Source organism: Dermacentor variabilis, chromosome 7 (genome assembly GCF_050947875.1).
Source record: "Dermacentor variabilis isolate Ectoservices chromosome 7, ASM5094787v1, whole genome shotgun sequence".
In the NCBI taxonomy this organism is placed as follows: domain Eukaryota; kingdom Metazoa; phylum Arthropoda; class Arachnida; order Ixodida; family Ixodidae; genus Dermacentor; species Dermacentor variabilis.
The window spans coordinates 160,368,995-161,309,918 of NC_134574.1; the positions used below are offsets into that span (position 1 = coordinate 160,368,995).

A 940,924-nucleotide genomic window follows, 5' to 3' on the forward strand; every position below is an offset into this window, starting at 1 on the left:
TAACGCCGATTTGCGGGATAAATAAACAAATAAGTGCAGATTAATTTGAGTGATTGAGAGTCTGTAGCCCTAGCGTTTGGACACAGTAATTTTACTTACAGAGAAGCAACGATGCAGAGCAGCGGTGATACAGTTTTTGTGATTCATTTGTGTACAGCGAAATGTGACAGTGGATATTTCAAGACTTTTTATGAAGTCCTTTAACTTCATGCTATAACTGATTGACTCTAACGAATCAGTCAAGTGATATTGTTTTGCTTGCCCTATGAGCAAGCAACGTATTCATAAACATTTTCAACTGCTCAACAAACTTTCGCTTCATTACGTGGGTCGTTTCACCATCAGACATCCTTTTTAATGCTGCGAATTCCTGTGTGTGGCAGTGTTTTGATAAAAAAGAAAACATCTGCAGTTTTAGAGATTCAATTGCATTTTTGTTTCAGCTTATTGCATGGTTAAGCAAACAGGGGCGGACTCTCGATGAGATGGTCCGCATACTATACATTCAGCAAATGCAGGTGTCTTTTCTGGCAACTGAACATCAAAATAAAACATGAAGCCTGAACGCACAAGTAAAGCAAGCGAGATCAACTCAATGCGGAGAGCTTCAACTTGTACTGCCTAGCGAATTTTGTCGCTCGCCACGTACCAAGCCGCAGCAAGGTGTGTTCGAAACTCCAGCATTTCGGGCGCACGACCCCCATGACCATTCACCACGCAGCGATAATAGTGGTGATGGTGCTTGGGGACCACTGGCTTGTCGGTGTATAGTCGTTGGGTCCCTCCGCTTTTGGCAAGATTTGTCGGACAAAAAGCAGTCACTTTCCACCAACGTTACTAGATTATAGCTTGCTTTCGTTCCTTTCCATGAACTGTATTATAGGCACTAGCGCAATAACGTTGTACTCACATTTCAAGCACCTTTAAAGTGTGATAACTACACACAGAACTCAACACACAAACCGAGCGACACATGTATTACTATACGGGGTGGCGTTTTTCTCTGTACTACCAGAGAAGTATTAAGTAACTCTGGTACTACCCAGCCAACTTTGTTGTCTGCTATGAGGCTGGCCACAGTGAGTTCAAAGGTCCAGCCTGTAAGCCCCATATATAGGCAGTAACGCCTCTCTTGCTTTCAGATGCTTAATACCGATATTTTGCACTGAGGCTACAAACTGTAATGTTGCCTGCTCAGTGTGTTCTTGGGATAAAAACAAATGAGAGTTTGCGAGTCGGAGCTGCAAGCAAACAAACAAGTTCGTGGGTCGGAGCCGCACCTTTCTCTTTATTGTCAGCTGATGCGCGTGATAAGGTTGTCTGCGTCGGATGACTGGCGCTTGTTCATGCTTACACTGCGCAGCGTTCAAGATGAAGCTCGGGCTTGCAAACACAGCAGACACCCGCCAACCGTAGAAATTTTCGAACCCTAGTGAAACACAAGAAATGAATAACAACCAATCGCACCAAGTTGAGTTTCTACCAACAGGTTTCCAAAATTTTGCAAAGGTTTTCTTTTGGGCAAAGTGACTTGTATTAGTGTAAATGCACGACTTGGAAATGAACTGAACCGGTTGTAATAGAATTTAGACGAGTGCACACTGTCAGAAAGCATACCTAGCGGTGCTGTGTGCAGGTTGACCACTACAAAGCTAGAATGAGCGCTGTTTGCTGTTGCTCCTAAATTTCTTGCTAGCAAATAAACTGGCAATTCAATGCTTCAAATGAGAAAACGCCATCATCTGCTTGCATCGCTAAACTGAGGCATGCTATGAAAACAATATGTCGCCTTGCGGCATAACAGGTGTCATGATCAATTTCAAACCTACCGAGGCAGTTATCATTCCTGCTACCGTGCCTGCAGACAAAAGTACATTAGCGAGAATTTTCCTGCTGCTTAGAGCATTAGTAACACTAACGCTGGCACAGAAAGTTGTGAACAAACAAAACCAAATGAAGCTCAAACGTACATCACTATAATTTATTGAAGTGCCTGCCTAAACAAAGCACACTCCCTGATTTGAAAAGCCAGCACGATATTGAAAGCAATGTTCTGCTCGCTGGGAAGAAAGAAGTCCCAGGTGACGTACTTTGAAGAAACCGGTACAGTTATCAGCCGTCCCTTTTTCCCAATGCGAAGTTTCTTTTAGAATTGAGGTTAAACAGCGCAAATAAAACAAGGACACGAGGAAACAAATACATGTACCACAGACAAGTGCTGACTGCCAAATGGAAGTTTATTTGAAATTCTCCAGCCATTTTATACCTTTTTCAGGATAGGCATGCGTACACCAGTTGCAACAAGGTATAAAATGGCTGGAAAATTTCAAGTAAACTTCCGGTTGGCGCTTGTCTGTGGGATTTGTTTCCTCGTGTCCTTGTTTTATTCGCACTGTTTAACCTCAGTTCTAAATATGAACCAACTAGCCCTCATCAAGATCTTACTAATGCAAAGTTTCTTATTCAAGCCATTCTCCGATGCTCATTGTCTGCTTCTTTTGTGAAAAGAGTAAATCATACATTGCTGTCTTTCCACCGCGTCTACACACTTAATAATACACAGGTCTTTCGACATCCATATTCTTTTCATTTTCGGGCCTGTGTGTAGTGGCGTCACGATTCAATGCATTCTGTGATAGGAGGCCCTCTTTTGCTTCAAGTTTGAACCTGGATGGGCTGGTTCTCGACGTGGCTGCTAGGGCGCGAGCATTTAGTTTAAGTCACCAATCATTGGCAGTCATTGGCATCAGAGAGAGGTCTTAACACTTAGTAAAAAAAAAATATTCATCTGCACAATGACATTTATTGTACACATATAAGCGCAATCTTACATATATATATAATTAACACATACAATATAGAATATAGCAGAATCAACAGCTGCTTGTGTCAATCAGGCAATGTTTCCAAGGTCCTTGTACAATATAAACCTCTGAATGGCTGGTGGAATGTTTGTCTTTGGAATAAGTTCCTCGAAGTAGTGGCCATGATTGCTGTGCAGCCACCTGCGCAGGACCACTCGGCAGAGGCATTTCAACTTCAAAGGAGACTCTGCAAGAAATAGGCATGATGAGAAATTAGGCATACCATACTGAAGTGCATGTGTACTTAAAAAAAAAAAGAGCAGTTTTGCACATAATGTGAAGCAGCGATATTATATGCCGTAGATCTTGCACTGTTCCATCTGGAGTAAAAGTTCCGAGATGCGCAGTAACAGGTAAAAAGCACTTGAAAAAAAGAAAAAGAAAATGAGGACGAAGGAGGGCACAATGCGAGTGCTAATCTTTAGACAAGTTGCTAACTTAAACCCGAGGCACACATATATGCAGTAGACACCCCTTAAACAGAACTCGTAGAGACAGAAAAAAGTGTTCAATTTATCAGGAGTTTTGTTTAGGTTAAGGACACAAAAATGACCAAATATTGTTTGGAAGGCACAGTGTATTAAGTTTAATGCGGTGAAGAAAGAAAGATTATTGTGCTCTACTTTGAATATCGCTTCGCATCTTTTGAGCAAGGTATGTGTTCATACACGAAAAGCTTCCCAATAATTCCACACCAATCTCGCGTTCAAATTAGCACTGCAGACTCTCAATGAAATGTCTTCCGTCAAGTCCGAAACAGCAATACGCACTGAAGCAGTAATATTCATGGCTGTCACTAGAATTTATAGTCTTTATCACAAATATCTGCAATAGTATCTTCCAACGCACTCCTCAGAGCAGGTAACAAGGGCACCAGCTAAAGTCTCATATTCTTGCAGTAGCTACGAAACAGTAATTGCAACTTGACAGTAAAGCTCTTCCACATCAATTTTATTTCCTTGTTCCTCAACAATCGCTTGCCTAGAAAAGCCCTATAGTGATTATTTGGCATCACCGTTTAAGAGGAAGCTTTAGCTCAGGCCCAACTTCGACGTGGCCTATTCAAGTACAGGTAAAACGCAAAAACACATTTATGAGATAACCCATGGACCGATTTTAAATGAAATTTGTTGCATGTGAGAGAGAAAGTTAACTTCTAGTGACTGTTGGAAGCGGAATTTCAATTTAGGGCCTGATTTTGTTAAAGTTTACAAATTAATAAGTCTGCTTCAAGAACAGATATTTGGTTCTGTAAACGGCACCTATTAGATAATTCAAAGTGGACAAGTTTGATATGTCATTTAATCTTATGTGCACTTGTAATGTTGGTTACAAGGGTTCTGCAAAAGCTGTATTTCCATATTACTAAATTTTTTCGAATTTATGTGTAACATCAATTTTGTCCACTTCAGATGTACTATTAGAGGCAATTCACAGAATTGTGATGTCATTTTCCATTGCCGAGTTATAGTTGTAAACTTGATAGTTGCATTTCCTGAAAATTTTCTATTGTTGCCAATTTTTAATAAAAAATTAACGACCTAAATTGGAAATACGAAACCAAGAGTCACTAGATTTTCAGTTTCTCTTTTAAATGCAACAAACCTCGTCAAATCTGGTGCCGTGGTTGCCAAGAAAAACGAATTCTCCTTTTACATATATTTATAGAGGAGCACCCGAGCTAAAGCTTCCGCTTAACATGGTTATCATAGATTTCCTGTTCCATATGTGGTATAACAGTCAATCAAGCAGGTGGTAGTTTCAGTTCCAGTTTCACTGAACCGAAGTTCACGAAAAGAAGCAGTCCGTTAAACCGAAGTTTGTAAACGGTTTCTCTATTAAGGCCAACTAAAGACGATACCCTCATTATGCTTATCCAGCATTTACGTTTAAGTGAGTTTCATTTATCTGGAGTCCACTGTGCCTCCCATGCGTGGAGACGACTTCTTTGTTCTTTTTTCTTTACGTGCACACTTTCCAAAAAGGTAGTCACGCTATCAAAGCACACACCAGGACCCATTAAAAAATTATAATTCTTTGTTCGATGAAGAGAAGGATAAAGTGCTGACACATTCAGTGCTCAAACTTGCAATTTCCACTGCTTCTATAATTAATTTTGTTAGTTCATCTCTGCATGTCAATAAAATCACACAAAACTGTGAACCAACAAGATTTACAAAAGAAAAGTGGGAAAATTATGCAGATCACACGCACTGTGGGAATTGATTCTATGCAAAACATTTTGCAGGTGGCTATCCAGCATCATCTGGGGCTCTTCAAAAATTTACCAGAAATACCAACTTCCTTGTCAAGCAATGGTGTGTGTGACCACAGCTGCAAGATGATGATGACAGCTAAAATAGTATGACAGCTACAGCATGACAATTATTATTTTTTTCACTCCAGCAAAGAAAACGTCACAACTCATTCCATTACGACCTGGATCGTATGATGGCCGCACAATGCTGTGCAACATCCTAGCGTTATCTACTATAAAAGGAAAGCACTGGGGGATGTGGGTCGATCTCGAAGTACTAGCTGCCACAAGGCAACTGGCAGGCGAAACCAGCACGCTCCTGCTTGTGATGCACAGGAAAGACAGTGGTTAGTCTGTGGCCGAATGGAAAGTGGGTACGCCAGACCTCTGGAAGAGCTATTTGGTATTGGCATGAAAGAAGTATGCGAGCAATCGCAGTATAACTGTAAGAGTTCAGGTTGCTATGCTGGGAGATTGAGGTACGATCTCACCACCATGCACATACTTTTTTTTATTGAAGAGGCCTGAAATGAGGTGAGACAAGAACCTATACATTTACCACAGTAGCCTGGAATGAGCCAAAGAAGCTTCACAGTTTAAATAATTTACGCACATCCCAGGTGCTTTGGGGATAGGTTTAAGTAAAGCAACCATTTGCAAACATGAAACCTTTTGACAGAGAAACGCCTCACTCAACGTGAACTTGTAGCGCTTGAAAGCATGAAAAGCTTTACGAGTTGGTATGGTTTAATTTCTCTACTACTAGAGTCATGTCCAACATAAACCAGAGTCTATTGCATGCACTACAAACTGGCTAGAGTGCTTGCCAGCATGCCCCAACTATGAGATCAGCTCAAATCAAACCCAGGCTATGGCCACATTCTGTTTGTGTTGGAGCTCGCATCAGCACTCAGTGTATTATGCCCCTGGAATTCCTGTGCCACGTCAGTTTGCATTATCTCCGAGACTGGCCCATTGTGCAGGAAAGCAGCCAGCCTCCCACAAGGTAAGCATAAATGAAAAGAAAGTTTGGCTTTAAAAATGAACTTGAATAGAAAAATCTACACATACACAACAGCACAAACACAAACAAACCGATTCCTAGCAATACTCACCTAAGGATTCTACCACGGCTGACCACTGTTCCTGGTTTAGCGGACACCATCGAGGGCCAATCCTGATACAAGTCTTCACAAGGTTCTGTAGTAATGACGGACTTGTCACAAAGCACCGAATTGTTTTGAGAACATTCAATGCATGTTGTTCATTCTTCTTATGGTAAAAAATGCAGCTGGAAAGAAAAATCAAAGCCATTTCAAATGGCACCAACAGGGTTGAAGTGTGTAAGCAATCTTACAGATGCGTAAGCATTGAGAACTGTCAGCTAAGGTGCCATAAATGCCATTAGCATTTCTATGCCAGCTGCTTTTGCTTTGTGGCATTCTTGGTATGCTTAGGCAGTGGTTCATCTGCAGTGTGCCTTGCCATCATGGCAACGAGAAGTCTAGGTGCAGACACCGTATATAACCCAACATCGCTACTATGGCAAACACAATGACAATGGCAAAAAAATCAAAGCGAAAGTAGCACTAGCACTAACCGAAACAAATTGGATGTGGTTTTTAACATTGCATATTTTACTTTACCTATACAGGCCTTTTAGAATTGTGCTGCAAAAAAATTACACTTTCTTTCTTTCTTTAATGCATCAGGCTCAAACACTAGAAGAATTTCAACCATAAACCTCACATGATGAGTGCTTCCCAAAGTGTGTTTTGCAGTTTCAAGGCAGGCTGCACCAAAATAAGTTGGGTTTTGAAAGATGGCTTGGAAACATTAGTAATAAAGAGATGGAAAAATGGCTGTGGTTGATGAGATGGTTGATGAGAGCAAGATACAGGCTGTAGCTGAACATCAATAAACAAAACCAGTGCACTTTCACTTTGGGACATTCTGCTTTAATTGCTGCTTGCTTCCTTTCTTGTTGGCCCAATTTATACCCAAGCTGAATCACTCACTATACATGTACATTAAACAAGAAGAAAGGGGGTTAACTAAGGGGCCCGATTTTTATTAGTCGTATCATATGAAGCCAACAAACACTGACACTAAGGGCAACACAGGGGAAATTACTTGTGCTTAATAAATGAAATAAAGAAATGATAAATTAATGGAAATGAAAGTGGATGAAAAAAACTTGCTGCAGGTGGAGAATGATCCCACAACCTTCGCATCATTTAATTTATTAAGCACAAGTAATTTCCCCTATGTTGTCCTTGGTGTCAGTGTTTGTTGGCTTCATATGATATCACTATACATTAACCAACAGCAAAGCAAAATTTTAGCAAGATATTTTGCATTACTACTTATCCAGTGAAATAGAATAGCTTGTGGCATGGAAAAAAGACTAGAATTTTACGGTGCTTTATATTCAAGCCCATCAAGCTATTATAATCATGATGGGTCCTGAGGGTGTTGAAGATCGAGCGCAACAAATTTCAGACTGGGTAAAAAGTCAAGTTTCTGACTGTTTTCTGGGAACTACACCAAGCAGCACTGACGTGGGTGCCCAGGGGGCCAGGCACGAAAGCAAGACAAGCACGCATGCATAGTTCTAGGACCTGTGTTATGTCTGCTTACCACTAGGTGCCTGTGTCATCAGTTGATGGGCTATTCAGAGGCTATTCATTACATAACTAAGTGATCACATATGCCCTATGCCTTTGTCAATGTCACTTAGATTGTGTATACTGCTAGTCCATAACAGCTTTAACCAAAGTACAATTTCATTGCAATTGACTCAATGTATCGCGGACTGCCTTATGCAATATTTTATATGTGGACTTCCCGCACACACTTAGCTTGCAAAGTTGCTTGGCGCGCGGCAACAGCAGCAGTTCGGCACTGTCGGAGAGTGGGCCCGACTTTCTTAGCTGGTGTCACTCAAAGGTAGTAAGATCTCAAGAGGAAACTTTAGCTTAAGGGCTCCCATCTACATAAATGGGAACGAAGAAATAGCTTTTCTTGGCAACCGCTGCACTGAATTCGACGAAGTTTGTTAATATTAAAAGAAAAGGTTTATATCTAGTGACTGTAGGAGGCACAGGTATTAAATATATAGGCTGCCAATTGTTTAATAAAGATTGTTGAAAACTGCAAAATTTCAAAAAGTTATACTATGAAGTTTGCAACTCTAATTCAGCAATGAAAAAACGATATAATAATTCTGCAAACTGCACCTAATTTCCCTTATGTTCTCTCAAATGCAACAAATTTCATTAATATCGGTCCAGGGGTTATCTCAGAAAAAGGTTCTTGCGTTTTACATGTATCTGAAAAGGCCGCATCGGAGTTGGGCCCAAGCTAAAGCTTCCTCTTAAGCACAGGCGGTAAACAGAATTAATTAACAAGTTAAATGAAGCCACTTCTAAGGCAGACAATATTGGTGTATTATACACCACTTTGAAGTATACCACTAATATGCGAGTAAAACTTTTGCGAAACCTTTGTAAACATTGTAACAAATTCACATAAGCTGTAAATCCATACACTAAATTTGTCCATGTTAGATGCTCTAATCGGTGCAGTGTACATAAATGTGATACGTCGTATTGGTGCAAGGTTACAGATTTGTAAATTTTGTTCTTCTATTTACTTTTTCTTCATTTTTTTAATGTACCAATCTTCAGCCACCTTTGTAAAAAAATTCTAGGCTCTCAATCAAAATCCAGCTTCCTACAGTCACCAGGACCTAAGTTTCTCACTGAAGTGCGCCAACTTCCATTCAAATCGGTCCAGGGGTTCGCTCACAAAAGCATTTCTGCTTTTACGAGTGATCTGAATAGGTGGCATTGGAGTTGACCTCAAACTAAAGCTTCCACTTAAGAGGAAGCTTTAGCTCAGGTACTCCTATCTAAATACATCTAAAAGGAGAATTGATTTTCCTCGGTAACCACTGCAGCAAACTTGACGAGGTTTGTTGCATTTAAGAGAAACACTTAACATCTAGTGACTGTTGGTTTCGAATTTTTGAGTTAGCTTGTCAATTCTTTATTAAAAATTGGCAAAAATAAAAAATTATCACAATACGAAACTATTAAGTTTACAGCTCTGTAACTCAGCAACGAAAAATTATACCACAATTCTGTGAATTGCATCTAAGAGTACACCTAAAGCAGACAAAATTGATATGCTACACATGAATTGAAAAAAAATCTAATAATAACGAAATACAGCTTTTGCAGAATCCTTGTACACAACGTAACAAATTCATGTAAGTTATGAAACGACATATCGAATTTGTCCGCTTTCAATGATCTAATAGATGCTGTTTACAGAACCGTGTTATCTGTTCTTGGTGTAGAGCTATTAATTTGTAAACTTCATGCTTCTATTATTTTTCAAACTTGCAAATATTTGAAAACCTTTTTAACAAAATTCAGACCCTAAATCGAAATTCCGCTTCCGACAGTCACTAGAATTTAACTTTCTCTCTCAAATGCAACAAATTTCATTAATATCAGTCCAGGGGTTATCTCAGAAAAACATTTTTGCGTTTTACATGTATTTGAATAGGCCGCATCAGAGTTGGGCCCGAGCTAAAGCTTCCTCTTAAGCACAGGTGGTGAACAGAATTAATTAACAAGTTAACTCAAGCCACTTTTTAAACAAGACCAACAGCACTCATTGCACTAACTTTACGAGTCTCACGTCTCCAAGACTGCTATGAGGCTTCTGCAAGATCATTGCGCGAAAGCTGCAAGAACTTAACAGAGAAAGCATCCATGCTGCACTTATCCAACAAACATCCAACCACGCCTTGCCTCAACACACTTGGAGGTCTTGGTCCGCTTATGCCACCACTCTCTCCTCACAGTATTAATGGGTCTTGGCAAGTGCTCCCTTGCTCCAGAGCAATGTCCCACATCTTTTACAACTTCGAGTGCATGTCGCTTCTACTTTTACCAAGTCAGTTGGCCATAGCAGCTGCATGCAATGCACATTCACACTGTAATTTATTTATTTATTTTTACATACTGCAGTCGTTTTATGCCTATGGCAGGAGTGGGGAATCATACAGCTGTATATCGTAGAAAAATGTGCAAAGTAAGCAGCACGAGAGAGAGAAAACAACAAAAAATAGATCAATAACGTTCAAGTTTAAGCAAGAAATTGTCCAACGGAAGAGAACGAATGGCACCAGGCAACGAGTTCCAGTATTCAATGGTTAAAGGGAAAAAAATATATTTTAACGCATCAGTTCGTGATCGATAGGATACAATATCGATAGTGATACCTTCTAGATGAGGAACGTTCAGCAAATTTTACGTATGTGCCAAGGGGGAAAGTGGATCATAACATGTATTGCCATTTTTATATGAGCCAGCCCTGTACCGCAGCCACGATCACATTACATTCGCGAGGATATGGAAACTGCTTCCTTCCACACTGCATTCCAGACCCCCTATTATATGTTAAGTGCAAGTTTCACTGATATGAAGCCTGGCCCCATATTTAGTTCAACCACTTGGTGCGGCAAGAAATCTCTGCATTAAATGTCACCAAACAAAACTTACCTTGCCAACTTGAGATTGCTGGCTTCATCACAAAAGCCAACAGCTGGATCGAGCCCCATTCGCAAGACTCTAACAAGCGTGTTCTGATCACTGACAGCCACTTGAAGGCATGGGTTCCCACAGCTGACGGTGTGGTTGAGACGGTTCAAGTCGCCTCCAGAAGCGACGAGAAGCCTCAGGAGTTGCTCATTTGGAACTAGCAGTGCTGCGAATAGATCACCATCATCAACCACTTAAAGACTAAGTGCTAGAAAGTTACACATTAGCTAAATTGGCTACAAAGGAGTAGTATATGCTGCTGAAGAAATCTTGGCAAAGCTGCAATGCTGGTAATTGTCTGATTGTCTTATTAGCAGCCGTTAAGTAGTAGCACCTAAACAGATGACATTTGAAACTTGTGGTTAATGGATATGATGAAAATCCCAGACTAAGGCCTCCAAGATTTTCAGCATGCTGAGGGCACCATTTAATCTTGGAGCTAATGTCAAGGATCTGCTCTGGTTCTCAAATTTCTGGATCCTGCATCACTTTCACCATTCCCTCACCACACTTGACAAGGTTTGTCTCCTGTATCAAACACCAAAAGGCCAGCTGTTGGCACTAGTGATGTTTAAGCACTCAGCCTTTGACACTTCACAGATTACAAAACGAGACATTCCATTCTCTCCTAAAGTTAGAGGCAGACTTGCACCAAAACTAGGAGGTTTAGATTGTTCTTGCCTGTAGTGCATGAATATGGCATGCTCATTGTAGCTGAGCAGCTAGAGCTTCTGCCAGTGGCAAATGTGAGGGGTATATTTTTTTGAAGTACAGAGTGACAAATGGCAAGTGCATTACGCTTCTTTGGGAAGAGACATTCCTGTATTCTTCACTTGTAATTTACTCTAAAATTGCTGACTCTTAGGAAAAGTGTTTCAATCCATACTGAGCTGGGCTTATTGCCTCATATTGTGATACACACTCTGTGATACGGGAAAGGTACACTGGCGAATAAATCTGAAAGCAGTTTTGAGTGCCATGTGAGAACAAACATGTGAGAACAAGATTTCACGAATCAGCAAGGCTATGCTTAGGTGCATGAACAAAGAGGTTCTACTGCAAGTGCACATTTGTGTCAACAGGATTTTGCACAACAATGAATAAGAAATTATTAAGCTCCTTGAAGCATTATTTCATGTACATTTTTTAAAAGACGTGAGTCCAAAATGTTTCATGAGATTTCAATATGTTTATCCATCTGGGTGCTGTAGCGTTCCAATTAAAGTAGTACACTTGGCTTCAGTGTTATCATATGAAATCTGTGGGACAAAGTGCCCAACACACAGAAGCAGTATGTGGGCTGCACTTCGAAACAATTTTTCTCATTTTTAATTCCTTTGCTCTTGGCCACTGGCTTGCATAAAGCAGTGGCCCTGACTTTGCTGCGAATGGCTGCTCTGAGCAATGGGTAATAGGAAGTTACAGTAAAACGTTGTTAAACCGTACCCGCTTAAACAGCAGTTTCGTTTCAAAAGTACTAGTAAAGTCAAATTCCCAACTCAGTGGCCACTGAACATAATGCGTTTTGTATCTGCATAAACCGTACCAGCTTATTGTGTACATATCGGTAAACACGTAGTGTTTGCACTTTTCATAGCGCAATCACGGTGGTACGTCTGCCAAGCAGAAGAACGAGTCTCAGAGATCAGAACAGGCTCCAAGCACAAACGCAGAGGGCGCTTGGAAAGGTGAAGCCACATTAACATCAACATCATTTCGATGTTGAGCCGGAGAGCGTTGCAGCTGGCTATTGGTGGCCTGTGTTGTGGCATCGTGCAAGCTAGGGCTCGCGTCATGCCAAGGAAGCGCGGACAAAGACCAGGTGTACAGCATAAAAGAAAAATTGGACTTCATTTGTGCTATCGAACGGGGCACAATGTCAGCACTGGCTTTGCGAGAGGGATCTACCGTTGACTACGGTGTATGGCATTTGGAATGTGAAGGGAAGATGCTCGGCTGCTGGGACTGCAAAAACATGTCAGCTACAAGGTTCAACTTCTTGAAGTTCGGCGACTTTTCGCCACTGTTGCTTCTGTTATTGATTGCAGAAGCATCGCCAAATGAGCACAACACTGAAAGTGACAGCACGGGTGATTCTAGCCCGACAGTGGCAGAAGCTGTGCGTTACGTCAGCTTCATGAGAGTGTTTGCTGAGAAGAGGGGGCTGGTGGAAAAGCTGGCTTGCAAGTTTGAACGACTGTCGTCGCTGCTAGGTCGCTGCAGCATAAAAAAAAATAACAGACTTTTGTCACGGGAAATGAATAAATACTGCATATTTTTTGCCTTTTCGTCGCACTCTCTCTGAATGCATGCTCTTGACAGGTAAGTGGGTGATCTCACGCTATTTCGGTTAAGCAGTACTACCGTTTAGTACGTACTTTTTCCAAGCTATGGCCAACTACGGTTTAACGAGGTTTAACTGTATTACAATATAATTGGACGAAAGAAATCCTAAAGAAATACAGCCCCTGAGCTACTATTTTTCTCCAAAACTTAGTTTTTTGCTGCATCGTATGTAATGTAATCTGATGAAAAGCTTATGCTAGTGTTGCCAACTGAATCGCTTCACAAACATGCTGGTTCATAATGTTTGACTTTTTTTAACAGGCACAAAGTGGTTAACGAGCGCTAATGTTGGAGCACAGTAGTTGCATTTAACTGCTTCTCAGTCAGCGAACGTGGAGGACACCCTTGGCACAAAACACAAGTACATACAGAAACGAAGCTCTGATATTTGTGTGTTTAAATACGAAAAGCATCAGTGAATTCTAAGAATCCCCAAGACTCACTAATGCCCTCCACTCTCAAAACTTTCGCATTCAGGCTTTCGTGAAAGATGACATCGGTCTTCAGCAATAGAAAGCACTCTGCATCAGCTGGCTTCGAAGTACATGTGGTCGCTGTCCTGAACTGCTTTGAATGCAGCAGCGGGAATTACTTTTTCCATTATTTCAAAACCTTCAAGACACCACATTACAATACACCACGTCACACTACTACAACCCACTCACAACATAACTGATTCAACATGAGACATAACCCCACCGTTATCGTACCGCATGCAAGGGGACTGACACACTTGTTGCTGATGTGATTTGGACTAGCCCCTGCTTCGAGGAGGATCTGGACGGAAGGCACATCACTCTTCAGCACCGCAAATGACAGGGCAGAGTGGTACCGCGGGTGTGACTGACGAGGCAGCTGTTCTATCGGCTCCGTCACCCGTAGCAGGTAGGTATTGGGGTCGAAGCCAGCTTTGAGCAACTCCTGCAGGCATTCGTGGCTGCATGAGAATGAACACTAAGTGCCTTTTGTGAAGCTTTTAGCAAACGACTGTTGAATGAATGAAGCTAGCATGCCTGATATTTCAGCTGGGCTCTCTTTAAAAGCAAAAGCTCTGCAGTGAACATGAATGCCATATATTTTTGTGCAACGGTCACACTTTTTCTAATGACTTGGGCCCAGATGTTTTGGGTGCAGCCAATGCATAAATAAAGAGTGAATAAATTTGTATATGCTTTGAAAAACTAACATACTTGCTGCCATATGGGATGACTTTGGGAAGCTGTTATATTAGTTTCGTTTGCTACCCAATTCATACCATGGGCTGGCACGTAGCCATGAAGCTGGAGCAGCTAAAATTTGGTTCACCACAAGCACACTGTTACAAGACGAAGCCATCCTTGAAGGCGGGCCCAAATGCTGCACTGCACATAAGGTTGTACCACATAAGGTTGTACGATAAGGGCACTACTGGAACTTTCACACAAAACAATAGTGCCTGCGCACATTTCAGCTGGCGTGGGAAGGACAAAAGCTCACTACACAAACGTGTATAGTATGTAAAAAGCAGAGAACCTGTGGATGCTGCCCTTAGTGGCCTAAAACATTGTGTGAACCCGTAAGCAGGACACTACAGGACAAGCCACAAGGTACCTGGATACAAATTTCGTTGGTGCTTAGTACAATACTGCGGAAACAACCAAATAGGAAACCTACGTACTGCGCCGGCATCACACTGTTCAAAGGTGAAGACATTCTCGGACAGAGCGCTGTACAAGGTTTCGTGGTGAAAAATACCCGACGTTTTCATGCGAAACGTGAACAGAATATTGCAGTCGAACACACATGCTTTTTCAGGCAGCACGATAGTGACAACATACGCACAAAGCATCGAGAACATTACGGTGCAGTGCTTACGTGCAGCAGCAGCACACAGCTGCCTACGAAAGACAGCACGGACGAAAACTGCGACAACGCAAACTGGGGGAATTGGGAAATTAATTTTGTGATGACATTAATGGTTAAGTTGACAATCTTCCTGGCAAAAGATTTATCAACTTCAATTACAACCGAAAAGGATACCAATATTTGCACCTATGTACAGCACTGGTACTATGTGGAGGTAAAGTTACAGGACCGCGCCTGACAGGTTGCGTGCAGAGAAAATGGAGGTGCAGCCCATACCTAAATAACTTTTTCTGAAATATTTCGGCCCAGATTTAGGGGTGCAGATCTTACATGGCTGCCACCCTTACATGGGAACCTACAATATCTGTCATTGGGATAGCTGGTCTTTCGTGATCACTAACAGCAAATTAGCCAAACTTAATGCGCAGACACAATGTAGAAGACAAACACAAGAAATACATTTTGTTGTTTATGCATGGCTAGAGAACAGCGCAAGTATGCCAGTTTGTACAAATAAGGATTATAGAGGCACTAAAAAATGACGCTAATCTAGTTTTCACTAATGAAATATTCTTTCAGAAGTCAATTCCCATTCATTTGGTGGGAAAATATTAGTTACCAGAGTAGAAAATTAAAAACAAAGTTCCCTTTACTAAATTATATCACCTGACTGCAAGGCCCACATGTTAGTGTAACATCGCAGACATCAAATTATTTTCTCGTATTATTCTGGAGTGGAAAATGCTTTCCCAACTTGCTAGGTTGACTCTTTGGTCTCTTTGCAATAAAATGCAAGCCTTCTATATTGCCCAGCATAGGTTGTCTTACTTCCTGCCAGTTACCATTTTTCACTACATTATTGCTGTTATTTCTCGGCACAGGATGCACCTACTCCATTGAAAATTTCCTGAGTGTTATGACCTATTCCACAGCAAGAGAGACTTGTCTAACCGGACTGTGCATGCGATGCAAACAGTGTTGTACATTTTCGAATGTACACAACCACCAGCTATTACTCCAGAATAAATGGAGATATATGTATAAACCGTGGATGGACTTGACCTCTGAAGTTCCGATTCAATTACAGACAACTATGGTTGCCACTATCATGATTTCAGTGCTGCTTGTTTCTCTGGGCACAAGTTCACCCCATAAATATCTATGCTGTTAACTCACATTTTTGGCAGTGTTTGTTTCTTAACCGTCACTATGTGACAATATCATTAAACAAGTGCCTAGTTTTTAGCAAAGACTGTAAAAACTCATGATATCACAGATCTTGTGCCAGGAGTGCAGAGCAGTGTCGCAACCAATCTTCCATTTTTGCACTTTTTTTTTTACCTTAGCAAGCCTCCACTCACAATACGAGTGACATATTTAGTATTCCAGAAATAGAATTTGCCAATTTAGCTTAACCTTATGCTTCTCCTTAATATCCCTTAAAACAAAACTGTGTGGATGCAAGAGCCATGATATAGACACACCACACATGGGCATTTGACAAGAAAAATTTTGACAAGTGCGCACAGACTGATCAGAGTGCCATGTTTTATCAATACAAATATATCCTATTTTCATGTGTGTAGCCCGTACCAAAAATTACATAAATTAAGAGTACTGTGTGTATTACGCGCAAGTATTGCCTTCACATAAGGTCTCATGGCAATGCACACCAAACTGCTATGAGGCCAGGCCACATTCAACAGAAAGCAGCAGTGAAGCAGTGCTAACTGAATATATAAAATAAGATAATTTCCGGAGCTTTTCTTTATGCCGATAACTGTGCCAAGTTGCATTAAGAAATAGTTTACCACTGTTGTGTGTGGTTATTGTATTTGAGAAATATAAGGCCAGGAAAAACTTTTGACCACTCAGAATATCGTTGAACATACAGAATAAAAGTTTCGGAGCTTTCATTTTTTTTGCTGATAAATGTGCCAGGTTGCATTCAAAAGGAGTTGAACACTGTTGTGTGGTTATGCATGTGCAAAAACATAATGTCAGGAAGAAATTTTGATCAGCCAAAATATTACTGAACATGCAGAACAAAATAGTTTCGAGGGCTTTCCTTTTTACGGATAACTGTGCCAGCTTGCATTCAAAAAGAGTTGACCGCTGTTGTGTGTGGTTATTCCATTTGCAGAAAGAATGCCAGGAAGAATTTCTGAACAGTCAGAATATTACTGAACATACAGGATAAAATAGTTTTGGGAGCTTTCCTTTTTGCTGATAACTGTGCCAGGTTGTATTCAAAAAGAGCTGACCACTGTTGTGTGGTTATTGTATTTGCAGAAACATAATGTCAGGAAGAACATTCGACCACTGAGAATATTACAAACAAGGTAGCATGACAATTATAATGGGAACTAACGATGCAGCCATAGCCACGGGGCTAAACTCGAGCACATTAACATAGCATAGTGCCTGGTAAGAGTACAGTGATGCATGCTGGTGCAACACAACCTGCGCATGTGACAATATTTGCATGGCCGTGCACCACAGCGGCAGAAAAGGGTGATGTGCTGCCCTGAAGAGTTAGTGCCATGCAAATGCCAGCATTGCTGCATTAATGCAAAAGTTTTCTCAAAAGGTGTAAATGTAATCAGCAAGTGAATAACCATGCAACTTCACTGCAAAGGAGGAATAGCACTGTTTACACTACGCAATGAATAAAAAAAATTTGAATAGATTGAAAAAAAAAGAAGGACTTTAGCATCTCAAATTTATGGCACCAGTAAATTGGCACTGCAAACTTGACATTCACAAGTTGTTTGCAAATCCGAGAATCACTTGGGAATCTACTGTGACTAGGCTGATGCGCAAGTACTCCCATTCATTTTCAAGAACACTTCCATGACAGGAAACATAAGTTCCTCACGGAGCACCGTCTATTTCAAAATCAACAGACTGGGTGTACATCAACATACCTGTTCCACTCTATGGCTATGTGGAGAGGTGAAATCATTGGCTCGGATTCGTTTGCTTCATTGGCAGAGGCAGCACTTTCCCTCTGGAAGGGCTGCAGGCAGTTCTCAAGGAGCCGCTTCATGTCCATGGCACCAAGCAGAAGCCTGAGACAGCTGTAAGCAAAATATCAAAGCCTGTGAGAGAACCGTTACAAAAGGAAGCCAGTGCCACAAGCTCGCTATGGACACAAAGCAAGGAAAACATGCCAGGCAAGAGAAGGTGATGTCGTGTTAGCAGAGAATATACCGTGAAAACTGCAGTAGACAATGGCATGGAATGTAAGCTGGTACAATTGCCATGCAACTGTGGTAGTAGAATCACTGCACTTTCTTTTCACGTTACACCAGCACAGTTTGGCTAGTGTCCTGCACTGTTTTAATGTTATGAGGCCACACCAGAAAGCAGAATTTCTGCTCCTGTTCCACTGGAGCACAAATGCTCATTAATGATGGGACAAATAGGGCTGCTAATGTGCACGTCATGTGTTTTGGACAAGCATTTGAGAAAATTATGGGCTTTATTTGTGCAGGCAACGAACAAGGCTTACTTGCAACCTTACATGTATGGCCATTAAAAGTGAAGTGCAGACAGCTACTGCCATAGTGAATTTGTAAACAAAACCACAATTTTTTTACAGTGCTTAACAGCAATATTTTTTCTTTAGTGACTTCAGACAAGAGTAATGAGAATGTTCTTGTGAGCCAGTGACATGACCAAATGGTTGTCACTTAAGTGATTTCAAGTGGTGCAGCATGATGAAGTGGTGGGAACACCTTTGTACATTGAATCTCGCAGATCTGTACTCACTGAAATAAACAAATGAATACCTCTTTCAAGAAATTACAAGAAAAAAAAGCACAATATACTTTAGCAAAAACATGAAACTTCTTTACACCAAATTGTGATACACATGAGGATAAGAGAACACAAACAAGGACTCTACACCGAATGAATTAGCAAGTTACATCCCTATGTCCCACTTTACTTTCACATGTCTGCGTGTGTCATTTTCCTGTGCCCCCATCTGTGGTTGTTGCATGCAGCTCCAGGTGAGAACGTTATCAATGCCAAAAGCAAGCCCTTGCATTTTATTCATGCAAACACGTCTCAGCGTGTTTCTGGTTGTCCACAGATAAAAGAGTGAGCGGGATCCAAGTGTCTCAAAACACGTACAGGAGGCTGTTGGACTGAGCAGCAAGGTGCACTCCTGTGTTGTTGTCATTCGTAGTTCGGTTCGGATCGGCACCATAGCGAAGAAGCAGCTCCACACATTCATGGTGACCCTTCTGAGCAGCGATCATCAAGGGTGTTGCCTTATCCATAGCACCACGATCAATGAGTGAATCCTCCCCTGAAGCAGGGAGAAAGCAAAGCACTCACACATTGGTAAAAGAAAATGAATAAAATTCGATAAAAAGTGCTTTACAGTTAGATTTGGCCAAGCTAGCAAGGAGAATAAAAGAAAGACCAGAAAGTGCAGCTGTGACTAAAGCAGCATTTTGATCTCTGTAGCTGCATTAATTAAATGCAAGTGGAGCTGAAACCAATGCTTAAACTGCCTTGTTCCTTATCTGTGCAGAGGAAACATGTCAGTTATGTACTACCATTACGACGAAACTTTTAAACCCTCATCGTGCACGCATTTGTTATCACATCAGCCAGCGGCAAGAGTGCTGCATAATGTTAAATGCTGAATGGAAAAGCTTGGTGGGTAGATTCTACATAGTGCACAATGAAGCAGACAGACACAAGACCTGCAGTGGCTGCATTTAGTGAAAATGCACCCCCACTTGCAGAGCCCCTAAACAACCTCTGACATTTTGAAGACATTTTAAGTAAGCAAAGGCATCATGCTCAGAATACTGCGACAATCATCACTGGCAAACAGTGCAGCACTATGTGCCATGGGGAAGTCACAAATTAAAAAAAGAAAGTTAAGCTTTCTGGGTTGTTTGCTTTGAGGACAAATAATGGTGAGGGTGACAGTGAATGTTTAATTTCTTAAGCGTTCGGTCTAATACGAAAGTGGCGAGTTGATTTTCAACATTACCTTGTGTGTACAACAGCTGTTTGTCTGCATAGTACACAGAACACACATCGAGACGTGTTTGCTTGAGTCATTGCTGCACGCCATTCTTCACAGCCTCCGAGAAGGTTAGTATTATCATTGCCTCACACAGCACATCGCATTGTGGCAAAAATGTTAAACTGTAGTTGAATTATACGCGCCGTGCACGCCGACGGACAGGCCACTGGTGGCGGCCTTGCGCAGAACACGCGGGAGAGGAGCCTGCCGCGCACCGTAGTTTGTTGTGTCGTTGATCGTGCTTCTCTGTCTTATTCACGTTTTCAGAGCAAGATAGGCAACACCATTCGCACATGTGGGGTGGCCAAAGGTTCAGGGAATGCCGAAGAAGAATTGTTGCAGGGTGGGGGGCTCAAATACCAGTGAAAACGTGCCGAAGATACGGTTCTAATCATTCCCAGCGAAGCCTCATTAGCGGGAGCAACGGTAGCAAAAATGGATCGTCGCTTCGAAAGGAAAATTCTTGTTCTCATCCTTTCCTCTGTCTCGTCGGTGTTTTTTTCCACTCGATCATAGTTAGACGCGTGTGCAACGAAGTTGGTCTGCTGTGCAGCATGAGGTTTAAAGGCATTTCGCTAAAGTTCGGAATGCTGTTTGCCGCTTATATTATTTTCCGCTTCTTTACCGCGTTGCGCTAGCTAGGCAGCACGACTGCACGAGCGCATTGCGTTGTATGTTAAAGCTATTGAAGTTTGCAAGAACTGAAATTGTTGGTTTCATGTGGCGCGGTAAATCCTCGCACCAGCTGTCGTGCACTTCATGTTTTTACATCTATTTTATGCATGGCTTCGCGCACATGTTTAACTGTTGCTAGTTGCTCCATGCATAACTCTTGTCGATTCTTTTGAGCTGAGAAGTTTTCACCCTGCCTTGTTTGTAAAGGGTATAAATCACGCTGTGTCTTATCGGAATGATACCAAGGAAGTGCTTCTTTAACAGCTTTATTCTTTTCGCCCGAGAGCATCTTAGATATTGTTTGCATTTTTGGAAATGTGTTTAGAAAATAGGTAGTTCAGGGCGAGAATTGCTAATAGCTGCTGCATATGGTATTTTTGTTCCATTTCTCGCTGAAAAGTTCGCGTCCCGTTTGGGAAGTCATCACACCTCGATGCTGCCTGAGCAAACTTAACACGCCGAGCGATTTGTTTGTTTCACAGCGTAGTCCCTTCTTGGATGTGAGTTTTATACTCAACTGAATTCTTTCTTATACTTATGCTGCAGACAACTAAACCGGGCCTTGCCGCCAGCGCTCATCTACTTTGACTGGCGCTGCTCTGCCTTTAAATATATCATGTGGCACCTCTCTCCAGTAATATAAAAAAGTACAGAAAAGTTAGTCAGTCTTTAGCTTTGTACGTTTCCAAGCAGCTCCCTTGGGGAATTTAAAATTGCACAAACTGCAGCGGGAACGGTAGTTCATCGGCGTATGCAGCAGAATTGCATCGGCGGTACAGCACTAACACGCGCTTTTATTAACCCGTGTGTTTGGTGACTTCGTTGGCTAGTGTACGCATTTCCATCAATAAATTGGCAATTACTCTTCTTGAGGCGACTTCGACTGCACTTATTCGGCAATGTCACATGTATTCATCGGCAGAAATATAACAACGGCATATGCAGAGATTGCACCGTGCGGATTTGTTTGATATAAGTCTGCACTAACGACGGGTGTTTATCATTCATGTACAGGAGCAGCACTGTGGCAAGGGTAGATTAAAAAAAACCATGAAGAGATCGCATCACTCAACAAAATTTATCGGCTAGTGAACATGAGCTCCACGTCATGTAAATGGGGTTCATGGCGCTTGTCTGCGGGATACACCTTGCACGTATGTGGACCATGTTGTCCCAAACACCGGTAATATCGTGTTCATACCCGCTCGCACAGAGGTCAACATCTTCCCTACAGCTGTCACTGCAGAAGAAGCAGTCTGGCACCCGAACAAACGAGAAATCGCAGCCGCGAACTTCAGCCATCCTTGCTGCAAAGGGTTGTCGTCTGCTACTGCTCCCGCGTGTACTGTTGGAAGTGTCCGCTAGGTGGCTTTCAGTGGCGCCTCTATAGGCGGTGCACGAGGCGTATAGGGCTGTACGTGCCAAAACCACAATCAGACTACGAGGCACGCCGCAGTGGCGGGCTATAGATTAATTTTGACACCGTTATGTTCTTTAACGGATGTGCAACTTAATTTAAGTGCACGAGCGTTTTTGTATTTCACTCCCAACGAAATGCAGCTGCCGCAGTCAGGATCGAACCTGTGACCTCAGGCAATGTCATAGCCGCAAGGCTACCACAGCGGGCACAAAGGAGTTGATTTGACGTGCGATACGTGGGACCTTAAAGATCTTACATTTAAAATATGCAGCACCGCCACATTGTGCAAGAAAGTAACTAACCAAAATAAAGAAAGGACGTCAGGAGTAGATATACATACCTGCAGCTTTGGCAGTGCCAAGAAGAAACTCGAGGCAGGCAAGGTGGCCATGTTGGGCGGCAACAAAGATGGGTGTCATACGGCACTCATCACGCACGCCAAGCTTGGTGTGGCGCCCATGCTCAACGAGACACTTCAGGGTGGCTAGGTTACCGCGCTCAGCTGCTTCGTGCAGCGGGCACCAGAAGCCACAGTCCCCCCTGTTCACGTCAGCCCCACCAATGCACAGAAGCTGCCTTACAACGTCCGCCTCTCCAGCACGGGTTGCTGCGTGGGTCATCAATGGAGAAGGGGGGTTACTGAGCAATCAATGAACGCATATCAATCAGAATTTCTGTTTATCTTGAGGAGTGAAAATAGGCAATGGCAAAAGGCTATATTGCTGCTTTTATAGGTGCCGTTCATAAGGCATGTTGCCGCTCTTTATAAGTGCAAGTACAAAGTAACTTAGTGCAAGCTTACACAACTCCATAGGGGCTATAAAGAGAGATGGGAAAATAATTGCAAAGCAAGTACAGAAGCAAAATGCACAAGCCTCACAAAGGGAAGCAACAAAAAAAAAATACTGCAAGGATCGGCATACAAGAAATACCATGGGCAAAAGATGGAAAAGTGACATGTATAACAAGAGAAATAATAAGCATGCATCAAGAACATTACTTTGTGCTTTATGATGTTATACTGCAAGCGTAAAACGAGCAAGAAAATAAACATCAAAATCACGAACAGCCCAAGTTTATATGAAAAGAAGAAGGAAAACAAGCTACAGTCCACCAGTCCTATACTCGCTAATCGCACCTGCTAGCAGCGGTGAGTCGCCCTCATGGTCAGTAATGTTGACGTCAGCATTGCTCCTGAGCAGTCTGTTGACGATGTCCAGCAGTGTCTTTCCTTTCAGCCTCTTGCATGCAAGAAGCAGTGCTGTCTCACCTTCAAAGGTGCGCCAGTTGACATCCGTGTCAGCTTGAAATAACAAGGGTCATGTATTGAAGTTTAGAAAATGATATGTATACTCGTTGAACACAACTACAAATATTTCGAAAGGCAACGGTGCCTGACTGACAAGCAAGGAAAGAGCAAGGTCACAACACCGACTGCAGAATTTTATTGCCCTTTCTTAACTCTCTCTCTCTCACTCACTCACTCACTCACTCACACACACACACACACACCCCAGCGCGCGCACACACAACCAACCAAAACAAAAAAACACTCTAAATGAGACAATGCAGTCGCATCACTGTCATGTGTACAAATGCCTATACAAAAGGTTATTTCCTTTTTATTAAAGCAACTGCAAGATCAGTCAGAGAAACCTTAACAAGCGCACGCCCCACGCAAGCATTTCGGGTCTCATGCGCGCAAACGTGCACAGTCACCTACGTCGAAGCTGTAAATTCAATTTTCTCGTTCTCTTTGAGCACTGGCGGTTCTTGAACTTCAATAGCTGTTGATGGCAACAGATGATGCGAAAGCGCAGGGAGTCGATTGGCCACGCCCTCGACAGCTTACACATTCGCGTTCTCTTTCCTGTCTTTCCTGGTAATCGAGCACAGTTAATGAAGACAATACGAACGATCTACTTGTGCTCATTTGCTCGTTTTCAACGCGCGAGCTTTGCGCGCCCAGTGTAGCTTTACAATCGACACGCTGCAGTTGCGCTATTTAACGGTGATTGGGCTTGTACACGTGTATACTCACGTTCGTTAGTTGTCATCTATGCTGGCGCTTAGGCGCCCCATCTCCATGCAATGATGCTGATGGTGTCATGAAAGGAAAAAGCTGTATGTGGGACCGGACAAGACGAACACTGCTGCAGTGTCGCCTTACAATCAGCTTTCAGCTTACGCGACAGGGAACACTTGGTGATATGTGAAGCACACCTCACCGTGGTTTAGGAGGAGGTCAAGCACTTCAACGCTACATCCCGCTGCGACAGCCTCGTGAAGCGGCCTCCAACCGCGGTTGTCTTGCACGTCTACGGGCTTGCCGCTGTCAATCATTTCTTTCAACGCCACTACGTCCGAAGACACTACGGCGACGCTCACCGTAGACCGGGTGTTACTCCAAACTTCAGTGAAATCCATCGTTCTCTTTTGCTGAAATAAATGCACAGGCGTGGTCGAAAACGACCGCCGTGTTGTTTAATAATTCGCGAACATCTTGATGTTGAACCGGCTGAACTTTATGTTTATGTAGAGGTAGACGTCTATTTTACTACTTGTGCGTATTTTCACGGCAAGTCAAAGAAATGAACTAGCCAAGTCAAGCAAAAGCTTAAATCGAATAATTTTGTTTGCTTAACCCAAAATTGAAAGACCAACGCGGCTTTTAGGAACAGATCATCATTTAGGATAGTGATTTAAAGAAATAAATGGCGCTTGATTCTGCAAACCCTAAAGGAGCTCGGTCAAGCGTCGCTAGGATAGCTAGCGTCGCACTGTCGTGCTTCCCGTGCTTCGTAGAGTTACTGTATATGCTACCTTTGGTAGCATACATAGAGTTTCCTACAAAAAATTTTGTAGGAAACTCTATGGTAGCATATACAGTAACTCTAGTGCTTCAGTAATCTAAGCACCCCTTTTCATCCCTTTTTGATGGGTCCGTTCGATTCGCCTGCACCACTGTGAACCAGTTCCTGGCGGTTCAGGGCATTTTTGTAGGAAACTCTATGGTTCACGGTGCTGTAGGGGATAGGTTCGATTTTCCTACACCACCTGAACCAGTTCACGAGGTGCTGCACCCTGTCATTCGTTGTCGCGGTGCAGCAATGGCGCCCGCTGAACCACACCGTTCGTTTCAAGAAGTTTAAAAAAATAATAATAATAATAACCTTCTTGGTTTGTTCCAAATGGTACAAAGAGAGTCAAGGGGTCTGTTCGATTCGCCTGCACCACTGTGAACCAGTTCCTGGCGGTTCACGGCATTTTTGTAGGAAACTCTATGGTTCACGGTGCTGTAGGGGATAGGTTCGATTTTCCTACACCACCTGAACCAGTTCACGAGGTGCTGCACCCTGTCATTCGTTGTCGCGGTGCAGCAATGGCGCCCGCTGAACCACGCCGTTCGTTTCAAGAAGGTTTAAAAAAATAATAAAATAACAACGTTCTTGGTTTGTTCCAAATGGTACAAAGAGAGTCAAGGGGTCTGTTCGATTCGCCTGCATCACCGTGAACCAGTTCACGACAAGTTCAGAAATTGCTCAGCTCGATCCCTGTGGTGCAGACACAGTGCACGCGTTATGTTATGTCAGATTAATGTGCACGGAGAGGTCCTGTACTGCAGGTATGATTGGGCGTGAATTCTGGGGCGAAAATGCACACCAGATTTGCGTAGACATCAGACAAGCGTAAGCGGGGTTTTAACTGTGCTCGCGCCCGTGTGCTGCGTCGTCTGCTTCGCACCTGTACGCCTGCACTAAAAGTCGGCACCGACAGTCCAGTGGGTGCAGCAAAATCATGAACCAGCCCTGCACCTTTCCTACACGTACCTTTGGAACGAACGTCGTGGTTCAGCGTGCGCAATTGCTGCATCGCTGAAACGAATGGCAGGGTGCAGCACCTCATGAACTGGCTCAGGTGGTGCAGGCGAATCGAATGTACCCAAGGTGTAGACGCGGTGTAGACATTTTGTTTTTTTCCGACCAATGTACACGGAGTGCGTAAGTTTGAGAAGTCCTGAACTGCAGGTATGATCGGCTTCTGGGGCGTAAATACACGCCACACTTGCGTAGAAACATCAGACGTAGCTAAGCATCAAAACAAAGCACAAGACCAACTAGCCCAGCTTTCCATACTTTCCACACTCCAAAAGCACACATTTGGACGCCCGGCATCCGGCGCGCTGTTGCAACCGTTGCAAATGTGCATGCAGGGTTTCGTCACAATTTTATAAGTTAAACTGTGCTTAATAGAAACAGAATACTTGTGCGTCATTTTTTTTAACCCGTTTTACTAGTGCGAACAGGCCATGGCGCATTCCTATCCTTTCGATGCTACCCTGCCCTCCTATTAATAATAATATTTGGGGTTTTACGTGCCAAAACCACTTTCTGATTATGAGGCACGCCGTAGTGGAGGACTCCGGAAATTTTGACCACCTGGGGTTCTTTAACGTGCACCTAAATCTAAGCACACGGGCGTTTTCGCATTTCGCCCCCATCGAAATGAGGCCGCCGTGGCCGGGATTCGATCCCGCGACCTCGTGCTCAGCAGCCCAACACCATAGCCACTGAGCAACCACGGCGGGTCCTGCCCTCCTATTGGTTTCCGTTTCACTGGGGAGCCATGCACCCATGAGCCGCCACTCCAAGTAACCAAGAGCCCCCTCTCTGAGCTTGCAATATAATTTTAACCGATCTTGTGAACCACATACGCTGGGTGATGGCAAATTTCATGGTACATGTCAGACCGGTAGCACCGTGCCTGAGACCATCGAGACCAAACCCGATGTCTGTGCAGTGGTGTTGCTACTTGACCTCAGAAGCAACACTAATTTGCCCTGATAACAGAATCCGGGTTGTGATAATCCATGGGCATTAGTTACACTAGCTTTGACCAAGTTCTGATCAAGGTTACAGCATCATTGGCTGCGGTACCGATGCAAGGAGAAATTGTTTTTCTCGCCACTGCACTAAATTTGATTAGGTTTGTTGCATTTAAAAGGGAAAGTTAAAACCTATATATAGTGACTGTTGGTAGAGTATTTTGGATTTAGGCAGTCAATGTTTTAATAAAAATTGTTAAGAATCGCACATTTTCAGAAAACGAAACTATACGTTTACAACTCAAACTCGCCAATCAGAAATGATAATAACAATTCTATTTAGTAGTACATCTAAAGTGAACAAAATTGTTGCATTACACATGGCTCTCCAATTTATCACTAATATGCAAGTGAGAGTTTTGCAAAACCCTTGTAGACAGTGTAACAAATTCACATAAGACATAACGTGACATATCAAATTTGTGCACTATGAATGCTCTAATGGATTCAGTTTACAGCAGAACTGCGATATCTGTTCTAGGTGCAGATCTTTGAATTTGTAAACTTCGTGCCTCTATTTTTTTTTCAACCTTACCAGTTTTCGAAAATTCCTTTAGAAGAATTCAGGCCCTAAATCTAAATTCCACTTCCATCAGACACTAGAATGTAACTTTCTCTTGCAAATGCAACAAATTTCATTAAAATCGGCCTAGTGCTTACCTCAGAAAAGCGTTTCTGCGTTTTACATGTATTTGAATAGGCGGCATCGTAATTGGGCCTGAGCTAAAGCTTCCTCTTAAAAGACAAAAGCAAATCGCTTCACAAGAACTAGCTCAGCATTAGGAGTGAGCTTGCCTGCTTCTATTATTAGCCCTTGTCTTATTTTGCACCTAAAATCGTTTCCAGCTATATACAAACTAGCCCAATAACCGTACTATGTGCAACTTGTATGTGTTCACGCACGCATATTGTGTTTCTTGTGGACGATGCATGCGGGCGCCCCGACGAAGAAGCCGTACGCTCTCTGGCTCTTGAGCTATCGGCTGAACTGGCCAGCGCTGAAGTTATCCCTTGTAAACATACCTTGCAAATAGTCTCCAGTTCTTAATCCTTCGTTCGCGTAACAATATTTTTTACATGTATTAAATGCTTTTACTAACTTCTAGCTAGCTGGGGTTTATATCAGTCTCATGACTGCATAAATCGGTATTTCTTGATATTAAGTTTTCACGACCACTATTAAATAAAATACCTTACAGATAACCAAGCTATTTACTCAAATTTAACAAGATAAATAGAAATTCAAAAATTATATTGATGCTGAGTGAGAGTGGACCTTCTATTCTTTTATTCCGAACTATGCATGCAGGCAAGTATGAATGCATAAGTTTTAATAGCAATCACTTACGTTAATAAAGCAGCTTCTCTTGCACAGCTTTAGTGTCGATTAAACGACACTGAACGACACCTCTGCTCCGAGATGCTGCTTTTCCTTCTATAGATAGTTGCCAAATGTTGCATTTTAAATGGCACAAAATCATTCCAGAGTATATGTATCACTAATCTAAACTGGATGCTACTCTGGTATGGTCTGGTATGCTAATCAGAGTACTATCAAATTTAAATGTGCTGAACTTCTTTGAGTTGATAATAAAGTGAATGGCTGCCCTCGCGGAAAGTTGGTGGCAAACATGGCAAGTTAAAGAGAGGTTAAATGTCCAGACCAGGGCTGCTGCTAAAGTCAATGTTGTCAATACAGTCAGCCTAGCTGAATGCATAGAGTTTTCAGTCACTGCTAGTTGCAATTAACCTTGAATAATGTTCCAAAGAGACTTACTGCTTTATTTAGTTGCAATGAAGATCTTTTTAAATGACGAGCATAAGTTGATTAAGGTTGCAAACCGAATCTCCTAATCTCATTGCAATTGCACTGGTAACTGAAATAAATTGCAAGGTGCAATCATTATGCAAGGTTCTCACGTGTATGTATATAGAAGACTTCTTTCTTTCAGACTGACGTGCAAACGTTGTCATGATTAACATATTGTGTGCTGTATTATTAAATTGTGGCTGCACCCACAGGTCTAGGCAGTTTACGGGAAAACCTAGATAAAGCAAGTAGACTATGAGGAGCCATGTAATATAGATGAAGCATGACCAGCAGTCTCTTAGCAACAGTTTGAAGAAAAATATAATCAAGGCAGAAGAGAGACTTAAATTGCCCAGAATTCCATAACTAAAATATTAAACTTGTTGGTGTTTGTAGGTGTGCAGGACAAGTATGATTAGCATTCAAATACTTTTTGTTCCACAGTGAAGTTGATTTGGCTGAAGATTATAAGAAATTGTAGGTAAATATTAACTGCACTTACCCTGATGCAGCTCATGCATGTATTGTTTCTCTAAACCTGAGCTACCTCTAAAAAAAAAAAAAGAAAGAAAAGCTAGCCAGAGTTTCTTTGTATTTACACTATTGCCACCTGATTACCTTTTGAAGTTTCCATAACATGACGATGGTTCAACCTACTGACCTGTATGCATTTGTTTGTTTCCTGGTCCTTGCTCGGCAAGTAATTGAAAACATGTGAAACCGCCTGTGCGATAGACAAAGTATATTGGGTGTTTCAGTATATGTTCGATATCCCTCTATATTGATTTCCTTGGGTTTTTCTTTTTTACCAAAGGCATCCACATTAAGATTGCTTGATGGTAGTAATTAGACAAGTAATCATGAAAATTAGACTAAAATTTTACCCGAAAGAATCAGGAAATTGATCTTAATGTTAGAACTCAAGCCCACGACCTGAAGAGTTCACAACCGTTTCCAGACATAAAAAAGCTGATGCTTCCTGTAGTGCAATGAATTTCAGTCAGTTTCATCCAGAAAACCAATACTGAACTGCCGAACAGTGCAACTGCCATGCGCTTAGCAGATTCTCATGAGTGGCGACTGAATATATTGGACTTCTGTCAAAATTTTTGTGTTTATAAGTTCTATCAGCTCTAAAATTTAATAATTCGTACACCACATTGCAGGTATAAAAATATGAAACATTCTCTTTATTTCGGCTTAAGAAGCGATAAAGCAGGCACGCACACACCATGAATCTCGAGACGTTTAAATGCAACATGAAAGACAAGATGTAACTAAAACAATAAAATGTATGGCAGAACATGATCCTCAAACACTCCATTGCAGTGTGCCATATCGGAACCACAATAAGAAAAAAAAAAAAAGAAAAAAAAGAAACAGAAGCTCAACGAAATAAACAAGGAAGCCAAGAACATCAGTTCCTGGCTAATAAATAACCTATAACAAAAACCAACTAAAAACACAGCACAATGAGTGACTCTGGATTTAACAACTCAAACAAAACAATGAACGCCGGCAAAACAAAAGAAGCAAATGAGAGTTCCGTTCGGCACAAGCAGTCTTTGGTACAATTCGGAGCTGCAAATAAGCAGGTGAAACATACCGTCATTAACATTCTCACAAAAGTGCATAATGAGAGTCATGAGCATTGTGTTCTGCAACGACGGAGAGTTATAACGACACATTCATTGTTGTTGTGCAGATATAAAAGGGCATTATTGCTGTGTCATCTAAAATAGCATTATGCAGTATATATTATCGTAATAATTATAAGTTTTGTATAGAAAATATATACTATCAGACCACGCATATAGCATTCTTGCAGGAAAAAGCATGTGGCACTTTAGAAGAATGTCTGCATTGGCTAAGGAGCATGCAAGCCCAGTATTTGCTGCTATACAGTCTTTTACTGGTGTAACGTACATGCTAGATGCATGCATATGTAATCTTCATTATGCATATAAACTGCGTACAATCTTGCACCTCTCAAAAACACCTCGGCAGACCGTGTCACCAACATGGCAGGATATTCAGCACTGTACGCTTTACGAGATTCACTGGAGTGTTGCGTTGAGATACTACATGTAGCACAGAACCACTTGTAACAGCCATTGCATAAGCAGAAATGCATGTGATCGCATGACACAATGAAACAGCTGTACGAAAGTGAGAGCCAATGATATGACAATGCCAGAATAAAAACACTCTCCCTTCCCTCCCTCTCCAACCTCAGTCATCCCAGATCCCTATGATCACATATGCACGCATGCACGCACAAAAATAAACGCATTTAATGCACAAACACTCACGTGAAATGTTAAGTACAACGAAGCCTGTTTAAAATGGAGATCTGGTTACTGCTGGTCAAATGATTGCAATATCTGGTCTACATTGGCTATACTAGAACTTCACTTGAAAATATATTATCAAATACACAATTTATTTTATATCCCTTGATTTCAATTTCATCCAACTTAAACAGGCTTACGCTCTTATGTCAAGAATTGCATACACCTACAATCAATGATCCCCAATGTTCACAAATGTGATGGGGTCCTCTCTCTCCATATTGCTTAAGGTTGATTATGAAAGCACTCATTCACTTACACAATGAATTGCAATAAAAACAGACTAGGTGCATGGCGCCAACGTTACACTGCACAAATGATCTGAAATGCTCAACCTGTGGCTATGATTATCCGAGGATATTTTGGCATTATGCATTGAATGCAAAACTCGTGCGCACCACGCCAGGACTACAGCTGCTGGCTTAACCCGCAGTTTTATCGGGAAAACCTTCTTCCATTGCTAACAAGCTTTTCCATTGACTCTACACACAAAAGCCTTGTGCAACAATTCATTTCAGGTAGTGGCCACGCTACGCACTTCTGCATGCTCCGACAATCAAAGCTGAAATAGCGAAGAACTAAGGTATGGACATATTTAAGTTACTGCATAGTGCAGGACATATTGTCATGTGTACAGGCACCTAACATCTCAACTACAAGGTTTAAAAAAAGAACTGGACTTGAATGAAAATCCTTGCTGAAAGGTGCTGACATCAATGCCCATAAACTTTTGACATCTGACGTCCTTAGTTTTTATGGCTCGAGGACTGTCTGAAAACTGTGCACATTATATACAACCCTAATTCAGCTGAAATTGTCCAAGCATGCTACAAGTAAATGACAATTGGAGGCAGCCTTGAAAACACACACGCAAAAAAAAAACAGAGATTACTTCCCGATACTTAACAGTGACAAACCACTCTGGCATGGCACATTTGAGGCGACAAGAAGACACTTGTTGAGCAAATTCAAAACTTGCAGCCTAGCATACAGTTCCTAAGCAGCCTCCATCAAAATCATCACACATGAGCTCCAAGGGTGTATGAACCCATTCTTCCCAAGACTTCACAACCAGCCGACTAAGGTGACCTGCATCACGAGGTGTCGCAATCTGCGACACCAGAGGAATGGTGTTTGACTGGAGCAACTGTACTGACTTCCTTCTACAGCAACAGCTTGGTCTAACAACGCACTGCCAACAACCACTTCAAAAATCTTCTGAGAATTATAGCACACCACAGGCTGTCAGCAGGGAACTAACTGCTCTATAAGGAAGCAGTGTTCAAGGGTGTTTGTTACCACCATGGCAAGGCAGCAAAGGACACATATTCATGTAAGGGCATGACGCATGATGCCCTGTCAAGCAGACACAGCTGCAAATTTAACTTGGATTGAGAAAGCTTGGTCATCAAAAATAGCTTGGATAGTGAGCAGTGGAACACATTGAGAACTTAAGAGAACCACACTTCAACTTTTTGCACTCTGATGCCAACAGTTCTTGGTAAAAACTAGGAAAGTGCTGAAGCATGGAAAAACACAGACACAGTCAATTTATACGACATATGAGCCTGTTTATCAAGCTTATTAAAGAAAGGAATAATCCACTTCAGGCTCATGACAGAAATAAAGTAAGAAAAAATTACAGAAATACCTTCCATGTTAAAAGGCACAGGCAGCATACAACGATGCAGCAGCAAGTTATGTTTGAGGAGCTGACATTTATTTCCAGCTTTAGTACAAACAAAGACACTGCCCCCAGCAAGTGTACCTAAGTACCTCCAAGCGAAACAGAACAGAGCAGCCAGTTCCCGGCAGGCACATCACGTTGGACGCGTCCGACTCGTTGCAAATGGACATAGGGCAACAAGTGCCAGCATGAGGGGATGACAATGTTGCACACGGTACGAAGCACCGTCAAAAGTTCCGAGCAATGACACTCGGGGAAAGAACTGGTGGTGCATGCAACCCCATGAGAGGCTCGGTCAGAGGTCGCAGCTCTCGAGATGCACAAACCTCAGTTCTGTGGGGGTCAGAGTGACACCAGCTTAGGGGGGTTCATGCCGTCAGGGCTGGACAGGTCACCGTTGGTGTTGCGCTGCTGCTCGGCACATGATGTCACTGGCGAAAATGTGAGGGGTGTGGTTCCCGTGGGCGTCGCTCCGGTGCCCTCGACGATGGACTCAAAGCTGTACATGCCAGCTGACGGAGTCTGGATGGGCACACCGGCGACTTCTGTCAACAGCGAGGGACAAGACGCAGGAACACTGCAGCTGTTGTTCAGGGCACTGCTGCCATCCGAGTTCGTGAACACCGAGGTAACAGCGAGAGAGTTGGGACGGGAAAACTTGGGGGCTCGGCCAGGGGCATTCGGAAGCTTGTGGTTGTTGCGGACAGGGCCAGAATCTGATGAGGTGACAACAGGGAGATGCTGAGGTCGTTGCTGCGAGAGTGCACTCATCGTAGAAGAGGCAGTAGTTATAGCTTTCATGTGGGGCATCTTGCAGCTTGCCCGGTGAGCCTCAAGGATAAACTCGAGGTTTTCCTTTTCGTTGCGCAGGGCAGCGATCTCCTTTTGCAGTGAGCTTCGGGCTTCTTCAAGGCCTTCTGTTTCCTGCAAGAATGGATGCATCAAGTCACGTCATAAGCAAGGCTTTCCATCCTAAAAGCAGGAACAACAGAGAGTGGTTCAGACTATTTCCTTCTCCTTTCACAATGCTAACAAAGCTTAATATTTTTATGCCGACATTTTTTTCTTGTATGTACAATAGTTAGTTTTACTGACACTGCTTAGGAAGCAGAGAAAAGCAAGTGCCGTTGACACTGCTGGCAGACTTGGTGTATTAGAAAAATAAATTTAAAAAAATTTTTTTGCACTACACAATGATGACATTCTTGCGAGCTTACCGCTAAAATCTGCATTCGAGACGTTATTCTACCCACAGTTAGATAGAAAGGAGACAGATTTCCATATAAGGCTTCTTCCACCTATAATAGCTTAGCTAAGGAACATGTGTGGTACTGTGATGAGTAGCCAAAGAGCACAAGACGAGGTCTAATCTTGCAACCGTGGACATGTGCTGACAGCGCGAGACCACATTAACAATGAGGGAGCCTGCAGCAAAGCTAGGAACTTGATCACATCCATGCTAAAGATGGTGGGCATTTGTGCAAAAAGGCATGGCACGTAAATAAAGGAGAGCATTGTATTCATTTGCTATATTTAAAAGTTTGCAAAACTGAATTGGGTTTAATAAATGCTGGAGAGTGGTCACTTCTTGGTGGGAACCCAAACAATGCTCACCTTAATGAGGCTGTTTGTGTGATCCATCCGCCGTTTCCGACAACGTGCTGCAGCCAGTTTGTTTCGCTCCCTCCTAATTCGCCTTCGCTCTTCCTCTTCGGGACTCAGCTGAAAAGCAAGAAAATAATAACAATAAGCAAATGTCAGGACCTGGTAATCATATTCATAACCATATTGATTATGGTAATCATAATCATATAAGAAGCTTACCTTAAGAAACGATATCAGAGGGCCTCTGGTCCACATGGCATGCACACTGTAGCAATAGAGAATCTTAGCTTGTCCACAAAATTCTTACCATTTGCAGTTTGCCAGAGCTTTAAACGGCAGCAGCAAAGCTGGCAGTGACACCCTGTGGCACTTTGATTAACTACAATGTATTGAAAACATTTTGTGTCGCCCGAATATTCTCGTTGCAGCAAATCATAAAAACATGGCATGCTAACAATTATGTCACTACCGATTCTTTACACGAGCAGGTAAGCAGAATGTGGTAGGTCAATGCATTTTCAGCTTTGTGTGCTCTCTAATTAAACGTTGTGTCACACATTGCAACCAGCATTGTTGTTGCCGTGTGCCTATCCGGTAACCCAGAGAACTGCAAACAGTAATTAGTTTGGGGACAAGCTAAAACTCCCAAATAACAAGCCCGAAAGTCGAGCCCTTTCACAATGGTACCCATGAAGGAATACCGAATGCACGATATGAACAACATTTGCCCTTTTCTCATCGAGATGCAAGATACAGGAACACAGATGTGCAAAATTTTATGCAGTAGATCTGAATTAGCTTGTGCAGCACTGTGGTAATTCAATGGCACAAAGAAGACTCACAACGAAATCTTAAAAGGGGTGCTTTTTTTTTTCCCACCTGCAATTGATTTGGCTATTGCCTCTCATCATCTCAGGCCAGGGATTAATATAGTTTTCACCATTATTTCTTTGCAATTTCTGATGACACTCCCAACTACATTCTGTTTTAGTGCTCTATGCACAACTCTCCATCACTCTCTCTTTTTGAACTTTTCTTAACTAAGTGGTCGTTTACAACCACACTACCATTCTTTGAAATCCTCTCACACAACTCCGAGCAGAGTTCTGGGGTGTTGCCTTTATAAAGCTTGCTTAGAATCAATTGTGAATAAAGGTTTGATTGGTTGATTCATTGACTGATAAAATCTGAGACAAAAACCAAATGAAGTTCATATACTCATTAACTGTGAGATTAGCGTAGCCCCACCCCACTCGCGTTGCAGTGTGCGGAGGCTCACCTTTTCACTCCTGTTGGGCCTCCTGCCACCACCAGTGCGAGCTGGCTTAGGGGGCAGCGGTGGCGATGGTGTAGGTGTGTTGCTGATGTGCCGAGTCACTTGCTGCTGCTGCAGCTGCTGCTGAGTGGTGCACGGGGGAAGCCAGTCATCATCCACCTCTTGCTTGATCGTCACCATTGGAGGCTGCTGCTGCTGCGACCAGAAAGGAGGAGCCTGATCGGCTTGAGCACAACACACATCATGGAGGACAACAACATCAATGTTACATACAATGTCGTAAAGGACTAGGTCAATGAGGCGCCTAGGACGGCAGCTAGTTCAAAAGTGCCACCTGCTTGGGTATTGCAGGGCTTGAATCCAGTGTCACAGAACAGGCTGTTGCTTAATATTCACATTATTGGGGAATCAACTAGGCAACACATGTGGCATACTAAATCCAAACTTCACCACAAAACTGATATTGAAGGGATAATGTGGGGCATAATGTAGAATGAAAAACATTACTTGGTTCTGGTCCACCGAAAACTGTATTTTTCTTAAAGATCCACCCAAAACAGCTGATTACAGATTATCTGCACCTGATCTATATAAGCATATATCGAGCAAGACCAAAAATGTAGCTTTGTCCTTTGCTCAGCTAAAAGCATAATTGTCCTTAAGGTACATTCATGCGAGTTGAATAACAGTAAAACTAAAAGCACTGCAGAGACATAATTTCATAAGAATGTTAAAGAATGTAATATAGAGGTAAAGCTAGGCAACAATGAGTTGAGACTAACCTGTTGCTGCTGCTGATGCTGTTGTTGCTGCTGCTGGTACTGGGTAATGTTGACCACGGGTGGCACGAAGCCAGCTTGGTGTTGATGCTCCATCGGTGCTGGAGGGACCGACTGCAGCTCCAAGAACGACTCCTCTATGTTCTTCAAGGTTGTGGGAGTTAGCGTGGAAGTGGTGCGTGTGGGGATCCCAGTGATTCCCGAAAAATTGGAATACTGCAAAGACAACAAAACAAAGGTCGCAGTTGAGTTGATAGTTGGTAAATTCCACTACAGGGCTGACAGAGAAAGCTCATCTTCATACAGAAATGATGTCTGACTGAGTAACAGTGCAGTGACAATAACTCATGAAACTAAATGAATAAATAAACGAGGATAACTAGCTAGCTGATGTGTAGCGTCATGCAATGAAAATGACACATGGTCAGTGGCTGTGTGCCTGGGCATGATTAATAAGGCTATTTGAAAAGTCACTTCATGTGGAAAAAAAAAAAGAGTACTTTCGTTGCATTTATACACTGCTTTAATGAATGCCTTGCATAAGTTTTTTTTCCGTGTTATGGTAGTTTGCTGTTCAATTGTTTAGAAAATTACGTCTGTACAAAATAATAATAATAAATAAAATATGTGTTTTAAATGTGGCACGAGCATATCTTTTTTCATTCGGACATACTGAGAAGGTATCATCAATTAGCGTCACCACACCCATCCCCGGAAAGCTATCCGAAATACCAGAAGAAAAAAAAAATGTCCAAATCCTCCCTAGGAGATCGAACGAAACCGAAGAGGCCTAACTGCACGAGAGCCTCTGCGGCGGCTGCAGCTTCTTGCAGTCAGTGCCGTGCACGGCTAAGTAAAATGTGGAAGAAGATTACGGTCAAGAGACGAGGCCGCGCGATCGATCAGAGGCACTCCCACGAGAATACGTCCCCGTTTTTCCAAGAAGGCAAGTTTAGCCGGAAAGAACGAGAGGGAGGCCGCCGCTCGCACTCATCAAACGACGTGACAATCAGTCCACCCCCATCCACCCCCCCCCCCCTCGGTGTCGCGCCGCTGGTTAATCGATGGCGCCAAAAGTCGGGTCCACGTAAAGGGTGCAGCACCGGCGATTATTCGCATCTCGAAATGTTTTCAGTTGGCGGTAGGGAATGATGCGCAAAAGCAACAATAACGCGGAGCTGAAAACAAGAGCCCCTTCAGTGGGCTTTCGATCGCGACGAATAATAATTTAAAAAAAAGAGAACTTGTGAACGCGCACGGATTAAGTTGCTAAATGTTGCTAGCCTGGCCTCAAACACGATGTTCGTCACACATTAAATTCACGCCTTCCGACCGAGCAACTGTGTCGGAAAGTCGCACCAAAGTTCGGGGAAGACAACTTCCACGGTCGTCACGCAACGGGCTTCGCAACAGCGGGCGCTTCGGAATATCGAGTGAGCACGGTAGGTGGCGTCCGAGCGGGCCGCGTAGTAACCGCATAGCACGGCGCAGAGGTGGCACATGTCACCGGTCTGTTTTAAAAGGGAAACGGTCACCATCGTCGTCCAATGCCGCCTTCTGTCCCTCGACGCAAGCGCCGGCGTGTGTCCTTTCCCTCGCCGGGCCCCAGACGCAACAGGGGCAGCGGAAAGCGTGCCTTCCCGCAGTAGATTTCCACCCGCAAAAGCCGAGCACGCGGTGCCCGTAAACACTACTGCGAGAGGGCGACCAGCAGGCACCGCCAGCCACGCACACAAAGCGGGTCAAGGGTGCGCCGCAGTCTACGGCGCGGCCGATCGTCCGGCCCTCGGGGGGCCCCCGAAACAGCGCAAAACCCTCGTTTTTCTTTTTTTTTTTTCCTCCGACGACGACGCGGGGCCGCCAACAACGCCACCACCACGGACGCTAGCCACATTAGATGCGGAAACGTACCGCCGCCAGACCTCGTTTTCCGATTCGCTTCCCCCGCAGTTCGCCTTGTAGTGCGGCGCTTTTACCGTCAAGATGGTCCGTCTCGGCAGAGTAAAGGGCGAGGGGCGAAATTCACGAAATTTTCCTGCCCACATTGTGTCCGCAGCCGGTGCAGTAATAAAAGATTGTTATAAGCAAGCAAGCCGCCCACCGGCCTAATGGAAGTGCAGTAGTCATTGAAGTTAGAGGCAGGTGAAAGCTGTGCGGAAGTTAGCATTTTTGGCTACCTGGAAGATGAGACTAGCGTTACGAGCGCGACGATTCACGAGTTGAGAAACGAAAAAAGGCTCTCGATTCGCATCCACAATCTCGACAGTGGACCTTGAGCCGATACGCACTTACGCCCAATGACATATTTTTCTGGAGCACTCGAATGGCGTGCTGCCGCATACATTAACCGCAGCCTGGGCTGAACTCGAATCGACTTCCGGCGAATTGAGAGCCATATAGCGTCCTACTAAAATAAAGCACTACAGTGAACTTCAAGGGTACCAAGGAAATAGTTCACTTAACTAGAACATGGAACAGCACGCGGACATCGAGTCAAAAGTGTGAAATGCAATTTATAGAGTAGGTACATCGATATGTACGAAGTGCGTAACAGTTACGTTGCTGCCTATTTTCAAAAAAAAAAAAAAAAAAAAAGATATTCTCCGGGACGAATACTGGAAACAATTTCCAGGTCTGATAGTTCAGCACAGGCAACCACCTCACTGTCCCACTGCACACAGCCGCCGCTGGAGGGACGAATTGGGGGCGGCGGGCATCGGCTACGCCAGCGCTGCAGTGCGCAAGACTTCGTTGAACTGATTTCAAATCTGAGCCCGGGTCCACAAATCAAGTTCGTTCAACTGAAATATTCGCTATTCAGAAATTCGTTTAACTGAAAGATTTTTTGCATAGAAAACATAGGAAAACCGCCGCGGATTTTCTAAACAAAGTTCGTTATTCTGAAACATTAGTACAACTGAGAGTTTACAGTGTACGCTATAGTAACGATGCAGCAGCCCACGCGGTTTCGAGCCCACAGTCAGTTACGCCGCCACTGTTGAGCAGGAGGGCAGCGTTCAGGCATATGTGCCACGTATCCGCCGTAGTGGCGCAGTGGCTTGGGCGTTGCGCTGCCAAGCTCGAGGGCGCGGGATCGAATCCTGGGCCCCGGCGGCCACATGTGTAGCGAGCATTTCATTTAGATATCACGAGTTCAAAGCGGCGCACCGCCGACCTATAGCGGTCGCCTGAGGCTGAGAACAAGAGGGAAAAAAGTGCCCGCAGTGTCACCGTGGCGGCTAGTGCTCTTCGCAACAAAGACACGCGAAGGACTCTACAAAAGACACACACGTGATTGCCGCTTCGTCCTTGCAAGGAAGCCTACATGAGCGACAGCTGCGGCGGATGCACGAGGAAAAGAAGGCGAGGCATTGTGTGTGCACCTCGAGCCACGTACACCTCGACTGAACACTACACTTCAGTTTAGCGTTCAACGTGCGGAGCCGCGCTGTGCGCGCCAACGTGACTATGTAGTCTCGAGACTGTCTTGCAGCGAACGGCAAGCTGTGGTCGCCAAAGAAGGCTCCTCGGCTGGAGCAGTGTGACTGGGGAAGCAAGAGGGGTTTCGTCAGGAAGGTCAATCGATTTCGCCAAAGCTGATGCCGTTAACAATGGAGCTGTCAAGAAGGGCGATTGGTCGGTGGTACGAAGGGAGGTGGTTGGGGTAATTGGGCGAAGGGTGTGATGGTGGCACATAGCACAGACTAGTATGACCGCGTAGCTCATGATGAGCCAGTGCTTTCGGTGCTCCCTACCGTCCATGCTAAGCCTCCACTCCCTTTGTCCAAGGACCCCAATTCGTACCTCCGACATTCACCCTTTTTGACAGATCTTTTGTAAACGGCATCAGCTTTGGCAAAATAGACTGACCCAAGCGATACCCATTTTGCTTCCCCAGACACATTGTTCCAGCCGAGGAGCCTTCTTTGGCAACCACAGCTTCCTGTTCGCTGCGAGAAAGTCTCGAGACTATACACACATAATCAAGTTGGAGTGCAAAGCGCTACTCCGTACGCAACTCCTTGTCAAGTACAAAGCAGCTGTCAGCCAGACATCACGCCGTGCAATGATCTACCGTAACGACTCCTCCTGGGGCTGTTAGTAGTAATTCATTGTTCATATATATATATATATATATATATATATATATATATATATATATATATATATATATATATATATATATATATATATATGGATAGATAAAGCAAAAGGAAGGCAAGGAAATTACTACTGGTCGCAGTAACTACGTCATCATTTCGATTTTGGTTTCAGTTAGCGCACTTGTAACGACGACGAGCGCTCGTCACGTCTGTTTTTATCGGCGTATGTGTGCCAATTTGTGGGCCTGTTCTTAACACCTCTAAAGCATTTCACCAACTAACCCAACCAAAAATACTCCTAAGCTAATTTCCAAAGTACTTATTGTATCTGTTTTATTGAATACACGCGTTTATTTTCTTCGCTCTGTAACGTTTTATTTTCTCTTTGGTCCTTTCCTTGGCCGCGAGACAGTTCCGAGTGTCACCGACAGGTGAGGCGGCAATTGGGTTGTCGCGGTGAGCTATCATCTCGCGTTATTTTAAGTATTCCGGTCGGTCTAGCTGGTACGAACCCATAGTTTCGGGTTACAAGTGTTCTGTTGCCAGTGTCCTCAACCAGCAAGCACTACACAAAGCTATGGATCCAATGTCATGATTTATATTATGTGAGGGTCAGGCCCTTCGTACGTCGTCCAATTCGTGTAAGAATACAGTCACGAGAACAGATATATATATATATATATATATATATATATATATATATATATATATATATATATATATATGCACGCGGAGACGGGAAAGACAGATACGCTTTCGCCTGTGTACGTATACGCTGTATATGTATACGACGATTTAAGTGAGATACATCGCTGGGCACGACGGTACACGAGTGTGCGCGCACCGGCCAGAATCCAGACAACTGGCCACGGACCGAATGAGTGATGACACCGCGCTTTCCACGCCGAGGGTGGCTATGAAACTGCTAGTGCGGCCAGCGTTGCCGCGGGAGAGGCCTTGGCAAACGCGCCGGGCGCTGACAGCTTCTTCGGCGCGAATCCAGTTTGGAGGCCACTCTTCGCCAGCCGTTGTTTCGACACACTTTCTTCTTCTTTTTTTTCCCCCCCATTTCCTTCCTTACAGCCTCAAAAGCCACGCCGCCCAGTGGAGGAAAAGAAACACATGTAACGGCAGTCAGATGTAGCGGCGACAGGGACTTTTGCTCGCTTTTAACGACGGCGCCAAGCGACGGGCGTGCTTCGCATGCGCACGACGACAGCCAGAGCGAGGCGGCGTACGCATTGCCACGTGTTAAAAAGCACACCTTCACAAGCACCGGCACGGGAGGCCTCTTCAAGCAACGAACCGCGCCCTGCGCGAGCCAACTGCCGCAAGTTTCCTACAAACATTAATGCAGGTGGCGCTAGTGTCTAAGGGAGCTGCAAGCGTGGCGGAACACTGACGAATTCCACCACAGTGTCGAATCTGCCATCTTGCACGCCCCGATTGGCTTGAAACCCCGACATGGCGGAATTTATGTGGGTTTGCCCTAAGTTCGTCATTCTGGCTCTGCACAATTCTCCGGCTCTGCAGAATGATCATCTTCGAGACAAATATCAGTTATTAATGCAACAATTGGCACTGATTATTCGTGTGCACGGGGACCCATTGCCTCCACGCGTTTAGATAATGAGTGCCTGGATAGTTATCAAAAAGATAAAGCGGGATAGACAACGCCCAAACAATGTTTGCAAGCTACAAGCACGAAGACTATAGATAAATCAATGCAATAGCCATTCATTCACATGGTAGCTAGGCGATCGCAGCGTCAGTTTCTTCCTCCATGGCCCTAGTCAGTAAAAAAAGCTGCTCCTGAATGAGTCTCTCGTGCTACAGTCAATATCAGAGCAACGGTTATGCAAAGTGCACTGCGACAAAATGGCTGAATTATCGATAGGTCCAATGGGTCAAATGCGCCTATTACGTTGCTCCGAAGTCGCACATGGACAGTGCTCCCGAATTTCGGGGCGCGGAAGGGCTTCGAAGCTTTTGACAAAAGCTGCATACAGTTTTTTTTGTTTTTTTCCCTGAATGTTCGCTCTGCGACACAAAACCCGTGAAGCATGCACATTAAGTGTATTGTTGGCCAACATCAGAGGGGATGCCCGATTTGCGTCCTTCAAAACGGAAGCTAAGCTCGACATGTCTCGGCAAGTTTGGTCAGAGCTTTTTTTTTGTATTCGCCAGCAATTGTTGCTCAAATTTCTATCTAATTTTCGATCCCGCGAATTCTTGGTCAGCACACGACTACCGACAAATTTTGTTGAGCTTCCACGGGCTGTAGCTTCTACATCGAGGTTCCAGCAAGTTTCTATCGTCCGACGCTACATACGTTCTATGGAGCCCGACTTGTTGGAGTCAAGACTGTCACAAATATACATTTCAGAGTTTCCCAAGGGCGCACTCTTTTCGTTTCGTTACCGTACGACCAAGGGTCCTATCAAATCCGCGCGCACGAAAAGCGAGCAACAAAAACAGAACGAAGCGATGAAAACGAGCTCGAACACCGAGAAGACAAGCAACAAAATGAATGGAAGCGACCGCGCGGCACGTACACCACAGGTGCGCGCGGAGACAAAAGGCAGCCCGATAGCGCCGACGAAGCTGAGAAAAGGATAATACCAGAAAAAAGAAAATGAATATTAAGGGGTGCGGGAAAGGGATGGACAGAGACGTGCGGGCCAAGCACAAGCCACCAACGCAGCCAAGCCATGCTCAAAAAACGCGTGCGGCCTTGAGCGCGACTTCGCAAAAAAAGAAAACTCCGCGACACGAACGCACGCAAAGAGTTGAACAGCGCGAAAAGACCTCGCACCGGTTGCCGCTCGAGAGAGCAGGGCAGTTCCATTGCTTACATTTCAAGGGCGCCGCCGACCAACCAGTCAAGGGCTGTTTAAAACAGAATCCTGCGGGCGGCAGCGTGGGCGTTTGCAAAGGGGCGAGGGACGACAGTGTACAGGCGCGGGGCCATCGAACGGCGAATCCCGCCATCAAATTCGAGCCTCCTCGACGTGCCGAGAACGCCGCGGTCCTCGCGAACCGAAAAGATCGACGACCCGTCTTCGTCCGTCGGAGACGAGAGCTGCCGATCGCGGGAAACGTGCACAGGCATGTTCGGTGCACCCGGCCTCGAAGACCTTGCTTGCTTCTCCGCCAGTGTAGACGTCTCACGTGTGCGCGCCGCGTGACCCGTGCTCAATGAACGATGCACGGATGTACAAATGCACTCGACTGCGTAAAAACACAGGGCGCCCGAGCGGAACGCAGCTCGCGACGTTTATCGTCCCCCTGAACAGACTTGCGAGCGCCATGGAGCGTGGCCGGCGGTGCCGAACTGGTAATTAAGAGGTGGCCGGCCGACCACCCCCAACTCCGGGCAGGACTTGTTTACACTCGAGAGACGCATCGCCACACTTGTAAATCCAAGCCTTCGACAGCTCCAGGCTCTGAGGATGCGGCACTGATGCGTGAGTGACTACACAGCTACTTGGACATGCAATACATCTAGCAGTATCATGGGCGCCGCCGCCAAACAAGGGCGCACACGATTATCGCGATGACGAAATGTGAGCGCGAGAAATCGGTCGCGCTAAAATCCGTGGCACTACCTGTGGACGTTACAGCTGCTAGAAGACACCGGCAACAGACGAAAGTTGACACGAACTTGTCGGGCGAAGGGACAAGCGGCGGCCTCTTGCGAGCAGCAGACGACGGAATGTCGGCGAGCGTTCTCGATGCCGCCGCTGTATCCAGGGGAAGGCCGGGCTCGAAAAAAGAACAATAGGGGGTTGATTCGGGCGCTGCGACTTGGCAGCGGTGCGGTTAGGACCTCCGCGGCGATCCGGCAAGGCAGGCGAACCCCCCTCCCCCCTCACCGACAACCAGCAGGCACACACCGGAAAGGCAAGCCGGTGATGCAATGCGCCGACAAACGTTAAAGAGAACTCCGTTCGCGACGACCAGCAGTGTAGTAACTCGAGAAATAACAAGCAAGCCTTCGCGATAGTTTCAACCCGAAGAGGCAACGTGCGCCGGCGCTTTCCCCCCCCTCACTGTCGTCTGCTCACGGCGCCAGAACCGCTTGTTTACCGCGGTCTCGAAAACACCTACGCCCTCGCTAAGCTGCCGCAGACCTCTTTGCACGGCTGCCCAAGAAAAAAAAAAATGCTGGTGGCACGACTCACATCCAAGTCAATGTCAGTCACTGTGTCCATGATAGTCGGTGTCTGGAGGTCACCATCAGCCTTCAAGAGACTGTCCACGTAGAAGTCCTCATGGATCGGGTACTCCATGGCGCAGCTCGACCACACGTCGGTATCCATGAACCGCCGACTACCGCGCGTGCGCTACGAAACTGAACGAGTGTGCGGAGCGCCGAGCGGCCGCTTTCTTTTCAGGAACGGCAGCGGATCGCCCCTCCTCTATACGCTTCCCTCGCTCTTTCTCCTCCCCCCAACCCCATGACACGTAGGCACGCATCGGTGACGTCGCCGCGACGTCACGCCTACGTCGCGTTCGAGCGCGTCCTCCTTTGGCTGTCTTCTGCCAAATGGCCCGAGCGCCGTCCTATCTCTTCGTGGAAGGAAAAACAGCAGTGCTTTCTCTCCTCGCACTTCCAGCGATGTTGCCCTCTCTCCCTCAGCACAATGTGACGTTTTAGCCGTTCGGCTCGACGTTGGCAGACATGTGGTAGCGTCGCCGGCTTTCCAAACTTTTTCTCTCTACGCCGCCTGCGACGTCGCGATTCAACCACTACGCGGCTCGCTATGAGAGCACACCAAAACGCGCGCGCGGAGCTGACGCCCGAGAAATGTTGTGCGACATACAAATCATAGAAGCTAATAGCGAAGAAAACGCAATTCGACGTCCACTTATTAGGCGAACGTGAACGACCGACGCCATTTATATATCGCCCCTTACATATATAGCCACAAATGCGATGTAAGCAACACTTTCCGCCTCGCGTTTCGGAGCAGCAGTCGAAATATGCACAGAAATATACGTGTACAGGGTGTCCCAGCTATCATCACCGAGTTAAAAAGCGAAGCCTATGCGGATGAGACCAATGGCATGTCGTTGGCAGCAACATAGAAAGAGGGCCAGTATCTTTTTTTATTGCTCCTAATTAATTAACCTGTAATGATCTACGAGCTAACTTTTGTAAACACAATTTTTAAGAACATACTCGAAAACTAATCTAAATTGTTTACAGCGCGCATCGCTTGTGCGTCTTCCTACTGCGCGTTCAATAATAAAAAAAAAAGACCGCAATATGTAAAGAAAGCTCCCAGTGTGGCAGCTAATTTTTTAAAACAATTAATTGGATATATTTAATCGAATTAGGTGTCGCGGATTTACAAAAGCGATCTTAAACATAAACAAACTAGCTATTTATGTGCATATACTTAGCAAAAAAAGCAAAAGAAACCGGGCTATTTGTATCGACTGATTACCTTTAACGGCGACACTTTGCGCGAATCGACGCAACGAGAATATCAAGTTCACACACGCGAAATCGAATAACTACGGAAAAGGATGTCGCCGAAAAGCAATCAAGTGAGGAAAATCAAGACATTCGCGCTGACAAAATAACGGTTTGGATTCCGCCACATTCGCCCCGGCGCAACCAGGCGGCTTCGCGAGAGACGTCCCCGCTGCTGCATCCAGCAAGTGCAGGTTCTGCACGTACCCACTGCACGGTTTATTCAAGACGGCACACGTACCGTTTCTCCGCCGCTAACTTCGTGCAGTGAAACGTGAGACACCGAAAACTATCCGCAGTCGTGCCGATCGAAAGGCACGCTCTTCTTCTTCTTCTTGAGAACATACATTTGTGCGCAGAAGAAAGGCCTACCATGGCGCCTGCCTGCGTCGCCTTGCATCTCTGGACGACCCGTCCGCAAGGAAGACTTGGGCCTTTGTTTCTCACATTTCTAAGAGCCACCGATCTGTTCGACGGGTTTCAATATACACCAGTGACAGCGACGAAAGAGACGCAGGCGGAGCAACTGCCGGCACCGAGCGCCAGGCTAAGCCCGCGTGTTGATACAACACCACCATCAGCTTGATGACGTTGCATATTATGAATGAGGATGATCGAAGAAGCACAACTTCGCGGTAATCTTCGGTTTATTTGCCTAACAGTTCCGGTCGGTGGGCTGACATTCTCCAATTGGAAAATCCCGTCCCTATTGTATATATATACAATTTTTACAATTCATATCATAAGAAGCCAACAAACAAAGACTCCAAGGACAACATAGGGGAATTTACTTTACTAGTTGAGTTAAAGAAATGAGAAATTAATGGAAATGAAAGTGGATGAAAACACAACATGCCGTGGATTTGATACGAACCCGCGTCTTCACATTACGCGGGCGATGCTCTTACCAATTGAGCTGCCGCGGCGCCGTTTTCCCATCCACTTTCTGGGGTATTTATGCTTTACTACTAAAACTAACCCTGTCAGTGTTAGTGTATACATATATATCTCTGTTGATGAACAGGTTAAGTAGTGGAGGAGAGATATCGTAACTTATTGTTCTTCGCACTAACTTCTGTTTTTTTTTTTCAATTTCCACGATCCAAGAAAAGGGTATTCGAATAAACAAATAAATGTGCCACGAGTGCCTAGCGCACGGTATTAATTAGCTTTATACAATTCAGCGTCACCTCCGCATCGAAGCCCAGCCAGCTTCGTCCGTGCTTTCGCAGCCATACTCTGCGGCCGGGAGTATCCGGCGCACCGCCGCTCCAGTAGCGCGCAGACCACCGCACTTGGCAGCGCTTCAAAAGAGACGCCTAAAACATTTGCATGCAATGCCCGACACCGCCGCCGGCGGCAGAACCGGTATACCGTGCGCCGTAGTAGCGCTGGCTCGACGGGACTCCCTCCTGCCGTCCACTACGTCGGGTGCAAGCCAAGTTCGCCACCAGCACTATAACGAAATGTGTTTATTTTCTTTTTTTTTCCTCGTCTCGCAAGCCTCCAGCTACTACGGAAAGAAAGGGGAGAGGGTGAAGTGTTCGGTCGCGTAACCGCATGCCGTAGTAAAACAACGTGCTCTTTCTAGGAACGGCGGAAGTGAGTTTTTCTTCTTTTCTTTTTTTCTTCTTAGCGAGGCATGCTTCGACCGCCCATTCCATTGATTACCGGCCTTCGCTGACGGCTCGGTCGTTTTCGAAGCAAGAAAGACAAGATGACGAGGCGGCGGTGTACCTCCCGAGGCGATTCGAGGCGGTGTCGCTCAAAAGCATACCGCTGCGGGTGCCCGGAAATCGACTCCCAACGAGGCACCGAGGAGGAGGCGAAAAATCTTCGCTTTGTTGACCACCGCCGACCACCACCACCGAAGGCGAGAGCAGTATACATTGTCCACATCGGCAATGCAGAGCAACGTGCGTGCTAAGTGCCTTAAAGTACCGAGCGAGAAGAGAGGGGGTTAACCGAGGGCCCCGAGGGTTCTGTTTGTACACAAAAAACCGCCGCTTGTCGCTGCAGCAGCAGATCACCGGTTGTGAACAAGCTCGCGAAAGAAACAGTAGGAAAAGCAGCCGAAAAAGGGGTGAAAGAAGCCTCGAAAAAGACAAGTCCACTGGTCGAAAACCACTTTGGTCGAAACGTTGGCTCCCGCTTTGGCCTTTTTCTCGCTTTGCTCATCGTCTTGAATTTCCATCTACCGCCTGTCCTCCCCTAACCCCCCCCCCCTTTTTTTTTTTTTTTGCCTGAGCGAAGTGTGTGGCATCTCACAGCTCAGGCCGCACACGTCTCGTTTCCTGTGTGTGTGTGTGTGTGTGTGTGTGTGTGTGTGTGTGTGTGTGTGTGTGTGTGTGTGTGTGTGTGTGTGTGTGTGTGTGTGTGTGTGTGTGTGTGTGTGTGTGTGTGTGTGTGTGTGTGCGTGCGTGCGTGCGTGCGTGCGTGCGTGCGTGCGTGTGTGCGCGTGTGTGTGTGTGTGTGTGTGTGTGTGTGCGTGCGTGCGTGCGTGCGTGCGTGCGCGCGCGCATGATTGATGCACGCCCACATTAGCGCAGGGCAGCGATGCTTTCCGTCGTGCCTCCGCGTACGCCACCGTGTCGTGCAGTACACACGTACACGCGTGAACATAGACCGAACAGGCGAGACCGCCAGAGCCGTTCCCAACCGTCAACAGCGCAATTTTCTTTAACCACGTGGAAACCACGTGTAACTATGTGGGACTAAAGCCCCTCCATCCGCGTTTTCGCTATGCGGCAGCAGGTGGATGGAGGGGCTTTGTGTGGGACAACGTCGCGCTTGTTTAAAGGCGGTTTCAGGTAGATGTGTGGGAAACAATGTTTCGGATAATAGATACACTGCAGGTATGCGGAAAATCGTTCGGGATAACAGGGGGTACATCACTGGAACCCAGTTCTACATATTCACTGTGATTGCATTAAAGAAAGATGGATACCAATCTATGGGAAGCCGTTCCAAATATTTTGCGATTTTATGGGGAGCGCCGTTTAAGTGGAAAATATTCGCGAAAACATACCGATAACTGGCGCCTAGGTGGAACAAGGTTAATGGTGACCGACATAAAGGATAGCTTGCTTATTCATACCTCAAGGGTCCCAGTGAAACATCTTCGACTGGGGCGAAATGCAAAAAAAGAAAAAAAAAAAGAAAAGATGCCTGTGCCTCGTGGGCATTTGGGGCAGGTTAAAGATCGCCTGGTGGACAAAATTAATCCGGTGTCCGCGACTCCTAATCAGACCGTGATTTTGGCACGGAAAACCCAAGAATTCAATTCAATGGGACCCCACATATCGAGCTATGCAAAGCGGGAATTAGCGGGGAATTGGCCTATAGCGCACTTGCAAGTTTAAAGAGCTCGAGATTACAACAGAAGCACTCGGAAGTCGTGCGTGGCACGACAGGTCCTCGTGAGTGCACAAACACATGACGCTCAAGTGCGATATGTGTTTTCGCAGCTGCTGAATTAAGCAGACGCATAAGCTCTGTTTTCGTTCCTACCAAATTGTGAACTCGTGATACCACGTCGCTTTCCTGCTATATACGCATTTGCTAGTTGCTCCCTCCTTTATGGCTGCTTTTGTTTGTCGGCGTGAAGCGATGTTCTTTTCCCGCCACTGACGCAAAATTAACGCTTGTTTCTTTAAAAACAAATGAAAAGAAGGTCGAAAGCCCTCACAAGCCGGTTCCTTAGAGGTGTTTCTGTCTCAAATGAAAACAATGCATGGAAATAAAAAACTAAAATGGAGAGTCTATTGTACGACGCGTAAGCAGCACGGGGGTAAGTCACTTGGAGAAACAATTTGAAATCTTCCGTGTCTGGGGACTTCAACTAACCTTTTCTTTTTTCACGACAAACACTTAACGCCGCGGAAGGCATTCAGCAGCGGACATATTGAAGAAAACCATACACGGTAGAATAGCTCGGCTGCAACGTTTAATACCAATGAAGGCCATTGCCTTTGTTCAGTGAAGGACGTATGGCAAAACTTTATAGAGGTCAGAGCGAAATCTTCGCGGCTTCCTGAGAAGAAAAAATAAAGAAATACTCGCGGCACCGAAGGACGGCCCGAAAACAATGTGCTCATGCACGGCAACCTTTCCTCAGAACGCCCATCTATATCGCAGCGACAGGGGCCACAGGCATATCAGAATCGCCACGCGTGCTGGGCCATCCTGTGATACCATATATATATGCTCTGCGGTATCAGCGGCAGCCACGAATGCCTTTGTCTTCATTTTGCGCACCAGGACGGAGAATCTAGTTGCCGGAGCCGAACAGCTACAGGGCTCGACTTTATCGGTCACGATAGCCCCCAAAATATAGCGCAGATATCGCGCGAGTTGCCAATCGCTCCTCAGTAGAAAACGATTTCTTGGGAAGCGCATTTCGCAGTCTTTCGCTGCCGACTATAAAGGCGCCGGTGATAACGAAACGGCGGGAAGGCTACAAGCAGGTTCATTCACCGGGGTTACGGAGAGTCAGGCAGCTGAGTCATCTACATGACTCAGCTTCCCTGAACCTCCGGAAACTCTTTATCAGGCATTGCGAGTTCCATGCTAAGATTAATCTCGAATTTTCGCCGAGACAAGGGCGTTCGATGAACGAGTGAACGAGGCCTAAATAGTGCGCATACATTCGTTTAAAAAAAATGTAAGTTTAAAAATATAAGTTTTAAACAAAATAATTATACTCTGCGTGTTTTATGTGTCAGAACCCCGACCTGATTACGAGGCACTCTGTATAGTGGGGGACTCAGGATTATTTATGAGCACGTAGGATTTTTTCTTTTCTTTCTTTAGCGTGCACCTAAATCTATAAACATACACGGGCGTTTTCTTTTTACATTTCGCCTGGATCGAAATGCGGCTGACGCGTCCGGGATCGCACCCGCAACCTCTGGTTCAGCAGCGCAACGCCACGTAGCGACCGGGCTACCGCGGCCGCAGTGACACCTAATTAGTATTCTAGAGCTCAGTGCAACTCAAATTGATTACACAACGGTCCGCAAATTATTAAGCGTGCGCCTCATTACAGCACCACAGTTCTTGAAGGCAGCTGCTTGCAGTGGGCCTGCTCGTCATCTCTACAAGTCACCGTTTCCATCCGATAGTGTTCGAACTAAAAGCATAGCTGAAAAGCATGCTGCACGTATAGCTTCAGTGAAGGAAATTCTGTGTGGTATACATGCCGAACTATTCATTTGCCTTCCTTTATTCATAGCCTGTCCCTGCGTGTTGTTGAATTAGCGTACTTTTGGAAAAAAGAATGACTATAAGGTAAAAAACTACGGGTGGGCAACACCACAAAGGCGTTAATTGGACGTTTGCCACGAGTCGAACCACCACCAATCCGTCAGCGCCTACCCAGAGGTCAACGCAGCGTGGACACTGACTCCTGACGGGTCCCACAAAAGGTCAATCACCCCACGATTACCTGGTCGCCTGAGCGAATGATGAAAAGGGGAGGAACGACGACCTAGGAGTCGCAGTTAAGTAGACGTCTAACACAAGTCATATCAGCGCCCATCCATCAGCGCCTATCCAGATGCAACAATACCTTGGTTTGAACGAGTTGGTTCATCTCGACAGTTTTCATAAAAACGTGTTAAAGACGAAAGGAACACATACGACAGGACTGGCGCTACTTCCAACTGGCGTTTATTACAAACGGTCATCTATTTATGCTCTGCGCATAAGTTGCATCATACACTCATCATCATACACACAAAATATTGTCAAAGGACGCTAAATGAATACCACATAATATTGGGGCTATTGACGAACCGTCAATAGCTAGTCAATCGTCAAAAAAGAAGCATCAATCGTCAATAGCACCAATATTATGCGATATTTTTTAGCGTCCTTTGACTATCCTTTTTTAGTGTTTTGACTGTGTTTTTTTAGTGTTTTAGCATCCTTCCGTAACTGGATCCGCGTAACTAAGCCAATAAACCCTCTTCCTTCTTTTTCTAAAACCTGACGTAGCAGTCGATGGGCTTGGTGGATTCCTTGCCCTAGCGCCACCAGTGTGAAGAGAAAGAGGCGTACAACACGGCCGAGTAAATCTAAAGCCACTAAACCTTGTGGGGATCACAGAGAAAGATTTGGGAAGGCGCCTTTGTCGCTTGGAATGTTTTCGAGTTAAGAGCGCATCCGAATCGTCAGACGAGGTTGAAAAGTAAGTGGCGTTCGGCGTGGAGGACAAAAGTCAGGAGGGCAACTATGTTCCCGCTCGTTTAGTTCTTTTCGAGGTGTAGATTGCCTGACACGATAGAACGCGGTGGTCACGGGACGCGACGTGATCATACCGAGCAGTGCATTCCGAGGAAAATGCCAGAAGGGCAGGTGGACAGTACGAAAAGATATCGGGGCTCTGAAGCAAGGGGAATTAACTACGTGCCCTTTGTATTCCTGGGTTGAATAGTTTTACAGAAGCTTTCAGACAGCGACCCCCTCCAGTACGGCTTAAGGAGAAGGTTTTCGCGAGCATCAATTTTGGGAACTGTTTTTTCGATATGTTGTTCTTCTTTAGCAGATATGAGCTTTTCTTTTTCTTTTCTTCTGCTTCCTTTTTTCTTTCTTTTTTGTCTAAGGTATACTTTAGAAATCTGTAGGGCGCGCTTGTGCAGCAGTTCACTTTTCCCAACTGGACGCGCGGCCTTTTCTTCTTTAAGGACTCGTATTCGGAAGAGCTGTTGTTAACCGCACAATTTGGAAAATGTGCCTTTAAAGTGTGTCTCGCTCGGACACATAGAAGCAACGCGTTAGTGCACGTCTCGCACGGGTATTCATAAGACGACAGTGTTTGAGAATCGCTTAGAACGTGCGTGGTAGTATTTGGAAATAAGCTCAAATCTTCGTGTAGCAGCCATTCGTTTTCTTTTTCCAGGACTTCTGATCTTTTTGCGACAACCATTTATTTAACGTTTTTGGAAAGCTAGTTATACAGCATTAACTGATCCTTGGAAGGTTCGTTTTTCAACCACGCTCTAAAGATGTTGAGATACTAGTTCTGCAGCCGTTTTATGACAATTGATGATCTTGTGTTTGCCACTGATCCTCTGTCCCTGATATTTCAATTTGTTTTCTTCATTTATTCTTTTGCACTAGTCAGTACGGACGTGGTAACGAATAATACAGAAATACTTACTATTCGTATCCGACACGTATTCGAAAAAAGTTGATATTCGCCCACCTCTAGTAAAAACTTAGGTATATAACATGTCATTAAGAAGGATTCCCCGCTTTGCATAGCCCCCCACAAATACACACCCATTGTGGAAAAAGCTTTAAAGTCTTTTGGGATGTGCGATTTGGTGCATCCCAAAGATGTTTCAATACGGTTTAGATATCTTTTTCGCATTCCAGGGGCCGGCTCCATGCTGCCACATACTATCACTTGAAGAGCACTGGTGGTGTTGAGCTATTCTTCAACGGCGTTTAACTCGTCTTACGCTTGCCGACCGAAACGATTAAACGTCGCTGCTGTTTCCATGCAAGCTGCAGCTAGTGGTTTGCGCGTACCCTATATTCTTCTCTTTACAACGACACGTGATAAATTTGTGCTATCTTGCACGCCGCATCGCGGGCGATGGTTCAGAGCGCGCGCATACTCGTATACGCGTGACGAACGTGACAGAGAGAACAGGCGACGCCAGAAATTCGTTCCGACTATAGAGTTACTGTGCAGGCTCTCCCTTTCGGGGGCAGCAACTCTAGCTTGAACCTCTCCATCGCGTCCTACGTGCACAATGCCCTCTCGAATTGTCGCTGGAAGTCGCCAGGTTAGCCTCTCGACAGCTGTAATTATCCGTGACCCCCCTCAGAAGCACTGCAGAAACTGCAGGGCATGCCTTTGTGCTAACGTGCAAGTCTAGAAGGAATGTGGACAGAACGGTAGAGAGGTAGGCATAGAACCTGTCTACCAGAATGAAAGAGAGAGTAGAATACGCAGAATCGACGCAGTCCACCTCGTTCGGTATATTTATCCATGCGTGCGAAAATAAAATATACAGCTGAAAGTTTAGCGCTGTCTCTGTCTATCTGCTTCTTCGTATACGTCCTCGTTCAGTCGCGCTTACACATTATACCACGCATTCAAACCAACTAGCCCGCCAAGATGTATGAGCGTGTCCCGCAGCATGGTACGAAAAGGGCTGAGTGCGATATACCGCACACGTGAACAAGTTTAGTAATTGACGTAATAGTTCTGCGAAAACCCGCAAGGTGGAGGAAAGTAATTAGTAAAGGGAAAATGAGACATCCACCTAATCGTAGCAACTGCAACAAAGGAAACCCGTACGGGTTGCTCGTAAGAAAAGCATCGCAGTTGAAGAAAAATTCGTCCAGGTCCGGGACTCGAACCCGGGACCACCGCCTTTCCGGGGCAGCAGCTCTACTAACCAGGCGGCTAGCAGATGGCAGGGCGAAGCATCTGCTAGCCGCCTGAATACTTGCCTTTGCTTCGAGTTGTCGATAAATTCGACTTCACCCTGCCATCTGCTAGCCGCCTGGTTAGTAGAGCGGCTGCCCCGGAAAGGCGGTGGTCCCGGGTTCGAGTCCCGGACCAGGACGAATTTTTCTTCAACTTCGAGGCTTTTCTTACGAGGAACCCGTACGGGTTTCTCTTGTAGCAATTGCTACGATTAGGTGGATGTCTCATTTTCCCTTTATTAAGTTTAGTAATTGTGACACGTGTGTTGCTTATAGTATTCTCATTACCTGCACCAAGGAGTACATCGGGCAGACAGGTAGGTGGGTCAACGATAGGGTGCGTGAGCATGCCCATTTACTTCCCACAGGCACGGGCGGCAATGTACCGCTGCATTGTAAGCTATATGGTTTCGCTTCCCTCTTCAATAACATTTCAGTAATTGGGAAAGCTAAGACGCAAAAGGAAAGAGATTGTAGAAGCTTTCCACACCTATAAACTTGGTCGGGACAAGTGTATGAGCGCGCCATCTGTGTTCCTGACAAGCAGAGAGCTCCGATTTGTCGGTAAAGATTGCCACGCGTATTTAGATAGTTTGCCTTCGAGTGATTTGCAGTGCTGTCACGGATGATCCGCTTGGTCTTTGTGGACCCTGTTGCTCAGAAATGAAGTTCTTAGTCCAGCGCACTTTTATGTTCCTTTCTCTGTGTCCTGCTTCGTGACTTTTTCCAATTATTCATTCCGTTCATGTCCTTACAAAGTGCCATACACGGGAGAAGAGCGGGACAGTGAAAAAGCGACTTGAGAAGGTAAGGAAACGCTACAACAATAAACACAACAACGGTTGCGGGCAAACTAAAAGGCTGTTGTGATGGCGGTCCCTCAGAACGGGGGATGCCCCACCAGCGACGTGCAGTTGTCACGGTTGATTTTCACGCCTCATCATTCGCTTCGCTTCGAGACAGCGACGTCGCCCTCGTGACCGTCACTAAGCAGCCAATTATCGATGAAAGGGTCCTTCCCGGGGGACAGCATCGACGACAGGTGGTGGCCTCCCACTGTGACACGTTGGAGACAGGTGCACCACGAGGCAGCACATATAGAGAGCACGCTGACAACCAGTGAGGGGCGAAGGAGGTGGTCAACGATTCGGCGGTTGTGCTTGGCCAGTGAATTCCCTCAACGAGGGAAAGAGGGAAGAAAAGGGGCATAAAAGCCGATCCAGATGGCTGTGATGGGGAGGGCGGAGGAGAAGCTCGGACATGCGGGGGGGTCTCGGACATGCATAGAGAGACTAGTACGCTTCAATTTAGGTGCACCAAGGTGTCAAAGGAACACCACGGTGTCAAAGTTAATCTGAGTCCGCCACTACGGCGTGCCTTATAATCCCCCATTGTGGTTTTGGCACGTACAGCCCCACAATTCAATTAAAGTTTAACACTTCTGCCACGATGCGATGTGCCATTCGAGGCAATGACGACACTAAACCCTCTCAGGGGTTATAATGTATGGCGCACAACAACGCCTCAAACAAATTCGTCTCTCGGTGTGTTCTGTGCACTACGCAGACGAACAGCAGCTGTGCCCGCAACGTATAACGTTTAGCATCAATTCACCACTCTCGTATCGGACTAAACGCTGTAGAAATTAAGCATTCGCCGTCGACACCAGCGCTAATTGTCGTAAATAAAAGCAAACAGCCCAGATAGTTTTGCTTACATCGATTCCCACAGTGCATGGAATACACACTATTGTTTAATTCTAAGTTTTACGAACAGTAACAAAAATCGTATTATGAGAGACGCCGTATAGAGTGGAAACTCCGGATTATTTTGGTAAGCTGACGCTCCTTAACGTGCATCCTGATCTAGGAACACTCGCGTTTTCGAGTTTCGCACCACGGAAATGCGGCCCCCGCGGCCGGGATCTAGCCCGCGACCTGTAGCTAAGCAGAGCCACGCCATATAGCCAACACACGCTACCGCGGCGGATTGTTGTTACTATTATTTTATTATTATTAACCTTGAAATGACTCGCAATGGTCGCTGCTCGACCAACATAGGTGCAACGGGATTACCCGCACTAACCACCCTCCGAATGGGGCCACATCCCCGATGTGACGTTACCCACGCGGGCGCCAATCCCGCGCAATGCGGGAAAGCGCGCGCAACCGGGGCAAGCTGCGGTGGAAATCGTGAGCGCGTATATAAAGTATTCGGGCTAAAGTATATAAAGTATACGGGCTAAAGTATTCCGCTTTCCAAAAACGGAGGCCAGCCCCCCCTCTTCAGTAAGTGGGCTGCGAGCGACGGCAAGGGAACCGGACTCGCCAAATCGATACATGTATGCCGTGGCGGGGAAATCCCCGGAACGCTTTCCCCCCCACCATCGCCGCCGTCGCACAACAACAACAAATGCCGAGCAGAGAGGGCACTCTCGCAAGAGGAAGAGAGCGTCTCGGGCGTGCGCCAAGAGGCACCGCACGTAACGGCGCTGCCTCGGAGGAAGTGGAGAAGCAAAACTGGGCCACCGGCGGCACCGCGCCGGCCGCCTCGGCGACGGAACGATCGGGGTTTTTACGTGGAACCGACAAGAATCTGGCGGACGCCGCCGCAGGGTCCGGGGGGTGAGGCTGCATGGTGTCGCCGCGTCGCTTTGAGAAACTGCGGCAGCAGCGAGCAGTCGCCTGTTTGGCTTTGCTTGTTGTTCTCGAGGCGGTGAATTCCCACTGCGTCAGCGTCTCGTAAACAAATAACGACAACAGCCAGGGGAGAAGGTGTGAATACCCGCAGAAGTTCCTCGGACCCAGCAGCTCATGCGAATACGCACTTCTGAGAGATTTGTCCGTACGCCTCGATATCGTTGCCGACTGAAGTCTATACACGCGCACGTGTTAAGCGCACGCGATACTACACGTGCATTTATAGATTCGATACAATTGAGGTGCGCTCGTGTGCAAGTCTGCACTGAGCCGTGTCAATGCGTGACGACCTGCGGGTATAGCAATCACGTATGCAGTACAGTCTCCTTGGTCGCAAGTTTTGACGCGGCTCTACACGAGTGGCTAGAACTAACCAAACAGGCGGCTCCCGCAGCAAGCCGGGCGCTCCGATGCCCAGAGCATGAGACAATAAAGGGAGGACATCCTTCACTCTCTGGAGCTTTCGCGCAACGACAGTTGTTCGAGGCACAAGTATACGACGCCCGACGACGCCTCCGTCCACGCGCACAGTGGCCTCAGAACTTTTCTAAGAGACTGCAAATATGCGGTGAAGCACCCCCACGGCGTGGATTCCGAAAGAGCAAACGGGGGGTAGCCAATATTAATCTTGATAAATACACTCGAATTAAATGTCAATAAAACAAAGGTTATTGTATTTAAAGCACGCAACAAACCTTATGATTCTGAACTTCAACTTACATTTGAAACAATGCAACTGAACGTGTTTCATCCTACAACATTTTAGGTGTCCTTTTTGAAGAACACTTGAGCTGGTCCCAGCATATTAATAAAATTCATGCCAAAGTATCAAGGTTGTTTCAAACCTTGTTCCCAAATGGCTGAAATGGTAGTTATATTACACTATAACACATTCACGTCTTCACTATTGTATACTGATATGGGGGTCTACAACCAAAACTAATCTTATGAGGTTGATAATATTACAGAAAAAAGCCATACGATATGTCGAAAACCTCGTATAACAACCATACAGGTTTGCACTTTTTCAAACACTCTGTTCTAAATGTGAATCCATTACATGAATTGGAATTGCTTTCTTACGTCTATAACGAAATCAAGCTCGATCCTTCTAAATATGTTGAATTGTACTCTAGTAGTAATGTGCCTTAGAAATTAGGGCACGACTATTACAGAAGTCCACTTGGGAGGACCAACTACGGAACCCAAATGCTTTCATACTTAATTGCCTGTCTTCTCAACAGACATACACAGGCCATACAAATTATACAGAAATGCGTGTCCCTCAACTCTTTTAAAAAAGAATGTTAAAGCTTACCTCCTTTCGTGTCCTAATAATCAATAGGTTGTGTATACAGAATTTTTTTATGATCCTGGTGTTCCTTATTTAATTAATTTAAGTGCGACATTTCGGCACCCGCAAAGTAGTGCCATTATAAGGTTATCTCTTGTTGTGCGTTCGTAGAACAAATAGCCCGAGAGGAAAAACAACTCCGCACTCGCCCGCCTCCCACGCAAGCACCTGTTTATCACGTCCACGCCACTTTACGTGAAACTGTGAACGCACCTGCAGCGAGCAATTAAGCGTCCACTAAAGCTGTATGTTCGAGCTCGCCAGCCATTGTGTGACGCCGCTCCCAGACGCGGCAATTAGGAAGCGAGTATTTCACAAATCTAATTGAGCTGCCGAAACACTGTAATGTGGTTCGAAAGGAAATAAAGAAAACCACGAACGCTTTATCAAGCGACGCAGCAATTAACTTTCACGTCCGGCAGGCACATGCCGTTGTTATCGTTCAATAAACGCTTTCCGGTTGCGCACTATAGCGAGAACGCACCAAGCGCCAATATGCCCGGTGTGCGCACCGCGAAGGCAAGCATATATATACGCGTTCTATCACGTCACACTTATATGCCAGCTATAACCCGGACATCTGCTTCGTGCGGCACAAAATTGCAGAATTTATGGAAAGGCGTTACAAGTGTCGGATTAAAAGAAAAGAACTTTTAGAATCCGTCACAGCAATAACCGCTGCAGTACAAAACATTTGACTAAAAAAAAAAATTCAAGGAGAGTTTCCGGAGGTCTCGGATCTCACAGGAGTATACCGACCACCGCAGGTTCGGACGAGCGCCACAGCCGCAAACCGGTCCGCGGAAATATATGCGGATCCCACGCACCGTGGGAATCGATGTAAGCGACGCTTTCTGCGCTGTTTGCGTTGATTGACGATAATTCGCGGTGATGTTGACGGCGCATGTTTAATTTCTTCAACTTTTAGTCCAACGGGAGCGTGGTGAGTTGATGTTAAAGGTTACCTTGCGTGCACCACTGCTGCTTGTCTGCAGCGCAGTACACAGAACACAGAGCGAGACGTGTTTGCTTGAGGTGTTGTTGCGCAGCATACTTCGTAACCTGTGTGAGGGTTGAGCACTGTCACTGCCTCACGTGGTACATGGCATCGGGGCAGAAGTATTAAACATTAATTGAATTACAGGGCTGTACGTGCCCAAACCACAATGGGGGATTATGAGGCACGCCGTACAGCGGCGGACTCCGGATTAATTTTGGCACCATTGTGTTCTCTAACGTACGTGTCCCTAAATCTAAGTGCACGAGAGTTATCTATGTCGCCCCCGTCGAAATGCTGCTGCCGCGGCCGGATACCTCGAGCAATGCCGTCGCCGCAAACCTACCGCGGCGGGCACGGAAGCGTTGATTTGACGCGTGACCGCTTCCGTAGTGTCGCCTAGACCCTATACACGGTGCGCTTCAATGTGGCTCTGCTCCTGCACGCCCTACGTTAAGTTCTCCGCTTGACGAATTTGCATGGTGTTTGTTTTTCAGAAATAGCAGAAACGTACCGCACCGTACCCTTGAACTTAAATGTATACCGTTTACCCGCAACCGCAGTCGCGTCTCCATTCGTCGGGTGGATGGATGATTATGAGCGTCCCCTTTGGAACGGGGCGTTGGGTTGCGTCCCCAAGCTCTCGCTATTACACTGCCTAAAGTGCTACCTAGGTTAAACAAGAAAAAAAAGAAGAGAAAAACACGATGAACTCCCACAACCAAATTTTCTTATCCCCTGTTGCGAACTGTGCTTTTGTTCGTCACCGTTTTTTGTCGTTTCCCTACTTTTCTTCCACCTTCGTTTCCTTGCCTCCTCACGCCACACTTTCCCTCCCCCTTGTATGGGAACTACGAGCGAATAGTGGCAAGGCTGTTACTCGCTCGTTTCGCGACTGCGCCGGTTCTACCCATTCTGTGCCTCCTTTCCTCCTCTTTGCCATTATACCTAGCTTCCGTCTGGACTTGCACGTTAGTCGAAAGGTAAGCGTTGCAATTTCTGTGATGCTCTTGGGAGGGTCACGGATAATTACAGCTGCGAAGAGGCTAATGCGGCGACGACCAGAGAGCTCCAGAGGGCATTGTGCACATTCGACGCGGTGCAAAGGTCCAAACGTGTTTCTCGCGTCGCCTTTACTTCTGCCGCCCTCCTGTCATGTATACGCACGCTCTGAACCATCCGCCGACGCGGTGTGCCAGACAGCAGCAGCAACAGCAGTGGGAAAGTCGAAGGAAGAGGCAAAGAAAGCTTCGCTTTAAAAGGCCAACCCCCTTGTCCCCAACAAAGGTCGCACAGGGAAAGGAAGAAGCGTATAGGGACTACAACAGGCGAATGCCCGCACAAAGACGCCGGAGAGCACATCCACACCCACAAGTTCAAGCAATGAAATATGGTGCACTGTCAATAAATGTGTGTCATAGTTGCATACATTTATTCCAAAGTGCTGCGGACACCATCGAAAAAAAAAAATGAAAGAGTCAAGCTAGTATGTTGATAGTTCGTGCATTGTACATATAGCGAGGCATCGTAATTAAAGAGTAATCAAACGTAGATTTAGTGAACAGTCTGCTGTGTTGCATCTTTCTTTAAAATAAGAATATTAGCATCAGCGGATCAAACCACGCATACAATTTAGCTTATTGGCTGCGGGAATTTACAGGTGAGGATGAAAAAAAAACTATTTCAGTATTCAACGCAGCGTGACGAACACACCGCCAAACCCCGCAGTGCACTTATTTAATAGTGGTCGTACGCAGCAATAAGCTGCAGTCTATAACGTGGAGTCATATAGGGCACACTTTAAGAAAAAAAAAAAAAAAAGAAGCCTACTCTTTGACGCCATACTTCCTCCGCAAACTATAAGCGCCACCTCTCTTGCTTGCGTTTCTTGGAAAACTCTGCGCAGGCTGCATATTCCTGTCAAGGAATCTATGTGTGACGCTTGATAATTAACGCGCATGCCTTTTGCAACCTGAAAGTGCCGGGCGCGTAGCGCAAAGGGCGAAAGGCATCTCTAAGATAAATGACGGCTATTGTTGCCGGACAAACATGCGCTATATTTTAGGGTGTATATACGGAAAGCAGAGAGTTCAATGAAACTGCCGCTCAACACCCGTGTTCTTTCTTTTTCTTTCTTTTGCCACTCTGGCAGATCTCGCAAAGGCGAATCGAGTACACAAATGTGTATACGCCGCAAATGCAGGAGATACGCATGTTTGGATGTCAACGACCGCAGGTATACAGAGCCTCCAGGCACCCCACGCCTGTTTTCGACCGCGAACACTGTCAACCTTGGCGCAAAACGGAAACACCTGCCCCGCTCCTACATTCCGCAGAAACGTTTGTTTTCGCACTGCATGCCGGCGAAGGCAGTTTGCTCAGGCGCGCCGCGATTACACCTCCACCTCCCTCCCTCGAATGAGGGAAGGGGTCTTCGAATGAACTAGCGAGCACCTCCCCGATGTAACACATCCACTTCCGCTCCAGCGTACGTACAGTTCGCTGACAGAGAGAGAGAGATTACAACGAGCAGAGAACAAAACAAGAATGGACGCTTATCAGCGCTTTTCGTTGCGCGGATATGTCCCAACTTTGGTCAGACCCGCCTTATCTCGGTGTCATGTGATGGACGCGAGAGCGCCGCGGAAGCTTCGTGCCCATATATGGCGTGAAACGAACGCTCGCATCCGCCGGCTAGGTATATTACGCGGTTGGACGCGTCGACAGGTATAACGGCGCTGGCACAAAAGCGTGCAGAGAGAGAGAGAGAGGCGGAGAAAAAAAGAACACATTACATTATGTACGAGATGAACCTTTGCGAACATAATTCGCGAGACTTGTTCGGAAAGGGCCGCTGTAATAATAATAATAATAATAATAATAATAATAATAATAATAATAATAATAATAATAATAATAATAATAATAGGCCTGGCGGAAAGAGGAGGGGGTGACAGGTACACCCCGGCTCAGATACGGTGTATTTTCGGGTTCCACGTTCGCTTCCCTTCTGACAACGGCATGAGTATGACCCGCGTAAAACCGGCATGGTTTACTATACAGTTGCAAACTCTATATGAACGGATCCTCTAATGATCCTCTCAAGAGGATATGTTATCAGCAGCCAGCAAACAGTTGCGTCACCTGCGAACAAATTGAAGAACTCTCGTCGTGAAGTATAGTGATCGACGTCTTCGCGAAATGCAGCACTCCATGGTTTGTTTACGTAAGAAAGCCACAAGTTCACTAAACGTGCGAGTTGGTTGGCGCGAAGCACGTGTCTCGGTCTTTTTGCTATTGGTGTCAAGCCATTGGTGCATATCGCCAAGATATCATCATCATCACCACGCGACAAAAGCTGGTTCATTAATCGGTCCACAATTGATGCTACAATTTGCCGACCAGCTCACTCCGGACAAGATCCTACAGTGGACTTCCACAATAGGTATATACTGTTTTTAAGAGGGATGAAAAACAAAAGAAGTTAGGCACTTACGACGAACCTCTTGCAGCAGAAACCCCGTGACGTCGTCAAACTGGCACCGCCAACAACGCTACACTCATACACCCATGAAAGGCGATAAAAAACGGACGTCACACGCTGTCCATATATCACTCGTTTACGATACGAACCACCAGATTGCGCGGCTAATCGGGATGAGATAAGAACGCACGCACGTATATAGGTATGTAGCAACAGCAGACGATCGAGCGACGGCAACGCGGACGACACGACCCGAATGCAGACGACACGGAGAGCGAAACAGACGTGAAAAAAAAAAGTATAATAATAAGTAAATGTAATCGTCTGGCACGGCGTAACGCCGCCTGCTACATTACATTACATGCGCGCCCGAGCCAATCGCTTGGCAGGCCCTCTCGCTCGAGTGCACTTTCAGAGAATCGCGAGGGAAAAAAAAGCGAGGCAAGCCCTTCCGGAGCTGGAAATTCCAGCGCCCCGAGCACTCGGTCGCGGCGGCCGCGCCGCGAATCGAGCAACAAACAACTGCGCGGCCTCAATGCGCCAAGACCGCGGGAGGGATGGTCTCTTTTCCATACAGCGGCGTCGCAAGGGGTCTTTGGACGAGCGGAGCAGTCCAAGAACCCCTGCAAGAAATACTGGACGATATTCCAACCGCTATTAACAGAAACTCCACAGAGAGACTATAGTTTCTACGAAGACTTGTTTACGGGAAAGCGCCGACCGCAACCGCATTGAACGCATTTTCAGTGTGCCGTCGCTGAGTGGTAGCGCGTTTGCTTCCTGCCGCACTGCATTCCACGGAGCACATGCGTGGGTTTCCCAACTTACCCAGGTTAAGTAAATCGCATTATTTTGGGACACTAAAGCGAAATGCTGAATCAATTGGGACTGTTCAAGTAACCTTTCAGAAGATTATATCGATTCGTATTACAGAAAAAAAAAAAATGAAGAGAACGCCGCGTAGGCGCAGCGCCCACGGCACTGCGCTGCTAAGCACGAGATCGTGGGATCAAATCCCGGCTGCGGCTGCCGCATTTAATTCGACGGGGGCGAAATTAAAGAAAAAAAAAAAAACACGGGCTTGTGCAGCGCATTGTGCAGCGCACGTTAAAGAACCCCAGGTGGTGAAGATTCATCCCACACTACGGCGTGTCTCATAACCGATCGCGGTTTTGGCACGCAAACCCCCCAAAGTTTAATTTAAATTAAATTACTGGATAAAGTGATTGCAACTTCTCTTTCCTGAATTTCGCGATCGAAACTCCGCGCGGATATAGGTCAGTATATGTGACGCCACGTATTCCAAAGTATACTTTCGTATTCGGGTCGTAGTAAGTGGTTCAGCAAAAGTCCTTGAAACTTGCTAAGTCCAGTTTGTGGCCATTTTAGGATACTCCCTGTTTGCCGATAAAATAAAAACAACGGGGGGACGGGTGCGAACAGGCGTCGTAAAAATCCATGACGTCACGCTACACGAGTGCCAGAACTTCAAGATGGCGGCGCTACCTGTATTTTGCGTCTGTTCTGGTTTACCAGACCGCCTCTGAAAGTAAGAGTGTTCTTTTTTTTTTTTTTTTGGCATTGTAGAAGGGCAATTTACAAATATATCTGAACTTGTTTTCCCTTTAGCGTCGTCCCTTTCAACTTTATGTCACGGTAAAAGTGGCCGTTCCATATGGCCGTAAATATGTGACTTACTAATACACTTTAACATGTTTGATAGTCCTCTTCACTTTCCCTTCAACGAGTACCTGTTCAAAGATTCATATAAGCCATTTTGTTCCCCATGACATCATAGGCCCGAACTGTTGAAGTTACAGTGGTCTGAATACTGACTAGTCTGGTAGTTACGGCCGTGTTAAACAGTGCGTGGTTATCGAACCGTGTGACATCGAGACGCAGATATTCCAAGCAACGCCGCTGCAGAAATACGTCGGCATCGTGCTTTTAGTTGCCGGGCTATATTCCGTCACTATACATAAATCCATCGGGATTGCCTGATCCAGGTGCATAAGTTATAAGTATAGCTTTCCAAACGGTCTAAGTAAGGTCAAATCGCAGCTGCAATACACGGCATAGGAAAACCGAAAACGATCACCAAAACCACAACTGCGACTACGTCAAGGTTTCTAAAACCACGCATTCTGCGTTTCGTCTTCTTTCTTTTTTCTCTCGTATTTAACAACTGAGAAGCGCGGATCAAGATGCATTACGACAAGTGTTCGCCTCGACGACCACGCAAACAGTTTTACATTAAACGCGAAACAAATCATACTTCAAGTGTCACTTCCCTACTATGAAGTCAATACATTAAACAGGTCACATTGTCGCGGATGAAAAATTAAAACAAGATGTGTTGCTTAGCAGAGCCCAATATATGCAGAAAGCAGTCCATATAATACGTCATATATATATATGACGTATACAGCAGGCACACGTCAGCCACATACGAATTTCTGTATCGCACACTCAAAATGTAAACAGCCTGCGCGCCGCTTTTTCCAAGCATTTCACTCATTCCAGTATACTCCTGAACACCACGGAATTTAGCGAGGTATAACCAGACGAACGTGGAAATTTTCTTTTTCGTAAAACAGGAAATTGGCGACAAGAAACAAAAAATAACTTACTTAATACGGTTACGTTCTCATCAAATTTAACAAATTTTAAACCGGTATGCAGCGGCATAGTCTTGCGAAGAATACAAGTTAGGCACTCCAATTAAGTTAGTGCTCCGAGGGCGCATTATAGGGCTACAAGTGTTGAACTTCACGAGAATTGCTCGTTTTTTAACCCGCCAAATTTCGCTCGTGTCCCCATGTGTCCGTTAAAAAGATGTGTCAGTGTGCTTCCAGTGGAGCGACTATTGCATATACGGGACGGACATAATAAACGGAAATGGCCGCTCCTAAACTTCGTTATAACGAAGGAATCATGGCTCCCCCTTCAAGTTCGTTATAACGAGGTTTTACTTTATATAAGCACTGCAGTGAAACATAACGCGCACACAATTAGTCATACCGTCCGCTCCCACTTTCGATCGGCTTCCGGTCACAGTTCTACGAATTGTCCAATTGAATGGATCTAGCAAAGTACACGTAAATTAGAAATTAATCAACAATCAAAATAAATTAACAAGACGAAGCTGTATGCGTGCCTGATCCACGGTGTTGCACGTTACCGTTGCAAAAGCGATCTCCAGCATACGCATGTACACAACCGCGCGAACCGGTCGTTTTACAGAATGTTTGCACAGCCCTTTCGGACTAATATCGCGTCCTCCAGGGACACGCCGTTATACAGTGAGCGCCGAAGTGAACTGATTAGAACCGCGGTGCGAGAATTAACGCGGCACGCAGCCCGCGAGATTGCGAAGATAAGCGCGCAGTCCTTATCAAAGCAACGTGTGGCCAAAATGTGGCAGCCGCCCTTTTGTTCAGCACTTCGTATAGCAATATCAGAACTCGGGACGAGCGCATGGTGGATGGCTTACGTCACGAAGCCTCGATCGCCTCGTTCTGTCACGCGCGCCGTGTGCGGCGGAGGACTATGGAGATTAATTTTAACCGCCCGGGGTTCCTTTGTGTGTACCTATAAAATCCAGTACCTAAATATAAGCGTACGAGAGCTGCTTTGCATTCCGGCTCCGTCGGGAATCGAAGCCGCCACCTTGCGACGTGGCGAGATGCCAGTTTTAGCACGATACCTTTAGCAAGGATTCGACCGTTCGATCGGCACGTTAAAACGTTAGTGGCCAGTGTTTGTGTCACTAGGAGAGCAAAGAATAGTGGTTCAACTAAATTGTGGATTTTACGTTCCTAAGTCCACGATATGATCATGAGACACGTCGTGGTTGGGGGGACTCCAGAATAACTTTGACTGCCCGCGGGCTCTTTAACGTGCACCTAATGCACCGTACACGACCGATTTTTTTTTTTTTTTAATTCCGTCCCTTGAGGAGTGCCGCCGCCGCTGCCGAGATTCGATCCCGCGACCTCGTGCCTATAGCGGCGCAGCGTCATAGCCACCGAGCTGCCGCAGCAGGTATTGAACAGTAGATTCGATGTTCAATGGAATGTACAGACTTTACTGTACACTATGTATTTCGGCTGGGTTCTGAGGTTCCCACGACGTTCCTGACACACTGCAGACCTCTGGGTGGTCAGTGCGAAACTTGTTCTCATTCTCCCAGGGCGTTCGGAATTTCAGCGTACCGCGGGAAATCACTTAAACAGCCTGTACACGGCCTGACGGGTCGCAGGCAAAGTCTACCTTCGTCAAAGAGTGTTATACATGGCAATGCGGGGCAGAGCATCACACGCAAAGAAAAAAAAAGAAAGAAAGAAAGACTGCTGCCGCAATTTCCGGCCGGCAGGCGAGCGAAGTCCAGCCGAGGCGAGGAAGTGGTGTGGCCACGGTTAAGCAGTATTGCACAACGCTTGCACCGCCCACTCTCAAACCTCACTGGTTGATGGCTGTCTCCCGAAAACCATTTAAGCCAGGCCTCCTGCCGCCTGCGACGTGCAACCAAACAGAGAGGGGGGGAACACCCGAAACGCCGCAACGCCATTGGTAGAAAACAATTCTCGCGGGAAGGCCACCGGTTGGTCTACTCGGATTTGGGAAAGAGCGACAAGAAAACGCGGGGCGGAGCAGCCGAGACGAAGGGGACCCCCCACCCGATACCGACAAAACAAAAATAAAACGAAAGCCGAAAAGAGAAACCCAGGACCACCTGCGCCTACACCTTGCTCCTGCGCGAAAACGCAGCGGTCTTCAAAGGGTCCGTTCGTAACGGTGGCAGCGCGCCACGGATAGAGGCATTTCACACACGCCGGTTCTTTCTGCGAAAGCTGTCTGGAGTGCCCTAAAGTAAACAAGGGGGGAGGGGGGGTAACTAAATGTTTTCATTTTTTATGTTTCTTCTGCGCGTGCATTCTTAATGGCTCTCTTTTCCCTCAGGCTTTTCGCAGAACGGAAGGGGAAATCCGTGAACGACAAATGCCACGGTACTAAACGGTTTGAGCCTTTCGTTATGCGACTCGGTACACATCACAGCGGAGACTAGAGAGAGAGAAAAAGAAAAGGAAGATATAGATATACACACACATAAAAAAAAGGAGAGAGAAAGAAAAAGCGAGGCAAAATGGAAGGAGGAGTAACCGACGGCGAAAGAGGCGCGGCCGGCCTTGACATTTTCGCCTTTCTACTAGGAGGGGTGGAAAGTGGGGGGGGGGGGGGTCAGACATCAATAACGAGCGCACGAGACCAGAGGCAGCACTCAAGACGAGCACACGGCAGGGCAACACGAAGATGAGGCAGAGAAAGTAGCGTCGTAAAGGAGTAAAGACGGCGTCGAGCAGAGCCTACATCGAGGCAGAAGCGGCACGGCCTCTTCGCTTTGACAGAGATTGCACGGGAAACGCGCAATACATGCGGCCGCTCCGGTCTCCCCTTTCCGTCTTTCCATCCCGCCCTCTCTCTCTCTCTCTCTCTCTCTCTCAAGGTTTTATATATCGCGCGCTCCAGAGAACTCGCGAGGCCAGTTGCACCGCTGGGAAAAACAAAGTAAAAGCGGATAAAAAGAAAACGAGGCGCTATAAACAGGAATAGCATAACACATAGAGACGCGTGAAACGAGAAAGGAAAATTGGGAAAAAAAGAAAGAAGAGGACCGACGAGGTTGCTGCAACGGCTTCGCAAAACTTCTTTTGCGAAGCGCTGCAACGGTTGCTTCCGCCGTAGTCCACCGCGCAGGCACACACTCCTTCGCGAGTATGCAGCGTACTGTATATACACAGCGACCCACACGGGCATAACCCCCGCCGAGCTTTTAGGAATGCCGCAGGGGGGTGGGGGGGTGCGACTACATCACGTCGCCGCGTTGTGCAACCACGCCCGTCTCGTACGAAAGACACGGCGCTCAGCACGTGAGAATCGTATCAGTCGAACGGTTACCGTCCGCCAACGGTAACGACACGCTGGAAGCCTCGAGTCCAAAATTGGGAGTTTTAGCGCACCGGCAAGCAACACCGTGAAAGCGCCAGCCACGCAAAAAAAAAAAAAAAAAAAAAAAAAAAAAAAAAATGCCCGAAATAGTTACGTGAAACCAACAGGAAGCCTAGAAAGGCACAGGGGAAAGCTAACTGGTTATTTAACCGAATTCATAATGAATAAAATGAACTAAATGATAAGTTCAGTGGAAATGAAAGTAGACGACACGACAACTTGCGACAACCCATTGAGCTATCCGCGGCGGCAGAGTTCTCTAGTCAACTTTCTCGGGTATTTGTGCATGTGCGCTATATATGGCACTGGGGGTGTTAGCCAGCGCCACCCCTCACGATCATGGATACATATAGCCAATAAACCCTCGAATTGCTACGTATAAATCTCACGCCAAGTTGGCAAAGTCGAGACCTTCGCTATATGCAATGGGCGAGCAGGATAAATGGAACGGAGGGGCTCGATTCGTTGCCAATTTTAAACACCTTTAAGCGAACATTTCAACTAAAGTTAATTTCCCTCATGCTTTTCTTTGCCTTCGTGTGGTTGTAATTAAATGATTTTTCTCGCTCACAAGATATATTCACGATTACGAGCGCGCAGAGTACGTCTTCCCAAGAGATAACCGAACGGTCTCAAATCTTAATCGTTAGACACGCGAACTATAGTTGACTTTGTCTTACAGTTCTGAGTTCGGGCCCCGCTCCATCTCCGCTCGTCTCTGACTGAAGTCTCAAGCATCCCTCCTGACTCGGGAACCCACAAGCGGATGTGAACATTGGCTCCGCGCGCGGTTGAAGTACACATTTTGATCTCGATCGATGGCCGATATTATAAACATGCGTAAATGTGAGCTCCCGTTTTCATAGTTTTCCGGTAGAAGGACGTGCTACGAAAACTACAGTCAGAATCCTCTATGTACCACAGGTCGTATATTATACCACGGTATACATTGCTGACTTTTGATTGTGTTATATAATGTATATTCAGCCGCGTCTTGTCTGCGAAACTGTCAACTTCTGTGCGTGTTTTCGGACTGGCTCGTGAATTAACTTTCACTCGTTTCCGAAACTTTTCCTGCCTCTACGAGTGTCATTCGACTATCTTCCGTGCCTTCGTTTACACGTGTGGGGAACTTCGAAAATGTTCGTGATATTCGGCTGTCGTCAGTCTTTTTTTTTTTTTTTGTTTCAATGTTTCTCGTGGTTTCAGTTTCCGTTTCTCCATGTGGAGATGAGCAGCCATCGCCACTAAGGGCGCCAACCCCCACTTTAAATCCATATGAATGAGAAAAAAAAAAAAAAAAGATTGTTCCACTGCAAAAGTACTGCGCCGGCAGCTGGATTTCGGAGCGCAGCTGTCACGCAGCAATTAAGTTTCCTCACGGCTTTTCAGCGAGGAAGCGGGCGTGGTGAATTCCCTCGCTGTAGTATGCACATACAGAAAACTATGAGTGCGCGAATAACGCGTTTCCTGCGAAGAGGAGACGGACTTATTCTCGACTAAACACGCTTCGCAATCTTGCGGTGCGGGCAATATGGCATATGTGCGACGCAAGGCGTAATATTCCAGAGACAACTTTTTTTTTGCAGGCGCAGCTGTAGGCTTCATAATTATTAAAACAAACAAAAAGAACAAACGTTCGCTTACTCGAGAGCGCCGCAAATAAATCATTACATCGACTTTCAGACGATTTCTTCAAAACACGCGCCAAGTTCAGCGCGCGGCATTCGGACGTGAAGCACGGAGGCTGTATTCACGTCGCCGAAACCGGAGGTGGCGGTCACGTGGTAACCACAAACAACCAGAGCTCAAACGCGCGCCGTATAAAACTTAACACATCAAACGATGTTCAAGTCGTAGTATTAATTTCATAACGTAAACAAGCTTATGATCATTAATACATCGCACGTAATGACGGGCTGTTAATCTGAAGAACAAATGGAGCGTTGTGAACAAATAAGCAGCTCGTTTCGTGTGCACAGCTGCGTATAGGATCCTTCAGACAGTGCGAATGATTGCTGCGTTAAGTGAAGTGTGGCTGCGTCAGTGACGCGTATGCAGCCTGCTCGATCCCCTGCGCGAGTTCTCACGTGTTACGCTCACGGGGATGAAATTTATTGCATAATTTTGCCCCGATTCCACGTTTGTATGCGACCAGTTGATGTGTTTCAATATTCGAAAGACTATTCGGAAAGAAACAATTTTTTTTTTTAACGTATGATGACTATTCGATTCAAAGACCGAATCGAACAGCTAGCTACAGGACACTATATTCGGTTCGTTATTCGCGATGTTTCGAATATGCTCATATACAGAGAGTCTCGAATATTTGCAAGGTTTCAAACTTTCACACACGCGCCCACAGAGAGAGAGAGAGAATGCACTTTAATAGAAAGGATGGCTCCGTGTCCTATGTTCGGGAGAGGGTCGCGCCTACAAATGTTTTGCGTTAGTACTCATTTACAAAGGCACCGCGCAGCATGAGGCGCTTTTTTTTTTTTTTTTTTTTTTGTCTTATGAATGGGCGTCCATCTAAGTGAGCGTAGCAGCATCGCACGAAGCATGTATATATCGCGGGACGGCAGCTGTTCCGAAAGAGAAAACACACCCGCATGTCTCGGGGAAACCGAAGCATGCGAGCAAGCCAATGTGCGACACATATCGCGTGAGAAAAAGAAAAAGAAAAAGAAGATAAGCGAGGGCAACAAAGGGAGAAACCGTTGTCAATGGCGGCATTTGCCAAGGCAAAAAGGGAAGAGAGCGCCAACAGCCCCTTGTCAGACGCCGAAGAGCGATCAACTGCCGTCTCATGTGGCGTGGGCGGCCTCGAGGAATTCTCTTCGAGTTATGTGGCTTGTCGTGGAAGCCTCAGCAGACGTGTATAGTCGTTCCCGGCAGCTTCTAAGAAAAAAAAAAGTCCGATCGCAGACTCAACAGAGTGCCCTTAATCCTGTATCACCCAACGTGTCTCCTATGTGACATATACGCTCTGATTGATGCCTCGAGAAAGGCTGGATTTAAACCCCGGCAACTTAACGCAAACGAAAACACGTATAGTTGGGTTTTGGATATAACGAAGTTTCAGACGTGTATGTAGTTCAGCAAATTATTACTATTTATTTAATGTACTAATCAAACTTCAACTCGAATAACTTTTCATTGTTTTGTACGAATGTATTATCCATGGTCAGAAATAAATGTGAAGAATTTGTTATTTTCCTTGATACATGTGGAACTGTGCTTGGGCATTGCAGGGATAAATATACAATAAAAAGCAAAACAAAATAATAATTAATGGTGTGTTAGTTAATTACCTTTCTAGGATACCAAAGACTTCACTCTACGAAGGATGCTGGCGACGACGACTTCCCGCACCGTACACCTCGCCACGGCGTCATAGATTTTGATGGCGTCTGCTCGGGCCTAGATTATCGGCAATGACGGACTACATTGTATTTTAAAATATACAAAGACTGAACTTAGTAAGTTTCGAGAACCTCTGCTGTGCCACAAAACCCACCCAAATAGAACTTGTACACTCCGATATATATCCGCGAAGTCACACAGACGTATATATACCGGCCGGTGCTGGGATTTCGGCACCAAGTTCAATAAATGGCTGCTGGACTAATTTAGGCTTCTAATAATCGACCCCACAAGGCGAAATTTATGAAAACAGAGTTTCTAATGAGTGCTTGTACGAGTTTAGACCGATATATAGTCTAGGCTCAGTCTAGGTCGAATTCGCAGGTCTCCGCGACGGCGGGCGTTGGGCCTTACACATGCAGTCCAATCCTTCCGCCGTTCCCCGCCCAACATAACGCAAACCAAGTACCGTTAATCAAACGTGCCCACGGCATGCAATGTCTGCGGCGGTATGAAACAGATTCGGAAGCCGCGCGCGCGGATACAGAAGGTTGCGCGCAGTCTGCCCACATGACAGCGGGCAAATACGGCCCTCGAGTTCGTATAGAGGCAGGAAATCCGCCGCTGTGAAATATCCTCTTCTCCTCGCTCTTATCATATGGTGCCTCGAAGAGTGTTTAGAAAAATCCGGCTCGTAAAGAGGCAATGTGCCCTGGGCGGAACGCAATCCCTGGGCATATATGGAGGATGTATAACGACCCGGAGAGTTCAACGAAAATTGCCCGAGGCGGATATGTTAGTAGTTCACGCGAGTGGGCCTCGAGCCTTTATCGACACCTATCGTTTTGCAACTGATGCGCACGCATGCTGACACGCGTGTATAAGAGCCCACCGGCTGCTCATGCACATGCTCATGCACATGACCTCCCCCCCCCCCCCCCACACACACACATAGAGGCGCGTTTTTATCGAGCGGCCATGACAGCACACAACCAGCGTGCGGAGTAGAGAGTACGAGGTTATGTACTTTTCTGACGCACATGCACGGCTTATATATTCGCTGCTTCGAAACAGCTTCCAAACGGTGCTGGTTCTGCGCGAGGAACCACATATCCTGCTCAGCAGACCCCAAGGTATACAGCTCAATGGCACAAACGCTTTTCTAGTCGGTTCTCGTTACTGAACGATGTCACGAAAACAAACATTTAAGGTACCGCGCTGTCATCTATGTGCTCATACGTGGAGCAAGTATACAGCGTTTCTTTGTCGTAAGAACATTTCTTCTTGGCCCAAGCGCAGAAATTAAGGTTCGAAAGCAGTGATCGCTCGAATGGCGTCAGTCGGGTTGGGGAACAGCTGAAGTTAGACAAATTAAAGAAGTATACCAACCGAGTAGGTTTGTTGAAATTAACCCAACGTTGCGGAGTCACTCCGCCGTCGCTGAAGACACAACAGTCTACATGAAGTTCAATGTAATTCTTCACACGTATGAACTGACGGCGAGAATATGCTTGCTTGAATCACTTCCGCACAGCCTCGCGTGCGTTTCGTCAGGGCGCGCGCTCCGCGCGTTATCACTGGAATCGGTGGGTTGTGCACGATGGATGATTAAAGAAAAAAAAAACGAAATAAAACCCCCGACTAGAACCAAGTGAAAGGTAACACAATCAAATGATGATGTGGCACTCTTAACCACGTGCACTCCCGAACATTGAGTCATGTGCTGAACGCTATTGAAGAACCTTGTGCTTAGCCCGCATTCCATTGTGAACAAGGGATCCGTACGGATCCCGAAGCGTCATTTTATTTTGACCTAGGTCCGTGGCCTGCATTTTTTCTAACCACGAAAAGAATGGTGTGACAGATATTGAAGGCGATTGAAGCCACGTTCCCATGCTTCAAACTAAACGGATTACACGTCGCATAGACAGCTGATATTCGCCATTATTTAAAAGGGGAAAAAAAAAATAACGAAACGAGAGAACCGGCGCTTCACGCTGAACAGTGGCGGCTGCAGATCCGACGGACCGACGATCTCTCCTCCCGGGTTCGTATCGCGGTCCTTGACTAGGCGCTGTATCAGCAACGAGCACACGTCGCTTCTTTGCTTCCGAAAGTGCTCGGCAGCGGTTGCCGAGCGCGATAGAAGGCATTCCGGAGCGAAGAAGCGGTGCTCGCGAACGCGGAAGCAGATCGCCGAAGTCGCCGTCTCCGTTGTCCGCGGCGCAGAAGCGAACGCTGGGCGCGCTGATTAGCGGCTTCTCCGCGGATGCCGCAGGCAGCCAGGGCACTTGGACGCGAAGAGCCGACAGCGATTAGACTAGGGGGTAGGGGAGGGGCTCTGGCTCGTGGAGCAGTGACCTTGCGGGGGGAAGGGAAAGGCGCCCCTTCTATCGTGGCTCCTCGACAGCTGCTGCTGCACGCTTCGAAAGTTAGCTTGCACACGCGAGCCGAAAGATATGTGCCCATTATTCTCGAAGACTGAAATCTGTCCCGAAGTGTGCCAAACGGCCGAAGGCGGCAATCAAAGAGAGATTACACTTTGTTCTGGAAAAAAAAAAAAGAAAGAAGAAGAAGAAACTCGTGCTTAGACCAGTTAATATCAATACACACCCTCCGATAGCATTCGTTCCGTCTCGTCGAAATCTTCGAAGCCGATGCCGGCCGTCCCTGCGACGCATGGTTATACCCGCAAACCACAGAGATTCAGAGACAGAACGTCTCGCGCTCCTATACTCGGCTTCAAATTCACAGAACGATCGTATATGGCACGATAGACAAACGAGGTCCATTGAGAGATTGCCACTGCTTGCCCACACGCGCCGTATACATACATATACCATTTGATTGTAGTGCTGAGCGATAGAAACGTGATACTCGGAGCTGGATTGCGGCTCTCCTTTTTTTTTTTTCTTCTGTAGCCGCTTCTGAGCACTGGGCACCAAGCTGATTAATTGCGGTATACCACGAAGGCGGCAGTCTCTGCGAAGCATTGTGACTGCATTTACTTCTGCAGCAATGACCCCGCAGCGCCCTCGGGTGCACGGCGCAAAAAAGCGCCGGCCGCCACGAGCTTCGAGTGTGGTGCACTGCACACGAAACGTTACATAGCGGACACGCGAACACGTTCGCGGCACCGCGCCCGCTGACTTACGAACATTCTCGGAACTTCCGATTCCAGAGTGTGTCGCCTGTACCGGAAAACTATTCCTTGCGCGCGTATTTAGGCTAGCCGACCCTCTTGCGAGTGCGAGGACAAGAAGGCGTGCCTCTTTTGTGTTTGCGCTATGCGCCGCGTCCTTTGTTAATATCGAGAGCACTTGAGACCCAACAAATGCTGCCCGCTTTTGCGTATATATCTGCCTATGTATAAGCCCGCTCTTTTTTCCGTGTAGTAAAAAAAAAAAAAGGAAAACAGAAAAAAGATGTCAGTTGAACTTCAGCCATCGTTCTGTTTTTCCTGTATACCCTCGTTCCGCTCTGGGCACATTCCGAGTCCTCGCAACAACCCACACAGCCCGATGTTGAGGTGTGTTAACACTTGTAAACTCATGGCGTTACACACACACACACACACACGCACACGCACACACACACACACGCACGCACGCACGCACGCACGCACGCACGCACGCACGCACGAAATGGTTGAGGTGGCACAGAAGGAAACACTAGAAATGCGAAGCTCCGCCGCAAATCGCTGCACGGGCAGTATATAGACAGGCTTCGTTAAGCAACAGTGCTCGGATCTTTAAAAAACATAAAGAAAGAAAATCCCTCGCAACTCGCCAGCTATACATAGAGGGCAGAATGGCGCTGTTGCTCCGGCGGCAGAGAGGATATCTGTGCGGTTACATTATTTGCTGAAACAAGTGGCGCGCGGAGGTATAAAACTGTAACGGCCGGTGCGAACTGCTGACGTCACGGGAGTGTGCGCACGGAAACGTCCAAGCCGAGAGGATATATAGACACGTACAGAGAGAGAGAGAGAGACGGCATTCCCCGAATTCAAAGCAGGCAACAGCTGCGCGCCTGAACTGTGCGCTATACGTGCATGGAGACAAAGCTACTCGCACCCGATAACGATAAAAAAAAAAAACAATTAATAAGCACAGAAAGACAAGATCGGGCAATGCACGCCGCGGAAAAATGCTTTAAATCCAGTGCAGACACATACTTAGAGCGAAGAGACAATGAAGGAATAGTGCGCGGACGCCACATGCATCGCAAAAATGCGTCGCAAAGTGTGTATATTTCACGTCTCTCAGACACCTATTTGTACTGTACGCCATACGCTCCTCGTGTCCGTTGTAAATTGTGAGTATATGCGTGTCGAGTGGTTTTGCGAGTCAGCAGCATGCCGTGACTACGAGGCACGCCGTATAGTGCGGGGGACTATGGATTAGGTTCATAAGGTGCCCCTAAACCTAAGTATACAATTGCTTGTTTTTTTATTTTTTTCGCATTTCGACAACGGCGAAATGCAGCTGCAGCGGTAGTGATCGAACCCGCAACCTCGAGCATGGAAGATCAACGTCCGGTATCCAGCGCATGGATAGCTACTCAGCTATCGCGGCGGGCAGTGCGCGCTGTTAAGAACGGCCCAGCTGAGGTGCAAGTGTTGCCAGCCAGTTGCGACGACGGCGGCGTCAACTTTCAAGGAACGCCACCGTTACGCTCTATCTAGCCTCATCGCCGTTGTGACTGAATGCGTTCGGCGGGCCAACTATTGTTACCGAACCCACCAACGCGGACCTGATCTGCTATGAGTGGGGGAGTTGCCGCGGGAACGTCGTCGGGGACCCCTTCCCACGCGCCGACCAAGACGCAAGACAATGGCTACCCGGCCGCGCTGCGAGGGTCAGCTCCGAGTTCTACGAAGTCCGTGTGGTGTCGGTTTCGGACCGTGAACCTGTGTGTGTGTGTGTGTGTGTGTGTGTGTGTGTGTGTGTGTGTGTGTAAACCGTCCCGCGGAGAGGCGGCTTGTTTACGACGACTGGACGAACGTTTCCGTCACCTAGAAATCGGGGGGGGGGGCACCGAATGTTTATAAACCGCTGTTGTGCGGATGCTCGACACACTCTCTCAAGCAGTCATGTTAGACTGACGTACTTTCTCTCGCAATCATGCTAGACTGATGAACTGCATGTAAATACTGTAAATAAACCCATATTCCTCGTTCTCGATGAGAAGCAGTCATTCCCTTCTTCAACGTCCTCGGCGTGGATAAGTTGGACGACGGCATGGGCCAGCTACCTTCTAAATCATGCCGGACTCCAATCTTGACAACGGGTTACTAGCGATGGAATTGAGCCCCCAATCCTGACAGCGCGCGCGCGCGCGTGCGTGCGTGTGTGCGTGTGTGTGAGTGTGTGCGTGCATTTGCAGACTGAATGCAAAATAATGAATGAAGGAGGATCCACATGTGCAAGTAACGTTAGCAGTAGGAGCTCGCGCCGGCCCCCATAATTCTGGTTTTGTTACTGGCTGCATCTCTGCTGTTCAGCATCTGCGATGTCGCATGCAGTCGGGCAGATTATGTGCCATGGAACCAAACCACATCACAGTCGTGAGATTATTATAGAATCCCACAAACTTATACCGAAATAAAAGAAGGCTGAAGAGTAGGAGGCACAGATAAGAAAGAAAGAAAGAAACACCCGAAGCGCGCGAATTCCGATGTGCGATGAAAAAACAAAAAAGTCACAGACGGAATCGATCGACGTACGAATATCTAAAGGTGACCCTTTTGAAGTTCTGTGGAATTTTTTTAGAAATCGCCGGTGGCAGATAGCATAATTCTTGTCATTGAGCAGGATTATTCGAAGAGGCGGACATTACTAGCACTAGAAACCAAAACATACGTTCAAATTATTATAAAAAAGAATTCACTACTTAATACCCTTGTCAAGCGGGCTAGTTAAGTGCACTTACAGAGAGTGCACTCGGTTATAAGTGCACTTTCCCAAATCTAAACGTCGCAAGCTGAGTGTATACTCGCAGAACAGTGCACTCCAATGGGACTGCGTTCACGGAACGCACTTTGCTGGTCGAGCAAAGTGCTCGCCGCCAGCAGCTTCAACGGTACAAAATGTAATGCATAGAAAAGGGACACAGAAGTTTAGCTGTTGAACAGCTTTGACAAAATAATCACAGCTCAACTAGCTGATATTCTGTTCTAGCAGGACCAAATGCCGCCTCGTCGAACGCCACCATCGTGCTCTGGATTGGCTAGGCATTCGTCTTGGCCGGCCTCGACTTGCAACACTCTTAGGATAAAAATACTTTCGTTTTTTGTTCAGTAAATGTAGATTACGATTGTTTTTTATTTATAATACAACTGAAGCAATCGCTTTTTAGAAGTTTTTTTTTAAATTTTAATCTACATTTTCAAAAAACATGGTTTTAGTCTGTCGCCATTTTTTTTTTTTTTTAAGTGTGACTGCACTCCGTTTTTCCGTTTAGCACCGCGTCGCCTAAAGTGTCACTCAAGGTCCCGAAGTGCACTCCCCGTAAGTGCACTTACCCGCTTGACATGGGTGGGTGTTGCAAGAGGCATCCGTTTGAAATTAATTTCCAGGACGACACGAGCTTCGAGATATTATTTTCCAAAACTGCGGAACGAAATACGTGGCCGTTGGAGTTATTTTTGCGCTTCAATGCAATGAAAGAGCGTTTTGTTATAAGAGCAAGTGGAACAACAGTGCACTTCAGGGCAACTGAGCTTCATGGCGCATATCTGGACCACCAACCGGCCTCATTCTGGAAGTTCATTCCAAGTGGACACGTCTTGCGTACTCACCGGCCACAATTCGTAAATTGCAATACGTGCCGTAAAGTAATTAATACAAAATATAATTAACGATCATTTGTTAATTAACTGAGCCTGTGTTCACGTTTCTCGTGCAAGGAATGTCTGCCTCGTTCAATAATCCAGATCAATTCTGTTACCTGCAACAGGCAACTAATATATATATATATATATATATATATATATATATATATATATATATATATATATATATATATATTAGTACGCCTGCAGCATGCATAGTCCATACTCCTCCCCACCCCCTCTTGTTTTTTTTTTCTGTTCCCATTTTTTTAAAATCTGCGGCATCCCGGAAACTGTTTTCCAGGATATTGCGCAGGTCCTGGATGCCTCCGCACCAGTTGCTTTCATCCGCGATCCGGATTTGGCATTCGAATGCGATATATAAATATTTTTTCTTTTTATTTCTTCCGAAGAGGAAAATCTGCTGTCCACCTGTTGCTATGAGCCCAAAATGAAAAAAAAAAAAAAAAAAGAAAACGGCGTTGGCGCGCAGCATACATGTGCAGCGCTCCTTCGGGAAGGGCATCCGGCAAAGCGAGCGCCGTAAAACAAGCGTACGGGCGAATAATATTCGAGCGCCGAATTCGAGGGCTCCTAATAAACCAACCAACCAACCAAACAAGCAAAGAAAAAAGAGAGAGAGAGAGAGAGAGCAAAAGGTTATCCCGAACCGAGAGTACACGGGGTGTCGCGGCCTCGGCCGATAACTGCGACCGCGGCGCTTCCCGGAACGCAGTTGCTCATCAGTTGCGTCAGTGCCAGGCAACAACAGTTCTTTGTTTGGAGCGGCACTGTCGCCGCGCAGCTGCACACGCAAGGCGCGACGGCGGCCCCTCGCCGAAAGCGGGCTTGGCCTCCGAGATCCCACGAGCCGTTGCGTTCACTTGCGGCATCCCGGGCCTCCTTTCGTGTGGAAGTGGCGCGATGCACCTAAGTGCAGGCTTCAGATGCTGGGAATGTTGCGAATGCTGGTTTGGGGGTTTCGTGGCGTCACAAAAAAAAAAAAAAAAGAAAAAGAAAAGAAAAACTCGCGGCGCGACGTCAGCGTCCGTCACGGACGGGTCGTTCGGACTCGATTGGCGTGTACGCAAAGTGGCCCGGCATGGAGCGACCCTGCACCTAAGACCGGCGCGATGCGAGCGTTTCCGGTAGAAGTGCGGCGAAGGACAAGGCGAAATACCGTGGCCTCCGAGATTGCGCGTCTCCGAGGCTACGCGAGTACTTTACGGGCAAGCACAAAGCTCAGTAAAGAAGCGGTCGGCCGTCGTATCCAAGCTCCTCCCCCCCCCCCCCCCCCTCCTTTTCTTTCTGTTATGTAAAGGTTGTCGTGGGGAGTTGAGGTAAAGCATTTCCTCGCTATGCAGCAAAAGATAAATGAATAAAGGATAACGATAATATAGAAGACTGAAAGAAAGTCGACAACGAAACCAACAATGATATCGCCACAACGGAGAGTTCACTTGACGTCCGTCCATGCCACTAACAGATAATATATGCGCTTCGTAGTCCTCATCCTTTGATACACGAGAGTCCTGCACGTATACAAGTTGGTTCAAACACGTACACACCTACGCTTTCGAGTTCCGTCCACACTAGACAGATCACAAGCGCCTCACTTCATATATAACTGAACAGCAGAACTTATTACAAATTAACGGTTTTTCTAACTACATGTTCACAAGGCAATTGCGCCGTGGCGATTCTAGCGCGTCAACTTACTTTAGCGGCGCTCAGCAACCGGAACAAAAATAACAAGGAAATACAAAGAAAGAGAGCGAAAGGAAAGAAAGCGTGGTGCGCCGAAGCACGGCTTCAGCGCTAAAGCACTTCTGCGGCGTGTTTTTAAAAGAGTGCGCACCTCAGAGAAGGCGGCGGTACGTCTGCAATACACAGACATGTGAACGGACGAAGCACGCGCGAGGGCAGAGATGCGCATCGACAACTTGTCCGCTGCTCCCATGACCGCGGGCGTGGGTAAAAAGGTCCTCGCCTTCACGTCTTCGATGCATACCCCCTTCCCTTTGCATGCGCTACAACCTACAGCGCCTCTACGCCGCTAACTCCATGCGTGGTGGCCGACCGCGCGCGCGCGCGCCACGGGGCAAAAGAGACACACGTAAACAAGCCGTCTGCTCGAGCGAGTCCCCGACGCACGTGACTGCGGGCGACGCTGCGCTGCGCGGACGATGCACCGCTGGCCAAGCCGCTCCTCGCAGTGTTGCAAAGGGGGAGGACGCTCCTCCACCTACGCGCCGCGAAGCGAGGCCGACAGCCCGAGACTCACGGGTGCGCGCACTAACGAGGACGTCGGCGCGTGTGCAGAGACAAAGACGGGGGGGGGGGAGAAAAATGTGACGTCCCGAGCAAGGCGCTGCCGTCAGTTTGGGTGTTGGCAAACAGAGAGGCGAGCGCATGCGCACCCACCCGGCGCCGCCCAGAGATAAGGGAAGTCACCTCCGCGCTTGGTCTTTTAGGCGACTGTACGCAGTGATGTTCTGTGCAGAAAATTCCCACCCCCCCTTTTTTTTTCGGTTAATTTTCAGCCACAATTTTGGACGAAAGGGAGCAAGGGAATCTGCGATATTGCGGGTAATTTTAATATTGATGAAGTAAATATTAGAACTATACCTTTGAGTTAAGCCATCACTTTGACAAACGACAGCAAAACCGTTTCAGTGCAGCGGGCAAACTTGGAGTCGGTCGGCTTCAAGTTCTAATAGCATTTATTTTTTAAAAGCTGTCGTGATGTTTCGGCATAACACGCGAACTGCAATTTGTTGCATCTATATTGGATAAGGTGACCTCAGAATCGCTAGAAAGCTGCGAGCCACCTGTGTTGATGCTTTAGAGCTGTCTACGCGGCATATGTGTCGAGAACCGACATTAGAAAGTGCCACATCATAAATTGAGTTCTCGTATTGCGTATTGCGAATTGTGTGTGTGTGGGGGGGGGGGGGGGGACTTTCGGCGCTATTTCTTGGAGTAAAGCAGGGTACATTGTCGCAAATGGCGAATTTTCGTGCATAGGAATTCTGCTGCAAGGTACGGAACATCACTGACCGTACGCGCACGCAATGCGCTACTTAGCTCAGGATCTCCAAGACCCTTAATCCTTACACCCGCACCCTTTCGTCCACGTGGCCAATAACAAGGAATGATCGCATCCAAAGTGAGAAAAAATTTGGAGGGCGCTTAAGCGTCGCCTCTAACGCCCTAGATTCCAAAGATCCCTGACTGCTTGTAACGCCTCCCGGCAATCGCAGCTTTCTTGCCGTTACGCGGAGGGCTAGCGCAATGGTGCTGTTGCAAGGAAGCGAGCGGAACGCGCGGCTCGGAAAAGGGGGTTGCGTTTGAGTTTCTGCGTAACAGAATTTTGTTTTCTGGTATATCCAAATTAAACTCCGACGCTATCATGTCTGTGTGTTGTGTTTAGGTCGTACTTTACCATTTTTCTGAAGTATTTCACTTTGAGGAGTTCAATTAGTTCAGTAACGCATCTGCGCCAGGCGGAGGGCCTGCGTGGTTGTGGTTCGGAATTATTCTTCGCCAAGCGACGTCCGACGCCGACGTCGGGTTTTTTTTTGTGACACGGGGGTCCCTCAACGCTATCGCGCTAATGAACATCTGGAATTAAGAACGGCGTAACGGGGCGATCGCCCAAGGCGCTGGGTTCCAACAATTCTTAGGTTTAAATATTAATTTAAATTACGAGGTTTTACGTGCCAAAATCTCGTTTAGATTATGGGGCACGCCGTGGTGAGGGCGACACCGGTTTATTTTTTGACCACTGGGTTCCATAACCACGATCTGACTGCAAGGTACGCCGTAGCGGAGGGACTCCGGATTAATTTTAATCACCCGAAGTTCTTTAACTTGCGCCTAAATCTAAGTAGGACGGCCTTCTTCTTGCATTCCGGCCCCGTCGAAATGCGTCCGGGATCGAATCAGCGACCTCGGCCTCAGATTCGCAACACGCCCACGGCCACTGTAATATATACTACCGCAGTTCCACCAATCTTTCATTCCGAAATAGCAATTATTTAAAACAACCAAAAATAAAACAGCACTATATATATATATATATATATATATATATATATATATAATGCGTAATTAACTGCGCGAGCCCTGTGAATTACAGATTTCCCAATGTAGCGCTGGAAATGCTACGAACTCGTTATGCACGAACCCTGCACTATGTGGGGGAAAAGAAAAAAAAAACCGACGAAGAAAACGAATGGTGACGTGCAGACGACGCCACGCTGCACTGGTGAAACGAATGGCGAGCTGTTCCTGCAGTATAGTTCGCTTAAAGTGCGGGCGAATCGAACGGACCGACACCGAGACGGCACACGGTGTCACGTACAGAGCGCGCGCGCGTGCCTGCACACGTGCCCTGGGATCCGCGGAAAAACTCGACCCCCCTCCCTCGTCCACCTCACTCATACACGCACACACCCGTGGTATGAAAAAGGAGTCGCATATGCTACCGTCGATGTCACGGGACCCACGAAAGAGAGAGAGAGAGAAACCCATCTCGTCGAAGCACGAAAACACTACTCGAAACAATGGTCTCCGTATACGTCGTACACACACACAGACGGCGGCGTCGGCTGTGCACAGCCATAGTACTCGCGGACACGCGATCTCGTCGCACCTATGGCCGCGAAGTAACCCGTGCGCGCGGACACCGGTGTTTATTTCCGGTCTCGGGCTCCCAGAGGAAGCCGCGGGGCTCGCCTTTCGCTGACGCCCCGCCGGAGACGATGACGGCCGCCGCGTTATTTTATGCGCACGTTCCGGCGGCTCCTCCTCTGCGTAGAGCCATCTGTCATCGCCCACGGTCGGATGTCGCAGGACGTCCCGACTTTAAATAGACGCTGCAGGGACAAAATGGGTTGGGGCGGTATGTTCGTGAATCGAACCTCTAAGAGGAAGCTCTAGGTCGGGGCCCAAACTCCGACGCGGCCTATTGAAGTACGTGTAAAAACGCAAAAAAACACTTTTCTGAGGTAACCACCGGAACCGATGTTAATGACATTCGTTGCATTTGAGAGAGAAAGCTAAGTTCTAGCGACTGTTGTGAGCGGGATTTCGATTTAGGGCCTGGGTTTTGTTGAAAGAAATTTCAAAAAATTTGAAACTTGGGAAAGATGGAAGCCGGAAGTTTACAAATGACAGCTCTGCTTCAAGAACAGATATCGCGGTTTTGTAAACGGCATCCATTCGACCATTCAAAGCGGACAAATTTGACATGTCAATTTATATCTTAATTTGTTACGTTGTGTATAAGGGTTCTGCAAAAGCTGTATTTCCATATTACAAATTGTTTTAGGATTTATGTGTAACATATCAATATTGTCCGCCTTAGATGTACTATTAGATGCTTCACTGCTGAGATGGAGCTTAAAATTTGATGGTTTCGTTTTCTGAAAATTTTCGATTTTTGCCAATTTTTAATAAAGAATACACGACCGAAAGCGGAAGTTCGATACCAAGCGTCACAAGATTTTACGATTTTCTTTAATATGCAACAAACCTCGTCGAATTCGATGTGGTTGCCGTGAAAAACGAATTCTCCTTTTACATGCATTTATATAGGAGCACCCGAGCTAAAGCTTCCTCTTAACAGCGAACCAGCGTCAGTCATGTTTCGTCACCGCGTCTGTCTCCACACGGTAAAATAATTTACACCCTTAGATGCGAATAAGGTTGTCAATCAGTCTGTACCTCACACCCTTACACCCAAAAAACAAGGATGTAAGGGTACGAGTTGCAGGTTCACTTACACCGTTATTCGCTTTTTAGCGTTAATTTACAGTGCACTAGTCATCGCCCTGTCTTTGCAGCGATGTCGCTATCAAGTGTAAGAAACAATTGGACGAGAAGAAAAAAAAAATGAAAAGCCGCTTTTACCCAGAGGAGGCTTGATAACGAAACAAAGACGCAAAAAGGAGCAAGGCAGGTGGCGACGCCACCTTGAAGTCCCTGGACCAGCTCAAGGTGACGTCATGGATTTTGCTTGGCGTATATTTAATTTTTCGTTATCGGCAAATGTCGAATACATTGTATTCCAAAAGATACAAAAGACAGAACTTCGCAAGTTTGAGTACTTTAACGGATCCAAGAGCACATAATAATAATAATAATAATAATAATAATAATAATAATAATAATAATAATAATAATAATAATAATAATAATAATTCGAGACCTGTCACGCCGACGTGCCGGCGCTGGGGTATGGGCGCGAAATAAAAATAATAACAAAACGAGACTTCTATTTTCACATTCCCTTCTAGAAGTCAACATATTATCGCAACATAAACTAAAATAGAGTTTTGAAATAATGATCTGTAAGGAAAAACGGATTCAGCCTATCTCGTTGGTGTCTCTTCAAGGGACACTAAATAAATGTACAGTTTATGTTGTCTTTAGCGGCAAAATGTGGTCCAGGCAACGGCTCGAGCGCCCCGCCACATATACTGCCTCCATCGAGCGTGGGTCTGTTGGGCACATTTGAGGAGTCGATCTCCACCATCCGTCAGAAGAGACACAGAGAGAGAGAATCAACGTATCTGCACCAGCGCGGAAGTAATACCAGCAGAGGCAGGCTGGATTAAGAAGCCCGTCTTTCCGCAGCGCGGTGAAAACGTAATTAGAAGGGCGTTGAAATCCCCTCCTTTCGTTTTGTTTGCTTTTCCTGCCCCTGACACGTCCGCTGCGGAACAACAGGCGATCATATTAACGTGACACGTAAACCGGCGCAATCTCGTGCGCGGATTGCGCAACCAACGGGAAACGACGAAACCACGAACAGCGCACTTTCCCGAACCGGGCGAGACATCGACGGGCAGGCGCGTCGACCTTTTAGTTCGCCCCCGCGATTCGACATCGTTAAAAAAAAAAAAAAGAATACAAAGGGAACAGCAGCGTGCTGCCCCCAACCGCACAAAAATACAGACACACCGAGCGCGACAGACGAAACGACGCAGGGAGCTGCGCGATCGTTGCACCGGACACGAATGGTGATGGGGGGGGGGGGGGGTCAACAAAACAACAGGTGTCAGAGCTATAGACGGCTCGCAGAGCGAAAGGAGAGGCACGTGAATCCCGCTCAAAACAAAAGGTTCCCGGCAGGCAGGCGGTCCGAGACACATGACTCCCGAAGAAGAGACAACAGGCTCTATAGCCGCACATTTCCAATGCAATCCCTCCCATACCCTTCCCCCCCCCTCCCAAAGCATCCTCCTTTTCCTCCTTCATGGAAAAACGAGAGAGAGAGAGAGAGAGAGAGAGAGAGAGAGAGAGAGAGAGAGAGAGAGAGCACAGAATACGTCGAATCGGAACCGGCCCTCTGTTGCCGCATGAGTCCTTTCTTCGGGTTACGTACCAGGCAGAGAGGTATTAGACAAAGGAGGGAGGAAAAAGATGACAAAGGACCGAAAAGTATAAGACAAAAAAAAGACGGTGGACGCTGCTGCTGCACCTGTCAGCTGGGCGACAGGCGAGACGGTCGTTTCAGCTCGAAACCACGAGCGCGCGTTCGTCCGATGATCCCTGCTTTGTTTCGATTTCTTGTTTTTTCTTTCTGTTTTCCAGGAAAAAAAGAAAAGCGCCGCGGCGGTCATTGTCTCGGCAACACCAAGGCCCACCGACCGAGCCAGCGACAACAGGAGAAAACGAGCTCTCGTCGCATCGTTTTTCACTTTTCACGTTCTGGAAAAAAAAAAAAAAAGAAAGAACGAGAAATTGCCAACACGGAGGGGGGTTCGCTTTCTGCGCAAGAAATGGCCCACCCGTTTCACAAAGCGTGGGTGAGCGAGCAGAGCACTAAATGGTGCAGACGTTCCCCACGTTCACTGGATTCATTAGAGGCGGCTGCGAGATGCGCGCCTTGGGCGACGGTGGCGGATTGATTACGAAGGCCTGGGGTTCCCTAACGTGTACCTAAGGGTGTCGCGAAAGGACCGGGTGCGGATGCCAAGATGCACGACGCCAGTGCTTATTGTTATTACTATTTGCATAATCTCCTTCTGGTACACCTCCCCCCTTCCCCCTCAATATTCCAGCTCTCAGTAAAAATGTACATCATACATATGAAGAACACTGACAATCAAGCCAGAAAAGTCATATTCGTTATTTATTCGTTATGTTTAATCATTTGCCATGTTACGCAATATAAATTATGCTAGGACTAATAAGGTAAATGAAAACCAAGAACTCTTAAAGAAAAAGTTTGCACCCGTTGAGGCGCGTCCTGACCCCGAACGATAACCGTCGTCTGTCTCGCTTGCGTTTCATTTCTTGAAAACTCGCTGCTTTCCTGTCAAGACTGTACTACGTTGATAACGCGCATGTCATTCGTGACCTGGAAGTACCAGCTGCGCAGCGTTGGCGAAAGGAAACGCACGCGATAGAGATGACGCTTGCTGTTTGGGGACAAGGTAAGCTCCAAAAGGGGCGCAAACCTTTCTTAGTGTAAGCTGCCGCGGCGGTCACCTTGCCGTACACTTTGCAGCATCAGCGCTGGAAGTACTATCCAGCGCCCCTCCCAACAATACAATTCCCCTGTCTAGCCTCACTGTTACCTTCATACCGGGTTTCCAACGAACGCTTTCAACCTTTTTTATTTAATGTCCTGTGGCAAAGGCGGACATGACTTGCACACACGCACACGCACAAAATTGAAATGCACAATCGACTAACCAACAAAAGTTATCTAATTAAGTGTTTAACTAATTACATTGTGGCCCACATTGCAATTTACAAATTATAGCAGGGGAATTCGCAAGGCGGATCCACTTGAAACGAATTCTTATGATGACACCAGTTCAGAGATATAATTCCCGAACTTTGCAGAGAAATGCATTGGCGTTCCAGTTACTTTTGTGCTCCAATGCATAAGACGACGTTGTTAAGAAAGTAAGTGCACGACAGTGCATTTTTTACCGCAAGTCTGAGGGCGTATATCTCGTAAATGGTGTTCAAGTGGATATGCCTTGCTGTCTCATATCCGCTAGAATTCGTGAATTGCAATATGTTCTATAAGGTAATTAGTTAAAACTTACTTAGTGAATGTTTGTTAATTAGTCGATTACGAATTTTAGTTTGTCAAGCAAGTAATGACTAGAATTGTGCCGTCTGCCAGAGGCGATATAAAGGAATTTTTGAAGGGGTTCACTGAAACGCCCGGTTTATATGATCGTGCCGAACAAAAGACCGATACCATCGGGTCTCCTTATCCTCCTTGCCAATCTATAGAGGCGTTCCTTGTCGGAGTTTCAAAATCTAAGAGTTTGAAAAGCTAAGAACTCGAGACGCACGAACGTCGCGCCGCCTTCGGCCCGTCGCGAGAACTAACGGAAACGTGCGAACGAGCGGACGCAAACAAGGCACCGAGGGCGCGCTATCGGGGTCAATGCACTCTTCGAATATCAGCGGCCAAGAAGTCCGATGAAAGAGGAGGCAAATACCGCGGGTCGTGGTATACACGGCGGGTAAACACAACGCGAGAAAACGCACGCGCGCGCCCTGAAGAGCGACGTCCGCGGCCCAAAAGTACACACTGGTCACCCATCAGCTACTAAGAAATAAGGAAGCGGCATTATACCAAAGGAAAGCCCGCAATCACCAGCCGGGAGTTCGGATAAAGCTCGCCTCTATTTCCGCGGGAGTCGCATTCGAATCCGAACGTTATCTCAAAGTTCAATGTACGATTTAGATGGACATCGCGATTTCAAGGAAAATGAAATATGCAGATAACAACACACATTTTGGGATCTACACGGAGCGAAGGTTTCGAGAAACGGTTACACAAGCGCTACAAATGCGTCCGTTTGATTCGTTCGTCTTCGACGCTAGAGAAAGCTGGCGCACGCGCACTCGCGCACCCGTGTGACACAGACGGCGACATAATCTGAAAGCGCTATTTTGCGTTGGCATGATGCAGACTGCAACTATTGCTGTGGGACAAAGATGCATCCCAAAAGGTTTGAACTGTTTCCAGTGTGTAGACGTCGCGCGCGATCGCGGTTTAATAGTTCCAGCACCGTGCTGCAGCTCTCACTATCAAGCACGCGTCTCTCCTTTCTTTTTCTTCTTTTGTGCGCGCTATCCAGCAAGACAGCAACCAGCCTGGGCCAGATGGTGCGCGAGACGTGATCGACGGAAAAGCGTCAGCGCTTGATGAAAGGGTTAGATGGACTGGTTTATAGCTCGACGCTTAACTATACAATACGCGTTCCACAGAGATGCATGGTGTTACACGCACCACGGTGTGCACAACATACGCGCACACATGCTCAGCAGGAAAGCCCACGCGCGTGGGTACTTACAACGCTCACGTGACATAGCAGCGGGAGCCATACCTATGCTCACTGCTCTGGCTCCAGCAGAGCCGACCGAGTGGAACGCGACCGTGGAACGTGACAGGTGGCTTTGTCGTTTTTTGCAGCCAGACGTCTTCGGAGGCCCCCCAAACTCCCACACGCGGGTCGCGCATGCGCCGTCGATACAGCGACAGCACGGCGGCGCGAACGCGCAATTGATATCACCATAAAAAATGGGCAATTACTTCCACGAACGAGCGTGACTCACGCGTACTGTATGCACTGTCTATACATATATCATCATCATCACTCGCAGCCCTCCTTTTTTTGCTCCCCTTAATGAATTAGCTCCTAGCACGAGTATATAGGTTGGTCTTCTGTCAGACCTCTCTGCGTTGCCTCATAATAATTCTTCTCCGCAGGCAATTCCTGCCTTGATCAAACGAGATAAAAGCACTCGAGCGCTGTCTGAATATGTAAGGTGAGTGCATACTGTCGATCCGGTTACGAAGGTCTGTAGGGCAGCGCATTTACGTAGTGACGTCATCGTGCACTGCTGTACAGACCGCGCACACAATTAAGTGCAACGCAACAGCATTTCTCGTGTGATCGCGATAAGCTAAAGCACTAATTGCGGAACGTCAACCTTAAGTGCGTGCATATACGCGACAGTGAGCGACAGCGCAGCGTCCGCGAAACTGAGCCTCATTAACGCACGGCGATATAGTATAGGATGACAGCACATCAAGCTAAAGTTCCTTTATGCATCCTACGTAGCGATAAGGAACGGGACGAAGCCGACGGAATGACGGAAGCCTGTCCGCTCTGCCTCAAACGTGGTGTGTGTAGACGTTACAAAAGAGAGGAGAACAACCAGCACAAACAAAAATTCCTGGCAGAACACATCCCGCGGTGCCTGTCGACGTAGAAGCGATCAGAATCCAAGTAATACAGCGACACTCCGCAATTTTCATGCCCGAAACGTGTCGTGTATGGTGGCATACGAGCGGCGTATTACCGCCACGCGCGCGCTCCTCCCTCGCGCCTCCCTGCAGACAAGCTGCGCCATCTAGCGGCGGGCGCGCAAAGTTTCCATCATTCCATTTTGTTTGCACCGGTGCGTGGTAGCCTCGCTGCCCGCGGGCATTCGTGGAGCAGCGCTAGAGCGACGTAGGGCTGCAATCCGCCCAGCATCGAAGTAGATAGATAGATAGATAGATAGATAGATAGATAGATAGATAGATAGATAGATAGATACGGACAGCATGAACGCGACCACGCGTCACATGGACACATGCGCACATGCGGCGGCACATTGCATACGCTCGCTCCATGCAACGGCGGCGCTATACGCAAGGAGGAGCAACGATCTGTCGATGGCAGCCGACCTGTGTGTCGAGGGGCTCTGAGAAGCCGCAAGCAGCAGCAGCAGCAGCAGCAGCAGTAGCACCTGCTGCTCACATTGTTATTATCACGAGAAAAGGTCGAGCACAGGGGAGGGGACGACACGCCACGCTGCGCAGACAACGTGACACGTTCGGAGTTGCATTCGCGCGCATAAAGCTTGCCTCGGGCGTCTCGGCTGTTTCCAGGCCCCGTGCGCCTCGCGCAACAAAAGGCGGAGACAATACACAATGTAACCACGTACGCCTACGTCGCCACCGGTCACGGGTCGTGTGCCGCCGTCCACTTGCTCTCGTTTTTGCTACGTCAAAGGAAACCGCCTCGTGCACATAAACAACGAGACAGCGTACTATTATTAATGCGAAAGCATTATATGTCCCATCAGGCAGGAAAACCGACTCTGTAGGCAACGAGTGGGGCCAAAGATTATCATCAGCAGTTACATCATCGGCGTCTTGTATGACACGTCAGTAGTAATACAGAATTGAAGTTACAATAAGTGACTTAAGATGGAGCAAAGTGAATTACAGCGAAGTGAACGAAGGTGAATTAAGGTTGGCGCAAATTAGGGCAAAGTGGATTAAGCTAGAGTTGTGAAGGACATGCGACGATGTGTAACGTCACATATCACGGACGTAACCAACTAATTAGCGAAGTCATAATGCTTTCGCACTCAAATCACCTAAGCATACTTAAGTGACTCAATTATTGCACTTCGTTTTCATTTTTTTATAATATCCAGGATACGAAATATTTGAATTGCACAATATATAGCTCCCCTATTCGGTGCTTAATAACCAAGCATACATTGTCCCTCCAGACCACGGCGATCACAACCAACACCGCCTAGGCGTTCAGTCTGTAGGAGTTGTCACAACGCAGCACGGTCATTCCCTTCAGCTTGTATACATCTACGCTTGCAGGCAAATACATTTTCGGCCTCCCTCTCTCTCTCTCTCTCTCTGCCAACAGTGTAACGCGCCCTTCGAGCACCATCAAGACGCTGCCGCACGCCGCGGTAGACCGATGGCTATGGCGTTGCGCTACTGAGTTCGAGGTCACGGGTCCGACCCTGGCCACGGTTGTCGCATTTCGATGGGAGGGAGCATGCAAAAACGCTCGTGTAGTTAGACTTCACGCTAAAGAACCCCGAGTGGTAAAAATTAATCCGGAGTCCCCCATTACAGCGTCGCTTTGACACGTAAAACCCAAGAACTAAATTATTATATTTTAGGAGTCATTGACGTCACCTGCCCATCACATTTTGTTCAAGATGTCAGAGCATTCTTTTTCTCGATTTGAAAGCTGTGGTAACACATTTCCCGTATATGTTAATTGTATGCACACCCACTTATACCCTTATACGGAGTTGATACGAAAAAATATACCTCGGGCAACCCAGCCCCATTTGCAGGCAAGTTGTAGTTCTATTTACGCCCTTACTTTTTTTTTTTTGGAAACTATTATTTTTTTTTCTAAACTGTGTTTCGTGAAGGCGTTGATGCTCTTGGTTAAGCATTGCGCGTGGGGAGCAGAATGCGGACGCATGACGCCTCGATCTCGGTCCCCTACAGAAACTGGCGCGGTGGAAGACTCTTACAACACTCGCTCCTGCGGTATATGCAAGACCAGTTGACGTTTAAGGCTAAACCCCATGAGTGCGATTTGTGCGCGACAGCGACGAGCGACGCATGGGGCCGTCGCGTGAACAGATCGCTCGGTCATGTCGCGCGATCGCTCGGTTCTGCAAATCTAGAATTCGTCGCTTGTCGCCCGGAAGTACTATGAGCGATTAGCCAATAGCGCGAGGCTGGAACTGGATGTACATAACTCAAGTACTTCCGATTGTCGCACGGAACGAGCAATCGATTGAATTTTTATACGCGCAAGGATAAGAACCTACTGGAAAACCTTGAGAAATGTTTTATGCTGCTTTTTACAGTAAAACACATCAACTTAAGTTAACAAAGCACGCGTCACGCTAGTTTCGACGCCTATATTGCTGCCCTCATACCGGCATAGAATCAGGAACACCTTAGACTTCTGTCAACCAAAGGACCAGGCAGGATTCCGTAAAGGCTACTCAACAGTAGACCATATTCACACTATCAATCAGGTGATAGAGAAATGTGCGGAATATAACCGACCTTTTATATATAGCTTTCATTGATTACGACGATTACAACGATTACAAGCGACGCGACAGCCATCTCCGTCGCGTCGCTTGTCGCTGTCGCGCGCAAGATCGCTTGCGTTGGGGTTTATACTATCAATTTCATGTGGCGTGTTCTCGCTTTTCCAGCGCTGTACGAATATGTCAAAAACTCAGGCAGAACGCATCTTTGGGGATGCTTACCGTCGTTAATGCAATTAGGATTCGAGTGGTGGTGCTCATGTCATTTGGTGGAGGGAGATTTATCACTGAGAAGATTGGTAAAGATTCGTTTGTTTATTTATTTAACAATACTGTCAACCCCCTTGCGAAGGTCCTTACAGAGAGGGTTATGAAAAAAATAAAGGAATATAATGTTATATAATTATGAAACTCGAGTATGCAGTAAGAATGGAGAGAGGTTTAAGATTCATATCTGCGTACAAGTGATGAGGACACCGAAAGGGAAGCCACAGCCGAAACGCGTCACGTACGAACAGTACACTGCAGCCGGGCTCCTCTCTCGCGCTTGGATGGATGAATGGATGGATGTTATGAGCGTCCCCTTTGGAACGGGGCGGTGGGTTACGCCACCAGCATGTCCGCTTCCTCTGGACACGCTGCGCCGCCTAGTGACGCGCGCGCGAAGTCCCCCGCCTTCCACGTGGTCCCCGAGATAGCACCGGGGACAATGCCGATGCCTGCTAACGCCTAGGGTTAACCCCTCGCTGCCCAACTCGTGATCGTGGCCGAGCAGACACAGCGTCACGCTGCTGTGCTCGGGAAGCCAGGTTAGTTTTCAAGTCTTTCTTTATCGGAGAGACCGCAAGAGTAAAGATGGTAGAAACACGATACAAACCGCAAAGTGGCGTGAAAGTAGATAGTACAGAATGTTAATCGCGTCAAAATACTCACGACAGCTAGCCCAGCTTTCAGATGCAGCTCACAAGACACTTTCTTTCTTTGGCAGGCGCGCAAAGCTTTTCAACAAACAAACAGTGCTGTGCCAAAGACACGAAATATGGCGAACAATCTGACCTATATAGACACGAACCTTGTGGCATGTGGAATGCAAATAAATATTTTCTCATCACCGCAATGCTTCCTGCTATCTTTCCTCCCTGGTCATCTTATCCCACACCCCTTCCCCCTCTGCTGGTATAATTTCTGCATACATATCACCAGATACTTCTTTACGCGACCACGTGAAAGCCTCTAGCGTTATGCACACGCATAGCGCAGTGTAGCAGGAACGCGATCAAAGAAATGCTCCTCCCAAACGGTGAAACAAACAAACGAACCAACGAACAAACAAACAACAACAACAACAAAACGAGCATAAATATATTTCTCGCGTATACTGTTTTTTCTTTCTTTCTTTTTTCTTCGGCAACGTTGCTTTCTTGAGAATCTACACTTACATATCTAATCGCACTCTACTAACCTCCGCAGCAAACTTCAAAAACAAAAAAGAAAATAAGTATGGGGCTTTACGTGCCAAAACCACGACCTGATTGTGAGGCACGCCGTAGTGGGGGACTCCGGAATAATTTGGATCACCTGGGGTTCTTCAACGTGCACCTAAATCTAAGTACACGGGTGTGTTCGCCTTTCGCCCCCGTCGAAATGCAGCCGCCGTGGCCAAGATTCGGTCCCGAGACCTCGTGCTTAGCAGCCCAACCACAGCGAACTTTGCGAGCGCCGGAATACATTGCCACCAGCCAGCAGCTAACCTAACGGCGCTTTTAAATTGATTACTTTTTATCCAAAGACAATGGCTTCAAGCCTATTATATTTTTGTGCATTACGCCAACTTCTACCGGGAAAAAAAAATCACTCCACCACAGTGAAATGCAAGAAAAGAAATCGCTTGGAAAATAGGAAAGCGGTAACAATAGCCCACTACTGCTGCACGCAAGGACAAATAGGGAAGGTCGGTGACAGTGTACGGGATATGCAAGAATTTCGAGCAGCGGGTATTGTTTTTCAACGGATTTTTCAACTTTCAACAATACAGCATTGCAATGTCCCCGCGTTCGCTGCTACACGCAAGTTTTAGAACGAAAAGCAATGCATCGACCGGGAACGTACTACGGAGTCAGCTATCAACAAACAAGGACAGCGCGATAGGACACGCCAATTATCCGCCGACAAGCTAATAACAATTGGCACACCGACATTGAAAGCAGTAAGCAGGGGGACCCATGCTCAACAACACAACCACACACAAAAAAAAAACGAAAAAATGCGTTCACACAGATATAGGCGCGCGTATTTTTCACACTGATAAGCCCATACCGCTCTGACAGGAACGGGCGACTACGCCTACACGGCTTCTCCAGCAAAAGTCGGCGTCCATATACGTGGCGTTCAACACGTTTTCAGCTCGCTGCGATCTTCAGAAAAGGAACGCAAGGACGGTGCCGATAAGCAAAGGCTGCGACGCAGGTACAGACGTTTATCTTGCGCGGTCTTAAGAGCCTTTCAGAACGCGCAGCCACGGGCGACGCCTACTTCAGGCGGCGCGACATTCGCCCTACAGACAGTGAAGGGAGTTCAAGTGCATACTACGGCGATGCTTTACTCGCAGCGATAACGCTTTCTTCGGAATACCGATTTGTATCGAAAATACCTTGCGGTCTACCCCTTATCTCATCGATGATCCGGCGCTTATACTTCAGGAGCTAGCGCCTTCCGTCCGCCGTCTTCACCGCGCTACGTGCTCTATCGCAGCTTTCAGAATTACGCAAAGCGAACTGGCCCAACATTGACCCCAATCACAATTCACAATGATGCGTTCAAGTTTGAACAACTTCAAGCATTTTCAGTTCCTCAGCGCCATCACCAGTGATAGAATGACGGTGGGACGTGCCGGCATACAAGCTGGATCACGACCTCCGAGATCCGGCTACGCTCTCTCGAGTCGCCCGATCTCGAAGGCCATGTTTGGATAAACGCTGTGCCTGTCGAATCAGCCGGATAGCAACAGAAAGCGGCCGTCGGTAGAGCTATACGGCTGGCGGCGCAACTTACGTATTTCCTATGAGGCGCTTTCTGCACTTTCGGTATAAGGTGCGCAGCGAATAAAAGAGAAACGTAGGGACAGCAATAAAGGAGTGGATTAAGAACGCTTGAAACAGTAATTGTCATGCTTCCTGTTGCTTTTTATAGTGAAATCGTCTGCTGCGCCCCCAACCGCAGCCAGTCGGAATCACCCCTGCTGCATGGCTGCTGCCTTCAGTACAGGCAATTTTTAACGCGATAGCGTTAAGGAGCTCGTGTCGCAGAAAAGCCGGTGTCGTCGGCGTCGGTGTCGGCGTCCGCGGCGTTGGCCGTGAGCGATAAATCACGGCAGCCACTTCATAAATAAAAAGCAACTTCCAAGATGGGCTGGGTGGGAATCGAACCAGGGTCTCCGGAGTGTGAGACGGAGACGTTACCACTGAGCCACGAGTTCGATGCTTCAAAGCGGTACAAAAGCGCCTCTAGTGAACGCGGTGTTACCTCAGAAACGAGCTGTTGCTAAGGCTCAGGCGTGCGTCGCTTGCTGAGGCGCACATTTCGTTGTCGCGCCGAACGCTGCGTTGCTCGACGCTCACCGCGTCCGATGCGGGGCGCGTAGTCGCTGCGCCGTAGCCCAATACCCCTTGGCGGGTCGACGGGAACGCTCTCGCGTTCCACTCTTGAAGGCGAAGCTTAAGCGTCCTCCAATTTTTTTTTGCCATCTGTCGTTGCATGGTAACCTAAAGGCAGCGAGGTTTGTCGTTTTCCTACCCTATTTATAAATACGTGTTGACTGTCATCGTGCGATAGTGGCGCCCTCAGAGATGACTGCAGCTTTCGGGCTTGGGATTGCATTTCCTACAGTCCAGGCCGACATTTGAAGAGGGAAAATCATGCATGGAATACAAGATTATAGGAGCAGCCGAAAAGCCCCGCTCCAGCACGCCGCTCCATCTGGCAGCCAGAAAGTCACTTTCCTTTTTTGTGGTTGTCCGAGATGCAGTACGTCTGCTGCCGTAATGTATCACCATCTCCACGGGAGGCAAACGTATACATACAAGTGACCCCTGAAGGAGAGCGGATAATTATTCTCATTTTGCTGTTACTGATACTTTCTTTCCCCGCGTCTCCTTGCATTCGACTAATCTTTTTCTTTTCTTTTTAATTCGACGTGTTTATTTTTTCGTTGACCAGTGCATGGACCAAAACTTTTCATCGTGACATCCCATTGCGAAAGCCGTTTGTCATCCTCTATACGCTTTCACGCCTTCCGTAAGCTCATCTGAGCGACAAGGCGATTAATGATCACACCACTTTCGAGTGCGCAGCCTTGACACTTAAGCGCACCACTGAACCATCCAACTGGTTAATCGGACCCCGCAGCTGCTGGGACATGAAAGCCAGCACGACAGAGATGACTCACCCGACCACCCCGGCGAACTTCTTCCGAGAGGCGTTGCACGCTAAACTACACTCAGACTACGAATATATATGCACACATTAGTAGCTGTCATGTATTTAACCGGCGAAAACAACTAGAGCGCTCTAGCGAAACAGATAATTGGACGGTATACGATACACTGTTGCGGAGATGACTGAGAAGAGATGATGTGTTCCGCAACGAAGGCGCCGAAGACGAGAAATCGCGAAGCAAAACGAAATGCACGAGTTAGCTGATGTGCTTGCGAATTACGTTGCGCTCAGCCGCACCTGACTCTTACACTGTGCTGCGATTCCTTGTTTAAAATTGTTTACGTAGTCTCTTACCACACACCACGCAATTCCTCACTCACAACTGGGTGGTATGCGTGTAACCACGATGACAAAGGTAAATAAATAAATAAATAAATAAATAAATAAATAAAAAAATTGGAGGACGCTTAAGCTTCGGCTTAAAGAGTGGAACGCGACAGCGTTCCCGTCGACCCGCCAAGGGGTGTAAGACAATGGGCTACGGCGCAGCGACTACGCGCCCCGCATCGGACGCGGTGAGCCTCGAGCTACGCAGCGTTCGGCGCAACAACGAAATGTGCGCCTGAGCAAGCGACGCACGCCTGAGCCTTAGAAACAATCGTTTCTAAGGCAACACCGCGTTCACTAGAGGCGCTTTTGTACCGCTTTGAAGCATCGAACTCGTGGCTCAGCAAATAAAGAAAAAAAAAAAAGAACTCGTGGCTCAGTGGTAACGTCTCCGTCTCACACTCCGGAGACCCTGGTTCGATTCCCACCCAGCCCATCTTGGAAGTTGCTTTTTATTTATGAAGTGCCTGCCGTGATTTATCGCTCACGGCCAACGCCGCGGACGCCGACACCGACGCCGACGGCACCGGCTTTTCTGCGACACGAGCTCCTTAACGCTATCGCGTTAATACCGAATGAAGCGGCATGCGTAAACAGCGGGACGAACCCGCCATGCCATTGTCAGAAAATATCTTTACATAATTTCGGTTTGCGTATCAGATTTACTAGCACGTACACTCGTCGCGTCAGGGACGCACCGAGACGTGTCCGGGGGAGAAGAAAATTGATTTTCGAAGTTGCGAGATTTACAGGGCGATAAGGTGTACACCCCCCCCCCTTTCCCAATTAAATTTTTAAAAAGGTCGCGTAAGCCTCATGAGAACCGCAGATTTTACGGCTGGTGGACCGAGGAAGTGCGAATGTGACTGCAAATTTCAATCCGGAACAAACAATACTACAGTTTACAAAATCATTTTTTTTTTCAGTACGGCCATGCACATAATGTGATAAGCTTGTGCTAACAGTTAAAAAAAAAAGACGAAAAACGAAGAGCACACACAGTAGGATCGAGCGTTGGTTGGCTCGTTAGTTCAAGTGTCAATTAGAAGGAAGTGTCAGTTAAATACAAGAAACGTTGCGTCGCATACTGAAGCAACAATGGCCGACATTCTGCGCCGACAATTAAAAGGTTAACTTCGTAATATTCAGCAGTAAAGGTATACGCTTATAAAGAATTACACATACCGGTCATCCCTGCATTAGCGATTTAACCATGGCGACCCCGAACGTTATACAACAACAACAACAACAATTCATTTAACGTCCTCAGTAAACACACACGGGGTGATATTTTTAAGTTTTGCGAAATTTTTATAAATCGCCTGTTGGAAACAAAATAATTCCAGTCCTTGCGCAGGAGTGTTCATTGCGGCGGACATCACTGGCACGAGAAATGAGACACATTCAGCTTATTTAAATAATCACTAATTAACGTAATTACTTTACGGCATGTATTGCAATTAACGAACTGTAGCAAGGCGTTTACACTTTGGATTAACTTCCAGAATGACACCAGTTTGGAGATATGCGCCTAGAAATTTGCCCTAAGAATGCACTGTTCCACTTTTTTAAAGAACGTTTCTTGATCATTGAAGCACAAAAGTAACTGGAACGCCCATATATTTCGTCACGCACTTTGGGAAATAATACATCGAAGCTAGTGCCGTTCTGGAAATTAATTCCAAGTGGATATCCCTGCAAACTCACCAGCTACAATTCGCAAATTGAATTACGTGCCGTAAATTAATTATATATGAAGTTGATTAGTAAATTTCTGTTAATTAGTTGAAAATGTAGTTAGATTTCTCGTGCTAGTTATGCCCACCTCTTCGAATAATCCAGTTCGGGGACAAATATTACGGTATCTGCCACAGCCTATATTTAAGAATTCCGGAAAAGTGAAAAAATCACCCCGTATAGTATAATTTCTGAAAGTCATGGCGCTATGGGGGCTACTAAATAATAATAGCTAAAAAAAATAGAGGAGTGCGAACAGTGCAGTTCTACCCTTGGGCCCAAGGTCAAATCGCGCACCGCACCCGAAGGGGGCGGGATGACGAGCATCAGTTCGTCGCCGGATGAAAAACAACCAGATTACGGGTTGCACGCCGAGCATAAAAAGAAAGAAAGTGAGCAAGAGCAAGGACCAGGCGGGCCTAGCGCAGTCACGAGACACTGTCTTCGCGGAGGTCGACTCAACCCCGGAAGGCGCCTCAGAGCCGCGGCGACGACACGGGACGCAAACGCCGGGAGGGGGGGGGGGGGCAGACAGGCCGGAAGCCGGTGGCAAGGAGCGCGCGCGCGCAATGCGATTGTGCGGCGCCTCGGAGACTGGAGGCCACCGGCGAGCGAGAGATTTCGGCGTTTCTCGACGATTTCCGAGAAGCCCGCAGGACGCCTCGACAACGACGAGCACATATAAGTGACTCAGGAATGGTGACTATGCCGCGCGCAACACGCGGGAAGCGGCTCAAGAAGGAGGCGTCGAAGACGGAGAGGAGGAGGAGGCTACACGGGCATGTGGTAGCCACTTGAGGGGGGGACACGCCGACTTAGTCACCAGTGAGAATAACAACCGCGTCCGTTGCGCCTTCGTCCATCTGCACGCCGAGCCGGGTGACTTAGTCACACGCACACACACACACACACCTAAGTGTACACGCCTCTCTGCTGCTCCCTCTTCCGCGATACGCGTTCGGACGGCGTACATACACGAGCGTGGGTGTCGAGTATGCGCGACGGTTTGTACAACCCGATACTACGCGGCCCGCGTTACGGTCGTGACAACATCCAATAAGAACGCCACGGCACGAAAAGTGAAACCTACACGGCGACGGCATGGCGGGGCGGGGGGGGGGGGGGGGGGTACGAAACGGGCGCGCCTGCGGCTTCGCTGATTTTAGAGTAGGTTGTAAGCGTGAGCTACGGAGTGTAGGGGAGCGGTTTCCTAATGATGCTCGCGCTGCATGAATGAAGTTACTCGAGCCGCCCGAGCGTGCCTGGTCACGAAAACGGGAACACTGCCAAGAGAGCTCCTGTCGCATGAGCTGGCAAACCGCGTGCACACGCTGTTCTACATGCCGTGGAAATAGAAGGCGTACCGCTTTCTCCCGGACGGTATTGGGGATCGGTGAATGTATACTGCCTGTCAAATTCGATCCGCCATCTATTTGACGGGCGCAAAGTACATCAGAGAGTGACGGAGCTCGCGGCAGCGAATTTAGCTGTTGTCCGGAATAGCGCGTTAAGGGGCATCGCGAAAGTAGTATTACTGCCGAGAAAGCTGACGTCATGCATATGTCTCCGCGGAAGCAAGCCGTCGATGAAATTCCGGGCAGTGCTAGCGGCCGAGATGGCCTGCTGACGCGGCCTTGTGTTTTTTTTTTCTTTTTTTTTAAGTTTACCGTCTTGAAGTTGACTTACCATTGCAAACATGCATAACAGCTATTAGTTTAACCTCTGTGCGCTACGACTCTGCTTTCGAGGCTTCCTACAGATTGTATCGTCAAAATATCAAATTCTATGGCCAACATGAAGTAATATCCTTGTAACGTCCATAAAACCCGGCATGTTTGAGCTGCTACTTACACTGTCACACCTTGTAGGTAGTACCGTAAAAAAAAGAAAAAAGAAAAAGAAAGCTACCTCACGAACTTTCCTTATTATCGCGAACAGCTAGTCGTTAATTAAACGCGAGAGGTTGGACCCCTTGGACGGACGTGCTTTCTTTGTTGCCAAAGCGTACTTTGTCCATAGCCATGACCCGCTAAACGCGCGGCATTGTAAGGTAGCGCGAAAAACATGGACGGAAGAAAAAAAAAACTAAAACACTGCTGTGCCATACTACGAGCACCACGTGGCAACTACGAGGCGACGCGAGCTGCCATAACTACATGCACCACGTGGCTACCACGAGGCGACAGGTGCTCTCACTTCTCCGCGATGAATCAAGAATTCGACACGGGAGGCGACTTCAAGAAGCGCTAGGTGGTGCTGGTCTGGCTCCTGCCGACGAGGGGTCGCCGAAGGGATTTAAGGGAGAACCGGCCCATTGTGACAAGAGAGCCGCTTCCAGCCGCCCAGTCGGTCTGACGCGCTCTTACTGCCACCTGTACGCTATCATCCACTATCTGTAAATATTGTATAAAGTTTTTCGTTTCTTCTTCGTCTACGGAACGAGTCCATCTTTCGTCGTCCACCCCGAAGTCACAACACGCAACAAGCTTCCTGCAGCCATACCTTTCGCGGACCACTTAGGCAAAACTTCCATCCCGCTATGAATGACTATTATTATCCTCCTCTACTTATCCGTTCTTCCCTTTTCCACTCCCCAAGCGTAGGATAGCCAACCGGGTACGTCTTTGGCTAACCTTCCTACCTTTCCGTCCGCCCCCTCTATCTCTCCACCTCGCTAAACACAATGTTTTACGTGACTTCCCGCTGGGGATTCCAGCGCCGTACAGATTTAGTGCTTTAATTACACTTTCTAGATCCCGCTGCGAATTCGGTCTGCTTACACAGAGTGTCCGCATGCTACACATTTACTTGAACAATATGACATCCGTGCGTTAAGTGTGCACTATGTTTATTGCACGGTGTTATAGACGACCTTGGTTAGCTCTGTTTCAGAACTGACTGTTCGGCTCAGTGGCCTTGCATTCTCACTGTGGTCGCAGAACACAAAGCGGCGGACAGACACACAAAAAGAAAGTGCTCATTTTTGTATTGTATGTGAGTGTGTGTCCCACCTCCCGCTATAGTATACATTGCGCTATACCAAAGTTGTCGTAGATGTCATGGTTAACCCTATCTCTATTTCATTAATCCCCCCCCCCCATTTTTTTGTGCGTATGCTTATACTTGAGCACTTATGCGTGTTATAGTGCATGGTTAAAGGGAATAGCGTTAAATTCAGCTGCGTCTTGGCACATATGGGACTCAAAGCTATATAGCCCACCTTCTCATTCGTCCGCACTTTGTTGAACAGCAAAGTTCTCTATACCTATACGTGTTCCGGTTACTCGAGGTGGCCTACAGCGTGCATTCAGTATGTACGCCGGACGGGAACGTTGCCAAGAGGGTGGCGAAAGCTGCTGAGCTCATAAATCGAGACTATTTTCTCAGCCGTGTATACAGCCGCCCGAGGCGTAATCGTAGAGAGTGCGCACACATCGCCGTCCAGCAGGACTCGGACGAGACATGAATGAAGGAGCTACTACAACGCTGCAGGGCACGAACGCCGACCGATGAAGGAAAGGGGGAGGGGGGGGCGGCAAGACCGAAACGGGAACGCTGCCAGCGAGACGACCACGCAGCGCTCTCGGCAAAGATGTCGCATATGTCGAAAACAGGCCGCTGGTGACGTCGATCTAGCCACAATCTCTTACAAAAATATTACCAGGGAAATGTGTGGCGCTGCGATAATGCAGCTATATAGCACGTGTATGACGGGCTATTTGAATACAATTTTCGCGCTTGTGGTTTCACGCCTTCCCACGTCAATATGGAACACCGAAGAGAAAGCCTGGAATTGCTTATCTAATCCAGACTATTATTTTTGTACTGTTACACAATCATAATTACCATTTATATATTATAACAAATATTTGCAATTATTAGTTTACATTTCTTTGTGCGACCACCGCCTTTCCGCCTAAACAACTGCGCAATAACCGCTGCGTTCTTGCTCACTTATCCCTAGCGGGTGAACGCAATTATTTGAGGCAGAAAACTGACAAAGTAAGGTACACTCGCCCACAAAATATTGTGGGGTGCGCGAGCTCGTGGCGAAACGACCCTCCTCCCCCTCTGGCTGGGAACCCCTGGTGTCGAGACCGACGCCTGCACGCATGCGCGTCCCTCCGAGACTGCAAGCGTGCATCTTTCCGCGCGCCCTCCTTGCGCGCCCGGCGATATCCGAATGTAGCCACGAGGTGCACCTCTTGCAATATGCAGAGGGAGTCTACCGATGGGCCTACTCAGGCAGGCCGACAGGATCCAATAAGGGGCGGCCAGAGATGCTCGCGAAAACAGCCCGCACACACAATGAAGCTGTCCATAACTAATCAATTTCTGACCACCCCCCTCGCCCCGATACAGCCGAGCGTGAGAGGAGCGCGCGACACGTGCACGATGCGACGGTCAGGTACGACGGCGTCGGCCGGGCGGGAGCACATGCCCGAGGCGCCGTCGCGGTCGTTCCCGCACAAAGGCTTCCCCCGCATCAACGAACCCGCGGCGTCGCGTGGCCAACGCCGTAGTAGACGCCGCGGTTGTCTCCACTCTGTACGGAGCGGCGGGCGAGGAGGTCTTCGAGACACCCTGGCAGCCGCCGGAGAAGAGCGCCCCTCCTCCTTCGCCTGAACCCCCTTGCCTCGCGCGCCACAGGAGGGAGCACGCATCGCGGCCGCGTTCCTCGCTCGCGCACGCGATTGAACCGCGTTCGCCGGCTCACCCTCACACGCTTTCACTCATACGGAACCTCACGGCAACGGCGACGCCGATGGCAGCAATGTGCCTGGAGTGTCCACATAATTGCTATCGCAATGAAGTTTGGAGTAGGCTTACGCTTCGCTTTTAAGAGTGGAACGCGATAGCATTCAAACAGCCCCGACTGCTGTTCATGCTACCCGGCAACTGCAGCTTATGTAACCGTAACGTTTACCCGGAAACGCTGGCGGCGAACGCTATGCACGAAGGCACGTTTTCTGGTAGAAACGCGGCCCCATGTGTGGGTCGAGCTCCAGTTATTGTTTCTCACTTATAATATTTCAGTCTGAGAAGAGATAAAAGATATGCGCTGTCGGTTTTTTTTTTCATTACATTTGTTTGTGGGCTGCCGTTCTCAATATTCCGAGGAATAATTTCGTAAAGAATGAAATACAATATAGGAGCAACTTTGGTGGTAGAGGAGTGGTTGGGTATGCGTGGTTCGGAATTTGGTTCGAAATTATTTTTGCCGAAAAGACGTCCCACGCCGGATTTTCTGCGACACGGGACTCTTAACGCTATCGTGTTAATGAGGTCGCTTGCACTGACCTCTTCTTATAGGCGCCATATTGGTGAGCCATCACGGTGAAAAGCTGCGTCTGTTGGTGTCTACACAGGGATGTGCATATTTCGCTTATTAAACGTGTTCGAAAAAAAGATTTTGCGCCTACCGCTGCACTGTTCTTGCTCAAAGTTTGCCGACAGATCGCACTGTGGAGCCTACGTCGTTTACTGTAACACTTGGCACAGTCGTTAGCCCGTTTTTTTAAAGAAGAAAGAAGTTGCATTGTTTAGGGGGATGCAAGCTGCTGCCGGGGGGCGACGACGCACATGATGATGATTTACTGCCATCCCCATTGAAATGGAGCGGTGTCAAATATCCACCTAACCTGCTTGATTTAATCAGGTATATCACTTTTCTGTATACACCTCCTCAATCTTTCCTTTTCCTTCAAAATCTACTTTGTAACGCTAGCTAAAGCTGCAAGAGATCCGGTCGTATCAATATCTACCCTGCTTTTTTTCGACCAATAAATACTCTAAACGTCTCTTGCTTACCTCGACTGCTGACCGGTTGACGCTTCCGTCCACTTTAAACCCACGTTACCTACGCTTCTGACTGGGTGAATCCCTTCGCATTCCATTAGGATCTGCTGAGAGGTCTCCATATTTTTGCCGCAGCATCCACATGCCTCGTATAGTTATTTATAAACTTGTGGCGCCGCCTGCCGGCAGCTGCAGAAAGCAGCCGGTCAGGGAAGGAGGTTAGGAGGTGAAGTGGTGCTTGCAGTTTATTCGCAGATCTCCGAGCAAAAAACATTTCGAACGCGATCTTCAAGGAAGTGCGTTAACCGTTGCCGTTATAACCTTCGCCTGCGGCAGTATCTTTTTTTTCTCTTTCTCTCACCTTTTCGCGGAGTTGGAGGCTGTAACACGCATTCCCTCTCCACCGTGCCGTTGAGGCGACCACACCATGTGACCAGCGCGCCATTGTTAATTACTCCGACACACGGACGCACTGCAGCACGGTGGCTCAGGCTAAAATTTAATCGTCACACAAAATAGAATTCCCCGAGCTAGTAACGAGCACGGCACACGTGCACATAACCAGGACGAGCGTTGGACACCAACTCTTTTCAACGTTTCGCGCCACAGTATAGTCGCACGGATATCACAGTGCGCGAACGGGCGGCAAGGTGCGATGGGACAACCCATGTACACCAGTATCTGGCATCGTTTCTGGCAATTGTTATGCGAGATATATGCATATTGCTATGTTGTCTAATTGCGAATGCGACTGCATCATACGCGAGACAAAGGATTTGGATATAAACATAGCCGGAAAACGGGCTTAACTAGTTCCGTAGGCGGGTTTGTCTTGTGAGATTGTTGTTCAGAAGCGGGAAACCTAGCAATTCGTCTCCGTACCTTATTTAATCATACGAAAAAAAAAAGGACGTAATAGCAAGTTATAAACCATTTATCATTGCTTTTACTAAGAAACGAGTATGCTCAAGATACAGAAATAAGTGCACGGTGGAGGTCGGAGGAAGGGGGACTACATTTAGACTAGTCTTTACACCCATCTATACGTTTATAAACACGTCTCAGTTCAGTCTGAGTCGGACTCCCTCATCTAGATGAGTCGGAATATACAGTGGCACTATATGTGAAGAACTTTCTCGTGTTTCTGTGCTGGCCTTCTTTTAAAGATCCCGGACGGAAGAACCGACCCAAGGTCATCTACCTCTGCCTTTTTGGAGCTCATTTCTGAAGGGGAGACTATAGAGGGACGCTAGGCGAGGGAAAGTCTATAAGCGAAGGAAACGAGCAGGCGCATCTGCGCAGGCGCATCTGGTTCGTTCAGACGAACTATATGTTCTCCGTGCGAGTTCGCCCTGCGAAATGTTCGCTTAGCGATGGCGAGGCACCAGTGCATGTATATGCGTGTGCCGCGTTCTTTATCGCAACTTGTTCGGCCGAAAAAAGTCATCGACTTGACCCAACCACATGTTGTACCTTAAAGACCGTTATATATATCACTCCGAACTCGTTCGCCCTGTATCCTCTCCAACAAAATGGCGACCAAGCGTCGTCCCGTGATTTTTGTAAGCAGGTGAAAGCGATAGCGGAAGAGTATGCAAAGCGAGCACGTGCAGTTGGCCAAACCGGAGCTTTCGGTAGGCCGTACGGAAGCGGTACGATCGAGACTCGATCGGCCTGGATGCAAACGCTATCAAGAGCGCTCGAACCGACTTCGTACCGGGTTGGCTGAACCATCCGCGACAGAACGATGCGGACTGAGTCACCGCACTCGGCCGAACGTATCCGGCGAAAGAAGCGAGGAACCTAAGGTATAACTTTCCTCGGGATATCAAACCCGAGGTGTCCCCCATCGGTGGCTCGGGTATCACGCAAGGCGAAAGACTGAAGAGCTTAAAAAAAGAAAGAAAGGAAGGAAGGAAGGAAGGAAGGAAGGAAGGAAGGAACGAAGGAAGGAAGGAAGGAAGGAAGGAAGGAAGGAAGAAATAGAGGAAGTCCTACAGTCCTCACAATTCATGCTAAATATCGCTAAGGATGTATAAAGCATGTGAAGCAGCCCGCGTGCCACCACGTGGCCTCTGAACAAGCCCAGTCCAGAGCTCGGGCGGAAAAAAAAAAAAAAATTGGTGACGACGAATGTTTTCCACTTTACCTCAAGTGGGAATAACACGCTGACATGATGAGTCATCGAAAATACCGAGAAAAAGAAAGCTAACTAAAAGTCAATTTCACAGGAAAAAGAAGAAAGAAGGCGGCGGAGACCGGTTCAAGACGCACTCAGCTAGAATGATATTGCCAAACTGTAACATGGCGCAGGCACGGGTGAGAGGAAAATATAGTTAGAATATAGCATAGAGTGACTCTAAAGTAGGGCAGAGTCACTAGAGCTTGTTTTTCCAGGGACACCACAGTAGCAGCGCTGTTGGCGACACCTCGTGACACTCTGTAGAACCAAACCACGTTGAACCTTGGTTGCAATTGCCGACTAACTTCCGCTTTCAGTTCTGATGAGATAAGCATGCAGGCCATAACGTAATCATCATCGCACGACAGTATATTCTCATACATTTTCTTTCCAAACCCGATGCGAGCTATAGGAAACGAGTCATGATCTTGTTCGCTCGATGTACCTTTCGTTAGGCGCGGCTTGGAACAAAAACACACTTTTAACAACTTTAAGGAAGCAATTCGCAGTCCTTCAGTTGCCAGCATCAAATGATCACAAGAGTACGGAGATTGCTTTCATCATTTTCTTTTCTTTCGTTCTTTCTTTCTCTCTCTCTCTTGAACAGAAGCGTCCTGCAAATCTAGAACGCTTCCATCGTGTCATATATAGTTGACTGCAGCGCCGAAAGGTAATGCAACCAGTGCGGATTGCCTGTCCTAGGCCCTTTCTCTGACCGTGAACTATTTTTCTTCCAACTTTCTACGTTCTAGGGTGTTCGTACACCCGCCCGTTACAAAGCAGCAATAAGTGAGCATCTTCGTCGGACACCGCACCTCCGGTATTCGGCCGTGTGTGTGTGTGTGTATATATATATATATATATATATATATATATATATATATACCATATGTATGTATATATGGTGGCGAAGTTGCCTTCTCTCGCTACACATGCCAAAACTCTCGATCCTCTATGTCGTGCCACAGGCAAAGGAGAACGTGCCACAGGACCTCCAACATGCATAGACTCAATTTAGCGACATGATTTTACCGCACTAATTGCTGTACAGTGCACGAAGTCATAACAATGAGCGCGAACTTATAAGCACAGGCAACACACGGAAGCACGCGGGGCACTGTTACAAACAGCGGTGAAAATGAAAAGGGTCGTCTCCACATACAGGGCCAACGCTAATTCGACAACGAGGACTTTTCTTCATCGGGGAAACGACACGCACGTGGCGCTGCGTTTGTTCACCTTCTTGGTCACTGCATATTTGATGTCATTTATAAAAGCAGCCCGGATTCTTCATTCTTACAACCAGCAATAGAAACAGCGGCGGTAGCTTCAAGTCCACCGCGAGAAAGTGCACTCCTCTGCAGTCCGCAGAAAGGCTCTCTTAATTCTCTCCTGCTGCACCTAATTAAGGCCCCTGGATCGACAAGCCTCCTAGTGGTCGGCGGAAGACGTGTCATGGAGCTGCGCCCACACCGAGCACACATCGTATGCCTGCAAATTTCCTGACGTCACCGCATTCCCTCTGCCATCATCACCGAAAGCATTTTATTTTTTTTCCCTCGGAACTTTGTGGACAAAAATGCTGTACGCATGGACGGCAGAGAGAATCCTGGACCGTTTCCTACACACATTCTCTCGTATCGACAGTGAGTTCGGATGGCACTGCGGTTCGGAGCGGCGGTCAAAGACCCGGCATCGGCACAGGACATTCGCACGACGCAACGTTGAAAACATTTAACGCGAACTCGTCACGGGAGCAACGCTCCCAGACACGAACGTGCGACGATTCGTTGGATCAGAATAAAAGCAACGCATAAAAGAATACGCGCTCGCGCGTCGCCAACCACGAGACGGGCGATCAATCGTGCGGCTGACAGCGTCCGCCGCCCCGGGCTCCTTTGTCCCTCCTGGCTGGCGCAAATCAAACTCAGCCGCCTGGTAATTAAAACACGTGCCGAACAGGACACGCGCTTGGCACCCGCAAGAACGCCGACCCCGTCGTGTACGCCGCGAAGAGGTGCCCGGGCACATTCACATTGATCGCAGGTGACGCGCATACAGTGCGCGTCACCCTTGTGTAGAGCGCGCGAACGGAGGCTGCCGGGGTGCTACGGAGGCAGCCAGCAGCGACGTCGGCCATGGGCTCGAGATTAGAGAGCGTTAGATTAAGGGGACGCAAGAACTATAGGACCACGGTACTGCGCATGCGCAGACCCCGACGTCTGTGTCTGCGCAGTACTGTCGTCCCTAGTTCTTGCGTACGCAAGCCGCTTGGGTCTGTGCATACGCAGTACAATGGGCCTTGAGTTTTTGCGCACGCAAGCCGCTTGCGTTCCCTAATCTCAAGCTCGGCCGGGCGTGCCCAGATTTCTGGGCACGCCCGACCGACGCATCTAGTGTACAGAGCGCCACGGCGGCCGCCGTTAGCGCGCTCTACACAAGAGTGACGCGAAGTGTAAATGACGAAGCTGGCTGGACACTTGAGCCGGTGGGTGTTATAAGAACGCTTTAGAATACTGCAACTGTGTCCTGCCTGCGTAACGAGCCTCAGCAAAGAAAAAAAAAAAAAAGACTACTGCAGCTACAACCAGCGCTGCATCTGCGCGGATTAACTTCGTGGAAGCGGGTTCCACGTGTCACGGCGCGCTGTACACGACCCTGGGCGGCAGAAGGTGACAGGCACCCCCCCGGCCAATCACGCAGCACTTCAGCAAGGGACGAAATGGACACGTCCGCTATAGGTCGGCCCTTGCAGAATGGCCACCCAGCTCTCTCTTCGCTGTGGGATATCTGCTAGTCGCATGGTCGCATCCACGCACCCGCAGCAGATCGCGTGACCGGCAATCCACGGCGCGCGGACAGCGCATGCGCCTCGTAGCCCTCTAATACGGCGCATGCATGCCATAAACCGCCGACAGCGTATAATCAACGCACGCGTCACGTTTTGAAGGAAGCATTTTATGGGTTAGAAGGGCCCCCGAGTCGCAGAAAATACGGCGCCGGCGAATGCGTGAGCGAAAATTTCCGTATATGTATATTGCCATGCCTTGCTATATAACATGCGGCATATGCGGGTTACATTTGCCACAACATTCTATCACTAAAGTTGCTCATACCATGTCTTATATTCTTGACAAAGTTATTTCTCGCAATTTCTGACCAACAAATTTCCGTCTCGATTTATTACTTTAACAAGTGCCTGCATCACTCGCAGTCACGTTATGAAGCCACACTTTCTCGATGGCAGCGCGCATATTTTACACACACACACACACACACACACACACACACACACACACACACACACACACACACACACACACACACACACACACACACACACACACACACACACACACACACACACACACACACACACTTTTACTGCGAGCAGTTCAAGAACGCAGGCCAAGCGCAGCGCGGCTTCGCGCTTGCCCTTGTTACATCCTTGTTAGGTCGCGGAAATGGGATGTGGTGATCACGTGGTGCAGCACAAACCGCCGACGCCCAAAAGCCACAAGCAGTGCTGCATATGCGGCGCGCGCTTTGCATCGGTCGCACTGATGCAGTTATATGTTGCGCTCGCGGGGAACGGAGGCTGCGGTGGCCAATAAATAAATGAATAAATAAATAAAAGAACATATCAAAAAATACACAAAAGGAACAGTTCAGCCATAGTTGGAACGATTCAATATGAGTTTGCTTAAACTTCGTCCACTGCTTCAAACGGCTTTATTGTGACTGCGCTTAGAACATTTTCAAAATATTGCGCCATTCATTATATTACGCCAAAGAACGCTACGATTATGGATGCGCGCAGACGCTTACAGCGTTGCTGTGTTTAAGAAACTGCATCTGCTTGGAAATTTGCAAGCATGAAATTAAATAACGTCACAAGAACGTTAGAATTAAGCCATATGCAGCGAAGATTACACAAATCCGTGATGATACACCCATAATTGCAATCAGAATACAGCTGCTCCGTGTTTAGGACACATAACGAAATTAGCGCCCAACAACGATTTATGTTATAATGGTTAAACGTAGGCTGACACCGGCCATGGGGAATCGTATCGATTTACCACAATGCACAGCTAGTAGTTTGGCAAGACGAATGACTGTTTTGCTTGGAGGCTTGATACCATGTCGTTCATTATTTACTGCCTGTTACAGCGTCGCCTTCGCGATCTTCTCTGTCCTCCTTGGTGATAGTTTCATATCATACACACGCTGGTCGTCGTGTTGATTTTGCATATGCAGAATATTCTATACTGATACTTGATGCGTAATTACGTGCGATATATCTTTTGTGAGCGCTCGCTGCTGCGCGCGTGCTAGGGCAGAGACGTCTGTGACTGTGAGGCAACTCGTGGCTGTATTCTTCTTCCCACTTCACCATTTCAAAATAAGAATAAAGAAATAAAACCATAAAGGAAAACGACGATCCCCGTGATAACCGAACGATCGACCGCAGCGCCAGAGTTCCCCCTGGTGATTTTTGCAGGAAACTCTATACACTTTGCGACGCAAGAAACGCCGTCGGCGTACCGCCGCGCACGCTATGCGCAGCGCGCCCACGTATACACTTACTTGCACATGTGGCGCAGACGTGGCGGTTGTTGTGCGAAGAACGCACGAGGTCATCGACACGCGACAGATATATAATCCATTGTAAACCTCCCCACGCGCGCGCCCACAGCGCGGCGGCATTTCTAAACAGCAGCTACGAAATTCCCGCGAGCAGTCCTCCGGTTATGCGTTTCGTCGCGTTTGCACAGCGAACATCAACCAACTCTTCGCCTATAGCTAAGCCCGTGGTCTGAGAAAACCGCTAACAATAACGAGTGCAGCTTAAAAGAAGACTGCTAAGGGGAGGCACTCCAAGCAGCTTGGGTTGGCAACGCGTTCTTTCAAACTTTCGCTCAAAATTCTTTGGCTTTGAAGGGGAGGGACATGTCGCTTATCGGCATAGAAAATTGGGAGGAAGCCGAACCTCCAGCACGAACCTCGGCCGAGACGAATTGCACATTCGACCTGTTGGGAAGGAAGGTAAAGTGGCATCGCTATAATATAAACACACGCGTCGTGGTCGACTGCAGCTCGGGACAGTCACGCAAGCGCATCCCGCACAGAATTTCCAAATGCGTATGGTTCGTTATATATTACGGAACTCTTTTTTTTTTTTTTTTTTTGTGCGCCACCATCTTGGACTGTTAACGTTGCCGCTTTGTGTGTATAGCTCCTGCCAAATGCACGGTGTACTACTATACAGCCGATTCGTGTGCATGAAAGTAGTTGTTTCGGGTGCGTTCGGCGTTTCCCCGTCACGTCACTGCGCACAAGAACTGAGAAATGCTTGTGTTGACAGTCCAAGATGGCGGCGGCCACGCATCGAATGTGCCCACCCCAACCCAGTGCTCCATGCAAACGCAAAAAAAAAAAAAAGGTAACGTAACGAAGCGAAGCTCGAGCATGCATTGCAGCATCTGCGACTCCAATGCCGTTCTAAACAGCCTATCAAGCCACGACGACGAGCTCAAGATCAATCATAGAACAAGCCCTGCCGCGGCCAACGGCGTCCGGTACGCAACCGACGCCGGCAACTGCAACCTTGTGCTTCAAAAGGCAGCGCAGAGAAGGACAGTAACAAGGGGCCCGGGAAGTAAGCAGCAATTTTTACGCAGGAAATGGCGTCCTTAACGAACGAAACCGCCATGTTAATTAACTTCGCACGGGGGAACGCGGCTCCCTCCCTCTCCAGCGATCGCCGAAGGACGCCAGCAGCACCCTTTCTCGATTCCGCGGCAAGTGGCAGACAACACCGCCGTCCTCGGCGTCCTGCCCAGCCCAGCCGAGAGAGCGGGACGCGCGGCCAGGGGAACAACCTCCCTTCGCGACACGGACCAGCGGTCGCTCTCGCCGAAACGAGCGTGCGCGCGGCCCGCCCCGCCAACCACCCCAGCTCCTCTAACAAAAAAAAAAAAAAAAAAATTTTCGTATCGTCCTCCCCCCCCCCATTTTTTTATTTCTTTTTCGTTCGCATCGTATTCAGCCCGCGGCAAGCTCCACATTCCGAACGGGTCTTCGCCCACCGCGCATCGAGAGAACGGCTAATCCATGATGCATGCGCGCGCCTAGCGGAACCCCCGCCGAACATCCAAACACTGGCGACGTAGAAGTAAAAAAGGAGGGAAAGAGGGGCAAGTCGTCGTGAGGTGAAGCGGGGAAGAGGAATAAAAAACGGCATCGAAAGTGCAAGAAATAACGTTAAGCAGCGGCGGCGGCAGCCGGCACGGGACCCATTCTCCCCCCCCCAACCCCCCGCTCTCTCCCCTCAGCGTCTCTTTAGCGGGCGCGCCCCCCAACAGCGTGCTTTTCCGCAAGGATCCCCGAACCGAGTTCAAGCCGGGACGACTGCGCTGTCGCCGGCTCGGCCGGTGGTGGTGGTAATGTGTGCACGCGCTCGGGCTCGAGCCGGGAGAGGGAGAGACGACGGCCCCCCAAAATAGCAACGCGAGAGAGGCAAATTTCGGCGGGGTGTCCGCCCAAGCCCTTTCTTTCCCTTCGAACTCGGGTGTGGGAGTGAGGGTTGAGGGGGGGGGGGGGGGGAGGGCTGGCGACCGACCGAACGACCCCGGACAGAAGCACACGGCCCGCCTTGTTTCGAGGCCAACCCTCTCTCTCTCTCTCTCCACTCTTATAACGGCGCCCCAACCCCAACCGAGCAGCCACCGCCTGACGCTGGGCTGTGGGGAGACCCCGCGTCGGCGCTTCATCCTCGCCCAGTGCCCCCCATACCCAATGCGACTGCTATGCGTGGCGCCCCCCCCCCCCCCCAATGCGCCCCAAACCCCGAAAAGAACGGGCTCGCCATCGACGCTGTGCCCCTGAACAGCGGCATTGCGAGGCGACAGCGGAACACCGAAACGTTACATGTTATCGAGTGGCCATCTTGAAAATGTGTTTGCTGTAAAGTGAATTCTGATTCTGCATTAATTTTTTGGTGGTGTCTTCCATGGTGATGGTTTAAATGCACTCCTATGGCTGGGCACCAATTTTAGCTTTATTAATGCGAAAGCATTACATGCCCCATTTCGCGAAAATCCGTCAGCATAGCTGGCATGACCGAAAGATGGTACCAAAAATGGCTGACAGAGCAAAGAGCAAGAACACGTCAGGAAATGCTCGGATTAACATTAGATTTCTCAGAGACGCTCCTGTAAACAAAGTAAATTAATGGCTTCGAAAAAGAAATTTGGTAAATTTCACTCTAGGAGGCAATCAAAGCTGGTCCTCCGGGGTGCGAGACGAGCACGCTTCCCTGACGGCACGGTGGCTCCACGGTACTACTACTAGTGATCTATAGAAGGAAATGACGCTTAATTCTGCAACACTTGAGGGAGCACGGTGAAGTGTCGTCAGGGGAGAGGGAGTGGGATGTGAAAGTGGATAGAGGGAAGATGAGGGATAGTAAACTCCACCATGTGCAGAAGAGGACAGGTGGCGGTGCTCAGTAAAGGGCCCAGCGTTGTTGCAGGCACTCACAAGGTGGTGATCCCAGTTGAATCTACAAACTCCAGCAGGCTTTGCAGCGTAGGGAGCTGGGGACACACTGGGAATAGCAGGCCAGTCTCCATGGCTACTGAAACGTCATGGCCTCTGTAGGTGGTGATGACTATGGAACGTGCTTGCGCTAAGGATGGGCAGGCACAGAGAAGATGCTCCAGAGACTTGAGGTCCCTGTACCTCTTGCAGGCAGGCGACATGGCCCTTGGCATACAGCTGGGCCACAGTCCAGGCCCAACCAGTCCATAAGCGCAGGAGTGTGGCACGGTCTCTTCTGGAAAGTTTGCCTTCTGGAAGCGGCTTAGGAGCCTTGCCACTCGTGACTCAGGGGTTGAATTTCACTGAAGGGACTATAATGCTTTTGCATTCCCACATGTAAACAGTCTTAAGGATCTCTGCCAAATTTTTACTTGTTCATGACTGCTAGCGTAAGTTAAACAGCCAGCAGAATTGACACTCTGCACAAGTCAAGGAAGTGTCATCAGATGGAAAAAGTGTAGAAAGCTTTAAATAGAGCATCACAGTTTAAATGCTCATGCAAACACAGCTAATAGGTCATCATCGTCATCATCATCATCCTGGTTACACCCACTGCAGGGCAAAGGCCTCTCCCATACTTCTCCAACAACCCCAGTCATGTATTAATTGTGGCCATGCCGTCCCTGCAAACTTCTTAATCTCATCCGCCCACCTAACTTTCTGCCGCCCCCTGCTACGCTTCCCTTCCCTTGGAATCCAGTCCGTAACCCTTAATGACCATCGGTTATCTTCCCTCCTCATTACATGTCCTGCCCATGCCCAATTCTTTTTCTTGATTTCAACTAAGATGTCATTAACTCGCATTTGTTCCCTCACCCAATGTGCTCTTTTCTTATCCCTTAACGTTACACACATCATTCTTCTTTCCATAGCTCGTTGCGTTGTCCTCAATTTAAGCAGAACCCTTTTCGTAAGCCTCGAGGTTTCTGCTTCGTACGTGAGTACTGGTAAGACACAGCTGTTATACATTTTTCTCTTGAGGGATAATGGCAACGTGCTGTTCATGATCTCAGAATGCCTGCCGAACGCCCCCCAGCCCATTCTTATTCTTCTGATTATTTCCGTCTCATGATCCGGATCCGCCATCACTACCTGCCCTAAGTAGACGTATTCCCGTACCGCTTCCAGTGCCTCGCTACCTATTGTAAATTGCTGTTCTCTTCCGAGACTGTTAAACATTACTTTAGTTTTCTGCAGATTCATTTTTAGACCCACTCTTCTGCTTTGCCTCTCCAGGTCAGTGAGCATGCATTGCAATTGGTCCCCTGAGTTACTAAGCAAGGCAATATCATCAGCGAATCACAAGTTACCAAGGTATTCTCCGTTAACTTTTATCCCCAATTCCTCCCAATCCAGGTCTCTGAATACCTCCTGTAAACACGCTATGAACAGCATTGGAGAGATCGTATCTCCCTGCTTGACGCCTTTCTTTATTGTGATTTTGTTGCTTTCTTTATGGAGGACCGCGGTGGCTGTGGAGCCACTATAGATATCTTTCAGTATTTTTACATACGGCTCATCTACTCCCCGATTCCGTAATGCCTCCGTGACTGCTGAGGTTTCAACAGAATCAAATGCTTTCTCGTAATCAATGAAAGCTATATATATATATATATAACAGTTGGTTATATTCCACACATTTCTCTATCACATGATTGATAATAGGTGATAGTGGTAATAGGTAGAATTGCAATAATTCAAGCATAATTTTGACCTGGACGTGTTCAGAACGCGGTACTATCTTACGCACTTTTCTGGTTTCTGACACTACATATTTTTTTTATTGTTAAACGAACTGAAGCCTACTGTACAACAGATGACAGGCACAATAAGGTTTTTGAATTTCAAGGAACACTTAAAGAAGAGCTATTTGCATGAATGACAATAACATTTCTAGCAATGGACATGAAAGTGTGCATGTTAACAGTATCTATGAAGCTATGCAACCAATATACTCATAAATAAAATGCCTTGTGGCATTGCTGTAGTTTAAGAACTTACACCTCTTCATTTTGTCCAGATTGCAATGACCCCAGGGTTGCTGTAAATTGTGCTAGACAACTTATGTCAGGGTAAATTTCTGAAAGCCCAAATGGATTTAGCCTTACAAGGGGCCTGTTTGGTTTTCCTGTATTGGTTTATGCTACATTTAGATCAATCTAATACTCTAATATTATATAATACACAATCACAGTGGCTTTGCTGTTAAGAAAATCAAAACCACAGTTAAACAATGCTTGGCATGCACTGGTGAACACTGTAGCCAAACTTACGAACATGTATGTACTATTGAATGTGTTCCGTGCTCTATATTATCGTTTTCATACTGCCTTTTTTTCTCCATATGAGTTAATGTCACTGTGTACTACCAAATTGAAACAAGTAAAGTATCACAGCCTACCACAATAATATATCTAAACTGCACAGCAGTTAGGACAATTAACGTGAATTTTCTTTAATGAATATATTAAAATTCGTATTTCTTTAAAATAACAACTACCAAATAACTGTAACAACTTAGAAACTATAAAAAGAAGTGTGAAAATCTGGCTAAAGACAACTGATGGAAAGACGACCCCTTCCACAGCAATGAACCAGTTTGGCTATAATACAATTTAAAAATTTAGCTTCCCTACTTTAGATTTTGTGTAGCATTCAGCCCACAAAGCCAATGGTGACAGCGCATCTGCCATTTTATTTTTTGCATTTAAGACTCCATCCAGAGATATAAGACAAGTTCAATGGGCACTGCTTGCAAACAGAGCAGAGGGCCTGTGGTAAGAAGAAAGAGGAAATAAGGACAAGGCAGGTGGCAGCACAAAGCCTGTGCTAGTCTCAAGCGTGCTTCTTCCCATGCAAGTTAAAAAATGACACTAATTGTGAGCCAATGCATCATCAGCAATGAAAAGCTACCATGAAGTGCCTTTTTGAATAGTGAGAAGTAACATTAATGCCCAGGATGCAGCATCAACGTGGAAACTCGCCACACAATATTGCACCTTCATATGTGTGTTTATGCAACGAAAAGCAGTGTACACCATATCAAACATAAGGAGAAGGTTACTTTGTAATGGTTATGCCATTTTGCTGCTAAGCTTCAAGGCCACAGGTTGAATCTTAGCTGTGGCAGCTGCATTTCGGTGGGGGCGAAATGCAGTCCCTCAATACGGTGTGCTTCATAGTCAGATCTTGGTTTTGGCATGTAAAATCCCAAAATCCCCCCCCCCCCCCCCCCCGTGTATGTGGAGATGCTGTTTCTGGCATCTAATGCTGACATGTAAATGAAAAATGGGGTTTTCATGTTTATAATATGCCAGTCGTGACACGAACCGACTTGGAAACTGATTGCCCATGATAGCCTTAAAGTCTTAAGGCAGGATATGAGTCAGTACAATGTCAGACAGTCTTACAGATCACTTTTGATAGCGGCTGTTTGTCAGCATAGATGTTTGTTACCACTATCAGCCTACACTATGTACATTACAAGATTAAGGCCTCTCCCAGCGATCAACAATTAACCCTGTACAGACGTGGGTACCACAAATTGATTTCATAGTACCAAATTTTGGTCATTGGCAGAGCGAGTTGCTCGGAAAAAAGATTCTCGGAATCATAAGCACAGCTGCACACTGAAGGTAGTCACCATAATGCTCCATGCATATCTTGTAGAGGGCAATATTAAGAGTCCCAAGCATGAAGAATGCAATGCAGGATTATTCACATTCTCAGGAAGGCACAGTGACCTATGTTTTCAGAATAATGTGAGCTCTGCCATGCTTGCTGTTTATGTGCATTACAAGCTGTGTGTCTCCTCCTTCATTGCATTCACAAAGCAGCTGTAATCATAAGAATTTTATTGAACATTCCGTCAACATTGTCCTTTGATATTTGTGCATAGAAGAGTACATTAGTATTGCCAATCTGACACACACAAGCAATAGCAAAGGTGTATAACAAAGGTGAAACATACCATGAAGATTGTAATAAGAAACATTCCATGTTTATCTGTTAAATTAGTCTTGTCAAATCCATTTTGTGTGTCCTCTCCATTGCCAAGGCAGTCCAGATAGATGTTGGCCTGCCCTTCACAAAGCACTTGATGAAAATTTAGCTCTTCCAGGCAACCAAATGTTCCTGTATTAAATGACTGCCTTCTTTTCGATTTCACTGCAAAATGGCTTCATGGGAGCTGCTTTGCAACACTTCCTACCTAGCTATTTTATGCGCTAGTGCCATGTGCAGAAGGAATGTTGATGCTAAGCTCACTCAGTCTTCCTTCATTTCATTTTATTCAAAGAAGCACAAAACGAACACCACCGCTAGTACATTCACAGTGGCAGCTGCAGTCCAACAACCCAATTATTCACCTCCTTGTTCTGATGTCATCACGTTAATTTGCTTCTCTTCAAAGGGACAATATATAAAGAACAACACAAAGTACTTTGGCAAAAGTTTGGTCACTAGCAAAGAAAATGATAGCCAACAGTCGCAGGTGCAATAGTGGGCCATCCTTCTGATGCTGGCACTCATTTGTGTTCTTGTGACGTGTGACGTGTGTGTGTGTGTGTGTGTGTGTGTGTGTGTGTGTGTGTGTGTGTGTGTGTGTGTGTGTGTGTGTGTGTGTGTGTGTGTGTGTGTGTGTGTGTGTGTGTGTGTGTGTGTGTGTGTGTGTGTAGAGCTTATTGGAATTTTCTTATCTTTTCCTTCTTCATTCTTGCATGAGTAGGGAATTTGTGATTGCTGGCTTAAAGAGGCCTATTTTCATATTTTTGTTAATTCAAAATAAAAATATAAAATAATGGGCTCTGTTTCCTTTCTTGAATTTCATGTTTGAACTGCTGTGCGAATTGCTGTCATGGACATTAAAGCATGGATGCACATTTGGGGCGTTCTGGTTTAGAAAGAATTCTCAAAATTCACCAGGTCAAGTCATCGGTTTCCTTATAATGCAACCTTTCTTTATTGATAAACTATATATGGCGGTTTTATGGTTTCATGCAGATGCTGTCTATCCAACATAACATTAAGCCTATCATTCTTTTTCTCTTGTGTTTATGTTTTTTCAAGCTTACCAGAACTACACTGCATAATGGCAGAATTTGCATTTCTAGTGGAAGAGGGAGTATGGTGACTGGGAAGGTCCACAAGCACACAAGTGGTCAAAGGCAGAATCAAATATAATTTGTGTAAGCAGTGGATGTGTCTCATCAGAAACAAGGAATGCACACTGACAGTCTTTCTTCTCACGGCTTTCATGTTTCTTGCTAGGCTTACTAGGGGGTGCAAGTGATAACAGTGAAATATGTTATACAAGAAGAGACTCAGACATACAGAGGACAGCAGGTGGGCACTTGTATTTGCACAGACGTGGATTCTCAGTGGCAGAAAAGAACCGGAAAACCAATTGCTGAGTATACAGGGCAAGAAGGAAATGTTCTACAAAAAATTATGCTGATCCCACACACTGTGGGAATCGATGTAAGCGAAGCTTTCTGAGCCGTTTGCTTTGAGTGACAATTATTAGTGGCAATGTTGATGACGAACATTTCATTTCTTCGACAATTTGTCCAACACAAGAGTGGCGAGTTGATGTTAAACATTGCTTGCACCACTGCTGTTTGTCCGAGTAGTACACAAAACACAAAGGGAGAGGCGTTTGCTTGAGGCGTTGTTGTGGGCCATATTTCATAACCTCTGACCGTTATCATTGCTTCACATGACGCATCGAATCGTGGCAGAAGCGTTAAACTTGAATTACGGAGCTGTACGTGCCAAAACCACAATCGGATTACGAGGCAGGCCATATAGTGGCACACTCCGGATTAATTTTAGCACCATGGTGTTCTTTAACGTGTCCCTAAATCAAAGTGTGCGAGCGTTTTTTATTTCGCCCCTGTCGAAATGCGACTGCCTCGGTCAAATCCGCAACCTCGAGCAATTTATTTTTCAGAAATAGCAGAAACGCACCGTGGTGCCGTACCTTGAACTTCAGTTTTTTCCAGCATTTCCTTGCCTTCTCAAGTCACCTTTTCTCTACCCCCCCCCCCTTTATTTGTATGGGAATGCGAGCGAAGAGTGGCAAGGCTATTTCGCAACTGCGTCGGTTCTACCCATTCCCTGCCCCATCTCCACCTCCTCCCTTTCAGACTATCTAGCTTCCCTCTGGACATGCACGTCGGTAGAAACGTATGCGCTTGTGGGGAGTCTCAGATAATTACAGCTGTCAAGAGGCTAATGTGGCGAAAACCCGGGAGCCCCAGAGGGTATTGTGCACATTCGACGCAGTGCGGTCGAAACGATGTCCTCACGTCTCTTTTCTTCTCTGCCATGCTCCTTCCACGTATATACACTCTCTGAACCACCCCCCGACGCGGTGTGCCGGACAGCAGCAGCCACAGCAACAAAAGGCAAAAAAAGCTTCACTTTGAGTTCTGTGTTGGGCACGCTATTTCACTGATTTAGCGGGAACCCCAAAAGTTGCCCTAAGAGATTTGCGTAAACAAACATGGTGGCACCCATCGAAGCGACAGCTCTAACCTAGACCAAACTGGGTTCGATTCGTGAGAACGCTTGAAGTTCGCAAGCTAGGAGAAGTGACTGCGGTTATCGCTTTCTCTCAACTAGCATGCGTTATGAAGACTGATTGTGGATTTTATGGCTCGTAGGCCTAACACGGCTTAGCTTGGCTGGTGAAGGCACATAAAGTTGGTTACTCAAAACTGAGCGCAATTGTGTGCTGCCTTCAGAATAACCTCTAAATTGTAATTAAACGTGAATACACGAAAGTCAAAATTACCGTTCTTATCATAAAATGTTATATTTTATTTAATTACTTCTAATAGCTTTTCTATGATGCCGTAGTGGCGCTGTCAGCGCAAAACGCTATCCGAACACGCAAAGCCCTATTCTAAAACTTTAGGAGCTTTACCCAAACCAAGAATATGACCTGTGTATCATGTAAGAAGCACTAGGGAGACTACACATATCTGAATTGTTAAAATGTTAGAGTACGTGCATCCAAACGTAGATAAAAACGTGGTCGGTCTCCATGAAACCTGCAAGCTTAATGGCGGTAACGTGAGGGTAAACAGCACAGCGAAAATAAGCGAGAGACTTGAGACTTTGTTAATAAGCGCTAAAACGAAGGGGGACAAGAACAAGAAGTACACAGGACACAACGCTAGTTGACACTAGCACTGCCAGTGCGCTTCTCATCCTCATCAAGCGTCATTTTACTGCTAGTTAACAATGTATCAAATCTAGTATATGCACCAACTAGCCTTTCTTTTCTAATAAGCAAGAGGCATTTGGAAGCTGGGCAGCCCATAAGTAGAGAACCAGAATGACTGAATAAAGACTGGTACATGGCAGCAACATGGTGTAACCATTCGCTTATTATAGATATCAAGGAGTGGAAAATAAAACATATGACATTATAATGTTGCATATGAACTTAAAATAGTATGTTAGAGTGTGGTAGAATGGGCCCCTTTCCAATGGGGAATTCTCATGATCATCATCACATAAATGAGCTTTATGGCGTACGCTTATGTCTCGGTGGTCACTTTTGCAAGTGACGGTCAGTACACAGCCATGTCACAACTACATTACAAAATGATAATTGTGCTGAAATATACGGCTTTAAATAAGATCCTAGTGGTAATAATATAACGAAAGCTTGTATTCCCCATTCTCAACTCCTCCAATATAAGATCGATTAACTGATGAGAAACAAACTTTCTGAAAATACCAGGCTCTTTTATAATGTCTGCAACTTCGACTAGCGGCGTTTTTTGTTCCTAAAAGTTATATCCTTTTATGAACCGCGCCATCTGATTGCGAAGGATTTTATGAAAGCGTGAGTTGTTTACATCCTACACTACTGCAGCTCCCATAAAACCAGGTTAAAACTGAGCCATGAACGTCAGAAACGGAAGCCCAAAATGACAATGTAGAGACACAAAATGTAAATAAGTGAGCAAATGTACACATAGCGAATATTCACGTACGACACAAATGTCAAGCGTAATACATGCCTACCACGGCCGGGCGAATTGAATGCACCTTGCGGCAACACGTACGAAAAAGAAGTCGAACGGCTGAGCTGTGAAAATTTCAATAAGCATTGAATCAGTTTCCATGCACGCATTTGGTAGCGCACACACAGCGATCGTGTAAAGCCGAGACCACACGTACGCTTGCGGACGCGCGCTAGCTCGCGTCCGCGCGCCTAGCGCCTGCCGCGCCTCGCGAGTAATGGTGGCTTGCATCCACAAAGACGCGCGACAGCGCGCGCTCACTGGGCTCACTCACAGACGCCTCGGCAGGCGCTGCTTCGTACTTTGTTACTGACAGCGTTTCAAGATGCTTCGATATTTATAAACGTAATTGTTATATTTTTATATCTGTTAGATCAGTGCAAAAAGGAAGGAAGAACCACATTCTTGCACGATATAAATCTGCTTCACTGAGAGTTGAACGCTCCGCGCCGTAGCTGCGTAGCCAGGCGCGCCGACGCGAGGCAACCCAAGCGCGCGATAACAGAGAGGAGCTGTTTCCCGAGATCACGCCGCGTTTCGACGCGTACGAGCCATGCTGCACCGTGTGCGCATGCGTGGGCGCGTGAACGCGAGCTTGCGCGCGTCCGCAAGCGTACGTGTGGTCTGGGCTTAATGAAAAGCTAAAGACAACCAGACGCAAAGTGGCCGCACGCCAAGTACCACGCAGGCGCGAGAAATCTGGGTGACAAAATCGGAACAGTCGCCAAAACAGATCCCACTAATCAGGTGGGGCCGCGCGAGGACACTTGACAGCGAAACCAACAGAGGGCAACGTTTACGACTTTCCCAGCGATCACGGAGACGTTATTTAACGGCACGGACGCACGCGCGCCGCGGTACAGCCTGGGCACGCAGAGAGGAGCCGCAGCAAACAGGTACGGACAAGACCTGCCCACTCGCGATCCGCCGCCGACCAACACCCAAAAGCGCAGAGCCTGCAAAGCGCTCCGAAGACTTCCGTGTCATAAGGTCACAAGCGCGCGTCTTTTCTGGCCCGCGCAACGAACGCGTTTATTTCCTGGCGAGAAAAGAAGCCGATGCGGCACAGCCCGATCGGGAGCTTTTATCTAGGGCGTGAGAGATACCGCGCGAGCGTTACGGCACGCGCACGTAACAAACAAGTCCCGTCGGCGCGCTGCGGGCCCCACTAGCCCTAGCGCAGTAGCAGACGGTGAAAGTATCGACGGCCGGGGCGCGCCGCCACGCGCGTGTACAGGGGAGAAACGGCGCGACATGCCGTTGTTTTCACTTACCGTAGTTGTCGCCGGGGCGTCGGGTACTCCATTGGCCATCGACGACAGGATATCAGCGACGGACAGCCGCAGATCGGCCGACTCGCTCGTAGCGCAATACATGGCGACTCACAACTGCTCACTAGCAGGCCACCAACAAGAACGGCAAGGGACGCTGGCGCCGGCGTTCGTGGGCGTCCGCAGCAGACGACTACGCGGAGCCCGGAGCCAAGTCGCTCGTGGTGTTCGCGCTGTGGCACCAAACGAAAGGATGAGTCACCCGCGGTGCCCGAAGGTTGAGGGAAGCCCTGCCGAAATTCTGACCAAGCGGTGACATCATCTTCTCAGCTAAAAATAAACCAAAAACGACGTCTGGAGGCGGATCACGTGCCCAACTCTGGTCGCAACGTCACCGCAAATTGCACTGACGCCACGCGCATCACGAGGTTTTGCTCCTCGCATCGCGGTGAAGTTTCGTACTCGTTTCGAACGTTCTAACGCCCGATAAAGGTCGTTAGTTATGCCTATAATTAACAAAGTTCAGTAAAATTTCGTAAACTTTACGAAAACGAGACTTTAGTTCGCACCACGAGCGATTCTCACTTCCATGCCCATAAAAGGCAAGCTATGAATCACGCTCCGACGTCACCGAAACGTGAGGCCTACGCTGCGTTTCGCGAGAATGGCCAGGCGTTACCGCGAAGCGGGGAGGGCTCAGACTGGCTCCGAGGGAGTGGTTTAGAAATTGGTTCGGCCCCTCGCGAGGAGCGGGCCAAGGCTGGCGAAGGCCACAGGAAGGGGTTGCGCGTACGGCACGCGTTCGCCTCCAATTTTTCTCGGAACTGCACCGCCGTTCTTCGGAGAGACAAGAATCAATTTGCTGTTTGTTCGCTGTCCTTCGCCGCTGAAACGGTACTTGCCTCGCACCGTTCCGAAGGATTGCGCGCATTCTGGAAAGTTGCGCGATCGCTGTGAATGAATGAGTCACCCTGACGCACGACGAGTTTGTAGTAGCAGATCAAAACTTTTATTCCGCAGTCGCAGAACGTACACACTTAAAGACGCGTGCGACCTACCATTCTCCCCATCAGTATATATGTACAATGATTACGTAATAGTACTTACTAAAAATCGAGTAGACACATAGTAGCAAGCTGCGTGTTCGACTCAAGCAATAAAAGAATTAAATACACGCACGAAAAAATATAAGTACAGAGACTGTGGCCACACTGAAACTAAAATGAAACTAAAATCTGAGACAGAAACGAGATTAAAATCTCATTTTACAGGGTGACAAGAAAATCCATTATGTATATTTGTAACGGTGCTCACAGCAAGTAAAAGAAATTGACCACAAATCTACTTCAGCAACCTCTGTTGGGCTTTGACAACGAACACTTGCCGGTTCTTGTGGCATATCCTTGCGAGTCAGCTGCAGCAGAACTGCAAATAATATGGCAAGTTGGTGCTTCTTCATACTGTGGATTGCAAGACACACGCAAGGACAATAAAAGAAGGCAAGGACAGCATGAGCGTAGATTCTCAACTGGTATATTTGCTGAAAGGCACGGTGATTTATACGAATGGCTATGCTAACATGCTAGCAAAATATGCCCTATTGATCTCTTTCGAGTAACACCTAATAGTAAATGAAAGTCAATTACATAAAACCATAAAACTTGACCGAAAACATATCAAACAAATATCATTTTGTGCTGGTGAATCTTACACATGTACTGTGCAGTTACACCCCCCCCCCCATGTTGTTTTTCTGCCAACAAAATAAACGGCTGACAAACACAGGTGTTTCCCATTAGCCCGTGGCAAATTGCATGTTGGCCAAAGTGGCATGGCCACATCAATAAGATGGGGCCAACTATTTTTTTTTTACAAAGAAACAATGTGCGTATCTCTCCAGCGCATAGCTGCGGATTCACTTACAGGCAATGCCAATGCTAAAATAGGATATTCTCATTATATTTTTTGGTTATTTCTTTCAATCCGCTGCCACCAGGTGGTGTTGAAGGAGATGCATGGCAAACTTGAATAACTCAAGCAGGCTAGGTGACTGGCATCACCTTTCCAAGGGGATGGCAATAAGTCATCATCATCACCACCTTGCAAATCGCTGTGTCTTTCAATAACATGCTAGTTCAGAGTTAGTACTCGTGTCGTTCATGCCTTCCTTCCTTGTCTGTGCGTCTTGTGTAACCCACAGAACGAATAGGGAGCAGTTGTGGCCATGGGGGACACACTAATCATAACACAACTCAAATTTTTCAATTTCGTCAAACTCCGCTGCCATCTTGTTCACCCATTCGTCGAAGTCCCTCTGAAAAAGCAAAAGGAAAAAAGGCCTGCTGAGAGGGGCACCATGAGTAAGTCAAAGACAAGTCTGAGCCAAACACTGAATTCCACTGTATGGTGGCAAAAAGGGTCATGACAAGTCTACCAGGAATAAGTTGGAATTCATGCGACAGTTTTCTAAACAGTGAAGAGGAGAGGGAGGAAATGAGAGAAAAAAGGCAGAGAGGTTGACCGGAGTAACTGTCCATTCGGCTACTTCACCCTAAAGGAAGAGGAGAGGGTAGCAAATATGAGGAGGAAAGTAGACATATGAGGATCTGTTCGCACAAGTATGAGGAAATCAAGTGATAAGAGTTAAGAGGGTTTGATATTTCTGGGTGAAGCAGCCACGTTTGAATGGAAGTACAATGTAAAAATTATCCTGTACCAAGCTTTGGGTGCATGCCAAGGAACCCCAACTGCTCAAAATTAAGCTACAGTGCCTGTGTTCCAATATTTGCCATAGTGGGCTAAATGGGCAGCCAAGCATAAAGCCGCCATCTAAAGTTTTGTTCTGATTCTGATGAAGCCAACAAAGAAAACAGCATCAAAGTCACTAAGGATGCATGCTACTTTGCTGTCAAAACAAGCTGGCAGCTGAGCGGCCCGTGTAGAAGCTCAACAGACGGCTCATCCACACTCAAGAAAGGGTGGTGAGGCTTTCTGCTGTTTTTTTTCCTGGGTTCGCATGTGCAAACTGTCAAAACATAGCATTAAAAGCCAGCCCATCACCAGGCCCCATTGCACATTTATATTATATCTATGCAGGAAGCTGTAAAGTGCTGCCTAAGGAGTGACTTAGCAAAATAATTTGTGATATCGGTTCATACTTGGAAGAGACAGAAGTAATTATCTGTCCTGTTATCATGCCACAAGGAGGCAAGCATCACTGCCAATGGAGACCATCACTCCCTCTGCCTCTAATAGTGCTCCCAAATGGTGTTCCTTCTCTGCTTTCTCTCATACTAGAGCCGAGAAATATACTGCGGTGTTGAGACGTGCCTCCTTTTTTCCCTTCTCTTCATTTTTTGCAGCAATCTTCCTCATTTTATGATTGGTAATGGCGAGTGATGAAACATGCACTACAAAGAGGTATTTCTGTGTGTGACCGTGACTCTCTGGCTGGGAGCAGGTTTCCTTGAGAAAAAAGCGCACAGTGTTTGGCTTGAAACTTAAGCTGTTTTTACAGCGTGCAGCACTGTAATAATTTACAGACAAGATCGTCAACACATCACGTATATGTTACGCTTATTTATTTAATGTTGCCGAACCTGGCGTGGGGAACTTTCATGAGCTTTTTTTTGTGTGTGAAGTAAGGTGGCATCGAGGTGGCATCAAGTTGCAGAGACACATTGCAAGACCACTCATATACTTGGCACTGAAGCTGCCTTCTTAGCTGTCATTGCAGGCAGGCTTCAATGCTGCTCAGAAGTGGAGCCTAGTCAGTGTCTCCCACAGCCACTGTGTTGTTTTGAGATGTTATACCTCATCAAACAAGTGTTTAATCAGAGAGAAGCAGTGTTAGTTAAAATGAGATGGCAACAAATAAGTGGTTGGTTTCGACAGTGGCAGTCCATAAGCCAACCAAAGTTTTTTGTGTGAGCAAGCACCTGCATCAATGGACTACCCACAATTGGCATCATGGTGGTGCGACAGGTAGTAACATCACTAAAATAAATTTGTCAGCTGACTAAGTTCGCAGACAAAGCCTTATGTGACAGCCACACTTTATGTTATGCAAGACAATAACACCATAAAGAAACACTCCGCAAACATGCATATGCTGAATCCTACATAAGGCTTCAGTTATATAATTCTCTAATACCCCTGTCACATGCATGCTTTCAAAGAGTGTCCAAACAGAAGACAAATGAAATACGAGTGCCCCATCGGCTCCCTTCCACGAGCTTGCTCAACAGAGTCAATCCCAATACAAAAATATGATCCCAATTTGGCTCCATTGCAATCAAAAGTACCTGTGTAACGCAGGTATATACTTAAGAGGAAGCTTTAGCTCGGGCCCAACTCCGACGCGGCCTATTCAAATACATGTAAAACGCAAAAACGTTTTTATGAGATAACCCCTGGCCGATTTTGATGAAATTTGTTGCATTTGAAAGAGAAAGTTAAATTCTAGTGACTGTTGGAAGCGGAATTTCGATTTAGGACTTGAATTTTCTTAAAACGATTTTCAAATATTTGACCGTTTGAAAAAAATAGAAGCACGAAGTTAACAAATTAATAGCTCTGCATCAAGAACTCATATCGCGGTTCTGTAAACGGCATCCATTAGATCATTCAAAGCGGACAAATTCAATATGTCATTTTACATCTTACGTGAATTTGTTACGTTGGTTACAATGGTTTTGCAAAAGTTGTATTTCCCCTATGATTAAATTTTTTTATATTCATGTGTAACATATAAGTTTTGTCCGCTTTAGACGTACTATTAGATGCGATTCACAGAATTGCATTATCATTTTTAGTGGTTGAGTTACAGAGTTGTAAACTTGATAGTTTCGTTTTTTGAAAATTTACGATTTTTGCCAATTTTTAATAAAAAATTGACGGCCTAACTCAAAAATTCGAAACCAGCAGTCACTAGATTTTAAGTTTGTCTTTTAAGTGCAACAAACCTCGTCAAATTTGGTGCAGTGGTTGCCGAGGAAAACGAATTCTCCTTTTACATGTATTTAGATAGGAGCACTCGAGCTAAAGCTTCCTCTTAAACTAGATTTTCATTTGCTCCTAAAACTGCACTAGCATTCTTTCTATTGCTCACTCTTCACACTGAAGCACACTCTTCATCTTACACATAAAGGGACCTTGAAATAATTTGGCAGTTTTATGCAAACACATCAATTCCACAGGGGAGGTCTATGTGGACATTAAAAACTAACTTCAAATGCCCAGTGTGAACCCTGCAATTAATAAATGAAGTTTAAGGATATCAAATTCCTGCCAATAAAAGTGACTCCTCTCCACGCATTCCCTCCTGCGCCTTTTGCATTAGTGTAGAATGGTTGAGTGATGTTAATTTGAGTGAATTATTGGGAATATTTTATGCGTGCCATTGCACAAACACTCTTAACAGTATGTGTTGTAGGGACCCCTTGGAGCCCCGTGTCCGGTTTGCGTGCGACGGTTTGTGGCCACTTGCCCATGTGATCACTGTGGAAACGCTCACACTGCTCCAGTCAATCAGCGGTGGACAAAATGGTGAGTTCATTAATAAGTGGACACTTACAGAAAACATCTCTACGATTTGCCGGTGAGTCAGCGAACCTGCTGCAGTGCCTCTTTGAGTGCAGTGGGGAGCGTGGATCACCTACATCTTTTAAACTTTAACCAGCCGGGAGTGGACATAGGAATTTTTTACCGGCATAAAATAAATGTACCAATACAAGAACACAGGTGACTCTACAAGGTAATGGCTGACTTCCACCAGAGAATGCAGATCTTCTGCTAGCCTCGCGACCATTTGCTGCAGCAGCTGCTCTCTCTATGCATGCATTTGTGTGTCTGTTCGTGGAAAGGAGTAGTACGCAGGGTTTCTTCCAGGGGGGCCAACCCCGATCTAACACTACTACATTAGGCCTGGGCTTCAATATAAGAAAAAGAAGAAAGGAATAAAAATAAGACATGCAAGGGAAAAATAAGCCCCGGCTTACTTTGCCCTTGTAAATTCATTATTCCTTTTGTTTACACCATTTCATTCATGTAAAGGTTGTACCATGCTTCCATTTGATCACTTTCAACATGTATCTTTAAAATGATCACCTCACATAAATATCCGCTCCTAAAAGTAACCAGAAACTTTACCTTTTCTTTTAACAGAACAAATTAGGGTCAAGCCTGACCCCTCCTCTTTTCATTACTCTGCAAAGTGAAGCCCAGGTAAGCAAGAAAATGGCAAAGGTAAAACAGTACTGAGAAAATTGCACCAACTTCCATGATATAAAATGTCCCATTTGCAATTTGTAAACTGTCGCCAATCAATAATAATAATGGCTAATTATGGTACACTTCAACATATAAGAAAATTAAGTTGGGCTGACTTAGCTGAATATTCTTGCAGAACTCACTGGTGCTACCAACACTAGTTTACAGGAGCGTGGCGCCCTCTCTATGCAAGCATCTGACTCAAAGCAGGCAGTAGCATGTAAGAAAACATTACCTCGGAGATTACTGGTGCACACCTATGAACACCCATTCAAATATGGACAACTTGAAATAAAAAAAAAAAGGGGGGGGGGGGGGGACCAGCTCTTTCTGTCATGATTCCCTCTGCAACTAAGTCACCTCTTTAAAAAAAAAGTGGCTAAGTATTTAAAAGAGCAGTCTAGCTGTCTGACCTGACTGTGTTAAGCCTTTAAGGGCCCTTTAGATAGCATATTTTGTCACCGCTGTGCATGACAGTGCTAAGTGGATACAACTGTGCAATATACAACTGCTACTGTGTGATCCTCCTGTTCTCAAAATGGCCACAATGCTGTACTACTGTCTACTGAGCATCAGGCACAACAGCTACATTGAGCATCAGGTAAGCCTTGATACAACTGGCCAGGATGGCCGCACCTGAGGTGCTTAATGTTGTTGCTAAAAAGGCTGTAGGTGAGGGCAATTAGTTACATACGAACTAAAAACACAGTGCCTTTTGTGTGCGTCCTTTTCATGCCTGTTTCTGTCTTATTTCCGCACTTTTCCCCAACGTTTACACGCTGTCCTTCTTAAACGCACTCTGCTTTAGCACAAAACAGTGTGTTTAAAGGGACACTAAAGCGAAATAATAAATCAGTTTAGACTAATGAAGCATTGTTTGAGAACGCTGCAGGAAGTCATTTAAAAAAAATAGCTTGATTATTAGATGAGGAAATGAAGGTCCAAGTATCAGTATTTGAATTTCACGCCGAAACCACAGCGCCGGTACGTCAGCGTGACGTCAGGGATACCAAAGTAGGTTTTCGCATTTGGGCCGCGTTGGCTGAATAAAGGTTCCCGAAACTTGCCATGTTTAATATTTGGTTTCTTTAGAACACAATGTAGTCAATCTGTACCGCTATATATAATTAGTAGGCCCTAGAAGGTACCACCAAAATCCAAGACATCACAGCCCCCAGGTGCGGGAACTCAAGTAGGCGTCGCCACCCGTATTTCGTTTTTGCGCTTTTTCTGGCTTACCAAACGTCTTATCGTTGTAAAAGTGTTTTTTGGTGCTGTAGAACGGTAATTTACTGATGCAGAAGAAATCATTTTTCACGTTAGTGTCCCTTTAATATTAAACTAATTCAGACTGTTCACAAAAGCACGACTAGTGAATGAACTAACGCCACCTCAGAATGAACCACAGAACTGCACAGAGCATTACGCTTGTAGCATTACCTCTGCATGCTTACCAGGAATGTTTTCATACATATGACTGACGGCAGATTGCTAAAAAATTTTAAATTCTATAAATTACTCCCTTCTCTGGACTCCTCGCGAAGGCAATCATAAAAATGTAATTGTTGAGAGCGAAATAGTGTGACATCAAAGATGCTAGTGGAGACGCATCTTCAGAGCAGCTACAGGTGCCTTTGCCAAAACACGGCTGAGAGATGCAAGTGCGTGTCCCCCACCTAGCGCCGGCGTCGACGAACGTGGGCAAACATGGGCGAACGTGTGAAATTTTGCAGACGACGGGTGTCTTCGGCGTCGTCAGCGCTTTGGTGGTTCATGTTAACTCCATAAAGCTGGGTACTCATGATTTATATCACTCAAAGGTTGTCCACGCCTGCTGGTGGGAATATTGAAATCCGGAATTGGGCAGTGGAAATCACTAAGGTAGCAAGCCACATTCAAGAGTCAATTTTCTTTTCAAAAAAGTGATTTTTCGTTTTTTACATTTTATGTATGCTCAAAATTCAGCAAGATGTTGCAAAAACATCATCTTCCTATCATCATTAGTTTGGTGTTTTGAATGAGTTTTCCAACCTATACTCTTGTATAGTGAGAATCAGTACCATTTCTTTTATATAATTCGAAATACTTTTTTTTTTTCATTTTATGCTGTCACCGAGCAGCCACACGAACAAAAGGAGGCTCTATTGCATCTCGTAGAGGCTCCAGCTGTGAAGCTGGTGCATTTTAGGCTTCTGTGTAGCTTTGACAGCTTTCACATGATTTGAAGATTTGTTTATGTTTCTCTCAAAACAAGATTTTGCTCCACCTCATGTTATGCAAACTTTGATAACCTTTTTTTTTTTTTTAATGAACATTGTGATATGAAATTTTGAACCCTCATTCTTCACATGGAGATGAGTGCGACGAACTAGAAGGAAAGAAATTGATGCAGTATGTTTGCATTTACAGCTCATTTTGCAAACAAATTTGGTCAAAATTGGCAATTTTTTTCCCTTTGCTTAGCTTTTTGAACATTCCTTTCTTAATATTTATCACATTGCATTTACCCTAGTTCATTGCACAGGTCTACCACTTAGCTACATAAATGCCAAAGCTTTACTCAACTCAGCAATTCATTAGTTGCTTATCCCTGCTGGCTAGCGACTAGCACTTTTACGACATTTTACGAGAAAGATTACCTGCCAAAAAATAAAATGAATAATTTTCTGCACTTTAAATAGTTGAATAAGCTAAATAAGACATGCTTATTCAGGTAAAGAAGTTATTGGAATCCTTGCTCCTGATTAAAAAAAAAGTTCGTGTGTGTGTGGCCTACCACCTTAATATTATATTACTGGGTACACGATCGTGCATATGCTGGCTGTTATAATGGTACCCTAGATGCTCTGTATTGCCCAAGAGTTAAAAAATCATCACTGAAAAGTGATGCTGTGCTCCTTTAGAGTACTTAGTTTATTGCAATGTTGCTATCTTTGTCGGTTCAGACTGAAGGAGCAATACGAGCCTTACCAATATGAACACACTAGAGGGGATATTTCGGCAATTCATTATTGAGCACTATAGCTTATGTCCTGTGCCATGTCACTGCAAAAAACATCAATCATTGATCTCTCTTTGCTGCACCAAATTAGTGCTTCATATATAAATAACATAATACCCAGCAGACAATCGATGCCAATTCTGAAACTGGCATTTTTGCGGTTTAGAATGTTTTAAGCATCCCTGCTTATAAAAAAAGCCATTCTTCTTCTCCCAACAAAATCAGTGTCACTTTCTGTGCACCGACGTTTCGCCACTGCCCGGACTTCCTGAAGTGCAGCAGATCACTTGGGTGTTGGATGCAATGTTGTCTGCTCCGAAAGCATGACATTTCATTGCATTATTGGTGTTTTGTATTAAAGGGACACTAAAGGTTACTATTAAGTCAACGTGGACTGTTGAAATACCATCCCAGAAACCTCGAAACGCTTGTTTCGTGCCAAGGAGAGACTTATTTTAAGAGAAAATGCGTTCTGAAGCGTCCGCGTACCTCTAGCGCAGTTCAAATCGCCCGCCCTCCGATCGAGGAGAACTGACATCATGGTCTCATAGTGACGTTGCGCCATCGGTGTGTAGAACGGCGTCCGCAGACGGCGCTACGGCTTTTCTGCGCAAAACGCGAACGCGCGGCCAGAAACAGAGCCAAGACAGAGCCGACAGCAGAGCGAAAGCGGGAGTATGATGGCTAGCGGAAGGAGAAACGAATTACGTCCCACATTACGTCCCACGGCACACGGAGAGTCCGTTTTCGTTAAAATATAGGCTGCGGCGAGCTCGCAGCGTGGTCGGCGTGGTCTACGAGAAGCGACGAGCCTTTTCGCACTCGCAACAGGGCATAAAAATGTGCGAATCGACGCAAAACTCGGCCTAGAAACGTGCTTCGCCACAGCCAGGGCTCAATACGACCCAAGCTGGCACGACCCAGATGTCGTTTCCCGCACCGCCACCAGGTGCCGCTACTATACCTCACACTCCAGCGCAAGACGCCCATAAGCTGGTACTTCATTCTATGACGCTAACTTCGACGCTCGTCGCAATGGACCCTGACACCGACAGATTGGCTCGCGATGGTGGGCTCAACTTCAGCGATTTGAGCACCGACGAGCGCGACCTGCTTCTGAGGGCTCGCACTGCCGGCGTCGTTGCGTACTACGACGGCGGCCTCGACACCGGCTCTCCGGAGCGGGAAAGCAACGAGGGCTTCCCACGACATCACATGGACGTGGCATTCTCGCTGCTTGTTCCAAATGAAAGTTTCGCGAGCAGAACCCTCACAGCACGACGCGATAACGAAACTACTGAAACTCCAAAGCGTGCGCGGCGCAGAGTCGAGCGAAAACGAAACCTTTCGAACACCCATATTACTGAAGGGTAACGTCAAAATGTTATTTTTTCCTAGAATCGAATAGACGTAGACAAGTAGCATTTTTTCCGGCTTATAATCGAATGAAATTATATTTTTAATACGAGTAGTTGAGTATTAGTAACACAAATTATGAGGAGACCTTTCGTCATCGGGCTAGTACCGGAATGTCGCTGGGGGGTCTCAAATCGTGTCATGCATTTACCTCAATTTCTCGGTTACTAAAGCTCTGTTCGCGATTATATTGACGCCTTAGACGTTCTAGAACATTGCTCTACCACTTTAACTTGAGTTTCTGGTAACCTTTAGTGTCCCTTTAACGAAGATAACAAGTGCTGTTAAACATCTACGTAACAAAGTCTGTAAAATCAGCAATTTGGTTTGTTATATTCAAATCAGACTTTTTATGCAACTAACTACACTGATGGATTTTTCTTACATGGAAGGGGCTGCAAAATTTGCTCATTGGAAAAAGCTAATCTGAAGGAGAAAGAAAATTATTTTGTTAAATTTGAGAGTCTGCAATGAAAGATATGGTTTCATGTTGTGCAGATGATATCTACACATCGGCAGTATGAAGGGAGGCCAGTCATGCTTTTGCGTCCCCTCTGCCCCCACGGCTGATAGTGGTGGCAGTGGAACAACGCTATCACGAGAAGCAACACCAGGGGGAAACGAATGCTTCGTCTGCCTCTCGCTTCAATGCGTCTCCGAAACTCGAGATTACACACCCTAAACACGCAAGAGGACTACACATAATGCCATGCCATCTCAGCACACCTACTCTTTGCACACGTGGCAGATTACATCTAAAACACAGCGCAGGCTGCGCGTGCACTCAGCCGCGCTGATAGCCGTGCACAGCCATAGTCGCATTAGAGAAGAACACGCACACCAACCTGCCCCCCACCCCCCCCCCCACTCGTGCATGTGCTTGTTCGCATTACCATGAACTCGCTTTCCTCCTACCCTTTCCCTCTGCTCACACGGGAAAATACTGCACATCCTCACACGTTTTTCACTCTCACCAAGGCATACAGCAAGCAAGGTGCAACAGGATAAACAGGACTTTATATTGAACATGACGCTGCTCCACGTCGGTGGTCTATTTTAAAGGTGTGTTCACAAGCAGCCAGTTGTAATTCAACTATTAGACCATCTGCATCCACAGAAGTTGCCATTTATTGTTTCGGTATTCTTCGTGGTGGCCGTGAAATTTCATTACAGTGAAGTAATGTACGAACACAATTCCTTATTTGAGGTTCTAAATACATGGTGTACTATGGACAAGTTATAATATGTTAACTACTTTGAGAATTTCGTTATATTGAAGTTTTCTGAATCGAGGTTAAACTGTATGTGTGTGTTTCGTGAGGTACGACTGCCTTAAATTCCAAATGACCACTTTCCTCTCACATCTTGCAGCACACCGCCAAAGTGCCACTTGCTGCAGCAAAGTGCACCCACTCAAAGCATCACTAAATTTTCACGTCCGACTCCAGCGTAAGTCCACTACCAACTTACATCATTCTGCCTGTGCAGCTTCTGTGCCTTGGGTTTGTGCACCTTGGTCTTCTTCACCTGCTGTTCTTCCTCTGGCTCAAAGAAGTTTTCTTCATCCTCCTGCATGTGGTCAGGGAGGTCGAGGTCTTCGAACAGGTTGACACGAACGGACGCAGCTCTGTTCCCACGAGAGTATGTCCGCCTGACCTCCTGAAGGGACAGCTCTGGACTGTCACCACAATGCCTCTTCTGAAAGAATCAATTAAAATGTCAAAATGCAAACCCAGTTAGAAGGACTGTTTAATCCTCTTTCAAAAGAGAAAAAGAAGTTGTAGAAAGTTTTGACTCTTAGAGCAAGTGCAGCAGGGGCTTTCCGTGAAAGAAGACCCAAAAATAGACCCAACACTTATGGGGAGAACGATGAGAACATGTGCCCAGTCAGGATGCATGTTATGCATGCACAGACTATCGTAAAAACCGTAAAATAGGTCAGACTGGAATATAGGTCGACCCAACAAACATTAATTCTAAAAAAATGGGGGGAAAAACAACAATAGTATAAACCGGTAAAAAATGACCAGTATATAAGACGGGAGTTTTTTTTGCTGTGGATCATTGAAAAAAAGTTTGACCGATATTTCAGCTTTTATGTTACTAATCAAGCATACTGCCACTACAAGTTTAACAGCACGCAAAAACATCCTGCTGAAATTGCTGACAACTGGCAGTTCCATGGGGCTGTGCAAAAAGTATTCTCCGGCAAAATTTTTCTTTTTTTAATTGCAACGATATATAGTAGAATCTGGTCAATTCAAGCTCGAAGGGGACCGATGAATTATTAGAATAAAATGGAGTTCGAACTAATAAGAGCCCCTTTAAATATAGCGCCCGATCAACTGTGTGATATAGCGTGCAAAATCATCACAGGGCTTGCACTGAAAAGTGTATTATCTTTCCTCCATCAGTGTGCGATAACATGTGGCAGGGGAAGCCTAAATTCTATATAAAGTCCAAATGTGATAAGACTGCGCCTCGCGTGCTGTTTGCTGCGGGTGCAAGGGAAAACGTGCGAGGGTGAGCCAAGAAGGGTGGTGGTTTCATGCGCGCTGTACTCTCATGTGCCCAACGATGGGGATGATATGCTCGACCCCGCACTAAGAGGGGGGCATAGACGAGTGCACGGTAACGTAATAAACGTGCACTGCTCTGCTCCCCACACATCTTTTCTAGTCTTTCTTATGGCATGCGACATTACGATAGCTAGCGACGCATTGAACCTTTGCCTTTGGCACAGGTATGTCTGGAAAGCGGTGCATTGCTGTGAGTGAAAATTTTGTTCTAAATAACCAATGCGCGATTTTTAGAGCTCAAATTTGCAGTTTTTCACTACTCGAATACTAGGTAGAATTTTGCTGAGTCCAATAGAGCAGTTTGAATTATCCGTCAATTAGAATTAAGAGATTTAGAATTATCGGGATTTCACTGCAGTAGACTTGCAGCCTCAAAGTACAATCTGACATCAGCATGCTGGTTTTGATGGTTTGGAAATTCAGGATACTTATTTTGGTCCTCAGCCAAAAACAAACATTTTTTTCTTCGTCCCCGCTGGTTTCACATTACCGATGTGCTACTGTATTGCATGCTGTGTTGTGCGCGTTATCGAGCACAAACTCCATTTCTTTAGAATAATTTTCCAGTGCTTCTGTGTAACCCCTTTCCCTTATCACCCAAAAATGCATCCACTCTTTGCACATCTGTGGCACAGTGAAGGTTTGGAAGGGCAGCGGGGGATGCCTCACTGGGGAGTGTGAGGCATTGCTTGGCATACGAGTAGTGTATGAAGTTATTATAAGCTTTAGCTTTCACCCGGGTGACAAAGATTGGGCGCGGCCAGATTCAACAGCACTGGGGTCATGATAAACAAGTGAGTGAGTTCGATGCCAACTAAGGAGCTTGTCCAGTTCAGTCACCGTTACTGCTCAGAACTTATTCAATCTTTCCCTTCTCTTCTTTCTCTTTGAAGTGCATGCTGCCTGGACTGAGCACCGGCACTACCATTACTTTTGTGCAAATGTGGCTTGGACGGTCAGCACGGCTGACAGCAAATATTGATCCAGTCGGGAACGTATCAACCAGTAATAAAGGGGCATAACTGTATTGGGTAATTTTTTTCGTTCTTGACCGTGAACGCTGGCAATGGGAAATCGCATATAACGGTAAAGTGTAAGCTATGTTCTGCTGTATTAGACTTAATAATGCCTTATTTTTTCAAATATATGCACGACTAAGGTTTCGTTTAATGCCAGCAATGTTATCTAGCTGACTTTCAATGTGCCATTCACAAAGACGAAACTTTATAACAATTCGGTTGTGAGCATGACATTTTACATTTACGAATACTGAAATTCGTGCTTTATATGTCTAAGATTATTTTCAAGTGTTCTGCATGCACTCCTTATGGATGACGATAAAAGCAAACAAGGGAAAGGGCGAGCTCGGGGATGGACGCGCCAGGGCGCCGCATCATGTGCTGAAGACTGCAGCGACACCAACGCCAAAGATGGCCGACTTTAGACTGCATTAAACTGCATTAATTAATATCCATGTGAAAACATCAACTGCTGTTTCCCAGGTGCCAATGGGTCTATTTTGGCTTTCTTGTGACAAAACTTGTGCATGTGCCATGCGCACAAATTGGTAACACCATGCAGCCAGTCGCCATGGGGGAAGTTGGCTCCCCTCAATCGGTTCAGTATTCCGATCTCGGTTTGCGAACCATTATAATCTTTTTATTTATTCAATCTGGAACTCAACTGTAACAAAATTGGAGTTCACTGAACTAGAACCCAAACAAGTTCTTTTTTTCTTTTTCGTTTTGACACCATGGTTTTGTCAAAACCTGAACCTAGTTGTGTCAATACCTGAAATCACGATTTGATTAGGAGGCATGCCGTAGTGGGGGACTCCGGAATAATCTGGACCACCAGGGAATCTAAAGTGCACCTAAATCTAAGTACACAGGTGTTTTCGCATTTCACCCCCATCGAAATGCGGTCACCGTGGCCGGGATTCGATCCCACGACCTCGTGTTTAAGCAGCCCAACACCATAGCCACTAAGCAACCACAGCAGGTAGAAGACGCCAGAATGTAGAGATTATTTACATTTGAACAAACTGACGACAATCACAAACTCTAATTCTGCGCCTGTTAATCACATATTTTAGATGTGTCCCATATAAAAAGCAGGTTTCCAGAAAACAAATCTTGCTATATGAGCTTGTGAAAGAATGTACATACCCTCCGCGTCCGTGATGGAGAGCCTGTGCGAGACGTCCACTTTGGTGTCAATGCCGAGTCAAAGAGGCATGGCGTTGCGGCAGCACGACGGTCTAGATCAAATGACATGTGTGACGTTTCTTCTACATGCTGTGCATCTACAACAAGAAAAGGGAAACAATTATCGCGTGCGAAAACAGAAAGTGCCAGATACAAAAGCAAACAAGTGGCAACCTCTCATCACCATAATCAGAAGTGCCCTCTTCAAGGCCAACTGCAACGAAATTTTCAGCTGGACTAAATTGGCTATAAATGCATAGCATATACTATCTGAGTAATCTTGGCAAAACTGCAGGGCTGGCAACTGTCTACTGTTCTTATTAGCAGCCTTTAAATACCACCTAAGTAGATGACCCATGCATCTGGCGGAAAACGGTAGCGATGCTGATATGGCAAAAGTCCCAGAACCATACACGACTGCTGATCTCTCAGTTGCACCTATACACCAGGATGCAACACTCACTCAACATTTGCTGGTTGATGGGTGTGTCTTTCGGCATGCTTTCTCGTTGTTGCACATGTGCTTTGAGCTGTTGCAAGAATGCCAACGTATTGCATGGCCGTCAAGTACTTGGACACGTGCTCGAACACAAGCGATGATTGTCCAGTATAAAACATTTCACAGTGGAAGGCATAAAATATCCTTCTTTCCAGGACACAAGTGCGCACCGCAGCAGGCAAGTGCAAAGCAGACCATCCAACAGGCACAAAGCATGCAAACTGCACTTGATGAAGCTGCATTGGCTGCATTTCACGAGCACAGTCACTTATCTGTGCAAGATCTGCTTCCCGAACATTGCCAGGATGCGACGCTGCCAAAATGAAACGGGAAAAACTTTTTGCGCACTTTGTGCCGGACCTCAGTTACTTCCCAGCCTTTACTACAGATGGCAGTAGTTGCCCACTCATAGAGGAGGAAATGCTCAAAATCATTTTGCAGCAATTTTCGGAACGGATGAAATTTAATTCTGGAGTAGATGGGAACAGGCAAATTCTGGTTTTGGAGCAGCCTGGAGCAAGTAAATATCCCGGTAGATCATTATTATAATCAAGTGGGGTAACAGACACAAAACCTTGCATTCTGCATAATAAAAGAAATGTTGAGGAGCAGCCTAAAGGCATTTTTCATTCAATTTTGTATTAAGTGCTGGTGCAGTGATTGGAGGTGTTTTTCAACAGAAGTTTAGAAGAAGCTAGGGTTAGTTGACACTACATTTCAGGTTACACTACAGGTAATGTAACAGCCCCGACTAGCTCAAACCAAGATTCTACACGTGACTGACTTCGCTTCACCACTTGCTAACTAGACTCACTAGAAGCACCAAGACATCTGGAGTTCACATTGAGTGATTGGGTGTAAGCCTCCTGAATAAACTAAAGGGAGCGACATTTCTCCTTTTTTGGCGTTTCCTTTTCCAAGTCCTCTTGCCGCATTCACCTTCCCTCACTGCTCACCCGCTCAGTTCGCAGTCTTTGATCATGATGATCGTGCTGCGCAGCAATGGGATTGACGTGATATCAGGATTCTCTATCACTGCAATTGTGGGGCTCAGCACTGTGATCAAGAGCACCTGTCTGGGAGTCGGTGCAAATAAAAAAGAAAAGGGCGCAGCCAGCAGTAAGCACACACGTTTTCATGGAAGCGTCACCAGCAGAACCACGTCACTTCACCAACAAAGAGGCACTGATAAGCCCCAGATCTAGCCAGCTCGGGCAGCAAGGTAAAAGAATGTCACTAGCTTTAGTTTTATTTAGGAGGTACGGCTGTTTGCAGCCACTGGTGGCCAGGATACGAAATTTACTTTTACACACGCTCTGAGACCAATGACACAATGTCCTGCAGTGCACCGGCTTTTTTTCATTAACACCCGCCAAAACCAAAGATGCCAAAGCAGTTCTAGTGCACCGTGATACATTTGGTACAGCAATTTGTTTGAGTATCAAAATGGCGCAAATGGAACAAGGTTCCCATCCATGCACTCTGCAAGCTTGATCACACCTCACTGTGGTCATCTCTGCTCGGAGACGGAACGCATTGATGCTCTGCTTGTTGAACATGGACAGCCAGATACTGAAAACCAGTTTGACTCGGAGAAGAATGCTTCACAGTAACAGAACATCGCAGCCGTGCTACGGCAAGGGCACAGTGCACAAAGCAGCTAACAGTATACTAATTCTATGGCTCGCAGGCATGCAGGACCTGTTCACCGATACACGGGAATAGTACAAGCAAGGGAAGCAGATGACATGGGCGCTGCTGGTTCTCTTCAGTCTAAGTCGTACATCACTTCCACCGAGTGGTATTTGCAGCCTTTTCTGTAAGTTCCGGCATGAAAATCACCAATTTTTGCCATCGTTTTGTGACGCATTCACTCTTTCTTTAAACAAAATTTTGCATATGCTACTGTACGTCTGAATTAACTGAAACTGAGCTTTTTAGGCAGTCGAAAATTTCATTACAGTAGGCCTTTCAAAAGTCTCCCTTGGCAAGCCAACAATGCAATAATCAATTTTGCACAGTGATTAACATGTCGCAAGAAAAGCATACATTCTAGGTCTAACTTCTGTAAAAGACAGTCTTAGTTTAAACAACTCATCAATGGCAAAGCTGTGAACAAATCTTACCATTATAAATTTCCCAATTTAATTACATCAGGTTCTCCCAGCCTATGCAGACCAATGCAGCTGGTGGTGCATATGTACCTGCCATGTTTCTTTTTTTTTTTTTTTTACTATTTTACTACAGATTGTTCAGTCATGTACTAAACATCCATGGTGCACTAAACATACATCTGTGAAAACATGTATGGGTGCATTACTGATCCATTAACTCACGCGAACACACCTTTTCTGGTTGCAATTCTAGCACCACAAAAGGTGAAACATTGCATTACACTCATCACAGAAACAGGTACGAGACCTGCAGATATGGCAGCAACGGCACAGCGGCACAATTTGCTGCCATAATGAAATAACTATGAGACTCTCACACTAAGTTCCCGACAACCCAATGTTTCTGTCAACAGCTTTTTTTTCTACCCCAAACAACCAAATAAATCTATGCATCACAAATTTCCATACTCTCATCACAGAGCACCGTGCATGATATTTCAATTTACAACAACATGTGCGTGCAAGCAGGCATTCTCAGTCCATGACTACAAAAAAAAAAAAAAGCATCAGAACTATCTGGGAATAGCAGGCGACGCGACACTGGCACAAATTCAGCCTACCAAAGGGGCTCAGCAAACACTGCGCTGGTGAAAATAATGTCACAGATTTCAGTTCCGACCGAAATGGCCACATTTAAATGGAAATGCCTAAAACAAACAGAATGCAAAGAAATGCATTGAAATCAGTGATGTCATGCTGATATACTGGTGCCAAAATGTCCACATGCAAATTCCAAAAACAATAATAAAGCTTTTCCTACTAAATGAATTAAAATGTAGTTTTAAAAGAATGCTTTAGCTGTCTAAACTGATTTAATATGACTCCTCAGCATGTTCACAATGCGACGTGAGTTACGGCAGTAATTCCCTCCTGCGCAGCTGTGCAGGGCTTTTCTGCAACAGGAAAGCCATGTCTTCTGCTAAAATCTTAGGGGAAAAATTCTTGCTTCTGATTAGACGCATGATCGCGTCATCTATCTGAAGCACGAGAAAAATTGAAAGGCACACAGCACCCTTGGGGTTCACCGGTGGGTTACAATGCATTAGAGGAACAGGACAAGTGACCTACTGATGGGTCATCAGGCACAAGAATTGGGACAACAAAAGATGCTGCCGGTGTGAACGTGATTAAAAGGTCATCCATCTGCTGCCCGGAGTTAATCCGGCCACGCTGGTCAATTGCTGTCAGCGATACATAACTGCCAACAAGCTCACATTTACAAAAACCTTTGTGGGAAGCCCATGCAACAGATACAATCACAGGTCAGAAGATATGACGTTGATCTATTATTTCTAGCAATGTCGCTGCCCCTAACCACCAACTGCCTAAACCCAAGAAAAGAAGAAAAAGAGTCATCAACAAACACACCTTTGACCAGCATCATTTTCGACTTAGAAAATTGGCAACTGAAATAACTTTTGATATAATGAACCATAACGTTGTCACACAGAAATGGGAAAGTTGATGAAGATAATAAATTTACAAATTAGTGTCAGGCCAAGTGTTAGACTCATCTGTGAAGAATTCCTTTTTCTTTCTTTTGCAAGTTCGCGTGTAATGCACATTTCCATAAAGCCCTTATGTAATACCTTTGGGCCTTTGTAGCGGAAATAAATTAATCGTCAAGGTAAGGCCTAGCATACCTGGCAGTGTTGGTTGTGACTTTGTACGGTCAGGGGTAGATGTGGCAATGTGCACAGAGGCTTCACTCGCAGGATTCCTTCGAGGTCTACGCAAGGGACCGCCACGTCTTTCTATCGGACTCACGCCCAGCTCCAGCATTTCTGCAGGTGGCTTGGATGAGGCTGCTGCCAATGTTGGCTTCACTCTCGTGTGAGCTCTTTTGCCGATGGTTTTCTTTGGAGGCTGCACAAACAGCACCATTATTGGTTGAAAAGTTAAGCTGTGTTACATGTGCAAGAGGAAAAGAAATTCTGCAGAAACCCCAGTGTAATAAAGGGTAAGCTCATTCAACATCTGCTCTAACTAACGAGTGTAAAAGCCAGCTTGTTTGGCCACAAATCAAATCGTGCCCTCTACACCCATGATCAGCAGCTATTAACACCTAGAATCAACAGTAACAGAAGACAGATGTTTGAATACTACATCCATTATTGTGCCTGCATTAGCACAGATTATCATGAGAGTAAACATTTAACCCAGGACTTGTTCCATTAAGTCACATTAGAAGCATCAAGGCTAGCTAGCTAGCTATTTATTTCACTCACTCACTTACTTACACTTATTTATTTATTTATTTATTTATTTATTTATTTATTTATTTATTTATTTATACATACTGCAATCACCTCTCGGTGATTTTAGCAGGGTGGTACATAAATAAAGAAGAAAGAAAAAATATTGCACGCATGAACATATAGTAGTTACAGGTTACACAATAGATACGATACATACAAGTTATCAAGGGCACAAGAAATATGAAAGCATTAGAGACATTATTAGAGACTTGTGGCTCATTTCTAACACTTAAAAATTTGTCTCCTCAGAAAAGGCATAAATATGGACTAAAGAGAGTTAGTGAATGACTTTCTTGAAGAATTTCAGGGGAAGCCCAATGGGTTACCTAATGAGGGGAAGAAGGTAAGCCCCACATTTCCCACCATACCCTACAGCTACACTGCCAAAGCACTTCAACAAACATTGCTTACTTGAACCCTGGGCACCTCTACTCAAATGTATCAAGCACGAAATGAGGCAGAGACACAATTTCTTTATACGCGTTGCTACAGTAGTTCCTCAAATGCATACACATACTCAGGGCGAAGGCAATAGAGGAAAAGCCACACTTGTGTCGTCTCTGCTTCAGGTGGCTGACCAGTGATAACAAGTAGACGAATTGCAACGTTGGCTTGTTAGTATGGCATCATAAGACATTCTGGAAGCACTACAATTCTTCAATATTTTTTCTTGTATGTTTTCATAGGCCTGTGCATGAGCTTGCCACGTGTTTTGAGGATGTTACAAGTGTGGCTTGTCTTCAAAAATAAATTTTTGTTGAAAGATAGCGCCATGCATCTGCATTTGTGTTGTCTTGTGTCTACGTTCCTGCATGCACTACTAGAATAACTTGTGACAACAAGCAGCCTTGTTCCCAGCCACTTAATGAACTCAGTACAAAACAGTGAGCGAGTCTGCAAGAGCACTGTGTATCAATCTGAATATTAGAATGCCCCTGTTGGCATTCATGTGGAGGAATACAAAGCTTTATAAAAATACTACATTCACAATTTCATGGACAACATCTGCTGGTAACATGTTCACATCAATAAGAGACCCCAAGAAGAACACATAAGGTTATCTTTCTTGAAGGCATAAGGCTAAACTTTAATTGTGTAGTCGAAATGGGGAGACACATGAGCTGGATCAGGATAAATTGAGAAGCAGCCAAGTGCCTGAGCCAAAACCATTTCAAAAAATGCAAGCAGTTTTTTTTTTTTTAATGGCTGAAAACCACACAAGCAATAAAGTATGTGCAAAAGTACAGTATTTTATGCAGAGATAGAGAGAAAGAAAGAAATGTGTTGTGCTGTGAGATCTTAAAAGGGAACATACACTTCACATACGGCAGTCAATGCCAGCCAAATGAGTGAATTTGGTCAGTCCATTTGGTCTGCCAGCACTTACTGAACTAGTTCACAAGGTACTGCACTTCGCTGTTTGTTTTACCAGTTCAACTACACCTGTTGCCAAGCGTTTTACTTGGTGTAGGCTTCATGCAGGACAAGTGCACGGCCTACCCTGCGCTCTTCAGAAACATAGTATATGGTCGTGCAGAAGGTGCCATGCCAGCTCCACAGAGCAAGAACCAGAACTGAACTGGCGTAAACTAGTTCGCAAAGTGCAGGGCAGATCAAATGGACCTAGCGTCCCTCCTCAGTGCACGAATGAAAGTTTTTTTCAATGAAAGTCAAGTTTCTAAGAGTAAGAGCAAGCACATAAGAACGAAACATGACACTCACTGGCTCGGGTACAATGTTCTCGATCCCACCAAGAACATTTCTTTCAGGCCTTCCTAGAAAAAAAGAAATGCAAGAAAACACATTTAAAACATGGGAAACAGCGCTTAGCTTCAGCACAACAGATTAGCTTCAAGCAGCTGACAGGTCAACAAGGCTCCCGAAGGTACTGAATATGCGTGATCGGCAAGTAAACACGTTAGACCGGCACTTGTCCAACTCGCCCGCTTTTCAATTCTTCAAACAAATTCTGAAGGTAGAGCATAGCACTGTGAACATCTCAGTGAAGTTTTACAATTATGCAAGGTGTGTGTGGCACTAACAAATGAAGAATCAGAAGGTGGGTGGGAGAATAGCAACCATTAAAAAAAAAAGAGAGAGACATTTAATCACACACCTTTTGCAGGATATAGGCACTTTATTAACCCTTTACGGACAAGTGTTGCCTACAGGCAACACCAGAAAAAATAAAAAAAGTTTTTTTTTTCTTGCCAAGTTTTGATATCGAGTACAGTTTCTGGCTAAACATCCTTGGCCAAAACTGAAAGACAGGTAGCAAGCACCATCTGTATGTTTAGAGCAAGAAGAGAGGATAAGGAAGAAGATGGTGCTGTACTCGACTCGCTTTTTCATAAAGCGCAATTCGAGCAGACAGACTGATGCAAGATCTCTGGCTGCATTGATATCACACACATAATGTAAAGCAAATGCAACGTGCAACTGTTTCACATTCGACAAGAAATACAGACCTCACAACGTCGGATAGGTGGCGCTACTGCACCTCTTGAGAAGTGCCCCCAATGATAAAAACTGTCTTTTGTGGTCGCATCACTAGGCCACTGTGTGTTGTCTCTACGGCAATGCGCGTGCTCTTCTCTCGTTGCTCGCAGTGCTCAGTCACACTATGCATGCTGCCCCTTTCTCTCGTTGCTAGTGACACTCACGCTACGTTTGCTCCTCTTTGTTGCTGCACGTTTTCTCTCTCTCACTGCTCACGGCACTTGCGCTGCACGTTTACTATTAGTGGGATGACTTCCAAAGACTTGCGAAAATTAAACGAAGTGCTTTACGACAGACAGTGCGCAATTGCCAATTGTGTAAACTACAATTGTTGTTCTGTCACTCAGCCGCCTCACAGGCTCGCAGAGCATGGGTAGAAATTCCAGAAAATACCCATTATATTTGCCCTTTAAATTGCTGCCGAAATATGCTATTGTTTTTACTGCATTTCTGCAATGCCCACTTAAACACAACAATGTTTCTCGTCACCTGGTCCTGCAGTGGGCTTCTTCCCGTAGGGTCCAGCACTGAGCGAACGCCCCCATATGCACGAAGCTTACTAAACTTTATCACTGCGTACATAAGGGGCCACTTGATTTACCACAAAACACGTATCAAAAGAACGCATGCAAAGAGAAATATGCGCAATTTGACTGCATGTACATTGCAGCGCTTGCGTCTCACCTGTAAATTTCTCTGAAATAAGCAGTTTCATGACCACTGTCAGTGTTTCGTGTTTTTCAAGGCTGTTGTGGCATTGAGTGACACAAAAATACTGTGTACCATGCTTTGGGATAACAAGGCCATGCTTGACGAAGTGTAAACACAAACACCGGTAGCCCGCACTAACACAAACAGACATGCGGTTGCTCCGACGGGAAAGGAGGCGACCGGCGAAGTTGAAATCTGCGGAAACTTGGGGTTCCCTAGTCTATGGTTTAGATATGATGAGAACTGTTTGTACAAGTCCCAAATGAAGCCTAGGTCGTTTAGCGTGAAGCGCACTTCTACTGATCCGCCTGGTGTTGCTCCCTTTACCAAACAAGTTTCTGCAAAATATATTTTTATTTTCGTTATGTTTATCTTCAACGTATTTTGCACAATTAGAGAGAAAATCAAAATTTCCTTCAGGTATTCATGTGTCTTGTCTTTAAAGGATTAGCAAGAGCTTACCTGTACTAGCACTAAAGCAGCAATGAACGCGGAATGGCAAACACTGACAAGCATCACACTATGTTTGTATCCTAGTAACTTTTTCAGCGACATTGCTGCTGCTGATTTTGCCTGCTTCACGAACTGTTTGCTTGAAGCAAGAGCTCCTCTGGCATCCTTTCACAATTATGAAGCAGATTTTCAACGGTACAGGCAGCGACTGATGAAAATTCAAAGAAAACTCTGAAGGCAGGCACGCATACAGATAGCTTCCACTCTTGCTGAAGAGAGGGAGCACCACGAAGAGAAGAAAAAGAAAGGAGCATTAGGCAGGGCACCGCTATTCTGTAACCATTACCTCTCATCCAAATTATTTCTGGACTGGACTGCTTAATTAGTCTTCCCTTTAATTCTAATTGTCAGTTAATTTCGTCAGATTATTGAATAATACATTATGCTTTTGTTTGCAAGTCTGCCTTTTCTACCTTCTTGTTTTATCATATTTGTGATTACTGTTACTGTGTTCTTGGCCAAACACAAACTGTGGGTATAAGCCATGTTTGAGTCTCATCAGCACTTACCAACGCCACTCCAGCTGAGGAGAGGGAACCGATTTGAGAGGAATGGGAAAATGAACATTACAGTCTTTTTAATTCAGTTTATATTAGGCTGTTCTTCAAAATTCCTCGAGCATTGTATACCTTGAAAGGCACCCCATTAATTCGACATGTTCCTCAGGTTTGAAGGAGAGTGTTCTGTAGTTTCCAATAAACTATTACTGTCAATTTCCTGTAGTGAAATGTATTTTTAACGATTCATTTAACCTCGTATTCTCGCTTTCCGTCATTAAATCGGCCACTCGGAGCACAGCGTAAGGTTTGATCCACATCCGTGCCCTTGACAGAAGTCACAAAGTGCTGGAAGTGAATCAAAGTGAACGCTTTTCGAATGTAGTTCTCGAACAAAGAACAGCCGTTTTCACCATTAATATAAAACTATAGTCACACCCTAGTACACACACTATCAAGTCTTTGCTATTGCATATTTTGTCATGAAGTGTTGTTAAAAGCACTAATGATACATCAGGTGCAAATAAACAGTTTCTACGGACACCCAGAACTATTAAGAGAGTGTCAATTACCACAGTTTGGGGGAAAAGTCTGCCTCCCTGAGAGAAATAGATGCCGCGTTTCGTCTTTTTGTTTCTACTACGGCCACCGGGATAACATTTGTCACACTATTGCTCCAATTTTACATGTATTGTGCGAATCAAGCCATTCAGTCCTCGAATCAAATAACAACTATTTGAAAATATGAATATTTTTCTCGTACCTAAAGGGAAGCTGAAGAGTTTGTCGAATTCAATAAGACGCCCATATAGGGATGCGGGAACCTTATAAACCATGAAGGTAAAATTTCGGGGGGGGGGATTTTTCACTTAGGAGGAACGCAATCGTCGGTTAAAATTGCGCTGTAGCTCCGCCCCCCGTCGAGCACCGTGCGCTGCTGCTGACGCTGACGATGCAAGCGGAGACCGGAAACCGCGGCGTAGTGACGTCAGCACTGGTGTTCCACTCCTTCGCAGTCTCCGCAACCATGCCTGATGGGCTTATTTCTGCGTACGTGCCATCCTAATCTGCTTCGCTCGACCCTACATTCCTTTGTTTGTGTGTATATTGGAGTGGTAGTTGACGTGCGAAGCATCAATTGAACTTGTAGGCCAATCATGCCAGCGTTCTGTGCAGCCTACGCTTGCACAAACACCAGCGGCCGCGACAATGTTCCGATGTTTTATTAGTTCCTGCAAGACAAGAAGCTTTCAGCTAAGTGGGAGGCTGCTATGAAGCGAAACAACTTCAACCGCTCAAGGACAACAGTGTTGTGCTCTAACCAATTCCGCGGCCATTACTACCGGAGTTTATCAATAATGCGTGCTTTGGGTTCTCCTAAAAAAATTCCACGCTGAACAGAAGGTGCATGTTTATCTCCCACCATTGACGCAGGTTTCATCGCCAAGTGCCGCAAATTTTCTATTCGAACGTGTGTTGTGAAACAGCCTGCATGCAGCTACCATAACGCAGTGCAAGCGTAAAGTTTGCATGTGTTGGAAAGCCTGCTCACGCCAGGACGCTGCGCTCCCCCTTCTCTCGCACACATAGAGAAGCCGACCATCTCACGTAGCCGACGGAATTCGCCGGTTACGAGTAGCATGCGGATGGCGCACTGATGAAGGTTCTATACTACACGTGCTACAACAGCTGATAAACTTTTCCCGCGTTTAAACCGTCTGTGTAGATTGCCGACAGCTTTGGGGCAGCGCACAAATGCCGAAGATCGCATCACTGCTTACGTTCTACGAGGAGGCATGCAGGAACATAACACTACAGTTGTTTGCCCGGAAACGTACTCACTGGGACGCTGAATGCAGCTTAGCAAAAAACCTACTCACCAAAGAACATTTCCAACACAAGGAGATGCTAACACTTCACCTTCATTCGCGTGGAAAGCAGTGCTTGCACCAGCATTTTTTGCTTCTTGTTGAGGCCGGCTCTTCGCAATCGGCTCGTACATGTAGGGAGTAAAGTATAAACCCCTTACAAGTGATCGACAACACCGAGCAATCTGTTCAAGCGATTGCCCGTTTTGCCGCTCGAAGCCGTCACCCGTCACCGTCGCGCGCAAAATCGCTCTCGTGGAGTTTGGACTTAATGCCGAACTCCTCAGAGAAACGCAAACTCTCGAAATTTTCCATGACCGTCTCAGCAAAACACCACCAAACTACCTTGCACCGTGCTTCGTGTGTAGCGGCAGCAGTCGGTCCGGACGAACACCACTGTTGACGTCACGAGGCGCCCAACCAATCACAGGCAGAAACGAGGCGCGAGAGCTGGGCGTGTCTGCTGCTGCACTTTTCGTCAAAATAAAATATGTTTGCGCTTTCTTTCGCTCAATTTCGATGTGATATTCCAATTCAGAGGGTTGAAAACCATGACGTACTGCTCTTCACTCATTTTTTTTGGAAAAGCTTTCAGCTTCCCTTTAACATCGTTGATCGTACGCCACCAAACGTGAAATTGAAGCAAAAATGCGGTAACTTTCATCCTATCCAGAGTGGACATAAGGTTCTAGAGCATGCTGCATTGCTCAGTTAGCCAGACTTTTTTGGCAGAACATGATCACTAGCAATTAAACGATGAAAGGAAAAAATTTGGATCCACTAGAATTGTAGCACAAAGCTACGAAAGAAACCCATACCGGTTTTTCAGAAAGAAAGTCTCACAGTTGAAGAGAACTTCACCCTGGTCTAGGACGAATTCTGCTTGTCACGGACCAGGACAAATTTTTCTTCAACTGCAACGCTTTCTTTCTGAGGTTTCCTTCGTAGCTTCGTGCCATAATTTGGGGGGATGCCAATTTTTTCCCTTTGATGTACTTTCCTCCACCTTGTGGGCTTCCGCAGAACTGATTCGACACAATAAAATGTTTAGACACCGCGTTCAGCAATGGGTGTTCTTCAGTATTATTTATACAAGGTGTCAATGCAATCAGAATATGTTTCACTGCGATGTAATAGTGGCACAGATTCGCCACGACAACTTCAATAATAATAATAAATAATTGAAAAAAACTATTTTTGTGTTTACCACCGTCGCCACATACGACACGCACGAAGGTGTTCGCAGATATTAATTAACTTACAAGGTTGCCTTTATAAATTTCATATGAAAATGTGTGAGCATCTATGTTCCGAAAAGTACAGAGTTTGCGAACAATCTGCTTAATTGGTGCTAATGCTCCCTTTGTGCTTTCAATAAAGCACATTTTATAATGTGCTCTGTAATGACAGAAACTTTCTATTGTTGCAAATACCAGGATCTTAATACTGTTTGATATAAATGGTGAGAGGGCTGTACATTATTAGCAAACTATTTGAAAAATATCCTATATTTAGAGTTATTCACTGCTTGCACTATTCAATTCAGTCTGCACTGCTAGTGAGAGGAAGTACTAAAGACTATTAGAAAAATATCAGCATTAATAAATAGTAACTTGATTTGAAGACAGAATTGAATAGGAAAGTACAGTTGACTTCACGTAAGTGTTTGACTACCAAGCTTTTTTCCTGACTGCTCCTCAGGCCCTGTCATCTTTTTCCCGTAATTAATAATATAATTTCCTTCATTTATCGCAGTACGGATGCACAGGCCTGTCACAATGGCCATGGCTACCCTTACGACCTTCAGGCCCGCCCATTCTTTTCTGTGTGTTCGTTTAGTGGACATTTCCTGCTACAAAGAAACTAGTTCTGCATCACCAGCTTCTTCCAATTCATAATTCATCAACAGTTCCTAATTTCTTCACCTGTCATATTGCGAAGTGACCTGACAACTTATTTCTTCACTGCCGTGAAAGAGCGACAGGGCACCAAGACATTTGCTCCACCTGGTGTGAGAAATTTAGCTTACAAGTGCCTTATGTGTTTAGCTGACCTCCCCATAGACAGCTGAACATGTATGCAGTTTTCTTTTTTTATTTATTATTTTTTTTTTTTGCAAGGGTTGCTTCTGGACAAGCAGGGGGAGTATACTCGGAGTGGCAGGACCTGCGTGCGAGTGGGTGCTCAAGTTATTTCGAGAAAAAGGGCTAAACAGAAATCGGAGGGACAGGAAAGTGTGTTCTGTTCATCTGAAGTTTCATTCATGCAAAGGACACAAAAATAATCAAGAATCTTCTTTTTCTTTTTTCCGAAACGCATCCGAGTGTCTGGATATTACTGTGGTAAAATAAGGAGACCTTACTGTGCTCTGCTTCTAATATTTTAGCTTGTTTCTTCATTTGGTTGCATTCATGCACCAATAACTGAGAATAATTCTGTGCAGTCCTTGTGCTCAAAATAGTGATGCAGACTTTGAAATGCATCTCTTGCCGGCCAATCCGAAACACTAACACGCAATGAAACAGTAATTTTTATTGCAATAGCAACTATATGGACACTCCAAGCACATTTCTGCCATAGACGTCGCCGTGAGGTTCCGTATTAAGTCCAAGGGCGATAACACCGTTGATGCACGCTTTATGCTGTATGTTCGAGTGAAAGCGTGCAAGAGGAGACAATGATCGCCGCTCAATCTTGCCCACCCGAAAAGGGACGGAAGCGAAGTGGAGAGGAAGCATGCCGTCTTCCGTGGCGCTCAAGGCGCCAAACGTTGCGAGGCACCGGGGGGGAGAGAACGAGTTACGTTCTACTACAACTGCAACTGCCCATGTGGCAGCTGCGCGCGGTCGCATCTAGAGAGCCATGAAATAAGTTTTTTCCCCCCCTTCCTCCATGTTGAAAGCGATCTGCGCTGGGGGCAGAGTCTAGGCGTGCTAGCGGCTCTTAGCTTTGTGCTGAAGCGATAGACAGCAAGGTTACTTTGCTCGCTGCTGCTGCCACATTTACTCAGGCCAGCGTTTTCGTGCTTGTTGTGCGTGCTGACACTATGCTTGTTAATTTAGTTAGCAGGCGAACGTTTACAAGTCGATGCGGACAATAAAAGTACTATCCTTACTGCATTTAGCTGTCCGCTAATTACCTATCACAATAGATGCTTCGCCTGGCGAAAGTACTACTTTTTGTGTCGGTTTGCGTTAAGTAGCCATAGTTCTTAATGGTCCATAATATTGTCTAATAATTTGCCAGAGCAATCAATGATTCGCCTTTTGGACTAAACTGCGACTTTTCTTTGTTTGCCTAGCGAATTGGCCTAATCTTTGCCATGAATTTTGCAAATCTTTGATTAAACATCAGGGCAGCTAACAAGGGCATCATCTGATGTTTCTTATTACTGAGTGTGAACGAAGCAGTAGTGGCAGCTTGACTGCAAGATCCTTTTACTCTGTAGTGCGCTCTTCCTCCTCAGGAATCATTATCCACCTAGTGAAGTCCTCATGGTCGAAACACCATTTCAACTTTCACGTCCTTAATTTGCATTGACTTTCCCACAACTGCCTTATGCGTTGGAGCTCCTTCTTTAGCATCACTATTTGACATGTCTGTCGAGCTTTTCTTGTTTCATACACTGACGAGATAGCTGATGGTTGCAGTTGAAGTTCCGCTTAAGAGGAAGCTTTAGCTCAAGCCCAACTACGACGCGGCCTATTCAAATACATGTAAAACACAAAAATGTTTTTATGAGATAACCCCTGAACCGATTTTTATGAAATTTGCTGCATTTGAGAAAGAAAGTTAAATTCTAGTGACTGTTGGAAGCAGAATATTGATTTAGGGTCTGAATTCTTTAAAAGAGATTTTCGAAAATTCGAAAGTATGAAAAACATAGAAGCACAATGTTTACAAATTAATAGCTCTGCATCAAGAACAGATATCGTGGTTCTGTAAACGGCATCCATTAGATCATTAGAAGCGGACAAATTCTATATGTCAATTAATAACTTACGTGAATTGGTTACGTTGTGTGCAAGGGCTCTGCAAAACCAGTATTTTCATATTACTAAATTTTTTGAGATTCATGTGCAACATATCAGTTTTGTCCGCTTTAGATGTACTATTACATGCAATTCACATAACTGTGGTATCTTTTTTTTTGCTGAGTTAGAGTTGTAAATGTGATAGATTCGTTTTCTGAAAATTTTCGACATTCGCCAATTTTTAATAAAAAATTGACCACCTAAATGGAAAATTCGAGACCAACAGCCACTAGATATTAAGTTTTCCTTTTGGATGCAATAAACTTCGCCAAATTTGTTGCACTGGTTGCTGAGAAAAACGAATTCTCCTTTTACATGTATTTAGATAGGAAAACCCGAGCTAAAAAGTTTCCTATTAACCAGAGTTCACAAAATGACGCGCTCCGTCTAACCTATGGGCGGTCAACCAAATCACTATTAAAGGAAAAATCAGACATCCACCCGTTCGTAGCAATTGCTACAAAGGAAACTCATACGGGTTCCTCGAAAGAAAAGCCTCACAGTTGAAGAAAAATTCGTCCTGGTCCGGGACTCGAACCCGGAACCACCACCTTTCCGGGGCAGCCGCTCTACCATCTGAGCTAACGAGGCAGCTAGCAGATGGCAGGGCGAAGTCGAATTTGTCGACAACACAAAGCAAAGGCAAGTGTTTGACGTAGTTCACAATTATGTGAACTACTACGTCAACCAACTTACTGTTCCGCCTATCCGACCTTTATGCGAGTTTCGTTTATCCGGAGTCCACTGTATTCGACTGCTTATTTCGCGCTGCTGTAACATCTATGAGCCTAGACCAAGGAAAAAGGGCTGCGTGATTACGAAAGGCCAGCTCAAAGCGCAGCTGGTTTCAGCAGGCAGTTTCACAACTAACGGCTCATCACCAGGTTGAGAAGCACAACTCGAAACCATTCAACGTCAATCGGCAACACCAACTTTTATGCAACCAGTTTTCAGCCGAAGTGAGTTATTCGGCCTTTGTCATTCGATTAAATAAAACGCGCTAGATAAAGAAACACGATTAACAGTTGCTGATACTATCCACGACTTGCCTGTGTCGAAAAAGAGCAAGAAAATTTCTAAATTGGGCGCGACGACTTGCGCATGTTGTCGCCATCTTGCAGTTGACCGCGGATCAAATACCAACTCCCGAAAAGTAGGAACCAGTAGGAACAACGGATCTATCCACGGACCTACCCATGCATGTGGAATTTTTCGTTTTGCTAAAAACTGTTAAAGAAGTGCGTTTAGACCGAAAGATACGCTCACCTGCGTCACTTTTCCGACAGCGTCTGGCTCGCCGCACCATAGCAAAATTTTAACAAACTTCGCGCCGCGCGCACTGCGCGTTCGATCACGTTTCCTTACTCTCCACTTCAGGACGATAGGCACCGACTCAAATAAAACATCGTAGAAGTAGACATTAAGCTCAAATGAGGCTTCAGCACGTAAGTTCACAATGTTTTTTTATATAAAAATTTGATTTTTTCATTTTTATATGTAAAACAATGTTTATGACACTCTATTCTAACGTTTGTTCCACGTTTTTACAACTAACAGATATGTTCGTTACCTAGGTATAAATTATAAAACCATTCTTTGTAATTTGTAATAAATAAATTGTTAATATTAGTGTATATTACAGCACATAGGTGTCGCAGCAATCTACAAGTTGCAAGTTTAGGTCATTGTTTTGCGTAAAAATTGTGGGTAGAGAAATAGAGCGCGTGAGCGGCTTTGGCACTAGTTTCATGTTTAGCCAGTGTTCTCTCTCTTTCTGATTACCGATTTCCTCTTTCCTCTCAGAGCCCTCTCCTCCGCTTGTAGCTGTCGCGTCCGTCGCGTATCCGTAGCCGCTGGCCGCTATGCTTGGCTGTTCGGGGCGTGCAGCAGTCAGAACCAAGCCAACGCAGCGTAGGTCGGCGTTCCCGTGCAAGTAAAAGTTCGGGCGCTCGTCGCTCTCGCTGCTCGCATCGCCTGCACCCGTGGCTGTCTGCACCATCAACGGCCGCTCCGTCTGCTAGGGACGGAGCATGAACTGAACGGGCACGATAGCTGCGAGAAAAAATTCGGCGGTCGTCGTCCGGCGAAAGAAGCAGCGCCGCGGGAGCAAGATGGAGCTAGAACCTTACCGCCGCGACCGAATTTTCACCGTCGAGAGCCTGCCGATCGAGATCATCGATCACATTCTGAGTTACTTGTCCTACGACGAAATCAGTGTCTATCGAAGGGTGAGCGCATTCTCCACTGCTTTCGCATCCTTTTGTGTTAAACGCGTAAGGATGTAGTTTGTTTTTGTTTCTCCAGGGGCGAGCTTGGTTGCGACTGAACCGCGTAGTCTACGTGGAATGTTCTCGCCGGCAGTCTTCGTGTTGTGCTCTGCGGCTGTAGCTGCCGTACCACACTGTGTTCGTGTAGGCAAAGTTTTTATAGTGGGTATGGCCGGTGGAGATTGTTGCGACCCCGAGGTACTTGGCTTCTGCTAATGCGATCCCTTCTGCAGCGCTTTTGTCACATATGCTGTGAATGCGGTATAAAACTTGGTTGCTATGACGCACAGCCTTAAGTCGCAGCTCAAATCGAGTTGCTGCTTTTTGTTTCTTTGTTCTGTGGGTATGCCTGATATCGTCATATCGTAAGATCGCGATAACCTCCCTGTTTGTCATGGATATGCATGCTGAAATACGAGATGGCAGTGTGAGTGTCCACGAGAGCAGAAGTGCAAAATTCATCGACAAAAGCCTTCGCAGGTGTATTCCAATCGGAGCAACTCGTGCATCTAGTACAGCGAAGCACACTCTTCAAAAGTCCTAGGGGTCTGTTTTGCCACTGTTCAAAATTAAGAGTTTGCAGACATTTCATTATATCCGGTGCAATTCCTTCGCTCTACCCGACCATTTTCATATGCTTCGGCATATCCGAGCTTTATACGGGGATTTGCGTTTTCCCTTTAAAATCATCAAAAACAACCATGTCTACGCCAATCGTTTCTCCAGTGCTGTCTACGATTGTGATCTCGTCAATGGACGTGGCGTCTCCGGACACGTTCAGTGTTCCTTGGTTGGCAGAGGTATCGACGCCATCCACACAGGTGCCCCCCCTCCCCCCTCGCGGGAGGAGGGAGGAGCGGTGGTGACGGTCTGAGCCACCCCAGATTGGAAGGCAAGCGGGATACCCGGTGGGCCTGTGGACGCTGACAATTGATCTTAGCCGAACGGCCCAGATGCGATACCCGCAAAATGTACAGGGGGAAAAAAAAGTGACCATTTACAATTACTTCATTTAAAAAATGTGATTACTTTTACCTTAATTTCCTCCCAACCTTTACTAACATTCTGCAACTACAGTACATAGAATGGCCTGGCTCCTTCAGTGTGTCCTCCGCACCACCGCCGTCCTTCTCGCGGGAGGAAGCAGTGGCATTACGCCAGTTACAAACCGCAACTTTTCCAAATCTTGTCTCGCTCAATAAATTCTACCCACACTATTATGCAGATCGTTGCCCTGGCTGTGGCAGCTCGCCCACAATCTTCCACGTCACGATTGAGTGCACTGCAAACCTCATTCCTCCCTTGCCAACTCTCCTTTGCCCCCTACGCAACAAAGAGCTGTGGGACGATGCCCTCCGCGACGGACCTCCCGAGGTCCTCCGAGCTGTGATACAACGGGCTTGAAACATCGCCGGGATTATCTTAGAGACCCTGGACTGAGGGATCCTCCCACACTGCTCTCGCCATTCAAATATTATTAATAAAGATGTTTTACTCTCTCAGCAGCCCTTCACACGTTTTCACTACCAATCGCTTTTAAAATTATTGATTGGTCATCTTCTCTCATTTTCTTGTGTTAGGCACCAGGAGCAAGACGGAAAAGTAGCTTGACGTGTGCGCTGGAGGGAAGAGCAGTGTTGTAACATTTAAATATCTTGGGCACAAGATTCTGGTTACCAATGCCACAATTCTGGAGTCTGGGTCCTCCACAAAGTGCAGCGCTTTGTCGTTGCTGGGGCTCGGAGAACGTGCTCCTAGTATGGCCAGTGATGAGCTGAAGAAATCATTTGTAAGCGATTTGCTGACACCAACGTCCATTGGCATCATTTGCACAACTGTCTATTTTTCTTTTCCTCTGTAATGTGCAAGCCCCAAGGATAAAATCATTATGTTCCTTATTTTATGTGTGATTTCTTGGCCATTGAAGTTCATTTCAAGTGCTGACTGTTGATTGACCACTGGTCGTTGTCCCACGTGTGCGCAGGTGAGCCGTCACTTCAATGCATGCTGCCAGAGGCTGTTGAACCAGGGTTTCTTCCGGGCCGAGCGATTCCATGCACAGTGTCTCAAGGCTGTCAAGAAGCAGCTTCCACGACGGGAGTCTGAACGCCGAACTCATCCACTTGCGCGCCACTGTGAGATACTCACCAGCATAGAGACCCGCCTGTCTCTGCTTAGCATGACCTTCATGAAGTATATGGACATGAACCTGTGCTGCTTCATTCCTGGCAAGGTGAAGTTCCCTGCCATGTGCCCTACTATCTGTTTCTGAAAGGAAGAAATTTCTGTGCAACAAAATCTGCAGCCTCCCTGCACATCTTACGGTAGCAGCTAAGTCTGGGCTGTTTAGGTTTATTTTTTAGATATTTGATTTTAAGAGTGCGCAAGAAACAAATAGTAAATTTCAAATTGAACAATGATTCGCATGTAAAAGAATTTAGCATGAAGTTTTGTTCTTGCAAATTTTGTGCAAAAGAAAAAGACCAGCTGCCACACGATCTAAGGGGTCGACTCTTATTGCATAGCAAAAACGTTGCTATCAATAACACAATGCAATACTTAGACATTGAGATGTACAGTGTCATCTACTCTTGTTGAAGGGAACACCAAATTAATATGCCAGCATAGATTATAGCTCAGTTCTTATAAAAAGGCCTGGAAAATGTTTTATCAATATAATTTATAGTGAGTCAAATCAATAGAGTGCCTTTTTCCCTCTAAAGAGATAGTCAAGTTATGTTGCCCTGTATACCAAAGAGGTATCCATATTGACACTGGAGCATACTGTGCTTTGTGGCAATCTCCTATTGCTTACAAAGTTTTCCTTTCCAGTTTTCCTACAGGAAATAGAAGGGTTTTCCCATTTTTTGTGGCAACTGAATTCTATGGGTTATCGCAAGCTCGTTAAGGCTAATCTACGTGACAAATGAAAGTGCGAACTCTGTATTGTGTTACTCTACATCACCACTTTGCGTGTAGCCATTCATGCTTGGAGGGTATCACCAAAGCCTACACAGGATGAAAGAGAGCGACCAGACAGCACTCTGTTCTGTTATTCTGTCTCTTTCGTCTTGCGTAAATTCTCGCGCTACGCTTCGAACATCAAGCAGTACTGACTTGCCCAGTTTGCTAGTCTCATTACGGTAGCCATTGTTGGCACAATGCAAGTTCATGGGCATTAGCGCGGCATTGCTGCACATATATTAGGCCATTATGTGGACGTTCCACGGACTAAGTGTTTTCACTGTGTGCAGACAGTAAAAAGCAGCATTCATATTTGCAGTGCCAAATTCAAGAAAACACGGGACGAGACCTGGACATCAGCTGAGTAAATTACACAATTACAAGTACAGTCAAACCCACTTATAACAGTATTCAAGTGACAAAAAAAAATTCCATTGTTATAACCAATAATTGTTATGACCTAGTTACATGAAAAAGAATCAAAATAGAGAGATGGCATTGCTGTTATGAGAAAACTATAATGGCGGGGAGGCCAGTGCCCCTCCCCACCACCGTTCTCCATCCGGCTGCTAATTGTGTTCACTCATTTAACTGTTTAACTTTGCTTCCTGCACGTTCCGATCGCTTCTAACAAGCCGCGGTTGTCAGCATTCAAGAATGGCACTGGTATAACAACTGCAAAGAGGGGTCACGGGCGTCAAGAGATGTGCAAGCTCCGCCGAGGCAACGCATTAGTGGCCCGAAAAGGGGTCTTCTAAAAAATGTTACAAGGTTGCCACAGTAGCCTCTCAGCTTGAGAAATCCTGAAGGAATGCAGAGGTGAGATCACTACAAGCATCTCACCACCCACTTACGTCTCACTGGCTTGCACAAGAAAACTCCGTGTCTGTTGGCCTTGCTCGCTTTACACGAAGCTGGCCGACATCCTTCTGCAAGTTATCCAGGTGCTCCACGTAGTGCAGCGGACGATTCCTTGCGAAAATGAAGCCCCAGGGAAATTGAATCATCTGCCAAGCCTCCTACAAGGGCAACATTGAGGCAGCCTGCACTACCATGTCATTGCTGCCATCATCGCCATCGCTATCCGATGCAAGCACGTTCATGACAATTGCCTCATCGATTAGAAGCACTAAGTTTCTAAATCTGTAGCAGTGCACTTTCTTTTCACTGGCAACATCATGCATTGCTGATGGTCAGCGGGCAGACCAGCCATCTTCCGTTTTTGTGGCTAGTAAAATGAAGCAAGGAACGCCTTCGACCCAACCTAGTATAATGAGTGCAAGCGACCTAATCTGTACTGCGCAGAATGAGGGGCCAGTCATAGCTTTATTTATTTATTTATTTATTTATTTTCAATACCCTAAAGGCCCCGAGAGGCATTACATAGGGGGGGATACAATTCACACATGATATTGTAATAAAAATGACTGAAGGCAAGAAGCACAGATTTCAGTAGAAGAAACACTTTGTAAAAGAAAGATAAAAAAAGAGAAAAAAAAAAGAGAAAAAAACGAAAAGTAATTTGGGCGAGAGTACATGGTACAATTCATATTTGCTGTACATGGCATTTTTCAACAAGGCACAAGTGGCAGGTGGGTGCGGGTAAATGGAAATTTAGAAATTATACATATATGTAACACAGGCCAGTCAAGAAGTGGCAGCTGAACATTTTATACATTTAAAAATGTGCGCAGGGCTGATTGGAAGGCAGACGGGTCAGTGATTGTCACAATATCTTCAGGTAGGGCGTTCCATTCGTTCACTGATAACACGAAAGGGGAATTTTGGAATTTTTTGGTCCTAGCAAATATGGGAGCCACTTTGCATACATGGTCATTGCGGGTGGACAGATAATGGGCGGGTAAGATGGGAGCAGATGAAAAAGATGAACCACTATAGTAAAGGGAGTGAAAAAAAGACAGACGGAAATATTTCCGTCGTGTGTCAAGATCCGGAAGATTAAGGGTCTGTTTTAATGCTGACACACTTTGATATGGAGAGTAGGAGCGCAAAATAAAGCGGGCGGCCTTATTTTGAATTGATTCGATGCAATCAGAAAGGTTAGCTGTGTGAGGGTTCCAAATAATTGAGGCGTAATCGAGGGTTGTTCTGACAAGGGAGATGTATGCACGAAGTCTTGTGTCACTGTTTGCAAGGTACAGACGGCGTTTTAAAAAGCCAAGTTTTTTTATTGCCTTGTTAGTAATATGCTCAACATGCGTGGCCCAGCTTAAGTCAGATGTAAGAATAACGCCCAGATATTTAAAGGAAGAGGTTCGTTCGAGTATGCAATTGCATAGAGTGCATAGAGCTTTCTCTATGGGCCATTGAGCAATCTGGGAGCAATACAGCGGGCGCGGTCCATTCATGTTTCGAAGGGTGGCCTGGCGTAGAGCTATGGGCGCAGCCCATCGCGCTTGGAGGGGTAGAAGGGGAAGGGGAGAGAGGCACGTGAAGTAGGCTGCAAAATAAGCTTCCGGCAGCTGTTGGAGTGTCAGGCCATTGTGCAGCAGCTTGATTTTTTTTTTTTTTTCAAGGATTTCGCATTTCATTACCTTTCGGCACAGCACCCTGTAGTCAGACTTCACCATTGTAACCAATAATGTGGCATGGGGGCATTGTAGTAAACGGGTTGTTTCACCATTGAAAACATACAAACGTTGACAGTGCAGCAGCTTCTCATTGTTCTGTCGGATATATTGTTAAAGCTGATATTGTTATAAGTGGGTTTGACTGTATGTGCACAGGAGCAAACAATGTGCACAAGCCAGGATAAAAGCATTTATATTGATGTTCTGCAACAAATCTACAAAGAAAGGGGCAAAAACCCAACTACCGCTACACATGCACTAAGCTTACATTCAAGTACTGAAACTCTTTTTGTGACAGTGCTACTGATGCAATGCTCACAAATTCTTTATGATTGTTGCTGATCGCTATGGTTTCCAAAATGGTCTCTGTTCGCCTGGTCTTTGCTCTTGTGCGGTACATGTGTGGTGGTGAAGGCTGGATTACATACTGCTGCATAGGCACCGGTGACAATGTCTGCCAAATGTAATTCATATTTAACAGGGAGAGGCGGGCTAGTTGGTGGTCGATATTGGAATGCATCATTTAACCATGCAAACAACAAAGGACAAAGAAGGAAACATACAGGACAGTGTCCTGTGTGTTTCCTTCTTTGTACTTTGTTGTTTGCATGGTTACATGATGCATTAAAATGTAATTCAGATTTATTCGAAGCGTAGGTAGAGACTGAAATCTAAAATAAAGATATGTGGCAGCAAAAGTTGACAATTACCAAATTATTCATAGCATGCTGAAGCCACATACCAAACAATGCCCGAGGGGTTGTGAGTTACCTTATTTATTTGAACATAAAGTGAGGTTTTCTCCCTGAAGTGACCGACAGATGTGAAGTCACTCCCTGCCTTATATGCAAGGCAGCTTTTTTTTTTAAAATTTGGTTTCACATGTTACAACCATGATCTGATTACGAGGCACGCCGGAATTGGGAGACTCCGGAAATTTGGACCACCTGGGGTTCTTTAAGATGCCCCTAAATCTAAGTACCACGGGTGTTTTTGCATTTCGCCCCCATTGAAATGCGACTGCCGTGGATGCAAGGCTGATAGAGTCAGTTACTGTTTTAATATGGCAGCAGCAGTGCAAGTTTGAGCGATTAATTTGGCAGGTGAAGCAGTATCATATTTTTGCGCACTGAGAATTTGAAACTTTTTACAGTAAGGGTGGAGTGGCAGGTTATGTACAAATTTTGCCTTGAGGTTGGCTTCATGGCAGCACAATTTGAGCCTTGTATAGCAGGCTCAAAACCTAAAAAAAAAGAAGAAAAGAGAAAGGGTTCTCACGAATTCAGTTTCGTTATCTCCTAGGAAACCCTACTCTCTCTCCACCTCAGCGTGTTGAAACTCTGTTCCCCCCTATTTCGTGGTTGCCATTTCGCATTCTGCGCATGTTAGTTTCCGAGTGTTTCAGGCAGTCCTCACCAAGTCTGAATAATCCACCAGCTACCCCACATTGCCTGATATTAATGTGCATACTCAAGTTATTTCGAGGGGGAGTCCCTTAGCTGCACCCTCACCTTATAATCTAATAAAAACGGTAGTCAGACAAATAAATGAATAACCCAATATGTTTGTCACTACATTCCTTTAAATCAGTGCATATAAGTTCTTGACTGGTATGTCTCACTGTATACAAAGAACTGATACATCAATCACAGAATCACGATTGGATGGATGGATATCCAATCTTGACTTGCCTTGTTTCCCCATGCTGCAGGTTATCGATGAGATCTTCAGGGTTTTACGCTTGGTTCAAGGGGCTGGTAACGGCTGCACGACAACTCCTCCGCGTGCGCACGAGATTCTGCAAGAGCTGCGTGACATCTCGTCGATGGCCATGGAGCACTTCGATGAGCGCATTGCACCGGGCCTCAAGCTCCATGTGGGACCCATGAAGCCCACTCTAGGATTTATTGGCGCAGGACACCATGGACCGTGTGCTGCCAGTGCAACAGTGCCACGCAGCTCTGAGCTAGGTGGGCTTCCAACAGTTTTTGCTGCCACCTCACTCTCTCTGTTTGACCAATATTTGGCACATAAGATTGCAGAGAAGTGCAACACACATAATAGCATTTTAGATTGGCCACTTCAGCACTCTAGGGTAGTGCTGGTAAAATAATGTAGGGTCGCTTTAAAGCCATACTATGAGAATAAGAAGGTCTAATTACTTTTATCGGATTTAGTAATTGCCATTTGTGCCCGCTTACACTCGCAGCAAGATTTAGTTGCTGTCTTACATGACCTTTGAAGCTGTGCCAGAACATTGGCGGATCACTATGCCTTGAACATGCCATAAGAGAAATGATGTAGGCAGTGAACAAATGTGACTTGGGGTTTCAAACGAAACAGAGGCTGGGTCTAATGCTGGGAAGGAAAATGGTAGCCATGACTTTACAAGACTTAAAGCAAAATGCAGGGCTTGTCATTACAGGGTAATGAGACTGGGTCTGGCAAAAATAATTTATTGATCTGAACGGTACATATTATTAAAATTCTTAAAATATAGTCTTCTTTGGCGTTGATACACCGCTGCCAATGTGATTCCCATGTTGCAAAGGCTCCCTGTAAGTCAGGTGCCATAACCTCTTTCGGAGACTCTGTGACAGCCCATCGGATTGCAAGAACACTGTCGAAAGGGTGACCTTTCAGGCTTCTCTTGACCTTTCGGAACAAGAAAAAGTCTGCCAGGCTCACATCAGGGCTGTACGGTGGTTGCGGCAAGGTTGCAACCCCTGTCCGGGCCAGGTAGGCAGTGTGCGTTGGAGTGTTGTCGTTGTGGAGCTTCCACCGATCAGCAATCTTTGGTCGTTTCCATTTGACGCCTCTGTGAATGTGCTTGAGGACTTTTTTGTACTGGAACATGGCGTTGACGGTTCGTCCCGGAGGTACAAATTCTTTGTGGACCACCCCACGCTTGTCAAAAAAGACAATGAACATTGTCTTTACCTTGTACCTCGACATTCTCAGTTTCCTGGGGTGCTAGGAGTTCGCGGTGTGCCACTCTGAACTTTGGCACTTAGTTTCGGGGTCGTACTAGAACACCCATGTTTAGTCCATGTTATTACGCCGTCTAAAATGTTTCGTTAACTTTCTAACTGCACCAACATCTCACAGGAAATGTCAACTCGTCGTCGTTTTTGTTCATCACTCAACACTTTTGGCACCAATTTCAGACAAACCTTGCGCATATTCACATTTTCAGGAATTTCGCGAACCGTTGTTTTGCACATGTTGAGGTCTTTGGCGATTAATCTGATACTCAAATGGCAGTTGAAGTCCAGGAGATTTTTTACTTTAGCCACATTTTCATCCAAACCACTCCAGGGTGTCTACCAAGTTGGCATTTCCAAATTCCCTGAATTTTCCAGGTTTTCCTCGAGTGCCATTGCAAAATTCTCTGAGTGACACAAAACTTTGTTTTATGTCAAGACAGGCTAACACCATGTCACCCAATGCTGCCACTCTCTAGTAAGCATGTTAAAAAATAAAAAAGGACTTAATCCAGTTTGAATAGTAAGGAGTAGTATTTATTTTATTTAAAAAGAGAACAGAAGGGAGGGGTTAGTAACATGCACAGTGAATAAAATATCTTCGAAAAAAATGGTAATGCCCATTGCAAATATAAATAAAAATAGATGCATACAGAAGCAAACATTTTCGAACATGAGCTATTTCTGTCAGCTGATAGCAAGCTCATTGGTATGAGGTCCGAACTTTGTCACAACTGAGATTCTCTCTCAGCAGCTGGAAGGTCAATCTTAACTGTCCTGACATACTCTCAGCATCAGCCAACACCTTGTTTTTTGAGCTCAAGCTTCTTCAAAGTGGCGGCACACTTCCTTTCCCATTCATTTGTCAGTGTATCAGTCCTTTCTGTTCTTGTCCTCCTTCTGCCGCTCATTTGCCCCACGGACCATATTAAGCATCCTCTTGGTCAGTTGTACTGTCAACATCTGATTTTTCTGACTCCCTTGGGGCCGCGAAAACACCCCAAAAAATGAATTCACAACTTTTACTGCCCTTAAGAGCTCAAATCGCCAAAGGCACACCCGAAAAAACCCCGAGGACCTGCCAGTACACTTATTAGGCATGTCGGTCCTGGTACTGTGACAGGAGACAGCGGGTGCACACGTGTATAATACATACTGTGTACCGTGATAATTGCCCCTTTCCTCGCTTGTTGCGCTTCACCGCAATACTTTGCATATGCTTCACCGCGTAACATTTCTGTATTGAGGCGAAGCTGACTTTCGAAAACTGGCATTGTGCGACGCATCGTGATTTTCAAGCTTCGAAGCCAATCGCAAGAAGAACAAAGACGGAGTCGGTGCCATTGCTGACAATGGCGAAATCTTTCAATAAAAAAATTGACTGCCCTTCCACTACTGTGAAGAGGGGTGCAAGCGAAGCTCGGGATCTGTAGCTCTTCGCTGTTGTAACGCCTCGGCATCGCGCTCTCTCACGGCGAGGTTGAGACATCGATGATGAGCCTTTTCTCAAGCGAGTTCAGGGTGGCATTCGCGAAACGCCTCCTGTTCTTCAGTCGAATGCAGGACACGTGGCCCACTGCTGTTCCTTAAACGCAGCCTGCTCTTCGGCAGAATGAACCAAACACAGCCTCCCCATCTGACTGCAGATCCTGAACTGGTGGGGAATGGCGGGCGTGAGGCACGCGAACACGCGATCACACCCCTTCCCTCCTCTGGAGAAAGGGGACACCTGTGATTGGCTCGTGCCTTGCACTGCGTCTACTTCTTCATGCATATAAAACCCCGCTCTAAAGGGTGTGTGTGATGAACCGACAGTCGCTGAATCAGTTGGCGTGGTGGTCTTGCAAAACAGAGATCAGTGGTTCGAATCCGCAGCCTGACAAGCAATTTCTATTTTTGCGCGGCTTGAGTTTTTTTTTTATGGCAACACTGACGCCGTCACAAGTGAGGCAATACAAGCATCGCTTGAAAACGCAGAACCGAATGGCAAGGAGCTTAATCGCAAATGTCGAAGCAGCTAGACCTAGTGTTGCTGCAGTAGTGGCTACAGCTGCCAGCGGATCTGCGTGCAAGAGCGCCGGTTCGAGGCGGTGAGAAAATCAAAATGACGGCAGTAGTGGCTTTGATTAATGCCATTTCGGACCTGTGGTCACTGCAAGAAGTCTGGAAGGTCAAACGGCGAAGGGTTCTTGCGTCCAAAATTTCAGTCATTCTTATATATTGACTCTATGAGGTACATGGCCGTCCAAAAAATCGGTCCAAAAGATACGACCGAAAAATCGGCCATTGACTGTACACTGGCAACTCCTCCAGCCGATGACATGGCATCAAAGATGATTCGGTACAACTCCTCTGTTACTCGAGCCAGCATTAGTGCGACTTTTGTTTCCTTTCGATAAAATTACAGCTAATTTTCCCTGATAGAAGCACAATTTTACCAAGTTTTCCCTGAGTATTTCCAGACTGTTAAGAATCCCTGAGAATTCCCGGTTTTTCTGGTTGGTAGACACTCTGCATTCGTTGGAAGGCGTCCAAGATTGCTCCATGTCTTCAATGGTCTCCCGTCCATTCTCGAACTCACTGAACCGCTGGAAAACCTGGGCCCTTGACAGGGTGTCGTCTTTGTTAAGTCTCCTTAACCAAGGCAAGCGTCTCGGAAGTGGTTTTGCCCATGTAAAAGCGAAATTTAATCGCATGCCCCTGCTCGAGCGAATGCTTCATTTCTGGCATTTTCTGCCATGACAAAAACTCAGAAACATATCTTGCGCCACCTCAGATCCTCACTGCATCAGAGCCCGGACGCAACTGCTGCCCGAAGCATTACTTAGCTTAAAACTCCCACCATAAATTTAGCCTCTGGGGACCACACTACTGGCGACTGCAGCGCCGCACGGTAGGCAGTCTCATTACTTTACGGAAAAACCCTGCAAGTTAGATAAGAAATACAAAATGGTGATCTTGCAGCCGAAACTGGAGGGAAGAAGTGGGCTCGGCTGGACATATCGCCGCTGTTATGGCTGCATTCTGATGTGGGTGCAGGAAAAAACAAAAGAAATTGATAGACTTGAGCGATTTCTCTGGCATTGTACTCGCATACAGCAACAGCAGCAGGTTGTCACCGTGGAAACCGCTGTCTTCTGCAGTACAACTTCTCTGAAATGCATGCAATATTGTCCTCATCCACTACAGTATTGCCTGCAGTGGCCTCCGAAGTACCGTCGGCATAAATTTTTCAGGCTCCCTTGGAACTGCGAAAGTATCTGAAAAATCAGGCAGTCCAAAAAAATGAACGCATGCTGGAAAACCACTATTTTATTGATATTGCTTGAGTGGAGGATGTCTAGGACGGAGTAGCAGAACTCTGCAACTCTGCCAGTGCATCATTGAGGTGGCTCTGTAAAAAGCCATTGATAAAAGAAGTCACAGCTTCTCGTGAAAGGCGAAGCATCAATTGCGATAGCAAATTATTAGACAGCTATATGAAGTAAGGATAGTAGTTTGATCGGCCATATAAACTTGTAAACATCCTCTTACTAACTAAACTAACAAGCATTGTGTCATGCACGCACAAGCAAACATGAACACATCTCACTCGATGACAGCGGAAACTCCCTGTCAAGAACATTGGCGTGAGGAAGCATGGCAGCAGTAGCAGCGAGCGAATTGACCTTCGTGCTGCCTCTCGCTTCAACACAAACTAAGCGGCGAGAACACAGCGCACACGAAGCTATCGGCACTCGGCCCACTCTGTCCCCATCACAGACCGCTTTCAAGATAGGGCCCGCGTGGCCGCACCATGTGCAGCAGCCGCCAGAGTAGTATCCCTCCCCTGGTACCGTGCACGCATTGTAAGACTGCACACTTCTTCCCTTGCCCGCACGAGATCGGGCCACCATCATCAGCTCACCCTCGCACGCTTTCACTCGCACATGCCGCATACGGTGTGCGGCCATGATGTTTTTGCCCTTGAACTTTACATAAAACATCACAGCAATGACAATGGTGGAAATGTGCCTGGAGTGTCCATATAATTTCTATTGCAGTGAAAATAAATACACAAGGTCTGAAGGCTACCTCTTATAACACTTTTGGTTTGTAAAATTCATTAATTCACCCTTTGCATGACGTTCCGCTTGCACAAAATAATGTATGCTTGAATTTCGCCTAGGGTCATGACATCACTTTCACTGATAACAGGGTCATCAATGCTCGCATTAACTCGGAGCTTCTCAGTAACACAGGCGCTGGCTCCTCATTTTTCATTTGTTAATTCCGCACAGAGGTTGTCCTCGTTCTCAGCTGCAAGAAATCATTCAAATGTTATCTCAAAAGATCAGCATTTGCATAGGTCATCAGTAACAAGGTCTGCGGAAGAGGACTGATCAGGCATGCTTTCGTTATCTTCAGTCAAGATTGCTGGCCCAATACAGAGTGCGAGGCTCACGTGGTGAAAACACTGGCGAAGCTTGTCTTGTGTTGCTGCCTCCCATGCATCCATAAGCACGCCGACAGCAGACCTGAGATCAACTTTCTAACTTTTGGCACTGTTCGAGTGTCTGAGCATGTGTGACCTGTACAAAAGCTTAATATTGCGAATCACGCCAGGGTCGATCAACTGGAGGATTGCTGTCATGTTCAGAGGTAGGAATTCCATCTGTACAGCCTGTAGCTTCTTGGTGTGTCCATGCAAAGCACATTTGTCCACAAACAGCCAAACTTTCTGCTATTCAAACCTTCTGTCCATATTGTGGATGTACTATTCGAATAACTGCTGCATTATCCAAGCCTTCTTGTTCGCTTCGTGTAAAGCAGGTGCGGTTGCCCCATTAAAACATATTGGATTCTTCAATTTCCCTATGACAAGCATTGGAAGCTTCTCGCTACCTACCCAACATGCTGCTGCCTACGAAGACAGTCGGCCGTTCTTTACTGTGTTCGCCTCCATGGCAGGGGTAAACAGCAAGGGCAAGCCTTTTTCCTGGGAGCATTTTGTAGAACAACCCAGTTTCATCGCAGTTGAAAATGTTCTCAAGCACAAACTGCTGCGACAAAGACTGGAGCTTTCCATTGCGATATTGTTCAAATGGCTGAATCGTTGACAGCACTGCTTTCACCGCACATCATATCGAATCTGAAGTCATTCTCAATCATGTCTCATTCACCCATCACTGATCTTGTAAATACTCCACATTCATTTGAAGCGCGAGAGCTTTCACCTTTTATTTCAAGGTGCAATGCGAGATTGGAACCTGCTTGGCAATTATAGCATGTAAAGCTTCCTCAAGTTTTAGATAGACACCATGACTCGCGTTCTGACGTCATTTGAGCCTTTCTTTATTTTCCAGCGGTTTCTAGGATCTTCACCTTATTTTTGAACAAATCCAAAATCACCTGCTTGGAAATGCCAAACTCTTTGCTCACGTCAGCTTGTGAGTAGCTGCTCTCAACTGGCAAGATGATAGTTTGTGTTTTTTTTTTTTTTTGTTCCTCCCCCCCCCCCCCCATTGTGAACCAACGGTAGTGCTTTCTGCACTTCAAAACTATCAGCAACAATGATGGAACATGGAGTCAGCACCATTGTCGACAGCAGTAAATTTAAAAAAAAAAGTCAGTCAGCGGTGATTTAGCAGTAAGGGCATTACGTTGCTCCTCTTTGAGGTCCCGGATCCATGATTTAAACCGCATTCATCACATTGCAAATTATTGTTTAGCAGCTCACTCGACACACATCCTGCCTCTTCTAGAATCGAAGTGCATCTGATGGTAGTCCGAAGAAGACTACCGTCAGTTGCACTATATGTCTATATTTACCACCCGACTGGTTTCCCACACTTCATGTACACTTTTTTCCACTTTGACACTCCTAAAGCGAGAACCACGTGTATAGGACGCAGCATTGGTGTCAACTGGCATCTGGTTGTGTGAAAAGCGACTATTCTTGTTACTGTTGGATGAAATTGAGGAAGGGTGGAATTTTGCTGGCTGCACCCATGACAACTGACACCTGAACAATGGCCAGAAGTAAGTTTCCAGAAGTTTACGGGCTCCACACTTCTGTTAACCAGCCAGTGTGGAGGCACTTTTGAAGATGACACCACTGGCCTTCGCTTCTCCCACCCTCCTAGGTGCGCACACACTGATATCTGGCAGGTACAGACCTTTGCACCACTCACGCGTCTCCCCTCGTGAAACACGTCAGCAGAGAAAAAAGGGAAAAACTTTTTTTATTTGAGGCGACTCGCACGCAGAAGCTTTTTGCCCAGGCATAATAATTGCCTTTTCCGTAGTCAATGCAAGTTGGTCCCCCTTAATGCTAACACATTAAAAGCATGTCATCGAACAGCAGGAAGTTTCTAAGTAAACGTAGAATCAGCTAGGCCTAGCATCACAGAGCGCACGGCAGCACAAAATGACTGTGCACCAAACTTGCCGAATACCATGTGGCAAAAACAAATGTCTGTGGTAGCTGCAGTAGTTATGGCTGCCAATACATCAGCGTGCGAAAGTGCTGGTTCGAGGTTACGAGATAAATCAAAATGGCACTGGTCGTGGCTTCAATGAAGGCTGTTTAGAAGTTGTGGTCACGGCATAAAATCCAGAACATCTGACGGCAAAATGTTTGAGCTTCTGAAATTTTTAATGTCATTATACATTAGCTCTATAGGGATACGTGGCAGTGCCGCAAAAGCATCCAAATTATCGGGCCTGTCTGAAAAATTGCTGATTTACTGTGTATGCATGGCCACCACCAGTCTTAGACTCTTTGTAGTGCGCACCACTTTACACAAATTACCATAGGTCAGTGAAGTAAACAAAACTCAGTAAGACTCACTCACAAATTTTATCTCCTGCTTAGAGCTTAATCTGACTCTGGCTCCCGGGCTTATCTGAGTGTAAGTGAGCTGACTCATGAGCGAGCTTGCTGACCTATGCTAATTACTACCCACGAGTTTTGTGTGATACTGCATGGAAAGTGCATCCTTCTCTGAAGTGCACATTGCCACAAGGACACGAGTTGAATATTAGTAGCAATGGTGGGCAACGTATAGTTTTAAGCACACAAATGCTTACTTGGCTACCCTTCCACGCATTTTGTTAACGTTCATATGCAACGTACGATGTGTCGGAATAATGAAGCCGTTGAAGACTATGTGGTTCTCTATTAGCAGGTGTGTTCTTTAGAGATAACTGACATGAATATACAGTCGACTTCTGTTCATTTAATTAACCCTGTTGGGACTGCCAAAACTGATTGAATTATCCGGCGGATCGAATTAAACATGATGCAGAAAAAAAACATGAAGATAAGCAGATAAATAATGTAGAATGATAATAGAGCTCCTAAACAATGTAGAAGTCTAAAGCACACCCAATTTTTTAGCAAGAAAAATGGGCAAGGGTCCAAAATGTGTTGCAGAACGGCGTCCAATTTCCTAAAGTCAGCTTTGCCGCATTACATCCTGCCAACACCGCCGAGACGGTTTTGGTATAGTGTCCAATCGGCACTGTGGAGCCAATTTTCGGCCCACTTTTCTAGAAAGAAAAAAAAAAGGTGCATGTTAGAATCTGATAAATGCCGTGAACGGGCATTGTGAGCTATCATTCTCGCTTGAAAACCTTCCTAGGGCAGGTCGAAAATAGTCGTTTTTGACTAGAGATGACATGTGTTCAACACATTTGCTCTTCGCCAAAACAGGCACTGCCACTTCAGGGGATAGGGAAAAGGTGACGTGAGAAGGCAAGGAAATGCTGGATACACTTAAGTTCAAGGTGCAGTATGGTGCATTTCTACAATTTCTCAAAAATAAAAACATGCAAATATGTCAAGCGGACAACTAACACAGGGCGTGCGGAAGCAGAGCCGCATTAATTAAAGCTTACCACAGGGTCTAGACAACACAATGGAAGCGGTTGCACGTCAAATCAACACTTCTACGCCCGCCATGATAGCTTTGTGGCTATGGCATCGCTCGCGGTTGCGGACTTGACCGAGACAGTCACATTTCGGTGGGGGGGAATAAAAAGCGCTCACACACTTTGATTTAGGGACACGTTAAAGAACACCACGGTGCCAAAATTAATCCAGAGTGTGCCACTATGGCCTGCCTCATAATCCGATTGTGGTTTTGGCACATACAGCCCCATAATCCAATTCAAGTTTTATGCTTCTGCCACGATGCGATGTGCCATGTAAGGCAATGACGGTGCTCAACCCTCTCAGAGGTTATGAAATATGGCGCACAACAATGCCTCAAGCAAACACGTCTCCCTTTGTGTTTTGTGTACAACGCAGACAAACAGCACTGGTACACGCAAGGTAACATTTAACATCAACTCACTACTCTTGTGTTGGACAAAATGTTGAAGAAATTAAACATTCACCATCAACATCGCCGCTAATTGTCAATCAAAGCAAGCTTCGCTTACATTGATTCCCACAGTGCGTGGGATCTGCATAACTTTTTAAAAATGAGATTTGGGTTGAAAATTGCTTGTGCGGCGCATTCGGACACAAAACCAAAACCGCATTTGCAACATTTGTATGCTTTACCGCTAAACACAACTGTATTGCAGCAAAGCTGACTTCAAAATAGGAGTCGAAGCGGACCCTGCGAAATGAGTCGCTGTTGTATAACACACACAAGACCTTTGCCTATTTTTCTTGCTAAAAAATTTGCCGACATTTACGATACTCCCTAATACGAAATTTGAGCGCAGCTCTATGCTTTTTTTCATTTCACGATATATTGGCTGGCGCGAACAATCTGTCTCGTGCGGCATGTTGCAAATGGAGTAAAATATGGCACAACTTCCTCGCTAATCTGAAAATCGCGAGAGCCACTGTGTGGTCGACATATGGGTGCAATTCACAGCAGCCACTGCTGACAGACCTCCCAGATGACACGCGCCATCTCATAGTCATCATTGCTGCACTGCATTTTTCTTCTCGCCCTTTAGCCATGCCCTCCTCCTCCACTTTCCACCCCGTGGTTCCGCTGCACCCTCCTCCTCTGCTTTCCTCCTCATTTCGTTAATCCGCCACAGTGCTCCGCATTTACTTTTGACCATTAGCTCAGTTAGGCCGATGCTCACCACAGCAACGGGCACCTAAGAACTGCGCTCTGAAATTGGGTGCGCATCAGATTCGAAGGCGTGTTAAAATCGGGCAAATACTGCTAAGCGAATCGGCAATGTGTTTTCACGCTTTTTCTGTATCTTGCTTTATTCAACCTGCCGGATAATTCAATCAATTTCGCCAGTCCCATCAGCTTTGAATTAACCAAGGTGAACTGTATAAGTGATGATGGTAGATTGTCTGCCACCATCTATGTTGCAAAAAAAGATGACAATTTGACGTCCTCTGCACACAAGTCAATCGGAAAGCGTCAAGACCCATGTCATGTAAGGTGGACTCGTCATAAGCCAAAGAGTGATGATCACGCATGATGAGCTGAGGTTGTCAAGGTTCCTAAAGGGTAGAAGCGAAACGCAATTTATTGGGCAATAACCTGTTCAAAACATTACCTGTCAAAGTTTGTACACAAGCACCAGCATTTTGTATTCGCGAATTGCAAAAAACATAGAAGAAATAATGAGGAACAGTTTTAGCAAGAGCAGATAAAATTATATTTATGGCTAAGCTTTATAACCACTTTACCACCACTCCCCTCTGTAATCCCTTTGGCCCTGAGGGTATCATAAATAAATAATTAATTGTATGAAGCGTATGTAAACATTTGGGTTCGTGAATAAGAATTGGATACTTTGGGCCTGCACTAAAGTCTTGATTGAGAATTTTAACATTTGATGATCTGGTCTCATCAGCTACCAGTGAGTTTATCCCACTTTACCACGTCAGTCACCAACACCATCCTCTCCTCGAAAAACCACTATCCTTGATACAATATTGTCCACTTAGCTGGCCTCACTTCCTCTTCTCCCCAGAGGCAGTTGCCATTGCCTTCTTGCCAATACAACTTTCATATTGTGGCCAAACCATCTGAGGTTTTCCTCCTGAACACCTGCTTCTGTGTTCCCCACATTTACCTTCTCTCGGATGTCGTCTTCCCATGACAGTGTGAAAACCTGTCTTGGCATCCTCATTTTTGGCCTCTTGCAAGTTATGAGTACTATACTTCATTAGAGTCAGCATTGTTGGCCATTCTCCCTGTCTACCCCCTCGACTTGGTCCTTATCTTCTTGTTGCACAGAACACCTGAAACATCTTTCCAACTCTTCCATCCTGCCGGGATTCTGCTGGTCATCTCACTTTCCTCGCTGCCTTCTTCGTCTGCCATTCAACCAAGGTACTTGAACTGATTTGTCCTCTTGATCATCATGTCATCGAACTTAGGTCTTCGCTTAAGTTATTTCTCATTTTACAGGCACTCGTTTTGGTTCTGCTCCTCCTCAAGCCTTTGTTTGTATTTTCCTTGAAAGACTTCTCACAGCACTGCAACTTCACCTTGATATTTTCCTTCAACCTTGCACAGAAGAGTAGTTTCATTGGAGTGTTCCAAGGTGTTTTTTCTGTGTGGTGTTTCACTGGAAACCAACTGGCTCGAAATTTCTCACATCCGTCTGTCCAAGATCAGTTGCAACTATATTGATCCTTCTGCAGTTCCTGCTTTTCTGACTGTCAACCTTGTGCCTGTAGACTAGAACAATTATGCTTTTGCCCCACTCGTTTAGGAACCATTCTTATTTATAAATTGTTGTCAGGAGATCACTTAATACATAAATTTTTTCTCTCACTGCTATCCATGCTTCAGCTTGGAATTCTGCTTGGTCTGAAGGAATCTACATTACTAATCCCTTCAGTGCTTTATAAACTTCTAACTTGTGTAATTTTTACATTCTGCAATCTGTCCTTCTGTTCATATCGATTCTCTAAATTGTGCAGTCATGGTAGAAAATCCCTCCCCTATTTTCATACTTCTTTCGAGTTTTTCAATGCATCAACTCCCTTGATGTTGATGACCTTCTTTGTCATCTTCCTCTGGCTTATAGCAATCCTGGAACTGTTCTTCCACCCTATGTTTGCTTTCAGGTTCTCGTATATTTCTTTATGTACCCTCAGGTATTGCCTGCACTGTTTTATTTGTTTGCTTCATCTTCATGTAAAATTTGAAGTCCTCAAGTCCCTTCCCTTGTAGTCCTTTTTCTTTGTAGGTCCTGCTGGCTTTTCTCACACCATCAGCTTTGTTTTCCTAAAGTTTGTGAAAAAAATTTTTCCTAACACTTCAGTCTTCCCATGCCTGATTAGTTCTACATTCCTACCATTCTTGCAGACAGGTGTGAAAATCTTGGAAGCTTGTGTCTTGTTCGAGGCAGCTCCTTGAATCTCTACCTTACTTTGACAGCGTGAAACTCGGAACACTTTAAAGCGAAGCTTTTTTTTTTTTAGAACCCTCCCAGCCATCCTGAACGTGGCTGCTGGCTGGATGCTGCTGCTGTCTTTTGAAATAGTTCATACACAGGGCAGCACTACTGTCTTTAGTACCCTTATAGGTGTCCAGGCTGGTGAACCTGTTTCCTACGGAATTACTCTGATAAAATAAGTTATACTTAAATATCCTCAATGCAACAAATATATGTATAACAAAAATATATAACCTTTCTTACCTTTCTATGCCTACTTTCCTAACTATTAGGCTGCAATCACATGTAGAGGATGATGAATTCCATACTATGGCTCATACCCACAACAGAGGATTGGCCAAGAAGTGGGCAGTACGTTTAAAATAAATAAGAAGTGAAGAAATACAACACAATGTAAGAGTTGTCACAATGCGTAGCACGGGAACGCGAGAGCACATGCGTGGTTGCTAGTTTCTTTGATGCTAAAGATGCAGGAATGAAATTGGCAAGCTTATAGCACTTCATTAACTGCTTTACAAAAGCTTCACTTGACATAAACTCAAAAAAGTGCATGGGATCTGCATAGTTTTATCCTGCCTTACTCCCTTGGTGTTTCTCTTTTTAATTTTTTATTCAGTGGTCTACAAAAACTGCCTGGTGATTGCTGTGCCACATGTTAATGTAGAGTGATCTTACATTTGTTGATTACCTTGAGATCCTTCTGTGTTCTGCCCTCCACTTGCATAACTAATAGGGTACTATACCCGCTAGGTGGAGGATGAGTTGACCACTGCGAATTCCTGTGCCAGGGAGATGTCTTTGCCAACCCTTCATTCGCTAACACACAGCCGTGTGCCCCAAGGGCGTCATTTCTGGCTCCAGTGAGTCCGTTCAGGTCGCCTCCGACAACAACACTGTCGCAGACATCCAGCTTCCCAACTGCTTCAGTCACGTTACTCCAAAAGGCTTTGTTCTCTTCCCTGCTCGTTGCAAATTGAGGCATACGCACTAATGATGCGACCTCGCCTAGGTGCAGCTCCACTACAAGTAATTCTGTCATTCTTTCAGTTCCGGCATGTATCTGTACGGCACGATTCCAACCAGATTCCTTCCCTCCTTGCAAACACTGCTGGAGATTTTTCTTGGTTTTTTGCCTCCTTTCAAATCTTGTTTGTAAAAAAATGTCAATCATCCTCCTGTTGTCATCCTTTATCTGTCCTGTCAAGATGCCAATATGGATTGAATTAACCGTAAGCACTAAAGAAAGGTGAGATTGCTTGTTTGGCCACTCCTTTTCATGATGGGGTAATTCTAGCACGCTTCCAGCATTCCATGACCAGTAATGGGACTCTGCGTCACCCATGTGAGAAGCCATAGCATCGTCCGATGACTGAAAAGAAGCCATCGTAACAAGTTTCGCAAGGTGTTTTGCAATCAGCTGCTGCACTTGACGTCAACTATTCATTGTTTATGCAGACCTTTGACTAACCAGATCAATATTTTTGATTTACGGCCTCAAGGTCTTTCACAAAAATTGCTATAAATCGGTAAAGCTTGAAAAATAAATGAAGCAAGAAATTTACAAATCGCAAATAGGTCATGAAAAAAGAGATACTGCATATCGCAATTTTGTAAACTACACCTGTTAAAGTGTCTGAGGCTGACAACCATGATATACAGTCAAATCTTATTATAATGAAGTCACATTCGATACGAAAATACTTTGTTATAATACTTTATTTTCAGTATAAGCGTATATTTCTTGCACGCAGATATTTACGAGAAATATTTTACATTCACTTCATTGTATCCATGTTCATTTTTTCAAGGTTTGACTATTATTTCTCAATTTACTTGCGATGGTTACCTACTTCATCTGCAGCAGCATTTCAGTGGGGGCAAAATGCAGAAACGCCCATGGTACCATGCTTTGGGTGCACATTGGAGAACCCCAGGTGGTCAAAAGGGACCTGGATCCCCCCCACTATGGCGTGCCTCATAATCATACCTTGGGTTTGGCACATGAAACCCTCAAATTTAGTTTTTTTAGTGCCATGATTATTGAGTGACACTCTTCTTGCTTGCGTAGCACTTCCAGTTCACCTCCAGAGATGACCAGGGACGAAACTTTATAACTTTGTTCGCTTTTTCGTTCAAAGGTAGAGTACGCATCCATTATTTTGAATCCACATCAGACCTATCTGATCGATCAGCTCGAAGCAATACAAAATAAAGCAGCAAGATATATCACAAAAAATTCTCGCGAAACTACAGTGTTACGGATATCAAGGAATCACTTTCATTGCCCTCGCTTCAAAACCGCCGACTAATAACATCGTTATCACATTTTCACGCGCTTTATCATAGTAGATCCCCGTTCCGCGAATCTTACATCAATGCGGCTCATAGTATTTTTCAGCGTTTTGATCACCCATTTAAAGTGCAACCCCTTTTTGCTCGCACTAATCTGTACCGTCATTCACCATTACTTTTGGCAATATATCATTGGAATAAACTACCGAGGGACATTGTATCTGCCATTAACCATGATGTTTTTGTTAACAAGTTGAAGGTTTTTCTAAATGTGTGATTATTTCTGTGTTGAGTGCTTACTTGCGTATGTTATTCTTTCTGTATATAATTGTGTCACTGTATCTTACCAATGTTCTTTTTTTTACGTGTTTTTAATTGTAACTGGCTCCCCCCCCTATGTAATGCCCGAATAGGCCTTTAGGGTATATGAATAAATAAATAAATAAACTCAAAATAAATCAGAAAAAAAATAGTAAAGTGCAAGATTCATGGGTTTCATAATAGATATGATATCAGAGCTAAAGTTTAGTTAAAATTTGAGTTACTGAAGTGTCTGGAATAACTAGAATTGATTAGAAATCACTAATTACCACACACGAAAGCACAGAATCGTATACTTTAGAGACCCGCCACGTGAGCACGACTTTGATGAAATTCCTGGAAACCCGGAAGTAGAAAGCAGAAGTAATGACGTTACTAATGACGTCACTGACAAGAAGGTGGCATGATATTTAACTGGCTAATTAACGGAAAACAATTGCCTGGCATAGACTGAGCATCTGCCTAGCAGAGCGGATGTGACGTCACTCCCTCCTCTCTCGCTTCTCCTATTCTGGCGCTCACCTGCTCGCTTGCTCGCAACAGCTGCGTGCGTGTGCTCATTACATGCTTTGACGTCGGCACTGGAGAGGGCAAATAAAGTGCGCTTCGTGCATCGCTCATTAGGGGGCTAAACCCTGCCAGGTGCCCTGCATTGCGCTTCCTCCTCACCCGCATATTGTGCCAGGGGAAAGACGTTCGCTTGCTTAACCTAACAAAAACCAACACCGAGGTGCAAGTGCCATAAGAGACACCTGAATCAAAGATTAGGGTCGCCTACCCTTTTTTTTTACCTGCTTCATGTAGGTTTTGAAAAAGTTGTTTTCACAAATTATTCATGTGTTTCAATTTGTCCTGTTTAAATGGCTCAGTAGTTACAGCTGATAGCATTGCAATTGTTTTTTTATTGAGTTACAGAGTCGTACACTTTACACTTCAGTTGTTAAAAATGTGCCTGTTGTCATAGCCTTAATCAAATTGTCACGAACTTGCCACTTCCAGCTGCTTCACAGTATCCCTACTTGACCACTCTTGCACTTTCTTTTCCTGCCCCTCTCCTTTCTGTAAACGTGAAAGGAGTATTTGGTGCCAAAATTTGCATAGTATTCATGCTAGAATCTGATTTGAAAACATTACTAGTATTTGGGTACTGTTAGCTATATTTGTTTATCATAGACAGTGAATAGAATTTGCAGACGCACAATCATGAACTTTGAAGCTGCAAATGGGCAACGGTGTACAAGGCTAATAACAAAAGTCCTGCCCACTGACAATGTTAAGAGTGCTAAATAAATATTGAATGAAAGTTACCTTATTGCCATTCAATGCAGTCGCCTCCTGAGCCCGCCAGCATTTGGGGACAACTGTACAAATGTGCAACTCCATTTTTGGGAGCTGTCGGATGACTTGGGTCAGGTCCATTGATAGCTCATCCACACATTTGTAACACGCCTTTTAACTGATTTTATAACTTTTGAAAGAGATCAAAACCCGGTGAACTTGGATCTGGGATGTATGGCTGGTGGGACGAAGTTCCCCAGCTATATTTATTCAAAAGTTCCTGGACCGTTCCCGCACCGTACAGTGTGTACTCGTTTTCTGGTCGGGGGACAGAACATGGAGCACCCATCTTTAAGTGATATTCCTTTTCTGCAAGGGGGTCATTGAGATCTGGTTAACCAGCATGATGACAAGCCTGCTTCATGAACTATCTCTTTTATGGTCATCCGACAATTTTCTTCAGTCATCACCGTAACAATGTAGATTGATGTGTCATCCATCGCTCTTTGAAGACGGTATGACCGGGGATCATGTTCGATGCTGCTTTGGTCCCTTAGAAAGCACACTGACCAGTGGGAAATTGTGCTGTGATCAAAAGTCCCTTGCTCACATACTTCCTGCAGGGCAGCATGAATCTGTGTCAGTGTTTTCCAACACAAAATCTCAATCCTCCGATATACACGCTGCTCCAAATTAGTAGCATGACCTGAAGATTGTGGCGATTCTATTTCTGACATGTCTTTGCTTGCGATGCCCTGTACTAACTGGCCACATTTTTAATGCCAGCCTGACAGAGATTGCCATTGTGTTATACAATCGCCTAGACAAATTGTGTCAGCCAATGCAGCGCTAAGTGGTCATGTGCAGAACTTTTGCTATGACCGTAAAAGTTATAATTTTGTCATGGAATATCTTTCTCTGTGCATGCTTTCGCACTGAAGAGAAAGAAAGATTTCCCAAAATGCATAAATTACCCAAAATGCAAAGCAGTCAATAGCCTACATTTGTGTTAGTCTGCTGTCCGCCATCATGCAGCTGGTGTGTCCCATAAAGCACAACTGGCAAAAGCTCTGTTGCCAGAGCTTGTTAAAGACAATTAAAGAAGGTATTCCATTATGGCATCATTTTTTTCTAGTCATTATTGTCACTTTTTTGCTTCTTATTGGGTTCCAAGACAGAAGCGCCAGGTAATGAAAAGTTCGTGGTCTCCGTCTATAGCAGTGCTCCGCCGGGAGTCACTTAGACCACCGCGGAGGTCCGAGGATCCGAGCCCCTCAGGGGTACGATCAGCTCAGCTACGTGTGTAGCGTGTGCCCAAAGCAGATGCTCGTTCGGTCTCCTCTGGGAGCGAGACAGAGCGCCGCAAGGAGAAGGCCCAGAGTACAAGGAAGGCGTTTATTAGACGACCACCTTGGCGTTTATGATAACTGTTACACCTGTATCGGCACAGGGCCCGTGAGCCGAAGCTTCCGTAAGTCAAGGGTGACATTCAGTATCAGAAAACGCGGTAACACGCCGCTACACGGGAGGATGGCTCCGAACAACTGTGGTACCAGGGCAACGTTCCTTCAGCTCGGAGTAGCCTCCAAGGGCGACTCGGCGCAGTACGACTGCGCACGTCAAGTGAGCCGCATCTCTTTGGCGTGGCCAGGAGCAGCGAATAGGTACGCAAGCGCCTCGGATCTAGGACCTCCGGCAAGATCGGCTAACCCAAGGGGTGACCGGGAGAGTTGGAAGTCAGTACGCACCGCTTCGCTGTCCGAGAGCTTCTCCCTGCGTTGCCGCTCTTCGGTCGGCTTGAGCCACCAGGAGAGAGGGAACCGCGGATTCCCACCCAAACAGACTAATCGGGTGAGCCCCTGGACCGTTCGGGCATGGACAGCAGCAAGTGTTTTACGGTCCCACTGCTGTTTGGCGCCCTCGGAGGAACAAGAGAAAGGGAAAGCAATGGACCGCGTGCGCAGAGTTCGAAAGCGATCTCGCCGCGATGCGGCTCCTATGCCCAAAACATGTTGCGCTATGGCGCTGCAGCGAACTGGACTACGCAGTCCCCACAAGTTGCATGCCCAAAAGCCATCACAAAGCTTGCTAAAGCATAAATCTAAATGTTGTGGAAGAGCAGCTGGGGCCCAATGGCGACGGCTAAGTGAAACACATTCATGTGCAGTGCTCTGCGCACTTAATGCATTGTGTTTGCGACAGCTGTCGTGGCTTTCCTGTAGTGCACACCACTGCCCTTGCACACCACGGATCGACAATGAAAGCCTTCAGGTGTTGGGGCCTTTGCAATATGTATTTTCATCTTTTATGTATGCACCTGATTTCAGTAGCCTCAACCGCTGGCATCATTTCAATCCCGGGAGAGGGGCCCATAGCAGCAGTCACTGTAAAATGTACTTTAGGGGAGCCTGACTGACCTGCAATAGGGTCAGGGGTTCTGTGATGCATGGAAGTTGAAGAGCCATTGCACCAGAGAATTATTGATAGCCCTTGCAGCATACTTGGAAAGCGAACGTGTTGCTTTGGAAGCATCAACGGCAGGTCTCATATTCGGTTCTCCTTTGTGCAGCAACTGCTACCTCCATCTTAGGACGGGTACAGAAACCATGTGTGCATGCAGCCGCACATTCGAGCTTGACAGAGGAGCTGAAGCAAGTGCGTGCAACCAACTTGAGCCTCCGCAAGTCACTGACGGAGTGCAAGTCCAAGGTGAGAAATCCACTTTTGGATAGCAGGTGTTACCTGAGACAGGAACTCTATAAACTTTTCTGCAGCTGCACATCATAGCGAACAAACAATTGTCAGTATGGCTCAGTTCTTTTTATTTCATCGCTGACTTATGACTACTTGAGCCGCAGTTTAGCAACAGTGTGGTGCTTCCTCAGGTTTCTGAAGCTGTATGATGTAAAAACTTAAGCATACTGCTGCGTCTGGGCAATCATTTGGTTGGCATCCTTCTTATCACACACACAAAAAGAATGGTACACTTTCGTTCTTTTTTCTGTATATCTAAGTTTTATCTTTACTTTAGGTACAGCAATTAATCATGGATAGACGCATTAGAAGCAAGTCACTTTGTAGAAATTGCCAGGGTAACATTCTCTGGGTAATTTTGTTGTCATTTGAAATGGGATGAGACAATACAAAATATATAGGACGAAACACTGCACTGATTCTGTGATTTTTATTTTGTTTATTGTTTTCACAATTCATTGTTTCCTTGCATGCCACCACAACAGTATTGTCACTATTGGCACATTTGGTGTGAGAGATTATAGAGCAAATTTGAAGGAAACAAAACTGAGAAACTATGACCTCAAACTTGTGGAAAGTGTATGTGTGTACGTACACAAGCTAATACATGTCCAGACATCAACAAGCTAAACAGTGTACAAACATTCTTTACAGCGCCAAAACTATGGATTGGGCAGGGTATAATGGATACCAATAGTACCAGCGTGCAGACAAAAATTGTCCAACAAATACTTTGTAGTATTCTTTGAAAAGTAGCACACCTATTTTGACTGCTCTGCTGAACAGCCTGTAAAGTCCTGTCCTGTTCACTGTAGAACAGTCTGCCTCACATGTCAAGGTTGACTCATTTGACCTCTTTTGTGTTCCCACCTGCAGCTGACTGCGCACGCCAAGAAGCAGTGCGAGCAGGATAAACGGATGCATGATCAGGCACAGTTGGTTGCGGAGCAAGGCAGCCGTCTCGCTGAACAAGAAGGCAAGCTCAATGAGTTGAACCGCAAGCTGCTCGAGCAGCACCGTGAATTTGCGGACGTGCTGGAAGAAGTGAGCCGTCTTCGAGAACAAGTGGTGAACAATTCCAACACCGGAGTAGTAGTCGGCAGCAACAACGGCAACGAACCTGACCAGTCCGATGGCACCGACACACTTCAAAGGACAACGCGGCCTCGGTGCGGCACAAAGGCTAACACCACTAGAGAAACCGCTGCAGCCAGCAGCAAGCGTCGGCACAACAGTTTCGCCTTACCTGATGCGGAGACTAGTCGGAAGCGCATATGCACCAACAAAGACAAAGCTGCTGCCGAGGTGGAGAGTCAGAGGCCACGGCGGACAGGGAGGGCAAAGAACGCTAGGGCAGCGAAATGTTGATGAGTGGCCCATGTTCCTATCAACATGGTTTGCCAAACAGAACACTGTGCTTTCAGCAGAGAAGGAGGCTAGACATTCTGCCTATCGTGCAAATGGTGAATGCTATGGGTGGCACTCTCTTGATGCATATACAGTGCTGCAAAGTGTCACATGCATATTGCGAGATGTCAGGCTCGTGAAATTGAGTTGCATTCTTGTTTGTGAAAGCAATCCAAGCAAGATCGTGTCTTCTGTACGGTTCACTATGTTGCAGTTCAAAGCACTGGGCGGATGACAGAAAAACACCCTGGCACTAAACACTTTTGTAATGCAAAATTTTTAACTTCTGTGCACACTGTTACCTTGATGTGGTTTACATTATTATAACATAGTCACATATATACTTGTTGGCTCGTTCTTGTTGCAAACATTTGAGCCAATAGGAGTACTCATATGAACGAGCAGTCAGTTATTGTGCGCTATTAACCTGAGGAAGCAGATTAGGGACTGTAATACTTTGCACATGTAATCTATAGCAGCAGTATTCGTAAAGCAACCATCCAAGCAAATGAGTTTCAAGCCCAGTAATTTCACTACATTTGCAAATAACCGCCTTGCCTAGTGAGCGTGTTACTGAGTGTCGGGAATGTTGGCTACCTCTGAAGGCTCACTTTGCATGCTTGCTTACATTGATACATGTGGTTAACAAAGCTGTTGTGCAACTGTCATAACTAGCTGCCTTCAATTCCTTACTGTGAAAGGGTTGCTAGTTACATGTTTTGTGAAAAGCACAGCCGGTTAGCAAAAGACTTCTTGTAATGCGGAGAGCTGATGTCTGGCCTTTTGTTTGCTGTGTCTGTAGGCTCTGTATACTATTTTTTAAGTACTGCGATTTACATTGGCCCATTTGTGTTCAGCTTGCCATGTACATCTTCTCTACTGAAGGTGTAATGTTTCTGTGTAGCCTCCTTCCTACACCGTCCTTTCTTTCTCTTTCCTGTTGTTCCTTTTAAAGGGCAGCAAAAGGGATGGAGACTAACCACGCTTTTCATGCAGAGTCCATGTGATCATTCGAGCCAGCACTGTGTTTAGCATTTACAGATGGTCTGCTACTGAAATTGCTGAGCTTTTAGAGTGTTGCAAATTTCCCCTAAAAGAGTTCCTCCTACACTTCGTTCACGATAAAGCAGCAGCACTGTGGTGGAATTGGTTTGACTTGTTCTTGTGATTTAGCGTGTTCATTTTGTGCTACACGGTAACTGCTCTGTTATGTCCGAAATTCAAGCTATCAGATATCTGCTGTAATTGGTAACTAACAGTTCAATTATGTGCTGCTAAAGGGTACAACCGTCTCATGAATTGTTGCAAAGGGAGGTCCTGACATGATGTTGTGAATGGGAATGTACTCGTGCTGGCGTTGACTAGTGTTTCTGTACAAAAATGTATGCTATTTTTAAGGTGAACCGTCACTGTAGACGAGGCATACATGTAAATGCTATTCATCTTTTCCTTTTGACTCCCATGTGAATACATAATTCGTTCTACACTGTGAAACTGCGTGTTACCCATTTTTTTTCTCTTTCTTTTTTCTTTTTTCATTAATTTTCCTTGCTATTTTTCTTTTGTTGCCATCTGTTCGCAGTTTCTTGCACAAAATTTCCCAGTCACAGCGATTGTTCTTCATTTGCTCTTTCTTTTTCTGCGCTACTTCTGAATAAAGTGGTAAAGTGACCAGATGTACCGATTATGGCATCACATGTCTCACTTTCTCTACTAAGGTGCGAGCATGCGGTGCATATGCTCCCAGCTAGAACAGAGCCTCCTTACTGGGAAGACGGCACTGTGAAATGGACACACACAAACACATAAAATGCTGCAAGCAAACAGACAACGCCATCTTGCTGAATTGTCAGCAAGAGGTGTGCGCAAGAATTTCAGCGGTTATGTTGTAGGCACAGAGAAATCATCGGCCACAGCCATTTTTACAACTGCTGAAAAGAATTAAGCCTTTTCACGGTTATTTCAAAAGCATGCAAGCGTTAAGTATTATTGCCAATTGGAATTAAAATTCTTCACCTTTCTTTACCCAGCGCATGAGTCCTGTAATGCGGTAGATACCCCTGGCAACTACTATTGCCATTGATTGACGCACGCTTAACAGCCCACTCCGTCAGCTGCTCATGTATCGAAAGGGTCTTGGGGCAGAGCTGTTAACAGAACACACTCGTGTCATTATAGAAATAAATGTGAATTCCATGCATGCAAAAATAAACACTGTCAATGTATTCAATTAATTTTGACGGTGTTCGCAGTGCACACGGACATGGGTGAAACATTGCTGTTCTTTAACTCTGCTTGAGCCTTATTTCCAGTGGTATGTATGCACTCTGAACACCAATGAAATAAACTATTGCCAACTCGCTCAAGCTTCCACACTTGAACAGTATATTCCCTGAGTCATGAGCATTTCCTGCATTAAATGAAGGCACTGGACTTCTAAACCCTGGAAGAAATACTGGCAAGCCTCACAGTGCCTTAAATATTTAATATGATCACTTTTCTACAGCCAGCATCGGTTCCATTTATACTTGGTCATGACGTCATGATAGGCGGTCACGTGGAAACAGAACATTATGATGCTTTGACACTCGTTCGCGCTCGCTTGATTGTCTGCTATGCTGCTACATTGGCACTTGCAACGTATAGCAGCACAGGAGGTGACCGGGCGAGTGTCGAAATGTCGCTACGTCCTGTTCCCACACAACCACTTATTATGTCGCGATGTGACAGCATAATAAGCAGGTTCCTGTGAAATGAAAGTGAAACGACTTTGTAGAAAAATTATTATATTACATTATTTAGGGGACTCTAAAGCTTGCCACTATATTTTTCTAGGGTTCTGCAAAAAATTAAAAAAATATGAGTTGAAAATATGCAAGTTAAGCTCTGGTGTCTAAATTAGGGCGGATAGAACTGATCTAAATATATGGGAACGTAGAAATCAAATTTCTCAGCAACCACTGCACTGAATTTGATGTTTTGTTGCATTTAATAGCAAAAGTTCGAACCTAGTGACTTGGATGTGGATTTCCGATTTTGGCTGCCGGATTTTTTTACAAAAATTGTTAAATATTGCAAAATTGAAAGAATGAAGTTCTTTCGAAACTTTTTCGAAACTCTGTAAATGAACAATAAAACAATATCACAATTATGTAAAGAGCACATAATAGATACATATTGTACACCACTCTGAAACTTGCCGTAAATTTGTGAGTAGGACTTGTGCAAGACCTTGTGATCATTGTAACAATGTCACACAAGATGCAAATTTATATGTCAAATTTGTCCGCTTGAGATGCTCTAACTGATGAAGTTCACAGCTAGGTTTTGGTGCTATGTTAAGGATTTGTAAACTTCGTGCTTATATTGTTCTTAAGCTTGCCGATTTTCGGCAATTTCTTTTTGAAAAAATATTGAGAAGCTATGTATGTGGGACCCTTAATGGCGAACGTCGGTCCGACATTGCACACTATCTCCGGGATCGGCCCACGTATGGGGTGTGCTTAACGCCTGCTCCTCTGCCGCGGGTCGGCCCGGCATCGTACTATCTTCGGGATCGCCCCACGTAGGGGGAGTGCTTAACGCCTGCTTCACCTCTGCCGCGGGTCGGCCCGTTAGGCCAACGTGAAATTTGTGGGTGAGCCAACTTGATATTTGTGGGTGGCCAACCCCGAATTTCAGTTCCCATGCATTTTCTATGGAGCATATATGTGTCTCTATGGATATTCTCTCTGATCATTTTTTTTATTGGTTTAAGCTGTTTCTAATCGTTTATAAAGCTACCAAATGTCTTAACTTCGCAAATTATGCAATTTTGGGCAGATTAAAGGCAAAACATTTCGCGTACCCAATAGTACCTAATGCTCGGCACATAAGCGCCCTTATGCTTATGTCCTATTACATGTAGAATGTAGACACAAAGTGGTACGTACAATCCGACCACACTCGTACTTGAGCAGAACTCGAGCGCGCTGAAGCTAGTGGTGACATCCCAGCCCAACCACACGCAGCGACGCGCCATTGAGTATTCAAGGCGTAAATTTAACATCTAGACACGCGTAATGTAGTACATCATGTACGTGTATCTTCCCAATGGTTCCAAACTGAAGAAAACGCACACCATACAGGCATGCAGGCGGCCGTAAGCAAACAAACAGAAACATGTACTTACGGGTGAAATGTTATTCCCGGGCCCCGGCATCTTCTTAAGTCGATTTGTTCAGCCGGAAGCAATGCACGATTTCACCACGGCCTACAGAGGTGCCGCAATGCTCCAGAGACGCATGCCACTATCACTAAATACCATCAGAGCAGCGCGGCAGCACACTCCGTGCTCTGCTACGACGACTAACCACGGCGGCGCGGGCCCCGAGTAAGATGGCGGCGACTAGCTTCACGCTCGGTGAGCCACCTCCACTCCAGACGTTTTAGTGTATAACATGACCTCCAAGAACATTTAAAATAAAAATGTGTTAAACCTCCTTGATAGGGAACAGCTCCGCCGCTAAATGCACTCCACGGATCTGCTACACTCTAAAAACAGTTGCACCCTTTAGGGTGAATATTTGCCACACAACGATAATCGTCATCTGTCTCACCCGCATTTCCTTTCTTGAAAACGCTGCGCTCGTTACTTTCCTGTCGAGAATGTTCTGCCATGCTAATAACGTGCATGCCGTTCGTGAATTGGAAGTACCAGGGCTCGCAGCGTTAATGAAGGGAAATGCGGGCAAGACAGATGACGATTATCGTTGTGTGGCAAATATACACCCCAAAGGGTGCGTGCGATTGTTTTTAGTCTTCTTGCCTATGGTAAGATGCCGGCGGTTCGACTTCACTTTCGAAACGTCGCACCGCCATCCCTGAAGAAGGACCCGAACTGGCTCCGAAACGTCGGGCTAACAAAATTCACTTACTTGGTCGGAGTCAGTCTGAAAGTCCCAAACAATTTCCGAACCAGACAGGTAATTCTGTCGGAATGTATAGCTTCATCTCAACTCCAGCAATTTTTTTAGGCCTCCTTGATTCAAGCAAGCTTTTGACATCAGACCACCGGGCAAGAGGCCGAATGTTGCGCGTTTCGTCAACGACGTCGTTCGCCAGTATTCGGATGAAAGGGTGACAACGGCTCCTTTTCGGAAGTTCGCATTTTAACAGCTAACATTTACTTTTGCTGATGAAACGCAGTCCCGAAGGCACTAGGCTGCGTCGATGTGTTGCCACCGAACTGATCGCTGGCTTCGCTGCGTGTCCGATGTTTGCGACACACAATCACGGCGGACAAGAAAATCAGTCTTGAATGCGGTGTGACTTTCCATTAGAGCTCAGGAGGCCAACAAGAAACGAAACTTGTTGTTGTTGTTGTCCTGAGTGGCCGCGGCACATACCACAGTGGCGGATTGGCCAAAAATCGTGTGGTTAAATTAGGTGCAGTTCCAAACACAACGCGCGCGTGAGTTCAAGCCGAAAACGACGAAGAAGCCTTCGGGAGCGGATGTGCGCTAGCGCTCCCTGCCAATTGCCCTGCAGGGCAATAGTGTACCTTTATTCTAGATATCAAATCTGCATTCATTTCACCTAACTTGGTTTCTCTAAATTCTTTATTAACAATAAATTATCCTTGATTGTAGCCTTTTTTAACATTGACCTTTCAGTTAGTCTGACTGCTCGCTCGCATACCAGTCCAGTTATTGCATCATCATCTCTTTTTTAGCAGCGGAGCTGTTTAAGCATTAAGCTCCGCCGTGGAGCGTTACCAGACAACTTAGCCCAGCTGTGCGCCGCCTCGCGTTGCCCAGCAGCCATCTGCGAGAGCATCGAGCCACGTAACCTCCTCGCAGCCCACGCGCGTAGGGCGGATTCGTGACGTCACAAGAGAGGAAAAGCTCGGAACAGTCGGTGCATGCGCGCGCCTGCACGGCGGCGGAGGAGAGCGTGCACATCGAGGCACCCTAGCGCGACGACACACCTCGCGCCTCCTCTACTCCGTGCGTACGTGCTGCTGCCATGGGAGACTGAAGAAAGTCCGGTCGCCTGAAGAAGCGGCTTACCAGGAAGAGCAGGAGGAGCGCCTTACTGCCAAGCGAGAAGCGATGCGTCGCTGCCGCGCTGATCTGGAACACCGCGCCGAAGCTGCGGCTTCGGCGCGGTGGGAGACGACGCCGAGTCGAGGATCCCGAGTTTCAGTCCAGGGAACGCGAGTCGGCGTCTGAACGCTCGACATCGCCGAGAAAGCGAACCCAGCCTGCGACTACACTCTCTACAAACAGTTGCATCCTTTCGCGTCTATATTTGTCGCACAACAATAACCGTCATCTGTCTTTCCCGCATTTCCTTTCTTTAACGCTGCGAGCCCGGTACTTCCAAGTCACGAGCGGCACGCGCGTTGTCAGCAAGAGCATTCTCCACAGGAAATTAAGGAGCGCAGCGTTTCCAGGAAAGGAGACGCAAGCAAGACAGATGACGATTATCGTTGTGTGGCAAATATACACCCCGAAGGGTACAACTGCTTTTTAAAGTGTACACTCTTAGACAAAGGTGCACCCTTTACAACACAAATTGGAGGACGCTTAAGCTTCGCCTTCAAGTGGAAACGATATAGCGTTATCGCACCCCGTTCGCACCGCCCACTCATTCGCTCGGCATGCTCTTGAGTCACACAAAGACGAAACGTGCGCCTGAGCAAGCGGAACGAACCAAAGAACTCGGGTGTCTCGGAGGGAGAAACGATCTACGCGAGTCAAACGGCGTGATCGGCACGGACAGCCGGGCCGCGATGCGCCATGAAGGCGGACGCGATCATGGGGCTGACGCCTCGATGGGATCGTCCTCTATCTCGCTTGGGAGCACCACGCAGACGCACGACTCCTCGCCAGCAGTACGGCACACATCGCAGGGGACGCTTTCCCACCAGACGCGCTACGGCGCAGCGATCACGTCAGAGGCGTCCAGCATCGGACGCTGCACCTAAGAATCGATTTTCCGTTCTCCCCACATCCAGCTGATCTCTCTCTGCTTCCCCTTCACCATGCATTGTTAGATACGGGACCTTTTCCTGAGCCTCCTTCGAGTTCACCAGACCACATCGAATCGCGCCACAGCTAATTAAGGAGCGCAGAAGCACATATACCCTTTCCCGAGGCGCGGCATGTGCAAACGAGTTGGCGTCCCCTACCTCGTGCGCCGCAGGCGCAGCTATTCACTGCTTGACTCTTCCCGAAAGTGTAGCGGGAGCCTGGCACGGTTCCAGGTAACATGGGTCCCAAGGCAAGACGGCTGTAATGCACCGTGAAGCCCTGGCAGCAATCGCCCCATCCGTCTATTGTGACTGCGCTTGCAAGCCGGAAAGGCAATACCGCAGAGAGAAGTAAGCACTCGGACAATTGGGGCCCAAGGAGCGACCCTCGGCGCCGGGTGTGACACAATCGCACGGGCGCCTACCATTGGCCGAAAATGACGACACCTGAGCGGGCTCGCCGATTGGCCGAAAATGGCGTCACCTGAGCGGGCTCGCCGATTGGCCGAACGTGACGTGACTTCGAGACACCGAAGGGCTTAAAAGCCAGAGACCGGGAGCAGCAAGGGAGCATTCATTCATTCAACTCCTTTGAGCTTCCTGCCACGGGCCGCAGCGTCGGAGTTGCTGCCGGCCCGTAATGACTTTTAATTTCTTGGTACTCTCCCTGTAAATAAACCTCCAGTTTTCATCGCAAAGTCCTCCTCAACCTCGGCCAACTCCTGCACCCAACGGCAAGGTCCAAATATCTGGGGGACAGCAATAAGGATTGTCCTCCAGATCCCCCCCCCCCCCCCCCAACCAGCATATACTTCTCTCTCTAGGGTGCGTGAAGCCTCACGTGTCAACTTCCCTGCAGACAGATCGCTTGCGATTGAATGATGAATGCTCGAGCATGCATGCTGCGAAATTTTCTTCTCTCCTCATCCTTTTGTTCCCTTTCCCCAGAGCAGGGTAGCCAGGTGGGTTCAGCCTGGTTTATTTCCTTCTCTCCTTCCAACGCATAATTTTAGTGTGCAACAGGAGATATTGCTGCTGTGCTAGCAGGGCACCAAATAGAAAAAGAGAGAGGACTTCTTGGACTGCTATCCTTTAAAAGGCATATTTTTATTAATTTCATGGCAATAGGTTACTACAAAAGGAAATGATGATCAAAGTTCAATTTTTAAAATTTAGACTCCATTACCGGTGCATACGTGGAATTTCATGGACTGCAGTTTTTCTTTCTTGCATTTGAATCATTGTGGATTAATAAATCTTGAAACTAGCCAAGTGAAGTCTTTCACTTCTTTAGAATGCAATCAAGTCCATCTTTACCAATAAACGATCAACTAGCCCCAAGCAGCTGGTGAAGAAATCCGTGATGCCATGTAAAGATGGTGCACAAACTTCCAAGGCAGAGTCACTACCCATCATACATTCTTGCATCTTTTTCTGGCTTATTAGGCCTCCTCTCATAGTAAGAGTGGCTTTTTTTGTTACTGTAGAAAGCTAATTTGCTAATACAGCTAAGTTACCTTTTTCTTTAGTGTCGCTTTAGGATGATACCGGCCAGTATCTCACAAGGCAGGCACAGCCAAAGGCAATTGAAGAAAAAAAGTCCACCAGTTTCATTCAGTACACATTTTACTTCATTGCAAGATGAAAACACAGTCAAGTCTTATTGCTCTATGTACACTTCTAGCCAGTCTTTCGTTAAATAATAGACACATAAACACAGCTCTTATTTACACACAATAATAAAAAAGAAAGGTGCATGACGGCAATGGTGCAGTCGAGAGTGCGTAAAGATAAGTTTGGTGGTGTAGTCGTCAGACTTTTCCCTCCCTTTTGTTTGACAAAAACAAATCTGCCTCGTCCATGCATGTCACTCGCATTAGTTATGGCACAAAAGCAGCAAATTAAAAGTACAACATAAATCTGTAAGACTTCCACATGAAGTGCTTGCTTGGAAGAGCTTACAGTCGACGATACAGGTGTGGTGAAAGCTCGGTGACAAACTTTTGGATGCTTTTCCCGTTGGGGAAGATGTATGCTTTTCACCAGTAAATGGAAGTTATTTACACATTTCACGACACTTGCCACTGCTTGCGGAAGCAATACTTCCTTATCAAGGAGAACATTAATAATACAAGGAACATGTCATAAATCAATGCAGTCATGTAAAGATGGCAATGTGCAAGTCTGTTGCTGATGAATACTGTAAAAATGCCTTTGAAAATGCCAAGAATGTTAAAGAATGTGATTGCTTACCCAAAAATCTGCATGAACAGTTGACTGTTTGTGTGCTGTGAATGCCATGCAGATCCAAACATTGAATTAACAGCACGGTGCTCATTCAGTGCAAGGTGTAAAACAGTGTAAGACGCAGACAAGTGTAATGCGCTGCCGTTTTTCTTTCCTAAAAGCATTACTTTCATTAACATTATAGCGAAGTGCCTTACCTTCTTTAAGTTAAAGCACATGAAATAATTTGCCTCCAATTTATCTTGCAAAAGTTGCAACACAGACATAGCAGCCAATCCGCAACAGCACAGCCTGGCTCTTCCAACAATGAAAGGCCCTTATGTTGACTGGCTGGCTTTTACAATTTGTACACAAGATGCGAGCAAGCCTGAGCAAGTCAATGGCCAGCATTCTAACCTGCCACATCATACTTACGGACTGTCACACCATACATTATCACGTCACACCTTAGATGTACTCCTACCTATGTAATTCAATAATTCTAAGAAGCTTGCTGCAAGCACTATGTTTGTGAAAGCACTTTTTCAGACAAAGCTGAGGGCTGCTATGAACCTTCAGCCTGGTAACTTCAATTTTGACACCTTCCTCAGCACAAACGAATATGGGCAAGCTCTTCATTGCCCAAAAATTTGGTCCAACTGGAGATGCACCTTACAAGGTTTACACTCCCTGCCGGATGAGCAACTAAAGCTTCCTTCAGTACATCCATTTGCACACCACTGGTGTAAGAGCAAACAACACCAACAAAACACTGCAGGAACAAGAGAGGGTGGAGCGAGATGCTAGAGAGTAAATTTGCGTGTAGTGTTCTGACGTGCAGCTGAACACACAGATCCACGTGAACACTAACCACCCACTCGTGTGTTGCACAAATCTGCTTACAACTTACAAAACTCAATAAAAAAAAGACAACAATAACAATGGCAGCACATCAGTACTGCAACTTCTTCTTTTTTTTTAAGAAAGTGGATACACAGTCACCGAACGCTCTCGAACCGCTCTAATGCACAGAGTGCATTTTCTGACACTCAATGGGCCAACCTAGTTCTCCTGAGAAAGGATCACCGTTTACATCGACTTCATCCTCAGGGGCCTTTTTTTTTTTTGTTAGGAGGCCCTGCCCCATGGGTCTGACAAGAGTGCTACCATATTGCAATGCCCCACCCTTAGGCCTAAAACTGCCAGGCTTTGGGGTGTGTGGCAGCCATGGTAAAAAGAGGGATCATGTCGTAGTCTTGAACGGCGACCACAATTCATTGATTGAATGTGTTGCTTAAACACACACCTTGCAGGGCACATAAGGCAAACCAAATGGGAGATACAGCCATGGCCAAAGTATGAGGGATGTTCTGCTGCACTGGTGTGGTGATTCTTGCCAACTTGCACAGACTGCAAATTTTCCAGGTGCGGCAAACCCTGCAAGAATACAGCACACATTTCCTTGGTGGCCCTCACCCACAAGGTTCTGTACAACTCTCTTTTGATCAAAGAGAGGGCCATTCTTGACATCAGGGTTAAGGTGCTCTTGCTAGCAGTCGTTTGCTGTCATTTCAATACACTGACAGAGCCTTAGGTAGTACAGAAAGCCAGTCAGTGTAGCAGTGCAGTCTTGGTGCTGTTTGGGCAGGTTTCAATTTTCTCGCCAGTGTTCAAACATAACCAAAAGCAGCAAAAATCACTGGGTGATCCCACCTAATAGGCTCCTTTCCAGCTCCACCTAAGCAAGTCAGCTCAGGCTTCATGAGCACTTGTTAGCAGTAACCCAAAAGGATTCACCACAGCCAAGTATGGCACCCTTTTCCATGGACATTTAAGTAGCTGTACTTGGGCCTCCCCCACATTTTGCTTCACTTCATTCTCTGAAGAGTTCACTAAGTTGCAACAGGACTAACCTTGGCAGGCCACCTAGAGGAAACCGAGTTAGCACTTCGCGAGCACTTCCGGCTGCAGTTTGTCATTGCACTGTCAAACACCACTGAAAACGGTCGACAGCCCCCCGTGGAGCCGAGGCGTTGACACGTTCATCCACATAGTAGTAGCCCAGTTCACAGTCAAGTTCACAAAGCTCTCCACAGTTGGGCACAGGCCATCACAAAACACGGTCCAGGGCTGTGCTGTGACTCGAGGGCATGTTGTTGGCCTAGGCGGGTATCTCCGGTGGCAGGCTCTTGGAGTAGCCTCCGCAGCGATTGTCTAGCAACTCCTCGAAGATGCCAATGAGGTTCGAGAGGCCAATGAGGTAGCCATCCTCATGGTTGCCAACTTCCCAGGGTTGCCGATGTGTGATGGCCACACCAGGTGGCACTGCCACAGTTTTGGCAAAGTCAATCAGCCACACACTGGCTCCCACTCTATCATGGACGAACAACAGAGAACTGCCGATGAACTGCAAGAAACAAGCAGGAAGACTCTTTAAGTACCCCTGCCATACCTCTCTGTTCCATTCTTATAATACACTTTGAGCGACTGACTGTTTATACAAGATTTAAAATGATAACTTGCTCAGAACCAAACCAGGAGATGATGATGATATGTAGTGTTTATTGGCGCAAGGGCCAAGTGCAAACCAGGAGAAATACAGTGACAGAAAATTTTGAGATTAATCCTTTGTGTATGTGTGACAACAGGACAAGGCTTCTTCAATCAGTTGTGCAAAGCACGGGAATGCCAGCATGCTCCGATATTCACAGATCTTAGTATTGAGCCTTACAATGCACGAGTTGAACTATAACAACAAAGTAACAAACTGCACAGTCCCATATTGCCCACAGCTGTTTCTCTTAACAGTTTGAGTTGAACAATCACAAGCCGTGGAACCAAACATAGATTGAGCCTTACAATGCACGAGTTGAACTATAACAACAAAGTAACAAACTGCACAGTCCCATATTGCCCACAGCTGTTTCTCTTAACAGTTTGAGTTGAACAATCACAAGCCGTGGAACCAAACATAGTTTTAGCTTGTCTGTAAACATCTTGCCGTTTACAGATTACCGGAGCAGTAAAGTGCACTAGCAAAGCTATTGGTGACATCTAGTGATGATTTGTGCGACTACATTGCACTCGAAAAAATAAATTTTTGTTGTGTCAGTACTATTGTTGAAAATAAATAATGAAAGTACTCTACGTTAACGATTATATCGTTGACAATGCTCTACTGCAGCAGTGAAGTAAAATATGAAAGTCAGTGAAGTAAAATATGAAAGTCAGTGAAGTACAGGCTTTGCGTGCACTCTGGTTAGACTGCATCACCAGACGTTATCATTACTGCTGCCATAAAACTCTCCAGTAACCCAATATTCCAAAAATGCAAGTACGTTTGTGGATAGGCTAAACCTCAATAGTAATTTTCATCATGTGACATGCATCTACCTGGCTCCTCACTAGTGATTAGGTATAGTAAAGCTACTGCACGTTAAACATGTTTTTGCTACCCCTACTGTTTTCTGCTTGAGCATTTGACGAGCTGCAACAATTCAGTTCTGGCACGTACCTCATGAGTGGAGAAGAATTCTGACTGCTCAAGTGCGTTGTACAGAGACCGTAACCGCTGAAGGTACTTTCCCTGTAACAGAAGACAGACGCCAATGAGTGCTGTGCAGAACTGAATGATACACTAGTAACGACGTGAACTAGATAGATGCAAATGGGAGCTTTGCAAGCACTGAATTACAAGCATTTGTGCCAAAGGTACATCTGTTCAGAATTGAACTAAACCTACAAAGCCTAAAATACATATTTTATATATCAAGTTCAATACCTCAAGATGCTTATTTAAGCTCAGGAAACTTAATGTAAAAGCCATAGCGTTTTTTACACGTTGTAGCAAAGTTTCAGCTGTAGATAGCCAATTCCAATTCACTTAGAACTGAAATAACATTTCACTGTTCTTTTAATAGGAATATACTTTCCATGGCCAGAAATAACGGTTATCAAGTTGTTCAAACCTTCTTTAATGTGAAATGGTGCTCAGGATTCTGGGATTAAGGACATGAAATTGGCTGGTTGCAAATGTAAGGAATGCAACTTACAGAGAGCAAAAATAATGGAATGAGAAATGCACACTGCTGCGATAAAACTCACTAGTGCATCGTCGAAGCCTTTTGTGAATGTGTCAATGGCATTCAAGACCTGCTCCCGTGACTTTGTCGTCTTAAAGTCCTTTGTGGAGGTTCCATCGGGATTCTGGGGGTTGAATAAAGAAGGAAAGGAAGAACAAATAAAGTGAGTTTGCAAGTCCACAACTAAAGCAAGCATGACTGTGCCTTAGGCAGATATCATAATTAAAGTGCAAATGTTGTTGCAAAAAAGCTCCATTACTCGGTGAAGTTTTTTAGCAATACTCCAAACCATAAGATGTCACACAGCATGCATAGCCAGCGCAGAATACTATAGAAGAGCACTAGCATGATGATTGCATGATGAAACAGGCTGCACTTTAATACAGGTAAATCACCAAGAAGCGTAAAGAACTTGGCGCAGGGCTGTAAAAATTCTAGTACAATGCTATTCTTTCAGCTTCTCATCAGTGGTGCGGGTTACCCACAATATCACCGGGATCGGCCGTTCATGAATGGTGCATGACAAAAAAATGAATTAAAATAGAGCAAAAGAAAATCTTGCATTATACTCGCCGAGGATAACGTGACAGTTTTAATTGCATTCTTCTTTACACTTTTTTCACTTGCTTGAGCAGTGCCCTGCCTAAAATTTCGCAAGGCCAGAATAGACACCACTGAGGTGTCAATTCCATTCGTTATTGACGAATGCAATTGCCGGTGTCATTACATTATATTTGTCCTGATGTGGTTTGGATTCTGCTTCAACCACCACCAACAGCGTAAGCACAGACTTCCCAGGACACATATGGTATGCTCAGTCACGCTTTCCTTATAAAACCGAACACTTAAAGCATCAGATACTGCTTCCACTTATCCCTGCAGCACAAATCGTGCTCTACTTCGCAGCCTCAACATGCAAACTTGGCACACCTTAATGCCCTCAATGCGGAATCCCAGGCTGGCCGTGGAGCTGATGGTTTCCCTCCAGATCATGTAACGGGGCTTGGTCACTGCCTTCAGCTCATGCTCCTCAGGTGTTGGCTCATCCGGATCGACAGCCACCATTTTCTCGTACATGTCCTACAACAAGACCCCAACATCATGAGTGATTCTCGTACTGACAATCACAACAGAATGTAAAATCACAGTGCAACAACACAACTGGGACTAAGCTAAATGTTTACTGCATTGGGAGGTTTACTATGAGCAGACTAAGCGTACCCTGATCAGGCACAACTTCGACATTGATTTATTGGCGTGTCAGTCTATTATTTACACAACTAGTTGCTACTACTTCTATTACTACCTAAACCGGTTATCAACAGAAGGTTCAAAAGTTAAACATTACGTAGCAATGGCAAGCAGAATTTTTATGCAGGCTGGAAAATTTAAAAAGAAAAGAAAGAAAGCTTCTGACACAGGTGCTTCTTCTATGCAACAGTACTGCAAGTGCTATAGGTCTATCATAATTGGCTATTTACTTTTCTGCCGTAGCAAGTGAAAATGTTAATTTGTAATCGGCACACCTCTTTACTGCGAGCAACAAGGCTTTATCGTTATGACGGTACTATAAAAGGGTCCTAATGTATACTTGCGACACCTCAGAATAAATACAGAAAGTAACCACTTCCAGCTATGTAAGCCTCTTGGTGTTGTACCTCAAAGTGCTCCATGAATTCAAAAGGGCCGCAGGTGTTTTGGCAACAAGATTTAGTGCATGCACAGTGAAATAGAGAAGCATCAACTTTGTCAGTTTCCTAGCTTGTCTCCTAGCTCTGTAAATCCGTACGGAACCAAGGTTCCAGTGAACACATTTTTCACTGTACTGACCTTGCGGAGCTTGGGCTTTTCCCGAGCCTTAGCCAGCTCTTCTTCAAGGTATGTGCGCAGGCCCACTTTGACATCCATAACACAGGGGCACTGAAATCCAGCAAGTAGGTCTTGCAGCTCCAAGTAACCTGCACAGAAAGCACACAGAAAAGCAACAATGTTATGCATGGCTATATGAAGTGCCAAGTTGTTGCCAGACAAACACAAATCTGACGTGAAAACCAGAGGGCCAGTCTCCTGGAAGAACTCCTGCCATTTCTAAAGCAGATAGAGACAACTTATTGGCAGAGGCTACTGTAAACGAAGACCAAATTACTTTTGTGTTTGAATTCAATTCAAATACAAAACACAAGCCAAATAATTCAGTTGGACACTAATGAAAACTTTGGTCAACAGAAGTTGAGCAGTACCACTTCAATTTGTTTTTGCTAACAAAGAGTGGTACATTGCATGAAGTTGAAATCACTTGTGCAGTGTATCACACAATGAGTAATTTTCCTGGCTGCTAAGGGTTCCTGCGTAAATATCTTTGCAGCAAGAAGATGCTGTCCTATTGTGGCGAACAAATCAAAAGCAATATCAAGTTTGCAGAAAGCAAGCCCGCAAGGTTGAATTGGTGTAAAACCAAGTCGTGTTAATTCCCACACTAGACTGTGAAAAGTGTTAGTATTCTGTCGAAGATGATCATACCTTCTGGAACACAAACAAATGCGAATGATGGACATCTGTTCACACAATAAGATTGTGATGAATGCATGCAGCACTATTCTTCACAACAGCAGTGATGGCATAAGCTCTCCCCATTGTACCATTGAAATGTGCTGTACCATTCACATTTTATCAGTACACAAGAGCAGATTACTTAATATAACCCCGAAAGCAAATTAGTAACTCACTGCTGCAGTCCTCCATCTCCACACGGCCTTTGAACTCGGGCACGTAGTCCCGTAGCCAGGGGTCCCTCATGAGCTGTTTCAGACAGGATTCCTCCTTGCCACACAACTTCTTCAGAATCGTGCCCTGGGTGCCTGACCTGAAGTTGCCTGCAGGTACAACCACATCAGGTCATCACTTTCACTGTGATTTTGAGATAAGGTTATAAGTAACATTCCTTCTAAGCTGCATGATTGTGCACTGCCTTCAAGAATATCACACAGCTGCTAATGTACAGAATAGTAAAGAAAAGAAAGCCTCAGCAATGCCTCTATCACATGTGCTGCTGTGCAGAATGTGACAAATGCACCAGCACTATGTGACACTTACGCACTAATGTAGACCAGAGCCTACGTGGGCGAAATTTCCATCACATGTAAGAATTGGTAAAATTAGAGCAAACATGTGAAATTAGAGCAACCTGACAGATGACCAATAATGTTTCACAGCATACAACCACTTAACTTTCAGATTATCAACCATGCCGGCAAAACAAGATAAAAAGTAAAACTAGCTTAAAATACTTGGAATCTTAGTGGACACCAAAAAAAGAAAGGTGCTAATGAAGTAGTGTTAAGCAGCAGTAAGCAGTGAGAGAAGACCTATAACAGTGGTTGAAGTATTGCATTTGAGGATCAGCTTTTATTTGCTCACAGAAGTAATAGCGAATGTCACCATTTGCTAGTTTCGTACCTTGATGCCCAGCAAGCTGTATCCATGGGTACTTGTACTTTCTGTAGGTCTGGACAAACGGAGACCAGTGAACGACATTCCGCACTTTTCGCCATCCTGAAGGCTGCACAGACAAAACAAAGAAAGGCGTGGAAACTTTAGACACAGAGACAAAGCCATGGAAGCGCTTGCACTGATGCAATTAGTGAGCACATATGCAGTTACAAGTGATGGCAATGACAAGTCAGTGTGATTTTTCAAGCTCTTGCAGAGCAGTGCTTGCATGGAATATGAATAAAATGGTTAGTTGGTGCTAGGTTGATCAAATACGAAGTATTGCTGGCAGAAACCACAGACCTCTTGTGCAATGTTACAATGCTATGCACGGTCAAACTACCATAGCAGTTTCACCAGTGTCATCAAAATATGGAGAAATACATAAATACAAAACCAACTCCCAAGAGATGAGCTGTGGTAAAAAGTTGTGCAAGTCAGTCAAGAAGAAACAACAGGAAAAGCATAGACGTGTCGACTTGCACGACCAAATAAGGCTTTCAGAAGCATGCAGGGTCCGTTTGGCGCGGCTAGAGGCGGTGTCATGCAACAAGCGCTTTGTTGATCACAACTTCATCGTTAAATGATATGACGATTGCAGGCGTGTCAATACAAATGGGGGACGGGCGGGTCAGGATGACGCCGTGAAGCCGCGTCGGCGAAGTCGCACCAAGTTTGGCATTCGCTCTCGCGCGAGAACAGCGCGGCCCGACGCGATTCGTAGATTCCGATCGATACGGATGCGTCCGACGAGATCGGAGCGCGTTATGAACGCGTGCTCCGTGCGAGACGTCGGGGGAAAACAAAGCGCGTCGAACGTGGCCGAGGCGTCGATCGACCGACAGCTCACTTTTTGGGAGCGCGGGGGCCACTGAATCGCAGTGAACTGAACACTAAGCGACCCGCGGGTTGGCATACAAACGAGTTTCACGTCAACGGAGGCGCAAGCAACAGGCGCTGCCGCCTCGAGGCCAGAGCCCCACTACGCCCAAATACGCCGCCGAGCATGCTGGCGAGCCGCTATCCACTTACGCTGCTCGGCTGGCGGCGAACCTGGCACGCAGCCTTGGCGTTGCAAACCGCGTGAGGGGAAATGCAGCCGGTCATGGTTTCCTCTCGGGCTTCCAGAGACTCCAGCTTGTGCGAGGGCGGCGCGCACCGCGGGAGGGCTCCACGTCTGTCCCTCAACCCGACGACTCGCGGGGCCTCAGCCTCCGCTCACGGCACGACCCGCGCGCCATTGTTTAAAAGCACGGCGTCAAATGAACGATAATTCACGCCGGCTCGCCGTTCGTCCCCGGCAGCAGTCTCACGTAGTGTAGGGTAGTCGAAGATCACGAGTGACGACGTTCTCGCGCGCCCTGCTCATGCTTTTTTTTTTTCCTTCTCGGTACCCCTCGGGAGAGCACAATAGTCCACCCGACGGCGACGCACACGCAAAGCAGCTCATTACACGAGTGGGGAGGGCAGGGAGAGGGCTTCCGGGTAGCGGAGCCGACAAAAGCCGGCTTATCTCCCCTGCTCCGTGCGTGCGTAGACAAACCGCAGCTGTCGCCTGTGGCCGTTGAGGCCGGTAGCCGCTACTGTGGCGCTGGCCACCCCCTCCGTCTGGTCGCACTTCAACACCCCGAATGCGGTTGCCGCATACATTGCTCCATCGGTGTCGACACCACCCTGTGCCATGGAGTTCGCGGCGCCTTCGCTACCCTTGAATAGATATCTACACGGCGCCGTCTGATGGTTCGCCGCGGCAAGTGGCGCAAAATTTGACTGCACGATAAGGGGGGCTCGCACCAGTGTTCCGGTTTCGAACAGCGCAGCTCCGTATTCAAGAGGGAAAGAGTTCGTAAATGATACACACATATATATATATATACACCTGCGTGTGTGTACTTGCACATTGCACCTAAAAGCAAGCACAATCATTATTACATCACGGGTCCCATAACAAAGGGTATCCGCGCTGCAAACGTTGCTGAAATGCGCTGGACACAAAAGCGCACTTCTCGTGTTCATGCCAGTTCCAAATTCGCCTATTCCGTGATCACAATAACGTTTGCAGCGCAAATACTCGTCGTTAAGACATGAAGACTGTTCACCACATTAGCTTTGCTGCGCCATAACGAGCTGGTCTTGAGAATATTGCAGAGGTGAAAAAAAAAAAAGAAAAGCAGGGAGAAGAACAGCACCATAACACATCCAGGCGTTACGACGGCATACCGCTATAGTTTGGTCATTTTCCAACAATTAAGAGCCAAAAGTCAACTTAGGTTGCTAAACATAACAGAAGAACGTTGACAGCAGAGACGATTGAGAGGAGACATTGTTGTTTGCACGACAGCTGCATACGTGTACCCGTACAGGTTAAATGAATTCAAAGTGCGTAGCGGCATCAACGGTTAGCATCTCGTAGCTGGGCCAAACGTGCACAGAGATGTGGCGTCGCGAAGTGCAGCAAGCGCACGGCGCGAATCGCGGGTGACTCGGAGCATCGATCGACGCAAGTGGAATGCGCGGTCGGCTCCCGACTCCCGAGAGTTTCAAAGCAAACGCTGCGGACGCCGTGCGACATTAGGACGACGTTTACCTCTGACGCGTCCTCGCCGTGGGTGAGGCGGCGCTCCAGGAAGGCGAGCTTGAAGAACGTCCAGAGGTTGGCGACCGACGCGTACAACAGGTCCCTAGCCAGCCTCAGGAACGCTGTGATCATCGCTTTGAGAAGCCGTGGGCCGCTGCTCGAGTCGTCCGATGAGGAAGGGAACGACCGCTCTTGCACGCATGTCTCAAAACGACGCGACACCTCCCGAACGGCCCCCAGTCGATGTCCTTCTCCCCCGCCTGCCAGCCTATGGATCGCCGCGGGCTCGGCATGACACCCATTGTTCCTGTTTCCACTTCCCCGCCGTTCTCCGCGCGGGTCTGAAATATCACGCGTGTCTCCCGCTGCTTTCTCCTCCTCCTTCGGTGGCGTCGCGTGCAATGCAGCGAACCCTCGATGCCGTGACGTAGAGGCGACGATGCGCTGCGAAGAGCTCTGCGCCAGCTGATCCAACGGGGATCATCTGACGCGCGAAACGGAGCGTCTCGTATGGCGATGAAAGTTCCAAGCAGTCGACGACACTGCCGAGTCCTTGTTGTAATCGAGCACGTCCTACTTGCGTAAGATGCTACTGCGCTCGCTGAATAGAACTTTAGAGCTCTGAGAATAAAGCTTCAGAAACTATACGTACGTGACTCACGTGCGAAGCATCCACTGTCAGGATCAAAACTCCCCAAGAGCTGATGCGCAATTTTTCACAAGCGCGCGACTCGGTTCCTTCCCGAGCACCCACCGCAACACGCGGGCTACAACGAACGCAACTCAACAACGTCTTGCAAGGACGAGTTCCCCGAAGTGCTCCTAGACCACAGCGCTAACACACTTAAGGTCCGCGCATTCAACAAAGTATACATTTCACCGGAAATCGCCGGACTCAATCGCGCCGCCTGCAACCTCCGTCGATTCGGTGGTCGTGACGGCCAGCAACGCATTTGCCTAATGCCTACGGAAGGGACCCGAGTGGTTTAGACATCTTGCATGTCGCGGTACACCGACCAATGGCGACCCTGTTCCTACCCGGACGCTTTGGCTACGGACTCGGGATCAGCGCGCGCTAATGGCGCTTCAGTTATATGACGGAGCCAACGTTCGTAAACAACCACGTCGCCGACACAAACGCTAGTAATCAGCTTGAGGCGCTGAGCTGCCGAGCTGCTAAAGGCGCAGTGTATGCGGTTTTAATAAGGATCGAACAGGCACTCCGCGCTCTTATCTCAAGTAGCGGAAAGATGGCAAGGTCACGGCCAGATATGACGTCAAAGAGCCGCGGGTAACTCTCAGCGAGGGGTCAATTTTGCAAGCGCCAGAGGCCAGGCGGCGAGACCTTTGGCTTCGGTGTCACGGTCTCTGCACAATCTCGGCTTGCGGCGCGGGTACGTGCAGTCACGGTGTGCGACGAGCTGCACCCACGTGTATATATATATATATATATATATATATATATATATATACACACACACCAGACGCCTTAGACTTGCAGAGCGTGGCGCTTCGAGTGTATGAATGCATGTAAAGAAAGGTCTATCTCTGGCGTCACATAAGGTCGCCGGAGGTGCCGCAAGGGACCCCGTGCTGGGTTTGGAACGAAGCCCTGCGAAGGGCGGCGGTCACAAGGGGGCGTGCGCCCGCAAGGAGAGATACGCTCGCGCACTTACCGCCCAGTCGCGAACGTCGCGTGGTGCTGCGAGATATGCGCGAAACCTCGGTTTCGCTTGGTGCTGACGCTCTTAACAGCCGACTTAATTTAGCAGCAGGTCCTCCGTTTGTTTACCTTCGTCACTGCGATAACGACACGTATACTTTCGGAATGGATAGCTCAGTTAGCATACGCTGGCGCAGCGAAACAATATTTATATTCGTATATCGACGCTCAGTGGCGCATCGCTCTTTAGTCGGCGACCTTATCAGCTCGAGCAGGTGACGTGTTATTTGAACATCGCAGCGTCTTGCACAGTCACGAGGCTAAATGAACACAGGTATCTTTCTACAAGTTAATATAAACGCTGTACATTCTGTCCATGACAGCACAAGACGCGCGTATGATAACACGACCCTTCCGAGACTTGCACGGCCGGCTGAACCATACAGCACGCAGCGACAGGCGGAGGGAGCGCACAACGACGCTGGATTCCAAGACAGCCGCAGTGCGTCAGTCCCATAATCCGGTCAGTGCGTATATACCGCATTCAGATCGGAACAAGCAGCCATCATTAGCCGAAAGGCCACACGGACCCGTCGTTCAGCCAAACCACGGCGGTGAAAAGGACGCCCGCTAAAGAGCAGCAGCTGTTCGAAAGCTCGACATGTATATAGCGACAAGGGCTCACTCTCACAAATTCTGTGCAACGCTAGCACGACGACAAAGGTGCCGAAGCGCATCCGCAAATCTAGGCGCCGGAGACCAATCCTGCTTTGAACAGGCTTTCTTCGGAAAGGGAAGGGCCCACTGGTCCCTCCCAGCCGGTCTGCTCCGTTGCTGCCCATGGCGACACCTCTGCCTTTCTCCCTCCTACCTTCTATCTCCTTTACTCCCATCTGCGCCGTCCCGCTGGCGCTGAGCCGTTCTCCCGCAGGGGCTGCAGAAGATAGTGCCAGCCTTTCCTCCTTTCCCCCCGCAAGAACCACTTCTCCACTCCCAATACCACCAGCACGGGCGCGAGGGGTGTCGTGCTGTGTGCGTCTCAGTTGTATTTTCGCACTGTTTTCCCACTACAGGTTGGTACCTACACGGCACAACCTCCGCGGCCGACTGCACCGAACTGCCGCAACAGTGTGCAGAAAAAGAGCCGAGGCAGTCTACTACGCAGGTCGTGCGTGCTCGGCTCACGAGGTAGGGGCAATCGCGAGGTGCGCAAACAACGAAAGGTCTGCGGCCAAGGCCGTCCTGGGGTCCGCGTTCGCGTTCCTCTGCTGGCCGGTCGCTTGGCACGCGTCCCCGCTGCTCCGTGCGCGCATACGTTTAGCGCAAGTCACGTGAGCGGGCGGCGCGCGTACCGCCTCTTGCCCGGACCTGCAGCCAGACAGCCACAACACATCGCAGGAGCACGACGGCATAGAATTTCTTACTCTTTTTTTTGTTTTGTTCCTTTCTGTTCGGAACATGCCATGCAGCAAATCCTACAAAGAGATCACTTTGGCGTCAATGCGTATGGGAGCTGCAAGCAAGGCGAGTCAACCATCGTGGAAATGGCGGGTGGATGTGCCTAAGCTTCGTCCTTCTGGCTTCAAACTGCCTTGGTCTTGAATGACACAATCACAGAAACGGATGGAAACTGCACTAACCATGCCCGAGCGTGTCGTGTTAAGAGGTTGGAGTGCAAGCAAGAGGAGGTCATAGGAAAATTGAAGTTTCGAGCGACGATAACAGTGGTCAAACAAGGTATGTCGCGGTGCGAGCGTTTGGGCAACCCGTCAACGGATGGGCAGCAGCTGATTTCCTTTGGAGTAAAGCAGCCAGCGCTGGGGGCTCCGGCGACATTCTCTGTTCGACCACTGTTCGTACACAAGGACTGGAGTGTGCGACATGGCTGGCTTAAACGAGGGTGGAAACGAAGGTGGGACATTGACAACATAACCGCTATATGGATGATGATGACGTTGATGATGATGTTGTTGTTGGGGGCTTCAAATGCATTTTCGTTCTTAGCGTGCTCGTTTTTTTCCCCTTCCTTTTTACAACCCACATTTAGTTGCTTTACATGTCGTAAGAAAGGTAACACAACGTATCTTGTGTGATGTTACGAACAATGTCGTACATATTACACTGTGAACGCAGCATGGAGGCGCATACTCATCGACAGCAATAAATAAATAAATAAATAAATACAGACACGCCAGTGTTTCCGCATAAAAGATGAACCGCGACGACCCTCAGCGCACGCAAAGGCGGAAACTTAACTCTCAGTTCCTATGTACGAGACTCAGCACACGAGAACGCTAAATCGGTAAATATTTCCGAGAACGTCGAGCGCTCATGATTCTTTTATGTCTGAGCTGCGAGTGCACACAACACTTGGCAGCGTCAGTTTCCACGCGCTATGTCTCCGCGCGGCAGTCGCCATCTCCCGAATTAGAGAGTTTTAGATAAGGGGGACGCAAGCGTTGGGGCCTGCTAACGCTCGTGGCGACGGTACTGCGCATGCGCAGACCGGTGTGGCCCCGACCGTTAGCGGGCCCCAATGCTTGCGTGCGTCTCCCCTAATCTAAAACTCTCCATTATTTCTGCAACCAATAGCAGAGCGCTTTTGCTGCTGACGCCACGGCGTTATTGACGTCACCGCGAACGCCACAGCAACGCCACCTAAAAGCCGGAGGTTGTTTTAGCTCGCACCTGTTGTTTCCCTGTGCGTCAAGCAGAAATAGCTGACCCACCTTTATTATGAATTAGTGATTTTTCGTGTTGCGCTCGTTTAGTGAAAATGTGCATTTATTTATTCAAGCACCCCACTTAAAGCCCGGTAGGGGGCGCTGAAAGAGAACAAGTTAGTGTTTTTTTTTCTTTTTTCATTGGTTAACTTAGGTAGGATATTAGGCAGCATAGTAGCAAGAGCTTGGTGGCGCAACCCACCGCCCCGTTCCAAAGGGGACGCTCATAACATCCATCCACCCATCCATCCATTTAACACAATACCTTAGCATGCAAAGCTAGACGAGGAATCAAACTGAATGAGCCCACGTGAGAAAAAAAATAATAATTTCGTAATGGGACGGCACAGCAATGCGAGTCAGAAAATGATGGAACATTGTGCAAATACTGCTATAGTACCCAGGGGGCGAATTCACAAAGCTTTTCTTTCGTAGGTGCAGTTTGCCAATGGCTGGCCACGTTCGCTAATAATATTAACCGCGTCATGAATGAGTGGAAACTGCTCTCAGGAACATTTTTAGCGTTAAGAACACGTTTTATGAATACGAGCCAAAAATTTGCAGCTTCAAAAGAATCAAGTTCATAAGCCAGTCTAGCGTCCATGCAAAACATTGCAACTGACTGCTCTAATTACCACTTAGAAAAAAATGGCGAGCTTTAAAGAGTTAGACTGCTACCACGCAAACGCGACGGACGCACATATTATTATTCATTTTTTAAAGCGTTAGCTTTTCGTAGCAGCGTCCCTCACTTACTTATCGCCGGGCGCTGTCCCCAGCGCAGACCTTGGCCGCGTGCCAGAAGATGCTTCCACAAATGAGAGGGGAGAGTTCGGTCACGTGAAGCAAAGCTCGGTTCCCTGCGACAACACCAGATGGCATTGTCCCTTGTCGCATCACGGGCGGCGGATCACGGCTGCAGTGTGCACTAACTAGTTGGTACGATGCAGTGGCATCATACTCGGCCAGGTTACTCTGCTTCTGAGATCAGTTACACCGAAATGTCGTGGAGGAAGCAGGACCTCCAGAAGGAATCTCAAAAGATTCGGCGAGATCGGGAGCGAAAACCCCTATATAGCCCGCACCACAGCTAACGCTTCAACCATTCGCATTACACACCCGTAACCGTCCTCTTATTATTTTTAGTTGTGTGGGGAGGCATTCTTTCCATACGTTTTTCCACAGCAGCGCAGAAGGTTGCGCGGCGCGCTCTTCAAGGCAGCCCGGTTTCGCAACACCGCGAAGCTTTACAGGAGAGCGCTCCTTTCCGTTTCTACTTGCAGTGGACTTCGCACAAACGATACAGCGGAGAAGAAATGAGGCAGAAGGGAGAGGGAACAGAAATGTGCGAGGAGGAGAACGAGTGAACGAATTAATGAATCAAGCCGGAGAGGGAGGGAAGGAAAAAGTTGGGCGTCGAGGTCGGGATGCAGTAGAGAGAAAGGCTCCGCGAAGTGCCTACTACACACGCTCGGCGTCGAGGTCAAGGAAGGACGCGGCGGTTGCGTGTGCCGTGGCTCCAGCTGCCTCATTAACACGCGGGGGCAGCAGCAGTGTGGAGGTTACGGATGACGTCGGCCAATCACGCGCTGAATACACAACGCTGTAGTACAGTGCGCGAACGAGAGTTGAAGCTCTAATTCACTCTGCAGCTCAAAGAAAAAAAGAAAACGATCAATTTCCCCCTGTGCTTTCTCCGGCTTCGTCCTCTGTTAATAAAGACCAAGCCCTTCGTGAAATGCTGCAATACATGATGGCAAAGTGGTTAATGAGAGGACTATTAGGAAAGCGCTGTTGTATGCTACATACCGAGACAACATTCGTGACCGCGGAACAGAACGTATGCACATTTGATCAAAGCGCGCCTTGCTCTCTCGCCTGCACGTGGACTCGCGCGTCCGAGGCTGTGCGCGTCCTAAACGGGGGCCATATACCAAACAACAAGGATGCCTGTGCGTCCTTGTAGCGCATCTATATCCGAGAAGGATCTCTCTTAATGGCGGTAAAGACAGGGATCGGGCGAGAAAGTAAAAACACAAGAACGAACGGCAACTCCGGTTCTCGCTAACACGTGAAAATTATCGGAGATTTGAGATCCATCGCAGGGGCAAAGCGTGGCATATTTCCTTTTTCTTTTTTGCTTCGCTAATGTTCGTGCTACTTAACATACAGAGATTCGCTCCTCGATGTCGTCATCTTCAAAGTGGATGCGCACAAGCTTAGAGAGAGAGAGAGAGAGAGAGAGAGAGAGAGAGAGAGAGAGAGAGAGAGAGACAGAGTTGAAATGTTTACGAACCGCGGCAGTATATATGTATAACCTGACCCGCTTACAGTAATCTACTAGTGACGCTTTTTCGGTGAAGAAACTCATCTCGCCAGTTCGGGAGCACGCGCGTAAGCATTATAGGCCCAAGGGCGCGCGAAAATAGAAGCGTCCTTTGCATTTCAATTAGGTTTCGATCCGAAGGAGAGGTGATGGCGATGCCCGATATACCGCGCCAGAGCGAAGGTTCCCTTGTCACAACGAACAGGAAGCCTATAGCTATACCACCCGAACCCATTTCCATAAAAGCAGTTGACGTGAAACAAGTACAGGAAAAAAGATTGTTGCGGATCCAAAGCGCTTGTTTGGATCAACGTTATATGCGAAGCTGCCGCGAAACGTTTCAACAAAACGCTATATGCAAGGAGACACACGACGCGTGCAGTTTTACTCTCAACTGCGCTCAAGGAACTCTTCCACGTTTCTTCTCCAATGACAGAAGCAACTGTGTCACCTGCAGCTTCCCTGTGACGGGCGCGCGCAACTGTCCGCGTGCTGCATGTCCGTCCGGCAGGACGTGGAGACATCCACCAAGCGACCGCGGATTACACTGCATCCGGAATCAGCCCAGTTTATACTATATATGTTGCACTATTGGCCTCGAGCTCCACCACTGGAAAGGCTGGCGCCACCGTCGGCGTGACGTGCTAGGAGGGATCACGTGGACATAGCGGCCGCGTCGGCTGCTTTGGGAGCGCCGAAGCGAGCTGAAAACGAGCTTTCGTACGCTGCGGTCCTCATTTAGTGGCAAAATTTTCCCCCTTCGAGTGTCTCCTTTACAACGCTTGAAAGCACTACAATAGGTAGTGGCTGCCTTTGAGGGCGCGCAACATGGTAGGCTACTGCTCGGTGCCGCAGGGCCGGACGCACGTAACGGAGGCCGGTGTCAGACTCATTCACACGTAGCCGCGGGACAAGAAGCTGCGTGAAGCTTGGCTCGCGAAACATAAAACCGACAAACAGTCATCGGCTACAACTCTGGTATGCAGCAAGCACAGACGCGAGGAAGATTTCTGCTACGGCGCCCGGTCTGCGATGTTCTGAAAACGTGCACTGAGATGCTCTCCTGAGTCCGCTGCCCGACTAATGTCATGAAGGTTTGGTCTATGAACATGTCGATGCTATAGATACTGGCAAGTTCAGTGGAGTGGAAAGGCAGCGGTAAGAAGCACATTTAAAAAAAGCATGGCATATGGTCATGTTTATGTTATGAATTAATGCACTGGATTACAAAAAAAGGAGCAGCGGGAAATTGCACGCTGAGAACACCGATAAACATACAGTGCGACGCAACTCGAGAAATAATATTGAAAGTTCAAAGAATTTAGAAGAAAAAATATTGAATCGTCGCGACGGCACATCACAGTCCCTAGGCGTCGAAGTCTCTACAATGAAATTACTTTTGAAACGCTCTGATAGCGCCCACGCAACAATGGTTGCTTGTATACTGTCAAATGCTCATATCCTGCGGCCTAAAGCTCATGGCACGGTGCGAAAACGCGCGCGCGGAGAAAGCGAGTGCGCGGACAAGCATGCAGACGCGCATTCGGTCGCTGCGAATCTGCGCGATCGCTGCATTGAGGCTTCTTTCTATTACGCTCCATTTAGTTATACAAACACTATAAGAACACATTTCACATAGTTTGCTCTCAGCGTTTACCTGCCTTTCACGCAAGAAGCTGGTTCGGGAGACTTCATCACAGCGACCGCGCGCAGTGGCGTTCACTGTACATATTCGGTAAAGAGATAGAGTCTGTAAACGATTGTGTGCTTTCAGTTTGCCCAAGATTACTATTTAGACAGTAAAAAACATCTCTCGTTTCGAAAGTACTTACAGAAATGTCCGGGAGAGCTCGCGCGTGGTGTTTTCAGTGAGCGCTGACAGCAAAACCTATGAGGAGCGCGCCACGTGATCCCTCATACTACGCCAGCGAGGCGCTTCCGATAGATGGCGACTCCGTAACTCCTCGCCGCCAATATCTCCAGGATCGGTACGCTTTACACTCGGCGAAAAACTCGACCGAGCATACGCACTAAGCCCCGTAAAGGAAGACGCAGAAAACTTCCCTCTAATAGAAGAAGGATGCGCTTTGAAGGCATCATGTATTGCTGTAACGAGGATATTTATGGGCGCCGTTTCTGTTTATAACTCGTAAACAACAGGAAACTGGCAAATAGTGCATATATATCGATAGCACAGAGGTGGACGCATATATAAGCCGATTCGTTACACGAGTGCACGAGCTATTCGGCACGGTCGGGAAATAAGATTTAAAAAAAGAAACAAAGCTCTGCAGGCCCTTTCCGATCGAACCTGTCACGGTAAGCCTGCGCATGACCAGGAATTTGTTTGATCCTTCTGCATGTTTGTGCTCCTCCGGAGATGGGGAAAATGAGGACGATGTATGTGTACACGTGCCGCTCACCCGTGCACACGACGAGCTTTTGGTCGAGCCGGTGCGCGGGTTGCATTCATACGTGCCCAAGTGGTCGGAGCACGCAAATTCAGTCGACGCGTCACACTGCTTGCATTGCTGATGCGCGGCAGGCACGGTGAAAGGGGACTGCGCGTCCGGAACGCTGCCGAGGGTACGTGCTGTTACAATGAGCGCAAGTGCTTCTATATACAGCCGAACGCCTTCATAACGGAGTGCTTGGGGTCCCCGGAACCATTCGTTATACAGGTCACTTCGTTGTACAGGAGTTTGTTGTAGATGCGCAAGACTGTACCCGTAACGAAAAGCAGTTTGATATGCTGAGAGTTTCAGCTTACCCGTAAACGTAGTAACGACCCCGAAATGACCGGTTACCGGAGAGGAGAAAGGGAAAAATAAAGGACCGCTGGAAGTGCCATCTTGCGACGCCTTGTCCAACCACAGAACATCAGGCACGGTTTCGTGCTACATGGGCATCCTTGTCGAAGAAAATACGCAAAAATGGGGCACGTTAACGAGTATGTCATCGCTGATGCTTTACACCAGCAGCTAATATAGAATATGCTTGGTTTCAGCAATAATAGATTTGCGTCCTCTCTAGTTAAACCGTGTGCCACAAGGTGGCGCCACCGATCTGGTCACTCGCGTTTGCGTCTCCCGTAACCCGGTATTCCGCAAAAGGCAATGCGTTTACGCAGATGCTAAAGTTCCTATCCCCCATACCATTACATTCGTACGAGAAAGCGCAATGACTCTGGCGACCTTTCCTGCTTCCCTGCAGGAAAACGCAGCAAGTTCCGCGACTCCAGCATCGCAATCTCCTTACTCCCTGCGTCACCGCCATTTTATCCTCTTTCTCCGGGTAAGCAAGCTGTGAAACGTCATAGAATTTTGAACCTCGGATCAGCCAGCCTCCCGTTGCCTCGACTCCGGTAAATAGTTGGGCGGCCAGACAGCAATCCACTTCATAAGCTATAATCCTAGCTGCGACCCTGTGCGTGCCTGTTTCACCGCCTCCATTATTACACGGATGTAGCTCTCTCGGTAGACCGGATCAAAAACCAAACCGTATCGAGTGATCTCAAACAGGTGATCCAACGTCCAACACAAAGACAACTTTACGCGGTATACCCCATTCAGGCCGTATCCCAAGTGCCAACCACCATCCCCACGCTGGCTGAACACAGCTACGCTCGCAGCTCCCGGAGGATCCAGCACCGAGTACCACCTAGTAATTATTGCACGAAACTCCAAGTGGCCGCCTGCGGGTTCTTTATTCTATGGCCTGCCGAACCCCAGCTCGTCCCTCCGACTTTTCTATAGCGCGGATAGCCGCCGGAGGACAGTCGCCGCGTTCGGCGCTACTGGAGTCGAATTCGCAAAGCCTTTCGCTCGTGAGCGCTCTTTGCCATTGGCTATCCGCTTTCGCTAATCGCATGTCCAGCATCAGGATTGGCTCGCATTTGCTCTGACGAACAATTCTAGCGCCAGAGTGTTATTTTTCTCTTTCTTTGTTTTCTCAACGAATACTGCCAGCGCGAATATGCACGACACGCCGCAGGCCTCCGGGTGCAGCCGGGGGCAAGGCTGCGAACACACATCTACGACGCACACAGCAGCGCGCGCGCATGCTTCCCCTGTCGTCCTTGGCAGGACCGCGTGCCGCAACCGGCCGTCTCTTTATCGAGAACGCCGAGCGAAGCGGATGGGGCGCGGGCGGCGGCGCCAAACCATTAGGGTTCTGCTGCCGCGCTCGTTAAATGGAACGGGGCTGGCTCTCTGTCTCTCTCTTCCCTTCGCTGCGGCAGAGAGGGAAAGAAAGAGGGGCCGCGAGAGTCGGCAGCCATGTCCTTATATGTGGTGCGTAAGCGCGCGCAATTAAGTAACAAGACGGAGTTGCAGAAGACGCCACATAGCAACGAGGGTCGCATATCTGTACGGCACACGTGCACCACCACGTGTACACGGATGTCGCCTGCAGCGCATACGCGCGAGAGTCCCAGAAGGAACGAGGCAGGCTAAAGCATGGCCGGCACATTCCGACGTAATAGACTGTCTGCGCGAACCTTCATTCAATCGGATGTGTATGCGGATCTTCGGTGGCAGCGACGCAATACGGCGCGCTAGCTCACCTGTCGACGGACTTCAGTGAGGCAGCTATACAGGTGGCGAATTCACGAAGCCCTTCATTCGTAAGAGCCGTTTCCCACCGGTAGGCCGCCTTCGCTGAATAATGTATCCGACATCACGTTCGGCTGGCATCTCTTCTTACGAACAGCCCTGTCGTAAAACTCTCGCGAATACGGACCCAAACCAGATGGCAGCAGCATACGGGGCCTGCCAGGCTGGCTCTCGGCGAGGGCCACAACTATAGTTTCCCAGCCTCCCGGACAAAGTGTAAACATTTGCAAAAGGGGGAGCGGGGCGAATCCCTCGAACTCACCAGCGTACGAAGCGGATTCGCCAGCACAGTGCCGAGGGGGGGACAGGGAATCTTGCGCCCGATGTGCAGGAGCAAGGAAGAACCGCCGCAAGAGTCGCCGATGGCGGCGAACGACACCACACTGGGCGTCGGAGGAGCGCTCTTGTTCGGCGACGCCTCGTCGGCGCCCTTCCCGGAGTCCGGCGGTCCGCCGCAACCTTCTTCGCGCGCGTTAGTCCGACCGTCCTCGGGGCGAAACTCGGGGGCGAACTTGAGCACACACAGGGCGTCGGCGGCCGGCCCCGACGCCGGGGGGACGGCGGCGACGCCAAACTCGCGGCACATCGTCGTCGACGAGTCGGATGGGACGACGAACTGTTCTTCTTGCCGCGCACCGCGGAAACCACTGCGATGCGCACTCCGCCCGAAGCGGGGAAGAAAAGATCCGCTCGGGGATTCGCGGTGTCACGAGGGGAGTTCCCGGGCCACTCTTGCAGCAGCGGCAGCAGCAGCGGCGGTGAGCATCGCGGAAAGACAAGATCACCACTCGCCAGCGACGGGGAGCACGCTGCTCTTTTCTTTCTCCGCCCTCTGAGGTCGAGGTGGTGGGCTTCCCTTCCCCTCTTCGCTTGCCCCCTCTCCCTCTTTCTGCTGTGATAGCGAATGGTGTGGGTCGACCTCCGCAAGAGCACCGCGGGCTGGTTCTCACGGACCTGGCGCGCGGACAGTGCGCGTGCAGTGAGTCACGTCGTCCAAGAACAGAGTCACGCTACGGTGGGAGAGGAGGAGGACTGCTGGCTGCCAAAGCACGGATGTTCAGCGCACCTATTGACGTCACAAGCCCCGCCTCCAGAAAGAAGAAGACGAGGACTTAACGAGGAAGAGAGAGGATCCCAGCGAGGGCAGCTATACATCAAGAGACAATAAAGAAAGGCCACGTGCCCGAAACTAGTTGCCCTGTCACCAGTGTTTCTCACCTGAGCTCTGTTCTCTCTTGTTTTTATGTCTGAACACACTTGCGCGGAGGCCATCCGGACAACATGAAAGAGGGGGGGGGGGATGGAAGTTCCAAACGACGGAGGGCGTATAATTGCACAATTTTTGTACACTTTCCCTGTCACCGTATACTTCAACGAAGCGTGGTGGAAGCATTCAAGTCCGAAAATAGGCGTACCTAAAGTACTAAGCGCTTTTTGCACTAAATGTTCGCAATAACGAAAAACTGTCCTTTTCGAACTACCCACCTTTGAATGTCCGGCATATGCGAACCTCAAGCGTCGAAATCTCTCTTCGCGTCTCGTTGACCTGACTAGGACAAGGGTCTGGCGCAGTGGCGTGCTTCGGCATCCTTGTTCGCAGAGCGTCCAGTGGCTCCCACACCACTGACCCATATTACGTGCAGGACTCCAAAAGCGCCGTTTGAAAAGCGCTCTCCGATACGCGAGATAGGCGCCTCAAACATCGAAACAGCCAGTGATAAGAGATCGACGGTAAGGTCGAAACAGATTCGGTTGCTGATCGGTGCCTGCCACAACCGTAGCAGCTCTCGCATCGCTGTAGTATACTCATGAAAACTGCTCATGCGGCCGCACAGGCTTCGATTACATAGTTTCCAATCCAAGTCGTCGTCGTCGCTCCTCCCCTCCCCCCCTCTTTCTTTTTTCTTTCTCTGCAGCAGCAGGTTTGCTTTCTTTTACACCACCGCTGTGGACGGGGAGGTCGGCTTCCATTTACGTGCGTCAGAGGCTCGCGCCAGTTTCCTGCTACGACGGGCGTCACTGCCTACATGGAAATAATAAGAAGGGCCCGAGTGTACAGAGCGCGCTTCGACAAAAACAGCTCGTCCTATGTCAAGGATGGCGGCAATGGAGGAGGGGGGGGGGGGTAGCGCAGTTCACAGATGGCTGCATTAAATACCTTTCCGTTCGTTCAGCACACCTGGAGGATCGGCCGTAAACGAGAACAGAAATAAAACATGGAGCAAGAAGAACGAGAGAGAGACACTTTCCTGAAAAAAAGTTCGGTGCTGCGCTGCACCGAACAGGAGGCGGCAAGGAAGCGCGCCCGCACGCACGCCTCCCGATGACACTACTACGTGCGTCAAACGCTCGCAAGCGGTTTGTTTTGTTTTTCTTTTTTCCCTCACGCTAAATATAGTCGCAGATGACCCAGCGTCGGCCTGTGTAACGAGCGTCGCGACCCACGCCTTGGCAAGGCTGCACGCTTTCGACGGGAACGCGCGGGAGGGCGGCGGGTGGCTTGCGGAGTTGACAACCGCACTACGACATGTACAGAGGGCGGCAGCACGTTCCACGTCTCAGCAATTCCGTGCAGTGATGTGAAAGTTAGAGCTGGGCAACAGCCAACCGGCAGCCGGGAGTTCGCTCGTGACAGCGGCTCGCGATTGGCCGGAGACTCGAGCTTAATAAATTTAGGCACCGAACAGAGCGTCACCTCGTACATCACCAGCCGATCGTGATGTGGGTCATAGTATTAGCGAACGCGATCGGCCAGTGGCAAATAGCGCTCGCGAAAAAAAAAAAAAAGGTTTCGTGAACCCGGCCTCAGTACTGATTCCTTTTACACACGTACTACTGTAAAAAGGTAACGAGTGGCTGGTAACGCTAGCCAGGTAACGCCAGAGTAACGGGTGGCTGACCTTTAGACCTTTTCGCGATAGGGTGTAGATCTGTACCCGTACTGACAAAGTTCGTGTTTCGTAACTGTAGTCTGCGATTGGCCATCGCCGCAGCCACCGTTTCGTTATCGTACTTATCGCTCTTACTTATCGTACTTATCGCTCGGTAGGCCGGCGCTTGACCATCGGTTAATGAGGACTACCGTCGCTTCCACGTACCAGAAGATTCCTCAATATGATACAGACGACAATTTCTTAAACCGAGCGCAAAGCCAGAAGCCCACAGACACTTCGTGCAGAGTCTACATATAGTGACTACAAGAGTTTAAACTGTGTATAGATACACAGAACCGCCTTTTCTATGTGCCGACAATATAATATTGTCTGTGTCAATCGCTGGCTAGCGGGCGGTCGCCGAATCAGGAAGCGCACTGACAGCCTAGAGGGAATATTCGTCGGCTACTGGTTGCATGGTTGAGGGCCAGCTGTAACGTCTTGAACGCTGCATGGAATTGAGCGAGATGGTGTTACGCCTCATATACGCATGCGTGCTGCGCCGTACATACTATATTGCAGCAGACGACGAACGTATGCACGGCGGTACGTCTGCCAGCTATAGTTTCCAGACGGATTACGATGCGACTGTCGTCTCGCAGATTAACCTCGCTCAGCGCATGACGCACACGGCGTACCTGTTCATCGAAGCGCGCGCCCGGTGTATTTGCATACTCGCCGAGATATATCCAAGAAACCATCCCGGCCACGGCGGCCGCATTTCGATGGTGGCGAAATGCGAAAACACCCGTGTGCTTAGATTTAGGTGCACGTTAAAGAACCCCAGGTGGTCAAAATTTCCGGAGTCCTCCACTACGGCGTGCCTCATAATCAGAAAGTGGTTTTGGCACGTAAAACCCCAAATAAAAAAGAAATATCCAAGAAACCTGCCAGAAAAGCGTCGAGCTTGCGCGGCTGACGCGTTCGATAACGTGTTGTCGCGGTCTCCAAAAATCGGCGTTTCGAAAGGTGAACTCGAGTACACAAAGGCAAAGGAACGGCCAAAAATAAATGCGCTGACCAAGATACAGACGATTAGGGGCGATCAGCGGTGACTCGAATCTTCGACGCAAGCGTTAACGTGCCAGTCTGTCTGCCGCTTCTGAACGCGGTATTCGTCGACGCTTTTAATGCATCATAGCATTCTTAGGGTAGTTCACGCACTTTCCGAGGGCTATGTATGTATGTACGTACGTATGTATGTATGTATGTATGTATGTATGTATGTATGTATGTATGTATGTATGTATGTATGTATGTATGTATGTATGTATGTATGTACGTATGTAACCGTTTTCACACCTACTTGGATCACTGAGCAGTTCGTGGTCGCATGGGTAGAGCATCGGGCTGCCGCGCCGACTCACAAAAGGGTTATAAACCAACCATGGGACCAACGTGTGTCACCGAGTACGTAAACAAAACGCCGACGTGGGGAGGCCCAGCGGCGCCCGACGCCGTGCACGAACCGTGTGCAAGCAAGGGCAAACGCGCAGCGGAAAAACAGCCCCGGAATGGACCCGCGCAAATGGTCGCGGCAAAGAAGACGCACGGTCAACGAGCGCCAGAAGCTCCCGCTGGCATTGCGACACGGCGCATGGCGGACGGACGCGTGCCCGTACGTCTGCGTACAAAGGCGACGAGGCGAGCGAAGGAGACGGCGTCATCACGCGATGTTTCACGCGCTAATACTTTGACTTCGAGCACTCGTTTCCTTACATTAACTTTCTTCAGTTTACTTAAAAACGAGCAACCAACTGCAGCCACACTATAGACGCCACGCGCCTTGCTGCTCTATACGTGGAGGTCAACAGCGAAGAGCGGGCGCGAGTTATCCACGACCCGAGCTGTACAGCACACGCGCAACAACGGCCGCTGCGACATTCCCCTGACGGGGACTCGGTGCGCGGCCGTGTATACTGTAAGCGCGCCCGCCGGTTGTTTTAACTCGATGGAATAAGCGACAGTCGCACGAGCAACATCCGCGCTCGGCCACGTGTCTCTTTACACAAGCGCTCGCGCAGGAATCAAGGACTCGGCGCGAAAACACACAACACACGCGCGGCCAGGCGTGCGCGCCGCGGCGCAATGCCGGCCAAGGCAATCCGCGGCGCGTGCAGAGAAGTGCGCGATTCGCACGTGCGATGCGCGCGATTATGCGCACGCGCGACTCGGCGCCCGGCGGCAGAGAAAACTCGCGATGCACTGCCTTTCCACGCAGGGTTTTCTCGAAGAGAATGCCCCGCAACAACTGACGAAATATCCTGTCCTCGCCGGGTATCGAATCGCGAACCGGAGGACACCGCCAGACGGGAGCGGTCGCTCGCAGGACCGTAAAGCTTGTAGGCATTGGAACAAACCGAAAGCTCATGGGAAAGTTGGACCTGATTTCGTGAAAGTGTGTGCCCCCGGCTGATCGCAGCTAATTTTACACGGTCGCCGCGGGACGTCATAGGTGACGCGAGTTGAAAGAATGAAAGTTGAATGAAAGAATATATATTTATATATATATATATATATATATATATATATATATATATATATATATATATATATATATATATATATATATTCACCGACGTTTTACTAACGCTCTGTTCTGCAACAACCTGCCCGCGCGTTATAACCTCGCTGTTCGAAAGACGGGTCCTTGGCGAGGACTAACCTCTGCCACAATACATAATGCAAGTTACGGGCTGTTACGGAGACACGTGTGTCGGTGGGGCGCACACCCCGCATCTGTATGTGTACACGCATATACGCGGCTGCAGCCACAGGTCATTGCGCCACGGACGCTTCCCACTCCGGCGCCGGCATACCGCTTCGTACCGGTTCTCGCAAGCCGGTTAATGAATGGCGGACTGGTCCTGCGAAGTGCTCGGCATGCTCGAGGGAGAAGAAAGGAAAGAGAAAGACACCGGGGGCTAACCTAATGGGTGGCGATAGCGAATTATCGAGAAACAAAACAAATACTGAAGAAAACCAACAGAAGAATTCGACACACATGGCCCTTTAAGGAAGACAACGCTGCAAGCGTGGGGGTTATGCGAGTGCTAAATGAAATAAATAAAGAACGCGATGGAGGTCCGTCCGTGTCTCAAAGCAAACAAAGGTGAAGAACAAGGAAAACAAGAAGAGAGAGGGAGCAACAAAAAAAGAAAGAAAGAAAATAATAAACAAATACACCAACAGAGGCATCGAACTAGAATTTCAAGCAATAAGAAATCGCGCCGCACACATGTGAAACGCGCATCAATGGCACTGCCGTCGCTACGTCAAAGGCGACCCTGAAGATGTAACATTGCGGGATTCGCGAGCATAGAAAGAAACAAATAAAAAAAAAAGAAAGCTGCGCGGCTGCTGCGATCGCGATAGGCCATCATTGGCGACCTCGACGGCATCCGGCGATTGCCCCGCGGCGTTCAGCAACGGCATTTTCCCAACCGCGGTACATCGATAACTCTCGAGTCGAACGCGCGGACCGGGCCGCGGCCAATTCGCACTGCTGCAGGCGCCATAAATCACGCTTCATCCCCGCCGTCTCTTCTTTCGGTGATTTTTTTTTTTTTTTCCGATTCGCCCGGTAACCCGGTAAACCGTGTTCCCATAGCGTGACACGTTCCGCCTGCATCTGCTCCCTCGAGGAACCAACGGTCAATTAGAGCCCGCAAAGAATGCTTCGCGTCTTATTCCAGTGAGGTTTGACGGACACGTGGTGGCGTATACCGCAGTATAACATTGTCGAGAGACGCTCTGGCAATTGTCCGCCTCGATCGCCAGGCTGAATCCGCCTGCAGCTGCTACAGCCTATATATACGTCACCACCATCGCCCACGATTTACGGACCGGACAAGGAGGCTGCGCATGCGCAACTATAAAAGCCTCGCGCGAGCGTAACTGCGCTAAACATTGCCTGGATTTGGTCTACCAAAGCTACACCCACGATACGCGAGGGCCCGTAGTGGAGAGGTCATGTGATTTACTTTGACCGCCGGGAAATTTCTTCAAGGTGGCGCCTAAATCTATATAAGACTTTTAAAATGCTGTTGTCCTTATTTTCCCTGTTGTCGCACTATTTACTAACTCGGTATAACTACAGCCGGTAACGGTAGAGCTAGTCACATTACTGACTAAACAAAATGCGCTCGCTTAAGATACCAATTCCAAACGCTGTTAGCATCACAGGATGCGAAGGTTCCATAGCCTATATGTAACACATATGGGACCACCTCTGGCGTATCTGCACAGTGGTCCCGTGCAGTACTCCAATCAAAGCAAGTGATGCAGTCGCATACAGCGGTCGGCGATGAATATTCGTGCGGAGCACGTACAATGTATACGGGAAGCGTTCCCCAACTCGACAACTCGGATGATCGAGCGTATAACGTGGGTGGCACGAGTATCTACACTCAAGCGGACGGCGAAGCTCCCAATGCGTCACTGATATATGCGTGCCCACCGTGCGAACGAAAGCAGCGAGAAGTTTTTGCACTGGCCAACCTTAACGTAAATTAAGTTGCGTCGATGCGGTCAGAGGATTGTGCGGTCGAGTAGCCAATGCAGCTTGATCACCTCCGGGAGCGGCATCGTCTAGCTGCCCCCCCCCACCCCCTTTTTTTTTCGGAGGCTGGCGTCCAATCGGTGATGAAGGGCGGCGGAATTGAGTTGACTTCTTACGATGTGATTAATACAAATGGGGCTCCTCGCTTAACCGCCTTTACCTCCGGGAGCGGCATCGTCTAGCTGCCCCCCCCCCCATCCCCCCTTTTTTTTTTCGGAGGCTGGCGTCCCACTGGTGATGAAGGGCGGCGGAATTGTGTTGACTTCTTACGATGTGATTAACACAAATGGGGCTCCTCGCTTCACCGCCTTTCTTCTCGTTCAATACATAATCAGGGTCACGAATCCGGCAGATTTGATGCCTTCAGGTAGCATGTGTGGGTTGATTGGCCAGTTGTCTTAACCTCAAAAAATCACGTATTCATGACGCCTGCGGCAGAAAGGATGTTCCACATCCACTGGCAAGCCTTGCGAGTGGTGGCGCTGGTTAACAGTTCCACAGTAGTAACACTTAAATACCCCAGAATGTGGTTGCGAAAACGGCGCCACGGTAGTTCAATTGGTAGAGCATAGCACGCGTAATGCGAAGACGTGGGACCGCTTCCCACTTGCGGCAAGTTGCTTTTTCATCCAGTTTCATTTGCATTGTCATTTTTTTTTAAATTCAGATAGTAAGTACGAGTAATTTCCCTTATGTTGTCCTTGGTTTCTCATTCTTCTAAATACGTTTGACCCACTGAAAGATCCCGTCACACTATATATATTTAAATATAGCGGAACCGACAGCGGTCTGTTTTGTACCGCCGTAAGTGGCACTTCGCTCCTCGAAGAGGCAGGACTTGTGCTATATAGTGAGCTCCTGAACAACACTTTGCAATGTGGTGAACGCGGTTTAAATCGCGGGCCCGGGCCAGAGCTAGGTGCGACGTAAATGCGTAGTCGCCACCGATTTCTTTCCTTCCCAGAATCTCCTTCCCGCCCCTCTGAACTATATCACGAAGCATATGTGTGTGTGTGTTTCCTCCTTGTGTGTGTGTGTGTTTCCATCAAACGAGGTCTTTGTTTGCTTTCTTTGGAACATGACGTGCGCGTTCACTTGCGCAACAACGTGCCTTTCTCCACTTTTCGAGCACAATTTCTTCGCAGGCTGCTTCTTCTCCTTCCTTATAGGCTGCGGGACATTTCAGGTGTCCACCGCAAGCCGGGACGACGCTCGCGACCTTTTCCATTTCCATTTCTAATTTCTGCCACTGTCTTCCTTTTTTTTTTTTTTTAACCTGTCGTATGTGCCACCGCGCGGTGGATGCTATCCCGCCTTATCACATCGAGCCTTCGCGTGAGATTTGTCGCCGCTCGAGCGCCGCAGGCAGCCATGCGAGAGATCACAAACAGGACGGTCGGCATAGAGTCCGGCAAGCAAAGCGGCGACCTCCTCGCCAGTCTTGGGGAAACGGAAACTTTTCCGCGACAATATGTATAAGTACATTAGCTCCCGCAACCGAGAGACGTGCGTCGAACCACAAAGCGTTGCGCATTTGTGAGAGAGAGACGCAGAGAAGCAAACAGGGGCCGATTGTATATATATATATACATACATGGAGGCCGAGAATCGATTTTTCTCGGCGGGCCTTGACGCATCCTCAGAGTTCGCGACGACAGGTCTTGAACAAAGCTGTCGGTTTCGTAACGACCCGATTCGTCTCGTGACAAGCGAGGACGCGATTCTGCTTTAAAAGGCTCTCACGCTACAAAGGGCCTCACGTTTTAAGGGGTGCGAATCACGAAGTCGCGATCTTAAAAAAAAAAAAAAGAAACAAACAAACAAAAAAACACTACACAGAACGCGACAGTCGCGCGTATACGGCAGAGTGACGCGGTTGGCGTGGGAGCGGCATTCCCATAACGACAGAATACGCGCAGGAAAAGTACGCCTGGAGCATCGTCGAGGTGAAAAGGGGAAAAAAGAAAGAGTAGGAAAGAACCGTGGGTATATAGTGAGCCTTAATCAGAAGGCTGAAAAACAACGGCGGCGCGAAATAACAGGAAAGAGCAGGATTTTCAAAACCGCGAGCAGCGCGTATACATTATACATGTGGTATAGAATTCGAATATATGAAGGTGCCGAGGCCCAGTTGGTCGCGGACGCTGCCTTTTCGTGATACAATGGAGTCGACGATCGGTACAAACTCGTGACCCTGAAATTACCAACGAGTCATTCATTGCTACACGCGGAGCTTTGACACCCCGAAATCTTTATTTAAGGTAGCGAAATTCAACGCGCATAGTGTATACGGTATATATACCGTATTTACTCGATTCTAAGCACTCCCTTTTTTTCACGATCGCGATGCCCAAAGTCAGGGGGGGGGGGGGTGCTTAGATTCGAAAAATCTAGAATGACCCCCCCCCCCCCCATCCCTCTTTTCGCTGCGACATCACGACGAGATGGGTGCGAAAAATAACATTTTATTTTGCAAACATTCAAAAGAAAAATTCGGTGCAGACGGTGAACCCACCGCTTGTGTAGGATGCTGAGTCACTATCACTGCCACTAGAGTTCGTCGCACCGCTTGAACTGCTGCTCTCGGTATGCCACAGCAGGTCGTCTTCCGTTCCGCCGAAGTTATTTCTGATCGAGCAATTCTTAAATGATTTGGCCACAACGTCCACTTGGACCCTCTTCCACGCGTCCGAAATCACTTTGCGATGGTTGATGGGGACGCTGTCTGCAGCTTTCCCGTCGGCGTCTTCTTCCAGTCAGGGTTTCGCAACCACTATTCGTACTCCTGTCGGAGATTGGCTTTGAAGGGCTTGCTGACTGAAACGTCGAGGGGTTGCAGCACTGGCGTCATGCCACCCGGAATCACAACCACGTCGCTATTGATGTTCCGAAGCTTTGTCTTTACCTCCGGGGTGAGATGGCCGCAAAACGCGTCCAACAGAAGCATCGACCGCGTGCCTGCATGTCCGCCGAGCAATGATTCTAGAGTGAGCAAGCGCGTTTGGCGGCCTTGGCTACACGCTCTTCCTAACAAATAGGTGGGTGCTTAGATTCGCATGCAAACTTTTTTCCTAACTCTTTCGCGAAAATAGAGGGGGGTGCTTAGAATCGGGGGGTGGTTAGAATCGCAAAAATACGGTAGCGTTTCTGGTACGCTGGAGCGAGCTTCCAGCTGTGGATAGCAAAGCAAACAAATTACTTAATTATTATGCTTATTAGGTTCTTCCTCAAACAATATATCTTTTTTAATTACAAATGTCTCTCACGGAAAGAATGAGCGTGAACGAGTTGTTTGGAATGCTTGCTGTGGGACTGTGTTTGAGCATTACAGGATTAAATTCTTTGCAAAAATAATTATAGATGTACGGTAATGTTTCTGTTAACTTTATAATGTCTTCAATAGAATGTACGTTGAGATGACTACTGAATATCATGCTCCATTTTTGTGAGGGAATTATTGCTATAGAGCCCGATTTCGCAGATTATGCGGATGTTTCTGGCCCTACGAACAGCTTTGCGCACTGCTAGCACGGTGACAAAAACGGGTTTGAAGAGACAAATGTGTGCTTTCAATAACCTGCCGAAGTAACGTGGTCTTAGGAAGAGAATGCGAGATCATTCGATAAGTGTTAACATGTGCCGGAGACGAATGTGCGAGCCTCCCAATCTTCATCTGCAAGAAATCATTTGCGGCGGTCTGCCGCTTACGACTCCGAGTTATATAGCATCAAATCTACAGTGCGTCCACAGCGTCATACGCTCGAACAAGCACAAAAGCCGTCTGCGCACTTCGATCGCCATGACGATCGATCGCAAGCCGATATCGGGATGCACCAACCACCAAGCGACATATATTTCCACGTGGCCTGTCCATGGAGCCCGGCCCGCAAGAGATGCGGTTATTTCACGCTGCCTCGCTTTATCTCCGGTATATCAGGAAATAACACGTCCGCAAAATACGTCACGTGTTTGCCAAGCTCCTCCGAACGGGACCCCGCACAATGTTATCAGATGGCCTGCGCACGGTAAACAGCGCGAAAAGGTTTCTCGGGCGAGGGCGCGAGGACCTTTACGAGACAGGAACGACGTCACCAGAGTGGTGCCATCGCGGGCATTGTAAAGGCGGCAAGCGCTGTTGACGGTCTCGCGAGTCGCACACAGCTGGTAGCTGGAAATCCGTATCTTGGACACCGAATCGAGACGTTGTTTACCCTTCGGCAGTAGTCCCATTCACCTTTCTTTCTTGCAAGAAACGGAATGAAGCGAGCGCACTATGCGTTCATGACAACGCTTACATCCTACCAGACGTCCGTTTCCAAGACGACATGATGAGCACGTACATTTGTTCGCGTTCCAACGACGCGGTGCTAGAAGTGCAAAGCTAAAAGTGACGCCAGGAGAGTCTATTAAGAACAGCAGAATGAATCCATACGATTGTTAAGTGTATGCTGGCAAGCTAGTAGGTTCATTTCGTGAATACCTTGAGCCTTTGTATGGTTCCAGCGGGACGGAGAAAAATATGTGCTGCCTTGCCTGTACGGGTGTGATTAGCCTTAAAGGATACGTGCGGTATACCCCAAGATGAAACCCAGCAAGCAAGCAATGAACGTGTTCTCACATGCCACATCTGCAAGCAGCGAAACGGCACTCTATAAACTCTACGATACATCAGACTGCAGAACGCGAGACTGCAAAGTGCACGTCCGTACACTCACTATACGCAGCCGGCAAATACTTCAGATTCGACACCGCTTCCGACTAAACACAACGCTATTCCACCGCTGCTGAACGTCGAGCCGGATCAAAAGAGCGTATACACGACGCTTGCTCCGCGGTCAACTTGCACCGTGTTCCGGTGTCGCATAACCTCCTCCCCATTTCCGTTCTTCGCCACGTACCGCCAGAACAGTTTCAAATGGAACACAGCCATAACAGGAAATGACTAACAAGTTTTAACTCACGGAGGAAGGAACTATAGAGGGAGCCTTACGTTACGCCTTGGTAGAGTTACTGTATATGCTACCAAACAGTAACTCTAAGCCTTGGCAAGCGAGCGGCCGGTGAAGCCATGCTCTTCTCTTCCTTGCGGATCCAGTGCAACCACAGTATGCCGACTACAAAAGCGCAGAGCCAGAAAATGAGGGTCTCACCGGCCCAATCACATTAGCGGAACTACAGCGTGCCTTAGCAGAAGCAAAGCCGAATAAAGCGCCAGGACCAGACCAAATTACGACAACACAGCTCCGCAACCTTACAGAAGCCGATCATGCATTCTTACTTCAGCAAATTAACAATGTGTGGGACACGGGCAGCTTGCCTGAAGAGTGGAAGACAGCCAGCATCATTTTCATTCCGAAGCCTGGCAAGCCCCAAGCCATAGCGAATCTGCGTCCAATATCGCTAACATCATGCGTCGGCAAGCTAATGGAGCGCATCGTGCTTAACAGACTTCTAATTCACCTTGAGCAATCACAACACCTACCCCATAATTTGATTGGATACAGACATCACTTATCTACTCAAGACGTTCTGCTGCAGCTACACGAAGAAATCACGAAGGAAACAAGCAGCGCTCAACTTAAAGCTATTCTTGCCATAGACCTCAAGAAAGCTTTTGACTATGTTAACCACGATGCTATGCTGCAAGAGCTCGAAGCTACTGGCTGCGGAACCAAGCTTTATAACTATATTAGGGACTTCTTACGGAGTCGCACGTACACGCTACGAGTAGGCGACATCACCTCACAACAGTATCCCCATCCGCAGAGAGGTATCCCGCAGGGTTCCGTGATCTCGCCCACTCTCTTTAATCTTGCCATGTGCGTAGTCCATAGAGCGCTACGAGACATCCCCGACATCAAGTATGCGATCTACGCAGATGATATCACCATCTGGATCAACACGGGTTCGCCAGGGCATATCCAAGAAACTCTCCAACAGGCTATGAACAGAGTGCATGAGGCTGCTCAAACTATTGGCCTTAGATGTGCGCCGGAAAAATCTGAGTTGCTACTGGTCCATCACAAAAGATGGAGACCGCCCACCATACAAATTGTAAACGAAAGCGTGCCGATTTCCCAACCAAAATGTATTAAGGTACTCGGTCTCCATATCCAGAAAGATGGAGGTCCCGCTGCGACGGTGCATCACCTGCTCAGACAAGGAGAACAGGTGCTGCACATGATGCGTAGGGTCTCCAACCGAGCAAATGGAGTGAAAGAGGCGGATATGCTTCAACTAAGAAACGCACTAATTATGTCGCGCCTGCGCTATCACCTGCCCTATACCAATCTCCGCAAGCAAGATATCAATCGCCTTGATGCGCTCATCAGGAAGGCGACAAAGCTGGCCATCGGCATCCCGTTTAGTGCCAGCACTAAGCTCCTACTTGACATCGGTTGCCATAACACGGTGGAGGAACTAGTCAGCATTCATCGTCGTTCCCAAGAACTGCGTTTGCAGCGCACGTGTCAAGGTACGCACATCCTCCACAGCATCGGCCATCATCCTGAAGCTGCGCCCCTTCTGAACACGCGCCCACTACCCCCGAAACAACGCGAACTTCTAACTATAGCTCCACTGCCGCGCCACATGAATCCAGAACGAGGCAAGGAGAGGCGACGACAGCGAGTTGCCTACTTCAAGAGGTACACGGCAAGACACCCTGACGGCATATACTTGTACGCTGATGCTAGCGTTGGTGCACGGGGCTCCGCTATAGCAGTCGTGAATAACAACCTCCAAACTCTACATACTGAGTTACTTCCAGAGACAGATCCGACCTTAGCGGAACTGACAGCCATCGCAACTGCGATCAAACACATGCCCCTTAGTAACTCAGCCTACCCAAGAATCATATTTACCGACTCCATGGCGGCTTGCAGGAAATTGTTGCACAACGATCTCCCTGCCCACACTTCGACATTTATTCAAGAGCACCTTCAGGGTCCTCTGGAAATCATCTGGATACCTGGTCATGACGGACTGCCGGGAAATGAAAGAGCTAATCAGCTCGCCTGCGAGACTTTGAACCAGGCACCCTGCATTCCGCGACCAGCCCAGACGAAAAGGTGGGCTCCCCTGCTTCTGCGGCCATATCAAGAGGCAAGACGCAAGTTCCCCAAGCTCAGCAAAGTGCTCACCCGTGAACAAGGTGTACTGATTCGTCAGGCCCAGACTGAAACACTCCCTACACCAGCCAGAATGCACCTCCTCCGCGGCCTCTTACCTGAAGATCCCCCACCCTGCCGATACTGTGGCGAACACCCGAACACATCCCATATCCTCTGGTCCTGTGGACCACCCCCACCTCCCCTTCCTGCCCCCACAAATCTTTCCCCTAAACCCCATGCCGGGTGGCTGACAGAAGCAGCCAGCGCCGACGACCAACGGTACCTTGCGGCGTTTATCAGTGCTGCATTGAAGAATGCCGCAAGCGAGGCTCTGGACTGAGGGCCTTTCCACGTTACCACCGAACATGAAAATAAAGTTTTTTTTCTCTCTCTCTCTCTTCCTTGCCTCGCAGTATCGGCCCAACACGTGACCCCCTGAGACTAGGCGTACTGTCCGAGAACGCTTGCTTTCCGGTATAGTAGCGCCTTTAATCGATGCGCACTCGTGAGTCTCGGGGTGCGAGGCTGCTCTGCCGAGCGGGAGCACTACAATCTATAGATACGGCCTGCTCTGACGTGTAGATCACGTATCGGGCCGACTCGTTTGGCTTGAAGCGTACTGCGCAACGCTAGAGCGCTCCTATAGCCCTTACAAGCTTCCGCCATGTTCTAAGTGGGCCTATACGTCCTTCCTGTTTCGAGCAAGTTCCGAGACGTTCGCATGCAGCCGCTCTCGGTAAGCGTAAGCGTACAGTAAGCGTAAGCACAACGCGTGTGCGTTGTGCTTACGCTTACTGTAGGTAAAAACATTTTCAGTCTCCACGAGAGAGAGAGAGAGAGCAAATGATAAAGGAAAGGTAGGGAGGTTAACGAGGACTGAGCCCGGTTGGCTACCTTACACCGCGGAAAGGGAAAAGGGGACGGAAAGATTAAAAGAAGAGAAAGTCTACTGGGAAGTACCTAAGTGTTGAGTATTGCTGAATGGGCGAGTTGGCGCAACATATTCTTGTCTCGTTTTATCGCAACTCAGTTTGAACGTGAACGAACCGGGACAGGTGACAGGATGAGCGCTCATCCTGTCACCTGCCTCTGTTCATCCACGCTCAAACTGAGTTGCGATAAAGCAGGCTAAGTATTGAGGCTTAAATACCGGAATGGGTAAACATTTGCACGGTAACCGTAAGTGAGAGACTTTTGGAATATTGGTGTCGCACAATCGAAAAAAAGCGGCCGTGGCTTAGCTTGGTTAAGCCTGGTGATTGCGAAGCAATAGTGTGTTATTCTTGGATCAGCTGGTAGTATGGCTGGTGGTAGTCTTGGGTTATGCTAGTGTTACGGCTTACAGTGAATCATCTAAGAGGAAGTCATCCGTCGAATCCGTGTATGCCGACAAACATTTCCCTCACCAGCGTGCCCATTACAAAATCTTCCAGTATCGATTGGCCGACGGTGCGGTAACACTCCATTTTCTCCGCGTCGTAAGATATGCCCACTCGGTGCTTGCAGTAGCGTTCGTTAAAGTACGGTAGCGTTACGCCGTAATAAATGTTGGGGTTATTGTCCCCGTCCAAAATGCGATACAGTTTGTTGTACGTCTCCTCGTCGTCTTCACGATGCATTAGCGGTACCGTAGCGCCCCTGGTGAGAGGAACGGGAGTTAGGCCGCCGTTGGTGGCTACCGCCTCGCCTCGCGACGGCGTGAGATGGGGCCCCGTTTTTACACAGCTAGTGTGACGTCACTCTAGGTCACGTGGTGTGACGTCACGCAGCGAGGTCACGCTAAAGGTCAATGGTGCCTACCACCGCCTCGCCACGGAACGGGTTGAAGTGCGACCTAAAGTAGTATTGCTTCGCAATAAAAAAAAAAGAAAGCCCAGAGTGATGTGGAATAAAAGATTGCTATCTATACTCGCAGAAGTATATGCAATCACATATTTCATTATACACTTCAAGGAGTTTGAATCGGAACATACTGAGTGATTGTAAAGTTGCATACGAACTCAAATAGCACACATGATGCTAGCGAATGGTGGCACATGCCACCACCCTCGTTTCAAAGGGGAATTCACTCATCATCATCATCATAATCATCATAATAATGATCATCATCGTCGTCGTCGTCGTCGCCCTGCGTGTGCGCGCAGCACCTCCTCAATTTGGTGCATGTAACGGCGCCGGAACCCTGGCGCAAGCGCAGGCACGCCAGAGCTTACTCGACCGGAACATTCGAGAACGCGCGTCCGCGAAACAAGAAAAAAAAAATTTACGAGGAACAATAGGGCAGGCAGAGAACCGTTCGGATGGGGGGGGATCCGCCCGTCAGACTCGAGTGCACGGTTGGCTGACCGCGGAAGACACGATACGCGGCGTGGTGCCGGTAATATACACACGGACAGACACTGATGCGGCACCGCGCTCCAATGGGAATAATAATAATAATAATAAAAAAGGCTCCGTGACGTAGGGGATGACGTCGCGTGTATGAAAGAAGAACGGCACCGCCGGCCAGCTCCCTTTGTTTTTCGGCGGAATCAACGGCCGCTTCGGGTGTCGGCACGCGAGTTTCGAAAACAAAGGGAAAAAAAAAACCGACACGCCGTCATAGTTTTGTCACGCTGTGTCCGGAGTTAGCGAGAGGCCCGAGCAAAATTGCCCCGGCTGCCTGTCACCTCGGCAACGTAGCTCTACAAGCTCGGATGACAAGTTGACCAATGCGTATAGCGACAGGCAATTGGTCGGGACATGACAGTCTTGAACATACCCATACGTCAGAGACCAGGCATTTTTTTCGAGGCAAGGCAGTTAATCCGCTGCAGTGTCAGGAGATGCGCAGTCACGTGGGGAATTTCTGACACAGGCGCAATGCTCGCGCTGCAAGAGATTGGGTCTCTTAATTACGTAAAAAAAGTAAACAAAAGCCGCGCGCTGCAATACCGTGGCTGCAACGCATCCGCGGGTATCAGATTCATGGACGCGGCTTCCAACTTCCTGCGCCAAAGTCAACAATCATCGCTCTTTCGTCCCGGACAGAAGCGTCACAGTTAGGGTGTCACAAACTTACCCCGTCGACTCCCATATGGAAACTACGAGTGTACGGCAGGAAGCGGCAAATTTCCCAGAACAAGGTAACACGCGTACACGTGCGGAAGCGAATCAATGAAAGGCAGGCTACACGTGTTGTGTCACGTGCAGTTCTGGGAATAAACCTTGCGCCACGACGACGGGGAGGTTGATAGACGCCAGTGATAAAAAACAGCAGGAAGATATCACGAGCAGTGACGCGTCGAGAGCAGCCTGCCTTGACAGCCTTTTCCGGACGTCTTTCAGTGCGCCCAAATAGAAGGCGACCGAGGATAAACAACGGACTCTGTAATCCAACGCGACCGGACGTCAGAGCCAAACAACGAGAAGCGCTCAGTATCAAGTTCTGCTGACGTCAGGGCGGAAACGGCGGTCGACGTCAGACCGCGTTTGCTTCAACAGTGTATAGCGAGAATAAGCACCGCGCCTTATTCGACCCCGTTCGAATCGTTTTGCCGTACAAGGGCCGTCACGGAGAGGAATGCATAAACAAGAAGCGATGTTCAGTGGCTCTTTAGCACAGTTTTGTTTTTCCTTTTTATCTCTTGGCGCGAGCAAGGGGCGCATACGTGCTCGAATTACGGGTATACATACACGACCGCAGACGGTGGACAACGGAGAGGTCCGACATATACGTGTACAGATTGCACGCACGGCCGACACGACGCTGGATCTGGGCATGCACGCAGGGGACACAGCGCGACACTGTGCAGCATGCGCAAGCTTTAGGAAGGTGTTCGTTTTGTTCTGTTTTTAGGAATACTGGAATACTGCAGGAATACAGCAACGCTGCTTAACACGTTATACGTCGCATATGTCATACCTCCGAGTACAACAGGATGATAAACACATACTAGCTAGGCATCTTCATGTTAAGTATGTCTGGAAGCTATATAGGATACGCACTAACCGTGTGGTCACAATTTGACACACGTTTAGCCTTAGAGGGTGGAAGCCTTGGGGTTCCGACACGATATTCCTTTCTTTTTAATCTTTGACGTCCGGCTTAGAGACGCCTCCAGCCGGAGACAGGAACTGCACTTCTTTAACAGCTCACTGATGAGGAAGACTTGTTCACGCTGATTGCAACGGCATTCACGAAAGTGACAAACGGGCATCGTGTGTTTTTTTTTTTTTTTTTTTTAACAAGCCAAGACCGACCTCAACAGCAGAAAGTCGAACATGCGACCATCAGCGTTTTGGTGCACGCTGAGCACTAGCCTCGAGGTCGTGGGTTCGGTTCCAAGACGCAAGTGCGTCGTCCTTGGCCGTAATTGCAAGAAACACATTCCTTCCGATATCTGGGCGCACGGAAATGCGCCTCCAAATTTCCCAATTTCATCACTCCACCTAGTTTTCTGCCGTGCTCGACGGCGCTTCCCTTCTCTTGGTACTCATTCTGTAACTCAACTTGGTGCACCAGTTATCTGCCCTACGAATTACATGGCCTGCCAAGCTCTATTATTGTTCTCTCAATGCCATCTAGAATATCGGCTATCTCCGTTTGCTCTCTGATACACACAGCTCTCTTCACGTCTCCTAACATTACGGCTAAAATCCTTCGTTCCATGCATCGCTCTTAGCGCGGTCCTTACCTTGTTCTCGAGCTTGTTTGTTAACGCCCAAGTTTCTGTCACATATGTTAGCACCAGTATAGAATGCAGTGATTGAACACTTTCCTTTTCAACGATATAGTGCTAAGCTCCCAGTCAGGATTTGGTAGTGCCTGCCGTATGCACTCCAACCCATTTTTATTCTTCTGTCTGTAAATTTCCTTCTTGTGATCAGAGACCCCGTCCCCAGTGAGTAATTGACCTTGATAATCGTACAGACTCTAGGGGCTGACCGGCGATCTTAAATTCTTGTTCCCCTAGCTTGCCAAGCTATTGCCCATTACATTTGTCTTCTGTATATTAATCATCAGCCCCACTCTTACAATTTCTCGGTTAAGGTCCTCAATCCTTGTCCGCCTGTGCACGAAAAAAAAAAAAAAGAGAGAAAGAAAACCCACACGCCCTCTGAAACGTCTCTGCTTCTTTCACCTTGATTCGGCCAGTGAGTGCAACTTTTTTCCTACAAGAAGTGACTGCGCTAACTCCAACAAATTATGCACGAGAAACGCTGTTTAGCAGTCATCGACTAGCGAGATTGGAGTTCATAAAACGAGTTAACAGCGGTCGTTCATTTAGAAACGTCTAAACGTTCACGGGGCGTCACACAGCGCACAAGAATCGTTGCGAAACGTGCATACCACGGGAGGGTTAAAATTAAATTATGGGGTTTTACGTGCCGATCGAAACCACTCCCTGATTATAAGGCACGGCGTATATATAGTGGGGGACTCCGGAAATGTGAAGTCCCCTGGGGTTCTTTAGCATGCGCCTAAATCTACGTATACACACGGGTGTTCTCGCGTTTCGACCCCATCAAAATGCGGCCTCCTTGGCCGGGATCCAATGCACATTCTCTATATGCACACGTGTATAGCCAATATATAAGCAACCACGGCGGCTACCACGGGAGGGTGCAAGCGCCATTTGTTGGCGAACAGTCGTTAAAACCAAGCTTCCGGCTCTGATTTGCGATAGTTCGACGAGCCTTATTGCAAGCCTACGCTCCAACGAAGAAAAAATATATATAAATCGAGTCGTTCAGCAGAAAGCTGGAAGTATACACGCTATATACGCGTTTAGCAGGTTATAACGCTTGTATCGAATATTGCACAGCCGGAGATTCGTACACACAGAACTTTCTCGAGTGGCACGCGACAGAGAGAAATTTCTTTGGCGACTCGCTCGAGCGCGGTGGGGCTCGGCAAACCGTGAAGTGACGAAGGCGCCTCCAACGCGTGGCCCGTTCACGCGAGCGCGCGCGCCGGCATCTTGGGCAACTCGGCCGCAACAACAGGCGTCGAGGAAGTCCGCATGCATCCATCTATCTATAATGCAGTCAGGCGGTGGCGCTCTGTTGTGGCGCGCAGGCACGCGGCGTTGCTCAACCGCTCCCTTCAGATGCACCCTGCAGTACGGCCGCGGCCAGCGCGCAATTAAGGATCGACAAAGTGATTACGCAAACGAGCGGAGTCAATTTGGACGACGAAATTACGCGCGGGCCGCGTTGCCAGGGAAGAGAGGCGCGCCCATTGTGTTGGTGCGGCGCTACATATATACGCCTGCGTTACCACCCCGATCGCCTGTCCTGAGCGGTGGACGAGCGTATCGGAATCGAGCGTATAGGGAATCTTTCTAGCAGCGGCCCATGCTCGCGATGAGCACGTGCAATCGCGGCTTCCGCATCTCGCTCCTCCAGAAGGCAAACGAGTGTACGCGCGTATCGAGGAAGAACGTGGCACCTTTTTGACCTTGCGGCCGTCGTCGGGCTCCTCCCAGTCGCTGCTGAGGTCGTCGCTGGACGCGTCCGCGTACTCGGCCCCGGCCAGCTGCTTGAGCAGGCTGAGCCGGTACATCTCGTAGCCGGACATGGGCGACAAGCGGTCGCCGCCCGAGGAACTCTTGCGCGACGCCGCTAGCGCCTTCTTGTACTCTCTGAGCGACATCTTCAGCAGGTTCAGGTTCGGCCCCGGGTCCGAAGCGAAGGTCGCGAACGGTGGAGCCCAAGGTCCGATGAGCGGGCACGTCGGCGGCTGCCTAGCCACTTTTCCGGGCGCCGGAGGCAGGAGACGGTCGAGAAACGGAGGGGGCCCTTCCGGAAGCGGCGCGTCGGGAAGTCGCGGTGCCGGCGGCACACGCTCGCCACTGTTGGGGGAAGCGATTTTGGCAGGAGCTCGGGGGAGGAACGGGTCGCCCTCCCTTGCAAGCACCACAGGACAAGGGGTAGCTATACCGGAAAGGATGAAGGATCCTCGGGGAAGGACGCTCACACCTGGCGAAGCACTGTCCGAAGATAGCAAAGTATGTCACGGTACGTCGTCGCGGCGGTTTTTGGAAGATGTTTCTTCGTACCGAAAGCCACAGCTGATGCCGACAGAGATCAAGTCGCGCACCGTCCAACGTCTCGAAGATCCCGAGTCGAGGTGCGCAGTAGGATCCACGGGTGATCTCGAAGGGCGATTTGGAACTCAGCGTCCCATAGGTTTCGGACGCTTCACTTCGGCAAGTCCCATGGAGACAGGCGTAATCCCGGAAGTCGTGCGCAAGCTCGTTGGGCAAGTCCAATTCAAGCGCGGTGGCGTGCGTAGTGTCGGAGGTAGTCCAGTCAATCTAAGGTAACTTCTTGTTTCCAACGGCAGCTTCCAAGAAGGAGCCGGGAAGGCCGATTCCAAAGACCTCCGTCTCCGCAGTCGCGGCAGATATACGAGAGGCCGCCTGACGGCGCGAGAGCTGCGTTGTGATCGGGACGAGCGACGTCGGTATGCGCTACAGCTGGGCGCCGTTCCAGCTGACACGATCGGCGCGCACCGGATGACTAAGTACGGATCGTCCCGTGGCGCAACGAGTTTTGTGACGCACGCCGAGTTCTGCAACGCGCGAGAACTATACCGGGACGCGTTGCGTGCGAGCGGGAAGCGCGTCGAACTCACGGAGAGGGAAGAGTCCCAGCTTTGTCGAGCGGCTGTGTCGGCGCTCGGTGGATTCTGCACATTAGGTCTTCTAAAGTGTCAGATGCGTTGCTAGCGCGACGTCCGCATGCGCTAAGTTGAGCGAATAAAAGAAAAAAGAAAGAAAGATTTTTCGCAGACGTATATGACGTTGTCAGGGGGAGACTGCGGACTCTACAGACGCCAAATGCACTTTAGACGATGGCTATTGCAGCGCCGGGTGTCGCCCGTTGACAGAATAAGTGCTCTTGCTAAACCCGAGAGCGGACAATGTGAATGGCGGCTTCTTCCCTGAATCTTGAAATGGGCCAGCGTGGCCGCAGCTGACGACCTGTCCCGCCGACGTCGGGATCCCAGATTGCTGCGACGGGGTCCGCGACGGAAAGCCGAGGAAAAAGGGGTGCCTTCACCACGGAAAAGGGCTGCGCGGAACCACTGGCGACGAGTCACGACAACCACTTCCTCGCTGGCACATCACTCATCACTCAAATTTGGTTCGTCGAGGCGGCAACTTTCAAAAGCGGACGACTGCTGCGGCGACGGGCAGACGATAGGGCTCGCGGAGTCAGCGTCTCCTACCGGCGCTTTCGAGATTGGCGACTGCTAACGGGCGGCTTCGATGAAGCTCATTGGCTGGAGCAAAAACAAGTGCGGCAGCCGACCAGAAGCGACGCGGGCGTGCGTGCGTGCTCGCGCACAACCGAGGTCAGGGACGGGTCCAGGGACAGACAGTACGCGGTGCGTAGGAAAGCGCCGCAGGGCGGTAACGCTTCTCCGGCACGGTAGGTTTCGTCACGGAGGCGGGCGGGCCCCAACGTTAGCAAAACAAGCCGTACACCACCGGCCGGCAGAAAAACAGCAGTCAGCAGCAGCTGCCTGGGTTTGCTGCGCGCACGTAGTACAGTTTAGTACCCACGACCGATCGGCGCCACGTCGAAAGCGCGTCTCGCGTTCCGTCCGCCGATACCGCGCTCTTTTTTTCCCCCTTGCGCCCCAAGGTCCCTCGTGTGCCGCGATGCTCGACACGCGAGGCGACCGAGGCGCCCTCTGCGATTGTACTCACGCGGCGGCCATGCGTATGCGCGATCCAACGCCGAACGCTTCGCCGTCTGCAGGCCGCGGCGCATACGGCACGGGCCCGAGGGATGCGGAGGAAGCCAACGCTCTTGCGTCGCGGCAGGATTCACGCTAGACGGGAGAATCTGGGCGAGCGCGCATTCCTGTCGGTTCACACGAGTGCCGCACGTCTACCTCCATACTTCCGTTAAGTTGACCTTCACTCTCGCGTCGGGCATGCGAATGCACGACGTGAAGGTACTCACTATACGGGTTTCAATGAAAACACTGAACGGAAGCCACGCACAAATTGTTGGCAGACGTCGCCGTAGCAGACGACGCGCTGGAACTCGCAGACGGACAGGCCGCCATCACATTGCGCTGACCAGTCGGGTCGCCCCCGGGGGACCAGCGATCTCGTCGGCCCCGACTGTGAACGGGTTTCGCGTTCGCGACATTCGCGCGACGTTCGCCTGCACAAGGCGGCACCGGCCGTGCCGAGTAGCGGACGAGAGAGGCGGCGCCGTACGCGCCTTACCTATATGGCACCGCCGAGCGGGCTATACACGGAGGCACAACGCCGAACCGGCCCCGGATGCGTCTCCAGGTCGCCGAACCGAAACTCTGTGACTGGGCGCACGTCTGACCCGCAATCGCATGTTTCAGCGCTCGGCCGGGCAACGACATGGCAGCAAGAGGCATCGAATGCACGGGACTATGAACACAGTATTCGAGTACGCCGATAACGCGTGCGGATTGGTGTAAAGGTCAGCAACGCAGTATACTGAGCGAAAACAAACAAACAAACAAACAAAAACGATAAAGAAGAAAAACACGCACACTATTTTGGGATCAATGTCGGTAAAAAAACACCGGTGTTCGAGGGCTTACGTAGGGTCAGCATTTCCTCTGACGCACAGCGGAGGCACGGGTTGTCAGATAAGCAGACTAAACATACAGTGGAAGTCGTCGCACTTCCGGTGCTGCTCATGTATGAGGCCGAGCGCGTGAACTCGCCAAACTTGACAAATCTCTCTCTCTCATATATATATATATATATATATATATATATATATATATATAGAGAGAGAGAGAGAGAGAGAGAGAGAGAGACGAAAGGAAGCTTGAGGATCCACAGTACAGCACAATGAATACGCCTTATCTGAAATACCAGCAACACGCACAATCGTAGCCACGTTGCAGTGGCGTAAAAAACAAAAGAAAGAAAATTATGAATGATGAAAATTATTAATTAGAACACGATTACGGCTATTCTAAGTTAGTTTCGGAGAACAACTAGAAAGAAAAAAACAATAACTATCAGAAATATGCCATAAAAGGCTCTAAGAAAATCGGTAAACTATTTAAACACAGAAGAAAGAAAGAAAGAAAGAAAGAAAGAAAGAAAGAAAGAAAGAAAGAAAGAAAGAAAGAAAGAAAGCGCGTGCTGCAGCACACGTATATGCATGTGAGCATTGCCACAGACCATTCCATGTTTCAGCATCTCGTTTATTTGCACTCAATGCACGTAACACGCTACAGTGCACGCGCGAGAACAAGAACACGAATAAACCATTCTGCGCGCGTCCTTACGGCTAGAGGAAAGACCAAGCCGAACCCTTCCTAGGTATTAGCGATCGCACCGAGCGAGCAAACGTTGCAGGGCGCTTCCGTATATGAGCATGCCTCTGTTCAGTATGCTTAGGATATGTGTGCTTGCCGAGACTGATGAGCGCAGCAAGTAAATGTGTGTGTGTGTGTGTGTGTGTGTGTGTGTGTGTGTGTGTGTGTGTGTGTGAGAGAGAGAGAGAGAGAGAGAGAGAGAGAGAGAGAGAGAGAGAGAGAACGTGGTGAAGTTAACCAAGCGAGAGTCGATCCGTTTGCTACCCTACGCTGGAGGTAGGAGAAAGGGGAAGAGGACAGCCAACGCTGGCAAGAGTGCCACTAACACTGGAGATGGAAGCAAGTGAACCTAACGGAACGTGGAGAATGTGTCAGGACGGCATCGTGGATTATCCCAAGAACAAGAAAGAAACTGAAGATGTAACCTGGCACATGCTTATATAAAATTAAGGGAGAGAGAAAGAGAAGGTTGTTAAAACAGCGACCTCTAATGCAATCAGGGAAAACAGTCTATAAAAGAAAGACGTACCAAGAGAACCGAGGGTGACAAATCAGTTCTGCGGAAGCCCGCAAGGTGGTGAAAGTTCCATGAAATGGAAAACTGTCATCCACACATGGCAGTGTCCCTGTGCTTCGATTGATCAATTCACTCTGCACTTCAGTTAGCCTCTTGGTTAGCTGAGATGCTATATCGAATGCCCCAGAAAGGCGTTGGTCCTGGGTTTACTCCCGGTGACCATGTAGGACGAACTCTTATTCTTTTAATTATTTTTCCCTCAACTACGATGCTTTGTTTCTCAGAAACCCTTACTGGTTTCCTTTGCAGCTCCGCGTTGCGGTCGGGTGGGTGACAGTTTTGCATTTCGAGAACAGTGGATGTGACATGTCTATATAATTGTGTTACTGCTCTTCATTGCCAATGCACAGCAAGAGGCGATAAGACGACGACTATGCTGAGCGCGCCCGCACCATGTCACCGAAGTCGGGAAGGGTCCCCACGCACGGACGGCTGGAAAACACGCGCCGACCGAAGCGGGGGTGGGGGGCGTCGCAGGGTGGCAGATTGATTGGCCGCGCACGACGGGACCAGGAAAGTGACCAGCCGACGTACTACGCAGTACAGCAGGCACGTCCGGGAATGTGAGCTTGCAGCCGCAACTCACCAAAGGCTGCATGCGGCGATCAGCGCAGGAGTGCGCCTCTGCATACGTGTGCGTTTGTTTCGGGACTGTATCATCCTCTTTTCGCGTATCATTTCTCCCGCCGAGTGGCACGATCTCCGTGACAGCGCCGCGACGCGGCTTCCAGAGAGACGACGTGACGAAGGCCAGAAACACTGGAAGACGAGAGTCGACGTGACGAAATACTCCGAACGCCACTACGGCCACTCCGAACGCCAAATACTACGGCCACTACGCCACTACGCCACGACGGCCACTCCGGCCACTCCGAACGCCACCACGGCCACTCCGGACGCCCGACGCCTGTCGGGCGTCGAATTCACACGGCTGGCATTGGTGGACGTCTGAGAAGGGCTAACTAACCGCCTGTTACTCAACGAAGCTGGATCCGGTCCGCACGAGTTGTTTTAAAAAAGCCAGGGCCGCGGGCAGGCTGAACGAACGCTCTTCCACTATATACGCGTGTCTATATAGATTTTCTGAAGAGAGATAGAGATTCTTGTTTATGGAAGGAGAAAATTGGGGTAAAGTGCAGCGCAGTAACTGCCTCTCAGTTGAGGGCAAATCAACCGCGCTGCACAGGGGGGAAGGGGAATAGATTTAACCGCTACCAACTCCCCCGAGCTGCTCATTGGGTCAGCGGCAACAGTGGGCGTGTCACTGCTAATGTATGTACGCGTGCGTTCGGATTACGTCATCTGAGGTTCCTGAAAGTTCGTGCCGGCATACTATAGGATCACGTCCGTCTCGCGCTTCGTGGCCCGTAAACTCGCCAGTGCCGGTATGTACTAATGCTTGATCATTGCGCGGGCCAGTCGTGCAATGTGTGCGATTTGAGGTGATTCAGCTCCGCACCATGCTCTCACGCGAGAACACCCGCGAGGGCTCTTGATTGGTTGAATGCCTCGGCTGCAGGCTCCCGCCACTTTCCTAACGCAGAAGTCAATTTAACGTATCTTCTGGATTGAGGAAAATAAAAGTAGAACTGCTTGACATTAATTAGGGTCAGCTGAGTTACCGGAGAAAGTACAGATGGATCAGAAATTAGAAATATTTTAGTTCGTTTATAGAAGCATTCGTCAGAGGTTGGGCGATCCCGTGACTAATATGTTCGGATTAATACACAACTGGCAAGGCAGTGTTGTCATAGACTAAATTTTAAATCGCGAACCGCTCTATGAGTACAATATCTTGCCGATGACCTTGAAGACAAACACCTCGATAATAAAACCTTGATAAGACCTCGACATAAATTGATAAAAATACCTCGACAATAAACAAAAAGCCTTTCATTCGGAAGTGCGATGGCAGGTCCCCTTTGCCAATACAACATGTCCAACTTCACGATTGGCCAACACCTGCTTTTTACGAACACGTTTACTGTAGTGCAAGAACTCGTCGGCCCCCGGACGAGCAAGCACGCTTAGAACGATTTGAGGTGATTCGGCTACACCAGCCTCGACGTGCATGCATGGCGCGGTCGAAATGCGTATACCAGCCACGCGAGATCTATACAATAACGAGCTACTGCAACGCGCTCCTCGAGGGTATACCGGCCAGTTTCTTCGCTCTCGCGCGATTGTTCTGCAGGATATCATTTTAAAATGCCAGCAGGAATCCACCGTTTGATATAGAGCGGGGCGCAGAGCAAGCGTATAGCGACCGGGCAGAAAAAAGAAAAAGAAGAACGAGTAAAATACGCCGGGGACGCCGAATGAGGTCAGCGCGCGCCTCTCGACCGGAACACGGAGCGGCTGAAGCTTTGGCGGCGACCCCGCACGTAAGTTTAAGAACGCGTAAGTGGTATACCGCACGCAACAGGCTCCGCGGTGGCATAACACAAGAGAGCCTCCTTGAGAGCGACTGCGTCACAGGGGACGCAATCGGCGGGAGGGCGCGTCCGATCGTCCCGGCTCTTGTCGCGCGCGATGAAGGCGGTGACGCAACCGTATCGTTTCATCACGGGCTCAGCCGGCCTCGCTGGCGCCGTGAACTCGATCTTGCGCCCACTTCCGGCCTTGCTTCCTTTCTTTCTTCATTACTCTATTCTCGGCGAATGCACTCTATCACTCTTAGACCACTGTACACCCTTTGGGGTGTATATTTGCCCCACAACGATAATCGTCATCTGTCTTGTCCGCTTTATGTCTTCATCGTGTGATCTTTATGTTTTCATAATCAGATTTCCGCATTTTCGTTACTGCGCTAAGCAGTTATGAGCTAGATACTGCGTCATCCCTGTAACATTCGGAAACCAAAATAAAGCTTAGGATGAATTCGCCCGCTCGTTGCCGGGACACGAAGTGACAACACAGTGGCGTTCAAGTTGAGATCAGTCTTGATCACTGTTCGCATAAAGATCGCCTGCTTGTAAAGCTGGGGTTGCTTGTTCACGTGAAGGGGGCGCACATTGCAATGGAGCCACTGTGTGGAGAAATAGAAACGCTGCAGATGGTTTGCATTGGCGTCATATAGTGGCCGCCATTTCTTGGGCGTATGCTATAGCACGCCGAGAGGCTGCGCAAACAAGAAACGTGATGCGTCGAGCGCCAAATCAATAGCCACGGTAATCCGGCGTAAATACGGCGGCGGCGGGTCGTAAGGCAAATCGATGTACGCCTGATAATGTGGCGCACTGACGCCGCCGTATAGCCGCCACGTCAGGGCACTATATATCGCGGGTAGAAGCTGCGTTCGTGACGTCACGTGAAAAGTATCGCATGTGCGGCGCCTGACGGGCGTAACACTATGAGAACGATTACTGCTGGCGCTACAAAGAGATAAACAAGAACGGAAAGAAAAAAAGACAGACACATCTGCCCCGTATACCTGTTGTCGCAATGAACTGCGCAGGAAAAACACCATTTCTTTAACTTATCAGCTTTCGTCGTCTTTGCTAATCCCCACGTATATAGATACGCCATTTGCAATTTGCGTCATACCTAAATTAACATCCACGACGCGCTTTTCAGAAGGCCACGGGAGAAGAAAGCGCTAGAGGCAAGGCTGCCGCGCCGTGCTGTCCACAGATTGCTCTCGGTGATTTATCACACGGTCAGCGACTGCCGCGATCGGCCTAAACTCGGCCGACGTGCGACGAAGAGAAATTTCGAAGGGGACACACTTGGCGATACGCGTTATACTTTTGACGCGACGAGGCCTGCATCACTGTAACATCTGCTAAACGAAGCGAGATGTAACTGGCAGCGAAAAAAGAAATTCCTTCGAAATCATATTATAACCATTCCCTGCTATCTCCCTGTGTAGAATTATGCTATATACACGCTCCAACTTTTCCTCTGCTACTGGATTCCGAATCGGCGTAAGTTATAAAACGCACACAGGAAGAAAAGGGGGAAAAAAAAAGGAAAATCAATAGAGAACGATAACGAGAAAAAGAAAGAACCTCTTACACGTGATTACATCGGAGTCGGACGCTCAAGCACTCCGCATATATAGACGGTTTATACTATATACGCATGCATGGTGCATTTCCGTTTTGGCGCCTAAATTAGGTCCCGGTTACGAAAGCAAGTGAGGCCCTGGAAATTCAAGGACGCATTCGTGTCGCTCGACTCGGAGCCTCGAGCAACTGTTTGAAGAACAACGGTGTTGCGAAAATCCTTCTTCGTGCGCCGGCTGAAGTCGAGCCCACGTAAACACACGCGCGCGCGTGCCGGAACGAACGCACGCAGTGCGTGGGCGCAGTTCCGAGTTCCGGGTCTGCGCTAGAAGATTCTGCCGATGCGTGCCACGCGGCCTCAAAATTGTCACTCGCGAGCGCACATCCATTCTTTTCCAGCTTCGCTTCCCTACACTATAGCCGCGCAGGCATTTCCCGCACGGCGTCCTTGCCGACTAATGAAGGAAGAGACCGCCCGGCAGGCACAAGCCAGCGATGACAAAACCGAGAGAGAGGCATGATTCGGCACCACCGACGTGCACCGCACGGGGGATTGCCTTCGCAACGACGAGGCAGGCAGGCGAGCCCTTGCGACGGCTGCGGCCACCAAACAGGCGCGGCATGTCGCGGTGGGGTGAGGCCGGAGGGCGCGGCGTCCGACTTAGCGGCTAGTCGCATCACCCGAGACGCCCGAGATGACGCCGAAGGAAGCGCCACTAAAAGCACCAAGTGCCGCTGACGTCACGCCGCAGCCGCCTTTTCCCTCTGCCTCCTGTGTCATCCCATGCACATGACGCTTCGGCGCGAACTGCAGGCGTCTTTCCTTTCTTTAGATCACTATTATGATCACCGTCAGACTTGAACTCCGAACGTGCAAGACGCGTTTTAACGCGATAGCGTTAAGGAGCCCGTGTCGCAGATAATCTGGCGTCGGCGCCGTTGTCAGATGGGAAGAGGGCTTGGCACCCCGAGGTGCCGCGTCCCAGAGCTTACATGTACTCATCAACCCAGCATCATTCGGTAGATTAACCCCCGACGCTCCCCCTCTAGCCGGGCTGACCGGGCGGGAGGCTTTGGTCGTTTCGGCAAAAAGGATATTGAACAAAATTCCTAACGAGGCACACCCAACCACGTACTCCTCTAACACCAAGGTTCTTAATATTTGGGGTTTTACGTGCCAAAACCACTTTCTGATTATGAGGCACGCCGTAGTGGAGGACTCCGGAAATTTCGACCACCTGGGGTTCTTTAACGCGCACCTAAATCTAAGCACACGGGTGTTTTCGCGTTTCGTCCCCATCGAAATGCGGCCGCCGTGGCCGGGATTCGATCCCGCGACCTCGTGCTCAGCAACACCAAGGTTGCTCATACGTTGTCGTTCATTCTTTACAAATTTATTCGTCGGAATTTAGAGAACGGCAACCCACGAACAAATGTAACGGAAGAAAACTCCGACAGCGCGTGTCATTTATGTTAGCTCTTCTCAGACTGAAACAATAAAAGGGCGAAACAATAACAGGAGCTCAACCCACTCAAGGGGCCGCGTTTCTACCAGAAAGCTTCCCTTCGTGCATAGCGCTCGCAGCCAGCGTTTCCCGGTAAACGTTGCGGTTACATGAGCTGCAGTTGACGGGAAGCATGAAAAACGGTAAGGGATCTTTGAACGCTCTCGCGCTCCACTCTTAAAGGCGAAGCTTAAGAGTCCTCCAAATTTTTCAGCGGCGTGAGGACGCGCGATGGAATAGGCGAAAAAACAAAACAAGAATAATAGCTCCGAAAAGAAGACCAAGCTCCGACGAATTTGCCATATCAGTGAATTTAACTGGACTGAATGCCTCGGTTTGTGCTACGTGCCGCTATAACCGGAAGCCGCGCGCGCGCCCACCCCCTGCTGTTGTGCTCCTGCGCCGCGCAGCGAAGAGTCCTACACCGCGCTATCTAGGGGCCTGATATATTTGTCGAACGATTCTCGAAAGCATATAGTTAACCAGGTACGCCATTAACAATTCTGTATACGGATCTTTATCTATAGGAAGGGATACTTCATCATCCTCCTATATGCCTTCCTGCACTTAATGTCTACCGCACATAACATACGACATGCACAACACCTCCGCCCCCCCCCCCCCCCCACACACATTTTGGTGTGTTTGCTTGCAGAGAGAAAAAGCAAATAAGTCCTTCAGCTCACCATAATACATACTGACGCCTGCAGGTGGCCCAAACAAACAATCTGGCACCGCGCCTCTCCTCACCCCTAGCTTTAATTGGCGCGCGGGAGGAGCACGCGGAAGCGCTCTCGGTTACGCCGCGCCCTGTTTTGCATGACGTAATTAAGGAAACCCCCGAGCGCAGAGAGGCCGCGGCCCACAGGCGTCTTGCGGACGCGCCACGCGAACAATAGGAAACGGAGAGAGAGACGGCGGGGGCGCGCCCGAGGCATGCAGGGAGCACTGATTGGGAGCGTTTGGGCGCGCGCCGTCATGCGCCGTGATTAATGCGGCGCCCGCGCGATGCCGACGCGACCGACTGCAAAGCCGTTCTTCGATGCCCCGTTGTGAGAGCGCTAACGAAGAACGACGGCGCGGGTGGGCTCGAGGCGTAATTTGTAGATCGAGAAGGCCTTGGGGTAGCTCGCGGCCATTTTGTCGGGCTAACAGGCGGTATAATATATGGCCGCTTTAACCCGACAACCTAAACCAGATTAATAGTTTATGCGCTGTTTATCGCGCGGTAATCGGTGAATCCGAGCGAAGGGGTGTATACAACTAGTGCCGGAAGGCCGATTGGTGGTAGGGGCTGATCGACGGGGAAGCGCCTGCCTGTATACAGCACAATGTGCCACTCTCTTGCGCGTGCGTTCGTCGAGCGTGTTGATGATGGGTGTTTCTGCTTCGGACGAACTGCGGAAGACGGTGAAGCTCGTTGTGCGGAATTTGCACCGTCGCTCGCTTTATTTAACCAGTTTTAATGCGACGCAATACCGATAGAAGGTGCAGCCAACAAACCAGTGCGCTTTTCCGGCGCTTCCTCCTAAACTCGGCTACGCCATCAACAGCGTTCGTTCTCTAATAATAAATGTGCTGCTTTCTTCATAGACTCGCACGTTTTAACTTATATAGAGCGACGCATCATTCTCCTTTAGGTCGCCCGATGTGGTGTTCTCGATCTTACGCGTTTATACAGCATGCAAATGCACCGACCCCTGTGGTGAGTTCTGGCAGAAAACTGAATACGAGTCTCCAAGGATGTTGGCAAGTTTACATTCAGTACCTGACAGTATTTTACGGCTAATTTGCTTACACAGGGCTACTACGACCATAAGCTGACGGTAAGCGAGTTACCATAGTAATCATTGGATGCGGGCCCCATGCGTCGCAGAAACACTACGAAACCATGCATGGCTTTTCAGCGTTCATCGTGGCATACAGGCGTTGCGAAGTACAGAGCGAGATTTACACAACGTAATGATTTCTTACGTGGTCGTTTTTTCCATCTATTAAGTTGAGTTTATTAAATATCACCGCCTTCAATTACCCTTCGCAAACGGCTTTGCGGGCGGGTTCGACGGATGGCTTGACATAATAATGGTACGCGTAAAAGGACTACATATAGTAAAGCAGCGGCGAACTGCCCTCATTAGTAGAGCATGCAGGAAATAGTCGTCCCGAGGCAGCGAGTCACTTCTGCGACACGCGTGATTCATACGCTCGCTTCTTTGGCGCAGAAAAGACGTCATACACGTTTAATTCCGAGCAACCGCACCCCCCCCTTCCCCCCCCCCCCCCCCCCCACATCTCCGTGCACGGAAAATCCCGGTTAAGTCCCCACTGGCACGGACACTTAGCCGATGCCTATACACATGACCACCAAAGACCGACGCCGCTGATCGTGCCCCAACCACGTGAGAAGAGCGGCAACAAGCGCAGCCCAGCACGCAACCTGACTGCTTAATGATAACGTCAGAACTGACTAGAAAGTGTACACATGGACTACGGAAGCATATGTCAAGTTCGAAAGATAAGATTGTGCTATATCATATTTGCCCCTTTCTGCCGCATTATCGCGGAGGAACAATTTGCAGAAACTACTGATTATCTCAATTCGGCGCGCCTTCTCAAAGCAAACGAAAACCTGAAAGTAAGAAAAAAGTAAAATTACAAAAGATAGAAACAAACAAAGTGCTTACATCCAGAAGGCTCGTGCTTTTATCGCAACTCCAAAACACTGTGTAATGTTTGTTGTGTCAGGCAGGCGGTCAAGGTCTTGCACTATTATCTTTCCGTTTATAACGCGAGTTTTCATAACGTCGACGACATCCGGTGCCACGCCAACTTAGCGACCTTCTCTCAACATTTTCGTCACTTTTCCCCTTCCCCCAGTACAGGGTTGCAAACCGGACGCAGTCCATGGTTGACCTCCCTGCCTTTCATTTACCATTTTTCTATATCTTTCCTTTCCAAGTGACCCATGCGGTGTGCACCACTGCCGTTCTGATCGAGTATGTCGCTGGCTGGTCGCAGTTATGAAAGCAATGCGTACCGGAAAGAATGCTCGCATGCTCAGACGCGCAAGCTGACGTCCGTGGTTGGCATTCGGCATTCGTGGGCGACTGATTAGGGCCGTTACGACATTCAACTTCCCCTATAATCAACTTTCCCCTATAACGTTTTCATATAAGGCCAAGTTCTATAATGCGAACAACGAGGCCTTCGGAACCGGTTAAGGAACGGCGCTAGGCACCTTTAGAAATTCTTAGCGTTGCGCCACTCGCCCAAGTCCTTGGGTTGTTGTAACATCGCATTCACGTATACCCAATCATCATATATACAATCAAGCGCCCGATAGCTTCGGTCCATGGTGTCCTCCCTGAGGGAAGGTGCGGCGAACGGACGTTCCCCGCTGACGTATACGTCAAGTCGCGAGCAGACCCGACTACCAAGTGGCCGCCCGCGCAACCTCATATAAGTGCGTACGAGGAAGTTGCGAGAGCGCAGGACATCCCTACATATACTGCGCGATGACAATCGTGCCGCACCGGCCTCCCGGAACTAATCGCGCCGTCCATCTCCAATCTCTTGCCAAGACGACGACCATCACGCGCAGACATTTCGTCGCCGATTAGGGAGACGTGAGCTACATCCCAAAAACGACCGCGGGCGTATATGTACGCATACCCGGTGACTCGTTATATACACATACAGCATATTGCCATGCTGCGCCAGTGGAGCCACCGAATTCACTTGCGCCGCATACGAGCGGCGCTGTTTCTTGGCGTGCTGGAATCGGACCAAGTCGAATCGGGTTGATGAGTGTTGAACGCCCCGAAGCTATATGCAACACGAGGGCTTTGAGAGACGCCGGTATAGAGGACACCAAATGGATCGCGACCTTCATTCTGACCACCTGGGGTTCTTTGACGTGCATCTAGACCAAGGTGCGCAAGGGCCTTTTCTTTTTTTTCTTTCTCTACCTCTTGTAAAAATGCAGTCTCCGCGGCCAGAAACCGAACCCGCGACCTCGCGCGTGCTTTGCAGTGCGCAGTTCGAAACCAAAAGGACGAAGTTTAGTCAAAATCCAAGACATTTCCCATCCTTCCCACGCTGGCTGCATGGAGGACCGGCATGTTTGCAGCTCCCGTAGAGGCTATATCTGTTACCCCTATAGCTTTCCCCAGTGCAGGGTAACAAATTGAACGTTTGTCCTCCGGTTAACCTCCTCGCTTTTCGAATCTCGCGTACAATACGGCTACAACCACGAGCATGGGTGCGTTCATTTTCTTATTTTTTTTTTCCTGCGTTTGCAGCTTCAATCTGCAAGCATACCCGCGCTGTACAAGTGGATCGGGTATACCGCGCTATAAGCTGTAAGCAAACTTCCCCACAAGTAATCGCGCGTTCATAGGAGGAGGGGGGGAGCTACTCGTGTCGCGTCGTCGGATGATATTGATCGATACCTACCGCGGTATATAGCTAAGTGGTTATGACGTTGCGCTGCTGAGCTTAAGGTATACCGGGTGCAGTCGCGGGCACGGTGGCCACGCTTCAATGGGGGGCGAAATGCAAAAACGCTCGTGTACTAGGTTTAGGTGAACTTCTAAAAAAAAAAACCCTATGTGGTAAAAATTGATCCGGAGTTCCCCACTACGGCGTGTCTCATGTGTTTTCGCACGTGAAATCATCTCAATTTTTCTTTTCTTTTAAACATTGATCGAAGTGCGCGCGCCAGATGGGCACTCGGCGTCGTAGACCGCATACAAGGCGTATCGTATAGAGCATAATGTTGCGGCAGGTAACTTCCCGCCGGCGACCAGGAAGCTGCTCCCCTCCCCCCTTCTCTCTCCCCGTGCATACCTGCTCCTCCGAGGCTGTGACCTGGGAAATGACGTATAGATGAAAAGTGGCGTCGCCCCGGTCGCACTCCGTCAAAGGCGTAGCGCAGAAATAGGTCCATGACGCAAGCAGGCTATACAGCGCGGGTGTCACTGTCCTCGAGCCGGTCGAGGTTTCTTAGACGCGCGTTAATTCTTCCTCTTTCACTGCCCCCCCCCCCTCATTTATTTGCGCCACGCGGAAGTACACACACCGACACCGTATCGTATACATACTACATACGGCGCTTTGGAATGGAAAGTGGCACGCACAGTATGCTATAAATTTTCTTCGAAAGCGCTTCGCAACTACGGCTGCCGGCTCGACGGCCACGTTATGCAGCTAATCACGACGTCGTTGGTTCCGTTTCCGCGTCAACGGAGGCCGCACTTGCGCAGCGAAAAAAAAAAAAAGTGCGAGAACGTGAAGGCAGCTGCACATTGCGCTTGGGAAGTCAGTGTATATGTGTATGCACTGACTATACCGTCGACAAGTAAGTCGCGCCACCACAACTTCAATAGTTCAAGCACGCTATAACACGAAGGCGGGTGCTTCCCGCCGACAGGCAATATATGCGACTATGCACCGTGCACCAAAGCGTCGAATGCGTAAGCACGAAACATAACAAGCATCATCAGGGGAATATTGGGTGAGCGGCGAGCAAATGTGCAAAACGAGAGGTAACCATGGGCAATGAATTTCAACTTGCGGGGAATCTCGCCCACTTGGAATATGCCGCGCAACTTGGAATATGCGTACGCAGCTAAGCCATATTTATCGTGGTCCTGCAGTCGGTGTTTACGAGGGAAGAGTTCGAAGTCTCCTCCGCGAGTGAATGTGACCTCTGGAGAGAGCGCAGCGAACCAGACGGCGCAAGCAATTTTTCCTTTCAGGGATGCAGCCGCGGCCGTATCAGGAAGCCGAACCGCAGACCTCCCGGAGCCGGCAAAAGGCTGAACGCCACTTGCTTTCTTAAATTGCTGAGCGCGGAATACAAGGCTTTCATCTTGTACTCGCACTGTTCTTCCATTAATGCGCATTAATTTCGACTTGTTGGTGTATTGCACTCTGTGTACAGAACAGCCAGCTATACCTAGCTATAAGAGTTATCGGTTTATGTAATTCGTGCTGCATGTCTCCTTTAGCGTCGACACAGACAAGTTTGGGGTCGATCTGAGTGCTCAACTAACACGCCGCAGACCCTTTACGGGCCGAGTGTTGGCTGCTTTCCCGAGGAAGGCGGATTCCGCTGCACTCCCAGCGCAGGCTTGTCGTACGGCGACGCCTTCATTTGAGCACCGTGTGAATCCAACTGGCTGCCAGAGTAATCCAAAGCAAAAGGACAGTAAAACGATAACGAATAACGATAAGGAAGCGAGAGAGCGCGCACGTGCGGTCATTAGAGGGTGCGTTTGCAGAGTCCTTCTGCAGCTGCATGAGGCACGTATATAAGACAGCTCGTTGATAGGCGCCGTGCAAGGCTGTCTGATTGCAGTGGGGGCTCCAATCTCGCCACTCGCTGCCACCATACGAAAGGAAGCGCCCAGCGACAGCGCGCATTAGCCGGACCAATTGTTGCACCATCAGCGCCGCGCTGACAGCACAATGAGAGATTGCGCGCGTGTCGCACGGGGAGTTAAATTGCGTGCGGAAAAAAACGGCTAACCTGGCAAACGCAGATATATGCGCAGGCAGTCAACTGTACACGTGTTCCTGACCGATTACGGACCTCATAACTGCCTTCACTCGATCTGAATCACCCCCTCGATCCTACCCCCCACCTGAAAACGTTTTTTTGCCTTTTCTCTACCATTGAACGAGTTGAAAATGGAGGGAGCCCTTAGATTTTGGCGCGGCTATATCGTTCGAAAAAGGAAAAGAAATGAAAGTAAGGCAAGGCTGCTCGCAATCGAAACATTTCGAGTTAAGGTTGGGACTCTGATATTGAACATATCGCTTCGAAGGCACATCCTGTCGCTTGAAGGTATGCGAACGTTCTGAGAAATCAGAACCAGTTATAATATACACGAAAGGACGCGGCGGGATTAAGACACTCTGGAGTCCTGGGTCAAGTCCATGCACAGACATACTATTATATATATATATATATATATATATATATATATATATATATATAGCCAACGTGAGAAAGTTCCTTTCTCGTGTTGGTTGCGGTGTTCGCCCCGCGACATTCGTGCATTTACAGTTCTCCTTAAACACTGAGATAGATCGTGCTCCCTTTTCCTACAACTGTAAGTGACTACTTCCGTGGTGACTGCACAACTTGCCCCACCCCATTCGACACCCCCCTGCCCCGCCGAATTCATCCCTTCCACCCTGCAGCACAGCTGCACCACAGCTAAACGGTGACATTACGGGCACAGCTCTCTTTCTCTCTCTCACACACGCAAACACACGCACAAATGATGATGAAGAAAAGCCCGGCATTCCGCAAAGCTTTATCGTGCACCCCCGTCTTGTCACCGCTGAGCCAAAGCAAGGTGTCACGCAAGCGTTTGTCGCTTATCGAGAGGCCACTCGAAACGTCCCCTGTCCAACGTTTCTGACCACCTCCCCGGCGCATCGTCTGCGCGCGCACGCACAGTCAGAGGTACTCGAGATCACCAAATGGCCTTCATTCGGTGTGCACCCCTGTCAAGTGCGTGTCCACCCCCCCCCCCCCATATCGCGCTTTTCCTCTCCCGTAACTCTTAAAAACACGGATGATAATGACAATAATAATGATAAGAAAAAGAAAGCCAGTTCGTCGCGCTATGCCGCAACGCCCACGTGATGCCATAATCCTAATTCGATTTACGCGCGTGCTTCAACTTTGGCGAATCGTGAGCCGCCGAGAAATTACGACACGGGGAGAAATAATTGGGAAATCAACTTTCCGAAGCACGCGGGCGGTACATCGCATCGGCGCAGACGGCTAAACGACGCCGGGCCTGACGGCCCGGTTGAATGTATATAGTTTTCTGATGGATGATAATTTCTAGCGCGGCAGTTAAAGGCGCCTTGAGTTCATCTACGTGAATTACGACATCGTCGCCCCATTACCGACGATCCATCTACAAGCTCACCGGGCGCTGGAATCTTTATCGCTGCCACACTTCTCATGCATGTGCAATGCTCATAGATGATCGACGACGCATGAGTTGCATTAGGAACGAAACTGCCGCGACTTCTCGCCGTCTCTGCGTGCGTAAGATCATTAAACCATGCTGCAATATGCATGTACAGGCATACTGCACAGTATGTATGTATGTATGTATGTATGTATGTATGTATGTATGTATGTATGTATGTATGTATGTATGTATGTATGTATGTATGTATGTAGCATGTGTGCACCACAGTGCTAACACGTCAACACTCAAGAGGCCATGGACTCGCGTGCACCGGTGGGAGTCAAGCTCGCGCGATATAAACAAGCTAGTCATACTTCGCGGCGCTATCTCGTCACGATAGGGATCCACTCCTCAATGGAAGTGCTCCGCGAAACAAAAACAAACCAGAAGCAGCGGACGTGCGACACTGTTCGGGCATCCAGATTCACACGTGCACGGAGGCATCGGGACGTGGCTCCGAGGACTTTCTACGACGCTGCCTGGCGCATCGTCCCGGTCCGCGTATAACCGAAATCAGCGATTTCGCTCCTACAGAGCGCGAACTCTCCTAACGCGCAGTAGCCCCGGACAGGGGGGCGGAATGAAATAAATGTTTCTCTCTCTCTCTCTCTCTCTCTCTCTCTCTCTCTCTCTCTCTCTCTCTCTCTCTCTCTCTCTCCTCGCGGTGTAAAGGACAGCGCGGCTTCCGATGTACGCCGAAATACGCGAGCGACACCGAAGCTCCTGGCGCGTATATCGTGGATCCTTGGCCTCGACCAGCGTATATATACGCATGGCACACACGATGTATACATAGTGGAGTGTTCTAGACTAGGGGACGCAAGCGGCTCGCGTACATAAGAACTAGGGGCGACGGTACTGCACATGCGCAGACCGCGACGTAGGGGTCTGCGCATGCGCAGTGCCGTGGCCCCTAGTTCTTGCGTGCGCGAGCCGCTTGCGTCCCCTAGTCTAGAACAGTCTAAAGTGATACGTAGTCAAAAAGCTCGGTAGAAATGCTGTAGGAAGTTTTTTTTTTCTTTCTTTCTTTCTTGTCTCAGTAGCGCGGCGCAACCTGTGTAGATGACGCACGGCAACGCTAACAGCGAACGGGTGCAAGAGTTGCCTCGATTTGGACAACAAAATGCGGCCCAGAATGAGCGGCACATTTGATTGCCGAGTGCAGCGGTATATTATACAGGGTCTCCCAGCTAACTTGAGGGAGAGTTCAAAAATACGCGAATGCCACGTAGCTGGAAGCAAGGTAACGTTGTTTGCCATCGCTTGGAGACGCCATTGTTTCTTTGCATACGGCCTAATTGCATACTTAATCTTAATTAATTAGCCAAGTTCTCAAATATCATAATTGGATGAAAAGTGCCAGTGAGAAAACTGTGAGCAACATGAAAAACTCCCTATACAGCTTTCTGTTGCTCGATAAGTGCTACATAAAAGTGATTCGTAAGCTCTTGATGAGGGCTAGTTGGTTCATATTTAGAACTGAGGTTAAACAGCGCGAATAAAACAAGCACACAAGGAAACAAATACCAGAGACAAGCGCTTGTCTGTGGTATTCGTTTCCTTGAGTCCTTGTTTTAGTCGCGCTGTTTAACCTCAGTTCCATGCATAGAAGTGTTTTTCCGAGTGTGAAAGAAGCCCGCAAATGCACGCAAAATTGCCGCGCGACTGGCCGCTCGAGGCGTGCATTCGCAGGCTGCTTTCACGCTCGGAAAAACACATTTATGTAGCACGCATTGAGCAACAGGAAGCTGTACCGGGAGTTTTTCATGTGGCTCCACAATTTCCTCAATGACACACTGAATCCAATTATAATATTTGAGAAGTTGACTAATTAATTAAGACTAATTAGGGAATAAGACGGAATGCACAAAAGGTAATGGCATCTCCAAGCGACGGCAAACAACGTTACCTTGTTTCTGTCCAGCTACGTGGCATTCGCTTGTCTTTAAAGTTAGCTTGGATATAGTTCAGCTGAAGGGAAAACGCCCTCTACAACGCCGATATCACAACGCGGATCTTAACTGAGACAAAGGTGGAAATGAAGCAGACGAACTTTATCTCGTTGACCGTCCTCCAGACGGCGATACATCCACGCAGCCGTGTCCGTACACGCCCCTTTGTTTCGGCAACAGCACAACGAAGGAATCACGTGTGGCGCACCTGGGGTGAATTAGAAAGAGCCCCAGATCAGGCGTGGATGCAGATGTAAAGACGGTCAGGAGGGGCGAAACGGGTATTGCCAAGGCACGTGCTCCTTTAAGTCGGGTGGGCTACCTATATTTAGCGACCACTCAGAACACACCACCCATGGACCCGTACATATTGCTACGGAACAGTATTTGCGATGACGAAGAGGCGAGCAGAGTGAAGACGACGACGACGACGATTGGAGGCTAGCGCGGGTTGTTGCCGCTCGGCCAAGTGCGGCGTATTCCCTTGTAAATGTACTTGTATATAGCTTTTCGTCTGCGTCTTCCTACGTAACATATCTGGTGGAGGTGGGCGTTCCCTGTACCTCGTCACGGAGCTTCGCAGTGGACGGTACGTCGAGCCTTCCTTCATGGCTCCCGGCGACGACAACCCGACTCCGCCGGCTCCGACACCTGCTGCCACTTCGACGACCTACATCGCTCTCCCCGCTCCCCGTGATCCTGGCGTATTCTCGCGCAAAGATGGAGAAGACGTCGAGGACTGGATATATATATATATATATATATATATATATATATATATATATATATATATATATATATATATATATATATATATATATGGAGGCGCGCGCTGTGCGGCCGCTGGCTAGATGTATACTCGCAGATTAACGCACAGCATTGCCATTGCCCCGTGGTAAAATTTAAATGCATGTTTGCCTAAACAAGTCGAGTAAAGAACTTTGAAATAAACTGACGACGGGTATTAAAAACACCAGCTTACAGAGCGGAATGGAAGCGAGCACAGCTTATTTACGATTCACTATTTTTCGCAGATACAAGCTAAGAAAACTGCGTGAAATTAAGCCATGTAGCTGCTCGTCGCGTATGATGCCGGCACGATATTGCGCAGACACATAAATAATAATAATAATAATAATAATAATAATAATAATAATAATAATAATAATAATAATAATAATAACGCCATTCAACAAAAATATTTGTCCGCCTGATGAGACTGTTCCCGTCTCTGCGCGAGATAGCACGACGGACGAACGAGCAAATCTATTGTGAGTAGAGATAGATAGGGGGGGGAGGCAGGACAATGGGGGGGGGGGGACACACGCGGTGCAGGAACAATCGGGAGAAGCCCACCTGAAGGACGCAGGCGGTCGGCGAGGCCTTCTTGGCGGCGCGGCAGGCGGACTCGTAGCACCTCGTCATCCAATCCATGACCCGGCCGATGAAGGCCCGCGCGCGGAGTTCGGCGACGTACTCTCGGCAGCACAGCGCACAACAACTCATGGGGCCCGCACAGTGCGTGTATGCGCTTTCGGGGGTGGTGAAAGCGCGCGACACACACGCACACGCTTCGGCGTGGCGCAGTCGGAAGCCGCCGCACGACGGACGAACCGCGCCGAGAAAAACGACGACGATGCCTCTTCGAAAGGGGTCACAGTCACTGGACGGGAGGGAGGGGCGGTCAACCTCCGCTTCGACACGTTCCGCTCGTGCGCTGCTTTCCGCGGGAGCTTCTCGGGCCGTAATGAATATCCGGCTCGCACGCCGGCGTCCGAGAAAGGGGGAGTAATTGGGGAAAGGAGGAGGCGCCGGAGAGGAAGAGGCGATGGCCGCTGTTAATACACGCGGCTCCCCCCCGTAATCGGCGACGGGACAACAGCGGAGGTGCTCCCGAGCAGTGCGCCGACGTCCTTATCGAGATCGCGGCCACCACCGGAACGCAGCCGGGCCCGCAGTGACGCACGGCGGGACCCTCGATAAATCGGGCGGCCGAGAGGGGTGCGCGCGCGCATCCGCGGAGGCAACTCTGGCAGAGGTCGGTCGGTCGACTTCCTCCTTGCCCAGGCGTTCCCGTTGCAGCACGAGCTGCCTGACGCCGACGAGGGGACGCGGCGGGCACGCAAGGGGGAGGGGAGCGAGCGGGTCCGGGCCGAACGCAACGAACAACGAGCACGCGGTCAAGAAAGCGGAGCTACGGGGCGACGGACGGGGACGTCGCGGAAGCGCCTCTCCCATGCAGACTTTCCAGCCACCGCTGCAACGCAAGAAGGGGGCCATAAAGCGTTGTTTTCAATCGAGAGGTCCGGCGGAATAGCGACCCGACGCATCGTCACGAGCTGGTGCGTATATGACCGGATGTACCCCGCCGCAGCTACATTTCGCGCGGCGCATCGATTCGATGGGATATACGAACGCGTCCGAACGTGTCGATGAGAACCCGGCTGCGCCGGCTATTTCCGGCCGATTTCCGGCATATAGTAGTAGCGCGGGGGGGGATAGCGCGAGCCCAGAATGAGCTCCACGCGTGAGAGAACGCTGGGACGTACGCAACTATAGACGCGATCGACGCACTCGGCGACGACGGGGCAATCTATCGAGCACGGGAGCCGTTGGAGCGGCGCCAAAGGCACGTGAGATCATCACTTCGGCGAATTCGGCAGCGCGTTCCCATGGTGGATGAAACAGTTGCGTGCAACGGTGTGAATTAACGAGTGCCGGTCGCTCGTTTGCTGCAGTGCGCACACTCCACCATTTACGTAGTGACCGAAATTAATTTAAGGCCGGCGAGTACACGCAGACTCCGTATACAAAGCTCACTGCCGCTTGTTGCGTTTCGCCTGCGACACGTGGTTTTGCCGGCGCGACTGCGGCGGGGCGGCAGACATTTTGGCCCGATCGTCGTCGCCGCAACACTCATCGCCAGGTGTTTCCAGGCGCGTCTGCGGCGATGCGACCGCCTAGGGATCATCCTCGCATTCCAGTCATTGTGCCCGAAACAGGCGATGCCAAAGCAGGGATCTCATTCCAGTTATTGGGCCCGAAACAGGCGATGCCAAAGCAGGGATCTCGTTCCAGTCATTGTGCCCGAAACAGGCGATGCCAAAGCAGGGATCTCATTCCAGTTATTGGGCCCGAAACAGGCGATGCCAAAGCAGGGATCTCGTTCCAGTCATTATGCCCGAAACAGGCGATGCCAAAGCAGGGACCATCTTCTCGTTACAGTCATTGTGTCCGACCGGCAGCGCCACGACAGGGTGCTACGAGATCGTGCGCAGCGCCACGACAGGGTGCTACGAGATCGTGCGCAGCGCCACGACAGGGTGCTACGAGATCGTGCTCGACATGGTGCTACGGCATCGCTACGACAGTGTGCGTCACCATTAGCCCATTGTACATTCACGTGCTCGTCTTTTGAGGGGTTCCTTCTTGCCCTCAACTGCGAGAGTATAAAAACAGCTGCCCCCGGACGCCAAAAGGAGGGCTCCGATTTCTTCTGTTGAGTGGAGTGCTCTCCCGTCTCTCTACTTCGGTCAAACCTGACCGCCAACTCTTTGCGTTGTTAAAATAAACAAGTTGTTTCGTTGTTACCAGTCGACTCATGCTTTGCCGGGACCTTCGGATGCTTCCAGTTGTACCCCAGGCCGCCAGGCCAACGCTACCCTTGGGGCTTGCGACCCAGGTACAACCACGGGCGTCAGCGCCGAGTTCCCAACAGATCGTACCAGCAGTCCGGATCCGAAACATCTGGTTGGCAGCGGTGAGATCGCCTACGACTTCAAACAACGGTCTGCCAGCGGCGAGATCGCGACAACGGAGGCCAGCAGCAAAGAGATGCAGTTGACAGTATGCTGAGCAGCTCAACGACGATCCGGGAGCAGTGCAACGAGCCCTGTGTGACGACTGGTTGCCTGCAGCGGAACGACTGCGCGGAATTCCTGCCTGCGAGGTTTGGTGAGTGCGGGACTTTCTTCTTCTGAGCTTTGCCAGGCTTTTGTTAGTGTCAGAAACAGAGCTGGTAATTGTGGTTGTCGTTGCTGCCGGGTTAGTTTGCGGCAAGACAATAGTAAGCAGTAGAGAAAGCAGCATTCAGAGCAGCCATGGATTTGAAGTCGTTGCGCAAACCGAAATTGTTGGAGCTTGCAAGAGAGTTGGGTCTGGATGTCTCAGACAAACTCAGAAAACCAGAACTGATAAAGGCTATTCTTGAGTTAGAGGCTGAGGATGACGAGCTGTCGGAATGCCTTGAGACTATTGAAGAGAGGGAGACTGCAAAAGAGAAAGAAGAGCGTGAACGTAAAGAACAGAAAGAGCGAGAGCAACAAGAGCGTGACCGTCAACACGCTTTGGAAATGAAGCGTCTTGAGGTAGAAATGGAACGCGCTCGTAATGGAAGTCAGGCACACGGTGCAGGAGAACGCGTATTGTTCAAAATGACTGACCTAATGCGGCCGTTTAAGCTTGGAGAGGACATTGGTTTGTTCCTGGTTAACTTTGAGCGAACGTGCGAGAAGCAGGGGTTCTCTCGGGAAACGTGGCCACAGCGCTTGCTCACTTTGTTACCCGGCGAGGCGGCCGACGTAGTCGCTCGCTTGGATAGAGAGGAAGCAGAGGATTTCGACAAAGTAAAATCGAGTCTGCTAAAAAAGTACCGGCTGTCTGCGGAGGCGTTCCGTCGGAAGTTTCGGGAAAATGAGAAAGGCAGAAGTGAGTCATATACAGAGTTTGCGTATAGGCTTATGTCGAACATGCAGGAGTGGCTCAAAGAAGAGAAAGCGTTTGGTGACCACGATAAAGTTCTGCAGTGTTTCGGGCTAGAACAGTTTTATAGTCGGTTACCGGAGAACGTGCGATACTGGGTCTTGGATAGGCCAGACGTTTGTACGGTGGCTAAAGCCGCTGAGCTAGCCGAGGAGTTTGTGACGCGTCGGGCTCGCGGAGCTAAGGACGGTCAAAAGGGTGAATTTGGCTCGAAGTTTGAGAGGCCGAAATTCACGCCCATGAGATTAAAGGGGGACACGCGTAGTGCGGATGCGAGCGAAAGCAGTCCGACCAAACGTAAAGAGACGGCGGCAGCCAAACGCAGAAAGCGGTTCGAGATGAGGCGAGCGCGCTTGTGTTATACGTGCCAGAAGCCGGGTCACTTTTCGGCGCAGTGTCCGGAAACAACACCAAAAGTTGTGTTTTTTTCAATAGGCAGCACTGACGAGAACATGAAGCTTCTCGAGCCTTACATGCGAGACCTCCTCGTAAAAGGGAAAGAGTGCCGAGTGCTTCGCGATTCCGCAGCTACGATGGATGTAGTTCACCCGTCTTACGTAGAACCCCATATGTTCACGGGCGAGTGCGCATGGATCAAGCAAGCCGTGGAAGCTCATAGCGTGTGTCTGCCAGTAGCAAAGGTGCTTATTGAAGGACCTTTCGGAGCGCTTGAGACGGAGGCGGCAGTGTCATCTATGCTGCCACCCCAGTACCCGTACCTATTTTCAAACAGGTCCGATCACCTCCTGCGCGAGAAGGGGCTTTTGTTTGGTGAAGCTAGTGTTCAGGCCTTAACCAGATCGAAGGTTCGGGAGCTCGCTGCAAAGGCGGTAGTTGCGGGGCCGACGTTATCAAACAACGAAAAAGGGTCAGAGGCGCAGCAAGCTGATATTCAGAGCACGCCCGAACTGAATAGACTTGAGTCTGTAACGTTAAAGGCGCCAGATACTGGAGAGGAAACGCCCGACGCGGGAAAGTTAGAAGAGCTATCTACTGATTTGCTCATCGCGCCTACGTCAGACGGACTTGATAGGTTGCTAAAAGTCAGCCGGTCGGCTTTGATAGCCGAGCAAAAAAAGGATGGCAGCCTGGAAAACGTGCGCTGCAATGTCAAAGAAGGTATCGCCAGGAAAACTGCGCGTTTTGTGGAAAGAGGGGGAGTCCTGTACCGGAAGTATCTAGACCGCAGAGGAGTGGAGTTCGATCAGCTGGTCGTGCCTCAATGCTATCGTCAGGATCTGTTGCGCTTGTCACACGGGGGTTCGTGGTCCGGACACCTAGGAGTTAAGAAAACTAAGGACCGTCTCTTGCAAGAGTACTATTGGCCAGGGTGTTTTCGGGACGCAGACCATTTCGTGAGGACATGTGACACTTGTCAACGGGTGGGCAAACCAGGGGACAAATCGAGGGCGCCGTTGAAATTGGTACCTATCATTACGGAGCCTTTTAGACGGCTCGTTATTGATACTGTGGGACCTCTGCCGGTAACAGCCACGGGGTACAGACACATTTTGACTGTGATCTGCCCAGCGACAAAGTTCCCTGAAGCAGTGCCGCTTAAAGAACTCGGCTCAGTTGAGATAGTTAATGCACTACTGTCCATATTTGCGCGAGTTGGTTTTCCTGCGGAAATCCAATCAGATCAGGGCACAGTGTTTACTAGCGCTTTGACGACAACTTTTCTCGAAAGGTGTGGGGTAAAGCTGTTACACAGCTCAGTGTACCACCCACAGTCGAATTCCGTTGAGAAGCTCCACTCCGTCATGAAGCGCGTGTTGAGAGCGTTGTGTTTTGAACATCGAACTGACTGGGAGCTGTGTCTGCCTGGGGTGATGTTTGCTTTAAGGACCGCGCCGCATGCGGCTACGGGGTTTTCGCCAGCTGAACTGGTGTACGGTCGCTCGCTTCGATCTCCGCTTCGCATGCTTCGAGAATCGTGGGAAGGTAGGGGCGACGACCCAGTCGTGGTGGAGTACGTACTTAAGCTCCTCGAACGCTTAAGAAGGGCACAGGAGTTGTCAGGTGAAGCAATGGCAAAGGCCCAGCAGAGGGCCAAGGTTTATTATGATCGGACAGCCAGGGCCCGTCGTTTTGAGGTTGGCGATGAGGTCATGATATTGCGCACATCGCTAAACAACAAACTAGACGTGCAGTGGGAGGGCCCAGCACGAATTGTTCAGAAACTGTCGGACGTTAACTACGTGGTAAGTCTGCCAGGAAAGCGGAAAGCACAGCAAGTTTACCACTGTAATCTGCTCAAACCTTATAGACAAAGGGAAGCAGTGGTGTGCATGATGGTAAACGTTCCTGAAGAGCTTCCGATCGAGCTTCCGGGACTAGGCTCAGTGACGAACAGGGAAGACACCGGTCAAGTCATTAGTGACCTTATCAGTAAAGCACCGCTGTCGCCCGAGCAGAAAACCGAACTACACCAGCTATTACAAGAGTTTCAAGGTCTGTTCTCTGAGAGGCCTGGTAGGACTTCTGTACTTACTCATGATATAGAACTTACCTCCACAGAGCCAGTACGATCCAAGGCGTATCGGGTGTCACCCCGCCAGAGCGATATTATGGAGGCTGAGGTAAAGAAAATGCTACAGCTCGGTGTTATTGAGGCAGGTGAGAGTGATTATACCTCCCCTTTGATTTTAGTTGAGGTACCGGGCAAGGAACCTCGTCCTTGCGTCGACTACCGCAGGCTTAATTCCATCACTAAGGATCAAATTTATCCGATCCCTAACATCGAGGAGCGCCTTGAGAAAGTTAGTAGCGCTCAGTTTATTTCCACCCTAGATCTTGTCAGGGGTTATTGGCAGGTTCCACTTACAGAAGAGGCTAGTAGGTATGCGGCGTTCATTTCACCAATGGGAACATTCCGTCCTAAAGTGTTGAGTTTTGGTTTGAAGAACGCGCCATACTGTTTTTCAAGTCTCATGGATAAAGTGTTGCGGGGACAGCAAGAATTCGCTTTACCGTATCTAGACGACGTAGCGATATTCTCCGCATCCTGGTCTGAGCATATGGCACACTTGCGGGCAGTGCTAACCCGCCTGCGCGAAGCGGGCTTGACAGTCAAGGCTCCTAAGTGCCAGTTAGCACAGGCCGAGGTTGTCTACCTCGGTCACATGATTGGTCAGGGTCGTCGCCGCCCCTCTGAAATAAAAGTGGCCGCTGTGCGAGACTTTCCGCAACCGCGCACCAAGACCGATATTCGGTCGTTCTTGGGTGTCGCCGGCTACTATCAGAGGTACATCCCTAGGTACTCTGATATCGCGGCTCCCCTGACGGATGCTCTAAGAAAGACAGAGCCTCAAACAGTCGTCTGGGACGAGACAAAGGAAAGAGCTTTTAGCGCCCTAAAGAGTGCCCTAACAAGCCAGCCTGTGCTACGATCGCCAGACTATACAAAAGGGTTCATTGTTCAGTGCGATGCTAGTGAGCGAGGCATGGGCGTTGTACTGTGCCAACGGGAAAATGGAGAAGTAGAACACCCCGTCCTGTATGCTAGTCGTAAGCTGACCAGTCGTGAGCAGGCGTATAGCGCCACCGAGAAAGAGTGTGCGTGTCTCGTGTGGGCCGTTCAGAAATTGTCATGCTATCTAGCCGGCTCGAGGTTTATCATTGAGACGGATCACTGCCCTCTCCAATGGCTGCAGACCATCTCTCCCAAAAATGGCCGCCTCCTGCGCTGGAGCCTCGCTTTACAACAATATTCCTTTGAGGTGCGTTACAAAAAGGGGAGTCTCAACGGTAACGCCGATGGCTTAAGTCGAAGCCCCTAACGTAGGAATCAGCCTCAAAATTGTTTGTTACTGATGTTTTTCTTCCTGAGGCAGGATTTTTTTTAACATATTGCTTTTGTTTAGTGTTTCAAAGTGATGATATGCTTTCTAGTGCAATTTTTCAATTTGTGGACGCGTTCTGAGTGATGCTAGACTACTGTAAGGAACTAGGCAGTGGTATAAAAAGGGGAAAGAGCCTGGCAGGGCTTAGTGAGGGTTGTGCCGTGCTTGCTGACTGAGCGGTTGAGTTTTCAGCGTAGTTCTAACGCTTGCCGGGAACGAGAACAAAAATGTGAACTCTCCCGAAGTCACTTTGCAGTGTCCCGTGCGAACCTGAACGAGAGAACGAGGCCTTCTCTGTGCGCTGCGCTCAAGAAACGTCAAGGGACGCCCGACTTCGGTTATGAGCATCATCGAGCGACATCCCTCCGGACAGCGGATGCAGTCCCCTGTCCATCGGGATCTCCTTCCCCCGGCGGGGCGGTCTGTTGCGTTTCGCCTGCGACACGTGGTTTTGCCGGCGCGACTGCGGCGGGGCGGCAGACATTTTGGCCCGATCGTCGTCGCCGCAACACTCATCGCCAGGTGTTTCCAGGCGCGTCTGCGGCGATGCGACCGCCTAGGGATCATCCTCGCATTCCAGTCATTGTGCCCGAAACAGGCGATGCCAAAGCAGGGATCTCATTCCAGTTATTGGGCCCGAAACAGGCGATGCCAAAGCAGGGATCTCGTTCCAGTCATTGTGCCCGAAACAGGCGATGCCAAAGCAGGGATCTCATTCCAGTTATTGGGCCCGAAACAGGCGATGCCAAAGCAGGGATCTCGTTCCAGTCATTATGCCCGAAACAGGCGATGCCAAAGCAGGGACCATCTTCTCGTTACAGTCATTGTGTCCGACCGGCAGCGCCACGACAGGGTGCTACGAGATCGTGCGCAGCGCCACGACAGGGTGCTACGAGATCGTGCGCAGCGCCACGACAGGGTGCTACGAGATCGTGCTCGACATGGTGCTACGGCATCGCTACGACAGTGTGCGTCACCATTAGCCCATTGTACATTCACGTGCTCGTCTTTTGAGGGGTTCCTTCTTGCCCTCAACTGCGAGAGTATAAAAACAGCTGCCCCCGGACGCCAAAAGGAGGGCTCCGATTTCTTCTGTTGAGTGGAGTGCTCTCCCGTCTCTCTACTTCGGTCAAACCTGACCGCCAACTCTTTGCGTTGTTAAAATAAACAAGTTGTTTCGTTGTTACCAGTCGACTCATGCTTTGCCGGGACCTTCGGATGCTTCCAGTTGTACCCCAGGCCGCCAGGCCAACGCTACCCTTGGGGCTTGCGACCCAGGTACAACCACGGGCGTCAGCGCCGAGTTCCCAACAGATCGTACCAGCAGTCCGATCCAAACACGCTCTATAGCGCGCGCATACGTGCTGCCACTTCGAAGACCGCGCACGCATGTAGCGGTGTCAACGCCGCTGACTCACCTTCACGACGGTCTTCACGCATCACCGACGCGGACTTCCAGAATGACCGCGCAGTCCACGTCGGCATTCGAGCACTGGTTAATTTTACGTTTCATTATCGTCGCTCCCATAAGTGATATGTACAGGACCGAGAGTTCGTATATTGTCATGTATAGCTAGCTGCACGGGCAAAATGGTGCGTTTTTGTAATAGCGTAGATATTACAAATATTTACACTATTATATATATATATTATATTAATATATATTATATATCATTATACATTATTAGCCGGCCCCACACGACATTCGGTGCGACTGCCTTCGCGCACCGTGCCTCTTTCAGGTCAGGTTACACACCTGCGGCAAGTGAACCTTACAATACCAGGACTTCAGAAAAAGTCGGACTCGCCATCATCAGCGCACACTGTAAACACAAATGAGCCCATATGGGCGTTTTAACAGTTGATATGCCATTTTTTCCCCCTAGCCTAAAATGAGTACTCCCACGAGAAGAAGTAAAATAAGCTAGAACCATTATTATACCCCCGACCCCATTTGAATAGGCATTGCGGTTGTAAAATGGGGGTTTTCAAGGAATAACGGTAGCGTACGGGAAAGTGGGAGTGTTGAAATACACCCATATCTGAGACGAGCCAAATAGAGAAAAGAATAACTCAGCCGTGACAAACAAGGAAGTGAGCCGCAGCGACAATTTCAGTAGGATTATTTCTGCAGTCAGATTCGAAATATCCCGCGCGATGTGTGTCGGCGCTGTTTTTCTGTTCGGAGTAGCCGCGCCTTGGCGCTGCACAGGACGCCGAAAGTCGGAACGGTCGGAACTACGCGCGGAGGAGCACAAGCCTTCGGAGCGCGCGCGCGTGCGTTGAAAGCCGCAAAGGAGCAGCCATTGTCAGCGACGGCGCATTCTTCTACCGTGGTTGTTGTTTCTCACAGCTTTGAACCCCCAAGACTCCACGGTAAGTGACTTTGAACGATTATTACACGTTTTATGAGTGTGCATGTGTTCAAAGTGAGGAGACGCGCTGATATGACTTATTGAAGGTCTCAGTACAACATGTCGCGACAGGTGGCCGTCCAGAACCATTTTGCACGATCACTGTGTTTCTTCGAGCTTTGTCGTAATCGAGGCGACTTGAGTGCTTAGAGTCAAGCGAGTGTACCTTAAAAAGGGTATTTTACATGATGACAAACTTTGCCGCGTCTTTGTGTGGATGTGAGCATTCGACATGTTCCCCGAAGCGCAAGCCACTACCATAATAGTTACGTGCAGTGCGAGGTGAGCTAAGCTTCGCCGCCTAACCGCGGCCTGAAAAATGTGGCGGCTCGTTAAGGGTTTACTGCGGTGCGCGTGTGTGAGTGTTTGTACAGCGATCATTTGAGCGAGAACCGGCGGCGCTTCTTCGTGCGCGGTATCTGCTAGCTGGCGCGTACGTGGCGCCAATCCCCTAGCTCGTGCGATTGTGTGCAGTAGGTCGCTCACTAAACGCGCATTGTGCAGATTTGCCAGTACGCTCCGTGCTATCGTCTGTGTCTCTTCGCGCCCACATCGCTGATTGTGCAGGCAGTGCGCGACTGCGACGCGTAGCATGTAGAGCCTGCGCCCGTCGACTTTGATCTGCGGGCGTGAAATGTCGGCTGCGCGTTTGTGGTATTAAAAGCGTGTGGTGAGCTTCCAACGGCACTGCGGGTCAACGCCGCGTGAGCTGCCGGTCAGAGTATAAGAACCTCTTTATTGTTAGCGTACTGCTTGGCGGCAACAGGTGACCTGCTTGGGTTCAGATTACTGGATACGCCGTCACTTGAACGGCGACGGCCGGAGCAGGTGAGTATCAGTGGCGCCGGCACCTCGGCGGCCAGAAAACGATGCCTGTGCCGTGACGAGATATATCAACTTACACGATAGAATTGCCGGCGATGGCTCATACGGGCGCGTCGCTCCATGGCTGTGTTCTTTGCTGAGGCCGCCACTACGCCTGCCGTGCACCATACTACGATAGATCTATATAGTCGATGCTTGTGCAATGTTGTTATTCAACAGCTGGCGCTGTGCACTGGATACCTGGACTTGTTTAATGTTTAATTACTTTGCTGCTGTGCCATTGCGTATTGGGTACAGATATTCAGTTTTGAATTCTAGGTGCCAAATCAGGATCATATCAGATCAGATCATATCAACTCAGGATCATATCATACATCACAGCGTCATCATATATTGCACGAGTATTATTAACAAAATTTCTGCTGCTGGTGAAAAATTAAGGCAGACCGATCAACCTGTATCTGTGAGAAAAATGTGCTTGAAGTCCACCATTATCTATTATAAAGAGGTACTACCTTGGTGTTTAATGTCAGTAACACTCATAAGTTATGCATCCTTTTGTGTGAAGTAATTTGTCTTAGAAGCCATTCATTGTAAGGGATCAGTAAACATCTCATAGCTTAAGTAGTGCATAAGTGCATGATTTGGGCAAAGCTTTTAGTTTGTAAAGAGCAAAGCCATTAAGATATAAAATTTTGGCAAGCTTAGTTTAACAATAAGCTGACCAGTATACAAAACCTAATGTAGCAGCAGTTGTTCTCCAAGATAAACTTGCCACCAGATTTTTTGTGTTCTGTGTTATCATTGTAGCGTCAAATATTTCTCTTTTATTTCAGGACTGCGGCTGCGGCCGTTTCATTGCCAGCTGTGAGGATGAAGCAGCTTCATAGCCGGAGATCAGACGCCTCTCATCAGTTTCCCTTTTCAGCAATAGAGGCCTTGGTATGCTCTTACCTAGAGTTTACTTTTTTTACCCTGTATGTTTTAAGTGCAATGGCTAGTTTAGTGGCATCACTTAGAGTGATTGGTGTGACACCTGTTCCATGGGACGTATGCAGGTTATGCCGTGTAACTTTAGCAAATTTAAAAAAAAAATATGCAAATGCCACCTAGCTGCAGAGAACCTAGGTAATGTTGTTTCCTGTCTCTTGGAAATACTTGGATTTGCTGCATTTTGCCTAATTACCTAATTAGCCTTGATCAATTAATAAACTTATCAAATATTATAATTAGATAAAGAGTTTCAATTATAAAATTGTAGAGCAACGTGAAAATTTCCCAGTACAGCTTTCTGTGGCTCAATATGTGCTACAAAATGTTTTTAGGAGCATGAAAGAAGCCTGAGAATCTCGCAAAGTGCCTTGAGTGTGTGTGACAGCGCCTGTATTGTGTTCTTCCTTCAGTCCTCGTCTTTTGCGCTGTACAATCATGTCGACCTCAAGTGGCCAGTCCTGTGGCAGTTTTGCATATATTTGAGTGCTTGCCCTGTATAGGCATGTGTGTTCGAGTAAGAAAAAAAAATACTGAAGGAGCCCAAAGTGATGTATTTCAGGACAAGTGTATGATGTAAATTACTATGTAACAATAAAATAAGAAACTGAAACAAGACTTCACAGTAGAGGTATGCAGGTGTGTGCATCAGCATAATGACGAAAACTTTGTGCAAGTTTAGAAAAATATTAATTAGATTGGTTTCTGTCATTCTTCTCTATGACATAATTATTGCAAAAATATGCCCTCTACTATTGCACGACTAAAGATACAGTTCAAATACATCATTTGCTAGCACCTTCACATTCATAGCAACATAGAGAGGAATGGTTAAAAATTTGCTTTGCTTCTCTGACCTTCATTTTAGGTCCTTCTCATGTTTGCTGAGCTTCTTAAAGTATCTTAGACACCTTCCAGGGTTTACAGGCAACTTGAGTACATTATGCCAGATTGTGGAGAAGCCGCAGAGGTCGCAGCATCTATAGTGGTGTCCGGTAAATGCAAGTTTCTTGCATGATGCATTATGCTCAGTACCAATTAGATTAAGTTATCATTTTAGCAAAAATCATTGTTTTACAGACATATATCAATGTGTGTCCAAAGAACTGCACTGTTTATAAGAGTTGCTCATTCTCTAAGTGTACTGTCGGTGTTGTAAAATGCATGTTTGTTGGACGGCATAGTGTTTGGCCTTCAGCTGAAGGTAGCAGTGGCCCATTTGCATGCGCATAAAGCTGCAGTAAACCAAATGTGAAAAGATAAGGGCTAATACTAGCAAAATTTACACGTAAGCAAACTGTTTGATGTGATCCCTAGGAAAGTATGCAAAAATATAATGTGCTTATATGATAAACAGTACCTATGTTTTAGGCGCATGGCTTTCTAGTGCCAGATTCCATAACAGTTCATTATTTAACACTTTAAAACTATTTGCCCTGTTTATGTCTAACTGCTCTAAATTCGAAAATTTTTATTGATTGCACTGTGAAAGTTTTGGCCGTGACTTAAGTCACTGCCAGAATTAAATTTATAGTTGTGGCTGTCCTATGTGTGATAACAAAAAACCATTTTGGAACCAGGTGGCTGTTATGCAGTATGCTAAGTGTGTGTATTAGAACAGTCACTTATATTTTCATTGTAACCATGTATCAAGTATGTATGTACACATCTCGAAGCCATAGACTGTGTAATCTTAATTGAAGGTGTTATTGTGTGGAGTAGGTTTTTTTGTAAGCATTGTCTAGAATTTGCGCTACATTAAGGTGTAGTGAAGCTAAGCAAAAAATATTTTTAAGACAAAATGGCTGAAGTACATCCTTAAGTCTTAAGCGCATTTAGACGACTTTACAGCATGTAGTAAAACAAGAATGGGAACTGAGGTGCTTAATTTTTGTTCATTATTACCATATGGCACCAGCATGCGATGAAGACAAAAGAGGGAGAGAAGTGAAGTGCACCAAAGGGCAACCCGCTCCTTATGGGAGCTGCATTCACATCTGCATGATGCATGCAATCTTTGAGTTATAGCAGCAGCTATCCACCTGTTCACTTTGTTGCACATTTGCATTGTTTATGTACTAAGTCTGGCCCTGGAAGTGTTAGGCAGTGCCACTCATGCATTGGTGCTGCATGCAACACATGCTTCTAACCACAGATGTCATGTATTATGTGAACCTAAGTTCTTTTGAATTCATGTAACCCACAAAAGTTCCATTTGAAAGGACGTGCCATACTTGCCACCATTGCCATGAGTAGCACTGGCTGACAGTCACAGGGCAAGATGTTAACCTTGCTCAGCTATTATGGAAAACTATTTTACATACAAATGTGGTAATTAGTATACATGCCAAAAGCCTCACAGAATAAAATTTTTTACCTGCATCTTACAATGATTGTTATTTTGCTTTAACTCAGGATGCCTTTCCACCTGCGTTGCATCCTGTGGCTGACCACTCCAACGATCTTAGCAGAATCGTTACACAGGTGTGTTTTTATTTTATTCTCAGTAGTGATATTTTGTAGTTTACGTTCGATGTAAATGCACAGATCGAATGAAAAACAGCTTAAAAGATGAGCTCACAGGCACTGTATCCAAACGTTTGTTAGGAAGGAAAATCTTTGTTACAAGTTGTCATAGCAACACAAGAGAGTGTGCTCGTCAAACCACCAGTTCCTAGCAAGCAACAGCATTATACCATGGAAGAAGACAAAACATCAGGCGAAAACCTGTACTAAACTAGGGACTGCATTAAGACGTTTTGGAGGCTTAAACTATTTATTGGGTTACTCTGTCTAATTGCTTGAACTGGACTGACATGTCCTGCAAAACAGTTTGTATTCACATTTGATACAATCTGCAGCAAAATGTAAACAAAGGGCTGCAATACTCTAAGGGCCTACTATTGAAGTAGCAACCAGTCTTCCCAGTGTACTGCAGCCTCAGGAAATGATATGTGGTACACTGAACCACATGCACACACAACAAATTTTAATCCATAAGCATCTGTACACTGTGCTTGTGCAGGACTGGGCAACTGGCTGTTTGTTCGTGACTGAAACAACTACGTACTTCAAGACTGTATTGGGTAGCCACCATCTTTTTCAGTCAGTGTAACAGTCCATAAACATATGGATTTCCATGAACATTTTGTCTGCCACGCTTTTCTTTGTTGTTTTTTTGCACTCCTGCTTTGATGGCTGCGAGACACTTCAGGCTGGCTGAAGAGACAGTGGTAGCCTAGTAGCTGGCCTCGCAAAGTTATCTTGATTTTTAAGAGCCAACTTGCTTTGGACAATGTTGAATAACACATCAAAAGGCACGGGAATATTGACAAGGTTAGAATGACTTTGAAAGAAGTTTATGAGAGTTCATTTTTAACTCTGATCTGTCTGCTGAGACCAAATCATGTCAGCTTTTAATGAAGCAATGTTCAGGTTGGAAAACTGCAAGGCTGTGTGGATACTCAATATACTCAAACACCATCGTTGCTTCATATAGCTGAAGTTGCTCCATGACATCAAGGCAGAAGCAAATGACATGGCAAAGGAAAGGTTGGCGGAATAAGGACTCTTGGTGGCAATTATCTAGGTTCAAAGGCTATCGCACTGAGTAAGAAAATGTGTTCCCGATACAGCGTCAACATAGTGTTAATGCTGAACAAACTGGCACCATCTGCTTAGTCCTACACAAGCATGTGCACAGAAAGGGATGCCTGTTGGCCTTGAGGGCCACCACTGCAGGGATCAGCTGCTATCGCTATGACAAAGAATGTGACATCAGATAATTATAGTTCACACCTTTGCTGCAGCTCGCTGGCTGGGTAATTGAAGCCTTGATTGTAAGGTTGAAAAGTTGCAATCACAAGGTGGCAATTTAGTTGCCAACTCTTACAGCATGGTTCACTGCTCAGTGCTGCAGTGCTGGACATATTCAACCAAGCCTGGTGCGAATTCTCATGACTACCCATGTTCAAGCTGCTGCTGGATACTTAGTTGATAAAGTCACTGAAAATGAAATTTGGTCATCGAAAGAGTCATGAAAACGATGCACACGAGGCTTGTAGCGTGCTCACTAGGTATGGCATCAGTCAAAACACCCTGTGTAGAGATGCTGGCAGAAGTGCAGCAGAAGTGTGGATTGAGGAGACAAAAATATAAGCTGTTCAAGTTCCACATATAACAGACCGATAATAAATCGTCGTTCTGCAAAAACTCTGGCAAAAAGGGCAAGCCGCACTCCCCATGACGAATTCTATGAAAACAGTACTGTTATTGCAGCAAAATTGCCTATAACTCTTTTGTGAAAGATCATGCCAACTGAATAACCAATATAAAAGCATCAAGTTGCTCCAATAAAAGCCTTTGTTACGCTACACACCAGACTGGGATGTAAGGTCTAGGTTGTTTTGTAGCCAAGATGCCCACAAGCAATGCTTAAAACATGCAAACACTTGGAATTAACTGTGATTAAACTGCTGATTAAACTGATTAACACTTCACAGCTGGTACCACAATGTTGTTTTCTATGCCACAGAAAGATTCCAGCACGTGGGGGCCACAATTCTCCTAGAGGCCAATACAGACACAGGGTGCCAGCAAGCATGGACTAAAGATTTTTCCATATGCATTGATGTAGTCTACCAGATTTGGTTTTCTTGGGGGCACAGTCATATTTGGGGTAACAATTTTCTGCCTGAATATTCATCGCAGGGAGCACTGCAGCCAGCTAAAGAGAGTTTCTTGTTCACACCTTGCCACACGTGTAGACTTGGCCCATTTTTCTAGGCACATTTGTTGGATTCAAAAAAGAACACAGAGTAACTTAAGAACTTTATTCCTTCTAGATTTAAGGCGTGGGCCAGGTGTTAACCAGTGTTTAAAAAATTTTACCAAACCGGGAAAGATTCTTTCTTGAAAGTCTTCTCATATCAGCTTGATACAGTCCCTGGCTTAGTATGGGTGCATGTGCAGTGGCTTCTTTTTTGGTCTGTTTAAAAGGTCGTTTTCCTTTTGAGTGTTTCAGTTGCAAGGAAATCACAAATATATTTTCATTTCAGCAACCCTTGTGACATTACAGAATTTCTTTACATATTGCAACCAAGCTTATTTTTTAAACAAATGCCTTTCTTTCAGCATCAAAAAACATCTTAGATGAAACAAGGCAAAAATGGCTGCTTATGCATTTGTACGATATTCCATCTGAGAGGGGTGAAAAGTAATAAAATGTTCTACTTTCATAATTTTTCTACCATGTGTACAAAATTTCTTAATAGGAATGAAGCAAATTCACTTTTTGCACTAGCCTATTACAGAAACAAAAATGACGAACAGCTTTTAAGGGGGCCCTCAGAGGAGCCTAGTCCGTGCGTTTCTTCTTTTCTAGCGCAGCCGTCGCTGCACATGGCTGTGAGTACAGCTGAGCACATCTGCAGCCTGCGCACCCTGTTCTATAGGTGAACTGCTGCGTGTGGAAAGGGTGGACGTGTTGATATGGCGTGGTATTATGTGCACAGTCTTCCCACGTGTTTAGTACTGGGGGTTGCATAATCTGTAGTTTCGGAGATGTATTGAAGTGAGAGACAGACAAAGCGTTCGCCTCCACTGCCAGCACTTTTCATGATGGTGTCGTCCCACTGCGCGTGGCAGTATCAAAGAGGACAGAGTGGATGCAAAAGCAAGGCTAGGTTTGCTTCATACTACCTATGCGAAGGTATCGTTGACACACCGTGAAACCATATCTTTGGTCGCAGACTCTCAAATTCAAAATTTTTTTTTCTCATTCAGATTTGATTTTTCTGACTGCGGCCCTTTTCGTGGGAAAACAATCCATTTGCAAATGTACTTATTTGACAAAAAGGTGGAATCACAGTACAACAAACCAAATTGCTGATTTTAGTGGATTCGTTATGTTGGGGTTCCTTTGTACATGCCTCCAGAAAAAGCCGACCATCGTCTGCTCACACTCCGCCGTGCCCGCCCGTGTAGGAATAAACTTAATTTTGGTTGGCCACAATGCTTATCGGTGTAGTAGCTGTCATGTGTCCACCCATACATATTTTGTCGGCGACCCGAAAACCTCAAAGGACAACTGTATTTTGCTTATGTGCATTCACTAATCAAATAAGTATGTGTTTGCTATGATCCCCATAATATTGAGTTAGCTGGTATGCTTGAAAATGTTCAAAATATGGCAGTTAGATTGGTAATAGGAAGTCATACTAAAAGGCTTTGTATTACTGATAGTAAGAGTAAGCTGCAGTGGCAGGATTTAAAAGACTAGGAAATCTCTTCAGTTAAAGTTATTTCACAGCATATACTGTTCCAAACATGTAGAGATAGAGAAATTCATATCATGCTATCATCATACCTCACAAGAGAGAGATTAGACTAAACAGGTTTATTAATTTCCTTTTACTTATAGGTGATGCCTCACATTTGTTTTTTCCTTAGACCAAAGTGACTGCAAGGTTTTTCCGCCTGCAAATGTTTGCATAGTTCTCAAAGATAATTCCCTCCCTGCTTTGTCTGCTTGATTTGAATGTAAGTTACATTACACAGAATGTATACCCCCCTGCAATGCCAGGACAGGCGAAGCAGGTACTAAATGAATAACCACAAAAGGATTTTGGAGCGAGCAAAAATGGCATGTGCAATAAAGATATGCGTAGATGTCCCGTTGGTGTTGCTGTCAAACAAGAAATTGTGATATCGAGAGACTGAGCAAAATAACGAAATGTGTGCTTGGCAAACTATAGCTGTCATTTGCACCTTGATTGTGACTTAGCTTCCAAAAGAAGTTTTCTTTGTTTTGTCTTGTTCTTTTTCTGTTAAAATGTACTTTTTTCTTTGTTTACTTTTGTTTGGGTTTTTGTAGCTATATCATGTGCACATGTGACCAATAATGCCGTCTGGAAGTAAGTGGTGGCTGGCATTTCTCACTGCCTGTCGTTTGTTCAATGTGTGTACTAAAGTCAATAGAGCACCAACCAGTATAAACCAGTGTATTGAATTTGTTTTCTTGTTTTAGTATGAATTATCTGACTGGTTATGTGCCCAAATAAACAATTAGATTATGAAAACAAAGTTCATCAGAACATGTCATTCGTTTTACTTATAGTTACCCTATTTCAACTGCAGAACAAGTCATTTTGCGATTCTTAGTTCTGAACAGGTAAGAGCAGTGCTAAGGACACAAAGTGAGTCAACATAGATAAATGGCATGGTGCACTGTGCACTGACTGATAATTGATATGTTTTTGCAACAGACAAGCAAATAAATATCCAGTAACGCCTTGTCAAAGGCACGAAAGCACATAAAGAGGCAGGGGGTGGTCACATGCAAATGTGCCATGGTTGTAGGTTTGTTAACAAGCATGCCACTTTCCTGTAACTTCAAAAAACAGGTGCTGTACTGACGCATTCGTCTTTTTTTGCTGTTGTTATTTTGTGGGATTTGGTTAGTTTCTGGGTTAATGGTTACTACTTTCGCTAACATGTTGCACTTGTGAAATTCGGGCCGTCATCTGCACTCTTTACAGTGTATGTACCCTAATGGTCACATTATAGTGGTGCTTAATCGTGAAGGCTCATTCAAATATAGACGTGTCTGCTCTACATATGCTTTTCTTCATGCCAAAGGAATAAGATATACTATGTTTGTGTCAGAAGGAAAGAAACTGAGACTGGTGTCTATTATTGCACATAAATCTACGCTTAGTTGCGTTAACATTTTCGCATAATTTCAACAACTTATTTGGGGCATTTCTGTAACATTCACTCTGGCTTATCCACTTAGGTGTAAGGAATAAAGGAAAAAAAGCAAAGCATTGCAGTGGATCTAACTTAATGCTCTTGATTCTTGTTACCTTCTTGGCAGCTTTCTTTTTGGAAAAGCATATGTACAAAAGCATGTTTGGACCAAATAGGCTGCTGTTTGCGAGGCTTTGCAAGCACCACTATAACGTGACAAAAGCAGTGTGTGGCCATTGGTTGTGCAAATTCTGGTGTAATGACACCACAAAAAGTAAACGAAGAAAGATATGTACGCAAATGACACAAGCACCGGATCTCACTTCAAGCTTTAAAATAAGGAAGCAGGCAATATTTAATAAAAGGTGGAGACATGATGTGATAATACCTGTTAAAAGAAATTCTTTATGCAGTGCAACTAATGGATCAGTGATACATTTGTCCTTCTTTTTAAATGTTGCAAGCCACAATTACCTTTCATGTTGTCAGGTCATAATACCTGGCTACAACGCAAGTTTTGTGGAACACAGGACTGCAGTCCCATTCTTTGCAGTATCTAACATCGTGTGAGGGAGGGTTGTTTCACACAGATGACTCATACTCCCTCAATCTCCCTCATTTCGCATTAATAGAGCATCCCATCTGTCCGATGTAGGCACGGCTTTATGATGGCAGCAGACTACACAACGCTTGCGGCCTAGCTCACTAGATGCATATTGTGCTTCAAGCCACAGCCAACCTTTTCCTTTTTTTGGCTTCTGCCTTTTGTTACAGCACAAAACTCTCCTAGCAAGGGCCTGAGCAAACAATGATTTGTGCAACTAAATTAAGCATGAATATGGAATATAATGAATGAGATGATGAAGTAAAAAAGTGGTTGCAGTTGTTTCGTATGCATTTGTAATTTTCATGGGTAATTGTGTAGCTGGTTCCTACGTACAAATTTTTTTTTCTGTATGAGACGTGGAGAGATTTGCTCTGATGAGAAAAAAAGACTGAAGCCAGGAAAACAAATCAATTTGTTTGTTGCATGCAGCACAATTTGCAGGCGGTGCACTGTGCAACGGAGGTTATGTACAGTCTGCCATTCCCATCCAGTCATGCTTGCATTGCATAGACACACATTGTAATAATTTGAGATTGAGGCTAATAAAGTTTGTGTGCAACAACTCTCATCCGCACATTGTGATGCACTGCAAAATAGATTGGTTCGTTCCTGTGTTCTTCAAAACTCGTAGCCAGAAATTATGAGCAGACGTACATAAGATAATTAAGCTTTGGAAGATTAGCACAAATAGGACAAATGCATCAGTCATTCTCAGTTACATTGCACGAAGAATTTGTTTTTGAAATAATGACGTCACTTCATGTCACTACGTGTTGTATGTGATGTCTGTTTTGTTATTAAAGCCAGAGTTGAGGATAGGCGCTTGTGCCCTGCATGTCTTTGTCTTCGTTTGCTTCTGTGGTGTCATTACACCAGAATAAATCCATGGCAGGAGCTGCCAGTCCATGCATTTATACTACATTGGGCTCAGTACGGCTGGCGGCCTCAATGTGACGAGTTCGAAGTAGCAGTAAGTACTTCAGAAGGGCAGAATTTTGTGTCAGTTGGGGGTGCATATTACAGTATGGTGAAGCAATAGATGGAACAGTGTGAGGCGAGACAGGCAGGAAAGTGCTACAGACAACTGAAAGTTTACTGCAAAGTTTCACTGCAGCGGGACAATGCGTGCATTATCCTGGTGCAGCGAAATTTGCCAATTTTCATAGTTGTCAGTAACACTAGCCCATCTTCATTACACTTCACCGTACCCTAATAGCAGTAACAACAGCAATAAACTGACCCGAGCAATAATCAAAGCCCACAGAATTGACAAATTGTAAGAGAAATGTTTCAGTGCAACACGTTTTGCTAACTGACAAGTAAATCTGCAAACCAATGATCAGATGTATTTTTCATGCACATACATTATTACATACATACAACTGCTTCCTGCGTTGGTTTTTTTATGGCTTTTAGGAAGCATTTTAAGGTACGTAACTGTTTGTCTGTTCTAAAATTAAATCTGTTGTCTGCCAGTACTATGTGTCATTACTGTATAAGCCCTTACTTTGCCAGTGTCCTTCGCACTGTTCGCAACTAAATATGAATAACCAGATAACCATTTTTTAATTTTCAGATTATGAAGAGAATACTCTTAATATGTATTTCATGAGAAAAATTTTCTCAATTTTAGGAAGAAGTCCGGCTGGCCCCAAGCCTGGTGTGAAATGAAGTGGCACTCCACATCAATTCATGTTTACTTGTCGTCATAGCCAGTCTGTTAGCTTAATTTTTGGTTCTTCCTATTGAATTCCCCAAAAAAGGTACCAACTCTCATTCATTGAAAAGAAATTTTTGCACTTGGGGACGCAGCCATGCACAAAGCCTTTGAGCTCATTAATATCTTTATTTTTGAAAGAAAGTGCAACACCTGCGTGGAGCAATAGATTGAATAAGGCGAGGGTAAATGAAAACAATGGCGACATTAGTCATCAACAGTTGTCCAACAAAGGAAGTCTCACGCTGGAGCCAACATCTTTGCAAGGGAACCAAATGGCTCCAGCCCGAGACATTCGTTGTTCAACCTGGCAAGTCTCCTTGTCGAAGTATTTCCTCTAGCCTGAGACCTATATCCGTTCCACCACCCTCGACCAACAATACACCTATACATTTGGCAACCCATGGCAAGGTAACAAATTCACATTCAAAGAGAAGGTAGTGTGCACCCTGGAAAGTAGCATGAACAGTAATTTATTTACTTAATGAAATGCAGGTTTGCTATCCAATTACTTTATTTTGATCCCCATTTTATAATTGGACAGCATGGATCCTCAGGGAGAATAATAATTCGAAGCTCACACAATTTTGCTCCTTTATGTCCGTTAAATCCGTCCTGGTTGCTATACTATCAGCCCTGTCTGAAATTGCATTGCAGTGTTTTGAGTATGCATACCACTTAAAGAATAGTTACGCTTCTACCTCAGAATGTCTGCTACTGCGTTGCAGCCTCAATTTTATGTCTAGGTGGTGACTGTGATGCCATGTGCTTTTTAAATAATACCAATATACTATTTGAAGTGCAATTAAATGCAATCCCAAATGACCTCAGCTCGGGGGATGACACAATTGGAGGCCAATGTGATAAGGAGGATTTGATATCTGAAAGCAAGGCACTTAAACGTGAGAAAGCATGACTAATTTCGTCTAAAGATGCTGCTATTAGATATGATCAGGGAAGGTACTTGTTCGTGGCTGCATTTGCAACATGTTACATTGCTGGCTTTATATATTGCACTGGGTACAGTGAAATGTTGCTGCTTGCACAATATTCAACTAAACATTGTAGCCATGCCAAAGTGTCCATGCAGAACACAACTCATCCACTATTATGGTCTACAGTGGAATCTCGATAAACAAAAATCGCTTAAGCGAAACTGCCGCTTAAACAGGACACCATCCTGGTAGTTGGTTGGCTCTCTGGAATGTCTCTCAGAAATAGAACACCTGGTAAATGGAACCAATTTCCCTGGTCCCTTGAGGCTCCATTTAAAGAGCGCCCACTGTAAAAATATAGGGGGGATCCTGTTTGGAAGTTTCGCAAATCTAGTCGCAAACAAAACCGCATTTCAGTGGGAGCGAAATGCAAAAGCACCCGTGTACTTAGGCTTAGGTGCATGTTAAAGAACCTCAGGTTGTCCAAATTAATCTGGGGTTACCTGCTACGGCATCTCTCATGATCAGAAGGTGGGTTCTGGTTCGTAAAATACGATAATTTTTAATAGCTTGCTCTGAAATACATCCCAATAACTACACTAAATTATTTAGCTTGTTTGTGTGATGAGTCCCAATTTCTTAATTTAGTACTTTGACATTTATCATATTTGTGTGCTAGTCCATGCAAAATGCCGCTGATCGGCCTCATTATACAAGCGACTGTTAATTTGGAATGGCTTATTCAAGCAACTTAAACTTACAGCACAAGCACCTAAGATGGACCACAAAAGGAAGATACGACACACACTGGTGCTAACTTCTTTATTTCTTCGTTGTCGATGCAATATAAACCCTAGGCCACACAACCGCGCAGGTACTCAGATTACATTACAGAGATCTGCCAAATTATCACGTACGCAAACGTAGGAAGTCAAATTCAGATGGGTGCAGGGACAAAGATATCTCACTGATGCAGTTATCGCCTTGCCTTTTTATGTGGTAGGCCTCTAAGGCAAGCCACGCATGCTCATTCTTGCTTTTGCCAAGAATTGACGTCCCATCAAGTTGTGCCTCACAATTGTGCAAGAGTATATGCGCACCAAGGTGCGCTCCTCTATCTACATTTCTGTTTACTTTTGCGCATGTTCCTCGAGTCGTTCATTGACGCAATGCCCTATCTAGCCAAGCTATGTCTTACCACATGAGAGTGGAATGGTATAAACCACGCCGACAGCGCGCGACACGTATAAAGCAGCATGCCGAATTTGGCATCCTCCTCTGCTCTCTCTGCAGATGTGGAAGCATAGCTCTAAAAGCTTGTTCGGCGCAGAAAATGCCAAAGGAACACTCTGCCTGCAAGCAACTGTCTTGAGTTGATAGATGACCTTATGTGTTTAAGGGACCACGCAGGGAACATGCGCAAAAAGTAAACAAAAATGTAGATGGAGGAGTGCACCTTGTTGCGCATATAAACCCTTGCAACAGTTGTGAGACACGACTTGATGGCACGTCGATTCTTGGCAAAAGCAAGAATGAGCATGTGCGGCTTGCCTTAGAAGCCTACCACATAAAAAGTCAAGGTGATAATTGCATCAATGACATATCTTTGTCCCTGCACCCATCTGAATTTGACTTGCTACGTTTGCATATGTGATAATTTGGTAGATCTCTGTAATGTAATCTGGGCGCCTGTGCAGTTGTGTGGCCTAGGGTTTATATATGCATAGACGATGAAGAAATAAAGAAGCCAGTTAGTGCCAGTGTGTGTCGTATCTGGCTTTTGTGGTCTGTCTTAGGTGTTTGCACTGTAAGTTTAAGTTCAGAATTATGTTGTTGAATTATGAAGTTTTACTGTTAGTCAAGCAAGCTCAATATGTAGTCTGTGCAAAAGTGTGGAGTGTCAGTACAAAGTAACAATTCAAACACATGGCTCTGTAGTTACAGTTCAGTATGAAACGAGGTAAGATTTCTTAGCATTTCTTTCATTTACTAATTTCATTGTGTTAGGACATGTAGAATACTAGTAACTGGCATGCTTACAATGTACATTGTTCTTTTTTAAAATCCAGAAAATTGTTTTACTGGGGCAGAAATGTGCTTTCTTTTGGGCCCGGAAGTAAACATACTATGTTTCTTACATTTGATGTCTAATAAATTTTCTTCACTGTCAGTGTGTGTCTCGTGCATTTTTCCTTTCAGTAAGTAGCAACTGCTCTCGAAGGCGTTTGCTGGCCTCGGAGGCACTGCCGATAAGCTAGGACGACTGTATAAAAGCTTTGCAAGGAGGGGGCCTGTGATCAGCGAAAGGAAAGAAATGAAGACGTGCGGTGACTGGTTCATTCGCCATTGGACCACGTGTGCGCGTGACTTGGTCGATTCAGCGGTGGCCCTGTGCCGTCAATTGGACCACGTGTGGCGAGCCCGCGGCGAAATGCTTCGTGGCGGTACGCCGCGCCTATGCAGCAGCAGACGGAATACCGCAGGCCAAAGTGTCGGACGCCGGCGTTCGCTCCGAGCAGGTGCGACGCCTGCTCGGGTGGTAGCTCACGGACGGCCGAGTTCCCTTGAGCCTTGATTGCCAGCGTTCGACATTTCGGCCTGCGGTGTTCCGTCTGGTGCTGCGTAAGCGCGCGACCCCGCGCCACCAAGCATTTCGCTACGTGCTTGCCGCACCTAAACTAAAATGCCTTTAATTCCTTCACAAAACTCCCATTGTACCTCCCTCCCAATCAAATGGGGGTGAAGTGGGCGTATTACGGTACCCCCGTTGTGTGCCCAAATAATGCCCATCAATGGGAGTTTTATCGTACGCCCTTTCAATGGGAGCAAAAAGATGTACAAAAGGGCATGCGCTAGAGGACAAGCAAAAAATGCCCATCTGGGTGTTTTTTTGTTTACAGTGCACAAGCAACTAACTTTACTCCTCTTGTACGAGAAATACAGCGACTGCACGCACGTCTACACTGATGGATCAACTACATCAACCAGTTCCGGTGGCGCTGTAATTTTATACCAGCAATGAGAATAACCAAGCGGTTCAAGACTTCCCATGTCACTACGTCTACAGCTGCAGAGCTCGCGGCTCTCCGCGACGCGCTTCAAGTGATAAATGCTGAAAGTCCGAGAAAATGGGCAGTCTTCTGCGATTCAAGGCCGGCCTTGCAATGTGTGCAGTCGTTTCTCCGACATGGAACGCACGATCAGATTACGTGCGAAATCGCGGAACTTGTCCATCACTTAAGAGAAAAAGGCCATGATATCTCTTTTCAGTGGACACCAGGTCGTTCCGGTATCATTGGAAATGACGCCGATAAGGCAGCTCGGACGTCAAACCAAGAACACCGCTGCGTCCCAATTCCTCTCTCAAGGACTGACGCCGCGAGACAACTTGGCATTCTAGCACGCACGATCTCCTTAGCAGAGTGGAATACCGTACACACAAGGCGCACAAGACTGCACAGACTAAACCCGTCACTTCCAACTCAGACCTCCAGCCGGTCTGCACCGACGTGAAGCGTCTCTTCTGTGTCGGTTATGGCTTGGAGTTGCCTTCACGAATGCCTACTCAGCACTAATTGGAATGGCCGATAGTCCGGCATGTGATGTTTGCGGATGCGAGGAGAACATTGAGCACTTATTTGTGCCATTGTCCTCAATTTCAAGCACAAAGGCAATCTTTGTAAAACACATTGAGGAAATTAGGTGATCGTCCACTGAGTGAACAGACAATACTAGAGCACCATCCCAACCGATCATAGGCTCAGAAGGCAGTGAAGGCACTTTTGTGTTTTCTCAAAACTTCTGGTTTGAGCGAGCGACTTTAACTCAAGTGCTGTCCGTACACGTATCTACACCTTCTCTCTCTTCCCCTTCTCCCATCCCCCAGCGTAGGGTAGCCAGCCAGACTATTGACTGGTTAACATCCCTGCCTTCCTGTATTGCTCCCTCTCTCTCTTTTTTGCAGTAGCGTTGTAATCTGGTGGGGATCGAGCGTCTTGTCTTTGTCTCTTGTCTTGTCTTGTCTTTGCTTCGAGTTGCCTACAAATTCGACTTCGCCCTGCCATCTGCTAGCCGCCTGGTTAGCTCAGATGGTAGAGCGGCTGCCCCGGAAAGGCGGTGGTCCCGGGTTCGAGTCCCGGACCAGGACGAATTTTTCTTCAGCTGCGAGGCTTTTCTTTCGAGGAACCCGTGCGGGTTTCCTTTGAAGCAGTTGCTACGAACGGGCGGATGTCTGATTTTCCCTTTACTAATTACTTGTCTCCACCCTGTGGATTTCCGCAGAACTAATACCTCATCTTCTACTTCTATCGCCTATTGTGTGCGCTGCCTCATGACTCCAGGTGGCACTAGCTCCCCCTCCGTATGCACCAAGACGATGCATGAAAACCACGTACCTACTTTAAAGAAGTATTTAGAGAGCCTGTACACAAAAAAGTGTTCGGAGTTCCCCCCTCAGGACAAGTTAGAGAGAACGGGCACAAGCAGACACCGCCCATACATACGTAAACCCATATAATGAGAAGGACAAAAAAAAAAGCACACCTCGACTAAACCAAAAGAGCGCCCGATACCTGGAGGAGCAGCGTTACCTGCTATACAGGCGCACTTAGCCTCGCCAGAGTTGTCGGCAACTGCTCCTCCGCCCGAGCGCCACTCATCGACCCGTCATATTCCATCCGGTGTCATAACAGCGCCCGGCAACGCGGGGAACGTGAACCGGGGCGCAACAACAGGACGAGCACCTGGTAACCCAGCCACGGGAACATTACATATACACGGCGTGGGCGACGGCGTATACGCTCCGGACGCCTGCGATGCATATACACGCGGGGAAATCTGATCAGGAAGGCTCACTTTTCCAGAGATTACGATACGGGAGGAAACCTTATCCCCGCTGGCGCTTCCCGACGGATGCAAGGAGCACGCCGAGGCGCGCGACTCGATCCGTGCAGCCAGCAGCGAATGACGCACAAGGAGCGCTTGCCGTGTTTGACGAGCGCGATAGACGCAAGGCAGGCCCGCGGCCTCCAAAATCTCGCGAGTGCGCGGAGGTCGCCGACTTCCAGCTGTGGACAGCTGCTTCGCACGATGCAGTGCTTCGCGCGTCATTCGCGGCGAACGAGCGAAAAAGAAAAGGAACACGCGCGAGAGTATACGTTTGCGAGCTGACAGTGAGAGCCGATGCTCGGGCCAGTTCCGAGGACGAGCCACTCGAGCATACACGTTCGTCAAGTGGCGTGCTAAAGAAAATCCGAAGGGCTCCAACGTACACAGAAGAAGGTCTCCCGTCTCTTTCGTCCCGGACCACGCGTACTGCATTCGGCCGTCGGCGCGCGCATCGTCGAGCCGACGGAACCCCGTAACTCGCCCTTACTAGAAACGGCCTCCGAGATCGGGTCATCTGATCTCGGAGGCCACATGATAGAAGTGTTGGTTCTATTTGATTCGCCTGTACGTTGCGTACTCCCAGTGTGCGCATTAGCAAACCGAACACTCGTCGACTCTAGCTGACCTCGCTACCTTTCCTCTCCTTGCTTTATCTCTTTTGTGAGCTGCAGTGAAGAGTTACGGTTACACTAACGCGAAACGAGTCAGAAATCGAGCTGACCCCAACTCGATCCGATAGCGTTTGCCAGCATCTTGCCAAGCAGGGCCTAGCGCAAGTCCCCACCCTTTGCACTCGGGTGGACCGAGCTCGCCTCGACGTTTCCTTGTCCCGACCCACCAGCGTTTACATAAACCCGGTAACAGGTTTTCCGCCTCATAAATCGACTCGACGCCACTTAATCGCATTCATGTAAACACAGCTAAGCATGTAGTGTACACCTCGCCATTAGTGTCATATGTAAAGCGTGACGGAATCTGCACGTCGCCGTATCCTTACTCCCTCCCCGCCCCCCAAGCACACACATATTGCAGCATTCGTGCAATAAAACTTCACAGAAGTCCCAGCACCTGCTCTAGAGGCATAGTCGAGGCCTTGCTGCAGGATGTACCGCACCGGTTCTGGTTTGACAAGACCCAGCACTGAACTGAAGGGCATAATTTGCAGCGCAACAACACAAACACAAAGAAACACGTGCAGGACGCACGACACAGGCGCTGTGAGGTGTGCATATGTCTCTTTGTGGATGTATCGCTGCGCTGCAACTTATGGATCAACAAACCTGGCCTCCGACGGCACTGCACTGGGGTGAACTATATAGCATCGGCCAACCCGGTGGACTTATAACTCTTGACGGGCACAGCGTCAGTCTAGAACATACCCTGGCTCCCCGTCCTCACGTGATCAACCCGATCCGATCCCTTTTGCAGTTGTACAAGTGAGCATTAGAGGCAAGGCCATGGCCTTGCATGCATGCGACTTATAAAAGTCGCATGCATGCGACTTTTATACGAGCCCTTACCCGTAATCCATGCCGCACACAAGTGATCGCGGCGCGTCGGCCTTTTTTCGAGCGCAGCGGCTGTATGCGTATACAAAGATGAAGCGGTGCCAGGCATTGCAGAGCACTTCCTACATAGAAGTCCCGCTTTGTTAACATCGGGTCGACGGTGAGCGAGCTATTAGCAAAAATAGTTATCCACACAGAGTGCAGGTCGCAACATTTTCGAGACAACTGTCGAACACCTAGGTTGTGAAATATTTCAGGTTTTAACGCGTCCTTGTCGTGGGATATATATACGGCTTTTGCGCCTCGAAAACACATAAAGAGATATTAATGGAGAGTGATGTGTACGTAAACGTCTATAAAGAGAATCCCTTTCTCTCTTTCTCTTTTCTTTTCTTTTTCGATGCCATCCCGCCTTCGATGGTATACGTAAGCTGCAGTTACGCGGCTGCGTCACTTCGGGATCCGACGCAGAGCGAGCGTTCCAAGTGCTCTTCAGGAAGCAGTCGCGTGTCCTGGGGGCAGGATTCCCCGGAATGTCTTGACACGCTGCGAAGGCAGCCGCTCGACAAGACTATACAGAGTTAGGAAACACGCAAATAGACCGCACATACAAACGTTCATAAACAGCGCTCCTCGAATGCGCTATATACGACGGCGAGCCAAGCTTGCATTTTCACGGTATACTATACGTACGGCAAAACAAACCAGGCTCCCCAAAAATGAACAGAAGAGAAATAAAGAAAGAAGCAAATGTATTCATCCAGGGTTCACATGGCAACCGGCGGATAAGTTTTCAATACAGGTATCGGGCTTAGACCATTCCTTTCCAACATTTCTATTATTTTTTTTTCTTTTGCTGACCTAGGTGGTTTTGGAATTTTCGTTTTGACTGTGTCCGTTGTGTGCCTGTCGACGATAGCGCTTGCAATGTGCCTCTTCTGAGCACGTACTCAGCATGGAGATTTCCTTACACGGAGTCCCTGACTCATGGCTCACTGAGCATAAAGCCCTACGCACGCCATGATTATGTTCTAGGTAATATTGAGAGCAGTTCTGAGTTTTCCAACCTGCGCGACAAAAGAAGACGGTGTCATCGCACACGGGCAACGTCCGAGACAAAGAAATGAGTTTAAAAACAGAGGCGACATTCACCAGCGCTTCTCGCAATCTCCGTCGCAAAGAAAAAAAAAGATATCTGTTTCCTCATCATGAGAAAATTAAGCGAAATACGTCGCAACGCGGCGTCTCGGCAAACGAAAATGTTGCCCCAAACACAGCAGTTCACATGCACTCCCTCCCCACCCCCCTCCCCGGACAAGTCCCAACGTAGTGATAATTAATGCGGAGTCCCCCACTACGGCCTACGGCGTACCTCATGATCAGATCGTGGTTTTGAGGCGGGTGACCACCAGGCTGGACAGATGACCTATCTCAGACAACCAATGTACATCTCTACTTTAGCGCCCCCCCCCCACACACACACACGCACACATGCACACGTACACGCGTACAGGCTCTACACCTCTCTGCGCACTCATACATACACGCACGCACTGACGACATGTGGCGATTATCGCCACCGCTTTCTTCCTGCGTTCCCACACTGGGAGAAAATAGAAAACAATGACGGAAGCTGGAGAATATGAAACGAAAAAAACAAAAGGGCGAAACGAGAAGTAGTGTCTTAAGTGTGGAGAAAGAACAGCGCGTCGCTTATCTTTCCCACATGTCGCGGCGGAGGCTAGACAGGTCCTCTCTAGCGGTCAGAGGAGGGCAAGACAGCGGGTGGCCAGAAAGGTGCTACTACGCACGCGAGGCGACCAAGGGAGAAAAAAGAAAAAGAAGCAAGACAGAAAAAAGAAAGTCAACAGGACAGACGAGAACAAAGCCGCAAAGCAAAAACAAACAAACAAACAAACGAGAAAAGCGAGGAAGGTCGTCCACCAAGTGCGTCCGCGCTGCGGACGTTCCGGCAGGCACGTACGACCACCACAGAGGGGGGGAACAATGGAAGAGGGACGCGCGCGCGGATTCTTTTCCCAACGTCACTGAGAGAACCGAGGCGCACACATCCGACTGGTCCCCCATCCCGGGCTGCACAGCGCAGTAGCCAAGCCACTTGGTGCCCTTGGGTGGCGATCTTTTCTCGTGGAGATCGCTTCTCGTCTGGCGGGCTCGCCTTGAAGACTTGTAATTGGCCGCGGCTCGAAACGGATCCGGGACCCCCCACCTGACCGCGAAGAGACGAACGAAGCGTGACATAGCTCGAGACTGTCGCGAGGCGATCGGGTTGACGCACCCGAGGTCAGTACCGGGAGCGCACAGTTGTCGATTGAAATGCATCGATCATAACTACACGGACAAAGGGTAGGAAAGAAAGAATAACGCGAAAGTATAAAGACGGGCGTTCCTAAATTAAACGGGCTGCGCCTCTTCTTCGAATGATCTGTCCTCTTCGAAAAGGCAGACAAGTAGTCGCAACGTGGTCTGTAAGGCCTCCGGGGATAACTTGAGTTAGTATACTGTAACTATACACTCTCACCGACCGCTGATTTGTGCGTAACTGAGCTGGCATGGAAGCAACACTGGGACCTACGGTGAGACAGGACGCGGTATTAGGAGCACGAAAGTTACAACCGTACGAAGAAAACGGACAATGAAGTGAACAAAAGCACAGGGGAAATTATCATTGTTATTTCATGATGTCGAAATAATGAGGAATAGAAAACTATAAGGTAGACTAGAACATCTTTCCGTGGGTGAGAGTCGCACATCTCCCGCGTCGCGCGTGCAGTTGGCAGCGCTACTCACGGCCACGGCATGCAGACACACGGCACCCAAACACGGCATTGTGTGTGTGTGTGTGTGTGTGTGTGTGTGTGTGTGTGTGTGTGTGTGTGTGTGTGTGTGTGTGTGTGTGTGTGTGTGTGTGTGTGTGTGTGTGTGTGTGTGTGTGTGTGTGTGTGTGTGTGTGTGTGTGTGTGTGTGTGTGTGTGTGTGTGTGTGTGTGTGTGTGTGTGTGTGTGTGTGTGTGTGTGTGTGTGTGTGTGTGTGTGTGTGTGTGTGTGTGTGTGTGTGTGTGTGTGTGTGTGTGTGTGTGTGTGTGTGTGTGTGTGTGTGTGTGTGTGTGTGTGTGTGTGTGTGTGTGTGTGTGTGTGTGTGTGTGTGTGTGTGTGTGTGTGTGTGTGTGTGTGTGTGTGTGTGTGTGTGTGTGTGTGTGTGTGTGTGTGTGTGTGTGTGTGTGTGTGTGTGTGTGTGTGTGTGTGTGTGTGTGTGTGTGTGTGTGTGTGTGTGTGTGTGTGTGTGTGTGTGTGTGTGTGTGTGTGTGTGTGTGTGTGTGTGTGTGTGTGTCGCTATAGATGTGCCTTAATTTACATGTGCGTCCACGAGAAGAGGAGCAAATTGACTCCTCGAACGGGCATACAAATTCCTTATAGCCTAACAGCTGTCCTCAGCCGTACCAGTTGCGAAGTTCCATGCACTTTTAAGAACCTGCAGGCGCTTCTCCTGACCAGGGCCGCTATTATGTAACGATTCTGTTCCCGATGCCATTCCTTTTCACGCAGGAATCGTCAGTGGTCCGAGCGCCGGAGCTCCGCGGCCACATTAAGAGAGTTTTAGAATAGGGGCACCAAACGTTTTGGGGCCCCAAAGAAATAGCGTCGAAGCCACTGCGCATGCGCGAGATGCAAACTGCGTTTGGGTTTTGCGTTGGGAACGCTATTTCACCGATTTTGCGAGAGCCCAAATAGCGGCCCCAAAAGTTTTGCGTCGGCAAACATGGCGGCCCCCGGCCATCGAAGCGGCGGCTCTAACCTAGCACCAAATTGGGTTCGATTCGTGGTAACGCTTGGAAGTTCGCAGGCTAGGAGAAGTGACTGCGGTTATCCCTTTCTCTCAACTAGCGTGTGTTATGAAGATCGATTCATTAGCCGCTGATTCCGAATTCGATTGTGGATTTTATGGCTCGTAGGCCTAACACGGCTAAGCTTGGCTGGTGAAGGCACGTAAAGTTGGTCTGCTCAAAACTAAGCGCAACTAATTGTTTGCTGCTTACAGAATAACCTCTAAATTGTAATGAAATGCTAATACACGCAAGTCAAAATGATTATTCCTATCATAAAATGGTACACTTTATTTAATTATTTCTAATAGCCTTTCTTTGACGCCGTAGTGGCACTGTCAGCGCAGGACGCTATCCGCAAACGCAAAGCCCTCTTCTAAAGCTATTCACTCCTGCGTGCCCCAACGCTAACACCCGCAAAGCTCTTTGAGGCCCCAAACTATCGGGGACCCTATTCTAAACCTCTCTATTATATCACAACGATCGGCCGGCCGCGAGCAGTGGACGATACGAAATGCAGTTAATCGACCGAAAAGAACCGCTACGCTACATCGGCCCAGTTTTCACAGCGAAGCTGCATAACTCTACCCCCCCCCCCCTTCCCGATGCATTTGCCGTGTCCACGGGCAAAAAAAGTAACCTCTTTCGCGGGCCGATCCCGGAGGTAGTGAAATCGTAAGCTAGAATCGAAGCGAAAGGCGTGCATTCCCTTTCGAGTCACAGATACACTGCATACCACAGAAGTCGTTGGGACAAAGAAAGGCATAAAACACGTCTCGTGTCGGACGATAAGGCCGTCGTTAACGATGGGAAGCACAGAGTGATTGATAACGACATCCGCTCGTGACTGGGGGCGTGCCGTCAGTACCCATGTACCCAACTAAAGTGCAGGCTTGTGACAGCACAGTTTGTAACGCAGGACGTGAATTCACTACATTATACGTACATGAACAGGGCCCACCTAGTAAGGCATTGCATTTGCGATGCGACAGTGCTACGGGAAGGCCACGCATAGCGAGGACTCCCGAAGAGCAGCGTGCATACGAGGCGCAACGAAGAGAGCAGAGGCCACAGTGTGAACAACGGCGTCGTGCTCGTGCCACGGATGAACACCGTGTCCGGGCAAAGCCACCCAGTAGAAGCTCAGCGCCAAGTGTGGCGGGAATGTCGTGAAGCCGAAAACGCGGCCGAGCGACAAACGTACACTACGCAATGCCAGCAAGCGTCTCAAGGGTGCAACTTCGAAAGCCAAGGAGAAATTCCTCGACGCAGAATTTGGATTTCGTTGCGGCGCGCGTGAACGACTGTGATTCCAGGTTAAGTGCATTTCACCGCTCTCTCGTCCACGCTCCACGAAGGTTCACGAAGTTTTCACGAAGTAGCGGCGCAAGCAATGTCGCGGGCCGTTGAAACGTCGTCGGCTGATAATTAGGTAAATTTAGTGCGGGCGAATGTCGCCGTGTGAATAATTTCGAGCTACATCGCAATGGGTATAATCGTTCTAGGTGTGGATTGGATGGAGCCCAAGCTTTTTTGAAGCTTTCGGTGAGATGCCGCATTCTCGGTCGATCATCTTCCGGCATAATTTTCACTTTTGCATGACGCACAGAATCCGGCGCAACGCCTCGCTGGAGTGACGCGCGTTCTGAACGCTCGCTGGCTTGGCCAATCAACGTCTGCCGAAAGTGACGTCCCGCGAAGTAGTCGACAGAAAATACCGCTCCAGGATCCAATCAAAAACAGTATTTACGAACGAAAAAAAAAAAAAAGCCTCGTGAATTCGGCCTCATGGAGGGTCCGAATTCACAAAACATTGTTTTTTCGTTCGTAAATGCTCTCCGCGGTTGGGCGGCTCGCCGTCATCCAGCATCAGCATTGGCTGGAAGTTGCTCTTGCGAACAATTCTAGCGTAAGAACTCCTTGTGAAAGCGGGCCCAGACGGTGCGCATACGTCTCCTATCGGTATACGGGGGAAAAAAAAAGTGTGTGCGTTGGGGGGGGGGGGGGAGGGGAGGAGGTATCGGGATAAAAATATCGTTTGTCGAAACACAAAACCACTCCACAGAATATTTTTTCCGCAAAGAGGGAACGCGACAACCGTGTGTGCCAAGCCGCTGCACAACAAGATTATAGCCCGCTGGCTTTGAAAACAGGGGCTTCACGAGAAGCCAGCTTCGCGAAATGTAACTCCGGATGATTGCTCCGTTGCCACTTACGCGCGCATGTCCTGCGCGCCTCTCTATGACGCGAGCAAAGGATCTGGGAATACTTGAAGGAAGGAAAAAAAAGAAAGAAAACAAAGCGCGTAAGCGGAAAATAGTGCGACAATTTTCATTTACGGAATGACACGTTGACCCAAGACGACCGATGCGGACGAGCGTGAATAGCATCCGCTATATATATGTACAGAGAGTTTGTACTTTAGAAGGAAAAAAAAGGGAGAAGGAAGGTATGTTAAAGGGGCACTAAAGAGAAAAATGATTTCTTCTGCATCAGTAAATTATCATTCTACAACACCAAAAACACCCCTCTTACAACGATAAGACGCTCGGTAAGCCAGAAAAAGCGCAAGGACGAAAGACGGGTGGCGACGCCTCCTTGAAGTTCCCGCACCTGGTCGCTCTGACGTCATGGATTTTGATGGCATCTTCTAGGGCCTACTTAATTATATAGCGGTACAGATTGACAACATTGTGTTCTAAAGGAACCAAACATTACACATGGCAAGTTTCGGGAACCTTTACTCAGCCAACGCGGCCCAAATAAGAAAATATACTTTGGAAACCTTGACGTCACACTGACGTACCGGCGTTGGGGTTTCGGCGCGAAATTCAAATACTGATATTTCGGCCTTCGTTTTCTCATCTAATAATCAAAATATTATTTTGAAATTACTGCCTGCAGGGTTCTCGAACAATGCTTTATTAGTATAAACTGATTTATTGTGTCGCTTCAGTGTCCCTTCAAGCACAAAAGCGCCTGGCTGTCTACCCTACGAGGAGGGAAAGGGAACAGAGAGGTATAAAGGCGAGAGGGAAGGACAGGACACAAAGCAGCGCGAATACATGCACGCACACGGACAGTGCGCAGACTTTCACACAGGCCAGTCGAGCCGTAAAACAACCTTCGCGGTCCCTATATAGTCGTGTTGTGCTCCGTCAACGTGTGTTTTGCAAAGGGCGGGGGGGGGGGGGGGGGATTTATGTGGGAAATGATCACAACAGCGTTAGCATATATAACCACCGAGTATACGAGCGCAAACTCGCTATACTTGGTATCAGTATATCTATGCAAATTAAGCGCCAGCGTTTACGTGCCTGTAGGTATATATATACAAGGTGACCATAAATATTACCCACTGTCACAAACATGTATACGGAGTTTTGTGACGAGGAAAGCCGGGCCGCGACTTGAAACTGGGAATGTTTGTGACTGCGGCATAAACGTGTGCTGCAGTTCTGCGCGCCCTTCACGCGCCACGCAGTTGATAAGGCGCTCCCGCGGCTGAGTCTCAGACCCTTCAATATGTTCTCTGTCGCTCTCTCGGAGTAGATAAGAAAGAAAGAAAGAAAGAAAGAAAGAAAGAAAGAAAGAAAGAAAGAAAGAAAGAAAGAAAGAAAGAAAGAGAAAAACCTGAATCCCTGAGGAGCGACTTCAGTATTAAAAAGAAATTCAGGCATTTTACGCGCGAAAAGTACGACACAGTTATGAGGCACGCCGGAATGGAGGAAATGAAGCCCGCAAATTCACGCAAAGTGCCTCGAACGGCCAGTCGCCGCGTGTATTCGCGGGTTTCTTTCATGAGCAGAAAAACACTTTTATGTAGCGCGTCAACAGAAAGCTGTATCGGGAGTTTTTTATGCTGTTCTACAATTTTCTCATTGACACTTTTCATCGAATTATAATATTTAAGAAGTTCAATAATTAATTAACACTGATTACTTAATTAGGCAAAATGAAAAAGAATAATTCGATCATCCAAGCGAAGGCAAGCAACATTACCGTGGCTCTGTCCGTGCAGCTACCTGGCATTTGCATATGTTCAAATCTTGGTGCGTGTGACAGTTGGCACACCCTGCATACGGTCGCCTTATTAACGCAGACCGCAACAACTTCGAGATCACCGCCTTTTTAATTTGAATGTAACGAAATACGTTGATTCCAGGTTGAGACAGGAGTTTGTGGCCAGTACTCACCTGCTCGAACACCTTGCTCGAGACATCAAATTGCCGCCATCACCTACCTGTCATACGCTTCATGGACAGTGACACTATATTCACTTTTCACAATGCAATACTGACTTATATTTAGCGTACTGCTCAGTTCCAATTTGTATTATTATAGGACCTAGTTGTGTTTTATATATTTAACACTTACATAATTTATTTTCTTGTTCATGCGCTAAATTCCGTACTATGCAAATTATGGGCTGACGTGTTTCCACCCCGTATGTAACACCCCTATTGACGAGTCTTTCAAGTTTAATTAAAGTGAAGTGAAAACAGTATCAATCCGTGGCACTGAAAAGCACACCACTATACCCAAAGGGTACTAACACATAAGTGCTCAGAAAAGTATCCTCCCGTGTCGGGACGTATACACTCGCACTCTCGAGCATCCAAGCCTGCTTCCCCTTTCATTGTATATATAGAGCGCCGATGTTGTAGCGCGAGAAGGTCCACACGTCGTACAACTTCGGTCACCTCAGCGACGAGTTATACAGTGAATTGCACGCTTTCGGTAACAACCGACCTATAGGACTGAATGTTCGTGGCAACTTCTCGTCGCGTTGCAATAAAGGCGATATATAGGTGCGTATACGCGCGACTTCACACGTATCTGCAAGACCGCCATCTGCGTACAACCGCGCCGGCGTGGTTTCTTTTCCTCCTGCCCATATCCCTTTGAAGAGGACGCTTTAGCTCGGGCCCAAGTCCGACGCGGCCTATTGAAATAAGCGTAAAACGCAAAACATTTTTCCTAGATAACTTCTGGACCGATATTAATGAAATTTATTGCATTTGAGAGAGAAAGTTAAATTCTAGTGACTGTTGGAAGCGGAAGTTCTATTTAAGGCCTGAATTTTCCGAAAACGATTTTCAAAAATTTGAAAGTTTGAAAAACGATCGACGCACGAAGTTTATAAATTAATAGTTCTACATCAAGAACACATATCGCAGTTCTGTAAACGGCATCCATTATAACGTTCAAAGCGGACAAATTCGATGTGTTAATTTATATCTTATGTGAATTTATTACGTTGTGTACAAGGGTTCTGCAAAAGCTGTATTTCCATATTACATAATTTTTCTAGATTCATGTGTAACATATCAATTTTGTCCGCTTTAGACGTACTATCAGATGCGATTCACAGAATTGTGATACAAATTTTCCTTGCTGAGTTGCGGTGTTGTAAACTTGATAGTTTCGTTTTCTGAAGATTTTCGATTCCTGCCGAAATTGTCAATCTACATAAAGAATTCGAAACTAACAGTCACTAGATTATACGTTTTTCTTTTAAATGCAACAAACCTCGTCAAATTCGGTGCAGTAGTTGCCGAGAAAAACGAATTCTGCCTTTACATGTATTCAGATGGGAACACGTGCCGGCGCGTGATCACAGCTCGCGCCTCGCGCACGTGGTGCACGGCAGATGGTGCGCGTCGAAGCGCGGCAGGATCTCGAGGCAAACGTGGCTGCGCTGGCCGGAACGATGTCAACGAAGGCGAGAGAGAGAGAGAGAGAGAGAGAGAGAGAGAGAGAGAGAGAGAGAGAGAGAGAGAGACTTTATTTGGTTCCTTCAAGGATTTAGCGTCTCGAGGTCTCCGTCGTCTTCTTGGGCGCCGGCGACCAGGAGCCTCTTCCGGCAAGGGTGGGCCCCTATTCCAGGGCTCCACTGAGCCTAGCTACCTCACTAGCGTGCTGCACTAAGGCCCTTAGAAAACAGTGAGCCAGACCGACGTCAACCGCCTGACAGGACGACGTGACGTAGGTCGCATGCGGGCACGTGACCAGTGTATAAGCGTGTGAGGCTGGACCTCCCAGAGTTCGACGACAGAGACCTCGTGCACGAACGACGCCGTTTGTGTCACCCGTGTTGTGCATGCACGGCGATGTCCAGACAGCGAAAGAAATACAGACCCGCGAGCATGCACGCGTACACGGCGCGATCATTCCGAAATGTCCGCTATAAGTCGAGAAGAGAAACAAACAAACAAAAACAAAAGAAAACGAGGACCGGTTTAGCGTCTAGCGATCCCTTTCGTTCGATCATATGCCGCTCACATCATCCACCATTCACGTGACCTCGTTGACAGCGCGGATGGAGCGCTGCCCTGACGTCACACTGACCAAGTCCGCAAAGGAATGGCATTGGAATAGAATCGTTATGTTATGCGTACGAAGAAAAAAAAAGACAGACCGTTCATTAGGTGAGCAACACAGGTGTTGCATTAAATACCGAAGTCTAACGCCAGCAAGTTTCGCTGTGCATGGCTGCGCAGCCCATCGTATAATAGAGACACTCGGATTAGCTTTGACCACTACAGGGGCGGCAGGCGATGACCGATCCTGTACGTGCAGGGAGCCACCATTATGCACGCGTAACAAAGTTGGAAAAATTTCTTTAGCCCTGCCGTGTAAAGTCCTGTCGGATAGAGCTGCTGTGAACGGTTAGGGCCTTCAACAGAACTGAAACCACGACAAGAAAACGATCCGCCCTTATGTTTATGACAATGCAAAAGAGCACCCCCCCCCCCATAAAAGCTGGTAGAATGTGCAAACGAGCTGTCAGCATTGTATAGAAAGAAAATACTGTCTATTCATTGTTATCCAGCAGGAAAAAAAAAGAGAGGGGAGGGAAAGTCAGAACATTTAATTGGCTGTCCCGATTGGGTCAAGTCGGGACACGGTACATTTACTCAAAAGCCGGGACCGTCCCGCTAAATTCGGGACGGTTTGCGACCCTACCTGTTATTCCTTTCCGCTTTCCTTTTCTGCCCATTCCTCCCTCCACCTGTGAACGGTGCGAACCAGCTGAAACCTGGCCAACCTCCTGGCGCCTTTGCTTTCCTTTCTTTCCTTCTCTATTTTTTAAACGGCAGGGCTAGTAAATACAAAAGAAGATCTTACGCTAACATTGTTCGCAAGAGAAAATTCTAGCCAACCCTGAAGCTGGACATATCAATAGCCAAGCCGATCAGATTGTGGCCAAGATAACTTAAGAACGAAAAGCTTTGTGAATTTGGCCGCAGGACCATTATTCACACAACGAAATGTCTTACACTTGAATTATGCGCAATAGAAAACTTCAGCCAATCCTGATGCTGGCCATATTATTAGCGAAGGCTGCCAGCCAATGGCTAAAGAGCACTTACGAACGGAGTGCTTTGCGAATTCCGGCACGTGCGCGAACTCACCGCGTCCTTCGTCCCCCCCCCCCCCCCACCGCACATCCCCACCGCTTTTCTCTCTACCTCATCTTTGTATTCCCCCTCTCCCGTCCCCAAGTGTAGGCTACCCAAGCAGACGCATTTATGGCTAACCTATCTGCATTCTCTCTTTCTTTCCTCCTGCACCTACCAAGCACTTTTGAATAACACTGCACGTCAAGACAGCGCGTCGTGACAGCGTCTGGACGGATGCACGATGGAATGCGCAGTTTCCCACGGTAAGTGTAAGAGGGACCGCTGATCCTAGTGTCTTAGACAGAAATTGATAGGACCGGATCGGTTACAGGCACAGGTAACTGCTATATACGGTAGATATATAGGTTCGAAGGGAGAGAAGAAAGAAATATTAAGGGAGACGCAGGACAATACGTTAGACTAATAAATACCTAGAAATTACCTGATTACCTCAAGCAAGTTACGTTATTCGTCGCCGCCCGGTTTCGAAAGGGAAGCCAATAAATCATCATTGTTGTTATTACCAGATATGAGAGCTTCAGGCACGCCGGTTCAGCCAGAATGGGAATAATAGTTAGTACATGGATTTGCCTAAAACTTCCTCCTTCTGGATTCAAACGGCCTTGAGTTTGCAAATTGATAATTCTCAAGGAAATATCGCGTTGTAAATGCAAAGATTCCCAACGACTATTCAGAAATGTAAAGGACTGCTTCGAAATTTAGAGAGACAAAAAGACCGACAAAGCGTGCTAAATAATGCCACAAGAAAGTCTCACATTCACAAGCACGAACATGAAAGAAACCAATGTACAAACTACCGTTAACAATACGGCAGCTGGACGATAGCAGCGCCTGTGTGTTTCTTTTCTAGTAGGAACCAGCGTTTTTAGACGTTTGTAGGAACCTCCATGGCCAAAAGAGTTAAGAATTTCGCAGGGAGGGAAAACGCGGTAAGTACTATCGAGACGCCCAACGAGCGGAGCTACCAACGCGCCATCTGTTCGCGATAAATACAACCACGCGAGACGAGCACGGATGCAATGGGAGTGCGAATCGCAGCGTAGTGGTTCTCACAGTCGCAGGGCGGCGGCACCATCGCGAGGGTACGCGCGCTTGCGCGATCACAGAGAGCGAAACAGGCTTCGCCGCAAGCATCGTGGAGCGGCGGGCAAGTGAGGGAGTCGCCGGCCAGGCCGCCACCTGTTGCGCGCGCAAATACTACCGTTACCTAAAATAGTTCGCATAAGCGCAGCCGCAGAGTTGCCTGCAAACTAGAGGGAACTCTGGTGCCGCCATTGGTCCACTGCCACGGGAATTATGGTTAGTGCAGTGATGGTTGATAGCGAATCATGGTTGGCACGGCGGGGTGTGCGCGTTTGTGGCACTCGCTCAGGCGTTGCCGGGGGCGTGGGCTGTCTGTCCAACCGTGGCAGTTGATGCTTAGATTAGACTAAGATTAGACTAAGGCGCTGTTGCACGCTTGTTGGCCTGGTGTCCGTTTCTGAGTGCCTAGAGAGCTGGCCATCTGGCCCGGGGCCTACATTTCGGCGCCCAACGTGGGGCTCGAACCTAAGGCCCGCAGATTTATAGTCTTGTGCTCTACCGACTGAGCCAGCCCATACCCGCAGCTACACATATCTGTAGGACCCAAGTGCTTGTGGCTGCAAACATTCTATACTGAAGTTGTTTGTTATAAGCTTAATCTTTAGAAATCTCCCAGCAATTGCAGCTTTCTAAACGCAGCAAGTCAGTTAGCCTCTGCCCACACGCGTAATCATTGCGAATAGCTGCAGCGATAACGCAATATGCTGTTGAAGCTGGCCCATTTGAAAAGTCATAAAGCCATTTAAAGTCAGAAGGAAGCTCAGGCGAATCCGTGTATTATACTATGTAGAAGCAGGAAGCGTTTCTCATTGGGGAAAAGACGGAAAACAAAGCATTAAAGGAGCGGGACCTGGTCGCGAGCAACTTTTGCTTCTTCGGAATAAACGCCAGGAAGGCGTATGCTGTCTTTCTTGTATGAGGGCTTTGTCACTGTTTATTGAACCTTGCAAAATACATCCAAAAACTGTATAGATCGTGAGACTTATCGTCGCAGGTTAGTTCCTTTTGGAGTACCTTCCATATCTGGTCTGCACGAATCAAGAGGATAATGACCTTGTTCCTGTGCAACTTGGGGAAATTCAAATGCATAAGCAATTGATTTACTGCGGTTATTAAAGGCATTATTAAACTCAATCTCTGACGGAGCCTCGATGATGTCTTTCCAGATTACGAAGGACTTTTACACCGCTTCAATCTAGCGACGAGTCTCATCGAACTGACTTCGACAAGCACATCGCATTCCACTTCAGTGGCCAATATTTACCCATATCGACTTCGCCGATTCCTTCAAGGTTTGGTTTCGTCGAAACATTATCTTTGCTAAACGTACGCTGGCCGCCATTATACAATATTCCTCTGACGTAGACGGAGTGGCGCATTCTCTTCATAGACGCCCTGAAAGTTTGAAAAAGTTCACTGTCGTTGTTTGCGATCCAATTAGTTTGACTTGCGACAATATGCATAGAGGTACTGATCACCGCATTCTCTGAAGTCTCATTGCTAGGAAAAAGTGGAGGACAACGGAGTGAATGTGCCTAATGGAGGAGGCATGTCTTGCTTGGCAATACGGGTGTCTCACTTCCAGCAACATTTAAAAGGCGCTTCTTCTCTTCGATGCGTCACAGTCAACTGTTTCGTGACTCTTCCGACAGAAGAGGCACCTCAGTTCCTTGATCGACGTCCCGCTACAAGGGCTGCTGCCGCTACCTGTAGGTAGAGTCACACACCACTTCCAGCAGTCTAGCTAGTAATCACCACTTTCGTAAACAAGTAACTAAATAATTCGTTCGCTCTCTGCACTCTACTTCGACGCGAAGGTTCTTCAGTGATTGGTCAGTCAGGGGGCCTCGCCCGTCCTCTACGACGGAGCCTGCAAGGCCTTCGCCTTTGCACTATAACCACCATTCCCATCGCGCTGGCCGCGGCAAGGCGCTGCTGCCAGCTGTTGAAGATGGTGACTGTGCTTCACACGTCCACGGCGTACGGGCAACGAAGTATGATTCGTTTTCTACGGAGAAAAGGACGAACGCCCATCGAAACCCACGGGAACATGCAGCCCACGTATGGGGAAATGTGTCTCGCTTTGAGAAATGTGAGGTGGTGGTGATGCGAGTTCGTAAAAGGCCGTGAAGGCTTGCATGACAATGAGCGTTCGAGGAGGCCGCGTGCGTCGCTGACTGACGATAACATTTCCCGCGTGGACACTGCAACGGTGAAAGCGGATCGGCGTGTGCACCTCAAGGACATTTCCCGGGAGCTTGGCATTTCTTATGGGAGTGTTTACGACATAGTTCACTCGTTCACGGGTCCTTAAGGTAACGGAAGGTTTCATGTCAGTGGGTGCCTGAGCATTGGATGACATGATGCAAGGCAAGCGAATGGAATGACTGCTTCACTGAATCATCTGCACGGTATGCTGAGAAGGGTGAAGGTTTCCTGGACCGCATTGTTACTGGCTATGAAACGCGGATATTGCATTTCACGCCGGAATCGAAGCAGCGGAGCATGGTGTGGAAATGCGTTCGCCTGCGTAAAAAAAAAAAAATTAAAAAAATAAAAAAAAATAAAAAAAACGTTCAGTGGCATCTGTTGGAAAAGTGATGTTAACGGTCTCCTGGGATCACCTGGTGAATTTCATGCCGCAAGGTGCAACCATCGATGCCGACAGTTATTGTTCCACACTGTCACGTCTGCTGGCTGCCATCGGGCGAAAACGCCGAAGGATTCTCGATGTGCACAACGAGTTTATCCTCCACGACAATGCGAGGCCACACGTGGTGATCAGAACCGCCGACAAGCTCCGTCTTTTTTTTTTTTTTTTCACTGGAACAGTCTAGACCACCCACCATACAGTCCGGACCTCGCACCTAGTGATTTCCACGTTTTCGGTCCGCTGAAAAAGTTCCTGGCAGGACAGCGATTCACGTGCGACGATGAAGGCAAGACAGCAGTCCGACGGTGATTCCACAGTCAGCCGGACGAGTTCTACAATAAGGTCATCTCAAATTTACTGTTGCGATGGTACAAATGTCTGAACCGGTGTGGGGACTATGTGGAAAGATAGTGCAAGGTACGTTGAATAGCGCGTATATTTGTAATTACCTGTATGTACGTCATTTTGCCTAATAAAGACTAGTAGCAAAATTTTTCTGATTCGGCTCTCGTATTACCGTTTTCTTAGGGATTGTCTGGAGCAGTTGCCCCGAATTAAAAACGTTGTGGCAGCCAAGCCAATGTATCGCAATACATGCGTTTTCTACCGGTACAACACTGATTGCAGATAAGGGTACGCATAAAATATATACGCAAAATTACTTCAATATTGGAGGAGCGACGCTGGAGATAGTTCACCGATTTCAAACTCACACAGGACTCTATGAGCGGTGCCGACCTTCGTCACTATCGGGTGGGAAGGCTTATCACGCAAGGGTCACGTGGGATGCCATGTGGGCAATTCGTTACCACGCAGAATGTTACCACATTGGCTGAAATTTCGGATGTTGTGTTTGTTTCTGCGTTAAAATATAAATGTTTGCATCCTTTATTTCGTTACTTTCTGCCCTGTTACTAATACTGCTCGCGTAGTCACCAACAAGCCGTTCCTTATCATACTTAGCTTATAATGTTTTTTTTTTTTTTCTCGCTTCCTTTTTCTCCCCGGTGCAGTTGCGTAGTGAATGTACGCGTATATTGTTGTGCTAGAGCCCTGGTCAGGTAACTGCGGCCTATAGAAGTCTACATGCATCATGGCAATCGCGTACTGTTAACCAAACAAACAAATAAATAAATTGAAAAGAAGTGCTGAGGTACAATCGTTGTAGACCAGTGAGAAGATCCGCGGTGCTGTCGATATGTTGGAGCTGTATAGACAACCGCCGACTGTTCTCTGCCGGCCCGGCGAGTCGGAGATAAAAAATGTACCGGCGTGGTCAAAGTGCGCGCGTCAGAAACGCCACCGTATCGCGTGCGCGCGAGTTATAAGACGAGATGCCGCATACGCGCTCATTCAAAAGTACCGAACGTCGCGTACACGGGCCTCGATAAGCAGGCATAAAAGAGTGCTCACGTAGCACCGGTGGCCGCCGTCGTAAAATGCTTGAAAGGCACGAGTACGTGTGACTGGCGCGGCCAGTGCACTGCCGATTTATGCACACCTTCGACAAAAAAAGGAGCGAGCGAAGGTGTCTCGCGCGCACCTGACACGCTCTGAAAAGGGAGCCGTTATACTCTCTAAAGCTTAGAAGGACTACTGGTAAAGAATGGAGAGGGATTCGCGAGGAGTCGCGAAGTGAATATCTGCACACGATGTCATGACCTTACAGTTCCCTCCGTTGACTACACGAGACGGTGGTTGCAACGCCAATGTAGTTCGTGATTTAAATTTATGATATCCTATTTCCTTCGCCTACTGATGGGTCTCGAGGTCACCTTATTAGTTCAAAAGGACCTACAGCCGGACAAGATTGTGCCATTGGTATATTACACATTGTTTTTGTGACCGCTGTGACATTCTGTCTGTCGTCACTACGTTAAACGTCATCATAGTCATTGTAGAAGAAGTGGGGAGGGGGGGCATAAGGGGCTTTCTAAAAGCATTATTTCGGTCTACGAACACGACACTGGAGGAAACGTGTGCCCGCATCCAGAGAGCAGCTGTGTGTGTGTGTACGCCTGAGCGGTTCTGAAGATCAGGCACCGGCATGGCGCGATGGAGAACGCAACACCAGCGAATCCGGCCGGCCGGTCCTGGGCAGACAGCCTAGCGAAGTCGAAAACCTTCGCGAATTCGGGCATGCCTTTCACCGTTAGGTAAGACTCGCTTTTGTGTGGTCCTAATGACGATTTAATTTTCGATTCATCGGCGCCGCCATGTCGTATCGCTCCGCGAACAATTTCTCAGCTGTGTGCGCAGTGTATTACATCAAAATTAACATGGTCGATAAAACACCGAACGCGCACCCGTACAACCATTTTTCGTGCATACAAATCGGGGTATACGCAGTGACGTGAATTTGGTGGTATACGGATACGACACGGAATTAAGCGTTATCAGCGAGAGATTGATGCACCGAAACACTTCGGAAAGACAGTCTACGCTGTATATACATATACATATAGTACATATCCGGTTAACACCGCGGTTGAATGGCGGCGCGCTCACCTTCGTGGCCGGCACAGTGCGCAGCGCACTGCTCACCATGTCCGAGATGCCGAGGAAGCAGTCGTCGCAGTCGCAGCCGTCGCTCACTTCGCCGGCGGACAGCGAAGCCACCGACGAGAAGTCGTCGTCGCCGCTCGAGGTGCTCATCCTGGCGGGCGGAGGGGGACGTTAATCCAACCACCGCGGGGCACTAGACTGCGTGCGAGTCCGCTATCGGTTTCGCACGTGCCGATGTAGTGTCTGCGCAGTCGTTCGATCCGCCGACTCCCGAAGGTATCTCGACACTTCCCTGACACTTCCCTAGGCGTGTAGAGATGTGCCGCGCCTCCTTCACAAGAGGAACGCGTCTACTCAACACGTGCCCCTCGGTTGCTCACGCACACGACACCAAGACCACCCGGGCACGAGCGGTGCAGTATATATAGCGCTGTAGCAGTGCTCTCCGGAGGGAACTCGAGTAACTCCTTAGCCAAACAAGCGTCGCCGAAACGTCGTGAAAGAATGACGGTCACTCTTGCCTCGATGTACCAGGGCTGCGGGACGACTTCTGCGGTCACGTTCTACGTCACCCTTCTGGTAATGAACCATTCTTTCACGCGGATGAGCAGAGGTGGTGCAGACACTACGAAAGAGCCAGAGTGTACTCTCGATGCAAACAGCTACGTCCGAGCAATACTAGATGCGCTCGCCGTATGTTCTTCAATGACGAGGATGCTGCTTCGCGATGCTTCGTGCGTAATAGAGGTTCGACTGCCGCGAGGCGCACTTCACTAGAACGATGGTCGACGCTGACAACCTGCGCTGGCGTTCTTGAGGACCGAATACTTGGGCTTAATTTAACCTCGATCTTCCCGAAGGTGTCAGGAACGGACACGGGAGCAGGACGAGGTTCTTTACAGATCGAGCCGACGGACCGAAGGTGGTACCTCTGGTAAGTGACGTAGCATAAGCTAAAACACACGTCCCTGGACTAGGTGAATGTTTTCCTCCGGCATCCACGCATAGAACATGGGCTTTTCTGACCCACCTGACAAATAGCACACGTCTCCTCCAAGAAAGTACACTATGAATAACCGCAACGTTGAACTCGTCCAGATGTCTCTAGAACACCGTGCTCACAGGCTACATAACCAAAACGAGAGCGAAAGGGAATCGACGAAACGCTGCCGCCGTTCTGGGAACACTACTAGGCCAACGACTGTCCCTGAGCTTACTCCGCAGTGGCCGCGCCTTCCGTTGAAACTGTTCCGACTCCGAGGGCCCGGAAAGCGAGGAAGGGAAGGAATGAAACAGAGAAAGAAAATGCGCCGCAGGACGCGCCGCAACGCTGTGTATAGGAAACGGCAGAGAATGGAAACGCACAAAAACACGCCGCTAAGAACCACGAGGTATTCGTCACACCTGGCAGGAAAAGGTGCGCCGCTACTGCCGGTGTATAGAGCAGGCGTCGCCGTTCCTGAACTTTGTTTTGTCTTCCTTTTCTTTCTGAGCTAGTGGTAACGGCTTCCCTACATGCAACAGAGACGCACGCGCTGCACTCAATGCAACGCACTAAGATGGGAAGGGACACCGGAATCGACGCAAGGGGGAGCTCCGTTCGCTGTATATGCCTTATAAGGTATATACAAGTAACCTTACCCTAAGGTTGTGTACATGGATTGGGTTCCTGCGTTCCTGCGACGGAGCGGCTTTGTAAAACACGTACCTGAATTGGCAACTTTCCTTTGCAGCGGGTAGCTAGGTCAGATTACGCGTCGACTCCAGACCGTGGAGAACAACTTCCGCGATAGCTCCCGACGGACAGATAAAATCAGTTATCGAGACCTCCAAGAGTCGACGATAGACTCGTGCAAGAGAAGAGAGAATGCACTTCACGGACCAGAAAACACACTTCGGCAGAAGCGCTCAATAAAGTGTAAAAATATCGCTTGGCAACTGTCGACTCTAGCCTATGCAACGAAGCCAACTAGAAGTTCCACCAAGTGAACACGGACAACAAGACAGGCAGACCCGCCGTCCAAAGATGCGGCTGCGATCACATCTTCGTACGATTCTGCGACATGCGGAGCCTGCTTGGGAGTGGCGACAAAACGAGAGAGAGAGAGAGAGAGAGAGAGAGAGAGAGAGAAAAAAATAAAAGCGACTCAACGGCGGATCAGACTTCGCTAAGACAAAGGTGCGAAAAGAAGTGACCGCGAACCACGGCGACGCAGGAGTTACCTCGGCGGCTGACGGGGTCCTCTATAAACGCAGATCCTCGGCGGCACGACTTGTACTCCGAGCCCATCGGAGGCGTACTGGAACAAATCGCCAATTCCGCCGCGGGGTCTTCTTGCCTGGGCGAACTCCGGCAAGAGAAACGACGCCGGGGGCTGCGGGCGCTTCACTGTCCGCTTGACTGGACCCAGCTAGCTCGTCGTCGCTCGTGTTTTGCTCGGTTGGGTCCGCACGACGACGGGCAGCGCGTCGGCACTGGTATCTGCGCATCTCGAGCGTGAAGCGGAACAACGGGCTCCGACGCTGCTGCCGCGCCACCGCGAGCTAATTTCGACAAGGTCATCGCGGCCAACCGATGTTTATGCCTTTCCTTGTCTCGGCGTGCCACGCTGATGGAAGCGGCGAGGTAAACACAGGCTCAATCAATGACCGGCCCAAGGGGGAAGCCGAAAGCCGGCGTCCCGTGCCGGGTTGCCGCAACCGCCTCCTGCGACGCGATAAACAATCGAGGAAAAGTCGGTGCAGGCCGCGGTCGACGCCGCGAAGGAGCTTTGCCTCGGCCAAGAGAAGCCTCTATACCCGACTCGACAAAACAAACTTTTTCACCAACGTTGGCACGAAAAAGGAGCGAGGGAGCGAGCAGCCAGCTGTTTATCGCGGCCCTCGGCGCGACTCGTGTCGATAAACACCGAGCGTTCGAACGATTTCGCAGCGAGGTCGGTCGAAAAAGTCCTCCCTTTATCGAACAGCTGTCACAAACAGCTGTCAGGACAGAGTGATCGCATTCAGCTGTGTCGAAAGCGTACAGTGGAGCGTACACCACTGGAGACGCGCCTACAAGCGAGGTCGAAACACGGACTGTCTCCGAGCAACAAATCGCCCACTTCACCAAGCAGACAAGGTGAACCTATAGATCGCAAGTTGCCTCCTGACAAACAGGGCACATTAAGGGTCGGAACCTTCGAGATATAAGAGTTGTCGAAACTCCGCTGGAGTAACAGAGCAATAATGGCGGGGTAACGAATCCATACGAGCTTAATTGCCTAGAGCTTCGAGATAAAAAGTGGAGGCGCGGAACACACAAGCACACTGGATCGTGCGCGGTGGAGTTGCTTGTGCAGAATGCGGAGAAGGACACGTATGCCGGCGGCTTCAAGCGTGATCTCCGAACGAAACGACGAGGGCGATCTAACGATGTCCACACCCGTTTAACACGGCACTGTGTCGGACGTTCGTATTCAGATATACAACGGCGCAGCGCTGACGCGACGCTGCATACCACGTCAAGTGCACACACGAGATGACACACTGGACACTCGGTATCACCAGGACCGTGTATAATGCACGCGAAGTCACGCACTGACGGAAGTCCACTGGTAACAGCCGCGAACACCACGCACACTCTTTCGAGACGGTGGAGTCTCGGCGTCCTCCGTATACCGTTGAGCAAAAGGACCCGAAGGTATATCGCGGGTATATCACCAATAAAAGGTGGCTGGTATCCTCCGTGCCGGCGGATTAGCACCGATGGCATCGACGACTCTCGAGGTCTGCGCTAACGCGGTCGCGTCGCTGCAGAGGCGCTTCGCGTACAAGCGGCGTTGTGATGGCAACGGGGAAAAAAAAGCGCGCGAACCTGCGACTCAAGGTCTGCCCCCTGCAGAACGAGGCGGAAACGTGGCCAATGAGCGGGACAGCGGTATTCTTTCCTCCTCGCCCGATCATTTGCGACAAGATACGTGCGTCTGTGTTCGAGAGTGTTATAATGTGTATACGTGCAAGCGCGCACCCCGGCCCTTAGTCTGTACCTAATGACTTCGGCCGCTCGGACGGTATGCGAAGCTCCGGGGGTCTGTCGAGCCGATAACGAGAGTAGGAAGAACTGAACGGAATTATTTGCGGGGAAAAAAGAAAATATGTGTCGAGAGAGTCCGGCACGCAGTCAACCGCGCGCAGGAAGCCTACAAATGGCCAAGATGCGCTGGGACCCGAGTGAGCTTAATGTAGCGGCGACGACCACGTACGGCAAGGGGCTGACGTCATCCGCACGTCACTGCAGCTTTATAAGGAAAGCACGGGTGCGTACTCAAAAACGGTGTTCGAACACAAACAGGCGCAGGCACCATCAACGCGCCAGCAACATCCAGGTGCTGGGAACAACATCGTTACACGGACGCCCGCTGCAGGCGATGTCTCTACCCGGGCTTGAGACGACGGAGAAGGTAATGTCGAAGGTTCACGACTGGTAGAAGCAGGCGTAACGCTTGAGGTCTGCGGCCGTGTCCTTGCATCCGTTATCAGAGATTCTAACGAAGGACGCCTCACGAACCTGCTCGCGCTGACCGAATAGGAGGTTCCCGATGTGGATCCCTAACACGACGTGACAAATGTGCACCCGAAATGGTCACGACTCGCGCGCACCCTTTGAACACACTTCGTCGTACCTCGGGGTCGGGGACGCCGCCTCTTTCGGGCCAGCCATTCCGGACGGAAACATTTCGAAGGCACTCTTGGGCACGAATCACACCAGTCACCATGGTACTACGACGTATCCCTCCGTCTTGTTCCGGGAACCGGTAGATGGTCGCAAATCCCGTCACTCGACCGCCTCGTCCACATAGCACGCCGGCGCGGCGCCCCTCACGAGGTGCCGATCCAACGACGAGCTGGGCGCCCAGGCGGCACGAAAGAAACTGCGCGTCAGGCGTCTAAGAAGGCGAGGGTCGAGCGTCGCATGCCTGGGAGGGGGCGGGGTGCGACCGTGAGACTCAATCGAGGTGCTCCAAGCAGCTGCGCAAAGTCTCCACGGCGGACCCACGCATCAAACGCGCAACGTAGGGGCGTCGAGCGAGCGACAGGCGGAGTCGGCGCGCGCAGTGCATGCAGTCACACCGCGAGTCGTCGCTGCGCGCCCGTCACTCAAGCGCGATTGAAGAGGGCGCGCCCGAAGGGGGCTCACGGACGCGGCGTCGGCGGCGTCAGCTGTGTAAACTCGGGACAAGCACGTCTTCGTCGGGCGCGCCAGGCTTTGGCAAGCACGACGAATCAAGTCCCGCTAAAGGGATCACCATCTGTAAACTCGGGACAAGCACGTCTTCGTCGGGCGCGCCAGGCTTTGGCAAGCACGACGAATCAAGTCCCGCTAAAGGGATCACCCATCTCCGCTCTCTCTCTCTCGGCGTCACAACGAGCGGTCTATGTGCACGTCAGGAAGGAGCCGCCAGTCCTTTGCATGACTCGCTATTTTTGGCCAGATCGCGTTCGCCCTCGCTCAAGGCCGCCCCGAGCGAAGACGAGCGGCGGCGTTTTCCTTTTGACCTCGTTCGGTGAACTAAACTAGACGGGATATACAAGTCGCGCGAGCAGCGCGTGTATAGATACGGCCGTTAGGCGAGCAGAGTTAGGTCGACGCCCCACACGCGGCGCAACAATTCTTGCACGCTTCATGCCCATCACCCTGTCATCTTTGGCGCGCTGACGCCTACTTGCGGAAGGCGGTGCACGTTCCGGGTAAAAGTCGATCCTCCGTTGCACATCGCAGAAAATTACCGCCGATACTTCACGATGTTCCTCTGAAAGGTATCCGAACGCTTTCTGTCGTTGGACGTAAGCAAAAACTCAATCAAACGATTCGCAAACCCTTCTTGTATTTGAATTTCACGAAGAAGCAAAAAAAATTTTTAAAAATGCGAACGAAAAATGAATGAGGTGCGTGGGAATTCCCGCAGCGATCACAGGAGTGGTGTGGGGACGCCTCCCCTGCAGATCCCGCCGCACAGCGCCCGGACAAGCGAGCGCCGACGCGACGGTCAAACAGGCAGGGGTGCAACGGCCCCGGTTGGGTCCGACCGGTGAATGTGCGCTTGTAACACCCGCCGGACGGTTTCCGGCTCCAGTGGCTGGCATTCGAGCGAGCAGCCATCGGGCCGTCACGGGACCGATCCACCGACCCCGGTCCATCATCCACATGAAACCGCTTCAGACAGCGCGGGTACTCACACCGACTCCATCGGCGGCGGGTTTCCATTACCTTCGGGCGGTACGACGCTCCCGCCGTCCGGATTGGAACCCGTCAAGCCTTCCATATCAGCGACGAAGAGGATCGATGCTATATGTCATGCAAATCTGACCCCATCGTCACTGCTCTGGTGATTATGCGTGGGACAAATGTGGCCTATATACTTGCGATACAGAGAGAAATGTATGTTGACAGTGTAAGGTTAGGGTAAAAAGAATACAAGGGGCACTTAGTGCTCCCTACGTCGATGAATGCGAAAGCATTTCCACCACGTGACTCGAGCGGCCACGCCAGTAGAAGCGCCGCGACCCCACGTGACCAACGGTGTACGTCACAAGGTGCGCACAATACAAGTTCGGGGGTTCGACCCCCAACAAGGGTCATGGGTTCGAGTGCCTCAAATAACTCTACCTTAATTTGCCTCGCCTTAATAACGAAGGTAGTGGGTTCGACTGCTACCAAAGGTAGAGGATTCGACTCACAACAAATTAAGATCGTGAGTTCGAGTGCCTTAACTATACTGTATCTTAGTTAACTTCGCCTTAATTAACACCAATGGTCCAGGGTTCGACTCTCACCAAGGGCAGTCGGTTCGAGTGCTTTAATTTACTGTAGACAACTTTACTGTGCCTTAGATAACTTCGCCTTAATTAACACCAAAGTTACTGGATTCGTCTCTCACCAATGGTCGTGGGTTCGACTCGTAAGTAAGGTGGAGGTTTCGATGACTGTGGTCACGCCAACGCCAACGCCGGATTTTCCTCTTCATGGACCACATAACGCATTCGCATGAATAGACAAGGATATTTCTGCAGGGCACGAACAACACGGCTAAAGACATTATCCCGCGGCCACTATGTGGTGTGTCCCAGCCAACTCAGCCAAGCTGCTTAACGAAAAATCAAAACGATTTACAAAATACGGTGCAAGATACAATAATAAAACTTAAGGTGTTAATTTAGAGGTCACAGGTCTGACGACCAAACACCGTAGGTCTTACTATTGTATCTTGCACCGAGTTTTGTTTCAATGCATTAGCATTATTAAGTTATTTCACGCACTTTATGAGGCCATGTATCGATGTATGTTTGTATCTTTTTTCATCGTACCTGGGTCAACGGGAAGTTCGCCCCCCAATGGGTAGCGCATCGGCCTGCTGTGCCGAGGTAACAGGGTTCGAGCCCAACCATCGGACCAACTTGCGCCACCGAGCATGTGGCAATGCGAAAAAACCCGCCGGTTGTCAACGAACGTCTTTCCCGCCGACATTAGTATGTCACTGTAGTCGACACGGGACTGTGTATATGTGCCGCTGTTCACAGAAACTATTTGGCGGCGATTTGGGACCCTGCGTATCTATGCCAGTCGGCCTGCAGGTGCTGGTCTTCAAAGAACCTCTTTGATGCCAACGTGGGTGGCCGCGTATGTGAGTGAGCAGGAGTGCACGTGCCGCTCTTGAATGAAAGTGTTTGATGCCAACTTGTGTAACATGAAATGTGCCACGGGCAGTGGCGTAGCTAGGTCGTCTGGCACCCGGGGCCCATAGGTCTTCTGTCACCCACCCCCCCCACCGGGTGTAGCCGGCGGAAAAAGGGGTGTCTTCAGACGTATATGACACCTCCCCCCCGCCCCTGGCCCCTTGCACCGGGGTTTATGGCCCCCCGGCCCCCCCTGTTGCTACGCCACTGGCCACGGGGAATGTGCCGCTCCACAACAGCGAAAATCCACTAAATTTCTCCGATGCTGATCGGAGTCGAACTAAGGTCACCGGGCCGGATTCCTCAAGGACAGCAACAAGACGCATTAGCGGGCTGCGCCACAAGTGCGCTGGTTTTACGCGCGGCTTTCAGTGAGCGCATCTCCCGCCAACGTTTGCGGTATCACGCTAAGCTCATGGAGCGCGCACGCCGGACGACCACCGCGGGTTCGAGCACTCCGAGCCGCCTTGCGTACAGGGCCTCCTCTGGCCCGCTCCATGTGCCGACGCGGCGCGGCGCGCGGACGCCTCGCCGGTCCTGGAGCAAAGGGAAGGCGATCCCGCAGACCCCCATATAGGCGAAGCTCTCCAGAAGCAACAAAGGAAATTTGTTAAGCCGCGGTTCAATACAAACACAAGTTTCAGCAACACGTCCGAACATAATTCGCGATACGAAACGTGGCCAAATGGTCGCCGGTGGCCGCCAACGGCGCACCGCGACAGAGAAAACAAAGAACCCGGCAGGAGGAGGCCGCCCATCCTTCGGTCAGCGCCCGCCATCGCTCACGCTACAGCAGAGAAAATGGAAACAGAAAGAAACGGAAAAACGGGTGGAGGCACGATCGGAAAGAGACACACAACTTTATTGAAATTGTGAGTGTTCTTGGTTACTGCGGGTGGAACTTCTCTTCCAGTGCCCCACTGGCTACTGCGGCTCGCCGGGTCTGGTCGAGGGTCGCCAATTGGCTTCCCAAGTCCCGTTCGGAAAGTCGCGCCTCCCACGACCAGCTGGGTGTGTCGTTACGTAGCGGCGAGATAGCGTCTGCCGGAGGCTGCGTGCACTAGTAAGTTATGTGTTCAAGTCTCGGGGCGGTGTCGCCGTACTTGTCGGGAAAAAATTTGTGGAGTCTGTGTAAGTGTGGGTACGTATCTGTTTGTATTCGACGCCAGTCCCTCTGCTGTCGCCGTTTGTGCTTGGCCTGAGGTGGAGCTTTGATTCTTCTTTCCAGTCGTTGGGTTTCAAGTGTGCTGTAGGTGTGCCGCCGGGTGTCGGAGAAGCGTTCGGTCGAGCGGTATGGATCGCGGCTCGGCCTCGCGACCCGCCCGAACGTTGCCTTCCACACCGGTGTGCGCCGGACACCAGGTTATTCCGTGGTCCATTTGGAGGTTCGGTCGCGTTATGCGAAGCACTCCAGCTGCAAGACCTCCCCGAAGGAATAGCCGGCAGGCGTCTTGCGAGTCTGAGTATATAAGCCAACTGGCTCCTGGCATCAGTGTCTCGGATGACCAGGGCTGTGGCTGCAGATTCCGCCGTGGCGCTTAATGTCGTGCGCATGGACGCTGCTATGGTCGGTCTCCCCCGGTTCATCCCGACCACCGCGTGAGTGGGAGTCGCCGTCTCAACTCGGGAGTATAAGCCTGCGTCAGTAAAGTATATAGGTGTCTGTGTCCTCCTGCCTTTTGCGCAGGATGGCTGCTCGGGCTTATCGCCGTTCCGCATGGTAGTAAGGGTGCATGGGACATGGGCTGGGGTCCACGTGGATTCTTGCTCGTAGGTCAGGCAGCATAAGTGTCGTCTCGTCTCCGCAGAACTGTGGCGATACGGGGTAGCGTAGTCGTGTTAGCACGGAGCGCTTCTGGAGTGTTGCGTTGGGTCTTTCGCGCTGGGCCATGCATGTTGACGCGGCGACTTCTTCGTATGTGTTCGCCATGCCCAGCTCGCTGAGGCGGTCTGTGCTCATGTTTTCGGGCAGGCCGAGTGCAGCCTCGGGACACTGATTCGACGGAAGAGTGCGCGCACCCGCCGAGGACGGGACCCCGACGAGCCGAAAAACTATCGGCCCGCGGCGGACAAAGGGGCCGCCGCCAGCAGAGAGGAACACGTACGTACGCACCTTCGGACGCCTCGGTGTGGTCCCCTCAGGCCCCGTCTTGAGCACGCGTACCCGGAGCGCACGCAAGTAGGGCCCGAATCCTGCCAAAATGTCGGCCAATGTGAAGTCCGTTGACCTCCCCGTGGGCGGGATGACAGCCGAGCGACAGTGTTTTATGAACATGTTGAAGGGGCAGCGCAATATGACGAAGACAGAAGGCAGGAACACAAAGGACAGCGCTGTCCTGTCTGTTCCTGCCTTCTGTCTTCGTCATATTGGGCTGCCCCTTCAACATGTTCAACCAGTATCAACTCGCCCAAATTTCGATCCTCCTACAGTGTTTTATGACCCGCTGTCATCACTTACAGGCAGATGTAGGAGAGGGACACGGAACCCCCCGGAAACGCAACGCAATGGAACGGCGTCACAGAACCGCTGCGAGAGCTCGAAACCTCACACGCTTTAGCGAGGCTGCGCCGCGTATGCACTGGGTATGCGCACTCTCCTATGAAGCTCTCGCAGACTTTGGTCACTGAATATGTGTCACTGAGTGTACGGCAAGCGTGGAAACAATTTTCAGGGTTCGCAGTCACCGGCGCGCCATGCTTTTCGTCGCGGAGGTCACGCGCGCACTTCTCGGCAGCGGCACTCTATGGCGCAGCGTGTCCAGAAATAAACGCGAGAGAAGAGCCCGGCTGGAACATGACGCGTTTCTCAGCGTTCGCACGCACCGGCGCGCCATGCATTTCGTAGGCAACCACGGCCGGAGTCGGCTCACTCACTCCTCCTCGAGCGCGGAGGACAGAGTCGAGTCCGGCCGTGAGGCATCGCACAGGCTTCGCAGCGGCGGCACTAGATGGCGCCAAGTGCTTTTAGGGAAGCACGAAAGAGGAGGCTCGCTGCGGTACACGCCTCATAACTCGTTTCGACGGTTTAATCTTCATTTTTTTTCGTTTAAGAACTTGCTTAACGTTAGCTGGGACATTACTCCTGATATGGCTTCCCGCATCATGTCTCCAGAAGTGTCCAAGTTAGCCAACGAAGCGACTGCAAAACTTTTCAGCCGTATATCTGGAGGTAGGTGTGTGCAGCAGATTTCTAAGGTAAGACGACTTGAGAGATATAAGGGAACACGTAGGAGCCGTTGACGCGTTGTTGGCCGGTTGCCGGTGTCCCACAAGAGCAGTTGAAAACATCTGCACAAATGTGAAGCAATGCCGATATGTGTACAGTCGCGCTCAACATAAGCTGCAACACGGTGCCCGTGATGGAAGCTTTTCCAAGACTGCATGGCCGCGCGTACGTACGAAAAATCGGTTTAATAAATAACGGTAATTGGGTAATTGGAACAGTGTTTAGGAGGGGGAGGGGTTAAATTTTTCGCACGTCGGCACTACCATGCTGTCTTGGAGCCCCGTCGACCACAGGGACCGTCTTGAAGCTCATATTTAACGCGACTGTACTCACGCATGTGCATGCTTACAGAAGGCGCTGTTCACTGACACTTAGGAAGCGGTAAAGGCAGTGATTCGGCGAATTTTGCTGTAGCGTTAAACTTTCCAAAGGGCGTTCCGTATTCCATAGGTCATCTAACGAGCGGCGTTGGAGTGACATATCTACGCTAACAGTTGAAAGTCGACGAAGCGTTATCCTTGCATACTTACACACTTACTCAGTTGGTATTGTGTTAAAACTGATGGCAGCAGGTAAGTCGCCGGATCTTGTTTGAAGGAAAGGATGTCGTGAGGCAAAGTGTAACCTTACAGAGGGTCCCCAGTCAAAGATCGTTTTCTGAAGCGGGCTGATGAGAGAAGCTTTGGTCGAACATGAGGACCATTTGCTCGAAACTTTCGGCAGGTTGTGCGCGCCGCTCAGTTGTACAGGCTTCAGGCGGACAATCACCGACGGCAGCCGGCGATATCCTATCGGAAGTGCGAGTGTCGCGTGCTTATGCGGCAAAATCCGTGAGTCCAGAGCGCGCTATATAAATACATGAAGACCACCTTGCGCCGGCGCTGTTTTCCCACTGGCTCAATCTCGAGTGCGTATAGTTGCGATTAGACAGGATGGGCAGCAGAGGCGCAGTGACGACAGACTTTTCTTTTTCGATGAGGTATCGCACACGTTGTCATGCCACGCCAAGGTGATGAGTCACTGGTACGGCTTCCGGACATCATCATTATCACGGCATCACGAGGCTATTTTTATGTCCACTGCAGGACGAAGAACTCTCCCAGCGACCTCCAAGTAACCAAGCTGATTCCAAGTTGCGCCTACAAATTTCCTAATTTCATCAGCCCGCCTAATTTTCTGCCGTCCTCGAGGATACGACACATGACGCCGGCCGAATTATCTGCACTTCAACAAAGAGTTTTCTCTCTCTCTCCCTTTCTAATAGAACGGAGATCTATCCTTATAGGAATCGATTCATTTAGTTCCATGGTTTTTAGACTGCCTCCGAACGTATTGATTCTGTATGATCTATCATGACACTCACCGTGGTTGCTTAGTGGCTATGGTGTTAGGTTGGTAAGGACGAGGTCGCGGGATCGAATCACGGCCACGCGGCGGCCTCTTTTCGATGGAGGCGAAAACACCCGTGTACTTAGTCTTAGTTGCACGTTAAATAACCCCAGCTGGTCGAAATTTCCGGAGTGCCCCACTACGGCGTGCCTCATTATCAGATCATGATTTCGGCATGTAAAGCCCCATAATTCAATTTTTTGAAAAATCTACGATGACGACGATACGTGGTTTTAACTGGCGCAAACGCCAGAATCGGCCATACAGCGCCGTGCGTAATCTACTATAGACGTACTATGCGTAGACAAATGCGGATGTATACGATGCGATAATTCTAACCAGCTTTGGTGTATATGTAAGCGGTATAGTTTATACGCACGCATTTGCCTAGGCTTATTGGTGAGTCACGACATTCAAGGCATTCAATTAAGGAACAAGGACACAAGAGGGCTGCGCACGACAAAAGCAGTCTCGCGTCGCCTTGACCTGGTGTCCTTGACCCTCACGCTGGTCTCTAGTAGCATTGTGCTGAAGCACGCGCAACAACGAAGCACGCGAGCATTCGACACGCAAAGATGTCGAGCGAAAATTGCGAGTCATGGTAGTTTCGCAAGAATCCGCAGGTTTCATAGACAAATGTGTACCGGGTGCATTTTTTTCGTGCTGTGTTTTTAGATTATGTACAGAACATTGAAAAAAACTCGCCCGTGGAACTAGCAGAAAGCGAAGCTCTATAGTCCTTTAAAAATTAAATTATGGGGTTTTTACGTGCCAAAACCACTTTCTGATTATGAGGCACGCGTAGTGGAGGACTCCGGAAATTTCGACCACCTGGGGTTCTTTAACGTGCACCTAAATCTAAGTACACGGGTGTTTTCGCATTTCGCCCCCATCGAAATGCGGCCGCCATGGCCGACATTCGATCCCGCGACCTCGTGCTCAGCAGCCTAACACCATAGCCACTGAGCAACCAGGGCGGGTAACTCTATAGTCCACGCGTGCTGGATTACGTGGAGAGGCGGGTATTACCTGCGCGATAAATCGAAAGGCACGATGGACTAATTACCGAAATTTCGGTAACTGAGTACTTAGCTAATTACTTTACGGCCCACGTTGCAATTTGCCAACTGTAGCCGTGAAATCGGAAGGCGTATACGTACCCACTCGGAGCGAGTTCTCAGAGTGGCACCCGTTCCGAGATACTCATTCCCAAATTGTGCGACGAAATGCGTTGGCGTATAATCACTTTTGTGCTTCAATGCACGAAAGAGCGTTCTGTCAAAAAAAGAAAACTAATAAGTGGGTAACGGAATATTTTACCACAAGTTTTTTTCGAAAGTGCTCTGGCCGGTTTTGCATATCGTTTCTGCCAGTCGTGTATAATGTTATTGTTATGGATTGCGCCGGCGTGTGCATACAATATCGAGCAGTATTCGCACTGTGGCGGCGATGCGGGCTTTGCCCGTTCGCAACGAGCGACCAAATTGCTTAAGACAAGCGGAGCGTGCAGAAAAAAGAAAACAAAAAAGGAAACAACCTTCGCCCCGCCAACGGGTGCCTTACTAATACCACGTCTCTGCGCATCGAGGCACCCTACATTCCCCTTCATGCATCAGGTGCAACGCTGCGGAAGCTACGCAAGAAGTCCGGTCACCAGACGTATTACTCCGCGCGTCAGCGTGCCAGCGGCGTTTTCTCGCGGGCTGCAATTAAAAAATAACCAAAAGCAAATTGATTTAAAACAACGTGTTAGCAGCCGTGCAAGTACATGGATTGTTTCTATGGGTAAATTCTTTTTTTTTCATTCAGAACTGAGCATATATAAAGAAAATTTTCACAAAAATCGGGACAGGAAACACCGAACTCTTTCTAAGTGCGAACGCAGCCACTGCAAAAAGGTATCTCTAGCGTCCACAGCGTTGAACTTGATGTATGAAACGGAGCATATATGATGGAGTAATGGAGCATATCAGTATATATGCTTTGAGTAAGCCCATTCAGGGGGATTAGCTTAAGGCACTGTGCTCCGGCTCGGGGAGCCTACAGGCAAGTGCTGTTTTAGGGTGGTGACAGCCTTCGTAAGGGTACTTGCCGCCGCCAGTTAAATTGGCGGGTTAAACTTTCCGGCAAATTATAATATGTGGATATAAGATCAGTCGAAAGGCCACGTTTCCCGCAACCATTGGTGACGTGAAACTAACTAATTTTGTTAAATAAACTTAGGCTTCAGCAGCCAGAGACATAGAGCGTGTATGAGTACAGTACACGGCACATCTACGTTTTAGTTAAACAGGCTAGTAAAGCAGTCTTTTTTTTATAGCACACTTCGAAACGCACCCTTTATGCATTACTTACAAGTGGAAGGCAACGACAATGATGTTTAATGCAGTTCACATTTTTGGAGTGAGATAATACTGCCACGAGCACTCCACCGTGCCTTACAACTTGTTGCTACATACGTGTCGCAACACATGCAATAGAAAAAAAAAATGTTTGATGCGTCAAAAAATAAAAAGAAAAGGCGTTTAGTATGTTAAAGATGGTATGCAGGTTTCGTGTACGCATTGGTAAAAAAAACTAAATGAAAGAAATTTCATAGATCGCGCGACAACATGGCCACATCAGTGCGTGATGTGGACAAAGAAGCGCAGGAATTCGCCGCGACTTATAGGCGGATTGGGGACCAGAATGGCTACACCAAATCTGGCGCTAAATAGCGGTAGAAATTTTGGTGTCGTCACCGCCCCAAAATAGAGCTTGCATGCAGGCTCCCTACTTCAGCACTCCGGCTTAAAGAGGGGTTTTACTCCGGCTTCTGCGGCTGCCTAGGGCGCGCCATCTGTTGCAATGATTGCGAAGCGCTAGAGCGTGGCCTCCGATGTCGAGGAGCGCGCAACGCGCCAGATCTTGGAGGCCAACGATAGCGGCAAGGGTCGGGCAAGGTTTGCTCGGTACACAGTGATATTCAAGAGATTTTATTTCTCTTTCTCTCTCTCTCTGACAATGCGCAGCAGTGCGGGCATTGAGGTGGTAGGTGCAAAACAAGTCAGATGTAGCGCTGAAAAGACTCAGGTGAGGTTGCGCTCTATATACGCGTGATAAAAATAACGGAGATAGCAAAGGACCCAGTAAATCTGTACTAAATGTGAATATTAGGTTACGCAATCTGCGCAGGTGAAATGGAACCAGCAAAACGCTCTTTCACTCACCTCCTCCTCCTGCTCAAGAGGAGCGCTGAAAGTGTTAGTTAAACGAGGACTGCGTGCCTCCGTCCATGCCTCTCCTGATGAAAACGGTTCATCTTGGGATGTTTCAGACCACGTCCCAATATCCGTGTCTCAGTTGGGAGACAGAAAGGACATCAGCCGGAGCCAATCTCTGCGTGTCCTTGTTTTGGTCGCGCCGTTCGATCTTCTACAGATTCTTAGTCCTAAAGTTATAATCAACACTAGCTATCACATCTCCCGCTTGCGATTGAAGCACCGCAAAGTTACGGTATTCTACGCGTATTAGCGTGCCAACATTACTTTAGCGTGGGAACAGTGCCGCGACGGGCGGAAAAAATAAATATTAAATAAAAGAAGAAGGAAAAAGAAGGGGGTGAGGTGGGGGGTTGTCGGTCGGACGACTGCACATTACCGCGCTGAGAGAGGGAATAATATATTTAAAATGATGACTCGAGGGCTATTTGCGAAAGTGGATAAGCGCGAGAGAGACCACGCGAAGTTATATGGCTCATTATGAAGGCTACGCATGCGAATGAAAAAATTTGCGTCTCATTAAGCGCGACCAGATCCAGTCCCATTGTGTACGCCCGGGTAGGCAAACAGATCACTTATGCCAATATTAAAGGGACACTAGAGCTAAACAATAAATCGGTTTAGACTAATGAAGCATTGTTTGAGAACCCTGCGAGAGGTCATTTAAAAAAAAAAGTTTGATTATTAGATGAGCAAATGAAGGTCCAAGTATCAGTATTTGAATTTCGCGCCGAAACCCCGACGCCGCTACGTCAGTGTGACGTCAGGGATTCCAAAGTATGTTTTCGCATTTGGGCAGCGTTGGCTGAGTAAAGGTTCCCGAAACTTGCCATGTTTAATATTTGGTTCCTTTAGGTCACAATGTAGTCAACCTGTACCGCTATATATAATTATTAGGCCCTAGAAGATGCCATCAAAATCCAAGGCGTCACAGCCACCAGGTGCGGGAACATAAGTAGGCGTCGCCACCCGTATTTCGTTCTTGTGCTTTTTCTGGCTTACCAAACGTCTTATCGTTGTAAGAGTGGTGTTTTTGGTGCTGTAGAACGATAATTTACTGATGCAGAAGAAATCATTTTTCACTTTAGTGTCCCTTTAAGAGGCGTCATCTGCTGCAGCTCAGGCGGCCACTTGGGTTGCGAAGGAGAGGCACAGAATTTATCAATTGCGTCTGCCGCGACCATGTTGTCCTCGGATGGTGTTCCAAGTGACAAATGCATCTTTTGTTTTTGTTTTTTATGCGTTGGTTTTTCACATAACCTTGTTCAGTGACGCAGAACATACAAAATGGCCGACAGATGTTCCGGATAGTGTACGCATATTAATAACAATGGACATGGATACGCACATGGCCATGGATAACGCGAAAAGCGAGCAGACTCTTCGCAGCATTCAACCGCTTACTGGGAAGCGCATTTAAGTTTGCGTTCGCCCTCTTTCTCTCAATGCTCCTCAGCGGGCTAGCACAATCTATCTTTTCTTTCTATCTCCTCTCTCTCTTTCTTATCTTTCCCCCAGAGTAGGGTAGCCAACCAGACGCATTTCTGGTTAACATCCCTGCCTTCTCTCTTTACTTAATTCTCGTCCTCCTGCTCCTCCTCCTCCTCTCTCACTGCACTCGAGGAACGCTACGACTAGGAACTAAGTAACTTTGCAAGAGCTTTCTAGTTCACGCATTACAACCCGCCGTGGTTGCTTAATGGTTATGGTGTTGGGCTGCTAAGCAAGAGGTCGCGGGATGGAATCCCGGCCACCTCAGCCCACCCGTGTACTTAGATTTGGGCGCACGTTGAAGAGCCCTAGGTGGTCGAAATTAATCTGGAGTTCCCCACTACCGCGTGCCTCATAATCAGGTCGTGGTTCTGGCACGTAAAACCCCTTAATGTAACAAAATTTTTCTAACCACCCATCACACATTACGTTACTCTAGACATATCACTTAGTCACCTCAATTATGAACGTCGTATAACATCCGTGTAAATTTGAACTTCGTACCTTCAGACGTTCGGCCATCTCCACTGATGTACCATACCCAAAATTAGCGGAATTAACGTGACGTTGCGTAACTTAGGTTACTCGCAAACGCTTATCGTTGTAAGAGTGGTGTTTTTGGTGCTGTAGAACAGTAATTTACTGATGCAGAAGAAATCATTTTTCACTTTAGCGTCCCTTTAAGCGGCGTCATCTGCTGCAGCTCAGGCGGCCACTTGGGTTGCGAAGGAGAGGAGGAGGAATAAACTTTTATTTTGGAAACAGTATTCCGGGGTAAGCCCCAGTTCTACTCTCGGTTGGAGGTCTCCTCATTCCAGGAACCCTGTGGCCTTCGCTGCCTCCTTGGCCCTGGCGACGAGGAGAGGCACAGAATTTATCAATTGCGTCTGCCGCGACCATTTTCTCCTCGGATGGTGTTCCAAGTGACAAATTCATATTTTTTTTTGTTTTTTATGCGTTGGTTTTTCACATAACCTTGTTCGGTGACGCAGAACATACGAAATGGCCGACAGATGTTCCGGATAGTGTACGCATATTAATAACAATGGACATGGATACGATTGTGCTCTTCGTCTCTCGACGCATGACCTTCGGAAGAAGCTCGCACTAACACATAACAGCAGGTATCAGACAGCTTTAGCAGAACGTTCCATGCGCCCGGCTCCGCTCAGCCAACGAGCGAGGGCGCATGTGCGCATGCGCTGAACGCTCAGCTGCGAGTGCGTGAGCGGACGGGCGCCTCCTTTCCGCTATGCAGCAGGTGTGCCGTTCTGCTCGGGATACGCTTGGAATCTTTTAAAGCGAACGCTTTACTTGCCGCGAACTTGCGATTTCACCGCGGCGGTGCTCCGAGGAGGCACATGACGTCACAACGCAAACCTCGCCGCGGATATTTCTCTCTCTCTCTCGCTCCCTAGTCACTACTACGCATGGGCCACTGGTAGCACCAGGAGGAAGGAAACTGAGGAGAGGCCCTACCCCCTCCGCGCGCTAGGAGAAAAGTGTGGAGGAAATGACGTAGTAGGCTCTCCTTTGTTTTGCTGTTTTTTTTATTTCTTTGCTGTAGTGGCCCCGCCTTTCGGGCCACAATGGCGGCTTTGTTATTGTTCTGTGCGCTCGCACGTGTTGCTCCGTAGGTTTCGTACCGTGGCAAAGGCGCCGTGCAGGCAGGTTTGCGTTGGTCTCCGTGTTTTGTTGCGTTGTGTTATCTGCACCGTGCTCTACCGGATGTTGCTGAGGCCAGGTGGGACAGAAGGAACTAAAGTTCGTGAAATGAACGCGCATGCAACGCTGTAAGCAATGTACCGCGCCACGGCAATGGCAACGTACGAAGGAATATCCGCGGGGAATTTTGCCCTCTTTGGCGGAATCATGCTACCGTGCTAACGATTGTTTAGTATTGCTGCGGAGCGCGCGCGCACGAGCAGCCCGGTTGCGCGCAGCGCGGCGTGGTTTTGCGAGAAATGTAAACAAGAGAGGAGAGCTGGCCCGACAGGTGGAGCAACACCATGACCAACGCCAACTTCCGGCTTCACTTTAGCTTCACAAAGAGTGACATCAGGGCCTCTCCTGAGTTTTCTTCCTCCGTGGGTAGCACCGAGCCACGGGTGTTCCGCCGCTGCGCAGCGCCGCGTGTTTCAGCTGCCGCCGTTTGGTATGACGTCACACCGCGTTCCTCGTCGTTGCGCTCGCCTCCGCTCGCTTTGCCAGCTGCTTCGCGTGCCTGATAACATGTCGGAGGATTGACAAGGAGAGCTCGCGTGCGCCGCAACCACAGTTGAGGCGGCAGTATGGACGGCGACAATTCTGATAAGCAGCCTGGAATCCACATCGGAACGAGATGAAGAGCAAACGAATCGCACAAGTAACCGACGAACAGGGCGCCGAACGACTGGCTAAACGCCGCAACATAGCTAGACCACCAGACTAACCTGGACTTGAAATCAAGATTAACCAAGGCTAACCATGCTTTGCCTTAGCTTTCGCTACGTATATCCTGGCATAGCCAAGCTAAGCCACTGCCAATTTTTTTAGAATAGGGGCCCCAAAGAGCTTTGCGGGTGTTAGCGTTGGGACACGCAGGATTGAAGCGTTTTAGAATAGGGCTTTGCGTTTGCGGATGGCGTCTTGCGTTGACAGCGCCACTGCGGTGTCAAAGGAAAGCTATTTTAGAAATAAATAAAATATACCATCTATACGCACGAACGCTCACCTAAAACAGATTACTATTCATATATTATGCCATCATCAAGACATTTCGTTTTCATTCAAAGGTTCGCGCCAGACGCTAAATTGTCTTTTTTTTTTCTTTCCTTAGTGAGCTGATGGATTGTCGTCCTCAAGCGGCGTTATACGCAGGGTCCTTCAAAAAAGAAAATACACGGCGTGCACACACAAATCCATGAGTTACGACGCTAGCGCTTGCATTTCTTCTCGTTATTGCGGCACCAAAAGACGTCAGCGCGGCTTTTTTACTAGCGTCATTAGATCAAATAGAGAGAGAGTGAGAGAGATGAGGAAGAAAGCGCGTGAGAAAGATAGCGAGGGAATGCACACTTTCGACCACTTAAGCTACAGCGCTCGAAGGCTACGCCTCGAGTACCACCCATAGATAGTCGGCTGCCATCGGTCACCGATCGTGACGAGAAGTGCAAATGTATCAGACTCAACGCCGTTGCTCCTTAAGTATATACGGCTGCACGGTCAAGCTTGGCCGCCGGTTCTCGAGAAGCAGACGACGCCCGCGGCCCAAGCAGACGATCCGCAAGTTAAACAAGCGACCGCTCGCTGCAGAAGTTGAGAAACATCAAGAGCCAGGGTTTGGCGCTTTTTGGTCAGAACTGGTTATTGCGCCATTAAAACCCATTTATCAAACTCAGAACCAGGGGAAGAGAGAGAGAGGTAGAGACGAATATGACGATAGCTGCCATGAAAGGTCAAGCGGGTGACTCCTGAGACACTCGCGGTGCATTACAAACGTGCGCGCGAAGCATCCGTTAGTCTCCTCTCGTATATATGCACGTGTCATGCGATGTTACACTTGTGACATCACATGGAGGCGCAGCCTTTTTTTCTTGTCCGTTTCTCGCAGAACTACGGACACTCAAGCTATGAATAATAAAGTGGTTAAACAGGCCACTTTCGATCTCGAAAGTGCCCCATGCTCCTTATAGCGCGACCTTCAGATGGGAGCCAATCGCGGTCGAGGAAATCAGGGGTCGCTTGCGATGCAAAGTGTCCCGTGTCGCCGGGATATATAACAGAAGGACGCTCGAGTTTGCCTTCAATTTTGCCGTTAGGAGTAGGGTTGACAGATGCTGTCGGCACGCACAACGGTAAATGTTTGCCCCCTCCTTTCCCCCTGCCATGCGCAGCTCCCAGCGAATGACAAAGTCTAGGCATTTTACAGCGCAAGCTGTTATGCGCTCAGTCCAATAGCCGTTTCGGTTGGCGATGTTGTCCGCCGCCGCGGTGTCCGTCGCAGCTATCTCCAGGAATGGGGAAAAAAATCCAGTTCCCGCCGGGATCGAACCACGCGCCCTCTGCGCGGAAGTCGGCTACTCTACCAGCGCTTGCTGTTGCGGAAACATGCCCTATACAGGCGTCTTAGAGCGCTACGAGTCATGCGATATGAGATGCGGGCCGGGTAGCGACCATACGTACGCACCTTACATTGCAATTGCGTATTATTGCACTAGGTGGCACGCCATATGGCAGTTGCATCGTATCGTGCCACTTGTCACGCGATGCGAGATGAGCGCCGCGTAGCGTCGATACGTGCAAACTTTGGATTGCAGTTGTATTCCACAAGGTGTCACGTGTAGCAGTTTCATCGTAACGTGCCATGCGTCAAGAAATGTGACATGTGCGCCGCGTAGTCTCGATACCTGTGTTTGCTCTTCGGTACACGTGATGGCACCTCCTCGCAAGTTACGAAACGCTGCTGAATCAGCGAATCGTAGAGCTACGCGAGCCGCTGCAAACAGGCAACTCGTGATCAACAGACCACTGTGCACAGCTAGAGCAGCACAAGCTGCTGCTCACCGTCGACGTCGGACGGACAGCTGCGTTCGTTCTCGTGAAAACGACGCACACTTCGCCGCGAAGACCCTCTAGTGCGGGCTGCCGAAAATTCTGCCCGGCCCCTTCACCGCGAGAACCATCAAGTGCGTGCTGCCGAAAATCAGGCACGACAGCTTCGTCGCGAAGACCTTCATGCGCGTGCAGTGGAAAATGAGGCACGGGAACTTCGCCGCTTCGGGAGCAGTTTTACGACGGTCTGGAGCCTACGTGGAGCCGCTCCTCCAGCTTACGCTGTGACGGTGTTGCTTGTGCCGCACGCAGCTCTGTGACTTTTGCGACGATCAAGTAACCTCAACCACCAATCGTGGTGAAAAAAAAAAAAACAAAAAACTAAGATTGGGAGCGAGCGGAAGTCTGAGGTCGGCGAGCAAAACTCATTCGCGTCATCGTTTTGTTCCAACGTCCAGTTCACCTTTTGAGCGTGAGTGCGTAGTTTTATGTCGTAGTGCTGCGGAGGCAACAACGGCAGCGCAGCGACCCCGAGTGGAAGTGAGGTCATCACCTCGTGAGGGAATGCGCAAGGGGGATCAATGGGGACAAGGGCAGGCCGAAGACGGTGACCTCATTCGAGGACTGACACTACAGCCACTAATTAACGTTAGACACATTACTCATCCGAAGCTTCAAGTGTGAAGCTTCCACAATGAGTCCTATATACTTAGCGCTATTTTCATTCTCCTTTTCAACTTTCAAAAATAATATTTGGGCGATGATTGCATTCAAACTTCGCTCACGCAAGCAGGCGCACCCCCCCCCTCCACACACACACACACACACACACACACACACACACACACACACACACACACACACACACACACACACACACACACACACACACACGCACACACACACACACACACACACACACACCATACACCGTGTTTGAACGAATCGCACGCTCTTCGTTAATAGTAGGTCAACTGGTAAGTAATGAAAACCTAAACAGTGCAGCCAAAACTGGTCAACGTTCCCAAAACGAAAAGCTACAGGCTGTTTCGTACTGACGCGACAACGCAAGCGCACTCCCGACTGTTGAACATTGCGTCACCTAAGCTACATGTGGTTCTAAGGCAACACCGTGTCAAAGTGTCGCCGCCCACTTTCGATTTGACGACCACTCTACAACATCCTTGCTTGAGTGAACAAATTGAGCGGACGTCGACGACAGCACAGGTACACAGGCGGCGTAAGTGCTCGCAGCATTGACCAGCATTGCGGGTACGGGAGTGTCTGACGTCAGAGACGACCTTCGCCGCCGACGTCGAATACGCCGGAGCCCGATCTCCACGGGAGATCACGTTGCATTGCAGCCTCTAATGGCTCCCATTCCTGCATAATCACTGACAAAAGCCGCGTGCTGCGTAAACAGGGCAAGATATAGCCGAACGGGACTAGATACAGAGAGGCTTGCTATACGCGCGCCATGTGTAAATATACGCTAGGAGCGAGCTTTAAAAACGAGGCCGAAGCATGCGCGGGAGTAGGAAACGCCAACTGGAATGACGAAGGCACGCGGTTCCACTCTTGCCCCCGTAAAGACCGTCACGGTATAGTAGGTGCCATGTGAAAATCATGTGGCCATGCCGTACCATAAAACAGCAGATACACAAAAGAATGAAAAAAAAAAAAGGAAGGAAGAAAGCGAAAAGGTCTGCTTGTCTGCGGATGTGCTTTCAAGTGTCTCTGTCTGTTCTCGGACTTTCTTCCGTGCTTTCGTTTTCTGTTTGCTCTGAAGACAAGGAGTATATAGCGGAGCGCCGAACCATAAAGGCCACAAGCATCTTCTTTCAGTCATACAACAACAACAACGACGACGACAACAATAACAATAATAATAACACCATTGCAGCAGAAACCATCGCAGCATAGGTGTCGACATTAATGCGATTAGCATTGAAGCAACGTAGCGACACAGCTCATTGCCAACGCCGATAAGTCTCGTTATGAGGCGCGTACTGCAGCCAAGCTCCTCTCTTGCCCTTCCATTCATTGGGCAGCGGTACACACCCAGAGACACGTATACCCTTCGACTCAAGCTGGCGTGAAAGGCAAACGATAGGTCGCGGTTTCTTCTCCTGTGATGCAATGATGTGACCGTTACCTTGCGCGCCAAACAAGAAAAATATGGGCGGGTGGCCTATGAATAAACAGTCGTTAGTAACGGCTGTCCTTTTTTTTTTGTGTGTGTGTGTCGGTCAATCATTTGCTGTAAGCTACCATAGTTACAATCAAGAGGGCGGTGTATATGTTAGTTGAGGCTGGCGGCCCGAAGTAGAACACGGGATGCGCAACAGGAAGAAGCGAGGGAGGTGGTTCTTTACGGGTATATACAGAAAACAGGACCCGCGGCATAACTTCATTAAGAATTGACTTTATTCAACTCGATTCCTGTGTTATCATCCACCTGACTAACGCAGGTGGAGCGCGGCTCGGACTAACGACGAAGCGCGCAGATGAAAATAACTTATACAGAATAAATAAATAAAATTCTGGAGATTTGCTGAGAACGCCACGGTCTGATTGAGGCATGCGCACGTCGTAGCGGTAGCTCCGGATTGATTGTGGGCACATCGGTTTCGTTAATATGGACCCAAATCTACATAAATACACGATTACTTTTGCATTTCGTCAACACTGAAATTCGGCCACCGCCACCGGGATTGAAACCGCAACTTCGAGCTTAGCAACACTGCATGGACTGTAGCCGCCGGCGCATTTATGAACGGTTGCCCCCTCCATATGCGGCAGCTATAACATAAGCCACATTTGTCCCATGCATAATCACCAGAGCAGTGACGATGGGGTCAGATTTGCATGACATATAGCATCGATCCTCTTCGTCGCTGATATGGAAGGCTTGACGGGTTCGAATCCGGACGGCGGGAGCGTCGTACCGTCCGAAGGTAATGGAAACCCGCCGCCGATGGAGTCGGTGTGAGCACCCGCGCTGTCTGAAGCGGTTTCATGTGGATGATGGACCGGGGTCGGTGGATCGGTCCCGTGACGGCCCGATGGCTGCTCGCTCGAATGCCAGCCACTGGAGCCGGAAACCGTCCGACGGGTGTTTCAAGCGCGCATTCACCGGTCGGACCCAACCGGGGCCGTTGCACCCCTGCCTGGTTGACCGTCGCGTCGGCGCTCGCTTGCCCGGGCGCTGCGCGGCGGGATCTGCAGGGGGCGTGTCTCCACACCACTCCTGCGCTCGCTGCGGGAATTCCCTTGTTCACGCGCACAGACTCGATGCCGCAGGGGGTCGAATAGAAAGTGTTATATACTGGCTACACACGAAGGTGTGCCACGTGCGCCAAGAAAAGCGTGAAGGTAATAGGAACTTTTTTTTTGGTTCGCTTGAAATGTCCCACGATCATTGTCAACGGCAATTTAGCACTGAATCAATTTAGCGACGTAACGTAATGCCCCCGTCGAAACGAGTTCTGTATGATGCGTGTACTCCAGCGGGACTACCCTTTCGCGCTTCCCTAAGAACACTCGGAGCCATCTAGCGGTGTCGCCGCGAAGCCTGAGCACGGCCTCCGAAACGCATGGCGCGCCGGTAAGCACGAACGCACGCCAGAAACGCGTCATGCGACCGCCAGGCTCCTCTTTTGCGCTTCTTTCTGGACACGCTGCGCCACCTAGTGGCGCTGCCGAGAAGTACGCGCATGGCCTCTGAGACGCGTAGCGTGGCGCGCCAGTGACTTCGAACGCTGAGAATTGTTCCCCTCGATCGCTTGACGCACACTCAGTGGCACACACTCAGCGATGCAAGTTGGCCAGATGAGTGCACTGGTCATGTGCCGCTCACACCGATTGCATTCATGGCGAAATCACTAAAGCGTTGGCTTGAAAGACGTTCACTGAAAAGCGGCACGTACACAATGCATTGCCTGCTAAAGTGTCGGGTCGCCCTCCTTGAGGATCGAACCCCTAGCTGTGACGTGGGCTCGATTCCGCTCAGCAGCGAAGAAACTTGAGGGATCTTTTTCGTCATTGTTTACTGAAAACCAGCACTGCCCGAGTGGCACCAAGTGCCCCGTGTTCCCAAGTCTGCGTCAAAGAGTTTCTTCGAACAGCGGCACTTACCCATTCTGGTATCTGGAGTGACCGATGTCGGCGTGAAACACGCTCGCTGAAGAGCAGCACGTATGTACAGTCAACCGTAAAAGTTTACGGGACCAAGGATCTGCAGCCAAGCTGAACACTCGCGAAGCGTGGTCACACAGCCTCGAATCAAATGTTCCAGCATACAGTAGCCTTCGCCACCTAGCCAGTGATTCAGCAAATACGAAGTGCCTTAACACTGTGAATTCCTGCCTTAACAGTGCAGGAATTCATATTTGAAGGGCAAACCGCATCCCGTAAACATTTGCTGTTGACTGTACACCTAGCGACCTAGTGACTCAATGTGGTCCGACGGTTGGTTTCGAACCATGTTGCCTCAGCACAGCAGCCCGATGCTCAAAGAGGTTTACTGAAGATCGGTGCACATCCAGTTGCACGCACACCTAGTTAAGCATGCCCAGTGACCCAAACTGACATCAAAGAGGTTCACTGAAGTTTGGCACATACAAAGTTTCGCATACGCTGGTATGGAACTGGTTAGCTGATAAGCGGCCAATACGCACTGTCACGCCTGGTATCCAACTTGGCGCGACGATTGGCTTCGAACTCGGTTTCACTCGCGCGATACTCGTGTCACTGGCGTGACAAACGAGACAGTCACAGCGTCCCCTGCCCGCGATGCATGCTGGCGTGCCTCACAGCCGCCGCGCCCGCTGTTTGCTCAGCGCGGAAAAGCGCGGGCAAGTGTGTCATCCGATTTGCACACGCCACGCGGGCGTGTAAGGCACGTCTAAGGCACTCGAGCTATTGCAGCACGCTCGAAGAGGCACCCCGCCGTCGGCCGAATGGCACAGCGCGCGAGACACGCACGTGACGTGGAAGCACGAGCAGAAGCGTTCGCGTTCAGGCGTCGAATGCCGCTCGATGCGCGACGCCGTTTTCGAACGGAACACGAAATGAATACTGCATGCCATACGGCAACCCCGAGAGGCTGCTTCTCTGTTTGGCGTTCTTTGCGTTCCGCCAAGCAGAATAATGTATAACAACGAGAGACTCGTTGCAAAACACAACGTTCTCGTGAACAGCGGCGGTTTCTTTTGAAGCGGAGCTTTCTTTGTCTTAACGTCCCCTAACTAGGGCGTAAGTGGCTGGTTGGCATGGGCATTTTCTGCAGCCGTCTTTGAACAGCGGAGGATCGGTGAGCCTATGTATGGCGCCTAGCGTGTAAGCTGTCGCTCAATAAAATAATTCAGGTGTCCGACGGGGGACTTGAACTCAGGTCTCCTACAGCAGAACTCATCTCCAAGCTCTACCCATTTGTCTGCAGGGTCACCTTCCTTTTTAAATTTCATTCAGAGGATTTTTTTATCGCGTCCGCATTTGCTTTCACCCGTCATTAAAAGCGGGTCGTTTCATAACTTCGATTTTCGTATAGTATAGTTGCGCTGTCGAGTAACGTGTAAGAGCAGCATTTGGAGGACACATACTGCAGCCGTCTTATTTAACACGAACAGTGAATACACCAATATAACTGCGCCTAAATGAAAAAAAATTATAAAAAAATGTAGGCTGCTAGGAGCAAACACCAAATGTTTCGAAAGAAAGGCGCATTAAGCTATAGATGGGTAGCGCCCATCTAAAAGGCATCCCAGCAACAAACAACTATAGCATCCCCCACACAAAAAGCAACAAAGGGGCGCTCGGTTGACTATGACGGAGGCTGTACGTCAAGGCTTACACGATTCTTCAGCTCTCCTCGCGGCTTTCTTTCGTTACAGGCTGCGCGTACACAGCGTTCTCAAGTGCTGCACACGCTTCGTGCGAAGACGGCCCGACCGTGTCTAGCTCTTCGTGCGTCAAGCCCAGAAAAAGACTCGCGTCAACACTCTTGTCTGGCTGCGGGCCTTTCGGTCTCCCGCGTGGGAGAGCGGCGCGCGCTCGAGTCGACCCCTTTGTTGGCGCAAGCAGCAAGGAGAATTATGCACGGCGCGTATCTGAAGCGCTCGCGATGACGGCGGCTTTGCGCGGGCGCGCATCCGCGTTCCCACAGTCCGCCGGCGCTGAACGTCGAAATGCGAGCTCGAGGCCACCACGCGTTCCCGGTGACGCAATCGATCGCAGCCCCCGGGACGCACGCGTAACTGAGTACATAGCCGACGCAGTTCACCGTGCAAGGTGGGCGCTGCGCGTCCACGGTCCGTGCTTAATATATATGCGTGCGGCTTTATCGCACACCGCGTGAATAGAGAGTTTTAGTTTAGGGTAAGCAAGCGGCTTGCGTACGCAAGAACTAGGGGACACAGTACTGCGCATGCGCTGACGTAAGGGTCTGCGCATGCGCAGTACCGTCGCCCCTAGTTCTTGCGTACGCAAGCCGCTTGCGTACCCTAAACTAAAACTCTCTAATAGAGAGTTTTAGAATAGGGGCCCCAATAGTTTGGGGCCCCAAAGAGCTTTGCGGGTGTGAGCGTTGGGGCATGCAGGAGGTGAAGAGCTTTAGCATATGGCTTTGCGTTTGCGGATAGCGTCTTGCGCTGACAGCGCCACTACGGTGTCAAAGGAAAGCTATTAGAAATAAATAAAATATATCATCTTATGATAGGAATAGTAATGTTGACTTGCGTGTATTCGCGTTTAATTGCAATTTAGAGGTTATTCTGTAAGCAGCAAACAATTAGTTGCGCTTAGTTTTGAGCAAACCAACTTTACGTGCCTTCACCAGCCAAGCTTAGCCGTGTTAGGCCTACACGAGCCATAAAATCCACAATCGAATTCGGAATTAGCAGCGGCTAATGAATCAATCCTCATAACACACACTAGTTGATAGAAAGCGATAAGCGCACTTGTGCTAGCTCGCGAACTTCACGCGTTACCACGAATCAAACCCAGTTTGGTGCTACGTTAGAGCCATCGCTTCGATGGGTGCCGCCATATTTGCTAACACAAAGCTTTTGGGGCCGCTATTTGGGCTCCCGCTAAATCGGTGAAATAGCGTTCCCAACGCAAAACCCAAACTCAGTTTGCAGTGGCTTCGACGCTATTTCTTTGGGGCCCCTATTCTAAAACTCTCTAATAGGTGCGTGGCGTCCAAGTCTATACGCCACCGAGACTGGTCTCTCTGGATAACAGAAGTGGATCTCGAATACCGTGCTCTTGCTGACTACACGCGCCGGAAGCAACTTGGGGAGCAGAAAGGACGTCATAGACGCTATGTTTTAAACATCACCTATAAGGCTGTGCCGCAACCCGGAAGCTACATGCATTTAAACGCCTTGAGACTTTCAAAATACTTCGCTATACCAGTTCCTTCATTATAAAGATCGCACACAATACCGCTCGTCTGGCCTGGCGCTCTTTGGCCATACCTGGCCCTTGCGCCACTAAACACCACACATTCATTCAATACCGCTCACAATGGAGCAGCTGGCTAAGCTCATCAGAAAGAGATAACTGTTATGCTACATGATCCAAGAAAGACGGTGAAAAAAATCACAGGGTCTCTAATGTTATCCATAAGACGACTTGAAGGCGAAAGCTCAAGTGCTGATGCATTAAAGACGGACACATGACGTACAAATCCTTTTTAATTCGCTTAGTCTATACTTCGCTTACTCATCTCTCTTAATTCGCTTAGTGTACTTCTCTCAGTCGTCCCTCTTTAATTCCAAAGGTCAAGGGTTCGACTCCCACCCAATGTCGTGGGTTCGAGTGCTTTAATTAACTTTTAATTAACGCCTTAATCAACATCAAAGTTCGTGGGTTCGACTCCCAGCAAAGGTTGAGGGTTCGTAGCCTTTTCGTGTCTTTCGTGTCCGTAGACGCGTTTTCGCTCAAGGTCGACTGACTAATGAGACATATAAGGCTTTCACCTTAATAAGTCGCTAAATTTTTTGCGCATATCTCGTCTGACGGAATGTCTGACTGCAGCCGACCTTACTGCAGCGACGTTCGTGGCATGCTCCGCGGCTAAACGCGGGGGGGCGAGGAAAGATAAAAGCTGCGTGTCGTCAAATCGCGGTACCGTCCTTCTTGCAGTCCTTCGTCCGTTTTGACAGGCTCTTCTTCGTCGCTGTTGACTTGGTTGAGGTGCGCGTCCTTTCCGGCCCTAGATTGCTTCGAAGACGTCATCGGTGGCCAGTTACGAGTACATCGCGAATTCGCCATCGTCTGCGACATACCGGTCGGCAGCCGTCGCAGGGGCTGCTGCGTACGCATCGTATACGCATTTTGTGCATGTTCGGCTGTGAGCAGAATGCGCATCGAGCGATTTCTGGAGCAGCACAGTATAGGACTGCAACGATCGCTGACATAGGCACGCTCGTGAAGTGCTGCGCGAGTGCTGCCGTTGCTCGGTGGCTTCCGCGAAGAAGAGTGGAGGCGCCGACACGTGGCCTTCGTGATAAGGCGCCGAACCAGCTGTCTGGGGTTCCTAAATTCTTTCGCTGTACAGGCAAATTCGTTTTATATGGCTTCGATGTACAGGCGTTCACGATACATACGAAATACACGAATTCAGCCGGGACATAATCTATGTATCGTTATATACAGGTGATTTCTTTGTACAGAGGCGTTAGATTGCAATAGGTGTTGCGCTGCAGCGGCGCCGGAAGTGGTCCCTTGCTTGGTCAGCGCTTGCAAACTATACATTCTGTAATTTAGGCTTGGGTAGAGCTGGCACAGCGCATTCTGCAAACTTCGTTCCTCGATCCCTCAGAGTATTCGTGCGCTAATCTGAAGCGTCAACGGACTACTCATGTTCCACAAAGCAGTTCGACACGGCCAGGTATGCAGAGAAAGCTGTAATCTGAATTAATTTTTGGGACGTTTAGGCACAACGTCACCGCGACGGTCATTATTATTATTGCTTGCTGCAGGCGGACCACGTCTAGTAGAAGTTGCCGACAATAGCTCCGCCCGAACGCCATCTCGGTGGGGAACACTTCGCAGTGCATGGCTTTCACCACGTGTCGAAAAGAAGTCGACGGGGAGCCACCGAAGGTCGCGCTGCTGCCCCTAAATTTGAATCACCCGTGGCCAAACGGACGAGTTAACGTAAATGAACCCCTGTGTTGCTCTCCTCGAATCAGCCAGTGCTAATGTGACATATGAGAGGCCCCATAGTCCAAAAACCAGGTTGCACTGCTACGATTCTCTACTTTCGCCATTTTCTCCATTACAAAAGCTCTGTTCTCGCTACGGATAACGAGTCCGTTATTACAGAAGCCTATTCGTTAAATCTAGCTGTACTTAATATTTTCCTTCGGTGTTCCTTTAAATATACCAAAACCTGAACGATGTTATAGCTGCACGTGATCTTGTGCTGTGATCGTGTGCCTGTGCTCTCTCTCTCTCTCTCTCTCTCTCTCTCTCTCTCTCTCTACTTTCGCCTCAGATCTTTCTACCTACTCCTGCCCCGTTCCCTAGTGAAGGGTAGCAAACCGGATTTTCAAATGCAGTAAACGTCCCTGCTTTTATCCTTTCTTTTATTGCCGTTTCTCTTTCTTGCGGCCTTTGTCCCTGTACAGAGCAGCAGCGGATTCGCTACTGACGCGGCGGCAGAATATTGTCTACTCTAGTAGGATACAACTTGGGTATTTAAGTAAGTAGTTCTTCAAAAATGAAACCAGTTGTTAGAAAGCGCTCGTCCTTGTGTTGCCCCTATTCTTCGTCCCTGTTTGTTTGCGCACAAAAAGTATAAATATGAATATGTTCCAACTAGGCCGACTCGCAGTTATGTTTAAGAGGAAGCTTTAGCTCGGGCCCAACTCCGACGCGGCCTATTCAAATACATGTAAAACGCAAAAACGTTTTTATGAAATAACCCCTGAACCGATTTTAATGAAATTTGTTGCATTTGAAAGATAAAGTTGAATTCTAGTGACTGTTGCAAGCGGAATTTCTATTTAGGGCTTGAATTTTCTCAAAACGATTTTCAAATATTTGACCGTTTGAAAAAAATAGAAGCACAATTTTTAAAAATTGATAGCTCTGTATCAAAAACAGATATCGCGGTTCTGTGAACGGCATCCATTAGATCATTGAAAGCGCACAAATTAGATATGTCATTTTACATCTTACGTGAATTTGTTAGGTTGTTTACAAGGGTTCTGCAAAAGCTGTATTTCCATGTTACTAAATTTTTTGAGATTCATGTGTAATATATCAATTTTGTCCGCTTTCGATGTACTATTAGATGCATTTCACAGAATTGTATTATCGTTTTTCCTTTAGGCGTTACGGAGTTGTAAACTTGGCAGTTTTGTTTTGTGGAAATTTCGGATTTTCGCCAGTTTTTAATAAAAGATTGACGCCCTAACTCAAAAATTCGAAACCAACAGTCACTAGACTTTAAGTTTTTCTTTTAAATGCAACAAACCTCGTCAAAATTGGTGCAGTGGTCGCCGAGAAAAACGAATTCTCTTTTTACATGTATTTAGATAGGAGCACCCGAGCTAAAGCTTCCTCTTAAGCAGACAGCAGCAGTTGCCAACCAATGCACACGGACCACGCGGGGTTGTGTTACTCCGCCAGCCAATCACAGAAGCAAACGAAATCGTCGTCATGCGGCCTTTTCAAAATGGCGTCGTACTTGACACCTCTGGATCGTCTGCTGTTTTTGAAGAGTCTGTTCATCGGCGGAAGCGATGAGGCGCGCAACAGACATGGACAAAGTGTACGGAGTCTGAGCATTTCACTCTTCGAAAACCCACGGTATACAGTTCATTTCACTGCTGACCCCGTTTTACTCATGAAACTTGACTGCCAAATGTAGTGGAACTTCACAACATATAGTTGCAGCGAAGTATGCGTTTTATTTCACCTCAAATAATTAGGCTCTCACCGTTCCACTATAATTGACGAGTGAAAACGCATAATATTACGTGCTAATAATTTTATTTTTGTGGTTACCGCCTCATTTAGGTAACAGAGAAAGGTTGAAGTACGAACTATTTGCGGCCTCGCGGAGGAACAGGTGGCTGGCGGTTACGAGGGCGTGGGCGGGGATTCACTGCAGACATGAGCTGTACCCTACTATAGCGTATCGTAGTCTCGCCCTCCTAGTTGAGTGAAGCCGCTACTAGCTTCCAGTGCACTGCACGCTTTTAGTGTAGTGGAGCACAGGGGCACCTTCTCGACCTCCTCGCCAGATGCGTGAAAACAATGGGTGACGCTTATTTCGGGGGGACCAAAATGGGGTGGGGGGAAAGTCGGCCGCATCGCGTGCACTCACAGGGCCTTCGGCTTACGCAGTCAGACGTCTCTCTGTATCGCGGCGTTCGCGTGGCTTTCTAAATATAGTCACAGTTAGCGCTCGCGTCAGCACGCGCCAAGAGGGACGAGCCATCGAGAAGCAACGACGTCATGAGTGACGCACAGGCCGCGTATACGGCGGACACCCGTCGCGAAGCGCTGAACGCGCGGTACACCGGTCGCCTTGGATTCCGACGCAGCTGGAAATGCGAAAAACCGGCGTCTTCGGCTCAGCGCAGACTAGAAAGAGACAAGCGAGTGACATATATGTTACAGAGGCAGGCAGTCGGATCGATCGCCACGCGTCTCTTCGTCCCACGCTCACTGCCCCTGCTTTTCTTTGTTTATTTTTTTTCGTAATATATGTTTCGTAATTAATGTAGAACGGCTGCGGTACAACCGGATTTGCGTTCGCCACTGCTGTACATTCTTTGACAACAGCTTCCAAGATATTCCACTAGTGAAAATATTGAAGCTCTCTCTCGCTCATATATATATATATATATATATATATATATATATATATATATATATATATATATATATATATATATATATATTTGTTTATTTATTTTTAATGGATAACAAATACCGGCGACATGTGCAGCATAAACGAAAGCAGCGCAAGAAAGAAAGAGACAACGAAAAAGACACATGACAGGCCTGTCCTTACTTTTCTTTCTGGTCCCGTTTTCTTCGCGGTGTTTCGAAGTAACGCAGCCGTACCAGCAAGTTCAAGTTCAGACCCCTTCATTGAACAGCACGTTGCCGACTTATCCTCAACGTTAGATTGTTAAATCAGTGAAGGATGGCGATACGTGAACCGAAGCACACAAGCTATTTAGCAGTTCGCAGCCAAATGCGGGACTGTCGCTCTCAATGAACACACACATGCGCGGGCGCGTGCGAAAAGGATAGCGAGAGAGGATAGCAGATATGTAAGAGTAAATAGATGAGTAAATGTTTACATATGTTATACGATTGAGCGACTACGTAAATGTTTACACGCAGTTAACTTGTGGAGTCACTTACTCGATAGAGTGTGTCAAGCAGAGGAGCCGGGCGGCGATGCCCGAATGCTCCAGGAATCCAAAGGTGTCAGAAATTAGCGATTAATACCGGTGTCACACGCGCGTTTCTGATCACGATCGCGGCCGATCCCACTGGTTATTTTCTTGATCGCGATCAACAATGGTCGCTGCTAATTGGTCCAACGATCCGGACCGAGTTATTATCCTCTGCAGCTCTCAGAACTTCATGATGCCTTGGCCACAAATGCAGATTTGCAAAATATGCTTAAATTTCGACAATATATTTCAATTTTACAGCTTACTATTGTTGATAAAAAGACTCTTAAACGATTTCAGCTGGATAAGGGCTTTGTCGTTTCAGCTTCCGCGTAGATTTATGTTTTCTCGTATATTCTAATAACAATTCGAAGCTATCATGTCTGCAGCTTTTGTGTAAGTCACAATTTATTTTCTGACATTCAACTTAGTTCAATAAGGCACTTGGCGGACGTACGGCCTAAAAGAATTGAGGGTGTACGCTGTACTTCCGCACCACCACGTCGCCTGTGGTGGCGGTGCTTGTGTAAGGTCGTCTATGTAGGCCAGTCAGGGTGGTGGTACTTCTCTGACGTCCACGCCAGCTTCCATGTACATCCGCTTTGACAGGGGGGAACGGAAGCGATTTTTTAAAATGTTTTCGGAATGCTGCGCTAAAAGTGGCAGAGGTCAGGCTGCAATCTCGATCGAGAAACATGATCGCGATCCGACAGTGACCGTGTAGCAGCACACCAATCCGTATCGCGCTTAATCCCAATCGGTACCGATCGCAATCAGAAGTGTGTACGTGTGACACCGGTGTGGTCGAACAACGAATGTCGCTGGAGCTAGCGTTTCGACCAGGGGACCGATGTTTTGCGAGCTACCCTATACATACGTAACGACCCCACATAAAAGTGCAAACCCCCAGTACGAATCAATGCAAGGCCCTGCCGGACACTTCTGCTCGACGGAACAGATGACACCGCGAGAGTAGAGGAAGCGAGTGGCAACGCGTCTCCCGTTCTGCGCTTGCGAGAAATAGTGCCGACGCTCGGGAACATTTGTCCATCTTTTCAGCTACCTTGCAAACATCCGTGGGCCTGAAGGAAACGTAGAGGCAGTCACAGGGCACCAAAGTGTGACGTGGGAATGCCCGCAAGCCGGAAGCGAACGAAACCCGACGACGCGACGCTCTTCCGAGCGAAGATTACCCGTGGTAAGTGCGCCTCGAGAGAGGGCGGGGAGAAGGAAGGAAACGAAATAAAGAAGGTAAAATCATTGTGTCTACTACGCCGGGGACTGCCAGAACCAAAAGCACGTTTCTGAGTTGTTTCGAGGTAGGGAAAGTATCGATTTACATTTTCTGATCAAATAAAGGCGCAGAAGTGCTCTAAGAGTAATTCTTTTCTTTTTTCAATATAAATTACGACAAACGTGACTTGTAAAATTGTGATTATGCGCACGGAAGAAGTGTTGAAAATCCTCGGGCTCCCTTTTTATCGCATTCCTGCTTTCCATCTGTGTCTTTTCTGTGTCCATGTTCGTGGGCAAAACCGGAAGCCGACCATGCGGCCTATGTTATTACACAGTGCCCTGGTTTTATCGCCAGCAAGAGAGACGTTCGACTGTCAACGATATTCCTTGGTGAGCGTACATCCTTCTTGCGCTATCACTAATACACAAGAACACGAAAACACGCAGAAACGATGCCGAACGGGTGAGTGTGCGCCCCTGTCCTGGCGTTTTACCAAACGCGCAAAAATGCCCTCAGTATAGAATGTTTAAATATACGATTTATAACAGATGCGAACGCAGAAAGTTTTTTCTATGCGCTTTTCGTTGCTCCGCAAAGAAACCGAATGCCCGAGTTTCAGTTGTCGGTCTCGCCAGGTGCGAGAGAACAAACAGGACAACTGATTGTAGAATGGTGACGTCATCTCCCAGCGGGCTGCGTGACTAACGCGTGGTGCTAAGTCGCCCTTATAAAAAGAAATAAAAAGAGGGACAGGCGGAGGTCTCTACGATCCCTACATGGACGTTCCGGACTCGAGCCGTCATCACGCGTAGCTGTCAGCCATTAGTCATCAATGACGCGCAGTAGTGCATTTCACAAGGGCAGCTTCGCGTTCGGTTACCTAACCAACAGAGTCAGCGGAAACGACCCCTTCGTCACACGAAACCGCACTTTTCAGTTCTGTATACGAAAACATATAGTTTGTCACGGATAGTTGCCGCCCGCCAGCTTACTCAAGCAGCTCAAACGTATACTTATTCTTTACTTTATTTTTTCCAAGCTGGAACGGTAACGTCATTCAGCATGGACGTCAGTAATAGCAAGGCTACGCAGCCAGTCGCTAGAATGCTCACCTCTTAGACGTTTCTTATAACTGCGAAGTTCAATGGACCTAATTAATTGAGTAAGATATGTTATCCATTGAAATATTATGACATGGAAACTTTAATGGCGAGCAGACGACCACACACGAGCTACACTTACAAGAACCCGACAAAAGTGGGTCGAGTCGGCTCGTCGAACTGAATACCAATCATCGCTGATCGGGCCGAGCGATCAAGCGTCGAGGCAAGTTCAGTCAACCCGCCTGCAACAGGCACAGGCACACACACACACACACACACACACACACACACACACACACACACACACACACACACACACACACACACACACACAGAGAGAGAGAGAGAGAGAGAGAGAGAGAGAGAGAGAGAGAGAGAGGGGGGGGGAGGGAGGGGGGGGACAGACAGACAGACAGACATACATACAGACAGGCAGGCAGATAGACAGCGCGCTGGTTTGCCAGTCTGTTGCGCTGTTCCCTTCAAGGATGTAGGCTGCCGATTCAGACCTTAGTGTGTGATGTAAACGAAGATGCAGTGGCACTATCAGCCACCTGGAACCGTACTCATTCTGTCGCCATCCGTCGAGAAATGCCGCATTGAGACGAGTCTACGCACTCCTTTCTCCTTCCATTTCTGCATAAGGCGATCTGCGCGAAATTGACGAGAAGGCGCTTAGTTTCGAAGACAACAAAACAATTTATAACCACATTGAAGCAAGCAAATCAAAGATTGCGTTACACCAAGACAACTTCGATATTAAACATTCAGAATTCGCTTTAGATGCAGAGGAATATACGATCGGCTGAATTAGGTTACCGCTCCCCATTCACAACGTCATTTTACAATAGCTCACTCATGCAAGCATGCGAAGGGCCATCATGAGTGAGCTACCGATGTGTCGATTCCTTTCGCTCGCGATTCTATTCCATTGTTATCGTCTAACGGTCCCAGCCGCTCGATGCTGCAGTGATAACGTTGGCGGAGCGCCGGTCGAACCATGCAATGAAGGAGCAAACAGGAATAGCCCTGCGATAGAAAGGTTATATCACAGCAACACGTAGGCACAGCCCAGGCTGTAGCCCCGGTCTTGTCGGCATCACGACACACAACAAAATGTCACCGTCAATATTTTAAAGTTAGATTCGAGGGTTTTACATGTCAAAACCACGATTACGATTATGAAGCACGCCGCCGTAGTGGGGCACTCCAGGTTAATTTCGACGCCCTGGAGTTGCTTAATGCGGCCGCCGCGAGGGGGGGATTCGATACGGCGACCTCGTGCTTAGCAGCGCAACGCCATAGCCGCTAAACGACCACGTAGTTTAGCTGTCGGCATCGCGCATTCGCAAACAGACTTGATTCTGGTCACTCCATCAAGCGAACACGGTCTACAAGGAGAATGACCTCCTCGTTACGCATCTGCCCCGCATAGCGTCGCTGCTGCATTACTCGCATGCGGATGACTACGAGCAGCAACGGTTCTTCGGCGATATAATATCCCGCACTCCATGTTACAGCGGCGGCCAAAAATAGCTACGTTTTACCGCGCTCGGATGCCCGCGCGCGCACGAGGAGGCAGCTGGCATTGTTTCCGCAGCCGGCATGCGCGCGGCTGGCAAGCGTCAACGCTGACGACAATCAGCCCACACTATATGGTCGGCCGGGTCATTTCCTTCGGCGTGTCGTTTCCTCGCGCTGCAAGTGTATAAGCCGCAGTGGAGCGGGAATCGCGGCCGCACCCTTTGGCGATTGCTCTATATGTATGCGCGCGGTGACGATTGGACCGATAGGAACGCGGCGGTGTTTGAAGTCAATTTAACAAAATAACATTTGTTAATGCGGTTGAGAGCGATTTGAGGAAGACGCCGACGTGCACAGAGAAGCGACGAAATTGAAGTTGTGGCGGACAGCTTCCCCTAAATTTATGGTGTTTTTAGTAACAACTAAGCTCCTTTCTTAGTACGATTCCACCAATGTCCAATCTAGCGAAGGAAAACTATAACAAACCAGTTTGCGCGTACTATCTTGTGCGTTTGCCACTGCGCCTCTATGTGTGCATGCTGTATAGCAACATACGTTTCTGACAGCTTCTTGCTTCGCCTAACAATATTACGTTTTGTTTTATCGCAGCGATTTTTGTGCAACGAACCGAAATTTGCAAGATGGCAAGAGCTTGTATATCCGCCGGCGACATCACTCGTAACCGATGGCCTTTGGGGCGCCCGCTTAGAATTCTCCCGCATAGCCGCGATTTGCAAGTCAGCAATAGGCGGCATCCACGCCCGATGTCGCTCGTCACCAATCGCTTCTCAGGTGCGTATACGTTACCGATGCCTGCCGACGCACGTCGTTGCCTTGAAGCGTGAATGCCAACGCGCGTGTTTTGAGCTTCGCTGACGCCAGGCCGCATTAACTTTGGTGCCAAACGAAAATTTATGCAGTGGTGCGAACTCTGCCTCTTGCGAAGCATACGCGTTTTCGTCGATTCGCGAGTGTTTCGCGCCAAGCGGCGAAGAACGCAGCATGCGTCGGCCAGATAGCCTCCGAGATTCGTCTCACGTCAAGTGTTGCCTGCCATTTACGCACGTTCGTTACGTCACGCGCTGGCTACATAAGTGACGACGATTTCCTGTCCAACTCAGTGAATGAGGAACGCGTGCGCGGTTCCGAAACGTCGGATTATACATCAGACTTGGTCAGCGAGCGTGATCCCCTTCCTTTGCATGCATGACCAGACGAACTTTCGTCGAACCCTTGATTACGTCAAGCGTTTCGCGAGGAATAGCGCTCCATGATATCGGAGGCTATACGCGAAACTGTTGCAGGGTTTTTTCCGAGGAAGTGGGGGAAGTGTGTGGTCAAAACGGAACGCTTGCGCGTAGTGTACCCCGCTTCCTGACGTGGACTATGCCCGAAGCACGTTACTCCACGTCGTCGCAGCTCACAGTCGCTGCTATACTGCATTCCCCAGCACTTGAAGTCGAAAAGCCACCGGCCTGAGGGAGCCGAACGCTTCTCGGTGCAACGTGGAAGGTGATTCATAAGGATATTACACGACAAGCACAGGTCGAGGACCGTGACGTCGCCCCCTTTTCTTTTGTGGGGAGTCCGTAGAGCGCCAGACTTGAACTTGTCCTCAAATCGTGCCTCAAATTTCGGCTGGTCTAATGGGCAACGAAAGTGACCGAAACGGCCCACGTTTATCCGAGGAGCGAACTAGAAGGGGAAAAAAAGATGTCTGCCAAAAAATATCGCTTATTCAAAAAAGAGTCGCGACATAAGACGTTGAAAAGGGTAAGGAATACGAATCGGTGAAAATGTACACGCAAGACTCAACATCGGAAGAGAACAGAAAGGAGGGGGGACTCAAGAAGGTCAATTAAGGTAGGAAAACTTCTGAGAAGGCTTCACCGCGGCACTGAATCGGCGCGCTTATGATACACCGTGTGTCCCAGCTAACGCTAGCCGAGCTGTTCAACGAAAAAAGATCAATTAAAAACACCGTGAAAGATACAGTTATAAGGTGTTCTGTAGTGAGATGTCTGGCGCCCAATCACTGTAGGTCTTAAGATCGTACCTTGCACACTGTCATCTTTTCCTTTCTGTATTTTTTTTTTTCGTTAGACAGCTTGGCTAACGGTACGTTAGCTGAGACACCCTACAGATTCTTTTGCAATCTATCTTCCGTTACATCGTCCTCACCGATTAAAGTTATCAGAAATTTCAATCTCACTCACGCCATTTACGCACATCTGAGGTGACACAAATTGGTACATGACCGGTGTAGTTGGAGAAGTATGGGAGGGGCCTTTGCCCTGCAGTGGGCGTAACCAGGCTGATGACGAGTTGACACTCAAAACTGCTTACGCGTGCAGGCGGAAGTTTTTATGGCTGCAAGCAGAAATTTTGGCTTTTCTTTCCTGGCAGATCCGCACCGCGCAAAAGCATAATGCCGACTACACTATGTACTACGAGCGCTACGGATGCGTAGCTGGGAAGAGGATGGTCGTGTCGTTTAGCTAGCAACTATTATACCATTCGTCATGCTTATTTCGGTTTAATAACAGTTAATAACAGTATCGCTCTCGCTGCAGTAGGACATCTTGCTACACACGCCTTAGCGCGCTCATAAGAACGCAAGGTCGAGCGTGTAAGTTTGTGATTATCCCACGAATTATTCATGGCCGGATTGCGTGTGCGCGGATGCAAATGGGATCGCATGAGATACCTGCACGCTCGATATTCAGCTCACCTGCATAAAGACGCCCACCAGATACGTCCCTCATGCCTTCATTTTCTATTTACCTTTCAAACAAGCGAAAGGTTGTACATGAGGCGATGAATATTCAGCTGAGAATTGATTCTGAAGGATAAACAGAAACTGTGCAAACATCGATTGCAAAGACTGAGTGAGTGAGTGAGTGAGTGAGTGAGTGAGTGAGTGAGTGAGTGAGTGAGTGAGTGAGTGAGTGAGTGAGTGAGTGAGTGAGTGAGTGAGTGAGTGAGTGAGTGAGTGAGTGAGTGAGTGAGTGAGTGACGTTCACGAGGTTGTACGCAACATACATGTGAATCTATCTGAACATGAATGTTGATACTGTGACTACCCATGCGGAGTGATTTGTGAAAACTCAAGTAAGTGGCTGAGACGGTATACAGAGCAAGGGCGAAGCTAATTCTACAGCGAATGAACGTGCAATGACGGACCACATACGGTGTCAGTATCACGTACTCATATATATGCTACAGCTTCAGGACTTGTCATTCAAGCAGCCACGGAAAAAAAAAAATGGATCCTTTCCTCAAGGTGCAGAAATTCCATCACGACAGCCCAACGTGCTTGCGGCAACGGAACGTGGACGATAAATGACATGGGCTGCAAAGTTGCGTATTTTATCTTACGTATAATCCATCTCGGCAATGTACAGCTATCAAAACCTTTTATGTCCAATCTCAATATTCCCGCGCTATTAATTTATTTTTCGCGCCGAATCGTTATCAATCATTCTTTTATCGGCCACATCTCAACTTTCACGTGCAGCTGGTTTATCTTCAACGGGCGAACCTAGCCGCGCCGAACCCCTTCCTGAAGTTAGCGATCACATTTCGCGTCTTGTCCACCTTGCCGCTCGTGCCGGTGGCGAGGTCGTGGAAACACACGTCATAGATCCAAACACATCGCGTCCGTTAGCCGTTTCAAGGATGATGGCCCGCTCCGAGCGCGATGTTACAAAATCGCTCGATGCGATACGCCGCAGATTTTACCGCTTAGTATAAGTTTTTTTTCTTTCTTCTCTCTTCCTCCGCCGGGTACGTTCTTCTTTCTTGGAGTTTTCGTTCGTTCTCGGCTTTTCCTAAGCCGCTGCACTGTTCCCTGCTTCGGTATTCCGGGACTAAAGATGCTCGATGTCGATAATTTCAAGTGAATTTATTTACAGACAGACATTAGCGGTTACACTGAGTATATATTTATTTATTTATTTATTTTGAATACCCTAAAGGCCCCGAAAAGGCATCACATAGGGGGGGGGGGGGGGGGGATACAATTCACACATGATATGTCAACGCAATAAAAACGACTGAAGACAACAATCAAGCACACATTTCGGTAAAAGGTACAGTTTGTAAATAAAAAAAGAATAGAAAAAACGAGAAGAAATTAGGGTGAGAGTACAGGGTACAATTCACATTAGCTATACATGGCACTCTTCAACAAGGCACACGCGGCAGGTGGGTGTGGGAAAAATACACATTTACATATACATATATATAACACAGGCCAGGCAAGAAGTGGCAGCTGAACGTTTTATACATTTAAAAATGTGCGCAGGGCAGATTGGAAGGCAGACGGGTCAGTGATTGTTACAATATCTTGGGGTATGGCGTTCCACTCATTCACTGATAACACCAAACGGGAATTTTGGAATTTTTCGGTCCTAGCAAATATGGGAGACACCTTGCATGCACGGTCATGGCGGGTGGGCAGATAATGGGCGGAAGAACAAGGAAAGCGAGTTCACATTAATGGATGCGGCTGAGCAAAGGCCTCGGAGCAGTCCGTCGCCCCGACCGGGCACCTGACGAGATCCGTCCCTCGTGTCTCAAGTCTCAGACCGCACTGCCCGCTCAGCCGCGCACATTCTCACCCCCAGGTGCCGCTATACAGCGGCTCGCTGCGCGATTTATGGCGCTCGCCAGAACCAGTGCGCGAGAACCCCTGCCGCTCGCTTTTTCGCCGAACAGCGTCCGGCCGCCGCGTTCCCAAAGCAAGCGCTCCCTGGAAGCGGCCCGGGTGCGAGCCAACAGCGCAACGTTGATGGTGCAACAGCTACACAAACAGAGAGTGGACCCCAGAGAAGTCGAGCAATCACGCACTTCAACCAAACAAAAAGAATGCACACATGAGTTTAACCAAGGCGGACAATCACAACGACCTTACACGCTTCGTAGAAATGCTACCGCGGCGCGGAGCCAGGTGAAGTGTACGGAACGAACATCACACGACCGGCGTCCGTGAGAAAATTGAGGCGAAGATTTCACTCTACGCTTTAAAAGAAGTGCGCGGGCACGGGCAAGTCACTTGTCTAGCGAGGGCGTAAAGTATATGGCTTCCAACCTGTTGGTTAGGGTTTGGCCTGCCCTAAGAGGGCGTATACGTTCTCCCCTCGTGTTAGCGGTCGCCCTGCAAGAAGAACATCCAACGAGGATGGGCAAGCCCTTGAGAGACACGCAACCTGTTCTCGACCCGCCGTGGTTGCTCATTGCCTATGGCGAGGCGCTGGTATGCGCCCCAGGTCGCGGGATCGAATCCCGGCCGCCGTGGCCGCATTTCATTCGGGGCGAAATGCAGACGTGCTTTGCGTGCCCGTTAAAGAACCTCAGGTGGTCAAAATTATTCGGGAGTCCCCGACTACGACGTGACTCATAATCATATCTTGGTTTCGGCTCGTAAAACCCTAGAATTTATTTTAACCTCTTCTCTTTCCTACATCATGAATTATACGTGAACCATACAGCTTTCCTCGCGGTAATAGGAGTTTGCGATGAATCTTACATGTATATACGTATATAGTAATCAACGCAGTGCAGTTGTACGACATCGCCAGGTCGCGTTCTCTGCTGTTGCCGAAGCTCACGAAGGTTAATAGCCAACTTTTTCCAATGAGCTGATTTAGTACGTCACGCAACTTCCGGAAAGATGCACCGTATCCGTGAGGTAAGTCTCACCTGGGCGCTCTATCTAGCTGTTGTTGCATTTTTTTTTTTTGGGGGGGGGGGTATTTTCATTAACTCTATGCGGATGACATGTGTTTTAGCTCAACAAAATGCACTACATTTTCGCGCTGACATATTGAAACCGGGCGTTCGCTCTCTAGTTGATTTCTGCCTGAATGCTTTAGTTGAAATTACGCTGCACTATCTCGTGTTATAAATGTCCCGATTTTTATATTTCTTTATGTTCCACCACATTTTTTTTTTTTTTCAAGTGCAGAGCAATCAAGTCCTCGGCCGTTCGCGGGCACTTTTAGATATGAACGAATGGTCTGTCCCCAAGCAGCCGTGATCCACTGCCACATGCAGCAGGGCGGACAGAGTGAAAACATTAACAACGGTATCGATAACAGTACCAATATCTTTCTCGATTCTAGCGCGAACGAGCTGCACGGAGAAAGCGACGTCGGGTCACGTGACGCGCGGTTCGTGGACGAAAAACATATGTAGCTGTACATGGCTTCTTCTGCGTCGGGCGAGCCATAACTGCGCGGCAATCTATTCGCTCGGCGCAGTACGCTATAGCGCCGAATGGCAAGCGCGCCATTTAAGTTACGCTCGCGACATTGCAGCACACGAGGAAGCCCACAGTACATAAGCAAGCCATGTATACACATCTATACTTGTGCGGCGACCTTATACCTGCGCGACACCCTCCTCCTCGTATTCCGCGGAGACGCTATAAACGTCGCCAGGACGAAACGAGCGGCTTTCCTCGACATTAAATCTGAGCTGTCAAGGAGCTGCAACGCAGTGACCGTGTCGCTCGAACGCGAGGGAAATTGGCGAGGAGGAAAAAAGAAGAAAAAAGAACGCGTCCGAAGCCACTGATCGCTAAAGGGAAGCAAACATGCAAGCAATAATGACGGCGTGCGATATGCGCTGTGTATACCGCGTGTCCCGGACGTGACTTGTGCCAAAATTTTTAAAAATGCGCAAGTGCCACGTAACTGGACGGAACCAGCTATAGGGCAAGGTTAAAAATTAAATTATGGGGTTTTACGTGCCAAAACCACTTTCTGATTAAATCATAAGGCACGCCGCAGTGGAGGACTCCGGAAATTTTGACAACCTGGGGTTCTTTAACGTGCACCTAAATACACGGGTGTTTTCGCCCCCACCGATATGCGGCCGCCGTGGTCGGGATTCGATCCCGCGACCCCGTGCTCAGCAGCCTAACACCATAGCCACTGAGCAACCACGGCGGGTAAGGGCAAGGTTGTTCGCCGTTGCTTGGAGCATATATGTCGGACTACCTTCTTGCATATCGCCTAATTACATAATTAGGTGTTATTAATTAATCAACGGCTCAAATATTCAGAGCGAAAGTGTGTCAATGTGAAAATTGTAGACCATTCGCAATGAAATGTCCGATTCGTATTTACGTAGCTCAATACGTGCTACGCATAAAAGCGTTTTCCGAGCTTGGAATAACGCCCACGAAATACGCGTCACTATATACAGGGTGTCTTTTCTTTTTATAGCTGCGTCAATTTTTTTTAAAGGTTGCCTATGGCCGATAGCACAATTCTAAAACCTGATTTAAGTTACTCAATGAGGCGGCCATTACTTTTCGAGAAATCAAAATTTTCAAATGAGAAAATTAACGCAGTTAAGCTAATTAACTTATTAATTACTTTACGCCACATACTTCAATCTACGAATTATATAGCCGCTTAGTCAGCTCGGCGTATCCCCTTGGCACGAATTCTCTGGACTGCACCACTTCCGTGATATTAATTTTCAAAGTGTCAGTCGAAATGCATTGGTGTTCCAGTTACTTTTGTGCTTCAATGCATAAAACAGCGGTTTCTTAAAAAAAAGTAACTGGGACGCCAGTGCATTTTGTCCTGGCGTTCCGAAACGTCAGATCGAGTCCAGCATGCGGTAAATGTTGCCACAACGCTCCCGAACGAACGCGTCGAGTGCTCTTAGACCGATGCGACTGATTCCCCACGTTCGCCCTATAGCGAGATAATGGATGACGCACGTGAATGTGCAGGGTAGGCTTTCCGCAAAAACCCAGCTTCAATACGGACAGATAATACTGCTTGCATTGGCAAAGGTGCGAAATTGATTCGCGCGTACGCTGTCTGAGACTACGTCCGTAGCGCAGTCCTGGAGGCGACATACTTAGCAATATCAATGGGCGGACCTTGCACAGCAACTGCTGATACCAGATATGAATGTTGATTGGCGCGCGATGAGGACTGCTGTTATTGGCCCGTTTCGAGCCGTTCCGGTTCGCAATATATGATCCGAGCACGGCCGCATACTTGAAACGCAGGTAACCAAGAGCAGCATAAGCGAATCACGGCAACTGGTAAACGTTTAAAAAGTCGAAAGAAAAAAAAAATAACAATGAAGGAAACAAGTAGAACTGGAGGCACGAGACACGTGCGCACTGGTTTACCTGACGGGTCGGCGGTGGCATTTGCACGCACGACGTCGGAGCAGACGCCCGCTGGTTCAGACGGGAACCCATCCTAAGTCTCAGGCTGGAAAAACCTCGCAGTATCCAACGCGAACCGGGCAGAGAGAAGGCCATCACCTTCCTCCTAAACGTCGTCGACTCACTCATGGTGCACAAAACGACCGAGTCTCACACGCGCACTGCAGGCACATAATCCAATCGAGAAACTTTGGCAGCGGCGACGACTCGACTATACAGAGTACCGAACAGACGACACGTCGTCCAAGCAGATGGCGACGGGAGGCGAGTTATCCGTGCTGAAACTGGCGTCGAGCACACGAGCAGTCGGAGAAGCGGACGATACCTGCGACTAGACGGCGTCAGTGAGATGCCTGGCGGCGAAGGTGCGCGAAGCGACAAAGTGGCTGTTAAGAACACTGTCGTCATTTCTGCTAACTGCGAGGCAGAAACGTCGTTAGAGTTTTCGTCTCGGCGCGCGGCAGGTGCACGCGCCGACGACCGGAGACGTCGATGAAACAGTCAGGCGGACAATAGAGGGGCAGACGACCGCCGGGCGTGCAGACGATATTGGCCGGGAAAGGGGCAAGAGCAGACGACGGCGCGGTCAAGGCTTAGCGCACGGAGCACACGGCAGAGTCGTCGAGGGCACGGCACGCGCCGTGGGTAGCAGACGACTGAAGCGGAAACGAGACGACACGGCCGACCCCTGCGGCAGCAAGCGAAGCCGGCTTAGGAAACGAAAGAGAGGAAAGCTAACAAGGCAGGGCGAGTGAGAGAGAGATAACAAAATAAAGAGAGCCCGCGTGAGTCGGTTGGCGTGCCGACACATGTTTTGCGGTAACGAAAAATTCCGGGTCAGCGTTGTTTACGGCCTATCCCGGGAACAGACGGATGGCAAGAGCAGACGGCAGGAGAGAGGATTAAAGGGGTTAGTAAGCATTGCGAGGCGAACGAGAGCGTTTGGAACAATGCGGAGGAGAGGGTACGTATGAAGAGACGGAGAGACGAAGGGAGCGAGGTAGGGGAGAAAACAATAACAAAAAAGAAAACATGCAAGCCATGCGCTGTGCAAGAATTCCATACCGTATACCACGCGCATCTTTTATATTTTTTTCCATCGGTCAACCTATTCACATTGTACAATCCAACGTTCCCAGCTTGACGTATGTGCCGTATAACGCGATAGCGGAGAGGAACGCTGCAGATTCAAGGGCAAAACAAACAAATCACGAGCGCCAGGTAAGGAAAAAATTGCCTTTAGAGCAGCGTTTCATGGGAACACTGTAACCCCCGGAGCTTTCCACCTTCTCTTTTGTCTTTTGCGAGCAAAGAAACAGGACAAAAAAGAAAAGGCAAATGAGACAGCGGAACCCCATTAAAGCCGCAGCACACGCGCAAGTAGTCCTCATTGTGTTTTGCTTGTGTGTCTTTTCCCGCACTGTGTTATGTTGGGGATCGGACTGCTGGTACGATCTGTTGGGAACTCGGCGCTGACGCCCGTGGTTGTACCTGGGTCGCAAGCCCCAAGGGTAGCGTTGGCCTGGCGGCCTGGGGTACAACAGGAAGCATCCGAAGGTCCCGGCAAAGCATGAGTCGACTGGTAACAACGAAACAACTTGTTTATTTTAAGATCGCAAAGAGTTGGCGGTCAGGTTTGACCGAAGTAGAGAGACGGGAGAGCACTTCACTCAACTGAAGAAATCGGAGCCCTCCTTTTGGCGTCCGGGGGCAGCTGTTTTTATACTCTCGCAGTTGAGGGCAAGAAGGAACCCCTCAAAAGACGAGCACGTGAATGTACAATGGGCTAATGGTGACGCACACTGTCGTGGCGCTGCGCACGATCTCGTAGCACCCTGTCGTGGCGCTGCGCACGATCTCGTAGCACCCTGTCGTGGCGCTGCGCACGATCTCGTAGCACTCTGTCGTGGCGCTGCGCACGATCTCGTAGCACTCTGTCGTGGCGCTGCGCACGATCTCGTAGCACCCTGTCGTGGCGCTGCCGGTCGGACACAATGACTGTAATGAGAGGCTGGTCCCTGCTTTGGCATCGCCTGTTTCGGGCACAATGACTGGAACGAGATCCCTGCTTTGGCATCGCCTGTTTCGGGCCCAATAACTGGAACGAGATCCCTGCTTTGGCATCGCCTGTTTCGGGCCCAATAACTGGAATGAGATCCCTGCTTTGGCATCGCCTGTTTCGGGCACAATGACTGGAATGCGAGGAGGATCCCTAGGCGGTCGCATCGCCGCAGACGCGCCTGGAAACACCTGGCGATGAGTGTTGCGGCGACGACGATCGGGCCAAAATGTCTGCCGCCCGCCGCAGTCGCGCCGGCAAAACCACGTGTCGCAGGCGAAACGCAACAGACCGCCCCGCCGGGGGAAGGAGATCCCGATGGACAGGGGACTGCATCCGCTGTCCGGAGGGATGTCGCTCGATGATGCTCATAACCGAAGTCGGGCGTCCCTTGACGTTTCTTGAGCGCAGCGCACAGAGAAGGCCTCGTTCTCTCGTTCAGGTTCGCACGGGACACTGCAAAGTGACTTCGGGAGAGTTCACATTTTTGTTCTCGTTCCCGGCAAGCGTTAGAACTACGCTGAAAACTCAACCGCTCAGTCAGCAAGCACGGCACAACCCTCACTAAGCCCTGCCAGGCTCTTTCCCCTTTTTAGACCACTGCCTAGTTCCTTACAGTAGTCTAGCATCACTCAGAACGCGTCCACAAATTGAAAAATTGCACTAGAAAGCATATCATCACTTTGAAACACTAAACAAAAGCAATATGTTAAAAAAAAATCCTGCCTCAGGAAGAAAAACATCAGTAACAAACAATTTTGAGGCTGATTCCTACGTTAGGGGCTTCGACTTAAGCCATCGGCGTTACCGTTGAGACTCCCCTTTTTGTAACGTACCTCAAAGGAATATTGTTGTAAAGCGAGGCTCCAGCGCAGGAGGCGGCCATTTTTGGGAGAGATGGTCTGCAGCCATTGGAGAGGGCAGTGATCCGTCTCAATGATAAACCTCGAGCCGGCTAGATAGCATGACAATTTCTGAACGGCCCACACGAGACATGCACACTCTTTCTCGGTGGCGCTATACGCCTGCTCACGACTGGTCAGCTTACGACTAGCATACAGGACGGGGTGTTCTACTTCTCCATTTTCCCGTTGGCACAGTACAACGCCCATGCCTCGCTCACTAGCATCGCACTGAACAATGAACCCTTTTGTATAGTCTGGCGATCGTAGCACAGGCTGGCTTGTTAGGGCACTCTTTAGGGCGCTAAAAGCTCTTTCCTTGGTCTCGTCCCAGACGACTGTTTGAGGCTCTGTCTTTCTTAGAGCATCCGTCAGGGGAGCCGCGATATCAGAGTACCTAGGGATGTACCTCTGATAGTAGCCGGCGACACCTAAGAACGACCGAATATCGGTCTTTGTGCGCGGTTGCGGAAAGTCTCGCACAGCGGCCACTTTTATTTCAGAGGGGCGGCGACGACCCTGACCAATCACGTGACCGAGGTAGACAACCTCGGCCTGTGCTATCTGGCACTTAGGAGCCTTGACTGTCAAGCCCGCTTCGCGCAGGCGGGTTAGCACTGCCCGCAAGTGTGTCATATGCTCCGACCAGGATGCGGAGAATATCGCTACGTCGTCTAGATACGGTAAAGCGAATTCTTGCTGTCCCCGCAACACTTTATCCATGAGGCTTGAAAAACAGTATGGCGCGTTCTTCAAACCAAAACTCAACACTTTAGGACGGAATGTTCCCATTGGTGAAATGAACGCCGCATACCTACTAGCCTCTTCTGTAAGTGGAACCTGCCAATAACCCCTGACAAGATCTAGGGTGGAAATAAACTGAGCGCTACTAACTTTCTCAAGGCGCTCCTCGATGTTAGGGATCGGATAAATTTGATCCTTAGTGATGGAATTAAGCCTGCGGTAGTCGACGCAAGGACGAGGTTCCTTGCCCGGTACCTCAACTAAAATCAAAGGGGAGGTATAATCACTCTCACCTGCCTCAATAACACCGAGCTGTAGCATTTTCTTTACCTCAGCCTCCATAATATCGCTCTGGCGGGGTGACACCCGATACGCCTTGGATCGTACTGGCTCTGTGGAGGTAAGTTCTATATCATGAGTAAGTACAGAAGTCCTACCAGGCCTCTCAGAGAACAGACCCTGAAACTCTTGTAATAGCTGGTGTAGTTCGGTTTTCTGCTCGGGCGACAGCGGTGCTTTACTGATAAGGTCACTAATGACTTGACCGGTGTCTTCCCTGTTCGTCACTGAGCCTAGTCCCGGAAGCTCGACTGGAAGCTCTTCAGGAACGTTTATCATCATGCACACCACTGCTTCCCGTTGTCTATAAGGTTTGAGCAGATTACAGTGGTAAACTTGCTGTGCTTTCCGCTTTCCTGGCAGACTTACCACGTAGTTAACTTCCGACAGTTTCTGAACAATTCGTGCTGGGCCCTCCCACTGCACGTCTAGTTTGTTGTTTAGCGATGTGCGCAATATCATGACCTCATCGCCAACCTCAAAACGACGGGCCCTGGCTGTCCGATCATAATAAACCTTGGCCCTCTGCTGGGCCTTTGTCATTGCTTCACCTGACAACTCCTGTGCCCTTCTTAAGCGTTCGAGGAGCTTAAGCACGTACTCCACCACGACTGGGTCGTCGCCCCTACCTTCCCATGATTCTCGAAGCATGCGAAGCGGAGATCGAAGCGAGCGACCGTACACCAGTTCAGCTGGCGAAAACCCCGTAGCCGCATGCGGCGCGGTCCTTAAAGCAAACATCACCCCAGGCAGACACAGCTCCCAGTCAGTTCGATGTTCAAAACACAACGCTCTCAACACGCGCTTCATGACGGAATGGAGCTTCTCAACGGAATTCGACTGTGGGTGGTACACTGAGCTGTGTAACAGCTTTACCCCACACCTTTCGAGAAAAGTTGTCGTCAAAGCGCTAGTAAACACTGTGCCCTGATCTGATTGAATTTCTGCAGGAAAACCAACTCGCGCAAATATGGACAGTAGTGCATTAACTATCTCAACTGAGCTGAGTTCTTTAAGCGGCACTGCTTCAGGGAACTTTGTCGCTGGGCAGATCACAGTCAAAATGTGTCTGTACCCCGTGGCTGTTACCGGCAGAGGTCCCACAGTATCAATAACGAGCCGTCTAAAAGGCTCCGTAATGATAGGTACCAATTTCAACGGCGCCCTCGATTTGTCCCCTGGTTTGCCCACCCGCTGACAAGTGTCACATGTCCTCACGAAATGGTCTGCGTCCCGAAAACACCCTGGCCAATAGTACTCTTGCAAGAGACGGTCCTTAGTTTTCTTAACTCCTAGGTGTCCGGACCACGAACCCCCGTGTGACAAGCGCAACAGATCCTGACGATAGCATTGAGGCACGACCAGCTGATCGAACTCCACTCCTCTGCGGTCTAGATACTTCCGGTACAGGACTCCACCTCTTTCCACAAAACGCGCAGTTTTCCTGGCGATACCTTCTTTGACATTGCAGCGCACGTTTTCCAGGCTGCCATCCTTTTTTTGCTCGGCTATCAAAGCCGACCGGCTGACTTTTAGCAACCTATCAAGTCCGTCTGACGTAGGTGCGATGAGCAAATCAGTAGATAGCTCTTCTAACTTTCCCGCGTCGGGCGTTTCCTCTCCAGTATCTGGCGCCTTTAACGTTACAGACTCAAGTTTATTCAGTTCGGGCGTGCTCGGAATATCAGCTTGCTGCGCCTCTGACCCTTTTTCGTTGTTTGATAACGTCGGCCCCGCAACTACCGCCTTTGCAGCGAGCTCCCGAACCTTCGATCTGGTTAAGGCCTGAACACTAGCTTCACCAAACAAAAGCCCCTTCTCGCGCAGGAGGTGATCGGACCTGTTTGAAAATAGGTACGGGTACTGGGGTGGCAGCATAGATGACACTGCCGCCTCTGTCTCAAGCGCTCCGAAAGGTCCTTCAATAAGCACTTTTGCTACTGGCAGACACACGCTATGAGCTTCCACGGCTTGCTTGATCCACGCGCACTCGCCCGTGAACATATGGGGTTCTACGTAAGACGGGTGAACTACATCCATCGTAGCTGCGGAATCGCGAAGCACTCGGCACTCTTTCCCGTTCACGAGGAGGTCTCGCATGTAAGGCTCGAGAAGCTTCATGTTCTCGTCCGTGCTGCCTATTGAAAAAAACACAACTTTTGGTGTTGTTTCCGGACACTGCGCCGAAAAGTGACCCGGCTTCTGGCACGTATAACACAAGCGCGCTCGCCTCATCTCGAACCGCTTTCTGCGTTTGGCTGCCGCCGTCTCTTTACGTTTGGTCGGACTGCTTTCACTCGCATCCTCCCTACGCGTGTCCCCCTTTAATCTCATGGGTGTGAACTTCGGCCTCTCGAACTTCGAGCCAAATTCACCCTTTTGACCGTCCTTAGCTCCGCGAGCTCGACGCGTCACAAACTCCTCGGCTAGCTCAGCGGCTCTAGCCACCGTACTTACGTCTGGCCTATCCAAGACCCAGTATCGCACGTTCTCCGGTAACCGACTATAAAACTGTTCTAGCCCGAAACACTGCAGAACTTTATCGTGGTCACCAAACGCTTTCTCTTCTTTGAGCCACTCCTGCATGTTCGACATAAGCCTATACGCAAACTCTGTATATGACTCACTTCTGCCTTTCTCATTTTCCCGAAACTTCCGACGGAACGCCTCCGCAGACAGCCGGTACTTTTTTAGAAGACTCGATTTCACTGTGTCGAAATCCTCTGCCTCCTCTCTATCCAAGCGAGCGACTACGTCGGCCGCCTCGCCGGGTAACAAAGTGAGCAAGCGCTGTGGCCACGTTTCCCGAGAGAACCCCTGCTTCTCGCACGTTCGCTCAAAGTTAACCAGGAACAAACCAATGTCCTCTCCAAGCTTAAACGGCCGCATCAGGTCCGTCATTTTGAACAATACGCGTTCTCCTGCACCGTGTGCCTGACTTCCATTACGAGCGCGTTCCATCTCTACCTCGAGACGCTTCATTTCCAAAGCGTGTTCGCGCTCTTCTTTTTTCTCTTGTTGCTCTCGCTTTTTCTGTTCTTTACGTTCACGCTCTTCTTTTTCTGTCTCCCTCTCTTCAATAGTCTCAAGGCATTCCGACAGCTCGTCATCCTCAGCCTCTAACTCAAGAATAGCCTTTAGCAGTTCAGGTTTTCTTAGTTTGTCTGAGACATCCAGACCCAACTCTCTTGCAAGCTCCAACAATTTCGGTTTGCGCAACGACTTCAAATCCATGGCTGCTCTGAATGCTGCTTTCTCTACTGCTTACTATTGTCTTGCCGCAAACTAACCCGGCAGCAACGACAACCACAATTACCAGCTCTGTTTCTGACACTAACAAAAGCCTGGCAAAGCTCAGAAGAAGAAAGTCCCGCACTCACCAAACCTCGCAGGCAGGAATTCCGCGCAGTCGTTCCGCTGCAGGCAACCAGTCGTCACACAGGGCTCGTTGCACTGCTCCCGGATCGTCGTTGAGCTGCTCAGCATACAGTCAACTGCATCTCTTTGCTGCTGGCCTCCGTTGTCGCGATCTCACCGCTGGCAGACTGTTGTTTGAAGTCGTAGGCGATCTCACCGCTGCCAACCAGATGTTTGGGATCGCGACACTGGAGCGATCGGATGGGAACTCGGCGCTGACGCCCGTGGTTGTACCTGGGTCGCAAGCCCCAAGGGTAGCGTTGGCCTGGCGGCCTGGGGTACAACAGGAAGCATCCGAAGGTCCCGGCAAAGCATGAGTCGACTGGTAACAACGAAACAACTTGTTTATTTTAAGATCGCAAAGAGTTGGCGGTCAGGTTTGACCGAAGTAGAGAGACGGGAGAGCACTTCACTCAACTGAAGAAATCGGAGCCCTCCTTTTGGCGTCCGGGGGCAGCTGTTTTTATACTCTCGCAGTTGAGGGCAAGAAGGAACCCCTCAAAAGACGAGCACGTGAATGTACAATGGGCTAATGGTGACGCACACTGTCGTGGCGCTGCGCACGATCTCGTAGCACCCTGTCGTGGCGCTGCGCACGATCTCGTAGCACCCTGTCGTGGCGCTGCGCACGATCTCGTAGCACTCTGTCGTGGCGCTGCGCACGATCTCGTAGCACTCTGTCGTGGCGCTGCGCACGATCTCGTAGCACCCTGTCGTGGCGCTGCCGGTCGGACACAATGACTGTAATGAGAGGCTGGTCCCTGCTTTGGCATCGCCTGTTTCGGGCACAATGACTGGAACGAGATCCCTGCTTTGGCATCACCTGTTTCGGGCCCAATAACTGGAACGAGATCCCTGCTTTGGCATCGCCTGTTTCGGGCCCAATAACTGGAATGAGATCCCTGCTTTGGCATCGCCTGTTTCGGGCACAATGACTGGAATGCGAGGAGGATCCCTAGGCGGTCGCATCGCCGCAGACGCGCCTGGAAACACCTGGCGATGAGTGTTGCGGCGACGACGATCGGGCCAAAATGTCTGCCGCCCGCCGCAGTCGCGCCGGCAAAACCACGTGTCGCAGGCGAAACGCAACAGTTAGTAAAGGAAGACCGAGTGCAATAATAAACGCTCGACTGCCTCGAAGCAGCAAGAAGCCTGCGTGGACCAAGACAACGGCAGGAAACAATTAAAACAGCGAGCGCTAGTAGAGAGCGCAGAAGCCATCCGAAAAACACACACAGCTTTCTTCTGTCTCGCAGAAGTCGTGCGTGAGGACCGAGATATGGTAGCAGTGGAGGAGTCACCAAATAGCGAGCAAAATGTAGTTCCAAGCTTCGACAGCGGTTACCTTGCATAACTGCGATTAACTACAGCGGTTATTAAATGTAACCCCGGGAGCGCCAATCGTCGGAATACTGTGTTTTGAGGTGTCTATACTGTTTACTGTATACTGTTTACTGTATAGACGCGCTCCCGGTGTTGCGGATGAACACAATGGAAAAGTACTTCCCGAGTTCCAGGGCAGGTCAATGAAGGTGCTTATCAGAGCAGCTTAATGTCAGGAACTGGGCACTTCTTCCAAGTGTCGTCTGTTAACAGGAGCAGACGACCCGGTCACGAATTCGGACGCCGCGCGCGAGGTGACGGAATACCAGCACAGTCTTTTGCCCAGTGGATTGAAACAAGCTATAGCTAACGCAGCGCTACAGCTACGCGGTTATTTTGGTGAAACTATATAACAACAAACTCGACAGCGCGGACACTGCGACTTTCTCACGGGCGCTGAAGGTCGCTACTACTTCATTTTTTTTTCCTCATTACGGCTTCCTTTTCTTGCTTCTTTCGCTGCTTTTCCGTTATCCTCCAGGAAACGATCAATGCACGCATTTCCATGCGCAGCGGAAGCATTCCAAAGCGAGCGCAACCTTAACTGGTCGCAGAATGAATGAATCAGTTTCTTGCTTTACATTTTGCTTTTTTTTGCGTCATACCCCTGCACGGGTAAGGAGGAACGGTGATTAATGTCTTTTTTGCCCATCTGTAATCCGCGCCTTGCACCACCGCCTCACGACCGGCTCGGAGCAACTTCCAAAGTCGAGCGCTGGCGTAGAGAGAGACACAAAGGAAGCGATGGAATACGAAAAAAAAAAAAAAAAAAAAGAAAGCTAATGCTGCAGCGGACAGAAGAAAGCTTACGCGATTCCAGAAAAGCTAAGATATATAGGACGGGAAAAAACACGCGGAGACGGCTGTGCTCTTTCAGCCGTGAAAAAATGTGGGAACGGCGGCAACTAAGCTACACAGCTGCGTGACTCTAAGCACGCGGAACCTCTGATTGCTTCTTTTTAACTGTGGGCGTCTTTCTCTTACATCATTGTTTTTTATTTTCTTCACCCAGTTCCACGACGTAACGACGAAATCGCTGACGCGTACGAAAACTTCTCGACAGCGCGCGCAAGCCAAGTCTGCTGAGCGGGCACACGGCCGTCGGTGTGTATACGTGAAACGTGCGGAGCGCGTTGTGCCTCTCTCTGCGGATATCTCATTTCAATCACGAGGAACCGGGTGACGTAGAGGAAAACATTTCCTGGAACCTGGCGGGAGCAAGGCTGTGCGACGACGTTGCTGCGTTGGCGTTGTGCTTGCCAAACGCTTGAAACACATACACGTTTAACGCAACTGTAGCGACGGGTGCGAAAATCATAAGCGTCATACGAGGGGGTGCTGAAAAGGTCCTGACTTTGCCACCTTGCATTTAGAATTGAAACATAAACATAGTACCATATAAAAACCTGATATCTTAATTATCAAGCGATGGCGAAAATGAGAGCTGTGTCTGGTTTCAATAGCTATATTAACTTCAGATAGAACCAGAGATGGTCGAGGCATAAGCAAGTTTCACGTCTGCGGATTTACGGGGCGTCATGAAATTTTTTCCCTCTCCAGGGAACGTCTGCAAAGGACATTCACACTGAGATGTCACAAACATTAGGGTAGAAGTGTCCTTCCTAAAGCACAGTCAAAACGTGGGTTTCTCACTTCAAGACAGGGGGCATTTTAGCATTGAAGATAAACCCCGCAGTGAGCGCCTCACAACTTCAACAGATCCGGCAAAAAGCGGTGCTGTCCGTAAACTGATTCCTAAGGACATGCCAATATCCGCCACAAACATAGAACAGTCACTGGACATCTGCTGGGAGCGCGATGGTTTCATTACTACCGATACCCTTCACATACGCAAGTTTTCAGCGAAGTGGGTGTCAAAATCTTTGAACAGTGAACAGAAAGAGGCACGAACTTGAGACGTGCAGAGCTGTTTTGGCCCATTTTGATTATACGAAGAAATTTTTGGACCGGTCAGTGATCGAGGATGAAACCTGGCTCCACATTTATGACCTAGAAACCAAGGAACAGTCAAAGGAATGGCGTCACAGTGAGTCCCCACGACCGAAGAAGTTCCGCACCTATAAATCGGCCACCAAAGTCACAGTGTTCATTTTCTGGGACAATGACGGTGTTGCTTTGGCGGACTACCTGGCTCAGGGCTGTAGTATAACCGGCGATTACTACGCCAGCCTCCTGGAGCAGTTGAAGGAGGCAGTAAAGCCGAAACGCCGGGAAAAGTTGACCAAAGGGATCCTTTTGTAGAAGGACAATGTATACATTCGCACACCTCCAACGTAGTGGCTGTTAAACTCAACACCCGGGTTTTCAATTTGTCTACCGTATTCAGCTGACCTGGCGCCTTCCGACTACCATCTGTTTCCTAAATTCAAACACCTGAAGGGTCACCATTTCGACAACATTGTTGATGTCAAACATGCTGCTGAGAGCTGGTTTGATGAACTATCACAAGATTTTTTTCTTAAATGGACTAGAAAAGCTGAAGCAACGATGTCACAATTCCATCAGTCTCAGGGCAGAGTATGTTGAATAAATGTGCACTTTCAAAACTGCGACTCTATTCTTTCTGCGCAAAGCCAGGAACATTTCAGCACTCCCTCGTATTACCTTAGAGAGACGGAAAACAGAAATATGTGCTTGAGATTGAATGCAGACGGTATTTTATAGTAACGATTGTGAGGAGGTGATCGAGCCGAGAAGTTAATACTGTGTGCGTGGAACGGATAACCAGAGGTCGATAAGGGTCATAGCACAGGCGCCCAGAGGAAGGAAAAGGCATTCGATAGCCGCACGAAATTATACAATGTGATGGGATTAGGAAATCTGCGGGGAGTAAAAGTTGGTTCGGCTGACGCAAGGTGAGATGATTGGAGGTATTCCCGGGACCCACTCACAAGCATGGCCTCTCGAACCAAGCCAGCAAGGAAGACGAAAGTGAAGAAAGCACGCCGGCCCAATAGACATTGTGCAAGACACGGCAACGGCGCGTACATGGTCACAAGTTCCGTTAATGCATATCTGGAAAGGCGTATAGGCGACGAAAAAACGTTCACTGAATTCTTCCCGTATACGTTTTCGCCACATTGCACCCGCTAAAGCAAATGCTTCGCGGTTCCAGTTAAGACCGTCCGGAACTGTTCGAGGCACGGTTTCGGGAAACTGTTAGCTGGAACGCCAGCGTATTTCGTAGCACATTTTAAGGTATACACATCTCGAAAGTGCTCCTAATCTTACAGGGTTAATGCTGTTGCGTACTCCAGGGTAGCGTACCGTACTGCTGCCGAGAAGTAGCGGCGCCTGCCTAACGAAGCTCGACCGACATTACTTATTGGGTAGCGTGGCGTTGTCGGCGGGCTGCAGGCATCCGGTAGATCATGGCGACCAAGCAGGGGCGAGGCGATTTGCTAGTGCGAAACTTGCACGGTTTATTTAAAGGTAGTTGAACGAAAATAAGAAAAGCATGAAGTATGAAGTCTCAAGTAAGAAGTCTATCAAGGTACATTTCGGAGCCCCTTAAATAGCTCTCTACAAGTGTGGGCGGGATCTTGCTTTCATCGATGACACGTGACAGGCACGCAGAGAGGGCCCCTCCTCCTACAATATCAAGCACGGGAAGGAGAGGTCGATCCTCTCATCGACGAATCCGGGGAGAAGGTCGGGTGAATGACCCCTCCGGTGCACGTGGGCTCCGGTTCACAAAAGGTCGGGTGAATGACCCCTCCGGTGTACGTGGGCTCCGGTTCAGCGAAGGTCGGGTGAATGACCCCTCCGGTGCACGTGGGCTCCGGTTCAGAGGGGTAGGGTGAATGACCTCTCCGCCACGTGGTGTCAGATGCCAACCCTAACAATGCTAAGTAGACGTGACTTCACTATTCCTCGGCTTCAATTTCGCAAATAAAACATGTTACCTAAAGTGAGTAAATAAGAAGTTTATTAGTAAATTTGCAGTAATCATCGGAATTACAATCGAAGCTTTCTTTTTTGCTGCTGATGTGCGTCTAGCCATCGTATATAGCCCATCTGCAAAGGCGGCAGAAACCGAGACATAACCGCTTTATTTTTTTAGGCGTTAGCAGTATAGCAGTGTGAAAGTGAAAAAATAAAATAAAAATGTGTGTGTATGAAGTGTAGGAAGCCGGTCCCGTGGTAGAGGTATAGAGCGGGATGGGAGGGCCTAGAAAAAGCGTGTGCATTCGTATATAGTGGCATTGACGGTGGCGTTGCTTCGTACCACCGTGAGTTGCATATATCGCTCCTCGAAGAGGCAGGACGCTTGCCGAGTGAACTCCTGAGTAGCACTTTGCAATATGTTGAACGCGGCGTAAGCCATGGATCCAGGACTTCATAAAGAGGCGCGACGTAATGATAACACGTTTCTCTCGCATTTCGCGCTAAATCACCGCTGAATTTGTTAACGAAAGTATTTCGCATTAAAAATAAAATGAAACTCCCGGTATGGGCATCTTGCGCTGGAGTTTGAGGTACACTCTAAGAAGAAAAGGAGGAAATGGGGTATTGAGGTTACTCCTTTAGGGGAGCAACTGATCTGCCACAACCATTCCTCCCTTTAGGGGGTAAGTGCGAGGGGATGAACTGTTACTCCCCATGCCGTTACTCCTCCGAGGACTAACAGTTGCTCTTTTCCGATGCTCCTGAAGGGAGTAACGGTCATTATTTCCGATGCTCCGCAAAGGTGCAAATAATGAAATTAGGCATTTATACCCTAATAAAAAAGATTACTGAGCTGAACAAAAAAGAAAAAAAAAGGTGCCCGAAAGTAGGATTCGAACCCACATCCTCGCGCTCCCAGGTCAGCTACTCTAACCACTGCACCACGGCAGATTAGTTGACGGGGTGGGAAATTGAGACAGGTTAAGCCACTAAACGCAGGTGCGGCAATGTATAAGCGACTCGGCATATTTTGTATGATGTGCGGGGAGAATGTAACGTGTAGTGTACTTGCAACCATAAGCGAGTGCGAAAAGAAATCTGCGAGAGTATTCTTAGGGTGCTTTAAGATGAGGCACTACGCGATGTAAACGTGTAGCGAGCTCAAACGGGGCACCTAAGACGACAGAGACGGACAATTGCTCTGTCGCTTAGTGTGTCCCGTTTAAGCTACGCATCGCTTCAGTTAAGTTCGTAATCTCCTTGGAACGGAAAGAACTTAGGCACTATTGACCAGCAAAATCTGGCAGTTTATCAATTACTTGCGCGTTTAATGTGTATCGCTCACTTATGGTGTGCGCACGAAGGGCCATGGCTCTTCACATTCCAACTTTAAATTTCACGCAATTTTCTCACGAAGAGGCAAAGTGCTGCTTTGCATGTAGTCCAATAGACACTGCACGAACTTCGAACTATTCGCGATTTATAGACAATACAGTTTTCGCCGCATCACTGTAGGACATGGACGAAAACCGCGGAGCGCATGGGGAGTAACTGTAGCCGTTCGTCCTCCCGTTGCTCTCTTTCCGACCAGGGACTAAACACTTACTCTCCAAAATTTGCACACGGCACGCACATCCATGCAGTTACTCCGTTGACGGACGAAAGCGCCCTTTTTGGGACTAACTGCGCAGTTACTCCCGTTTTCCCCGGAATTCTTCTTAGAGTGTATAGTAGCGGCGCCTGGTGGCGGCGCGCGATACGTTATCTGTGCAAGTAGTATTGAGCCCTGGCTGTGGCGAAGCACGTTTCTAGCCCGAGTTTTGCGTCGATTCGCACTTTTTTCTGCCCTGTTGCGAGTGCGAAAAGGCTCGTCACTTCTCACAGACCACGCCTACCACGCTGCGAGCTAACCGCAGCCTATAGTTAAACGAAAACGAACTCTCCGTGAGACGTAATGCTGGAAGCAGAAGGAATCGGCGACGCAGATCCGGAGAGACCTAGCTCAGCCTCGAAAAAGCGTCACCGTCCTTACTTCTGCGTCGTGGGCTGCCATGAACAAGAAGGCTTGAATCCCAACATAAGATTCCAACGTTTTTTTTTTTTCAAGGCCTCACAAAGCGGAGCGTCTGGCGCGCTGGATAGCCGCAGTTCGTCGCGCTGGGTAAGCGAAACTTCGCGCCATAAGCTGACTGATTCGCCTGTTTTGAAGCTTGCTTGATTATCTGCATTCTAAAATTCGGTCTTTTGCACTTAAAGTCCCGACGGTAGACCGACATAGCAGAGGCATGGCTGGTGATTCACGATTCGAGACCCGGCCACAGCGACAATTAGCAATTCGACTGGTGCGAACTGGTGAAGTGACCAGGTGTGTACAAATGGACCACAAATGGTTGGGCTGATTCGGTGACAATTCACTACCCCACTACGAGCAAAACGAGTTAAACGTGCTCATCCTTGACCTCAAGCCAGCACGCAGAGGCAGCGCAGCAAGGTAGTATTGATTGCAGCACATCGATGTTCGAGCGCTGTCATTAAAAGCTACATCAAGCGAGCAGCGCACGGGCTCGCGCTGCAGCGCGATTCGTACGTACGCTACTGCGAGCTCATATGCATTGCATCAGTTATTTATCAGTTGCTAAAGGAACAGATGACCGCTCCTACAGCGCAGGCATAACTACTTGTCTAGCCGCATGCAGTCAACAGATTGCAGGAGGCCCGCCGTTTCGCGGCATGTCGAAAGACCGGTATACCGTCGCGGCGCGTACGATCGTGCGTTCGAACAGTTTGCACATCGCGGCATGCTGAAAGACCGCTGCCGTCGCGGCGCGTACCGTCGTGCGCTCGAGCAGTTCCGTACACATGATGTCTGCTTATCGCTGCTGAGAATTCATTTATAGCAAGCATTTCCTCGCGTTTGTGCGCCTGAATCAGCGTGCAAGCCTTACCTGAAGTTCAACTACGTACGCGACTCGCTTCACTTGCGATTGACACCGCGCTAAAGCTTCGCCGCTTATTTCTTGAACGGCGTACACGTATTCGGCGTTGCATAATTTATTGCCTTTAAGCAGCGTGCCACGCCTCAAAAAATCTTCGGCGCCCGATATTCGCTGCAAGCCGTGGTACAACAAAACCGAAAGTGGCGGGTCCATATTGTAAACGTACTTTCCGAAGCAGACGACCCAGCTTGGTACTACCCAGTTCAGGACAGAGGGTGCTTTTTAGCACCATTTTCGCAGCGCCCCCTGGGCAATGCAAGAGCCCCATTTATAGAAAGAAGGTCTCCCTTCAATCAATGTGCATTCGCTCGCTGAAGACCCGCTAAACGTCACCCAGAAACGGTTGTGACTAAGATTTCGGTATGTGATGAGCACACATGCTGAGTGGCGGCAGTAGAATTCGCTGGATGGATGGATGGATGGATGGATGGATGGTATGAGCGTCCCACCACTCCGTTTCAAACAGGACGTTTGAAACGGAGTGGTGGGTCGCGCCACCAAGCTCTTGTTCTTATTTTGCCTAATGTCTGACCTAACTTCTTGAAACACACCCACACACCCACGCACACAAAGAACTTCCAGCATCAAGCTTTCTGACCCGCCGCTCAGAACTTTGTTTTTGTTCGCCTCCGTTGTTTGTGGCGTCCCTATACTTTTCTGCCACCAAACAGCCAGTCGCCTCTTACTGACCTCTATTGCCGACATGTTTACTTTTCCCCTGCTGTCGCCGAACTCATTAAGAGTTTCAAGGGGTCAAACCACCAGAGGACACTGCCACCAGTGATCACTCGTGCACAGGCGTTATCGTAGTTGAAGAGTCGAAGGAACCCACGACAGCCGCGCACGACTTTCTGCGGCAATGAAGGAACTGCTACAGAGGCAAAGCACGCACAATTAAGAGCGCTCCTGAAAGAAGTCCCACAATTTCATCGGGCGTTAGTTTGGGCTGCGGCAAGAGATAATGCCCGCACCTTACGTACAACAGCAAATGAAGACCAAGTACGCCACTCAGCCTTAAATTTGACTTACTTTTCTGACGTTCCACTTCCGCATCTGCGAAAATACGAAACCATCGCATATATACGCACGTGGAAGCTACGCTGGTTCAGTATGTGTTCGGCGAAACCAAAATGCTCTGTCGCGAACTCCGACGGGGTGCTATACTGGACATTGGTCAAAAATCCGCAACGCTGTCGAATTGTCCAATTGTCGAACTTGGCAACGGCGCCATTTTGGGCTAATCGGAGAAGCCCGGAGGGCTGCCACGACCTCTCGTTGGCTCAAAATGTCACTGCCGAATTTGAACGCCGACTCGCGACGTCTAACGACGAGACACGAACTCCACGAGATGTTTGCGAGAAATAGGTGTTATCGCGGATTGAAAGAGACGAAATGTCGCCCTTCTGCGCACCCATCCACGTCGGGGCGGCCTCGGGAATGCGAGAAGCGCGCCGCGCGCAAACTCACCTCGGAAAGGGTCGAGATATCCTGCAGGCTCGCGCGCAGGTCAGCGTTGCGGAGTTCGTCGAGGTCTCTCTCCCGGACGAGCCAGGGGTCATCTCTGTGCGAGCGGCACATGGCGTCGGCGAGGAAGTTGACCCACCGCAGCGCGTCCGTCCACGTCGACAGTTCAAGGATCGCCCTTCGGCCCAGGCCAGCATGGGAGGAGCGCGTTTCTTAGCGGCCACTCGGCGAGCTATTTGCGGGCGCGGAATCGCGATGCGTGCTAACGCGCCTCCCCAGCTCTATCGCATGGTCCAGGGACGCGTCGTTGCGTCATGAGAAACATAATCGTGCGTAGTGGTGACGCGCGCTGGATCGACGCAACGATCGACAATTTGTGTGCCCCGGAAGCTCGACAGTTGCCGTCGAAACGGCGACCGTATAAGACGCCAAAGCCGTGCCAGCCTGTGTGTGGCTGCAGCGTGGTTGCACCTGTCTATTTTTGTTTATTTTTCTTTTTTTTTTTCCTGGAAGCTTCAAGCTGGTCCTTCCTTTGATCCCGCCCCGCCGGTTTTTCGACCGCGCGCTCACGATTTCGAGATGCGGCGCAGTCACGCTTCGCGCGGCGGATATACACAAATATATATATATATATGTATGTATTTCTTTTTTCGGAAGGACACGACAACTTGCACGCTCTACGGCGTAGCGAGCTTGTCAACGCGACAATATACGCTAAAGCAAAAAAAGAAAAAAAAGAGAAGAAGCCAGCGCTGAACACGGAATTATCCAATGAAAAAGAAACTACGTCAACGACACGCTCGAAAGGACCGAGGCATCCTTCAGCGCAAAACTCCCACACCCCAGACGCCAAGTTATGTCGGGCAAACAATAATAAAACTTGCCCGACAGTGTAGACGAAGCCCGACGGTGTTTTTTTTTTTCTTTTTTTTTTCTTCTGATTCGAAGCAGTTTCAAGGCGCGAGCGTCACAGCACCCACAACCGTGTAGTACACGGCTTACGGCATGCTCGCCGATCCGTCTCTCTCTCCGACTGAAAACCGACGGGGGGCGTCTGAAGGACAGCCGAATTCAAACCGTCACGCGTCCGGGCGTGCTTTCGGAACGCAGCGAAACTCTCGAACACCAACGCGAAGAGAGAGAGAGAGAGAGAGAGAGAGAGAGAAACGCGAGCGCCAAAGATGGTCAGCGTGTATATACCGAAAGGTCCGCAACGCACCCTCCTACAACGCCGAGTTGTCGGGACCTCGAATCAAGCACAACGGCGGAACGCGCGAGCGAGCGACGCACGGTGTACGGCAGACGAGCTCCTTCCATGCACACGATAGGAATCCGCGGTGATGCACAAACACTTGCGTCACAATCTCAAAAGAGCGGTATGGGACGTAACAAGCACAACGCTGTTCACCGAGCGAAGAATGATCGACGCGCTCGCAACGAGAACGCCGAGACGGTGATCACCCCCGTTGGCTGCGGCCGACGGAAGCCGACGACGATCACGGTCGGGCACCGCGGCGTAATGGCGCGACGAACGTGTAAGCGTCGAACAACCGCAGGATCGAGCCGGAGATCCGATCGCGGCTTGTCTCTCTAGCCGCCAGCGGGCGACCTGTCGTCGGTGCCAAATGATATTCCCGTAATAGACGCGGAATCGCGCCGAGCCATAACAACGACGATGTCGAGGCACGCGACCTGTGACGTGCGTCGGCGCGAGGGGGGGATTGCAGAAGAAAACAGCTCGAGCGGGGAAGAATTCATGATTTGGTGCGGCGCCAAAGATGGCGTGCAAGTTTAGCATATGCGGTGTGTGTGTGGGGGGGGGGGGGGGGGGATCAGTGCTGATGGAACCGAAGTAAGAGAGAAGGGAGCCAGGTTAGGAGAACAAAAAAAAATTACGAGACTGAGAGAAGATACGGGGACTAGCATGGAGACAGGATGAAAAGTTAGTCGGTGGCGGAAAACAGCGATAAACAACGAAGGTTTCGCCGAAGGCCTTGACAGAATCCAGGTATAGCATGCATTATGGACGCCTATCCATGTGCCAAGGCATACCAGGTGTTTTTTTTTTTTTTTTTGTAGCTGCACCAATATTTTTTTTTAGAAAGAAGGTTCATATGGCCGATATAGGAGAATTCCAACCACTCAACTAAAAATTACTCGATGAATCAAAATGCTTAATTGAATAATTAACATAATTACACTAACCAACTCCGTGCAGCTAAATAAAAAAGCATCCTTTATACAGCTGACAGATCAAGCCTTCAAAAAAAAATTAAAAGTAAGAAATAAAACAAGAAAAAACGAAAAAGAAAAGAAGAGGGCGAAGTTTTCTGCACGGACGAAACCAACTGTGTGCCGTTTGGAGGAATCCCTAGAAGAAGCCTCCAGTGAATATTTCTTTTTTCTTCCTATTATTAGGTATTTAGCAGCGATAATTATACAACTTTTAATTATGAACTTGATGGTATTCAACGTTTGTATAGCGCACTTGAAGATCACTTTCAACTGTCTTTAGCGTAGCTCATTTTTTACCTGCGTTTTTTAAAACATATCATCTGTGACGGGGAAAGGGGCTAGCCCAACGCCAGCTAGATGGCTAGCCGAGGCTGCTTTTTAAAGATATCCCAATTTTTTTTTTTAAACACGGAATAGTCACGAGAGAGAGAGAGAGAGCTAGGCAAACGGCAACGCGTCGCAAACAATTAGAAGTGACGTTTTAAACGTTGTATTTGTGGCCATAAGGTTAATACTGAACAAAAGTTAGTTCATTAATCGCCTCTGTCCCACGGCACGTGTAATGTCATTCACAGTAAACGACATTCGTACCGAATGTCATTGCCGTCTTGCGTTCCCCGTCTACACGGTCATACAAAACGGCATTCGCAATCGATGGCGGTGTTTATCGGCGCCTTGCGCACGCAAGCACTCGGCCATCGACGAGTATAATTTCAGGTTGCGCTTCGCCCCTGCGTGCGCAAATTGGTGAAGTGGACTTCCCACACTTTCAGGCGCGCGTTTCGTCATCGGTCCAGCGCGCTTTTCGCTTCCCGTTCTCCTCTGACGAAGCCGCAGATTGGGCTTCCGTGGTTCGCGGATAGGCTTTAGGGCGGCATCGCTTCGAAAACAATATGCAGAAATGAAAAAAAAAAACAAAAACAGACGAGCGTTCGTAAACATGGCCGAGAAGAGGTGCGAGCGTCAAGTCGGAGACTGGGATCGAGAATATAGCTGCACAAACTACTTCAACCATCTTACCGTACGTCACAAAATTATTAAACAGTTCGTAACAGCAATTACGACAATCTTTACTCTCATTACATCTAGCTTTAGCTTACCGATATCGTTTTTCTTGTTTCTTTTTTTTTTTTTGCCAAGCCCCTGTCGTCGAGATCACACGAGTAGTGCTTTCATTAGTTCGGGAAACTCATTCAGTGGGTGAATGCCATTAGCTGTGAATGTCATTCACCATGCCCATGTCGAAGAAACAAAAGCGGAATTCACACAATCGAATTCGCTGCGAATGACATTACACGCGCCGTGTGACAGTGGTATTACCCTATTATCAAGGTCAGAAAATTGGAGGATTCTCCGAGAGCTTGCCGACAACATACAGCTGGTTTCATCGGCACAGAAGACTTCGTGTGTGGGAGGTGACGGACGGTGAGGGGGGGGGGGGGGGGTGTTTTAGCCAGAAATACCTGGGATACAAAGCTCTATGAACGGCTTAATAAATCTACGTCCACTTGGCATGGATCACGTACTCAGGCTGTGTTAATCGGTGCAAGCAACTCCAAAGTTTGTCAAAGCCAACAACGCGCAGGGAGAAAGAAGGCGGATGTTTTTGTTCTGTCGGGCATAATCGTTGGTTACCTTATCTCGAGGAGAAAGTGCGCATTAGGATTCAAAATAATTCCTCCTTCCTTGACTGGTATGACCGGCTCCGGCTGTACACGACGCGATACAACGGTCGTCGTAGAAAAACAAGCGCCGCGGGCATGCTTTCCACCGGCCGAGAAAGGCTGACAGGCGGACGCCCTGCTTGTCCCTGCTTGTCACCCACGTGAGATGCCCGAGATCGGCGAACTGCTTTACATGCTAGGGCGACTCGGCGGACGCTTTCACTTTGCGTTCCGCGCGAATCTCGTGCCCGTAAAACAAGGCATCCCGGCGAGCGCCGGTATAACGAATCCCTGTCAAAAAAAGAAAAGAAAAATGTAATGCATAAAACAGAATAAATTCGAAAGGAAAAACACGTTCGAGCTGGTCAATGTGCAGCCAATGCGTTCATAAGGACGACAAGGAGTGACGAGGGGTTAGATAGGTCTTGTCACAGTTGATATAATGGTTCGACGCGGATGAATAAGGTACTAAAGAGCGATAGGGGCTTATAATGGTCGCAGCAATTCAAGAAGCACGAAGTTAATAGAGCAATATAGAAGCAAAAAGTTTACAAATTGATAGCTATGCATCAAGAACAGATATCGCGCTTCTATAAACGGCATCCATTAGATCATTTAAAGCGGACAAATTTGATATGCTAGTTTACACCTTACGTGAATTCGTTGCGTTGTATACAAGGGTTCTGCAACAGCCGTATTTCCATATTACTAATTTTTTTTAGATTCATGTGCGCCATAGCAATTTTGTCCGCTTTTGATGTATTATTATATGCAATTCACATAATGGTGATATAATTTTTAATTGATGAGTTACAAAGCTGTAAACTTGATAGTCTCGTTTTCTGAAATTTTGAGATTTTTGACAATTTTTAATAATAAATTGACAGCCTAAATAAAAAATTCGAAACCAACAGTCACTAGATTTTTTAAAAAATATTTTAAATGCAACAAACCTCGCCGAATTTGGTGCAGTGGTTGCCGAGAAAACAAATTCTCCTTTTACGTGTATTTAGATGAGCACCTGGGCCAAAGCTTCCAGTTAATTTGAGAATCTTACTTAACGAAAGAACTGATTGACGATTATCGCGCCATTACACGTGCGCAAAGCCACGAGTGAAATGCATCAGCGAAGGTGTAACCGGGTAGCCAATTTATTTTTTCAACGCTATTAAAGATCATTTGATGTGTTCGCTAAAACACATGGAATATCAACTGTCTCTTAGAAAGAACCAAAGCCCTCATTCACAAGATAAGCTCTTAGGCTTTATAACTATTCGCAAGAGCAAATGCCAACTGAGTTGGACACATTATTAGCGAAAAATGCCCGACAATGGCACACAGCACTTTACGAACGAAAAGCTTTGTCAATGCGGTTCCAGGCGCAAAAGCGACGTCGGATGAGGGTTTGAAAACCTTTTAATGCGGTAGCATTAAGAGTGTCAAAATTGAAAAAAAAAAAAAACGTGCATGTATGCGAAGTGCAGGAAGCCGTACACGCGTGAGCGGATGAGAGAGCATAGATGATTGTGTATGCCTAATGTGTACATATATAGTACAAATGACGGTGGTCTCCTCCGGACAACCGTCAGAGAGATAAACGGGAGGTTTTTCTCTCTCTCTCTCTCTCTCTCTCTCTCTCTCTCTCTCTCTCTCTCTCTCTCTCTCTCTCTCTCTCTCTCTCTCTCTCTCTTCCAAACGAGAAGTTTCAGAGAGGATAATCAAGGACGTTCCCCGTTGGCTACCCTACATTTGGGGAGGGGGAAAAGTGAGGTCCCGAACAACACTCTGCAATGTGGTGAACGCGGTCTAAATTGTGCATCCGCGAACTCAAAGAGGTGCGACGCAACGCGCCAACGCATGTATCTCGCATTTACCGCTAAATCGCCACTCAATTTTACTTCCTGAATAAAATTCGCTTCGGTCGCTCCAGATGTGCGCGTCGAGACCGTCGTTTGTGCTCTTCCGAACGGACCTTGAGTGCCCTCCAGATGAAAACTCGCACGGGAAGAGACGGCGCGCAATATTGCCGCGCGACTGGCCGCTCGAGGCACCTCGCGCGTACTCTCGGGCTGCTTTCACGCCCGAAAAAAAAAAAGAAAAGAATAAACTCTTTTATGTAGCACGTACGTATTGAGCAACAGAAAGCTGTATCTGGAGTTTCCTTGACGCTCTCCAATTTTCTCATTGACACTTTTCATCTAATTCTGATACTTCAGAAGTTGATTAATTAATTGAGGCTAATTATCTAGGTAGGCGGAATGAAAAATATAGTTCGAGTATCTCCAAGCGAACGCAAACAGCGTTACCTTTGTTCTTTCCAGCGACGTGGCATTTCCATATTTTTAAACTCTGGCTAAACTTAGTTGGGCCACCCTGTATATGAGGTACACATACAACTATAACACAGCTGCGCATATGCATATCATGCACTCGTCTGGATAACACTATAATTAACACCCAACATTACAAAGAAACTACCAATACAACAGCGTGAACAAAACAGCCCTACCACTTTTATGTTTTATATCGCGGCGTATGATGACCTCTTATGGCAAGCCCTCTAAAACCTGACGGCGACAAAAAGTCACCCAGTTTGCTCCAGCTAATCAAGTTTTACTGCATCTATTGCAGTCTAGCATTCTGCACACCTCTGTGTACACCAAGTGTGATTAACAGGACATGGGGCAATCTACCAGATATCCACGGTCATTGCGCCATCTTTACGGCATATAAGTGAGGACTGCGCATCTTCGCTATTACTGTGAACAAAAAGCCAGCAGAGGCCTCTAAGCGTCAACGTTTGTTTTATCTTTCTTTACTTTTTCCTTATTTTGGCGAGTGTTTGGTTTCTTATTCGTTCAGTAATCTGTCTCTCCACTGAGAGAGAGAGAGAGAGAGAGAGAGAGAGAGAGAGAGAGAGAAGGAAAGCAAGAACCTCTATCACTATACTGTATACCTACCTATCAGGGGCGTATACTGAGGGGGGGGGGGGCGCTTATGGGGCTTCAGTACCCCGCCCTCCAAAATTTTTTTTCGTGCTATCATGCACCGTCGACCAAAACAGCCCACGGCGCCGGAAATCATTCTGGATTTTGTCTAGAATGTCTTTTTCACACTCGAAATGACTTTTCAGCGCCAACATTGTGAAATCGGGCTGGTTTCCTGGCAACGCCCATGCACCGGGAGTCACATAACGCAAGGAGCGCCATCCGAGCACAAAGTTTCAAGGGCGTTTTGATGATGAGCGGGCTCGTCGCGGCATCTCGCGGAGGCCGCGTAATCTACGGACCGCATATGGATCTCAATTCTGTAACTTTATGGGTATGAAGTTCTCATAAACTTTTGATGGGAAAAATGCAATACACGACCGGTGACAGCTGCTCCTGCGCAATACATTGGAACAAGGGACAGCGTTATTGACATTCTTTCTCTGGCCGTTGCATATGTACAAAAAAATGTAAACAATATTTGTCCTCGACTTCATTTCAAAGCCTTTACATTGTTTCTTTATTTCAGCGGCATGCACTGCTTTGCTGGTTTCGAACTGATATAGTTCTAAGGTTTGTGTGATATTTTCTTTACTTATTAAGTTCATAAAAAACAGGGAAGCATTGATATCGGTTATTTCGGGCACATTTTTTGGGACATACGAGTATATTCTTTTATGAAAAAAATACATATCTTACTTGTCTTGACAGAGCGTAGCGTTCAATAATTCGTTTGCAGCTCATCTTTGGCAATTTCGATGCAGTTATTATTCATGTATTTGATTCCTCGACAGATTCTATAAGGAGGAGGCCGAGCTGCAACGAGAGACACCCCCCCGAACAAGATTTTTGGCTACGCCGCTGCTACCTATGGATATATGCCTGTAAAGACTCAGGCTCTGTCAATCTCTTCCCTGATTCATTTTCCTTTTTTTCACCGGTTAACACTCTCGAGTGTCAGGTGTTAAGCCGACGCTTCCGAAAAGTGGGCGTTTCGCACGGTGCCGGCGCCAGTCCTGCGGCTGGCTGAATATCTCGGAATATTCCGCCACAATGTGCCGAGTCGTCTCTGGACTTTCGCTTCAGCAAGAACGTCTGCTTCGCGCCGTCTATCGGCGCGAAATTCCCCAGTGCACGCAACAAAAGAACGCAGAGAAAGCGGCGTGCGCCGACAGGCAACCGTATAGTATAGCTGCCTCCGGAAGCGACGCACGCAGTCCATCAAGCCTGAAGCCGCGGGATCGCAAAAGGGCGCTATATAACGTGATGTGGAAAAAAAGTACGCGCGTGTGGTGATCGCATATGCGGCCGAGGGAAAGTGATGTTCCAGGCACGGTTGCACACGAATCCGCAGTTTTCTGCGAGAAATGACTTCGCGTCTGCATTTCTGTTCTGCGAGCTGGCGCGTGGCTACTTACGCGAGGAAGCTGAAAAAGTAAAGAAGAAAAGGAAAAGAAGAAATTCGCGCAGCTAGCTCATCCGCCGCAATACGGAGTGTGGGGGGTGTGGGTCACGGGAGATGAAGGTGAAATGGTGAGACGCAAGATTGTCGCCGCGGCGCAGAACGTTCGCGCGCACGAACAAAATCCCCCCCCCCCCCCCCCCCACAAACACCGCCTCCCTCGCCACCTCCTCTCGATGAAGGAGGAGACGGCGGCAAACGGATGCCAGTGCGGCGCCGTGACGTCAATGGTGACGTCAACGGAGACCGTACTTCCCGTTGAACTCAAGGACGTGCAAGCGATCGGGCGCGCCGCTGCCACCACCTCCGCCCGACGCGCTGCTGGCCGACGGTGATGCAAAACAGTGGGCCGCGCTAGCTGGAGCGCCGGGACACACGCTGTGTGCGAGGTTTAGTTCATTATACTGTCACATTGTGCGCGACCCAGACACACGTACCACCAGCGCTGCTAGTCTATAAAGGGGTCGCCTAGCTTGCGACGACGATGACACGCCCACGTCGCGCGATTTCCGCTTTCTCATTGGTCCGTCTGGGAACGCGCCCGCGCAACAAGTCCCATTTCTCTCTCTCTCTCTCTCTCTCTCTCGATAGCGCAGGACGATGGTATAGCTATCTACCGAGCTAGAGTTAAGCAATAACCTAAAGGCATCCGCCGCCAGCGTTCGACGAACTTTTCCATCGCCAGCAAAGATAACCTTCATTTCACCCTTACGTAAGGCATGGGGTCACATCCATATATAATTTGCATGATACATCATCGAGTATATGAACGAAGAAATGCGTTAGAATCATGGGAACCTTGAAGCGCTATCTTAGCATATAGAAAGAATACCAACGCTGAAGCACTAAGTGTGGGGGTTTCACGTGCCAAAACCACAATCTGATTATGAGGCACGCCGTAGTAGTGGACTTCGGATTAATTTTGACCGCCGGGTCCTTTAAGGTATACGGCCATATAAAAGCACACGAGCATTTTCGCATTTCGCCCTCATCGAAATGCGGCCGCCGCGACCGGTAATCGCACCCGCAACCTCGTGCTTAGAAGCGCGCAACACCATAACCATGCACAAAGCCACCGCGGCGGGTGCTGAGGCCCTTTCTCCGCACTGCTCGATGCAAGGTGTTTGCAACATCTGTCCACATAACAGCAGCAATGTTACCTGTTCGGCGTAACGGCGCTGCACGCTGTATAGAGCCGCTTCACCGGGTCGCTTTCAGCACACCGCTCCACCAAACACCGCACGCGGTGCGGCCGGCGTATACGCTCGAACCGCTCCGCTCGCCTGCCGCACGCGTGCGTTCGTACGAAAAACTGCACATGTCGCGCACAGGAGCACAAATTTCGCTTTACACTGGGTCCGCACGCAAGCAGGGTGAAACGAAAGTTGTGCACCTGCGAGCGACATGGGCAGTTTTTGGCACAACCGCACGCGTGCGGCAGGCGAGCGGAGCGGTGCGCGGTTCGAGCGTACGTTGGCTGGGGTTTTATGTGCCAAAACCACGATTTGATTATGAAACAGTCCCCTCGCTCAGCGAAGTGTGCCCATTCCGGGAACTACTGCAATGCACGTGTCACTCTTCCAACATGCGACGCTTGTGGCTACGGTCCAGAGACCTTCGTCGCCGAGAACAATATCGAGTGCAGTTGCACGATCTATAACGCAGTACGGAGAAGGCGCTAGTCGTCCTAGCGGCGACAAACGCACAAGGAAGTGGCCGGAAAAAGCGGCTGAAAGAAGCATCCGAATGAACCTTTACGCACGTATTCGGCACGCAGAAATACCCGGTGTCTAATTTTCAATTTCGTGAACGACATTGAAACTTCGAGATACTGTAACAAGTACCGTCCCAGGAAAATTGGAAGCGTAGCGTGCGGGCGAAACTGTAATAGTGTCACGAAGCTATGCGGTTCGCGTAAGAAATTGCTCTTAAAGAAGACAATAAAAACTAATACAAATGTTGAGGCAGTTTGTGCGAACACACAGCAAACGGAAAGTATATTCACACAAATACAATTAATTATAAGACAAGCAAAATGAACTAGGCGCTCATGACAAGCTCCAAAGATCACTATAACTGGCAATAAGAATTGTCACCGTGTCATGGTTACATAGACATCATGGGAATTGCAGAAATGTCGACAGCAAGATTCGACCCTGGAACTCTGAGCAGGCAGCGACCGTCAACAGCGGTGTGTCGCGTTGGACTGGATGGAGTCAGCTAACGGCCGGACGCCCTTTCGGCGTTCGCCAGCCGGAGCTTGGGCACGGCGATGGAGACGCTGGCTTTGCCCGGGTTGGACGCTCTTGCGACGTCCGTCAACCGCGGGCTGCGGGAAGGAGCTTGATGATGCGCGAGTGACCAGGTGGGAGCCTACAGCGACCTATGGCCAGGAACTCGGCAGGTCGCTACTCCCGCGCTTTGGACTCCATCTTCTAGATCCCGCCACGCCTACCACGCTCGCCGTCTCCCTCCGAACTCCCTCCGAACTCCCTCGAACTCCTCCGAACTCCGAGGGAGTTCCACCGAGGAGGCTGCTCCGCTTCTGCTACAGCCTCGTGCCGCAGCTGCGCGTTGTCTTCGTCTTCCACGAATCTTGTTGGGAACGCTCGTGCCGCCACCGTTCAATGCAGTCGTCATCTTCTTCGTCTGGTCAACAAGAACTGTACCCGTGCACATCATGATAAACAGCCACAGAACCGCGGAATTTGACTCCCGCAGTGCGCGAATCAGCAACCGCCTCATACATTTCCGTTGTACGACAGCAGAGCCAATTTTAAAGCGAAGCTTTCTTTGCTTCTTCCTATTTTCCGGGCGCTGCTGCTGTGATTGTCTTGCCGAGCGTGCCGCTGGGTTTCTTGCAACGCCATCAGATGGCGCTCGCCTTCGCGCGTCCCGGCCGGCACCGCTGCGGCAGCGTTGCACCGTTTGTACGTGTGACACGCGCTGTGTTTGCTTTCCTGTGCGGCAAAAGTGCACGTGCTGGGCTGTGGAGGCCGCGTGCTGGGCTCTGATAGTGTAAATATCAACTACAATGGTTCATAGCCTGAAGCGAGCGCTCGGAGTAGCGTCTCAACGCGTGCTGGCCACGTGTACAGAAGGAGCACGTAAACAGGCGCCAGCAAAATCGCTCTAAAGCGTGCACTCAGCGTCGAGGACAAAACAGGCCCGAAAGAAGCGTCGCGCGGAACAGGCGCGTATTCGCTACGCAGCGAAATGTGGCGCAGAGTGCGAATCTATGTACATAATGTACACATACAATTACACTGATTCAATTTACGTATAGCCCCATAATCCAATTAAAGCTTAACACTTCTACCACAATGCGGTGTGCCATACGAGGCAATGATAATGCTCAACCTTCTCAGACAATATGAACAATGACGCACAACAACACCTCAAGCAAACACGTCTATATACATGTGTGTTCTGTGGACTATACGCAGACAAATAGCAGTGGTGCAAGCAAGGTAACGTGTAACATCAACTCACCACTCTCGTATTGGATTAAACGCTGAAAGAATTACACATTCGCCGCCAACATCGCCGCTAATTATCATCAATCAAAGCAAGCTGTATACAAAGCATCGCTTATACCGATTCCCACAGTGCGTGGGATCGCCGATTACGTTTCCTTGGCAAATTCGCATGGATGGAGCTGTACTAAAGGCACACACCGAGAATCAAAATAACAGCCGACGGGTCGCCGCCACAGAAACACGGTGCTCCAGCTGCAGCCTCATCCGCGCGCAACAATGGGAAAACACTTGCGCTACAAATGTTTTAGCCCAGCTTTAGCGAGATATTCGATGCAAACAGGGCAACCCTCGCTGTACGTTGACGTGCACTCGATTTCTTGCCTGCCCGCACGACGACGTCACACTTAACCTTGGCTTTAATGTCTTCTCAAGCCAACCACTGTTTCCATTAGAACGCACAGAATTTCCCCCAATGCCTGTCATATATAATCACCCCGCGAGCCTAGCCGGCTTTCAGTCCATCGACACACGCACCTCTGGCATACTTAAATCCCGAACGCGCGCGCCTGGCACGCTACTGCACAGCTGTGGTCGTTAATCACATGCTCCACACGTCACTACAGAGAGCCAGAAATGTGCCTTCGTCCTTGTTGCTTCCCGAGGAGGCTCTGCTCCCGGCGAGGTCTGCCGATGCGTGTGTCTCGTCATTGACGTCCGCATTTATAGCCAGATTCGTGTTCAACATACAACCTTCACTAATCCCAAGAAGCCACGATCAACTAGTTCCTATACTAGATTATTCTTTTTTTTTTCTGGTAAACGTGTTGTGAACGGAATCGTTCGTAATAGCTAGCACATAAGCCGGAACTTTCTTTTATTCTTGCTTAATTCTACCACTACCCTCTGTAATGCCTTCGGGCATTGATGTTATACTAACGGATTAAATGAACTGATAACTACCTTATTAGAGCTTTCCTCGTTCAACCGTCTCATGGTATATGATGCGTGGTCACTCTAGAACTTCCTGATTTTTTTTTTCTCACACATATACTGTAGCCCAATATATATAGCTACAGTAGGAAATTCTTAATCGAGGTGTCTTAGCTGGAAGCCTTAGTCTGCCATCGCAATCTCTCTTTGCTCGCGTTATATAGTTCTTTAATACGCGTGTGTTCGCTATGAATTTGGGATAGCGGGATATGACAGAGGGCTCATCAGTATATCATAACTTCCCATGCAGTGACAATTAATAAACAACAGCAATATGCTGGCCTAGTGGGTGTACTTGCTGTGACATACACCTGGCCGTCGTGGTGTCGTAGTGGTGTTGCGCTGCTACGTCCGAAGTCGCGGGATCAAATCCCGGCCGCATTTCGATGGGACCGAAATGCAAAAACGCCCGGGCGCCGTTCATTCGGTGCAGGTTAACGAACCTAAGGTGGTCAAAATTAATGCGGAGTCCCCCCACTACGGCGTGCCGCCTCATCCCATCGTGGTTCTGGCACGTAAAACCACATGATTATATATATATATATATATATATATATATATATATTCGTTCACACATATTTGATGCTAAAAGAACGCATACAAGCCACAAACACGAAAGAAAGCAACCACCGTAACTGATTACGGCAAATGGTCAGTATACTGTTAGATACGGGACCGTTTCCTGAGCCTACTTCGAGTTCCCCAGACCACATCGAATCGCACCACAGCTAATTAAGGAGCGCAGAAACACGGATACCACATTCCTGAGGCGCGCACGTGCAAACAAGTTGGCGGCCCCCACTTCGTGTGCCGCAGGTGGAGCTATTCACTGCTTGACTCGTCCCGAAAGTGAAGCGAGAGGGTGGCACTGTTGCGGGTAAAGTGGGTCCCGAAGCAAGACGGCTGTAATGCGCCGTGAAAACCTGGCGGCGTCGCCCCCATCCATCTATTGTGACGGCGCATTGAAAGTCAGCTAGGCAAGACCGCAGGGGGACCAAGAAGCGACTCTCTTCGCCGGGTGGGACTCCATCGCACGGGCGCTTACCATTGGCCGAAAATGACGACACCCGAGCGGACTCGCCGATTGGCCGAAAATGGCGTCACCTGAGCGGGCTGTCCCATTGACCGAACGTGACGTGTCTTCGAGACACCGAAGGGCTTAAAAGACGCAGACCGGGAGCAGCAAGAGAGCATTCCTAGGGCATTCCTAGGGAATTCCTTGATTCATCTCTTTCTAGCTTCTTGCCGCGGGCCGCAGCGTCCGAGTTGCTGCCGGCCCGTAATGACTCTATGACTGTTAATTTCTTGGTCGGCTCACTGTACATAATGTAAATAAACCTCCCAAGTTTTCATCCCGAGGTCCTCCTCAGCTCTTACAATACGTGGAGGTGTGTGTGCGTGTGTGTGTGTGATGTTTTGCGTTCGTCGAAATCGTGCTGAGTTGCCAAAGTTCTACTGCACGCAGACCCACCTCGCGGGGTTTTCCACCCGTGTAAAGGTTACGGAGGTAAAAAATTGTTGGCTCTCCCGTAATCGGTAGCAGAAACTTCAGCGTAGTGGAAGTTACAGGTTGAGTGATATCGTGAACAAACAATTGGAAAAACTCGGAAAGAGAATTTTTTTTGTAGGTTGTTTGGGGAGTAACTGGCGTACCTAATGCGGTCTTGACTGGTTGCCCGGATAATCTCGTTTGAATGCCCGGCTCTGGCTTTTGGCTCAAGGCCACTTGAATGTCGCCGACAACGGGAGCTAAAAGTATTTCATGCTTAACAAAGCGATGACCAGGCCGCAATTATGTTTCGACCCGCATATATAAGGTCCAGCTAGCACACCTGTTATGTACTCGGCACATTATGCACCATTGAAGCAGCATTAGCTAGTGCTTCAAGCCGTGCCGGTACCATATTGTCGGTAAGCTACAGATCATTAACAGACTGTACGCCCCTTGTTTTGCTGCTGTGCGCGTGTGCAGCAGGCGCGCTGACACTCAGCAGCAACGGTTCGCTAAAACCAAGTATTCTTCGTGCTTTCCAGATACCAGCGATGCCAGTACGTCGCGCTGTGGACGCGTTGAGCCACAACAGCAGCGCTCGAATCTCTTTAGATTACGTGGCAGCTCCTTCGCGCTGTAACGTATCCTTGAATGAGCCTTGAAACAGCTTCATTGTCATAGCAACGAAAGCACTGCTAGTCTTCTTCCGGGACACTGGCTGGAAGAGACGTACAAGATGCTCGTTAACGGGTGTGCTTGTTACTTGTGCATGTGCGCCATTTGACGCACCACCCTGGAGTAGCATGCTATATGTAGGCTCATGGCGAGTCAAACATCAGCCATTAAAGAAAGCCAGTCTCTCTAAGCCGCAACTCCAAGTCCCGCCTGTCATGACCGTGACGTCATTAAAGGAAGGCACACATCTCCCATTGAAAAGCACGAGCCTTCTCGTGTGACGTCTTCGCCCAAAGACCGCAGGCGACCTGCCGTATTTACTAAGTGCTGCTTGGAAGCAAGCAAGCGCAGATGTTGGCATAAGGTCGTGCCGTTATCCGTATATACAGTGGCGCACCAGGTGGCACAATATATATAAGCGCAGGAGTAAACAGAACGAGAGGCATGGTTCAAAGCGACGACGAGTGCGCGCACGCGCGTGCTTCTACTGAGTGAAGAACCTTGATTTCGCTCGTACATATCGTGTTACGGCGTTACAAACTGAGCTACGAACGGGCAAAAGAAAAAAAAAGAGAAAAGGATAACTATGTCGTGATCATCGCGAGAGAGAGAGAGGTCGTCGCTCCCTCCCCACGTGCTGTAGCACGCAGGCGCGGTCTCACACGGGGTAGTGACGTCGGCAGATACCGTGAAGTGGATACATTTGAAATTGAGAAAGGACGCAGCTGGCAGAAACGCGATCCCGATTGGGGTCACGCTGCGAGCAGGAAAAGACTTCGGGGCTGGTAGTGTCCTCTCTGCTGCCTTTCTCCTTTCGTCCACTGACGCACATGTCACGTCACGCGCAGATGACATTTCATTCCGAGTATAAGTGCATTTCGCTCCCGGCGCCAAGGCCCTGAGAGACGCTCGAGAAACCCACCGCGTCTCTTCGTATACCTCTGCTGTTATACCCGAGAACTACGGTATTAATTAATAGCGCCATACGATGTCACCTCGTTCCTCTGACCGGGGATCAGGGCCACCGGCAACGAAGGCCTCGAGCGTTAAAAAGCCACCGAGAAGCGATAGGTTCACGAAAATCGGTACGCCGCACCTTTGCAGTGCCAAGTTGGTCAGACTGACCGACAGCGGAAGCCTCGTTTTCCAGAAAGGACGCAACCGCGGAAGGGCAGGTGGCGACGAAGCCGTGGTATATCTAGGGTGCCTCGAAGCGGCGCTGGCATCGAGGCACCCTATAGGTATATCCGTACTATAACTTTCCGTATGCCTGATCTCCGAGATCGGAGAGCGCGCGCCACCCGATGTCGGAGGTCACGCGCATGTTACGCATTCTGGCAGCGTCTTCGTCCGGTTGTTAACGGGTATCAAAAAATAAACATCGCGTCGCGCCCGATAGTCCTGCGAGCACCGGCTGGATGAAAGCGTATACTGACATAAGGTGTATAGTGCCTAGAAAAATGCGGGCTTCCCGCGGTGGTGGGGAGCCTCATTTGCCAGGTTGGAGGCACACCGATTGATTCCATGTTTTCGACTGGCTGCAAGGTTGGTGCTGCATCCCCAGTACAGCTATTCTTCTTCTGCCACTGTGGAAGCGGAAAATGCATTAGAGCTCCATCGCTTTCTCCATCGCTTTCTCAAAAGGAGAACAAAAAGAATACATCGACTGTAAAGGCAGTGCTATGAGGAGTAAGCGTTGCCTATTGATTTTTTTTTTTTCGGATTATGACTCCCAGTGGTGCCTGGTACTCTGCGCGTGAATAAAGCAGTTGATGTTCAGCCAAAGGTATCGTTAAGCTAAGATAATCGTAGGCGCTTTAGAGACGAGTGCGCAAGCGAGTGGATACGGACCACAGCTATAACTTCGACAAACGCTTAATTAGAAACAGGCGCACAAATTTAGAGACATGCAAATGACACTCGTGCGCATGCACTTCACGCCCATGCGCATACATGCGCAGAGATGTCTCACCGACAGGGCCCTCAGCGCTTGTCTTGTTCGCGTGCGCCTCTTCCTTTTCGGTGGCGTAAATATGCATCCAAAATAGTGAGCGACCGAACGTCTGCTCCTGGTATAGCCGATGCGCGCGACCACCTCTTTCCGCCGGCAACAACACATATATGCCAGGACCGTCAGTGCCGATAACTACAGAAGCTATAGAAGCAATAGAAAGCTGCAACTCATAACTAGGAGAGAGGACAGAGAAACCATACGGGCACCTAATTTTAGAACAACAGCACCTAAACAAAGAAGGTGCTCCTGGGGACAGTTTTGCACGAGAAGGTATATACTGATATCATCTGCTTATCGCGTTCTAGAAAACATTACAATTCGAGAAACGCTAAATGTGCGCTGCTGACAATAAACACGTGAAATGTCCGGCGCATTCGACGTAGCTTTACACCATCCTTATGTCTGAAGCCTGCATTTTCGGGCGACATCCAAAACACCGCCCTTTTCGCCGAGGTATATACATAAGGACCGGAGGGGACCGGAGGGGACCGCACCTTCTGCGCAACGTTACCGTCGTCTCGTCCAAGGCAGCTGGCGTTCCTTTAATTATGCACCCGAGCCCGGTCATTCGAGCGGCAGTTAACTTTCGCCAAGACGTCACGTGTCGCCGCCGAACGCCTCAAACGGACGCTGCGTGGAACAAGCGCCACTTATACGACCGACTATAAAACACTGTCATCACCACCGACGGCGGAGATCGCGAATGATGAGCATGACGCACGCGTCTTCGCTCTTATATACGCGCGACCGTTTACAGCTCCGGTAATGGCAGTCATTTGCCGACGCGGGCGATGTCGCGCTACGAAGTCCGCGAAGGACAGAACTGGAAAAAGAAACGAGAATACGTGACTACGGGCTATAAGCCAGCCTATATAATGCCAGCCTCAAACTGTATTCCGGCGAGGATGCAATTACGAGAGAGGAGAGAGAGAGACGGAGAGAGAGGTGAAACGTTAACAGAAAACGTCATCCTCCCTTCCGTGTGCTGCCGGTGTTAATAACAAGCCTATAAGGCACCGGTTCTAAATGAGCATGCTGAAAGGATATTTCCGGCTCTTCGAGTTTTGCGTAAAGTGAACGCCCGGAGCCTCTAAACTATATGTACACGTAGTCTGGAAGTCCCGAATGTTTTTTTTTTTTTTTTTTCATGTCACCTCGTGTTACCATCCTTTGCTCATTGGACAATCTGTTGTTTGTAGAGAAGGCGGCGACGCAACAGTTGCTAACATTTTCAATGAGATCAGAATAAATCATTCGCTCACTTAAACTCTTGCAAAAAGAAAACATTTGTTTGCGAACCTCCAAACACCCTAAATAATTTAGTATATAATTTAGCTTTTCTGCAGCCAATTGCGGTTTTGTTTCTGCAGTGTCGTGACGATGCAGAAGGTGATCACGTGGGATGAGGATATTGCGACGTTTTGACATACCACTCCGGCTCACCCTGTCGTCTGCTATGTGCTGCTACATTAGCCTCCACAACGCGCAGCAGCACATAGGAGGCGACCTAGCGAGCGAGTCGCAGCGAGTGCTATAGAACGTTGCAATATCGCGCTCCCACGTGACCACTTTCGGCGCCATGGCCACACGACACAGTGGCCTCCTGGCAAACGAAACCGAAAGACTCGGAAATATCGTGTCAGCGCTCCTTTAAAGGTGCCGTGACATAGTGGTAGAACAATATTCTCAGTTTATCATTACCAACGAGAACACATGAGCCAATATAGTTGAACAGACAAACAGACTGCGGCTCTCGGAGCAAGCTCTAACCCGAACTTTCAATTTGAAATCGCTCCTTCCGGGCCCGTTCCATCAAAAGAGACAGCCGTTTTGGCGCGGATTGTGCAACTACTGTCAAAAAAGTGCGGTGGTGTGTCGTCTGGTCCAAAACATTCCGAAACCATGTGCGAGCCATGCCGACATGACCGGAGGACCGCAGGCTGACAGGTGCAATCAACTGCACCACTACATGTGTGGCAGACAGTCATATCCAACAGAACAATTCAGTGGCGTAATCAAGACGAAAAAAAGAAAAAGAAAAGACTGAAAGAGAGAGAAAGGATGGTTTAAAATGCGTCACGCGAAAATGGTGCAGCAATCGTCCTGTCACCCTCGACGACCCATCCAATTTGACACGTCTCCGCGGATCGCACTTGCGAATTTAATCTAATTCTGGGGTTTTAAGTGCCAGAACCACGGTTTCATTATCAAGCGCGCCCTAGCGGGGGACACCGGCTTAATTTTGACCACCGGGGGATTTTTAACGCGCACCCGTAATGCGTTTTCTGCATCTCGCCCCCCGTCGAAATGCGGTCGCCGCGGCCGGGATTCGATCTCGCGACCTCGTGCTTTAGCAGCCCAACACCGCAGCCGCTAAGCCACCGCGGCGAGTATCGCACTTGCGAGAGACGCTCACATGTACGCGAACACGCACGCGCGCACATTCCGGACGACCTGACCATGTCAAAGATAGTTGACGTCTCTGACGTCAAACGAGGGTGCCCATGTAATCGAACAGCTGGGCGATCCATCGCGGCTAATATACAGGTGCATGTTGTCCCGAGAGTTCGAGAACCTGCAGATCATAAAGTTCCCGACAAAAAAAAAAAAAAGAAAGAAGAAGATAAAGAAACTGCACATGGACCCGGCCCTAAAGAACGCGTTTATACGCCAAATATCGTTGGATATATATCAGGTAATTCCATGCACCCAAAACGTCGCCTATAACGAACTTGAACTTTGGTGTGCATTCGTTATATAGAGATATATGACATATATCTAAAGGAGAAAAGAAGCTAACGGAGTAAACAATTTTTATAAGGGACAGCTACACATGCAGTTGGCAGTAATTCTTGCATACACCTGGAACAGCTAGTCAGTGCCACTAAAAATGCCGACGCGATAGGATATCGTTCCCGATACGCTCCTGGCCCGCTTTCCAGCATGGGCGCGCACTCGACGACGACAACAACAACAACAAAAAAGAAGCATGACAAGAAGCAATAAACCGATGCAACAGGCAGTGGTTATGCATGAACGCAGATATACACATTGCCTTGACGTGTGTTGGAAGCTATTATCGCTCAGAAATTTAGAAGAACGAAGCGCAATAATAACGCCAAGGGGGGAACGCCTGAAGCCACACGCATGAAGCTTGGGCGAAACCGGGTACTAACCGCCGTTGCCATGGTAACTGAAAAATCATCCGCCGTGGTGGCGCAGTGACTTTTGTCGTCGCGCCGCTAAGCCCGAGGTAGCGGGATCGAATCCCGGGGCCTCAGCGGCCGCATATCGCTGGCGGCGAAATACAGAATCGGCAGTGTGCCGTTCATTGGGTGCACGTTAAAGAGAACCCCTAGGTGGCTGAAATTAACCCGGAGTTCCCACTCTACGGCGTACCTCATAATCATATCAAGGTTCTGGCCCCCCAAAAAAACCAGAAAATTATTATTATTATTATTATTATTATTATTATTATTATTATTATTATTATTATTATTATTATTATTATTATTTTAGCTGAACGATCCAAACGTCAGAGTTTTGTAGTTCTCTGGTGCACTGTTCATATTTGATAAGCAGCAGCGCTTAGAGGAGAGGAGGATCACTCTTGTGCTTGATCGTCTTTTTCGCTTTTTTTTTTTTCGTCCCCGTATGTTTAGCGCTGCTTCTTGTGAAACAGGCTTTCTACACTGAGCTTCCAACAGGAAACTCCGCGCTGTATAGAAGGGCTAGTTTGAAGCAGCGCGCTTCGTCACCACGCCACGAATCGCTCGGCACAAGCCAAATAACGCAGCGCTCAGGCACGTACACAATGAAGCGTGTGTGTGTGTGTGTGTATATATATATATATATATATATCGTACGAGTATATAGCGGCGTTGACTCCGATATCGCAACTGTCCGTTGCGATATCATTATCTCTACTTGTTTCGTTGTTATTTTCTGCTAATATATACTTAGCGTTATCATTTATTCCATTATTTTTTGCCGCATATAACATAGAGAAGTGGCGTAGCCCCATACGTACGTATACCTCAATCTCTTCGCAGAAACCCCGCATGCATAACAACAACAGAACAGAATAAACACCATGCGGTCTTCCTGCCACGCGTTTATTAATTTTTTTTAAACCAAATTCGAACACTATGCGGAAAACAGTATTTGTTGATTAGAAAAGAGAGCTAGCAAACGAGGCTCGCCTGGTTGACAAGCAGGTAAGAGAGACCAAACGAGCAAGTAAGTGATGGCGAGGCGCTTCGCGGGCAGCCGAAAATGTATGCATCAGAGGCGCAGAGGGCAATGTGGGCTCCCCTGTATACCACAGACGCAGACAAGGATTATAGTTCGTCGCTGTTATCATGCGCTCGGTCTGAAGAGCCTCTTGGAAGCCGCGGGCAACGCATGCAGCGCTATTTTCAGTATGCATCTACAGTGACCGCTGCGCTATCGTTATCAATCACCGCGCAGTAAACGCGAGCGCACCTCGAGGCATGTGCGTCAGTTTACGGAACGAGAACACCTGCTAGCAGCTTTAAATAGACGCGACGTGAAAACGAACGGCAGCTCGGTTGGAACGACTACGTCACAAGAGCCTATGTATCACCGACACAAGAGAAATGGAGCGCATCCGGCGTCGTTAACAGATGCGAGCAAGTTATACGTTCGGCACGCCCGGACCCCCAAAATAAACATCGCCTCGCTAAAAGCAGAGCCTACGTGTGACGTCACTTACTAACGTAATGCGTGCTTCGAATCAAATCTGCAGAATAAGCAGACGTTTGTTTTGGTGTAGCCTGTACAAAAAAAAATGTTCGGTTGAAATTCCATCTTCTCCGCGTGTATATAGTGGCCGCGTCGAGTCGCGCACGAGGTCCGCCCTCCTATTTCGGCCGTTACTTGTCGAACACAACTTTCGATAAACGCTACTTCTCCTCCCCATAAGCACCTACCGTGGCGCCACGATCAGTGAGATAGTGCGACCAAAGAACCGACCTATCGCACTGAGGTATTTTGTTGATGAGGAGTGGGTGACGTTTATAAACGGAACACCGAACAATACGCGCGCCGACGGTTGGACCATGCGCGTTATGTGAAAGGCGCCAGTGTCTCTTCGCAAACAACGGCGAAGGACGGCCGGCGTGGCAGTGAGCAATCGCAGGCCAGTCGGGACAGCTGCATGCGGAGCGCTCGGAATTTCGGAAAAGCGGCTCGTCAATATAGCGAACCGCGCGGTCTCATTAGCGGCGCATATCGCAGGAATGCGACTTCGCGTCGATCGTTATCTCGACCCCGACCGCGTGCGGCCGCATATAGCTGATTGCGACACCGGGTGACGTCAACTGGCATCATAACAACGCGTGACAGCGCTTTATCTCGGCCGCTCCATCGTTGGAAAACGAAAGCAGCACAACCGGCCTCGGCCGCACGCCAGCGCTGCACGGCAGTGAAACGCGCCCACGCAGGCTCAAACGCGCATGTATGGATGAATAGGAAAGTTGACACACGTAGGATGGTGGTAATTGCAGTGCGCAACAGGAAGTATAGATACTTGCGCGAGCCTCTCCACCCATCCATCCATCTGTACGATTCCTCGCGCAAGTGCACCGGGCCGACCATTTCGACGCCCTCCCGCGAAACCATCAGCAACGCAGCTTTCTGCCCCTCTGCTCCTAACGAAGAAAGCATCCAATATCTCACGAACGCGCTATATACTGCAGCTGCAGTCAGCGCCTCCCGTCTGCGGGTGCATTCGCTTTGTGGCCGTCTGAAAACTGAACGCGGCCGGTGATCGACGGGTGGAATAACGTGGCTTATTGACCCGATCTCCTTTGCAGGACGTCACTGCGCTCTATAGACGAAGATGCGACCACAGCCACGACAATGAGACTGCATATCCTACACTCTACGAGCGACACGCTATATATCAGCTGATAACGACGGGCCTGTCGTTCTGTGTAGAAACAGCCGACGCTGGGGGTGTGGGGATTGGGGAGGGTGATAAATTATCATCATGCTTCCATTGGCATCCCCATTGAAATGGGGCGGTGGAAAATAGCCATCTAGCCTGCTTGAGCTATTCAAGTATATTATACTACACTTAGTCTAGAATTATTGCTAGGTGGTGGTGGTGGTAACAACTTTATTGAGATTCTGCTCAGTTATCTGGCAGGCCCGAGTCCTAGAATTATTGCTATGTCATGATATTTTCTCGTCCTTCGTGAAAACCTCTCATCTCTATACGTTGTACAGTTAGCTACGTCTGCATCGACACCGGTGCTACCAAACTCTTCTATCGGTAGCTAAATCAAAAGCGCCTCTGGACCGCGCAAGGTGCTTTATAACGCGCCCCTAAGGAGTGCCGCAAATGTCACTTTAGTCTTCGTGTGAAGCCGCCCATAAGTATCCAGCACTGGGCTGTTACAGTGATGACTGCGCACCCACGGCTGCTGCGCAAAAGAAGGAAAGAGAAGAAAAAAGGAAGAAAAGGAGAAATACGGGGGCGGAAACATACGAGCGATGACGCAACACGCGTGCAGGTGTGCAAACTCGTTCTCCCGCCGCAAGATGCGGCGCCGCGGTATTTTGCTTCGCGGGCGCTATATGTATACGCGGGCGGGAGGCCGGCGAATAGCGCGAAAGTGGCACACACGCAGGAAACGCATGCGCGCCTCTGACGCAAAACACGCCTCCGCCAAGAATGTCGCCGTTTCGCCCACCCGCGGCGAAAGCGCGCTCTATGAGCACGCAGCGGCCCCTCCCAGCGCGAAGCCGACCACCAAGGTTTCCATTCGTTATAAACCAGTCACGTGGTAAAGGCGGCTATGGTTACCGCATTGAAAGGTTAATGCACTTCTTTGAAAACAAGCTTTTATTGTGTCAACCTTTTTGTTGGTCTCCGGCCGAGACGTCAGCACAATAAACAGCTGTTTTTTTTTTTTTTTAAGAGGGTCTTTTTACACGGACTGAAAGGCACAGTAAACACACACAAGCGCTGAACTCACAACTAACACTTTATTGAAGACGTATATAAAGCAACAAATATTTCATTTTATCACAGTCGGCAGATAACACGCATACGTAGCGCGAATACTAACGACACCCCTCACACTTGCACAACCGCTTCCACGTGCACGTACATACAGACAACACGGTTACCACTTGTCGAGAAACGTTTTTCTTTTTTTTTTTTTTTCGTGCACGTAAAAAATTAACATTGTTTACAGTCGGTGCATCGGCTTACCTGAAAGACGCCGCATTCAAACAGCGCAGTCTTTGAGTTATCAGTTAGCTAAGACGGCTTCTCGAACGACTATACATTGTCTGGGTCATCTTCTTGTGCAAGTGCATGGAATAGTGTCGGTAGTGGCCCGCGTCACTGAAGTGAATAGCGTGGCGCCGGAGAGGAGCATCACGTTACCGCACGTACTGTGCTACTGTAAGCAACGACCGCCGTCACCACCAGGCCCCCTTTTTCTCAGAAAGCGAGGTGACTGGAAGACACTGCGGAGACAGTCCGGCAAGGGGCGGTCTGCATGCCTGCCGCCTCGCCGCCACCCCCGGTTCGACCCCTTCGCTGACCGCAGACACCTCGCTCCGCCTCGAACCCGGCGTTTTTACGACCCTGTAGCTGTGTACGGAAGCCTGTGTCGTTGAGAGAGTAAAATTGCGTTTCGAGGAGAATGGTTGTGTGCCTGTTTGGCTCCCCCGAGGTTCGCGAGGCGCCCTTCTTGCGTGGGAGCGCCATGGGGCGAGTGTACGCCTGTGTCTTACTTTGCGTCGCGTGTCTCTGGTCCACAGGGGCTCATTCGCGGACCGCTGTCGACCAGAGCTAATTTTTATAATCAAGTTCGCGGTTAGGTAACTGAGTCCGCGGTCGAGAATTTTTACACTCGGAGCTGGGACAATCCCAATAAGCCCATCAAGATGAGCCAGGACGACGAACATCCGTACAAAACACGTCTTGCCGCACATTCACGCACTGCTGAAGAGGTGACGAGCTCCAGCGGGCCAGCAGGCAACGCAATGACCACGGCGCACCAGACCAGCTCCAAGAGAAAGTCACTCAGGGGGGGGGGGGGGGGGGTATTCTGCAAGAGTCCATCTAGTGCACTGTCCATTTCGGCTGCTTCTGATTGGATGCAGCTGTGCGAGAGAGGAGAAGACAAGAGGCCCCAGCCAATGTTGCGTACTCTAGGGTAGCGTACCGTACTGCTGCCGAGAAGTAGCGGCGCCTGCCTAACGAAGCTCGACCGAGATTACTTATTGGGTAGCGTGGTGTTGTCGGCGGGCTGCAGGCACCCGGTAGATCATGGCGACCAAGCAGGGGCGAGACGATTTGCTAGTGCGAAACTTGCACGGTTTATTCAAAGGTAGTTGAAAGAAAATAAGGAAAGCATGAAGTATGAAGTCTCAAGAAGAAGTATATCAAAAGTACATTTCGAAGCCCCTTAAATAGGCTCTCTACAAGTGTGGGCGGGATCTTGCTTCCGTCGTGGTGACACGTGACAGGCACGGAGAGAAGGCCCCTCCTCCTGCAATACCAAGCACGGGTAGGAGAGGTCGATCCTCTCATCGACGAATCCGGGGAGAAGGTCGGGTGAATGACCTCTCCGGCGTTGTGGGGTCCGGCCAAGAGAAGGTGGGGGGATGAGGTGAGCACCCACGATGCCACGACCATGAGAGGAGTGGAAGAGGTCCCCGTGGGCTTCGGCTCAGGGGGTAGAGTGAATGACCTCCCCGGCGCTCGTGGGCTCCGGCTCAGGAGGTAGGGTGAATGACCGCTCGCCACGTGGTGTCAGACGCCAACCCTAACACCAATCAGCAGCGGCCGAAATGGACAGTCCACTAGGTGGACTCGTGCAGAATACCTCCCCAGCTCTCACGACTGCAGGAGGAGATCCGGGAGCTCGGTGGCTTTACTTCTGCTCCCTCAACGCAGTCATTCCAGCCAGATAGATCCAGGCACGAGCAGCGCCGTCTTGGGACAGCTTACCGAGGCCTTTTCTGCAATGGCCCGCATGATGTAAAGGATGGATCCGCCATCAAGTGCGACAACTGTTCATGTGAGTCCGGACCTCTCCACCGCAATCCCAAACTTCACTGGAGCCAGCGCCCCGATCAGTGCCGAAGATTGGTTGGAAACATTCTCGCGCGTTAGCGACTTAGCCAACTGGTCTGAACATCAACGACTAACTGCTGTTCACCACGAGCCGCAGGACCAGGCTAGTGGCTGACTGATTTCCTCGGCAACAACGTGTTATTCGTGGCAAGAGTTTGTAACTGCGTTTAAATCAGGTTTCGTGACTGAGGAAAGCCTTCCGGACTCATGGAGGAGAATGGCCGATCGGGTTCAGAGTTGTGACGAGGATGTGACGGAGCACGTCCGAGCAAAGGAAAAAAAAAATGATGCGCCAAGGTCAAGCTAAGTCTGCTGGATACCACTCCCGAGATGATCAGATGTGTCTGGTTGAATGAGAAGTGTTTCGCGTTACGGGACAGAAGCTGCAAGAGCGTGGACGAGTTACTTCAAGCTATCGGAGCCTATTGCAACTTCACAGAAAGCCGCGAAAGACAATTTCCATCGGCACAACGAGCGCAACAGTGCAGATGCGGAAACCTCGGAAAGTGCACAGTATATACACATACAGCACCCATTAACCGGTGCCGCGCGCTCATGGCGACTATTTGTCGCCTGGCAACGGTTCAAGCGAGGCGGTATACTCAATAGCCCCGTTGCCATGCAGCCGTTAATGTGCTACATTAATAGTAACTTCACTCCACGAGGCACGGCAGGCAACCGTGTGCTCTTGCAACACAATACGTGCCATTTACATGCCAAGACACGACGACTCCGACGAGGGAGGCGACCAGCTAGATTTATGGCCGACATTCAGCGCGAGCGTCGTCTTCCCATGCAGCCTCCAAGGAAATTTGCCGCGCAGGAGGTATCGCGAATGTGACAGTGTGCCTCCGTGACGCACTACGAACTGGAGGACGTGCACATGTACAGTCAACAGCAAAAGTTTGCGGGATGCGGTTTCCCTTTCAAATGTGAATTCCTGCACTGTTAAGGCATGACACTTCGTATTTAATTAATCACTGCGTAGGTGGCGAAGGCCACTACATGCTGGAACATTTAATTCGAGGCTGTGTGACCCCGCTTCGCGAGAATTTAGCTTCTTGGCAGATCCTGCGTTCCGTAAACTTTCCGGTTGACTGTACGATACGCTGCTTGCATACAGGGGTAATTATAGCCTGTGTACTTGCGTTGTATCGCTGTTCAACCGCGACAGCAAGGAGTGTTGTCAACTGGAGAGACCGATATCCTCAAATCGAAAGCTCGAAATAAACGAAGATGCAGACGATAGCACTAAAAGAGGGACCGCACAATAAACGTGCGTTGCCGCACCGCTGCCGACTGTGGCTCAAAAGCACATATATTGCGCGTTGGTAAGTTATATACGTTAACCGGCGATGTTCCATAATACGAGAATGAAGCAGTATTCCCGTCGCTTCGGCCACAAAAGTTCTTAAGTTCGGTACTTATTTATTGAATAAGCGTCCTTTTCTTTCCTTTTTTTTTAATCGGCGCATAATTTCCAATATTTTTCCTCAAGCCGACTTCTGTTACTTGTAGCGTTTTCTTCAATTCTCGTGTAGTGACTTCTTTCGTGTCAGCACTCGGGAACGTTGAGCCTCATAATCAGAAAGTGGTTTTGGCACGTAAAACCCCAAAATATTATTAGCTATACTCGCCCTGATAACAACAACGAGACTAAGCCGTGTTTAGTACATATTGGTTCGTGATATAGCGCAAGTTCAACCAGGAAACGGCATTCTGATGTCCAGTCCATTATTTCTACCACGTGGCATCAGTACTTGCCCGGTTCGTCTGATAGCGTATGTTTCCGTGCTAGAGTCGCCATCTGCCGCCTGGGGCCGCACGCTACATCTGCTGTCCCTGTTGTGCTTTTCGTTTGTCATTCGCCCGCAAGCAGAAGTATATTTTGCAGAATACGCTTCTAATCTGGACGAGGTTTATCGCCTCTGGAGAGGGGAGGTCGCCTAAACACGCACGCCGCAAGTGGAACAGACAGTTCCGTTTACACGCCCGAACCCCGGATGTCGTATAGAAGCAACCAAACAGGAGGCAGGAAGACGAAGAGAAAACGGAGCATGCCGTAACGGCGGCTGACCCCAGATAAGGACCGCGGATACCGGGACAGAGCAGAAATAGAAACAACCTCGCTTCGACCGCGTTATCTGGGGTCCGCGATCTTATCGCTCTCGCCGGCCACAGGCACGCACGAACACTTCAAGGCGTCAACATGTTTCCCTCGCCACAAGCAAACAAACGAACACTTCACTCGCACTTTCGCTGACGCGCCCAGAGATGCCGAGGAAAAAAGAAAAAGGGCGAACAAACGCGAACGGGTGAGAATTGAACCAGTTAAATCTAGCGAGGCCGTGCACGTAAACAGAAAATAAATAAAGAGATAGCGGCAACGGTGCGGCCGAGCAGCGGGGTCGAGGTGATGATCTCGCTGGTACACAGCCGGCGCCCGGACGATGCCTATCGCCAGCCGGAGATAAGACAACAAAACGCTGCGGCCCCGCGGCTTTCCAGGCGCTGTTTCGCTCGCGTGGTTCGTTTTGCGTCAGAGGGACAGCGGCCCGCGGAGATGGAACCGCTGAACGCGAACCGCGCGAGATCTCGCGACAGATAAGGCCAAGCCGAGCCGGAGACTTTGGTGCGCACGCACTGCGCTGAAGACTATAGGCTTGTTTGCATTTACAGAAGCAGGTATATATGCTAACTACTCCCCCCCGCCAGCCATGACGTAATAACAAAGTGGTCGCGATACCATCAAGCCAGCGGACGTTCGGATGACCGAATGGTTCACGGGGGAGCTTGTTTATCCCCGCTTCGCTTTGATGGGAACGATAAGGTATCGCAACGATATATGCAAGACGAAGGCCCGCCCGCACGTGCATTACGTACGTACTACATACGCACGTACATGCGCATGTTTATGACACACGTGGCCCGGTGCTGGGAATTATCTATTTGGAAAAGATGCGCTGATGCCAATCAGGTAGCATCAAGGCCATCCCTGAGCTATGGCGCTGGTAAGCGTGACTTGTTTACCGACCGAGCTCGATCAGCGTCGTGGCTTCGATATAGCGCCTGAAAAGCAAATGTCGCATGCACCTGCGTAACGGTTTGCGTAACAAAGTCTTTACAAAAAAAAAAATACGAATAAAGGGAGAAACTAGGAGCCGCCTCTAAGTGAAGCAGTCTGCACTGGGTCACGTACGAAACTGTCATGCTGCATGGGAATCGCCAGTGACTCCCTTGGCGGGACGCTCGATGCCGACTCAAATTGTCCGTGAGGGAGACGATCGTACGTTGTCGATGATGATGTTTAATTAGATTTAAAGGTAGACAGATGAATATACCGAGTTGTTTTTCGACATCTCACCATATCCAACAGCCGGTGGGCACGTGTGTATACCTCGGAAGGGGCTACAATGCAAAATAAGCGATATTGGTTTCTTTTTTTCTTTTTTTACGGCCGATATTCCTTTGTATGAACTCATTTTTTAAATCTTCCAAAGTACATCCGTCGTTAAAGTCATGGCGTAGCACAGAGAGGTAAATTAAGCGTCGGCTAAATATACCGTCACGGTCTATAGTAGGAGACAGGAAAGCTGGGGCAGAGGACGTATAAGAGCAGTTAACGCGAAGTCGTTGTCGTCTACCCGCGCGCTACTTCAGCGTCGTTTTCATGGCCTGGCACATGCCCGCGGCGACCACATGGGATGTGGCATTTGCCCCTCCTCTAGAAAAAGAAAGGCATCGATGCCCCAACCTCCGAAGTCAGTGTACAGATGGTGCAAAGGTGATTGAGGTTATTATAGGAAAAGTATGGCTTCATACGGAGCACGTGCCCCACCTCCGGCAGGTGCCGTCGGCGTTTGGAGCAGTTCTGACTGTCGGGAACAACGTCATAATTCACATCACCGATGCGGCGCAGAACTGTGTACGGCCCAAAGTATCTTCGCAGAAGCTCCACACAGAGAGCCCCCGCCAACGAATAGGAGTCCAGACCCACACCTGGTCACCGAAGTTGTACGTGACGGGTCTGTGCGGACCTGTGTATACTTAAGTAGACATAGGGCGCAGATTCATACTTATCGCGCGACATGGCCAGCTGCAGCCCTCAAAGCACGTTGAACAGCTGCAGGGACGGCAACGCCGGTTTACCCAAATGTGACACGAAACACATCGGTGTCCTGTGCAGCTTTGTCGAGCACCAGGTTTATGGTAAATGTGCGGCCCGAACCTTTCTGGGCTCATTTCTGGGCTCACTTTGGGGATGGCTATTTCGAAACAGTGCAAATATGAAGTCAACCTCCTCTCGTTTGTACATATCCGCATCGCGCGCTCGTGTAAGAACCGCATGCGGCAAAAAAAAAAAAAAAAAAAGCCGGAAAGCAAGCGCGGCCCTTACACGAGCAACCACGGTAGGCACCACTCGGACGCGGACAATTTCCCTTGCCTAATTGTCAGGTGAGGCTTCCCTTGTTTTCCCAGCCGCGGTAAAGCTCAGTAAATGACGTTGCGCTGCTAAGCTCCAGGTCGCAGGTTCGATACGGGACGCGGCGGCCGCATTTCCATGGTAGCGGAGTCTAAAAAACAGTCGGGTATACGTAAATTTATGCGCACGTTAAATAACTCCCGGTGGCCTAAATTAATCTGGAGTCAACCACTACGGCATGCCTCATAATCATATATCGTTATTTTGGCACGTAAAACCTACGAATGAATGAATGAATTATTTACGCTTCCTTTGTTCCCCTCTGTTAACAGATTCGTTCCCATATCTTCCGGTTACACTGCTTTGTTTTGTCTGATAATGTGCTTCTCCGTGCGTTTGGGCGCGTTTCGGTGCGCGTATATAGCACACGCAATTGCCTCTGCGGGCCGCCGAGGGAGGCCATAATGACTGTTTCACGGAAGCGTTTCAGTGGTGCTATACACACTGGGCTGGTAACATCACCATTTGCTACCTCTGCCAACCAAACGCGCGGTATTGCAGTAAATTCGTATGCACGGAAGTAGTTACACCGGTGCAATCGGTGTTTCGTGGCCGCGTTAATTTGACGTCACTGCGCCTAAAAAGTGGCAACTTGTTCGTGCAGCAGCAGCTCGAGATGGTGGTGCCCATGAATCGAAAAAAAAGAATAATAAAATCGTCTACAGTGAGGCTTAACGACGAAGATCGAGTACAGAAGCGGGACACCCGACAAGCCGCCCAGAGAAGCGTGTGCGACGTCACTAGAAGGGAGGACGACGGTGCGGCTTAGAAAAAAGCAAGTGCGCGCATGGGCGGCGGCGTTGCGCAAGTCTATATCGGCCCCATCGCGGCGCTGCTCCTGCGTAGCCAATGACGCACGTAACGGTAACCCGTGGCCGAAGCAGAGCGTGCCGCGCGACGCGACACCCTCTCTCAAATCGTTGCCCCGACACTCGGCCAACGCTGAACACGAGACGCGGTCTCCCGGGGCTGCGAGGGCCGTCCCTTTGTTCGGCCTAGGTTGAGCGATAGCCGGCTCACACGCAGATACTGACGGGAATTCTTTCCGAGCCCCCCCCCCCCCCTGCCCCCTGTTCTTTTCTCTCCTTCTCTTTTTGTTCTTTCTTCTTTCTGTAGGGGGGGGGGAGGAGGGGGGCGTACACTAAGGCGAAAAGAATAAGCTGAGCTGCGGGCAGTATAATCCCCCGAAGTGTCAAACTCGGGAACGCAGTATTATGTGTGCATTCAATTCTGTACTGACCGTTTCGACAGCCGCTGATTGGCTGGAGCGAGAAGGTTAGAACGTGTAGGTTTACCCTTGCAGTTTCTGCACACAACAAGGGTGAACCTACACTAACTACACCACCCGGGGGAGGGGGGGGGGGGGCTACGAGGACTCGCTCAGAATGGAGTGACATTTAGGGGGTATTACCCCATTCCTATGGGAGTTTCCGGCACTCCCTTAGGTTTATGTCTTTATAGTTCACGGGAGCGGCGATCGTTGCCCGTTTCCGTAGGCGCTCAACCTGTAACAAAACCGACATCACGTTCCTGTCCGCACCTCCTTTTTATCTTCCATCCGGCCGCGTACTTGTCCGTGCGCTCGCAAAGCACCGACGCGTCTGGCCTCCATGGGGTGCATCGATGACCGCCTGCGCGGCGGCGACGTCCGACGTACGCGCGTCAAAACCAAATCACACCGGTCAATGAGGCGGCGCGCTCGTCTTGGACGTAGGCGGGAGAAAGCAGCACATGCCCAGCGTTCGCTCGTGCTCGCGAAACGCACCTCGCCAATCACGCGGCGCCCGAACGACAAGAAACGACCGAGAAGCGCGCGACCACAGCGCGGCCATGATGCCCTCTGCCGGTGGACTCTGCGGCACCTGCTTTCTCCCGGGCGGCACAACGGCCAGACACGAGGATCGAGAACACGGTTTGATCGTCCACGAGCCACCACCAAGGGCGCTGGTGAAGCGAGACACGCAGCAGCTCTGTGCAGATATGTATGCCGACACCTGCTGAAAAATAAGCGAAGCGCCTTCCGCACAATAGTACTGGGGCCTGAGATGTTGGACAGAGTGTAACAAAGGTTACAATAGGTGCAACGACGCGCAAAGAGACGAGGAACCGTGAGAACGCACAAAAGGTGCACCACAAGAGAAGACTTATTCCGCCCAAGTTTATTCCGGAAACGGCATGAACGTATGTTCGAAATCCACCCAACAGCGTGAAGCGTTCGACTTTTTTAAATAGCCGAAAATAATTTACACGTGGCCTGCACGGCAAACAGCAAAAGGTGTCACTGTGTGTTGATTTCAAGTGTACATGTATCCCGTTAGGAAATCAAGTTCGCTTGGAGTCCTAAAAGGAAGGGTTTGAAATCGATATTCAGTTGCACCTGTCGTATATGCTGAGCATGCCATGTTTCAAGGATGATGGGCTAGGTTGCCAGTTACTAAATTCACGTGACGCATGCGGTTAAAACGACGCCCCGTGTCCGCCGTCTTCGCCGTGGGCGGCGCTGGCGAACACCCCTAATCTATCTCTCTCTCTCTCACGTCTTCTAGCTGGAATGCTCCAGGCTCTTCGGGCGTGTTGTTCTTCACCGTACTCGAAGCCTGGTCGACCGGACAACGAGGTCCTCGAACTTTGCAAGAGGTCCATGCAGCGTGGTGAAGCAAACAGGAAATAATACATCACCACTACGACTAGCTATCGACTTTATATTATTTTGCAGTTTGTATTGCATTTACTTTGCATAATCTTCCAGTTTGTGACTACTGTATTGCTGTTTTACGCTGTACATTTCCTCTAATGTATATATTTTCTGACAGGAGGTCCCCTTTCAGCCACATGCTCTGGGGCCTCCTTCTGTATACTTGTGTAAGCATGTATATCTGCTTATTAAAGAAATAAACTGAAATTAAAACAGAAACACAACTCTTAAAAAAAGAAGCGGTTGTTATCGTCTTTATTTCGTCTCATTCGTTACCACAGTGACCGTAGCTTTGTGGTCGCTGTGGTACAGCGCGATCGGTTGTGCTGCTATGCTAGACACGTTGTTGCCAAAGGTTAAATCAAATACACGACCGTCGACGCGTGGTCGGCACACTGACGTCCGCGTAGCACTCAATTCCAAACCGTTGGAACAGGAAGGGTACAATCCACTTGCCGTCGGGGCGCTCTGGTCGACGTTGAAGTCTACGATTGGTAGGCAGACTATTGCGTTTTAATATACCTTTCGGCCTTCCAATGGGAGCGAAGGAGCGCCGCCATCGCACGTGTTATGTATGGCCATGAAGGTCACGCGCCATAACTTTCATAACATGATCGATACAATGATAATATTCAGAGGTACCGCCGCAGTTGATAACATCACGCGAAAACAGTTGGACGAATACATATTTTTTCCCATTTACGCGGCTCTTGCCCATGGAGACATTTTTCATCAGAACCTATAGCCATATGCAGCTTCGCTGTAAAAAAAATTAAAATTAACAATAATAATAAAAAAATAAAAACGTGGGGGATTATTCACAGATAGTCTAAGAGAGTGGGCTCTATCCCCGCCTGCGGCAAGTTTTCTTTTCGTCCACTTCACTTTCCTTTCCTACCTCTGCATTTCAATTAAGACATAACTTTCCTTGCACTTTCTCTGGATTCATCACGTCTTTTCTTCTTTCATTTTCTTTTCCTTTCCTTTATTATTTTTTTTTTTGAGACGGCTCTAAACAAAAAGAAAGAAATCGATGTCCTCGGATCACCTTATTTAGGCGAAAGCCTTAGGTGTTGGCGCTGCCATCGGCGAAACCGCGCCGTGACGAAAAATGTACGCGGCCGCAAAGAGTGAAAAACACGTCAAAAAGTGCTCGGATTGACGTCACATTCTTCGGGGAAGTTCCCGTGAACAAAGTAAATTAGTGGCTTCGAAGAGAAAACTTCGCACATTTCGGTCTGGGTGGGAATCGGGCCCGGTTTTGCGGGGTGCCAGACGAGCACGCTTCCCTGAAGCAACAGATGCACCACGGCTCTGGCTTACTAAACGCGTAGCCTAATGCGTGCCTGATTGCACAAGTCGCGTCGCAGCCATCTCGGTGACTAGCGCATGCGTCACTGGGCGGCACACGTGACGATGCGGAGGCGGTGGCGCCACGTCATAGAGTGCATGTGTAAAACGAGCGCGTTGATGTGACGTTCCGAGGTCTACAAACGGTATGATGCTTTCGCGTTACCACAGGGAAGCAGTGTTACGTGACTGCCAAATTTTAAGTTCAGTAATTGCTGTCGCGTCACGTGGTGTTGCGCAGAAATGCAGGCACGCGCGCTCTATGCACTGACGTCACAGTCGGATCAGCGGCGGCTGTCGGCGGTTCGCGAGGACGGAAGCGCAAGTACGCCACTGCACCTCAGTGAGGTAGTGCGACACGTGGTAGTTCCCACGCCGGCTCGTTACATCTTGCAAGAATTCTAGTCCCGACTGCACAACTTAATGCATTGCGGACACGTCTTACAAAGATGCCTTAAAAAAATTATGGGGTTTTACGTGCCAAAACCACTTTATGAGGCACGCCGTAGTGGGGGACTCCGGAAATTTCGACCACCTGGTGCTCTTTAACGTGCACCTAAATCGAAGTACACGGGTGTTTTCGCATTTCGCCCCCATCGAAATGCGGCCGCCGTGGCCGAAAAAGAAGTCTAACCCCGACTGTATAAGGTCATGCATTACCAAACGTGCAGCAGGCTTTCGCCTTCTTGTGTAGGAGTGTAGAAGAGTGTAACACCTCTTACAAGAGTGTAACACTAGCCGAACATTCTTTTTTTCGCCGCATGTGATCTGAATGTTCTGGCGCATAAAGTACAGGACTGGAACCACTCCTAAAGGAAACACTTTATTAGTATTGAAACAAATATAACTTCATCACATAAACTTCGTACAAAAATAAATATTGATGTGACGCGTCAGGTGAACCTCTACTGGTAAATTACCGAGTCCGTCCAGCCAAAAGACTACTGCAATCTTCTCGTTTGACGGTGGATCGTACCTTCCGTGCCCACATGTCAAACATTAATTGTTTTGCTAATAGACTGAACCTTAGAACATCCTCTCGGGCTACTTCGCGATTCTTGGAACGGCACAGAGCTAACGCTACGAGCCCGCCACACACGCAGCTGTTCGGCATGAGCCTTGTGCTCGCTCGGTCTCGTATATTCTGATCCGTGACTACGATACGCGGCGTGGTTTTTGTGTGATAAATGCCGAACTTGACTGGCGGAGACGATCGTTCTTCCTTTTTCACTGAGCCAGCCAGATGGCCGACTGCCCCATGCGAGGGTGGCATCGTCGATCCTCGGCTGAGAGCGTTGAAAGCGGGGACGTGTTTTTTTCAGGGAGACTGTCCTATCTATAGCAGCGTACGTCAACGTGCAAAACGCCCTTGACTCGTTAAGAGGGGAGAAGAAAGGTTTGCATATATTTACAAGTATTTTTACAACGCATTCACTGACACACAAGATGGAAGGCAGTCCGCGCGACATGCATCAGAGAGCGTCGTCGTTCTTCTGTACTGTCTTCAGCTTCGTCTCTGGCTGTGCTTGGTACCGAGTGATCGCCTCCCTCCCTCCCTCCCTCCTCTCTCTCTCTCTCTTACCCTCCTCCCGCGGTGCAGTGGCAGCAATACGAAAGATTCTCTCACAAACTCCACAGGTGCGTGCAGCGTTTCTCTCTTTGAAGGCTACTAAAAACCCACGGCCGCCTGAATCCAGAAATCCCGTATGGACATATAATTCGTATTGGTTATAAGATACCGTATTATTCGTGAGATTATTCGATATAAAGAATATTTCGCCTCAATATTTTTGAAAGTGTACCCAATTAATTGTGTCCCCCACAAAACAATAAACGCCATGCTAAAAAAAAAAATGAAAAATGCCAGACTTTCAATTGTGGTTGACTTCTATACATAATGCGAAGAATTCGCAATTTGTAGAGAACGGTTCTATGAATAACGTAGCGGTTGAGTAGCGAACGGTTATGTAGAGATTACAGACGGTAGTGTTTATATCTGCAATAAGACAGAATGTTTGTAAAGGCAAGGCATATATAAGATTGAAAGCAAGCTAAATAAAACCCAGTGGACATAACTCTATATGGCCCCATATAACCGTATAACCCATAACCCTATAACCCTATATGGCCCCAGAGGCACGTACACCCCAGTGGCACATGGCCAGCCGCACATACCCGGTCACCGCTGCGGCGCATAACTTTGGACAGCGCCATCACCGACATCGGCCTATCTAAATGGCAAGATACACCGCCCGCCCGACCGTTTGCAAGAAAAGTGGCTGTGCCGGGAGCATATAGAAAGCTCAGCAGTATATATGATTGTGGGACTGTTCCGCTCAGAGTGCGGTTTCTGCTTGAGCACCGAGGAACGATGACGAAACGAAGCCCAACTAAGGAGCTGCACAAGCGATGACTCGATAAAAAGAAGAAAAGAAAAAAAAAATAAGCAAAGGTGAGGCGCATATGCAAGCGACGCCTATATAAACGACACGATTAGCATGGAAGAACCGATCTCCGCGCCTCGCGTTCTCGTCGGTCGACTTTTCTTTCCCACACTGGACAGCGGATTACGCGTTGCTTTTCCCATCACGCCGATACCCGCTACGATAGAGCTGCTCAAGCAAGGAAATCGCTAGGCGAAAAAAAAAAAAAAAAGAACGGGTTCACCTTGTCAAAAATCGACGCCGTCCCGACGCGCCTCTTGCGGAAGGACGCCTCATTTAGCACCGGTCGGCTCATATATATGAATACCTATGCGCACTGCGCCCAATCCTGTATAGTGAACAACGTATCCCGTAGTACACGCTACGCCGACTTTGATGCTTCCAAATTCTGATCTAAGCACAGGCAACTCGAAGTAATGCACTTGGAATCTATGCGGCTTGGGACAAATAGCCCGCACTGGTTGACTTGATTAGAATAGCCGACACGCCTGGCGAGGGGTATGTAAAAAAAAAAAAAAGAAATGCGGTCAGGCGTGTGCCGAGTCACTCCGCTCGAGCAGTGTTCACGCAAAACAAACGAGAAGAACCGAGTCATCGTTTCTGGCCTGTCGATTGGTCTGTCATAGTGCGAACGTCATTAGCGCTAAAATGTAAGGGACCCACCTAGAAACGACAACGCCGCGCGCTGTTGTTTCTATGTCTGTACCTGTCTTTTTAGCGCCATTGGGGTTCTCGAAGAGAGGTAGAGAAACAACTTTATTTGCAGCATAACGAAGTCGTTAAATTAGCTTGCCGGTGGTCCGAAGAGTGGTGGTCAATTGCTTGCCACGACCGTTTCGGCCCAGTTAGTTACTTCTGCCTGAATCTGGTAGTCGGTCGTCGACAGGACTGACTCCCACGGCTCGTGGGAGGGAGTTGGCAGCATTGACTGCGGCGCAGGGTTTCCCTCGCATTCCCGAAGAAGAAGGACGCGCACACCAGCCATTCTGAGGCACCTTTCGTTAGCTAGATTAGCATGTGACACCTTGTATCACCGCGAAATTCCAAGGTCCGTAGCCTTGTACACACACACACACACACACACACACACACACACACACACACACACACACACACACACACACACACACACACACACACACACACACACACACACACACACACACACACACACACACACACACACACACACACACACACACACACACACACACGGCGAAGGGAGAAGCTGATAGCGATGACTCCGGAGCACAGTTCTTAGTTTAAAGCTGTATACTCCAAGGTGACGAGTGTTGGGAATACTGTCGTTTCTGAGCGAAGACCCCCAAGGGCTTCTACGAACTGCGAGCTGTAGTCCATCCAAAATCTGCACTGCGGCGATGTAGGTGCAATATGCCAGTGTTGTTAGACAGAAAAATGACGTGCGTAAAGACACGAAGACAGCTAATATCACGGAAGGCCGTTGCCTATACGCATATATATGGGTCAGCTGATACGTCTGTCGCGAAGCCCTGTGTTTTGCTCATCTGCTACGAAATACAATCGAGCTGGAGTATAACGAACCCGGACAAAGCGAATTATTCTCTATCTCGAACACTCGAAACTTACTGACCAACAGTCATGTAAATCAATTTTCTCATTGCGAACCATGCATCGGATATATAGAACTTGAGGTGTCCGCTTTAATTTAATTGAAGCCATATAAGGTGACTCGGAGAAGGCCTACAAAACTTCTGCGCGCCAAGAACGCGATTCCAAGCGATTGACGCTGAGAAACAGTTCAAGACACAGGCTAAAATTACTGTCCACTCCACGCGTTTCTGTTCTCTGTAAATGGATTCTTTCCTCGCTTCCTTTCTTCACTCGAGATAATAAAATGCGCATTCGATTCGTTATAGGAAAGTATCGGTACATCGAGTCACCCGGTATATATATATATATATATATATATATATAGACCGCGTCACCCGGCGTGTGGGGAAATTGAGAACCAGTCGCTGAGAGAGAGCTCCTCCTTTTTTTTTTTCTTTTTTTGCACCTAGCGCAGAAATCTTCAGCGACTCGCGACTGCCCGACTCGGAGCGATCGATAACTCATAACACTTAACCAGTCCGCTCCGTGAACGTTATACGTTCTGGTTGTTGTCATGCGTCGATGCAACCACGCGGTCAGGCGCACGGTTATTATTCATTTTGTAATAGCCCTCCTTGACCGTGTTGCGTGAGCCACCTCGGATAACATATTCAGCGAGGACGGCCACGCAAAATGAGTGGACTCGATTCATGCTGAGCCTCTCGTATATGTACATATGCAAAAGCAGCGTGTAACGTTACAATGGGCGGCGGTAAATCGCTTCTTTAACGGACTATAAACGACGGCGAAAGGTACAACAAGCCTTGGGCTCACGACACAAAAAGGGCTCCGCGAATTCTACCGGCCCGTGAATTTTCACCTCACTGATCAAAGCGGCGCATACTTCGAAAAACTAAGTCTATGGGCTCAAGAAACAATTTCGACCACGTTGCGTTCTCTAACAAGGCCGGAAGTAGAATATTAACAAAACATTGTTTTGGGCGCTGGATGGGAAATACGAAAGGAAGGACACACACACACACACACACACACACACACACACACACACACACACACACACACGCGCGCGCGCGCGCGCGCGCGCACACACACACACACAAGTAGGTTAAGGCAAACTTAAGCTCGGCTCCTCCTATACGTGCCTAGCTGAACACATGGGAACGCAGACTGAATAGTTTTTTCTCCGCAACAAATGCACAAAACTTGTTGAGATATGCTGCATATACAAAGAGGAGTCAAAATCTAGCGACTGTAGCAGACAGAGCTTCTTTAAGCCGGTAATTTCTTTATAAAGAATTACTGGCAATTGGAAAATATCTAGAAACGAAACTACCAAGTTTTCAGCTCTGTAACTCAGCAATGAAAAATAAAGCACAATTCTGTAAACAGCATGTAATAATAGAGCTCAAGCGGGCAATACATGTGCATCATACAGCCCTCTAAAATATGGCACTAATTTGTAAGCGGGACTGCGATATCTGCTGGTGCAAAGTTGTACGGATTTGTTAACTTAAGCGTGAACGCGTCTGTGTATGTGCGTGTGTATGCGTGCGCGCGTGAATGAGTGTGCACGTGTGTACGTATGTACGTGCGTGCATTTGTGCATGTGCGTGTGTTTGTGTGCGTGGTGTGTGTGTGTGCCGCACACGCACGACCAAAAGTGCTCAGAAAGTGTATGCGTAAGTTCATGAACAAATTGCATCTTTCCTTTTTTTCTTATGGAATGCAGTAATAATAATAATAATAATATAATAATAATAATAATAATAATAATAATAAGAAGAAGAAGAAGAAGAAGAAGAAGAAGAAGAAGCCATCGACGATGATGACGGTCGATGTAAGCGAATAGCCCCAACGAGCGAGCGAAGGCTTTCCTTGCTTGCCGAGTCCGACCACGTACCGCGCAACCACGCAAACGGCCGAAAAAGCCACAGAACCTAGTCGCTTTAATAATCAACAGTTGTTTTCGAAATTAAGTATTTGTATTCGCGTCGCTAGTGCGCACACGTGCCATGATCAGACAGACAGACAGACAGACAGACAGACAGACAGACAGACAGACAGACAGACAGACAGACAGACAGACAGACAGACAGACAGACAGACAGACAGACAGACAGACAGACAGACAGACAGACAGACAGACAGACAGACAGACAGACAGACAGACAGACAGACAGACAGACAGACAGACAGACAGACAGACAGACAGACAGACAGACAGACAGACAGACAGACAGACAGACAGACAGACAGACAGACAGACAGACAGACAGACAGACAGACAGACAGACAGACAGACAGACAGACAGACAGACAGACAGACAGACAGACAGACAGACAGACAGACAGACAGACAGACAGACAGACAGACAGACAGACAGACAGACAGACAGACAGACAGACAGACAGACAGACAGACAGACAGACAGACAGACAGACAGACAGACAGACAGACAGACAGACAGACAGACAGACAGACAGACAGACAGACAGACAGACAGACAGACAGACAGACAGACAGACAGACAGACAGACAGACAGACAGACAGACAGACAGACAGACAGACAGACAGACAGACAGACAGACAGACAGACAGACAGACAGACAGACAGACAGACAGACAGACAGACAGACAGACAGACAGACAGACAGACAGACAGACAGACAGACAGACAGACAGACAGACAGACAGACAGACAGACAGACAGACAGACAGACAGACAGACAGACAGACAGACAGACAGACAGACAGACAGACAGACAGACAGACAGACAGACAGACAGACAGACAGACAGACAGACAGACAGACAGACAGACAGACAGACAGACAGACAGACAGACAGACAGACAGACAGACAGACAGACAGACAGACAGACAGACAGACAGACAGACAGACAGACAGACAGACAGACAGACAGACAGACAGACAGACAGACAGACAGACAGACAGACAGACAGACAGACAGACAGACAGACAGACAGACAGACAGACAGACAGACAGACAGACAGACAGACAGACAGACAGACAGACAGACAGACAGACAGACAGACAGACAGACAGACAGACAGACAGACAGACAGACAGACAGACAGACAGACAGACAGACAGACAGACAGACAGACAGACAGACAGACAGACAGACAGACAGACAGACAGACAGACAGACAGACAGACAGACAGACAGACAGACAGACAGACAGACAGACAGACAGACAGACAGACAGACAGACAGACAGACAGACAGACAGACAGACAGACAGACAGACAGACAGACAGACAGACAGACAGACAGACAGACAGACAGACAGACAGACAGACAGACAGACAGACAGACAGACAGACAGACAGACAGACAGACAGACAGACAGACAGACAGACAGACAGACAGACAGACAGACAGACAGACAGACAGACAGACAGACAGACAGACAGACAGACAGACAGACAGATAGATAGATAGATAGATAGATAGATAGATAGATATGACGCGCGTCCATGCTGCCCCATTTCAGTATAAGTGAGTGAAAGGGTGCTGTTTTCGTGCGCACAGCGTTCCCTGGATGGACGGATGCCATGGACGTACACCCGAAACAGGGCGGTAAATTCCGCCAACAAGCTCGTTTTTCTATTTTGCCTGTCTTGCCTATCTTTTAACAGGCAATATTTCCCAGCGTCAAACTTTATGAACCATTTTGCGAAACTTTGTTCCTGTACCGCCTCTGGTGTTTTTCGTCACCCCCCTTTTCTCCCACCAAAGCCCCAATCACCTTTTACTGATATCTATCACGGACATGTTTCCTCTTCTAGCCCTGAACCCAAGGGCTTCAAGGAGGCCAGTGGTGCCTAAATCGACCGTTGGGCAGACGTCTTCACGTTCTAATAAAAAATGCTCCATCGTTCCCCTAGCTTTACCGCAGCAAGCACATGCTTCTTCTTCCTTCTTATATCTCGCATTATAGGTGCGTGTTCAAAGGCATCCCTATCTCGCTTCGAAAAGTAATGAGCTTCACTTTGAGTTATCATAAATTGTTTCTTTCCTGATTTCGCTTTTTCCTCTTAAGTAGTTACTCATGGCAGGTTTTCTTTCCATTGCCGGCCACCCATGATATATTTCAGCCTCTCCGACTTTCCGCTTGACGTTCTTTGTTGCTGTGTTGCTCACCCTACAGGCCGCATACTTGCTGGTAAGCTTCCTAGTTCTTTTCCTCCGCTGTGAATCAATGTTTTTCCTGTACAGATACCTCAACACCCTCCCATCCCATTTACTTTCTTCCATATTCCTCAGTCGTTCATAATCAATTTTACTGTGAGCTACCCTCACTTCAAAACTAGTCCGGCCCATATCACCCTGCACAACCTCATTTGTAGTCTTCCCATCGAGTCCTGCTTGTACCCCTGATTCGCACTAGAGTTACTGTATATGCTATGGTATATACATATGCTATTACTGTATATGCTTTGGTAGCATATACAGTAACTCTAATTCGCACAGATGCACGGCGCCATCTACGGAACGCCAAGGAAAACGCCATACGCGCTACGTGCCATAACTTGCTCGGGTGTCTATCGCTCCATTCCACGCACAGTCATTAAATAGGGGGAACAAAAAAACCTTGGTCTGTTGAGAGGAAATTCCATCTGTTCGATACCTCGGACGACGCGCGTTCGATGGTTCTAGCCTCTTGATGCATCTTTAATTTTCTGCAGCGATTCCGGCGACGTTACGTTTCAGGTGGTTCTGGTTGGACTCCGTTTCGTTGAACCTCTGCTGAAGGCGCTCCACAAGACGCCGAGTTCCGATCAAGCGCTTATACTTACAAGCAAGTAGTACCACAATACACGTGGTCATTACCATGCTAGCTTTTCTTGCGATAGGAATTACACGGACACTCTGCAGGCGCATTTCGGCAGTCACCGTGATGTTGCGGTAACGACCAAGCGCGATAACGTAGTCGCCGCGCGCCGTATACTGTATGTAAGAATGAAAGCTTGCGAGAGTGAGCCGACGATGGCGGTTCTATCTCGCGCATGCGAGGGAGGAAATCGAGGAGGAAACGCGCTGTCTTCCGTCGCGTACCAAGCACGGGGAGGTGGGGGGGGGGGGTTAATTCGCTCCGTCGGCTGCTGCGTATGGCGCGGCCACGAGTCTATAGGTGCGCCGAGTGCCGACAGCGTCGTGCTGGCTTCGTGTGATCTGTGTTCTCAGCGCTTAGTTTGCGTGTAAACGAGAGTCAGCACGAAGGGTCAATTCGCCCGCTGCTGCTGCCGCGTTTCCTCACAGCAGCGTTTCGACAGCGAGTGTCCACGCTCATCGTGAGAGATGCGCTTATGTTTGTCTGTGTGCGCGTGACACCGTGCTTAATTTAGTTAGTAAGCGAATGTTTACGAGCCTACACACGGCCGATAAAGCTACTCTCCATATCTCATACAGTTGTCTACTAATTTGCTATCGCAGTAGAATCTTCGCCTTTCGGGCGACGCTGCGACTTATTTTTCTCTGTCAAGACCCAACTTGGCTCTTCGCGACGTCAGTGGAAACAAACTGCTAATGAGCTAGCGGCAGGAGGGCAGCGGTGCCCACAGGATACTGAACGACGAAGATGATAAAGACAATGTCGCAGACAGACTTTGCCGAAACAGTTTGCGACATGTCCGAACGAGCCATCCTTTGCAGATGCTTAATTCATACCTACATCCTCGACGAAAACATGCATTTTCTTTTTCTTTCAGTGTTAATAAGAGTCCTCTATAGAGGCCGGCCTGCAGTGCATTGCTGATCCTGGCGGTGCACTCGACAGCGAACTTGACGAAAACGACACAGGCGACACCAGGATGTGCCCGAATGAATACAGCGCGTGATGCTGTTCTGAACGCCAGGGCCGGCATTTTCAGAAGGCGGCGTCCAGCAGGAAAAAAAGGCGTTGAGGCGTTCACGATCGTTATATTCAGCAGGCTGTCCATACAGAGCCTGCTAGAGGGGCACGTACCAATGTAAGCGCTGAAAATGCATGACAAAGGCCTATAGGTCTCACCCTTTACAGTTCATACGTAAGCGACAACAGCGTGCAAACAAAGAAAAACATATCTTCGGTTTATTCGCACAAATAAAAAAAACACAAAGCGTAACGTCATACTATGTGTTATCGATGCGTTATCAAATATATGATATAAGCCTATGTGCACATTTATGCCGCATTAACAACACAGGTTGAGCATGACGACCTCTCTTATACCAGCTTCAAACGCGCGGATATATTAATAGAAGATTCAGTGGACCGCGTTTAAGCGTGCGACGGAAGAAGGAACTTCCCGAATTAAAAATGGGAGAACAAGATGGCGTGTCGGCCGTCAGTCGAATCTTAACAGCTTGCTACGTGCCCATACAATAGGTTCACCTGATTGCAGACGAAAATTAGGATGCAACATTGCGCAGCATCTAAACGGCACAACGATCGATACACCGTGGCACTGTTGGAATTCTGGCCTATACCCGGCGTAGTTGCTCAGTGGCTATGGCGTTGGACTGCTGAGCACGAGGTCGCGGGATCGAATCCCGGCCACGGCGGCCGCATTTCGATGGGGGCGAAAACACCCGTGTGCCTAGATTTAGGTGCACGTTATAGAACTCCAGGTGGTCGAAATTTCCCGAGTTCTTCACTATATGGCATGCCTCATAATCAGAAAGTGGTTTTGACACGTAAAACCCTATACTTTAGTTTATCTAATTCTGGCCATCGAAACGCAGACTCAACGATTCCTCTCGTGCCCTTATACTATATACCGCGACGCTATATGTGCAACGTATATTATACACGTGCTCACCACAGGCTTCTCTCGTTTCTTCCTTCATCTACAAAAAAAAAAAAGAAGTTTCTTTCTTGCACCCTGATGGGATTTGCGCAGCAATGACGTCAAATAGGTCGCAGTCGAGACGCTTATTGGGCGCGTCATCGTCACGGCTTGACATACGGCGCGGCCGCGCGGCGCCGGAAATGGACGGCCTTCGAAGCGCGTTCGGGCAAAGACGAGTTGGCGCTAGAGGAACGGATGAGAGCGAAGAAGAAAGAAAAAAAACTACTAAGTGAACGCGCAGCTGGCGGCATACATCCATGTGGACTCCGTCGTAGGCGAACCCGACCCGCGTCCAACAGCCACAGCGACTCCTTGCGGGGAGAAAACGCGCGTTCCCCCTCTACATAGCGTGTTGGATCCATGGTGTGTACTCGCTCGTCTATGTGACAGCGTCGTGCGGCTTTATTCGATGAGATAAGTCTGGCGAGAAGAGAAAGGGAAGGGCCGAGAGAGAGAGCCGACGACGCTGGCCTACTTTACCCAGATCACTTCGCTTGTCAGCTGCCGCGCAACTTCTATATATGTGCGCGCGCGCGCGCGCGCGCGTGTGTGTGTGTGTGTGTGTGTGTGTGTGTGTGTGTGTGTGTGTGTGTGTGTGTGTGTGTGTGTGTGTGTGTGTCCTACACACACACACATACGCAGTCCTACAGACGCGATAAGCGGCAGCTTGCCAGCCCGATCTTCCCCTCTGGTTAACCTCCCTGCCTTTCCCCTTTCCTCTGTCTCTCTCTTGCCAGCCCGTCCCACTAATTCGGTGTAGCGGCGCGACCAAAATTGAGCACTGCGGTTTGCTCCGCCACCAAAGGCACAAGTTCATCCACGACGTGTAACTGGGCCGTGTGTAGCCCGACTCTCGGAAACTAAATGCTAAGAGAGAGAGGGAGAGAGAGGAGAGGGAGTAAATGCGTGGAGGTTAACCAGATGCCGATCGCTCTACATGCGGCAACTGTGGCCGCGAAGAGACTATTACGCATCTATTTCGCGAATGTCCTCGCTAGACTATTGCGTGCCAGGCGATCAGCCAAGCGGACATCTCCAGCATACCATTAAAGAGTATATATCTCTCTCGCGCTCTCTCTCTCTCGCTACAGAACGCCTATAGAACAGAACTCTCGGCCGCATTAATTGGACCGCAAGAGTCGCCCTTTGCCGGAAGACCGAGTCCTCGCAAACGAGGATCCTGTTTGTGGCTCAGATCGTCCTCAGCGCAGAGGGCGTCAAATGCGGGCGTCGTTGCCTTTCTCGAGGGCACGTGGACTGATTGGTGGACAGCAAGAATTGCCGTACATCGATCGCACTCGTGCGCGATATGTTTTTCGGGTAATTTTTCGATTGCTTGTTTGTTTTTCTCGTAAGTGTCTCTTACTATCGTCTTTATTGTTATTATTATTATTATTATTATTATTATTATTATTATTATTATTATTATTATTATTATTATTATTATTATTATTATCACATGGTACTTAGGAGACGTTGTCGCCTTTAATTGACGCCGGCTACTCGATCTGACATTTTCATTTTCCTTTACTCCAGCACAGGGGCAGCCAGCCGGTCAGCGCACTGGTTAACCTTCCTTCCCTTCCTCTCCTCCTTCTTTAACCTGACCCACGCACGCTGCAAACTAATTTATACCCTCAATCGTGTACAACTGTTGTAAATCCGTCTGTAACTCATACCGTCATAACCGTGAAGGTGTAAGGTTGTGAGTCAAAGACAAATTTACACACTTACGCAACAGCGTACGGTTTGGTAAACTTTGCACACGCAGGACTCGGCAAGTAACCGATATGGCGGTTGCGGCACGTAGACGTGTTTGCGAAAACGGGATGTGGGCACAGTCAGAGGGTGCAATGAAGCAAAGCATGCAATAGGGCCGCCAGCAGTGACCCTATATGTGGCGTGCCTAGCGTTTCCGGGCGGTCGTCGAACCGAACACGGCGTCTGTGAAAGCGTTTCAGCAACGTTGCACATACACGACTTCCTCGGCGCAGAGTCCGCTCCTGTACCGGCCTGTCGCCTAAGCAGCAAACAATGTTGCTGACAGTCCAGACTAGGACGGCACAGAACGTGGCACAGGAGGTGAAGTTTCCTCGCGTCCGCAAGATTTACATTGTAACGTAACTTACACTCACAGAAGTGAATAGGGCTGTAAATCGGTCTGTAACTCACACCCTTTCAATCAAAAGAAGGGTGTAAGGGTGTGAGTTATACATACATTTACGCCCTTATTCACTTCTCTGGGTGTAAATCATTCTACAGTGCACTATAGGGAGGGAAAGGGGAATATAAATAGGAAAAGAGGGAGAGTGAGCACTGAGTGCGTGCGGGAGGATGCACAGGGACACCATAAACGGTCGCTTAAGCGGGTGCACTTCAAGTATTGCACTAGTGCACGAATCGCTTTTCGTGCCAGTGACGGGTGTGGCCACGGCCCGTGTATTTTTTTTACTTGGAGAACGGTGTTTTATTTCACGGCATTTGTTTGTGTGCTGTCATTCTCAAAATTCCGAGGAATAAGGTAACCTTGTCAAGAATGTAAGGCAAAGTATGAGCAACTTTCGTGATGGAATGGTGTGGCAATATAACTCGCATATACAACATGTCATATAGCAAGGCGTGGCGTATACATATACCTAAATATATACGGCAATTTCCGCTCACGGGGACGCCGGCGCCGGACGCCGACGCCGACACCGGATTTTCTGCGACTCTGGGCGCTTAACGCTTTCGCGTTAAAATCCGGCGCCGGCGGAATTGATCGTGAGCGAAAATTGCCGTATATATTTAGGTACATGTATATGCCACGCCTTGCTATATGACATGCGGTATATGCGCGTTATAGTGCCACACCATTCTATCACTAAAGTTGCTCATACCTTGTCTTACATTCTTGAATTTTCTCGGAGTTATGAGAATGGCAGCCCACAAACAAATGTCCAGAAACAAAACACCGACAGCGCATGCCTTTTATGTTAAATCTTCTGAGACAAACATTAAAAGCGCGGAACAATAGAACCCTGAAAAGGATGTAATTTGTTTGGCGTGGCTGTGCACAACCTCCGGGATAAAAAGTTAAAATACGTAGAAAAATCGTAAAGTGCGACTTACACACAACCTACGGACATGATAGCATAAGATTGTTATTTGACTATACCAGAAAACACAATTCTCTTACGTGAAAACTCAAATAAACCCCTTTCCTAGTGTTTCTGCAATCCATAGACCGGCCACGGCGTCCGCCATTTGCGCGCGCCGGCGCGTTTTTATCTCGGGGGCCACGAAGCAGTGCGCCCGGTTCCTTGCAATACCTTCAGATGGCGCTCGCCTCCGCCGCATCGCGACCTACTCAAAAGGCTGTGTTTCTACCAGAAAGCTCGGCTTCGGTATTCGTCGCCAGCGTTTTCCGGTAAACATTACGGTTTCATAAGCTGCATTTGCCGGGAAACCTGAGTAGTCAGAGATCTTTGAATTCTATCGCGTTCCACTCTTAAAGGCAAAGCCTTAAGCGTCCTTCAAGTTTTTGAAGTATAACTGGGACTTCGTTTCATTTAGCTAAACAGCCGTGCGCGTTCTCAGACTTTCTACATTGGACTTTAATTCATCAAATCACCTGCCCGTTAGCGCTTAGCGAAATTACCTGTTGGTGCAGGCTTCATTGCTTGTTTGTATTTTGAATAGTGTATGCCTGTAGCTCCACTAGACAGTATACGAAGTTGTGCGTGTGTGCTACGGATGCACATCTGTCTGGCCTAACTCACTCTACCTACATAAGGTGACAGTGTGTGTGGGAGGGCGGAGTAAAATGACAGGGAGAGAGCGGATAGACTAGCACGAAGGAAACAATTTACAAGTCTTTACAAGTCATCGCGAAAACAAAACAAAACGAAAACACAGTTCGCTTGTACTTTAGCACTTCTATACGAAGTGTTTGTAACCCATCGCCACACACCGCCAGTATGTTTCGTTCGTCTTCCTGTATTTGTCTATGCTAGTACATGTCCACGCTGATACCAGAGCCATTTATCTTCTAGTCTGTGTAGCTATTTTATTGGGAGCCGCAGAGGCAGGCACGTTTCCTTCGTCGTATATCAGCGACTGGGATGGGGAAATCGGAAAAACAAGTTCGCGAAAACAACATTGCCACGAGGAGACGGGCATGCTTTCTTTACGTCCGACTGTGACGCACACGTACAATAGTGGGGTTCTTTCTTTCTTTCTTTCTTTCTTTTTTCGATTTTGACACCAGTGAGCCCAGTTCTTTATTGATCGCCAAATGACCTATCGCACAATTAACGCTGCGGCCAATTAGCCGTAAGCATTTCGCGCACTGTTTAGGGCCGACACACATGAAAAAGAGATATAAAGCATTACGGCACATGCAGATAATCTAGTTTGGGCCTGATATCTCAATACGTTGCCTTATTCATTCACCGCGGTTCGTAGTAGTAGTAGTAGTAGTAGTAGTAGTAGTAGTAGTAGTAGTAGTAGTAGTAGTAGTAGTAGTCAGGCACCCTTACCGCACCGCTAATTTGAGGAGTCTTGATTATATGCAGCATAAGAGCAACAGCCATCTCTCTGTCTAGATCTATCTATCTATCTATCTATCTATCTATCTATCTATCTATCTATCTATCTATCTATCTATCTATCTATCTATCTATCTATCTATCTATCTATCTATGTTGTCTTTGTCTCGCCTGTCTCGTCTGTCTTGTAGTGGTTCACCGTTGTCCAACAAGGAATGTCTGGTTCAAGCGACATTCATTGTCGAGCACTGTCATTCAGCGCAAGCCTCTTCCAGCGAACCTCTTTTGTTCGGCCGTACAAGCATTCAAGAGAACGGTCGCTGGCCAACTCCACTCGCTTCACGGTACACACAGCTGTGGCAGGAACATGCGTCGATCAGCTGAATCGCGCGAGGAGACTCGACGCTCACATGACCAAAGACGGCGCGCAGCAAACGCGTGTACACAGGAAGGCGGAAGCGAAACTCGGGCGCTGCCGACAAATAGCCCAGTTTCGAAACGGCGAAGGCCAGCAGCGCTACCTCGCGACGAACAACGCAAGCCGCTAATGGCCGTGCCGTCCGACGAACCACCATCCGCGGTCGCAATAAATCTTCCGAGCTGCACAGCTGACATTCCGTCGTTGGCCCTTCGCGTAACTCGCTCGTGACTTTCCTGCTGCACGCCGCTTAAAAGTCACGCACACAACCCCCCCCCCCTCCCCCTCCCCCTCCCCTCCTCTCTCTCTCTCTCTCTCTCTCTCACACACACACACACACACACACACACACACACACTAACCGACCGAAAACGGCCCCATACATGCTATATAACGTATCCGCAATGAGGAAAGCTCGCACTGGAGGCGCGTGCGCTTAACAAAATACGCCGAACGAGGAAGAAAATAAAAGCGCGGCTGCCGGAGCTACGCGCAATGGATCACTCGTCGTTGTTTGTCCGCGGAATCGCGCGCGCCGGAATATAGGCTCGTAATCTGCGGCGCACGCTCATGCGGACGCCCCCATTTGTAAACGGACAGTATATTACAACGACGAGGGCATCGCGGCCGGACAGGAGAAGGACGAGCACTTGCCGCACCCCTAATGGCTCGCTCTGCGCGAGAAACATGCCGAGATCGCGACGCCGCGCTATATACGCAGCGCGCGCCTCGTTTAGACCGCGTATCTACGCGCCTTCCTCAATACGCGACACGCACTTGCGACCACAACTGTCGTTTCTTTGCGACGTTCGACTGGCTTTTTTTTTCGTGCGCGGAGAAAGGAAACAAGCAGACGTCGAGGCAATCAATTAGCGGGGCTCTATAGTAGTGCCGCATCTTACGCACTATAATGCAGGCTGAATACGTTCTCTCTCTCTCTCTCTCTCTCTCTCTCTCTCTCTCTCTCTCTCTCTCTCTCTCTCTCTCTGTTATTGTCAAAGAGGTTTTGTAGTTATAACGTGCAGGTACGTTCGCCCAACCGTCTTTGTACGTGCAGGGGTTGTACTCGTGCAGGGCCTGTAAAGCTCTTTGTAAAACTGTAAGCGCCAGAACGAATGAACGAATCAACGAATGAATGCGGAGGCATCCGTGAAATCCTCGCATACGTACGCATTCGGCGACATCATATAACAAGTTGGCGCAATGAAAACTCGCTCTGAAAATCAGGCCGCTGCATGCGCTGGTGCACCGATAAAGGGCACCGCGGTTACAGCGCTCCAACAAGGTATACCGACAGAGTTTGTCTGCTTATAACTCTGTCAAAGCAACGCGGACGGCAGGGAAAACCAACTCGGTCCCGGAACAGCGTCGCGCAGAGAAAAGAAAAACTACGCAGTCATGTTTAAAGGCCCGTGCGTCAGCAGCTTCCGGAATTAGCCAGCGCGTTCGCCTAATTTTGAGGGCTTCATAGAGCGCGTGTGTAATGCGTTTAGCACATGCAGCCGGAAATTCCCCGTGCACCGTCGTAGAAATCCCCGTCTCACGTTAGTGTCCCACGTTGTATTATAATGCTGGGCATTCGCGGTAACCAAAGCAACAGTTACGCGCTCTACGCAAGATGGGGCGGCGTGCGGAGCCCCTTCGCCACGGCAAGGTTATTCACAGAGCTCAAAACTCCGGTACGCGTCGTCCATTACACGTCGCGCGTCGTGACCACCTCGCGTAAAGTGAAAGCGCCACACCAGACGAAAGGGAGCGTTATTCACCGAGTATTCATCGATAAATTCGGGTAGATGGCACGTACATGCGTGTCAACAAGCTGGATTATACGAAGATACTTTGCACAGAGCGAAAAGAAGGGAGAAGATCAGACAGCACAAGCCTTGATCTTGAACCAAATCAATCAATGAAACAAACGCGAATTTAAAGGCTATACCTTCTATAGCAGGCCATTCTGTGGCATCCTGTTTGTTTCACTCACTGGCCACGGCCTGGAAAGTAAAGTTCTTTGCAAACAATAGCACAGCCTGCGGTTGCGTGCAACTAAGGCGTTTCCAATTTTTCCGAGGTCTGCAGAGTATTCATACGTCTTCCTGAACAGCTTTAGCGCGTATATGCGCATGCGTGAGCGTTATGTTTGTGTGATGACGTGATGACAGCGCATTTAACCTATGAACACCCACGGCGCAGCATGCCAGAAGGCGGCACCTTTGTCTCAAAAGAGAGAGAGAGAGAGAGAGAAAGAAACAAAATAAACTGTAGTCAACATTGGCATCACAAGAAGCATATATAACTGGCAAACAGAAATGACTATATAATCCTACCTTGCTGATTGCAACTTTTCCTTTTGCTTTTTACCTGCGTTAACAGACCACCCAGAGGTGAAGTCGCATTTCTGATAGATGCAAGCGAATAAACGATGCACACGTACGGCCAATACTGCAGTCTCATAAAGTGGTGAACTCGAACGGGCGCCTTCGACACCGACTACATACAATATACACAGCACAGTATACAGTACAGTACTGCACGAGTGAAGCGGAGTTTCGATCCTTATACGAGTCGTTCGGCCAAAACCTCGACACCACAAGGCGACAAAGCGTTCGACAAAGACGAAACCATCGCTGAACATCTGCGTTCCGCAGCAGCAATCGCTGGGAAATACCCCGAGCAATGCGGTGGGCGGAAACGGGAGCGGATGTCCGAGCAACGCCTGTCGTCACCGCCGAACGCTCTGTTGTGTAGCTATACTCCAACGCGTATTCTTCGGGCCTTGCTTCCTTCCCGCGTCCGCATATCCCGAAACGAGAGCGTACCAGCCATCATCATCATCAGCCTGGCTACGCCCACAGCAGGGCCAAAGGCCTCTCCAATACTTCTCCTACTACCCCGGTCACGTGCTAATTGTGGCCATGTTGTCCCTGCAAACTTCTTAATCTCATCCGCCCGCCTAACTTTCTGCCGCCCCCTGCTATGTTTCCCTTCTCTTGGAATCTTGTCCGTAACCCTTAAGAGGAAGCTTTAGCTCAAGTGCTCCTATCTAAATACATGTAAAAGGAGAATTCGTTTTTCTCGGCAACCACTGCACCAAATTTGACGAGGTTTGTTGCATTTAAAAGACAAACTTAAAATCTAGTGACTGTTGGTTTCGAATTTTTGAGTTAGATTGTCAATTTTTTGTTAAAAATTGGCAAAAATCGAAAATTTTCAAAAAAAGAAACTCTCAAGTTTACAACTCTGTAACTTAACCACAAAAAATGATAATACAATTCTGTGAATTGCATCTAATAGTACATCTAAAGCGGACAAAATTGATATGTTACACATGAACATAAAAAAATTTAATAATAGAGAAATACAACTTTTGCAATACCGTTGTAACCAACGTAACAAATTCACGTAAGATGTAAAATGACATATTGAATTTGTCCGCTTTGAATGATCTAATGGATGCCGTTTACAGAACCGCGATATCGGTTCTTGATGCAGAGCTATGAATTTATAAACTTCGTGCTTCTATTTTTTTCAAACGGTCAAATATTTGAAAATCGTTTTAAGAAAATGCAAGCCCTAAATCGAAATTCCGCTTCCAACAGTCACTAGAATTTAACTTTCTCTTTCAAATGCGACGAATTTCATCAAAATCGGTCCAGGGGTTATCTCATAAAAACGTTTTTGCGTTTTACATGTATTTGAATAGGCCGCGTCGGAGTTGGACCTGAGCTAAAGCTTCCTCTTAATGACCATCGGTTATCTTCCCTCCTCATTACATGACCTGCCCACGCCCCCCATTTCTTTTTCTTGATTTCAACTAAGATGTCATCAACTCGCGTTTGTTCCCTCACCCAATCTGCTCTCTTCTTATCCCTTAGCGTTACACCCATCATCCTTCTTTCCATAGCTCGTTGCGTCGTCCTCAATTTAAGCAGAACCCTTTCGTAAGCCTCCAGGTTTCTGCCCCGTATGTGAGTACTGGTAAGACACAGCTGCTATACACTTTTCCTTTGAGGGATAATGGCAACCTGCTGTTCATGATCTGAGAATGCCTGCCAAACGTGTATGACAGGCGTGCCAGCCATAAACGTCTTATACTTGTATGGAACGTTCATACAGTGGCAACAAATGAACACGAAAAAACATCATTTACAGCTGTACGCTAAACTGACAACTGACCCAATATTCGCTCGTTTATGAACTTGCTTCAGATGCGTATTTCCTTTTTCTCGCGAGAGTGGGTATACAAGTGCTCGTTTGTGCCTATTACCTTTATTCTTGCTACCTCGAACCCCGTCCGATATTGTTTTACTATATGCCAACTTTATTAATTCAGTGCATTTTCAATTAATTTACATATTCGACTCTTTCAATTTTGCTGATCATTGCATATGTTGTAGCGACATTGTATTTTTTACATGTACTATATATATATATATATATATATATATATATATATATATATATATATATATTCATTTAGTTTGCCCCTTCGGATTGGGCAATGATGTGGGTCGGCGGTATGGCATAAATAAAAATAAATAAATAAATAACAGCGATGCTGCACAGCGAGCTCTCACACCTTTCGGAAGTTCAAGGGGTGCACATGGTTGCTGCAGCTTTCAACGCCGCAGATGTCCTCGGCGGTGCGACCTCCGAGATCAGGGGGCGCCCACGGCACGCTCAGAAATCTCGGAGGCAGCGTGCCGGCACATGCGTGATAGCGACAACCACCAGGTACACTCGTCGTCTGCTTAAGCTGTAATTTAGAGGCTGATAACAAGAAAACTGTGCAATCACCAGCCCTGCCGCCTTGCCAACATACTTTATTGGCACACACTACTCACACACAACAAATTTAGCCAAAGTAATATTTCGTGGCAGTTGGCCTCTCGCGCCCCAAAGCAACCCCGATTATTTTTCTTATTTGCATTTTTTTCTAGGCTTGGTATATATGTATGTTCCTTTGCATGTATGCACAGTCAATTACAAATAACTTACGGACCACGGGACAACGTTCAATTGCCGACCAGCCTGTAACAGTAGTCAGTAAAACCGAACAACAATGCTGTTCACGTATCATGGTAGAGAGGCTGTATAAATGCGAATACTAGGCTGCGCCGATATTCAGGTTCTTCTCAGATCTCGCGTGTATTGTGGCCGACTGCGCGTGCGACCAAAGCAAAGGACACGAGCGTTTTCGCATTTCAAATAGCGGCGGCCGCGAGAATCGAGCCTACTACCTTGCGCTCAGCCTCAGAACGCCACAGCTACTGGTCCAGCACGGTGGGCAAGATAAGGAAAAAAAGAGATTGGAGCATCAATTATTAAACGCGAAGGAATAACTACAAAAATATGAAAACGAATCAAACTAAATCTGGCAGAAAGGAACGAAAACATTTGATGTCAGCTGACGCGCAGCTGCGCGTGTTCTTTCTTTTGAATGTTTTCATTTTACTCTCCGACAGCCGCTAGAAATAGCGCGCTCGTAAAGATTTTACTGCGCGGCCAGACGACCCCCGTTATGCAAAAAAAGGGAAAAAAAGAAGATTGTTACTTTTGTAGGGTTAGTTAGCCCGAGGCGTGTCGATTGTTCACGCATGGCGGGCACGCTGCCTTTAACGACTCCCACGCTAAGGTCACTGCGCATCCGTCGTAAATCATGTGGATCGACTAAACCGAACACGTAGCGAGCGTCACCATCAACGGCTGTAATCAATGCCAGGTTATCGCTGTGAAGGCGTCAAGGTGCGTACAAATTGCGTTGCTTATCAACTGTGGCGGTCCTCACGGTGTTACTATATATACTATAGCCTATCGGTCGATATCGTGCATGTAGCCGCGGTTCCCACGTTCGAAAGAAAGAAATAACGAAAGGAAGAAAGAATGGAAAGAAAGAAAAACGGGAAGAATCGCTTGAGCAACCGCTCGCCGTAAAACGACATCCGAACGTAGTGTGAATATACTCATGACATCGTCGTATAATGCTATGCACGCCGGCTTTCGGCGATACGGGATCGTTTACGGTTCCATATAGTTGTCCCCAAGAGTCTGATTCCTTTAACTCTTATAATGCGCCACGAACCCAATGAACTGGCCTCCTAAAAAATTCGACGGATATATAATCGCAGCCATGACAAAGGACACAACATAATCTTTCCAAGGCTTCTGCAGGACATTGCAGCGTCAGCGGTAACGACCACGCCGACGAAGCCGCCCGATCTGCACATTAAGGCTGTCAACGTGCCTCGATTCCCCTTTCACGAACAGACGCTGCGGCTTGGCTGCGATTGATGTCCCGTGAATGTACTTTGCCCCTGTGGGACTCGGACGTTTTCACCATGTGTCGTTCGCGTTCGTTGTCTTTGGATATACGGACGCATCTATACCGCCTGAGTTACCACGACGTGAACACACCATGACGTATACCGTCTGCGGCTAGGCGTTACATTTACGAACACATAGGCCTTCCTTATTGCCAACAGCCCCACGCGTGACACATGCAGAAGCGATGAGACGTTCGCACACATTATCTGTGTCTGCCCGCGATATAGCGCCCACAGACAAGTGCAGAGTACCGAACGAATTGGACAATCGCCCACTATCGGAACCAAATTTAGATCAGTGCTCCCAAAGAACACCCGCGCTGAAGGCCTTACTCGCGTTACCAAGGTTCATGTGGTCTACAGGCCTTCACGATAGACATTAAGAACACCGCCCCCTACCGCTGTGTACTGTATGCGGTTTGTTCGTGCTCGTCTCTCGATCTTTCTCTTTATCTTCCCCTTCCACTCTTTTTCTGTTTTTATCCCACTACTCCTTCCCCCCGTGCAGGGTAGTTAACCGGAACTACCTTTGGTTAGCCTCCCTGCCTTTCTATGCATCCTCTTTTCCTATCTTAACCCCTTCGTGCATATAAGAATAATGCGGGTGGCATGGATGGAAAACATTCAGCATCAATCAGGTTGGTTCTTTAGGTATCCCTTGGGACCTGGCGGCTGTCTGAGCTTGATCGATGATCGCTCGTTAAGCTTCTATAGGTCTGAGCTGCGCATCAGAGCCTCCCCGGTGTGTCTTGTGTGTGTGAGTATGGACCATGCTTGCCAGGTTTTCACAATGTTTGCATCTAGCCTCAAATTGGCCTGGATAGAGATTACTAAGTAGTAGCGGATGTGGGTAGATTCCAACCTGTAATTTGCGCCAGATCGACTTTTCCTCTTTGCGGAGTTTGCGATCCGCATCTGGGTATTCCTTGCTAATTAACCTATAGTATTGTGTGATTTCTCGGTAGGTGATCATCCTATCCTTTTCTGACGACGTGTGTTCTGTGGAATGAAGTGATAAAGCCGCCGTTTGGGCACCGGCCATCACAGGCCCGTACAGAGGCGTGTAAAGAATCGGCAAATCAGTCCGTGAACAGAAAACAATGAACGAGAAAGAGTCGAAGTATGAAATGACAAGAATGCGCAGCGACACGTCGCGAACTTAGGAGAGATATTTAACGGTCTCACTGAGTGGCGACAATAGAAGTAATATAGCAGCCACTGTCAGCTCTCCATAATAATTCTTCTTTTTTTTTCAGAACTCTAAAGATCCTTTGGCAAGTTTACAAGGATTTGTTACCACTTGACTCGAAAGGTGAAAATTATATTTAGCATATACGAAGCCCGGGAGGGTCGCGGTCAACCAGTGTTTTTAACCGTTCATGTTCGTGCACAAAAAAGAAAAGAAACTTGTAGCCGTGAGTATTGATTACAAACCTAAAACTGCTGCAGCAGTCCTTGGACGCCAATGAACCCCGCTTTTCTGCGCGGCAAATGTCTCAACGACGGACGTCACCTATTCCGTAACTTATTCGACACCCAAGTTACAACACGGACGTCCGTCAACGTTGAAGGCTGCTCGACAAGCGGCAGTGAAGAACGTACGTTCCAGAGAAATGCCAGGAGTCGTCCGTCACACGGAAAGACGCACCACCCGCACAGGGCACGTAGGACGGGGCGCCCGCTTTGCCCTCTGAAGGCTCTCGAGGGTTCTTCGCGTATTCGGCGCTTCGGAAAGGCATGCCCTTCACCCGACACTTACGCACTACTATTCAGACATTACGGCTCCGGCGGCCACTACCCCGTAAGATCCAGATTGCAAATGAATGCCAGTAAAGGCGACGATCCGGCGTAAGGACCTGTAAGCTGCGGTTTCACTTCGACATTCGAAGAAGGATCACTGCCGCAATGCGATGGCACCTCACTGTCTGGCCCAAAGAGGTACAAAACAAACAGGGACGCCCTCTATAGCCAGCCAACCAGACAAATCGTCTCGCCTCTTTCCTGCTTATCACTCACGAGAAGCTGAGAAAAAGACGCCAGCGGCCGTCCGCAAATCTCGGCGGCCAGAGATGCCAAACGTTGATATGCGGAAAAATGACCGCGGCTTTGGGGAAAGGAGGGGGCGCTGTCAGTCTGCGCCTCCTCTTGGACAACAACTGTGACGTCGCGTGCGCTCTGCTATGACGTCACCAGTGGCGGTGGGCGCGGCCCCCGGCTTCCCTTTGACCCGGAGGCAGAGGGCGCGCACGTGTCTCCTTCGGACAACAGAGAGAGGGAGGGGGGCGGGAAGGATCGCCGTCCAGCTTCCTCCTCCCCTCGAGGTCGGTCGCCCGGCGGTCGAAAGCGTGTCAGGTGTCACGTTGTCCCAGTCACGGGGTCTCTCTCGGTGGACGACGTGCTCGACGCAACGCTCGCCGCCGTCCCTCCCTGTCCGCTGTCCGGCTCCACGTGCGGCGTATACGTTGTGTACGTGCCGTCATACGTCCGCTCCCTGACCTTGACCCCGAGGTCCAGACAGACGGCAGGCATCCTCCCGTTTCGGAAGGGACGTGCCCGATCAGCGACCGCGGGCGAAGCGGGAGCCCTTGTCGCTTTAGACCCGCGCACTCTCAGCGTGGCTGGAACGTCCTTGCGCGCAGAGAGGATGTGGGTCGTATCGCTCAGGTTGGCCGGCTTTGAAGGGTCTCCTACGTCACGATGATTGGAGGGGTCGAGTGCGGCGCGACCTGCTGGATGCCAACGTTATCTTGTTGCCCGCCCTGCGCAGCTTGTTCCTTTCGTTGGTCGACTTTAGGTGGAAGTCGCGATGGAGCGGACACGTTCGCCTTATGTGACTGACATTTCCAAGTAAGAGAAGCGAGATGTGGAGGGTGCACGCACGGTGTGCACAGCGACACTCGAAGAGCCGACAGATATTCAAGTACGGCACCATACGGATGGAGAGCATTTGGTATACGTTCGTGGCTGCTGCAGCAGCGCGCGACTAAAAACGAGAACTAGTTAAGTCGCGCTGTCGATGCCATGGACTTCGCTACGCCCGTGCGAGTAAGTGAAGTCGCAGCGTTTTTAGTGAAGAAAGTCGATGTTTCCGTTGCCAAGCGCGGTTCCAAGAAAAAGGCTGACAGTCGCTTAAGTATCCTTAGGTGATTTGAAGCCGAAAGCATGAGGACTTGTCAAAGTTATCACCTTAAAGCTCCACCTTAATCCACTTTGCTCTTATTCGTACCGACCTTAATCCACCTCGATGCACTTTAATCCACCCTAATTCACTGTAATCTACCTTAATCCTCTTTAGTTAACTTTAATACACCCCTTTAATCCACCTTCATTCAATTTCGGGAGCCGGCCAGGTCCGATGCCGTAGCTGTTCAGCGTGGGATTTAGCAGTGCGAGCCACAGCAGGCCCAGCGCCGGGAACGTGACGTCATCAGTTGGTCGCGTGGGTTTCGGTACCGTCAGATGACAACGCCGGACGTCGGATTTTTTTTTTTTTTTTTTTTTTTTTTTGCTTCACGGGGCACATGAGGCTTTCGCTTTAACAGACAGTTCTATCTGGGCGTCCGCAACCACCCACGTGCGCAGGGCGCGAGGTCGTGCGTACGTAGCCAAGCGCGCGCGCACGAAACGGCAGCAGCTGGCCGGACGTAAAAGTTTAGAAGGGGGATCGCTCACTTGCACGCGCAGGAGCCGGTAGTGTGCCGCTCAGCGCCGCCATATGCCAGCTTCTGAAACTGTGTAGCCAGTATCAGCCGCCTCGAAGTCAAACCACAAGCCGAAGTCATTTCTTCGGCCGGAGCAATATCTAAAGATGCGCGCTCGTGGACATGCGAGAACGCGTGACAACGTCCCGCAAAGACCGCAGCGGGCGCTACGCAGCTTTTGAAAAGCTGTGGGCGCACGCAAGAGACCGTGCGCGCTCCTGCGCACTGCGCATGCGCGCTGACGCCTCCGCGGGTTTGCTGCGTACGCAGAGCTGCTGCGGACGCCCAGCTAAAACTGTGTTTTTATTCCCCCGCCGTGCGCGGAATGCGAGGTGGCTCTCTCGCGAGCCCCACAGTAAAGATCACGACATATATAGTGCCGCGACAAAGTCCGGAAATAATGTCACGATAAACACTTAACACCAATGGCTCTGTTTAGCAGAGAGAACGCGATCAGCGTGAACCGTTCGTAAGAGTGTGGCAGCGGTTCGGAATGGGCATCTTTTTCAATGTCCAAAAATACAAACAATTAATGCACCCTCAGACGTTACCAGAATAGGTATTGAGGGAGTACAGAGCGTGGAATACAGGATCGAGACGTATACAGAGGGGAGATACGAGGCGAGATAACTGCCGCTCGAGATAGACATCGAAGTGTTTGTAACGAGAATCAGGTGCGCGCTGCAGGTGTCCCGGTTGTAATATAGTTGAGTGAATCGCGTTTTCACTTCCCTTTTCACTCCTCCGTGGCACTCATCAATTATTTCGCTTTACAATAAAAAAAAAAATTATGGGGTTTTACGTGCCGAAACCACTTTCTGATTATGAGGCACGCCGTAGTGGAGGACTCCGGAAATTTCGACTACCTGGGGTTCTTTAGCGTGCACCTAAAGCTAAGCACACGGGTGTTTTCGCATTTCGCCTCCATCGAAATGCGGCCGCCGTGGCCGGGATTCGATCCCGCGACCTCGTGCTCAGCAGCCCAACACCATAGCCACTGAGCAACCACGGCGGGTGCTTTACAATCAGCCGAGTTCATTCGTGGGAACATATAATTTACCATCTTCTCTCTCTCTCTCTCTCTCTCTCTCTCTCTGGGTGTTGGACACCAAGAGAAATGAGGGAACAGAGAGTTCGCGGATAAGAAATGGCAAAGAGGTTGGCCTGAACTATACAGAGTCGTCGCTCTTATCTGCAGTCGAGGTTAAATGTTGCACATGGTATTTGCATCCTACGAAAGTTGTTCAACATCATCCTATTTGTGTTTAGTGCAAGACGAGGGCAATGACCCTCCCAGAGATTGCCCCTCTCTTGCGCCAGCTGACACCAGCTTGTGCCTGCAAATTTCCAATCACGCCACCTGTAGTTCTCTCCCGCCCTCGACTGCGCTTTCCTTCCATAGGCAGCCATTCTGCAACTCTAAGAGGACGCCGGTTACTTACCCTAAGCCGTGAATTAAAAGGGCCCGTCCAACTCTGTTCCTTAATCTTAATCTCAACTATAATATCGGCTACCGCCGTTTGCTCTCTACTCCGCACCGCTGCTTTACAATAATTAGACAATCATTAAAAAAGGTGCCTGCGTTATGCGCTATAGAGGTAACAGTTGTTCTCTGAATGCAAGTAACATATATGGAGGTTACACTACCCTGAACACGGATGAGGTATTCCTCGTACGGTGGTTGACACACTATAATTTTCTCTTCTATCTTGCTTCTCCCTTTCTTTTACGCTTTTGCCTGGTCATCTACTCCGCGCTGGAGGCAAAGAATAACCGCAATACTCTCGATATATATAGGGTGCCCCAGCTTACGTTAGCCAAGCTGCTCAACGAAAAAAAAAATTATTAAACACGGCGCAAGATACGATTTTAGGACATACGCTGTTGAGTCGTCAGACCACTGATGACCGAACCCTGTAGGTGACATAACTGTATCGTGCACCTCGTCTTCTTTCTTTTTCTTTTTTTGTTGAACAGCTTGGCTAACGTTAGCTGGGGCACACGGCAGAAACGGGCATTGTGGACGTTTAAGAACACACGAGCTTCAATATCAAATCAACACAGCTCTGAGCCCTCACCTCCATAATGTATATGCCTGGAGGGAGAAATATGGCTGCCAGTGTGATTACAAAGATTGCTGAGGCAGAGAGAGAACGAGTCGGCCCCTTTGATATTCGAACCTCGTATTGTCGCCGTCGCCGTGGCACCTAGATGGCACCACCGTTCCGCTGACGTGGGATAGCCGCAGACCACTTCTGGTATATGGTGAAAAAAAAAAAAAAAACTGGCAGGTAACGCCCGAAAACGTGTCACTGAACTCTACGAACTGTGTGAAACTTGAGTGGAGTCAGCCAGCGTTTCAGCAGGCACAGTTATGTACGCCTGGCGCAGTTATCTATGTAACAGTCTGAGCGCGTGCAGTGCTTCGTATTGAAAAAACCGCGCCGCAGTGTCTCGACATCCGGGCAGATTTCTTGCACGAACTACCCAGCGGCTTATCCGAACAAGACGCTTACTTACACATATTTAGCTTCTCGAAAAAACATTCAACATATGACACTCGCAAGAGTGCCTTGTTCCGCAGCGCTGTGCTAAACAGATGTGCAACCACCTCACCGAGATTATCGCTAAGCAATAATGACAAGGTGGGCATCTATGGACACTCAGAGGCGAAGCTATAGCGTACGCGCACTCCTTACACATCGTCCTTTTTTTTTTTTCCTGTGCCCTCGCAAACGCAGACAGATTTCCCCGAACAAGGAGTTATGACGTCGCGCCGTATACTCATCGCGTATTCCTTTTTTTTTTTTTCTTACGAATACCGAGTACTGTACTGCAGAGGTCAAACGTGTGGCGCCGAACAACGGGGCGAAGCACTCCGCGAGGAAGCTACACTTTGTATCACCATATAGTTGCGCGCAGCAGGGCCAAGGCTGCGAGGCCGGCAAACGCAGATGCTTGCGCGGGCAACAGAGCGCCGACGGACACCTTTCAACGCGTATGCCCTCCTGATTGGTGGAGGCGCCAGCAGGGAGGAGGGGGAGGAGGAGGGGGAGGAGGAGGAGATTTTAATGAAGAGAAAGGAGGAGAGGTCGGCCTGGAGAGCGTGTCTCTAGCCTGCTACTCCTCACTGGCGAAAGGGGAAGTGGGAAATACAGGGAAGGGTAGGCGGCAGGTGATTATGGTATGGCACAATGAGCTACTATATGAGCTACGTTGTCCAATGTGCGGATGCGCACTGTATAGACACAATACACGCAAGTGTAATCTTGCCCACACAAATAGTTATCGCGCAAACACATTTCGCACTGTCTGCACGTCTCACAGGTTCTAGAGGCGCCTGTAGCTTGCACAGTGCTGCACTAAACTACCGACACAGAGCATAGCATACATCGTACTGGGTGAAGCCCCAAAAGCTCGGCGTGAAAGCGCACCTTCCTTTTCCTCCCGAAGACGGTTTTCGTGGAATACCCGAGCAGACGTCGTAAGCGCTGCTTTTAGCTATTTGCGTCTGCGCAGTTGGGGGAAGCCCTGCGGGGTGACTCATTACAATCGGTGACCCGAACGGCGCCGTCAAAGTGGGCGTAGCTGGTTTAAGAGGCGCCATGCCACGCCACCTAGCTAATTGTGAAGCATTGGGAAGCGCGGCCGCTGCTGGGTGTCGTGGACCAACACATCCTTTGTCCGGGGCCGCGCTTTAAATATGACGCCATCTAATAAGGCTGACGTTCGTAAGGAAAGCCACGCTGAAAGGCGTTCGCGCTCAGCCTTACCCACACGCTGTGCAAACTTGAGGCCGCATTCTCAATGCTTTTATTTTTTGTTGTTGCTGCTGTCGTTCCTACAGGAGCAATTTGCCATTTCAGGGACCGGCTTCGCTAGGAGTATGCCCAATTTAGAACAGACACAGCGCAAGTTCATTTCCTGCATCGGCTGAGGGCCTTTCCGTGTGACGTCACGGCTCAAAGAGCATGCGCTTTTGTATTACTTATGCCTCGTCTCACACAACGCAGTATAGACCAGCGGAAATATGTATACGGGGTGATCATTTTTACATTTTAAATAGTTTTCAAAATCGACCCTGGCAGATAGCACAATTCTTGTCTTTGAGTTGGATTTACTGAGGCGGACATCGCTTGCAAGAGAAATCGGAACGCATTTTCAACTAATTAAGAAATCACTAGTATCTTCTAAATTCGTTACTTTAAGGCGCATATAGCAATTTACGAATTGTAGCCAGTGAGTCTGCAAGCCATATACACTTACAATAAATTTTCAGAGCCACACCAGTTTCGAGGTATTCACTATCAAAGTACGCGATGAAATACATGGTCATTCCAGTTACTTTTGTGCTTCAATGCACAAAAGAGCCTTTTGTTAAAAAACTCAGTGGCCTTCCTCTGTGAAGAAGGATGACGGGCGAAGCTGTGCACGTGGGCCCCTTAATGGCGAACTGCACCTCCGCCGCGGGTATAGGCCCGGTATTGCATTATCTTTGGGATCGGCCCACGTATGGGGTGTGCTTAACGCCTGCCTACGTCACCTCCGCCGCGGTTCGGCCCGGCATTGCACTATCTTCGGGATTTTATTCCACACGCGGACACGATAGTGGGTAGAGTGGCCCTTAACAGCTTCGCTGTTAAAGTAACTGGCAGAACAGTGCCTTGTTACCGCGAGCTTGATAGCGCATATCTCGAAACCCGTGCCACCCTCAAAATTTGTTCCAAGTGGATATTCCTTGGAAACTCACCGGATAAAATTAACAAATCGCAATTTGTACCATTAAGTACTTAATTCAGAAGTTAATTAGTGAATTTCTGTTAACTAGCTTATTATGTGTTTCGACTGGGTCGTGCAAATATGCCCCCCTCTTTGAATAATCCAGCTGGAGGTCTATAATTGCGCTATCTGCCGCAGACGTTTTTTTTTTCCTTCTTTTTTTTATAATTTTGTAAAGCTTAAACACGATCCCACTGTGCACTGGGCGTGTCAGCCAATTAGAAGGGATCCTCCATCGTCCACCCCAGGAACTAAACTGACAAGCATTTTCATTCGGAAGTGCTCTTTGGCATTGGCATTTATTCGTACGAGGTGCTCTAGCATAGGAGCTTTTCTTGTGAACCCTGACCGTGCGATGCCGACTTACGGGGAAGCTTTAGCTCGGGGGGCTCCCAACCAAATACGTGGGAAAAGAGAAATCGTTTTGCTCGGCGACCGCTGCACCAAGTTTGATGAGGTTTGTTGCATTTAAAAGAGAACAGTTAACATTTAGTGACTGTTGGGTGCCAATTTTTTAAAATAATAATTGGCAGAAATCCCATATTTTTAGAAAACGAAACTATCAACCTAACCTAACCTAACTCAACAATAACTGATATCACAATTCTGTGAATTGCACCTAATAGTACATCTAATGCGGATAAAGTAGACATGTTATACTTGGCTCTCAAATAAACCACTAATATGTCAGTAGAACTCTTCCAAAACCCTTGTAACCAATGGAAGAAATTCAAGTAGAAACATAAACTGACGCATCAAATTTTTTTCCGCTTTGTATGCTCTAACAGACGCAGTATACATAACTGTAATATCTGTTCTGGGAGTAGAGGTACAAATTTGTGAACTTCGAGCTTCTATTTTCTTTCAAACTAAACAATTTGTGAAAGCTCCTTTTAAAAAAAAATTCAGGGCTAAAATATCAATTCCGCGTCCGACAGTCACTAGAACTTAACTTTGTCTCTCAAATGCAACGTACTTAAATAAAACCGGCCCAGGGGTTATCTCAGAAAGGCATTTCTGCCTTTTAAACTTATCTGAATAAGCGTCATCGTAGTTGGGCCCGAGATAACGGAAGCTTGACGCAGGGATTATGTCGCGCACAATGGGCGAGCCCTCCTCGTCCTCGCTTCCATGGAACACGCAGACGGGCCTCGTTACCATTGGTTGATACGAGCGCTAGCCTTCACTGCATTGTACGGGGCGCGTGAGAGGGAGCATGGGAGGTGTCCCATGTTCTACGCGGCCTACTGGTGGCTCTGAAAGCACGGCCTCCGAGATCCTGCAGCGCGCGCCCTCCGATCTTGGAGACCACGCTCTGCCAGGTGCCGAACCGCTCGACGCACGTGGAGACGTGGAACCACTGCCTCCAACGCGCACTGCAGCATTGACCACCTCAGTGCTCCCTTACGGGTTGCAGAATCAAGCGTCTTTCCTTTCTTTCGATCACTGTCATCACTATCATCATCTCGGCGCACGCAGCGCCACCTAAGCTCGAGTCGTGCTCGAGTCGAGCTCTGGCGGCTGGCCGCAGACATCGCCGTGGCCGGGACTCTCGCATTCGATAGCTCGACGACACAACACGTTCTGGCAGCCGAACGGGAGCCGATTGCCGCACAAGCGGGCAAACGTAAACGGCGAACCGTCGATGTGGCAAACGCTGCCGCCTCTGACGTCAACGGGGGACCTGCCGAGCCGACGTGAGGCGGGCACGGGAGAATTCGTCTCCCCCCTTCAAACGGGGTCAGGCGGACGTGCCAGGGTTCGTGGAAACGAACCTTGCCCTGCGCATACGCAGCGCTATAGTCTCCTGTGCGTAAGAATAGCGGCCGATTGCTAAAAATAGCTCCCCAACGGCGGCTCTATATACTCGGGCGCATATCGCCGTACCGAAGCTAAATATTAACACAGATGCAGAGGCGGTGCATAGATAGATATCTCCGGTTATGTGCCTTAGATCCCGTTCTGCTCGTATAATAGCACAATGAAGAACTCGCCGAAAGTGTGAGTCAGATGGTGTTCGCCGAATCGCGATTTGCATGTCCGGTTTTTACTACATGGTGTGCTTTCTTTTTCTTTCCTTTTAGTTCATTGGCATCATGGGTGATGTACGCCACTCCTCCTCGCTTATAGAAACAGTACATAACAAAGATAAGCCCGCTCAAACCAGCAATCAAACAAGCGAACGAGACAGGGTACCAAAATAAAGTGCAGATAAAAGTTTTAACCTCAGGATCAACAGGCATTACAGAGGGGAGCGATTAATAATTATAAATAACTGGATAATAAATTTCAAAAAGCAGGACAGGGTTTTCCCAATTATTCAATGATAGGTAGAACCAAACAAGGGTGCGTCAGAAGATGTTACAAAATATCGACGAACAGTGCAGTATTAGCTACGAAAGAACCGAAACCGCGACAAAAGGAAAATATTACAAAATAGTGATTAACGCGTTCACATATTTGTCATGGTTTGGGATTGTTACGTATCACGTCACCACGGCTATCGCTTGTCCAGAAATATTGACAGAAATATCAACCTGCTCGTATGCATGCTCCCCTGCCTGGCCGTCGACACAGGCGGAGCTCTTGGCGATCCGAGACGCCATGTCCATCCTCTGTCCGCTCCTTTTTCCGTCTAGTAGGCACATTGACATCACCGATTCCTCAGCTGCCACGCGTTGTCTGCGGCGTGTTCTGAATTCCGACGTTTTGGCACAGGAGATTCGGGACACAGTTGAGCAATTACCCGTTACAGTACGTGTGCAATGGATACGTCGCAATGCACATCCCACACAAGCCTCAGTGGATGCAGCAAGTCATAACAAAACTTCTCGTCCACTTCAACCGGCCTCCACCTGTACGGAGACAGGGCTCCTAGCAGAAAAAGAACACCTTCGGCACGCCACGCGAGCACTTCTCCCACCGTGTGACACCGACCTCCCCTGGCGCCCTGGGAAGAGGTCTTGCTACGAAGGTTACGCCTCCGTGTCGCCCTTACCCCTGCGGTAACTTGGTCGTGGTCGGCAAGATACCGTGCCTCCATCAGCGATTCCTGCCCCTTCTGTCCTGCTCCTGTCTGCGAGGTGGACACTGGGCACCTCCTCTGGACTTGCCCCTCTCTGCTTCGATGTGGACCACCCCCAGGTCGGCCGCCAGATGTACGCAGTCGGATCTTGGGGCCCCACCACCGGACACTGCTGGGCTTCCTCCGAGAATCCGGCCTGTATCTATCTACACGTGTAAATAATTCTTTATGCCAGAAGGCACGCTGTCGCAATAAACAAAAAAAAAAGAAGTTACCGATGGTGGGGTAGACAGTTCTAATCGCTATAAGTTCGCGGTGTGCGCAACAATGAAGCGGTCGTGCATACCGGAGCGCTAACCTTAAATGAGCACGGTCTGCACGCCGCGGAATATAACGGGGAGGAAGGACAAGCAGATTGCAGAGGCAAGGACGATAATACAGCTTGTGAGAGAGTCCTAGGCGGAGCATCCTACGGCGTGAAGGCATGGCAATTGAAGATTATCTTTCAGTATTGTGATGGTTGCGATTTGGTTGTAGTTATACACAGTATAAAACGAACCGCTTTATTTTGTACCCTTTTTAAATACTGTATCAAGGTGGTTTGATACGGATGCCAAATCATGTTTAGCACGGATGAGTGATTTGTACAGCATTAATTTGACAAATTAAGGTGATTCGGCGAAGTTACGGCGAATGCATCCTAGCATTCGATTCGAGTCGTCGATAACGTAAGATGTATGTGTACCGCATGTTAGATAGTTACTAACCTGAGCGCCTATGTACTTATGAGAGGACAAACTGTCCAATTGTGCATTGCTGATGTGGAAACCAGCTAGACCAGTAACTTTTCAAAACACGCGTAAACTTACACTGGTTACTGTTAGTTCCATACGACAGTGTCTCACCACGCAAACACAGCATTTAGGTCAGACTAAAGTGAGACGTCGTTATATGATTCGATATTTCGCTAAAGGTTACGCAATCATCAGGAAACAAATGAACACGGGATGAAACACAGAATGGTATAAATCGTTAATGCTGTAACGAAGAGGAACTGCCAGTTAGCCAGGCACATCTCCAGCATATTTTATACAATGAAGAAGTATAGTGCCGGTCAGTCAGACGCATAACCAGCGCCTTACACACAGGGTCGGTTCCGGCTGCTCGCAGGGTTCTGACTGCCGCACCGAGTTCGACCTCTCGCTCCTTGCGTACTCTGTCAATAAACACCTTGACAACTGGTCGACTTCATCACGACTTCATCAGCGCTGAAACTTAGAACCCTTCAACCCTCTCGGCCCATGCCGGACGAGCTAGCCCAGCCTTCTCGAACCATATATAGCTGACGATCCAGTCCAACAAGCTGCAGCCACGACGACACCTGTCATCCGTCCTGTCGCACAGCGTCAGCGGGATCGCGCGCGGTCCTCGCGGGTACCGGAGATCACAGCGTCGAGGACTGGCTCGCCTCGTACAAAAGGGTCGGCGCGCACAACCACTCGCACGATACGGCAAAGCTCATCGGCATAACTTGAGCAACGTTCCACATTTGTGGTATCGTAACCACGAATCCGACATCCGTACACAGTCGGTGTTCAAGACCGACTTCACGGAAGTCTGTCCGAAAATATCAGGCCGAACAACGCCTGCGCGGACGTAACTGAGCAACCAGGTGGGCATTTCGCCGGCTACATCGAAGACGCCGTTAATCTGTGCAACAGAGTCGATGCAGTGATGCCAGAAGCCGACAAGATCGGGCATGTCCTTAAGGGAATTGAGGACGACGCTTTCCAGACGGTTTGGTGAGCCGCCATCGTCGGCTCACCCTCGCACGCTCTCACTCGTACGTACATCATACGGCGCGCGGTGACGATGTTATCGCCCTTGGACTTTATACGGAACCTCACGGCGACGCCGACTGCAGAAATGCGCCTGGAGTGTCCATGTAATTGCTATAAATAAAAAAGAGACACGCTTGAGTCATTTGCCTCACGTGACATTAACCGATGAAAGAAATCAGTCGCGATTAAACCTTAATCGACCTGTCCTTAACATAAAACAAGATCACTTAATTAGACGCTTTGTTTTAGTCGAGACAGTTTCCCCTGAAAAGCAAAAATGCTGAAAATACCGTGACTGCCGGCCAACGACCGTCAAGGTGGAACGTGAAATTTCGCAATCTGCACTGTTACAGACTCTGGTGTCAACGACGGCGGTTATGTTGCAACGCATGATAGCCTGACGTTTCAACAAACATATAACGTTTTAAAGAAGCCAATTATGTTAGTAGCCGAGGTACATATTCATCGTAGCATCGCGATATAACCCATTAAAAACAAAACTGAAAACTGACTCGTTTCCCGCCTTTGTGCGTGCGCGAACACACGTTCACGCTCACTTAATCAATTATCACTTCCCGCCCTCCAAGAGGCCCGCGAAACGGCTTGACGTAATAGAACCGAGAAGCTATAAAAGACCACGACAAGAACGAAAGCTCGTACACGATTAAGAGACCACAAGGTATACCTGCACACTCCCCCGATGCAAATACACTACGTCAGCAACATGCTACGATGCCTGCAGACGGAGAATCAACCATTCTGAACTCGCACTCGACCACGTACGGGTCACCAGATCACTTCGCTCCCAATGTGTCTGGCTCTGTCTCCTCCTCCTCCCCCCATCGCCTCAACCGCAAAAATCGCGCGCTCTGGAGTTGAAAGCTCCGGAAGGACGTCGGATCGGAAAAGCTCGTGCGCACATCCTGCCCTCTCTTGCCACCTCCCCCGTCCCACAGCGAGCAGATGAACCAACGCAAGCTGCTTCCAGCGGCCGGATAACGTGGTTATAAATACTAACACTGACCCGACCGCCGTCACGAGATACAAAGAGGGGGGGTGGGGGGGTGGGGACGCGATATTCACCGCAGGTCCGGCCGAAAGAGCTAGCTGGGGAAGGGCGCGCATGCGGGAAAGGGGTTCACACATTCCGTGGCCGGTTGGTACAGTGGATGCTGGCAGCATCTCCCCAACGCCACTGTGACGACAGCGGCCAGGTCACGTGAAGTAACAAGCCTGTGAAGGAGAGGCACGCTTAACCGAAAAGACAGCAGACGTAAATAAAAAGAAAAACGGTCGACCAGGGGGGACAGGTGGCGCTATAAACGCATCACCCCATGCATATGCAGACGAGTTCGTATGCGGATGGCATGACCAGGCCCGTTTATCACGCAGAATCCAACGTGCGTACTTTCTTCTTTCCTGGCTCGCACCTTGGCAGCTGCGCAAGGAGGTGACAACATCGGGCGAGATCGAAGGCAGGCGCGGCAAGGTTTATTCGCAAAAGCTGAATTTACGAAACGCAATCGAGGGAGAGGCGAGACTCGGGTCGACGAGGCGGATGCTGAGCGAAGGGAAAGAGGAGGGGGGTTCCTTGATGGAGGAGGCGGCTGGCGGAGCCTTGAACCCGAGGCCGCCACGTATTCTTCGTAAACACGCGCTCTCTCTCTCTCTCTTTGCGATGTCGGACTCGGGGCTAACGCCCTCTTTGGGACTCAATCCAGCCTCGCGTCTCATATTAGCGCTTCCATATTCTGAAGCTATAAGCAGGCGACTGCAGCAGACTACAAATGCGTATGCAGCTCAACTGTCGAGTATCGAGCATTAAGTGAACGCTCCTATACATACGAACGCCTCAACCTATCGCAGGAAGGCTCTGTGCAGAACTCCCGGCAAAATTGCAATAATTTTTACATATTGCGTATGGCTTGTGATGGAAGCCCGGATTAAACGTGACGCCCGCGATATGTTTCATTATAGATTCGCATTCAGCCGGCGCACTGTAAGCGCAATGTAATTTATTCACGTCGTTGGGAAAGGTCTGGCTCGCCTCCCGTATGAAATCGCGACGGGTTGCAAAAAACGGAGTCCGATCCATGGCACGTTTAAAGTAAGAATTATATGTGCTGGAACCACGATCTCATCCGGCAGGATTCGCTTGTAAGCACGAACGTTGCGACGCCAGGGATGCCATCGATTCACTGTCAAATTTCGCCGCATCGTCCAATTCACCTACTCGTCAGCTCTGACTGGCCCACGGGGTGGTTACGGTCTCTCTCATTCCTCAAAACGCCAAGATTGCGAAATACCGTATAGACCCGTGTAAGGGCCGCACTTATTTTTGACAATTTTGACGAGGTGCGGCCCTTACACGGGACCGAACCTTTTGGTCAAAATGGTGTCGTCGCAGCCGGCGACTACTGCACGCCCAGGATCCCCGAATGTACACCCTTGAACAAAAGTATAGGGACCACAGGTTCGCCGAAAAAAAAAAACTGAATTTCTTCGTAATTAGCACGCATAAACGGAAAGTGACGAGTGCACTATAAAATCCGCAACGCCAAGTTTGCACTGCAGTCTTTAAATTCAGGTTACACTCACAGGCAAAGGAGAAAATCAGTTTTGTCGCACAATCCCTGGTCCGTATACTTTTGCTCACGGGTGTACCACTGCATCAGCGGTCAACGCGCCGCTCCTGCCATCTAGTAGGGGCACGCGGAAGTGCGCAGCGCGCAAAAATTCGCCGACGGGCGCGCGCGGCATCGGGGAACCGAACGCGATTGCTCCTCGGGTGGAATTTTTTTTTTTTTCTTCCAAATTTTGGGCTGCCGAATTGGGGGGTGCGGCCCCTACACAAGTTTATACGTAGTCCAGCAGGTCGGCTCTACCGAAGCAACAGGCTCGTCATACGCGACGAGTTTTTCCTAGAAACTTCTGCGCAAGGCAGGCACTTACGAAATCGTTCTTGTATACGTAAGCAGGACACCTGCGTGCGACTGCATGCATACATTCCAATGCATCGTAAGAATGGCTCGCCTCACACGCAAAACGATAGTACGGTGTTTGCCCATGTTGCCGTGTCAGATTTGCAAGGAGTGCCTGCCCGATTGGCCTCTTCATCGTTGGCGGCGGTGGGGAAATAAGTGTGTGATGCGGCGAACGTTAAAGTTTGCTTGATACTTGCAAGGTGTGCGGTTCCAATTGGAATATTACAACCGGAACACTACAACGATTCCATTCCTTTTCGCGCATCGTCAGGGGGAGCTCCAGCTACCTCATCAAGAGAACCAGCTATTTGTAAACAGTGAATGATAAAGGAACAGGGGACGAATTTACGAAGCTCCTCGTTCGTAAATGCTCTTTGTCCAGCCGCATCATCGTCAGGATTACCTGAAAGTTGTTCTCACGAATTACTGTATCATAAGAGTTTTTTTTTTTTTTTTATGAATATGGACCCACAATCGAATGAAAGACATGCTTAGGTTATACCAGCTCAAGAGGTTACAGGCTTCGCGCCAGGAACTTGCAAGAACGACGTAGTAAATGAACGTATACTTGGAAAAGCGCCCTTAAACGCAGTTGCCCAGAGTGAAAAAAAGGAAAGAAAAGGAAAAGCAGGACTCGTAATCACAAAAGTGCTCTTACGCTGTAATGCCAGCCAATCGTAATGATCTAGCGAAGGCGACCGACCGATGGCAGAGAGCACTTACGAGTCGAAAAACTTCGCGAATTCAGCCCCATGTTGGTGAGACAAGCACTTCACCAGGGCCAACTAATGTCTTGGAGGGCTCCGCAAACCCGAGCACTTGCCGATGTCCACCCGCCGTGGTTGCTCAGTGGCTATGGTGTTAGGCTGCTGAGCACGAGGTCGCGGGATCGAATCCCGGCCACGGCGGCCGCATTTCGATGGGGGCAAAATGCGAAAACACCCGTATACATAGATTTAGGTGCACGTTAAAGAACCCCAGGTGGTCGAAATTTCCGGAGTCCCCAACTACGGCGTGCCTCATAATCAGAAAGTGGTTTTGGCACGTAAAACCGCTTTTTTTTTTTTTTTTGCCGATGTCCAAGCAGAGAGCCAGTCTCTTTCCGATTTTGCGTTCGGTGTTCTCTGGTATCGATGCGAGAAATGACGTGTTTTCAGTGTTTTCCTGACTCTCGACCTGCTGGGTTCGTTATTGACACCGTTATCAGTATATAACACCCGGCTCGCGAAGTGTTCTCCCCCCATCGGTGACATCCCTTAATAAAAACAACGTCAGCACGGAGCAGAGCGGTCCCCTAAAGGCTTCATCGCCCTATAACACCCGTAGGCTCTTTGCCTCCGCATAAGCCGGGACGTTTCAATATCCTGAGCAACGCACAACGCGCTTGCTTGCAAAGCAAAACTGGTCCCTCCTTTCCCAACTCGGACAATCCATGGGCGCCCCGAATGTGCCGACGCAAACGCGTATTTACTTATACTTGGATCAGAATTAACCTCGTGGACACGCGTTACTAAACGCAAGATGCATTCGTCCCTTTTTACGCTTTTTCTCCTTCTGATGTTTATTCCATGGCAAAGTTACGAGCGCTAAAGATCGCGAGAAGAAGAGCGAAAAGCCAGTCCAGGGCGCGCGGATTCAGTGACGTACGTTGCATCCATCAAGATACGACGATCGCGCGTTTCTTCTTTTCTTTGTGTGTATGTGTGTGCGTTTTCGCGTCATTTGCATGTAAGACAGGTCGCCCGCTTCTCGGTGGTTGCACCTTGCTTACCTTTCGCGGGGGCCGTGTCTTTCTCTCTTTCTTTCTCTCTTTTTTTTTCAGTCCTTCTCTCCCATACCGCACTGCGGGTGGTTCGACAACAATGACGACAACGCTGCGGGGGGAGGGCGGAGATGATTATTCGGCTCCCGTTTCAGGGACGGTAAACAGTAGGCTAACTCGCTGTCGTTGCGAAAGCGCGCGGTCGGACCACAACGACGTCGCGTGTGGAAAGACGCGCGGCGAACAGTATTCGTTCCGACCTCCCCCGTCTCTCTCTCTCTCTCTCTCTCTCTCTCTCTCTCTACAATTTCTTCTTTTTTTTTCGTTTTTTTTTTCTTTCACGTGCATGCAAAGCAGGCAGCTACAGCGTCGCAGCGCCAAAAGCCACTGCCTTCAGCATTTTCTTTTATTTCTTTTCCCTGTCCCTTCTCGCAATGTTATTGTGCCGATATCCGCTTCGTTTGTGTCCTCCCCGTCTCTATATTGCAGCAAACTCTCTCCGCGAAGTCGCTTAAACGTCAGAAAGAAATTTCTAAGTTAGAGCAGGGTGAACAAGGTGTTCGCGTGAACAAGTTGAAAACGCGGGTCTTTCTGCAGATCCATTACACTTCGAAATGTGCTAAGACGCAAAAGCTACCAATAAGAGCTACTGAAAACGAAATCGCGCCCTCTGTCACATGTATGGTGATTATATTCTTTCCTTGGCAGAAGAATTCTGCTGATAAATATGGTGGCATGATTCCATCCATACCGGAAACAGTGAAGTTGACTGCATGAAGGAATGCGCGACTGAGAAAAGCGTAGTCTGCTATGGGATTCGATCCACGTCAGCGCTATAGGGCTTCTGTGCTTATTGTTTAAACGCACGTGACCCGCCGTGGTTGCTCAGTGGCTATGGTGTTGGGCTGCTGAGCACGAGGTCGCGGGATCGAATCCCGGCCACGGCGGCAACATTTCGATGGGGGCGAAATGCGAAAACACCCGTGTGCTTAGATTTAGGTGCACGTTAAAGAACCCCAGGTGGTCAAAATTTCCGGAGTCCTCCACTACGGCGTGCCTCATAATCAGAAAGTGGTTTTGGCACGTAAAACCCCAAATATTATTATTAACGCACGTGGCGCGACAGTCAGCAGTTTTCCGTGCTCCTGACCAACCAGGCTGTCGACAATGCGAAGCGGGGGCCTTGTGGGCACACGGCTATACACATTTTATAACAGCATGATTAATTACCGCGGACATCGTAAACATATATGGACAGCTTTCCCCGTGACGTCACGGACGCATCTTCTGACTGCGCTACGGAACCAGACACGGCGGCCACGATGACATCAGACTCGTTATCACGTGTTCACTGTCTTGGCTTTTCGGCGGTGACCGTCTTTCGCCGGGTCATCGCTCCTATCGATATGTCGCTCGGCGCTCCTGTCGTGCTGTCACGTTTACGGCTTACGCAGCTTCTAGACGCGCTACTTCCACAAGCAGGCGGCCACAATGACGTCATAGCAAACCATCTAGGACGGGAGGATGAAATATGAGCGTACCCTTTGAAACAACGCGGTAGGGGTTGCGCCACCACTGTTACACCGCACTAGAGTCACTGTATACGAGCCTATACGGTTCCCCCATGCTATACAGTAACTCCACATGATGATGATCTAATAGCATCCCCTTTGAAACGAGGCGCTGACAAATAGTCACCTAGCCTGCTTGGTTTAATCAGGTATGCTATACGTGTTTTTGTCTAGCATTTTTGCATACATCTCCTTAGCATTTCTTTTTTTTTTTTCTTCAAAATCTGCCTCGTAGCGCTAGCAGTGACTGCAAGAGACCCGGTCGTATCAATCTCTCCGCGCGATGTCTCTGCGCCGCCTATCCGGCGCCCGTTGAGGTCGGCGAGCAGACGGGCGAGAGTGGCCCATCAGAGCGGTTACATACGCGTAGGACCGCAGCGGCGGCGCGTGCTCCTTAACTTCCGGGAAGTGACGGCCGCATTCCGCGTCCACTCGCCCCGCATCGCGCATCTGTTCGCTCCCGTGGCACCGCAGGGGGGCCCCCTACGCGTGACTGCGCCTGGCACACGAGCTCGCCACAGCGGCGCGACAGCACGCACGACCCGCGTAACGAGCGGTGGAAGCGAAAGAGGAGTGTACACCCCCCCCCCCCCCGGGATCGCTTAATTGCTAGGCAAGTGCGTCCGAGAGCTGAAAAACTTGCCACCCTCGGCTATCGGTCGATATTTCTGTAATCGTTTCCTCCGTACTTGAAAAATAAAGCACACTTTTGATTGATTGATTGATTGATTGATTGATTGATTGATTGATTGATTGATTGATTGATTGATTGATTGATTTAAACACCTAGGTGCCCAGGTTCAGCATGACTTGGATAGCAAAAGGATAGAAAGTTGGGCGAGTTGGTACGGCAACATGATCTTGGACAGGTTTGACTTTGACTTGACGCCAGACTAGGACAGGTTTGCGGTCGACTTCAGAAGCTCAAACATCACTCGACTGTGAGCTTAATTGACAAAGCTCGGTGCGTCACGCTACAAAGTGCGACGAAGCGTACGTGCGTCGTTGCCATCTGTGGCGTCCTTCGCGGCCGGTGTCGGCGATGCTGGAGTAATAAACGAAAGCGTCGTAGCTCCACCTGGCCGGTGCAAGGTGCCTCCTCAAATACGTCACGAACCAGCTGGCCCTTCTTGGCACTCAGTGATGTGGCGGCAGTAAGATCGAAACAGGAAATACTCGAAAGCTGCTGCGTCCAGCTTTATACCCCGATGTATGACGTCGACGGCACGACGCCGAGGACAACGACGACGACGGCTCGGTGGGGGTAAATAATCGATCTCAGATCTTCATTGTAAGAAGGCTTCTACCAAGGAAACACTGACGATAATAAATTTGACGATGACATACGTCCGACAGACCCCAAGAACGTTAGCTGAACTGATACCAAAGTAGCAATCGGTGCAAAAGAAATAAGTAAAAATAAATAAAAAGCGAGTCAACAGCGGCTGACATCGAATGAAGACAAGGTCTTCAGGGGCGCATTAGTGTACCACGTGGTTCGGTGTTCCATGTTTTTTCCATTTTTGTTATTCAATCATTGATTCATTTATTAATGCTGTTCGCCTATTCGCACCTTTACGGATGGTAAATATTTGTTGCAGGTGCAGAAATACAGCGTCGATCAGAGCAAGAAGAAAAAGAAAAGAAATACGTAGGGAAAGAAGCCCTAGGCACACACACAAAAGAAAATATATATAGTATATGCACAACTCGCGGCACACATCAGCAAACGAACGAGGCAGTAGGGGGACATACAGCAACACCATTATTACTGAGTACTGGAACGTCGTTACAAGAGAACTGTCGTAGTTAAATTGTAACTTCAAGGTAAGGATGCATATAATTTTCAAATAAACTGAGAGTCTGTTTTCCAGGGAAGGGAGACTCCCGCCCAGGATTTTCTCTCTTTTTCTTCGATCTCAACTGCCGTCGAGTCGCCTTAAGTTCACCTTCGCCACTTTACCCTGCTTATGCTTTAGTTCCATTTTGCTCTTACAAACAGCCCTTCATTTCACCTTGACTTTTCTTCGCTTCACTTTATTTCTTACTAGACTGCACTACCTTAAGGATTGCCAAACATTTTTCGACTGCGCTATCTGCGGGCTAGACCCTCATTTTCCCTTCAGTAAAGCCACACTTCCGGTTCCGGTTTTAGGCGCGCGCTGTTCGAACCAGCGCATCTGGGTTTCATTGCGACCTTTTTTTTTTTTTCGCCAACTACGCATTATTCTGTCCAGTAGATAGCTCTATACGTTGACTCGGAGCGTCTTTTTCGCTGGAAGCTTCATTTTGACGCCTTTTTCGTTGTCCTGCGCGAGCTATAGTAGGCCTCAAATCGTGCAACTTTACCAGACAAAAGTCGCGAGATCCCCGGTCCCAAGAACCCCAAATCGATCTGAGCTCAGCAAAGAAGGCGTTCTCAAAAAAAAAAAAAAAAAAAAAAAAGAAAAGAAAAGAAAAAAGAGGAAAAGAAAAGGAGAAGAAGAAAGAAAGAAAAGGGGGGAAACCGAGAAGCAAGGCACGGAAGCAGCACTGCCGAGTATGACGCGCTGTTGAAGCACAGGTAGTGATTGGCAGCGTTCGGAGAGCCATACGTACCAAATGAGGCAAGGTGGGTGAAAACTAACCGATGCGGGGGGGAGGAAAAAAAAGAGGAAAAGGAATAGAGACGAAAACAAACAAAAAAGAAAGCGAGGGGGGGTACAAACGACCGGGCGAAGACACAGGAGGCGGCAAAGGCGAAAGAATGCGCGAAAGCCGCCGACGCAAAGCGAAGCACAGACGAAGGTGGGGGGGTCGTTCCAGCGGCGCCCATTGCGTAATCGTTGGCCACGTGCGGTCGCTGGGAGGCTAGTGAACCAGATAATTGCCTTTCCAGGCAAAGGGGGGATGAGGAGGAGAATAATGCGGACAGGGGGAAGGGGGGCGAAAGTGCTGCGGGACGAAGCCAAGCGATGCGCATCGCTGATGTCGTAAACGAAGCACGCCGAGCGCCGCGAAGTCGCCGCAGTCGCGCATGTGTGTAGGCCGTTGAATGATCACCTGGAAACAATGAAGGAAAACTATTGCTCTCCCTCGTTGAATGGAGCGAGTGCTTGCCCCCCCCCCCCCGGGGGGGGGGGGAACCTGGCGAGCTTTGCTGCGTATAAACAATGAACGGCTCTCTACTGCCGAGCACGAGACTAAGCGTTCGATCCCCGCTCGCGCTGCGATGTGGGGCACGTTCAATAATAAAAGCTTGTGTGTTCGGAAGCTCCGGTAAGACAGTTCTTATCATCTAAACATACTTTTTTTTTTTTACTGATTTTGTGCCGACGACCCAATTCCTCGCCGATCATCCCGCGGTGAATGCGTGCCATTTGTGCAGAGGAAATAACGCCAATAACAATGCAGGCGAGCCGCAAGAACCCCGAGGAATGAGAGCAAGCGTTCGCTGAACGCGTTAAAAGAATATTTAAATTATGGGGTTTTACGTGCCAAAACCACTTCCTGATTATGAGGCACGCCGTAGTGGAGGACTCCGGAAATTTTGACCACCTGGGGTTCTTTAACGAGCACCTAAATCTAAGTACACATGTGTATTCGCATATCGCCCCCATCGAAATGAGGCCGCCGCGGTCGGGATTCGATCCCGCGACCTCGTGCTCAGCAGCCCAACGCCATAGCCACTGAGCAACCACGGCGGGTCGCTTAACGTGTGCTGCTTACGACAGCGCGCGGCACGCTGCTATAGTTAACGTGAAAGCATCGGGCTAGTTGGCTGTTGCTGTGTTAACTGGTCCCACGCTAATGACATGTAAGGTCTTCTGGGCCACGGTCAATCGACAGACAAACAATTACACAGGATAGAACGCATCGTCAAAAAATGGTCTCCAATCCAAGCTGTGAAGGTGGTCGGACAGCCACGCCGTAAACGACAACTTGAACGATTACCCATTGCGACGTAGCCTGTAATTAGCCACATGGCGATATTCACATGTACTCTATCTAATCAGTAGCCTAAGAAGACTTCCACAGACTGCGACTTGGCTCGCGCCGCGCTACTTCGTGCAGCCACAAAGAGTGGACCAGAGAGAAGAGAAATGCACTTAACCGCACTTTCGCCGTTCCTACAGTATGCGCACGCTGCTATTCAGTAAGTCCTGACTATAAGCGGCCAATTCCCATAGCACTGTCACAACACAAATCGATTGCTAGTCAGGTTCCTCCTTTGCATACGAAAGTGTAGTTACGCCAATCCCTGCTTCGCATGCGACGGTTGCCACTTCCCGTCAAGTGCAGCTTTTGCAAGCGTAATCTTTGCCAAGAAACGCTTCGCGCAACGAAAGTCATGCGCGAAGGCGAGCTTTTTAAACTGGCGCATTTAACGCGGCGCCAGCTATTCCACGCCACAGAAGAAAAAAAAAAGAAGAATGCCGAAAAACTATAGAAGATACCGAAAATATCAAGTAATATCCCAAACGTACATGCAGTTTTCCGTACACATGTACGGAACATTGCATGACAGAGCAGAAAAGATGACTTAGTTTCGACAGGCAGGTGGCGTTGGACAGCGTCGTTCCGGTTCTACAGCTGGCGATGTCAAATTGTTAGTTCATTCCGTCATAACCGTCGCACGTGGCAGCTTTATTACTCCGTATAATGATGCTCCACTGAAGCATTTTTAGGTTGTACACACGTTTGTTGCGTGTATCTCCTACACAACGTTGTTCTTACACAGCACACACTTTTCCTTTGTTTTTCGTCAGTCACTGTGTTGTACTACGGCGCTTGCGGGGTGCAAGAATAGGACTGCGTCAGAGTGGCGGGTGCACCTATAGATATGCGTGCGGAAATCCGGAAGTGTAGATAAGGGGTCCGCTAAGGATTCGTTTCCTCCTCGGGGCCCTCTATCTCCTCTTCCACTTGCTTCCGCCTTAACGACATCGACCGAATAAACATGGCGGCGTAAAGTGTAACCAGTAGCAACGAAAGCCCGACAACAAACGAGGTGCAAATTGTGCATACCGCATATATAGTCTTCGACAACATGCCACTTTTTCTCCTCAGGGCGGAAACCTCACCTCAAACAACACCTCCTCAAGTTATGCGCGAATGTAAGCGCCATGTTTGTATATACGCACACGTACTGTCTAAAGGAACTTGCACGGTCGCAGGGTGTTCGAGCCGATATCGTGGCGCTATGATTCCAGATGTGAGGGCACGATATCGCCACATGTCCACCGCGTTGCCTACCGGGGAGGTACCGGGAAAACAATGCCGTTACAGACAGGAATCACTCAAGTGAGACATAAGAAAAATTACTGACGATTACGATACTCCCTAATGCGAAATTTGAGCGCAGCTCTATAGGTGTTTTCATTTGGCGATATATTGAGGCAAAGAATTTGAGACAGACACGTAGCAGAGTCGGTGATCGTCGAAAATCTGATCTGCGGGTCGAGCGCATCAGCTTTTATACATGAGTCGTCGAACGCTCCAGTGTGGTCGCTGGTGCCGCTTGGCTTCCAGAAAGTAGCACACAATTCGCGTCGCGCATACAATATCATGACAAAACAATCGCAAACCATGACAATCGAAACAAGCGCGAACGAGACCAAACCAAGCAAACCAAACAAGCGCGAGCGAGGGCTGACGCGAGCAGACGACAGTACGAAACTAGCGGTCCTGCTGAGACCAGATGCGAGCACGCATCGAGCGGTCGGGCAGGTCCGCATGAAACCAGTTTCCCGCGCGCACGTCACAGAAGTCGCCGCTCTCATTGGTTGCCGCCGTTCGCGGCTCGCGTCTTTTTTCATCTCCGGCTCCGCGTTGGCTCTTTAATCCTTTGTACGTCGTGTTCGTAGGCTCGGTTACGCCGGGACCGACGCCGACACTTGCCGCAAAAACGGGCGCCTAGGAGCTGCGCTCTAAAATGTCATTTTTGTCCACAAACTGAGTCGCCGGTCTGAAACACAAGATCCTGCCAAAGTAAGGGGGTTAATCTTCTGGAAGACATCGCCAAGGCTCCTCTGACTGAGATGTAGTAGGCAGTCCACAAAAGCACAAATGTACTTGAGAAGCTGCACCATGACGGCCAAGCGCACATAATTTTGAATTATTCTTGATAATTGTATTGATGGATGCTATGGTAAACTGATACAACAAAATTGCACTGTGTTTATGACTCCTTACATGACAGCGAAAATGCAGGGTGGTGGCCGAGCGCTGCCGATGAGATGAAGAACGCCCCGCCGCTTCATTGTCGCCAGTCGCGATGCAGCCTACCTTGCTCACCAAACGCACGCTTCATAGCAGCACAATACTCCTTCGCAAACGCTCCGTCGCGGGCCTTCATTGCAACCCGGAAAAAAGAAAAGGACTACGTGAGACGTATCCTAAAGGAAACTCGATCGGTGGTTTCTGAAGGTGCTCTACAAATCTGCTTATCATATTTAGAGTCCTCAGCCATTAATTAACAAGTTGGGTTACTAAACTTAATTAATAAGTGAGTTATGGGGAAAACAAAAAAATGTCCGAGTTACTATAGGCTATTGCGAATAGTATGCGTTTGGCTCAATTCGCTTCCGACGTGCCTTTCATATTTAAATTATTGGCTCAAGTTACGTGGGACACCCTGTACGCCCAGATTCATACATGGCAGAACAATATTTGAAATTGCTGCATACAAGTTGGCTTCATTAATAGTTCAATACTTTCAGAACCGGAAGGCACCACAGAAAGGTGGTTGTAAAATAAACAACATAGAACAAGATATGTGCACATGTACATAAAGTGCGAAGAATAAAAAAGAAAGAGAAAGCAAGAAGGTCCTGCGCTACAGGGTCCATTTACATAAACATCACATGAAATGAAATGGCTCGCCAAACAAGGAAAACGTTTATGCTGATGGGACACGAGTATAATAAGTACCTGAACATTGCTCAACGAGGGCTGCGCCTGCTGCCGCTTTCAGAAATTGTTTCGAAATATTGCTGCTTGAAACGAGGAAACTCTCACACACTGCTGATGACGATTGCAACTTTTTTCTTAATGACACGCATAATGAAGGCATAATTCATACCATAAATGCAGCATAATGCATAAGCAGCATAATGCAAACTGTACGTGCAGTCCTGAAACACGCCACCGCGACAAAAGATACGAAGAGGCTTCCCTGAAATCGAACGAATCAATAACGAACGAGTGTGTGAGAGCAATGCGAAGCCCGCGAATGCCAAAACGCAAGACAGCGCACTCTTGCCGTATAGCTTGTCACCCATCTCGAATAACGGGCCCTTTCACGAACATAACACGGTCGGTGAAACGCCAAGGCCCTACCCGAAAGACGCAGCGCAATTCGTGGAACACTTACGGCATGCTACGCCAGGCAATAGAGCGTGCAGGAAATGCAAACGGGGCCAGTGCGAGGGGTGGAGGAGAAAGCAAACATGGCGACATGCCTCCCCAAGAAAGGCGGGAATATGGTCACATGGAGTCAAGGCAGACGAACTCGAAACAGTCTCTCACTTCTGCCGCCTCGCTTGTATAAGCGCGGACGTTAACGGTCCAGCGTCAGGCGCAGTTTACGTTTATCGAGATCGTCCGTAATTGTAAAAGCTTTGCTACAATATTCTGAGGTACATCACACGCTCAAACAACGGCTCAAGAGTTCACAAAAACTACGAGACGGAGCAGAATGTCTTCAGAAGTGTACTCACAGTTCTGCGGTCTTCGTGCAGTACGTGCTTGTGACCTGAAGAGGCGGAACGCATCTCTTTGACACAGCGCAGTACTTTTCAAGCAGCCGTATACTTTGTCCGCACGAGCAGGCAGACATGAAAACTACTAGCGGAAGTTTCGCCGCTGACACTCGAGAAAGAACACGGAGATTTGCGACGCACCCATGATGAAATCCACCCAGTACACTAACCTCTACATTAAAACGACCGTCTACTTAAAGGCTCTTCCTCCGCTGCACCACACTGCAGAGAATACATATGGTCTCTAGAGGAGTAGGTGCAACCACCGCACCGTCTGGAGCATAGTTCACCATTTGTCCGCATTATGCAAAAGTGGCGCTGCGCTCAGTACAGCGGTGCTCAGCGGCACATGTCTGGTACTAGTGACAGGCGGCGTGCAATACAATTTAAAAAAAGAAACACGTAGAGTGAAAAGCTGAAATCTATAGCCGTGAGTTTGTGCAATGTGGAGAAACGGGTCTCTGTTATTTCGTGTTTGCAAGTTGATAAAAGATGTAGAAGTTTCTACGACGAAAAGGTGAGCGGCAAGTTAGCGGAAGCTCATCTCCGACGCCGAATGAGTGAGGTCCGCACCAAATAGTGGCGATATTTCTGCCTCAAAGAAGGTCAACATGCGCACTTATTTCTTCGCTCTGAATTGTAAGTCAGGGAAGCCTAAAGAAGCGTTGTTCTCAGCGCCGACACGAGCAGCAGCGGATATCGCTTCTGGGCGAAGGACGTTCTTACGGACGGTTCCTAAAGCACGTTGTCACCAATATGGTTAAGGGAGGTTTACCAAAGATCCAATAATATGGTACTTCCGCTCTATAGTATGATGCCCGAGAAATAGAATTACACGTGGTAATGACCGCAAACATTCGGAGAGATTTCAGCAACACGCTGAGAATGACGCCTGCGTAAATTGCGACGTCAAGACTTCTGAGCCGGCGTTTGGGGGTTCTCGCCATCGTTTACGCCGTTACCTCATGCTTGGCCACTGTATTTAGCAGTGAAAGATTCCACGTCTGCCGCGCGCGCGTTTCCTCTTTGCGCGAAATTAGTTTGTAACGTCACCCTCAATAAAGTTCGATTGAAATCATGTGAACTATGTAACGCTCTTAAAAATGTTTACACCCTTTGGGCTTATCTCGCCCTACAACGATTATCATCATCTGCCTTGCTCGCGTTTCCTTTTATGAAAACTCAGCGCTCGGCACTTTTCCTGTCGAGAATGCTGTGTCACGCTGATAACGCGTAATCCGTTCGCGACTTTGAAGTGCCGGGCTCGCAGCGTTAAAGAAGGGAAATGCGGGCAAGACAGACGACGATTATCGTTGTGGGACAAGACACGGCCCAAATGGTGTAAACTTTTTTAAGAGTGAAGGAACCGAGGACTACACTCCGTAATTCTGCAGGAAAGGTAAGTTTGCTTGTTGCTGAAATAGACAAAATGTTGCCAGTTAAGGTGTCAACGGTGGTAAAGATATTTTAATTAAGCTCCAGGGAAAGGCGAACGACAAAACTTATTTACACGGGCGCAGTCAATTCAACACCAAGTGCAACAACCTTGCTTCAAACGCCGTGATGGCTCGGTGGTTATCGTTGCGTTGCTGATGATGAGATCGTGAGTTCGTCTACGTGCCGTGGTGGCACCATTCTGATTGGGTCGGAATGCACAGCGCTCCCGTACATAGGTTTCGTCCCATGTTAAAGATCCTCAAGTGGTCAAAAAGTAATCCGGAGTGCCCCACGGCAGCGTCTCTCATAGCCCGTGCGTTAACTGTTTCTGCACGTTGAACCTCGTAATTGAATTGATTCGAACGATACTTGGCTGCATCAAAACTACGGACTAGTTTACGGCCTAAAACGCCAAAATAACTCCGCACTTCTTCAAAACCGCCTAAACTGCAGTGCGAGGTTCTTGCATAGAAGCCAGTGAAAAAAGAAATTCCATCGCTTCGTATTTTCTGACAATAGCGAAATTTCCCACTCAGCTCTGCTTCCACTTCTCAGAACGGTACTTCAAGCATTCGTCACAGATGAAATCAGCGGCAGCGATATCCTCAAACACGCCTCTTGTTTACACCACGCTCTTCCCTGCGTACGGACGACGGCGCGCACAGGAGCTCCGTTCTGCTGACAGCAGCGCCATTTCTGCCGCATGATGCGGAGAAGTGGTGAACTACGTTTGGTCGGCAAATCGACTTACTCCTCTAGGCACAATAGCACTGAGTTGACTACAGCGCAGCCCTTCGATTGAAGAAAGATTGTACACTTGTCAACAATTGCTGTGGACAATCATCGTTCTAGAGTGGTTCTCTAGAATATGGGGGGTAAGCAACTTTGCCGTCGAAATGCTCAATACACGACCACAGAATGTCATTAGTGAGGTCGCGAATAAAAGTAAGTCAAGCGACAGTGCTTGAAGGAGTCGGTCGCTCAGCCATGCTGCACTGTCGACCTCTGGCGTCGTCCAGTGTCTGGTCACAGTTGTCGCTGCTTCGTGGTCCTCCGTGTATGGTGACCTACGATTCTTTAGTACACTATATATTCCGGATACGCGCCTTCCGCCGCGAGTTGCTGTTGTTTACCAGTTTTTATGCGAGGTCGTTGGCCTGGCTGCTCTAGAGTGTCGTGTGCATGTGCAGTCTGATTGGTCTAGTTGAGCTGGGCCGTTGAACTGACCGATTTTGGCGGGAAGAGAAGCTGATCGGCTTTTTGATGCAGCTCTGTGTTGAGGTTGGACGGAAATGTAGGCTGCATCGGTGCTCTGTGTACTCCCGCGGGCTTGACTGATTGTTTAAGTATTTATTATGCACTGAAAATGTTGTCAGTATGCACAGTACGTTGCCGTCTTCTCCATAACGGTGAATTGTTAGGTGAGTGAATGCCGATGATGGGTTGAGTGAAACATTTCGACTATTTAGCGGGGTTGAAAATGATGCACGTCAAGTCGGTGTGTTCCTTTTGGAAGGTGCCATTCCACTGGATGTTCTTGGGTGCCGGAGAAAGCGCAGCGCATAATAGTGAGTATTCTTGGAAGACGATCGTTCAATTGATCTTTCTTTCATTTGTGCGAAGAGTAGCGTAGTTGTGTGCGCGTGATGTCTGTCGCAAATGAAAAAAAGAAAAGTGCGGCACAGTTTTTTTTTTTTACTTTCTCATCTCGATAACTTTAAAAACAGCAGCATCTTGTTTGTTTGACGAAGTGCTCGTAATGTGGACCACTGGCCGCGTGCGCTCAAGCGGAGAGGCGGCAGAAGTAACGGACGACTGCTTCTCGGGTCGGTAGCCATTTTTAATGGATTTCTCGACGAGGGAGCCTTTTGTGGGATGAGCGGGCGCCAGGTCGAGTCGCACAGGCAACGAACGCAAAAGTTAAAGCACTTCGCCCTGTCGAAGGAATCATTGACATGGAGTTTATTTCTCTATCACTTCCCTTTAAGCTCCCTACCTCTATTTTACGGCATGGCTATCAAAGCGAGATGTGTGCTCTGTGTGCCACCGCTGACCGTAACGGTCGTGCCGTCTGCTATTCTTGAATTGATGCACGAGTTAAACGTGCAAGTATATAGCTGCCGGATGCTTGCGTGTTTTTGACCTTCGCGCTTCGCGTTGCCTTTGTAAGCTTACCAGTGACAACGCTGATCTTGCATCCTAATAGATTAATTTGCAGTGAAACACGCTGGGATATTTTTTTACAGACATCCGATTTCACTAATGATGTCCGCATCAGGTAACGTTTACCTTCACGGCGAACCGTTAACTTTCAGTGTACATTAAGAGCATGCGCCTTCTTCAGCACGCCAGCATGGAGAAAGGCTGACGCTTATGCGCAGCAGCTTATGACCTGTGGTACACGTCGGTTTGCGGCGCTCGAAGGCTACTGACAGACTGTCCGCATGTTCGCCTCCCAAGCGTAAACGCTACTTACGTCTCCCTTTTCAAGCTTTTATTATTTCCTTCCGTTTAACATCGTCTTTTCTTATTGGGCGAGCATGGACAAGAATTTTCATTCCAGAAACTTATACATAGAGTGCAGAAGAGTATGCAGTTGAGGCAGGGGGGGGGGGGGAGGGCTGGTTGGTTCATGATTACGAGTAGTAAACAGCGCTAAACAACAGGACGCCCAGAGACGTTGGGGTTAGGACGCATGTGTGGTAGCAGAGGGGGGTGGGGGGGGGGTAGAGGTTAGGAGTGGTCGTGCTCGGTGTATGTGCCCCCGGCGTGCAACCTAGCGCCCTCCCCCTTTGGCTGCGCCACTTCATAGCGGTACTCGGTACACGTATTTATTGCATATGGTATTTACTACCTACCATGCCCAGATGCAGCACGTCCTTTCCGGTGCTCACAAGGTACTCTTCCTGTCTGTATTTCCTGCTCGATTTTAGTCATACTTCTTTTCAGGACGTCACAGTTAACGCGCGGTATTCACGTTTCTGTCGGAACAAATGTAGGGCGGTAAAGCCACCCACTTTCTATGCGAGAACCCGCCCGTGATGAATGTGCCTGCGTACACTGGGCAAAAAAAAAATATATGCGGAATCATATCACACATACGCGGTTGGTAGTAACGATCCGTCAAATCCCAACGAAGGAACTGCGTATCACCCGATTCCATAGTTCGTAAACTATGATTCGACACGAACTAAGATTCGACACTTTCTTTTCTTTTTTCTTTTTTTTTCCTGCGCGCGCGCGCGCACGCACACACACACACACACACACACACACACACACACACACACACACACACACACACACACACACACACACACACACACACACACACACACACACACACACACACACACACACACACACACACACACACACACACACACACACACACGCACGCCTCATCTACGTGGCACATATTCGCTCCGGCACGTTGTGATTCTGCCTGGAACAAGGACGCCACCAGCTGTCGGCCGGCAGAAGAGCTGCGCGATCAAAAACAGGACCGTCCTCCGTGCCGCAACTGTGGCACGCGCTCGCGAGCGAGGATGGAATTTCAATATTTTAAGTTTCATTGTCCCGTCTATATTGTGCTTCAGGAGCACAGGCAGCAGCCTCGCCGTAGAACGCGGACTTTCAACCCGATGAAGCCAGACTCCAAACAGGTGCTCGTCCGGTCGTGCCAGCCTGCAGGCCATTTCAACAGAGATGTCAGCTTTCCTCCCACTTGCCCCTTTGGATGTCGAAAATGCGCGGCGCGTGGGTAATAAATACCCAGTGGATCCACACTGTTACTTCTGTGCTTACAAGCAGGCATAAGCGATTCCCGGATAACAACACCGTATACGAGAATGACATGACGTCACTCTTCAGTGACTGCCAGGCCGCTGTGGCATCATGCGCAGCGTATTTGGCGATATAAGGGGTGATCGATCATCTTTAATGGAATATTTACGCATCGCCTGTGGCAGATAGGATAATTCTTGTCTTCGAGCTGGATTATTCGAAGAGGCGGACTACTAGCACGAGAAATCGAAAGACATATATGTAACTAATAAACAAAAATGACTAATCAACTTCGTAATTGATTACTTTACGACACATATTGCAATTTACGAATTGTAGCCGATAAGCTTGCAAGAGCTATCCACTTGTAATGAATTTCCAGGATGATACCAGTTTTGAAATATTTTCCGAAGTGTGGGACGCAATACATGCATGGGCGTTCCGGTTATACTTTTGTGCTTCAATGCGTAAAACAGCGTTTGGTTAGAAAAGTAAGCGCATCAAAGTGCATATTCAGGGCGAGTTTGATGGCGTGTATTAAAAAAAAAATCCGTCAAACTTAAAGATAACCCCCTGTGTAACAGCTCGGTCAGGTGAAGGGGACTGTGCAGAAAGCACTAATTCCGCTATAAAGCACGCATACAGCAGGAAAATTCCGCGTGCTCACAAGTGATTTTGCATACACTGTCCGCGTGAAATATACGATGAGTTCTCAACAAACTTCTATACATCACCCGGACGCGCCTTTCCGTGTTCACATACATCTCAAGCCAGAGAACCCTTCTTTAGTTCTTTTTGCCAAAAGCTTACTCCGTCGAGACGACCCCGAGAGGGCTCTCTATACATAGTATGCACGTGACGTCGCATCCGCTGCTGTCGTCTGCTTCCGCTACCTTCGGCCATCTTGGGGAACCTCATCAAAAGGCGGCGCGCGCATAAGCCTATAGGTTCCCCAACATGGCGCCGCCGCACACCGGAAGTCGCAGAGTATCCTTGTATGACGCACGTGCATATTATGTATAGTTGTGAGGCGCATGGTGGTGCCTCGCCTGCCTGCCGCCTACATCGACGCACCCTAGCGAGACGAGAAAACCGTCAAGCACGCGTTCTTCTCCAGCGTCCTCGCAACGGCGCAATGCGGTCGCGCTTACTCGATTGTATCCAGACGACCGCCCGCTTTGGACGGTGGCCTCTACAGCGCGCTGTCATAACGGAAGGCGGTCAAGGCACATACCCAGCTTTGTGACGTAATCAACCTTCTTGTGCGTGTGGCTGTGAAACAATCTGTAGCGTGCACTCCTTCGTGCGCGTGTGTTGGCACAACAGCGACGGTCTCCGTCAGAAACGTTCTAATTGCGTTAGCATTCAATTATTAGCTCACCGCGTCTGCGAATTAATTAGGCGTCGTATCGCTCCCCGTCATTTTGCTTCTTTCCGAACGACAAAAACATACTGAAATTTTACGCGCTGCCCCTGCTGGTGAGCTATTTCTCGCGACAGAGAAATGTCCCGTACAGCGCAAGTACAGCTTGCGAGGACGTATAACCGCGGGATGCAAAAAAGCGCATGTATTCGCCTCGTCGCTCGCTCGAAAACCTCTCCGCAAGCTTCCCCCCTTCCACCCCCCCCCCCCCCCCACCACGATGGGGTAACGCGATCGGACGCCCGATGTGTGACGCACGAGCGATTCGCAGCAGGCAGGGTTCCCGCGTGGATCAGCGGCATGGCGCCGAGAATCCACAATATCCGGACGGCCCTCTTATTGAACCTCGTCACGCAACTGGTGTGCCCCTGTAGCTGCTCCTCTACTCCTTTCTTCTGTGCACCGCAATCGTACTTCCGATATAATGTCGCCGGACGCACGCTCAATGCCCCGAGCGACAATAACGGGAAACGCTAATGAAGGATCCACGCATGGTTGCACTGGAACCGCCATTAATTCAGTCTTCCAGCGAGCGCTCGCAATTCGCAAATGTGAACGCTCCAGTGCAAAACTAACTGTTCGAACGAACGCGCAAACGGCGCGGAACAAAGGACAAGAGCATGAATGTACGTGTAAAACACGAACGCCCAACGTAGTAAACGTTTTTTGCGCTCTTTTGGTATGCTGGTTTGTTCCGTGGCTAACGCCCCTATACCTTTAGGCTGTAAAATGTGTGTGTGTGTGTGTTTTTTTTTTTTTTACTGCATAAGACAGAGCGAGCTCTAACTATACAGCTGCGGTGACAGAAGCCGGCAGTTGAAAACTTTGTTAATAATGCTATATAACCACTTGGCGCGCGCCGAAATGTCTAACGCGAGAGTTCGACGCTGATAGATATGGTATAGTTTATGTCCTGTAGTTTTCGTGTCCTCTGTTTACTGCTCCATGCAGTTCCTGCAGAAAGAAACTCCATGCAGAAAAGCTTTCTCGCTCGCTTAAAACAAAATTTTCTAGTTGATAACTTTCTCTATATAAATAAATCGCCAACAACTCGTTCCGTACAATGCTGAACAGGCCATATTTTTACTTAGACTGTCACATTGCGAAAATGAAGCCGCAATATTATAAGTCAGAACGCTATTTTTCTGTATTTCTTTTTTGTAATTTGTCACAATTTTGACAGAACGTTTCGTTTAATTGTGTTTGTTCTCAAAGTATTTTTATCATCTAGTATACGCACCTACGAAGCACATATTGTGAATATATTCCTCGTGAAAGTATCCTATTTTCTCTAAAAGAAACGTTAAATATGCTGCATTTTGCTATTCTTTCTCGTGACTGAAAATAATGTAAATTTAAACGAAAAAATAGTAAACTCTAATAGCCATGAAAGGTCACTGTCTTCCGATTACAGAAAGTTTCGCAGTAATGGACCAAAACGATAATTTTGCTTGTTATTCTGCACGACATGGTTTCACTTCTGCGCGTAAAGTTCGAAGCGCCCCAACAGCATCACAAGTTTTACTTAAGAAAAAAAAATCGTTTGAATTATTACTTCTTATATTGAGGCGAAATACCGCGACGTTTCTCTCTCTCTCTCTCTCTCTCTCTCTCTCTCTCTCTCTCTCTCTCTCTCTCTCTCTCTCTCTCTCTCTCTCTCTCTCTCTCTCTCTCTCTCTCTCTCTCTCTCTCTCTCTCTCTCTCTTTTTTTTTTTTTTTTTCCCAGCAGAATAGGAGATAGCGTATAAAGCACCTGGTACACTTCAGGTGAAATGACCCTGTTCGATGCAGTTTTTGTGTCGTCATGTTAACTTGCCACAAAAAGTCGCAAAGAAAAAAAAAAAAGAAAAGAAAGCTGAATTTGTTAACATTAACAATTAAATCTTGCCCCTGAAGGGTAAGGGTGTTAGCCACGGGACTAACCAGGACCCTTAAAGGTGCAAACATAGAGAGAGAGAGAGAGAGAGAGAGAGAGAGAGAGAGATGATAGGCAGGGAGGTTAACCAAAGGCGAGTTTCTGGTTTGCTACCCTGCACAGGGGTGGGGGATATAAGAGTTGTAAAGAAGACAAAGAGCGAGAGGGAAAGAAGGCGGGAAAATAAAACAAATTATATGTGACAGTCAGTGCCCTCGTCTTTCTTTTGCGCCGTTTACTTATGTAATAGAGCAAAGAACCAAATATCCCACAGTGAAGTATTGTTTTGAAAAGCAAGTTGGGGGCATTCTCCGTGCTGTGCAGGGGATGCTGCACCGCGCAGCCGGCGGGCGATTACATTTAAGCGTACGTTTCTATGGTTACCAGGTCGCCAAAGTCGTTATGATAACGTTGTACTACACCGTCGGAAATCGGCCCGCTTGAGCTGTTGGACTACTCACAGGCTCGCCGTTAAAAAAAAAAATCGAGCTCGATTGCGGCATACGCGGCTCGAGAGGTGCGCAGCTCGAAAAGAAAGAAAGCATGCCCGTCGCGCCGCGTCTGCTCTTCTACAGCGCCGAGATGGGACGAGCTCGGCCTATCGCAGGAAGGAAGTGACGTTCGGCACGCCGTGGAAGTTCCGGCTGAGCCCGTCTGCCAAGCGAGAGAGAGAGGGCAATCTGCCGCAAGGCGAGTTGGTCCCGTGTCGACCACTGAAAACCGATTTCCCATCCGGCGGCTGGAAATGTTCTGTTCGAGTCATGTTGGATTGCTGGATTATTACGAGTTCCGGGCACGCGTTCTGCGTATTTTCGCTGAAACAAAGGCTGATTGGAGAACATGCATGCATACAGAAATACTAGCGTGTACGCGGTGTCGATTTCACACCGCGTGGACGTATATGCGGACCGTACCAGAAGACGTAGAAGGGAACAGATGCGCTGGTGGCGCCAGCTCACGACACCCCGTTCAACCAGGGTGTGGAAATATCATCTCTTACGCGGCTTTTGTCTTCGAAGAAAAGAAGGCTATATAGTCTGGTCATGTATGTTGTGCCCAAAGTGCGGCTACAGCGATCGACATGACAGCGATCATATACATGGCCACTATGCATGGGCGCCCACCTAGTCGCACCTGTTGTTGCCAGAGGGGGAGGAAATTTCCTTCTGCACTGTCGTTCGGCAGGTGCGTAATTTGCACCCGAATCCCATTTTATATTATTATTATTATTATTATTATTATTATTATTATTATTATTATTATTATTATTATTATTATTATTATTATTATTGCTTTTCGCCGTATTATAAGAAGCTCACTATCACACTGCGGTCTCCTTCTTTGGAACCGTTCACAACCGGGCGAGAAAGCGTTTTTGCATGAACTGCGTGTGATGTACGTCTGCATCCTAAAGTATACAACAGATCCTCCAGTAATTGTTAAACTGCGATCTATAGCATTACCTGACGGCGCAGCTGACATTTGTTCTTTGTTCATAACGGTGCACTCGGGTGCCTGAATACATAATCGAAATCGAACGAGGGCGATGCTTTGATAGTTGCGTCAAAGAGCGAGTTTCAGAGTAGAGGTGCTATATAGTACGTTACGAGAGAGAGAGCGGTGCAAAAAGAAACGCGGAGATCGCAATCAACCGCTCTAAGCTTACCCGACTTCCCTACATCTCTCACGTATTGCAGCCGTGTCGTCTGCTTATTCTTTCAATCAGCAGACGACCCTGCTGCGGACGTTCGAGTTCCAGACGGACGGAGTGCATCTATAAACGAACGCTTTCTGATGAGCAGACGCCTGCGAATACAGCTTCCATAGTGCCGCGCAGTTTTCGTAAGACAGCCCTCGGCGCACAGACGGCACGCAGAAGACGTGTTCCGGTGTCGTCACCAATGCGCGCATCCGTTGCGCCCTTGCTCGCCGAGATTGACGTAAGTATACGTATGCATATACCGCCATTGCTTAACTGCGCTCGGTCTGGGAAGTCGGCGCACGTTGGTTGGGTGACGTTGCGTCACCGTTCAGTCGGCTTCGTTTGGTTTAGTCGTGCAAGCTACGGAAGTCTTCAAGGCCAGGTTACAGCATTTATAGGCAGAACGGCGAGGCAAAAGGAGCTATAGACGACCGAGGAATCCGGCGTGTGAGTAGCGCGGACACCCCGGTAGACAGTTCAATTTATTTCAATTTAATTTATTGAAATACACAGTCAATGTATGTTTACATAGAGTTTACACTATATATACAGCCGCCATTGAAATGGTCTTTGTTTTTCTTATATTACGTTTCCTTGAACGCGGGAACTGAAACGACCACGTATACTTCCAGCAAGGAGCAACCAAGAACGTTTCTTACTGGTAGCGGTGCGTGCATAAGTGCTTGGCCAGAAAAGGAAAGGGAAGGGAAAGGCCGAGGGAGAAAGAAAATTATAAATAAGGACATGTGTACTGATATAAGTGCACGACATACATCGGCAGTGGTTCCCCAGGCTATAATTCTATGGGAATAAAGTCTAAAGTGTCTTAAGTCTAATTTGAATTCGCACTTGAAGTACGTAAACGCAGAAGCGCCATGTGACATTGTGTCATGTCGCTTTAAATGAATGCTTAAACGAAATCGTTAGCAGTTCTGGCCGTTGCAGTGTTCTCTGCATGTGCTGCGACGGGGCTTCAGACACTGCCGCTCTTGATGAGAAGTAGCTCTCGAGCAGCTCTTGCAAGCTAGCAACATCCTTCCTCCCTCCTTCTCCTCATCACTAACAAGTGGTGGTTTCTAACAGTATTAACACAGCTCCCTCACTGATTAAGGGCCCGTTAGATTCAGAAGTTCACGACAGTTTAATGTCATCTCTCAGCTTGAGTGAAGTTGGAGCGCCATGCATAATCCCATGCTGCCCTCGGCACTCATCGGAAAACTAGCAGTATGTCACGGCTCTTCTAATTAAACCAATACATTGTAACACAATATACACCCTTAAAGGTGAAAAAGGATGTAAATGTGTCTATAACTCACACCCTTCGGGTGTCACCTATACAAATAACACCCTAAGGATGCGAGTTATAGTCACAGTTACACCCTTTATCAAGTTTAAGGGTGTAAATTATTTTACTGTGTAGTTGACTTGCGCTCAAATTTTGCATATAGACGTAGTATTTTGTAGTGGGTTTAGTTTATTAGCACCACATTTTCGAGCAGTGCTCACCCAGTTTCGCCCACAACAAATCCGAAGCGGATGTCCGTCTGTGACCGTATCAAACCACACGTCGAATACACTCAACGGAACAGTGGCTCCATCTTCTGTTGCTGCTATGACGAAAGCACCGTGTTCTCTGTAGCCGTCACAGATGCCGCCACCGTTCCGTTGCAGTGGAATCGTCATGTTCTGAGTGGGGTCGCTACTGACTTCGTGTTTGTCTGCGTCGATGCAGATGTCATATGTCTATGCGAAATCCGAGCGGAAATCAGTCAGCGACTTAGCGAGAAAAGTCATACACACGAGGCGCTCATATTTATGGAGCACAGAGTGCATACAGACTATTTAAGAAGGCTTCTCAAGTTGAATCACACTAACGAAGCGTCGGTGCCTATACCGAAGAACCGGCAGCTCATTTGTTTCCACTTGTAAGAAAATAATAATAATAATAATAATAATAATAATAATAATAATAATAATAATAATAATAATAATAATGCGACGAATAATATCCGGAAGGCAGACATAAATGAGTTGGCACGCACAAAAAACACTTCGCGCGAACAGTTCAACGACATTCGAAACGCTTGATGCGGCATTATCATGTTTTTCACGAAGCCTATAAGATACACATCCCTGTGGTGTTGCGCAATGCTGAGACCGAGCGTTGCAGGAGGTTAATTTACAGCTGGCGGTGTTTTCAGCCGGCTGTGACAGGTGACGCCGCGTCGGTATTTTGCTACGCAGTGCACGTGACAATCGCACGCATGGTTACCGCCAAAGGGAAACGACGAAGGCAAACGAAAACGGCGGCACCGTATGTAATCGCAGCAACCCGCTGATATCTTACAGCCGATTTTTCATTGCGTTAGTCACGGGCAAGAGGTAGGCTCAAGTAAGGTCTCTAACTGAAGAGGTTTAAAGCATTACGGCCCTCCGGCTAATTCACCTAACTCACGTAGGAAAAGATAAGTAAATGTATGAATGAATAAATAAATTAAATTTTTATTAACTGAATTCAAGGAGATTTTTGCGCCCGTTAGACGGCGCCGGCTATATGTCTTTTGTTTCACCAGACGTGCTCGCGAAACGAGGTTCAAACAAAATACGTAGAATTAATAACTAAATGAAATAAAAATAAAAAAGGATACTTGTAGCACGTGTACATACTAACATTATACAACAGGAAAAAAAAAAAGGTGACATCATTGTCATCGCAGTTATCAAGAACATACATCCTTCAGCAGTAGCCGTCAATCGTCCCCACAACATACTTGGTCCCCACCACGTGGTCCCCACCCAGGGACTCGATGCTGGATGCGCGACGCGTATACGCTGCATTCGGAGTTTCTGTATTTCCCTTTAAAGATACCCCACACGGGGGGGGGGGGAGGTATTACACAAGCGGTGGGATTATACAACAATGGTTAAAACAATATTGGTTAAGGTGAGAAGATAATTGCCGCTGACGCTTCTTCCGCGAATGTAGATGAACTGGTGATGGCAGCGATGTCGCAAGGCCCGTTCCAGTCCACAACTACACGAGGGAAAAATAAAATAAGACGAAAAAATGTGTGTCGTCGTTAGTATAGTGTCGTCGCAAGCCGGCCTCCACTTTCGTGGTTATACATTTACCGCCATTATAGTCGGCGTCGTGCAATTTCCGTTCACGGCCATCGTTGTGGCCCGGCCGGGTATACGTATATACCGCTGTTTTTAGGTGGTGCTTAAGGCATTTCTCTTCAAGTGGCCCTCTGGGTTTTTTTTTTTTTCGTGGCCGCTGCGAGGATGCAAGCGATTTCGCGCAATTTTAAGCCTCTTAACTAGTGTTATTAAACAGCCCTGCGAAGCGCGCAAATGTATACGTACGTGTCGGTGCGTCGTATACAGTACGAGTATATACACCAGGCACGTACCCAGAATGTTTTTCCGGGTGGGGTGGGGGGGGGGGTGGGGGGGCGTTACCTTTACTAGTATACCTATATAGGGTTTCCTTTACAACCCAAGGTGAATTTTAAATGCAAATGAAAGGGGGGGGGGGGTACCTTTACTAGTATACCTATATAGGGTTACCTTTACAATTCAAGGTAACTTTACGGCGGTTACCTTTACTAGTATAAATGTGAACAATGCCCACCTTTCGCCATAAAGACGCGTAAATCCGCAAAAGATAAATGAAATAAGGTGTACCTCACAGGTATACGCCCTATGAGATACACCTCGCCTTTACTTGACAAGCAAGGAACCACATCAAATGGACTCGCGCAGGAAAGAAGAGCAAGAAGAACACTGCCAAGAACAAGTGATCAAGCGAAAGTGTAAAATAAAGATTTTTAGTAGCGCTTCCTTTAATTAGGTCTGGAAAAATTATAGAGGAATATATATATTTGCGGAACGATCACAGTTCTTTTGGATCTTTCGTTTACTGCTCTACCAAGTGAAGTTCCAAAACCGACTCCTATTGTTACTTGGGAAGTTGCGTAACGATGCGTGGCCGCCAGTTCCGTACAACCGCATAGGGCTCAGGACGCTGCGGTTCTAGACGTACTGCGCCCACCGCGGAAGGTCATAGAAACATCCACGTAAGCACAGCTGGCAGAGAAGTGGCTACTTCAGACTGCTCGACTGATAACTCTAGAAGCGTCGTTCAAAACACGGAATCATTCTCCACTTCCGGCGGGGTTTTCACTGCTTCCTTTTTAAATAAAAAGATGTTGATTCATAAATATTTTCACAAACGACGGCTGAATTTGTTAATTTTCGCTTTTCCTTCCTGCTTGAGAGTTGCCTCGGCTCTCTCCCTTGTAGATCGCTTAATTTCTCAACTCGTTGCTACTCTTGTTTCCAGTTGCCAATTTTGCACGAAAAGTGCTGTACAATTAGGGGAAAACGACACGAGGTAACGGCTGACATTCATATAGTTTATGGGCTCAAACGGTTAATATGCAGGGTTTGATGATGGACGCTGCTTCGGATTATTTTATTTTCCACCCTATCTAACTCATGTCACGGGTTCCGAGGATCTGCCATGGCGAGTCGTCACTCGAGGAAATAATGAAGCAAAAAGAGAAGTTAAACACGGCTGGCGTTTTCTCCGGCCGCCTGCAGACCAGGTCACCACGACCTGAATCCCTTTCCTGGTCCCTGGATCCCTCTAGACAAGGTTGAACTAACGAAGCAACAGTGATGCGCGTGACCGCTGCAACAGATGGTGACAGCTGAATGCATCTCTACAGTCATTTGCGCAGGCACCGAATCGGTGAGAAAACGGGCCTTCGCACCACAGGAGATGCCGATAACTACCGCCATCCAAAAGGAGACAAAAGGCAGGGAAATGTTAAACCGCCGAATAGCTGTCGAGTCTGAAGACTGGTTTGGCGGTGCTTTAGGAATGCGTGTGAGGAGTGGGCGGGCGTGGGCGGGCGGAGGGGTGGGGTTATGCCGCTTAGTTTCGTCCCCCCCCCCTCACTGGTTATGCGCCTGATATACACCATTCAACCATTCAACTTGCATGCCCAGCGTATGCATATAACTTGCCTGTTCTACTGCTGCATAAGGCTGCTGCAAGGTCTATAGAAACCCATCCATCTACGCATGCCCCCGCCTTCCGCGTGACGCCAGGTCGGGCAAAAGAAAAAAAAAGAGAGAGAGAGAGAGAGAGAGAGAGAGAGAGAGAGAGAGAGAGAGAGAGAGAGAGAGAGAGAGAGAGAGAGAGAGAGAGAGAAAAACCCCGCGTAAAGAAATTAAGCCCGAGAATTTTCCCGCCTTATTATTACGCACGCCGGACTATACGGATGATGCAAAGAAGGCTCTCTCGGTCGCAAGTCGTTTTCTTCCCCGCTCGCTGCTCTTCTCCCCCACTCCCCCTTCGCTGCTCGGACATATTTTCAGTGTTTTCTTTTTTAGGTTTCTTTTTTTTTCTTTACGCAACGCTTGTCGTGGCCCCTCGCATAGCTCATTATTTACTGCACAAACGCGCTACCTTTGAAGACAGCGGAAAGCATTAGGAGAAGCTGCACGGCTGCTATGAGAGGCTAGCGACCATCTCGCGTTTTTAATTGCCGCCTTCTTCATTTCCCGAGACGGATTATAACGCTATCGGCAGAACTCGATCGCTGCAGGTAAATAATATAGGTACACATTGACAAATGGCCGCACATCCTCGCGGGTGATCGCGGCAGCGCGTCTCTCTTGCACGCACACGCACGTTCGCACACCGAGAAAGCGTGCAGCGTCCACAAGAAAAGGAAAGGGTAGCCGCACGTCGCGTTTGGAGTGTGTGTAATTGTTTCGCGCTTCGGCGATAAAAGTTCATCGTGCGTATACGCGTGCTAAACTTTTATCGCCGAAGCGCGCACAAAACGAGGGAATGATACGGGGCGCTATGGATGGATGGATGTTATGAGCGTCCCCTTTGGAACGGGGCGGTGGCTTGCGCCACCAAGCTCTTGCTACTATGCTGCCTAATATCCTACCTAGGTTAACCAATGAGAAACAAAAAAAAAAGACACTATGAACTACCACGTCCAAATTTTCTGATACCCTATTGCGAACTGTGCTTTTGTACGTCTCCGTCTTTTGTCGTTTCCCTACTTTTCTTCCACCAATCCTCCAATCGCCTCTTACTGATGTCTATTGCGGACCTGTTTGCTTTACCATTGCTCCCGCTGAACCCAAGGGCTTCCAGGAGGCCAGTGGTGCCTAAATCGACCGCTGGGTAGACGTCGTCACATTCTAATAAAACATTCTCCATAATTTCCCTACCTTTACCCCAGCAAGCACATGCTTCTTTTTCCTTCTTATATCTCGCTTGATAGGTGCGTGTTCTAAGGCATCCCGATCTCGCTTCGAAAAGTAATGAGCTTCCCTTTGAGTTATCATAAATGGTTTCTTTCCTAATTTCGTTTTTTCCCCTTAAGTAGTTACTCATGGCAGGTTTCTCTTCCATTGCCGCCACCCATGAGATCAATTCAGCCTCTCTGACTTTCCGCTTGACCTTCTTTGTTGCTGTGTTGCCCACCCCACAGGCCGCATACTTGCTGGTAAGCTTCCTAGTTCTTTTCCTCCACTGTGAATCAATGTTTTGCCTGTACAGATACCTGAACACTCTCCCAGCCCATTTACTTTCCTCCATATTCCTCAGCCGTTCTTCATACTCAATTTTACTGCGAGCTTCCCTCACTTCAAAACTAGTCCAGCCCATATCCCCTTGCACAGCTTCATTTGTAGTCTTCCCGTGAGCGCCCAATGCGAGGCGACCCACTGACCTTTGGTTCCCGTCGAGTCCTGATTGTACCCCTGATTTAAAGCAAACAACCGCATTTCCAAAAGTAAGTCCTGGAACCATTACCCCTTTCCACATACCTCGGAGGACCTCGTACCTATTGTATCCCCATAGCGCTCTGTGCTTCATTATGGCTGCATTTCTCTTCCCCTTGCGCTATCTATACACAGACAGCGCCCTCTATATCATACCGTCGTCCATTTTGTGTGTGTGTGTGTGTGCTTATTCTTCACAGCGCGCTGGTCCAAAGTGAACTGTCTCCAACTGAACCGTATCCAGGCGTCAACTCGCATGAAGAAGTTACACGTGATCGTCGTTCGCACCCACAGAACGGCTGACACGCCCGCAATTGTGAACAACCGAGGAATGCGGGACCGACTCAAGAACACGAAACATCTTTGACAGCGACGAAGCACTTCCACGCAGCGCGCGGCGCAAGGAAGGAATCGAAAACAACTCGAGCGAGCGCTTGGTTGCACTCCGCGGGGAACGACCCGGAAAAGCGATAACGGCGGCGCGTGCAGCGTATAGTATAGGTTCGTCGAACTTTTCCACACTCCATGCGCTCGACTTCGCTCGATTGCAGCCAATAGCCTCGTCTTATTGACATTTCGTTGCTTCCGAACTGCGCCATCTCGCCTGCGGGTCGCGAGCTGATTGGTTCGTTGGCTCGAATGAGAAAGCATCGCTGAATGATGATGATGATAATGAAAAAAAATAAAGGACACGCCCTCGAACCCATAAACATGCACCGATATACGCTGCGAGCAAGCCTGCAAGACGCACAGAAGAATCAACGAGCGTCTCGCCTCGTACACTTGTTCTTTGAGAGCGTGCGGAAAGAAAGAATTGTAATAAAAGAAAGAAAGAATTGTAATAAAAGAAAGAAAGAAAGGAAAAGGAAAAGAAAGAAAGGAAGGAAGGAAGGAAGGAAGCAGGGATGGAAGGAAAAGAGGAATGGGAGGCTCTTCCATTCCTACGTGCTTGGTACCACCATCGGGGAAGATGCATCCCGTGACGTAGTTCATTTGGCCAACGATATGCGCACACACTTTCATGCTCCGCACTTATTGATGCTCCGTTCTCCCGTGTCTTTAACTCTGCGCAGTCTGTTGCCTTGACTGGCGGCGGCAACAACAACAACAACAACAACAACAACAACAACAACGACAACAACAACAATAATAATAATAATAATAATAATAAGACGCTACTAGTTCGAGCAACATGCCGCAACATGACGTCAGCAACATGACGACTCTTCTCCAAAGGAAGAGCTTGCTATGGCTAAGGCATTCCAGGAGGTGAAGGAGGAGGAAAAGGAAGGAAGGAAAGGTACGGAGGTCAACCAGAGGCGCGTGCAGTTTGCTATCCTGCGCGCAACCAAAGAAGACAGAACCAGTACACAGGGCGAAGGAGACTATATTGGGGCCACCGAGGTAGCGGTATACGTCCCAGAGGCTCCAGAATCTAATGGACGGCGTAGACTTCGGGTATTGGCTGCCTGTTAACGTGTCATACCTAATACAGGCTCTTAAGTCGGGTTTACTCGATTACAGGCACCTGCTTTGTTTTTTGCCATTATTATCGTCAAAGAGAGAGAGAGAGAGCGATGAAAGTTATCGGCGCTTTACAGGAGGAGCGCGCTTATGTGTGTTCGGAGGCAAAATTGGTGATTTCTCGAGCTTTGCGTTTTCTATGACCACGAGAAGGTGAGGAAAGTTGCTTAGAATTGAGGGGAGGGGGCAAACACGGTACTCGGAAAGGGGATGCAAGATAAGGGTCGCACCGCAGCCAGGAATAAGAGAGCGAAGGCGGACATGTCGTGGCGTGCCAATAAACAACTGGCTGGACCGCGGCCAGCGCTACGCGTCCGCCTTCGAGAGCGCAGCTTTGATAAAGACGACGGCTATCTCTCGCGAAAGGGGACACGCGGATCGTGGTGAATGGCGGCGACGGGCTTTCTTTACGACGCGTCCTGTTTGCTGCGCCGCGCGGACGACGTCGCGGCAATTCTATGGGCGGGTGGCACTTGGACGGCGCGGAGGGGGCCCCCCGCTGTTGACGCACGTATGCTTTCCGAAACGAGTTACGCGCGGATTGTTCAGCGTCGACGCCTATCCAGGGCGACTGTTCCTGGAGACAGGAGCGGTCGCGGGATTTCTCGACTGCAAGTCCATTTGAGAAAGAAAAAGAAAGAGGTTATTATTATTGCGAGCATTATATTACTCCTTCGTCTTCTTCACCTGTATATATTCACCATCATGGCCCAGCGTCATCGTCTTCAGCGCGCGACCTGCAAAATAAACCGTCAAAGTTTGACAGTTGTCTCGCATTATTATTATTATTATTATTATTATTATTATTATTATTATTATTATTATTATTATTATTATTATTATTATTAGTAGTAGTAGTAGTAGTAGTAGTAGTAGTAGTAGTAGTAGTAGTAGTAGTAGTTTTGAAAACACATATACATTTGACAGGAAAGGGAAAGCGAGGATCAGGCTGGCAACTGCCACCGGAAGGGGCATGACGCCTGCCTATACTCTTCAGAAAAGGAGGAGGCAGAAACATATAGAAAGATCAAGGTGTCATAGAAAGAGCAAGATGACGAGTCTCAAAGAATTCGGCAGGACACGCACAGTGCAGGTCGCACACAGTATAGGGCCCGTCCACTGCAGGTCGCGCCACTACAGAACGTCGAAATAGAAGAAATAGTGTCTGATGGTCCCGTCGCCCGCAAACAGAAATATAGGGCTACAAACGTGTACCTAAGTCAGTTACTTTTAGAAAAGCAAGAAAAGCGCGATGCGCTCGATCGAGTCGAATGTCGTGCACCGCAGGCCAAGGAGGTGACGGTCCCTCATTAGCGACGTGCGCTATTAAAAAAAAAAAAAAAGAGAAACCGATGGGAACGCACGCGATATGAAAGCACACCGGTGGGATAAACTAAAAGAGGGTGACTATTCACAGAGTTGTCATTTGGGAGAGAAATTGTAAGCCTCTGTATGTAGTGGTATCTAGAGAGGCGCGAATGCGCAGCAATTGTTGAATTTTATTGGTCTTAGTACGCCTGTGAGAGCAGGGAACAGAAACATCATTTTCTAAACAGAAACGAATAAGGTGCGGTTAGCTTACGAGCAGTGGATCGAGTAGCTTTCGTGCGCCTAAGGAAAACGTAACGGGCTGAAGGAAATTGGACAGTACGTCTGTACGAAAATAAATCGATCAACTCGGCATCTTTTGCTTACACGTGAGACGCAGTACATGTTATACAGGGAGCTTACGCGACGAGCTGTAGCACAAATGTCGTTTAAATGCGTCAGGAGTTCCTTACAGTTATGCAACCCAAAACAAACGTAACATATCGTAATTCCATTGCGCAGCGAAAATTGTAACTACTCCGTTCCTGATTTTATTTTTCTCGTTACAAGAAGTGTGGCAGCGCACGCAATGAAACTGCAAGAGGAAATTAGTGATTCCAAGAAATGCAGCACATTACGCTCGCCTGTCGCAAGATACGGGTTCATTAGGCGAACCGTCGCGTGAATTTTCATAAAGCAGCGACCGCCTTGATTAGTGGGATAAGTATGTGTATTCAGGAGCGACCGTAAGATACCCGATATCCTGTTACTCGCGTTCCCTTTGCACTTGGTGCATGCAACGGCATTTTGACGGTGCTTCCAGAAGTCGCTTTCGGCCAGCTTCACTATACCTGAACTAGATAAACGATACTTGAAGGGAGCGTGGTTGTTACAGTGGACTTATCGAGTTCCGCATAATCGTAAAAATGCGTCATATTGTAATCTCTCATTGGTTAGCAGGACGGCTACGCCGTTTCTGGTTGGCTGAAAACGTGGCTAACATGGCGGAATTCGACAATGTGACGGAGAAGTACAATTCCCGTACAAAAGATGGGCGACGGCGCAGTGTTTTGACGTCTGCATCGGTCCACATCTCGGTTGGTTTATTTGTAGTACAGCGGGGCACAACGAAAGCGCGATCCCTCTACATCGGCGCGCTGTCAAAGAGCCTGCCTTGAGGGTGCAAAATAATACAGCAGTATGCGAGAAAAAGAAAAAAAAAGAGAGAGAAAAGCCGTGAACAAGGAAGACATCGTAGAGAAACTGCGACATCAAAAGTGACGTTCCTCGCCACTCAGCAACTTCGTCTATCTCCTCGAAGCCTGTCAATGAAACGGACAGCAACGCCCGTCGACGACTCGCACTGCACGCAACTAGTTTCGACACGTGCACACATACGGGGGCAGCCTACAGGCGAGCACGACAGCTTCGTTGACGGGCATCATCTCGTCACCGTGCAGTGTTGCAGCCGCAGCTTTCACGGGTTGTTGACTTAATCAGCGATTCCCACGAGAGCTTGCGAACTTGCCGGCGTGTTTGGAAGCCAATGTCGCGCGATTTCATCACAAGGGCACCGCACGGACAAACATCTTTCTCTTGAGCTCGCGGCTTCCAGAGCTGTACGCTCAGCCTTGCCAGGTAAGACATTATAAACGGCGGTGCAAGCGAATGCCAGGACATATATAAAGGGATGCGGCGCGGGCCATGCCAATTCAATCACGTGTGCTTTGCTTTCCAACCAGTTCGAGCACCACCTTCTGCCAGATTCGTCTTCCAGCAACTGTTCTTTTTTTCTAATAAAAAAAAAAAACTGTTTGATTTCTGAACCGCACTAGGTCACCGCAGAAGCTGAGGCTGGTGTGAAAACTGGTTATCCGACTCGGTCTTCGAACCGAATAGCCACTTTTCGTAAACACGAATACTTCACGAGTAGTTTTCGAATACTGTAAAACGATAACTGTACGCAGTTAAACGTAAAACTGTAGAAACGACAAATTTCATAGGCACGAGACACGGGGACTTTACATTGCTAAAGGAGCCATACCTTTACCGAATATACGTCGATCACTGGCACTCTCTTCCCGCACATGCGAAGAAACTGAACATTTGTTGCCAATGCTCCATTTGTGCTTTTAATTAACAGCGCTTCATAACGCGTAATGTAATAGGTATTTATCGCACCGTTACTTTGATGAATGAGTGCGTGCAAGGTCTCCCGTGTAGCACGGGCGCGCCGCTGCCGTGACGTCACAATCGTGACAATGTAACTGTGCTGTCGCACACTTAAGAGGGCTGGCGGTGCTAAGTTCTGGCCTAAATAGTGTTTCGTATCCAGCTTTTCTGGACACAAGGGTTTAGTTCGCGTGAGTGCCACCACGTGGCGTACTGACCTTAAGCTTTTCAAACTTCCCGCGGTGACGCGTGATGACGTCCACAAAACAAAAATAAAATAATTAAAAGCTTTCCCTGCGCATTGAACTTCGCCACAATGCTTGTCCCGCCGGCTTTATCAGTGTTCTTGATAAAGCGTAGCCGCTCGTCGCCTGGAAATTACTCGTCATCCTAGGAGCGTTTAGTCGCGACGAGCAATGGTTGATTCTGGGCTTTTGATACGGTTTTTTTTTCTTCTTGTTAATATTTTCTTTTTCTTTTGATTCTACGTAGTAAAGAAGCTAGGCCAAACGTCAGAAGCTCTTCGTGGCAGCCTTTCGTCAGTCGGCACGCATTGTTAACGTCCGAACATCGCACAGCGTTTACTAGAGACGCCGTCGTGGACGGATTTTGATTTTCACCTATCGAATTCGTTAAGGTGCACACAATTATTTCACTAGCGACTTAGCAATGCGCACTCATTGGCTACCGCCGCAGCTGCACATCTAGATGTGCTTAAGTATTAAGACATATACATGGATATGTTGGTTTTTCACCTTGACACAAAAGTCACGACCCAATAATTCAGCAAACTGTCCCTGTGTCGTCGCAGGGTGTGAGACCGGGCTAGTTGGTATTCCATGCTGGAGTGACTAGCGCAAGAGTGGACACGGGACACTAAAGAGGCGACAAGGACAAGCGCAAACTTCCAACTGGGCGCTTGTCCTTCTAGCCTCTTTAGTGTCCCCTGTCCACTCTTGCACTAGTCATTTCAGTCTGTGTCGTCATCCGTTAGCACCCTATGGCCGAAGTTGCTCGCAATATTACGTCACATTTGCTGGCCACCAGGCCAGGTACACTTTTGGGTATTACATATACAATACTTGCAGTTAGTTCCCAAAGTAGTCTCCAATGACGGTTATCCACGTGCGTGAAGCAAGAACGCTATTTAAAATTATTGTGCAGTAATTTATGCGGGATGTGTATGTTCTCCACATTCTCTACCCTGTTACCGTTCCGCCGCAACGTAGACTCGCAGCTATCGAACGCCATAAAGGCTATCCACATACTCAAAGACCTGGCGCACAACTCCTGACACTTATTTGTATTCAGGAATTGTGCGACTGCCCAGGATATCCTTAACGAATGTTACATAACACAGTATGAGGTTTTACTTGCGAAAACCACGATTTCATTATAAGGCACGCTGTAGTTGAGGATTCGAGAATAATTTAGACCACTTGCGATTTTTTAACGTGCGCTTATCCTAAGTATACGGGTGTTTTCGCATTTCACGCCCACTTAAATACGACTGCCGTGGTTGGGATTCAATCCCGAGACCTCGTGATTAGCAGCCGAATCCAATAAAAGCTAAGCAACTGCGGAGGGCAAGGAAAGTTGGCAGTTCGAGGAAGGTGACAGCCGGCACGTGAGACAATTTCTTCCCATCCTCATTGCGCGAGCATCGGTGCCAGCTGTCGAAGAGTGACACCGTAGAATGCACTGTATTCAATGTGATGGAGTCCGCGTCCAATATTTCAGACCCGAATCATACTGTAACTACTGACGACCAGACATCTGGCTAATACGTGCAGTCGCTTGACAGCTGCCGAGCGCTGGCATCGGCCACAGGACCTCCTTGACCTTTGTTCAACTCTTACCGACATTCTCGCCTTATTTCGCACCATTGCGTTTCAGCTGAACTGCTTCAACAGTCAATTTATTCGTGCCAAAATTTGGCCACCCTGTCAACGTTATGGTTTCTTATTTTTAAGTCATCTTTTATATTTAGACTAATGCTCTCCTGAAATTTCCAGTGGTTTCACCTTTCCCAACATGCCCGCATTTTTGTCGGCCTCTGTTCATATTTCGGAGGATCTTTATTAGACGTGGAAACCATTGCGTGTCCCCCTGACCAAGCTGCTCAAAAAGTCATTTTATATCCCTGAGGTCTTGTGCAAGCTTCTGCCTTCTTGCCGTTCATCAAGCTCCTGATTTCCCTGTCACCTGTATCCCATTTTGACGACTCCAATCCCACGGAAGTTGGCGACGATATAATGTCCATGGGATTAAAGCCATTTTAATCAATTCTACTGTGGATACGACAGCCGCTTTTGCTCACTGTGGATGGAAATATTGCGTTAATGAGCGCCATTCTGAAGCATATAAATTGATAGTCACAAAATTATGCGGATCCCACGTATGTGCTAATCAATGTAAGCAAAGCTTTCTGTGTTTGTTGTCATTGTTAAACGTAATCTCCACAGAGTAGTCAGGCACCCTCTAATGAAATGCTGTCAATGTTTGCCTGATTACGCCCGCCATTGTGATGCAAATAAACGTAACTCCAACTCATTTTCTCAGAAATAAACGCTGAATGAAACGCTGACGTCATCTGGAACAAGATCAACAAGCGCCCTAGTGCTCGATCTTACGATGCCCCTATTCGTAAGCTTATATTCGTGATTTAGTTATTTGGGGAGGGAGGGGGTGGGAGCGATGTGCTCTTATACCGTAGAAACATCCCTCGGACGTCTCTGATGTGCTCGTTTTTATTCTCAAGTACCCAATGAAAACTGTCATCGCTGCAACTTCATGATGTCCTGGTGGCAGGCCACCATGGCATGTCGCGCAAGTATGACGACGCTCATTCATTTGGGTTGGCATTTACTATTTGGTGCGTTATACTTCGCCACATTCATTTTTCAAACTATACCAGAGCTCTAAAAGGGCGGCCAACTCACTACGTCCCTTTTCTCTCTTTACTTCCGCAAAGTGTGTGTCTATCGCTGTGGTTACCAAATACGCCCAGCGGTATGCTACCACTCAAGCCTTTCTGTCGGCTGAGCAACTGAAGTCGCAGGCTTTCTTCAACACGGCGTCGACGTTCAATATGGCTATCCTCAATTACTTTTCGCGGACTTCGCTCACCGCCTTCTCTCCAATGTCATCTCCTATACTACTCGCTCCTGCTAGACACAACACAAACACACAACGACCTTAATGAAGTATCTATAACACGTTGGTTGACATGCTGTCGACGTATATTTCCATTGAGCACCGGGATTGGAGCGTGGTCCTGTCTATGGTGACATTATCGGGCTACAGCTTCGCTCAACAACACCGCTTGTTACTCATCACTTTTTTTTTGTCGACAAGAGCATAGCGTATTTCCTCTTAATGTACTTTCGGCTTTAAGTGTGACCTTGCACGCCCGCTTATTCTGTTACGTATTCTGTTAAGGCTGCCGCCTAATTCTGAGCGTCGCAGACACCAGAGAGCACAAAAAGCTGTCTTCCCAAACAAACCACCGGGATTCGAGCCCATCTCCCAAATGCAGCATCTTGCATTTGGGAGATGGGCAGTCTAACAATTACGCTACCACCTGCCTCTACCAATTTCTGTTTATCTGCCTTCTCACTTCTCGTTTTTGCCGGAGACGCAGGAAGAACGGATGCAGAAACGAAAAAAAAGTAAAGATTGCTTGAGCCGCCAGTGACGCATGACTTTAACTTTGGCAGGTCACCCTCATTGGAGCGCATGTAGGCTTGCGGCTTCGTGCAGACTGTGGGTCGCCTTAGCTTTATTGTAAATTTGCTTTCACCAACTCTTTTCAGCTAGAACTGAAACGCCGGATGAAAATGAGACCTACCGTTGAATATTTTTCTTGTTTTCTAGGTTTAAAGCAAAAACGCTCATTTACACAAATAGTAATTTTTTTTAAGAATTGGCATAAGGATACTATATTTCAAGGTCATGTTTTGTCAATACGGCCCGGCACCACGTATCGACGAAAGGGCATCACAGTGCCGATGCACGCGGCAGGTTATTGACCGAAGAAAACAGGAAACGACTGTTTTTCAGTTCTCGCAACATATTGTACACAGAACACAAGGCACACACCACCATGACATTTTTTTTTGACAACAGCGACACACAATGCCGGACTGATATACTTTCTAAAGGGGTCTCATTTTATTTTTCATCGCAGAACCGCAAGCACAGTTGCGTCGCGCGTATACCGCAGCCACGTACTGTAGCTGTGCTCCTTTTCCTCTAACAATATGGCCGCCGGCGGCTTCACGCGCTCCCGTACGTGGCGGATTGGACTGTCACTCCAGAAGTTTAAATGCATAACCTCTTTGCATAGAAACGACGGCATGATTGTTAACATCATTGCTCTCCAGACTGATCTTAATGAACTAACTCATTGGTGCGGCAGGGCAGATGGTAATTAACGCAGACACAACTATACATCTCAAGTTTACTTCCGCTACTAAGACGATTCCTAATGCCTACACAGTCAATAATACTATCATTGAAACTTCAGTGTCGGTGAAATACCTCGGTGTAAATTTTAGCTCGTATTTATCCTAAAGCACTCATATTGAACTGATTACTACAAAAGACTTTAAAAAACTTGGTCTTCTTAAACGCCGACTACACCAAGCCAACCAGGACACAAAACTACACGCATTCAACATGCTAATCAGGCCTGTGATAGAATACGCGTCCGTGATCTGAAACCCTCATTATACCTATCTTGTTAACATGTTGGAATCTACAAAACAAGGCTGCTCAATTCATCCTTTTCTATTACTCTCGGTATCAAAGTGTAACAGCACTGAAAGTATCGCTCCATCTCTCGCCTCTGGTCATGCGCAGAAAACTCAGCCGTTTATCTTTTTTCCATACTCTCTACCACAGCAACACACCATTCGCAAGTTCACATCTCCCGGTGCCGCACACATGGGCTCGTGTATATCACACGAAGAAGACTAAACCCATTTTCGCTCGGACAGAACAATACAAATACTCACCTTTGGTCCTGGCTATTGAAGAGTGTAATTCGCTTCCTTCTAGCATTGCGGCTATCGCTGGAACATCATCATTTCAAACAGCTCTTCCGCCATACTTAGAGAATTCCACTGTAGAATGATGTGCGTTTTCTTTCATTTTTTTTTTCAGTGTGTGCGTGTGAGCCGTAACGTTCCGTGGAATGTTAGATGACATGTTTTGTAACTTCTGAAGGTGCGATTTTTGTTTTGTTTTGTGGGATTTGCTACATGCGCATTTTTTCAGTACCTGTTTCTAGCCATTTTTTCCCCTATTAACTTGTACCTGGCTTATTAACTTGTTTATTCCTGTCTTCAGCCGTTTATATTCTGTGTTATATATTGGTAAGTTTTCTTTTATGAATCCCCCCTTATGTAACGCCCGCATTGGGCCTTTAGGGTACTGAAATAAAATAAATATTGTTGGTTTGGATATGTTTGGCACGGGGCCCAAGTCGGCACCCTGTCTTCTAACGCGTTCTTTTGTTTTCGCCTCTGTCTTGAAGGGACGCGCACCGTCATTTTTAGAATTCATAAGTAATCGTGAGAACTTTTTTTCTATATATACTAATACCACACCTAACTACACCTTAAGAGCTAGGAACTTTATTAAGGTAAGAACTAGAACAAACTACGGCAATCAGCTTTTACAGTGGCAGATTCCTAATTTACTTAATAATGAGCATGCTTTATTTGATATCATGCAAGATTCCTCAACCATTTCAATATTCAGAAAGAAATCAAAACTGTATTTTTCCAACAATTGACACCTGTTTGTTTGTAATTTATTTTCTGTTTTTCGACTGATATGCAATTTCATGCGTTGCAAGACTTTTTGTTCCCATTTCGCTTTTGGCCTTCATGTATCTTCCTGTACGTACTTTATTTCTTCATTTTCATTATTTATACTTATTGTGTTGCATTGATTTATTGTATGTATAATTGTATCACTCGTATATATAAGTATGTATATGTGTGTATTATGTGTATATATGTATATATTTTTTTGCATTGTTGTCTGCTGTGCTCGTGGCGCCAGGGGCCTAGTCAGGCGTGTATAGTCTCGCCTTTTGCTCCGGCGCCATGACAATCTTGTATTGTCAAAATTATAATAAACTTCAAACTTCAAACATGCTGCAATGGTGCTTGCGTTGAGCGTATGTAAGGTGAGAAACGCGGTTATAAAATGTCTGTTCACTAACTTGTGCAGTAAGCCCATGATTATAGTATTGGCGCAATAGTAAGAGTCACGAGTATGGCAACCGTAACCGCAAGCGTCACGTTGTGGTCGTAACTTGTCGCGACAGCGTAGTTGAAATCCACTGACCCTGCCACTAAGAAATACGTGGCGAGGTATGGCTGACGAATAATTAATTGCGAAGATTGGTTTTCAGTAAACGTTTGTAACCAAGAACGGCGGGTGCTTATACTACCACAAAGGACGGATGCTGGGCGGTGACTCCAATCATTTACTCGCCACATCAGACATCTACACTGGAATTCAACTGGTTTCGGCAACTCTTGCTTATGTTCTCTCCCCCCTAAACTGCGACTTCGCGTGCCACCCGGGCTCCAGCTTTTCCTCTTTGTCCCCCGCCTCTTTCCCAATCTGCTGAGACGCGCTTCCACTGATGCTTGCTCTTCTTTTTTCTCAATAAATGAAGGCATTCATTCATGCATTCCTAAGTTACTGCAGAAAATAGCTTGTCTTTATCTCCATAACCACCCTTTCTCTCACCTGGACTCTCCAATCGCAAAACAATGTTGCAGTGTTGCAAATGGTGGGCGTCACATATACAATTTTCTAGGAATGGCCAGTAGCACGGCGGGCAATTTTCGGTGGGTGACGAGACAGTATACAGAATACTTTCTCTGCCATATCCACACTCAGTGCTCTGCTTCGTGAGCTACTATTAGCCGCTACTACGAAGTACGAAATGAAAGAAACCTAGCTGGGCTGGTCACGGACAGCTCTTTTTGGATTCGTGATGCGTCGATTTAAAATATATATATTTCTTATATAAGCCTAAATGACAGCGATATTAGCGAGGTGAGTTACGGTAGCTCGTTGGTTTGGACTAACGACGCTCTTCATGCAGCAGTTTCGTCTTATGCGTGTTTGCGAACGGGAATGAAAGACAGGAGGGTAACACGCCTTCCTGAAATGAAACATTCGGAATAACTCTTTGTTTGACGGTTAGACATATGTCGAGGGCCCCCGATACGAACCACCTGCAAGACTGTATCAGCTTGCAAAGAGGAACTCAGATTAAACGTTGGCTTTTAATTTTCATAAGGATATCTTTATTGAAATTCCTTACCATGAGGTGAAAGCCCACTAATAAGCATTTAAATTTTCTGTGTTATTAAAACCTCCTGTTAATAAAAGGTTGCTGTGCTTTACAGCCTCCAAATTAGGTTATAAAAATAAATTGGTGCGGTAAATGTGTAAACGCTGACGCAAGAAAAGGCCTAGTCCGTTTCCCAGTATTCACTCAATGAAGATTGAGCGCCTCTATACTCTCACATTGTAGGGATGTCAAGAACAAAACACTTCCAAAAGAGTGAGTCACGAATATAACTTATTATAAGGTGAGCTTGCGCTGGAAAAAAAGAACGCTCAAAGCGCAACGATGGCTGCGCGCAAAGTGCTTCCTCTGATTCCGATCTACGGATCAAGGCGTCAGTTCGTCAGATTTAAATGCTCGTACATTGCGGCGCAATCTCGGGTCCTCAAATGTGATGGAGAATGTGCGCGAGTATTCGCTTCACGCGTGCAATCTGATAAGATAACGCTCTTTCGCTATTGAACCCGTGACAACATACTGGATATTAGAAACACATGCAGGCGCATCTTGAGCTAACTGATAACTTTGGAACTGTAGTTAGACGCTAAAGAAAGCCCCCCCCCCCCCCAAAAGAAAAGAAAGAATACAGTTGCTTTCGATATTAGCTGAAAAATAGTGCTTCTGGTTTAAGAGGAAGCTTTAGCTCGAGTGCTCCTATCTAAATACACGTAAAAGGAGAATTCGTTTTTCTCGGCAACCACTGCACCAAATTTGACGAGGTTTGTTGCATTTAAAAGACAAACTTAAAATCTAGTGACTGTTGGTTTCCAATTTTTGAGTTAGATTGTCAATTTTTTATTAAAAATTGGAAAAAATTGAAAATTTTCAAAAAACGAAACTAGCAAGTTTACAACTCTGTAACTTAACCACTAAAAATGATAATACAATTCTGTGAATTGCATCTAATAGTACATCTAAAGCGGACAAAATTGATATGTTACACATGAATATAAAAAAATTTAATAACAGAGAAATACAACTTTTGCAAAACCGTTGTAACCAACGTAACAAATTCACGTAAGATGTAAAATGACATACTGAATTTGTCCGCTTTGAATGATCTAATGGATGCCGTTTACAGAACCACGATATCGGTTCTTGATGCAGAGCTATGAATTTATAAACTTCGTGCTTCTATTTTTTTCAAACGGTCAAATATTTGAAAATCGTTTTAAGAAAATTCAAGCCCTAAATCGAAATTCCTCTTCCAACAGTCACTAGAATTTAACTTTCTCTTTCAAATGCGGCAAATTTCATCAAAATCGGTCCAGGGGTTATCTCAGAAAAACGTTTTTGCGTTTTACATGTATTTGAATAGGCCGCGTCGGAGTTGGGCCCGAGCTAAAGCTTCCTCTTAAGGGCCTCCACCACTGCACAGCGGTGCCTACATACAGGAAATTCAAGCGCGAACCACTTTCCAATTACTGGTATTTATCAAACCAGCGTATCGTGGTTCAATGATAGCTCAGTAGTCCCCGGGCCTGTTCCACCACGGGTACTGTGTCGGAGCTCATATTTCATGTCAGCATTAATTGTCACAAAATCACAGTATTTTTTCTTTAGAACTTATCATTAGACAGCTAAAATACATCCAGCGAAATCCTCATCTTAATATTTCAGTACCTTTCATTCTGACGTACATATCCGTGCTTATCCATATGTTACAAAGTACTGAAAATGTACCCAATGCGTTTCTCCAGGCAGCTGTTTTTATTCATTATGATGCCAGAAAACAGAGCCTGATGCCGCCAACGCTCAGAAACCTAATCGGGAGCGCGCACAATGTTCTCGCACACCTTGTAGGATGTACCGTAGCGCTGAGGTGCTTCTTGTATAATGTATGAGAATCGGTTGTAAAGGCAGTTGTGCAAGGTTGGGCACATGTGCTTCAGCTCATGAAGTTGATTTGTGCCAAGATAACCTGTCCAAGCTTTCACACTTACTTTATAAGAAGTCTACAGCACCATCAATATGCCGGCTGCTTTTAACTGCACGAAACAAAACTATTGAAACGATACAAACAATGTTAACATCATTTTATCATTCGAGTGTTCAGATTGGTAATATCTAGATGCGGAGTAAGTTTAGAAGCTGTTTGCGTAATTAACAAAGCTACGTTAATTAAATTTTCAGTAATGCTTCTTACGTGGCTAAAGAAAATGAGCAATTTGCACCCAAGATTATGCACCCAAGCGAAAAACTTTCGACTAAACATGCTTCTGTAAAAGTCATGCGAAGAAACATTTTGCAAGTAAACACTCTTGGAAGGCGGAACTGACGCAGAAAAGGAACATATGTAAAGCCACAGAAAGAACAGCAGTTCACGACGGCATACAAAGGAGGAACCCACACACAAACTTTGCTAACAACTTCAAGCGCTGTTCTTTATGTGATAATGAAGCAACTAGACCGTCAGTCATTCCTTCCAAACCTGTAAAGTCAACCTGACCACATCTAGCCTTTTGTGATGCTGTCATCAATAGTATGGCCCCGTGAACATGTTACCCATGGGCACATAGTCGCGTTCCATTTTTATTCATGCTGCTTTCTCGAAGGCAAGCATTTTAAAGTTTTGATGTTAATACGGCAGTCAACGTGTGCCGCCGAAAGCTTGCTTGGTCGCAGAAGCGATGCAGGACGGAATGATGGTGCAGATTAAGCGCGTCGCTGGCATCAAGACAATGCGCGACCGCCAAGGGAAGGAAGATAACGAAAGTGAACAGCTTGGTAGCTGCTCACAGAGCCGTGCCGATAGTGACGGTGCCATCATGACGAAATCTGAGGCGGCGATATTGATGGCTGCAGCGTTTTTTTTCTTTTATTCTTTTTTTTACAGCGAAGTCGTTAAGAGGAAGCTCCGACTCGGCCTATTCAAATAGATGAAAAACGCCGAAACGCTTTTCTTAGTAACCCCTGGACCGATTTTAATGAAATTTGTTGGATTCGGGAGAGAAAGGTAAATTATAGTGACTATCGGAAGCGGAATTTCTATTTAGGGCCTGAATTTAGGCAAGAGATATTCAAGAATTCGAAATTGCGAAAAGTACGCAAGCACGAAGTTTACAAATTATTAACTCCATATCAAGAACTGAGATCGCGGTTCTGTAAACAGCACCCATTAGACAATTCAAAGCGGACAAACCCAATATGCCGATTTATATCTCACGTGAAGTCGTTAGGCTGTGAACAAGGGTTGTGGAAAAGCTGTATTTCCATATTACTAAATTTTTTGAGATTCATGCGTAATATATAAATTTTGTCTGCTTTAGATGTGCTGTTAGATGCAATGTACATAATTTTGATATTAGTTTTCATTGCCGAAAGAGAGTTGTAAACTTGATGGTATCGTTTTCTTAAAATTTGCGATTTTTGACAATTTTGAATAAACAAATGATGACCTAAATCAAGAATTCGAAACCAACAGACACTAGATTTTAAGTTTTTTTTTTAAATGCAACAAACCTTGTCAAATTATATGCAGTGGCTGTCGAGAAAAACGAATTCTCCTTTTACATTTATTTAGATAGGACCACCACAGCTAAAGCTTCCTCTTAAGGGCTACTTTCCCCACTATCGCGTCCGCGTGTAGAGCCAAATCCCGAAGATAGCGTAATACCGGCCTGACCCGCAGTGGTGGTGAAGCATGCGTTTAGCGCTCCCCATACGTGGGCTGATCCCGAATGTAACGCCATGCCGGGGAGACCCGCGGCGGAGATGAAGCAGGGGTTAAGCACTCCCCATACGTGGGCCGATCCCGAAGACAGTGCAATGCGAGGCCGACATACGGTGGAGGTGCAGTTCGCCATTAAGGGGCCCACATACACCGCTTTGCAGGTCATGTTTCTTCACAGAGTGGAAGGGCACTGAGATTCTTTAGTTATCCGCGTTTATCCTGCATGCGTCTGCGATGAAAACAAGAAGCACGTATGCCTGGAAAATCTAAGGTGGTGGAAGCAGGTGGTAGCAGAGAAGTTAGCATACCCAGCCCCTGCACGTACTTATATCTGCATTGACATGAGTTCGTGGTAGTGATAGCGACCAAAGCTCTACTTTTTCTGCGTACTCTAGTCATTGTGAAACTAAGGATGTGGTTAGCATGCCCAGCCACTGAATGCAAATTGCAGAAGTTACGAGTGGTGGAATCCCGCTGGGGCTGATTGTGAAGAAAGCTTCCTTTCTCTGTCCACTCTCGCGATGGTGAAGCTAAAAATGAGGAGGAGGCCTGACGGACACAACGTTGATCGTCACCATAAGAGAATGGATGGACGACCTGCGGAAAGGACAAGGGACACCAAGTTTTAGCACTTAACTTGTCCTACAGTAAAGCGCTACAATGGCTAATATGCCCTCATGGGAATGGTAGACCGAACTGCTTCTCACTGCTAACAATGGACTGATACTAGAGAGTTTTAGAATAGGGGCCCCAATATTTTGGGGCCCCAAAGAGCTTTGCGGGCGTTAGCGTTGGGGCACGCAGGAGTGAAGAGTTTTAGAATAGGGTTTTACGTTTGCGGAGAGCGTCTTGCGCTGACAGCGCCCCTACGGCGTCAAAGAAAAGCTATTAGAAATAATTAAATAAAATATACCATTTTATGATATGAATAGTAAATTTTACTTGCGTGTATTCGCGTTTAATTACAATTTAGAGGTTATTCTTCAAGCAGCAAACAATTAGTTGTGCTTAGTTTTGAGCAACAAAACCAACTTTACGTGCCTTCACCAGCCAAGCTTAGCCGTGTTAGGCCTACGAGCCATAAAATCCACACTCGAATTCGGAATCAGCGGCGTCTAATGAATCAGTCTTCATAACACACGTTAGTTCAGAGAAAGCGATAACTGCAGTCACTTCTCTTAGCTTGCGAACTTCACGCGTTACCGCGAATCGAACCCGGTTTGGTGCTAGGTTAGAGCCGTCGCTTCGATGGGTGCCGCCATGTTTGTTGACGCAAAGCTTTTGGGAACGCTATTCGAGCTCCCGCTAAATCGGTGAAATAGCGTTCCCAACGCAAAACCCAAACGCAGTTTGCGTCTCGCGCATGCGCAGTGGTTTCGACGCTATTTCTTTGGGGCCCCAAAACGTTTGGGGCCGCTATTCTAAAACTCTCTACTAAGAAAATACTCCGTCCGCAGGCACCACGCTACACTGAAATTAGCTAAAGAATGTCAGTTTTTAAACTGATATTGCCAATTATCTGGTGTCCTTCTTGTGTGTGTGGAGGGCATAAAGGTTCTGGCAATGAAATGGTAGTATCTTCGTTTTTGCTGCAGTTGCACACAAACAAAATTCTTTGAAGTGATCGGACAGTGATCTACCGGCGGAGAAGACCAACCCTCAAATTAAAAATACTTGCTGGTTTCAGATCTTCCAATGTAATTGGCGCTTAGCTACCATCTGTTATATTTTTCTTTTTGTGCTCTTATAAAGAAGAAAACTCCACATTACTACAATATCAACAACCGTACACAAAATAGACTGGCTTTGAAGCTCTGACCACGCACCGCACTTTTGTACATTTAGCACATGTAGTATTGGGGCAACACGTTTGAGCAAAATGATTAGGTTTTTGGTCAAAGCACTGTGACAGGCGGGAAAAAGTTGTTGTCATGCCCGGTCGAAGCAATACCATCTGAAATCTTGTGTACTTATATTCAGTTTTGAAAAATCGCTATAACCGTTTATACACTTGCTTCGTATGAGTTATATACTAGCTTGCCTCGTCAGTCTCAAAAATGTATTCTCCTTTCGGGAGACGGCCTTCGTAAAAAACGACGCAACATGACAGTAAAACATCCAGCAAGGTTCTATCCAATGATTGGTGAAATTGTGCACTCAAGGCGTGTCGACTAGCGTGCGAGTGAAAGTTGAATTATGAACGTTGTAAGCTTGTGTTGCTTCTAGCACTAGCGAGTAGTGTTAGCGATGACATTGGTGTGAAAATGGTCAGCTTGGTCTGCGATTTGTTCTTGTGATTTCCACATTGAACGTCGCAGTTGTCACGATGAGAGTACTTCTGGGACATTATTAGCCCAGTGGGCTGGGAAGGCTCGAGTGGTAGCTCACCTTGAGGAGTAACACTTATTAAGTAACACTTATTAATATACGTAATTTGCGATGATGAAAAAGATGCAGAAACACCACTGGTGATGTCGAACTATTAGTAAACAGGCCCCCAAATTTCAATTGGCCCACCCCAAGCATAAAATAGGCCCACGCCCAAATTTCAAGTTGGCACCCCCTCAAATTTACATTGGCCCACGCCCAAATTTAAAGTCGGCCACGCCCGATTTTCTTTTCGCCCAGCCTTAAAGTTGGAGTTGGCCCAATCCCCAATTTCATTTGGGCCACCCGTAATTTTCAAGTTGGTCCACCCACGAAATTCCATAAATCGTCCCCCAAATTTCCAGTTGACGCACCCCTAAATTTAGGTTGGCCCACCCCCATATCGCCCCCAAGTTCAGATTGGCCGACCCCGAGATTGCCCCCGCATTTAGGTAGGACCAACCCCATATCACCCCCAAATACAGATTGGCCCGCCTCCACAACAGCACCAAATTTATACTGGCCCACTCCAATACCACCTGCAAATCGAGGTTGACCCACCCCCATGTCAGCCCCAAACTAACGCGGGCCCACCCCTCGATCACCTCAAATTTAGGATGGCCCACCGCAAATCATCCCCCAATATAGGTTAATCCACCCATCACCCACCCCCAATACAGCTTGGCCCAGCCAAACATCACTCCCATGGTTAGGTTAGCCCGTCCCCATGTTATCTCCAAATTTAGGTTGGCCCACCCCCATATCATCCCCAAATCCAGGTTGGCCCACCCCTATATCAGCCCCAAACTTAGCTTGGCCCACCCCTCTATCACCTCAAATTTAGGATGGCCCACCGCAAATCACTCCCAAATTTAGGTTAGCCCTCCCCCCTACCCCGCCCCCCGATTCAGCTTGGCCCAGCCCCATGTCACGCCCATGGTTAGGGTGGCCCACCCCCCATATTAGCCTCATATTTAGGTTCTCCCACTCCCATATCATCCCCAAATCCAGGCTGGTCCACCCCCCATATTCCCCCAAACTTAAGCTTACCCACCCCTATATCACCTCAAATTTAGGTTGGGCCACCCCCATATCAGCCTCAAATTCAGCTTGGCTCACTACCATTTCACCCTAAATTTAGGTAGGGCCACTCCCATATCACGAAAAAATTCAGCTTGACCCATCTCTGTATCACGCCCAAATTTATGCTGATGCCACTTCCAATTTCAAGTTGGCCACCCCAACCCTTTTTATGAAGACCTATATATTTATATGGGAAATGCGTCAAGCTTTTGGCGTTACAGACACGATTTTCCACGATTTTGCTACCAAACTGCTGGGGTACTCGCCAAAGAATGCTGCGCATTAAAAGCAAATGCACCGGACGAAGGACCCCATATGTTGATCCTAAATGCTGAGGGCTAGCCAAGCTAGCTTTTCTGTAGATCGACCGGGGCAGACACAGCACGGGACATTTATTCAAATGGTTTTTTACAGCCACACCTACGGATTGATACCACTTGGCTGTAGGGAGCACATTAACAGTAGCTATTAATCCAGACGCTGCACATCTTCTCCTAGTTGCTGCATTTCTTATTTGGATGAATCTTTCGAAATAATTAACGTTCGGACAGCGACTCAGCCTAGCAGACCCTTTGTGCCACACGAATGTTGCATAGGAATGGCACTGGCCACAGGGTGGCATTGTGGCACAGGTGGACGTGATTCGCTCGGAGTGTGTGCCATTAAGGACAGCCGAAAGTCGAAGAAAACGGACCTTCCAGAAGAACGCAATAAGAATAGCTATTTTGTTCTCCCAGGTTCCACGCTACAAAGCACGAAAGTTTTGTTTTTCATAACACAAAGCCATGCGCAAGCTTCTAGTTATGATGTCCAATGAATCAAATCTTCATAAAAGCGATGACTTAACAAATGAACACGATACTGCTACGTTTTATGAAGGAAAAATAGAAAGAATAATATTTCAAGAGCACCACTGGTAAACCAGAACCGAAAGCAAATCTTGAGTTTTGTGATTCTGCCATCTAGTGAGAGACTGCAAAACTAGGTCCTATGCGGTTTAAAAAAAAAACTGCGAAGCGGGAATCGACCCACTGCCACCGTGATGCTGGACTAAAGGTGCTCGCGATTCTACCACTCGGCCACGGTTACCGAGGCTTCGCCAGGCGGTACGCTCATGTTTTTATACATACCACGTGAATTTTCACGACAGTGTTACAAAAATCGCTTTCGGGAACAGTCTTACGCCATATGTAGAGAGTCCAGATAGGCATCAATCGAAAGCTGAGTCTCCGGACTACATACGCTGCACTGCGTATTACGATAGACGGGATAGTTTTATTACAGTCATCGTTATTGCCTCAAAAATGGAGCACAAATTTTCGTCGTTTCCATAGGCTTCCATTGCTAAAACTTTAACCGCTGTGGGAACAAAATTCTTACGTGCCATAGAGTGATCACTGCATTTGGCTCGTGTGGATTGTCTTCCAGAACACGTGTGTCACCTGCCTTTTTCAATAATCGGCCTGCAGCTTTTGTTATTCGCGAAAAACCCGCTCGTTCCATTGAAAACGCGCTAGCGTCGTGCCGGGGCCGCTTGGGGCGCTAGTAGGTACGTGTCCGGAAAAGCTGGATATGTTTCGACAGTTCGAGGTGTGACGTAGGATGTGGCGGTGACACTGGGTAACACTAGGAACGCCTTCGCAGACTGCGTGACCATGCCCACAGAAACATTTCGGTATCCCGTGTATGTATGTATGTGTGCGGCCTTTTTCTTCTTCACTCTCTCTCTCTCTCTCTCTCTCTCTCTCTCTCTCTCTCTCTATATATATATATATATATATATATATATATATATATATATATATATATATATATATATATGTATCACATATCGCGCACCTTTGCCCCTACTCCGGCACAGGTGAGCCAAATATCTGGTTAACCTCCGTCTTCTCTCTCTCTCTTCGTGGCGCGAGCTACGTCCCGAACAAAAGAGAGAGCTATGCTGCCGCATTCAAAGGATGTTCACCGATAATCCGGCTTCCCAAAAGTCAGCATAACACACAAAGTGCTCAGAAAACGTTCCTCTCTCGCGATTTCTTCGGCCGCGAGCGACGCGTTTGTTTTCCTCGCGGCAACGGCCAGCTGCCGTATAGCTGCGCGGGGGCGTCGTTTCGGTGCGCTTTAGGGGAGGCAGGCACGCGTACAGCAGGCGCGGCGCGGATTAGCGAAACTTCGAGCGTCGTCAATCGCGCGATCGTTGACGCGTCGCGTCTCGCACGTACCGCACGCACGTACGTAAACGAAGGTCTCGCGGTGCGACGACTTCGTCGGCTCCGCCTCCTCCTCCTCCTCTCCGCAGCTGCCCCTGACGGTCGGCACGCCGCGTTTCCTCGTCGTGACCCAAATCGAGAAAAGCGGCCCGTTTCGCTCGCCGAATAAATGGGCGATTGGAGACATCCTGCTGTAAGCGGACACCACCACCGTGTGCCGAACACACGCCGGCTGTATAAGGCTCCGAAGTGAGCGCGCCTTTCGGGAAAGACGCAAAGAATAAAAGCGCCGGAGAGAATGAAGACGAAGCGTTTATACCGAGAACCCCATATACTTCCCCGTTCGAACACACGCGCCGAATGCTACCGTAGAAGCGCTCCCTCGCTCGGGAAATTGCCGCGCCCGTTTCGCGCACATATATCTGCGGGAGGAAAACGCACGCGCATGCTCACGCAGGCACACGCACGTACGAGAAAGGTTTGGAGATTGACGAGAACAGCATATTTAATTTCCGGTTTTATATTGCCGCCAACAGTTTATTCTGTCAGCAGTTAAAAAGAAAAGCTGCCGGAATACCTGAAGTTCATAAAATGAAGGCCAACGGCTATAGGAAATGTGCAGAAAGTAACGAAATCAACCGTGACTTATCTAGGTAAAACGTACCGGAGGAATAAAGCGTTACGCGTGCAAATCAAGCACAGTCAGATAGCGCGATATATATCCGGAACACGTCAACGTCCAATCGCAATGCACGTTAGCAGCATTTCTTAAATGCAAAGTTCTGTTACGACAGGACCACGTTTTACGAAAACGAATTTGTCGGTTTCGATTCTCCCGTATACTATTTCTCGATGGCCAAATATATTACGGTGCTCCGTGACCCTGCACATTTGCCTATCCATCCCCTGAATTCGAAATATTCAAGAGGGCCTCGTTTTTTGATATTTGATTACTGTAAAGAAAGGTCTTCAGTACATTCAGACCCTATCGTGTTTGTTTCGATGGACCCTGTATATAGTGATTGCCGCGTTCTCTTGTGTCTTCTCGAGCACTCATGTCGTGTTTCGGTCCTGCTGCGTTGAAGTGTGTTCCCCCTCTCTCTCTCTCTCTCTCTCTCTCTCTCTCTCTCTCTCTCTCTCTCTCTCTCTCTCGGCGTCACTGATTATTGCTTCAAAAACACCGTATGCTGGACGTGTTGGCAATCGCGAGAAGTGCACCGGACGGAAAATGGTCACGACGCGTTCAGCGTTCTACGCCCGCCTTGCCTTCTTTTCGTCCGGTGTAGTTCTTTCGCGGTGTAGTTCTGAGCACCACTGCTGGCCATCACGGCATTCATTGCCCCCTATCTGGGTCTCACTTTATCGAGCCTTTTGCGGCACGCATTTTTGCCGACTACAGCTGGGCAGCTCCCGTTTGGCGATAAGAGAGAGAGACCATTAGCACTTTCTGTATATTATAACGCGCGAGATAGAGTTCCCTCTCAAGAACAAGTATCCTCGATCAAACATTGTTACCACGTCCAGATTCCGTTTAGCGAAGAAAGAACGAGAGAATAAAAAAATAAAGGTAAGCCATAAAAGCGAGCTGGAACGATCAAACGACTCCGAACGTTATCTCCAACTGCATAAACCGTTGACGTCCGTAGTGGGATTTCAGGTGCGCACTATGTAGGGGCGACGACTTCGAGAGTTCCTCGTCTGCAGCCGCTGCTTGCGCAGCCGTGCAAGGAATGGCGCAACACGCACTGCAGCGCGACGCGTACAATATATATATATTCCCGGTGCAGCGGCACGAGCGATGAGGGGAGGGAGGGGGTTTCCCTTCATTGTTATTCGGCCGTCGCGAGAGTGACGACGTCCTTGGGGGGGGGGCGAGCCTCCCAAACACGTGCCCCTCTCCCCCTTGGCACAGCCTCGGCTGCAGTGTTCTTCATCCGGGGCAGCGCAGTGCGGCTGCAGTGTCCGTTACCGCGCTGCACTTAGCCTCACCTCTCACTCCCCAATCTCTCTCTCTCTCTCTCTCTCTCTCTCTCTCTCTCTCTCTCTCTCTCTCTCTCTCTCTATGTATATATATATATATATATATATATATATATATATATATATATATATATATATATATATATATATATATATATATATATATATATATATATATATATCCGCGGCGACACCGTTCAAGCAGAGGTCGTCGTCACATCCGATGGAATATCCACGTCGAGTGCGCACCCCGCGTTGTGCCGAGAGCTATCCGGAATTATCCCGAGTGAACAGCCTATTGTCGAGAAGTACAGACCACCACCGCAGTTTATTTCTTTCGCAAAATGCCGATTAAGATAGATTTTAAGAATAACGGCGGCGACGTAGCCGAAAATGCGGGAGAAATGTGTTAGCATTACGTCGCGCCTCCGATTTCCCGGATCTACGATTTGGTCTGTGTTCACAACATTGCAATGTTATTCGGGCGGCTCACTCGACACGCGTCCTGCCTCTTTGCGGAGCGAAGTGCAATTGGCGGCGGTAAGAAGCACACCACCGTCACTAGCACTATATATATATTCAGCAGCCCCGAAAGAATGAATGCACTAAATAGCTAATACAGGCGCGTATACAGTCAACCACAAAATCTTAGGGACCATGGGATCTCAGAAAACGTTCAATTTCTGAGCAGCCTGTCACATAGCCAGTAAAACCGCACATCACAATGTTGTTCACATACTATACTAGCACAGAGGCTGTAAATGCGAAAGGCTGCATTGTGAGGCTGCGCAGATATTCGGTTTCTTCTCGGACCTCGTGTTCCGCGAAGTTCTGTGTTTGATTGTACATGACCTCGCAACCCCATTCTTACAACCGAACATAAGCGAGTCTCAAGATAAGTTTTCATTTGAACGCCACTGGACACTGTGCTGTCACTTGGGTGCCCCGCGACTAGCGGGAATTTTCGGGCATAATCGCATTTTCGTTTCCGAGGCATCGAGCGTGCTGTTACAAGGGGCCGTGATGTTACAACAAGCTGTGTGTGTGTGTGTGTGTGTGTGTGTGTGTGTGTGTGTGTGTGTGTGTGTGTGTGTGTGTGTGTGTGTGTGTGTGTGTGTGTGTGTGTGTGTGTGTGTGTGTGTGTGTGTGTGTGTGTGTGTGTGTGTGTGTGTGTGTGTGTGTGTGTGTGTGTTACAGGGATATCCCGATACGTAACCCGTAAGTGCTTAGAGGCGCATCCGCAGACACGGTGTCGCAGCTTACCAGTGAACACCGTGAGCAACATTCATAATTTTGTTCTTTGCACTGCGTTCTTAACTTTCGAGCATTTCTTTGTTTCTTAATTACGCGCGTGGCCGGCATTACATTAACGATCGCGGCCGCCAATCGATGTCGTCAATGTTTCAGTCGCAGACTACTCGGCAAACGTTCCTAGTGCCCAAGGTCCTGAGGAAAGGTACACAACCGGTCTACAGAAGCTCGAGTCACGTCTGCGACGCGAAACGTCCGCAGGTCTTATTACAAGAAATAAAATCAAAGTTAACTCGGTTGGATCGATCTGTAATCATCCACGAGTGGACTGAATGCTGGGGTTTTTGCGTGCCAAAACCACTATTTGATTGTGAGGCACGCCGTGTAGTGGGGTGGTACTCGGGATTAATTTCGACGGGGAGGGGATCTTTAACGTGCCTCCAATCATCCCCGATCAGATGGTAATGTCGCCGTACTTCTCGATTTCCCTCTCACCGCTTTTACCGAAGGTGCCAGATCAGCTTTTGACGACGTCGCTCCAAGTGCGTACACCGAAGAAGCCTGACTTAGCTAGCATAGCTTCTGCGGTGTCCGTATTTTTCCGCACGGTGGCGCTTGAGACGCTTCCTATGTTCCTAAAAAAAGAACGTCCCAACAAATTACGTCAAGCAGAAAGTCAGAGAGGCTGAAATAATCTCATGGGTGGCGGCAATGGAAAAGAAAGCTGCAATGAGCAACTACTTGAGAGGAAAAAACGAAATCAGGAAAGAAACAATTGACGCTAACTCAAAGGGAAGCTCATTACTTTTCGAAGCGAGATCGGGATGCCTTAGAACACGCACCTAAAAAGCGAGATATGAGAATGAAGAAGAAGCATGTGCTTCCTGCGGTATTGCTATAGGGAAACGATGGAGCATGTTTTATTAGCATGTGAAGACGTCTGCCCAGCGGTCGATTTAGGCACCACTGGCTTCCTTGAAGCCCTTGAGTTCAGCGAGAGCAGAGGAAAAGTAAACGTGTAAGCTATAGAGATTGGTAAGAAGCGATTGGAGGATTGGTGGAAGAAAAGTAGGGCAACGACAAAAAACGGAGACGTACAATAGCATGCAACGTTCGCAATAGGGGGTCAGAAAATTTGGCTGTGGCAGTTCATCGTGGTTTGTTGTTTAACCTAGGTAGGACATTAGGCAGTATAATAATAGTAAGAGCTTGGTGGCGCAACCCACCGCCCCGTTCCAAAAGGGACGCTCACAACATCCGTCCGTCCGTCCGTCCGTCCATCCATCCATCCATCCATCCATCCATATTCATCCATATCCATCCATCCATCCATGCATATGCACCGCCGCTTTGTGGTGGGTACGCGGAAGAAGTAGCGGCGCCGCTGCGTGCGTTTGCTGCAAAGCCTGTTTCCCATGGTGTGATTTTACACTGCGACTTTCGCAGCTACGATTTCCGCAACTGCGAACTACACGTGGCCGTTTCACGGTCGCCGAGCGCGGCAGCTGAGGTTTATGCATTTGCGCGCGCACCTATCGGATGAGGACTGAATGGCGTCAGTTCCTGGCGTCAGTTCGCATCGGTAAGAACAAAGTAAAGCAACTTAGAAACTGTTTTCGCGAAAGTTCTTTGGGTTTGAGTGCGTTACTTAATCAAAACAAAAACTAAGTAGGAAGGCCACAGTGACGCACGTGTCTACGATCCACGTTGTGACTGGGTCCCCGTCCTTACTGCAAGTTCGTTTTCGCAGAGAAGGTCAGCGCTCCGAACGTCGAAAAATCGCACGCACGAAGGGTCCGACGGCCCATGTGCCGCGACTGCAAATTCGCGGGTGCGGAACTGCAGTCTAATTCGCACCACGAGAAATGGGCTTAAAGCAACAAATCAGCGCCCGCGGGGACGACTATATATAGTTATTTGTTGTACAGAAAAATTCGCTGCATAGGCATTCACAGTACACACGACAGATATGACTTCGGCCGGGAGGTGTTTCGGTTCAGAGGTCATTTCGTTGTAGGTGCTTTCGGCTTTATTCTGTACACTGCCAAGTTTCGCCTCGCGGGTCCTTTTGCGGCAGACTTGCGATCCAGTCAGAAGTGACAAGATCGCGAAACGGACGATACGGCAGCCCTTCACAGTGTCTGCAGAACAGCATCCAGCCTGTGTTCTGCGGTTGTACAAGAACGGATCAGGTTGCCGACAAGACAGTCTTGATGACGCACGTACAGAGGGATGGCGCGAAGCAGCGTCAGCCTTCGTGTACTACACACACACCTACACTGAAACGACGAGCAGCACTTGCGCAGTAACGTCGCCCAATAACGGAGGACGGCGATGATTCGAGAAGTGTATACTCGAATAGCTTCCTTTTTGTTTCGCTTCAGCTTGGCGACTTCGCCCTGCGCATTGTCTAGAAGCATGGGGCAACACCGTCTGGACTATATAGCGAAGAAAGAGCAGGCGACTCGCAGAAACCTTGACTGTCCGTTTCAGCTTTTGCGATCTCGCTCCGCTCACTGTCAGAAACCCGGAAGGTGACTTCTCATTTACGATTTCATTAAGGAACATCGCGAATCTGCCAGAAAAACAAGATAATTGCTTATTCGTTTACTACTAACCGTTAAGACCCTTATACGCCTTCGCTGTTACTGCGATGTGCAAACGCTGCTGCCACGGAGATACACTAAGTGCAGTGCTTCCATTTATCGAGTAAAGGAGTGTTCCACCAGCTGCCTTCATTTCGTGGAAATGAGGTAGCCATCCCAAGAACTACTAAACGCAGAAGATGGCGCGCTTTAAACTGCTGGCCTGTACGAACTACAGCAACACTTCAGCGTTATTTTTTTTTTATATTTCGTACTTGCGTTGCGCGCCCCGATCATGTGCTCACCCCCCCCCCCCCCCACTCTCTCTCTGCTTGTTATCGTTACTTATCGTTAATTTGTTATCGTCCCCCTTTCCCCAGTGCAGGGCAGGCGCGTAGCCGGGATCTTTTTTTTTTCAGGGGGGGTGGGGCAGGGGGCTAAGGTACCATTAGTCTCTGTTAACTTTCGCATGCTGGGTCCTTAATAATACAACTATTACCTTGCGCATGCAGTTGCATGGTCTGCCTGAAGGCCTGTGCCATCCTGTACTTGTCTGGGGCGGGCGTTCGAAGGATATGCGCCTTCGTTCATTGGCGACATGCCAGGCATAAAAGGGAGCAAGGCGTCGGCCGGAAAAATTTTGCGGGGGGGGGGGCTGAAGCTTGGTTACCTCCCCCACCCTCTGGCTAGACCACTGGTGCAGGTATAGTGAACCAGATATTCCCGTCTGGGCGACTCGTCACTCTTTCCCTTTAATCCTTTCTCCGTCGTTACTTTCACAGAATACTTCTCAGAAACGTATGCATACACTCGTGCTGTGAATCACGGGACAATTAATGGAGATACATACGAGTGAATATGAGGCCAGCATTGGATGGTGCAATCCTGACCCCTCTGCACCGTCAGTTCCAGCGACAGAAGTTCTTCAACTCCTCCATGAACTGCAGCCATTGGAGACTTGCACGTTGCCTTCAGTGCGTGACCTCCTGTATATACTAGGGACGCGTGACCCTGGGTCGTGCGCGAGTCTCGGAGGCTACGGTCCCTGGCAAACAACACAAGGGGTTACGCGTGCCGTGCCATCAGCCGTGCTTCGGAGCACGCACAGCGTTCGTGCACAGCGCGTACGCACGAAGTGTGCACATACGCATCACTGACACGTGGTTCTACGCGAAAAACCGTCTTCGGCGGCCTTGCCAGCTGTGGCGTCGCGGTGAGTGCATTGACCGCGCGATTGCGCAGTAAGACCGCCTACACACGCAGGCACGCCAGTCGCTATTGAGCGTTGGACGCGCTGTTTTGAAATGCAAAACGCGACGAGGGAAAGCAGGTTTTCGTTTTTCCTCGTGCTTTTACGAGTTCCAAAATAGCGCGGCCTACGAGCTGAACATATTTAACAACCAAATGGCACTGACTGTCGTCCGGTACGCAGGGAGAACCGCCTCGGCTTGGCGGTATACGCCTAAGCCGCCCACGTGACTACCATGCGCGGATATATGGTCTTCACCGCAGATCGCTGTTGGATTTCGTCCAATACACCCAATGCACATATACGCACATATACATACGCCAATTTCGCCCTCGATTTTTGCTCGTGAAAAGCGAGCTCATTCTATATGCGTCTCAGTCTCCAGAGTAAATAGAGGTTTTCGAGGCAACCAGACTGGACTCAGGTCAAGATGCGCCGTTTAAGAATAACATAGCAACCCAAAGCAGGGGGAATGAGGGGGGGGGGGGGTGGATCCAAGGCGAGACACGCCGGCGGTCATCCACAATGCACGCCCCCCTCCGAACAAGATGGTAATGTCGCAAGTTCTGACTAAAACGACCGCGTCGGCCGATCTTAGTTCGCAGGAGATCGGACGTCATTTAAATTTCATGCGCTCCTTCCTTGCCTTAAGTCCGCGCTGTCGTCGGCCGAGCCGGAACGAAAGGCCACCCTCGGCTCGCGCGCCAATCAAACGGAGTTGTAACAGTGTTCGACAAAGCTCTCGGGCCAGTTCGCGCAATAAGGATAACGAAGAACGATCATCCACGCGCTCTCCACGAGTGCGGAACTTCTGCCAAGTGCGCACAAGAAAAGGAAAACAAGAAAACAAAAACAAACACGCGAAAAGAGGAAAACGAAGCAGCAACAAACTAACCGCGCCCGAGTCGCGCAAATGAGCACGAGCCTCACCACGGGGTGCCGCGGAGGCACGCGTTACGCAAGTGCAACCCCGAGTTTAGCGGCGTGCAGCGTATTACGGCGACGACATTGAGCGGGTGATTGAAACCTCCCGCGTGCGCGAGGGTGGGCGACAAGCGCCGGTGGGCGGCTGTTCTTCTTCCGCGTGTGCGCGCGCACGAGCGCACGCGCGGCGGTAGACAGCGCGTGTCCCCCCACCCCCACCCCCACCCCTGCTGTGCGCCGCACGCGGCGACCCGTACTGGCATCCTGACGCGCGCCATTGAACGTCGTGACGCGCGGCGCGTGAAGCCACGAGCGCGCGCTTCGTTGCCCGACACGAGCGCATGCAGATCTATACCTGCACGCGGGCCCCGCCACGCGAGGTCACGCGCGTGGGGGGCGCGGTGTGGGGCACCCTGCGCGCTCTTGTTATGTGTCCGGGGGCGCAAACCGGGAGCGGAGGCGATGGGGGGAGGAAGGAAGGAAGAAGCGGAGAAGGAAAGGCAGGGAGGTTAACCAGTTTAGCTCAACCGGTTGGCTACCCTACACATGGGAGCGGGATGGAAAGATGAGGAGGAGAGAGAGAGGTGTTTGTTGCACCGGGCACCTGCCCCTAGCTGTCCCGCCGCCCCCGAAATTTCTGTGTATAGCAGGACGATACCTGGCGTAAAACGATGCGAGACGAACGTCCGCCTGCACCACCTCCCTCTTCTTTGGTCAAGTACATCGGATCTGAATAGTGATGCTTCATGGCTTTCCTTGGCTCTTTTCCGCCCGTTATCATGGCCGGTATAGAGTTCGGCGGTGGCCGGCGGTTTGGTGGTCGGTGGGCGGAACAAATGCGCCAACGCAAATGGGCACGTTCGTTGTCGAACGTCAACTGTCGTAGATATATACGGACGTGCCGTCCACCTGCACTAGCGCTACAGGTGCGCTGGTTAGCGACTCCGTTCTGTGCGGAATTAAGCAAACAAAACAACGAACGCCGCCTAACTAAATGTTCTCACTGCAAACGAATATATTTTCGTCAAGCGCTTCATTCTTTGAATAAAGCGAATGATGTCTAGAAGTGTTCGGCTATTCGCTAGCATCACCGTCGATGATTTCTGCACATCCTTTTTTAAGGAGCTGAAGCCGTTACATGCTCTCAACTTTACGTACGATTTGTCGGGAGTTTTCGTCGATGTCGGTCATAAACAGATTCAGTAAATTGTGGGCATATACGCACTAGTAGCTAGTCGAGCTGGGTTGGTCGTGTAATATGTATCAGGTAAGCGCCTGTCTATTAAGTATACAGGTAAGAACGGCGTACCAAGAGAAAGGAAACAACTTAGTCAGGAGCAACAAAGGATTATAGGTGCGGTGCAGCGACAGAATTGTCAGTGATGCACAGCAACTCGCTGTCGTTACTCCGACTAGAGCGAACAATTAAAAATATATATATTGCTGGAACGTTGTTAACGAGCTAACTGAACGTTGCAATTCGTCGCGAAAGTATAATGTCCCCATCTTCACTAGCGGCCCGTGATTCAAGAAATGTACACGAAAATATCGTATTGAGCTGTCTGTCACACGCGATTGTTAAAGAGAGAAATGCGGATCCCACGCACTGCGACAATCGGTTTGGCCGAGGCTATTACCGTTGTCTGCGCAGGGGGAACGCTGTTCTCGTTCAGCGACCACTAACAAGTACATATAGACCTGAGGACGACGTCGCGGACACGTTTTGTTCACCGTGGGAGACACTCGGCTCGACGTAAACGTGCGGCGCTCCAACGGCGCTAACACGTCCCGTGCAGAAACCAGAGTCTCTCTCGCACGCACCTAATAATAATAATAATAACAATAACAATAATACTTTATTGAGACAGGAATTCCGCCAGCACTAAAACATAATAAGCCTGCCAAAGCCGCATTGGGCTTGAAGGGCAGAGCCGACAGACAGCGTTTAACACAATGTCATACCGCGGATACCGCAAGATATGCAGAAACATTGTTAGCAGGAACGGACACAGAAGAGAAACACAAACAGCAATGAGGAGGCAAAAATGAAAACAAACCACGTATCCCACGCTGAAAAGTAGCACTATACCCAGCATTCTTAATACAGAGCAAGAAAACATACACCAGGCATTTGTATATTACTTAACAGCCAACAAAACACAATCGCAATAGGAACCAAAAAAGAGACAGAACGACGAACCGAACTCCTTACATGCGCCAAGTGTTTCCCAAAGTGTGCACTCGTTCGCAGCCGCAAGCGAGGCGGTCCCGTTCCTATGCGTGGCTGTCGCGTCACACGCGTATCGATACAGGCGGGCTGCGCGTGTAGCGAGCATGCATGTAATTAGGATCCAAGCAATTCTTCGCCGCCTGTCACCCGCCGCGCTCGTCCAGGAGGTGCCATGGCGTTGCGATGCTGCGAGATCGAGGTCGCGGGTTCGGTTCCGGACGACATGCGGGGAACGCTCCACCGTACACCTATAGATTTGTAGGTTCGCGTTAAAGAACCCCCCAGGTGGTCGAAATTAATCTTGAGCCTCCCCCACAACGGCGTGCTTCGGAATCGCGTCGGGCTTTATGGCACACGCGAAACCTCGCACTTCAAATTTCAATTCACTGCGCATCGACGCTGCTCCGGTTCACCTTTCTGGCCGAAATGTGGACCGCGTTGCTCGCGGTGCTCGTCGTCGCCACGTTGCTCCACTTGGGAGTTTACGAGCCAGCGCGCGCTCGCGTTCCAAACCGTGCGTTCAGAATCACTGCGTTGAACTCCCATGTGGTTTCGCGCAAACGGAAGCTCTGTCGACATTGTCTGCAGAAGCTGCGAGTACGGCAGTCCAGCCAGCGCGGGAATGATGTGCAATTAGTGCATGGGCCGTCCATAAATTTCGGCCGTTTGGCTTCAAACGTAGCTTTGTGACTGAGTGTGTTTTTTTTCTTCTTTTTTTTTAACGAAGTGTTTTATTTTAAAGCAACAGTTGGCAGTGATTATGTACGCGCGCGAAGATTTATTGCCTCGCTGAGTTAATTCTAATTGCTGGGATGTTTAAAAAGGTAAAGCGTAATATAAATAGCGAGACAGGTACTTTCGAAGCCACAAGAGCGAAATTTGGGCCATTATTCCCACGGTATACTATATGGGAACACGTGCTGGTGCGAGTCCCATCGAAGTAATATGTGTAAGAAACTCTGTGCTTGAACCCAGCCTAGCGTGCAGTCAGCCACCGCTCTCACACATGATCTTTGAGGGCAGTTCGATCCCTGACCATTCGCGGTCCATCGTGCAAGACAGCAACCGCAGTGTGGAGGTAAAAGGCGGAGAAGGCTACGCTGCAGAACCAGTCTTGGTATGTTGCTTGCGTAATTTATTTTTTGGCAAGTAAAATTGGTGATAGCTGGCACAGACGACACGAAAAGTGCATTTAATAGACATTCAAAGCTCTCGCTGTCAAATTCTCCTGTTGGATATTTATGTGCGCCCAAGGCTGTCAGAATTATTACATATAGTTTTCAACCACGCTTTTTCTCATCGCACGCCTTGTTAGAGCTCGTTGTCATGCTCTACATATATTTTCAAAGCCATAAAGGTATACGGATGTTACCCATGCGACAAGCAAACAACCCAGAAGGTCGTAAACACTTTTAAGTGTGTATGTGCGCTCCCTATGACTGAATAAGCTCCGAAGATAAAAAAACAATGAGTTTTTTTTTTTTTTCTGGGGATCTTATGACTGGAATGCACGAGGAGTCATCTGCCGCTACAGACCGTGCTCGAAAATGTGCAGATGACGCTGTGACGCGAAGGGACACGTGACGCAGAAGCACACGTCCTTTTTTAGTACGATCACGTGCTCGCGACTCCAGCTGTGTAGTTTCCACTCCAGTGGCACATTATCACGAAGCCAGATAACAGCGGTCCTGGACGTCAAAACGCCGCAGCTGCTGGCGAGAAAGGCTCAAGGAAGCGACGGCTTGGCTTCAGCTGCCTTGTATAAAGTGCGAACTGCGAGTCATCCTCAAACACCACAACCGAATCGAAAGCGCCATCCTTACACAGACACATGCAAGCAGAGCTTGAACCGGAGCGAGACACAGTAAATGAGTTTTGAGTTCGCCGAATTTTGAGTTCGCCTCGTTTCTCTTTGTCTACGTTTCTCACCTTCATGCGTGCTGCCGTGCCGAAGTGCATCGGTATAACGACGAAAACAAACTGATGAACGTGGCCACCCAGAAACCTAAATAATTTCCCACGCGCGACTCTTGTATAGTGAAGTTATAGGTTATAACACGAAGAAACCAGGCTGCGAATATAATGCGAGTATTCGGATCTATGACGTTCGCGACTATGCAACCTGAGCACGTAGAACAGCCAGCGCAACCCCTGTCATTTTGTGAGCACGAAACTAGACAAAGGACGCAGTTTGAAGGGGGATGCACTCAATCCACTGCTTACGCCCCACCCCCTTCTTTTGTGTCCTTTGGTTTCACGTTGTTTAACAATAGGTAAGGCCAACTTGCCCGGCCGGACACAGACCCCTGTCAGGCCGGCTTTCAAAACATGCGCGCTCGCCAAACTTATGTCCGCTGGCGCAGACCACGGCCAAGTGTCGCCAAGTGCGGCCACCTAAGGGACCAAAGTTCGCCAAGTTTTGAGAGACAACAAGACGCCTAAGCACGAGATAGAGGTAAGGTCGACAGCACGACGCGTCACGTCTGGGCGCCGTGATGTTTATTGCGTTTTACTCCACCTAACCACACGAGAAATGAGAGGAATTCCGCACAAAGATAGAAATAAGGGCCACCCGCTTCTAAAAACCACCACGCACTTGCGGACAGAGCGAATAAGCTGTCGTCCTGCGTGTATCGTAGCCTATCGATGTATAGAACCCGGCCGAACGACGCAGTTGCCCGGTCAGGTGACCAACACGGACAGTTCCGGTGTACGATACGCCCACGGCTGCCCGCTTGGTGAGTTCGTGCTTCTCGCCGTCCGCCCACAGGTCCACCGCTGAAGACAGGCCTCTGCAGACGTCGCACCGTCCGCGCCGTTCTTGCGCACGGTCGCGAACACGTGACGGGCGCGACGAGAAACAAAGGCGCAGAGCACTGTGCGAAGACGACACGGAGACGCGGAGGTGTCACTCACCTTCGACGAGCACGCCGAGCCGGCCTCACTGACGTCGCTCTGCGACGCGTCGTCGTCCCACGAGGCGCTGGACACGGTCGACGAGAGAGAGCACGAGCTGCACGAGCGTCCGCCCAGGGAGAGGTAGTCGCGGGCTTCGCCCCCCGACGAGTGGTCGGCGTCCACCTCCTCGATGATCTCGGGCGACACGTCGCAGCTGCTGAAGTCGCTCACCACGACGCTGGGCGTGTTTAGCACGGGGCACGACAGCGACAGGCACTGGGACAGCGGCCGCTTGGCCCGGTCGCCCGGGAGGCTGGTGCGGTGCAGGTGGTGCTGAGCGGGCTGGTGCAGCGAGTTGCCGTCGACCACGACGGCGCCGCCGTCGACCAGGACAGTGCAGTGCCGGTGGACGGTCGCGCTGTCCACGAGAACGATGCTTCCGTTGGCATCACCACCACCACCACCACCACCACCGTCACCACCACTGAGCGGCGACATTAGAAGCGCCTCGTCACTCGTGTCGAAATCCACAGCCGAGTCGGCGCTGCACGAGCGCCGCGACTTGGGCGGCGGGCACTGACCCCCGCCGGGAGGCGAAGGCGGCGTCTCGATCACCACCGACACCAGGGACACGGGCGACTCGGCGTGGCCGCTGTCTTCGGACGACAGCGTCGCGCTCTCCGACGCCGGAGTCATCGGGGACGTGGTCGTCGTCGCCTTGTGCGGCTGGTGACGCCGCGCGCCGAACAGCAGCGGCGTCTTCGCGAACACCTCGCGCAGCAACTGGCAGGGTCGCCAGCGCTTGCAACGCTGGATGGACTCGAGCGAGTACGCCTTCTTGGTGGTCGCGCCGCCGCAGGCGACGCGAGCGCGCGATCCGCTGCCGCAGTCCTCTTTCCGGGATGGGCTGGCCGAAGTGCCGCCGCTGTTGTTGAAGCTGCGCGAGCGGCTACGGCTGCAGCCGCGCCGGAGCGACGACGTCGGCGAGGCCTCGCCGCCGCTATCCCCGCCTCCGTTGCTTCGCCGGTCCGGCTCCATGGCGCGCGCGGGGCACACTTGGTCCACCTCGGGACTTACGGTGCACTGCCCCCGAAACACCACACGCACGCACCCACACACGCGCACACACTCCCGCTCACGCACGAGCCACGCCCGACACCGAGGCCGCTGTCACATCTCTCGGTCGAAGCTGGCACCCCAGAACCGTCGTAGCACGCAACGAAGAAGCGCTTGTCCAACGGGCGTCCGCGAGCTATGCAGACGACGACCTCCCCGAACGCTCTTCTGCAGAAACTGAACCGCACAAACGCCGGCACTCGCACGCGGACGTCGTCGAGAGTGACACACCGTGTCGCGCTGTCGAAGGGGTTCGCGTCGGAAACACAAACAGCGGTACTTGGCTGGCGTCTTCCAGCGCTCGCTCGCTCGCTCGGTGACGTTTGAGAAAGAAAATAACGAGAGGTTCGCGACGGGCGGCTTACTATCGGGCGCAATCCGGCGCTGGCGTCGTCGTTGTGGCGGTGGATCTTCGTCGTCGTTCGTGCTTCAAAAGTTGCTCAAGAGACCGCGGATCGTGTAGCGGCAGCGGCGGCGGACCATGCTTGTCTCGTAACGCCAGCTTCTCTCTCTCTCTTTCTTTTTTCCCCCGTTTGTGTTTTCTTTCCTCACGTATCCGGCTTTTTTTTTCGACGCGCGATGCGCGCCGGCGACGAGTCGACGACGTCCGTCACGCTTTGCAACACACACACACACACACACACACACTGTACGGGCTCCACCAACCTGCCGCAGGTTGCACGCCGATTTCCGTCGACGAAACGTTCGGTGCGCTACACGCCGCAACGCTACTCGACGTCGCTGCCAGCCATGCGACCCAATTATCGAGTTTCGCGGCGCCGCGGCCGGAGGATAGTGTGTTTATACTTGTTGCGAACTTCTTGTTATTTTCTTTCCTCGACCCTATGTTGTTAAGATGACAACGTCGTCGCCGCCGCCGTGGTCGCGTGTCTCTTATTTCCTCGACGTACCTCTTTCTTTCTTTCTTATTTTTTTTTCACACTTGTTTGCTTTCCCCGGCGGCTCGATCCGAAATAATTCGTCTGCTCGACAGGCGCTCGAAGGAAACGACCCCAGAGGGAGTTGCGTAGCGCGCGACTTCCTGTTCGCTCGGTCGACCGATTCGCGAGTCAAATACGCGCGAGCGAGAAGGAGGAATAGAAAAAGAATGCCACTGGCGCTCCTCTCTGGCGCAGATATTAAGTAGGCAATTGCGGTTACGCAGTCATGCGGCCGGGCTTACGTACGATGCCGGAGATATTCCTCCAGTGTCCGCTTTTGGGTCCCGCTAGGGGCTGTCCACTGGGCGCGTCCTGCGGTACACGAAAACGAGGCACTCAAGAAACGATTCCACGCAACACGTGGTTCGCCACGACCCGCTGTTTTTGTTATCGCTTTCGTAGTGTTTTTTTGACGATTAGCTTCGCGCTCTACGCATACATTGACGCTAAGTCTGCCGCCGGCGGTCACTCTTGCAGACGACGTTGCGCAACGGAGAGGGCGAGGAAGTGCCGGCACTGTGTCGCCATCTCCCGCGCGTTGGAGTAACGAAAACTAACGGGCAATTTTCGTTCGACACGGATTTGAAGCAATAACCAAAGTTCTGGATAATGTCGTCGCGTCTACCATTCGCCTTTTAAAACGTGCGAGTTTCTTCACCTTAAAGTGTCATGCCCTGCACTCCACGTTTGACACCGTCGCTACTTTGAATTTTGTTGCTTATACGCGCTATAAAAAAAAAAAGCGTTTTTCTCGTGCATTGCGCTCATGATGTAGTGCGGAAGTGTTTCTTGAACGTCGCTAACACGAAAAGGTAAGCATTGCACATAAGATCTAGCAGCGTAAAAGGTTCTTTAATCTTTAGTGTTCGTTACGAGGTGGCGCTAAGCATCCACGCATCTACACTTTCACGCACAATGACCTCAGAGATTACCCCGCGCATTACGAAAGCTCGGAGGACACGTTGGCGTCGTGGTTTGCGCAAGATTCTTTAGCGTGTTCGGCGCTGTTTGGCGCTGCAGAGGGGCTCGGTTTTTGGCTTCGCGGAAAGTTTATGCAGCAGGATTGGTAAGTTTTGATCTTGTTTTATAACATGCAACCGCAAAAAGACAAGAAATGTATAAATTTCCCGGATGTTGTAGTGGCAAATAAAATGCTTTAAATAGACACGCAGTTCATGTTCCATGCTCAAATCCATCTTCTTCTAGGACGAAACCCCTTACGTTTATGCCTTTAACTGCATAAATTAGACGCAAACAACTTATTTGATCAGAAAGTGCAGCTGGCTTATCTTTCCATACGGCTTCGGCTTTCCATTCAGGCTGGATTACTGGCGGTCGTTCCAGCAGTGCGTAAATCACCTTAATTTTTGTTTTCATCGGTAATTTAAACAGATTGTTCGTCTCGTTCTTCGCTATCCAGGCCTAAGGTATCAAACGTCCTAAGAGAATTTTATTCTTTCATCCCAAGTATTTCACATTTCGTTCATTTTCCTAACCGAATCTGCAGATGGCACTCGCGGTGGCATTTCATTTCCAGTGACGAATGGCACGCGCGTTATCAGCATAGAACAGTTTACACCCTTTGGAGCGCCCCTTCTGATAACGCGCGTGCCGTTCGTCACTGGGAGGTTCCGGGCTTGCAGCGATGGGGCAAGGAAACGCATCGGGGCGGATGACGATTGTTTTTGTGTGGCGGAGGGGGCGGGCCAGGGGGTGTGAACTGTTCTTAGAGTGTATGCATGCATATAGAACCATTAAAGGCTAGGTAGCGCGCGCCGCCGCCGCCCGATTCAAAGGGTTGAGCCTCAATCATCCATCCATCCATCCATGAGGATCCCGTTGTCCCTGTTTCACGAACGTCGGTGTGCGTAACAGGCGGCCGGAAGTTTAGGAAATTTGCTTCGTGTTAAACTGTCCGAACCTTTATTGTCCTCTTCTGAATTTCTGCATCTTAAATTTAATTGGAACTGTACACTCTCCCTCACAAAGAAGTTCGAAGTCTCGTTTGCGAGACTGCGTTGCCAAATTTCCTTCACTCAACTTCCACCTGACACGGTGCGGCTGGCTTCGTCTCCTTTATGTTATTTTTCTAATGAGGATGAGTCTCTTTAACGTTTCTTCTTAACATGTCGCTATTTAAATGTTCAAATCAAAATATTTTAAAGCGTTGTTCATCTTGCGAAGGCCTTGCTGACGGTGGCTGCTGCTGCGGGTGCGCCTGATGCTGTTTTGGCCATATGGGGGGATCAGTTTTAAGCTTTCCTAAATTTTTTAAGCTTGCCTGCAGGAGATAGCATAAATCTTGTCCTTGAGCTGGATTAGTCGAACACGTGGACATCACTACCATGATAAATCGAGACCCATTCAAATAATTAACGAAAATGTACTAATTACCTTCTTAATCATTTCATATCCGGTACATACATTGCAATTTACAAAGTGTATCCGGTGAGTTTGCAAGAAGTATGCACTTGAATATCCAGAATGACACCAGTTTCTAGCTATTCGCAAAGTGTGGGATGAAATACATGGGCATTCCAGTTAAGTTTCTGCTTAAATACATGAAAGAGCGTTTTGTTAAACATAAGGCTATATAGTAGTTCTATCGGCCGTATCAACTTGTAAACATTTGCTTACTAACTAAACTAACAAGCATGGTGTCACGCGCACACAAGCAAACAAAAACATCTCGCTGGACAACTGCGCACACTCGCTGTCAACACCCTGGTGGTAGGAAGCACGGCAGCAGCAGCGAGCGAATCGACCTTCGCGCTACATCTCGCTTCAGTGTGAACTAAGCGGCGAAAACACAGCGCACACGAAGCCATCAGCACTCCGCGCACTTTGTCCCCATCGCAGATCGCTTTCAAGGTAGGAGCGACTACCGGAGTCCACCTGTGTCCCTACTCCTTTCTGTCTCGCGCTTTCCTCTGGCGTGTCGTTCAAGGTATACTCCTAAGCAGCGTACCTCGTATTTCACTGTTGCGCGCACCCTGATAATAAAATGGGCGATAGGGAGGAAGGGGCGTCCTACCTCATTTCTTTCTTAAATTTCGCGTCGGAACCCCAGCGATGGTACGCCAGCGTGACGTCACTGTTATCAGAATACCTTCTCGTACTTGTGCCGTTGTGCGTGGCTCTGTAAATGTTATTGAAACTTGCTTTATATGTTCAGTTTTGACCAATTTGGAATACAATGTAGTTCATCTTAACCTGTAAAGAATTACCTAGAGTCGAGCAGCTCGCCGTCAAAATTCATGACGTCACGGCGAGGTGGTTTGTAAACTTCAAGGTGGCTTTAGCACTCGTCCTTGGTCGTTGCGTTTTGCGACGAAATCGATCGAATTATACGGTGGGTCGAAATAAACAAGATGCAGAAAAAATGCCAGGGCACATCTCCGATTCATTTGGCAGTATTATGCCCTATTCTGACACGCCCCCGAATCAAACGCGCGCTCAGCTTCCGTGTATCCGAAGTAGAAAACTAACGTAGAAATAACAGTAAAGCTCCTAAACAACGCAGAAACGTAACACGCACCCATTTTTTTTAGCAAGAAAAATTGGCAACTTTCGATGTGTTGCACAGTGGCTGCCCATCACAATTTAAAAAAAAATGGCTTTGCCCCAATACAGTTGTGTATGCGGTAAAGCATACGAACACCGCGAAGGCGGTTTTGGTTTCCTGTTCCAATGCACCGCGCAGGATACTTTCGGCCCAATTTTACCGAAAAACAAAGGAAGCCGCGCATTAGAATCAGATAAATAGCGTAATCAGACTGTGAGCTTCGGTTATCACTTGATAATCTTCCTAGGGCGGCCCGAAAATTGGCGTTTTTGACAATCACTTTCCTCTAAGCTCCGCTGAGACGGATGCTGCCGCTAAAGGGGTCGCTATCGGTGTCAGCATCGGGGCAGACTCGTCCGTGCTTACTGGTCAAGTTTGAATTATCTGGCGAAGGCCAATTTAAGGATAGAAAGAACGAAATTTTGCGTCTGGCGCTGACCGGGACTTTCTGTCTGGATCGAATTAACCGAATAATCAAATTAACCGGAGTCAAATCATTGGAAGTCTACTGTATACTAATGCACCTCAAGTTATTTTTCTCTTTGGTGTAATAATGTGCTGGCTAGTGGACCAGTTGGTTCTGTGACGTGATGGAACACTGCTCTGCGAAGCAATACCGTCGACATGGTCGTAAGTAACTATGACATCAGACACAAATGAAGCGCTGTGCTCTATCTTATAATTCTTTGCGTCTGTGTCGAAAGTATTGCTTTGCAGCGCAGTGTTCCATCGTGTGTTTAGTGTCCTGTTTAAAACCGAACATTGTCGAGGCCATAGGTCAGCCCCCCCCCCCCCCTCTTTGTCTCGTGGGGCGCGTTATCTCCCGTCCTTTTCCGAGCTAACACAAAACTAGGATGCTGCTGCTGCTGCTGCTGCTGCTGCTGCTGCTGCTGCTGCTGCTGCTGCTGCTGCTGCTGCTGCTGCTGCTGCTGATGATGATGATGATTATCTATAGTGTTTAATGGCGCAAGGGTCAGATTTGGCCGAAGAGCTCGATGAAATAGTATTGAGCGATCGATTGATTGACGAATTGCGGTGAGTAGATGTAACGTGGCTATGTAGAGGCCTAAAACTGATCACTGTATAGATGCGTAAAACATATACTTACAATAAAACTATGACAATGACTACAGTGAGGTGCGCTGTGTACATATAGATGACCAATAAACGTAAAACATTTTATTGATCATTTTCAAGCAGCACTACTGCCTCCACCACGACTCTTGTGTGCATAAAAACTAGGAGACGTGTAATTACCTTTTTTCTCTCAACGTTTTCTTGCTTCTATGCATCCCGGGTGAAGCTTGAATGTCACTCGGCCGGCGACCGAAAGAACACGCAGCGTGAGTCCGGTGGTAACAGGGTTAAAATTATATTTTATTTACAGCGGAGCGGGTAAAGTGCACAACAAGTGTAAGCACAACGCTATACATATACCAGCTTTTATGTATGTAATTGCATACGACGCACATACACACACAGGCACACACAGATCACACCGTCGTAACAATAAGGCGCCGTTTCTCTGAGATCGTTTGTACCGTCAAGTTTCCTGGCTTGGTGGGTGGTACTACATCATCTATGTCTGGATTATTCGTTGCGTTTGTATGTTATTTTTCTACATAGCGCCATGAAATCGCGCTGTTACAACCCGGAACATCAGCAACGACGCGCGCTGTAGTGGAAGCGTTGCATTACGCGACGTGTATCCCGACAAGTTCGAAGCTTAGAGACTTCTGCACACACGTGGTGCGGGGAATAAGATAACGCAGTTGTCGAGGCTGAAGCTAAGAGGCATACAAACGAACATTTGCACAGGATTCACATCACAATTCACTTGAGTCACCGTCGCGAATCCGAATACATTTCTCCAAACATTATTTGCTCCCCATTGTATATATCCGCCGATTGACTGCCACGTTTGAATCACCCGCTTAGCTTTGCACTTAATCACTGACAAACTTGTAGTCTGTTGGCATTTGAGACACATGCGTGTCGAGAGAAAGGTAAAAAAACAACAAGAACAGCAAAGTCCGCACTTTGCGAAGCTGCGAAAAGCTGTGGCACACGAAGGAAACACGCATCCTCTTGAATGACGTGCTTATCATAGTGCTGTGCGTCGAGCTTGAAGCTATATAGCGATCAACCGTCAGCGTGACTGTCTAGAATGGAAGAAGTACTTTGTTTTCATCTCGAATCGAGTTCTTTCCGGGTGCCTCTGTAAACTCTCCCGTCTTTCCGTTGTGATGCGATGACCTGCAACGAGGAACTTCGCTTATTAAGGCCATCTGTAAACGCCCAGTTTCGAGATGCTTATTTGTTGACCATACAACCCCTTGTGGCACATGAGCAGCTGTATGTTTTGTACGGTGCCATTTTGCCACGATAGCGTAGCCCTTTGCCCGTACGTATGTGGAGCGAAAGCCCACGAAAGTGATTCAGGTCACCGCGGCCGTCTCGAGTTCACGGCGGGAGTTTCCATCCACATTTATGTTCGCATTAGCGTTAGTGCATTATCGTCAACGCGAGAAGCATCAGGGAGCGTCAATAGAGACACCTGGTGCAGCTGTTCTTAATCAGAACATGCACAGCTGTTATGAAGATATGCGACTATGTGTTGCGGCTGCGAGGTAACGCAGTTGCACTTGCTTTTTTAGTTGCATATCACAATAATGTGTCTGCCACATTTATTTTTAACGAAGCGTTACAAGATCGCTCCACCAGCTCTGAAGCTTACAGTTGCTTCGCGGCAATACTCTTTGCCTCCTCTTTATTTTTATTTTCTGTAACCGCGTTGTTTCATTCTTGCCCCTATGGGCGAAGCAGGATTGAATTATTAAATTGAATCAGATTGGAAGCATTGAATCACAAAATGAAAATGCGTGTATTTGCCAGAGCATCGGTTGCTGTTATGGCTACTTTCTGCCGAATTTCGTGGTCTGAACAAAAAGAAAAAGAAAATAGAGGAAAGAAAGTACGTTGTCGCATAGTTAGCAAGTCTCTCCAGCGCAGTCGCTATACGAGATGCCGTTGAATGCGGCCGCGTGGCTGATATTGAAATTCTGGGAAAGAACAGCGCAAACGGACGGCAAGAGCTGTGTCTGTTCTACTGCCTTCCTTCGCTGTGGCACAATCGTTTTGCGCTGTTCTCTCCATGATGATGAGCCGCCAACTCTCCCAATTCATACCCTTGTTGAATATTAAACTTTTCGCTGCGATTTCGGCGACTATGACCCGACTACCCAGTCTATCTGTAGGCCAGGTGTGCGCGCTACATGCTGGAGAGTTCTCAGGACGGCAGTGAAAGTGTTTATAGTAACGGAGATATCGTCATCGTCATAGTCGCGTAAAAATGCAAAGTACATGGAACTTTCAGCAAGGCTACACCACTACGAGCGGACAGAAGTAATTGGAACACGGTAACTGCGGCCGAACTGTGTCCCAACGCCCTGCAGCAGCCTTAAGGAGAAGCAAGAAATTGGATTACGCATGCGCACAGGCCGGTGGTAACAGAAGTTCAATCCCAACTTCCTCTATAGCAGCTTCGATCGAGGCTGCTCGAGGCGTTTTCGCCACAACTCCCGCGTTTCAATTACTTTTGTCCGCAACTGTACAGCACTTCGGGGTGACTGCCATTTCTAAATTCATGCTGTGAGGTCGCACTTAAGTCGTTCCGTGTAGCACAACTGGTATACTTGGACGCAGAGGAATAACAATACAAGCGCACACGAGGTTACTGTCGCGATGTTACGCGATCTTGGTGCCTTTTCAAAATGTTGACTGCAGTGACTTTCCTTGTTCGACCACTGTTTGTGACACAGCGCTGTATTTCGTGCCCTGTTATTCCTATGCGTCAATGATACTATCCATAATACCTCTTGCTTGGCTTTAGTTTCTAGGCTGGGCCATGCGCTAGCTGCGCTGGCACTGATCACCTCTATGTACAATGGTGCGAAGTTGGCCTGGTTGGATAAGCAACGATCCTAAACAATAGCGCCAGCTGCAGGACCATATAGAAAGACGAAACAACGCAGATGCCGACTGCCAATTGGCGGTTTATTCATAGGAGAGACTTATATATCTACGAAATGGCGAGAAAGTATTAAAGAGATACATAGCCAACGTCGGATATGCGTGTCGTCGGGAAAATGCTGTGAACAAGCACGGGAGATTTTGGAGACGTGTGTCATTAAATACGGAGCTTCCACGTGAACCAGCAGGCCTTTCACGATACGCCTTTGATGGCATACGGATCTGACCTTAAATATTTTTTAATACCTTCCCGCTATTTAACAAATATGTCTTCCCTATGGAAAAAAAATGGAGGACGCTTAAGCTTCGCCTTTAAGAAGTGAACGCCCGATAGCATTCAAATATCCCTGACTGCTTCACGCTTCCCGACAACTGCTGCTTATGTAACCGTAATGCTTAACGGGAAACGCTGGTGGCGAACGCTATGCATGAAGGCGAACTTTGTGGTAGAAATGCAGCCTCTTGCGTGGGCCGATCTAGGAGATATTGCACAGCCGCGCCAAACAAATTACATAATTTTCAGGTTTGTGTTATTCTTTCGCACTTTTAGTATTTAGGTCTGAGAAAATTTAACGTAAAAGGCATACGCTGTCGGTGTTTTGTTTTATGGCATTTGTTTGTGGGTTGCCATTAGCGGAATTCCGAGGAAGAACTTTGTCAAGAATGCAAGGCAAGGTATGCATGAGCAACTTTAGTGATAGAATGGTGTGGCAGTGTAACTCACATATACCGCATGTCATATAGCAAAGGCGTGGCATATACGTATACCTAAGCGTATACGGAAATTTTCGCTCACGGACAACTCCGCCGATGCCGACGCCAACACGGTATTTTCGGCGACACGGAGCCCTTAAGAGGAAGCTTTAATTCGGGTGCTCCTATCTAAATACGTGTAAAAGGAGAATTCGTTTTTCTCTGCAGTCACTGCACTAAATTTGACAAGGTTTGTTGCATTCAAAAGAAAAACTTAAAATCTAGTGAATGTTGGTTTCGATTTTTTGATTTAGATAGCCAATTTTTTATTAAAGACAAATCACAAATTTTCTGCAAACGAAACTATGAAGTTTACCACTCCGTAACTTAGCAATGAAAAATGATACCACAATTCTGTGAATTGCATCTTATAGTAAATATAAAGCGGGCGAAATTGATGTGTTACACATGATTCTAAAAAAAATTTAGTAATATGGAAATACAACTTTTGCAGAACCCTTGTAGCCAACGCAACGAATTCACGTAAGATATAAATTGGCGTACCGAATTTATCCGCTTTGAATGATCTAATAGATTCTGTTTACAGAATCGCGATATCTGCTCTTGATGCAGAATTATTAATTTGTAAATCAGGTGCTTCCATTTTTTTAACTTCCGAATTTTTTGAAAATTTATGTAACAAAATTAAAACCCTAAAGCGAAATCCCGCTACCAACAGACACTAGAATTTAACATTCTCTCTCAAATACAACAAATTTCATTAAAATTGGCCCAGTGGTTATCTCAGAAAAGCGTTTTTGCGTTTTACATATATTTGAAAATGCCGCGTCGGAGTTGGGCCCGAGCTAAAGCTTCCTCTTAACGTTATAGCTATAAAAAAATCGCCATTTGACAGTCAGCGCCTCTGTTGCTTCGTCTTTCCGTGGTCCTACAGCTTGCGCTCTCTCTCTCTTTCCGGAATGTGCCTACGTAATGGCATATACCACAAAGCCCAAACCACAATAGTGGTAAGATTTCTGTTGCGGTAGCAATTAGGCAGCGCTATCATGAGCGCCCCGGACCGAGTGCATTATTCGGCGGCACTCCTTTCTATAGTTTAGTCGGCGTCTTTCTCTTTCAAATACTATAGACGGCATCACACGCACAAAAAAGCGCACACTGTACACGGATGAACACGGTGGTTGCCTTCCGCATCAGTATCAACAACGGGACCGATACAAAGCAACAACTCAATGTACACAAAGCGCCTCCTTCATGTTTTGTCCTGCGACGTTGTGTTCCACTAAGGAGCTATAGGAAAGCGAAATATTTACAACAATTGTTATCAAAAAACTATCTTGTATAGTACACATTCCTACACAAAAAGAAAGGCATCCTACAACCGTAGCCTTATAAAACAGCGTTGCCATAGGAATACAAAAATTATGTTTATGTACACGTGTAATGTGTGTTCTTCGCCTACCTCGTGGCGGCTCAGTGGCACGGTAACGCTTAAATCGCGAGGAAAAATAAAATAAAGAGGACAAACGGTAGGGAAAGTGTGATTCGGCGCGCCCTTTTCAAGCACCCAATAAACGCGGTTAAGGCAAGACCAGTGTTGTGTTATCATCCTATAGTTCGTCCTGTGCGCCTAGTTATGAAGGATTGCCGATCTCACAACCTAACTTACCGGGCGTACATTTCGCGAAGTGGGCAACTGGCACACGAGGCACTATTTTTGAGGAGTAAATGAGTCAATCTCATCGTGAATATACGAAACACTCCACATATATCTCCGTGACCGGTTACGTTACAGGCTTGACGATGACGGCCGGTCGTCCTAGTTCAACTGGCCGCAGAACGTCGTAACCGTACGACTTGGGGTAGCGATAGTTGGGACAAGCGGTCGCGCACAAGTTCCTAGTCCCCGAATCTCGTGTATACGAGTTCACGAGTCGCCAGTTAACAAATAAGAGCAAAAAATTGTTTGCGCATTTGTTGGAGCCAACCACCACCGCTATGGTAAATGTATACGTTCATCTCTAAAACTTTGTGTAAGATGACAACGTGCTTAACTACGTGAAGAACCCTGAATCTTCTATTTGTGATCGTAACCCGTCATCACGTGTTCGGTACAAACGAAGCGCTTTGCTACACGTGTATGTACGTCCTATGTACTAATTAACTGGCTTATAGTTAAATCAAAACCTATATTCATGCGTCGCGAACATGTGTTAGGCATTCAATGGGGCTACGTAGCTAGGCTAAACGCGTGCTAAAAGCACTGGGGAAGCTCTGAAGCTCTTTGTTGTTCATAGGCAGCATCGCGGCCTCAAAACCAAGACATGCCCTTCTGTGTCCCGGCCGAACTTTGCAGTTCCACTCTGGAGTTGTACAATTTCACGCATCACAGTGTGCATGTGCGCATGCGCACGAAATGCACGTGTAAGTTCACTTCGCACACTGACCAACATAGAGGATATGTCCCCGCCGAAGCTGTCCTCACTTTCACAAGAAAGGTGTGCGCTGAGGGCCATCCAAGGCCCACTGCCTTCACGGCTGACACATTATTTCTGTCCTCGCGTAGTGTCAGCGCACCAGAAGGCCCCGGGAGAAACGTCGGAGGTCCACTGTAGACATGTCCTGGTGATCAACGCGGAGATCTGTTCACTGCACGCTACGTTTGTTCAAATCACAGCACAACTTGAGGGCTTCGATGCAGACGCGACCCACTTCCGGAGACCACTTCTTGTCCTTCCGTTAGTACGGCGATATAGCGGGGGAATAGATGCACATCCTGCTTGTTGGCTTGAGTTGGCTTAAGCGCGAACGTTATGAAGACGCGCACGTTCGTACAGCCTTGAGAGCGAAAGTACGAGCTACCGATTCACAGCTCGAACACTGATTTTCCAAGTTTTCCACGTGCAAATTTATCACACCGTCGCTGTACAGCATTCACTGGGGCAGTCTAAGCTGCTCCCTTGGTACACGCACCCGTAGGCGTAATACGGAAGTCTGTAGCACACACACACGCACGAATCTGTAGCACCAGCTTTCCACGATTCCCTTCGTTGGAGCGTTTCCTTCCAGCGACGTTGTGGCCGAGCTGTAAAGACGAGATCTGAAGATCCGCACATATAGTTCCAGTTACAGATGCGTACGCGAGCATTCGTATATCCCCCACTTTTTTCGTGATCGGATGTTTCCACATTCAACCTGACTTGTCAACTGAGGGGTTTGACACGCGGCATCGTTGCACAACTGTCTCAACTGACGCAAGGCCGTGTGCTCGGGCGATGCTACTTCCGTCGCCCCACTTCTATAGCATCGACACAGCTTCAAAGCTGACCTCTTCGCAATACGAAGGTTCCAAAATGCTTACCCTGCGCTTCAATTGCACAGCCCGACACAGACCGTGCCAAGAAGTATTGTGAGTACAGACACGTACCGAAACTGTGTTCGGACATTGCAGCTGCCGAATGTTGTCTTCAACAGCAACGCGCGCAAGGGGCACTAACAGGTAACTATTGTTTTCTCTTAGCGCGCGGCAATTACTGCTAATATTGGCTTCGCTGGCATGGGGTCGCCAAAGGGTGACACGTGACAGGTCGCCGGTCCAGCACACAGTCATCTTCCCGCTTCAAGACACCACAAACCGCTTCGGTTGAAACTTCCTCCCGAGGTGATGCGCCGTCGTCTGCTGCGCCGTCGTCTGCCACGCGTTCCTCCTTGCGTCCTCGCGCTCCTCAGAGGTGACGACGCGGCTTGTGTGGGCGGCCGGTCATATGGTGGTGCTGTCCAAGCTGTCCAGGTCGAAGGTCACCATTGGCTTTGTCACGGCTATTTCGACGTCGTACACGTCACCGTCGTACGAGTCTCTGTGCGAGAGGCGGCCGTTGCACAGCGGAATCGACGCACGGGGCGCGAAAAAGTTCGTTGGGAACTCCAGGTGACTGCGGTTCTTGTGGCCACCGGAGCTCTTCACCTGCAGAGTTCGGGAGGAAATGAAGCGAAGGCCGAATGAGAAACAAACCCTTGGTGCAGTGAAGTCGAGCTGGGGGGGGGGGGGGGAGCCAGTTTTACAATCAATGCCGTATTTCTCTCGGCAATGGCCGCGGGAAAGTCGCGTTAAGAACTGCGCTCGACCTAGGTTGAATATTATTGCAATCAAATCACTAGCACTTGCAACACAGTATAACGCTTTATAACACTGTACAATGCGGGATATTCGGGTCCCCAGACTGAAGGCTGATAAGATCTGCGCGAACAGCGAGAAGGAAGGCAGACGATAAGGAGGCGCACAGGTACGCGGGCACACGTAACGTTCAGGCACAAAATAACGAGCCGTGCGAAAATGAAGGCTTCATGCAAAATGTTAAGCCAGTCTAATTTAATTTCAAATACGACATGGCTCGCAGTAGGGCTATACAGAGAAGAGCACTTCTAGCTTTAACAATCTTTTTTGGGGAAATATAGATATGTTAGGCTCATATTAAATGCCTGAGCCCATTAGGGCAATTCTTTAAATACCACAGGTCAAAATATGCATTGTGCATGCTTAAATCTGTTGCATACAGTCCCTGGCCTGCCCCAACAATTTGGTCTCGGCTGGGCCACATCCCTCCTTTCTTACACCTGTGTTACAACGAACCACTACTCTTACAGAGCTACATCCACTCGACTGTATAGCTTCGCGCTACAGGCGGGTGGATGACAATTTCTCCCTTTCACGAACCTTCCTCCACCTTGCGGGCTTCCGCAGAACTGACTTACCCATACAAAACCGCTACCACCGCGGTGCGCACATGACTGTGTGATTGTAAGCCTACATAGCTATACCCAATATTGGCGAGTGAGTAGCCGCGGCTATTCTGCCGACTACCACCCCAAAGCCGTACTCACGCGAAGGTAGTCCTTGGGGACGGCGAGAAAGCCCCCTCCTCCCCCGGTCCCTCCGGGACTGTGCAGGAGGCCCCCCTCGGTGTTGAGAACGGGCAGGCTGTGCCTCCTGGAGGGCGCCGCCTCGCCCCGGGGCAGGCCCCCCTCGGCGCGGTGGTGGTGGGCGGCGGGCGGCAGCAGCTCCTCGCGCAGGTGGTACGGCGCCTCCATCTGCAGCCGCAGGTTGTGCGTCTCGATGAGCTGCCGGGTGCGGCACAGATTCTGCGTGCTCTCCTCCTTGAGCGTCTCGACGAGCGTGAGCAGCCGCTGGATCTGGTCGTCGCGCGTGTTGTGGTTCTTGTCCGAGCCGCCGCACAGGCTGTCCGCGCTCATGTCGTCGTCGACGCCGCCCCCGCCGCTGTCGGTCAGCTGCTTGTCGCCGGACTTGCCCCGCCAGATGGACTTGCGGTGGGACTTCTGCTGCACGGGCCCCGAGGCTCAACGTTAGTTTATCGCTCAATTGCTTCGCTATGGAAGGAAAGTATTGGGAAATTACTGCTAGCCGCACTGTGCATATATAATGCCTACATCAGCTGACACCTGAACGGCGGTCGGCAGTGGTGCGAAGGGAAAGGGTAAGGAATTGGACAGGGAGAGAGGACAGTGCACGTGTACGAGGACGGAATCTACACATTGAGCGTTAGAGTCCTTTGCACCAAGTGTATAGTCAGCAAACCGGACGCTCTCGTCGGTTGACTTCTTTAACTCTCCTCTTGTGTTTTTTTCACTCTCTGTCTCTCTTGAACGCTAGCGCGACTTGCCAACTTCAGAATGTGTGTCACTCTCGAGAGCTTATTAGAATACTTGTCGTTATTTCATGATGCAACTTTGCCCAGGTGGTCACTGTGCCACCAAGTCGTGTCGCGCGCTTTGTTCAGGGCAAAAAATGATGGTTGGCGATATCAAATTTGAAGACTATGTTTTGCAGCTTAAGTTATACTGAGCGCCTTTACCGAAACCTTACATGAAACGAAAAATTGCACCAGCGCACCTTTAAAATATAGTTGTAGTTTACGATAAGGCGAAGCACCGATTGCGGTAGCAAATTAATAGAAAAGTATATATATATACAATGTAAGGATAGTAGTTTTATCAGCCGTATCAACTTGTAAACTTTTGCTTACTAACTAAACTAACAAGCATGATGTCACGCGCGCACAAGCAAACATGAACACATCTCGCTGGATAACCGCGCACACTCGCTGTCAGAACGCTGGAGTGAGGAAGCACGGCAGCAGCAGCGAGCGAATTGACCTTCTCGCTGCCTCTCGCTACAACGCGAACTAAGCGGCGAAAACACAGCGCACACGAAGCTATCAGCACTAGGCGAACTTTGTCCCCATCGTAGATCGCTTTTAAGAAAGGACCCGCGCGGTAGCGCCATACGGAGCTACTAACGGAGTCCACCTGTGTCCCAACTCCTTTCTGTTTCATGCTTTCCTCCGGCGTGTCATTCAAGGTGTACTCCTAAGCAGCGTACCTCTTACCTCGCTGCTGCGCGCATCCTGATAATAAAATGGGCGATAGGGAGGAAGGGACGTCCTACCTTGGAAGCGAACTCCTGCAGGAGCCTGTGTATCTCGTCCAGGCGCTGGCCGAACTTGTGCTGCGTGCTGCTGAAGCTGGCCGACAGGCGGTCCTCCACTCGCCTGATCTGCTTGCAACGCATGGCGCGCGATATGTAGTTGAGGATCATGGCCAGGTAGCCCAAGCCGAAGATGATCCACAACACCACGCCCGTCTTGTAGATCCAAATGTAGTCCCCGTCGAAGTTGCCTGCGTAGGAACGAGGAAACAGAGACATACTATATATGATGATCAATGCTGAGAACAGCGCTAACAGCTGTGGGCTCTTGACTCTGTATAGAATAGAGCAGCGTGCGGTGCAAACAGTTGATCACGACTCATTGCCGTCTTCTTGTTAACAGTTCGAAATATTCTGCATACACGGAAGCTATATACTATATCGCTTGCCGCCGTATATAGCGTGCGACTGACGACGGAAGAATTCGAAGTTGCCTGCGTATGAACGAGGAAACAGAGACACACTATATATGATGATCAATGCTGAGAACAGCACTATACAGCTGTGGGCTCTTGACCCTGAATAGAATAGAGCAGCGTATACAGTGCAAACAGTTGATCACGACTCATTGCCGTCTTCTTGTTAACAGTTCGAAATATTCTGCACACACGGAAGCTACATACTATCGCTTGCCGCTGTATAGCGTGCGACTGACGACGGAAGAATCTCGGAGCAGGACCTTTCCCCAGTGACTCGGGATCGGAAGCGCGAACCAGGCGAGGTCACGAGGAACAGCAGAGAAAGAAGAGCAGCGCTCACTTTCGACTCATCGGACTGAAACCGTTTAACTTGTACATATGACGAAGACGCTTCTGGAAGTTGAAATCGGTCATGGTACGCCTGTCGTCGTTATTGTCGTTTCGGCGTTTCATATTCACGCATTCTCTACACGTCTGGGCCAGCCCCTTTTTGCAGTCTGGATGCTGTGCTGCCATATAACAGCGCCGTTGCTCTCTTGTCGCGAGAAGCTCGCCTGCGAAGCCTTCATAGCGACACTAAAGAAAAAAAATTAACTATGGCCAAATTGAAATGTTAGTCTTCTGTAATACCGAAACCGCCATTGATAGCGAGAGCACAGCTTTTGCCAGCGAGAAGTTGTCGAAATCGGAAAATCGGTGTGGTGCCAATTATTTTGGACTATGCATACCTCTCATGTGACGTCAGTGCTGGTTGATTCACAGAAAGCGACACATAAAGGAAGGTCACGCGATGATCATGTCAGCTCGTCCGTTTGGTGCGGGAGGTTCAAATTGGAGGCGCAGCGCATTTGGTGACCACTTCCTGCTCAGCCAATTCGCACACTGGCACGCAGAAAACGATGACAGAGTGCTAGGCGAATGTTCTATCGATCTAGCTCGACTAAACGTTAACCCTTACTGTTCCTTTCTATTCAGGGCACACTGGGCTCGCGCACACTGGGCTCGCGAACCGACGATAATGAATCGTTCTGTGGGCGTACCATCCTTATCACATATCGTGCCATCGGCGTTCCTTCTCCGAGCAGATGTAGCTTTAATCTGCGCAAGTTGGTTCCCACACATAATCTTATGTGCGGGGTGATAGAAGACAGAGACAGACGAACACATGCACACGGACCTTGCTTGCGTGCGATCACCTGCTCGCGTCCTGGTGTACTGCACCCTGCATAAGATTCTGTGTCGTTCTTCGAGGTTTCAGTATGGAAATCGCGCTAATCACAACATGTGTCCTACGAAGTGATCATTTCAAATCGAAGGCCGTGCGTCGCGCGTGCACTTCGGAGGCCGACGTAATATGCGGCCCAGCTCGTGCATGCATGCACCAGACGGTGGTGTGTGTGTGTGTGTGTGTGCCGCTGTCGCGCCCTTCTCCTGCGCGTCAGTCGGCCGGAGATAAAAGCGGAGAAAGACAAGATGGGGAACCAGGGGGAGGCGAGAGGAGAGACGGCGGGGCGCGGCTCTCTTCGCCGTCTCTGGAAATAGCCGCGCTATTTTCTGAAGCCCCGCTTGGTCGTGCACACCACGCGGCGACGCCTTTGTGTCTGTAGGGTGCGCGCGCGCGCGCGCGCGCTCGCTAAACAGTGAACGGGGCTGCGACACGGTCACACGACTCCTCCCTCCGTGCCTCGGCTGCGCGCATCCCCGACGCTCTCTCTCTCTGGTTCCCCCGAGGCCTTGGCTCGGCCTCACTAATGGCTGCGCATGTACCCCGCCGGCTGCGCAACAGCGTCCCGTCACCGCGTCTCGAGAGTCCGAAACTCTTGTCACCGAACCACAGTGCGCCAAATCGGTTATCTCGAAGGCTGAGGACCCTGTTACACTGCGCCACTCCCGAAAACAATGTTCGCCGCACGCAGAAATTCACACGCTCCATACCGGTCTTACACGAGACTCGGAATGGCCGCCGCAGCATGCTCGAAGAAACGAAACAAGGGTTCATGCTGGGACAGCACTAGCTCGTCTAACGATTGTCCAGAACGTGCCACGCTTTACCGCTCGCAAGGATGTTAGGATGTTAGGGCGCAAGGATGTTAGGGGCGTGTTGGCTAAGCGTGATCTGAAGTGAAGGCGCCCTGTGCGTGCGTGCGTGTGCGTGCGTGCGTGCGTGCGTGCGTGCGCGCGCGCGCGCGCGCGCGCGCGTGTGTGTGTGTGTGTGTGTGTGTGTGTGTGTGTGTGTGTGTGTGTGTGTGTGTGTGTGTGTGTGTGTGTGTGTGTGTGTGTGTGTGTGTGTGTGTGTGCGTGTGTGTGTGTGTGTTCCTTCTTCGTCCACCATCGTTTTAGCGCCTTCACTTCAGATCATGCTCGCAAGGAGTGCCACGTGGGCAATCTCGTCCGGTTTAAATCGAGCGTCGACCTCCCTCGTGCTGCCGAGCCATCGCGACCGCCACGCGAAGCGGCCGCACGCTTTGTTCGTTGCTCTCAGTGTTTCAAAATTGGGCTCCTGTCAGGAACCTCGGCTAAAGTGCCCTTGCGAACATTTCGAAACTCTAGCCGCTCTTCTCTCGCAGTCAAGACGCAGGGTCTCCGCAGCGGTTATATACGGCAGAGTGCTAGCTACAAGGCTCGCCCGCGGCTGACAGGTCCTGTCACGGAGGCTGCGCGTAATACTGGCCGTCACGATGCCGCCGCTTTTCTTCTTCGCAGATGCGACGGAATGACGCGGCTTCAAAGGAGCGAGGTTTGGACGCGCTGGGCTCCCGCTCCGATATTCGTCTCTCTAGTTCCGTGCAGCATTGCCGAATCTGAGAGCAGCGCGGAGGCGATTCTTCCTGTATACCGTACGGCGCAACGCAACGAAATATACAACTCACTACAAAATAACAGTAACTCACTGTTACCGTCACTGCTTCACGCAGTGACGGTAACAGTGAGTGTAATCCACGAGAAACGCTCGCGATTTCGTGCTTAATCGCGAACGTTTCCCGTTGCACGTGCGAAGGGGCGTTAGGCACTAAGGGCGCAACTAAGAGGACGAAATGAGATCCTGTATAATGTACGAGTTCTATGAAGAATTAGCGTTTCCGAATGCGATCAGGACAAGGTTGGACACCAGCGGATTTAAGGTCCCGAATTGGCACCGCGGATTATGACAGACGCGGTACGGGGGTGCTCCGGATAAATTTTTGGCCACCTGGGGGTTCTGATTGATTGATTGGTTGATTTATTAATATAGTTTATTGGCGCAAGGTCCAGGTACGGCCGAAGAGCGCCATGCCTGGCGTTCTTCACCTAAATCTAAGAACACGAGCGTATTTTGCGTTTCGACCCCTTCGAAATGCGCGGCCTTGAAACCGAACCCACGACATCGCCACCTATAGGCGAGCATCGGCGAGGTATAGCAGCAGTTCCACCCAGTGCCCGTGCATGGCTCTCTCTGCCGAGGGCCGTTCAGCGTAGTGCACTCAATTCCGGAGAGCGCCATCGTCGGTGTCCCCCCGAATGCAGCCGAGTGCCAAGTACCGCGCACGGCGAAGACGCTGCCTTCGCCCATTATCGACGGACCCTTCTTCGAAGCACGGATGTCGAAACAAGAGTGGCGGCGGGAGGAGGACGAGGTTCCCCTGCAGGCGCGGCAGGTATACACTGCGATGTTTTGACGTTCCCATCGGGCAGGCGCGCGCAAAGGTGACTTGGCGCGGCCCTTCAGTCTTCCGCCGCGGGCTTCGACGCCTGGGCGTCTATCTGTTTTTCTGCGTCTCTGTGAGCGGTTTGTGTGTGTGCGAAAGCATGCGTGCACACGCCGAGGCGAGGCCGTAAGTGGCGGAAGAGGAGGAGGGCTCGCGCTTTTGCCACCACACAACACGCTGACTCACGGCGACGCTTTGGAACCACTCACTGCGGCCACAGCGTTGACTGCATGGTCGTCGAACTGACAGTAAGGAGGTCGCGCCACTTTTGGGTCCTCATCACAGGGTGGAGTCGTGAAGCGTGCGTTCTTTTTTTTTTTTATTCAGACTTCTTATGGCCGCATCGAGTGGGCGCTGCCACAATATAGAGTGATTACCCGAGGTGCTATTCCGGAGGTTGTCGACTTCCGCCACATTGTCGAAGTTTGCCGTATTGTTCGGTCTGATTGGCCGAAAGCTCTGCTATACGGCTCTTTGACTGGCTGAAAATACTGCCATTGCGGAATTTGGCCCATATGGCCGAATATTTCAATCTCCAAAATCGCACGCCAGAGTAGCAGCCCGGCTCAGTTTCGGCCTCTGATTTGTATGCATGTGTGGACGTCAACTATTTGCAGAACTGGTGTCTCGCCCCAAACGCTGCCGCTGCGAGAATCCACATATACGGCTATGCCGTGAACGCATCGACGTGCATGTCGAGATAAAGTTATTGACTCGTGCTACGCCGATGCAACAGGCCCGGGCCAGTGAATCTGAAAATATTAGAGCGCAGCTACTAGGCGTCCGTTCCTGCGGCGAGCGTCTGCATCGGCGGCGTTGGCGGCGTAACCAAGCAAACGAGCACAGCGAAAGATGAAAGAGCGAACGCGGAGCGGGAGATGAAAGACGCGAGCCGCGAATGACAGAGACCACCAATGAGAGCGGCCCCTTTAATGACGTGCGCGCGGCAAACTGGTGTCATGAGGACCCGCCAGACCGCTTGTTTCCTACTATCGTCTGCTCGCATCAGCTCTCGCTCGAGCTTGTTTGGTTAGCTTGATTTGGTCTTGGTCGCGCTTGTTTCGATTGTCATGATTTGCGATTGTGTTGTGTAATCTGATTGTATGCACGATGCAAATCGTGTAGTACTTTCTGGAAGTCACGGGGACGCCAGCTATTACGGTGGAACTTTCGACGAGTCATGTATAAAAGCCGACGCGCTTGACCTGCAGATCAGATTTTCGGCGATCTCCGACCTCAATAGATTGCGAAATGATAGCACGTATAGAGCTGCGCTCAAATTTCGCATTAGGGAGTATCGTAATCGTCGGTGAATTTTCTTGCGTCCTTTTAACCTCGCCAAAACGTGCACCGTCACTGTTGCAACAGGGCACGCTCGACCAGATCTCGATGTGTGGAGAGACTGGTGGCACATTCGTTTGGTCGTTTCCGAAGACTTCTGCGAAGCTTGAAAGGTTGTTTTGCAAAATGAAAAAAAAAAAAATTGTCGCGAAGATAAGCGCGCTCTTACACCACCGTCAGAGCGATTTGACAGCGCTCTCCAAAGAACAGTTAAGTGTCGAATGTGCCACGAGTTTCTCAGCAAAACGAAGCCTTCCACAAAAGCTGAAGATGAGACTACGAATGACGGCGAGGTTTAACATAATTAGTTTCTTTTCATTTGTTTTCTTTCTTTCTTTTAAAAGCCTTGTAATTCCCTATCATTGCAACCGGCGGGGCAATGATGGACCGTCTGCTCCCGTCGGGCGTTGCCCGGCGAGCCGTCTGCTGCAGCCGTGACGCAGCGTCTGGTCGTCTGGCCGAGAGAATCGGTTGCAGACGGCAGCGACTGCGCGCGCTCTATGCGCATTTATCTCAATGAACGGACAAAGGAAGTGAGAAAATGAGTCCAAGGAAGGATCCACTTCGCCATTGTGAGTAAATCGGTGCTTTCGGTTGTGGTATCTCGGAAGAGTTCAAACGTGCACAGAGGTTGACACCACTTCGCCTGCTATGCCAGATGAGGCAGAAAGCCGGGTGCTTTTTGTTTTTTTTCCCGACTTTCGTAGGGCGAAAGGTGCGGCATCCTTTCTTGTGGTGTTCTAGCAAATTGAGTAAATGTTTTTGCCAAAAATATTCGAAGGTCGCAAGGCTGGAGGCGCATATCAAAGCGGCCCCTGATTCCGTACTTTCGCGCCGTCCCGAACAAGAGGACAGTGAACATGTGAGTTCTGCATGAGTCCGCCTTTTCGTTCCTCTTCCAAACACCATAGGTGCGGTAAGCGGGACTGTGAAAACTGAAGTTCAAGGATGTGCGTGGTACGAGGTGCAGAGACCCCTATTATAGATTGAAGGGTCATGCGGAAGAAGGAGAAGTTCGTTGCGCATTGGAGGAGCTCAAAAAAAAAAAAAAAAAAACGAGAGGCGACGTCACCAACGATAAAAATTCGAGGCGTAATGGAGTTCTTCTGCCGATAATTAAACTCTCCATAAGAGTCGTCACGTCCCATTATGAACTGTGCCTTTCATCTGCCGTTTGTGCACGATTCGAGATGTCTCGGTTCGCCAAACGCGCAGCCGATAGCCCCAAACGCGGTTAACGGTAGAGAGGTCGTTTAGGCGTTGTGTAAGGAAATCTGAAGAACGGTACTGTTCTACACCACTGTTCATCTGAGGTCTTGTTGATACATTTAGAAGTAAGGAAATAGTGTGCTGAATTTTGTGCGCACATCAGTGGCCAAATTTAAAACGGAACCCCTCTTTTTGGCGTTTTCGTAGCCCCCTGTGTTTCTCTAGCTACTAAACCCCACGAATTTTGATTACATGACTGCACAACATGCAGTGCAGGAGAGTTTGTTGTTGGGCTAGTTCACCTGACTACATGTCGTCCACAAACTAAAATTGCAGCAGAAAGCACACCGCTGTACAACTCGATAAGAATTCGTATATATAGGCACAAGCAATAAGCTTCGCTCTCATCCTTGACGTTACGGCGAATGCGTAATTTCAATATTGACGTCTCTCTCGGAAGCTGTATATCTATTTTGTCAACGGAGATTTTACTGAATTCATAAGTTGTCACTGGTCATAAGTACTGCTCTTGCGAATTTAAGGGTACTTGTGCGGAACGTGGGGACGTGTGTGCACCAAGCGGGTTGCCCTAGTTTGCACCCCCCCCCCCCCGCCTTTATTCATTCGACTCGTACCTGTATGGCCAGCACACCGGTCGCAACCAACCAATGAGACGAGCGCACTACCTGGACACCGCGACGACCAAGCAGACGGCGGCGGTTAGAGCATCTGCAGCGGGCTTTCGCTGCTGGCTGCGCAAAGCATCTGACGGATAGCTCCCTAGCTCTTCGACTTCATATTGGAATCTGGCGCATTTTTGCTGAAGCAGCAGTTTGTGACACAGGAGAACTGAGCCGAGTGTGTACTTCCGCAAGGAGTCTGTGTATATAGGGCGTGCCAGCTAACGTTAACCAGCCAGTTCAATGAAAACAATAATAATAAAAAAACACGCCGCATAGGACCTACAGTCAGCGTTCGGTCGTCAAACTTCGGCGGCCCAAACGCCATAGGTCTTATACTTGTGCCTTGCACCAACTTTTTGATTTCTTTTTGTTGAACAGCTTGGCTAACGTTAGCCGGGACACGCGGTATAACCTCCGTAGGCTTTTAAAAACTGTGATCTATCTCTCTCCTCTATTTCTCGTTTCGTCCCTATATCCCTTTGCCTCAGTGCAGGGTAGCAAACCAGTTGTGCGTCTGGTTAACCTCCCCGCCTACTCTCCACGTTGTTTCTTTGTGTCTCGAACATTAAGTGCACGTATACCGCTGCGTCGAAGCTCCTGGCGCTTGGGAACGTTCGTACAGCTCTAGCCATCGCTAAACTTCTCAACATTGCTCTGTAGTGTGTCTTCTTTGCATCAAGACACGCTATGCAGTGAAGACGCATTGAGTGGGTTTAGAAGATGTTACTGCTAGAGCGCGCGCTCGGACCAGGCTTTTTCATCTCGAGCGTACCAGCGAAAGCGTCAGACCCCATGATGTAGATAATTAAGTCCCCCTTATCACTGTTTCCTTTACCTTCTCACTCCCGCCACTTCCCAAGCCAATTCACCGCAGCCCTTTAAGGGCAAAAATGTGAATAAAGACGTGTAAACAAACAAACAAACAAACAAACAAACAAACAAACAAACAAACAAACAAACAAACGTGTTTGATAAATGTGCGCCTCGCCACTTCAAATCTCTGGAAAACGAGGAGGAAAGTTGAACCCGCCTTGCGCAGATTCGCAATCCTGCAAGGATACCCACTACAGGACCCAGAGTCAACAGTGGTCATAGCCCCGAAGTCCCTCAACATTGCACAATGACATTACGAGGGGATATTTTCTCCTGAGCCCAGTCGCTTATTCATCTTCCGGAAAAAATTTGTTGCGCGAACGGGTGCGCGTACATTTCTTTACACGTCTTACGATGTTCAAGGCATTATCGCGTTTGGATTGCTAAGCACTGCATAATTTTATGCGTGCGAGAAGCTTGCAGCTTTGTGGCGCAGCATTGCATTCGTGGCCTGTTATATGACTACTTGCATTCCGTTTTCTTAAAGGGCCCTTCATGCCCATCTGAAGTATCAGTTATGGACTTGAAGGTGTATAGAGCGCCGTCCGGAGAGCGATCCTGCGGCAAGAATTTGCTAGAAACTGAGAGGTTTAGTCGAAGCCAAGATATAAGTAAACAAAATGTTGCGATGCCAGGAGGCCAGCTACCTTCCCCGGAACACAAGCTCTCTCCCATTAACTCGATCCGCGTCCGCAGGCGACATTCCTATCCTGCCTTCCGCGGTCCACGTGACGTTTACGTCAGGACTCCCACGTTTTTTTTTTCTTTAATTGTTGCACAACGCATTTCGATAGACGGCGGCTTTGCGCGCTGTACGTTTCGCGGAGACCCTGTAGTTGTTCATGATGCTGCTGCTGCCGGCCAATAGTACATTGCAGGCCCCACGCCTGTGACGCCGAAGTGCCACAAGCATATATAGGGGAGAGTGACTCCGCTGAGAAGGAGGGCGCGTCGGCTTTCGTTTACCAGCCGTTTTCGCAAGGTGCGTCGGTGTAATACTTGGCAGACACGATCGTCGCTGCGTTTTCTGCGCATCTGACTTGTTTGCCTGCCATGTCGAAGCCTCGTGAAGCGTCTTCTAACTCGGTAACCTCAAATTTACCATCGGCAGCTTACCCATTTTTGTTGCTTGGTCACATTGTTGCCGCTCCGGGCTGTCGGGTAACGCGAGAACGAGATAAGCATGGGCACAAAAGCAGCACTGAAGCATTGCGCGAAAAAAAAAAATAAAGTCAGCTCAAGATCATCGTCACGTGTCTTCACATTCTTAAGAACACGCCGTGAAGGGTCCTGCGTTCTGCGCGAACCAAACGCCGACGTTTCATGCACACCGCGTCGAATCTAGGCATAAGTGGCGGTTCTTACATTGCTTATAGTGCAATGCTGAGGTGACCGTTAAGGTGCCGACCGTTTCGGTCTCGGAGGCCTGCCGTTCGCATATCACTGACGGATTACCGCAGCACAAACTCTTTGAGCGTATCTCGCACTTCGTTTGTGACGTCCCGTTTATTTTCTTTCAAGCTTGGGCAGTCGGTAAACTCACCCTCCCTTCCTCCTCTTTCTCTACTTTGCTCACCCGCGTTCGAGAGAAAGCCACCGCCACAGAGACGACAACAGTTCAGGCATACCGTGTCTGCGATCTGGAAGGCGTTGAGAAACAGACCGCACGTGCGTTTGTGGCCGCCAATTGGCAAACACAAGGTGTGTGTGTGGGCGGGGGGGGGAGGAGGGATGACCCGGCGCCCTTTGCGATAAGACCTCCGCGCATACCCGGATAATTCCGGTACCGCGCAGCGCCGGCTGTGTACCGCATTTAAGAGCCCTGTCGCAAACAAGACGTCGTCGGCGCCGCCGACTGCGACACGCGATGAGACGCACTTTCCTCTGGCACTCTCGAAGACAATGCCGTCCCAGAGACGGAGACAAAAGGCGAGGAGGACGCGCACCGACAGGACTGGGGGCGCCGAAATAAGCTGGAAGACTGCCACGGCCCGTCCGGCTGTAGGCGGAACCCGCATGCCATTCCGGCATGCGATGGCGGCGCACAGCAGCAGCGAGCAATCAAGGCTGGGAGACCCCGCGAATCGCGCGACCACAGACATGGGAGGCTGCGATTCAATTGAGCGCGGTGATGACCTCACCTCCCCCTTTCTCCAAGAAAAAAAAGAAAGGAAAACAACGGGCGACTGCTCAATGGTGTTGGCCATGATGCCAACAACGTCAACAGCATCATGGTCAAAGCCATTGTAAGGAGTACCAGGTCGTTAAGTTATACCGAATTGCCTAACGAGACAATAATGCGCGCTAAGCGTTTCTGCTTCCTTTCCAACTCTTCCGATGGGCGCTTCGATAACGGACGAACCGTGGTTTTGAGATTGAAGTGCGCTGTTGCGCTATCTTCAGCAATCTATAAGAGGCGTGTTGCGTCAACAGTCCAGGACCTTGGCGCTCGTTATAAGCGCCAACCCACGCAAATGCTGAACCGAGGATCGGGGTTGCGCCGGAGGAGTTTTCGGCGTACAGGCGACAGGCGGACGGACGGACGAATCGGCTAGACGTGTACAGCTTCGCTGCAGTATGAAAGCACTAGCGCATTATGAATTTCGCCACCTATCGGAAGGCGGCCGTCGCAGCCGGGAGCCGAGCCAGCGACCTTGTGCTCAGCAGGACGTGTGCAGACTATATATAAGCAACCGTGGTGGATAAAGAGACGTTTCGGGAAGACGCACTTGCTTGCAAGTAGAATACAGCGGATATCCAAGAACTACGGAGGCTCGTACGTCACCGTCATGAAACGGCGCTTGCACAGCCTCATCTAACAGCAAACGCAGCGTTGATGCCCCTATGTGCAGCCTGCGAAGGTATATTGGCCAGTTGCCTGCTCCTTGATGTCGCGTACCACGCGACGACTGCACGGAGTTTTAAAACGATGTTCCGCACCCATCGGCTCGGCCGGCGCTGGCTAACCCTATATACCAGCGCTAATCTTGTACGCGCGTACGCAAATACCCAAGAAAGTGGAGGGAAGTATGGCCGGCTCAAATGACGTACGCAGCATCGCACGCATATGATTCGGAAGACGTGGGCTCGACTCCCGCAGCGCGAGTTATCTGTTATGTCCATTTTCATTTCTCTTTACACCTTGTTATTTCATACGCATTTCCAATAAGGGTAACGAATAACTTTGTTTTTTGTTTCTTTTCTCTGGCTTCGTCGTGCATTCCTTTGTATGTGCGTTAGTTTGGCCAACAGAACATGGAGCCGCCGTGCTCGCCCCGCTGTGGCGCAGGGGGCATAAGCAGCGTAATTGCGCGGTATATATGCATATGCCGCGTGTCGTTTCAGATGTGCACGTGCTCGGCCATTCAGGGTCGCCGGAACTTGATATGCTGCACGCAGAGCGAGATCGAGTCCGCGTCGTATACATACCCGCCCAGAGACTGCTCCTCCGTTGAAAGAGCCAGCTATATGGCGCCGCCGGGTTTTGCAACACGCTGCATTTACCGGGCTGCAGCGACGGAGCAACACGACGGAATGCGGCGCGCGACTTTTAAGTGGCCCGACCTTGAAAAGCGTTGTGTAAGAAAAAAAATCTCGGTGAATCTGCGGGCGTCGTGCCAGCGCGCGAAGTGAGCACCCAGTTTCGCATATACATGTATAAGCGCTCGATTTACTGTTTCATTAGCATGCACGGCGTATATGCACACGAAGCCAGCAACGGAATGTCGTCAGACACCACCGATCGAGGAAGCCCTCCCCCTCGAGCGACGCGGAGGTGGTCGAAGGATTCGCGCCGAGCGCAGCAGATTACGCGAGACCGCACCGTGCATGCAGCAGCTCTAGAAATTGCGGAAGAGAGAGCTTGTTGCTCGCGGTCCGCGGAATGCGAAGCGCGGGCTTTTGCTGCTATGCGGCTCGCGAGCTGAAGAGCGTTGCACGTCGCGTGGTCGCGCTGCGGTAGCAAACACCATCGCTGCATAGCTTAAAAGGAGAAAGAAAGAATGCCGTTTAAGCGCACGCGCTGATTCTCGCTTGCTATGTTACAAAAATAAATTAGTACATGTCTCATTCTATGGCGAAAGCCGTGCCATCTGCAGTAAAAAGAAAGAAATTGCGAGAAACGTCCTTCACGAGCGCGCATCGTGTGAAGGTGAAAAGCGACAGACCTGTGCGCGCTGCGAACTTGAGCAGTATATATGTGATTAGCGCAACTGCTGTGGACGGTGTTCGTAATCTGTCATATGGCATTCCTCCATATATCCTAAACGTCTCGCTCGCATAGGGACGAGGGAAAGCGAGGTGATTTAGTAACCTTGAATCCTATATGTCCTTCGAGTTATGCAAGAACTGTGTGTGTGTGCCGAATGCGGCATCATTCAATCCGGTTTCAGCATACACCTATGTGTGGATGAAATCTGCGTAATTGCGAATGCTTCATCTCTTGGCATATGAGAATTTCAGACTTTGTGATCTTTAACGAAGATAGAAGCAATGCTCGGGGGGATCAGAAGGTCAAAAATTGTTAAAATGCATTGTCGCATTGCTTAAGAAGGTTCTCAGCACTAATTTATTCATTCGGTAACCTTCCATTTTCGGAGCTTTCACATAGGCTTTAGTACATGGATATTTCTGCGAATTTGAGCAAAGTCGCTGAAATGCACATTGTAGCTCGGTTTATATTGCCCTTCCAGTGGTTCACCTGTGAGTGTTGCACCTTCCCAACATATCTTTAGAACGGTTGTTTGGCCTTCGCGGCAAGTTCACTGCAGTGCGTAATCTTCAGCGCACCAATAAATCGCGACACTTTTCAGTGTGCGCGCGCTAACTCTTTAGCCATTTGGTAAGAACAATCATCACGCATATATATATATATATATATATATATATATGTTCTAAAAGTTATTTTTGTTCGTGTGATATACCTAACACCTCCAAATGCTAGAAATCAGAGCTATCGGGGTCGATATTTCAAGCGCGCACCTATATAAAGGCCACCTCGGTTTATTGCGAGAAACGGCGGGAACGGTATAGCGAGGCATGCGTTACGGACTTAACAAATTGTGTCTCATCCAAAAGCAAAACGGCTCTCGCTCGACATTGTTCGAACATTTTAGTGCGTCGGTATCGCCCACTAAACGCGCTGCACGGCTCAGCGTGCGACATCAATCACGCCTCTGTTTACAAAGACGTTGACCCTTAACACGCGTCAAAAATACACCTTGTTTGTGTCGTTCGTTTCTGGTTTTCCATCGCCGGTTTTTGCGTGTCGCGTGGTGCTAAAGACTTACGCGTCAAGACGAGATGACAAAGAACGGCGCAGGAGACGAGCCCAGCGACGAGAAGCAACGGGCAGCGCGCGGAAACGAAGAGGCTTGTCACCTCCGTGTCGGATAATGCAGCGGGACCAACGCCACATTTCTTGCGATGAGTGATTGCGGGGAAGCCTATGCCTCTGCTCCGATGGAAGAGGGGGGAGGGGGGGGGGTCGAGTACCGGAGCCCTTGGGTTCACGCACGGCGCCCTCGCATACATCCGAGCCTGCTCGTTTGGTGTCACGTGAAGCTGCGTTTTCCTGGCACCGCCTGCTGTACAGTGGGTGATCATGCGGTGTGCGCGGAAGTGAAACACGTGTTTTGAGTGTCGCTCGCTAAAAGCGCCGGCGTTGAGTGGAACAACAGTGCGCTTTCCTGCTTCTTGATGGAGAGGTCTCAAAAAAAGACCCAAGGTCTGGCCACAGAGTCTCTCTGCGACTCTCTCTCACATGCACCTCGGCGCTGAACTTTGGGCTGCGCCGTGCAGTGTGGGGCGTATAGCTAGCTGCTTCAGTGAGCACGGTAGGCTGTAAGTGATTAAGATCTGCGTACGCGCAAAAATAGCTCGTACGATAGTATAAAGTTCGTAAGAGTGTATGCCAGCCTATCGTGACATTGGACACGGCCGGAAAACGGCGAGCAGCAGTTACGAGCCTTGCGCATTCGGTCCCAAATACTCCCGTAAGGGGCCGCGCGATAATTATCTCGAGTTCACGATAGGCCAGGACGAGAGTAACTGTGAAAGCGAAACTTGTCACGTTGCTTCGTTGTACTCAATTTCTGCAGCGTCCTTTTCAGCTCTCAGGTATATACGTTCCCCGTTGCAGTTCGGTGCACGCAACTCGGGCTCGCTTGATTATGACAACCCCTCGGTCAACACTTGCGTAACGTTCCGAGCATTCGAAGGCGACAAAGAACGAGGTCGAATAATGCAGACGATGTAGGAGGTATAGAAAAATAAAACTTGCTATCCTACAGAAACATGTACCCTTCTTAGTAAATACAGTATCTTTGGCGCAGTCGGCGGGATACCTCGACGTCTTGACGCAAGGGCAACACGTCGGGTAGTGATCCTTTATACATTTACACCGGTATGCAGTAGTTGCAAGACAGGTTGTCGGCGCGTCTCGGCCTTGGAATTTCGTGCACAGGCTTTTTTTTTTTTCTTTCGTTTTCCCGTTCGCCTCCCGTGTTTAGCGTGGAAGCTCTTAGCGCAGGGTCCACGACGTCGCTTTACATTATCATCCGTCTCGTCGTTACCTGGCACGACTCCAAGGCAACTTGTCTAGCTCCGGGTCGACCTTAGGCCTGTCGTAAGAACGCTTTAAGCATGCGGGCTCTTCCAGGCGCGTATAGAGAGAGGCGCGCATGCCTGGCAAAACGTGCAGCTTTAAGTGCGCAGGCTTAATGACTACAGGCGGTAGCTTTGAACAACATACGTTTCGACGATCGGTTGAAGCAATAGCTTTAAATGGTGCGGCCCCCTCGCTATATGTTTTACGCTTCGATCCGCGGCTGACGGGAAAGAAGTGTAAGCGTCCTTAATGGGACCGACACTCAACGAGTGTGATTTGTAGGATGATTTATGTTCGTCGCGTAATGCTGGTCCGATCCTTGCTTGTCTTACGGCGTCCTTCGGAGCCTTTTCTATATTCAGGTCCGAGTTGTAAACAAGAGGAAGTGAACGACAACGTCTCTGATGACTTTCCTCGTGGGCGTAATTTAGAAAAAAAGACAGACATCATTTGGAACGTTAAAAAAATGTTCCACCAGCGCGTAGCGAAGTACCAGCTTATTACCGTTTAATATCGGAGGTGTGGTGACACAAATGGAAAGTTCCGCTTTGCATATTGGGACTCGCCAGGGTCTCTAGGTCGCGTTAAACATCGCACATCAGTATACCGGGCCGCGATCTTGTACCAATGCCTTTCGCAGTACTAATGCTTTTCTGCCTTTGAGGCTCCGCCTCGAGCGGAGCGTCGAACGCGGCCACTCACGAACGCGAAAAAGCGTCGTAATGCGTTCGCATAAAACAAAAAGGCGTCGCTACAAAAGCACGACCCTGGTGCGGGCTGACCTCATCTTTGTTTAGTGTTGTCAATTCACTGATTCAACCCATCCATGACCAACCACGTGCAATATTTGCCAATCTTTTCGTTCGTTTCTTTTTTAACTGTCAGCAAGCTGTAATACGTGCAGGCCGGCCTTCGCATGTTGCCTTGCCTAGCGTTTCCTTTATGCTTTTACCGCGAAAGCTTTACTAACCGCGTCGAGCCGAGTTTCGCCGCCGTCAGCAATTTGACCTTCATTTGACCGCAGCTGCGCCTTAGCCTTGGCAACGCATCACGTGACTCGCCGCGCCGAGCTCCGCCGCCGGCTTGGCGCATGCGCTCTCCGCAGCTGGGTCGCCGCATGACCACGTGATTCGCCGCCCGCTTGGCTAAGAGGAGCGAAGCCTCCTTCTCTGAGCGTTGCGCGAGAGCGGGAGGCGTTGAGCCGTGGTCGCCAAACGGCGTCGGACCACCCCGCGGACATCGTCCGCCGAATTGCTTCACTGGAGAGGGTGCGGAATGCAACAGGCGACGCAACGTCGAGATCAATGTAGCGACGGCCTTCGCGCCCTGTCTGTTTGTGCTTCGACGCTGCGCATGTTGGCGGCGTCTCTTTGCGTCTCTATAGCACTTTCGCTTTCCCTGTGGCACAACAGGCGTCGCACCGTCGAACGATGCGTTTCAGCCCAAGCCTAATCACACTCATGTCTAGCCACCGACCTATGCACAGCCGTCATACCTGGCTTAGTGATGATTGCGTGCCTGAGTATAATAATTACATCTAAACTAAGCGAAACCAAGACATTTTATCGCGATCTGACGTAAAACTGACGCGGGCCTTCCCCACTTCTTTTCCTTACTCAAATCTATTGAACTGGTAGCGCTATCCTACGCTCTTGCCTCGTCTCTATAACCCTCGATTCGAAAAAAAAATATTTGAGCGGTATTAGCAAATTACTCTTTTGTAGTGTCGAAAAATAATCACTGTTACCTTGAGATGCGGAAACGCAAGTTACAAAAGACACAAGAACGAGAGACGGGTGGCGACGCCACCGCGAAGTTCGCGCACCAGCTCCGCATGACGTCATCGATAATGATGGTCTGCGCTCAGCTGAGTAAAAAATTTTTTAGTGGTAAAGATATGGGCTGCATGTATACGTTGTATTCTACGAGAACCAAAGACTAAAACGTGGCAAGTTTCAAGGAATTTTCATAAGCCACAATAGCTCAAATAAGAAAAAAAAATTACTTTGAAATCTGTGACGTCAGACTGACGTACTGGCTCTGGGGTTTCGGCGCCGAATTCAATATGTGATAACTGTGACCTTAATTTTCTATTCTACTAATAAATATATTTACGCTTGGAAGAATATATATATATATATATATATATATATATATATATATATATATATATATATATATATATATATATATATATATATATATATATATATATACACACGACGGCACTTCCTGTTTGCTCACAATCCACCGTGCGGCTTCAAGAGGACACAACGAAATCAAAGCAGGGCGAAACTGAAGCGACCACTGTTTCGGCTCCGTCTACGGCGTTTATATAGCCGGCTGGGGGCCGATTGGTACCCCTGCCACCTCGCGCTATTTTGACTGACGGCCCATCGTCCTCAATGAGTCGACCCTGGGTCCAAACCGTGGTGTTCCCATCGAAGCGGCGGCACGTCCCGCTTCTTAGCCGGGGCGTACGCCGAGACCTCGAGTCGCAAAATATCCCGGAAGAGTGGCGGAAGTCGGCCCCACCACTCGCTCTGTCCGAAGAAGCCGCACTGCTCCGCATGCTATGCGGCGGCGAGCGGAGCAATGACGCACATCCGGTGGTGTAATTTTAGTCACGCCTAATCAGAAGCCGCGCTCTTATAAAAGCGACGGCGGGGGGGGGGGGGGTCGGAACTGCGGTGGGCGAAACACACAGCGACATGACAAGTCTGAAGCCGTCTCTCTTTTTCCGGGTGACTCAGCGACGGCCTCGACACAGACAGAGACAGAAACGAGGCTTCTCTGTTTCGGCGCTATAGCTGTGCTCGCGGCTGTCTCGCTTGTACGGCTCCTTTGCCGCTGTCGCAGTGCCACGTTTGCCCGAGGCCGCAGTCACCGAAGGACCTTGTTTGCGTACGCGCGTTCACCGGCAAATGTCTTCTTGGCAAAGGTGCGCGTCTCCTCCGGTGTCGCGCCGCTGGCATGGCGACGAGTGTCGCGAGAAGGGACACGTTCGACGGCCACGGTCGCCTTCGCGCTGCCTACCGTAACGCTCTTATATAAATATTTCGCAATATTTGGAGAGCGTTCCTGCCACGCAACAACGATCGCCGTCGTTAATTCTTCTGCGCTTCCCTGTCTTGAATGTCGCGGGGCAGGTGAATGTGCAGCCGCGTTCCACATATCAGCTGCAGCACTGGTGCCCTCCCTTTGGTTCAACAAGCTCCGAGGCTGCACGGCGGCCTCGACGCGCGAGAAATTGCGGAACTGAACATAAATCTATGAACTGGTCTTTAGTAAGCCTACTTTTCGTGTGTCGGAACCACCGTGCAGTGTTGGAGCCCTTTCGAGCACGGGCGCCGGTGTTTCGGCTCGCATTGGACGCGACTTGAGAACAAGTTAAGGGCGCGCGCAAAGAGCGATGGAACGAAGATTGCTAGACATATACCGTTAAGAGACAGAAACGGAGGGGTTTGGATCAGAGAGCAAACGGGTATAGGCGATATTCTAATTGACATCAAGAGAAAGGAATGGAGCTGGGCAGGTCATGTAATGCGCCGGTTAGATAACCGTTGGACCATTAGGGTTACAGAATGGATACCAAGAGAAGGGAAACGCAGTCGAGGACGGCAAAAGACTAGGTGGAGCGATGAAATTAGGAAATTCGCGGGCGCTAGTTGCAATCGGTTGGCGCAGGACAGGGGTAATTGGAGATCGCAGGGACAGGCCTTCGTCCTGCAGTGGACATAAAACATGATGATGATGATGATGATGATGATGATGATCGCGACTGTGCATTCATGGAAGGAAAGTACCTGGGAGGGAAGTGCCTGTCAAACAAAGGTTTAAGAAAGGGAGCTTTCCTCCCAGAAACACAACAAAGCAACAGGGCACATTGTCGTTAAACAAAATTATAGATACTCATACGAATGGTGACGATTGTTGCAATGCGACGTAAATATATATATATATATATATATATATATATATATATATATATATATATATATATATATATATATGCAATAGCATGAGGCATCACTGTTGCTTAATCCATTACTTCTGCACCCGTCCCCTGGCACTACCAGCGTTTACACGACTCATTGTGAGGTCCAGGACAAGTTTTCTCATCACTATCATCATCGTCCACTTAAGTTTATTGCAAGAGACTCTCCTCAATGCCCAATAGTTTCTCCCGTCTTACCTGTCAAGTTACCGACGTCTACACTCAGACAGTGGGTCGGTCATTGACTACATTTCCCTTCTCTTGTAATGTACTGTCCCGACCACAGGTCATCTTCGTCTGACGTGTCGCGTATCCCAGCCAAGACCTCTCATTTCTCGTAATTTAAATGACGCAACCTGGAGATCACCTGGTGAGAGGCTTCTTTACGGCATGAAACCACTCGAAGTGGGGAAGCCTGCGTGCATTGCCTTGAATCACCGCACTTTCGTTAGTTTCTCTGTAATAGGTTTATCATTAGAAGATAAAGTAAAGGTCAAAGTTCAATTTTTTTTTTTATATTGCGCGCCGAAACCCCTGCCCGTTGACATGACGTCACGGATTTGAGATCATTCTGCGCAGTTTGCGCCGTTGTGGCAAAGTAAAGCTTCTCGAAATTTGCGAAGTTCACTCTTTGGCTGTTTGAGAACGCAGTGCAGTCCATCTTCAACGAAAGAAAGTCAATTAAATAGGTCTCGGCAGGCGCGGTCGAAATTCATGACGTCACGGTGATCTAGTGCGGGAACTTCAAGGTGGCGTCGCCACCTGTCCATAGCTTTTGCGCGTAATCTGGCTTACCAAGCATCCTTTCACGGTCACCTTTTCCTCACGGGCATCCTTTCAATAATCATTTGCCCCAGTGTTCCTTCAAAACGCGCCACGTTCAGCTGCCAGTCGTAAATGGTCTCGCTAACGCAATGGCGAGGGCAGACGACAAAGACGAACTCAATGCTCGCTTTCAACATAGTGCCTCCTGGCTTCCGTCTCACTTGACGCGCTCGCTCCAAGCGCATCGCAAAAAGGCATCAGCCGGAAACTCGTCACGTGCGCGACGCCGCAAACACGCTGCCGCTCATACGAAGAGGCTGCAAGGGCGCTTGGAAGCCGGAGGCAATTTGCCGGCGTCCATGCTGGTGATGTACGCCGCGTTAATGGACCCCGACAGGGCCGCGGAGAACAGAGCACTCGCGTTCGGGAAAGGTATATCCAGCGCGCCCATAAATTTGCCTCCCAGCCGACGACAGTCACGGACGCCGGCGGTGACGTCTAGTTGAAGGAAGCCAAGTGTAAGAGAGAAAGAAATAAGGAAGAAATATTGAGCGCGTTAGTGTTTGCGGCATACACTGTCAAAAGAGGTGCTGAGTAACCCTGCTGCATTGCTCTGCGCCAGCCAGAAAAGACGCGCCTCTCGGGCGGGCCTTTTAGAGCGTGTTCCGGTTGACTTTCAGCATAGTGCGACGACCCCGTTGCAGTGCGACGCAGTGCGCGCAGTTGAAGGAGGAACCGACAAAGAGCCGAACGAGCATGTTTATGTGAGGTGCGGACGTAATCGACAACACGCGGTGCGTTCAAGAATCGGCAGGCGCCATCTGTTTCCGATTCTTTTCGTCGTCTCCCATGGTTTCCGTGCTTTAGTAGGAATCTTCGCACGATGAGGTCGGAGGGGAAAGGTAATATAGAGGCACATTAAAGCCGGTCCTTTTCGCATGCCTGCATGTAGTCCAAAACAGTGCGCTTTATAAAAAACAAAGTAAGACGTATGTGAACTGAAAGCTATCATTAAAAGTCCTGCCGGGAACTCCGAACAAGTTGTCATGGCAATCGCTGGCTGTCGACATGGGCAAGTGAAGCAGAGCAGCCAGTGTCTCTCCATAGGGAATATATAAGAACGAACACAGGTTTGATTTCAAGGTGTTCACATGTCAAAAGCAATATCTGATTATGAGGCAGGCTCGTTATACTCGTTGAAGTGGCTCATACCTAAAAAACGCGGCGTCTAGTCGAGTGGCACAAAAAATATCATTACCAGCAATGGCTCATACCCCCGCAAGCAAGCCAAGATGCAATGGCTCATGCCCCCGTGAGTAATGGCTCGTACCCCCGTAAGCAAGCAGAAAAAAAAAATGCGATGGCTCTCATACCCCTTAAGGCAGAGGCTACAAACATTCAGTAAAGTGAAGCGAACAGTGCATACATTCATTGAAATCAGCCATAGAACACACAGCACAGCATACGTTTCAGTCAAGAACAAGTTCAGAACAAGCATTCGAACTATCAATAAAGCATTGCATAGCCCCCCTGGGAAGTATACCCTACGGCCAAGGATGCTCGCCAAGCGAGAAACGAGGATGCGACGTGCGAAGCGGCGTGGTCAAGGCATCGGACGGCGAGTGCTGCTTTCCCGTGTTGAGAGGAAGATAAACGTCGAGTTTTCTTCATTCAATCATTCGCTGGCGTGAGTCTGACCCCTCTAGAGGTGCGCGCGAAGCCGTTGCTAAGCGTCAAAACGAGCCGAATTAAGAAGCCGAACTGCCAAAGCAGGGACGCGACGATGCGAGGCGGCAACCGTAGAGGGGAGGGCCGAAGCTCGCAGACAACGGCTTGCCAGTGGTGTATATACTTCACACGTGTGGCTCGTTGTGTCGTCCAAGAGTTCTGACCCCTCCGATCGTATAACTTAATGCGTTACCAAGTGTGCAGCAAGCATTCGCCTTCAAGAGGTACTAGGAGGGTAACATGGTGCCGAACTTTACTATCTGGAGTTATTTAACGCGCACTTCTTTTATTTTTTTTTTTGCATTTCGCCCCCATCGAAATGCAGCCGCCACGGATGGCGTCGAATCGGCGACCACGACCTGAGCAGCGCAAACCCATTAGCCACTAATAAGCTACCGTGGCGGGTGAAATACACGGGTTACGTGGCTTCGAACTGTGACGCGGTAGAAGCCGTCTAGAGACTCGACATGTCGTACATTGTTCACGTACACTGACGTATAAAGGCAACGCGCCCAGCATTAGGCCGGGGACAAGCCTCTTCCATTCCCCCAGCAGATCTAGCGCGTCTGGCTTCATATTTATAGTTGCGTACCTCGGGCCGAGACATCCGTTAATTCTTAATTAAGCGCTCTGATAATTACGCTATCTTACTGTCTCTCATATTATACTGACAACTGTGACCGCATAAATGGCGACACGTCCATGAAAAGTGCCCTCTGAACATCCACTCACTTGCGTATCCCACCGCAAACGTTTGAGGCTTTCTACGTTCCGCAAAATCTATGATTTCCCACAGCTCCGTGTCAATCTAATTTTCCCGCCCACTTATAGGTGTCTCCACGCATCGATCATGGTAGCAGGCCTCTGTGTTAGCCACATGTCCCACAACGGACGTGTATGCACTCACTTGTTTCCACGAACTTCGGAGAACTGGCATTCGCCTCGCCGGATCACTCGATCACTTCCGTGCAATCCACTGCTGGCTTTCGAGAATCATGAGCTAAGATTGTATAACCAGGGATTTTCTCTTACCACAGCCCACTTGTGAGTTTTGCCACTCCTCTTTGTAACGCCTGCTGGCATCGAGGGTACTAATAAATGAAATAAAATGAAGTACTATGACCACTACTTCTGGTAAAAAAAAAAGGAAGACGACAGGTTACCGGCCTGCACTAAAGGGGAGAGGAGAGGCAGGACACAGAAAGAGAAGACGGATGAATCCCACAATGAACAGCAAGAGGACAGAAGACGGGGAAAAAAAAAAGCGAGTAAGATATCGCCATATTGAGGTCGACGACTTTGCTGAGTGCTCGCATTCTGCTCTTTCATAAACGCAGCTGCTCGTATACGTGAAGTACATATATAGCACTTAGACCTACTTTCGCAGCGCATTACATGCTATATACCAACGTCGCCATACCATGCCACGCGACATGCTGTACCTCGCATGGCGAAGGTAAAGCTACACGAAGTAAAACACGCTCGCAAGAAGGGCGCACGCAATGAAACCGCGTCGCGTTCTCATGTAGACACCTTATAGGGAGACAATGACGGGCAAATCTTGCGCAAGCGCTCGTTGGCAAAACTTTGCTCAGTGTTTGTGCAGTCGCGAAGTGGTTGTTCTTGGCACGCGCTCGGCGCACGCCTGCTGGTGTAGCAGGGAGTCAGCAGATGTGGCGATCTCCTGTACCGATGGACAGCGGTTGTCTATTTTTGAACAGACTCCTGTCTTGCTCTGTCGGACGCAGTCCGAAGGCGGGAGCGACCATCTATCTTGCCGCCCATGCACCAGATATAATAAAATGTGACATATATGTAGACTTGGCGGTGACGAGACTGATGTTGGCAGACGTCGTTGATGGCAAGGCAGCGACAAATATGGGGAGTGCTGGTCGGAGGATAAGGCTTTTCAAATTTTGTGAAGTCTTGTGCAGTGAAACGGTCTCGCACACCGATGGCTGAGCTGCGGCTTCTTATGAAGTGCTCTTATCCACACGTGTTTTCGGCGTTGACATTTAGTGGCCCATACAAGAAACCGTGACAAAAGTGCCCATCACAAATGCCATAGCGCACAGGTCCGCGCCGTCCGTGATTATACTGGAGGGAGCCACATTGTGTAAGTACGCGAGACCATCAACCGGAAAGCCAGGCCATCGCAAACACAGTCGCACGCGGCCTATGTACTGACGGTGAAGAGAGTTTGCGTTAAGACGAGGCGAGCTGGGCTTATCGGCTGCAATAAACACACCCGAGGAAACAATGTTTGTCAGTCACAGTTCCCAATGCAAAGACCCTTCCCACGCCAATATGTAAATTTAAATTAAAGAAGAGTCGGCTCGTACGGAATACTCGGATATTAACTCCGTGCACTCGGACAAGTGAGAAACAACTTCTTCATGAAGAAAGACCTGCGCGCATTTATTTAACCATAATATTCAGTATGGCAAACCGAGCGTTCAAAAAAAAAAAAAAGAAGTCTGGAGCACTTCATTCTACTCTCTTCGCCTGGTCCCACGCATGCGCACGTACTCTTCGATACACGCCGTTTACGAACGTAAGCGAGGCGTTGGTCTAAAGGCGACACAGCAGCAAGGACTAGGCATATAGCAGCGAAGATCTCTCATGGCGCCGAGGTCTTGCCAGAAGCGAGCCGGCGCGCGAGTCTACTTTTTTCGAATACTGTCTCACAGGCGCGCTCACAGAAGTGGACGCGCGCACGGACGTGGCCCGGGCCTCAAAGGGACCGCCCCGTTCGTGTTGCCAATGGGGGGCCTCCTCCTCCTCCTTGCGAGCACTACAGGGACACGTAATCGAGAGCGGCGGCCTATTCTGGACCCTCTGGAATTGAGCCAGGGACGCACTTCGCCAGCGACCGGGACCCCGTCACCGCCGAGCATGTGTGCATGCACTCATCCCACGCGCCCCCCCCCCCCCTTCCTCATACAACCTGAAACCGGACACAGCCGGCATGCACTGCCATGAGTGCTTCGCTTGTGTAAAACGTGCGTGTTGTTTTGTTGGACAGCCGTCCAGAGGACATCAATCGGTGACTGCCGCCGACGGTCGCAGTTCAAGTCATCACCCCCCCCTCCCCTGCCTGCCGGACTCTCGACCTCGTCAATGCTCGTCGCGGTCCTGTTTACGGGAAAGTGAGAGTGGGCTTTGGGGGGTTGCCCCGAGGAACTTGTCTCTTACACTTCTATTAGCGGTAGCCGAGGCAGACCCGGCGGTGATCACTTCAGACGAGTCAACACTGAAGTCACGCAGGACGTCTGCGCGGAGCTTGAGGATAAATGGTGCTTCGGTTCCGAGAAAAAGAAGACCGTTTCGAAATGAGCAATCCAGTATCGAGTGCGCCGCCTCGCGAACTCTGTGCACTAGCAGATTCTTTCATAATCTGTTCCCTAGCGTAGCTGAGCGCAAAACAAAGAAAAAAAAAGTTGTTGGTGGCGGCAGCTGCATGTGACTCACTCTTTTTGGCGGTAAACGTGTTTTTTATGCGTGCACGACGAATACGACAGCAGATGGCATGTAAAATTAATACAAACTAACTAACTAACTAACTAACTAACTAACTAACTAACTAACTAACTAACTAACTAACTAACTAACTAACTCACTCACTCACTCACTCACTCACTAACTAACTAACTAACTAACTGTCTGGACTCTGGCGCCACAGTTCGAATCCCGCTCGCTGCGATGGACGCACAACTGACCCTCGGCGCGCTTGGCGTGATTGGTCGCGGAATGCGTCTGTGTGCCTGCCATCTCGCACATCCTATATTCGCTCGTGGGCAAATATGACAGGTTAGTGCCGTCGCTTTACTGCCTGCAAGTCATATCTTTACTGAAGAAACTCACATGCACGTAACGTCATATCTAGCAATCCCATATGATGCATGGGAATAGGCGGGTTTTTGTATGGGATATACCTATGTGGTGTACCCACTAGAAATGGGACGTGCGGGCATTTTCCGATAAAAGCTGGAATAAGATCCCCACTTGCACCAGGACGTCTGGAACAGTGCTGGCGGGACAAGTCGACACCATCAGAGTTAACAGATCAGAATTAACATGCAGGGTGATAGGCACTCTTTGTAGCACCTGCGACGTTTCATTTCCTTCTTTTCGTTTTTATTTTGGCCCGATCCCCTTGTGTAATCTCCCGCATCAAACGGCACCGGCCACATCATCATCATAGTCGTGAATGTGCACCCGAAGCTTCAAGTGCCTGTCGTAAGCGCACCCGAAATTCAGCGGCGACCTTTTTAACTTTTTGCTCGCTCGCGAACTGCCCGTTCGAACTGCCAAATAGCACGGCACAAACACGTAGCGTCCCGTGTGCGCGCGTGCACTATACGCGGGAGGAGGAGTACGCACCGGCCACGTAGTCCCCGAACCCGATGGTGGCGAGCGTGATGAAGCAGTAGTAGAGCCCCTCGAGGTAGGACCAGTCCTCGGTGAACATGAACACGGCGGCCGGCAGCAGCAGGAACACCAGAAGCCAGGGCAGCAGGAATGTGCAGAGGTTGGCGGCGAGCGCCAGCCGGGGCGCCCGGTGGCCCCGGGCGCGCTTGAGGCCGCGCACCATGCCGCGCGCGAAGTGGTCCCCGATGCCGGCCAGCAGGATGCCCGTCATGGGCACGCCCACCACGGCGTACAGCACGCAGAACACGCGGCCCCACGCCGTCGACGGGGCCAGGTGGCCGTAGCCTGCGCACGAGGGAGAGGGAGCATGTATCCGCGGGACACATCCCGAGGCTCATCGGGATTCGTTCGAGTATATACGAGAATGGGAAACAAACGCCCGCGTCGGGGGGCCAAAGGGATAACTCTGTACAGGAAAGTTTAAACGAAGGTGTGCACAGAGATAACGCGGGGTTTTTTCGGCTTTGGGGAAGCGCTGCTGAATCGACGCGAACAGACACGTACAAGAAAAAGGTGGGGAGGGTGGGGAAGAAAGAGAAATATACGGATGCAACGCGCGTGTTGTGAAGCGAATCAGTAATGAAGCGGTTAATTAAACGCTACGAAGCCTAATGACCATGCGTACCATTGTGTTTGCTTTCACCTCATGCGACCGCATGCATCCTTCTGCATGTAGGCCTGTTTGCGCCTCACGTCCTTTTAAACGCCGAATCAACGTGTTCGTGCCAGCTGTATATGCTGCGCAAGGGTTTTAGGATGAAGCTTACCAGAAAACTGTGGTCCTGTCTTCTGCCTCTGTATCTCTGCATTCTTTTCTAACTTTTCTGCGCCGTGCCACATAGGGTAACAGACGGAATTTTTTCTTCTCGTTAGACCACGATACCTTTCTTTAGTCCAAAACCTCGGCTGGTCCGAATTTCCTTATGCATCGATAAAACAGAGGTCAATCGCTCTATAGAAAGCGACAACAGGGACGAATGGAGAGGCATCGTAACACCGGTTGCAAAAGATCGTTTCATTATAGAGGTAAATGGTTAATGGCATACGAGAAGTGGGTCGGACAAGCCTGTCTCTGGACTGCTACTCCACAACTAGGGGAAAAGGTTAGGGAGAGACAGAGTGAAAGGAAGAGGGGAATAATGAGGTGACGATGCAATGCTACAGTGTATGTTAGTGATTCGTCCAACGTACGGTACATATAGACGATGCGTAGTTCTCAAAGAGCGCGTGCGTCGTTATACGGCGCCCGAATATTTCCATACGCCAATGCGCCAGACATAGGAATAAACACCCTGATAAGGTGCACGTGTTGAACGCCAGCAAAACAACAGAGGTGTCCGAAGTGCCACTTCGCCAGAGCTAAATGAACTAATACGCTTTCGAGTACCCGTGAAGCAGAGGGGCTACGAAAGGCGCCGTGGGCCACCGATTAATTTTGCCGCCCTGGGAGTTTCATCAGCGCGCACCCAATGCTCGACACACGAGCGTGCTTAAATTAAGTCCTCGGGCGATAGCATGGGCTATGAATTGAACCTGCAACCTCGCTCTTACAACAGCCGAACGCCACAGCCACTTAGCCGCCACGGCGCGCATCAACAATACAGAGGACAAACACTATAAACCAACGACAAACATTTGCTGTGCACTTAGTAAAATAGCAAATTACGAAGACCCATTTCATCGGTCCACACGAACACAATAGACGCCCGTGGAAAGGGCGACAATGGCTCACATTCAAAAGCCCTATAGTAGACGCAATCAGTGCCTCGAGCAGCCAGTCGCGCGACAATTTTGCGTGCATTCGCAAGCTTTTTTTCACACTCGGAAAAACACTTTTCTGTAGCACGTATTGAACAACAGAAGGCTGTATCGGCAGTTGTTCATGTTGCTCTGCAATTTTCTCGTTGACACTTTTCATCTAATTGTAATATTTGAGAAGTTGATTAATTAATGAAGGCTAATTATGCGGTTATGCGGAATAAAAAGAAGAGATAATCTGAGTGTCTGCAAGCGACGGCAAACAACATTACCTTGGTTCTGTCCAGCTACGTGGCATTCGCATATTTTAAAGCTCTGGCTAAAGTTAGCTGGGACACTCCGTATAAGACGAGAGGCTTGCCATTCATGCAACTTTAGAGCAGTTAGATGACAGGCCTTCCACGGGAGGTGAAATGCTGTGGGACCGTGTCCTCGTGCGCTGAAAGCTCGAAAGAGCTGCTGCCACCAGTCTGTGAGACCGCCGGTGATGTCCTGGGCAAGTACCGGAAATGTTCCAACCTAAAGCACGACTTCACAACGTGATACCTGAGACGACGGCTCGGAGAAGGCGCTGGTTGTAAAAATTAAGCGGAATCTCTCTCTCTCTCTCTCGGCACCACAATCACGTCCCATATAAGCGCCGTGAGAGCGTGACTAAATACGTATACAGCGAATGCCACTTGCATGCATGGTGCGCCTCGTCTGTCACCGGTCGTATGCGAACTTCGCGTTCCGTGAATCAAGCGGAATTGTTGGAACGGACCGGAGCTTTGCAGACAACGGACTGCGCTGATTCCGCACCCTTCAAAAGTGGAGCGGGAACCTCTGTGTCATACTCGGCGTGGACGCTGCGTTACGCAAGCGGCCCCGAGAGCACTTTCGACACACCTGTCGTTGGGATGCGCTGTTGCGAAAGGGCGGAGACGAAGTTGACGCGGTTCCAGCTGGGGTACGTACGGGCTCATCGACGTCTTTGTGTCTGCTGTGAGGCAGAGGTAAGAGCGAGCAGCCGCGGCCGACGTTTTGCACGATGCGAAGCGAGCGAGTTTTTTCCGAGAAACGTGCCGCAAGGGAACGCGCTCGCTCGCTAACAAAGGTGCGACTATATTAACATTTGTGCGCAAGAAATTCACGCGGCTGCTCGAAGATTCGACAATAAAGTTCGATTTTTAAACAGTGATGTGGCTGCCAAGTTGTCTTTCAATTCCTGTCCACATCTAAATATTCTTTTCTTTTATTTGTTTGTTTTCTATTTCAGAATAGGTTATTTTCGCACGGCTGCTTTTTAAGGAAACATTCGTGGTCCGAAAATTCATTGTCGTTTTAAAGTTCAATTCAGAAATGTCTGCACGCCTGGCCAGTTGCTCCGCGACCCGAGCTAACCAAGTCTGCTGGCGGTTGACAGAGCGTGTACATATTCGTCCTCGCATGCCTGCCTTGGATCCTGGGTTCGATCCCCATAGACGACGACGACGACGACGACGACGACGAATCGTTTTTAGTTGAGAACGTTTCTTACCGAGAAATCCCGATGGCTTTACAATAAAGCACTACAATATACCTATGTTCAGATGGGTGACGACTTTCAGCTCCATACCGCTGCTATACGCACTGCCGTCGTGGCCCGTGCACACGAAGTGTCAATGCTAAACCTCGATCCGTGTGTTCCTAAGCTTGCGTTTCGGACAAGCGTGCGACTGAACGTGATCGTTTACTGCTGTCATTCGGCGCGGTTGCATCGGATGCGACAGTCGGTGAACTTTTGCCGCTCACCGAAACAGCGTTTGGCAAACGGATCCTCTGTACCGGCCATTCCGAACGGACTCGCCACGCGATTACTTCGTGCTCTGTTCGCGTGTTTCCTTACCGCAGGCCTCACCGCGCTGCAACATGCTTGACGCGCGAACCGCACACGTGTCGCGAAGCGGGGTCGACGTCGCGCATTATTAGCATATGCCGCGTCAGCCTATATAGTGAGTCTGACTGTGACGACGAGGGCGATGCAGTAATTGGTGCTGCAACCACAGCCGACTATTGATTCGGACAAGTACGTTGACTTCGTGGTAAGACTTGTTGTTTGTACTAGGGTGGTTGCTTGGGGTAGTTGGCAATTCATGATAAAAGCGACCTACAGCGCGAAGGACAAGGACCGCGAGAGACGACATACACTGCGCTGTTGTTTCCTTTGAGTGGATACGATGTGTCCGTATTCGTTCATAAAGCGAAACTTTCTTTGCCTACTTTCCCGGATCTGGCGTGGCTAGCTGCCTGGCTGCTGGGTGCTGTCGGTTCGGAAAGGGAAGTTTAATAGGCTTGACAGAACATGTAACATCAACGAGTCGTCAGCAATTCGCGATAGTGACGTGAGGAGAGACACAAAAGCTAGGAGTTCTCAAAAGCGTCTAACAGAAATGAGCATACTACAAAGTGCCCATATTGCTCGTGCACAAACACCAGGTTGAAGGGCATGTCCGCGAATAAAAAACGTTCACGGGGACAAACAAAAGTTTGAAGGACGGTCAACAAAGAAAGCGGTCGCGAACACGAAACATGTTGAACACGTTGTGGGGCTATAGTTGGTTCAAAGCATTCAAAAGATGACGCGCCAACAGAGACAGCCCACTCTTTTTGTTCTTTTTTAGTGTGCTGTCGCTGTTGGCGCTTCATCTTTTGAAAACGAAACATGTTATGCAATACACAAGTCTGAGTAATATTGTAGCTTGGCCAACGACACACGATTGTTCCTAATTATCATCTTTCCTAGTCGTTATCTCGGCGTGTATATATATATATATATATATATATATATATATATATAAAGCGCATCGCAGCGCGCTGAGTAGCGTACCTCAGGACCTTATTAAAGTTTTGCATCCATCCATCCATCCATCGACGATATGTTAATGAAATGGCCACTCTCTTCCAGAATGGGCATGTCCCACTACGTACGAATCCTACACCAGACATGACAATATGATTTCGCCTCACAGATATCTATAAAGCACAGCGAACTCGTAATAGATCGGTTAATTACATTTCACAAGTTCTTTAAATTATTTTTGATTTAGCCATTCGGCATGTGCCACTGTGGGCGTGCCCGATTATTTGCTGCATTGGACGAAATCAAATAAAATACTACGCGTTGCCGCTAGTTGAAAGGCACTTAATGAACCGCTTTATTGAACCTTCGCTTCACATACATTCCAACATTTTCGTTGGGTCTGCACACATCCTTTTCCTTGCTTCTTTTTTGCTGCGTTTGAGAACTCCAGTCTCACTTTTGCTTCCTCAACACTCTGCTGCTTTTCGTTTACATTTGAGAGCCCATAAAACGTATTTTATTCATCATCTGCGACGTTTTCGCTCATGTAAACTTATGAATAAATATAAATGCATAAGCATGAGACAGTAGAGAAGCGAAATGGAGGAAAACTTTGCCGGAACGGGGGGCCGGCCCAGTTTCAGCGCAGAGTCCCTATAACTCCAGGTAACTGCAGAAGAACTCAGCGTCGAGGCACGGAATACGGTCACACGCACTTGTAGGCGACTCCTTGCTAAGACTGCCGAAAAACAACTTGCGTCACCTGACGCCTCGTTGACGCGAACGCAACCGAAGACGCATCGCTCTACCATACGGCGCCAACTCCTCCCCGAACACATCATCGCTCACGTACCCGTCGCAGGTAGCGGCTGTAAACAGGGTTTTCTGGGCTCCGAAGTTCTCGACCGTGTGCTGCACCCGGCTCCTAGACTCACGCTGGAACCGCGCCCGCAGGTGTCAGCAGTGTGTTCAATGGGGCTGGTCGGTTCATCTTAGGAATAAAAACAGGAACAGGACAACACAGGACGAGCGAGTAAAGAGCACAGGACAAAGCGCTGTCCTGTGTTGCGCTGTTCCTGTTTTTATTCACAGGTGTGAGCCTTCGCCGACAAAGTGGTGCAACATATCTTTGCGCAACCCTCCGCCGATTGCTCGAACTCCGGAAAGGGACAAAACGAGCTCCGTGCCCTCAACATCTCGGCCTGGCGTCAACACTTCCGCGTCTCAGGATGCGCAAAGGTTCTCACTCCTATACCGGACTCGTGCACCTATACACTACATGTAAATGCATGCTGCCTACATCGCGCAACCTGACTTATTTTGGAATCCCCGCATTATCTGTCCTTTCAGCAGAGGACGGCGAAGTCGCTGTTACACTTGTACAACAAACAGACTCGTGTAGTGTCGGTCATCTTCATGAGAGCGATCACGTGAGCCCGCGACTCGTCGGCTACGTGTTGCTCAGGATGCAGTGTTACACGTTACATGCTACAGTGTCTCCATTACAGTCTATATATACATTTTGAAGAGAAAAGAAGAAAAAAAGATCGCCGCTCGCCTTACCGATGGTCGTGACGACGGTGATGGCGAAGAAGAAGGAGTTGTAGAAGTTCCAGTTGGTGTGCGTGTCCTGCCCGTGCTCGTCCATGAGATTCTTGCTGCGCGCGTCCGCCAGCCGCGCCACGATCGCCTTGATGTACGAGCTGTTCAGCTCGCTCAGGTTCTGCGACGCCAGCTTCTCTGCACGTGCGAGACACACCGTGTGGGCTGCTTGGTACGTGTGCGTCTCGCTAAGCGGCAAGGGTTTTTTTAAAGGCTCAACACAGAATTAACATTCGGAGAGGGTTAGTTCAGTTCCCTATCCATGTCACTGTCAGTTCCCTATTGTCGGTTCCCTAGTGTCAGTTCCCTATCCATGTCATTGTTGCCCAAAGAAATAGATTATTTATCGCGTTGTCCTTTCTTTTTCCTCTTTTGTTTCGCATGCCTTTATGTCAGACTTCCGGAAATAAAGCGTTTGGGTGTTAGCAGGCGCGTTGTCCTTGTGGTTATTTCTGTCTCCCGTGCTGCGCTTTTAAAACAGCCTTTTGCAAAGAGCGGACGATCGAGCGTTTCGTCGCAATTCGTGGTTTTTTTTTTTCTGCTGCAAAAAAAACTTAGTGCGACCTGCAGTGGCACTTCTCACTGCTTTGCTTCGCGCCAGTGTCGTAGAATATCTACGTACCTCTTTTTCGCTTCCGTCCTGACGTCCGCCCAGCAATCGCGTCGGAAGTCGACTGACAGCTTAGAGGGACCAGTACGCGTGCATTCTGGCTTTTAGTCACTGGATTACAAAAGATACTGCCGCAAGAAAGAAGATAATCAAATGAACGAATAACTAGAGAGAGGTGAGCTTGAACAGCAATCGGCATTCAGGAACTGGTCCTTTCGGTGACGTTTGCACAAGTGAACACCTCTACTATTTCATTGCCGTGCTTATCTCCTGGCTGCTTATACGAGAATAGCTTGTCTCCGCACGCGTTACAAACTGAACTGCTCTTTCGTACCGCTGAATAATATATCGAAAGGAGGTTGACAAATAAGTATGCCTTCATATTTCGTTTATATTTCAATTTTACTGCGGAGCCACGCGTCTGGCAGTTCCGAGCTGTTATCTCGGATGTTGTCATAATTTGCATAATACCAAACGGACATTATAAAACGATCTGGCGGTCGCGGATATCGCGTTGAAACACTCTGCCGAAACATTCAATTACGCTCGCGAAGCAGCAAGAAACAGCGAGCTCATCCAGCAAATGACGGATATAAGCAGTGCAGTTATAATACAAATAACAATCAACACCGATAACACGGAGAACATTTTTATTGTGAGAAAAAGAAGAGACATCGGCCCTAGGAGCTCAATTGCTTCTGGCCTGACTCTATCTAGGGGAAATGGTGAAGGGGAATGAGAGAGAGAGGGAGGGAAGGAGGGAGGGAGTGCGGAAGACGATCATATTGAACGGTGAAATCGCTTAAACCGAACTGGAAGCGACAGAAACTTGTGCTTCGTTTATCCGAAGTTTCATTTAAGCAGAGAATACAAAAACCGACAACAATCGCTTTATTAGAAAAGCGGCGTCCAGTTATTTTGATATTACTTCCTTGAAAAGAAAAGAAAAAAAAAAACTTTACTGCGCTTTGCTTTTAAAACATTGTAGCTTCCTTTGCGTAAGATTTGTGTTCATGCGCGAAAGGATTCCCAAAACACTGATTCGGGCTGGTTGGTCTGTCATTGTACTGGGAAACCCGATAGCGCTAAAAAGACAGGGACAGACATAGAGACGACACAGTTTCATTAGCGCCGTGTGGTGTCGTTTCTGGCCGTCCCTGTCTTTTTAGCGATATTGAGATTAAACTGCATGCACTATTCTTCTAACATTTTATTGCTTCTCTCGCGTAAGGTTGGTATTCATGCGCGGAAGGATTACCAAAGGTTCAGCAGTCTCCTTGCGTTAGAAACAGCCCTGCATCAGCTGCTGCCCTTACCGTGCGGTCCCAAAACGCAACGTGCGCTCTAACACCAATATCTATGTTTTCGTCAACACAATCACAGTCTTCGCCATGAATTTCACCGATAATATTTTTCAACTCTCTCCTCAGAGCAGCTAACAAAGGCATCATCTTAGTCTTTTATTCGTGACGGTGTGAACGAAATAGTGTAGTGCCAGCGGGACTGCACAATTCAGCATGTACGCCCTAGTTCTCTCTTCTGAATTCCTCAGGAATTTTTACTTGCACAGCGAAGTTCTCATGATACAGACAGAGTTGAAATTTCGACATGTTTAGTTTGCCTTAACTTTCTCACAATCGCCCGATGTATTGAAGTTTCTTCGCTATTTATAGCGTCCCCGTTTGACATAGTTTCGAACTTCTCCTGTTCCGCGCACGTCGATGACGTATGTGGCAGTTTTGGTCAAAGCACCGTTTAACCGAAGTTCACAAAAATGTGGGTTCCGTTTTATCATTGTGGGGGACCGACCAAAGTTGATACCATTGTTCCGTTTATCCGGCATTCCCGTTTAGGCGAGTTTCGTTTATCCTGAGTCCATTGTATAGTTATAGTTCACTGTAGTAGTGAACTATAACTATGGTTGATTGTACTGTAAGTTCACTATAAGTACTCTGTAAAAAAATTTACACCTCTAAAGGTGAATAAGGGTGCAAGTCGTTTTACAATGTACAGCTCAATATAGTTCACTGATAGTGAATCACTACGCTGTAGTATGCACGTGGGATGTGCATACCTGTTCTGATCACAGCACGTCAGAATGCGCAGGCGCATGCCGGCTAGTTCTAAATTTCGGAGGTGAGGCCGCTCTTCTCTGTGTAAGTCAAGAGTGGTTCTGTACCTCGCAAAGCACTTTGAGCGTTGTTCCACGCCACCAGAGTCACTATAGCTTCAAGAAAGGTCTGTCGTCCACAGGTATTTACGCATATCTTAATGAAAAGCACCGCGCTGGTGAACATCGCATCCGGTTAACGTACAGGAAAAGAATCTCGCACGCACCGAGACGCCCAGCCGACCCGTACACAACACAATGACCTTCGCGTTGTATATATATTTAGAGCAGCACGCATCTTCGTTGCCGGTAAAAAGGCAACCTTGTAACCTATCCTGCGATAACTCTATCGCATATGCCCAAGTTCAGCGGGTGCCCCCGTCTTGTGTTTCAATAAGAATCATAATAATAATAAATATAAACAAGCGCAGCCCCGAAGCTTCGAGGTCGTTCAGATAGCGCGGTTCCTTGTTCTCCGTTCGCGTTTTTTTACGGGAAACCGAGCGGCAAGAAAGAACCCGACTGGCCTCGTTCCGATGACGTCAGCGGATTCTCCGCGCCCTCGCGGGTGCAATCTCTTGTTTCATTTTTTTTTTTAGTTGTTTTGTCTCGCAGGCCGCCGCTAAAACGGCGCCCGCGCCTTCAAGCTGCAGCTGTTGGCCCGTCTGCTCGCGCCGGTGTGCGTGCGCGTGTTTGGTTGCGAGGGATAGCAAAGCACCGTCAGACATTCATTGCCGTCCGAAGAAATACAGCTTTTGGGTTATACCCTCCTTTTTGCACTTCCAGTCGCCTTTCAAAACACACAGTTGCCCAGCAGCGACGCCTTCGGTTATAACAATCCGGACCCGCGGCCCTGGCCGTGTGCAACCTAAACTCGACAAATCCGTGCAGCCTTGTTCAACGTACGTTTTCTTCAGTCGAGGGCCTTCTATAGAGTAGATAGTTTCAGATTAGGGGACGCAAGCGGCTTGCGTCCCCTAATCTAAAACTCTCCAGTGACTCTATCGAGGGAACTAAGGTGAAACAGCGCGAAAAAGACGAGGACGAGGACGCCTTTTTCGCGCTGTTTCACCTCAGTTCTAAGTATGAACCAACTAGCCCTCATCAAGATCTTTCTATCGAGGGGGCCGTCGCGCCTGTGGTGCCACTTGTGCCGAGACGCAGCTACGCTGCGTTTTATTCCGTGAGTGCATGCGATGCTCGAGTCTGTTGTGTCCCGTCACGTTATAAGTACATTGTCATCGGTCAGTTCAAGTGTTTAAAGAAACGCAGAATCGGCCGCGCTGGAATTGTTCGGTGGGGTTGTAGCTTTGTTGACGAAGACGCGTATCGCCTTCTTCTATGGAATGGCCGCACCGTGACACATCAAGACGCCGACCTACGTCATCGTTAATGACATTAGACCGCAGACCCCTCAGCATGAAGGAATTGTTAGGGCCGTGGACAAGAAGAAGAAGACTATTGACGGAAAAAGGCACGAGCGCTGTGTCCTACAGGAGCAGAGTAACTATAGTGTGCTTAACAGTATTAGGAAATGGTCTAGAAGAGAGCAGCATTATTGGCTGCTTATTAAGGCACGAAAAAAATAAGAAAAATGTTTCTTAAGTAATTCTTTATTTTTTGTTGTTAAGGTGCATGTGTGATATTATCGTGGTTGTAAAGCATAGTTGCTCGAGTGTTTATTATGTGACACCGTTGTTTGCATTGTCGCTTTAAATGCCTCTCTGTATGTTCTCGTCTCTTTATTTTTTCATGTATGCGACAACGCAGTTAACTGTGTTGTAACTATGCTGCATATTGTTATATAATTCATGTTTCAACTGCATTCTGTTTGTGCGACATATTCAACAATTATTTTAAATAAATAAATTCTTAATTAATTACTTGATGACGAATACTGCAATTTACGAATTGTAGCCGGTGAGTATGAAAGGATGTACCCCTTGAAATTAACCTTCAGGATGACACCAGTTGCGAACTACTGTGACGTGGATAAGACAAGGCAAAACAAAAGGGAAACTGTATTTAGGTAATATATACAGAGAAAGTAGCCGAGATGGCGAGAGAACAACCACACGATACTCATCGATCCTTCGATCCTCGTCTTCATCCCCTACCTCGAGCCTTGTCCAATGTACGGGAATGGCTTGCAACAATATTATTTCCCAAAGTGGGGGACGGAATAGATGGGCGTTCCTGTTGCTTTCGTGCTTCGGCGCATAAAAGAGCGTTTTGTTAAGTGAGCGGACCAACGGCGCATTTTTACGTCAGGTTTGATGGCGCGTATCTCTCCAAAGCAAAGCCACTCTGGAAATTCATTACAAGTCGATACGCTTTGCAAGCTCACCGGCTACAATTCGCAAATCGTAGTATGTGCCGTAACATAATTAATTATGAAGTTAACTAGTAATTTTTGTTAATTAGTTAGGAATGCGTTTCGATTTCTCGTACAAGTAATGGACACCTCTCTGAACAATCCAGCCCTAATAATAGAATTATGTTATCTGCAACAGGCACTTTCTTTAATCATGTAAAACGTAAGAGTGATCGCCCCCTTACAGCTGGGCTTCTGTAATGTTGGAGATCAGTGATCGCAATTCTCTGTGAGAGGTCTTCATCATTAGAGTTTGTAGCGTCAGCTTCTGCTGCTGACGATTATAACGACAACAACGATAGTGACCACGGTGGTGCAAAGACGAAGCTATTTAGGTAAACCCGTTCCCATATGACAATTTTACCAGTTTTTGTCCTACCCACATCTTCCTCATACCATCCAAATCTTGGCCAATCCCGCGCAGTGGGTACGCGCTATCGAAGAAGGAAATCCAATCCAATCGCTGAAAGCGGCTCGAGTCGCGGTTAGTAAGCCCCGTTCCCTCGCTGCTGCACAGTTATTTCCCATAAGCTCCTTCGGGGCACAAGTTGTTCGCCGCCGGAACTTCGCGGGCAGAACAGCGCTCGGCCATTGTGTTTGGCTCCGGCGCCTCGCGGATACGACTTCGCGATGGTGCAGCGCCTGCGCACCGCAGCTGCTGGCGCGGCAACGAAAATATACTGGGCGGGGCCACTCCTCCCGCATAGACGGCAGTGTCAACAGCGAGCGCAAACGTCTCATGTGAGTTTGCGGTGGAGATGCTCTATTCCCGTACCGGCGTCGGCTAATAAATTCTTTCTTTTACGGCTCGGACGACCCGAAATAGCCCCGCTGCTGAGAAGCTCGCAGCGCGCGAGAAGGCAATGTTAAACACATAAGTGGGCGGAGGGGGCCGCCCGATGCACGCGCGGCTGAACACGGCGACTCGCGCCCGCCGCGCTGTCTTAAGGCTCGCACTGAATGCGTGCGTGTTTCCGCGCGGGTTGCAAGTGTTCTTTCTTTCGTGTTTTTTTTTTCATGTGTGCTTGTGTGTGTGAGTGTGTGAGTGGCAGGTGTGCTTTCCTTTCGCATCTCGAAGGACTTCTTGAGAACCGTCAAGGCCGCGATCCCGATCGGTGAGTCACTCGCCATTACGCCACGAAAGAAGCCAGGCTGGCCGCGGATAGCGCCATACGTGCATTGCAGGCAATGCTGCGGACGCTAGAAAGCCCTCTTTGATACAGTGCTCGCCACCACACTAGTGCCTCCCCCCCCCCCTCTGCAAAAATGAAAAGAAAAAGAAAAAGATCTCGAATATGAAAGAAAGACATGAGTATGCGTCACCTTATTCGACGTAGCAGTGTCGCATGCCTTTACGTCGCGGAACGTGACATTTTATTACGTGCGCCGCAGACCTGAACATTTTACCACCGAAGGAACGGAATGACACGTATACCTGCGCGATCAGCGTGCACAGCCAACGCCTGTAGCTCCCACGTACAGCAGGCCTGTGCACTCAGCTTTTTGACGCGATGCTACTTGGGCCGAGATTGTTTCCATTGCCAAGCCTGGCGTGACGCAGACGGTGACGTCAAAATCATTGCGAATTACGCCGGTGCGCCTCCATTAATTCTTGTGGCAGTCGGGCAAGGTAGCGTGACGTCACGTGTCGAAGTGCACACGCCTCGTGCTACCTATAGGAGGCGTTGGCACAGCGCGCCGCTTGCGCTCGCCATCAAAACGCAGTACGCGACGTACTGGTAGCGCGAAGGCCCAATAATAAGGCGTGATCTCACGTGACCTCACGTCCACACGATGTAGCTGTAACATGTAGTTACTCTGCAAATAGCGTCGCAGATAAAAACGCAACTGCCCTTCGAAGCCCGTGGAGTAAGTTGACCGGACTGCTTTCGTAGCTTCCGCAGCGTTGCCGGCTATGTTCCCAAGCGACAGCGCTTCGGTTCCCGGTTACTCCAAGCGTTCTCTCCTCCTCCTGCGTTCTCCATTCGGGCCACCATCTTTCGCGGAAGACAGCGTATCGCTGCATGATGCCGTTCGTAGGACTTGAGTCGCCTGGATTCGAGTTTATCCCTGTGTTCCCAGCCTCTATCATGGTGATAATGAGACAGGGTGCATAGTGAACCGTTTGGATGCTCGCTGAAGCGTGAGGCGAACCGCAAAATTGTTGACTCTTGGGCCAATTGGTGCATCGTGTGTCGTTGAGCGGTATAAGGGCTGAATGAAACGATGTCTACAGGACAGACGCTCTTCTTGAATAGTTTCCATAGAAGCGGAGGGCGCGTGCATGCGCATACAAAAGGCAGATAACAAGGCTCATACAGATACGCATGCAAAAGATTGAAAAAGAAAGCAACAGGAAAACCTAATACCTACAAGATAACTTAGTCATATGACTACATATCTTAGTCAAATTACTCAAGATAACTTAAGGTAAATAAGATACTAAGATAACAGACAGAGAGAGCTGGCTGGTGGTCGCCGGCGTATAGTATGCGTCTCGGCGCGTGCGCAAAGAGTGCTGTGCAAGCACGATGCGCGTGGGATCGCGCGCGACTGGTCAGCTGCCCGGCAGCGCTGCACGCTTTACATTCGTGCGTCCAGAATCACGATCCCCATGCCTCCTCAGAGCTGCACGTGGCCCGCAACATGGCCGGACTGTGCCTTGGACAGTTCGTTAAACTTCCATGAAGGGAAGGGGGTTCGATTAATTGAGTGAACGGGAGCACTAGCGTTACATTTTGTTCGTCTGTTGTCACGTTGCTGCCTCTTTCGTTCACTTCCTTTTTCCTTCTTTAGTGCCGCCATTGTTCTTTTGCCTTGCTTCCGTAATCCTACGTGCGCTGAATCCTATACGGCACCTACATTGCAGAACGATCAACAGTCTCATGTATTCAAAATGAACAGAAATGCGTGTTCATCACTGCGCATATGTTGCTTAGTCATCAAAGTTACCGGCGGAAAGAAAAATGCAGCTTGCCCTTGTCCAAGGGCACACCTTGTATGAGCCTTGCATGCGTAAACCCTTCGCGGGAAGAAAGAAAAGAAGGGAAAAAAAGGGAAAAAAGAACAAAGAGAAAAAAAAACGATGCCACGTACGGAGCCCATGATTGCTCCGAGACACTCCAAACTTCCTTTCCGTTGCAGAACTCTGCATTGCCTGCAGTTTCGCAGGTACGACATAATACAGCCAGAAGTCAGAAACACGCGTGCTGTTCACGTCTTCTTATTTTTTGGCTGAGACGTGCTTTTTTAACGAGCCGATCGAATGCACGGCAAATCGAGTCGACGTGGCGCTAAGATTACAGAACTCAGTTCAGAGTGCCACGTCATGTGCCACGCTGAACATGACGTGGCAGTCCTGTGCTGGGAAAACGCGCATGTGCGTGAGCGCGTGGTCCAGATGGATTGATTGCCGGCTACCACGTCAAGAGGACACAACCAAAACAAGCTGTGACAGACGAGTCGGCCCGTAGCGAACGCTTTCGTCTCGGCGACTGTTTTCACAAAGCGAAGCATGTCGGAGAGTCCGCGCCCACTGCCTGCGCGTTCCGAGTGTGCTTCTTCCCTGTCTCGGGAGTAAACGGTGCGAGCCGTGCCAAAAGAGAAGGCGAAGCAGCAGGCGCGCATCGCTAACCCCGAGACGCGCGTCAGTCGGTCGCCCGGGCGTTCAACCCGAGGCTCGCGTAGCTCCCCGGCGCTGCCGAGTCGCCAAAGGAGACGCTGCGTGCTCCGAAAGAGCAGCCCGGCGCCCAAAAACCGCACTGCTCGCCGTCGGCCGGTCTCGCCGCGCTGTTACACGTGGTTCAGTATAGTAGCGTGCAACACAAAGAGGAACTATAGGTTCGAACGCGGAGTCGCGAACCGGGCTGGACTAATGCGGCACTCTGCTTGTGGGATCCGTGAAAGGCTTTTTTTCTTCGGCAGCGCAGGAGGATATGTCAGTGGGACCGTTGCGGGGCGCCCGAGAGACTGAGCTTCACCAGTGGTGATTGCCTCGCAGCGTGCAAAGACGAAGGATTAGCTAGACAAGAAGGCGGCAACTACAGACGTTCACCGTGTTCTAAAGCCAACTAGCCCTCCAACGAGCTATAACGAGCTTTCCAACCGCATGGTATGAAATTCCATGCAACCACAGTGCCGAAAGTATACACATCCGCGATTTTCCGATTCCTCGACCGCCTTTTCCGTCCCTGTTAGACACTGATTACCAAGCTACTCCTCAACGAACTGCTCTGTGCATTCTTTCCGGTAGCACTGCGAAGAGAAATATTGAAAGTGCGTCGAGGGAGGGGGGTTGGGAGGAAGCGGACGCGTAAGTTTAAGTATTTTCGTGCATTCGGAGGGGCTGGTTAGGCTCGATGAATTGCGCGTGGAGAGCACGACGCGCTAACCCGCTCAGGGGAGAAACGGGATACCGCTCGTCAGACCGAGACTGCGGCTGCAGTGACTCGACGACGGAGAAACTGGGAGCCAGCATCGCAAAGCTCGAGAATGCGGAACGGGGGGGGGCCACTCTCAACTGGAGAGAGAGAGAGGAAGAGAGAACGCGAGAACAGAAAAATAATAATAAAATAAAAATAACACCCCGGTTGAGTCCACAGGCGGTGCGGTATAGGAATAGTTCGAGTGCCACGAAGACTGACGCAAGCGTCGCAGATATCGGCTTGCACCCAAGGCACGCTTTTCTTGCGACGGCACGCGCCTATAGTCTTTTCAGCAGGCAGAGGCTCAGAGGAGACTAGGCTTAAGGATGACTTTCCGTGACAACGAAGGGAAAGCTAGAGATCTCAGGAAGCGCTCTCTTGAAAAGGTACGACATTTGCGTTAGCTCAAGTTAGGAAAAACAGAACATAAACATCTCATTGAGAAGCACAAAATGAGGCAGTGTACTGCACTGAGTGTCAAAATACGACTTGATTTCCTGCGAATTCACTGCCGCACATGGGAGCCACGCTGATTCAGTTTCGGCAAACAGAAAGCGCGGTCAAACTCTGCCGGACTACTTCGCGTCGTAACACATGTGCAGAAGCTCCGGCACCCCCTGTAGCTTTCCTTTCATCCATGGCCGCAGAAAGTTGTCCGCCAGTGTAGCAGAGCCTCATTTAAAGCCACCTGGCATGGTACCTCCTATTCACTCTCACCATTGCGAACTGAAGTAAATATATGGTAAGTGACTGCAGTGTCAACAAATGTACGCACACGCGTTCGCGAAACGCGCAAGCTCAAGCAGAAGCTCCGGCACCCCAGTAGCTTTCCTTTCATGGCCGCAGAAAGTTGTCCGCCAGTGTAGCAGAGCCTCATTTGAAGCCACCTGGCATGGTACCTCCTATTCACGCTCACCATTGCGAACTGAAGTAAATATATGGTAAGTGACTGCAGTGTGAACAAAGGTACGCACCCGCGTTCGCGAACAGCGCAAGCTCAACTGGGGCGCTACGGTGCACGGCAGACGATTGGATAACAAATTAAATAATGTTACTGCGACGTACAGGCATTGGACGTTACCTCTCGGGTACATTTAGTGCGTAAACCTGGCGAACCAGCATATTGTGCTTGACAAGAGTTGGCGAGCGCAGGTACTACAGTTTCCGTTTTTTCACAATTACGTAGAAAGAACTTGCCGTATAGACTCGCGTAAGGGCCACACCCTCCAACTTGACAGCACAAAATTTGGGTCAAAAATTTTCTATCGGAGAAGCAATCGCGTTCGGTGTCCCGATGCCGCGCGCGCGCGCATCGGCGAATTTCTGCGCGCTGCGCACTTCCCCGTGTCCCTACTAGATGGCGAGAGCTGCGAGTCGACCTCTGATGCAATGGTACATTCGGCGATCCGGGATGTGCAGCTGTCGCCGGACAAAAAAAAAAAAAGAAAAAGAAGAAGAAGAAGAAAGGAAAAAAAAAAGGTTCGTTCCCGTGTAAAGGCCGCACCTCGTGAAAACTGAAAAATAAGTGCGGCCCGTACACGAGTCTATACGGTAATCGTGCGCAATCTCTCGGAACAAATGCCAGCCTTGTATATTTGTTTCGTTGACAAAATTCCACTCGGATAGGAAGACGCACAGCGTCAAGGAGCGAAGGTCACGTGAATGAGAAGCGCGGCACTTCGTCAGGGGAATGTGGCCGTTATACGTCATGTGGAAAATGTCGCCACTCGGTCGCTCTCCGCTCATGACTGGGAGACATTTTCATTTGACACTGCTTGCGTCAAAAGAGGCGAGCGTTTCCGTCGCGCTATCGTCTTAATTGGATTGACGCACACGCTTTGGCAACCGCTACGATATACACTCAGATATTCCCGAGAGGCGTTACCGTTACCGCATATATATACCAACCGCCAGCCGCATACGCGCACCTCTCCTGTAAAGAGCAGAAATAAAGTTTATCACCACCACCACCGACTAATCTGTGTTGCGCATATGCAGATTGCATTTGGCCGGGGCGAGGCGTGAACCGAATTGGCGAACCGAAATGTCACGTTTCTGTACCTTCCACTGCAGCTTGTCGGCTTTGCTTCCCCTATTCTGGCGACGGAGGCGTGCATCGGCATTAGGAAAGCTTTGATGACGGGCGATCCGCTCTCAGCAGACGGTTCGCAGTGTGTCGCGAACACGGCAGCTGTATGTATGCCGGCCCGCTGAATATTGTAATCGTGCCACTTGCGATGCGGTGTGACGTAAGAAGCTCCGCTGGTGTATCTCGTTGGCGCTTGCCGGCGACTGCTGTCACTTGTCGCGTTTACGCACACAGACGAATATATTCGTCGTTGCAATAAACGATAAGCATTCCTTTAAACAAGCGTTCGCTAAGGTTATGTGAATAGCCGCCAGTATTTTCGCGGCCGACTGCTTGTTGCATCGTCACTGTTTTGTAATTTGCTTTAGGTTTGTTCTCTATAGAGAACAAACCTAAAGCAAATTGACTAAGCAAGTGACTAAATGACGTATACGTCATTTAGTCACTAGATAATATTGTGTTAGCAGCTACGTTCTTTTGTGTATACTTTGAACTATTTCGCATTTCCTTGTTTCTTGATAATTGTTTATAACCAATCCCATCTGTAATGCCTTTGGCCCTGAGGGAATACGAAAGAAATGAAATAAATAAATTTGAGTCTGCTGTGCACAAAGCACACATTGTACTCCAGGGTGCTTCGTTAGAATAGGCGCAGCCTAATTATCGGGGTAATCAGCGTATGCGACTGCTCAGCGATGAAAAGTTGTACAAAAAAAGACCTGCAAAAGTTAAAAACCTGGCTCCGATGGGATTCACACCGGTGTTTGTGAACAGACCCTGGGCCGAATTCACAAAGCTTTTCTTTCGTAATTAGCGCTCATTGCCATGGACTGGGCGTTTTGACTAATAATGTCTGCGGCATTATAGTATTGGTTGGAATTAGGTTTTACAAACGATTCTAGCGTAAGATCGTTTTGTGAAACACAGGCAACAGTTTCTTGGAACAGACGCATAGCCCTTTTCAGGAGAACGCGCGACTTCACTACGGTGGGGGAGTAAACAGTGCCACGTGATTTCGTCAAAACGTGTTCAAGTGGGGTACGATCGTCCTTTGCCGCGTCGTATAATAACAACGCACATTTCCGCACTGCACCATACTGCCGTAATGACAACGCATACCTCAGAGTGATTCGAGTGTGCACATACGCCTGAGGGTATATGTTTGCCCGAACTGCACACGTCTGTTTGAACAATGTCTGTCTGTCCCAGTAGAAAGCACGTGATTTAAGAGGCAGACACTGAATGGGCTCTAGGCATTGAAAAAGGCAGGCGGCAGCTGCAGTGTGAACTCGCGTACCTTGATGGGCCCTTCCCTGCGCTGAGCCGATATTGAAAGCAGTGTGGAATGTTTTCGACTGAACATGACGTCACAACGAGACCAAGCGATCCCACTATATCTTACTAACGACACGATGACGCTCTTGAGGAAGGAGTGGTCGGAGTACTGTTGCAGTATGCGAAGTGACACGAAAAAAAAAAAAGGATACTAGAAGAGGCGGGTCTCCGTATAGATGCGCAAGCTCTCGATGACGCCACTTCGAGCTTTGAACTCAACTGCTCTTCTTCCTTCTTTCTTTTTCTTTTCTTCTTTTTAAATGAGTCCCCACCAAGAAGGTTAACGTGCTCGGTCTGCACGGTGTAGCTCCAGGTGACCAGTGTACAGTCAACCGCAAAGTTATACGGACCGCGCGATCTCGTTGAGGGCTTCGCATGCATCTCGGCGGCCTCGTATGAAGCAACTTGGCATTCGAAATTCGAGCCTGTACTGTTACGTGCGAACAACATGGTGGTGTGCGGTTTTATTGACTGTATACGATGAGGAACTGTCGTAAACAGAACGTTTTCTTATAAATCCCGTCTTCCTCGAATTTGTGCTGTAGGCTGTGTACGCTGCTGCTCCGCTTTATGTGATGGGTGCGCCGAGTCGAACAGCGGCGTCTTCGTCGTCGTGGTGATCGGTTGTTTTGCTACATAAATGATGGAAAGGAGGATGCGAAGGAAAAATTCGGGCTGACCCCGCTCTAACTGCCTGACCTTGGCCATTGACATCTGAGCGGCGGTCAGCGGTGAGGGTATTGTGGCAGGGAACATAGGGGACAAAAAAAAAAAAAAACAGGACAGATAGCGGACTGTGTGTATTGGCTATCTACTCACTTACGCACAGTTCGCCACTGAGTGAATAGTTCCACCTTAGCTCGCTTCTCACGTACATCACAGCGGGCGGTACGACTCGGTTGTGGAACTGAAACCTGCGCTCGGCCCAACACTTCACACGTCAGGAACAACTGTGCAAGAGGCGCTGTTCTAGCGCGGGGCGCAAAAGGCAGCAGCGGAACGCCTGCAACGCGTAAAGCCCGGAGGCGGGGAAGATGGGTTTTTCCTGACTTTTACGGCCGCCTGTAGCGGAGGCGCGTGGGTGCGAGTAAAACAACCGAGTTCGGAAATAGCCGTCCACGGATTCGTAAATAACGGCTCCACACACGCACGTCATATATATATATATATATATATATATATATATATATATATATATATATATATATAATCATACACCGCATGTCTCTTCCACCTTGTGTGTACGTGCGTGTGTGGCATTTGTGTGCGTTTGTTCACTGAGAAAAGCAAGCACGTCGTGCGGGGCCCGTTCCATTTCTCTCGTTCTTTTTTTTTTTTCTTTCACAAACCCCATTGTCTTTGTCCCTGGTTCTTCGCAGTGTGACGGCCAAGTCTATTCCTGTCATCTAGGTTCGCGTTGCATCTGCAGCGTCTCCTTCAAGAGCAGCGGTCCCCTCCTTTCTCTCTCTCTCTACCACTCTGTCGTTTCTCCTTTGCATTCTTCCCAGTCAGTCCTTTTCATTCACACCCTTTCGTCGCGCGTGTAAAGTGAGGTCCTCCCGTTAGCCTAAATATAATCGTCGCCTGTCCTTCGCGCGAAGTTTCTTAGCCAGAGACGCGCTTGAAAGTGATCGGTCGCAGCCCGTTCGTTTGTTATCACCCAGTCGCTTATTGTGCGGCTCGTTCCCCGTTCTCATCTTCTTTTCTTAAGGATCGCTCTCACTGCGTGATCTTTATGTTTTCATAATCCAAAGAAAGAGAGAGAGATGAAGAGGAAAGGCAGGGAGGTTAACCAGATATCAGTCTCCGGTTTGTTACCCTACACTGGGGATGAGAGATAGGGATTAGAAAGAGGATAGAGAGGAAAGCGTTAAAAAGAAAACACGCACGCACAGAGACACACACACAAAAGGCACTCCAGTTAGAGGCGTTCACAAAGGCCGGTATAGATCGCAAAAAGCGCAATAGCGCTTGCACGGCCTTCTCCTGTGACGTTAGGTCCTTTCGATGGTGTAGAATTCTTTTTTTGGTCGTTGGTCGTTCAGCTGGTCAAGTTCTTCGCGAAGGTATTCCCTCTGTGGACTGTACTGCGGGCAGGCGCACAAAATATGGCCAATCGATCCTTCATGGCCGCAGTTGTCACAGGTTGCGGTGTCGGTCATCCCTATGCGGAACACCTAGGCTTTGGTAAAGGCAACGCACAACCACAGTCGATACAAAAGCGTGGTGTCTCCACAGCAAAGCTTTGATGGTCATAATCCAATTTCCGCATTTTCTTTACTACGCTAAGCAGTTTTGAGCTAGACGCTGCGTCATCCCTGTAACATTCGGAAACCAAAATAAAGCTTAGCATGATCTCGCCCGCTCGTTGCCGGTACACGAAGTGACAACGCGCTGGCGTTCAAGTTGAGATCAGTCTTGATCATTGCTTGCATGTAGATCGATCGCCTGGTTGTAAAGCTGGGGTCGCTTGCTCACTTGAAGGGGGCGCAGGTTATAATGGAGTTGCTTGGCGCGATCGCTATCCGCCGCGGTAGCTCAGCGGGTATGGGGTCCCGCTGACTGAGCTCGAGGTCGTGGGCTTGATCCCGGCCGCGGCGATTGCATTCCGATCGGAGTGGAATTTAAAAAAGAAAGCACGAAAAAAAAAAAAGCTGGTGTACTAGAGATTACGGCAGGCGCACGTGGAGGAACCTCAAGTTGCCAAATTTCTTTCTTTCGTTCTTTCTTTCGTTCTATCTTTCGTTCGTTCTTTCTTTCGTTCTTTCGTTCGTTCTTTCGTTCTTTCTTTCTTTCTTTCTTTCTTTCATTCTTTCTTTCGTTCTTTCGTTCTTCCTTCCTCCCTTTCTTTCTTTCTTTCTTTCGTTCTTTCGTTCGTTCGTTCAAGACATTCCTTACAGAAATGCCGTGGGGGACGGGACAAAAGGCAGTAAACGTGCCTGACTGGGCCGCCCCACCCTTCGAAGCTGCGGTCACACAACCACATAATTGCAATGACAAAAAATATAGAGTAGAATGCGACAATTTGAAACATGGTAAAATTTAGATATCAATAATTTTTTCTTACATCAATAACACATGAATACAAGTACATACAGGTACATGGTACCGGTATGTCGACGCAGCAGTCGTCCAGGTACAGATCACATATAGGACTTTCACAATGAAAACAAGGACTCGCAGATAAATGGAAACCAACTAAGATCAGTCAGGCACTATCTTTAGATTGTGTCGATAAAAATTTTCCAAAGCTTTCTTTCTGAGTTTCTGCACCGAAGTAGCTGTAAGGAGTGCTTCAGCTATTTCCGAATATTCGTTTTTAATCCGGATGCCCGTAACTTTTCATTCGGGAGAGTCAATTAACTTAGCTATGGAGGAGCTTTCGTACGGGATCGACGGTACCTTGGCCAGCAGGCGCGTAGCATCGGTGTTGACCAGGGCTGCTATCTTGTACACGTTCGAAAAGCCGACGTTCGATTTCGCCTCGCGCGATTGTCCAGGCTGCGCCGATATCGCGGCCTAGGCCAATCTAGTCCAATCGCGTGAGGCGAAATCGAACGTCGGCTTTTCGAACGTGTACAAGATAGCGGCCCTGGGTTCGATGTCTGCGAAGCTGGAGTTATTGCGTGCGGCCAGCTTGGCGCTCAGCTATTCTCCTCTCCCTCCCCCCTTCTCCTTTTCCGCCAAGTTGCGCAGACAGTTTACGTACATACTCCCTCTCTCGCGACCGAGCACCGACCATAGTCTTTTCCGCAAGTATGCTTGTACGATGTATGCGGCCAGAGGCGTGGCGCGGCTTCCAGAGGCCCGGTTTAGGGTTCGCCGCGTCGCGGATGTCGCTGGTGTCCGTCACCAACCGCGGTCCAACACCCTCGGAGAAGCGGGCGTTGACGGACGAGGACGGTGCACCCCGCTCCTACTTCCTCCTTTTCACCCTTACGTGCTCGGGGTCTCCGCGTGCCATTTCCTTCCGGTGAAACGAGGCGGCAGGAGAGCAGGAGACTGCGTGGGCAATTGACGTCATAACGTGGAAGGACGCGCCAAGCTAAGCTAGCTGTTCGCTCTTAGGAAGCGGACTCGGGGCGGGGGGTAGGGGGGAGGGAGGGGGAGGCGTAGCGTGAGACCCATAGCCCAGTTGACTGTTTCACCGTTTCAACTCTCCGGCGGCAAGCAGAAATCGGTTTGACGTTTCCTGCTCCGCTGCAAGTGAACGCTGCCGCTCTCACCGTTCAGAGGGGAGACATTTCTTTCTCTGCCGTTTTCTTTTCCCCTTCCTTTTGAATGAAAGAAACTTTATTGCTTCAGCAATAAGAGCCTCCGAAAACTATATCTAGCCCGCGAAAGTTTTTTTGACGACCAGTGAAACAGGTCTTTATCACTCCAGAAAGCTAACATTATCCAATAGCCGTCTCTCTCTCTCTCTCTCTCTCTCTCTCTCTCTCTCTCTCTCTCTCTCTCTCTCTCTCTCTCTCTCTCTCTCTCCTCTCTCTCTCTCTCTCTCTCTCTCTCTCTCTCTCTCTCTCTCTCTCTCTCTCATTTGTTCTTTCTACTCACCGTGCTCCGCTCTTCCATGTAGGGAAGCAAACCGAATTTCACCCTCCGGTTAACCTCACTGCCTTTCCCATTTCTTTTCTTTTTCTCTCATTCTCTCTCTTTATCGATTCTCTATCCTTAACGCTCCCCCGTTGCAAATAAAATTCGAATGCTCAACGGCTCCGCAGCGACAGAAACACGATGGAATAGAAACGCAGAACAGACGGGGCACTCCACGCGTGTCAGTATTCTACCAACTTCGTCTCTATATACAGCGCACCAGTCCGTTCGTTAATCGCGAGCCAAGCGTGCTTGCGACCAAGTTATGCATGCATTATAAGGGAAGGCGGTCGCGCCCATTTACATAGCACGTGAGCGCGGTGGTTCCGCAGCCGTTCACGAGTGCACAGTGGCGACGGCGACGTACCGTGAAACTCGTGCCGCAGCTTCGCGATCTCGTTTCGCTGCTCTTCCTCCCGGGGTCCCTCGACGGCCATGAAGACGGCGCCGCCGATCACCACGTACACGATGAACACCACCAGCAGGGCGAGCACCTCGCGCTTGCTCATCGTCACCGCCTGCGTGTCACAAGCACAACACCGTCAACAGACTGTATATAGTAGTTGATCGCGCTATAGCATACGCATGTCTGGCTGGCGCACACCGACCGAATTATTACTGCGAAAGCACTATGCACCCCACGAGGCAGAGAAGCCCTCGTTGGCCGCGACGAGGGGTAACGAAAATCATCATCATCAGTGACGTCATCGGCGTCTTGTATGAAGTCGGTAGTAATACAGAATTAAAGGTAGAATAACTTAGAGCAAGGTGACTTAAGGTGCAGCAAACTGAATTAAGGTGAACGAAAGTGAATCGAGGTGGATTAAACTCGATTAAGCTGGATTAAGGTTGGTACAAATGGATGGTACAAATGCAAGGTGGATTAAAGTGGTTTAAGGTGAATTAACATGGACTAACGTGGTTAGCGTGTTATTCCCCACTTTCTAGACAACAACAACAACAATAACAGCAGCTTCTGGTGCACTCACCGAGTGAAATCTAAATTGACTTTTCGGAACCTGTTCATCATTCACAAACGTGAACTAACCTTTGACTCGGTCGGTGACCAGAAGCGGCGTTAGTGTTTTTTCTGAGACGTATACCCTACCAGATAAGTTTCCGTTGAAATATTACGTATAGTTCTCCTGTATTTAATAGCAAGGATTCATTTCGCCGATGGGTATGGTGAACAGAAACAGCGCGGGTGCTTTGGCCGTCTGGCATATTGGGAAAGTATACGCTGCCCTCTCGACCCGGACAGTTTGGGAACGCGTCAACCGCAAAAGCACCAGTAACATTGTCGCAACCCAATGCATCCTCTATCTAGCCAAAACGTTCAGTGGACACTTCCCCATATACGAACCACCCGTAGCAACCACAATTCCATCCGAAGTCGCGAGGACGTTGAACTTTTCTGCCAATTCAGCGCCCCGAAAACTTTTAAGGTTGTGCGTAACTTCGTCTTCAGGGCTTCCTTCATTATTATTTCAAGTTCTTTCGTTATTATTTCAGGTTCAACATTGTTTCTCGTTTGTGATACAGCTCTTCCGAGCAGTTCAACATTTCATCACGAGTCTACAATGTTGGTCTACATTTGGCCGCGGTTCAAGTATATCGGGATCAGAATAGAATACACCGGTTTTAACGCAACCAGTACCGAGTCTGGAGATGTGACAGATGTTCAACGCGCTTACGATTTCGTTTTTAAAAAAAAATAAACGATTGTCCCTTCGTGCAGCGGTCTTGGCAGATCGCCTCGTGCCATGTGCCATTCCCTTCTGGCTGTGTTCTGTGTAAGGTGTGGGCATCGTGCGAACGCGTCGCTCGGGGTGTGTGTCACCCGTCTCTGTTGGGGCAGTGCGGGCCCCTCGCGAACTTCGCACTTGACGGGCTGGGGCATATATCGCTGGGGAGGCTGAGTGCCGAAGGTGTTCTTCGAGCATATCCCCCTCCGACCTTCCCTCCCTCCCTTCTTCCTTCACCCCACCTTCGCAGGCACGCCGGTGAGTCGGATTAATAGAGCTATCTTGTCCCGATGTGCGCACACATAGAGAGGCTCGTTGTCCGAAAGCAACGGCCCGAATCGGTAGCGAACAACGTGGTGCCTTTCATATCTAGTAGTGGCTAAGGGGAGAGCTCGTTTGGTGGTTCCCCGAGACTTCCGTGAACTCCCGCCTGCCATCCGCTGGTTATCGCGTTCCGACATCGCGCGTGCCTATACGCGCTATCACAGTCGAGACTTCCGAGGGGCAAATCTGCGTCTGGAGTTCTTTCTCGTTTTCCTTTCTTTTCTTTCTTTTTTTTTTGCAATATTTGATTCCTTCTTCCAGGGGACACAGCATAGGAATGGCCTCCTTCGACGAAAACAGGTCCTCCTATCGAAACGACGGCCAGCCTTTCTGACGCACCTTATTCTCGTTAGTAAATTTCGTACCGCAGTGTGGAACTCCGTCTGTCGGCCCCCTTCTTGATTTTGTCCGTTGGAGGGGTCACTATTTATTTATGCGGCGACTCCTAAAGTGCGCAGACTGCATGCTTAACGATTGCGTGACGGAACGGGCGATACGAAAGTGCGCCCAAGTGAAGTAAGGTGGAACGTTATAGGTAAGCGGCACAAGTAAACAAAGCGACCTCCTCCATATCTCGAGGGTCCCGCTGAGTCCACATCGTTTTAAGAAAGAAGAAATTCTCTAAGAATTATAAAGTATTTAACAAATAGCCAATATAGGAGAGAGAGAGAGAGAGAGAGAGAGAGAGAGAGAGAGAGAGAGAGAGAGAGAGAGTGTTGACAAAGGACGCCGCGGTGCTTGCGCGGGGCAGGCATGGAGGCCACGCTTTCAATTTCGGCTCGCCTGCGACATTATACTTCACACATAAACTGCGCCTGTAGATATATGCCTTTTTGCCGGCGTTATTTTTTTTTTCTCATCTTCAAACAATCTAGCCCCTTTGCCGGCCTCGCCCTTCCCTCCCTTATTTTTCCGCAGAAACCAACCGTAGTGTCTCGCAGCATGCAGCGCAGCACTTGAACTCGCCCCTTCAGTTCTGTTGCGCCGATCGCAACTCCTGCAATAGTCAACACTCCACGGGCCCGCTCCGCGAAACCGTGTCCCGTGTAGACACATGCTCGCGTCTCCCCATCACACTTCTCCTCGTAAACGCACGCGCGGAGGAGGCCGGGGCTGCGGTTTGCGACACCCTGGCCCGGGGTTGAGATGTGCGCCCGATACGAGTCGGCAGGCAGGCGCCGCCGCCGCCCCAGTTCATAAATATAACCGCATTGCTAGCTGCATGTCGGCGTCTGTGCGATGGCAGTTCCCGCAACCGTGCACGCCTTCCCTGGTTCCACTCTCCGCCTGGGAATTAAGACGCCGGAGAGTAACATAGTCTCACATTGTATGTCTGCTGAAGACATCGCGCGATTTAGCAGGGGTCCTGAACTAAGGGCTCCTCCCAGCGAGGACCACGGGGCGACAAAAGAAAATGTTCCGTCCTCGTCACTTGTTCTTTCGTGCACCTCCCGATACGCCTTTCACAGTGCCTCCGCGCCACATTACGGAGCTCCACTCCTACATGACGGCCCGCGCATCCGTGTCCACCACACAACATCGGCTGGCCGTGCACTTGTCTACCTACGTTCGTTCCAGCAGCCGGGGTCGTTGACACCGGCACTAACGAAGCGCGCACGGCGACAACGCGGCGCCGACCGACGAACGCTGGGACCGTCCTTTTCTCTATACTGCGCATGCGCGCAAGCCACACTCGCTCCCTGCCGCCATCGAGGCCGCGGGCGCGCACACGGGAGTCCGCCGCCCGCCGCGTAAACAAACAAATCACCTTGATGCACGCCTTTGTGTAATTCGAGTCACTCCTTGTTTTCCCACTTCCATCAGCAAAGAGCGCGAACAGGCAACGAGGAGGAAACAACTTCTCTCGCTCACACCGGCTCTCCTTAAGCCAACACGACGCGAAACGGGGGGGGGGGGGGGGGGGGGGGAGGTGAAAGCGCGCGTACGCATTGTGGGGCCCCTGTAGAACGAAACAAAAACATACCCCCCCCCCCCCCCCCCGCCACCTACCTCCATGCTTCACCCCTTAATCTTCGCGAAGAGAAAATATAGAGGCGCCCGAAGACGCCGTCTGAGAGAAACAGAAAAAAAGAAAATGTGGTAAGAGAAGCGGAGGATGGAGAGGAGGAGATGATAGTGCACGTCATCGCTGACGTCACTACTCAGCAGGGGGCCTCCCCGAGTGTTGCCTTCTAGATTTCTTTCTTTCCTTTTGCCTTCATTTTCATCGTCGCCGGAACGCTGGTTCCCCTCAGAAAACCGCTTTCGCGGGCCAGACAGAGCCGCAGGACCTGTATATAACAACCGCTGTCCTTTCTCTACGCAGTCTTTGCTTTTTCTCTCTCTAGCGATGTTCTTTAGTGCCGCGCTGGACGCGTTGAAGATTCTTATGCAACAGTTTCTCCGCTTCTTTCGATCCCTTTCGGTTCCGGGTGAGGGGGCGCCGCCGCGGCTATGCGTCTGGTTCGAGAAGCGGCGTGCGGGAAGCACGGCGATTGCCGGTGTCTGCAGACGGCGCCGGAGTGTCGTCTGTTCGCTCGAGCATAGGCCACGATTAGCACGTCTTAGAGTCACTCTTTCTCTTTCGCGTGCGCATAATGAGCAGGCAAACGGGAAACGACTTAAACGTCGGTAATTAACAATCATTCGAAATTGAAACGCGACCGCCGCGGTGGCGTGAAACTTCTCACTATCGATTCTCGAATCCGGTAACATTGATGCCTTCAGGTAGCGTTGTGGGTTTATTGTCCGGTTCCCTTCACCCATAAAGATCCCGTTCTCGTGACGCCTGCGGCAGAAAAGGATGTTCCACATTCGCCGCCAAGGTCTGCGAGTGAGGGCGCTGGATAACACTCCCAGGGTTGTACTAGGAAACAAATACCCAAGAAAGTGGATGGGGAAATGGCGCTGCGATAGCTCAGTTGGTAGAGCATCGCACGCGAAATGCCAAGGTTGTGGGATCGTTCCCCACCTGCGGCAAGTTGTTTTTTCATTCACTTTCATTTCCATTAATTTATTGTTTCTTTAGTTCATTTATTTCATTTATTAAGCACAAGTACTTTTCCATACCTTGTTCTTGGTGTTTGTTGGCTTCTTATGATATGACTAATTATAATCGGGTCCCTCGGTTAAGCCCCTTCCCGTTTCTCACAATCGAAGAGATTAATGAGCGGGAAACGAAGACGAAGACTCGGTTATAAACTCGTAAACAAGACAAATGCTTGTCTTATGTCCTGTCTTGACGTTTGTCTTCTATGCGTGTTTCTGCATTCGCTTCGCGCTCATTCACCCTTTGTTGCGTTTCGCCTGCGACACGTGGTTTTGCCGGCGCGACTGCGGCGGGGCGGCAGACATTTTGGCCCGATCGTCGTCGCCGCAACACTCATCGGCAGGTGTTTCCAGGCGCGACTGCGGCGATGCCAAAGCAGGGACCACCCTCTCATTCCAGTCATTGTGCCCGAAACAGGCGATGCCAAAGCAGGGACCATCCTCTCATTCCAGTCATTGTGCCCGAAACAGGCGATGCCAAAGCAGGGACCACCCTCTCATTCCAGTCATTGTGCCCGAAACAGGCGATGCCAAAGCAGGGACCATCCTCTCATTCCAGTCATTGTGCCCGAAACAGGCGATGCCAAAGCAGGGACCATCCTCTCATTACAGTCATTGTGCCCGACCGGCAGCGCTACAACAGGGTGCTACGAGATCGTGCTCGACAGGGTGCTACGAGATCGTGCTCGTCATGGTGCTACGGCATCGCTACGACAGTGTGCGTCACCATTAGCCCATTGTACATTCACGTGCTCGTCTTTTGAGGGGTTCCTTCTTGCCCTCAACTGCGAGAGTATAAAAACAGCTGCCCCCGGACGCAAAAGGGAGGGCTCCGATTTCTTCTGTTGAGTGAAGTGCTCTCCCGTCTCTCTACTTCGGTCAAACCTGACCACCAACTCTTTGCGATGTTAAAATAAACAAGTTGTTTCGTTGTTACCAGTCGACTCATGCTTTGCCGGGACCTTCGGATGCTTCCAGTTGTACCCCAGGCCGCCAGGCCAACGCTACCCTTGGGGCTTGCGACCCAGGTACAACCACGGGCGTCAGCGCCGAGTTCCCAACAGATCGTACCAGCAGGTCGGATCCAAACAACTGGTGGCAGCGGTGGGATCGCGACAACGGAGGCCAGCAGCAAAGAGATGCAGTTGACTGTATGCTGAGCAGCTCAACGACGATCCGGGAGCAGTGCAACGAGCCCTGTGTGATGACTGGTTGCCTGCAGCGGAACGACTGCGCTGGACTCTTGGCTGCGAGGTTTGGTGAGTGCGGGACTTTCTTCTTCTGAGCTTTGCCAGGCTTTTTGTTAGTGTCAGAAACAGAGCTGGTAATTGTGGTTGTCGTTGCTGCCGGGTTAGTTTGCGGCAAGACAATAGTAAGCAGTAGAGAAAGCAGCATTCAGAGCAGCCATGGATTTGAAGTCGTTGCGCAAACCGAAATTGTTGGAGCTTGCAAGAGAGTTGGGTCTGGATGTCTCAGACAAACTAAGAAAACCAGAACTGATAAAGGCTATTCTTGAGTTAGAGGCTGAGGATGACGAGCTGTCGGAATGCCTTGAGACCATTGAAGAGAGAGAGACTGCAAAAAGACAGGAGCGCGAACTTAAAGAGCAAAAAGAAAAAGAAGAGCGTGAACGTAAAGAACAGAAAGAGCGAGAGCAACAAGAGAAAAAAGAAGAGCGTGACCGTCAACACGCTTTGGAAATGAAGCGTCTCGAGATAGAGATGGAACGCGCTCGTAATGGAAGTCAGGCACACGGTGCAGGAGAACGAGTATTGTTCAAAATGACTGACCTGATGCGGCCGTTTAAGCTTGGAGAGGACATTGGTTTGTTCCTGGTTAACTTTGAGCGAACGTGCGAGAAGCAGGGGTTCTCTCGGGAAACGTGGCCACAGCGCTTGCTCACTTTGTTACCCGGCGAGGCGGCCGACGTAGTCGCTCGCTTGGATAGAGAGGAAGCAGAGGATTTCGACAAAGTAAAATCGAGTCTGCTAAAAAAGTACCGGCTGTCTGCGGAGGCGTTCCGTCGGAAGTTTCGGGAAAATGAGAAAGGCAAAAGTGAGTCATATACAGAGTTTGCGTATAGGCTTATGTCGAACATGCAGGAGTGGCTCAAAGAAGAGAAAGCGTTTGGTGACCACGATAAAGTTCTGCAGTGTTTCGGGCTAGAACAGTTTTATAGTCGGTTACCGGAGAACGTGCGATACTGGCTCTTGGATAGGCCAGACGTTTGTACGGTGGCTAAAGCCGCTGAGCTAGCCGAGGAGTTTGTGACGCGTCGGGCTCGCGGAGCTAAGGACGGTCAAAAGGGTGAATTTGGCTCGAAGTTTGAGAGGCCGAAGTTCACACCCATGAGAGCAAAGGGGGACACGCGTAGTGCGGATGCGAGCGAAAGCAGTCCGACCAAACGTAAAGAGACGGCGGCAGCCAAACGCAGAAAGCGGTTCGAGATGAGGCGAGCGCGCTTGTGTTATACGTGCCAGAAGCCGGGTCACTTTTCGGCGCAGTGTCCGGAAACAACACCAAAAGTTGTTTTTTTTTCAATAGGCAGCACTGACGAGAACATGAAGCTTCTCGAGCCTTACATGCGAGACCTCCTCGTGAACGGGAAAGAGTGCCGAGTGCTTCGCGATTCCGCAGCAACGATGGATGTAGTTCACCCGTCTTACGTAGAACCCCATATGTTCACGGGCGAGTGCGCATGGATCAAGCAAGCCGTGGAAGCTCATAGCGTGTGTCTGCCGGTAGCAAAAGTGCTTATTGAAGGACCTTTCGGAGCGCTTGAGACGGAGGCGGCAGTGTCATCTATGCTGCCCCCCCAGTACCCGTACCTATTTTCAAACAGGTCCGATCACCTCCTGCGCGAGAAGGGGCTTTTGTTTGGTGAAGCTAGTGTTCAGGCCTTAACCAGATCGAAGGTTCGGGAGCTCGCTGCAAAGGCGGTAGTTGCGGGGCCGACGTTATCAAACAACGAAAAAGGGTCAGAGGCGCAGCAAGCTGATATTCAGAGCACGCCCGAACTGAATAAAATTGAGTCTGTAGCGTTGAAGGCGCCAGATACTGGAGAGGAAAATCCCGATTCGGGAAAGTTAGAAGAGCTATCTACTGATTTGCTCATCGCGCCTACGTCAGACGGACTTGATAGGTTGCTAAAAGTCAGCCGCGGTCGGCTTTGATAGCCGAGCAAAAAAAGGATGGCAGCCTGGAAAACGTGCGCTGCAATGTCAAAGAAGGTATCGCCAGGAAAACTGCGCGTTTTGTGGAAAGAGGTGGAGTCCTGTACCGGAAGTATCTAGACCGAAGAGGAGTGGAGTTCGATCAGCTGATCGTGCCTCAATGCTATCGTCAGGATCTGTTGCGCTTGTCGCATGGGGGTTCGTGGTCCGGACACCTAGGAGTTAAGAAAACTAAGGACCGTCTCTTGCAAGAGTACTATTGGCCAGGGTGTTTTCGGGACGCAGACCATTTCGTGAGGACATGTGACACTTGTCAGCGGGTGGGCAAACCAGGGGACAAATCGAGGGCGCCGTTGAAATTGGTACCTATCATTACGGAGCCTTTTAGACGGCTCGTTATTGATACTGTGGGACCTCTGCCGGTAACAGCCACGGGGTACAGACACATTTTGACTGTGATCTGCCCAGCGACAAAGTTCCCTGAAGCAGTGCCGCTTAAAGAACTCAGCTCAGTTGAGATAGTTAATGCACTACTGTCCATATTTGCGCGAGTTGGTTTTCCTGCGGAAATCCAATCAGATCAGGGCACAGTGTTTACTAGCGCTTTGACGACAACTTTTCTCGAAAGGTGTGGGGTAAAGCTGCTACACAGCTCAGTGTACCACCCACAGTCGAATTCCGTTGAGAAGCTCCACTCCGTCATGAAGCGCGTGTTGAGAGCGTTGTGTTTTGAACATCGAACTGACTGGGAGCTGTGTCTGCCTGGGGTGATGTTTGCTTTAAGGACCGCGCCGCATGCGGCTACGGGGTTTTCGCCAGCTGAACTGGTGTACGGTCGCTCGCTTCGATCTCCGCTTCGCATGCTTCGAGAATCGTGGGAAGGTAGGGGCGACGACCCAGTCGTGGTGGAGTACGTGCTTAAGCTCCTCGAACGCTTAAGAAGGGCACAGGAGTTGTCAGGTGAAGCAATGACAAAGGCCCAGCAGAGGGCCAAGGTTTATTATGATCGGACAGCCAGGGCCCGTCGTTTTGAGGTTGGCGATGAGGTCATGATATTGCGCACATCGCTAAACAACAAACTAGACGTGCAGTGGGAGGGCCCAGCGCGAATTGTTCAGAAACTGTCGGACGTTAACTACGTGGTAAGTCTGCCAGGAAAGCGGAAAGCACAGCAAGTTTACCACTGTAATCTGCTCAAACCTTATAGACAAAGGGAAGCAGTGGTGTGCATGATGGTAAACGTTCCTGAAGAGCTTCCGGTCGAGCTTCCGGGACTAGGCTCAGTGACGAACAGGGAAGACACCGGTCAAGTCATTAGTGACCTTATCAGTAAAGCACCGCTGTCGCCTGAGCAGAAAACCGAACTACACCAGCTATTACAAGAGTTTCAAGGTCTGTTCTCTGAGAGGCCTGGTAGGACTTCGGTACTTACTCATGATATAGAACTTACCTCCCCAGAGCCAGTACGATCCAAGGCGTATCGGGTGTCACCCCGCCAGAGCGATATTATGGAGGCTGAGGTAAAGAAAATGCTACAGCTCGGTGTTATTGAGGCAGGTGAGAGTGATTATACCTCCCCTTTGATTTTAGTTGAGGTACCGGGCAAGGAACCTCGTCCTTGCGTCGACTACCGCAGGCTTAATTCCATCACTAAGGATCAAATTTATCCGATCCCTAACATCGAGGAGCGCCTTGAGAAAGTTAGTAGCGCTCAGTTTATTTCCACCCTAGATCTTGTCAGGGGTTATTGGCAGGTTCCACTTACAGAAGAGGCTAGTAGGTATGCGGCGTTCATTTCACCAATGGGAACATTCTGTCCTAAAGTGTTGAGTTTTGGTTTGAAGAACGCGCCATACTGTTTTTCAAGTCTCATGGATAAAGTGTTGCGGGGACAGCAAGAATTCGCTTTACCGTATCTAGACGACGTAGCGATATTCTCCGCATCCTGGTCTGAGCATATGACACACTTGCGGGCAGTGCTAACCCGCCTGCGCGAAGCAGGCTTGACAGTAAAGGCTCCTAAGTGCCAGTTAGCACAGGCCGAGGTTGTCTACCTCGGTCACGTGATTGGTCAGGGTCGTCGCCGCCCCTCTGACATAAAAGTGGCCGCTGTGCGAGACTTTCCGCAACCGCGCACCAAGACCGATATTCGGTCGTTCTTGGGTGTCGCCGGCTACTATCAGAGGTACATCCCTAGGTACTCTGATATCGCGGCTCCCCTGACGGATGCTCTAAGAAAGACAGAGCCTCAAACAGTCGTCTGGGACGAGACAAAGGAAAGAGCTTTTAGCGCCCTAAAGAGTGCCCTAACAAGCCAGCCTGTGCTACGATCGCCAGACTATACAAAAGGGTTCATTGTTCAGTGCGATGCTAGTGAGCGAGGCATGGGCGTTGTACTGTGCCAACGGGAAAATGGAGAAGTAGAACACCCCGTCCTGTATGCTAGTCGTAAGCTGTCCAGTCGTGAGCAGGCGTATAGCGCCACCGAGAAAGAGTGTGCGTGTCTCGTGTGGGCCGTTCAGAAATTGTCATGCTATCTAGCCGGCTCGAGGTTTATCATTGAGACGGATCACTGCCCTCTCCAATGGCTGCAGACCATCTCTCCCAAAAATGGCCGCCTCCTGCGCTGGAGCCTCGCTTTACAACAATATTCCTTTGAGGTGCGTTACAAAAAGGGGAGTCTCAACGGTAACGCCGATGGCTTAAGTCGAAGCCCCTAACGTAGGAATCAGCCTCAAAATTGTTTGTTACTGATGTTTTTCTTCCTGAGGCAGGATTTTTTTTAACATATTGCTTTTGTTTAGTGTTTCAAAGTGATGATATGCTTTCTAGTGCAATTTTTCAATTTGTGGACGCGTTCTGAGTGATGCTAGACTACTGTAAGGAACTAGGCAGTGGTATAAAAAGGGGAAAGAGCCTGGCAGGGCTTAGTGAGGGTTGTGCCGTGCTTGCTGACTGAGCGGTTGAGTTTCAGCGTAGTTCTAACACTTGCCGGGAACGAGAACAAAAATGTGAACTCTCCCGAAGTCACTTTGCAGTGTCCCGTGCGAACCTGAACGAGAGAACGAGGCCTTCTCTGTGCGCTGCGCTCAAGAAACGTCGGGGGACGCCCGACTTCGGTTATGAGCATCATCGAGCGACATCCCTCCGGACAGCGGATGCAGTCCCCTGTCCATCGGGATCTCCTTCCCCCGGCGGGGCGGTCTGTTGCGTTTCGCCTGCGACACGTGGTTTTGCCGGCGCGACTGCGGCGGGGCGGCAGACATTTTGGCCCGATCGTCGTCGCCGCAACACTCATCGGCAGGTGTTTCCAGGCGCGACTGCGGCGATGCCAAAGCAGGGACCACCCTCTCATTCCAGTCATTGTGCCCGAAACAGGCGATGCCAAAGCAGGGACCATCCTCTCATTCCAGTCATTGTGCCCGAAACAGGCGATGCCAAAGCAGGGACCACCCTCTCATTCCAGTCATTGTGCCCGAAACAGGCGATGCCAAAGCAGGGACCATCCTCTCATTCCAGTCATTGTGCCCGAAACAGGCGATGCCAAAGCAGGGACCATCCTCTCATTACAGTCATTGTGCCCGACCGGCAGCGCTACAACAGGGTGCTACGAGATCGTGCTCGACAGGGTGCTACGAGATCGTGCTCGTCATGGTGCTACGGCATCGCTACGACAGTGTGCGTCACCATTAGCCCATTGTACATTCACGTGCTCGTCTTTTGAGGGGTTCCTTCTTGCCCTCAACTGCGAGAGTATAAAAACAGCTGCCCCCGGACGCAAAAGGGAGGGCTCCGATTTCTTCTGTTGAGTGAAGTGCTCTCCCGTCTCTCTACTTCGGTCAAACCTGACCACCAACTCTTTGCGATGTTAAAATAAACAAGTTGTTTCGTTGTTACCAGTCGACTCATGCTTTGCCGGGACCTTCGGATGCTTCCAGTTGTACCCCAGGCCGCCAGGCCAACGCTACCCTTGGGGCTTGCGACCCAGGTACAACCACGGGCGTCAGCGCCGAGTTCCCAACAGATCGTACCAGCAGGTCGGATCCAAACACCTTTCAACGGGTATGAACCAGCAAGGAGCAACGTTAAGCTCACAGTTATTGCGCTATGTATAAGTCCGCGATGAGGCAGCTGAGCGTTGCGACCATAGCAATGTGCCAACCTGGGTCTTTATTTTCGATTTATTACTTTAGGGGATCAGTTACGCATGACGCATCAGTGATACTCGTCTACAAGTTATATAACCCGAAAGCCGACGAGCTTGAAATCGCGTAGTCGTGCTGCTGGTAGCCCAGATTTTTTCACTACGCCACATTTTTTTGTCAGGCTGCGGACACGCTGTTCCAGTTGGGTTTAACACAGAGACGTGCGACCCGCTGCATCTTACTAATGTTGCAACGGGGCAGGTTGATCGAACACTATGGCTCGACGTGCTGCTGCTTAGGCGCAAGAAAGGACACGTTCACCTGATACTACGAGCTGCCAATTGAAAGTTGAGTTGCTGGAGTGTTCACATATTCCGCACGCATAGCGTGTGTACGTCTGGCATGATTCGCGCGCAGATGTATGTTTTCTTTTTCTTTTACTCACTTACTGTTCTTAGTCAGTTTGACAGGTTTTGTCATTTCGTTCCCGTTTCTTCCTTCCTTCCTTTCTTTTTCTTTGTCTTCTCTGAGTACACTTTTCGGATCGGCGACCCAACCCGCCGTGGTAGCGTATAGTGGCTTTGGCGTTGCTCTGCTAAGCCCGAGGTCGCGGGATCAAATCCCAGCCGCGGATCAATCCCAATTTCTATATGGGGGGTGAAATGCGAGAAGGCCCGTGTACTCGTGTTTTCGGTGCACGCTATGAGGAAACCCAGGTGGTCGAAATTAACCCGCAGTCCCCCACTACGGTTAGCCCCATAACCATATCGCGGTTTTGGCGCGTAAAATCCCAGAATCTAAAGAAATTTAATCGCCGACCCTTCAAAACTTCTTCCACTTCGCAGTTACAGGACGAAAACAAAGTGTACGGGCCCCTTCGTGCTCTGAACCCGATCGTGATGAAGGCCGAGCTGCGAAGTGATGAAGTTTCTTCGGCGACTTCGCCTGCGCTCTCCTCGAACGCGCGCGTAAAGATGTAGAACTAGCGGGCCGGAACGCCGGGCACTACGCCCGCTGCCGTATAGGCGCGTTCGCGCCCCGCCTCTTCGTTTCGAACGCCCGCGCGAGGCTTAGTGGATCTGCTCGGCGCATCCGGCTTATAACGCTCTGGGACCCCGTGCGTGGGCGCCTCTCCCGAGTTGCATGCGTCGGCGCCGTTACGCTTCTTGGCTCGCAGCTGATACATCCGTGCCGCCCCATCTCCGTAGCCGCGGCTATTGTGGTGTTGCGTGCGCCTTCGCCCAGTTTCCGGTCACTGCGCGGTTTTCGCGAGACCCGGCTGGGTTTTTTTTCTTTTCTCTTTCCTCCCTGTTTTTGCTACCGCTTGTGTCATGTGTGAGTGATTTCAAAGGCGAAAACGAAGAGAAAAGTACAGCGCCCTTACTGCCTCTCTTGCGAGGGCACCTCCACAGCGCCGTGCGGGTGGGACAAAGGGATAAACAGAGTAGGGGAATCGCTTCTGTCGTCCCACACTTTTCCGCTAGCTGACCGCTTGCATTGATGTCCGGGCTGCTTCCATCCGCCCTTGCCTCTTGGTGTGAACAGATAGCTAGAGCTGTGTTTATCGGCGGGCCACAAACTTGCTTCATGAGGAATAAATGAAAAGAGCGCGAAACTGCAGACACGGACAATTAAGACATGGAACGGCACGGACTCTGTTCCGTGTCCTTTTATTTTAGAACATTTTATGAGTAAAACAAGTACAAAACTACATAGAATGATTTCAGAAGACCACGGGTATGACCGTATGATCCAGAAAAATGTAACATATCCGATAATGCTTGAGCCATCCCCACTATTGAGATCCTCTCAGTAAAACCCTCTCAGTAAAGGTCGTTATCGCCGCCTGGTGACTAGATTGAAACTGAACGAAAACAGAGCTTGCCGTCGGTGGGAACCGAACCCAAGTGGTAGAGAATCACGTGATCACAGTGAAAGTGGATTGTGCCGTTTCACTATGGCACACCAACAACACAGTGCCGCCGCACAAAACCGGCAATTGCCACCACAAATCTTCCATATAGGCGCGCTTCTCAGCACAACGTAGCTCACCGTCCAGCGGACTTTGCACATCGAGGTAGTTCTTCATCTGGCATTGGACGAGCAGGGAACGTTTCGGACGCCGCTTGTTGTAAGTACACTCTAAAAACAGTTGCACACTCGGCGCTCGCTACTTTCCTGTCGAGAATGCTGCGTCACACTGATAACGCGCATGCCGTTCGTGACCGGGAAGTACCCGGCTCGCAGCGTTAAAGAAAGGAAACGCGGCCAAGACAGATGACGATTATCGTTGTGGGACAATTATACACCCCAAAGGGTGCAACTGTTTTTAGAGTGTACGTCCTCACGAACGATAGCGCCCGTGCACCCGCGGGAATTAAGTTCGAGAACCCTGGCATCATTCATAGGCCACTATAGATATCTCTGTGTGATGCCGCCCACCAGCCACACTTGAGCAACGAAAGCGAACGTGGCCACTGGCTCTTCACAAAAGAAAAAAACAAGTCGCATTGATTATGAATTGTCACACAGGGCGGTGTGTAACAATGCAGTAACGACCCTCGACAATTGCAATAATTGAACACGTTCTTGCGCAGTCTATAAGTCGTGAGACTGCTTGCAGGCCCTCTGACATTGCCGTTGGTAGCGCAGGAGTGGTGTGGGGACGCCTCCCCCGCAGATCCCGCCGCGCAGCGCCCGGGCAAGCGAGCGCCGACGCCACGGTCAACCAGGCAGGGGTGCAACGGCCCCGGTTGGGTCCGACCGGTGAATGCGCGCTTGAAACACCCGTCGGACGGTTTCCGGCTCCAGTGGCTGGCATTCGAGCGAGCAGCCATCGGGCTGTCACGGGACCGATCCACCGACCCCGGTCCATCATCCACATGAAACCGCTTCAGACAGCGCGGGTACTCACACCGACTCCATCGGCGGCGGGTTTCCATTACCTTCGGGCGGTACGACGCTCTCGCCGTCCGGATTCGAACCCGTCAAGCCTTCCATATCAGCGACGAAGAGGATCGATGCTATATGTCATGCAAATCTGACCCCATCGTCACTGCTCTGGTGATGATGCGGGGGATAAACGCAGCATATATACCTGCGCATACAGCGGGCACCTATGTAGGCAGTGTATGCACTGCCTACATACTGTTATACACTGTTATACATACTGTATACGCTGTTACCCTGACCTTATAACGTCAGGGTAACAAGAGAAGGTTACTTCTGCGGGGTACGACGAATACGGCTATATAGGCATTATTCCGTGGTCACTCTGTCGTGTGTTCCGGCTAACGTTACAGCCAAGCTGCTCAATGAAAAAAAAAAGATTTAGAAAACACGGTGCAAGATACGCTTATAAAACTTACGGAGGTTCGGTTGTTGCAGATCTGACCACCAAAGACCGTAGGTCTTATGATTGTATACTTCACCGTGTTCTAATGCGTTAGCATTATTAGGTTACTTCGCGTACTTTCCGGGTCCTATGTATCAACATACGTATATTTGTATCAATGTACGTATGTTTGTATCTAAACGTTTTCCCGCCTACCTGGGTCACTGGGAAGTTCGTGGTCCAATGGATGGCGCGTCAGGCTGCCGTGCTGAGGTAACAGGGTTCGAACCCAACCATCGGACCAACTTGGGCCACTGAGCACGTGGCGGTGTGAAAATACGTGCCGCTCTCCAACGAACGTCTTTCACGCCGACATTAGTCGCTGTACATACGCGGGACTGTGCATGTACCGCAGTTCGAAGGAAACTGTTTGATGTCGACTCCGAGCACTCCCTATATGCCACTCGCTCTCTGCAGGCCTTTAATGAACCTCTTTGATACTTACTTGCGTCATTTGGTATGTGCCAGTATGTGTATGTGCCGCTCTTTAACGAACGTCTTTGACCTAAATTGGTAACTAGGCATGTGCCACTGGGAATGGGCCGCTCCACAATGGCGAAGACCCCCTCTCCCCCCTCCTTTTTGTTTACTGAATTGAAAATGAAAGAAAAAGATGCACTATGTAGGCACCCTCTAATGGTGACGGCTACCTCTTTAGGCATAGCAGAAACATCAATGAAAACTAAAATAAACCACGCCGTAGGGCCCAGAAATCCACACTACACAGTCCTATACACCCACGAACATATAAATATAAGAGGCAAAGGCAAGCCGCACCCCCAATGAGTTTGTAAACAGTCACAAACACACACAAGCGGCCGCGATGTAGACTGCGATGAGCATGTAAAGTAATGAGGCATTGCAGAGAATACAAATGAGTATAATACTTAATATACAAGCGCTAATACAAATAACAGAAACAAGTTATAGTTCCATTGTGGGACTATTCTACTACCTGTTAAGGATGCCCGTGCCTTCGTAGAAATGTTCGAGTGCGTTCAATGATAATGTTCCTTCTAATGTTCCATTTGTGCTTTTAATAGACGAGGCTTCATAACCTGCATTGTCATGACAGAAACTTGCTAACTTTGTAAGTAAACTAACATGTGGAGATCGATGGTGAGAACGTTGTTTTGCATTTCGCTCGCATTGACACACGCGGCTGCTGCGGCAGGCAACCGAACCCGTGACCTCGTGCTCAGCGGCAGAACGCCATAAACCACTGAACAACCGCGGCGGGCGCGGCGTTGTAGTAAATTATCCTTACGCGGCGAGTAACGTTTGGCCGTAATCCAGCGTGTTCACACTTCGCGGGAATAGAGTGTGTATGGGGGGGGGGGGGGGGGGAGGGTGTAGCTCAGATCGCGATGACGTCCGCGATATCGCTCGCTGAACCCTTTAATGAACCATGCGGTCTTTGGTCAAGGAAAAAGCCTTATTTTTGTGCGCATAATTCACGAAGAAGGAAATGAGAACGCTACTATATAACAGCCATCCAGTTTTATTGTTCGTGCAGCAGTATGCGGTAATTGGCGAAATGTAACAGGCACGTTGGGCGCGCCCCAAGGAAAAGGACTCACGGTACGGATAGCGTGACACTTGTTTTACAAGTGGGTGAGCTCACTATATAGCTATAAAAATCACACGGCGTTGTGTGCAGTTTACAGTGCGCGCGGTCTGCCGCAGCTTAAGCGTGACCTTCGAATCTCTCTTCGACGCAGCTTGTCGTCAGCGGCAGCTTTTGTCACGCCCTGCTTGCCATATAAGACGGCATGACGTCAGCTTTACGTCTCCGCCAAGACGTGCCAGATAAAACACGCCGCGAAGCGAAGGCGGGCGCACGGGTGAAGGTCGTGGCGTCATCAATCACCAATAGCTCTGCGTCATCAATCACCAATAGCTAGCCCCGAGCTCTGCAGCCTTCGGGACGTGAATAGCAGGCCGCGGGCCAACTCTGAATTTTATTGTCACGTTTTGCTTCTCCCACGTATACGGCGTGCACCAGGATCTATACATCTCGGCCGTGCGCGTCAACCCTGTTGCCTCACAAGTACAGCGCCGATTGTGAACGCTATCGACAGGGAACGAATATGATGTCGCAGACTATATCTTCGTAGTGAACAATGGTGACGCGAAAATGCTTAAGCCATGCATTTCGCAGACATACATACAGAGATGCGCCAAATCAGCAATCCCGTCACAGAGCATTTCTGGAAACACGCGCTGCAATTATTGTTATTATAATTTTAAGGCCATGACGTGCCATACACCGCATGCCTATAGGAGGTCACCATCGACTTTACACTTCGACACAGGCCTTAATCACGTCTTGCGAGTTGTGTGTATACTGCCGGAAGATTGCGGCAGGGTAGGACGGCCTCCCCAGTGTGATATCCCCGGCCCATGCGCTACTGGAATTCCCAGTTAACGATGTCGAAAGATAGACTGAGTTTAATGTTGGAAAGGTGGAGAAGTCAGCCTGAAAGACATGCTTCTCACTTGAAATTCCACACGGAAGAACGAGAGAGAGAGAGAGAGAGAGAGAGAGAGAGAGAGAGAGAGTTCCTAGTGAAGTGAAAGGCAACGAAAATTGAATAAACTCCATCTACACCTCCGGTGCCAGCCTGACAACGCACAGCCTCGGCCTACATCCCGCTCGAAACTTGTCGGTGTTTGTTGAACATCCATTAAGTCGCAAGCACAGAGGTGGCATTTCCTGCTTTCCCTCGCCACATTTTCTTTTTTCATCATTATTCATCCGGAACACCTGTAGCAGCGTGCCAAGCGTAGTACATCTGGGCTGACCTCCCCCTGTTCGCAACTACATCTAGCCCTTTTGGCCTTTCCCTACACTTTGCCCCCCGGTCTTCATTTACAGACGGAAACGGGTCGCACGGCTTCCAGGAATTCGCAGCACGCGCCGCTGTACGCCTCGTGACGTCATGCACACCCCTCAACACGTCACGCCCACCCCCTCAACACCGCTCTGCACGTTGGTGGCCCGCTCCTGTCCCAACGCCCCAGTTGCCCGAGCCGCGAACACGGGCCACGGCATCGGCCCCTGGCTCATTTATTTACGTCGCTTCCAACGCGCCCGGTGAATCTGGATCGCGCGCTCCCTGCCCACGTAGCGTTGCCGACGGCGCGTAGATACGTGTGTGCACGCGCGCGAACCTTGGCCGCAACCTCCCGCGCGCGCGCGTACTTGTGTCTCCGTTGCCTCGACACTGATCTCATCAGCGGAGATCTGGGTCGTGGCTCCCCCTTGGCATCCCTCGGGGAGTCGTAGCACCCTCCCCCGCGACCCGGCAACGGTTTCGGCAACACGTGTCTACAGAGATGTGCCAATGCTCGCCGACTCGATAACGCCCGAGGCGCCGCCTACTTTTGCAACCCCATAGGATGAACGAACGAAAGAGGAAATGTGGATATTCGGTGCGCAATGCAACTGCGCGATTACAGCGCGGAGCCGGGGAATCTTTCTGCGCATGCGCGCTTCAGCATAGCGAAGAGTACTCGTTCTGTGCCGAGGGCTGTTCTATACATATTCACGAAATTGCCGCCGTAGCAGCCAGCCTCTGCGCTTGCCGCTTTGCGCGATTCGAGCCTGCAGTGTGTATACGCCCTCTACATACGCCTCGCATCACAGCGCTCCCGTCGTTTACACATACACGCATTTTGTTGTCGTATCTGCCACTGCGCGCAAACGGCGGTTCTAAACTCGTGCACGGGTATACGCGAACGGTTCATGAAGACGCATACGCCAACTGTGCTCGGAGCAACTGTGCTTCCGTTGGCTCAAGCACCTTATGACGTGAATGCGTTACAGGGGTAACGACGATTACAGGGAGCAGATCCTCTTCCAGCATGCCGTTGTGCGCAACTCTTGCGTATGGAAAAATGAACGACGGCTGTCAAGCGTCTACCGCGCGCCTCCGTCGAGTCACCCGCTGGAATTCCTTGCTTCTCGCATTCGCTGTGCTTTTACCCTTTTCACCAAACACCGCGGTTGAGCTGTCCGTGAGACAGTTACTGCGGTTTTGCTCCTTTCTTTATAGCCACTCCCTCCTCCTCCATGCCGGAGCTTTCGTGTCGGGTGAGAGGAAGTGCGCTCCGTTTCTCCAGCAGGAATGTGTGGCTGGCTGCTTCTGCAGCTCTGAGCATGGAACTGCTGTTGCTGGCTTCGGTCCTAGCCTGAAGAAGGCGGGTGTGGGGAAGCAGACGGTCACGGGGTAGGCGAACGAGGGTGAGAGGGCCGCCAGGGAGGGAGGGCGGAGGCCCGGAATAGGGCTCCCGAAACGACGTCGTGAGTCGGCGCTAAGCTTGCTCCGTCACCGTCGCGCTAGGAAACCCCACGCTGTGGGGCAACCCGCTTGTCGAACGATGGAAGAGCAGCGCCGTACCGGAGGAAGCACTCGCGCTTTCCGCGGGAAGCTGTTTTCCATGTGTTTTATGCAACGATGGAATGCGTAATCCGTCTGTCTGTCTGTCTTCTACGAAAAATCAAAATACTTAATTTACTAATTAACATTATTACAACTATAACTTTTTAATTACTAGCATGTATTTAAATTTTCTAGTTGTAGAGGGTGGGTTCGCAAGGCGTATACACTTGGAACGAATTCGCAGAACTACAGCAGTTTGGAGATATTAACTTTCAAAGGGTCCGCCGAATGCATTTGGTGTTCCAGTGACTTTCGCGCTTCATTGCGTAATACGCCTTTTTAATTTAAAAGTAAGTGGAACAACATTGCATTTCTACAACTAGTTTGACGGCGCACATCTCGAAACCGGTGGCGTCCACAGAGTTCATTCCAAGTCGATATGTCTTACAACCTCACTAGCTGCAATTCGTAGATTGAAATATATGCCGTAAAGTAAATAATTACAAAGTAATACGGTGTAGTTATGTTAATTATTCAATTAAGCATTTTCATTTCTCATAGAAGTAATGACCGCCTCATCGAGTAATTTATTGCTCAACGCAGAATTGCTCGATCTGCTACAGGTAATTTTAAAAAATGTGGTGCCGCTAAAAAAGAAAAAAAAAAAACACCCTATACACACAAATGTGCCGGACTGCTTATCATGAACGCTTATCTAAATCCGTGTCCTCAAGGAAGGCCTTTAAGAATGTGCACGCGTTTTGCTCTCGATAAGTCGCTGCCCACGGTCCAAGCAATTTTTGCATTTTAAAGGGACGCTCGTCAAAACTTCCTAGTCTTTTTTTTTTTTTTTTTTCTTCATTCACATTCTTCTGCTCACCGAGCTCAGTTGGTCGTCGGTCGAACGACGGACGGCTCGATTTTCCTCGGTCAAGTCGGCGTCGTCGCCTTTGGGGCAGAAAAGCCGCGACGTCTCTTCCGGTGTGACAAATAGGTCCTCCACCTTGTCCGACCGAGACAAGCCGTCTCCGCCGAGAGGCTCGGCTCGGAGCCCGACGAACGCGCGGGGAGACGGCGGGCGCAACTCCGCCTCGCCCTTTCCAACTCCTCCTCGCCCTTTCCCCGTTAGGCAGGCCCCTGGTGCGCTAATTGCGTGCAGCATTGCGAAAGGCTCGGAGCGCCCTAACGTCCCGAAAGAGTGACATCTTGAGCGAGTCCGCTACCTTTGAAAGCCCGAACGCAGAAAATTGGGACGAATTGTTTACCTTCATTTCCAGCCACGGAGAGTGCTTCTGTACGAAGAATAGCATTGAAATGTTATTTGAAATATAATTCAATAATTGCAGCGATTAGTGATTGCCCTGCGGGACGACCCGCAACTAATAGCTCCGGCGTATCGAAAGCGCTATGCACCAAACTTGGCGCGGTTAAATCGGAATTTGGTGCTGTCAAACTCTAGCAGGAGCTAAGCGTTACGCATTAAAGGGTTAAATTATTTTTTACCGCGGTATAACTATTACCACTGTGTCTGTGAGAGTGCGGGTCATCAACCGGTACCGGTGGCTACCAAAGGTACGATTTTTCGCCAATTTCCCGGGACTTTCCGTGGAGGCCGGCGCCGTTCCAGTAAGCCTAATCGAACACCTTGGATCTGCCCATAGCCAGGCCCATCCTCTGCGAGGAAAGGCCGTCGTCTTCGGGCGGCGGCTATACAAACATGTCGACCGAGATGGAGACGTCCATTGTTCGGGACCCGGCGAATTCCGGCGTTAGCCAGATGTGTGTTGAAACTCAAGGGGAAGAAATTTCTTCCGAGGAATTCAACGACAATGCAGACTGGTCGCATGTAGGCCGGCGTATGAAGACCTTGGCCAGCCAGGGGACTGCCGCTCACCAGTCAAGACCTACGACGAAGAACTTTGCCAGGAACGTGAAAGCTTCGGTGACGAGGGCAGCAAGGATGCCGGACGCTCTACCGAGGGAGGAGACCAAGGTGATAGTGCGGCCTCGGGGAGGCCTTAACATCGCGAGGACCCAGACCGCCACCGTGGCATCAGCCATCATGACGGCGGCGAACGTATCAAGGGAGGATGGAGCAGCGGACACCTTCTGCCCCAACTTGCAACAAAACATCATGGTGGTGAGTACCCCCGACGATATACGTGCTTCACGTTACGCCGAAATAAAATCGATCTGCATTGGCGGCAAGGAACACGTGGTTGGCGCATATCAAACCGCGCCATATGGCACCGTTAAAGGCATTATTAGAGGTATCCCAATAGAGGACTCCACGGCCGCAATCGACCGGAACATTGTAAACTCGAGAAATCCCTTGGCACTTGGCGCGAAGAGGATTGGTAGCTCGACCACAGTCATCGTGGCTTTCAAGGGCCTGAAGGTCCCGAATTACGTGTGCTATGGTCCCGTTCTCACCAAGTGCAGCCTATATCGAAAACAATTCGATGTATGTAAGCAGTGCGGAAAGGTGGGCCACCGCCGCGACGTTTGTCCAAACCCTCACGTGAGGGCTTGCTTTGCTTGCGGGGCCGTTGACCCCAAGGAAGACCATAGTTGTACCCCCACTTGCCGATTGTGCGGAGGGCCACATCTGACCGGTGACAAGGTTTGCAAGAATAGGTTCAAGGTCCCATACGTAGTTACAAGGAGACAATGGGAGCGCAAGATGGCCGAACAACAAGCGCAGCAGCAACAGCGAACATCTCTCAGAGCTGAGGAATTTCCATCGCTGATGTCAGCAACTGCAACACCTGCCGGCCCAGCTGGTCGCCGAGCGTCACGTTCCGTCTCGAAGCGCAGGGCCAGCGAGAGTAGACAGCGTAGCCTTAGCCGCAAGCGATCGCAGTCACGTGACCGCGTGAGCTGGGCCGATGCAGCAAGGCACGGTGCCAAGAAAGCACAGGGGGGTGCCACCACCACCACCACCACCTCCAATACCGCAACGACCACCGCAACGACCATTAGCACCAGCAAGACCGTCGATGGCAACAACAAGAGCAAGACGAGGGAAGACGAGGCGATGAGGATGTTGCAGGAAGACAACGAGGCACTCAGGCGCAAAAACAACGAGCTCGAGACGAAAGTCAGTAGGCAAGAGGCCACTATTAGCAAGATGGCAAACGAGATCATGGAAATCAAGAAGCTTCTCACGACCCGTTCCACCAATAACGAAACGCCCCAAGCGGTATCATGTGAACCAACACCCAGCATCAGCAGCGCTTTATCATCAACATCCGCTGAGAAGGAACCGGCACCCAAGAGACGAGCGATCGAGAACCTGAAGGAGCGCAAGCTCAACGACCGGGTGGACAACCTGAAAGACAAGGTCGACCAAGTCGAGGAACACCTCGATGGGCTCGAAGATTATATTAAGACAACGTTCACCACGATGATTAACGACAGGTTCGCCGCCATCGAGCGGACGTGTCAGCAGTTAACGAACGCAATACAGCAAATAACGCGGCAGTACAATCAGCAACAATCATGGCCGCTCCACCAACAACAACAACTACCGCAGTGAAGGGTCTCGTGACCTGGCACTGGAACTGTAACGGTTTCGCTAGCAAGAAGGCAGTCTTGCAGCAACACATAACACAAGTAGCAAACAAGCCTGATACAATCATGATACAAGAGACTCGCACTGATACAGTGTCGCTACCCGGTTATCGCGTATACGCCAAGTCTCCAAAGGTCAGCGGCGGCAGAGGGATATGCACATTGGTTCGCAAGGGACTCACCTTCATTGAGCACGAGTTGCACAATAGTAAAATTGAATACACTCTCATCGAGGTCGTTACGGGCAAGAAACAAAAGAACAGCACCTTTCTGCTTAACGTCTACAGTAGCCCTCCACACTGGAAGCAAAAATTCAAGACGCTCCTTCACAGAGCCAGTACCGTGGCGGGGACTCACAGGCTCGTCGCCTGCGGGGACTTCAACGCGGCACACCCGGCATGGGGATATAACAAGCAATTGGCCAAGGGGCGAGACCTGTTCCAAGACACATTAGACCTGGGCTTCACCCTCATCACAGACCCGACTGATCCTACAAGGATTGGGAACTCTGTGTCCAGGGATACGACGCCGGACCTCACGTTCGTGAAGAACGACGAGAAGGGGAATATCTCCTGGCGCAACACGGGGTCAGAGCTCGGCAGCGACCACTACATCGTAGAGGTCACCATACCGGAAGAGGTCAAGGCCTCGGAGGACACCAGAAAACATTATTTTACGGATTGGGATGCCTTCCGTAGCCTGTTACCAACGGAGATGGAGGAAATCAATAACATAGAAGAATGGTCAGCTCACATCGCGGGGAAGGTCAAGGAGGCGACCAAAATCATAGAAACGGATGAGCAGGTCGACAAGGTTGACAGCCGCCTCGCGCACTTATTCGAAGCAAAGCAATCTATCCTTAACAGGTGGAAGAAGCAACGACTAAATCGGCGCCTAAGGAAGAAGGTGGCGGAGCTGAATCGCGCCATCGAAGTTCATTGTCGGCTGCTCTGCACGCAACAATGGAACGAAATCTGTAATGCTGCGGACGGGCAGATGCATAGCGGCAAAACCTGGAACTTGATGCGGCATCTGCTCGACGAGACTAAAACAAAGTCCCACCAACGCGACCGCCTCGCAAAGATCATTCATAGAGCAGTCAAGGAAAACGGGGAAACTGAAGTAATCAGACGCATAAACAGCAAGTATCTTCCGGTTACACCCACGGAAAGGCATCCTGAGTACGGCGGTCAAGCCAACGAGAAGCTTGACCGCGACATCAGCGTCGAGGAGGTGCGAGCGGCCCTGCACGAACTAAACAGCAAGTCGGCGGCCGGCCCGGATCACATCTCGAACAGAGCGCTCAAGAACCTCAGCGATATGGCCATCGAAAACCTCACCGGTTACTACAACAAGTGCTGGAGTGCGGGGTCACTGCCCCAGCAGTGGAAGACTGCCAAGACCATACTCATCCCCAAACCAGGCAAGCCGCCGAACACGGACAACCTCCGGCCCATCTCGCTCACGTCCTGCGTGGGCAAGGTGTTGGAGCACGTCCTCATGTGTAGGTGGCAGGATTACCTGGAGGAGTCGGGACTGTACCCCACCACGATCATCGGGTTTCGGCGTTCCCTCGGCACCCAAGACGCGATGATTCTGTTGAAGAAAGATATAATTGACGAAGATACCCTAACGAAAGACAACAAGGCCATTCTGGGGCTGGACCTGCAGAGCGCCTTCGACAAGGTGAAGCACTCTGCAATCCTAGCCCAGGTGTCCAGACTCAACATGGGCGCAAGAACATACAATTATATCAAGGACTTTCTGACGGGACGGACTACTGAGCTCTGCGCCGGCGATCTACGGCTCCAAGAGAAGAGGCTCGGCAGTGTCGGGACCCCCCAAGGCTCGGTCATCTCGCCGTTGTTATTCAACCTCGTCATGATCGGGGTGGCCAAGCGACTCTCTCGCGTCGAGGGCGTCCGGCACACCATCTACGCCGATGACATCACGCTGTGGGTTCCGGGAGGCAGCGATGGTCACATTGAGAGCACGCTGCAAGAAGCCGTCGACGCGATTGAAGACCAGCTGAACGGTTCTGGTTTGATCTGCTCACCGAGCAAGTCAGAACTGCTGGTGTTACCACCGAAATACGTCAGACGTAAGAAGAGCGAAGCGAGGGATTACGAGGCCATCAAGATCGTGACGAGGAACGGCCACGTGATCCCGGAGGTCGACAAGATCCGGGTGCTCGGCATGATCATAGACAAGCGACGGGGCAACGGCGAGACTATTTCCCGCCTTACAGCCAAGATTACCAACGCAATACGTCTCATCAGACGGGTCGCCAACCGCAAGGCCGGGATGAAGGAGGAAAGCTTGATTCGGCTTGTGCACTCCTTCGTAATCAGCCACGTCACCTACGTTGCAGCCTTCCACAACTGGATGCAATGTGAAAGGAATAAAATCGACGCCCTGATACGCCGAGCTTACAAGGCGGCGCTCGGACTACTCGAGTGTACGAGCACCAACAAGCTCCTGAGCCTGGGGGTACACAATACCCTCGACGAAATTGCGGAAGCGCAACGGACCGCCCAGCTGGAGCGGCTCTCTATGACCGAAGCCGGCAGGCGCATACTTCAATACTTGGGCTTCACGCCCGGAGCGAAAGCGGCGAGTAGCGACGTTTCTGTCCCGGACGGAACCCGGCGCCGGATTCGGGTGGACCTCATCCCGAGAAACATGAACCCGGAGTACAACAAGGAGAGAAGAGCGGCGAGGGCCAAGGCCCTCATCGACTTTCACGCCAAGGACGAGCACGCAAGGTTCGTGGATGCGGCAGAATACCAGGGAGACTGCGCGGCGTTCGTAGCTACCGTCATCGAGGCGTCGTCCGGCGCGACGAGGGCAGCGGCGAGCTTACGGGTCCGCGAGGCGTGTCAGGCGGAGGAGGTGGCCATTGCCCTGGCCATTGCCGACCCCGGGTGCCAGACGGTGTTGTGCGATTCCCGAAGTGCAGTGCGGAATTATGCAAAGGGCAAAGTGTGCGGTGAGGCTGTGCGCGTTCTGTGCTCGGCTGACCTGCAACGACAGAATCGGTGTGTTAGAATCAAGTGGTTCCCGGCGCACGCGGGCAACGATGCGTCCGAGAAGCACGATAACCACAACGAGACGGCACACGCAGTGGCGCGAGCGCTAACCAACCGCGCCGCTGCAACCGACCGTCCAACGTGGTGTAGTGCCAAGGACCGCATAACGACGTTCAACGAACTTACCCAGTTCCACCGCCTGGCTCGAAGGACTTTCCCACCCCCGCACCCGGTGCTGAGCCGAGCGGAGGCGGTGCTGTTCAGACAATTGCAAACTGGTTCTTTACCCACCCCAGTATTAATGACTCATCTATACCCTAAATTATATGTAAGTGATGTGTGCCGCGTGTGCCAGCGGGAGAGGGCCACCTTGACGCACATCCTATGGGATTGCACCAAGTTCCCCAATGAGGCTTCGACAAGTACAACGATTCCTCCGCGACTCGCGGCTGCGGCGGAATGCTACGACCACGAAAGCCAAACCTGGGCCGTCCAGCAGGTCTCGGCGGCTCTTGAAAGACAAAGGCCGAGCGAAACCGACGGAACGTTGCCCCACAGGGCGACCAACCGCGGGAGTAACACGCGCTGGAGTTGAGTAGAGACCACCCGCTGAGAAGACGTCAGGGCCCGCGTCACGGCGCCATTTAGTCATGGTGTCGTTCTGCAGGCAACTACATGAAGTTGTCTCTCTCTCTCTCTCTCTCTTCGAGAGAACGCGCCCTCTCCCTCGCCTTCGCGCGACGAACGAGCAGGCGAGCTAACGCGAGACAGTGCGCCTGCCTCCTCCCCCATCTCGTCCCTCCTCGCGAGTCGGTTGCACGAGAGATCACGCGCGACGATGACGCTGTAGAAGGATCGAAGATGGCGACATCATAATAATCATCGAAGGCTCCCAGCATTAACTCCTAACTAATTCGTTTCTCTGCCTCAAGATGTTGCACCTCGTACTTTCGGGGACTTGCACAACTGTAAGTCAGGAATCCAACCCCATTGGATGAACATTCTAGCGTTACTTTAGCGTAATCGCTGATGCTCGCGTACGTTCGAGAAACGTGCAACACTATTCGCGCGCGCACGCACTCTGAGATTAAGACGTGATTATTTTTGTTGTCGAATCGCTGACAACATTCAGGAAAGCGCCGATATGCACGTGTATGTGCGTCTTGCGACTAGTGATAACCTCGCAGCAGTGGTTAGCCGGTGAAACTCGTCAACTAAAGGTGATTACCGGAAAAATATAAACAGCGGGTATATTATTATTATATTATTATATTATTAATTACATTATTATTATATTATTATTAAGTAGGCTAGAGGATATATTACATCAGGCTTACTGCTCTGCATTCTCTCTCTCTCTCTCTCTCACACACGCACGCACGCGCGCACGCGCAGAGAGAGAGAGAGAGAAAGGGAGGAAATCGAGGCAGAGTACGCAGGGTGCGGTTTCATTTTTTTTCTTTCTTTCTTTTTTTTTACCGCAAGCCTAACGTCTCCGGTGTTGTGTCTTACCCGGCGCGGTAGCCCAGTGGCCATGCCGTATAGCACTGCTGATCTCGAGGTCGCGGGTTCGGGCCTGGCGGCGACGGTTCCGCATTTCAATGACGGCGAAATGCAAGAACGCTCCGTTCTCATCGTAGATTTGGGTGCACTGTCAAAAACCCCTGTTGTTTGAAATTTATCCCGAGTCCACCTATATATACTACGGCGTGTCTCTTAATCATGTCGTGATTCTGGCCATTAAAACATCAGAATTATATTTAAACGTTTAACTCTGTTTCTCTTGCCACTATACTAGAGAGAGAGAGAGAGAGAGAGAGAGAGAGAGAAGGAAACAGGTAGCGCAAGCGAGTGTGTACACCGTCGCTGAACGAGTTATATTTCCGGCTTTAGTGTCGCCTTTATGGGCTTCGTCTGCTTCCTGCTGCAGACGATTCATGGCGTGCAGCTCCGCGAACCCGTGATCAGTCGACGCCTCTTAGCTGCAACGACGCTGCACTGTTCCTGGAGGGAGCAGAGCGCACTGGGAAGAGGAGCGCAGAAGTACAGGCGAGAGGAGACGGCCAGAGAAACAAACAGCGCGCGCGTCCACCAACAGCTGCGAAATGATGCGCCCAGAGGAGGAGGGATGTTTGGCTCGGTCGTGGTGTTATAGGGTAACGAAGCGGTTACTATCCACGCGAAGGCCGACGCTCCTCGGGAGCGCGCCATGACGCCGCTGCAGCGACGCCCGGAAAAAAAGCAGAAGACAAAGAAAAAAGAGAGAAGCGAAAGCGACGGAAGAGTCGGCAAATCGAGGAATGGTTTCGGGCGCTCCATAAACCCCGCCGCCGCGCCACTGTTTTTGCTGGCCGCCTGTCCGCTTCTATATACACACCCCTTCGCTTTCTGCGAGAGTCCGCTTAGGCTCAGCCTCGCTTTCTTCGCGAAGCGCGCCGAGGCTCCGTTATTAAACACACCACGCTTAATGCGCATCCCCTCCTTCTTTATGCCTGTTTAGCCTGGCCCGACAGTCGAGCGGGGTTCAACGATCCAGTTCACGGTCAGGAGCCCGCGGTGTGGGCGCCGGTAAGTTGCGTGTTGACCTTCTCTTTTGCGCGCTTCATTTCCGCCTCTTATATAGCGCGGAGCCAGAGCGTAAACTTGAGAGGCCGTGCGTGACTATATTTTCCCGGTGGCTTCCTAGAAGACACGATAGACGACTTCCCTGCGGCGAACTGCTGCCGCTGCTGCTTCGGCTGCTGCTGCTAGTGCCGACGCCGCCTTCTCGAATTGTGTATAAACTGAACGGCGCCGGGGACGGAAGACGAGGGGGGCCTCGTCGGCATTTCCTTCCCTTCAGGAAGCCTCTTTATAGTCTGCGAGGAAAGGCTGACCAGGTGGCGCCTCTTTCGTGGCGTTACCGTATCGAGACTTGCGGCTACTTTGGCAACGACCGGCCTCGTGTGCCGACGTACGGACCGCGTTTCGGGGCCTTCGCTTTCGACAGAAGGCTAACCGCGATGAAAAAAAATACTGGCGCGATGATCAACTCGACAAATCAATAGCTGCTTGACACTGGCCGTCGCAAGAATGCGAAATGTGCGTGCGTAGCAATGACATTGGTTTGACCATTGAGTGGTAGCGAGCCGCCCAGTAATTACGACGCAAGTGGCTTCTGCGGGCGTGGTGCAAAACCACGCTGAGGGAGAAGGAGGGACGATGATGCAGGTGCAGGAGGGAGAATGACGCCAAAGTAGCGCCTCGGCATCAGTTCGCGCCACGAAGCTCTCTCTCTCTCTCCGTCTGGCTTTTCGATCTTTATTTATTTCTTTGTAAATGTGATTTGTTTGCAGGGACGGCATGGCCACAATTAGTACATGACCGGGGTTGTTGGAGAAGTATGGGAGAGGCCTTTGCCCTGCAGTGGGCGTAACCAGGCTGATGATGATGATGATGATGAAATGTGATTTCCGCGAAATCTATTAGTACACGCGCCCGTCAGTTCACGCACGTGAACTACAAGTATTGAGAGTTGTGTAACGACTTCGAGGAAGCCCGTGACAGCCTGCGGTGAACACCGATTGGGGCTGCGTGGCAATTAACGGCGCTTTCGAGAAGCGAAACGGGCAGCAACAGCAGGAGCAAAGAAACGCAATCCACACAGCTGCTACGAGAAAGCCAACAAGAACCACCGAACGCAGTGATTCCGAGAAAGCGCGCCCGATTAAGGATGTGAGGGCAACTTGAGGCCGCGGCTACCGTGACCCGATTCCAGACAATTGCCTCGCCCTGTCACGACCGCCGCGCCCGAGCATCTGCAGCGTCGATCACTTGTTGCTCGGACTGCATGCAAGTAATCAGCAAGACAGAGCAACATGGCGTTGCAGCAGAGTTCGACCGATCCGGAAATAGGTACATGAAGTGCACCGATACCAACAGGCGATGTCTGTACGATGGTGCAATTGTTCTGGCGCTGGTCTCGAAATCAAGTCATTGCGGTATTTCTCCACAATCTTTTCTTTGTTTTATACAAATCTCTTCTCAAGACGATAACGCCCAAGTGTGTGTGAATCGAGGGCCCCTGAGTGAGGGCGGGTGTATGTTGATGGCGTTGTCGTGAAATCGAATAGAAATATCTAACTCTTTGTAGGAACGTCTGGATTATTTCAAACGTTCCCCGCACTTATTGCTTCTTCTCGCTTCACCCCTATTGCCCTTTCTACGTTTTTCCACCGCTCTCACCCCGAAGGTGTTATAACAGACTCGCGACGGCCGATTTGGCAGGCCAGGATGCCCTTGCCTCCGTCGTCAAATGTCTCAACGTCAGGGGGTAGTGATCGATGCGGCACGAAGGGCACCTCCCACAACAAAGTCAGCTCGACGTGCCTTTTTAATCCTGAAGTGTTGCGTGTAAAGAGAACTACAACAATGCCCTCGAAAGGTTCCACAGAAACGGCAAACACCGCCGGTCTTCTCACTAGGAACGGTTTGTGTTCATGCGATTGACCTTTAAAGGACAAATTGAACCGAAGAAAAGATATGATCACAATGAAACTACGATATGCATGCATACAAGAAGGAAGAGAGAACTTATGCGTAGAAAGTCAAGGAGTTCAACCAGAGGTATAGTTCCAGTTGGCCACCGTGCAGTTGGGGTAAGGAGGTACGATGACAAAAAAAAAAAAAGTTTCGCCGAAAGGGTGACGCACTGACAGCTATAGGATTGGGTTTAGCGTCGTGCGTGGACTCCTCGGACGACACACAGCCCGCAAGTCAAACGGGTGCTGCAGGAACAGCGCCCTGGCAGCATACCAGGCGTCTCACAACGCTGGCGGGAGGAGGAGCGTCGCCATACGGCGCTGCAGGTGTCGCAACTTGATTGCGCACGAGATGAGACCGACGGGATAGCGTCGGCATTACGATTTGCACCCAGTGAAAAATTAGATAACGTTCGCTTTACTCCCTGTTCCGCTCAGAGTGGTACATACACAAAGCAGCTCAACGCAGCAGAAATGCTATACTGCGAATATAGTGGCGCACGCGCAACGCTCATGCCAGCTGCGGTCGACAGAAGGCTGCCCTGGGTCCACCACCGAGGATCCACCACCAAATTATGTTACGCATAGGGCCCGTTGACCCCAGGAAGTTCAGCAACGTAGATACCCGTTAGGAAGGTAGGAAGTGGACAAAGTAGAGAAACAAGGCAGGGAGGCTAACCAGTTTAGCTTAACCGGTTTGCTACCCTACACATTGGAGCGGGATGGAGGGGATGAAAGATGGGGAGAAGATATAGGGAGCACATAACACGGCACACACATCGTTAGTTACAGTCTGTCACTCTTGCGCGGTACGTGATATCACTGTCACAGCCGCTTGTCCAAGCCCGTCTCCTTCATAAACCGAAGTAGTCCCTTCGTCGCCTTCAGCTGCGATGTCTTCTGTCGGCGATATGTGAAAATAGTTGCAACTGACAATGGTCTATTGTCAAGGTGCGCTAGAACGGACGCCAGGGACTGTCTCTGAACATTATATTCAGCAGAGAGTTTCTTTGAGAGTATAGTACATTTTGTTCCGGTAGTGGACGACTGTCTGCAGTCTATCCGGCGCTGCACACATAACAACGCCTCTCGGTGGTGAAGCGCGGACAGGCACGAATAACGTGTGTGAACGTCTCTTCACAGCTCACATGTGTCGCACCAAGCTATAAAGGTGCCTTGAACGTTGTACGGGTATTACGGTAGCGCGGCTACGCGTGAGCTCTCGCGCTCGATCGCGCGAAGACTCGCTTTGTGCTTGCGAGTCGTGTTGTGCAGGGCTAGTATATACATGCAAGGCCGTTAAGAAACGCGGCGCTCCGAGTAAAGGAGGGCAGAGACCGCGCGCGAAGGCGAGGTTACTTATATGAGTCCTTGCGCGTTGCGTGATCGGGGAACACCTGGGCCCCGCTCGACGCGCGACGAAAGTGGTCGTAAAGTTCGCTGGCGTACAACGCTTGTGCCGCTGTCTTTTCACTTCTGTGGCTTCTTTTCGATTTTACGCTGTTCGCTCTCTGTGCGTTTAACCTAAGCCGCAGGCGCTACGGTTGTGAGTCAGTTTTATGGTCACCGCATATCCTCATTCCCACTACGCATACCGTGGTCGATTGTATTATACAACTGTGCAGGGGATGGCGTACGCTTCCACGGATTGCCTTGCTGTCGAGTTAAGCGATGCCTCTAGTGTCGAGGCGACAGTCGGCGCGAGCGCCACTTGTGTTGAATTGCCGATGTGGTCCGTCGCCCTTTTTAGACTAGCGTAAAATCTTTTCGGGTAAACGTCCCTAAATAAATCTTCATTTGTCCAGCAAGTGAAGTCGTGCCGGTAGCGCAATGACGCTTTTTGTCACAGCCAGTGAGAAAGTGTAAGCTCTACAAAAATGAAGTTCATCAGAAACTTCCAAAATGTTTATTCGAGTCAAGTAAGAGCGCTCGCGTACTCGACTACTGGAGCACGTTGCAAAAAAAAAAAAAGAAACACCGGTGTCGTCTCAATTGCTTATGAGCTCTCCACTGCATGCGGTGCACCTTGTAGTTTGTCCCTGTGTTGGTTTGTGCCGTTAAAAAAAAAACTGTCAGTCAGACTTCTTTGAGACATGGGCGTGCGAAAAGGAAAATTCCTGTTGCACGAGCCGTGGCGTTTGTTAACGAAATAAACGTCAACAGCTGAGCACATACGTCACGCCTTGTTTCCAAACGCGCTTTGCCCTACGCTCGGAGACAATGGGGCCACGGATACAAGTGCGGGCAGCAGCAACTGGCGCGGTGTCCGAGTTTGTGCCGCGGCCACTTGCGCGCATTGCTCCGGTCGCCGTGCGCTTGCGTGGAGGAGAGAGAGGAGGACCGTCTTCTCGCGCGCCCTTGTTCTGCCGCTGTTCCGTGCAAAGAATTTTCTTCGGAAATTATGGGAGGGAACTGTGGCGCTGCTGTCGTCCCGCTACACCCTCTACCACGGGAGCCATTCGGAGGTAGAGAGGCGCGGGCGTAGCGTTCAGCGCGTCTCCTCATAACAATTGGGAAACAGGAGGGACTCGTCGAGCGAAAGCGGTCGGGTAATTGCGTGCAGACGTTAGTGCTTCCGGTACAACACTGCACGTAGCAAACAGAACGAGACAGAAGTCACGCAAACTGAAGCTCGTACACTTGGCGCGAACACGGTTAGCTGCTCCTGCTGCACGGAGTCAGCGTCTTGGGAGACGCTTTATACTCTTATAGTCACCGTTGATGAACGTGTCGATCGTCGATGGCTGGTGTTGCCGCGTAGTTCTGTTTTGAAAAATAAGCAGAGAGAGAGAGAGAGAGAGAGAGAGAGAGAGAGAGAGAGAGAGATCCAATAAAACGGTTCCATTTGCGCGCGGAAGTGGAAATACAGGAGCGTTCCGAAAGTGACAAATTATATGATCTTGTGATTCCCAAACCATGATCTCACTTTGAAAGACTCCGTACTGGAAGTTCGTGACTAGCTTGACCGCGAGGTTTTTTTTCTGACGCAAGTCCAAGGCTAGTGACGTTGACACAGAGCTTTTGCATGGTGATGTATGCGTTTTCAGAATTTGAGCACGATTAGCGAATGGCTCGGTGCGACAAGTGGGCACAGCGTCGCTTCCCACTCTGGCAATGAAACTTGCATGACTTCAATGCCAATCAGAGGGATGCACTTAGAGAGAGAGAGAGAGAGAGAAAAAAGCAAGGACAGGAAGGCAGGGAGGTCAACCAGAAGAACACCCGCTATGCACTTAGCTGTGGTTACACGCGCACACACAATGCACTTAGCTTTTACATTGTGTGTGCGCGTGTAACCACTCACACACACACTGCGCTGCTCGTGTGTGAGGTTCGTCGCTTATGTCCCGTCTCGAGGCGCTATTCTTTCTGTGGTAATGAACCGACCAACCCGTCAGTCATTTCGTGCAAACTGTTTACCTAAGGTTGAAGTTGGATTGCCACCAGCTGGGGCTTAACTTCTTAAATAACGCCGGAATTTATGGCCAGAAATGAAAGCAAATGGCAGCATGGTGCTCGTGAAACTACAAATGCCGGCAACACTTTTGCAAGGTTACAGCCGTCCGCATTTCTTCAGCAGCAGCAACCGCGTTTCTTCAAAGCTCGTTTCACGGAACGTCGATAATCCTCACTGCGTTGAAGAAGGCGCGAAGGGTGTCGGGAAACGGTATGCGTTCGAATACGAACATCTGTGCTTCTCTTTAATGCGTCATGCTCAGTTGAAGGGCTCTTGAAGATCAACTGTACATCGCCTTGCGCGGTGTTTTTCCAGAGCCGCCAAAGAAAGCCCTTGTCCACCGAGTTGCTGCTATCACCTGCCTATCGAGTTCCAGGCACGCCTGAGTGCATGTGGCAACGTTATTGTGGGTCTTCAAAAAAGATTCGCTGCGTATAAGTAATGCCCCATTCATGTGTCTTTAACACAACACAATGGAATGAGAATTTGATATCGCGAAGCGTGTATTTCGCCGGAATATTCAACACGAATAATTTTGTAGCATGCTCCAACAACAACTGTATGTGGAGCAAGGAGAAGTTAACTACATTACGGCACACCCCAGTCCGCCGACGTGTATTCTTTAGTACCAGCAGAACACCAGAACCCGCTTCGTATAGGCCTCGGTTCCGCGATCTCAGCCCGTATTTCATTTATTTATTATTTATTTATGCAACACTGCAGGCCCAAATGGGGGCCCAAGCAGTAGGGGCAGAATACATAAATATTTACATATGCACGCATATATATACATACACACATGAAAAGGAAATACAAAAGCAATGCAACATATGTAAATATCAGAAGAAAAGAAAAGTGAAAGCGATGACTAATAAGATTAAGAGAAGGATTTCAAAGCAATTAAGGCAGAAGATACGCGTGACACGTGCGTAGTTTTCACATCATTGTGTACGAATGGTCAGATCATGCGGTCTGAATGAAGAGACACGTGTTGTGAGACTGAAATGTACTCCTCTTTCTTTCTTTCTTTCTTTCATCGAGTATTCGCGTTTCATTCATCTCTGGCCAGTCGAACAATTGCGCTGTCACAGTTCACGCTAAATTTGATAGCGCCCAACTCACAATGGATCCTTGGACCATCAGAAGTAAGAACGGCGCACGCTGGCTCCTGGTTAATTGCTAAACTTACAACGCGATATCAATAATGAAAATTAAATTCTGGGATTTTACGTGCCAAATCCACGGTCTGATTATGAGGCACGACGTAGTAGGGGACTCCGTATTTATTTTGCACCACTTGGGGTTCTTTAACGCGCACCCCGATACACCGTACACAAGCGTTCTCGTATTTCGCTTCCATCGAAATGCGGCCGCCGCGGCCGGGATTTGGTACCGCGACCTCGTGCTTAGCAGCGCAGTGGCAAAGCCACCGGACGACGGCCGGTGTAACGTGAAAACGAAGTACTTCGATAAACTTATTGCAGACCAGTTTCTCAAGAGCAGGACACACCGACATTTTCCGAAGCAAGATTTGTACTTGAAGGAGGATTTCTCCTGTTGCAAGAATCCAGCCCAGAGACAACTGCATGACCTGGACGTCTAAGCTCTAAGACAAGACGAATTTGCCAGACTGAAGAGTTAGGGGGCATGAACAAAGACGAAGTCGTTCCAGCTTATTTATTTTATAACGTGAATGAAATGTCCTGAGCTGCGCACCCCGTGCTGTCATCAAAGCGCTTGTCAATGTCGACCGTCGTATGCGCTGAGCCGTTACGAAACGATCATCTTGAAGTGCGCGTTTGAGCGAGCGCACCGTTCGTCGCGAATGCGAGAAGGAGGAGGAGGAGGAGGAGGAGGAGGAGGAGGAGGAGGAGGAGGAGGAGGAGGAGGAGGAGGAGGAGGAGGGAGTTTAAGGCCAACACTAAGGCCCAGTAAAGCAGACCGCTTGCCCCGCTAAGGCCCGTTGTCCATCCGCCGTGTCCGAGTGATGCCAAGCACTCCATGAAGGAGGGGAAGGGTAAGGAAAATAAGGAGAGGTGATGGCAGTGTTACATGAGCACAGAATGCGAGATGGAAGGCCGGGACGGGCGTATGTTCCGTTCTGCGGCGAGTACGGGCCACGTGCTGGAACCTTTTAAACAGCTGGCTGCTGACAGGCTTGATTTTGAGGTTGGATCTATATCCTCCTGAGACCCCGCTATGGGGATTTGTCCAATATATTGGACATTCAGATATGAGACAGTACTCCTGTGACAAGGCTTTCATCCTCATAAAACCACACTGTACAACTTATTGGACACCTGCTTGCGCCATCTATGCAGCATTGATGAAAATACATCGTTCAAATACAGTTCCACAATGGCGGCATTAAGCGGCGCGGCGTTTTACGGCAGCTGCCGGAGAAGTAAGCACTGTTTCTCGTATTTCTACCTGCTTTTAGGGCATATCTTTGATTTTATATTAAAGTTGATACAACAGCGTACGCGCAGAATACAAAATTTTAACTATTCGCGCGCTTACCTTTTTTTACTCTTCCTTTGATTTCGCGTGTCCATTACGTTGGACGCTAGGACTCAACCCGGTTATTTTGACCGCGCTTTTTCAATGGCCTTGTTATGAACAGTAGGCGAGTACTGATGGCGTTTAGCAGCTTGCGGACGAAATTGCGTCTCTTTTTTTCTTCGGGGGACCGGCCTCGCGTGTCTTATGAATTAATCCAATAACGTTTCTTTTTTCAATCCATGGCTTCGATCCGCAAGACACCTACTGTCGCAGATGGTCTCGTAAGGCAAAAAATATCAATATCCCTCTACCAGATATTGTTTGCATGTACAACTTCAACATGGGCGTTGTTGACAAGGCAGACCGAATGATAAGTTACTACAGGATAAAAGCAGGCGTGAACAAGTGGACAATCAGAGCCATCTTTCACCTCTGCGACATTGCCCTCAACAACTCCTGGGTGCAGAACACGCGGGACATATGCTCCGTAAAGAAACAGCGGAAATAAATACTCAAATATATGCAGTTCCACCAATCTGTTGCTGAGACTCTCGTGGCTCAAGGGAAGAAGCAGGATGAAACGGAGAGTGAGAACGAAGCCGAGTTACATCCGCCATCAAAGCAGGCTCGGCTGTCTCCTCGAGAACCGCAAGAAAAGAGCACTACCCACTACTCAATACTGGCAGACACTGCAAACACTGCCCGTTGCAGACTACAGGGCTGCGACATGAAAACAAAGTTCTTTTGCGCCAAATGTCGGCACTTCTTCTGCATCACCAAGGACAAACAGGTGTTTTGAAATTGCCCACGGGAAGTGAACACAAGAGCGAAATTTCTTTTTTGAGCAGAGGAATGCTCTTTTTATGTACTTTATTGAATACTTTGCCTTTTGAGTTGTTAAAATATTTTTGCACATGAGTTTTGCGTAATATCCGCGGTATGTCATTACGTGCGCCCTGGGTAAAGAAAGACCGGGTAGCATCCCAGTGTCCAATATATTGGACATCGCGCTGAGCTTAAATTATCACGGCTATTGAAAAAACATTTAACACTTTTCACCTTCATAACCATCCTGATTTATTCTGAAAGTTTGGTAAAAATCTGTGCACCCAAATGCATCCCGGGTCTCAGGAGGATATTGGGGAAAAATAAATATCCGGGAGAGCTCCAGGAATAAACACGAGCGAACGTGTCCCACACACATAATGTATTCCCATGGCCGTAAGTCGGGGAACTCACTCGTGAGTCGACCGTCTCTGAGATTCACTCAGACCCACACTGACCGGTGTGCCGAGTGAGTCAGGCTGAGTCATCGAGTGAGATCCGTTCGTGTTTGCCTGTGTGGCGGCGCGTGACACTATACGATTGCCAATTTATTTAGCAGGCGAATGTTTAGTTCAACTATGAACCTGACTTCACGCTGTTGTCTAATACTTTGCTATCGCTATAATTGCTTCGCCTTTTGGCTTTAGCATCACGACTTTTTGCTTGGCACAATAGGGCGCCCTGGCGTGCTGATATGGCGTATATTTTTTGTGTCATGTACGGAAGCAATAGACAGCTCCCACTGGCCATCTGGGCGGCCCCATGCCCGGACCTCCCCATCGCCGGATTCCAAACGAAGTTATCTCACTCACTCATGAACAGGCGCTATAATATATGCAGACATATTTTGTTTTTCTTTGTTCTGAGTGGAGCGGCGTCACGTTGGATTGCTTTATGTGCGTCATTCTCCACTTCGTTGCCCCACGCTGCACTCCATATACACTTCGCGTTGCCTGGCGTTGCTTTGCCTCGCGTTTCGCTGCCTATGTAGCGCTCTCTCCCGCCGCGCTGCGCTTGTCGCCGATGACTGCAATGAATTCTTCATCACGCGCGCGACATAGCTGCGCCGTCACTGCAGCGAGTCGTTGTCCCTGTATAACGAGAGCAGAAGCTTACAGCACGTGGCTCCTACGTGCGGCTCTTCAGTCGCTGTCTCTCCGCCCTCGGCGGAGCACGCCGTCCTATCAAAAGACTCGGGAACAATGCGTGCACGCCCGGGGCTGTAACGCGCTTCTCTTCGTAAAAGCACGAAGAAGACCGTCCGCCGCCCCGTCCACTGCGCAGACAATCGCGGGCCTGGCACTCGATGCGTCATTGTCGGATTGGGCACGCGTTCGGCAATGTGTGGACGCCGTCGTCTAATGTCACGCAGAGCTCGCCGCTGCAGCTCCGTTTACGCGAACTCCACGTGAGCGGTTCGGGTCGAGAGCCGCAGGGTGACTCCGATCGGCGCGACAGCGTTTACAAGGGCCAAGCTCGTTCTTTTTTTTATTTTGTCTCTTTCTGTGCGTGTAGGTTTGTGGCAGGCCACAAGGAAAGTTGGCCCTAAGTTTAAGCTTGGACTCATTCCACGGGGTATACAGTGTACAACGCGGTTGAGGCGTTTGTAAGTTAAAGTACCAAATTGACGTAGTCAACCGGAGTGGCGATGTTGTGCTTGTCGGTCAGTCGTATTGAATTGCAGAGAAGTGTTGTACAACAGGGCGAAACTGGCGCAAGACAGGAACGACAGACGAACAGCGTCCGTGTCCTGCTGTTCCGTTACACTCGATCCCGTTTCAATGCCAAATCGATGCTCCACCACAATCAATGCGCGCACGCATTGAATTACAGATGAGCTCGTGCGGTCACGCGGCAGTCATCGGAGAGCACGCCCGCGCACGACGCGAGGGACACACGGTCCGATCACCGAGGCTTTGGGATCACCGAGCTTATAGGCCAAGAGTGAAATCTGTGTGCAGGTGCAGTGGCAGTATGGGTGGTAAAGGTGGTGAAGCTGTTCAGAGTTGGACGACTGGGAAATTAGGAGAATGGCGGGGAAGCCTGCGAATACTCGCTAAGCGTGTCGAGGGAGCCTATCTGCTCCCGCTTTGAAGTAAACGTCCAGCCATGGCAAAGCTGCCCCGACGCGCTCTCTGGACCCGCTCTACTACGAATGCGTGCACGAATCTAACGACAGGAGATCGGGCCAACAAGCCGGCTTGTTCCACCTTTATTGGGTTCGTGCAAATGTAGCTTCTGAAGTAAGCCTTATACAGGACCAGAGCTCTTGCTTTAGCGAGTTGGTCAAACGTGCTGATTGGAGAAATGTAGCGATGCATGTTTTCGTCGTCTTTTCTTTCTTTTTCTTTTTGCGCGCTACAACAAAACAAAGAATTAAAGGTCGAGCAATCACTCAATCAGTCAAAACTGCCGCAGTGTGATGACCAGTCTCGGGAGTACACCGTGCCACCGCAGTCTGCGTGGTCAGTTAAGCGAAGTAGTTAACTAAATTAACTGCAGGCAATATCTGTAGCTCGTGTTTCGGCTAGCATAGTCCGGCAACAAAAGCACTGTAGTCGGTCTCAACCTCGCTGGCATTTCAGTAAAAGGGCTGACGTCTGGCAGCTGCAACACCTGAGCGCTGCAGCTGCCAGACGGAGCTTAGTTATGAGAGAAATATAGTGGAAGTAAGAAAGGGGAGCGAGAAAGGGGGGGAGGGAGCAGGCACTTGCTGCTGCGGCAGCCTGCATCAGCTAATGCGTGTTTTGCATTCTTGAGTCGGGCGCTGTTGGACAGATGCGTAAGCTGCTTAGACGCACAGCAACAGTGCGATGTGGAGAGTGGAAAATTGGTCAATCAAAGCTTGTTTCGCCCATTCTTTAGTTCTTTTTTTTTCCTGCACTTTCACGAGCATATTTTCACTGTGTGGATAGTGGTACTTGTGGTATTCGCGGAACTCCAAGCAGATGTCTCTAAAGATTTTTTTTTGTTTTTGTAATACGCGATTCTTAGATAATCTCGGCGTCCGCTTGTGACGTCATCTGCTTCTCTCCTCACATGAAATAAACACACAGCAATGAGGCAACCGTGCGCAGCTATGTGATTCTGTAGATTTCTAAAGGTTAATATTTTTTTCCGGTTTTCTTCTCCGTCCTGATGCGGAATTTTGCTTCCTTTTTCATTCGTGAGTGAGGTCGTCATGTTTTCGTAAGTGCTATTACGTGTTCTCTACTAGTTCGTGTATCACTTGTCATGGTATATTGAATTTTACCGAATTGCTCGCTTTACCAAATGTTTTCCGTGAGGCCCTTAAGGTATTCCTAATTAAATAAATCCGAATGAAATAAAATTAAAATGTACATTACGATGCGCAGGACAGGACTGCGCAGAACACATTGTTCTTCTTCTCTCATCCGCGCTTCATTTCGATACTGGGTCGCTGATTTTGACGGGTTCCTTCCACTTCGCCCTATCAGTCAAGTCCCTTTTCGTTATCTCGGCGCTCAGGTGCCCGTCGACATTGTTTTCGGCTTCTTATGGCGACCTCGTGTCCTCTTGCCATCGGAGTTAATCGTGATTGCCTCCGCGCCAATAATGATCTTCATTAGTTTCATTCGTGCTAAGGTCATCTCCAGCGTTCCCTTTCGCACCTCTCCCGGAATGTCCGTGACATTTAAGTAGCATTCTTCTGACGTAGTCGTTCCGAGCTGTACCGTCTCTTAACTCCACGAGCTTGTATCGGCGTCATTGCTCCAGACACTGCATCTTCCTAAATGTTGGGTTTCTTAATTGGAGGCGCTTAAGTTTCATGAAACTATGCTTGGCTCCACCGCGCCTTGTGTAGTCGATCTGGAAACCTGGTCCCGTGTTCACGAACCTTTATCGTTCGTAGGTGCATCGAGACCTTACTTGACTTTATATATATATACGGGTGTAGACCGTAGGCTCCCTTGTTATATGTTTCGCATCTTCCTTCTTTCATCATCGTCAATTACCATAGTCCTATTTCCTTCCCTCTTCCCCTTTCCCCAGCGCGGAGTAGCTGGCTAGAGGGATGTACCTCAGGCCGACCTCTCTGCACTTCGTATCAAAAAACTTTTCTCCGTCCCTGCACGTGCAAGGACGTGCTAATTGGAAGCTTTGCAAGAGCGCAGTTCCACGACTCACAAGCAGGGATAGTCAGCGAATGACCTCGGTGCACGTTAGAACAGATGTCCGCGCAAGAAAGGTCGTTATGAATCACACCCAGAGAGACACATGGTACGACGCAGCGCCTCATTCGACGCGAACCGGTCGGAGAGATTGCTGTTGGCGCCCTTGTTGGATGCCGTCGGTGGCACATACGAATAGCAGTACGTCGCATCGTACGCACATTACTTAAGTGAGGATATATCTGGCTATTACAGTACGCCTTTGGAACTGAGTACTCTTGGCAACAAACGTTCTCGAGGTTTCACACACCTCCGAGGACACATACCCGCTGATCTTACGGCGCAGGCACAAACAATTAACTACAGCGAAGTGGGGACGCTGCATGGCGTGCTCCGAATATTGCACTCACTAACCGAGTTTAAGCAGCAACGTGACTGCTCGCTTTAGACGAGCTGAATCTTCCATTTCAAAAGAGCTTTACCAGAAGTCAAGTGCGCGGTAGCGCTGTAAACCACGCACTTCAACCAGTTAGTCATTCGCGGCAAAAACAAAAAAGATGCATTGCCAGAGGCGCGCCCCCCGTGCCCCTGGAGATTGTTCTTCACGCCGGCCTCCCTGCGCAGGCGGTTCCAAGGTTGGGCGGCCACACGCCAGTGCGGCGGATCGGCGTTACTTAAACGCGCGGGTGGCCGTGGCGCGGTTACCGCATCGCCGGGCTTTATATTCTCGTGCCGCTAAAGATAGGATCGTGCGCGGCCGCTGCCTAATTGTTCTCGTGCTCCAGCGCCGGTCGGTCTGTACCCCCTCTCCCTCTCTCACCCGCAGTCCCTAATAAAACGCGTCACGCGGAGGCTGGGGCAACTCACCGGCGCAGCCCGCCGGCTAAATGCAGCCAAATGTGTGCGTGTGTGCGCGACCCCTGAGGTGAAGGGCGACAGGTGGGCCACGGTGTGCGCGCGGTGCATGATGGGTCACGGTGTGCGCACTCCCCAACACCACCGTTCACGGCTTTCGCGATGTCCATCGCAACACAGTCGCGTATTCTGTACGGTGAAAAAAGGCACGTGCTAAGTCACTCAAAGATCGGAAACGAAGGAAACAAAAAGGCTATACAGAGCGTTGAGAGTCAAGAGCGAGAAATAATTTGCAAATACCCCGTTTTCGTAAGTCACGCGTGAATAAACAGTACGCGTGGAGCTGGCTATAGCGCTCCCCGGGCTACCAGTCTTGTACACGCGCGCAAATGACCGAGGAAGCGGACGGGAAGGTGGCAGCCGCGGCTGCTTAAATGGTAAATTAGCGATTAATGCGCAATTATTGGTAAAATTGGCTTTCAGGGGGCTTTCTCAAGCTGCCTATGTAGAGCGCCTTTTACCCCGGAAAATCTTCCAGAACTTTTGCTGGAGACATAAAGCTGACTTGACTATCACTTGACTATCACGATGAATGCATACCGAGACGAAATGACGAGAGTGTTGGTGAATCATTATGGCCGGCGAAAGAAATTCAGATTGCTTAAGTTTTGCTTTATTTCTTATGCACGACTAAGACTTTGCTCTGGCAGCTTTGAGCAGGATCGACGGGGATCCTTGGAGCTATATTTAGTGCTCAAAGAAGACAGGAAAACGAGGGAAGAAAGGCAGGGAAGGCAACTAGACGCACGTTCGTTTTGTTACCCTACGCAGAGGGAAGGATGTTGAGAGAAAAACAAAAACTCTGAACGTGCAGATGCGGGCGGAGCGATATAAAGAAAGGCGGCGACACAATTTCTGTGAACTCTCTAACGTATTCCAGAAGCCCTAGTCTGGAGGGTCTGCGTTCATAGCCCACGTCGACAAACAAGTTCTCGAAGGCTGACTGTATTTGTTTGTTTGTTTCTTTGTTTTCGTGAATCTTGCCTTTCAAGCATAGAGAAATTGCTGTAGTGGCTTAGTGAACTTATCGTCCACCAGACAGCACCTGTCTAACTCATCGTTTACGACGAGGATGTCGGCACGAACACAGATTATTTATTGTCTTTTGTCTCCTTGAAATGTAACGAGGGAGGCGCAATGGAATGTTCCTAAAAGTGTCGAGAGGATGTTTACATCGCCGTTAAAATCTTCCACGAAGCCTATGGCCTTGTGACACCTGCCGCTGCGAGGTGACCTCCTTCGAGCACCTCCTTCGTGACTGTCCCCGTTACGAAGTGCCAAGAAAAGTGCTCGTGACCGCACTCGAAAAACTGGACAATCGCCCCTTTACAGAGGAGAAAGCTCTGTAAGCTTTCTTACAGAGGAAAAAGACATGCTTCGGCACTCAAGGCCTTAAAGGGCTTTGCTGAAGTTTTTGAGGACGTGGGAATTGTGCGACCGTCTTTGAGTGTTGTAGCGCGTAGTAGCGCGTTGCTGCGTGAATTTTCCGATTTCTATTTTTCCCCTCTTCTTCTTTCTCCTTTTATTCGCTTTACCCCTTTCTCCAGCACAGGGTATCCAGCCGGTACTTACACTGGCTAACCTCCCTGTCTTTCCTCCCCTTTGCCCCCCGCTCCCCAGCCCCGGACGTACAGTGGGTGCAACTGTTGCCGCTGGCAAGCATGGGGATAACTGTCCCTCTGATCCCTTCGTATAGCTTGGTAGCTCTTGGTGCATATTTTGTCAAGTAGCCCTCGTGCGCGGGCAGCTGCACTACAGAGGTGGTGCGCGTCCGCTGTAGAAGCTGGAGCGGCGCACCGACTGGCAGTTGTGCGGCATGAAAAACCGCCTCCGCGTTCGGTTGACGCACGCGTCGCCCGATCTCGCAAGCATCGCGAGGCCGCGGAGTCGCGCTTTCTTCTTCGGAATCCACGAAGGTCATCGCTCTTAAATTTGAGAGTAAACAGCATCTGCGCGAACTCGTTATGGGCACCAGTGTAACTTGCAGCGCACTTTGCCATCTCGGATGCAGCGGGGCCGAGACCCAAGTGGAAAACACGCTGTGACGCCCTGCGCAAACAACTATATCCCTCCCCCCCCCCTCCCTCGAACGAACGTCGTTCATTTCTCTTCCTCCCGCGGCGACCGCGACCTTTCGGGACTTCGGAATTCCAGACGCGAGTCCATTTTTCTTCGACAGTTGGCCTCGGGTCCGGGCCTTGCGTTAGGAAACCTCGCTGTCTGCGCTCGCCGCACAGCGCTTGGCTCGCTCTCTATACTGCCCTTACGAATTCACGGTAGCACGTCGAGCTTCTCGAGCGCATGGCGTTTAGACGGCGTGATGCGTCAGTCGATACTTTTGTGCAGCTCTTTGCTTGCTATAGCGAGTTATATAGGGTGTCCCAGTTAAAATTGGCCAGACTGTTAAAAAAAAAAAAATGGAGGTTTAGAAAACACGGTGCAATGCACAATGATAATGCATACGGTGTTCGATCGCGAGAGGTCTGACGACCGACAGGCCGTATACAGGTCTTAAAATCGTATCTTGCACCATGTATTCTACTTGTTTTTTTTTCTTCCTTTGAACAGCTTAGCTAACGTTAGCAGCGGCAAACGGTGTACTTTGCGTTTGCAATGGCTCGTTAAGCTTTTTTTTGTGTAATCTATTCCTCCGAGATGCGCAATCATGCAATAGGAACGCTATAGGAACATACACTGAGTGTTTGCAGTGATTCGTATCATCCTGTCTGAAGCCTATCGTGTGTCATATGTTTCATCACAAGAGAAACAAGGCAAAATTAACGCGGAAAACAGAGGGTAGGTGTGCACTCTGTTGATGAATTCCAACGGACCTGGTTGGTATTCATACAGAACTTATTGCTATGCTGACTCAGCGTTTGTTGAATTGAATTCTGGGGTATTACGTGCGCAAATCAAGGTGTGATTACGAGGCACGCCGTACTGGGTTCCTCCGGAATAATTTTTGACCACCAGGGGATCTTTAACGTGCCCCCAATGCACGGGACACCGTCGTTTTTTTTTTTCTTCTTCTTTTTTTGCATTTCGCCTCCATCGAAATGCCGCCGCCGCGACCGTGATTTGATCCAACGAAGTCGTCTTTGCTTAGCAGCGCAACATTATAGCCGCTAATATATGTATATTCTAAGAGAGTGGCAAGTCGCGGCGTAAAAAAATTGGCGCCCCGCATAATATTTGTCTTTTACAGCAGGGTATTGATTGTTGTTCGTGTGTCTTTCCGTTTGCGACGACCGTGTAAGTTATAGCGGAACAGCTTGAGTAAGCTGTAAATAATGATGCGTTCTTTTTTTCTCTCTCTTTTTTATGTTTCTGTTTCCCTGTTTCTCCGCATTATTGGGAGTGATTCGTTTCGCAGCTGGTGTTGTTTTCCACTCCGTCATTGTAAACCGCAGCGCATCGCCAATCGTTGTTCCCTCAGAAAATATGTATATGAGCAGGAAGAGCCGCCTACGCGGAAAGGAAAAAAAAAAAAAAATAAGGGCACGTTGTTATCATTGGTGATGGATTGGCGAGTTTGCTACTTGCGTGTCGAAACATATAGCTACAGCGCTGAGAAAGACGAAAACACAACTATAAGCGAGAGAGCGATAAATGAGATGCGAAAATCAGGAAGGTTAACCGGAGGATAGCCATTCAGTTTGCTACCCTGCACTGGGGAAGGGCTAAGAGGAGACTGAGCGACATGGCAAGGCGGGCGCCCGCATGGTCGCGCAAAATGCACGGAGCCAGTGTGAACATGCGTTTTTTTTTTTTCTTAGCGCTGTAACCATGTTTCATAGCCGCGCACGTCGTACGTGTTTCGAGGATAAATTAATAGTTGACCATTATCTGTCAGCGCAACAAAACACAAAGACGAAACAGAAAAGACGATTACAGACGCTGGTGTTCGTGGGTAGTGTTCGATCATCATATTCACCACATTACATCATAGGTGGTGTCGAAATCCGTGCCTCAACGACAGTTGTCTCTGAGGGACAGAAACATGTCGAAGGCTACGATTCTTTTTTTTTTGGGGGGGGGGGGGGCTGCGGTCAATGAAGCGATCGCAAAATATGTGCCTATAACTTTACGAGCGTCTTCTTGAACACTGATGAACTGCGGAACTAACGGACTATGGTGGCTCGGTGACTATGGGGTGCTGCAGTTGAGCAGTGAGGTCACTGGTTCGATCCTCTGTGGCGGCAATTCAATAGGGACGAGAATGGAAAAAAAAAAAAGAAACGACCGAGTACTTTGATTTGAATGTATTATCATCAGAAATGAAAACTGCGAACAGAAAAGACTGAAAAACTGATCAAAATACCAGTTACGCGTAATTACATGAGAGTACGACTCGGTAACGCGCTGTAGGCAATTGCTAAGCATTGTGTGTTCCATATACCAGGTGTTTCTGCGAAGACTAAGTTACCTTTAAGAATCACCTGCGGCAGATGGCGCATTTCTAGTCCTTAATGAGCTGCTCTACTCGAAGAGGCGTGGACATTACTTGCATGAGAAATCTAAATGCATAATCCACTGATTAACAAAAATCCGCCAGTGAAGTTTTCAAATTAATTACCTTACGGCGCATATTGCAATTTAGAAATTGTAGCCGGTGAGACTGCAACGCATATTCGCTGGAGAAGATTTCTCTGAATTACATCATTTTCGAAATATGTGCCATCAAACTTCCGGTAAAAAATCTACTGTCGTTCCTCTTACTTTTTGCAACGAAGCTGTATATATGGCTAGCCGATTCGCCCGTCCCTCCGTCTGTCGCCTGTACGCAGAAAACTCCTCCCGCACAACCCTATGCGCATGCGCAAGAAAAAAAAAAAGAAATAGAGGCGTGCAATTACTTGCCCGCGCCAGTAGTTACGTCCTTGCTCTCTGTCGCAGCCGAGCGCGCGCGCAGAAGTTTCTCTCGGGCTCCAAAATGGGTAAGCCACGCGTAATACGTACTCCTGAGGAGCAGGCAGCTTTCGATCAGCAACGCCGCGAGCAGAACCAGGAACGAGCACGTCTACGCCGTGCCAATGCTGCCGCCTGGGCGCAAGAACAGGCTCGTGCAGCCGAGCGCAAGCAACACTGCGTATACCGAGGATTCGGCAGCCTACCAAGTCGTCGTTTAATGAACCGTCGGGATAAACACCGGGGCAGCACGTTTCAGGTTCGATGGTTAACCACCTGTACGGAGTGCCTGGGCGGCGATTTTTTAACAGAACGCCGTTTTAGGAATTGAATCACAAAAGCGACTGAACCGCCGATGTATTTATTCGCAAATCTGTGGAATTAATATTTCAAAACTGGTATCATCCTGAGAATTCCTTCCATTTGTATCCACCTTGCGAACTTCACGGCTACAATTTCTAAATTGCAATGTACGTGCTGTAAAGTAATTGCTTATAAACTTAATTGTTGAATGCTGGCACTGTTGTCTCTGCATTTTCGCTTTGTTTCTTAGCAAAGTCTGGGAGTTGCCGCTCTCTCGATGCGGCAATGGACAAAGAAACTTCCGAGGACTTTCCTGGCGCGCAGCCGTCCGGTCGGTCTACGTCCAGGAAACGTGGGAGAGAGTGAAGCGACACAGACAGCGAAGCCACCGAGTTGTACTCGGACAGCTGCGTCTCCTCGGGCGACGACTTCAAGGTTGTCGTGAGCCGAAAGGCAAAAAGAAGACTGCCGCGGGCGTCATCGTTGGCAAGTGCTTCGACCGTGAAGGATGTGCCACAGCGGTGGCCGCACACTGTTCTCTTCTTGCCCGTGGACCCTATACGACCAATTTGCGGCTCCTGCACAGGCACGTTCTTTCTTTATTACTCGAGGACATCGCTCCGAATGAGAACAAACTAACGGAAGAATGTCCTGGCTGTAAACGTTTTACATGGTAGCGCGCACTGCAATGTTTTCGAAATGCCACGGAATTCGACAAAGTAAAAGTGCGATCAATGATCCCTACAGGCGTTAACTGCACTGTTGGCGTCACTTACGACGTCGACGTTTCCATTCCGGCCGACGACTTGCGAATATTAATAAAGCCAACAACAGAAGGCACTGTCGTCACGCATCTCACCAGACTCGGAAACACACGCTGCGTGAGGCTTGTGTTTGAGGGAGACTGCCTTCCCTCTCAGGTCAGAGGTTGACATGTCCGCTATGCAGTTCGACCTTACATATCGAAGCACCTGGAATGTCACAAGTGCTTCAAGACTGGTCATGTAAAAAGCGCCTGTGTGAACAGTACCGTGTGCCCGCGGTGTATGCCATTCGGAAGACGCCTGCCGCGCGACTGTCCTGAAGTGCCTTAATTGCCGTGGTTCCCACGAAGCCTCATCGAAGGACTGCCCGAAGGTCCGGAAGGAATTCGCGTTTCCAAGGCGCATGGTTCGGGATCATACCACACAAAGAGAGGCTTTCGCTACACTTAGGCGGCGACGGTATCGCCACCGAAGGGTGCAATGAAACGCCGCAACAAGCAACACGCCGTCTTCCGCCAAAGCGGCTGCTACTACAACGCAGAGCGCCATCCATGAGTGGTAGCGCGATAACGAAGAAAGTGGCAAGGCTCGATCATCCCGCAGAGTGGCCCGCACTGCCAAGCGCACAACCTGCCACGGAGACACATCGGATACCAGCGCCATCGACACCCTTACAAACCGCTGATGCAATGACATCTGATTAACGCCTGGTTATAATAGTGTTGCGGTCACCGATGAATGATATGCGTGTTCTACTCAGCAACATGAAAACCCCGTCAGCACATAGCGCGCTGCAGGTGCAGGACGCCCTGGGTCCAGTGCTTGCGGCTCTAGGGTAAAGGAATGGCCTGCCAGTTGCCATCGTTTCGAGAGGAGGTCCAGAATGCATCCGTATTTCAATGGAACGCCAGACGACTTAAGTCGCATATATATGTCCGACTTTGGACAGCTTGTATTCGTGAATCAGTTTGCCATTATTGTCATTTGTGAGCCAAACGTGTGATCTCCCATCAGACTCTCCGGGTATGAGTAGATTATGTCCTCCACCCACGGGCAATGCAGCAAGATTATTGTTTTTATACGCCGTGACTTGGCGTATGTTCATCACCCCGTGTCACCTGACAATGAAAACCAGTACGTGTGTTTGACTGTGAAGAAGAGCAAGGCCACTTTCACAATTGTGGGAGCCTCCTTATCACCTTCAAGTCGTCTCAACTGCGAGGCGCTTACGGGAAATTTTGACAACGACTACACCGTCGTGGGTGATCACTGGAGATTTGAGTGCCCACCACTATCTCTGGGGAAGCGACAAGCTTAACTTAAGGGGCAGAAGATTGGTGTCCAATCCTCTGAACAAGAACTTTGGAACTTGGAGGAGGAGGAGGAGGAGGAGGAGGAGGAGGAGGAGGAGGAGGAGGAGGAGGAAATAAAGAGACAAGGCAGGGATGTTAACCAGAAATGTGTCTGGCTGGCTACCCTACTCTGGGGGACGGGAAAGAGGGAATAGAAAGATAAGATAGAGAGGGAGGGCAGGGAGAGGAAAGCCGCGGTGAGCTCGCGCACGCACGCGGAGGGCCTGAGCGAGTCAAAGACGTTCACATAGGCCAGTCGCCCTCAAGAAAAACAAAAGTGCCTTCATATCTTTGTGGGCCGACGAGCGATTGGGATGGTCTTCAAGTAGCTCCTGCACAGACAACGGCCGATCGTACAGTCGTCGCAATGCTATAGATAATGTTTGTCTTTCCGACTGAAAGCGATGACAATGGCACAATAAATGTTCGATGTTCTCTTCCACGCCGCAGACGTCGCATGCAGCAAAGTCGGTCATTCCAATCAGAGTAGTGTACGCCTTCGTGAAAGCCCCTCACAAGCAGAGCCGGTATAGAAGCGATGCCTCGTGTCAGTGAAGCCCGGGTGAAGGTCGGAGTTGTAGCGAAGGGTTCAGTTCGTACAACCTGGTGTGCCTTATATCCACTACCGGTGTCTCCCATATTCCGATGGGTCGATTTTGTGCGCAAAATACAGGCAATTAATGCGGCTTACCAGGACGTTAGTTAGAAACAGACGTCACTTATTAGTCCTAAAGGAACGAAGGCCCCGGTCCGGGCTCTTTTGGTAGTCTCATGCATCCTGGCCTAGTGCATTGATGTGCTGCACCAAAAGTGGTCACCATACCTTTTTCTTTTCTAAACTGCGTGGTAGAGTAGCACACTCGCCCCGACTGCCGGGACGCCTGTCGAGTGGCAATATTGAAAGTGTCACATTTCTGAATGTGGAGGTGGCGTGGCACTCCCACAAGGTGCGTTTCTTGGATGTATGTGGGCTCCGCAGTGTTTACAAGCCTGCGTCCCTGTTCATATACAGTGTGTACAGTGTGGTGTCAGTAGTCTGTGCGTGTGTGTGTGTGTGTGCGTGTAGCTGCTCTTCCTATGCTTGAAGCGTCCTCTCTCTGCACGCACAGGATCGGTAGTGCGTTGAGAAGCGTTGACGCTGCCCTGCGATTCTTTGAAACATAGAGGTCTGCTTCATCGCATGGTCCGCGGTCAGCCGATCCGCCTGCGTAGAAAGCCTGCGCAGCAAAATCGCACGGCAGCGAAATTGCCGGCGCGGTCGTTTTAACAAACATTCCATACTCCCTGCAGTCTTTCTCTGTGCGCGCAGTACAATGAATGCGCTTGGGAGGACGGCACACGCACACTGAACAAAATCCCGGCCAACTCTCTCGCTGTCAAAGCGAGGTTCCCCTCCGCGCACCTGTGCTTAAACGTTAGCGTAACCATGGTGACGGCAAATCGAGGGCGCCGCGGCACAGGTGATCTTTAGGGGCACGGTACGCTGGTGCTGCGCTTCGTTTGAACATCGCCTGACCCCCCCTCTCTCTCTCTCTCTCTCTCTCTCTCTCTCTCTCTCTCTCTCTCTCTCTCTTTGTATTTCGGAGCTAAGTAGCAGGTCCGAGACTGAGCGTGATTTTGTTGAAACCAAGACGGTATGTTAAGCTTCGTCCTGTAGCCATGCATATCTATGGCACACCACGGGTAATGTGTTATCGTGCGCCTTAATGAATACAACAACGAGCTAAAAATAATGCAGTGTACTATTATGCAGTAATAGCGATCAAAACACGAGGGAAATCGTCGAGGCGTATCATATTGACACAGAAACAAAGTCCCCTGTAAGCCAGCCAAGTAGCGCCCCGCCAAAGAAGTAATTCTTTATTGGTGTGTCGTATACCCTAGGAGCGGTGGTGGTTTGCCTACTTTTGTTGATGGCCTACGCGTTTGCTTATCGCCCTATGCGTGCAGTCTCCTTCGTCTCTGTAATAAAGAACTTCGTTGATAGAAAGCGCTGTGATGTCGTTGCCTTCTTCGCGTTCCGTTTTCTCGCGCCACTCCGAGAATTGGCGATAATTGATTCGCTCACCGATCGATCGAACGATAAATCAGTTATTCAACAGATCTACTGAGTGACGTATTTTAATATGCCTGCTGCACAGTGGGTGAGGATGAGGGATGCGGTTGTAGAGAGTTGAGCATTATTTTTCGTTCCCGTGGGCTTCTTTAACGTGCGCCAAATACGCGGTAGACGAGCGCGTTTTTTTTTTTTTTTTTTGCATTCCGCCGTCGGCGGAGAGGGGCCGCCGTGCGCCTCGGGAGTCGAACTCGCGACTTCTTGCACAGTAGCGCCACGCGTCATAGCCATCGATTGAGCCAACGCGGCATTTTGTTGACGCAACCGTCCTTATAGAGGCAGAGAGGGAGATAGAGATAGGGATGGAGTAAAGGCAGGGAGGTTAATTATGTCCGGTTTGCTAACCACGAGTGGTAACAAAAAATTTGACGGTCACTTAAGTATCCTTAAGTGATTCAAATGTGAAAGCATTATGACTTCTTTAATTAAGTGGGTATGTCTATGATACGTGGCATCACACATTGTCACGTGTCTTTCACTACTCTACCTTCATCCACCTTGCTCTAATACGTACAACCTCAATCCAGCTTGCTCTAATTTGTGCCAACGTACTTTCACTTCACTTCACTCCAACCTTAGGTCACCTTGCTCTAACTTGTTCTAACTTTAATTGTGTATTACTAATGACATCACACGCTGATGACGATGATACCACTCTTTGCGGACAACGCTGGTCTTGCTGTCCCATGTAATACGTTCGCACTAATAAATCAGTCTCCAGTCATGGTACACCATTAAAAGTGCATGTTGTTGTGCCATTACCACCAGCCCGGATTCCGAATCTACAAGATGCAGAATTTATCCTGCGAACGCCCTTTGGACAAACCCGGGGCTGCGCCGAAAGGCACAGCGCCCTAATTCTCCCTTGACAAGTCAAGATGCTGAGCCGTCAGGCAGCGGCGTCCCCGGAGAAGCATCGGCAAGCGACATGTCCAAACGTGCAACAAAGTGCTAGACAGCCCAGCGCCGTATTTCCTTTTCCCTGGAGGTCACTGCGCACGGCAACTTGGAAGCGGGTGGCCAGCGCGGTCGCTGGTTTGTCCTCTCGGACGTCCGTCGAGTGCTGGCTTTGTATTGGGCCGTTTAAGTAACAATCGTTTCTCGGGGCTTTATAAGTCCCGACGCAGCCGCCTGGAAAAACTGGATCCACCGACCCACCGGGAGCCGAGTGCCGCTCTCGAGTGGAATGAGATGTGTCACGCGTTTCAGTCTCACCGGACGTCGCCGAGCGGGAACAGTCGCGTTTGCTGTGAGCTCTCGGCCCCCGTGCCGATCCGATCTTGTCTTGTATATAGTATATAAAGTCCGTTTCGTTATTCTCACCGCCGCCTGACTCGGGAGTCTTCGCTACCAACGCTCTGTCACGAAACGGGTGACGAGCGCAACGGGACCACCTCAAAGTCGTAATAGTGGTGGCAGCGGTGCAAAGTCGTAACAATGTGCAAGACTGCAGGAATGTCTGTCTTACTCATAATGATGCCCGCGTCGATACTGAGCCACGTAATGCTGTCGCGATGCTAGACGCCTAGCTGGCGTAACATCGTGCCATGCTCTCTCGGAGCATTGCGACGCGGCTTGCCGGAGCACGCTGCTCCGACGCCGTCATTTGCATAAACGTCATTTGCACGCGTGTAACGAGGCTCCTCGCATCGCAGGCTTACGCACGCCTTATCGAAGGGCGCAACGAGGCGGCGCTATGGGTGACTAGCATCCACACTGTCCCTCGCAACCGTTTCTGGTTGCTGTCAACACGAAAAAAAAAAAAAAGGAACACAAGTCCGGAGGGTGGACGTCCTTCCAAAACCTGCGCCATTCTTGCCGCCCTCACCATAGACATGCTCCGTAAGTTCCACGAATGGCACTGACAAGATCGTCTCTCTGTACAGAATAGGATTAGCACTGGCGCGTGTGTGTCCCCGTGTCGTCGTTGTGTTTCGTGCCACAGTTCGGACGGTATCTCGCTGTCGCGCAGGTGCACGAACGTAGCGAAGGTTGCCTGTGACAGACCTGCGAACGTAAACACACGCGGGACGAACGATGAACTCCCGTGTCCTTTTGTAATAGTTCATCGTAGACGCGTTGAACGCGTATGTTGTCGAACGCTTTGGAAGTAAGCGGATGATGGTAAATGTTCAGTGTAAGTGCAACAACAACAACAAAAATAAGTCATTAGCTTCATATTAAGGGACGTGCAAGGAGGCCTTGCACGCCCTACAATCTAAAATTCGCTATTCACTCGCCCTCAGAGAGAGAGAGAGAGAGAGAGTGTGGAGGTAGGGAGGTTAACCATGCAGACGCTCGTCCGGTTTGCTACCGAGTGGCATGACCTAACGTAGGAACTTAAGGGTGTGCTCACTGTTTCTTACGGTTTTTCCGTGCCCAGCTCTTTTCACATTACTCCGCATTTATCGCAGTGGGACAGCGTCCCATCTGCAGAAAGCACGATACTTAGAGTCGAGTGAATGGATCGTGCCGAAGACGTGTCACGCTGCCCCGTCTGTGGTATGCTCGCCCGGCAGTGATTTTCTGCCATGGCTATTTGCGCATGTCAGAATCTAAGCGAAAACGTGAATATACTAATGCGGCAGTCTATATACGCCTACATCAAGGTTCGCTGGCACACAGTGATCGCCTGAGTAGAAAAATAGATCATACAGTCACAGATACTAGATAAGAGCTCTCCTATCGGGACGTACGCACGGCGATTGCAAAACTGCTATTTTCTTTTTCAGTAACAATGCATTTGCAGGTTGCCTATAGTGCACTTACACATGTTCTCTTCAGCTACAGGTTACAAGTGACTGTATGTCGCACTGATGAAACGTAGTAGACGCTTACCGAAAACCACAGTTCTAGAATGATGAAAGAAGAGCAACTTCAGAAGATTTAGTATAAGGTCTTCCTTCTTTCACAAGGTTCCCGTCTCAACACGAGAGGATTCCATCGTATTCTCGACTTAATTCGTATTTAAGAATAATGGATACTTTTTAATTCTCCAGCGAAGCACTGACAGCTGGACAGGCTGATAACGTAAAACACTGAACGAAAGTAGTAGATCCGAGAGACATTCATGCAATCTGCCGTAGGTTGACAGCGTTCCGAGAAACGTTTCCAGCTGAACCGAAAAATGCATCGAGATGATTTAGCAGCAGCGCAAATTTACACGCGAACAAAAATTAACGCACCAGAACGACTGAATTCCGCGTAATCACGTGAGATGGCGACGTGGGAAAGCTTCATGGCATATTTTTTTTTTTTTTTTAGCACAGAGTGGTGGCGAATGTACGTTCTGGAACAGGAATCAAGTCAATGTTACGAACGCAGACTAACCTGGATGCGGAAGAAGACATTCGAGTTGCGTTTCAACTCGCTCGCGTTTGAATTTGCGCCGGCTTTTGAGGTTCGCCGGCTTTTGAGGTTCGCCGACGACGGTAGCGCGCAGGCGTCTTGCCCGACGTCAGCCGGGCGATTTATCTTGCGTTCGCCCCATCCCGACCGCCGTCACAGGTGCCGTCGGCATACCGTGGAATGATTTGATTTACGATAGACAAGCAGCCGCCAGGGAGCAGCTATTCGCGCAGACTAGATCGCGCCAGGCTAAACCAGCCGCGAGTTCTCTCGGAGCATCGTATGCGGTTACAGATTCTCAGCCGTCTCATCTTGAGACGGTATCGGTTTCGCTTCTAAACCGCTTCCTGCGCAAACCAAACCGTCCAAACGGGGCGAGAAAAATAAGTGGCTCACCGTTCTCGGAATCATTATTGCTTCCGGTCGAGGACGGATTCGACGAATCTCCCAGGTAGTACGTGCGACGGCCGCACTAAATCCGCAGGGTCGAAAGCGCCGCAGCTGAAACTACGGCCACATTGCGTAATCCTCCCCCCCGCCTGCTGGAACTTGGGGCAGAGAAAATGCACTTGGTCGACGCACGAACTTTCTTCCGTACACACACGCACACGCACTGGCTTTGGGTCAGACTTGCCCGCGTCTCAGTCGCTGTGTCTGTCTCGCTTCTGTTCTTTCCTCCTTTTTTTTGTTTGCCTTCTTACCGGATTCTTCTTCTCTCGTCTCTCGAATATTTCACTCTTCAAGTCACTCACGTCATCAGGAGTCGCCGTCGCCGTCAGCGCACACGTCACTCAACACTGAGCGCGGAGAAATACACGCCGCCGGAAAGGGCACTCGCGCACGCAGACACACACACACGCACGATCACACACGCCCTCCCAGACGTCACGCGTTTCTTCGCACGTTGAAGACAAAAGTTCTCCGCCTCGCGTTATTCTACGAGGAGCCAAATGCACGACCAGATAGTTTCTTTTTTTTTCTTTTTCCCCTATTCGTACGTACACTTCCGTTGCTTTCTGTCGGGCACACCGACGAACTCTCGCCCACAGAGCAGCTAGCTGTGCGCCCAGCTATAGCTCGATCCGCTCGCTGTGTACGCTGCAGCTGCGCCTCACATTTGCCCCAAGCAACAGCTGCTCTGCTTGCAGGTTGCGCGCCGGAGCTTGTCGCCGGAGTGCCGAGGCATCACCGACGCCGATGCGGCGAGGCTCGGGCTGGTCACTGGTCCGTGCCGAGGTCTCATTGTGCGATGCTAGTCGACTGACGTGGATCGTCGATTCGCGTCGGCGCTGCCCGTCTTCTCCGACGAAGGGTCGTCGACCTACTTGGTCTCGACGAACCGAGTTTCAGAGTGCAGCTTCCCCCTAGTGTCGCTCTGCTCCAGGCCACATGGACGGGAATGGGACACGCGTCCTTGCTGAAGACGCCGGATGAAAGCTGCTCCCGAATTACCTACTACGATTGTCGGACTTCAAGAAGCAACTTTGCGCGTAGCCGTCCTTGGTTGGGGAGCAGAAAGCCCCTTTGCTTTGGACGCCTCGATACGAGTCTCCCGGAACCAGCACCGAAGTCACCGAAACACTGAAATCACGAAGTGTGTATGTGCGTGCTTAATTTCTTTTTAGAGGCGGCTTAATCGATCACATCAAGTGGGACTGAAGATCAAGTTCTGCTGGTGCGATGTTACCGAAGCTGAAGGCGAACCGCTGGCGATACTTGCGAAGGCGTCAGCTGAATTTTCGGAAGGCACCGCTATTTTATTGTCCTTATGCTGAATGTTCGTACTTTCTTTTTACCTTATTTTACGAGTATATCCAGCGCCCTCTCGTTCTCCGGTTTGGACAGGCGACATTGTTTTTCGATGCACCAATGGGTGAAATCTATCACAAGCAGCAGGTTCTTGAGAAATCAGTCCTCTGTCGTTTGCATCAGCACTGGAAACATTTATTGTTATCGATTATCTATGCACTAATAGCGCGCACTGAAACGAAACTTGGTGCTTGACGATGACAGATGTCAGGCGAAGCTTCCTTCTAGTACACCAGCTGCAAACAACTCCTTTACAGACGCCTCACTAGAGGCGACAGCTCTGCAGTGAATCCAAACACGACAGTGGCAAGCACCGCAAAAAGCAAGGATCTGCCGGGTAAACGAGAGCACGTATTCAAAACTCGGGAACACAGTTCGCACTTTTTAGCCGTCACACCCGCACAAGGCTTTCGTCGAAATGGGCACCAGAGAAAACCAGAAGGAACGAAAAAAAAAAAAGAAATACCGCAGTCCAGAATACACAACTTGACAAGCAGCGCCACGCGCAAGCGTTAGAAAAGCGGCGTTGCGATGGAGTATTCCAATTCGGCGTCCAACTGTCCTGGGTCCCGCACCGGTGCCCACCACTCTCGTTCACTGCACCGCGTGGGCCGCGGACAGCGCACACAACGAACCCCTCGTCGGGAAAAGGCGCCTTCGAGCTGCTGCGGTCGCTTCATGTGCCAGAGCCGGGGACCTCCGGCGACGCGTTCCGGAAGGTCCAGGACAGCGGTGCTTCAGGGCCGTACGCCAGCGTCATCGGTCGGCGCATGGGTGCTGCCGCCCGTGCGGCACTGTGGTCGCTGCTGGTGATCCCGTCTCCGTAGTCGGTTCGGGCTTCTCTGGTCCTCGGGTGCCGCGAGGAGGGTGCGAACCGGGGTCCGGACCCGGTCCCACGCGGTCATTATTTTTAGCTTCTCTCTCTCTCTAGGCGGCGGCGGCGGCGGCGAGGGATGCCCGCTCCGTTGTAGTACTTCTTTCGCGCTGGCTGCTCTCGGAGTGCGCGGCAGCCGCGTTGAGTCGCTGCCGGCCCAGCTGTGCGCGCCCAGGAGAAAAGGTGCGCTGCCCCGACGCGACGCGACGACGAGGAGGAGGACGTGCCGGAGAAGGGAGAAAGTGCCGGGAGAAGCGGGGAGGGGTTCTTGTTCTTTTGCCAGCAGGAGACGCGAGGCTTGGGGAGCCTGTCTGCTCCGCACTTCGGTAGCAGCTTCAGCTGCCAAGTGAGCGCTTCGCCGCTTGCGCTGACGCCGTCGCTGCCTCTTCGGCGGCGCGAGCGGAACGGGCTTGCGATGTGATTTAGGCCTGACGATCGCCGCCTCTTTCTTTGATGTGCGACGGGCGCGCCGCGATCTTGGCTGCTGTGCACCGCTTTGCTCGGACGGTGTTCGCCGTACGCGGAGTTCTTTTCGCTGGCGTGAACAGGTTCGCCGGAGCTTTGGGCTCGCACTCTGGAAAGCCGCATGAGGTGACTGCTTGCGCAGTTGACCTTGCGGACTGAGTGGCCCTTTCGGTGTCTGCATAATTCACGACACCTGGAACGTCGGCATTGCAGAGTTGCGTCGCGATAATTCTTTGTCCGATTGTAATTGTATTTCTGCATCTGTACATTACAATTTCTTTAAGTTGCCACGCTCCTTTACAACGTGAGTGGCAAAACACCGCCCTCGAAGGGTGTCGGATCTGGAAACATTGTAGTACATTAGCGCACTTCTATAACGTGAAAACGCGTAGCCATCACTGTAGGTGGTTTGCGCGCGCATGACGTCACGGACGCAGCTTCTCAGCAGGCTAGTACCCAAACACGGAGGCCCCGATGACGTCAGTGCAACGTATCGTCGCGTGTACGTCGTCTGAATTTTTGACGGTAACCGTTTCTCACCGGATTATCACTGTTATCGATTTGTCTTCCGGTGCAAGACGCGCCTGTAGCACCTGTAGTGCTGCCACGTTTCTTGCTGACGCATCTTCTCGAGGTGCTCGTACTAGACGATGGCGGTAACGATGACGTCAATGATAATAATTTATTATAGCGGCATTAAATTTCTTTTCTATTCATTTGAAATAAATAAATTGTGCTGAAGGAAAATGAAATTTGGCTTGCGAACGAGAAAGACGACGATAGACGGTCGTACGGGGGTGGGGGAGAGGGGGACGCGTTCGCGCTCTCATTTTGCTTGACTGCCCTTGACGAAACGAGCTACGTTTTACCCTCACGCTCGGTCATCTACACCCTCGTTATAATATAAACAACGCACATCCACACGATCTCGGAGGTTGCATGAAGCAGCAATAGACGGAAATGAGGCGTTTGTAGAAACCAAATGTATGCAATCAAGCGTAAACTTGACAGTGTACCGAGTAATTTTAATGCCATTTTAAATTTCAGAAAATAATTTTATAATTCAAATAGCCTTACTTATACAATACTCGGAGCACCACGTGGCATCTTTCCGCGCAAATTTGTAGCGAGTATTGTATGTAACATCGCGAAGAGCCGGCTATAGAAGCGGTCCTTATGTACTAGCAGTGGCCCGTGAACTTGAACACACAGATTCGTTTCGTTACTCAATATGCCAGTCACAATTGTTGCAGCCAACTACTGCACACGTCGTCACCGCGCCATATTTTGCAGCATGAATGGGGCACTGTGCATTTCCGACAACTGATCGCACAGAAGCAGCGTAGAAGAGGTGATGGTGTCGTACTTCGCTGTGGCAACGCGCTCCGCGCCATCGAAACCTCCTTCTCGTTTCTCTAAAGCAAACTTATTCCCGAAAAGGGTCAATACTGAATCCGAGAATCACGAAAAATGGTAGTGTATAATCGCTCTCGAATAAAAACGTTTGCAAGCTTTAAGAGCAATGCTTCGAAAGGCGACGAGGTAAAAAGAAAGACACCGCCGCGCAAGCACTTCGTATATATGGTTAACCAGCAAAGCTGAAACATGCGGCTCTGGTGTTTATCACTGGGTTAATCCCGACGGTTCGTTAAACGACGGCTTCGTAGACTGCCGGATCCTCGGTACGCAGTTGCTACTCGCGCTCTGCTGCACGAGCCTGTTCTTGTGCTCAGGCTGTAGCATCGGCACGGCGTACACAAACTCGTTCCCGGTTCTGCTCGCGGCGTTGCTGATCGAAGGCTGCCTGTTCCTCGGGAGTACGCATGACGCGGGGCCTTCCCACTTCGTAGCCGGAGAGAAACTGCTGCGCGCGCGCTCGGCTACGACGCAGAGCGACGACGTCTCTTCTTGCGCAGCCAATCGCGCTCCTTTCTTTTTTTCGCGCATGCGCATGGGGCTATGCCGGAGGAGTTTTCGGTGTGCAGGCGACAGACGAAGGAACGGCCGAATCGGCTAGCCATATACAGCTTCGCTGTAAAAAAATGCGTGTGACGGCTTTACCTTCGGTTCACGGAACAGGGATGGCTGAGGGCATCCGGTATCATTGTCCTCCGGCGTTCCTAATTAGGCTGATGATTCTGAAGAGCTATCTGGAGTGCGCAAGAATCTGTTGCAGGAACGGGCCCACGCGCTTGGCAACAAGCGCTCGTACTTCGCGTCCCAACAGCAGCGCCGTAACACGCAGCCTGTAGCCAGGGTTGACACTGCTTACAACATCTTACGATTTTGTATCAGCAAGTCCGCTGCTCATATTGAGGCACACGCGTCCAGCTTGTGACTTGTATTGTGCCACGACGTGCTAGAACCTACATTTGAGCACATGCGCTCCTCGCGGCGTCCGTGGTCGTGGACCCGAGCTTGGTTGGACGCGTCGGGCTAATTTTAATGCGTTGATGCACTGCAGGCCCGTAGCTGCTATCGGCAAGTGCCGTATCTACTCGGAAATAGGTCGAACATGAATATAGGTCGACCCCTACATACTTAACTTCCCGAGAATTAAACTTTTAAAAAGAAAGGAAAAGTAGCCAATCTTGAGGAGTGTAGTGAAATGCTGTTTAGTGCCTGCGTGCTTTGATCCGGAGGGACAGGATAATTAACGGGACGACAGCAGAGAGACTGACGGAAAACGTGCTGATTGAAACAGTTCTTTCGTAAATGCAGGTTATAACAAGGGCACGCATTATGACGGGGCGAAAGAAGGCTGACACAGGAGAAGCGGTAAGTGGCAGCTTAAATTTATTTTGGAGCAGATAACATACGCGAGTTAATTTGCGAAAGTGAAAGGTACTCCTAGCGCACTGGGCATCAGTGGCTGGGAACGTCGCAGTCATGTTGCAATTGAGCACTTCTCACAACACCTAATTGTCACAGCAGATCCAGCAACAAATTGCAGCATTTGTTCCACAAACGAGTGTTCACGGCTGCTCAGCATTACAGTACTGATACGAGCCTTCTCATGGTTTTGATATAAAATGCGTCAATTCATTCCCGATGCGTAAGCGCGTCTCCTCTCTTACTCAGACTTCGAGTTGGCGAGTTATCGCTTGCCCTGTGTTATTATTCTAGGGGGGCAGCCATTTTTTAAGTCTTATGGAATTTTTAGAAATCGGCTGTTGCAGATAACACAATTATATTCCTTGAAATGGATCATCGGTAGAGGCGGACATTACCCGCTCGAGAAATCAAAACATATATTCAGCTCATTAACGAAAGTTCACTAATTAACTTCTTAATTACTTACCTTACAGTACATGCTGTAATTTACGAATCATAGCCGGTGAGTTCGCGATGCGTATGCACTCGAAATGAAATTATCCAATGACACCAATTTGGAGATATGTGCCATCAAACATGACGTAAATATTTACTCTTGTTCCACCTACTTTTTAAACAAAACTCACTGTTATGCATTGAAGCACAAAAGTAATAGGAACGTCGATGTATTTCGGCCCCCGCTTTGGAAAATAATATCCCGAAACTGGCGTCGTTCTGGAAATTCATTACAACTGGAAACGTCTTGCAAACTCACCGGCTACAATTCGTAAACTGCAGTAAGAGTTGTAAAGCAAATAATTAAGAAACCAATTGGTCAATTTGTTTAATTATTTGAATATGTGCTTCGATTTCTCATAATATTAGTGTCCGTCTCTTTGAATAAAGCAGCTGAACGATAAGAATTATGCTAAATACCTGCCAAACTCGATTTTTTTTAATTCCGTAAAAGTATACTCTGTGCAGAGTAGCCAAATGTAGTAGCCATCTCTCTCTCTCTCTCTCTCTCTCTCTCTCTCTCTCTCTCTCTCTCTCTCTCTCTCTCTCTCTCTCTCCTTAAAGCTAATTATGATGCCCCTCCCCCTGTATTGTGAAAACTTGAAAGAGTGAGGGACTTCTCACAGAACTATGTCCGTGCTTCCGTAAAGGCGTTGCCACTTCTTCGGTAAGGACCTTACGACAAAGAACGTGTTGCATTCAAGCGGCCGCGTACATGTGGAATCGTATATGGACATCACAGGGACCAAGAGGACATTCGTGAATGCGCCAATGCGTTCACGAGTCACTGCGGTTCCATCGGTCCCAGGTACAGCTTCAACGGTGGCTTTGGTCAGCATGTATTGAACTCGTTGTTGGTCTAGTTGCTGCTAGCCGGGAGACATAATGGCCCCTAAAATGACGCAGACACGAAGGAAAACAATCACGACGAGTCGTCGTGACTGCCGTCGTGACGCGACCCGCGTGTCGTGATTGTATTTCGCCGTATATCTGATACCACGTACGTGCGTGCTTTATGGCGGTAATTATGCCTCACGTACAAAATTGTTCGTTATGTCTACGAAAACGGCGAGCATAGTATAGCATGCTGCGCCGCGACTCATGTCATCGAGATTCCCATCGAGTGTCCTGGGCGGCTTTGTCTTTTTCGCGTTATTATTGTTTTTTGTTGTCGCTCTCGTTGTTCCTCGTAAGGAAAACACCCGCGAGAGGGCAGCGATATTTTGTTGCGAACACTGTCGCGTGGTCATCTTGCCTGCCACGCCTTGCTTCGTTTGCACTCCCCTTCCAAACTTCAGCGCTGGCCGGCCTGCCTCCCGTTTACAACATTCGCGACCCGCAAAGGCAGTGGTGCCACGCAGTCCATTGGACGTCGTGTATACGATACAACAGACACGCGTAATGCTTGCTCTTGTGCCGCGCCGGCAGCACCGCAGTGTACGTATACGTATACGCAGGGGCTTATAAATCGTTGACGTGCACCATTAGCTAGGGACCGAAAGGTTTACGAGGGCGAAGCCGGTTCGTTGACTCCGCTTCGATGGAGCTGGTATGTGCCCAGTCGTAAAAAATGAGTTTCAACGTCACAGATGCCTCGAAAAAAGAAAAAAAAAATGCTTTTTTTCCTAGGCGTGCACGCTGAAACTAAGTGGTAAGGCCTCCGTGCCTGCGCGCTTTCAATCATGCAACGCTTTAAGACACGTTGAACGGCTGTCTTAGAGGTCATATAACTTTTTAGTTGATGGCGGTGGTCTCTATAGACTGCACTTCTCGAAAGAAGCTCGCCTTTCGAGTTCCATACTGCTTTTATCGGCGTTCGCTCTAGAAGGTGATGAAGGAACGTAAAGTAAGGACACACAGAGTGAAAACAAAAAGAGCGTGTCGGCTGTGATGTCACTAATTGGATGTTGTTAACTTCGATTTCTACCAACAGTAATCGGGAAAAAGAAGGAACTTAGATAGTGAACTGCTTTCTCCGCTTTGTTCTGGGGTTATCGCATGGCGATAATCAAAGTGAATCAGTACCAACTCTTTAGCACTGAAATGCTGTTGGATCCGTACCGTATCCAACAATCCCAAATATTTGTGCTTTCGAACACCAAGCTAAAATTTGCGTCAATCACGTGTATATGCGTCTACGTCTTACCTTTCCCGAGGCTCGGGAAGACGTAAGTTTCTTTTATTTTTTTCATTACAGCACGTTCGCGATGCTGCTATAATGGTAATGAATTTCAGCTTTCGGCCTCTGCAGTTCCTGGATTTTCATGTTTCCGTCCACACAATGATCGAAATAATGAAACACCATCATCATGTCGTCATTGCAACAACGTTAGGGCCCAGTAAAATAACGTAAATATAAGAATGCGCCGCCTTTAGGTCGTTGAATATTCAAGACTACCCAGTCATACGCACAAGCTATATGAGGCTTCTGCGGACTGTAATCGAGTGGTGTCTATTTGTGCACGCATTGACGTTCTATTCATTCTCTACTCGCAGTATGCCTGTCCACATCGTTCATTGTTGTCAGTTCGATCTTAAAGCTGTTTCTGAAAGCACTTATACACACCCTTGAGTAAGTGTGAGCATTTTTTCTTGAATGTTTACCAACTTATATGGCACAAGGATCATCATGCCCGTAATATGCTGTGTCACTGCGCCATACGTTGAACATTCGAGCCATCGGCTAGATCCGCTGATTGCGAACAAACCCTCTCCGACGCGTCATGCAGTCCGTCCCATCTTGTCTGTGACTCTGACTCACTCGCACGGACGCAAACAAGTGATGCCTATCGAACGCAAGCAAACGAAGCCCCGCATCAAGCATGGATTCGCCCGGCGCACGCCTCTATCTTTGGCGTTCGGCGGTTTATTTTATTTATCTATCTAATTTTTTTGCTTTTTTTTTGGGGGGGGGGGAGGGGGGTTGTTGAGTAGCATCGGAGGTTGTTTTTCGGACACCACCTGTCGATAAATTTTCGATCCCCGGAAAGCAACAGGTGCATTGCTGCAGTTATTGAAATGGACAGACCTCAGCGAGTGACTGTTGGTTTCGGTGCGCACCTCTGGACGAAGCAACATCCCTCAGTGCTTTATCACCGTCTCTTATTTTAATCCCATAAGCCCCTTTCCTCTGCGCAATAAATCAAACGCGCGTCTGGCGGACCTCCCTGCCTTTCATTCACTTTTCGCTGTCGGTCTCTCTCGAGCCTTCTTGCATTTTCTTTTGCGAGTACACCCAGCAAAAGTTTACCGTCACGCGAAAAGTGCACAAAAATGCGTAACTTGCGAAGTTAGGACATTTAATCGCTATAATAGTGTAAATGTAGGTGACTGGAAACTTGATAATGAACCACTGAAACAAAACCACACACAATTTGATCAGAGAGAATGCCCATATGATCAGATTTGTGCATAACCATAAGGTTAGATAGAGCTCCATGGAAAATCAATGGGAAGCCTACAGTAAGGGTGTGCAAACTTAAATTTGGTGGTGGGCCAACCTAAGTTTGAGGGTGGGTCAACTTGAAATTCGGGGTGCGTCAACCGAAATTTCGGGTTGGGTCAACTCAAAGTTTGGGGATGGACCAACCCAAATTTTGGGGTGGATCAATCGAAATGTTGGGATGGGCCAACATAAATTTGAGGGTTGATCAACTTCAAATTTAGAGCTTGGTCTAACTAAAATTAGGGGGAGGGCCGACTTAAACTTGGGGGTGGGCCAACTTAAATTTGGGAGCAGGCCAATCTAAATTTGAGCTTGGATCAACTTGGAGTTTGGGGGTGGACAAACCGAAATTTGGAGGCGGGCCAACTTAAATTTGGGTTTGGGCCAACCTAAATTTGAGGGTGGGTCAAATTGAAATTTAGGGTCTGGTCCAATTTAGATTTGGGGATGGGACAACTTAAATTTGGACGTCGGCCAACCGGTGGGTCCCTTGAAATTCGGGAGTGGGCCAACTTAAATGTTAATGTGGGCCAATTTGAAATATTAGGTTGGGCCAAATTGAAACTTAGGGGTTTGCCAACATAAATTTGAGCGTATGCTTACGCATACTTAGACAACTACAGTGGAATTTCCGCATACTTTTTCTCTTTTTGAGACGCTACGCAACAATTCTAAATTCTGCGACTCTTCATCGTCTTCAATTTTACAAGCTTCGAAAGCAAATCTTCGATACTTATGCGAGGAGATAATACCCGCACAGTGTTACGGTCGGCAGGGACTATGGCTTTACGAAACCCAGCACTGTGGCAGTAATCTCAGTACAGCCAACTAATGTGAACCAAAAAAGATAAAATGCTTTACTAACTGGACACTGAGAGATATACGTATCTACCGTCAACGCAAAAGTTACGGGCCGGAGGATCTGTCAAGAAGGTGAATTCTGGCGAAGTGCATGGTCACACAGCCTCGAAATGAATGTTGCAGCATGTAGTAGCCTTCGGCACCTACACAGAGCCTTTGAAATGTCGCGGAGTTCGCTTGTATTTTGCTTCTTCTACTTCTTCGTTATTAGACGTGAAACACAAGGAGTTAATTATGTCACATAAAATGCCACACAATCTTTATATTAGGAAGGGAACGCTGTGAGTACCGTAGCTGGCGCAACTGCCTCGCTAATCAGGAGATTGCGAGAGGCGCGTGGATGACGCATGGACGCGATTCACATCAGCGGCCGCAGACAGACCTCCACTCATGCAGCGCTTTGTTTCCGTGTAGACGACGCGGGCGCGCTACGCTGGCGCCATATCGTAGCCATCGTCGGCGCACAGCCCGTCTTGCGCGGCACTACGCTTTTCTTTCCACGCTTTCCTTCCACCAACGACGAGAGCGGCCCTTCGTCCCGAGGAAATCGTGCCACCAGTGTCAGGCGCGACAACGCCCAAGGGAGCGTCACGTCGAGTGACGCTCCCTCATTTCGGTGTTAATGACGATCATTCACACAGGGCGACTGACAGCGGTCGCGCGACCAAGTTCGTCGCAAGGTGACCAGCCGCAAATGTTCGCTTTTCTAGAAAAGCCAATGTTCTGCGCCAGTCGCTCGCTGCTCGATTTTTCAGTCGCGCGACCGTGGTCGCAAAACTGCTAAACCAATTAGCGACGCGCCGAAATTTATGTTAGCGTGTGTTTTCTAGCGGCGTCCTTCTGCGTCGCACCAAATACAAAGTCCACGCCACCATTGCTGACTGCACGAATGTAACTGGTGTCTTGACTCGTGATGCTGGGCGCAGCAGTTCCAGCAACGTGTCGAATGCACGCGGGAGCATTCGCAGGAAACTAAACAGCATAAAAAGAAAGCACAAAAATTATGCACCGATCCCCACGCAACGCGAGCTAGAAATTACAATTTACTGTCGATATTACTCGTCGTCACGCGCGTGGAGTTCGAGCAGGAGGCAGCTTACGTGGCCGGTGACACTTATCGCGAGCGACAGCACGGGCCCACAAACTAGCGTCGTTTTTTCTTCGGAGGCCTCCACGGTGCCACATACAGCTGACATCACGCATGGCACAGCACATACGCACAGTGACGACGTATTCCTCTTCGCTGGAATCAAAATTCATGGCTGTTGCCTGAACGCGAAATCAGCGAAGTACGCTGGAACTGCATAGATCCTTAGAGTTCTCGCTGGCCTGGCCTTACCGATGTGAGCCTCGGTCGCGCTCAGTCGCTTTTTAGTCGCCAGTCGCAAATTGTCGCGCGACCTCCTCAAGTCGCCGGTGTGATTGATCGAGCCTTTACTCGCAGCCGCTCGCCATCGCCACTTGCAGGAGCAGTGATACCCGTAACAAATGATGGTACCGCGGACTGACCTCAGCAACTGACGCCACGGACGAGCGTAGCCGTCCTCACCTTAAGCCCCCCCCCCCTTCCCCCGGTCCTCACTCGGAAGCGCAAATGAGATCGCCCACGCGACTGCGGATGCCTTGGCCGCCGGCAACTCAGCGCATGCGCAAGCCGTCTCCCTTCCGCTCCACCTCCGCTTCCCGCCTCGTGCTTTCATTTTAGCCTCCTCCTCTACTTCTTCCCTCGCGCTCTCTTCTTTCATTTCCCGCTGCGCTCCGCGTTCGTTTTCATGTTTCGCTGTGCGCGTTCGCTCGGTTACGAGGTGTAACAACGCCGAGGCCTGCCGACGCTCAACGCAGGAAGGGGCGCCTAAGAGCTGCGCTCTGAAAGAAAGAGAATGTGAGGAAATAAGTCCATAAAGAAATTGCAAAGCACTAACAAAGGTCCGCGGATCGTGGAGAAAATAGAGAGGAAAGAAATGTAGCGTAACTGCGAGTCGGCCTAGTTGGAACATATTCATATTTATACTTTTTGTGCGCAAACAAACAGGGACGAAGAATAGGGGCAACACAAGTCGTTGTGTTGCCCCTATTCTTCGTCCCTGTTTGTTTGCGCACAAAAAGTATAAATATGAAAGAAATGTGTTACAAAATTGCGAAAACAACCTATAAGCACGAATGGGTCATGCGACGTCCACGTTGCCTCGCACGTTTTATACCGATGGCGAAATAAGCACGCATTTACGAACAGCGTTGCTGCGCATCAATGCCAAGTGGAATGCGTAAGCTTTAATTATTCCAGAATGTTCTGCCGTTATATCACAGTTCACTCTCGGAATAGCGCGAATAATCGCTTGATGTCAGCGAAAGTTGTTTTATGAAAGGCAGGAAGGTTAACCAGGACTGAGCCCTGTTGGCTACCCTAAACTGGGGGAAGGGAAAAGGGGAGGGAGAGATTAAAGGAAGAGAAAGTCCACTGGGGATGAGTGATCCGACGCAATATGGTGGCGAGGCGTCGCGATCCCGAACAAAGGACAACAAAAGTGCGATGAAATGGGCTAGTTGGTGGCTGTTCGTAGTTTCCCTTTGCGCATGTGCGTGAAGACGGGGACAGTAAAGCACCATTGCGCATAACCGCCTGTTTGTCCGCGTTTGCCTGTCCCCGTCTTTTTCTACAAGGAAGTATGATCGATAATAAGTGTCGCCGCCTGCACGCATTCCTGCAGTCACGCTCAGGAATGTGTGTGCGGCTCCGAAGCACAGAGGTTCGAGTTACGAAACGCGAGAGCGGCTCCATATATGCGCTGCGTGACGTCACCAGAAAGGAACGTAACACCGCAGCTGTAGGCTTGCACAACAACAACTTATTAAGAAAGCGTCGTTTCCCGAAATACGAGAGTAAGCATTCGCCTCTCTCTCTCTCTTTTTTTTTTCATGCACTTCAAAACTTCTTTTTTAAGTGCGTACATTGCAATGGTCACGGGAAGGAAATATACCAAAGAATGAAAATGAGAGCCCGTACGGCAGCTATTACTAAATCATGAGTGGGGGCTTAACGCTATCGTTGAAAAGAAAAGCGTACAATCGTTATATTCTACCTGTGGTAACATATAGGACAGAAACTTGGAGGCTAACAAGGAAGCTTGAGACCAGGTTAAGGACCGCGCAAAGAGCGTTGAAACGAAAAAAATTTAGGCGTAACGTTAAGAGGCAGGGAGAGAGGTGTGTGAATCAAAGAGACAAACGAGCATATCCAATATTCTATTCGCTATGAAGAGACTAAATTGTAGGTGGGCAGGCCATTTGATGCCTGTAAGGTAGATAACGGGTAGACCACTGAGTTGGAAGGTAACCGTAGTTGAGGACCGGTAGAATGCAATTATTACACACTTTTCTTTTCAGCGACAGTGGTAAGCTTTCAGTCAGGATTTGGTAACGCCTGCCGTATGCATTCCAATTCAATTTTATTCTTCTGCAAATTTCCTTGTCATGATCAGGGTCCCCTGTGAGTATAAGTGCCGTAAATAAACGTACTCCTGCACAAACTCAAGAAGCTGACTGGCGATCATGAATTCTTGTTCCCTTGCCAGGCTTTTGAACATTATCTCTGTCTGCTGCGTGTTAATCTTCAACCCTACTCTTACAGTTTCTCGGTTAAGGTCCTCAATAATTTGTTGCAATTCATCCTCGGTGTTGCTGAATAGGACAATGTCATCTGCAAACCGAAGGAAGCTGACATACTTGCCGTTGATCCTGCTATGGAATACCAACTAGCCCGTACTCAAACCTTGATCCTGCTAAGCCTTCCCAGTCAATAGCTCGAATACTATTTCTAAGCATGCAGCGAATATCGTCGGAAATATTGGTGAGGTAAACCTCATTAGACAACGCCATCGTAATTTCGAATTTTCACGTATTACTTCTTTCTTTTTCTTTCCTCCATTACTACACTTAGTGCCACGATGAAAATATGCAAGTGGCGTGCGTGTATATACAGTCGCGAGCGAAAGTCTGCAGAGCAGTGGCGCATCGAAAAAAATGTTTTCAGCTTCCCATCCTGTGGGCATGCCGAATCAAGTGGCACAGGAGAAGTGCGTGTCTTCGACCAATGCAATGTATTGAAGCGATTGCATGTTGCGGAGCTGTGTTAGAAAAACATATAATATTGTCAAGGCGAACAGATGCACTTGGACGCTGGCGCTCGATCGCACGGCGAGCGCGTGAAAAGAGGTGGCAGAAGTAAACAGGCGTTCTGATGGACGGCCGATTGTCTGGTTCTCTGTCCTTACAATGGCGCACTACGACGAACCTGCCTTAAGGCGTTCCATCTTTAACTGTGTCCTCGCGGTTCTTCGGCGTGTCCCTCCTTTCCAGGAACGCTGTGCACGCATCCTCGGTTATGGAGCCCACCATCCTATACCGCCGTCGCAGATTCCTAGCTCGCACTGCCCGGGCACGGTGTCCAAGGCTCCTCGGCGGCTATAGGGCAGGACTCTGCCCGTGATCTCGTCCAAGCCATCGCCTAGCTGACGCAACGGCTCGCGGTTATGACTACCGCCTTCGCACCCGTCAGCGGTTGCGCCGTTGCATTTCACAACTGGGACTGCGCTTCGGCCACTCCCGTCTTGCATAAAAAAACAAAAAACAAAAAAGAAATTGCTGAACTCATGGTCTTCAAACTTTCTCGCGAGTATACGTTCACAAAATGCGTCGCAAGTGATGTTGAAGTGAAAGTCTCCCGCACGCTATCGCTTTTCGTGGAATGGGCCCAGCGTGACCGAATCGCATGTCACTGTAGTTGTCGACTGCGCTTGAAGAATGCAATGCCCGTTGCGATAATTCCCACTCACTACTTTCTGAAAAACTCACTTCTATGTTGCCGCGCAAGGGTACTTTCGAGACGATTCTCCCGACCTTGAAGGTTTTCGCGCAAGTCAGCGAAGCGAGAAGTTTAATTGCACCCACGGTGTCACAACGCACCCATCGATTTCTCTTTTTGTCAGTCGTGTCTGCATGCGCGGCACGACCCATTCGTTGCTAAGGCCGCGTGATCGAGCGGGTAATCCAGAGAAGCAGCTGCTCCGAGCAACTCGTCAGCATTGCCTAGCGCTTATACAGGGTGTCCCACGCAACTTGGGAAGGCGGCATCATGATGCACAAAAACTGGACGGGGACGTGGCCGATGTGCACCCCCTTCCGTTTACCTCGCCTTTACCTCACCTACCGTTCACCTTATGCCCCTGGCTATACTCTCATGGGAAGAGCGGTATTGTGCTTAGCTGTGCGTGGCGGACGCATAGGTTCCTGTACGCTTTTCGCGAATTGTGTGACGTCACAGCGACGTTGAGCAAAACGAGACCAAGGTAAATGCGGGAGCGAACGTTTCGGCAAATCCACTTGTCGAAACGTTGGCTCCCGCTTTTACCTTGTTATCGTTTCGCTCATCGTCGTGAATTTCCATCTCCCGCCTTGCCCGCGTTTTCCCTGGGTTACAGCGACGTGGACGTTGTGTCCCCATCGTCCTCTTCTCTGGAGGTCTCCTTCCCAAGTTTGGGCTCCGCAAACATACGAACGCGCTGCGCAGTGACGAACATCTGCAAATTATTACACCCATGCTGACAACATTAGAGAGCTTTAGTTTAGGGGACGCAAGCGGCTTGCGTACGCAAGAACTAGGGGCGACAGCACTGCGCATGCGCAGGACCGTCTGCGCATGCGCAGTACCGTCGCCCCTAGTTCTTGCGTACGCAAGCCGCTTGCGTCCCCTAAACTAAAACTCTCTATTGACAAATTCGAACGAAAACTAGTGCGCGGTTCACGTATGGTCGGTTCGGAGTAGCTTCTCTCTCCGACGAGGTGATGTCGCAGCTGTCGCCTCATCGTCACAAGCGTGCCACCTGCTGCGCACTAACGGCAGGCAGAAACGCGAACGACCCTGGAATTCCCGTGAAAGGCAGCGCTCAAAGACGCCTACGGAAATGTACCGCGCAGAAAGAAAGTAAAACATAGGGAAAGAGAAAAAGAAAAACATCGAGGCAGCTGCCATGACGTAATCGTCACATGAGCCCTCGGCTTCGACAGGAGAAAAGACAAAAGTGTCTCTTGCGAGCGCGTTAATCTAGGCAATGGGAAATAATAGCCTCTGATGCGGGGAGGGTAGTTTGCCTCCTTGCACTATCAACTCGCAACACGTTGTTTGCTTCTACATTCGCTATTACTGCAACCCATCTCAAAGATTTTTCTGGCAGAAGGCGCTGAACCCAAATTTCTGACGGTGCTTCTGCTCCTTCTCTCCTCCGTTCGATATCTCTCCTCGTTTTTCCCCTTTCTCACATGTAGGGTAGCTAACTGGGCGCGACTTGGTTAAACTCCTGTTCTTTCCTTTTCTCCCTTTTCCTGACAATGCCTGGTGAGCGGCACCCGCCGTGGTTGCTCAGTGGCTATGGTGTTGGGCTGCTGAGCACGAGGTCGCGGGATCGAATCCCGGCCACGGCGGCCGCATTTCGATGGGGGCGAAATGCGAAAACACCCGTGTGCTTAGATTTAGGTGCACGTTAAAGAACCCCAGGTGGTCAAAATTTCCGGAGTCCTCCACTATGGCGTGCCTCATAATCAGAAAGTGGTTTTGGCACGTAAAACCCCAAATATTATTATTATTACTGGTGAGCGGCCCCTCCACAAGGTGACCGGAGGCTTTCTTCATAACTATTCTAACCCTGTGAGAAGCAAGCGAATACCGATGCGGGCACCTGTGCGCCTCGTGCCAACGTCAGGTATGCGATGGTTACCGCGATCAGTGTGATGTCGGGCGTGTTTCGCGGGGTCAAATGAAAGGCCTGCAAGACTATTCAATTTGGAACACAAAAGACGCGGAATATGCTTTGGTATGTGACACATATCCCGACGCCGTTTGTTTTTCCGTGCAAAGAATAGCCCACAAGCGCATTGGTATACTGTCATATTTGGAGCGGTGGTAGTTGACAGAATTAAAACGCGGGAAGACGTAATTTTGTCACGCCCGGTCCTAGCTGTGCTGTGTACGCCTTTGCGTGTTTTCATCTTGGTTGCGCTCTCTTCAAATATGAACTTAGCCAACGCGCCTAACTGTCCACTTTGATACAATATGTCCTCGACGGAAACTAAAGTTCATGGTTTTATTATTCCGTTTTGAACGTTGCCTTTCAAGATTCATTCGTCTACGATTGTATAAGGATAGTTCATATCCCATGGGGTGGTTGACAAAAACATTTCTGCAATGCATTTGCGATGCAGCTGTACACGCTTCTGAAATCTCTTGGATTTTTCATCGCTTAAATGCCTTACGGCAAGGTCTTTTGACTCGAGCAAAAAAAACAAAAGTTGAATACAGAGCGTTTGCTTTTTATGGAGCGTCATTGAGACATGTGCACAGTTCGTAAAGAAATGAAGAAAAGCAAAGCCTTACAAAAGAAGCGCGGTTCTTTTGTAACGCTTTTCTGTTTCTTCATTTCTTTACGAACTCTGGCGCTATTGCCTCCTTCCACCATCTCTCTTTTTCTTCTCCTTTCTTTTTTCCACTCTCGGTTTCGATATGTTTCGTCGTGCAAATGTGGTCTGAGCGAAGCAGCTGCTTTCTTTTACATTGTTGTTCCGTTGTTCGTCGCAGGTGATCGCAATGCAAGAAAAGAGAGCGCGATGTCGCAGCATATTTGAGGGCGAGAGATACTGCGACGTTGTGACACCGCTGCACGGTGTGCCAGCGGGTGATAGAAGCGCGGAAATTGGAATTTCAAATTACAACGTACAGTAGCAAGGCAGGATTCAGCTGAGCGCACGAAGGAGGCGACGAACACGTGAGCTAAAGGAGGATGTCACGCGCAAACGGTGTGACAACGGTGAAAAAGCAAAGAACAATAACTCACATCATCGATTTAGATTTCAAATCTCTTGCTTTCTCGCTGAGACGCGAATTGAGGTGAGAATAACTCTAATACGAAGAATTCGTTACGAAGCAATATATATCTCTATCTACAGCATCGAAAACAAACGCTTCCGAACAAAGGCGTAAGCTAGGTTAGGCTATGTTCAGTTAGGTTCGGTTATGTGGGGTGGGGTTGGGAGTGAGCTAAGTTGCAGATGAAGTAGAAGGATTTAAATTCTGACCAGCATGTAGCAGCTGTTTTCGTCACCACAGATATACGACGTGTGCCTGTTTAATCAAAGTAATCGTGTTGTTTCCAGGCTGCCGGTATTTGCTGCCCGGCAAGCCGCTCAGCAACGAAGACGCTGTTCAAAGCTATGGCTTACAGTATCAGGCGTGTGTATTTGCACGCATACTGCGTGGCGCTGCGAAAGTGTGCTGCTGGTTTCCTCAGAATCTTCGTGTAGGTAATTTAACACGCATCCGCACAAGTACACAGTATACCCATCCCATTCTGCCACTTTCTTGAATTGTAGTGATAGTATTAACTTGGGGATGTGCAGAAGTCGTGAAAAACCCCTTTGAATTTGGGTCTTTCAATGTAAACAACAACAGCAAAAAAGAAAGAAAAAATTAACAAATGAAATAGAAAAACAAATGAACATTTTTGTAGCCTTGGTTATTCGGAGAAGTGCAGGGGCAACACTGGCGTTCTGTGGTCTCAATTCCCTTCTTAGCGCACTCGCACGTCCTTGAAACTAAGACATATCTTCGTATTTCCAAACCTTTCTTTTTCTTTATTTTGAGCGCGCTGTTGGCATCATTTTCACCAGATAAGTATATATGCTGTGATGTCCGTGCACTCTTAGGTGACGTGTATCCTCAGTTACATGCTATAACTAAATGGGTTAGTCAGCATCTACTTGAAAGAGTGAGAAATATATGAAGCGATGATGGCGGGGAATTCCCCGTAGAGTATCAATTACGCAGGCTCCGAGTCAAAGCAGTTCCACCGCAACGTGCCCGTTAACATGACCGAGCGACTCGAGTGAAGCATGTAACCCAGCGAATGTTTAGTTAAGCGACCTTAAAGATTGTTCTTCTCTTCTCACTTCACATTAGTTGCGAAATGTTGTGTTGAAATTACACTTTTTTATAGATCACAAAGTGGTTTTAACAGGTCACATTTAGGGTAGCAACAGAAAATACGAAATCAATTTTGGTATTTAAATTTAACCTGAACAATATCGCGAATTTATCAAACGTTGTACGCCATCAAGCGGATAGTGCAGATGAGTATTAGACAACTCCAAGACTTCCGAGATGTACAACGCGGCGCTGCAGGTTGCCCCGGTGCTTCCCGGTGCCGTTTTTACAATTACTAGTAGGTACAGCGGGGCGTTGCGCTTTTGACGGCGCTCGACGTTTCTGCACAGGCGCGAGTAAGAGCGGGTGCGAGAGAGAAAATCTGGGGGCCTTTGCTTCTTGAATATGCGACTATGCCTAGGCATTACGGTGGAGAAGTTTCTTTGCGCGTGTAGCGTGCGTTTGTCCCTAGGCGTGCCGGCATGCGGAGGGGGGTCGAGTTTTGGTTCCCGGTGTAACACATGCCGTATATAGGGTGACATAGCTATCGTTAACCAAGCTGTTCAGCTAAGAAAAGGCTGAAAATTCCGCAGCGCAATATACACTCGTAATGCCTACGGTGTTCGGTCATCAGATCGTTGACAAGCAAGCGCCGTTGACAAGCAAGCGCCGTATCTTGTGCCCTGCTTTTTGGCTCACAAGTATCGGTGGCGTTGTCGTGCTCACGCAAGAAAAAGAAAGAAAACCAGTTGCTCCCAAAGCAGAGCAGATGCGGGAAAGGGCGGTTTGATGAGTTGACAGCTGTGCCGTCGCCGGAGCGTAAGTCATTAGCAAGTATTCCAGCTGCATAGGCGCGCGCTCACGCCACGCGCGCTACCAGAGCCGCTTCGTTCCCGCCTGGGAGGGAAAGGGCAGGAAAGGGTATCCAGTGCTGCCACCGGCTTCGTTTACGTTCAGTTCAGTCTCGGAAAACAGATGGGACTTCCACGCGCTGTGCGTTCTCCCGAGGAAGAGGCAGCCTTCGACGAGCGACGGCGATGGGACGGCCACGCGTTGTGCGTTCTCCCGAGGAAGAGCGGCGGCGGCAACTCGTCCGTGAATGGACTAGCCGATCCAGCTCTTAGAGTCGCCGGAGCCCAGTCAATCCAACAGCAACGAAAAGAAGATCCCAAGCTGAGGGAGCGGGAGGCCGAAGCAATCCAGCACTTTTACCTGTGGGTTACTCAACCATGACGAAGGTCAGGTGCATGCAGGACAAGCCTCGCTTACCCTAATTTTCCGGTAGGGGAAGGGTTGCCATATTTCTAAATCTTCTTTTTTTTTTTAGCAGTTTAGCTAACGTTAGCTGGGACGCAGGGTATATATAGTATGCCTCCGTTCAATGCGAAAGCCCCGTGCAAACGTCAACAGCTGTCACAATCCCTCCTGTGAACTCATGCAACGTGGCGGGCCGGAGAGCTAACAATTTCACCATGTCACCATTAAGTCAAGCCACCATTAGGATTAATTTGCCCGCTTGCAGAAAGTGACAACTGTTACTCAGAAGTGCACAGCCGAATTCATGTGAAGACCAATCCCGAGCTTGCTTATGTAAACATTCACTCGTTTGTATGACTGTGGGTTAATTACTAGGTCATGTGCACGAAGGGGTGCATCACACGTGGAGCCGCTTAGCGCAGTAATTGACTACGGGGAGCTGAGTCTGTGTTCTTGTTCATTTTTTTGCATGCCATAGCTTCGTGACACTTTGCGCTCCTTTGTTTTATTCGTGTGCGCATACCTACTCGCAGTAACCAGCGTTTTTATCATCATCAGCCAATTTTTGTGTCCACGGCAGGGAGAAGGCCTCTGCCAGCGATCTCCAGTCACCTCTGTCTTGCGAAAGCTGAATCCAACTTTCACCTGCAAATTTACTCATTTCTTCACCCCCCCCCCCCTAATTTTCTGCCGTCCTCTACTGCGCTTACTTTCCCTTGGCACCCATTCTGTAAATCTAATGGTCCGTCGGTTATCTACCCTACGCGTTAAATGACCTGCTCAGATCCATTTTTTTTTCTCTTAATGTCAACTAAAATATCGGCTATCCCCGTTTGCTCTCTGATTCACACCGCTCTCTTCCTGTCTCTTAGCGTTGTGCCTAACATTTTTCAGTGCATCGCTTTTTGCGCGGTCCATAATTTTATATTGGGCTTCTTTGTTAACCTCCAAGTTTCTGCCCCATATGTTAGCACCGGCAGAATGCAATGATTGCACACTTTTATTTGCAACGATAGTGGCTTAAGCTCCCAGTCAGCATTTGGTAATGCCAGCTGTATGCAAAGCAACCGATTTTTGTTATTCTGTAAATTTCCTTGTCATGATCAAGGTTCTATGGGAGTAATTGAACTAGATAAGCGTACTCTTGTACGAACTCTAGAGGCTGACTGGCGATTATGAATTCTTGTTTCCTTGCCAGGCTATTGAACATTACCTTCGTCTGCTGCATATTCCACTCTTGCACTTTCTCGGCTGAGGTCCTCAATCATTTCTTGCAGTTCATTGCCGTGTTGCTGAACAGGACAATGTCCTAGGCCCACCGAAAGTTGCTGAGATATTTGCCGCTGATACCCACTGCTAAGCCTTGCCATCTTAATGGCTTGAATACTTCGTGCAAGCATGCAGTGAATAACATTGGAGAGATTGTATCTTCTTGCCTGACCCAATTCTTGATAGCTAATGTTCTACTTTTCTTGTTGAGAACCAAGGTAGCCGTAAAATCTTTGTAGCTATTTCTAAAGATATTCACGTATGCTTCTTTTAATTCTTGATTACGCAATGCTTCCATTGCTGGTGGTACCTCTACTGAATCAAATGTCTTTTCATATTCTATAGGAAAACCATATATTATAGAGGTTGATTCTACTCCGCAATTTTCTCAATTATTTGATTGATAAAATGCATGTGCTCCATTGTAGAATATCCTTCCTGAAGCCCGCCTGTTCTCTTGGTTGATTGAAGTCAAGCGTTGGCTTGATTCTATTGGAAATTATCTTTATTTTATTGACTTTTCTAATTAAATTTATATTATTTTATATAATACTATACATGAAGAAATTGCGCTATTCCTTTTTCCGCTGAAATTTCGCAACAGGATCGTTCTAGTCATTTTTTCCTCTCTCTCTCTTTTCAACTGCAGTATTCAGTAAAACACTCGGCATTGGTTTATGCTGGGTTGATGCGGACTCTCAGCAGACTACAGTCCCGTTCAGGCGATAGTCCGCGGTTTTGCGACAACTCGCCTCGTCGATGGCGAAGTGTACGTGCAGCGGTGGTCTGTCTTCTGTATCTTTTTTTTTTTTCTAACGAACCGTGCAAGCAAAGGCGTCAAGCGTTTATTCTCTTCTCGAATGACGCGGACTCCCACGCCTCTCCTCCACACTCACATATACAGAAAAATGTTTTGAGCAATGCAATTGGTGAGCACGAACGAAATTTGTTGCCATGACGTGGATATGGCCGTTTAATCAAACCGACAGAATATGCAGCACTGATCGTTCCCTTAGAAACGATCATTCGTCTCCTTCGAAAAGAATGCCTTCTCGGCCGCGCACTCCAGGACGATGCGTGCAAGTTCTTTTTTTCCTCACCAGTGACGTCAGTCGCTGCGCTTTGCGCGCGTGTTTGATTAAGTAATGTCACATTCCGTAGCATACCGCGCCGCTGTCTTCGTCGTCGCGTTCCAAATCGATCTTTGACATATGCAGCCTCGAAAGTTTTTTGCTGTGTGCATTCAACGCCTTTCACTTCGTGCGTTATTTTCAAGCCTGATGACGCTCGTACCAACTCTTTCCCATCACCCCGCTTGAGAAAACACGCAGCGGGCGTGCTGACGTCAGCACTCACACATTCAGCTCCGCGTACAGTGCAGGTATACACTGGAATGTGAAATGTCAGCTGCATACGGAGTTTCGCGGAGGAAGAAACGCCGATTCGGGAGAAGAAAATGCAACAGCGCTGTTTTTAATCTATGCAAATGAGCAGCTCGTGACAGCGTTTGCATAGTGCGGCGGTCTGATGACTAATACATATATGGCTTTATATGCTTTACGCGCTGCGTTCGTGGGAGGTCATGGCTGGTTGCTCTTCGGTACGATTCCACGGAAGCCGCAGTCGTACAAGCTACTGACTGACCTCCAACGCAGAGCCGATATAAGGTGACGCGAGAAAGAAAAAAAAAAGAAAGAAAAATACGGATTACTTGTTAAAAAAAAAGAAGGCACCGCGCTTATATGTGGTTGTCGAGTCGAGTGAGGTATACGGATGGTAACTTTTGTTTTATAATCACTTATCATTACGTTTCAAAGCAAATTCGGGGCTCCGGCACACGTTGTATTGCGCTTACATTACATATCGACATCGCCTTCGAGAGAGAGAGAGAGAGAGAGAGAGAGAGAGAGAGAGAGAGAGATTTTGTAGAGAAAGAGGCGCGCCGGCATGCAATGCGGCAATAGTGAAGAGAGCGCGAAGGGGAAAGTGTGAGAAGAAAAAATGGCACTGGCTTAGCTCGACTATGCCAAGATATACGTAGCGAAAGCTAAGGCATAGCATGGTTAGCCTTGGTTAAACTTGATAGCAAGTCCAGGGAAACTGGCCGTTCCGCCAGTTCATGAGTCGCCTGATCTGGACAAACGGGATACGCGGGGAGATCAAACGCTCGGCCACGTCGTTTAACGGTGGTAAACCGGACAGCATGGGTGGGGATACCCGTTGCTTACACTGTATAGCGGTATCTTCTGTTTCTGTAAACTGGCTCTACATGTTGAGCAAACACTCGCCACGGCTCCCCCTTCCTGAACCCACTCGGGCGCGGCTAAAGCTAGAGTTGGACGCATGGTACTAATCACCGGCGTCAAGTCTCGTTTATGCCACAGCCGCTCACAAACGTCGCAAACGAAGCCGAACGGATTGTTCGTGAACTCGCTTTCGAAGCTCCTGGTCGCACTGGCACTCTCCGCTACTCGAATCGCATTGTCCGTTCTACGTCGATCAACTTCTTCCTTGTCCGATACACTGACATGCCGCCTTTCGCGGCATCTCAGGCGCATGCGCAGTAGTGACTAGGGAGCGAGAGAGAAAGAGAGAAATATCCGCGGAGAGGCGCGCGTTGTGACGTCATGTGACTCCTCGGAGCACCGCCACGGCGAAATCGCAAGTTCGCGGTCAGTAAAGCTTTCGCTTTAAAAAAACTTGTCGCCGGTGGGAGTCAAACCCGTTACTGCGATAAGAATTCGCCGCTTCAAGGACGCCTGGCGAGTCGCCCGGAAGCCGCCGGGCCTGTGGCGCAACGGATAACGCGTCTGACTACGGATCAGAAGATTCCAGGTTCGAATCCTGGCAGGCTCGCTTTAAAATTTTTTGCCTTCTTTTCATTTATTTTGCACAATAGAACGTACAGCTGCCTTAAGAACCAATAACAACTGTTTCGGGCAAAATGAGGCGGTTGTAATAGATTTAACAGTTGGCAACTATGAGCATTAATTCATACGCATCCGTGGTGCAGTATAGTGGCCGAAATCATCGCTTTTTCTTGGCCATACCTTAAAAGGAGACTTTAGAGAAAATTTATCCTGTATCGGTAAATTACCCTTATACAGTATCAAAAACGCTACTCTTACCAAGACAAGACGCTTGTTAAGCTATAAAAGAGCAATAACAAACGACGGGTGGCGACGCTTTCCTGAAGTTCCCGCACCAACTCGCTGTGTCATCTTGGATTTTGACAGCGTCTTCTAGGGCTCCCGGCGAATTGTTGCGTTCCTTCGACATGACACCACTGCACTGTTGGACTACGGCAAGGTGAGAAACTTTGTTCGACAGTCTGCGACGCATTTCAAGCAATTAGGCTTACTGCCCTGCACCTACAGGCTAGACTTGTGACGCAGTTAACGAAAAACAGCGTGGCCGTCGGGGCGCAGTTAATTTGAATTAATGAATCGTACTGGGAGATGTTTGCGACGCTTTCTATGAGCCCCAATATCGTTTTAACTCATTTCGGTAGTTTGTGGGCACGCTAGTCGCATAGGGTGCTGTGACGCAGTTTCGCGTGTACTGAATTTTACTGCGACAAGCTTTGGCGCTTTCTCTGACCGTCAACATTACTGTAACTAATTTCATTACTTTTTGGGGTACACCCGCCATGGTTGCTCAGTGGCTATGGTGTTGGGCTGCTGAGCACGAGGTCGCGGGATCGAATCCCGGCCACGGCGGCCGCATTTCGATGGGGGCGAAATGCGAAAACACCCGTGTACTTAGATTTAGGTGCACGTTAAAGAACCCCAGGTGGCCGAAATTTCCGGAGTCCACCACTACGGCGTGCCTCATAATCAGAAAGTGGTTTTGGCACGTAAAACCCCATAATTTTTTTTTTTTGGGGGGGGGGGTACCTTTCGAGCGCAGTGGGCGTGCCTGGTGGCCTGACGTGGTTAGCAAAAAGCAGCTCGGCCGTGGTGCACAGTTTCGCGCTTTAACGCACTGAAAAGTTCATGGCGCTTTCTTTGACGCCCAACATTGTTGAAAATTATTTTCGGTACTTTTTTTTTTGTTACTTACGAGGCCCGCTCGCCGCGCCTGTCGTGACGCAGCGAAAAGCAGCTCGGCCGTGGTGACAAAGTTATAGTTCGACGCGTACTGAATCTTACTGCGACAAGTTTGTGGCAATTTTTATGTCCCCGCAACAATTTAAGCCTTCTTTCGGTGCTCACGCTTTTCGAAAACGCGACGAGCAATTGTCAAGAGTGACAACACGGGAGTGTGTTGCTTGCGCCGGCAGAACGCGCAAGAGATAACGCCAAGAAGCTCAAACGCCAGGAACTAGTTACTCGAAAATTCTGTCTTCTGAACGGCACCCACGCATTTGTCTTGAGTGCGAGTATAGAAGGAATTTTGCGAGCGTCCAGCTGTGTTGTGGCTACCTCTGTGTATTCGTAGCGTACTATCGCGTCGGTTGTAGCCAAGTTCGCGAAACGCGCCGTAGCCCGTGCATTCGTGCTATTAAAGTGCAGGAAATAAGGACCGGGGAGAGGGGATACTTGGAATTAGAATGTTTTTGTAGTATGCACGGTATTGTTTCGGATGATTCGGGTATTTTCTACGCCATGTGTGTGAATAAACTGCTTTTGTTTGTAATGTCGCCCATTCAACACTTTCGCACGCTTCGCCTCTACACGCATTATTCTTACATGTTGATACCAAAATAACACTTGCTTGTAATTTAATTTTTTCAGCTGACGTAGTCTGGTGGAGCTTCCTACGGAAACTACTGCTGCTTGCCTGGTGCCACAACGTTGGATGAATGCACAAAAAGCCCGCAGCGAGCATTTAGAAAGAATAAAATAAACATTTCCTCATTTCACAAGGCGTCTCGCGTCTTTATGAAGTTGCGCGTGGCACAAAATCGATGGAGGATTGTGAAGATCGTTCGCAATCAATTTTACTTGTCAATAAAACGATTTCGCACGAAGAGCGCGCGCGGTTAACCTGTAGAAGCACCAAAAAAAAAAAAAAAAACCCAGCGGAGCCGGCGTGACGCATACCAGCTAGTATTCAAAACGCACGCGCACAGAACCGAAACCGGAAGTTCAGGTATTAACGCCGACGGCTTGGTGCGCTGCATGGGCCGCTGGGTTCGATGGGAATGTCCGCTCTTGGTGTATTCCTTCCTCTATGCTTTCGCTTTAAAGCGTAGTGCCGAGCATGACGTGTTCGGCGACAGTCGCTACGATGCCGCCCCCCAGAGGACCCTGTCGTTCAGAATCAAATTATCGCGCGTTCAGAAACACTTGAACAGCTGCGCTCCAAATTCGCGTTCGGCAGTATCGTAATCTTCGGTGCATGTTCTTTTTCTCAGACCACTTAGACTTTCTAGACAAATTTTCGCAGTGTAGACTTCTTGTTACGTCGCATCTTTTTGTTTGTTGCAAATCAAGCTTGGCAATATTTACCGGCTAAAGTGAGTTAACTGCGTGTTGTGTTCAGTATGTCGTGTAACCTGGAGATTTTCGGCTCCATAATGCCAGGCAACCGCGGATTTAGATTACACGTACCATCTGCAGGTGAGGTGCCCTTTGGATGTCGTGATGATAATCAAAATGTAACGTAGAGGAACGCGAACATTTAAATGACGGTCAATGAACTTGTGGTAATGACGGTTTTCAGACGTGACAGGGAACCCACTATGGACGTCCCATAGATGTCCTGTAGAGATACTTGCATTTGTTAAACTAAATGGTGTTGAAGGCAAATTTGTGGTATGTAATATAATTCGTTTAGTAGCCGCAGGTTTAAATGCTGATTTGTGCGAGTAAGTTGATATTCGTTTGGATAATGTTTACTAATGCCTCATAGTATAGTTCATTTATTCATTGTACACTTAATTAATTAATTAATTGATTAGTTAGTTAGTTAGTTAGTTAGTTAGTTAGTTAGTTAGTTAGTTAGTTAGTCGTTTGCACAGGAGGCGACTACCGTGACCATAATTATACATTAGCGGAAACATGTTTGCTGGTTCCCACATATTCTGAAAATCCTATGATTACAGCTTGACATAGTAGTAGACGCCACTATACATATCGCTTTAACATATATATAGAGAAAGAAATCTCTTTTTAGGAAGATTCGTTCCTATATCTTAATGTCTTCACATCGTTGCTAAACCAACTATGAATCTATTTTCATGATTTTTTACTATTTTTTTGTAATTGAACCAAATGAAAATCGAGTATTTTCTTTCATTTTTCTTGCCTAATGTACGTGTTCTTTTTACCCAACCTCCACCCCTCTGCGATCACACCCTGGCGCTGAATTACTGTCATAAATATACGCATAGTGCAAATTGAGCTGCAATACGCTGCGCCTTGATGATGGCAAGTTATACAATTAAAGTGAGCATAAAGTGTTAGTACTACTCTCAGAGCTAGCTAGCTATCTAGCTCACTCACTCACTCACTCACTCACTCACTCACTCACTCACTCACTCACTCACTCACTCACTCACTCACTCACTCACTCACTCACTCACTCATTTACTCACTCATGCTCTCACTCATTCACTCACTCACTCACATCTGCTTCGTCAGCGCTGCATTGTCACTCCTTGATGAATCCTCTTTTGACTGGCCGGGCCGGTGAACCGACGCAGACACGGCGGATTACGGCGGGAAGATTCTATAAATAACACGTAGAAGGTAAAGAGATATGTCAGAAACGGGCCGGAGAATTGGTGAAAAAGGGTTCCGCGAGGTCGTCGAGAAAACGTAGATGATATAAATCTCCATTTATGGCAAAATGGCACCTGCGCACACTTCGATACGAAAGGGCAGGCCTCTAAATGTCTTATGAGCATGGAATACTGTCACGTGTGGAAACGGTCAGCGTATACCAAGGGCTGGTTATGCATTTACGACAGGCAGTTTTACAAGCGATCCATTTGATTTTTCTAATGCCTAAAGCTATTTGATTGTAACGCGTGGCCTACACAAGGTCATCGCCCTCTTTTGAATTGGCTATTACGGCCGTGCTGACAGTGTTAGATTTCGTCTGTATGGACAGTTGCCCGCCAAATACAGTTGTAATATATGACACGTTTATCCCCCGCATAATCACCAGAGCGGTGACGATGGGGTCAGATTTGCATGACATATAGCATCGATCCTCTTCGTCGCTGATATGGAAGGGTTCCAATCCGGACGGCGGGAGCGTCGTACCGTCCGAAGGTAATGGAAACCCGCCGCCGATGGAGTCGGTGTGAGTACCCGCGCTGTCTGAAGCGGTTTCATGTGGATGATGGACCGGGGTCGGTGGATCGGTCCCGTGACGGCCCGATGGCTGCTCGCTCGAATGCCAGCCACTGGAGCCGGAAACCGTCCGACGGGTGTTTCACGCGCGCATTCACCGGTCAGACCCAACCGGGGCCGTTGCACCCCTGCCTGTTGACCGTCGCGTCGGCGCTCGCTTGCCCGGGCGCTGCGCGGCGGGATCTGCGGGGGAGGCGTCCCCACACCACTCCTGCGCTACCAACGGCAATGTCAGAGTGTCATGACAGACTGCGCAAGAACGAGTTCAATTCTTCGTCTTCTCTTCTTTTTCGAACAGCCTGGCCACGTTCACTATCGTTGTCTATGCGATGTGATCTTGTGATTCTCTACAACCCAAGACAAACCCAAGTTTGTCTCCCGCTAACCACCAGCTGCATTTTTTTTTCCAGGCCCGATAACAAGCTTCAGTTTTACTGAGATGACCACAAGATAACGGGCTTTAATTACTGATTGCGATTTCAATAGTTCATTTGCTTCCTGTTCAACCTGAAATAGGAATTTTTTTTTTGAAAGTAACTTTTTGTCTTATCAGGGGTGATTCCACGAGCGTTATCGGCTGTTACGTCTCCCTGATCATACGTTCTTTTTCTTTTGTGGTTCCCTGCAAACAGTCTAGTGTAGTTTTGTACTTGTTCTTGTAAAACAGTTTTTTTTTTTTTGCCTGCTAATTCAAGGCTTGTCTTACGTAGGGTCGACATACGTAGACGGTGGCGCGGAAGGGCACTGGCCGTCCCCTTGATCCGCGCGGGGCACGCGAGTTCGAGCAGGCAGAACCGGCGGGTGAACGCACTCTGCCCGAACGCGGCTGGTGTACACAAACAAGCGACTCCCACGGCATCTCCGCACAACGTCACAGTGCGGAGATGCCGCTTGACCAAACTGACGTGTGCGCACTGATCAGGGAAGCTTCTTCGGCTTTGGCCTGACGGATAGGCACCCTCTGTGGCGGCAACTCATCACTACAGCTCCCTTTAACTTACGCTCGAGAAGTATTTGTGGTTGTAGTGTGCGTCACGTGGCGCTCTCGCAAGCGACCTCAAAATAAAAACGGGGTCGCGTGCCATTCGCACGTATAACTCTTCGACGCCGCGTTCCTCGTGTGCGTCTCTCATCGGCTGCCCTTTAGCGGCGCCCCGGAATCGGCACAGCTGAGCTCCTTTGCTGCCGTTTCCTTACCCCTCCCCGTTTCCTCTCTCTTTCCCTCCCTCACTATCTCCCCCCCTCTCTTGGTTGTTGTCTTTTCTAGCCAGTTCCCACAGGCCTGGCAAACGTGCTCGGGTCCACGGTGGCTCCAAAGGATTCACACACTCAAGTTCGGCTCGATGACGTAAGAGCGCGCGCGCGCGCACAGAAGCGCGTGGTAGGCGAAACGCGAACGCTGAAGAAAACGGCGAACGGGAGCGCCGGTCAGGGGTCGGCTGTTTATTTACGATCGAGGAAGAAAGCGGCGGGATAAAAAAGACAGAAGGTAATGTGGGGGGAGGGGGGAGGGAAGGCCAAAACAAACCCGACGCGCGAAGAAACCTCTCGTGCTGAGCTCCCACCGCGCTTATTCGAACCGCGACCGAAGCACAGCACCCCCCACCCCCACCCCGCCCCCCCCCCTCGGCCGTCTCCTTGTCATTTCTATTTATTCGCCGCGCCGTGCCCTTGCGAGAGGGCTGCTGCCGGCGCAGTGCGAGCTCTTTGAAGGCGTGATTTACGGCCCGCTGCACCGTGCAGTTCAAGTTCGCGTGGATCTGCGCCGAGCGCTGCGCGTCGATTCCAACTTTGCTCGCTGTTATGGACTCTTTCGCGTCCCGCATGCGACCGTAAGTGTAGTGTGATGGTTGGGGTCGGGCATGAAATAGATGGCAGCTGGGCCATGCCGTCGTCCAACTTACCCACGCTGAGGACGTTGTTGAAGGGAGAGACTTGTTCTCATCGAGAACGAGGAATATGGGATTTATTTACAGTATCTACATGAGAACGTTACAGTTCATCACTCTAACATGACTGAACGAGGAATGCACTCCCAGCAGTCGCGCCACAGCTGCTTATAAACACTATGTCCTCCCTAGATACCTAGGTGAGGGAAAACGGCCGTTCGACCAAACGGAGCGTCCAAAGTCATCGTAGCCGACCCGCCTTTGAGGGGGGCGGTTTATGCACTCGCTTCCGCACAGGTTTCACTGGCCACGCTGAGGGGAATGGGTTCTCGCAGACAGGGTGCTGCCTCGAGCAGGCGCCTCTTTATCCCAGAGTCGACTCCGCAGACAATGGCCGCCGCGTCTGTCGATTGACTGACGACTTCTAAGCTGCGTGAGATGTGTGGGGTTTCGGGCTATCGCAGTGGTTGTGTGGAGCCATTGCGCTGTGTTTCCGGGCGCTCCGTGTCCCTCTCTTCCCTGCCTGGACGGAGTGGCAGCGGGTCATAAAGCACTGTCGCTCGGCTGTCATCCCGCCCACGGGAAGAGTCAAGAGGTTTTCCCCATCGGCCGACATTTTGGCGGGATTGGGGCCCTGCTTGCGTGCGCTCCGGGTACGCGCGCGCAAGACGGGGCCCAGGTAGACCACATCGAGACGTATGAAGGTGCGTACGTGTTCCTCTCTGCCGGCGGCGGCCCCCTTTGTCCGCCGCCTGCCGATGGTTACTTCGGCTCATCGGGGTCGCGGCCTCGGCGGGCGCGCGCACTCTTCCGTCGTCTCGATGTCCTGAGGCAGCGTCTTCCGATCGTGTCCCATCTGTTCGTCTGTCGTTTCTTTCTATTTCCATTTTCTCTGCTGTGGGGCGCGCGATGGCAGGCACCGACCGAAGGATAGGCAGCCTCTTACTGCTGGGTTCTTTGTTTGTTCTCTATGTCGCGGTGCGCCGTTAGCGGCCACCGGCGACCATTTGGCCATGTATTGTATCGCAACTAGATTTAGATTCGGTCGTGTTGATAAAACTGGTGTTTGTATCGAATCCCAGCTTAATAAATGTTATTCCTTCTTTCCCGAGTGCTTCGCCTAGGATCTCCCTTGCTCCGCGCGCGGTCTCGCTTTCCCCCAGCTGGGGCCGGCGGACCGCGTACGCGCGCAGCGGCGCGTCGGCACATGGAACGGGCCGGAGCAGGCGCGGACGCGGCGCCCTCTATACGTGGCGGCTCGGAGTGCTCGAACCCGCGGTGGTCGTCCGGCGCGCGCGATATCAGAGCGCGCGCGCCGTGAGCGTAGCGAGGAGACGACAGATGACATCGCAAAATATCTTCCAGGAGCTCCCCTGCTCCAAACAGACCGTGCCGGGGACGGCGTACACACTAACAATACTTGCTCCGCCGCCCGCCCCTAGACGTGGTGGCGCCGTCGGGCTGGGGACTGACGTATTGTTGTCCTTTGGAAACGAGTCGCCGTCGCAGCCACGGTGGCGCCGATGGGCTGGGGACTAACGTCTGGTCGTCCTTTCAAAGCGAGTCGTCGCAGCAGACCTGGTGGCGCCTTTCCGTCGGTCGCGTCCCCGAAGATCGCCAGCCCCCGCCGGTCGAACGTAACAGTAGGCGTGCGCCGTGTCCCCTGGCTGGGGTACGCGTCAGAACTTCTTCGTCAATTCGGTGTTGCCGACTTCTTCAATTTTCTGCTACCGACTCCTTCTTCACTTCTCTGTATCGCGACCCTCCTCGCATAATGCCTGCTCTTGTCCCATTCTGTTCGCTTCTTATGCCACGCTCGGCTGCATTCCATGCATACTTCCTCACTTCTCGTCTCTAGCTTGTTCTACTTGTATCATCGGGTACCTACTCAGTGGCACATACCCATTGTCAAGGTTTCGCAAATAATGATTACATAACCAGTGCCACGTAACCAGTGGCACCAAGCTGCACACTTTACAAGGCAGCTGCACCCTGCAGCCGCAAAGTTGGAGGAAGGGGCAAAGAAAGCTGCGCTTTGCAAAGGTCACAGAAAAAGAGCCCGTCTTGTTGTTTACAGCAGTAGACTTTCTCGCGCTTACCTTATCACTGACATCCGCTGCTTAGTTTTATCGTCAGCTGACTGCAAACAGCGCTTGTTTTCTGTCCTTCCATATCCACGTAACCGGTCCCAGTCTGCAATGGTGGTTTGACCCAGTTTCGCCTTGATGTCGGTACTCCCGAGGGTTGCACAAATTATGTCGTGATCTGAGCCAAGATTTTCCCCCGTGTTACGTCAAGCTACGTCGAGGTTCCCCCGAACTAGCGTCAGATCAGGAGTGGTGTCTCTGACCGTGCTAGTGCCTGTCCTGGTCGGTACGCCCGGTTCGTTAACCACCTCCATGTCGTGATCCTCTATAGCTTTTACCATTTGGTTTCCTCTTTTGGGCGAATATTTGTAACCCCACATCATGTGCGCCACATTGAAATATCCTAGCACTAAAATCGGTCTTGTTCTTGCTTCTTTAATGCAGTACATTATGGTACCTTCAAAGTCAATGACCCTGCTGGACGGTCGGCAATGAGCATTCAGGACGAAAATGTTCTTGCCACCCCTCACTCTTCTGTGTGCACTTCGATGAGCGTATGTTCGCAGCCTCGCTGAGCGGTCACGTGCTGTGTGGCCGCCACGTTGCTGCCGACCATGATCGCATCTCATCTGTCTCATCGCAACTCATCTGTCTAACCAAAGAGTTCAACTCAGTCAAACTTCTCCGGGACGTTGCGTTCTTGCCAAGTTGGGCTGGCAAGAGGCAGAGCGGAAGGAAACGGGGCCGTTACCCAGATTGTGGGCGCATAATATCGACAGCAAGCCGCTGCCTCGAAACATGAGGTCGGGTCCTGACGACGGCCGCAGGGCGGCTCGCTTAGCGGCCTTGACGGAGACTTTAGATCAAATAGTAGAAAAGGAAGAGGGGGTCACTATCTTCACAGACGCTTCGTCACCCAAGTTTTCATCGAAATCCACGCTGGCAGTTACGACGCGGGATGTGCTCGTAACCTGCGCCTCCATCAAGACGTCTTTTCAGGAGGTGGCGGAAGAGGCCGCGATAGCGATAGCACTCGCGCAGCCCAAGGTGGAGAGACTTGTCACTGACTCGCAGAAGGCGCATAACAGCTACAGAAAGGGGTGGGTGTCTCTTGCGGCACTAGATATTCTCAAGAGTAAACGCGACGTACCCGAAAGGAAAGTTGAGTTGATATGGACACCGGCTCACTCTGGGCTGGAGGGCAACGAACTTGCCCACCAGTTCGCCTGAGAGATGGAACACCGGGTAGAGAAAGGTGAGCCACAGTCCATAATTGGTTATAGGGACATTAAGAACCATTACAAGACGGAGAGGCACCGTTACCCCGATCCTCACAAATCGCTTAGCAGAGAAAAGCGAGCGATCTACAGGCAGATAGAGGCAGGATCCTTTCTGCACCCTTACCTTCAAAACAAGATGTACCCGGAAAGGTGCGAGAAGGAACGTAATTTCTGCAAGACTCAGCTAGGCACGCTCCAACACGTCATTGGAGTAGGCGATTTCGTCAAACCAATCCCCCCACTTCTTACCTGCCCCACAACCCTACCCCATCCCTCATCCACCCTTACCGAGCGCTGGGAGACCTTGCTAACGAGTCCCGCCCTGGAAGACCAGCTCGTCCTGATCTCCACGGGCCAGGCGGCTAGGGGTGCATATGGGTCCCGTGAAGAGGGAATCACTTCCATCGACGGCGTCTAACAAGATGTCGAGCTCGGCATATCTATTGCACTGTTATCTCCTCAGTGAGTCGAGAGCCATGAATTTCAAATAATAATAATAATAATAATAATAATAATAATAATAATAATAATAATAATAATAATAATAATAATAATAATAATAATAATAATAATAATAATAATAATAAATAGCAGTTTTCCCCCAAGGTCGATGCGCGATAACGTGGTTTAGCTTCGCGCTTGAATTTCTCGGTCCATGTTCGAACTGTACGCGGGTCCAATTAACGCGGACCCGAAATAGGCGGGTGCGCCAAAAAATTTCTGGCACCTTTAAAAGCTTTGACTCGCCGTGTAGCGCCTGTAACGACATCGCAAAGGCACTATACCATGCTGCCCGGAAAGAGCAGCGCCAGTAAAAATTACATCGCTTTCAGGTTTGCAAGCGCTGATATTGTTTCGTACACACCGATCTGCGACTCGTGCAACTGAGGAGCAACGATTGAGCACGTGTTGTGTTTTCGTGATCTCTATGACAGCGAGCGCGACGTTCTTCAGAGGGTGTTAAACAGATTAGATAAAGGACCATTTTCAGAGACTAGAGATTCTCGGACCATGGCCCCATGCGTCGCAGGCTTACAAAGCGACGCGGCCACTGCTACGTTTCATGAAAGCGACTGACCTTAGTGACCGATTATAGGCGTGAAGTTATGGGCATCCGCATGTACTCACACCACGTGACTCACACCGACAGTACCTTCTCCCCTCCCTCTTCTTTCTTTTCTCCCCTTAAACCCCTTCCCCTGTGTAGGGTAGCAAACCGGACGTGCGTCTGGTTGACCTCCCCTGCCTTTCCTTCCTTCCTTTTCATCCTCCTCCTCCTAAGTCTGGGAAGATTTTAGATAAAAGGCATCCATTGTGAATGTTATGTTACATGACATTCGTTCTCGGGCAGCCGTTCTCATAATTCCGAGGAATAACTTAGTCAAGAACGTACGGCCTGGTATGAGTAACATTACTTTTTGAATAGTGTAGAGATATAACCCGCATATACGGCATGGATAAGCATGTGGCATACACATACCTAAATATATGCGAAGCTTGCTTCCATGTGTCCATATAGTTGCAGTAGCAATAACGTTTCGTACAACTAAACCTACACTCTAAGAAAAATCCCGGGGAAAACGGGAGTAACTGCGCCGTTAGTCCTAAAAAGGGCGCTTTCGTCCCTCAAAGGACTAACTGCATGAATGTGCGGGCCGTGTGCAAATTTCGGAGAGTAAGTGTTTAGTCCCTGCTCGGAAAGAGAGCAATGGGAGGACGAACGGCAACAGTTACTCCCCAGGCACTTCGCTGTTTTCGTCCGTGTCATGGAGCGATGCGGCGAAAACGGTATTGTCTACAAACCGCGAATAGTTCGAAGTTCGTGCGCTGTCTGTTGAACTACATGCATAGCAGCACCTTGCCTCTTCGTGAGAAAATTGCGTGAAACTTAAAAGCTGCAACATGAAGAGCCATGTCCTTCGTGCGCACACCATAAGTGAGCGATGCACATTAAACGCGCAAGTCATTGATAGACAGCTAGATTTTCTTGGTCAATAGTATACCTAAGTTCCTTCCGTTCCAAGGAGGTTGCGAACTGAAGCGATGTGTAGCTCAAACGGCACGCGCTAAGCGACAGAGAAATTGCTTTTTTCTGTCGTCTTCGGTGCCCCGTTTGAGCTCGCTACACGTATACATGGCGTAGTGCCTCAGTTTAAATCACCCTAAAAATAATCGGGCTGATTTCTCTTCGCAGTCGCTTATGGTTGCAAGTACACTCAAGTTAGACTCTGACTGCATAGCTTGCACAAAATAGTCACTTTTATATTGCCGCATTTGCGTTCCCATGCTTAACCTTGTGGAAATAGGCCGTCTTGCCAAGCAAGCGGCGTGGTGAAGCTGGGAGCGCACGAGTCGCACTAATCTCTTTCGTTCGGTTAAAAATGGAGGATTAGGTCTGGCACATTTGTTCATTTAGCAGATTGTGTCGAGGTTTGTTTTCTTACGGGACCAAAATGACCCATTTTTATTAACTATGTTTCAAACAAGGCTGAGCGAAGCTATACCTGAGTTTATTGTATCGTCACATCGGTGCAGTCAAGGCAGAGCGCGTGGTTTCTTAAAAGAGGTAGTCTTGGCTTTTCAGCTGTTAAAGGTTCGGTTTTCCATGGAATACTTAAGTAGGGTACCACGAAAGCGCTTATATAAGGACCTGGTAGACACAATGTTGCCGGTGCCATTGTATCGCTCGATGTTCTGCATTGGACCTGAAAAGGACGTACTAAAAAGAGTAAAACGAATGCCAGTACGCCCGTCGGTAAAGTCCTTCTTTTTCCAGCTTCACACCAATACTTTACCTGTGAAACCATGGCTAGATGAAAAAGGCCTTTCCGTGCCTTGGAGCGTCAACTGTTTACTATGCCAAAAACCCGAAACAGTAGAACACATTTTTCTTGACTGCTGGGATGCTGTGTTCCATTGGGACATCTTACAGAGAACAAACACTAAAGAAGGACTTGCCGATTACTCCATATGGGATTCGTTTCTTGCCTACTCTAAATGAAGACAATGTACCCTATGACATGTTCATGCTGGTGTCCTTACATAGTTTATGGAAAACTAGAATGGCTGTGAGACATGCTGAAGTAAATGCCCGGCCTGTTAGAGAATACTTCATTGAAAGCATTTGTCATATTAAGGGAATGTATAATTTGCAAAAAGAAAAACCAACATGGCTCAGTGTGATGACTGAGCTAGCGAATTTCAAGCGTTTTTAGCCCTGTGACTGCCGACCAGTGGCAGAGTTTTTGTCGTGACCGTTGTGTATTGATAAAATGTCTTGTTTTGTAGCCTTGTTGCCACGTCAGTAATAAAGAAAAAAAAATGAAGTGGTTAGAGTAACTGACTTGTGAGCGAGAGGACGTGAGTTCGAATCCTGCTGTGGGGCACGTTTTTTTTTTTCAGCTCATTAATTTTTTTATTAGGGTATAAATGCCTATTTTAATTAATTACACCTTTGCGGAGCATCGGAACGAATTACAGTTACTCCCTTGAGGACCATCGGGCAGGGGCAACTGTTAGTCCCCGAAGGAGTAAGCGCATGGGGAGTAACAGTTCATCCCATGTCAGTTCGTCCCCAAAAGGACTAATGGTTGTGGCAAATCAGTTAGTCCCCAAAAGGACTAACCTCCCTACCCCTTTTAGTCCTTTTTTTCTTAGAGTGTAGTGTAAATCTATTAGAACCAGTCGTGCAGTACCGCTAACAGCGGAACGCCAGTGTTTGCAGTGGATGCCTCGAAATTAGTGCGTCTCAGGATTTATGACGAGCGGGTCAGCCTCAGCAGTAGTGCAGCACGCGCACGCTCTCTCTTCAGTGCGCTTATTGACCCTTTTGCGTCGTTCCCGTGGGCGCTGCCATGCTTGATCACGTGTTGACGCGTCCATTGCTTGCCCCAGCTGCCTCCATTGCCTCCGTGTTTAAAATGGATGTCTATGACGCCGGTGCGGCTTAGCAAACCTCTCTTCCGGGAGATATCGTAGAAGGTGACTGAGGGGACGAAAACATGTAAAAGCGCTTTCAGTGCTGAAAAAAACTATGTCCAAACGGCGCGAGCAGCGTATATGGTGCTTGTTCTAAAAGCGGGGCTAAATGTGCGTTCCAAGCTATACAAGCTTTCCGCTTATACATTGAATCAGGATCAGCGTGTTTTGATTTTCGTCCTTTATTTGGCGTATACTTAGAAGAAGTGGCTTGTTACGTTTCTGACTCGGGAAATTAAGGTTCTCGGTGCGGGCACTATCTGATTATTTTCTGCCTAATCGCTCGCGGGCGTGCTGAGTTCCGATATATTTGTTCTTACTGAGCACAAGGCTTGGAACGTAGCTGTTCTGTGCATTGTAATACTTTGTACAGCAAAGATGTATTATCGCTATAGGAACTCGCTTACTCTTGTGGACCGCCACCAGACATTCAGATTCGACCATTCGTATGCAGTCGGTGTAGTCCGTCGTGTATTCTGGCTATAGTGCGCATATATTCAAGTGTGCGCCCATTGACTTATTCTCGACACGTTGGCGACAGAGTGGGCGTAAGTTTGCGTGCCAATTGGTGTATATGTGTGTAGATAACGTGCGCGAAACTTAAATATGGCAGGAGGCGGCGCTACTCCCTTTGTCATTGCTTAACGAGTGGTACTCGCTCGTGCAGACGTTCCGGGGTTGAAGTGCTTTTTTTTTTTTTTGAGGTTAGCGATAAAACGTTGGCGGATGTGTGAAGCCTTTTATTCTCGGGGAAAGTCGTGCACTGCAAAGAGCAGGCAACACAGGCTGTCCTTACGTAGCAGCGGTCAGTGAGCTTGGTCACAAAGATTGGTTGCATTCCTTAACATGCAGGTCACTACTTTCGCAGCCAACTACTGCACACGTCTCCAACCTACCGCTCCACAATTTGCAGCACGATTCGAGCACAGTGCGTTAGCGGAAACTCAGTTGAATTTTCGACAGCTGATCGCATATTAGCAAGGTAGAAGCAGTAATGGTTTTGTATTTGTACGCTGTCGCTGAGGCCACTTGCGGCGCGCCGCCGAAAGCGCCATCTCGTTTCTCTAGAACAAACTACTCCACGGAAAGAGTCCATACCGCGTGCGCCCATATCGTGCTTCCACCAGGCCAGGTCTCATCTGTGGGACTGTTAAACATTGGCACGTGGAATTGTTTGTCTCGATCAGGTGACCACATTTCACCGTCTAACAATTGTTATCACTGAGCGCAGGACGCGCCTGCATATATCGGAAGTTTCTCAGATGTTATCGATGGTTCTGTCCGCTGTCTGTTGTGTAGTGTTGTGTCTGTTGTGTTGAATTGTGTATGTAGTACTTTCTGGAAGACACGCGGGCACCGGCGATTATTCTGGAACCTTCGTTTACTCATGTATAAAAGCCGATGCACTTGACTCGCCGATCAGATTTTCGACGATCGCCGACTGTCTTCGCCGCTATCATTGTTCATTGAGTGTAGGGCACAGGTGCGCCCAATAAAAGCTAGTTTCGTCATTCACAGTTTTGCTACCTTCTTCACCGTCACTGCAACGTGACAATATACTGCATTGTATACAGGCATAGGTGTGGTCAGATACCTGCGCACAGTGCGTTTCTTTCGCTCCGGCCGAGTGCCAAATGAAGAGCGCATACGACGACAAGGGGGGGGGGGGGGGGGGCAAGTCAGCTCGCGCCAGGGCCACAGCGAGAACCACGGTGTTACCCACCGCAAAAAGGGACGCGCAGGACGCCAACTACCGTTCGTCTCCGAAAGGAAAAGGCGCAAAGCAGCGCGATGCCTCCACAAGGACAACGGAATAGGCGAGGAATCACGCGGTGAGGTTTAATGAAGCGAGAACCGCGACAACGCGTGAGAGAAATGGGCGACTATATGCGGCATTTCCTCGTTGGCTGACACCCACGTAGCCTCCCCGCTCCCCGGGCGACCATCAAACGGGCCGCTATATAGGAGTCTGAACGGCGCGGACACATCTTCGTTCCGATGAAGTTATTGTATGAACTGGAGAAAGCACAAGAAAGAGAGGGGAGGGGGAGGGAGGAGGGCCAGACAAAACCAGATGGATCCGGTTCGAACCGGGCCCGAGACCTCGGGTCTGCACCGAGGGAGCAGTTTCGATGGGGTGACGACGACCTTGCCTGCCGCGAAGCGTCGAGGCGTGGAGAGACATCGCGTGCGGGGAATCGGCGGGGAAGGGGACCACGGCGCGTGGCTGTGTGACTGCGGGCCCGGCGGGCGTCGAAACACGCGTCCTTCCTTCGTTCTCGATGCCGCTGCTCGGGGCCCGTCATTTTAGTGCCTCCCTCGTCGCACCAACGTGTCCGCGAGACGTATACGGTATGTGCAGGAGTAATATACCACGAGCAACGCCTCCGTAGTTGACAGTTCGGTTCGAGATGGATCTCGAGCCGCACGGTCGAGATAGCGAGCGGGAAACTATTAAAAGGACGCTAAAGAGAAACACCCAATCAGTTTAAAATGATAAAGTATTCCTGAAGAACTCTACTTTCACTGATTTCGCTGTGATAGGTTGGTTATTAGAACAGAAAATGACGATGAAAGTGTCGTTCTTGAATTTCGTGCTGACACGCCAGCGCCAGTATATGTATGTATATACGCCATCGCTATTTCACGAGTTGCAAAGTATATTTTCGCATTTCGGGCCGTCGTGGTTCAGTAAAAGTTCTTGAAACTTCCTACTTTCAGTGTTTGGCTTTTCCAGAATACAGCGTAGTCCATTTCTACACACGAAAACTTAACAATGCATAGATAGGCCCGAGCAGATGGCGTCAAAATCGATGGCGTCGCACTATGAGCTGGCGCAAGGATTTCAAGGCGGCTTCACCACGATGCAGTGTATCGCTTTTGCGTCTTCTGTGCCTTTCTTACCCTTCTAGCTGTACGTAGGAGTGGTTTAATTTACTCGCACATCTCAAATCATTTTCCTCTGTAGTGTCCCTTTAAAGGCAAGCGTCGAGGATTGGTATTTGCAGCCAGTATATATATATGCACGGTTTGCATCAGATCGCCGCTCTATCCGCTCAGCCTCTTCCCCAAACAGACACAAAAGAAAATACACCCTCGCATTGACTCCTGCAAGTTGCAGGAAACGTGACGCTAAGCGCGTAGCGCACGTGGGCTTGTCGGCGTGCGCAAGCTCGCGTCTGCACGAGGTGTCCCACATAACTTGAGCCAAGAACTTAAATATGAAATGCGCGCCGGAAGCAAATTGAACTGAACGCGTACTATTCGCAATAGCCTATAGTAACTCAGACAATATTTTTGTTTTCCCCATAACTCACCAATAAATTAAGTTTAATTACCCAACTTTTCAATTATTGGCTGAAGTATGATACGCAGATTTCTAGAGAACCTTCAGAAACCACCAATCGAGTTGTTTCCTTTACGATACGTCTCACGTAGTCCTTTCTTTCCTGGTTGCAAAGAAGGCCTGCGAAACATGAAAAAAGCCACGTGACGGAGCGTTTGCGCAGTGGTATTGTGCTGCCGTCAAGCGCGCGTTCGGTGAACAATGTCGGCTGCATCGCGAATGGCGACGAGGAAGCGGCATGGCGTTCTTTATCTCGTTGGCAGCGCTCTGTCAGCAGCATGAATTTTCGCCGTCGTCCGACGGGAGCCGACCTTGTTCACCGAACGCACGCTTGAGAGCAGCACGATACCACTTGCGCAAGCGCTCTGTCACGGGGCTTTTTTTCATGTTTCGCGGGCTTTCTTTGCAACCCGGAAAAAAAGGACTACGTGAGACGTATCGTAAAGGAAACAATTAGATCAGTTGTTTCTGAAGGTGCTCTACAAATCTGCGTATCGTACTTCGGGTCCTCAGCCAATAATTAAAATGTCAGGTAATTAAACTTTATTTATTAGTGAGTTATGGGGGAAAATTGTCTGAGTTACTATAGGCTATTGCGAATAGTATGCGTTCGGTTCAATTCACTTCCGACGCGCCTTTCATTTTTAAATTCTTCGCTCAAGTTACGTGGGACATACTGCAAGTGCGACCTGCGCCTGCCGCGCCTTGCGGTCAGTTTGCATCCGCAAGAGACGCGCGCCAGCGCCCGCTCTCTCTCCTTGTGTGTGGTGGCTTGGCGCCTTGGCAGACGATCGCTCCCTATTGAGCTATTGATAGCGCTTCAAAATGCGCGCAATCTGCCTTTGGCCACCATCCGTTATTCGAGGTGGTGGAGGCCAAAACCGCTCCCCGCAAGCGCGGCCAGACGAGCACGTGTGTGCATACGAGCGCATACTGCAGCCAGCAAGTCCTGCACATAGCAAACGTTGCGCTGCACGTGCTACGTGGCTCCAGGCGCGTGTCGATGCGAGCCAGCACGAGGGCCCATGTCTCTCTGGAACAGACCTGCGCGCTGCGCTTCGATACGCACGAGCTGTTGCGCATCGTCCGTCTGCGCATGCGTAGGCGTGGACGCGCTGTGCACATCATGGTACAACGACGCTGGGTTGGCGAGGCGATGTCTATTCTTAAATGCTGACGATGATATAACGACGATAGCGGGACGACGACATAAGGTGGAATAAAAAAATCATAGGCTTTTACGTGCAAAAACCACTTTATGAGGCACGCCGTAGTGGAGGACTCTGGAAATTTCGACCACCTGGGGTTCTTTGACGCGGACATAAACCTAAGTACGCGGGTGTTTTCGCCCCCATCGAAATGCGGCCACTGTGGCCGGGATTCGATCCCGCGACCTCGTGCTCAGCAGGCCATAGCCGCTGAGCAACCACGGCGGGTCATAAAGAGGACGAGATGACGACGAGCGCATGGCAACGATGGCGTTACGACGACGGTGTGAAAACAGATGTACGATAGCCACCGTCTGACGACAACGCAGTGACGGCGATGGCATGGCAACGGCGGCATAATCACGATCGAATGACGACAGCGCGATTACGATAGAATGAAGAACAAGAAATGAAGTCGATGGATCAACGAAGGCGGTTTGACGACAACGGGACAAAGAGAACGGGATGATATCACTGAAGTGATTACGATGGTAAAACGACTGCGTGACGACGATAGCATGGATGGATGGATGGGTGGCGGCTATACCCTTTGTAACGGGCGGCGGCTGGCGCCACCTAGCCTTTTGCCCCCCTCCTATTTTTTTTCTTTCTTTATATCCTCTTCTCCTTAAACTACTTTTCACTCCCCTCCTCCCCCCAATATAACTATCGAAAAAAAGTATAGGAAACCTTATCTCCTCGATTTATGGTATTATCTCTCCCTTGACTTCCTCCACCAATCCTCTAGCCTCCCTTTCGTTACTGCCACTCTTTTCTCGTGTATTTGCCATCGTTCCCCGGGAAAACCCAATGCCCCTTCCATATCTGCCACTGTTCCCTCTGCCAGAGTTGGGCGAAGGTCTGTGCATCTCAGCACTATATGCTCTGTCATGCTCTGCTCAGAGCATGACGATACTCTGATGTCGACGACGATAGAACTGCCGCGATGGCATTACGGCGCTGGTGTGGCAACAAAAGCACGACGACGACGACTATATGGCGACGATGACATCACAAAGGAGGACAATAGTATGACAACGGGGGTTTGATGACAGTGGCAAGACGACAACTGTACATCATGATAGCCCGTATGACGACGACGGCTTGACGAGAGTTGGGTGACGAAGCTGAAAAGGCCATGATGACACGACCACGACGGCATGACGATGACGGTCTGACAACAGATACATGATAGCTACTGTCTGACGACGATCGATGGCTTTACAACGTCAGCGTAATCGCGATTGAATGACGACATGAAGCCAATTAACAGACAATGGAGCCAAGGAAAGCATCGTGGAGAGAGAGAGAGAGAGAGAAAGCATCGTGGAAAATAACTGTGATTGAAATTGGAATGCAGAAAATAATGAAGAAGAGGAAAAGGAGAGTGGACGAAAAAAAAAACTTGTCGCCGGTGGGAGCCAAACCCATTACCGCGATAAGAATGCGCCGCTTCAAGGACGGCTGGCGAGTCGCCCAGAAACCGCCGGGCCTGTGGCGCAACGGATAACGCGTCTGACTACGGATCAGAAGATTCCAGGTTCGAATCCTGGCAGGCTCGCTTTAGTTTATTTTTTTTGCCTTTTATTTATTTTGCACAATGGAACATACAGGTGCCTTAAGAACCAATAACAACTGTTTTGGGCAAAATGAGGCTCTTGTAATAGTTTTGATAGTTGGCAACTATGAGCCCCCATACGCATCCGTGGTGCAGTAGTGGCCCAAATCATCGCTTTCTCATGACCATACCTTAAAGGGACACTTAAGAGAAAAAAATTATTTATCCTGTATCAGTAAATTACGCTTATACAGTATAAAAACACCACTATTACCCCGACAAGACGCTTGGTGAGCTAGAAAAAGAGCAATAACAAACGACAGGTGGCGACGCCTCCTTGAAGTTCCCGCACCAACTCGCTGTGATTTTAACAGCGTCTTCTAAGGCCTAGTTCATTCTTTAGCGGCAGAGATATACCACACTGTGCTCTAAGGGAGCCAAATATTAGACACGGCGAGTTTCAGGAACTTTTGCTGAGCCAACGAGGCCTAAATACGAAAATACTACTTTGAAATCCGTGACGTCACAATGACGTACCAGCGCTAGGGATTCGTAGCGAAATTAAAAAAAAAAAAGAAACTTCGATCTTCATTTTCTTGTCTGAGGATCATCACATATGACTTAAAAATTAGGGCAACAAAGTTTTCAAATGAAGCTTTATCCGTCTAAACCGGTTTATTGTTTTTCTTTAGTGTCCCTCTAACATTGCCGTATTTGATGTGTCCGGTATCAGAAAATGTGTGCTGACTAAATGTGGCGTGTGCGCGCGTGTGTGTGGGCGGAGGTGGTGGGGGGGTTAGGGCGTCGAGGGAAGTGAGCACACACGGTGGTAGTGCGACACATTAGTGCAAATTAGTGCCACGGTGAGCATACGCAGGTGGCAGTTGAACATATTTCGCTGAGATGTCACTGAAGTGCCTTCATGTAATCGACAATTATTTGTATCATTAAAGCATTCGGTATTTCAGTAAATTAAATGATTAATTAGACCGTCATTCGACCAGTCCGTTAAGGGTGCTCAGCATACAGAACTTCGGGATTCTGCAAACAGGGGAGCGCGGTGAGGGCCCTATTTCAGATAAGCAGTTCGCATCCCGAGGACGCGTCCAGACCGTCGGTTACCGCGTCGTTATCAGCCCCGATTGGACGGCGCCCAAACCGAGGCCGACTGCGAGCGCTTCGTCATCGCGAAACATTCGTGCTCGCGAACAGCTTGGAACGATCGGCTCCTTAATTGATCGGTCGAGGCCGTTGCTGCGCCTCGCGCGCACAACGCCCCGCCCCATTAGCGACACACTGTACACCGCACGACGCGTCGCTTGATATATGGCAACGGGCACGAATTGGGTGCACAGCGCGGAGCTTTGACCCCTGGGCGAAAGTTCGTCGGCCTTGGCGCCCGGTGCCTGTGGCTCGCGGTTGAAATTAGAGGGGCGCGCTGTTGTTCACTGCGTTTGGCTTTTGCGCGCACGCAGCCTCTCGAGCGCCGATATGTAAGCCTCGGAGAGCCGCATAAAACTGTAATCGCCCCTCGCAGCCTCTCGTCGCAGCTCGCGCGACACTGGGCTTATCGGCGCTTCACACGGGCGGTTTACAGTGCCACTCGCGCAGAAAAGCATCTGTATCAAATCACGCATGTACACTGCGCAGTTGTGATCGGCGCCATTGCAACAATATGGCGGAAGGGAAATGACCGAGGTAGAATAACACCTGTAATCTGTATCAACAGCGGCTGAACGATAAACACATGAGGGTCTTGGCCCCGAGGCAAACGCTTCGACAGAGGGTACCTCTGCCGTGGTTGCTCAGTGGCTATGGTGTTCGGCTGCTGAGCACGAGGTCGCGGGATCGAATCCCGGCCATGGCGGCCGCATTTCGGTGGGGGCGACATGCGAAAACACCCGTGTACTTAAATTTAGGTGCACGTTAAAGAACCCCAGGTGGTCGAAATTTCCGGAGTCCTCCATTACGGCGTGCCTCATAATCAGAAAGTGGTTTTGGCACGTAAAACCCCATAATTAAAGAAAAAAAAAAAACGAGGGTACCTTTCTTGACAGAGCTTCGACCCTCTCCCCGAAGGTGCGAGGAGGCTACACGAGGGTCCTCTACGAGGGAGCCATGACTCCCGAAGTCGTTCAACTATTCTCTCTTTATTACTGAGCGTGTAGAAGCCAATATGGCTGTACCAACAAAAAGTATACTGATCTGTCAGCGCAGACTTTAACCCGAAATTTGACCCGCCGCGGTAGCTTTATAGTGGATAATATGAAAAGTGCAAGATAATATGTAAAATACGTAACGCAGCTGAGCTTGAGGTAACTAGTCCTATCCCGACCGCGGCGGCCACATTTCGATGGCGGTGAAGAGAGAGAGAGAGAGAGAGAGAGAGAGAGAGAGAGAGAGAACCGCTTGTGTGATTTAAGCGCGCGTTAGAAAACCCCTGGTGGTCGACGGCCCCTTGGCCCCTTCCAGCGACATCGTTCACCATTTTTGGCACGGTCTGTGTAACATCGAGAATTGAGTGTGCGAGGCCCCCATCGCTAACTTCCAAATATTCCGAAAGCAGCTTCGCGCCGCGTTTCAAATAAAGTTTCATTCATTCATTCATTCATTCATTCATTCATTCCCCACGATGTCTCACCCTGCGTCGCCGTTGCACTGTGCCCGCAATTATTTCATTCGCGCGATGAAAACTCTGCACAAACGAGTTAACGCCTACAAAAGCTATCTCGGACCTGGCTGCCGAGATGAACGCAACAAAACAAAACCACGCTACACCACGCGCATTACCGCGCCACGCGCACTTCCTTTGGCCCCCCGCCAGTGTCGCCAGGCTGCTGCATAGTTAAATTGCGATATTGCAGAAGAGAGAGAGAGAGAAAAAAGTGCAGATTTTCTTACCACCCAGAATGTGCTCAAGTTTTACCTGCTTCCACGCTACAGGATTGTCCACGCTGAGATTCAAAGTTCGCGGTACTGGTCCATGCATGCCACGATACAGTTCCCAAATGTGTGCCAGTGACTGCGTAAGAAGCCACACCCACACTCTCATATCCAGGTGCGGTGCCGCTGTTCGCTCTGCCTCTGGAGAGATGTGAATAAAAAGATCGGTGAAACCTAATCCCTCGCTGTTTGCCGACGGGTGTATGTATACTGCTTGTCTTAAACAGCGCGATTGTTGCCAATGCTCATCCGTGGTAGCGAGGTCAGATGTTCAACGTGCAAACAGGTTTGAAGCAATGCGCGTCCAGCGGCTCTCAGCACAATGAGAGGGAGGGAAACGTAAGAGAGAGAGAGAGAGAGAAAGAAAGAATAGGAACGGGTAAGCTGGCATCGCGTCTGCTCGATTTCATCGCACTTAATTACAGTTCCTCGTAACACACTACATAGATGGCAGGATATGACGTCGTTCATCGGTCAACTTATCAATCTTATTATCTTGTGACCGATATATATTTTGGGGGGGGAGGCAGGGGGCAAAGGCAAATGCAGTCACCGTGCATCACAAACGCTCTCGCCCTCGTCGTACACCGCACTGCACCACAGTCTCGGAAGATACGAGCTCAGCTTCGGCAGCGCCCACCGGTGGCACAACAATCCTGAGTATAGCCAGCTGAATATATATAGCGTCCGGTTTGTTACCCTATCACTGGGGGATGGAACAGAGAAAGCGGACAGAAAAAGGGAATCTCTGACTCTCTCGCGCGCGGGGAAACGCATCGCGCACATCGAAGAAAATCACAATAAACCCGTCGATTGCAGAAAACAGCAATCTTTTCCGCGCTTTGTGCGCCAACGAGCGGCGAGTGCGTGTCCCGGATAACTTAAGCCAAGACATTCAACGAAAAAGAAGTTTTAATGAATACGGCGCAATACATAATTTTAGGACATGTGGTGTGGACTTTTTTTTTGTGGTTGAACAGTTGGCTAAAGTGAGCTTGGACATCCTGTGTAATACCGTTAGTTCACACCTCGGCCGGTTATAAGTGTGTGTGTCTCTGCATTACATTTTTGACACTTGCACAACGGGGACACTATGGTTTGTAGGGAACCCGTTACTTTGATCGCAGGGAGGAATCCCAGCTATTTCTTCGAATGAATGAATTATGAGGTTTTACGTGCCAAAACCACTTTCTGATTATGAGGCACGCCGTAGTGGAGGACTCCGGAAATTTCGACCACCTGGGGTTCTTTAACGTGCACCTAAATCTAAGCACACGGGTGTTTTCGCATTTCGCCCCCATCGAAATGCGGCCGCCGTGGCCGGGATTCGATCCCGCGACCTCGTGCTCAGTAGCCCAACACCACAGCCACAGAGCAACCACGGCGGGTCAGCTATTTCTTCGAGTGCGGACTATAAATGCGTCTTTTTTTTTCATGCCTGGGGTTTTATGTGCGAAAACCACGATGTACGCCAGTGCGATACTCCGGATTGAAAGGCAACGTGCGAGTAGAGCGGCGGCATCGCATCGGGCTGTCGGTTCCGATCGGCGCCCGCATCTACGCTTTCTGGAGCCCTCACCTCACGCCGGAGGATTGCTACAACAGCGGAGAGTTTTAGCGTGCCCAGTATTCATGTAACCGAAAGCGCAAGTGGACTGGGTGTTTTACGGGATGAGCGGATAGGCGCAAACGGTAACGACCTGCACGGTGCAGCTACCTGGTGGCACAGAACTCAACCAGACAAACCCAGAGCTAATATAGCGGTAACTAAGTGTATTCTATCTTGCTGCTGGTGTAAACTTTCGGCAGGAGCGTAAACGTGAACACGTTGTCTTCTTTAAATGTCTTAACTGTTTTGCACTTCGTTACAGGAATATTAGCTCTGTGTTTGGCTGGGTAAGCTCGGCGCCACCAGGTGGCTGCACCATGCAGACCGATCAGGCCGCTCATGTACGTACGTCTGGGCTAAAGCTCGTACATCAACGCGGTAGTAGCAACGCACGCTGCTTGCATGGCTCTCGGGGGGTATCGGTGGCCAGGTGGCTAGCGGGTAGGTTGGAGAGGCTTTACGCGCTGGCTCCAAGACGCCGGAAGTAGACGACCCGACGTCACATCATGACGCAGAGCCAGGGAAGGCGGAGCTTAGCTCCGATCACTAGGCGAACGAGTTGAGGAGAAACATCATGGCTAGGGACGAGGTATATAACTCGTAATTTGCTGTTCGTTCACTGAAAGCGTGACGCGAATGTCTTATCTTAACTGTGCCCGGCGCGTTTACAAAATTTGTGCCAACCGTCTCGGGGGCATTTAACGTGCACCCAACGCGCGGCACACGGGAGCTTTTGCGTTTCGCCCGCGTCAAAATGCGGCCGTGATCTTGATCTTAGCAGCGCAAACGCGAAAGCTACTGTGCCACCACAGCGGGTTATAAATCCATCTGTGAAGACTGTATACTCCCAGATGCGGTTCTGCACGCGAGCACTCTCTCGTGTTGGAGAGTTTGCAACGAGGGGTTGAGTGAGTAAAGTGCAGTGCGTGCTTGGCTCGAGGTATTCCGTTGAGCTAACGAATGTTTGCGCGCGAGAACGTGAAAATGCTTGCCAAAGTTTGTCCTTGAATGACTCCCCGTCGTACAGGGGCTTTCTCAATGCAAGGAGCGAGCAGCAAGCACGCTGCAGTGTTCATGTCCGCGAGAGCCGGCATGCGTGCATCACTTGCAGTGTTGCTGTCACCGCTTCTTCCTACGGCACAAACCATCAGTTGTGGGTGAAATTGAGAAACTGAGAGAATGGCTCAGTAACGGCATGATGCTCGATAGCGGCGGACAATTATGAATTGGAACGTACACGCGGATATTAACCTGCACTACCCTACAAGTTCAAGACTTTCTGCAGCGCACGCGAGCTCCGCGAGTTTCCTCGTTTCCCGCCGTTAATTCACCGTGATAAAAGTGTAGCAAGTATCACAGGATGCAGAATAATATTTTAAAACGAAAGCTTTACTACGCCAGCCAGCGAGCCCATTTTAAGTCCCTCAATAATTATAGAGGGACCTTAAGCCATTTCGGCTCGTCGGGCCGTATGCCCATAAAGAGATAGAGAAAAAAAAAACGGTATGCCATATGCCGTGGCCGACGAACGAAATTCAGCCGCCGTTGCCTAGCAACACCGCAGCCGCGCTCCAACAGATGGCGCCGCCGTCGCCGCTCGCTTCACCAGATGTGCTCCGCTGGGGTAGAGGGAGAGGAGGTATCGCCTCGCGGGGGTTATATGTATATGCGCTTCGCCCCAGTGTATTTAGTCGTTATGGAGAGCGCGAAAGAGACGCAACGACAGAACGAAGCGTGGAAGAGACAACGCGCTGAAGATACGCCAGAAGAACGCGCCGCGCGACTCGAGAAGCGTCGTTACGAAGATGTGGCTAGAAGAAGTCGTGCCACGTCCCTGAGAACTCTTCAACTGCGGAAGAGACCGCTTTGAGTTCTCGAGAGCGTCGGAATGAGACGCGGCGTAGACGATGTGCCGAGGAAACGGAGGAAGAACGCGCAAGAAGACTCGAGACCACAAGCGTAGCCATGAAGCTCTTGCTTTCGCAATTCAACTAAGTTAACCAGAGCTGAACCACAGGCAATTTTTTAGAGCGCAGCTCTTTGGCGTCCGTTCCTGGGTTTCGCGTCGTCGTCGGCGTTGTCGTCGGCCTCGTAACCAGCTCCGCCCCCCTTTCATCCCCCCAGCGCTAGCAGCGACCGACTGATACCGCTGGATGCCGCTGACGCCGCTAGAGAGTCAAGATAACGTGACTGCATAGAACACCGTCGCCGCCATGCAGAAAGAGGAGGAAAGGGTCCCCCCCCCCTGTTCTTGTGTGGCAGATAGGGTGCTCTTCAGTTGCCGACGCGCCGGTTATTTCACGTAGGCCCCGGCACGTCGACGAATACGTGACCACCTTCCCACGGCTAGACCTGGTTCTTAGCGCTGCGGAAGCGAGGGTATCATATTGTTTGTGTCGGCATCGGCGGCGTTGTCCCTGAAACCAACTCCGCAGCTGGGGTTGACTCACTATCGGCGTCAGCGGCATCAGTCAGTCGCTGCTATCTCTTCCCTCCTCCCTTTATCGTGTTGTCCGCTTGCTGCGCGCGCTTCTACCCCCATCGTTTGCCGCTGGGTGTACACGCCGCCCCCCTCCCCCCTCTTCCTGCGAGTCTCCGGTTGTCAAAGCGCCGGCTCGAACTTAATTCCTTTCTTCGCTCCTCCTCCAATGCAACCCCTGTGCGGTGGCAATCAGAGAGCCAGATCGGTGGCGGCGGATCTGTATATGTGCACCGCCCGAGCCGAAATTGCCGCTGCCGTTCGCCCTGTGCGGTGGCAATCAGAGAGCCAGATCGGTGGCGGCTTGACATAAAGACAAACAGCAATTTCCTAACACTTATGCGGGAGAACATCCCGTTCCTCTCGCTCGTAACGCGTCCCACGGCTGTGACAACCTCGCGAGGCACTTGTATAGATCTCGTCTTTGAGAATCAAGCATTGGTGTACCAAGTCGAACATATATCAGTCTATTTGATAACCAAACCATATGAGCTTCAAGAAATTAAAGAAAGAAAAGAGGAAGTGGGACAATAACCAGGGTACTGAATAAGTCGTACATTCTTGCACGCATTTTATGTGCATGGACATCGAGGACGTAAATAAAGACAGGAAATCTGTAGGATGCACGAGTGCAAATTAAAACGCCACCCGTTCGTTATTTGCGAGAAGTTCGACAAGTTATGTGATAAGCGGGAAAAAGCCAAGGCTAAACGATAATGCTCAGTAATCAACGTCGTTGTCAAAATAATAAGATCTTCCAGCAAATAACTCGTCCATAAAACGCTGCTGACACTTCTGTTTGGAATGATACAGGGTGTTTCAGCGAACACTTTCAAAATTTTAAAAAGTTGCCCGTGGCAGGTAGCACAATTATAGTACACACACATACACACACAGAGAGAGAGAGATGAACTGCACATTCGACTAATTAAAAAATCCCTAATTCTAGTGTGTGAGACCGCACGGCGTATCCACTAGAAAAGAATTGTGTGGATGACACCGTTTACGAGGTATGAGCCGTGAAACTTGGGGTAAACATGCACTGTCGTTCCACTTACTTTCTTAACAAAACGTCGTTTTATGCATTGAAGCACAAAAGTAACTGGAACGCGAACGCATTTCACCGCAAAGTTCGGTAATACCACCGAACCTTGCGAGAAACTGGTGTCATCCTCAGAATTCGTTCCAAGTGGATCCGATCCGCCTTGCGAACTGCCCGGCTAGAATTTGTAAATTGCAACATGTCACATAAGGTAATTAGCTAAAATTTAACTGACAAATTTTTAATAATTAATTGATTATGCATTTCAATTTTTTTGTGCAAATAATGTCCGCCTCTTAGAGTCGACCAGCACATAGTCTAGAATTATGCTATCTGCCACAAGCTCTTTTAAGAATTTTTTGGATGCGTTCGCTGAAACACCCGGTATGTATACGCAACTCATATGATAAGCTGCAAAGACTTCTGGAGTCGCAGTTCGCGTTATCTACGAAGATATGCTTGTTCGTGGACGTACGCGAAAGCCGAAAAAAATAATGATGTCGAAATTGTTTTGTGGCGCACACTAAACTAATCGATAAACGTTTTTACTTTTTACAATAGACACAGCAGTGTGTTCAGATATAACGGTTGCGATCGCTGATCACGAAAGCACGGTCGAGTGAATGCGCTGCGTTGCGTGCCACCCAAGTGGGACGCAACGCAGCGGCAATTACGCCTTTGTCGCGGCAATTACGCCTTCTGCAGCCGTTCGATTATGTGGTGCAACGTTTCGTTCCCGAACGAGTATTGCCCAAGTCCTGTCTACTCTGTCCGTCATTGCACGCGGCTATTGTGGACACAGTGAGGCCCCGAGTAGACACGGCAACGCACAGAAGGCGCCTTCGCCTGCGTGTGGACATCCCGCTCCGCCTCGTGCGTGACTGCAGTGGAGAAGGGTCCGGCCACGCGAGAGCGCGCCATTGCTGTTGGCTCACTGAGCTGCCCTGACTGTATATACTAACAGAACAAATACCTACCTCGCGAAATTGATTAGTAACATACGACGTCCTAAACAAGGAGAATAAACGGATAGAAAAAAAAAATGTTCAGCGGTGATTTAGCAGTAATTGCGAGAGAAATGCGTTATCATTACGCCGCACCTCTTCCCTTTTCTCCCTCCCCAAGCGTAGGGTAGCCAAACGCGCACGCCCTTTGATTAACTTGCCTACCTTTCCCTCTTCGCTGCTCTCTTTCATTCAAACCGCGTTCACCACATTTCAAGGTGTTCTTCAGGAGCTCACTCGACAAACGTCGTGCCTCTTCCAGGAGCGAAGTGGAAGTGCAACTGACTGTGGCTCGGAGTATATCACAGTCAGTTGCACAGTATATATATATATATATATATATATATATATATATATATATATATATATATATATATATATATATATATATATATATATATATATATATATATACTGCTAACGGTAACGCATTAAAAATGTTGCGGGAAAGCGATCTGGAGCGGAGCGATGCCTCAGGCCATACGGCGACGCGAACGTCTGTCGATGAGCAAATATTGGTCATTTGAACTAATGCCCCAAAGCGGACGTTTGGGAAAACGCTCGACACATTAAAGAAATGCTTTCCCGAAATGCAAGACTTTTGTGCAACGACAGGCTCCGAGCAAGTGCGGGCAGCATCGCACACAAACCGTGAACAGCTGCACATCCACTCACCAGGACCCGGCACGTGACGCGGTTGACGAACACCGATCCGACGTCGGCAGCTGCATGCGGAAGCACAATCATGGCTCCAACCAACGAACGCCCCCACTTCTCCTGTCTCACCGAAACAAATACTATCCCAAGCACTTTTAACAAGTAGTCACAATAACACGGCCTGCGAGCCGACGCAGGGCAGCCCTGCGGAGCGCCCGATCCCGAACGGCGGGCTCACCCGCGCGCACGCACACTGTGCGGGGAAGCCCGCTTGCCGACGGGCTTCCCGTCACGTTTTCTTTTTCGTCTATTCGCTTATCCCTAACCGCCCGCCGTCCTTCCTTTCTCCTCCCCTTTCAACTTCCATTTACCTCTGACGCTCGTTCTGTCCTTCGCTTTGCTTCTGCTCTGTTCGGGGAAGACCGCTTTCAGGGTTGCCTCCATCCCCTTTACCTTCGTGTCCCTCACTTTTTTCTTTTTTTCTCTTTTGCCAGGGCACTTGTCACAACGCCGGTGTGGCTCTTTCACCGCTGTCCATACGGCTATCGCAAGGCTCCGTCCTCCTCTCCCTTCGCTCGCTTTCGTTACCTCTCGACCCTTCACTGCATCACGCGCCGCTCCGCTGTTCCCTCTGTCTCCCTCTTCACATTTCCTCTTTTTTTTCTCTCCCTCACTTCCCGTTTCCCCGCCGTGGCGTGCGCCGCCTGGCGCACCTCCTCTCGCGCGAGTCAACAGGTTGACGGGCCGTGCTCCCGCCGTCGAGCGGGAAGGAGGGGGGGGGGGGCGACTGATCTCCGTACTGCATGTCTAGAGCGGACCGGTGTTTTCTCGTGTTCCCGTTCGCACCGGGGCCCGCTCACTCGCTCGGTGCCCTTCGATAACGCGCGTTGTTGCGTTGCTGGTGTACGCGTACATTTATTAGCGAGGCAAGTGACCGCCGTGGAGCGTTGCACCGCGCCCGTGCGCACCCTCCCCTCCTCCTGCGCTCCCATGCGGCCGCGAGTGAAACGGCGCAGCGCCGTGGAAGCCGGAGCTGCGGCTCGAAGGTTACAGCGTTGAGTCGGGACTCGGGCGGAAGCAGAATAATAGGGGTGGGCGAATAGTTTATTCGCGAGATCGAATCGCATACTGATCGAATAGTGCCAGTAGCGAGTCGAACCGAATATCGAACACTTTTCGAATAGTTTTCCAATGATGAGCAGACGTGTTCGCAATTATTGCAAACACTGTTCGCGTCCTACAATTCGTAACGCCAGTAAGCTTGCGTCAATATATTGCACGTTATGAAACGTTGCTTCTTAAAAGCACCGAATGGGGCATTATATATTAAAAAAGTAATAAGCAGTTTGTTCGAGTACGCAAGGCTACTGGTAAAGGGCGAAGGTATAGCGGTTTAGCCGCTACAGACTGTCTCCGACAGTGACGTAGTCTGCTCCACTACGGAAGTGCTCATGTTTTATGCCTGTCTCATGCCCGCGAGGGTGACAATTATCGTACGTTTGCTCCAATTTTACGCTTATTTGCGCACAGCTTGCGTACTGAGATATTCGAAAACCATTCGGAAAATATTCGCATTTACGAATTATTCGATTCGAAGACGGAATAAAATCGAACATTATACGATTCGTTATTTGAAAGTTTCGAATATTCGCACGCCCCTAAGCAAAGAACGATAGGCAGCAGGTCTTTCGTCCGTGTCCAGATTCCAGTTGCGACATTCAAGGTCGCACAGAACCGACCGCACGGTCCGATTAAGGCGCAGTGCAGTTGGTGATAGCACGGCATTAAAAAAATAAAAATCAATGCGTCGCTTATTTTACATACACTGCACTCTAAAACAAAATTACACCCTTTGGGTCGTATCTTGCCACACAACAATAAGCGTCATCTGTCTTGTCCGCATTTCCTTTCTTTAACGCTGCGAGCCCGGTACTTCCCAGTAACGAACGGCATGCGCGTTATCAGCATGGCGTAGCATTCTCGACAGGTGTTAGGGTTGGCTTCTGACACCACGTGGCGACTGGTCATTCACCCTAACTCTGAGCCGGAGCCCACGTGCACCGGAGAGGTCATTCACCCTACCTTCACTGAACCGGAGCCCACGTGCACCGGAGGGGTCATTCACCCGACCTTCACCGAACCGGAGCCCACGTGCACCGGAGGGGTCATTCACCCGACCTTCTCCCCGGATTCGTCGATGAGAGGATCGACCTCTCCTTTCCGTGCTTGGTATTGCAGGAGGAGGGGCCCTCTCTCCGTGCCTGTCACGTGTCATCGACGGAAGCAAGATCCCGCCCACACTTGTAGAGAGCTATTTAAGGGGCTCCGAAATGTACTTTGATATACTTCATGCTTTTATTTTCTTTCAACTACCTTTGAATAAACAGTGCAAGTTTCGCACTAGCAAATCGTCTCGCCCCTGCTTGGTCGCCATGATCTACCGGATGCCCGCAGCCCGCCGACAACGCCACGCTACCCAATAAGTAATGTCGGTCGAGCTTCGTTAGGCAGGCGCCGCTACTTCTCGGCAGCAGTACGGTACGCTACCCTGGAGTACGCAACACAGGGAAGGAACGAGCGCAGCGTTTTCAAGAAAGGAAACGCAAGCAAGGTAGATGACGATTATTGTTGTGTGGCAGATTTACACCCCAAAGGGTGCACGTTTGTCTAAGAGTGTGGTAACTAGGACGAGGAAAATGATCAGATTCGAAACAAATGAATGAGTATTAACAAAGCGATAGAGAGAAATAAAGCCAATGTTGAATAGACCAAGGTAATTTCAAACGCAAGAAAAAAAAATTACATTCGACTAGGAAAAGATTGCTCAGCGTGACGAGACTCATTTGCAGCCACTTGACCTTAGACGAAGTTCTCACTCGTGCTTCCAACGGTGGTGTCGCACGTGCTTTTGATACGCCACAACAGGTCATTCGTCCGTTCGACGAGATTGTCTACGATGATGCCCTTTTCGTAAGATTTCGCAGATTCACGGCCGGGATATTTCTAACAGACGTTCAAAAGATGCGTTGGATCTGAAAAAAAAAAAAGTGCTTGGCGCATATACGCGGCAAATCTTTCTTTCCTGAGGGTGTCTTCCCGTTTCGATAAGACGGAGGGTATAGACACAGCGGGTGTGCGGAAAGTGCGGGTGGTGAGGTTTCAATGCATTTAGGACTCGCATTCGAAAAAAAAAAAGAAAGATTACGGTGGTCCACGGGCCGCAACGATACACTGCGACACGTCATGAAGCAAGGAGTACGTGCCCAGCGGGCCTTTCTGCTTCACGTGCACGCTATAGCACCGCGAGTTTCCTATAGCCTGCGCAGCGCTGCGCCGTATTAGCGAAGGGCGTCCAAGCGATGTACTGGCGTTCCGATCTCTCTCTCACTCTATCTCTTCCATCTCTCTCTCGTCCTTTTCCTTTCTCTCCTTTTTTTTTTCGCGTATCCTTGTTCGTTGTGTACTGGTGGCGTCGCTTGAAAAACAACGGCGATGACGTCGGTGCACCTGTTACGCGTCCGACTCAAGGATGCGCAGCGTCAGGACGTGTGTTTCTTTATTCCTTTGTTGTTTATTTATTTATTTATTTCTTCACTCGCGATGAGCCACATTTGCGGGGCACTAATACGATTGGGTTTGGATCTCCGTTCTTGGTGTCCACCCGCAGTCTCCTCCGACCGGCCCTCGGCACAGCACCACATTGGCTCGCCGTCGATGAGGACGAATGCGCGCCCTGCACTTGGATAGCAGTGGCGGAAAAAACGTTTCAGAAAGGGTAGATGTTTGGACTAGTTGGTAGATCTAATTGAAATATCTACGGGCACTTTGCTGAGCTAAACTGCGATAGGCGAAAGCCTATCTATGACTGCCTCTGTTGCTGTTGTCTGAACTGTTCTTCGAACGGACGCCGCCGTGCCCGCGAGCGTGGAATGCAATCACGGCCGTACGGCTGCGAAGTTTGTCGCCGATGTGCGCGCACCGCCACGCGCATGTCCGCGCTCACCCACTCGCGCAGCGCTACTGGCATGGCGCCTCCTCGCCTTGCTCCCTTCGCCGGTGATCACCGCTTTCCTGCATACTCCCCCCCACCACCACAGACTGCGCCACTAAAAGGCTTACGCCTTAAATTTCTGTGTCCTCGTAAAATTGCGACAACAGGCAAAACGTTGAAGAGGCACTGAAGGCGAACGTCCAGATAAACTAACAAGCGAGTGCTCCTAATTGCCTACGACGTCCACTCTTAATGAGAACAGAAGTCGCGAACTGGGCTGATCACTTTCATCGCGATTTCGTTTTCAGCGTGCGGTGAAAAAAAAAAAAAAACGGATGCGCATCGCTTCTCGTGATTAATAATTCAAATGTTTTTCTTCCGCCTCAAAAACATAACACAATAAGAGGCTAAGGACGAATTAACTTTTAATTAACATACAGAAAATTAGCAACGAACTAAGAAAAGCTAGCGCTTTAATATTGTGACTGAGTCTGGCCAGTTCTTCTGAGCGACGATGCTGGCTGCCGTGTGGACTGCCGGACGCAAGCATGCTCATTCGGCGAACGCAAATTTCCAGGCTCTGGCCATCGCGTTTGTGTCTCCCTGGCTTTTGCGTTCGAGCTCAGGAATTTTGCTCATAAATACAGAACGATGCGGGCGCAATCGTTTCGTTTCTGTCATTTACTTGTTTGCCAGCGACGCATAATGAGACAACAGATTCTTTTAAACACCACGTTTTATCTACATTACTCTAGCTTCAAGTTGTAACTGACTGTCTGTACCAAGTGCAGTCGATTTCGTATCGCTTCACCATAAGTGCTGTAAACTCCTGTGCGTAAAACTTCTTAAATAAATATACGATTGTCGTAACTACCATTTTCCTGTTATCTTAGGGTTCGCTCCTATTTCATGTATAACTGGTTACTTATATGTTTTTCACTGCTAGTATCATGTTAATTAACTGTCATGTGAGAACATGCATTTTTGTTCCTTAACTCAGCTCCTTTCTTATATTGCCATCCTTGGGCAACTGTTTTCTTTTTTTTTTTCCTTTTTTCAATTAACTGTTCTGCCTAGCATGTATATTGTATCGTCCAACTGCCACGCTCTCAAATGAGAGTAGCAGTATTGTAAATAAATGAATAAATATAAAGAAGAACCACCCGTGACTTTAGAGGCTCGACTGCATTTTAATGTTGCTCCAGGTGTTTTGAGGTGGTTAAGCGAAGCACGAGCTGTGTCGGCGAACAGAGTGGCTTTTTTTCGGTAGCCAATGCTCAAATAAAGATGTTTAGCCCCAACACAGAAACCGGCTCATGATTTATTGGCGTCCTCTTTGGAACGAGGAGGTGACAAATTGTCTCCCAGCCTGCTTCAGTTAATCAGGTATGCGATACATGCTTTCCATTCAAGCATTTTGCTTTCTTGCTCGAAACTTCTCTATCTACCTTGTACCGCTACCTATGCCTGTCGCGGATCCAGTCGTATCAATTTCTTCACACCTCTATAACGTATCTATAGTTTTATTCGGACTGCTGACCGGTTGATGCTTCCGTCCACTTTAAATCCAAGCGCTTCTGGAAGGTGCACGTTACCTACGTGTCTCGCTGGGTGAATCCCTTCGCTCTCCGTTCTTTTTGCTGCGGTATACACATGGCTCATCTTGTCGAGAATGTTTGCTGCGGTGTGAATTTGTCCTTAGGCGACCAGCTCGAGTTGCAAGGCTTTGAATCGAACGAGTGGCGCCTCCGACGGCGTGGAGCGGTACTAACCAGTCCTCTCGAAGCCAAGCTCGCGCACAGAGCAATGCACGATACTTCCCAGGGCCTGCGCCGAATAACGGGCGGGAATGTGTGGCGCCGCGTTGCTTTGGCTTTTATGCTTTGAAAAAGTTACAGAAACATTCAACAGGTGCGATCCGATCGAATGCCTGCCTGGAAGTCCCAGGGGAAAAAAAAAAAAACTGAAGGAGTGCCACGCACGTGGCACGGCGTGCGTAGCAAAGAAATTACGATTATCGCACTGTTGCCTATAAATGCTTTGGCAGGGATTAAAATTGCCGAGCCTGTGTTTGCCCATTTATTTAGAAGAGAGATTTTACGATGGCGGTATAGCACTAACTCGAAAAGAGTCTAGCCGCACGAGTAACACTTGTCATTGAAAAAATGGCAAGTGCAATTCCGCGGACTATAACATGTTATCGTAGATGGCTCTCTACCGAGGCTGCGCCGCTCAGATGCATATCTCGCTGCTTCGAAGCGGATATGAAGCGTAGTTGACAACGGTGTAAAAATAACGGGCATTTTTTCGCCTTTGGCAGATAGAATAATTCCATACACTAGTCCTCTCATTGTCGTCATCGTTACGGTGTCGTTATGCCATCGCCATTATTTACGAATTGAGCTGGATTAGTCCGAGGCAGACCTTACTCGCACGAGAAATTGAAATGCATACTACACTAACTAGCAGATAATTTACGAATTAATTTAATTGCTGTACGCCACGTATTGCGATTTACGAATTGTAGCCGGTGAGTCGCAAGGTGATATCCAGTTGGAACGAACTTTCATGATGACGCCACTTTCGAGATATTCATTCATGGAGTTGGCGACAAAGTACGTTGGCTTCACAATTACTTTTGTGCTTCGATGTGTGAAACGACGTTTTCTTAAAAAAGTAAGTTGAACAACAGTGCATTTTTACCGCAACATTGACGGCGAATACCATCACTGAAAAAGAAGGTGTACAAGCAGTGCATTTTACCAGTGCTGGCATATGGGGCAGAGACTTGGAGACTGACAAAGAAGCTTGAGACCAAGTTAAGGATCGCGCAAACAGCGATGGAACGAAGATTGCTACGCATAACGTTAAGAGACAGAAAGAGAGCGGTTTGGATCAGAGAGCAAACGGGTATAGACTATATTCTAATTGACATCAAGAAAAAAAAAATGGAGCTTGGCAGGTCATGTAATGCGCAGGTTAGATCACCGTTGGACCATCAGGGTTACAGAATGGGTACCAAGAGAAGGGAAACGCAATCGAGGGCGACAGCAGACTAGAGGGAGCGATGAAATGAGGAAATCTGCGGTCGCTAATTGGAATCGGTTGGAGCAGGACAGGGGTAATTGGAGATCGCAGGGACCTTCGTCCTGCAGTGGACATAAAACAGGCTGATGATGATGACCTCTAAACCGGTGCCGTCCCCATTACTCGCTTTAAGTGGACATGCCTTGCAATCACGCCAGCTACAACTAGTAAATTGCAATATTTGCCGTAAAGTGATTCATTTACAAGTTAATTAGTGAATGCTTATTAATTAGACGATTATACTTTTCGATTTCTTGTGCGGCTAATGTCCGCCGCTTCGAGTAATCCAGTTTGTGGGGTCTCTCACACCCGTGCTCTTGGGACAAAGGAACGACAACGCAGTAGTGCAAACAATCACAAGGGCATTTATCGCACCTTTCATAGATCAATGCCTGCTAGCCGAGTTGCTATCCACAAAACATGCCGATGGGCGCGCGACAAATCTAGAAGTCCGACTCACCGCGACCGGAAAACGAGCGAATATGTTCGCCCCATGCTGGATCCCAACGACTTGTCGTTCGCGCGTACTGTCACGCGAATGGTGGCGCATTCCAAGGCGGCCACGCGAGGCGGTCTCGCAGAAGCATGGGTCGGCGGCGCGCGGGATGTCCACGCCGTTCGCCGACGCGCCGGGGAAGAGACAGCCCATTCTACCTTGCACCCCCAAGTAACCCTGCCGTGAGGCGGCGTTAGCAACGCAACACTCGCGCCATCTCTCGCACTGCGCCCCAACCACATCGACCGCCGCGGGCATCATGCAGGGCACGCGGCGAAGCCGGATTACAGGAGGCGCGCCATGCGGGAAAAACATATCAGGGGACGCGCGAGAGTCGCGCATCCCCACATCCCCCCAACCTTAAATCATTACATATTCCGGCAAGACATGTGACACGGTCTAACATCAAACTGTGCTTCGCGAACAAAGTAGAACATTAAACAGTGGCCGCGCCGAGGAAATGTCCACGCTGTCCATAGCATGCGAGCCGACATTGTCCTTGGGTGCACCGTTGGCGTCCGCCGGTCACAGCGGCAGCTTTGCAGACTCGACGGCACGATGCCAGGCCAGGACTCCGGAGACGACGACGCAGTAGTCGGTACGAACAAGCGTCGCTCGCGCCGACGCGCCCTGCTGGGAAGAGCCGCCGTAGCTGTCGGTGACCGCCGGCTCTTTTGTCCGCCGCCGAGGGTTGTGTGCTGGATGCAGGAGGCCGCCGAAGTCGCTGCGCCGAACTGGCCACAGCATCACCATCGCCTGGGGTGACTCGATCGCAGTCCGGGGCAGCAGCGCAGACGATGTGCAGGTGACGGCAAACCAGGGGTGACTCCAATCACGCTGCGTACACTCAACACACTCGGCAAACACTAAAGTAGTGCAAGGGAGAGGAATTATGCATGCGCATCGCCCACGTGGTACGATGTTCAACTCGGCTAGCAAAGATCGGGCAGCTACTCAGATGCTAAGTTCACGTGAACGAAGCTCGCTTCCTTGAGTCTAACGAGTAATTTCAATTCGTGCGAGGCGAAATAGAATGAGGGAAGCAAATTGCAACCCCTCAACGCCACGGTCCACCAGGTTGTGTCCCTCCACGTGCGACAGGCAGCTTCGTAAAGCCTTAGGCCTAAAGCGTCGCTACCCTGACAACAACCGGCATCCAAAAACAACACCCAAAATGAGCGCGAAACAGGCAGCCGCGAGGAGACGTCAGCTCTGTGAGGTGGTCCTACTCCGCTCAGTGCACACAGCATCCGAGTTGACGGCGCCCACCGTCCCAGACGGTGTCGGAGCGCCCGGTGCCAGGCCGCAACACCAGTCAGCCCGTAGTGGCACCCGTGGCCCGCGGCCACCCGGCTCCCAGAGCCGCGACTTCATCAGAGTCAAAAGATAGAAGAAGCTATTTACATAAGAAATTCGGACCACCCACGAGGCTTCCGTACTCACTCGATTCAGGCTTGCCACTGCTCCGCGGGCGCTCAGCCTCGCTCTCCTAGGATGCAAACCACGTGGCTCTCGTACTGACGAATGTCATTAAAAAAACACTTGCGAAAAGGCTTAGCATGTTGACATGTTCAAACACACTACAGCCACCATCACCTCGCTCAAGAAAGCACGCCGCCGACGCTAGCGATCAAAATTCACGCTAGGCCTACGCTTCGGTTCAAACAAAGGTCTCGAACGAAGCAAACTGTTAAATCTATCGTCCGATGTCCCAAGAGCCCCACGTTGGGCGCCAGATGTGGGATCTCTCACACCCGTGCTCTTGGGACAAAGGAACGACAGTACACAATAGTGCAAACAATCACAAGGGCATTTATTGCACCTTTCATAGATCAACGCCTGCTAGCCGAGTTGCTATCCACAAAACATGCCGATGGGCGCGCGACAAATCTAGAAGTCCGACTCACCGCGACCGGAAAACGAGCGAATATGTTCGCCCCATGCTGGATCCCAACGACTTGTCGTTCGCGCGTACTGTCACGCGAATGGTGGCGCATTCCAAGGCGGCCACGCGAGGCGGTCTCGCAGAAGCATGGGTCGGCGGCGCGCGGGATGTCCACGCCGTTCGCCGACGCGCCGGGGAAGAGACAGCCCATTCTACCCTGCACCCCCAAGTAACCCTGCCGTGAGGCGGCGTTAGCAACGCAACACTCGCGCCATCTCTCGCACTGCGCCCCAACCACATCGACCGCCGCGGGCATCATGCAGGGCACGCGGCGAAGCCGGATTACAGGAGGCGCGCCATGCGGGAAAAACATATCAGGGGACGCGCGAGAGTCGCGCATCCCCAAAAGTTCAATGACTACAATTAAGCCATCTGCAACAGATCGTAAAAAATTCTAGATCCCTCCCATTTCTGATGGCCGAACAATATATCTGCTTCATTCTCTCTGCCGAGCGCAAGGTGCTGTTCTGTACGATGATAGGTATTTTCCGCTCATCTAAACTCAATTACGTATTCCATCGCTGGCAACCCACGCGAAAACATTGCTGCAGAGAAACACATCATTGTGAATTAGAATCAGACGTGGACAACGAAAATGTCCTTTATGAGCTAAGCAACAACGGTTGTCTAAAACTGTACTCGAATAACTTCATTGCTAAACGTTCACAGACGCGCGCGATCCCTTCCCACCAGCGAGATCATCGCCTGCATCACGAAAAGCTCAGCATCCCACAATAGCTCGTCGAACAGTGTCACTGACCTGCTTGCTTGCAATTTATTTGGCGGATATTTTTATTGCGATAGCAATTATATGGACACAACAGGCGAATTTCCGGCGTCGCCGTGATGTTATGTTTAAAGTCCAAGTGCGATACGATCGCTGCCGAGCATCGCATGCTGCATTTGCGAGGGTGAGCCGAGAGGGATGGTGGCTTGCGGCGGCGCAAAGGCAGAAGGCGAGGAGGGTGCGCGCTGACTTAACGCGCATGCGAAGACGCAACGATAGGGGGGGGGGGGAGGGTTGCGGAGAGTGCATGAAGCGCGCGATTTGGCTTCTACTCTGGCCGCGGATGCTCAGTTGAGGGTGACGGGCGCGTCTTGGGGAGTATCCTGCGGTGGTTTCAAACGCGAGCCAACCTGAGATAGCTGGCTTCGTGTGCGCTTTATAGGGTGTCTACCAGCCGGAAAAACCGGGAATTCTCAGGGATTTCGAATATTCTGGAAATACTCAGGGAAAACTCAGGAAATTTATGCTTCTGTCAGGGACAGCTAATTAAAGGGAACGAAAGTCGCGGTAATGCTTGCTCGAGTAACAGAGAGGGATCGTGACGCATCGTCTTTGACGCCGTGTCGTCTGATGGAGGAGTTGCCAGTGTATATACAGTCAACGAACGACTTCGACTGCTTCGACGTTCTGTTCTAGCTGCTTCGACGTTCGCTGTTAAGCTTTTTGCCGTTCGGCGCCGTGTTTTTCATTGAAAGAATTCGCCGCTGTCAGCAATAGCACCGATTCCGCCTTTGTGGTCCTCGCAATTGGCTTCGAACCTCGGAAAGCACGGTGCCTTGCACAATGCCGGTTCCCGAAAGTCAGCTTCGCCTCAATATAGCGATGTTGCGCGGTTAGCATAACAAGCGTGGGAAGGGGCAATTGCCACGGGACCCAGTATGTATCATACCCGTGTCAGACGGGCGTTTCGAAGGCCTTCCAAGCCCTCGCCGTCTGCACACAGTTTGAGGTGATGCCGACTGCGTTCAGCCAAGGTTAAGCCTATATGTCATAGTCGCATAGTTCATGCGTCTGCTACTGGCGGACTAATTAAGCTACAATTAAGCCATCAGGATGAAGCAAACTCCTCCTGTAGTTCAGTTTTGACTATACGGATGTGAAATAAACCATTCCACATTTCGTATAGTGCATACACGAAAAGCTACGACACAGAGCATTGTCGACATTGGTACGTTGCCGTTTTCGACGGCAAGCTGCCCGCCGCACTCACCAGCACTTCTCTAAATCAAAGGCGACCATGAACAAGTGTGTACTTTTACATACTGTCATGCAGATTCATTGTTTAGCTTCCGAGGTGCACTGCTTGTCTCGTATCTCAAGTTGGCAGCAAGCGTAGGCCCTTCAACACAGCAGTGGAAACAACCGCCTTGTTCAGCAGCTAACAGTGTCTGTACTGGCATCGGCGTTTCCGTGGGAAAACTACGCGTTCTGTAAATGAACGATCATACGTGCAAAGTCCTCATATATGTTCACTTTACGGAACATATCGTGTGCATGAGGAGACGAAGAATGATACGTAGGCAATACAACAACGCTCCTGGTACTACGGTCTCCGGCTCGCTGTTTGCGAAGGTGTGTGGTCGCTCATATCAGCGCCATTCAGTGATGCAACGGTGCTTACATGCACAAAATCTGCCTGTTTTGATATGCTCCGACATTAATTGATGATGAAACGGTGCTTGCATGAAATCTGCCTGTTTTGGTATGCTCTGACATTAATTGATGTCAGCGATGAAGCAGCTAGCATTATATCTCAAGCGAACAACGAGTGGTCATTGTAGCTGCCAATGTAAACAAATGTACCGTTCGGTGCTTTCGACTGTCAGCGGCGTTCTTGTGAAATACAAATGCGGAAAGTCGTGCTCCACATCTCACAGTGAGCATGCGAATCGCTTCCCTGGGAAGAGGTAAAACACCTAAAGTAGCAAGCAGCACATAAAAAATCAGAGGTTAAGGCTACCCGGCCTTGGTCTTATGTTGCAGCATGATATGTAGCGTATGGGCGCTGGCTCTCGTTGTGGCGGGTCGAATGCAAACGGCAATTCGTGGCTATTGAATTCATCAGAATCATAACTGGCAACATTTGACAGAGCCGAAGAGCTGGTGCAGCTGACTGTCACCCGAAGGTCCAGCGCCGTCACGGTTCAGCCTAGCGTCTGCTCTTCGCTGCCAGCGGGCGAGACCAGCATGCCTTGCGCGCCTCTTTCGGTGGGGTCATCCGTGGCGTCACACGAAGAGGTTCGGTCAGCTGCTTGGTCAGGTTCCGGCTTAGTTTTGTGGTTTTTGGCTCGTTTAAAACTATTTTCGAATTTGCATAGCAATGCTAGTATCAGACGCGCGGCAGCTGGCATGTCTCAGGAACCTAAATATTCCACTACCTTGACATTGTCAAAAAATCACCGGAGTCGCACTTTAAGCACCATTAGGTTCTTCGGTATTTCTGCTTTTGAAGCACTAGCTTGGCATGCACACTGTGCCAGAAGGGAATGAGTAAGCATGCTGTCCTTCCAGGTCTCAACAAGCACCCAGAAGTCCAGAAGATGTTTGTATGCCTAGGCATACAGAAATTGATAGAAACAAAACATTTTGTGGTGGCATTCTGCCTTGGCGTTTTAATAGGATGGCAATAAGGTGTGGTTCATCTTTCTGGAGAGTGGACAATCAGCACAATGTTAAAGCACAAATTAAAATCTTCTCAGCCCTTAGATGAGGTGCAGCAGGCATCACTACAACATTTATGAAAAATATGTACTAAAAAGTATGTGTGCACGACACTATTCAATGAGGATGCCCGTGGCCTTTAAAAAAAAAGGGGGGGGGGGGGTAAGCATACATGCTTGTAACATATGATGTACACATATACAGCATAACACTATTTCCACTTGCAATCAAAACACCAATATTGGGCAGCACTTAATTGCATAACGTCTTTAAAAAATATAGCATAGCTTCATTTATCAAAGGACCCAATGCTCATTATACTACAACTTACATAAAATCTTGCTGGCAATCTAGCAACTACAGTAGAATGTCAGTAAGCAGCAATACAACCTAGCAGCAGGGAAAAAGTAATATGAACATTGTTTTCACGCAAACAAGGCTGCTGCTGCGACAAAATTGAGAAGACATAAAACATATTAATGAGGTTCTGCAGTTCCTGACAGAATACCTGTTCTCCTAGCAATACCTATACTCCACTTTACAGTTAATGTGTAACACTGTGGAAGCCAGAGTAACTTTGTGCATGGCTCACATCTGTGAAAAAACAGTGTCAGATGCTATAGAAAACAAAAAAGCTGAGCATTAAAAATGTGCCATCTGTTGAAGAAATACCTAAACAACCAAGTTTTACGGCACCTATTTTCTATCTGTCTCTCTTTTTTTTTTCTAGTGCAGTGGAATGCATGCGAGTCAGCGTCCAATGCTACAATGGTAGCGTGGAACATTTATCAGAATTTTCTGTAGTTGCGATCATCTTTATGCAGTCCGATGCTGGAAACAGTGACAGGCGAGCATGATTATGATTGTATGCCAGCATTGGTGGGAAGCAGACAAGTGCAGCCCTAGAGTAAGAAATTATTCTTATCAAGTTAATGTTCATGCACAAAAAGCCACATGGTTTCATGGTTTCCTGTTGAATTGCTTGTCATACACAAGTCACATTCTATTGAGCCAAACCTTATTTTCAAAAACAACACATCAGTTTTACACAGGATGCGCAGTTGTGCAACAGGTCACTTATGTGCAGTAGTCCACGATAACGTGGTAGATCTGCAAATGCTAGTATCAGTTTCACCGTAGAGCATTGCGACATGCCATTTTTCGCCACTTTCAGTGCCAATTTTAAACAGTAATATTTTCTCTAAATCATGACCAACACGTTTGGTTCAATTACTGTAAATCGTGTGTTTTAATTTTCACCAATATCTCATGACATGTTCTGAGAAAATCAGTCTTTTATTATTATTAATTAGTCTGAGCAGTTAGTCCTTTAACATAATACCATACATTAGATTAGGAATACGATAAGGAGTTCCTGTGTAGATGGTGCCTAAGTGTGTTAAAATGTATTCTATGATCTTTTCACAGCAGCATTTCATAACTGCTGTCCTGCACAGCAGGGAGGGCTCAACACGTGCTCCTGTTGCTCTTGAGGAAGATGACATCTACGCTATCAGGTTAGAAAAGAAATAGTTCTGCATGATGTGTTCTACACGTTAAAATGCAACTGACATAGAAAAGCCAGCTCGAAATGAGGCAAGAGCATGAGCACAGTTGATTGCGATCAGAAGACAAAAAGTTGCAATGGCCAACATAACAACAGGAAACGAGATGACATTGACAGACTTCGTGTGACGAGGAATGCCAGGAGCGCGTGCGACTGCGAGGAAATGAGAATTCAATGCTGCTGGCATGCATGCAGGAAAGGCTGTTCACAGACTCGCTGTCAGCTGCCTGTGTTTCTTAATGGGCCATCTCACTAATCTCCATTACAATGTTCAAAGGACATGGCAGAAAGTTCACTTGGAAGAAATTTTTAAGTTGCTGTCCATTAAAAGAGCTAAATTGACAAACCCATTCCCTTTTGATTCAGAGTTGGATTTCTAAACCACTTGACCGTGAAATTTGTGGAATAATATATTTAGATGACCGAAATTCTTGTGCTGCTTTCACAGCACTGCACATTGAGCATGAAGTGAAGTACAATAATTGAAAATGCATGACCACCTGATGATTGGGCAATTGAGAATGTCTGTAAAGAAAAAAAAAAAATGTGGTTGGGTTGTGCCATTACCAAGCATGAAACTGTAGTACATACCACACATGGCACTATGTTTGTACACTTAAACATGCACCAGGAAGCCCTACCAATTGACACACAGGAACAGAGAAAAATGTGAAACCTAAGTTTACGTTGATCACGACAAATTTGTGACTAAAATACACAAGCACGATTTGCTACTTTATAGGCCAGCTATGAGAAATTGGTTTTCGTTTGTTGGACAGTGAGGGTGTTTTAGCATAGTGTTACTGTTATACCATTACTATCTGCTATCACTGCACATGTAGGGAGGTTACAGAGCTGTCCGTATTTGTCGCTACTCTCCGGCAAGCTTACCGGAACAGAGTGTAGGTAACTCAGCAACAAAAGGGAAAAAATCTGGCACAACTCCAGCCAAGATATGCTGCAAGGCGATCTCGCAGAAATCTGAACACTTTCGTGGCTCAATTACATTTTTCTTAGGACTACCAGCATCATAGCAAACAGCCAATCTTAATAATGATAAAGCTATGCTAACACTTTGTCATCACAGCATGAGATGAGACTAAGCGAGGGTTGTTTGCACCACTGCCTTCTTTTTGTCATGAAGAGCAAGTAGCGAGGGTGAATTAGGATTGAAGCAGGTAGCCTGATTTATGCCACATATGTCATGGTAACCGGCAGCAACTGCCATGGTAAACTCCCTACATGCATGAAGTCGTGGCAGACAACATTATTAAGATGATAACACTATTTTACAACATTCTATTGTCATTCATTCATCCTCCTGTAATGTGAGCATACATGCATCTATGATTGGCCGGGTTTAAAGTCTCAAAGCAAACTAGGGGCCATGAGGGACCTGTACTTTGGTGATGAGATTTGGATTCATTTTGACAATGTGGGCTTCTTTAACATGCACTCAATGCTCACTACAACTTTCCACTGGAATGTGGCTGAGGTGTCAAGGAAATTAACCCACAAACTTGTGCCATGTATCAAAAGGCTGTAAGCCACTGTAGCGGGGTTATAGAAGCGTATTTGCGTTAGTCTAGTCGCAGATAAGCCAAGCATATTTGGTTGTCTGCAATTTCCCAACATCAGCATGCGTTCGTGTGCCTTCATCAAATTATTTCAGGTTGTTGCACGTTTCTTGTCCTCAAACGTGTCTGCAGCATACTGCTTAGAAAAGGCTGCATTGATTTTGAGACCCATTTCCTGCCAGTGTTGGCACTGCCTAGACACTACTAAACACCTGTGCCGTCTCAATGACATGCCTCTGCCGGCTGTCAAACTATGGAAGTACTGGCAACAATGTAAGCGCCCTCCCATTTTCAAAGAGTGATAGGCTATTTGAGCTCCAGTGAATATAAGTAAATAATGATGACCGACTGCCACTTGACAGTGTAGCTGGCAAGCTCGATTCTGCATTAGTTATAGGCCATGTTAACAAACATTTCGTACAGAAGCTTTTTCAGGTACGAAGAAAAGACCTACAAAAGGTTCTCTGAAACAGTAATCCACATAAAAATGTCGGTGCATGAAACTGCCCTACACAGCTATTTGCTTTTGCAAGTAAAAGCCACAAACAAATTTGCCAATGGCAGATTTTAAGCTCACAAAGCGACCACAAAAATTTGTTCTTCAGTATATGAGCAATAACTGTGTATACACAAGCTTGTGAATACATACAATAAACCAATTTGGTTGGTACGCAAGTGCATAAAGCCCTTCTGTTGCTACACATGACTGCACTAAATGAGCAAAAATATGCACATCACATCAGGTGCCCACAAAGTACTATCAAAACACATGGTACACATAGCAAGGAACATTGGAATGCACAAGTTCAGTAAGACATGCATCAAATATATAATGAAAGCCAGAAGGGCACGTAGAACCAAATATAATATCTGCTCTGTAGTATATAGTTAATGACTGTTCTAATTTCAAGAAGCTACTAAAATTACAAAAGATTGCAGAAAAATGTGTAAGAGCAAACGATGGGCACGAATTTTCGGCTTCTCAAGAAAGACTGAAGAGGTGAAGTAGATGTGTGCCTGATGCATCTCAATACTGATATGCCTACAGGGAAACCTCAAGTGAGCATTTGCGAGCTTAGTAATCTTCATTAATTTGATTACTTTCTGATAAATCTTTGAAAAGCGATAAGAAATTGACATAATGAGGTACCCAAGAACAAAAAAATCTTTCAAACTTAATGGTCTCACATTAAAGTGCCCTTGACCAGGTTTGGCCATCGTATACAGACAAGCACAACACACTTCACCTGCTGACTATCACCTCTGCAAAGTTTTACACTAGTGCATGCCCACAGAAACAGATGACATTTTCAAGCCATACACCGCACATCCTCCCTCTCAAGGAAGTACCACAGCCAGCCAGAGTCGAGGTAACTCGCAGAAATGCCGCGACGTAAATCGCAGTCCTAGCAACATCACTCACTATGACAAGTCACTTTGGTAAATCATCCAATGCGGAATGCACAACTCCGCCACCGGAAATGCACCATTCAGGGGGAAAAAAAAGGGGGGGAGGGTTCATTTGCCTCACTGCAGGTTCACACGCCATGTGAACCTGACGCAGTCCCTCGGCTCTAGTATGAGAGAAGGCGGGGAAGGAACGTCGCTTGCAGTCGCTACTCAAGGTAGAAGGAGAGAGTATCTGTTGACAGTCGCGCTTGACTCCTGGTGGTATGGTAACAGGGCATCTTATTTTTTATCTCCTTCAATAATAAATGGTTCTGAACAATTATTCCAGTAAAACAATTTCATATGACGTTTTACAACTTCCAGTGTATAACTAAAATTTGCAATAGGGTCTGATGTACAATCGATCATCGTTTGGAGATGAATCTATAGTAGCAAGCGTCCCTGAACTCATGGTTGCATGAGAAAACTGCACTGTGCTAAATATGTTCTCAGTAGTGTTACATTTCTAAAAGATCTGTGTGCGCATCATATTCTCTTAATAAATCATGTGAAGAAAAGATACTGCTATGAGCACACCAAGAAAAGAAGTAACACTGTCACTGAATTCAGGACATAAATGTCGTTCAACCCACCTCCATAAAATAGTGCCTCTATTTCTCGTCAACACTGCTAATCACAGTCACTTCCGACTACAAATCGAGTCATTATACTAAAATCCTGCTAAATATGCACCACGACCACACTTCGGACAACTTTCAATAGCTGTATGCATATACGAATAACTCTCCAGAAGGAAAGAAAATAGACAGCAGCAGCTTAGATATAAAAATCGGAATGCAGCTCCGCCTACCCATGTCACGGTTGCATACCATGGCACAAAAGACAGCATTTCATGTGCAGGGCAGGACACTGTCATCATGTTTATAAAAGCTCATGTTTGAGTAGGACTTCTGTACAATATCCAAAGATCACTTGAACATAATGCATTCTTCTATTGCACCCAAGCCTAACCACTGTACACTAGAACAAAGTTTATGCTTTTGCTATGATGACAGTTTGGGGCTAACACCCATCCATCCACAATCGCAACCAGCCTGCATGAGAACAAATTTATACAGTAACACACCTTGCGAGCAATTCATGACCATGTAAACCACTGAAGCCCGCAAGTCTGTGATGGTCACTTCTTCAGGACACAACTAGAACTAAGCTCAAACATTACACTGCACTACACTTGCACAGCACCATGGTGTCCCTTAGAATACAGAGTCATCACCTTTTTATGGTCCTGTGCACTACACTGGTGCGGTGCTTATCACAGCTCCAGTCGTTCATCGCACTCCTTACACACACGGACTGCACTTTCCCAGCCACGGGAGATGACAGGCCGGCGAGCCATTGAGCAGTCGTTGCAGACGCCCCGTCCGCAACTACGGCAGTGATGGATCGTATTGCGTGGACCAAATTTTTCACTGCAGATGGCGCACTCGGTCAGCTCATGGTCTGGCTCCCAGTAGGTAGGCCGGGCCGTGTCCTTTATCAAACCTAGAACAGATCCTTGATCGAGCAAAGTTTTGTTTGGTTTCTTTCATCTAGCTGCCTCCTTTGTCAACACAGCTTGATGCAAACACACACAACTGTAACCAGTGTGGCCAGATTTTGCTTGAAAAATAGTCCATCGAAACATTTCTTTCTTAGTATAATAACCTTAATGACAGTGATGCCTCGAATACCAAAGATAATCACTTAAGATGCATAATGATTATGGTTTCACTTTAAACTTGATGTAAGGTGCTTATTGAAGACCCTTCTAAAAATGCTCCATGTTTTACAAGAAACTGTCTTCATTAAGAATTTCATTATATCAAAAAAGCAATAGCATTGCTCTTTTTTCTGGTTTGAAACCTGACTACTGTCTGCTAATTTTAAAGAAACATCTAAAAACAGCAACACTGCACAAGCACAGAAAACACTGTTCTTGGCATGCATGCAGTGTTTGTCTATGCTTTATTGACCGCGTGTGCAATACACAGAGGAATAGGCTTAAGTTTTACAAAATCATCTGCCATTATCAAGGTGTCAACCGAACCAACTTTATGCCTGAATGTTTCGTGATCTCATTGTCCAATCTAATCCTCTGTTGTCCCCAACTACATTTATCTTTCTCTGGCACTTCTTACATTACTTTCAAACAATAAGTTACCTATTTCATGTGCAACATGTCCTTCACGACACTGCTTTTTCCCATGTCTACTGTAACGGTACAAAGACTACTGCATTTTGTCAGATGTTTTTTTTTTTTGTTCCCAATAATATAATTAATCGACTGAGTCTATTTGAAGACCCATGTATTATGCAGATTTCAATTTGTTTGCAAGCTTACCCATTCCTTGTAGGCACATGCTGTACTTATAGCTCTCCCTACTAGCCATATGTTATGAGGTTAAACATGTGTACTTTTTTCCTTGAATGAATGAATGCTACTGAGCAAGAAGTAAAATTTAAGCAGAATTTAAACATGCACAAGAAAGGCATACGAGGTAGCAAAAGGATAAGACAAAAAAAGATCAGCACACATGGCCTGCTCTGGATGCAAGCTCATTTACTGCAATGGCAGTTATTGCCCCCAACTTTGCACAAGGTCAGTGTTTTTTTTTCTTCTTTTTTGCACTAAGTCCCCAAATTATTTTTGATCACACGACAACGATGGTGGCAGCATGAAAGACCGCATTTTGCTGTCCGACATGCAAGACGGTGAAAAACTCCATGTGCAAAACAAAGAATCAAGAACTTGATCTTGAACTGTAGTGCGAAGTGACACAGACAGAGACTAGAAGCAGACAGGATGAGCACTATTTCTCAACTGCCAATTCTACTTCTGTCTGTTTTTAGTCTCTGTACATGTCACTTCATGCTACAATCCAAGATCATGTTACCGTACCAACTCGGCCAACTTTCTATCCTTTTGCACGACTTAAGGACTACCATGCTGAGAGCCACACTGCAAGTAAATGCAATACAGTATCATGCACCAGTTACGGTGTGCCCGTGCACTGCATGCAAAAGCTTTGAAGTGCAAAAACTTGCCCGATAGCTCAATGGTTAATGCGTCGGGCATGCAGCTGCAGATTGCTGCAAGAGCACAGCTTCAATTCCCGGTACAGGTACTCATGGACATAGCTTCATTTTGAAACAGGAAGATTTATTTTTGTATTTTTATAAAGCTTTATAGAAATTGAGGTCGGATAGGAGCTGGCCTGACAACCACGTAATGACACAATGACAAAAACGTAACGGAAAGACAGATGGACAAAAAATAGACAGGATATGGACACAGCAAACTCTCTTGCAAGCGATGGGCTGCTGTCATAGTAAACGAGTTGTCAGGGTCACCAAAAGACAAAGGCTGCACACAGTTTTGAGCAGAACATGCAGTGCTTGAGCAGAACGTAAGGCCAAGCAGTGCGAATGGATAAGCAATACTGCAAGGGGGCAAGTGTGCTAGCACTATTCCAAAGAACAAGGAGACACTCACCGAGGGGGTACTCCATGGCAGATGCAACAGCGCCAAGCGTGCTACGAATTGCCTCCCCCACTTTACGGGCTGTGAGTTCAGACTCACTTCCTTCTTCTGGAGATGCCGTGGCTGCTTGGTCACTTTCTGCAGAAAGTAGTGCAGTTAAACCTCGACATGACAAACTTCAATATAACGAAATTCTCAATATGACGAAGTTTGTTTATACATCATTCTAATATAACAAAATTTCACTGCCGTCACAAAGGAATACCGAGACAATAAATGGAAACTTCCGCAGGTGGTAAAATGGTTTAATTGCAAGCAGCTGCTTGTGAACGGACATCTAAAATTGCATGCAGCGCGACCAAGAGTGACCTCTGAAGAGCAACAGTCATGTTCAGTATAAAGTCTAAGTGCGATAGCGTGGGAGGGTGAGCAGAGAACACTGTTTAAGAAATCTGTGGCTGAGAAGACAGTGGCATGATGAGTGCTATTTTCTCTCGTGAGCAAGGGGAAAGGGAGGGAGTGAGCGTGTGGTATTGAGATCAAGTGTGAGCATGATGGGGAGGTTGACATGGCATCGTGTGTGCTGTTTTCCAGGGCATTTAGTACTGGAGCTTGCATAATTTTGCGTTTCGGATATGCCTTGAAGCGAGAGGCAGATTAAGCAGTCGCTCCCCGCTGCTGGCACTTTTGGATGATAGCATCGCCCCACTGTGGCCAACTATCTGTCGCGGAGGTTGGAGTGGACACGAAAGCATGGCTGGCTTCACCACTGATGTAATGAGATCATCGACATGGCAGGAAACCGCATCTTTTGTCAGTGATTCTCGAATTCAAAAAATGAAGTTTTTTTCTCATTCAGATTTGCTTTTTCCAATTGCCCTATAGTTTGGAAAATCTTGCGGCCCCTTTCATGCAAATAAATCCATTGGCAACTGTACTTATCCGCATGAAAGGTGAATTTTCAATACAGTCGATGACCAATAATTCGAACTTCACAAGGAACGTAAATGAGTTTGAGCTATCGAATGTTTTAAAAAATGAATGTATAAAAAAAAATCACTTTATTTGCGTTTTAAGGTCCCTGTGCATGGAACAAGTGGTGGATGCATTGCTGCATGCACTTCCGGTTACACACAACCAAGTCCGCCTGTATTTCTGCCAGTTTTGAGTTTTGCTGTATGCCGATGCAAGGACTGCAAAGGCTCGAGTCAGATCCGTATGTGGAAGGCTCCGGAGCACGTGGCACATCATCATCCGAGTCAGAGTCGCTGTGATGGGAGAACTTGCCCAATTATTTCGTCCACGTTCAGTTTGGCGCACGACGAAATCGTGTTGTCAACGTCTGCAAATACTTTAAATCTAGTGGCGGCCGGAATCAGCACACCGCAGCCCAGCAGGTCATCAATGATGTCCGCATTTAAGCTCGCTGTGGTAGGTGGCAGGTTCAGAGTCTTCAGTTGTGGAGTCTGGCTCATTCGGGCTACGACTCTAGACTTGTATGGAGTCAGACTGCGAGGGCACCGTTGGTGCGATTTGATGTGGCCTATTTATAACTTCACGAAAAAGACTTGGAGCCAGCAGAGCGCTCTCTGGAACGCAATCTAAATAAACAAGTGCAGCATGGTAGAATGCGGTGTGCAAAGCAAGCCAACAAACAGAAAATCGCGACAGCGCGCCATGTGTGAGGGTGCCAAAAAAGGATATAATGATTGCGATGTTGATGTGACCTTACAATTCAGGCAAAGCCTCCAAGATTGGTAGCTGCAGTTAAATCTGAGAAGTGTAGGGCGGCGATCAAGGCAAGGCCCCAGAAATACAGTCTAGCGTGTAATCTCTGAGGCCATACTTGATGTCTAGTCGAGGTTGCCAGAGAAAATAATGGCAGCAGAGTTGGTGAGCGCTACAGCCGCGGACGGAGTCCGGATAATCGAATGTAGAGCTGGCGGCTTTCCGAAATATTGGTCGTCTTTACACATTAAGTCTATAGGGCCATTGGCAGTGCTGTGAAGGTGTCCAAATTACCGAGCATGTCCAGATTATCTGTGTCCGATTTATCGGTCGGCGACTGTATAACAAAGCAGACTGCCGATATCACCAACTTCATTATATCTAGGTGCAACTGTACTTGAATGTCACTAAATCAAATCGACTACTGAACGGTCAAATAATTCTATTTGCGAATCCTATATCTACTATGCGATTTTCAGAATACATTCACACACCTGTATCATTTGTGCAACTTGTAACGTGTCTGAAATTTCATTCATCCTAACATATTAAGTATATGGGGCCAGTGGTGGTGTGCTGCAGGGCATCCCGAATAATCAAGCTTTCACTGTATTAGTCTACGTGCTGCGCTCCGTTCCTTTCGCAGACATTACTGTTCAAGTAATCGCAGTTTCCTTTTTTATCCGAGCTCACCTTTATCAAAGCAGCTGTCGCAGACTCTCACAGGGTCTGTGCCCCAACCACGTTCTGGCACAGGTCGCTTCTTGGACGAGCAGCCTTCGCAGAAGCCATCACCACAGGCACGACAGTGGTGTTTTTTCTCTTCAGGAGGAAATTTGCTTTTGCACTTGTGGCAAGCCTGCAGTTGATTTAGCGGGCACACAATGGTCAGTCATTCTCGCAAACGAAAGGACTGCAACAATGACTTTTCTTTTTAAAGTTTTCTTTTTATATATCTGTGACCAAATAATGTCTTTGAAGGTCATCAAAAATAGCTTTTAAAATAGAAGCATTCCACCTCTCAAAACATGACCAACTTCTTATGCTTCTTGCCAAGATCACACATGTCTGACTTTACCACATATTGTTTTTTTTCCCCTGAGAGGGGCTGCCCTATGACATCAAGACAACTTGTAAATATGAATGCAATTTTGCGTCATGTCTCAGATTTCTTTATGCCTCCCAGCTGTCAATAACTGAATCCACCCAGTCCATCGTGTTGCATGCCATAGCCAACCCAACATCATTCATCCTTCAAGAGCTCATATAACCATATTTCAGTACTGCTGCTTAATTTGCTGGCTTTTCTGACATATTTTCCGATTATTAAGACTCTTCACATGGTTAGTCTTCTTTGTTGTGGTATTGCAATAGGGTAATTTAGTAAAACAATTTAATTTTCTTTGTAGTGTCGCTTTAAAGCCCTTGACCAAATGAAGGCTCCAGGATCAATAGTGCATGATTAGAAACTTTTCACTAGTTTTCTGGATGCCCAGCCCACTATGAGGATTGTAACTGCAGAAAAAGGAAAAGAAAAAAGGAGTTTACAGTCAACGACCGGTTTTCTAGATGCCAGATTGTTCGGACATGCCTGATAATTCAGATGGCTTCGCGGCATCACCATAGAGAAAGATTGCATCACCACCTACCCTGTTGAGTCTATGTATAAGAACGCCTGAAATTTCAAAAGCAAGAACCCTTCGCCGTCCGATTTTCCAGATTTCTTGCTGTGACCGCAGGTCCGAAACGGCATTAGTCAACCATCACTGCCGCCATTTTGATTATCTCGCCGCCTAGAAACGGCGCTTTTGCACGCAGTTCTGCTGGCAGCTGTAGGTGGCAACGCTAGGCCTAGCTGCTTCAACGTTCGCTATTAAGCTTATCGCCGTTCGGTGCTGCTTTTCATTTAAAGAATTCGCTGCTGGCAACAATGGCATCGACTCCACCTTTGTGGTCCTCCCGATTGGCTTCAAAGCTCGGAATGCACGATGCGTTGCATAATGCCCATTTTGGAAGGTCGGCTTTGCCTCAATACAAGCGGTGAAACATAAGGGCAGTATTGCAGTGAAGCTTAACAAGCGTGGGAAGGGCAATTGTCACGGGACACACAATGTATTCCTTAATTATACACGCGTGCACACGCCGTCTCCTGTCAAAGTACGAGCACCAATATGCCAAATAAGAGTACTGGCAAGCCTTCAGAGCTTTTTCAGACGTGCCTGTGGCTTTTTGAGCCCTTGAGGGCAGCAAAAGACAGGTATTAATTTTTTTGGACTGCCCAATTTTCCGGACCTTTCCGCAACCCCTAGGGAGCCGGAAAAATCGCACGTTGACTGTATACACTATTCGTCACCCCTCATCAACTAGCTTCAGCTGAAGCAAAGAATTTTTGAAGCTCGACTTTAGTCCTCCAAATGTGGAATTCCCATGTTAATTGCCAGTACAACTTGCATTCAGGTTAGAGGTTTTACCTGAATCTTGTAGTTGGGGACCCAGTATGAAGGTGCAATCTGGTCATTTATCCAGTCAGACATGGTGCGTGTTGGTCGTGCACTGTACGTCGCGACTGTCTCCGTGATGGTCTGCAGCCCATCGAGAACCCTCTGTGCAGTGATGCTGGGCTCCTGTGTTGACTTGTCCTGCAAGAAACATACTTTCCATTTTTTCTAATACTATGAGGCTCTACTTGATGAACTAGTCGTCCAGAACCTATTTCGGACCTGGCAAAATAGGAATTCTAACATTTGCAAAAATCCTGTGGGCACACAGAGGCCAAAGTTGTGAAGTTTACAGAAAGCTCTGGAGCAATGGCAGGTATGCACTTTGTTCGACTGGAAGGAGAAGGGTTTTCAATGCCACCAAATATTGCAGATGAGGCTGAACAATTGCTCTTATTATACTCCATTCGACAAGTGCATGCCATGCTGTGTCTTATTTTTTAACCAATGCACTCATAAATGCGCTTCCCCATTCTTCAACAGAAAAAAAAGAAAGATGCTGGTAATGATAGCTTTTACGGTCAATTATGTACTTGCATAGACCCCGATGCAAAATAATATTACTGAAGATTGATGAAAAGCAGGAAAGGGCAAACAAACACAGGTATTGCAGGGACTATTCAATGCAACATAGTGCAAAACATGCTTACACCAGGCCAGACGTGCACTATTTCGACCCTGGTCACTGTCTCGTCAGGGTTCCTGTTGCCGTACCAGTACTGGCGGCTCTGGTAGATGACACCGCAGCTGGGACACTCAAGCACATATCTGGACATGTAAGGGCACACGGTAAATCAGTGAGATAAGCCAACAGTGCCATCCTATCACATTACATGTCACAGTAATCTCGGAGGCTTTGTTGCCACAATAAAGGGCCCCTCACCAGGCCGCACAGCAAACTTTGGTTATGCGCTGTAAGTTGTTATGTGCCCTCTATGGAGTGTTCTATAGCAATAATTTTTCCAATTAATTGATTAATATCAGACAGAAATATTTGAAGTTCTTCGAACCACGACTTCGGGAGGCGAGCCTCACTGCCAGTATAGATTCTCTCCACTTCCCCCGTATAGTTTCCACAAGCAAAATTCCTTCCCTGCGTTCTTCCATACCGGAGCTTGAGGATCGCGTGAAGAATACGTCACGGGTCCCGCCCTTCTTTTACTTTCTCTCTCTCTCTTCAATGTTTTTGCTGAGCAGCGGATTTCCGGTTACGGTCTCGCGCGCGAGCTGTTGTGCTAGTCTTGTTTCATGCAGATGATTTTGCGCGCTCTGCACGAGAACACCTGTTTAGCGGTATAGGTCAGTCTCACAATCACGAGCGCTGAGGCAGGCGCGTGAGGATTAAAGAGTATGATTGCAATGCTGGAACACTGTAGAAGATGTCAGTTTTATACTCTGCACATTCAACAACACGACATGGGAACAAGCAGACGAAATGGAAGTACATCTTTCTTGCTACGCTACGTAGTAGAACAAAAACGCGTAGACATTCGATATGTTTTATTATTTTTCTAAACTTCAATTCATTTATTGAAAGAACAGATTAAACAAATAACTAATGTTGCCTTGAATAATTCTCAAAGTCATGTGTCACTATGAGCGACGTTGCAGCACTGCTATGTACGTAGTCGCACTTGCATGATAAATGTCGACACACCAGCTGGGAGCACGGCATCCATGAAGAGAAGGGCAAAGGGTGTCTGGTTTGCATTTTAAGCTTTTTCTGCGGTGCATAGACATTCAATAATTAGCCGACACGGTGGTTAGCGCATATTGTATACACTGCATTTGCCGGCTCAACGTGCCCAGACCTGGTGGGGGGTACTTTAACATGTGTTTGCCACTGAAAAGCAGCAAAGCAGTGGATGTCATTCCATTATATGTTACCAAACATGGCTTGCTTATCGAGTAGGTGTAGAGTTATTGACTCATATTTAGAACATAAGGATTGTGCAAATTGATAGAAGACCTGAGACAGCAGAGCAATGTATTCTGTTTTACTCAGATAGCAGCCAAGAACTTAATGTACACATGCCAAGCCTTGCGTATCAGATTATTAGCATCTAGCATAGTCCTTGAAGCTTTGTGGTCATACATAAACTGTGCAAAACCCAAGTAACCCAAGATGGAAGCTGTATGAGCACATACTAAGTGCAAGATGCAAGAAATGAATGGAAGATGAAAGATGAAAGCATTTGTTTGTGTATGTAATACTGAAGTAATTGTAAAAATTATGGCTGTTATTAAAGATAGACTTATGGTTAACAAATTTTCTATCACACCGGTCACAATTTGTCGTCATTCAAAATGTTTCAATGGATCCTGTGCCTCTTACAACAGGGATGCCACAGGGCTCAGTAATTGGACTGCTGTTATTTTAATTTTATGTATGGCATCAAAATAATGTTGGCTGTAAAATTAAACTTTTTGCAGATGACTGCATAATATACCAGGAAATTAGTAATTCTGAGGACCACAACGGCAAAAATAGCTGAATGGTGCCATAAGTGGCAGATGACCGTTAGCACAAACAAGACGGTTTGCTTGACAGTAACAACAAAAGTAGTACCTTTCATATTTTTCCTGCACCCTTTATGGCAGCCCCATAACTGAAGTTCAACAGCACAAATATCTTGGCTTAAAAATATGTCTAACCTTAAGTGAGCACCAGATATTAGCAATGTCACTTCCTGTACATCATGAAAGCTGTTGTTTCTTAAAAGGTATCTCTCGTTGGCACCCACAAACATCAAACCTTTACCTTACACCACATTTGTGAGACCCGTTCTTGAGTATGCTAATGTTGTATGGTTCCCTTACACTAAAACCACGGAGCAAGAAACATTTAGGAGAGGAAACTCCGCTATTTGCGGCGACCAGAAAAGGTCACAAGCCCGCGGAGCCGTTATCGTGCTGGCGGCGCCCGGCAGCCTGGAAAGAAATTACCGCCATTGAGAGCGCGCCGGAGTAGCCTGCCCGGGCGCTGCATTTTTTTTTTCGCTGCGGCTTCTACGACGCGCCGCATGGCGCCGCCACTGTATACGGCCCCATCGGCGCATACAACAATTGTGACCTTATCTGGTCGCCCGCGCTCGCTCGCGCTGACGGGAGTTTCACATCCTAATTGTCTTACTCCGTGACTAAAACTAACCTAATTGGAAAATATCCAGAGAAAGGCAATTCGGTTCATTAACAGAAAATATAGGCACAGTTATTCACCTAGTCATCTAACGTAGCCGGGACTTGCAACACTGGCACTTTGAGCAAAATGTGCTCACTGAAAATACAACACAACAGACTAAAAATAGACGCCTCAGACTACAGCAAGATGCAATGGCAGGTACACAAGCGTTCCCACAAATATGTATTAAAGGGGACACATGCCACCAAACTTTCAAGCCTGAATTATGCATTGCGTGTTAAACCATATGCATCTGACAGAATGCGAGCAAAATTTTAGCAGGTTTGGTGCGGTAGAAAATGTGCATTCAAACTTTTAAAATATAGTCGAGCCATACAGCAGTCTGGCGACACTTAAAAGTGATGAAATGAACTGTGTGTTCTATGTGGTCAATGCAAATGCTATGTGATGCAGGTGTTCTCTGGTTTCTGCTGTTTTTATCGTGCAAGCGAAGGAATCGTGGACACGATGCAATGGTGATGCCCTTTCGACACAGTAGGGTGCCAGAGGGTGGGGAGCAAGTGTAGTCCAGCACGGCACACGCATGGTTTTCGCATGCTTTCGAGCAGGCCACACAGCAGTGGACCCACATTTCTTGCTATCACACAAGCTTTGCCAACATGGCAGCCGACGGTGGTGGGACGTGTTTAGAACTCAGCTTTCTTTTTTTCTTGTATAAGTACACGTACTTCCTCCGTTATTCTCAGCTGCAATGATAAACTGAAGACATTTAGCTGGGTGACCACGTCATGGCCCCTTTAACAGACTGTTTAAAAGACTAACACCAATAAATTACGAGAAGCAGGAGGAGAAGGAAGCAGCTATAGAAAAAAAAAGCCATGTTGACTGTTTCATACAAAAATGGACACTACACAATGGGGGAAAGGATGATAAAGAAAACTATAAAGTCTAGGATGGCCAGCTTGACGGCCATGCACAAAAGTGAACGTGAAGTTCGGACAAGTCCAGTGCCGTTCTAGTAGAACGAACAGATTTTGACGGTACAGCATAGACTGCTTATAGCGCAAGTGTCTGGAGTTGCAAGAACATTTTTCAATCGCTGCACATGTGTAAAACATGTAGACCAAGCAGCCGTGCGCACCCTGTGGCACCGCTACCAGCTCCACAGAACTAATATAGAACGGCAACTAAGATTTCGGACTCTGTACAGCGTCCTGCTCGATTTCTCAGGGTGATCTGCGGTGTCGAAAACATGGCCACCGTGAACCAAGATGCCACCTTCTGAGTGATGCCTGTGCCATCTGTACTCTAACTTTCATTGTCCAAATGGTTCCTTCGCTTTTCAAGTGCCTGGTGGCATGCTGTCGCGAGAAGCTTGCCCTTGATACGTCCGTACCTGTGGAAGATTGGACATACTATGACATGTATGAGCTGAAGTGACAGCTGCAAGTGTGAAGCGGAGTTTGGTTTCTCGGGCGATAAGCCAAGGCAACTACTGTCAATGCTTACAAAATTTGCTTGTGTGCGTACTGGTAGGACCGGTAGAAGCTTGCATGGAAACATAAAGCCTACAAGCTCAGAACGAAATATGCAGTACATTGTTTAAACTGACAGCAGTCAAGGTCATACATGTCATGTGTGCATGTCACAAGGATGCGCATCACGACAGATGCATACAAATTGAAGAGCCAAAGCCTCCAAAGAGGGACAATTCGCACACATTCAGTGTGGAGGGTGTACTGCTGGTCAAGCAAAGGCTTCCCAGTCTCCTAGGCAACCCCTGCACGACCGCAACACGCTGCCGCTATTTTTTTTTCCCCTGTTCCTGGTTCATTCTCTCTGCATCGCCCTTGTCGCTCTACCCTCCCATCGGCCAGTGCACCTCGTTGAGAAGCACACTTGCCGCCATGCTTTTGTGCAGAATTTTCCTGCAGAAGCCGCATTAGTAAAACTAGCATTTCGTACCGCGTGACTGCACCATAAGTGGTTTGCATATATATGAAGTTCTATGGGAAGGTAAACAGGAGCCAGAAATATTTGCATTATAGCTGGTTGTGTTATAAGTGGTCGACGCTGTACCTACATGACACTGACAAAATATGTCTAAAGTGTGCGTGTGTCACATTACTACAGTGCTAAAAGCCTTCAAAGGCAGCTGCATACTTCTTACCCTGACCACGCAAACTTCACCCATGCAGCCACGGCAGAATCATTCTTGGCAGCAGTCTGAGGAGTGAGAATGACCTTGCGACCCGACTTTTCATAGCAGTCCTGCATTTGAACAAAGAAAGGTGGCAGAGGTTGAGGTCAACTAGTCTTCCAATGCAAGTTCACCAATCAATGGACTGCTCAATGAAACGATGGGGCTTTAGCCTCCTAGAGCTACCCCTTGGGCACTTACCTTGCACTGGTGGACCCGGTTGTCGAGCTGGTATTGATACTGGCAATTGGCATCACAACTGTGAGTGTCTTGGTGGTTCATGGTCTTGTTGCACCGAGCTCTGTAACCAGGGTATACAAAATTGAAGGAAATGAAGTGGGTATTCCTGCAGCACAAGCCAGCGACTGCCAGATCAGTTGAGCTTCATTGATTGGTCGGATGATTGACAGCTCAGAGCAATGCTCCAACTGTGAACGACTTCACAGCAGAACACTCCGAATCATTTTTGCCGCTCAGGGTTCAATCTGCGCCTAAATCGAAATACACCAACAATTTTTCATTCCATTCCCAATGGAATGCGGCCATACAAGCTTGCATGGATATTCAAGTGGTAAAGGCATCAATATTTCAACTGTGTTCTCTTTAGAGCACTGTGTATATGCAACCAAATATCGGTGCAGCATCCAGCATTGTGTAAAAATTATTAATTTATAAGATAACACTTTACAACGTGGTTTTGGTGCCTGGAGTTGTAAAAGCATAACACAAATGTGGAAATCACACCACACACACAAAATTGTTGCTACAGCGTGCACGTGACAGGAAAATACACAAACTTCAGCTTATAGAGCAGTGAAATACAGTACAATGTCACTGTCCTGTTATACAGCAATGGATTTACCTGTAACAAAAGCAAAATCAAGATGTTTTAAAAGCTTGTGACGTTGAGCTGAACAAATGTCAGTTTTCAGGAGACCAACACTGAAGCCGCTTCGTAGGATATATACAACATGAATAAATAGCCGGTTCTAAACCTAGACATTTGGTCTATTAGAACACTTTTATTTCCAGGAAAAGAAAGAAAGGAACAATCTAAGCCATTAATTTCATGTAAACAGCACAAAAGTAATGGAGAATACAAGAACCTGTCTTGTTGTTAGCCCAGTTTGTTACACTTTAATCTTAACTATTATTTACATTTCATTATGTTAATTAATGAAATGTATACTAGCACAGTTAAAACACATTCCCAACACAGACGGAACCAGCTGCAACAATGATTAGGTCAATGCATAACCATTAGGCATTGCTACCAGAAACACAGTTGAAATTGCAAAATTGCATGATATGGAAAGCTTACTCAGCCAAATTATAATTACTAGCAACGTATTAGTGCCAAATGGCTGTCGTATCAAACATGACAAACTTGTTTTATAAGGGGAATGCAACTGCACGAGAAGGACAGCATTTATTCAACGTGGATAAGTGTAGCACTTAAACCTGCAAACTGCCCGATTTTACATAATCTAATATGTGCACACGATACTTTGCGTGGTAAGAAAGGAATTGGCAATAAAAATGAAAGCCAAAATTAAAGTGATAGCTTTTCTAGCGTCAAAAAACAAAAACAAACTTACGCACAAGCGATGCACACAATGGGGCAGGTGAAATACTGGTCAGGAAATGGGCTTGCAACAGTTTTTTCTATGTCACCGCTGAACTTGTCGTTTAGAAGCTGAAGTGTGAAAAATAAATGCACCATACAGTCAGTGGAAGGCACATGTAGAATTGTCTATGTGCAACCCTACGTTTGACGCTATCACAGACAACAAGCACCAAGGTATATATAGGCACCTTGCTCCGGTGAAGTGGCACTGCATGCATTTATCACCCCAAAATTGCCACTCACGAAGCTGAAACGTATGTTTGCTTCTTTGCTTTTTCAAGCGTAGAGAGCCAAGAACTTGCCCTGCCCAGCTTGTGGCAGCATTTAAACTCTGAAATGCTCGCATTTCCATATTTGAGTGCAACAGTGGCCAGTAATTCATGACACGCGCATCTGTACTTGTAGATCATCAGATGCATACTCTTGGCCCACAATATGCCGCAGGAGATGGTGCTGTGGGAGAGTGGCATGGGGAAACCCATGTTGCTTTTCTTTGCTTGCTAGGCCTAATACTTCAAAAAAGAAAAAGAAAAAAAGAAAAGAAAAGAAAAGAAAAAGCAAACAGCCCGAGGCAACCGAGGGCACTGAATGTCGGCACATATAATATATTGTTGTATAACAGTGGGTCGACTTCCCGTATTGTTTTTCGCAGTGTATTCTACCAAGCATAAGTTTCAAGTGCCTGGATAGGCGCTTTTCAAGCCTACTAGACATGCAACAGTTTATGTTATAACATCCAATGTTCCTCGCGAGTTTTCGCATGGAGCCCACATTCTGCAAGTTTTACAAAGCTCACTGAAAAATTGAAAATTCTTTCGAAAGCGTAAGCTTCTATGCAAGGTGCATATATACACCAATCTGCGCAATGAACTTGTAAGCCCAGTGCCTCTGTCACTTACTGCAGTACAGCTTGCATCATCGTGATGCATTCGAGATGGAAACAGCAACGAAACCGACGTCACCTGGGCCAGATTCGAAATCCAAAAACGAAAAATAATAAAGTCGATGCCATTTTCGCAGTTATGAATTTAGTGCTCACGGCTTGGCATAAGCGTTCGTACTGTGAGCAGAGAAGTTGCTGCACAACTAGCACACACACACACACACACACACACACACACACACACACACACACACACACACACACACACACACACACACACACAAAAGAGGACTCATCATTTTACCACACATGTACATAATTTCTACTACCACCACGAATACTTCATAGTGTTTGGACTAAGTCCATGCGGCCTAGGTCAATTGCGTGCGACACAACCAAATGCGTGCTCCGAACAACAATAGCTGATCACGCCCTTGGTTCATTGATTTCCAGAAGTTTTCACACATTTCCTACGTGATTTTATATATCGAATTATGGCTATATCTAATTATTTTGCGATCACCGCGCTGTTCGATATATCAAGGTTCGACTGTATATACAATACAAAGATAGTACCCATGCTTAAAGGGATACGGACACAAAATCTGAACATTTTACGATAATACAGAAAATGAGTCCTCAGTGTGCGAGTACACCGAAAACAAGTAGTCACTTCGCTCATTTTTCAGCGGATGGCTTTATTTTTGGCGTTTTTGTGAGCGCGCGCAACGCCGCCCGGCCCAAGCGAGTTGGAAGGCGTGACGTCACGACACCCCCGTCGGATAGCCAGCCGGCCGGCCACGGTCATTCGAGGTGCGCCGCCGCCGCAATCGTGAGCATGGATTCGGGTTCTGGTGCCTCTACCAGCGATGAGTACACGTCTGTAGATGAGGACCGTTCCAACTTAGTGAGCCTTCCGCGTCAAGCGGCAAAGAAGAGCAGGCGGCCTTGAACGTGCCGGTCAGGCGGTCCGGGCCAGCAAAATGTTAATTTCTTTTTCTAGTAAACTTGAAGTGCAGCAGCAGCAGTTCCTAAAATTATGCTACGTAGGATGCAAAGTGCCTAGTTTCGTGACCCGCGTTGAGGCAGAAAGGGAGCTATTACGGCTGAATCGTAGGTAGCGTAGCTCGTCGCTGTCGGCTTTCGATCGCTGCGTACTTCGTTTTTACGCGACGAGGCACGGCATGTGTAGAATTTTCCAGCCGTTTCATAGCCCTGTGTTTACGGCTACTTTCACATTCACGCCATTAGAAGCCCTTTACTGGTTGAACTCGTTTAGATAAGCGGCTGCGCTAGGGACCCGTCGACCAGATCACTTAGCTACATAGATTCTGTGGCCATAGACAAAGGAAAGTCTTTAGCTGTGACATTTAATAGGGAAATGCTGCGCGAACAACCAAGTCATGAAACCCGACGCATGATTATGCAGAGACCTATGAAAATCCGTAATTTTTTGCTTGAGGTTGAAAAGCAATGTGTGAAACGGCAATGTAGATAAATGTGCTGCGCATTTTAGATTACTAGACATGTATGCTGTTGTCTGGCGTTCATTCACTGGCTGTGTTTTGTATATTTGATTAATTAAAAGAGCGCTCGTATGCTGTCGTTCAATATTAGACGCAGCGAGAGTGCACACAACATGACTATATTGTTTTGTGATAAACACATGGATCCGCAGGGTAAACAATTTCTGTCACAAGCAGAGAATATCTGTTCTTGCACAGCCAATGAAAGGCTAATTTCCCTTCTTTCAACAGGCACTCCTGCGGTAACCGCTGCGGCTACATGCATACAGAAAGAGAGAGGGTCTGTTGCAAGAACAACAAAAGTTGGCGAACACAGCTAACAGTTACGAATGCGTCACTAAGCACCAGCTCTTTGAATTGCATTGCCTCAACAGGAGCCTTTTGAGCGGCATGCCAAGGCTTTTGAGCACAGCCGGGTTAGCTCGGTCGCATAAGCATCGTTGACGAAGTGGTCCGCGCAAGTGAAGCCATTTTTTAGAAGTCTCCATGCTGGGTGTGGTGGCTGACAGGCACGTATGCAAAGTTCACGCACCTTGTCTCTGGGAGACGTGCGCGACGGCGTGTCATGACCGATAATGCTGCTATAACAGCCGTGGACGCAGTAATGTCTGGGCATTTTCTTCCGCTACGAAGAATGCTTCAATACTGATCGACGACTGTGCGAACACGCGTGTAAGATGCACCACCTGCATGGAGCGCTGACGGGGATAATGTTTCAGGCAAACCACGTGCGAACATAGCTGATGGCGATAAACAAACGCTGCGAGGGACCGACACTCCGGAAAGACTGCGCCGGCTGTGGCTGACCTTGGCCGAGCGCGCGCGGGCACGCGGGGGTGTCATGACGTCAAGTTTCAGCTTCTCCCGGCGGCCGCTTGGAGGCAAGGCGCAACAGAAAATCGCAAAAGAAAGGTGTTTCTCGTTTTTTTTTTTTCTAAGCAGCTTGTTGTATTCGTCATTTTTAACAGTTCAACTTTTGTTCTGACGCAGAAAACCACCCACCAATTTTTGTGTCCGTATCCCTTTAAACGATATGGCTCTGCACGAGTTTTACTACTTGTTGTAACACGATACATTTCACCAAATGGCACAAAAAGAATGCAGGGAATGCGATCACAGCTGTAAGCAGTGCCAATGAAGCCCTAGAAAAGGAGAGGGAATCCGACTCAATTGCTGCATATCCGTTACAGCAATTGTGCAGAATATTAAACCAACATGTGTAATTTGCAGAGAGTCAACGACTAGTGAACCAATGTGCTGGATAGCAGTTCACCATACATTTTGGTTTACAATCGACTGAAACGGCAATAAATAACATTTCTTTAGTTCAAATAAATGGCGAGCATGTGTAACAAGTTCCAGATGTATTTCAAAAGGCATCACTTCGTGTCTGTGTTCACTTCACAGAGCCTGCCTACCATGTGTAACCTGCACCCCGCATTGCGACACCCTGGAAATAAATAAATAAAAAACCACATGTATAACTTGTGGAAATAACTGCATACAATAATCCTCAAATCTGTAAAATAGGCAGATATGCAGATGGGCGACTTGTACACGTCGTAACTTGGGCCAGCGGTTCTGGCTCCAACCTCCCCAACGACAGCAATCTAAACAAGTGCTGTTGAAAGCAGTGCATATTGATCTGAGTTCTGGTTGGTTGTTGTTGAACCTAACACATTGACTACTAAAGCAGAGGAGGGGAACAGGTGACAGTGAAAGAAAGGAGCTCCAAAAAGCAAGAGTGGGAAGAGAGCATTGGGTTTCTTGGGAGATAACGAAACTTTGCATGGCAAAAAACTCTGCTGTGATGCAAGGCTGTGAAGCCACACCTCAAAGCAATTTGCGCTGCCATGAAACCAACCTCAACGCGACATTCACTTGCAACCTACACCATTACTTTCCCGTTAAATTCCTTCAATTTTTCGGGTGGTGTATATGCGCAAGAATATGACGCGTACAATGCACCTAAATTCCTACTGCTGCTGGCTTTCATTCATTTTCTTACACGAAGTCAAAAACTGGTTCCACTTACACAATGTGTTAATTGAAAGTAATAGAAACGTCTGAAGAAATACAGGTACTTTCGTTTTCATAGTTTCAGGCATGGATTACATAAAAGGCAAATCGTATTATCAAATTAATGCGAGTCAGCTGTGTCACTTCACATACATACTGCATTAAATCTTAAACTGTCATAGGTTGAAAAATAATGACTGTTATAGACTACGTTTAATTTTCTGATGTCCTTATAGCATATATAAACAAACCTAAAACACAAGAATTTCATTATTAAGCAATTACATACAGAAATGTTTCTGATGGGGTACATCTGGAAATGCAGTTTTTCACACCTACACCAGCTCAGGCATTCTCAAAAGCGCATTCCACAGCCACCGACTCACTTTGAGCGCCTGGAATATGACCTCCACGGGTCTTGCGGAGCGCACTGAGGAGTTGTCCATGACCTTCTTCACTGCGGCCCTCAAACCATCAAAGCATGTCGGCAACCGCACTGTCTGGATGCCTACGTACTGCAAGTCGCTGAAGGCATCGAAGCTCTGGTTGCTTTGCCCGAAGCGCTTCTTCAGTTCCTCAACAGGAGAGTGGGAATCCTCTGGAATGTAAAATGAAATTGCAGAGCTTTTTGTCGAGAAAGTGCACAGTGGCCTACAAGAGACGCTTTAGTGGAAAACTTCAGATTAATTTAGACCACCTGGGGTTGTGCACCTAAATCAAAGCACAACAAGCATTTTCTCTAATTCCACCATCATCGAAACGTGACCGCCACAATCAGGAATCGAACATTGCTTCCTCATTCTTCGCAAGAAATTGTCATGGCTACCATAGCCAACTCATTGAAGTGACAAAACTGCACATTGCAGTTCACTAGTCTGGCAGATGCATATTGTTACACAGCAGTGGGACATAGTCGTAGTATGACTATAACAAAGATACAAAGATGACAATTTGTTGAGAAGACCGTGTGGCTGGTTCAGGCAGCCATCTTGTGCATGTAGTGTTCCTGCAACTTGTACAGACTCTTAAATACACCTACGCTTCACTAATTCTACCCTGCACTTCCACCAAAATGCCATGGGGCAGAATTAGTGAAGCATAGGTGTATTTACAAGTATATACAAATTGCAGCAGCACTACGTGCACAAGAGGTTTGGCTGAACCAGCCGCACGCTCTCCTCGAAAAATCGTCGTCTTTGTTCACAGTCATACTAAGACTCCACAACAATATTATTTTTAAAACAATTTTCTTTTAAGCATTTCTATACTTACCCAACGAGAAATACTGTCTGTTCTGCAAGATGATCGCTTTTGAGAGAGCACACGAAGCTATCGGCACTATCCGAACTGAGCTGCCATTGCGTATCACTTTCAAGATTGGGGCCCATGTGTCTCTCTTCAATGCGAACTCAGCAGCGACAACACAGAGCGCACGAGGCTCTCTGCAGTTGGCGCTCTGTCGCCATCACAGGTCGCTTTCAAAATATGGCTTTGCGGCCATGCCAGACGCAGCCACCGGCCGAGTACGCTTGGTCAGGGTTCATAACAGTTTGACACGAATGGATAAGCCGCTAAAGAGCAATAATGATTATAATGATTGTAATGTCATTAGCTAATTAATCTAATTATATGAATGTTCACTATTTCATTCAACTCAGTGATCTTCAATATTCACACACCCCTAGTTTTTTCAATTCAATCTTAGTTTCAGTCATGCTGTTTCAGCTTATGCTATCAAGCCATTTTAGTAGCTTTTGGCCCAGCAAACATTCCAGCAAAATGTCACTTGGTCAACCAATAATTCTGAAATTCTGGATTGCACGCACCACTGCCAACCAAAGGCCTGGTATGCATTGTCTCGTGGAAGACAATGACGGCAGGCCCCAGTGCAGAGATGGGTCCAGAGAGGTTGCAGCGATCCTTGAGTGTCTTGAGCTCGCGCGTGAAGTGGCCAACGTAGGCTTGAGAAGCATCCCCAAGAAAAGTGAACAGGTCCGTGGTGAGGCGCTCTGCCCGGGTGCGGTAGATCACTATGTCCGACACAGCTAGAACCTGGACAGAGAAATCGCTGCCTAAGTACCACAAATTCGGTTGACCACAAAGCAGGCACTACACGAAAGACCCCACTGTACTAAAATTTACTGATAAACATGAAAAGGATAAAGGAACTTTGTGAATTTGATGCCAAGGCATGGAACATTGGCAATGACAGTGCATCTCTGTAGTTGGTGCCAAACACTGATGATAAAGTATATATTAAAGTTTTAGCCAGAACTGGACAAGCCACAAGATGGACAAAACAGTGTGGATTCATGGCAAAACAAATCTTTTTTTCTTGCTTGAAGTTGTCTAACGGCTTCTAATTTCTTGTGCTTTAAAGGCGACTCAACCAGCATGAAATGAAAAGCGCCAACATGTTTAAAAGCTGTCTCTGTGTGACATGACGTGAAACAAGTGGCAATGGATGGCTTTACGAGTGAGAGTAGCGTCGACCACTAAATGACAAAAATAAATTTTAATAAGATAGCATCATGCCGGGGAAGCAGTAGTGCCATCTACTGAATATTTTGCATTTTCAAGCTTTTGGTAACTGCTGCGCACATGAGGAAGTGCCAGTGGGGGATCAAATGAATTGAAGTGGCAGGTTTTTTTTTTTTTTGTCAGACTGAATGAGCCTTCTTTCAACAGCAATGCATGGTTTCTTGTCGGGGCTTTCAAACGCAATCAAATTAAGCGATAAGTCGAATTAATGGGAGCTGAGTATTCTACAGCATCACCATTCTGTAGCAAGTTCACCTTGAGGAGAAGTCTGGTGCGCTGGTTCTGGTTCTCAGCCACCCCCAGCAACCCCTCGGTATCGATGGTAAGAAGGCCGTGCTCTGGACAGTGTGCTGCCCAGACACCAATGGTGCACGACTCCTGCTGCGGTGACGTTTGAAACACCCGCTGCCCATTGTAGAAGGAGTGGTTCAGGGTGTGCGATTTGCCTTCGCCCGTGTTGCCGAAGATGGAGACCACCTTCACGAGTGTCTCAGGGCCACAGCCCAGCTGGGCAGCAAGATCTGCTGCTGATGACACCTGTGGAAAAAAAAAGTTAACTGGAACCGCTCTGCGACTTTGCCGTGTTTCATGCAGGTGTTCGCAGGAAGTGATTCTCAACAATGATTCTCTTCACAAACCCTATGGCTTTTATACGTTGTTGCATAGCCGGTTCCACCCCCGTTGCTTTCGCATCTGTACATTCTCACATAAATATTAGAATGCATGTTTATCATACGTGTTGTCACTTCGTGCGTTTTCATCGTTTTGATTTTGATTTTTTGCTATTGCTTGTATGCGGTGATGTTGAGCTGAATCCCGGCCCTGATACTGCCTTTCTAAAGGAACTTTTAAGTGGCCAAAAAGAAATCAAAGAAAAGTTGTCATCCATAGAAAACTTCCAGGCTGAACGACAGGTTGCTATGGCTGATTTAAAGGGACACTAAAGCGAAACAATAAATCAGTTTAGACTAATGAAGCATTGTTTGAGAACCCTGCAGGAAGTCATTTCAAAAAGATAGTTTGCTTATAGATGAGAAAATGAAAGTCCAAGTATCAGTATTTGAATTTCCCGCCGAAACCCCAGCGCCGGTACGTCAGCGTGACGTCAGGGATTCCAATGTATGTTTTTGCATTTGGGCAGCGTTGGCTGAATAAAGGTTCCCGAAACTTGCCATGTTTAATATTTGGTTCATTTAGAACACAATGTAGTCAATCTGTACCGCTATATATAGTTAGTAGGCACTAGAAGATGCCATCAAAATCCAAGACGCCACAGGCCCCAGGTGCGGGAACTTAAGTAGGCGTCTCCACCCGTATTTCGTTCTTGCGCTTTTTCTGGCTTACCAAACGTGTTACCGTTGTAAAAGAGTGGTGTTTTTGGTGTTGTCAAACGATAATTTACTCATGCAAATCGGAGGATTTTTCGGAGATTGTGCGAAAGAAAAGAAAGATGTTATGGGATTATGCCAGAATTCACCGCAAAGGGGGTGATAAAGTAAACCTTCGTTATGATTCTTTGTTTCTCAACAACATGAAGTACACTAACGATGAGACACTTGGATTCAGTAATACAATCAGGGTGACAGCGAAGCAACGACACCAAGCTCAAAGTATTGCTTGTCAATCGCAGAAGCATTGCAAATAAAGTTGATGATTTCGCTAACCTTCTTCATATGACTAATCCCTCTGTTGTTCTTGGAGCCGAGTCGTGGATGAACAGTGAAATTAGTGTCAAAGAAATCATTCCTGTAAGTTATGCGGCTTATCGGAGAGACAGAGATCAACACAGGGGCGGTGTGTTTACATTAGTTAAATGGGACGTTTATTCTAATAAATTAGAAATGCAGCCAAAAACAACTGAATCTATTTGGGTGAAGTTACAATTGAAAAATGGAAAGACTGTGTCGGTCTGCTCCTTTCGTAGGCCACCGCAAAGCCAGATTAATGTAATCAATGATTTGAAAGAGGATATTGAGGCAGTAAATGATGAACATATTATACTCGGCAGAGATTTAAACCTGCCTGAAGTTGATTGGTCTTAAGAAAATATTAATTTTCGCATTAATAGTGGCTCTGGAAAAGAATTGCTAAGGCTGTGTAGCTGTTTTTCGCTCCAGCAACTTGTTTTGCAACCCACAAGAGGAAATAATGTGCTGGATTTACTGTTTACTGATTTGCCTTCTGAAAACCAGACAACAGTAGTTATACTTGGTGTAAGTGACCATAGCGCTGTCCTTGACGAGCTGAAGTTGAGCCATGTTAATGTTGTTGATAGCGGGACAAGGCGAATATATAGCTATAAGGCGGCAAATACCGGGATGATAACAGAAGCACTTGACCGTTACTACGATGTCTTTGAGACGCTATCAGAAATGTCTGATATAAATGATATGTGGGTAAGATTCAAATGTAAATCGTTCGATTCACGTGAGCAACAGGTTCCCTCATGACTGATGTCACCTAGATGCAGCAAAAGTAAGCCTTGGTTCACAGGTGTTGTGCGAAGATTAGTCCGCAAGAGGCACAATGCATACAATAAATTTAAAGAAAGACAGGAGGGAAGGAAGGGTAATAGAAACATTGCAGGTACTTATAACTAAAATGAATGACGCCATAAAAAGAGCAAAGGCCAGTTACTTGGAAGCCTTAGAATTGAGAATAAAAGAACGCCCTAAAGAACTGTGGCAGATCTTCAAAACCAATGGAAAGGATGATCTAATAGTACCAACTATTCATGACTACGGCACGAAAGTGTATAACAACTGCCAGAAAGCTGAATGCTTTGTCTTGTTTTTTTACATCGGTTATTTTCTACTCATGCACACACGCTCGCGAATTTTCCTAGAAGAGGTTGTGATGTAACTATGGAAAAGGTTGTGTTTAGTCTGCATGGAATTGAAACTATTTTAAAGAAAAAAACCCTACAAAAGCCAGTGGTCCAGACGAGATACCAAATGCTTTGTTACCATCATGTACGCGCTCAGTTTCAAAATATTTATATCTGCTCTTTACAAAATTGACTGAGCAGGGCTGCCTGCCCTCTGATTGGAAAAGGGCAATTATAGTACTGGTACACAAATCTGGACCACAAAATTTTGTGTTCAATTACCATCCTGTGTCGTTAATTAGTACAGTGTACAAAGTGCTGGAACATGTTCTTTTCTCTAACATAATTAAATATTTAAATGAGAATCTCCTGCTAAACAATTGCCGGTATGGATTCCACAGTGGATTTTCCTGTGTCACGCAGCTCACACAATTAAGTCATGACCTGGCAAGTTCATTGGATAAAGGTTGAACAATAGATTGTATATTCCTTGATTTCAAGAAGGCTTTTGATGTTGTGCAGCATGAAAAGTCATGGTATGGTATTGACACTACAGTAATGAATTGGATAACAAATTTCACTCAGTTTGATGTCACGGGATGCCCGAATGGTCCACGCCAGTTTACCAGAAAGCAGCTGCAGTGGCGAATCCACCACTCTGTCTTGACTCGGTACAGTGGTCTGTCGGGCGCTGTTTTACTCACTGACGGCAGGCAGCAAAGGGTGGTGACCACATATGCAATGTCACCACTCCTCGTGAGGCTCATAGTGCGTGAAAAGACAAGGACGGAAGGAAGATATGACACACATAACGCCTGTGTGTGTCACGTCTTCCTTTTGTCCTTGTCTTTTCACATGCTATAAGCATCACGATGTCATACCAACAAGCCCAAATCACTGCATGTCACCCCCCCAGGTTCGATGGTGGGAGATTTGAATTTCAAAAATGGCATTCGGACCCTTCAGATGCAAATTTCTCGTAAACTAAGTCTTTTCTTGGCATGAAACAAGCATTGTAACGTTTATGAGATGGTGGTTAAACAGTCCACGTTTACTCAGTATTTGCCTTTAGTGTCCCTTTAACACTGTTGCGTTAAAATGTACTGAAATATTTAAACATGATGCATTAAGATGTGTTTCAAAATGCTGGTGTTATTGGTGGTGAATACAAATGTGACAAAAGTTGTGAGACCTTGAACTTGCAACTCAGAACAGCTGGTTGCCCTGGCCGTCAAGAGTAAGAGGAAAGGAGACAACGGCAGGGCCCTTACCTGCAGCACCTCCTTGTCATCCACGAGCAGAATGCTGGCGGGCATCGGTTGCGCCTTGCACCCACTATAGGTACCGCTGACAATGTCCGGTTCAATGAGAGACTGCAGCGCCATCATGTTGGTGCTGCTGTCCTCATAGGACGAGCTGCAGTCAGGCTCGGCCGACAGGTACTGCTCTTCCTCGTCGTCGACCTCCACCTCGGCTGCCGCCAACTTTGCTTGTCGCTCCAAGTAGTGGCGGAAGCGAACCTGCCATGTGTCAAAAGAATTGGCATATATATCCTACAACTGATACTCCAGTAAATTCCGTTACGATCAGCCAGAGGGGGTAGCGACCCTCTAGCCTCTCCTGTACCACTGCTACAAATAGCTTCGTGAAGCTAACAATGCATCTCCCTCGGACAGACCTGTGGGGACAGCAAGGTGAAACACGCTTGGTCCATCGACTGTTGTTTGTTGGTTCACTGTCGTCGTTTTGGACAATGGGAGCAAGAAACTCCTCGAAAAGGGTGTTCTACGGGGAGCTGATTGAGAGCACTGCGACATCGCACTGCCCTTCATTCCAAAGGGAGCCATGGCAGATGAATGTGCCCACGTGCAGTGTTCGGGGAGGGCTCTGGCCCCATGTCCAAATAATGCTACTGCTCCAATAAGAGCTGGTATGTAGCGTCTCGTGTTGTCGTCCCCACAAAGGGCTGCAACAGGTCAGGGTCCACGAGTTCGCTGCTCAAGTGAAGTACTGGCCCTGTTCTCGAGTAACGTGGCGCCTGCTCGGGCTAACAAGGGGCATAATTCGCCTAACAAAGGACAAAGGTCACTAGGCCTGGCAGACATAATGTGGCAAATCCAATTTGCAAAGGCGCACTAACTCAGCTAAGCACAGGCAAAGGCTCAACGAGCCTTTGAATCTGCGTCGGGTGCCTGTGGGGCGCCTTTGGCTCTGACAGGAGTACCGACCACTGCGGATTTGAGCTTAGCGAGCCAGACCGCATCAGCGGTGAGCCTCTAGCATGCGAGCTCAGGCCGCAAGGAACTTACTGAGCAATGCACGCAAGAACACAGTAGAGATTTAGATTAGGGGACGCAAGCGGTTTGGGTACGCAATAACTAGGGGCCACGGTACTACGCATGCACAGACCCCTACGTCTGGGTCTGCACAGTACCGTCGCCCCTAGTTCTTGCATATGCAAGCCGCTTGCGTCCTCTAACCTAAACCTCTCCATTATCGCACCGAGTTGACGGAAACCGTTTACTGTCTCCGGCGGCATCCTACACGGCACCAATGCCCTGTCTCGGGGCGGTGGGCAACCAAAGGGGTCCTACACTAAGGCAAGAAAACAGACGGGGGCACCTATAGCACGTTGATACGAGAGCACAGGCTCCCCCCCCCCCCCCCCCAAGATGGGACACGCCACTAGGAAAAGTAGCAGCGGCTATGCTACTTGCTCTCACGATAACCAATGGTCCAACTCACAAGAGCTCGGACAACCTCCTTCGGCTTGGGCCTCCGATAATGCGGCTCCGCGTGGCACGACCTCGCGCGAGTACTAGGTACCCATTCTGTGGCTTTGCATCCAGAAAGGATCAACACAAGGTACGCGCTCCCCGCACGGGCAAGGGCACTGTGCGTGAGCTCAAGTCCCAGTTCACAAAGGTATCGGTGGACGAGAGGAAGCTTGTACGTATCCGGTGCAGTACAAACGCAGAAGAGAGACGCCCGTCATGAGAGTAGCCATCAATGGGCACTGTGATGTCATAGCCTCGCCCTCACTGCGAACCATCGTGAGTGGAGCACCACCGCTGACAACTGGTCCGTAGCGAGAATGGTGTGACGTGTAGGGATGGCAGAACATGTGAATGTGCCCGCGCAATGGCGCGGCGAATTCCCAACTTCTCACACCCTCCATTCCTTAACTGCTCCCCTATCAGTGTGGTGAAGAAGCTAGCAGGGGCTAATGCACCAAAGACAATTGAGCCTTTCATGCATTAGCGCAATGCAACCTAAACCCAGCAATTACTATTAACACGGCATTCTGACATCTAAGACGCTTTTATGCGCCATATATAAAAAGACAAAAAAAAAAAACCAAGGACAATGAAAAAAAAAAAAAAAATTACACTCTATGATACAAGATAATGGCGCCATGAAAGGGGGGAAGAAATATTAACAAAATAGCCTGCTTTTCACGCGGGACAGTGTCCAAGGTGCCAGTGGACGGTTTGCAAATATACTGTTGCGCATGCGGGAACATGGTTGTCACGAGCGCCCTCTACATGGTTAGGTACAAGAAGCAGACGAACAACCAACGCTGTTTGTGGTGGTTTTGATCGGGGTATTTTCGTGAAAAGGCCGGCTAGTTGTATTGTGTACTGCACACAAATTGCTTCACTAGCAAACGGAGCACGAGCTTATTTCAGTTTCCGTCCGACAAGAGCTATCCTGTGAGGAAAGCAGCATGGATAAGCGATGGCCGGAGATGCCATCGCAGCACACAACTTGCTCGTTCCTTGCAGAGCCGGTTGGTTCTCATCGTGCTACTTGCGGCTACTCAATTGTCACATGCCAGCGCCACGAGGTTATTTCGGTCTTCAAGCTTTGACACCCCATTAAATGCAGCCGCATTTTGCCAGAATGTGGAAAGCTCAAGATGGACGAGGACGGACAGCACTTGCGAAAGCGCAGTGGTGTCGTTCAATTGTCGCTGACGTGTAATTATAATAAATATCATAAAGTGATGTCGAAAGTGCGCTTCATACGACAATCAGCGCCCAGTACTACGCCACTGAAATTATCGAAACACACCATCCGAGGGCAGTTGGTGTTGCTGATGGGCAGCGCAGAGCGACCACCGTGCGACGGAGGTTTCCTGGTTTGCTCTTTTTTGCCGACGGTGTACAGATATCCAAATGCATTTTTCATTTAGCCTTTTAATACTGATGCATGCGTTAAAGAGTTCGCAAGAAAACTGCATTCAATTGCTACCAGAAGCTTCTTCGTAACCGGCAACAACCATGGCCAGCGAGCAAGGCCTACAGTCTTCATCCGTGGCAGTTAGTGCATACAGACAAGCGAATGGTGTGCATTTGATACTTTCCCGTATTCACTGTATGGGAAAAAGGACCATCATAATAGAACAAACAACTCTATGAAACTTTGCTTTGTCGCAGATGAGCCATGTTAGTACGGTAAACTCTCCAAAGTGGAACATCACGCTCGGTGCACTGACTTTGTCGGCAACCACCAATCGTTCAAACCAATAGGCCTGACTACCGGTTGTCGAAGCAGCAGCCGACGGTGCTGGGAATGAAAACCCCACTAGTCAGAGTTTATTTTCATGAGCACTCTGGCCTCTGGACAATAATGTCACAGTTAAATGAACACGGAGTTTGTTCTCTCTATACTCTGTTGGCAGCAAAGAGCAAATAAGGCAAGCCACCCTGCACGGTGGTCGCTGCGCACGGCAAGTCTGTGAAACCAAGTGTGGACACTCGGAGACAAATCGGCAGTGTGTTTCAATGATGTGCACTCCGCTCTCCGTTGAAGGAATGCATGCTGCTCGCATCAGTCACAAGCTGGCATCAGCAGCCTCCGAATATACGATATTTTTAACGCAATATTCCTTCAGTGCCGAGCCTTGATGAGCCTGGCGAATAGTGGCAGTTATAGCAAGCAGATATTGCCACACGCGATCAGTTTGAATGGTACACTTCGAGAAGCCAGAAGTCCATGACATGCATGAAAACTGGAACAGAGTGATGGCATCTTCAATTATTTTTGCCGTAGTGAACACACGTGGTTGCTGCGGCAGAAGCCAAGAAACGAAACTCGCTTTCTCACCATATACTCTTGCACACAGAGCACTGCAGCATTGCCTGTTGTGCACCAGGTGGCGCTCACTATTTTGCAAACTACTAATTTGTCCTTGCTAAGTGTATTGAAGTATCAAGAGTAGAAAGCAGACCGTTATACGTAGCCTTTTTAGACATTACAGGAGCATATGACAACGTAGACCGCAACATTTTGTGGGATATTCTGGAAGGGGAAGGCTTAGGTGACGATTGTCTACAGCTTTTGAAAGAGGTTTACCTAGACAATAGTTTGTGTTGAATGGGAAGGGATGAGGAGCGAGGAGAAAGTTGATATCAACAAGGGACTGAGGCAGGCGCGCCCTTTATCCCCACGGCTGTTTGTGATGTACATGGTGACGATGGAAAGGGCACTATAAGGAAGCAATATCGGGTTTAATCTCTCATACAAACAGGTGGGTAAAGTAGTAGAGCAGCAGCTTCCACGTTTATTTTATGCGGACGAAATTGTGTTGCTAGCTAACAAGCAAAGCGATTTGCAATGTCTGGCTAATATCTGTAGTCAGGAAGGCAAGAATTTAGGTTTGAAATTTAGCGTTAGAAAATCAGGTGTTATGGTATTCAATGAAAACAGTGAACAGACAGTGGCAATACAGGGCCAGGAAATACCTCGGGTAAAAGAATAAAAATATCTTGGTATATGGATAAACGGAGGCAAAGGGTATATGGAAACACAGGGGAAAACAACTGCAGTAAAGGGGAAGAGAAATGCAGCCATAATGAAGCACAGAGCACTATGGGGATACATAGGTATGAGGTGTTCCGGGATAAGAAGTAATGGTTCTTACTTTTAAAGGACTTACTTTTAAAAATGCGGTTATTTGCTTGAAATCGAGGGTACAATCAGGACTCAATGGCAACCAAAGATCAGTGGGACGCCTCGCATTGGGCGCTCACGGGAAGACTACAAATGAAGCTGTGCAGGTTGATATGGGTTGGACGAGTTTTGAAGCGAGGGAAGCTCACAGTAAAATTAATTATGAAGAAGGACGGAGAAATATGGAAGAAAATAAATGGGCTGGAAGAGTGTTCAGTTATTTGTACAGGAATAACATTGATTCACAGTGGAGGGAAAGAACTACGAAGCTTACCAGCAAGTATGTGGCCTTTATGGTGATATAGCAACAGCAACAAAGACCATCGAACGCAAGGTCAGAGAGGCTGAGATAATCTTATGGGTGGCAGCAACGGAAAAGAAACCTGCCGTGAGTAACTAAGAGGAAAAAAAGAAATCAGGAAAGAAACAATTTATAACTCAAAGGGAAGCTCATTACTTTTCGAAGCGTCATCAGGATGCCTTAGAACACGCACCTATAAAGCGAGATATAAGAAGGAAGACGAAGCATGTGCTTGCTGCGGTAAAGCTAGGGAAACTATGGAGCATGCTTTATTAGAATGGCGAAGATATCTGCCCAACGGTCCATTTAGGCACCACTGGACTCCTTGAAGCCCTTGGGTACAGCGCGAGCAGGGGAAAGCAAAAATGTCCGCAATAGAGATTAGAAAGAGGCAACTGGAAGATTGGTGGAAGTAGGGAAACAACAAAAAAACGGAGATGGACGAAAACAAAGTTCACAACAGGAGATCAAAAAATTTGGTTGTGGGAATTGTGCTTCTTTTGCTTTTTTTTTTTCTTCTCTTTAACCTAGGTAGGACATTAGGCAGTATAATAGCAAGAGCTTGGTGGCCCCCCACAACCAACCACCCCACTCCAAAAGGGACGCTCATAACATCCATCCATCCCTCCAGCCTCCTTTCTTCTCTCCTCTTCCCTATGGATCCTTATCTCTTTCTCTCTTCGAACTTCGGCCACTACGGTCGTCATCATTATCATCATCATCATCATCATCGTATATTGAAGGCGGCGCGTAAAGTTCTGTGGCTAGCGCGGTGGCCGAAGTCGCGAGAGTTGCAAGCGTAGGCTTGATTGCAGGCCACCTAACGAAAGAACGGGCTCACCGCGAGACCGACGAGTGCAGCATTCATGGTGATGGTGGCGGTCCCGAACTCTATATCCGGATGGGGCAGGACACTGCCAGGTCAGCTGGCCACGCTGCCCTAGTCAGCATGAATGGGCAGCCCCGACCGCGGCTGCAAGGCGTTTATAATGCGGCGGCGACAGCAGAGCTCTCGGTCAGACGTCAGAGGGTCAGTGACACCGCGGTGTCCACCATCAGTGTCCACAGCGATCTGATGGAGTTGGCGCGGCTTTCTTCTAGTTGCTTCAATGAGCAACAAGTCCCACGCACGCAGGCATACACTCCTCGTGGTATTCTCCATGGCCGCGCAACATCCCTCACCGTCCGCCATGCCGCCCGTCGCCCACAACGCACCGTGCCATAGCAGGTGCGAAGCCTCCTTCCCCCCGCGCGCCGAGTCAAAGGGACCATTGTCCCCCCCCCACCCTTCCGCGCGCTTCAACACCGCGTGCAAAAGAAAAAGAAAGAAAGAAGAGATAACAAAAAGAGAAACGGAAAAGATCAGAGAAAGAAAAATGTTCAGTGTACGCACAAATAAAAAAGTTTAGCTATAGAAACCGTACACGGGAAAATTAAGCACACTTCAAATATGAAAACCATAATTACACTCAGCGTGCGTACTGCAAAACTAAATGTCCACACAGCTAGAACACACTGTCAACATCACTAGCGGCAAGCTGGGCTGGGGCCAGCTTGTTTTTGTGCACTGGCCGTAAAGTCCCGTTTATAAAAAAGTCCGCGCTCAGGCGCGAAATCACACAAGTGACCGCTTCCTGAGGTTGTACCGGTGCGTGGTCCGAATGCGCTGCGACGACCCGGGTGTGCCCTGGTGCTTGCGGTTGATGCCACTGGGCACCGGCGCGAGCTCGTCGGACTGTGACGAAAGGGCCTTCAGGTCGGCGATACGGACACGGCCGAGTTTCCCCGAAGGAAGATCCTTCAGCAAGTACGCGAGCGGAGACCAAACTTTCTTTACTCGCTACGGACCATGTTACTTAGGAGCGAGCGACGCTGAGAACCCTTTGCTCGCGTCGTTACGAGCATGGTTGCGCTTCAGGGCTAGATCACCTACCTTAAATGCAAGACGGCGATGCCCCCGGTCGTACTGAGCCTTCTGCTGGGCCCCCGCCGAAGTCAAACTGTCTTGCTCTACAGAGAGCCCAACAAAACCTGTCCTGAAGTGCTGAAGCGTAAGCAGAACAGTCTGCCCGCGCCTCCTCGTCCCCGAGCTGGCATTGAATGGCACTGGTAAGCGGATTTGCCAGCTCCCTTTCAAGATTGGGGAAGGCGGGAGAGAAACCAGTCGAGCGATTCTCGGCGGTTCGGACTGTGAACACGAGCTCACTCGAGTGCCCAATCCTTTTGACTTTCGGCAAAGGCCGCCAACACTGGTTTGAGAGTTCGCTTGAGTCTCTCCGTCAGATTGGTCTGGGGATGGTAGGGCGAAGTGGTGCAGTGATTATATTCCCAGGGAACGGCACGTAGCACCAAACATCCGAGCGGTGATATAGGACGCGTTGTCCGTCATCAGTCTTTTCGTAAAGCCGAACGGACAAAAACACTCCCCGTAACCTCTCCAGCACCGCTCGCGCGGTCACTTTCCGAAGCGGCAACAGTTTCACCTATTTTGAAAAATGAACAACGACTACCATTAAATGTATGTGTAAACCCCTCCTTACTCCCGGGGAAGGGCCCCATAAGATCGCAGTTGGCCACTTGCCACGGACGCTCACTGTCAATTGGTGTCATCAGTCCGGGCGGCTTGCCACCCCTTGATTTCACCGTTTCAGACGTGGCACGCACAAAAAGGTCGCGTTTTATGCCAGGCCAGTTTGGCTTATTTTCGCAAAAACTTTGGAACCACTCAAATGACCGGCCAAGGGTTCGTCATGAGAGGATCGCAACAGTGAGCTTCTGAGACTACAGGGGATAACCACCTTAAAAATTTGTCCACAGCCTCGTCATCGGTGGCTATGTATTTCAGCAGAAGCTCATCGTGATCCAGCAAAAATGAGTCCGTGGGGGGGACCCATCAACACACCCTTGTTCCGGCCCCCGTGCGGCCGCACTACCAGCAGCGTGTCGGCGCTCCGTCTCCAGACCGTCGCTCACTCCGCGACAAAAAAATTAAATTATGGGGTTTTGGGTGCCAAAACCACTTTCTGATTATGAGGCACGCCGTAGTGGGGGACTCCGGAAATTTTGACTACCTGGGGTTCTTTAACGTGCACCTAAATCTAAGTACACGGGTGTTTTCGCATTTCGCCCCCACCGAAATGCGGCCGCCGTGGCCGGAATTCGATCCCGCGACCTCGTGCGCTCACTCCGCGACAAAACGGATCAATTTGCTGGGCCTTCAGTAGCTCTTGCCTGCTGAATGCGATTCCAATTCTCCCAAAGGGGAGTCAGGTCTCGTCCCCACTCAGGACTGCAGCCATCGGCGTCATGTGTTCGCTTTCGAGAAGCTCGCCCGCTTTGCGGCGCGCTGCCTGGTTTGCCCGCTTTCAGACTCGCCTTTCTCTCCGCTCGTTTCGCCCCCGACACTTGCTGGCGCACCTGGAGGAAAGCTCTGGGTGGACAATGGGGCATGAGATAGCGCGTCAGCTACCACGCTGGCGCTTCCCTCTGGATACTGCACTGAAAAGTCATAATGCTGTATCAGGAGAGCCCAGCGCTCCAGCCGGCCCGCAGGCTCACGGGGCCGCATCAGTCAACTGAGCGCATTGCGGTCCGTCTGCGCTACGAATTTCGTCCCATCAAGGCAGACATTGAACTTCGATTAAGGTTCGGTCACTCCTGCCTTCACGAGCGACCCGCGCTCCCCTTTCCCTGTCTCACAGGAGGCCAGGGCGCGGTGCAGCCCCTTGCTATGTGCCCCCGTTGTTGGCAGCGAAAACAGCGCACTCCGCCGCGGTATCTTTCCCGCGACGGATCGGCCTCAGCTTCCAGCCGAGGTCGGCTCGCTGCTTGAACAAAGGGCCTGTTTAGAGTGTACCAGACAATAGAGAGTTTTGGAATAGGGGCGTCGAAACCACTGCGCATGCGCGAGCCGCAAACTGCGTTTGGGGGCGCTATTCTGGACCATCTGGATCATAGAGTTTCTCACTATGATCTGGACCATAGAGTTTCTCACTATAGTAGTGAGAAACTCTATGATCTGTACATTCCGCCATTTTCTTCGATGCGTGACGTAGACGCGACGCGAATAAAATGGCGCTTTGTAACGTGACGCAAACTTGACGTTTTGCCTAAGGAACTGTAATGAAGGCACCCAACGTAAGGTTCTCGGTAAAGCAAAACAGTTTTCCTCCGCAGTAAAAATAAAGCAGCTAGCTCAAAGCGCATGATTATTCTGTCGAAAACGCGTCTCGCTTCCGTCGTCTGCTGCGTAAAAGCAGTCATCTGCATCGTTAGCTAGGATGCGTATCCCGGGGAAATGGAATGAGTCATCGCATGTTGGCGCCAACGCACTTGTTTTCTTCCTTGAGACAACATACCAGACCAACCAGTGGTGATGCGCGCACATTCCAGGCCACGTTATCGCTATCTCGTGAAACGTAAGTGACTCAGCCCGACTCGGCTGGCTGAGAAAGGCCGAATATCACCGATAGCGTTGCGCGCGCCAGAGATAACCGCTTGCGCGACGCAAGCGCCGGCGTTGCCATCTCTTGTTCACTTCGCTGGTTACTCGCACCGCCGCCGCCTTACGTACATTCTTTTTATAAATTAAAAATACGCCGTTGTCATAACTTTTGATTGTGCGTAAAGGCATTAATCTTGATTCCAATACAAACGCAGCAGTGAAAAGTGGATAACGTTGCAGAAAGTTTGCTATGTTCAACCAATATTATTTCATATAGACGTGTTCTAAAAAATGATGGCCCAAAGCACAAATGGCAACACCACACGATAGCGATGCAAATACTATGAGCAGGCGTTATGAATAAAATATTTTCATGGCGCCAAACGACGGGGAAAATGTGGCGATACGCATTCCACTCGGCCGCCATTGCTCATTAGCATAATTCGTGCGGATCGTCGCACCACAAATTATGGCGGAAAATCTCTGCAATGGCGGCCCAGCGCAACGTCAAATTGACGTTTACGAAACAGTTCTTCCTTTGACGCTCCCCACAGCATATTCCTTCAGCCAATCAGCAAGTTGGCATGGCTGCTACCTTGGATCGCCACGACATATTCGCAAGGCACTGGCTTCTGTACGCTACCGTTCACTTTCTTTTTGAAGCGCTAACATCGCAATATAGCTGCCAAGGGCCAAAAAAATGTATTAGTCGAAATTTGCAGCTCCACGTCATGTTTCGTCATCTTGATGAAAACATAAAATTGCATTTTGCAAAACGTGCGTTTCCTGGCACAAATTTCATGGCACGTGAGCTCTCCACAGCTAATAACAGGGTCAACAGGGCGGATAATGGCAGCCGTGCAGTTGCCATGTGTGTCGAGAATAGCGCCCTGTGTTTTGCGTCGGGCAAGCTATATCATTGATTTAGCGGGAGCCCCAAAAGTTACGTTTAAATGTTGCCCCAAAGGATTTGCGTAAACAAACATGGCGGCACGCATCGAAGAGAGGGCTCTAACCTAGCACCAAACTCGGTTCGATTTGTGGTAACGCGTGAAGTTCGCAAGCTAGGGGAAGTGACTGCAATTATCGCTTTCTCTCAACTAGCGTGTGTTTATGATCACCTCGCTGGTGGAATGCTTCAACGAGCAGCATTGAGCTACAGGAACGCTACCAATATCCTGGAAGACAGGAGGTTCGGTTCATTCCGAAGCCGAACAAACCCCTTAAACTGGGTAAAGACCGATATCACTGACCTCGTGTTTGGGCAAGCTCATAGAGAGGGTCATCAACACGAGACTCAGTAGATACTTAGAAGAGAACAACCTCCTACCTAACACTCAATTCGGCTTTCACCCTTACCTATCGACCCCGGACGCCCTCTTGTACCTGTACAAGGATCTCCTTGAGACACCCCCCAAGTCACAGACAAGGGCCATCCTGGCACTTGATTTGAAAAGAGCGTTTGATAACGTTCTGCCTAAAAATATTCTTCAAAGCCTCATCAACACCAACTGTGGCGCCAGAACCTACAAGCATGTCAAAAACTTCTTATCAGCAAGGCAAGCCACTATAAACTTTCGTGGAATAAAATCAGATGCCATCACTCTAGGCCCGAGAGGAACTCCGCAAGGGGCGGTACTGTCACCCCTTTTTGTTCAATTTGGCTATGAAAGATCTCCCAGGCCTTCTCTCCTAAATCCCGGGTATCAAACACACATTGTATGCAGATTATATCACTGTCTGGTGCAACTCGGGGAGTGACGCCGAGATCGAGGAGCGTCTTCAAGCAGCAGCTGACACGGTGGACCAGTACGCCAGGGAAAGAGGCCTCCAGTGTGCGCCAGAAAAGTCCGAGTTGCTCATCCTGAAGAACCCGAGGACACCCCTGGCACAGAACATCACGGTGTATATAGACAACCACTCAGTACCGGAACCCACGGAGATGAAGATCCTAGGGCTGTATATCCCGCAGGGGCGACAGAACACCACCACTATGAAGAAGCTTACAACATCCACCGAGCAAATCCTCCGGATGATGCATTGATCAGAAATAAGCACCATGGCATGAAGGAAAGGGACGCCATCCGCTTAGTGCAGGCTTTCGTGATTTCTCGGATAATTTACAGGACGGCATTCCTTAACCTCTCCAAGTCGGAAATTGAAAAGTTGGAGACACTGATCCGGAAGGCCTACAAGAAGGCACTGGGGCTACCAAACTAAATGCCAACGGCAAAGCTCATGGCTCTAGGAGTACATATACCCTCAAAGAGATGTGGGAAGCGCAATGCCTCTCACAACTCAATAGACTCGCACTCACAAAACCAGGTAGAGATCTGCTTGAAAAGATCCATATTAATTTGCCCTATACGATAGACCAAAGGGAAGAGGTACCACGTGATGTGAGGAGACGCATCAACGTGTACCCCATTCCGCAGAACATGCATCCCGCATATAACATCGAAAGGAGAAAAGCAAGAGGGGAAGCCCTGCAGAAGAAATGGGACGAGCAACCTAACACCCTCTATGTGGGCACCGCAGGGCCAAAGAATGGAGTGATGACTATTGTGGTCTCAACGCCTTCAGGATCGATGGTGAATTGCACCTCGATGAAGACATCCAACCCCACTCACGCAGAGGAAGCAGCTATTGCATTAGTTATAGCATCTAACCCCAACGCCGATGTGCTCACTGACTCCCAGAACGCCTGTCGCAACTTCAATAATGGATTAATTCACAGGTCAGGGTTGTCATTGCTGACTAAGTATCCACCCTGCCAAGCCTCAGTTATCTGGTTTCCCGGTCACCTGGAACTACCAGGAGGAAACGAAGCCACTCACAGGCATGCCCGAGCTCTTCTATACCGGTCGTCTCCCCCTGATGACCGTGAAGGGTGCTGCGACCTAACTGCTTTAGCAGTGTATGCTGACAATCTCGCACCATACAGAACAGCCAGGAAGGAGTACCCAACACCACATAAATCCCTCAATAAGTTGGAAGAGAACACTCTTAGGAGACTACAAACTAATACATACCCAACGCCAGCTAAGTTACACCAGTGGTACCCTACGCTATACTCCCCGCAATGCCCACACTGTGGAGAGGTAGCTAACCTCTACCACATGGTGTGGGCTTGCCAATTTAATCCCATAGTTGACCCCATTCCAAATCCCTCAAAAGAGCAGTGGGAGGCTATTCTGCTCAGCGATGATCCTGACCGTCAGCACTGGCTGGTGGGGAGGGCCAGCGCAGCAGCAGTAACCAGTGGGCTACCGGACTAGGCGGCCCACCCACGAGTTCTACGAATATCCTGCAAATAAAGATGTTTTCAATCAATCAATCAATGAAGACTCATTCATTAGACGCCGCTGATTCCGAATTTGATTGTGGATTTTATGGCTTGTAAGTTTAACACGGCTAAGCTTGGCTGGTCAAGGCACGTAAAGTTGGTTTGCTCAAAACTAAGCGTAACTAATTGTTTGCTGCTTACAGAATAACCTCTAAAATTGTAATTAAACCCGAATACACGAAAGTCAAAATTACTATTCTTATCAAAAAGTGGTATATATTATTTAATTATTTCTAACAGCTTTTTCTTTGACGCCGTAGTGGCTCTGTCAGCGCAAAACGCAATCTGCAAACGCAAAGCATTTACTCCTGCGTGCACCAACGCTAACAACCGCAAAGCTACAGTGTGCTAGAATACTTCTAGTACACTGTACACAAAGCTCTTTGGGGCCCCTATTCTAAAGCTAAATAGTTGAGCGAACTGAACAGCGCTCTCCGGCCGAGGCGCCGCGTGTGGCAAAATTGTGCGAGGGCGCTGCGAGTGAAATTGATTGGGCGGAGACGCGTTTCGCGGCACGTTCAGCATAATTTCGATGCAGGCACCGAGACCGATTGCGCATGTGCGCTCTTACAATGGTGCTGTATTTCAACTGCAAATTTATACTGACACCTTTTTGCTGCGTATACTTTTTTGAGGCTTGGGTTATACAACAACATTCTGCAATTTTGCTGTCGTTGTCAAGTGCGTCGTCTGCGAGCGCGCGCGCGCGCGTTCGTTCCGCGGACGCTGGCGGGCGCCCAGTTTTTCTTGAAGAAAGCCTGTGCAGTAAATTCTTTTATGGCTTTACTTGATTTGGTGCGCCTGCGACTCTTTGTGGCCGGTTTAGCCAGGTGAACTGCTAAATTTAGCATTATTTTTAACTAACTTTTATAACTATTGATCAACAGCTGGAAGCATCATAGTGATTAAATAATTAAGAACAGTTATCGCATGCTCGGTTACCTGCGTTGAAATTTTTCTAAAGCGCCTGTTTCTGCTAAACTGACTATGCACAAGACATCAAGGGGTTCAAAATTTGAATATCCCTCTTCAGTTTGGGACCCCAGTTTCACGAACTTAACATCCTCACTCGAGATGGTCCACAATAATTTGGTGCGTTTAATTCTTTCCAATTACAACCGTAATAGCAGCATAACTTTAATGAAACTAACGCTTTCATTGCCGTCTCTTGAGCTTCGTAGGACAGTATCTCGCCTTCGCCTTTTTCACGAAATTTATCATCATGACGAATCGAAGCATGCTTTTATTTCACAACTATTATATTGTTTATCCTGCTTCGACGATCATTACAAAGTAAGCATATTCAGTTCTAAAACCAATGTTCTTTTTCACTTGTACATCAAGTGAGTGGAATCGCCTTCCGCCTGACGTAGCATCAATACCAGATGACGACTCATTTCATTTATCTCTCATGCGAACTCTTGATGATGATCTCTGACATTTTATTCTTTTCTAAAATTTTTGTAGACAGTTATCGTTTTCATTGCAGTGTGTTTTGTATATATGTTGCTCCACTTGTGATTGTTGTTTGAGCTACTGTGTAGCATTGTTGCCTATCACCGTTTATTCTCTTTGGCACTTGCTTCTACTTAGACATGTATTTGGCTCTTTATTTTTCTTTTGTAGTTGGCTTTCTGTATTTCCTTTTGTTTCATTAGTCTAAATTGTGTTTGTTAATTTTTCTCTATATGTTATGCAACACTGCCCTCTGTAATGCATATGCCCTTGAGGGGTAACAAAATGAAATGAAAAAAGTAACATGTAATTTTTGCCAGAGAAGCCGCTTATCTGCAACATGAAGCTACGTGAGAAAATTTTATTGGCATCGTGTCATTGCATGCCTTTTACTACCCTTAAGGGTTCAAAATTCCACAGGCCATGCCTGAAATAGCTCTGAAGGCCTGACAGTACAGTCGACGACAGATAGTTTGGACAGCACGGGGAACGCAAATAAGCCAGAACTATCGAATGTAAAAAAAAAAAAAAAAAAAAACCGAATGTATCCAAGACAAGAGTTTATTTATATTTTAAGGCCCCTGTACGAGGCAGAAGTGGCCAGTTCATTGCTGCACGCATTTCCACTTACGTGCAGCCAAGTTCACCTGTATTTCTGCCAGTTTTGTGTGGTTTCTGTATGCCAATGCAAGGATTGCAAAGGCTCGAGTCAGATCCATATGTGAAGGCTTCGGAACACACCGCTCATCATCATCATGTTTGATGGTGGGAGAACGTGCTCCATTGTTTCGTCATCGTTCAGTTTGGCTCATGACGACACCGCGCTGTTGATGTCTGCAATGTCTTCAAATGTAACGGCGGCAGGAATAGGCACACTGTAGCCTAGCAGGTCATCAATGATGCGTGCACTTAAGCTCGTTATGGTAGGCGGCAGTTCAGGCTCTTCTGTCATGGAGTCTGGCTCATTTGGACTGCGAGGTGATGAACACGATGTTGATGCGACCTCATAATTCATGCAAAGCCTCAAGGATTGACATTTGCAGTTAAATCACGAAGATGCAGTGCTGGTGACCAAGGCAAGGCCTCAGAGATTACCACCTAGCATGTAATCTTTAAGGCCATACTTGATGTCTCGTCGAGGTGCGTACGTTACAGCTACGGACAGAGTCCAGATAATAGAATGTAGAGCTGGCGGCTGTCCAAAATATTGGTAGTCCTTGCACGTTAAGTTTATGGGCCTTTGGGGGTGCCGCTAAGCTGTCTGAATTACCAAGCATGTCCAGATGATAGGTGTCCGATTTATCAGTTGGCGACTGTACACTTATTAGGCATCTCAGTTCTCATACTGTGACAGGTTATGGCAGGTGTGCACGTGTACAATTAAGAAATACATACTATGTCCCGTGAGAGCGTCCCCTTTCCTCTCATGGAATGCTTCACTACATTACATTTCGTATGCTTGACCGCATTTTATGACTATTGTGGGTCAGCAAACTTTTGAAAACTGGCATTATGCAATGCTTTTTTGACCCTTGCTGTGCTGTTCACTTCGACGTGCTATGTGGCATGCACAATACACATCAATTTTAGCATAGACATGGCTCCTAAATACTAAGTGTATAAATACATCTGTGTTGATCCTGTGCGCTGTTTTACTGAACTGTTACTATAATCCTGCGAACCAAGCAGTAGACAGAAGCTGCAAAGTGTACATCAAATGACCAAGTACAGTCTACACTCATTACAACGGACCCTCTTACAACAGACTTTCGGATATAACGAACCATATTTCAGCCTTAGTTTGTTCGACCTATTTTATTAAGGCAACAAAGTTTGCTTTTAACGCACCGCGCTACAACACACTCTCGTCCACAGCGGACGAAATTAGCGGCAACTTTTTTTCAAATTCAGGCGTATAAAACATATTTTTGCTGTGTTGACACGGGCTGACAACTGATTTACGAGGGTCAGCTGGTGATCACGGTCTACTATCGCACGTGCAAGGGAGGACGGCAGAGCGAAAACAGGCAGTCTTCTTTTGAATGCGAGGCAAGGGGGAGGGGAGAGAGGCAAGAGAGGGGGATTTTACTGCGGCAGCTGCTGCTTACAGCGTGGTCGCCGTATTTTGAAAGCAATGTGGACAAAGTGGGCCCAGTGCCGGTAGCTTCGTTTGTGCTGTGCTTTCAACATTTAGTTCCTGTTGCAGCGAGAGACAGCACGACAGTCAATTCACTTGCTGCTGCCGTTGCACTTATGTTGCTTAATTTGCTATCACAATTGATGCTTCGCCTTTTGGGCAAAACTGCGCCTTTTTTTTTTACTTTGGAAGTTCGTCACTCACTCTTTGCGATGAAGTTGTTAGACATTGTGCCGAAACTTCTGGAAGTGTGGCGTTTTAAATGTTCTGACTTTGTATAAAATGAACGTGTTTTGTTGAATTATCAGGGCCACTTGTAACAAGAGTCAACTGTATACTCTAATGATCAGACTTTCGTACCTGAAGTCCTACAGGTGTGTAAGCTATCTAGCATTATGCATTATATGATAGCTAAAGCAGCAGTACAGCGAGTGTACAATATCTACCTACATGCTATGAAGGACGCTTGAAATCTGCCGACTTCTGCAGAAAGCATCCATCTGTCATAACTAATGGATAATAGAGGTGCTGCGCTGGACACTACATTATAGTATCAAAGTGAAAGTTCCACCACTAGTGACTGGCAGAATACACACCCTGGAAAACACAGGCATCTTTAAAAGCAGTTGCTCATCTACCATCTACAGTCTATAATTTCAACAAAGTTAATTCACAGCAAGAAGCTCCTTGAAGCTGTATTACATTTAATTAAAGTTTAGCAGGCAACATTGTAAAAGGTGCATAAGTACAGTTGAATTTGCCCATTTTGCTGTAATTTCTTTAATTACACGATGTTTTCTATAGAACACTAACTACTTCGCATATTGGAAGTACAACTTGTGGACGTCAGGCCAAGTCAAATTACTAGGGGTATGCAAATAACAAATAGTAGATTTCGAATAGAGAGAGAGAGAAAAAGAAAAGAAGCCGAATAGAGTCAAATCTCGATATAATGAATCACGTGGGAGGAACGAAAATTGTTCCGTTATCTTGAAATATCGTTGTAAGAAAAATTTGCAGTTATAAGCCAGTGGACAAACCTAAGAATGAAAATGACGTTCCTCGGCAGTAGATGCATGTGCAGACAAGCATATTCTCATATAAAATGTTTCACTCACTTCAAAGCTGCTTTCTTTGAAGAAATCAGTGATTTTCATCTGGCGTGTGCAGCACGCACGACCGATTAGGAATGCGTCTACCTCTTCCACTTTGTGCAACAACTCATCGGGTACGTCGTTGCTCCGATCAATGAAAATGCGGACTTTATTGATGTGCACTAAAACATAAATATTCGGCACAATCTCATCTTCTGTGTTCGGTTACCCACAGTCGTCTTCCTTCGGGTCGTCATCGTCACTGGAGACGTCACGAATGCAGTTAACAATCTCTTCGGCTGTCAGGTCTGCCGCCGTTAGTGCTGCGCTGTCGCTCTCCACGTAGTCATCGAAGGAAGAGAGTGCGGGCAGCAGTTCTGCAACCTTGGTCCACAGGTCTCATGGGTTGTTGTCGGTCGCCTCCAGGTCATCTTCAAGCTGCACAGGTGCTTTGACAAGTCTTGCTTTTCGCCAGCAGTTGCTAATGGGGGATGCTTTCAAGTTCTACCAAACTACTGTGAGCCTTTCCGCTGCCTAATATTGATTGCAGTCGGCTGCTTTAGGTGGAGGATGATAATCAACCGCTGCACAAGGCATTGACAAAATTCTGATTTCACTCTTTATAATGCCCTAGTGTCGGGGTTGCAGCAAGGACATGTTGTCTGGTGGCAGAAACTTCAAGCAAAGTGCGTCAAGTGAACATTGAACATGTGAGAAGAGCAGTTGTCGACAACCAGTAGAATTCCTTGGTCGTCGAGTTTGACGAGCCACTTGGAAAAGAGTTCTCTGGTCATCCAGGCTCGCTTGTTGGTGCGGTAGTCGTACGGTACTGACATGACGTTTTTCATGCAGCGAGGCTTAGCGTGCTTGCCGATGACGAATGGTTTAATTTTCTTCGTGCCCGTTACATTGCAGCAGATCAGGACTGTCACGCAAAGATGTGACTTTTTCCCTCCTTTGCACTACTGCCCTTTGAAGTACATCGTCTGGTCTGGCAGGAGCTAATAAAAACATGCAGTCTCATCCACTCTGAAAATATCGTCTTCAGAGTATGATTCAGCCACCTCTAGAAAACGATAATTATGCCAGGAATCCCCGCCTTCTCTGTCAGCAGCCTTTTCCTAGCCCGAGACTACCTGCCAAGTTATTCCGTTCCTTTGGCGGAAACGAAAAAGCCTACCCGCACTGGCATCGAACCCAGTTATTTCAAGTGCATCGGCAAATTTGCGGGCTTTTTCCGGGAGCATCGGGCCAGACACGAAAGTGTTTTGCAGTCTGGCATCTTTGAGCCACGTGAGAACAGCTTGGTCCACATTTTGAAAGTTTCCTAGTTGCAGCCGTTTTCTCGTACGAGAGAGTTGTGATTCCTGGTGAAGCTTGAAAATCTTGTCTTGGCCTTTCAAAATGGTCTTGATGGTCGATGGGGCAATGCCACACTGTCTGCACACGTCGATTTGGTTTTTCCCTGCGTCGATTTCCTGCAATACGTCCAATTTATCCTGCAGCGAAAACTCCTTTCGCTTTTTCTTAGTGCCCTTGCTAGCTGCATTCATCGTTGGATCTTGCACGATCATCGCCATACCTTTGTCGTGAAGTTTTTTGTGAAGCAGTTGGCACTCAATGTGGTGATGATGATAGCTGCTGCACTTGCTGTTTGTTTCACGTGAGAGTTGCGGAGTTGTTACTTATAGCCAAATTCGTAACACTGATGTTCCTCGGTTATCAAGGGGAAAATAAGCTAAGTGCGTTATTCTGAAGTATGCACTGTATTGAAATTCGTAGCTCTGAAATATTTTTACATTGAAAATATAGGCAATCTGGCAGGGATTTGGAAAATATTCGTAAATTTCAGAAACTTGTTAATGTGGAGTTCGTAGTAACGAGATCTGACTGTAATCAATTGAATATCAGAAAATTTAATGAACCTTTATGCTTCCAAAATTTTGTGCAAAAAACACGGTGCTGCACATGCTCGTGAAGCTAATCACATTATTGAAGAAGAATCTAGCTAGCTATCAGTACCCTCGGTTCCTGTGAATCGAGATGTATAGTATGTTCTGTTATTAAAGGGAACACCAAAAATTAGTATGCGAGCACTGATAACCACTCAGTTTGTATACGAATGCCTGTAAGATAATTTTTATTGTTAGGGTGTCTGTCAAATAGAATAAAGTGATTTCGCCTCTCTGAAGCTGAAGAAACAGCGAAGCTGTCCTAAATACCAATGGAGTTTGCAGTTTAATAGTGGGCCATACTGTGCTTAATGGCAATCTTCTATTGCTTAGAAAGAATTGGTTGAAAACGGGAGGATGTTTCCATTTTTATGGCAGGTGGTTTCTAAGGATTATCATCAGCTTGTTGTAAGGCCAACCTGTGCTTCACATCACTCGGCACCGCTCAGCATGGTCATCGGCGCCGCAGGGGTCTACCACTGTCGGCACCTATGGTAAGGAGTTCTCAAATCAGGAGGCCCAAGCTCGTTAGAAAACTCCCATAGATGGTGGTGCCAGATTTCTTTCCAGGTAAGAGAGCAAAAAACTATGCCGTACTGTATTTCACAAAGATGGTGGCCGTGAACAATGGTGATCCTGTGCACTCGCTTTCATTGGCAAAACGGTTTGTCGGCTTTCTGAGGGTCGTGCGACTGCTGTGAATAGATCTGTGCTGTTCGGTATGAAATCGCAACTTGTCGCCAACACCCGACGACATGTGGCTAATGGTAGGGCCGTGACGAAAATTCACTGCTAGCCGACAGAATAACGGGCCGTAAACCGTCGTGGAAAGCCTGTCACTAATGTTCGTATGGTTGGCTCATCAGTGATCAATCATCACATCATGAGTACAGGTTAGATTGATGTCTGCTGAAGCAGCCTTTCCATCTGCAGTCGGCCAGCTGGCAACAACCGCGAGCATGCGTGCCAAGTTCGTCTGCGTGTTTGTATGTGGGTAGAAAGCTGCGAACTGTGTGAACATACATGCGTGAACACTGAACTCGCGTGTGCGATACGATCGGTGTGCCTTCTGTTGGCTAATTGGTCCTATCTTCACACGTCCTTCTGTGTTTTCCACATGCAATGCGCTTGTTGTTCCCTCTGTTCGTGTACCACTAACGATTTCAATCAGTCTGGTGGTACTGGCAGAACCTAGTACCGATAGATATTGTGCACCGTGGGAACGCTGCGCATGTGAAGGCACCGACCACAGCCGAGTCATTCACTGAGAGTGCCGATTATTTGAAAAATTGAGTATTTCAGAAATCAAATACTAGATATTCAATTAACAAATTGAATTATTTGGACATTCACTATTCGATACGAATTCTAATATTCGAGTATTCGCACACCCCTACAAATTGCTGAATATTTGTGCACGTTAGTGCTTCCAGTGTGTGATATATTGTGTATATTTTGACTGCAAGTTCAACCTGCACGCTATTGTCTCTGGTCGCAGAAACCTGCCATTTTGCTCATTTGGAGGCCAATAGGTTCAGATCTGCGATGCCTTCCATGCAATATACACATCATACTTTAAATATAATAATACCAGACATGTTACATTAAATTACATCACACATAGCTCCTACTATACCTTCCATTATGCACGACTGTGAGAGGAGTAGCACTGCCTGCTATGTGTGAAACGGAATACAGGTGTATACATAATTTTGAAGCCAGGAAGGCCATGACACTACTTGTGGGAATGTACATCTGCTGCAGTCCTTTGACCAACAATGCAAGCAATGCACCTTGACGTGGGCAAACTTGTGGCGCAGGAGATGGATCTGGTAGTCGCAGGCGTAGCAGAGGCTGCGTTGGCACGTGTGGCAGTGGATGTCGGCAAGATTTTCGCCCTGGCAACTGAAGCCCACGCACAGCAGCTGAGGGTCCGGCTCGACCACTGGGACGCGGGGCCGGTGGTCTCGGAAACGAGACTCCTGGTGGAGCACTAGCTCACAGCCCTCACATTGGTTGGTGTCACAGTCAAGGCAGAAGTACAATGCACTGCAAGAAACACACAAGAAAAAAAAAATGATGTTGCTCAGAGGCTACCAGGCATGCCTTATTAACGGGACACAAAGTAAATGGACACACAGACACACACCCACACTCATGTCAGTTTAGACATTGAGATTACATTTTGCTCCAAAATCCATCTTGATTTTACCATATTTTTCACCTTTTGCCACCAATCTTTCCTTTTTTATACAAAAGAAATAAATAGAATGGAAATAGAACAACACAAAATGAAGTGATGTCTGCTTTGAATAAATCCTAATATATTAGCACCAGTTTTAAGGTATCCATCTCTACAACGTGCTAAAAATTGCATTGGGTGTCTCGGTTAAAATTGTCCCGAATTGCTCAATACATACCTGCCAATCTATGGACAATAAAATTAGTAAAATCCCACTGACGTGACACCAAATAGGAGAAGGGGAGGGGTGAAAATGCAAATTTTTTAGAAAGCTTGCCTTGAGAACATGCTTTTTCAGGGATACATATGCACTTATTAAAGTGTAACTTTTAGTGCAGCAAATTTGGCAGAACAAATGGTGAGAAGCAACACATCGCTTTTAGATAACTGACTTTGTCTAAACTATAAACTTGCTCGAAGTAAGTAACCTTTCAATGTCCTTTTACCATCAGAAGACCGTATAATAAAGCTTTTTTGCTGTAAATATAGAAAAATCATTTATAAACTTAATGTAAACTGCCGTAAAGTTCACAGGTCGGTAGATGGATGCTTTTGAAAAATTGAACTGAAATGCCAGTGTATTTCATAGCACATTTAACTTGAAAGTGGTGAAAGTGGTGAAAGTTGAATGTTGAAAGTGGTGAGAGTCCTGGTATTTGTACCAAGCAGAGATCACTTAACTACTTATTGCTTGGCTTCCACTTTGCTATGTGACATACCCTAAAGTGAACTTTAGGAAAGGAAAAGTTAATTGAGGGATCTTCTTAATTGGCTACTTAGCCATTACAATTTCTCGTACAGTGAACTTCCCCCTATAAAGGTAATCAATCTGAACAGGCCAAATGGAGCTATATAATACATGCAACTTTTAAAATATCTGTCCAGGTGACAATGATGCCAGAGGGAGCAGCGTGAGCGCACACGCCAATTGTGTATGCATGCGTGTACAACAAGCAACACAGGCAGCGTACATTAAACTGTGCTGTGACACAGATGACTACTGAACAGGAGAAGAAGTAAAATGTGCAATGCTAATGAGAAGCACAGACTCACAGCTGTCTGCTTACAGCAGATGACACAAATATAAAGGAAATGTGTGTTTACTTCTGCTGAACACTGAACTTTGGTCTGTACTGCCAGAGTGTTTCTCTTAAATGCAAGCAGCCAAAACAGGACATCCAGAATCAATAGACAGAACAAATCCTACATCTGACTAGCCCACTATTATCTGTGGCTGTCTACTGCTCGCACAGACCTGCAAGACTAGAGATGTTGAAGGAACACTAACACAAATTTCGTCAAATAAAGTATTTTTTAAAACTATTTTCATTGATTCTGCTGTAAGATGATTAGTATTAGAAGAGAGAATATTTTGAATTTTGTAATGAAACAGTTGCACTGCAATATGGCATTAGCATTTTGTGCTGACGTCAATACCCATCGCAATATACAGTCAACGTTCGACTTTTCGGACACCCAAGATACTGAGAGAATATGTGAAAAATCTGGAAGTCTGAAAAAACTGAATGCATGCCTATTAATGCCCCCAGGGGCTCAAATCACCACAGACACATCCAAAATAGCTCTGAAGGCCTGCCAGTACACTTATAAAGCATATTGGTGTTTGTTATGCGACAGGAGATGGCCATTGCGCGAGTCTATATTTAAGGACCACGTGCTGTGTCCCATGACAGTGGCCCCTTTTCACTCTCGTAATGCTTCAGCGCATAACACTTGTTTCACATGTAAGCGGTGGCACGGAGGTGGTCGCAACAGCTGAACGGCACTGCAGCGCACAGATGCAACTTCAATTCACATGCTCTGTTTTGGTGTGACGCGTGCCACTATGATGCACGCATTTTATTTCCAACGCACAGTGTTGCTTGCGGAAAGCATCCATAAGATGCGGGTTTCGGCTCAAGAACTTTAAGGTCTTCAAGAGCTATGTCTCCACTTTCAAGCTAGTAAACCTCGCAGAATATAGAAATAGCGTGCGTCGAACTGCTAATACAACTGTGAAAATGCTCTTCATAGGCGACAGCGTAAATGTCTTGCTAAGTACATGCAAAGAGAATTAGCCATATAGAAGCAAAGGAATGGTCTGGTTCGTATTTCCACAATTTGGGCACTTGCACGTCTGCCAACGGCTCTTGTTTTCAAATGCCACAATTTGTTTGGGCGCTGCTTTGGCCACCCAGATGCAAAAGGCCTATGGAAGGCTTTCAAAGAAGCTCGCGTCCCTTTTGGCTCTAGGCATTTGAGCCGAAAGGCAGCAACCCTTGTAGAGTTCGGGATACGTGACCTTTAACTGAAGAAACAAGACTGAACAAAATTACGGACGCGCTAACTCAGAATTGTAGAGAAGAAGAAGAAAAAAAAGCTACATGTGCTGCGAATGGAAAGTATAGAGTGCAATTTTGTACCGTCTGTCCAGACCCATATGGGGTCACCATAAGATGGGGGGAAAAAAAAGGCAAAAAAAAAGGGGGGGGGGGGGCAACAGAAAACAGCATGTGTGGATAATTTGGCTTCATTCACACATGGAAACAAGCAGGCCTTCTGAGACACCAACGAACACGCACGATACGAGCGATGCCAACTTACTTTACGTAAGTATGCATCACTAGCCACTGTAGCGTCACTTGCGACCAATGACAAGTACCTTCAGCTTCAGTCTAATTTCTTCGCAAAGGATGCTCCTATCTTTATTGCGAAAATCCTTCATTTTAGCATTCCAAACAAGTGCATAATGCACAACTTGAGTAATGAACCACTTGTTGAAGACAGCGCAAGACATTGCAAGCTGGCAGCTGATGTCGTTTACTAGAATGTCTAAATGTCTGCTAGAACCCTCTGCTCATGCGGGCGAGCTCCCTGCGCTGCCCGCGCTTCGGTTATGCCCCTGCCATGTGATCTTAACATCACTACTCATGGCGCTGTGCCATTGGTTCCTGCTCTAGCCCCACGTGAATTTTCTCAAATGTTCCGATCATTATCGCAGCGGCACAGGCCGCTAGGTTTGAGAAAGGAGGCTTGTTCATGCGATGGCTGCCGCGCCGTTTCTGACCCTAGATTTCTGGCATATGAAACAGGCTTAACACCACTGTATTGTGGCAAAATTGACCTTTGGAAACTGGCATTATCCAACGCTTGACCCTTGCTCACTACAATGGGCGATTGCGTAACAGTGACAGCAAGACAGGACGATGGTACCAAGCTCAAATGCCATGGGAAGGCACGCTGAACATACCAGGAACTCTGAGGAAAGGGTGTGGAACATTACTCGTGCTGACCAAGCTCTGGCCTGAAACACACCATCATGCAATCAGGAGAACAGCAGCAGCCAGGCAAGCAGCAAATAGAGAGCACAGAAAAGAAAAGTATCATGCATTCTCGTAGTGTGAGTATTGCAGCAATGTTAGCTACAAGTGACAGTTCAGGGAGCACTCATCCAACTTCTAACATAACACACATAACACATTAGCAGGCTTTAAATTCAAGTGCTATTGGCAATAAGTTGCTAAACAAGTTAAAAAGTTCTTAATGTGAAAATTCAAAAAATAATTGATACTTGTATTAATTATTGATTTTCAAAAGAAGAATTATCGTGTTCTTCAGCAACATAGTAATTTGGCACGCTATCAAGTGTTGTAGCCATTACTAGCTATGGCAAACACCTGCTCAAGAAATGAAGGCCACCCCCTTCGGTCACAAATTATGACGGACTGTCAATAATGGCATGAAAGTTCAATAATTCCATTCCAAGCTGCTGTAGACTGCAGTGCATGAAAGTCAAGCTGGCAAGGTGAGGCACTGTGCATTTTCTAGTGAGCCCTCTTAATTACATAATCATTAAATACCAATTTATTGTTGAGTCAGCCATGCTTGCATTTTTTTTTACTGATAGAACTGTATCGTCAGGAATAAAAAGATCATTCTTTTGCCATTAGAGACAGAGAACAGTTTGTTGAACATCCCATTAAATATGGTAATGCCTTGAGCAAAGCGCTCGGATCATCTTTAGCAATAATTAGTATTTAACCTTTTCAGGGTCAATGACGTAAATATACGGTGCCGCGAACATGTCCAAAATTTATGGCTCTGTCCGTACACTTAAAAAGCACACCAATTTCCTAACTTTTTCTTTCTTGGCTTGTGCTGCCACTATGTGGGAATACAGGAAATTTTTTTCTCGCTCCTCCCTGTCTCGGTTTTCGTTGCATGGTTTGTTTTAGAGCTAATTTGCTCCAGTGTGTCTATATACTACCGCTCACGCATTAGCGTGTGCATGGGTGGGTGACGGTTTAAGTTTTGTTCTGCAGGCAGTTTCGGCTTCTTGCGCTCGGAAAACTGATGGCTATATTGTTAGTGATCCCTCAAAGGGTGACCGCCTCTTTCTCGCTCGTTTAGTGCTCATAGGGGTGCGCATAGGAAGGATACCACCGTGCATGCGTTTCCTTTTCTTTCTTTATTTCTTTTTTTTAAAAAACAGAGACTTGCGAAAGCTAATTGTCTCTGGTTCGCAATAAGATGAACACTAGCAGAAGTTTGTCACACGTTTTGCTTTTTTGACAGGCATGCAACCACACAGTTTTCTTGAGTGCGCTCACCTACAGAGTTCGATTACGCTACGGACGTAAACATTAGTGTAAGAGCAGGAACATTTGAGACTTGCAAAATATTGTCGTGCGCGCATTTTCTAAGCCTTGAACTATGTGTATAACAATGCATCAAATTTTTCATTCTTAGAAGTTTATTTCTTTTTTTTTTTATTGTTGTCATTCATGAATAAACAGTACATATATACCAACGCAAAATATTTTTTTCTCACTTTAGGGTCACCCTAGAAAAATTACTATAAATTTGTTTGTTCGATATAGGTCCCTAAGAAGAATTGGAATCTGCAATAAGAAAAATCACAGTCACATATAGCGAAAAAGTCGACCGTGAAAGGGTTAAAAGTTAAATGAAACTATATTCACTATTCAGGGGGCGGCAGAAAGTTAGGTGGACAGATGAGATTAAGAAGTTTGCAGGAACAACATGGCCACAATTAGTACATGACTGGGGTAGTTGGAGAAGTATGGGAGAGGCCTTTGCCCTGCAGTGGGAGTAACCATACTGATGATGATGATGTTTAGTATGCAGAAGTTTTCATTTAACTTGAAGCAACATTTGCCTATGGTACTGTTTTTTTTCTTTCCTACTGTTAATATGTGCAAACCATAACTTAAGGTGGTACTATATAACAAAACGTCCAATCAATAATAAACGAAGAACACGGCAAACTGTTGCATCTCACTTGCCAGAAAGGGGCAGCTAGGTATATCAATCTAATGAGAATGCATTCAACAACTATATTAACCAGTAATTCTAATATATATATATATATCTCAGAATAACAGAGTAATGCAAGGCTTTATCTAAAAGATCCACAGTGGAGATTGAAGCCACCTGAGCATGTCTAAATTTAACATTCTTGATTATTAAATTTGCAAATAATTCATGAATAGTTTCATAGACCAAGAACTTAGAAAATCTTAGAAATTAGAATCTTAGAAATTAGAACCCCAACATTTCGAGCCATTCATGAAGGGATCTTTTATTGTTACGTGACCCAATGAACAGACGTGCATTTCAGAGAGCCATGAATGTCACCGAGCCCGGAAAAAGAAAAAGCCCACATGCAGGCGGTGCAAGGATTCCAGGAGCTAATGAGATTCAGCTGCAACATTTTAGTCATAGCAGCGGTGACAGCAGAGCAAGTCACTGCCATAGCAAATGTAGGGCCACCTAAATGAGGGACAAAGAAAATGTGCCACTCATGCATGTCTCACCCCCCCATTTTAGAATGCTCCTCCACTCAACACTTAGGAGTACTAGTCCCTGCGCTTCGAGATCATACAACACGACTATGGAGAAGTGTAGCGCCTTCACCAGTCGAGGGGGCAGCGTTGTGCTCAACTCAGTGGAGTGAAGGGACAGCTTCAGGTGGCAGATTGTGTCAGAATATGGGGATCCGTCTATGAAGTGTCCCTTGTGTTTTTGCACTGTCGGCAATCGGAAGTAGACGTCACAACGCCAAATCATAATGCACAGCCAGTGAAGGTGGAGCTTAGCCCCAACGACTTGATGAATGAGTTGAGGAGAAAAAGTGTGGCTATGGAGGAGGGTAACTAGCAATCATCCGCAGGCCTCTCTAATACGAGGCACTTCACTTCTATTGTCGCACTAATGTTTTACTGTAGCTGTAGCACGTGCGTCTACAAGATTTGTCAGTTTCAGGGACCCTTCAATGCAATAAACGGGCAAGATTTGTGGAAGAGGCCAGGACCAGTGCTAAATTCAAACTACCATTTTATTCAACTGACAGCCTTCCAGTTGTCTAGCCCTTTTACTGTGCTAACATACATCAAGTTAGTTAACCACACTGGAATCTCATTAATTCCAACTTCTGGTATATTCAAACTGACGCTGTGGTCCTGCTAAAATAATGTGCATTTCAATGTGCAAAAACACATTGTTGTTTCATGTTGTTGGGCTAGATGGTTCTTATTTATTAGAGCGACAGAAAGCTGAGCTAGTTGGTAAGGATTCATTATGCAAAAAGGCGAGGCATGCAGACAGGACACAAGAGAAGTGGACAACATGAACACCGACATTCATGTTGTCCACTTCTCTTCTCTCGTGTCCTGTCTGCATGCCTCACTTTTCGTATAACATATTTATTATGCTGCGATAGGATGCGAAACAAATTGAAGGACAGCCAGGACAGGGCCTCGTTGCTGTCCTGGTTGTACTACAATTTTTTTAGTGTCTTATTACACTGGGGTAACCAGCTTTAGAATCTTTATCAACTGCGATGAAACACATGCAAAGCAGCAATCACCTTGGGTGGGGTCCCTTGCACGTGAGGCGCTCTGCACAGGTGGGCTTGGCACACCGGGTGGCTGGATGCGGCACGCTGCAGCCCTGACTAGACTGTGAGTGAGAGGCTGCCGCCAGCTGGATCATTGAAGGAACCACCGCCGGGATGCCGACTCGCGCTCACTTCCAAAGCTCCTGGCTTCCATGGGGTTTGTCCTGCACACAATGTTCTTCTTCGTAAGGAGTCACCTCCTTGGATGCACGTAGAAACAATGTGCACATTGGGTCCCAAAGCTTGCAGGACAATAAAAGCCTATATTGTTTTAAAACCATAGACGTGAAGGACTTCCAACTGATTTGGCCAATGTGGCAGTGAGTAAATATGTTGACCATGATCAAATTCGTTAACAAAGGCCACTTTGGCCCTCTGATGGTACCCTTGCTCACAATGAAAGCAAATTGTGAAGAATACGCAGTTAAGTATGCTTTTGCACATGCTGAAGGCACTGAACAGTCATGGGGAACGTTGCCAGCACTCCTGCTGTTTAACATATGCATAGTGGAAAATATAATTTTGTGTGTATATATAGAATCAGTTTTTTCTCCAGCAGTGACACCTATTTCCACTATCCTTTCATAACACATTTTGCCTCAATCAGCGCTGTATTCTCTATAAATTTTACTTCATACAATGCTCTGAACTTAAAACACCGAGGGTAAGCATGAATTGGTTTTAAGTTGCCTCACAAAGTGTACACACATGGTAAAGGGCTCTAGCATCCCAAGGCAGCTCTTCTGCTTGCAAGGCAAAGCCTTACGTCTCTGAAGCAGATCTACATGGGGAGGTGTGGGAAAGAAATCGCTCTTGTAGGCCAAATGCAAGCATTACTAGTGCCACCGACCTCACCCGGCATTATTTGATTCCAACCAAGCTGTACGCATGAATAACTCTGCTACCATTTGCTCTTGCATTTCCCACATGTGAGTAACCATGCAGTATTTGCTGCTACAGACAGCATGGCTATTTGTATCCAAGCTGCCAAGTCAATATTTTCCAATCTCGTGCAGTCTCTGAGGAATCCGAAAGAACTACTGCACACCTAACTTGCCTGTTAAAACTTCAAGCTATTAGTTGCGAATGTCATAAAAGCTTGAAGTGGAGCACAGATGTTCAGCAGACGAGTTGAAACTGCGATGCGCAAAGTCAAGACAAGCAGACAATCTTTACGATTTTGACTGACAATGTATAGCTTTCAAAACACACTGCAGTGCATGAATAACCCTGGCGAGTGGTGGCGTGGAGCAAAGGTGTGAGATAGAGTTACTGTATATGCTACCATAGGTAGCAGAGTTGCGCGTAGGTCCGCCATCTTGCCTGAGAAGCAACCAAGTCTATGCGGCGAAGCCGCACTCCGTTTTTTCAAGCGACATGCCTAGCGTATCATCGATCGACCGTGGGCGCTTTTGCATCGCTCGTACACCGCTTTTCCGCCTAATCGCAAACAAAGCGCATCGAAACAGCTGACTGGATTAGATTGTGAAGAAAAAGGCGCTGCCCTTTTTTAGCGCGCGGCGTGAGATGCAGCGCGTATATTAGTTTTTTTTTGTACTTGCATTCACCTGTGCACTTTCTCCGCACTAATAACGTATGGGCACTCGCGTATCTAGGATAGATTGTGTATCTTATATACGCTGATCAGATGCAGCATTCGTGAACCGCGACGGTAACGATTAGATCGCACCGAATAAGCTTAGGGAATATGGTGATGTTATATTATAGATTCCGGAAATCCTACAAAAAGTTTCGTGCGAAAAAACTACTTCCCAAGGTAGTATAAGGTTCGAAATAGCATAGCATATTAAAAACTGGACAAAATTTAGTAATTGAGGTAAACAATCAGATACTTTAATAACTTTCCTTCGCTTGAATACTGCTTGGCACTCAGATTTTGTTTCAACAGAGATAAATACGCTACTAAGAGCAGTGCAGTGCTCTTTTAGCAAGTAAACAGTAACAAAAAGCACCGAGCCGCAACTACCTCTTTTTTGGCAATAAAATCACAATGCGAATTTCAGAGAAAAAAACAAGAGCACTAGTGTATGCGCGTACAAATATTTTGATATAGTGAGCTTTATCAAGTTGTGCTCTTTTACAAAGGGAACTGTACTAAATATAATGAGGCCCATACTTGCTTATGTGCCATAGCTCTCAACATGTAGCCAGTCTAAAATATTACTGGTGAATCAATGACGAACCATTGCTATTTCGACTCGGGTACCCCATTAGATCTTGTGTAGGAACATATCCATTTACCAGCAAGCAATGGATATCAGCTACAGCTGCAGGTGTGATTTCATTACGTGCCTTTTTACTGCAGGGATTCCAAAAGTAGCCTTCTGTGGGAGTGTAGCGAAAGCTTTTCTCACAGGATTGACATAGCTACATTATAGGAAATAATTCAAAACACAGTTAGGCCCTTACCGTGTGTTAAATGACGACATTCATTCCTCTTGCATCCTGCTTCACATAAGCTGTAGTAGATTAAATATCTTTACTTAGTAGTAACCTCTTTCATATTCAGAAACAACCCAAGCAGTGCATATCATGAAAATGTGAGCTGGCTTTTTTACGACACTTCTGTGAAAGCAGTGTGGTGCATCACATGCAGAAAACTGGTAATCCCCGCTAAATCTTCTGTATAACTCTACGTGCTTCCATTATTTTAAAAAAATCCCAGGCCGACGAAACAAACGTGACATGCGCCGCGCACGTTGCGTTGTTGCTACGCAGCTAGCACGCACGTGGACAGCGAACGGCAAGATCGGCCGGATTGGATTTGACTGGCGATAACTTGTGTCAATCCACTTCGCTGCGGCGGCGGCGCCGGGAAATACAAAAATTGGCCCGAACATCTGCTTCTCCGCAATGCACGGTTGCTTGGCTACCACGTGATGACGTTCTGCCAATAGAGGCGCTAGCGGCGTGATAAAACAGACGCGCAACTCTGCTACCTGCGGTAGCACATACAGTAACTCTAGTGTGAGATTCTTGCTTGCGTGTGCCGAGTAGTGAAATGCACCCTGGTACCACCAGGTGGCCCCACTTATCTGCATAATGTGTAATGACACTTTGCTACCTTTGAAATCCAGCTTTTTCATGGTGCAACATGCCATTGCAGGAAACAATTTAAACCTATAGTTATATACGAATGCAAAAAAAATGATGTCTAGGAACAATTAATACAGGAAAAAGAGACAATGCCAAGAAGTTGGCATGCCATCCCTGTGTTTGCTAAATATGGCACGGCAAAAATGTGAATATGCTGCCTCATTGAAGGGGAACAAGTCATGAACGCCGACCGCATTATTACGTTGTAATGCACGCTCAAGGAAAAATGCGTCTGCGTCAAAGTTAGAGAAAAATAAACTGCTTTTTTTTGCGCATTTAGTTCTGTTAAAGCTTCGTTAAATCTGGTTTAATGCAAGCTAGTTTCTTTAATTCAGGTTGACACCACTGAACCTTACGCATAATTGCCGGGGAATGGAAATTTCTTCATTAAATCGAGAACTTCATAAAATTGGGTGGCGTTAGATCGAGTTTTAACTATACAAACATGTCAGTTTTTATCCTAAAAGATTGTGTGTTCTTGTTGTATTGGCCACAAGAGCGCAGCTCGAGCTTGGCCGCACAGGAGAGCACGAGGCTCAGCAAGAACGAAAAGACGAGTTTCCGGCAAAACAAGACAACCCTGCAACCACACACTATGAGTTGATGCAGGCAAAACCTGAGCAAATACTTCTGTTGCTTGCTCATGTACTACGTATACTCGCAATCAAAGCGACGCTGTTGTTCGCGCTGCTGCAATACACTATCGCAAGCTCCATTTTTCTGACTAATCCATCAATTATTCATAAAAGAACAAATAAAAGAATGCACATAAGCAAAGAACTTTCATTTTCTTAATTACGCGGCTCCAGATGAAGTCACTGCCAATGAAACGCACACTGCACATGTTCATCGGTAGTGTGACTGGCATGCAAATTTGCAACTTGACAAGCCATTCTTTCTTCTATGCCGCATCTTTGGGGAACGAGTGGAAGCTCACTTTACTTGCGACAGATCTGTTGGTGCATTGCGGCACGCAGCACATGCGATTGGTTTTGAATTTCATCTTGCACGCACGATGCGTAAAAACAAATAATCAAGCCTACTGACCACCATGAAGAAAGCGAGCAAATGCACTACTCACGCGCCCCGCCTACGGTTACTCTGAAACTCATTGAAAAAAATTTGCCGGTAGCAGCGGGGTGGCGTGACAGTCTACAGAACCTGCGAATGGGCTATTACAAGCCCCTAGCAGGCAGCAATGGCCATACAACTATAAGGTTGAAATTTGAAGTGTTTGTTGTGCTGCTGTCATTTCTTTTCTCAAGAGCTGACCTTTCCGTGCTGTTAATAAGTGCAATGTTAAGTTGACCTGTGCCTGCTTAAAGTTAACTTGTGAGTAAGCGCTGATGTATGGCTCCTTCTGTGTCCTTAATCTCAATGCGTTGTTTACACTGAGAGAGTGCATAGTCTAACTACTTGCTGGCAGCCTGAAGTACTTGATGCCAGATGCATTGCTTTTATTCACATTTCTACGGAATAAATAGAGCCTATAGTGCATCGAACCTCACAATATTCACATTCTTCAATAGACGCCTTGATCATGACAAGTGACCAGAACTCCAATGACCAGAAATACAATGTCACAGCCGAACTACACTGGCGTTTTCCAACCTTGTATAGTAATACTGAAGTGTAGGCTATGTTCCTGAAAGAAAAGTCCATAAATATATGCGCAACAGCTGTAGATTCTTAGCCACTGAGCTACAAATGCAAATGTATGAACACAATTACTGATATTTGGGTGACAGTTTAGCTTTATCTTGTGAAACAGCACAACACAAACATGGACAAGAGCTAAGGAAGTGAAGACAGCACCTGTCCCACGTCTTCCTTAGCTCGTCCATGTTGCCAAAGAGGATGCTAGTGCCGTTGACTAAAGAGAAATGCTACATGTAGTATGAAAATAACTGCTTCGGATGAAGAACTCGGGCTACTACGGCACCATGACCACGACATTCCAGATTTTACGAGTTTGCCAGGATAGGCTGGAAAAATAGTCAACAAGGAATGCCCTCTTTTGGTGCACACGACACTTAAAACATCCGCATTTCAAGAGCTAACGTTTTATGTATTGTGCGACTGCGAACTTGACGCCACTTTCGCGTGTTGCGATGCCTACATACGTAGATAATGAATTTCATGAAGCACTGTTCGCGGTTCGGTCCCGGACAGCGCTGCACGCTACAAAATTGAGCGCAGCATGTGCAAGGTACGTACTGCAAAGATGACGCAAAACAGAGCAACGTCTTGCGAAACAGAGTAGTAGGGTGCAACGGGCACGATTGGCGGGCTCCCAAAATGCGAATGTTCCAAAAATGTCATTTGCGCCCAACTACGCTATCACCGGATGATGTACTGTTAAAATGAGTAAAAACCATTGCGCGGTCACCACTGCCTTGAAGGTTCAACTGAAAGGTCGTGATGCAGCAGAGCTGTCAACAAAGACGGCCTTGTTATGAGTCATCACATGCTCTCAATTTGGGAAATAACATCGCTCCTGCTGACACCTGAGGAAAAGCACTTTGCTTTATTTAACTTTCTGCACGCTGTCGACTGGATTAGCAAGTGAGGTCGTGATGCAGTCTTGTCTACGGGCTGCAAGCATACCAAACATTTATTCAAGAAGGAAACAAAGGTGTCTCCAATGGCCTAGCGCTACATTCCACACTATCGCACGGTGTAGGCTTAGATAAAGTAGAAAGAAGGAAGCGCGCTCTCTCGCAATGCCACAAGCTGAACGCATACAACACGGATTCGTGTCTAACTGCTGACACTTTGATAGTTACGGAAACCCGACACAGCGCTCAAGGAGCACCAACCTCACGGAAGTGCTGCCGTTGCTCTGCCAATAGCGTCACGAAGCGCTGAATCCCCTGTGCAGTCAAGGCAAGCAATGGGCTGAGCGAACTAGACTTGTGCCCTTATGCAACGCAATCAACCTTTAGAACTTGTGATGTCTGATATTGAGCGCAGGAGAGCGATACACAGCTGTTTTTCACGATGATCACAAGCCAGTCATGAGCCAGTCGGGCTGGATTAGCGACCGCTGCGCCACTCGAAGACATTAGAAGAATTTTTCTCAAGGTCGTTAAGCACCACTTTTGTTTTCACAAAATAAGTGCAAAACGTTTCGTGTGAAGGTACAAAAGTGTAGATTCAAATATTACAACAAATATTACAACAAGGTTACTTAAAGAAAACAAAAAACGCTGCGACTAGCGCCATGGAGGGAGTAAAGCACAGTATTCCACTTGTTACAATATGACACGACGCGACGCGTAGCGTTTCCGCTAGAAAATGTTTTGGCGCTTACATAGCAACATGCAAAAATACTGCACGTGAAAAAGTACATGTAAGTTCTTTTTTAAAAGAACAGTTAATTATTATCAAATGTTTACACTAGATTTGTTTTGATATTTAGGTGATTGATTTATTAAATTTGTTACGCGTTCACAGAATGCATCGTTTCCGATGCTAGCGCTGTTAGTAGTCGGAGCTGTTGTTTTTTTTCCGGTTAGTGGGATCGTTGCACTGGCTCTCACCTTGAGAAAGTAAAACCGAAACAAGCAACAAAAAAGCCGGTAGCGTCTGCCGCGCCACCTACGCCGCATCTCTGGTTCTGCGCGCTTGTGCCGTCCCTGGGTGGCCATTACTTGGCGAACAACTCCCTTGTGTCGGCTGCGAACCCGCCGTGTTTCGTTGAGTTCGTGTGCATCTTTGCGTGTGTTGTGCGTGGTGCGACTCGTGTCGAAATTTTGGAATGATGGCCGATATTGCCAGCTACGACGGGCACGCCGCGAAACGGCAGCGCACCGACGAAGGCCGGGTAAGTGTCGCCCACGTTGTCTCTTCTCGCCGGCGATCGCGTCCCGCGATGACAAAACCGCTTTCATGCTCGCCGGCTCGGAAACGCACACGAAGCGTGCTTTGATAGGCTTAATGCCGGCCGTCACACAATGTGCCTTGTTTCGGGCGTCCCTGTTTCGCCGATTTATTTTTCGATCGGCGGCGTTGCTATCTCTTCGAAGGGCGAGCACGGCCAGTCGTGGACGGACCGATGGAACGTTTGTCGACGAGTGTCGACTTTTGTTCGTCACGTTGCCGACGGGGGAACAAGCAGTGGCCGCGAGTTCACAAACTTGGCGCTTCCCGATAGGGCGGCTTTGTCGAGGGCGCCGGAATCCTCGTGGTAATCGCGGGCCTATCACGTTGCTCTCGTATTTGTTGTTTTTCGTTTTTCTCGCTTTTCCTCGTGACCGGCCGTTTCTACATTCGCTTGGTAATGACTGTTTCGAGTTAAACGCACGGGGAAATCTCTCCGAATGCAGCTTGCCGCCCCCGCCCGATCAGTTCGCTTAATGCATTTTAATATTTTTTTTTCTGTTCAGCTCCTGCGGTCGCTTTTTTTTTTTTTTCTCAACGCGTCCGGTCAACGTCCTGCTGAGGCCGTGTCGGTCGCTCACGATTTCTCACGGGCGTGCGTTCTTTCGCAGCTAGGCTCGGAGCGCAAGCAAATAAAATGAAGGCAGTTTGCGTTAGGAGTTTTGCCGTTAAGGGCCGACGGAAGTGTGGCATAGTTTTGGCGGACGGCTGTTTACGGCCACCAGCCAACCAGGTGCATCTGAAAAGGCGCTACTTGATAAGATGCTCTACGCGTTCGCCACGATACGGACAGGGTTATTTTAACTTCGGTGGGCTCTTCTTTAAGGGGCGTCATATCGGTGCGATCTCGCTTTTTTTCTTTTTCCTTTTAGTTTTTCGCGTCTCTGCTGGCCCCGCAACACCTCGTTCGGCACAAGCCACTTCGCTTGTGTTTCGAAAATAACCGCAGTCACCCAGTCGTATTGCGTACAGTGACTTGGCTCCTTTTGTGTTTTGTGACGGAACGCCCGTTGACGGGGTGACGCCTGTGTTTTCAGGCGCAGCGGTTCTCTTGGTGTTTTTTTGTCGTTCGTAGTGACCTGGCGTTCTCCCTGCCGTAATTAAGCGTGCATTCAAGCGACGGCATGAAAGACGAGGAAGCTGGCGGCACTAGCTCGCGCGCTCTGACTGCCCGGCGCTTTTAAACGTCGCGGGTAGGCTTTTGCGGCATGAAGAATTCGAAGTTGATCGCAATTTTAGCGAGGGCCAGGGTGAGTAAAGTATCGACCTGCAAAAAACGTCTTCACGGCACGAAGCGGGATAAGTAGACCCACCCATTCCCAGTGTCGCCCTTTTTTTATTTCGCCTACGTCTGCTAGCGTTAGTGCCACGTTATAACCGGCTAAAGCTGTTAGCGTCGTTGTTGGTTACGACCGGCGAAGAGCTACGTGTTATTTTCCTGAAATGTTGACGCCACTTACCAGAAAGCGAGGTTTTCGAATATTTTCTTTCGACTGTGGTGAAAAGCTGTACTGGTATCGGCAGCGGTTGATGAGGCAGCAATGTTGACTCTTCTGCGTGTTTCCTCCACAACATGCTACAGATCTGTAAACATGCTTTCTCAGGGCTCGGAGCTGCGGTTGCGTAATATAATCACACTGGCTGATGACCCGCCCATTCGAATCATGACCCAGGACGAACCGCGCACATTTTGGCGCCCCCACAGGCGTGCGGCAACGCCGTCGTTGTTTAAATGAAAATTTCTCTGCTCCAGAAAACTCGCGTTCACGGCAAGAAAGGTCGCGAACACCCCCGAATCCACTTTGGCGTGACCAGTCTATCTTCATTCGTGACTCTTCGACCACAGCAGTGTTTTTTTTCTTCGCGTCATCGTTACGCTTATCGGTGGCTGCTGTCAGGTTGTGAAACAACTTGGCATCGCTTTCGAATATCTAGTCTCCTCCGCGTATCTTGAGCAATCTCGCTGCTTCTGGTTGGACTTGTGTCGCCGGGACTATCGTGGATCTGGTGGCTCGACAACTGAGGGGCATGGAAAGGAGAGAAATTGTCGTGAGCTCGCCCCCCCCCCCCCCTCTGCCCCCCCTCCCGCCTTCGCCTTGCGCGCTGTTTGATGGAACCTTGTCTCGGGATGCGGATTGCACTTGGCCACAAAACTGCCTTTGTTTTCTGCACTTGGCAGACGCGCACGGCCGCCTCCCGAACAGCTGGCTTCCCTTCCATCACAAAAGACAAAGCGTTTTTCATTGTGTTCCGTTGTTTTGGCCCTCCTTTATGAGGTTAACTGAACGTGCACGATTTTCTGTGCAGTTTTTTTTAATGTTATAAAGGGAAAACAAGCTAGCGCTGTGGCCTGTCTTCTGGAAATGTAGGAAGGGCACATAAGCCTAGGAAACGTGACGTGTACGCCTTCAAGGGATCAAAATTCTCTTAGGACGAACTGAGCGTGATGCCAGTTCGAGACCGCGGCTTGACGGGTTCTTTGCAAATCCGCGCCTTGCGTTGCTGACTGCACGTTGTGTACTATCGTTTACTAAGCTGTGCAATCCGCACCAGGCAGGCTTAATGATTTCATTTGTCAGTTGGCTTCATAAGCCGATTGACAGACTTCAGACGTTTTACTATCTCGCGATGCTGCCTGCTGGGCCCATTGTGGTATAACACGGGTATGTGAACGGTGTGGAGCCAACAGTACTGGGCCAGGTGTGTCTTGCAATTAAGTCAATTTTGGCGAGGGATCTCAAGGTTACAATATGCGGTGCCGCCGCAGCAGCTGCAAACGGTTCCTCCGACTCGTGCGACGACAGCATCGTTGAATTGTAAGATTAAAGCTCCAGTTACTTTAAGTACATCCGTAGCCCATATAGGCTCAGTTGTCCTGCGGTACTACGTGGGCTGCTGGCAATCCGCTGCAGATGACATCGTAAAGCGAAGCCACATGTAGAGTAATTGCGACGTGTTTCTGTCGCGGCGCGGCCGAGCAAAATTGCGCTTACATTATGAGACGTCGCGAGAAGTAGGCCGGGCTGCAATCCAGACGGAAGTAGTGTCCCATGTGATTGCCAATAAAAGGCGGATGGCCACTAAATAGTACCGTGTTTTCGTGGTGATAACACTGCGTGACTACCTCGCGGAGTGAAGAGAACGGACGCGCGGCTCCAGAAGCAGTGCGTCGGCAAATGTAGCTCCCGCCCGACAGGCTCGCGGACGCTTCCTCAGGTGGACCCGATCACAACGACGCAACATGGGAGGACGATTGAAAGGGAAAAATTGACCACCTGCTTGCAGTAAGAAGCCGTAAAGAAAAGCAATATGGTATATGCACTGAAGGTTGGCCTCGGCACCTGTAGCCATATTTGTGGCTGCTCCACGGCAGACGACAACGTGCTCTGCCCGTTGTTGCAGTGCAGTGACCTTGTTTTATCGAGTGTGCTTACGGTTATGCAAGAAAACAGGTATTAAATCTTTCGCTGACTGTGCTGTGTAAACGTGTCATATAGTGAGCTTCGCCAGATTACGTCAATCGATCTCCGAGGATGCACTTGCGTGTCAGGACGCATTAGAATGGCATGGTTCGTGCGCTTGTACTAACAGGTCAAGAAACAAGCACAAACGATGACATCATCGAGGGCGGATTTCTAAGACTCGCCTACGCGTAGCCGAATGTGTGAACAAGCACTTTCGATTACGGGCTGTGCGGGTATCGTATTGAACGTCGCGCGACTTCGGCAACAGCCCGTGTGCTTGCTGCGATTTCTGTCTAAGTGCATGAGGGCAGCGTTTACAGCGGAGGAAAGAGCTATAAGTTTTAGCTTCCTGTTCAATCAGCCCAACTCTCAATCCTATATTCCCTACCAAGTAAGCAGCCGCAAGTACGCAACGCTTATGCCGTCAGTAGAAAGCAGCCCACGCCGAGCCGAAGCAACGGATGGGGTGCGTTCGTGTGTTTTTGCGGTCTTCTTGTAATCGATCCGACTGCACGCCGCTTGCGTCTGAGACATGCTCTTTTAACAGTGCGAAATCAGCTGGGCGTGAAACGTCAACGGAGCGCGACGCTGAGCTGCAGTATATTCGAAACATTGCAATATTCGAAACATTGCAATCAGGCCCATTCAAGTGCGTGACCTCGCGAGTTTGATCACTCCTAATCGCAGACGGTGAAACTTCTTCGTGTTGGACAAATAATCGTCGTTTTAAAATCGAAGATAGTCGTATCAGCTTGCACACCATTTTACCACCGACCGTTTCTAGTCTAGAATCGAGCAGCCGACGGGGCAACAAATAGCAATAAGCAAGATGCCCAGCTTGATCGTCAGTTTCAGGTTTGAGCGCCGCCGCAGTCGCCGACAAAATAGCTAACATGCGGTTATGCTTTTACACCAGCCTGTTAAATACCGTGGATATAATCTGTTCATCTTCGCTGCAAAGGCTACCTTCGTTCATTTAGGAAGAAGTCCCTGCAGGCATACGAGTCTGTTGCAGAAATCCAACACGCACAATGCCTGAACAGCCCGTAATTGCGGATACTTGTTCACACATTCGGCTACGCGCAGGCAAAACTCCTCCTCGAATGCTCACATTGGTGTGCTTGTTTCTCGAGCTGTTGAACAAGCGCGGAAACGACACCATTCGCTGCTAATGTGTCGCGTCCTGACACGCAAGCGCATAGATGATTGACATATTTAGGCGAAGGTCGCACCTACACCACCAATCTCGCTGTAGTGCATGTTCGCACGGTACATTCAGCGAAACTGTAATACCAGTTTTCTTGCAGAAGCGGAACCACACGCGATAAAGCAAGAGGCATTTGCACAGCAACGGCGGGCAGAACACGTTGTCTTCTGATGTGGAGCAACCGCAGATATGGCTACGGGCATCGCAGCCGAGCTAGTGCATATATAATATACACCCTAGTCAGATTTCTCAGAAAGAGAAGTCCGGTGGAGTTTTCATTGCAGCTTCATTCTACAGTCGGGCGGGATAACAATTTTTTTCCCTTTTGTGAAGCTACGGGGATCGGAGGATCGCAGTGTGTATTGGTAGCATGACATGGGGGCCGCTGGCCACCGAGGGTACCCCAAGGTGCTACTGGAGTAGGAGTGGTATTTGTAACGACTCATTGTCACTTGATTACGCCAAGCGGCAATTATTGCTGGCATCTGACACTGAACGCTACGGACGACAGGAGATAAACATAATCGAAGGAAAATAGTTCATACAATATAAGGAGAACTGCGGTCCTATATACCGTTTCATTCATAGCCGGCAACACTACGAAGGCCAGATAGACATCTGGGTTCGCGTCCGCGACCAAAAAGTAGTGCACCCACATAATATAGGTATGTGTAGGCACAGCCTCGTGAAGGTATGCGCCATGTAATATAGTGTAACATTGTCTTACCATAGAACAACCGGAATGACACGTTTCTGCGACCAGCTGCCGCAGCTTACCACTTGCGGTCGTTGCCAAAACACACTGCGTCACATACTGGAAGCACAAAGGCCCACAAACAATGCGTACTTTGAGGTAACCTTTCGTTTTAATTGTAATGTGTGTAGTAACGTCGTAGAAAGCGTCGCAGGTAAAAATACAAAATGAAAGCAAGTATACTGCGAAACACGCGGAGTGTCACTTCTATGTCCGGACTATTTGCGTTGCCCTGCTAAGTACGAAGCCTTAGCCAATCGAAGCGGCCAAGTTAGCGAATTCAACAACGTCCGTAATTGGGACCTTGCATGCTCTGGGACAGAAGCTTTCTTGCCCGTTCTTAGCTGTTTTGCGCAGCGTTAGTTTTTCTAACCGCTAGGCGCGTTCTCCGAAATTGCGGCTGGTTGTGGCGCTACTGTTCTTGAGCGTCGAGCGCAGTCGGTTGAGTTGCGGAAGTAAGGCCGCGAAGACTGGCGACGACGACATTTGACTCGTGTGCGGCGCCCAGATAACCTAGACCGACAGGCACCTGAGCAAGTGTCTAGGGAGAGGTCACGTTGATATGGTAAGGCAGAGGCGACAAAATCGCGTTCATCACGGGCGCCGACTAGGCGCTTACGTCGGCCTACTTGTTGCGTCTGTGCCTTCCTTCCTAAATAGCACGAATGCGCCGAATTTATTTATTTTTTGGGGGGGGGGGGGGGGGAGGTGAAGGGGCGTGCGCGCCCGCCGGCGCCGGCTATGTCTTTTCCGCGTTGCTCGTCGTGCTCGCTGCGGCGTGACGTCCTGCGCCGCGGCGGGCGCTGTCGTTCGCCAATTTATTTGTGGCTTTCGAGGCGCGCGCGCGAAAGGAAGAGCGGCGTAGTCGGGGAGCGTGGCGCCGTTGCGACAGCTGGCATTTGACCTTGCCGACTCTGCGCGCCTGCATTTTCTGCGTGGAGACGTGCACGCTCTTTGTTCGCCCGAGTCCTATTGAACGGGAAGCCAGTAGTAGTCTCGTCAATACAGCTGTGTTAATTTTTTCGCCGTCGCAACTCGTCCGTTCTCTTTGCTCCGGCGTCTCGTCGCTTCCAAACGGAGAGCCGTAAATCACGTGGGGCCGCCGTGCCGGTTCGCTTGTCACGGCGTTGCGTCGGGCGAACTCCTCCCGGGAGTCGATTTTCGTTCAAAGGGAACTCCCGCCGGTGGGCTCTTTCATTTCTGTTTAGGGCCGAAGCTCTGCGGTGTTTCTACATTTGATTGCTAAGCGAAAATTGGAAGTGTCAGCTGGTGAGGCTTGGGATGGTCTAAGTCCGTTTAGCGAAGGTATTGAGTTCCCTTCCGTCGTGTAGATTCGCCGCAGTGACCGAGTTGCTATGTTCTACTGCTGAGCCCAACGTCGCGGGTTTGATTTCTAGACTCGGCGACCCCATTGTTCTGTGGGGGGTGGCCTGCAAAAAAAAACCACTCGAGTAGCGAAGACGGAGCTTTTGGAAGCTAGAAATTGACGAAAATGGAATATTTCAGTTGCGCCATCTGTTGTGCACTGTGGTACCTCTCGGGTGACGTCAACACTGGCTCGTCCGCAGATAGCGGCATAAACATGGAGGAAGGAAAAAAGTATAGGAAGGAGCGTACCGCTCCGCGATTGAAGCCTACTAGATGTCCCAACACGTGATTGCACGTCAAAGTGCGCGGTTGGTTTAAGTGTTCCCACCCGTCAGGCAGAGCCACAGCGGGGCAGCTGAACAAGCGCGCACCTACTAAAAAAATACTGGCATAGCTACTGGGAGCCAAATGTCTCGGCAAACCTCTATTCTTGCTCCGTGATCACTCACGCAAGGGGCCACGTGTTGAGCCACCACTGCGTCCTCACCGAGCGTTCGCTTATACCCCAGTAACACGAGCACGCCAAAGGTCCTTTGAAGTTAAGGAGCATTGAGCTTTCAAAGGCACATTAGTTCAGGGGATATATGTCGGTGCTACAGGGTCTCCAGGTAGTAGTCTCCGTTGAAGCTTTTAACAGAAACCGCAACGTATCTTTAGCACTGCCATCACCTCGAAAGTAATAAAAAAAATATGGCCCAAATGCATCTTATAGTAAATTTGTCGCATATCTTTCAGCAGCATTTATTTTTCCTAATACATAGAAACATGAAAACAAAATGCACACGTAGTAAAGGCATTACTTTATCACAAATAGATGTATTTATTGTAATGATGACCACCATGTGTACCGCTTCGTACACCGCATGTTGGCGTCGATTATTCGTTGTTGCCTTTGCTTCAGCTGCTTTGTTTCGTTGTGGCTAGGCAGCAGTATGTACACGTAAATGCAGTAAAATGAACTACAAAACAAAAGTCGCAAGGGAAGAAGACATTCTAGAAAAAAGCCGAGGAGACTGGGATGCCTAGCAGCCGCTAACCGAAGAACCAAATCGCACATGGCACCCGTGTTGTGTCAATGTTGCTGCTGACGACAGGCTGTGCCGGCGTTGCTGTACCTGCGCTTTCATGATGGAGATTGCGGGTGTCCTGAAAGCGTTTAGTACTTTAGTAATAGTATTCAGTACTTATGAGCTCGTTCTGAAGAGGTAAAAATTGAATTTCCATATTTTTAAAGATTATTTTTTCTGCTGTCGGACGCCCTCTAGGTTCGAAAGTATTCCCTTGAGGTTTCAAAGGAAGAACGCGCACTCCTTTGACTCAAAGCTCCCTTCCTGTAGGGCTCCTTTGCTGTGCCTGTGTGACAGTGCGCATTCTCCCTTGAAGTAAAGGATCTTCGGTTCAAAGGACTTTGAAAGTGCCCCTGTGACTGGGGTATTCCTCAAGGCTGGCTGCCTGAATGCTCCTCCTTATTTTTCCCTCCACCATGGGCACTAAAGGAGGTCACGTGGAGGTTACATCAACCGGTCTGTTCTAGCGCAGGCAGTTCAAATTCAGGAGTAGCAGTGGGACTTTTGGGATGCGACACAGTGAAATAATGGTGCACAGTAAACAATGATACACATATAGGTGGATAACTTATCTAGCTCGTCCTAATATCACTACACAATATTTTCCTCTAGTGTCTCTTTGAAAAACATGGGGTGCACCTGAACACTATAGCCTCCATCATAGCCCTGTGTGTAGTTTGGTTATTGGGATTGTTGCTGCATTATGTTCTGTAAAGTTGGCAAATGCTTTAGGCACAATGGTGGCGTTTGCTTATTTGTTGAGTTAACACAGTTCCTCGTGCATTTCCTTAAGGGTAGTCTTCACATATACTCTGACTGAAGGGTTTGAATAGGCAGCTCTTCAGGCTGCTTTTACACTTTGAGGCCTTGTGCAGTCATTAAATGTAGATCATGAAAAAAATCAAGTACATTTCTTTGCTACCATAATGTTAGACTGTTTTCACACTTTGTTTGGACAGTGTCAAGTGGCACCTACGATTGCTTGACTAGCTTCTATTTGAGCAAGTTCTCCAGACTCCTGTGTCATGCTGAATACACTTTCATGAATGCTTTATTTGCACCTTAAAAGACCTTTAATTGTGGCATGGCTGAACCTGTAATTCTGTTTAGTGCTAGCGACCCACGCATAGCATTTTTGTGGAGCTTTTTTTTTTTTTGTGAGCATCTCGATTATCAGTTTCAAATTTGAGGCATTTCTTTTTTTTATAAATTTGCTTCTGCACTTCTCTTGCTCATCTGTTCCTAATATAGGCACGCGTAAATGCATCCTTTCTTTAAGTATAATTCATTAATTGTAGTGACACTTAATTTTTTTTTCCATGAATGGGCTCATACATTTTTCTGTTGACCACTTCTTGTGGTGCTTAATAGCACTCATGAGCTGCTAAATGCAACTCTACCAGTACCACACTTACAAATGCTTTGGTAGTAAGGACAGCTCCAACGATGGAGAAGCTTTTTTGTGTGTGTGTGCGTGCGCTTGTATGTAGGTGAAGGAGAATGGGATGAATGTCATAGATATGCATCTTCTTTGCATTCTGTGCTGTTTGTAAATGCACAGAGCATGTGCAAGTAAACCCTTTTTATAATTGTAAAGCTAGCTTTTCTGCAAGACAGCTTTTAGCCAACTGATTCCAACGTAGTAATTTCTTCAAAAAGCATGTGCAAGAACAGTTTGCTTGTATTGTGACATGACAAATGTAGACATGGCTCGTGATAAAACCATGTGCCAGGGTCAAGCCCCCAGCATTTGTAGCTAGCGCCTGGTCTTCATTTGAACGACGCAGCCATTAATTGAATGAATGTTCAGTGCAGCATTACAAAAAGGATTATTATACTTCACGGGAAAGTAGGATTGGGCCACACTTTTTGACGGAGAGCAGCATCTATAGGCAGATCTTTGTGAACTTTTGTTTTTTGCTGACCTTTTTTGAATTTTTTTTTTTTTTCCTCCAGGATCGTGGTTATGGAAACAACCAGCAGCAAGGCTACAATTACTACAACAATCAACGAGGGGGAGGTCGAGGGTAAGTGACGATATTGTATTTTATTATTGTTATTATTTTTATTATTATCAGGCATTTCAAGTCTATGCATTGTTTTGTAGCAGAGAGCAGGGACCGCACTATCCATTTACCACATGGACTAATGTTGTTGAAATTGTGTCTCACAGCTACATGGGCTGCTGCAATAGATCCACTAGGGGTCGTAAGGTGCCGAGTTCCGAGTAAAAAGGGAGTTAGAACCTTGCACATGTACGAAAAAGCATAGAAGCATATATGTTCAGAAGTTTCTGGATACCTTTTAGTACCATTTGTCTACTTATGCTGGATAATGCAACCATTAAATGATTTTTTTGTCTATTGATTCAGTGCGAGGAAGACATAGTATGCACACAAGTTAGGCACACACCGTGCTGAAATTGAACAGATTTTGTTGAGAAAAAGGGCATGGCATAGTCGCAGTTGGCTACCAATAGTTGTGAACCACCAAGCTTGAGTTACCACCCCAATGGCTTTCTGTTTTGTTTTTTGTTTTGTTGTTCAGTTGAGCTGCTGGGTAAACTGTAATATATTCACATTTAGTGCTTCTTAGTTTGAATCCACAGCTTACTAATAATAGTTACAGGTGCACAACACTGCCCCCCCCCCCCCCCCCCCCCCAATTTTTTATTTTGAACAGTTGCAATGTGAAGACTTGAACTGGTACGGCTAGATAAGGCGCTAGAAAATTGGATATAAAAAAGTGCGTTCCTTGCCTTAATATTATGTGTAAGCTTTCACCTAGTCGAGTTGACAGAGTTCATTTTTAAGGAGAGTGGGAGATAATGGCAGCCTCAACAGTAAACTTTTTTTTGCCTGGCTCTTCTGAGAAATATTCCACTGGCTTTGGCAGAATGTCTGGCCTGGCAAGATAATTTTTCAAAATCATGTATTGTTACTAAAAAAATGTTGATTGCTGCAGAAAACAAGGTTGGACTTTCTTAAATAATTTTTTGTATGTCACTAACATGGTAAATTTTGATGTATTATCTCGTATTTGGGCCATATTGCACAGGAAAGTTCTGAACACTTCCTTAGTATGCAATGTAGCTCTTTTTCCTGAGCGTGATTTAACTAAGGCTATCATGCAATAATAATGCCTACCTTTATATTGCACAAGTGCAATTTGCTGATACAAGTTAACTTGATATTACTTTTTAAGTTTTGCTTTAAGACCAGGCTTTCATGTGAAACCCGACATATGCACAGCATGGCATCTTGAATATGTGATGTCGGGCAGTGAAATTTCACTTATTGCTACAGTGCATGGCAATTACCGGTTCAGAAGTATGCAAATGCTTCTATTGCCCATTGAGAGGTATTTGGGCTTAACTGAAAATGACCTTGAAATGACCTTACTACTGCAAAGGTGCGCCTGACACTTTTGGAGCACATTAACTGCCTGCACAACCACGCTTGGATTAAGACAGAAGTGGCTAAACCAGTAGGCCAGCTTTTTGTTTATTTTTTGTTTATTTTATGTGTTGAATTGATAAGCATAAATTGTCTGCAGGTTGTAGAGGATTTTGCTTCTGTTATTCTTACTGGAGTCATTTTGGAAGATGAGCTTAAGCATTTTATATTTTTGCTTTGCATTAGGCGTGGTATTTTGTTGGATAATATTTTTTGGTAAGTATTTATTGTTGTACTTTTCTTACGATCAGTTAACCTCCTAGCAATATGGCCCTTAGCCTTGTTCACTTATTTTCTGTTGCGTAGATAAAGTTCCTTTGATGTAAACAGGCAGAGAAAAATTAACACGGAACATAATAGCACCTTTTATGAGGTCAAAGATCGGTATTTCAGTTTTGCAATTTGTAAACATGTTGCATTGATTGTAGAAGCAACAGTATTCACTAGCCAGCATTCACTGTTCCTTGCTATCACGAACATAGTAATAATAAGCATATGCATTTCGAGCTTTTATGGCTGGCCATGACTGGTCGGTATTTCTTGAGCTTGCAAGAACTATTACAGGCATCTGCATCGTTATGGTGGTAGAACTGAAAAACACTTTTGCTGACTGATTTAGGTTCGTGTTAAACAGTTCCCATGTTGCCCAAATAATTCAGTTCCTTATGGTGGTTGCTGTAAATACTAAACTGAAACTCGTTTTGATGCTGCCGATTATTATTATTATTATTATTATTATTATTATTATTATTATTATTATTATTATTATTATTATTATTGGAATTTTGTTGAAGCAAAGCTACTGCTTTTGCCAGCTTAATATTTGCCGAAAGTCCTAGGCTAACATAATAATGCAGGACAGTCACTTTGCTAACACAGATGTTGAGGTTGGCTAGTGGATTTTGGAATTGATGGCAGTTTGTGATAGTTGCTCTGTAGGCTGGCGATGGGTGTACTGCAGTGCACATTGTTTAGTGCTTCCAAACCATTGGCACTTTCGGTGTTACTCTGTTCTAAATAAAGGCAAGCTTCCATGATGTTAACTTTGAATGGTAAAGCAGGAAGATGATTTCATTTGGAAAACAGTTCCTCTCAGTATGGGTGTCTCTTGTTGAAAAGAAAGCAAGTGCCACAGAAGCTGACTAGTCACATTATTTTTTTCCAACCATGTGATAGCTGTTGCTTGTCATCATCATGGTTGCTTAACCCTTTTAGGACAAAACATAAGAACATCATAAGGAAATGTTTATCTTCAACAAGTGCAAAATGCATTGAGAATAACAATATTCAGTGAAATGAAATAACATTCTAGACAAACTTTTGAGCAATAGGTGGGCAACACCAGGCAGAACATTGGAAGGGAGCTTAACCTCAAGCTACATATGCCTTTGTGTTGAATTTGTACAGACAATTCTTGTCAGTTCTAAAAAAAAAGAGGTGTAACTTGCATTTACCTTACATTACCATTGTGATTCTACTGCAGCTGGGGATTTCGCACTATTTTTTTCACCACTGGCTCTGCTTTCACAAGAAAGCAGGTTGCTCGCCAGACTTCGCCAGGCATTTAACCAGGAACTGCTTACTCAAAATGAAAACTCCAGTAGAAAAAAATTTTTTCTGGTGTGTTCTCTGTAGGCAACCCTCGTCTATAAAGGGTTAATTTTTGTGATCTTCTTAGTGCCATTGGAGTGTATCATGGTAAGAAGAACACACTTGCATCTTTAGTCTTAAACTTTTCATGTGAACAATAGTGTAAGTAAATCTACACTGTGGCACATGTGAGGAAGCATTATTTGCTGTGAACATCGATCATGTGGAGTCGTGGCATTGTTCGCTTTCCGGTTGGAGTAAGTGTATATGATCGCCCGAGCATACAAGGGGCAAGTCTGGCTGAGTATACAAGGGCTCTTGGAGACAGGTTAATAGTAATAACAACAATAATGATATGAGGCTTGAAGATCATTAATAATAGTAAAGCCACAATCTAAAGTCTTTTCCTGTTCCGACATTGGCACCACTTTCTTTCTCCTACACCATTCTGTTTTAGTTGTTTGAATATTAGTAATTTTTGTGCATGGTGTATTTTTTTCCGTCACACTATAAATAAATCTGCGGATGCTGATAATGCAATACACATTCAAAACACTTCTTGTATTGTAAGGCCCTGAAAAAAAAGGGGGGGGGCAGCAGTGGAAACTTTGCATATTTCCAGCTACACCCACAGCAACTACCTTTCTGCAGTGCCTTCATTTGTGCAAGGAGAGCTGTGGCCATCAATTAGAGTCTCTGGAACATAGCTGCTCCATGTGGCAGTTAACAATCAGTTCGGGGAATACAGACCAGTGCACACCTGCCAACTATCCCAAATCTTTTTCACAGCTTATGAATTTCGGCTCATACTACAATTCAAGAATTGGTTTTGTTGGAAGTCTTCTGATGGGGAAAGAACACAAGAGGAAGGATGTTACGAATTTTTATGTTGGCAGGTTGGCACATATGCCAGGTTGTCACATGTTAAACACCCTTGCTAGGAGGACTGGTTTTTTTTTCCATGAGTCATGAAACTTCTTTCTATGAATGCTCTAGCCATCTGCGTTTTGTGAATTTTTATCCTGAAAATTTTCTCAATTTCCCTTTTTTCCTCTCTCTCTCTCTCTCTTTGTGGCAGGCAAGAGGAAGAGAAGCCCAACCATGTGCTTCTGATGACCATCCTTAACCCTGCCTACCCTATCACAGTGGTAAGACTTGCTTCTTTAATTAGGGGAATGCAAGCATTGGCTCCTATTAAAGGTGGCATTTGATAAAGCATTGTGTAGTAACGGGTCCTCCTTAAGAGCTGTGTATGCACGTCTGCACGAGTTGCTTGCTACAAGTTATTTAGACATGCGGACCACATTTTCGGTAATTGTCTCGTTTTTTGAGGGGGTTTGGCAAATTGTCTGTATTTTAGTACTGTAAAGAACATGATTTCTGCAAGGTTGTAACGAAAGGTAAAATTTTAATCCGCCCGAATGCAGCACAAAGCTACAAAGGAAACCTATGTGTTTGTCTGAAAAAAAAAATTTTCACAGTGGAGGAAAATTTGTCGTGGTCCATGAGTCAAACCTGGGACCATTGGCTTTCTGGAGTGGTTGCTCTGCTATTTGAGCCAACCAGGAGTATAGCAGATTGCAGTGCGAAGGTGAATTACACCTTGCAGGATTCCACAGGATTGATTTGGCAAGAGTGTAATGTCCAAGATTTTTGCAAATGCTGCACAAGCCACAAATTATGTGCCACTTGTACTCAGTCACATTATTATCTATGATTTATCCTGGGCGAGACATATTCGTGTGAAAATCGTTTAGTTCTCTATACCATTGTGAGGGAATTGGCTAGATATTTAAGACAACAGTTTAGCCTTCTGCAAGGAAGGGTATAGTAAATGTGCTGCATAATGTATTGCCATTAAAGCAGAGCATGCTGTAGATTTTAGTGCTTCTGGTCCGCTCATGCTCTGCAGGCACAGCTGCTGTACAAGTGCGCATTGACTAAAAGCTACCCGGAGTTGAGCATTGTCGGGCAAACGCTTAGACTTGGAGGTCACATCTGGCCATTCTTTCGAGTGAATGTTTTCATGGAGAGTGACCTTGCCAAGGCTGGCTGTGTGGCCTCATGCTTCTTCGGATTGCTTTTCATCTGTCAATGCATGGACCTGGACCTCCTTTCACAGCTTAAAAAGACGCATAAAGGAGTACCTTGATTATATCACTACCAGCATTTCAAAAGGACAGCGTCTTAGTCTTGACACTTAGTAGCTGGTTCAGCATTGAACATGTCATTTTGGGTCCCACGCACATGTTATTAACTAGTTATTGAAAAGAAAATATAACAACATTAATATCGTATTTACTCAAGTCTAGGCTGGCCCCGATTCTAAGCCAACCCCCGAGTGTCCAAAGCCAGAAAAAAATAAAAAATTACCTCGAGTGTAGGCCAAAAAAGAAAAAGCGAGTACAGTGTTCATAAAATGATAACAGCATTTATTTAATATGAACATGCCAAGCTCGCTCTACGTCATCACCGCCGCTAGCCTCGTCCCTATAGCCCAGACTATACGTAAGCTTGCAGACGCATGCAAGCTCGCGTCTGCTCGCTCATGCATGCACAGACAGTGTGGCATCACACGCGTTGAAAAGCAGTGCAATCTCTGAGAACAGCACTGTTATTGCGCGCTTATCTTCCTTATCGCTGTCATATTTTGTTGCGGCACGCACCAAAGCATCTCCTGTTGTTCCTTCCAAAGACGGACGTTTTTCTCATCGATGTGGAAGTCCCGCGTGGCTTACTGTGCCGCTGCGACTAGTACAACTTCTCGTTTGAAAGTGACACTGAAGTAGCATCGCCTGTTTGGTGCCATTAGGATAACACTAGAGTGCACTCTGATACCATAGGAAAAAGAACCAGTTCCGATACGGCACAGATCAAAGTGACATCGCTTGTGTACTTCAGTCGACTACTGGCCTGGCTAGTAGCGGCTGCAATACTGACTTTTCTAGATAGCGCTAGCTATGCACCATATTTATCGTTTTCAGTTACAAACTGGCACATTTCTTAAAATTCTCAAATCTGAGTCGACCCTAGAGTTTTGTATGTGATTATTCGAAAGAAAAAAAGCTATCAGCCTAGATTTGGATAAATATGGTACTTGATCCAATTAATAGCACTTCATGATTTCTTTCCCCTTTCAAACAGCTTTATACAAAGGGTTTTATTTAGTTTCATTCATGCTAATGTGTTATTATAACTTGTGCTTATTTTTTCTCTATACAGTACATATTTATCACTTCTGAAACTGCGTGCTTTCAAGGCTTAAAATTCTACCCTGCATATGCTACCGTTAGTCCCAGTACATGTTGGAAAAGCGAAGTGTGAATACAGTTCATTTGCCTCGTCTTTCATTAACTCTATTCTTGAGCATGTATAAATCGGACTCCCTTCATCGATACACATCTGTTCGAGCAGGAATTGCCACGAAGTTCTCTGAGCACTATTGAGAAGTGTTGTGTTTGTACGACAAGTTATTCATACCAGCCGTGATCGGGCGTAGCATAGGAGCTCCTTTAAGCAAGTGTCATGGAAGGACAGGCAGAAAAACAACGTGACAGGCAGTCTTGTTTTACGACTGTTGCGGGACACATAGGGTTTCCACGAATGCCTGTGAACTAGCTTGAAGCAGCGGTTGCATCTTGTTTGTATTCTGTGGGCACACTGAATGTGCAAGAAAGGGGGAAGGGGCCATGCGCGAAGGTTACTTGCTGTCAAGTTACTTGCTTTGTGTTTTCACAATGCGAACGAACCAGCGTACTAGCAAGATAAGTTGAATTACTTCAAGCGTTGTGCCAGCAAATTCGCAGATGTATGTTTCCTGGTTTTAAAGGTTTTTTTTTTTCTTTTCTTTAATGTCTGCTTTGGTTTCTCTCCTAATGAGCTCCTGCAAAAATCTACTTGGCGCAAGTAGCTCTGGGAAAAGAGACAGTGCCATCCGCTATATTGCAGCAGTGTGCCACCAGTGGGGTTCCTTTTAAATAGTTTTATCGTAAAAGAACAAAGTTTGCACAAGACTGTGTTAGTTTCTTCCACAACTGCGATGCTTGGAGAAGGGCGCTTTCTCAGTCTTTTCATGTGTGTCTGCAACTGATCTATTTTTTTCAAAGAAAGTCAAGAAGATAAAATAAAACTTAGGTGTCTCATTTATCGTTGTAAGCTGAGCTATTCTACATTGACCTCATTCTTGACTACAGCAACCATGATACGGAGAGGGCACGACAAATGAAGCATGCATCTACTATCAGCTTAGTATTGTTCTTCTTTACTGTTCTGCATTATTGAGCGTTCAGATAGCTAGTGTCTGGGTTGTTTGCTTTTGCACTCTCTGTGTCATTTGTTTCATGCTTTGGTCAAAACATTGGATTTCGGCTTCTATTGTCACACCAGTGATAGTCAAGGGGCACTTTTGAAAATCGCACAGCGAAGAGAATCGCGTAGGTGCTGTGGGAAGAACCTAATGCAAAAACATCAGGTGTCTTTCTGTCTTCTTGCACGTGTAGCAGCCAGTACAGTGGCGACTCCTTGCACTGGTTGGGCCAAGATGAGGGAGCATTGTACCGATTAACTTCACATCTTTAGTTTAAAAATTGTTAGCGCTGCTCATTGGTGTCACATCAGTGCTTTTGTATTGTTGGTGGCATATGTTGCTTACCACTATTATTCGAAGATACGCATGATATCTTGTAGCATATTAATCTATATTCTAATTCATTGGCTGTTTGACAGCCAATGGTTGGATGGTTATGGTTGGATGTTCTGCTCCACGATTTGTTTATTTTTTTATTACAGTGATGTGTTGTTGTGATGCGACCATAAAAGGGCTGAACTGGTGGGTTTGAGCTTCTGGTGTGCATCTGAGATGCTTACTTTAATCTATGAAAAGTGTCATAGCACGCCATTGTTTGCGAGGAATTAAATTTTCACCGCAAGTTTCATGCATTGTGTATAAACAGACCCTTTACTTTTATAAATTTTTTTTTATTTCTAACAGGCTGACATAGCAGGGCTGTAAGATCTGCCTTGTAGTTCTTGACATGTTCCTTTATTTATTTTTTTTCCCTCCTTTCAGGACGTCATCCACACCATCTGCACTCCAAGTGGCAAGGTGATGAGAATAGTGATCTTCAAGAAGAATGGCGTTCAAGCCATGGTCGAGTATCCTTTTTTTGTTAGACTGAGTCTATTTTTCTTTTGAGTGTTGATCCCACCCATCGATAGAGTCTTCATCGAGATCAGGTCAACTTCCTGGTGAGTGCTTTAAATTTTGCTTTTGTGCACGGAGTCTCTTGCGGGGTGTCTGAAATACTCCGCAAGATATTTCAGCTCCGGTAATCAGACTGGCTAATGCCCGGCGCTGGTTGGATCTTTGACGTCATTCACGCCGTCTTCTGTGTTGCACGTCAAGGCGCCACGTGGTGAAGTCCGCACGATGCGAACCGCACCGTAACACGTGCCTTTTGCTGGCATGATTGTCGACTGTTCGTGTTTGCCTTTAATATTGGGAGCAGCGAGCGCAGTAAGTTGAGGGCTTTTTACGTTCTCCCACATTGTCGAATTAGCCATCTTGCCAGTTTTGATGGGCCCAAGCGAGGCTCTGCCACGGCCTCTCCGACTGGCCCAAAACGCAGACACGGCGGAATTTTACGGCGTCCAGCAGAGTAGCGACCCCGCGCGGTACCGGTTGCAAAAAAAGAGGCCGCGGGTTCCTTCTCTCCGTGTGCACGATGTGTCGTGATGAGGAATTGGCTGCGCGGAAGCTCAGCACGGACTGCCCGCTGTACTGCGCGGCGAACCGGCAGCCGAGAAGAGATTGACGTACGGGGAAAAGAAGGGGGAGAGCGATGTCGCGGCGCCTGCGAGCGCTTATCTCGGGTCTCCCCGTGGCGTCGTCGCGGACGCGTGCTTACTGCCTCCTCTTTGCGCACCGCCGAACCCGCGCGGCGGTCGGTGTCCGCGCGAAGCTGTTCCTGCGGCCGCTAAGCGGCACGGTGCGCGGGTTATTCCCGGCGTTCCCGCTGTCTCTTTTGCCGTTGCCGGCAGTGACAGCCGGGCCTGTTTGGCCCTTAACAACAACTGCGACCCCGACTCGAAGCGGCTGGGGCACGTGGCGGCGAATGGGCCACTTTTGACGAGCGCGTGAGAAAGAACGAAAAGACACACGACTCCGTTCTAAACGAAAAAAAGGCCGCCCTAGCCGTCGGATCACGTGGCGCGACCGACGGTGGCTTGTCAACGTGCGTCAGCGCAGGAAAGGCACAACGGGGTGGCTCCGTTGAAGAGGTCGGTTCAACGGCGTCGGGACTGGGAAAAAAAAAAGGCAAAAGCTGTCGTCGACCGGGCGGTCTGGGCAGGCATTCTCGTTGGACCAGTGCCCGCCGGGAAACGGCGGAGGACGCGCGAGTGTCGAGGTCGCAAGCTCTGCTGCACGAGCGGTACGTGCGCCTGCCGGATCTCGTTTGGCGAAGTGCGACGCTGGGGCTGGTCGGTGCGCGGCCGTCAGCGTTCGGTCCCGTCAAAGAAAGGCGAGTGAAGGAATGGAACGAGATGGACCGGACAACGACCGACTCGCGACAGTGTCGGGGGTTCCTTGTGTCCAGCTATACTAGAGCGAGTTTCAGGTTCTGGGTAATCAGACAGCACCATCCTGTGTCGGGTACTATAAAATTGGTCTTGGCGCTCTTTGTGCTCGTTTGTTCTTCTATTTACCTTCGACGCCACGAACGTCGGCTGACCTTCTATTTACTTGCGACGCCACGAGCGTTGGCAGATTGTTTATTTTTCGCCAGCCAAGTCACTCTTTGCCACAGTGGTGAAATGAGGCAAAAAAAAAAAAAAGTTTTTTGGACCGAGCGCAACGTGCCTCTGCAGTAGCGAATGGCTCCACGAACAATTCTGTCCTTGTTGGGATTGGTCGGTGCTGTGCCGCGTCACGTTTGTGTCCGCGTTGTGCACCGACGATATCCCGTCAGTCGTGTGACTGTCACTTTGCGTGCGTGGCGCACAAGCGTTTAACTGTCACACGCGGTGGAAGTGGTCGTTCTGGCTTCCTTGCGTGTAAAGGTCGGCGTGTGGTAGGAACGGTGAAAGGGGATATAGCAGCGCGGTACGCGTCGATGAGGGCTGCGTCGATGAGGGCTGCGTTCGCTTACCGAACAGCCACGCCACGAGCAAGTTAATCTGGGAAAGTATAAAACGATAAACCTTCATCCGGAGTTTCGTAAACGCGCGATAGTGTCAGCACTTGACGCGCTGTACTTGCGTCTGTTGCCGTGAAGCGCTCGCCTAGTGAGTATGGAAGGCCCTGGGAGCAGCGGAGTCCGGCATTTAACGAGCGCACGTTCTTGCTTATTCATGGCGAAACGCGATGACGAACTCCAATAAAAGCTGTCGGCAAACAGCCACTTAGTGAAAAGCGCCGCAAAGGGGGAGGCCCACTTCGAGGAAACTCACGATTCCGGAAGCTCGCTCGTTAAACTTCAAAAGCGAGTTCGCAAACTTCAAGCCTCGTGGCTTCGATCGGCGCTAACCTTATGACGTGGAACGCGTTGTCGGTCTCATTCGATTCCTGCTTTCGAGGTTGGGAAAGAGGTGCGCAGGAAGGCTGTTAAATCGCGCGTCGTAATAAAACTGCGCCCCCCCCCCTGATACCGGTCGTTAAAGTATCGTCGATGTATTTCGTGCGTGCGTCGCTTACGCGTGTTCTGTGCGCTGGGATCCGTAAGGTCTTGTGTTCGCGAGCGGTAACGACTTGTTGCCCTATGTGCATCGGCTGGGCTTGGAAAAGAGGTGGGAATGCAAAAACGCGCAGCAGACGACAGGGCTCGGGGAGTGCTAGCAGACGATGGGACAATGTGCGCGTGGGATGGGGATTCTTGGCACTGTCGGCTTTTTCTTGGTCGGCGCAGCGCACGTTGCACGAGCCAGGGCTGTGAATCGTTGATGAAGTTCGTGTAAACGCTATTCTACTTACCAGCCGGCTCCCCGTTTAAATGTCGCCCTTCGTCGCACGCTTCGTTTTATTTTGTGCGTGCGTGCGTGTTACCGTTGTAGCGCACTCTATCGTCGCGGCATCCTCAAAATCGCGCGCTTTCGTCAGTTAACCTTTGCGGCGCGGTCGTACGGGTTGGGCAAAGGGCTTGACGTCGCACGATCAATTTTATTTGAGCTTAATTCGATGGGTGACGTCATATGGGGGAGAAAAAATAACGTCGACTTTTCAAAATTTACTGCGTGAGCCACGTGAAGGCATGCTAGGGCGGCCGCTTTCGTACGAACACGTTGCCTGTTAGGGATATCCCGTAGTATCCTAGGTTGAGCCTTAAGTAAGGAAGCTTCTGTATCACCTACTAAATCAATATTTCACGAGTGCACTTGTCTTTCGCCAAACCTTAGCTGCCTTTTTCAGGTTCGAGATTATTTTACTTCGCGTTATATCTGGGCAGCCTGCCCAAGTGCCTTTATCATAGGGAGGAAACAAGGCGTTCTTTCATTCGAGCAAGCACACCGTTCAGAAATATTCGTTACACTGTACAACACGTTGGCGAGGTTCCTGCGAATGCGCATAAGCGAAATGCTGTGGCGCTACTTTTTCCCTAATGAAAAGCGATGGGAAAGGTGGTGCTCACATAGGGGCCAGGCGGGTGTGCGGCGTCGACGCATCTGAATAATATATTAGCGCAGCGTCGGAGCGTGTTTATGTTGCGACGAGCTTTTTTGTTTTTAGTGTCGACCTTTTCGTAGGGTTTTCAGCTTGCGGGAAACTTTGGACGAGCGTTTTCGCGCGCGGTGATTACGGTGGTCGGTGACCGTCGACAGCTTGCTGCAGCCCGCTCGTGCTTTCAGCCCCCGTCAATTATTAGCAGCGGTTCCTCTGTTGCGCCGCAGGTCCCGGCGTTACCCGTTGTGGCCATGCATTATTTGCGTGCTTTTAAGATTTCAGTGAGTCGCGCTGTCCGTCCGCCGCGCATTGGCTCTAAGGCATCGGCGTGGGAGGGACCGCGGAGGTTATATGTTTAGCTTATATATATATATATATATATATATATATATATATATAATGTTTCCTTTCGCACATATCTTTTTTCATTGTGTCTGTATTATTTCGCTGTGTTCTTGTTCCTTTCCCCCTCTGAGCAACGTGCGGCTCAGGAGCCAGCCAGCGACGCCTAACGCTAGCTGCTGGGCACTCTAAATGTAGTTGCTGGGCCCAAACGTTGCCAGCAGCTAGCGTTAGACGTCGCTGGCTTGCTTCTGAGCAGCCGCCGTTCCCGCGCTCCACACAAGAGTGGCGAGGGCTGTACTGGTGGGGGGGGGGGGTCTTCGTCAGGCAGTTGCTTCAGCCGTTAGTACCTTCATCCCATACAATTTATGTTTACATAAACACTATACACGTTAAAAAAGATTATATGAAGCCCTGCAGGGACACACCCGGTTTTTATTTCGCTGGCTCCGCCGCAGTTTGGCGGCTGGCTAAAGCACTGGCACGGGCAGCAAATAGTTACCTAAGGTTGGCAGACAATAGGTGAGTGCCTGTTATCGGGCCTGCTTAGAAAATGAAACAGAACGAGTTTGGACTCTATCCACACGCAGCGCCATCGACGCGTACTCATTTGTTGTTGTTGGTCACGCTTAGGATTTTGTTCGGCACGCCAGTCACATTTATACGTTGTTTGTAAAAAAAAATAAAAATACAAGAGCAGCGATATTTGTTACGTTGCGCGACATGTGACACCGAAGTAAGCAGGTGTTAATTCTCTGGGTGTTGAATAATGCGTTCTAACAGACAAGTAATGGCTCGCCTCTGACAACCTACTGCTTCGATAGATTCGTCGCCGAATTGTTTAACGGTCAGTTCATCAGCAGTGAACAAGATTTTCTCGCGTGCCGAAGCTACACGAGGCCGGTTCCTCCACTCGGGACTAGCCACCCATCTTTCGAACCCACGCATAGGGAGAGTTGATGGACAACAGGAAAGTAAGGAAGTCAGTACAAGCCCAGCGTCGGGGGTAGGATGGCGTGTGCAACGCAATTTGTGTTCCCATATATATATATTCGCTCTTCATAGCCTTCACTGGAAGGCTATGCCAGTGAAGGCTATGAATCGGCTCCCCCCGCCGATTCCTCGGTCGTCGTTTGCTCGCAACGGAGTTCCAGTCTTCGATTGCACCACTCCTCTCGGATACTTGGTCTTGAGCGCTCCCGTCCCCCGTTCGAGCCGAGGAGTATCGGCTTCGGCCGTCGTCGGAGATGGCGTGCGTGCGTGCATTGTGGCGGAATCGAAACAGCGCGGCCGAATGATTTGCCAAAGTTCGCACGACAGCCTCACATGGAAATTTGCTGCGGTGACGTGCTGTCTAGTGTTGTCACTCGCCTACCGCGAGCGCGTCGGCAGGAATTCCCGTTTTGCGCGTACAATATGGGCTAGTCACGGGTCGTGTATTGTTATGTAGCGTGTGTGTAGCCCTTTCTGATCTTACCCATCCGTAACACCGTCCTCTAGAAAGCATGGCTCCTCTTCTAGCAGCGCAAGCAACGGACACGGAATTCACACGCCAGTCCCTTGTGGTGTCATATTTTAGAAGCATCTTGCTGGGGTACAGCGAGGTGTTTTATCAGTTGCAAAATTATTACTTTGCATTCGCGAGAAATCGCTGAGAATATTTGGTGGGCTTTCCGTGTACTATTAAAAGCGCACGAATTCGCAAGAATGGTGACGTCATCATGTGACGTCATGGTACAAAAAAAAAGGGGGAGCGTTATTCATTTTTTTTTTCTCCTAAGCAGCGTTTTGCCATCATCACGATGTAGGATAGCTGTTCAGAGTAATCTAGTTCAGACTGGTTTCTTCCCTGGATTTCAGAGGGACCCGACCATTTTTCTGCTCGTAATTGTGGTGGCGTATCCGTCGAGTGTGTAATTATGGGTCCCACGCAGCGATGTCACGCCGAGGAGCTAAAATTTGATTCGCCCCCCCCCCCCCCCTCTCGTCCTTCCCCAGGCTCTTCCTCTCGCGTGTAGGCGGCAGTTCGCGATTTTTGTACGGTCGGGTCGGTCTCGACGATTTTGCAGACTTAGCACCGACCCTAGCTTCCGCATCGCCGCGCCCATCTTGCCGAGAGCGCGGGGAGAGCAGATTATGGATCCCCCCCGACCAAGTGCGACGAAGGAATCTGATTACCGGCGACGCCGAAAGCTCGTGCCGAGAGCGCGTTCGCTGCGGCCCGTTACGTCTTCGCCTGCTTCGCCCGACGGCTCGAGCCTTCCCGCCCCATTTCTCGCTGTCTTCGCCAGTCGTGCTTTTTTCTTTTTTCTCTGGCTTTATTTTTCCTCCTCTTTGGCGCTAACGTCGCACTGTCTCTTACTGCATCTAGGTGCCGTGCGCGCTTTTGGTGTGGGTGGTTTTTATTTTTCGTCGCGAAGGCGCGTTTATTTCACTCGTGCCGTCTCCGCCTAGATCCTTCACCTCGTGACTGAAAATCCCCCCGGAGAGCAAAAAGTTTTACTCGCGGGCGCGCGCGGTTCGAGTGGAACGAATGAATGTGAGGCCGGTGAAAATCCCCGCACGCTCCGGCCGCGAACTTCAAAAAAGTGCGAGCTTGTTTTTTTTTTTTTTTTAAAGTTTGTCGCCATCCTTTCGCATTTACTTGTCTTCCCGCGCAGCTTCGTTTTATGCCCCCTTCGGTGTTTTTCTCCTGTCTTGAACGTTGGTAAGCCTGCCTTCCCCAGTTTCCCGCATTCTTTCAGAAAGTCCCTCTCCATTTAGAGCTAACGCCGCGAACATTTTTTTTTTTTAGTTGAGGGCGGATTGGCGCTTGCAAAGCCTTTGAACACTCCTACAGCGTAGGCGAGCGTGCCTTCGGTGCCTGGGTTGAGTCGGAACTACGCTTCAGCTCCGTGGGTGACATTAAACAAACGGATAAAAACTGTACCTGTCAGTAAATGTGCAGCCGCCACTGGAGTAGTCGCGAATTAGGATGGCATTCTGGCATTCTCGTTTCCTTTTAATGCGTCAGCATTAGGAGCGTCAAGGCGGGAAAAAAAAATTTTGGGATGGGGGTCACGGGTAGACGGGGCCACGTTATTGACCCTCGTTTGTGATCTCTTCCTTTCTGTTCTATTTACGCTACTGAGTCATTTGAGTCAACTTACATTAGTTGAGTTACGTTAGTTAGTTGAGTTACGCTACTGAGTCAAGTGAGTCATTTATCACTCACTCGATCGCTGTATATACACGGTGCAACGGACTGTGATCTGCTCGGGCCTACATTCAGTTGCACTTGAAGAGGCAGGACGCGTGTCGAGTGAGCACCCGAACAACGCTTTGCAATGCGGGGAAAGCGGTTCAAATCGTGGATCCCGGACCTCGAAGAGGTGCGACGTGATGCTAGCGCATTTATCTGATCTTTTCGGCTATATCGCCACTGAAAATAATTTTCCCAAAGAATTATCGGGTTAGCGTTGTTATAGGGACTTTTATGTTAAATGAAAGGGCTTTGGCCGTGAATGTAGGTTCGCGCATAAAATTTTTAAAACTTCGGGGGGGGGGGGGGGGTGCTATATCACGCAGGCCTCTATGATGCACAGTTGTTTCGTTGAGTGTTTAACACGATGGGGCAGAACGTTTTCACATTTTGCCACGTAGTTCTGAATGCTTGATTCGCTGCAGAAATTACGAACTTGCGCGAACTGCGACTGAGCGAACGGCCCCGCACGGCGCTTTCGCAGCAGGCGCGCCCCATTAACTAAAATAAATACAGCGTCGTCGCTGAACCCCGCCACACACACTCACACTGTTTTTTTTTTTTCTTTAAGAAACTTCTGGGGCGTCAGTTCCTCGGTTTGTGCTCACGGCCCGTATAAGGAGTTCTCTCGCTCGCTTGTTGCCGTGGCGGCCGTCGTGTAAGGACGGCAATTTTGGGGAGAAGCGTCATTGGTTCTTGCTTTACTGCGATCTTTTTACGGCCTCTCGTATTCCGCCCCCCCCCCTTTTTTTTTTTCGCATACGAGCGGTAATTACTCGAGCGTGCGAGCAGTCAGAATGTGGCGGAGAGCCTTTCTACCCCCCCTCCTTTTTTTTTTCCCCTTCGTATTCTCATTCGAGTGCGAAGCTCAGAGCGCCTCGGTGCAGTTTTACGGCCCGACTTCTTGCGCCCTCTTGTCGTGCGTGCGGCCTTTTTTTTTTTTTCGTTAACGGCGCGACAACCTGCCAGTGCGTCAACTGCTTGTTAGTTTCGGCGCCGAGAGCTATATGCAGCCGACGCCGGTTAATTCGACTTCTCGTTTAATTCGAACGCACTGGAGAGCCCCGGTGGGAAACTGTTCCGGGTTATAGACGAGAAACTGATAAAACGGACAGTCTGATAAATTGGCTGTGGCTTAGCTCAGCTAACCCTGGATATGCCAAGCAAAAGCTTGGTTTAGCCTGGCGAAGTCTTGGTTTCACTTCGTTAGCCTTTGATTTAACTGTAAATGTTACACTTAGGTGTACAATCATCATTAAGCCAGGTACAACGGCTGTGTCGAGGTCGGTGGCTAGACGTGACTGTGATTACGCTTGGGTAGATGAGTGTGCATACGCGTTGTCTTCTTTTACTCGTAAAATGCGTTGCTTGATGCCTTTTTTTTTTTTTTTTTAAGCACCGCATGCATTCATTGCGACCGCACGCGGCTGGATCTCTCGCGACCCGGTTTGCAAAAAAAAAAAAAAAAAAAGCTGGGGAGCATATGGGGGAAGAAGGTCCTCTTTTTTTTCTTTCTTTTTTTTTAATTGCTCTCTCTTTCGTCTTTAACCGGCCGAGAGACTGAACGTGAGCTCGCTCGTCTGAAAAGGACCCGGCCACATCCATCGTCGTCGTCGCAAAAATGGTGCGCCGTAGCGGGAAGAGCACATCGCGCACCGTGCAGGGACTGCGAGGCGATCCCACCGTGCCGCCATTTCCTCGCTGTGGTCACGTGCTGCGAACTGCGTAGCGTCGCCCGCCGCGAGCGTCACTGCGTTTGGATCGAGCGCCGGGTCGCGTTGTTATTCCGCTCTCTGAGGTAACGCGCGGTTTGAGTTCCGTAAAAGGGTCCAGGGCTGTGCTCGTTATGTCTGCCCTTTAATCTCTCTCTTATTAAAGACGGACAACAAAAATATGATTGAATTCCGTCCCTGTCTACCGTCTCTCCCCTTCCTTCGTTTAAATCCCGCGTGCGGGTTGTGCTCTTGTGTGGCGGCTCGGTGCTTCAGCGGACGGAAAGCTTTGTTTTGCGGTCGCGCGTTTTGTTTTACGCTGCGCACTTTTTGTTGAGGAAGGGAGCAGCAATGCGACGCGCAGTTCCTTCGCGTGCGCGCGCGCCTGTGACGCATACGCCAGTGTCTGAGGCGTCTAGTAGGCTTTCTAAATCCCAGCATAATGTTTGCTTATATTGAAGTAAGTTCTGCGTTATTACTACGTAGCTGGCTGACAATAGACGTCCGTTAGGAATCAGTCGGGGACAAGCTGCATGTGCGCTTTAACGGAGGCTAAACTTGTCAAACGTTTCTGAAACCTGCCTCAAGGAGCCCTAGAAAAAGAAAAGAAAGCATGCTTTGAAATTTGTTATTTCATAATGACGTACAGACGCTGTTGAGACGCGAAATAAGGACATGCAGTTATTTTTTTTCAAAGGCTTTTTATTCTAAGCTGGTCTAGTATTCATCTCGGTATCTCTCTTAAAGAAGTTCTCACTGTCGCGACGTCTCTACGAAGTCAGAAGCTGTGTTTGACCCGAGCGAGCGGGTGACGTCGAACCTGAAAAAAAAAAAAAAATATCGCAGTGCGAGTGAGCGGAGTTATGCGACATTTGCGGCTTCCGAATCTGCACGCAGACTCTGTTCGCAGCCTGCGTCGTCTGGCGTGCTTTATACTAGGTGAGGGGGGCAAGACGGTCACGAAATCGGGCGAGAAGGCCCGCATGCAGGCGGTTGATTGGCTTCATTTCTGACGCTTGCGTGCACCGCTTCGGGAGCTTCGAGAGTATAGTGTGGCGTGGCTTAACTTACCCCGTTATCGCCTTCCTTGGGACAGGAGTTTCTTCGGGTAAGGTACGAACTCGGGACTGAAGAACTGAACTTTTCAACGTTACACCCTTTGTAGGCATATACCGTCATGAAACAGTAATCATCTGCGTTGCTTGAATTTCGATTTGTTTGAAACTACGGCGCTCGCCGCTTTCCTGTCGAGAATGCCAAGTCGCGTTGATAAGTGCGCGCATGTTTACAGAAGGGAAAGGCAGGCAAGATTGTTTATTATTGTATGGCGACTAGGTAAGCGCTAAAGGGTGAATACTTTTCCTTCACTTTGTTCGCTTTGCGTTGCATGGTTCGCTCTTACAATCGTGCTGCCCTTCGGAGCCGACGCTTCGGATTCCGTGAACAGCGGGGCGGCAGTTCACTGCGCGTTGATTTTTACGGCACTAGCATCTCTCGAGCACCAAACAAAAAATTGGGTATCGATTCAAGTTTGAGGTGTCGTCGTGCCTTCGCCAAGGCATTTCAATGTACTCAACGCTTTTATCGGCCAAATATACAGGTAACTCTATATTTGGCGTATGCAAACCCGGGCGCGCCATTTAAGTAACGGTACGTTCGACCGGTTCCTACCGCGCTCCACATCGATTTCCAGCGATGCGTAGTCCTCTCGAGATTCGAGCCAAACGTAGCCTTCCCCACCCGAACTTGGCAGCTGCCCTCCCAGAGCAGTCCGGAGACGCTACGTGATCGAGCTTCCGTCGAGTCTCACCTCCCTTGCCAACTCTCCTTTACCCCCCTACGCAACAAAGAGCTGTGGGACGATGCCCTCCGCGACGGACCTCCCGAGGTCCTCCGAGCTGTGATACAACCGGCTCGAAACATCGCCGGAATCATCTCAGGGACCCTGGACTGAGGGTTCCTCCCACACTGCTCTCGCCATTCAAATATTATTAATAAAGATGTTTTACTCTCTTTACTCGGTCGCGCTCCCGCGTTGAGCCTGGCGCTCTCTGAACGAACCCGGCAGATCCGTAAACCGCTCGTATTGTACCGTTACAGTTACGACCGCGTTGTACGTGATTTCATTTCACACCTCGAAAACCAAAGTAACGCTCTGTGCTAAATGTTGGTCGAATTGCTGGTGATCGTATTTGTGAAGCTCTGATTTCCTCGAGAGGGGAAAAAAGAAAAGCAAATAGACATCACCATTTTCTCCCAAATTTTCTTTATTTTGCCGTCTGCTCACTGCCTTCTGGAACAGACGAAATTGTCGTTGGTGTTGTTGCGTTTCGCCTGCGACACGTGGTTTTGCCGGCGCGACGGCGGCGGGGCGGCGGACATTTTGGCCCGATCGTCGTCACCGCAACACTCATCGCCAGGTGTTTCCAGGCGCGTCTGCGGCGATGCGACCGCCTAGGGATTTCGTTCCAGTCATTGTGCCCGAAACAGGCGATGCCAAAGCAGGGATCTCATTCCAGTTATTGGGCCCGAAACAGGCGATGCCAAAGCAGGGATCTCGTTCCAGTCATTGTGCCCGAAACAGGCGATGCCAAAGCAGGGACCATCTTCTCGGTACAGTCATTGTGTCCGACCGGCAGCGCCACGACAGTGTGCTGCGCAGCGCCACGACAGTGTGCTGCGCAGCGCCACGACCAGGTGCTACGAGATCGTGCGCAGCGCCACGACATGGTGCTACGGCGTCGCTACGACAGTGTGCGTCACCATTAGCCCATTGTACATTCACGTGCTCGTCTTTTGAGGGGCTCCTTCTTGCCCTCAACTGCGAGAGTATAAAAACAGCTGCCCCCGGACGCCAGAGGAGGGCTCCGATTTCTTCCGTTGAGTGAAGTGCTCTCCCGTCTCTCTACTTCGGTCAAACCTGACCGCCAACTCTTTGCGATGTTAAAATAAACAAGTTGTTTCGTTGTTACCTGTCGACTCATGCTTTGCCGGGACCTTCGGATGCTTGCAGTTGTACCCCAGGCCGCCAGGCCAACGCTACCCTTGGGGCTTGCGACCCAGGTACAACCACGGGCGTCAGCGCCGAGTTCCCAACAGATCGTACCAGCAGTCCGATTCAAATATCTGGTTGCCAGCGGTGAGATCGCCTACGACTTCAAACAACAGTCTGCCAGCGGTGAGGTCGCGACAACGGAGGCCAGCAGCAAAGAGATGCAGTTGACTGTATGCTGAGCAGCTCAACGACGATCCGGGAGCAGTGCAACGAGCCCTGTGTGATGACTGGTTGCCTGCAGCGGAACGACTGCGCTGGACTCTTGGCTGCGAGGTTTGGTGAGTGCGGGACTTTCTTCTTCTGAGCTTTGCCAGGCTTTTGTTAGTGTTAGAAACAGAGCTGGTAATTGTGGTTGTCGTTGCTGCCGGGTTAGTTGCGGCAAGACAATAGTAAGCAGTAGAGAAAGCAGCATTCAGAGCAGCCATGGATTTGAAGTCGTTGCGCAAACCGAAATTGTTGGAGCTTGCAAGAGAGTTGGGTCTGGATGTCTCAGACAAACTAAGAAAACCTGAACTGCTAAAGGCTATTCTTGAGTTAGAGGCTGAGGATGACGAGCTGTCGGAATGCCTTGAGACTATTGAAGAGAGGGAGACAGAAAAAGAAGAGCGTGAACATAAAGAACAGAAAAAGCGAGAGCAACAAGAGAAAAAAGAAGAGCGCGAACACGCTTTGGAAATGAAGCGTCTCGAGGTAGAGATGGAACGCGCTCGTAATGGAAGTCAGGCACACGGTGCAGGAGAACGCGTATTGTTCAAAATGACTGACCTGATGCGGCCGTTTAAGCTTGGAGAGGACATTGGTTTGTTCCTGGTTAACTTTGAGCGAACGTGCGAGAAGCAGGGGTTCTCTCGGGAAACGTGGCCACAGCGCTTGCTCACTTTGTTACCCGGCGAGGCGGCCGACGTAGTCGCTCGCTTGGATAGAGAGGAGGCAGAGGATTTCGACAAAGTAAAATCGAGTCTGCTAAAAAAGTACCGGCTGTCTGCGGAGGCGTTCCGTCGGAAGTTTCGGGAAAATGAGAAAGGCAGAAGTGAGTCATATACAGAGTTTGCGTATAGGCTTATGTCGAACATGCAGGAGTGGCTCAAAGAAGAGAAAGCGTTTGGTGACCACGATAAAGTTCTGCAGTGTTTCGGGCTAGAACAGTTTTATAGTCGGTTACCGGAGAACGTGCGATACTGGGTCTTGGATAGGCCAGACGTGAGTACGGTGGCTAGAGCCGCTGAGCTAGCCGAGGAGTTTGTGACGCGTCGAGCTCGCGGAGCTAAGGACGGTCAAAAGGGTGAATTTGGCTCGAAGTTCGAGAGGCCAAAGTTCACACCCAGGAGATTAAAGGGGGACACGCGTAGTGAGGATGCGAGTGAAAGCAGTCCGACAGAACGTAAGGAGACGGCGGCAGCCAAACGCAGGAAGCGGTTCGAGATGAGGCGAGCGCGCGTTTGTTATACATGCCAGAAGCCGGGTCACTTTTCGGCGCAGTGTCCGGAAACAACACCAAAAGTTGTGTTTTTTTCAATAGGCAGCACTGACGAGAACATGAAGCTTCTCGAGCCTTACATGCGAGACCTCCTCGTGAACGGGAAAGAGTGCCGAGTGCTTCGCGATTCCGCAGCTACGATGGATGTAGTTCACCCATCTTACGTAGAACCCCATATGTTCACGGGCGAGTGCGCGTGGATCAAGCAAGCCGTGGAAGCTCATAGCGTGTGTCTGCCAGTAGCAAAGGTGCTTATTGAAGGACCTTTCGGAGCGCTTGAGACAGAGGCGGCAGTGTCATCTATGCTGCCACCCCAGTACCCGTACCTATTTTCAAACAGGTCCGATCACCTCCTGCGCGAGAAGGGGCTTTTGTTTGGTGAAGCTAGTGTTCAGGCCTTAACCAGATCGAAGGTTCGGGAGCTCGCTGCAAAGGCGGTAGTTGCGGGGCCGACGTTATCAAACAACGAAAAAGGGTCAGAGGCGCAGCAAGCTGATATTCCGAGCACGCCCGAACCGAATAAAATTGAGTCTGTAGCGTTGAAGGCGCCAGATACTGGAGAGGAACCGCCCGACGCGGGAAAGTTAGAAGAGCTATCTACTGATTTGCTCATCGCGCCTACGTCAGACGGACTTGATAGGTTGCTAAAAGTCAGCCGGACGGCTTTGATAGCCGAGCAAAAAAAGGATGGCAGCCTGGAAAACGTGCGCTGCAATGTCAAAGAAGGTATCGCCAGGAAAACTGCGCGTTTTGTGGAAAGAGGTGGAGTCCTGTACCGGAAGTATCTAGACCGCCGAGGAGTGGAGTTCGATCAGCTGGTCGTGCCTCAATGCTATCGTCAGGATCTGTTGCGCTTGTCGCATGGGGGTTCGTGGTCCGGACACCTAGGAGTTAAGAAAACTAAGGACCGTCTCTTGCAAGAGTACTATTGGCCAGGGTGTTTTCGGGACGCAGACCATTTCGTGAGGACGTGTGACACTTGTCAGCGGGTGGGCAAACCAGGGGACAAATCGAGGGCGCCGTTGAAATTGGTACCTATCATTACGGAGCCTTTTAGACGGCTCGTTATTGATACTGTGGGACCTCTGCCGGTAACAGCCACGGGGTACAGACACATTTTGACTGTGATCTGCCCAGCGACAAAGTTCCCTGAAGCAGTGCCGCTTAAAGAACTCAGCTCAGTTGAGATAGTTAATGCACTACTGTCCATATTTGCGCGAGTTGGTTTTCCTGCAGAAATTCAATCAGATCAGGGCACAGTGTTTACTAGCGCTTTGACGACAACTTTTCTCGAAAGGTGTGGGGTAAAGCTGCTACACAGCTCAGTGTACCACCCACAGTCGAATTCCGTTGAGAAGCTCCACTCCGTCATGAAGCGCGTGTTGAGAGCGTTGTGTTTTGAACATCGAACTGACTGGGAGCTGTGTCTGCCTGGGGTGATGTTTGCTTTAAGGACCGCGCCGCATGCGGCTACGGGGTTTTCGCCAGCTGAACTGGTGTACGGTCGCTCGCTTCGATCTCCGCTTCGCATGCTTCGAGAATCATGGGAAGGTAGGGGCGACGACCCAGTCGTGGTGGAGTACGTGCTTAAGCTCCTCGAACGCTTAAGAAGGGCACAGGAGTTGTCAGGTGAAGCAATGGCAAAGGCCCAGCAGAGGGCCAAGGTTTATTATGATCGGACAGCCAGGGCCCGTCGTTTTGAGGTGGGCGATGAGGTCATGATATTGCGCACATCGCTAAACAACAAACTTGACGTGCAGTGGGAGGGCCCAGCACGAATTGTTCAGAAACTGTCGGACGTTAACTACGTGGTAAGTCTGCCAGGAAAGCGGAAAGCACAGCAAGTTTACCACTGTAATCTGCTCAAACCTTATAGACAAAGGGAAGCAGTGGTGTGCATGATGGTAAACGTTCCTGAAGAGCTTCCAGTCGAGCTTCCGGGACTAGGCTCAGTGACGAACAGGGAAGACACCGGTCAAGTCATTAGTGACCTTATCAGTAAAGCACCGCTGTCGCCTGAGCAGAAAACCGAACTACACCAGCTATTACAAGAGTTTCAAGGTCTGTTCTCTGAGAGGCCTGGTAGGACTTCTGTACTTACTCATGATATAGAACTTACCTCCCCAGAGCCAGTACGATCCAAGGCGTATCGGGTGTCACCCCGCCAGAGCGATATTATGGAGGCTGAGGTAAAGAAAATGCTACAGCTCGGTGTTATTGAGGCAGGTGAGAGTGATTATACCTCCCCTTTGATTTTAGTTGAGGTACCGGGCAAGGAACCTCGTCCTTGCGTCGACTACCGCAGGCTTAATTCCATCACTAAGGATCAAATTTATCCGATCCCTAACATCGAGGAGCGCCTTGAGAAAGTTAGTAGCGCTCAGTTTATTTCCACCCTAGATCTTGTCAGGGGTTATTGGCAGGTTCCACTTACAGAAGAGGCTAGTAGGTATGCGGCGTTCATTTCACCAATGGGAACATTCCGTCCTAAAGTGTTGAGTTTTGGTTTGAAGAACGCGCCATACTGTTTTTCAAGTCTCATGGATAAAGTGTTGCGGGGACAGCAAGAATTCGCTTTACCGTATCTAGACGACGTAGCGATATTCTCCGCATCCTGGTCTGAGCATATGACACACTTGCGGGCAGTGCTAACCCGCCTGCGCGAAGCAGGCTTGACAGTAAGGCTCCTAAGTGCCAGTTAGCACAGGCCGAGGTTGTCTACCTCGGTCACGTGATTGGTCAGGGTCGTCGCCGCCCCTCTGAAATAAAAGTGGCCGCTGTGCGAGACTTTCCGCAACCGCGCACAAAGACCGATATTCGGTCGTTCTTAGGTGTCGCCGGCTACTATCAGAGGTACATCCCTAGGTACTCTGATATCGCGGCTCCCCTGACGGATGCTCTAAGAAAGACAGAGCCTCAAACAGTCGTCTGGGACGAGACAAAGGAAAGAGCTTTTAGCGCCCTAAAGAGTGCCCTAACAAGCCAGCCTGTGCTACGATCGCCAGACTATACAAAAGGGTTCATTGTTCAGTGCGATGCTAGTGAGCGAGGCATGGGCGTTGTACTGTGCCAACGGGAAAATGGAGAAGTAGAACACCCCGTCCTGTATGCTAGTCGTAAGCTGACCAGTCGTGAGCAGGCGTATAGCGCCACCGAGAAAGAGTGTGCATGTCTCGTGTGGGCCGTTCAGAAATTGTCATGCTATCTAGCCGGCTCGAGGTTTATCATTGAGACGGATCACTGCCCTCTCCAATGGCTGCAGACCATCTCTCCCAAAAATGGCCGCCTCCTGCGCTGGAGCCTCGCTTTACAACAATATTCCTTTGAGGTGCGTTACAAAAAGGGGAGTCTCAACGGTAACGCCGATGGCTTAAGTCGAAGCCCCTAACGTAGGAATCAGCCTCAAAATTGTTTGTTACTGATGTTTTTCTTCCTGAGGCAGGATTTTTTTTAACATATTGCTTTTGTTTAGTGTTTCAAAGTGATGATATGCTTTCTAGTGCAATTTTTCAATTTGTGGACGCGTTCTGAGTGATGCTAGACTACTGTAAGGAACTAGGCAGTGGTATAAAAAGGGGAAAGAGCCTGGCAGGGCTTAGTGAGGGTTGTGCCGTGCTTGCTGACTGAGCGGTTGAGTTTTCAGCGTAGTTCTAACGCTTGCCGGGAACGAGAACAAAAATGTGAACTCTCCCGAAGTCACTTTGCAGTGTCCCGTGCGAACCTGAACGAGAGAACGAGGCCTTCTCTGTGCGCTGCGCTCAAGAAACGTCAAGGGACGCCCGACTTCGGTTATGAGCATCATCGAGCGACATCCCTCCGGACAGCGGATGCAGTCCCCTGTCCATCGGGATCTCCTTTCCCCGGCGGGGCGGTCTGTTGCGTTTCGCCTGCGACACGTGGTTTTGCCGGCGCGACGGCGGCGGGGCGGCGGACATTTTGGCCCGATCGTCGTCACCGCAACACTCATCGCCAGGTGTTTCCAGGCGCGTCTGCGGCGATGCGACCGCCTAGGGATTTCGTTCCAGTCATTGTGCCCGAAACAGGCGATGCCAAAGCAGGGATCTCATTCCAGTTATTGGGCCCGAAACAGGCGATGCCAAAGCAGGGATCTCGTTCCAGTCATTGTGCCCGAAACAGGCGATGCCAAAGCAGGGACCATCTTCTCGGTACAGTCATTGTGTCCGACCGGCAGCGCCACGACAGTGTGCTGCGCAGCGCCACGACAGTGTGCTGCGCAGCGCCACGACCAGGTGCTACGAGATCGTGCGCAGCGCCACGACATGGTGCTACGGCGTCGCTACGACAGTGTGCGTCACCATTAGCCCATTGTACATTCACGTGCTCGTCTTTTGAGGGGCTCCTTCTTGCCCTCAACTGCGAGAGTATAAAAACAGCTGCCCCCGGACGCCAGAGGAGGGCTCCGATTTCTTCCGTTGAGTGAAGTGCTCTCCCGTCTCTCTACTTCGGTCAAACCTGACCGCCAACTCTTTGCGATGTTAAAATAAACAAGTTGTTTCGTTGTTACCTGTCGACTCATGCTTTGCCGGGACCTTCGGATGCTTGCAGTTGTACCCCAGGCCGCCAGGCCAACGCTACCCTTGGGGCTTGCGACCCAGGTACAACCACGGGCGTCAGCGCCGAGTTCCCATCCGATCGCTCCAGTGTCGCGATCCAAATAGTGTTCGATTTACTGCTTTCAGGAACAGACGAAAATGTCGTTGGTGTTCGATTTACTGATGTGTGCTGTGGCTTCTAATACACTGCACGGTTCTACGGAGACTTCTGCACGCCGTCTGCTTCGGAGCACGCTCGCGACCAGTTCGCCTCCGCCGCCTGTTCGTCGCCGACTGCCGGTCGTAAATTAGGCGCGCGCTCTGTTAAGGTCGTGGATGTAGGCCTGATGAGGCAGTCGTTCCTTCGTTTAACGGGCTTGCTCGCGAGTGCGCAGACTTCTCCGTCCTTCCTGACTGCTTACTACCCGGTCTGAAAAAAAAAAAAAAAAGAATAAATAAAGGGGGGGGGGGGGTTGCTGCTCGTCTTCGAGTGCGCTTCTGCAAGGAAAACATCTTCAATAACTTCTGTTGGCGGCATGTTTGCACTCGCTATGCGTTTCCGCCGTTCGCCCAATAGAATATCGCCGCTTCATCCGATCGCGGCAGTTTGTTTGACGTGTGGTTAACGGACGTCCGCTATTTCGAAAAGGGGGACTCGGAGATTTACGATGGAAGTTTGCGGGGTGACGTGCTAGCAATTCGGGCAGGCGTGAAACGCAATGCGCTCGAAGGCCTTCCTGCCGAACAGCTGTTACGAGCGTACCCTTCGTCGGTGCTTCATTTTCTTTTAAATTTATTCGTAGCTCGGTTTCTCGCTTTCTTCGTGATGATCAGCATTCGCGCGGAACAAGCGGGCCGTTGTCTTCTTTCGATTTTTCCTTCTTTTTTTTTTTCTAGTTCGTGAACGCTCCCCTTTTTGCCAGTGCCTACGTGTACATTCACGCGGCTTAAGACCTTGGTATGACAACGCAATAAACGAATCTCGTTTATTTGTTTCCACTAAAACTGTAATTTAAACTCTCTTTTATATGTAGTCCTGTATTTCTTCGTGCTTATTTTAATTGTTTAACATCATTTGAAGGGAGTGTACCACTATCGGGCGGCAACTGGCGGTTTATGGACGCGATCAAGTACCTTTTGCCTAAAATAGGGCATTTCGAGTTCGTCTCTCGTCATTGTTGAGGCTGCCGAACTCTACACAGATCTGAGATGTAGTTGAGCCAGCTGTAACCCTATTAGTAAACTTTTTGAGCATATCAAATATTGTATTTTATCCTGGGCATTTCTTATTTAGTTCTCGCTCTTCACGCAATCCGACCAAGGGAGGAAGACCAGAGCATGATCTTGATGCCTGCGTCTCTCTCTCTCTCTCTCTCTCTCTCTCTCTCTCTACATATGCAAGGCGCTGCAACCGGTCGAGTGCGCAGGCTATGCCCTTGGTAGGAGCCCGTGCTTGATTCCCGAACGCGAGATCGTCCTTTCTCCTTGGCTTCCCCGCTTTGCCCCAGCAGCGTAAACAGAGGCAGCCCGGCATGACGCCTGGCTCGGCCATGCAAAGACCGGGTCGGTCTCCATTTGTTTTTCTGGCGCAGCCGGTGGAGCCTCGGCTTCTTTGCGTAAACCACGATCTAGAATAATAATATCGACGGGGGAAGGGGTGGGGGGGGGGGGGGAGACGTGTTTGCCTGCCTCCAAGCACCTTCCTTCGTTGAGGAAACTAAAACAATTGCAACGAAAAGCGCTGGTGCTTTAACAACCCCACCACCACCTTGTGCACTGGACGCTCTTTGAATGATCTTTATTTTTTAGCTCGGCGCCCCTCTCTACTTGAAGTGGGAGGTCCTTGCAAGGGAAGGCGGTAATGCAAATGGCCGTTCCGCGTTCATGCCGAAATGCGATGGGAAAGCTCGGGGGAAACGCGAGACTCTGCAGTGTGGAAGACGGCCGAGAGGGAATGCAAGGGAGGAAGGAAAAACACCAATAATAATCAAATGGAAGGGCAAAGCGGGCGCATTTGTCCGCTCGTTTGCTTACCTTTCCGGTTCTCTTCGCCTGATGGGGGAATCTTTTAGCCTCTCAACTTTCTCCTCTTGGCTTCTGGCCTGCAGATGTATTGGTTGCCGTTATGGCCCCACCTCGCTCTTCGCGATCCCCTTTTCGCTGGCTTTCTGTCTCGGTTCCCAGGTTTACGCGTGCTGCCATCAGCGCTTCCACGCACAGCTGCTGTTAGCCATCACGGCAATGTGGTAGCGGTTATGCGTCTGCATCAGCTTAAAATATCTCGTCCTCTGGGAGGTTGCACCAAATCAACAATCTTAGCAGATAAATATAATCTATCTACGATAATGATTTGTTACCATACTGTTACCACTACTTATTGAGCGAATGTTCCCATAGATGGCGCAATGGTCTGCAGCTCCGCCGACTGTTGCGTTACTTGGAGTATGCAAATAAACGGGTTCGAGAGAGCGGCGATTCTCGGCGCAACTAAGCCTGCGCTTGCCAAATAGCTCACAGGACTCGCTCGTGTTCGTTGGCTCCTCTAGCCGGTCGCGATTAACGGTCTGGTTTCGTTATGAGTAAGGAACGGGATTTATGTAGACGTTACGCGCCCGAAGAGCTTCTCAGCCTAGTTCGTGCTCGTTCACGTGTCGCCGAGGGCTTATACCTAGGGGAAGATTTGAAAGGGCCACTGCGATGCCGCGTATAGCTCTCGCTGCGGCATTCCCGCGTCGTTTGTCTCGAATCAAGTTTCGAGGGCAGCGAGGTAGGCGCGCCCAACCCTTGCGCAAGGGCTCAGTCGGGCGTGCCACGTTGACGACGTCGCAGTGATCTTGTAAAAAAAACATCCATTTCGGCGGTCGTGTTCGCGAGACGCAGCGTGTGTAGATAGGCAGCTGTTGATCGCTCGGTGCGTTGCCCCGCGTGTTTACTGCGAAGCTTCCGGGGACGCGCACGCGTTTCCGCGAAAAGAAATTACGATCTTGGCGCCGCTGTAGCTCTGGAAAGAAACGGGTAAACGTCGCCCGCGCTGAGTGATTGCGCTCCTGCTTCTGGGTCGAGTTTGTGTGTGCACCGGTGAGCAACCCCCGGTCGGGCAAGCGGGTTCTAATTCCGAGGGAGATCCGTCAAGCGGGGCGAGTTTTTAGAAGTCGAGAGCTGGGGCGAGGCATCGAGGGGCGGAGTAGGGCATGGCGGCCCCCTATATAGCGGTTGCGCGCCGCGTATGGTCCGCAGCTCGCGAATTTATCTGTCGGTGCGCGCGTCTTTCAACTAAGATTTCACCCCGCGGCTGTGCGAATGGTGCCTGTCTTAATGTGTACAGCGCCGAGTTGACGGCGTTTGTCGCGTTACCTTGATCGAAAAAAAGATGCGGCGTCGCAAGGTCGGCGAGCCGACATCGTCCCGGCAAAGAGGGAAGGACGCGCTTGGGTCGTGCAGCGATCGCTTTTAGATGTTTCAGATGTTTCATCGCCGATTTTGGGCGCGATAATCTCGCGGTACCGAATGTCGCCTCGAAGCCGGTACGGTGGCTCGCCACTGGTGAAACGGGTCGATCGCCAAAGTGTGGTCTGAGACTATACAATCACTCTGCCCCCGTGATAAACAATGCTGGGGGCCGTCGCGGTGTGTGCGCGTCGCGTCCCTCCAATTTCGCTGCTTCCACCGCTCGCCACGGGCCGTCTTCTGGCGCTGCCGTCAAACTGCGGGATGCATCGGTGCAAGATGCCCCGTATACGTAACGCGCGACACAGGACCAGCTAGCCCCAAACGTTCATTACTTGCGCAACGTCCCGAGGTCGGGAAAGTTTCTCTCGCCGAGTGCTTCCCGTAGCCTCTAGTAGAGCTTAGCGGCGAGATTCCAGCTCCCTTCGGCAAGACGCGAGGTGGCCCGCACCCGCGCGGTAGTATTCCGTTCGCCCGGCGGCATTCGCGAAATTGTAATGCGGCCCCTTCACAGACGCTCTCCCGTTGCGCGTGTTCGCGGCCCTTGCACTCGCCTCCGAATGCATTTCGCCTCCCCCCCCCCCCCCCCCCCCCCTGCTCCCTGCTCTTTTTTTTCTTTTCTACGAAGGTCGCCCGAGGAGGCCTAGCGCGCGCTAGGTATGCATGCATCGCTAATCCTTGCGCCGAGCGTGGGAACGTGCGTGCCAATCGCCTGGTGCGCGGAACCAGTCCGAATCCCTTCGCGCGTCGCCTGTCCAGAACTTCTTCCGGCCAGGTCGCGTTTGTGTGGAAGCGGAAAGGAAGGGGTCCTCCTCCCGCGCGTGTGCTGTGGGCGCAGGTGTTTGGGAACTCGCGTCCAAGGGGAGATGAGAAATGCGGCACTGCGTGACGCTGGCCTAGTTGCTGTTCTTCCTGTTTTTCCGTCTGTCTTCGTGAAGTGGTGCTCTCTCGCGCGTTAGTTAATGCCAAGTAGGACTGCATTGGTAAAATATCTTTCTGTAGTACGAAAAATTAATAAAAGGATTAGAGAAGTCACTTTGGCCCTGAGTAGAGAGCTCCGATAAGCCAGAAAAGTGGAAAAAAAACTAGACTGGTGGCAGCGGCGCCTTGGAAGTTGTGGAACCGGCCCGCCGCGGCGTCGTTGGTTTTGAACGCGTCTGGCTTCGTTAATTTTGTAGCAGCACTCAAAGAAAAAGTGGGTGCGAGGTGGAAGGGCTTCACTGTAGTCTAGAAAAGGCAAATGCAGCACATAACGAGTTTCGGGAACCTTGATTGAGCTAGAACTGCCCAAACATGAGAAAACGTCACTGAGGTGCCGGCGCTGGTTTTTTTTTTTTTTTTTTTGCGCGAAAGTGAAGAAAAAATGGAATGTGACTCATTTCCTCTGCTAATAACGAACATCTCACAGCGAAATCAACGAGAATAGTATTTTGAAAGTACAAAAGTAAACTGGTTGTTTTGACGTGGTGTAGCGGTAGTTTGCGAAGTTTACTCGTGCCACCGCAGCTGCAGCTGCTTCGCGTTGCGTACTTCATGACATTGAGGGAGAGAAAAATCGCCTGTCACCGTGCTGCTAATGCTGCAAAAGGCTCACGGCGTTGCCACCGTTCGCGGGGTGTCGTTTACATCCCGCGACTCGGGAGCACCTTCGTACCAATACTGGACGACTTACTGAGGGAGAGACACCGGTTTATCCTTGTACGTCGTAGCGCAGAGCCACGATGTGTTAAAATGTTTGAGCCAGTATGAGCACTACGCGGGTATTCCAAGCTGGGCACGAACATCTGCTCACGGACACCCGCTCGCTATACCGTCCATCTCTACTTGACCGTCGATTCGAGGCCAGCTGGCGGCCATTGGCTGGCTCGAAGGCCTGGCTACCTGCGGGCTGACGGATGCCTTCCCACGCGTTGGTACCGTTGTCCAAACCCCGTTCAAGCGCCCGGGGCATAACAGCTAGCGTTACACAAGACGGCATAGCGCCGTGACGGTTTCTGCCGCTGGCTGCAGAGTGTGTAGGGTTCGTCCTGGTAGTATACGCGTGCGCAGGCTTGCGCGAGCTTTCTCTCGAGAGCATTATTATACCGTATCGTGCACGTAGGCCGATGCCGGTAGTGCGCGCGCGCTCAGCAGGCAGGCTATTAGCGCGGTTTGCCCGTTCGCGGGGCCCGCTCCGGTTTAGTGCCGTCATTACGGATTCTTCCTGCGTCGAGGGGAGCATGGTCGGTCGGCTGGTCGCTTCGCTTTTTTTTCTGTCGGCCACCCGGTTACCCGCGCGAGTCGTCCTTGAGACGGCTCGCGCCGGCCTTTTGTGTGCGCCCGTACTCGTCAGCAGGCGTTCGTCGATTCTGCCGGCGTACGGCGTGCTCATTTCCGCGTTGGCGTATTGCGTAATCTCGGCCTGAAGATATACCGTGTGCACGTTTGGCTGGGCTTCACTGTGCCGCCTTAGTGGTTGCGACGGCGCTACTTGCCCAAGTCGGCTTCTGTGGAGAGAGTTGGACGTAACGCGGTGTCCGGTATCCGAGACGCGACCCGGCGTGTCGATGAACGTCGGGACTTATTTAGTACGCTTATCGTGGCACTCGGTGCGAAGCATTCTCCTGGTTTGGTGCTGTTTCGTTAGCTTTACTCGCTCGCATTTTATTTTTTTTTTCCCGTAACTTGAAGCAACTAGACGAATACTTCGACCTGGTTTTGTTAGTGGCTATCATTTCTGCATAAACGGAATCGTTGTACGTTACTCGAGACGGTAAAATAAAGGAACAAAAGGAAAATTTCCTGTCAGCGGGGCAGTACAGCCTGCCAAATGGGTGAACGGGGCCGCCGAGAGCGCTGAATATTCCGATAGCGTCCGTGAGTTAACGGCGCGGGCAGTTGGGCTGGTTCAGCACTCCGTCCTGGATGACTCGTGTAAAGCTGTCTAAATGATCTGCTCTCTAGCCTCTGCAAGCGGTTGTAGCTGCCACAGGAGAAACATCGCGGAAACTGGCGCGCTCGCTGCGTGCGACTCTCTTCCCCAACGTTACTAGACTAGGTTCAGTTTTCAAACTCCCGTGATTGCGTGGACCCACCACCGATCCTCGCATCTCGTGGCGCTGCTGTCGCACTTTGCTCGGTCAGCACGGCGCGGACGGTGCGACGAAGCACTGTCCGTTGTTTATGTGTTTTGGCGCGTTGTATACATGCGTGTTTTGCTGCAGTCTCGGTGCATTTTTGCGACACTCTTATGCGTTTTAAATGCCGTGTGCGTTTTGAAGAGTTTACGGGCCGTATCATCCAATTTTATGTGGTGACGCGAATGCATATTGATGCTCCATTCCTGCAGCGATAACCTACTTTGAATGTGCAAGTCTGCTCGCAAGGGAGCAAAGCTCACGTAGGTTTCAACATTGCACTTGTGAATGCGGTGCTCTGATGAAAGAAATAGTGCTAGCTTCATTTTTTTTTTTAATCCCGAAATGAAGTGCTGAGAGAGCGTATATACCGTGTGTCCCAGCTAACTTGAGCCAGAGTTTTAAAATATGCGAATGCCGCGTAGCTGGGCACAACCAAGGTAATGTTGTTTGCCGTAGCTTTGAGATATTCGAATTATTATTAATCCGCCTAGTTAGGTGATGCGTAGTTAATTAATTAATAGTCCAATAGTTGTTAGTGTACTTACGTCACTCATTAATAAATTACTTCATCTAGTTATGTAATTCGTTGCCACCACCAAAGGTCGAGGCTTCAACTCTCACCAACGACCGTGGGTTCGAGTGCCTTAACTCTATTTTAATTAACTGTGCCTTAATTAACTTCGCCTAATTCACTCTGCCTTGACTGACGTCGTCAACTGCCTCGTTTGGTTCGCGTGGGCTCCCGTGACTTTTTTGGACCATCGTGTGGTCGCGCTAACATCGCCTCATGAGTCATACCATGCGTTCGCATTAATAATTAATTAGTACTAAGCAGCAACAGTTGATTACAACTACTAATCAGCTACTTACAGCTACTCATCAGCAACAGCTGATTAATATAGAGCGCAGTGGACGGCCGGGGCTGCTGCGGCCCTGGACTAATGACTCCACAGCGCACTCTGGGGCAGCGCAGCAGCATTTTCACAGCTACGTAAAGTTTTTTGATCAATCTCCTAAACGCGAGACTATACAAACATTTAAAGACGCATCGGTGAAAACACTTGCTGAGTACGTAAGTTAGTACAACTGAACCTAGTCTAGTAACGTTGGTCTTCCCTGCATGGCAATTTGGAAGCCGTACGAGCGAAGCCCTACGCCTAGTTCGCCCGCAACTGCAATGCATGCGCGCACAATTGCCCCCTCGGGCGGTGCCCGAAGGCGTTCGTTTTCAATGCCGGTCTACGAAGTTGCTGTGCGCAGATTGGTGACCTTTTGCCAACCGCTCTCCGCAGGGGTGTTTCGTGTTGCGCTTTATCTGTGCTGCTCCGGACGATTCGTTTCACAACCGGCGCCGTCGAACACATTTGCTACCGACAGCCAGCCCTATATATATGTGTGTGTGCCTCATCGCGGGCATGGGCATCACCCAGAAATATGCGGCGAGCGAGTCGCCGCCATCCCCGCTCTGCCGCAGAACAATCGCTCCCCATTGTGCCAGCGCCTTTTCCACGGTTCGTCCTCGTCATCATCCTTGGGCGGTTTTCGCCGAGAACAATGCGGCCCTCTCCGCTCTTCCACTCGTGGCGCCCTCGGGCCGGTATTGTAATACGAGCGCGCGTGCGTCGACGTAGCACAAAAACATTCAGTGCGGAGGCGCGCGCGAGGACCCACGCATAATGGACCCAACTTGGGATCTGGGCTGAAGAAGGCCTCCCTGCGCATCCTCTCTGCAATGCCGTGCAGCCCGCGGGAAGGCTTGTTACGAACTGCACCCTCGCTAGGCGATGGTGGCCGGCTCGTGCGTCGAGAATTGTGGGTGTGTAGTCGCGCGTAACGACGAGTACGGGAGGCGCAAGAGTCGTGGGTGCGCTGGGGGACGGCGTTTCGCTGCTTTCTTGCGTGTGGGTTTTATCAAACGGCTCTTAGCGTGTAGAGCGCGCCCGTGTACAGCCGTCTTGTTAAACGGGAGGAAATCTGGCAAATGGCAGAAGAAGAGGGAAGGTAGACAAGCGCAGCACCAAGTTTCGCTCAAAGGAAAACTAGAGCCTGTTTGCGTTCATTTCTCGCTGTGCATTTGCTACAAAAAGAAAAAGGAGATTTTTTGTTAGTACAGTAGAACTTAATTAGTACAGTTAATAATTAGCGGTTCGTTTGCCGATATCCAGAACTGAAAACTCGCCCCAGCGTACAAGAGCGTTATTATAGGATCTGGGTTGTTTACTGTGATTGAATCGGAATTTCAATTGAAATAACCCGTGCCTGCGTAAAATACATGTACGTTGAGCATTACAGGGTTAAGAAAAAAACTACGCTTAGAGGTCGCGCACCATTCTGTCTGTTGGTGTCCGTTCGCGTGTACACCCTATTCGTTTTATTTGCGGTGAAAACACACGAGTCGCTGCACGCAACAAATGAGCCAAACCGAGAATCTCTTGCCAGGGATTGGGTGCGAAGGCTTATTCCGAGACGACACGCCATTATTATATGCTCGCCGCGTTACGTATTCATCGAGTCATTCGTGCGAACGGCGCAGCGTAACGTATAATTCATTCCGAGGCCAAAGTTCCCGAGAGGAAGGCAGCAGTGTGTGATTATTAGGCGGCCCTGCAGTGCCGCGTTGTCCGAAAGCACCCGTGAACCGCGGGCAAGCCGTCACCGAGGCTTAGCGAAGTAACGTTTGCGTTGTCAACGCCACAGTTTAACGGCGCATGCGCAGTGGGTCTCTTCCCAATTCTACGTCCGGAAATTACGCTCTGATTTCTCATTTTCCCGGCCTGGCGCTTCCTGCAAACAATCATGTATTCTATTTCGGTGGCCTGCAGCAGATTCTATCCAGGGCAATACACTGTTCAGTGTAAATTATGCAAGGGTGGGGCGGATCTCCCGCATATTCTATGTGCATGCTCGAAGGCAGCCCCTTGCGAGGGCCGCGAAATTCAAATCCGGCAGCAGTGGGAGGGAGACCCTGCTGCTCAGCTTAGACCAGCGAGACGCCAGGTCTGGGCCGTACAGCTAGCCGAGGCCGCCGCTGATACACAGGATATCTCGGCCGTCTGCTGGGCGGAGGGAGGCTGCCCCCGTGATTGCTGGCATCAACACAAGTTCACTCTTTCCCAAGTTGGCGTGCGTATTGAGGGAAAGATGGCGCGCCGCCCGACATTAAGCGGCACAGGATTCTGGCCTCAGAAGCTGCAGCGATATCCTTCGAAAACGTTGCGAACGACACGGGCAGCTGTCGTTGCCGAAATGTCGTAAATTTCTAAGCAATCGTCCTGGAGGAACCTAGGTAACGTGGCTGTAACACCCACGTGCGCTCGCGCTTTTGTGGGAATGACTCTTCAAGGTTGCAGTGTGGCCTAATCCCCTCGCGTCTCTGATTAAATTTGAAGCGTAAGGTGGCGCACTTCCGCGCAACTGGGTTTCCTCTGTGATCATCTGCTCCCCATCGGGTTGCATATGCCGAGCGCGTTAACGTCGCGCTGAGGATTTGTCGGTCACTTAGTCAGTCGCGCAGCAATTAACGCTAAGCTTAGTTATCCAGCCCATGGCTTCCACAAAGACGCGCAGCTTTGCTCGCACGTCTGGTCTCTCTTTCGCCGCTCCACGGCGAAAAACCCAGCACTAGCTTATTGTGGGCATTGATCGCCTCGACGCATGAATTAAGCTCGCGCGCCGTCCTTTCCGCGAAGTAGACCTGCTAGCGTCGTCGACGCTGTAGATTCGCTCGCACCGGGCATCACGCGGGCTTTTGTCCCCGGGGTTTGCGCGCTGTCTGAACGGTCGCCTCTCTCCTCCTCTTCACTTCAGTACTGAGATTGTCACCTTGCTCGTTTTTTCCTACTTTCATTAGTGCACTTCTTGGCGGTCCTTTTGTCTCTGCATTGTTCTCCTTTGCGAATAGTTTATCTATCCCGTTATCTTTTTTTTCGCTAGTGTTATTTGTCTGCGCGAGTCGTTTTGGCTCGTTAGTCCCCACCCTAACTTCCTTTTGGCCCCGTATTTCCCGTTTCATCCTTTCCATACGTGCTTGGCGAAAACCTTTGAAAATTTATCTTATTTTAGTTGTCTTTTTGGGCGCCGATGCGATCGGCGCCTTTCGTCGGCACATTTCGCAGCTCGACGCGCGCTTACGTAATCGAAGGCGAAATCGAGACTTTTATTTCGCGTGTTTTTCCCAGGCGCATCGCGCGTCATTCCCCTGCCGATCCATGCGAGTGTGTGTTAAAACATTTACAACCCGTCTTGCTGGTGGCATTTGTGAAGGGATGGAAAAGGGAGTGTGCCTGCTTTAAATGCGGCGACATCTGCCGATATCGACGGTGTACTACGCGGCGTCTCGACGCGTTCTGAACTACTCGCACACGTGGGACGTACCCCCGATGAGCCGATCCGCGTTGTTGCCATATCTGCGACGGATGTCACTTTCTTTGTCATTCTGTGATGTACGAAGCGCCTCGTACCCGCTCTCTGGCGTCCGCCTTTCCCCGAAACACGGGACACGGTCTCGTGTAAGGTGCCGCAACTAGGCACGCATCAGTGGCACCAGACGCAGAGTCAGGCAGGGGCAAACGAGACTGTACTTGCGTATTCAGTTTTCTTGTTTTAGAGCGCAGCTCTTTGGCGTCCGTTCCTGGGTTTCGCGTCGTCGTCGGCGTTGTCGTCGGCCTCGTAACCAGCTCCGCCCCCCTTTCATCCCCCCAGCGCTAGCAGCGACCGACTGATACCGCTGGATGCCGCTGACGCCGCTAGAGAGTCAAGATAACGTGACTGCATAGAACACCGTCGCCGCCATGCAGAAAGAGGAGGAAAGGGTCCCCCCCCCCCTGTTCTTGTGTGGCGGATAGCTGGGGTTGACTCACTATCGCCGTCAGCGGCATCAGTCAGTCGCTGCTATCTCTTCCCTCCTCCCTTTATCGTGTTGTCCGCTTGCTGCGCGCGCTTCTGCCCCCATCGTTTGCCGCTGGGTGTACACGCCGCCCCCCTCAGCTTCCGCTTACTGCTGGTTGCTCTCGACGGCGGCGATGAGCCTCCGCTTCGGCGGCGCGAACTGCAGGGTCTTCTCGGCGGCGGCGATGAGCTTCTGCTTCAGCCTCGCTTACTGCTGGTTGCTCTCGACGGCGGCGATGAGCCTCCGCTTCGGCGGCGCGAACGGCAGGGTCTTCTCGGCGGCGGCGCTTAGCCTCTGCTTCCCCCACGGCTGTGACAACCTCGCGAGGCACTTGTATAGATCTCGTCTTTGAGAATCAAGCATTGGTGTACCAAGTCGAACATATATCAGTCTATTTCTCCGACCACAAAGCTTCCTTCATGACTGTCAAGAACTGTTAGTGGAGTCTTTGTTAAAGGAATACGTGTGAAAAAAAAAAAAAAAAAATTATGTGATAGCGCATACATGTGTTGCTCGATTTCTTTGCCTCAATCTATCCAAAAGGTGAAACAGCTTATTTGCTGCGCTCAAATTTCGCATTAGGAAGTAACGTAATCGTCGGTAATTTTTTCTATTCTATGTGTACGCGTTGTAGACCCAGCACTCCGTTTAAATCGATCTCACAGTTGCCTGCAAGGCGTAGAGGCAGTGTGGTGTGTTCGTCTGGTGTTCTGCTGCATGCCACTTTCGCGGGCGTACCGCGAATGCTCGGTACTATCGCACGCACTGGAGGGGGAGAGAGAGAGAGAGAGAGAGAGAGAGAGAGGCACGATTCGTGACAGCCGCGCTCGTTTCAAGGCTGGTGGAAGCTGTCTGCAGCTGCGATAGGCGTATATCGGCCACATTTATTATCGATCCGGGTGCGTGCAGCGATAATAGGCCTCGAATGTTCTATTGTGAAGCACGGAAGGCTTTCTTGATATTCGTGCATTTTTTTTTTTTTTTTCAATTCTAGAGCTCGTTCGCTCACGTGTCTGCAATCGCTGCGCCCGTTCGCCTGTGGAGGGACGCTGATGTCCTTCTGACGGCTGTGCCCGTGTTTCGATGCATCTGACAGACGTTGCTCTCTCGATCAACCGTCGAGCCGTTTCTGGATTTGTCACTTATCGACCTGAAACTCGGCGGGCGAACTTGTTGCTTCGTGTTTACGCATTCGTCGCGTCTGTGCGGAGAGGCCTCGAAATGTCTCCTGCGCGGCATTCCGAAAAATCCTTGCTAGCCCGTTTTGACGAGGTTGCTGCTCAGCTCTTTCAACATTGTTATTCCTCGGCCAGCCTCGACAGAATGACAACTCGCGTCGTCAAAGCGGTGAGCAGCACGCTGCGGCTTCGGCGTCCGTGTAGCAGGGAATAGACGGCATTGCTGCCGCCTGCCGTAATAAGATTTTCTTTCTTCTTTATCCGTGAACATTTGATGGTGAAAGAAAAATGGGAACGCCCCGAATGCTCCAAATACTTGATTCAAATTTCGCTTTGCCCGAGGGTTCGCCGGTTTCCTCGTTTCTCAAGCGCTTGTTCTTCGAACAGGAGAGAAATTGTTTGTCCAGGTTCGCTGCGTGTCTGCCTTGTTTGCGCGCCAGTGTTGGGGAATGCGGAGCTCACCAGCCCTGTCGTCTGTAAGCAGTGGTAGTCGAGTCGATATCGCGCTTTTGCGTTTTGTTGGTTCTCGCGTTTCGTCCTCTTGTTCGTTGCCTCTTGCATTGCGTTTTTATCCCCCCTCCCTCCTGCTTTTAGACATTCCAATCTTGCGTTCTGAGTTCTCTCTTTCTCTCTTTCTCTCTCTCTCTCTCTCTCTCTCTCTCTCTCTCTCTCTCTCTCTCTCTCTCGGCGACGAGAGGCGGGATTTGTTGCCTCCGCTAGCATAGTGAGGCTCACAGGACTGACGCGACCTGCCAGATGTAGTCATCGAAGATGCAGGCGAGTTCTGGAGTTGTGTGTCACAATATTTGGAGAAGTCGCTATGCGTTAATTCTCGATACTTTCTGAGAACTTCGTTCTTATTCTTTATTTATAATTTTCTCATAGGCCTCGTATGAGGCATTGGGTAAGGGGAGCGTCGAAAGCTGTGACCTGCGCAAAAGTCTCTAGTGTTGGCTTAGCGGATGAGCCGGCAGTAGTTCATATTAGGTGCAGGCGAGTGCGTAGACAACACCGTTCTCTACGCACTTGCCTGCACCTAATATAAACTACTCGCAACAGTTTTCGGCCTTCTAGCGCATGCCAGAAACCCGTTTTTTTTTTTTCAATTTTCTTTCCATTGTTACTTTTCGGGATGAACTGGCACCTTCAGTCCAAAGCAGCGCCGTAATGTGTTTCGAGCTCTTCTCTGAAGCTGCCTGCGGTGTCGCTAGGCGTCCGCCGCTTTTATAGTACTTCTAGCGAGTGTCTTAGCCATTCTATTTCGATCTTAGCCATTCTATTTCGACCGTACTTAGTGTTCTGCGTCGTTGTTCCGTGTCTGGATTGACAGTGCTAACTTAGCGGGCCTGTCGGTGCGACGGCTGCGGCAACCGTTTCGGTTTGCGTCGCCGTGTGTTGTTTCACCGCTTGAGGAAAAACTCCACTAAAAAAAAATCACGAGCTGTCGCTCGCCTCTGACGTCTACGTGATTTTGTTTGTGCGTCCTTTGTTTGTTTTTTCTTCGCTTCCTGAAGGCGCATCCTTTTCGGGTCAATGGTCGCGGAAGGCGGACAGCTTGCTTGGCTCTCTTTTTGTTTTTTCTTGACTGCCTCGCTGTCGAATGTCTTTATTCCTAGCCGCTAACTGGGACAGCAAGAGTGCCGGAGTTAAACAAGAAAAAAAAAAAGAAAATGTAATATACAAGTCTGTCGCTCGTTTACGAGCACGCCTCGCCTGCAGTTATCGTTGACACTTTCACGTTTCCTTGCCATTTCGTGACGGTCTGGCTTGCTTGCTTGCTCGTCGGAACGCTATGGCGCGTGCCCCTCTGCCTGTCGTTTTCGATCGCGTGGGAGTCGGGCGCGTGCGCGGGAACGTGCAATTGGTACAACCCTGCTGGCGAGCGTTGCTGAATGCGCCCGACACACACTCGCGCGGTTGTACGCGGGCGCTTCTTCGAACTATTATCATCCACGCGTCCTGCTCGATTGTGTCTGGGCGCGCGTCTCCTTTTTGCCTAGTTTGCGCGTCTGCTGGTTTATGTGTGCTTGTTTGACTAGAGCGGGGGCAAAGATGTGGCGCGCGTGTAGTCGACCCGCAATTTTTTTTTTTATTCACGTGGCCTGATGTTTCTTTTTCCCTGTGCGCTTGAACTATCACAATGGAGAAGAGAAAGAGAGAATGCCCTCCTCATCGAGGTTATCACTAGCGTAACACCGTGCGCTCCTAAAACTCTTTTGTACCCTTTGGAGCCTGTCCCACCACAATAATCGCCATTCTACCTCGTTTGCGTTTCTTTAACGCGGCCAGCCCGGTACTTTCTGGTCGCGAACAGCGTGCGCGTTGCGTTGTCAACGTGACATAGCATTCTCGACCGGAAAGTAGCGAGCGCATCGTTTTCAAGGAAGGAAGCGCAAGCAAGGCCGGATTATATTTGTGGGACAAGCCCCAAAGGGTGCATTACGAGTGGAGTTGTATGAAAGGGTGACAGGAATTATCGAGAGAAAATCGCGTGGAAGTCTTATTTCCAGTGCCGAGGTGTTTACTTCTTTCGTAGTTTTTACCAATTTGTTCGCCTCCTAACTGCTCGCGGCTTGTTCGAGTGCATCGCTCGCGTTCACATGGGGGCGAAGTGCGAAAACACCCGCGTACTTAAGGCGGGGCTCCTGCTTTCACCTTGTCGTTTTGCTCATCGTTTTGAATTTCCATCTTCCCATGTTTTGCCTTAGATTCGGGTGCACGTTAAACCCCACGTGATCAAAATTAATCGGGAGTCCTCCACTACGGCGTGCCTCGTAATCAGATCGGGGTTTTGGCGCTTAAAGAAAACCTCATAAAAAACGTTGCTAACACTGGCAGCATACGCGCAGCTACACAAGTTTCGTGCGTGTCGTCACTCGAATAGTGTTTGCTGTCCCTCTCTGGTATCTCTCGAACGTCGTCTTCGGGATAACGAGGAGTGTTTCTTTTTTCTTTTTCCTTTTTTTTTTTTTGCGTCTCAGCCGCGCCTAGTGTTTCCCCACGCCGCATCGCGCCTCTGAACGACGGACCACTTCAGCCGAGTCGGCTCGTCGGCAGCGGCGGCTCTTATCTTCCCTGTTAAAACCAGAGAAAGTGGCCACTGTGAGCGGGACGGGCCCGAGGCGGCACGCCTGAAAACGTGATAAGAGCGCATGATAAGAGCGCAAACGTGGCAGGTTTCCGGGCTCTTTGGCTGTCTCCGCCGCGGACGCGACGCTTTCGAATGATCACCGGAGCTGGTGTCCTTGCAGTCGTTTTTCTGAAGGGCCTTTCGCATAGCGCGTTCTTCTCCTCTTTTAGTTGCCGCTCACCCTTTCGCGTGGGCGACGTCTTGGCATCTTTAAAGAGACGCGACGCAGCGCGCATCTCTCTAAAGCGTACGCGCGCGGCTTTGTCGAGTGACATCCCACGTGCAGCGTTAGGTTTTTACAAAGCAGGACGGCGTCTGCGTCGTTTGCAGCCAAAGCGAGTGCAATTGCACGCTGTGTGTATGCACGCGTTCCTTGCGTTCCATTTGGACATCGATGAGCACACTTCATCTTACTCCCACGCGCCTGAACTCTTAAGTAATGGCGGAAGAGATTTACTTTCGCCTGTGACTTTCACGAGCGCCTTGTCGCTGTGTGTGCGAACCGTTCGAGTCAGAGTCAAATAGGTGCACCGCTATCGCAAGACAGCGGTAATGGGAGGTCACTGGCAGGAGAGGCCTTCGTCCTGGCAGTGGACATAAATATAAGCTGATGATGATGATGTTACAGCGCAACCAGTTCCGGAAAAATGTAAATTCAAGAAGCTCGGCTGCGGTTTTGTGCCTGCTGAGGGAAATTTGAACTTCACAGTCTATATATTTGCGATAAAAAAATGCTTCGCACAGAATTTCCGTCCAATAAGTTCGCGCAACGGATACAGCAGTTATTGGCCGAGATAACGTCATACAACAAAGTTTATGAAAGAAAAATATACATCGTGCGTGACACTTGTTCAGACAAATAGATTATAATGCACTCGTTGCCGTTCTAAATCAATGCGGACTTTCGCATGTACCGTTACCTTGCTTTATCTGTGTCGTTATTGCGTTCGTTATACACGAAATTGGACAGCGTTTAAATGAATAAATGCGCCCTCTCATTCATCGTCCGTATGCCTTCTCCTCATTGTGTCAATATGAAAACTCGGGTAGCGGAATTATTGAAGAGGCTTGCGCATTACGAACATTCATACGGGCCTGCATGTCCAATCAAGTGATTAAGCTTGTTCTCACTGTGTTATTCGTCGCCGATACGGGGCGTTCTCTTTCATGTCGGGCCGAAATTTTGTCTCCCGCATTCCTGCAGGCGCAGGAACTCGGCCGTCTCCCTTGCGCGGACGCCGCAACGGTTGTGCGTGTGTCAAAGGTTTCCATGCTTCAGATGGAGGGTGTTCGGATCGAAGTTTCCTCTCGGCTCTTTGTCGATGTCTGAATGAGATGATTTAATTTTGCAAAAAGCGCGGCATTCACCTCGCGGCTCCCCGTTTCATGTGCGTGCGTCACTCCGGACCTCCGAATTCATTTGCTCCGTCCGGTTACATCTCTCTCTCTCTCTCTCTCTCTCTCTCTCTCTCTCTCTCTCTCTCTCTCTCTCGGGGGGGGGGGGGGGGGAGCGCGCGTTTGACTTGCACTTCTGAAAACACGGCGTTCCCGGTCTCGGATCTCGCGCGAACCCGTCATCTATCACTACTTCTTACAGGGATAGTAACTCCTCACGGGGAGAAAATTATTCGAAACGTTGTAGGCAAACGATCGGACGGGAAATAGCGTCACTCTCAGCAAAATTGGAATGCGGAGAAGAGAGGCACAGTTTCTTGTAAAGCAGGCGCCAGCGCGCGGAAGTACGCTTGTGCATCGAAAACAGACCAGGTCGCAATGGAAATGTAAAAAAAAAAAAAAAATCACGCCTGTTCTGATATAAATAAGAATTGGCGTTCATTGCTGCGCAAGGCTTCAGGCAATATCGGCGATTCAGGTGTCTCGTCTCCTTCCGGTGTAATGAGCCCTGCATTAATTACCTCACGTGCCGGGGCATCTTTGGTTCCGTCGGGTGCGCGGATATTCGAAATACTTAGCTCATATGTGCAGGAACAACAGTGCATGTAGGCTGTGCGGAAATTACTCCTTCAACCTCCTTTCCTTCCCACACACACAAATAAAGGGGCGGAGGGGGGGGGGGGGGGAGTGCGTGTGCCTGTCTTCTCTGGGTAAAGTTCGCTCTGGGTGAAGCTATTACCTGACCGGTCGTTTGTTCGCATGCTTTCGCGTCTTTGTCACCGCGAGCACAACGCGTCTTCTGCCAGTGCTGTTGTATTGATTCTGCGTCTTCCGTGGTCGATGAGAAATTTCACCCTCCACATACAGAGAGAGAGGGGAGAATTGGAGAAGGTGAAAGGGCAAGCGGAGACAGCGCGCTGCTCGATCGCGCCTTTCGCTTTCGTAACTGAATTATAAAGGAGCGAGCAGTTGGCGGCACGCCGTGGCGCCTTTCGTTGTGAAACGTGTGCGAAGTTTTTCCGCGTGGGAATTTATGGCGCTTACGCGAACAGCGTTAAGTTTCGGAACCCAATACGAGTTCCGTGCTTTTTTTTTTTTATTTTTAACCGTGGCGGGTCATATTGATTGGGGTTTGCGCGTGCTTCGGCGCTTAAGCAAGCAGTGTTGCCAATTGCCTTTCGTAACCGCGTCGCGTTATAGCGCAGAGTTCCGCTTTTAATGCGGAAGCTCGCGCTGTGCGAGACTATATGGACAGGGAAAGTATTCTGGGCTCTCAGCGATTGGTTGATCAGCTTACAGATAGATCAGTTGATCCTTCTCGTACCTTTTCTTTCTTCTTTTTTTTATCGATCCCTGGGTTGCGTTAACAGGATGTCTACAAACCGGGAAGACCGGGAATTCTCAGGGATTTTAAAGATAGTCTCGAAATACTCAAGGAAACCGCAGAGAATTTGTGCTTCAATCACGAAAAATTAGCTGTTATTTTAATGAAAGGGAACGAAAGTTGCGCAAATGCTGACTCGAGTAACAAGAGAGGAATCGTAACGAATAGTCTTTGACGCCGTGTCGTCGTCTGGAGGAGTTGCCAGTGTGCCGTCGAGGACCGATTTTCTGGGTGCCCGATCTTTCGGCTCATGCACGATAATTCGGACGGCTTCGCAGCAAGGCCCACGTACACCAATGGGTAAGAACGTACGAAATTTCGGACGCAAGAACCCTTCGCCGTCCAATTTTTCGGACTTTTCGCCGTGACCGCAAGTCCGAAACGGCATTAATCAGTCACCACCGCCGCCATTTTCGTTATCTCGCCGCCTCTATCCGGCGCTCGCATGTGCAGATCCGCTGGCAGCCGTAGCAACGCTAGGCCTAGGTGCTTCGATGTTCGCTTTTAAGCTTATTGCCGTTCGGAGCCCTGTTTTTCTCATTGAAAGAACTCGCCGCTGTCACCAATAGCACCGACTCCGCCTTTGTAATCCTCGCGATTGACTACGAAACTCGGAAAGCACGGCGCGTTGCATAATGCCGGTTCCCGAAAGTCAGCTTCCCCTCAGAACTGAAAAGTTACGCGGTGAAGCATGCGCGAAGTATTGCGGCGAAGATTAAAAAGCGTAAGAAGGGGCAATTGGCACGGGACACAGTATGTATTCCTTAACTATACACGCGTGCACCCGCCGTCTCATGTCGCAGTACGAGCTTCGATATGCATAAGAAGTGTACTGGCAGGCCTTCCAAACTTTTTCGGGCGTGTCTGTGTCGATTTCAGTCCTTAAAGGGTCCCTCACCAGTTCTGGTCATTTTGAGCTGACAAGCGCACAGCATACAATGCGTGATAGCGACAGTGTCTGCAAATTATTGCATCGGTGCGCGCCGCAGAAAGATCTGAAATTTCAAACCGAACGCCGTTTTCCCTTCTCGCGGCCGGCGCGCTCCAAGCCGTGCACGTGCTAGTGCGCCTACGTGCACGTGCTAGTGCGCCTACGTGCACGTGTTCGCGCTGTTACATCGCCCATGGTGACAGGCGACTTCGAGAATTATTCTAGCCAACATCTGTTATTTGTGTAATATGTTGCTAGAATAGACGAATTAAAGCTTAGAGAAATAATAAAAGACACAAACTGGACGTCTCCATATCTTTGTTTTACTTCGCACCGCAGTAAGAGAGATGTACTTCCGTTTCGTCTACTTGTTACCACGTCGTGCAGTAGCGCACGCAGACACCGAAACTGTCATTTTCTACTGTGTTCCAGCACGGGATCATGCTCTGTGATCCGCTTGTGTCTGCCTCAGTATTCGTGTAGCACTAACTCGCTAGTCATGTGTCCTGGTGCACAGCGCTCAAAATCGTGCGCTGCGCGAAACGAGACAATCACAACAGCTCGCGCGCGACGCCGTCAGAGGAAGTGCACGACGCCGCAAAAAAGAGGGGTGGGGTAATGAAGGCGGGGCCCGTGATGTATACGTCACGCCATCCTCGAGGTCCGGTGTGGGAGAACACTGGAAAGGAATTTCGCTTGCGGAGGCTAGACAGGGCGAGTGGAGAGAGTGGTCTCGCTTGGCAGAGGAGCTGGCCTCCCGAAATCATGTGTTCGCGGCACTGAAATATTTCTATCTTTGCTATTAATGAGCCGATTCGATTTTTTTGTTCGGCAGAACGCTCTCTAAAGGACACGTAACAACTTCCAGCCTATAACGGGTTTGCTGTGTGACCTGGTGAGAGGCCCTTTAAGGGCAGTAAAAGACATGCGTCCATTTTTCCGGATTAGGAATGGTCCTTGGGGTGAACGCGCGGCGGGAGGAGGACAAGAACAGAAGGAACCGACGCATTGAAGAATGAACGCGGGGAGGCGAGTGTGCCACCGCGTCTTTGGAGAAGCTTGAGCTAAAAAAAAAAAAAAAAAGTGTTGGCTGACGCAGATGCAAGTGTCCCTCATCCGAACCAAAATAAAGTTTTTAATGCAGTGAAACGCAACGCTGCGGCGTTGTGCGCCTTGCTTGAGAGTACGTCAGGATTGTTGAGGTTGACTTTCCAGCTGCTGAAAGGGAGTCTCGCTTTTGACAAAGCTCTGGCCTCATAAATTTAGCTTGCTATCAGTTGATAGCAATAACTGATAATGTTCGACTCGATTTGCCGTGGGTTTTAACCACATTTGTGTAATATGCTGTGCGTTTTAATTTTTCAACCCTTCTGTTCTTGTTTGAGTAAAACTGGATTAACTCGTTCTTTTTTTTTTTTTTTTGCTTACTAGAGTGATAGATAGCATCGGGCGACATGGTGTCCGCCCGTTTAGGCCTACAACAAAGTTCTGTGTCACTCAGGGAATTCTGCAAAGGCACTCGGGGGGAAAACCTTGAACACTCAGGGAAATTGGAAGTGTTGGTAGACGCCTTGTTTATATGTTACTTCAGAATCAATTGTGGTTAGCTTCGTGTTGGGCGTTGTACCTATCGTCTCTCTTCTCAGTCTTGTCTTCCTTTCTTGACCGCGGTTGCGATGGCAGTGACACTGATTTTTTTATTACTTTTTTTATTGCTAGCCGGGGGCGTTTTTATTTTTCCCCCCGAAAGTCTTGGCGCGAGGCGAGCAGTGGCTGCTGCATTCGCCTCCGAAAGGCGGTCAGCCCCTGATGACCGTCGTTTCGATTTCGCGGCGGGATCTTGGAGGAGAGAGCGTTGGCTGCGTGGTTTGTGCGCGGGTTTAGCGGAGATCGTTTTTCCCTAGCGGGAAAGTTACGAAAAAACCGCTGTGCCTTGTATGAGGAAGCGTGACCTGCCCCTTTTTGCTCTCCCTTATTTTTATTTATTTTTTCATCTCCACGAGGCTGGGAACTTGGGAAGAAAGGTACTGGAATGGAAGGCCCTTTGTTTTGCCTGGTGGCCCCCCGTTCCCGAAGAAAGACTTCCCGCGATGAGCGCGCTTTTGTCCCGTCTCTATATTTGCGCGCTTCTGTTGTGGGCTTCCACGTTCCACGTCTTTTGTCCCGAGTATAAATAGTGCGTCTGCGGGTCGCCAGTCGTAAACGTGGCGAATGTATACGGGAGAGTTACGGCCGCAATATATAGATCAAGCGCCGACATCTCGCCGCGGTTACAAAAAGCCTGCTTCCTTTTGTGTGGGGCGACCGAGAAGGAAGGCCGGTTGTGTCTCCCACCTTTAGAAAGCGGCGACGAGTACTCGCGGAGGTCTGGCTTTGTCGTCTTTTACGGTCGTCCGGATTTTGTAGACGACTGCGTCGTTATGCCTCATTTTGCTTTTTTTTTTTTTGTACTGTGCATTTGAGAAGGCTTTAATGGAAATCGACATATCCTACCGCGCTAGCTCGGCTTGACAATGTCTTCGTTTTTTTTTTTTTCTCGCCGTGTCGTGGGCAGTGAATAGTCGGGAGTTATCAACTGACATACATGCCATGTTGACAGCGTAGAAATGTGTTACCGTTCTTTCTTTTTTTTTTCTTTTTGTGTGCGTGTCGCCGTCAAAACACTTGGCCTGCGGGCTTTGTGAGTACTTTGCAACGACTTTTACAGTTGTCTAGAATGGATATGAATATGTGTCTATGATATATGCTTCCTAGCTAGGGACTTTGTTCGTACATAAAGGAACACAGAAAAGGGTAACCAAATATTCGAAATTTATGAGATCTACATGACACGAAAATTGGCAGCCGCGAAAGTGAATTCGTGCACGTAGTCATTGACATCAAAAATGCTTGTACGTAATTCGTTCCAGAGAGAGAGAGAGAGAGAGAGAACGTTTTCATTGTTTAAAGAAGGGGGGTGAGTGAGAGCTGGGGGAGGGGCCCCTAGCCCGGCTCCAATGAGAGATGGCTTTAGGCGAGAAACTGTACGTAAACGCCTTTCTTACCGAGGCTGTTTCCGGAATGTATTGATTATTTAGTAGATTCATTATTAGACAGTGGTACTGAAGCGACTAACGGGTGTCTAAATTGTAGCTGTTTTTCGATACATCATGCTATATTTAAAATAAAAAAAGGCAAAGCGAATTCCTTTACCGCTGGTCCCGCAACGCCCTTATCTCTATCGTGGCAGACCTTACCCCCCCCCCCCTCCCTCCTCTGAGTTGCTGAAGATGAATTGCGCTCCTGTCGGCACATTTGCATCGAACCGCCTAGGGTGTGTGCGCGTGGGGGAGAAGGGGTAGAGAGGGGAAGAAAAATGCCCTCGGCCATTGTGTCGGCGGCTCTGTATCCGCCCAGAGTGTACATAGACCGATGGGTGAATTAATGGGCAGCGGAAGTGCGCCTGGGTCGCGCTCTGCGTTCGCCCGCTTTAACCGCCGTCGTCCGCCTTCGCCTGCAGTGACGGATGGGGTGCGGCCTCGCGTGCATTGTCCCACGTTCCGTGCTTCGCGCTGGAGACGACGCTGATCCCACCGCAGAGCTGCGAAACACTCGCCTGATTCGATTGCCTTGTGTACGGGTTTTTGAGGTTGTTCCGAGGACGACGTCGTGCTGTGCGCACCGGGATCAACCATTTGTTGGTCTCCCCCTTTGAAACAGCTCTCGCAGTTTAGTCCTTTGCCCCCCCCCCCCTCTCTCTCTCTCTCTCTCTCTCCTTGAAATTTTCTTTCTTCATCGATATTTCTATCGCTATTATTGCACAGTTACCTCTGCCTGTACTGACTGGCAGTTCTATGCCGTGTTTATCTGCTTTCTGTATCGATATTCTAAAGGCCTTTTATAACGTTCCGCATCCGAGAAGTCCACGGAACGCGTTCTGTTCTCTTCTGAGGCATTAGCGCGCCGACGTCGTGTGACACATTCGATTTCGCGCGTGTCGAGCTCTTCGCCGTACACGTGAGCTGTGTGGCACCGGGAGAAGCTGTGTTGCGTCGAGCTGCAGTAGCACTTCGCCCGTGCAGTCTTCTGCCCACGCTCTGCCAAGCTTGCATCGGCGGTGCCTGCGATACCTGAACGTCCTCTCGGTTTGCTGCGTCGATGCATTGGATGCTGTATCGGGCGCGTGGCGAGGTCGTTTCTTGTAATGCGTGCCGAGTTTTTTCTTTTTTTTTCTTTTTTGTACACACGCAATATCAGTCTGTTTCACGTGGAACGTTGCACTCGGCGAACTTCTGATGCTCTCGGCGCTTGCTTGCCCAGTGGACTCTTGTGATGAATGTGGCGAGTCGGTCCACGCCGTGGTTTTTCACACTGACGAGGATAAACCGCGCGAACAAACGGGATTCTGCGACGCAGGGCGCCGCTTATTCTCGGTGTCGTCCTGTTTGTCGCTGCGATTACGACCCGCAATTCCGATAACCCAGCTATCGGAGCAGTTAACTCCGCTGTCTTGTGTGTGTGCGCGCGCGCGTCTGTGTGCTGTTATCGAGCCACCGCTACGAACAAACCTTTCCTCCTCTTCCTCGTTCGGAGATAACGCGGTACACGATCTTAGAGCCGCATGAAGTGCAGGCCAGCTCTGAAGGTAATTCCACACGTAGTATGTCTAAATAAACAATATAAGTAAATAAATACATAGTGACGTGCGCGCTGTTTTGTGCTCGTCCTTCAATCGGTGGGGATTGCACGGGTGAACGGGGAAAACAAACAGTCGTGGCAAGCTTTTTTTTTTTCACATTTCTTTCTCGGTACTTGTTTTGCCTATAGGGGCGGTGGGAACGAATGTGCGACAGGAATTTAACATGAAGCGATCAACCGCGAGCAAACATTTCACACCCTAATGTGGGTGCAAGGGGTGCTTTGTCTTTTGCACGCATGTATCCGAAGTTTCTCGAATGCTGTCGATAGTTTTATCCGTTAATTGTCGTCACGAAAGCGTTTTTAACCTGATTGTATGCGCGACGCTAATTGTGTAGGACTTTTTGCAAGCCACGCGTGCACCTGCGATTGCTCCGGAACTTTCGACGAGTCACGCATTATAAAAATGACGACGCGCTTGACCCGCAGATCAGATATTCGACGCTCGCCGTCGAATATCTACTATCTAATATCTACCCGCTATCGCAGTGCTTGACTCCTACTTGTTTTGCAACGCTTCGCTCCGTTTGCAGCCGGCCTCACGAGATAGATTCTCCGCGCCAGCCAATAAATTGCACGTACTAAATACGTAATAAATCGCGCGTAGTAAATTGCACAATAGAACACGTACAGAGCTGCGCAGAAATTTCGCATTAGGGAGTATCGTAATCCTGGGTGAATTTTCTTTTTCTAGCGGTGGCTGGAAACGCGCTTTCTGTGCGTGTGATGACCTATTTCTGGAACGTAAGCCTCCGGGTAATTTGTCTCGAACTAACACGGCTTCGTCCGTGGGGTGGAGTATGCTGGTCGTTCGTCGGGCTTTTCCGCTCCATATAGTAGTACATATGTGGCTTTTCTTTCTTTTTTTTACCTCTCGCCATGCTGGTGACAGACACGGCGCATGGTGGTGTGGGGTGTAGTGTAGGTTTCAGCTTTTCCTTAATGATCTTGCTTCCAAAGCTCGCGGTTGGCAGCGAAAATCCGCTCGCAGGACCCCACCTTATCCTCTTAACGTCGCGTGAGTGCCGTGACGCAGATGTAACTCGGGGATCCCCCGTGGCTTGTGGTCGGTGGTCAAGTTCTGCGACCGTCGAGGGACAAGGCGAGAACACGCTCAGCTGCTTAGCGGGTTCTTTCACTTTCTGTGACAGTTTTTCTGCTTCTCACAGCCGACTGTGGATTCAAGGATCTCAGTAATTGCAGTTATCTTCACCTTATTACTTTTTTTCCCCGATGTGTCGCCCTCTGTCTTGTCCATGTGATCTATCCGTTCTACTTTTCTGCCCTCATACTTCCCTACCGTGTCTGGCCTTCATATTGCGTTATTCTGTCCCGAAACATAATTTAGCAGTGTCATCTTTTTTTTTTAATAGCGTCTTTTCGTTTGTTTCTGTAGATATGCTCCCCGAGCCCATCGCTTGTCGAGAAGCCATATTTCGCTGCCCACAGGATCGGCAAATGCTGCACCCCCATCTCTCTCTCTCTCTCTTTCTCTCTCTCTCTCTCTCTCTCTCTCTCTCTCTCTCTCTCTCTCTCTCTGGCGTCCGCGTCACCCACCCGCGCTGATATGTCGGCCCGCTCTGCGTTTAGTCGCTTCTTCGTTTTCTTGCTGTGCACCCTTTCGTTGATTCGCCAGCACAACCCTCACAGGTCTTTCTTCCTATGTGCGTCCGATAAATTTTACTACGTGTGGAAGGCAACTGACAGTCCGCTCATTCTCTTGGAAGATCCGCCACTTTTCAGCTTGTCGCCGCTCTGAAGACCCGTCTGATTTCGTTTCTCACTGCTCTCTCTCTCTCTCTCTCTTCGGTAAAGTGCGCAGGAAATTATGCACATGCATGCTTGCTGGCAACACTATGAGCTTTATTTCTTCTTTATTTCATTTTTCTCAATACCCACTGTATATTATGCTTCGTCGTGGCTGCCGCGTTGGAATATTGCGAGTTCTGCCAACCGGTCCGCTTCGTTCCGACCTAATACATAGTCCGCTCCGTGGTAGCGGCGTGCGGCATGGCGTGCGGTGGGAGCTGTATCGGTTTTTTTCCTGTATAATAAACCTGTTTTATAAAAGTCGCGAAAAAAAATTGTTACGAGCCAGCTATTTGGTTTCTATCTTTGCGAAAAAAGGGGTCGATAACTTGGTATTGTTCCTCTTGTAGCGCGGTCTGGTGGCATTTAAAAAATTTTTTACTGGGCCACTAGTCTGTCCCCGGGGACAGACGAGACGCTGTCAGTAACTCTTCCCTTTCGATACATTTCTACCGCTTGCTGTAGTGTACTTTGTACGTAGATATTCTTTAATTAATCGAAAGCGAGCACTTGGGACTTGCGGCTGGGCTTATTTATTTTCTTTTTTTTTTTGTCGAATGTGATTACTCATTTAATAATCTCGTTTCTAACTTCTCTGGAGTATAGCTAGTAAATGGGAAAGGACTTTACAAGTCCACATTCAAAAGAACACGAAGTCTAGAGCCGTGTTCCCACTTAAATGCGTATCACTCGAAAGCATCTATTTCTTCACGTCATTCGATCCGCACGATACGGCACGCGGCACTGCTTCTTTTTCGGCAACTCTGGATTGAACGTGGTGTCATTTTTGTGCATTCTTGCGCTTATAGTACTTGGGCGTGTAATTAACGTTTGTGCTTGCGTAATATGAAAATATATATGAGCGACGAGCCGCTTTTTTTTTTTTTCTTCTCTCATTGTAGACGGGCTGTGTCGACATTTCGCGTGTTATTGGGTGTTCCATCGCATCCTCTTGCTGTGCCGCGCCGGCATGTAGCCAGTGTACGCGTGCACGTAGGTCGTATAGACAGATGATACAAATGGCGGTCCAGATAAGAGCGGCTGCAGCTGTAGCCACTCTCATCTCGGCCGCCATTTGTATCCCGTTGAAGTGGCAGCGTCTGCAGCGCGCGCGCCGGCGAGGCACTCGCAGACAAGAGATCCAGCTTGCGATAGCGGATAATGATCCGAGTAGCAGCAGCAGCACTTGGCAGCGTGCGGGAGACCTTGGGCTGATAAAGCCGGCCCGTTGGAATATGTAATGACGTCGTGTCGTGGCAAACGCTCGTGGTCTGCCGGCGATCTTTCTTTAGCAGAGACGGTGCGGGAAGCTTCGCTCTGGACGTGACCTTTTTGATAACGTGCGGTATCCAACGCGGTATTAATTCGCGCAAGTGCTCGTACGATGGAGTAGTGGGTTTCAGCCGTTACCTCGAGGTGTAACGCACGGAATAACAAGAATGCAAGTGGTGCATGCACGCACAGCGGATTACCGTAATACCGCACAGCCTTACGCGTCTCCGTGTGGTGATACGAAATGTCCTGGAATCTTAGTGTTGCTGTCAACGCTGGAACTTCTGTTGCGTTTCCGACGGTGACCATCGCCGGCGGCGATCGTGAATCGTATTTCCAATAGCGACCGCTTTCTTGTAGTGCCGGATACGCACTTTTATCAACCAACAGCCAACAACAAGGAACAAGTTTCCGACAAAGGTTCCACGTCGGCCGGCTTTCGACATGCGCCCGTACCCCCAGCGTCGCAGTGCTCTTGACGACGCCGAAACTGTGTTGGTGACTTCGCTGCTTGTGGTCGTTCACGCTGCTTGAATGCCAAGTTCACGTCGGTCTGCCGTGGTGGGCGGGCGTCAGCACGGATGTGGCGTTCTGTCGCCGAGTGCGAGGTCGCGGGGTCGATTTCCGCTGGGCTGCGGCGTTCCGCCGCTTGTGTACCGTGTTTTGGGTGCACGTCCCCCTTTACCCATCTCCGTAACGAGAACGTAAACTCTGCGACGTTGCCTTTTTCTCTTTCTGTCGCATGTCCGCGCTTATCGGCGCGAGCGCATTTCATCTAGCCCGGTGCGACAGAGCAGAGAACTGCTCTCGCGTGCGCGGTCGTTTGTTGCGCCATGTCGCTTTGATGTTTGCTTTCTTTCTTTCGCGTGTGCTGCGAGAAGAAAGGCGGATTGTACCAACGGTCCCTGTGTCGCAATTGGGGCAACACGCTTTGTGTATACATGGGGCACGGGCGTTTTGGTGAAGCATGTCGCGCCCTTTTCATTAGCCGAGCATTGTGCTTAGTCGCTCTCTCCTCCTCCTCCTCCTCCTCCTCCTCCTCCTCCTTTTTTCTGTGTGCGACGTGCAGCAGTTAATAGTCGGAGGCGGAGGGGTCGCCCTCATCGATTGACCTCGGTTTCGCTGATTGAGGCCCGCCGCGCGACGACGGCGAGGTTGACCGACGAATGATCCGGGCGGGGACAGTGCGTCCCGGGCTCGTACTTTCGCGGTTGCCATGGTTGTTGGCGTTCGGGTGCCACTGAGCACGCACGAAAGAGAAAAAAGAAACGTTCGGTAGACACACTTAAGATGTGGGAATGCGAAAGCATTATACCGTTTCTAGACCGGGGAACGTTATGGAGAACGCTCGCGAGCGCTCGTACTAGGCACACTTTTAGTCAGCCGGAACCGTGCAGCCAGAGTGGCCTCGGTGAAGCGTGCTGAAGCCACTAATTTACTTGATTCGAGGATTTTTTTTTTCACTTGTTTTATTTTTTTAGTCTTCGCGCCGTTGGCAATTTTTGGCACCATCTTTCGGTTACGCCGACGGATTTTGGCGTAACGAGACATACAATGGTTTCTCATTTAAGAAAAAAAAAAAAAGAGGGGCATGTGGAGTGCTTGCACGCTAGTAGAGTGTGTCTCGGCACACAAGGCCCACCTTAGCGTCGCCAGCCACAGTTGTTTGCGGTGGCCGCGGCCAATGTTTACTGCTGGGCTGCTTGGCGCGAGTTGTTCTGCGGTTTTGCCCCTGGTTTGGCTGCAGCTGCTGCTGCTTTGCGCTGCAATGTCGCCTGTTTGGAAGGACATGCTGTTGTAGGCCTTACTTTCACGTCGCTAGACTGAAATAGCGTGCAGAGTAACAACTTGGGTCGCGCCCTAGGCGCTATTTTTCCGTCTTATTTTTCTTTTTTTTTTTTTTTTTATCGAATCTCGACGTGTCGTCGGCGAACCGACGGGAAAGGAGAATGCGAAGCTAAATTTAACCTAACAAAAGTACTGCCCCGAGTTAGTTTTTGAAGTTGGATGTTTCGTTAACATATGTCTGAGGGCACAAATTAAGCCTTTCGAAGCTGTTATGTCGAAGCTGCCACCTTCCGAACAATTTCCCTCCTCCGTTTACCCCTTGTTCGTGACTTAAGCATTTTATCACCTCGCTTCGGGCTTGACCGCTCCGCTCAAAACCATCTGCCTCTCCGAAGAAAAGGAAGAATCTAAAGATTAATGGAGCTCGTTATGGCCCTGCTCTGGAGCTAATCCTTGCCACTGTGGTCGCGCAAGGGAGCGAGGGCCAACGAGAGACTGCCGGGTCGTCGCACTATACTTTCTTGCGGCCTCCTGCGATAAAGGCGGCCTGCGCTTGCACCGCAAAAGAAGCGGCTTTGCGGCATCTTTAAGGCCGCTCTTCTCGGTCCGGCCTTCTTTCTTTTCCTTCTTTCTTTCTTCCTAATTTTGCAGTGATGTTAGGCGATCTAATGCCTTGGCGACTTGAGCTGTGGGAGGGCGTTGGGTAGAAGAAAAATAAGCGAAAACTTCGTGGTAAATGAGGACGCTCCTTCAGTCTGCGTGGTTCGGTCGACGTGCGCGCTTAATTAGCCCGCCTCCCTCCTCGTCCCCAACGAGCCCCTTTGTTTCCCCCCTCTCGGCCGCGTCTCTTCTGTTCATGTTTCACACAACCCGCCGACTAGCTGTTTGCGGGTTCTCGAGAGACTCTCTCTCACCCTCCGTTTGCTTCGCCCTTCTCGGCAGCGTCGTGGCGTGTTCGCGTCATTAGCGCGATAAAAACGGCGCCCTCGGGGTTTGGGCCATGTCTCCCATCACCACCGTACCGTAACTGGGTTCTGCTACATTTGCTTCCTCCATTTCGTGTTTCTTACTTTTTTTTTTTAGAGCATTTACGTAGAGGGGTGCATCGGGCAGCATTGGCGTCGGCGCTGACCGTCGGTATTTAGTCGCTCTTTGCGCGCGGGGCCATCAGTGGGATGGGCTGCGTCGGTGCTCGGCCGTTTCCCGGGAGAAAAGCGAAATGATTGCTTCAAACGTGGAGGAACGAAAGAACTAGGGCGGAATTTCGCGCAGTAAAATGGGAACCCCAACGAGTCGGCTTAACACGTGATCGATACGTCAGATCGCGTGGAAGTTCTTAGTGCTCCCGAACTCTGTAGGCCGTTTTCCATTGTGGAGACTGCCGAATTCCGCCACGTTGTCAGTTGTAATAGACTTGCGCGGCTGCTACGGGCTTCCTTTGATTGGCCTAAAACGCCTGCGTGGCGCAATTTATCGCTGTCTAGATTGGTCGGCGTCCATTTCAGACCTACGACGCAGGTTCTGCGAGCGTCGGAAACACTTAATGACCGCCATGGTTTATACAAGGTTGCGTCGGCGCTTAAACGAAACTGCGTCTTGGTCGATGACACCGGGGCAGATCCAGTTATACGCGTCGCACGCCTGCGTGATGCGACGAGAGCGCCCCCTGCGTGGTGGAGCACGGTTGCTGTTCAGCGAAGCAAGAGCCCCCTTCCCCTCTTTCTTGGCGTTGAGCAGCCGGCTTGCAGACTCGTTTGAGATTGGAGGTCCCGCGATCGACCAAAACGAAAAAAAAAAAAATAAGCGAGGAAATCGACTGAAGTGCTGGCTCCTGTCATCGGAAAAGGGAGGTCGTGACTGGTTGACAGGTGGAAGTAGGGTGGGCGGGGGGGAGGGAGGGGGAGCGTGCGGTAATTTACCGCCTCAAAACAACGCCACCGCGTCATCTTCGCCTTTGGTTGTGTAAATATAGATAGCGTCGGCGGGGCTGCCACTGGCGCGTGGCGTCGAACGCTTCCGCCGCCGCTTTTTGTCGGAACACAAACAGGCAGGGAAAGTAGCGCGCCAAAGAAATGGCGCCGCATTGAGGCGAAGTCCGCCGGGGGCCTAGCTCGCCTTCCCCGTGTTTACGCTGAGGTTAATTGCGCTCGAAACGGAGAAGGAACGCGAATGAGAGACCGCTGGTGTGCTACCGCGCATTGACGGAGTAGCGCGCGCGCGAGCTGCTCCGTCATCTTCAATTATTGCCCTTCCAGTGCGCTCTGTTTGGTTTCGATGCGTGCGCTGGCATGTGGAGAGGGGGGAGAGAGAGAAATTAACCGAGACGGGGGCAAACGCGGCGAGTTCTTAGGTGCTTGCGGCGGGCGGGGATGGCCCCCGTTCTCAATGGACCGCTTTGTGGTGCGCGCGCGCGTGTGTGCAGCAGAGACGGATGGGCCGACGTGCCGAGGTACGCGCGTGTGTGTGTACTCCGGTTGCTTGCTATTTTCGACGCTGAAGGAACCGCGCCGCCTCCGTAGGAGTGAGAAGAGCGCGCGATATCCGGTCTCTTCCCTTCCTGTTGCGTGCGACCGCTAGGCTTGCTCGCGGCTTCGGTTACTCCTCGCAATCGCATATTATTTTTGGTGGGCGGCAGGCCTCAGGGTACCGCACGTTGCCGCTGAAGCAGTTTACTAACGGTTCCAATCGACCATCATATGCTGCTGGTGGCCAGTCTATATGCTGCCAGTGGCCAGTCTATGCGCGGCTTGTTGTGCCGTGGGAGCTGTTTGAGTGAATCACATAAGCCTTGTGTGTACAGTGTGAGCAGAGCTCATTGGTAAGTCTTTTTTTTCTGCAATAGCGTCTCCAAGGCGGCGTTTGCGTTTTGGTACGCCTGACCGTCAGCGTCCCCTATGGTGAGGCCCCCTGTACCTAAGGCGAGCCGTTCACTCCGCGATCTTCCCACGGCCTTCGCAAACAGCGACCTGCAGGTTGACGCAAAGTGTGCGTGTATCGATGTTATTCGTCGCTGATCGATTGATAAACCGGGCCTCTGTTTCGGCCCAAGTCGTGCGGTCGTCGGCCCACAACGGAGCGATCGCCTAATGTTCGCGCAGTACGCGCTTTGCGCGCTGTATCGGGCATCGTTTGGTAAATTGAACCAACTTCCTGTTGTTCCCGTTCACTTCGAGCAAGCAGTCACGCGCGCCACCCCTAAGTCCATCTGCTTCGGAGCCGTCGGTCGTTAACCTACCGCTCGTTATTCAGAAAGCGGGGTGCGTTCGAGTGGTTCCGGCGATGTGCGCCTAACGAGGGCTTTCCGCCCCCGTGCGATCTCTGTCACCCTTATTGTCTCCAGTCGCCGGCGTCGTCGTCGCTCGTCTCTTACTACGTACGTGCTGTCGTCACGGTCGCCGGGCGCTTCCTCTAAAAGTAGCGCCGGGACGAGCGGGAGAAGCCGTTGCTAGCGAGCCCCGTGCGTATCTCCCCTCTCGCCAGCTCCGAGCACAGGAGCGGGATGTAACCGGACGCTGCCCTGGTGTTACTCAAAGTACACATGCTCAAAAAAAAAAAAAAAAAAATGAAGGCGGGGGGCTTAACGCATCCTTTGTAGATTATTATCCAGGGTAATGCGATTAGCATCCAAGCGGTGATGCGTATGTAAGTCGGCGATGGGAAATTCATTATTGGTAGATATTTTAATGATGATGTTTGTTATGTAGTGGTGGGAGTGTAAGTCGTCTTTTCTGGCACATCTCTCAAGTCTCTCAGCGCATCATCACAAGTCGCAAGTATCTCAAGTCTCATCACAAGTTACTCGAACGAGTTCCATTTTTCCTGGCAGTAGCCTGAGCAGGAAGTTGTCGATTCGCGCACATACACAATGACAAAAGTTCCTGAAGTAAGCTTAGAGTGCTATTCGCGTTAAAAATTCGAACAATAAGGAGATCATCATGGCCCCTACCAAGGATGACAGAATCTCCCCTTATGCAATATCTACGGTCACTTAACGTTACAATAAACGAAACGAAGTAAAAGTAGTTCGCCGCCCTCATGACACTAGTTTCTAGACTGACTAGAGTTGCTTAGATTTCTCAAGTACATTCCTCTCAGCTATGTAATATCTATAGTCTTTCCTTAGGAAAACGACATTTGTTTAGCTCCCTTAGTCTTCTTTTTTCGGCTCATTTGTGGTGCGTGCCCAAATGGGTTTGTTGATCAAATCGGTGGAGATTAATCGAAAAAGAATGGTGGGAATGTTCACGGTGTATTCATTCCGCACATTTCTTAGATAAACATCGGTTCTCTTTTTCTGTAGATTCTCTGTAACGAGCTTGCTAAACGCGCTCCGTGTGAACGCTTTTGGCCGGGCCCGTCTCTCTTGCTGGCCGCGGCTCTTCGCCCCGGAATCCTAGTCTCGTTGCCGCCGCGCACAAGTTCCTGTTTTTTTGTTTGGCGGGCGCTCTTCGTTTGCGCGGGTGCTTTCGCTGTTTCAAATACGATCTCTCTCGCAGCCGAGACGACATCTCGAGGTCTGTCGTTCGGCGGAACGGCCCAGGGGAGGCGGGGTTAGGCTCCGTAGTGTTTGGTACACGCGCTCGCTGCTCGCCCCATTCCAGCTATTTTTCCATTTCAAAAATAGCCCTCGCGAACCCTCCTCTCTCTCTCTCGATTGCCGGATCCGCTCCTGCCTCCGCTTTTCTTTTTCTGTAGCGCTCCACTACCACTGCTTCCGCGCCTCTCTTTCTTTCTCTCTCTCTCTCTCTCTCTCTCTCTCTCTCTCTCTCTCTCTCTCTCTGTGACGCATGCTTCGACACACTTTGTCGCTTCGTGTTCGCACCGTTTAGGTTGGCTTGCGTCCACCTAACTATACTACAGCCAGCTTGTTCTTTTGGCGCCGCATCGCTTCTTCGCCGTGAGCGCGGCAGCCCAAACACTTCCTGATGCATTTGTTAGCGCGTCTGGTGTCATGTTGTCACCGTGTATCGCCTGCATGCACCCAAGAAGGAATCGCTCGCGACTCGGAAAGCCCATGACTCGGTCGCCATTCTTTCTTACTTCCGCTTTACTGTCGTCCTTCGTACATGCCTTTCGTTGCCGAGTGTTGGACGTACTGGATCTCCAAATCTGACAGATCGAACCGGCGTCGGAGGTGGTGACAAGTTATCCGTGTCGTCCGTAGCTGCCGGCTTCTCCGGATTGGACGGATGCTCGTCGTATGAGAGATCAAAACACCCAATCCAATTTTCGAAGAATACCGACCGTTGCCGTCGTACAAACGGTGACAGTAGCAGAGATTAACGCTACAATGTATTGGTTGCCTGGGCTGCAACTGATAGTTCGCTGCTCGTTCCCGACTGCGCAAACTACCTCTTCTCAATGAAGCTCAGAGGCCTCATTTTTCGGGCGGTCACTTTCGGGGATACCTTCACCTTCGCGAGCTACACCTTCGCGAGGTGCGTCCGGCGCGACGTCAGCGCCAGACGCACCGGCGTTCTCGGGCGACAGCATACTCGGTACGATGCCGAGGGCGCTGTCTTGCTACATTACTCCAGGAAAGCTGTCGCCCGTGGGCGCCGCGACGCGTCCGATTCTGGTCCTGCGAAATCCCCCAAAAAGTGGTCCCCGAAATGGATCGTCCGGGAATGCCACCACCTCCTCAGACCTCGTGCTATGGTCGTTGCCAAAATTTCTCGCGAATCTGAGGATTGAAAACATCTCCGTGTCGCGCGTCGGCGTTTGCGCCGGTAAGACTTACTCAACTCGGGACAAAATAAACCTCGCGCTCTTCCGCTGCCCTCACCTTGCGCAGCAAATGTGTTACCCTGTATCCACTCCGGGAACCCGACACCCATCTTCGTGTGCCCTTTTGTGTTTGTGTGCGCGGATTTCTCATCCATCTTGGTACTGCAGCTCCGGCCCGGCACAGGTGGGGTCTCTGTGCGACTGCCCCCACCATGCCGGTTTCGCCACTGGGCGCGCGCGCTCCCCGGTCCTTTCCCAACCGCTGGTTGTCTCATCCTCGGCGGTGTTTTATAAGTCGTGCGCCCGAGCTGAGAGGCCGTCCGCGTTGCCACTTGGCAACAGTTTTTCTTTTGTTGTTCGCGTCTCTCGCTCTTGGCGCATTCCTCGCCACTGGGCCCTTCTTCCCTCGTTCCCTTCTATTCTCGCCGCGCGCCTCGTCCCGTCGAGACCGCCTGTGCTCGGGTCCGCCAAGTGCGCGCCAAGCAACGCTGACGTTGACACTTCGCGGCGGCACCTCTGCTGCCGCCCTCCCCCGCCCCCTTTCCCTACACATCGGCCTCTTCTATGTCGTTCTGTTCATTTGCGTGCATGTGTGTATGGCTCTCTTCCCGACGGTCACTCGTCGTTGTGGCATGTGCCCGAGGCGGTGCCGTGCTGCGTATGGCGGCGAAAGGCTGAGTACGCCCACGGTGACGGGAGCGCTGTCAGAGACGTGACGGGAGTCGGGACTATTTTCTTCGCTTCCGCATTCTAGAATGCAAGCGTCAGTGGCGTTGGAGCGCATTGGGTGCCTCGGAATGAAACGTCTTCAGAGGTGGTCGCAACCAAAAGCAGACTCCGCCACGCAGCGGTATTCTTTTTAAATACGTAAAAGTTTCTACGCATACCCTGCGAGGAAGCCCGTCCGTCCGTCACGTAGGGCAATCGCTTTCAAGATAGGGCCAGTAGCATCGAGCGAATTGACATTCGTGCTGCCCCTCGCTTCAACGCGAACTAAGCGGCGAGAGCACAGGCCCCCTCCCCCTGCGGCCGCGCCATACGCAGCCGCCGCCGGAGGACGTTTGGCGATGGTTCGACGCGGATGGATAGGGCGCTGAAGCGCGATAACGGCTTATAATGGTCGGAGCGTCATCGGCGCACCTGGCGCCTCCACTCGCAGTAGTTTGCCTGCGTCATCGATTCACTTTGCGCCGCCGTCCGCATCAGTTCGTGTCGCCGAAGTGCTGTCTCCTATACTGGTCTGATCAAGTTTCACTGATAATGACACCAGGCTGCGTGGCGATGAGCAAGTGTCGGAATGCTTACGCATAGTTACGCGACTCCCAGAGGAGTTTCGGTGTGATTTTTTTTTTTGTGTGTGTTTTTCCGCCCGGCGCAGTGCTTGTAAATGCTGAACTATACGCGAAGGGGTGCGGCGCGGAAACTATGCGGAACACTACTCAGTGGTGTAACTTGCGCATTTTAGCCTTAGTACAGTCCGTAAGCATGTCGTACGTGCCGTGAATATCTGCCCATGCGCGTATTCAGTGTCGTCGAAGGCTCGTCCAAACACGTTGTGGCCTTTTTCTTTTTAAAGAAACAAACGTATTCCGAATAAATGCGGCTTCCTCAATTATAACCAACACTACGACATGATATGAGGGGGTGCCGTTTATGTGTACTTCCGTGCTTAATTACACGACTGATTGATTCTCCAGAACAAACGCGTAACTGAGCATTCTGTAGCCCAGGCATACGAACGCAGCGTGTGCAGGCCATGTGCTTGGCGCGGGTTATAAAGCTGCCGCGCAGTATAACGGCACGTCATCGTGGCGGTCGCAACTTTCTGAACTAACTCGCTCGGCGCATTTCCATCGCACCAGCTCCACCGGGCAGCGGCGGGCCGGCTTTGGGAACATCGAGTTAATTGCGCGGTGGTTGGTATCACCCGAGTGATCGCGACCGGCGCTCTTGTGTTTCTCTTCGACAGCGCTCTCTGGCGGCTGTGACGAAGCCGCGCGCTGTTGTGATGAGTCTCTCGCTCGGCCGTTGATGGTCGCTTTGCCCTCGTCATTAGCGCGCGATGGTCTGGCACGGCTCCCTCCTAATTGCGCACGCATTCTTCCGCGGTCCGGCCCGTTTCGCGAATGTCGCTCGTCTTTTCACGCGAGACTCTCTATCTCTCTCTCGGGTGCAGAGCACCCGCTTCCCAGTGCGTAACTCGCCTCTGTCGTCGAGCTCTTTCAATTCACGGCGCGGAGTGAGGGTTATTTTTTTCTCCTCCTCCTCCTCTAGCTCGGCAGTGAGATTGCTAACGTAATGTGGGTCGACTGGGGTGCGCGTTGTCGATTTTATTGTAGAAGCATACTGGTTTGGGCTAGTTGATTACAATTCGTGATCAGTGTTACTTGTGCACCGTTTGGAACGAGGACTGCGGGACGACCAGACACAAGCGCTAACTTTCGTCTGGTTTTAATGGCAGGAAGTCGAGTGACTACAGTTAAGACGAGTTGACAGTTTCAAGAAGTGTGCGCGTGGCCTCCGAGAAGAGAAGCGGGGCGCGCTGGTGGAGATTGTCCCCTTGTCCTCGTTCCAAGTGGTGCGCAAATGAGATTCATCACGATTTTATCGATTCACGTACCTCTGGGAAGCTGGTGCCGAATTAACCATTTTTTTAACAACATACCGAACGCAATTTGCATGGAAATCTTGCTCCTTCTTGGTAGGTTACACAGGTTACACCAGCGGAATACGAAATAAAGCTGCCTTGTCGTCTTCAGAAGCAGTGCTAGGGAAGAAATGTCGGTAAACGAAAAACAGTTCGTCACGCCACGCCAAAAGTTTATGCACCAGTTCCTCTCGACCTGTTTTGACAACGTCTACGTGATCCTGAGAGCTACTTTCACAAGAGTCGGGAAAGACTGGGTCAATATTTAGGGACCTTACCAGCGTTAAGACGTGCCAAACTTGAGCGTAATCCCTGACCTCACGCTGACGTCGACTGTTTCGGTGCTAGTGGCCTCCTCTAATCGAGTAATCAAGTTCCGCTTCTCGAAGAATTGTAAGTAGTTCTACCAGTAGAAACAATTGTGTACCTTATTGTGCGGCTGTAGCTTGCGAATCGCTTTGCGATGAATGCAAGACCAGGTTGGTCGTTGCAGAGAACGCGTGTGTTTTCGGTGAAGCGTCACTAGGCGATCTCTAGTTGCGTGCAGCTTAGCTAATAAACGTTCGCGTATGTTTGGCGCCAGTGCGCGTTATCCCTGGTATTGTTCCTGGCGCCCGGGTTTGGGTTGCTCGTTGTCGTACGTCGACCATTCCTTGAGGTGGCATTCTACCTTTACCAAATCTCATCCTGTCACGGAAAACGGCGGAAGACGAATGAAATCTGTTTTATCGCGCGGTTTCCGGTTTCATTGGTGCTCTTGCGCCGTATCTTCGAAGCCGTGACACACCTGACGCCTGCACGGTTCGATTCGTTCATGTTCTCTAGCTTTCATTGGGCGACTTCGGCGAACGCGTAGAATGCGCTTACACGAAAACTCGCAGGGGGGTCGATAACAAAGCTTTGTTTAGGAAAATGTCTCTGTATCAGTGGATTCGTACTTACTCGCCATTTTGTCAAGCCTCTGAAAGTGTTGTTGACAGGGCCTCAAGGTCCCCTTGTATCGTGGGGTCAGAATTCAACTATGAGCACTTCAGACCTCGCAGTCGTGTACAATATAATTTCCATAGCCTTGAACTAGCCTGGATGCCCTGACGCAGGAGAGGAGAGACCTGTACGTGGGCCTCGTGGCCTCTATTTGCATTCTGAGTTGAGATAATAGTTTTAATTCAGGGGACGCAAGCGGCTTGCGTACGCAAGAACGGGGGCGACTTTACCGGGCATGCGCAGACTCATACGTAGGGCCCTGCGCATGCGCAGTACCGTGGCCCCTAGTTCTTGCCTACGCAAGCCGCCTGCGTCCCGTCATCTAAAACTATCTATTTATGCCATCGCCGTAGCCCTAAACGTAAGGGTGTTAGCCACGGGACACGAAGCATCCTTCGGGTATAAATTTTCTAAAGAGCGAAGAACATTCGACGAAGTTTCGGTCGCAGCTACACCCAAGTTGGATCTTGCGTGCTCTTTCCTCTGCGTGCTGCACTTACGAAACTACTGCACCGCCACCACGCTCGACGTAAGCCTCGCTGCCGCGTCTCAGTCACTCTCGGATTGCACGCTGGTCACACTTATGCGCGCCTGGCCACAACAGTCTCCCCGTCGTTGCGCATGCACCGTAGCTGTGGCACCCTCCAGCGCCTCTTCGGTTCCGCTGCCTCGCTTCCGCCGACTCGCTCGGCTGCATCGAAAATGCCTCCCTCTGGAGTTTTCGGGAAAAGATTGCGAGACAGGTGCCGCGTGGAAGTGCGTCATCGTCTCTCCGCGGTTGAGTTTCTCCGCACGGCACGCCGGCGACGTGGCGAAGCGCGCTCCGAAATTGGTCGGGTACGTGCGCAGTTCGCCGGGTCGGGTGCGGGAGTTTGGGAATGGCAGCGGCCTCCGTTGCGTTCTTTCCGTCGTCAATTTTTTTTTTCTTTCCCGCTGTCTGCTTTCGTCGGATACGACGGTCTGCGCAATGTCGTGGAACACTACGGCGCTGACACCGCGACAATTCCGTGCGGCAGTCGGGCACCTCCTGGGAGACGCCAGGCGCTGTGTCGCCGCCGTTTTGTACCTTCCGTTTGTCCCCGTTTTGTGTTGCGCTGTAACGAACCTTGCAATGATCTCCTGGGAAAGATCGCGTAGTAGGCTTTTCTTTTTTTTTTTTATTGCGCGCTTTCTGCGAGGTTAGAGTTCCGCGTTGTTGCTACACCCTGCCGTCTCTTGAAGGTGTCCAGATAAATGGGGGGGGGGACGGACGTAAGCTAGTGCATATGCGTGTTCCAAGTTTAAACTAAGAGTGGAAGAAAAACTTGAGGGGAAGTCGGCGTTGTCAGGACACTCTCGTCTTTCGCTGCCGAGTTTTTCGTGCCGTTCTCCGGGGGTGAACGACTTTTATCTCGAGCCAACACCGCGCTTACAAACTGCGCCGCCGCCCTGTCGGCGTTTTTTTTTTTTTTTAAACTCCTTTCGGGCATTTGGGGCGGGTAACGTTGTGCGGCAGTGCAGTGCCGCTATGCGGGACATCTCCTTGCCCGGTTATGCGCTCGCCTTACTTTCGCGTCACGGACACTGCCTCGACGGCGCACTGCACGTAACTACCGCGCCGAAAGCAACACTTCTGCAAAAAAAGCGCATTCGTGCCCCCCCCCCCCCTCCCCTCCTTCGCCGTGCATTCCGTGCGATATCTGGCTCGACCACGCGCTGCACGTAACTACCGCGTGGAAAACGGCAGTTCTGTGGAAGATGCCCTACTCGTGCATTTTATCTAATAAGGCTCGCCACGTCGCCAGAAATGCCTGCATTGGCGTGAAGTACTTCGCTGTTTACTTCGCAATTTTCTCTTTCCTTCTACGAGTATAGCAGCGAGGGTGTTGCCCGTATTCCTGAAAGTGCACTTACGGTGGCTTTTCTTTTGCACTGCGGCTTGCGCTACGCGAGGGCGTTTTTCGTGTGCCCTTGGACGGCACTGCCACTGATGCAGTTATGACAGCTAAATTGCGACGGCGACCGGGAAGTTTTCAGACCCTAGCTTTGCTCCCCGCAAAGAGGACTGGCGGTTTATGCCGCGACATTCTCGTCTAAGTGGAATTCCAGTTCCGAAAGCGCAAAACTGTGGAACGTAGTCGGCAGTGAGAAATGCTTGGTCGCCAGCCCTCATTCTGTGTCCGAGGGACATTTCAACACCAGCCTTTCGCTGCATTTCACTGGGACCGCGGTGGCGTGCACACGGACCCAAGATAATGTTATCAAGTATACTTAACACTTAATGCAGAGCAGTTGGGTTTGCTAAATAAAGTTCTTGATACCCAAATTAAAGAAGTGCCTTCACTAGACTACAATATTACTATCCATTGTACTTTTGGTAACAGCGCAAAAGCAACGCGAACAAAAACGAAGGAAAACCAGAGTACCACGAATACTAGCCAACCCGCCCTCCTGCTGCAATATGCTAGGGTGTGTATCGTTATCTTCAAGATGCTTCAGACGTGCAAGACATTAAAAAAAAAAAAAAAACTTAGTTGGGCATTATGGAAACGATTTTCCTAGTTTCATTTTTCTTTTCTTTTTTCGAGATCGTTGCGGCAAACTGGCCACGTTCGTTGTACTTCAAGCGGCAACCTTTCTGTAATGTTGCACGCTGCAGCTATGCTAAGACTTTGGGATGTGCTCGATTGTACAGTTTTAAGAATAAATGTGGTTTTACGTCAAAAAGCCACACTTCGGCTGCGCAAGGGGTTGGCCGGGGTCACAGCGGGGGCGGAGTGGGGGACAGTTTATATTTCTTTTTCTTTGAAAATCTGTGCTTTTTCTTCTTTGCGTGCGTCCTTATATCGCCACAGGCGTTTTATTGCACGCCGCTGGATCGTGGCAGACACGCGACTTTGTGATCATCGGCGAAGCAACGTAGCTACCGATACGCATTTGATTTTTGTTTCTTTGTTTGCTTGTGTGTGTGTGTGTGTGTGTGTGTGTGTGTGTGTGTGTGTGTGTGTGTGTGTGTGTGTGTGCGTGTGTGCGTGTGTGTGTGTGCGCGTGCGTGCGTGCGTGCGTGTGTGTGTGTGTGTTCTTTGCCCGTTCCATGGGAGTACGGACGTCCGTTAGCCTCGCAACGTAGAACCTGCGGCGCCGGTGATACGAGGGCGGAAATTGCGGCGGAAGCTTTGTGCACGAAGGCACTCGGGGTGTTTCCCGGACCTGGCGCCATTCGACTGCGGGGTCGCCGATATGGAGACGGGAACGATTGCCGCTCGCAGCTGAGGCTCGCCTCTTCATTTGTGGCGTATGGTAGCGCACCTCAACAAGCGAGCACACGGCATGCGTAGCAACCCGCCGGGGTGGCGTAGTGGTTGTAGTGTTGCGCTACTGAGCCCGAGGGGCGCGCGGGATCGAAATCCCGGCCGCGGCGGCCGCATATCGGTGGTAATGCAAAAAAAAAAAAAAAAGAATGAAAGAAAGAAAGAAACCGTGCGCATTGGGTGCACGTGTAGGAACCCCAGGTGGTCGAAATTAACGCGGAGTCCTCCCGATACGGCGTGCCTCATAATCGGAGTGCAGGTTTTGGCACGTAGAACCCCAGACTTTAATAATATGCATTTGATTTCGCCGTGCTCGGGCTTCTTGGGTGGTCCGCGGGTTTAACCAGCGTGTCCGGGCGAACGTCTACGCGTTCGTCTCGCGAGTTTTTTTCTCGAGCTGACCTCCGCGAAGAGTACACGTAAATAGCGCCGAAGCCCTCCGTGCAAACGTGACGAGCCCACAGTACACACAAGCCACAAACGCAGCAGCGCCAGGCGAAGCTTTCCAGGGCTGCTGCCGTCGTTCGTAATGGTCGTAGCTCCGGTGGTGCGGTGACGTTCGGGGGCCCGAAAGCGCGTTTGCCGGCTGCCACGTCAGCTCTAGGCACCCCCCCCCCCCCCCCCCGCGTTCGGAGAGACGAGGGGCAGTGGAGTGCACGCTTCCACCCGTTGGGCCGCGGGTGGTAGCCGCGCGTATGACCGGGGCCTGTCTGCGTGCGTGACCTGCCTGAGCGAGGCAATTAGCGGGAGTGGACGCGTATTCGTCGTTGGCCTCGCTGATGAACGAACGCTGTGCCCGCCGTGCGGAGGACATACGCGCGGCCGCGTCGGTATCCACACTCCCGTCTCGTCGACTCCGTGCAGTGCGGTGAAAGGAACGACTCGTAGGGTGCTCGCTTATGTAGGTGGCGTCCGAATTCGGTCCCCAGCGACTGGTTACCTCCGTGTAACGGATCTCGAAAGTCTGTGCTTTTGCCGGAAGCAGTCGCTGGGGCCGGAGACTTGTCGCTGGCCGCCAGGTTTTGGACCTCGGCTATTTTGGACGCCGTCGTATTCCGCCATGTTGACGTTTTGAGCCAATCCTATAGAGGTCGTAGCAGCCGCGCAGGACCAATCGCAGCCAACAGGTTGGTGAATTCAAAAATGTGGCGGAATTTGACGGTGGGCCAGAATGACTTCCTCACGTGTGGATCACAATGCCGCAATGTATCGCGTACGATACGTGAACATACGGGGTTTTCATAAGATATCCCCTTTTCTTTTTCGTCGCAACTGTTTGTTCGAGTTTACCTTGCCCTCGTGTGTCATCCGCAAATGGGCCGTACGCTGACACACGCGGAAGCAATTACGCTGCCCCTCGCGCTAATCGCTGCGCGCAGCAAATGTGTCGTCCGCCTGGTCTCTGTTCCCGGTCCGCCGCCGGGGCTCTGGCGTGTAGCCCTGACAGCACTGCACGCCTTTGGCTCCGGGGCAGGCCGCCGCGGCCACATTGGGCTGCCAGCGCGCGCCGATGCGGGGGCGGCGAGAAGAGGCCCGGCGAGCGAGCGCGCCCGGCGGGCCGTCGAACTATTACGGTTATTAGGTTTGCGCGCGGCCTGTGTTCTCCTTCCACCCACGCTGTAGTTGCCTTGGCCGCTTTCGTCTGCTCGCGTTGCTTGTATAGCACCGGCAGGAGCCGCAGCTTCGTGTCCGCATTGCGGCGATGCGCAGAGAGAGAGAGAGAGATACTGCGGGGAAGCGGTCTTCCCTCCTCTTTTCTTTTTCTTTGTGTCGATCGCCCCGTAAAACTGTTCCACTGGCGTGGCAATAAAAAATCGGGCAGGCGAGCACGCACGCGTTCGTAGCCGTCGTGTTTGGGATGCCAGTCTCGCCGGTCACGTGCGACACATCGACCGATATTGTGCGCGTAAAGTGGGCGCGGGAGATGTTTGGCTGGCCTCGCGGCGGCCAACCCGTTTGTCGCGTGGACCGAACAGGCGGCAGCTTCTGGCGCCAGAGAGAGCAGCGTTCTCGGCGGGAGGCGGCACACGCACCTATTAAAGCTCGTAAATTTTGGTACCGTATTCTAAGCTTGTTCAGTGTGTGCTTCGTCCCGTTTCTTTTTTTATGGGGATAAACGGCGAACAATTAGTTGCCGGGGCGAGCGATCCTCTCTCGCTGCTCGTCTTTCGCTTTCTCGACGGCGTAATTTCGCCGGACGTTTGTTTGCTCGAGACGAGGGAGCGCGCTCGAGAGAGCTGCGAGTGCGTCGTATACAATGCACTCGCAGGTGCAACGACCTTGCTGCGGTTTCGGCTCACCGATCCGCCTCTCTATATTTAGCTCCGAAACGTGTCTGGCGATTCTGGCGTTGCGTTTCTCATAACGCGTGCGCTAGGTTTACTCCTCTACGTGTCACATCGCGGGTGGCCCCGGCGTCTTGTGCGGCAGTGTCGTCACGAGTCTCGGAATACTTCTGCGTCCCTTTTTAGTGGTGCAGTCGCGAGCTTTATGACATTAGGTCAGCGAGGCTTAGAGGTTTGCCTCCCTGCTTCGCCGAAGTATCGTGGGAGCGCTTTATAACAGCAGTTAAATACGCCAGCGGGTGCCACACGATACAGACAGATCACTCCATGCGCGTCGTCTGCTACCGACGGCGACATCTGGGCACGAAAGGACGCGTGTTCTTATGCGCACGCGCATTGACTTGCGGTCTTTTACAGTGCACTGTAGCTGGCGGCGCGAGTGCGGCGATGAGAACACCCGCGTACTTAGATTTAGGTGCACGTTAACGAACCCCAGATGGTCCAAATTTCCGCAGTCCCCCTTCTACGGCGTGCCTCATAATCAGAAAGTGGTTTTGACTCGTAAAACCCAGAAAGTAACTTTTTTTGAAAATTGGCGGCGCGATCTGCCCCGTGATGGTAACGTTAAGATGTGGTTCGGTAGGTTGCCTTTGGGCCATGCCGAGGCCGAGTCATAATTGGGATCGCAGTATTGAATTGGGTCAAAGCTTGCGACTCGTGCAGTGGCCAAGTAGGTTGCTACAGCAGCGAACGTTTTTTTTTTCTTTTTTTTTTGTTTAAACAATTATCGCCGGTAATCTGAGTTTTGCGATTGTTCCGCCTTAATGTACCGTAACGCTCGGGTTTTTTTTTTTTTTTTTTTGTCACGTCCGTCTTTTTTTTTTTCGTTTTTTTTTTTTTATATAGATGCGCGCTCGCGCCCGTCTTTACGCCGCTCACGTTTCTGGGCGCTTGCGAGGGTTTCGCATGGCGGCGTACCTCTTATCTACGAGACGGGACCAGAGTCTCCTTCTTTCGCTTTCACCCTAATTGGGGGGCAGCGTTAATTTTGTGTTTCTTCATTCCTTCTCCTCTGTAATCGCGCGCAGCTCTCCCGCGCTAATGGCGATCGTGATCACTGGGGCCCTTATTTGCCCGTCTTTTCCTGTGCACCCCTCCAACTCTTTTGGCCACTCGCTGGAGCTCCGCAACGGTAATCGCGCGTGCGCAGTGCACGGTTCTGATAAACTCTCCGAGCGCGCGTTTCATCCAGAGCGTGGGAAGCGCGTCGTAAACGCACGCGTGACTCCCGAAGAAGGGGGCCGTGAGAGAGAGGCGATACTGGCGCGTGCGTAGTTTGCTTATTTTGCATTGCAGGTGTTGCTCTGTCCGAACTCTCGCTTATCTTCTTACTTTATTTCGCTATCTATCTATCTATCTAATCTATCTATCTATCTATCTATCCCTCCCTCCCTCCCTCCCTCACCCCCTTGGTTTTTTTTTTTTTTTCTTCAATGTACCTAGTTGTCCTCGAAACAATTGAATTAGGAGCAGCCATTTTAAAGGCCTTGATAGCGCTTAACTTTCACGGAGTGCTTAAATATCCTTGTCTACTTCTGGCTTGAGCTCATAGTTATGTTATTTGCGTATGTGACGGCGGTGGTTTATGTCAGCCAAGAGTCGAAACCAGTCCGATCCGTTCAACATAATTTTGGTAGGGAAGCATTTTTTACACTTATAGACTTTTAAGCGCAGGCGTGGACTGACCGTGCATTGACACAGTGGGAGCCCGTATGTATGCGCACTCCTGTATGTCGTACCGAGCTACGTTTCTATGGATGCAAGCAACGAGCGCTAGGGGGCGACACCTTGCTGAGCTCTCATTCCTTTTCATGGCCCGCTGTAGCCTTACTTCACGGCGTGAATACGTCGGCAGCGACGCCATCAGCGCCGAGATACGTTAGCGTTTTATTTACTTTATCAAACGAAACAGTTCCTCTTCTAGCCTAGCCGCTAGAACACAGAACGTCAGAATAGGCCACCAACCCAGCTGTAACAGGACTCTAATTAGAGGAGCACTATACAGTGAACGCGGAGTCAACTATTGCAGACGGTTTAGAGTAGCTGTGGGGAGACTTTTTAATTTTTTACGATGAAGTCGACGACGGCATGTACTCTTCCTTTCGTTTAAGGTTTGGCGAACTGACGTCGCCCGGGGCTGTCTGAAGCAAAACCATCAATCTTCGTCTACTGCGACGAGCATTACCACTTCGCGTAAATTGAGAACAGCAAATCAAATCACGCGCTTCTGCGTCTTCTGTGTCGCCCGATGTGCCTCTCGTCGGTCGCCGCTTCGCAGTCTAATTTTTTTTTGCTCCTTTTTTTTTTTTTCATTCCAGCTTGCCAAGTGTCGTTTTTGTAACGAGCGACAGCTCGGCGCTCTCGGTATTTCAGACGCAGACGTATCTTCTGGTGAAATTGAAATGCGAAACCGGTAGTCGACGTTCCTGTAGTTAGGAAACGTTTCCGAGGCCCTCCCTAGCTGCGCCGCAGATGTCATTTAGTTGCGACGTTGATATAGTTAATCGCGAGCGTGACGTTATCTGTCCCGGTCTTTTCGCTTGTTGGTATCCCTGTTTTTTTCTTCTTCTTCTTCTTCTTCTTCTTTTTTTTTTTCTTTTTCTTTTTTTTTTTTTTTTACGGCAACGCATATTTCCTGCAGTAACATTTCGAGAGACATTGCGCTGCCGTGTGTCTACCTAATTGTATTTTGTTGGAAAAGCCGTTTCTTGCGTTGCGCACTCCGTTCGTTTAAGGCTTTCTTCCTCGACGGCTTTATGTGAAAATTCCGAGTCCCTCTGTGTGGGTGTGTACACATGCCACCCGCTCTCCTTGTTCGAGGCAAGAAGAGAGACTTCGCAACTGTTTCCGTTCGATTTGCGAAGCTGGCCTCCGCGGCGTCTGGTCTTATTTTCCTCTCGCGATATTAGTTTAACCTCCTCTTGCTTCTCTCTCCTCGCGTTTGTTTCTTTCGAGCGGAATGTCGTAACATACGTCCGGTGCAAACAAAGCCCGTCGTCCGTGTCGAGGGAAGCAATTTCTCTCGGACCTATTGGGTGCACCCCCTCCTTTTTTTTTTATTTCCTTGCTTCTGTGTTTCTGTCGTCTTTTTACCTCCTCCTCTTTGTTCGGATTTCTTCTTGCGTGTTTTCTTTTTTCCTTGACGCTGGTATCGTCGTAACACTTCAGTAAGCCGTTCTCTCTCTCCCGGAGCTTGTCGGTTCGCGCGACTTCTGTTTATCCTTCGGCGGCGATTCTGTACGCTTTTTTTTTTTTTTTTCGTTGCAGCGTTGACGGTGCGTTTTATGTCCGTACGCACTGCCGAACGGCCTGCGCCACTTGCGAACGCCGAACGAATGGAGACGTCGAGATTGCGTTGCAGTGGGAGGAAGCCTCGCCCGAAGTCGCCGACGCGAGGAAATAAGCCGGTGTGTCGACAAAGGCTGCCAGGGAATGAGCGTGGACTTACAGTGGGTCTTACCTTGGGTGCAAAAAAACAGCACGAAAATAAAAATAAAAAGGATCAAGCGAATGAGGTGAAAAGCTTTATTGGCTGGCAGAGTACGTTTGGTGTTACGTTGCGATAGCTCCGGGTATTTCTTTTTTTTTCTTCGTCTGCAAAACGGGGCTTCCAGAAGGACGCGAGGGGGTAGTTACGAGCAGACGACGGGCGATAAGAAACGGGTGTCCTGCCCCCGTAATTCCGTGCATTTTCTGGTTAAGCTGTGCATTTGTATACCGGCCTTGAAGGGAAAGAAAGCTAATGCGCGCATCCAAACGTCGCGTCATCTGTTTCCTTAGCACAGACGGCAATCAACTTTGCTACCCGTCGGCTTTGTCTCTTCAGAGTAACGCATTGTGGCGACGTAATTTTTAACCTGTGGGGTGCCTCATTTGGCTTGCAAACGGAGAGAGAGGACGGCGAAGGATGCTTTTGCATGTCGGTTCTCTGGCAGGGAGCCTTTTCTTGCGTCCAGTTCAACCGTACGCACAGACGACGCGTTCGCTTTCAGAGAATGTGCGCATGCGGCGATGCTATGTGTAATGTCATGGGCGCTCTGCGACAATTTTATCAACTGCTAGTGCTCCTAATATCGGGGCTGCTCGGCGTATGTCTTGGTTGCGACACTGATTTGGTAGTATTTGACACGAGCTACTGCACCGAGACACTAGAAGGAAAGGGCTCACAGCACGCCATGGTTTCTTTTTTTTTCGCAATTTTTTTACTTCGTTGAGGCGTACTTTGAAGTTGATAATTATTGCGCTTGGATTGTGAGTTTCACTTTATTTCGAATGCGCTCTGTCAGTGGCCACTGTATAAAAAAAAAATGGCAGACAATCACGAGTCGCAGGAACGATTGAGTACCTGTAATTTTGCGTTAACTTTTCACTTCCGGAAAAAGACTGCGATTATGCGTGTTTTCATCGTAGTCGCTCTGCCAGTGTGGTAGACGGCGCTCGAACTGCCCCGAAATTCAAGAATTCCGTAACATCTCTGTTGCAGAGTGGCCGGGTGTGCCGTGTCAGGCACATTCCGCGCTTAATGTCTCAAGACATGGAAAGAGAGAGAAGACGGGTACTGACGGTCCTCGAAAGCGCCAGCGATGCAGCACCACTGTGCCTTATTCGTTTTGTCGCCATGGTGCGCGCAGCCTGTGAAAGCCGTGTAGTCAAGAGCGCATCGCAGGGCATTAGTTTAACGGTCCGGAAAATTGAACGGTACTGCGAGGCGAGATAATCGGAAAGAGCGAAACAATTCTCGCTCTTATGCGTAGAAAGCACGTATTGCCTTCCTTGCTGCTTTGAAAATCGATGCGTTGTCTATTAGACTTTCTTTCTTTCTTCGTTTTAGCACTCAAGAGAGGGAAAAAATAAATAAAATATGAAACACTGCGGCTATAAACCGGTGTCTACTGTAACTCGACCTGCGGAAATCGCCCGGAGGGCCACAGATTGAGCTTCCGAAGGGCGCAGTGGTTTGAAAATTGATGTTGCGGCAAATAGGAAAAATCTAACTCCATCATTTCCACTAGACGCACTTCGTTCTTTTTTTTTTTTGTTCTTTCTGTGTTTCCTGGTGTATCTTTGTTTGTTTGTCTAACGCGTGTTATCTTGGTTGTTTACTCTTGTTTTTTTATCCTTTTTTTTTTCTTTTTCGAAAAATGTTGGCGCCTGTGTGCGAGTCGGTAATAAGTCTAGTCACGTCTTTCTTTCTACTACTTGCTCTAGTTGCGAATTTCGCAATCGCTCGCGAAACACCCGCATACACGCGCTTGTCAGCCCCGGAAGCTGATGTGTGTCTCGTTGCCATATGCAGTGTCTCGTGTTCGAAGTTATTTGTGGACTTCGTCGTTTTCCGCGAGGCGTTTTATGCTCGCGTCGAAATTGCCTCGAGCCGTGCTTTATGGACCGACGTGTCGCCGTAGAGTTTTCCCTTCATTCGTTGCCCCAGCTGCGAATACTTGTTCGCGACTCGGAGGAGGAACGGTTCCGGTCCACCGCGCGCGAAGAAGTCCATATAGCGCGTGCCACACAGTGTGCTGAACTATTGGAGCGTGTAAATCGATTTTTTTTCTTCTGCACAGCCCTGCTCGTTCTTGTGTCCGTAATAGCACTGACGAAGCTTTCGTGATTTGGGATTCGCGTGAAAAGCACCGAATGCTGCACCTGTCACTCTACGTATATTTTTTTCATGCTGTCTTCAAAGACGCTCCTTTCGATATTTTTTACTGATTTATATTTGCTCCGTTCCTATCAAACGTGTCTTCTTTAGATGCCTTAAACGCAGTGCGTTCCGGTGGTAACGTAGTAGCGGGAACCGCTACTCTTAAACGAATAGAACGTAACGAGTAGAATGGCGAAGGCATTATGTGAGGGGTGATTTTACTTTTTGCTAGCCTCTTGGTGTAGTTTTTTATTTGAGCCTAAGCGATCAGCGTAGTTGCGTTAGGAAGATCGGAAATGGGGGAGACCGGCTAAAAAAGAAAAGGTATAAAGCATTACGGTCGCGTGCACCGTGAAATCGACAAACCTACGATGAGGACGCGTACACGCTTCCGTACGTACGTCGACTGGTGACTTCAGTGTGTTGCGTACACCGTTTCGTTAGCGTCTGTCTGGGGCATGCTTAAAAAGAAGAATGCGTTAAGAAAAGGAAAAAAAAATGGGGCGGGGGGGGATACGCTGGTGTACATAGATTTAAATGCACTTTGCCGAACCTTGACCTAAGCGGGCGCAATTATAACCCGGACTACCCCCTCCCCCGCGCCCAATCACACACGCGCGCAGTTCGGTGGGCCGTCATCGTCCACGTGGTTGAGCCTCCCGGGCGTCACGGTTGCTGTGGAGGAGGAAGCGCAGGATGAATGCGAGGCGCGGCGGCTCGCGCCATCAGCGGCGACACGGGCCGGGCTGCCTGTCACCCCCCACCCCCTTTTTTTTTTTTATTTTTTGTCTCACGTCAAGTGACGCGGCGATGTCGCGTGGTTCTAGCGCCTGGCGCGCACAAGGCGAGCGCGTTGTTCGGCGATGCCGGACCCGTATAAATAGATGGGCCCGCACACTGCTTTCCCCGTCGCGCCCCCTGGTGTACGCGGGCTGTAACGGCAAATGAATGATGTGCGCGTGACACGTACCGAAATGCAAACTCGGTCGGTCCCATTATTCTCCTCCGCGGAAATGCTTTGAAACTCGCTCTTGCCCTGATTTATTTCGGCCCGGCGTCGCGGTGGTTCGGTGGTTAAATCATTACTCGCCGTTCTGTTCTGGCGGCGTTAATTGTTCTGGCTATACATAGCGAACAAAGGTTGGTCCCTGCTAAAATTTATTTTATGAGCTGCCAGGACGTACTTCGCGTAACTATGCAGAGCTCATGCTAGAGAGAGAGAGCGGGCGGCTACGCGTCATGGCTGCTTGGTTAGCGGAGCTGTAGCGAGCGTTTGTTGCCACTCGGTGTAAAATATTGCCGTTTATTTAATGTGTCACTTCTCGGGGTACCTCGAGTTGAGAGTCGTTCATTTGCTTCGCCCTGGCTTCTCCCAAGCTCTTGTCGTACGCGTTCCGCTATTCAAACCTGCTAGCACTCCGGCGTGAACGGAATGCAACGTCTTGTGCGCCGGTGTCTTGCCTTGGTACGCCGTTCGTGACCGTCTTATTTAGTGCATTTAAGTGGATGCCACCGTTTCAGCGGCTTCATCTGCACGGTCTTTTTGTGTCTCCCCATATGGGTACCGTTGTGTTTAATCGTGCCATTGGCCAGGCTCCTAAAGATCGATTTCAGCCGCGCTAATTTTACGCGCCGAACAAAACGAGCCACAACATCATTGTCAAGTTGGTGCGTTCGCTGACGCGCAATCTAGACATCTTGCTTTTGCCGATCCCGGTAGTTTAGACCGCGTTATGTTCGATCGCTGCCTTTCACCTAACAACCCTATTAACCTTCTAATACGGTCGTATTCGGAAACGGGGCTCTTTCGTCGTGAACGATCAAGCGTGCTTCGATAATGCGATGACGCTACCTCTGCTTTTCGGGAATTCGTAAACGCGGCGTTAACTAACGTGCGGTTTTGCGGATATTCTGTGGTTATATCACGCCCGACCTGCGTCGAATATGCGAAGCGCGCTTTCGATCGTGTTAAATACCCTGCAACCGAACTGCTTTTACGGAGACGTGCAATTCCACTGGGTGGCGTGGTGTTCTCGAGCGCTCTTGAAACGTATGCGTACGCATATTCGCCGAACGGTATGCTGCGCTTCCGGTGTTCCTCTGAATTTGTAGTGTGTTGGATGGACGTATCGGCGTGTGCTGGCTTTACTCCTCAGATCTGCTCGTATCTTTTCGCTCCAACATCGTGTTCTCGCTTCTGCGCCGGGACAGGATTAGTGCTAAAGCAGCGCTGCTGTCCGTGCGGTCTTGGGCGAACTTGAGGCAGAATCTTTGCACTTTGTTGGTCGCCCACTCTTCCCTGCTATTAAAAAAAAACGCGGTTGTCCTACTATGAAGGGACGCTTCCAGGCTATGCATCGCCGTTGTTTACCGAGCGGGTAAACGCAATAGCCGTCTGAGTGGAGCGACCATTTGAAGCGGCGCGGATTCACGTGGAACCTCTATTCTCTCTTTGAGGGGTGTTAAAAGGACGCTCTCTTCTGTGCTCGCAATCTAACGCTGGTAAACTGGCCCGCCATTCACGCGTCTCGCTTCCCTCTATTTCAACGAGGACTTTAACGTCTTTGCGCATGCCGACCCCTTTATTCACGATGCAAGCCCCCGCACGCAGTGGTAAGCGCATAGCGATGGCTTCGGTGAAAAGGCGCTCCGCCCGTCTCCCGCTTGATGCGGACCTTCGGAGAATGCGGACCGCGCGTCGCCGCGGCCGCATTCGTCCACCTCTCCACCCTCTGGCTCCTTTCTGCGGCGGCATTCATACTGCCGGAGAGATCGCCGACCTTTGAATGGCCGTCGCGGTGTCGCGTTAGTGTCTCCCCCCCCCCCACCTGCCTCCCGCCCCCCTTCAAACACACGCACACATGCCGCAAACTCTCTAGCTATGCTCGCGCGGCATTCTCATTCCTCTCGCGCAACGACTCGACGCTGTGCGCGCCCTCCTCCTCAGATGGTCGCTGAAGGTTTGAGTATACAGGCTAGGAGGTTGGTCACGTGGTGGAGGGGGAGGGAGACGCGAACGATCTTTTCATGTGCCGTCGGATGTGGATCACGCTTGCGTGCCTGCCGCCTTTTGAGTGTCGTGAGGCTATTGCGGGGGGACCTTTCGTTTTAGTCCCGCTTCCTTTTAGCATTCGTTCTTTTTTTTTTTTTTCTCGCTTTCGCTCTTCTCTTTTTGAGCGCGTGTTAGAGGCCAGAGAATTTTGGTTCGCGCTTGTCTAAAGAAAGGAATGGAGAGAGGGAGAGAGACTTGAGTGGGGGGGGGGGGGAGGTATATATAGGGAAAGGCGAAGTTTGTGTGAACGCTGAATGCGGCCTGTCAAGCCGCGCGCAGCAACCTTGACGCGTTGTTGTGCCTGCTGCCGTAGTCTGCGGGAATGAGATAAAGTTCTGGAGACGTGCCCACCTCTCTCGCGTCCTCTCTGCTTGAATAGAACAGCAGCAGCCTTGCCTGATGTCTACTTGGAAAAACACGCCTATTCACTCACTTCTGCATTTACATGACTGTTCGTCGGGTATCTCTGTACTTCGTTATGTGCTACTTTTATCTTTTGTTCCGCTAGCTTTACGGATTTCCCTTTCGTATAAGCTATATCTCGACGTGAGAGCGGTCCCTGCGTCAACCGTGTTCGTACCGTGTTTGTGTTTCGGGCCTATCGCATGAAATTGAATACCTAGTTTGATCCCGGTCGCAGCGGATAATCCACAAAACACTACAGAACAGAATCTCTACAGCAGCGTAATGTGGCGCTAGCTGGTGAAGGAGTAAATCCATATTAAGGGGAGGAAAAGCAACCTCGACTGAGGTGAGGTGGTCTAAGGAAGGGTTTGACGTTTCTGCCTCCACCCGGAAGCCTCGTTGTTGGATGAACAGGCGAGAAGCGTCTGACCCCTCTGACCCACACCACTTGAGTCGGCGTTGTTGCTTTTTCCTTAATAAGGCGCGTTTCGTGAAACAACAGAGTCAGCTAGAGAAGAAATATCGGTAGCTGTCTGCACGGCCTGCTTAAGATCCAGTTAAGAAAGTTGCACCAACTCGCACAACCCTACTACCTTCTGATGTTTTTTGTTTTTTTCCCCGGGCTTATTAGGCTTCGCGGAATGCCTCCGCTCGCCGGTGCCTTCGCAACCGAAGAATTAAGAGTGGGAGAGGGAGGGATGGATGAAGGGAGGGAGGAGATTGTCTCGCTGCAGCTTTTAATACCCAGAAGTTGCATGTTCTTGCTCGGGGCAAGTTCCGGCTCCGCCCGTACCTGGAGGTATGTCGTGATGCTCTCTATTGGGACGTTTCCACTTCTAGCGCTAACCAGTGATTAGTTAAAATTGAGTGCCATCGGGCAGCTCGGGGGCACTAGGTGCGTGTCCGCACATCTCCTGTAACCATACAGACACGTGGGGAATAGCGAGTGAGATTTGATGAATTTTTTGAAACCTACGTCAGTGGTAGCTTAGAAAAAAAAAAAACAGTGAACGTATGACCTATATAGAATTTGCCTTCGCCTGAAAAGAAGGCCCCCGCATTACGTTTCTCTTCTTGCCTTGGCGGCTTGACCTTTCACACTTCGCAGTTAGTGGCGCATCCTCGCCAATTTCTAATTCGCTCACGTCAGAGAGCGAGACCGGTTCAACCGTGTGCGCTGGCTCTGAAAACCGGAAGCAGCGGTGCGCTCGAGGCGCCGAGCAGTATTTTCCTTATTTTTCTGGCGATTGGCCGATTTCCGGACGTTAGTATGCTCGCCGCGTTTCTCCGTAGACGGCGGTGTATTGCCGCAGTTGCCGTTTCGTCCGAGTTGCCGGCTATCGAGTGGATCGAAGAGCAGGGGGTGCGAACGGCGGTTCTGAAATTATCGCCTGGTCTCCCTCTCGTTGTTCATCTGCTTTTGTGCACAGGAACCGACGTGTGTGGACAATGCGGGTGTGGCGTTGCAGACCTTCGCCGAAGGTTACGAGAGGTCGGCTTCGTCGGCTACCTTTAGCCGACCTACTCGCACGCTTATTCGGAGACTGACATAGTGAGAGCGACAGTTCTTGGTGAAGTGTTTAAAAAGCTGCAAGCGCTGAAAAATGACGCGACGGAAGTTCTGCTCGTATTTCAGAATACATTGGTGTTCTGATACATTTCGCTTGAAGTCGCAGGTTTTCTTTGCGATCCGTTGTGTCATTTGCAAAGAGGCGTCCTTTGCTCCATTGTGCTCCTTCACGCCGTTCGTTAAAAAAAAAAAAAAAAAAAACGTGGTTCCTATTTTTCAATGGATTACAGTACGTCTAATGAGTACGTTAAGGAGCTATTGATGCATCGTTGTACACAGCCGTGTAATAGAAATTGTTTACTAATACTCATTGCCGCGCTGATGTATGTCTGTGGCGTGTGTTCCCTGTGTTCATTTCTATTCTCGTTGTTTCTTTGTTTTAGCGTCAACATGTGTAAAAAAAAAAAATAGTCGGTCGATTTCCGCGCTTGGCGCTCGTGCGTCTTCGGTCGCTCGCATTCAGCGCCGCACGGACGAGTTCTCTCGGATTGCCGCTGCTTTCGTTGCCAGAAACGCGTTTGTGATTGTGATCGATGCGATTCGGAGAAGGTGGCCTGGCCTAGTGAAGGAAAGCGTCAATGTATTCTCCAGCCTTAGATGCAAGCGTGCGCGGATCGGGACGGTGTTCAAAGGACGCGGCCTGTTTTCAGGGCCGCGTAGCCGTCACCGTTCTGTTGCCGTAGATCCGGGCGAGTTGCGTGTCGCGAGACAAAGCTGACCTCGAGGCCTCTCGGTGCCTTTGAAACGAGAGTGCCACGTTTCGGTGACGTTTCGAATGAGAGCTGTGTGCCCCCGTGCGGCTACTCGTAAAGTAGGGTAGCCATTCCGCGATTACATTTGTCTAACCCCGTCGGCTGTGTGCACTGTTGGCTTCTGAAGCTGTTTTGCTGAGCAATACAAGAATTAGCGGGAGTACAAATAGTCCGTAAGTTGTAGTTAATGCGTCGTTTCACTGGTGGTGAAAAAGCGCTAAGTGTAACCGGGGGGAATTACAGTGGATCAGATATGTTCTGGATTATAGTACCTTGCTGGTGAAGCAGCGCACAAACACGGACACAGTGGAGACAAGTAGGAATAGACGACACTCGCTGCGAGTGTCGTCTATTCCTACTTGTCTCCACTGTGTCCGTGTTTGTGCGCTGCTTCACCAGCAAGGTACTATGATCACTCACCAACTAGCCCAACTTTCCACGTTATACTGTTCTGGATTTTAACCCGTTTCTGGTTGATGAATTATTATTTCCGAATCTGGCTTTACCAAGTCTGCGTGCGTATTGTGTGGTACGAAATTTTCGCGTGCTTCGATCCCAAAAACTTGTCTCGGAAGGTCGCTGCATTTCATAGGCGGACGCTCTCAACTTGGGTGGTCAAAGCTTAAGCAAAGAGAAATTTATCAATTCCAACCACAGTTACCCTGACATCCGCTTAAGCGAATAAGACCACCGTGGAAAGTGCTAGCATCTGTATAATGTGTACTGCGTGTCAAGCTTAGTCGTTGAAGCCGTAGGGCTATGCTTGAAAGATGAATGTAATTAGGGCACTTCGTTTGCCTAAACTGACATTTGCATTGCGAACGTGTGTGAGGGGGTGCAAACTTCAGTCGGCTAGTCGCGAACGACACCGATGTGCCGCTGTTTCTCGACCCCTGAATCTTTTCGTCCTTGTAAACCGGAATGACCGGCGTGTGCTCGGCGCATCGAAGGGTCCAGGAAGCCGGTCGAGTTTGCGAGAGAGAAAACAACCGGAGAGGAAATTGCCAACAGATGACTTCAGTCGGCGAGCAAGCTTTTTTTTTTTTTTTTTAATACCCGAACAGCGGTGTATAAAAGAGTACGCGCGTGCGCATTTTCATTGTACCGGCGATCCTGGAACATGAAAACTCGCGCAAGAGTTCGCGTTGACAGAGAAGTCGGAATCGTCCAGCCGTCGCGCTACCGATCTACACCTAACAAAACATACTGGGGTTTACCGTTTGCTAAATGCATCGTCGGCTATGTGGAACGCCGTAGTCGGGCTCCCCGGCTTAATGTTGACCGCCTGCCAGTTCTTGCCCTTCGCGTGAGTGCACAAGAACGTTCTTGTATTCCGCTGTCGTCGGAATGCGGCCTGGAGTCGAACCTGCGACCTTCTCCTCTGCAGCACTGAGCCCTCCCCCTTCCCCCGCCGCTGTGCTTTGGTCGTTTACTCGCTTTGGATACGTCTACGGGACTTCCGCTTCCGCGTCTCTCCTTTTCGATTTCGTTGCGTGTCAACTTTGTGCACGTTTCCTCTTCGATGTCGGTGATACCCGCGCGCGCGTGATTTGCGTTCCCCCTTTCTGTGTCACGCGACACAGTTCTGTCACGCTTACGTCTCGGCTCTTCCCGGCTTGTCAGAGGGGGTTACCGCGTCTTCCGTCGGTCGTCGGAATCCACTTGGCCCGGATAGGCGCGCCTGGCTTACCTTCGATGGGGATGGGGCTCGTAGGAGGCACCTCGTGTTCCTCTGATCGTTGGTTGAGAAGGCGCGTGCGACGCTTTCTATCGCGATGCGGTTGTCAGGAAGAGCATGCATTAGTGATTCTTAGAATCGGGGGACCCGCAGAGGGCGCTGTAGGCCATTCCTACGAAATAACGCAAGATGCGTTCGCAGGAGCTTCAGTTTTGGGACACACAGTCGCTTTGGGACGCGATTTCTAAAACCACGTAATTAAATATCTCAGCGCAGCGTTATAGTTCCACATTCGAAATTTCAGGCTCGTTGGGAGCCAGATCATCGATGAATGGTGCCGTGCGCACCAGGCCAGATGCGCGCGCGTAGTTCGGAGCACGACCGCCCCACCACGATATAACACTGTGCGCCGTTTTTTGTTTGTGTGTGAGAGAGTTGTTATTGTCACTCAGTGGATTACTGAGCAGGTGGCCTCAGGCCAGGCCGCCTCTGTCATCGTGCGCGATGGCGAATGAGGTGTACGCTGCCAGGTATTCCTGTTCCCGATATGTAGTGGCTGTAATCAGCCAGCCTGGGTTTGTTGGTAGGGATGAAAATGTGGGATAAGAAGGTCTAAGATGGTGAGGGTGGCATATCCAGAAGATGTGATTGCTGTCCCGCTGGTCACCGCAGTGTATGCATGGAGGGGGATCTTCTGTGAGACCTTGGGGAAGGTGGAGGCGAGCCGGGGTTGGAAGGGCTTGTTTGAAGCTATGGCTGAAGTTTCTCACTTGCGATCGCGCTCTTCCCCGAGGACAATCACCCGCACTCTAGTTTGTTTACTGCTGCACTGGAGCATTGAATGCTCGAACCAGCATAAGGATTGCGCATTCCCGTCGCGTCCAGGCAGTTATTTCCTTCTCTCCGCTGCTCTTCTGCTTTCTTTTCGAGTAATTCATTTTTTCTTCGGAGTAGGGTAGCAAATGACTCCCTTCTATACGTTTGCTTTAGTAAACTTATACAGGTGAGATCAGAACATCAGCGTTGAGTTTAAAGTAAGAGCAAAGAAACAAGGTTAGTTTGATGTGGAATGCGTTGGCAACCACTCGAGTTCACTCGCATCGATGAAACACTTTCTGCAAGTGAGTCGGTATGGCTTTCAGTGTATACACGACTTTCGTAACGCCCCCCTCCCACTCTATCTTCGTGTCGCGTCGGGTCCTTCCAGTGATGATCTTCCTCGTCTTTTCTCTCTGAGCGCAAACTAAGTTAGCGCGCAGGCTCTTGCAACAAATGATCCCCCCCCCCTTTTTTTTTTCTGCTTTCGCGTTCATCACCAGCTCATTCATCATCCACCTCTGGAATATTTATGTGCAGTGTTGGACCAGCTGTACGAACTCTGACACAGCGCGGGTGGCACAATATAGTGCCGAAACATGATAGCGGTGTTTCGTATCCAAGCACGTAAAGCCGTCTGGAGAGAAGCTTATGTTGTAAGGCGAACGGAGACGACTGAACTTCAAACTTCACAGCGTACTTTCGCCTTATGCCAGCCGTCGTCTGCTGTTTCGTTTGTTACGCCGTCTGCTTGCCGTTCTCGAGAGCAGGCGACGCGTAATCCGGCTTCCGCTGCGCTGCACTGGCCTCGGGTGTTTTGAGGCACGACGCCTCTTTTTACGCTCATTGCATCCGTTCATCTGCCGTCTCGTCGGGACCACAGGGCTTCGAGCCAGTCCAGGCTCGTTAGGGAGGCAACGGGGAGCTGGCAGGACGACGTTTCGCTGTTTGCTCTGTCGTGACCAGGTGCTTTCTCTCGTTGTCGCTGCGGTCTTTGCTCGTTGCTGTCGCGGTAACGAGGGCCCGCTCGAACTTCGCGTTGCGTGCTCTGGCTTCCGGACGATATTTGAAGCAGCGGCCGTTGCCGCTAGCAAAAAAATTGCGGTGACGCCTGCGCTTTTCTGCGTGTTCTGATCAAGTTATCTTACAACTCTTCTTTTTCTTTTCTTTTTTTTTTTTTTTTTTCAGGGAGACGAGCCAACGCAGCTCTAGATTGCGCACGTGTCCGCTTGCAGTGTAGACGTTGGGCGGTCACGTTCGGCGAAATTTATCTGACGATACTGTCCGTTTTCTTTTATTACTTCATATTCATGTTCGCGTTAACAGCGAATCTCGTTCTGCCTCTAATTATTGCCTAGACTCGCTTGTTTCTGTGACCTATATGCGTCACTAGTTTCGCCCCGTCCGCCTTATATTTTTCTCTTTTCTGTCGGACAGCCCGAAGCACCAATGGCAGGTAGTTTTGCTTGCCATTCGTCTCTAACGCAGGCGGCTGCCGCGTCGGTTGGCTCCGCCATATTTCACCACTACCCCGCAGCACGCAGACGCGCTACTCTGCGTCCTCGGCAGGCGCATTTGAGGTGCTCGCTTTGCGAGGCGCGAGAGCGTGCCAACGCGCGCCAACGCGCGGCCCCATCTTCCCGCCGCCGTTAAGCCAAAGGAGGGGTTGATTCGAGGAGCGTGTCGTGTTTCCTCTAGGTACTCCGCGCTCTCGAAGTCTCGTCGAAGGCGGTCGTACTCTCTCATCTCTCTCTCTCTCTCTCTCTCTTTCTGCACTGCCGCACTAGAGAAATAGCGGTAAACTGGGTGTGGCCTTTGTTGAGATAAAGGACGGGTTAATTCGAGGAGCGTGTCGTGTTTCCTCTAGCTACTCTACGCCCTCGAAGTGTCGTAAGAGGTGGTCGTGCTATCTCATCTCTCTCTCTCTCTCTCTCTCTCTCTCTCTCTCTCTCTCTCTCTCTCTCTCTCTCTACTGCAACAATAAAGAAGTCACGGTGATGGTGTCGCCACTCCGTTGGAGTGGAGCCCACGCAGCATCAGCGCACCTTGCGGCTGCTTGATTAATAGCGGAGGCTCTTCCAGGGAGCGTCTCGAGTTTCTCGCCTCAGGTGTTCGTCATCGCTCGGCGATGGCGGCGCCGACGGCGGCGGCTCGAGAAAAGAAATTTATAAAAACAAGGAGCTGTGCTTTGCGAGATGCTCTGCAGGTGTGTGGATGTGCGAGCCAGGACGAAGCCATTTGCGGCAGCGACCCTGCTGCACACACACAGCGGTTCATTCTCTGGCTCTCTCGCTACTTTTTTTTTTTTTTTCTTTCCGTGCAGGACGCGCAGCCCATCGCGAGCGCGTCTGGTCCCGAGGGTATACAAGGGGTCCGCCGCCCACGGCGGGAAGCATCCGATTTCGGACGGACGAACGCGCCCGCGGGGCTGACGCCGCCTGCACTCTCTCGCTCGCACATAGCAACGCCGACGGGCCCTCTCGTCCACGCGAAAGGCAATTCTCGTCATTCTCTGTCTCTGCTCTCGCTTTCTCGGTGGTTTTCCTCCGGCCTGGCTTTTTCCTCCGGGCGGCAACAACAGGCCGGGGAGTAAGGAGTTGGGGAATCGATACAGTGCAGCAGCCCGAGCCGAGTGCTGGCAGACTCTCGCGCGTGTGTGTGTGGGCTGCGCGGTGGAAACCCGCGTGCCTGTGTTTTGTTCGTCTTCGCCTTGCGGCCTTCTGTACTGTGGACTGCAATCTCTGATACGGGCATTATCCGGGAAAGTGTGGTTGCCGCCCGATCTTATATATTGGGCTCCGTGATGATAGAGACCCGTTGTTAGTAGCCGCTGTCTTCTGCTGATGTTGCTCGCCGCTGCTCTTCTTTCTTTTTGTCGACAGTACTTGCGCGCCAGTGGCTCCCTGATTATACGCAAGGTCGTTGTGAATCGCTGTAGCCATTAGATTCACACCTTACTTGCTGTGCCGTTATTTACTGTTCTACATAGCAGTCTTCCAGTTGCATAGGGAAAGACGGCTGAGGTAGCTTTGGTGTGTTCTCCGTGTACATCTTTGAAAATAAATGGGAAAGTTTTCTTTATTCGTTCGTCGTACTCTGCCGTTCCGTCGGCTTTGTGGTAGCTTGCAAATGACGTTCATCTAGACTAAGGTATTTCGTTGAATAGTGAGTCTAGTGCTTCTCAACGAGGACGTTCTTGCCGTCATTGAGGTTATACAAAAAAACTGACAAGTGCAAGGACAGGTGCAGTCATATCCTTACGTACTCCTGGTGGTAAATTCACGTTACAGTGCGCAAGGCGATTGGCCGCGGAATTAGTGAAACGTACCTACGAAGCGTCGGTCGTCGAATAATGTGACTCCCCTATAATCGGCTGTTTCTGTATCACCTGTTTTTCTGTTTCGTATGCGGAACATTGCCTTTTCTGTAGATAGGGTCCGTGGTTAAGCGGACATTAGCAACAAGGACGTTAACGATAAGTTCGCTAACTACCTCGAAAGTGCTAGTGCACTTTTTAATTACTAACTTTATGGCGCACGTTGCAATTGCGAAATTGAAATGGAGCTGTTGTGTAGTTTAACACAACTGCTTAACATAAATCCTTAGGCTAGCGGCACTTTTCGAGATTTGAGGGCTGAAGATGCGCCTCGAAATACACCGGCGTTCCAGTCAAGTTTACCGAAACAAGGTTCGAGAGCTGGGCCACATGGGGCATGACTTAAGGTGATAACTATCGAGGAATACAATACGAAAGCAAGACGACAACGGCACAAGTCTAGATCCCAAAAGCGTGCCTTTATGTGGCACTAAAGAAAGAAAAAAAATAGAAGGCTCTTTCTTGCCTTCACCCGACTAGCGATTTTTTGAAGGCGGTGCGCAGAGTTCGGCACTGAAAACAGCAGGAAGCTAGATATGTTTAGTGTTCCGTTTGAGAAAAAGACACGCGGGTGTATAGCTCGGTGCCCTAATGCCGGGAGTCTCGAAACGCCTTACTCGCCGGGTCGTGAGGGCCGATCGAGAAAACTCCGGCGACGGTCGTGGGCCAGACCCGGCTCCTCCGCTCTTCCATATAGTGTATAGTGCACCCGGCCGGCGATGCATCACACTTTGGGCGCAATCGAGACGGGCCCGCCCCTCCGGTGGGCCGCGCTGCTCTGCTCGAACTGCGTCGGCAGCGGCTGGCTTCGACAGCGGCAGCTCGCTTTTCCGGGGGCGTGTGTGTGTGTGCGGAAAGTTGCCTCGCGGCGGCGATTGATGGTGCCTGCTCGCATTACGGCTTCGCGATCGGCCGCCTTTCTCGCCGGCCCGGCTCGCTTTCTCTCTCTCTCCAACCGGAAGCGCCCACCGCGATCACCATTTGGCTCGGCTTGGCCATTTAGCTCCGCTCGGCCGTTTGGCCTGGCTTGCGTTGGCTCGAGCGTATTGTTGATATTTTGCCCCGACCTCGGCTGTTTCGCCGGCGTTCTTGTTTTGCTATTTGCCACGGACGCATAGGTCGTGATTTGCTTCGGCGAAGCTTCGCGTGCTTTTTTTAGAGCGCAGCTCTTTGGCGTCCGTTCCTGGGTTTCGCGTCGTCGTCGGCGTTGTCGTCGGCCTCGTAACCAGCTCCGCCCCCCTTTCATCCCCCCAGCGCTAGCAGCGACCGACTGATACCGCTGGATGCCGCTGACGCCGCTAGAGAGTCAAGATAACGTGACTGCATAGAACACCGTCGCCGCCATGCAGAAAGAGGAGGAAAGGGTCCCCCCCCCCCCTGTTCTTGTGTGGCGGATAGGGTGCTCTTCAGTTGCCGACGCGCCGGTTATTTCACGTAGGCCCCGGCACGTCGACGAATACGTGACCACCTTCCCACGGCTAGACCTGGTTCTTAGCGCTGCGGAAGCGAGGGTATCATATTGTTTGTGTCGGCATCGGCGGCGTTGTCCCTGAAACCAACTCCGCAGCTGGGGTTGACTCACTATCGGCGTCAGCGGCATCAGTCAGTCGCTGCTATCTCTTCCCTCCTCCCTTTATCGTGTTGTCCGCTTGCTGCGCGCGCTTCTGCCCCCATCGTTTGCCGTTGGGTGTACACGCGGCCCCCCTCCCCCCTCTTCCTGCGAGTCTCCGGTTGTCAAAGCGCCGGCTCGAACTTAATTCCTTTCTTCGCTCCTCCTCCAATGCAACCCCTGTGCGGTGGCAATCGGAGAGCCAGATCGGTGGCGGCAGATCTGTATATGTGCACCGCCCGAGCCGAAATTGCCGCTGCCGTTCGCCCTGTGCAGTGGCAATCAGAGAGCCAGATCGGTGGCGGCGGATCTGTATATGTGCACCGCCCGAGCCGAAATTGCCGCTGCCGTTCGCCACTGCGAAATTATCTGCCAGTTCTTTCTGAGCCATGAGCGAGACGACCGATGGAAGTCCTCCGTCTGCTGCTGCTGCTGCTGCTGCTGCTGCTGCTGCTGCTGCTGCTAAACGAGCTGCCAGAGCAGAGGCCCAGCGCCGTCGCCGTCAGAATCCAGAGGTGCGTGCCGCCGAAGCAGAAGCTTACCTAGTGGAGTCTTTGTTAAAGGAATACGTGTGAAAAATAAAAAAAAAAATTCTGTGATAGCGCATACATGTGTTGCTCGATTTCTTTGCCTCAATCTATCGAAAAGGTGAAACAGCTTATTTGCTGCGCTCAAATTTCGCATTAGGAAGTAACGTAATCGTCGGTAATTTTTTTTTTTTTTCGCTATGATGCGGCACCTCTTCTGGCGGCACGCGCTCTGCTCGCGCGGTCTCCTCTTGGGCCATTTGCGTTTCTGCACTGCGTCTGATGGCTGCAGAGATTCCCCCCCCCCTCCCCCGCCCCTCGCTACTCTCTTCGCTGAAACCTTGGTTTCTTTTTTCTGTCTCGTCTTCTCGCGCGCGTGGATGCTCGCAAATTCGCCAGCATGCGCCTTGCCAGCTTCCCCTTTTTACTTATTACGGAAATTTTGCCGGCTCGAGTCGCACCTTACGCATTCGGGGCCGCAGAGTTCGGATCTCGCGAGTCGCAACCAACTACGTACGTGCGTCATTTGGTTTTCGCCGAGGGTCGGCACCTTTTTCTGTCGTAAGGTTTGCTCTCGCGTGTGGTTTGTCTCGGCACCTGCTTATCTCCGCCCGTCTCTCGAAAAACTCTCCAGTGTTCTTCGCTTCTGCTATCGGGCGAAGCTTTGTGAATTTCCTTATGCGCTCTTGACCATGAGGTTTACGCAAATGAAGGTCATCCAATGGTATTAGCATATTTGTGTTACTAAGCCATCTGACAAATGGGTGCGGTTCATGCGAAAAGGGCTTAAAAAAGTCCGCTCTTTTTAGTGTTTCGTCTTCAAGTTATGGCATCATAATTATACGATCCTCGAAAATGTTTTATCGGTGTTCTGAATCTCACTGTGCGCTACCGCAAGATTGGCCGTGGCGCGAACATACTTCTTCCTTGCTCTCCGATGTTACGGCTAGTTTACGTCGCAGTGTTGTATCCTGTTCCCTAGGGCCGCTGTGCCGATGAAACGTTGAGCTACGCTTGCACCAGAAACTTGTGACCCATTCGACTGGTCCTTTCCGGGCACTCCAGCGTAGTTTCAGAGCTCGTTTAACAGTGTAACTAAACTTTATCGTGACAAGCGCGATCCCATAGCGTTAACAAAGCCGGAATAACGCAAATGATTTTTTTCCCCGTAAGACAGGCCTACTGTCGCTTTACACGCCGATCAAAGCACTCCGCCATCGCTTTGAAACGACCACTCTGGTGTGCCGGCAAAAAGTGCAGTTAGTCGTTTGTAAGTTTTTGTCTGCAACTTCTTTTTTCTATCCAACGTTTGTGAAACGTGTTTTTTGTGTGTGTGCGTGTCTGCCTATGTGTGTTGCGTTCGAACGCGGAAATAAGGCAACGCGAGGCGTGACCGTCCCGTGGCTACAGTCGGGCAGAGCTCGTACGCTCGCCGTATCGAACGGCGATTGGATGACCCCGATGGGCTCCGTACAGCCTGACACGGCGGGTCATCACTCCTCCCAAATAGGATTTGCCGGCTTCCTGTTTTCTGGACCGTTGAACAGTTTCGCGATGTCGCCCTTGACAGACGGAAGGTCGGTCGGTTGCTACTACTGGTATGTCGTCGCTTTCTCCGCATTTATTTATGTTTTCTTAGTCGGACGTCGCGTCAGCTGTTTGCAGGGTTCTCAGTGTGGCTGCGGCGAAGCCATTGCACGGCATTCTGCATGTTAGGTTTACGTAGTCGATAACCGGCGAGCACTGACGCGTGTCGCCACGCTATGTAGGTAGTGCTGGAAATAGCGGACGTCTGCGGCGCGTTGCCGTCCGATCACGCGACCGCGTGATCGCCTCGGGCGCATGGATTGCGCGCTCGTCTAAACGCGTGCTGTCGGCACTTCCCAGAGGTGCAGTAGACCGCAAAAGTTTACGGGCCGCGAGATCTGAGCGAAGGTCGGACGCGTCACCAGCCTCGCAATGCAGCTTGGTGCCGAGTGCTTTAAAATTTAAAGCGCGAACAACCACTCGCTCCAACGCGTTGTTTCGTCTCCAGATCCCTTTGCATTTGCAGCAGCGGCCTACGTACACTCGTGAATACTCCATGCTTCGAAGCTGAATTTCTATTTCGTAACCGTGTGTGGGTTTATGGGCTCGGCTTTGATTAGAGGATCCATTAAATGTGTCTAATGACGGGGTAAGCCAGTGGAACAGCCACCGGCTTGGTTAGCTTAGTGAGCGAGCTGTGGACACTTGGTTCAGCTGTCTCCATTCAATCCCGCTAGTTTACGTTTTCTATTAGCGATTTTACGTATCGCAAGGTGGAAAATCTATCCAAACCCCACAGTTGTATGAAAGGTTTCTCGCGTTATTCTACAGTCGCAAAAGATTTGAGCCGCATCTGCGTACTAAAAAGCAAGCCTCGCACCGCTCCTCATAAGCTGGGCTTTCGAAAGGGGCCGCGCGGCGTTCAGCCTGCTCTAATGGGAAGAAGAGCATAGCCACGACGTCCGTAAGAGAACTCTCTGCAAGTTTGGGCGCTGGAACCCGGCAGCTAATGGCCGGCGTTATGAAATCTCTCGCCTTTGAAACTGCAGAGGGAGGAGCATTTCGGAGATTCCTAAAAGTGGCTCGCCGCGCTTTCCTGTGTGTTAATCTTTTTTCGCTCGACAGCACCCCCAACCGCGCGAGCGCGGGGAGCAGTGCCATTTTCCTTCCTTATTTCTTTTTTCTGTGATTATTTCGCGATCGCTCACGTGGAGTCGAAGCCGAGCGAGCGAGACCCGCTGTCCTCTCGGCAAGGCTCCCTCCGGGTCGAACCCCTTCCCGATAACGAGCGAAGTGCTCAAGCGTGGTGGCCCGCCTTCCGCGGACCCATGTTGCGCCCTGGGTATTGATCTCTCTCCCCCTCTCCCACTTTCCACTCGTGGCTGCGGCAGAAGTTTACTCGAGTAATTCTTGAACGCCCCCGCGGTGACGAACGGTGCGCGTCCTGTGTTCCTATGGAGACACGACGACACACTCTCTCGCAAGAAAGGAAAAGAACAAAGGGGGTGTGTGGGTAAGACAGCTGTTGTCTACGTTGTGCTGAGGGCTATTGTGTAATCCGGCTGATGTGCTTTTTTTTGTGTGTGGCACGTTAAGCTTCTCTGCTCTGGGGTTCCTTTCTAAGCCTTTCAGCTTAAGCGCGCGAGGGTGATCTTTTTCGTGTCATTCTCAAGCGCCCCGTCTGCAGCAGTTCACGTACCGCCGTCGTGACATCAAGCGAATTTGAACGCTTCCGTTTGACGTCGGTTCAGCTTCCGTCCGCTCGACCGCGTCTTTGTCTCCTGTCGCGTTGAGAATCGTTTCGCACAGATGCGCTACTCGGAACGCACTGGTCACGCCGGCGTGTAAGCGACGCTCTTTTGAAACGCGTTACCTCTCTGTTGTATCACGCGCGACCTTGCCAGTTCGGGGCGCTGTCATTTTGCTTCGTCGCAAATACATTTAAGTGATGTGGTCCTGGTCACTATATGTAGCCTTAGCACGAGGATACCCGTGTTAGCCGTCACGCCTCGAGCGTGAAACCTTTACCCTAAATTTAGCGTGATCTGCTGGATACGAGAATGAAGATGGTTTGCCTTTGTATCAGCACCTTTAAGCATTCGGTCTCGTTGGAAGGAATCGCGCCCAGAAGTCAATTAGCGTCATTTATTTTACTGGTGTCATTTATCACTGGTCACCGTTATTTATCTCATATGCGCACTTTATTTCACCATCTAACAACAAACCTTTCGTCTCAGGCAATCGCCGACTACTCCTTACAATTTTGCTTGGAGCCGTGCGCCATTTATTTATTTATTTATTTATTTATTTATTTATTTATTTATTTATTTATTTATTTATTGACACTTGAGCTCCACGTTTTTTTAAATGACGAAGAGTTCGTGCTTCTCAAGTTCGTCCCCTGTCGGGTGATGACTACAGCGTCTTAAATGAAAACTGGGGTCATACTCGCCTTCTGGTCCTTTTCGCGTTTATGCAAAAAAGAGGTCGCGGAAGCATTGTCGCAGCATTTGTCGTCGTTATGGTTGTTGCCTCTAGAACGTTTTTTTCTTTTCTTAGGTTAGAGTGCTCTTCAAATTCACCAAGGGAAGCGCGCTCCCAACTGCTTCCCTCTTCCTTCTTAGCTTTCTTTTTCTTTCTTCTTCCACGCTTGCTTGCCTTATTTTGCTTCTCCCGCAATTTCGCCGCAAAATGCAAATGTCACTGAATTTGTCTCGGTGTAGTTGCTTTGTTCATTTCTGTCGAGGTCGAGTCTTCAGTGGTTTTTCTTTTCTTTTTTTCTCGTTCGTAGTCATTCGAGCTCACGGCGGTAGTCTTGCGAAAGAGCGTCGTGCCTGGCACGAGTAACTTGCGCTCCTAATCGCGAGAGCTTTCCACTGGTTACGTGCGACCGAGTTGTTTCTCCCTATTCTCCCAAAGCATCCCCCTCTCCCGTTCTCTTCTTCCACGCTAGAGTTAATGGGGCCGCGATAGTCCAGACCCACCCGCCGGCCGACCGACCGACGCCCGTAAAGAACCAAAGCACTGCCGGCTCCGGTAGGGCACCGTAAAGTTGCCATACGCTTTCTCGTTCCACCGGCTGGCTTGCCGGAATGTACAGTTTCGGGAGCGCTGAGCGGCAGTAAACTAAAAGAAGAAAAACGCCTTTTTTTTTCCCCCAAGTATGCTGTGTAGACACAAGCAAAACTCGCAAGTCCGCAGCGTTACCTGCACTCTACCTGTGCGTGCAGTGGCGGTACGCGCAAGCCGGTCGACTACGGTGGCCTAGCGCTCGAGCGACCTAGGCCCCCCCTCCCCTGGGTAACATCAGAAAGGATAGTGTACTGTACGCTATTTTACGAGCTGGGGTTCTCGCGCGTTTCCGCTCGCTAAAAGTGTGCGTCGTGTCGGAAACTACAGTAGCCGTCAACTGTCCAGTCGGCCTAGTTAACAATGATTGTGCTCAATCGCGAAAAGCTAAATATTGTATTGTAGGCGCCTGCGCTAACCTATGTGATTGGCTGCCGCGGGTCCGCCGACCAATGTCGGGACTTTCCGGTGCTGTCACATTTTTGCGACTCGTGTTCCTAACCAGGTGACGCCTACCTAAAAGCTCCTTTCAACGCTGCACCGTTCTCGCGCGAGTGCGTATTACCTTGGCAGCCTGGCGCAGTTGCTACTCCTGCAGTGTCTGCTTTTCCGCATGCCTGGTGTGCTTGCGGAGGTGCACGCTTTACAGGGGCTGCGCCTCCACGGGGGAGTTGCGGGGGGGGGGGGGGAGGGGATCGCAGTGTGTATGCACCTGTGTTCTCTCGTGCGCAGTAAGTGTTTTTGTGGCGCCGGCAACGATTTGGCTCGAGCACAGCCCGTCCGCTTGTTTGCCTTCGCGTCGTTCTTTGCATTCTACGCTGGTTTCGATGCATAATGCAGCGTTGCTTTACGGTCGCTCGTGTTGCCGAGCTCCGCTGTGCCGTTATCTATCGCCGTGCCGTTAAATGGAAAAACACATTTTGTTTTTCCTCCTTATTTCTGCGTGCCATCTAAATAATTTTAGTTCGCAGAATCGTGCATAGAATTTTCTTTATTTTCGCGGTGAACTGTTACCCCTCACACCCCCCCCCTATCCCGCTTTTTTTTATTATTTGATGGGCTTTCGTGTTCGTTCCCATGGGTTATCAGCTTAGGGTGGCTGTAAACTGCGCGTCGCGAAAGGCCTCCGCTTGGCTAGGGGCCGTAAATGAGGCCCTTGTGAACTGGTATGAATAACAGATAACGTGGCAGCGTAATGTGCCGCCTTCGTTCTTCCAATTTGGCTTCGTCTACGTTTATTTTATTGGTCAAAATGACATTTCTCTTTCTTCCTAACCAAAGCGCTATCGAACGCCCATTGTTGCTTATTTGGTCTCGAGGTTTGGCGGAGTGGTAGCCATTCATTTTTTCACTTTATTCAATATCTCCTCTCCCGACTATATAAATGGGCTTGCATCGCTAGTTGCCTAAGTCGCGTTAATCAAAGCGGCGTTCATGGATGCTGATTTTTCTCCCGTCGTGTTTACCGCTTTGTCTTGTCCACGTGCTTTGCGTGCGTTTTGTTGTGACGTAAACCATGACGACACCGTGTCCTCTTCCTCCAACTCGTGGCCGGCGACCTCTGTCGGATGGTGGCCAGTTAGGCGACGGTCCATATTTGACACTGATGTCTTCCGTTTGTTACTCGCCTTTCCTCTGTGCACGCGAGTTGGTGACACCACGATAAAGGGTCGCATTGTCAAAAAAACTTGGCATGTGCCTGATACGTCCTGTTTGTAAAGTGACGCCAACTGAACAGGATACGTGCTAAGAAAACAGTGTGGATGGGCACGGTAAGCCAAGGGTGCCGCGAAACACTGGCGTGCCACTGAGCGTGAACGAGACGCCGCCAGTTCCAGTAGCGAGGCGCGTTATGATTCAGGATTAAGTTTTGCAATGGGATTATGGGCGTTGTTTATTTAGTGTCACGGTGGCAAACTCCCATCGCTTACTACTTTCGCTAGGGGTGCTATCGGAGCCCTCGCCTGCCTTGCCGTGCCTCTCCGTCGAACTTTGCTTTTGTGCGTTCGCGCTCCGCGCGCGCTCCTCGTGTTTTACGTCCTGTCCCGACCCGGACACGTTGTAAACACTGCAGGTGCCTTCCGGATGGGCGCCTTTATCGGCGTGATAAATTTGACAGCCGGCGGGGAGACGCCGTGGCGCGCCATCGTGCCCGTCTCGGCGGCAGCCGAGCCCGCGGTGCGAGTACGCTGCGGGTCGCGCCCACTGACCCCTTCCTCGGCTACGGCGCAGCAGCTGTGATAAATGGGGCCCCGGCGGGGCTTGCTACGGTCGAGAAGCCTGCTCCTGCATTTTTTTTTTGTCTTTCCCTTAGTTCGTCCCCGAGTTTTCCCGCGCCTCGTGCATGTTGGCTGCCTTTTCGCGGGCTTGGAACCATGCGACGTGTCGGAAGCCATGGGCGTATAGTTTTCTAGGGTTCTCGGAGGCTATTTGTTACGTTCAGTCGTCGAGGATCTCGTGTACATAATACTCTCGCTGAACTGTCCAGCGAGTTCTGTGTCGTCGCCTTGCATGGTCGAGCTTCTTCGAGCGTGGTCGCACAGAAATAAACGTTGTCTGGAAAGGAGGTTCGCTCTTCAAAAACCGGTTGCTTGTAGAACGATGCCAAAACGGCATGGGTCTTCTGACAACAGTGCTCGGTTGGCACACTCGCATTCTCAATGGCTGCTACCTTGTAAGGCAATTCGCGGCTTTCAATATGCCTAACCAAACGAAATTTATTCGAGGCAACATCTTACGTACGTAAAAGAACGAAAAGAAAAAGTCAGCGAACTTAATCTGCACCGAAAGCGCACTTTTCAGAGTTTACCCTATGGGGAGCTTGTGTCTTTCGCACACCCTATAAAACCCTTCGTGGCCCTCCCCCGCCACCATTGCCGTTTTTACGTCACTCTTGGGGGATCTTTGAGCAAGTCAACCGGAAACTCATTTCCTGAGGGATTACACTGTGCGAAAAGAGCGGCATTGTTTCGGGACTGCCGAATCCAGCTCTGTAAGTTAGGTTAGTTCGAGCTGACACAGTCGTCGTGTATTCACCCCCACCCCACCCGTCTTTCGCGAGTTCGTTGGCTCCAGCACTGCTTTCAGATCGGTGAACCCGAACGCGCAGCGGCGTCTTCGAATGGCTGCGCCTGACGCCTCCCCAACCATCTTCCTCTTCCGGACCACCAGTCTGGTCTCGAAGAGCGAGTAGCGTAACCCTTACACCCCCCCCCCCTCCTCGCGCCTTCGCCTTTTTACGTGCTTTTCCCCTGTTTTTGTTTTACATAACTCTATCGAAGTCTCGTACCGTGGGGTGATCCTGCTTCTTGCGACTGCGTGGAAAATCTCCGGGATAGTTGCACTGTGCCAGCCTGCGCTCGGCTGAATGATTTGTTGGCAGAAAGATCCTTCCTTTCTTTCTTTCATTCTTTTTTCAGTGAAGCCCATATACTGTTCTTTCTGAAGCGCTCTGTTCTTCTTCAAGCCGTCTTCCGCCCCGGCTGCTGCTACTGGCGCAAATTGATGGCGACGTCCATTCGTCTTCGCTTTCGTGCTGCTCACGGCATATCGGGTTTTCCCGTGTTTCGTCCCGCGACCTTTTCCCCCGATCGCACGACGCTGTCGTTTTCGCGGCTGATCGGTTTTCTTTTTTTTTTTTTCTCTCTCTCTCTCGCTTATTTGTTGTTTCAGGGCACGGGCCTTCGAGCCCCCTTCGTCGTCGCCATTAAACCAAGAGCGTGGGTCGCATTTTTTTTCGTTAATTCTATTTTTCCTCGCCGTTCTTCTTCGACGTTGCATTAGTTGCGAACTGTCGCATCTGCGGATGACAAACGGGGCCTCGTCCGCGTCGCAGCCAAGGCGACGTCTATGGGCGAGCGCTGCTTCCTCCCGAACCCGTAGTGGGAGACGACGCTTTGCGTGTCTGGGACGTGGCAGGCATTCGAGAGGGTTTGTTGGTCTGTAAGCATGCTACCGTTTACGTTTACACTGTCACCGCAGTCGCGGACGGCAGTAGCAGAGCTGGTGGCGGCATCCTGTGGTTCTTTCTCCACCCACAACGCGTGAGAAACTGCTTTCTGACGCGATGGTTCTCGTCGAAGAAAAAGAAAGCGCAAACGGGGACTACGTGTTACCTGTCACGTCGTGGGCGCGTCTGCACGCCACCAGCTAACTGGAATGTTGTTCACCACAAGTTCGTGTCCTCGATGGTCAGTCAAACACAGCGCCGCAGGAGAGCGCCACAAACACGGCCGCACAGCGCTAAAACATCATTGGCAACCCGGTTATAGGTTCACGGACAGACAAAACCTCAGTTAATTTCGGCGCTGATTTGTGCGCATTTGTGCACTCGTGTTGGTCCGTCGTCGTAACAGTGGCTAAGCCGTACCTTTATTACGGCCTGTCACAGTTGGCATTGTTGCAGGAAAAGCTTAACCACGGTCACATCGTTGAACATGTTGGCCGTCTGCATGAAAGTATCCCTGTACGTTTACTAGGGTGGTTTCACTATCGCGAAAACTGAAGGGCGTACGAGGCAGGCGTATGAGTATGGCAGTGACTGAGCTTATTCGACATCGTGTGCGCTGTGCATTGGTCTTGGCATGGACGCCAAAGTGGACAGCTGGTGTTTGAAGTGCCCGCTCTATTTCCTCGTGAGCGTCTGCGGAGACGTTAATAGCTCGACGACAAAGAATTCCTACATTGAATTTTGATGATGGAACGAAAGACTAGACCGAGTCAGCTTTCGGGACTTGTTCTGGACATAAATCGCCGACATTCAAACTGTCGTCATGCGAACGTTATGTAGTTATACTAAGGCACCGGCACTGCCATTCGAAGAGCGAAGTTCTAGAATCCTCTCTGGGCCAAATCAGCGCAAATTGATTGAGATGGCTCGTCAAATTTGCGTCTTTTTTTTTTTTATCTAACGCAGACTTTGTCTTGATGCGCAGGATTGTGACAGTGCCTGTATGTAGTCTTTTACGCGGGGCACATTCACGAAAGTGGTACAGCGGGAATAAAACTGGCCATTGCGCTCGTCGCCCGATATATATCTTCCGGGGAAATTGGAGCACCTTCGCGCTCAAGTCATCGCCGACGGCGCGTAACCGTCGAGCGCCCATACTGTGCTCACTGTTGCGAGATGTCAGCCCGTTTCCGTCCCCGAGGCGTTTTTATTTTGTTGCCGTCGTGTCGATGCTTCGCGTCGCCTGTACAGTTCCTCTGCGCCGCGAGCCAATCTGCCTGCTCAGGCGGGCGGAAGAGGCTGCGCGGAATCGATTAGCTGCCTCTCCTCCTCATTTTTTTTTTTCTTGCGGGGTGGTGGGGTGGGGGCGGATAGGAGCCGTCATTAACCGGGGCCCCCCTTCACGATGAGCAGCGCAGGAATGGCAACGGTACGGGCGACCGACGGGGTGTGCTCGTATTACCGGGAAGCAGGTCGCTCGCGTTGCGCCCCTTCCTCCGCTTTGGTCACGCCACGCGTTCTTCTACCCCTTTTAGTTGTTACTGCAACGGGTGCATTCGCACCGTTGCTGTCGGTTTGTTTCGCGTCCAAGCGTCCCTGCAGAATCGTTCCGGAACGCGTTCCCAAACGGTCGCTTCCCGACATAAGAGGAGGAAAAAGACTAGGAGGAAACGTAACGTAACAGTTTTGAAGCCCAGTCATAAAAATTGCGAAGGAAAGGCTCATGGGAAATAAGCCCTCGCCAGGTGATCGGTAATTTCTAGTCGTCTAGCGCGCGGAGAGTATTAAGGGAAGTACAGCTGTAGTGCCCAGTCTAGTAGAGCGGATCGTAACGAGGGCGTCGCTAAACGCGACCACGAACCAAACAGTGCGCTGAGACGCTGAGGGGCTGTCGCGCGTTATTCGTTCGTTCGGGCATAGTGTACTGGAATAGTTTGGGCTTTCGCCTACATCGACAATTATCGTCGACGTTTTCTGCACATTTTCTTTTTTTTTTTTAACCGGGTTTCCTTTTTAGATCTGGAGCATGAGGGAGGGGCTAGGCGATACAGAAGGGGCCTGCTGTACCAAAATCTCAGTTAAGAAAATCGGCAGCTCTTGTCGGAAATGCGTCCGACAAATCAGTTTCGCGAGGACGATGCCGACGGGAAGACTGCCCCGCAGACGGAAGTTTCTTGCGTCGCATCCGCATTTTTGTGCTACGCCAAAGAGCGGTCCGTCTCTGCCAAGCCTATGTGCGCATTGAAATGCCCCGGTGGAATTGCTGTACCGAGCGTACTGAAGCTGTGCCCTCGTTCTGCAAGACCGGTCCCTTTGTTTCTCTTCAAGGGCACTGTGCGTTGCGGCATTGCCAGTGCGGGGACACTCGCACGACATCGCGCGTGTCGTCTTGGAATCTCGTTTTACAGCATCCGCTGCGCTTCCGGTGTTGAAGTGGCGATAAGCGGATTGTCAAAGCGTCATGTTTGTTTTCGTCGTGCTACTCGCGCGGTGGGTGCTAATGCACGTCCGAACTTTATGGCAGGCGATAGCGCGGGTGCAGAGTTGCAGCGCCAATAAAACGACGGCACACGTTACGGCGCATTCATTTACCAGCGCACATTGCTCCTTCGTCGTATCCCGTCTTCTGAAGCTGGTTTTCTGCGTTGTAGAATACGAGTTGCCTTTGTAGTTTTATGCCGGGCCGAGAGGCCGGAACCAGGGCTTCCCTTCAACATAGCTACGTTCACGTAAAACCGATGACGTCGGGTCTTGTCGAGTCGGCTTCCCGGGCCGAAATTCGGCGTTCTGCTTTGTGCGAGCGCTAGCGGGTCGGGCCAAGCGGGTGCAGAGTCGAGTTTAGTCGAACCCTCGGGGGTGGAGGCGGGGGGGGGGGGCGGTGACTGGAAGGGGGAGTAGGTGGTTATTGACTTGCATAACCTTCTACGTTAGACGTCCGGGAACGCGGTCGGGTAGGCCTGGGGTCAGCTCGACTTCTGACTCGACCCGAGCACAACCAGTGGGAGGCCGCGCTGTCCACTTCACAAGAAGAGGTCTAAAGGACCATCATCGGTCAAGCGAGATGGCGTGCGGAGGCCAGTGCGGGCGGCCCTTGTCTAGTGGCTCCTCCACCCATTGAGCGTTTTATTCATCGATAGAGTTATCCTTCTTCCCTCGCCGAGTTCATGTAAACGAACCTACCAAGTGCGCGCTCGAAGCTGGCACATACTACTTTAAATGTATTCGGGTAGCGTTACGTCCACTGCAGTCACGGTGTGTACCCATCTGTATGCACGAATTCGTTTGTCCAGCGGTGCCGCTGAAAATGAAAGTAAGTGCGGACATCAAGCCGTGGGTCAAATTGAAACCAGTCCCTTACGTAAGGTCGGAATGTTATGCACACGACCACCTTACGAAAGCAGCGTCATGTTCGATAGGTCGTGTGGCGTGCCACGTGCTCCGTCAGGAATGGCAAGATTTATTTTCCTTCCGGTAATACATGCGGCCAGTAATAAAGGAGTGTTCTTTCTGCCAGCTATTCGGTTGTATAACAAAAAATAAAAGTAAATAAATGGCACGTGGCTGACTTAACTACCGATATAATTGCGCTGTGACTACAAGGACTCGCTAGAAAGTGCATGAAATATCGTCCTACAGCACTGTTCTCAACGCAGTCTGCAGCATGTTAGAGTGAAATTATTTAACTCTTACACGTTTCTTCGCTGTCCATCATAATCCGCGACTTCAGGGGATTTATAGCGCGCCGTCTAAAAGCAAGTCGGTAACTCTTTTTTATCCCCCTTTTCGCGCTAACCGGATTTGGCTAACGCGCGAAGGACGCAGTAGACGACGCCCAGCGCGATGGTAATGTTGTTTATAATAGGAAATGATAGGACCATTATTCAACGAAGGCAAAAATAGGAGAGGTCGAAAGATTCTCTGAAAGGGGTTTTGATAAACGCGCAAAATCTTGCTCCCTTGTAGCCTACGTCGTTGTGCGCTGCAGTTCAGCAGAGCGTTCCACGTTTTAGTCCAGGCCTGCAATTTTATCACTTGGCCAGTCGGAGGAACGGGCACTGTTACGAGGACACTCCTCGAGAATGGGCGACGGAAAGTGCAGCGGGTCGGCATAAATCAGCGCCGGGAACGGGGCGGGGGGGGGGGGGGGGTGTTTCCTCTTAGCGTGTCTCGAAAGCCCGGGAATATGCTTAAGCACACTCGCGAATCCTCGCCCCGCTTGGCTGCGAGTATATGAGAGCGCAATCCCTTTCCGTGTGAAACACGCCTTGGAACGAAAAGAATCGCTCCTTTGATTAAATTTCCGACCCCCCCCCCTCCCCCAATACCCGCCTCTGCTTTTTGCGTGCTCTTGATTGAGTCCGTTCCGCGCGCGGCCTATTATCGCCGCACCGGATTTGCATATTTGCGAAACTGTCCAATTTTCCCCCGCTTCCGCTCCTTCTTCATTGTTTCGCTTACAAAGAGTTCTAAAAAAGGGGAAACGCGGCAGCCTCGCCCTATCGCAAGGGCTAATTCGATTACCTCGGCACGGGAGAACCCCTCTTTGTTTCGAATTGCGCGCAAACCGTGGAGTCTCGTTCGGTACAGGTGTTTCTTCGTCGGAAGGCCGTTCTCTTTGTCGCTGTAACCTTCGTTTTCTTTCCCGCGATGTAATACACGTCTCTCGTATGTTGTTAGTGGCAGCGTTTGGTGTGTGTGTGCTTCTTGGCGTTGTCTTTTTTTTATTATTATTATTTCGGTCTCCCCTTCTAGTCGTACGTGCGCAGCGTGGAAATTAAATTCGATCGTTGCCGACGAGCTCCCATCGCTGGCAGCTAGGCTACCGCTGTTCCGACTGTGATGAGGTGCGCCACAACGGCGAAGCCCCAATGCCTTTGCGTGCACGTCGCAGCGTTTCCCGTAAAGCAATGACGCGTTATCGCCGGTTATCTCGTTGCAGCGGCGAGGCCTCGGCGGCGTCGCCGTTTCCGCGTTTCGCGCTCTCCATTGTGACTCGCCGCACGTCGGGCGTGCTGGATGCCCGCGCGCTGTCTCCGTTGCCCCGAGATCAGCGGCGCGGCGTGGCTCTGTGACCTTACACCGCGCGGTTTCGCATGTACGCGACGCCGTTAGAGAGTTTTCGATGCGGGTGTATCCGTACGCTCGGCTACTGCCGGGTGTTTCGGGGCTCTGAACGAAATTGAGAGACCGGGAAAAAAAAAGAAAGGGTCCGAGCCAGGGCTACCGGATACGAGGGGCAACGAATTTCGTAACTTCTCAAAAATCTTGTAATCGGAGAAAAACAAACAAGTTTCTGCGAGGGTTTTAAGTGTACATTCGTTCAATTCTTTATTTTTTTTTTCATATTCCCCTACTCGATTACATTTTGCGGAACCATTGCATTGACCGCGGTCCTTGAAGACGTGCGCCTCGTGTCTTGTTTGCGAAGCCAGGAAAAAAATAACCCTACCTTCTCTACGTCGTACATCGTGGCGGCCAAGTGTACATTTCAGGCGCAGACGCGCCCCATCGCCTAATTATTTAGTAATTAGTGTCGTTCGGTCGTTTTCAAACCGTGGGGCGTGTCTGTCCTGACTGCGCGAATGGCGCGACGGGTCCTCTGCGCGCTGCGTTCCCGTCTGCTGCCCACAGCGGACGGGTCCTGTGGACGCAGAGGCTCTAAAGCGCACTTGCGCGCGTTGCAAGAACCGCCGCATATACGTCGCACTCTGCTGCCACTGTGGAGAAGCGCTTCGTATCGCCTCCTTGCGATCGATTCGCCGCCCCTCCCACGCGATCACCTAAACGTGTTTCGCAGCGCGCTTAGTGCTTTGTGTATTTCGGGGAGGAGGGGGTGGGTGGGGGAGCGGGGTAGTGCCGAGGGGTATTGTGCATCCGAGAAGTGGATGATCGGGTCCTCTCCTTTTGTTACTCCAGAAACAAGAAAACGCGCAAAAGCAAGGATATTTCCATTTTCGAATTGCGAGAGGAAGGGACGGAGAGCGGCGGCGTTATGTATGTGCAGTTTCTCCAGCTGCAACTCGTCGTTATATTTTACGCGCGTCATTCCAACGGGTACTTTTTTACATCCTTATTTACCGATACGACTGCCACTAGCCGACTACGCACACGTAGTGCGTATATTTTTACCGGTTTATTCGTAGGCGAGCTTGTACTGCTCTCCCGGGAGTGTGGGGCGTCCCCAGTTGGTCGTAATTCATGTCCTTGCGTGCCAGTTCCTCTTGGCGCTCTCGTATCGATAGAGGGCGTGGGTGGAGGCGCGCTTGCGGTTCTGCGCGCTGCTTGGCATTCGTCTTGCGCCTCTCTTCAAAAACTCAATAGCTCCAGCGTGCGAGAACGATTCATCTATGCGTCACATCCGCTAGTCGGCGAAGATCCTTCTGGGCGGTGCGTCGTAATGCATCTGCGGCGAATTGCGCAACCGCGTTTCCTTTGTGTCCAGTGTTGCAGGGAGAGACTGTAGAAAATCCTCCGTAGGTTCTTGAAAGATTTAAGGAGAAAAAAATAAGATACAGAAGACGATACAATGTTTGTATCGATCCGAGTGCCGTTTAATTGTTTCGAATCATTGAATAGAAACACGGTCTTCATAGCTGTAGGGTTCTTTTTCCCGCGTGTCACTATTATGCAGATAGTTTGATGTATTGATTTGAAACGGCATGCATCTCTCACATTTTCATCAGCCGTGCGCATCGTCAGCGTAGCTTGCAAATTTGCTACGGATTTCGAAGGCCCTTGCACGCCCGCTTCTGGTTTCAGTCAATGTCGAGCTGTGCCTGTAGCTTTGCGCACGTCGATTGATGTCGAAGAACATTCCGTGTTCTGCGCATAAAGGTCTGGTGTATAAATTTACGCACATATGGGCGCGCCGTTAAATTGTTACTGTATTTTCCCCTCGTCAACCCAGGGACCATTCGTAGAATAGAACTCTATACAGCGTTCCAGGGTGCTGCATTTATGCAAGCTTTTATGTAAAGATACGTGTGCGATGCTCTCCGACACTTATGTTCGCGTGGAGGAGGGTGAAGACGTTGATCGCAAACCTCCACGCGCATGTCGGTGGTGAAATCGGGAGTAGCGAAAGGAGCCGATATTCCTGGGAGCGCGGGACAAACTAAAATGGGGGAAAAAAATAACAGAGAAGAAAGTGATAGTCTGATTCAGCGACGCCAAAAGCAGCTTGCCGCGCCAGTCGCCGGCTTCGAATGAGCTCACTTTTCCTTAGTAGCATTTATCACTGTCGCGTGTGATGGCACGTCTACGAAGACTTCGCCACCATTGTGCGCTCGCGATGTGTGCCTCCAAGGTGACCTTTTCATTTCGTGCGCATTGGCCTTGTGTGTGTGTGTGTGTGTGTGTGTGTGTGTGTGTGTGTGTGTGTGTGTGTGTGTGTGTGTGTGTGTGTGTGTGTGTGTGTGTGTGTGTGTGTGTGTGTGTGTGTGTGTGTGTGTGTGTGTGTGTGTGTGTGTGTGTGTGTGTGTTTCCTCGAGTTTGTTTGTTGTGGTTGTTTTGTGTGCCCGGCGAAGCGCGTCCTGTCAGTTTGCGCCTTGACTCTGAGCGTTTCAAAAAAAGGTTCGACGGCGTCGAGGCGGCGGTGCGTGCCAAGAAGTCTCTGAACGGGGCCGACATCTATTCCGGATGCTGCACCCTGAAGATCGAGTACGCCAAGGTGAGTCGCCTTTCCCGTTCCGCGATGGTGGCGGCTACATCGAGGCCCCGTACAGTTGCGTGCACCGCTTTCCTCAGCTGCGGCGGGCCAGTCCGGTGAAAGCGAAGTGCGCCGGCACGCAAACTCGACGCGTTGTCCTGCAACTAACTCGCTAGGCTATCGATTCGCGCTCCTTTCGTTTATTATTTTTTTAGCGTCGTTATTCCTACTTCGGCACAGTTTCGATTACGCTACAGCGTGAACTAGTATATCTCTATCTATCTATCTACTTATTTAAATACTCTCCATGGCAGCCAAATGTAGTATGTAGGCGAGTTGTTACGCATTTGCCTAGTAGGAGTGAACTGTAATATAGTCCACAGAAAAGAAATAAGCAAACAGTAATAACCTGGGAGACGCCACATACAACCAATCAAATGAGAAATAAAACAAAAGTTACCTTAGTCAGTAATGTTTACTAAAACATTGTGAATTTGATGGCAACTGGCAATGACTGCTCCAGGTAAGTGGTTCCATTAACGCGATGTTCTAGGAATTGGAAGAGTCCAAATGTTATTTAGTTTCGCAAAATGTAATCCCAACTTCGTGACAGTGGTCAGTCCCAGCGAAGACGTGTGAGGGCGGCACTCTTATAAAGTTGGCGTGGAGGATGGGGATTGTGGGATAACTTTTGTCTCGTCTCGGGAAGATTTAATGAGAGGCTGTGTCATCTCCGAGTTCAGCGGGAACCAACAGTAATTGGAACAGAATGGTCCAATGGAAATTATATTTGCAGCAAAGCCGGCTTACCGGCGTCGCAAAAGATAGTGTGACATTTCCGCAACCCACTCCTGGCTGCGCAACGTTGGGCTGTCCAGCAGGCCCACGATGCGGCCGGCAGGCTAGGCCTGTCGGTCCCGACGTGGGAGCGGCCCGCGACGTGCTAATACGCGTTCTGCAGGACTGTAAAATAAAAGTTACTCAATCAATCAATCAATCAATTTAGGCCACATGTACATTAATCTCGTATGGTCACAAAAGTTTAGAGGTATTTTCGAACATGGTGCTACGTGAATTATTATCATTTAACTCGACATGGCCAGATTAAAATATGGTGGCCTGCACATTGTCATTATCGTGATTACTGTGTATTTCTATGCCTTTTTCCTTGTTCGTTGTCCCGTGAATACGATGGGAACGAATGCGCCGAAGCAAGAACGGCGCACCAGCTGCGGAGCTAACTGTGCTGTTAACAATGGGTTGATCGCCACATTGCGTGCCGCTGTGCACTGCGCAAAAGGAAGCGTGACGGTTGTCGCGACTCTCCATCGTCTTATCTGCACGGAAATAAAACACAAAGGGGCCCGTTCTTTGCAAGTATAGCTTCCCCGCAAGTATTTTTAGCCAGCTTGGTTCACGGCCTGTGCTCTTTTAGCAGTGGTTGTTGCCTTAATTCGGATTAGCTGTTCCCTTTCGTATTGGTGGAGACCGTGTAGTGTTTCGTTCGTCATTTGCTCACTCACGCACATCGGTGCGGATTCCATCTTCCGGCTCTTTTCCGCTCACTGCAATGCTAGTTTCGAGCCTTTTTTTTTTTTTTTTTCAGTGAAGTTATGATGGCGTATTGCCTTTCACCCAGCACTCTCTCGATGCTGTGGTGTCTGCCGGTGGCGTCGGTACGCGCCATCGTTGCGTGAACGAAAAGCTCGCGAACGTGTTTATGCGTTGTAGCATGCCTATGGAAAACTTACGTTCGAGAGTTGAACTCGCATTTCGTGTGAAGAGAGGCCTCTCCACATAGTGGGGGCTGCTTGTAGTGCAAGTTCTTTCTGTACAGAAGGTGCGCTGTATGACGTCTTTGCGCGTGATGGTAAAGACGTACGCCACTACGGGAAGCCACGTACTCTTGACTTCGCATTTTTCTCTAGACTTGTTCTAGAAACACTGCCGGAGAACGCTTTGCCAGTTCCGTGGTTCAGCTTCGCTACAAGCTGTCCAGTATAACAATGCACAGGTAGGAAAGCGGAATTCAAGCAATGCTTCAACGTTCATTTCGAATCTCCTTCCACACTTACGCTGATGAGCCATCCTTTCAAATGAACGGTATGTTTGTTCAACCATTGTTGAAAAGTGCGCACCATTTTCTTTCTGGTTTCGCATTGAAGGGCTCGAGGCCCTTCGATATTTGTCCGCCCTGCACCTCTCGCTGCACAGTGTGCGTCGTACCGTGGTTTGATGTGTGTTTTGTCGTGATAATTTGGACTGTGATGTTCGCGGAACATATTCCTGGAATTTTATTTATAATACGTGGAACTTCGACAGTAAGTAACCACCCTGACTCATTCGCCCTTGAACTTCCCGAGTCACTCAGCGTGGAGACGTCAAATCCGGATGCTGTTCACTGTTCAGCTGTCTATAAATTTATACGAAGTTGGTCTGCCATGGCGCAACGTGTGATTGGCTCGACATGTGGTCATTACGGAATTTGACAATGCGGCGGAATTCGCCGATGTACTGAATGACATCCCTGGCTTCGTCAAAATTTGCACGAGATTTAAGATTGACCACTGTCCTCCGCTTAGCAGTCTATCTAGCCGTCTACGGTGAGTATAGGAACGCGCAGCATAGGTCGGCGTTCTTGGAAGTCGAAGATGTGAACGATTGAAAGGACTAGATAAAATAACTTGCCCTCATGCTTCGACTGCTGCGCGGGCAACTACTGTTGCTTCCCGCCCTCCATTTCCCCGATGCTACATCATGCGAGACGGCTGCACCGCATCTTTGCACCAGAGTCCGGGAGTGCGGGTAAAAATAGCTGCGCGGTTAAGTACGGCTGCTCGTAAACGTTGCGGCCTCGTCTACACTTTCGCTTGATTGTTCTGCGCTGCTGCTACGGCCGTCTTGTGTTCCCCGCAAGCTCATCTGGGCTCGTTGAAGGAAGAAAAGGTGCTGACACGGTGTCTCGGTTTCTTATCTTTCTTTAAAATTTCTTTAGCGAGAGTTGTAGGCTCTGCGGTGTCCGCGTTTGTCGCTATAGCTGCCTTCCGTCATGTGCTGTAGGCGGCGCGCGGGGTGTTCTTTCTCGGGATTCTGCTCCTCTCTCTCTCCTTCTCCCTCTCCTAGCGTTGGCGATGAGAAGGGCCGTTGAGAGCGAAGAGCGTTTTTATTACAGGGACGCGTCAGGATGGTGCGGCCTCCGGTCGAAGGTCGTTTATCCTGATCGAAAAGCACGCTCTCCCTGCTGCTATCGTAGCAGATGGCGCGGGCGGCTTGGCAGGTTGTTACGGAGGTCTACGGAATGTAAACGTATATTGGATTTCGCCCGAGAGCGGCAACTACACACGGGGGCGATCGTTGAATGAACGTTAAGAACTACGCGAAATCGTCCATGACTGATGTACTCTTAATTGGGCACTAAAGAGAAACGCTGCTACAGCTTGAACTGACAAGCTAGTCTTTCAGAACACCGTGTTAATTTAGTAGTAATAGGTTGGTTGTTAGAAAAAAGAAAATGGTCGCTTTCGTTTCTCGAACTTCCCGCCGAAACCCCAGCGCTTGCGCGTGACTCAGTGTGACGTCACACATTCCAAGGTATCGTGTTATTTTGTCTGTTACATAACTCAGCAAAGGTTCTTGAAACTTGCTTGAGTTGTGCCTTTGGCTCTTTTATAATACCACGCAGCTGACCTTTACCCATAAAGATGACCTAAGCTTCAGCAGACAACGTCAACATCCATGACGTCGTCGCGGCGAGCTAGTGCCGGAACTACACGGTGGCGTCGCCACTCGTCTTTTCGCTGTTGAGCCTTCTCTCGCTTGCCAAGCCTGCGCTTAGGGGGGCAGTGCATTTTCAGTATTTGAGTAGCCTAATTTCCCAGCGCAGCTAAGCTTGACTACTCGTATTTTAGTATCCTTGTAGCTGCGCCTTTATTTCCCATTTGGTCTCCCAGGTGGCAGCCGTTACGTCCGTGCGTATAGCCTCCTTTGGCGACATTACAGGCTGGTTCCATGTCGGCATTGGGAATGTTGTGAAAGAAAAAAAAAACGCTGGAGCTGCGCGGTTCTTCGCGCACTTAATTTTAACGCGCAACGTATACGAACGAAGCGCGACGCATTCCCAGTGCGCGGGGAAACGCAGATGCCGTCGCGTGTCGTATTGTAGGGGTGAACATGCGCTCGCTGTGGCAAGATTTCTTTGCGAGCGGCGCCTCTGTGGGTTCTTATCGGTCACTGGCCTAACCTGATGACGCACGTCGGACTCTTGTCTGCGCCTTTCTGCAGAGGGAAATCCGAAGGAGGAACGGCGCGTGCTGCGAGACGAAATTTAGACTAGAACGGAGTCGTAGTTTCAACCGCGGTTCCAAGCAGTGGTTCGGTCGTTCGCCCGATATTGCGCGCAGAAAGCGTTGCTCCGTTTTTTTGTGGTATCAGTTGAAGCATGCAATGGCACATGGCCACGACGATCTCATTTCGAGAGCAATAAAACTTTAGTCGCCGGTGCCTCTAATCCGAGTTGTGGGCTCATGGACGGTTTGATGGGAGCCGTAGCAGCTTACAGCATTTGCGTGTCTTTTTTTGTTGTTGGCTCTCTCTCTCTCTCTCTCTCTCTCTCTCTCTCTCTCTCTCTCTCTCTCTCTCTCTCTCTCTCTCAGCGATTCGGGCCATGCTGCGACGCGGACGCAAAAACGGCTTTAAAGCTATGTCAGAACCGAGTATAGAATTTGTCCTCTCATTTGATTGGGTTCCGTGAAGCGTACTTACGCTAGCCATAATGTTTAGTTGTTGTTTCTTTTACAAGATTTTTGTGGCGCTGCTAACGCACTCTGAAACGAACACCTGAATATTACATTATGTTCTCATTAGAAGAACGTTGGTGCCGGAGACGTAAGCTGGTAAGCTGCTGGTAAGCTTCGGCCGAGAGCAGTCTCACTCTCGATTCCCCGATCATCCCTGTCGCACTCTGGTCAGACGAAAGCATGGTCTATTTGTCTTCCGCTACTTGTGCGAGAAAACCCTAGCGCCCCTCGCTGTTGCCCCTAGTGTGATAGCACTCGATTCACTTTGAACTGTTAAGTATATTTATTGAGGTCCTACCGGCAAGGAACATTTCTTCGCACCATAAACTTAGCTCTCAGACTATAATTAAGAAATAAGGATAATAAAACACAGCAGAGGTTAATGCTGTTTCAACCTTTGTTAACTGTAGTTACCGGCTTTCACTGTACGTGCGTCTGCCAGATCGAATCCGCCTTGATCAGACGCACAAATTGATCCCCAGCTCGCTCTCTCTTCTTTCTTTTAATCGTCACGCGCTGCTGGTTTCCAAGGGACCGACGCCGAACTGCGTAAGGATTATTCCGGGGCCACTTTGCCCCGGCTCCTCCGGCGCCTTGTTTCACGACGAGTAATGACTTCCCTCGGCATGGCGCGGCCAAAGCTTTTTCTTTTGGGAAGTCTCACTCCAATTACCGCCACGGAAGGCTTCATTATGGACGGCGTAGAAGCCGTCGAGCGAGAGGAAGGAAGCTATGCGCAGCAGATTCCGCTCGCGTTGCTAGTCGCTCGAGATTCTTCTGTTCTCGCTTTTTCCCGTTTCTTCTCTTTCTGTCTTGGTCCGCCGGGAAGAAAGCGAAGGTGTGAATCTTAGATGAGAACAAAACAGAGACGCTTCATTTGCGTTATTCGCTTCTATTCATTGCTGCGCGACCCCACGTCTTTCTTCTCGTTTCCCCCTTTTCTCTGTTCATTCAATTTAGCTTCTGTTTCGTTTCCTTTCTCGAGGCGAGATGTCTGGTTCGACGCTTGCAGTCTGGGTCCCACTGAGACTGCAGGAGCATTCGCTCGCGCACTTTCTCTGACTCCCGCTCATATCTCTCCTGCAGTAGCATGCCGAGCGCCCTGCGCAGCTGTGGTCACCCGAAGCTCTCCCCGAGGGTTCCTCGCAACGTGATTACGCTATGGCGCCCCCTCCGGCCGCTTTGTTTCGACCCTGCCGTCTTGCTGTTCCCTTCTCCGCCGGTCCGGCTGGAGTGGACTTCGCACCGCCTCGCCAGCCTTCCCCAGGAGACGGCTGGGACTAGACTGCGACTTTGTCTCTCTCTCTCTCTTTGCCCGCGGCGCCCTCGCTATCGGTGAACCGGCTTCGTTAGCGCGCAGATTCTTCGATTCGTGCCGGAAAGCGTGGTGGAAGCCATGGCGGTGTCTCGACGCAGTGCGCGCTGCTTCAGCGGCCGCTCTTGAAGTGATAACGCGAGATTTTCGGCCTTGCCGTGGCTGGCTAGTCGACGTTCCGCCTTGCATCATGTGCTTTATCTGCGTTCCAGTTTTAGAGCGCAGCTCTTTGGCGTCCGTTCCTGGGTTTCGCGTCGTCGTCGGCGTTGTCGTCGGCCTCGTAACCAGCTCCGCCCCCCTTTCATCCCCCCAGCGCTAGCAGCGACCGACTGATACCGCTGGATGCCGCTGACGCCGCTAGAGAGTCAAGATAACGTGACTGCATAGAACACCGTCGCCGCCATGCAGAAAGAGGAGGAAAGGGTCCCCCCCCCCTGTTCTTGTGTGGTGGATAGGGTGCTCTTCAGTTGCCGACGCGCCGGTTATTTCACGTAGGCCCCGGCACGTCGACGAATACGTGACCACCTTCCCACGGCTAGACCTGGTTCTTAGCGCTGCGGAAGCGAGGGTATCATATTGTTTGTGTCGGCATCGGCGGCGTTGTCCCTGAAACCAACTCCGCAGCTGGGGTTGACTCACTATCGGCGTCAGCGGCATCAGTCAGTCGCTGCTATCTCTTCCCTCCTCCCTTTATCGTGTTGTCCGCTTGCTGCGCGCGCTTCTGCCCCCATCGTTTGCCGCTGGGTGTACACGCCGCCCCCCTCCCCCCTCTTCCTGCGAGTCTCCGGTTGTCAAAGCGCCGGCTCGAACTTAATTCCTTTCTTCGCTCCTCCTCCAATGCAACCCCTGTGCGGTGGCAATCAGAGAGCCAGATCGGTGGCGGCGGATCTGTATATGTGCACCGCCCGAGCCGAAATTGCCGCTGCCGTTCGCCCTGTGCGGTGGCAATCAGAGAGCCAGATCGGTGGCGGCGGATCTGTATATGTGCACCGCCCGAGCCGAAATTGCCGCTGCCGTTCGCCACTGCGAAATTATCTGCCAGTTCTTTCTGAGCCATGAGCGAGACGACCGATGGAAGTCCTCAGTCTGCTGCTGCTGCTGCTGCTGCTAAACGAGCTGCCAGAGCAGAGGCCCAGCGCCGTCGCCCTCAGAATCCAGAGGTGCGTGCCGCCGAAGCAGAAGCTTACCGTCGCCGCCGTCGAGATGATCCAGGAGTACGGGAAATATAAAAAAAAAATTCTGTGATAGCGCATACATGTGTTGCTCGATTTCTTTGCCTCAATCTATCGAAAAGGTGAAACAGCTTATTTGCTGCGCTCAAATTTCGCATTAGGAAGTAGCGTAATCGTCGGTAATTTTTTTCTTTGCGGAGGTACTCGTATGAGCACCAAGCTTGATGCTAGGCGCTGGGCCTCCTCGTCTACTTCTCATCTACGCTCGTTTACTTTGACTTGAGTGCGTGTTAAAGAAGTCCAAGTTGACCGGTCAGGATAAATCCGGAGCCCTCCGCTGCGGCGTGTGTCATAGCTGCGTGTTGCCTTGGGACTTAACCCGCATCATTCATTCGATCGCTGTTGTCATCCTGTATTTGTTTTCCCTTTCTTGTCGTTTTTTTTTTTCGGTTCTTCTCGAATGTCCGAGTCGCATGGCTGTCAATTTAAGCGCGGCATTGGCTCTGCACCAGAATTAGACGCTGTCGATCAGGCGTGTCTCACGAGGAAGTAGGACGAGCAAAAAAGGAACAAAAAAGAAACTGTGAAAGTGGTGCTTTATTGTTTTGAAGAAAGCCGCTGTTTCGTAGAAAGCAAAAAAAAAAACGCCTTCAATAGTGGGGAAGGGGACGCCCGCCTCACAGAACGCGCGCAGTTGCCATGGCGTGCGCCTCGCCGGGAAATATTTCCGTCCTATCGTGGACAAGCGACTGGAATATAGTTGTTTTGCAATTGTAGTGAGAAAACTTACGCAGATCCCACGAACTGTGGGAATCGATGTAAGCGAAGGTTTCTGTGCCGGTTGCTCTAATTGACCTTAATTGGCGGTGATGTTGTCGACGAAAGCTTAATTTCTTCAAAGTTTAGTCTAACACGAAAGTGGGAAGTCGGTGTTAAACGTTGCCTCGCGTGCACCTCTGCTGTTTGTCTGCGTAGTACGCAGAACACAGAGGGAGACTTCGTTGTGCGCCACATTTAATGTCTCTGTAAGGGTTAAGCGCATTCATTGCTTCACATGGCACACCGCGTCGTGGCAGAAGTATTCAACTTCAATTGGTTTACGCGTGACTTTAACGGATTCGGATTAATGAATTCTTTAACGTGTCCCAAAATCTTAAGTGCACGTACGTTTTCCATTTCGCCCTCATGGAAATGCGGCTACCGCGGTCGGAATCAAATGCGCGACCTCGAGCAATGCGACAGCCGCAAAGGTATACCGCGGCGGGCACATAGACGCACAGAAGTGTCGCCTGGACCCTGAGGTGCGCTTTAGTTTTGCGGCTCTGCTTCTGCGCGCCCTGCGTAAGTTGTCCGCTTGACATATTTGCGTGGTGTATACTTTTCAGAAATAGCGGAAACGTACTGTGCCGTACCTTGAAATTAAGTTTATCCAGTTTTCCCGTGTCTATAGTAGTAGCGTTTCCTTGCTTCTCTTCTCCCCCCCCCCCCTCCTCTCTTCAGGTGTCTCTGCGTCCACACTGGTCTCGCGCGTTGGTAGGTCGGTAAGCGCTGCAGTTGCTGCAATGTTTTCGAAGGGGGTCACGAATAATTACAGCTATGATGAGGCTAATGTGGCGACTCCAGGGGAGCTCCAGATGGAATTGTGCACATTCGACGCGGTGGGGTCCAAACGGGTTTCTCGCGCCGCCTTTACTCTCTTCCGCACTTTTGTCCTGTAAACACACCCTCTGAAGTCCCCCCCCCCCCGCCCGCCCGACGCGTTGTGTCAAACAGCAGCGGGAAATTCGTGCGAAGAGGCAAAGAATGTTTCGCTTGAACATATGCGATGATAATGCACCGGGCCCCAATTGCCGCCCTACGAGGCTACTGCGATGTGCGAATACGGACGACAGTACCCGTGTTAACCGACCTTCTCTTCCTTTGTTTTGCTTTTCTTTCCCGCATCCGATAGGTTCCGTTGACGTGCGAGCATACGCGTGCGAGCGGTTCTTGGCTCGCCTTATAGCGGTTTGTGTGCGTAGTTCCGACGCGTCGGTGTGTCAACGGGTCCGGGAAGATTGAGCACGTTGCTCCGGATAAGCCCCCTCCCCCTCGCTCGCTCCCTTTCCTCGTCCTTGTTCTTCTCGCGACGCATTGTCCGCCGTTGTTCCGGTTGGTGCGGGTTGTTCGCGTCTTAGCACATCTTGGGAAATGGGTGCCTTCGGAGCTTCGTCGAGGGGAAGAGGGAAGCGCAGTCCCGTTGTTTGCTCAATTGGACCGTGTCCTCTGCTGGAGCCAGTGGGAGTCCGCGTCTTAGTGGCGGTGTGTTCCGCAGCACCCTCCTCTATACTGGAGTACAAAGGGACGTGTCAGTGAGTATCCGCCTTTCTTGTGTATTTTATGCGTGGAGAATCGCCTAATGGCGTTTCACCTGCGGGCCAGAAAAAACATATCGAAATCGTCTTGTGGGCCACCAAAGAAAGCTCCTGTAAAGGGACCCCAAAGAGGAACCTCATTTGAGCAGTAATAGTGAATTACCTTTCGACAACAAGAATAACAAAAAAAGCTACTCTTACCGTGAGCAGAGGCTTGATAAGACGGTATATACGCAGTAACCAGCTTGCAGGGTCGTCGTGGGTTTTACGCAGAGTGCCTCGAGCGGCTAGTCGCGCGGCAATTCTGCGTGTATACTCGCTCTCTTCTTTGACGCTCGGAAAAGCACTCTTGTGTAGCACCTGTTGAGCAACAAAAACCTCCGTCAGCCCTCGTTCTGTCTTTTGTAAACAACCTCTTTACCGAAATAACGAAAATTTGGTGGGGACAACACTTTGTCAGTGTAAACTGAGTAAAATTGTTTTAAACGCACATTAAATATGAACATTATATCTCGCGCCCGCACTTTGGCCTAAGCCCCCCCCCCCCCCCCCCTTCATGTCGGCGCCCCTTTCTACGTATGCGCGCGCATGCCATGGCGCGGCGTGATTTATTCGCTGTTGACTCTCCCGGCGACGTGCCTTCGTCGCCGTTGTTGCCTCGCCGTCGGACCGTGTCGGTGCGGAGGAGGGGTTCTCTGGCCGTGTCTCAAGCGTGCGCCGTATTTTCTTAACGCGACCGGGCGAACTGCGCCGCATTCTTTGCCTCGTCGCCGAGCGGGCCTCCGCTTCGTCTATTTTTCATGGCGCACGCTCTTTCGCGGGGCTCGCTGAATCCAGCTTCCTGGGGATCTCGCGATGGCGCGGGCCGGTTGTTAGTCGAAAGCCGCCGAGGGCTTCGCGCCTTGGAAATGCTTATGCGGGGTTTTTTTCCTTTTCTTTTTCTTTTTTTTTGCGCTTTGCCACAGCAGCGCCCGTCTTCGAATCTCCTAGTCCTGTCTTTTTGTTCCTGCGTGCCAGGCAGCACGGCCGTCCGCTCGCCTATCGCCAACCTTTTAGAACCGTGCACCTCCGTGCAAGCTTGGATGCAGTGGAGAATGTATCGTCGTCTTGTACAACCGCCAAGTACTGCGGACGCGTCGGTAGAGTGAGACGATTTTCGCCTTGCCAGCGGGCGGCAGGCTCATTTTGAGCCCGGTCAGTCATATCCGTTGAAGGTGAGGTGAGCCGCCTATTCATAGTTTATTTTTTGTTCCGTTAGGGGCTTTGGGACCCAGGGCAGCGTGTCCCACAGCTGCCACCATGGGGACGGGGTTTTGTGAATCTTCAATAGCGTTTGCCTGGAGTTCGAACCTGGTTGACCATCGGAGAAGGTCGTGAAGCGAGTTGATCCGAAAGGACCGGCGGAGAGCGCGAACCCGCTCCAGGTCGACCAGTGAAATTCGGATTCGTTGCCACGGAGCAAGAAATCCTGCTCCGAATCGACCAGTGAAAACCGCCATTATACCTTCCAAAATCCGGGCATTCTCCTCCTCCGCTGCCCCCGGTGCAGAAAGCTTTTGTCAGGGCGCGTCGCGGGAGTCCGCCCCTTGGCGGAGAGGGGTTGAGTGTCCGAAAGAGGCGAGTCGGATTTGCACATTCCGCGCATACTCCCCTCGCACGACGGGCAAATTTGTTCACGTTGACGAGCGTAACGGTTCGACCCGCCGTGTGCCATGCGTTTGGCATTCGATCCATTCATTGCCGCGCAAAGTGAACCGTAACAGGGGTTAAGCCCTATATTGTAGGGCCGTGCAAGAGTTAGCGATGTTCATATTTAACGGCATCCTTCTTTGAAAGGGAGAGGGATTGCGACAGGTGGTCACCTAGCCTGCTTGAGGTAGTCAGGTTTCACTATACCTATCGCAGTCTATATACAATTTTGCCTCTCTTTGTAAAACTACTGCTGCCTTTGACACCGGCCCTGGAGCCACGCGTGCTCTGATGAGTTGATGGATCGTTGGCGCGCCTGCCGCAGCTTTAGCTGGAACAAACACACATTTCCAGTTGCGCGCTCCTCGAATTTCGCGGCTCTCGCCAGCTCGGGGTTTCAGGGTGCTGCATAGTTTTGGCTAGAGGCAGAGCACCGGGTTGCTTTCCACGCTGAGGCGGCGTCGGGCGCGCGTGCGGTGGGTTCAAGTTTTGGGCGTCTCATTTGGTATGCGGGCACGTTCGGGGCACACGAAAAACGGCCGCCGCGTTTTCTAGTCTTCGGGAGAAACAGGCCCCGCATGCGAATACGCGCGCAGGAAACAGAGTTGGCTCGCCGCTGTTGTCGCCTTCGTTTGCATATCCTCGTGCGTGGCTTGGGCCTTCGGTGTTTGCCACAACAGGCTCTGTTCTACGGGCGACAGTTTTGGGGGTGTGATGCATTTCTTCGAGGCGCTGGTGTAAAACATTGCGTTTCTGAGGCGCGCTCAAAAGACAAGGAAAAGGCGCTCGAAAGTGGGCGCTTTCAATCGTGATTTGTTGCGGTTGGATCGGTCGGTAGAGGCGAAAACCCGGCGAGTCGCGCCAGGTAAGGCGCAGGTGCCCTGCTTGGAGAGCGCGGTGCGTAACGCCGCTCGGTGTTAGGCGCAAGCGGCACGGGCAGCTGTCGTTACTACTAGTGACTACTACTAGTCACTCGTTACTACTACGCGCTACTAGTCAACTCTGTCGTCGAGTGGTGCCGGTCCTTAGCGCGCTGAATGAAACGCAAGCGGATCGGCTCGACGAACAATTGACGTTGCCATCTCTCTCTCTCTCTCTCTCTCTCTCTCTCTCTCTCTCTCTCTCTCTCTCTCTCTCTCTCTCTCTCTCATGGGAAGTTGCAATATCAACACAACGCGTTGGAGTAGTTTCAGAACTCGTCGCATTCGAATTTATGCTGCTGCACATATTGGGGCACCAGTTGGCTGGAAGGGCCAGGTCGACGGAAGGCACCCGACCCCTCAACGAAGTCGCGGGTCGTCGTGTATCGAGAGTTGCCGAGTCGAGCTCTCGGTGAAGGCCCGTGCACGTCCGCTCCGGTGTTCGGAGGTCGTGTCCACAGCTGGATCGCGCAGCACGATGACGGGAGGCGGTCGGAGGCGGGGCGGCACCTCGCGCGGCCTGGATAGCAAATATGATAGCCGAGTTCGCGTGATCCCTACGTATGCGGAAGCCTCTCGTCCTCGCTGGCTGCAGCGCCTTTGCGCGTGCCCCACTGGCGCTGTATCAGCGCCCTTAGTCCCGCTCTGTTGTGCTATGTTAGTGCATAGTATGAGAGGGCGCTGCGCAAGTACGTGTGCTCGCAGTCGGACCCGATTTCACTCTGTGTACCAACTTAAGCCGGCTTCTCCGTTTGCAATAAAGTTCTGCCATTTCACACATGTAAATTAGTTGCCCCCCCCCCCCCCCCCCCCCCAGAGGACTTTGAAGCCGACGCTCGAGGCAGTAAAGCCGAAGCACTAGCGCGCATAAGCCGCGTGTATGTACAGTACACCCGGCAGCTCTGCGGAAAGAGCCGCGTATAACAACGCGGCCCGTCACGTGTTGTTCTTCCTCTCACCACGTGACTGCCCGAGGGCGGCGCTGTCACGCTCGACGACTCCTCTGTGACACCTAGGAAGTTACTCTGACCGGGGTGGTCTCTCCCAGTATGTAAAAAGTCATTCGCCTTACGGCCGGGTCGCTAGGCTTTCTTTATAGCAAAGAGAAGCCTCGGAAGGGCAGAAAGCATAAAAAGGACGGAGGGGGGGGGGGGGGGGGGCGGTGCAGTTAACGCCGTGCTGGCTTTTTCCGGGCTAAAAGCTACTCTTCCGCCGCCGCTTTGTGTTTTCTCCCTGCCGCTGTGCCGTCTGCCTCGCTATTCGCTGCCGCACCGGTCTCATGAAAGATTCAAGGGATGCCTCCCTTGCTGCCATTTTTTTTTTCGTTCATCCCGGTAGCGCTGTGGAGGCGGAAGGAAGCTCGTGCTTCCTCCCTTAGCGCCCGCACATCCGAAAGGATGCCCAGAATGACTTGGACCCGGCGCGGTTGTCGACCCCCTTTTTTTCCCTTCATATATATGTCACACGGGCGTGGGGATGAGCGGCGGTCGTCCTTTTCCTCCTAGACATTCCCGACGATCCTGTCCTGACGGCCTTTTTATAAAAGCCGTGTCACCGTTCCTCCCATTCGATGTCCCTAGGCCTTCTCGCTCTTTAAGAACAGTGTGCGCTGGGTCCCCGTTATACTGCTATTACTCGGCGGCGGCGGCCGCCGAACGTGTCCTTCGCTTCCGTGGTTGTCGTCGGGGTGACATCGGCCGGTGATTTTAATAACGGCACTACGCGAAGATTCTGCCGGCTGGGATTAATTCCGCTCGGCCCCCCGGCGCCGCTGTTCTACGCGCTCGTGTCGAAATCTCGTTGGGCCCGAAGCTTTCCCTAAATTACTTCTTAACTCTCATTCCTTACTTGGTTATACCTGATGTTTCGCTTACGTCTGCTGCCTCAAGTTGCGCTTCGGTGCGCCGCAGTTTTTTTCACTCGCCAAGCTCTGAACCTTCCTTTCTTCAGCTGTCTTGATTACTTAGATCGCGGTTTCTTGGCGACCGCTGCCTCCCGTTTTTCTGGTTCGTTATCCTTCGTCGGAGCAAATTGAGTCCCGTTCTGTGATTCGCGCTTCCATTTCTTTCTGCACTCGGCAAAGGCTTAACAGCTGCCCGTTCCCTTGGAGTATGCGCGCTGGCACCAAACACCACATTCTACGTAGGTGCTCTCATATTTAGACTTCTGTGAGTCTGAACATTTCAAATATCTGAAAGTCGCACACAGTAGATGGCTCGCTTGTGCTGTTCCCCAATTCGCAGTGCAGCATCTTCAGCGTCTTCTGTCGTTCCTGAAGCTCGGGGCTTACTGAGGTCAGGGTGTCCACCAACCGGGAAAACTGGGAAAACTGGAGAAACCAGGAATTCTCAGGGATATTGAACAGTCGGGAAATACCCAGGGAAAACTCGGGCAATTTGTGCTTCTATGAGGGAAAATTAGCTGTAATTTTATTTCAAAAGAACGAAGGTCGCGCTAATGCTGGCTCGATCCAGTAGTGTGGAGGAATCGTAACGAATCGTCTTTGACGCCGTGTCGTTGGTTGGAGGAGTTGCCAGTGTACAGTACACGACCGATTTTCCAGACTTCCGATTTTTGGCACATGCCCGATAAGTCGGATGTTCGCGGACCCACCACGTACCCCATGGAGTCAATATATAAGAACGTCTGAAATTTCAGACGCGAGAACCCTTCGCCGTGTGTTTTCCGGACATTTTACCGTGACCGCAAGTTTGAAACGGCATTAATTAAAGCCACCACCGCCGCCATTTTGATTATCTCGCCGCCTCAACGGGCACTCACAAGTGGATCCGCTGGCAGCCTTAGCCACCACTGCGGCAACGCTAGGCCTAGTTGCTTCGACGTTCGATATTAAGTTTCTTGCCGTTTGGCGCCGTTTTCTCATTGAAAGAATTCGCCGCTGTCAGCAATGGCACCGACTCCGCCTTCGTAATCTTCGCGATTGGCTTCGAAACTCGGAAAGCACGGCGCGTTGCATAATGCTGATTCCCTTAAATCAGCTTCGCCTCTATACGACCGTGTACGCGGTGAAGCTTAAGCGTTGGAAGGGGCTTTCGTCACGAGTCACGAGGGCTTTCGGACGTTTTTGCGGCCCCTAGGAAGTGCGAAAAATTGTACGATGATTGGCCAACTGACCAAGAGGATCCTTAAATGGTCATTGGGGGCGAACGCTTGGCGGAAGGAGGACGAAAACGGAAAGGACCGACGCATTGAGGAGAAGGAAGTGTGCCGCCGCTTCTTTGAAGGAGCTTGAGCTGAAAAGAGTGTTGGCTGACACTGAGGCTCTGTGCTCGGGCTGAGAGTGTGCCATGTCTGTTGAGGTTGACTTTCCAGCTGCTGAGAAAATCTCACTTGTAACAAAGTTCGAGCCTCATACCAATGAGCTTGCTATCAGCTGATAGAAAAAACTATTTAAATATGTTCGACTCAATTTGCAAGGAGCTTTACTTTTTTTAAAGATATTCTCGGTGAATTTTATTAACCACTCCCTTCTACTTTTTTTAAATAAAATAAACACTGCACCTTACTATTCAAACCGGATTAAGTCGTTTTTCTATTTTTTAACATGCTTGCTAGGGAGTGACAACATCGGTCGCCATGGTGTCAACCCGTCTTGACAGGAAATAAAGTTCTGTGTCACTCGGGGAATTTCGCAAAGGCAGTCGGCGAAAACCTGGAAAACTGATTGAATTTGGAAATGTCAACTTGGTAGACACCCTGGTGGTGCCACACTGGATGTCGAATTCCGCCATCTTGTCGGCTCTTATTGCCTCAGAGGGAGAGAGGCCAACTTGGCAAAATTCGTCGAATATACGCCATCCTTTTGGCATCCAAAACCAGAACTTCCCCGGTCGTTTGCTGCCGCCGACTGCGCACACATCTGGTAGAAGTTGCGCCGAATGTCACGATAACACCTCTGACACAAACTACGGGAGCCATCTGGCTGTAGTATGTAGTGTCCCGATAGTCGGCGTGCCCCAAATGCAGGACTGAGCGAACGGGGCGAAGAGATTGTGCGCGGTCGTCTCGAAAACGATCGTTTCATCCCGTCTCCAAGCTGACGTCAATCGCCTCGTCGCTCGCTGTTTCCCGACCACTGGACGGAAAGCATCTTCCGCATCTGGAGAGCCCGGCGGCAGCTGTCGTCTCTCTCTCTCTCTCTCTCATTTCCATTTATGTCTGGGGGGCATCACTGTCGGCTCCAGCGATTCATTGTCGATTCATCAGATCGCGGGAGCGTCGCCAAAATGACCTGCCCATCTTCGCTTCTGGTGGAGTTTTTCTCGTTTCTTTCTCCCACAGTGTTCTAATTCTTTTCGATATTACATTATCTCTCTCTTTCCATTCCCCCCCTCCCCCATCTCATCTGTATTGCTGTTATGACGCTTTACTGTATGGTTGTCTTCTCTGCGGAGATTGGATGTCATGTTGGGAAGCGGCTATGCCAGGGGCTTATTCTGCGAATGGGCCTTTATTATTTTTCCATTTACGACGGGCTCCCTCGACCTCTTGTAGTGAATTAAAATCCACTGATGTCCTGCAGGTTCTTCTTTTTTTTTTTATTGAAACTGTGCGAGCTCTCGAGAAACATCTTTTTAGCCCCGAGAGGGGATTTGCTAGCGCTTCTGGTGATCTATGAAGCGGCTCGGCTTGAAGGTTGTACTTGTGAGTGGTTTTGTTTGTTTTCCCTGTACATTAGTTCGTTTTGTCAGGTCGAGCGGAATTTATATGTTTCGTGTATGTCCCAATACGTGTACAGCTCAGATTAAATATTTAAAAAAAAAAGGTGGGGGAGCAGTTCGTTCTCTGTCTCGTTGTAAGCCAGGATTTAGAACGGGGTTGTGTGTTTTTCTAACTGTTGCGGGGAAAGGGCGCCAGAGATTATAGTTACCGGCTGGTACAGTAGGCGCTAGATTTACTTTTTTGTTCTGGGTGCCACTTTCATGTTTCTGCTTTCCAAAACAGAGATAGGGGAACACGGGTGGAAGGGAGGAGGGGGTATTTCTGCAGTAACCTCGTTATTTGCGGGCTCAGTTCCTGCCCTGCTGCTTCATATAAATGGAGCATCTGTGTCTGTCTAAAAAGATCAATTCTAAAATTATGGGGACAACGTTTGTCAAGCTGTCTTTTCCATGGGCCACATAAGCGCGCTTTCCTTTTTAGTTTAGCGTTTGTCCTTTCGACAATTGAACTGCGTAATATGGTTATTTTTATCTGCAAGTGTGCTCTTGAGGGAGAACTGCGATTCCATTGTTTCGAAACGGATGTGCACGATTCCAGCTCTTCGCCAGTAAAGAGCTACGGCTTTGTCATTAAACATTTGCCATCCTGGGGAATCGGCCAGTCGGCTCAGCTCAACGCCGTGACGCGATCGGATAAACACCGGATCGCGCGTGTCCGGCGAGGAGGAGATAGCGCTAAGGCGTGAGATAGAAAAGAAAACAAAAACGCGTGAATCGGGCAGAACCTAACCAAAACACGGCTTCTGCTGCCCCCTCGTGGTGATCGGAAGTGAGGAGTGTGTTGATCCGAAGACGAGCGGCTTTTCTTGCCGCCTGTGTGTGTCGGTCACTGGAAGCTAGCTCCCCGGGAAATCTGCGCAGTCCGCTTGCCTTCACAAAATCCGGCTGCCCGGCGACTGATTAGAAATTCCTTGCGCGTGTGTCGTTCCACACTGGCTCCCCGTCACGTCTCCTCATCGAGTTCGCCGTTGTACCCGCACTTTCGTCGCCGATACACGCTGGCCCGTGAACCGTTGTCCTTGCCTTTGTTTCTTCGAACCTCGTAATTCTGCTATCGTCTGGGTGACATACCAGCTCGACCTTCCTTATACGTGGCATTATACGCTTTCGACACTTTCAGGTTAGGACACCCAACAGCTCGCTTGGCTCTGTCGTAGCGTTGCCCTATCATTCACTTAGTTTATTACAAGCGCTGTTCTGCATACCGTGGCAAGCGAGCGACAAGGGTGCTCCACATTCGCGAAGGTTTCGCCAGGCTTCAGAGCACCCGCTCCGTGCCCACGTTTCCTCCGCGCGCGATTACTGTACATTTTTTTGGGACACCCGAATGGCCGCTAGGTTTCGTCGAGCTTTCTACCCGGGCCTGTGCTCGGAGTGCCGTCCGGCCATTTGCCACACGAGCTCCTCGAGCACTCCGCAGTGTCGGAGCTCGGAACACCCCCCGCCCCTCCCCTTCTCGTTCCCCCGTTGGATGGCGGCGACGTTGCGTGAAGCGAGCCAGCATCTCCTCCCGGATGGCGTAATGGGAACGCCCTCCTTCTCTGCTGGTGTCGCATTCGGGGCGTGTCCTAGCCGCTCTTTTCCTTCACTTTCTCCACACTTTGTTTCTTTGTATCGTAACGCGCTCTTCAGCCGTGGCCCAGTGGGCGGCCCTTCCTGTTCACCTTTGTTTCACGTCGATCTTCGGCGCGAATGTTTGCGCTGGAATAATTGAGCGGCGGACAGCTTAGCGACGGCACGAAACCGAAAGAAGAGGTACCGGCCGGCACGCTTCGTGTTTACTCGGCACTTAAAAAGGCGCGCCGCCTTCGTCCACCCCGGCAGAAATGGGCCGGAGCACTTCGCAGCCAAGAGAAACATTCCGTGCACTGGGAGAGTGAGCGAGTGTTGCTGTTTGCCTCTAACCTGGATGCAAAAAAAAAACAAAAAAAAAATCGAACGATTGACTTCTTCGCTCACGTGCTCTTACGCCGTCGCCCCGCCGTGTCGTACGTTTGTCGCCCATGCAAATGGGGTCTCTGCTTTTCGAGTGACGGCTTGTCTGTTCCTGCTTATCGGATTCCTGTCGCGGCGTGTTTCCTTCCCGAATGGTCCTCCCCCTCGCCAATGAAGCAATATGTATGCAGGGCGGACGAAAGACGAGGCATGCCTCGATTGCGAAAATGGCGGCTGGCACGCGACATTGTTTTCCGATCGCTCGTAGTCGCCGCGCCTCGTGGTACTTCTTTTCCGCATGCCTTTCTTTATCTGCTTCTTGCGCGTCCCCGTCTCCCCTCGTCCGGGGCTGTCCGAGCTGCGCCCGCACTCCGAGCAAAGCGGCTCGCGAACAATTCCTCTTTTCGCGGCGCTGTCCGCTATACGGTAACTCCGGCGGACAGCCCTAGCTTCGTCCCGCCGTCGTCCTCATTCGCTAATTCGATTCAGAAGACACGGAAATGTGCGCCTTGGTGGAAGTGGCCACGAGGAGGAGAATGCGGCTATCAGCCTGAACTGAAATGGTCGATGGACCCCGCGGCGGAATGTATCATTTGCGTCGTCTGCCAGTCGTGGCCATGAACTGCCGCGCCTCTCCACTTCGTATTGTTTCGAAGGCCCGTGGCCTAATCTTTCGTCTTGCTCTGCCGTGTTCGTACTTAGGAGATACAGACTGACCAGCCTGTGTGCAGATATTAAGAATTGTTCATCAGGTTTCGTACTAGGCAGATTGATTTGCCCTGCCTTTTTGCGATTACCGACTTCGCAGCTTTAAAACCGATTCGTTCCTTTTCGCGGTAAACCTCCGGCAAACGTGTTAGCTCTTTCCTCTTCCTTTTCGTCAGCTTTCAGTCGGTCAGCCGTGTACGTAATTAACGCCGCGTCGTCGTGAATAATTAACTCCGGAAAGTTAGCGCTCAACCTTTCATTGATCGAGCGGGCCTGCCGCGCCTCTCTAAATTCATAAACGCTCGAAATCGCGGCCGCTTCAAGTTTTTTTATTTTTGCAAAAGCAGCTTCGTTTTTTAGTGCATTCTAGCCATCATCATGTATTCGCGATGTGTTTACGCTCCTTGTACGCTTTCGTTTTATGGTTTGAAGAAAGGCAGCAGTGGTGAGCTGCCAGCGATTGGCGCGTGAAAAGAACCCGCGTCACGATGTTCCTTTTCCTTATTCTCCTTTATTTTTCTTTGCTTAAGGTTCTGCGTATTTTTCTCCGAAGCTCCTGACAGCTGAAATGCACAGAGATGGGCCCTACTTGCAGAACAGAGTGGAGAAATGGGAAAGTATGCACAGGCGAGAGCAAATGTGTAAGACCAGGACATCAGCAAATAAGAAAAAGAAAATGAAATTTCTAGCGTTGGCTTGCAACGTGAAATTGTCTTTGATGCGTGACGTTGGTCCAACAGGCGCAAGTAGGCTGCAACACTTATTTCAACCTTCATGCCTACAAGCTGCGAAAAAGAAAAAACCATTTCGTGGCACTTGAGGTGGTCGACACTTTTGCTTTTGATTACAGGCGGAGACGAAATATGGGACCGGCGAGCGCGCCGTCGCAAATTGCATTATTGCGCCTTTTTAGAAAGCAAGCTCTTTCTGTCGACAAATGAAATTTGGCATGCACGTCCTTTTGTGCTTGTGTACCAGCCTGCTGTCAGAATGGCGATGATTGCAGACGACAACGCTAATAAGAACGGTATCTACTGCGGCAATACACTGCACACTTCGCCGGCCGAAAAAGACTGCACTTCCCTAGCGATTGCACGGAGTGCGAGGTAGTTGCTTGTCGAACAATGTAGCTATATTCATTTTGCACCTAAAAATTATGAGTGGCTCTGCTATCGCAAACACCAGAGACCAGTGGAGATGGGGGGAGGGGGGTAGAAGGCCCGTAAAGTAGCGCCAAATACGCACAGATGACTCGACCGCCGGCAACGTCTCCCTACGGCGTCCGCGATTCGCGTGGCCAACGCCGTAGTGGACGCCGCGGTTGTTTCCACTCTGTACGGAGCAGCTGGCGAGGAGGACAGCAGACTTCGAAGAACGCCCCTCCTCCCTCGCCTGACCCCCCTGTCTCGCGCACCACAGGAGAGGGCACGCATCTGGGCTGCGTTCCTCGCTCGCCGCGTCGCTGCGCGATGCTATTTCTTTTTATACTCTGCTTTCACTCTCACAGCTCTCTGTCCCCCCAGCTCGGCGGAGCTGCGGACGCAATGAGAAACCCAGCGAAGTTCTAACAGCTCCACTGCAATAAATAGATGTAATCGGAAGACGCGCCTTCGTTTATTGCTTCCAACTGGCCTCAGTGGTACGGGTAATAGACAGTTTTATTTTGGCGTACGCTATAATATAGCGGGTGGTTACTGCGCAGAGCGCTAAACGAGTGTATAGCGCACGCACGCTATTTCTCAAATTTATCGTTACCGTCGTTGCGTGGTTTGTGTAGTTTGCGGGAGACATGGTGGCGGTCCCGGCTGCCCGATTTGGCGTTGCTTTTGTAAAATTCTCTTCGTTCGTAGCAGATGACTGTGTAAACGGCTTTCACTTAGTCTCAGGCCGCTTTGACGGCAGAGTATTGTGGATAACCTTGTGGAGTTTTCGAGGGCTTCTTGTTTCGAACGAGTCGAAACCTAACGAAAGAAACAATCTAAAACAATTGAGATGTCAGGGCCACCTATCGCTGCTGTCTGGAGGTAGCCCTAACGACGGCACATGGCTTCTGATCCGAAGATACCGCAAGGCAACTAATACCCGTGTCACACGGGCGTTTGGAAGGCCTTCCAACCGATAGTCAGCTGACTCAAAGGTCAAGTTCGAGCTGCTGCACGGGCGGTTTCGACGGCCGCCGAGTCAGTCTATCGAGTCAACGGAGCACCTTACAACTCTATCGAAATCTCGATGGCCTTTGAGCAACGGAAACGGAAACAGCGCGAACATGCTCTCTCGTTCACAGTGGGCTCCAACTCACGGTTAGAAAGAACAAATCAAATCAAAATGCTCTAAAAACACTATATATGAGTGTTATCAATTATTCAATAAAGTATTTTTGCCACTTGATATGCGCGAACTACACACACACTCGACAACAGCGACGTACAGCGACGCGAACGTTGCCGCAGTTTCGCTACTCAACAACTTAAAAACTAAACATACATGTAAGGCAATGTATAAACAATTGTTTTAATGTATTAATAAACATAAAAGAAATTATAGTGCTTTTAAGTGGTTTTGATGTTGTTCAACTTTTTGTGACATGAAAACGAAAATAAAGATACGCAACGCCACACAATTTGGCGAGAAACGCCGGAACCACTCAACGGCCTTTCAAAAGTGCCGTGTAGCAGCGCGACAACTCCTTTGAGTCGATAGAGTTCTGGCGTTTCGAAGGCCGTCGACTGGAAGGCCTTCCAAATGTGCCCGTGTGACACGGGTATAAAACTAACCAACGTGCACTGCTTAGCGTACGCTGGTGCGTCCACGGGGATGGCTTTGCCGCGCGGCGTGTTTGCTGTACAGCGAAGCGTGCTTTGACGGAGGGCTGTGCGTCGTGCAGTGAAGCTCGCCGCTGCGCCAGACTGCACTTCACTGCACGCTGTTTTTTCTGTACAATGCTTTTCCTGTAAAGCGAGTTTACAGTTGTGTAGTTTGTGAATGTGATGGCTTGGTAGCATACATGCAAATCATCACGTTACAAGCACAGCTATCGGGATTCACGGGCTATGGGATGTCTGCACAAGCTAGTGTGGAGCTGAGCAAGTGAGTTCGACCGCACATTGAAAAAATAGAGCAAGTGCGTAAAAAGGAAGGACGCAAGGCATTGCGGATATCGAAACTGGCCAGTCATATTTCGCATGCATGCAGTAAATAAATATTGGTTGTTATTTTGTTAACTCTTTCTTGGTCTCGGTTTATCGTTACATAGATTGCCGAGCTTGCCCACGTGGCTTAGATTGTGTGTGCGTATCTTCATTTTTCTAACAAATAAGTTTGGTGTCAACTCCAGCACTCTTGTGGCCGGCTGCCTTATTACACAGAAATTCGCGTTCAGAAAACGTGTGCTGTCGTCCGGGTACAACTTTTTTTTCGAAGTGGACGAAGTGTTTTGCGCTCATTCTTGAAATATGGAGTAAATGGTGAAAATTAGCTCTGTAGCGTCGAACAAAAACCATAGACGTATGTTCCGCACAACTTCTTCCCAGTCACCGAACGAATTGTCTAGATTGATAACTGCCTGCATGCACGCGAGACCCGTCCAGTTGTGTTCGTAGTTTCGACGTCGCCAATTGTTTCCGCTACGACCGTAACGGCACGTTTGCGATCGTTACGTTCGTTAGCCGCGCGACTTCAAGAAATTTGCAAGCGACAAGTGTGCGGAGCTTTGCGAAGAGACTAGCTGCTTCAGCCATTTCTCGCTTCTCAAGACGATTGGGCAAAAGTTCGCCATTGTATTTTTTTACGCGTTGTAATCTACTTTCCTACGACTGTGTCGGCGGCTGGCTCGCTTTAAATGCCGAAAGGGAAGCGCGCCCTCCAAGTCCTCTCCCTCCTCCTTTCTCTCAGTCCTCTTTGTCAAATCGCCTCCCTCTCGAAAAGGCGAGCTCTGGTGCGGAGCGCCGAACGAAGTTCGTGCAGGGCGATGTTCCTGGCTATGTTCTCTCGGGCTTTAATTAAGACGGATGGTTCGAAGGACGAGTAAATGGGTTTCTGACGGGGTGTGGAATGAAGGGGGGAGGGGATCGGAGCGAGGGAAAGAGGAACCGCGTGTCCGAGATTGGGCGCCAGGATTGTTCGCATTCATAGGACGAGGTCTGAGCGTGCTGCGACCGCTAGCCGGGCACGCTGTCCGTGCCCGTGGAAGCCTGGATCTCTCCCCAGCATTTCTTTCTCCTCGTGTTTTAATATCCTGTTACACGCACGAGGGCCAAGCGAGGTGCGGGACACTGTGTGGCCCTCTTGTATTTGGTCGGTGGTGCCGAAAATTATAATTTAATTGAAACAAATAACGGGACCGTTGTTGGCAAAATAAAGTTTTAGAAACTGCAAATCCAACGCACACGTTTGAATCTGTGAACAAAGATTTCGTGAAGCGGCTAATTATATGGTAATAAGACACCGCCTTCTACACCACGTTCTGCAGCGCAGCGCGTGCGGGCCTGCTTGGCAAATGCCCTTCTTCTTTCTCTTCTACTTCTTTTCTTTTTTACGTGCCACGAGGGAACGGCAGCCGGTCACCGGCAGAACTGTAAATAGCGGGGCATGGTCGTGGTCAGCACAATTGGTGGGGCCACGTACCAACGCTCATGATTCGCTTAAAATCTCTGGAAAAAAAAAATATTTCACACTTACTGCTCTCGTTCAGATTTCCTAGAAATATTGCATTTTGGGATCTACGTCGAGTTGCGGCTTGCCCCGTATATCGAAAAACGGCGAGAGCAGGCAGCAGCGCAAGTTTTTATTGTCCAGTCTCGCCGGCAGCTTGCATGCCTACAAGCGAAACTTTTTTTTTTTTTTTTTAAACAGGCAAGTAAGTATGTCAAGTGTTAAGTTGAACGACGTAGACTGCCAAATGCGATTTTTCTGCGAAATAGAACGAGAACAGTGCTGCGTTAAGCACAGAAACTTTTCTTCATTTCAAGCTATTTTAAGCGCTGTATGCACGTTCCTATACAAGCCGATCCGTTGAGTAATGTCCCTTCTGTGAGCTGTTGGTCGAGACAGCCGCAGTGGCAACCAGTGTCTGCAAAGTCCTGGAAAGGTTGACAAATACACGAGCTTCGCTTTAAAAAGCATAGTCTCCGTGCGATGGCGACGACGACGTTTCCTGATCGCACATACTTTTTAACCTGGCCTGTTTGCCTTCGTTGCGCTGGCCTGGCGCGGGCTAACGGGACCCAAAACGAGACCTTGCCATCCGCGCGTTTTGCCCCGCCACGGTAGGCGGAAAATTGGCGCCGATGTGCGTGCAGCGCAAGTATATTGCCTCCTTGGGGAGAATTGGCCCTGGAGCCGGCCCAAAGTTTTCCCGACGCTTTATTGAGACAAAGTGCCGCATGTTAATTTCCACGACGTCCGGGGCTCGAGGTGGGTTGCGTGCCGACGGCTCCCCCGTAGTGGTGGTTGGCCATCGTCTGCTCTCGCCTTGCTCGCTCGTCTGTCACCATTATCGTCCGCGGAACGACGGTGTAAAGTCTTTTCACGCGCGCACTGGGCCACCTGCAATGCGCTCTCTCGGCGGCTACGTTCTAACTGCTTTAGGTACGCAATTTCGCGCTTTCGATCAACGTCGTACAGCCATATGAGTTTCGTGCCAAAGCTGCTTGGGTTTATCTGGGCGCTGCGATCCTTCTACTACTATGGAAATGAGGCTTTGTCCGTGGAATTGTCTGATTTTTTTTTTTATTGGTGGTGTTTATTATTTATTTAAATGTGCCTTACACAGCCCCCTAGAGGCAGCATGTACGGGGGGCAGAGTACACTCAAAAGCTTGTAGCATACAATAATTAGAATACATATGTGAATACACATGCAGAAAATACAAGGTAAGAAATGCGCTAATATGCGGTAACATAGTATTACAATACGTGCAAGGAACAAAGCGAACGCTTTTGAACGCGACAGCTCGTGAAATACTAAAATAATTAGGCTATATCAGAACAGTATTTAACGCATAGTTGCACATTAATAACGAGAAAAGCGACGACAAACATACGTTAGGCTATGTAGAGTTGGAAAGTGCGTTGTTAGAAGAGGCCGGAAATTTTCGTGGTCGCTCTCATGAGCGATGGCGTTGGGAAGGTCGTTCCAAAGGCGAATGGCTCTTGGAAGAGCGGAGTAGTTAAATAGATTAGTCTTTCCGTAGATGAGCATGACATTGAACCGATTGTACAACCGTTGTGACCTGTAATGAGAAGTTTCAAGACGTAGAACTAACTGATGGCGCTGTATTAGGGACGCATTTTTGAAACAATGATGGCAGGCCTATATCACGACGATCATGCCAAGGGCTGTATTGAGAGGCCGAGTTCAATTTGTGTTAGACTATTGCTATAGTCATAACAACGTGAAATAAAACGTGCAGTCCTATTCTGAATAGATTCGAGTTTTCTTTTTTTTTTTTTTCTCGATCAAATATTTCTGATGGCAAGACCAGGCGGATGCAGCGTATTCAAGCCGAGGTTGGATCGTATGTTAGGCAAGCTAGTTTACGGATATCTTCAATAGAATTACGCTTTAATCATTCAAAATTTCCAAAGCACTCTCTTACGTACACGCAGCGAGGTAAATTAGGCCGTGCCTAGAAGGAACACCGTGGATGCCGACCTTTCCAGTTGCGTCGTAGCTTTCGAGGCGTTCGCGAGTTCGCCGGCAGTTCGTGCTGCGGAAGTGTTTCGCGCCATCTTCTCGTTCTCGGCGCCCATGTTGCCGCCCTCGCCGCCGCTGGATAAAGCGGCGCATTACCGGCGTTGCGTTGGTCGGTCGGTTGGTTCGTCGTTCGGCTGGCCGGTAAGCCTGCTGAAATATGGCCGTGCCGTGCCGCACTTTGTCTGTTAACGAGGGGGAAAAAAAAAAAAAGCGGCGATGGCCGAGGACGAAGGCTCTCCGGGATGGGGCGGTTGCCTGCGAGACTTAGCGCGACGTCAAGCTTGATGAACGCGCCTATAATACGTTGAATCCTGCTCTGGCGTGCGGGGCGGTACCTCTTCCGAGCATGCCGGTGGACGAGAGGGGAGGGTCTTTAGCGCCCTGCACTTTGACACCCTCGCCGTAACGACGACCTGTCACCTAGATGGCTTCGAGCTCGTGCGCCGCTTTCCGCGGCCCAGGCCACGGTGGCCCGAGCGGCAACCCTGCCGACGGGGCGATCTGGCGGCGTCGCAAATAACGAGCCCGCCGAGGGAAGACGGCACACCGGTGCGTGTTCGGCTCCTCTGAGCGGCTGGTTCGGCTTGCCGGTATTTTTCAACTACGCCGCACTACGTGATGGCGGTGCCAATTTTTTAATTAGTATTGAGATTTTGCTCTTCTCGTTCAACTGCCGAGCAGTTCCCCTTTCACTGGCTATGGGACCTTGTTTTATTATATCGCGCGTAGCTACCGTGTTGTATGCGTGTTTAAAGAATTCCGGTGTCAATGGCGCATCCAGTTTGACAGTGTTCGTCAGCGTGGGTCGCCATTAGTTTGAGGATTCACGCTCTCTACGGAGAGAGATACAGAGATCGTTCGGGAGCAGTGAGCTCGGGGCGGCCACTCTGCGCCTCGAAAGCGTCCGCCGCGCTCCGTCCTCTCGGCGCGTCACGCAACGACGACGCCCTCGACCCTTCGCTTTCGCCGACCCCGCGATGTCCTCTGGCACGCCGGAAAGTCGCGCGCGCGCGCGGTGGGGGACGCGCCCACGGTCCGACCAGCGTCGCTGTTGTTGCTGTCGCTGCCGGGCGCTCGATGGTCCCGTGTCACGGAACGCGCGAGACCCCGTGTTGCTCTGTCGGGCCGTGGCGTGACCCGAGCTCTTTGCGGTTGCTGTCACGCGAAGATTATCACTGGCCGAGGCGCCTCCCATCCTTCCTGCGGGCCACCCATCGTCTTTAGGCACGCGCATAAACACCATTCTTTCTGTTGTCCACCCCCCCCCCCCCCTCCTTCTGCTTTTGTCCCCAAGGGCGGTGAAGCCAACATTGCAGTACAGCAGCAGATTGTTGTCCACCCACTAAATTTGGCTTGTTAAAGGAACCCCGTCATCTCGTTCGAATACTGCAGACAGTTGTGGTGCGTGAGGGTGCAAAGTATTGAGAAACACCCGAAGGTCCAAATACCTTTCCCCGCGCTGTTCTCTAAGAAGCTGCTGGGACAGCAAGTGAGCGGCATCACGCACCTGCCGCCAACAGAGGCGCGCACAGCTGCCTCTGCGAATGAATCGCACAGCGTGAAAAAAAAAAAAAAAGTGGTAGTTGCAGGGTTGGTGACTGAAGGGTTGGCGGTGAACCTTCAGCTCTTAATAGGGAGGAGGTAGGTAGGTCTTGCAGCCACTGTTAAAAGCAACTAGAAAAAGCCTCCATGTGGAGGGAGGTCAATGGCTACCTTGACTGAGGTCACCTGCCTTGCATGATGAAAGAAGCGCTCTTTCTCACTGGTTCAGATTGTTAAATGTTTATTCTCTCTCTCACTTCTGTCTCGCTACTACTAAACTCTTTCTAAAGCTTATTGCGGTAGAACACTCCCTCAACGACCTTTCGCAAATATTATGCTGTAACTTAAATTTCCACTGGGGCCTGGTGAAGGGGCCCTCCAAGCTCTTCCAAGCACAGAAGCTTGCTTCTGTAATAAAGCCCAGTATTATTGCATATTATGGTGTAAGAGCATAAGAAAGCATTGTTGAATAAAATTTATTGCCAGGAACTAAGGAGATTTGAGCTGGTGAACACATAAGTCAACTAGCTGAAATGGTTCCCTGATCTGCTTTTGAAACTCCACAAAGAGTTCTTATGTTCCCGCAAACACAGCAACGTTGAATTCTGCATGTTATAATGCTGCTCTAGGTAATCACTCTTCACTGTCTTCCACACAACTTTCACTTTCAGACAGAACAAATTACATAGCTTTCATTAGGCAGGGGGAGAAAAAAAAACAACCTTAAATTGAGTATCACGGCAACCCCCGCCTGTGAACGAGTTGGGACTTGGTTGTCTTTGCAGTGGCTGTAAAGATGATGATAGTGAGTCTCTTAATACGAATGTTAATCGGAAGCAGGCTCTCACCTTTCTCACCTTGTCTATTTTTGCAGCCTACAAGACTGAACGTCTACAAGAATGACAACGATAGCTGGGACTACACTAACCCCAACCTTGGTGAGTGCTGGCAGTTTCTCTCACCAGTGATTCCTTAATTATTCATCGTTCAATTACTTGTAGTGAAATGCAACTACAACTAAGTAGCTATGTGCAGTCATGGGCAAAGGAATCCCTATTTTCTGCAGGGCTGTACATTGCAAATGAATGCAAAATTTCGAGCAAAATCTTGGATAAACTTTTTTGCCCTCATTGATTTGTTCATGGCTGGACAGCAGCCTTGGTTTTCTTGGTCCTTCAAATAAGCTCCATCAATGCTAGTTGCACTTTTTGCCTGCATTGTTGATGTTTGTCTGGCCTATAAAAATTAATTGTTGCACTGGTTTGGGCAGTAGCACCTTTATTTGTCGAGATTGTGGTGCTTGTTGGAAATAGATTTTTGTTGTTGCAGTAAAGTATAAACAAGGGCTAAGTGTTAAATTTCTAGAGAGCATTTGTTTTTGTGGAAGCTGTAAGCTGTGCAACGCCAGAGTGAGGTCTAAAACGAAGCAACCAAAAATTTTCAGCCAGCGGTGTGTCCGTTGTCAGTGCTCACAGCTTGGGTACAGCACAGTACAAGGATGTGCATGCCTCTCTTGTATTCTTTCTCGTGGTACGAAGAGACTTTGGTCCCAGTACTGCTTGCTTGCTTTGGTTTTAGCTTGGTGCTAATGTGCTGCATTAATGCCGCAAGTGTTACATGCACAATGCCACGTGCGGCTTCTGAGATAATCACTTGTAAAATTATTTCTTTTATCTGGCATGTTGCCCATATTTTGTGATGTGTTTGTGTGCTCAGCAGTGCCAGTCTTCTTCTGCTTACTTGAAAGTGATGCTTTGCTTGGAGTGAAGTGCTGGAGCTTGCACAGTTTATCTGATAGTCCCCCACAGTGTGCCAAAAAATGTGGGACGCGGGCAGGGAGGGGTGAAAATGTTTCATTAATATCAGTTGTGTGCACGATCAAACAATGCAGCAACATTTTGGAATTGAGGAAGCTTGATTTCTTCATGTAGTTGAAGGTTGTAGGTTGTGCATGTTTTCCAGCAACTCACTTCAGTGTTTGTGCCAACTGGTTTTTCACATTGTCACTCGTGCAGACTCACTTTGTGGCTGTGCACACCGAAACATGTTTCACATGTTGCGAACACTGTGACAACAAGCGATGAGCTTATACATGGAAAATAAAAAGACGACATACTTTACAAACACTGCGTGGTAGCGTCTGCTTACTTAGCTCTTTTTTTTTTTCTTTAACTCACTGCCGAGCGGGCTGCCTGCACTGGCCTTCCCGCTGCTGTTTTGTTTTTGCTTTGCTTACAAAAATGGGGACTCCCATGCCTTCCTGTCCAATGTGAGAACATTGCACCACAGAGGCTCTTGGCGACCGCAGAACATGTCGGCACACGTGTCGTGGATGTCGCGTCGTGATGGAGACGTGAGAGAAGCCAACCTTCCACCCACCCCCACTTACTCTCGGTTCCCATTGTAGCAAAGGCAGCAGACTCAGGTGACACTTGCCCACAGACCACCGCTCTTTCTCTCTCGATCCAAGACGAAGACCGAGGCAGGAACTCGCTGCCCCGCCGAGCCGAGAGGCCTATCTTTCCCACCTTGACACGTGCGAGAAGAGGTCGGAAAAGGGGCAATGCGGGCACGCGCGTGTGACACCAGTGATGAAATGTTCACAGAGCTACTGCCCCTTTTCCCCCCAGGCACATGAGTGAGATCCCCCCCCACGAAACGATCCCACCACCACTATAAAAAAAACTTGCTTTTGCCACCACAACAGAACAGAGAACAACAGAACAACTGGATACGAAGAGAACACGGCATAGAGAAAAGAAAGAGGGGGCTTGGAGATTGCTGCCACGATGATGCTCTCACCATCACCAACCATAACCACCACCACCACCACCACCAACCACACGACCATTGAACTCCCGAGCCGCAATCGACCACCACCACCACCCCTTGCACCCTGCCTGGCTTGCCGAGGGGCAGAGTGGCTCTAACCGGATGTGCACGTCTGTGTGTGTCCCCCCTCCCCCCCATCCAGGAGGCTGGCGCCCCCTGGTGGTGTCTTCTTGACTCCCTCTGTGGTGGTGCGGTGGGGTTCAGCAGCCGACAAGCCGCAGGCACCGGATGAAGTCTCTAGCCTCTCTCTCCCTTCTCTGATGAAATCTCACCCGGGCGGACAGTGCCATCTTCGCAGCAGCGGCGCCCTCTCTGGCCTCGCCCCAACAGGCGGCAAGCCTAGCCCAACTGGAGCCGGCCTCAGCTTGGTTTGTGGTTTGACCCTGGCGTTCACTTTGTGCCAGTGTTTTGGGTCTGGACACCACTTGCAAAGCTCTCCAGGGTGCTGCCAACCTCTGTGCATGGTAAACAGACTGCACATTTTGTTGCAACTGTTGCATTTCTTTTCATAACTTTGCTGATCTCGCACATTGAAATGCTAAGTCAGGTTTCCAAGCAGTGCTGGTAAGTAAAATTGTGGCAATCTGTACAGTTTGAGGTGACTGCCAGCATGTCTTGATCTTGCGAGCATGGGGCTGAAAGTGGATGCCGCTAGGGGGGGTGTAAACGTGCCTGTATCAATCCCTGCCCTTCTACATTTGTCCTCAATGTCATTTCGGTGGTGGATACAGGCTGATGGATTGTCCTTACTACACCTGATGCCTTGATCACAGTGCACCATGGTCCGCTGTGGCACAGATCACACATGTCGGAATTTACTGGCACTGCTTGAGCGTGCATATTGAGCGTGGAAGGTGTTGGCACATTGTACACTGAGCTAAAACCAAAGCACTTGGTAAAGTCAAAATGTGGTTTCACTCACATTGCTGGCTTGGATGTTTTTTTTTTTTTTCCCGGAACACACCTGTCTGCCTTCTGTATAGTTCATTTGCATGTGTACTGACAGCAACTTTTTTCTCTTCTCTTTTTCACCCACAATACAGGTGTAAATAACTCAGTTTTCACAATAGCCTAACTGTCACAACTGCTTTGTGAAAAGAATTTTCTCACTACCAATTATGTTTGTCCCATGCACATTATCATAGATTTTTGAATAGAATTAAACATTTGAGAAGCTGATGTCAGTATTACTGTGTACGAAGAAAGGAAAAAAAATAGCTGGAAAGATGGAGCATACACACTATAGAGACACCAGCTGTCCGTGCATGTATTTGGAGCAATCTCTTAAAACTCTCCTCTCTTCTAGGCCTACATTCGCAAAGCTTTTGTATAAATGCTGCTCACAATTGGCCAATTATGCTGCAATCTTCTAGTTACAAACTTTCTAATTATGAATAGAATATTGCACCATTCAACTCTGTCTTCTAATCAAATATTCACTATTTGCAAATTCAAATACTTTCGAAATAGTTCTTGAATATTTAAAAGTGCAGCTAAAGTGTGAGAAATGAAGCGCAGCCATAGTGAATATAAAAAGTAGAGCAAACTACCATTCATGCACACCAATCAGCCCCCAGTATGCAAATGTACTGCTTATCTGCTCCTAATGCTCCATTTGTGCTTTATGGTAAGCAACGCTTCATGATGTGCAGTGCAATGACAGAAAAATTTAATAAACATTGTGTATATACAAAGATATGAAGATTATTTTTAATTAATGCTGAAAACAGGTCATTATTCAAAAACTGATGAGTGAAGCATGCCACCTGGCTTACACTTGAGTGGCCAAGCAATTAGTGTTAAAAGCTTCATTGATCTGGAGCAACCATAGTTGCAATCATGGGATTTGCAACAGCAGAAAAACCGAGCCATCTAGAGGTGTTGCATAGCATCTTAAAAATGTTTTGTGAATATCATTTTTAAAACATAGTGGCAACTGTACTTTCATGTACTGGTGTCCTCGTCGTGCAAGCCTATGAAGGCAGGCAGCTCTTATTTAGCTTACAATCTAGTACTTATTCACTGACAAAGTAACTGTTCATTACTAGATACTTCCAAAATTCCTATTTCCATTTGGTGTAGACATTTTAATACAGTAACACCAAGGCTTTTCACTTTTGCATGATGCTGTGGCCTAAGTAGCTTTCAGTCTTTGTGAAAGTCGCCCATTTGGCAATTAGAAATATCAAGCCTACATGTCTAGCTTAACATGACGGCTACAGACTTTCTCAGTGTTTGATAAAAGCTGTTTTAGAACCCACAGCCCATTTTAAACATTGTTGTCAAGGCTAATAAACCACATTGTTGGAAAGCAAGCGTGGGTTTAATTCTAATAATGGAAATATAATTAGCTGTTAAGCAGATGAGAGGCCAGTATCAACAACCCAAATGGCTGCTCTAGTTAAACTGCTGGCCTGTTCGTGCTCAGATTTTGTGCCTAAGTGAAATGCTTGCCTGTTTAATGCAGAATACTATAGCAATGGTGGCGGGGAAAAGATGCAGATTTGGTCCTGGCACTGTCTTAGAGAAACTATTCCTAATTCTTTCTTGGCTGTGTTATTGCATGAAGTGCAGGAGACGTCACTGCAGTTGTGTGTAAATCTGTCTTTATTCAACATTGCACCTGAACATGGTTTTTCAATCAAGAAGAAAAGTGCTAGAAAATGTTATCTGTGTGCAAAATAAGAGTGGAAATTATTGAGAGTTTCAGGTAGGAGAGCTGTTTGTATTAAGCTCCACTACCAGTTGCAAAAGTATTTTTGTGTACTTTTAGTACCAAACATGATGAGGTAGATACAAAGAAGCGTCAAGTGTGCCTTAACTTCCAGCTGATTTTGTTCAGAAAATAGTATATTCTTAAATAGTACTCCACAATTTTTTGCACAACTCATGTTGACAGATCAAATTAAGTGCACATGCATGCAAAGCATGCAGAAAAGATCAACTGAACCAGGTCAAGAAAATGAGGGAAGTCATTTTTCCAGTAATATCGTTCAGAAGTTAGGGTGAATGCTTGCCATTTGTTTCTACCTTCTTTCCAATTCGTTGGCGGGACAATTTATATCACAGTAGTTAGCTCATAGTTCCAAGCTACTCAACGTAAAAATGCTACATTAGGCACAAAGCAGAAAGTACCAGTAGGATGATATCTTGCAAATAATCCACCAAAAGCTGAACTGTTATTTCACAGGTGTAAATTCCGTGTACCAAAGTTTTGTGTACTACAGTGAAACATCCATAGAATAGAATAGTTTGATTGGTCATGCTCTTCTTCTTTAACCCTTTCAGGGTCGATTTTTTTCACCATATGTGACTGCCCAGGGTCGATTTTTCTTGCAAAAATTTACCACAATTTTTCTAGGGTAACCGTAAAGTGAGAAAAAAAATATCTTGCTTTGGTATATATCTACTGTTTATTCATAAATAACAACAATAAAAAAGGAAATAATCTTATAAGAATTAAAATTTTGATGCATTGTTATTCACATAGTTAAAGGCTTAGAAAATGCACACATCAGAATATATGGCAAGTCTACGTCCATTGCATAATTGAACTGCATAGGTGAGCGCACTCAAGAAAGCTGTATGGTTGTGTGCCCGTCAAAAATGCAAAACTTGTGATAAACTTCCACTAATTTTCATCTTATCGCCAAACAGAGGCAATTAGTTTTCGTTAGTCTCCAAAAACAGAAAACGAAACGCATGCACTGCGGTATCCTTCGTATGCGCATCCCTGTGAGCAATAAACGAGCGAGTAACCGGCGGTCGTTCCACGTATCGTGCCATTCCAGTGTGTTGATTCCGGTTCTCCGGTTCCTCTGACGAGGCACGCGAGGACCTCGTCTTCTCCAGCTCTAGCTTGAGCTTTAACGCCTCTACCTCAAGCATCAATTCGCGGGTGCGATCCGATTCGTTCACAATGTCAGCTTCCATCGCATTTCTATCTTAACCGTCATCTCCCAGAATGTGCATGAACGCAAGTGCATTCAGTGAAAAAAAAACCTCGAGAGAGCACAAAACGAGCCTCACCTTGTCGTGATGTGCAGCCCGGTGCTGCTGTAAGCTGCGTCAGTCTTGTCTCCGAGGCTCGTCGTGATGAAGCCCTTCGGTGCTCCAAATGCTCCACCAGACCACCTCTGCCGTTGCCTCACTCAGTCACATCGACATTTCCTGGTGCAAAACACCACAGCACCTCTTTTGTCGCTCAATGAAGTTCTTCGGCTCTGCCCTCGTTCATTTACGTGCAGCAGCTCTCGTTCCACACAGCTCCTGGTCGCCCTTGGAGCAATTAGTAACGAGATAGCTATTAGTTTTGCGAGCGCAGGAAACCGAAACTGTCCGTGTAACATAACCCAAACTAACCGCTGCCCGCCCGCCTGCGCCCTAATGCGCGATCGGTGGGAGTGCACACTACACAACATAGAACACCCAGACACGAACATAACGAGGGAGCAATGGGAGGCACTGCTGTCCAGCTCGGCCCTCGACGACCAGCTCAAGCTGATTAAGAGAGCTGAGAAGATGGCAAGAGCCAGCGGAGCCCTGGACTAAGGGCCCCGACCATTAGCGGTTTTTCTGATTATTCTTTTAATAAAGTTTATCTATCTATCTATCGGTAGTATATCGACGCGCTGGAGCAAACAAACTAGCTCTAAAACAAACCATGCAACGAAAACCGAGAGAGGGAGGTGCGAGAAGAAAATTCAGTGTATTCCCACATAGTGGCAGCACATGCCAGGAGAGAAAAAGTTTGGAATTTGGCATGTTTTTTAAACGTACAGACGGCACCATATATTTACGCCATTGACCCTGAAAGGGCTAAGTGCAGCATCCAATATGGTATCTGTTATGCCACAGCAAATTCTTGTGGTTGGCTCAAATTCTGTTTTTCGGTAGCAAAAATGTCTGTACACATCGTGTGTTGTAGTGGCACGTAACGGTACTTGTCAAAGCTTTTCCGTCTGAAGTCTGTTGCCAAGCCCTAATGCAAGGTCCATAAATTGCTTATGACTCTCAGCAGGTTCAGGAGCTATGAAATTTATCCTATCCATATTCAGCAACTTCAAAATGTGTGGTGGTGGTGGTCAAAACATCTTTATTTCGAAAATGAAATACTGGCCTCCGAGCTTATGTCAGTCTTGCATCTCCTATGTCGGGGAGTCCAGGCCAGAATCCATGATTGAGGAGAGGAGTGTAATAAATAGGGGGCCATGAATCAACGCCCTGAGGCCATCCGGATGAGTAGGTGATAGCAAAATATTTGGCAAGGATTTTAGCTTTTCTTCAAGCCAGGAATTTTGGCATAGTCTGCTAATATTGTGTCAACTATAGCAGGGCACCATCACCGCTTGCAACGTCAAATTGAACACATCAGGCTAGACTGCTAGTGTTACCTCCAGCAGTTTGCGCTACTAAGCTTGAGGTCGCAGGATCAAATCCCGGCTGTGATGGCCGCATCTTGATGGAGAGGAATGCAAAAACACCTGTGTGCCGTGCATTGGGTGCACATTGAAGAACCTCGGGTATTTGAAATTGATCCGGCGTCCCCCAGCTACAGCATGCTTCATAATTATATCATGCCTTCTCCATCAATAACATTCATTGTCTGTCTGTCTGACCTGCAGCAGTGGCTTGACAGTATTTCTAATGAGGTTGTGTGTTCAGTGCCTGTACTCTGTGCCCTCATTCTCATTGGAACAGACTGCAAAAACCATCATGTATTTCTGTTCAGGGGCACATTAAGGAACCGTAGGCAATCAGATAATCTGTCAGTGCCAGTACCTGCAGAACACGCATTCTGCTGGTACTGATGCTGTGGAGATTTGGCTTGTCCTCTGTGCTATCGAAAGATTGGTGCTCACTCAACTATTGATATTATTGATAGTACTATGGCAGCTTTGTGTTACAAAGGGGTACACACCATTGGTGCACTTTCGACTGCTGTTCATTGTAAGTCGTGAATGATGACCACATGCCTGGCTTATTTCTGCCCAGGCAAGAGTGGAAGTGAGCGCCCAGCACTTCTTGGGGAGCCTCGTGGCTTTGGAAACTACAGTAAGTGTGCGAAGTTTCGACTAGCACCCTGCCCCCCGGCGTATTGATTAAACGACAGTACAGAAAGCAAAAAAGATGTGCTCTGTGTTTAGCAACTTGCTTGATGCATGACAGTTGTTAACGCTTTCTTTGCAATGCTGCTAATGCCATCAGCCTTAGTGTCTTAATTTCTTGAGCAGCCTAATATAATGAATGCTTTAATATCAGTGCAGTGAGTGACACTTGTTCAAAGGATTTTTTACCACCGTAATGTGCGGCCTCTGTACTCTCTTTAGCTGTTGGACCTTTTCGCAATATTTTTCGCCTTACTTTGGCATCAGTTTCCTGTTGTCTCATATGCTGTGTGCTAATGGGGTTTGTAGTGTGTTGAGAATGTTTTCGAATACAGTTCAACCTTATTATAATGATGCCAATACTGCATTAGATCCAACATTGATTATAAGCATGTATTTGTTGCAAATTGATATTGGCAAGAATCATTCTAAATTTAGTATTTGATAATGTTACATCCATTCTTGTTACCCAGGACGACACGACTTTAAGCTAATTGGTGATCTTCAGAAATAAGCATGTTCTGAATGGAATTAACACAAAGAAGACACATAACAAGCACTGTGTAGTGTTCGTCTTCTTCATGGTGTCCTTTTCGTGCACAACATGTTTATTCTCGTGCTTCTTATACCAAAGTGCAGCTATACAGTGTGTTTCAGCAAACACTTTCAACATGTTTTAAAGGTTGCCTTTGGCAGATAGCTCAATTCTAGTTTATGAGCCGGTCCACTCAAAGTGACGGGCACTACTTGCACAAGAAAATGAAATGCAAAATTGAGTAATAACAAGAATTCACTAATTAACGCTCTAGCTAATTATCTTATGACCCATATTGAAATTGACAAATTCTAGCAGTGGACTTCGCAAGGTGGATCCACATGGAACGAATTCGCAGGACGACGCCAGTTTCGAGATGTAAATTCTCGAACTTTGCAGAGAAATGCATTGGCGTGCCAGTTACTTGCATGCTTCAGTACATGAAATGATGTTTTGTTAACAAATCAACTGGAACCTAATTAGTTAGTTTTTATTAATTAGTCGATTTTGCATCTAAATTTTTTTTGCAAGTATCGTCTGCCGCTTCGAGTAGACCAGCTCACGAACTAAAATTGTGATACAGTATCTGCCACAGGCAGGTTCAAAGATTTTTGAAAGTGTCCGCTGAAACATCCTGTATTTTGCTCCTGAAATGTAAACCCTCGTATTGCAGATAGTTTGTGACGACAGTTAATAAACAGCTGGGCAATCCTCACGGTTACCCTGTTTGAAGTGTCTTGGATTTGTGTGACTTTTTGTCTTTTACCTATCCTTTTCTTTATTTATTTATTTGTTTATTTTATTCTTTTTAATACTGCTTTTTACTGTGATACTGGTTGTTACTGCCACCTTGGAAGATGTTATTGTGGAAAAGAGGCCAGGTACTTTTATGGAGTGCATTGTTTTCACCTTTTTTTTTTATAAACTGTTTGGGTGCAGAAGACAGCAGCACTGAGCCAGAGTATCAGCACTATCACGAAGGTATAGCAATATTTTGTTTATTTCTGTTTGTTTTGCAAAGGCCATATTTTTGTACTGCTTTGATGTTTGCCCTTTTGCTACATAATTGACACGTAAAGTGGCACCTTGCTCCCACTGCCAAGATGATAGAAATTCAAGACTATTACGTTGCCTGTTGCATCAAGAATTTGGCATTGCCTCAGAATATGACCTTGTGTGATAAGTTCTGTTTAGTTAACGTCATGTGCACTGGTTTGTTTGTAAACGTGTTGCTGAGCACAGGCCATTCCTTTTCCCTGCATGCAACTCAGGAGACGGCAGGGGCCCTGCCTCCGGTCCCGGCTATGGCCCCGACCGTGGCGACTATGACTATGGTCCAAGGGGAGGCCAGTACAACAGCCCAGGCGGTGGCTACAATGACGGCTACGGAGGACCCCCCAACGGCCCCCCGCAGGACCGTTATGGCGGCCCACCTCACGATGGGCGAGTTCCTTTTTGATTTTTGTCACACGGCATGGCATGCCCTTCCGGTCGTAAAAGTTATTCTTCAGTGCATGTGATGTTATCTCATTTACTAGCAACAGGACCATTCTGAGTTTGCAGAAAATTGGCATCGTTTAACAGTAGCCTCCTTTGGTTCATAATAGCTTCATGCAGGGGGCTCTTCATGTCAGAACCAATAGTTTAGATTTGCTCACAAGTAATTTCCAGCCCTCACCTTGTGGGCCAAAGTAGGATGACCCATACTTTTTCCTAAAAAAATTACTGGATGGAACTCTGGACTCTATTGTCTACGGAAGCTGCAAATTGGTGTTTCAGCCAGACTCCCAGGAATGATGGTTAGTGCATGTATGTTCCTAAGCTCCTTCTGGCTTCTAATGGCTTTGTGACTTTGTAAAATGGTCAGTTTCAACAAAATATTGTTACACTGCAATTATTCGCATTGATGATATGCATTTGGAGAGAACTGATTGCTTTGCTGTGTTCAGTGTCCTTCAAAATTTGAAGATATACAAAGCACTAACGTCACCAGAACATCATGAAGCCAAAAGCACGAATATTAGACAAATCCATATTACTAGCCATCACCCCTATGGCAGCACCAGTGGTCCCTCTACGAAATCACCGTAATATGTATATAGAAGAACCGGTAAAGATAAATTTGTGCAACACTCATCAATAATGACTGTCAATGTAAGCGAGTAGCCAAATGCTTCAATAAGCTATTTGCTTTATTAAAAGAACGGTGTGCTTGATGACATATATTTATGGTAGCGAGGTTATTTAGGTAAAATTTGTTGTTTCATTGAATACCGTATTTACTCGAATCTAGGCCGACCCCCTAAAGTCCGAAGCCAAGAAATAAATATATTACCTCGAATGTAGGCCGAACAGAAAAAGCGAGGAGAGCGTTCACAAAATGCAAGCAGCATTTATTGAATCTGAACGTGCAGAGCTCATTCAATGTCGTCATCGCTGCTAGACTCGTCGCTGTGTTCCTTGTCACTATTACCTTCAAACAGTGCACTTTCTTCAGTACCGTCAAGCGCATTAGATGTGCTGCACTTTTTAAAGGCGCGCACGATACGCGCACAAGTACCTGGGATGTTGTCCCACGCCCGCCAGCTGCGATAGCAATACACATTTGATACGGCCCGTTGCCGTTAGCATGTGGTCTTCGTCAGTCAACCAATCCGTGTAATATTTCCGCAGACGATCCTTGAAAGGTTTGTTGATGCAGACATCAAGTGGGCGCAACTGGCCCGTCTTGCCGCCCGATATGACAGCGAGGTCCGTGTTCGCTTGGGCGAGCGTAGCCTTCACGTTGTCGGTCAAGTACCCACGGTAAGAGTCGACGACAAAGAGCGAGTTCTTTCTCAAAAGGGCTCCTGGACGCTGTCGCCACACAATCTTAACCCACTTTTCCACCATCGCGCCTCTCATCCACCCATTCTCATTTGCCTGCACAATGACATTTCTTGGGAAAGTTTCTCGAGCAGGCAGTGTCTTCCTTTTATCACATAGTCGAACCCGGCTATATCGAACTCTAAAAAAAAGTGCCTATCAGTTCGATATAGCATAATTCGATATAAACCTGCTAAATAATTGGATGTCATAAAAGCACATACCATTTATAAAATCACTTTATTGATGGAATTGGCTTAATTTAGCATGAAATAGTCCTGCATTTTCTTCTGCTTGGGCAATTTCGCTGCCTTTGACGCAGGCACTTCTCCACATTGTCTAAGGAGTCGGAGCAGCTGAGGCCGCCACCGTCTGCATTCGCACAGAAGCACCGGACTAGTGCAAGCGCACCAATCACTTCGGAGGACGTGGGCAAACGACCGTCATTGCTTTCCTCATTGTGCCCAATTTCACTTGTGCTCGGTACGATGTCGGCAATGCAGTCTTCGTTTTTAGGTTCTGCCGTGGTCACGACGCCATCATTTTGCACTCACGAACTCGTTCACCGTTGTTTCGCCAACAGCTTCCGGAAATTCTGACAGCTCACTCCAAAGTTTTCCAAGACCGGCAACGGCTTCGTTGCATTCATGAGAATTTAAAGTCATCACCGAGCACGCGGAAGCTGGCACAGCTGACGCAATTTCGGATGAACCACTCGTACACGGCCGTGCGTATGCGTCGGGCGCCACGAGCACCGGGTCGTGAGTTTGGCCACTTTAGCCCTACTCTCGCCCTTATTCTTCAAGATCGTGCTGAGAGTGCTCCTTGGAATCCTGCACGCTGCGGAAACATCCGACTTGTCACCACGCTCGACCCGATCTATGATTTCGAGCTTCACGATGAAAGGCGAATTCTGCCGCTTCATCACGGCAACAATGCAGGAGAAGGCCCATAAGACGCACACACAATAAACCAGAAAAGCAGCAAGACAACTCGCACTTTCGCCATCTTGCACGAAGAGGGCACAGGAGCCTCTGATTGGCTGTCTGAGCAAGCGCTGCGGGTGGGCCAGGATCATTTTTTGCAAAGGGTTGTTGACGGCTTGCTCAACGCAGTGCAGTCACGGTAGGGAGAGCGGTTGGATGGAGCCGCGCCGCCGGGATTCCCCGCCACTGCGAGGGAAAGCCAACTTCTGGGGGCAGTTTTCCGCCGCTTGACGTTCAATATATCGGGAGTCGCTGCTATTTTCGTTCGATTTAACCGGAACTTTTGCTATATATACTCATTGTAACTATACCTTGTCGAGAAATTGTTCGATATATAGGATAATTCTATCTAAACGTGTTCGATATAGTCGGGTTCGACTGTGTCAGGAGGGAGTTTATGTCCACCAGCTATGCAGCACAGCATCACAGTTGCGCGCTGCTTCTCGTAGCCTGCAGGGCGCACCTTCACTTCCTTGGCACCCTTTTCATTCACGGTGTACGCCACTGGCATATCAAAATACACAGCTGTCTGGTCGGCGTTGCCGAGTTGCCCAAGGTTGTAGCCTGCCGCTTCTCTCTTACGCAGCACGTAGCGCTGAAAAGCTATCAGCTTTTCTTCAAAATCGCTTGGCAGATTCTGGGTGATTGAAGTGCAACGTCGGAGGCTGAAGCCGAAGCGCTTCATGAATTTGTGAAGCCAGCCCCGGCTGGCTTTGAAATCCTTTGGCATTGGGCCTCGCTCCCTCGAAAGTGCCCTAGCTTTCGCTTGGAGCACTTCTGTTGTCACTGGAAGGGCAGCTGCTCTCTGCGTCCAAACAAAGTCGGCCAAAGCTGTCTCCACTTCGTGGTGACGGCCTTTCTTTGGTCCGCTAAACGCGATCCTCGTTGCGGCGCACACAAAAAGCTGCTGTTGTCCCCTCCAACGACGGACGTTTTTCTTGTCGACGCCGAAGTCCCGCCCGGCTTGAAAGTTCGACGATGCCTCTGCAGCTATCGCAACTTTTCGCTTGAAAGCGGCACTGTAGTGGCATCTCCTGCTTGGTGCAATTGTGATAACACCACGCTGCACACCAATACGGTTGGCTACTGGCAGGACTAGTAGCGGCTGCAATACTGACTTTTCTAGGTGGAGCTAGCTATGCACCATATTTAGCAGTTTGAATGAAAAACTAGCGTGTTTTTTAAGATCTTGAATCTAAGCCGTACCTAGAGCTTGGAATATGATTTATTTGAAAAAACTATCGGCCTAGATTCGAATAAATACGGTAATTCTGTAGAGAACAGAGCAGTTAACCAACACCTCTCTAGCAGTAGTATAAGTGGACACATGGTGGGCCTGCCAGCTCTGCCAGTTTGTGTTTGGCAACGGACATGCCTTGTGCGTTGTTGCTTTTGTTCCACACTCCGACCAGCAACCTTCAACCATCAACCACGGACCACAGAAGCAGGCTAAAGAGCCCAAGAAAGCTATGCATTGGCTTTTGAAGCACAAAGAAAACGACCTGTTATGCTGCACTCATAATTCAACACTCCTAGCCATTTAAAAAAATATATTTATCTTCTCAAGGTTGGCAGGTCTGCTGTACATAACTGTAGCTTTCATGGACTGCTCTCTAGTCCGCAGGCCATAACCCATCCTTGTGTTTGCAGGCGTGACGGCCCCAACTATGGCATGGGCGCAGCCAACGCATCCCCACAGGCTGCAGGACCCCACCAGGGCTCTGTGCTGATGGTGTATGGGCTCAACTCTGAGAAGATGAATGCTGAAAAGCTTTTCAACCTGCTGTGCCTCTACGGGAATGTTGTCAGAGTGAGTGCTCTTGTGTCTAATGTGCTATCCAATGCTAAGAGCCACCCATTTGAGCAGAATTGCACCAGTGGCAAACGGTGCAGGCATTGGGAGACGAACCTGGAAACATGAGTTCACTTCATTTACCGTCTGTACTGTTTGTCTTGTCACTGTAAGCCAGCAGTCAAAATTCTTGTAATGTTCCAAGACTATCTTGCTTTTATGCTGGTCTTTGTTATCGTTTGTGCTGTGCAACACTGGCAGTGTCTCCTCCTGTGTCAAACTGTGGGCACGGTGCAGTGACAGTAATTTGGGGACAAAATGTAGGCTTCAAATGTGCATGGGTAGAGGAGCTTCCTAACTTACAACATACTGACAAATATCCTGTGGTCTCAGGTGTTTATATGTGCTGGAAAGCACTACCTAGGTTCATTTGTTAGTGTGGTGCACGTAGACTCCGGTTCTCCTTTTGCACTAGGAGGATTCAGGGAACCAGGGCGGGTTTCTTCTGGTGCCTTACGATATAGGGGGGGGTCTTGGAACAAGGTGACTTCTCTAATGCAACATTGAAACTTTAAGGGGATATGCGTACCTTTAAATATATATATATATAAATTGTAGTGGGTAACATGCATGTGGCGCTGTGCGAACTGCCACCGCTGCGGCGCGAGACCCGAGCTCGGGCTGCCGATGCGAACGGCTAGGACTCGCGATCAAGAGCTACTTGCGATCCCTCATACGAGCTGCAATAAACCCCCTTTCAATATATATATTGGTTAGAACGTTATGGTGTAGCAGATCTACCTATTGATTTTAAAATGGGAACCTTATACTGTAGAATCTCATTAATTCGAACATGCTTAATTGGGACTTACGGTTTATTCGAACTGATGCCATGGTCTTGTCAGAGTTATGTGTATTCCAATGGGCATAAATGCCCGGTAATTCGAACGTGCAAGCATTTGCGACAGTTAATTAGAACATACCACACTCCAACAATGCTCTCAGCAGCGCACCAAATTACACAGCGGCGCCTCTGACCAGCATTGCTCTGACCTTGCCATAGAGGAAAGGCTTAAGAGAAACCCCTCGACGCCGCGCGCGCTTGGAAAGAAGAAACATGGTGAAATTTTTACTTTCTCTTAAATGCCAAGGTTGCCGTTTCTGCGTCGCACCGTAATACACCAGCCACACTAGCGGCAAAACGCACGCCGCGGGAGGCATTGGCACTTGCGTCTGGTTTCTGTATGACAAGACAGACCCTGAATAAAAGGACGTGAAGGCGATGCCGCAACGGAAGGGAGCACACCAACATGATTATTATCCGCAGCAATGACTTCGTCGTCTCGACAATACATGACTCACTTTGAGAACGCAGGACGAATAAGGTAAACACACTGCCTGTCTGTCAGCAGACGAAGGAGAAAACGCGCGAGCGTGCAGAGGGAAGAAGTAGCAGAGGCCCAGCCCTGGCCTGGGTAACTTCACTGCTTCGGTGGCAGTAGGTGGCAGAGATAATTGGCGCCATCCAGCAAGCTGGCGGGAAAGCGAATCGGCTTCCTTCCCACCCTTCCTCGCTCATCTTCAACGGTCTCCGCGCGCGCCCACATCTGCGCCGGTGCCGCCGACGTTACCGGCCCAGTGCCAGCTTAGCTTGCTCCTTGAAGTTCCATTTTCTGCCGTTATTGGGGAAGCGAGCATTGGCCGGCGTGGGCAGTTTTGTGGTCTTCGCTTGCTGTGGCGTTTGTGCATCGTGCTATGGTACACGAATACTTCAAAGACAAGTCCTCCTTGTAATTCGAACAAATATTTGGGCCCCTTCGAGTTCTAATTATCAAGATTCGACAGTATTAGTGTACATCGCACAGCTGATTTTTGGTAGAAACTTCATAAGCTCCTTAGTAACAATGACATTTTCAGAAAATTTACTGCGATTTCTTAGTTCCTTTAAACTCGTATCTTCCCCAACTTGGGCAGTTCTGTCTTCCACCAGCTTGAGTGCGTACACATTTTGCACATGATCCCAAAAAGCGGCTAGTTATGGGCGTTACATTACACCAACTGAATGCCACCTTGGCAGCTCCAGCAGTGTGGCGAAAGTTTCAGTGAAGCCAGTTGATGACCTTCTGTTTGTTTTGTTTTCCTCTCCTTTTCCAGATAAAGTTCCTGAAGAGCAAGGACGGCTGCGCTATGGTCCAGATGGGTGACCCCTTGGCTGTGGAGCGGGCTGTCGGACACCTGAACAATGCACAGTTCTTTGACAGCAAGATGCAGCTTGGCTACTCCAAGCAGGCTTTCCTCAACGATGTGCAGCTGCCTTTTGAGCTGCCAGATGGCACGCCTTCCTTCAAGGACTTCATGGGAAACCGCAACAACCGCTTCACCAATCCAGAGGCAGCATCCAAGAACCGCATTCAGCCACCCTCGCGCGTCCTCCACTTTTTCAACACACCTTTCGGCATCACTGAGGACGACCTCAAGAAGGTATACATGAAGGTGTAGTACCATATTTACTCGCATAATGAACCCACTTTTCTTCCTGAAAAGTGCTTGATTTTGGGGGAGGGTTCATTGCGCGGGAGGAGAAAAATGTTTTGGCAGATATTTTGCCAGATAGTAGCTGCAGGCTAGTCTCCCACAGACCCAGATGCCATTTCAAAATCTGTCAGTCTAACCTGTGTGGGTTATCTAGAAACCAGTCGCCAATAGCTCAACCTTAAGGACATAGCGCCAAGCTTTCTGCGATGGTTTGAGGCCTGCTATGACGTTGGCCAGCGACAAACATGAAACAGAGCAGTGCCTGCCCCACAAACTTGCCATGGCTGTCGTAGTTTCAAAACCCTCAACAGGTAGCGAACGACTCTGAACCCAACAGTGGAAAGGGGCCTGCTCTGTGCCAGCAATGACTACGCACGGTGCAGACACGCTGAGTCGCAGGCGAGTCACACAAACTTAGCACTTTTCTCTGCAAACAAAAACAGTTATTTCTCAGTCAAGTGAAGGGGTGGCCTCATTACATGAGTGGGTTCATTATGTGAGGAAATACGGTAATTTTGCTTGTTGATCTTGCAAAAGTAAAGAAACTCTTGGAAAGTGCATTTGTGTACATCTTCCTATCACACACACATTTAATGCGACTGCAAATCCAGCTGCTCCAACTTGCCCTCAGTTAGGTCTCATTGCTTTGGTTTAGCTTTGCTTTTGTTTTATTTAGCTGTTTATAAGCTCCTTCGTGAGTCATTTTAAATAAGTGAGATTTAGGTTGTGCAAAACCCAGTTGATACATTCCTCATTGTTCTCTCAGCTGTTATGTCACATTTTCCCAGTCCTGATCTAAAGCCCTTTAGCTACTGTGTATTATGCTCCCATTTGATATGTCACCGTTTTTTTAATGTTTCCGCTTCCTGCTTTGCATTTGAATGCAGCGGTCACGTAAACTTAGTGCTGCAGAGGCAAATGTGGAAATCCTGAGAGCCGTGTGGTTGTAGTTTTTGCTAGTTCTCTCAAGTCGGCTTTGCCGCAATACAGTCGTGTTATGCAGTGAAGCACCAATACTAAGAGGGGAAAGGGCCACTGTCACAGAACAGTGTACATGGTGTTGTCTGCATGCATGTGCAGACAGTTGTGCACGTGTGTGCAGAACAGTCTTGCCACCAAACTTGCCAAGTTTGGTCTGCGACTCTTTTAGAATACAGCATGGTTTATTTTTACTGATAATAAATTGTAGCTAGACCCTTGTAGGCAACCTGAAAATCTGTGACTTCGTGGCTAGCCAGTGCTGGAACATTTGTCTTTTGTTGCGTTTTTTCAAGCTTACATAGTGTATTCGCACAGTAAGAGAGGCTTTCTTGGCATTGTAGACGGGGAATGTATTAATATAGCTGAAATTATTTTCAAAGTTCATGCAAGAAATATATTTTGTTTGCTTGGTGAACTTCCAGGTTCACTTCACTGAAGTTTCGTGTTTCTTTCCTCTTTTCTGAGCATGGGGAAGTCTTTAGTATTAGAAGTGTTTTTCTAAAGCATTCACATTTAATTCAATTTGAAATTCTCTCATTTTGAGCACCCATAATGAGATTTCATTTTCTTGCAGCTGTTCGAGGACTTGGGCTGCCCTGTGCCAGCAACGATCAAGATGTTCACATCGAAGAGTAAGTCTGGTTTTTTTTTTCGTCTTTCACGCTTCTCCTGCCTAGCAGAAGCTGTGGTCATACGTGTTTAAGGGGGGACGTGGTGATTAAATGTTATCATTACTTATTTATGAACCAAACTTGATAAAAATTGGCATGCTTATTTAGTTGCTTCTCCTGATTCTAAAAATGTAGTTATTCTTTCTGTAGGTTCATTATTTCGTTAATAATTAAGAAAACAATGTCTTTTGTTCTTACTACAATAGACAAATAACTGCTGCACAAAAATAGACAAATTTCATATGGACCAATAGCAGAAAGCACAAGCTTCCCAACATAGGAAGAACTTTTATGATTGGATCAATATTTCTTACTTTATGGTGCACTGAACTCCATTGTTTTTAACATGGCCATGCATTAGTCACACAAAAGACAAATTTAAAAAACTGTAAACAATGAAACTTGAAAAACTGCTTCCTATGTTGGGTTCTCCAAACATGTACCTTCATGCTACAAAAGAAAATTAATATTATATTTATGATAGCTAAGGATATGTCACAGTAAATGTCTTGCTGGGTGTGCAAAATTAGTATTTCAAGAAAATCAAGAAAACAAATAAATCTCACATTTAATTGTGAAGAGTCACAAATGTGTGCACATACACATTCCCAAAACATTAGTAGGCTCCTGGGGCATAGTCAAGTTTGGGCATTAGTACCTCTGTGGAGCTTTTTTAATAAGCACTGCACATTTTATGCCAATGCACGCTTGTGTTCAGGTGCAGCTAATCGGCGCCGGTCTTCTTCCTCCATGCGCTGCATACACTTTTGGCCTGGGTTCATCGAGAGTTCTTGCAAAATGCTTGCCGAGGTTCTTCTGCAGCCAGCATTGAATTTCATTACTGCCAACGCGCGAAGTACCTAGCCGCGCAGTCCGAGGTGCCGACGCGCGAAATTCCTAGCCGCGGGCTCGAGGAGTCGACACTCGATGCGCTTATTCGCGCTGTCGGCACCGATGCTCGAAATGCTTAGGTGAGGGTCCGAGAAGTTCGCATGCGATGTGCATGGTCACCGAGTCGGAGACTCCCTATGCGCGAAATGTTTAGCCGCGTGCCCGAGGATTGCGTGTGCGATGTGCTTCATCACGAATTCCGAAACACCGAGTGCTAAAAGGCCTAGCCGCATGTCCGAGGATTCCGCGCGTGAATCTTGGTCGCGAAGTCCGTGTCGCTGATGCTCGGAATGCTTAGCCGCGTGTCTGAAACGTGCACAAGCGTAGGGATTGGCCACGCTGCTGCGATGTCCGCGTAGCGCCCGTTTTGACACATCGAAATTACGGCTAGTGGAGACATCCAGACTTGCGAGGTGCAAAGAACCGAGCAGACAACGCGAGCGCCGGGCCAATGGTGAACCGCGCTGGAGTCACGTGGCGGGCGCGGCCAATCGCAGACTCCGGCACCACCTTCAATCATTTGCTTTTTGTGTGCTTATTTCTGTATGGAGGAGATCGCTGAAGTGGCAAATTTGAAGACTGAGAAATGCGCTTTCCATTGAGACCAAGATGGCGGAGCTCGGTCGCGCCATTCCAGAGATATTGCAGCTTGAAAAATGCTGTTCTTTCTTGATTTACGCAAGATTTTTCGCCACCTTGGCTGATAAAAGGAATTTTTTAGAGCACTTCTAAGTGGTTTACAGTGATAATATTTGGATATCAGATAGAAAAAGGGTTATAGAAACTGAAAATGTGATTTTCGAAAAATCTATTTTCTTTTGGCAATTTTTCGCAATGCGAAAGCCGTGTCCCCCTTTAACTGATGTGGCAGTCAATATCCTGGATGTTTCTCACCTGACCTTGCTCTTGCCTTGCAGCGGAACGCAGCAGTTCAGGCCTGATGGAGTTTGAGACAGTGTCTGAAGCCATCGAAGCATTAATCATGTCCAACCACACTCCAATCAACAACCCCAGTAAGTATAGGTGGTTATTTTATGCCAATGACAGAATTAGAAATGTGCAGGGCATTTTGTAAATTTGGTATTATCGGTCCCAGAAGTCTTCAACAAGCACCAAATGAATGCACATCCCTAGTTGTAGCCGAATACAAAAGTTGTGTTCTACAGTCGCCGACTGTTTATTCGGACCTCACGGGGACTGCGGAAATGTCCGAATAAACAGGGGTCCGAAAAAGCAGATTAAGAAAAAAAAATTAAATCCTTTATTTCCACACACTTACTCGGGCTCGACAGTAGGCTTGAAGAAATCGTGAAATCGCCGTTGCACGCTGTTCCGTTTACGCGCAATCAGATAAGCCTGAATCTCGGAGAGGGTCGTACGGTCACTATAGGCGGCTGAAAGCACAGTAACTGCTTGTACACGCTCCGCATGCGACGGCAGCGTAGCACATGGAGCGTCATCTTCCCACTCAAGAGTCATCGTCCTGCGGTGCAGCAGAAAACCTGGGTCGCTATCTTGTACACGTTCGAAAAGCCGACGTTCGATTTCGCCTCACGCTATCGGACTAGATTGGCCTAGGCCGCGACATCGGCGCAGCCTGGACAATTGCATGAGGCGAAATCGAACGTCTGTTTTTCGAACGTGTACAAGATAGCGGCCCTGACGAATGATCTTGCCGTCGTCGAGTTCTGCGCGTGTCAGTACAGCAGTGTTGGCACCTGTGAAACTGTCAAATGAGACTGTCTTCGGAGTCGCAATGCAACCACTGCGCAGGTCTCGGCAGAATATTTTCTGCATCAGTAGGGAGCACATCGGAAGGCGATAAATCTTAGGCCTCCCGGCACCCGCTTGCTGGCATTCCCCAGCGCAGTCTGCGCGGGCACTGTCGGCGCCATTAGAGATTTGAGGCGATGTTTCCGTATGCTGCGTTGGATCACCGAAACCTCGACACAGCACACAAAGCAAACACCACCGTGCTGACACCAGTCACACAAACGAAAAACGTGGCCTACTCGCGGCGTCGTGCGTGAAGAAACAAATCAGCTGCTGGATTGTCTTGACATGGCTTACTAAGCTGAAACCGGAACTGCTGCAGAGCCACTCTACCGAACCAGGCAGAAACGATGATGATGAGCGGGATTTCCAGTAACGCCACTTCATGGGGCAGCAAGGAAGCTCCGTTCAAAACAAAAATGGCATTCAGCAAGTCTAACTATGCACTGGTCAGAGTCGGTGCATGGTGCTCTCGACCGAGTTGGCTCAACGAGTGTCCGAAAAATCAGATGAGAGGTTGCAAGGTGTTTGAACTTTCGGCAGTTGTTATACATTAAGGTCTATGGGGAGAATGGCGGTGCCGCGAAGTTGACCGAATAATCAGGCATGTCCGAATTTTTGGAGTCCGGAAAATCAGTCAGCGACTGTATATGGTACCATGGAACACATCAAGGGCATCAAAACAAAAATGGCCGCGTCCATTGAGAGCATTGGTTGAAGCAGGAGCAGTGATCTGCTTTCTACGTTCTAAGTGACCCAATGCCAAAGAGGTGCATGCCAAGCTGGTGGCAGCGTAAGGTCACAGTTCCCAGCTTTTGACCCTGTTGTTGAGTGCCAAAGACAATTTCAACGCGGTTGAACAAGCCTGGACAACAAGCGGAGTGGTCGACCACTGCTCAATAGTCAACCACAAATTGATGAACATATGTGCAGATTCTAGTGGTCGCTGACAGGCAGGTAATTGTTGAATTAATAGTGCAACAGGTTAACATGAGTGCGCACTCAGATTAAACTGTCACCTGAGTGTCATTGCCAAATCTCTCTTCCATCACGTTAATGATACGAAAACCCCTCGTAGTCGAGGTCATTCTTGCAAATGTTCTGTTGTGAATCAAAGCACTGGCTACTGTGTCTTGGAACAATATGTCCAGCTGCTGACGATGTTGGTCATGGCACACTGCTGCAGCTTTTTTCTTTACTGCTTCTTCATGGGGTAATGAAAAAGGTGCAGTTGTGTGATCAGCGCTCGGGATTTTCCTGTTTTCATCATCGTGACATGGGTTACCGTTTATGGGTAACCCAGAAACGGATTTATGGGTTAGTGACAATCAATATATGGTGGGCAAGTTTAGAATTACAGTGGAACACCCCGTTCATACGTTTTTCACCGGACAGGGAAAAAAAACTTAACAGCCGGGAAAACGCAACAGTGAGGAAAGCTCCGAAAATGAATGAAAAAAGTGCAGCTTCAACTATAGACAATTTATTTCCACAGAGTGCGCTTAGGACTTTAAAAAGTCCAGAATGGTTGCTTGCCGTTTCTTTCGCTTGCTAGAAATCACCACACGTTTCTCAATAACCTGGAAGGCCGCATTGCTGTCAGCGTCACTGTGAGGTGCGGCGTACCTGCGGAGGAGGTCCAGAGCCGCGACGGCTTCTCCTAAGCTAGGATTTGGCAACTCCCCGGCATCATGCGGCTCGTGCTCCTCCTCGTCACCGCGCCACGGCAATAGCAACGAACGAAGGAATATCCGCGGGAAATTTTGCCCTCTTTGGCGTAATCATGCTAACATGCTAACGATTGTTTAGTATTGCTGCGGAGCGCGCGCGTCCGAGCAGCCCAGTTGAACGCAGCGCGGCGTGGTTTCGCGAGAAATGTAAACAAGGGAGGAGAGCTGGCCCGATAGGCGGAGCAACGCCATGAGCAACGCCAACGTCCGGCTTCACTTTAGCTTCACAAAGAGTGACGTCAGGGCCTCTCATAGGTTTCCACAGAGGAATGGTTTCCTTCCTCCGTGAGTCGACCCATCCAACAACCATGCGGTGACCATAATCACAGTGATGATAGTGAGAGCATTTTTCAAGAATGGCCACCTAATGGCGGCCTCTCGAACTGGCTTGCGGCTTCTTGCAGCCAGTTCCATAGCCAAGCCCGGCCAAAATTCGTCAAAAGCCAGAATGGTGGCTGGAGCGCGTTGCCTGCTTTAGAACCCAGGCGGGTTCGGGATGCTAAGTTGCGACGTATCATGCGGGAACGTTTTCACCGCTACTACGTAACAGCGGGCTTCCTTATACATTGGATCCTATGGAAGCTATGCGGGGACCGGACGAAAACGACGTAGCAGCCGGGAAAACGCAGCAGTGAGGAACGTAACAGTGGGGTTCTACTGTATTGTCAATAGTTGATAGTACTAGGTGTCCGCTTCATGGTGGTTTCGGGTTGTTTTTTTAGAATGCTTGCAGCTGTTTAGCGCATGCTCTGAAATCTATGTGCGTCGAAGCAGTGCAGTGGGTGCATTCTTTTTTGCATTCTATTCCGCCGAATCCTGGCAAACAGCATCTGTCATGGCAATGCAAATTGTACAGTGCCAAAAGCAAAAAACGGTGACTATGGGTGACAGTGTCAAACGTGCAGTGCTGCTACCCACAGGCCTGAGTGTTTAAGCTTTTCCACGCAGAAATGAATATGACTTGCAGTTGTGTTTCTGAACTGAAAAGTGCTTCTTTATATTGTAAATAAAACATTTACTTGCATTTTTGCAGTTTTAGTTACTTCCTGTAGGGTACTATATAACTGCCAGGACAACGGGAGCTTGCATATTGCACAGACTGTAGAAAAATAATCTGTACAGCGGGGGCCATATGGCATGTCGTGTTTGACGGCCGGTTGGTTAACGTGAGCACTTGGTTAGCCATGTTTTATGTCATTGTTTCATGTCCTTGTCGACAGCCTGAACATGTTCGTGCACCATTTCTCTTCTGTCCATTGCAGACGGCAAGTTCCCTTACATTCTTAAGCTGTGTTTCTCGTCGTCCGGGCCAAGGTACTGAATCCGGCCGGCCACTGCAGCTTCGAAGCGCCCTTGTCTGCCGTCTTCGCAGCTGGGGATTTGACATCGTCACAATTGCTTCTTCTTCAACACGAGAGACAACACGGGGGGAAGGGCAGCGGAAGACACTTTGAACAAGATGATTTAACAAAAATATATATATATATACAGAAGAGGGAAAAAAAAAACACCACACACTCCAAGAACTTTCCACCAGTTACCGCCACCACCATCACCACAATAAACACAGCCAGTAAAGACAAGACACAAGTTGCAAATTTACAACTACTACACTTCATTCTTCACATGTGTATAAAACAGGCAAAACAAAGTGTGTGCAAACAAGTAACAAAAAAAAGTGAAGCTAAAGTAACTCAATTTTGATGCAAGAATTATGTTCACAGTTTGGTTTTTGTCATTCTTGAACCGGCTTTGCAAAAGTACTTCTGCAAGTTCAATAGAAAAATATTTTTTATTCGATAAAAAGAAAGTTGCAGTCTACTCCTACTGTGGCCATAGTTACAGGCATGACACATGGTTAGCATGATTGTGCAACTAAAGCATAAGAGGCCAGAGACTCCAACCAACAACACCACCAGACCTTACGTGTGCTCTGGCCATGGTCACTGGGGGCCGCACTTAAGACAGCTGATGCATTGCTAGATCTTGCAAGAAATATGCGAGGGGCTTGCAGAATGCTTTTCACAAGATGTTGCAATTGGTGGCTGTTGACTTGCAGGAGCCTTTGCAAAACCTGTTTCGGAACACTTCTTAACCAAGCTGTGAAAACTGTGGGCAAGACACACTACCTACCTTGTTTGTATATCTGATTGTACAGAATGCTTGAGTTGAGTAGGACAGCAAATAGGGCTTGTTACTGAAGTGTCCGGGGTCTATGAAAAATCACGAGTACTCTCTTCACTGTTGTACACCTACATATTCAGTTCCTTTTTTGTTTCCCCTCTTGCACTTGCATTGTGGCTCTTGGGGGCAAGAAGTTCGTTGTTGATAAAAGTTTGCCTAGACTGGTATTTCATGCTCAACACGATAGAGAAGCGCCATTTTATGGTCCATTTTGTCTGACGAAATGCAATTTAATTTCATTGGTCAATCTCTCTAAAATGGATTTGGCAATTCATGTCAGCAGACTACATAAAATTCCCAGGCGATGTTGCTAGACCCAGCAACTTCTTTACAGAGATGCTTTTGCAGTAATGCCATAACTGGTGAGTGAAAGGGGCAAAGGGAAAAGCTAACTTAATGAAATACTGCTGGAGTTAAACTGAGTGCGGCATCGAGTTGGCAAGTGATGTGCGTTGTTGTAGGTGTGGCTGGAATGCAGAGAGCTTTTTTGTTTCCCCTGTCCCATTGAGCAGACAGTGTTCACTTGTTGCTTTAGAGTAGCAAACATTGGAGGGCCCCAAATGACCCCCACACTTCAAACCGCTCAAGCTTGTTATGAAGAAAGTATATATAGTATAGAAAGCCAGCAGCATGCCACTTCTGAACGTTCCATTCCAACACCTCTGCTGAGAGTACAACCAAACTTCAGGCATGCCTACTGTTGAGTTTGTGTGATTAGGTTCGCAGGCTGAAACTTTCCACTTCCTTATTCTGCATAGATTAGTTTTTGCCGTCTAATGATGCCGGAAGGGCACTTTGTGCTGTTTCTTTGCTCTGGGACGCAGGTATTAATGGCATCTTTCGCTCATCTGTTCAGAGCTGGCAACATGATGTTTTTAATAAAGAAAAACTGCAGTAGGCACCGTCTGTCTTAGGAGGGCAAAAAAACTATTCTGCATTGAGTTCTCTTAGGACACTCAATGCGGCAACGTTTTTTTTAACCGCCTTAGGAAAAAACAGATTGGCCATTCTCTTTCCAGTTATGTGGTGAAAAAAAAAGTTTCTTGTTTAGGCATCGCCACCAGACTGCAAAATTCCTGAATAATACAGCAGGCTCACTTTCAGTGACCATGCCACAGAAATGCGGGTGCATATTTGTCCGTTGTGGAAGCTCGCGGATTTCAATCATCTTTGATTTCAGTTGTCATTGAAAGGGACTGTGCGACTTGCCTGTGCCCTAAACAGGTTGGTACCGTGAGGTTGTCACTTCTACCTGCATCCTTGAGCTATGCACCACTCGGTAGAGGAGTTTTGAGTTTGACCAGAAGCAGCCAAATATCATCAGTGCGTAGTTTTTTGACATTGTGTCGCATTAGTCATCCGCGGGCCTTCTCATTTTTTAGCTCTGCTGGTGTCCTCTTCCTCCCACTGTGTTGTCCTCGTTGATCGTGGCATTCGCGTCTTTTGAGAGAGTTGCACTCTTGTACCCCACCCCTTACCTTTTCCACATGTTTTACCTTGTGTGTCCCATGGCTTCCAAAGAGAATAATAGTGTGTCACCTTGTGAGTACTGCACCACCTTCATTTTTGTGTCAACGGGTGCATGTACGGGAGCATTGAAATCATTTTCCCCTTTTCTCTCTCTCTTTTTTTTTTTTTTTTTAATTTTGTAGCTGTTGTGTGTGTGTGCGTGTGTGCATTTGCGCATCACTTGTTTCTTGTTACATAAGTGGCCTTTTCTCGTTCAAAGTAAGAAGAAAATGTCTTTTCTTTATTTTATTTTTGTCAGGGTCGCAGGTTATTTTTTTTCTTTGTCATCGAAGAACAAGCAATTTCCCTTTTTCACTCTGTTATATGTGCATGTGCATCAGTGTTACTATGCTAAATGTATCTGGTGGTCTCTACTGAATAAAAAGAAATGTGACGATTAAAAGTGCCTCTTTCGTTGTCTTTCGCATCATTCAGGCACGGTGAGTGAAATCGACAGCAGAGAGAAAGCTTTTGAGCAGTTCCTGAGACTCCTGTGCTATGAACGCACACCTGCATGAACAGACTAAACTTTTTCTTTTTTCTAGAGTGTTCGGAAATATTCTCCCCTTCAGGCGAGAATTATGCATTGTCTATAAATGGTGTCAAATTTACGCACCTTTATTTCAACGCGTGTTATGCTCCACTGCAATAAAGACAAATTGATAGGTTGGTACTTTGTGCATATTCTAATGAGTCTATCTCGGTGAGTACTTTAATTATTTTATTGTGCAGTCAATAACTCTGTTTCTGCATAAAATGTATTGAATTGTGTGCTTGAAGTTATGCACAATTCAATTACTGACCATGCATTATGACAGCATAAAAGTTACTTTTATCTAGATTGCTACCAGAATGCATCGTGTCGAACGTGCTAGTACCTTCAACAAAGCTAATGTGTGTAGTAGTAAGGAACACATGTGAAGGCACATTGAGCATGCATGATGTTCAATTCACTTGAAGCTCAATGTCTACTGCTTTTTCTTGCCCACTACTAGACTGAACTGACAAGAACAAGTTGCATCCACGAATGTGAATACTAGGGCTTCCAATGAATACAGGAAGCCTTAGTGTAATTAAGGAAATGCTGTGGCATTAGTTTTTATGGTTAATTACTGGCTTTGCACACACACTTCGGATATCTATTGGGGCCACTTCGGATACATGGTCATTTGTGATTGCAATCTTGTGAGATCAGAGCATGAATCGCAATTGCAGGCCAACATCTGCACCCTCTACCGCAGTATTGTGAAAGCACTAAAAACAAAAAGTGAAGTAGCTCGTCAAGAAATGTTTCAAAAACCTTTTTATCCACAATAGTAAGCTGTACAATTGAAATTTAATTCGTAGCCAATGCATTATGCAGTTGTGGGAGTTGCAGATGATCAGCAGGAAACTTGATCCAGGTGTTAGATCATGCAGCAGTGAGCATTGTTCATTGCGATCGGAAGTGTATGTACGACACCTGTTTAAGGTGGTGTGCATATCCCTCATAATAGATTTCGAATCAAATCAAGACGGGAAAATATCGAACGGAACTGCGGTCCAGGCGATGGTAAAAGAGCACAGGCCTTTTCGTTGTAGAGTTCGCTGCTTCACACGCATTGCATGGCTTAATCTTTAGGTTTAGTCGAAGCAATGTGGCACGCTTCCAACGATTGGAATTGTTGAAACTCCGCGGGACAAGTAAATGCTTTATTGGAAGTTGTTGCAAACTGAAGGTGACGCCGAGGGAGCGTCAGTCAAGAACTTCAGTGAGGTCCCGAGGAGTTTTAAGCCGTTAGAGATCCCATGCGGGGAGCTCCTCGGGCCGAAACCGTAGGCGACGCCCAAGTCAAGACGGGGACGTGGTGACGCTCCGCCAGTTCTTGGGCCCTCTGGATGGCCTTGAGCTGGAGTTTGAGGTCCGGGCTTTTGAGGGCTTCTTCCCATTTGGGCTCACTGGAGAGAGGGCCCTTTGGTAATGCGGTACATTGCCATAGCATGTGCGAGAGTGAGCAATAGAGTTCTTGGCAGTCTGGGCAATTTGCCGGGATGTCTGAGTTATTGGCCTCGAGCACCACCACTGGAAAAGCTGGCGCCACCGTCGGCGTGACGTGCTATTAGGGATCACGTGTACATAGCGTCCGCGTCGGCTGCTTCGGGAGCGCCGAAGCCAGCTGAAAACGAGAGTTTAAATTCCCTCGTACGCTGCGGTCCTCACGTAGTGGCGAGATTCTCCCGCTTCGAGTGTCTCCTTTACAACGCTTGAAAGCACCACAATAGGTAGAGGCTGCCTTTGAAGGCACGAAACATGGTAGGCTACTGCTTGGTGCCGCAGTGCCGGACGTACGCAATGGAGCCCGGTGTCAACCTTATTCACTCGTAGCCGCAGGGCAAGAAGCTGCGTGAAGCTTGGCTCGCGAAACATAAAACCGGCAAACAGCCATCGGCTACAACTCGTGGTATGCAGCAAGCACAGACGCGAGGAAGGTTTCTGCTACGGCGCCGGATCTGTGATGTTCAGAAAACGCGCACTGAGACGCTCGCCTGAGTCCGCTGCCCGACTAATGTCATGACGGTTTGGTCTATGAACTTGTCGATGCTATAGATACTGGCAAGTTCACTGGAGTGGAAAGGGAGCGGTAAGAAGCACATTTAAAAAAAATCATGGCATATGGTCATGTTTTTGTTATGAATTAATGCACTGGATTACAAAAAAGGAGCAGCGGGGAATCGCACGCTGAGAACACCGATAAACATACAGTGCGACGCAACTCGAGAAATACTATTGAAACGTCCAAGAATTTAGAAGAGGGAAAACAAGATTGAATCGTCGCGACGGCACATCACAGTCCCCGTCGAAGTCTCTACAATGAAATTATTTTTGAACAACTCTGATAGCGCCCACGCAACAATGGTTGCTTGTATACTGTCAAATGCTCATATTCTGCGGTCTAAAGCTCATGGCACTGTGCGAAAACGCGCACGCGGCGAAAGCGAAACAGTGCGCGGACAAGCATGCAGACGCGCAGTCGGTCGCTGCAAATCTGTGCGATCACTGCATTGAGGCTTCATTCTATTACGCTCCATTCAGTTATACAAACACTATAAGAACATATTTTACATAGTTTTCTCTCAGCGTTTACCTACCTTTCACGCAAGAAGCCGGTTCGGGAGACTCCATCGCGGCAACCGCGTGCAGTGGCGTTCACTGTACGTATTCGGTAAAGAGATAGCGTCTGTAAACGATTGTGTGCTTTCAGTTTGCCCATGATTATTATTTAGACAGTAACAAACTTCTCTCGTTTCGAAAGTACTTACAGAAATGTCCGGGAGAGCTCGTGCGTGATGTTTTCAGTGAGCGCTGACAGCAAAACCTATGAGGAGCGCGCCACGTGATCCCTCATACTACGCCAGCCACGCGCTTCCGGTAGATGGCGACTCCGTAACTCCTCGCCGCCAATAGTGACTCAGTAGGTCTCGTGACGGATACGAGTCCGTTTGTAGCATTCGAAACGCGGCCGCCTGCGCGCAATCGAGTTTGGAGTGCGGTAGCGGGTATTTCATTCTGCCTTTTCGTTAGTGTGAGGTGATTTCGTTATAAGTGAGTAGCAGGTCATTAAACTGAATGTCCAGCCCCTCGGAGGCCGTGGGACCATCGCGGCAGGCAAGTTCTCGCGCACGGTCGTGGGCCGTTTCATTGAGGTTTGGTTTTCGCGGGTGAATGTCTTTCCCCGTGTGAGCAGGGAACCTGGAGAGGCATCGTTTGCTCTCCTTTGAGCTCGCTAGTAGTATGTGCGCTACTTCTTTACGTACGTTGCTGCTTTCGTAGGCCTGAATTGTGGCACGCGAGTCCGTGAGGACATGGCTAAATGTGGGGTCTGCCATGACGATGGCTACGGCTATCTGTTCTGCTTTAGCACTGGCAGTCGTTTTAACCAAAGCGGATGATCGTAAGGTTCAGTTACCGTCCACGACTGCTATCGCGAAAGTGGATGTGTTGCCGTACTGGGCCGCGTCCACAAATGCGGTGGCTTCACAATCCGCGTCAGTGCGGTCGAGAATCGCATGGGCGCGGGCCCGGTGCCTGCCCACGTTGTGTTGTGGGTGGACATTTCTGGGAAATGGTGAGACTTTGTAGTTAATCTCTAATTTCGCTCGGTAGGGTAATCGCGTGCTCGAGATGGGGAGATATTAGCTTCGTTTAGGATTAGTCCACCGGCTTTGGACGAGGATTGACTTCGTCACTGTTGTTGTGCATGCCTAGCTGGTCAACCTTTGCTGAACTTGCTCTTTGTGGAATGCCCAAGACTTGTTTGATGCTCTTGCGAATGAGTGTGTTTAGTTTCGTCTTTTCTATTTTCGTCCAGTTGTGGGCAGAGGCGACGTAATTAATGTGGCTCATAAGGAATGCGTGGTATACGCGCAAAAGGTTATCCTCGCAGAGACCCTTCCTGCGCTCCGAGACTCTGTGGATGAGTCTGATCATGTTTTCGGTTTTGGCGGTTAAATGTTTGATCGTGTGTCCATGGCATCCAGTGGCTTCGATTAGGAGCCCAAGAATGCTTATTTGGTCGACTCACGGTATCTGTTCTCCGTCTCTTGTGTGTAGTGCGATCGGAAGCTCGTCTAGAGGTGTTAGGTAGTGGACTCCTTGGCAAGACTTGCGAAATAGTAAGAGTTCAGATTTCTTGGAGGATAGTTTCATTCCTGTGTCTAGTAGATAGTCTTCCGTGGCATCTAGGGCAGACTGTAATGCCTGCTCCATGTCTGCCATGGAGCTTCCCGGGCTCCAAATGGTGATGTCATCTGCGTATAAATCGCAGTTTACGTTCGGGATGTCTCATAGTTTGTGTGCGAGTCCCTTCATCACTATGCTAAATAGTACGTAATGAAGAGATGACCGAGTTTACGTTCGGGATGTCTCGTAGTATGTCTGCGAGTCCCTTCATCACTATGTTAAGTAGTACGTAATGGAGAGATGACTGAGCCTTGAGGTGTTCAGACAGAGCCCAGCGTGTAAGGGTCCGACTTAAGTTCTAAGACACGCAGGCGGGCTTCTCTGTCGTTTAGGCAGGAGCGTACGTACTCCTGAAATCTCTGGCCGAGGCCGAGGCCTGCCACAAACTCCAGTACGAAGTGGTGCGAGACGGTATCGAATGCTTTCGTGAGATTGAGGGCGAGGATGCCTCAAACGTCTCTTGTTTTAACATCGAAGATCTGTCTCTTTAGGAGTAACATGACATCTTGAGTGGATAGGTGGGGTCGAAATTCTACCATGTTGTATGGGAGGAGTTCGTGTTCCTCAATGCAGCGTGACACTCGGTTGTGAATGACGTGCTCCGCTACTTTACCCATGCATGAAGTAAGAGAGATGGGTCGTAAATGGTCCAGGTTAAGGGGTTTGCCGGGTTTGGGAATGAGGACCACCATGGCAGTGCGCCATTGCATTGGTACCTCTCCTGTTTCCCACACGTGGTTGACGTCTTTCGTGAGTAATGTAATGGATTGGTCGTCTAAGTTACGTAACATTCGGTTGGTTACCCCGTCGGGTCCTGAGGTCGACCTGCTATTTAGGTTGTGTAGCGCCTCTTGGACTTCTGCTTCTGTGAAGGCAGCGTCTAGTTTGGGAGTAGATTCGCACTTTATGCTCGGGTAATTGTTGGGGTGAGCGTCGCCTAATGGAAGGTATCGTTTGGCAAGTTCTTCCACAAAAGACTCCTCCGTTCCCCCTTTCTCTTTATGCGAGTGTAGAAGTCTGTCTAGCGCGTGGCTTTGATTATCCTTCGTTTGGCTGTTGTCTAACGTGCGTTTCAGGAGGTTCCACTACCTCCGGTCCGCATGCGGCTGTCGACCGCCAAACAGAGTTCGTGCCATTGGAGTCTTGTCAGTTCCATACAGTATTGGTCGATGTCTTGGTTGAGGATCGCGATGCATTTGCGCAGGCGTCTGTTTAGACGTTGCTTTCTCCATCGCGCAAGTATCGAGGCCTTGGCCTCGAGTAAGTGTGCGAGGTGAGGGTCAACCCTTGGGACCTCCAGTTCCGTTTGTATGGTTTTCGTGGCTCTAGTTACGTCACCTTTTATCGCAGAGAGGAGTTCCGCGAAGGAGTCGTACACGTTCGTGTCTTCCGTAACTTACGGAAGGTATCCAGTCTGTGAGGGTGAAAGACCGGGGTGGGGCGGTCATGTTTGGTATTTCTGTGCGTATGACGAAGTGATCGCTGCCCAGGTTCACTTGCGTGTTTGTCCATGTGTAGTTTGCTGCATTTCGGAGTAACGCGAAGTCCGGCGTAGTATCGCGTCGACGTACCCAATCTGGTTGGGAACCTGTGGTCCGTCACCAGGGTGAGGGACAGGTCGTCTATTGCGCGCGAGAGGTTGTTGCCGCTATGCTTGATTGTCGGGACCTGCGATAATGAGCGGTGAGTTTCGTGTCAATGATGTGACTTTAGTAAGGATCGCGTGGAAGGATTGTTTGTAGTGCGCGGGGAGCTGTAGACGTTTAGTACAAAAATGTTTTGTGTACAAAATGTTTTAAGAGTCGGTTAGGTACAAGCTCGATTAGGATCGCCTCGATGCGACTGTTTTTCAGTAGGGCGCCATGAACGATGCGCGCGAATTTTCTATTAGCGAGCGGGGCGATGCCTCTCCTGGCGTCCCCTCCTTTTTGGGAGATGGGGCTGTACCCTGCGAGCGTGAGGGTTTCGCATAGAGTTTCTTGTAATAGTATTACGTGCAGCTTTTTGGGTTGAATTTTGAGGTACTGTTGCAGCGAGGATTTGTGTTTCGCGTAGCTAGCGCAATTCCACTGCCAAATTTCTAAGGTATCCCATGTCGTGTTAGCCATGATGGTTTTGCCGGGGATTTATTGGTGGTGAAGGGCGCGTCGTCGTGTCCATCTGTTGTGGCTGACTAGCTTTGTTTTTAATTTTTATGGCGACTTTGTTTTCGACCACCTCTACACGGTTTGCTAGGGTACGAATAGTTTCTAGGTTCTCTCGCGTGAGGCGCAGAATTTCGCCTGGGTGTCTTGCGGTGCGTGACACTCTTCTTCCGTCTCTGGGAGCGGAGGGGGTTTGCGTTTGGCTGTGCTTACTTTTACATTTGTGTCTTGGAGTGGTGCTTGTTTGGGAGCTTTAAGGCTTTGAATCTGCTGTTTCGCGTCATTAAGCTGCTCTGTAAGCACTTGTATGGTGGCTCGGAGACCCGCTATTTCCTGTCGTAGGGCTGTTACTATCTCGCTCTCATGCTCGGGCAATGAAGACCGCGTTACCTGTCTGGTAGATGAGGCATCCCGTTGCTGCTGCTGGTGTTGTTTCCCTCGTACTCGGTCGGCCCACGTCAGTTCTGTGTGGCCGGATGTAGGGCACCCCCTGGAGCGGGAGCGGCTGCTGCGGAGGGCGCTGCGGCGCTCGTGTGTCGGCGTGACCGAGCGACTCCTTGTGGTCGCTACGGAAATTCCCGAGGTGGCGCTCGAGTCGCTGTGACTGGCGCCGCTCGGTCCTCGGGAGCGGCTGCGGCCGCGTTGGTTGCGTCTGCGGCGCCGTCTCTGTCGCACGATGTAAGGGACTTGAAACTTGCGTTTGCAGTCCTTGTCTGCGGTTGGGTGTGGTCCGCCGCACATGGTGCAGTGAGGAGTACACTGGTGATCTGGTGGCGTTTTGAGGCCACACTTCCGGCACCACGTGGTGCTGGGGTTAAGGCATACATGCATCCGCGCGGTGACCGATGTTGCCACAGTTGTAGCAAACTTCCATGTGTCTGCGAAAGAGCGTGCATCGAACAATGCTTGCTCTGCAGTAGATGCAACTTGGTACTTGCATTCCTTGGAAAAGGATTGTCACGGCTGTGGTGTTCTTTATTCTCTTCACCTCCAAGGCATTGGGGTTGCATTTCGTGACGATCAGTTCTCGGAGTTGGCAGTCGGTGAGCTCGAGGTCAATGCCTCGGACTACGCCTTAGCAGGTGTTTTCGGGTGGGGCCGGGTATACTGCGATCCGATACGTGGTATCTTTCATGCGAATCTGTTGCACAGTGGCGTAGGCTCTTGCACTACGTTCGCTGGGGGTGCAGATGATGAAGATATTCGGAGTTACGTTGGGGTAGATGAAGTCTTCCGTGAGTACTGAGGAGCCAGGGCTTCCGCCATTGCGAGGGCTTGCTCAACCTGCACTGGTGTGGATTTGGCCACGTTGAGGCCATCTCGGGGTCTCGCGACGATACGGAACGTGTCCCTCGGTAGCTGAGGGAGTCTCAAGGTAGCGACGAGGCGCTGGTATGCGCTGTTCGGCCCGGCGGTGCGATCGCCGTCCCTTCGTCTGCCACGTGTACTTGACGAACTTGGTCCTTGAGGTTGACTGGCCTTGCCCTTGCGGGGTTTGCGGTTATATGCCGCGATCCAGCCCGGGTCATTCGCGTCTTCCGGCGATATCGTCTCACCAGTGACGATTTCCATGGCGGTAATGAGTGACTTGCGGTGTTAGGCCTGCCCTCCTTTGCACGCCGAGGTTGAAAATTCAAACGCAGAAAGTGTTGTGAAAGAGTACGTCCACCCACCGAAATAAATCTGGTATCCCCGGAATCCGGCCACACGTTTTCACAGGACAAGAAAAAACTCGGATCCAACAAACATGTTGGCATCTATGTGACGCAAGCTTTCATGAAGCAGTTGATAGGACATTACATAAATTTGCCCATTTCGTTCCTTCGCCTTGGGCATAAAGGAAATCGGTATGTACTCTCGCTCCTCTGTGCTACGCAAAGCGACAAATCTTATATTGAGTTATATTTCCTCATTCTTTCTTGTATATTTGAAATGTACCAGCCACTTCCTGGCCAAACGCCTGTTGCGGGTGTGCACCATTTTATGGAAATCCATCGTCATTATGAACATGTGGAGACACTTCTCGGCCGATCCTGTGCCTGTGCCATAGCAGAACATAATTATCAACATGCGGCGATCACCCAATTCTTGGCAAATCACCATTGTAGGTATGCACAATACTATGGAACTCATCATCACACGCAGACACTTCTTGGCCAATGATAGCCTCTTGTGGGTGTGTGCCATAGTAAGGAAACCATTATCATCATCAACATGTGGTGATCATGTTGATGATACCGCCTGCGTCTTTGCCAATTACCTGTTGTGGGTAGGTGCCCATAGTAGGAAAATCGTTATAATCAATATGCGGCAACCACCTAAAACCGTCTACGCTAGTTGGCCTAGTGGTTACAGCGTGGGCTACTGTGTTGGTAGGCTAAGGTTCATACCAGCACTGGACGTGCTTTGTTTTTAAAAGTGAGGTTGAACCTGCTCGGTTAGACCTCCGACTGACAGGCTGTCAACCGACTCGGGCCAAACGATGGGATGGCAGGCAAAGAAACCTTGATTTTAAAAAAGCTCTGCCAATCCCATATGCTGTGAGTATCAATGTTGTGTGAAAATTCTTGCATATAACTGGCTATCTAATATCGTTTGAGGTTATGTAACATTACCATATGGCACATGTAGGATGACAAAAAAATGTGTTGTGACGGCAAGGTGACAATTACATTCATTGTACTCCGGCAAATAAACGTTGAAGGTGTTATGACCTTTTGCAAGCTGGGCCAATCCCAAAAGTAGGGCGTTGGGCTTAATCAAAATTTGGGCTAGTTGCTTTGTTGCTCTAATGACTACATTAGAAAGGCACAAATAAAACACATGGGCGGCAGCTCATTCGCGCCATCAAGGCAGCCAAGAGTTGGCAGTTTGCGCCCATGTGCGTTTTACTTGTGCCTTATGACCTTTGTCATCTTGATGAACCAAATAATCAATTCGCATTTGGTGTGCGTGTTTCATTTGTTCCTTGTACCCTTGTCTCCTTTTCATGCCATTCACGTATTCATTGATGTAGAGCACTGGTTCACCCTTTCAGGGTCAATAATGTAAATATACGGCGCTGCAAACGAGTCCAAAATAATGCCGTATGTTTACGGTGCCATCTGTACGCTTCAAAAGTGCACCAAATTCTAAACTTCTTTTCCCTGGTATGCGCTGCCGCTATGTGAGAATAAATTATTTT

The 940,924-nt window shown here is 48.9% G+C and overlaps 8 protein-coding genes, 2 long non-coding RNA genes and 2 other non-coding genes across 25 annotated transcripts; 5 read left to right on the forward strand and 7 right to left on the reverse strand.

Annotated features, from left to right (window-relative positions):
* Nucleotides 1-1,029: 1,029 nt before the first annotated feature.
* On the reverse strand, nt 1,030-25,122 carry LOC142588308 (ankyrin repeat and SOCS box protein 3-like). Of its 3 annotated transcripts, XM_075699907.1 has the most exons (10): nt 24,304-25,122; nt 23,214-23,378; nt 22,416-22,682; nt 19,068-19,245; nt 17,855-18,007; nt 13,793-14,019; nt 10,698-10,902; nt 6,237-6,412; nt 2,855-3,051; nt 1,030-1,429 (listed from the first exon to the last, which is right to left on the reverse strand). In XM_075699907.1, exons 1-9 carry the CDS (start codon nt 24,500-24,502, stop codon nt 2,894-2,896), a joined length of 1,728 nt encoding a protein of 575 aa, XP_075556022.1. In that variant the 5' UTR covers nt 24,503-25,122; the 3' UTR covers nt 1,030-1,429; nt 2,855-2,893. The 3 variants fall into 3 exon arrangements, with proteins under 3 accessions (XP_075556022.1, XP_075556020.1, XP_075556023.1); XM_075699905.1 differs by lacking the exon at nt 1,030-1,429 and having other exon boundaries at nt 2,784-3,051; XM_075699908.1 differs by lacking the exons at nt 1,030-1,429; nt 24,304-25,122 and adding an exon at nt 24,117-24,296 and having other exon boundaries at nt 2,784-3,051.
* A 4,808-nt stretch (nt 25,123-29,930) lies between these two features.
* LOC142588317 (uncharacterized) lies at nt 29,931-124,907 on the reverse strand. Of its 5 annotated transcripts, none has more exons than XM_075699926.1 (5): nt 124,569-124,907; nt 36,472-36,684; nt 35,693-35,884; nt 34,423-34,530; nt 29,931-33,732 (listed from the first exon to the last, which is right to left on the reverse strand). In XM_075699926.1, the coding sequence occupies exons 1-5, from the start codon at nt 124,668-124,670 to the stop codon at nt 33,151-33,153; spliced, it is 1,197 nt and encodes a 398-aa protein (XP_075556041.1). In that variant the 5' UTR covers nt 124,671-124,907; the 3' UTR covers nt 29,931-33,150. The 5 variants fall into 5 exon arrangements, with proteins under 5 accessions (XP_075556041.1, XP_075556040.1, XP_075556039.1 ...); XM_075699925.1 differs by having other exon boundaries at nt 35,693-35,905; nt 124,569-124,905; XM_075699924.1 differs by lacking the exon at nt 124,569-124,907 and adding an exon at nt 44,756-44,973 and having other exon boundaries at nt 35,693-35,881.
* Nucleotides 124,908-125,551: 644 nt separating this feature from the next.
* Nucleotides 125,552-156,471, reverse strand: LOC142588319 (uncharacterized). Of its 2 annotated transcripts, none has more exons than XM_075699927.1 (6): nt 156,358-156,471; nt 146,692-146,744; nt 144,355-144,577; nt 140,000-140,136; nt 136,723-136,950; nt 125,552-126,879 (listed from the first exon to the last, which is right to left on the reverse strand). In XM_075699927.1, exons 1-6 carry the CDS (start codon nt 156,395-156,397, stop codon nt 126,802-126,804), a joined length of 759 nt encoding a protein of 252 aa, XP_075556042.1. In that variant the 5' UTR covers nt 156,398-156,471; the 3' UTR covers nt 125,552-126,801. The 2 variants fall into 2 exon arrangements, with proteins under 2 accessions (XP_075556042.1, XP_075556044.1); XM_075699929.1 differs by lacking the exon at nt 125,552-126,879 and adding an exon at nt 130,728-130,772.
* A 425-nt stretch (nt 156,472-156,896) lies between these two features.
* Nucleotides 156,897-187,016, forward strand: pall (F-box protein pallbearer). Of its 2 annotated transcripts, XM_075699920.1 has the most exons (6): nt 156,897-157,319; nt 159,343-159,591; nt 164,625-164,883; nt 176,109-176,204; nt 183,740-183,879; nt 184,801-187,016. In XM_075699920.1, exons 1-6 carry the CDS (start codon nt 157,203-157,205, stop codon nt 185,290-185,292), a joined length of 1,353 nt encoding a protein of 450 aa, XP_075556035.1. In that variant the 5' UTR covers nt 156,897-157,202; the 3' UTR covers nt 185,293-187,016. The 2 variants fall into 2 exon arrangements, with proteins under 2 accessions (XP_075556035.1, XP_075556036.1); XM_075699921.1 differs by lacking the exon at nt 176,109-176,204 and having other exon boundaries at nt 156,900-157,319.
* Nucleotides 186,477-191,151, reverse strand: LOC142588321 (uncharacterized). The gene is made up of 2 exons (XR_012829701.1): nt 189,503-191,151; nt 186,477-187,478 (listed from the first exon to the last, which is right to left on the reverse strand). It is a non-coding gene; the product is annotated as an uncharacterized LOC142588321 (long non-coding RNA).
* Nucleotides 191,152-193,954: 2,803 nt separating this feature from the next.
* Nucleotides 193,955-506,625, reverse strand: LOC142588323 (inositol-trisphosphate 3-kinase B-like). Its single transcript, XM_075699931.1, has 8 exons — nt 504,239-506,625; nt 202,111-202,213; nt 201,381-201,527; nt 200,485-200,612; nt 199,585-199,734; nt 198,677-198,778; nt 198,087-198,158; nt 193,955-196,979 (listed from the first exon to the last, which is right to left on the reverse strand). The coding sequence occupies exons 1-8, from the start codon at nt 505,256-505,258 to the stop codon at nt 196,734-196,736; spliced, it is 1,968 nt and encodes a 655-aa protein (XP_075556046.1). The 5' UTR covers nt 505,259-506,625; the 3' UTR covers nt 193,955-196,733.
* A 4,573-nt stretch (nt 506,626-511,198) lies between these two features.
* On the reverse strand, nt 511,199-629,447 carry LOC142588325 (open rectifier potassium channel protein 1-like). 2 transcript variants are annotated; one of them, XM_075699936.1, is made up of 7 exons: nt 626,901-629,447; nt 570,913-571,063; nt 552,972-553,148; nt 546,782-547,114; nt 521,052-521,281; nt 519,470-519,922; nt 511,199-518,552 (listed from the first exon to the last, which is right to left on the reverse strand). In XM_075699936.1, exons 1-7 carry the CDS (start codon nt 626,913-626,915, stop codon nt 518,349-518,351), a joined length of 1,563 nt encoding a protein of 520 aa, XP_075556051.1. In that variant the 5' UTR covers nt 626,916-629,447; the 3' UTR covers nt 511,199-518,348. The 2 variants fall into 2 exon arrangements, with proteins under 2 accessions (XP_075556051.1, XP_075556050.1); XM_075699935.1 differs by having other exon boundaries at nt 519,470-519,925; nt 626,901-629,442.
* On the forward strand, nt 627,968-744,381 carry LOC142588326 (uncharacterized). Its single transcript, XR_012829702.1, has 3 exons — nt 627,968-628,102; nt 632,374-632,430; nt 744,264-744,381. It is a non-coding gene; the product is annotated as an uncharacterized LOC142588326 (long non-coding RNA).
* TRNAR-ACG (transfer RNA arginine (anticodon ACG)) lies at nt 651,566-651,638 on the forward strand. The gene has a single exon. It is a non-coding gene; the product is annotated as a tRNA-Arg (tRNA).
* TRNAR-ACG (transfer RNA arginine (anticodon ACG)) lies at nt 671,363-671,435 on the forward strand. Its single transcript has one exon. It is a non-coding gene; the product is annotated as a tRNA-Arg (tRNA).
* LOC142588324 (zinc finger FYVE domain-containing protein 1-like) lies at nt 694,042-759,208 on the reverse strand. Of its 2 annotated transcripts, none has more exons than XM_075699934.1 (15): nt 758,983-759,208; nt 753,017-753,210; nt 745,679-745,934; nt 724,473-724,721; nt 720,630-720,911; nt 719,660-719,885; nt 718,220-718,431; nt 713,377-713,474; nt 711,980-712,079; nt 711,749-711,849; nt 707,087-707,204; nt 706,410-706,577; nt 704,632-704,797; nt 702,223-702,348; nt 694,042-700,232 (listed from the first exon to the last, which is right to left on the reverse strand). In XM_075699934.1, exons 2-15 carry the CDS (start codon nt 753,139-753,141, stop codon nt 700,003-700,005), a joined length of 2,457 nt encoding a protein of 818 aa, XP_075556049.1. In that variant the 5' UTR covers nt 753,142-753,210; nt 758,983-759,208; the 3' UTR covers nt 694,042-700,002. The 2 variants fall into 2 exon arrangements, with proteins under 2 accessions (XP_075556049.1, XP_075556048.1); XM_075699933.1 differs by having other exon boundaries at nt 694,042-700,244.
* A 577-nt stretch (nt 759,209-759,785) lies between these two features.
* On the forward strand, nt 759,786-931,279 carry sm (heterogeneous nuclear ribonucleoprotein L). 4 transcript variants are annotated; one of them, XM_075699938.1, is made up of 14 exons: nt 759,786-759,989; nt 769,862-769,932; nt 774,029-774,098; nt 778,019-778,104; nt 875,544-875,640; nt 904,360-904,423; nt 912,312-912,371; nt 913,899-913,940; nt 914,231-914,402; nt 918,461-918,620; nt 920,757-921,095; nt 922,693-922,750; nt 924,598-924,693; nt 928,446-931,279. In XM_075699938.1, the coding sequence occupies exons 1-14, from the start codon at nt 759,924-759,926 to the stop codon at nt 928,502-928,504; spliced, it is 1,440 nt and encodes a 479-aa protein (XP_075556053.1). In that variant the 5' UTR covers nt 759,786-759,923; the 3' UTR covers nt 928,505-931,279. The 4 variants fall into 4 exon arrangements, with proteins under 4 accessions (XP_075556053.1, XP_075556054.1, XP_075556055.1 ...); XM_075699939.1 differs by having other exon boundaries at nt 920,757-921,083; XM_075699940.1 differs by lacking the exon at nt 913,899-913,940 and having other exon boundaries at nt 914,222-914,402.
* The last annotated feature ends 9,645 nt before the right edge of the window (nt 931,280-940,924 follow it).

What these genes read in the sequence shown, in the direction of transcription:
- pall (XM_075699920.1), top strand. Translation starts at nt 157,203, where the DNA reads ATGGAGCTAGAACCTTACCGCCGCGACCGAATTTTCACCGTCGAGAGC. An exon ending in GCTGCTTCATTCCTGGCAAG is followed by an intron (nt 159,592 to 164,624) that starts GTGAAGTTCCCT and finishes CCCATGCTGCAG; the next exon opens with GTTATCGATGAGATCTTCAG. An exon ending in GCCACGCAGCTCTGAGCTAG is followed by an intron (nt 164,884 to 176,108) that starts GTGGGCTTCCAA and finishes CTTGTTGCACAG; the next exon opens with AACACCTGAAACATCTTTCC.
- LOC142588323 (XM_075699931.1), bottom strand. Translation starts at nt 505,258, where the DNA reads ATGGAGCCGGACCGGCGAAGCAACGGAGGCGGGGATAGCGGCGGCGAG. An exon ending in GCTCGGCGTGCTCGTCGAAG is followed by an intron (nt 202,214 to 504,238) that starts GTGAGTGACACC and finishes TTGTCTGTGCAG; the next exon opens with CCTTCAGGATGGCGAAAAGT. An exon ending in TCCGCATTGAGGGCATTAAG is followed by an intron (nt 198,779 to 199,584) that starts GTGTGCCAAGTT and finishes TTCAACCCCCAG; the next exon opens with AATCCCGATGGAACCTCCAC.
- LOC142588317 (XM_075699922.1), bottom strand. Translation starts at nt 44,893, where the DNA reads ATGGATACCGACGTGTGGTCGAGCTGCGCCATGGAGTACCCGATCCAT. An exon ending in GGCCCAACAGGAGTGAAAAG is followed by an intron (nt 34,531 to 35,692) that starts GTGAGCCTCCGC and finishes CTTGCTTTTCAG; the next exon opens with CTGAGTCCCGAAGAGGAAGA. An exon ending in ACACAAACAGCCTCATTAAG is followed by an intron (nt 33,733 to 34,422) that starts GTGAGCATTGTT and finishes CCATTCTTGCAG; the next exon opens with GAAACAGAAGGCCTTGAAGA.
- LOC142588308 (XM_075699907.1), bottom strand. Translation starts at nt 24,502, where the DNA reads ATGGATTTCACTGAAGTTTGGAGTAACACCCGGTCTACGGTGAGCGTC. An exon ending in CGACTCACCGCTGCTAGCAG is followed by an intron (nt 22,683 to 23,213) that starts GTGCGATTAGCG and finishes TGACCCACGCAG; the next exon opens with CAACCCGTGCTGGAGAGGCG. An exon ending in AGCAATCTCAAGTTGGCAAG is followed by an intron (nt 6,413 to 10,697) that starts GTAAGTTTTGTT and finishes TTTTCTTTCCAG; the next exon opens with CTGCATTTTTTACCATAAGA.
- LOC142588325 (XM_075699935.1), bottom strand. An exon ending in CACCGTCGTCACGACCATCG is followed by an intron (nt 547,115 to 552,971) that starts GTAAGGCGAGCG and finishes CCTCGTGCGCAG; the next exon opens with GCTACGGCCACCTGGCCCCG. An exon ending in TCCCCAAGGACTACCTTCGC is followed by an intron (nt 518,553 to 519,469) that starts GTGAGTACGGCT and finishes CGAACTCTGCAG; the next exon opens with GTGAAGAGCTCCGGTGGCCA.
- LOC142588324 (XM_075699933.1), bottom strand. Translation starts at nt 753,141, where the DNA reads ATGATCCAGCTGGCGGCAGCCTCTCACTCACAGTCTAGTCAGGGCTGC. An exon ending in CAGGCCTTTGGTTGGCAGTG is followed by an intron (nt 718,432 to 719,659) that starts GTGCGTGCAATC and finishes TTTACATTCCAG; the next exon opens with AGGATTCCCACTCTCCTGTT. An exon ending in ACCGGGTCCACCAGTGCAAG is followed by an intron (nt 711,850 to 711,979) that starts GTAAGTGCCCAA and finishes GTTCAAATGCAG; the next exon opens with GACTGCTATGAAAAGTCGGG.
- LOC142588319 (XM_075699927.1), bottom strand. Translation starts at nt 156,397, where the DNA reads ATGGTGCGGCGAGCCAGACGCTGTCGGAAAAGTGACGCAG. An exon ending in AGAACATTGTACCCGAGCCA is followed by an intron (nt 144,578 to 146,691) that starts GTGAGTGTCATG and finishes CTGTTTGTGCAG; the next exon opens with CCTCCAAAGAAAACCATCGG. An exon ending in AGCTGCACAGGCAGAATGAT is followed by an intron (nt 126,880 to 136,722) that starts GTAAGTTGGTAG and finishes TTGCTTTTTCAG; the next exon opens with AGGGACTTCGACGAATGGGT.
- sm (XM_075699938.1), top strand. Translation starts at nt 759,924, where the DNA reads ATGATGGCCGATATTGCCAGCTACGACGGGCACGCCGCGAAACGGCAG. An exon ending in GTATCAGCACTATCACGAAG is followed by an intron (nt 913,941 to 914,230) that starts GTATAGCAATAT and finishes CATGCAACTCAG; the next exon opens with GAGACGGCAGGGGCCCTGCC. An exon ending in TCTACGGGAATGTTGTCAGA is followed by an intron (nt 918,621 to 920,756) that starts GTGAGTGCTCTT and finishes CTCCTTTTCCAG; the next exon opens with ATAAAGTTCCTGAAGAGCAA.